General features: G+C 38.6%; 3 protein-coding genes, 3 long non-coding RNA genes, 1 other non-coding gene and 4 pseudogenes across 12 annotated transcripts; 4 read left to right on the top strand and 7 right to left on the bottom strand.

Moving 5' to 3' along the window:
• Positions 1 to 102,253: 102,253 nt before the first annotated feature.
• On the bottom strand, positions 102,254 to 103,344 carry LOC123841041 (glycoprotein-N-acetylgalactosamine 3-beta-galactosyltransferase 1-like; annotated as a pseudogene).
• A 21,825-nt stretch (positions 103,345 to 125,169) lies between these two features.
• On the bottom strand, positions 125,170 to 126,048 carry LOC123858204 (V-type proton ATPase subunit E 1-like; annotated as a pseudogene).
• Positions 126,049 to 408,834: 282,786 nt separating this feature from the next.
• LOC135364108 (uncharacterized) lies at positions 408,835 to 429,670 on the bottom strand. Its single transcript, XR_010410687.1, has 2 exons — positions 429,358 to 429,670; positions 408,835 to 408,947 (listed from the first exon to the last, which is right to left on the bottom strand). It is a non-coding gene; the product is annotated as an uncharacterized LOC135364108 (long non-coding RNA).
• LOC135364107 (uncharacterized) lies at positions 427,108 to 428,733 on the bottom strand. Its single transcript, XR_010410686.1, has 2 exons — positions 428,600 to 428,733; positions 427,108 to 427,643 (listed from the first exon to the last, which is right to left on the bottom strand). It is a non-coding gene; the product is annotated as an uncharacterized LOC135364107 (long non-coding RNA).
• On the top strand, positions 428,718 to 1,060,293 carry NKAIN3 (sodium/potassium transporting ATPase interacting 3). Of its 2 annotated transcripts, XM_045896497.3 has the most exons (7): positions 428,718 to 428,847; positions 763,522 to 763,659; positions 772,109 to 772,189; positions 903,574 to 903,771; positions 1,020,279 to 1,020,339; positions 1,045,592 to 1,045,661; positions 1,054,975 to 1,060,293. In XM_045896497.3, the coding sequence occupies exons 1-7, from the start codon at positions 428,794 to 428,796 to the stop codon at positions 1,054,982 to 1,054,984; spliced, it is 612 nt and encodes a 203-aa protein (XP_045752453.1). In that variant the 5' UTR covers positions 428,718 to 428,793; the 3' UTR covers positions 1,054,985 to 1,060,293. The 2 variants fall into 2 exon arrangements, with proteins under 2 accessions (XP_045752453.1, XP_064444350.1); XM_064588280.1 differs by lacking the exon at positions 1,045,592 to 1,045,661.
• On the top strand, positions 533,849 to 533,952 carry LOC123860618 (U6 spliceosomal RNA). The gene has a single exon (XR_006794746.1). It is a non-coding gene; the product is annotated as a U6 spliceosomal RNA (small nuclear RNA).
• On the bottom strand, positions 629,443 to 630,938 carry LOC123858501 (charged multivesicular body protein 4b-like; annotated as a pseudogene).
• Positions 846,645 to 848,565, top strand: LOC123858500 (SRSF protein kinase 1-like; annotated as a pseudogene).
• A 32,563-nt stretch (positions 1,060,294 to 1,092,856) lies between the features above and the next one.
• GGH (gamma-glutamyl hydrolase) lies at positions 1,092,857 to 1,114,444 on the bottom strand. Its single transcript, XM_045896492.3, has 9 exons — positions 1,114,197 to 1,114,444; positions 1,110,959 to 1,111,073; positions 1,106,549 to 1,106,599; positions 1,103,070 to 1,103,154; positions 1,100,398 to 1,100,539; positions 1,098,248 to 1,098,354; positions 1,098,076 to 1,098,166; positions 1,094,969 to 1,095,106; positions 1,092,857 to 1,093,239 (listed from the first exon to the last, which is right to left on the bottom strand). Exons 1-9 carry the CDS (start codon positions 1,114,303 to 1,114,305, stop codon positions 1,093,118 to 1,093,120), a joined length of 960 nt encoding a protein of 319 aa, XP_045752448.1. The 5' UTR covers positions 1,114,306 to 1,114,444; the 3' UTR covers positions 1,092,857 to 1,093,117.
• A 155-nt stretch (positions 1,114,445 to 1,114,599) lies between these two features.
• On the top strand, positions 1,114,600 to 1,151,887 carry LOC135364106 (uncharacterized). The gene is made up of 3 exons (XR_010410685.1): positions 1,114,600 to 1,114,922; positions 1,140,296 to 1,140,575; positions 1,151,241 to 1,151,887. It is a non-coding gene; the product is annotated as an uncharacterized LOC135364106 (long non-coding RNA).
• On the bottom strand, positions 1,116,989 to 1,149,531 carry TTPA (alpha tocopherol transfer protein). 5 transcript variants are annotated; one of them, XR_006794347.3, is made up of 6 exons: positions 1,149,219 to 1,149,531; positions 1,142,111 to 1,142,264; positions 1,136,822 to 1,137,015; positions 1,135,112 to 1,135,222; positions 1,125,702 to 1,125,842; positions 1,116,989 to 1,117,434 (listed from the first exon to the last, which is right to left on the bottom strand). XR_006794347.3 is itself a non-coding variant. In XM_045896494.3 (5 exons), the coding sequence occupies exons 1-5, from the start codon at positions 1,149,420 to 1,149,422 to the stop codon at positions 1,132,312 to 1,132,314; spliced, it is 837 nt and encodes a 278-aa protein (XP_045752450.1). In that variant the 5' UTR covers positions 1,149,423 to 1,149,528; the 3' UTR covers positions 1,130,330 to 1,132,311. The 5 variants fall into 5 exon arrangements, 2 of the variants coding, with proteins under 2 accessions (XP_045752450.1, XP_045752451.1); XR_006794346.3 differs by lacking the exon at positions 1,116,989 to 1,117,434 and adding an exon at positions 1,123,051 to 1,124,674; XR_008507700.2 differs by lacking the exon at positions 1,116,989 to 1,117,434 and adding an exon at positions 1,129,118 to 1,129,233 and having other exon boundaries at positions 1,125,707 to 1,125,842.
• Positions 1,151,888 to 1,153,433: the final 1,546 nt, after the last annotated feature.

Raw genomic sequence — 1,153,433 nt, 5'->3', positions numbered from 1 at the left:
TAAAATGAGATTGTTTTCTCAGCAATGCAATGAGTATAGGAACAAAACAAGCAGAAATTTCAGAGGAGGGATGAAGTTTTTGGCCTGTTGAAGGCTATTGATCCAGCATGGGCAATTCACAGTAAAAAGCCATTTTTTAAAAAAAGATTTTATCTATTCATTTGTCAAAGAGAGAGAGAGCACAAGTTGGGGGAGCAGCAGAGGGAGAAACAGGCTCCCCACTGAGCAGGGAGCCCAATGTGGGACCTGATCCCAGGACCTTGGGATCATGACCTGAGCCAAAGGCAGATGCTTAACTGACTGAGACACCCAGGCGTCCCAATAAAAAGCCATTGAAGCTAAGTTTAGTTTGTTTGAGTTTGGTAACAGTAGGGAAGTAAGGATGAGGAGAGGGTGGTGAAGGTATGTTAACAGAGAGATATTAAAAGGATTATAACTCATAGAAGAGGCTAGGAACAAGAAACTATTATTTATGCAATAAATTATTTATACAATAAATAAAGCACAAATTAAAATACACACACACACTCATACATACTTGAGCTCCATATTACAACTAGTTGAGGCAAAGACACATAGAGCCAGAGAGGCTGACAGAAAGAGAGTGTCAGGAGTGGCCAGTTAGAAGCTTCTAAGACCTTACAGCTCAGACAACATCTATGATTGGCTAAAAACAGGAACCATCACCACCAATAATATCTACTAACCTTCAGTGACTCCTTGTTATGTGCCAGGACCTCTTCTCTGTGCTAACTCATTTAATGCTGATAATGGTAATTCATATATTGGGATCCACAAAATGGAGGCCTCCTCAGTGGCCCAGCCTACATCACAAATCTAAACTTAAGTCAGCCTGAACTTACAAGAAACACCTGTCATGGACATCTAACACACACCAATTAATAATCTTCCAAGTCAGCTTTAGCTCGCTCACCTACCCTGGAAAATAGGCCTCGCTAGTCTTATAAGGAAACCCCCCACCTCCTAGTCAATCATGTGTGTCTCCACATTGTCGCTTCTACCATTCTATAAAACAAACAAATCCTCCGGATCAGTGCTCCACAGCTTGTGAGCACTGTATTCCCCCAGTGCATGGCTTGTTTTTCCTTGCATAAAGGGCATCACACTTGTCACTAAATCGTTTCCGTTTTGTCATTTGGCAATACTAACAACAATTCCAAGCCCTAGAACTATTACTGGAAACTGGGTTTGCCTTGTGGTGGATGTCAAGTCAAAAGACACAGTCAAGCCAAAGAGTAAGAAAAGGAATGGTTTTACTTGCAACAAGTAAAGGAGAACACCGGGGCTCTTTCCCAAAGCAGTGTTCCCCTTGAACAACAAAATTGGAGAAGTTTTAAGTTAAGGGTGCATGCATATTCATGAAGGGGTTTGCGCAATGGGGAATACAGCATGGAATTGGGGCAGAAGTCATTTAAAGGTGACTGAATCCAGGTCAAGGTCATGAAGGCAGCAAGAGTCAGCATCAGCAGTTCTCTGGCTCCTGTTGATCCATGTCTGAGTGCTCAAAGGGGTTTAGATCCTGCAAAGATAACTCGAGAATGTGCCTCAGGTCAGTCTTCACTTTTGAATCAGCACTGGGAATTTTACCACTGATTTATTGTCCCTCATATGATTAGGCTATCTCCTGGCCTGATAGTGGCTGTTTGTTGTTACATTCTTTCACAGGGTAGATGGGGGCCTAAAATGACTTTTCTTATGTCAAGAGAGCTATGTCTGTCTTTTTCCAGGAACCCCTAACTCTTTCTGTGTACAAAACTATCATTATTCCCATTATAGACAAGGAAACTAAGGCAGAGAGATTATTTGCCCAAGTCTTCACAGCAATAAGGACACGTATATCTGTTTGCAAGTCCCAAATTAGCTCCTGCTAGGATTTTCTCACACCACCCAGAAAACAGGTGAAGTGTGTCAGGGAGGAAAAATAAGTTCCCTCTACTCTTCTAGGTTCTTGGCTGAGATACTGTTATTGAACGATTTATCCCAGCTGCGAACTCAAGAAAGGAACAAAATGAATTTGTAAGCCCTGGCACACCGCCACAGACAGCTGCTCCATCCTAGGGTTCCTGAGGGTGATGGACGAATCAAAAGCATAGTTTCTGGCTGGGTTTACCAACGTTGTTGCCAAACAAACTCCAATGAACTCCTTGCAAGATAAGCCAATAACTCTAATAACTCAAGAGGCAAGATTTTGGAAAAGAGAAAGGGAGAAATTTATTTTGGAGGCTGGCAGCCAGGGGAGGTGGCAGGCTCAAGCCTTAACAACCAGCCTCTCTGCCAGCAAGACAGATTCCTAGGGCTTTATAAGGAGAGCTTCAGAGCGCTGTGTGACAGAGAGTAGGCACAAGATCATGGGTGCGGGTCAGTATGTGTTCAGCCCATGATTGTGGGCAGGGAAGGGGACTGGTGGTCTTCTAGGCATTCCATTGCTATAAGGGCTTTTTTGGTCTGGCGTTTGGGATATTCCAGTTCATTGCAAAACACCTTCATCAATTCCTCAAGAAAGTGCAATTAGAAATAAGCACAATGAGTTTTAGTTAGAGCATGGGTTTAGTGGTCTTATCTATTTCTGGTTTTAACTGTTGGAATCTATAGTTGAGCAAGAGGGCTCGCCAACAATACCATTGTAATAAAGGACAAATTAACAGGAGAAAAACGAACAAAAGTTTACTAACATGTACACCTCCACTGTACATGGGAGATACTCAAAGAAACCGAGTAACCCTCAGAAATGGCCCATGGTGCCACCTTAAATAATCACTAGCTTAAGACTAAAGAAAATGTGGAGGGGAGGCTAGTTATGGGAGGTTACCAGGAAAAGCATAAACAAGGGTAAGGTTGTTATGAGATTTAAGTCCTTGCTTTCTCCATTGATAAGAGTTTCTAGAGACTGATATTTTTTTTTTGAGTTTTTAGAGATTTAGAGTAATTCTTCTCTTCCTGGTACTGAGAGGGAGACACCTTACAAATGGAGATTTCCCTTATAAATGTAAATGTCTCCTACAAAAGGGTAACTTTTATTAGGTTTTCAGAGTTTTCCCTGTGCCTGCAGTTTCATAAAAATAACCAGCTCAAAATAATCAATATGTTAAAGAGGTATATTTTAGTGAGGTGTATTTTGCTCCCCCACAAGTGGAAGTGGTTACAGTGTTAGGTCTCTTTAGCTTTGGTTATTGTTTTTTACATAGTTCCATAACATTATTCTTGGTGCTTTAAAACCCTTAAATAATAAGTTTCTTAAATTGTTAATGTACAGAGATTCCTCCTATTCATGGGCTGGGGAGGCAAGCCATGGAAGGTGACTGGGGAAAGTGTGGTAAATAGCATTATTTAGTCATGTTTGTTATGCAGATTGAAGTCACTGCCTCTCCATTGATAAAAGTTGTTAAGAGTCCTCTTCCTGGTAAGGAAGAGAGAGAGACATCTCTACAAATGGAAATTTCCTTTTAAATGCAAATTTCCTTCAGAAAAGGAAACCGTGACCTGTTTTTAGAGCTTTTCTTTTATCTGCTGGTGACCTTTTGCTCAAATCCATATGCCAAAGAAGCATATTTTGGGGTGGCATATTATGGTACCCTCAGCCCTATGGAGAAAATCTTGGATGTGGTGATGACTTTTAAAATACAACATCAAAGGCATGATCTCTGAAAGAAATAATTGATAAGCTGAACTTCATTAAAATTAAAAACTTCTGCTCTGCAAAAGTCACTGTCGAAAGAATGAAAAGACAAGCCACACACTGTGAAGGAGAAAATATTTCCAAATACGTATCTGGTAAAGGATTGTTATCTGAAATGTACATAGAAGTCTTAAGCCTCAACAATAAGAAAGCAAACAACCCGATTAAAAAAATGGCCCAAGGACCTGAACAGACACCTCACCACAGAAGATATTGTAGGGGCTAAGGGCGGGTCTTCTCAAGATGGGCCACTTTTGTGTGAACATTATTTTGAGTTAAAAGAAGTCCAAACCCAGCAGATTCAAGAAAAGCTCTTTGCCTCCTTCTCAACTGCCTGCTTATACCAGGAAGAGGGCTATGATCAGAGACTCCCCTTTACCTAAGAAACTTACTTACCTAATAGAGCAACTTTTGTTTTCCAAACATCTCCTTTCACCTTCCTGTTAACAGTCTTTCTCCCCTTTATGTCCTTAGGCCCTACCCCTCTCCTTAGCTCGCATAAGCATCATGCTGCCTGCCTGTCTTTGGAGTTTCCATGTCTGTGTGGATTCCCTTTATGTACACTATTAAATTTGATTTTCTTCTGTTAATCTGTCTCATGTCAATTCGATTTTTAGTCCAGCTAGAAGGTCCAGGTTAGAGGAAATTCTTCCTCCACAACACTATACAGATGACAAATAAGTACATGAAAAGATGTTCAAGATCATATATCTTTAAGCATATGCCAATTAAAACAATGAGATACTACTACACACTTATTTGAATGGCCAAATTCTGGAACACTGACAATACCAAATGCTGGTGAGGATGTGGAACAACAAGAAGTTTCATTCATTGCTGGTGGGAATGGAAAATGGTACATCCACTTTGGAAAACAGTTTGGCAGTTTCTTGCCAAACTAAATAAATTCTTACCATATGATCCAGTCATCTTGCTCCTATCTACCCAAATGAGTTGGAAAATTATGTCCACAAAGAAACCTGCACGTGGATGTTTATAGAATCTTTATTCATAACTGCCAAAGCTTGGAAGCAATCAAGATGTCCTTCAGTAGGTGAATGGCTAAATGAACTGCGGTATGCCCAGACAATGGAATATTAATTAGCACTAACATGAAATGAGCTATCACACCATGAAAAGACATGAAGGAATCTTAAATGCATGTTTGTAATTAAAAGAAGCCAATCTGAAGAGACTACCTACTGTAGGATTTCAACTATATGACATTTTGGAAAAGGCAAAACTATGGAGGCATTAAAAAGATCAGTGGTTGGGGCGTCTGGGTGGCTCAGTCGGTTAAGCGTCTGCCGTCGGCTCAGGTCACGATCCCAGGGTGCTGGGGTCGAGCCCCGCATCAGGCTCCATGCTCAGCGGGAAGCCTGCTTCTCCCTCTCCTTCTGCCTGCTGCTTCCCCTGCTTGTGCTCTCTCTCTCTCTCTGTCAAATAAATAAATAAAATCTTAAAAAAAAAAAAAAAAGATCAATGGTTGCCAGGAGTTAGGGGTGAGGGAGGTAGGGACAGGTAGAACACGGGGATTTTTAGGGCAATGGAGCTACTCTGTATACTATAATGGTGGACACATGCCATTATACGTTTGTCAAAACCCATAGAAAATACAACATCAAGACTGAACCCTAACGTACCTTATGGACTTTGGGTGATAACGGTGTGTCAATCAATGTAGGTTCATTAGTTGTGACAAATGTACCACTCTGGTGGGGGATTTTGATAGCGGGAAAGGCTGTGCCTGTGCTGGGGCAAGGGATATATGGGAAGTCTCTGTATTTTCTGCTCAATTTCGTGGTGAGCCTAAAACCGCTCTAAAAAAATAAAATCTATTCAACGACAGCAACAACAACTAGGTCCTATGGTTATAAATCCAGTTCTTTTTGTGGCCCAAACTCTTGCCTTAGACTTTATATTGGCCTGAGACTTAATGTCCTCTTGGCATGGTTTTCTTCTGGTCTCAGGGCACTGGAAATCTCTGGGGGCCACTGTGTGTGGATGTGTGGCCCTTCTGACCACCATTGCCCTGTGGCCAGCCTTTCCCTGGTTTCCTCAGACATGTGGGCGCTGTGCTGCCAGCCCCCCCTTCTCACCCTTTCCTGGCTCTCAGACAGCATCTCATCTTCTTGGCTCTGACTCCTCACCCTTAGCCTGGTGTCCTCGCACTTTCTGGGAATCATGATCAAGACAGAGATATTGAGAACCAAGAAAAGCAGAGAGACACACACTGTTTTGTAAATATACACCAGGTTGCCCACCTAAACAAGAGTTGCTTGAGGACAGAGAATATGCTCTCATTTTTTTTTTTTTTTAACCAGGATATCCTGAAAGTTAAGAGCATAAACTGGGAAAGATCTGGATTTGATTTCTATTAAAAAAAATTTTTTTTTAAAGATTTTTTATTTATTTGACAGAGAGAAAGACAGTGAGAGAGGGAACACAAGCAGGGGGAGTGGGAGAGGGAGAAGCAGGCTTTCCGCTGAGCAGGGAGCCCAATGCGGGGCTCGATCCCAGGAGCCTGGGATCACGACCTGAGCCGAAGGCAGACGCTCAACGACTGAGCCACCCAGGTGCTCCTTGATTTCTATATTATAAATAAAGCTGCTACAAGCATTCTTGTACAGGCCTTTTCATGGATGTATGTTTCCCTTTCTCTTGGGAAGGATTTCTTGAGAGGAATTTCTGCACCATAATATTCGTTTAGTTTTATAGAAAACTGTTAAAATGTTTCCAAAGTAGGTTCATCATTTTATCTTAAGCCATTTGATCTTGGAGGAGTTAAGTTAACCTCTCCGGGAGTTAGTTTTCCCTCCTGAGGATAATGGTGATAATACTATCTGGCCTCAGGATTTTGAGAGAATTAAAAAATTAGGTATTATAGGGATAACAGAGAGCATGGCATGGCACAAAAGAATTTCTCAATAAAAGCAGCTATTCTTTTATTGTTGTCATTCCTGATTTTCTGAAGATTACTCTATGGAGAATTTCAAAGCCACCAAAAAGAAGAGGACAGTGAGCACCATATACCAAGTCCTAGATCTTACAAGTCACATTTTCCCACACTTACTAAAGTAAGTCTATGCACACATTAATCCCATTTTTTTAACGTACTTCATAGTAAGTTGTGGACTTTAGTACATTTCCCACTAAATACTTCATTATATGTATCATTAATTAGAATTCAGTATTTGTTTATGGTTCTTTTTTTCCCTCTGAGGTAAAATTTACATAGAATGAAATATACATATCTTAAATGTATCATTTTGTGGGTTTTGACAGTTGCATAAAGTTGTGGAACTCAAAACTCGTCAAAATACAGAACATTTCCTTCACACCAGAAAGTTCTCTCTTACCCCTTTCCAATCATTATCCTCACCCCCAACAAGGCAGTCATTCTTTTTCATTTTTCAACTATACAGATTAATTTTGTGTGTCCTAAGAATTCGTGTAGAATTTACTACATTCTCTTTTGAGAAGGCTCTTCTTACTCAGCCCAATATTTTCATGTGCATCCGTGTTTATTACTCTATAGAAATATGCTAGCATCTATTTACCTATTCTCTTACTTAGGGGCACCTGGATGGCTTCTACATTTTGCGTATTGGTCATATTTTTCCATTTGTCTTGGGGAGGAATTCTTGAGTGGAATTGCTGAGCCATGAGTATTTGTTTAGCTTTATATAAAACTGTCAATTCTTTTCAAAGGGGTTGTAGCATTTATACTCCTACCGACTCCTATTACTCTTTAGAATTTTAGCCACTCTAGTGAGCATGTAGTGGTTTCTCCTTTCCCCCATGTGGTTCCATTTCCCCCATGGCTAACGATGTTGAGAACCCCTTATGTGCTTACTGGCCATGTGCATGTCTTCCTCTGTGAAGCGTCTATTCAAATCCTTTTGCCCGTTTTTCTTTTCTTTTTTTTTTCTTTTTTTTTTAGATTTTATTTATCTATTTGCAAGAGAGAATGAGAGACAGAGAGCACGAGAGAGGGAGAAGGGTCAGAGGGAGAAGCAGACTCCCTGCCGAGCAGGGAGCCCGAAGTGGGACTCGATCCCAGGACTCCAGGATCATGACCTGAGCTGAAGGCAGTCGCTTAACCGACTGAGCCACCCAGGCGCCCTCTTTTTTTCTTTAACTGGACTGTTTGTGCAGTTAGTATAATTGCTGGCAGGACACAGAGGAAAGAGGCAGCCAGACACTCTGATGGAGAGATAAAGAGAATGAAAGAAAGGGAGGCTCAGGCAGCCCGACACACGCATCTTTGACTGCAAGGCCCAGAGCCCCTGGGATGGCACTCCTCTTGTGCGGGAGGCTCGGCATCCAGGTGGGCACTTTCTAGTGTGCTTTTTTGTCAGGCTGAATTCAGGGCAAAGTTTCCTGCCGTGGAAGTCTTCGCATTCCGCTCACACGGAAGCAATGGAGACCGTCTTAGTTTGGGGTTTTCCGCAAAGCAAACCAAGACAAGACTTGAGTGCGGGGAGCTCACCTGGGAGGTGCTCTCGGGGAGCAGGCTGAGGGAGTAGGAGTGTGAGTGGCCAAAGGAGGGCAGGTCAGTGGGGTGTGCTCCTGGTTGGGGTCACTGCTGCAGCCGGCAGGCCTCCCTTCTGGAAGGGCTTCTGGGAAGCGTGCGGCGCGCCTCAGGCATTGTCATTGTTCACAGCAGGTCCGTCCCCTCCAGCTCTGCCCGTGGCATGAACTCCCCTGCGGTTCCAGGTCCCACGCTGGCGGAGTGGGGCCCAGCGCTGGTTGTGACCCAACGGCCCAGGCGTGTGACCGCGCAGACAAGGGCCAGCTAGTGAGTATGCACTGCAGTCCTTTCTGAGGACTTCACCCTGGAGATGGAGGAGGCTCGCCTTGCTCCCCGCGCAGGCACAATTCAGGGATCTCCCCACCCGGCACGGAGGCCCTCCCATAAAATCCGTCACCTGCTGGCTTTGGCTTCCAGGGCTCCCTTTCTGGCTCCTCCCCAGCTCTCGCTGGGACAAGTGCCCTCTACATGCTGCATTCTCCCCACTGCCATCTTCCTCTGCCCTCCCCCACCCAGAGCTGGCTGCCCTCCTGCCCTGAAGCATGGGGTACCTGGCACTTGGGCCCTGGGGCTCAGCTTCTACCCCAAAGTAGGTATATCTACACATCCCCTCAAAACAGAGCAACGGGGGCGCCTGGGTGGCTCAGTCGTTAAGCATCTGCCTTCCACTCGGGTCATGATCTCAGGGTCCTGGGATCGAGCCCCGCATTGGGCTCCCTGCTCTGCAGGAAGCCTGCTTCTCCCTTTCCCACTTCCCCTGCTTGTGTTCTCTCTCTCACCCCCAACAAGTTCTCTTTGTCAAATAAATAAATAAATAAAATCTTAAAAAAAAAAGCAATAAATAACATTTATTCTCATTTTTACACTAGATTACTAGATTTCCACAAGCCTCTCTGCCCAGATCTCTGCTGGCTTCTTCAGCCCACTTGGGTTTTCATTCTTGCCGGTCACAGGTCACAGTTCTGTCTACTCTATGCTCCATGGAACTGTGCCTGTCACCTAGTTAGGAACAAGAGCTCTTGTTTTCTTCAGGGAGACAATTAGGTCATTTGATGAAGAAATTCCCACTAAGAGCAACGGTTTAATGACACTCACCATCAGCCCATCAGCTCCTGTTTACCTTGCACCCTCTCTGGGCCAGCGCCCCGACTCCTTCCCTCTGGTTTATCTTTACTATTCCCTCCACGAGGTAAAAACTTTGCCTTTTAATTTTTCCCACGTCTCTTTAAGTCTACCTCAATCCCTGCTTCTGTTTTTTCTTCCCAGCCCCCGGCAAACTTCCTCTGTATTTAACTGAATATATGCCATTTAAAAAGCATCACCGAGCTTAATTATAACAATACCTCTCCCTTCTCTGTTCTGCTAACCCATGTTTTAGGTCTTGGTCACTTCCAACTCTAGACTTCTCTTTAGGACACCATGGCTTACCTATTCTGCAGTGAACTGAATCAGTCTCCTTGCTCAGGGCAGGTAGTTTATTTATTTTTATTTATTTATTTATTTATTTAAAAGATTTTGTTTCTTTCACAGAGCGAGATACATAGTGAGAGAGGGAACACAAGCAGGGGGAGTGGGAGAGGGAGAAGCAGGCTTCCCACTGAGCAGGGAGCCCAATGCGGGGCTTGATCCCAGGACCCTGGGATCATGACCTGAGCCGAAGGCAGACGCTTAACGACTAAGCTACCCAGGCACCACCTCAGGGGAGGTAGTTTAGAACTAAATGTTAAAGATGGAGAGAAGATACCACTACATCCCACGGAGATCATGACCTGAGCCAAGGCAGACTCTTAACTGAATGAGCCACCTCACTGAGTGAGCATTAAGAGCTACAGAACACTTAGAGGATGCTCTATATAGGGAGCACTGAACATGTTCGTTATTATTACCACCATGTTGCTCCATCAGGGAGACACACACACCAGCTGCAGGATTTTTTGGCTCCTTTGCTGTCTCAGACTTTTATGTCTGGGGCAGAGCTGCCTTGACAGGATAAGGCATTTAGTCATTCCCCTGGTCAGTGGGGTTTTCAGACTGCTCAGGGGAGGTTGTTTAGAACTAAATGTTAAAGATGGAGAGAAGATACCACTACATCCCATGGAGATGTGCTATCCTCTATTTCAACTTGGAAGACTCTTTCCTATCTCTCAGGTGGGGGTAGCAGAGTGTCGCGTAATATCGAATTTCTGCAAGTCTTGTAACCTGTTTGGTGCAGCGATAAGGACTGCAAGGTATGCTACCTGTTTTTATGTTACAGGGTAACTTTTTCTTCTCTTTTTACAAAACAGCTATGGCTTTTACACTTTGCACCTTCTGAAATCTCAACATCACAGACAGAGCCATTTCTACATCCCATTTTCTCCCTAAATCCGCACTTTAGCTGAGTTTTCGTTTTAATAGTTTAACGGTAGCAGCTCACATTTAGTGATTACTTATCAACATGTCAGGAGCCAGGTGTCTCACACTGATTGTCCCTTTCAGTCCTCCCAGTGAGCCTGGGGCGGGCGGTCCATGATAGCAATCAGCTGGGAGCTCTCCGAAGCCTACCACAGGCCACGTCGTGGTTCCCCCACGTTCTTCGGACTTGTTGGGAGAGCTCTTACACTTCTCTGTTTTTGTTTCCTCACCTGACAAAAGTGCTCAACTGTGCCCTCCCCACTGGGCTCTTGTAAAGAATTAAATAAAATACTTAAAACAGCATTTGGAACACAGTAGGCGTAGGTCAGTAAATATAAACTGTGATCATACAGATGAGAAAACAGAGACATGGAAAGGTAATTCAGTGGCCTCGATCACACAGCTCATTAGCTAAGGACTCGTGATTTGAAAACAGGCAGTCCAAGTCCAGAGCCCACACTCATAACCTCTGTGATGATGTATATCATGAAAAGCCAAACCGATGGTATTTGTCCTGGTGCTAAATAATTCTAGGAAGAAGCATAGTAGACAATATTGAGACCAGGCAAAAGTAAGTTAGCTTTATTCCAGGAAATAATTGCTCCTCTAAGATAAGACTGTGAACCAACTCAAATTGCTTATTTATCAGTACTAACATCATTAACGAGAGCAACTCTAAGACTCTCTCCTCACTACGCTTACCCATTCAAAAATATTTTGGCATCACTTCTGCCCAATGCCAACTAGTTTCTTGCTTTGCAGAAGATCACTCAGCCAAGCCCCTCAAATGCTGTAAATATCCTCCCCCTGATTTCTCCCTTCTGATTCCCTTCTAAGACTCTGTCAGGGTGGTGTTCCCTCTCATTGCAGTAAGCTTAATAAACCTGTCTTTGAGTGATAGGTTTTTCACATGGTATTTGGGGGAGTCTGTAGCCAACCATCCTGGAAGTTCCACTGAGATCTATGAAAGAACCGCCGGCTGTTGAGGCCCAGGACCCTTGACTCATGAGTGGATGCTCCCGTGGGGCCCCTTGAGCCTTCCACTCAGGAATCTCTTCAACCGTGATAATTGGTGGAACCCAGGTTCTGTCTGAACTCCTGATTTCTTCTTTGCTATTGCTGAGTTTATTTCAAATAAGTTTATTTTCTCTCCTAGGAATGAGAAATCACTTTAAGGATTCTTTCCTTATCTGATTAAACATGAACATTATTATCTGTGGTAAAGAACTGCCTTGATATGAACACCTCCACTCCCTGTGTCACCATATGCCCTCCTCACCTTCTCCTGTGAGTCCAGGGAGGAAGTCTAGAGGGAAGGATGGGCACAGGCTCCAGAAATCCATCCTCCAGACAACACTAAGGACTGATGAGTTCAGTTCTCATTAGAGTGATGTTCTTTGGACGAACTTTGGCTTGGGTCACCTCTTCAAAAATGTATCAGAACTTTCTTCAGTCTTATCTTTGTATTCCTGAGAAATGTTTTATTTTGTTTCTTCTGCCCTTTGGGAAATTCTTTGGGCTTCCAATTAGTGATGACTGGTCTGTAAGCATACTCTAGAGACCAGAAGTTGTCCAAGAACCATTCCTACTGTCTACTGCAGTTCTCATGGGATTTTCTCAGTGTGTTTGGCCCTCTGGGACAAACATTTGCTCCCTTAAAGCTTTAACTTAAGTGCCTATCTCTCTAACTGGCATAATTACACCATGTTTGAACTGGAGTTGCAATGGCTACTTTGAGAAACTTTTGACACAATCATGATTGTCTATTTGAGCTACACATTAGAACATAAAGGGGAAGAAACCCTCAGAAGGGCTCATCTGCCTTATTGATCTAAAAGAGAGATTATTTAAAACAGGAGATTCCTTTTTACTTTATAGGGTTGGTGCTTAAGTGTTTTGTCTGAGTGTGTGCGTGTGTGTGTGTAAATGAGAGAGAAACTGGTCTTCCTTGCACACCTTTCTTCTCTGTGAGGAAAGAAGGTAATTAGCTTTTTACAGTGATGATTTCACATTTGAAACCAGTGCTCTCTCTCCTGTCTTCTTTTCCTTCCTCTCCATTTTCAACTTCTTTCAGAAAATTTTGGAGATGAATGGATCACACATTACTAAGGTTCATTTTTTTAAAAAGAAGACTCTTTTACCACATAAGAGTAATTTAATTTTAGCTTCTAGAAACTCTACATATTTTTCCTCTGATCTTCTTACCTCTTAAAAATTGTTAGCTTAATATTTTAGGTAAGGCAAGATATGGGTATGATTTCTCATGATTAAAATTTGAAAAAATTCTGTATTAGCTCTATGGGCCCAATAAGTTATTATTGTAACCACAAATTATTTAATTTTTAAAAATATAAAATTGTACTTAGTCTAATTAAATTTTAATTATGAATATCCTTTGATCTTATTAGCCTTGTGAAATTGTAAGGGCTTAATGCATCGGTAAATTTTATAATTTCTAGACCTGTAGTTAGCTTTAAGACCTTAAACTAATATTAGGTTAAGCTAATTAATAAATAATATGTGTATACTTCAACCATTTCTTTTTTTAATTAACATATAATGTATTTACTTCAACCATTTCTACTTAAGAATAAAAAGGTCAATAATTGTTCAAGAAACATGCTCTCTCTAGCATGTTCTTCTGACTTTAGAAGGAAGAAGAATTTACTCATATGATTAGAAAGATGAAAAATGAGTCTTAGTGAATACTTAAAATAATACTTTTAGAGGAAAAAAGGATTTAAATCAGGCTAATAAATGGTGGAGCTGGGCTTGTATCCAGGCTTTACCTCAAATCCAGCCCTTTGTGCATTGCATCAGAACTATGAGCTGAACCAAGTCAAACACCCCCGTTTAATTCCATATGACATTACATGTGGGTTATAGTTCAACTAAAAATGTTTATCCTGAATAAATAATCAGCTGTTCCAGAAGAGGCTGCTTCTCTTTCTACAGTACCACGCACTTTCTGGTGGCATTTTTATGTCTCTGGAAACATTAGATAGAGTCCACTGGCTGGAGAAGAGGGAGGATCCTGAAACTCACATCATCTGTGGCTATTAAAGACCTGAAACTTCTCCATCACCTAAGGTTCTGTCAACCACCCATATGTACTTGACTAAGCTATTGGCATGTGATGGTTCGTCCAGCTGGACCGCCCCATTCATCCTCAGCATTAGAGCCCAATGAATCACCCTCTGCCTGTGGTTTGAACATCTCAGCCACCCCATCTCCCAGAATCCAGTGGGCAGTGATCTCTCTCTTCTCAACTCTAACCACACTTCATTTTAGAACAAACCATCTTCAGTGTTGTGTTTGATTTCTTCTCCATATGCCCACTGGCAATGATCAGAAACTTTCAATGACATACCTTTACCTACTGAAGTTTTAACTTTTTGATCTGACATTCAGGCTTTCCAAGATATGGCCCTGGCTGTCATTTTTCTTTTCTTTTCTTTTCTTTTCTTTTCTTTTCTTTTCTTTTCTTTTCTTTTCTTTTCTTCTCTTCTCTTTTCTTTTCTTTTCTTTCCTTTCTCCCTCCCTCCTTCCCTTTCACAAATGATTATTACACATTGTAAAAGCCTCTATTCTAAGTGCTGGGAATATGCTGATGAGCAAGACAAACTCCTTCCCTGCCTTTCTAGAATGTGCAGATAAAAGAGAACACTGATAAGCAATTCCTGTCAGGTGTGATAAGCGCTTTGACAGAAAAATGTGGGAATGAGGAGAGGAGGCACAGGGAACCCCAACCGTGTAGTGTGATTCCTCTGAAGAAATAACACCTGAGTTTATTTATTGATTTCTTTTAAGGATTTATTTATCTGAGAGAGAGAGAGAGAGAGCCATGAGAGGGTGGGGCAGAGGAAGAGGGAGAGAGAGAATCTCAAGCAGACACCCCACTGAGCGTGGAGCCCTATGCCAAGCTCCATCTCATGACCCTGAGATCATGACCTGAATCGAAATCAAGAGTCAGACACCTAACCAAGTGAACCACCCAGGCACCCCAACACCGGCATTTAATTGTATGAATATTAATCAGCAGAAGAAAGGGCTTGACCTAATTTGCATCATAGTGTCTCGCATATAGTTCATACTTAATTCTTGCTATTATGAGTAATCTCCTTCATACACATGGGCTTTTTCCCAACAGATTTCATTTTCCTGAAGGCTACACATCCTACGCTTGTCTCTGTTTCTCTGCTTATTCTGCTTCCTCTTTCTAGAACTTCTTTCTCTTATTCCTACCTATCTCTGCATGTCCAAGTCATATTTCTCAGGATCCAAATCAAATGCCACTTCCTCTATGAAGCCTTCTCAATTGTTTTCTGGACAGTGATCTCTCTCTTCTCAACTCTAACCACACTTCATTTTAGAACAAACCATTTTCAGTGTTGTGTTTGATTTCTTCTCTATATGCCCACTGGCAATGATGAGTCCTATCCTGTTTTAGAACTTTCATTAATACACTAACCCACTTCTTGAGTGAATTCTGAAGTTAGTTTTAAATATTGTAGGTAGCTGCTGCTCTTAATTTTCACATACATTTGGATTTGGAGTCAGGGACACCATTATGATTTCTTTGAATTTAATAAATTACACTTGTATCCATAAAGGCATGGGTTTGTTTGTGGTTTAGTAATTCTGTAGTAATTCATCGTATCAACAAATTCTCTATTGCATTATTTTCTTCTCCTGGGGAAAATGATTTAGTGATAAATGAGAATACTAGAAATCAATACTGCTTTCAAGTTCTAAAAGTAAATGCACATTTTTTTTAATTGAGTAAGGATATTTGTCTTTCTCTACACACACACACACACACACACACAGTGTTCTCAGTAATTCTCAATACTCAGTTCTGTTTCGATTTTTTGTCTCGGTAGTATTTTCAACATGCTCTACACATGGAATATGCTGTCATTAAAGAAGCTTGTCCCTACCATCCCTGCTTCATTTCTATCAACTAATATGTTCCAGAATGTTTTTTTTATTACAAAACAAGCTGGAATAAATCCAGAGCATTTACCAAGAAATACTCCTTGATCATCTTTTTTTTATGAGGAGGGTATAAGTGGATTACAGCACTAAAAACAGGAAATACTTTGGAAATTGCTAAAAAACCAGTGTGGGAAAATAATATGAAATCCTGTTCTCTTAACTTTTTTTTTTCTTCTGAAGATCATGCTGCAGGGAAGGAAATAATAAAAATATTCCTCATCTCTGAATTTAATTATTGTATTATTTCTTCAGAATGATAAACTTATTCTAATAAATGCAAACTCTTCCCTGGGGCAAAAGGAAAGATCGGGCATAAAACGAGACAAGTTATGGTTAAAGAAAGTTTTTTTCCTAATTAGCACTGTGCCACATAAGGTATTCAAAATATAGGGAAGCCTGATATTACTACTATAAACACTCATGGTCTTTCCTTTCTTTTTACATCTGGAGACCTCTAGCCTGTGTTTGTCTGGGCATGAAATATTTATCTTGCTCCCTTCACAATTTTCCAAGCAACTGCCTGCCCAGATGCGCCAGCAGATACACTTCCTTCTTCCAAAGTTTGGCTTTGTATGTTTAAAAAATTTGCATTAACAAGACCTTGCAAAGTTTGAGAAAAGCCAGGGCCAATCTCTTAGAGAATTATCATAAACAATGTTTGTCCGATTTCCAATATTTACCCACTGTCTTCATGAATTCAGATATACCCAGCTAGTAGCTCTGGGGCACACCGTGGTCCATGCCCCTTGCGTCAGGTGGGTAACAACAAAGCTTACTACTTCCTCCTTCATGTCAGCAATAATACTGTGACGTTGTGGGTCTGATGCTAGGTATATATTAAAAAGCGTGGAAATGTTTGTATATCTGTTACAATGAAAAAGACATCCCCATTCAGTACCAGCTAAATCCCCTACAGTGTTCTGTTTAGCACATCTGGGGGAATGACTGATCATGGCAAAAGACGGTGTACCCCTGTTCTTCCTACCCTGCCAGCCTGAGTGGGGCTGCTCTGAGTTTCTTCTTCTTAACCAGGGCAGCCTCAGCTCAGACGCTGCTTCCGCCTGCTGGTCTTCCTTGCCAGACCATCCCTGATGTGGCTTTGAAGATATACATATACGGCTTTGTACTTTTTAACAATGTCTCATTCCTTCCCCCTCCCTCCCCTTGCACGGTGGGGTCTCTGTGACTCTCATTCTTCATTCATTTCCCCCAAGGGGCTGCATGCTCGCTCTGTTTTTCCTGGGACACGGGACATTTGGAACATTTGGACATTTGGTGCCTCTCTTATCCTGTTCTTAACTTTGAGGGGTATTTGGTGGATGCCTTTCCTCTTTCACTTACGAAACAATTTTGCACACATTGTTCTAACAGTTTGAGGAACCCTGTGCCCTTTGTGGTCTCTCAGATGGGTCAGAAAAGACTGGATTTCCTTGCTTCATCCCATTTGGACAAAATGACTTCCCCATAGACTCCTTAGCACAGGCTCTGGTTTGCAAAAACACATTCACCACTGTTGTATACACAGCGTCAGGACTTTGCACTGTAGTGATGTAGTACTTTCTGTTGCACTATCTAGCAATAACATGTCACAAATAGTTATGGAGCACCAGCTGTATGCAAGGTGTTGCGTTCCTACTGGATGTTTTGCAAAGGAGGCAGAAGCATCTGCAACTAGCTGGGAATCAGACTGGACTCCACCTTCATTTTTTGTTTAACATTGCTTTTTGTTGAAGCACTTGGTTTTTATCATGTAATTACAAAAGACATAGCTCAGGGGCGCCTGGGTGGCTCAGTCGGTTAAGCGTCTGCCTTTGGCTCAGGTCATGATCTCGGGGTCCTGGGATCGAGTCCTGCATTGGGCTCCCTGCTCAGCAGGGAGTCTGCTTTTCCCTCTGCTCCTCCCCCTGCTCCTGATCTCTCTCTCTCTCAAATAAATAAATAAAATCTTTAAAAAAACCCCAAAAGACAGCTTTGCAAAGATTCAACCATGTCTAAAGAAATGCAGCACAATCTGATATTCTGCAAGGGAGCTAACTGGAGCTAGTCGTGTGCAGGGCGACTCGCAGATGCCCAGTTGCTCCGTGTTTCCCTTGAACATATAAAATATCCTGCAGTATTCCTGTGAATACATTGTGGTACTGGGGATGTCTTAAAGCACATTTTGGGAACTATGGGTATTTTAAATACAATCAAATTATCATCTACCCATGATCTCACAAGTCTTAAAAAATGTTTTTTACTTACGATACTTATTTCTCCACAAGTGATCCTTGGAGGAAGCCAATTGCTACTGTTGAGTGTTAGGTCAGAAAGCTGTACACTGCATTTTATGCTCACAGCTGTGAAAGAAGAAGGGGTTTTGTTGGAGATTCCTAGTAAGGACAGTCTAACAGGTTTTTTGTTTTTTTATAGTGACCAACTACTTTTAGATGTCAGTTAGACAAATGAAGAGGAGTAGGAGTGAACATCCAGTAGTGCTCTAGTGTGCTTGATGTCTCTCTCTCTCTCTCTCTCTCTCTCTCTCACACACACACACACACACACACACAAACACACACAGCCCTCCAGTCCTCTCCCTTTGCTGTCAGCCTCGGTCACCGTGATGGAGACGCTGCTCTATCCAGGGTAGGGTGTTGACCTCACAGAGATGGGAAAACTTGAGTCATTGCTGCAGAAGAGGTCAAGGGGACACCTTGTTTTCTCCCTTAATACCCTCAGCCACCCACTTCCCTTGAGTCCCTGCAGGTCAGTCTTGGAGTAAGAGTCCTCCATGGCCACCTGCCCCACCCTGTTTTGCACAGAGCTCCGGGTCTGTGGACCTGACTCCTAGAACATGCGTTCTGACAGTAGCTCTTCTAATCTTTATCATATAACTCACAAGGGTCCTGTGAAGAAAGGGCATTTATTCCTTTTATTGCTTTTATGGACACCTGCTCTCTCCAGGAGATGTACAATTCTTGGTAGAATTTAATGATGGTAATATAATTCTCATACTCAATATTAATGTGATTCACCTGCTTGTGATCAGAACTGGCAGATGATAGCACATTACTTGGGACTGAGTGAAGATGAGCTCCCAGGTTCTGCCTTACATCAGACCATATTATTTCCTACGAGCTAATTATTAAGGGCAAGATAAAAATAAATACCAATGTGTACATGAAATTCTAATGAGTCCTTTAAAATATAATTTCCTACAGGTTACAAACCATGTAACTTGTAATAATAAATTCTAGAATCCAACATGTGCGAGGCTAAACAAAATCTAACAAGTTTCTCAACCACAGGAATTCTCAGAGCTTTTAATATGTTCATATAAATGGCCGAGCTTCAAAAAGGAGGTCATGCTGTTCAATGTTTCCTAATTTATTCTAGAAACTTTTACTTACAAAAGCAAACGTGGCTGATGTTCACAGAATATATGTTGAAAGCAGTGTTCTCTTGAAGTCCAGCCCTGCTGTTAGAAGCCAGACTTTTGGACCTTCTCTGCTTTCCCTGGGCTACTTTCTCCTCAGTGAAATGGAGATAATCACACTATTAATTAAATACTTGGGAGACCCGTTGTGCCAACTGGATTTACGCAAGCACAAAAAGGCAAATTAACATAAACATAACATTATTTTCAGCTGTACATCTTACACAGAACCCATGTTTATCCACCCTTTATAAAAGCGTAATTGTAGTTTTATAATCTATAAACTTTGCCCGCAGATAAAAGGCTAGGTTTTCAAGGAGCAGCTTTTCACTGCATCTTGAAGGAAGCACAGTGCAAACATTATGTGTGCAACTTGCTGGACTTGGCAATTCCCCTCCAAGGTCATCTCAGAACAGGGGCTTGGGTCTGAGAAAAGGAAGACTCTTTAAAAATTATCTCCGGTTACCTAGTCTCTCACAGTCCTTAAAACATTACTGATTAGTCAGCTACTGACGTTGCTGATAGTGTGGGATGCTTCATTAGAATGCCCTTTAAACATGTAATGACTCACTGTAGAAAATAACCTGGATGTTACTCCAGGAATCAGGCTTGACACCTTTCTCGTGTGAAAACTAGAAGCTGAAAACAGTGCACTTTACACCTGATATCCACCTACAGGTTGCTGAGTAAACTCTGCTTGTGTGTGGAGAAAAGACTGGCTCAGGTTGTGAAAATGTTTAAGTGTGCAAGAACAATGAGATACAGGTATGAAAGTGTTCATAAAGAGAAACTTTGAAAGACACGAATTAAGAAACATCTCTATATAGTTTTTAAAAATTGTGATAAAATACACAAAATGTATAATTTACCATTTTAGCAATTTAAAAAAAATTTTATTTGCGAGAGAGAGAGTACGCAAGTGGGGGGAAAAGCAGAGGGGTAGGGAGGGGCAGAGGGAGAGGGAGAAAGAATCTCAAGCAGACTCCACAATGAGCATGGAGCCCGATGCAGGCCTCCATTCCATGACCCTGAGATCATTACCTGAGCCTAAACTAAGAATTGGAGGCTCAACGAACTGAGCCACCCAGGTGTCCCCCATTTTGGCGATTTTTCAATGTGTAGTTTAGTGACATAAAATTAACTTGTAATGTTGTGCAACCATCACCACTATTGAATTCCAGAATTTTTATCATTCCAAGTGGAAATCCCTTACCCATTAAGCAGTCATTCCACATCCCACCTCCTTCAAGCCCTTGGGAAACCACTAAGCTGCTTTCTGTTTCCTTGGATTTGTTTATTCTGGATATTTCAAATACATGGAATTATATGCAATATGTGGCCTTTTGGGAATGCCTTCTTTCACTTAGCATAATGTTTTCAAGATTCATCCATACTGTAGAATGTATCAGTACTCCATTCCTTTTTATGACTGAATAACATTTTGTATATATAGCATTTGTTTATCCATTCACCCACTGATGGATGTTTGCATTGCTTCCCCCTTTTGGCTATTGTGAGTTGTGCTGTTATGAACATCATACAAGTTTTTGTTTGAACACCTGTTTTCAATTCTTTTAGGTATATATCCGGGAGTAGGATTGCTGGGTCATAGGGTAATTTTGTATTTAATTTGTTGAGGAATCATCCAACTGTTTCCACTGTATATTCCCATCAGCAAAGTATGAGGGTTCCAATTTCACCACATCTTTGTGAACATTTATTATTTTCCATTTTTAAAAATAACCATCCTAGTAGGTATGAAATGGTGCCTCACCGTGGTTTTGATTTGCATTTCTCTAATGACTAATGACACTGGGTGTCTTTTCATATGCTTGTTGGTCATTTGCATATCTTCTTTGAAGAACTCTCTACTTGAATCCTTTTCTCATTTTAAAGTTGGGTTGTTTGCTTTTTGTTGTTAAGTCCATTTTGTTTTGAAAAAAGAGAGATTTAGTGCCAATTGATTTTGGACACTGGGGTAGGTGGAATGATCTCCCAAAAATGTTGATTTCCTAATCCTCCCAAACCTTACATAAAGGGACTTTGCATGGAATTAAGGTAGGGATCTTGAGATGGGATGATTGCCCTGGATTATCGGGATGCGCCCATGTAATGGCATGGATCCTGAGAAGAGCCAGGTGGGAGTGTCAGGGTGGGAGGAGACATGGCAATGGAAGAAGAGGTTGGAGTGGCGCACTTTGAACTCGGGCCATATGCCAGGTGGGCCTCTAGTAATTGCAAAAGGCAAAGAAACAGATTCTCCCTTAGAGCTTCCGCAAAGAAATATGGCCCGGCCAACATGTGGATTTTAGCCCCATACAACTCATTTCTGACCTCTGACCTCCAGAACTGTAAGATTACAAATTTGTCTTGTTTTGAGCCCCTGAAGTTGTGGTCCAATTTGTTACAGGAGCGAAAGGAAACTAATACAGATCCAGTATTTTTGAGGACAGGAGATATATTTTAAAATACAATAAAACAATTTAAAGTTCATTGGAAAAAGGTGAGAGAATGATTTCAGTAGACTCTACCCTAAGGCAAACCAGTTTTAAGTCCACTAAGACCGTCCAGTGAGCAGGATGATCCCGACCCTGCAGATCCCTCTATGAGCCATTCTAACAGAAATGTATTACTTAGATGCAATAGTTTTGATACACATATGTATTTGTGGAGAAAGAGTAACTAGTAGAAAGGATATTAAGATAAGGATTTATAGTAAATTTTTTTGTAAAATCCACTTAATGCTCAGTAGAGGTCAGTAATGGAGCATGGCAGAAAAAGATAAAGACATGAAAACAATAAATATGAAGAATTTGGGGACATATGAAGACTTTTATGTGTGATTCTCAAAATTAAGTTAGAGATATACCTTGGTTTAAATATATATATGTATTTAAAAATATGTAATAAATACAACAAAATATAAAAAATACATAATATATAAATATTTTATTATATTAATTATGTATTAAATATATATTTGAAATGTCCATATCTTTGTTTTGTTTTGTTTTTTGTCATCTTTATGGAAGCATAATTTATATTCAATAAAAGTCACCTCTTTAAAGTGAGTGATTCAGCCGGTTTTGACAAATGTATGTACCCATGAAACTATCACCACAATCAAGACATGGAACATTTTTATCACCTCCAAAATTTCACTTAGGCACCCCCTCAATTATTCTCTATCCCCATTCCCCAGCTCAGGCAACCACTGACCTGCTTGCCAGCACTATGGATTAGATTTGTTCTTTCTAGAACTCATGTAATTGTATTTTACCTTTAATTTTATGTCTTAAATAATATTTTGAATGTGATAGGAGGGGCGCCTGGGTGGCTCAGTCAGTTAAGCGGCTGCCTTCGGCTAAGGTCATGTTCCCAGAGTCCCTGGATGGAGCCAGGATGGAGCCCAGCTTTGGGCTCCCTGCTCAGCGGGGAGTCTGCTTTTCCCTCTCCCTCTGCTCTTACCCCTCACCTCCGCTCATGATCTCTCTCTCTCTTGCTCACTCTCTCTCAAATAATCTTTAAAAATAAATAAATAAATAAATAAATAAATAAATAAATAAATAAATGTGATAAGTGACCTATCCATTAAATTATGGCAAAAATCCCAAGTGAAATATATAGTAAATTCTTGATAGGAATAATTTCCTCTGAATTCTTATTTCAGGGTTCCATTAAATTCCTTTAAAAATATAGATATATTCATCTTGCTAAAATAGTTCTCTGACTCTAAAGCAGTCTTTTCCCCTTCCCATAAGTAAAAGAATATTTTTAAAGTTCTATTCATATTTTAATAGGTTTGATATTTTCCTTTCTTTTTTTTTGATATTTTCCTTTTCATTTTATGTTTCCTGATGAAGAAATCACTTGGTTACTTTAGAATCCAAGATGGTGCTTATTTTTCAAGCGAGCGGTCATGGTTGTTTACAGAGCAGATGTGGATTATAGGTAAGCAGAGCAGAACGTCTTGGAAGGATTCCTAGCTAGGGTACATGAAAAAGATTTTCAAATGAGCCCTGATATTTCCCAGGAGATAATTGCTTAAAAGTTAAGAAAAATACTCTAGTAATGAGCCAGATATATGGTCTCCCTATGAGTGTACTAACCTGATAAAGAGTAGAATTTAAAATTTGTGCACCTTGTGTTTGTACATCTTTCCTCTCTACATCTTCCAGTTTTAGTAAATCTGAAATATTGGTCATTGCTGGTTTTAGCAGGTTTGGGCAATTGAATCTAGAGAAGGGGATTATAATGTATGTATCGCACAGGGCATTATTGGGAACTCATTCTAAATTTCTTTCTCTGCAAAGTTGTACATCTTGTACCTCTGATTTGTTTCGATCACCATAATAAAGGAATTCTAAAAAAAGAAAAAATGTGCACATGGACTATTAGGTCTTGCACCATTTTATCACTATTTGCCAAAGAATGTCATTCAGGCTAAGGGTGGAGGGTCAGCAGCTTCCTTAAACTGAGAAGAACTGTGAATGCCAACACAGTTCTAGAAAGTAATCAGCAAAACATATCTAATTAACAGACCATGGAGCAGGGCCTTTTTATGTGCTCATCAAATAAACAGAGCTGACTCCTCTGGGCCCTCGCTGAGAATCAAAGCCTCTTTCCATAAATGGACAGTTCTCAAAGGTAATCTGAAGATTCCAGCTTCTGAGAAAATGACCATTTCCCACATTAGAAGTCAGTAATGCTGACGTTGAGAAAGGCAATGAACACAGGAACATTAGTTGAAGTGGACTGAGACACGTGGATGGCCGAAATGGCAAGTAAGAAACTGGCAGTGTCCGAGCAGGTTGGCCTGAATAGGGACACTATAGGCTTAGAGCTGCACCTGCAGGCCTGCAGTAATCCAGGGTATGGGCTGGATACACAGTCTCATTCCGGGGTGGTGGTTGTGGTGGGTCAAACTGTCACAGGGACGCTGTGGGGCTATGCGTGGGTAGGCAGCCGATGCCAAAACTTCTCTTTCAGAAAATTCTGGCTCCTGACAGTCTCTTCTCTGGCAGCCAACCCAGCTGGAGAGTGGATGACCCACACTTTTTTCCCCTTTGGAAGCTGGGTAAAGGGGCCTTCTGCTATCAGTAGAAATGGCTCAATGGAAGGCGAGAGGAATATGCTAACAGTGGGGAAACCATCCAGGCTACCGGGCCTCCCAACATCATAGTACTTCCATTTATGTTCCTTTAGATTTTTCCCAAGAACTCTGTGGCACTCAATTCTCCTCAAAGTACTTTCCTGCACACTATTTGGGAGGCAGCTTTAGTGAGTGAATGATTTCCACATTGTTCTACAGACCTCAGGGCTCTGTGGGGGATTTCTTTTCTTTTTTTTAAGATTTTATTTATTAATTTGACAGAGAGAGACACAGCGAGAGAGGGAACACAAGCAGGGGGAGCGGGAGAGGGAGAAGCAGGCTTCCCGCCGAGCAGGGAGCCTCGACGCTTAATGACTGAGCCACCCAGGCGCCCCTCTATGGGGGATTTCTTAGCATCAATAACGCTAGTTAAACTGCACAAGCTGGGCTTCCCAATTTTATTTGTTAGAAGTCTGAGTAACACTTAGATAAAAGGCATTTGCTGCTGAAAAACAAAAAAAGTTTGAAAAACACAAATAAAGTGGGTAAAAGGCCTGGATTTGAATCCTGGCACTACCGCTACCCAGTCGTGTGATCTCATCTAGGCTTTCAAGTATCTGTCTGTAAAGTAAGGGTAATAATATCGCATAGGGAATTCTGAGGATAAGAGCTGACGATGAACATAAGACTTTTACTACAACGCCTGACAGGCAGTCAGCACTCCGCATGCAGGGTGCTTGTTATACCATCGCTCTCAGTGCAGCTCCAGAAACTTAGGAAAGCTCTGGAACGGTCTTCAGCATTCCAGGGTGCAATACTGGACAACTAGCAACTCAGGCTGGGAGACAAGGAGGGCTTTTTCATGGAAGTGGGCTCTGGTGTGACATAATGGGGTAGTATGCTTTAGTTACTTCTTTTTTTTTTTAAAGATTTTATTTATTTACTTGAGAGAGAGAGAGTGCAAGGGAGAGAGAGAGAGAGGGAGAGAGAGAGCACGGGCAGCAGGGAGGGGCAGAGGAAGAGGGAGAAGCAGTCTTCCCTCTGAGCAGGGAGCCTGATGCGGGGCTCGATCCCAGGACTCCTGGATCATGACCTGAGCCGAAGGCAGACGCTTAACCGACTGAGCCACCCGGGTGCCCCTGCTTTAGTTAGTTCTTTTTTGATAAACTAAGCTGGTAAGCAGGTATGGTTGAAAAATATCCCAGCAGCCTGAAAGAACTAAAAAAAACTATAGAGAAATCATTTAATGGTATTTCTTAGTTTTGTGAATTAAATTTAATGAAAACTGATGAATTCATAATATTATCTACAGATGCAGTAACAGCTATCATATTTTATTCTTTACTTACATTGTTATCCTCATTCTTACAACACATGTAAGGCAATATTGTAAATATGAAGACATTGCCCAAAAATCTGGAGTGAGACCGTAGTAAAGTCTGGATTAGGACCCAAGTCTGTAGAATCTAAAACTCATGCCGTTTATACTCTACCACACCCTTGGTTCCCCCAGAAAATGTCAAAATCCCTGAGGATGGGAGCTCTTGCTCTGGGGACCGATGCTCTGTGTCTATATGCTTACATGGGACTTTTTGCTGCACATTGTATGGTACATTGTTCTCAATGTTCCCTCCTTATGTGAGGTTTGACCAAATGTGGGCATCAGCCAGGTTACAGATCATAGCATCTTCTTCTGTTTGAGTCTTGGCATGGTGAAAATGAGAGAAATTGCTCTATTCATTTTCTCCCACCTATTCCTCTTCTATATGGCCTTCATTTAAAATGATAGGAAATAGGGGCGCCTGGGGGGCTCAGTTGGTTAAGCATCCTGTTCTTGATTTCGGCTCCCGTCATGATCTCGGGGTCCTGGGATCGGGCTCTGCGTCCAGCGAGGAGTCTGCTTGAGATTCTCTCTCTCCCTCTGCCCCTCCCCCTGCTCGCTTTCTCCCTGTCTAAAATAAATAAACAAATCTTTAAAAATAAAATAAAATGATCAGAAATACTCAACACAGAACATCAAAATTCTAGAGCCAAGGAAATATAAAGTTATACTTGAACTTTGGCATATCTCTGCCAGTGTCTTCCTAAGAATGATTTCACCTTAACATTACGAGAGAAAGTGTTAAAATTTAAATTAAAAAGGGAATACGCACTCTGCGAGATGCACTTAGATTTGGTGGACATTGAACCATGCCCTCTCCTTTGTTGTTGACACAGAGGTATGACGCCTCTATAAGAAGCCACAGAGTTACTCACTTTTTTTCTAAGAAAGCTTTCAGCCTCTATTGCTTCTGGAGAGTGGCAGTCAATAGGTAAGACTAAATTAAAGGTTAGTGCTCAGTTCAGAGCCTAAATCCTGATCTGGGTTTGCAAGTGAATATTCAGGAGGGAGCCCATGGCCTGGACAGAAAGCTGGCGCGCAGGGAGGAGCAGAAGAGTGGTATGCATGCCACTTGCCATGGCAAACTGCCACTGGCCCAGCAGCTGGCTCTGCAGGGGCAGTGATCATGGCGGGGAAACAGCCCTATGAGGCAGGAGCCACCAAGGGCAGCGTCATGGTCACACTAACTCTGGAACTTTGGAATTCTGGAAGGGTTTTGTTGTCATTGTTATCTGGGACCCCAAACAGATAATGAAAGTTCCCACTAAAAAAGAACTTGAAATGACTGTTATTTTCAAAGTATATAGAAAATTCATGAGAAAAGATTGTCCCCAGAGAAGAAGACTCTAGACCCAGGTTAAAGGACATTCACCTTGTAAAGAGCACACAGAACCAAGTAAACAGACAAGGCTACTCCTGGGATAATAAATAACAATGAAATCAATTGGTCAAGAGTTTCCTGGAGGTCACTGTTGAGCCTTTGCAGATATAAAGTCTAATAGGTTACTACAAGTAGTAGTAAAGGCCCTAATGGAACACAGAGGGAGGGCATAGCTTTGCGTTCAGGATCATGTTTCAATTATTCTTCCATTATGTGAATGATCATTTTGTACCTTTTCTTTTCTTTAAAATATTCCAAGTTGAGGCACTGGTATTTTTTGAAGAAGCTGATTCCTGGGCATTGTGTGTCCTGGGATTCTGGTCAGATTCAATGAGAAGTAGGTGGATGTGAAGAGGGGCAGTCCTCTGTGGGCTGTACTGCATAAATCCAGGGCGGGTGAACCAAGTAGCAGGTTCATGGGGAAGAATTTCAAATGAAAATCCAGTAGACCACCCAACCAACTGGTTTGTGGGAGAGAACTGGAAATGAGAAGATCCAGGTATGAGGCAAAGATACAGACTCTAGATAAAAGCAAGTGGATTCTGAGCAGTGTCTGGTTGGGGGAGCCCGAGAAATCCTGAAAGAGTAGCTGTAGTCTTGTGATAGAGAACCAGCATGGAGTGTTCCAATGATCTACTGTTGGGCAAATGACACCCAACAGGGCAACAGTAATTGAGTATTTCTCATGATTTTGCTGGTGTGCAACTTGGGTGGTTCCTTTGCTGATTGTGAATGGTTTGACTGGGGCCTCACTCACAGGTCTGGCGGTTGATGTTGGCTATTGACTAGGGCAACTTGGTTCTCTTCCATGTGACCTCTCATCCTCTAGTAGGTTAGACCCAAATTCTTCACAATGTATTGGCTTCAGTCTTGCAAGAGAGCAAGATCAGAATTTGCAAAATCTTTTGAGGACTCCATTTTGTAATCGATAGAATGTATCTTACCTTATGCTCAACTGGTCAAAAAGCCTTACAAAGTCAGATTCAAGCAGGATTACATTTTCAGATTTTTCCCCAAACTACCTGTAAGGGAGGATTTCATCCTTCCAGAAATCAACTGATGCTGGGAATGGCCAGCAATCCCTGTACCGACGGATGAAAGATTACTCCAAACTTTGCTGTGAAAGAGAGGAGAAAGCAAGGGGGTCAACACTCAGAGACGAAGACCCTTTGCTCTTCTTTGCTCCCACTTTTATTGGTCCTTCAGGATAATCACAAATCCTTACCACTGTTTCTCAAGCATGCGTTGTGTGACAAGGGGTCTTAACCGAAACTAGGAGGATCTGTTTATGGGAAAGATAAGATATGCTAATCTGCGTGTTCTAGGAGTTCTGCTAAACATAGCCTAAGGGACAATGCATACATCTCTTAGATCACAGGACCAGGATGGCTGTTTGGGCTAAGAAAGCTTCAGGGAAGGCAACTACCCGAGGCATTCCAAAGGGAGAGTGGTCACGGGGGGCCTCGGCATTCCAAAGGCCCACCCCCTTCTCCGAAACCTTCCATTGCCCCCAGCGGCCTCCGTGTTATATTTTAGCAAGCCAAGTATTATGGCTGAGTTCATGCTCTACATTAACCTCAACAAACTTAGTATTTCTTTTTTTCAGGCATAATCTGACTTCAAAGAAGGGAAAAGTCAGTGCTGGGAGTTCTTGGTTCTGGTGGGAAATAGCTTTAATGTTCTGGGACATCTCCTAAAGAAAGGAATGTCCAGTGATTGCTCAGAAGTATGGTAAGCCAAATGTGGGTCATCCCTGACATTTGCCTAACTCAAGAGTTAACGCCAAGTCAGTCCATCCAAGCCACTGTGCCCCAAGCCTGTGCTTCTGGAGCAATCTCATATGAATCTGGAGCCATGGCCAATTTCCTGGGTGCGACTGAGGAAAGAGCCTCCTGCACTGGCACATGTCATTGGTGCAAACATGCCATCTGTCGCTTGTCTGGCCCACAGTTACGCCTTCAAGTATGCCAGCATGGGACGGGATACAGAAAACAGAACCCGGCTATGTGCACTCCTTTGTTAAGCAGAAATGACTGGCAGGGTGCCACCCTCAGCACTATGAACCACCAGCGTTTAAAGCAAGCAAAAATCTCAGTCTCTCAAATCTCATGCCTTATGTTGTTTAAAGAAGTCTTAGAAAATGTACTGTCAGCTGGCACCATGGAGATCGAAGTGGACTTACGATTTTTTTAAATGAGATTAAAACTCAGATGAGAATAATTTAAATAACCTTCTGTTTCCATAACACTCAGTTGTGGAAATATCAGAGATTACAGAACATCCTTTGCGAAGCCTCACAATGTTCTCCTGAGGCAGATGGAGAACAAACACCTTCATTACAGGCGCTCAGATGATCCACTGTGCTGGATTATATTGAGAAGCACCCGGTACATTTCTTGATCTACCCGTGATCACTCACATACCCTGCTCTGATGTCAGGATCGCCCTGAGTGGGTACCCATCTCCGTGAAACAGCAATTGCATTTTCCACAGCCTCTCAGAACGTCCCATAGTGCTACCTAAACAAATCTTGGAGTCATTAGGCAGTTCTAATGTAGATGTTGTGTGGTGTGACAGGGAATGGGGACTGGAAGATGGGTGAGGAATGACGGGGAGTCTATAGCATTTAGTGTTGACTAGCAAGGAGTAAAAAAGACATAATGAGTTTAGTTATGGATAGTTGAGGCAGAGTGTTGTTGGTGATAGAAGAGTGCCTTTCAGGAGCTCCCTCTCTATCCCTGATGAGGGGTATGAGGTCTAAAGGAGGAGAGCCCTGTTCCACTTACAATCTCTGTTGATAGAAGAGAGGTGCATGTCATCACTCTTGACCCCGATGGATGAAGAGAAACTTCTGGGGAAAGGCTGATATATTCCATACAACCAGACCTTTCCAGCCCTGATGATAGCGATAGAAGTCTTACATAGGCAAGGCCTTGTCCCAGTGCTCTGGTCCATTTAAGACTGGGATATTATGCTCTACTGCCAGAATTGTCCAGAATTTGAGTTCTTTTTTAAATTTGCAGGGACATAAAATATTTAATGGATGAAGAATTTAAGAAAATTTCAAGTTCAGGGCGCCTGGGTGGCTCAGTTGGTTAAGCGACTGCCTTCGGCTCAGGTCATGATCCCAGGGTCTTGGGATCGAGTCCCGCATCGGGCTCCCTGCTCGGCAGGGAGTCTGCTTCTCCCTCTGACCCTCCTCCCTCTCATGCTCTCTGTCTCTCATTCTCTCTGTCTCAAATAAATAAATAAAATCTTTTAAAAAAAAAAAAAAAGAAAATTTCAAGTTCAACTCTCAGTTTCACAACAGAGAAAACTGAAGCTGAGAAGGATTGAGAGACTTGGCTGAGTTTTTTCTAATGATAATGAGGAGTGTATGGGGCACCTGGGTGGCTCAGTTAAGCATCTGACTCTTGATTTCTCTCAGGTCATGATCTCAGGGTTGTGATATCAAACCCCGTGTTGGGCTCCGTGTTGGGCTCCATGCTGGGCGTGGGGCCTGCTTGGGATTCTTTCTCCCTCTCCCTCTGCCCCTCCCCTCCCAAAAAATGAGGACTGATGGGACACTGTGAGTGGGGGTCGGGGGGGCTCACTTGGTTAAGCGTCTGCCTTCAGCTCAGGTCATGATCCCAGGGTTCTGGGATTGAGTTCCTCATGGGGCTCCTTGCTTAGCGGGGAGCCTGCTTCTTCCCCTGCCTGCCGCTCTCCCTGCTTGTGCACGTTCTCTCTCTCTGACAAATAAATAAATAAAATATTAAAAAAAATTTTTTTAAATTTAAAAGTGAGGATTGTAACTCCAAAACTCTGTTTTCTACCCTATGACCTCTTAAGTACCAACTACATTGTGCTGATGCTTAGATGTTCGTAGTTTTAGTTAAAAAACAAAACAAAACAAATCTTTTCTAGTTAGAAAATATCCAGACTATTACTCAAAAGTTGTTTTTTTTTTTTTAACTTGTGTCTTGAGAACAGGAATAAAGAGTTTGCTATGTTTCAAGCATTTTCCACAAAATATGAAAAGCCATTCATTCCAGGGACAACATTAACATGTGCTTAAGAGAATATTCTTCCAGGGCACAAAGGCTGAGAGCAGAGTGAAGGTGAGGTTTCTGTGGAGACCCTACCTTAAGAAGGTCTTTTAAATTGCTCAGAGGAAAGTAAAGCCTCTCTTTTAATATCCCCGGAGGTATAAAACGCATTAGGCAGCGAGGATTCCTGCATTTTACATCTGTCTCTTCAGTCAGTAGTTTTTGAACTCTCTTTTGGGGAGTTCTTTCTTGGGTGACCTGGAGCTGCAGACCACCTATTTAGAACAACAGTGGATAGCCCTCCACTGGCATACTATTACATACCTGAGGCATCGGGATAGTTACATTGTTAATGTTTTCACGTTAGAACGTTAGAATTGTTACAATGCTTTCTTTGAAGACACTGTAGTTTGAACTTATCTTCTCCTTTGCAGGAGGGATTCAAACATATGGGGTAAAGAAGGATATAGGTTATCCAAGAACCTAAAGAAGTAGATGGAAAAATTTATGTGTGCTACACTTTAATAGTTTTATTGACATATTTCACACACCATAAAATTCACCTACTTAAAGTGTAAAATTCATGTATTAGTTTATGTAATATCTAGTATGATATTTAGTATATGTAATATATGGTGTATTAAAAATTTTATTTATTTATTTGACATAGAGAGAGACAGCGAGAGAGGGAACACAAGCAGGGGGAGTGGGAAAGGGAGAAGCAGGCTTCCTGCCGAGCAGAGAGCCCGATGCGGGGCTCGATCCCAAGACCCTGAGATCATGACCTGAGCTGAAGGCAGTCGCTTAACCAACTGAGCCACCCAGGCGCCCCTATGTGTATTAAAGATATGTGCAATGATCACCACAACCTAATATTAGAACATTTTCATCAGCCCCAATAGAAACCTCATATGCATTAATAGTCATTCTCCACATACTTTTTCTCTCAGTCTCTGGCGACCATGGAACATTTATCTCTATAGATTGTCCTCTTCTAGACATTTCCTATAAGTGCAGCTCTGTAGTAGGTGACTTTTGTGACCAGTTTCTTTCATTCAGCATGTTTTCAAGGTACATTCATGTTGTTACATGTATCAGTATTTCATTCCTTTTCATAACTGAGTAATATTCCATTATGTGGATCTACCACTTCTGTTTATCCATTCATCTACTGATAGACAGTTGGATTGCTTCTACCTTTTGACTATTGTAAGTAGTGCTGTTATGAACATTGTTGTACAAATTTCTGTTTGAGCACCTGTTTTTGACCCTTTTGGTGTATGTAACTAGGAGCAATCTTGTCAGAGGATTAAAATGTTTATGGAACTAATCTGTCACTAATTTGATGTACAGAAATTCTTCTGTTGCCTTTGCCAAGGACATGTATCATGCCTCAGGTATAAATGTTTTGAAATTTGCATGTTATGCTTAGCCATTTCCCAAATAGAGAATCCTCGTTAGAAAACAATAATATACTTTTAAAAAAATAATATACTTTTATTATAGTATATGGTATATGTCTAATGATGCTCTTCAAGTGAACTAAATGCACTTTTCAGATTATCTTTTTTAACCCACAGGTTTACTTTCTTTCTAATTCAAAATCTGCGTTTGTGCTATATTCATGATAGTTATAAAAGAACTTACATATTAGCCTGTGCATTAGCCTCAGAAGTGTGATGTAGTTTCATATTTTTCTTTTATTAACTGATTGCTTTAACTTTAGGGGAAATCTAAATGGGAATTTGCATGGGAGGCATTTGTCATGGAAAACTGTGGAGACCTACTTTCTTTGGTGCTGATATATCTCAATGATATATTTTTAAAAGATTTATTTATTTATTTTAGGGAGAGAGAGAGTGAGAGCAAGCATGAGCGGGGGGAGGGGTAGAGGGGGAGAGAGAAAGAGAGAATCTCAAGCAGACTCCTTGCTGAGCACAGAGCCAGACGGGGGCTCGATCTCAGGACCCTGAGATCATGACCTGAGCCGGAATCAAGAGTCGGGTGCTTAACTGACTGAGCCACCCAGGCACCCCTGAATGATATTTGAGTCTAATTTTTGAACTGATGGAAAATGAATATACATATATATACAATGTCAAGAACTTAAACATCTCACTTAGGTCATTGGCAGAAGTAATCAGTCCTATTTTAGTGGAAATATCATGAAAAAACTGAATTCTCTATAAGTCCTCTTCTCCCTCAAAGTCCTCCAGACTCAAAATTCAAGTCACAGAATTTCTGTAATATGACCAAACTTCAGAGTCATTTTATATTAATTTGGTGAGACATAAACCAGATGCCCTGTAATGTATGTATAGAGTGTGTGTGTTGTTTGGATTCAGACAGATGTAAAATAAGAGAAACAGTTCAGTCATTGAGTTGGCACCATGTTCTATCAGAAGTAAAGCGTAATATAAGCAGTCTCATATGAGTAATTTTTTCTGGATCGGACTTTATGCCATTATCAAAGAAGACCACGACTTAATAGCACTCAAAGTAGATGATTATTTAAGTAGGAAAAATAAATAGTTGTTTAATCCAAAAAAAAAAAAACCAATTGGCTGGTGGTTTATCTTTTTCTCCAATTTTTCAGTTGATTGTTGCGGCATTATATAATCCCAGCATGATTAGCAAAAGCCACTGGGAAAACAATCTCAGGAAAGAAAAAGACATTAATGCTCGATGCCTTAACTTATTAAATTATATAACAAGTTTGTATGAAAAGGCCTCAGATAGAGCATTGATTTACTTTTTTGGTTTTTTTCCCCCAATTTCCCTCATTTAACGGCTTCTGTGGTGAAGATTAAGCTTCTTAACAGCAAAGACAGCTAACACAGAGGTTTAATGCCACCTTACTTGGCTTTAAAACTCAGCTTGGCTACTAATTACTTGTGCGACGCTGGGCAAGTCACTCAACTTCTTTATTCTTAGTTTCTTCTCATGTAAAATGGTGATAATAGTGGTTACCTCATACAGTTGATATGAAGGTTAAATGAAATAATATATGTCAAATACTTTGAACAGTGCCTGGCATATAATACATGCTATCTGTGTTTGCCTATATGATTGTTAGTAAATCATTTTATAGGACACAACATATTTAGAGATTTTAAGAATAATTTATTGGTTATCGTTGCTAAAGAATATCCTAATATATTGCTTTTTCTTCAAAGATCTGGTCACCATTAATTTAGAAAATAAATACTTTTTTTTTGAACCTCTTCTGAGCCTTTTGCAGAATGGAAGCATCTGGGACATTTTCACTAAATCACTCATCAGAAGGTCCATTACCATTAGTTGAGCTAATGGCTACTTACACTATTAGCTTAAATCAACTAATGGACAACAGCAATTTCCTCAGCCTTTTTTTTTTTTTTTAATCAGAGACTTTTTTTCCTGCTTGGACACTTGTTTTAGTTTAAGTCTAGATGAGTCACTTAGGATTTCTTTCTCTATATATGTATTTAAAAACATCTTGACAAATACTCATACATTTCCTGCACTAGATTCAGTGCCTATCTTTTAAAAGCCTAAAAGCCACAGGAGCGCCTGGGTGGCTCAGTCGGTTAAGCTGCTGCCTTCGGCTCAGGTCATGATCCTGGGGTCCTGGGATGGAGCCCCTCATCGGGCTCCCTGCTCAGCGGGAAGCCTGCTTCTCCCTCTCCCTCTGCCTGCCTTTCTGCCTACTTGTTCTCTCTCTCTCTGTCAAATAAATGAATAAAATCTTTAAAAAAATAAAAAAATAAAAGCCTAAAAGCCACTACACAAAGAACAGAAGGAGGGCAACTAAACATTTGGAGGTGGGGACAGAAGAAGAAGAAGATCTTAAGTTATTTTATAAGAAACTTTGGAATTCATTTTGAACTTATGTTCACCACAAATGTAGCTACCACCTGTCACCATACGATGCTATTACAATCACTGACTATACGCCTTGTGCTGTACCTTTTATTCCTGTGACATATTCATTCCATAACTGGAAGCCAGTATCTCTTACTCCTCTTCACCCATTTTGCACATCCCCCCACCCCTTCCCCTGGGGTAACCACCCATTTGTTTTCTGTAGTTATGGGTTTGTATCTGCCATGTTCTACACCTGAAACTAATGTAACATTGTATGTCAATTCTATTTCAGTAAAAAAAAATATGTAAACTTGAAATCAATTTACATAAGAAAATCACAGAATGAATATAAGAAATCCCTCCCTACTGTTTATATTGCAGACACACTCATGATTTCATTACTAGCAATAAAACTCTTCTAAATCCAAGTTGAGAATAATGATTGATTCTTCAAGGAAGGCTAAGAATAAATTTTTTTTTCTGCCATAACTACAAAGCAGGCAATTCCACACTATTGATTAAATGAGCAGGAAACGTCTTTCAAAAGCAATGTATCATGGATTTTCTAGAGCCTCAGGTTAGATGGGAAAGTCATTTTTCCTCCAAATTCCTTGTGTGAGTGCACATGTGAAGTTGCCAATGTTTCCTATCTTTCTGTCTCTCTCTGCCTGTCCATCTATCTTTCTATCTTCCTGTCAGTTATATAGGCAAAAGAGAATTATTTTCTTTATATCCTTGGAAATGTTTCACTAGTTGCAACAATGACATTTCATATCAAAAACAGTATTTGCTTTTTCCCTGATTAGGTTTACTGCATAGAAAAGTGCAAGAAAAAATTAACTTCACTCTCAATCCACAATACAGAGATAACTAGTATTAATCTTATAATGTATATATTTTCATTTTTCCCCATTGACTGTATATACATATGTAAAGCAGACATTTGACACTAGTGTGTTTTTAGGCGTGTGATTGGCTTGAACATTCACCCAGATTCACACTATTGTATTTTTAATAATGAAATGTTTAGTCCATTATCTGTTTTATTTGACTTGATTTTTAAAACACAGTTAAACAAAAATAAAGTTTTATTTCCCTCACAAAGAATTTTGAAATAAAACATGAAAGGAAAATAAAGATGAGATTATGGAATGATCAGCTATATACAGTATATAATAATAGAGTCAAAAAGTAGAGAAAGGTGTGTTGGTACTTAGGACTAACCACCTAGGATAATCCTGAAAAAAGTAGAAGAAATATGAAAAATATCTACTTATACCATTGTAAGAACTAATCCGATTGGGAGAAATCACTGGGGAAAATAAGAATCCAGAGACAAGCTCACTACTCAAAGCTACTTTCTTTTGCCAATATAGAAGAAATTTACAGACCTGTGGTTTTCTCAGCAAGGTAGAAGGGAAGTCAATTATAGGGTACTTATGGTGGGGAGTCAGATAACCTACTTTCCTTCCTCCCCACGCGAGGCACGTACACATTAAACTGGGTTTTCGAAGGGCTAGGCCCACTACATGAACCAGAAATAAAACAAACCTTACCCTGACTTATACTTCTTGTTTTATCTTTTTTTTTTTTTTTTTTTAAATATTTTATTTATTTATTTGACAGAGAGAGAGACAGCGAGAGAGGGAACACAAGCAGGGGGAGTGGGAGAGGGAGAAGCAGGCTTCCCGCAGAGCAGGGAGCCCGATGCGGGGCTCGATCCCAGGACCCTGAGACCATGACCTGAGCCGGAGGCAGACGCTTAACGACTGAGCCACCCAGGCGCCCCTACTTCTTGTTTTATTATGAGAATCTCAGTCTTTCAACTTAAGCTACTCCTGAAGTGTAAACCACTTGGTTTCTAGCGAGAAAAAAAAACAAAAAACAAAAAACAAACACTTCTGGGAGGAAGATATCTTATCCTAGGCCTCAAATTATTTCTAAAAATAAAATTTAAAAATGCAGTGTTATGACATAGCTAAAGGTATCCAGCTGTACAAAGAATCAAGACACTATGAATAATAATCTTCATAAATGAAGTAATAAGCCTCCCAAATTTCAAATATAGGAATTATTAGATACAGACTATGAAACAATAATGCTTTCTATGCTTGTATAAAAGTAAAGCTTGAAAATATCTAGAATTGATAAAAAAAGTATAAACAGTGACAGAGCAGATTTGAAGAAGGAATCAAGAACTCATTGGACAGGTTAATGGTAAATTAGGCAGAGCAGAAGATAGAATTAATGAACTGGAAGGTAGATCACAAGAAATTATCCAGAATGAAGTATATAGAGATTAAAAAAAGATTAAAATACAGAAAAGAAGGTAAAAGGCATACAGGATAGAGTGAGGAAGTTTAAATATGGGTCCCTAAGAGGAGAGAAAAGATAATAGGTGATTTTATTTATTTATTGATTGATTGATTTATTTATTTAGAGAGTGCATGTGCGTGTGAGTGGGAGGAGGGCAGAGGGAGAGGGAGAGAGATAATCTCTAGTAGGTTCCATGCTCAGTGCAGAGCCTGGCACAGTGCTTGATCTCACGACCCTGAGATCATGACCTGAGCCAAAATCAAGTCAGACGCTTAACTGACTAGGCCACCCAGATGCCCCTAGGTGACAGTTTTTAAAATCAATCCATGAATTAACAAACAACCCCAAACCCTAAGTAGGATACATAAAAATAAATACACACCAAGTGACATTGTAATAAAATGATAAAAAAATCAAGGAGAAACAACCTTAAAAGTATCCAGAAAATAGATTGCCCTAGCAGACCTGCACTACATGAAAATGATCCCAGATGAAACTCTGAGATGCAAGAAAAAGTGGTAAAAGTGGGCATAAAATCTAAAAAAAAAAAAAAAAAGAACATTTTTAAAGAACACTTTAAGTGTGATCCATGTTTAGTCTACATTGTCAATAAAGAAACAATAATTGTGTGTTAGGATTCTTTGCTGAAAATCATAAACACAAGTTCTGGATATCTTAAGCCAAAAAAAAAAAAAGAAAAGGAATTTATTAGTAGACATCAGGAACTCAGTTTGAATGAGAAATCTTGGACAAAGAACAAGAACCCAAGGAGCTCTGGAAGACTTAACAGTATGTTCTAACGTAGCCTCATTCATACAGCAGGTGCAAACTTAATGTCTCAGACACCCAGGTATCCCTCTTCCTTTAGTCACTTCAATTTCACCCGCAGAATAAAATTTGTCACAAGTCCAGAGAGATGGGGAATCAGCAAGTCTAGCCTCCACAATGGTTAGTGGCTACTTCTTTCCTCAGACTCTTAAAATGAAAAACTCCCTAGAAGAGAGTTAGGGATGCTGGCAGAACTGGACGCTTGGGTGCTAGACAGCCCCATATTGACCAATGCCAACTTCGGACTCCACATTGCCCACCCAGCATCCACACTCACCATATTTATGTTATTTATGCTTCATAATAAAACTACTTCCACCACATAGAGTGAGACTAGTTCTCATACAACAAAACGGAGATGATGCAAAGTCCAGTCAGATCCTACAGGCAGGTCTGAGTGATCCCATGACAATTACCAGTGATTATGAACAAAAGTCAAAAACTGTGAAGTGAACTACCTGCGATACATCACATACTGAAAGGTTGGGGAAAGAGGAGACAAACTGTCTTCGCTCAGGCCGCTAGAACACAGTACCATATAAATACCATCTCTATGCTATTAAATTCCACGGTGGAGAATTCCTGAGGAGGATATCAGAAGAAGGTGTTAGAGAAGGAAGTATGATTAGAATAAGTATTTGAGAACGTGCTAGATGTGTACATACAACAGATCTATTTCTGCCAAAAATACAAACTCAAATTTCAGGGGTTTAACACCACAAAGTGTATTTATCGGTCACACAACTGTCTAGTGTGTCTGTTCTTAGTTGGTGAATGGCTTTCGCTTAACTGACCCCCGCAATTCGGGGGTCCAGGCTCCTTCTAAATATTTTATTTATTTATTTGTTAGAGAGAGAGAGAGAGAGAGCACAAGCAGGGGGTGTGGCAGGCAGAGGGAGAAGCAGAGAGGGAGCAGGGAGGGAGCCCAACTCGGGGCTCGATCCCAGGACCCTGGGATCATGACCTGAGCCCAAGGCAGATGCTTGACTGACTGAGCCACCCAGGCATCCCATCCAGGCTCCTTCCAATCATACAGTCCATCACCCCACAAAGCTATGTAATTCTCGGCTTCCAGACAGTCTTAGGAAAACTGAAGAAGGCACATGTGCTTTTTAAAATTCCTTGGCTCAGAAGAGGCACACATCATTCTCATTCATATTCCACCTGTGAGTTACACCTTGGTGCAAGTGGTTATACCCTGCCCTTGCGGAGGCAAGCTAGACTGCTCCTTCCCATTGGCAAATGCATACCACAAAAAGGGGAAAAGCATTCTGGTAGATGTCTAGTTGTTTCTGTTACAATTGACTGCTGTCTTCTCTGTCTGCCTAGACACGGTTCTATATGCCACCCTATTACCTGATGGATGCTGCAGGGCATGTCCAACTTTAGGGCAAGATAGATCAATTAATGTGCAGTTCATGGGGAACATCTTGGTTATGCATTATTTACAACCCAGTGGATGGTCATTGATACCCACCCGAGCAAACTGTCAAGCCATAAACTACCTCCAAAAGAATAATTATTTGCTGAAACTGGCAGCACTGTGCAACACAATCTTAGAGAACAAATATTATTGGGGTTTGTCACAGGCTCCATATAACTGTGATTTCCTTCAGAGCATTTAGGTGAATTCATATCTGCTGAGTTAGGATGGAGGATTAGGATTACAATGGAGTGTCCGCTTTCCCTGCAATTTGGACCAGATACATTTCTTCTCTTGCTCTGGGCCCACTCTGATTTCTGAGGCACACAATCAGGAGCTCAGAGCAACACACCAACATATGATCACAAAATATCACATTTTCCTTAATGTAGAGGAGCCTGAAGTACAGCATTTCCTTTCCTTTTCTCTTTTCAATCAACAACTTTTTTGAAGTATAATTTATATGCCATAAAATTCACTCATTTGAGTGTCAATTCAATGGTTTTTAGTAAACTTGGAATTTTGCAATCATCACCATGATCTCATTTTTGTTTAAAGATTTTATTTATCTACTTGAGAGAGAGAGAGAGCATGAGCAGGGGGGAGGGGCAGAGGGAGAGGGAGAAGCAGATACCCTGCTGTGCAGGGAGCCCGACACGGGGCTCAATCCCAGGGCTCTGGGATCACTGACTGAGCCACCATGACCTCATTTTAAAATACTTTTTATTATCCTAAAAAGAAACCTCATGTGCACTTTCCTTTACTTTGAGGGGACAGGGTAGTCTTTTTAATCCTGGCACCACTGGCATTTGGGGTCAGATAATTCTCTGTTGTGGGGGCTATCTGGTGCATTATAAGATGCTTAACAGCATTTCTGGCCTTTATACATGAGATGACACTAGCATTGTCTCTCTCACTTGTGACAACCAAAAATGTCTGTGGACATTGCCAAATGGGGGAGTCACCCCTAGTTGACAACTACTACCCCAGATTAACATTTCAATGAGATGGCCACCTCCTGTATCATGCAGGATGTCCACACCCTCTAGCATACTATAAGGCATCTAGGATTCCTGCTACTATACATACCCACAGTCCCATCAGCTTGATGTTACCAATGTAGAAGGCCAGTGTTATGTTTTACATAACAGTGCAAGGATCCAAAGATCCTGAGGAATTAATTGTATCTTTGAAGCTGTCTATAATGGCTTACTGCTGCCCTTGTCAGGTGAAAGCAAACTGTTTTGAAATTTCTATATTAAGTGAAAAAGAAAAGAGAACATTTGCAAGATAAAAAACCGTATACCAAGTGCTCGGGTCTGTGTGGATTTGCTTCTGTGAGATAAAATCTGAAATGTCTGAAATGTCAGCTTTCATTTCTGTCATCACTTGATTAAATTTATGATAATTCAAAGTCATTTTCAAAAACCCATTCATCTTTGGTGTTACTATACCAGAGGATTAAATGCGGCACATGAGAGTAATCCCTATATTTTTTATGTTGTTAATGGTGTTCTTATCCTTAGGATTATCCTGGGAATGCACACTTATTAGGAACAAGGAATTCTGGAGACTTCCATTTGGCCCTTTCTACCATGATACCATTGATCAAGAGTCAATGTGGGAATTCTGACAATTTTTAAGAACATCTATTCAAAATATATAACACTTAATGGATTTACTCCAGAATTCTTCTTAAAGAGTACCCAGTCTTCTCTTTATTCAAGGAACTCTTTGTTTATGAAATAATTAACATCTAAGGATTGAATGACGATTACAATTCTCTATTGTGGTCGCTGAAGAGAGGCTTCTGTTTCCGAGATGTGGACTTTTTTCCATGCAAACAAAGCAGGACTTATTTCCGTGAGAGCCTGTTGTCTACAACTCAGAAATAATGTCTGTATCATATAGGGTTTTTTGGATGCAATCAACAGAAATCATCCTTTAAAAAAAAAAAAAAGATTTATTTACTTGAGAGAGAGAGAGCCTGAGCAGGGGAGGGGCAGAAGGAGAGGGAGAGAGAGAAGCCCAAGCAGACTCTGCACTGGGTGAAGAGCCTGACATGGCGCTCGATTCCACGACCCTGAGATCATGATCTGAGCCGAAACCAAGAGTCAGACGCTTAATCAACCAAGCCACACAGGTGCCCCAGCAGAAATCATCTCTTAGCAAAAAAAGATTTATCAGTATACTATTAGATGAGCTCACAAAATTGATGGGGGGCTGGACCACAGGCTTGGAAAGCAGGCTGGGATTAGGAAATCCAGCCGGGCTGGGCAGGAGGGGTGACAGTTTGCTATGTCAGAGTCTACTGTGGCTCATGGTTGCATACATAAGGAGGTCCACTCTTAGAAATAATTATTCTTAGCATGACTACACTGCTTTTGATCCCAGCAGACCTTGAAACAGAGCAAACAAACTTAAATGTACATATAGCCTGCAAAATATTTGAAGAATTTTATTAAAAGTAGTTTTCATTATCTCTAAACAGAGTTTTTATATTCCAAATATTCAGTCTAGGAGACAGAGGCACCTGAGAGCAGAGATGAATAATTACCCAGTCTTCAAGCATGACCTTCTGTGAGCCATTTAGCAGTATTCCCAATGAAAGAAACGAGTGTAATTGGGACACTAGATACGTTGACATCTGCTATACAACCAATCTGAAAGGTCATGTCTTGTCTAAAGAATCTTAAAACACCTGAGGGATAATTTCCTGGTTTAGAATTAGATAAATTAATTAGGACAAATGCTCTTATTAATGTGGAAACAAAGTTGAGTTATTTGAAGATGTAAAACTAGACAAATACCTTTGGGAAAACATCTATGAACTGGCTGACTTCAGTATTCAGTAAAGAGGATGAAAATTTGAGTAAAGAGTATTTTAAGAAGGCAGATTTGGGAATTAAATGGAGGATGGTATGAAGTATGAAGGGGCATGTGCCAAAGGTCATATGCAAGAAAATAATAAAGAACCACAAACAGACAAGCAGACAAAAGGAGTGCAATCTGTTCTCCTTTTCAGTTTTTGAAGCTATAAAGAACAAATATAACCGACTGGTTAATGAGGTCATGTGGTTTGACATTCCATGCAAACCTTCAGGGGGTTTCCAACTACATGAAGGGATTACCCACAGGCAGAGAAAATGGTGAAAAAAACTTAATTGGTTGAATCATAAGAAGCTCTGTGTCAAAAAGGAAAGCCATGTCAATTGTGGTTGTTGGGGGGCAATTATTAATCAATTACTTCAGTTTGCCATAAGGAAAGCAGAAAAGACAGCATCCCTGCCTTTCACTTTGCTGGAGCAACATCTATTTGTCTTCATAGGCTCTGGGAGGAGAGAGCACCTGTTTCTTGGAAAGGGAGATGGTTGTGGTGGGTTATTCTTTATCTTGGTGATGGTAGTAATGCTGTTTGGGGCGGTAGGGTAGTGGTGGAAGGGTTTGAAAACCCCAAGATTATTTTCCTGCACAGGTAGAACAGATTCAAGACCAGTGGGATGAGGGAGAAGTAAGAGGGACCCTACAAACCAATCCAAATGGTGCTCTGTAGCCTTGAAAACAGTCTTTCTCAAATTTCCTTTCTATCAGATGCAGAGGCTGACTTTGAATATATCTAGGGTTCTTTCGAGGTTTCTGTTTCTTTGCTAAGTATATGGTTTAGTGAGGGTGAATTATTTTATCCAGGAACACATCTTTTTTTCTTGTTATGAATGAAACAAAATACCATGTATTAAAACAAACTGCCAAGGTTTTCCTTTGGTGTTTCCGACGCCACACTTACTCGCTGTGAACAGTAGGGGTCAGCCAAAGCATAGTTGTATTTTTCCAGTTGCGCTCAAACTTCCACTGCCATTGCTTTACCTTGTGTAAAGATTGACAAATAAGCCATCCTGAAGTAAAATAAAATAAGCCATAGTGTATGTACTGTGGACATTTAGATATGAGTTTTTTTAATGAATTTTTTAAAGTCTCATTTTCTATTGCTTTATTTTTATTTTATTTGTAGTGTTCGAATGATTCATTAGTTGTGTATAACACCTGCTCATCACAACACGTGCCCTCCTTAATACCCATCACTGGACTATTGCATCCCCCACCCCCCTCCCCCTGAAACCGTCAGTTTGTTCCCGGAGTCCAGAGTCTCTCATGGTTTGTCTCCCTCTCTGATTTCCCCACCCCTTCAGATTTCCCTCCCTTCCCCTATGGTCCTCCGTGCTATTCCTTATGTTCCACATATGAGTGAAACCATATGATAATTGTCTTTCTCTCATTTTCTATTGCTTTAACACACATTCACAATTTATTCATACTGAAAGATCTTTCTCAAAAGGTTAAAAGTCAAAGTACTAAAATATATACTTTCAATACTTATGCCAAAGATTTTCCTGATAATATCACACAATACCTGAAATAATTTGAGTAGGGTTTAAATAGAAATCTTGGAATCATATGAATAGGGGCGCCTGGGTGACTCAGTTAGTTGAGCATCCAGCTCTTGGTTTCTGCTCAGGTTATGATTTCATGGGTCCTGAGATTGAGCCCCCACTCGGTGGGCTCCGCTCAGCGGGAATCAGCTTGAGGATTCGCTCCCTCTGCCCCTCCCCCCACTCGCATGTGTAAGTGTGTATGTGTCTCTCTTTCTCCCTAAAGTAAATAAGTAAATCTTTAGAAAAAAAAGAATCATATGAATAATAATAAGCAATCCACACTCTCTTAACCTAAATATGCAATGTATCTTTTCTTATGCTAATTGCCCCAATTCCTTTTCCTTATCATATTACGTAATGATGAAATCACAAGTACAGTAAGAATGGCAACTATATTTTCCTACATTCTCAGAAACCCTTGAAAACCAAATAAGTATAAGTCACAATGAGGTAGAATTTAAACTTACTTCCTAACTGATTGTAATATCTAGTCTGTGTTGCACTTATGTGGATATTTTTTATTTATTTAAGTTTAGCGGTAAGTGACACTTGCTTAACGTATTTTAGGGTACCACACACACAGCCACACTCACACACTTGTAAACACTGGAATAAATAAATATCACATGAAGTTCTTAATGGTTCCATTGCTGTCAAGATGAATTAATTCATTGCTAGTTAAACTAGCTAATCCAAAGTAGCAACAAGGTAAGAATATTGAAAGAAAATAAAAGTACATAGGAGAACAATTTTTTTAAAATGCAGCTTGGGGGTGCCTGGGTGGCTCAGTTGTTAGCATCTGCCTTTGGCTTAGGTCGTGATCCCAGGGTCCTGGGATCGAGCCCCACATCGGGCTCCCTACTCAGCAGGAGGCCTGCTTGTCCCGCTCCCACTCCCCCTGCTGTTCCCTCACTGTCTCTCTCTGTCAAATAAATAAACAAAATCTTTAAAAACAAACAAACAAAAAGAACTTTCTTCCCCAATTAAAAAAAAAAATGCAACTTGGATTGGGTTTATTTCAAAGAGCAAATGGGGAGGTTCCAATTCCCTATAGACCTCCACGAACAATGAGGCCAAACTGGGTCAGATTTAGGTGGAAAAAGTTTCTCTGCCGATCAAATGTACCTCTCACCTTATATAAAAAGAACTTTTAGATTAAAGAAAAAATTTTTAAAACATTTTTTCTTTAAAAATTACATATATTTTTCTCCAGTCCATTTAATTAGAGTACAAGTTTCAAGAGAGCAGTCATGAGCCATTTTATATTTTGCCAACATAATACCACACACAGGTGCATCCTTAAGAAGGCTGCGGTCCTACCAAAGAGAGGAGGCTTCATCCACAAAATATTTTTCAACTTCCAAAAATATCGATTGACCACTATGATCAACCATCTCTAAGTGAGACAGTCTCTACCTGAACAATCATTCGATAAAAAAGTGTCAGGATGTGTACAGAGGGAAAGCTTTTCCTCATAAAGTTCTTGGTACTGAGACAGTCTGAGCGAAGAGGAAGGATTTTCCTGGTCAGTGTTGTGAACTTGCACTGACCCAGCCCTTCCAACTGCAGCCTCGCTGCCCTGTCACTGAGGGTGGCGTGGGGGCTCTGGCTGCCAGACAGTTCGGATCAATTGACCTTTAATGGTTTTATTGTTTACACTGCCCTTTAAATTATTTATCTTTTTTTTTTTTTTAATTTGAGTCTAGGGAATCTTTCCAAACCTACACAGGTAGGATGCCTCCTCCTCTATGGAAAATGATGACTCTTTTCAGAGCCCACAGGAGGGGTTGAAAAGCCTGAGGTGGGGACTAAGAATAGGGCAGACAGTCCCTCCTTTCTGAGGCTGCTGATACAGAAAGAAAAAAAAAAAAAACCACTCTAGGTTTTTGCTTTGGGGATGATCTCTTATTTATGCTAATAGAAAGGTAATAATGTTAAAATGAAAAAAATATGGCAGCCAAGAACACATTTTTTTAGGACATATTCCCACTTGTTATCCTTTCTTCCCCAAATATGATAATGAGGTGAGACATTTTTTTTAAAAATTTTTTATTTATTTATTTTTTAAAAAGATTTTATTTATTTATTTGAGAGAGAGAGAGAATGAGAGACAGCACGAGAGGGAAGAGGGCAGAGGGGGAAGCAGACCCCCCGCTGAGCAGGGAGCCCGATGTGGGACTTGATCCCGGGACTCCAGGATCATGACCTGAGCCGAAGGCAGTCGCTTAACCAACTGAGCCACCCAGGCGCCCTGAGGTGAGACATTTTTATTGCTCTTGTTCCTGAGCAGTCCCTCCACTCAGACGTCTGAGTCTTAGGGGCGTCATGCCTCTCTTAATCACCAATGGCATCACGCATGTTAACCTGGACCATTGCAGAACCTTCTCTTTTTCCAGACCTGACTCAAAACAAGCAATTCCAGCTCACTCACTCAGTAAATGGGCTGGAGCATCACACCCAACTAAGGAATATCATACCTGAACAAGGAAATAAATTCCCTCCAAAATCCAAAGAGGCCCACTAGGTATTGTGCCTCTTCTTTGAATGCAGGACGGGCCAGATACAGCAACTTCTCCTTCACCTTAGAAGAGTATCTTGACTCCACGCCTCTGGTGCCCTACGTTTCACTCAGGTAGAAGGCCTTTGGTATTTTGTAGGATTTATTGTCCTCTTTCTGAGAGACAAATGTCTTATAAATATGTCTAGAGTAGTTGCTACTTTCTGCTTGTCAGGTCCTATCACCATAATGTCATCAATGTAATGGGCCACTGTGATGTCTTATGGAAGGAAAAGGCAATCAACTTCGCTGTGGACTAAATTATAACTGGGTTAATTTATGTGAGCTAAATATAAGGCTGGGGAGTCAATATACCCCTGAAGCAGGATAGTGAAGGCATTTATATTAGTGGCCTTGCCAGCTAAAAGGAAACTGCTTCTGGTGGTCATTACTATAGATACCAAGAAAAAAAGCACTTGCCAGTTCAATACCCTTCAGGTACCAGGGGATGGATTAATTTGCTCAACAATGAAACCACATCCTGAAACAGCAAGTGGGATTTGAGTTACTATCTGGTTCATCTTAGGAAAATCCACACTCATCCTCCAAGACCTATTTGTTTCCTGCACTGTTACAGCTTGCAGAGGACCCAGCTCAAGTCATATCTTGACTTCTGATCCGTTGGAGCTGTGAGATAACAAATGTGTGTTGTTTGAAGCCATTTACGTTGTGGTCATTGGTTACACAGCAAGAGAAAATGAACAGTGGTATTTGAATTCTGTCCCGTCTCACCCCAAGACTTGTTCTTTTTCTTTAAAGCTATACTGTACCAAATAATACAGAACACTGTTTTAGATGACGGCACTCTGGGTCACATGTAAGTGGTCAAGGACACAATGCTTATATCAGTGCTGAATTAGGAATATTCCTCTACTGAAAATTCGTGCAGACTAAGTGAGAGGTTTGTAGAGAAGCCGAAAGCTATAGTTAGAGAAGTTCTGCAGAAGCAGTTGTTGTTAACCATGTTAAAGATGACCAGAAAGCAGAGAAGGCAGAGAAAGATCAAGATAAATGATCTTGCTTTCACGGCATAGAGACCTTTGGAAAATGAGAAGAGGATAGTGTCTATGGACTAGAGGGAGATAGGTTAGATTAAATCAGGGAGAGAATGATGAGATGTTCAATGGAATGTTTATCAATATAAGAATGCAGACATTCGAAGTTTCAGGGAACTGACATTGGGGACTTCATGTGGCTTTTGCTTGTAAATCTCACTTTTTTTTGTGAGATAATACATTAAAGAATGCAATGGGAATCATGAATCCATGAATTCTTTTCACTGAACTTAAATCACTGGGAATATTACACAATTTTGAAAAAGAAAGGGACCTGATCATTATAAGAAATCTCCAATAGTCCAGAGCAAAAGTTATTCTTGCTCACTTGTAAACTGCTAGCATTTGATGGGAGACGGAACAGCAGAAACATTGGATTACGGAGCTGGGACCCCCTGACAGATGGGCAGGGTTCCTGCAGGGTCCTTTTTTGGCCATCTCACACAAATACACTATGATTGTTTCAGCCGTGTGGTAAAAAGTGCTCTAACATGCAGCCTCCTGGGAGCAGGGCATGTAGACTGCCACTCTCAAAATCAGTGTGAGCCATCACATGAATCACGGACACAAACTGAGACAGACCATGAGAATTTTAAAAATATTATCTTGATGCCAGTGGCAAAGCAGCAAGGATATTTACCTTTTAAACTCTTCTATTAGGGGGCGCGTGGGTGGCTCAGTGGGTTAAGTGTCCAACTCTTGATTTTGGCTCAAGTCATGATCTCAGGGTTGTGATATCGAGCCCTTTGTAGGGATCCACACTGAGCAAGGAAAAAATCGAGCCCTTTGTAGGGATCCACACTGAGCAAGGAGCCTGCTTGAGATTCTATTTCCTTCTCCCTCTGCTGGCCCCCTTGTGCTCTCTCTCTCTAAAAAAATAAAAAATAAAAATAAATAAACTCTTCTTTTTTAAAAAAGATTTTACTTGTTTATTTGAGAGAGAGAGAGAGAGAGAGAGAGAACACAAGAAGCGGGGAGGGGCAGAAGGAGAGGGAGAAGTAGACTCCCCACTGAGCAGGGAACCTGACACAGGGCTTGATCCCAGGACTCTGGGATCATGACCTGAGCTGAAGGCAGACACTTGCCAACTGAGCCATCCAGGTGCCCCAATAAATAAACTCTTCTAATAGGTAAATTCCATGTTCTTCTTGACATGGGATAAAACTTACTGAGCATTTCAACATCACTAAGCAACAGGGAAATACAAATCAAAACCACAATGAGACACCACCTCGCACCAGTAAGAATGGCTAAAATCAACAACTCAGGAAACAACAGATGTTTGGCAAGGAGGCAGAGAAAGGGAAATACTTTTACACTGTTGGTGGGAATGCAAAGTGGTGCTGCCACTCTGGAAAACAGCATGGAGATTCCTCAAAAATAGGATTACCCTTATGATGTACTATATGTTGCCTAACTGAACATAAAAAAAAAAAGAACTACCCTATGACCAGGCAATTGCACAACTAGGCATTTACCCAAAGGATACAAAAATAGTGATTTGAAGGGGCACATGCACCCCCATGTTTAAAGCAGCAATGTCCACGATAGGCAAAATATGGAAAGAGCCCAGATGTTTATCAACAGATGAATGGATAAAGAAGATGTGGTATATATATACAATGGAATATTACTCGGCCATCAAAAAGAATGAAATCTTGCCATTTGCAATGACATGGATGGAACTAGAGGGTATTATGCTAAGTGAAATAAGTCAATCAGGGAAAGACAAATACCATATGATTTCACTCATATGTGGAATTTAAGAAACAAAACAGATGAACATAGGGAAAGGGAAGGAAAAATAAAGTAAGATAAAAACAGAGAAGGACGCAAACCAGAAGAGACTCTTAATGATAGCGAACAAACTGAGGGTTGCTGGAGGAGAGGTGGGGAGGGGATGGGGTAATTGGGTGATGGGCATTAAGGAGGGCACGTGATTTAATGAACACTGGGTGTTACATGCAACTGAGGAACCACTAAATTCTACCCCTGAAATTAATAATACACTATATGTTAACTAAATTGAATTTGAATTAAAAAAATTTTTTAATTAAAAAAATCAAGAAAAAGCCTTAATGGGCATTTTATTAAAGCAAGATGCTGCTTCATCATGTTTTCAGAATGAGCAGAGTTATATTATCAATAGAAATTTTCTAAAAGATTTAAAAGAAAATGGGTAAATATAAGGAAAAGTTCTTTTCTCCAGTCAAATATGGTCAACAGTATTATGGAAGGTAAACTGTAAATGAACCTTTAAATTCGGGAGGAATTTGTGACTGTGTTTAGAAAGCGAACCAGCACCAAAAAACCCTGCTAGCTCATATAAGTCAGAGTCAGTCAGCTTGATCCGAAATGCCAAGTAGGGATCATTTTGGGGACAGAGGACAAGAACAGTGAGAGCACTTTCTAAGGAGTCTCTGCTGGCGGTTTGGCACGGGAAAGGCTGTTACAGGTGAACATTTCAGGAGTATACCTTTAGCACTTCACAGGTGTATTTCCATATTTATCAATGTGTAAAATTCATTTTATTTCCACAGAAGACATAATCTGTGGAATTTATTGCCATTTTTATATAAAACACTGAGATGTGGGGGTTAGACCAAGCCCTATAGATCAGGGTGTTACTTCTTACAATTCATAGGTCAAAGTGGATAAGGTAAGGTCACACTGGCATCAAAGGAAAACGGTGTTTTCTTTCTTTATTTTTTTTTTAAGATTTTATTTATTTATTTGCGAGAGAGACAATGAGAGACAGAGAGCATGAGAGGGAGGAGGGTCAGAGGGAGAAGCAGACTCCCCGCTGAGCAGGGAGCCCGATGTGGGACTCGATCCCGGGACTCCAGGATCATGACCTGAGGTGAAGGCAGTCGCTTAACCAACTGAGCCACCCAGGCACCCCAACGGTGTTTTCTTTAATAAGAGAGAAATTTATGTCCTAGATTATGTCCTAGAACTACATAAAGCCATGAAGCATTTGAACAAAAACAGGGTCCATAATATCTCTAAGCAGAAAATGTGACAACTATTTTTTTTTCAATTTTATGAAACATGCTTCTTTTCATTAAAAAGGTTTTTTATTGCTAAAAACTTCAAACAAACACAAAAGCAGAGAGGATAACCAAATGAGGCCCCATGCACTTTTCAGTCAACTCCAATAATTATCAATTCACGGCCAATCGTGTTTCATTTATAATACCACCTACTTTCCTTGCCACCTGGATTGTTTTGAAATAATTCCCAGACATATCTTTTCATTAATGAACGTGAAACATACTTAAAAAATCGGTATCTATATTTTAAGTCTCCTAAGGGTACCACTAATATCACTGAAATGTGAAAGTGAGCCAAAAATCCAAAAAATGCAGGGCCTAGGTCATATTGCATGGTGTAATCCTCCTATTCCATAAACCTTTCCATAAGTGAAATTGTATTAAATATATTTCATGGGAGGCCTAAAAGCAAAAGACCGGAAAACCTAAAAAAATATTGGAGGATATTTGCAAGGTATTTGTGGTTGATTGTGTGTGTCTCTGTAGTGTGTGTATGCGCATGTGTTTCTGTATTTATCCGTTATCTCTCTATTATCTATCTATCTATCTATCTATCTATCTCTATCTTATTCTTTTTTTTTTAAAGATTTTATTTATTTATTTGAGAGAGAGAGAATAGAGAGACAGAGAGCACATGAGAGGGGGGAGGGTCAGAGGGAGAAGCAGACTCCCTGCCGAGCAGGGAGCCCGATGCGGGACTCGATCCCGGGACTCCAGGATCATGACCTGAGCCGAAGGCAGTCGCCCAACCAACTGAGCCTACCCAGGCGCCCTCTATCTTATTTATCATCTATCATCTATCTATAATATACCCAAAATTAGAATAATATTTTTTGTGTTAATGAAGAATACATCTCCTTTCCCTACACTTACCACATTCCTAGATACTTTTTCTAGCTCAAGAGGCCATATATACCCAAGCAAACCTCTGGATCAAGACAGAAATGCGAATGATAAGCAAGAGATCCGAGATTGACCTGAAGTCCAAGAGAAGCATATAGCCAGTTCTGTTGCCTCAAATTTTCTAGATCTCTTGGTTATTTGTTGTTATTTGTGTTATTTACTAATAATTTACTATTATTAATTATTAATAATTAATTATTAATATTAGTAATTTACTATTTACTATTTACTAATAATTCATGTAGTCACGTAGCTTCCTGTCTCCATCCTTTGTACTCTCCGTTCCCTGTACCGGGAAGCCCCACTTTGGTTCTTCCCCTAGGCAACCTCTCTTTTCTCTATTAAGCCTCAGGTCAGCGCTTAGAATCACTCCAGACACCTCCTAGTTTCTCATGAATGTTATCATCGAATGGATCCTCCCACTGTAATTTACATCAGAGCGCTGTTTTACCAAGCAGGCCCTAAATACCTGTGGGCAGCCTATGGATCCCATTGTTAAGAGCTCAGTCTTTGGAGTCCAACAAGCCAAGGCTTGACCATCAGTTTTGCCATGTTTTACCTGTGCAACCTTTGATGAGTCATGGGTTCCTTATCTGTAAAATGGGGATAATAAGATCTATTTTAGGATTTGCGTTTGGATTAAGTCAGGTAATACAGGTTGGTACACAGGTTGTCTCTGAATACCATCCAGCTACATAATATGTTCCGCTGACTCTAAGGCATATCTTTTTAGATTTAACATCTCTGAAATGGAGTCTTGAAGTCACTGTTTGACAGGTGGCGGCACTATAAAGTTGTCATTGCCTTTGCACACATCAGAAGGGCTGAGCCAAAACTTGCAGAATGGATGAAAACCCAGTAAGCAATACTGAAGCAAACAATCCTTAGCCTCTAGTAACCTATGGCTATTAGTCTCTTTGTACAAATTTTGCTTTAGGAAGAATGCATTTTCTTAGCAGCCAAGTTACACAGAAACTTTTAAAACACAACCCATGTATAAATGAAACAACTGCATGAATAGTTTAACTATGAATATAAAAAACTTAGAACATTTTTTGTTGTTTAAAAAAGATGGCATATTTGCCAGTCTACTTATGTATTCATATTCTTTATAGTATGAATTTAGCACTACCTCTTTGAATGATTTTTAACTATAGTCTGGCTACTAAACAAGCACATGATTAGAATTACACTTGGAGTTTGATACATTTTCTTTTAGTGGAAGACTTTTCCCATCTTTGCCATTTTCAGTGATACACTAAATGCTCTGTGCACTTAAACTTTTTTCCAAGTGTGTTGGCGTCTCTCTAATCTTTGCAATCAAAGGAACTGGGTAAATCAGTTTGCTAGGGCAGTAACACTTGCTTACTGCACAATAAATGGTAATCTAGAAGTTTTTAGATTTAGTTTCTTCACAGACTGTTAAGATGTAATTTTCCTCAACTCAGTGTATTGATTTTATGGACCCTATCATAAAAATCCCAAGCCTGGGAAGCAACTCTTCAGTACCCCTGGCTCCACAGAGAATCAACAAACTTCACACAAAGACATCCTGCAATTTTCTTCAGAAGCACATTTAGTGTTTAATAACCCATACGATTCTCAGAAATTTTTTCTTATATCCATATTAAATTACTAATGGTGCGTAGGTTTTGAGTTTCAATCCTAAATCATTGGAATGAATTACCTTTTCTAGGGAAACAGACATCCACATAAGCTCTTGAAGAAGTGCTGTCTGTGTAAAATAAACAGAAATTATTACCTTTCTGGCCTGGAGCAAGAGATTTTCAATCAAGTGCTCAACTCCACATAGTGTTTATGCTGCAGTAATCTGGACCATTGTCATCTAATGATATTAGACATAACCCTCTTGGACACTCACGAGTCATATCAGCACTGGGACCGAAACTGACAGCACAAAATGAACTATGACACGGAGCCAGACAAGTTGTGGTTGCCCATCGGACCGATGGGTTATGCACACAGGCACATTTCCCACCCATCTCAGCAGGCACACTGTGTCTGAGCCGATGAGGACGGGCTGAAACAAGCTTCCTGTTAGCGTTCATGCTCCCTGAGCGGAGACTCCCTTACCCCAGTACTACTGTGAGTCATTTCCAGGGCAGGACCTCCTTTTTTTTGTTTGCTTTTTGCTTATTCTGGTTTGTCTGATGTTTGACCTTGACATGTTTGATGATTTCTGATCGTGGATGGTCACATGTTTATAGGGACAGGAAGAAACTCTAATGACTGGATAGCATGATGGTTCAGGGAGGGATGCCATTCATCCCCAACTCCAACAAAGCAGCAGGAGGGATGGGACAGCAGCCAGGAGAACCTCCTGAACATATAGCAGACTCCTTGTGAGCAGCAAACAAACTTTTATTGTCTTAAACCACTACGATTTTTAAGTTGTTGTATTTTAACCACCGTATGACCTAGCCTCTCCTGACCAACACGATTTTGAATCACAATTCGAAAGTGTTGCATTCTGCTTTTCTAATTTAACATTATGCCATTAGCATTTCCCACATTGTGCAATATTTTAAAATAATTATCCTTTCCAAAATGAGGTAATAATCCCTCAAGGAGATGCTCCATCATTTACTTAACTAATTCTTTATGATCAATTATGTAGACCCCCCCCTTTAAAATAAATAATGATGAAAACAAATGAATAAAATTTCTTCAAATTAATTTCCAGGAGTCGGCTACTCATTTCGTTATTAAATTATAAATTAATGTATTTCTTCATAGTCTCAAACCATGTAAAGATTTGAACATTTACAGTGGACCGTGCGCAGTGGGGCCAATACACTGGCCTAACAGATGAACTTGACAGTGGTTGTGTGTCATTGAAGATAACACAAGAGATAGGTCTACACAAAGCACTGGGCTCCAGCCCACCACGGACTCAGTCACTAGCCTTGCTTTCTGGCCCGAGAGGCCCTGGCAGTGGCTAGAGCTGCTGTCACGGGCATGGCCTCGTTGTCGCCCCAGCAGCCATCAGCGCTGCAGACCAGGGCGAGTTCCTTGACTGCTGCCTCGAGCCCTGTTGACACCCAAGCTCTCAAGCAACAGGACAGTGCGCTCGGCAGGGCTTCCACTTGCTGCATTTGGGTCCCTGGGGCTGCAGAGGCTGGAGACTATGAAGGATCTGATTGGACAGGAGGTGAGAGAGGTTACCGCCCCCAGGAGAGCTCAACCAATGAGAGATGGAAACAGTGGTCACTCTCCTCTTACTGTCTTCCTCTCACGTAGAGTTTGAAAACGCAGTAGTTTCCTATATAGCCTCTCTGAGGACGCTGGGTAAGACCGAGCTCAACCTGTCGCCAGGCCATGTTGTTTAGTAATGCACTCTCTTGTTCACCTTTCCTCCTTCTGGCCTGTCTGCATTTCCCCTTTATTCTTGCTTCCCTGGCGGAGCGACACTCAAAACATGTTTGCACATGAAGTTTTGCCTCAGATTTTGTCTTCTAGGGAACCCAGGCCATGAAGGTTACTATTACTTGAAAAGACACTGGAAAGAATGAGAGGAAAAAAGTTAGGTGACTCTTTGTGTTAGCACTTTGATACTATTCTCACTATTCTAACATGGCTAAATGTGTTGCAAAGGAGACCAAATGCCTAATTCAAACTCATGTTAACTTATGTATGTCACCAAGATGCTTTGGGGTTTGTATAGCTAGGCTAATGGGGCTTTTTAATATTCCATAAGCACTAGGGATATACTTTGTGCATATAAGAAGGAAGGAAGGAAGGAAGGAAGGAAGGAAGGAAGGAACGAACGAACGAACGAACGAAGGAGGGAAGGAAGGAAGGAAGGAAAAGGAAAGGAAGGGAAGGGAAGGGAAGGGAAAGGAAAGGAAAGGAAGAAAGAGAAAGGAAGGAAGGAAAACAAATAGTTGGATGATGTCTAATTGCTAAACTAACTACTCTGCATCTAGAACTTTTTTATTTCTTTTGACTCTAGAGCCAACAAGATACGTAATTATAAAGAGAAAGTGGAATTAGTATATTAGTATATTTTAAGTTAAACTATTAAAGAAAATATGCTGAATATAAAAAGCACAAATGTAATACATTTTGGTATAATGGCTTTTTTGTTTCCTGACCAGGTAGTTGGTATATCTAGGGTTTATGGTTGAAAAGTAAAATTGTGAAAAAGAAAAATCCTTTATAGTGCTTGTCCAGCGAACTTAAACCTTTAAAATCATGTGTACAACTAAAGCAGCAAGCAGAATGATTATGTCATGCCCTTGGATAGTTCTTGCTCACCAACCATTTAAACCATGTGGCTTTGTCATGACAGATTAGGAGGGGGATGTGCAAGACACCCACCCAAGGGAGGTGGTGTAGAGCATGTCTCACGTTGATGCTCTGCGAAGCTGAGTATTTATCCTCCAACTATCCATCTGTCATTGACTGAATGCTCTTTCCAGAGTCATTAACTCTCTTATCTTGCATGTGGGCACAGAGAGTTCCCACACTCAGCAACAAGCTGTGTAACAGATGCCCATATTCCTTAAAGCCTATTCTCCTGTCATTCAGTTGTGCTCTGTCTTTCCATGTCTGAGAACTTTTTCAGGAGCCCCTGAGGGCTGGGCTTTCTCAATATACACAGTAGACTGGAAATATCGGGGAATTAACACCATCAAATCCCTGTTCTCTCTCTATAACCAGTAACTCTTGGGAGCTGCTCCATCTCTCTTTTGGTGAGATAATTCTAAAATTCTGAGATGTTTGTTTTCACCAGTGCTACTCAAAACACGCTCTGTTGTCTGGTGCAGAAACGTTAGAGTATGCTCTAGAAAGCATCACTCCATTTGGCTAGGTGATACTTAATGCACACCCAGTAGGTGTCATCTCTGTTCTCTCTCTGTATTAGTCTGCTCAGGCCACTATCACAAATTACCAGAGGCTGGGTGCCTTAAACAAGCATTTGTATGTCATAGGACTGGAAACTGGGAAGTCCAAGATCAAGGTGCTAGCAGTTTCTGTTCATAGTGAGGACTCTCTTCCTGGTTTGCAGATGACTGTTTTCCCACTGTGTTCTCACATCTCACAGCCAGAAAGAGAAAGGCTCTGGTGTTTCTTATAAGGATGCTTATCCCATCACGGGGCCTCTATTCTCGTGGCCTAGTTACCTCCCAAAAGTTTCACCTCCTAAAGCCATACATTCAGGGTTAGGTCTCCAACACAGGAATTTTGGAGGGACATAGACATTCAGTTCATAGCACTGTCTTCTCTTCCATTTTCATTTATTTGTTTTCCATTGTACTTCTCAAGTTCACATATATCCTACTCAGCATAAAGCCTGTTAACAAATTGCTAGCTCAAATCCAACTTTTACTATACCTTTCAGGGAATTATAGTCATCTGCTGCTGGGTTCCACAAAGTGTCAGGGTCATTTATAAGGTAATATTTATTCCTCTGTGGTAACATTTCACGCACAGGGCCAGGAACACGTTAGGTATTCTGTAAATACTATATTCTGTCTCTTTATTCAAGTAACATATACATGAAGATACCTATGACAATAAATTAAAGGGAGCATGTGTTTTGGTTAAGAGTTAGAACTATGATGCCAGAATGCCTAGGTCAAAATCCTGGCTTCACCACAGCTGTGTACAATGTTGGGGAACTCAAGTAACTGTGTTTTCCATAATTTCCTTACCTGTAACTGGGGATATTAACCATACGTAAGTTACAGGATTATGAGGATTAGACAAGCAAATACATGTAGAGTGCTTAGGGGACTACATCAGTCAGACTAAGTGCTATATATGTGTTATTTTTAATGATTGCTATGGACATCCTTCCCCCACCTTGATGCTTTCTTTTGAGAATAACACAGTGCCTCCTTTTCTGATGTTTATTCTTTAATACGTTTGTTTCTCCATAGTTCCATCAGAATTTCCCTTTTGGCCTGGGATTTTTGTTCTTTCTCTCACTTTCCCATATATTTTACAAAGTTGGTAAATCTTCATAGATGATACTACAATGGATAGAAGCCATTGCTTTTTCTATTACTTTACTTAGATCATTGACTACCCCATTCAACTACCTGGCTTCCAAACTTGCATCAGCATCCCTTGGGGTGCTCTTCAGGCATACACATTCCTGAGCCCCATCTCAGACTAGCTAAAAGCAGAATATTTGGGCACTGGGACTCAGAGAACTGAATTTAATAAGGTGCGTGAGGAATTCTCGTGATCCTGTTTCTCACCTGTCCACAGACGAATATTTGCTTTGGTTCTTTGGGAATGAATCCCAGTATCAGCGTCCTTCTGCTCAATTTCCTAAATTCCCTTAGTCTTGTTTCTGTAAATTATCTCTTGTCATTAAGGGTTTTAGGCTGAACATAATAAAGGGAAGGGAAGGCAGAGGCTGCTGTGTCATTTATTTGCTCTTGGAACAGAGAACTCAGCCACAGTTTTTCTCTGACGGCCATGGTCCCAATGGTTCTCAGGCAAATCACTAATGCGCATAGTTGGCTTTATATAGATCTCTCTAGGGCTAGGAGAACCCAGCTACTATGGCATCTAAAACGAAAAGTAGAATGTTTTGGCAGCAACACCTGTGACCAAACTCTGCCATTCGCCTTGTTCTGAAAGCCATAGAGGCTGATTTTAGACTTTCAAATGTAGGAACATTATCTACCACCTTCACACAGGACTCACTCATTTCTTCTGCTTGTACATAATTTTAAAGTCCATAGAATGTATATGCACTTTGTTGCTTCTAAGATCACTTTAATGCAAAAAATGTATATGACTTAATGCTGAAATAATTCAAGTAAGAATTAAATAGTTTGGAAATCTTGTCACTTTATGGCAAATATTCTTGTTTTTAACGGAGGCCCACCACCTCTCTGGCGCATTGGAAACACTGCACATGATGTGATGAGCTCTGGGTGTTACATGGAACTGATGAATTATTGAACTTTACATCTGAAACTAAAGATATACTATATATTGGCTTTGAATTTAAATAAAAGCGTGCTCGGTTCGGCAGCACATATACTAAAATTGAATTTAAATAAAAGCAAAAGGAAAAGACTGCAACAAGTACACCTGGGTTACACAATGGAAACTACAGCAGTTATACCTATAAAGTACTGACGAGATAATACAGTTCACTCCTTCCTCCTGCCAGCTCATAAAGAAAAGCAATAGTTCATAGATGCACCAGTATTATGCACAATTCTCTCTTAAAATCCTATATAAAAATGTTAAAATTCTATTTTAAATTGTAGCGAGGTAGGGGAGATTTTAAAGTCCCGATTTGAAAATGTCTTTTAATAGGTCTTCTCACTTGTCTATAGAACATTGAAATGCCATAAAACTTGAACACTCTTGTGATAACAATAATATCAAATTGGAACAGCTAGAAATGTAGTGCATAATACATTGTACTAATTATTTGCCCTTTATATTAGTTGTTCTAAATATCAGCTATGGAGATTGGACTACTTGGCATTTAATATTCCTTTCGGCTCACATGTTTTATTTCTTTGGTGTTCATATGAGTCCATCCAGACTCAGTTCAAGCACTGTGTTGCCCCAGAAGCCACTATACAGCTTCCCTCACAGGCTCTCTACTGAATGCAGGGGTGAGTATATGCTGCATAATCTGCCTCTTAAGAGTCCAAAGCAAACTCTGTGTCAAGATGAAGTGCCCTTTCTAGTTTTCTTTTATATTCTACTTGCTGAAATAATTTCTTAGTATTAATCACATCAAATTAAAAATGAAGCAATATTTGCTCCTAACTGTACATTGGTTATACCAACATTCATTTCTAAAGATTTGAGGATGTGGTTTCTTTACTCCCATGATTTCTCATTCATTCGCAAAATGCCACTTCCTCAAAAACAGGATCTTAAATATTGGTTGAATGGGAGAATGTTCAGTATGACAACTGAACATTAAAAGCAATTTTGTCATATATGACAGACTAATGTTTTGTCACTGTTTTGTCAAATGATACAGAACAATGTTGTGGTAGGAAACTTACAGTTACCCTAGTAAAACGAGATAACTTCTGAGAAGATAACACTAGCTACTTACTAAAACCTGATTATGTGCCAGATACTCTTAAACACTTTACACAGGTTAACTCATTTAATTCTGAAAATAACCCTATGAAGTAGATGCTACTATTATACCCATTTCACAGATGAGGAAATGAAGCAAGGTAAAATTGAATGATTTACCTACAATGACATAATTAGTATATCATAGAGCCAGGGTTTTCCCTCAGATAGAATCTAAAGTATGAGTTCTTAACCAACACAGTATATAGCAGAACAATTTTCTAAAAGATGGTTAACTAATATTTATTTATTGCCACTTAGTAATTAGAACAAAAATAACAAATAGGGCTGTTGTTTGGGATGACTAAAGTAATATTTTATGCTTGCATTTTCCATTCTTTGGGTTATTCTCATCAGATGTTTCCTGTACATTCAATATTAGGAGTTTCTTCCCAAACATATGTTATTTCAATTATTAAAAGTTATGTTAAAGAATGCCTACCTTCCTTTGTAACATCTATCAGAACTCCTTTTGTATTATTTTTTTAATTTTAATGTCTTTGTCCTATGTGTTTTTTTTAAAACAGCTTTATCATGACATAATTCACATACAATAAAATTCATCCATTTAAAGTATGTAATTCAGTAGACTTTTGTATACTTACAGTTATACAACCATCAGCACAACCTAATTTCAGAACATTTCCATAGCCCTCAAAAGAAACTCCACATCCATTAGCAGTCACTCCCTATTTTACCCTCCACACCTAGCCTATGTAACCACTTATCTTGCCTTTCTGATCCACTCCTAAGAACAAAGGTGCTAAGTATTTGAAGAAATATGATTGACAGCTTCCAAAATTTCACGAAAGCATGAACCTACAGATTCAAGAAGTTGGGTAAATATCAAACAAGATAAACACAAGGAAAAAAACAAAAAGACGCAAAAACTTGGGAAAACTAAAGACAAAAAACGAAAAAACAAACATTGAAATGAGCAAGAGAGACGCAACATCTTATAGGGGCAAAACAACTCAAAAGGCAGATTTTTTATCAGAAACTACAGAGGCTAGAAGTAAGTAACAAAACATTTTTAAGTGTGAAAAAAAGAACTGTCACCATAGACTCCTACATCAAGTGGAAATATCCTTCAGGAATGAAGGGGAAATCAAGAAATTCCTAAATGAAGGAAAAATAGGAGAATTTTTCATTAGGAGACTTACTCTAAAGGAATGGCTAAAGTAAATACTCTAAACATTGCTATACTTCACTCATACATTAGTAGATATTTGACACCAGTAGACGGATACATTTTGTATGTATAATTTAAAACCCAGTGCAACCACTAAAAATTCTATAAAATGAGACACACTTAAAAACACTGCATATAAATCAGAGTGGAATTCTAAAAAAAAAATAGTCCCACAGAAAGGGGCAGGTAAAATAAACCCACAGGAAGGCAGGTAAAAGTAAATAGGGAAATGAAAAACAAAGGGAAGAGACAGAAAAATATTTAAATGGTAAGCTTGATACCTAACATCAATAATTTCACCAAATGTAAAATGGTCAAAATATATCAATTAAAAGACAAAGATTGGAAGAATGGATTAAACATGCCCCAAACTCTGATGAAAGAAATCAAAGAACAAAATAAATGGAGAGATATTCCATGCCATGGATAGGAAGACAATACTGTCAAGTTGTTAATTCTTCCCAACATTATAGATTGAATGAAATCCTGATCAAAATCCCAGGAACTTATTTTTGTGGATATTGACAAACTAATTCTAAAGTTTATATGGAGAGGCAAAAGATATGGAATAGTCAACACATTATTAAAGTAGAACACATTTGGCAGACTGACACCATCCAACTTCAAGACTTACTGTAAAGCTACAGTAATTGAGAGAGTGAGATATTGGTGAAAGGATAGACAAATTGATCAATGGAACAGAATACTGTATGATTCCAAATATATGATATTCTGGAAAAGGTCAAACTATAGAGAAAGTAAAAATACCAGTGATTGCCAAGGGTTGGGGTGAGAGAGGGATGAATAGTGAATAGGTAGAGCACAGACAGTGTTTAGAGCAGTGAAAATTTATGTATGATAATGTAATGGAGAAAACATTTGTCATAGCAATAAAATGTACAACACCAAGAATAAACCCTAATGTAAACTATGGACTTTGAGAGATGATGTGTGAACTTAGGTTGATTCCAACAAATGTACCACTCTGGTGCTAGATAGTGGGGAGGTTGTGTGTGTGTGTGTGTGTGTGTGTGTGTGTGTGTGAGAGTAGGGACTACATGGTAACTCTCTGTATGTTCTGCTCAATTTTCCTATGAACCTAAAAATCCTCTAAAAATAAATTTTAAAAAATGACCCAATAACATGCCCTGTACAAAAATCTCATAATAATGTAGGAATATAGCAGTTTGAAAGTAAAATGAAGGAAAATGATGTATTATGGAAACATTAATAAAAGATAATGAGGGGTAGCTATAACACTACCATATAAAGTAGACCTCAGAGCAAAGAAAATTATCAGAGAAGGGCATTCTTTAATAAAAGGGTCAATCCAGCAAGAAAACACAGTAATTCTAAACATGCATGACACAAACAACAAAGGAAAGAATATATAAATGAAAAAAAAAGAGTTGATTCTTTGAAAACACCAATAAAATTGAAAATACTCTAGCAAGATTGATGAAGAAAAAAAGAGAAGACACAACTTACCAATATCAGCAATAAAACATGAGATATCACTATAGATCTTGTAGACATCAAAAGGGTAATAAGAGAACACTGCAAACAAGTCTACATGCATAAATTTGATAACAGACAAAATGGACCCATTCATTGAAAAACACAAGCTGTCAAAATATGAAATAGATATAGCTCAATAATAATTAAGGAAATCGAATTTTCAATTTAAAAAGTCCCCCAAAAAGATATCTCCAGGCTCAGATGACTTCACTAGAAATTCCAATGATGCATAAGGAATTTAGTGCATTGCTATACAAACTCTTCCAGTAAATAGAAGAGGAGGGAACACTTGACACTTCATTATATAAAGCTAATAATAGATTGACACTAAAACCAGACTGAGACAGTACAAGAAAACCCCCCTACAGATTAATATCACTGAGTATAGATGCAAAAATTCTTAAGAAAATATTAGCAAAATGAACTCAAGCAATAGATATAAAAAATTGTACACCATGAACAACTGAGCATCATTTCAAAGATGTAAGATTTGTCCAATTTTCAAAGTCATTTAATATAATCCACCATATTTATAGATATAAAAAATTATACATCATGAACAAGTGGGGATCATTCCAAAGATGTAAGATTTGTCCAATTTTCAAAGTCATTTAATATAATCCACCATATTTATAGACTAAGAAGAAAAATAACATGACCTATTCATCAATGCAGAAAAAACATCTGAAAAAATTCAACACCTATTCATGATAAAAAAAAAACTGTCACAAAAATAGGAATAAAGGCGAACTTTCTCAGCTTGGTAAAGAGCAAATACAAAATACCTACAGCTAAAATAATACATAATAATGAAAAACTCAGTACTTTCTAAGATCGAAGATTAATACATAATGGCTAATCTTGACCACTCTTATTTAACACAGTCCTGGAAAATCCAGTCAGAACAAGATGAGAAAAGATCAGAGATGAAGAAATAAAACTGTCCACATTTGCAGATGGTATGAAGGTCCATGTAAAAAAAATCACAAGGCATCTACATAAAAACTCCTAGAAATTATTGGCAACTTCAGTAAGATCAAGGAGACAAAATAAACATACAAAAATCAATTGTATTTCTATATACTAGCAATAAACACATAGATATTGAAGTTAAATATAGATTTCATTTATAACCACTCCCGAAAATGAAAGACTCAGGTGAAATCTAATGACTCAGGTATAGGACCTTACTCTATAAAACATGGATGAAGGAAATCAGAGAAGACCTAAATAAATACATAGGGTGTCTCCCCAAATTGACACAGATGTTCATTGCAATTCCTACCACAAGCTCAGCAAGAATTTTTATTTTATTTTATTTTATTTTATTTTATTTTTAAAGATTTATTTATTTGACAAAGAGAGAGACAGCGAGAGCAGGAACACAAGCAGGGGGAGTGGGAGAGGGAGAAGCAGGCTTCCCGCAGAGCAGGGAGCTCGATGCGGGGCTCGATCCCAGGACTCCGGGATCATGACCTGAGCCGAAGGCAGACGCCCAACGACTGAGCCACCCAGGCGCCCCAAGAATTTTTTTTTTAGATACAGGCAAAATCATTCTAAAATTTATATGGGAATATATGGGTCCTAAAACAACTAAAACAATCTTGAGAAAGAATATAGTAGGAGGAATCATTCTATCCAATTTCAACAGTTATATAGCTACGATAACCGTGACTGTGATGTTGGCAGAAGGATAGACCCACAGATCAGTGGAACCAAGTAGATCACATAGACACAGAGATCAATAGAACAAAGTAAAGAATCCAGAAATAGACACATACAAATATGTCCAACAGATTTGTGACTAACGTGTAAAAGCAATTACATGGAGTCAGGATAGTTTTTCAACAAATTGTTCTGGAATATTTGGGTAGCCATAGGCAAAAACAAAAACAACAAGAACAACAAACTTCAAATTATATTTCAGATTAATGGAAAAATTAAATAAATCATGGCTATCAATATATAAATGTATTGTTTAAAACTATAAAAATTTTAGACAAAAACTTTAGAGAAAATTTTTAGGATCTAGGTAAAGAGTTCTTAGAGTTGACATGAAAAGCATAATCCATAAAATAAAAAATTGGTAAGGTGGAATTCATGAAAAGTAAAAAGTTTTGATCTAAAAAGACTCAGAGGGTGAAAAGACAAGCCACATACTGGGAGAAAACATTTGTAAACTGTATACCTCACAAAGGGTTAATATCTAGAGTATAGAGAAAACTCTAAAAATTCAAAAGTAAAAACAAAACAAACAATCCGATTAGAAAAGGAGACATTTCACAAAACAGGATATAAAAATGGCAGATATGCATAAAAAGATGTCCAATGTAATTAATCATTAAGGAAGTATAAACTAAAACCACAATGAGATGTCACTATACATCTATCATAATCATTAAAATGAGAGTGACAACGCCAAATGCTGCTGAGGATGCAGAGAAACTGGATTACTTATGTAGTGTTGGCAGCAAGGTAAAATAGTATAGTTACTCTGGTAAAGCTTTTGACTGTTTCTTAAAAAACCAAACATGGAACTACCACCAGATGACTGAGCAATTTATCCCGGCATTTATATATTCTGAGCCTTTATCCCAGAGAAGGAAAAACTTATGAATACACAAAAGCCTGTACACAAATGGTTATGGGAGCTTTATCTGGAATATCCCAAACTGGAGACAATCCAGGTGTCCTTCAGTGGGTGAACGGTTCAACAAACTGGTTTGTATGGAATATTACTCAGCAATAAAAAAAGAATGAACTACTGGTATGTGCAAAACCTAGATGAATCTCCAGAGAACTATGCTGAGTGAAAAAGTCATTCCTGAATGGTTATATAATGTAGGTTCCATTTATATAACATTCTTTTTTATTAATATTTTTAATAACCATAAGAAAATTTACCTATTTAAAGTGTACTATTCAATGGTTGTGGTATATTCACAGAGTTGTGCAAATATCACCCAAATCTGAGTTCAGAATATTTTCATCACTCCAGAAAGAAATCCCATACCCATTAGCAGTCACTCATATTCTCATCCTGGAACCATGAAACTGCTTTCTGCCTTTGTGGATTTACCTCTCTTGGACATGTCATATCAACTGAATCATGTAATAGGTTGTCTTTTGTGAATGGCTTCTTTTACTTAGCATAGTGCTTTTAAGGTTCATCCATATTGTAAAACGTATCAACACTTCATTTATTTTTGTCAAATAATATTACATCATAGGAATATTCTCCCTTTTGTTTATCCATGCATCAATTGATGCACATTTGGGTTTTTTCCACTTTTTGGTTACTATGAATAAGTGCTATGAACATTTTGTGTAAGTTTTTGTGTGGATGTGAGTTTTTGTTTCCCTTGGATATATGACCAGGACTGGAATTTCTTGTTCATATGGTAACTATATATTTCACTTTTTGAGGAACTGCCCGACTATTTTTCAAAGTGGCTGCACTGTTTCATAATACCACCAATGATGAGTTAGGGTTCTAATGTCTTTATGCTCTCACTAATACTTGTTAATATCTTTCTATTATAGCTACCCTAGTGGATGTAAAATGGCATCACATTGTGACTTTAATATGGATTTAACTAATGGCTAATGATGTTGAGCATTGTTTCATGTGCTTACTGGCCATTTGTAAATCTTATTTTGAGAAATGTCCATCAGAAACTTTGCCATTTTAATTGGGTTGTCTTTTTATTATTGAGTTTATACATTATGGATGCCAGCATCATATCAGATATATGATTTGCAAATATATTTTCCCTATTTTGTGGATTGTATTTTCACTTTTTTAAAAAACGATTTTATTTATTTGAGAGAGTGAGTGTGAGCATGAGTGGGGGAGGGGGAAGAGAGGCAGATGGAGAGGGAGAAGCAGAAGCAGACTCCCCACTGAGGAGGGAGCCCAACTCGGGGCTCCAACCCAGGACCTTGGGATCATCACCTGAGCCAAAGGCAGATGTTTAACTGACTGGGCCACCCAGGTGCCTCTGTATTTTCACTTTCTTTATGGTATGACTTGGAGCACAAAGTTTTTTAATTTTGATGAAATTCAACTCACCTGTTTTTTCCTTTGTTGATTGTGCTTTTGATCTCATAGCCAACCAACTTGGTGCAAGAGAAGGGTTCAACTGTATCATTTACTTATTATTTATCCATTGTATGTGGATATCTAGTTTTTCAGGCTCTTTTGTTGAAAAGGCTATTCTTTCTCCATTAATTATCTTGGCACCCTTGTCAAAAATGATATATCATTTGTGAAATGACAGAATTATTGAGATGGAGAAGAGATTAGTTGTTGCTAAGAGTTTAGGAGATGGTGGAGACAGGAGGGAAATTTGAGATATTTTTATATGATTATAAGACATGTAACTGAATATGAACCTTAATGTAGGATACAGGCCAAAAAAGATAAAAATTAATAAAGGAAGAATAAGCTGAAATTAATCCTATTTCTTTTTCTCTTAGGAAGAGAGATGACAGAGGGAAAACTGTACTCTAAAGTATTCTTTATTCAATAATTCCAGTGTGCTTTCTAAAGAGAAAATGGTCAACAAGTTTTAGGAGGAGAAAAATAGTTGCATGATATGTCTAGGGAGATTGGCCTGGAATCAGTACGGGAGCAGGGGAATATCTGTTCTGCCCTAGAGTGACACAGACTTGGCATAGTGAGCTGATGATGGGGAAGAAAGGTTATGGTCAGGATCTTAAAGTCTCAGCAGGAGCAAACAGCAAATGACCAGAAGGGAGAAGGGTGTGTTGGTGGCTGCCAGTCCATGGATGACAAAAGACATCAACAAATCCCATCCTATTCCTTCCACTTCCAACTTGAGGTCTTGTCATAGGAAATCCATATTTCTGGAGTCACGGATTCTGGAGCAATTGATGAGGAAGAACCTTAATTTAAGATTATGCTTCAATCAGACCACAGAATGAGTTCTCTAAAATGCAAATTATGTTGCCAGCGAAATGTCAGAAAAAAATGCTTTTGCGGTATATATGAGTTTGTAGAGGGAGACTTTTACCTGCATTAAAATTTTAATTTAACACTAAGAATCAGACTTACAATTTAAGAGTACATGGTTCTTCTTTTAATTCAAAGAATATTCACGGGTGCCTGGGAGGCTCAGTTGGTTAAGTGTCTCTTGATTTTGGTTCAGGGCATGATCTCAGGATCATGAGATGGAGCCCTATGTCGGGTTCTGTGCTGGCATGGAGCCTGCTTGGGATTCTCTCTCTCTCCCTCTCCCTCCCTCCCTGATTGTACTCTTTCTCAAAAAAAAAAAAAAAGAAAGAAAGAAAAGAAAAAAAGATATTCAACAGAATATCTGAAAATCTCTCTCTAATGTATATTGCATCCTATTTTATTTTAACTCCTATAGACAGATCTGCACAATTATGATTAAAACACAAAGAAGTTATAAAACAAATTCTCTAAATTTTCCAGGCCTTCACATTTAGTTTGAGACAGTCATTTCTAGTTGTTTCACTGGACCTCAAGTTTTGATAAATATAGTTACCGTCACATTTTATATACTTAAAAAACATAGTTTAAATGCCAAATTCGGGGGCGCCTGGGTGGCTCTGTCATTGATCATCTGCCTTCGGCTCAGGTCATGATCCCAGGGTCCTGGGATCGAGCCCCACATCGGGCTCCTGCTTGGCGGGAAGCCTGCTTCTCCCTCTCCCACTCCCCCTGCTTGTGTTCCCTCTCTCGTTGCCTCTCTCTCTGTCAAATAAATAAATAAATAAAATCTTAAAAAAAAAGCCAAATTCTCCCTCTTACATTCCCTGCCGACTGAAAACACTTCTCAGAAATGGTCCCATACCCCAACATCCCTTCATCCTGGCCCCACAGTTCCACTCTTCTGGCTGCTTCACAAGGTCCCTCCAGATCTGGCAGATCTATCTATTTTCAACTATCTGGCTGGACACTGGAGTATCTGATATTTCTCCCTACCCAGTCCTGCGGGTCAGCATGGCTTCTGAACCCATGGTCCTCATCCTGGGACCTCCCAGTGTGTCTTTCTCTCCTGTTTCCTCAAGCCATGCTTTAGTTTCTCTGGTCCTAGCCCCAGTCTTGCATCCCTTGCCAGTATTATCAGTCAGAATTTTGACACTTTTATTAAATACAGTTTAAGCAAGTATCCATATATTATGATGATATGATAATCTCAATCACTTTCTAAATTTCTCATGTCTGAATGAATAGAAAAAAACAAAAGGGTATACACCATTTGGGTCAACTAATTATGATACTTTTTGAATAAAGAGTTGAATTACTTTGCAGTTACACTAATAATTCTTGTTAACATGTCAGAAATGAGTGGGCTATAAAGTACTTAGTCCACTTATGTAGATGATTTTAATAAACAAACTGGATCAGCAGTGTACTAATCTATCTAGCTATTTGGTGATCAGTTATTATGGGGTCAGTGGAGAGAGTTCAGAAGATACTGCTAAAAAATTTCTTAAAAGATGATGTCAAGTATTATGTGACTTTATTCAACTTACAACTATTCATCATGTACCCATTGTATAAAATTCACTGCCCTGTAAGTGAACAGACATGGATTCTACCTTCACCGGGTTATAGTCCATTTAGAGCTGGCAGGCCAGCTGCCTGTTTTTTATGAATAAAGTTTTACTGGAACACAGCTACACCTATTTACATACCGTCTAGGTTGTTCTCATGCTATGATGACAGAGTTGAATAGTTGTGACACAGACTCCATGACCTGCAAAGTCTAAAATATTTACAGAAATATCTCACATTTAGTAAAAGTTTGCTGACTTCTGGTCTACTATAATGTCACAGATATAATAGCAATATCACAGGTAAATCATTAAAGAAATTGAGAAGAAAATAGGAGGCATTCAGGCATTAAGAAAGATGCCTATTCTAGATTAGACACTTAACACGTATATGTATATATTTATTCATATACATATTATTCATATATATGTTATTTACATATATGTTCAATACATATAACATATTGAAGCTGTCATTTGATTTGAACCTTGCAGTATTTGAATTTGGGAGAGGGATTTATACTGGACATCCAGTCAATGAAATTTCAAAATGTCTTCTTCTGTGGTCCCTCTATATCCTACTTACCTGCAGTTACTCCCTATATTCCATCCAATAAGACTTCTTGCTCTTCTCCTTAATACTCCTACTCTGTTGCCTGGCTCACATGCATTTATTCTATGAAATGCCTCTTCTCATTCTCTTCTCTTTGTTCACCTATGGAATCTTACCCATTCTTCAAGACTTACATAATGTATTATCCTATTCCTATAAAGCCTCCTCTCCTTGACCTCATTTTTGGAAGCATGTCTTCTGACTTTGTCTTCTCTAAACTTTATCTGCACTTTTCTTGTGACATTCACACCCATATACTGTTCTTATATACGTACAATAGACTGCTTGACTATAAGTTTTTAGGGGGCAAAATTTATGGTTTACTTGTTTTAGTTCCACTCGATAGTATCAGCTGATCAGTACAAATGTAATAAATGATAACTGCTACCTGGTCCCCTCCCTGTTTCAACCTTCTGCAGAACATTTATTGTTATCTAGTATTTTCTTATTGATTGTTTTGCTGAAGGGCTGTGTCTCACATTCAGAATGTGGACGTGATTTGAGTAGGGACCTTGTCTGTTTCATTGCCATGTCCCACTGGCTAGCACATCTTAAATGCTCAACCAAAATGTGTTAAGTGAATTAATGACTGAGTGAATGAATGAAACCCTAAACCTGTAGTTTCAGGAAGTATTGGTAGTGCCTTTATACACTAAAAGAACTTTATTTGATGTTTATTTATTTTTGATATTTAATGTTTAATAATAACTTTAATAAATAAGATTCCCAAATTATCTGAGCTAGCATTCTTATAGTTACAGGTTCCCAAATAATTATATGGGAAATAATATGCAAATTTGAAGCCATGAATTCTTCAAATATAAATGTTAATTTATCTGTAGAAAAGTATAGCATTCTTCAAGATTAATTATTATAAAATATGGGCATTTTTGAAGGTTTTGTACCGATGCTGAAGTTCAGGAGATTAGAAACCTCGGTAATTACCTACTACTGCTTCCTACTGCCTTATAAATTCTAACAGTGTAATGACTAATATGCTCCATTATATTCTCAAGGATACATGATGGACAAGAAATTTCTAGGCAATTATTCTTCTCTGGTCTAGCTGGAAGGTACTAGGCAGATAAAGGGACCATTTAGTCATGCAAGAAAAGCACCCATTTACTGAAAAGCCCTGATAGCCTTTTATCATGACCCTGGAAATATAAAAAGGCACTCTAAGTGGAGAAAAGCAACTTGCACACTGTTGACATGGCTGTAGGGATGATAAAGGGAAAAGATTTCTGGTAAATCATTTGTTATAAAAGCTCAGGAAAACCAGAAGTTTCTACTTAAAATTTTCTCTTTATTGCTTGCTCATTTTCTTTGACTTGCTAAATTCACATTTAAATCATACCCATATGTTCTCAGTTTAAACTACAACCGTATTTCTAATCTCACCCATTTCCCAGCTCGGAAAATGACTCCACATCACTTTCAGTGCCTCCTTTTATGTTCATGTGTGATAGAGTACGCGCACTTAAGAGTGTGTTGAGCAGAAAAAGCTTAAAACAGCAAGGCACATTTCACACTTTCCATTGGCAAGTGGAATGATGGAGCTCTCAGACTCTAATCTTAGACTTGAGCTTGAGTCCTGGCTCAGACAACACTAGCTGTGTGTGCTTGAGCAATTTAGTCCAATGCTGGTCATCTGTAATTGCGGGCAACAAGAGCACCAATTTTAAAGGGCTGTGGGGGGATGGGATAAGGTAATGCATCAAGGGGCCAACGCAGGTGCCTTGCAGTGGGCTAAGCTGTTCAATGTACTGTCTCAATTAATCCTCAGAACAGCCTTAGAAGATCAGTACCACTGACTCTCCCCACTGTCAGATGAGGAAACGGAGGCACAGATGACTGACTGAGACATAGTTAGAGCTCAATAAATATCATTTTTGTTGGTATATATGAAGGACTTTTATGCATTACTTGACTAAAAATATGCTAACACTGAGTCAACCAACATCACATTAACCACTGAACTAGGCTGAACATTATACATGAGTTTCTAAATTAATCCTCACATCTTCCCTCTGCAATACTACTGTTACTCCCACTTTACCAATGAGAAAATTAAGGGTTACAGAGGTTAAGTTATATGTCTGAGGTACTAGAGGTAGAAGGCAAAAAAGGCCAAGATATAAACCCAGCAGCCTGATTTCAAAAATTGCAAAAGTAATCTGTGTTACTCTCTACTAGCTCCAGCCCTTTACCTAATACCCAGATTATTAAAGAAGTAAAAGGCAATGGCTTTGACAAAGAGGTAGGTTGTGGAATAAGAAGAAAAAGAGCATCTAGAGTGACTTTAATGCAATTTAGCATGTACATATTAATCTCATTACACTAGGCCAAGTACTTGGGGAATACAAAGTGATACAATATTTAATTGACTCTAAGATGCCACCACTTGTAATATGGATTATTACTTTATTTTCAATTATGGAACAAGTGCCCAGGGTGGGGGATGAGCAATAGGAGACCCTACATTAAGTTGAGACAAGGGCTATACACTCGATATAAGAGTTAACAAGAAATAAGAGTACTTGAGTGGCTCAGTCAGTTAAGTGTCAGACTCTTGATTTTGGCTCAGGTCATGATCTCAGGGTGATGAGATCAAGCCCCACATCAGACTCTGTACTCATCGGGGAGTGGGCTTGAGGATTCTCTCCCTCCTTTTCCCTCTGCCCCTCCCCACAACACACATGCGTGCTCTTCTTTCTCAAATAAATAAATCTTTTTTAAAAAAAGAAACTGCCTTATTCACCTTTAGAGAGCGAGAGTGTGTGTGTGTGGGGGGGGGCGGAGGGGCAGAGGGAGAGAGAACGGGAAAGAAGCAGACTCCCTGCTGAGCCTGGAGCCCAATGTGGGGCTCGATCTCTTGACCCTGAGATCATAACCTGAGCCAAAATCAAGAGTCGTAGGCTTAACTGATGAAGCCACCCAGGCGCCCTTAAATAAATAAATCTCTTTTAAAAAGCCTTAAACAAGAAATAAATCTGACAAGCAGAAAAGCCCAAGGGAAGTTGACGTTGCATGTTTCAATTTTGCTGTTGTGTGAGGGAAGGAAAAAAAATCTCACCTGAAAAATGTAAAGCTGGTACTCACTCATCTTTGTGGTCTAAATATACAACACAAATTTAATCTGAAGTGGTTTCAGATCGGTAGTTTCTGACAGAAGCAAACTCAAATACTTTCCACAAGAACATGGTGCAATTCAAACCTATGATGATCCGAATTGCCATTGATTGTAAAATGCATTCTGATTTCAGAGGTGCTAAAATGTGCAAAAATGCATCTTAGAATAGATGAAAGAGGATGTGAACTGCACTTCCTGCTTTAAAAGCATTTACAGACATCTGATCTCATTATGATTAACAAGATAAAACACAAACACCAACACAAGTTAGTATATTAAAGTGCAAAATGAGTGTTGCAAATGTGTATGAAAATGAGAATTCAAACTTGACAAACTTCTGGGATGAATAGTAAGGTGGGAAGTCTTTATGGGAAGGTGGGACTCAATCTGCGCCTTAATACCTGGGTGGGGTTTAGAGGGGGAGGGAAGGAGGAGAGACATAAGAAATAAGATATGGGGTCAGATTAAATTAGACTGTCCTTAGACTGTAGGAAATGAGGTGTGGAGTCCAGGTGGAATAGAGAGCCTGTATTGAGCAGGTAAGTTTAGAAAAATATTATAGAAGATGTTACAGAAGACTTTTAAGAGAAGGCCAAGATAAGGAATTAGGAATGGAAATGACATTCATTTATTCAGCTAGCCACCCAATCAATCAGTTGCCCAACCAACAAGCATTAAGTGGCTGCTACATGCCAGGCACTGTGCTGGGGACTAAGTATGAAATGGTGAATAATAGTGTTCCATCTTGTAAGTTATAATTATTTAGAGGAACAGCCAAGTAAACAATTGGGATTATACCACAGTATGTCCTATCATATTAGCTGCAATTTATTGAACAACTATTATTTCCTCAAGTACTAACTAGGGAATGTATATGTTACATATTCTAAATTAAAAGCAAAAATATACTTATTTTAGAGATGAGAAAACTGAGGCTCAGAGAGATGGAGATTTCTGTATACCCCTTCCTCATACCTAATAAAAATGGATTCTATTACTTGTGATATACTCTCAATTACACAAATTATGTAAAGCCACAATCACAAAATATGAAAACTCTGAAGAACAATTTTGCAATTTCTTTATTGTGTCTTGGTATTAAGAAAAATACACTGAGTGATGATGTTCTAAGTCCATTAATATATCTCAACTCTATATAAACTCAGGGGTTTATATACATTGTTCCAATTCAGCACAACTCTGAGGGGTTATCTTCTCTGTAGGATAAATGAATTTATTTCAGCTTCTCCACATAGGCAGAATAATGCTTCCCTCCCTCCCCCAAAGATATCTATAACCTAATCACCTGAACTTGTGAATATGTTGGGTTCAATAGAAAAGAGGAATTAAGGTTGCACATGGAATTAAGGTTGCTAATCAGCTGACTTCAAGACAGGGAGATTACCCTAGATTATCTGAGTGAAACTAAAGTAATCACAAGGACCTTAGAAGTGAAAGAGGGGGCAGGAGACCAGAGTGACGCAATGTGAGAAAGATTCTACCTGTTATGCCAGGATTTGAAGATGGAAGAAGGAGACAGGAACCAAGGAATGTGAGTGGTCTCTAGAAGCTGGAAAAAGGCAAGAAAATGGACTCTCCCCTAGAGCCTCCAGAGGAGAGCTCATCCTATCCTGGAAGACATTTTTATTTTAGGCCAGTAACACCAGTGTCAGACTTCTGTGGAACTGTAAGATAATAAATTTGTGTTGTTTTAAGCTACATAGTTTGTGGTAATTTGTTACGGCAGCTATAAAAAACTAATATATTTTCCCTCTGATCAATTCTGCTCCTTTTCCTCCCTCAGGGGCATTGATTCTGAAAGCATTCTCCAATCAACTTCTTGCAGCCAATCCTCTCTCAGTCTTGTTCCCATGGGACCTCTGACACCAACAAATAAAACTTTTTCCCATTTTTTCTACTTGAAGTATAGATTCATGTTCACCTAATCACTGTTGGCATTGCTGAGACTATTATCTCAACTCAAAGGCACAAAATAGAGCTCTTTTATTTTCAAATTTGCAACTTGGATAGACTGGTCAGCCTAGGAGGGACCCTGATCAACAATGTGACCGGACAGAAGACTGACAAGTTCTGTGAGTTTGGTGAATCAAAGACTTCTTCAGCGATGTCTGGCAAGCTGCATAGGCTTGGGGTCACATGTGGGAAAATCCCTAAAGCAGATTCTAGGAACCCAGGCCAGAAGACTGGTAAGCAGAAGATTAAGAACCGGTCAGTAAATTTCCTGTGTGAAAGTACTGAGGCTGGTAAGACAGAGGCAGTTAATAAACTTTAGGCCCCTATTTCTGACCCCATGTGGATTTCTGAGAAATTCCTCTACTGCTTGGGAATCTTCTTTAGAGTATATTTTCCAGAGAGCAACAGGGAAAAGCATCTTTTGTTTGTGGGTACTTTAAAGCAAATAAAGCTACTATAGAAGGCGAAAGGAAAAAGTGTCAAATTGTCTCCTTTCTAACTTAAAAACAAAACCAAAATTAACAAGGCCCTAAAGGGAAAACAAAATGTGCTCGGTGTTACCACCTGTCAGCTCCGCGTATGGTGTACAGTGGAAGAGGGGATAAAAGCTACCATTAGTGTCACTGAGTCTGCCCTGGGGACCTGTGAGACACAGGAAATGCATTAGGCAAATAATGTGCTCATCTGAGCACTTTTCTGAAGATGTCATGAGGCTTTTTCATATTAGTCTTCATTTGAGGCTCACAGCCTTCTGCATCACCAGATACCTGGACTATGGTGAAGACCTAACTCCATCAACGCTGTGAATTCATCTCAAGGCCGGAATTATCCCAGCCCCCGAGAGAGGGATCCTGGCTGTGACACTTGCCAAAGAGACCCAGAAAAGGAGATTTCTTCATTTCTTTCTTTAATGCTGTCAATTTCCTTCAAGCACTGCTTTACCTGCTTTTCACAAATTTTGATATGCTGTGTTTTCATTTTCATCCACTCAAAAATGTTTCCCAATTTGCCTTCTGATTTCTTCTTTGACCCATGGATTATTCAAAAGGATATTGTTTAATTTTCAAATATTTGGGATTTTTCTGATATCCTTCTGTTACTAATTCCTAGTTTATTTCTGTTTCGTTCAGAAAGCCTACTTTGTATGATTTCTCTCTTCTCAAACTTACTGAGACCACTTTGAGTGTCCAGCACGGTCTCTAAGTGAATATTCCCTATTGAAGAGAATGTTTGTGGATGGAGTGTTTTTCTATGAAGTCAGTTAGCCTTAGGTTGGGTTTATTAATCATATTATTCAGCTCTTCTTTATCCTTACTGATTTCCTCTTAACTTGCTCTATTAATTGCAAAGAAAGTGATATTGAAACTTCTAAGTATAACTGTGGATAGGTCTACTTTAATTTCTGAGGTTTTTTTTTTAAAGATTTTTATTTATTTATTTAACAGAGATAGAGAGAGAGCACAAGTAGGCAGAACGGCAGACAGAGGGAGAGGGAGAAGCAGGCTCTTCGCCGAGCAGGGAGCCCGATGCGGGGCTCGATCCCAGGACCCTGGGATCATGACCTGAGCTGAAGGCAGCTGCTTAACTGACTGAGCCACTCAGGCGTCCTGTAATTTCTGAGTTTTTATTTCATATGTTTTGAAGCACTATTATTGGTGGCATACATATTTAAGAATGTTATGCGCTCTTGATGAATTCATCCCTTTGTTATTAGGAAATATACCATTTTTTTTAACCTAATAATATTCCTTGTTCTGAAATCAGCTTTGTGTTATATTAATTAATGGCACTCCAGCCATTAAACCATTTCTGTTAGTGCAGTTATTGTTATGGTTGGTTTTATACCATCTTGCTATTTTTTCTTTCTTTTTGTTGTTCTTTTTTCCTCTGTTCCTGCCATCTTATGATTTAATTGAATATTTTTATGGTCTTTCTTTTATCTTCATAGCTGGCCTATTAGCAAGGCCTCTTTGTTTTGTTTTTAGTGATTGTTCTAAGATTAAAAAATACATTTTTAATTATCATAGTCTACCTTCAAACAATAATGTACTACTTTATTATACTACTCCACAGTCTACTTCCATTCACCCTTCTCAACCTTTGTACTGTTGTTGTCAGTTACCTTACTTCTACCTTTCACTTATAAGTCCCACAAAAAATAGTTATATTTGCTTTAAACAGTTTTATATCTTATAAAGAAATTTTAAAAGTAAGAAAGGTAAGGTAAAATATGTCTTATATTTATCCAAATAATTTCCATTTCTGATGTGTCTCATGACTTTCTGTAGACATCTGTGTGCCATTTTCCTTCTTCCTGCTGCACATTCCTTAATATTTCTGGTGGTAAAAGTCCAATGTGATGAATTTTCTAAGCTTTTGCATATCTTAAAAGTCTTACTGGCTTTCATTATTTTGAAAGATATTTTCATTCTTTGTGTCTTTGTAGGTAATCTTTGTTTTTTTTTTTCAGTATTTTATAAAGAAGTGCTATGTTATCTTTTGGCTTGCATAGTTTCTGACAAGAAACCTATAGAAAAGAAAAAAAAGAAACCTGTACTCATTCTTATGTCTTTATACATATCATGTTTTTCCTTTGGCTGGTCTAGAATTTTTTTCTCTTTAATCATATTATTCAACTGATTTCAACAATTTGATTATAACTTGGTTTGGTTTTCTTTATTTTTATTCTACTTGTTTTTGTTTGTTTTATTTTGGTTATTTTGCATTTCTTGGGTCAGTAGGTTTATAGTCTTCATCAAAAGTGTTTACATTTTCAGCTATTATTACTTCAAATATTTTTCTGAACATATCCCCACCTTCAACTTTTTCTTTCTTGAACAATCTAATTACACATATATTAGATTATTTGATATTGTACCACAGGCCATTTTTTATCCAGTATTTTCTCTCTATTTGCTTCATTTTGGATAATTCCTATTGCTATATCTTTATGTTCACTGATCTTTTTCTCAGCGGTGTCTAATATGCTGAAAAAATACTATATTTTTCATCTGTAGAGGTTCAATTTTGGTCTTTTAATAAAAGTTTTAAAAAAGATTTCTTTTCTCATATTGTTCATGTTTCCCTCTCTTTTCTAAAACATATGTGGAACATATTTTTAATAGCTATTTTAATGTCCTTGTTTAATTCTATCACCTTGGTCACTTCTGGGTCTATTTGTATTGATTGCTTTTACTGGTTATGGGTCATATTTCCCTGCTTCTTTGTATGTAAGGAAATTTTTAATTGAATTCTGTACATTGTGAACTTGCCATATTGTTGCACACTAGATTTTGTTGTATTCCCTTAAAGAGTACTGTACTTTGTTCTTGCAGGCAGTTATTTGTGATTGGTTTGGTCCTTTGAAGGCATGCTTTTAGGCTTTGTTAAGGCAGATCCAGAGTTGTCTTTAGTTTAGGGCTAATTTAGCCTCCTAATAGTGTAATTCTCTTTGGAGGATACTGTCAAAAACACCTCACTTTAGCTGGTAGGAAAACAACTATTTCCAGCCTTGTGTAAGCTTTGAGAATTGTTCACACTATTGCTTTGTGTTAGTTCTTTGCTCAGGCTCATATGTGAACCAAAGCCTCTATGGGACCTCTCTCCACAGATCTCTGGATCTCTCTCTGTCTCTATCTCTCTCTTTCTCTCTGTAGCTCCCTCTTTTCTCATACACAGCCCTGAAACTTCTATTTGCCTTAGACTTTCTGATATGTAATCTCTGTCTCTTAAGTCATTGAGGATGCTGGCCTCTGCCTGGTTCCACTGATCTACTCTGCAGTCTGGGAACTGCTTCTCGGAAATAAATTTGGGGGAAATCTTTAATGTTTATCTCATTTTCTTTCGCTTATCTCAGGGATCACAGTCCTGCACTGTTACACCATAACCATTATTTAATATGCAGTTAAGTATCATAGCTATTTGAACCCTTTTTTCATTATCTATTTTAAGATCATAATGTATCTTTTTTTTTTTATTCTATACTATGCAACACAGAGACTTGCCCACTCTAGGCACAGAAGAAATACATACTATAATAAATGAACACTTTTCCATAAAAAAATGATACAATAAATTAAGAATTTTAATTTTCTCCAGCTATCAAGACTTTGACACATTAATACTTTTAGAAATGATGGGAGAACACAAAGCCCATCTTAATATGTCCTCCCAGGTAATACATATTGAAAGGGCACTGATGTTAGAATCACAACACATAATCACAATAGGATGGCTGAAGTCTATCTCTATCAACTAATTAGATGTTGACCTTGAGCAAGTTGTTGACTTCTTTGAGCTTAAGTGTCCTTTACTCTAACATGAGAATCATGTTACTTGCTTCATTTATGCTTAAATATGATCACATAGGTCAAATGCCTAGCATTGAGCCAATAGTGGGCACTCAATTAGTTACATCCCTTAATGAATTAAAAAGAAAATGTTAGTTATGGTACATAAAAGAGAAAATAAGATTCTGCTAGTTTGATTGGCTTTGATACATAACAGCCCAAGATATATAAAGTTATTTCATATAGATAAGTTCTTCAGTGCAAAGGTTTGATTGAAGATAGTTGTCTAAAGAATGAGGCATTCAGAAAAAGGATATTGATCAGCACAAAGCAGAGACTCACTGGCACAATGAGTAGTGCCCACCAAAGCCTTGTTCTAGAAAGAAGGTGGCAGGGCCCAAGTCCAAGTTGAGGAGATGCAGGCATCTGACTTTGTCTGATGGTACTAAACATCTAAATTACAAAACTAATCACCTTATTCTAGTTCCACACATAAGAGGCAATGTTCAAATAATAATTTGGCTCTTCCATGTAGCTTACTTTTAGGGGGAGAGTGTATTGTTCAGAGACTGCAAGTGTTTGGCCCTTATGGTCAATAATCTATTTTTTGCTTAAATAAATTGTGTTTCTCAGGAATACATCAATGTTGTATGAGCTCAGTCAGCGTGGATCAATGGATCCATATCTGTTGTTCCAATTGCTCTGGGGCACACTTGGGGTCAAAATTCTGAGACTGTAAGGGAAAGTGGCTAGAACAAACAAATTTAATGCCAGCTAATATCTCCAGATAGTGTCCAAATTTGAGAATATAACTTGTTCTACTTAATATTTTATGAGTAGAGAAAAATAGGTATTTACCTATTAATCAAGTTCCATAAAGTGAAGTAGAGTTTAGAAGATAGTCTGCAAGTGTTATAACACTACTGAGAGGAAGTGAGAAGCAGAGAGAGGGGAGAATTTGCTAAAATTCAATCCCTACCCTGAGGTAGATTTATGAGTCAGTTATCTTTATCAGCTGATAAAACACTAAGTCCATTTGTTTTGTATTTCACACTGTACAAAATAGGATATTCACATTCCATGAAGGACATCCCTAAAAATGTTGCTTAGCAAGGATCACAAAAGGGAAGAGAAAGCTTTCACTGGAGCAATTCATGGCTCTGAATATGATGGCCTTGATATTGACTAAAATTAACTAAAATGCCTTGGATATATTAAAACAGATCCTTGTCATATTTAACCTCTGCCAATCTACTCTATATGAAGCACACTTTTGTTGGTTCACATAACAAGCCCTGGTGCAAAATGGTGAAGATATACTTTACATGAAACATCTAAAAGTCATTGATATTCCCTTACAATAGCAACGTAATGGAAGATGACTGGACACTTGTTGGCTGCCTGTGAAGTTTCCTTTTCTTCCTCACACTTTCAACAGCTCCCAGTTTTCTTCGGGCAGGGGGGATTCATGTGCTTCTGGGGGAGCTATGTCTACCCACCCCTGCTATAGGGGTGGAACAAATGATGGAGAATTAGCGAAGCAGCACATCTATCTCATTACTCTGGCTACAGTGATTAATTCCAGCATGGATATGTGATTTAATTCAATTAAATTGGAGTGAATATCCAAAGTTTTGCTTAGAACTGTGAGACACGGGCACACGACTGTCATCCAAATGATGCAGGGTACAGATGTGAGGCCTAGGCGTATAGCTGCTAATTTTAGCAACACCAACAAAGAGAAAGGAAGAACCAAGAGCTTAGGAAGACAAAGACAAAGTCCCTATGACATCATAGTCCTAAAGCTCAATCTGTGTCTAATGATGGATTTACGTCTGTACATCTCAGTTATATAAACTAATACCTTTTCATTTATTGATTAGGTCAGGTGAATTGATTTTGTTTGTTTGCAACATAAAGTTTCCATGTGAATACAGAAACATATTGTACACTGTACTTAATAGTATTTTATTATGACTGGATATTTATTTTCTCTAATTTTTAAATAAAAAACAGAGGTAAATAGAAATTTCTCAACCCACATCAATTTTTAGTGTTATGATTTCACTGAAAACAATGTTTCTAGGAAAGATCCCAACAGTGTGAACAATCTTCTAATAACCCACGTGCTTACTTATCTGTACCATCAAATCAATATAATCTTGGCACTAAAATTTCAGTTTCACAGTTTAATCTTAAACCACTGTGAAGAGCACCTGAAGGTAATAACAGAATGTTCTTGGGCACAAATAGATTTCTTAAATGTACAAAGTTGAGAAATCAGCTCTCAAAAAAAAAAAAAAAAAAGAAAAGAAAGGAAGAAAGAATGAAAGAAAGACAGAGAGAGAGAGAGAAAGGGAAAAACCAAAACCCAAAAACTGAATTCATTAGGGAAAATAGGATGAGAGAAAGCCTAACTGCATTTGTTCCTATGCAAATTTGGTTGTGCCCTCTCATTTCCCATATAGATCTCACACTTCAAATCTTCAAGAATGAAGGTAGCACACTAAAACATTTCATATAAAGGTGGAAGTGTTCATGAAAACATGATTGTATCCTAAGATGCTACATGAACTTTTTTACTCTATCACACCAGTTATGCCATACTTTCATTATTCACGAACTTAATTGTGAATGTTCAACTTTAGAGGACTGGGGCAAATACATACCCTAGAATTTGGGTTATTTCCTTTTCTATAAGATTTAGAATCAAGATATCAGTATCAGTTAGGGATTTTTTTTTTTTTTCGGTCACAACAGAAATTAGTTCTAACCTGAGCAAAAGATATTTGTAAAAAAGGATATTATGGGGTGTGTGTGTGTGTGTTTGTGTGTGTGTGATCTCAGGTGTGGAATCTCACAGAAATGATACAAGGCTAACATGGCAGGCTTGGAAGCAGGAAGCAGCAAAGAGAGCAACAAAGGGACACACACATGCATACAACAGGAAACAGGCAGCACAATAACCATCTCTAAATAACTCTTAACAGCTTGGGCAGGAATCCTGCCCCCCTACAAGAGGGATGAAATACCTCCAACCTTCCCTCTTACCACCTCATTTGGTCAAGATGCAGGTTTCCAGGAGACATGGATCATATGGTCAAATGGAGGCAACATCAAGGAAAGAGAGGCTCTGGTCTCTTTGGCCTGTGTGTTTCTGCAATGAGAAGTGGACCCCTGGAGTTCCTCTCCCCAAAAGAAACTGGGGTACTATTAGGAAGAGGCCTGTACTTTATTCAGACAAGCTGGTACAACTGGCAACTGCAGGATCTCCAGAACAGGAATCCAAAGTGATTCTTAGCTCCTCAGATAGCCAGGATACTGAAGGAGTCAACAGCATGACTGCTGGAATTTTGTTTTGTCATTTCAAGCTGGTCAGAAAATTAACATGTTTCTAGAAATATACATCTCAAAGGTAAAAGGCTACTCCTCTGGTAGGACAATTTTGAGGAGGGAATTATGTAGAGATAATATTTATGATCACGCTGTGTGACTCTTCAAAATGTAGTAGGAGGAAAAGCTTGAGATTGTAAGCCTGCAAGGTATGTTCTGCCATGTAAGGAGACTGGCCCCTTTTAAGTCCCATGCGACTAATAAAGAGCAGACTCCCGAAAAGAAAGGGCTGGTTTCTCAAATTCACCTTTAAGGAGAAAAGAGCAGATGAAGTCAATTATCATATGGTTTCACTTATTTGTGGAACATAAGGAATAACATGGAGGACATTAGGAGAAGGAAGGGAAAAATGGGCGGGGGGAATTGGAGGGAGAGATGAACCATGAGAGACTATGGACCTGAGAAACAGGGTTTTAGAGGGGAGGGGGGATTGGTTAGCCCGGTAATGGGTATTAAGGAGGGCACGTACTGCATGGAGCACTGGGTGTTATACGAAACAACGGATCGTGGATCACTACATCAAAAACTAATGATGTATTGTATGGTGACTAACATAACATAATAAAATTAAAAACTAAAAAAAAAAAAAGAGCAGATGAAGTCAGTTAATTCATGAAAATGTCTTTACAGGTATCCCTCTTTTTCGAAAGACCTACATTAGGGTGGTAGCTACTGTTTTGTAAGGGCAAAAATCCTCTTACTTCTTTTGGTTAGAGAAAACAGGTACTAATGCAGGACTTTCATAAAAGCAAAGCAGCTTAACATGAACTTTCAAACTTTCAGAAAGTGGAGGATACTGGTCGCTTTACAGAAGGTTTTATGGGAACGCTCTAACTTTCACAGCATGGCAGGGGTGGGGGGGTGGGGGAGGTGGGCTGTTTTGGAAATAGCACACTGTGCAAAAAAATAAGGTGGTGCCTTTATTCTAAGACTTTGTCCTCTAAGTTTCTAGTAAGTAATGTGGTTTATTCTTCTTGTCTATAGAATCTGCCATGATGAACCTGATTTCCAAGTGCCTTGCTTTTGCTATATTGGATTATATGAAGCTAGCTGAAGGAGAGTTCATCCTTAGACTAAAGCCTGTGAACAAAAGCTTTGGGGTTTGCTTCAACTGTAGCTAAGCAACACAAAAGAGGTGGTAGGATAAGGAAAGGGAAAATGCACCATTGTTCTTTAACTACCAGGCCCTGTCCTTAACGCTCAGAACAGTCATAGAAGAGCAATCACACTTTCCTATAATGTAGCCCTTTGTAAATGTAATACACTAGTGCAATATCTAAATATTCACCGGTTCTGATGGTTCCATCTATCACAATACCATCCTCACCATGTCATTGCCTCAGAGGAAGGGATACAAAATGACAGTCATTCAACCAGCCAAATAGAACGCACCAGAGAAAATATATAATGTGAAGTCACTTAAGCCCTTTGATACAGCTTTGCAATATGTATCTCTTCCCCCATTCCTTTGTTGTCTGTGTGTAAAAGCCAGCATGATTACACACTTGGCACAAATTCATAAACAAAACTCATTTCCCTAAAATAGAAAAATATAAATTTATTTATTTTATTTATTTATTTTTAAAGATTTTATTTATTTATTTGAGACAGAGAGAATGAGAGAGACAGAGAGCACATGAGAGGGGGGAGGGTCAGAGGGAGAAGCAGGCTCCCTGCCGAGCAGGGAGCCCGATGCGGGACTCGATCCCGGGACTCCAGGATCATGACCTGAGCCGAAGGCAGTCACTTAACCAACTGAGCCACCCAGGTGCCCGAAAAATATAAATTTAGAAAAGGCTGTAGCTACATTAAAATTGATTCTGATTCTGTTATGATCTATGCAAGATTATTAGAGATTAAGGTTAAAAAAAGTGTCACCTCTTTACTTTGTCTTTTTTTATATTGCTGTTGAGGAATGCAGTCTAAAATTTGTAGGCAGGTAGAGTATAAAAGTAAAAATTATAGCATTTACTCTAATTTTTTTTCTTTTATGCAATAATTCCACAAAAAAATTGACTACGTTTTTATGTGCACTAAACAAAGTGTTTATAGATTCACTTCAAAATAAGTATAAATAATATGGATATATAGAGCTATATGTCTATAATTAAAAAATAAAATAAATAAACTGAGAGTCCCCATTCTTTCCTTTTCCTATGTTGGTTTTTTAAATAAATGGCACTGTATATATCAATATTTAAGATGATCAGGTGTTGACTTAGTAATAAGTCTAGTTTTTCATCCGGATAGCTTAATGCAGACTATTACACAAATATATGGAATCTCAAACAAATACACTTTTATTTAGCATACCGTCTAGGAAGACAGCTTGAGTGGTATAACAGAAATCATACCAGGCATAAAGTAAGAAGACAGCTCCAGTCTCAAAATCTTCTCTTATGACTCATGAAACTAGTTAAGTCTAAGTTTCAAAATAAAATGTATTCTGTTGCACACTTTGATATGGATTTTTATTTTAATAACATTAAAATGTATACTATCAAAAATCATTAAGGATATTATTTCATCTTAGGCCCTGGGGATATTCCAGTGAACAAGACAAAGACCAGGCCCTCTGGGAGCTTAAGTTCTAATGGGGCGGGGGGGCGAAAGTCAACAAGAAAACAAGTGATATTATTGGCAATAGATAAGTGCAATAAAGAAAAATAAAGCAATGTAAGGGGAGAGAGAATGAATGCCATTATGGGCGTATGGTCAGAGGAGGCCTCTCAGACAAGAGGGAGTTGGAAGGAGAAAGACAGTAAGATGTGGGTGAAGAACATTTCAAGCCCAAGCAGGGAAATACTAGGAGTCATTTCTATCCTGGAACAACACAGTAATTTAACGGGACTCAGATGTGTCTGTGAACTACACAAACAAAAGCCATTGAACTCAAACAATGTGCATCCCCAACTCAATTTCCTCATAGACTAGCATTTCCTCTTACGTTACCCGACACAGAAAAACTGTGACAGAGGGGAAGTATGAAGGCAGAGAGACAGAACTGGGGAGCCTCAGTGGGTCTCATTTTGGCACAAGCTAAGTGACCCCGAATCCAAGGGCTGATGGACGGGCCCCTCAGGACTCACAAATGACCTGGGCAGGTGAATTGTACTAGTCAGAGCTGGAGAGAGGCCTGCTTAGCAGTGGTGTGCTGGGTTCCCCAGGAGCATGGCCTGACTGAGTGAATATACCAGGAGATACACCAACTAAGGCCTAAGGAGAAACACAGGCAGACTCTATAGTTAAGACTGGATCCACTTCGTTTCGGCAGAGATCAGCCAGAGGACAGCCAGAACCAAAGAGCCAGTGTAGGGGGCCAGCCCAAGACCTCATGACATCAGGACAGGAAGCCGTCACTCCCGGGAAGCCAGCCACCATGTGGGGAAGGTGCAGGGGAGAGTGGGGAGGAGCAGGTCTTTAGGAGTGAACCAGATCCATGGACTGTTTACCCAACAGACCTGATCTAGACTGAAACTAACTGGGGACTGCTCATCTACACCTCCTCCACCTTCTTGGCCCAGGCCCAGGAAGCAGAGGTTGGTAAGCAGGCATAGGTCAGCCAAAGAAAATAAAAAGGTGCTATTTTGTTTGTTTTTATGAATCCAGTGTGTTAAATTGTGACCTGTCAGCTTGGAGGTCCAGGGGCTGTGAGAAGGGCAGCTTCATCCAGAAACCAAGGGGTGGCCTGTGGCTCAGACAGAAAAGGACATTGCAGTCCTCAGCATTCCTGGTGGCCCAAGGAGAGTGGAGCCTGACTGGGAAGGGCTGGGGAGACCAAAAACAGCCAAAGGTCCAGACTGTAGCATGAGCTTGCCAACCCACGGCATACAGCTAATGGGCCTGGAGGAGGGTATTTGTACTTTGAATCTACTTTCAACTCACTGAATAATACAAGTGTGTTTGTGTTAGGATTCTACATTTCGGAGCACCACTCTCCTAAATTGCCTGGGCTGAGTATTTTGAAATCTCTAAAAAGGCAGTGAGATTCAACTGTGTACTTGACACCATGCCCTACTGCACTGTTTGCAGGGGGTGTTCCGTTGGAGGAATGGAAGGGAAAAGGGCAACAAAAGGTAAGTCTCTTAATGCCCAGAGGGTTACCACATAAAGGTTTCCCAAGACGGCAATGATTGAATGGGCTCCTTGTTGTTGTTTGGAAGCCCTCCTTGTTCCCACAGTATCCCATTCTTGCCTGGATTGAGGAACGTGGCCCTGAAGGATGTGAGGGAGGATGTAAGGAAAGGGGTTCTCCAGTGTTTTTGAAAGGCTCCACCATTTAGCCTTTCCTAATAAAATCCTGATAGCCAGAACTGGGTTAAGATTCCAGCTCTTTCATCTTTAAATGCCCTCTATACCTTTCCTTAGTGAGTTACTGAGTCAAACTTTTAGTCCACAAGATCTGATAGGCAATTTATTCTCCATTATCAGCTTGTTATCTCACGGAGAGTCCAAATTGAAAGCTGCATTAAGGCCACGATCTTTGTATTTTTCCAGTTCATCATCTCTCTGACTATAACCAAGTAATTGGTGTTCATTTTCTTTAGAAAGATTTTTTAAAATATGAACTCTTATTTTTAAATGTATAATTCAGGTGTGGCTATCTTCTCACTATTTATAGACTTAATTATAGATTGTAAAACTAATTATAATCTCTGTGGTGTTTCCCTCTGAAATTGCTCCAGATATCCTACATTAATCTTCACTACATCTTTGTGAGGTGTGGCCATAAAATCTATTAAAATTCCTTTAATAGAAAGAAGAGAAGGGAAGTGGTTTGCCTAAGGTCTCTTGCCAAATGAGTGCTGGGACCTGGCATAAAGCCCAGGTCCCATGATTCCTGCTCCTCTGCTCCATTCAAGAAATCTTGTTGACCCTAAACCGTGACACTGCATCAGGCCTGGCTCCAGGTCAGCTAAGACGCCCGCCGAGGTGTCTGGCTAGCCAGAGAGGGTGCAGCCCACTGCATGGCTGAATCTCTTTGGACCCTTACACCAGAAAGCAGCACAGCCTAGATGGGTTTCAGAATGACAAAGAGGCAGTCTGCCATCTCCATCCACTGCGACAGACCATGCTGGGCACCTCAGTCTCATAAACCCTTCATCGTCACAGTGACAGCAAAAAACGGAGGTGCAGACAGACACATTCAACTATTAAAAAATCGAGAGTCTAATACATGCAGGGCCCTAAGGTATGTCTCATGTCTCATCCCGTTTAATCTTTACAAAGCTTCGGGAGGTACATATGATTATCCTGACACACGGCTGGTAAGTGCCGGAGCCAGGACCTGAACTCAAGTCTCAGGGTGTCCTCCACTGTTAGAGCAGACGCAGCAGGAAGGTGGGTCCTTACGGAGCAGGTCGGTGCTGCTCGTGGGGACGGAGAGACAGACCAGAGTAGGTCTCTCAGAAGCCGGCTCACTGGGGACCAGGAGATGGAGCGGAACGTGTGTCCCTGTGCTACCTCTTGGCTGGGGTGCTAATTTAACTTACCCTCGCACATTGTGGCACCAGTGTCAGTGAGATTGCACGGAGATATACATGATATTTAAACAAAACAGATGCTGGAGGAATGGAATAATGATAAATATCCTTCTGGGGGAGGGATACGTGGACAAATGTCTCTACAATAGGTTTGGCCTCTTATCTTTCAGGGCATCCCTGCTCTTTCTCCAAGACATGGAACAATCACTGCTTTGCAGACAGGTTGCTGCATGCAGATGCAGTGTATTCTGACATTTAAAAATATGTCCACCCAAACTGGGACTGGCTGGACTTCAAGTGTGGCCAGTACGGATAAGGAACACAAGTGAGTGGGCATTATGTCACTTTCTGAAGTCTAGAAGGAATGTTTCACCTGCCCGTGGTTGCATAGTGAGTGTATCAGCCATTTCTGTGCCACCAAGCTACCCCCAAACAATGATTTATTTAGCTCATTATCTGTGAGGCAGCAAATTGGTCTGGGATCAGCTGAGTGGTTCTTCTGTTGGTCCATTAGCTGGGCTGTCTCATATATGCATCTTCAGTAGCTCTCAGCTAGGTAGCTCAGATTCCAGGCATTCATGGGATTATTTAGTTGGGGCAAAGGTGGTGATTGGATCACATGTTTCTGACTACCCAGCCAGCCAGCCCGCACTTTTTTACATGGTCCCAAAAGCAGCAAGGGAGGAATTCCTAATGTCCTTGCAAACTTTTCAATTTTCTGTTTATATCATGCTTACTTCTAATTCATTAGCCAAAGCAAGTCACAAGGCCAGTCTAGACTCATGGAGGTGGAAGTAGATTTTACCTTTGGTGGGAGGAGCTACAAAGCATCATGGATAGTTTTGCAATTTACCTGTGCCTTCTGGCTGCAGTAACTTTCATTGGTCTCACATGCAACGTATGTTCTTCATCTCAGATCCCTTAAAAGTCTTATATGATTAGGGCATCAGATTGGCTGTCCAGGGTCTCAGCATCTCTTCTAATATGAGTCCCTTATATCCAGAGACCAAAGAAGATAAGATATATGCCCCCATCACACACACTGCCTTCATTCACACCATATCGTACTGTGTCATGCCCGATAAATATAACATACCATAATAGACACTGCCAATAAAAAAAACAGTGACCAGTTCATAAGAATTCTGAAATGCTGAAGGACAAACATGCCAGAAGCAGAGGCTGCTCCTTGACTAGAGCTTGGTTATGCTCCCTCCGAGTACTTCCCAGCTCATCTCCTTGACCGTAACCTGGGAATGGCTTCCTGATCCATTGTTCTTCTTTGGGTTTTTGGTTCCTTTTCTGAAATGTCTTTTCCCTTTCATGAAAAATGTAGCCCATTTTGCAGGTGAGCAGCTATTTCAACCTGCTTTCTGCTGATGGAATTTTGGGAGTCTAGAAGCATTTTTGCAATTTGAACAATCTCAATCCCTGTAAACTAAAGCTAGTGCTCTTTTGATTGGATAAAACCCTTAAAACATGTCTTTCAGTTTTCTTAGAAGATTTTTTATCTAGTTGAAAGGTGTTTCTAGGTATTACCCTAAATCTTTTATATAGATCTTAACAATTTTTCTTATAGCCACACTCTTGACTTGATCTTTACCATTAAGATCAAATTTTTTACTGTATGGTAAGGCAGAATGTGAATTATTTTCTAACTCAACAGGTCCTGAGCCTTGTAAATTCCCTCTAAATTCTGCCCTAAAACTAAATAATTTTTAAAAATATTTTATTTATTTATTTGACAGAGAGAGAGAATGAGAGAGCAAGCGCATGCACAAGGAGGGGGGCAGCAGAGGGAAAGGGAGAAGCAGGCTCCCTGCTGAGCAGAGAGCCCTATGCGGGGCTCGATTCCAGGACCCCGGGATCATGACCTGAGCTGAAGGCAGACGCTTAACCTACTGAGCCACCCAGGTGCCCCGAAACTATATAATTCTTTTACAAATACCCCTAAAACTAAATAATTCTTTCTTTAATTCATCTCCCTCTTCCCATATTTTATCACAAAGGAAATTGTTGACACTTTTAAGATTTTGTCTGGTGACCTCCTTAGCAAATCTAAAAGTTCATTAGGTACTTCCTCTTTCCCAAGTCATGACAGGTGTTAGTTGTGCCAATTGTACTCCTCCATGTAGTGCAAGTCACCGTCTTTCCAAATTTGCAAGCAGCTCTTTCTGCCTGCTGCCTCGTCTCAAAGCCAGTGTTGCCTCTTCTAACATTTTCTTTTGGCAGTACCCCCCGCGTAGCTTCCAATTTCATTAGTCATGTCGTACAGCGTGAAAACCGCCCCCAAACTCAGTTGCTTAACACAATCACCATTTATTTGACTTACAGTCTTGTTGATCAGCATTGCGGATTCACTCCTGGGTCTGAATGAAACTGAGCCAGGGACCTCTGCGTTAACAGGCCGGGCATGAGAAATGGGGGTACGATGGGGCCACGTGGTTTTCATCATCCAGTGGGAAAGCCCAGGCTTTTCTACACAGTGGAGATGGTAGGGGTCCCCAGCACAGTATTGAGGAAGCTCTAAGACAAAAACGTGAAGTTTCTGCTTGTGACACTTTTGCTACTGTTTAATTGTCATAAGAAAGTCACAGGCTGGTCTAGATTCAAGGGATCCTGGAGAAAGCTCTTCTCTATCATTTATCATCAATTCCCTGTCACCCATGAGTTGCTCTTTTTCTTTTTTCTTTCCACTTCACCCTTTTGTTAGTCACTGTCTTCTAAGAAATGGTGTCTTGTTTTGTTTTGTTTGAAAACTTTCTTGTTTGAATATGTCCTTATTTTTGCTCTGGCTTGATTCATAGTTTGGTTTGGTATATAATCTAAATAAAAAATATTTTTCCTGCTGAAGTTTGAAAGTGTCCCTCCACTGTCCTCTGTCTTTCAGGGTGACTGTTGAGAAATGTGATGAGACCTAAATTTTGATCCTTTGTATTTGACCTGACTCTCTTAAGTTGTGAAACTGTGCCTCAGTTTCCTTCTATAAAATAAGTATAATAATCCTATCTTTCTCAATGTGCTATGTGGAACCACATAAGAAGGCAACATATATAAAGCGGTTGGCAGAGGTCTGGCTGATAGGAATGGCCCCGGAATGGTAGTGCAATATTCTACCTTCACCCCCTTCCACCAGCATAATTAAAAACAAGGAATAAGGACTTGGCATATCCAAGGCCACTTCTCATTATCCCCCATAACCAACCTCTTCAAAACATCCTCAGAAATATTTTGCAAATTAACGGATGGAGAAGGGAGAAAGACAGTATCGGAGCTTTCTATTTGTTCTATCACTTTTGGAAGGGGGTTTTCCTTACCCTTCTGAGAAGGCTTTATCACTTGTTAGCAATAACATGGCTTTGGCATCTGTCTGGCAGTGCCTCAGACTAAGCTGCTGGATCAAAAGCAAGAGGAGAGCTTTTGGATCATATGCCAACCAAGCTAATGCTGACTTCTGTTAAGGGAAAACTTAGATGATTATGGTTATCACTGAAAGCCCAAACTTCCATTACAGAGGTGATCCCATTCAAAATGAGGGGTGGTGGATGAGGTGACATTATTGAGCTGCCATGAATGTGAACATGGTGATGAAATATTCATTCCAAACCTTCCACAAGGAAGATGGTTGTCTGCCACTGCTAATTAGTGCTGAATTTTGGAGGATTAGGGAAGTTGATCCATTATGAGATTTGAAAATCCTTACCCGTTTTCATCCCTTACCTCTCTTCCCTCAGCTTCTCAGATGATAAAAAGGCGTTTAAAAGTGACATAGCATCTCTTTATCATGCAAATAGGAATACGAAACGTGAATAAAAATTAAATCACGAGTTATAAATTAAAGAAAAATAAAAACATTAAAATTGTTTTGAAAACTCCACTTTTCCCTGAGGAAATGAAGCTTGCAAATGTGTTCCTTTTTCTTTTAAGAAAATATTTTTTACAGATGCAGATGGGAAATCAGAAAATATATTCAAATGAATTTTGATTTTAAGCATATACAGCTTATTGTTTACTGCAGATATTCTGTGAGTTTGAAGAATGTAAAGTCTCAGTTAAGATCTTGCAGAAATACAAAGCAGAATGAGATGTGGCAAAAAATGTGTCATTTAAAGTTTTGGTCAATCATCATTGTTACTTGTGCTCCACCAATTTTTCATGATCTAAACCCACGATTACTCGATTTAGTAAAACTATAGGGCCAGGACTGACACTGGATTCCCTCTTGACCAGGTCCATGTAACAAAATGATAAGCAAAGCAATATCAGGTCTCAGACCACACTTCCAAGAGCTAAATTAAAACTCAGTATTGGGGCGCCTGGGTGGCTCAGTTGGTTAAGTGTCTGCCTTCAGCTCACGTCATGATCTCGGGGTCCTGTGATCGAGCCCCATGTCAGGCTCTCTGCTCAGTGGGAAGCTTGCTTCTCACTCCCCCTCTGTCTGCCACTCCCCCTGCTCGTGTTCTCTCTCTTGCTCTCTCTCTCAGATAAAGAAATAAAATCTTAAAAAAAGAAACTCAGTATCTACCTGTCACATGCCAGTATTTAAGGAAATTTCTTTCCATTTAATTGCCTTGTGGCCTTATTAGTGAATTGAAGCCCATGGAATCATTTTTCAACTTCAAAAAATACACAGTGCTTTATGGAAGACTGACAGATAAACCGAGACACACAAATGCCTCCAGCTAATTCAATAAAAGGTTGGCTACCACACAAGCTATAATAGAAGTATAAATACACTGTGGTTATAGGGTCATCCAACACCTCTGCTTTAACTAAGGCTCAGACGTTTGATGAAATTATGAAATTATTAAGCTGTATAAGGGTGTAAAAGAGCAGATAGTGGCTGGAGGCACAGAGACCAATTAGGATGCTGTTCCTTTATTCTAGGCCAGAGGTCATGAGCACCTGAATCTGGGAATACAACTTGAAGGAGAAAGGAGCCGATATGAGAATTATATGACAGGAAACTGGGGTTTGAGTAACTGGTTTGTTACCAGTCTAAGAAAAAGAATGGAGATGAAGGAAAGAATCATAAAATGGATCTAAAAATTTCTACATCTAGTCTTTAGAGTGATCAGACTTCGGAAATTTGACCAAAATACAATCTTTTCAGCCCCGAGAGGGACACCATCTTCTGTGAAAGCTCCAGACTGAGCGATCCTGTAGGCCGCTCCTCGCTTCTTGTAGGCCAGGCATCTCAAGTGAACCCATATTTCATAGAAGTCCACTATGTTCCCGGTATGGGAGTAGGTACCTGGGGGAAACACACATTAAAGTCGAACCTATTCATTATCATGGCTGCCTGCAGTCTTTTAGAACTGATGGGTCTGCTATGCTCTGGCAGCACTTCTGTCCCCAGGGGAGGTCCAGAGCGATAGGTTCACAGGTGCCAAACAGGCTGCCCTTGTCAGTTTCGCTTCCTCCTATGGATGCACCAAGCATTGTACTTCTTAGTCCTTTGGCAAGTAGTGAAACAGCATCCTAAGGCTTGAGGAAAGAGGATGAAGAAGTGGTCAGAATCATCCTGACTTCTCCAGTGCTCCCACACTGGAATCATCCTCACCGAGACCAATGGTTTCTATCATTAAATCCAATGGACGCTTCTCGGTCCCTGCAGCAGTCAGGAGTGACAGAAATGGCAGAATGACAATTCTAACTGACCTCAGCAAAGAAAGGAAATTCATTGGTTCATAAAATTTAAAAGTCCCAGGTTTCCAGCTCTTTACCAGTTGTCCCAGTGAAATTCCTGGCGTGGAGTCCCATTGCTCTGGTGGGCGCAAGGGGGTCACACACGATTGTTTGCATCTGAGAACCACTGGGTGGGGTTCACGCAACCCAAACCAGATGAACCAAGAGTAGAGGAGGCATGGTTTCCACAGGAAAACTAAAGCACTTTACCAGAAGCCGAAGGAATGAGTGCCTACCCATGTCAGTGTTTATTGGGTACAACTAGATAGAAACCTTAGACACACTGTTCCCTTGCCCTCTGATATTCTTTTTTCCACTCCAACTTCCCAGTCTTCCTCATGGGATGTACCAGATCCACTTCCACTTTGTCCTTTCAAAACTTCATTCTGTACTTTGGAAAGTTTTTCAGCCTTACAGTGATTTGCCTGGATTCCTAGCCATAGAGGCCCCAGTGAGACTCACATCATTTCAATATTTACAAAATTCCAGCCCTTGCCAACAGGGCCACAACACCTGACTGTCATCTGTCTCGGACCCCCTGAGGGCTGGGCTTTGGCAAAGCTCCATTGTGCCCATTTGGAGGAAGAACTGGAGGTTCCATACTGAGACTTGAGAAAAACAGACCCACAAAGGCTCGTTTCCTCAATGGGTGACTGGAAGGGCTGGTTAGTAGAAATGCCGGGAAGTTAATGCACAGGAAGGGTGAGTGATTCATGAGAGGCAGGCAATGAGAAGGAGCAAGAAGTCTGCCTGACAGAGTTTTTCAAAGGCAGCGTTTACACAGGGTCTCTCTCTTGAGACTGCATGACCAAACGCCAGGCCATGTTTTCTCGTGAGGCTGTGACCACCTAGGTAATGCATCCCTGTGTGTTCGCTTTCCTGCCTTTCCTGCCTCATTCCTACTTTTGTCTTATTCTTACTGCCCTGCCGCAGCGCCCCCACACTCCTCCAGTAAAGTGTTAGCACGTTCCTTGCTTTGGCTTTGCTTCTTAGGGAACCTGGGTAAGACACAGGACTTTCTCCTCAGGTTTCCTCCTAGACCACTTGTCTTCTCACAACACACGTTCTGGAGAGATACCACCTATTCCTGAGGCTTCTGTGATATATGCACACACACACACACACACATACATACACACATATATTATATATATAAAATGATCACTATAATCTACAATCTGATGACTCCCAGACCTCCATCTCTATCTTAGGCTCCTCTCCTGAGCTCCAGTCCCACAGACCCAGCTCCTACTGGAGGTCCCTCCTGGGAGGGCTCACAGGAATCGCCAGCTAACATGCCTCGAACTTATCCATGTGCCAAACCCACATTACTCTTCCCTTGACATTTCCTCTTTTTGTTTTTGACATTTCCTTTCTTAGTAAATGGCACCACCATGTTTGCCTAAATCAGACACCTGGAACCACCTTGACCCCTCGCTGTCTCTCACTCCTCACTGTTCACATCGTTTCTCACCAGGCCTTGACAGTTCTATCTTCTCATCAACGTTATCCCACCACCCCTGCTGTAACCTCTCCAAGCCATCATCCAGCCTCTCCTGCAGTCCTCCAGCCCATTCTTCAGAGAGCGATCCCTGTGAAACGCAAATCTCAAAAGCTCTTTGGTGTCCTTTTGCAAATATTCTTTGATGTTATGAAGTCTGCCTTTTATGCCCTACCTTCGACCTGTATGTTCAGGTTCATTTCTTGCCTCTCAACAATCTAGGTGATCTAGAGTCTAGCCCTATTGAACTTTTATTTCTTTGGGGGCCCGTGATCTTTTTCACCTTTGAGTCTTCACATAAGCTATTGCCTCTGCTTGGAGCAGTCTTGTCTCTCTTCACCTTGCTAATTTCTACTCATCTTTCAGGTTCCAGCCTAGCTCTCCCTTTCTCCAGGGAGGCCTCCTGGATCTTCACTCCTCCCCCCCAGTTCGGGCTAGGTGTTCCTGCTATGGTCGCCCCCACACCTGTACCCCTGTTCCCACTGTGTCCAGTTAGAGGGGTTGTTTAGGTGTCCTCCTTTCTGTATAGGGGTAGGGCCTCTGTCTGCCTTGCCCATAACTGCTTTACCCCAAACCTGGCACAGTGAGAGGCTTACAAATATGTCTAATGTTTAAACACATTTGTGAATGTTTTTGTTTTCTCATTTTGTCCGCTCTAGAACATCCAGTTTCCTTTCTCAAGAATTTCATAAAACTAGCATGTATCATCTTGCTTTTGCAGATTCTTTTAACATCTTCCATTACAGAATTGTATGAGGTAGAATTATAATGACTTTTAAGACACTAAGGTTTTAGCTAGATTATAACATCAATTATTAAAAGATATCACCTCATAGACGTGAATGAGATTGTTACTCCATGTTTCAAAGTTTGCTTTCTGTTTCACATTCTGGTTTTGTTGAAACATAGAACTTAAAATCTGTAGTCTTTTAAAAATTGATTTCAGTGCAAATGACTAAATGAAACCCTTGCTTTTACTGTCTACCAGAGCCTGTCACTTGTGCTCAGAGAGCCCAGGAGACAGGTCGCATTTTTATATACTTATTTTATAGTACAGACATTTTACTTGTGTTTTTTTTTTTACTTTTTATTTTGTGATTGGCTTAACCTAATATACCCTTAGAAGTTCTTTTTTCCTTGTAGTGTTTGTTTATCTTAGCATGATAATTATTTTATGCAGTGGTTTAAACCTGCTACTTAAAAGTGGCCAAAAGGCATTTTAAAACATTTCCAAAAAACACTTTTTCACTTAAAATAATCAAGTCACCAGATTCTTTTAAAAAATATTTATGACACTATTTATTACACTATTAACATACATATTTTAAAAATTCCAATGCATAAATATTCTCTGTGCTATACAACACAATGTTTAGCACTAAGACTAATTTCTCTCTAATAATAAATTCAGTTCATATAAATTATTAATTTTCAGTGTCCTAAAATGTTCCTTAAACTTAACTAATATAAACTGAAGTAGGGGTAGAGATAAAGGAGTTGAAATAGAGAACAATTCAGCTCTAAAACTGGTTTTAGATTGGGATTCCCTAAGGAGAAGTTGTAAAATTTCTTATATATCTGTGCTGAAATTTCTATTTCAATTTTAATATGTACACATAACTCAATTTTTTAATTTTCATTTTTTAAAGATTTTATTTATTTATTTCAGAAAGAGAGTGTGCACAAGAGTGGGGTGGGGGGGAAGGAGGTAGCAGTGAGAGAGGGAGAAGCAAGCTTCCCAACTAGCAGAGAGCTGGACATGGGGCTCGATCCCAGGACCCATTAAAAAGTTATCAGTGAGTGATACAAACTCTAATCTCACTAGCGACAGCACCCAGATTAACCTTGTGTATCACAGCAGCATTAAGAGTAGCAGAAAATGAGAAGATGTGGTATATATATACAATGGAATATTATGCAGCCATCAAAAGGAATGAGATCTTGCCATTTGCAACGATGTGGATAGAACTGGAGGGTGTTATGCTGAGCGAAATAAGTCAATCAGAGAAAGACATGTATCATATGACTTCATTGATATGAGGAATTCTTAATCTCAGGAAACAAACTGAGGGTTGCTGGAGTGGGGGGTGGGGTGGGAGGGATGGGGTGGCTGGGTGATAGACATTGGGGAGGGTATGTGCTATGGTGAGCGCTGTGAATTGTGCAAGACTGTTGAATCACAGATCTGTACCTCTGAAACAAATAATGCAATATATGTTAAGAAAAAAAAAAGAAGAAGATAGCAGGAGGGGAAGGATGAAGGGGGGGAAATCGGAGGGGGAGAGGAACCATGAGAGACGATGGACTCTGAAAAACAAACTGAGGGTTCTAGAGGAGAGCGGGGTGGGAGGATGGGTTAGCCTGGTGATGGGTATTAAAGAGGGCACATTACACATGGAGCACTGGATGTTATGCACAAACAATGAATCATGGAACACTACATCAAAAACTAATGATGTAATGTATGGTGATTAACATAACAATAAAAACATTTTTAAAAAAAGAGTAGCAGAAAATGGAAGTTAATTATGAAGGAAATAAAGGTCTGTGAACAAGGAAATTTAAATTGTCAAAGAAAGAAATAGTCTAATGAACCAGAAACTTAAATGAAGAAGAAAAACTAGCCATGAAAAAAATCTAATAAATCAAGTTAGGGACTCTACCATCTATAATAGTGCCTACGCTTGGTACAAATAAAGTTTGGTAGGCTCAAGGAAAATGAAAAAATAATACTCAAACGATCATGAAATAACCACTTAGGAAAGTTAATGTATACCTAAGTACCATATTTAAAAATATTAAATATTGGTTACTTATTTTTTAACATTATTGCAGCTACAAAATCTTCTTTGGAATTTAGGGTATTTGACAGTGAATATTCAAAGTCTGGGATGAAAACATACTTTTTAATCCATGTACTTCCCTCTAGAACATACAAGTCTATTAAGACAGCAAAAGCCTTTTTTGTCTTGAGACCACACTAAACATTTATCCCTATAAGAAAGATTTTCTGTTTCTAACAGATGATGAATAAAACATCATCACCAGGAAATCTGGTTTTATATGCTCCATTGGTCTCAGATATGTTTTTGCTTTATCAGGTTGTATACGAAATCAACTGACTCTTGAAAGTGATGAGAGTTTTAATTGGTAATGTGAATTAGCAGAAAAAAATTCTACATATTCTAAAACAGGATTTTGCTATCTTGGGGAAATATAATTAAGAACTAAACCTTCTCCCAATCAAAAAAAAAAATGTTCTCCACAAAAGTAGCAGGGAACAAAAAACGGTTATTATTGAATAAGCATTAAACCAGAATGTGATGATCAAAGGCAATCTACTAAGGGATTGCAGAGAAAGTCTCACCTTTTTGTAAAGCCAAATAGATACAGTCCACATGTTCTCAAGATAAACCATAAGCAGTCCTCAAGTTAGAGAAGCTGACAGCACCGTTCATTAGATATAGCTCATCCTAAATTCACCTGATAATTCCAGTGACCATATCTGTCTGTTGACTGGTTTTAGACAAAGGAAAATAAACTTCTCCGATCTTTACTGCAAGAAGTAGTTTTGCAACTGGGAACCAGGAGCTCATCCAAATTAGGCTCCTAGCTTCACAAAAACTGGGAGAGAGGGGTACAATCTCTCTTAATGATTACATTTCAAAGAGATGGCTCACAGGTCCTAGAGAAAGACACTCCTGGGTCATAGTGCTTGCAAGAGGCTTATTCAGCTTCTAAAAAGATTTATACATATTTCAAAGGCACAGAAAAAGAACTTTTAATTATAGGTTTTCTAAGATAAATGTTCTAATAAAAGGGAGGGGAGAAAAATCTCTTCCCTTATTTTCAACAGGGAGATTAAGCTTTCCAATTTTTTTTTTGTCCTTATAACTACCTCAATTTAATTTTTTTTACTAATAACTGTGGACATTTTTAGATGAAATTCATTTATATATTATTTTAATGAACTAATACGTACTTAGTACTTAAGGAAAAAAAAAACGTTCTTGTCCCAAATATGGAATTACTACATATCAAGAAATGCAGATTTTACTGAGGGCTCCAGTGCTAGTGACTCTCGGGTTAGTATCAACATACTGACTGACAGTGAGGAAAAATTGAGAAGCTAGAGTTTTGCCAAAATGTTCTCTTGACCCTTTAAATGAAATTATCTTTAAAGTTGTTTACATCAATATAGTGTTATCTTGGACTACACTGATTTAAAAACATGACTTGTCTAAATCTTTGAAAAATCCCTGATTTATTGGTCAGTAGCTCTCAATGTGGTCCAAGGATCATTTGTACGAGAATTGCCTAGGACAGTGGTTCTCAGACGTTCACATGAGTAAGCCCACCTGAAGGGATTGCTAAAATCCTGGTTGCTGAACCCATCCCTGTGGTTTTCCCCTGGTAGGTCTGGCTCAGAGCCCAAAGATTTGCATTTGTAACAAGTTTCCAGGTGCTGGCGCTGCTGCTGGTTGTAACCACACTTTGAGAATTGACCTAGGGAATGCATCCAGCACACATACTCCTGGGCCCCATGCTAGCACCAGGCTCCCGGAATTGGATTCTTGAAGTCTTCATTTGAACAAATGCCTCAGTAAGAGTTCACAAATCACAGTTTGAAAACCACAGTGACAATTTGTTAGGTTAATTTAAGTATCACTGACCCACAGATCAGCCACATGTCATCTGTGAGGATGGAAATAATACTAAATGACTAACCCCAAGCCTAGCATGGTGAAAAGAACACACGAGCTGAACCCTAATCCCGCTACCCACCACCTTTATGACACAGAGAATGTTCCCCAAATTATTATAAGAAATGTAAGAAATATTGTCCTTAGTATTTGGTTTGATCAAAGTAGGCTTTTCATTTATTTCAATAACATAGTTATACTCCAAAACAACAGAATAATAGTAAAAGCTTATATTTATTAACCACCTACTCTGGGCTGGGTAGTGTTCTAAGAGCCTTATAGTTATTAGCTTGTTTAATCCTAATACATATCCTGTGAAGTGTGTGGCATTATCATCTCTGATTTATAGAGGAGTAAACAGGGGCACAGAGAGCCCAAGCAAGTTGCTCAAGGCTATTGCTCATGTTAATTTTCTGTGTATAAACTTTAAGGTTTCTTAGATATTTACCAGAAACTATGTACACCTACAGTATAAAAAAGTACAAATAAATTGGTGTCCACATTAATGTAAAGAGCTATTCACAAAAATGGATCTGAATTCCTTCAAATTTTGATAGATGCTCCCATCACAAAAATAAAATTAATAGGTAAATATTAGTGAGTGTTTTGGGGATAGTACTCTGATTTGTCACTAAAATGAACATCCTTTCTCAAATACGCCATCCAAAGTGGTCATGATTTTCACAACTTTTTGCAAATAAATATAAATCACTCAGTCATTTAAAATTAGCAAGCTAAACATATAAGAATTTGTCATCTGTAACTTTGAAGATAATCTTATAGGAAGTCTAAATTATCCTGTGTTAATATATTTGGATACTATCGCTAAATCCAACGAGAATTCAAAGTTTAATTTTTTTTTTTTTCAGAAACTTTAAACAGAGGATCTCTAATTTAGAGTGAAACATTTGTGAATGTATTTTGGAAGACCATTTTGAATGAGTATCTTATTATTATCCACTGGCAAAAGTTAACATTCAAAAATAGTAAAAATCAGCAAACTTCAGTCTATTGTTCATAAATTATTTGGTCTTTTAATTTCTGACTTTTTTTTTTTTGAGAGAGAGAGAGCGTGCACAAGCAGGGTGGGAGGAAGGGCAGAGGGAGAGGGAGAGAGAGAATCTTAAGCAGGCTCCACACCTGGTGCAGGGCTCGATCTCATGACCCTGAGATCATGAGTTGGTCACTTAACTGACTGAGCCACCCAGGCACCCCTAATTTCTGATTTTTTAAAAGTTTATTTAAGCACTCAACATTTTTTAATATTTTCAATTAATTTTTTATCAAAATCCTGCTTTCAGACTATTTTGTCAGTATAACTAATGGCCACATCAGATACTAAAAAGGAAGGATTTTAAAACTGTTTTATACAAGTCCTGAAAGACAAATAAGTGTTCACCTCTCCACATGATAAGAATAAAAACAACTATAACTATGTAGTTGGAAAGAATTCTAATTAATCAACTTTAAATGTCATTTAGGAATCTCTGAGAGTAGTACTAATATAAGTGACACTGATCTAAGAAAAGCATTAAAATGATACCCATGTGAGAAATAGCATCACATCTACTATTTATCAGTTACTCAAAGCTAAAAATGGGTACATTTGAGACAAAAAATTTAAAAGGCATGCTTACAGGATGCTGTTAATATTTGAGTAAATAAATATTGATAGTGGAGAATGAAACTCAAGAAGTGATAAACATATTTATTTATTTTTTTAAATATTTATTCATTTATTTATTTGAGAGAGAGAGTGCAAGAGAGATCACAGAGGGAGAGGGAGAAGCAGACCCACTGCTGAGCAGAGAGCCTGATTCAGGACTTGAGCCTGGGATCATGACCTGAGCCAAAGGCAGACGCTTAACTGACTGAGCCACCACAGGCACCCCAAGAAGTGGTAACATATTTAGAAAAGAGACCACGAGGACTAAATGAACATTATTTATTCTAGTAAAAGACTAACCACTAATTAGAGCCAAATATAAAACATAGTCAAGACCCACGATAGTTTCAAAATGTGATTTTATTAGTGCATTTTAGGACAAGTAGAGTTCTTATTCTACCTTTTTATTTTTTCTGGAAGAAATACTACTAATTATAAATAATCACAACAAAATTTGATATAAGTAGGGTGAGTTCAGTTCATTTATGTCGTATTGCAATTCAAACACACATCCTGAGTTTAAAAACATGCTGACCATCAGTGTTTCCTTCTAGAGTTTTCATAAGACAGATCTGTTTAGCATCAAGGATGTTTTACTTAACATGGTGCAGTGTAGGTTTAGTAAGTTTAGGTGCTTTCTTTTCTTTTAAAGATTTTATTTATTTATTTGAGAGAGAGAGCACAAGCAAGGGGAGAGGCAGAGGGAGAGTGAGAAGCAGACCCCCTGCTGAGCAGGGAGCCCAAAACAGGGCTCCATCCCAAGACCCTGGGATTACAACCTGAGCCAAAGGCAGATGCCCAACCCACTGAGCCACCCAGGTGCCTCTAGCTGCTTTATTTTCTTAGTGCCACTAAATATCTGGTCAGAAAGAGGCAACAAAATCTCTCATCTTGACCACCATTTTAAAATACAACATATAACAGTACTGTACCAAAAACACATTTTAAAACACTCTCGCTCCTGCTAAAGCTTCAGTTTGCAGCCATTTTTATGGAAAATTTCTAGTACGGAATATCCACTTGGAAAGAATTGCTCACTGGGACCCCAGTGTTCTCTTCAAAGATGCAGAGATCCTTTTTCAGTGCAATGTCAGACACCATACCTTTGTTCTTTCCTGGGTTTATTTCAAAGGTTTCCCAAGTTTGCTTCTACACCTTTATTTTTGTTTGTTTTGCTTATTTCTTTTAGTAAATTCTCCAGTAAGGCAAGTTGATAGCTATATAAATAATCATATGGATGAAAATGATAACACAGGCATAGCTGTACTTTCCCGTAGTGAGAAGAAATTGCAAAAGCAGAACAGCAACTGGAACCCTCTATAGGAGGGACGTAGTTACATTTCCAGTACCAAAGAGGTCTGGGTAGAGAACCTTAGATTAAGTGGTGTTTTTGTTTGTTTGTTTGTTTGTTTTTGGCAAAAAGGGATAGAAAGCTTCTTTTCCAGTGGAATTTCTGGAATTCCTTCTTCTATTTTAGGATTTCCATGCATCTTCCCAGCGCTAAGACTTCAGGGGTGGAAATGGGTACAGATGTGCATTTAAACCACATGAACAAATCTCAAGGTGTCTTTGCTCAGTGCACGCCCTGCCTCCATTCATGGTAGCCCTGCTTCACATCATACTTGCATCTTCCCCCATGTAAATGGTTCTTTAGGATCGTAGGTTGTGAGCAGCCATCTCAAGTTATCTAGTATGACATACATATCATCATCTGCTTTCATAAACCAATCAGCATATTCTAGACAATGATCATGAACATACTGGATGGCTTTAACTATTTTCCAGTACAATTGGTCTCTGCCTACTTTGGTGTTTAATTCTCCAGTGGAAAGGTCTTTATTTTCTTCTGGGTTCATAAACTATGCTTTATTATAACAATGGGTCCTTGTAGCTCTGATATATTTGGTCACTTGTTGTAGATTTTGAGGTCCTGTCACAACCCAGCAAAGAATTTTCACCTGATAGAGGTTTCCACGTCCAGTGAACTGTGTTTCCATATTTATGATAACTAGCATCTGCACTCAACGTCATCTGCCCTTCTAGATGATTCTGGCCAGTGTCATCTGGATGTCTTACATGAGGGTAATTACTCAGAATGTTAGGCTGGATGTCACCCTGTTCTTCCAACAAAATACTAAATAACTGAGAACATAAGAAAAGTATGATTGCTGATCCAGAGAGTAAGGTTAAACAATGCAGCCAAGAATTTGAGGCCATTTCCTTAAGCGTGTTTTTGACTTGCTAGGGTGGGGAGACCAGAAGCAGTTGGCAGAGACAGCCCAGTGTGCTCCCACACATGTGCTCTACTCTCCAGCATTATTTTTAATAATCTGTTTGTATGTGACATGTATGTGGGATTCTGTTACTTTATGTGGGCATATACATCATTCGCATTACATTTGTTGCTCTGTAACAACTGTGAAAACTGTCAAGTTTATCATGTTGAATCAAAGTTGCTTGTGGCAATTTTTAGGGTTATTAAAGATAATTATAAATATATATAAATTATAACTATAAATAAATATATATAATATAAATATAAATAAATATGGGCTCAGATCATAAATGAGATTTAAAAAAATGGAATGGATTCCCCAAAAAATCAACTTGAAAACAAGGATAAGTCTGTTAGGAATGGACATTACAATGACTTTTTTTTTTTTTACAGATTTTATTTATTTATTTGACAGAGAGAGACACAGCGACAGAGGGAACACAAGCAGAGAGAGTGGGAGAGGGAGAAGCAGGCTTCCTGCGGAGCAGGGAGCCCCATGCGGGGCTGGATCCCAGGACCCTGGGATCGCGACCTGAGCTGAAGGCAGATGCTTAACCAACTGAACCACCCAGGTGCCCCCATTACAATGACTTTTAATAAACATTAAAAATATGTAAATTAACTTTCTTTTTCAGTTTTATGTTCAGAAAAAGCTATCATAGGCTTAATAAAGACATTTTATTTTGAAGCATATTATCTTCTAAATTGATTTGTTTTGGATTATGTCTCTGAAAATCATTTCTAGGTCTTCAGTTATTTAAATGTTAAAGTTGAGTTGATTATGGCGGTGGGAGAAGGGTGATAAATTTAAGGACCTTTCTTGTAAGGAATATTAAATATAGAGTCCCTCTCTGGGTGTTATTTTAATCCATTTAATGAGACAATGCAAAAAAGGTCACAGTTTTCAGAGGTATAAAAGTAAGCATGGTCTGCCTGCTTACACACCATAGCACTGACTGCAGACAACCATATACACAATTAATTACGCAAACAAGTCAATCTGCCCGCAGTTATTAATCAACTGTTCTGTACCTAGCAGTGTGTTAGATGGTACATGATGCAGAATATTGGCCTTCCAGATACATGCTAATTTCTTGGGAACTATTTTGGGAAATAAAATAACAAAAGCTACTCAAGTTAAAGGCAACTGATATTTAAAAATCAATGTGCACTCATTATTTGGTTGTCAGCCATAACCAAACATCACTGCTCTATAGTTGTGCTTTCCACTGATTTCAGGAGGTGATTCACTTAACTTTACAAAGGGCCCTAAATCACAAACGTAACTGTCTAGTAACTTTGGGATGGGTAGATGATATTCAGATAGACAGAAAGACAAACAGAGGTATGTTCTTCTGGTTGTCTAATAATATGGTTTTGAAGGATGTGGCTGCCTCACATACTTCCTTAAAAACAAAACAAACAATACAACAACACCAACAATAACCTGGCTATCCTCCTTAAAGAGAATGTTGTGCTTTAGCTTCCTTTTTAAACATTAGGATAAAAAAGTCTGACATTTGGGTCAGTTTCAGGATTCCAAGAGGAAAGAGATGGCATGCTCAAATTAGGATATTTCGAGGAGGCTTTTATTTACAAAGAAAAGAAAAGAATTACCAGGGTAGAGCCAGGGTGTATGGAACCACAGGGGACAGAGCAGGAACCCAGCAGCAGCTGAGGTGTTACCAGTCCCAGATCTGAAAGGCAGAAGCACAGACGCTAACAGAAGGGAAGCTATGCAAGCATAACTGAGAGCAGAGATGCCAAGCAGGATCCATTTGTGACTGTCATTTCTCCTTCCTCCTGCAGATGCTTGAAACATTTTAAAGTTGTCCTTCTCCTTCCCAGTAGATGAACTGGCATGTGAGGAGTTGAAAAGAGGATAAAGAAACAATTACTTTTTCCAGGATCTCACCGCTGCCACTGTTCTCTCCAAGGCCCCTACTGATCTGACACTCAATCCAATGGACACCTTTCTGCTCTCGTAGTTATCAGGAAACTCTCAGCTATCAGTGATAAAAATCCAGCTGAAATTGGCTTAGGAAAAAGGATAATTTGGGTCATATAATTGAAAAGTCTGAGTTTATAGCTTTTTCCCAATTGTTGTGAAAGGACCTGGATGGTTAGCATGCCGTCCCCGTGAGCACAGAGATAACTATCTGATGGTATTTGCCTGGGTCATGTTTTAACTCTGGGGTTATTATGGGGATTTACTCCAACCAGGGCACCAGAGCCAAAAGTAGAGGAAGCATGGCTCCCCACAGCAAAGTTAGAGTGTCTTTGCCAGAAGAAGGGACAATCCATTATAATCCACTACAGTTGTTAGCTGCTTGTCTTACTTGTCAGAAATATTTGGCATAGATGGCCCCTTTATGAAATACTTTTTCCTTGCCTTCCTTGACATTATTTAACTTTTTGACCACCTTGGGCCATTTCTTTTTCTTTTTCTTTTTTTTTTTTAAAGATTTTATTTATTTATTTGACAGAGAGAGACACAGCGAGAGAGGGAACACAAGCAGGGGGAGTAGGAGAGGGAGAAGCAGGCTCCCTGAAGAGCAGGGAGCCCGACGCGGGACTCGATCCCAGGACCCCGGGATCATGACCTGAGCCGAAGGCAGTCACTTAACCAACTGAGCCACCCAGGCGCCCACCTTGGGCCATTTCTATCAGACTCCTTACAGGATGTACTCTTGGTAGTTCATTACACTCATGTCCAGATTTGTTCAGACCCAGCTTACCCTGGTCTCAGGCTAGATAAGCCCAGTGGTGGCTCACATTCTAGCGTTTGTAAAGTCCTGGCTTCTGCTGCCATTGTTTTGTCACCTTTACCATCCTCTGGTCTTTGCTTCCAGCAGGGACAAGGGCCTGACTTCTGCAGAGCCTGTACAGTGCCTACGATGGGGAAGCTGCAGCAGCTCCAGCACCCAAATTGAACCTGGTGGAACCCTAATGGCTCAGGCTTCCTCAGCAGGTGCTTAAGAGGACAAGGTAATGAAACCTGGAAATGTGGAGGCAAACTTTGATCCATAAAACACGGGAAATGGGAAAAACCTAGCAGATAAATTGTTTGCCCTTTCTTACCCTGAAACAAAAAACCCCTTTCATGGGCTTCATATGACCTTTCTGGAGAAGTCCTGCATGAACAGGTATGTGACTATGTTATCCTGTGAGGCTGTGGCTAGTTTGGCAATGCATTACCTTTTATCTGCTTTCCCTCGTTCCTAGACTTGTGTTTTTATTCACCTTGCACTTGTCCAGGCATGGCACCTTACAGAAATATCAGCACACAGCATTGTCTCAACATTTACTTCTCAGAGAAATTGGCATAAGATATAAGACTGTCTTTCTTTGCCCATCATGCAAATTTGGTATTCACTGGGGGTACTTCTCAGGTCCTCTCCATTCCTCACAACCCACATTCTGCCTGGGGGGTCTCCTCCACTCTCATGATTGGGATCATTGAGGACTCCTAGATCTCCATCCTAGGCTTCGCTCCTGAGTTCCAGAACCAGATCCAAATGAACATCACTACTCAGATGCTCTGCAGGTATTCAAACACAATATGTCCACATGTCCAAAACTTAAGTAATAGAATCTCACACTTGTTACTCCAAATTGCTTGTGCTTTGACATTTTATATCTTGGAATGACATCTTCATATAGTCAGTTGCCTAAGTTAGAAATCAGAATCGTTGCTGACTACTTACTTCCCACTCTGTACACCCTGTCTCTCCCCAGGCTTTGGCACTTTATCTCCAAAGGGCACCTTGGTCTCATCCAACTTCATCTCCACTGTCACAGCATGTCCAAGCCTTTCCTTATTTCTCCTGCAGTTCTCCAGCCCATTCTTTAGAGAGTGACCCTTGTAAAACACATCTCAAAGGCTTTCCTTTGTTCTTACATTTTCCTTAGTGTTATGTAGTCTGGATCTATTGTTTTATGCCTGCATATTTTTCCAGCTACCTTTCCTGTCCTTGTGAAATCTAGGCTCCGGCTCTATTGATTTTTTCCCCTCATAGTCCCATGATCTATCTCACCTCTAAGTCTTCACATAAGCTATTTTCTATGCTTGAAACGGCCTTCCCTCTCCTTTTCACTTTGTTGACTTCTATTCATCTTTCAGGTCTCAGCCTACATATCACTTTCTTCAGGAAGCCCTCCCAGATCTCCTTTTCCATTACTTCATGAGAATGGTTCTTGCTATAAATTCCATGGTCCCCTGTATGTCTGCTCTCATTGCTCTACAGCATTTAATCAGAGAGATTCACTGTCCTTCTCCTTTGTGTATAGGGATGGGGCCTCTGTCTACCTTGTCCGTAACTGCTTCCCCTAAAACCTGGCATGATGACTGACACATAGTAATTGCTTAAATATATATTGAAAAAATAAAAAGAGAGTCAACACAAAAACCTAGTTTAAAATCATTTTTCTGATAGCAGGTTTCTGGAATTTTAGAAAACTAATGTGGATAGTCTTGCCTTTTTAGATTATTTTAGAAGCTCTCCTTACAAAATGACAGCAGATGGCATTTTTTTAAAAAATGTTTTTTATTTATTTATTCATGAGAGTCAGAGAGAGAGAGAGACAGAGAGAGGCAGAGGCAGAGGGAGAAGCAGGCTCCCCGCCTAGCAGGGAGCCCGATGCGAGACTCGATCCCAGGACCCCGGGATCATGATCTGAGCCGAAGGCAGACGCTTAACCATCTGAGCCACCCAGGCGCCCCAGCAGATGGCATTTTAATGATTTTGAAGACACTGAACTCTAAGGTAAAACGTGCTATCACCCATTCTAAGAAATAACACCACTGAGATGTGGATGCAATTCCTATTACATATTTCAAAGCTTCTCTGGTTTCTGTTTTGAATGCTGGATTCAACAAAATATAGAGTGTAATGCCCATCACCTTAAAAAAAGTTTTTAAGAATGGGTTTCACAGCAAGTGAGTGATGAAGCACTTGGGGTGCACTGACTGCCAGGATATAGACTGTCACCATGCAGATGTTCCCAGGACACACACTGCATTCTTGCACACTTATGTCTCTCAGTGTTAACAATCAATTGTTGTGGTTGATCATGGTCCTCGTTGTGTTTTTAATGTCATGATTGAAGTTGAGTAGGTTTAATCCATTATTGTGATTTTAAAAAAGTTTTTGGAGAGGAGGAGCAAGATGGCAGAGGAGTAGGAGACCTAAATTTCGTCTGGTCCCAGGAATTCAGTTAGATAGGGATCAAACCATTCTGAACACCTACGAACTCAACAGGAGATCGAAGAAAAGAATAGCAGCAACTCTCTGAACAGAAAAGCGACCACTTTCTGGAAGGTAGGATGTGTGGAGGAGTAAATCTGAGGCGATATTCGGGATGATAGACAGTGGGGGAGGGGGCCTCCATTGGCCACTCTGGCAGGTGATAGAGCAGCAGAGCACAAAATCAGAACTTTTAGAAATCTGCTCCACTGAGAGACGTCGCTCCTGTGGCTAAGCAGGGGTGGAACCCTCATGGGACAGTGTGGTCTCAGGACCCTTGGGGTCACAGAAAGACCGGGGGTGACTGAGTGCGGCAGAGCTCCCAGGTGTCAGAGTGGGGAAGCTGGCTGCAGAGACGGAGCCGAGGAGTGGGCTCTCGGCTCAGGGTTGCCATAAACCGTGATCCGTGGCACAGTCGGGCCACTGCTCTTCCAGCAGGGACCCAACAAGCAGCAGATCCGGGGAGACTCCCCTTTCTCCCCCTGGGAGGAGCGGCACGGGAGCGCACCACAGGGATCTGCTGGGTTTGGAGACTCTACATGGGGTCAGGTGCAAGAGATAGAAACGCTTGGACACAGGCCGGGTGAGCACAGAGTGTGGCTGGAGACTGGGGAGACAGGAGTGACTGACTGCTTTTCTCTGGGGGCTCTGAGGAGTGGGGCCCCGAGTTCTCAGTTCCTCCGAGCTGGAGACTGGGAGGCCACCATTTCACTCTCGTCCTCCAAAGCTGTACGGAAAGTTGCAGGGAACAAAAGCTCCCGAGAGCAAACCCCAGAAGATTACTTAGCCCCGACCAGCAAGGGAAGGGCAATTCCACCTCCGGCAAAGACATTTGGGAACCATGGCAACAGGCCCCGCCCCCAGAAAATCAGCAAGAACAGCCAGCCAAGACCAAGTTTACCGATCAATGAGAATAGCAGAACTCCAGCGCTAGGGGAATAATGCACATAGAATTCATGGCTTTATTTCCATGATTCTTTAATCTTTCAAAGTTAATTTTTTTTAACTTTTTTTCTCATTTTTTTTTTGAATTTTTCTTTTTCCCTTTTTCAACCAACATCTTATCAATCCCTTTTTTAAAAAATCTTTTTTATTTTTCACTTTTAGAGTCATATTCTATCCCTTCATAGTAGTTAACCTTATTTTTGGTATATACATAAGTTGTTCTCTCTTTAAAATTTTGGGATACAGTTTCTTCTAACAGACCAAAATATACCCTAAATCTCTAGTGTATGGCTTTGTTCCAGTCTCCTACCTGATCACATTCTCTCCCCCCCTTTTTTTTAATTCCTCTTCTTTTTTCAACCAACTTCTTATCTTATCAATTCCTTTTATAAAATCTTTTATCATTTTCATCTTTATAGTCATATTCCATCCCTTCATCATGTTTACCCTTATTTTTGTACATAGATAAATTTTTCTTTCTTTAAAATTTTGGGAGGCACTTTCTTCTAACATACCAAAATACCCCCAAAATCTAATGTGTGGCAATGTCTATTCACCAGCCTGATCATATTTGATCATATTCTTTTTTTTTTCTTTTTTCTTTCTTTCCCTTTCTTTTCCCCAGTTTCAGGTCTTTTCTGATTTGTTTAGTGTATATTTTTCTGGGGTCGTTGTTACCCTGTTAGCATTTTGTTCTTTCATTCATCTATTCTCCTCTGGACAAAACGACAAGACAGAAAAAATCACCTCAGAAAAAAAGAACAAGAGGCAGTACCAACTGCCAGGGGCCTAATCAATACAGACATTAGTAAGATGTCGGAACTAGAGTTCAGAATGACGATTATAAAGATACTAGGTGGGCTTGAAAAAAGCATGGAAGATACTAGAGAAACCCTTTCTGGAGAAATAAAAGAACTAAAATCTAACCAAGTCGAAATCAAAAAGGCTATTAATGAGGTGCAATCAAAAATGGAAGCTCTAACTGCTAGGATAAGTGAGGCAGAAGAGAGAATCAGTGATAGAGAAGACCAAATGATGGAGAATAAAGAAGCTGAGAAAAAGAGAGATAAACAACTACTGGATCACGAGGACAGAATTCGAGAGATAAGTGATACCATAAGATGAAACAATATTAGAATAATTGGGATCCCAGAAGAAGAAGAGAGAGAGGGGCAGAAGGTATAATGGAGCAAATTATAGCAGAGAATTTCCCTAATTTGGGGAAGGGAATAGGCATCAAAATCCAGGAGGCACAGAGAACCCCCCTCAAAATCAATAAAAATAGGTCAACACCCCAACATCTAATAGTAAAACTTACGAGTCTCAGAGACAAAGAGAAAATCCTGAAAGCAGCTTGGGACAAGAGGTCTGTAACCTACAATGGTAGAAACATTAGATTGGCAAGATTGGCAAGGCCAGAAAGGACTGCCATGATATATTCAGAGCACTAAACGAGAAAAATATGCAGCCAAGAATACTATATCCAGCTAGGCTGTCAGTGAAAATAGAAGGAAAGATAAAAAGCTTCCAGGACAAACAAAAACTAAAAGAATTTGCAAACACGAAACCAGCCCTACAAGAAATATTGAAAGGGGTCCTCTAAGCAAAGAGAGAGCCTAAAAGTAACATAAACCAGAAAGGAAGAGAGACAATATACAGTAACAGTCACCTTACAGGCAATACAATGGCACTAAATCCGTATCTTTCAATAGTTACCCTGAATGTAAATGGGCTAAATGCCCCAATCAAAAGACACAGGGTATCAGATTGGATAAAAAAACAAGACCCATTGATATGCTGTCTGCAAGAGACTCAAATTTAGATGCAAAGACACCTCCAAATGAAAATGAGGGCGTGGAAAATCATTTACCATGCTAATGGACATCAAAAGAAAGCTGTAGTGGCAATCCTTATATCAGACAAATTAGATTTTAAACCAAAGACTATAATAAGAGATGAGGAAGGACACTATATCCTACTTAAAGGGTCTATCCAACAAGAAGATCTAACAATTGTAAATATCTATGCCCCTAACATGGGAGCAGCCAATTATATAAGCCAATTAATAACAAAATCAAACAAACACATCGACAACAATACAATAATAGTAGGGGACTTTAACACCCCCCTCACTGAAATGGACAGATCATTTAAGCAAAAGATCAACAAGGAAATAAAGACTTTAAATGACACACTGGACCCAATGGACTTCACAGACATATTCAGAACATTCCATCCCAAAGCAACAGAATACACATTCTTCTCTAGTCCCCATGGAACATTCTCCAGAATAGATCACATCCTAGGCCATAAAATCAGGTCTCAACCGGTACCAAAAGATTGGGATCATTCCCTGCCTATTTTCAGACCACAATGCTTTGAAACTAGAACTCAATCACAAGAAGAAAGTCGGAAAGAACTCAAATACATGGAGGCTAGAGAGCATCCTACTAAAGAATGAATGGGTCAACCAGGAAATAAAAGAAGAATTTAAAAAGTTCATGGAAACAAATGAAAATGAAAACACAACTGTTCAAAATCTTTGGGATGCAGCAAAGGCAGTCCTAAGACTAAAGTATATAGCAATACAAGCCTTTCTCAAGAAACAAGAAAGGTCTCAAATACACAACCTAACCCTATACCTAAAGGAGCTGGAGAACGAATAGCAAATAAAGCCTAAACCAGCAGGAGAGGAGAAATAATAAAGATCAGAGCAGAAATCAATGAAATAGAAACCGAAAGAACAGTAGAACAGATCAATGAAACTAGGAGCTGGTTCTTTGAAAGAATTAATAAGATTGATAAACCCCTGGCCAGACATCAAAAAGAAAAGAGAAATGATCCAAATAAATAAAATAATGAATGAAAGAGGAGAGATCACAACCAACACCAAAGAAATACAAACGATTATAAGAACATAGTATGAGCCACTCTATGCCAGCCAATTAGATAATCTGGAAGAAATAGATGCATTCCTAGAGATGTACCAACTACCATAACTGAACCAGGAAGAAATAGAAAACCTGAACAGACCCATAACCACTAAGGAAAATGAAGCAGTAATCAAAAACCTCCCAACAAACAAGAGCCCAGGGCCAGATGGCTTCCCAGGGGAATTCTACCAAACATTTAAGGAAGAACTAATACCCATTCTTCTGAAACTGTTCCAAAAAATAGACATGGAAGGAAAACTTCCAAACTCATTTTATGAGGCCACCATTACCTTGATCCCAAAATCAGACAAAGACCCTATCAAAAAGGAGAATTACAGACCAATATCCCTGATGAACATGGATGCAAAAATTCTCACCAAAATACTAGCCAGTAGGATCCAACAGTACATTACAAGGATTATTCACCACGACCAAGTGGGATTTATCCCTGGGCTGCAAGGTTGGTTCAACATCCGCAAATCAATCAATGTGACATAATACATTAATAAAAGAACAAGAACCATACGATCCTCTTAATAGATGCAGAAAAAGTACAGCATCCTTTCTTGATTAAAACTCTTCACAGTGTAGGGATAGAGGTACATACCTCAGTATCATAAAAGCCATCTATGCAAAACCCACAGTGAATATCATTCTCAATGGGGAAAAACTGAGAGCTTTCCCCCTAAGGTCAGGAACATGGCAGGGATGTCCACTATCACCACTGCTATTCAACATAGTACTAGAAATCCTATTCACAGCAATCAGAAAACAAAAAGAAATAAAAGGCATCCGAATCAGCAAAGAAGAAGTCAAACTCTCACTTTTTGCAGATGATATGATACTTTATGTGGAAAACCCAGAAGACTCCACCACAAAACTGCTAGAACTCATACAGGAATTCAGTAAAGTGGCAGGATATAAAATCAATGCACAGAAATCAGTGGCATTTCCATACACCAAAAATAAGACAGAAAAAGAGAAATTAAGGAGTTGATCCCATTTACAATTGCACCCAAAACCATAAGATACCTAGGAATAAATCTAACCAAAGAGGCAAAGAATCTGTACTCAGAAAACTATAGAATACTCATGAAAGAAACTGAGGAAGACACAAAGAAATGGAAAAACGTTCCATGCTTATGGATTGGAAGAACAAATATTGTGAAGATGTCAACGCTACCTAGAGCAATCTACACATTCAATACAATCCCCATTAAAATACCATCCACTTTTTTCAAAGAAATGGAAAAAATAATCCTAAAATTTGTATGGAAATAGAAAAGACCCCGAATAGCCAGAGGAATGTTGAAAAAGAAAAGCAAAGCTGGTGGCATCACAATTCGGGACTTCAAACTGTATTACAAAGCTGTCATCATCAAGACAGTATGGTACTGGCACAAAAACAGACACATAGATCAATGGAACAGACTAGAGAGCCCAGAAATGGACCCTCAACTCTATGGTCAACTCATCTTTGACAAAGCAGGAAAGAATGTCCAATGGGAAAAAGACAGTCTCTTCAACAAATGGTGTTGGGAAAATTGGGCAGCCACATGCAGAAGAATGAAACTGGACCATTTCCTTACATTACACACAAAAATAGACTCAAAATGGTTAAAAGACCTAAATGTGAGACAGGAATCCATCAAAATCCTTGAGGAGAACACAGGCAGCAACCTCTTCGACCTCAGCCGCAGCAACTTCTTCCTAGACACAACGCCAAAGGCAAGGGAAGCAAGGGCAAAAATGAACTATTGGGACTTCATCAAGATAAAAAGCTTTTGCACAGCAAAGGAAACAGTCAACAAAACCAAAAGACAACTGACAGAATGAGAGAAGATATTTGCAAATGACATATCAGATAAAGGGCTAGTATCCAAAATCTATAAAGAACTTATCAAACTCAACACCCAAAGAACAAAGAATCCAATCAAGAAATGGGCAGAAGACATGAACAGACATTTTTCCAAAGAAGACATCCAAATGGCCAAAAGACACATGAAAAAGTGCTCAATATCGCTCAGCATCAGGGAAATCCAAATCAAAACCTCCATAAGATACCACCTCACACCAGTCAGAATGGCTAAAATTAACAAGTCAGGAAACAAACAGATGTTGGCAAGGATGTGGAGAAAGGGGAACCTTCCTACACTGTTGGTGGGAACGCAAGCTGGTGCAGCCACTCTGGAAAACAGTATGGAGATTCCTCAAAAAGTTGAAAATAGAGCTACCATATGACCCAGCAATTGCACTACTGGGTATTTACCCCAAAGATACAAATGTGCACCCCAATGTTTATAGCAGCAATGTCCACAATAGCCAAACTATGGAAAGAGCCAAGATGTCCATTGACAGATGAATGGATAAAGAAGATGTGGTATATATATACATGGAATATTAGGCAGCCATCAAAAAGGGACATCTTGCTATTTGCAACAATGTGGATGGAAGTAGAGGGTATTATGCTAAGCAAAGTAAGTCAATCAGAGAAAGAATGTATCATATGATCTCATTGATATGAGGAATTCTTAATCTTAGGAAACAAACTGAGGGTTCCTGGAGTGGTGGGGGGTGGGAGGGATGGGGTGGCTGGGTGATAGACATTGGGGAGGGTATGTGCTATGGTGAGTGCTGTGAATTGTGTAAGACTGATGAATCACAGACCTGTACCTCTGAAATAAATAATATATGTTTAAAAAAAAAAGATAGTAGGAAGGGAAAAATGAAGTGGGGAGAATCGGAGGGCGAGATGAACGATGAGAGACTGTGGACTCCGAGAAACAAACTGAGGGTTCTAGAGGGGAGGGGGGTGGGCGAGATGGGTTAGCCTGGTGATGGGTATTAAAGAGGGCACGTATTGAATGGAGCACTTGGTGTTATACACAAACAATGAATCATGGAACACTACATCAAAAAAATAAATTAATTAAAAAAAATGTTTTTGAGGGGCGCCTGGGTGGCTCAGTCGTTAAGCGTCTGCCTTCGGCTCAGGGCATGATCCCAGAGTCCTGGGATCAAGCCCCGCATTGGGCTCCCTACTCCGCGGGAATCCTGCTTCTCCCTCTCCCACTCCCCCTGCTTGTGTTCCCTCTCTCGCTGTGTATCTGTCAAGTAAGTAAATAAAATCTTAAAAAAAAAAAAAAAGTTTTTGAGTGTCATTATTTTTGGTGAGCTTGTTTTTGTTCTTCTTTGCTACTTTATGTGGGCACATGCATTGCTTCCATCTTCTATGTTGCTGTATTTACAGTTTATCATCCCTTGAACAGGAATTGATAATAGTGATTTGTAGGGTTATGAAATGAACGTCAGGTTCATAAAAAATGAGAATTTAGAAAATGTGGTAAGTTTCCAAAGATATCAAAATTAATAAAATCTACATATGTTGAACATGATACAGTGCTGTTTACACATTATAATATAACTTTAAACTATAAACACTAGAAATATATAAATGCACCTTCTGCATGATGGGGGCCTGGGGATGGCACAGGGAGGGGTCTTCCCAGATAGGGACTTCCACTTTTCAATTCTAGGTCTAGAGCAAGCTTTATATACTCAGCAAGGACTTCTTAATATCTAAGCACAGTATCTTCTGGAATTGCTTTCTCTTTAGTATTTAAATGCCTCAGTTTGCAATTTTGGAAGCAAATGGGAAAAACAGAGGCCAAAGCACCGTAAGACAGATACAAATCCTTATCCTGCACACTGTTTTGCAGTTTTAAATGTAAATAGGTATCTCATATATTATGAAGAGAATTGGTTTAAGTCTCTGAAAATCATTTTCTAAGCTCTGTTTTATTTGTACCTCTAAATTAAGCCAGGCTGCAGAAATTAAACTGTCTAGGAGATATATGACCAAAAAAGTCCTGTCAGCCAACAATTTCTACATTACTTTCCCTACAGGATGAGAAAATAACTTTGACTTTTAGGCCATTGCATCCATAAAGAGCTCTGCTGATGGAGCTCTCTACGAAGAATCATTCAAATTAGTATCTTCTTTAATCTCAAGATCAATCTCTGTCTTCTAGGACAGCTCAATTGCTGCACCTTCCATGAACCTGCTCCATCTTCTCTCCCCAGGGAGATCTAGCTCCACAGAGTTGCTCCCTCGGCTCTTGGAAATGCCTGTGACAGCAATCTCTCCTATTTGGACTTGGAGTACTTCAAGTGTAGAGGACAGTATTTTGTTCCTCTTTGTAGCCCTGGGTCAAGCACAGTGCCAGTCACTTTATAGATAATCATCCTCAAAAAATAGCTGCTTTTCTGTAGAGTTATCTTTGATCTTGTGATCCTTAACTTTGTGATCAAAATGATTAAGGGGTGAAGCCATATTTGTAGTACTTACCCAAACTCTATTTTTATACTGGTAAGCTTCCCCTTGTCTAATTAGCATTGGAAACCATCAAGATTCTCCTGTGATTTGACTTAGGAGGGTATATCATTATCAAAGTAATGTGGATCCTTTCTATCAGTAGTATTGGCCACACAATCCCTCTCTGGATGTTATTTTAAGCTATTTAGTGAGAAATTCTTTAAATATCAGATTTTTAAAGATAGTAAAGCTATGAATGGTAAGCTGCACATACGACTACACAGCTGTATGCAGATAACTGTGTGTATAATTATGCAAACAAATCATCTGCCTGCTGTCTAACACTGTGCTAGGTGTTCTAAACAGTGCTGAACAAAGACCTTTAAAATTTATATTGATTTCCAGGAAACTATTTTAAATAAACATAAAATCATTCAGAAAAAAGGCAGGATCAATATATAAAATCAAAGCGTAGCCATTATTTTGCTTTTAGTAATGACTGACGTGGCTTCTTCATAGTTGTTCTTTCTAATGCCCTGACAATTAGGTAAATGTCTGATTCACTTAATCTTTCAAAGGCTCCAAGAGCCATAAACCTAAACGTCGGGTAATGGGGATAGTGTCAGATAGATAGATAGATGCCTGTCTGGGAATGTTATTTGGAAGGATTTGGCTGTTGAACGGCCCATTTTCTTTCTTTCTTCCTTCCTTTTCTTTCTTTCTTTCTTTCTTTCTTTCTTTCTTTCTTTCTTTCTTTCTTTCTTTCTTTCTTTCTTTCTTTCTTTCTTCTTTCTTTCTTTTTCTTTTTCTTTCTCTTTCTTTCTTTCTTTCTTTCTTTCTTTCTTTTTCTTTCTATAGGAAATTTATGTCTCCTTTTTGTGTGTACTAACAAAGATTTGTGTCTAGAACTGGCTTCCCTATGAACTACTTTAAAAAAATGACAGGACTTTGAAAATCAGCTCCAAATATCAGCTAAGGTAAATAGGAGGGATATACATGTTTAGAAAAGGCTCAATTCTAGTTGACGAAGTAATTTGCCTACCACCTCTGTGTTTAAAGAGAGTAAGACAGAAAGAAACTAAAAAACAGAATGGAATAACAAAATTCATTTAGATATTTTTGAAGTTATAAATCACATAGTGAATATATTTTGATTCATCTAAGTAATAATAACTAGTTTCTATATCAACAGATTAAATATCCTTGTCCGCAAGGGGTCGTCTTTTGCATGATCGCTCTTTATAATTTTCTGAATTTCTGGAATTTTAATAATGAACTTGAATTATTTTTATTTTAAAAAGTTCCCATTTTCCTCACTGAAGCATGGTTGCATGCTTATTGTGGCTGAGCGTTCCCTATGCATCCTCACACCTAAACACTGGGACTCTTTGGCCACTAACTCTAAGGACCTGCTCTGTGGCTGCCAGCCATTTCCCCGTATGGGTTTAAAAGCACAGATAAGTGGAATTAAGTGGAAATAACTCATTCAAAAGAAGGCTCTGAAAAAATTTGTGAGATTTGTGGCACAGGGGAAGGTTATACCTAGAGTTTTTTTTTAAATTATTAGTCCTCCTATGTATTTCCATGAAGGTAATCCCATGATTTCCCTATTTAGAAGTGATCTCTTCTTGGATTTGCACTGTATTCTATCCTGGAAACATTTCCCTGTACTTGGGAACTTAGTGCCAAGATTAGCCTTTAATTGACACTGATGCAGTTTTCCCGAATGCCAGCTATCCTCGGACTGGCTTATCTATGACAAGCCTACAGAGAGCAAACATGGTACAAAGCATTCGTGGGCTTCCGAGAACATTGTTGTTATTGTGACTAGGTATTTCATGGCTAATCTCTTAGCGACAAAGACCCATCCACGGGAATGAGGCAGCTTCTTTTAAGCAAAGCTCAGCTGGCCTGACAATTACTTTAATCACCTTCCTGTTTTGTAGGTGCAGCAGTACCTCATAACTTGATGAACGGTAGTAAAAAAAATGCAGTAAGTATTTCAAGTATTCTCTAAAACCATTAGCATAACTGCATAATCTTATTTGGGGATTTCTTTCATCTAGAAAATAAAGCTGTTCTCTTCAATCCTACGGCAAAGTCTATGGCTTTTTCTACCATGTTGTTGGGAGTTAGAAAAATCTGGAGGACTGTGAGGGAACATTCAAAGGAAGTAAATTAGAAACAGTCGCAGGGATGCTTCTGCATGCTCTAGACCAAGTTTGATGGACAGAAAACATATCTAACTTGGACCTGCCTCAGGGATCTTCAGAAGGGACCCACTGGATTCCTTTGTTGACACAAGTCAGCATACAAAAGAATATAAAAGCAACCAGAAGAAAATCACAGCATCTTGCCATAACCAAATCTAATTCCCTACTTCATCTGCATCCATAGTTCCTTCCTTCTCTCTTTTGAATATCTCTGTGCCTGAATCAAATCCCTCAACTTGTTCTTTAGACTTCATCATCTCTAGTCCACTCAAGACCACCTCTGCAATTGTCCCCTCTCTCTTCCAAAAATCATTTTTTTTCTCCCAACTGGATCATTCCCATTGACATACTTTCTATATTTCAATAAACAAAACAAAAAATCCAACGCTCCCCTGAATGTTTACCTTTCCTCAGTTACTACTTTGTTTTTCTACTTACCTTGGTAACAAAACTGGGAACATGGTCTCCAAATCCTTCTCTTCCATTCCTCCTTCCATATAGTGTTAGGGAGTGCCACTCCTCACCTGACCGTGACAGGGTTCCTGTTGAAGACAGCAGAGATTTCTGTTCTGTCAAAACCAGTGGTCATTTCTCCCTCCTTATCTTATTATAATTCTCAGTAGCATTTGGCCTGGTTCACCACATCTCTCATTCTTAGAACATTTTTTCTCTTCGATAACATCACTCTCCTTGCTTTTCTTATACTTCACTTTCTTACTCTTTTTGACATCTTTTGGTGGCTTCCCTCTCTCTGACCAGCCCTTTGCATGCTAGAATTCCCAGGTCCAGCCATGTTCTCTTTCTCTTTTCTCTCTCCCCTCAGGTCATAGGTGATCTCATCCAGTCCCTTGGCTTTAAATACCATCTTAAATAGGAAGTGTGGAAGTCTGATTGAGAGTTTTTCCTGCCTCCAGAGGTGGCAGAACAGTGCAGAGATTTTAGCTGACAGCACACTGATGCAAACAAAGTAGTTAATGTCTCCAGGGCCAGTTCTAAGCAAGGCTAGTTATGGTATGAGATTGCTCCATCCTACAGGGACAAGAGGGTTAGAATCACCTAAGCCTAGGGCACTTGGGTGGCTCAGTCAGTTAAGCACTCAACTCTTGATTTTGGCTCTGGTCATGACCTCAGGGTCGAGAGATAGAGCCTGCATGGAGGCCAGTGCCTAGCCCTTTGTGGGCTCTGCACTCAGCAGGGAGTCTGCTTGAGATTCTCTCCCTTTCCCTCTGCCCCTCCCCATGCTCACACACTCTCTCTCTCTCAAATAAATAAATAAAATGTTAAAAAAATCACTTAAGCATTAAGAGATTTCCAAAGAGAAGGAAAAATGAGGAAGAAAATGAGAGGAATGTGGGGATAAGGGGACATCCAAGATCCTTCATATACATTATTGGGAATCTGAATCATCGGTGACTGATTGCCTCTGTTGGGGAAGTGGTTTTACTTTAGGTAAACTGGCCAGATAGCATTTGATTGTGGAGTGAGGTAGAATCAGTAGCATTTGACAGGCAGCCTGGAATTGGGCCACTTTCTTTTTCCCCCAAAGATTGATTATTTATTTATTTATTCCTGTATTTATTTATGAGAGAGGGCGTGTGTGTGGGCGTGAGTGAGGGAAGGGGCAGATGGGGAGGTCAGGGGAGAGGGAGAGAGAGAATCTCAAGCCAAACTCCATGCTTAGCGGGGAGCCGGATGTGGGGCTCAATTTCATGACCCTGAGATCATGACCTGAGCTGAAACAAGAGTTGGTTGCTCAATACATTGAGTCATCCAGGTGCCTGGGGCCACCTTTTGTAATAATTATTTACTTGGGGATTGGCTTGAGAAAAAGAAATAGTATCAGAAATATTAATAAGTGTTGCTGCTTTTGGCAATCAGAGCCTGGTCATACACCACTCTATATAGCTCTGCTCTATCTATTATCTATTAAATCTGTGACTGTGAGGGTTAGCCAGGTGCACTTACCTGTAGATCAGAAGATCCTCCCAGGCAACTTAGAGGATATCCCCTTTGCACCCAGGATACAATTGACACAAGGGTGATACATTTCATAGCCTATCTCACCTCTATCTGACTCTGTGTCTCATTTCCACTTACCCTCCCCTTACCTCTGGCCCCTGGAATGCAGGTGTGGAAGACCTAAATATATAACCATGGATTCATATTTATTATATTTATTTGTATTTATTTGCATATTTATTTTTATTTTTTATTTATATTTATATATTTATTTGTATTTATTTTTATATTTATATATATTTTAAAATATGTGTATTTCACCCTGTAGAAACCGGACCCTTCCACTGTGCATTCTTGTTCCTCACCTCCTCTTTCTGTTTCTTACCACCATGTTTGAGACTTTAAGACCTTGATCCCAGGCCCCAGAATGACTCCCCCAACCCTTGAATTTCAACCTTTGGAAGGTCTCTTTCTGTCCTATTATATGCACTGTCATGCACCTTGATCCTCTAGAATGCATTCACCATGGACTCTCATGAATTACAGGATTTCCGCCCTCTTTGTAGAAACAGAAAGACCTGGAAGTCCATCTAGGCTCAAAAAACAAGAATCCAAAGAACAAGAAGAGTGGACACGGAGGATTCCTTTTGATGGACCACAAATGCAACTCTGAAGAACACTTTCTGTGAGGTCTGCTACTTGTTGATGTCTTTATTTCCTTTCTATGCAGGAAACTCTGGCTTTCATGTCCATTGCTCATTCACTCCATTGCGATCTTAACAGTGTCTTCCTACTAGAGCTTTCCTGTGGGGTAGGACATGGGTAGAAACCACCTGGTCCAGCAGGGTTGGCTGAGATAAGAAGCTCATTTGCATGCATATTCTATTTCAAGAGATGCCAGGCCTCTCTTTCTAAAGCTTGCTTGTCACATGTAGCAAAGAGGTGACAATTACTAGGAAACTTTGAGCAGTCTCAGAGGTGCTCTTCAAAGACTCCTACTCATGAAAGAGGAAATATACTTGTTTTATGTCTGGTTTTGTCTGCTACTTAATTTTTTTCATTAAAATATTCTTCACTAGAATAAGAAACTTTAAGCAATACTTTCCCAATAAAGTACTGAAATTTAATTTTATTTTTTTAAAAAACCTTGATTTCTGTTGGTGTATGCATGAAATAGGAAATTCTACATTTTTAAATAAAATATAAATAGAGTTCATTACAAATAATCATATTTTCTTTTTTTTAAAAGATTTTATTTATTTATTTGACAGAGAGAGCCACAGTGAAAGAGGGAACACAAGCAGGGGGAGTGGGAGAGGGAGAAGCAGGTTTCCCACTGAGTAGGGAGCCTGATGTGGGGCTCGATCCCAGGACCCCGGGACCACAACCTGAGACGAAGGCAGATGCTTAACAACTGAGCCACCCAGGCGCCCAGAAATAAACATATTTTCTTAAAAAAGTGTAAGAGTATAGTTTTTATGTTTCTGTAATGCAGCAATGAGATTTGCTAACAGTTGTGTACTTTACCAGCAATAGTTATCATCGTCCTCTACGAATTTAAAATTTACATACTTAGTTCTCTCTTGCCGTCCTTTGTAGCAGAATTTATATCATGGCATAGTTTCCTCTCATTTAGGAAATCAATGCACTGAAAAATGTACAAAATTTTATTTCTCTAGCACTTGTTAGCCACGCTTTTACAAATGCAATCTAGTGTATGAGAAAGGTCCTGGAGATAAAGCATTCAATCAGTGTCAATGAAGTTACAGAAGGACACTGACCAAAATATTGTCACTGGGCAGCTACGATTTACCAATTTAATATCTTAAATTTACATATGTTCAATTTATATTGAGTATTTACATATACTTACATTTAGTCCTAAAGAGAGGGTTTTATATTCAAGCTGAGACTTTTCTTTGAACTGCTAAGGACATGACTTTTTAAAATTTCTGAGAGATTTATACTTTAAAAGTTGGTGGTTACTACTGCATATTTCATCTTTTTAAAAAGATTTTATCTATTTATTTGAGAGACAGCAAGAGAGAGAAGGATCACAGAGGGAGAGGGAGATGCAGACTTGCCGCTGAGCTGGCCGGAGAGTCTGATGTGGGGCTTGATCCCAGGTCCCCGAGATCATGACCTGAGCAGAAGGCAGAATCTTAACCGACTGAGCCACGCAGGCGCCCCTGCATATTTCATCTTTTGAGGGCAGAAAGATGTTTCCTCTAGTACTACTTGGCAGGGAAGGACAGAATCATAGGATGAGCATGTGTTTGCACATGTGTGTTTGCATGTCAGTGTGTGTGCATGTGAATTCTTGTGTGGCTTTAGATGCTAAATTATTTGAATCTGGAGTTGGTAATAGAAACAGAACACACACACAAAATCCAAAAAGTAATTACTTGGAGAATCAGAAGAATAGGAATGTATATCTTTAGAAATCATTTCTTTTTTAATTTCTAAAATATTGTATAATAAAAGCAATAAAGATTGTGTAATAAACTTCCTCCTTCAAATAATGCCCAGAGCAACCCTGTGAGGTTTAAACTCATTTTTACAGAAGCAGAAACTGAAGCAGAGTGAGGTTAGGGGGCTTGCTTAGTCAGCCAGCTGTTGGGCCACAGAGTGAGGGTCTGCGGTCAGGAGGAGCAGGCTGCCAACTCCGTACTGCAGCTCTGCGCATATTGTCTGAGAATCCTGTAGGAGCTGTCCTGTTCTGTCCCTGTAGCGCACAGCCATTCAACCTCGGGCCCTTGGCCTCCCCCTCCGCAGAATGAGCTAGAGATGGAACACTTCCCCTCAGGTAGGAAAAACCTGACAAGGATGTGTTTTAATTAAGTTTGAGTAAAATTTCCATTCCAGAAAGGGTGTGAATTTATTCTCTTTCATAATTCTTCAGGGCCATTGATAGCCTATCTTCTAATTAAAGATTTTGTACCAAAATTGTATTAGTGGATACTTGGCTCTTCAAACTCATTTCAATCTAAGAATATATTTTCAAACCTACAGAACTGAAAAGAGTAAAGCACCTTAAAATTCGTGTTGATATACTCAAAAGGAAACTTGGTATTTTCACTTAAAACCTTGGCTCAGCATTTCACAGTGTATTTTCGGAGGAAACACTAGTGTTTCCTGAGTACATTTCTAATAGGAATTCCTAATAAGGAAAAAATATTCTAACACTATATTATACTATACACACATACATGTGTACAAACATATATATATAAAATGCAAAAGCTAAAAATTTATAATTTAAAAATTTCTATGATGACTTGTTTTTAAGAAAAAGGGTATTGTGTCTGTGAAAGGAGCATCACCTGAAAGATGCTCTGATAAAGAAAGCTCAGTTTCCTGGGCATGAACTATAAGCAGGCTTTCTAGCATGTTCTATGAGTGGCTCTGTGCTTGTCTTTTCAGTGTTCTGTGCTTCCATATCCATGATTATATAACCATGTTAGCCATCTGACATATAATTTAAGATGTGACTGTGACTTTATTTGATGTCTTCTCTGTGCCAACCACTTGCTATGTCCCAGGATTATAAAGACAAACAGGACGTTGAATCTGCCTGTAGAAGCTTGGCAACCGGTCAGAGACAGTGAGCCAATCTGTGCTAGAGCATAGCATCCCCCATGTTGACATACAGGCACAGGAAAAGTGATGCTTGAATGGAATTTGGAAAGTTAAGACATTAAGCATGGAAGAGGTGCAGGCTAATGCTAAAGAAGCTAACATTCTCCTCTGAAAGGACTTATTTTTTTTCCATGTAAACCTTTTGTTTTAATAGATAAGACCTAGTCATGGCTTAGATTTTAAATCACATTTACAGATAAGGAACGCTTCTAGGCCCAGACAGGTTAACAGCGAAGCTACTAGTGCTGGCAGGAATGCATGCCCCCCATGCATTTGAAGCCTAAAGAGCAGAGACTGAATGTCAGAGAACACCATACACAGCACCCTCCAGACTCGAGAACTGACAGCAGAAGACGAGAGGAAGAGCAGAGCCTCGGGGAAGCGCTGGTAACCACCATCTGATACCTTCACCTTCATGCTACAGAAGCAAATGAAAGTTGTGCTACTTTTAGATAAGCTAAGAAGGAGGTTTCCTGATCACAGTAAGTGAAGCTTTCTCTCATGTTAACAGTTAGGCCAAGGGCATTAGCTACAGAGAGGATCCACTGATAAATACAGAATATTAGAACAGCAAAGAGGAAGCCACACAGATATCTTGTTTCTTCAAATATCAGAAACTTCCGCATTACAGCAGGAGAGCAGTGAATGAATTCCACCTCATCCAAAGGTTTAGTCCAAAAACTTCCTGTTGGCATGTGCACCAAATAAGGCTCCCCGTACTTCTGGCATCATCTGCTGGGCTATGAGATCCAGCCGGCTTTCTAGGGTATTGGAAACTTTTATTTTACGATCCCCATTGTAGATATCAACTCCACCAGCTATTTCTTCAGGCAGGTAGGCCTCCTGATCAATTTGGACATCAACATCTATTTTGGTGGCAATTTTGTACATAGGAATTGTTTTTTGCACTTCAGCCTTTACCAGAGGGAAATTCTGCTTCCTGCAATGAATAATCATTCGGGGCTCCAACAATTGGTACAAACCCTGGAGGACCAGTCCATCCAGCAGCACTTGGTACCTGGTTGTATCTTTTAACACTTTGCTGAGTCTCTGTTTTGCTTCATTTAGTAGGTCTGTAATAAGGTCATCTCTTGCTCTGAGGACTTTGAGCCTTGCTTGATTCATCAAATTAGACATCTGAATTTTCTTCTCATAGTATTCCATAATCTTCAGTCTTTGGGTTTGTACAAGATGACCTTTCTCAATGTTGAACTCTTCCTCTGCTTCACATTTATTTCCTCTGCTTTCTCATTGGCTTCTTGTTCAATAAAAGCCATCATATGCTTAATCTGCTTTTGCATGTCAGCATCACTGAGGGCCATGGTGAAAGCTGTGCTAGGCCGGAGGCCCACTGGCTCTAGCTTAGGTTGGAAGGGGGCAGTGGAAGGAAGGGGAAAAGAAATCCAGCCTGAAAGGACTTCTTTTTTATATTATGCCTACTCCATATCTTTAAGGAAAAAATAAACAATAAAGCTATATGGTTTCACTGATTAGTCTCAACCGTCAAATTTTTTTTTTTTAAAGGTTTTATTTATTTATTTGACAGAGAGAGAGAGACACAGCGAGAGAGGGAACACAAGCAGGGGGAGTGGGAGAGGGAGAAGCAGACTCCCTGCTGAGCAGGGAGCCCGATGCGGGACTCGATCCAGGGACTCCAGGATCATGACCTGAGCCGAAGGCAGTCGCTTAACCAACTGAGCCACCCAGGCGCCCCTCAACCGTCAAATTTTTAAAAAGAATTTTAGAATACTTTTCTACTTGTAATAATTTTGAATATATTTATTATTTTTAGGGACTAAAATGGTCTAAAGGTAATGGAAGTCTAAGTTTTATTAACAATGGTCGTAGATGCTAGGTATTATATTATTAAATCTACTTGAGAAAAATGAACGAAATTGCCAATTGCCATTCCAAAACCATGCTGGGCTTTTACCTAATATAATATGAGTATGCCAGTAATGTATAACCTGAAATCTGTCATGGAAAGCCCTGCATGGCAAAATAAAAAATGTCAGCTGAGACATTTTAGAGTTGAATTTGTCAGTCTTCAAAATAGTGTTTTGAAAGTAGGCCAAAAGCCCTCAGCCCATTTATTTTCACGTTGTATTCTTGTTTCATCTGTCCCCTTATCTGGGTGCATAAGCCATCTTGTACAGTGCAATGTCAATTCTGATGATTTGTTTTAAAGAAACAGTTGTGTCTTTTTGCAGCAGAGAAAAAAAAATCCTAGGTAGAATCAGAATAATGATCTAATATCAATTTTTATTCACAAAGCACTTCAGTGTTTGACTTGTGAATAACTCACAAGTTTTATTCAAATCTACCATTTTATATTTTACCCTTGAAAATTGCGATCAAAGATAAAGTAATTTATTAAACAGTCTTCATTCTTTTCCTTTTAGAGGAAAAAAAACAGAGGAAAAGAATTATTGAAACAAATCATCAGGGTTGACAGTAAACTGTATAAGACGGAAGAAGCTATATGTATCACTCTTCAGATATATTTTATTGCTAAATAAAAAGGATGTGTTGCCCTGTTTTCATATGAAAAACAAAATTTCAACTTTTATTTTAAATGATGACTACTGGCATATGCAATTTCAGTGTAAGAATTTCAATTAAGAACCTTGACATACAAGGTTTAAACTGCCTGCAAAACATCGAAGAATTTAATACATTAATATGAACACTGAAAAAAAGTTACATATATACAGCAAGTTTATTTTCTTCCCAAGCACAGAGAAATGATCAAACACAGACTGTACCCCCAAGGGGATTTGAATTATAGTATCTCTGTCTTATAAATGCCCTTTGAGGAGCCACCATCCTTTAGGACATGTGGGGTTTACAATTTTTACTGGAAATATAGCTTTATGTAACTTTTTTTAAAATTCAAGAAAAAGAATTTTTGTTTCTAACTCTAATACCAATAAAAAAGAGATTAAAAGAGCTCATACTAAAAAAAAGCATGGAGAGAATTTTACTCTAGTTTTCCATTGTATCAGTTTCCTAATGTAGCAAAATACTACAGACTGGATGGCTTAAAACAGAGAACAGTCTCACAGTTGTGGAGGCTAGAAAGTCTCAACTCAAGGTGTCTGCAGAATTATGCTCCCCTGAAACCCGTAGGGGAGAAACTTTTTTGCTTCTTCCTGCCTTCCGGGGGAGGCCAGCAAGCCTAGGTGTTCCTTAGCTCGAACCTGCAGCACTCCCAATCTCTGTGTCTGTCTTTACAGGGTTCTCTTCCCTGTGTGTCAGTGTGTCTTCCCAAAGGACACTAGTCATGGGGCGCCTGGGTGGTTCAGTCGGTTAAGCATCTGCCTTCAGCTCAGGGCATGATCTCAGGGTTCTGGGAGGGAGCCCCTCATCAGGCTCTCTGCTCAGTGGGGAGTCTGCTTCTCCCTCTGTGCTCTCCCTCTCTCTCTCTCAAATAAATGGGTGAAATCTTTAAAAAGAAAAAAAGGACACCAGTCATATTGGATTAAGGGCCCATCTTACTTCAGTTTAATATCATCTTAACTAATTACATCTACAAGGACCCTATTTCCACATCAAGTCACATTTGGAGGTACTGGGGGTTAGGACTTCAATATATCTTTTGAGGACACAATGCAACCCATAACATCCACTGAGGTTTTTCTTCAAAATTTTTTTCTAAAATTTTTGTATTGAAATAGATTCAGACAATCATAAACTTTCAACAATAGTACAGAGGATTCTCATGTACCCTCATCTAGCTTCTACTAATGTAAATAACTTTCATAACCCTGATATAGTTATCAAAACTAAAACTAAAAACTTAACATTGGTAAAATTCTATTAACTAAGCTAGGGACCTTTATTTGTATTTCACTAATTTTCCCACTGATACCTGCTTTAAATATTTTTTGTTGTTCCAGGATCCAACCTAGGATATCAGGTTTCATTTATTAAACTTAGTTGCAGTTCCAATCTGTGAAAATGTTTTAGTCTTTACTTGATTTTTATGAACTTGGCATAGAGACTTTCAAAGAATACTGACTATTTTGTAGAATGTCCTTCATTCGGGTTTTTCTGATGTTTCTTCATAATTACACTACAATTTTGAATTTTGAGGAAGGATATCACAGTGGCGAAGTGCCCTGCTCATCACATAGTATCAGGGGGTACGTGATACCAACATGGCTTATTCTTAGTGATACTAACCTGGATGATTTGGTTAAGGTGCTGTCTGACAGATTTCTTCACCGTAATGTTGCCATTTCCCCCTTTCTGCGCTCTATTCTTTGGGAGCAAATCCTATGTCCAGTCCACACTGAAAGAAAGGAAAATTAAGTTTTATCTTCCAAAGGGAAGGCGAATATCAAAGAATTTGTGGACATAGGTTAAAACCAACACAGTAATTAGAGAATGGTTAGGGGTAGATACTTTGAGGCTGTGCAGATAACTTACTTCTCCTTAAAGTTCTGTCCATTAATTTTATCCATCCTCTGTGAAGCTTGCCCACAGCAATTATTACTGTGCCATCCAAAGGTGATTTTCTACTTTGCTCATACCATATTCTTTTGAAAAGCAACTAAAAAATAATAATTCTGGCACAGGATTAAAGTAATTCTATCTATTGAGATGCCTTAGGGCTTAATAAAATGTACTCATAGTTTTCTTTGAAATAGCATCAGGTCTAAGAAATAAAGGCCCATCACCATGCTTTCTCTTGGACGAGTCAGAGCATTAGAGCACTGAGTCATGCAAAGGTGCTTAATGGTTCCGAGAGACAGTGCTTCACCCTCTCTGACAGGGCTCATTTGCATACACGTTTAATCCCAGCAGGAGGTGTGCATTCAGGTGTCTCCCAGAGCGGAAATACAGACATTCTCAGGTAAAAGCAGTTCTTCATAAACTTTATAACCTCATTCCAAACTCCAGTTGTCAGTTTACAGCTTTCAGAATGACATCTTAAATCAGGAAAATGGCATGTGTGTACTGTAACTGGCCTAATCTTTTCTGTAAATTGCTGCCTATGGTTTTCAAAAACATAGTAAATTGCTGGCAACTGACATTGTGTCTCCCTGCACAATTAACTTCACTTCTGCACAGTTAATAAATCAGTTTTAAATTATTCATCAGATCACCCAGTGCCTAGGCTTTGATTGACAGCCACTGATTTTAGGGACCTGTAATTCTAACTCATACTGAGGTAAAATTTGCCACCTGATTGTTTCCATTCTCTTCAAATGTAAAATTAAAACTATAAGCAGAAAGATGGCAGTTTAGGAAGATCCTGAATTCACTTCCTCCCAAGGACACACCAAATCTACAGTGACATATGGATTATTTCTTCCTGAAAAAGATCTGAAAACTAGAGTGACTGTTCTGCACAACAAAGAATAAAAGTACTACATCAAGTTGGGTAGGAGAGGCAGAGACACAGTCTGGTGTAGCAACACACAATAGGGTGGAATCTCACCAAGACAGGTGTTTCTGCCAGAGGAGTGAGGGAATGGTGCCCCACATCGGGCACCCTGGCTCCTGAAACCTGCACTAGAGAGGTGAGCCTCCAGAACATCTGGCTTGGAAAACCAATGGGACTGCCATCAGGGGTCCCAAAGTGCTAGAGGAAACCAGGAGTCCCCTCTTGGAGGGTCGTGTGCAATCACACTCACCCCTAAACCCAGTGAGAAAATAGCAGTTTGAAAAATGTCTAGACTATATGTGGGGGAAGATTCAATTGTTGATCTGGGGGTATTGGCTGGAGATGAGTGGGCATTAAGGTGCTCCCCAGAGGTAGAGGTGTTGGCAGATGCCATTGCTACACACTCCACATATCCTACTAGCACAGGTGGGTGAGCTTGGACATGGCACTCTCCCACCCCCATGCCGGAATGAGCGGGCGGAAAGTGCTCAGGGCACTTGCTGGGGCAGGAGAATGTGGGTGGTTGTGGTGCTCTTTTGGCTTGGCAAGTCAAATGGCGGTGGCATTCTTCCACTCCCAGCCTGAAGGCAGTGCATGCAAACAGACAAGGCACTCTCTTACTGCATTGCTGAAGCCACAGGCACATGCAGTCAAGACATTTTCCTACTGCCCTCCTGAGGACAGTGAGTAGCCCACCCACTATATTCTCCAGTAGTCTTGATAAAGCCAGCAGGTAAAAGAAATACACATAAATGGTACCCTTTCATCGCCTGGCCCTGGTGGACAAGAGAGCTGGTGTTCTAGAGTTCCATGGGGCTTTAACAACTGGAAAGATAGTACTTGGCAGGCCACCACTGCCAGGGCACTGCACAGATATAAATTTACTTAGCCTGGAGCTTCAGCCTAAGGGACACGCTTCAGGTTTCCCACACATGTAGAGGCTCAGGAGGCACTCCCAGGACACATAAGCAGGGAGACACCATCCCTGACCTCACTATAGCTCAATGAGACTTCCCATAAAGGACCTTATGCACTTGTTTGGAGCCCTGATTTTTGCAAATGTCACCTAGGAGACACCTCCAGGTCTCCTGGTCTGGAGGTCAGTAGGTTTACAACTGGGGGCCCACGACACTATATATATTTGCATACTTTAAAAGCTGCTGCTTGAGGGTCTGGCTTCCAATCAGCCTGAAATTAGATGCTAAATGAGATTCTGTCCCTAGGATCACTGACAGGTGTTGGCACACCCTCAACAACTCAACTTATAAAAAAATAAATCCTGTAGTTTAGACAATCACAAAAGTTCATGAGACAACCAAGAGCCAGGGCAAGGTTGAATGAATCACCAACACAAGGCTACTCCTTCAAAACTAAGAGAGGTAGCTGTTTTGCCTTATACATAGAAACAACACAGAGCCAAGCCAAATGAAGAAAGACAGAAATATGTTTGAAAAGAAAGAACAAGACACAAGTATCTACATGATAAAGAATTCAAAGTAATGGTCATAAAGATGCTCACCGAATGTGGTAGAATGGATGAACACAGGGAGATACTTAACAAGAAGATAGAACACATAAGAAAGTACTAAACAGAAGCCACAGAGCTGAAGAATATGATAACTGACCTAAAAAATGCACTAGAGGAGTTCAACAAAAGACTAGATGACAGCAGAGTGGATCAGCGACCTGGGAGACAGGGCACTGGAACTCACGCAGACAATACAGTGAAAAAGAAGAATTTTAAAAAATGAAGCTAACCAAGGGACCTCTAGAACAACATCAAACATAAGAATGTTGGCATTAGAGGGGTCCTAGAAGGAGAAGAGAGAGAGAAGGGGAAAGAGCAATTATTTGAAGAAATAATGGCTGAAAACTTCCCTAATTTAGGGAAGGAAACAGACACCCAAGCCCAGAGAGTTTCAAATAAGATGAAACCAAATAAGAGAACCACATCAAGACACATATAACGTCAAAAGAGAGAATCTTAAAAGCAGCAAGAGAAAAACAAGTAATTACATACAAGGAAACCCCATATGGCTATCAGTAGATTTCTCAGCAGAAACTTTGCAAGCCAGATGGGAATGGCATGACATAATCAAAGAGCCGAAAGGAAAAAAATTCACCTTAAGAATACTCTTCCCAGCAAGGTTATCATTCAGATTTGAAGAAGATAAGCAAAAGAGTTTCCCAGACAAGCAAAAACTAACACTTTCACATTTTATTATTGTCATTGCCTCTGCTGTTGCTGTTGTTACTTATTAATTTGCCTACATTTCCCATTATATTGAAAATTTCATGAGAATAGAAGCTGACCATCTAGTATATTCTTATGTTCCTGTTGCCATGCTTATAACCTCTAAATTAAAATTTGTGTGTATTTGTTTTGTTCGATTGGGTTGTGTACTGCAGAAAAGCTCCAAAACAATGGCTTAAGAGATATTTTCTCATATAAAAGAAATCCAATATTAGACAGTCTAGAGATGATATAATAGCTTCACAAAGATATAAGGTCCCAGGCTGTCCCTCTAGCTTTCCATTCTCTTAACCCAATCAATAACTTGTCTCCTCAAGGTTATCTTATGGTCCAAACTGTTCAGGCTCCAGCCAATCTGTTTCCCCATCTTTCCCTATATAATTGGTTTGATTTCCCTATCATTCTGCATAACCAGCATTCTCAGCCTTGCTCTTTTGGAGTGAAGGATCTGGAACTCTTGTGGGCATCCTGTGACTGCCACACCAGTAAATTACACATCAAATGCACAGCTACTCTACTGCTTCTCTTGTTCAAGGCCACTCCAAAGCCTTTACTCATAATTTCATGCACCAGTAATAAACCTTCTCTGCGTGAAATTTTTTAGACCTGCCTAAGAGAAAAATGTGATTTTTGTCAAGTGAGTTGCAGAGGCAAATTTATATAGCTAAATCAATGACTTTTTTTCCTTTATAATTTCCCAGAAGGTAGTGCTGTATAATCATACTGTAAGCTATATTCCTGCTAGGCTCTTTGGCTAAATGTTCATCAGTTATTTAATCTGTGGTAGTATTCTTTGTTATTGTACAAAACTACTTGAAGGCATAAATTGCTATTCTGTTAAGGAAAACAACAAGAGACATGCAAATAAACATGCTTATCAGGCTCTCTTCTATAATCTTTGGAACCATTGTGAATGTCACCCAAAGTTCTTCATTTGGATTTTCCTCTTAATTGAAGTTTCTCAACCATGAGATTGTATCCATTAAATACACAAATTAACATCACAGCAAGAGAATCTACAATCTTAATGGGCATACTAGTGTTCTATTTGTTCTACACACTGTTATTGTAGAATGACCTTATGTTCAATTTGCTCCATCAAGACTTCCACCCATACTGCTTGAATTTCCTTTAAAAAAGCAGAGCAACACATTGTGCTAGATTGTTATTAAAGCTGTTTTCTCTGGAGCACAATATTGCTTTCATTAACCCCTAGCAGCCAGTCTACTCTCAATGGTGTATTTTTGGCAAACTGTAGCCTAGCTCTCATATACTGAAACAATTAAAGATTTATTGAGAAAGAAATGTTGCTTTTACTGATGTAAGTGAGTGAAGTGGATAAATTTGGAGATCATCACAGGAGCAGAGCCCCAGTAATATCAGGGAAGCTGAGTGAGAGCAGGATCCCTCTGAACCTCCCTCCAGCTTTAGTCTGGCTGAATAAGATGAGTACCACTGCTCTATTGTGTTCCCTGCCCAGGTGGCAGAGTCTGGGGAAGGAAGTATGGGGAGGGGAGGAAACCCTCAAGCCACAAGCCACATGTGGTCTTTTTTGGTCAGCGGGGGAGACACAAGAGCATGTTTTAACAATGAAAGTTTTAACATCTAAAGCTGGGGCAGAATCTATGCCTGGTGGATTAAGGAACTGGAAAGAGGAATTTGACACAGAAGCATTAGGGAGGGAATTATTGGAGGAAATATAATCATTTCATGCTTATAGTTCCAAATTGACACTATAAAACAATTACACAAACATCCACTTCTTTTTTAAGATTTGTTTTATTTATTTTAGAGAGACATAGAGTACAAGTAGGAGGAGCAGAGGGAGAGGGAGAGAGAATCTCAAGCAGACTCCACGCAGAGTACAGAGCCCAATATGGGGCTTGATCTCACAACCCTGAGATCCCAACCTGAGCTGAAACCAAGAGTTGGCCACTCAACCAACTGTGCACCTAAGTGCCCCAAAACATTTACTTTTATTTAAAAAGTTGTTCACTCTCATATGTTAATTTGGAAAGAGAATATAGTATAAAATAAAAATGGCACAGACAATAGAGTTTGCTGTTTTCAGTTATATTTGCACAGACCTGTTCAATACATGACTCTAACATAGAGTAATAAATGCTGCTACTGTGTATAGAAAATTAACTCAACTGCTTAAAAAAGAAAAACAACAACCCGCTTGCAACCACTAAAGAGAGGCATATCGCTCATTAACAGCAATTTGTGAAACCTAGGCTCCAGTGATTACTTCAAAGTTTGGACTGATTCTGTTTGTCATTAGACTGTATATCCTAGCAGAAAATTACATTTCTTGGTTGTCTCCTGAGAAGACATTCCCTCAAATCTCTGTATTTGCATTAAACATAATGCTAAGATACAATACAGATTTCAACTTGCATATAGCTTTTCTTTATATGTTACAGAGGAAAAAAAATAGGTCACCATATCAGGAAATATTAGAACTTCATTTTTCAGAAATTATGTTCACTTAGAATAATAAGGTCTTTTGAATAAGAAACATAACTATGTACATTTAAGCTGATTTCTCCTATTTTCTTTAATGTAATTGCATCCCTTGATTTTGCTTGCATGTTACCCCCATCACTACCCTTCTGTCACTCCACTCACCCATCTGTGTCTGAGAATAAAAATAGAAGAGCAGGATATATACAATAGTTTATTATCAGACTTACATAACAAAAAATTCTGGTGACCAAAACGTGTTTATGCATTAAAAAATGCCTACCTGACATTAATTAGAATAGTAAGGAAGACATGATTTTTGTAGCTCAAAAGAAGGCATAGAATTTGCTTGATTTCTAGTTCCTATAAATGCTTCTGGATAATTTCCTAGAGTAATTATTCTTGAATGTGGGTATTAGCAGTTTCTAAAATTTCACAAATATCATATTTCAAGATTTCTTTTGAGAGTTGCCCAGGTAGAAAGAAATCACTCATAGGGAAAGTCAAGAGTAAATAGTAACTAGTAGTATATTATATCTATTTTATTAATTTAAAATTAAATTAATTGTAATAAATTGATTAAATAAATTGTATCTATTTGAATAAAAATAAAATATACAAAGCACAGTTGCCTAAGTTTAGTCAACTGAAAATAAAAAAGAACTGATAAGGTATAAACACTTAGAAAGTTTATTAAGTATAATAGATGGATTGGAGGACACCGGAATTTGGGTTTCCTATGTTTAGAATTCTTCCTTGGCTTTTTAAAATATTTCCAATTTAAAATACCATGCCCAACAGAAGAAGAACCACAAACCCTGAAATTTAGAAATTGAATCTTAAATTGGTATATCTAAACCACTCACATTTAATTATTGATACAAATGGACTAATACTACCCTGTTTATAACTGCTTTCTATTCATTGCATTTGTTTTTTGTTCCTTTTTTCTCTCATTTCTACCTTTCATGGTTTTTTAAAAATTTTTATTATTTTGAAGATTTTATTTATTTATCTGAGAGAGAGAGAACAAGCAGGGGGAGGGGCAGAGGGAGAGGGAGAAACAGACTTCCTGCTGAGCAGGGAGCCCGACATGGGGTTCGATCCCAGGATCCTGGGACCATGACCTAAGCCAAAGGCAGATGCTTAACTGACTGAGCCACCCAGGCGCCCCTGCCTTTCATGATTTTAACTGAGCATTTTTTATGATTCCATTTTATCTTCTCTAAGCATATCAATTAGACTTATTTTTAAAATGTTATTGGTTTCCCTAGTTTAAAACATACATTTTTTAAAAAAAAGATTGTATTTATTTATTTAAGAGACAGAGTACTAGAGGGGGAGGGGCTGGGGGGAAGAGGGAAAGAGAAGCAGACTCCCTCTGAGCAATGAGCCTGACACTGGGCTCCATCTCAGGATCCTGAGATCATGACCTGAGTTGAAATCAAGAGTTGGACGATTAACTGACTGAGCCACCCAGGCACCCCTAAAATATACGTTTTTAATTAATCTAAGTCCACCTTCAAATACTACTATACCTTAACATATAGTACAGTTACTTTATAACAGAAATTTCCAATTTATCGCTCCTATTCCTTGTGGAATTGTTGATATTTATTTTACTTTTCCATATACCAATTACGTTGTTACTATTATTGTTTTAAACAGTTATATATCAATTAAGAATAAGAAAAATGAGTATTTTTAATCTTAATTTGTTCTTTCTCTTTTTGTAGTACTTTCTTTTCTTTATGTAAATCCAAATTTTTGACCTGTATAATTTTCCTCCTGCCTGGAGAACTTTTAATATTTCTTGGAGGGTGTGTTTATTATCAATGATTTTCCTCAGTTTTTGTTTATTTGACAAAGTATTTGTCTTTTATTTTCCAAAGTAATTTTGTTGCATATAGAATTCCAGTTTGAAAAAAAGGGGAAAAAAGAAAAAAGAATTCAAGGTTGGTGCTTTCTACTTCAACACTTTATATATTTCACTTCACTCTCTTTGCTTGCATGCAAAAGATGATAAGTCCTTGTTTTCTACAAGTAGCACTGTGTTCTTTCCCACCCCCCTTTCCCTGGATTCTTTCAAGATCAACTTTAATTTTCTGCAGTTTGAATGCTAATATGACTAAATATTTCTGTGTGGTCTTTTTGTTTCTGCTTTTTAAATTTATCCTGTTGGTAACACCTGCATTTCCTGGGTCTGTGGTTTGGTGTCTATCTTTAATTTTGGAAAGTTCTTGGCCTTTGGTACTTCAAATATTTCCTCTGCTCCACTTTCCCCTCCACTTCTGATTTTCCAACCATATGTATGTATATATACCTTGGGATATTGTCTCACAGTTCTTGGATGTTCTATTTTTTTTTAAATTTTATTTCCTTTTCTCTTTGCATTTCACTGTAGGAAGTTTCTATTGACCTATCTCCACACTCCTGGATCCTTTTCTCAGCTTTTTCAAGTTTCTTGATGAACTCATTGAAGGCATTTTTCATTTCTGTTACAGAATTTCTTTTGCTAGCATTTTCTTTTCATTCTTTCTTTGAATTTCATCTATCTACTTTACCCATCTATTCTTTTTTTTACTTTTATTTTTTTATTGTTATGTTAATCCCCATACATTACATCATTAGTTTTAGATGTAGTGTTCCATGATTCATTGTTTGTGCATAACATCCAGTGCTCCATGTGTAATGTGCCCTCTTTAATACCCATCACCAGGCTAACCCATCCTCCCACTGCCCTCCCCTCTATAACCCTCAGTTTGTTTTTCAGAGTCCATCGTCTCTCATGGTTCCTCTCCCCCTCTGATTTCCCCCCCTTCATCCTTCCCCTCCTGCTATCTTCTTCTTCTTTTTTTTTTCTTAACATATATTGCATTATTTGTTTCAGAGGTACAGATCTGTGATTCAACAGTCTTGCACAATTCACAGCGCTCACCATAGCACATACCCTCCCCAATGTCTATCACCCAGCCACCCCATCCCTCCCACCGCCCCATCACTCCAGCAACCCTCAGTTTGTTTCCTGCGATTAAGAATTCCTCATATCAGTGAGGTCATATGATACATGTCTTTCTCTGATTGACTTATTTCGCTCAGCATGATACCCTCCAGTTCCATCCACGTCGTTGCAAATGGCAAGATCTCATTCCTTTTGATGGCTGCATAATATTCCATTGTATATATATACCACTTCTTCTTTAGCCATTCATCTGTCGATGGACATCTTGGCTCTTTCCACAGTTTGGCTATTGTGGACATTGTTGCTATAAACATCGGGGTGCACGTACCCTTTCGGATCCCTACTTTTGTATCTTTGGGGTAAATACCCAGTAGTGCAATTGCTGGGTCGTAGGGTAGCTCTATTTTCAAATTTTTGAGGAACCTCCATACTGTTTTCCAGAGTGGCTGCACCAGCTTGCATTCCCACCAACAGTGTAGGAGGGTCCCCTTTCTCCACATCCTCGCCAACATCTGTCATTTCCTGACTTGTTAATTTTAGCCATTCTGACTGGTGTGAGGTGGTATCTCATTGAGGTTTTGATTTGGATTTCCCTAATGCCGAGCGATATTGAGCTCTTTTTCATGTGTCTGTTGGCCATTTGGATGTCTTCTTTGGAAAAATGTCTGTTCATGTCTTCTGCCCATTTCTTGATTGGATTCTTTGTTCTTTGGGTGTTGAGTTTGATAAGTTCTTTATAGATTTTGGATACTAGCCCTTTATCTGATATGTCATTTGCAAATACCTTCTCCCATTCTGTCGGTTGTCTTTTGGTTTTGTTGACTGTTTCCTTTGCTGTGCAAAAAGCTTTTTATCTTGATGAAGTCCCAATAGTTCATTTTTGCCCTTGCTTCCCTTGCCTTTGGCGATGTTTCTAGGAAGAAGTTGCTGCGGCTAAGGTCGAAGAGGTTGCTGCCTGTGTTCTCCTTTAGGATTTTGATGGACTCCTATCTCACATTGAGGTCTTTCAACCATTTGGAGTCTATTTTTGTGTGTGGTGTAGGGAAATGGTCCAGTTTCATTCTTCTGCATGTGGCTGCCCAATTTTCCCAACACCATTTGTTGAAGAGACTGTCTTTTTTCCATTGGACATTCTTTCCTGCTTTGTCGAAGATGAGTTGACCATAGAGTTGAGGATCCATTTTTGGGCTCTCTATTCTGTTCCATTGATCTATGTGTCTGTTTTTGTGCCAGTACCATACTGTCTTGATGATGACAGCTTTGTAATAGAGCTTGAAGTCTGGAATTGTGATGCCGCCAGCTTTGCTTTTCTTTTTCAACATTCCTCTGGCTATTCGGGGTCTTTTCTGGTTCCATACAAATTTTAGGATTATTTTTTCCATTTCTTTGAAAAAAGTGGATGGTATTTTGATGGGGATTGTATTGAATGTGTAGATTGCTCTAGGTAGCGTTGACATCTTCACAATATTTGTTCTTCCAATCCATAAGCATGGAACGTTTTTCCATTTCTTTGTGTCTTCCTCAGTTTCTTCCATGAGTATTCTATAGTTTTCTGAGTACAGATTCTTTGCCTCTTTGGTTAGATTTATTCCTAGGTGTCTTATGGTTTTGGGTGCAATTGTAAATGGGATCAACTCCTTAATTTCTCTTTTTCTGTCTTATTTTTGGTGTATGGAAATGCCACTGATTTCTGTGCATTGATTTTATATCCTGCCACTTTACTGAATTCCTGTATGAGTTCTAGCAGTTTGGGGGTGGAGTCTTTGGGGTTTTCCACATAAAGTATCATATCATCTGCAAAGAGTGAGAGTTTGACTTCTTCTTTGCCAATTTGGATGCCTTTTATTTCTTTTTGTTGTCTGATTGCTGTGGCTAGGACTTCCAATACTATGTTGAATAGCAGTGGTGATAGTGGACATCCCTGCCGCGTTCCTGACCTTAGGGGGAAAGCTCTCAGTTTTTCCCCATTGAGAATGATATTCGCTGTAGGTTTTTCATAGATGGTTTTTATGATATTGAGGTATGTACCCTCTATGCCTATACTCTGAAGAGTTTTGATCAAGAAAGGATGCTGTACTTTGTCAAATGCTTTTTCTGCATCTATTGAGAGGATCATATGATTCTTGTTCTTTCTTTGTTAATGTATTGTATCACGTTAATTGATTTGCGGATGTTGAACCAACCTTGCAGCCCAGGGATAAATCCCACTTGGTCGTGGTGAATAATCCTTTTAATGTACTGTTGGATCCTATTGGCTAGTATTTTGGTGAGAATTTTTGCATCCATGTTCATCAGGGATATTGGTCTGTAGTTCTCCTTTTTGATGGGGTCTTTGGTTTTGGGATCAAGGTAATGGTGGCCTCATAAAATGAGTTTGGAAGTTTTCCTTCCATGTCTATTTTTTGGAACAGTTTCAGAAGAATAGGTATTAATTCTTCTTTAAATGTTTGGTAGAATTCCCCTGGGAAGCCATCTGGCCCTGGGCTTTTGTTTTTTGGGAGATTGTTGATGACTGCTTCAATTTCCTTGGTGGTTATAGGTCTGTTCAGGTTTTCTATTTCTTCCTGGTTCAGTTTTGGTAGTTGATATATCTCTAGGAATGCATCCATTTCTTCCAGGTTATCTAATTTGCTGGCATAGAGTGGCTCATAATATGTTCTTATAATTGTTTGTATTTCTTTGGTGTTGGTTGTGATCTCTCCTCTTTCATTCATGATTTTGTTGATTTGGGTCATTTCTCTTTTCTTTTTGATAAGTCTGGCCAGGGGTTTATCAATCTTGTTAATTCTTTCAAAGAAGCAGCTCCTAGTTTCGTTGATCTGTTCTACTGTTCTTTTAGTTTCTATTTCATTGATTTCTGCTCTAATCTTTATTATTTCTCTTCTCCTGCTGTGTTTAGGCTTTATTTGCTGTTCTTTCTCCAGCTCCTTTAGGTGTAGGGTTAGGTTGTATACTTGAGACCTTTCTTGTTTCTTGAGAAAGGCTTGTATTGCTATATACTTTCCTCTTAGGACTGCCTTTGCTGCATGCCAAAGATTTTGAAGAGTTGTGTTTTCATTTTCATTGGTTTCCATGAATTTTTTTAATTCTTCTTTAATTTCCTGGTTGACCCATTCATTCTTTAGTAGGATGCTCTCTAGCCTCCATGTATTTGAGTTCTTTCAGACTTTCTTCTTGTGATTGAGTTCTAGTTTCAAAGCATTGTGGTCTGAAAATAGGCAGGGAATGATCCCAATCTTTTGGTACCGGTTGAGACCTGATTTATGACCTAGGATGTGATCGATTCTGGAGAATGTTCCATGGGCACTAGAGAAGAATGTGTATTCTGTTGCTTTGGGATGGAATGTTCTGAATATGTCTGTGAAGTCCATTTGGTCCAGTGTGTCATTTAAAGTCTTTATTTCCTTGTTGATCTTTTGCTTAGACGATCTGTCCATTTCAGTGACGGAGGTGTTAAAGTCCCCCATTATTATTGTATTGTTGTTGATGTGTTTCTTTGCTTTTGTTATTAATTGCCTTATATAATTGGCTGCTCCCATGTTAGGGGCATAGATATTTACAATTGTTAGATCTTCTTGTTGGATAGACCCTTTAAGTAGGATATAATGTCCTTCCTCATCTCTTATTACAGTCTTTGGTTTAAAATCTAATTTGTCTGATATAAGCATTGCCACCCCAGCTTTCTTTTGGTGTCCATTAGCATGGTAAATGGTTTTCCACCCCCTCACTTTCAATCTGGGGGTGTCTTTGGTTCTAAAATGAGTCTCTTGCAGACAGCATATCGATGGGTCTTGTTTTTTAATCCAGTCTGATAGCCTGTGTCTTTTGATTGGGGGCATTTAGCCCATTTACATTCAGGGTAACTATTGAAAGATAGGAATTTAGTGCCATTGTATTGCCTGTAAGGCGACTGTTACTGTATATTGTCTTGTGCCTTTCTGGTCTATGTTGCTTTTAGGCTCTCCCTTTGCTTAGAGGACCCCTTTCAAGATTTCTTGTATGGCTGGTTTCGTGTTTGCAAATTCCTTTAGTTTTTGTTTGTCCTGGAAGCTTTTTATCTCTCCTTCTGTTTTCAATGACAGCCTAGGTGGATATAGTATTCTTGGCTGCATATTTTTCTCATTTAGTGCTCTGAATATATCCTGCCCATCCTTTCTGGCCTGCCAGGTCTCTGTGGATAGGTTTGTTGCCAATCTAATGTTTCTACCATTGTAGGTTACATATCTCTTCTCCCGGGCTGCTTTCAGGATTTTCTCTTTGTCTCTGAGACTCGTAAGTTTTACTATTAGATGTCGGGGTGTTGACCTATTTTTATTGATTTTGAGAGGGGTTCTCTGTGCTTCCTGGATTTTCATGCCTGTTTCCTTCCCCAAATTAGGGAAGTTCTCTGCTATAATTTGCTCCATTATACCTTCTGCCCCTCTCTCTCTTTCTTCTTCTTCTGGGATCCCAATTATTCTAATGTTTCGTCTTATGGTATCGCTTATCTCTTGAATTCTGCCCTCATGATCCAGTAGTTGTTTATCTCTCTTTTTCTCAGCTTCTTTATTCTCCATCATTTGGTCTTCTATATCACTGATTCTCTCTTCTGCCTCCTTTATCCTAGCAGTTAGTGTGCCCATATTTGATTGCACCTCATTAATAGCCTTTTTGATTTCGACTTGGTTAGATTTTAGTTCTTTTATTTCTCCAGAAAGGGTTTCTCTAATAACTTCCATGCGTTTTTCAAGCCCAGCTAGTATCTTTAAAGTGATGATTCTGAACTCTAGATCTGACATCGTACTAATGTCCATATTGAGTAGGTCCCTGGCAGTCGGTACTACCTCTTGTTCTTTTTGTTGAGGTAATTTTTTCCATCTTATCATTTTGTCCAGAGGAGAATAGACTAATGAGAGAACAAAATGCTAACAGGGTAACAACGTTTCCAGAACATATACTCTAAACAAATCAGAAAAGACCTGAAACAGTGGGAAAGGAAAGGGAAAGAGAGAAAAAAGAAAAGGAAAAAAAGAAGGAAAAGAAAAAGAGAAAGATAAAAACAAACAAAAACAGAACAAAACAAAACAAAACAGAATGTGATCAAATATGAACAGGCTGGTATATAGATCAGTGCCACACACTAGATTTTGGGTGTATTTGGTCTGTTAGAAAAAAGTGCTTCCCAAAATTTTAAAGAAAGGAAAACTTATATATGTACAAAAATAAGGGTTGATATGATGAAGGGATGGAATATGACTGTAAAGATGGAAATTATAAAAAATTTTATAAAAGGAATTGATAAGAAGTTGTTTGAAAAAAGGAAGAAGAGGATTTAGAAAAAAAAAAGAGAGGAGAAAAAAAAGGGAGAGAATGTGATCAGGCAGGGGAGTAGAAAAAACCATACAATAGAGCTTTAGGGTATATTTTGATCTGTTAGAAGAAATTATCTCAAAATTTAAAGAGAGAACAACTTATATATATATGCCAAAAATATGGGTAACTACTATGAAGGGATAGAATATGACTCTAAAAATGAAAAATAAAAATGTTTTTTAAAAAAGGGATTGATAAGATGTTGGTTGAAAAACGGAAAAAGAAAAATTAAAAAAAAAAAGTTAAAAAAAATTAACTTTGAAAGACTAAAGAATCATGGTAAAAAAGCCATGAATTCTATATGCAGTATTCCCCTAGCGCTGGAGTTCTGCCGTTCTCATTGATCGGTAAACTTGGTCTTGGCTGGCTGTTCTCGCTGATCTTCTAGGGGAGGGGACTGTTGCCGTGGTTTCCAAAAGTCTTTGCCGGAGGCGGAATTGCCCCGCCCTTGCCGAGTCTGGGCTAAGTAATCTGCTTGGGTTTGCTCTCTGGAGCTTTTGTTCCCTTCAAGCTTTCCGTACAGCTTTGGAGGACGAGAGTGAAAATGTCGGCCTCCTAATCTCCACCCCAGAGGAGCTGAGAACTTGAGGCCCCGCTCCTCAGTGAGTCCCCAGAGAAAAGCCGTCAGTCATTCCCGTCTCCCCGGTCTCCGGCCACACTCCATGCTCATCCAGCCTGTGACCGAGCGTTTCTATCTCTGGCACCTGACCCCGTGTGGAGTCTCCAAACCCAGCAGATCCCTGCGGTGAGCTCCCACGCTGCTCCTCCCGGGGGAGGAAGGTGAGTCTCCCCAGATCTGCCGCTTGTTGGGTCCCTGCTGGAGGAGCAGTGGCCCGACTGTGCTGCGGATCATGGTTTATGGCAACCCCGAGCTGAGAGCCCGCGCCTGGGCTCCACCTCTGCAGCCGACTTCCCCGCTCTGATACCTGGGAGCTCTGCTGCACTCAGGCACCCCTGGTCTTTCTGTGACCTCGAGGGTCCTGAGACCACACTGTCCCACGAGGGTTCCACCCCCCACTTAGCCATCGGAGTGACATCCCTCAGCGGAGCAGACTTCTAAAAGTTCCGATTTTGTGCTCCGTGGTTCTATCACTTGCCAGAAGCGGCCAACGGAGGCCCATCCCCCGCCATCTATCCTCCCGAATATCACCTCAGATTCACTTCTCCGCACGTCCTACCTTCCAGAAAGTGGTCGCTTTTCTGTTCAGAGAGTTGTTGCTCTTCTTTTCTTCGATCTCCTGTTGAGTTTGTAGGTGTTCAGATTGGTTTGATCCCTATCCAGCTGAATTCCTGAGAGGAGACGAAGTCCAGGTCTCCTACTCCTCCGCCATCTTGCTCCGCCCCCTTACCCATCTATTCTTGTATGCTACTTTTACTATTATAGCCTTTAACATATTAACCATGGTTATTTTATTTTAGTTTTTAAAAGATTTATTTATTTATTTTAAAGAGAGAGAGTGGGTGGGGGGAGAATCTCAAGGAGACTCCCTGCTCAGGGCCCGCTACAGGGCTGGATCCCAGGACCCTGAAATCATGACCTGAGCTGAAATCAAGAGTCGGATGCTTAACTGACTGAGCCACACAGACGCCCCTGTCATGGTTCTTTTAAATTCTCTGTTCGATGGTTCCCACATCTATGTTACATCTGAGTCTACTTCTAATGATTGCCGAGTCTCTTCAGAGAGTAGTTTCTCTTGTCTGTTGCATGCCTTGTGATTTTTTTTTTAAACTGGACACAACATTATCACATAATAGGAATTGAGGTAAATAGACCTTTCATTGGAGAATTTCTATCAATCTGGCTGGGATTAAGCCGTGTTTAACATTTGTTGTAGTTATAGTTAGCAGAGGCTTTGAACTCCTTTAGTGTCTTTGTCTCTTCTCTTGACTTTGGCCCCCTCCTTGTAATCCATCTCTGAGAGTCTGTGTCTTGCAGTTCTTTTAGTTGTAATCCTCTGTTATTATAGTAGAAAGCTATTGCTATGGTGGTAAGGTGTTGGGGAGGAGAAGTGTTTATAATATTCCAATTACATCTAAGTCGTTCAGTGAGACTGTCTCAGGACTGTGACTTCACAGTATTTCTGCTATTTTGTTGCCCCCCGCCCCCCGCCACGTCCTCCTATTGCCTCCTCCTGTCCCTGGTTCCCAGTCTTTCCTTGAAGCCCTGACCTCTGCTGTTTCTTCCTTCTGGAGGGGGATAGAGTTGGGGGGAATCCTCTTCTCCAAGCTGGAATAAGGCTCTGGTAAAGTCCTTTCCTCCGGGGTGGACTTCCTTAATATTGAAAACGCTCTGGGCACATCTCACAGTGGCTCTTCTTCCTTACTCCCCACCCTCTGAGGAAGCTCTAAAGGGTCATTCTCAAATCTTCACATGAAGACCTGGTGGGTTTCCTGGAGGAAAAGTCCTTGGAAGTGTGGGAGCCCCCTAAAACTGTGGCTCCACCATTTAAGTGTTCCTATGAGCTTATGGGGCCAGCAGCTTCGGCTCCATGTAGTCTGATCTTGGTTCTCTCTCTGAATGTGCCTGAAACCTCAGTTTTCTGATGAGTCCAGTAAAAATCTTGATTTACAGTTTGTCCAGCTTTTCGTGTCCATCTGGAAGTGAACCGCAAAGTCTTCCCAACCTATTCTTAACTTTCTATTTACATGACCCATTTTTTTCAAACCTCTAGGGTTAGGAGCCTGTGTCATTTTTACAGCTTATGGTCTTTTAAAAGTAAGTTGTACCAGGAAAACCTTCACTTTGAAGGCAAAATGAGAGGTATGACATCTAACTTAACCAAACTGGGAACTACACATTAAAAAAAAAAAAATTAAGTGACAAAAAGCACAGGGAATATAAATTAAATTTTGTGACTATGATGAGCCTCTGAGAATAATGACTGTAATTATGAATAGGCACTGCCTACAATTCACAATTCTAATAATGAGTAGAGTATAAAATAACTTAAAGAAATAAATATAATAAAGCAAATAAAATATTCTTTTTAATTTTTTAATTTTTAATTTTTAAAACAAATATAATATTCTTTATAAGTTTACATCACTTAAAATTCATTTATTATCACAATGGCTAGAATACTTATAGAATCCATGTGCCTACACAGTGAAAATTAAGGAAAGCAAGAATTCATGGACTTTTCTGATAAAGTAAAATAAATGAGAGAACTATTGTATTTAATGCAGTGACAGTTTTCCAAGGAAATTATCATTTTCAGTCATCCAAGCTATAATTAAGTTCTCGGGGGCACAGTCCCTTTATCTGAATCTAAAAGTGGCTGGTGAGCCCTAAGATTTCAATCTAGGGCTTACCAGTTAAGTTAAAGATAACCAATCCTCTCTAGTATTTGAGGTTTTCTCTAACACAAAAAGAGTCATTAATAAAAACTAATTTATGATGTCAAAAGATTTATAGGTTGCTGGGTTGGTTTGATTAGAAGCCTTTCCTTCATTATGGACATTTGTGTTAATTTATTCATCCTACGCCTATTCATTAAAATTCCATGGCCTCTAAATTTTAGTTAATATTTTTCACCATATGGTCCACAGAAAGCATATTTTCCACTTTTATAAAAATGACCAAAAAAAAAACCCCAAAACAAAACACAAAAAACCCAGCTTTATTTACTTAAGTCCAAATATCTGTTTTTAGAACTTGATTTCTTTTTTTTCTTTTAAAGATTTTATTTATTTATTTGAGAGAGAGAGAATGAGAGAGAGCACATGAGAGGGGGGAGGGTCAGAGGGAGAAGCAGACTCCCTGCCGAGCAGGGAGCCTGATGCGGGACTCGATCCCGGGACTCCAGGATCATGACCTGAGCCGAAGGCAGTCGCTTAACCAACTGAGCCACCCAGGCGCCCTAGAACTTGATTTCTATCTGGACTGTGGAAATGCTGTCATTGACTATCTCCAGTCCTGACAGTTTATTAGTATAATGCATTTTGATATCATGGGTGGCCTCGTAAAAATTTGCATAATGGTATTATAACAGGAGAATCCTCAGAAAACACTAATCAAGTGAGCATTCAGGATAAAGTCATAGTTTCAGGCCAGTAAAACACTTTAAAAATTAATATAACTTTACTGACAAGTACTGAAAGTAGAAACTTTGAAGTTGAAAGGTCTTAGTGGACCTTATAAACAGCATACTTTTCTGAGCACACCCTGTCTCTTTCTTCCCAGAAGATTCAAACTTATTGACATTTTGACTATTGACCTGTTTTGTATATATGCCTTTCATCCCCACATTTTTCTTCTCTCTCCTTTTATTTTTTGTCTTGTGTACAGTGTGAACTTTCCTTTGATGCATGTGGACTGTTTTTATTTATTTATTTATTATTTTTTAAAAGATTTTATTTATTCGGGCTCCCTGCTCCACGGGAAGCCTGCTTCTCCCTCTCTCACTCCCCCTGCTTGTGTTCCTGCTCTCGTGATCTCTCTCTCAAATAAATAAATAAATAAAATCTTAAAAAAAAAAAGATTTTATTTATTTTTTTGAGAGAGAGAATGAGAGAGAGAGAGAGAGACAGCATGAGAGGGGGGAGGGTCAGAGGGAGAAGCAGACTCCCTGCTGAGCAGGAAGCCTGATGTGGGGCTCAATCCTGGGACTCCAGGATCATGACCTGAGCTGAAGGCACTTGCTTAACCAACTGAGCCACCCAGGCGCCCATGGAATGTTTTTATTATCTCTTTTGATTTGGACGTAGGTAATCTCTCTGAAGTAAGTTTATCATGCTGTTTATTATAGTTTATCATCTATTAGTTTGAAAAAAGCACAGTTAAAAATTATAGCACACATTATTGTTAATGTAGCAATTGAACTGATATGATAAAGAAAATTCTGATCTAAATAATAAATAATGACGCTGGAAATATGTAAATATAATAAAATTTCAAAACAGCAGTCCCATGTTTTAGTTTTTTCATGCTAAAGTGGGACTTGCCTCCCAGGTATCTTCATGCATTTTTTTTTTTTTAAGATTTTATTTATTTGACGGAGAGAGACACAGCGAGAGAGGGAATACAAGCAGGGGGTGTGGGAGAGGGAGAAGCAGGCTTCCCGCTGAGCAGGGAGCCTGATATGGGGCTCGATCCCAGGATCCTGGGATCATGACCTGAGCTGAAGGCAGACACTTAACACCTGAGCCACCCAGATGTCCCCATGCACAATTTTTTTTAAAGATTTTATTTATTTGAGAGAGAGAGGGAGAGAGAGAGAGAGCACAAGTACGAGGGGGGTGGGGGTAAGGAAGGGCAGAGGGAGAGGGAGAAGCAGACTCCCCATTGAGCAGAGAGCCCAATGTGGGGCTCCATCCCAGGACCTGAAATAATGACCTGAGCTGAAGGTAGATGCTTCACCAACTGAGCCACTCAGGTGCCCTGTTCATGCATATTTTTCAGTGAATTCATATCAGCATGACCATGGCTCCAAATGGGTAAGTGATACATTGTTTTACACATTCTTGTTATTAAAGCAGGAATAGGAATTGAATAAGAATGTCAACACAGCAATATGGATGGCAAATTGCTGTCACAGTTAGAATAAATTATGAAAAGTATGCATATTACATAGGATGGCATCTCTGCATGTTTAGGTAGAAGATTTATTTACGAACAACTGGGTATTTTTACTGTGGTGATTCATATTTCTAATTCTTGATCAGATAGACAGTAGCCCAGACGCACCCTTATATGTCAGTCTGTCTAGCACAAATGGGTCAGTAGAGCGCATGATTTTCATGGTTCCTGTGGAAGCAGTATGGATTGCCATGCAAATGTAAGGGCAGCTTGTGTTGAATTTTTATTTAAGTGATTTAAATATTTTCTTGTATACAACATAATTTGTCATTGTAAAGAAGAACCTAAATGGTATAATTAAATAAAAAGCCGTGTATCTATTTTTAAACTTCTAGTTTCCAATTACAGTTGTCAAATATATGCTGTTGTTCTAAGTCACTCCTGAAGCTTTCTAGGTACCATGAAGAGCCTCTGCTGGCCCTCATGGTTTACATCTTAGCAAATCTGCCTCAGCCAGCACAGATTCTTATAGAATCCGTCTAACAAAGACTCCAGTGAGACCCTTTTGTATGAAGGGCATTTGATTGAGTGAAGCAGCAAGAAACCCCCAGAGGATTTCCTCTAGAATCCCTGAGAGGTGGTTTCTGTTAGTTCTACATTATAATCATGGTACAGTTATAAACTGTCACTACTTGCATCAGTGAATGTGTTAGTGAACCATACAGTGAATTTCCCACCCTAAGTTCAATATCTCTAAGCTAATATTTCCCTTTAATAATGTGTTGTTATTTAATAATTGCCCAGCTGTCTTCTATCACATGCAGATTAGAAAATAATTTCAGGTTTTATGAATAAAATGATTATATCCATTAAGTTTTGTGTTGTATTTCAACACATTTTGCATCTTGTAATTTGAATTTATTTACTTCTATGTAACATAGATTTGAGATAGATCGGCAAATTAGACTAGAGAAGGTGTGTCCTATAGAATTGGCAACATATAACCTGTTTCTCTACTGTTGCTAAATTCTTCAGTATCACCTCCAGTTTCTCCCTCTTCCACCCACTTCTGTTCTGTCAGAACCACACACACAGGACTGCTGTGCATAGCAGACACTTATTGAAGACTTGTGATAAAAAAAATAAATGACAGAAGAGCACATTGTGAGTAAGAACTTGACTTGAGCATTAGATTCAGTGAGCCATGACCATCTCCTTCACAGGAAGTTTATCACTGGTCATTTTTTTCCCCCAAAAGATCCCATGTGTCATCACTGTAATTGCTCCCCTCCCCCCGCCATTTGGTTCTCTCCTCCTTACCATCTTACAGCTCCCCTCTCTTTCCTCAGGTACCGCCACGTATATTTCCAACATTTCAACAACCCAAATATCTGACCTTGCTCCATTCTGTAGGACACAGTGGGAAAGTGTCTCCAGTTGGAAAGCCAGGGTGATCTATCTTATATATCACATTGTGTATTTTTCTTCTTTCAAGATTCACATTCCTGAGCTGCCTGATGTTCAATGCCTGAAAACAGTTATTATATATATATATATATATATATTTTCCAGTTGTGCTGTTATTTTCATCAAAAGGACAATTCCAGAACTGGTTAACAAGTCATAACCAGAAGTGTCCATCTATACTGTAAGCTTTTCAATTCTGGTGATCATATTGTAGGTAAAATTTATATACTTTTTTTCATTTTACAAAATGCAAACATTTCTCATATTGTTATAAACTCCAAATGTTTTTAAACATTTTGTAATAATCAAGTAGATAAATACTTTTCTTAACTATTTCACTATTTTTCACCAGTTATGTTGCTTCCAAATTTACTATTATAATGATTTCTTATCTTTGCTACTTTGGTAGTAACAAAAAAGGGGTTTTTTAAAATTTTAATTCTTTGAAATTTATTGAAAATGTTTTTAGTACACTTATCTTGATACAGATATCAGGTATACAATATAGTGTATACCTGAAGCTATACTGCAATTAAATTTTTAAAAAAGAAAGTATTTTTAGGGGCCAGCATATAGTTTATCTTGGTAAATATGCTATGCACACTTGCAAAAATATGTAATCTTCAATTGTTGCATGCATTGCTCTATAAATATCAATTAGGTCTTGACAGTGGCATAATATTGCTCAAATCATCTTTGTCTTTACTGATTTGTGTGTCTAATTCTATCAATTACTGAAAGAGATGTGTTATGATTTTTAACAATGTTTGTAGAATTGTCTCTTCTGTCAATCTTTGCCACATGATTTTAAAGCTCTGTTTATCAGGTGAATATAGATTCCTGAATGTTTTGTGTTCCTGACTCTTTTATCAGTATTCAATTTCCATGTTATAGCTGATAATTCTTTTGCTCTAAGTCTATGTTACCTGATACTGACATAACTGATATCAACACAATTGATTTGCTTTCTAATACGTACTGTTTGCATGTGGGGCTGGGAGTTCCTTTGCTTATGTGTATGGTTGACTATTTTCCTATATACTAAATAAACAGCTCATTTTTTAATATCTGCTAATTGTTTGTGTATTTTTAACATTTTACCTTTAGGTAATATAAGGTTTTGTTTGGTTCTGCTTAACTCCTCTACAGTTTAATTTTGCAACTGTATGAACAATATTTACTTAGCAGTCTTCCCATTGGTTTGTCACACTTTTTAAAATGATACAGTAAGTTTTTTAGGGCCTTTTCCTAAGATATCTATTTGGTTTCATTGATTTGTTATATATTATGCCATCACTACTATGTTAACTAATTTAGTTTTGTAAGTACTTTAATATATCATAGATTTTATCTATGTATCTCTTCTATTAAACTCTCTATAATGTTTTCTATTTTCTTATGCAAATAATCTTTACAATAATATCACCAATAATGTTCTAAAAATACACAGAAATATCTGTGCTCTAATATGTCTCATTCCACATGTTCTTTTTTGGATGTGATGTTGACACTCCTCACAAGACCTGAATTCTGTGTTCCTTCCTCCTATGTGTGGGGATGCTAGGACTAGGTGAAAGCAACACTATATAACACCTGAGGCCAAATTTAAAAGCCAATAAAACTTCTTCCTAGTTCTCTATTTCTCTCTCAGCAGACACCTTGGAATCTCTAAGCCCACAGTTTGAGAGATTGTATGGTGAGATAATATAGAGAATGGCAGAGATGCCCAAGGTGCCCCAGCTGCTGGTCTTCTCAGCCCACGTGCCACATGTGTAAGTCACAAGTGATCCCAGCCCCAGAGCTCCAAGTGTCCCTAGCCTGTACACAGTAAAACAAACTATTCCTATTGAGCCTTGCTCAGGATGCAGATTGAAAGGGAAATAAGTATTGCTATTTTAAGCAACTAAGCTTTGGTTTTTTTGTTTTGTTTTTTTCTTTTTTGTAGCCATAATACCTCAAAAAAATATGTGGATATGTTGTTTTATGTTCATTATATTTAACTTCTACAGTAATTAGGAAATGATTGACAGAAAGTTGTTCCATAGAAGTCCAGGAAAGGATTTGAATGATTTTGTCAAATACCCATGAGGTATCATATAACATGAGAACTAAACCAAAGTCAGAAACACTTGATGTCCACTCAATAGCCATCCCCTCTTTCCTTTCTTACTAAGAGTTACTTTGATTTTTTCAGGTATCAGCCCTCTGCTATGTGCCCTTGTTCTACATAAAATGCATACCCCTGGTAAACCTCTGCAGATTCAGGGCATGAGTCTGTCTTTTTTTTCAAGGTAATCATGGTTATTATATTCCCTTTGCCTGGCTTAGGGATGTGCATATGATCCAAATCTAGCCAATGAAACATAATAAATTTGCATAGGGAGTATTTTAGGGAAGTTTCCTTAGCTCTTAAAGAGTGGGTAATTGACCAAGATGGCAACATATAGGAGACTCCTCAGCTCCCCTCTTCTCATGAACACACTGAATGCATGGCTACACATGGAACAATTCCCTAGAAGCAACCTAATTGTCAGCTGATAGATGAATGGATAAATAAAATGTAGTACACACACACACACACACACACACACACAGAAATATTATTCACCCTTAAAAAATAAGGAAATACCGTCTTTCTGACAGAAGACGATGAAACAGAGATGAAACTGGAAGGCATTATGCTAAGTGAAATAAACCAGACAAAGACAAATACTGCATAGTATCACTTATATGTGGAATCTTAAAAAAAGAGAGAGAGGGAAAAAAAGAAAGAAAGAAAAGAAAAGAAAAGAAGGAAGGGAGGGAGGAAGAAAGAAGCTGAAGTCATAGAAAACAGTGGAAGACTGGTTGCCAGGCTAGGAGTGGGGGAAACAGGGAGAGGTTGGTCTAAAAAAGTACAAACTTTCAATTATAAGATGAAAGTGGCTCAGTCAGCTGAGCAACTGACTCTTGGTTTCAGCTTTTGTCATGGTCTCCAAGTCGTGGGATCAAGCCCCGCGACAGGCTCTGTGCTCAGAGGGAAGTCTGCTTGAATTTCCTTCTCCTTCTGCCCCTTCTGCCCCTTCCTCTATGCTCCTCCCCACACTCACCCTCTCTCTCCAAAAAAAAAAAAAAAAAAAGATGAATAAGGTCTAAGGATCTAAAGTATAACATGGTGACTATAGTTGATAATATATATTGTATAACTGAAATTTGCTAAGATAAATGTTCTCACCAAAAAATAAATAAAAGCAAAGTGAGGTGATAGAATCCTTTCACAATGTATATGTATATTTATATCAAAGTATCATGTTGTGCAACTTAAATATCTTACTATTTCATTTGTCAATATTACCTCAGTAAAGCTGGAAAAATAGAAAGTTCATTATTTTTTCCTGCTACTTGACATCGACGTGGGGGAAGATGTGATGGCTGGAGCTACTAAGCCACTTTGAGATAATGAGGAAAACAGCTGGTTAAGGGTGAAAGAGCAGGAAGACAGAAAGAACCTGTGTCCTGAATAATATTTATTGCATCTCTGAACTGAGCAATCCTGAAACCACCAGCATCCAGATTCCTTATTAAACAAAATGATCAATTACACAGTTTGAGCAGATAAATTCAATTGGGATTTTCTGTTGTTCACTGTTAAAAGCATCCTAACTGATAGAGGTAGGTTACTTCATGTTTCCCCCAAGTCCATTGTATACCATCCTGCTTAGTCTTAGGATGAAGAGCAAGTTCAAAGTACCCTTGCATTCCCAGTGTCCATTCCAATGCCTAACACACAGTAGGTCAATAGTTTGTGGAATAATTACTTCACTCTACCTCCTTCTCCTACTTCAAGGTGATCTTATAGCATCTCCTATTAATATGTCTATAATGCAGTATAGCATGCTGGTAAAAAATATGGTCTTGAGTGTCAGGCAGACATGCATTTGAATCTCATTTTTGATCTTTTCTAGCAGGAAAACTTGATATGTGTATTACTTTTTGAGGTTTTTAGACTCTGAGTAAAGCAGTGCCCAGACTCAAACAATTCTGATTTCAACGGTACGTATTATTCACAAAACAGGAAGTCTAGCAGTAAGATGATTGGTTAGTTCAGCAGCTCAGTGATCTAGGTTTTTCTCGTTTCCACTCTCTGTCTTCAGCAGAGCTTTCCCTGTGACAGACACTGTTCTAGGTACTCAGGATATATTAGTGACACAAACATAAAACCCCTGCTCTTGTGGAACTTGCACTGTTGCCAGGAGTGAAGCTATATACAATGAATATAATAATAATATATGCTAATATATATAAACAAGGAATATAAAAATGCATAACATATATAAACACAATATAATAGGAAATTAGATAGTATGCTAAAAAATGATGATTTCTATGGAAAAATAGAGCAGGGTAAGAGGAATTGGTATTGGGGTGTTGGGTGGGGGATGGCTTGAGGCCTTTGACTTCACATTCATTCATCTTGTAGTATCAAGATGCTGATAGTAGATCTAGGTTTTACATCCTCATAACACCCAAATCCCAGAAGATATAACATTTGTTTTTGTTTATTTGTTTGCTTTAAAAAATGTATGGTGACTAACATAATAAAAAAAAATGAGAAAATTTTCTCACAAGTCATGCAGCAAAAGTAACCTTAGTAGTTCTTTTGGAGACATATGTTCAAGCTCACTTCTCAGTCAATCCCAAGGGGATGAAGGAATGTGCTGGAATGAGACTGCTCAGTTTTTAGTCCCTGCAGCTGGAGAAGAACATCTTCAGGTGTTTTCATGCTTGAACAACAAAAAAAAAACTGATGTTCTTTGGCAAGGAATAAGTTTATGGGCACAATGAGGAATGATGATTGGGTATTTAACCAAATTGACCCTCCCTAGAAAATTACTCTATCTACTAAAGCCTTAGTTTCCTTTTCTTCAAGATAGAGATAATAGCATCAATTTAATTGGGTTGCTGGGAGAATCAAAGGAGATGATGTATAGAAAGTGCTTAGTAAGGAAAGGACCCAGCATATTTTGATCATTTAATAAATGGTAGTTATCATCATGTTCATCATTGCTGTTATTATTAACAGCCATCACAACACTCATCAAGTACTTTCAGATGTATGTTCATTATCAAGCATTACTATAAAAGAGGAAACTGCGGGACTAAGTGGCATATTAAGTACATATAATGGTCCTTTGTGATAGAATCTCAGATCTGCACATTAACCTCACAGCTGTAACACTATTAACTAAATCCTGTCCCTTAACATGTAAATAGCTTTTTGGAATACATTCACAGCTAGATTCTCCTGGTGTCTATTGCTCTCTTTAGGAGTGCTTTGGGCATCTTCAGAAGTCTCTAAGGCTGTTTTTCATGCTACACTTTAAGATCAACAAGGGTACCATTAAGTTATTGCTGCTTCCTTGGAAATTACATGACATGGATCATTTTCCTTCCAAGTAGTAGCTACAGCATGTAAATATGAAATCACGTTTCATGTGGCACATTTAAGATACAAAGAAATGTAGTGAAAATTGTAAATTTTCCAAAGAAATTATCCTGACCTTGTAGTGACATCTTGATGATTACTAAAATTATTGGCTAATTTTCCATTATTTGGTTTTCTTCAGAGGTGTGGAATTTTTACCTTAGGATTCTAGACAATTTTCAATGTGTCAGATTCTTAAAGCATTCAGAATATGTACAATTATACCTAAAAATGTTATACACAGAAATAGATCAATATGAAGACATTCTATAGGTTTATCTTATTAATCATGAACTTTGATCAAAAGCCTTCTAAAAGCTATGATAGGAGAGATGGGGGACATTTACTGATCGCCTACTCTGTACACATTATTTTATATTTATGTTTTTTATTTTAGTCTTACAGCAACCCTTCAAAGTAAATACTGTATTCTTTATTCTATGAGGGACTTCAACTCAAAGAATCTAAGTAAGATGCCAAGAAGATGCCAAAGAATCTAATCTAAGTAAGATGACAATTTACATATAGTAAAGGGGGAAGATGGGCTTTATCTCCAGGTCTCGACAACCAGATTTGGTCCTAATATAGCACACCACCATCCATACATTTAGTGCAAATATGATACATTTTAGCAAATATAGGCTTCTGACTGGGTACTGGTTTTCTTTTTGTTATGTACAGTGTTTGTGATCTTTTTATATACCGGCTTTTTGTTAATATTTTGTTTCTTTAAGAATCTTTCAAAGTGGTAACAACAGAACCTTATCTTCCTTTTTTGACGTGACACCATTACCCATAAGAGCTTTCTTTTCTATGAAATGCTTCACCTGTACATTTCACCTACAAATCCAGTCGGGGTCAATGACATCATTTTTTTTTTCAAGTCATTCCTCTTATGTAATTTACATGATTCCTCTGAAGGTGGCTGGGAAAGCATTTTTTTTTTTTTAAAGATTTTATTTATTTATTTGACAGAGAGAGATACAGCGAGAGAGGGGAACACAAGCAGGGGAAGTGGGAGAGGGAGAAGCAGGCTTCCCGCTGAGCAGGGAGCCCGATGTGGGGCTCGATCCCAGGACCCTGGAATCATGACCTGAGCCGAAGGCAGACGCTTAATGACTGAGCCACCCAGGCGCCCCTGGGAAAGCATTTTGTCAAGAACTGTTAAGAGCTAAACTTAGGCACATTAAAATTTTCAACAGTTTAGTTGGACATATACTGATTTGAGTCAGGCAAATGACAAATAGAAGTGTTTAGGAGGGATTCACTGACAAGAACTAGGTAAGAGATTTTTATAGAAAAGACAAGGGAGCAAAACAAGAAAATCATTTGATTGGCTACAGCTTAAGCAGTTGCTTTACTTGGGAAAGTCCAGTTGGCTGTTTGTGATTGGTTGTTCTTTTTTTTTTTTTTTTTGTGATTGGTTGTTCTTAAGTTTTCTCAGATACAAGTGCATTGACTCGGGCATAGGTTTCAATTTACTCAGGTATTAGAGCCACCTCAGTCTAATGGCTTCCCTGTTGCATTATGTTAACCCAACACACTTCTAAATAACACACAGGTCAAGCAGTCTCAAGAAAAATTAAAAGATATTTTGAACAAATTAAAAGTTAAACATGGAAATTTGTGGGATACAGCAAAAGCAGTAATGCTTAGAAGGACATTTACAGCACTGAATGCATACATGGGAATAGAGGAAATATCTAAAACCAGTAATCTAATATTCTCCACCTTAGGAGGACAGAGAAAAGAAGAGCAAACAAAAGTTAAAGCAAGCAGAAGAAAGGAAATAAGAATTTTAAGAATACAGCATGAATCAATGAAATTGAAAATAAGGAAACAATAGAGAAAAATCAATGAAACCAAAAGCTGATACTTTGAAAACATCCATACAATTGATCAATCTCTTGTCAGGTTTAAAAAGAAAAAAGAAAGAGGACACAAATTATCTGCTATTATCTTGTCATCCTTGTTAGGCTTTCAAACTCCACCTCATCTGTCACTACTACCTCCTCCAAGAGAGCCCACAACCCAGCTCCTGCTTACCTAATTTGGAAATTAACTACTATATAGAGAGTAGAGGCTCTGTATTTTGTATTCTTTTTTATTTCCCCAGCACTAGCACAGTATAGTAGGTCCCTAATTGAATAAATGAAAACCACCAGTTATTGATTCCATGTGGCAGAATAAAGCCTGTAAAATCTTCCTGCCCTGATCCTTTCTGCCTAGGGAAGGAGGAAGAAGGAGAGGGAGGAAGAAGAAGGAACAGTGTGAGAACATTTGGTCATGTAGGTGGGCCAGGAAAAAGGATGGTGGGCTACCTTTTTTACTTCATCCTGCTGACAAATCTTACCAGCTATCTTTTTTGACCACAATATTGGGCCAATAATAAATTTTCGGCAAGGAACAATATAGTTCAGGAAATAATGCGAAGGATGGGTGGTGGGGGAGGGGAGGTAAGAGCTGAGGACAAACAGCAAATCATAGCTGATGAAAGAAATGATAGAAACAAAAATCAAAGCAGCAGTTGTGTAAAAATTGTGAAGGGTTGGTGTTTAAGGGCAAAAGCAATAGGACTTGAAAACAATACTTATCATGTACATTCTCTGTCCAATAGAAGCAATTGGCCATATGGCATTTAGTGACTGAGCAGAGTACCTGCATCATAAAATAAAAAGCCATTGATAAGTATAGTACTCTGTGTTCCTGGTAACAGACTACAAAAGTCACAATTCAATAACAGTTTGATATTCTGAAAGGCATCATGATGCTGGCAACCCCAGCACCAAGGGACACATCTTCAGGAGAGTGTGCAGAAGACTGCAAAGGATAGCTTTGGCAAATTAAGAATATGCAGAACTTGCTTGCCCCAGGAAATAAAACAGCTGATATCAAAGTCCCCAGTGTGTTCTATGGCAGGCATTTTATGCAGAGACTATTCTGTGGTCCCAGTTATCTTCACTAATGTGATCTGATATAAAATAAAGGTCTATTTTGAATTTTAGGGCTGAAAATTGTTGCTTCTATAGAATGATTTGTAGCTTCACTATTTAGAAAGAAAAGGATAAATTTTATTTTATTTATTTAATTTTATTTTATTATGTTATGTTAATCACCATACATTACATCATTAGTTTTTGATGTAGTGTTCCATGATTCATTGTTTGCATATAACACCCAGTGCTCCATTCAATACGTGCCCTCTTTAATACCCATCACCAGGTTAACCCATCCCCCCACCCCCTTCCCCTCTAGAACTCTCAGTTTGTTTCTCAGAGTCCATAGTCTCTCGTGGTTCGTCTCCCCCTCCTGTCCCCCCCCTTCATTTTTCCCTTCCTGCTATCTTCTTCTTCTTCTTCTTTTTTTTTTAACATATAATGTATTATTTGTTTCAGAGGTACAGATCTGTGATTCGTCAGTCTTACACGATTCACCATAGCACATACCCTCCCCAATGTCTATCACCCAGTCACCCCATCCCTCCCACCCCCCACCACTCCAGCAACCCTCAGTTTGTTTCCTGAGATTAAGAATTCCTTGTATCAGTGAGATCATATGACATGTCTTTCTCTGATTGACTTATTTCACTCAGCATTAACACCCTCCAGTTCCATCCACGTCGTTGCAAATGGCAAGAAGAAAAGGATAAATTTAAATTAGTACTGAACACTGGCATGCTTTGGGGAAAAAACATTCTATAAAGCTATGACCTCAGAGTAAAATACTCAGTAATTCTGAGTATTATATGTTTAAATAATTACATTGAGAAATTTACTCACATTACTGATAGCACTTGCTATTTTGCACAATATTTCTTTTTTTCTTGCACAAGTAATCTTAAATACCATCTTTAGAGAAGGTGAAATTAAGTATAATAATACTTGATTAGATTGTGGCTCATAGTATATAGTCTTTATATTACCCTAGGGTATGTATCACTCATGTTTGAAAGAATATGGAGTTTTTGTGTTTTCTTTTTTCCCCCCAAAATTAACTTAATGATTTGCAGAAATGTTCTATAATATATAGGATGACATTTATTATGGATGTGTCAGAAATAAATTCACTATATGTACTTATAATTTACTAAATCAATTATAATTTGAATTACCTTATTGTTTCCAATCTTCAAACAAGAATGATTTTAAATGAGTTTCAGGGTTTTTGCATTTATTATTTACATTCTGATCAACACTATGTTCTTTTCCTTATTGCAAGGCCAAAAATCCATCCTCCGATTCTGGTCGGACTCCATTCTAGCCTTTGAGACTTCCAGCTGAGACCCCAGACATCATGGAGCGGAGGGAAACTTTGACTTCAGATATGTTGTCAGACAATGTGTACCAATTTATGCTTGGTGTCCTATTGTTTTGTTCTCACTGCACAATATTCAACATGGGAAAGCCATTGCTATCCTCCTTGCAGACAATCCTTTCTTAACATAATTTAATATTTGAGTTCTGGATTAGTAATTCTATAGTAACATGTCAAAGCAAATGAGATTATTTCATTCACCCTCTTGTAACAATTTGGTAGTGTTTCAATGAAAAGATATGATAAAAATTAGATATTTCCAACCACTATGTGTTAAGAACTATACTGTTTCTAGGCTAATCCATACAGCAACTGATGTGGGAAACAAAGGCAGAAGAAAAATTAAATTTCCTTACTACCTACAGCCACGGACAAGTTCTTGAAACAGGAAGAATGACATTCCTCTAGGGACTCAACTGCCTCGATGTTAGATGTTAATACTTTGCTAAGGGCAAAAGGCAATCCTAGCCCGAACTGCTCCCACTCCAGGATCCTGTAAGTCTACTTTAACATAAACAATTCCTTTAGAAGCTCTTCCTTTATCTCTAAATCCTCCAAGATATGTGTTGGCAATCATCCCCCAAGCATATGGCCCACTGATATACGTCTGAAGGGTCTCATGACTAAGGTTTTATTAGATGGTAATAAATGACCTTTTTCCCAACAAGAGCTAGCCCCCTCAAAGTCCTGGAAACCTTGCTTCCAAATTCCCTAGAGACTTATGCTATCTCTAAACCCCTCCCAACTTGAAAGTATATAATGGCTACTCCTCATGACCCCGGTGCAGCTCTTTCTGCCCATAGGTCCTGTCCCCATGCTTTAATAAAACCACCTTTTTGCACCAAAGACATATCAAGAATTTTTTGGCCATCGGCTTCGAATCCTAATGTCTTTCCTACCTCAGCAACTACTATATGTAGAATATTACCAATGATAGAAACCAGTGGAAAACAAAAGTCAGGGAAAGCAAAGATATCCCCCCAAGTTCTTCCAGAGCCTTGCTAGTCACCTGTCAACCCTCCTCCCACCCTTGAAAGTAGGCAGGCCATGGTTGCCTTGACAAGGACAATGGTACAGAATCGGTGCTTTGTGAACTCTGGGCTAGGTCATAGTAAGTTGCATGACTTTCACCTGGCTCCTCTAATCTTTAAATGTTCTCCCTTAGACCAATCAATGAAGCTTCTTAAAGGAATTCTGATTGACAGCACCAGCTAAGGTCTCAGCCAGCAGCCTGCATTAACTGCCAGACCTGTGTGTGAGGGAGCCATCAGGTGCCCTGTTTTCCAGCCTTTGAGACTTCCAGCTGAGACCCCAGATATCATGGCACAGAGGCAAGCCATCCCCATAGGCCCTGACTGAATGTCTTAAAATCAAATTTGTGAGCATAATAAATGGTTGCTTAAGACACTAAATTCCACAATCATAATAAATCATAATAAATAAAAGTTACTATTTTATATAACTTTCCTCAGAATGTGCCAGGGATCTTGTGAAAATTATGATTTCAAGTATAAAATAGATGTTGAAGCTATATGGAGAAATATACGCTTAGGTTTTTGTCCATATTAGCAAAATCGGGAAAGACTATGGTTTAAGTTTACTACTACGCTTGATAAAACAACTGGCTTATACTTTCTGAACAATAACTGCAGGCTTATAACAACAGAGATAATGCTATGCAGGGGAAATTATTTTACATTATTGTCTCCCTATGTGCAAATACACACTTTTTCTTTTTTTCTCAAAGAATGGCAATTTTGATGAGAACTAACCACTTATTAAAAACAAGCCTTGCTTAATACTTACTATGTCCTCAAGCCCTAGAGCAAATTAGAAAAAAGCAATCCCTTTGAAGCACATTTTGTTGAGACATAACCCTTATAAGAAAATTTCTCTTAAATAAAACTCTTTAGAAATAATCAAATTAAAATTACAGAACTGTGAGAGTGTTCAGGTATGTCAGGATTAGTCCATTTTCGTTATCTACGTAATATTGTTAAGCAACTGTGAAATATACTAAAATGTGCATTCATATAACTTAGGATGCAGCAACTGAATTTCATTAAGTTCAATAATCATCAACAGGATCATTATCATGTATAAATGAGTTTTACATTCTATGTCTATAATTTTTACAATCCCACCTGCTGTATTAGGATACTATCTGATATATTTCAGTCCTTTCCCTCCTAGATTTACACTGATCATATAATAATTCCCTAAAAAAATGAACAATGATTGGCTATGCTGATAGCACGAGAAGCAACAGATTAGGAGGGAAAATGGCACCGGAAGTATATTGCTAGGTATGCACGGCAGGTGTTTGGATTGAATAGCTTAAATCTCCTTTGACAAAAAGAAACGTCCTCCATCCAGTAAGCTGAATTTATCTTGGTTAAGATTCACCTTCAGCAAGTTGTGGAGGAGAAGAGAAAAGAGCAAATGCCTGAAGACGACCACACCAGAACCACATGCATTTCACGGGTATTTCCCAATTATTAAGTGACTTGTCGCCATCTCCTGTATTCACATATTGAAAGATGTACAAAAATAACCAAAAAGCAAATGATCAGAGTAATGTAAATAAAAGGGCAGCCTTTTGATTTTGTTTGTCTCTGCTGTGACTCTAATTAGTTCCCAAGAACAGTCTCTGAAAAGACTGTTGCTTCTTGATCCATGTGTGCAATGAAGGTACAAAAATGAATGCTGTGCTCAGACAAAAAAAAAAAAATCCCCAAAGAGCAGCTGCAGGCAATATAGTCTGAAAAGCAACATTATTTTAAAGCTGTCATGTAGGACAAAATGTTCAAGGTAAAATTTTCAAACAGATAAAAATACAATTTCCTATTCTGTCAGAAAATGCATGGGTAACGTTCCATTTTACGATACTAGACGGAAAGTACATAATGAAAGAGGCTAAATAATGACACCTATTTGGGGACCTGTATTCTTTACTGAAGAAGACTATTATCTATCATCTATCTATCTATCATCCATCAATCTATTCCATGAATACGTCATAAATACACTTGCGATGGCTTGAAATAAAAGCACAAATGAAAGGTCACCTAAAATAATTCATGCACAATAAGAGATAAAACAACAGGAAATGAAAAGAGCAAATCATATCAAGAAGCAGCCTAGTTGAAGAAAACGTATACATGCTATAGGTTTACATGCTATACATGCTATCAAACCGATTAAATAAATGCTATCAAACCGATTAAAAGTAGATTTGGGTGCCTTACTTTAAGAAGCAAACTACCACTAACAAAAAGCAAACAAGCAAACAACTTTTTAAATCCTTTGGGCCATTTAGCATGTAATTTTCCAGCAAAGGTATGTCTACATTTCAAAACTTGTCTAAAGGCATCATTTTCTTACATTATTACATTACATATCCCTATTGCTCTGTTAGCTCAGAAAAAGTTTCAAATATATATTGAAAATATTTTTGTCAATTGGTTATAATAAAAAAATGGTGCTAATCAGTAACCTTACTATCAAATCTAACAAGTTTGTCAACTAATTACACAGTATTAATGAATACTGGTTTTTTGTTCTATAAATTTCATAGCAATAAATAAATATTTACAATAAACATATATTTCCAAACTGACATATTATCACCAGAAAAATACAGGATATAATAAGAAGATCATAGACTTAAATAAAATTTTGCAAATTTAAAACAATTTAAGCCTACATCATGACTAGGTAAGCATATATATGTATATATATGTATGCATATATTAATATATATGTATATACATATATTTATATCTATATATATGTATAAATCATAATCACCACTGAAAGGAAGAAGAATTTCTAAACCCTCACAGGGGTCTGAGATACAAACGTTCTTTTTTTTTTTTTTTTTTTAAAGATTTTTATTTATTTATTTGACAGAGAGAGAGATAGCGAGAGCAGGAACACAAGCAGGGGGAGTGGGAGAGGGAGAAGCAGGCTTCCTGCCGTGCAGGGAGCCCGATGTGGGACTCGATCCCAGGACCCTGGGATCATGACCTGAGCCGAAGGCAGACGCTTAATGACTGAGCCACCCAGGCGCCCCGATACAAACGTTCTTCTAACTTTGAAACAGACTATTTCCTGGGTCTTGCATTTTCTTGTGCTAGAAACTAAGGTAAATAGTTGAAACTCAGAAAAAAGCCAAAGTTTGAAAAAAAGAAGCTGAAGCTTAGATATAAATTTTGTGGTTATAAATGCTAGAAGAAAAATAAAACATTTATGTTACAGTAAACCCATTTCCCAAAAGCATGACTATATTTATGCCATGTGTAGACAGAAAGATCACTTATCCTGAAATCCAACTTAGTGCAACTTGGAAGCTAACACAGAAACATCAAGGCTGTTGTAATTGTATTGCTACTTGCTTAAGAAAAAAATAATAACCAGATTACATCATATAAATTAAAGACTACTAATTAGTAACTTTAGGCATTTTATTTCTTGAATCCTTGACATGCAATTCTATTTGGATCCACAGGAGAGAAGTAAAGATTAGAGTTTAGCATTTGAAATATGCTGATTCTGTACCTTGAACTCTGCAGTATATATACATATTCATGCTTGATTAGATTACAGAGCCAGTTTGGAATAAGTTTGATAGAGTTTTATAGTTTTGAAGTGATCTTAAAATCATCTGCATACATTTGGAGGACAAAACAGATTCATGATTTATAGGTTATTAATAAGATACCATTATTTTAACCATTATATTGGTCGATGATTTCAAAGATATCTCATAAATTAGAAGGTGCGGGAAACAGGCATTTATTCATTATACATTGATTATAAGACAATGAGCTGTGAAGACCTTCCTCAATCATAAAAATGCTAATCAGTGTTTCCAGGTCAAATTGAAAATATTCATACCCTATCCTTCCATGGCACTTTCTAAAACTTTGTGAAGGAATTGAAAAGATATACTTGATAGCAATGAAGAGAATGATAGGGGTTTTTCATTTGCAGATGAGAAATAACTGGAAAACAGAGAGCAGAGAGAAGTCGGTTATCAGATGACAACTGACCACAGGAACCCTGAAGAGTCCCAGACTCAAAACAACAAGCAGTACAGAGACTGGTAGTGAAAGCCTGGCTGAAAAACAGAAGAAATTACCAGTTTGTGAATAAGAAGTCTCCCAGACCTCACCTTGCATACAGAATCTAGCAGCCAGACCACCTTTATCTACTTCCCCTATTTATCTTCTTCTCTCTCTTTCAAACACACATGCACATGCACACGCACACACACACACATGCGTGCGTGAAACGTACTGTTCTCTGAAAAAACTGAATGAACTGCATGATGAGAACTATAGTGGATAGTGTGGATGGTGGCATCCTAGAAAACTCTCCATGTTCGAATACTTGGGTCCCCCACACACTAGTTACCAGGTTCTTGCACATTCAGCTCCAAGCCAAGTGTGCCAAGTGACACAGTCTGCCCATATGAACTATGTTCCCAGCCTGTTTCTTAGGTGCCACATTACATAGTGATGAGCAAATAATGAAGGCTCACTTGTCAATAGAGAAGAGCCTGGAGCGCAGCAGAATAAGACCAAGTACACAAAGAGAAAATAGATCTGGAGAAAGCAAAGAAGTCGTAGAAAGTCACTTTTAATAGCGTGTCTGTATCTTCAGAGAATGCTAGAAAGCTTTCAGGCTCATAAAAATAATAGAGTGGTAAGAAAAATGGAGAATTAGAGAATATAAAGGACTCTTGGGCACTAGAAATATGATGAAATAAAAATTTAAACATTTGGGAGTTAGTACTGTGGCAATTTTCCTGAACACAAATGGACAAGAATTAAAATTTTAAGATAACTGACGAAAAACAAAAAAAAAAAAAAAAAAAAGAAAAAATCCATTTTCTGCTAATAAAATTACCAAAAAGATAAAGGAGAAAAATAGAAAATTGTCAAGTTATTAAAATAAGAGATTTTCTAGGAAAAAATGGGACACTAGTATTTGAATTTAAAAGTCTTACTGAATGGAGAGTAGTTTGAATAAAAATGACCCATATGTGGACACATCACTGTGTTATTTTAAAACTTGTTCAGTAAAAAATATAAAATTTTCTGAGAGGAAAAAGAGATTACTCACAGAGACCTGAATTCAGACCAACATTCAGCAACGTGAGTGTCAAAAAAAAAAGGGAGCAATGTGGTCAACGTTCTGAGGAAAAATTATACTGAATCTAGAATTTGATACTTAGCTAAACTACTAATCAAATGATAAACACAGAATAAAGATATTTTAGACAAGCAAGGAATCAGAAAAATCACTAATATCCTTTTGTTGGTTAATTATCTCATGATATAATACAAAATGGAGTAAATTCAGAAACATTAAAGTATGAGCTCTAGAAACAGTGGCTGTGACCCAGAAGAGCAGTGAAAGTCAGTCACTAGTTAAAAGTAATTAAACCTGGTACGAAGCAACCAGTTCAAATTAGAACAGAAGAATGGAGGGATCTTAGAAGGATGACATTAGACTCCATACAAATAGGAGAATGATGTAGACCATTGGCCATACCTGACCCATCATCTGTTTTTGTAAATAAAGTTTTATTGAAACACAGCCACATCCATTTAATTATACATTGTCTATGGCTGCTTTTGTGCTACAGTGGCAGAGTTGAGTAGTTGCAACAGGGACTGAATGGCTTGCAAAGACTAAAATTGTTTACTCATTTACAATCTTCCACAGAAGAATGTGGTAGTAGAATTCATTGTTAGCAAGCTAGGTGGAGAGTGTTCATGTGTTGCTGGTTTTCAGGTTTCCATGTATCTAGGAAGAGGGGTAGAGGTGGGAAATACCATCTGCCAGCTCTTTTATTCTTGGAAAAGCCTCCCAAAGATCCCTGACCCTCCAGCATAAGCTCTGAGATTAGTAAACAAATCTCCCTCCTGTATACCCCAAGCATTTTTTTTAAACTGCTGCTTCTGTCTTGTATCTCAATGGGACTGTTTGTTGTGCTGTTTAAGGGCAGGGACTCAGTTTCCTATCATCCTTAGGCTCTCCCAGAACCTAAGGGCTGATTTTTTAAATTCCAGGGGTTAAAAAATAAATTAATTAAAAAAAAGTTCCAGGTGTTAAGCCTCACTAATTTTAAGAACTGAATAAGTCCCTCTGGTTTTCAAAGCCCAACATTACGGAGATTTGTCTTCCTAGTGTGGTGGGGTGCCTGGTGTGGGGTCTGCTCCTCTCCTCTCTCCATACCCGTGGCATCCTTCCCTCCCATGGATAGTTCCAGAGATCAGTTTGGCTCCTAGCCATGTCTCTGCCTTTGTACCCATGTTGATGTGGCCTCTTCTCTACAATTAGCTGTGGAGAGTTTGGTCTGCCAGTCTTTGGGTCACCTTCTACATTATTTACTCTGATGTGTGTGTCATCTTGGTGTATCTATGGGATGAGGTGAGCCTAGGATCCTTCTATTCTGCCATATTCTCTGGAAGTTCCTCCCTATCCATTTTCAATACCTCCAGAGATGGACCTATTTTGCTATGTAATGCCCAAGTTACACAAACACACACACACACACACACACACACACAGAAGCTCCTAAAAGTAGTCTTTTTATTGTCTCTGTATTGCCTAAAATGCCTAATATACTTTGCACACATATGCATAATAAACATCTGTTAAATTCTGTTTTATTTAGATAGATACTGAGAAAAACTCCAGGTAACAGAGCATGTTCCTGGACATTTACCTATTCTGAATCTATAGAATGATCTTTGTCCAAAACAAAACTGGATAACAGTATTCTTTCTTAAGAAGTGTGTACCCTACCTTTGGAAATTCAACTTTATTATAAATAAAGTGAATGGCCTTTTATTCCTATCCTTCCTGTTGACTAGAGGCAGAAAGAATAAAATAATTGTAACATGAGAATCAATATAGGTCCACTCACAACTGTACTGACAGTCATGAGTCAAACTGAAATTTAAGCATATTGTGTAAACTCATGCTGTCTTCTCAATAACTTCTACTTGATAGGTTAGGAAATCATGTACAAAATTATTTTATAATCACTATACTATGAAGCATATTTTCTTTTCTTAAAATGGAATTTAAAAGCTCTAATTGAAATTCACATTAGTTAAACTGATAATTTGCTGGAGAATTTCAAATAGTCCTGGGTTATTAATACAGCACATCTTTAGACCTGCTACAGCCTTGTAGCCCACAGATGCGCCCCCACCACCACCACTGTTGCTGTTACCTTTTGTGCTCTAAAATTTCCCATTTTTAGATGATGATTACTACCTTCTATGCAGTCCTATTACCCTATCACTCCCCAAAAGACTTTCCATGTTTGGAGTTGATGATTACTAACTTCTATGCAGAGTCATGGTATGGAACAACTTAGGATCTTACATTTCAAGTTATGCCTCTCTGAATATTGATTATGATCTGAAAATTAGTAGATACAATGGCCCTCATATTACAGACTTCATAGAGCTTTGCTATCAGTAGTGCTAGTGACTTGGAGATGTTGAGGTGGGTCCAACTCTGGAGAACATTCTATGTCAAGGGTCTACGTGGATTTCTTTAGTTATAGAGATTTTCCGGGCTGTTTAGAATTCTTTTCATACAATAAAGTAGTAGTAGTAAGTTTTTCACAGTTTCTATGATTTTATCTTTTTTTTTTTTTTTTGCTTTGCTTTAATTATAAACGTTAGGTCACTGAAATAGGAACCCAATTTGGGTGAAACCAAATAAAATAAAGGGCAAAATAATTTAAAATATTATTTATTTTTCCTATTCTTTTATTACAGTTCCAGTGGCCTAAATGACCTTTAATTAGTACCAATGTAGTGGCTTATGACTGAGGAGGGACTATGAATATATGGATAGGGCAATTTTTTAAAATATCAAATATAATTGTACAAATTGTTCTTCAAAATGGCATTACTGGGTAAGTAATTATCTTGGAATATTTGAGTTTCCTGTAAATTCTCTTTACAATTTAAGTCCGTATACATTAAGGGAGTTCTTGGAATTTAGTCAATGACTCAACAGATGTGTGAATTACATGATCCAGGTAACAATTTTGGAACCTGGAAAAAAGTTACATAAAGTGTTGCAAATTTTCTCTCTATGGAAATAAGGATTGGAAATAATATATTAAAGCACTTTTCCCGTGATATTAGATACTTCATTGTGAATGGACAAATTCCTGGAAGCTGAAGTGCTGAAAGAGTACACTTGAATGGCATCTATGTACTACAAACACCCTCAGAAAGGTCCTTTATGGCATGCTGTGCACCGACTCAGCATTCAACTGGCAGAGTGACAATGAAATCATAGGAAACCAGTAACAACTATTTCACCTCCTTGTGTCAAGGAGGAAGCCAAAGTATTCAAGAAATGCTCTAACACCTGAAATAATAGCAATACTATGGGTAACAAATCATTTAACATGCAAATTTTTCCACATCTGTATGGTTATTTCTACTGGATATATGAGAACACAATCTGTCCATGAGCAACAGAGCTAAGAATATAAATTTCACTTTTAATCCTATTTTATTTCTACAATACCACCCTGAAATCAGGCAGCAAAAACCTCTTTGCTTAATAAGAGTGATTTCCAAAATAAGCTTTATCACCAGAGGTGGAAATAAAACAGGGAGCACGATGGAGCTTTTCCCATTCTATCCTCTCCTCTTCCTAGTCTTAACCTTTAGCACCTAGTTGGGGCAATACAAATCTCCCTATCCTTTAGAAGAGTAATAATGTCACTTAAAAAAAAAAAGCCTTATTATCTATGTAAGGTTGACCAACTAACAACCTTTGAGTTTCAGTTTCAGTTTCTTTGTCTAGTGTATGTAATGTTAATTGTTGCCTTGCAGGTAGTTATTAGTACTTGAATGCTTGTAAAACTTAGATGCTAGTCTAAGATGTTATTTGCTGCCTGCTCAACCTAGAGATCCCTCTTGGATGGTACTGGTGAATCATCATATGAGCACAATCATCATATGATCACAATCTGGAGGGGAAAACTCAGAAAACATCTTTCCTCAGTAGGCACACACCAGCCCTTGCAAAATTTATACCCCCCCATTCCTCACTCAGTCCCCAAATTCTATGTCTGAGTTAACATTATTATCTTTTCCAGCTGTAATTTCCATCAATCCTGTACTGAGTTGACCCATACTTCAGCAAACCTACCTGCACCTAAGTCACTCTTACTGACAGGAGACATTGTTTCCTAAAAATTGCATTTGATATAGCACTTTTCTGCAAAATTTATAATGTATCAATATTAGCATTTGACATAAATAAATATAGAACTGACTCCAAAAAAATGTAAAATTCTAACAATAGGATTTAAATGAAAGGAAAGATAAGTGTTTCCAGCATGTCATGTCTCCTAGTATTACACTTTTTAAAATGTCAATATTATAAATCCTTACCCTTTATCTAGAGAAAATTGCTTTCATGCCAGTAATGAAGGGAGTCACTTGTGTTATGTCGAGTGATTTTTAATGATCAGTAACAATACTTAGCACTTATATAGCAGTTTTCATTTTCAAACTGCTTTACTGGCATTAAACAAGTTCAAGATGCTGTTATTTTACTCACAAGAAAATCCATGGAATAAATTCCAGATTCCAAAATAGGAATGGTACAGGCATGTGTTTCACACAAATCACATGATAACAGATCATTTTAGGAAGTTAGTGAATATTGTACCAATTGTCAACTTTATTATTTGTAAAAGTAACAGATGTTTTTTTATTGTCGAACACGTGAGAATACAAAGACGTGTCAAGAAGAAAATAAAATCACATAAATTACTCCCAATATCATTATACATAAATAGACATTAATGTTGATACAGTTTCTTCTCCTTTCTAAATGTATATGTATTACATGTGTATGGCATGTAGATTTATTTTTGTAGTGTGCATATTCTTTGTAACTGTGATCAGAATGAGTAGTTTGTTGCCTTCATTTTTCGCTAATATGTATGAATATTTTTTTAAAAATCAAAAATGATTCTTCATTCTCATATATATTAAAGATATATGAATGCACCAAAATTTACTTTGCCCCTTTCTCTTAGACATCTAAGTTTTCCTTTCTTGTGCTTGCTTCGGCAGCACATATACTAAGTTTTCCTTTCTTTTTTGCTACCATGCATAGTAGTAATGGATATCTTTCCACACATTTTTCTGCCTTATTTATTGATGATTTAGGAACATAAATATATCTGTTAAGATGTCATCTCTCCTGCTCCCCTTCCATCCGTCCCCACCCATATTTAGGTTAAGTTTTAGGAACTGCCGGGTCATTGCTGCAGTTTGAAAAACATCAGTACAGGCACATAATTCTAAAAAGATGGTTCAGTGGCCAACATTGAAGAGTACTGCGGACTTAGTAGAGAGTTTGGGAATTATAGATCTGTGGAAGAAATGGCTAACGGTCTTTAAATCAGGCAGTGTCATGATCAGAATTGTGCTTTAGGAAAAAAAAATCACTCTTAACAGCAGTTTTGAAGCGTTTTGTTTTTGTTTTGTTCTGATGGAAGGGGTTTTGCACTGGAAATAGGAAGATGGTGGCAACTATTGTAATCATCCATGAGAGAAGATGAGAGAATGGCCGGACACAGTATCAAATACAGAAGACAATGATAGACATTCTTTATCCTTTAAGGACACTTGAAGCTCGGTGTGAATCATCAACTTTGATAATGCCTCAAAGCTAGTAGTTTTGAGCTTCTTTATCTTGCTCAGTACTAGTCCTGCTCTTCCTCTGCTTTCAATATGCATGTAGAGAAGGTAAAATGCATTTCAATCTTTTAGTAAGTCAATACAGAGATTTAAATATTTGCAAATGGACATGAAATATCATATCAAGAACTTAATGTGTAGAGTTAGGATTAGGATTTTGGATTATTCATAGTTCAAGATTTTTTAAACCAGTTCTCCTCCGATGTTATAGTTCCCTTAACTCAATATACAGAGGTTTAAACTCTGGTGATTTAATTATAGGAAATCAGTTTCCCTACGTCAGTAAACTTTTAAAATCATTTAGTTGAGCACCGTTCTTACTTTAAGTCACATTAAAAAAGTCATGCATTTTACCAATAGCTACTTGGTAAGAGGAAGGGTTTAATGTTAGTTTTCTAAAGAATTTATAGAATTAAAATTATTAATATAGATATGAAACACATTATGCCATAATTGAATAACGGGTGAATATTGGCATTTCTTCAAACATAACAAGGCACTAATATTCCAGGCAGGAATCTCTCAAGAAATGTTCCAAAGGAAATTGGTTACTTGCTTGGGGATGTCCTTTAACACAATGATGACTAGTAAGATACTTCTATTAGTTTGTTTCTGCAGTTATATGATTAATATTATAGTCTAAGCTTCATAAGTGTGCATAATATTTTTCCACATATTCTTAAATTCTACATAACATTTATGCTGAAAGACATCATTCATCCTTTGTCTTTACTCGATCATCACCATTGGTATTTTACTCACAATCTCTCTCTAAAGTGATACTCATTGACTTAGAAGCACAGTTGCAATGTGTCAAATTTTATCTAACCTTATACCTGTCAACCAGGAATCCACTTTTCTTTCTCTGTTTTCAGAGTCACCTTTCAGCAGCTGTGTTGCTGCATTTTAACGCACACGACAGAGGGCGAGGGTGGAACTGCAAGGGAAAAATACCGTCATCCTGAAAGCAATCTCAGGGCCAGAACTATTGCTTCAGTTTTGCTGTTGTTTTTGTTAAAAGCAACTAAAGTGCACATAGTGTAAATAGCAACAGCTGAGATCCAGCATAGTAGCAATATGTAGGAGAGGAAGGGGAGCTGGCATGAGGGTTAACAGGAATATAAGGTAGTGAGGATGAACTCACCACTTAGTCATGGAATGGCAACCACTACCAAAATGGGTATAAATTTCATATTGAATCTAGACTTACTTTCAACGGTAGAGCTCAACTAAGAGGAATCCCAAAAAGTAAGATGAGCTTAGAAGTTTCACATTATGGCACATATCCAGGAAACAAAGTTTCAAGCTGTTCAGAAAGATATCACATCTGTGTTGTCAACAGCTGAAAACATAATGACTAGTTCTTTGACAATGACAATCTAGATATACATGTACTATAATAATTATTTTTATTTGAGATAAACTTCACATAACATAAAACCTCATCATGTTAACCATTTTAAAGTGTACAATGCAGTGGTTTTTAGTATATTCTCAATGCCATGCAACCATCACCACTATCTAGTTCTGAAACTTTTTCATCACCTCAAAAGGAAACCTCATACTCATTAAGTAGTCATTCCCCACTCCTCCCTTCTCCAGCCCCTGGCAACCACTAACTGGCTTTCTGTCTCTATGGTTTGCCTCTTCTAGAGGCAAATCATATAAACAAAATCATATAAAATGTAGCCTTTTGCACCTGGCTTCTTTGACTTAGCATGTTTTCAAGGTTCATCCATGTTATAAAGCAGGTATCAGTACTTCATTCCTTTGTATAGTCAAATGATATTCCATTGTATGGCTATACCTTATTTTCTTTATTCATCAATTAGTTGATGAACAGTTTGGTTTATCTCCACTTTTTGGCTATTACAAGTAACACTGCTAGGAACATTCTTGCACAGGTTTTTGTGTGGACTATATGATTTCATTTCTCTTGGTTACATATATAGTAGTAGAATTGCTGGGCCTGGTGGTAACTCTATCTTTAACTGTTTGAGGAACAAATTGTTTTTCATAGACACAACCATTTTACAAACCAATCAGCACTACATAAGAGTCTAATTTCCCCAATCCTTGTATTTATCTCCCTCCCCTTTCATTAGAGCCATTCTAGTGGATATAAAGTCATTTCTCATTGTGGCTTTGATTTGCATTTCCCTAACAACTAATGATGTTGGACATCTTTCATGTCATTTAGCCATTTGTCTTCTTTGGAGAAATGTCTATTCAAATCCTTTGCCCATTTTTAACGGAATTGTTTGTTTCTTCTTGAGATATTTTTAAAAATTGTGGTAAAATATGTATAACAGACAATTTGTCTTTTTAACCATTTAAAAGTGGTTAAAATTCAATTCAGTGGCATTAAGTACATTCAGAATGTTGTGCAATCACTACCATCTAGTTCCAGAACTTTTTCATGATCCCAAATGGAAATCCATACTCACTGAGTAGTTACTCCTCATTCTACCCTTTCCCTACTTTGGAATCACAAATCTGCTTCCTGTATTTTGGATTTGCCTATTCTGGACATTACATACAATGGAATCATAAGATATTTGGTGTTTAATGTCTGGCTTCTTTTACTTAGCATAATGTTTGCAAGGTTCATCCATGTCATAGCATGTATCACTATTTCATTCTTTATTATGACTGTATAATATTCCATTTATGGATATACCATATTTGGCTTATCCATTCATCCCTTGATAGACATGTACATTATTTCTACCTTTTGGTGTTGTGAATAGTACTACCATGAACATTTGTGTACAGTTATTTGTTTGAATACCTGTTTTCAATTCCTTTGGGTATATATTTAAGAGTTGGGTTAGTGGGTCATACGGTCATACTATCTTTAAATTGATGAGGAACTGTTTTCCACAGTAACTGCATCATTTTGTTGACTTTTAAGAATTATATATTCTGAATACTAGGACCTTGTTAAACACATAATTTGCAAATATTTTCTCCCCTTCTGTGGGTTGTATCTTTACTTCCTTGATAGCATGCTGTGATGTGCAAAATAATTTAATTTTGATGAAGTCTAATACATTTATTTTGTTGTGGTGGTGGTGGTGGTTGTGGTTGTAGTTGCTTGTGCTTTTGGTAACATATATAAAAAATAATTTCCTAGTCCAAGGTTATGAAGATTTATACCTGTATTTCCATCTAAGAATTTTATATTTTTAGTTCTTACAATTGGTCACTGATCAATTTTTAATTAACTTTTCTGTATAGTGAGGTAGGGGTCCAAATTTATTTTTTTTTGCAGGTGGCTATCCATCAATGCCAGCATCATTTGTTGAAAAGACTGTTCTTTCCCCATTAATGGTCTTCGCATCTTTATCAAATATCCATTTGCTGTAGATGTATGGGTTTATTTCTCAATTCTCAACTGTATTCTGTTGGTTTATTTATATGTCTATCCTTATGCCAGTACCATGCTGTGTGGTCATGTGGTGTTTCTGAAGTAAGAAAATGCAAGTCCTAAAACTTTGTTCATTTTCAAGATTGTTTTTGCTATTTGGGTTCCCATGCAATTCAATATGAATTTGAGGATTGGCTTTTCAATTTCTTCCCCAAAAGTGGCTGTTGTATATTTATAGGGATCGCATTGAATTGTAGATTAGTTTGAGGAGTATTGCCATTTAATAACATTAAATCTCCTGATTCATGACTATGAGATCTTTCCATTTATTTGACTTTTAAAATTTCTTTCAATAATGTTTCATAGTTTTCAGTGTACAAGTCTTACATTTCCTTGGTTAAATTTATTCCTAAGTATTTTCTTCTTTTTGATGCTATTGTAGATGGAATTAGTTTCTTCATTTTTTTTTCAGATTGTTTGTTGCTAGTATATAACAATGGAACTAATTTTCATATATTAATTTATATCCTGCAATTTTGCTGAACATGCTCATTAGCATGCTATTAGCATCAAGAGTGTTTTTGTGAGTACTTTAGGGTTTTCTGTATATAAAAATCAAGCCATCTATAAATAGAAATAATTTTACTTCTTCCTCCCCCATTTTGATGCCTTTTAACATTTTTCTTATCTAATTACCCTAGTTACAATTTCTAGTTCAGTGTTGGATAGATATGATGGAAGTTGACACTGTTTTGTTCCTGACCTTAGGGGGAAAGCTTTCATACAGTCTTTCATTATGGGTTTTTCATAGATGTCATTTATTGGGTTGAGTAAGCTCCCTTCTATTCCCGGTTTATTGAGTATTTTTTTAATCATAAAAGGATGTTAGATTTTGTCAAATGTTTTCTCTGCATGTGTTGAGACAATCATGTTTTTTTTTTTTTTCTCTCTATTCTATTCACATTGATTGATGTTGAAAAAAAACCTTGTATTTCTGGGATAATTTCTCTTGATCATTGTGTAAAATTTTTTTCAATATACTGATAGACTCAGTTTGTAAGTATATGCTGAGAAATTTTACATCTATCTTTGTAGGGGATACTGGTCTATAATTTTCTTTTATTGTGCTATTTGGATTTGATTTGCATTCAGTGTAAGGCTGGCCTCAGAAAGAATGAAAAAGTGTTCTTTTCTATTTTTTGGAAGTGCTTGAAAATGATTAACATTAATTAATCTTTAAATGTTTGCTAGGAGACTTCTGGAAAGATAGCAGAGTAGGAGGATCCTAAGCTCACATCATCCCATGGACACAGCTAGATAACAGTCACCTGAGTGCAATTAATCCAGAAAGCAGTCTGGAGACTGGCAGAACAGACTCTTCACTGTTAACCCTAGAGAGGAGACCACATTGAAATGGGTAAGAGGGTTAGAGATATGAGTCAGGAACCAAACTCCCACTGAGACTAACCATAAATGGAAGGGACAACATAAGCATGGAGAAGAGAGAGGAGCATACCCCACATTAGTCACCCCAGACACAGGGGACCAACACTGGGAAGATGAGTCCCTGCAACATTTAGCTTTGAAAACCATTGGGGCTTAACTTCAAAGTGCTTAAAGGAAAAAAAAGTCTGCAATCAAGAATACTCTATCCATCAAGGCTATCATTCAGAATATAAGGAGAGATAAAGAGTTTCCCAGACAAACAAAAGTTAAAGGAATGTATCACCACTAAACCAACCATATAAGAAATGTTAAAGGGGATCCTTTGAGTGGAAAAAAAGGGTCATAATCAGGAGTAAGAAAATTATGAAAGGAAAAAATTTCACAGGTGAATACAAACATAATAAAAGTAGTAGATTAATCACTTATAAAACCAGTATGCAGGTTAAAGTACAAAAGCAGTAAAATCAATTATACCTACACATATCAGTCAATGGATTCACAAAATAAAAAGATGTAAAGTATGACATCATATACATAAAACACGGGGGGGCAGAGTAAAAATTTAGTACTTTTAGAATGGGCTCAAACTTAAGAGACCATCAACTTAATTCAAACTGCTATATGCATAATATGTTATATATGGGCCTAATGGTAATCACAAATCAAAAACCTGTAATAGATACACAAAAAATAAAAAGAAAGGAATCCAAGCATATCACTAAAGAAGTCATCAAACCACAAGGAAAGAGAAAGAGAAGAAAAAACAGAGAAGAACCACAAAAACAACTGTAAGACAATTAATAAAATGGCAATAAGTACCTATCAATAATTACTTTGAGGGGCACCTGTGTGGTTCAGTCCGTTAAACATCTGCCTTTGGGGGCGCCTGGGTGGCTCAGTCATTAAGCATCTGCCTTCGGCTCAGGTCATGATCCTGGGGTCCTGGGATCGAGCCCTGCATCAGGCTCCCTGCTCAGTGGGAAGCCTGCTTCTCCCTCTCCCACTCCCCCTGCTTGTGTTCCCTCTCTCGCTGTCTCTCTCTCTCTCAATTAAATGGATAAAATCTTTAAAAAAACAAAAAACAAACAACAACAACAAAAAATCTGCCTTTGGCTCAGTTCATGACCCCAGGGTCTTGGGATTGAGCCCTGTGTCAGGAAAGGATAAAAACCATATAGTCAACTCAATAGATGCAGAGAAAGCATATGACAAAGTGCAACATCTGTTCATGATAAAAACTCAACAAAACAGGTGTAAAGAGAACATACCTCAACATAATAAAGGCCATATATGAAAAACCCACAACCACCCTCTTAACTCAAAGGTTAAAAACTGAGAACTTTTCCTCTATCATCAGGAACAAGACAAAGACATCCGCTCTTACCACTTTTATTTAATATAGTACTGGAAGTCCTAGCCACAGCAATAAGACAAGGAAAAAAAAGTCATCCTAATTGGTAAGGAAGACAAGAAACTAACCATTTGCAGATACTGTATATAGAAAACCCTAAAGACTCCACCAAAAAAAGTTCTAGAACTGATAAATGAATTCAGGAAAGTTGTAGGATACAAAATTAATATACAGAAATCTTTTTTAAAAATACTTTATATCTATTTATTTTTTTCCTTTTTTTAAAATTAACATATAATGTATTATTTGTTTCAGTGGTACAGGTCTGTGATTCATCAGTCTTACACAATTCACAGCTCTTACCATAGCACATACCCTCCCCAATGTCCATCATTCAGGCACCCCATCCCTCCCACCCGCTCCACTCCAGCAACCCTCAGTTTATTTCCTGAGATTAAGTCTCTTTTGGTTTGTCTCCCTCTCTGGTTTCATCTTGTTTCATTTTTCCCTCCTTTCCCCTATGATCCTCTGTCTTCTTTCTCAAATTCCTCACATCAGTGAGATGATATGATAATTGTCTTTCTCTGATTGACTTATTTCGCTTAGCATAACACCCTCCAGTTCCATCCACGTTGTTGCAAATGGCAAGATTTGAATTTTTTGATGGATGCATAATATTCCATTGTATATATGTACCACATCTTCTTTATCCATTCATCTCTTGATGAACATGTAGGCTCTTTCCATAGTTTGGCTATTGTGGACATTGCTGCTATAAACATTGGGATGTACATACCCCTTTGGATCCCTACATTTGTATCTTTGGGGTAAATACCCAGTAGTGCAATTGCTGGGTCATAGGGTAGCTCTATTTTCAACTTTTTGAGGAACCTCCATACTGTTTTCCAGAGTGGCTGGAACAGTGTAGGAGGGTTCCCCTTTCTCCGCATCCTCGCCAACATCTGTCGTTTCCTGACTTGTTAATTTTAGCCATTCTGACTTAATTTTAGCCATCCCGACTGGTATCTCATTGAGGTTTTGATTTGGATTTCCCTGATGCTGAGCGATGTTGAGCACTTTTTCATGTGTCTGTTGGCCATTTGGATGTCTTCTTTGCAGAAATGTTTGTTCGTGTCTTCTGCTCATTTCTTGATTGAATTATTTGTTCATTGGGTGTTGAGTTTGATAAGTTCTTTATAGATTTTGGATACTAGCCCTTTATCTGATATGTCATTTGCAAATATCTTTTCCCATTCTGTCGGTTGTCTTTGGTTTTGTTGAATGCTTCCTTTGCTGTGCAAAAGCTTTTTATCTTGATGAAGTCCCAATAGCTCATTTTTGCCCTTGGTTCCCTTGCCTTTGGCACTGTGTCTAGGAAGAATTTGCTGTGGCTGAAGTCAAAGAGATTGCTGCTTATGTTCTCCTTAAGGATTTTGATGGATTCCTGTCTCACATTTAGGTCTTTCATCCATTTGAGTCTGTTTTTGTGTGTGGTGTCAGGAAATGGTCCAGTTACATTCTTCTGCATGTGGCTGTCCAATTTTCCCAACACCATTTGTTGAAGAGACTGTCTTTTTTCCATTGGATATTCTTTCCTGCTTTGTCAAAGATTAGTTGACCATAGAGTTGAGGGTCCATTTCTAGGCTCTCTACTCTGTTCCACTGATCTATATTCAACATAGTACTAGAAGTCCTAGCCTCAGCAATCAGACAGCAAAAAGAAATAAAAGGCATCCGAATTGGCAAAGAAGAAGTCAAACTCTCACTCTTTGCAGATGATATGATACTTTATGTGGAAAACCCAAAAGACTCCACCCCAAAACTGCTAGAACTCATACAGGAATTCAGTAAAGTGGCAGGATATGAAATCAATGCACAGAAATCAGTGGCATTTCCACACACTAACAACAAGACAAAAGAAAGAGAAATTAAGGAGTCGATCCCATTTACAATTGCACCCAAGACCATAAGATACCTAGGAATAAATCTAACCAAAGAGGCAAAGAATCTGTACTCAGAAAACAATAGAATACTCATGAAAGAAATTGAGGAAGACAAAAAGAAATGGAAAATCATTCCATGCTCATGGTTTGGAAGAACAAATATTGTGAAAATGTCTATGCTACCTAGAGCAATCTACACATTTAAAGCAATCCCTATCAATATACCATCAAGCTTTTTCAAAGAAATGGAACAAATAATCCTAAAATTTGTATGGAACCAGAAAAGACCCCGAATAGCCAGAGGAATGTTGAAAAAGAAAAGCAAAGCTGGTGGCATCACAATTCCGGACTTCAAGCTCTATTACAAAGCTGTCATCATCAAGACAGTATGGTACTGGCACAATATACAGAAATCTTTTGCATCTCTATACACTAATAATTAAGTAGCAGAAAGAGAAATTAAAAAAAAAAAATCCCATTCACAACTGCACCAAAAAGAATAAGGCACTTAGGAAGAAACTTCACCAAGGAGGTGAAAGATCTGTAGTCTCAAAACTATAAAACAATGATTAAATAAACTGAAAATGACAGAAACAAATGGAAAGATATTCCATGCTTGTGGATTGGAACAATACCAATATTCTTAAAACGCCCATACTACCCAAAGCAGTCTATAGATTTAAAACGAACCCTGTGAAAATACCAAAACATTTTTTACAGACCTAACCAAAATAATCCTAAAATTTGTATGGAACCAAAAATACCTAGAATAGCCAAACCAGTCTTAAAAAAAAAAAAAAAGAAAACTGGAGGTATCACAATCCAAGATTTCAAGATATACTATAAAGCTGTAGTAACCAAAACATTATGGTACTGGCACAAAAACAGACACAGAGATCAATGGTACAGAATAGAGAGTTCAGGAATGAACCCACACTTGTATGGTTAATTAATCTTCCACAAAGGAAGCAAGAATATACAATGGGAAAAGGTCTCTTTAACAAATGGTGCTGGGAAAACTGGACAGCTATATGCAAAAGAATGAAACTGGACCACTTTCTTACACCACACACAAAAATAAACTTGAAGTGGATTAAGCACCTAAACGGGAGACCTGAAACCATAAAAATCCTAGCAGAAAACACAGGCAGTAATTTCTTTAACACAGGCCACTGAAACCATTTTAGAGGGGCACCTGGGTGGCTCAGTTGGTTAAGGGTCCAACTTTCCATCTCAGTTCAGGTCTTCATCTCCAGGGTTGTGAGTTCAAGCCCCATGTTGGGCTCCATGCTGGGCATGGAGCCTACTTTAAAAAAAAAAATAAAGAAATATTTTTCTAGATATGTCTCCTGAGGCAAGGAAAACAAAAGCAAAATTAAACTATTGTGACTAGAGTAAAATAAAAAGCTTTTGTACAATGAAAGAAACCATCAACAAAACAAAAATGCAACTACTGAATGGGAGAAAATAAAAAATTAATATCCAAAATATGTAAAGAACTTATACAACTCAATACCAAAAAACTCCAAATAATCCAATTAAAAATGGGCAGAAGACATGAACAGACATTTTTCCAAAGAAGACATGCAGATGGGCAAGAGATACATGAAAAGATGCTCAACATCACTAATCATCAGGAGAGTGCAAATTAAAACGAGACATCATTTTACACCTATAAGAATGGCTAAAATAAAAAACACAAGAAATAACAAGTGTTGATGAGGATGTGGAGGAAAAGGAACCCTCATGCCCTGCTGGTGGGAATGCAAATTGGTGCAGCTACTGTGGAAAACAGTATGGAGGTTCTTCAAAAAATTAAAAATAGAATTATCATATGAATGATTAATTCTACTACTGGGTATGTATGTAAAGAAAATGAAAACAGTGATTCAAAAGGGTATATTCACCCCTATCTTTATTGCAGCAGTATTTATAATAGCCAAAATATGGAAGCAACCAAATCTTGCCATTCACAGCAACATGGATGGTCCTAGGGGCTCTAATGTTAAGTGAAATATGTCAGACACAGGAAGCAAGTACCATATGATTTCACTCGTATGTGGAATTTAAGAAACAAAACAAACGAACAAAGAGTAAAAGAGACAAGCAAAAAAATACAGACTCTTAAACACAGAGAATCAACTAGCGGTTGCCAGAGGAGAGGTGTGTGGAGAGATTGGGAAAACAAATAAAGGGGATTAAGAATTTATTTATCTTGATAAGCACTGAGAAATGTATAGAATTGTTCAATCATTATGTTGCACACTTGAAGCTAATGTAACACTTTATGTTAATTACATCTTAATAAAAAAATAAGAAAAAAAGAAAAAGAAAAGTGCTACAAATAAAACATAATACTAGAAATTCCATCTGGTCCTGGGCTTTTTTTTTTTTTTTGTGGGAAGATTTTAAAGTACTTGTTACAAGTGTATTCAGATTTACTAATTCTTTTTTGAGTCTGTTTTGGTAGTTTGTGGGTTTTTTTTAAAGATATTTGTCCATTTCAACTATGTTATCTAAGTTGTACAGTTGTTTATCTTTCTTTTATACTTCCTTTATACTCTTTTTATGTTGTTATTACCACATATTATATCTTTATACAATGTATGGTCATGAACATAAATTAACAATTATTGCTTTCTGCAACTGTCTTTTAAATTCAATAGGAAAATAAAACTGTTACAAACAACACAAATTAATACTGCCTTTTATATTTATCTATGTAGTTACCTTTACTGGAGTTCATTAAGACCTTTCATTTCAGCCTGAAGGACTCCATTTATCATTTCTTGAAGAGTAAGTCTGCTAGTGAATAATTCCCTCCATCTTTTTATGTGGAAATATCTTAATTTCTCTCAATTTTGAAGGACATGTTAGCAACATAAAGGATTCTTGGTTTACAATTTTTTTTCTAGCACTTTGAATATACCATCCTGCTATCTTTTGGCTTCTATGATTGCTGATGAAAAACCAACTGTTAATCTTATTGAGCATCCTTTGCATGCAATGAGTTGTTTCTCTTTTGCTGGTTTCAACATTCTTTCTTTGTTCTTGGCTTTTGATAGTTTGATTATGATGTGTAGTGGTCTCTATCTCTTTGAGCTTATCTTGCTTGGAATTCATTGAAATTTTTTAGGTATATATAAATGTTTTTTTCATCAAAATTGGTAAGTTTTCAGCCATTAGTTTCTCAAATAGTCCTTCAGTCCTCCCTCTGCCTTCACCTTCTGGGACTCCTATTATGCTTATGTTGGCATAGCTGTTGGTGTTTCACAGGTTTCTTAGGCTTTGTTAATTTCTCTTCATTTTTTTTCTTTATGCTCCTCAAGTTGAATAATTTCAAATTAACCTATTTTCAAGTTTACTAATTCTTTTTTCTGCCAGTTCAAATCTGTTGTTGAGCAATCCAGTGAATTTCTCATTTCAGTTACTGCACTTTTTAACTTCAGAATTTCTATGTCGTTAACTTTTATAATTTTAATCTCTGTTAATATTCTCTATTTGCTGAAACATTGTTTTCTTGTTTTGCTTTAGTCCTTTAAATCTAAAACGATCTACCTTTCCTCTTCAAACATATTTAAAAGAGCTGATTTAGGGCCCTTGTTGAGTAAATCTAGTATCTGTGTTTCCTCAGAAACAATTTCTATTGTTTGTGATTCTTCCAATGCATGGGCCATAATTTCTTGTTTCTTTGCCTGCTTGTACATTTTTGTAGAAATATGGACAATTTATATTGTAATATGGCAATTCTGGAAGTCAGAAATCTCCTCTGTCCCTGTTCCTCAGGGTTTGTTGTTGCTCATTGTAGTTATTATTTGTTTGGTGCCTTTTCTGAATTAATTCCATAAAATCTGCTGTTTTTATTATGTGTGGCCACTGATATCTCTGTTCCATTACCTTAGTGGTAAGCTAATGATCAGACAGAGATTTTCTTAAATGCCTGGAACCAACAAGAATTCCTAGTCTTTGCCAATGGGTTCTGTTTTTGTTGGGGCATGCCACTAATACTCAAGAAGTTTACAAGTCTCTTCCTTCACTTCCTGCTTGACTAGTGTTCCAAGGTCAATTGGAGGTGAAAGCTTAGGGACTTCTCAGGTCTTTCTTGATCATACACACAATGTTGGGTATGCATGTGGATTTTAGATTCCCAGAAATATATAAGGGCTTTTAAAAGCACTTATTCCTCAAGGTATCTCATTTCTTAGCCTTTCCACTCAGGATTTTGGTTGGTCTATTGTTTGCCCAACAGTTAGCCATTGTTTCAGAGAGCAGCAACAAACCTTTTCCCTGTAAACGTTTTTAAGAAATACCCCTGGGTAGCAGCATAGCAAAGGACAATTCCAGTCAGGTGAGATAAAGACAAGCCTTTTGACTGGGTCTTATAGGGAGCCTCTAGAAAGGTGAAGTAACAATAATTCGCAAATCAGATTTGTTCTGTTTTTTCTTTTATGGTACTAGTACAATAAATTCAGGTTATTAATTTCAAGGTTTCAATTGAGCTTGGGAGTGAGAGATAGGTTTACAGTAACTTGAAGCACTCACTATTTTTACCAGGCTTTGCTCAACATTCCTAACTGGGTTGCTGCAAGCTTGTCATTATTCTCCAGAGTTCTGAATAAGTTGATTCTGATAGTTCTTGCCAGTTTTTTCACGGTTTTTATGGAGGGAATGGTTTAGAAGCTCTTTACTCAACCATTTTTGCTGATGCATTCTTGTGTTACTATTTTTAACTGTGACTAAGATAATTAAAATAAACATTCATGTAAATAAATGAGAAATAGGAAGTAGAAAACATGAAACATCACAACTGATCATAATTTGTAAATGTTGCCCAAGTTAACATCATCTGATACTAACAAGGTCCTTGCTCTGTTTTCCAAACTATATGTGTATTGCAGTACAATATGTATAATATGTGTATATACTAAAATTACATTTTTTTTTAAAGAAAAGATGTTTTATTTATTTATTTGACAGAGAGACAGTAAGAGCAGGAACACAAGTAGGGGGAGTGGGAGAGGGAGAAGCAGGCTTCCCGAGGACCAGGGAGCCCAATGTAGGGCTTGATCCCAGGACCCTGGGATCATGACCTGAGCCGAAGGCAGATGCTCAACGACTGAGCCACCCAGGCACCCCCTAAAATTACATCTCAAGTAAATATATTGTATCCTAATCAAAGCATAACAAACCTGGTATAAAGTCCTCAACTATGTTTATATTACCAACATACTTATAGGCACATATTAAAGATTTTCAGAATATGCAACTCTAGGGAAATTTGACCTAAAAATTATTTTTCCTACCTAATTAAATCAAAGTAATAAGTATTTCCAGAGAGAGTTTCATCGAACTCAATAAGCAAAATAATAAAAATGTTCTTGGTGAGATATATCTCTGATAGCAAGATAATTTGTCAAATTTTAGGGGATAAGCTTTTTATTTCTGACTTTAGAACCCAAAATATTTTCCTTAAACTACTTGCAAGGTAGTGTTCATTGTTTTTTTGTGATGATTAAACCTTATTTCCTGTGAATCAAGTTATGAATACATTTCAAAAGATTAAAAAAACAACTCTTCAAGGGAAATAGCTTTTAGTCCTCTCTGACATATGTGGACTAGATCAAAGTTTTACAAGTAATAGTCTACCATATTCCAATAACAAATTTTGAAACAAATCCTTTTATTGATTTTTTTTAAAGATTTTCTATATTTTATTTATTTGAAAGAGAGAGTGCACATGGGGGTAGGGACAGTGTTGGAAGGAGAGGGACAAGCAGACTCCTTGCTGCGCACAAAGCCCATGGCAGGGCTCCATCCTAGGACCTGAAATCACAACCTGAGCCAAAACCAAGAGTCTGTTGCTCAACTGACTGGGCCACTGGGAGCCCCAGTTTTACTGATATTTAAGAATGTTTAAGACATCTTTATTTTTCCTTTTAGTAGTAATTACTAAGGCATAGATTATCATATGTACAGAACTATTCAATTGCATTAGATAGTTCAAAGTAAATTCTTTCAAACCTGCAGGGCTGTCACCAATAATTTTACCTTTCATAAACCTTCTCACCTTACTTCAAATATATTGTCAGAGATCCAATTCAGTTTCTTAATCCCGTATTGCTTAGCATCCTCAGACATTTGAGATACATATAAATACACTCTTTATGACCTAGTAACTGAAATGTATCTCAGATTCAGTACATTTAGTTGCTTAAAAAATGTAACTGTAAAACTTTGGTATAAAACAGATCCTATACAAATGTGATGTAAGTTAAACACATATGAACTGAACTAAAGTGAGGTTAGAAAGCAAGCCTGGAGTCTTCCACATTTGTTGTTTCTTCCCCACACCAACCCCTTGCACTCTTGTTTCCCAGAGAGCTACCCAGAAGAACATCAGTTAGAAACATCTGAGGTAGATTAAATAGACTTCTTTTTATAACTTTGTTCATTTATATACTTTTTATACACTAACAATTCATTACTCATTACCTCCACTGTACTAGGGCCAGGGTTCACCTAGAACTCACAGTAAAGGTGAGGATACAGATAAATCACTCATCCTTAACAACATTGTGCTGCAGAGAGAGGCGGAGGGTAGTAGGTTGTCATCAGGACCATGCTGGGAGGTGAGCAATAGCTCTAAAGATCTTCTAGATCATTAGAGACAGTGTAATTGATCTTCATTATTTTCAGATTCTGTATTTGTGTATTTCCCTACTTGCTAAATTTTATTTATAACTCTAAAATCAATATTTGATTTGATTTTGTCATAAACGGGCACGTGCAGAGTGGCAAAAAAATTGAGTTACCTACCATACACATATAGTAAACAAGTATCCTTTTAGCAGTCTATTTAATGAGATATTTTTCACATTTTTTGTGATTTTTGTGGGTGATTTTTCTGTTTAAAATAGCCCTCAAACACAGTTCTATTGACTATACTTAGCAATATGAAAAAATGTACATTATTTTCTTTGTGCCTATTAAATTTTTTTACCTATTTCTCATGCATATTTTCTCTTTTCCCCATCTTCCCTACAAATCAGATCTTGCTCTAAGATTCTCTAAAGTATCTTAGAGTGTACACACATCTAAATTTATAAAAGCTGATCCAATGTGCCAAGTCTTTTTATTTGTATTAAACATATAATACTTTTTTATTGTCTCCAAAATTTTGATAAATATGATTCTTTTCCTGAGAAATTGAGTGTAATGAAAATAATTTTTACTCCCTAACTGTTAAAATATTTTAAAGTAGATTTAAATATTTTAGAGACTCATTATCTCACTGTAACTAGAGAAAACTCCATTTTCAGTAATGTTCTAGGGACTAATCTAGCCACTGCCAGAGATTTAAAAACTGAGAAACATCATTATTGTCCTAAAAGGGCTTAGAAATCTCATAGTGGTGAAGAGTTAAGTCTTTCAACAATTAATACAAATTAAAGAGACAAAAGATGTTAGAATAAGATAAATCAAGTGTTTTCATGGACCAAAAAAGAAGTTGAAATTAAAATTTATCCATTTTTGTCTACATTTTGCAAATGAAAAGAGGGAAGCGGAGAGGAAAATACAAGATCTCCTTTAAAAGATCAAGTTCTGGGGCGCCTGGGTGGCTCAGTCGTTAAGCGTCTGCCTTCAGCTCAGGTCATGATCCCAGGGTCCTGGGATCAAGCCCCGCATTGGGCTCCCTGCTCCGTGGGAAGCCTGCTTCTCCCTCTCCCACTCCCCCTGCTTGTGTTCCCTCTCTCGCTGTGTCTCTCTCTTCCAAATAAATAAATAAAATCTTAAATAAAATAAAATAAAATAAAAGACCAAGTTCTGATAGGAAGCAGCAAAACAGAGCAGAACTTGGGGATGAAGACATTAGCCAAGGGGCAATCAACGTGGACATCAAATATTATTATAAGATTTTAAAATATTTACTGCCTTCATTTATTATTTCACTCATTTATTCAGTAAATAATTTCTGAGTACCTATTTAATGTTCAGTGTTACTCAAGGGATTAGAGGTACAGAGATGAGCAAAAGGAGACTTGCCCTTTGTTCTTATGAAGTGTGCATCTCTAAAATTAACAGAAAGGGGCACAACATAGATGTGCAAATATATGTATTTTATATGTATTTCTCAAATATTTGAATAAAAATAAATTCTAGCATATTTGCTTATAAGTACAGATTATATAAGATATGTGAGAGAGAGACAGACATTAGGAGGTAAAGATTCTAGAATCTGAGAAGGAATCTAAAGTCTAAGAGAAAGAGTTGATCCTCTGCCAGTACAGTGTTTATAGTCAAACTATTTCAATAAACACCCATGATGTCAAGTATCCAGGGAGAACTTGCTTAATGAGACTGTAAAAATAAATAATTGCTAATGTCTTAAAACAAGTATTCTTTTTATTAAAGATTTATTTATTTGTTTGAGAGAGAGAGAGAGCGAGCATGAATGGGGGGAGGGGCAGAGGGAGAGAATCTCAAGCAGACTCACCGCTGACTGTAGAGCCCACTGGGGCCTCCACCCCTCAACCCATGAGATCATGATCTGAGCCGAAATCATGAGTTGGGTGCCTAACTGACTGAGCTACCCAGGTGCCCCAAAACAATAGTATTCTTAATAAATGTTACCAAATATTTAAATTTCAGCAAAATATAAAATATGCTATACGTATTAAAATACTGAGTATAATTTCCAGATTACATATTAAAGCTCAGTTTAAGCTACCTGCTTCCTTTGGAAGTCTTGAGCAGTAAAATGATAAGACAGGAAAACACGTTAGTCACCTTTTGGTCTTGTAGAAATGGAATTTTGATCAAGGTTCTAGAACCTTACTTCTTGCTCAGAAGCCAGGAGGTTGTAGGAAATGAACTATTTCTACTCTAATGAACACAAGTCATGATAAAAAAAAAATAGGTTTTCTTACATATTTAAACAAATTAAATATTCAAAAATACATATTTTAAAAGTGTTTAAAAAATATACTGCTTGAGTTGAGCTTTGCCAATATTTTCTATATAATAATAGCAATTCTGTAAAAATGAATGTCTAATGAATTTACTTCCTATTTTTTACAAAAAAAATGTGAATGTGTAAAAAATAATTCTGCATTTAATTTTCTTTTCTTTTTTTTTTTTTTTTAAGATTTTATTTCTCCATTTGCCAGAGAGAGAGAGAGAGAGTACAAGCAGGCAGAGAGACCATCAGGCTCCCTGCTGATCAAGGAGCCCCATGCAGGACTCGATCCCAGGACCCTGGAATCATGACCTGAGCCAAAGGCAGATGCTTAACTGACTGAGCCACCCAGGCATGCCCTACATTTAATTTTCTTTCTTATTTTCTAGTCACCAATCCTTCTTACCAAATGATTAATTATTCAATCCCTACCAAAACATATATAGAAATTCTTATTTATTGGGCTTCTTCATATTTCAAGTGTGTTCTAGTTTATTCACCAAGTTCTATGGATTCCATTTCTCAAGTTTATCTTGAATCCACCCACTTCTTTTTATCTCTACAGCCACCGTCTTGAAAGAATCACTAGCATTTCACATATGGACTGTTGCAAAACCTTCAAACTGGTTTCCTCACACTCCACCCTCACTTTGCTTACATTCTCCACAAAGCAAGATAAGAAATAACTTTAATATCTCACTACATCACTTCTCTATTTAAAATTTTTTAATGGCTACATATTTGTTTTAGTGTAAAGTTTAAAATCCTTAATATGACTTACAGACCACACTGAACTCTCTGTAGTACTGTCTCTCTTATTCCTGGGTATTCACACATACTGTCCTCCTCTTTCAATGCTCTTCTTTCTTTGTCCCATTGCTACATTATTCTCTGGCCTCAAATCAAAAATAATAGTTATGACACCCCTTGCTGATTCTTTCTTTAAAGCTAAATTATTTTGTGCATCTTCTGTTTAGAGTGTGCAAAGCCACAACAGAACATCACTTCTATCCTAACAACCAGGAAAAAAAACTGTAATTTACAAAATCATAAATTTTCCTGAGTCAATCAGAGAGCTGAGATAGCACTGTTGTCAAGTGAAATGAATTCCAAATAGAGACAATCAATCCAAGAAGAGACAGAAAACAAACTGTTTCACCTTTGGCTGAACAGGAAAAGGAGATAGTTCCAAAAAAAAAAATGGATAATAAAAAATTAGCTAAAATTTTAATGAATTCTTAAAGATCAAGAATGGGCAAGCATAACAGTTTTTAATAAATGAAGGTATAGACACAAGGGAAATTTGTATTGACTTAAAAAATCTTTTCCATAGGTCTCCACTTAGTGCTTATGTGAAAAATTGAGGGCTGGGCAAAAGACCAGTGGGTTAGGCATTCAAGTTGTGACTTGTTTTCTCTGGAATGACCTACTTCCTATACACTTGTCTAGTAAGAAGCAAAAGGTGTGCCTTGAGGCAAGTCTTCCACAGGTTGAGAGGGAACCAAAGACCAGGCTGGGAGGAATAGAAGCAGAAGTTTTCCTCTTTGGGGAGATGGACAAGGAATTTTCTTGTATCCAGGTTCCTGCATAGCCACAAAGCAGAGGTCTATGCCACTGAAGGAGGGGCAGGAAACGCTTAATCCATCATAAAGTTAGCTACTTTGGTGAAGGAGGTAAAGGGATGCTTAGAAAGCCACACCCCAAAGTCCCACATTCACAGGGCCTGCCTGAGTCTGAGATGGAGCCACAAGACCAAAGACCTACCCCACCTTACCCCTACTATGATCCTGGCACCAAATAATGAGCAGCAGCAGCGTACTTCCAGGGCAGGAGCAAGAACACTTCCAGGGCAGGAGCAAGAACACGGGGGAACCCGCAGTGTAGCATAGTTACTCAAGGCCAGCTGAAAACTGAGGTAAGAATAGGAACAATAAGAAATACGGGCAAGCAGTCTGGGCCCTACACTAAGCCTGAGATAATAATAATAATCCAACACCGGAAGAACTTCAAGCTTGTGGTGCACTGGAAATAACAGCAGTAACAAGGGAACTGAAACATAGCTCAACTTTGGATTAGATTGTCTCAACTGCTCACACTAATGGCACAGAAGACGAATGCCCAGTTTCGGGTGTAAGCATTATTTACCTAATTCTCTGGGTTTTTACTTATGATGTCTATATTTCAATAAAAATTACAAGACATACAAAGAAGCAAAGGAAATAATCTCTTGTTAGGAGATAAACCAATCAAAAGAATCAGACTCAGAAATACACGAGATGTTGTAATTATCTGACAGGGACTTTAAAATAAATACAGTTATATGTTGAAAGACCTAGTGGATCTAGTTTATGAACAGATTAGGAATTTTACAGAGAGGTGCAAATACTAGAAACAGTCATGTTAGTTCCTCTAAGTATGTGTTGCCATAGTGCTGTCCTTCCCTAATAATGATACTTATCACAATGTGCTGTTTTTACTAAACAGTTAAATTGTCTATGACTGGCGAGAAAAGGAACTTTAACTATTTTACTAATCCTTGTATTCCCATGTACATCCTTGTAGTTCCTACTATGAAGCTTGGCCTATATACTAAGTGATTCATAAATATTTGTGAGAACAAATGATTGAATATGGATGTGATAAACTTAATATCCCTCATTCATATTGTATTTTGTCAATTTAGTTTAGATTCAAATATATACTCCACAAAAGTTGGCTTATTGTTATAATAAATTTAACTTCAAAAATGTATGTGAAGGCAAAATATAACTGTTTCAAAATTTTTAAAGAATTACTTGGGGTGTAAATAAAGAAAAAATAAAAGATACATTACAGAATTATGAGATTAGAACACAAAGTTATAGAAGACATAAGACTTGATAGTTTTGTTTTGTTTTGTTTTGTTTTTTAAAAGATTTTATTTATTTATTTGCGACAGAGAGAATGAGAGACAGAGAGCATGAGAGGGAGGAGGGTCAGAGGGAGAAGCAGACTCCCCGCTGAGCAGGGAGCCCGATGCGGGACTCGATCCCGGGACTCCAGGATCATGACCTGAGCCGAAGGCAGTCACTTAACCAACTGAGCCACCCAGGCGCCCCAAGACTTGATAGTTTTACCTAGACTATCACATTTCCATGCCCGCCACCTCCCCCTCACCCCCCCCCCGCCGCCATCCAGGCTTTATAGCATCTAAAAACTATAATGACCTTTGTGGGACAGTGCTGCAAATATGTCTGCAAGACCTGCTTCAGACAGACATATACATCAAACACATAGATATATACACAAAAGCTAGATGGCAGCCACACCAAAATGACTAGGTTGACATATCTATCCTGCTTTTCTGCTAAAAAATTTGTCTTTAAAACCCAGAAGTGATTCTCAGGTTAACAGGTTCCAGGGGAGATCTCTCAGTAATTGACAAGGAAGCGGAAAGCATTATTCCCCTGGATCACTCCTTTCAAATAACTTTGCTCTTCTAATTGTGGGTTGGAGCCCAGCAACATGATTGTCACTTGGGAGCTTGTTACAATTGCAGAAGTTTGGACTCTACCTCAGATCTACTGAATGAGAATCTGCATTTCAGCCCTCAGTAACCCTCTGAGGGTTACAGAAGGGAGGGGCGTGGGAGGATGGGGCAACTGGGTGATGGATATGAAGGAGGGCATGGGTTGTGATGAGCGCTGGGTGTTATACGCAACTAATGAACTGTTGAACACTATATCAAAAACTAATGATGTACTGTATGTTGGTTAATTGAACATAATAATAAAAAATAAAAAAAGGAAGAAAAAAATAAAATAATCTTTCAGTTTGAAAATAGAGTGAATATTAGTGTTAGGGTCAGAGAAATGGTGGGGAGGGGGAGACAGAAAAACATGAATGCAACTAGAAATATTTAACTTTTTTTAGTTCTGAATAACTACCCTATACTTAGAGTAGCATAGGTCAAAGTGAAAATAATACCTACAGGTTGCTCTCATTTGAGTTAATCAACTACAAATGGGCATGTTTAGTAAGCATTTAGGATAAGCAGGATGAAAGACTGAAAGACTAAGCACAGAGTCTTGACAAACTAAATATATCAAAACTGAATTGCTTTAATTTAGTACATCAATTAGGCATTTCCATGTCTTTCAGATACTCTAGTTATAATGCTAAAAGTAATTAATAAGTGTATTTTTCATTACGTTTACTCTCCACTAATTGTCTACTATAATAATAGTTTTATATAATATGATTATAGTTATAATTCATATGATTGTACATACCTTTAGTATTAATTTCATTTTACCTGATTTTCTGGTAAGCCAGAATAATTGAAAAATAATGAAATGTAAAAATATGAATTTAAAATCACCCAAATATAATTATTATTAACAAAAAAAGAGAATCTGCATTTTAATAGGATGCCAAGTGACTTGTGTATATATATATTAAAATTTGAAAAGCAACCCTTCATTTCCATTTCATGACACACTCTTTGCCAATTAATGAAGCAACTCATGATTTAAACTCTGCAGCCTGAAGCCCAGTACACATAAGGACCTGAGGCCACATCAGAATTTTGTTGCCTGGTAACTGGAGTAGCAATTTTATTCCATTTTAAGTCATCATAGAGCTTGTGCTCAGGGACCATTTCAAGAATCACTCATCGGGGTGGGATGACTGGGTGGCTCAGTTGGTTAAGCCTCTGCCTTTGGCTCAGGTCATGATCCCAGGCTCCTGGGATCAAGTCCCACATCTGGCTCCTTGCTCTGCAAGAAGCCTGCTTCTCCCCCTGCCTGCCGCTCCCCCTGCTTGTGCTCTCTCTCTCTCTGACAAATAAATAAATAAAATCTTTAAAAAAAAAAAGAATCACTAATGGGAATTCTTCAAATATTTTAAAACAAAGTCAAATATTAGAACATTTCTAGTCACTGAGGTCAAGAAATATAGATTTGTATGATCAGACACCAGTCTCTGAGTTCTTCTTGACCGCACACAGTCTACATGCTTGACCAGGAATAAGTTAGCAGGCAAGGAAAGAAGGCCCTAATAGCCCACTGAAGCCATCAAAGTTGAAATGACTTCATTTTTATTAAATGTGAATGATATTCTTCTTTGAACAAATACTCTTTTAGTTTAATTGGAATTTTGCTTTTGGGAAACTTATGAAGGAGAAACGTGTGTGTATGCGTGTGTAAATATTTACATTGCACACATATATAAAACACATACATTTAATATATATTATACGGGAATAGCTTAATCCTTTCATAACTAATCAAAAGATAGAAATGAAGGTCTTAAAATGGAGACCCTCTAGGGACAGGAATGAAAATACCCTGTACTAATGTTTGAAAATCCAGGCATCCTGGCAGCTCAGATAAAGCGCAGATCACAAGGGACACCAGCAAGTCATTCAAAATGTATTTGAGAGTAGCAACTGCCAGGGCCATTTTGGGGCACAGCTGTAACTCACAAATAACCTCCCCCTTGCCTGCCTTCCTCCAGGGAGTCCTTCAATCCATCATTAGATCTTATATACCAGTGATGACAAAAGGGGAGTCTATGACATAGGCTCAGCTGCCTCTACAAACCCCCTTTCTCCCTGGCATCACACATCAGATAATAGGATATTCATTGTTCACATAAAACCATATGCTGCCCTGGCACAAATCCCATCATTCAATATTTACAGCTGTGCCAGCCCCGTGATACTCCTGTCAGAATCCTGGGGATAGAATGCAAGTGTACAGAGAGCTCTAAACATCTGAAATGGTATTTTCCTCATCCACTTTCCCGACATGCTTAAAGTTTATGCTCAAATCAAAGGAAAATGACAAACAGTTCAATTCACAACTCAGAGAATTCTGGTGTTCAGTGGTGACTGACTTGGAATTATGTAAGCAGATGAAAAACACAGTGGGTGGCCACATGGGTTCGCTGCTCAGAAACAAACCAAGCACAAAAGTAATTGATAGGGAGCCCAGCCCGACTCTGCTTTGGTTGCTGCTCCTGAGTTCAGATGTGAGTTCAACTGTAAAACTGGCTTTGGTTTTTGGAGGCAGCCAGTGTTCGATGTCAGCCTTTTCCAACCCACGTGCTCAGATAGTGATGGCCAGAAAAACCTGGGATTGTTAGTAGACTAAAAAAAAAAAAAAACCTTGAATTTTTATTTCTGAGTTATAAAGTCTCACAACAAATGTATTAATAACAGGGGTTTGGCCAAGACATGTCCTGGAAGCAGTGCACATGGGGGACTGTATTTTTCATATGCTGTTTACATTGTTGGACAACAAGGCAGTGGGTTTATATCAGGGGCTCAATAAAATATGGCTCCTGGGCTAAATCCAATTCACTGGCTATTTTTGCAAATACTGGTTTCTTTGAGCACTGCTACCCCCGTTCATTTATATATCAGTATAGCTGCTTTGAGCTGTAATGCAGAGTTGAGTACTTGCAACATATTGATGTGTTTGCAAATAAAACTCTCTGAAAGTTTTAAACTTTAGTGAAAGATAGTGACTGAAAGCACTGATTTGTCTGAATTCCTACTTGAAACCCCACTAAAATAAAAATATTTTAGGAATTAAAAAAGGCATAAATCTACCAGAACAAAGAAAATATAAATGAAGGTGATAGCCACCAACTTTTGTAAGCTGGAAAGCAGAAGGAGAAGCAGAAACCGATATAACACATGCAAGAAAATTGATCAAAACAGGGAGTGGAGAAACACATGCAACCTGATTTGCATTGCAGAACCTCAGGAAGTAGTGCTCTCAGGAATCTCTGGGGGAAGATGGGGTGTGGTGGAGCACCAAGATGGATGTGAAGAATGTTGGAAAAACTTCTGACAAGGATTGTCAAATGATTTGAAGCAAAGGAGCAAAGGAACATTTACACATTGCTAACGGGAGGGTACATCAATACAAGTACTTTGCAAAACAATTAGTCAGCAGTGAAGATGCATACACTTTGTGATCCAGAAATTCCATTCTTAAATATATAACCTGGAGGAATTGTAAAATAGGCACACTGAAAGACATGAATAGATGCTGTTTTTAAGGAAAAATTTGAATGCAACTGAAATGCCTATCAAGAGTTAAATGGATAAACACATGGAATATTATTCAGAAGAATATGAGTTCACTAATTATACATATAGATTATGAAAATAATGTCAATTAAAGAGTTCCATGTTGTTGTTGTTTTTCTTTTAAAGATTTTATTTATTTGAAAGAGAGTGAAAGCGAGAGAATCACAGAGGGTGAGGGAGGAGCAGACTTGCCACTGAGCTGAGAGCCTGATTCTGGGATCAATCCCAGTACCCCGAGATCATGACCTGAGCCAAAGGCAGACACTTAACTGACTGAGACATCCAGGAGCCCTTAAAGAGTTCCATGTTTAAACAAGCAGCAGGTATTTAATGTGGCTGAGGTATACACATAGTAAAAATATGATGTGGAACCATATGAAATTGCCAGTTTGTCAGTAAAAATGGTTAATTATCAGAAATTTTATAATTGTTTCTTCTAGAGAGGAACAGATAGGAGTAGATGTGGGCAAAGGACTGCTATTTGTCATTAGCACTGTTAAAGTGGTTAATTCCTAAGACACATAAATGTACTTTTTTGATAAAAATTTTAGGAATCAATTAACTACAATAAACTCCTGGAGTATATTATTGCTCCTCACAGGGTAAACCTGATTCAATATTCATAAGTTGAGTTAGGACAGTTCAAAACCACTGTGAAAATGATACACAGAATTGATGCCAAAGACAGTGGAATTAATGTGTAGAGTATTTCAGATTTTAAAACTAGGAGAACTGGAACATCCATTAAATGCCTACTCTGTCATTGGCACTGCTAGGGGAGAGGGATAAAAATCCCCATTTTAATGGAGGTTATAGTGTGTAATGTTTCAGATAGAATAAAGTATAATATGGGAGGAAGAGATGCTATCTTATATTTCATTGACCCCTTAAATGCATTTGAACAAGTTCTTTTTCTTCTCCTTCCTCTCCTCCTTTTTCTTTTCCTTTTTATTCTTGGAATAAATTCTAAAAACTGGAAAACTTAGAATTTCACTAGGTAACAAAGAGTTCGTACAGAAGAATATTAATGACACAGGATAGAGGCATCATCATTAACTTTCTTTTTTCTAATTTTATTTTTACGTAATCATTCATTATAAATAAATGCCCAGAGTTGAAATCACATAGTGCTATAAATTATTTGAAATTAGTCTGTAGTAGAGAAACCTACTTATCACACCATAAGGCAGAAATCCAACAAGAATCACTTTTATGGCTGAAATGAATGTGAATTTTATGACAGTAACATTCATTCTGAAACTGCTTCTTTGTTGAACATGCATTCTCAATCTATTTTGGAGAAAATAAAATAATAAGGGAAAGAGAAAAATATACAACCTTTCCCGCAGCAAGGGCAATTATTCCAAAGTATGTGTTTACAGGTTGGTCAGAACTATTGTTTTCTGAAGCTCCTCAAGGCTGATTTCATACCCCTCTTCCTGGTGCTCAGACACCTGCTTTCTGTCATGGGAAGCAGCTCCTGGCAGACACTTGCTCTGGGGAGCCTGGGCTGTAATCACAGCTGCCATTACTACGAGTCGTGGCACAGAGATAACACAGATCTGCCCTTGAACTCGGCCTCTCTGAGGTTGTGCCAAGAAGTGAAGAACATACACTATCCTGCATAAGGTTCTGAAGAGTCCATTGTTGACCAGAGCATTTTTAATAAAGCAATCTGATCAGTGTGGCTTAGAAAATCTAACTCGATTTTAGAAGTCACTTGCTCCATTTGTACTTGAGGAAGCTCTTGTAACTTTTCCGTTAGAACTTATTTTCCAAGATTCCTGAAGAATTCATAACAGCCCCCGTGGAACTGTGCATAAAGTTCAAAGGAATTTCTGACTGAGGGCTGTTATAGCAAAGATATAAATATAAAAGGTACAAAGCAATTAGGGCATTTCTAAACATAATGAGATTCAATTAGGTAGAAGTTGTGGGGAATAAAAAAGTTAAACTAAGAATCTTTTTTTTTTTAAAGATTTTATTTATTTATTTGACGGAGAGACAGCGAGAGAAGGAACATAAGCAGTGGGAGTGAGAGAGGGAGAAGAAGGCTTCCCGCAGAGCAGGGAGCCTGATGCGGGGCTCGATGCCGGGACCCTGGGATCATGACCTGAGCCGAAGGCAGGTGCTTAACGACTGAGTCACCCAGGCACCCAAAACTAAGACTCTTTCTGAGAAGATTGGAGAAGAATTTGTTTCTGATTGGATTCATTCTTTCATTTGTGGCACGTCACAAGTTCTGGACAAAATCCTAAAGTTCAATTTGTATTCTCTTACTCATAATAGTGACAGCAAAGAGTGGCTTGGAAGAATCCTTTATACCCCCAATATTCTCCATCAATAATCCCAGCTGCCTCACACATGGAAAAAAAATACAATAGATATGTAGATATATAAATATAATTTATGTTATTTCATACACTTCAATATTTATTTACATATAAATATACATATTATAAAATATACATATTTATATGTAAATAATATTCTATAGGGTATAAGTAAATTATCTTTAGAAAACTTTGCTAGTGTACCGTAAGTAAAAACAGTACATTTATTTAAGAAGTCACTCAGCATCTCCTTCCAAACATATTCTTCTTTCTAAGCCTTACCCATATAGAAATTGTAGAGGGGCCTCGCTTAAATGACAGCTAAATTACAAAGGTACTTCTTCCTAAGTACTAGGATGTATTAGTATTTTCCATCATTGGAAATGTGCCCTTACCCAGAATTCATTCTAAAGAAAGGTCAATGGTAGAAGCCTTTTTCTCTTCTGCATTACTGTTGTATTTACCATAAAAACCCAACACTAAATAATGCAGTGCCATGTCTGTCAGTAATTTTATGCTTGTCTTTTGGTTCTTTCCCTCTGAATGTAGCATAATGGTAAGAGAGGTGCTTGGTGATGCCGAGTGTAATGAAGAGATCACATTCATTTTGGTATGAGAGTATGGGTGGTATCAGAAGTTAGGCTAAGAGGATTTTGGTTTGCATTTTAGGTAATAAAGACTACTGAACTGAGGCCCAGGGCCATTGTGGCTAACATCAATTTAAAGAGAAGCTGAGCACGTTGCCTGACTGAAATTTAGCCATCTCATTTGCCAAGTGAATACAATTCAGATGATAAAAAGAAGTGAGAAGTGCATCAAGAGAGGTTGATACATTGTTCTGGAGAGAGCTTTACAGTCACAGAAGCCTTTCCTGGATACATATTTTTCTTCTTAGGACTGTGTCTGGAGCTCCTGAGAAGCCAGAACACTATGGAGAAAATCCAGGGGAAATGTCCCTTCCTATTTTACTATTCCTATATCCAAAAAAATATAGCCAAAGTGAATATTATAAGTTTTCTTTTACTAGGTTCTATATTACTTGCAATATGGACATAGCTGTTTGAGAGAAGGGATTGTATATATCCATCAATTTTAAGTCAGTGTCTAGCAGGTATCTTGCATATAGTATTTAATAAATGTTATTGGATGTTATACCACTGATACACTGTTCCAAAACCAGGAAAGAAAGCAGTGAGGTTATGCTATACTTCTCTACTTGGGCTAATCACCTGTTATAAGAGCTTGTCAGACCTAATTTTTGAAGGTAATAAAACCAAATTTTAATTTAATTTAATTTTTTCCCAAATTTTAATTTTAAATGAGTTTTATCTTCAGAAATTACTGAAAATTAAGGTGTTTTCTTCTTTTTTAATTGAAGCGTAGTTGACATAACAAAATTATATTAGTATTATATTAGATATACAAAATAGTGATTCAACACTTAGATACATTATGAAGTGATCACCACAATATATCTAGCTACCATTTGTCACCATATACAGTTGTCACATATTATCAGCTGTATTCCCTATGCTGTACATTGCATCCCTGTGTCTTATTTATTTTATACCTAGAAGTTTGTACCTTTTAATCCCCTTCCCCTATTTCATTCCCTACCCCTACCCTCTTTTCATGGGCAAACAACTGGTTGTTCTTTGTATCTATGTCTGTTTCTGTTTTGTTTTTTCATTTGTTTTGTTTTTTAGATTCCACATAGAAGTAAAATCATATAGTATTTGTCTTTCTCAATCTGACTTATTTCACTTAGCATGAAACTCTCTGTCACAAATGGCCAGATTTCATTTTTTTTATGGCTGAATACTATTCCATTGTGTCTGGAGACACATCTTCTTTATCCATTCATTCATCCATGGACACTTAGGTTGCTTCCATATATTGGTTATTAAAAATACTGCTGCAATGAGCATATCTTTTCAAATTAGTGTTTTCATTTAGGTCAGTTTTTTAAATTCTAAATAATAGTTCCCATTAACTTTAATCTTTACATTAGAAAACTTAAATGTTAAGAAAAAAAGGTAGAGACACCACATGTACTTCAAAGTTTTTGTGGCTTTCACTCAGTGCTTACCTGTCAGTTCTATAAATTCTTGATGCAACAGAGAAATTACTGCGTGATTATTTGAATATCAAGAATGACTCCATGAAGGGGGTCCCCTTCACTATTTTACGCATAATGCTACTTATAAGCAAAGTGTGCAAGCAAAATAAATTGAAATCCAATGAGCATGTATATATGCAGTGGGTGTAGCTATTCTATCTACCTCTGTTTCACAAGTAGCTGTTTACAAACACTTCCTTTGGAACTGTCCATGTTACTTTAGACAATTAGAAAATGTATGAAGAAAGAAAAACAATTGGGATGTTATTCAAAATTAACAGCTATTGAAGCCTATATTAAAAGAAAAGATGTCCAATAATAACTTAACCTTCCACCTTCAGAAACTAGAAACAGAAGAGCCAACTAAATCCAAGAAGATACAGATGGAAGGAAATAATAATGATAGAGCATAAATAAACCTAATAAGAATAGAAAATTAGTAGAATTAACAAAACCAAAAGTAGTTCTTTGAAAAATAAGGGGCCGCCAGAATGCGAGGAGTATTTCCTTTCTTTTCCTGACTTTAAAATTTGAATCTTCTTTCTTTTTTCTTTGCCAGTTTTGCTAATGGTTTGTCAATTTTGTTTTCACATTGAAACACAGATGTCTTTGGTATTTTAGCAAATCATTATATTCCCAAATAAATAAGCCTGACCTAGGAGATCTGATGAAGTTGCCTAGAACAACGATCTCAAACCATCTGTGGTTTTTAAAAATTTTTTCTCCAGTTTGTTGTGGATCAGCATTTCTGTAAAATACAATAAAAGTAAACTACAATAAAAATAAATGAAATAAACAGCATTTGAAATACTACCTAATATTTTCTTATATTCCACAGACCTAGAATTATTCTTAGAAATTGATGTAAGAGTTTCTAAATAGTCACTCTCCATTTCCTTACCTCATGGTGGATAGGTACACACAGGCCATAGTCTAGCACTTCCAGCTGCACTGGCCTGGTAGCATTCTCGTTTCTCCACAGATCCATACCTTTAAGGGTCCAATCAGAAAATAGGTGGCAATGCCTTTCAGACTAATGCAGAACACCAACTTTAAGAGAACTCTTCTATTCTCCCTGATCTCCCTTCTATTCTCTAAGAGAGAAGTTAAAGATTTTGCTTACACAGCTCAATATAGGGTGGTAGTAAATAGAAAAAAGAGCTGTAGTAACAAATAACAGCACAATTGGTGGCATTGGCAGTCTAATGAAAAATAAAGTTTCAAGTGTTTTACCCTGACCATATAATTCAGTTATTCTAATCACCTCATACTACAGTTGATTTGAAGACTTTTCTATAAATCCAATGCCTGGACTTCTTCAAGGATAGTTTCTGTCAACTTTTTTTCTTGTGAATTGACCATACTTTCCTGTTTCTTGTATGCCTTTGTAAGTTTTTGTTGAAAACTTGACATTTTGAATATTATAATGTGGTAACTCTGTAAATAAGATTCTCTCCACTCCCCCAAGGCTTGTTGATTGTTGAGAGCTAAAGTTAAGTTGTTAACTTTAAGTTAACTTAAAGTTAACTTTTAACTTTTAAAGTTAACTTTTTCAAACTATTTTTTTTTGCAAAGACTGTATTCCTAGACATGTGTGTCACTGAAGTCTCTGTCCTGTTATCTCAGTGGTCAGTCACTACCCTGACAGCTGACGGAGATTTCCTTAACGCCTGGAGCCAAGATTGTTTGGAGGTGGGACACTCCTTGAACACTAAGACAGGCTACTTACAAATCTGCCTATGCTTTATACCTACAACTGCACTCTGGCTTCATTGGTATACATAGTAACCCTTCAAAGCCCTTATTCCTCCAAGAATCTTCCTCCTAAGCACCCTTCTCAGGCTTTTGAGTCTGTCTGCTACTTGCCCCATTTGCTATTGCTTGCTCCAGCTAGATGCAGATAGTATGTATCTTTAGATGCTTTTGACAAATGTTACCACTACCAAAAAGCTGCTCCAGCCCTCAAGGGGTCAAAAGAAAGTTGAGCCTCTGTGCCAATCCCTCAGGTAACTATCAGACATGTCAAAATTCACAACCACAGTTTTTTGAGAACAAGGTTTATATTGTCCCCTTAACACCAGCAAGTCTCCCTGGTAACGTGGGCCACTGTCCAGACAGGCACTACTGAGCTGGAGAATGAAGGATGGTAGGAAGGTAAGCAAAAATACTACAATGCTTTCATATTGAAATTTACAGTATTTTTTCCTTCATTAAGCACTTGCTTCATTGCTGTAAGCTTTTGTTTAGATTGCAGGGTTCCAAAAAAGTTGATTACATCAGTTTTTGCCAGCTTAATGGCTGGTTCAATTGAGGTGCTAATTATTTTAGCTTCCAGCTTTTTCATTTTCCATGACACCACAGTTCAATTCAATGGATGGAGAATAGACTTTTCAATAAATGGTGCTGTTAAAACTGGTTGTCTACATGAAAAATAATGGAGTTGGACCCTTATCTCATACTGTATATAGTTCAAGATTAAACAAAGACATAATGTAATAGCTAAAACTGTAAAATCTTAGAAGAAAATATAGAAGTAAATTTTTATGACCTTGGATTTGGCAATGGATTCTTAGATATGACATGAAAAACACAAGCAACAAAAGAGAAAGTAGATAAATGTGGTTTCATAAAAATGAAACACATTTGTATTTAAATGGATACTACCACCAAAGAGAATGACAACCCACATAATGGGAGAAGATATTTGCAAATCATATATCTGACGAGGGATCTGAGTGTAGAATATGTAAAGAACTCTTACAACTTAGTAATAAAAAAGACAAATAGCATAATTAAAAAAATAAACAAGGAATCTGAATAAACAGTTCTCCAAAGAAAAACCATAAAGGGCCAACAAGCACATAAAAGATGCTCAACATTATTAGTCATTAGGGGAATGCAAATCAAAACCACAATGAGATACCATGTCACAACTACTAAAATGACTATAGTCAAACAAAAAAATAGCAAATGTTGGCAGGAATGTGGAGAAATTGGAACCTTCATATACTGCTGGTGGAATGTAAAATGACAGAGCCACTTTGGAAAACAGTCTGGAAGTTCCTCAAAAAGCTAAACATACAGTTACTATTTCACCCACCAATTCCATTCTTAGGTAGATACCCAAGAAAACTGAAAGCATATGTCCACAAAGAAACTTGTACACAAATGATTCTAGTGTCCTTTTACAATAGCAGCCAAAAAATGAAAACGTTCTAAATTTCCATCAATAATGAATGGATAAACAAAATGTGGTTTTTACACAATGGGATATTATTTGACCATAAAGAGGAATGATATACTGATACATACTACACATGAGGAACTTGAAAATATTATGCTAAGTAATAACAAGCCAGTCACAAAAGACTACATATTACCTTTTTCCATTTATATGAAATGTCTAGAGCAGGCAAATCTATAGAGACAGAAAATAGATAAGTGGTTGCCAAGCCTGGATGAGATGAGGAGTCTGGGGGATAAAAGAGAAAGTGTATAGGTCTTCATTTTGGGGTGAGAAAAGTATTCAAAAATTAATTGTGGTGATGGTTGCCCAATCCTCTGAATACAGTAAAAATCAGTGAATTCTATACTTAGAAAGTGTAGATTATACACAATGTGAATTATATTTCAATAGTTACTACAAAACATAGATTATAAACCATTGAATAAATTAGGAAATCATGAGTCCATACTGATGTAAATGAAAAATGGATAAATTGACATTTTGATGAACAGGACATTGCATAATCTCAAATTACCTCCATACAATCAATTCAGAAATCTCATCCTTAAGATTCTGTTCCTCCTAAACCACTCCCAAATACCAAAATCCCTATCAGTCAGATCAGTCAAGGTTTTTCAGAGAAATAGAACCAAAAGGATTAGATATATATGGACCAGATATATATGGACAAAAGATATATTTCATTTAATAATTAAGCAGTAATTTTTATTACATTATATTAAAAGATTTATTTCAAAGAATTAGCCCATGTGATTTTGGGGGCTGGCAAATCCAAATTATATAGGGCAAGCCAATTTAATTTTTTTTCCAAAAGACTGGAAACTCAGGCAGGAGTCTGCAGTTTTGAGGCAGATACTTTTCCTCAGTTTTTGCTCTTAAGGCCTTTCCACTGATTGAATGAGTCCCACCCTCATTATCTTGGGCAATCTCCTTTAATTGAAGTAGACTGATTATAGATGTTAACTACATCTACAAAATACCTTCACAGCAACACCTAAATTAGTATTTGATTAAATAACTGGGTATTTTAGCCACCAAATTGACACAGAAAACTCTCTCTACAAAAGGCTTATTAAATACAGATAAAGAAAAAAATAAATGCAGGTAAAGGGAGTAACTTCACAGTGGATTCTGGCAGATATCACCTCAACAAAGTAATCAAGGTGAACATCATCAGTAATGGTACACATAAAAAATGTGCACCACCGGATAGAATACAAAGAGAAAAATACTTCACATCATTTTTGTGATATCCCTGTTAAAGAAGAATGAGCTGAAAATAATCAAAAAAAATATCAGTAAAACTCCAGTTGAGGGAGAGTCCACAAACTAAATGTCTTTTATCTTCTTAAGTGTGAACATCATGAAAGTGAAATAACATGTGTCTGACTCTCCAGTGTGACTCGATAAGTCTATGTCTACATCTCTGGCAAATATAGGAAACAGTGCAATCAGGTAGGAAGACTGTAAGGAGTCTTATTCTTTCAGGATAACAATCCAGATTTCTACGTGGAAAAGAGACACAGGTGATTGGCAGTTTGTTTGTTTATTTATTTATTTATTTATTTATTTATTTATTTATTTATTTATTTATTTATTTATGAGAGAGCTCTTGCAAAAGGGTGGGAGCAGGGGCAGGGGCAGAGGAAGAGGGAGAGAGAGAATCCTAAGCAGGCTCCACATCCATGCAGGAGCCTCCATGGGGCTAAGAGTGGAATGCTTAACTGACTGAGCCACCCTGGTGCCCTGATGATTGGCAGTTACAATTTGACTCTTACAAAGGTGGGAAATTCCTTCAACCAAAAGTCATTATGTAGTGACTGCTCTGGGCCATCAACAATGCTCTTTGAAGTTAAGGCTTTCCATTTCCATGTAGCACAAATGCTACTCATTGATGGTTCTGTAATTTTTAATTTCATATCCTGTTCTGTTGTGACACACTCATCAGCTATAAGATGTACTCTATTTCTATTATTAAAGCTTTAATCTTGAAACTCTAGTAGACCAAATTCAAGATTATATCTATGATAACATCATTATCGTTTATGTTTCCATGTACTCTTTCAAGTTGCAAAGGAAATGGTGTAGAATTATAGTTGACATGCCAGGGGTTGATTACTCTGTGTATATCTGATAGTAGAAGTGTACTGCATATAAAAGTCATCTTCCATGTATATTGCTATAGAGAAAATGTTGGGAACTGACCTTACAAAAGATCAGTTTACCTAAAGGATCTTGAAACTGGCTATTCATTCAGGTTAAGTTGATGACAAACAAGATTAAATTATTAATAGAAAAGATATGGGCCGAACAAATAAATAAGACAAAAAGCTTTTGCAATGATTTATATGCCAGATGGCTATGGGAAAACTACCACATTTTAAAAGATTCTGATGTAAACAGCTCAAACTAATTCCAGAGCCTTTTGCACTCTCAAGTAGACCAAGAAACTGGTATATAAAAGAAGAGAAAGAAATGTTTGCCCATGGAATGCCTTCACAGGTTTACCAGAAGCAGGGGCTCCTTCTGAGAATACCCTTTCCTCTAGTTATGAAACTGCCTCTCCCCTGCATCTTCTTCTACCTCCTCTTATTCAATTATTTTGTAATTTCAATTTTTGAAAGGTTACAATTCACCATTAAGTACACTTCTCTGAGTAAGCATTTGAAAAAAATTGTAATCAGCTCTAATTAGAGGTTCTATGTCAGGATTCTTGGTACACAACTCCCCATTCAAGTTAATCTGAGTACAGCTGATGGCTTCTGGCAGGAATAATAAAATTGTTGGTGACTTTTAAAAAAATGCATTCGAGTTTATTTACCCTTTATTGGTTGATCTTCCTTCCAACTTCCCAAAAGGAGCCATTACAAAGAATGAGACAGAGCAATAAATAATTGTGTGTGGGCTCTTTTTCATAGACCCTTCAGTCAGAGTTAATCCTGAAGTGCAATTAATACATCTTTAATATGATCATATACATCACTAAATAAGAGCAACTGTGAAACCTGAGTAAATTGCACTTTCTCTTGAGGCCTGTATTCATTTTCAAATGTCAAGATGTACTCAGTTGTGAGCAGAGTAACTATATAACAGAGTGCTCTTAAAAATAAAGAGTTTGAATATAAAAGAATTTAAATATCACACTTGTTCTGATTAAAACCTCTGCAAAGAAAAGAAAACAAACTTGAAAATTCTGGATAACTATATGAAGTATGGAAACATGATTAATTAAAGAATGCCATTAAAGATTGTTAATATCAGGGGCCTCTGGGTGGCTCATTCGGTTAAATGCCCTCAGCTCAGGTCATGATCCTGGGGTCCTGGGATCAATTCCCATGTTGGGCTCCTTGCTCGGCATGGAGTCTGCTTCTCCCTTTCCCCCTGCCACTCCCCCTGTTTGTGTTCTCTCTCTGTCTCTCTCTCTCAAATAAATAAATAAAATCTTTAAAAAATTGTTAATATCAGTGGGATAAAATTAATGGTCAATTGAAGGCAAACAATATTTTTCTTACATTCCTGTTTTATGATTACCAGTACAGAGTTAGTTATCACTGACAATTTCTCTTCATAATGAATGTTCATTTGTCAAACTGATCTCTAAATGAATCTAATCAGTAAATCATAATCAGACCAGTGGGAACATAAATCATAAAAGAAAACCTTGGAGATGCCACTGGGAATATTTACAAATCAGGAAAATAGCATGTTTGTCTTTTTTAAATAAATATATCCTTAATCTAACATCAATTCTTTTTTTTCTTTTACTATAACATCAATTCTTAATTACCCTAAATCATGCAGTGGTAAACTGACTAGAATTTTATTTGGATGGATGCAGTCTGATAAATTCTAATTATTTTTTTCCAACTATTTCTATTTTACATATATATGCAAAGGCATTGTTAAAGATTAGTGAGTTTTCAATATTGCTAATAGAAAATGTCTTTATCTTGGTATGTTAAACAAAGTCTACAAAAAAAAAAATCCATGAACTTAAAAGATTAAAATATAACTTTAAGACTCTATCATTACTCTTGATTATCAAAGCTACACATGAAAAATTCCTTGAAGTTTCTATAATACTTCACGAACCATAAAATAAGCCAGCCAGAGGGGCGCCTGGGTGGCTCAGTTGGTTAAGCGACTGCCTTCGGCTCAGGTCATGATCCCGGAGTCCCTGGATGGAGTCCCGCATCGGGCTCCCTGCTCAGCGGGGAGCCTGCTTCCCCCTCTGACCCTCCCCCCTCTCATGCTCTCTCTATCTCATTCTCTCTCTCAAATAAATAAATAAAATCTTAAAAAAAAAAATAAGCCAGCCAGAATTCTACTTAATCTTCCAGTCTAAAGGGTTTGATACAGTTTCAGCCTTTAGTTTAGTGCTATTGGTATCCAATTCAAGATCTCTACATTGGTTTTGTTTCATTCCACCTACGTAAATACAGCTACTTACACAAAGCATCAAAACAGGAAGACCTGTTATTGGTACTTAATCCCTTCCCCTCTTCCAACATTTAGAGTCCCAATGTCCTTGAGACTACATAATGTTCTGGCACTCTGCAGTTAGGATGTGTCACCCCCCAAAATTTGGTTTGGATGTTAAAATTAATGATGTCTCTCTCTCTCTCTCTCACACACGCACACACACACACACACACACACAGGTATAAAAAGGTTTATTATTTACATAAGGGAGGAGAGCAAGGCAGGCTTCCCAAGCTGGTCCAAAAATGGCTTGAGAGAGCAGGAGCTGTTATTTTGGTTAGTGAGCGGGGCTGATGTGAAGATTCTTGCATGTGGATAAGCAGGGATTTATGTTGTATGATTGTCCCATACATGCTTAAGGAGGGAATACTTGAGGTTTCTTAACTTTCCCAGATGTGGTGCACAAAACAAAAGGGGAAGGGTGAGGAATAAAAGTAGTTATCAGTCAAACATAAAAGTAAGGAATTGGACACTTTATTACTTGTAGAAACTGTAGCATTTCCTCTATGGTGTTTTGGCGACTCTAGTGTCCCACTTTGGGTACTCCTATGGTATGGCCATTTCTATTCTTTTTCTCTGCATGAACAAATCTTTCCCCATGCAGATCTCTGCTGGATAAAATGGATAGTAGTGAGTTATTTAGCTATTCTGTTTAGGGAGTTAGCTGTTCCTTTTCCTCTGAAATACTTTACTATGTTTTATGGATTTAGTTAAATCAATAAGAACTGTGGGTGATGAGATATTGAAGCACTGTGTCGGGTAAGCAAAAAAAAAATTTTTTTGGGGGGGAGGCACCTGGCTGGCTCAGTCAGTAGAGCATCAAACTCTTGATCTCAGGGTCATCAGTTCAAGCCCTACATAGGGCATGGAGCATACTTAAAAAAATTAAAAAACAAAAGACAATTTTGGTTCAAGCAGTAGCAGTTGCCCTATCTCCTACCAATATTTAAATACATACTTGTTTCATATATGCATATGATGAGGCTTCTTAGCTCCTTGGGACCATGATATGCCTTCTAAATTATTTCTCCTAATCAATTTCACCTCTATGCTGTCTTCCCATAAATTCCTATTCCCCATGGACAACGACTCCTCCAATTTCTATCTTAAGTTAATTAGTTTTGCCTGTTCTTGAATTTCACATAAATGGAATCACATGGTGTAAATTCTATGTCTGGATTTTTCATACAACATAATATTTGGGAGGTTTATCCTTGTTTCAGCACATACTCCTTTTTGGGCTTCTGAAGGATTACTAATTTCTTGCCCCTTCAACTTTCCAATGCAGGCTAATTGGAAGCCCAATCTTCAGGTAACAGCTGGGAATGACAGGACATTAAGTATACAGTCTAGTCCTATCAGGATAAATGTAGAGCTTGGTATTTTTATGTATTTACTCTTTGCTGAGCCAAAGGGTATAATTGCTGGGACTATTTTTGCACCCAAATAAAAGTGCCTCTTTGTTTTGTATGGTCCTGTGGGATACATGCACCCAGAGCTAGATGATTTAGGTGCCAGTTGCTCAGATGGCTCAGGTGGTGGGAATGCTAGATGTGTGGACAAGTTCCTTCCAGGGAGAAGCTGGAGACTTCATCTTATTGTTGAAGTGAGCCAGAGGGAGAAAGTGTGGAAAGTGCCCACTGGCTCTTTTGGACTCCAGGCAGGATCACAGGCAGCTCTACAATGCAAGCCAATTATGAGCTGTACCCTCAGACTGGGAAAGTATGCAGTCACCAGCTTTATTGAGATATAATTCACATATCATACAATTCATCCATTTAAAGCGTGTAGTTCAGTGGTTTTTAGTATACTCTGAGTTGTATAACCATCATCACAATTTTACAACATTTTTAACAGCTCAGAAAGAAACCTTGTACCCTTTAGCTATCACCCCCCATCCTCCCATCTTCCCCATACCTAAGCAACCACTAATCTACCTTTTGTCTCTATAGATTTGCCTAATCTGAATAGTTCATATAAGTAAATCATAAAATGTGTATTGACTGGCTTCTTTTACCAGGCATGATGTTTTCAGGGTTCATCCTTATAAGCAAATAATGCTCATTGCAGGAATATACTCCATTTTGTTTATCTGTTAATCAGTTGATGGACATTTGGATTGTTCTACTTTCGGCTATCATGAATGATGCTGCTATAAATATTCATGGTTAAGTTTTTATGTGGGCATATGTTTTCATTGCCCCTGAGTATATTCCTAGGAGTGGAATTGCTGGGTCATATTTAAGTTTATTTTTGCAATTTAAAAAACTGTCAGACTGTTTTTCAAAGTAGCTGTACCATTTTATATTCTGACCAACAGTTTGACAGTTCTTTTTTTTTTTTAGAAGACAATGCTGCCTGTCTTCCTCTTTATTTTTTTTTTAATTTTTTTATTCTTATATTATCTCCATACATTGCATCATTAGTTTTAGATGTAGTGTTCTATGATTCATTGTTTGTTCATAACACCCAGTGCTCCATGCAGAATGTGCCCTCTTTAATACCCATCACCAGGCTAACCCATCCTCCCACCCCCCTCCCCTCTAGAACCCTCAGTTTGTGTTTCAGAGTCCATCGTCTCTCATGGTTCGTCTACCCCTCCGCTTTCCCCCCCTTCATTCTTCCCCTCCTGCTACCTTCTTCTTCTTCTTCTTTTTTTTTCTTAACATATATTGCATTATTTGTTTCAGAGGTACAGATCTGAGATTCAGTTTATGACAGTTCTAATTTCTCCATGTTCTCAACAAAATTTGTAAGTATCTTTTTAAAAAGATATTCTAATGGTTGTGATGTCATATCTCATTGTAATTTTCATTTGCATTTGTAGGAGTTCTTTGTAAGGATACAAACTCCTCATCAGAGATGTGATTTGAGGTATTTTCTCCTATATTGTTGGTTGGCTTTTCACTTTCTTTTTTTTTTTTTTTAAAGATTTTATTTATTTATTTATTAGAGAGTGAGCGAGAGAGAAACAGCATGAGAGGGGAGAGGGTCAGAGGGAGAAGCAGGCTCCCCGCTGAGCCAGGAGCCTGATGTGGGGCTTGATCCCAGGACCCTGGGATCATGACCTGAGCCGAAGGCAGTCGCTTAACCAACTGAGCCACCCAGGCGCCCGGCTTTTCACTTTCTTGATAGTATCCTTTGAAGCACAAATGTTTTAAATTTTGATGAAATCTAATTTACCTATTTTTTTTCTTTTGTTGTTCTTTCTTTGATGTCATATCTAAGGCTGTACTGCCAAATCTGAGGTCATGCAGATTTAATCCTACACTTTCTTCTTAGAGTTTTATAGTTTTATCTATTATATTTAGGCATTTAACCCATTTTAAGTTAAATTTTTTTGTATATGTTGTGAGACAAAGGTCCAACTTTATTATTTTGTGTGTGTATATCCAATTGTCCCAGCACCATTTGTTGAAAAATTCATGAATTATCACATATAATAATAAAGAGACATGATTCACTAACATTTTGTTATGGAATTTTGCATCTATGTTCTTGAAAAATACAGTAAAAAGTTTCTTGTCTTGTCTCAACGCTTTGTTATCAGGATAATGCTGCCACCCTAAAATGAGGAGGAAAGAGTTTTTCTATTCTTTTGAAAGGTTTTAATGTAATGGGTATTACTTCTTTCTTGGGAATATTCACCAAGAAACTCTCTAGTTGGGGTGCCTGGGTGGCTCAGTCGGTTGAGCATCCAACTCTTGATTTTGGCTCAGGTCATGATCTTGGGGTCATGAGATCAAGCCCCACATTGGGCTCAGCACTCAGCACAGAGTCTGCTTGAGATTCTCCCTCTCCCTCTTCTATCTGCCCCTCCCCCAGCACTCTCTCTCTCAAATAAATAAAATCTTTAAAAAAAAAGAAACCTCTCAGGTTTATAAACATTTGTAAGGATATTTATAATTATGAATTCATTATTTCACAGATACTTGACTATTCATGTTTTTCTATTTCCTAAATCATTGAACTTTGATATTTTGTATCTTTCTAAAATTTGTTTATTTAAGTTGTTGAATTCAATGGAATAAAATTTGGTTCATAATATTTCTTTCTTATCTTTTTGATATTTAGGATCTGTATTGGGGTCCTCTCTTTTATTCTCTTATTATTCCTGTAAAATTAATAATAATTTTTATCTTCTTCCTAGGTGACCTACACGGAGGTAGGTGGTGGGAAGGGTGAAATAGGTGAAGGGGATTAAAAGTACACTGATCTTGATGAGCACTGAATAATATATGGAATTATTGAATCACTATATTGCCCATTTGAAACTAATATAATACTGTATATTAATGACACTGGAATTAAAATAAAATAAAACAAATGTGAAATAATAAATTTGGGTTGATTTAAGATGCAAAAAAAAAAAGACCTATATGAGAAGCAATGACTTCATGGCCAGTGCATGTTTAAAGGATTTTTGTTTTATTTCCTTTTCTATGCCACGTGGAGATTTTGGGACTAGATTAAGGTAAACAGGGCAGTCATTTACTTAAGCTCCTACTGAGGTCCAAAATTGAAATCTCTCTTTTCTGATAGAACTTTAATAAGAGCACAATCGTAGCAATCTCATTTACATGGATGGCTGGCTTGGTACATAGCATAGTCTCAGAGCTCTTTAAAGTACCTCTACCAGCACAATGCTTCCCACATCCACACATTTATCTTTAAAATTAGACATGTTACCATCTGTTATATTATAAAAATCTGGGGAGGGAAGATTTGTAAGGAATCAGACTACTGGCTGCATACACCTGTACTAGGACTGAATGCACAGATCCTTTCCTGAGAGCAGGTTTGTGCAGAAGGATAATGAAGCAAAAAGAGAGTGGATGGGTGAAAGGCCTACCTGGGGCAAAAGCAAATCTGGAAAAAGGGAAGAAAAAGATCTCAGACAAGAGCAAAGAAACCTCATCTACACTACAATTTTCCTAGGACTGTCTATGTCAGAAAAACTCAAGGTATTTCCACTTAGGGTAAAATATGAATATATTATCTGTGGTAAGCAGAAAAATGGCTGCCTGAGGATGTTCAAATGCTAATCCCCACAACCTATGAATATACTATGTTATATGACAAAGGGGAATTAAGGCTGGTAATCAGACGACTTTAAGATGGGAGTATTATCTTTGATTACACAGTTGGGACCAATATAATCACAAGGTTCCTCTGAAGTGAAGAGGGAAATGAAAGAGAAGGTCAGAGGGATGTGATGTGATAAGGACTCAACCCATTATTGCTGGCTTTGAAAATGGCGGGAGGCCATAGGCCAAGGAATGTGGCTGCCCTCTAGAAGGTGGAAAAGGCAAGAGAAAAGATTATCCTTAGAGCCCCCAGAAGGAGCACACCCCTACGGAATTATTGGTTTTAGTGCAGTGAGACCCCTATTGGACGGACTTCTGATGTTCAGACCTATTAGATAGTAAATCTGTGTGTTTCAGCTACTAAGTTTGTGGTAATTTGTTACAGCAGCAATAGAACGTGAATCCACTACCCAAAGTAGTTTGAAGTACAGTTGGACTGCTATTTCTCTACATTTAAATTGTTGATTATTATTGAAATGACTATAAACTCATATTTGTCCTTATTTTAATAACAAACTCTCTAAAACACACAAAATAAAACAATCTGTTATTGAGACTATTTTAACCCAGTAACTTGTTGAATTTCACTGCTGTCTCTAGGTTCTGCTGTTGAATACCTGCATTGTATGTGTGTGTATAATTTAAAATATAATTCTGTTAATAAAGTATTTAATGTTTTTATTTTACTTATCTTGTTTATTTTATCCTAATCATGTATTTCAATTCTAAGACGTCTCTCATGTGAAAGCTGACCACAATGCATAATTAAGGGATGATTTTATTTAGGCTATTGCAGTAGGTAAAATATTCATTAATGCACAATGTCTCAAAGAAGGAGAAAACTTGGGGTCTTATGAAGGCAACTAAACAAGGCCATCAGGAAGAAGGATGAACAGTGAGTCTTATAGGAGTCACAATCTGGGGTGGAGGTGGGTTTTATCACTGAATAAAAAAAGGTGGTTCTTTGTGGTTTGGTTCCAGGAACATAAAGGGATAGAAAGATTTCTTAACCATTTCTACTTTCTGGGGATACAGGGCTCAGAAATGTTCAGTATTTCACACTAAAGATAGAGTATCTCAGAGAACAGGGTTTGGTAGCATTGCCAATAAATAATTAGCAGAGAGCAGCAAACAATACAATTAATTAGTATGTTAGAGTAAGAGAAGTACAAATAATAATCACCAATGCTACCAGACCTATTTAATTTTACCTTCATTTACTCAATAAAAATATTTCTGTACAAATAAAAATCATCCTTATTTTCACAATGAATTAAAACTTATCAATCAATATTAAGCCTTTTAATTAATTAAAAATTTATTAAGTCTCTACTTAGTGCCTAGGAATGTAAGATACACAGACATTTGCTCTCCACGAGCTCATATTTTAATGCACATACTATGCAAAACAATTTAATCCGTGAATACAGGCCCATCTATGAGACAAAATGGAATATCAGTTATTTGCCTAATTGAATAAACCTGGCTCTATCCTTCCGCACTGTGCAAATAAATTGTTTGAGAAATTCGTGGAACAAAATACGTGCACCTTTAGCTATGTTCTAATAGAGAAAAGACAGTATCTTAAAAACACAAAATAGCGAAATTCAAATGAATGTATAACCTGTCTTCTAGCCACAAGTGCACTAAAGATAATTCACTTTAAATGTAAATGTTCTTGTTTCCTCCCTCTGTTTAAGTTTGATGCTATGTTAGCTGATGTGATAGAATGTAATTTTGTAGAGGTGTGAAAGAAATCTACATTACAATTGGTTGCAATAAATTAGTTTTTTTCTCTTAGGGAGGTATGATGCATCTATTTATCATAATGCATTATAAGTATTTATAGAAGGCTAAATAGCAGTGCTTTTGTCCATGTGTACCAATGCTTTGACAAGAAAAGTTATTTTCCCCCATTAATTGCCTTGGAAAGGAGATATGCCATCCAAATCAGTTTCCTTTAACATTTTGTATTTTTCCACAATGGCTTTCATGATGTCAATTGGAACCAACGCTGTGATAAAGTCATTTTCATAATGATATTTTACACATCTTGTAGCCACAACTTTTTAAACATTTACTATGTCTGAAAGATTGTCAGTAATGTACTGTGTTCAGAGAAAGTGAAAACGAAAATGATGGTAAATAAAAGTTTTTCTGATGAGAAAAACAAAGTTAGGATAAGGATACAACCAAGAATTCACCTAAACTTAAACATGTTACACAAGTAGACTCCACATGTGAGAGCCACATTTGAAATTGAGGCAGCAGCTCAAACGTAAAAATTATGATTGAACTAATATAATAATATAATTAGAAAAATAATTAAGACTGGCTGTTCACTGCAAAGTAAAGCAGATTTTCTTGTAGAAACAACCTTGGCATACTCTTGAAGTTTAGCATCTAGGTCCATAGTATGGCTGAAAAGTGCCTTTTTTCCTGTGGTTTCCAGACACAACATCTTAACAAGTGTAATAGTGGAATTTCAGATTAATGGATGAGATTGAGAAGATTAAAAAGTACAATTAAATAATAAATAGCCTTTTTACAACTATCTAGTTTTTGTTTTTTAAATTCTAATTCCAAGTATAGTTAACATACAGTGTTATATTAGTTTCATGTGTACAATATAGCAATTCAACAATTCTATACATCACCCAGTGCTCATCATGGCAAGTGCACTGCCTAATCCCCATCACCTATTTCACCCATCTCTCCACTCCTCTCCCTTCTGGTAACCATCAGTTTGTTCTCTATAGTTAAGAGTCTGATTCTTGGTTTGTCTCTCTCTTTTTCCTTTGCTGATTTGTTTCATTTCTTAAATTCCACATGTGAATGAAATCATATGCCATTTGTCTTTCTCTGATTGACTTGTTTTACTTAGCATAATACTCTATAGCTCCATCCATGTTGTTGCAAATGGCAAAATTCCATTTTTTATAGCTGAATAATATTCCATTGTGTATATATATATTATATATATATATATATATATATATATATATATATATATATATACCACATCTTCTTTATCCATCCATCGATGGACACTTGGGCTGCTTCCATAGTTTGGCTGTTGTAAATAATGCAGCTATAAACATTGGGGTGCATGTATCCCTTCAAATTAGTGTTTTTGTATTTTGGGGGTAAATACTCAGTAGCGCAATTACTAGATCACTGTTCTCTTTTTAACTTTTTGAGGAACCTCCATACTGTTTTCCAGAATCAGGGATTCCAGAATGGCTGCACAGTTCACATTCCCACCAACAGTGCAAGAGGGTTCCTTTTCACATACTCAACAACACCTGTTGTTTCTTATGTTTTTGATCTTAGCCATTCTGACAGGTGCGAGGTGATATCTCATTGTAGTTGTGATTTGCATTTCCCTGATGATGAGTGATGTTGAGCATCTTTTCATGTGTCTGTTGGCCATCCAGATGTCTCCTTTGGAGAAATATCTGTTCATGTCTTCTACCCATTTTTAATTGGATCATTTGTTTTGGGGAAGTTGAGTTGTATAAGTTCCTTATTTATTTTGGATACTAACCCCTTATCAGATACATCATTTGCAAATATCTTCTCCCATTCAGTAGGTTGCCTTTTAGTTTTGCTGATTATTTCCTTCACTGTGCAGAAGCTTTTTATTTTGATGTAGTCCCAATAGTTTATTTTTGCTTTTATTTCTCTTGCCTCGGGAGACATATCTAGAAAAATGTTGACATGGCCAATGTTAAAAAGATTACTGCCTACGCTCTCTTTTAGGATTTTATGGTTTGGGGTCTCACATTTAGGTCTTTAACCCATTTTGAGTTTATTTTTGTGTATGGTGTAAGAAAATGGTCCAGTTTCATTCTTTTGTATGCAGCTGACCAAGGTTCCCAACACCGTTTGATGAAGAGACTTTTTCCTAACGGATATTCTTTCCTGCTTCATCAAGGATTAATTGACCATATAATTGTGGATTTATTTCTGGGTCTTCTATTCTGTTCCATTGATCTGTGTTTGTTTGTGCCAGTTTTGATTACTACAGCTTTGTGATATAACTTGAAATCTGGAACTGTGATACCTCTGCTTTGCTTTTCCAAAATTGCCTTGCTGTTTGAGGTCCTTCATAGTTCCATATAAATTTTAGGATTATTCTAGTTCTGTGAAAAATTCTGTTGGTATTTTGATAGGGATCACATTAAATCTGCAGATTGCTTTGGGTAGTATGGCCTTTTTAACAATATTTGTTCTTCTAACCCATGAGCATAGAAGGTCTTTCTATTTCTTTCTGTCATCTTCAATTCCTTTCATTAATGTTTTCAGTGTATCAGTCTTTCATCTCTGGTTAGGTTTATTCCTAGGTATCTTATTATTTTTGATGCAATTATAAATGGGATTGTTTTCCTAATCTCCCTTTCTCTCCTTCATTATTAGTGTATGGGAACAGATTTCTGCACATTGATTTTGTAACCTGTGACTTTACTGAATTCATTTATCAGTTCTAGTAGTTTTTTGGTGGAGTCTTTTGGGTTTTCTCTATATACTATCATGTCATCTTCAAATAGTGAATTTTACTTCTTCCTTACCAATTTGGATGCCTTTGATTTCTTTTTGTTGTCTGATTGCTGCGGCTAGTACTATTTCAGTACTATGGTGAATTAAAGTGGCAAGAGTGGATATTCTTGTCTTGTTCTTGAACTTGGAAAGCTCTGTTTTTCCCCACTGAGAATAACGTTCACTGAGTTTTTTATATATGACTTTTATTATGTTGAGGTATGTTCCCTTGAAACCTACTTTGTTGAGAGCTTTATTCATGAATGGATGTTGTACTTAGTCAAATGCTTTTTCTGTGTCTAATGAAATGCTCATATGGTTTTTATCCTTTCTATTATTGATGTGATATATCATGTTGATTGATTTGTGAATACTGAACCACCCTTGCATCCCAGGAATAAATCCCACTTGGTTGTGATGAATGATTTTTTTTAAATGTATTGTTGGATTCAGTTTACTTGCATCTATGTTTATCAGACATATTGGTCTGTAGTTCCTTTTTTTTGTGGTGTCTTCATCTGGTTTTGGTATCAGGGTGATTCTGGCCTCATACAATGAATTTGGAAGTTTTCCTTCTATTTTCTGGAACAGTTTGAGAAGAATAGGTGTTCATTCTTCTTTAAAGGTTTGGTAGTATTCACCTGTGAAGTCATCTGTTCCTGTACCTTCGTTTGTTGGGAGTTTTTTGATTACTGATTTGATCTCCTTGCTGATAATCAGTTCATTCCAATTTTCTATTTTTCCTTCCTTCAGTTTGATAGGTTGTGTTTCTAGGAATTTATCCATTTCTTCTAGGTTGTCTAATTATTGACATATAGTTTTTCATAATATTCTCTTCCAATTGTTTGTATTTCTGTGGTGTTGGTTGGTATTTCCCCTCTTTCAATTGTGATTTTGAGTTGTTCTTTTTTTTTTAATGACTCTATTTTTTATAACAATTTTGTTGACTTTTGAAAATAACATCTCCTGATTTCATTGACCTGTTCTATCATTTTTTTAAGTTTCTGTGTCATTTATTTCTAATCTTTATTATTTCCTTCCTTCTGCTGGTTTTAGGTTTTGTTTGCTGTTCTTTTCCTAGCTCATTCAGGTGTAAGGTTAGGTTGTTTATTTGAGATTTTTCTTGCTTCTTAAGGTAGGCCTATATTGCTAGAAACTTCCCTCTTAGAACAGCTTTTGCTGCACATGAATGGTTCTGGAATATTGTTTTGGACCATTTTGTTTGTTTCCATGTTCTATTTGATTTCTCACATGATTTCTTGGTTGACCTATTCCCTGTTTAGTAGCAGTTATTTTACCTTCATGTATTTGTGGTCTTTCCAGGTTTTTTTTCTTGTGGTTGATTTCTAGTTTCATAGCATTGTGGTTAGAAACTATGCATGGTATGAATTCAATCTTCTCAAATTTGTTGAGGCTTGTTTTGTGGCCTAATATGTGATCTATTCTGGAGAATGTTCCATGGGCACTTGAAAAGAATGTGTATTCTCCTGCTTTAGGATGGAATGTTCTAGTCCATCTGGTCCAATGAGTCATTTAAAGTTACTGTTTCTTTGTTGATTTTCTGTTTGGATGATCTGTCCACTGATATAAATGAGGTGTTAAAGTCCCCTACTATTATTGTATTACTATCAATTAGTTCCTTTATGTTTGTTATTAACTGTTTTATGTATTTGGGTGCTCCCCTGTTGGGTGCATAAATATTTACAATTGTTTTATATGCTTGTTGGATTGTCCCCTTTATTACTGTCATATACTGTCCTTCTTTGTCTCTTTTTACAGTCTCTGTTTTAAAGATTTATTTTTATTTATTTGAGAAAGAGAGAGAGCGGGGGCGGGAAGAGGGAGAGGGAGAGAATCCTCAAGCATATTCCCCACTGAGTGCAGAGCCCAATTTAGGGCTTGATCCCAAGACCCTGAAATCATGACCTGAGCCAAAGACAAGAGTCTGACGCTCAACTGACTAAGCCACCCAGACACCCCTACAGTCTCTGTTTTAAAGTCTATTTAGTCTGATATAAGTGTTGCTATTCCAGGTTTCCCTTGACATCCATTTGCACCATAAATGTTTCTCCATTTCCTCACTTTCAATCTGTAGGTATCTTTAAGTCTGAAATGAGTCTCCTATAGGCAGCATATAGAGGAGTCTTGTTTTTTTGTGTTTTTTTTTTTAATCCACTCTGTCACTCTATGTCTTTTAATTGGAACACTTAGCCCAATTACATTCAAAGTAATTATTTATAGATATGTATTTATTGTCATTTTGTTACTTGTTTTGTGGTTGTTTTTGTAGCTTTTCTCTGACCCTTTCTTGTCTTTCTTTCATGGTTTGCTGGTTTTCTTTAGTGATATAGTTGGGTTCCTTTCTCTGTTATTTACATATCTATTATTGATTTTTGATTTGTGGTGACCATTAGGCTTGTCTATAACATCTTCTGCATATAGCAATCTATATTAAATCGATGGTCACTTAAGTTCAAATCCATCCTTTACGCCCCCCACATTTTAGTTATATGGTGTCATACTTAGCATCCTTTCTGATGTAAATTCCTTGGGTTTTTTTTACAGGAATACTTATTTTTACTGTTTTTGTTTCCTACTTTACATACTCTCTCTTATGGTTTTTCCATTCCACTCAAAGAGTGCCCTTTAATATTCCTTGTAGCACTACTTTAGTGGTCATGAACTCTTAGTTTTTGTTTGTCTGAGCAACTCTTTATCTCTCCTATTCTGAATGAAAGCTTTGCTGGATAGACTATTCTTGGCTGTAGATTTTTCCCTTTCAGCACTTTGAATATATCATGCTATTCTCTTCTGGCTTGCAAATTTTCTGCTGAAAAATCTGCTGATAGCCTCATGGGGTTTTTCTTGTATGTAACTGTCTTCTTTTCTGTTGTTGCTGTTCATATTTTTCTTTATCACTACTTTTTGACATTTTGATTACTGTGTGTCTTGGTGTGGAGTTCCTTTGGTTGTCTTTGTTGGGAGATCTCGGTGTCTTCTGGACCTAGATATCTGTTTCCTTCTCCAGATTAGGGAAGTTTTCAGCCCCCCTTTCTCAAAGGCAATGGTATTTAAATGTGGGGATGGTAAAGCAACCTAAGTGGAAGTTGAGTTTCCACATTCCACTGTAAGTAGTAAAATGCTGATATTAGTAGAATGTGACAAGTCACATATGTATATCATAATATCCAATGCAACCAATATAAAAATTTTGAAAAGAGACACTCAAAATATTATAAATAAACCAAGATGGAATTCTAAAAAAATTTCAAATAATCTGTAGGACAGTAAGAAAAAGGAAATAGAGGAATAAGAACCAGAGGAACATAACAGAACATATAATGAAATGGCAGACTTAAGCTCAAACATATCAATAATTATTTCAAATAAGAATGATCTATATACACCTATGAAGAGACTTAAATTGAGAGATGGATAAAAAATACATAACCTGACTATACATTGCTTACAAGAAACTCACTTCAAATTCTACAGGCTAGGTAAGTTGAAAGCAAAGCATAGAAAATGATATGCCATGCAAATATTATATATATTAAAATATAATGTGAGACTCGAGAAAAGATGGTGGAGGAGTAGGGGACCCTATTCCAACCGGTCCCCGGAATTGAGCTGGATATCTACCAGACCACTCTGAGCACCCATAAAATCAGCCTGACATGTAAGAAGATCTGGATCTCTACAAACAGAATATCACGGGTGGTTGGTTTCAAGGTACGAAGTGGGGAGCTGTGATTCCATGGGCAGATATCAGAGGATAAATGGCAGCGGGAAGGAGCCTGGCCCTGGGGATCCTACACCGTAGGTGAGAGACAGCCTTGCATGCTGGGGACAAGGCACAGACTCGCAGACCAGTAGCGGTGGGGAAAGGACTTTAGGGCACCCCCAGGATGGAAACCTGGAGCGGCGGTGTCTCGCATGTGAACTGGGAGCGGCTGGCGGTTTTAGAAGCACAAAGGGCAGAGACCTGCCTCGACCTAGAGGCAGGACTGGGAGCACTGCAGAGGGGCGCACAACCCAGGACGCTGCAGTTTATAGCAGCACAGATGGAAACGGAGATGGTGTGGCCTGGAGAGCTCACTGAAGAACAGACTGCGATCTCTCTGCTCTGAGGCAGAGGGTTGGAAATGGTCTCTTCTGTTCTGACTCTTGGAATAGACGCGGAAAGCCACCAGGGAAAGCCGCCAGAGAAAAAAAGCCCCAAAAAACTGGTTCCCACTGAGCCCATCCCCTGCCACAGGGGGGCAGGGCAACTCTGCCCAAACAGGGTTGCCTGAGTAACAGCATGGCAGTCCCCTCCCCCAGAAGACAGGCTGGAAAACAAGAGGCCAACAACACTAAGGTCCCTAGAAAACAGGTGCATCTTGCTTGGGTTCTGGTCAATAATTTGGACTCTATACATTCCCTCAAACACCCATCAACAGAATGACTAGGAGGAGGAATCCCCAAAATAGAAAATACTCAGAGATTATGACTTATGCTGCAGATTTACAAATGGATGCAGATATAACCAAGATGTTGGAGATGGAATTCAGTCTAGCAATTGTGAAGACAATAGCTAGAATGGAGAAATCAATTAATGGCAACATAGAGTCTCTAAGGGCAGAAATGAAAGCTGAATTGGCAGAACTTAAAAATGTTATCAATGAGATCCAATCCAATCTAGATAATCTAACAGCTAGGGTAACTGAGGCAGAAGAGCAAATAAGCGATCTGGAAGACAATGTAATAGATAAAAAGGGAAAAGAGGCCAGGGAAAAACAACTCAGAATCCATGAAAATAGAATCAGAGAAATAAGTGACACCATGAAGCGTTCCAATGTCAGAATAATTGGAATCCTGGAGGGAGTGGAGAGAGAGAGAGGACTAGAAGATGTATTTGAGCAAATCGTAGCTGCGAACTTCCCTAATCTGGGGAATAAAACAAACATTTGAGTCCTAGAGGCAGAGAGGACCCCTCCTAAGATCAAGGAAAACAGGCCAACACCCTGGCATGTAATAGTAAAACTTGCAAATCTTAGAACCAAGGAAACCATCTTAAGGGCAGTTAGGGGGAAGAGATTCCTTACAGACAGAGGGAGGAACATCAGAAAAACGTCAGACCTATCCACAGAGACCTGGCAAGCCAGAAAGGCCTGGCAAGACATATTCAGGATACTAAACGAGAAGAACATGCAGCCAAGATATTTTATCCTGCAAGGCTGTCATTTAGAATGGATGGAGAGATGCAGAGCTTCCATGACGAGCTGAAACTGAAAGAATATGTGACCACTAAGCTGACCCTGCAAGAAATATTAAGGGGCGTTCTATAAAAGGAGAAAGACCCCAAGAGTGATATAGAACAGAAATTTACAGGGATAATCTATAAAAACAATGTCTTCACAGGCAACATGATGACAATAAATTCATATCTTTCAATAATCACTCTCAATGTGAATGTCCTAAATGCTCCCATAAAATGGCACAGGGTTGCAGATTGGATAAAAAGACAGGACCCATCCATATGCCATCTACAAGAGACTCATTTTGAATCTAATGATACATCCAGACTGAAAGTGAAGGGATGGAGATCCATCTTCCATGCCAGCGGACCTCAAAAGAAAGCTGGGGTAGCAATTCTTATATCAGACAAATTAGATTTTAAACTAAAGTCTGTAGTTAGAGACACAGGAGGACACTCTATCATTCTTAAATGGTCTATCCAACAAGAAGATCTAACAATTGTAAATATCTATGCCCCCAACATGGGAGCAGCCATCTACATAAGCCAACTGTTAACCAAAATAAAGAGTCATATTGATAACAATATGTTAATTGTAGGAGACCTCAGTACTCCACTCTCAGCAATAGACAGATCATCTAAGCAGAAAATCAACAAAGAAACAAGAGCTTTGAATGATACACTGGACCAGATGGACCTTATAGATATATACAGAACATTCCACCCTAAAACAACAAAATACTCATTCTTCTCGAGCGCACATGGAACTTTTTCCAAAGCAGACCACATACTGGGTGACAAAACAGGTCTCGATACCAAAAGACTGAGATTATTCCCTGCATATTCTCAGACCACAATGCTCTAAAACTGGAACTCAATCACAAGAAAAAATTTGGCAGAAATTCAAACACTTGGAAGCTAAAGACCACTCTGCTCAAGAATGTTTGGGTCAACCAGGAAATCAAAGAAGAACTTAAACAATTCATAGAAATCAATGAGAATGAAAACACATCGGTCCAAAACCTATGGGATACTGCAAAGGCGGTCCTAAGGGGGAAATACATAGCCATCCAAGCCTCACTCAAAAAAATAGAAAACTCCCAAATTCACCAACTAACTCTACACCTTAAAGAACTAGAGAAAAAGCAAGAAACGATGCCTAAACCACGCATTGGAAGAGAAATAATTAAGATTAGAGCAGAGATCAGTGAATTAGAAACCAGAAACACAGTAGATCCGATCAACGAAACTAGAAGTTGGTTCTTTGAAAGAATTAATAAGATCGATAAACCACTGGCCAGTTTCATCCAAAAGAAAAGAGAAAGGACCCAAATTAATAAAATTATGAATGAAAGGGGAAGATCACAACTAACACCAAGGAAATATAAACAATTATTAGAAATTATTATCAACAACTATATGCCAATAAACTGAGCAATCTGGATGAAATGGAGGCCTTTCTGGAAACCTATAAGCTGCCAAGACTGAAACAGGAAGAAATTGACAACCTGAATAGGCCAATAACCAGTAACGAGATTGAAGCAGTGATCAAAAACCTCCCAAAAAACAAGAGTCCACGGCCTGATGGATTCCCTGGGGAATTCTACCAAACATTCAAAGAAGAAACAATACCTATTCTACTGAAGCTGTTTCAAAAAATAGAAACAGAAGGAAAACTTCCAAACTCATTCTATGAGGCCAGCATTACCAAAATCCCCAAACCAGGCAAAGACCCCATCAAAAAGGAGAATTTCAGACTGATATCCCTAATGAATATGGATTCCAAAATCCTCAACAAAATCCTAGCTAATAGGATCCAACAATACATTAAAAGGATCATCCATCACAACCAAGTGGGATTTATCCCCGGGATGCAATGGTGGTTCAACATTCGCAAATCAATCAATGTGATAGAACACATTAATAAGAGGAGGGAGAAGAACCATATGGTCCTCTCAATTGATGCAGAAAAAGCATTTGACAAAATACAACATCCTTTCCTGATTAAAACTCTTCAGAGTATAGGGATAGAGGGATCATTCCTCAAATTCATAAAATCCATCTATGAAAAACCCACAGCGAATATGATCCTCAATGGGGATAAGCTGAGAGCCTTTCCCTTAAGATCAGGAACATGTCGGGCGCCTGGGTGGCTCAGTTGGTTAAGCGACTGCCTTTGGCTCAGGTCATGATCCTGGAGTCCAGGGATCGAGTCCCGCATCGGGCTCCCTGCTCGGCGAGGGGTTTGCTTCTCCCTCTGCCCTCTTCCCTCTCGTGCTCTCTGTCTCTCATTCTCTCTCTAATAAATAAATAAATAATCTTTAAAAAAAAAGATCAGGAACATGTCAAGGATGCCCACTCTGGCCACTATTGTTCAACATAGTACTAGAAGTCCTAGCAACAGTAATCAGACAACAAAAAGAAATAAAAGTTATTCAAATTGGCAAAGAAGAAGTCAAACTCTCTCTTTTTGCAGATGACATGATACTTTATGTGGAAAATCCAAAAGACTCCACCCCCAAATTATTAGAACTCATACAGCAATTCAATAATGTGGCAGGATACAAAATCAATGCACAGAAATCAGTTGCTTTCCTATACACTAACAACCAAACTGTAGAAAGAGAAATTAGAGAAACGATTCCATTTACAACAGCACCAAAAACCATAAGATACCTCGGAATAAACTTAACCAAAGAAGTAAAGGATCTATACTGTAGAAACTACAGAACAGTCATGAAAGAAATTGAAGAAGACACAAAAAGATGGAAAAATATTCCATGCTCATGGATTGGAAGAATAAACACTGTAAAAATGTCTGTGCTACCCAGAGCAATCTATACCTTCAATGCCATCCCAATCAAAATTCCAATGACATTTTTCAAAGTGCTGGAACAAACAATCCTAAAATTTGTATGGAATCAGAAAAGACCCCGAATCACCAAGGAAATGTTGAAAAAGAAAAACAAAGCTGGGGCATCACGTTGCCCGATTTCAAGCTATATTACAAAGCTGTGATCACCAAGACAGCATGGTACTGGCACAAAAATGACATATAGACCAATGGAACAGAATAGAGAGCCCAGAAATGGACCCTCAACTCTATGGTCAAATAATCTTTGACAAAGCAGGAAAAAACATGCAATGGAAAAAAGACAGTCTCTTCAATAAATGGTGCTGGGAAAATTGGACAGCCACATGCAGAAGAATGAAACAACCATTCTCTAACACCATACACAAAGATAAACTCAAAATGGATGAAAGACCTCAATGTGAGAGAGGCATCCATCAAAATCCTAGAGGAGAACATTGGCAGTAACCTCTTTGACATCGCCCACAGCAACTTCTTTCAAGATACATCTCCAAACGCTAGTGAAACAAAAGCAAAAATGAACTTTTGGGACTTCATCAAGATAAAAAGCTTCTGCACAGCAAAGGAAACAGTCAACAAAACAAAGAGGCAACCCACAGAATGGGAGAAGATATTTGCAAATGACACTACAGATCAAGGGCTGGTATCCAAGATCTATAAAGAACTTCTCAAACTCAACACCCAAAAAACAAATAATCAAGTCAAAAAATGGGCAGAAGATATGAAAAGACACTTCTCTGAAGAAGACATACAAATGGCTAACAGACACATGAAAAAATGTTCATCATTAGCCATCAGGGAAATCCAAATCAAAACCACATTGAGATACCACCTTATACCAGTTAAAATGGCAAAAATGGACAGGGAGAGAAACAACAAATGTTGGAGAGGTTGTGGAGAAAGGGGAACCCTCTTACACTGTTGGTGGGAATGCAAGTTGGTACAACCACTTTGGAAAACAGTGTGGAGGTTCCTCAAAAATTTAAAAATAGAGCTACCTTATGACCCAGCAATTGCACTACTGGGTATTTACCACAAAGACACAGATGTAGTGAAAAGAAGGGCCATATGCACCCCAATGTTCATAGCAGCAATGTCCGCAATAGCCAAACTGTGGAAAGAGCCGAGATGCCCTTCAACAGATGAATGGATAAAGAAGATGTGGTCCATATATACAATGGAGTATTACTCAGCCATCAGAAAGGATGAACACCCAACTTTTACATCAACATGGATGGGACTGGAGGAGATTATGCTAAGTGAAAGAAGTCAAGCAGAGAAAGTCAATTATCATATGGTTTCACTTATTTGTGGAACATAAGGAATAGCATGGAGGACATTAGGAGAAGGAAGGGAAAAATGAAGGAGGGGGAAATTGGAGGGAGAGATGAACCATGAGAGACTATGAACTCTGAGAAACAGGGTTTTAGAGGGGAGGGGGGAGGGGGGATTGGTTAGCCCGGTGATGGGTATTAAGGAGGGCATGTACTGCATGGAGCACTGGGTGTTATACAAAAACAATGGATCGTGGATCACTACATCAAAAATTAATGATGTATTGTATGGTGACTAACAAAACATAATAAAATTAAAAAATAAATAAAATATAATGTATATTAATTATATATGCATTATATATTAATTATACGATATATATGACATACATTATGACATATGTAATATACGATATCTATATATTATGGTATATATGGTATTTATGTATCATATGTATATATTTATAAGCTATTGAAGGCCTGAATGAGGAGAGAGTTGAAGTAGCCACAGTAGTGTGCATCCCTGAATTGGGGTCAGAAGCTCACTTTTGTATAATGCTACAGAATTCAGCAAGCATATCAAAAAACACTCTCATTGGGTCCTCCAAATACATCTAACTGGGCCTCTCCAGTTAACAGGTATTTCTAATTGGTCCTTTCCCAACAAGGCACCTAGGGAATGTCACTGGCTGGTATTTCAGGTGCCACAGCCACTTTAGGAGTTGTCAGAGTTTGACATGTGGAGCAAAATGAAACTCTGCAGGGCTGGGAGTGAGAGGTGGGCAAGACAGAAAATGGTGCCCAAAGCAAGCTGGTAACAGGCAAGAAGCTAAAATGAGCAAACAGGATTCTGAAAACTTGACCTGGAAAGACTGAGACCAAGGGTGGATTTCTTTTATGAACTGTTGGTAGAGAAATCTAAGGGCAGAAGAAAAGCTATTAAGAGTTCAGTTGGAAGGGCTAAGAGGATTCCCATTTTGCCAAAAAATGAAATGAAGTGACTTACCTAAAATCACACCATAATTGGTAGAGTCAGAATTGGAATTTAGGGCTTCTGACTCAAGGGCATGTTCTTTAATATCATATGACTTCTCTGAACAGAGGCTTCTTAGGGAATAGGACATCTGAGGAATTATTCACTGGAAGTAATGACATACCACTTTCCTTTAGCAAGCCTGATTAACAAAATTGTAACTGAGCTATTTTTCTCAACAGAGCCTGCCTTGCATATGTCAGGATGTCTTTTAGTATTTTTTGTGCCATGTGGGTGAACCTTGGCATTTTTCTGGCAACAATACATGAGTTGGAGGAATCCCTTCACTCTTACCACCACCCTTCCTCCCATCTCTTTCATGGGTGTTCTGCAAGTTTTATCCTTTCTCACACTTGCAATGGGCAGTGTAATACAGGTATCATGACTTTTTAAAATTCCATCAAGCTTTTAATCTGCAGACTAATTTGTTTTAACTGTGGCCATAACACGTAAACAAGAGGTAGTTAAAGGAACAAAAAATATTAATATTGTGTCCTTCATCTAACTAGTGGGCCCTTCCTCTTTAACTAAAAAACAAAAAAGAAATCTATTTATAAGCTCACTGTTCCCACCTAGTGGAGTATAATTTTAATATTACTGAGAAGGGTGCTAACCCTCTTATAGCATTCAGAAAAAGATCTAGTATGTTGTATTCTTTAGAACAATAAAGGATGTCTTAGTATGGGCATTAGCTCCAAAAATGGCATGTATGACTACAGTAGTAAGTGTTATTTAATCATCAGTATCAATTATTTCTACCCGATTTCAGATTCCATGTGACTTGGCAAGAATATAAAGGTGACAAGGGGAAAGAAGAGTAGAAAATACTTCTATTATTTATGTATTCAGCACTTACTGAATTCTTGCTGTGTGCACAGAACTAAACAGTTGCTGAGACAGTGCCTGTGTGGGTTTTAAATAAGTCCCAGAGAGTAACTCATAATCTAGAAGAAGCATGTTATGTTTTGTTCACATTCAAGACTCAAATCAAAAATCTTCATGCATCTGGATTTTTATCTACAGTATCCAAGATTGTTAAAATTTTGTAAAATGAAGCAAGTAGACTCAGTAGCAATATGTCTTCTCATCACTCAGATGCTTTGGCAAACAATGGAAAATCATTCACACAGTGCAAAATTATCATTATTCAGCAGATCACATAAGGAGCTTATTCACAACCAAACACATCTTACCATAAGAATGAAAATCAGTTGTTTAAGAGCTAACCACTGTTAGTAGATGTTATTATTATTGTTTCACTTTGCTTCAATCAAAGAAATAGAATAGTTTCAACCCATTATCTACTACACATTAGGTGAGGAAATGTAGAAAACTAGAAAGAAAGAGGGGGTAAAGTAATGAAGATAATCTCTAAGAAGGAAACAGAATCTTGGCAGACATTCAGGGGAGAAACCTGCCAGAACACACCAGCTTACTCTGTTCTGATTCCAAAGACCAACACTGAAAGTCAGAGAAAAATGCACGTGTTCTAAATTAAAGATACATACACAAACAATTATGAATTTAAGGAAAAGTAAGATATATTTGTTTCAAGAGGTGGGTGAAGACTTATTTCATCGAGTTTGCATATTTGAATAGTTAATTAGTAGTTATAGTCACTAATACACACAATACATTGGGAAATGCCTATAATAAAGGCTGTCAGTTAAGGATTATTTAGTGCTAAACGTAAGCATTTAGCATAGACCCAATTTGACTAATGTGTCAAAGATGCTGTTGTCAATAGTTTGGCTATACATTTAATGAAAACAGTGATGAACTAAGACACTAATGCTTCTGAATTTTACATATAATATATAGTGATACAAATAGCTTTTTAAACAGCTATATGGATCTTTGCTTCCATATTTTTGTTGAGGCTGCTGTTCATTATTTTTTTAATGACCCTTTATACAAGGTCCCAAATAATAAATCTCTCTCAAACATTAATACTGAGAGAAATTTTACTTCATATGAAGAATGGTGTTTCTTTTTCTAGAAAATTTGAAGTATCTAACTTGCTGTTTTAAATTCCCTATGAACTACGTATTTGTATCCTAAGGATCTAGCATGGTGCAAGACTTAGGGAAGACATTCAGAATATATTTATGAAATGAATGGTTGTATTTTATTCAGCTAGAAGTTTAGAATTTTTATTTTGGTATCATCCCAAAAGTTTATTTTTTTATTTATTTGGTTTCCCTTGCCTGAGGAGACATATCTAGAAAAATGTTGTGAAGGCCCATGTCAAAGAGATTATGTTTTGTTATGTTTATATTTTCTTCTAGGATTTTTATGGTTTCATGTCTCACATTTAGGTCTTTAATCAATTTTGAGTTTATTTTTATGTATGGTGTAAGAAAGTCATCTGGTTTCATTCTTTTGCATATAGCTGTCTAGTTTTCCCAGCACCATTTGTGAGGAGACTTGTCTTTTCCCCACTGTATGTTCTTGCCTCATTTGTCATAGATTAATTCATTTCTGGGCTCTCTCTTCTGTTGCACTGATCTATGTGTTTATTTTTGTGCCAGTCCCATATGGTTTTGATTACTACAGCATTGTAGTATATCTTGAAATCTAGAATTGTGATACCTCCAGCTGTGTTCTTTCTCAAGATTGCTATGGCTTTTTGGGGTGTTTTTTGAGCCCACATAAATTTTAGAATTTTTGTTTCTTGAGGTAGTCCTATATTGCTATAAACTTCCCTCTTAGAACTGCTTTTGCTGCAAAGACACAAGACATATGATTTCGCTTACATGTGGAATCTAAAAAATAAAACATATAAATAAACAGATTCTTAATACAGAGAACATACTGGCAGTTGCCACAGGCGGGATGGGTAAAATAGATAAAGAGAATTAAGAGGTACAAAATTCCAGTTGTAAAATAAATAAGTCATGAAGATGAAAAGTATAGCATAGGGAATATTGTCAATAATATTGTAATGTTATATGGTGACTATACTTATTGTGGTGAACACTGGGTAATATACAGAATTGTTGATCAATATGTTGTACACATGAAAGTAATATAGCATTGTATGTTAATTATACTCCAATTAAAAAAAAAAAGAAGTTCAGAGCAATGTTTGGTAATAATCACAGCAATTACATTGGGCCATAATGTTGGTGTAGTTCTTTTTTCACAGTCCTGATTTTCTACTGCTGTTTCTATTTTACTAGCTTTATTGCATTGCCATTTTTGCTTCCAATGGACTCAGCTTGTAGTGAAGAAAGATACTCACATGCCTAACAACAATATAAGGGAAAAAGGAAAAAATAAAGCACTTAACAGAGATACAAGCAACATGTTACATGAATCCTGAGGAGGAAGCAGTTGTGTCTAGCCAGAATTTGTTAAGGGAAGAGAGACCTTGCAAAAGAAGTAAATGCACTGAGCATGCTTTACTGAGTTTTTTGGAGGTCAGTTACTTATCCCATCTGCCTAGAGGAGAGAGTTTATAAAGACTAGTAGTAGGAAATGAAACAAGAAAGATAACTGAAAATCAGACTGAAAAGGACTATGAATAACTTAAGATGTTTAGTCATTATACTTCAGGCAATTAGGAGCCACTGAAGCAATCTGAGGGAAAATGTAAAGCATTATTGCGTTCCTTAGGAAAATAATGTCAATGATAGTATGAAGGATGGAAAATAATGTCAATGACACTATGAAGGATGATTTGGAGCAATGAGAGACTAAAAGCAATAGAAACAATTGGTACGTTTTGCAATAATGTGAGTTGTGGATAATCAGAACCAAGGCAGAGAAAGACAAGTACATATATAAGACAAAATGAAAAAAATACAGTCAACATGACTTGACTACCAATGGGATATGAAGATAGAGCAAGAAGAAATTGCTATAGTGTTACAATGATGCTACTAATGGATACAGAGTTCCAGTAAGAGGAAGAGACATTGAAGAGAGGATAGTAACACAGAATACCTCCTAGATTTTGAGTGCCACCTTATTTCAGGCAGTGAGTTAGATATCCTCACAGTAACCGTAGAGTAGAGAGTTTTTCCCCCAAATTATAGCCTTTACCATTTAAGTGTCTTCTCCATAGGCACACAGAGGACAGACAGGGCAAAATTTTAAGCCAGATTTGTCTGAGTCCAAAGGTAATGTTCCTCATTGTCTAATTTCATTTTGAACACGTTGAATGTAGGGATAAGTGCAATATCCCTGACCAGCAAGGGGTTGCAAATTTAAGTGTGGTGTCTCAGAGAAGAACCAGGCTGGAAATACAGAGATGGAATCATCTGAAGGGAGGTGAAAATTGCAACTGTGGTGACCACAGTTTCAGTTGGGAGAGCATGTGATTGAAGACCAAGATGTAACCTTGAGAAAGTTACACCTAAAAGATAGGTGAAGGAAGAGAGGTCACAGAGAAGGCTAATAACTCATAGAACAAGAATGAGGAGATTACAAAGAAGCCAAGAAGTAGCATGTGAAGGAGGAAGGAAGGAGCGGTCAGCAAGGTCAACTACTGCAGAAAGTTACCTTAGTGACAGATCTGGGAAGAGGCACTTGAATTTTGCAAGTAGGGATTTAATTGGAGACTCCGAAAGAGCAGCATCATTCAGGTACCAGAGATTGTTAAACTCAAAAACAAGTCTTCATAGTACTGGGTGATGAAGATGTAGTAAAGAACTGAAGCCTTTCCATTTGTCATTTTTGTCAGTGATCAAAGAACAGATGGAAGAGAAATACATCATGGAATGTTTTCATTGTGGACTGTTTTGGTTTTTGTTTTCCTTTTTCAGTCAGTATGATGAAGACGTATTGAAGTGTCAGAAGGCAATGGTGAGAAAGATATAAAAAACAAGAGAAGGGAGTGCCTGGGTGGCTCAGTCGGTTAAGCTGCTGCCTTTGGCTCAGGTCATGATCCTGGGGTCCTGGGATTGAGTCCCGCATCGGGCTCCCTGCTCAGTGGGGAACCTGCTTCTCCCTCTCCCTCTGCCTACCTCTCTGCCTACTTGTTCTCTCTCTGTCAAATAAATGAATAAAATCTTAAAAAAAAAAAAAAAAAAACAAACAAGAGAAGAAGAGAAAGAGGAAGTGAGGGAAGATCTATTACCCTGTATACTGACTATATGACCCCTGACATGGCGGGCTGCAGGTTGAGCTGCATGGCCACTGAACAATGAACTCCACAAATTGGAACATTAATGCTCTTTAATTTAAATGTCATATCTTATTAAGTTTTTCTAGCATGTAAAATGCATTCACTGTGAAAAATGGTGTATCTCAGACATGACTCAGCATTCAGCAGATTTATACCATGAGGAAATATTAAAGATGTTTCCTCAAGCAGATGACTATATTATACACATATTCAATGGCACTTCTTTAGACATCAAAGAGTGGAAACCAGCAGCTTCTGTTTGCCAGAGAAATCTTGATATTTCACCTTTTAAATAAGCAATCATAAAATACATCTCTAGAAATAAAAAAAGAAGGACCATGACATAAGAAGACTATAAGGACCACAGGCTTTTGGTCTAGTTGATGGCAAGTAGTACACACAGTAGCATTAACACACATTTCTGCATAATAAGCAGATGTAACAGAGAGAGTAGAATATAGTTTGACTCTGAAAGAAGAGCTACAATGATAACTTTGCAATCAGCAGCTTTGAAATCATGGGAAATGAGAACAGAAAAAGACATGAATAAACAAAGTTAGTAATTGGGGGAGGGATTGAAAAACAAATAAAAGATAGCAAAACAAACAAGGCATCCCCAAAGAGAAGCCCCAAGGGAACAAATCCATTTTTTTTAGATTCATCCATTTATGAGAGAGAGAGAGAGATAGGAGGAGAAGGAGGGGCAGAGGGAGAGAGAGCAAATCCTCAAGCACACCCCCTACTGAACACAGAGCCTGACACGGGGCTCCATCCCAGGACCCTGAGATCATGACCTGAGCTGAAACCAAGAGTCAGACACTCAACCAACTGAGCCACCCAGGTGTCCCAGAACAAAACCACTTTTGCATCCTAAGAAAAAAGCAAAAGATTCTTAGGAATGGGAATGCTATTTCTTATGGTATATATTTCACTGCACAAGAAAATGAAAACTGTTTCCCAAAGTGACTGATCCCACCAGCAGTAAAAGAGATCCCATCAGCAATATAATTCACTCTGAATACTCACCAGATTTAGTATATTTAGGATTAAAAATTTAGCCACTCTAGTATGTATTAAGCATATTCAACATTTTTTTCCAGTTTGAGAATTGACATACATCACTGTATAAGTTTTAGGCATATAGTATGATGGTTTGATTTACATATATTGTGAAATTATTAACACAAAAGGTCTAGCTAACATCTATCTTCTCATATAGATACAATAAAAAAAGAAGAAAAAAATAAATCCCCTTGTGATGAGAACTCTTAGGATTTACTCTTCTAACAACCTTCCTATATATCAAATAGCACTGTTAGCTATATTCATCATGCTGTACATTACATCTCCAGTACTATTTCTTATAGCTGGGAGCTTGTACCTTTTGACCACCTTTCTCCAATTCTCCCTGCTCCCACCCTCCACCTCTGGCAACCATACCTCTGATCTCTTTTTCTATGAATTCTTGTTTTTAGATTCCACATATAAGTGAGATCATACAGTATTTGTCTTTCTGTCTGACTTATTTCATTTAGCCTAATGCCTTCAAGGTCCATCCATGTTGTCACAAATAGGATTTCCTCATTTTTTATGGCTGAATAATACTTCATTATGTATACCAAACACACACACACACACAAATACACACACACACACACCTACCTCACATCTTTATCCATTCATCCATCAATGGACACTTAGGATGTTTCCATATTTTGACCATTGTAAATAATGTTGCTATGAACATGGGGGTGATGGGGGTGCAGATATATTTTCTATTTGGTGTTTTTGTTACCTTTGGATATATTTCCAGAAATGGAATTGCTGGATCATTTGGTAGTTCTAGTTTTAATTTCTTGAGGATCTTCCATACTGTTTTTCATAGTGGCTATGTCAACTTACATGCCACCAAAAGTGCACAAGGGTTCCCTTTTCTTCACATGCCAGCACTTGTTATCTCTTGTCTTTTTGATGATGGCCATTCTAATAGGCATGAGGTGATATCTCATTGTAGTTTCAATTTGCATTTCCCTAATATTAAAACTGACCTTTCATTTGGCCTGTTGGCCTTTTGAATATCATCTTTGGAGAAATGTCTAAACAGGTTCTTTGCCCATTATTTGGTGTTCTACAGTAAAAAAGGAAGTTGTAAGAGTTCTTTATATTAACTTGGATATTAACCCCTTATCATATATACTTTGCAAATATTTTTTCCATTCTGTAGGTTGTCTTTTCACTTTGTTGATGGTTTCTATTGCTCTTTAGATGCTTTTTAGTTTGATGTAGTTCCACTTGTTTATTTTTATTCTGTTCCTTGGCCTTTATGTGTCATATCCAAAAAGTCATTATCAAGACCCATGTCAAGGAGCTTTGTTCCTATGTTTTCTTCTAAGAGTTTTATGGTTTTAGATTTTACATATAAGTCTTTAGTCCATTCTGAGTTAATTGGTGTGAATGGTATAGATATGGGTCCAGTTTCATTCTTTCATGTGTGAATATCCGATTATCTCAGCACCATTTCTGAAGAGTGTCTTTTCTCCATTGGGTATTCTTGGTTCCCTTGTCAAATTTGGCTGTATATGCTTGGATTTATTTCTGGGTTCTTGATTCTGTTCCATTGTTGTTTTTATGCCAGCACCATACTATTTTGATGATTATAGTTTAGAGTATAGCTTGAAATCAGAAAGTGGGGTACCTCCTGCTTTATTCTTTTCTTTCTCAGGATTTCTTTGGGTATTCAGGGTCTTTTGTGATTTAAAATAAATTTTAGGAGTATTTTTTCTACTTCTGTAAAAATGCCATCAGAATTTTGATTGATAGGGATTGCATTGAATCTATAGATGGTCTTTAGTAGTATTGACATATTAACAAAAGTCATTTTTCCAATCCATGAACACAGGATATCTTTCCACTTATTTATGTCTCATATGATTTCTTTAATCAGTGTTTTGTAGTTTTCAACAAAGGGATCTCACACTTCGTTAAATTTATTACTAAGTATTTAATTGTTTTGATGCTATTCTAAATGGAAATTTTGCTGTCACTGTATAGAAATGCATTGATTTTTGGATGTAAATTTTGTATTGCAAAAACTGCACCTTTACTGAAGATAATTTTAATTCTTCCCTTTCCATTTTGATACCTTTTATTTCTTTTTCTTGCCTGATTGCTCTAGCTAGGACTTCCAGTACCATACTGAATAGGAGTGGTGAGAGTAGGCAGCCTTTTCTTGTTCCTGATCTGACAGCAAAAGCTTCTTTCACCATTGAGTATGATGTTAGCTGTGGGCTTGTCTTATATGGACTTTATTATGTTGAGATAAATTCCTTCTTTGTCTAAACTGTTAAGAGGTTTTATTATGAATGTATGTTAAATTTTGTCAAATGCTTTTTCTGTATCTATTGAGATGATCATGATTCTTGTTTGCATTTTCTTAATGTAATCACATTGATTGATTTGCATATGTTGAAACATCCTTGCATCCCAGGTATAAATCCCATTTCATCACGGTAAATGATACTTTTAATATGTTGCTGAATTTGGTTTGCTAGTATTTTACTGAGAACTTTTGCATCTATGTTTGTCAGGGATATTTGCCTGTAATTTTCTTCTCTAATAGTATTCTTTTCTGATTTTGGTATCAGGATAATGGCTAGTCTCATAAAATGAGTGCCCTCCTCTTTGATTTTTTGAAAGAGTTTGAAAAGAATTGGTATTAATTCTTTAAATGTTTGGTAAAACTCACTAGTGAAGTCATCTGGTCCTGAGCTTTTCTTCATTGGTGGATTTTTTTTTATTACTGATTCAATCTCCTTACTAGTAATTGGTCTGTTCAGATTTCCTATTTCTTCTTCATCAGTTTTGGTAAGTTGTATGTTTCTAAGAATTTTCCCATTTTTCTAGGTTGTTTAATTTGTTGGCTATATGCCAACAGTTGTTTACAGTTGTCTCTTATGATCCTTTGAATTTCTATGTTATCATCTGTAATGTCTCTTTTTACATTTATAATTTTTTGATACAGGTCCTTTCTCTTTTCTCCTTGGTTAACCTAGCTAAGAGTTTGTCAATTTTTTCAAAGAACCAAGTCTTAGTTTGGTTAATCTTTTCTATTGTTTTCCTATTCTCTATTTTATTTATTTCTGCTTTAATCTTTTTTATTTCCTTTCTTCTGCTAACTTTAGGCTCAGTTTGACCTTCTTCTAGTTCCTAAAGGTGTAGCATTATTATTTGGGATCTTTCTTGATTCTTAATGTAGATGCTTATTGCTATGAACTTCCCCCTTAGAACTGCTTTTGCTGCATTGCATTCATTCTGGAATGTTGTGTTTTCATTTCCATTTGTGTCAAAAAACTGTCTTTATTTCTTCTTTGATCCACTGGTTGTTCAGAAGAATGTTGTTTAATTTTCAGGTGTTTATGAATTTTCCAGTTTTCCTCTTGTTACTGATTTCTAGCTTCTTGCCATTGTGGTCAGAGAATATTCTTGGTATGATTTCAATCTTCTCAAATTTGCCAAGACTTGTTTCACAGTCCCACATTTGGTTTATCCTAGAAAATGTTACAAGTATGCTTGAGAAGAATGTATATTCTGCTGTTGATGGATAGAATATTCTGTGTACGACTCATAGGTCCATTTTGTCTATAGTGTTGTTCAAATCCACTCTCTGTCTCTTTCTCTTTTTTGTAAGATTTTATTTATTTATTTGAGAGAGAGACAGAGAGAGCATGAGTAGGGGGAAGGGGCAGAAGCAGACTTCCCATTGAGCAGGGAGACCAATGCAGGGCTCCATCTCAGGACCCCAGGATCATAACCTGAGCCAAAGGCCGGCGCTTAACTAATTGAGCCACCCAGGCATCCCCCACTGTCTCTTTATTGATTCTCTATCTGGATGATCTATTTATTGTTGAAAGTGTGGTATTAAAGTTCTCAACTATAATTGTATTACAGTTTATTTCTCTTTTTAGCTCTGTTAGTTTTTGCTTTATATATTTAGGTGTTCTAATGTTGAATGCATAAATATTTATAATTGTTATATCTTCTTGATGTATATCCTCCTTTAGCATTGTATAATGACCTTCTTTGTCTCCTTTGCCATTTTTAGTTTTTTAAAAGTATTTTATTTATTTATGTTGAGAGAGAGAGTGTGAGCATGAGCGAGGGGGAAGGGCAGAGGGAGAAGGAGAAGCAGGCTCTCTGCTGAGCAGGGAGCCCGATGGATGTGGGCTCGATCCCAGGACCCTGGGATCATGACCTAAGCTGAAGGCAAACGCTTAACCAACTGAGCCACCAAAGTACCCCTACCATTTTTACTTAAAGACTATTTAGTCTGATGAAGTATAGCTATCCTTGCTTTTTTTTTTTTTTTTTTGGTTACCATTTGCTCGAAATGTCTTTTTCCATCCCTTCCCTCTCAGTCTACATGTGTCTTTAAGGCTAAAATGAGTCTCTTATAGGCAGCATATTGTTGGATTTTGTTTTTAGAGAGAGGGGGGCAGAGGGAGAGGGAGAGAGAATCTTAAACAGGCTCCATGCCCAGTACAGAGCCTGAGTGGGGCTCAATCTCAAACCCTGAGATTATGACCTGAGCTGAAATCAAGAGTCATACACTTAACTGACTGAGCCACCCAGGCACCACTATTTGTTTTACTCCCTTAGCCATTCTATGTCTTTTAACTGGAGAATTTAATCTGTTCACATTTAAAGTAATTATGGTTAGGTAAGGGCTTACTATTGCCATTCTGTTAATTGCTTTCTGGTTGTTTTGTAGATCTATTTTTCCTTGTTTCTTATCCTGTGGCCTTTTTTATGTGTTTTAGTGTCTTTGGTATCACTAAGCTTTGACAGGGAACCTAACCAGGCAATGTACTGATTGCAGTTGTCACACAAGCAGAGGCTTGAAATGACCTTACATTGTGGAGCTTATTTTCTTGTATTTTTGCCATTTTATGAGAAAAATATGACAGCTAGCCTAATAATCCCAGATCCAGGGTGAAAGACATGTGGAAATGATCCATTCCAGTGACTGCAGCCTGAAGGTCAGTTCCTGCCAACCCACTAACTTAGGAGGGGAAAACCAATGCTTATGTAAGCCACTGGAGTTTTAAGGTTATTTTTTATGTAGTGGTAACTGACAGATTCCACACTTGTACATTATGAAGAATAGACTGACTCTGATAACTAAATAATGCATTTAGGAAAAGGAATATAAAGAAGTCAAAGAGCTTTGATGTGTGTGTGTGTGTGTGTGTGTGTTGGAGAGTTTGGAATGAGGAAAGGGCAGAGCAATTTAATATATATATATAATTTGAAAAGTTTGTATTTCACTGGAGGAATCTGTGGGGAAAAGGAATGAAATAATAGAAACATTGTGTTTAAAGTGGAGTAAGATGAGGACAGAAACTACAGGGTGCAGACATAAAATATTTTTTAAGGAACATTACATTGTTCAAGAAAAAGGATTATAACTCACTATCTTTCATTGGCAAAACCCAGAGATCCTACATTATGGCATGTATTTCATGTATTATTCTAAAAATGACCCTGCCTAAATGTTATTCTCATTCCATACATACATTTTAATAGCACAGTAAATTTCTGGCACCATTCTAAAAACCAAATAACAGTAACCAAGCAACAATATAGTAAAAGGTATTAGCCATTTATAATGTTAACCATACAACCAAATGCTTCAAGCAGTGTGTGCCAAAGTGCTACCAAGGTTAATGCTAAGCCTTTTGTAGATAATAAGCCCAAGCTGAGAACCTGGAGAGAAGAGAAGTCCAAAACATTAGACTTAAGTCCTGAGTCCATTGTGGAAGACAGCTAGCTAGATGTTAGCTCAAATTTGAATTTATCTCTTGGATATTTCAATAGGAATGATATTTGGCCTGGACTAGATATTTAGGATCCTCTACAAATTAGAACAGGTCTCTTATAATAGGAAGACAACTCTTGGGGACAGGACTCTCCATTGAAAACAAGTCTAGATCTACACAGGATCTTGGAGGTAGGAACTGAATTTAGGGTTCCTACCTCCAAGATCCTGTGTAGATCCAGACTAGCAGGATTAGCAGAAAGGGTTTTTTTTTTTTTTTTCCCATAGCAAGAGTCTATTCTAGTCAGGCTTCTTGAAGGACTGGACACAGACCTTTGCAATCTATGTGAGCTGTCTGAGAAGAAAATTCACAGTATACTCATGGTAACTGACCAAGTACCATGCACTCCATTGAACATAATTTTATTTTATCTTATTTATTTTATTTTTAAAGATTTTATTTATTTATTTGACAGAGACACAGAAAGTGAGGGAACACAAGCAGGGGGTGTCGGAGAGGGAGAAGCAGGCTTCCTGCGGAGCAGGGAGTCCGATGCAGGGCTCAATCCCAGGACCCTGGGATCACGACCTGAGCCGAAGGCAGACGCTTAATGACTGAGCCACCCAGGCGCCCCATTGAGCATAATTTTAAAAGGATTGTTTCAGCTCTCTTTATTTCTCAAACAGAAAATAAATGTAATAAGCCTTTTCACTATTACTAGTCTAGTCTACACTGAAAACAGAATTCCTATGTGTGTTGGTTCATTCTTTAAAAATTGTGACTTTTTCTTCTCAAATTATATCTTATTAATAATTAAAAATAATTATGTACACTAATATATATCTATCCTATTATAGTATATACTATATATCATAATAGATGTAGATATAAATGCTCTATTATATATATAGTATAGTAGATATAGATATATCTTATGATTGACATAATTCAATACGTGAAATGGCTGTTAGACAACTATCACACAAACCTATATGTATATATATATTGGTTTGATACACTATCGATACAGATACAGTTTACTCTAGACACAGATACAGTTTACTGTACCTAGATAAGATATAGTTTACTCTTTAAGATTTTATTTATTTATTTGACAGAGAGAGATAGCGAGAGCAGGAACAAGCAGGGGGAGCGGGAGAGGGAGAAGCAGGCTTCCCGCAGAGCAGGGAGCCCGACATGGGGCTCGATCCCAGGACCCCAGGATCATGACTTGAGCAGAAGGCAGATGCTTAACAACTGGGGCACCCAGGTGCCCCAAGATATAGTTTACTCTATCTGTATCATATATGTTATACTATATTTAGTATTTTATAGAAATATATACACACCCATGAACACACACACATTTATAGTAGTTTTCTGTGATGGCAGTCAAAAAGCTTTTCACATTTTGAATCATTTCAAGGTCAGGAAGAAATAGGAATACATTCATGTTTTTGAGCCTTAAAAAATACTACTTGGATTACTAACTTAGATGGCTGTGTTATGATTAGGAAAGTGTCTTTTTTTTTTTTATAAGACCTTGAACTTCAATGCCTTCTTAATTGTGACTCTTGTTAAGTGTTCAGAAATGACATTATTTTTTAAAGCTCATGTCCATTAAGCTGAGCATAGCCATTCCATTGTAGTTATTAAGATACTAGGAAATGCTGTCCTGGAAAAGAAGCTGGTAAATTAGAGACCACTGAGCAAAAATAAAACATTTTTGGCTAAGGAAACTAATTATATAAAACAATGTGGAAAATGAAGCTTCCATTTCTAGAAAGAGGAGGAACTAAAGTTAGTCTAATCTACTCTAATTATATTCCAACATATTTCAACTCTATTTCTTTGAAAGGGCATCTCTGGTAGTCTTTCAGAACATTTGCCATATTTCTTTCACATAATTGCAACTTACCAATCCTATGAGCTCAATCATGATAACAAACTGAATAAATGCATGCACAAATGAATTAATGAATAATCCTAGCTTTGAACATAGAACTCTGGAGAGGCTTTCTGCTGAATTCATTGTAGACATTTTATGTATTAACCAGAATCAGTGGGTAAGATGACAGCGAATGGCACCCCCTCCCACGCAGTTCTGGCTCTTTTGTAAGTCTCTTATGACCTCATAGGAGCACCCTGGGCATACCTTTACTCTGTGCTCTCAACAGAGAGAAATAGAAAAGGATATCATTGGAGTTATTAATCCTGATATTCCTTGCCCCTCACCAACCTGGTTATGCTACATTAGGAATGTCAGCTATTTTTCATCCTGATTAGAATGTAATTACTGGTCTAGCTTAAAATAGCTTATTTCATCAGGTACAGTTTCATGATTTTCTCCCTTTCCATTTATGTCTACATTTGTAAACACTAAGCATATTATTAAAAGCTGTTAAATTAATAGGACATGATAATCTTAATAAAAGCATATATAATTATATGTTATATGCTACACATAGAGGCCACCTAAATCTTTCTGCCCAATTCCTGGGCTCCAGATTCCCATATAGGCTGTTTCAGAGGTCCAGGTACTGGTTGTCAGTCCTGTGGAATGAGTACTAGGCTGGAGGTCAACAAAGCAGGGCCCTATCCCTGATGAGAAGCACAGCAGTAACCTTGGACAAGTTACTTAGCCTTGCTGAATTTCAGTTACCTGATTCATAAATTGGGACTCATGTCATAGAATTGCTGAGACCATTAAATAAGATAACATGTGCAAATGATTTAAGAAAACACAGAATAAGTAGATGCTATTAAAATAGTATGGGTTAGTTGAACCTCTCCATACTTTAATCTTTTCATTTAAAATGAACACGTTAGATTGAAAGATAAATTTAGGTCCTTCTATTGCTACAAGCCCACAAATCTAATATACCTCTTACTGGATTGCACCAAGAGTAGAAACGGTTTCTACTTTTGTGTTCCTACCAAGGACAGTGTTGCCTGAATGAATTTTGTAACATACAGAAAAATACAACAAAAAATGCTGATTGTTCACTGTCAAGATATGTGCCTGAGTGATCCTCATAACCCTCGAAGCCAAGTCTTATGAATCCCAAGACGGTGGTATTTTTAACATGCAGCTCATATCCTGCTGTCCCTCATTTTTCTAAATCTCAGATATACACTTCCTTTCCGGTTATCATCTCCATGTCAGTGTTTTTATAATAACCACTCTCTAGTGCTTGTATCATAGCAATTGCCTTTTGTCATTTAACCTATTTTTAATTATTAAACAAACATTTAATGAAGACCCTCTAATCTTAGACATAAATGGGCACAAGAGAGTGAAAAAGCAAAATCCCAGTGCAGCATCAAATGAACAGTTTTATTTTTTTTATTTTTATTTTTTTAAAGATTTTATTTATTTATTTGAGAGAGAGAGAATGAGAGAGAGCACGAGAGGGAAGAGGGTCAGAAGGAGAAGCAGACCCCCCGCCGAGCAGGGAGCCGGATGTGGGACTGGATCCTGGGACGCCAGGATCATGACCTGAGCCGAAGGCAGTCGCTTAACCAACTGGTGCCTGGTTAAGCAGGATATGAGCTGCATGAGAACAGTTTTAGCTACAGCTGTTATAGCTGGAGGGGATTCTGTATAAAGAGAAACATAAAATAAGATACAGTAAGGAATTTCTGAGTGCTAGAAAAAAGATGTTTTTCTCTTCCCTCCAAAATTGCTACCAAAAAAGTCACTGAAAGTGTTCTCTGGTACTAAAGTATAACTTCAAAAGGGACAATTGCAAATTAGTAGAATATTGTATTTGGGACATTTTCACAGATTTATGAAATAACAAATCAGAATATTTGCAAATCTACAGCAATATAATTATAGTTGGTATGTGTTTATTTATTTAGCCACATGACCAAGCTCAACTGGACCACTGCTGCAGAGGTGAGCTGTCTAGCTGAGCCCTGATCAAATTGTCAGTCTAAAGAATCAGATTGTGATGTGAAACTGGGAACTAAGCATCCATCTTGAGACGACGGGAGGAGGCAGCTGAACAAGATTAGTCTATACACTATGAATATGGAAATAAAATAGAGAAATTTTGGTCCTTAGTGACATAATGGAGTCAATGGAATTACCTAACCAGGGTACTGACAGTTACATAAATTGGTTCCCATTATAACCCCCCCCCCCAACATTGGCATTATTTTATTCATGTTTCAAAATACAGGAGACTGAATCCAATCAGTTTGCCTTAGGCCACATGTTCATGTCTTGGCTCAGGGAAGTCAGGGCATCTCAACTGAAACTACCACCACATTGCATTATTGTCTTTTTTGTCTTTCCTCAAAAAGAACATGGCAGTTGGAATGCTTTAACAGAAGACAGAATAGATGCTTAAGAGTCACAACCTTAACCAAGTGTTTAGGGGCGCCTGGGTGGCTCAGTCGTTAAGCGTCTGCCTTCGGCTCAGGTCATGATCCCAGGGTCCTGGGATCGAGCCCCGCATCAGGTTCCCTGCTCCACGGGAAGCCTGCTTTTCCCTCTCCCACTCTCTCTGCTTGTGTTCCCTCTCCTGCTGTGTCTCTCTCTGTCAAATAAATAAATAAAATCTTTAAAAAAAAAAAACCAAAAAAACAAATGTTTACTACATGAAAAGTCTGTTTTTTCCCCAAGCAAATACCTTTATATAAACTAAGCATTCTGCATAAATCTTTATCAATTAAATTTGAATTAAATCAAAATTACATTTTTTATTTATTTTTTATTTTTTTATTTTATTTTATTTTTTAAAGATTTTATTTATTAATTTGAGAGAGAGAATGAGATAGAGACAGAGAGAGCATGAGATGGGGGAGCGTCAGAGGGAGAAGCAGACTTCCTGCTGAGCAGGGAGCCCGATGCGGGACTCGATCCTGGGACTCCAGGATCATGACCTGAGCTGAAGGCAGTCGCTTAACCAACTGAGCCACTCAGGTGCCCCAAAATTACATTTTTTAAAGATTTATTTATTATTTTTAGTGGGGGAGGGGCAGAGGGATAGAGAGAATCCTGAAGCAGACTCCCCACTGAGTGGGGAAGCCTGACTCGGGGCTCAATCTCAGGACCCTGAGGTCATGACCTGAGCTGAAATCAGGAGTCAGCCACTCAACCAACTGAGCCACTCAGGCACCCTCAGAATTACATTTTTATGGAAGGATTTTAGGTATGCAAAATAGTATACCCTGAAAATTACTTAAGTTCTATCTAGATTTTATTAACATACATGATTATCCTCATATACATCTCAATTTGAAAATATGAGTGCATTTTTCACAAGTTATATAAGTTGAATAAAATTCCATTATCCAAGTTAGAGGGTGTTTCTGAATGGCATTTGTAATACTGTCATAAATACATTCCATTTAAAGTAAGCCCGCAATATACCCTACTAAAAACATATAAAAGCACAACTTTCATATTTAAAGTAAATTGTGTGAGAGAAAAAGGGAGGTGAGTTTTCCTGCCTTCCATTATTTCCAATACACTTTACTAATAGTAAATAGTAACTGATAAGTAATGAGAGATACAAGCAGTGATGAAGTCAACATGGTCAGGGATTAGGTCAATAGATTTATAATAAGTTTTTCTACCAACTTAAAGAACTTAACCTGAAATACTATTCCTTGGATATTTAACATACCTCGTTTTCTCATAGCAAAATAGACAGGGAACGTTGACTGATGATAATAGGAAATGATAAACTCTGCTAAGGAATCTTGGTGATCTGTGTAGTTTCCTAGTAAGAATAAGTACACTCAATGAGTTAAACGACAGGGCACTGGGAACACCCAGTCCCAAGGGATTAACAATTAGCTGTACTTACAAGTGCTTATTGTAGGTTAAGCACTGTATGTGCATTATCCCTTTTGATTCTCACAGCCTCCCATAAGTTGAATATTATGATCCCCAGTTTACTTAAAAAGATGTTGAGAGCCAGCAAGAACAGACAGCTCCCAGTAATTCACCAAAGCAGGATTCCTATGCAGGCCCAGCTTCCTTCAAGCCTTTTTCTTTCCACAACATGCCACCCCTACCATTATGACTTGAAGGAAAGACTGAGCCTTCGGTTAGCTTTTTGGATCTCCTCATAAACACTTATGAATGTCTACTATCTGGTGATTAAGCCCAGCATCATGTAACTAAACTGCTGATTGCTGCTTATTTGTATCATATTCCTCTGCAGTCCCTCTGACTGTAGTTCCTCGAGGAGGTTTCTATTAAGTAATCCTAACCCTTTATCTCACTCTGTTTCCATCACAGCTTTCTCTACAAAGAAGACAGATGTGTACAATTTTATTATCATTGTTATTATTATTGTCATTATTATTATTAAAAACAACTACGAGGTAACTGGAAGAAGGTTGATTATTCCCAATTTACTGAAGATAGGACAATCTGATGGTGTAGATATCCAGCATCCCTGAGTTAGAAAACAATGTGGTTACTACTTGACCCAATATCTGCTCTTGCTGCCACCTCCTGATGGAAGTCACTGCATTAATTAGTCACTCAAGGCACTGGGCAATATTCACAAAGGGGCAATGCTAAAGCTTCAATTTGCAGTTTGCCTCAGACCATACTTTCTGGCGAAGTTTAAATTAAGTGAATTATGCCCTTAAGTTTATTGCTTTTTGCCATTTTGTGAAAAGAACATAATTAAAATATAATAGCACCTTGCAACACTTCAAAGAAAACTAAGTGCTTCATTTTTATTTTTCCTACTTGCTATTTCTTACAATCTATTGTATTGAGGTTTCAATTTTTTGTCTCTATTTTCCAGATGGTAAAAACGGGGCAGAGTGTGCCTACAGTTACAAAAACCATTATAGACCATGAGAGTTTTGGACTAGCTCATTGCTCTTGCTCTTTTCTCTCCCAATATAATATATGAGATGATGTTGACATGTTGTTAAAATCTAAAGACTTTTAATATTCAAAATATTTTAAAATATATTTTTAAATGAGTAGTTACACATGGATACCCATATTAATTTTAGCTTCAGATATGTGTGTTTGAAAACCCAAAACAACAGAAATAGGATGGAAGGTAAAATCATACATAAAGAGAGTAGTGTATGGGGCACCTGGGTGGCTCAGTTGTTGAGCATCTGCCTTCAGCTCAGGTCATGATCCCAGGGTCCTGGGATCGAGCCCTGCATCAGGCTCCCTGCTCAGCGGGAAGCTTGCTTCTCCCTCCTCCACTCCCACTGCTTGTGTTCCCTCTCTCGCTGTGTCTCTCTCTGTCAAATAAATAAAATCTTAAAAAAAAAAAAAGAGTAAGTATAATAGCTAAAATTTAGTACTTAACATGGCCAGGCATTGTGATAAGTACTTCATATGCTAATTATCTTATTAATCATCCCTTGCTATGGTCTGTATGTTTGTGTCTCCCACCCCCCAAATTTACATGTTGGAATTCTAACACCTAACATGAAAGTGTTAGAAGGTGGGGCCTTTGAGAAGTGATTGGTCATGAGGGTGGATGGAGTCCTCATGTGTGGGGTGAATGCTCTTATAAAAGAGATCCCTTGGAGCTCGCTAACCCTTTCTACCACTCAAGGATAGAATGAGAAGTCTGTGACTGGAAGAGGGCCCTCACTCAATCATGTTGGCACCCTGATGGCAGACATCCAGCCTCCAGAACCATGAGAAATAAATAAATTTCTGTTGTGTATAAGCCACTCAATTTGTGGTATTTCGTTATAACAGCCCAAATGGACTAAGACATCCCCCAAACTTTAGAAGGTTGGTTTATAGAAGAAGAATCTGAGACTGTAAGAGGTTAAAACTTAGCTTTGCTGGTAAGTGGCAAAGCCACAGTATAAACAAAGTATTTAATTGGACTCTAGGGCCAATGTTCTTAGCCTACTGGCCCTACCACCTCTTTGATAAATGCTGCCTTACATCTACTTCTATAAAAGCTCAAGTTTGAGGGACAGCTGGGTGGCTCAGTCGGTTAAGTGCCTGCCTTCGGCTCAGATCATGATCCCAGGGTCCTGGGGTCAAGTTCCTGCATCAGGCTCCTTGCTCAGCAGGGAGCCTGCTTCTCCCTCTGCCTGCCACTCCCCCTGCTTGTGCTCTCTCTCTCTGACAAATAAAATCTTAAAAAAAAAAAAAAGCTCAAGTTCAACAAAGATTCTATACTGCTCCTGGTACCTACTGTTTTTGCATTGCTACTAATAATAGTCCTTCTAGCTATTCTTGTATTTTTTTTTTATCTATTCAATTTCTTCCATGTTAAGATAGCTCTATATTCTAAAACTTCTCCCAAAATCTCTCCATGAAATTCTGAAAAAAAAACAGAACTCCCAGTAGATAGTATTCTTAAGTCATTAACACACATATTCATTCATTCGTAACCAACTATTGACTTACTGTGCCACACTCAGGTAAGCACTAGGGATACAAAGATGAGCAAGAAGGAATCTCTACTCTCAAAGAACTTGATGTCTGGTGAGAATGTGCTAGAGAGTAGACAATTACATAAAAGGAGAAACAAGTGTTATAATGTAAGCATACAAATAAGCCATCAGAGATTGGAGGCATGTGCTAGAGAAAAATAATGCTTGAGGGAATCTAAAAAGGCTTCTTTGCTGGGTAAGTGTCATTTGAGCTTATCCTTGAAGGATGGAGTAGAATTAAGCAGAATAATAAAGGAATAACTTCAAAGCATCTAAAAAAGTGTGTGTTCTGAACTATAGATACTCTCTGTGCATTAACAAAAGGAAGAAAACAGTACATAATGAGGTTTTTGGATTACTTAGAGATGATGTCTTTGGACTCTGGAGACGTTGGACTTAGACATGGATAGATTATTGCCAAATAATGACATCATTGTATGACTTCCAGATAAATTTTTTTACATTTTATAAAGTTCCAATTTAAAGATGCAATGTTTATTCATTAAAATAAAAATAATAAAAATTGCATACAGTGAAATGGACTAATATATCCTGCAGTGATCCAGTAGTCCTCCTCAAAATCTTGTAAGTTACAAAAGTGAATTTCTCACATTTATTAATATTACCAAGACCCCCTCAAGAGATGTACTGTTATTGGTGTTTTTTTTAATTGTCATTCTCTAGGTTTACTCCCCAACTCTATTCTCATGAGTAGTCTGTAGCTGGTGATCAACAACTGTATATGAGTTAAGTGCAATTTTTATAGAGAGTGATGTGTTACACATATCAAGAGAGTGTGACTGGCTTACAAAACATATGGTAATAATAAGTTTGAGAATAGCACACACATCAATAGCTTTAGAATATGCCACATTTCCCTAGGTCTTTGTAAATTAGTAAGTTATAAATGTATTTGTTCGTCATCACATTTGAAAATGCAGATATCCCATCTTCTTGAGAAAGAGTCAACTTTAATGAGGATAGCAGCAAAACATTAAAGTAATAATGTAGCCGTTAAAGCCATGTGGAAATTTTACCGTGATTCTTCATATTTGCACGTTATTTTTGTAGCCTCTGAAAGTACATACCTTTTTTTAAAAAGATTTTATTTATTTGAGAGGGAGGGAGACAGACAGAGAGGGAAAGCATGAATGGGGTGAGGGGCAGAGGGAGAAGCAGACTCCCCGCTGAGCAGGCAGCCCAACACAGGACTCCATCCCAGGATTCTGGGATGATGGCCTGAGCTGAAGGCAGACGCTTAACCGACTGAGCCACCCAGGTGCCCCAAGTACATACCTTTTTTAAAAGATGAATTTACCTGATGGAAATGCTTCTTAAAGAAATTAATAGAACACTGTACATTAGATGTTGCCTCAGTGTGTGACACTTTATGAGGCCTTTTCCCATTTTGCCTTCCCTACGTGGCCCATTGCTGTCCCTTCATTCCCTGGACTGGCCACCACAGTTCTGAGTTTGTGCTGTTTAAAAAAAGAAGCACAGGTCCTTTCCATTCCTTAGCACATTCTATGTCACCTTGGAAACTAAATGTGTGTATCAGAAATCCCATTCTTCAATCTCAAGCTCATCAAATGCTATAGCCGAGCCCCAATTAGAGCACCCACTGCTAAGTGCTTGCTGAAATGTAGGTGAGTCCTCAGTGCAATGAGGATAATTATTACCTTTTAAGATATTTTAAATGCCTAAGCTCTTACTATAATTAATTACAGAGAATTTTCTTATCTGGCAGGGCCAGGGAATGGGGTATCCTGGTTAATGTTCACTTGAAAGAAAGGGAAAATAAAAGTATTAGTGCTCCTGAGATTCAGTGTGGGCCTGTATGAGATGACTGGATTTTGCCAGAGTGCTCTCCCTCATCCCAAAGACCATGACATTTCACCATCAGATATCTAAATAGCAGCAAAAGAATTTTTAGAACTGTTATCAACCCTGGTTTAAATGATCTCCCACATTTTTTCCCTCTTCCAATTTATAGGCTTTCCTCAGAGAAAGGATGTGGGAATGAATTTGTTGCCAGTCACCATTTACTGAACTTAAGACTATGTGAAGCAGTAATAGGAACAGCAGTAGAACTACCATGGGGAGATTAACAATGTCTTTTTCACTTTTTCATTCATAGGGTATAGGAAGATTTCTGTCTGTGTATTTGTCAGCTGTACTAAAGTATATTGCTTTTTCTCATTGGCTTAGGTCAAGGATTCCATGTAAAAAAAATCAAACCAAAGTGATCAAAATGCCCCATTCCAGTTAGTAGTGCAAGAGGTAAAGCTTGCTTCTGAATTTCATTTGAATATTTCAAGTTTCCTTGCTACCCTGTTCCAAATATGTAATGTATTATTTGAGCACCACTGTTTTTAAAGTATCTATAAAAGTTTTTTAAAAATGTCGTTTAAGAAACACTGTGCCCCTGAGCTAAGATTACAACGAACTGCCCTCCTTACCTGACTGTGTCACTAGCATGGTGCCCACTTAGGGGAGCCTGCTTTCCTCTGGAAGCTGTTGACTATGTCCATTTCTTGAAACTTCTCCCATAACCTCCACTGTAGCATTCACTCTCACCTACTTGTCTGCTGCTGCCTCTTTCAACCTCTTTTGCTTGCTCATTTTCTTCATCTTGCCTCTTAAATATTGTTGCCCCTAGGACTTTGTCCTCAGCGCTTTCTTGTTTCTGTTCGGCTCTCTACTTATGTGACATACTCCTTTCAAATAGCTTAAATTATACACCAAAAAGTTCTCAAATCCAATTTGTTCTCCATTTCTGGCATCTCTCCTTAGCAGTGTCCCAAATGCAATCACATGCTTAGCTAAATAGCATAGAACATGGAGTTCTTGCCACCCCTCCTCAACCCTGCCCCTCTACTTATAGTCCATAAATCAATTAATGCATTGCAAGTACCTGGTCATTTAAGTTAGAAACATCCCCATATACTTCAAAACTGATTTGTTACCATGTCTTGTCAGATCATCCTCCAGAATGATTTTGAACTCATTCCCTCTCTGGCTTTCCCATGATCATTAGGTTTTGGTCTCTTCACCCTGAGTTTATGATAAAAGCTAAAAGCTAAAGCATAAATTAATCTCCCTGACTCCTATCTGTTCTCTTTCCTATCCATCTTAAATGCTGCTTCCAGGATAATTTTTATGATATAAGGTATTATTTTGTCTGTCCTCTGAGATATTGCTTCCCCACTTTCACTGAACAATGACCAATATGAAAAGTCCTCAAAAATTTGAGCCTAAAATACACATCTAATTTTATTTCTCCTACAGTAAAAACAAATTACAAGAACCTAATGCATTGATGTTAAACCTTATCTATAGACTCCATGTAGCTTCCCAATGCCTCCTAAAAAATAAACTTTAAAATATTATGGTGGTGAAATAAAGATATTTTCAGATTCAACAAAACCTGAGATAACTGATAGCCCAGACATCTGCCAGGCAAGAAATGCTTCAAAAATATCTTCAGGCTGAAGAGAAATGTCTATCTAGCCCTATATCTAAAGGAGGGAATGAAGGACAGCAAAAAGGAAAAAACAGTTTGCTAAATATAAAAGACCTATTTTTAATGTCCTAATTTTACTTATTTTTTATAATTTATTTAAAAGATTAGTGGGAGGGGCACCTGGGTGGCTCAGTCGTTAAGCGTCTGCCTTCGGCTCAGGTCACGATCTCCGGGTCCTGGGATCGAGCCCCGCGTCGGGCTCCCTGCTCTGCCGGAAGCCCCCCTGCTTGTGTTCCCTCTCTCGCTCTCTCTCTGTCAAATACATAAAAAAATTTAAAAAAATATATAAAAGATTAGTGGGAAGTGGTATCAGCAAGATGGCAGAATAGGAGGTCCCAACCTTCATTCGGTGTCCCACCCCCCCCAACCATGGAATTGCCAATTTAACAACCATTCATGGGTGAAAACAGCTTTATCAGAGCTCTGGAAGCCAGGTGAGAGATTACAGCACCCTGATGGAACAAAGAAAGGAGAAGAGCTGAGTTGAAAAGGGTGAAAGCCCGGCACAGTGCAAGAGAGAGAGAGACCCTCCTGGCCAGAGAATTCTCCCCTGCCTTACACACAGGGAGGGCAGCTCCTTTTTACTGCAGAGTAGAATTCCTTGGTTTCAATGTGTGATTGTTTAACTATTCACCCTTTGAAGGACATCAGGGCTCTTTCCTGTTTTGGTCTATTATCAATAAGCTGCTATGAACATTGGCATATAGGTTTTCGTGTGGACATTTTTTGTTTTCATTCCTACGAAATAAATGCCCAAGCGCATTTCTAGGTCATATGACAATTGCACGTTAATTTTATAGGGAAGAGCCAGGCATTTTCCAGGTGGCTATGCTGTTTTACATTCCTACCAGCAATGTATGACTGATCCAATTTCCCTGCATCCTTGTATTCATTTGGTGTTGTCACTACTTTTTATTTTAGCCATTCTGATAGGGGTACAGAAATACTTCATTGTGGTTTTAATTTGCTTTCTCCTGATGGCTAATTATCCTGAGCAACTTTTCACATGTTTAGTCTCAATATAGGTATATGTCTTTTTCAGTGAAATGTCTGTTCACGTCACTTGCCCATTTCATAACTGGATTGCATGGGATTTTTTACTGTTAGGTTTGAGAGGTTCTTATGTATTCTGGATATCAGTCCTTTATCAGATAGGTGGCTTTCAAATATTTTCTCTGAGTCTGTAGCTTGTCTTTTCATCCTTCTCATAGGGTATTTTGCAAAGCAAAAGGCTTTAATTTGGATGAGGTCCAAGCTATTAATTTTTCCCTTTAGGATCATACTTTTTGTGTCAAATCTAAGAGCTCCTTGCCTCATTCTAGATTACTAAGACTTTCTATGTTCCTCCTCCTAAAAATTGCATAGTTTTATGTTTTACATTTAAGTCCTTTATCTATTTCAAGTTATTTTTGTATAAGGTGTGACATTTAGATTGAGTTTCCTTTTTTTTTCCCCACTAGATTTTCCAATTGCTCTAGCTTTTGCGCCCTTCTGACAAATCAATTGTGTGGGGTTGTTTCTGGGTTCCCTATCAAGCACTATCTCAGCATTTTTATTGAGCAATTGCTCTATTAACCAATACATACCATCTAGGTTACTGTAATACCTGATAAAACTTAGTATCAGATAGAGTGATTCCTTCTATTTTATTCCTCTTAGTCAAGACTGTTTTAGCTATTCTAAAAGCCTGTGACTTTCCATATAAATTTTAGAATAAGCTTGCCTATGTCTGCAAAGAATACACTGGCATTTCATAGGAATTGCACTAAATCTATGCACCAGTTTAGAGAGGATTGACATCCTTACTCTCTTAAGTCTTTCAATACACGAACACAATATGCATCTTCCATCTATTTCATCACCCTTTCATAATCGTCCACATGCAGATCCTGCACGTTTTGTTGGATTTATACCCAAACACTTCATTTTGGGGAGAGCAACTGTAAATGATGATGTGTTTTTAATTTAACTTTAACATGTTTGTTTTGAATATATAAAAATGTGTTTAATTTGGTATATTGCTATTATATATGGTGACCTGGTTAAAATTACTTGTTAATTCTATGAGTTTTATTTCTTTAATCCTTGAGTTGTTCCATACAGAAAATCATGTCCGAATCTGAAATCTGAAAAGAGAGGGAGTTTTATTTCTTCCTTTCTAATCTCTATGCCTTTTGTTTCTTTTTCTTGTCTTATTTGCAATGGCTTGAAGTTCTACTACTATATGGGATAAGAATGATGAGAGTGGGGGTCCTTGCCTTGTTCCACTATGGACTGAATTGTTTGCTTCCCCCAATTCATATGTTGAGGCCCTTACCCCCAGTGGGATTGTATCTGGAGATAGGGTCTTCAGGAGTAATTAAGGTTAAAGGACATCATAAGGATGGGGCTCTGAGCTGACAGAATTGTGGCCTTATAGTAAGAGAAAGATCTATGTTCGTCTGTCTGTCTCTCTCTGCCATGAAAGGACACATGAGAAAGTGGCCATCTGCAAGCCATGAAGGAAGCTCTCACCAGAAGTCAACCATGCTGGCACTGCAATCTCAGACTTCCAAGCTCCAAAACGACAAGAAAACAAATTTGTTGTTTAAGCCACCCAGTTTACAGTACTTTGTTATGGCAGCATGAGCTAAGACATGTTATCAATCTTAGGAGGAAATATTCAGTTTTGAGTATGAATTTAGCTGTACTTTTTTTTTTAAAAAAGATTTTATTTATTCATTTGACAGAGAGACACAGCGAGAGAGGGAACACAAGCAGGGGGAGTGGGAGAGGGAGAAGCAGGCCTCCCAGCCAAGCAGGGAGCCTGATGCGGGGCTCGATCCCAGGACTCTGGGATCACGACCTGAGCCAAAGGCAGATGCTTAATGACTGAGCCACCCAGGCGCCCCTAGCTGTATGTTTTTGGTAGATGCTCTTTATTAAGATGTGGAGATTCCAATCCGTTTCTAGTTTGCTAAGAGGTTTGTTTTGTTTTGTTTTTCATCATGAGTGGGTATTAGATTTTATGAAATGCTTCTATGTCAACTAATATGATTACATTATTTTTTTTCTTTATCCTGTTCATATGATTGATTTTCAAATGTCGAACTAGCCTGGCATACCTAGAATAAGTCCCATTTGGTCATGCCATATAATTCTTTCTCTACATTGTCAGATTCAGCTTACTGATATTTTGGTAAAAATTTTTGTGTCTTATCTCATGAAATATATTGGTGTCTAGTTTTTGTTTTTTTAATATCTTTGTCTTGTTTGATATCAGGTTAATACTGGCCTTGTAAATGAATTGGAAGATGTTCTCTCCCCTGTCCTTTTTTTAAGATCATGAAAAATTGCTGGGTTTTTTTTTAATGTTTGGAAAAATTATCTAGTCCAACCATCCTGGCCTGGACATTTTTAGGTGTTGCATTTTCCTTTCGGTGTGCCTGTTCTGATAGTTTATGCACAAATACTGTCATTCAGATATATACCCCTTTAATTATATTATCTGTTGAAAAGAAATATGAAAATCTTATTACCTTATTTTTCCCAAACATATTAATGTCCTCTCTTTATAATTTTTCTCTTTATTTATTTACTTATTTACAGTTTGATTGAGATAGTATTCACATACCATACAATTTGCCCATTTAAAGTGTTCAAGTCAATGATTTATAGTATATTCACAGATATGTGCAACCATTATGACAGTTAATTTTAGAACATTTTCATCACCTCAGAGAAAGTCCCATACTCTAGTTATCACCCTCCTAGTCCCCCGCTTCCTCTCTCAGCTTTAAGCACTTGCTATCTACTTTCCATCTAAAATACTTTCCTATTCTGTGTGAAATCATATAGTACGTGGTCTTCGAACTGGCTTTTTTTCACTTAGCATGTTTTTAAGATTCATCTGAGTTGTAGTGTATATCAGGTTTTCATTCTTTTTCATGGCCAAATAGGATTCCATTGTATGGATATACCACAATTTTTGTATCCAGTTGTCTATTGATGGACATTTGGGTTGTTTCCATATTTTGACTAAAATGAGTAATGCTGCTAGAAATATTTCTATACAAGGTTTTGTGTGGACATGTTTTAATTTTTCTTGGTTATATACTTAAGACTGGAATCATTTGATCAAATGGTAACTCTATGTTTAATCTTTAGAGAAATGGCAAAAATGTTTTCTTAAATGGCTGCACCACTTTCTATTTCCACTAGCAATGAATGAGGGTTCAAACTTCTCCACAGCCTTGCCAACATTTGTTATTATCTGAATATTTGATTCTACCTATGCAGGTGGGTGTGAAGTAGTGTCTCATTGTGGCTTATATTTCCCTGAAGACTCATGACATTGACAGTCTTTTTGTGTGCTTGTTGGTCATTTTTATATCTTCCTTGGAGAAAAGTCTATTCTGCGGTCTTCCCCCCTGCCCCATTAGTGTCATTTATTACCCTGGTCTTAAATGGTCTTTTCACTTATTACCTCTAATGTAATTTCATTTTTGCATAGCTTCCCCCCCCAAAAAAAAACCCACACAGAATGTACACATATTTTGTGAGCTATTCCTTCCCTAATCTTGTTTCCTGTGTAGAAATTTCTCTTGTAGGTCACAGGAGAATCTCAGAAAAAATAAGATCTTATGTCCACAAAATCCAGATCATTCTCCATCTTTTGTCATATTACATTACACATAAACCACAGTGAAACATAATAGACTTTTTTTTAAAGATTTTATTTATTTGTCAGAGAGAGAGAGAGCACAAGCAGGGGGAGCGGCAGGTTGAGGGAGAAGCAGGCTCCCCACTGAGCAAGCCTGATGCAGGACTTGATCCCAGAACCCTGGGATCATGACTTGAGCCAAAGGCAGACGCTTAACTGACTGAGCCACTCGGGCATCCCTAGACTCCCTCTTTTTACCATTTTTTCTTGTCAGTGTTCATATTCTTTCAGTGTGGTGCAGTGCATAATGCTGGTGTTTTATAGTTCTCTTTAGATCTTTCTATTAAAATTAAAAAAAAAGAATCATGTTTATCTTTTTAGCTCATAAATGCTAGTTCATCCCCCTAGATTGAATTCATGTTAGGCAAACAAAACTAGTAACTTTTCTTTGGTAGTTGTTGAATTTCTGATTTACTAGAGAGGTATTCTCTTTCCCCTGTTTCCGTATGCCATTTCTCTTATTCTCTAATTTTTGGACTACCTTCACTTTGTTTTAGAATTTCCCTCCTCTATATACATTATATCAGTGTCACAACTATTCTCCATGCTTCCTGCACTGCATTCATTCATTTTTAATTCCCCTATTTTTTTTTCTACTTCTCTGCAGTGATTCCTGGAACCTGCAAGAAACACCTCCAAGACGCCCTTCTGCAGTGCTGCCTATGAAGCCTACATCCTTGTCTACATATAATGTTGCTTCTAAAACCCAAAATACAAGAGTGTTGAGAGTGAAAATGAAAGGCTTAAAATATTTACAATGGAGAGAACAAAATGGAACCACTGCTAAGAGAGTTATTTAACATGGAACCAGGAGGACATTAAGGAGGTGGGGCTTGTGCACATCTGTCTCAAATTCTCAGAGATCTTTGCTGAGCTCAGCTAAAAACCAAGCCATCTACTTATGTTATAATGAACATAAATGAACTTCTGCCTAACATTAGCCCTAGCAACCAATCACACATAGATTAATGTAAATGTGGATAAACCAGCACCAATCACCCTTTCTTCAAAACAACTTACGTAAATCCTCTTTCCTCTTTAAAAACTCTAACTTCTTTTGTCTCTCCAGAACCCATTTTTTATTTCGGTCAAGCCTATATCCCCCAGATTGCAATCCCTAAGACCCCAAGTAAACACACATACTTTATTTTGTAGCTTGCAGAACCATCCATGTGGAAATTATTTCCTTGGCTCATGGCCAATATGTGACCAACACGGCCCTTGGAGAGCAAAGAAATCAGTCCGAGTGCTAGTAGGACCTGACCTATAGTTCCTCACCAAAGAAAAACTGAGTTGAGCTGTAAAGGATGAAAATAATTTGGAAACAAGAATCCCAAGATGTCCTATTTAAATGTCATAAAATGAACATACAGGAAAGTTGGGACGGAAATGGTCATTATCCCACGTACATGATGGAGTGGGGCAAAATGGATAGCTCAGGGAACATCCATCAGGGCCTAATTTATGGGAATTGTGAACATCCCAGCCTGTGCTGTGTTGCCTCTGTGGCAGCCCACATAAAGAAAGCCCACAGCTCTCCATTCACCCCATTCACCAGGTTGGCAGAGAGCATGGATATGCTGTTGACGCTGTCCTTGACAGAGGACCCTTAAGATATGTGTGTGCTCATGAAAAAGTGCTCAGTATCACTCGGCATCAGGGAAATCCAAATCAAAACCTCCATGAGATACCACCTCACACCAGTCAGAATGGCTAAAATTAACAAGTCAGGAAATGACAGATGTTGGCGGGGATGCGGAGAAAGGGGAATCCTTCTACACTGTTGGTGGGAATGCAAGCTGGTGCAGCCACTCTGGAAAACAGTATGGAGGTTCCTCAAAAATTTGAAAATAGAGCTACCCTACGACCCAGCAATTGCACTACTGGGTATTTACCCCAAAGATACAAAAGTAGGGATCCGAAAGGGTACGTGCACCCTGATGTTTATAGCAGCAATGTCCACAATAGCCAAACTGTGGAAAGAGCCAAGATGTCCATCGACAGATGAATGGATAAAGAAGATGTGGTATATATATACAATGGAATATTATGCAGCCATCAAAAGGAATGAAATCTTGCCATTTGCAGTGATGTGGATGGAACTGGAGGGTATTATGTTGAGTGAAATAAGTCAAACAGAGAAAGACATGTATCATATGATCTCACTGATATGAGGAATTTTTAATCGCAGGAAACAAACTAAGGGTTGCTGGAGTGGGGGGTGGGGTGGGAGGGATGGGGTGACTGGGTGATAGAAACTGGGGAGGGTATGTGCTCTGGTAAGTGCTGTGAATTGTGCAAGACTGTTGAATCACAGATCTGTACCTCTGAAACAAATAATGCAATATATGTTAAGAAAAAAAAAAAAGAAGAAGAAGAAGGTAAGCAGGAGGGGAAGAATGAAGCGGGGGAAATTGGAGGGGTGGACCTTGAAAAACAAACTGAGGGTTCTAGAGGGGAGGGGCGTGGGAGGATGGGTTAGCCTGGTGGTGGGTATTGAAGAGGGCACATTCTGCATGGAGCACTGGGTGTTATGCACAAACAATGAATCATGGAACACTACATCTAAAACTAATGATGTAATGTAGGGGATTAACATAAGAATAAAAAAAAATAAGATATGTGTGTGCTTGTGCGTGTGTATGAATGCATGTGTACTTGGGTGTGGGGGGAGCATGTAACTCTCCTCCCACCCTTGCCTTCATTCCAGGCCTGGCCAGGAGTTTATGCTCTTACCAACTCAGCTCCTGTGTATTTCCCCACATGATTGATACTCTAACATTTTAACTAGCTGTTCCTTCCCCACCCCTATACAGGAACATTTCTCCCACTGAGTTTTCCCATTGCCCAGGAGATCTGTAATAGTTTCCTCTGATTGTTCTTGGACGTTTTCTATGTTGTCCTCCATCAAAGCTGCCTCTGCATTTGCAGTCAAACCACCTATCTTTCCATCCTAAAGTTACATTATATTCCCTTGTCTCTCCTCTCCTCCTTTATAGCTGTATCCATTTAGTTTAAAGTCCCCATGACCCCTTTAGAATGACAGAGAAAAGCTATATATTATTTATGAAAGAGGTGAAAGGAGACAGGGACAAAGAGAGGAAAGTAACATATAAATTACCAAAAAGAAAAAGATGAGTGAAGTGAAGGATGTATTTCATGTACTTTTTTTTAGAGCTACTAGAGATGCATACACCTACTATACAAATGTGCACACTCATAGCAATGTTTAAACAATAAAAATACAGGAGTCATTCATTTCTTCCACCACATAAGTCTTCAAATGTTTTAATGGATAAAATGTTTTAAATCCCATCTGAAAGAAAACGTTACTCTCTTGAGTAACTGCCTTCAGTTTGGGTCATTATCCCAGGGTCCTGGGATTGAGCCCCTCATTGGGCTTTTTTCTTAGCAGGGAGTCTGCTTCTTCCTCTCCCTCTGTCCCTGGCTCCTGCTCTCTCTAATAAATACATAAAATCTTTAAAAAGAAAAAAGAAGAGAAGTATCGGTGTAATGTTTCTCCACCTCCAGTCAAATGTGCAGATTTCTGGGTCCACCTTCCAGTGTTTGGTGTCAGTGGGAAGGCTAACAAGGATTTAGAGCATACTGACACAGGCAGTGCCCCGAAGGTATAGGAAATGCTATGGTTTGACAGGGAGGTGATAGGAGAGCAGTAAGTAGCAGTTGTATTGTCATCACTGGCATTATTTCCCCCTTGTCTATTCCATCATTATAAAGCTTAAGCATGTGCTCCATTTTCAGCCCTTGCTCTCCCATATTCATGTCATCCCTATCAACTTGGCTGTCAACCGGCCTTCATAATTTTATGCTTGGCTAGGCTCCATGGTATATTGTTGCCTTGATGCTTATGGGTTGGCCCACATCACAGAACTGGGCTGTGGTGTTAGTCTCCTCTTAGGCAGCATTCTTTTAGATTGTTCATCAACTACTACTTTGGGGCCCCGACTTGAATTCCAGCCCTCATGGTACCCTGACTAGTAGCTTACATGGCTGTTTCCCCACTCCCCTTCTTCCTATCTATTGCAGGAGACCTTCTTGATCAAGACAGTTCCTGCTGATTCTCTTGCTTTTATGCTTGTCCCACTATATCAGGCTCACTATCCCTTCTGGACACCAACTCTCCCCCTGATTACTGTGCCTTGATGTCATTTCTCTAGAAGATGGCTGTCCTCTAGAGCTAGTATCTCGACCATCCAATGTGCCTAGAAAATCTGTCTTGTTTTTTTCTAAGGACAACTGAGTTCAACTACCTATGGATAGATGCAGAATCCAAGGAAATATTATTAAAGGACTTGGGGGAAAGTAGGTTTTAAAGACACTGCCTTTTGGAAAAGGTTTTCTGATGCTAGAGAGAAAGATGGCTTTTAGAACAATAGGATTGTTTTCTTACTTATCTATGAAAAATAAAAGCATATTCCAAAGAGAAGACAAGAAGACATGATTTCTATTCTTAATAAACTGATAAGGCTGACTGAGGATTTAACACTATACTTGTTTGAAAATAAGAGGTGACAAGTGACAAGTACAGATGCTACATATCATAGGATTTCAAAGGAGTTGGGAAAAAAACCACAACAATAGAGACAGGTCCTGAAAGGGCTCAGAAAAGAAAGAAAAACTGAGTTGAGCTGTAAAGGATGAAAATAATTTGGAAAAAAGAATCCCATAAATTTCATAAAATGAACATACAGGAAAGTTGGGAGGGAAATGATCAGAGAAATCTACTGCAATCTACAGATTCTTGAATGCCAGTATAAATATAAAAATAATAAACTTTATTTTACTGTCGAAGGGCAATAAGAAAAGCTTTTTCAATACATTCTTCAAATTTGACCTCTTTGAAGATAGCAGTAACAGTAAGAATAATTGTTGTGCCATAGACCTTCCTTAGAGAAGTCCTCTTCAGATTTTATAAAGCTGTTTGCTTCAGTAAAATCCAATTTTTGTTCCTTTTATTCAGCTAAAAGAATGATGATGATGCCACCATCAGGAATGTGGAACATAAAGTTTTCCACTTTCTATCAGAAAACTCAAAATCTAAATGGTGTAGAAATTGTAAATGCTGAGCAGAAGACATTTAAGCAACTTGCTGTACTTCAGTATGTAATTAGAAATTCTCCCTGGAGTCTTCTCAGATATTCAGACCTGCCCGGAACTAAATAGCTGCTGTGGCTAGGGGAAGATGTGGCAACACAATTCAGTATCTGAATGGCTGCAAGGTACTTAATTTGAACAACAGAAGAATTAGAGGGCAGCAGTTAGCAAGTGTATCAGCAGATGGAGTATGCTGCCCAAATGGTTCTTACTCAATTTCAAAAATGAATTGGCTGAAGATTTATTTTGGGATTTTTTTTTTTCAATCTTAAGAGAGACTTACATTGCAAATACCAACAAGGGGAGCCATCACTCTGTGGTGCTGCCTTGGAAAAACTAATATAGTGTTTCTAGTCAACAACTAGAATGTGGATGAGGATTAATGGTTTAGGACATCAGGGTCTGAACAGCCAGGCTTCCACTAAGCCTGTGTAACTGAAGCAAATGACAATACCAGCCCACCTGCAAACAATTATCTTTGAATACTTGGGAAATACATTCCCGATCTATTACCTATTAAGTACCCACACCACTACTTACTGGTTTTGAACACCACCCTGGCTGGTCTCAGAAGCAACAATTCACTTTTTAAGTTTTTCTTGAATCCCTTCTGTATTAGCTAGAGTTCTAAGAGAAAAAAACCAACAAAGAGATTTATATCTACATCCCTAGTCATATCAGGAGAGACAGACACAGACAGAGAAGAGAGAGAGATAGAGACAGAAACAGAAACACTGAGAGACAGAGAAAGAGAGATTTGTTTTAAGGAACTGGATCATGCAATTGTAGAGCCTAACATGTCCAAAATCTGCAGTGTAGACCAGCAGGCTGGAGACCCAGGGAAGAGCTGATGTTGCAGCTTGAGTCTGAAGGCCATCTGAAGGCAGAATTCCCTTTTCCTGGGGAGTCAGGCTTTTTCTAGTCAGGCTGTCAATTGACTGGATGAAGTCTACCTACAATATGAAGAGTAATCTGATATACTCCAAGTCTATTGCTATAAATGTTAATCCCATCTAATAAATACCTTTACAGAAACATCTAGATTAATGTTTGACCAAATATCTGGGCATTGTGGCCTAGCCAAGTTGACAGACACTTGACTAAAATTAACCAACCTACCTTTTGAGAGGAAGCCTCAAATAAAGTCTCTGTACTGGTCTATCTCATTTCCAGTTTTACTGTCCTTTACAGTTGGGGAGGTATCTAACTTTTGTTAGGGTGCCAACATCTTTACATGTTATTTCATTTAATCTCCATGAGGTTGTATTCTAGGTGAAGAAACTGAGCCCCTCCCCCCTGAAAAAAAATTTCAAACCCAGGTCAGCTGACTAAATGAACTCCATCAGTGTTGCACTCCATGACACATCTTCTAGAACTACCATGTGTTTCTTGCCAGATGTGCTCTGATTTTCTTTATGTCTTATCTCTGGCTCATTTCTGATTTTCTCTGGAGTTAAAGACACCTACAGCTTCCTCCTTACCTGAGTTGACTGTTGCCTATAACCTAGTCCAGCTAATCCTAGAAATGAGACAGACTCTTGTATGACCGGTGGGGCTGTTTCTAAATCATGGCAATTCCTGTGTGTTGCTCCAGTCCCAGCTCCAACCATCAGAGAACTGAAATAGAAAGTATTTGCACTGGTGACTTGTGGCTGCTATAACAGTACCACAAAATAGGTGGCTTAAGACAAGGAAAACTTATTCTCTATGGTTCTGGGGCTAGCAATCCAATATCATGGTGTGGGCAAGGCCTCCAGAGACACTAGAGAAGGATCTTTCCTTCCCTCTTCTTACCTTTCAGTGGTTGGTAGCAATCCATGGCCTTCCTTGACTTGTGTATCATCTCTCCAATGTCTCCATCTTCATATGCTCATCTTCCCTCTATGTGAGTGTGTGTGTATGTCTCTGTGTGTCCTCTCTTATAGGGACACTAGTAATTAGATTTAGGATCCATCTTAATCCAGTATGACCTCATCTTAACCTAACTAACTATATCTGCAGAGATCCTATTTCCAAATGAGGTCACATTCTGAGGTTCTAGATAGATACAAACTTTGGGGGGTGGGACACTCTTCAACACAATACAAAACTGTTTAGTTTCTTAATTATGTGAACCCTACTGTTACATGCCATTTCTTTCATGGAGTTTCTTTATTATTACTATTTATGGCTAACTTTTTTCAAGTGAGGCAATTAGATATGTACATGTAATACATCCTTTCACCTGTGACTCTAAAGCACTTTGGATACATTTGGATTTTCTTTATTTTAAAGAGTATCCTAAAACTGTTCATTAGAATTTAAGATTATTTTCTAAATCATGAAACATTTCAAGAAAAGTATGGGAAACAATAAAACAGACACCTATATAACCATCACCAAGACTAAACAGATGTTCTCAATTTTTTGTTTGTTACTGATTAGTTTTAAAGACGAAATGGTAAAGACACCGCTAAGTCTTACCTCTGCCCCTCTTAATATCCTTCCATCCCCCAAAGTAACTACCATCCTGAAGCTAGAATAAATCATTTGCATGTACTTTTGTGCCTCTCTCCAATAAAAATTGTATCCTTTAAAAGTGTAGTGTTATAAAAATTTATGTCAATTTTATCCTACCATGCCCATTCTTTCACAACTTTTTTTCCTTGATTCTTTCTTGGTGTCTGCTCTAGAGAAAGTTGTGTACAGTATCTGCATAAGAATTTTAACAAGTAAATGGAATACTATTGGGGTGCTTGGGTGGCTCAGTTGGTTAAGCATCCAACTCTTGATTTCAGCTCAGGTCATGATCTCAGGATCGGAATATTGGGCCCCATGTGAGGCCTAGCACTCAGTGCAAGGCTGCTTGTCCCTCTCCCTCGGCTCCTCCTCACACTCCCTCTGTCTCTAAAAATGAATAAATAAAAAACCTTTTAAAAAATGGAATACTATCTAGCAGCTAAAGTAAATGTATAATACAGAATTTAGAACTTTTTTAGAAAAATTTAAAACAACAGAACAATGTATGTAAACTGATTTCTTCAAAACTTCTATTTTTAAAAAGATTACTTCCTTGATAAAATACTGAATAACTTCATTTAAAAAAACTTGGTGCTATCTCTATCACATAATACTTCTTTATATATGCAAATCCTTTAGTTCATGTGTTGAATCCTGTATTAAAGTCAGCTGAAGGATGCAGGATTTCAATATTGTGATAAAGCAACATGTAAGCAAAACCTCATCCAGCAAAAACAGGAGAAGAACTTTTCTTTTCAATTTTCAAGAACAGTTCCCATACGCTATAGTTGTGAACAACAGATCAGTGATGCTTTTAAGAAACTTAGTCTCAGCATCTTGATTGATATATCAATCAACTTAGTTCTGCAAAAGCTTTAGATAACTCACTGTGTACATTTCCAAACCGGCAGCTCCAACTGTTACAACATCTAAACTGCCATAAGTAGGCAACAGCACATTATTTTCACTATTCCCTTCAGACTATTGAAGCTATAGTGGTATGAGAATAATGTATGTGTGCATATTGCTGCTGTCAGTAGGTATGCAATCAATAAAACAGTACTGAACAGTATTTCAATAGAGTAGAGGTCTGATAAGGTAATGGTAGCTTAAAATCTGTTAATGAATAAATATTCTGTAAAACCATACAAGAGAAAGCAAGTATGTCAGAGCATAAGCAGTATGCCCTCCAATTCAGGGAATGAGGCCTAGCAGCCATTCTCAGATTTGCCAGCAGGGTCCAGGTATGTCTCACTGAGTACAATGTTCTTCCATGACAGAACTCCTCACAACAGCAATTACAATGTTATTTGTATAATTACATGATTAAGGCTTTTCTCACCTACCAGACACTCAGCTGAATGAGGTCAGGAATCATGCTCAAAATTTCCAAGACGTCATAAAAAGGAATCGAGGTGAATACATTTACCAGAATAATTCAAACCAATGATGTCAATGAATATGCATAACAAATCAGATGATTTTTCATTATTTGCAAAGAGTTTGTTGCTGCATAGTGAGAAATTCTGCAAAAATGGTGAAGACACTTAAAAGAGTTACTGACAACCATAATCTTGTCCAGAAATGGCCCATGCATGGCACACCTCCTGTGACTTCCCTGTACTGCAACTTTGGCAGACCTCACCCAGAGATCTGGGCATTCTGCCTAGGTGAGCCCATAGATGGCCTCAAGACCTCTCATCCCAGTGCAGTGGCCTCTTCCAACCAGTCAGGTTTGGCAAATGAGAGAGGACCTACTTGCCATCTACATCAACCACTCTGTTTAAACAAGAAAAGTAAAGCCTTAAGCAAAACCTCTTTCCCCCTAAATCTGAGCTAGCTTTCTCACCTCTTCCAGTTAGTGTATGACCTTTTTTAAAATGATCTTCATTTTAATTTCTAAGTTTATTCTATTAATTTCATTGTTAGAAGCCATTTCAAATAGAAAAATGTCAGTGTATAATAATGTACAAATATAAGAATTTTTCTTATGAAGTCACATAACTAGGTGTTAAGTCAATACTCTAGTCAAATACTCAGTAGTTGTACTTGTGATTTTGAATAAATCAATTATGTAAGCAAGTATGAAAAGGAAAATGTTTGGTTAGTTTTGTTCTTAAAAACACATCTCAATGGGAGAAACATAACATTTGAGAATCTTCACTGTCTTTTATTGATGCCAAGCAAGATACTGAAAATGAACATCTAAGTACAAGCTATCATCAGCAGCTTTTTATAGAGATCTGGACTTTGCAAATCATTTTTGCCAAACTCTTGCTAATTTAAAGCAACAAAAATAGGTAATTAATGCGTAAAGGCTGATTTTACCTTCCTGGTTGAATTTGGATCCAATTTATTACAGAAAAAAATATATTTTTGTATCAGGTACTTAATTCATACATTGGTTCAATAGGAGTTGCAACTTTGTAGTATTTCAGCATTTTTAAAATGCCTATAGGCATTTATAGAGGATATATCTGTGCTGTCATAACATTTTTCACATGACTATGATTTATTTGTTGTGAAATTCTTGGTTATAACTGCTTCAAATTATACTCCTATGAGAAAATGCGATCTATTTGTGGTGTATATTTGTGGTGTGTGTGTGTGTGTGTGTGTGTGTGTTAGTATATAGGATTGCTGCTTCAATCTCTGACCTGTGTGGGGCTTGGTGATAGGGAAGTAAGAACAAGCCCTCTAGGCAGAGGGAAGAAAGCAAGGGCAAAGGCCCCAGCAAAAGGGAGTTTGGCATCTTTGAGAATAAATAATTTTGCCTTGGCTGTAGTGGACACAGTGAAGCTGGTACAGTCAGAGAACTATGGAAGGTTGTCTAGGCCAAGGTTACGAATTTAGATTTTAATGTATATCTATTGGAAAGCCGTGGTTGAGTTTTAGGTAGTGAAGCGAAATGACCTAACTTATCTTTTAAAATGATTTTATTCCTTTTAACTTTGAATTATTGTTATTTTGGTAAATACTTTCTTTGCAAACTAGCCAATAAGCATCTCAAGGTCAGGTACAGGTTTCAGTTACTCTCTGACTCTTCCACTCATAACTGCTTGTGGTGGTTGATTTTAGATGTCAACCTGACTGGGCCACAGGAGGCCCAGATATTTGGCTAAACAGCATTTCTGGGTATGCCTGTGAGGGTGTTTCTGGATGAGATTTACATTTGATTCTGTGGACTGAGTAAAACAGACTGCCCCCCCAGTGTGGTTGGACCTCATCCAATCCATGTGTGGCCTGAATAGACTAAAAAAATGAGTAAGGATGAATTCTTTCTCTCTCTGTTTGACCTGGGAGATTGTTTTGCTTTTGCCTTTGGACTTAAACTAGGACTGAAGCTCACACCATCCGCTCTCCTGAGTATGGATTTCTCATTCTCCATAACTGCATGAGACAATTCCTTATAATGAACTTATATATTATATACATATGTAATATATAATTATGTAATATATAATTACATATATATTTCATATACTTAGAATACATAACATCACATATTATATTATAAATTATAAAATAGATAAATATATATTAATATTGATGTATATTTATCCATTAATTATATTATCATATATTATACAACATATTACACATTATAATTAATATAATTAAGAATTATATACAATAGATGACATTATTATATAATATTATATATTATTGTATTATATAATTACATATTATAATATATTATATAATAATATCATATATAATATATACTATAAGTCCCCTATTGTTTCTGCTTCTCTGGAGAACCCTAATACACTACTCATAACAGAATTATGACCAAGAGTAAACAATCATCGAATGTATGAGAGAATGAAGAATGAATGGATAACTGAATAATTGAATATAAGAACAGAAATTTTAATATGAATAGGATTAAAAATGCATATTGGATCAATTCTGATTACCTCTAAAAACTGAATGGAAATGAATAGGTGTTTACATTAGTAGGCATTTAAGATTTATTGTTGGAGATGTAATTAGTCCCTGAAATTATCCTTCTCCAGAAGTTTATTTTCTATTCCTTGCATAAATTTTCTTGTTTTACTTAAGTAATCTCTTGCTGATTAGCATACATTTAAATAGCCAGGATAATTTGTTAAATTGCATCTTTATAGAGAGTTTAAATTATTGTAATTATAAATTATAACATACAATTATAAAATAAATATGATGTTGTAAGAGTTACAATAGGATAGTGGCAATTTAATAAAATATTATAAACTTCAAATATTAATGCTATTGACTTGAACTCAAATATTATCAAAAATAAAAGCTGCAGAGTAGTAACTTCTCATTTAACTCTGAATCTACTGTATTTTATCTGCCTAAATGTTTTCCAAATGGGTACAATGTAATTAAAAAGATTTTTTAAAAGCCAAAAATTCTCTTTAAATGATGAAATCAGTGTATTAAAATATTCTCATGCATTTCCAAATGTGAATGACAGCCTCAGAGATTTTTGCAAAGTTTGACTTTCACTGTGCTATAGTCTTGCAATAGATAACTCAAAATATATCTCTGTTACCATGTGGCGAGAATTAATCTGTACATTTAGGCATGTAAACTGTTGTCAAATGCATTTTCCAATGGTTGCTTCATCCCATGTGCTCTTCTGCATGTGGCTTGGCCACTCCCCATCAAGAGGTACAATCTATTCCTTTTCCCTCTTGAATCTGGTTGGGTCTGTGACTGCTTGGACCAAAAGAAAATGGAGGAAATTGTGCTGTGCATCATAAAAGAGCACTGACCTTTCCTTCCTTGGTAACTTCTGTCTCCTATTTTCTGAAATGCTTCAACCTTAGAATCTATTCTCTTACTTAGAGTTATTTCCTCCGTAGTATACTTATGATTGCCTTACAGATTACATATTTAATAAAATACATATTTATTTAATGTTTGGCTGCCTCCAAAAGAATGCAAGCTGCTTTTCACTGCCAAATCCCTGGTACATGACAAATACTCAATAAATATTTGTTGAATCAATAAAATAATGCCTGGAAGGGAAAAAACTCACCTGGCCTGAAATCATGCCTAGTCTGAAGGACCAGAATCAGTGGAAGCTTCAGGCCCAAACAGAACCCCTGGTTTCCTGCAGCTGAGACTAATGATGATAGTTAAGAGTAAGACTCTAAGACACCAACTACCTTTCCAAGAATGGAGTCAGCAGAACCCAATTTCCTTTCCTTTTAATTCAATACTGAGAAGGAGTTAAGCCCAAAAAGAAGGGATTTTTTTTTTCTGTTCAGCCTGATATGCATGAAATCCTGACAGATATAGGCAAGGAAGGAATTGGTGAGTTTCTACAAAAATGCAAACTTAAATATGCTGCTAACTTAATAAGTTCACCAACATTAATGTAATAAGCTCTACTTTTTAACAAGGATACAACTTTAAAATATTTCGTATAAACAAGAGAAAAGCAAGCTTCCATTTTGGGTGACAGAGTAACCAGGATCAGACCTACCTTTCTACCCTAAACAACTATCAAACTCTGATAAATATATGAAGCAACTATTTTTAGCATTGGACAGCAGGCAGCACAGGACTATGATTCATAAAGAAGAAAACATGAGGTAAGCACTACATATTCACTGCTCTCCACCTGGGAGTGCTGTGTAGATCCCAGTGTAGGAAGATGGAAAATGGAGGAAAAATGGCCCCACCAACCTGGTGAGACAGAGATGCGAGTTTATAAGATGTAGGTATTGGATATGAGGAGGAAAGAGTTGTATCCTTTTTATAACATAGGCTGGGAGTCACTGGTATCATTTCCGCCATAGTTAGAGGCCTACTCAGATTCTAGGGAAGGGAAGCTAGGACCCATCTCTTGGTGGGAGAAATGTTAATGACACATGGGTGGAAGAGCTTATAAGATAGAGAAGCTTGTTGTGGTCATACAATTTGCCATAATAGTAGTAATTACGAAGAAATGGACTAAACATTTTGTTTCAGATCTGATTCTCCAGGAAAATTTATATAAATATCAAGAAACATTTAGTAAGCATTTGCTGTATTTAGGACACTGATTTCCCCTTTAGAGTTCATGGAGTTCACTGACAGAGGCAGAAAATAAGAGAAGGGATAGAACTTCTCTTCCACAGTCCAGGCTGTCCTATGTGAGTAGGTCCAACAGTGCACACTCCACAGGTTGGAGAGGCTGTGGGTCTTCATCTAAATTGACAAGTGTTAGCTTTCACTCTCCTCTCATTCTAGCAGCTACCTAAATTAGACTCCTATGTTTCAAGATGAAACTGAATGTAGCCAATATTGCTGCTAACCCCAGTAACCACCTTAGCTGGTCTTTCCTTATTTTATAGTCACTCATTACTATGATCATCTTCTTCTTCTTCCTTTTTTTTTTTTTTTTGTCATGAAGTTGGCTTTACTTTATTCAACAGGATTAAATTTCCTTCTGCATATCTTTGCCTTTGGACACAATCATTACCTGAAAGGCAAGATTCTTTGTGTGCACTGAGATTGTCATTTGTCCTCTTTAATCATTATACTTAACCTTCAGTGGCAGTTCCCTTTAATAATTATATTTAATCTTCGAAGAGTTGTATTTTTCATGTCCTTGAAGAAAAGACGTGTGAAAGGGAAAGTGCTGGCATTACTTAAGTCACAAAAGGGCGTTGTTAACTCATTTGTGCACACCTTCCAATACAATTCATGTTTTCCTAGATATAGGCCAGAAAGTATAGATATTATAATAGCATGAAGCTATTAGTTTAATATTTAAATGGTAAAATGATGAGATACAAAGAGAACAAGAGCAGAAGACATAATACTTGGATTTTCATTTGGCCCCTAGTAGCTCTGGGTAGGTCACACCATCTCCCCAAGCCCCTAATCACTTATATGCAACATACATATGTCAGACCAGATCATTTCTAATGTGTGCATTTCTAATGCCAAACTTGAGAATACCTTGTTTTAGTAACATCATCAGTCTGTTTGAATTTTATGTGACTTCAAAGACTTTTATATATACACACACACACATATGTGCATATATGTATATATATACGTGTGTGTATATATACATATATATGTGGTTTTTTTCAGCAAATAGATTTCTCCAATTTGTATGATTTTACATGAGTGTCCATAAAAATATAACTTTTGCTCTGATTGGCACAAATTTTGATTTAGCTGTACTCTCTCAGGAATGTATTAATACATGAAGTGGTGATCTATGGGCTAAATCCAACCCACTTCCTGTTTCTTCATTAAAGCTTTATCAGAGCAACCACAACCCTTTGTTTATGTATTGTCTGTGGCTGCTTTTGTGCTACAAATGGCAGAGATGAGTGGTGGAGACAGAAACCATAATGCTACAAAGCCTAAAATATTTACTCTTTCTGGCCTTTTACCAAAAACATTTACAAGTCCTTACTTCAGGACAAAGGAAATCAAATCCAAAAATGAAAGTCAAAATGCTCATAAATTCTCATCCTTAACTGAAATACCTCTGGAGGAATGTAGGTACTTCAAGAGGGTTCCCAAATCCTTAAGAAGTTCTCAAACAAAAAGTACTTTAAATTTAAGCCAGTAGACATTTTTTAAGTATGTCATAGTAATGGGAATAAGTATGGTGCCTTGCGATGCAGAATAAGTTTGTCCGTAACTAAAATGGCACTTTCTGGTGACTTAATGAGGTTATCCAGGCAATTTATATTTATCACATCATTTTTCCTATGCCCCTACTAATCCATATATTAATCTTTTATAAGTAGCAAAAACAATCTAGGGATTTCAATGCCCATCAATACTATCACTGGTTCAAATTAATCACAGCGACACAAACAAAAGAACTTTCTTCAAATTGAGGACACTGATACTATATTACTTTGATTCATTAAGAAAGTGACTTTATAGATTAAATGAAATTTTTAGAGTACAAGTTACTACATCATCCTAATTTCATTTCATAGCTTTAGTTTTTGATTTGAAAGACCGTGACAGGGGCACCTGGGTGGCTCAGTCGGTTAAGCGGCTGTCTTCGGCTCAGGTCATTATCCCAGGGTCCTGGGATCAAGCCCCAAGTCAGGCTCCCTGCTTAGCAGGGAGCCTGCTTCTTCCTCTCCCTCTGCCTGCCGCTCTGCCTACTTGTGCTCTCTCTCTATCTCTCTGTTAAATAAATAAAATCTTAAAAAAAAATAACTGCTAAAAAAAGAAAGACCATGACATTCTCTTAGAGCTACCAAATTGTACTGGAGGACGAAGAAGGGTGAGACTTAACTCTAAGTGAGGTACCAAAAAATACAGATACCCAAAGCAGGACATAATTGCTACATGAAAATAACACAGGCATAAAACTTACCAGAAATCCAAATGCAAGGAATATTGAAATTAAAATTATGTTATTTTTGTGTCCTAGAGATCCTGTTTTAAGACACTCTGATATTCATTCATTTCCTTTTTTAGATGCACTCAGCCAAATCATGTGAGTGCGACCCAGCCTGGAAGGACTGCATAGACAGTGATGATAACTTTACTTGTGGTCCATGCAGAAAATGAATAACCTTAATATGGCTCATTAGACATTTGGATAAACACAAGTTTAGTTCATTCTGACAACACAGCAAGACACAACATCAGCAAGAATTAAATGGGCTTAGAGGTGGGGGGTAATGTGAAGGTAATTTTCTCTCTTAAACTATAAATGCATTTTCTAGGTGTTTTTAATACTTAAAAATTACTCCTGCAGAGAACATAACCTGCCACTGCAAATCATATGCACGTGACCTGAGGGATGGAAAATGAAAGGAACTTTAATATGTATCAAAGTTTATTGTTACTTTTATGTTATAACTAAATGTACATATGAAAGCAGCACTGTAAGCTATAGCTAACATAAATGGGCAATTCTAACCTAAAAGCCATAGCATAGGGCTATATGTGCAAAATAGATCATTCTGACGGTCTTAAGTGCTCCATGGGCTTTAAATATTTTATACCTTCCCTATTTGTTAATGTTTCCAGTCAAACACAGTTATAAATTGGAATACAGCAGGTTGACTGGGGCAGTGGTTCAGGAAATCAGGCATATATTTAATGGATCATGGATAAAGTTAAGTTTAATTTCTAAACTTGGTTTTCATGCACCTATTATTCAAACATTCTTTTTTTAAAAATTTGAATGCTTTTATTGTTTTGTTCAAAAGGAACCTATCCTCATTATAGAAATTCAAACATGACAGAAAAATAGGAAATACATAAAGTAGAAAATGTACCATCCTTTTGATTATCTACCCCTCTCTCTCAGCCAGAAAACCAATTGTTAGTTTAACATGCATATACTCATATAAATATAAACATAAATATATATGTATACTATGTAAGGAAATGCATACACACATATCTGTTTCTTTTTAAGTAACAAACATTTTTTAGAGCAGTCTTAGGTTCACAGCAAAACTGAGCAGAAAGTAGACACTTCCCATATATGCATAGCCTCTCCTATTATCAACATCCCCACCAGAGTGATACATTTGTGGCAACTGATGAATCTATATCAACACATTGTTATCACCCGAAGTCCACATTTTACATTAGGCTTCACTTCTGGTGTTATATATTCTATGGATTTGGACAAATGTATAATGACATTTATCTACTAAAGTAGCATCATACAGAATAGTTTCACTGCCTAAAAGACTCACTATGTTCTGTCTGTGCCTCCCTCCCTTCCTCCTTCCTAGCCCCTGCCAACCACAAATTTTTTTCTCTGGAAAACTGTCTCCACAGTTTTGCCTTTCCAGAACGTCATTAGTTGGATATATAGTTGGATATAGTTGGATATATCCTATAGTTGGATATATAGTATATAGCTTTTCCAGATTGGCTTCTTTCCCTTTGTAATACACATTTAAAGTTCCTTCCTGTCTTTTCATGGTTTGATAGCTCATTTCTTTTTAGCGTTGAATAATACTCCATTGTTTGGATGTACCAAAGCAATATATAGATATAGATATAGATATATATTAAAGTAACTGGACTATAAATTCTATCAAGGAAATTGCTTTTTTCATTTTATTATCTTTTTATTTAATTTATTATATAACTTTTTGTGTTAGGGCCAAAGGATCTTTTACATTTTCAAATAACTTCAGACTTATATCAAAGTTGCAAAATGGTACAGAAAGTCCTCTTCACCCAGTTTCCTCTGACGCTATCCACTTACATAACCATAGTTGAATGATCAGAACTAAGAAATTAACATTGATATGATACTGTTAACTAAACTATAGGCATTATTCATATTTAATCTGTTTTCCCCCAATGCTCTCCTTTTCTGTTCCTGGATCCAATCCAGGATCCCAGAATGCATTAAACTGTTCTGTTTTGTTAGTCTCTCCCAATCTGCTACAGTTCCTCATTCTTTCCTTCTTTCATGACCCTGACACTTATGTGACTGGTCACATATTTTATAGAATTTCTCTCAATTTAGATTTGTCTGATATTTTCTCATAATTAGACTGAGGGTTTTATATTTTGGCAAGAACACCATAGAAATAATGTTTGCCCTTCTTGGTACATGATGTTGGCATGACTTATTACTAGTTGTCTTAACCTTAATCACTTGAATAAAGAGGTGTCTGCTAGGTTTCTCCACTATAAAATGACTATTTTTCCCTTTATAACTAAAAGATATCTTGGGTATATATTTTAAGGCAAGGCTAATATCCTATTTTTCTACAAAATTTTCACCCATGAATTTCAGCATCCATTTGTGGAGCTTGCCTGTAAACATTATTACTGCAGTAGTTACCTCATTTTTGTATTTTGTAATTTTATATTTTGCTCAACTCTTCTAAATCTATTAATTAGAATTCTTTAGTTAAAAAAAAAAACAACCTATCCCTTCTCTCATATTCATCCATCCACCCATCCATCCATTCATCCACCCACCCACCCATCCATCCATATATATCTATGGATTCATGTATATTTATTTGATTCTATGGGTTACAATCCATTACTATCATTATTTTATTGATCAGTTTCTCCAGCTTTGGCCAATGCTGGATCCTTCTAGTTAGCTTCTATGTACCTTTGACTTGTTTCTGTGCTACACGTACTTCCTTATTTTGGGGGATCACAAGATGTTCTAGGCCTGTCTTGTATTTTCCCTGCCCCAGTCCTGGAATCAACCAGGTCTCCAAGGAGATTCCTTTTATTGGAAAATTGTATTTAGAAACCAAAATCTAGACAATAATATACTAATTCAACAGGCATTGCTCATAGGCCCTCTCTGTGAACAAGCAAGGAAATATATGCAAGTATAGTAATCTTCCTGTGCATGTGCATATATATACACTTACACACATATGCACACATATATATGTGTATGTGTGTATATATTTGAATCAGAGGTATCAATATTACCTCACAACAATGTGTGTGTATAGCCATGAGTTAGTATTGATACCTCTGATTTAAAACAAATATCACGAAGTTCCTTCTAGATTCCTTTTCTTTACCTTATTTCTAACTACTTTGTTAGTAAGAAATCTGGCTCTTGTTATCTGCTATATATATTAACTTATCTGTTTCATGCTAGTAAACACATAAAGTACTTACAGAGCTAACACATACACTTGCAAGAAACAGATATACTAACTAGAATACAGTATTTCTGTACAGATTTGTTGTTGTTGTTGTTGTTATTGTTGCTTTTTTTTTTTTTTTGGCTTTAGCCTCACAGAGCTCCATTAAAATACTGTTTTCCAAAGTTAAGTAGGTTAGTTCTTTTCCATACTCTTCAATGTGATTATGATATTTGTAATATATGTGAATTAAATTGTTACTATTTGTACTTCATTTTGGATTCCTTCATATCCTATTTAATTAATTAATCTATTTATTTATGTACATATTTATGTTTGGAGGTATGTGAAACATGACTGTGTTTCTAATGGTCAAACGATACAAAAAAACTAGTTCTGAAAAGCGTCACTCCCTTTTCATTTCTACTAATCCATTTTCATTCTCCTTTTCTTTCCCATCCAACCCCTTAGGAAACCAAATTCTCTTTAGTTTCTGCTTTATCCTCCAGTATTTTCTTAGACAGATGACCAGATATATGAATATTTTCTTATATATCCCTTTCTCTTACATGAAGGGTAATGTAGCCTCTTTCAGTCAACTACTTCCTTTCCACAACCCTGATTCTATACCCATAGTTCTGCCTTTTCCAGAATGTTATGTTCCATATAAGTGGAACCATATAACATGTAGCCTTTTAGGTCTGACTTCTTTCACTTAGCAAAAAGCATTTGAGATTAATCAATATTATTGCATGAATCAAAAGTTTACCTTTTTTATTGCTAAAGTGTTTCAGTGAATAAGTATACTACATTTTGTTTATCCATTCATCTATTGAAAGACATAGGGTTGTTTTCATTTTTTACTGACTACAAATAAAGATGCTATATAAATATTGCGGTACAGGCTTTTGTGTGAACTGAAGTTTTCAAATCACTTGGGTAAATACCTAGGAATAGGTTTGCTGGATTATATGGTAAATTGTACGTTGAATTTTTTCAAAAACTGCCAAAGCATATTCCAAAGTGGCTGTACTCTTTTGTATTCCCACCAGCAATGAGTGAGAAAACTGACATCTTAACAATATCAAGTCTTCTTCTAATCCATGAACATGGACTATCTTTCCATTTGTTTAGATCTTTAAAAGTTTTCATCAATGTTTCATAGTTTTGAGCATAGAGATCCTACACATATTTTATCATAATTATATGTAAGTACTTCATTATATTTTGGTACTAGTTTAGAAAGTATTTTAAAGTAAATTTCATTTTTTAGTAAAAATTTTTAAGTAAAATTCCATTTTTTATAGTTGGTATGTAGGAATAAAATTGACTTCTGTTTGTTTTTTTTCCTGACATACAAAACACTGAATGTAGTTAATATATACAACTTGATGTGTTTGGAGATAAGTATACACCCATTATACTATCACCATAATCAAAATCATTAACTTACCTATCAATTCCAAATTCCCTTCTGCTCCCCTTTATGGATTTTTAAGTTCAATTTATTTAAACAAAACAAAACAAAAAACAGTTCTCCCATTTTCCCCACCCCCATTCTCTCACTCTGGCAACCACCACCAATCTGTTCTCTGTATGTATATGCTTACATATATATATATATATATATATATATATATATATACACACACACATATATATATACACACATACATACATAAATACATATGTATACATACATATATATATATATAATATATATCTATATTAGATTCCACATTGAAGAGAGATCATATGGTATTTGTATTTCTCTGTTTGACTTAACTTCAGTTAGGATAATGCCCTCAAGGTCCTATGGCTGAAATATATATATCAACTTCTTTATTCATTCATCCATCAATGGACACTTAGGTTGTTTCTGTATCTTGGCTATTATAAATAATAGACAGTTTTTCTGTCCCTTTCTTTCTCTTCTCTTTTTGGGACACACATTGTGTCCCATTCCATGCTTAATGGTTTCTAACAGGTCTCCAAAGCTCTGTTTATTTTCATTAATTTTTCCCTTTCTGTCCTTCAGACTGGATAGTCTCTATTCATCTGTCTTCAAGTTTAGGGTTTATTTTTTTATTTTCCTTTATGCTGGCTCGTATCTGCTGTTCAGCTACTCTACTGTATTTTTCATTTCAATCATTTTATATTTTATTATTGCATTGTCGGGAGAGAATTTTCAAAGTTCCTCATTCTGATATTTCAGAAATCCTGTTTCTGTAAGTTCTTTAAAAATTTCTCATTAGCACTGGCTTTCACCAGTTTGATTGGTTTGTCAAGGCACGATTTTCTTTATATTTATTTTGCTTAGGTTTTCCTGAGTTTTTTGAGTATGCATGTTAATGTCCTTCATCAATTTTGTAAAATTCTTGGCTATTATATTTTTACATAATTCTTCTGTCCTCTTTTCTAGATCCTCTTCCTTTGGGACTTAAATTTCAATTGTGACAGATCATATGATATTGTATCATGTATCTCTATCATTCTGCTATTATTTTTTGTAATTTTTGCAGTCATTTGGTTTTTTATTTCTTTGGTTTTTGCTTTTGTTTTTTGGGGTTTTTAAAAAAGATTTTATTTATTTATTTGAGAGAGAGAGACCATGAGCAGGGAGGAGGGGCAGAGGGAGAGGGAGAAGCAGACTCCCCTCTGAGCAGGGAGCCTGACACAAGGCTCTATCCCAGGACCCTGAGAGCATGACCTGAGCCCAAGGCAGATGCTTAACCATCTGAGCCACCCAGGTGCCTCCTGCTTTTGTTTTTATAACATCTTTAAATAATTTGTCTTCAAGTTTACTGATTTTTTTTTTTTTGCTGTGTTCAATGTACTGTTAAGCCACTGAATAAATTTTCCATCTCAAATACTGTCTTTTCTATTCTGTAAATTTTCTGCTGAAAATCTCATTAATTTTATACTATTAGTACAATATTTTTAAGCTCTTTAACATACTTTAAAGTAGTTATTTTACTGTTGTTTTTTTTTTTCCTGTTAAAACAAACCCTTGGTTCTGCTGTGGTTCTATTCTTTTTTTTTTTTTTAAAGATTTTATTTATTTATTTGAGAGAGAGAGAATGAGAGAGAGCACATGAGAGTGGGGAGGGTCAGAGGGAGAAGCAGACTCCCTGCCGATCAGGGAGCCCGATGCGGGACTCGATCCTGGGACTCCAGGATCATGACCTGAGCCGAAGGCAGTCGCTTAACCAACTGAGCCACCCAGGCGCCCCTGCTGTGGTTCTATTCTTTATAATAATTTTTTCTTTCATTTTTGGTCATAATTTTCTGAATTTGTGTTTTATTGTTTTTGCATGTCATGTAATGTCTTATTGCATGTTGAAACTTCTACGTTAAAAAAAAGCCCAATAGGCAGGAAATCAATGATATTTAATTTCAGAACAGGGAATATCTCTTCCTCAGCAAGACCTGATCTAAGTTCTTATTGAACTGGATCTGATATGGGTTGAGGCTTTTGTTCATTTAGTTCACTCCTGGCTTCAAATGTTTTGAGGGTGCGTTGGTGATATAGTGGTTAACATAGCTGCCTTCCAAATGTTTTGAGGGTAAGATCAAGAATCCACATTTCAGAAGGAATTAGGGTCTATGGACTGTGAAATCTCAAAATCTTTTCATGCTTTACATGCATCTTTTGGGGATGCTGGTGAATTCTCTAACTATACCCTGTCTAGAATTATACACTTCAGGAGACTGTTACCTGACTTTTTGTTTTGGTCTCAGCATATAGCATGTTTCTATATATTTTGAGCCCTTTGGGGAAAGAATTATGGATGGTTTGCTTCTGGGGATTTTTGAGATAGAATCCATCTTGCCATCCTGCATGCTCCTTTAGAAGTTTGGGTAGTTTCTTCTTACTAATGGATCGTCCCTTGTCTATAGAAGATTTTATCTTTTGTCCACTCTGCCCCAGGCATAAAAGTGAGCTGTTTCTCTTTTTCTAGGAAGTATTCATTTTTCTCAAGTTTAGTTCTTTTAAAATTCTTTGCATCTTCAGATTTAAAAAAAAATCTGAAAATCTTTAAAAAAACAGTGACTTTTAAAAAATCATCCAAATTCTTTTGGTGTTATAGTGAGAGTTATAGCTTCCTGTGACTCTTTAAATGCTAATCAGAAGTAGAAGTTTAACCCCAGTTCCTTTGTTAGGAATAAAGAAAGGAAAGAGATAATATGCCATTTAGAGAAAAATGGGGGAGGACAGCTAAGGGGGAAAATGTACATGTATATATATTTAATCTGATAAACTGAAATCCATATACAGTTGACCCTTGAACAATGCAGTCAAAAATCCATGTATAACTTTTGACTGTCCCAAAACTTAACTACTAATAGCCTACTACTGATAGGAAACTTTACCAAAAACATAAACAGTTGATTAACACATATTTTGTATATTATATGTGCTATGTACTGTATTCTTAAAACAAAGTAAGCTAGAGAAAAGAAAGTGTTACTAAGAGAATCATAAGAAGGAAAAAATACACTTACAGTATTACACTGTATTTACTGAAAAAATTCACTTATAAGTGGACCTGCACAGCTCAAACCCATGTTGCTTAAGTGTCAACTGTATATATATATATATGATTAAATACAAACTATATATATATCAGATTAAATACAAAGATGTTGTTGGAACAGAAGTATTTTCAGTATAGTAAAGGAAAAATCTTTCCTCAATACAGGTAGGTATATTACCAGATCTCAACAACAAACACAAATTGTTTTTTCGTTGATTGCACCTCACTTTCAGTGGCAATGGTGGTTCTATGCAAATATGCTGAGGAAACTATGTCAAGAAAATATCTGATAACATCTGTCTGAAAACATTCAGAGCACTCAACACTTGAATCTATGTGGGAAAGAACAAGTGTCAATGTTTCTAAATTATACTGAAGGCATATGGACACTGCCAAGTCTGACTTGGCAGGTATAATGTGAGGGAGATACAGTCTGTGTATAGAATACTTTTCTCCTAAGGGTGAATGCTGCATGCAAAGACCTTTGCGGGAAGTATATTTGTTAGCTATGCACTGGTGCTTGTGTTTTAGTTTGGACTTTTTATTTTACACTCAAATACTGCTAAGTTCGGTCTTTCTATGAACTGAAGAAATGGACTGAAAGGAGTCAAAATAATATTAACAGAGAAGTTGGAGCTGCACAGTAATTGTCCTAATAGTCTTCTAAAATGCACCACCTCTGTTACTACTAGGTTTATGAGTAGTATACTGCACATAAATGAGCCTTCCTTATGGAAAGAGAATACATTTGGAAAACAGTGGAACTTGGATATATATCCAAGTACATCCTTTGCCAGCTGGTGACTTTTGACCAGATGCACATTAAAGGATATCACCCTTTTAAAACTTAAAACCGGGCGCCTGGGTGGCTCAGTTGGTTAAGCGACTGCCTTCGGCTCAGGTCATGATCCCAGGGTCCTGGGATCGAGTCCTGCATCGGGCTCCCTGCTCTGCGGAGAGCCTGCTTCTCCCTCTCCCACTCCCCCTGCTTGTGTTCTCTCTCTCTCTGTGTCTCTCTCTGTCAAATAAATAAATAAAATCTTTTAATTAAAAAAAAACCAAACAAACAAAAAAACCCTTAAAACCTTTCCAGAACTTCCTAATGAGATTACTTAATATGTTCTGCGAGATTGTACCACCCTCTCCAGTCTAAGTTGGACTACACAACAGTTTAATTTTTATAGCACAGCCACACTGGTCTTCTTTCACTTCCCCAAAGGTCAGCACTCCCCTAGCATTCCAAGGATAGGAAATCTTGGAAATGTCAGGTAGCAACACTTGGAGAACACACATTGGTCATTTCACAGACCTGGCTTTCAATGGTGACAGTCACCCTTGGCAGGAGAAGGATTCCTGACACTCGCTTTGTAGTAAACTTCATTGGTGCAAGACACGGAGCAAAGGGAGAATATAGTAGTTGTCTTCAGGTGATTCTGACTGACACAGGAATCTATGAGCTCAAAGAATTTCAAATAACTTATGTGCTTATGCACATGGAAGGGATGAAAGAGTATGTTCACAGAACAGTCATTTGAAAATAACATTAATGTTACTTTTTTTGAGATTACAGGAAAGTATTAATGAACACCTAGATTCCAAGTATGAAATTGGAATAAGGAATTCTTAATCTCAGGAAACAAACTGAGGGTTCCTGGAGTGGTGGGGGGTGAGAGGGATGGGGTGGCTGGGTGATAGACATTGGGGAGGGTATGTGCTATGGTGAGCGCTGTGAATTGTGTAAGACTGTTGAATCACAGACCTGTACCTCTGAAACAAATAATACATTATATGTTTAAAAATTTTTTTAAAAATGAAGAAGATAGCAAGAAGGGAAAAATGAAGGGGGGGAAATCGGAGGGGGAGATGAACCATGACAGACTATGGACTCTGAGAAACAAACTGGGGGTTCTAGAGGGGAGGGGGTGGGGGGATGGGTTAGCCTGGTGATGGGTATTAAAGAGGGCACATACTGAATGGAGCACTAGGTGTTATATGCAAACAATGAATCATGGAACACTACATCAAAAACGAATGATGTAATGTATGGAGATTAACATAACATAAAAAAAAAAAAAAGACCTAATGGGGGAAAAAAAAAAAAAGTTAAGGTAAGACAGACCACTGGTTTCTGCCCTGACATGTAAAGATCTTGGACATCATCATTCCTGAAAAGCAGAACTGAAAGTCAATGACTTTTCATGGAGCCATTGAAAGACTGAGGTTGCTGGACAATTCACCATCACCAAATGTAAGAAAGATGATTACATAGTCACAACCAAGATTTGCCTCCCTAGGGCAGCCTCTGCTGGAGCCATAAATTAGTAGGTGAACTCAAATGGTAACTTTGGTGAACTGATACGGTGGTTCAGTGAGAACAATCTTTAAGTGAGAAAATTCTGGTGCCCCTATTCTGAGGGGCATACCCACATTTTTGTGGATTTTAGTTTCAGAAAACCCAAGTTCTCATGGTGAAGTATGAAGAAAAACTTTCTCTTGGCTCGGGCAGGGGGAGGGCAAGAGTAACCATTATAAAATGTGACCAGAACATTCTCAAAAAAGACCAACTCTTCAAGGGGAAAGCCCTTATCAGATCATCACCCTACCTGAGAGAAAGGCATTTCTCTGACACCAGTACCCTCTAGCTTTCCAGGCTCACCTAAAAGGGGAGAGAAAGCTAAGAAATATTTGTGAAGGTCACATCCCAGGGACACCATCCCACTAAAAGGCTGACATTCAATTTTAAGATTATAGAACCCTTCCCCTAGTTTACCACCACACCAACAGGGCTTCAGTATAGTAACTGGGGATTACAGCTGAAAGAGCTGCAAAATGCAAATTCTACCTAAAAGGAGTTCATAGCAAGGCTCAAAGTCAACAAGGGAGACAAAAACCAGAGGAAATGAAGCCTCTGGCACCACAGACTAAGGTAAACATTAAACACAGCCTGACTCCAAGCCCGATTAATGTAAAACCTCATGCTGAAAGCCTATTTCTCAGTAAATAAATAAAAAATACAGATTTCTCATCAGAATTCATGCAAGTAATAAGACAAGTAATGAATATTTAAGAAATATTTAAAGTACTGAAAGAGAAACAACCCACAACCTGGAATTCTACGTCCAATGAAACTGTCCTTTAGGGGCTCCTGGGTGGCTCAGTCGTTAAGCATCTGCCTTCGGCTCAGGTCATGATCCCAGGGTTCTGGGATCAAGCCCCACATATGTCAAGCTCCCTGCTTGGCCAGAAGCCTGCTTCTCCCTCTCCCACTCCTCCTGCTTGTGTTCCCTCTCTTTCTGTGTCTCTGTCAAATAAATAAATAAAATTAAAAAAAAAAAAAAGAAAAGAAACTGTCCTTTAACACTGAAGGAGAAAGACTTCTCAGACAAAAACTAAGGAAATTTATTACTAATAGACCTGTTTTGCAAGAAGTGAATAAAAGAATATCTTCAGGAAGAAAAATGATGTAGGTTAGAAACTCAAACAACCGGGCGCCTGGGTGGCTCAGTTGGTTAAGTGACTGCCTTCGGCTCAGGTCGTGATCCTGGAGTCCCAGGATCGAGTCCCACATTGGGCTCTCTGCTTGGTGGGGAGTCTGCTTCTCCCTCTGACCCTCTCCCCTCTCATGCTCTCACGCTCTCTCTCTCAAATAAATAAATAAAATCTTAAAAAAAAAAAAAAAGAAACTCAGACAACCATATAACAAAGGAAGAGCATCGGAGAAGGAATAAATGAAGGTAAAATAAAATATTTTTCTAATCCTTGATTCATCTAAAAGATGTTTGTTTACAGTGATACTAGTAATAGTCTGATTATAGCAACTGCCTAAGTAGCAACTGGCTAAGTAACATAAATGACAAAACTAAATGACAGTAATAAAGGACAGGAGGAGGAATGGGGGAATACTCTGTCATAAATTACCTGAACTATATGTAAAGTGGCCTAGTGTTGTTTGGGGTACATTTAGATTAGTGTAAATATATATTGCAAATTCTAGAGAAACTAGAAAATTTGGTTAAAAACAAAAATTTTAACAGAAATAAAACTGATTTTCTATGAGGAGATAAAATCAATCATGTAAAATGTTCAGTTAAAATCAGAGAAGGTAGAAAAGAACAAGGAGGAAGCAAAAAAATATATACACTAAGCAGAAAAGGTTATAAATATGGTAAATATTAAATTAGCTATATAAGAAATCCTTTATTTTTTATTTAAAATTAAAAAAACCCTATTTATTTATCTATTTTAGAGAGAGGTGGGGGCAACAGAGGGAGAGGGGGAGGGAGAATCTTACGCAGACTCCAAGCCCAGCGTGGAGCCAAGACAGGGCTTATCTCACAACCATGAGATCATGACCTGAGCCAATATCAAGAGTCAGATGCTTACCCGACAGAGCTACCTAAGCGCCCCTAAGAAATCCTTTTAATGTGAATACTTCACCACACCAATTAAAAGACAGACTGTCAAGGTGGATAACAAAAAATAAACTTAACTATATGTTGTCTACAAGGACCTCACTTTAAGTATAAATATTCAATTAGATTCAAAGCAAAGGGATGGAAAAAGATATATTGGGATAACATGAATCTAAAGGAAGATTGAGTAGTTATATTAATTTCAGACAAATAAGACTTCAAAAATAAAATAATTTTCAGAGATAAAGAGTAGTATTATATAATGTTAAGATGTCAGTTCTCCATGAAGGTTTAATAATCTTAGATGTATATGTACCCAACAGCAGATTGTCAAAATACAAGAGGCAAAAATTGATAGAACTGCAGGCAGATAGACAATTCCACTATTCCAGTTGGAGATTTCAGTACCCCATTTTCAGTATTGATAGATAAGACAGACAGGAAAGACTTAAGGATATAATTGACCTGAACAACACTATCAATCAACTGTAGCTAACTGACATTTATACACTACTGCCTCAAACAACAGCAGAATAAACATTTTTCTCAAGCTTGCATGGAACATTTATCAAGAAGACCTCATTCTAGACCATAAAAAATACTTTACATGTATTAAAATATAGAAGTCATACAAAATGTGTTTCAGACCACAATGGAAGTAAACAAGAAATCAATAACAGAAAGACAGCAAGAATAGCCCCAAATATTTAGAAATTAAACAACATATCTAAGACATATGAGTCAAAGAAGTCTCAAGAGAAATTTAATATTTTGAGCTAATGAAAATACAACTTGTTAAAATTTGTGTAATACATTGAAAGCAGTGCTTTGAGGGAATTTTATAGCATTGAATGAATTTATTAGAAAAGAAGAAAGTGCTAAAGTCAATAATTTATATTTCTGCCTTAGGAAACTGGAGAGAGAAGATTAATTTATGTCTAAAGCAAGCAGAAGAAAAGGCATGTTAAAAATTAGAGCACAAATCAATGAAAATGAAAATAGGAAAACAACAGAGAAAAATCAGTAAGCCTCCAAGCTGGTTCTCTGAAAACAGACACATAAAATATTAAGTCTCTATCTAGATTACCAAGAAAAAAAAAAGAAAACACAAATAACCAATACTTAAAGTATAAAAGGGTTTATTACTGTGAATATCATGGACATTAAAAGAAAAAAAGAAATACCATAAAGAACTCTATGTCCACAAATTTGATAACTTAGATGAAATGGACCAATTGCTTGGAAAACACACACTACCCACACTTACACAAGGAGAAATGGATCATCTGAACAGATTTACATCTGTTAAAGAAATTGAAGCATTAATTTAAAATCTTCAAAAAAAGAAAGCACCAAACCCAGATAGTTTTAGTAGTGAATTCTACTAAATATTTAAGGAAGAATTGATACCAATTCTCCACAATCTCAACCAGAAAATAGAAACAAAGTGAACACATCCTAATTCATTCTATCCAGCATTACTCTGTTAATAAAGACATTATGGGAAAGAAAAACTGCAGACCAGTATCTCTCAAAAATACAGATGTAAAAATCTTCAACAAAACATTAGCAAATTGTATCCAACATTGTATGAAAAAAACTATGTATTATAACCAATTTGGGATTAATTCCAGTTATGTGAGATTGATTCAACATTTAAAAATTAATCAATGGAATCTTCCTATCAACAGGCTCAAGACGAACAATGATACAACTGTATCATTTGACACAGAAAAAAAAGATATGACAAAATAGAACACTCTTTCAAGATAAAGGTCTCAGAAAACTAGCATTAGAGGGGAACTTCCTCAGTTTGATAAAACAGTATCTCAAAAAGCTACAGCTAACATCACACTTAATGGTGAGGAATTGAACATTTTCCCCTTGTGCTCATAGACAAAACAAGCATGTTCTCTCATCACTTCTAGTCAATGTTTTACTGGAATTCCAAAATACTCCAATAAGACAAGATAGGAAAAGAGAAAGTATTCGGATTGGGAAAGAAGGAATAAAACTTTTTGCCCCCTGATGACATGACTCTTTATGTATAAAATCCCCCAAAATCAACAAATTAAATTTCCTGGCTCTAATAACAGGTATAGCAATATTATTCCTTCAAATATTTTTTGGCTTTTCTCCATTTTGGGGACTCAAATTAAACATGTTAGACTGTTTTGCATTTTCCCACAAGTTGTAGAGGTGTTACTCAATTTTTATAGTTGTTTTTCTCTCTGTGCTTACCTACCTATCATCTAATTTTTGCTATGTCTTAAAGTTTATTGAATAAAGTTTTTATATATATCTGATAACATGTTAAACCTATCAAGGATTTTTCAGCTCCCACATTGTATTTTTCTTGTCTAGAAATAATATATGGTTCATTTTTATGAATTCTCTCTCTCTTGACTTTAAGTTTACATTTTCTTTAAATTCTTTTAAATTAATTTATTTTAGAGAGACAGAGAGAACGCATGCGTGCATGCATGAGTGGGGGGAGGGGCAGAGGGACAGAATCTTCAAGCTGACTCCCTGCTGAGCACAAGCTCAATATGCGGCTTGATCCTGTGACCCATGAGATCATGACCTGAGCCAAAACCAATAGTCAGAACCTCAACCAACTGAGCCACCTAGGTGCCCCTACATTTTCTTTAAATTCTTAATTATGTTTGTAATTGCTGCATTAGAGTCCTTCTCTACTGATTCCATTATGTCCATCATATTTGGTTGTTTCTATAGTCTAATTTTTCTTCTGGTTGTGGCTAAGATTGTCCTGGTTTTTCATATTCTAATAATTTAATTGGGTACCGGCTATTTTGTTTGTTGCATTTTTGTTTGGAGTGTTTTGTCTTCCTTTAAAAAATGTTGAAGTTTGTCTTGATAGGTAAGTTATTTGTGGAGCAGCTTGATCCTTTTGAGGCTTATTTTTAAAACTTTTAAGGTGGGTCCACACTAAGTTTACTATAGCTATAAATCAGCATTATTGCTGAGAGGTGATTCTCCAGATTTCTCTACTGAATACCCTGATTGTTCAGTGAGGCATCTCCACTATGTCAGGTTGTAACTTGAACATCTTACAGCACTGGGTGATCTCTGGGAATTGTTTCTCTTATAACTAAGAGTATATCTTTGCCTAACTTCAGGGTATTTATTCTATACATGAGCAAATTAATGTTCAGCAACAAACCCAAGTTCCACTCTCTGCAGATTTCTGGTGCTCTGTTTCTGCACACATCTCTTCTCTTCGATACTGTGTCTTTATGGCTACTACAGCCTCATCAAGATGCAACTTCTATCTCCTAAATTCAGCAAACTCTACAAGGTCTGCTCTTATATTCTGATTCTGAAAGTACCTCCATGAAAAACCTCAGGATGACTTACAAGCTTCTTTGTTTATTTTAATTTTCTCCGGAATCACAATCCTGTAGTAGCTGTTGTCCAATGTGTAAAATCACCTGTTTCATAGATTGTGTGCAATTCTTTTTCTAGTTGTTTATGCCAGGAGGCAAAATTTGATACTGGTTACTCCAACATGGTTTACTGTGATATTGCAGCTTTACTGGCTTATTCTCCTTGTTACAATCAGAAAAGCTGTCTCCTGAGTATTTTTGCCTTCTGGCTAGATGTTAAACTCTTGCAAAAATAAAAAGGTTCCATGAAATTATAAATTGTTATTCCACTTGGAGTTGTACCATTCTTCTATAAGAGTTGGGAGTGGTCTCTTGCATGTCTCTGAGTGAGGGAGATTTAATTTCCAGTTCAGTATGTACCAAGTCATCATCAAGACTTAGCGCATAGAGTAGTGGTTAGTACTGAGCCTTGATCAAGTATAAAGACAATGTGGAGATAAGTGCTGAGCAAGTCTAAAATGCATTGTCGTTTTCTAGATAGCAATTTTAAGGGATTATTATTATTATTATTATTATTATTATTATTATTATTAAGGGATTCATTGCTACAGGCTTACGTTGAGATATAATCTACTCTTTGGTGATATAAAATCCGTATTCAAATCACATGCTCTAGGACAAGTGGTAATTTTTAAAGTGTAATACCCTTCACTTAGGCTATTCCCCATGAAAAGATCATAAACAACATGACAAAGTATAATGTATAATATTACAAGGCATAGAAAAGCATTCTAATGTACCCTGTCTTTCTCAGGTAACGAAGCATATGACCTTGATTTACATCAGTGTCACAGAGACCCTTTCTTCTTACATAGTAGTTCACAAAAATAATTCTATAAAAATGAGTAATTAAAAAAATACTCCCAAATTTCTTGTTTAAGGATCTCAAAATGATTGAAGAGGGCTAGACTGAGCTATTCCTCTACTAGGAAGGGAAGTCTGAGTGGGAAATTCAATAATATGTCTAAAGGAATAGTTATCCCTCTAGAATTTGTGATGATTTCAGACTGGCAAAAAACATTCATAATGATTCTGTTTTCCCTGAGCATCTTTGAAAGGTAAGAGACCTGTGGTGTGCATTCCCATGGATTACTTTGATGATCTGGTCATTTCTAAGGAAAAATAATTTAAGTGGAAAATAAGGGGAAATGATTAAACTAGAGGACATACCCCTTAAGGGAACCAGGTTAACTAAAGTAACAGTCTGGTTATAAAATGTTTTGGTACATGGAAACAAAAATGAAAACATTGGTCCAAAACCTTTGGGATTCAGCAAAATGGTTTTAAGAGGGAAGTTAATAGCTATATAGGCTTACTCAAGGAGCAAGAAAAATTCCAAATAAACAACCTAATCTTACACATAAAGGAGCTAGAAAGTGAAGAACCAACAAAACCCAAAACCAGCAGAAGGAAGGAAATAATAGAGATTAAAGCAAAAATGAATGACATAGAACCTTAAAAGAACAGATCAATGAAACCAGGATCTGATTCTTTCAAAACATCAACAAAATTGATAAACCTCTAGCCAGACTCAACAAAAAAAAGGAAGAAAGAAAGAGAACAGACTTAAATAAAATCAAAAGTGAAAGAGAAGTAACAACCAGTACCACAGAAATAAAAACAATGATAAGAGAATACTATGAAAAACTATATACCAACAAATTGGACAACCTAGAAAAAATAGATAAGTTTCTAGAAACATATAACTTACCAAAAGTGAACCAAAAAGAAATAGAAAGTTTGAACAGATCAATTACCAACAAGGAGATTGAATCAGTAATCATAAAGTTCCCAAAAAACAAAAGTCCAGGACCAGAAAGCTTCACAGGTGAATTCTACTAATCATTTAAACACAAGTTAACACCTGTTCTCCTCAAGCTATTCTAAAAAATAGAAGAAAGAAAACTTCCAAGTTCACTGTATGAGGCCAGTATTACCCTGATACCAAAAACAGATAAAACACCACATAAAAGAGAACTATAGTCCAATATTTCCAATGAACATAGATGCAAAAATCTTCAACAAAATATTAGCAAACCAAATACAACAATACATTAAAAAAATCATTCACCACGATCAAGTGGGATTTATTACCAGGACATAAGGGTAGTTTAATATTCACAAATCAATCAATGTGATATATCACATCAATAAGAGAAAGAATAAAAATGATATGATTGGGGCGCCTGGGTGGCTCAGATGGTTAAGCGTCTGCCTTCGGCTCAGGTCATGATCTCAGGGTCCTGGGATCAAGTCCCGCATCGGGCTCCCTGCTCCGCGGGGAGCCTGCTTCTCCCTCTGCCTTTCTCTCTCGCTCTGTCTCTCATGAATAAAAAAATAAATAAATAAAATAAAAATAAAAATGATATGATCATTTCAATAGATGTAGTAAAGCATTTGACAAAGCACAACACCCATTCATGATAAAAGCCCTCAACAAAATAGGTTTAGAGGGAGTATACCTCAACATAATGCAGGCCATATATGAAAAACCCACAGTGAACATCATATTCAAAGGGGAAAAATGGAGAGCTTTCCCCTTAAGGCCAGGAATAAGACAAGGATATCCACTCTCACCACTGTTATTCAATATAATACTAGAATGACTAGCCACAGCAATCAGACAACAAAATGATAAAAAGATATCCAGATTGGTAAGGAAGAAGTAAAATGTTCACTATTTGAAGATGACATAATATTATATACAGAAAACCCAAAAGACTCCACCAAATACTACTAGAACTGATAAATGAATTCAATAAGTTGCAGGTTACAAAATCAATGTGCAGAAATCTATTGCATCTCTATATACTAATAATGAAGCAGCAAAAAGGAAATTAGGAAAACAATCCCATTTACAATTACACCAAAAATAGTAAGATACCTAGGAATAAACCTAACCAGAGGTAAAAGACTTATACCAAATGAAAACTATAAAACATTGATGAAAGAAGATGACAGAAAGAAATAGAAAGACATTCTATGCTCACGGGTTAGAAGAACAAATATTGTTAAAAAGGGGCCATACTACTCAAAGCAATCTACAGATTTAATGCAAACCCTATCAATATACCAACAGCATTTTTCACAGAACTAGAACGAATAATCCTAAAATTTATATGGAACTATGAAACCCTTCGAATAGCAAAGAAATTTTGGAAAAGAAAAGCAAAGCTGGAGGTGTCACAATTCCAGACTTCAAGTTATATTACAAAGCTGTAGTAATCAAAACTATGGTACTGGCAAAAAAACCCAAAACCCAAAACCCAAAAAACAAAACCAAAAACCCAAAAAAACAAAAAACAGGCACAGATCAATGGAACAGAATAGAAAACCCAGAAATAAATCTACAATTATAAGGTCAATTAATCTTTGATGAAGCAGGAAAAAATATCCAATAGGAAAAAGACAGTCTCTTCAACAAACGGTGTTGGGAACCCTGGTCAGCTACATATAAAAGAATGAAACTGGACCAGTTTCTTACACCATACACAAAAATAAACTCAGAATGGATTAAAGACCTAAATGTGAGACCTGAAACCATAAAATCCTTAGAGAGGGGAGCCTGGGCGGCTCAGTGGCTAAGCATCCAACTCTATTTTGGCTTAGGTCACGATCTCAGGGTTGTGAGATCAAGCCCTGCGTCAGGCTCTGTGCTGGGTGTGGAGCCTGCTTAAGATTCTCTCTCTCTCCCCCACACCTTGCCCCCAGCTCCCATATGCTTTCTCTCTCTCTCTCTCTCTCTCTCTCTCTCTCTCTCTCAAAAAAAAAAAAAATCCTTGGAGAGAGAACAGGCAGTAATGTTTCTGACATCAGCCATAGCAACATTTTCCTAGATAAGTCTTCTGAGACAAGATAAACAAAAGTAAACTAAACTATTGGGACTACATTAAAAAACAAAACAAAACAAAACAAAAAAACAAAAAGAACCTTCTGTACAGAGAAGGAAATAATCAACTAAAAGGCAACCTACTGAATGGGAGAAGATATTTGCAAATGACATATCTGATAAAGGGTTAGTATTCAAAATATATAAAGAACTTATACAACTCAACACCCCCAAAACAAATAATCCTATTAAAAATGGGCAGAAGACATGTACAAATATTTTTCCAAAAAGACATCCAGATGGCCAACAGACACATGAAAAGATGCTCAACATCACTCATCATCAGGGAAATGCAAATCAAAACCACAGTGAGATAGCACCTTACACCTGTCAGAATGGCTAAGATTGAAAACACAAGAAACAACAAGTGTTAGTGAGAATGTGGAGAAAAAGGAACCCTCTTGCACTGTTGCTGGGAATGCAAACTGGTACAGCTACTTTGGAAAACAGTACAGAGATTTCTCTAAAAATTAAAAATAGAACTACCCTGCAATCCAGTAATCACATTACTTGGTATTTACCTAAAAATATGAAAACACTAAAAAAACTACCACAACACTAATTCAAAGGGATATATACACCCCTGGGGCACCTGGGTGGCTCGGTCAGTTAAGTGTCCAACTCTTGACTTTGGCTCAGGTCATGATCTCAGGTTCATGAGATGGAACCCTGTGTCAGGCTCCCCGCTTAGCAGGGAGTCTGCTGGAGATTCTCTTTCTCCCTCTCTGTCTTTGTCCACACCCCCAAATAAATAAATAAACCTTTAAAAATAAATTTTAAAAAAACCAAAGCAATATATGCAACACTATGTTTATAGCAGCATTATTTAAAATAGCTAAACTATGGAAGCAGCCCAAGTATCCATTGAGAGATATGGGATAAAGATGTGGTATATATTTATATATACAATGGAATATTACTCAGCCATAAAAAATAACGAAATCTTGCCATTTGCAATGACATGGATGGAACTAGACAGTATAATGCTAAGCAAAATAAGTCAGTCAGAGGTAGATAAATACCATATGATTTTACTCATATGTGGAATTTAAGAAACAAAAAATAATGAGCAAAGGAAAAAGGGAGAGAGAGAGAGAGAGAGAGAGAGAGAGAAACAAACCAAGAAAGAGACTCTTTAACTATAGAGAAGGAACGGATAGTTACCAGAAGGGATGTGGGTGGGGGGATGGATGAAATAGGTTGAGGGGATTAAGGAGTGCACGTGTCATGATGAACAATGGATAACGTATGGAAGTGTTGAATCACTATATTGTACACCTGAAACTAATATAACATTGTATGTTAACTATACTGGAATTAAAATTTAAAAAATAAAAAATAAAATGTTTTTATTGCTTATTTCTTCATGTCACATAAATTATCTATCATATATCAAACAACTATGTTAACAATATTTTATTTATATTCATTGGATATGTATAGTCCTTAGCACAATTAACTTTCCTTTTTTATAAACCTCTATCAATTGTTCTCAGAGGATCTCAAAAATATAATTAAGCATTCTCTAAGGCACTTTCAGTCTTTATTACCATTGATTGTTAATGAGACAGTAGAATATAATTCACTTTTTTTCAGGTAATTAAAATATTTTTGAAAAGTCTCTGTTATTTTTGAGTATGATAAAATCAATTACTATAGCAACTGTGCTTTTCAGACACAAGCTGGAGTTAGAACAAACACAGGATGTCATTTGTTTCATTTTGTTATATTTGGATCTGTCAATAGGCTTATATACGTGAAATTAGGAGTGTTTCCCCACCATCCACATTTCAGAATTCACAAATTCAAATTCAATAGTGGTTACTATAAGTTTTATGTCTCAATAAATTCAGCACAAATCAGTTCAGCCTGAGCTCCAGGCATGTAAAAGAATATAGTTGCCACAGAAAAAGAAGTGTTACTAATATTTTTATTCTGAATTACATACAAGTTGCATTTGACTGCAAGAGTGGACTTTGCAATACATTTATATTAATTCATGATCCTGTCTCTAATGAGCAGTCTAAACAACTGAATAAAAATGTCAGCACATTTAGAAGAAATTTTTATAATAAAGAACCACAAGAACATTTAAAGAAAGTTGAAATGCCCCTGTAGCTGTTTCCAAACCAAATTAAGAACAGACTTATTAATTCCCCATTTTTCTTTTTTCTTATTTAACCTGGCAGTCCCTATACTTAATTGCAACCATTCACTCATTAATTCATTCATTCATTCATTTAACAGACTCTGACAGACACTAGAGTAGTCTACCTCTCACTGGGAATTCTTTTTTCCTTTTTAAATTTTTATTTTATTTTATTTATTTATTTTAATTTAAATTCAATTAGCCAACATATAGTACATCATTAGTTTTTGATGTAGTGCTCAATGATTCATTAGTTGCATATAACACCCAGGGCTCATCACATCACGTGTCCTCCTTAATGCCCATCCACCCACGTCCCTTTCCATAACCCTCAGTTTGTTTCCCAGAGTCAAGAGTCTCCCATGGTTTGTCTCCCTCTCTGATTTCTTCCCATTCAGTTTTCCCTCCCTTCCCCTATGATCCTCTGAGCTATTTCTTACATTCCACATATGAGTGAAACCATATGATAATTGTTTCTCTGATTAACTTATTTCACTTAGCATAATACCCTCCTGTTCCATCCATGTTGATGTAAATGGTAGGTATTCATCCTTTCTGATGGCTGAGTAATATTCCATTGCATGTATGAACCACATCTTCTTTATCCATTCATTTGTTGAAGGACTCTCGGGCTCCCTCCACAGTTTGGCTATTGTGGACATTGCTGCTATGAACATTGGGGTGCAGGTGCCCCTTCTTTCCACTACATCTGTATGTTTGGGGTAAATACAGCAGTCATACCATTGCTGGGGTGTAGGGTAGCTCTATTTTTAACTTCTTGAGGAATCCCCATAGTGTTTTCCAGAGTGGCTGTACCAGCTTGCATTCCCACCAACAGTGTGAGAAGGTTCCCCTTTCTCCACATTCTCACCAACATCTGTTGTTCCCTGTCTTGTTAATGTTAGCCATTCTAACTGGTGTAAGGTGGTATCTCATTGTGGTTTTAATTTGTATTTCCCTGAAGACCAGTGATGTGGAGCAATTTTTCATGTGTCTGTTGGCCATTTGGATGTCTTCTTTGGAGAAGTGTCTGTTCATGTCTTCTGCACATTTCTTGACTGGATTATTCGTTCTTTGGGTGTTGAGTTTGATAAGTTCTTTACAGATCTTGGATACCAGCTCTTTATCTGTTATGTCATTTGCAAATATCTTCTCCCATTCCATAGTTTGCCTTTTAGTTTTGATGACTGTTTCGTTTGCCATGCAAAAGCTTTTTATTTTGATGAAGTCACAATAGTTCATTTTTGCTTTTGTTTCCCTTGCCTCTGGTGATGTGTCTAGTAAGAAGTTGCTTCAGCCTAAGTCAAAGAGGTTTCTGCCTGTGTTCTCTCTAGGATTTTGATGGATCCCTGTTTCACATTTAGGTCTTTCATCCATTTTGAGTTTATCTTTGTGTCTGATGTAAGAAAATGATCCAGTTTCATTCTTTTTTTTTTTTAAGATTTTATTTATTTGACAGAGAGAGACACAATGAGAGAGGGAACACAAGCAGGGGGAGTGGGAGAGGGAGAAGCAGGCTTCCCGCTGATCAGGGAGCCCGATGTGGGGCTCAATCCCAGGAATCCCAGGACTTTGGGATCATGACCTGAGCTGAAGGCAGACGCTTAACGACTGAGCCACCCAGGCGCCCCCAGTTTCATTCTTCTACATGTGGCTATCCAATTTTCCCACACCATTTATTGAAGAAACTGTCTTTTTGATTAAAAACAAGTAACACATGTTGGAGGAAACCTCTACCCCAGACTTTAAAATCTAGGCATAGGAAGCAGAAGGTGTCTGGAGAAAAGTGTTGCAAACTGCTAGAGAACTACTCCTCACAAAGTCAATATCCTGGCATATGCTGTTATGGTGGGTACATCATGCTGCTTCACACCTTCATGCTTTTGCCCAACTGCTCCTTCACTTGGCAGGCCTTTGTCAATCTCTGCACTACATCATATCTTCCTGGTTAGCACACTCATTGTTCAAGATTGAGTTCAAGCTCACCTCATTTATTAAGTCCTTGCTGAACATTCCCTAATCTCAGTCCAATTGGCAATTCTATTGTTTTGGGGTTTTTTGGTCAGCATAGTAAGGGCATGGCATATGTCTTTGATTAGTCAAATAAATTCATATATTATCTATTTATACAAATACACACACCAGAAATGTAAATTTCCATTCATCAGCACTCTTTTCTGCAGCCATGTTACATAGTAGTGAAGGGTGGATGTTCTGGGTTGGACCAGCTTTGTTCAAATTTCAGCTTCATGACTTACTAGTTGCAGAACATACAAGTTATAATTTATTTAACTTTGCTGTGCCTCAGTTTTCCCTTTAGAAGTTGGGGATAACAGTAGCTATGTTATAAGGTAACTGTAAACATTAAATTAAATATGTATAAAGCAATGTAAGTACTTAATATGCATTAGGCTATCCAGTAAAGAAATTCTGCATATCCATATCCACAAATTCAGTGAGAGGAAAAGACACCAATGGAGTGTCCTTTGAGAACTCTCCCAGTTGCTCCAGAAAATTAACTCGGCCTAAGAGCAGTTGGGGCAATGTTACCCAAATAGGCTACTTTTCCAAAGAACAAAGCCATGGAGCATCAGATTCTTCTCTGGCACCAATGCAACACAACACATTTATGTTTAATTAATTAACTGGTGTTTGGGAGGGCACCAGGAAACAGATCCCTTCATACACACATAGGTGCATGAGTTTAAATTGGGACAAAAAGTTTAAATGATGGTTTGTTTGACAATATGTGTCAACATCCTTGAAGATTTGCATATACTTTACCAAGTAGTTGCACTTTCAGATATATATCCTGATAAAATCATCAGTCATGTGTGCAAGTATATATGAAAGAATACTAGAGCTTCATATGTATGAAAAAATAAATAAAACTACACAATGTCCAACAAGAAGGTTAATATTTAAATTTTCCAACAACAGGGTTAATTTATTTCCATAAAACAAAATCTTACGTGATCAATAAAAGTATATTGTAGAATACATACCATAAAGGATGTTCACAAAGTATTATGCTATAGTCATATTTTATATTTATTTTATACACATGAGGTAGAAAAGAATGAGTTATCTATATATCTAGATCATAAATTTATACACACACACACAGACGTGCAGCGTGTGCACATACATCTCAAAGGGGTCTGGACAGATCTGTACCGAAAACCACTACTGACAATGATTATCAGTAGGTAGTGTCATTATGCTTATCTATATTTTCTAAATTTTCTACAATCAATTTCTATGACTTTTGTGAAGAAAACAATTAACATTTGGAATATGACCTGCGCTTCCTTTCTTTTTGGTAATGCCATTTAAGTCAGGATCCTAATACTTTTTAAAAGGCTCTCACCATTTATTCCTCAATCCTTATTAGGGGTGTGATCCTGGCATTGCCAAGGAGGGAACTGAATCTTCCAGTGGAACTTCCTTTGTATGAGTCCTTTGTGGAACAGGAGTAAGGATTCTAAGAGAGTTAACCTTCTAAGAATAGTTACCTTTCCTCATGGAAATATTAACCTGGCTAGCTGAGGATGCCAGGTGAGTTTCCATAGCACAAACAAATTAATAATGGCCTGCTTGGGACCAGAGAGCTGGGAGAAAAGGTCCAGTTTGGCAGAAAGATGATGTTGGCTGCCTGGCTGCTTTGGATTATGCCCTCTAACTCTGTGGTAAGTTTGCTAGCCTATAAACAGTGAGGATCCCTAACCAAGCTAAATGTTTTAGCTTGTTTTAATGCTTTTGCCCACAGTCAAAAGTGAATCATTTAAAAAAGTATTTAACTCTGAGTAAAAATTAAAGAGAGTATCAGCATTTTTCTAGTAGGAACAAAAGGGTAACTCTCAAAAAAGTCTTACATCTATAAAACTCTGCAGGTAAATAAGAGCCAACATAGTCATCTGATGAAGTGATAAAATTTGCCCTTTGATTTTTATGCTATAGTGTCTAATCTCTATCAAACAAAAAAAGGTCACTGCACAAAATAATGCCATAGCAGATTTTTATTAAAGACTACACAGTAAATTATAGCAATTATATAAAATATAAATGATGAATATAGTATTAACTATCATTTATTGCTTATCTACTTGTGTCAGATGTTTTATATGATATCCATTCATCCATCCTACAGTATATATTGAACATCTACTGAGGGGATGCCATTAACAATACAGAAATGACTTCTGCTCTCATAAACAGACTAATGAAGGGGAGAGGCATTAAACAATAATCACCATTAGTCAATTTCCATTGTGGTCAAAACCATAAAGAAAAAATCAAATGATAAGGGAAGACTTTGCTGAGGAAGTGATATTAAAACTGTGAGCTACAAGATACCAGGTGAAGTGGTGATGAGGGATAGAGAGACATTCTAGGTAAAGAATGTGGCATGTGGCACACTGAAAGTCAGGTATTATCTCCATTTTACAGAGAAAAACAGAGAAACTTGGGGATTTAAGTAAACACCTAAGTCCCATAATGGGCAAACGTTAAGAGCCAGAATTTGGACCTAGATTTATCTGACATCAAAATCCACCTTCTGAAATTATTTTATAATAATTGGCTTGATTTGACCTGAACAATGATTCCCTCAATTCTAATTCTCAGTTTGTTTACTCAGTTTCTGCTCAAGTACTTTTTTTTGTTTGTTTTAATGTATGGAGTTTTGCTTTGCTTTTCTTGACTTTTAGTCATGTGAAAAACGGGATAATTGTAATGCTTACTAATATTTAATGGATTAATACAAAGACATATCTTTGAACGTCCATTTAGGATAATCACATCATCAGATACAATAAATATTTCAAAAGATTTAAATAGACCCTGAAGTTTAGAGCCCATTTTCAATACCCAGGCAGATATATCTCCTATATTATTAAGATATATAAGGCAAATAGTTTTACGTGGAAAATATGAAAGTTGTATTCAGATACCATTTTTCAGTCTAAAGTTTCATCATATTGGTTATTGATAAAACATTGAAATGTGACTAAAAAATTCATTTAAATATATTTTGCATCAAAGAAAGACTCCCAAAACCATAAACAAGGCTTATTAATAAACATTGCATCAGATCATATGTTTTTGGTTGTAATTTCACTGTGGTCTATTCATCTTCACAATTATTACTAAAACTATCTAATATGAATAAGATGGCATTATTAGTCATCATCCAAAAATTTCTCCCAGGATACCAAAGAGGCAGACTACTTTTTGGAAAATTAGCAGATAATGTGTAAGATTTTCATGAGAATTCATTTTCACCACCCTGGTACATGACTCCTTTGTTTAGTACAATATTAGACTCATAGGGTGTCATTCTATACTTCTGGCTACTTTCTGTTGTATAGAGTATAATATTAGAAAATATAAATTTTGACAAAAGTAAATAAAGCCCTGGAACTTGACTACTAACATTATACTTTTATAGAAAAATACTCATTTAGATAGTAGAAGTCCTAGCTTTGGGCCCAATTCTACATTAATATCCACACTAGGAGTTGATGACACTTTTAGAATCAATCACTGGGAATTGAATCTGCAAAGAAAAAGATTAAACTGTACTCTTACACAAAGCCTGTTCTTTGATTACAGTGTTCAGTTTTTCAAGCACTTGGAGAAACAGCCTTATTGTTTCTAGTATTCCTATTGCCCATTCCTTTGCATTCCTTCCTCTCCATTGTGCTAGCAAAGTCTTTGTATTTCAACATTTTTAAAGGTAGACCATGTCTGAGTCCAGGTTTTAGTCATATAATCATGTAAACTTTCAAATGTATGCACTAATACTCACCAACTTACTAATTCCTAGTAAGTGCACTCACATCAATCATTTTGGTCTGATCCTCTGTTATATCCTCTTTTGTCTAATACCCTGGCATAAACTCCAAGACATCTTTCTCTATGTTTTTGCAATGCTTCTGTTGCATTATCTGTTTTTTCCTGATTTAGACTTTGTACCTGTCTCCTGGGCATGCTGACATAGACACAAGCACCAGCCCAGTATGACCCTCTCATTAGTCATCAGGTCCAGAACATAGGTACCCTCCTCCAAGAGCTAGAACTAGCCAAACAGAATCAACTCCCTTCTCTGAGGTCTGAGTTTCAGCTTGGTGGGGCTCATTTTCCAAGCTTCTAATTTTAATAATTCCAACTTCCCCTCAAATTACCTTTCCCTGTGATAATATATACCTCCTATATATAGGTATAAGTATAGAATATACCTAACAGGAAATGTACTGCCATGATATCTTAATGTATTTTTTTCATATTGTTATCTAGTTTATAGTTCTGTGTACCAAGCTAACAATTCTCTGTATTAAATTTTCCGTTAAAATAACTGTTGCAATTTCTGTCTTCTGAGTAGACAGACTAATACAGAAATTTTTATCAGGAGTGGCCCCAGGAAATGTCCCTCAAAAATGGGATTTGAGAACTGGCTTGCTCATGTCTCAGAGCTTGAATACAATCCCGTACTCCTTGCTACTGTCACAGGATGCTGCAGAAACATGAATAATCACATGTGGTTGATGTTAATGAAGTGCCTTCTTAAGCAAGTATCTTGGGGGCCATGACGTTTCTACACTGAATCTTATTACAGTAATGTTGACTAAAAAAGAAGGCAACATGGGATTAATGTCAGGCTGGTAAATGTTTTAACAACTGATTCTCAAAAAAAAAAAAAAGTCTTATCTGTAGTCATGGCCAATTTCTTTGGTGAAAATATTCCCACCATGGTCAATATCAAGCTATAAATGTGATTACTGAACATGGAGTTGGGAAGAGATGCACACATCATCTTCTGTTAGTTGGTATGAGCCAGCACTGATCTGTGGCTGCATGGGATGGATTTTTCCAACTGCACTGGAATTCTTAAAAAAACAATTACAAACTCAAGTCTGTAAATTCTTGGGTAAAGTTAGGATCAGAGAACTGAAGAACTTCTATAGCAGCCTTTAAAGAACCTTATTTATGAAGTCACGGGGACATTTTTTTCTGAAAAATTAACAGACTTTTGTTGTGAAGGTTGCAGAACTGTAACATAAGCTGGATTCACAGTTTTGTCAAAATTTTTATGTGAAAGTGAGGATTATCACTGGGAAAATGTGGGACCCTGAGTCTCGAAACGGGGATATCTGTATAGGCTGGATGAAGCTGAGGCCCCCAGGTCACATTAATACTTCCTTGCAAGCAAGAACAAGCTGCCTCTTGTTTCTGAGAAAATCAGTCTCCCCTTGTTTGACTATCCTGTCTTAAATAAAATAATCATGAATATTATCACCTTGGACCTTTTGCCTTCCTCCATCATGGTTCTTGGAACATGGTGGTGCTGTGATAGAAGTAGCTCATTTTTTTCCTTAGGAGAAAGAACACTTTATACACTGGTTCTTAAAGCATGTTTCTAGAAATAGTAGCATCTGCGTCACCAGAAAACTTATTAGAAATGCAAATTACTGGGTCCCACCCTGGGACTACTGAATCAGTCTCCTACAAACTCTGCGGATGGGCTCAGCAATTTGTTTAAAAAGCTCTCCAGGAAATTCTGATTCATGCTAAAGTTTCAAAACCACTGCTTAAATTCTATGTTGAGCAATTTACAACTTTATTTCCTAGATTAGGGGAGAAAAACTTTAGCATCAATTATGTCTTTAAAAAGTTATACAAGCTCTTCTAAGATCTCACATACATATTTCATATATTATAGGCAAATACAATTTTTAGTGAAGGGTATCATTCTCCCTTTCATTTTATAAAAATATATGTAATGAAATTTATATATTTATATATTTGCCATATCAAGTCAACAAGTATTTATGGGATACCTTATATGTACCCCACTCAAGTGCTAAGCACTAAGGGACAGAATAAGAATAAATATATCTTCCCTGAAAAAGACATCAAAATGACATTCCATTTATCATTTGTGGTGATTTAAGATAAATCTTCTTTAGTTTGACTCTAGCAAGCTCCAATGATTAAAGATCTCACAATCTTACTAAGGAAATGAGGCTTATAAAGTAGAAACAGTTAGTAATTAGTACAAAATAATTTCTAGTCAAGTGACATCTTGTATAGTATAAATCATGAATGCTTCATTTGTTAGAGGAATTATCATGAGTTAAAAGAGTAGGAAGGCTTCATTGGAAACACTTGAAATGAGGCTTAAATATGAGAAAATTTTGTTAGAAAGAATAGGATGGAGGATTTACCTACAAAAGAGCATATAAGAATATAAGCATATAAGAGCAAGAAGGTGGAAATGAGCATATACACAAGGGTGTCAAATCAAGGTGTTTAGAGTAGTTGAAGAAATAGTTTAATTAAGTGAGAGCTTAGTTATATTAGATATTAATAAATCTAGACATTTATATTAGCAATTTAACCTCTTTTAACACTGTATAGCCCATAATTCATGGAGGATTTGAAAATGTGCCCTGAAATGAATGGATGTATGCTAATTTGCCTGAAGCTGGTGAAAGGCAATAAAGTCTAGGCAGGAAAATGGAATAAGACAAGAGAAAATACTGGGGTCATAATGGAGAAATATACCATTTGATCCTTGATTTGACCAATAAGAGGTAAATCTAAAACATGAGAGCAGCTTTAGGAAAGAAGAAAACAGTGTGGCAAAATCATTTACTGCTGAGACCACACAAAATGTATCAATGCATTATCATCCCATACATTTTTGTCATTTTTGTCATTTGTCCATCAATGAATAGGCCGACCTTCTTTGCTCAGTTTTTTCCCCCTTACCTACCATATTCACCTTTCTCAATTTTATGTTGCAGACTGAAAGGAGAAGGGGGTCATAGAAGAAAAGACATGGGTAGAAATGGACTAGGGAAGAAATTTTGGGGGTAGTGGATATAAGCCATAAGGTATAGGGATTTAAAAGAAAATGAAAACTAAGATTGCCATGACCTATGTATACTATTCACTGCATATGAAAAATACAAAGAATACTTGAGTTATTTCGTAGTTACTTACACTTCCTATAAGTGCTCTGTGTGTTCTTTGTTCTGAGATTGGACCACATGACTCATGATATCAGTTTAGTTATAGTGAGCATCAAGTTTATATACTATATTTGCTATAAAAAAATGGATCTCTTAAGTACATCATGAGTTAAAAGACTAATTAGTGTTACTCTTCAGCTTTTTCATACCTCTAATGTCTGAAGGAGATCCACATTCTCCATGACTTCCAAAGAGCCACCCACTGCTTTCCCAATCACTCTGCCCTAGAACTGTCTCTATGCTGAGAAGGGAGAGGGAATGATGATAGGCAAAAATGTCCTTGAACCATTTGAAACAAGCCTAGAATAGCCTTTAGATAAACCCCCTATTGTGAGTCATGTCAGCCTGACAGGGACCCTGAAATAATCACCATAACTTCAATCATGACTTATATTACTATTATTTTTAGGAAATGCACTTGTGGTTCTTTGAGAGGAGAAAAGTATTTTTCTTTTTGGAATCATCCACAAGTTACCAGTAGTTTTCTGAGTAGATAATTATAACAATAACAACACTAACAATGTTTACTGAGTGCTTACTATGTAGCAGGAGCTATTCTAAGTGCCTTGCAGGTTTTACATGTAAACCAATCCTCATGAGAGGATTCTCATCACTAATCCCAGCTAGTGAATGGTATAGGTAGAATTTACCATCAGGCCATCTACTGCAGATTCCTTGTTCTAAATATTGAAATACATTTTAATTGGTCAATGATACATCTAAAAAGATTCCTCACAGAATAGCTGCAAATAAGCCATCCAGAAAAGTTGGTCATAATCTTTTTTTTTATTATGTTATGTTAATCACCATACATTACATCATTAGTTTTTGATGTAGTGTTCCATAATTCATTGTTTGCGTATAACACCCAGTGCTCCATTCAATACGTGCCCTTTAATACCCATCACCAGGCTAACCCATCCCCCACCCCCCCTCCCCCACCCCCCTCCCTCAGTTTGTTTCTCAGAGTCCATAGTGTCTTATGGTTCGTCTCCCCCTCCAATTCCGCCCCCCTTCATTTTTCCCTTCCTACTATCTTCTTTTTTTTTTAACATATAATCTATTATTTGTTTCAGAGGTACAGGTCTGTGATTCATCAGTCTTACACAATCACAGTGCTCACCATAGCACATACCCTCCCCAATGTCTATCACCCAGGCACCCCATCCCTCCCACCCCCCACCACTCCAGCAACCCTCAGTTTGTTTCCTGAGATTAAGAAATCCTCGTATCAGTGAGATCATATGATACATGTCTTAATCTTTTACTGGAAAGTTTTAAGAACAGAAAATATTATTACTTCCCATGATAAGTATAGCCTAATATTTGTATTCTTATTATAAATGAAGTTTCATTTTATATATCAAATCCAAATATTTCTCAACCAGGAAAGATTTCATCCCCTGGGGACATGTGGCAATGTCTGGAGACATTGTTGGTTGTCAAAATCAAGGGTTGCTGCTAGCATCTAGTGGGTTGAGACCAGGGACAGTGCTAAACATTCTACAAAGCACTGGACAGTGTCCACAAAAAAGAATTATCCATATCAAAATGTCAGTAGTGCTGAGGCTGAGAAATCATGATGTAATCTAAAACTGTTCTCTTTGCATTATTCTTAAAATAAGAGAATTAATTTCAGTAAGTACTTACTGATACCTCTTTCTTTCACCTACAACATTTAGATTATCACATGCCTTCAGGACTCCATTTGCCAAATTATATCCTGAATCTTGACATTTATCACTAAACCGTAGGTCAAGCCATCATTTCTGCTTCCATTCTTGTTCCTCCTATGCTTCATTAGTAGCAGTGTAACTTCTCTAAAGCCTATAAGACAATGACCCTCTGCTCCATATCAACCAGTGATTTCCTTTATGGTATAAAATCAAACCCAGGGGTGCCTGGGTGGCTAAGTTGGTTGAGCATCTGCCTTTGGCTCAGGTCATGATCTCGGGGTCCTGGGGTCGAGCCCCGCATCAGGCTCCCTGCTAGGTGGGGAGTCTGCTTGTTCCTCTCCCTCTGCCCTTACCCCTGCTTGTGCTCCCTCTGTCTTTCTCTCAAATAAATAAATAAAATCTTAAAAAAAAATCAAATCCAAACTGCAAACTATGACCTGCGATATGCCACAGGATTTGGCTACTACCTAAGTTCAACTCTTATTACCCAAGATGCTTAATTTTCTTTTTTTTTTATTTTTTAAAGATTTTATTTATTTATTTGAGAGAGAGAGAATGAGATAGAGCATGAGAGGGGGGAGGGTCAGAGGGAGAAGCAGACTCCCCGCTGAGCAGGGAGCCCGATGCGGGACTCGATCCCGGGACTCCAGGATCATGACCTGAGCCGAAGGCAGTCGCTTAACCAACTGAGCCACCCAGGCGCCCCCAAGATGCTTAATTTTCACTGTTTTTCAGGCACTGGTCTTTTCACTGTCCCATGGATATGCCAAGCTCAACCCATTTCAGGGCTCTGTACTTGGATTTCCTCTGACTAGAATGTTCTTTCTCTTGAGTTTGACATGGCCTTTCTTCTTCATTTTTTAGCATCCAGCTCAAACAAAAGTTTCTCTAAAAGGCCTTATCCCTAACTCATGATTGACTTCCCTCCTAATATTTACCACTTTCTGAAATGATCTTCTGTCTTTATGTCTCAATGTTCCATGTTAATTATAAAAGTGTAAGCCTCATGAGGAAAGGACTTAGTCTTACAAAGTCTATTGCATTCCTCATGTCTAGAACAATGTCTGACATGTAATAGTCCATTAATAAATATTTGTTGAATAATGACTGGATTACTGAAAGAATGAATAAAATCTAAAGGCTAGTAGGGATTTGCTTGATGCTATGGATTCAACAAGGTAACACTGTATCTGTCCTCCAGTCTTCGAACATGGTCACTTTCTATTCAAGGGAGTAAAGTATAAAATGAGACTCAAAGAACAGGAATGAGTTATCCAGGTGGAGAACAAAGAAAAGAGCTTTCAGTGTAAATGGGCTATAAAACACTGAGGCTCAGGGTTAAGACGTAGCTGAGCCTATGGTAGGAGCAGCATGGTTGTTCTGGAGACAGGCATGGAGGAACCAGAACTGAGGCTGAATGGTAGAAGGCACATCACAAGGACGTTATAGATACTAAGAATGTGGACTTTATCATGAGTGACTGGAGGGCTATAGAAGGGTTTTAAATCAGTAGGTATTGCTATCATATTACCTAGTAATCAAAGCATAGAACCTGGATTAATCAAGGCTGCAACTAAACCACATTTGCATAAGCAGTGAGATCATAATTTGGGTAAATAGAGAGTTGGTGATGAATGGAGGGTTCCTGCTAATGTTTATAATCTAACATTCAGGACTGAATTCACCCAGTGAATGACAAAATGGCTCAGTGCCAATCAAATCCTGAATCAAATGACACTCTTCTGCAATATATTAAACACTTCACAAATTGCAGAAGACAAGATTTTTGACTAGTGAAATCACTTCAGTTGTGAACCCTTCCAGAATTTTCCATTTTTAATAAATTGATTTAATTTTTCTCTTCTATTCATGTGCAGATCTGCTAAATTATGTTTCACAAAAAGTAAAGTGGTCAGATTCAATCAGACCATTCATTCATACCAGCCAGGGCTCTCAGTAATTACTTTTTATCTGAGATAATTTTAATTTGCCTCCCATTTACATAATGAAATCATTTTATATCACTCTACCAAGAGCTCAGGAGGAATATTTTAGAATATCAATATTGTGTTTATTTCATTTAACAATATTTATGCATATCCTACTATGTGCAGGGTGGTCTTGCTGTAGTCACATTAAGCAGAAAAATCATGATTATTTGTGAAGCACAAATATAAACGGTAATTTGGGTATCTATGAAAAAATAACCCAGATAATTTAGGACCAGTGTGATTTTTTGGGGGGGAATGTATAAATCAGATTGGACCACCTTTACAAAAATATTAATAAATAATTTTATTTTTAGTTTGTAATTTGTAAACCAAAATTAATGAAAAATTATTTATGTGTGAGTATGTTTTAAAAAATGGCTTATTCTGAGTCCAGGTGCTCCTGGAGCTATAATTGTTTTGTAATTAGAAAATGAATCTTACTTACTTTTATATCCTCTTTATCTAGCACAGTGTGGGACACAGAGTAAATGCAAAATATATTTTTGTTTAATGGAACAGAGTAGAAATAATTGTTTTTTTTTTTTCAAATCATTTGGTTGTTAAATTTGACTGTTGGGTAATTTATTTAAATGTCTATGAAATCTCATATTGAAAACTGACTCCACATTAATTATGTTCTTACTCTAGTTAGCAACATTTGGTACTTAAAAAATCAAGGTTACTGTCATTTTTCCCTTTTCATACGTATGCTATTCAATCGCTTTTATCACATGGACATCTGTGATTCCCCAAAAGATGAGCTTTTGTAAAAACATGAATGCCTTGTTTGTACATAAATAATTTACATTAACAGTTGTTCCACCTATCATTTTTTTTTTAAAGATTTTATTTATTTATTCATGAGAGACAGAGAGAGAGAGAGAAGCAGAGGGAGAAACAGGCTCCCAAGGAGCAGGGAGCCCGATGCGGGACTTGATCCCAGGACCCTGGGATCATGACCTGAGCCGAAGGCAGACGCTCAACCATCTGAGCCACCCAGGTGCCCCCACCTATCATTTTTACTGACATTGAAATATGGACAATTTAAGGCATATCATTATTAATATTAAAGTAATGTGAAACTAAGATAGGAGTTTGTTTTGCATTAATGAAGCCCTTATGCAAACTGTTTTTCCATTGTCAAATTAGTAATACAGAAATGTAAGCATCATTCTCCAAGGATTCATAAACTTGAATACATGCTAACATCAGGATTTTAATAGCTGATAAAAGAAAAACTTTTGCTGAAACTATATACTTAATGAAGTTTTAAACCCTGAAGTAAAATTTAAATTTTAGATTAAGCAGATGAGAGAAATCAGTCAAACTGAAAGACAGCAAATAAATACATCTGGTCAATACATTTCAGTGGCTTCCTTATCTATTGTAGAATAAAACGCAAACCTTGGCCTTATACAATCTAACCCCTGCCACCTCTCTGACCGCATCTCTTTGTTTTACCTTTATAAAGGATACTCCAACCACAATGGCCTTCATTTTTTCTTTTTTTCAGTTGTATTAAGGTATAACTGACAAATAGTAAGCATATACACTTAAGACATTCAACCTGATATTTTGGTACTATGTGTACATTGTGAAATAATCATCGAAATCAAACTAATGAACATATCCACCACCCATTTTCTTTCTCTTTTTTTCTTTTCTTTCTTTTCTTTCTCTCTCTCTCTTTTTTCCCCCTCTCTCTCTTTCTTTCCCCCCCCCTCCTTCTCCCCTCCCTCCCTCCTTTCCTTCCTTTCTTCCTTCCTTCCTTCCTGTGGCAAGAACACTTACCTCTTTCTGTTCTTCTAACATATGAGGCTCATTTAACCGTGGGCATCGCTTGCTTGGTGAGTAATTCCTTCAGATCAGCCCATGGTATCCCACTAGCAATTAGAACAGTTGAATGAATACTATATTTTAATTTAAAAAGCAAAACCAAATCAAATAATCTGAATTAAGAAAAAATATGGAATATCTGGATTTAGACAAATCTAGGTTTAAGTCTATACAGATACTTTTTGGACTAAAAGGGAAAGTTATTTTTCTCCCCTACACTTTCTTTACAAACTTCCATGATGCATACAAGAATTGGAAAACATAAATTCCATAACTATTATTAAAACAGTAAAATGGCATTAGGAAGGAAATTTTTTCCTAGCCAAAAATAATATACACACACACAGAGGGAGGGAGAGAGAGAGAGATACTGAGAAGGGAGGAAGGGAGGGAGGAAGAAAGGCAGGAAGGAAGGAGATCCCAGATTCAAATAGCTCACAATGGGGTAAACAATTTTCTTTATATTTCATCTGTGGAATACTGAATTGTATTTCAGACATTTTGGTCCCTCAAAAAACACTGACAACACATGACTGGGATGTCCTTTATTTGCTAATACTGTTTATCCTACACCTTCCCTAAGCACAGCATATAGGATTCAACACTTAAAAGGTCTGTTTCCATCCTGTCTGTTCACTTAGTCTTTCATGCTAATACACCAGTGCCTCTGCACTTGCTGTCAGGGTAAAGATGTGTGCAACGTGTATCGTCTGGTATTGCAGTTCAAGAGACCATGGTGCTGAATAGGAAATTAATTTTCATACTTCAAGTCCTAGAATTTATTAGTGGTATTGTTGAAGAAGGTGGTTATAAAATTTTCATTTAATTCTAATCAGCATCCTTTAAAGAATACAAACACACATAAATTATAATGGATGAAAAAAAAAAGACAATTGCAAAAAAAAAAAAAAAAAACTATTTCTCCATTCACCCTAACAAACAAAGGTAGAACTGGTGGTTAATCTCCTTAGGGTTTTTTGTTTGTTTGTTTGTTTTCCACCCCTTTATGACCAATTTTTTTGCATGCTGGACTCTCATTTAATGGTTCAATAAATATAATACACTTGTGTTTTTTGTTGCATAATGAAGTGCATAAGTAAAATAACTTTTTGAAGTTAATATACTCACAGGCTCCCAAAACAATTCAAATATCTCACATTTCCACTAACACTATTAATAAAATTACATTGTAAATTCTCTCTGTAAACTTGTAGTCTAGCCCCAAAATGAGCTTTAACCCACTGAATGAATCTCCTTGATAACATATGCAGTTTTTAAAAGAGTACAAACTTTCAGTTATAAGATAAGGTCTGAGGATTAAAAGTATAACATGGTGATTATAACTGATAACAATGTATCATATAACTGGTAAGAGAATAGAAATGCTACTGCTAAGAAAGAACTTAAATGTTCTCACACACAAGAAGAGTAAATATGGGGCGCCTGGGTGGCTCAGTTGGTTAAGCGACTGCCTTCGGCTCAGGTCATGATCCTGGAGTCCCTGGATCGAGTCCCACATCGGGCTCCCTGCTCGGCAGGGAGTCTGCTTCTCCCTCTGACCCTCCCCCCTCTCATGTGTTCTCTCTCATTCTCTCTCTCTCTCAAATAAATAAATAAAATCTTAAAAAAAAAAAAAAAGAAGAGTAAATATGAAAAGTGATTAATGTGTTAATTAATTCATGGGGGAATACTTTTACAACATATTCATATGTCAAATCATCACATTGAATTCATATCTTACAATTTTATTTGCCAATTTTATCTCAGTAGAACTGTTTAAAAAGTTTTAAAAAGATTATATAACTAGCAAAAAATTTAACTCAGATTTAAAATATTTAACAAAACAAAATTATTAAAATTATAGATATTCCACATAGCTTCTCAAAGCCCTACATAAAAGTCTGAAATTTTTCAGGTCATGATTATCAAAATTAATATATTTATTTTCCCCAAAATAATTTTGTAGAATTTCAGTTATTAAACCTTTCTTGGTATGGCAATTAATTGCTTTGTTTAAATACAAAGAAAAGGTCATAAATTAATGATCTGGAGATATATTATAGCAGTTGGCCCAAATAAGCCAGGTAACAATCATACCATAACAGAAAATTTATTGAAAACACTTTTTAAACAAATCTTTTTGTCACTTTATACATTTCCCAATTGACTCTAACATTTTCTTTCATTCTAGTTGCAAGTTTTTTTTTTTTTTTTAAGATTTATTTATTTATTTATTTGACAGAGAGAGAGATAGCGAGAGCAGGAACACAAACAGGGGGAATGGGAGAGGGAAAAGCAGGCTTCTTGCCGAGCAGGGAGCCCGATGTGGGACTCGATCCCAGGACCCTGGGATCATGACCTGAGCCGAAGGCAGACGCTTAACGACTGAGCCACCCAAGAGCCCCTAGTTGCAAGTTTTTAAGTAGAGATAATAACAATCACTTTGCAAGGCTATTATAATTAGAAATACTACATGAAATATGTATTCCAGAGTGTTCAATAAATGTCTGCTGTTTTTATTTGCATACCCAATTCCCCGCCCCCCCCCATGCACTTTGTTTTATCATTTGTTTCCAAAGAGGAGAATGATCAAAGTAAGGATTGGCACTATTGTGCCTCCATCATAAGAACGATGTGAAGATCATGGGGCACCTGGGTGGCTCAGTCAGTTGACCATCTGCCTTTGGCTCAGGTCATGATCCCAGGGGTCCTGGGATCGAGTCCCGCATCAGGCTCCCTGCTCAGTGGGGAGTCTGCTTCTACCTCTGTGCCTCCTCCCACCCCTCCACCCACCCCCGCTGCCCCCTGCTCATGCACATAAATGAGCACTTTCTCTCTCTCTCTCAAATAAATAAATAAAATCTTTAAAAAAAAAAGAGAGACTGATGTGAAGATCAAAGGTAATGACGATGGAAGTAAAAGTGTTCTAAACTACAAGGTTTGTGTAGACACACTGGCATAGATATCTTAGAGACATGAGTGGGAGGTTATTGCTGCTACCACAGAGTGACAAGCCAGAGAAGACATCACCTGAACCAGGCAAAGCAAGGCTGCAGAAGTTTTTAGCTTTTGATTCAGAAACTGGATCTTCTCCTAAGATGATCAAGCAAGTGGGAGAACTCAGTGAACAAAAGCATAACGATGATGTAGGAATCAGGTTACCTAATTACTTACATTTATAATTAGAATTAAAAAGAGCAAAGGATTCAGAGCATTTCTATCTTCTTTTTTTTTTTTTTAAGATTTTATTTATTTGAGACAGAGAGAATGAGAGAGACATAGAGCACATGAGAGGGGGGAGGGTCAGAGGGAGAAGCAGGCTCCCTGCTGAGCAGGGAGCCCGATGCGGGACTCAGGATCATGACCTGAGCCGAAGGCAGTCGCTTAACCAACTGAGCCACCCAGGCGCCCGCATTTCTATCTTCTTGCTACCATTCTTACCTGTAGAAAACACTATAAAGAATCTGAAATATGAAAATATATTGGAAGACTCAAAATGGCTTGTGTTATCAAGATCAAGCTTTTAAATTATTTGTGCAGATGGTTAACTTACCCATTCTGTTTTGACTTTTCCTACTTGCACTCTCAAAACTAGGAAAATGCCTTACTATCTTTCTCAAGTACTGATTATTCTCAATAACTAAGAAATGCTGAAGAGTGGTTTACCTTTAAGAATCATAATAAATGCTAGTCAGTGTGTGTGTGTGTGTGTGTGTGGTTAGTTTTTGGGGAATAGAAAGTAGCAGAGGAGTGGGAAATAAAGAAATGGAAGAAAACTAGCTTGAATAGCAAACAAATGTCCTTAATGACGCATAGGCTCATGTTCAGTGCCACTTAACTCTGGAATTAGAGAGAATGTCATATTTTATACCCTCCATTCTAAAGCAGGGAACTATATCTCAAAGTTGGTATTATCTCTCTTTTTAAGAAAGTATTTTTCCATCTCTATTTAGAAATACTCCTTTCGGGGCACTTGGGTGGCTCAGTCGTTAGGCGCCTGCCTTTGGCTCAGGTCATGATCCCAGGGTCCTGGGATCGAGCCCCGCATCGGGCTCCCTGCTCAGCGGGAAGCCTGCTTCTCCCTCTCCCACTCCCCCTGCTTGTGTTCCCTCTCTCACTGTGTCTCTCTCTGTCAAATAAATAAATAAAATCTTAAAAAAAAAAATACTCCTTTCACATGTATTTTTCTTTCTTTTCCATAGGATTTTATAACTTTTCCTTTTATTCCATGCTCAAACTTTTCTCTTCTTCATTATATTCAAATAAATTTTCTTCACATTTAAAGTCCTTCTTCCTATGCTTATTTCTATGTTCTCATTTTCACCTATTTCAAATCCCAGGTATCTTTTTAATTTTACCTTGTCTCTGGGACTCCTACCTTATTTCACAGCCTGGGTTATATCCTTATTTCCATCACCAAGTTAGTGATTTCATTTAACTCCTTTTTTTAAGGATTGTGTAGATGAACCATCCCTTTGTCTACTAATATCTTCAACACTCAGAATGTACAGAACATCCAACTTGGCCTCCCCAAAAAAGTCCAGGAAAGTCATCAAGATGCCATCAGTGGCATTCCTAGAGGCAGAAACTATTATTCTCATCTATCCCCAAAAGTGAAAAGGTGTATGAAACCAGGCAGGAACTATTGCTTCCAGAATGTTTATCCTTACATGGGTTAAAAAAGCAAATACTCTTCTTAGACTAAACTGAATATCCATTTTATTCATAGAAAAAGCATTTGAAAAATAACACTAATTCTCTAAGATAGTGCATTATTACATTGCTTTAAATGATCCCCAAGGGGGTCTGAAAATGTAATTGGATTCCCTGCAGTTAGGAAATTATATCAGGAAGCAACTTAATAAACAAGATCTTTTGCTCTTTGGAAGAGCAAAGACATTGAATAATTTTCCTTTGTTACTCACATGCACGCATGCCTATATCCATTTAAGGAATGCCAACATAGAACAGTATTTGTAATTTCCCTGTTTATAGAATTGTCTACTCATGAAATTTTAAGCAAAGGAATGGGTTAACTATTCAGCAATATTGAACACTTCCTGAATCCTAACATGAATAATGCCTTAAAGCATGATTTCTTCATTTTGTATGGCAGATTATCTAAATTAAGATGTTTTTGAGAGTAACTTGGAAAGGTCATGGGAAACCATTGCCATGCTTTTCTCATATTCTATTTCAACTTATAAAGTTAATTAGTCCCAGATAGAGGAAACTTTCATCTTTTCCAGAGAAACATCTCTTTCCCTAGCTGACCCTCTCAGAGAACAGGTCAGCCACGCTGCTGCTTCTCCAGCTACACCCAAGTGGGTAAATTCAATTCAGGCTTGTCTTGGGGGGGTCTATTGAAGCCTTTTTCCTGGCTTTATCAGAGAGCCCTGTATTTTGTTGGTTTGGGATATTACGGTGGCCATTAATAAAACTAGGAAGCTGGCTTCTCATTTGGCCACAAAATTCTTTGCTTGTAAGTGACCAGACCATGTAAAGGTCAACACATGGTGATATGGCAGGTAAAAATTCTTGTAATTTAGGTACAGAGCTGGGCTGAATTCCCAATTCAGAGACTACCTAACTATGGGAAACTGAGAAGTTTAAGTCCACTGAGCCCTGGTTTCTTAATTTTAAGTTAGGGTAATTTAATTGTAATGATTGTTTGAAAATTACAGATAATTAGTGTAAAGTGCTTAGAATAATGCCTTATAAACAACTTATACAGAATTTGATAAGAGCAGCTGATTAGGTGTGAATAAAAATTAGTCTTCTTAATGGCTTGTGATAATTTACCACATTCATCATTTACCATATTCATTAGGACTTAACAGGGAAGAAGAGTTATAAACAAAAATTTACTTGGAAAAAGAAAATAAAATTTCCAAATCATGAAATAAATCCTGGCTCCAAACGAAATCTCCAACTATTAAAGAAGGAAATAGTCTAAATGTCTAAAATTCACAATTACAGGTTTTGTATATAAAAGATAAAAAATTATTATTGTGAAAAGGCACTTGCCATGTTCCAAAGTAACTCAGAGGCAAAACCTAGCATTCCGTTTGGAAAAGCATTAAAGTATAGCAAACACACATTACATTTTTTTCTAGTACCAAACCACTGCAAAAAGTCGGTATAGCTCTGGGGAACTGGGTGGCTCAGTCAGTTAAGATGAATTCTTGATTTCGGCTCACGCCATGATCTCAGGGCCCTGGGATGGCTCTGTGCTCAGCCGAGAGTCTACTCCAGATTCTCTCTCCCTCTTCCTCTGCCCGCTCGGCTTATGCTCTCTCTGTCTCTCCCTAAAATAATTAAATAAATCTTTTTTAAAAAGTCTATAAAGCTCATAGAAGATACGTAGGAAAAGCGAATTAACTTTTCAGAATTCTGTGCTAACAGGTCATAATTTCTTCTATTAAATAATAGGGTACATGAGTTAAATATACCAATGACAAACAGTGTAGCCTTTGAGAGGGTTTTTGAGAAGTGGTTTTCGTTTCTATAAAGGAAATCATTATTTTCATCAGCTATTTACCTAGGCAACAGAAAGCTTAAGTAGCGCGATTTACTTTTTCCTCACGCAAATTATTTTCAGTCCGGTTCAGAAAGCACCCCAGCTGGCTCAGGCTCACCCGGAATTCCAGCCAACCTCAGGAGGACAGCAAATACACCTCCCGAGGACCCCAGGGCCTCTGCCGAGTCCTCTCAGGACGATGAGCGCATCCAACAGGCACCCACGCGAGTCCTCAGCCAAGATAAGCGCTTGGCTAACCTCTTCTCGCGATGTTAGAGGAGGTCCTCGAGAAGATGTGATTGCCACGTGACCACTGGTTGCCTGGAGAGCGCTCACAGGCTCCTCCCCTCTCTCCCCTGGCTCTGGAACCTCTCCACGGGAGGCCGCGTTGAGAGAGCGGTGTGTTGTTGAGACCATGTGGACTGTACACGCTTGTTACACGATAAGCCCGTGAAAGCCTGTGTATAAACAAGATTTAGGCCGGCAGGCAGGCATGGAGATCTACTGGACCTGTGGCCGTGCAAGACGAGTCTTGCAAGTTCCTTTGCTTGTGAAACCGGCCAGGTACCAATCTGGAGTGACCTGCCTCTTCAGGCTCTCCTTGCCCTCCGTGTACTGGGTTTGAATTTCACCTAGGGACTCTCCCAAGGTTGCAAATCAACATGTTTTATTGTATTTGGTATCACATACACGTTTGGATATTTGTTATATTATTTTCCCATTCCAGGCAGAGAGACTTGGAGCTTAAAGAGGTTAACTCACCTGCCCAAGGTGAGGGATTGATGTAGCAGGGCTAGAATACAGATCCAGATCAGTCTGTCCCCTGAGCATCCACTCTTGGCCACCTGGACAGGTGCTGTTTCCATCACTGAGGACCTCGGGTCGCTTGAACACTGCCTTCCACTCCAGCAGAATGACTGGCCTCAACTTCTTGATGAAAGATTGCACAGCAAGTTTGCATGAGGATATTTAAATAGATTGCTGATTTGGTAAGTTTATTTTTTCGAATATAACCTTTACTGTGATATTTTTCTCTATAAGTGCTTGTTCAGTTGCATCCTACAAATTTTGAAATGTTGTATTTTCATTTCCAATTAAAAATATTTTGTAATTTACTTTTCTGAGTGCACATTCAATTGCTCAAGAAGTCTGTTTTGAAAATCCTTTCCTTCATTAGATTGTCTTGTAGAAAATGGGTGAGCTGTGTAAGTGTGGGTCTATTTCTGGGAACTCTATTATGTTTCATTGACCTATTCTTTATTTTTATGCTGGTACCACATATTCTTGTTTATTTTATATTTATAGTAGGCTTGAAATCTGATAATGTAGTCCTCTACCATTTTTGTTTCTAAAGAAAAAAGTTATTTAGAATATTCTAGGTTGTTTGCATTTTCTTATAAATTTTAAACTCAGTTTATCAATTCTTAGCAGAAGGAGGATGTAGAGGAGGAGAAAGTAGAAGAAAAGAAGACAAAGACTTCCTGGGATTTTTATTGAATTTATATAGCAATGTGGAGAAAACTGACATAGTAGTACTGTCTTCTAATCCACAGATATGATCTCTATCTCTATATTTATGTCTTCTTTAATTTCCCTCAGCAATATTTTGTACTTTTCAGTATATAGTATTATATGGTTTCTGTTAAATTTTTAATTATTTTTATGCTGCTGATGTTTTTCTGAATCACTTTTCTTAAATTTTGTTTTCTAAAACTTTGCTACTGACAGATTCTCTCCTTGACCAAATACTACTCAGTCGCCCCTGAACTTTTCTACTAGGCCTTCGCTTTTAGACTTCTGTGTTCATGTCTACATTGTCCAGTTTTAGTAGGAATCCTCCTAAGTTAGTTTAGCTAGAATCCCCTATCCTTCCTATCTGATCTCCCTTGATATCTACTCAAGTTCCTCATCCTCCACCATCCCCCAGGTGACGTCTGATCTCCTGGCTTGCTTTCTGCAACAATCCTGTGAAGTCAGTATAGCCAAAACCCCCCCTAGCCCCTGTTCTCTTAGTAATTTTCCGTCCACTGACCCCCACCTCTCCTTGGCTATAAATTCCCACTGGCCTGTGCTGTATACAGAGTTGAGTCCATTCTCTGTTCCCCTGCAAGGACCTATTGCAATGGTTCCTGCACCTATCGCATGGCCTCCCTTGAATAAAGTCTTTCTTTACAGTGCTTTAACAAGTATCACTGAATAACTTTTTCTTTAACAGAATGAGTATTTTTCCTTAATACTGCTAACATTTAGAAAATATAGTTGATTTACATATATATATATAAATCCATATGTATGGAATTTATTTTTAATATTCTGTTAAAGGTATATGTGCCCATGTTCATGAGGGATATTTGTCTGTAATTTTCTTACTTTGAAATTTCTTTCTCAAGTTTGGTTATTAGGGATAAGCTAGCCTCATAAAATGATTAGAAAAGAGTTCACTCTTTTTCTCCTTCTGAAGGAGTTTGTCTGCAGTTTGTGTCATTTCTTTTAAAAATATTTGATAGAAATCACTGGCAAAAGCCTCTAAGCCTGGAGTTTTCTTTGTGAGTATGGTTTGATCATGATTTCATTTTATCATGTGTATGAATATATTCATATTATTATTTTCATCTCATCTTGTGTCTTATTTGGTTTTATTTTTAAATGAATTTGTCCATTTCATCAAAGTTGTATATTTGTTGGCATGAAAACTATAATATATATAGCATATATGTGGTCTATAATTCATAGTCACTATTTTGTGTAGGATTAGCCTGATAGGAGCAAATACTGGAAGCCATTATTGATTTGATTTGATTTGATTATGGTAATCATACATAAGTCCCTACATTTTAAGGAATTAAAATGTAAGTCATAACTGTCAAGAATACTAAAAATATATTTTTGATTAACTGAGAAGGAAATCTATTGTATTCATTTTCTTTAAAATTCTAAATCCTTTAAAGACTACTTATTTGATGAAATACAGATTGACATATAATGTTTTTGCTCTCATAATGAGTCATATAAAAGTTTAGATATCCTATTGTGTACTGCAAATACAAACAAAATTCTATTCCTTTCTCATTTTCAAATGACAAAAACAAGTCCATATGGTAAATGTTTAATTTAAGCTATAGTGCTTCCCTTTATAAATACTTTTTTTCACAAATATGTTTTATTATTATCTGCAGAGCATTGTTTCCTATCTTTGTTGCTTTGCTTTTGCTGGTACTTATGTCTACAATTTCATGTCCCCATTTTCATCCTTCTCTGCGTGTGTGAATCCTATTGTCAGAAGTCCTAATCAAAGATAATTTCTCCATGCAGACTTCTCTGATAGTGTTCAGTCATGGTGATTTCTCATTTCTTAACCTCTGCAGACTTATTTATTACCCACGCTGTGGCCAAATCACTTTCAATCTTGTATTTAAATTATACCTGTATATGCCTCAGTTCCCCACACTAGAAAGATTGGTATCTATGATATTGTAATTTATAATAAAAAAATACATATTTGGTCTTTGCTCCTGTTTCTGGCACAGAGAACATAACACCCTTGGGATATCCTAAGTGATGAGAGAGTCTAAGTGATATGTTTTTTGCTATATTAATGAGGAGACTTTTGGAAAACCCTGGGTAACCTAAGGATGGTTGCCTGTGGAGCCAATCCTGTGATTAAAGGGTTAGAACTTTCAGTCCCATCCCATACCTCCAGGATGGGAAGATGGTCTGGAGATTGAGTTCAGTCATCAGTGGCCAATGATTTAATCAATCATGCCTATTAATGAAGCCTACACAAAAGTCCAAAAAGAGAGGGTCCAGAGAGTTCCCACGTTGGTAAACTCATTCAGAATTGGGGAAAGTGGGTTGCTTAGAGAGGGCACAGAAGCTCTGCATGCTTCCTCCATACATAGCCCTATGCATCTCTTCCACTGACTCTTCCTGAGTTATATATATCCTTTTATAGTAAACTGGCAGTCTAGCAAATAAAATATTTCTGAGTCCTGTGAGCCTCTCTAGCAAATTAATCAAATCTGAGGTGGTGGTTGTTGAAACGTCCAATATCTGTAGCCCATTGGTGAGGAACACAGGCGACAACCTGGACTTGTGACTGGTATCTGAAGAGAGGATGGGTAGGGAGGCACTGTTGTGGGACTGAACCCTTGTGCCTGTGGAGTCTGATACTGTCTCCAGGTCGGTAGTGTCAGCATTGAGTTGAATTATAGGACACCTAGTTGGTGTCCAGAGCATCTCTTGATGGCGTGAGAGGACCCCTCCTCCTGCCCACACATAGATCAGATTTGGTGACCAGAACTTTTAGTATCCTGTTCACTTTCAATTATATTCCAGCCCACTTATTGTGCAAATTCTGAAGTTAGGGTGTAAAAGAAATGACTATTTTTACTTCTAGGCACATTTGGATTTGAGTTTGGGAAATTTTGATGATTGTTTTGGGTTTATTTAATCACACTTGCATTTTTAAAGGCCTGGGTTCACTTGTTGTTTATTAATTTGATAATTTATTATATAAACAAACGTCATAGTATTCCATTGTCTTACATGAGGACAGTGATTTATTGACAATATACAATATTTGAAATAATGCTTTGTACTTATAAAAGATAATTCACATTTCTTATATTGACTAGTTATATTTCCCTATCTCTGTCTCCTTTTTTACACACACACACCCAGTCTTGTTTTTAATGTTCCATATTTCCATAAGACTCAGTTCTATTTTGATTCTTTGCTTCAGTAAAGGATTTCAGTGAATTCCATATGTAATAAATGCCACTCCTTTTGATCCTACTATTCTGTCTTCATTATAACCAATTATGATGTCAGGGATGTTTTCTATTATCCCCCTCCCTCATCCTCCCCTCCCAAAAACAAGCCTAAAATAATTACAGATCATTTACCAGAAAATATCCCCTGATCATTTTAAATTTTATTTCTAGGGAAATAGTAAGTAGATTATAGTAGCAGAAAGAGGAAAGATGTAGTAAATTGCTGAAAATCACTAGGAGAAAATGATAAACATTACAAAATAATACTATTTTTATGTTATTTCTGAAGACATTGCTTAGTGCTAGAATGAATACTAAAACTCCCCTGAATTGAATTTTTAACAGTGTTCATCACACTATTCCTGTGGAACAATAAAAATGTACTAATAAATGAAAACAACTCTCTTTTGTGTGGTAAAGGGAAAAGAAAAGAAATATAAAATTACACAATATTTTTTAAAGATTTTATTTATTTGAGAGAGAGAGAGCAACAGAGAGAGCACAAGCAGGGGAGGGACAGAGAGTGAGGGAGAAGCAGACTCTCCACTGAGGAGGGAGCCCAATGCAGGGCTGAATCCCAGGATCATGACCTGAGCGAAAGGCAGACATTTAACCGACTGAGCCATTCAGGTGCCCCCTAAAATTATACAATATTTTTTATTAAAGAAATTCTTTTGCTTTTAAGTTAGTGCCACAAAATATATTCAAAGTATCTATATAACTTAGGATATTTTTTCCTTTTATATATGGGTAGGGAAATCAGCTCTATATTTGCCTGGGTATATGACTATTTCAATTCACGTAACACTTTTCCAGTGCAACCTGTTACATACCAAGATATACTAGCTTTCTCTCAAAGTTAAACTTCCCATGACAAAGAAAAAATTGGCCAAAAAATAGAGAATGTTTAGAGTTTTAGTAAAGCTAGAGAGAGTACTTCTTTGGAGAATTGTCAGTTTGAGATATTGTTTCTCAAATTTCATTCCTTCATATATTTTCTTCCTGAATTTATCCATAGGCCCAGCCACACCAGGAGTATATGTGTGATTTATGCTGTCTCTGTTGGATGGATGAACACAGCACAGCTTCCTTTAGCCATCCTCTAAGCAATAATAGTAATAAAATTGCGTATTAGATACTAGTTATAAATATATGAAGCATGAAATAATTAAGTTTTAAAAGTCTCTTTCTGATATGATTTAAAATTAGCTGATGTCCCCACAGTGGTCTGTTTACCACATTTGAAGAAACACTGACCACGGTGACAATATGGCCAGTTCCTCCCTCCCCTCCCAGGTGCTGACCGGGCCACATCCTGAATGGGACTGACCATTTGTGCCAAGTCCCTTCCTTAGCTTCACAACTCCAGGTTGTGAACACAGGACTCACATTCTCTCTGGTCCTGATTATTTCTGCCTACATACCTTACTCAGCCATTCCCTGAAATCACTACTGAAGTCAGACACATATTATTTTATTTTTCAAACTTTTTAAAAAACGCCATTTCCCTTTTTCTCTCTCTCTTCTATAGTGAAGTCCCTGATCCTTATATCCTACACCTTTTGCGAGAGACCACTCATTGTCTGACTTTCTTTTTCTGAGATAGACACTTCTCTGACATTTGGAAACACAGTGCTTCCTTTATCCTGTTCTAACCTTTTAGTAGTTAATTTGGTGCTGCCCTTTTCCCTTCAATTACTAAACTTTTTTCACACATTATACCAACATGCTGAGAAAGCCTGCTGCCTGTATAAAAGTTTAGATTGTTTGGAACAGACCAGGTGGCTATTAGTGCTTCACACAATCTGGAAAAATCTGATTTCCTCACCTACTATTTGAATAGATTCTGCTTTGCATAAATTTGACAGTTTTGTATAAATAGTGCCAACATTTTGTTCTATTGAACATTGAATTAATAGTCTTTACTCTGTTACATTATTCAACTACTTCAGGGGTAAAAAATGATGTAAAATGCTGTCAGAGCTCAGGGTAAAAGCTCCATCATATTTGAAGCGGCCAAGAAGGTCTTCTTAGAAAAATAGGAGTTGAGATGACTGACAGACAAAGGTGGAGGAAAATGCAAGAGGTAGGGGAGGTCAGGATGCTCAAGAGGAGTGGTAAGGAATCCTTTGTGTTTGTAAAAGATGCAGGCTTCAGATACTGGAGATAAATCTGCACATTAGACCAAGATATTTTTTTTAATTTTATTTTATTATGTTATGTTAATCACCATACATTACATCATTAGTTTTTGATGTAGGGTTCCATGATTCATTGTTTGCGTATAACACCCAGTGCTCCATGCAGTACGTGCCCTCTTTAATACCCATCACCAGGCTAACCCATCCTCCCACCCCCCTAGAACCCTCAGTTTGTTTCTCAGAGTCCATAGTCTCTCATGGTTCGTCTCCCCCTTCGACTTCCCCCCTTCATTCTTCCCTTCCTGCTATCTTCTTCTTCTTCTTCTTCTTCTTCTTCTTCTTCTTTTTTAACATATAATGTATTGTTTGTTTCAGAGGTACAGGTCTGTGATTCAACAGTCTTACACAATTCACAGCGCTCACCATAGCACATACCCTCCCCAGTGTCTATCACCCAGCCATCCCATTCCTCCCACCCCCCACCACTCCAGCAGACCAAAGATATTTTATAGAGATTCTTTGACTCCATACTAGGAATGTGAATGAGTGAACATGATGCAGGATATAACCATCTTAGTAGTGAATTACACAACTGTTGGGAAAGCTGGGCCTTATTCAAATGAAAAAGAGTGCAAAGAGAAGATAAATAGAGCTCCCAGTTTAAAGGTATTCTTTCATAAGTCCTCATATATTTATTGAACATTTATACATAGAAAGCATTGGGCTGGGGCACCTGGGTGGCTCAGTTGGTTAAGCGACTGCCTTCGGCTCAGGTCATGATCCTGGAGTCCCGGGATCGAGTCCCGCATCGGGCTCCCTGCTCGGCAGGGAGTCTGCTTCTCCCTCTGACCCTCCTCCCTCTCATGCTCTCTGTCTCTCATTCTCTCTGTCTCAAATAAATAAATAAAATCTTAAAAAAAAAAAAAAAAAGAAAGCATTGGGCTGGTTTCAAGGGCAAACAGAAAACAAAGGTGACCCAGACACAGATTCAATCTTTTTCAAATTTACTGCTTATGAATGAATTAAGCCATGTATGCAAATATAATTCATGATAGGAAGTGTATTAAATGCCATGAAAGAAGTACAGTAAAAATATTTTCAGAATGCAAAGGATGACAGAATTCCTTCCTGATAAGGAAAGTAAGGAAGGCATCAGAGAAAAGAATGACATTTCATTTAAAGACTTAAATTTAGGAAAGCTTTGGTTACATGCAGTCAAGGAAAGTGAATTTCAGCTGTGGCAAAGTAACATGAGTAAATGCAAAGATTTTGGAAAGCTTGGGGTCTCTTTGGGAGAAGAGCAGATAATTCAGTTTGAAAACTATGTCAATTCCATAAATGATTCTCACTTCAAGGGCACATTGACAGGTTGGACACTATTTATTCAACTAATCATTAATGAGTGAATGGTTCTTTTTTTTTTAAAGCTCTGATCATCCTTTTATTCATATTTCACTGAGGTCAATTTTACAAGTGAGGTAGAAATTGGAGGTCAAAGGAATAAAGAGTCAAAGTCAGCTAGTACTATTGTTGAGTTTAGTGTCTGTCACTCTCACACACACAGTCCTATCAGTCCCCTCCTTATGTTTCCAGCCTCTGTCAGAGTTGATGGTCGTGCTGAGATGGGAGAACTTGAGCTTTAGTTGCATGTTTAATTGAAAGGATACTGCCTTCTGTCCCTTGCTGCCCGTGGCTTTCAGTCCATCTAAGGCAACCCTGAATGGGAGTCCCCCTCAGCCACCTGCTCTTGCAGCTCTGTCTGTCCATAAGTATGACTACATGTGGTATCAGGCAGTGGTTTTCTATTGCTTTTATTGTATTGCTCAGGAAGATCCTGTAAAGAAAGAACGTTTTCTCCTTCTCCTGCTCTCTTAATAGGTATATAATTAGTACTAAAATTTAATGAGGGTAATAAAATTCTTAGAATTAATGTTTATATAATTCCTGGTTGCAAATCATACTTGTTAGCACATCACTTGGAAGATGGGCTAAAATACATTTCTTGGTCCTAAACCCCTCCAGTCTATAATACTTTCTACTTACTTATCAAGAATAAAAAGAAAATACACACAAATCCCTTGGGGGTTAGCATTCTAAGGTCTGTATTAAGAGAGTGTGATGTCAGAAAGATGGCCAAGTAAGATGTCCATCACTCATATTTCCCCCTCAACGGCAATAATTTGGTATCCATCCATGGACAGAAGTGCTTTGTAGGGGATCCAAGTAGGGGATTGTGAAACCCTGGTGCAGTCCAAGACTGAGGAGAGCCATTCTGAGAAGGCATGCCCACACCCAGGTAGCTGACTCACCAGTCATGGTCCCAAAGATAGACCCAGAAACAGTGCCATACCCTTGAGGACTTGGCCACACCCCATTTGGCTTCAGTTCTATCACCAGCACCATAGCCATGGGACTCAGGAAGAGTCTCACCCATCTCTGTATGGGGTAATAGTCATACAGACCTTAATCCCAGCTGTGGCCCCTGAATGGTCCATGAATGGCTCCAGCCCCTCTCAGCCATGGTCGAGGAGCCCCTGAAGAACACAGATTTAGTCAGTCACCCAGAGACAAAAGAGCCTTTAGGAAGTCCGGGAGACTGGCAGAGAAATTCCAGCACAGCATTGGAGGAAAAATATCTGAGATTGGATGCTGCAAAGAGGAACAGTATGACTTTCCTTGCATCACCTCTCCCCCAAGGCAGCACAGCACAGAGAGTCCTTCTCAGTTCATCTTTTATCTTACAGGGGAAAGTGCGAGCATGTGAGTGCCCAATGACCGCAAGAGCTTTTGCAGATGGTTAGGCTGGTCTAAATCTGCAGGCCTAGGGAAAAAAACAAAACAAAACAAACAAACAAAGCAAAACTTGAGCACACAACAGTGCCCTACAGAAAGCAAAAAGGAGGTTGTCACCCCTGGTCTGGCTTTGCAGGGTACAGAAAAGGCATACATGCTTAAGAATTCTGCCACTAGAGGAAGTGAAAAGTATGGAGCAAGCATATCCACAGAAGATCTGAGAAAGTCTCAGGATCTCTAGTAGGGCTGATGGAATTTCTCTCCAGAAGTTAGACCGTGAAAACTAGAGAAGGTGACTGCTATTTCAAATGTGAAGATCTTAAGGAATGCACAAAATCAAAGAAACATGAAGGAATACAATAATTTACTAGTAATTGAATCCAAACACATAATGATCTGCAATTACAAAATGAAAAGGCAATCTGTGGAATGGGAGAAAATATCTACAAACCTTCTATTTGTTAAGGGGTTAATATCCAAAATATATGAGGAACTTATACAACTCAAAAGCAAAAAAGCAGACAATCTGACTTGAAAGATGGGCAGAGGACTGAATAGACATTTTCTCCAAAGAAGACATACAAGTACCCAATAAGTACATGAAAAGATGCCCAACATCACTAATCATCAGGAAAATGCATATCAAAACCATAATAAGATATCACCTCACAACTTTTAGAAGGGCTGTCATCAAAAAACCAAGAGATTACAAATGTTGGCATGGGTGTGAGAAAAGCAAACCCTTGCACACAGTTGGTGGGAGTGTAAATTGGTGCAGTCACTATGGAAAACAGTATGGAGGCTCCTCAAAAAATTAAAGATCGAAGTACCATATGATCCAGCAATTCCACTGCTGGGTATTCATCCAAAGAAAATGAAAACACTCTCTCAAGGAGATACCTACATCCCCATGTTCATTGCAACATTATTTATAATAGCCAAGACTTGGACACAAGCTAAATGTCTGTTTATGGCTGAGTGGATAAGGGAGATGTGATATATACATGAAGTGAATCTTCACATGAGTTGTTAGAGTTCATGTCATTTGACTTGCCCTTTGCCAGATACTGACATTGAGGATGGAAATGGTTCAGCAGTTTTGCAAAGCTAAGGACTATGAGTTCCAACAAAGTTCTAGAAGTAATCACCAAAACAGCTGTAATCATCAGATAGTCAAGAAGGACCTCTTCATGTAATCACGAAAGAAACTGGAGATCCTCTTGGGCCTCATGGAGAACCAGAGGACTGAATGCGTTGGGCATAGCTGCTGTCAGTAAGCTGACAGTTGTCAGAGAATAATCAGTAATTTCCAGCTTTCAAAAAAAGGTTATTTCATCATCAAATGTTAGCAACGTTGCGGTTGAATAAAAGCAGTGAAAATGAAAACAGAGGCTGAAACAGAGTCCTTAGAAAAATACAGTGAGGAAAAGCTGTACAAAACTTGGAAATGTCCAAACTGGTCATTCTGAGTAACATTAATCTGTGGCCTTTGCTACACTGGGCACATTAGCACAGACAACCGGAAATTTGTGTTGAGTTGATACCCTGGATGGGGAGCTCCCTCTGGGCAGTGGCAGTACTACCCCCAAATTGCATGTGGAATTCACAGTACATGCATGTGTGGTTGAGACAACAGTCTACCATTGTTTCTTTAATGCTCTGAAAACTCTTCCTCTGCATTCTGCTTTTTCAGTTCTCCCAGTTGGAGAACGAGTGATCCACATTCACTTTCTCGGTGGAAGCCGGGTGGCCAGGGCTTCTGCTGCCACTAGAACAGCACCATGAGCTTGTCTCAGCTGAGTCCACACAGGAGTGGCAAAAGCACCCCAGCGACCGGGCAACCTGACAGGACAGCACTGCTCTTTCCATTATATTAAATATCACATGACGGTGTATAGCCTGTTTATACTGCTCAAGTAGTTCCTGGGAAGCAGCTTCTACTGAAGTGAATGCTTTCATTTTGTTCTGCAGGCCCTGGAGTTCTGAGCTGACTTTGCACCAGCTGGATTTCTTTGTTTTGTTTATTAGGGATCTGGAGAACATGATGAAAGATGGGATTGTGAAACATTTTGATAAAAAGAGCCTGGATGATATTTTGATGAAAAGGGATGTGCTGGCTAAAAAACATTTTAGAAAGACTAAGATAATCTTTAAAAGCCTGACTTGGCATTAGAGTGAACTGGATTAGGGTCCCGGCTCAACCGTTTGCTATGGGAGTGTGCTTGAGCAACCTAATAGGCTTCCAATTAATCCTCCAAAAGAGGGATAGTGATATTCCACAGGCTTGCTGTGAGAACAGAAAAGGGTAATGGGCTTAAAAATCATTATAATGCCTGACCCACAGTCTGCACCCATTGGCAGTTGTTAAGGTCATTGTTCTTTTGTAGAATAAGGCTGGGATGGCTCTCAGTTTTCTTGGGTTAATCATGACTTGTATGTGGTGTTATCACAGAGCAGAGTCCAATCTAGGTCACAAAACCAGACCCTGCCTGTAGAGGCCCAGACAACTTATAGATAATACTATAAAATGAATTATCAGTAATTATGGGGGCTGGGAGGTATTTGGGAGAAAGTTCCAGGCAAGCTGAGGAAATCGTTTCAACAAAGCAATCAATCGATGATAATTGATGCATTTGGTTTTGTGAATTATAAATACTTTGAACTCTTGATGGTTACTATGATAGCAACTATTGAATAATTTGTATCCACTTCTCCCCCAAATCTTATAACTACAATGTGGCAAATATTATTAACCACATTTCAAACATTAAGACACAGAAGACCAAAGTGATGAGGGAACATACTCAAGATCAGAAGCCAAATTGGCAGAGCCCAGGTCTAACTCTAACACGCTGCTCATTTTGTTCTCCCCCAGCCTTGGATTCCTAGCAAATCCTAAATACCATACTTGGATGGGAGCTTCAGTGTTTGGCAGGCACTCTCATGGCTATTTGCTGCATTTGGGGGGGTGCACTGCTGTTCAGGGCTGCCTCCCTGAGATCAGTTCCCGACGGCTGCATCAGTGACCACAGACTGCAATAGCACTTGCTCTGGCTTGGCTTTGGGAGTGGGTCGAAGGGACAAATGCCCCAAAGTGGTTGGTTTAAAACAACAGAAATTGTTTGTCTCACAGTTCTGGAGGCTAGAAGGCTGACATCTTTGTCAGTAGGACCGCACTCCCTCTAAAACCTATTAGGGAATCCTTCCTTGCCTCTTCTAGCTCCTAGTGGTTTGCTGGCAACTTTGGCTTTCCTTGGCTTGCAAATATAGCATTCCAATCCTTCCCTTCATTGTCACAAAGTGTCCTCCCTGTGTGTCTGTCTTCACATGGCCATCTTTTTATAAGAACATCAGTCATATTGGATTAGGACCTATCCTGCTCCAGTATGACCTCATTTTAACTTACTTTAATTACATCTGCAATAATCCTGTTTCTAAATAAGGTCACATTCTGCAGTACAGAGGGTTAAGAATGTCAACATTTTTTTTTAGGGGACACAATTCAACTCAGCAGAGAGAGACTTGCTTCTCTCATTTTTCTTTTCCATACTTCCTAAAGCATGGTTTAATCTACAGTCATGACCCTGGTTTAGAACTTGATCAGAAATGCTGTCTTTGTAGAATAAAATAGAATTCCAAGAGTCAGGAAAATATGCTGTTGATCCTTATGGGATATCCCTGTTGGCTTCTTCTTTCTAAAAATCATTACATATATTAGTAATAGGATTGGAAATAAATAAAAATTACGTGGGCCTGATATACTTAGGCAGAGTGGAAATTAAGCCATACCCTTTCTGTGTCTTTCCTTTAGCATTGGCATGAAGGTATGGTTTCTTTATAGTTAGATCATTGCCACATTTGTTTTTTCCAGGACAGTTCTCAGCCTTTATGATTCTTCAGTAGAGCCAGTCTTTGAGACTGCATGAAAAGTTAGGGGTTGGGTTAGAACCTGCATCAAAATCTCACTTTATGATCAAACATTTAGGAAAGAGCCCATAGCCTAGAGGGAATGCAGATGAGCAGGGAAGAGCAGATGGAATGAACGAGTGGCCACAGTGGTCACCTGCAAAGCCATGGTGCCACAGGCATAGCAGTTTAGTGTGCAGCCATAGACACTGTAATGGGGACATGCATCAAGCAGGAATTAACCTGGACCACAGCTTCCGTGAGAGTGGTTGACTGGCATGACTCTGGGATTTGGACCCCAAACAGAAAACAATCATTCCCACTAAAAAGAGCTTGAAATGATTGGTAATGCCATACTGTCTTGAGAATTAGTGGAAGTAGAAAGACACTATCTAGAATATTTTTTTAAAGGTCAGAGAGCTCTCTGATTGTAAAGATGGCAAACAGAATCAAGCCAACAGAGGAGGTCATTCATAGGATAATAAACTAAGATAACAAAAATCACGGGCAGGATTTCCCTTGATGTCATTTCTGAGTACTCGCAGATGGAAAGGCAAAGAATGAATTCTGCACATTTTTGGAAAAGCCCTAATGGGGATTAGAGAAGAGGGTGAACTTTCTGTTCAAAGTAATGCTGCACAATGTTAGTCCAATTATTATTAATATCTAACTTCTTGCGGAAGTCCCATGTTAAAACATTTCTGCATATAGGTATTATCTGAACCCCCTTCCTGAAAATGTGGGGGTCCTGGGCACTATGTATTGCAGGAATTTAGTCAGGTTCAATGAGAAGTGGGCACATGTGAAGGGGTTCAGTCTTGCCTTGGCCACACTCTGTGGAACCCTGGGGTGTTGTTGGTTCACAACCTCGGAGCCTCCCTGGTGTAATCTGGAATTGGCCCCTATACTCAGAGGACAGGGAGAGACCAAAGAAAGAGGCAGGCCACCCTAGGTTGTTAGGTGGTGGTTTTAATAAGCAGAGGGAACTTAACAAATGAGGCTTGTCTTGGGCGGCAGCAAGACAAATGGATCCCCACACCTGCCATCCAAATCTTAAAAGTTTATGAAGATGCCCTGAGCTCAGCTACATATATCATGTAGGTGTTTTCAATAGCACACATCACCTTCTCAGGGCTGTGTCCTTGAAGAACCCCCAGGACCAGGAGAGGCAAGCAGAACCACATGGGTCAGTTGGCAGTCACGCCTTTTTTGATGACATCTTCCAACAGGTGTCAGGCTCATGGGGAAGAATTTCAAAGGAAAACCAGGCAGACCATCCAACCCATTTATTTATCAAAGGGAGCTAGGTAGAGACGGAGGATCCAGGTATGAGACCTAAGGTGCAGCATCAGGACAATGGGTGAGAGCAAGTGTATTCTGAGCCCAGGATGTTCAGAGAGCCTGGAGGAATGTCCCAAACCAGGGAAAGGAGCTTTTATAGAAGAATCTTGGGTCTCAGGCAGAGGAGCAGGAGAAGACACAGAGTAAATCTGGACTCGGAACTTATTTCTTTGTCATTTGCTATGTTACCTAGATGGTCCCCATTCTCCCTTCTTTGATTTGTCTGACCCACAGTTAGCCCTTCAAGCATGGCATCATAAAATGAAATAGAGGAAACAGCCAACAGCACTCCTTTTTGAGTGGCAGTGATTGGCTGGGTGTCATCAGCTCAACTATGAACCACAAGGGCTTATCACAGTAAAATGCCATAGCATTGCAAGCATCATGTCTTTGTGCAGGTAAAAACAGCTTGAAGAAATGTGTGGTCATTTGGCATGAAAGAAACCTATGTGGATTTTATTTTCCAACATTAGGAACATTAGGATTCTGTTTACAGTAACTTTTTGTTTCCACAACACTGAATTTTGAAAAGCTTAAAGATTTTTGGGCTTCTTTTGTGAATCCTTGCAATATTTTCCTGAGGCAGATGGAGAACAAACACCTTCAGCACAGGTGTTCAGATGATTCATTGTACTAAATTGTATAATTACAATTATAATTATATTGAGAAGCACCCAGTACATTTTTTTTTTGTCCTACATGTGCACTCCCATACCTTGCTCTGATACCAGGATTGTCCTACGTGGGTGCCCATCTTCTGTGAAACAGTGACTGCATTTTCCATGGCCTTTCAGGACATCTGCCAGTACCCAAACAAATCTGGTATGATTAGTGAGTTCTAATGTAAATGTTTAATAGAGGCATGGGATTCTTGTCTGATTACTTTGCTGCTGCAGAGAAACAGGACCTAATTTAACATTAAGCCTGTAATTAGCAAATAGAGCTCTTTGCATTTTGACAATAACTTGCATTCAAAATTTAAATTTAAATAACCTAGATAATCATAGCCCTAATTTGAACAAACTAACCGGTCAATCTCATTTTAGTTGCTTTCAAAAGGTAAATCCAAATCCCTATTTTCTTGAGTGGATTTTACTAGGAACTATTACTTTGTTTGACTTAAAAATTTTTTTAGTCCCATGGAAATCTTTTACTCCTTCCATAACTCTTCCTTTTTCTTTTTCTTTTTTTTTCAGTGCTGCAGGGTACATATCTGTGTATTCAAAGCTTATGGATTTTATAATTCATATTAAAACAGCATAGATAGGGGCGCCTGGGTGGCTCAGTCACTAAGCGTCTGCCTTCGGCTCAGGTCATGATCCCAGGGTCCTGGGATCGAGCTCCGCATCGGGCTCTCTGCTCAGCGGGAAGCCTGCTTCTCCCTCTCCCACTCCCTCTGCTTGTGTTCCCTCTCTCACTGTGTCTCTCTCTGCCAAATAAATGAATAAAATCTTAAAAATAAATAAATAAATAAAACAGCATAGATATAAATGGTGTAAATAGTCTTAATACAAATCTTTGGTTCCCTTTATCAAGAGAAAAAGATGTCCAATGATTCCATGTTTTATATTCCAAAAGGGGGAGTAGTTTGAGCCAGTCTGAATTCTCAGTGTCTCAGGGCACTTGGCCTTGGTTGTTGTTGAACAATTGTCTGTTTATGACCAGGGCAGCTGATTTCCCTGTATATTTAGTGACACAAATTAGGATGTGAAGAGAGGATGCCATTTTGTTCTGCAGTTATTGGTAATGGCAAGATCTTGGGTGTGGCTATAAGAGTGAGTGTCTGAGGAGAGTGGGTGGATGAGACCGTTGTGGAGAGGTGATCCAGCGACTGAGAGGCCAGAGTATGGGGAAAATTAGCTACATGTATGCTGAAATTTTCAAGAATTAAAACAGTAGAAAGTCTCTTTCATAAAAGGAGCTAGGAACTAAAATCAATAGAAAAGAATAGAAATAAGAAAGTAAAAAGGGTTATAAAGAGAATTTATCTGATTCGAGACTGAAAGCTTGAGGGGTCTTTAGAAGGAAGCGAAAGTAGTTTGAAAATAGCAAGGAAGAACAAGTTCGTAACCTGCCCCACCTTCCAGCATAATGCACAAGGTAAGAGAGGGTTAAGAGGAAGTAAGGTCCTTGGGGGAGAGCCAGGTTTTATAACATCAAGAACATGGCAGGGAGGATTTAGAAAAGGGGCTAAGCATGCAGGGAGATTTGCTGATGATGGAAGGTGAGGTCTAGAGAGCATGGTGGAAAGGATTCAGAAGTTAGAGGCGCGGGGCGCCTGGGTGGCTCAGATGGTTGAGCGTCTGCCTTCGGCTCAGGTCATGATCCCAGGGTTCTGGGATCGAGTCCCGCATCGGGCTCCCTGCTCCTTGGGAGCCTGCTTCTCCCTCTGCCTCTCTCTCTCTCTCTCTCTCTCTCTGTCTCTCATGAATAAATAAATAAAATCTTTAAAAAAAAAAAAAGAAGTTAGAGGCGGGAAAAGGGTTCAGACAAAGGGAAGGGCAGAGCCTTTGACAATAAGAGACTGGAAGTTGACTGATGGTCTGGGGCTTCCTGTAGTGACCAAAGACGAGGAGAATTAGGCTGAACAAAGTTAGTCCCTGACAGTCCCTGTCAAAGGCTGAGAGTGAGGGGGAAATAAAAGAGTAGCTTCCTGGGGTTCTCTCTCACCTCTGATAAGGATATAGATGCTCTAGAGGCATCACAGTGTTTAAACCCAGCGTGGTCATGATGCCTGCTGGGGGGATGAGGAAATGCTCTTGGAGCATGTGTGCTTTGATTGCACCCTCAGTGATGAAACAGATTTTGGAAAAGACTGGTGTTACAGCAAATGAGTAGGCCAAATTTTTCCTTCTGATGATGAAGGCATAACTAGGTGTGACCCAGTTCCAGTGTCCTGGTCTATTCCAGATACTCTCCATACAGTAATGCCTTCGATGTCCAAAATACAGGCCTTCCTCAAATTCTGCAATGGCCTATATCTCAAATACATTATTGGGAGCATAAGGGACCTAAGAAATATTCAAGCTTAATCTTCTTCATTCTACAAATGAGAAAATTGAGACTGAAAAGGATCAAATACCTTGGAGAACATCTTGCTGAAAGTTAATTGACAAGTCAGAATTATAATTCAGGTATCTTAATTCTTAAACTTTCAATTTTGAAGTTCTCTCTGTTGGCTTTGAAATTATAAAGATTTTATTTATTTATTTGAGAGAGAGAGAGAGAGAGCATGAGTGGGGTGAGGGGCAAAGAGAGAAGCAGACTCACCACTGAGCAGGGAGCCTGATGCGGGGCTCCATGTGGGTCTCCACGTGGGGTTCAATCCAGGAACTCCAGGATCATGACCTGAGCCAAAGACAGACACTTAAATGACTGGGCCACCCAGGCGCCCCTGATTTAATCACTTTTAAAAAAGTTTTAATTCAGAAAATACACAGATCATTTAATTCACAAACTGAAACTTTTAATGTGGTTGTGTTTTGATAATAAGTACATAGAACGTATCCGTATTTCAAGCATTTTTCACAAAATACCTAATACTGTTGAATGAATGATACTAACATGTGGCCAAGGTGATCCTTTGGGGGACCTAAAAACTGAATAAAGAGTGTAAAATTGGGGTTACCATAGGAACTGTATGTGAAGAGTCTTCTGCGTTCTCTCCTTCAGTCTCCCTGACAATAAGGAAAACATGAGAGAACCAGCACTCCTGCATGGGAGACTACATCTCTTCAGTCCATAGGTTTTGAGTTTCCTTTATGAAGGATTTTTCTCAGGGTGACATTGGACACTAGTCTATATTTTTTAAGTGACGCACATAAAGCCCTTGACTGGTATGTTTATTACACACCTGAGACATCAAGGTGATTGCATTGTTAAAATTCATTTTAACATTGTAACATTTTAACATTGTAAAAATTCATTTGTTGTGGTTTCCCTTGTTGCAGAAACTCCATCTTTTTTTTTTGAAAGGATATGTTGCTTAAAATATTTTATACTGGTCTTTCTGTTTTTTTTTTAAGCTGGCAGAATTCTAACATAGAGGGCAAACAGTATAATTTGGAAAAGGATAAAAGAAATGTAAAGAATTAGTTGGAATAATATGTATATTACATTATTACTCTGTGATTTTCCTTTTTCTATAATGAAAGACAAAAGATACTATTTAGGTTGAATTTTATCCCCAAATACAAACTTTCAAGATAGAGCAGTACACATATTCAATCCAACTTAACTTTATAGATGATTGAAAGTCTGAATAGACCGGTTTCCAACAATACCACATCCTCTGGACCTCCTAAGTGATTTTAAGCAGGTAAAAGTCAAGACATCAATACAAAAATAAAAGATATCTGAGTCATCAAAGTTATTATACTATAAAGCTTCAGCATTAAAATATAATTTTTCTGTAGTGTTCATTTCCTGTAAAAGGTTTCAGTTTGTAGAGAAGTAGCTTTCAGAGACTGTCTTGCTCTTCTAAATCAGTTGCTTGATAACTTCGTTTGTAGCTGATCAAAGCGGAATGATAGAAAATCTCCTTTTCTGTGTTCTGCTTCTTCTGCCTTTATATTTCCTATTCTCTGTAAGTTTAATGGAGGAAAAAGAAAAATTAGATGTAAACAACTTATGTATCAACTGCTAGAGTTTGCTTTGCATTCTGGCTTTGCATTCTGATACAGCATTTTCACCCTATAGAGATAGATATCCTCGTTAATATTTCAAATACCGGTGAAACTAATATTCCATTGGGAACAATCATCCAAACTATTTTACCCTTGTTTTAAAAGAAGGTGTAATGTGACATATCAAACATGGTGTTTTTGGCAGCTCAGCAGAAAACTGCTTGCTCCATGGAAATCACTGTCACTTAGATACTGAGTTTCTTGGCTCAAGAGGTGAACATATTTTCACTGGCATCAGAGTAATTAAAGAAAAGAAGGCAGGGGAAAGGCTCTGACTCTTAATCTATGCTTAAAAGACACAAGTAACACAGGGTCATTACACTGAAAATTAAAACTACATAAATGAATCAGAACTTCTGGAGGCATCTGATGAATCCTAGATGAGGGAAAAATATTAGTAGCTAAACCATTTCAAATTTCAGGGAAATGAGATTCCAGTGTCACTTCAGATTTTTCCTACATGTTCCTTACAGCAATATTTCCTCTTTCATTCTCCTGCAGATGAACTGGTCAGGTCTCTCCAAGGGACTGGGCAATCTGCTTATGTGGGGTTTTCTTCACATGACCTGCATTAAAATTATTTAATTATAACACGGGCTGTATTTGGCTGTATTTTCTTTCTGAATTGCAACCAGTTTGTGTGTAGAAATATAATTGATCTCATAGCACTGGGACAAAACAGAATTTTAAGGGAAAGCTTAAACTTACTATATTTGCTTGAAAATTTCACATGAAATTAAAGATGAGAAATGTTAAATTGAAGTTAAGAAAGGACTCTCCATATAACTCTAATTTCCTTGAATATTTCTCTTTATAAAGTTTCATTGCCTCGTATCTTTTATATTTTATAAACAAAATTGAGAAAAATAAACCAGCCATATCTCCCCTTTCTCAAAATTCTTTATATTTTTCATTCCAACATAGAAGTTTTTTTGTTTTGAGTTAAGGCAGAATGCATCAGACATTCAGACAACAGTACACCTAAGAAGAACTAGAGAAGACGTACAAGATTTTTTTTTTTTAATATAATCTTGGGTGATATCGAAGAGCTATCAAGCTTATGGAGAATTACGGGACAAATATCAAGGAAAACAAAAATACCCAAGACGTGATTCTGGCTATTAGGAGGGACCAACTTTCTCCTAGATCCTGAGTGTCTTAATAGGTGAAGAAATCTTCAATCAATTCACAGGCTCATGGGGCAAAAATTGGAGTTCAAGGTCTGTAAAGGCTCCCGGTAAGTTCCTAGGACTCTGAAAATCACCGTGAAAGAAAAGCTAAGCTGAAAACAGATCAACCTCCTAAAAATTTAAACTAGGTGAATATCATCTTCCTTCCTGATTGGATTGAGATTATATGAGATTTCTTTTGTGTTTAGGCTCCTGTCAGAAGTCAGTGCAAATTTTCTTTAGAGAAAGATAACGCCATTACAGGTGGCAGTGACCTTTCCAGCTATTCATATTCAATATCCACTGATGAGTAAAAGTAAATGCATAAGTACGTAAATAGCATGGCAAAGGGGCGCCTGGGGGGCTCAGTCGGGTAAGCGTCTGCCTTCGGCTCAGGTCATGATCCCAGGGTCCTGGGATCGAGCCTTGCATTGGGATTCCTGCTCAGACGAGAGTCTGCTTCTCCCTCTCTCTTTGCTGCTCCCCCACTCTCCCTGCTTGTGCTCTCTCTCTCTCTCTGTCAAATAAATAAAATCTTTTTTTTTTTAAAGAAAGAAAACATGACCAAAAACTAAGAGAAATAATAAAAACTGAGACTATCAAGAAATTCAGATAATAGAGTTACTGAAATATTATTTCTGTTTACATTGAAATAACTGTGATTGGCATGCACAGGGAAATGAAACAGAAGATTGAGAATTTAGCTGAGTAGCTATAAAAAGTACAGAACAAATTCTACAATGAAAATATACAAAAACTGAAAGTAGAAACTTAATCAATAAATGTAAAGCAAATTAGACATGGCCATAAAGAGAATTAGTAAACTGAATATTACATCAGAAAAAAATCTGATAACATAGCCTATAAATGCATGAAGCAAGAATTCACATTAAAAAATAAACTAGGAGGGGCACCTGGGTGGCTCAGTTGGTTGAACGTCTGCCTTTGGCTCAGATCATGATCCCGGGGTCCTGGGATTGAGCCCCGCATCAGGCTCCCTGCTCAACGGGAGACCTGCTTCTCCCTCTCCCTCTGCCTGCCACTCCCCCTGCTTGTGCTCTCTCTGTCAAATGAATAAATAAAATCTTTAAAAAAATAAAAAATAAGCTAGGTAAATTCACAATCATAGTATATGTAAAATATAAAAATTTGGCACACCTTTGGCAACCTTCTAAAAGCCTCATATAAACAGTTTGTTATTTAACCATGAGTTAACCAGAAAATTGCTTTTATTTGAAAATTAAGCAACATAGCAACTCTTGAATCAAAGAAGAATCACAATGTAAACGAGAAACAGTTTGAATTAAACAATAAAATTCTACATTATGAGATTTGTAGTATGTAGCTAAAATCATGCTTAGAGATTTGTAGCTATAAATGAGTATTTCAGAAGTAGTGAAAAGGCTTAAATATATGAACTAAGTATTCCTCTCAAGAGGTTTATAAAAACAGCAGGTTAAACCAAAGAAAGAAGAAAGAAAATAGGGGCGCCTGGGTGGCTCAGTTGGTTAAGTGACTGCCTTCGGCTCAGGTCATGATCCTGGAGTCCCGGGATCGAGTCCCGCATCGGGCTCCCTGATCGGCAGGGAGTCTGCTTCTCCCTCTGACCCTCCCCCCTCTCATGTGCTCTCTCATTCTCTCTCTCTCAAATAAATAAATAAAATCTTAAAAAAAAAAAGAAGAAAGAAAATAAAATTAAGAGCAGAAACAGGTGGTATAAAAAACAATCACAGATTAGAAAGGACCAAAAAAGTCAAATGTTGTTGATAAGAAAATAGAATGTTTGTACAAAAGGACAAATAAAACTTTTTTTAAAGCTTATTAAGAACAAAAGAAGAGTAGCTATACATAGCCAATACTGGAGTGAAAAGGGGATCTCACTGCGTATCCTACAGACAACAAAAATATAATACAAGAACATTAAGAACAACTCACGCCAATTAATAGCAAGAAAAAAGTGCAACTTTCTAGAATAATACTACTTACCAGAGCTTGGAAAATTCCACAGCTAGAGTACATCAATGAAAAAATTCTACCAATTATGAGGCAAAAATTAGCAGTCTTATCACAGAAACTCTTCCACAAATAGAAAAAGGGGAACATGTTAAAACAAATTTTCTAAGTCCAAATTCTTTGAAACCAAAATTTGTCAAGAGCATTAGTAAAGATTATAAGCCAATACATCTTGTGATTTAAATGTAAATATTCTAAGTAAAAATATAGGAAACCACATCCAGCAATATTTATGAAAGTTAATGCATCTTAAACAAGTTGGACTTATTTCAGGAATTTAAAGTTAGTTTAACCTGAGAAAATCAAGTACTACCATGCTGTGCTTTTATAGACTATAAGAATAATTGTAAGAAATTCCATACTTACAGAAAAACACTTTTGATGAATTCATCATTTATTTGTAATAATAATAATAAAAAAGCCCTTATTCCTTTAGGAATAGAAGGAAACTGCCTTCATCTGATAAGAACAAGTATCTAATCTGAGAATAATCTGATAATTAGTTGCTGTGATTATTATAAATAATGATATGTGTAATTATTTTAGATGCCAGCCAAGAACATACTTATTAATGAAATATTGAACACTCTAAGATTAGGAATGAGATAAAGATGTCTACTATTACCATTTCTGTTCCACAGAGTACAAATGGCCTTAATCAATGCATTAATGCACGAAATATGTATAAAATACATGAAAATTGGAAAAGTAGAAATATCATTCACAGTATTCGAAAAGTAGAAATATCACTCACAGTATTTAAAGATGAATTTAATTATATATTAAATTATTAACAATAAATTATATATTATATGTTAAGATAATTTACACAATTGCACCAAAAAGAATAAAATACTGAGGAATAAACCTGACAAAGGAGGTGAAAGACCTGTACTCTGAAAGCTATAAAACACTGATGAAAGAAACTGAAGATGACCCAAACAAATGGAGAGATATTCCATGTTCATGGATTGAAAGAATTAATATTGTTACAATGTCCATATTACCCAAAGCAATCTACAGATTCAATGCAATCCCTATCAAAATACTAATAGAATTTTTCACAGAACTAGAACACATAATCCTAAAATTTGTATAGAACCACAAAAGACCCTGAATAGCCAAATCAATCTTCAGAAAGAACAAAGCTAGAGGTATTACAATTTCAGATTTCAAGATATACTACAAAGCTATCATGATCAAAATAGTGTGGTAGTGGCACAAAAATATACATATAGATCACAGGAAATGGATAGAGAGCCGAGAAATAAACCCACATCTGTATGTTAATCTATGACAGAGGAGGCAAGAATATACAATGGGAAAAATATATTCTCTTAAATACATGGTGCTGGAAAAATTGGACAGGCACATGCAAAAGAATGAAACTGGGCCACTGTCTTACACCATACAGAAAAATAAACTCAGGGGGTGCCTGGGTGGTTCAGTTGGTTAAGCATCCAAGCGTCTTAATTTCAGCTCAGGTCATGATCTCAGAGTCGTGAGATTGAGCCCAGGGTTAGGCTCCATGCTGGGCATGGAGCCTGCTTAAGATTCCCTCTCTGCCTCTCCCTCTACCCACCCCCACCACTCACACTCTCTCTCTAAAAAACAAAACAAAACAAACCCTCAAAATGGACAAAAGACCTAAATGTGAGACCTGAAACCATAAAAATCCAGAAGAAAACATATGCAGTAATCTCCTTGGCATCAGCCTTAGCAACATATTTATGAATATATCTCCTTAGGCAAGAGAAACAAAAGCAAAAATAAACTATTGGGACTACACCAAAATTAAAAGCTTTTGCACAGTGAAGAAAACCATCAACAAAATGAAAAGACAACCTACTGAATAGGAGAAGATACTTACAAATGATATATTTGGTAATGGGTTAGTGGCCAAAATATATAAAGAACTTACACAACCTGACACTGACAACCTCAAATAATCCACTAAAATAAGCAGACAACCTGAATAGAGATTTTCCAAAGAAGACATCCAGATGACCAACAGACACACATGAAAATATGCTCAACATCAGTCATCATTAAGGAAATGCAAATCAAAACTACCATGAAGCATCACCTCATACCAATCAGAATGGCTAATATCAAAAAGACAAGAAAAATAACAAGTGTTGGCCAGGATGTGGAGGAAAGGGAATGCTCATGCACTGTTAATGGGAATGTAAATTGGTGCAGCCACTGTGGAAAAAACCATGGAGTTTCTCAAAAAATTAAAAGTAGAAATACCATATGAGCCAATAATTCCTCTGCTGGGTATTTACCCAAAGAAAATGAAAACACTAATTCAAAAAGATACATGCATGCCTATGTTTATTGCAGCATTATTTGTAATAGCCAACATATTGAAACAACCAAGAGTCCATCGATAGAAGAATAGATGTCTATATACATATGATAGACTAGATAGAAGAAGATGTCTATATACATACAATGGACTATTATTCAGCCATTAAAAAAAAAATGAAATCTTGCCATTTGCAGCAACATGGATGGACCTAGAGGGTATAATGCTCAGTGAAATAAGTCAGAGAAGGATAAATACCATATGATTTCATTTAATGTGGAATCTAAAAAAAATAACCAACCAACCATACAAACAAACAAAAAAGGCAGAAACAGACCTGTAAATACAGAGAACAAACTAATGGTTGCCAGAAGGGAGGAGAGTGATGGGATGTGCAAAATGGGCAAAGGGGAGTGGGAGGTACAGTTATGGATGAAAGGTACAGCATAGGGAATATAGCCAATGGTATTATAATAGAGTTACATGCTTACAGGTGGTAACTACACTGTGGTGAGCACAGCATAATTTATAAAGTTGTGGAATCACTATGTTGTGCACCTGAAACTAATGTAACTGTGTGTTAACTATGTGTGTTACCTCGATAAAAAAGAAAGATATAATTTATATATCTCTACAGATAAATTATAAGAATTTATGTTAGGTAATGTGGCTGAATAAAATACCGATATACAAAAATTATTTGCATTTCAACATGTTATCAATACAGTGTTTAAAAAGGAAATAAATTTATCATTTATAATCGCAAAAACATCAAATATTCTATCTAGAAATTCATGTGGAAAAAACATGGATCCATACATACTCAATATGTAGAAATCAATTTTGGGTGGGTACAACTGTGAAATGTGAAATAAACAAAAACTTTTTCAAAGGTATTAGCATGAGGAACAACAGGAATGCTCATTCACTGCTAGTGGGACTACAAAATGGTATGTTTACTTTGGAAGACAGTTTGACAGTCTTTTACAAAGTTAACACAGTCTGACCATTTGAGCTAGCGAACATGCACCTTGGTATTTGCCCAATTGATTTGAAAAGCCAAGCCCACACAAAAAACCTTCATGTAAATGTTTATTGCAGCTTTATTGGTAATCTCCCAAAACTGAAAGCAACCAAGATGTCCTTTAAAAACTGAATGGATAAAATGTGATTCAGCACAGTATTATTCAGAGATATAGAGAAATGAGCTATAAAGCCACAAAGACAGATGGAGAAATATCAAAGGGATATTACTAAGTGAAAGAAACCAGTTATATAACATTCTAGAAAAGATAAAACTATAAAGACATAGGTGAAGCATAGTGGATTAATAACGTGATTCTTTGTGATAATATAATTGTGAATACAATATATTATGCATTTGTCAAAATCCCTAATACTGTATAGCACAAAAAGTAACCTTAATGGATGCAAAATTTTAATTATCATTTAGGAGATTGGGGTATCCCAGGAAGAAATGCAGACTGTGACAAGGAGGTCTAACTGTATTACAAACAACTGAAAGAATCTCACTGAAGGGGTTGGGGGAAAGGTGATAAGCTGAGTATTTTTGGAAATGAGTGCCATCTATAAGACTAAAGATATAAGGAACTACACAGAAGCACTATATTCTAATTGATAAAGTTGTTTCCCATGGGATTATGTGTTACCAATTCTGACACTGCTATACATGTATACCGGAATGGAACAATTAAGTAAATGTATGACAGACGGTGGGAGCCAGATTTCTGGGTGGGAGATTACAATTAAGTGAAAAGAAGCGCCTAAAAAAATATCCATGATAGCAATCAGAGTTGGAGACATCATATGAACTCATGTTTAGCTTAATATAAGTACAGATGGTTGTATATAGAAATACTTATAGATCTGTTTAAATACACAGGTTGTATAATCACATATATTTTCTGCTTTTTGGATGAAAGGGCCTAAAAGAAATGACATCCCCGTTGCAACATGCATAAATAGCATCCACATTTTGGTTTCTAATACTATTCTTTAAAAAAGGAATCAGGGCTCCTTGAAGAAATGGCTGATTCTAAGACTGGGACAGAAAATACACAAGATGAGCCTGGAGCATTTGTAGTGCCAGAAAATAAGAAATAGCTAAAAAAAACCCATATTGATAGGAATATCAAAGGAACACAGGGGGCAACTGACAGAGCTCCCAGTGGCCAAAGCTGAAACAGTCTGAGCAAAAAAAAAATGAATAATACTGGATTATTCAAAAATATAATAAAATAAATATCACGTTTATACATAAATAAAAATATTGAATAAATTAAAAAATGCAGAAGAGATAAATTTCTCATGCAGAAGATTTCCAAATAATTTAAATAAATACTTTCTACTTAAGGAGGGGAAGCATAACTCTCACTCTGTAGGTATGTGTTGCACATAGTGATTTTCTTCCAAAATGTACGGTAATGGGGCTAAAACTTCACAGTGGAGAAACCTGGCAAACACTACTTTAGCCAGGTGATTAAAGCCAGTGTCAACAAGTCATAAATCATACTGGTAGTATGTATGCTTATTATGATTTAATGTTAACAGCTTTTTACCTGTGTGATCTTCCTCCAGGTACCTATAATCCCAGCTTAATTATGAGAAGAAACACCAGACAAATTCCAATAGAAGGGTAGTCTAAAAAATACCTGGTCTGTACTCAGCAAAACTGCTAAGGTCATTAAAAACAAGGAAAGTCAAGGGGCACCTGGGTGTCTCAGTCTGTTGAACATCTGCCTTTGGTTCAAGTCATGATCCCAGCATCCTGGGATGGAGCCGCATGTCATTGGCTCTCTGCTCAGTGGGGAGCCTGCTTCTCCCTCTCCCTCTGTTCTCCCCCTGCTTGTGCTCTCTCTCTCTCTCTTTCTCTGTCAAATAAATACAATCTTTAAAAACAAAAAACCAAGGGAAGTCAAGAAACTCTCACAGCCAAGTGGAACCTAAAGAGAGAGGACAACTAAATTTAATGTGGTATCCTGGATGGGATCCTGGAATAGAAAAAGGTCATTAGGGAAAAATCTAAGGAAATCTAAATAAACTATGGTCTTTAATTAATAATAATGTATCAACATTTGTTCATTAATTTTAACACATGTATTATAATAATGTAAAATGTTAATAATAGCAGAAACTGAGTGTGGGGTATATGGAAACTCTGTAATAGCTTCTCAATTTTTCTGTAAATCTAAAACTTATAAAAATAAATTCTCTTAAGTAACTAAAGTTAAATTGAAAATGTGATGAACATTTAACAACAAATTAGAACTGAAGAGAAAATCAAAAGAGATCAGAAGGTATCATCCAGAATAAAAGAGACAAAAAGACATAAAATAGATAAGAGATTAAGAAGCTAAAAGAAGAGAGGGAGGTCCAAACATGAGTTCCTGAAGGAGAAAAAGAAAGAATGGTACAGAAGCAATATTTCAAAAGATAATGGCTTAACATGTTCCAGGACTGATGAAAGATCTCAGTCTTCACATTCAAAATCCAAATGAATCCAAGCGGGTTAAATAAAAAGAAACACATACCAAGAATCATCATAGTGAAACTGTAGAAAATCAAAGAAAAAATCACAGTAGCAACCTTTTGACTGACAAGTGACTTCTCTAAAGCAAAAATGACAGCTAGATGAATGTTCTCTTGTGTTCTAAAAGAAAATGACTAGTAACCTTGAATTAATGTCCAGAGAAATTATCTTTCAAGAATCAAGCCAAAATGAGCACTTATTTTCAGATAATCAAACCCCCCAAATGCCTGCTACTTTAAGCCTGTTCATTTTTGCATCAAACTGTATAATTAAATGAGGATGTGAAATTACCACCCTTAAATCTTTTAAGTTTGTGATAGTTACCCTAGTCCCTGCTATTTTCCCCGACAAGGTAGAGTACTGAGATTTATGATGTGCTGCTTGGTAGGAGAGCTGTCCAGGAACTTGGCCCTATATAATCATTGGTTTTAGTCGATGGCATCAATGTAGGGATGCTACCTGCTTCTAAAGACGTCTATTCAAGCTGTACACTCAGAAACTATTAAAAATAACCATGAAATGGGATTGGAGTATTTTAGTTTTTCCAGGAGGCTATGTGAAAACTTCACTGTTCTCCTGTAGCTCATAAGCCCCAAATAAGACTGGGGGTATGAAGCAGTGTTTTGGGTTCCCAGCAATAGCTCAGAGACAGTGCTGATAGCCCTTGAAAGATTTGGTATTTTCATTACACTAAAGAATTACCCTGGTAAGTAGCTTTAGGACCCTTTGATTATAGTTAGGAAAAATCTCACAGGGCATACATAATGGATATATTTCTGAGTTCATTTTGAAGTCCACCTTGCCTTCCTTTATTAAAGAAGCTCTTGTCTGTGAACTATTTCAGGATTGGGGAATGAGGGAAGATTGAATCCATTTGTTACAATGGCTCGTGACAGACTTTTGTTCCCCAAGCCTGAATTTTTATTTTTATTTTTGATTTTCCAATTGACCATGGCAATATTGTGAATCAAAATGTGCTTACTATACCTGTCCTAGTGCCTCTTATGAAAACCGTACTTGCCTCATACAGAGCTGTGGCTTGGCATTTTGTCACCCTGGGTTCTGGAACATCTCTTATTCGCCATAGCAGAACAGTGCAGTCTCCCTAAGTCTTGCTACAAATAGGAATTTGATTTTGGATAAGCACAGGTGATGATTTAATTAACTAATCTAGCCATTTCATTCCATGGAGTGTTAAATTCCTCTCTGGGTTTATGGATAGGAATTGTCACTGCCACCTGCCTCGTTTTGCCTGGAACCAATCCCAGCCTTTGCTTGTTACCTGTAATGTTGCTACCTTGGGTTAATTAGGGTTTTTGGAGGCAAGCAACAGAAACCCATATTAAAAAATTAAGAAGATTGATCAGAATACTATTGGAGAATCTCATCTAATGGTTAGGTCGCTGGGCCCCATGTTTGGAAAACAGACAGGAATCAAGGATCTCTGAAGTGAGGGTGGGGGGGGAGGTGAAAGGGATAGCAGTTAAGCTAATTCAAGTGCACGGGGTCTGAGTACCATAGTTCATGATATGAGAATTGGTAGTCCCTCAAAAATTATCTTTATCATGTTTGTTGCTTCTTTAATCTTGGCAAACTTCTAAACACAGCAAAAATTCAAATATATATATAGCATGCACTATTATAATTGCTCTATCAAAAATTTTGCAAAGAGTTATTGCAAGTTTATTTTGACATTTCTGAAATCACTTTTTTATTCAGCTGTCTCCATCAATACACTGAGACAAGAGAATGAATAGTTAAGACAATGAGAATTGTGTTATTTTAAAACCAACAACTAGGCTACCTCTAAGCATGACCTTCTTTAATCAGCTTATAAATATCTACCCTCCCCCCCCCCGAAATATTCTCAAGGTAAGAAATTGAGTGGTAATTGGGACAGTCGCTACTCAGATTTCTGTTGAAAAATCAACTTGGTAAGTTTTATCAACAGTATCTTAGAACATGCTGGGGCAATTTCCAGGTTTAAGAAGTAAATGTGCTTATTAGTTTGGTAATAGGAAGTAAAGTTAAATTATCCAAGATCTAAAACCAAGTAATTACCATTGGGAAGGCTTTTATAAACTGAATTCAGGAACAAAAGAAGTAGAAAAATTCATAAATAAGAAAAAGAATAATGCAGATTTGGGGTATTAAAACAAGTATAGCATATAAGAGCAAAGGAGATCAGAAGAGCTGAATATTCCAGGTCTTCAGAAAAATAAGCAAACAATTCACAATTCTCCTTTTCTTTATCTGCTGAGAATATATTACTTGGATAAGTAAAAGTTAATCCCTGGCTGATAACTTCATTTGGGGAGACAGCCCATTCAAAGCTTCTGGGGGCTTCTGCTGTAAGAAGAGATTTCCCCCTACCAGGGAACAGAGAGAAACATTTAAGTTGGTTGAATATTTTGGAGCTATATCTAGAAATGTCTTGTAAATGGGTGGATAATTACCAAAATTGTCTCAGTTGCTTAGAGAAACGTCAGGCAATTCTAAACTCAGACTGGATTAATAAAGAATAAATTATTTCTCTGGCCCTTTCTGCTGTGGCTTTTGAGTAACTTGAACTTGCTTGCCAACTTCAGAGCAGGCAAGGAGTGAACGCATGTCTTAGCCATAGCGGTGCTTGGGGACTGGTGAAGAAAGGGATTAAAAGTCAGAGATTGTCTTCCCACAGTTGTAAAATAGATTTATGGCCAGTGGAGTGGGTGCAAAGACTAAAATGCAGCTCCATAAACTAATTCAGACTAATTCTTTCATCCCCCAAACAGTCAGACTCAGGTTTCCCTTTTATCAAATGAAGATGTTCATTTCTGAGCTCCTTCTGGATTGATGTTCCCAAGCTCAGTATTTATTCATCAAGAGTGGATTATTTTATAATGAAAAAAATTATTGTTATCTATTTCTTTTTAAACAATTTTATCTTAGGTCTAATACTGTCAGACTGCACGCTTATTTGCTATTAACACTAGAGGTCAGGCTAAGAATAGTCGTTTTCTATGCTGTTATGACCTATGTCAGATACTATGGGTACATTGGATATTTAGATTTTTTAGTTATGTCTTCTGAATTTCTATTATATATTGCTAGATTACTCATGCATATGTTTTCAACAAGAAAATATTTTCCCTAAAAACTAAAAAAGTAAGGAAGTAAAAATATATTTTCAGAGTTTTTAATGCCAGTATTACAAATGAAAGTCTAACAGACCTTTGAAAGTAAATCTTACAACCAGATGCAGAGTTAGCAATCTACATTATCTCTACCTCAATGCACCACTGTTATGTACATTTCCCTAACCTTCACTATTTCTTTCTCCTTTTCTTTTCTCTCCCCTGTGGAATTACATGTACTATGACAAAAGCGAGAGTTTGCCACAAACTCAAAATAATCTTGAAAGTCAAATAAATGCAGTCATAAAGATGGGAAATTAATAGCATCTACTTTAAAGTTATTTTCTAATGGATTTTACCATCATTTTAACCTCTTTAAGGCTCTAGATATTTATGTTCGTTAACTAAGAGTATAAGGGCGCCATACACACAAGCAGTCTCGCACACAAATGCATACAGAAGTACACACAATATGATTTTGCATAGAATTAGTAAGGTATTTCCCCTTCCATCAGTAATTCAAAGCAGAGCAAGGAAGGGTATGAAGGTGTGGGTACAGCTCAAAAGAGAAGATAAGAAAACATTAAGCGAGGGCTTCATGGGCTATAAAAGTAGAACTGTTCTCTAAGAAAACATAAACTGCATTCCATGATAGAACCTCCAAGGGAAATGAAAAAGCATCCCGTGTGTGTGTGTGTGTGTGTGTGTGTGCGCGCGCGCGTGCGCGCAGCACCTCCCATTCATTCATCTCATATGTGCCTAGGTAGTAGCAACTGTCTTTTTATTTAACCAGTATAAGATAGTGCCGGTGGATCTTTAAGACGTTTGTACCCCCTGAAAGAGGAGGTTCTTCAAAAAATTTTTCTTTTTTCAAAGAACCAATGAAATCAACCATCTCCATGTGACAGTTTTTGCCTGAAGAATGATTAGCTAAAAAGTCAAGTCACTGCAGCGGGCAGGGAAGATCTTCTAAGCGAGGTCCTTGTGGTTGAGGCAAATACACTGAGCTCAAGAAGAACCGTTTCCGCTGTCAGTCACTTCAAGCGTGCCCTGACCCAGTGCGCTTTGTAACTGCCTTCGTGCTCTCTGAATGCTGCGGGGCGGGTAAGCTCCGGCTGCCAGAATGTTTGGGTCAATTGACCTTGTATGTCTTTTATTGTTTCCGCTGCCCTTTAAATCCCTCATCAATGCTCTGTTTTCTCCAGAGCATCTTTTCAGACCTAGGGAGGTAGGATATCTCTTTGTGGGCAGAAAATGCTGACTCCTCACAGATGGAGATTGGCAGGTGAAGGGCTAAGAACAGAGCAGACATTCCCTCCCTTTTTCTAATGTTGCTGGTGGAATAGAGAACACCTTCTGCATTCACCTGAAGTTTTTGGCAGAAGCCCTCTGCCTTCTCTCCCAGTGGTGAGGTTAGAATAGGACCGGATTTTTTTTTTTTAAACGCTAAGAGTGCATTTTTTAGAACTGTTGCCACCTTTATTCGCCGACCACACAGTAGCCAGGTGAGATGCTTTTCTGTTGTTCTGGTCCTCTTGACCCTGAAAAGCTACTCCACGTGGGCTTTCTACACCATCTATACTTATGTTCTCTCTAACTCTGAACAGCGTGGGCCATTGAGCCCTGAGGTTGGAGAACTTCATTGTTCCCTGACACAGTCAACCAGAGGGAAAAGCAGATACCAGACAAAACAGCAGTTATTTTTCTGTGTATTTCACACTTGAATAACAGCGTTAGTTTGGCGAAACTTCGGAAAATATCGAGTCAGCCTGTTGACATTAATATTTTTTAGTTTATACAAATGCAAGGCAAAGAAGGTTCCAATATAGCCTTTGCCTGTCCTCCAGCTAATTATGATCTAGAATGTCCCCACTGACACAGATAAGAAAATTTTCAACTGTTTTAGCATTACTAAGGATGTCTGGTATTATGTGAACGTGATGTGCATATTCTTCATGTATATAGATCTTAATTGCTTGGTTTTCTTTTTATATATATATATTTTTAATTTTTTTTTAAGATTTTATTTATTTGAGAGAGAGACAAATAGTGACAGAGATAGCAAGAGAGAGCACAAGCTGGGGGAGAGGCAGAGGGAGAGGGAGTGTGTGTCTGCAGGGAGCCCAACTTGGGGCTCAATCTCAGGACCCTGGGATCATGACCTGAGCCGAAGGCAGCTTAACTGACTGAGCCACCCAGGCACCCCTCTTTTTATATATATTTATGTGTTCATTCAATGTCTCGGGAGTTATTCATAAAAAGTAAATGTATTACAGTTACTTACAATTTAAGAAGGAAGCTTTGGATCTGTTTGGTAAAATAAATAATCCTTTCCTAATTATTTATCCCATGTATTTGTATGAGTATTTTGGGTTTAATACATTTATATAACATGAGTTACATAAATACATGGAGTATTTTGTGTTCATAAAAGATGAGTAAAAATGTAAAGGCACGATTTATTGACTGCTATCATGTAAGTATATTCCTTATGTACAGAATTGCAGCTTGGCATTACTTTGTTAGTAAAATTAAGTTTTCTTTTAATAGTTGAGTTAAGCCCACCTATATTTACTGATATGACTGATAAGATAACTCATATTTTATAATTTTTATACATTTATACAATTATGTAATTATACAGTTGTTCTGTGTGTCATGTCATTTCTTGCTGCATTGGTTGTGTTTACTTTGCTTTCCATTTTTATATTTTATTTCCTATTTAGAATAGTTGATATTTTTTCTAGTAATTACCTTGTACTTATGCTTTTCTAATGCTCCTAGTACTCTGATTTCTTTTACAAACATTTATTGTTTGATTTGTTGATTTTTTTAAAATTTTATTTATTTATTTGACAGAGACACAGCGAGAGAGGGAACACAAGCAGGGGGAGTGGAAGAGGGAGAAGCAGGCTTCCCGCGGAGCAGGGAGCCCGATGTGGGGCTCGATTCCAGGATCCTGGGATCATGACCTGAGCCGAAGGCAGATGCTTAACCAACTGAGCCACCCAGGTGCCCCAGATTTGTTGATTTTTAATAGTGTCTTTTGACTTTGCCTATTGCGTATACGAAAATCAATGAGCTTATTCCATTTCCTCTTTTGCTCTCCTTTCTTCCATTACTTTAGTTGCATTATTTTTACTTTATGAGAACACATAATACTTATTTTCCATTCTTTCACCTTCCTCCATACCTTAGCCTCAATTCTAGTTCTATACTTTAGTAGAATGAATGCTTATCACAATTGCTTTTGCTGAAGATTCTGCATTATCTCTTGGTTGGCTCATTCTCTAGAAGATTCTTCAAGAGCTTGAGGTTAAAGTATAACCTGGGTTCTTGCACATGTAAAGCCATTTTTCTATAGCCTTGATAGTTAAATGACAGGTTTTCTGAGTATAAAAATCTTTGATTCACTTTCTTTTCATGGAAAAATGCTACTGTATTTTGTTTTGTTTTGTTTTTTAAGTCGCTTTAAAGAAATCAGTCTAATTCTCTTGTCCTTGTAAATTATTGATCATTTTGCCTGTAAGTCAAAAGGATTTGCCTGTAAGTCCTAAAGATTTTTTTTAAATCATTAAAAGTCTTATGGATTTATTAACATACATCTTGGAGTTGACCACTTGGAGTTAAGGTCCAATCTGGCCAGCTCTTTCACCTTTAAAAGTATCATATGTCAAAACATACCTTACCACAGCAAGTGAGTGCAAATAATTCAAAGGATGATTACTCAGGCAAATGCAAAGTGAGGGGAGTCCTGGGGCTAGAACACTTTGATATTTAGGCCTAGAGAGAGACAAGAGGTCTTGGCATATATATTGGTATATGCCATATATATATATATATATATATATATATATGACAGGAACCCCATATATATATATATATATATGCCATATATATATATATATAAAAATATATATGACAGGAACCCACCAGGGAATTTTGAATAATGCCAAGGGTAGACTGACTTCTAGCAGTTGCTGTAGTGTGGGGGAAGCCAGATGAGGAAGTAGAGCGGTTGTGATTCTGGCTGAGGTGTGTGACAGCAGTCATCCCAGTAAGTGTTAACAGTGCCACCAGGTGTCACTTCGCTGTGAGTGACTTTTCACTTCCAACTTTATTTCTCCATAGTCATTTCAAGAAAGTCTCTCAGGTACCTATTGGGTATTTTCCATATTTAGAAAGAGTTTTTATCTTATTTCCAGGGATTTTTTTATTAAGGAATTAAATATGCATTCTGTTTTATTATTTTGTTTTTCATTGTCAGAGTTTCCATATTATATGATTTTTAATATTTGTTTGTTTTGCATTTTAACCACTTTCCTTCTCACCCATTTTACTTCTTATTTTGACTCATTTTTATTCCTTTGATTATTTTCCTACCTTTCTCCAAAGTTCTTTTCAAGTATTTGTTTAAGACTATTCTCCCTGGGCTAATGATGTAATGTATGGGGATTAACATAAGAATAAAAAAAAAAAAAGACTATTCTCCCTGCGTTATCTCATATAATTTAGTCATCAACGCTATTATAATTTTCTTTTCCTCCCCCTCTCCCTCCTCCCCTTCTTCTGCCCCCCTTTTTTCTCCTCCGCCTTCTTCCTTCTCTTCCCCCTCTTCTTCTTCTCTGAGTCTAATCAGCTTTTATTTTATTTCTTCCTTAATACATATATTTATATGTTCACAAATGCTCATCTGAAGATATTTAATTCAGTTTGCAATATTGTGTTAGAGTTTTCTTCTGCTTTGTGGTGGGTTTCCTGAGAGAGAATTTTCATCAGGTGAAACATTTGATTCTCTCTGTTTTCCTCCTGCAGTAGCAGTGTGTAGATATGACATTTAAGTCGGTGCCCTTTTGCCGAGAGGATGCCAGTGGAATGGGTTGCAAGTTTTCTGTTTCAAGAATAGGAAATTCTTGGTTTGTTTGGTGTATTTGGTTAGTGTGAGAAGAGCTTATATGCCCTTGATTTTGTTTTTTTACTCTCTTTTTTCTAGCAGGATCCCAATATTCCCCCTTTGCTTGTTTTTTTTTTTCTTTTCTTTCACCTTTTAGTCCACAAAGGAGGCCACACCCTTTCTGGTACCTTCATCCCTCTGAAACAGTGCTTCTCAATATTGTCACTTTGAGCCCCACACACTATTATGTCCCTTCTCTGCTGTCAGTGGTCTGATTTATCAGAAATATTTTTCAGGGGGCGCCTGGGTGGCTCAGTCTGTTAAGCATCTGCCTTCTGCTCAGGTCATGATCCTGGGGTCCTGGGATGGAGCCCAGTGGAGGGCTCCCCACCCAGCCGGGCGCCTGCTTCTCCCTCTCCCTCTGCTGCTCCCCCGCTCTTGCTCGCACTCTCTCTCTCTCTCTCAAATAAATAAATAAAATCTTTTTTTTTAAAGAAATATTTTTCAGTTATTTCACACTTACAGTGGACTTTCTCTTTCTGAGGGGATCTTAGATCAATCATGGACCTTTCTTCTCCTATTTTCTCTTCCTCAGCAGCTTTTCCAAGCCTTCCTCCTAGCGCCCTCCCCCTCTATCTGCAAAGCTTGAATGATGGCTCTGCTGAAAATTGGCATTTACTTTTGTACTTACAGGTAATTTGAAATGTGTGGTGTTTTCTGAATTCTAGTTATGCCATTCTCCTGGTTTTATTTGTAATACTGAGTAAGAGATACTACAAAGGAGCAGCCAGTGGGGAGAATGTAGTGTCACCAAGCCAAGGGATACAAATTTCTCAAGGACGATGGAGTAATCTGTGTGGCAAGTGCTCCCAGGAGGTTGATTAAGTTGAAGATAAAAAACTAACCCTTGGTTTAGGGTCATCAGTTGCCTTAAAAAGTCTCACTGTTGAGCAGTGGATACAAAAGACAGAGAAAACAGCACGAGAAAGTGGATACAGCAAATGCAGCAAGTACAGAACAGTTAGTTGAGAAGATTCATTATAAAAGGTCACATAATGTGTGGTAATTGAAGGTACCGGGGGTCAAGGTTTTGTTTTTTGTTTGTTTGTTTTGACTTTTAATTTAAGCTTATATTTCCAAAAACTACATGTATCTTAAATATGCTTGATGAATTTTCAGTAACTCAGCAGCCTGTAGATCAAAGAACAGAATGTTAGTTACCACCTTCCTGCAAGCCCCAGCGTTCCACGCAGTCATTAATTACCTTCCAGAGATCGATCTCTATGCTAATGTCTGACACTAATGTTGGCAACTCATTCATGTCTATCTTTGCTGAGAGCTACATTTGTGAGAATTATTCACTTTGTTGTAGGTTTTTCATTCTCATTCATTGATGTTTAATTTTCTACTATTTGAATATACCACAATTTATTTATTTATTAATATGTTTAAGGGAATCTGGGCATTTACGCATAATAGACTATTAGGAGTAATGCTGCTAGTACTAGTCATAGTTTTCTAGGTTATAGTCACGTATTTTCTAGCATATGACTTTTGGTGAACACATGATGAATTTATCTAGAAATGGAATTGCTGGGTCATAGAAAACATATATTATTATAGCCAAACAGTTCTACAAATTGTTTTTTCTTAAAGCACTGTGTAAGAGTTCCAGTCGTTGAATAATTTTGCCAACATGTAGTTCCCTTTTTAAAATTTCGTTTTATAAATTGTGATATGGTTTAATTTGCATTGCAACACCAGTGGAGTCATATGTTTATTTACCTACTGCACATTGTCTTTGAGAAGTGTCATTTCAAGCCTTTGCTCGTTTTCCTCCTTAACAAAAGATATCCTTTTTATATTCTGAGTATGAGTGATTCACTGATATATACATATCTATTTTAAGATATGGGAATATTAGAGTATATTTGTATATTGATGGGAATAATTTAGCACCTCAAAATACAGAAGTAAAATTGCAGGAGAGACACCCTTAATAGGCAGTGGGGGATAGAACCCTCTAGTAGGAGGAGTTGGCCATTGTGCCTATATTTTGTTTAACTTAAACCTTTGTTTAGAGTTAATGTTTCTGATATTTTATTATTGGAGATGTGATATTTTAATTCAATAAAATTGTATCCATATATTGGATTACCTTTACTTTCCAAATAAGGAGACTTTTGATTTGAAAAATAAGAAAAGAAAGGCTTTTCGCATATAAATAGAAAGGTCAAGTATTTTCTGCTGTGCTCACTGGCTTTCTCTTATGAGAACATATGCCCCTGTGCCATGGTACTAAGTCTTAGAATATTACCATTGAATAATTTAACTTTTTCTTTTTGGTCTATTTGCTGTTCTTCTTTAAGCTAGTTTTTCAAAAAATATTCATTTTATCCGATTATATTGTTGTCTTCTTTTAAAATTTCAGCAGTTTTATTGAATATTCTAAAGTATATTTTCAATTACTCACTTGAAATTTTTTTTCTTACAATTTATTCTTGTCTTTATTTTAGCAAGTTCGTAATTCTTTTGAATTTTAAAAATTTCTTTTACCTCATTTATTTTCATTATTCTCTTTAATTTTTCTCATATTTTTATTTTTGCTAATTTTTGAAGCTTTTTAAATTTAACTACCTATAGGAATATATTAGGAGCAGGTTTTTAAGTAATTCATGCCCTAGGTTGAACAGTTTTGTTCCTTATTTGGTTTTCAATGGATCTTTAGCCCTTTCCAACCCTTTTTGTAGCAAAATGTGTAATCTAAAATCCATAGTGTTTGCTTACCCAATCACAGGTCATAAGATAAGTCATATAATAGGTGGCCATTGAACAGAAGAAAGAAGTCGGCTGATAGTTCTATTCAGGGAAGGTGCCTCCCTCCTAGATTAATTTAATCAAATCATAAGCCTTTGTGAGGTTTGGAGGATTTCTTTTATAGTTCTGTATGCTAAGGGGAGGTTGGCTAGGGCCAAGGTTCTTCATTATATAATTTCAGAATAAAGACAGTTTCTTCTCTGTGGGATCACCTAACAAACAAAAAACAATCTCCAAAAAAAGAAGCATGACCTTGTTTGATATTTCAGAGCAAAAAGAATCCTGGCTTCGTCTCTTTAGCTCTCAGCTGTCCTAAAAGGAAGGTAGACTTCTTAGTAGTTATGCTTATGATTTTAGAAAGAATTGTTTTTTAATAAGACATCTGTCTCTGAAAAGTTAGCTGGAAAGCATGCAGGAGATAGGTCTCAGTGGCCTTTCATTGATAACGGAACACATTATCATCTCATTCTGAGTCCTTCTCTAAGGGAAATAGCTTTCCACTCAGTCTGTTCTGCCCAGCTTCCTCCCTCACTCTGGGATATTTTCCATCTGCCTTACGATATAATCACCCCTGAAATCACCTCTGTCCTGCAGGATTATAGGCCCTTGGTTATCCTCATTGTTCATTATCATTTACCCAAATATGAAAGCTTATATGGTAATCCTCCTCAGCTGACTTCTCAGTTTGCCATGCACCTCCACCTAAACCTAGTCTAGAAGCTGGAGGACTTTTCCACCAAATAGAATTGGTGAAACATGAGGTATCTTAACCTGCATTAGGCCTGCCATATCCAGTGAACCGATATGTCTATTGAGCCATAGTTACATACCTTCGCTTTCTAAATTTCTGTAAAGCAAGTGATAGCCTATTTTTATACTGGAAAAACTCCCAGATGATAATTCCCAGTGGCTAACATTGCAATTATAATAATTCAGATCTTTTGTCTTTCCTCTTTGACTCCAATATTTTTCTTCTTTTAAATGCCTAGGTTTAAAAACATAAATTCTCTTTCTTCAAAGCTTTTGGCCCTTTCCCCTCTGGCTATAAAGGAAAAAAAATACAGTAGAGATAAGAGACCTGGCCATCTTAATTCTAATTAATGAAGGTGGGAGGAAGATGGCAAATTATCATTGACCCCACAGGCAAACGTTTTATTTTTTTTTCCCATTTTGATGTTGATACTTCATAGTGAAAGATAGCATGCCTTATCATTTATAGCTCTCCTCCAAAATTGTCTACTATCTTGCTTTTACAAAGAAAGCTTCTCTCCATGGTATCATCTATATCCTGACAACTGGCATAATTATTTCCCACAATCAGAGTACCAGACTTGGTAATGGCATTATTAAAGACTCATGATTGGTCAGTCTAGACTTGGAAGGTTGTTTCTCCATGGGCTGCTGATTTCCTGATACCTTGTGACTCCAAGGGAAACACACCTGACCAAATAGACTAATGAGTCAAAGAAAGAAGTTGTCACCGGAAATCTAAAACAGTAAGGTGAATTTGTTGTGTATTAGACAAAGAAAAATTGTGCTTGCAGGATGCACTCTCTCTGAATAAAGCAATCACTGATCTCATATAGGTTTGGAGAAGCATGAGGTTCAGGATCAGTGATGTACAGAAGCAAGACCTGTGAGGAATTCATTGAACTTTAGCTGTGGAGGGTCGGTTATTGGAACGTGGCTGCTGCTGATACTTTCAGAAGTATGGGGATGTCACAAAATGCCTGGCATCCAGATGTATGATTACTGACTCACAGTTTTCTTTTTTTTTTTTTTTTAAGATTTTATTTATTTATTTGCGAGAGAGAGAATGAAAGACAGAGAGCATGAGAGGGAGGAGGGTCAGAGGGAGAAGCAGACTCCCCGCCGAGCAGGGAGCCCGATGCGGGACTCGATCCCGGGACTCCAGGACCATGACCTGAGTGAAGGCAGTCGCTTAACCGACTGAGCCACCCAGGCGCCCTGACTCACAGTTTTCAATGATCAATTGGGATTGTTTAATGCCAGATCTGGGAGTTACTTGTTACTATGACCAAAGAACAATCAATCTTTTCCTAGGGAAATTAAGATGTTTTATTTTTCACAAAATATTTTTACACACTGATTTGTACTAGACTTATATGTGCCATGTTTCATCTACTTGACTGTATTTTAGCTCCTTGAGGGACCTTGTCTTATAAAATGATATCCCCATTGCAGCCTGCACAGCACCTTACAAAAGCAAGTCCTCAGTGTGCTGAGAGACGCTACATGACCAGCTTCTTTAGGAACTTAGCAGTCATACTATCAGACAAGAAGCAGAGGATCCTTTCAATGGTTTCAAAGAAACATGAATGTGTAAACAAACAAGAAATTCAGGCAGAGGTTGCTATAGTCACACCAGACATCAAATCCCCGAGTATACAGAAAGGAGAAGGAAAGCTGGGATAGAAGCCAAAACAAAACTAGAAGGCACACTTCTATAGGATCTTCTTTGCCTCTCTGGTTCCTCAAACCTGTCTTCATCTATGATCTCACTGCAAGTCCAGGTCTGGCCTAGCTTCTCAGCCTTAAATAAGACCCTCCTTGTTTTTCCCTGCTCTATCTTTCCCCAGCTCAATAGCAACTCAACGTAATTAAGCCTAGTTTTAATAATAGAACGAAAACCTAGTTGAGATGTGATATTTTGCAGAACACTGGGCTCTTTTTTTGTCTCCACAAGCCATGTAGCATTGAGCACTGTGTACTCATGCTGGTAGCCTTTGAGTCCAGCACACTTTGCCCACCCATTGATGCTAATTTAAAAGATTAGGTATCTTTCAGGGCTCCAGGCCCACCTGTAGGTCCAGAGACTCATCTTAAGTTTCTATACTCTAGTCTTTTGGTCTAGAAGCTCACCTTGACCTCCAAAAACAGGACTGGAATTGTTGAGGCACCTTGAATATCTGAGAATGCCTAGTTGCCTGCTCTGAGACAAGCCTCTAAGACCAAATCAGCAACGGTCAGATCTTCAATTCAAGGAAGAACAATCTAGGGGGTCCCATGTCTTCTTTCATCATGCTGTGTATTTTTGAGCATCCTTCTCATCCTGAACTCAAACACTCACAAGATGTAACTGACATTTAAATATTTAAAAGGCTGGCTGATGAGAAGAGGATACAAAGCAGTTTTGGATATTGGGAGGCATTGCTGTAACAACATGGTTTGTAGTGCCGTGCGACCATGTGAGCACTGCTGTTGGAAACATCTGTTATAAATAGAGTAGTGAGTAAGATAAGAGGCAAAGTAACACAATCAATGGTTAATACCAAATTGAAAACCAATGGAAAAAGAGTTTGGTAGATGTCAAATATTTATACTCAGTATGAAATATATAAAGATGATGATATTATTATGTGGTTTTAGAATATGGCATAAGCCCCTGCTCAGTGGAGAGCCTGCTTCTCCTAGTGCTCTCTCTCTCGTGTTCTCCACCCCCATCGTGTTCTCTCTCTCAAATAAATAAATAAAATCTTAAAAAAAATAGAATATGGTATAAGAAGGGGGTATAAATTTTCCTTATGGCTCACTCACACTTTGTGGCAGATGATGAGTAATGAAAAAAATGTTAATTTGAGCAATAAGACATCACCAGTTATATACTGCTGACCCTTGGGATCCCTCAGGAATTCCAGGTAGTAGGAGCACACCAGAAAGGCAGGATTCCAGCATCTTTCTAGGGCTTACCCTGATGAATATCTCTTGGATAAACAAAAGAATGAATGAATGGAAGAGATTCCAAGACATGCTTCTTTTGGGCCTGAAAGAAGAAGACTATGGCACACTGTGGGCATGATGAAAAAAGAGTTTAGTATTAAGGAAGTTGTGCAAGTGGAAAAGAAATGAATAGGGAAAGGTTACTTTGAGTAGATGTGTTTAATGAAGCTAAGATCAGTAAAAAGTAGAGAAAGATAAGAGTCACTTCAGTTCCATAGTTCTGAGTTTATAAATGAAACACAGATGTTTGAGAAAGATGGATGTGGGTCTTTGGCCCAAGGGTGGGGAGCTTTTACAGAGCAAAGGACGAATGTGGTCAAACAATGATTTGTGTGTATAAACACATTCCTAACACTCAGAATTTTCTGGTTTGCTTTTACCAATATATCCAGTTCAGTAGTGGCTCTTTTTAACGCATAGCTTTATGCAGGGACAAAACCCATAGGAAAGCCGTCATGCTTGAGACGGAAAACAAGCACAGAAATGATAAAGATTTGGCTGTAGAATTGGAAAGTAAGAAAGTGAATATGTGCAAAAAAAGCTACAGTGATAAAGTCATGAGAGGGCATGGTGAGACAGGCTGTCTCATTCATTAATGGTGGAGAGGAAATTGTTAATATTGTTCTTCAAAATTAATTTGTAGACTGAGCCACATGTTAATTTGGCCTTGTAATTCCATTTCTCAGTATCAATTCTAAACATACATTTAGAAGAGGCTTTAAGAAGAAGTAATAAGACATGGGGTACAAAAATAATTATCCTAATTAATACAAAGTTTAAAAACAGGTAAATTAAATAAGTGATGTGAGATCTATCGGACAGACTATTCTACTTCTACAGTTATGTTTTTGAAATAATTTTAGTGATGTCACTCAATGGCTATGAATGAAACCAAGAGAAAATATGAGTGTACTATATTGTTTATGTATGATTCTAATATGTAAACATATTCACATAAACATATATATCTAAAAAATAAAACCAAGACGGGAGGCCTGCATGGTTCAGTTGGTTAAGTGTCTGCCTTCAACTCAGGTCATGATTCCAGGGTCCTGGGATCAAGTCCCGCATTGGGCTCCTTGCTCAGCGGGGAGCCTGCTTCTCCCTCTGCCTCTGCCTACAGCTCCCCCTGCTTGTGCTCTCTCTCTCTCTCTCTCTCTCTCAAATAAGTAAAATCTTAAAAAAAATAAAAACAATAAAAATAAAAATAAATAAAACCAAGGCAATATACAAAAATGTTAATATTGCTTATTTCTGTAGGGATAAATTTTATCTTTTTCCTTTTACTTACTATTTTCTAAATTGTCTACAGTAAGTTTAATGTACGTATTTACTTTAAGGAAATGAAGTAATAGGATTGAGTGACGGCCTGAAGGAAGAGGGAATAGACAGAGATATGTCCTATGATTGGTCCTTCCAGAACTGGACTGACTAAACTCTCTGACGATGAAACCATTTCTAGGCTCTGACATGATTGTTCATTATTATGGACCAAAATAAAAAGTTAAAAATTTCAGTATATCCCACAAGCCACTAGGCAATTGTTTTAGCATCCCTAGAAATTGCACAACTAACCCAGTTAGGAAGATGACTAAAATAATATCATCACCTAAAAAAAGAATAACTAATTACACAAAAGCATTAGTTGATGATAGTACTTTGTAAATATGATTTGAGTAGGGTAGACAGGAGGAAAGGAGTAATGTGCATGCAGCTTCTGATCCAAGCCAAGCACTTTACATGATGCATAGGTCCATTTCTCTGGTAACGGGCAAAACATCTCTTAACTGAACCAGAATGCAGACTCTGAAAATCAGTAAAAACAGTTAGGCAACAGAGCCCCCTAGTTATCTTTACTCTGCCTAGCTAAAGGACACTTAATTTGATAACCAGTTGCATCCCCTAATTTGCACAAGAAATTAAAAACAAGTCTTACCTACCATTGGGGTTCAGATACACAGGGACAATGTACATATATGTCTGGGAGACATCATGGTAAGGAGGCTGAGCTTTCAGGGTCATCTGGGTGAGAAAGCAGATGGGCAGTAAGGGATTGTGGAGTAAGAAGCCTCAAAGGGCTTATAGAAACTTTCATTCATTGAAGATTGGCTGGACCTATGAAAGTGAGCACAAAGTGTGGAAATGTTTGTGTCACAGGTTAGTACTCACCTGAGAGCATCCACTGTAGAAGAGGCATTAAACATTGAAATGGAGGGCCGCCTGGGTGGCTCAGTCGGTTAAGCGACTGCCTTCAGCTCAGGTCATGGTCCCAGGGTCCTGGGATCGAGTCCCGCGTCGGGCTCCCTGCTCCGCGGGAAGCCAGCCTGCTTCTCCCTCTCCCACTCCCCCTGCTTGTGTTCCCTCTCTCGCTGTGTGTCTCTCTCTCTCAAATAAATAAATAAAATCTTTAAAAAAAAAAAAACATTGAAATGGATAGGATGATTTATCTGGTACATGTCAGGCAGCCTATGTTATCAGCCATCCCAGTACCTAAACAATGAACTCCAGAATGGAGGAGCCATTTCAGCAGAAGATGGAGAATATAAATGTGGCAAGATAGAGTGTTCCTCTTACGAGGGCAGATCTAGCTGCTGCCATTACTGAAACATAACTCACTAGGAGTATAATAGTCCAGTCTATGAATCTAACAACTTTATTTAATTTACCTCTATTTTTAAATCAATTAAAATATTTTTGTACCATGTGTCCTACTGGTTCTTATCTTTAGAATTGGAATTACAAAGTGAAATGGTATTAATGCTTGGCTGATTCTGCAAGGTAATTTTGCTGAAAACATGTTTTTTAAAAAGATCTTGTTTATATATGTATTTATTTAGAGAGCACATGTGCACACAAGCAGGACGGGCAGAAGGAGATGGGGAGAGAGAATCTCAAGCAGACTCCACAGTAAGCACAGAGCCCAAGTGGGGGCCTGATCTCATGACTCCAAAATCACAACCAGAGCTGAAATCAAAAGTCGGCTGCTTAACCTACAGAGCCACCCAGGTCCCCAAGTTTTGCTAAAAATTTTTAATAATTTTCTCTACCAGTGTTAATGGATGGGAGAGCCCCTATCTCATTGTACCTTCTCCTGACTTTTATCACTATAGTTTCTCTTAACACACATTCACTGGGTGCCTGGGTGGCTCAGTCGGTTAAGTGTCTGCCTTCGGCTCAGGTCATGATCCCAGGGTCCTGGGATCGAGTCCCGCATCGGGCTCCCTGCTCAGCGGGGAGTCTGCTTCTCCCTCTGCCTGCCACTCCCCCTGCTTGTGCTCTCTGTCTCTGTGTCAAATAAATAAATAAAATCTTTAAAAAACAAACACACACACATTCACTTTCTTGTTCCCCAACTCTTTAGCCAAATCTTTATAATTTCCATGCTTATTTTCCATTTCAAGCATTACAACTTTTCTTCTAGATACAAGTGCCAGGTTGAAGTATAATCTGCAAAGAAATAAAACCAGCAACTTGATAGCAGGTTGATTATACCTGACATGCTCTACATTTTAATAGGCAATTTTTCATTGTGATCAGATTGACCCCTATTATAGGCCTGGTTTTGTCTTTCTTGTCTGCAGTACGTCAGTCAGGACCATTATCCCAAGGATTCACGGAGTATCTGATTACATACGTGGCACTTCATATAACATGGCTATAGCAAAGGAGATGCAGCAGTGGGCACATGACTACTGTATCCTCTGGTTCTACATATACTGCATCATAAAGTGTTTGTTTGATGTAGTGTGATGTTCCCTTGAAGTCGCTAGCTTGGAAATGACATCCTGTGCTATGCTCTTTGTCAGTGTGTTGTATACACCTTAAATCAGTGTCTCCTGCACATGGTGCATTATCCACACGTAAAATACATGGGTTCAAAAATCAAAGTGGAGTGGTAGGAGTGGCTCAATCACCATCAATTTCAGTGACTGACTTGGTGAATTTTTGGTACAATTCTAGGCTCTGCAGCTCTGGAGATCTCAGGTCCCAGAGGAGGGCACAGTGAAGGTCCCAGTGAAGGTCCCACTAAACATAAAAGCTGTGGATGCTGCCAATCATTCTGTACTTAAATAAATCACTTCATCCAGTCTTTGCCTCTGAGAAATCTGATGTAAGGAAAGATGACTCTTACATTCATTGGAGTGGGTCTTTCAGTTAGTTGCTGGCAGAAAGATAGTAGTTCTGACATAGTACTCATTACTTACACAAAATGTACAAGTGTCAGAAGCACCAGCAAGTAAAAACTTTCAGAATGAGTGACAGTGGCAGTGGCATGGAAGAAAATTCCAGGGACAATAGTCCTATACTCTCATAACTCCTAGGAACTCAATACTGTGGAGAGAGGGTGCTAGAAATTGTTAATCATATGTGTCTAGGGATATTCTTGAAGTGGAAATCCAAAAATTGATTTGCTCTACACACATGCAAAGCAGGCTCAAGAGCCCAAACACTGGAATTCATTGTTTTATGAATTCATTTCAGAAATACTGCATCATCCACACTGTTAATGACAAAGAATGATATGTAGAAAAAAAAACATGGAAATAGAAGACTACGAGTAACAAAAGTATTCAGTAGAACTGTACATTGAATGTGAAGATGTTTTACTGCACTTTAAGAAATTTGCTCTACTTATTCTCTTTAATGTATTCACAGATGGAATCAATGATAAAAATCCATGTCTTTTTAAATAGAAAAGAGGTTTTTTCAGAAGCATAAAATAAAAATTATAAGTGATAAGAAACATTTTATTTTGTGCAACTTGCAACTTATTTTCTTGCTCAGTATATTAAATAATGATATAATCAAATAATGTTATAACTTACAATCAGTTACATTATGTATTTAATGAAATAAAAATAACTGCATCAGTTAGCGTTTCATTCCTCTAGGTATCAGAAAGCCTGTCCAACAGTGTGGTAAATAAGAATGTTTATTATGGGGGCGCCTGGGTGGCTCAGTTGGTTAAGCGACTGCCTTCAGCTCAGGTCATGATCCTGGAGTCCCGGGATCGAGTCCCACATCAGGCTCCCTGCTCAGCAGGGAGTCTGCTTCTCCCTCTGACCCTCCTCCCTCTCATGCTCTCTGTCTCTCATTCTCTCTCTCGCAAATAAATAAAATCTTAAAAAAAAAAAAAAAAAGAATGTTTATTATGTCCTTAACAAGAGGTCTCACAGCTGATTTGGAAACTCAACAATGTCATCAATGACCCAGATCTTTCTTTCCTTTTTCTGTCGTCCTTGGTGTGTTGGCTTTTCATTTTCATGCTGGCTGCTTCATTGTTGCAAGATGTCTTCTGCGTTTTTAGATATCACATCTATTTTCAAGGTAGAAAAAAGGGAAAAGAGGCAGCTTAAGAAACCTCTTCTTGAAGGAGGTTTCTTACCTATCTAACTAGTGGAGATTTTCTTATGTCTCCTTGGAGAAAACTGTTTGATAAACCAGTTTAATCAACCACAGTGGTAAGAGAGTCTGGGAAAGTGAGTATGGGGGAGGGACTATCATTTAAGAAAGCAAAACTTTTTTTTTTTTTAATTGTGCTCATTATTGAACAACGCAAACAACCATACCTGGTTGGAGAGCTGGGCAAGGTGGGAAGGCAGGGAAGAGCCTTTTGGATTGAGTGATAAGGACACAAGCAATTTGTAGAAAGAGGATGATTGGGTGAAAACAAGAGAGCAGGAGTGAGAATAAGGAGAGTATACTGGCTCTGGGATTCAATCAGCAGCATCCATCATAAAGTCATGGGCAAACTGTGTCCAACTTGGTCAGTGTCCCACTCTTTCAACATGAATTATATTGGAACTTCAGGCAGCAACCTTTTCATGGAGTTACTGACATCTCATCTACTGTTACTGGTTCTAATCTCAAGCAGGCCTCTAATTTTCTTAGTTGGAGTGATTTGGCACTTACTTGCAATTCTTCTAAGAGGTAGACTCTAGTTAATGTTCCAGGTTCTAAAAGCTCAATGAAGAAGCTAGGGCTCAGGATATAATCACTTTGTCTTCAAATTGCATGGAGATCTTGGTAAAATGTTTTCCAGTAACTGGCTTTTTGCTTTATTCTTTTGTCCTTTTCTGGTACCTGAGTCTATTCAGGAACTAAGTTCTTACCTCTTAAACTTAGGAAGCTCCTTGACTAGGTTCCAAAATCATATAGTCAGTTGACCCTCTCCAAATGCTAGAAATCACTATTTTCTTCCCTGCATTAGAGTTATTTCAGTTCTTTGTCTGATCCTTTCCACCCTACGGTAAGTCCCTTGAATGCAAGGATAGCATCTCCTTTTTTCTATCCATAACAGAACTTCTTACTGAATGTACATAGGCAGGGGATACAATAAATCTTGTTAAATGAAGGGATATAATGAGTTAAGTAAGAACTTTCATCAAGTGTCAGAAAACCTCTGAGAGAAGTCTAAGTCTCAGGAGAAAGGCCAATTACTCCCTAGGATCTGAATTCTCAAAGACCCACCTAATTCATTATTCAAATTCATCTAGGACCATGGCCACTTCAAAGTTCTTACAATGATAGACACAATCATACATTATATGCACCAATATTAATTACTTATATGGCCTGCCAGAGATCTGTAAGTCATCAGCTATTTGCTTATGTGGATTATAAGCCTGTAATAAATATTCCTCACTGCCTTGGGGTCATTGTGCCCTCTCACTAAAGGTCTATCCTTATTTTCAATCCTCAAAGCTTCTATCTTTCCTTCAGTTAATGCTTCCACTGATACAAATACAAGCTTTCCACTCAGATTCCTCAGTTCCTCCCAAGTCAGTTTCTTAAGGGGCTGCACCGGCTATCCTGCTGCAAAACTAAATTACCTCAGAATATAGTAGCTTGAAACAGAAAGCATTTCATTATGTCTCATGATTTTGTACATCAGAATTTGGGCAGTCTTAGCTGGGTGGTTCTTTCCTATGTAACTTTGACTGTCATCTTTCAGTGGAATTCAGCTGGACTGTTCTAGAAAGTCCACTGGCTTTACTCACATGCCTGCCAATTGAAGGGGCATGTCTGGAGAGTTGACCTCAGCTGGGCTTTTCACCTTCCCCATGTAGTCTTAGATCTTCTCCATGTGGTATCTCCAACTGGGAAATCAGATTTCATAATGACAGCTCAGAGATTTAAGGTATCAAGACAGAAACTCACAGTCCCTTTAAAGTCTAGGCCTGCAACTGGTGTAGAATCATTCCATCCCATCATGCCATAATGCTCCAAAGAATCTAGTCCAGTGTAGATTCAATGGAAGGGAAATAGATCCAACCTCTCAAAAGGGAAATTTTAAGTAATTCACAAACATGGTTTCTCTGCTACCATCTTTCCTATAGCCACAAATTATTTACATTTCTTCTCCATGCAGAATTCATTCACCTCCAGCAAGATGCCCAAAGTTTCATCCCATTATGGCATCATCTCAAAGTCCACAATCTAGTTATCTAAGATCAGGAGCAGGTTTGGATGAAGTTCCTCAAGAGTGGTTCCTTGAGTATGGTTCCTCTTGCTCTGAAGACCTGTGAGCTAAAGAGACAAATCATCTGCACCCCACTCACTCAGTATACAATGTGAGACAGTTAGGGCAACCACAGCGGACACCTGCCTTCAAAATGGGGAAAAATAGCCACATAACTGATTCATAGCGACTCGGAATCTGTCCAGGTGCATGTTGCCCATTCCAGATTCCTGGGAGATATCCTCAGTGCTATTTAGATCCACCCTTTGTGAATTTGAGTCATCCTTCCTTTCCCATAAGAAATGCACCAGGTGCACTGCTGTGTAGTCTTCTCAGGCTGCTTCCTTTCCATAGGCAGGAGACCAAATGCCAGAATTTTCTTTTTTCATTTTGTACTGTCTGTTTTAATTCAGTCTCTCAGTCAACAAATATCTTAACATTCTGTAGGTGTCTAATATATCACATTATATTTCACTCCATTAGACAAAAGCCATACTTACATTACTTCCCAAGATGGCCACTTACCTGTCTTGGGCAACTGGTGAGGGTCTTGGAAACAACAACAACAACAACAACAACAACAACAAACACTTAAAATTTTTAAAAATACTATTGCCCAGCAAAAACAATCTGTGAGGCATACCCTTATATCTTTCTGAAGTATTAAACAAGGGGTCTTACAGCCTCATCCTGATTTCAACCTTTCCCAGAGACTGAGTCTTACTGTCTTTGGTTTGAATTTAGCTTTAAGGCCATTTCCTACTTTGAGAGTCTTTCGGCTGGCTAGAAAAACTTTCCTGGGAACTCTCTATCTTCTCTAAATTCTTCTCAAAAACAGAATAATGTCCAGTTCTCTTTTTATGTTTTGTAATAGACTATTTTATCATAGCTGGAATAGTCAATGTTTCAGCATTCTGTCAGGAAATCCACTTAGCTAGATCAATGAGTTCAATAGGTACGTTTTTTTTATCTTCTACATTTCTGCAGGTCATAGGTGTTGCCAAACCTCCTGGCACTACATAACCAAAGTTTCCTTTTCTTCAGTTCCAATAATGTTCCCATCAGTCTCTTTCAAGTATTCACATCCTCCCCAAGGCTCTTCTAGCTTTCACTACTAGTCTCCTTGAGGCCATTCTAGCTTCTTTCTGCCAGGTCCCAAAGCCACTGGTTTTAGATTTCTCTATGGCAGCACCTCACTCCTGGCAACAAATATTTTTCCAGTTATCTGTTTCTCTGGAACAAAGTACCCAAACTTAGTGGCTTGAAACAACAACCATTTACTGATAGCCCCAGTTTTCTGAGTCAGCAATTTGGGCAAGGCTCAGGTGGGTGATTCTTTTGCCCTGTGGGGCATCAGTTGGGATCAACCAGTGGTATTCAGCTAATGGGGAAGCTTATCTGAAGGGTCCAAGTCAGCCTCCCTCACTTGCCTGGTACCTTGGAGGGGAAGTTGGGAACATTGGGCTCCATTGAGCCCCTCTTCCTCTTCATGTAGTCTCAGAGCCTCTCCACATGGTTTTTATAGCAGAGTAGTCAGATTTCTTAATGTGATGGCTTAGGAATCTAAGGCAAAAGGTATAAATGGCGAGTCTTCATAAGGGACTGACTCCAAATTGGTAAAGCATTACTCTCACTGTACTCTATTGGTCAAACAGTTACGGATAAGCCCAGATTCAAAAAAAGAGGAAATAGAACCTACTTGTTGATGGAAGGAATGTTTTTTACAGCCCTGGTCTTACCTTTCCCTCAATGTTTATTTTCATAACTTAAGTCATGCTGTAAGTCAGACATATGAAGGCCTTTAGAAAACAGGCTCGTACCCCAAGGTCCTGACAGCATCAACTTCAGAAGATTGCACATCCAGTAGACAAGCATTTTTCTTTATAAAGACAGTTTCATACTGACTCATACTCCTCTATCAACCTCCAGCATCACTCCTTCATTTCTCGTATGTAACCCATTTCTTTCTTTGCCGCTTCCCATTTTCTCCCAGGTAACTGAGGAAAGTCTACCCAACTGTCTCTCCCTCTTTCCTCTCTGTTGTCTCCTTTCTCTTTTATCTATATGCTAAACAAAATATTCTGCATAATTCTTTTCAGTGTGTCCTCATTGCTTTTAGCCTATATTCCGGCCTCATCCCGTCCCATGCCCCTTTCCCCTTTGCTCTCTCAAGTTCTCTCTGAATTTGCACTTTTAGGCAGTCCTTCCTGCCTAAAACACATGTGCACATTTGAAACAATTTTCTATTAGGATTCTCCTGTCAGTATGTCTCTTCTAGTGCATTGTAAGATCTACAAAGACAAGGGCCTCATCTTTTTGATCACTACTATATGCCAGCAGCCAGAACAGTGCCTGGAACACATTTGGTGCTCAGAAATTATTTTTTCAGTAAATAAATGGAAATATGATACCATCAAAATTAAGTGAAAATTATCAATAATGTTAAAATGAAATAACAAAGGCACTCAGTGTCACACCAAGTAGCAAAGCCAATGAAAATGCCAATACATTCTTTGCAGTGTTTCTACATAAATGCCTTCTACCTCTTCCAATTCCACTGTTTAAGATGAAAAAATACAACACAAAAAACCTACTTCCAATTCATTCATTCATTTATGGTTAAAGTTAAAGCAGCATTATATTCATTCTTTAGGCTAAATAATTTTTTGGAAGCTCAGCAGGCAAGTAAATCAACATTATTCAACAATAAAAATGCGTTCTCATTTCCCAGAGCCCCAGATTTTGGAGTACAGCCATGCTAAGTGGAATACTGCCTAAGCAATCTATGAGAATGAAAGAATAAAAAGGCTAGATGCCATTTAAAAATAGCATGGTACAACCTCATTTACATCTTCAGGTTCATGTATAATATGAATGGAGGGCCATTTTGGAAGGTTCCTAACCCCTCTCGTTTACTGAATGTAGGCAGTAAATGAAGGTCACATGTTTTGGAAGACTATCTCCATTCTCACTGCATGAGTTTCATTTTATTTTTTATTTAAATTCAATTAGCCAACATATAGTACATCATTAGTTTCAGATGTAGAGTTCAATAATTCATCCATTGAGTAAAACACCCAGTGCTCATCACATCACAACTGCATGAGTTTTAAATGCTACATTAAAAACTGGTATATTTCCCCCTCAAGAGTGTAGTATCACTGCCACATTTACAATCAATGAAACTTGGTAAATATCTTCTAAGGCAGCAGGATTGGTTTAGTACACCATAAATGCTTATCATTGCCTCTAGAATATTTTATGTTTGCTTTCTTCACATACTGATAAGATACAATTTTTCTCAACACAGATCATTGATTTTACAGCAAAGGAATCATAGAATGCCAGCCCTGTAAAGGACCTTGAGAAGTCATCTCTCCCATATCCTTGCCTTCATATGGGTTCATCCTAGCCCACTCTGGATAATGTTCGCTGATTCTGTTTTTAAACACCTTTGTAGGAAGAGGGTCCTTCAGTTTTCTTCTGTAGCACATTTCAGTGTTTAATAACGCATAAGGCTCTCGGAAATTCCTCCTTATATCCATCCTAAATTACTAACGGCACATGGATTTAGAGTTCAGTCTTAAGTAACTGGAATAAATTACCTGTGCTATGGAAACAGACAACCACTCTGAATTTGAGAAAGTGTTGTCTGTGTGAAATAAACTGAAAATATTACTTCTCAGGGATGGACTAAGTGATTTTCAATCAAGTGCCTTCAACTCCACGAAGTGCTTGTGCTGCGGCAGCCTGGATGATTGTCATCAAATGGTCCTGGCAAAGCCCTTCGGGGCACTTGTGAGCAGCCTAAGCACCAGGGCCAAAACGGAAAGCAAAATATGAGCCATGACGAGGAGTCAGACAAATTGTGGTCAAGCCGTATGGGTAATGAGTTATGCATATAGGCAGGCATTCCATGCTGATCTTAGCAAACACACTATGTCTGAGCAGACAAGAACAGGCTGAGCCAAGGCTCCTGTGCATGCTGGTGTGTTGTGAGCAAGAAGGGACATCACCGACAGAGACTCTCTTCTCAGGAATTTTGTTCTCATAATGCTGCATTACTGTGATTACACAACTTAAGTATTCTCAGATGAAGGTCTTCCTTTTTGCTTGTCCTCTAAATTCTTTTTCTTAATGTTTGACCTTGGCATTTTTGATAAGTTCTGATGGTGAAAATTCAAGAGTTTATGTGAACAGGCAGTATACGCTATGGATTGAAGAAGATGCTGGTTAAAAAAATACACTACTGGAGTTGGCTAGTCATGGAGCAGAGTCCTTATTAGTTGTGTAACCTATTTATTTATTTATTTATTTATTTATTTATTTATTTATTTATTTGACATAGAGAGACACAGCGAGAGAAGGAACACAAGCAGGGGGAGTGGGAGAGGAAGAAGCAGGCTTTCTGCGGAGGAGGGAGCCCAATGCGGGGCTCGATCCTAGAACTCTGGGATGATGACCTGAGCCGAAGGCAGACGCTTAACAACTGAGCTACCCAGGCGTCCCTAACCTTTTTAAAGCTAAGTTTCTTCAACTGTAAAATAGAGATATCTATATCTACATCATAAGTTTGCACGGGATTAAGTGACATAATTCATGAGAAAAGCTTAGTCCTTTTAGCTGTTACCTCTGCCAGTTAATGTGTGCAAGCATGACATGTCAACACTAAAGTAACTTTATTTATTTTTAATTCACTAAGCATTTGCCTTTTATTTATATAAGTATAAAATTCTGGTTCAGACCTTGTGGTGGAATCAAGAATAAATTAGAGAAAGTTTCCAATCTCAATCATAAGAAGAGGTATGGGGCCCACAAACACAATGTGGGTACTCAATAAATATCCGTCAATCAATATTTAATCTCAAAAAATGAAAAAAATTATTATAATGCAATATATGGAGAGATTGGTACGGAGAAAAGTAGAGATAAAATGTCATGTAGTTTGGGGGGAAAGGAGGGAGCAGAAAATCTCCAGATGTATAGATCAGAAAAGCATCATGAAGAAGAATATTGAAAGTTTATGTGGTTTTTGGACTAAGGTATTATTTGTCCCATTTGTCTTCTGAACATCACACATTATTAGCACTTCTTAATATCTTATTTTTCGGGTTTAGCCGTCAACTTAAAAGGAGATTGACACCATCTTCCTATGTTTAAACATCTCTACAGGTGAGTAACAGAATCATCAATCTCCAATGACGAACGTTTCACCCCTTAATTCAAGAATACTTTTTTCAGCCATGCTCAAGATTGTGTTCTCCATGTGGTTCCCCATCTTCTCTGTTTGCAACCTCTCCCGTCTCTTGGCTTATTCTGTGCAGCTCAAGTCTCAAGCACTGAATAAATAAAATCTCTTAATGGGCGCCTGGGTGGCTCAGTTGGTTAAGCGACTGCCTTCGGCTCAGGTCATGATCCTGGAGTCCCGGGATCGAGTCCCGCATCGGGCTCCCTGCTCGGCAGGGAGTCTGCTTCTCCCTCTGACCCTCCCCCCTCTCATGCTCTCTGTCTCTCATTCTCTCTCTCTCAAATAAATAAATAAAATCTTAAAAAAAAAAAACATTAAAATCCCTTAAATTTCATCTTCATTACATTCTTTCACACCTCAACTATCCTGCTTAAAGAAAGTAGTTTGTGAGATTTCTGTTTCCAATCCAGTGTGCAAGGAGCTTAGAAGTTGCTGCTCCATTCTAAAAACAAGAAAAACACTGAAGAACTTTTCTTAGATCAAGAAGAGATGTGAGGTCACAGGGCAAATACTAGATGAAATGGACCAGTTTTTTGAAAGATTCAATCTGCCAAAACTCACACAAGAAGAAACAATCTGGAAGGCCTATATCTAGTAGAGAAATTGAATCAATAATCAGTAATCTTCCCAAACAGAAAGCATCAGGTCCAGATGGATTCACTCATGAATTGTACCAAACATCTAAGGAATAAATTATCCAGTTCCCATCCCAAAGGGGAGAAAATGGAAGGAATAAAGAAGTCACTATTCCCAAGCAATTTTGAGAGCAATTCAGTTTCCAGGCCTGAGAATAATCCTGTGCAGCTCCTGGCTCCATCTATTTGGCCCATGGCTCCACCCTCTAGGACTGAGGTTCTACCCCCTGAGCCTCCATATGTGCCCTCTGAGTCATTCCTCCTTTTTTTTTTTAAAGATTTTATTTATTTATTTGTCAGAGAGAGAGAGTGTGTGTGTGTGTGTGTGTGTGTGTGTGCACAAACGAGGAAGCAGCAGGCAGAGGGAGAAGCAGCTCCCTGCTGAGCAAGGATCCCAATGCGGGGCTCAATCCTGGGACCCTGGGATCATGACCTGAGCTGAAGGCAGACACTTAACTGATTGATCCACCCAGGTGTCCCTCATTTCTCCTTTTTAATGAAGAGGAACATATCTGTAGCTGAATAAGTTGTACCAGCCTTGTTCCTATCTATGGAATCCAACAGGTTTTTAAAATTTCATCCTCTCTGTCCCTTTCAACCCAAGCTGGCAATGTTTCTGCTGATAGAACAGTTGTAAAAACCTTGTGGGTTTCCCACGTATGACACAGGTATTTGCTCCACTAGACAAAGGCTCATTCAAGGGTCTTTTCTGGATAATTTCATCTCCATTCCGGGCTTCTGCTGATACGGCTAAGAGGATCTGTGATTCATATGCATTATCTCTTAAAATAGTTTTTCGTGCGACTAAATACTTTGACCTTTTGATTCTTCCCAGGAACTGGCAAAAGGTTGTCTAGACACACCCCTGGCTTTCTCTCCAGAGCATTCTTTTCTGACAGTGAATTTCTTAATTTTAGCATCTTTTGCAGTCTGGTCAGGCTGAGAATTTCCCAAATTATCAAATCCAGATTCCTTTTTGCTTAGTAGTTCTTCCCTCAGTTTGCCTCTTTCCTCCCAAATTTGACTATAATCAACATGAAGAAACCAGGCCCTATCTTCAAAACTTTGCTCAGATAAATATCCACATTTATCACTTATATGTTCTGCTTTGCACATAACTGCATGACACAATTAAGCTAAGATTTCTGCTACTATATAACAAGGATTTCCTTTCCTCTAATTTCCAGTAAGCTGTTCTTCATATCCTCTGAGTTCTCACCAGCAGCACCTTTAATTTTCATATCTCTACCAAAATTCTGTTTATGATGATTTAGGTATTTGTTATAGCAGCACCCCACTTCAGGTACCAAAATATGTATGAGTTTCTTATTGCTGGTATAACAAATTACTATGAACTGAATGGCTTAAAACAACATATATTTGTCCTTTTACATTTGTGAAGGTCAGAGGAATAAAATTAGTTTTACTGGGCTAAAGTCCTATCTGTCAGAACTAATTTCTTCTGGAGGCTCTAGGGGAGAATCAGTTCCTTGCTTCTTCCAGTTTCTAGAGGCTGGGGCATTCCTAGACTTTTGGCTGACTTACTCCACATTCTGGTTCCTTCATCACATTGCCTTACGATTGCTAAATCAGTAAAATGTTAGCACATACACTTTTATCTTGATTTCTCTTTGCTAGGGAACCTGATCAAAAGCAAACATTGTTACTTGAAAAGCCACTGGAGAAATCAAAAAGGAAGAAAAAGAATTGAATTACTCTTTCTTGTATGCCTCATGGTTATTCTTTTCTCAAAGTTCAGGTAGTTAAAGAAGTGGTTTTCAGAAGACCCAAGCTCCTAACAAAGTCAAGTTAGCGAGGATGATAAATTTTGCTACTGACTTTGCATGTTATCCTAAAATGGCAGTTGGTTATCTAAGATTTTGGCTTAAAATGTAGATATGGGAAAACCTCTGTAGGGAATGTTCTGTGAACTTAATCCTTTTTAACATTAAAAAAATTACCGTATCAGAATCTTTACTCCATCTTTACCAACTTAGATGGTTCTTGCTTGCCATTTAAATACCATGACCTTGACAATATTTCTTTCAAATGGTATATTAGGAATAAGCATTAGAAAATCAGAGAGAAAATTGAAGACTGTTTGTCAGCAAACTGTGACATAGGCTAAACTTGTGGCTGGTGCAGAAGCCAGGGGAAGGGTGACATATTGATTTGGTGGACTGTACTTCATTCGGGGTTCTGATAAAGATTATTAGAGGTTGTATAATGGTCACAGTGTTAGATATGTGAAGGAATAAGAATAGAAATGTCCAATGAGGAGAGGTCAAAATCTGAAGAAGTGATGACAACAGAAGGGAGATCTTTTTTTGTGCATGATATGAACTATTTCAGTATTGTCAAGATGCGGTGGGAGAATGTAGGCCTGGGAAGTTTAGAGGTGGAAGACCAAAAAAATAATAACAGGTTACACACATTTTTGCCTTGTCAGGGAGCAAGAATTCTTGTCCTCTTCAAGGATCCTTCTAGCTGGACAAAGAATCAAATTAACATGAGACAGATTAACAGGAGAAAATCAAATTAATTATCGTATCTATGGGAATCCACACAGGCATGGAAATGGCAAAGACAGGCACAATAAAGTATATATGTCATCCTGAAATAAGGAGAAGGAATTAGGGGTCTGGGACTTCAAAGGAAAGGAATGCAATTCACAGGGCAGTAAGAAGAAGAGCAGATGTTTGGTAATTAGATGTTCGCCCTGCCATATAGATAGGTCACTCAGATAAAATTTATCTCTGCTAATAATCCTTCTTCTGGGAAGGTCCTCGATTTTCATTCTTCTATGTAGTTAAGGAAGCGGGGCAAAAGTTCCTCTTGAGCTGGTAGGGTCTTGATGGCCTTCAACTCAGAATCATCTTTATGCCAGAGTGGCCCATTTGGGGGCTGCCTGCCTTTGGCCCCTACAGTACTAACAGGTATGCATTATAGATGAATTTTAGGAGAAGGAAGAGGAGGAGAAGGAGCATAGGACAATGAGGAGGAGGAGAAAAGGAAGGAGAAGGACAGCAGCAAAAATGACAATGACAACAAGAAAGGTTGCTAACAAGTTGAGTTACTTTGATCACATGGCTCTCAAGAAACTGAACAGGGAGCAGCCTCTTAAAGTGCAGCCTGGCTCATGCAAGGAACAACTCTGCAGAACCTGTGACAAGGACTCCTCTTGGAGGCAGGTGTCCTTCTAGTCGTGGTCAACACTTAAAGCTTTCTCTGCTAGGCACTGTACCAGATGGTTTCTAATTATTAAATCATTTAATAGTTATAGCAATATTATGAGATAGGGACAGTTATTATCCTTATTTAACCAATGAGGTAAATGAAGAACAAAGAGATTAAATTACTTGCTTAAGCTAGTCAGTGCCGGAGCTGGGATTTAAACTCAGGCAGTCATATTCCAGTCATATTCCCATGCTCTTAACTACTCTCTTGTACTGCCTCTCACACTAAATTAGAGGAGGGAGCATTTTGTAATGGAAGTTTTAATTAGTATCCACTCAACCCCCTGACCTCTGGCCAACTGGGCAGGGTGAGGCCAGATCAATGCATCTCATTTAGAAGCATGGCCATCAGTGCTGATCGAATTCAGTGAAAACAACAACAGGAATCCAAAAGAGTCACTTTCAATCTGATAAAAATAAAATGGTCATGTCATGTATTTGTTTAGGAATATATATCATCTCATTTAATTTTCACAAACATCCTGGCATCAGATAGGAACTATTATACTCGTTTTACAGATGAAAAATAAAAATAAGGTTCAGTGAGGTTGGAATTTGCTCAGGGACATTATTTCTAAAAAAGTAAAGGGGAGGTTCTTAACAATAGGTCTTTCATCAAATCATGTTCTCTTTCAATTATGCCATGCTGAAAAATTATCTGCTGAAAAAAATTATCAATGAGCATATATGGAATTTTCTATATCGGAGGTAAGTATAAATGAGTATAATTATGAAAGCCATTGATGAGAGGTCATAAAAGAAACTCTTTGCCAGGGTCACCCCTTTCCTGCTTGGCCTCTCGGGGACTGGCTGTCCTTATTGGAGCAATAGAAACTAAGGATTACAGATGATTTCATTGGCTTTCTGCTCTCCTAAACCTCTGACCGATAAAAGTTAAAAATAAAGGGAAGTGGGACTCCTCACTTCTCTCAATCTCTCATTCTGTCAAAATCCTCTGGCTCTACTGAAAGAAATTCACTATCCTGTGAGTTTAGGAGTGATATTCAAAATTTTTTAACGGTATGGTTCAGGCACCTACCAACCACGCAGAGGTTGGCTGTGGAGCCAAAGTTACTCCTTCAGTTGTGCCACGGCAGGTGTAGAGAAAGCACCAGGGATCCAAAAGATGGATGGGTTGGAAGGGAGAGTCCTTGGGTGGCCACTTAATTACTGGAAAAAAAGTATTCCAATATTTTAACACCAGCATGGGCCTACCAGTATGAACTAGCTAAATATTAACACTTGTTGGGTTCCTTGAGAGCAGAATCCATGTTCTATTGTTCATTAAACACCACAGATCCAAAAGCCTTGATCTACAATCTGAAATTAAAAAAAAAAAAAAACACCTGAAAAAATTAAAATTGTCTCTATTACTCATTTGGCTACAAAACCTTGTCTATCTTGATAAGAGACCATTGGTAAACTTCATGATTCCTAAGTGAATAGTCATGATTTTCACTGCTGACACATTAATGTGTGTGAGTATAGGATACTGCTCAGGGTTCCCCTGGGAGTATTTTTTTAATGGAAGAAGCATGCAGTTTTACTTTCCTAAAGTATGCAAAATTCTGCATTCAGAAACATATCTGGTCCCAAGGGTTTGAATAAAGGGCTATGTACAAATACCATCTAGCATAGTAAATGCTCTGGAACAGACTGGCTTTGAACAACAAATTCTACATTGTTGAATGTATATGGCTTTCAAAATTTTGCTTCTTTGAGAAAGAAATGGTAAAGAGAGTGGGAAAAACCAGCTTCTGCTCAGACTTAGTTTTATACACTTAGTTTACCTAAAGTCAGAGCCAGTATCAATGGGATTTACATCATTTCATTGTTTTCTCCATAAAGGACAGGATTAATCATTCACATATGGACCATTTCCAAACATAGATCCTAGACAAGAGGCCCATATGACTACTTCTGCACTTACATAATTTCTTGCAGTCATATGTAGAACCCCACATACAGAGAATATTCACAATCCTTTACATTAGTTATAATGTTAAAAGGAAGATCAATGTCAATTCAGGGAACAATGCACTTCACTTTGCCCAGAAGTGTTTCCAGTGTTCAAAAATACTCTGACAATTGTGAATAGTCAAATTGCCTTTTATGTGCTTAAAGTGATTACAAATATATGTTAGCCTTTAAAGCTACCAGAAATTGTCTCACTGGAATAATGTGAAAAGAGAAAGACAAGAAATCCCAGTGTTTTAAAACAGAGTCACATGAATATTCCTGCAAGATGAATTATCCTGAACCCACTGGAAATCATCAAGTTTTATCAATGAAGCATTCTCATCGAACCACACTCAACATAACTTGGACAGGAAACAAGAGGAATCCCAGAATAATACGATGATCGGATGGCAAGGGAAGGCTTGAAATCTAAAGAGATCGATGGCAGAATGGGGGGCAGGGGATATTCCCTGTGGTCAGAAAGGGAAGGTGGGAGTGGGGTAGAGAGAGTCAACAACCTAAAAGGCTTGGAAATTCTGAGCAGTGAGAGAGTAGAGTGCTGACCGAAGTGCTGTCTTGAAACATGTGAAGAATGAATTCAGAGGCAAGACACAGGAAACAAGCAAATCGACTGCAAGACCATCGCAATACAGCAGGGTAGGTGTGATAAGAAATTGAACCAGATAGTGAGGGTGGAAAAGTAGAGGAAATATAGAATATATTACATTTCTTGTGTTGCCCTTTCTATTTAGATCTTAGAATCATGCTAATGGGTTGGTGACTCGGGGCTGATGGGCTGGAGGCTGACCGACTTTGCCTCTTTTAGCATATCTCTACATATTTATAGAGAGGAAGCCCTGAAGATTAATAAGTATCTACAAGGCAGTGGTTAGAAACGTTTTGTGAATGTTTCATGAGAGACTGAAGACACGCAGCAGTCCTTGCACAATTGCCATAATCTGATGTATTTCACCATTGTTCTCTGTCACGGTTGCAGGGAAAAGAGCAAAGAATGATGTGCAGGCCTACCCTTGGTGAGGTCCGACTACAGCAGCACTGATATTCTTTTTTAATCAAAGCATCATTATTCTTCTTGATAAACTCAGAGAGTAATAGAAACTACATTGAGGAGAGGAGACTACAATTATATGAGATCCCTTTTTACTAGGCTGAAAACAAGTGGAAGATAACATTTCATAGAAATCACTTGCACTGTACCATAATCTATCAGGTTATTAAACATTTCTTTGAGGATAAAATTCTAAGGTTATTAATCTATATAAAACCAAGTTCTTTAGCCTTGGGGAAAGCTGAGAAAATTTCCCATGGGAGCGTCTACTCTTCTCTAAGCCTGAAGAAAAGAACCAATTCAGATTTTTATTAATAAACTTTTAAATAAGATAATGCATATTGTTTTTTAAATGAAATGCCCCTTCAATTAGGTTTCTTTATGTATTTGATCTCTGCTGGGAAGCATTTGTTAGAGCTTTTGTGATTTGAATAATTTAATGAAATATCAAGAACTGAATAAATACCTGTCTACCTGTCCACTTGAAATTTCCCTTACTGTTTGCTATAATATATTGATATTGGGAGGTGTTGCTCCATTGCATTTTGTAGTGATTCTTATAAATACCTTAATATAGCTAAGTTGTTTACTATTATTAATGATGTAAAGATAAAAACTAATTCTTTTTTTAAGATTTATTTATTTATTTGTCAGAGAGAGAGAGCACAAGCAAGGGGAGTGGCAGACAGAGAGAGAAGCAGGCTCTCTGCTGAGCAGGGAGCTCGATGCAGGACTCGATCCCAGGACCCTGGGATCATGACCTGAGCCGAAGGCAGACGCTTAACCCACTGAGCCACCCAGGTGTCCCTAAAAACTATTTCTTGATGTATACTTCATGAAAAATTAGGTTGCATATTTGAGTATTAGGTGAGTTTATTGCTCCCAGTAGTATGGGAACTAGCTTGTTCTGTGACTTTGGGACCTCACAGCTAGGCCTCAGTTTTTATATCAATAAAATTAAGAACAAATAAGAGTGATTCTGCCCTTAAGGTATGTAGTGTATATTCTTGGCATTAATTTTTTTCATCATAATTAAAATATCAGTAATAACAGCTATTGTGAGGAATACTTAGAAATCATTTATGATATAGGTAATTAATAAATATGTTTTTTTATAAAATATTTTATTTATTTATTTGTCAGAGAGAGAAAAAGAGAGAGCATGAGCAGGGGGAGGGGTAGAGGAAGAAGCAGGCTCCGAGCTGAGCAGGGAGTCCAGTGTGGAACTCAATCCCAGGACCCTGGTATCATGACTTGAGCCGAAGGCAGATGCTTAATTGACTGAGCCATCCCATTAATAAATATGTTTTAATGAATATTCTTTTATTCATTTTTTCTGGGACTTACTCCCAATAAACTGCCTATGTACTATTTTTTCAATCCTCCTGGGCAGAGACAATGAAAAAAAACCTAAAGACAAAGATATCATTTACAATTGAAAAATCCAGCATCACAGATATGGATACTTTCTAATAAACTAACAAGTGATTCTTGGAAATGCTAGTAGATTTTTTTGGTTAGGTTCCTTTTAGAGTCTCTATTAGCAGTTCTTCGGAGCCTTCTGATTCAATGATAAAGATATAAACTGGGAGCGCCTGGGTGGCTCAGTCAGTTAAGCATCTGCCTTCATGATCTCGGGGTCCTGGGATTGAGCCCTGTGTCAGGGGCTCCCTGCTCAGCGGGGATCTGCTTCTGCCTCTCCCCCTGCTCCTTTCCCTCTACCCCCACACCCCCTCCCCGCTCGTGCTCTCTCCCTCTCCCTCTCTCTCAAATAAATAAATAAAAATATAAACTCAAAATTTTACTATCAACATTGAATCATGAAGTTCTGACCACTGGGAAACACTGTCAGAGAAGCTTATCCAAGGAAGAAATAATTCAGCAATATACTTCAGAAGATGATCTTTACATGTACCTTTTGTTACAGTGCCTTTACTCATTTGGAAGTGATAGAATTTAAATCAGTTATTGAAATGTCTCTTTAGTACCTACTCAATTTTTTGAGATGAAAGAAATTCATCAGGTAGGTATTTGTGAACAGATCCGCACTATCCTTGTTTCAATTTCAAGTTAGAGAAATCACTGATGTGCTGAACCTTTTCTGATATGCCTTCTTAACTCAAATCTTCATCCCCACTGGGATTTCTTCGAAAAATAGAGAGTAGTAACTTCAGTCTGCCTATCTGTTCTTATTTCAGTGTTTGTTGAGCTATATATATTGTCTTGTCATACCAGCTACCCCTTATCTAAAAGACATTTATTTGCCCTTATGTATTTGAGAATTCCATTCCATCATTCTGAAAGCAAATTGGATTTTTCAAAACTTAAACATCTTTGTTGGGTACCTGAATCTTACAGGTTTTTGGCTTTTTCAAGCAATGATATACTACTTTGTATGTAAGACTGCCTTTAGTTTGGGTGAGTACTAATTCTACTCAAAATGTATTTCATGAGCATCTTCTGTAAATCCAGTATTGTGTTAGATTCTGTATGAGACCAAAAAAAAGAAGAAACTGTCTCCTCACAACTCTGAGTCCGGGGTGTATCCCCTCTGCAGTTTCCTTTCATTTACCTGAATTCAAAGATGTCCTCCATCTGCATCTTCTTCCATGCCCCATTTCTCAAGCCAAATTTCACATTTTGCAGCAAGGGTATCAATAACTACACAGGAAACTTAAGTGTACCATTAACCTGTGTTCCTCAAATGTCAGATTCAGTAGTCTGATCACCATGGCTGGGTGCCCACACACTGCACCAAGTATAAATCACTACGAATCAGAGCAAGAACTAGAGCAGACTGGGTGGCTCAGTTGGTTAAGCGTCTGCCTTCGGCTCAGGTCATGATCCTGGAGTCCCGGGATCGAGTCCCACTTCGGGCTCCCTGATCAGCAGAGAGCCTGCTTCTCTCTCCCTCTGCTGCTCCCCCTACTTATGTGCTCGCTCACTCTCTCTGTCAAATAAGTAAATAAAACCTTAAAAAAAAAGAAGAACTGGAGCAGAAGTGACTCCTTCCCAGGCTAACTAATTTCAGTTGGGTAATTGGCGTTGGTCTGCCTGGTAAATTACCAAGTAAATAAATCATCTAGTATCATGATTCCCCTCACCTTTACCCTTGTGTGTGGTGCAGCTTCTCCTAGATAAGCTCTCATTCTCAGTCTTCCTTTCGGTTTGGACAGTTTTTTCCATTTTCCCAATCCAATGCAAGTAACTTTCGCCTGAGTACAACCATCAATCTGTCTGACCTGTTATGTTGAGTCACAGAAATTATTATTTTATCTTGTTGCTGGGATTGGAGCTTGTCTTCCCAATGGTCCCTGGAATCAGTCTCTATGAATACTGCGCATTGAGCCATCTGCTGGGTCTCAGTGGGGATTGATAGCTTTAGAGTTTCCTTTAACATAGGGAGAAAAAAAAAAAATTCAAAGCTGAAATCAAATCTACCAGCCAGAGCCAATTCCTGAAATGGTGGTGTGAGGGTATGAGTTCCTTACCTTTCAAGCATCTTCCTTTCCAAATCAGTCTGTACTCCCAACAAATGTCACCTTTTAATAACATCATCATTCTTCCAGTTGCCCAGACTTCAAACTGCAAAGTCATCTTTGGCTCCTCTTATTCTTTCTTGTCCTGTATCCACTTATTTTCCAAGATCTAATTTTCTATACTTGTCATTTCCACTGCATAATTATTGTGTAGCTCCCCTCACCTTACATGTCATATATCATGCTTTTCATTGTTCGTCTAAACTCCATGTTTTCCACTCCAGTCCATCTTGCATACAGCCAATCTTTATTAAGTATTATGTTAATAATATTAATTTGCTGTTCAAAGGTGTCCAATGCTTTCTTCTTTACCCATGTAATTTAAGCGTGAGCTGGTTTTAGAGATTGTGACCTTGCTGAGTATGGCCTCACTCTATGTATTCTACCTTATTTCTCACTTACTCACATTATACCTTCTTATCCCTGTCAAGCTGGCCTCCCGACTGTCCCCCGAATATTCATTCTCATGAGTCTTCACTCACTGTATTATTTGTTAGGATCTCTGCATGAAATGGATGGAAGATTTAAATGGGATGATTTGAAAGATTTTAATAGAAGAGTACTTACGAAAGTATGGACAGAGGTAAGGAAATCTCTTACCTCTGTAAGGTAATTCCCTAGGGCTAGTATCAGTGGGAATTGTCACCATGGCTAGATCAAAAATGATCAGAGGAAGAAGTAAATGCTGTAAAGTGCAAAGGGAGATTCACATTGCTAGGATGACCAGAAGAGTTTTTGTGATTGGTGGAAGATCACAGCCAGCCTGAGGCAGTCCCACAGGGAAGGAACCAGGAGAATCAATACCCTAACATTGCCTTCCTCCCTCCTCTGATCTCCTGATTGGAGCCCCCTGTGGCTATGCCCACCAAAAGACTGTTGGAAAGGGAACATGTTGATGTCGCCTAAAAAGGCCAGCCTGCTAGCACACAGAGAGGTGTGAAAGAGTAAGAACAATTTTGTAGCAAAAAAACAGGAGATACCCAACATATTTTTTTATTTTCTTGAATGTATTTTTACCTTTACTCTATACCTTTCTGCTTCCTATCCACTTTATTTTTGTTTATATATATAAATATATATATATATATATATATATATATATATATATATATATATATACACAATGAATACACTCTTACTGATGCACGGTTTTATGAGTCTTGACAAGTGCATAGAGTTGGGCAAGTACTATGGCAATCAGGATACAGAACATTCCATCATCCCCTCGACCTGCTCATGGAGTCACCCCTTCTCCCAATCCCCAGCCTGCTCACCAATGACATACTCTCTTTCCTTGTAATTGTATCTATCCCAGACAATACTATGTACATAGTTTTTTTTTTTTTTAAGATTTTATTTATTTATTCATGACAGACAGAGAGAGGGAGAGAGAGAGAGAGGCAGAGGGAGAAGCAGGCTCCCCGCAGAGCAGGGAGCCTGATGCGGGACTCGATCCCGGGACCCTGGGATCATGACCTGAGCCGAAGGCAGACGCTTAACCATCTGAGCCACCCAGGCACCCCGTACATAGTTTTTTAAGTCTGGCTTCTTTTACTTGTCAGAGCATATTTGAGATTCATCCATGTGGTATATATCAGTTGTTCATTTGTTTTGAACCACTGAAAAGTATTTCATTATATTAATTTCATTATATTATAATTCGTTATATTATTTCATTATATTTTGTTATATTAATGTGCCACATTTAAAATAATCCATCCACCAGTTGAAGGACATGAGGGGTGTTTCCAGTTTGGGATGATTATAAATAAGTGGTTATAAACTTTCATATACAGGTGTGAATCTCACCTAGGAGTGATATTGCTGGGTCATATGTAAGTGATGTTTTACTTTACAAAGTAACTGTGGCCTTTTGTGTTTGCATTGACAATGTTTGGGTTTCATTTGTTTCACCTTCTTACTATCGTGCTTGCTATTGGCATTTGGTTTGTTTTGTTTTGTGGTCATTCTAGCATCTATAAAGTAGTATCTCATTGTGATTTAAATTTCTAATTTTTTTTATGTTATGTTATTCACCATTAGTTTTTGATGTTATAAGCAAACAATGAATCATGGAACACTACATCAAAAACTAGATTTCCAATTCTTGATGACTAATGATATTGAAACTCTTTTCATGTGCTTATTTGATATTCACATATATCTTTTGTGGACCAAAATTTTTGTTCATTTTATTTTACTGGACTGCTTGTTTTCTTATTATTTTGATAGTCATTTATATTTTTGAATACATCACATATAGTGCTTCCAAATGTTTCTCCTAGTCTGAAGCTTATCTTTTCATTCTCTTAAAGGTGGCTTTGAAGGAGCAAGAGAACAAAAGTTTATAATATTGGAATATAAAAAGGGAATTAACCATAAAATAGAGGATTTTTTAAATCACAAGACACATGTTGTATAATACTATTTGTATATACTTAAAAAACTAGATGAAACACATGGTCTTCTAGAAAAAATACAGTTCACCAAATTTTACCTCAGAAGAGCCAAATTCTTCTGCCAAAGAAGAAGTAAAAGACGTAGCCAACAACAGAAAAGCAATGGACCCAGATGGTTTTGAGGGAGAATTCAGACAAACTTTTAAAGATTAGATAATGCTGATGCTACTTAAACTATTTGAAAGCATGGAAAAAGAAGAAAATTTTCCAATTTTATGATTTCCTTCAACATAATGAAGGGGAAACAGGTGGAGGGCTGGTGGAAGGATACAGATGGAACAATACTTATCTTGAGTAGACAACTGTGCCGGCTAGGTGGTGGGTACATGAGGGGCAATTGTGCTCTTCTCTGTAAATTTGAATTGCCTGAAATGTTGCATAAGTATGATTTTTAGTAAATGCATAATTTTGCAATGACAATATGAAACATTTCTGAATGACAGTGAAAAATAACATAGCAATAAATAATAATAAAAATAATAATAAATAACAGAGCAAAAAATCAGAATGCCAGCAATAATAAGAGATTTGAGCAAAATATTGGCAAGCTGAGACAAGTAAGTAATTGGAACAAAACTTAATAAATAAGGATATGTAAGTTCTAATATATAAAGATAGGCCAAATCTGAATGTTTCTTTAAAAAGAAGTAATGCAGGGGCACCTGGGTAGCTCAGTTGGTTAAGCAGCTGCCTTCAGCTCAGGTCATGGTCCCAGGGTCCTGGGATAGAGCCCCTCATCGGGCTCCCTGCTCAGCAGGGAGTCTGCTTCTCCCTCTGCCTCTCCCCCAGGCGTATGCTCTCTCTCTCTCTCCCTCACTGTCTTTCTCTCAAATAAAAAGATAAAATCTTTAAAAAAAAAAGTAATGCAAACAATATTCTCTGATCATGATACATTAAACTATAAGTTAATTTTTAAAGAGGGTGGAAATTCTTTATAACCAGAATTTTAAAACTTGCTTATAAAGATCTCTTGAGTCAAAGGGAAAAGCAAATTAAAATGGAAGAATTTCTTTTAGAAATGATTAAAACTGTACAAAAGAGAATTTGTAGAATCAATTAAAACAATGTTCAGAGACAAATTTATGGCTCTTAGTACAAATAAAAATGTGAAGGGGTGGGGCATCTGGGTGGCTCAGCTGGTTACACCTCCAACTCTTGATTTCAGCTCAGGTCATGATCTCAGGGTGGTGGAACTGAGCCCCGCATTGGGCTCCTCACTCAGCACAGAGTCTGGTTGAGATTCTCTCTCTCTCCCTTTCCCTTGGCCCCTCCCCCTGGTCACATGCGCATTCTCTCGCTCTCTATCTCTGTCGAATAAGTAAATAAATAAATCTTTAAAAAAAAAAAAGCATGAAGGGGGGATCCACTTCATAAAGCAAGAAAAAGAACAAAATAAATACAAAGAAAGCAGAAAGAAGAAAGATAAAAGCAGAAATTAACAAATTGGAAAACAAGAAAATGTAATATACATAAATACACAAGCTGGTGTTTTGAACTAATCAACCTAATAGACAAATCAGTAGCTAAGGTAATCAAGAAAAAAGGAAAGAAACACGAACGCACAAATAAAAAGTGGCAAGGAAAATACCTTTTGAAATTACAGGCATGTTAAATAAATTCTTAAGAGAAGACTACACAATTCATTGTAAATCAGTTTGAAAGCGTAGATTAAAAAGCTAAATTTCTGGGAAAATAAAATTGTCAAAACCAACCCCAGGAAGAAGGGAAAGTTTGAATTTCAGTGTCCTTAGAAGAAGTGAAGAACTGTATTAAAGTGTTGCACCCCCAAAAGGACCTCACTCATGTTTTCACGGGGACTTCTAGCAAACTTTCCAAAAACCAAATAATGCTATTGCTATTAAACTATTCCAGGGTTTATAAAATAACGAAAACTTCCAAATTAATTTCATGAAGGGAATGCATAGTGATCCCCAAATCTGACAGTGTTGCAGCAACAGTTGCACAAACAACCAAATCACAGGTCAATCACACAGATATTGATGAAAGTTATAAAAAATCATTAGCAAATAGAATCCAACAGTACCATAAAAAAATGCATCATGACTAAATAGGGTTTATTCCAGGAAAATGAAGACAAATCAATATGAGCATCTTTTTTTTAAATAAGATCTTATTTATTTATTTAGAGAGAGAGAGCAAGAGTGTGCAAGTGGGGAGGAGGGGCAGAGGGAGAGGGAGAGAATCTCCAGCAGATTCCATGCTGAGCATGGAGCCCGATGTGAGACTCAGTCTCACCACCCTGAGATCATGACCTGAGCCAAAATCAAGAGTCAGTCACTTAACCATCTGAGCCACCCAGTCACCCCTCAACATCAGCATCTTAATTAAGATGAAAACATCTTTCACATTCTCTCTAAAGTCATGAACATGGCAAGAGTTACTAAAATATCCATTACTGCTAATTATTATTTTGGAAGAATTCGGCAATCCTTCAGGCAAGATAAAAAATTTGAGGCAAAACAATTCAGGGGGCGCCTGTGTGGCTCAGTCGTTAAGGGTCTGCCTTCGGCTCAGGTCATGATCCTAGGGTGCTGGGATTGAGCCCCGCATTGGGCTCCTGCTCTGCAGGAAGCCTGCTTCTCCCTCTCCCACTCCCCCTGCTTGTGTTCCCTCTCTCACTGTGTCTCTCTCTGTCAAATGAATAAAATCTTAAATAAAAAAAAGGAAAAAAATTGTTTTGATCTGTAGATTTTATAATAGTATAGCTTGGAAATCAAAGGCAATCAATGAAAAAATTAATACAAACAACAGGGAATTCAGCAGGTTATAAAGTTAAAATACAAAAAAATCAACAGTCCTTTTATAGATCAGAACAACGCATAAAGTATGTCAGAAGAGAAAATCACCAGTTACTGTATTCAAAATTATAGAAGGTCTGCCCATTTGATTGAACCTATTTTTTCTGCTTTTCAGTGGTATTTTAGATCTTTCCTCATTTAGACTTTGCATGTGTATTGTTAAAAATATTTTTGGGTATTTGGTGTTGCTGTTACAATAATAATTCAATCTGGGCGCCTGGGTGGCTCAGTTGGTTAAGCGACTGCCTTCAGCTCAGGTCATGATCCTGGAGTCCCGGAATCGAGTCCCGCATCGGGCTCCCTGCTCGCCGGGGGGTCTGCTTCTCCCTCTGACCCTCTTCCCTCTCGTGCTGTCTCTCATTCTCGCTCTCAAATAAATAAATAAAATCTTTAAAAATAATAATAATAATAATTCAATCAAAAGATGTCAGTATTTTCTTTTTTTTTTTTTTTTAAGATTTTTTTAAATTTATTTGACAGAGAGAGACACAGCAAGAGAGGGAACACAAGCAAGGGGAGTGGGAGAGGGAGAAGCAGGCTTCCCGAGGAGCAGGGAGCCCGACGTGGGGCTCGATCCCAGGACCCTGGGATCATGACCTGAGCCGAAGGCAGACGCTTAATGACTGAGCCACCCAGGCGCCCCAAAAGATGTCAGTATTTTCCAAGTTAATATATAAATTTCATGTGATAACACATTCCAACAAGTTTAATTTTATTTTCTTGGTCAGGAGCTATACAAACTAATTCTAAAGTTAATAATATTTAAAAATAAAAATAAACAAGGACCTTCTGGAAAACCCTGGAAAATTAGAATAATTGAGTTGCAGGAGACCAACCATTTAAAAACATAAAACCTCTATAATTAAAAGAGTATCCCTCATGAATAGATTGATACACCAATAAAACAGAATGGAATCTAAAAACAACTAAAACGTGGAAAATATGTGCAATCTCAGGTAGTGAGAAGATGGAATTTTTAATCATTAGTTTGGAACACCTAAATAGCCACTTAGAAAAAGGTAATTTGGAAATCATACCTCACACAACTCACTTCAATAAACTAAAAATGATTGGAAATCTAAATGTATAAATTAAATCATACAAGTATAAGGGGAAAGGGAGTGAATTATTTAATAACATGGGAGTGGACAATGCCTTTCCAACTAAGATTCAAAATCCAATAAGGGGAAATGATTAAACAAGATGAATACAATTTCATTTTAAACTTTCATGCCAGAATAAGACACCACAACTGTTATAAAAAGACAAATGATAAAATACGTGCAATCAATACCACAGATAGAGATGCAAATTCTGTAATGTGTTAACAGGTCTAAAGAGTCAAGAGATGACTTCCAAAATGGCAGTGTGAGTAGTTCCACAGATGCATCCCCCAGCAATACAACCATAACTCGTGAATATTAGTTAAAACAAAAAAACACACATAAAGTCTCTGGAAACTGTGTTAAGGGTATATAAAAAATGAAGAAATATCTCTTCAAAACAAAAATCTACTAAATCTGGGTTAGAACAGAGTCTGTGTCACTTGACAATGACCTACTTCCTTCCTCCCCACCCAACTCTGCAAGAGGGACGCTCCACTCCTCAGGTGAATGTGGTTAAGAATATAGGGCTCCCTCTCCTCACAGCTCCTAGTCAAGGGCTCTGGTATCTTTTGGGAGGAACAGGCTGCCAGGATTTCTTACAGTCTACTCAGCTCCATGTTGCCCAGACTAAATTCCAAGTATTCTTAGGGGGTTGGGGCTTTCCTCGACCTGGACCCCACTGCTCTAGGCCTGGTAGGTCCTAATCACCTTCCCCCTAGATCTCCCATCCATGGAGGTTCAAAGCTGAAGGTAGCCCGCTGAGATGACCTAAGTCTGCTGCCTCCAGCATCCTGCTCATAAATCAGGAGTGTCCCAGCTCAAGAGCAGGAGCTCAGAGATTTGGCTCAGAGAGAGAAGCACGTCAGAGCTCCACAGCTTTCCCAAAAGAGACAGACTTTATTTGGAGCTGAGTGTGGGGTGTTCGAGGCTAAGGTTGCTTTCTTTTTTTGTTTTATTTATTTTTTATTTTTTTTATTCTTATGTTAATCCCCATACATTACATCATTAGTTTTAGATGTAGTGTTCTATGATTCATTGTTTGTGCATAACACCCAGTGCTCCATGCAGAATGTACCCTCCTCAATACCCATCACCAGGCTAACCCATCCTCCCACCCCCCTCCCCTCTAGAACCCTCAGTTTGTTTTTCAGAGTCCATTGTCTCTCATGGTTCGTCTACCCCTCCGATTCCCCCCCTTCATTCTTCCCCTCCTGCAACCTTCTTCTTCTTCTTTTTTTTTCTTAACATATATTGCATTATTTGTTTCAGAGGTACAGATCTGAGATTCAACAGTCTTGCACAATTCACAGCGCTTACCAGAGCACATACCCTCCCCAGTGTCTATCACCCAGTCACCCCATCCCTCCCACCCCACCCCCCACTCCAGCAACCCTCAGTTTGTTTCCTGCGATTAAGAATTCCTCATATCAGTGAGGTCATATGATACATGTCTTCCTCTTTTTGACTTATTTCGCTCAACATAATACCCTCCAGTTCCATCCACGTCGTTGCAAATGGCAAGATCTCATTCCTTTTGATGGCTGCATAATATTCCATTGTGTATATATACCACATCTTCTTTATCCATTCATCTGTCGATGGACATCTTGGCTCTTTCCACAGTTTGGCTATTGTGGACATTGCTGCTATAAACATCGGGGTGCACGTACCCCTTCGGATCCCTACTTTTGTATCTTTGGGGTAAATATCCAGTAGTGCAATTGCTGGATCATATGGTAGCTCTATTTTCAACTTTTTGAGCAACCTCCATACTGTTTTCCAGAGTGGCTTCACCACCTTGCATTCCCACCAACAGTGTAGGAGGGTTCCCCTTTCTCCGCATCCCCGCAAACATCTGTCGTTTACTGACTTGTAATTTTAGCCATTCTGACCGGTGTGAGGTGGTATCCCATGGAGGTTTTGATTTGGATTTCCCTGATGCCGAGCGATATTGAGCACTTTTTCATGTGCCTGTTGGCCATTTGGATGTCTTCTTTGGAAAAATGTCTGTTCATGTCTTCTGCCCATTTCTTGATTGGATTCTTTGTTCTTTGGGTGTTGAGTTTGATGAGTTCTTTATAGATTTTGGATACTAGTCCTTTATCTGATATGTCATTTGCAAATATCTTCTCCCATTCTGTCGGTTGTCTTTTGGTTTTGTTGACTGTTTCCTTTGCTGTGCAAAAAGCTTTTTATCTTGATGAAGTCCCAATAGTTCATTTTTGCCCTTGCTTCCCTTGCCTGTGGCGATGTTTCTAGGAAGAAGTTGCTTCGGCTGAAGTCGAAGAGGTTGCTGCCTGTGTTCTCCTTTAGGATTTTGATGGACTCCTGTCTCACACTGAGGTCTTTCAACCATTTGGAGTCTATTTTTGTGTGTGGTGTAAGGAAATGGTCCAGTTTCATTCTTCTGCATGTGGCTGTCCAATTTTCCCAACACCATTTGTTGAAGAGACTGTCTTTTTTCCATTGGACATTCTTTCCTGCTTTGTCGAAGATGAGTTGACCATAGAGTTGAGGGTCCATTTCTGGGCTCTGTATTCTGTTCCATTGATCTATGTGTCTGTTTTTGTGCCAGTACCATACTGTCTTGATGATGACAGCTTTGTAATAGAGCTGGAAGTCCGGAATTGTGATGCCGCCAGCTTTGCTTTTCTTTTTCAACATTCCTCTGGCTATGCGGGGTCTTTTCTGGTTCCATACAAATTTTAGGATTATTTGTTCCATTTCTTTGAAAAAAGTGGATGGTATTTTGATAGGGATTACATTGAATGTGTAGACTGCTCTAGGTAGCATTGACATCTTCACAATATTTGTTCTTCCAATCCATGAGCATGGAACGTTTTTCCATTTCTTTGTGTCTTCCTCAATTTCTTTCATGAGTATTTTATAGTTTTCTGAGTACAGATCCTTTGTGTCTTTGGTTAGATTTATTCCTAGGTATCTTATGGTTTTGGGTGCAATTGTAAATGGGATCGACTCCTTAATTTCTCTTTCTTCTGTCTTGTTGGTGGTGTATAGGAATGCCACTGATTTCTGTGCACTGATTTTATATCCTGCCACTTGACTGAATTCCTGTATGAGTTCTAGCAGTTTTGGGGTGGAGTCTTTGGGGTTTTCCACATAAAGTATCATATCATCTGCAAAGAGTGAGAGCCTGACTTCTTCTTTGCCGATTTGGATGCCTTTTCTTTCTTTTTGTTGTCTGATTGCTGTGGCTAGGACTTCCAATACTATGTTGAATAGCAGTGGTGATAGTGGACATCCCTGCCACCTTCCTGACCTTAGGGGGAAAGCTCTCAGTTTTTCCCCATTGAGAATGATATTCGCTGTAGGTTTTTCATAGATGGCTTTTATGATATTGAGGTATGTACCCTCTATGCCTATACTCTGAAGAGTTTTGATCAAGAAAGGATGCTGTACTTTGTCAAATGCTTTTTCTGCATCTATTGAGAGGATCATATGATTCTTGTTCTTTCTTTTGTTAATGTATTGTATCACATTGATTGATTTGCGGATGTTGAACCAACCTTGTAGCCCAGGGATAAATCCCACTTGGTCGTGGTGAATAATCCTTTTAATGTACTGTTGGATCCTATTGGCTAGTATTTTGGTGAGAATTTTTGCATCCATGTTCATCAGGGATATTGGTCTGTAATTCTCCTTTTTGATGGGGTCTTTGTCTGGTTTTGGGATCAAGGTAATGCTGGCCTCATAAAATGAGTTTGGAAGTTTTCCTTCCATTTCTATTTTTTGGAACAGTTTCAGAAGAATAGGTATTAATTCTTCTTTAAATATTTGGTAGAATTCCCCTGGGAAGCCATATGGCCCTGGGCTTTTGTTTTTTGGGAGATTTTTGATGACTGCTTCAATATCCTTAGTGGTTATAGGTCTGTTCAGGTTTTCTATTTCTTTCTGGTACAGTTTTGGTAGTTGATACATCTCTAGAAATGCATCCATTTCTTCCAGGTTATCTAATTTGCTGGCATAGAGTTGCTCATAATATGTTCTTTTTTTTTTTTTTTTTTTTTTTAAGATTTTATTTATTTATTCATGATAGACAGAGAGAGAGAGAGAGAGAAACAGAGGGAGAAGCAAGCTCCCAAGGAGCAGGGAGCCCGATGCAGGACTCGATCCCAGGACCCTGGGATCATGACCTGAGCCGAAGGCAGACGCTTAACCATCTGAGCCACCCAGGCGCCCTCATAATATGTTCTTATAATTGTTTGTATTTCTTTGGTGTTGGTTGTGATCTCTCCTCTTTCATTCATGATTTTGTTGATTTGGGTCATTTCTCTTTTCTTTTTGATAAGTCTGGCCAGGGGTTTATCAATCTTGTTAATTCTTTCAAAGAACCAGCTCCTAGTTTCATTGATCTGTTCTACTGTTCTTTTAGTTTCTATTTCATTGATTTCTGCTCTGATCTTTATTATTTCTCTTCTCCTGCTGGGTTTAGGCTTTATTTGCTGTTCTTTCTCCAGCTCCTTTAGTTGGAGGGTTAGGTTGTGTACTTGAGACCTTTCTTGTTTCTTGAGAAAGGCTTGTATTGCTATATACTTTCCTCTTAGGACTGCCTTTGCTGCATCCCAAAGATTTTGAATAGTTGTGTTTTCATTTTCATTGGTTTCCATGTATTTTTTTAATTCTTCTTTAATTTCCTGGTTGACCCATTCATTCTTCAGTAGGATGCTCTTTAGCCTCCATGTATTTGAGTTCTTTCCGACTTTCCTCTTGTGATTGAGTTCTAGTTTCAAAGCATTGTGGTCTGAAAATAGGCAGGGAATGATCCCAATCTTTTGGTACCAGTTGAGACCTGATTTGTGACCTAGGATGTGATCTATTCTGGAGAATGTTCCATGGGCACTAGAGAAGAATGTGTATTCCGTTGCTTTGGGATGGAATGTTCTGAATATGTCTGTGAAGTCCATTTGGTCCAGTGTGTCATTTAAAGTCTTTATTTCCTTGTTGATCTTTTGCTTAGACGATCTGTCCATTTCAGTGAGGGGGGTGTTAAAGTCCCCCACTATTATTGTATTGTTGTCAATGTGTTTCTTTGCTTTTGTTATTAATTGCCTTATATAATTGGCTGCTCCCATGTTAGGGGCATAGATATTTACAATTGTTAGATCTTCTTGTTGGATAGACCCTTTAAGTAGGATATAATGTCCTTCCTCATCTCTTATTACAGTCTTTGGTTTAAAATCTAATTTGTCTGATATAAGGAATGCCACCCCAGCTTTCTTTTGGTGTCCATTAGCATGGTAAATGGTTTTCCACCCCCTCACTTTCAATCTGGGGTGTCTTTGGTTCTAAAATGAGTCTCTTGCAGACAGCATATCGATGGGTCTTGTTTTTTAATCCAGTCTGTTAGCCTGTGTCTTTTGATTGGGGCATTTAGCCCATTTACATTCAGGGTAACTATTGAAAGATAGGAATTTAGTGCCATTGTATTGCCTGTAAGGTGACTGTTACCATATATTGTCTGTGTTCCTTTCTGGTCTATGTTGCTTTTAGGCTCTCTCTTTGCTTAGAGGATCCCTTTCAAGATTTCTTGTAGGGCTGGTTTTGTGTTTGCAAATTCCTTTAGTTTTTGTTTGTCCTGGAAGCTTTTTATCTCTCCTTCAATTTTCAATGACAGCCTAGCTGGATAGAGTATTCTTGGCTGCATATTTTTCTCATTTAGTGCTCTGAATATATCCTGCCCATCCTTTCTGGCCTGCCAGGTCTCTGTGGAGAGGTCTGTTGCCAATCTAATGTTTCTACCATTGTAGGTTACATATCTCTTCTCCCTAGCTGCTCTCAGGATTTTCTCTTTGTCTATGAGACTCGTAAGTTTTACTATTAGATATCTGGGTGTTGACCTATTTTTATTGATTTTGAGGGGGGTTCTCTGTGCTTCCTGGATTTTGATGCCTGTTTCCTTCCCCAAATTAGGGAAGTTCTCTGCTATAATTTGCTCCATTATACCTTCTGGCCCTCTCTCTCTTTCTTCTTCTTCTGGGATCCCAATTATTCTAATGTTGTTTCGTCTTATGGTATCGCTTATCTCTCGAATTCTGCCCTCATGATCCAGTAGTTGTTTATCTCTCTTTTTCTCAGCTTCTTTATTTTCCATCATTTGGTCTTTTATATTACTGATTCTCTCTTCTGCCTCATTTATCCTAGCAGTTAGCGCCCCCATTTTTGATTGCACCTCATTAATAGCCTTTTTGATTTCTACTTGGTTAGATTTCAGCTCTTTTACTTCTCCAGAAAGGGTTTCTCTAATAACTTCCATATTTTTTTCAAGCCCAGCTAGTATCTTTAAAGTGATGATTCTGAACTCTAGATCTGACATCATACTAATGTCCATATTGAGTAGGTCTCTGGCAGTCGGTACTACCTCTTGTTCTTTTTGTTGAGGTGATTTTTTCCATCTTGTCATTTTGTGCAGAGGAGAATAGATTAATGAGAGAACAAAATGCTAGCAGAGTAACCACATCCCCAGAAAATATACTCTAAACAAATCAGAAAAGACCTGAAGCAGTGGAAAAAGAAACGGAAAGAGAGAAAAAAGAAAAAGAAAAAAAAGAAAAAGATAAAGATAAAGATAAAAACAAACAAAACAAAACAACAACAACAAAAAAAACCAGAATGTGATCAAATATGATCAGGCTAGTATATAGATCAGTGCCACACACTAAATATGGGTGTATTTTGATCTTTTAGAAGAAAGTGCCTCCCAAAATTTTAAAGAAAGAAAAATATATGTACAAAAATAAAGGTTGATATGATGAAGGGATGGAATATGACTGTAAAGATGGAAATTATAAAAAATTTTATAAAAGGAATTGATAAGAAGTTGTTTGAAAAAAGAAAGAAGGGGATTTAAAAAAAAAAAGGGAGAGAATGTGATCAGGCAGGGGAGTAGAAAAAACCATATACTAGAGATTTACGGTATATTTTAATCTGTTAGAAGAAACTATCTCAAAATTTTAAAGAGAGAACAACTTATATATATATGCCAAAAATACGGGTAACTACTATGAAGGGATAGAATATGACTCTAAAAATGAAAAATAAAAATGTTTTTTTTTAAAAAAAGGGATTGATAAGATGTTGGTTGAAAAAGGGAAAAAGAAAAACTCAAAAAAGAAAAAGAAAAAAAGACAGTTAAAAAAAATTAACTTTGAAAGACTAAAGAATCGTGGTAAAAAAGCCATGAATTCTATGTGCAGTATTCCCCTAGCGCTGGAGTTCTGCCGTTCTCATTGATCGGTAAACTTGGTCTTGGCTGGCTGTTGTCGCTGATCTTCTGGGGGATAAGGTTGCTTTCAAAAACAATGGAGAGGGCGCCTGGGTGGCTCAGTTGGTTAAGCGACTGCCTTCGGCTCAGGTCATGATCCTGGAGTCCCAGGATCGAGTCCCGCATCGGGCTCCCTGCTCGTCAGGGAGTCTGCTTCTCCCTCTGACCCTCCCCCCTCTCATGCTCTATCTCATTCTCTCTCAAATGAATAAATAAATAAAAAAAAAAAAAACAATGGAGATGTTTATGGAGAGCTCTTAAGAAGACACTGGTAGCTGCACTAGAATAGCAAGCCAAGTTGAAGGCCAGCTACTTCTCTAGAGACAACCAGAGAAAAAGAAAGAGGGGGAAAAAATGTCCTCCCAGGGTGAGAACAGAATTCAAATACTGGCCTCAAAAAAAAAAAAAAAAAAAAAAAATCCCTGCAGAGGCTAGCTGAACTTAGAGAAATCTATGCCCAGGGCATTACTGAAAACAATAGAGCAATTAATCAGCTATTAGTGCAGCTTAACTGCTACAGGTTGATACAATCAGAGGTGGACAGCGGACCAGAGAGAGCGGAGAAGGAGACAAAGAGAACCCTGCTCCTACAGCGGGCAGCCCTGGAGGACTGCTCCTGTCCCTCGGCTGTGCCCTCTGAGGGGTGACAGCAGGCGCTCTCCATGTCAGCTGAGCAGTATTTCCTGGCATGAGGTGATGATCCTGAGGAAAAGACCGAGAGGTCCTGCAGACACTGGCATCCCAGGACCATAGGCACCGTACACAGACAGGCAGCCTTTTTGATAGGGGAGAGAATAAATCCCAACTTGACTATAAACCAGACCTCATGCAACTTGCTGCTGCCCCTACATGGGGAGGAAGGATACAAGGCACTGGGTTCTGTTTCTCCACACCTCCTAGGACTCAGTTGGTGAGTCGTGTGCGGGGAGAGGGAGGAGGGAGGAGTCGAGTTTGCTTAATTTAGAGTATAGGTACCTGGGGGTGCCTGGGTGGCTCAGTCGTTTAGCGTCTGCCTTGGGCTCAGGTCATGATCCCGGAGTCCCGGGATCAGCCTCAGCCGGGAGCCTATTTCTCTTCTTGCTCTGCCTGCCGCCCCCTCTCCTTGTGCGCGCTCTCTCTCTCTCTCTCTCTCTCTCGGTCGAATAAATGAATAAAAATCTTTATAAACAATAGTAAAAAGAAGTTAAAAAAAAAAAAGAATATAGGTACCTGGGCTTTACCCTAAGACATAAGCATCCCAGGGACTTTTAAGACAATGGCACTTAGGTGTCAGTGCCTTACTTTAAATTTACTTTATATTAGTGTAATTTGCTTTATGTTAGTGTAATTCTCTTCTTCTATACTTTTTAGTTTTCCTTAGATTTATATATGTTGAGAAAATTGTTAGTCTTTCAGGGATATAACTATGACCAGAATTTCAGGAATTATATCTATGTGAAAAGATAACTTGAAACCATTTAATTAATGGATTCATTTTAACCACATTTCAAAGGAAATTTTGTAATATATACAAAAATGAAGTCCTTGTACACACCTTCTTCATTAAGCCCTCTGAATGAGACATTGTTCAACTCAGTAGCTTCATAAAGGAAAACCTGAATTTTGGATTACTTGTGGGCACACAACAAGATGTCGGGTCTCCTCCCTGCTCCTGTCAATCTACTCCTTCTAGTCTGCACCGCCTCTTTTGTCTATTCAAAGTAAGTAAGGAATAGTAAATATTCTTTTACTGTCTTCGACAATGATTTTCAAGTTCTCCATGACTTCTGTGGCCTGTGGAGTGCAACAGAAACATTCCTCACTCTCAAAAGCTTAAAGCCAGTGCCTCCCATTCAGAGAACTCATTGATGGCACGTGCTTCTAGAAAACTGCAAGAAATAGCATACAGAAAAAAAATAACTTCTTGGATGACACGTCAGTCCAGTTTGAATTCTGAACAGCCACAGGAAAAATGTTCCTGAACTCAAGACCTACTAAATTCCAGTGTAAAAAATTTTTGTCCACTCTAACAAATAAAGTCACTTTTCATCCCTTTTCCTCTATTTAGAAAAATAAGAGCCACAGCACATATTTCAAAGGCATTGCTGTGGAATATACAAGATTTCAGGAAATAATTTGGGACTGGAAACTGCTAAGTGCTAAGTGTTATTTTAACTGCTGTGCCTGAGAGAGCATCTGTCAGCATTCCTCTGTTGCGCTTGGGTCTGGGAATTCGGTGAAGGCTAGTCATCCCATTTAGCTTCTTCATGACTCATTGATCTAAGCTTTTAGACACTGCTTGAACTTCATGTTTCTTCGAAAGTGGTTAGAGCTAGTAGCAGACTGCTCACTGGGGACACCGTGGAGTGCCCCAAAGCAATATTAATGATAGCTTCAACTGGATATGTAAGGGAATCTGAAAGGTAAAAAATTATAGGCCTATAAGGTATATTTCCTTCCAATGCCTCCAATTTTGCTCTGGGGTAGGCTTTTTCTAAAAATATGGTATCTGAGTGACTTAAAAATTCCAGTAGCAATAACTCGTCTGGCTGTGACTATGGGTTTTCAGCACCTCCACCAAGTTTTATGGTGAAGATTCTGCAAAGCAATGGAAATCTGAAATCTGGCACTACCCCAGACTCATACTGCTCTTGGGCTCTAAATAATAAATATTCCTTATCCGACATTCAGTCCAGCTACCCTTCTAGCAGGCATGAGCACTGTTAGAAAACATGAAGATTCTGGAGACATTTTGTGTGTTTTAGTTTGGTTTCCTCTGAAAGCAGAGCTTGAGAAGGGGTTTCAGGGCAGGTAGTTTGTCTGAGAGATGATCTCAGGAAGCACAAGGGAGGAAGGGAGGGAGACAGAAAGACACAGAAGGAGGAAAAGGATATAAGTGTGTGTTATTGTTTCCATTGCCAACGGCAACTGGGCAATTCATTCAGAATCTCTGTGAAATGAACAGAATACTTTCCAGAAATGTCCTCATGGAAGTCAGGAGGCTGAAGCCTTTATTCACTGGCACTCATCTCCCATTGGTTGAAGGTCACTTCCAAGGGTATTGGCTTCAGGCTATGCCTACAAGCAGACCAAGCAAGGTCAATCGGCATCTCAGAAAGCCCTGGAGCATGATTCAGGCCATGCTCATTTGAGGTACAGCAAGGTGAGTCAGAGTCCTCATGCCTCTGTCCACTGCAGGTGCGGCTGGAAATGAAATGGACCAGTGGCATCTGCTACAGTCCGGCCTGTTGCACTATTCAGATTGCAGCATGTCCCTCACTATGTCCACTTGGCCAGTATATTTTCAAGGTGGAGACTGGCTCCAATTTCTAACAGAAAGCTTGATGAAGGTAGGTTTAGTAGAACAAACTACTACTTGTCCCTACTGCAACTGGTATCAAGTCCACGGTTGGAATTTATCATCACTGTGTGCCTCAACGCCTTCTAGGTTTCCCTCACCCTCAGCCCACACTGCTGCAGAACTCAGTTGCTCACCTGGTAGAGAGATACAGACCTTCATCCCAGGGGGATCCACATTCTTGATTGCTTCGCCCTTTTTTCGGCAACGGTTGTTACAATTATCCAGTAATCATCAGGCATGGGAGGACCAAAGGACCCCAGGGGATCCCCAAGTTGCAACCATACTCCCCCTTGAGCTCCTGATAGTAATCAGAAACAATTACACTAAAAAACAGAATTCCTTTTGATGCTGAAATAAGGAGTCTAAAATTATGAATCAGAGCTCCAGTTTCAGGGGAAACTGGCCCTCACTGTCTCTTGGTGTAATGTTCGTTGTTTTCCACCCGGACTTCTAATCCGGGGACCTAAGATCTATAGAGCACCCATCCTGCAGGTATGCTGCTGCATGTGATGGGGAATGAAGCACTTCTACTTGTACCTTTGTTTGATGCGGATGTCTGAGAGTCCCTATCCCAGACTTCGGGGTGCCATTATTTCCTATGAGGGCCCCAGGGGGCTACCCCTTGAGATTACACATTCAGCCTCCAGTGAGCTCGCGGCCTTAAAAATGAATTCTGGGGTGCATTTTTAGTACATTTTACCCTATGGCTACTGGAGGTATCTCAGTGTTGCCATGAGTCCTGGCTGTCACAGCCCCAGGTTGAGAGCTGACTAACCTGCACCTAGATTCTCTCTTCTGTTCAAGCCTTCTAATCTTTTTTTTTTTTTTAATTAACATATAATGTATTATTTGTTTCAGGGGTACAGGTCTGTGATTCAACAGTCTTACACAATTCACAGGGCTCACCATAGCACATACCCTCCCCAATGTCCATCACCCAGCCACCCCATCCCTCCCATCCCCCTCCCCTCCAGCAACCCTCAGTTTGCTTCCTGAGATTAAGAGTCTCTTATGGTTTATCTAATCTAAGGCAGTTAGCAAAAGTCAGACAAATCCGTAGTCTTCATGCTTCCCATTGCCTCATACGGCTCAGGTGCTAGAGCCAGGGCGCCACGTGATGCTTGCCTGTGCCCGTCCCTCATCCCAGTCACCTCACGTATGATTTAGTAATCGTGATGCAGTCACCCCCATCTAATCAGAAACGGGGTGATATCTGTGATTGACCAGATCCCATCCATAGTATGTTCTAGAATCGCTTCCTGTACCTGTTTTAGCTTAAGTTACCCTGATAGGAAAGCCTGTGACTAGGATTAGAGAGCTCAGCTGTGTTGTTTTGTTTTGTTTTGTTTTTTGTTTGTTTTTTTGAGAGGTGATCCCAGGAGAATGAGGACGCAGGGAAATTGAGACAGGAAAAGATGAAAAGCCAATATAAGGGCACATTATCGAGAAGGCTACTGAAATCAGCAGTAGCTCAATGTTGCCGTGACTGTCAAGAAGCCGAGAGAACGCGCCCAGAACTGTCCAGCGTGTCTCCCTTCCCCTGACGGAGCGGCTACGTTTGCTGCCCGTCTAGACTGCACATGCGCATAGACTGAAAGGCGATTCCGCTGAGCTGGACGAGATCTTACGAGAGAACGGTGAAAGATGCTCGGTTTGTCGAGCTGGCAGCGCAAAAGCAGGCTGAGAGCTTCTCTGGAACTGCCCACCGCAGTCGAAACCGAAAGAAACTGTTGTGAAGGGAGCCTGTGACACATCCGCTACACGTGGTGCTCCGGGGAGGGGTAATCTCATCACCCGACCTAACTCACACCCTCCCCTCGTTGAAGCTCATCCTGCTGGCCCTTCTGCCCAGATGCCGACCCAGCAATGGGGTGGCTGCGTTATTAGTGTTTGGAGAGCAGCCCGAGATTCCCAGCGTATTTTCCTGCACTCCCGTGGACTGCCCTGCAGAGGACACTGGCTGCATGTTCAAAGGGCTTGCAGGTCTTCTTGCAAATTGTGCAAAAAGCATCCTTTGGAGGAGACCCTCGTTTCCCACCACTCCTCACATTGCACGTCAAGGTCTGGCCACACTGAACTTGAAATCCTTCCCCAAAGACAAGAGGCAGGGGGTGGTGGTTAGCACAGGGCTTGAGGGTGATAGACCTGGTTTTAGATCCTGGCCCCTAACCAATGGTACATTCTTTGTCAAGTTAAACAAACTGCCCATGCTTTTGCTTCCGCAGCCTGAACCAGAGGAAATTACCTCTTTCAGAGGCTTATCTGAAGGATTACATTCTTCCCACGTGAGGCATAGGTGGCCTGCTCTCGTGGCCCTGCCCTGCTCCTGCACTCATGGGGGCAGGAGGGGAAACAGGGCCTCAGCATGCCTACTGAGCCCTCAGAAGTGTAGCAGCTGAAGGCTGTCAGTCCTCTGCTTCTCAGGAGGTTCTTTAGAAGGGGAGCATCCCCACGGTTGTCACAAGCCTATCTCTTCAAAGCAGTACTATCCCATTTTGCATCTTTGAGCACATATTATTTCTGGCTCAAATTCTCTCAATAGCTTAGAGTAACATTTGTCGAGCCCAGCAGACTGGGACTCATTCAGAGCGAAGTGTGTAGGCCTACACATCTAGACCCCATGTGAAGTCCCAGACGATCTGAACAGAGCTTAATCTGCAAGGACATTTTGAGTCAGGCAGGAAGAGATGGTTGTTCCAATATTCAGCCCTCATTATTTCTCCCATGAATGACATTTGGCCCAGCTTGTTGTTCAGTCTTGCCCTGCCCCAGATGTGTAGAATTTTTAAAAGAATAGTTAGCTAAGTTTGGGGTGTGCTGAATGTTGATCTCTTCTGAGCAGTTGATTGCAGATGTTTTTGCTGCATCATTGGGCTTTGGCTTCTAACCAAGTCCAGGCATTTCAGGCAATGCCTTTGACTTATCTGGAGCTTTCTGTCTCATTCAGTGAATCGCTCCTTCATTTTTCCACCCCCTGCACATTTCTTGTTAAGAGATGTTCATGTTAGCTGCAGTTGGCAGGTTGAGTGGAGAGCCTCAGACTGCTCTTTTAACAGAGAGCTTTGTCTCTGTCCTGTGGTTTATCAAACAGCTTCACTGGCACTATAATGAGTTTGCCAAGCTCATCTTTTGTCTCTATTGATGAGCGTTTGGCTGCAATTTTTTTTTCCAGGAGGGAATCTTTCTCTATCTACAGATCAATTTGGACTTGACGTTTAAAGCTAAGACTTCCTTCTATTTCTGAGCAGTTTTGTTGATATCACTTTCTACAGTCTGTCAGTTCCAATGCTATTTAGTATCTTTCCTAATTTAGTGTTAAGAGCATTGCGGAAAATATAAACAACCTGGCACTTTTGAGACTTGACACTCCAGTATTAGTCGCAATTTACCTGTTTTTTTTCTTTTTGATAACTAGGGACACAGAGAGGTTTTATCTTTTCAACATCCTATACCATGGCAAATTGAATGCCATGAATTTTCTCTTTCAGGTGGAGTGACATAGTTAACTAATTTTCAATTTGGGGGGTGAGGATGCACAAATGACTCTTGATGTCATCTCCCAAAAGAGAGCTGAGAGTGGCAGCTTCGATCTGATGGGGAGATCAAGCTCTCAGGGTCTGAGAATTTCTGTGGTTACGTAACTACTGCTTCCTAAGAGATCATCCGGACCCAGGCAGCTGGAGACTCAGAGCTGAAGTCACTGCTTAAAACCTGTTCAGCTCTGAAAAGAATACTTCCTCCTTTGACCACTGCCTCCCTTCTTACTACAATCATTATTTAAAGATATAAGTGCTTTGCAAACAGCAGTTCATTGTTTTTCAAATCAATTTGTGAGGTAGAAAAGGAAATGGAAGCTTAAAGGCATAATCTTTATCAGGTCTGAGATGGTGATTTAAAGCAATCATCGATGCCCTTCTACTTTCATGAAAGTAGTTTCATCATTCTACGTAACGTTTGCTGTCACCTTTCTTTTTCTACACCATCTTATTTTTAATTAGGTTCCAACTGTGGCATCTCGAATCAAAGAATAGTGTATCACTGACAAAAATACATGGATAGTAAGTCACACATTACAGACCATCTTGCATTGTGTGCACACTTTTCTTCTGCTGCCTTTTTTATTCTCTTTATTTATGGCAAGAGAAAAGAGCTTTTTGTCTTTTTCCTTCGGACACATTTTCTATGTGTTGTGTTGCATGTTCTGCCTTGTTCTTCCGGGGACAATGCCTGCTGCTTCGGATCTTTGTTTCTTGCCTTCCATCAGGGTGGCCACTTAGCACACTGTTTCAGGATGGGAGGAGACACAAAGGCAGTGTTCTCCTCTCCTTGACCTTGAAGTCTGATATTTAAGGGGGCTTCTTGCACTGTGTCCCCCACATGACAATGAGAACACTCTGAATGCCTCGGAACCACTCGCAGTTCAATTCCATGAAGTGAAAATTTATGGAAAGTAGTTCCATGGAGTTATAGGGACACACTTTTTATGATGATTATTATTGATTGAATAGGTTTCAATCCCATTCTAAACCTGGTATCCAGGGTCCACGGTGAGGACGGAGAAGGTACCTGTGACCTTGGACTCAGCTGTTTGTTTTCCTATCATTTGTCCTTGAAGTGTAAGTGGTGGGAAGTCTGTTCTAACTCTTTTATAGACACTGAAGTGGATTTTAATTTTTCATGGTGGTTTAACTTCCTAAAAGTTACAATTTTGGGGATTAATCCTCTTTAGATTACATTCTCAATGCCCTGGAGTTTAAAGTGGAGTCAAGTTCGAATGGCATACACCAAATTCTGACATCTCAGACAAACAGCTTCAGGGAAAGCATTTTCAGGCTGGAGACTTTTATAAAAACATTCCAGAAGAAGAGAGGAAATAATCAGAATTTATTTATGGGCCTTTATTTTTTTACTCTTCTTTCCAGTTTGATATAGAGTAACTTTTTTGTAAGATCAAAAACAAAGATTGTAGTACCTTGGGGAAGACAATCATTCCATGATATAATCCCTTTCAGTAGATGAACACACTGAATTGTAACAATCCAGAAATAATAACTGATGTCCCATAATATCCCCAAAGGGGAAACTTAGTGTGACTGGATTCTCCTACCTGACACATGACACTAAGGAGAATATCTGTGTGCCAGGGGCCACATGTGGTCTGTCAGCAGGGGTTTCAGGGAGTTCAAGGTCGAACAGTAATAGTGGCAGCACAGGAGAAAATGAGCATGGGGGTGGGCTGGAAGTGCCTGCCCATGGAATGGTCATCCCGGTCTGCAACTGCTTCGGAAGCTGTTGACCATGCTGACGGTTGTGGGGAGGAGTAGGTCCCTGCACTGGGTGACCTGTGTTAGAGAAGAAAGTCCTGGGGGATAGAAAGGAGCCTCATTGGATGGACTGGTGAAAAACTCACAGAGAAGCCAAAATGGAGAAAGTGGCTCTGAGGCTCCATTGTCTTTGCTGCTGGTGGTCTGGGACCTGAGACCCCGCTGTGATTTTAGGATGAAGTCAGCCCAATTCACAGGGCTCCATATGTTAGTGCTTTTGCCAATGGTCCTGAAAAAAAAAAAAAGGAGCTGTGAATTCAACAAGATGAAGAGAGAGCCTTACCTCTCAAATGCCCCATCTCTCTGCCACGTAAAGCACCCGTGCCGAAATCTCAGCTCAGCTGATAAATCACCTTCCCTACCTCCATGACCGTGCACCACTCTACCCCTGCTATTCTCATTACATGGAGATGGAGAATAAGTGAGAAAGCACCAGGAGGTTTCATCCTGGGCAAGGAAAGGAAAGGTGGGCAGTAGCGCAGAGAAGTGGCTGTGACCTTGAAAGTAACGAGAGACCATGACGTTTCCTGCTTCCAGGCTTACATGAGCCTTTCCAGCAGGATGTGTGTATTGGTTATATTTTTAGGTGCTTCTGGATATTCTGTATATTTCTGTGTATTGTAAGATGTTCTGGCATCTTAAAAACCTTTCTGGCTGGGGAGAGACTGCACCTCCTGAAGCTACAGGGTCCAGGCCAAAGCGTGCTTTTTATATGCAAACTAACCAATCCAGAGCCCCACCTCCTCTCTGGTTGGTGCACCCCAGGAGGCAATATGCCTCTGCTTGATCACACCAGCACCAGGTCCTGGGCAATTAGGGACTACCCCTAAAGCTAAGGAACCTACCGGAAATTATTCAAACAGTCAATCCTAAACTGTTTACCCCACCCTGCCTTGCCTTTCCCCTGGAACTCCCAATAAAGAGTCCAACCCTAGCTTCCCCTGCTCCTTCTTTCTGCCTCCTTACCACCCTGCATCTTCCCCACATGGTCCCGCATGTTCTGCCTGCACCTGTGAGTATAAAAACCTTAGTTTTCCCAAATCTCTCCTGTGTCGGGCCCCACCTGGATGATCATCGCATAGAAGAACACAGAACAGCATGAAATGTTTTAAATGTTCTCTGAACTATTGAGAAATATCCCGAGATTCAGTGACAAGGGATACAAAAGTGGCTTTTCTTTTAATAGGAGGATTTCTTGACTATCCTTTTCACTTTATTGGACACAGAAACAGGCACTGTGCTTGGCCCTGGGGGGATACAAGGATGGAGATGTTGTAGGAGAAGGTTGTCTGGGAAAAGGGATCCTTGTTTAGATCCTTGTTTTAGTCACTATGTACTTTTACTTTTTTAACCAGTTGTATTGACAGAATGTCCAAGTTGAGAGGCTGTATGTATGAATTTCCAGGAAAAAGTCAAGCATTTTGAGGAAGTTCCTTGAAGAAACAATTTCTCAAGCTAAAGTTTTCAGAGCTGATGGTGCTTCGCTAGTAAAACTGGGTGCAGAATAAAGTGCTTTTAAAATGCTGTGTTCTCATTGGACATAAAGCTTAAGAAATTTCAGATTTTTCATTACAGATCATTTCTTTAGATTTTACTCTACTCCTGTAGAAAATACTCAACTTATTAAAGAAAAAAATAATTATTGTTCTCATCTCTACACAATAATTTTTTTCACTTTATATTATACATTCTGATTAATGTTTGCACAGTTAAAAAGAGAGAGAAGAAAAAAAAAAAAAAAGCAGGAATTGCCAAGCCTATTATACAGAAAAATATTAGCAAAGACACCCTTGATCATTGAGTCCCTAGTAGTGTCAAAGGCATCTATTATTGATCTTGTAATTTTTAGAACATGTAATACATACTGAGTATGAGATTGTTTTCTTATTACGTGATTCATGAAAATGACTCTTATTGCTTTATGGTCCCCTTGCATACATAAAGAGTAAGGAAATAAGTCTTCTCTCACGCCATCTCCGAGGAAAGTGCTTTGTGAACTGCATGGGTTGGGTGGGGTGCACATTGCTGCTTTAGCCAAACTCATGTTGCAAAGAACACAGGATGTGTGTGCCATCTGGATAGGGAGATGGTGCACAGCCTGGCTAAACAACTCCTTCATTTAATTCTTTCCTTTTCATCTGTCTGTAACACAATAAAGGAAATTAAAATCAGTGATCGATTGTGTTGGAGTGCATTATCATCAGGACTGAATACGTAAGCAGCACACCCAAATGAGAAGCTGTTTAATCACATTTTTTTTTTCCATCTATCTAACTCGGTGTATCAGTTATTTATTTAACAGTTATTTTATTCAAAAAAGGAAAAGAAATTCATTTATTCCATTTGAGTGTTTCTCCTGTGTTAATACGTTCTATTTTCCTTGATGAATTTATTCTTAGGAAAATATACAAAAATTTTTATTTATTAAGGGAAAATCATTAGCATTTAACCCTTTGATGGCACTACTATTTCAGTTTTCCCCTTTAACTATTTGTTATTAGTTTATTTATTTTAGTTCATAAAGGTTGTGGGTATAAATTCTGACATTTCAACAGGAAAATTAATTTTCTTCATTAGAAATGGCATAGGGGTGCTAGTCCTTTTATCGAATCAGATTATTTTAGTACATTAGATTTCATTGGGGAATTAGTTTGATACTCCTAAAATGGGGGGGGGAGGAGTGATCCAAAACCCTCTAATGATCACATTTCCTTCCAAGATAAGCTTATGCTCTAGAATAATTGGCTGACGTATTGCCTATTGTTTGGTTAATTACTCATGTGCTCACAAAGACATTCCGTATTTCTAAATGGGTTATGGTACCAACAGTGACTAAAATGAGCTGGTGTTATACAGTGGTTGAACTTACAAAATGCAAGGTGAATCTTTACGAAAATTTGAGATTGTTTTAAAAAAATGTTCTTCTCTCCCCCCCCTTTTAAAGTATTCGATAATTGAAACAATATGCATTTACTTAATTAACAAGTATATATAGTGATCAATTTTAGGGAAGGGAGCACCCCAGCTTCAGTGTTTGCAGTCTCTTTAAGGTGGATTGTGGTTGTCCATGGTAGGTAGTTTTATACTGAGGAAGCAGCATTTCCCAGAATCCACAAAACTGTCAGGTTTCCAACCATCTACCTAATCGCCTTGTCTAAAAAGAAGGTCCTGTGATAAGAAGCAGCATTGTGGATTTGGGTAAGGACTCAAGTATGTTACACTATCCTGAGTCATAGCAGAGACTGTTATAAATGTTACATTTTTAAAATAATGTTTTCTAATTGGTTACTGTTGTTTTATAACAACTTCATTGATTTTTTTTACTTTGATTTTATATATAAAAATTTTGTTGGGGGATGCCTAGGTGGCTCATTCGGTTGGGCGTCTGCTTTCAGCTCAGCTCATGATCCTGGGGTCCTGGAATCGAGTCCCACATCGGGCTCCTTGCTCAGTGGGGAGCCTTCTTCTCCCTCTACCTGTCGCTCCCCCTGCTTGTGCTCTCTCTCTCTCTCTCTCCGACCAATAAATAAAATCTTAAAAACAAAAACTTTGTTGATTTGAATAGTGTTAATTACAGATTTTCTTTGGGGAATTTTAACATTTCCAAACAATAATAATTTGTGTCTTTTTCTGTTTTTATGACATTTCTTTGTCCTGTCTTACTGCACTGGCCAGGATCTCCAGAACAGTGATAAACACAGGCAGTGTCATCAGATGGCTCTTTCCTTTTCCTAGCTATTATAGAAAATATTATGTTTCAACATTAACCATGATAGCTTTGACGGTTTTGTTCGAGATAAACATATCAGGTTAAAAAAGTTGTCTTCTAGGGCGCCTGGGTGGCTCAGTTGGTTAAGCGACTGCCTTCGGCTCAGGTCATGATCCTGGAGTCCCGGGATCGAGTCCCGCATCGGGCTCCCTGCTCAGCAGGGAGTCTGCTTCTTCCTCTGACCCTCCCCCCTCTCATGTGCTCTCTCTCTCCTCTCATCCTCTCTCTCAAATAAATAAATAAAAAATCTTTAAAAAAAAAAAAGTTGTCTTCTATTCCTACTTTGGTATGAAGCTTTTTAATATACATGGATATTGGATTTCTCCTATATTTCTTCTTGCATCTTCTGAGATGATCCTATGGTTTCCCTCCTTCAATCTGTTAATGTGGTAAATGACATTAAAAGTCTTTCTATTGTTGAAGTATTCCTGTATTACTGGATACAAGCAATGCCATTATTCTGTATTACAGAATATCCACACACACATGCACACATGCGTTTGCAAGCATACACACCCGTCAACTTAGTTTTCTCACATTTTCAGGAGCATTTTGCATGTATACTCTTGAGGAAGTTGGCATAGCATCTCTGTGTCATCTGCCTAGGGGAAAAGGGACTGAAAACCACACAGCTAGAGAGGGCAGAGACTCTCTTTCTGCTCCCAGTGTCTGAAGCTTTCTCCAGGGGTAGCTGCAGGCGTAGACATGGGCAGTGGCAACCATTCCGGAAGTACTCACAACATTGCTTTCAGCCGCTTCAGCGCTGCGGAGTCCCCCACAGAGGAGGCTACAGGGGCAGCAATGGGGATAATTCAGGAAGTAATCACAATATTCGCTGCAGCTGGAGCTGCTGCTGTGCGAGTCCTCATGGTGGCAGTACCAAGGACAGCAGTAATGGCCCGTCCCCAGAAGTGTAACTTTCCTAGGCTCCTGCTTCAGAAGCTGGACTTGGACATCTGAAGCCTTGAGGCACCTGCCACTGACCTCGGGACGACATTATCACTCTTCCAACTTAGAAGCAGCAGAGATTTCTTGTCATTATGAATTTTTGAACAACCCGACCTTTTCATCTTTTGCTCCAGATACCCTTGTATCTTGATTTCTCTATGAAATGTGATAAATATGACTCATTTGTTAGCCTGCACAGTGTTTAAATTTTTATTTAATTGCAACTGTCGAAAGATTGGGAGAGATCACATAAAGATCCAGTTTTCAGCCTTCTCTTGACAGTCTTCAAGAGCAGTCAGTGCTGATCCAGCTCCCTGCAAGGCAACAATTGGATGATGCTGAGTAATGGCCGCCCTTTAAATAAGACTGTCCTCCCCAGTTCACCAACTTCCCCGTCCAGACTGCTTGCATATCATACCTCCCGCTGGTCCTGCACACATTTATATTTGCCACACCACTGTAAACGTTCAACAAGCATAGCGGAGTTCCAGGAATATTACTTATTTTCTTCACTCACAAAGCAAGATGTATTTTATAAGTTACATAAATTACATAAATTGGTTTAAACTTGAGTTGTAACATTTAGAGCCACCTGTAGCTATTAAATGACAAGTAGTTAGACTAATCACACCAATGTCATTTTAAAATTAACTGGTAACAGCAGGGTTTTTGTTGTAGTCATTGGTGTTTTCTGTTTTGTTTTATTTGCTCTTTGTTTTAAGCTTTAAGTAAAAAATGACATAATTTGTGCCAGGTTCTCAACTCTTTCTGGCTTTGGATTTTTTTTCCTTCCATGTCTATGAATCCTTTGAAGTCAACCAGGGCTGACTGCAAGAGGACTCTTTGTGCAATCCAATCAGGCTAATGTCAATTTTAAGTGCAGGAGACAGGCATGCTTTTCATCGTCTCCTTTGTGTAGCTATGATGGATTGGCTAGTGTTGAGTTAGTAAGATTTCCAGGAAAGGACAGTACAAATGCTGTCCTAAGCAGCCTGTTAATAAATAGACCTCAAGTCTTAAAATCTTCCACTTGCTATTTTATTTTAAGAGTGGAGTAAAGGTTCACTAAAGCACAGAATACATTTCACTTTGCAGTTTCATCTGAAAAGCTACCAGTATTTACATTCCTACATGATTCTAATAAGAAGTGCAAGTAAGGAATCCCTGTCTAAAATAATTTACAGATTTGTAAGAGCAAGAACTGCTAAGAGAAAGGAGAGTTTCATGTTAATTTAAATATACTGTCTAACCATATTCTTTTTTTCCTTACTTATTTAAAAATATTTTCTAGAAATCTCTTTTTCAGGGATTATTAGTAGAATACAATGAGATAAGCTCTTAGGTAATGAATTAAAATTATATTTAAATTATTATTGTGTGTGTGTTTGTGTGTGTGTTGTTAAGTGTAAAAAAATCAAATCATAATTCGACAAGAAGCATGAGCTACATTAAACTTAGGGAGTAGTTAAAGTGTTTCCTAATGATTTTCTTTACTTTTTATTGCTTGAATTATTCCAAAGGAAAGAGCAAAACAAAAGTATAAAATAATGAACAACAAAAAAAAGGAAAACAAAAATCAATCATGTAACCAAATTCAACATCAATTTTCAATTAAAATCAAGAGAATTTAAAAAAAAAAACAAACTGTACTAATCAAAATAATACCTACCTTTTACTGCACAATCACCAGGGGTCTGGGGGCAGTTCTAATGGCTTCATGTTAATTTACTCATATAATCCTCATAATACTTCTATGTTAAATACCTTTATTCTGATTTTCACTTTACAGAAAAGGAAATGAAGTAATCTGTTTCTCAACTCCATGGAGCTAATCCCTGGTAGAGCAGGATCTGGGCCCAGGCAATAGGAGTCTGGAGGTTTTACCAGAACACATTGCTGGCTCTCTTTTGCCACACATATATGTTCACATGTTTATTCACAATCACACTTTGCTAATGCTTTCTCCATTAGACATGGACATTAAACACATCTTTAGGGATCTCAGGGTACATTAATTCTATCTAATTCTATCCGAATCTGTTTCTCACCCTCCCCCTCAAGTCAACTTCAGTTTGACTGAAGTACTCTAGGAACTTTGAGGCCAGAAGGAGGAGTATGGTGAAGCTCGGGGAGGGGAGGAGCAGTTAGATAAGACTTCATAGAGCAGTGGACATTTAGTAAAGTCACAGGATATAAAATCAATGTACAGAAATCTGTTGCATTTCTATACATTCATATTGACACAGCACAAAGAGAAATTAAGAAGACAATCCCATTTACAACTGCACCAAAAATAATAAAATATCTAAGAATAAACTTAACCAAAGAGGTGAAAGACCTATATTCTGAACACTATAAAACATTGATGGAAGAAATTGAAGGCAACACAAAGAGATGGAAAGACATTCCATGCTCATGGGTTGAAAGAACAAATATGGTTAAAATGTCCATACTACTCAAAGCAATCTATAGATTTAACACAATCCCTATCAAAATACCAAAAGCATTTTTCACAGAACTAGAACAAACAATCCTAAAATTTGTATGGAACCACAAAACATCCCAAATAGCCAAAGCAATCTTGAGAAAGATAAACCAAATGGGGGTATCATAATTCAGACTTCAACTTATATTACAAAGCTGTAGTCATCAAGGCAGTATGGTACTGGCACAAAACAGACACATGGGTCAATGGAGCAGAATAGAAAACCAGAATAAGCCCACAATTATATGGTCAATTAATTTTCAACAAAGGAGGAAAGAATATACAGTGGGAAAAAGTCAGTCTCTAACAAATGGTGTTGGGAAAACTGGACAGCTACATGCAAAAGAATGAGACGGGACCACTTTCTTATACCATACACAAAAATAAACCCCAAATGAGGAAAAGACCTAAGTGTGAAACCTAAAACCATAAAAATCCTAGAAGAGAACACAGGCAGTAATGTCTCTGACATTGGCCATAGCACCATTTTTTCTAGATACATCTCCTGAGGCAAGGGGAATAAAAGCAAAAATAAAGGATTGGGACTACATCAAAATAAAAAGCTTCTGCACAGAGAAGGAAACAATCAACAAAACTAAAAGGCAACCTACTGAATGGGAGAAGATATTTGCAAATGATATTTCTGATAAAGGGTTAGTATACAAAATATATAAAAAAAACTGATATTACTTAACACCCAAAAGCAAATAATCCAATTAAAAATGGGCAGAAGACATGAATTAACATTTTTCCAAAGAAGACATCCAGATCGCCAACACACACATGAGAAGATGCTCAACATCACTCATTATCAGGGAAATACAAATCAAAACCACAATGAGATATCACCTCACACCAATTAGAATGGCTAAAATCAAAAATACAAGAAACAACAAGTGTTGGTAATGATGTGGAGAAAAGGAATCTTTGCACTGTTGGTGGAAATGCAAACTGGTGCAGCCACTGTGGAAAACAGTATGGATTTTCCTTAAAAAGTTAAAAATAGAACTACTCTGTGATCTAGGAATTGCGCTACTGGGTATTTACCCCAAATACAAAAACACTAATTCAAAGGGATGCCTACACCCCTAACGTTTGTTGCAGCATTATTTACAATAGCCAAATTATGGTAGCAGCCCAAGTGTCCACTGAAAGCTGAAAGGATAAAAGAGATTATATATATATACATACACACCAGAATATTATTCAACTATAAAAAGAAATGAAATCTTGCTATTTGCAACAGCATGGACGAATCTAGATAGTATAATGCTAACGAATTAGAGAAAGACAGATACCATATGATTTCACTCATATGTGGAATTTAAGAAACAAAATAAATGAACAAAGGAAAAAAAGAGTGAGAGAAACAAATCAAGAAGCAGACTGTTAACTATCGAGAACAAACTGATGGTTACCAGAAGGGAGGTGGGTGGGAGGATGCGTTAAATAGGTGATGGGGATGAAGGAGGGCACTTGTAAGGAGCACTGAGTGATGTATGGAAATGTTCAATCACTATATTGTACACTTGAAACTAATAGAACACTGTACTTTATACTGGAATTAAAATAAAAAAATTAATTAAAAAAATCAGTAGGTTAAAAAAGATTTCCTGGTAGGTGGGAGCTGCTCCTTGGCACCATATTACTGCCGATTTCTCAAACTAGAGCAATCTACCCAAAGTCTTTCAAATAATTACTGCTCTAGTCTTAAAAAAAAAAAATGTACTGAAGTCCATGGCACCAGGATGTAATACCACCTTTCTGCCCATTTCTCTGTGATCTTCTGTCTCTGGGTCACTCTTCAACATTTAGGAAGAACTTTAGTGCTTGGTTCATGGATTTTTTGTTGTTGTTGTTGTTCTTATTCCAATTCCTGTCATTTTCAGGGAGGCAGAGTTCTTTGATCACTTGATGTCTAACTATTATCAACCTTTTTCTCCCTCCCTTCCATGATTGTGATCTGGACCTTTATATCAGCCAGCATTCCTTCATCTTTGGAATGGCCTAGGCCACTTTCTATATCTAGCGTTCCATAGAAATTGATCTTGCTAAGGACACTCTCTAGTCTTCTTCTGACTGAAATATTGGCCTCTCTTTCTCACTTTATGGTGCCACCATGTCCCTCCTTTCTGAAAGTCTCCTCCTTGGTCTCTCTGATTTTTATTTGTTGAGGATAGTAGAGTCTTGTTTCCTATATAGACTCCAGAAGACGGTGCAGGGGTTTCATAATGCAGTCACTAATAGAAATTGTACAACAGAGGATAAATACCTAATAAAACTGCCAACAGGAAAATGGCTTAGGATGGTGACTTTGTAAAGCATGTATTATGGAAGTAACAACTGGTGAGTTTTCAGGGTCCTGCTGCAGTTAGACTACACCAAAAAATTTTATTCAAATATATGTTTATTTTGGCTTAATAGTCAACTGAACATGAAAAAATAATTGGATTATCTACATCAAGTCATTAAAATCTGTCCTTATGCACCCAGCTGAAACAATTCTACTGATAAAACAAGTTTTTATGTGTGCTTCTCTTTAAAGACACTTTATCTAATATAAATTGTTGAATCGGTAACTTTCAATTCAGCCAAGAGCACTATAACTTACACCTGAACCAAGCTTGTCTAACACATGTATTTTCTCCATAGGGCACATCACAGCCTTCTGGTGCTTAGGGACACTAGATAGCACTTCAGCACTATGCTTGGGGGCCATTTCAAACAGCAAAAGCCCCAGCAAGAAGCACAAACGAGCAACAAATATGGCACTAAAATAAACTATGAAAAGGACACTTTATAGTTCAAGAACTGACACGAGAGAGCAAAGCATTCCATTGCTTGCTTTCAGTTGGGCACCTGCCTTTCAGGCATTTAAATTTTTCCCCTGCTCTGCACATGTCCGCAAAGGACTGCCAGCAGTGCGGGGTTGTTGACTTGGGGTTACAGATAAATTTTAGCTAGTAGGTGAATTTGCAAATACCAGTTGTGTGAATAATGAAGATTGCATATGTTGTGCGTGTGTATTCATTAGTGTATTCTCAGGTGTTTTTTTACTGATAATGGTACATAATAAAGCATGTTTAAGAACTGGCCTGTAGGCTAAGGTTTACGTTACTCATTCAGGCATTCCAGAGGTTTAATAATCTAGTCACTAATTGTCCCTTCCTACTAGTCTTTTGCTACTATTACTACTACCATTTATATGTTCTGAGGTTTGCAGTCATTTCTTTATAATCTTACTTCTCCTTCCAGATTGTAAGCTCTTAAAGGGTCAGGGCAAGTTTGTATTTCCCAACAGTTATTACAGTGCTTGGTTCATTGCACAGTCTCAGAAACTGTTTGACCTAGCACTGTTGTCATGACATTATTTTTAGGAACACTATTGGATCATACTAGAAAAGAATGTTCTCCCACATAGAAGAAACCAGTGTAAGAAGGCATGGTTAGAAGTGTCCAGTGTCGAGGAGAGATTCTGAAACAGAGACCCAGGGCAAGCAATGGGATTTGTAGGCCATGATAGCTATCATTCAAGGGGCCCCTCTCACAGCCAGGCCGTGGAAGAAAGGAGGCAAATTCAGATGTGTCCATTTGCAAAGCTCCCATTCTTTCTCTCAGGTCATAGTCTCAGAAAGAGGCATGGAAGGAGAGGAAACCAGATTTGTAGCTTGCAGTAGCTTTTGGTGTCTTGTATTAGGAAGGAGTGATAGTTAGGTTTGGATAAGTGGCCCAGATTTAGCCTATTCAAATCCTTGGATTCCCAAAGGAAGTTCCAAATGCAATGGAGTTTCTAATTTCCTGTTGGGAAAACAAAATTCAGCCTGGTCGGCCTTGGTGGAACTTGCATCCCTGAACTGAGAACTTTGTGACAACTTCTGATTAGGGAGAAAAATCCAGACCCTCTTTTGCCAAATATCCTAGAAATAGACTGTCTTCTGGGCAGAGCTGCTGGGCATCATTAGCTAGGCTTTTGCTCCAGGTATTAAAAGATAAGCACCAGGAAGATTGAAGCCAAACTTGTAGTTAGAATCTGGCTTGGAGTGCCCAGAGTTTCGTTTCTCATTCAGTATCAAAATTAGTATTGTCATGTGCTTTGTAATATGAGGACTAAGCCATCTACCTTTCCTTTTTTTTTACTGGCTAATGAGGTCTATGCTTAAAATGATGGTGATGCACTCGAGAATATTTGTTGTATTTACCTTTACCCTCATTCTATGACTTACACTCAATAGTGGTGAGAGGACGTTTTGCCTCAATTCCTGTGCCTTTGACCATCTAGTCATGTGAGAAAAAAACTGCCTGTCTTCTTTAGGTTAAGTTCAGGGAACCCACTCCTATCTTCTGCAGAATAAGTTAAATGTACACAGATTCATAGCAAGTTCCTATGTTGGTTATGATAAGAAGACAGTGCTTTTTTTTCCCACTATCCCTTTGCAAAGCATTTTGATAAAATTTCCTCTCAGTTTGCTTACAAATACTTAGTAACTTCATCATTTTACACAAACTGCTTTAATTTTGATGAAGACTGTTCTTTCCCCGCATAAGATATAAGCATATATGAATTTACTTTTAAATCATCTTTATGTCTGTCTTTTAGAGACTATATCAAAAACAGGATTTGCCAAAAACACCAATGACACTATAAAATATTCAGTGCTGTCTATACAAAAGATAACAGCAGATGAAAATCTTCTAAAGCATTTGTATCAGGAATGGGGCCAGCCAGTGTTTGAGGGAGGGACAGGCTGGTCTAGAAGACTTACCTGCTGGGGCATCTCAAGTGGCCCCAGGCAGTGGGTGTGAGCATGACCCCTTCCTTCCTTACACAGGGACAAAGGGCAAAAGTTCCTGGCCCCAAATGTTTCTTTAACCACATACATAGCGGGGCGCCTGGGTGGCTCAGTCGTTAAGCGTCTGCCTTCAGCTCAGGTCATGATCTCAGGGTCCTGGGATCGAGCCCCACATCGGGCTCCCTGCTCCGCAGGAGGCCTGCTTCTCCCTCTCCCACTCCCCCTGCTTGTGTTCCCTCTCTCGCTGTGTCTCTCTCTGTCAAATAAATAAATAAAATCTTAAAAAAAAAAAACCCACATACATAGCTTTTTGGATTCACATCCTCGCTGATTCCCATTTTTTTTTTTAAGATTTTATTTATTTATTTGACAGAGAGAGATAGTGAGAGGAGGAACACAAGCAGGGGGAGTGGGAGAGGGAGAAGCAGGCTTCCCGCCAAACAGGGAGCCCGATGTGGGACTCGATCCCAGGACCCTGGGATCATGACTTGAGCCGAAGGCAGACGCTTAACGACTGAGCCACCCAGGCGCCCTGATTCCCATTTTTGCTCAGCAGAAATCCCCCCTCCCCACCACTGTCCACGTGCCCATGCACTCATTCAAGGAATGTTTATAAAATGAGGAACTATAAGGAGCAAGGCAGCACAAAGAATGAGCCAGGATTGCTGCCTGTGACACTCCAAAGGAGTTCTGGAGGACTTGGGCATAATGGGCCTGTCCTTGGGGACTATAGCTCTGTATTTGACATGATCGTTACTGTCAACTATTTTTAAAAAGTATTTTAATCTCCCGAACTAATGGGATTCATGGATGTGACAAATTTCTCAGTGTTCTTATGACTGCCTCCTTTTCCTTTTCTACCATGATATAAGGAAGTAAGACATAGTATTTACAGAGTTAAATATGTTTCTTCCCCCTACACCTTCCCTACTCTGTCAAGGAAATAGCAGACGTCAAATTCCTGTCGCTTATTAAATCACAGCACATAAGAACAGCTATCATGGAGTCAGGTTCTTTTGTGCCTAATGCAAATCCTCAATTTACAGACAGAGGACATATAACTAGAGAACTGGAATGTGGTGAATTATGAGGGCAAAAAAGAAGCATAAAAAAAATCATCTAAGCATCTTTTTAAAAAATGGCCAATAATAGCATCCTACATGCCAGACTTATTAGGGAAAAAAGCCTTGTAGACACGGAATAGTAATTATGTGAGTCACAGTTAACCATATCTCTTATTGCAAGACTATATGCAGAACATAATTATTTTACCTCTAATTTATATTACCTAATGATTAGAATAAACTGATCATATAAAATTTAGTAATCTGGCCTATTTTAATACTGTGATGGACCAGTGAATTCAGGCTGAAGGAAAAACACACCAACCTACATCCTACACAGTCTTATACAGCACTCTTGCCCACACTGGGGTTGGAAGGGTACAGCTGTGCACACTTCTGGTTCCTTCTGCCTCCCCAAACCCCCACTGCTTCAGGGTTCATGTTCAGCTGCCACTCGAGAACTTCTGGGATTCCATCTGAAGTCGTGTTCCCTGGCATGGGATTGGGAAAATGGCTGACAGTAAAGTCTGTACGGATGACCTGTCCCATGGGCTTAAATATTGGATTTTTCTCCTGTGGAGGAGGAGACTAGTGTGTACAATAGTTTCTACATGTGGCTGGCTGAGCATCCAAATAACCTTGGAGGTTTTTAAAAAATGCAGATTTCTAGGCCCCACCCTGACTAATTATAAAAGAATGGGGTTGGGAGAGTTTATTAGTTATCTTTTGCTTCAGTAACACTGCTAAAAAGCTAGGCAGCATACAAACACTTTTTTCTTGCTCAACAGTGTGCGTGCGAGTTAGTGGAGGCTCAGCTGGGCTGGGCTGGGCTTGGGTTCAGCTTCGCTCCACATGCCTCTCATTCTAGAACACAGGCTAAGAAACAGCAGCTGTCTGGGGCTGCTCTTTTCATGGCAGAAGGCAGAAGCGAGGTGAATGAAAACGTGATGGTCCTTAAAGCCCAGTTTTGGACTGACCCATCCTCACCTCTTCCCACATTCCATTGGCCAAAGCAAGTCACACGATGAAGCCCAAAGCAGTGAGGTTGGAAGGTATACTCTGCCCCAAGGGGAAAGGGGGGAGGAATGATCACTTGGGGGGTGGGTGAGTAGTGGGGAGGGCAGTTAGGACTGACGGACTAGATGTAACAATTCTACAGGGGACTTTCATGAAGTCAGTCCTACTACCTATTAGAGGATGGCGATTTGGTACCACTAGAGAATACGTCGTAGCAAGAGAAATGATGGGCTCCATTCCTTCAATAGCTCAGCAAATACTTATCGTCACTAACATGCACTATTCAAAGATAGAAAATGTTAATAGAGCAAATGTAAGTCAACAGAGGATTATTAAGAGTAGAAAGGGAACAAGAAAGTAAGCACCTTATATACATTGAGAATGGAAATGAGTGTATCAGGGAAGGCTTCTCAGAAGAGGCAACATCTGACCTCAGCTACCGTGATGGGTGACTATTGACTAGAGAAGGAAAGTGCAGGAAGGGAAGGGAGTATTCTAGGTAGAGGAGATTACAGGACAAAATGGGGAATTTAGAAGCAGCATATTATATTTGGCAAAGAATACTGTGTGTTCTCCAAGTCCTGCTTCTTTTCCTCTGGGCCCCAGAGTTAGATTACCTTCCCCACCCTCCCTTGCACTTGACTGTGGCTGAGTGTTGACCAAAGAATGAGCCCAGAAATGGTGCATTCTTTTCCAGGTCTGGCCCTTACAAACCTCCCACATGCAAATCCCCATTTTCTCAGGCTTTCCCCCTCAATCAACTGAATGGGAAGAGGGTGGCACCCCACGATGGAAAGACCTCAGTCACTGGATGACACATGGAAAGTCTTCCCCATCAACAAGGAACATCTGTGTGAGGGAGAGATAAAGTTGTGTTGTGTAAAGCCACTGAGATCTAGGATTTATGATAGCAGTTAGGATGTCTTGTCTTGTCTTATAGAGCCTTTGCTGATGGTAGGTGAGGACTATAATGGAGGAAAAGAGAGAGCCATCACTGACTTAGCTGTGTTAGTCCCTTATTCTAGGTACCTCTGGCTACTTTGAGAACCAAGTGAATGAAAAGATATAGTAGCACCTTAGAATTATAAATATGGGCAAAACATTAACATGTGATCATGCCCAGTTTAAGAGGCGGTTCATGCTGCAGAAACTGTCAGTCAAGCACAATCATTGACTGTATGCATTTATGGCAGAATGACCATGACAGCATGGTTCTTCTGGCAGCCTTTTTATTTCTAATGTGCATTGACGTGTGTCCCCAAAGGTTCAAGTTTAACTGCAGCTGAGATGGGCCTCTCTCTCCATCTTTCAATCTTGGACGTGTCTGTTATCCATGAGATGTAAGGAAGAAAACCCAGCTCATTAATCAGTATGTCATCACATGACTGGAATTAAATAGTAAAGCAGTAAAGCCTCTGAGTTGCTATGATAGCAAGTATCACAGATGTATGTTTCTGCTTCCATTTCAAAGTAAGACACCATCTGGAAGTTATCCTTCCTGCCAAAAGGAGTATAGACATAAAGGCTCCCGTCCTCTTCCAAATTAGAACTCACAGACAGAAGTGAACTCTGCCAAATAGAGAAGCCCTCATTGGAGATACAAGGGACTGATGAGAGGCAAGCAGGAGAAAACTCTTCTCAGAAGCAACTTTTTCTGAATACAAATGATAACAACTTTGTATGGAAAATGGAATTTGCACTTCACACAGAGACAGAGAATATTTGGCACGAGGGCAAGATTACTCATTGGAGATCATCATGATATAGAATATCAGAAGTAGGCTTGGCATAACCCATCAATGCTGGAAGAGAAATGCAGATGCAACCGAAACAGAGGGTTTTTATAGTCACCTCTTGCTAAGAGTGTTCCTTAAGTGGAGAGGAAATAAGAAATTCATGTCAGCACTCCCACTGTGTAAAATCTCTATATATGGTATATTGTGATGCCTGGTTTAATGAGCATGAATGATATGCAGTTCTGATCCTATGTTGTGGGTAAAATCATTATCTGCCAGTCTTTTTTTTTTTATTTTTATAAAATCAGGATTTGAAGAATCCTTCAAATTGTTTTCATGTATAAAAAAATGGGATTGAATCCTACCGATTATTTGTTCAAGATGCTGATGCCAAGGATGGAAGACTAAGAGAGTGTCACTGTCCTAGTTTGGGCTTTTATGGAAGCAGACCCTTGGACAAGAATTCAAATGCAAGTGCAAGCAGGTTGTTTGGGAGATAATTCCTGGAAACCACAGCAGGGGAGTTTGGATGTGAAACCAAGGGGAAAGGGCCAATAAAAGGTGGACAATGAATCGGATTATTCCCATGGGCCGGGAAGCTGGGGAACTCTGGAAATGGTACCGAATATGCACCTTGGAGTCATCTTCTCCGAGGGCCCAGGCAGCTAAGGTATTTACATACCAACTCCTATCATTCAGGGTCCCAGAGCTGCTCTTGGGAGGTAGTGTTTCCAGAACAGCAGGCTGCCTCGTATGTGAAGTATCGGAACTGCCAGGAGAAAGTTGGAGCCACGTGCACTGAAGTGGGAGGGGCGAGGGATGGGAGGGAGCCAGCGAGAGCGTGTCGTATCAACCCCTGTTGGCTGCCATCCTAACAAGGCTTTTTCTTCGCTGGACGTACTGCTTGGGAAAATTACTTTTGCGCATTTCCCACTCTGTCCCCAGCACCAGTGATGGCCACAAACCTGAGGACCTGTTTGCAAGTCCTCAGGGTTGTTTATAACCCCAAATTGGACTTCTACCTTTTATTTTAATCCGTTTATTTTTATATATGACTTACATTAAAAACTGAACTGTACTATATTTACAACTGTGCTCAAGATCTGTCAGTTCCTTACCAATGCTCAGTATACACACACTGTGGAAAACATACTAGGCGAACCTAAGGGAAAAGGAGACTGTATAATAAAATGTGCTCTCCTGTAGTGATTTATATATATATTTTTTTTTCTTTTTTTTTTCTTCCCCCTTCTTTATCTTCTGTGGTGATTTGCATCTCTTTTGGGTGAGATCATGGCCTTACGGAAGGCACATTTGGGATCTAGTGGATGCAAAGAGATCTATGCTAATTGGCCTTGAACACCATTCCTAGTTTTTAAGACTGCCTCGGAATACCACAGTGATCTTACTAATGACTAGTCATTTTTGCTCACTAACAATTATATTTTCTTATTTTGCTATTCAAAAAATAAAGGGAAATTGTATGCTGGTACTATCTTTATCTTTTTTATTTTTTTTAAAGATTTTATTTATTTATTTGACAGAGAGAGACACAGCGAGAGAGGGAACACAAGCAGGAGGAGTGGGAGAGGGAGAAGCAGGCTTCCCGCTGAGCAGGGAGCCGGAAGCGGGGCTCAATCCCAGGACCCTGGGACCATGACCTGAGCCGAAGGCAGACGCTTAACGACTGAGCCACCCAGGCGCCCCATGTACTATCTTTATTGTTTAAAAATGTCTAGATTTCTTAAATAAAAATACATGGGAAAGGGGCGCCTGGGTGTCTCCCTGTCAAATAAATAAATAAAGTCTTTAAAAAAAATACATGGGAAAAAGCAAAAGATGGTTCAGTGTGAATTGTAAGCTCGTACCATAGATTTTTAAAATAACACAAATGTATATTTATGTGCATTAGTATAATTTTGAGGGATTTTAGATGCATATTAAATTACCATGGACAAATAAAAAATCCATCATTCATATAGTGCTAAAAAAGAATTTGCCCCACATTAGCAGGAGCTAATGTACTTTATGTTAGGTTTTACATTTCTGATGGACAACCTGTTCAGTACTGCGTATGCCTACTCTACGTGTGTAACACATTTTGTGATTGTTCCTTATTTTTAATGATTTATTTTGGAATAATCTTAGACTTAAAAAAAGGTGCCAAAGTAAATCAGAGAGATCTCATATGTTTTCCTTAATGTTACCATTGTACATAAGCATTCTACAGTAATACGGGACTGATCCTTAAAACAGACAGATGTGAGGAAACCATAAGGGTTCATTATCTTAGAGACAAATTCTCTCCATATATGGTATTGCAATGGAGAAAAACGTCTTTTTGTTGTTGTTGACTTCCTTTGTTGGCTCATGGGAATAATCCGTTTCATAGTCTGCCTTTTATTGGCCCTCCTAAAAGTGGGAGAAAAAAAGAAAAAAGTCTTCTCTTTTCTTCGGAACACTTAATGCAATCCAATAGATATATATAGGCAGATAGATAGATGTATGCATACATATATGCGTACATACAGAAATGTATGTGTTGGTGGCATCAGGATTTGTTAAGACTGTATTAATGTTTTCTTTTTACTTTGAGTTATGCTACCTTTTCTCTTCCTTTGTTACTGCCAATTGTTAGGGGTCTAGCTAAGCCACTGTGCAGAGAAATATGATCTTCTGGAACCTTGAGAAAAACAGAGAGCAGGAGAGCAAATGTTAATGGTAGGAAGGAAGTGTCTCCAGTTTGAGGACTCTGACATAATAGGCACACAGTAATGTTTGTTACATAGAAATCAACAATAGTTGCCAATACTTGGCAGTAAATTAAATGGTGAGAAAAGCTTGAACTTGTCGGTGTCAATCGGGGCTGCTCCGTGCATGACATTAGAAAAACTCTAAATGCATATCACTGCGATACTAACTATGATAAAAGCAACAACACGATCAGTGTTGTTAGATCGCTGAAGAGTTATGATAGATAAATATTAATTGAGGCTTATTTTTTAACCCAGAAATCAAAAAGATGGTGTTTGGTTGTCCCTTTCACATTTTAAGACTGGTTATCACCAACATTTCTTGAAGCAAAATATACCGAAGGAATTTCCCTACTCTTTCTCTTTCATAATTCTTGCCTCCTCCAGGCTTTCCGGTGGCCTTCAAAACCCCCATTCCACATATCCATCTCCCCTTTCTTTCTCACCTCACCTCCCAGTAAAACAGCCCCTGGGAGATTACTTTTAAGTGCTGTGATGTAAAGTGCTTACAATGGCAAGAAGTATCTCTCTCTCCTCAGGGAGAAAAGGAGTATTGAAATGATAACTGCCACCTCTACCCTTGCCCTCAACATTCTGGGACATTCACTGCTATGCTATGCTATGCACGAATCACTCCTAACTCAACAGGCATTCGGCAGCACAAATGTACCGAAGCCTTCACAACCATGCTTCAGACCCTGCACACGTGTGTCTCCAAATTTTGCTCCAGTGTAAACCTGATCTTTGCTCAAACTGAGGAGCCATACTGTTAGTACAGGGTCTATCAGTTAGTACAGTGTCTTTTCTAATGATGAAGGTAAGCTAGTTGTAGGAAGAGGTGTAGACGATTATAATTTCCTTGCTCCAAGAAGATGCCAAAGGAGGGGCCCAACATCAAGAAGGTGCTAAAGAAAAGCGCACATATTTTGTGGCACATTTAGCAACTTTTCTCCGTGAAGATAGAAAAATGCTTGAGCAGACTGTACATTATCTCAGTTGAACAAAAATGCGGAACTAGAAGCCTTAAAAAAAAGTGAAATAATTAAGGAGGCACTTTAATTCCTTCACGCTCATGTCTCCAATCCTTGTACAGTTGACCCTTGAACAATACGAGTTTCAACTGTGGGGGTCTACTTACACATGGATTCTTTGCAGTACAGTACTGTCGATGTATTTTCTCCTCCTTATGCTTTTCTTAATGACATTTTCTTTTCTCTAACTTACTTCATTGTAAGAATACAGTATATAATACATATCACATACAAAATATATGTTAACCAACTATTTGGTTATCACTAAGGCTTCTGATCAACAGTGGGCTATTAAGAGTCAAAAGTTGGGGCACCTGGGTGGCTCAGTTGCTTAAACATCCAACTCTTGATTAGGGCTCAGATCATGATCTGAGTCCTGGGATCCAGCCCTCAGGGCTCTGAGCCCTCATTTACCTTTGCAAACCATGGAATCTGCTTAAAGATTCTCTCCCTCTGCCCACCCCCCAATCATTCACTTGCTCTCTCTTTCTCAAATAAATCTTTAAAAAAGTTATACTTGGATTTTTGACTGTGTGGGGGTCAACACCCCAACTCTTGAGTTGTTCAAGGGTTGACTGTGTTTTAAAGTCCAAATGAAATTTAGAAATTTACACTTCTAGGTCTGGTCTCTAGATGTGCTCCCTCCCACCCAAGTCCTCTTACTCTTGGTATAGATAATTTGATTTTCTCTGGACTTTAAGGGAGATGGAAGTAGAGTCTCTCAAAAGGAATTTTATTAGGGGCACCTGCCTGGCTGGCTTGGTCAGAAGAGCATGCAACTCTTGATCTCAGGTCATGAGTTCGAGCCCCATGTTGGGTGTGGAGATTACTTAATTAAAAAAAAAAAAACTAAAAGGAAAGGGGGGGCAGATTTTACCAAGAAACTGAGAAATAAAAAAGAGGAAAGAAAAAGACATAGACTAGAATGTCCTATATGCGTATATATACACATATGTTTAGTGCTTACTATATACTACGTTTATGTGTGTATAAATATATATGGATACATGATGTGGGAAGTATGATGCTAAAAATGTCCATTATTATAAATTAACATTATTTTTGAGTGGAGGAGACAGGAAATTATAAAGTAAACCAATCATTGTTTTGAATGAAAATGCAGTGGAGTGACTAGAGTGTTATTTCAGACAGTGTGGTCAGTGAGGTCTCTCAGGGACGTGGCATGAGGCTGAGACCTGGGTGAGGCGAAGGAGCAAGACACATGTGGTTGGAAGATAAAGAACAACATAAGGCTTAGTCCTGTGGGGCAAGTCATACCATCCTGCCCACTTTACATAGGCAAGCTAGACTGAGGAAAACAAAGGCACTTCTCTGAGTTTCTATAGCTAGGAAGTGGTATAACCAACCACACACTGGATCAGCTGTTCTACTTAGATTGTCATTTCCTCCTCAATCAGCTTACCCACAATCCTCTCTAGACCTCACCCTTTCCCATTATTCTGTCATTTGCTACTGTCTTCTTTTCCCCTTTCCTCAAGAGACAGGTAATTCTTCTTTTAAACCTTCCCTTACCCTCACAGAAAGAAAACTCAGTGATAGCACTCAGTGCTAACTTTTCTCAGAGTGGGCTCTACTCCATTTACTCATCTGCTCTCCCTTCCCACCACCAAGCCCGTAAGGGGAAGGGAAGGAGTATATCATTTACTTTTGCAAACCTGGCAACCAGCATGGCCCTTGACATAATAAGCAATGTAGAAATGAAGCAAGTAAGACATATTTGAGGGTGGGATTGAAGAAGGAAGGAAACGAAGGGAGGAAGATTTTTAGTTCATGGTGCAGTTTAATGAGGAAGAGAAATCAGAGTAAGAGACTGCAGAGACAAATAAAGGTAGCTTCACACAATTTCTAGTCTTGTTACTAGCACTGTCTTGTCTTATCTTTGCTTCTTCCTTCTTCCTCTCTTCGAAAGCCAAATGCAGGGGTGCCTGGGTGGCTCAGTCATTAAGCGTCTGCCTTCCGCTCAGGTCATAATCCCAGGGTCCTGGGATCGAGCCCCGCATGGAGCCCCGCATCGGGCTCCCTGCTCCGCAGGAGGCCTGCTTCTCCCTCTCCTGCTCCCCCTGCTTGTGTTCCCTCTCTTGCTGTGTCTCTCTCTGTCAAATGAATAAATAAAATCTTTAAAAAAAAAAAAGAAAGAAAGAAAGCCAAATGCATTTTCAGTGGTCTTAAATGATTCAAGGAAGAAACTCCAGCCTGGGTCTATCAGTAGAGGGGGCAGTGGGAAAGGGAAAGGTACTGGAAGACTGTCTTGGTCCCCAAAAGGACATTGCATGGATGGCACTGACTCTGGAGGTGGGGTCAATGCAAATTATTATACCTACTTCCTAGAGAGCGGTTGGCTCCAGTACAGGTGTTACTTGGGTCCTAAGTTTCAGAGGCAGCGGTGAATGCATAAATCAAGATGCTCTTGAGTCAGATTACCTGGCTTTGCATTTCTTTTCATCTGTTCAGTAGCCATGAGACTCCCTGTTCCCATTTCCACATCTTTTTTTTTTATTATGTTAATCACCATACATCATTAGTTTTTGATGTAGTGTTCCGTGATTCATCGTTTGCGTATAACACCCAGTGCTCCATGCAGAACGTGCCCTCTTTAATATGCATCACCAGGCTAACCCATCCCCCCACCCCCTCCCCTCTAGAACCCCCAGTTTGTTTCTCAGAGTCCATCATCTCTCATGGTTCGTCTCCCCCTCCGATTTCCCCCCCTTCATTCTTCCCCTCCTGCTATCTTCTTCTAATTCTTTTTTTTTTTTTTTTAACATATAATGTATTATTTGCTTCAGAGGTACACATCTTTTTACTGGGGGTGCTCAAGTTGGTGCAACGATCTCCTAGCTCTTGTGAGGATTAAGCAAGTGAATATACATAAAGCACTTAGGCTGGTCCCTGGTGCCTGGCAAGGACCCAGGGCATGCTAGCTGCAAATTTCATACTTCCTAAATAAGTAAATAAAATGATGATGAAATAAAATGTATATTGAGGTAAACATATGTAATGTGGAGAGAAAAAAGGTCATTATGTTTATTATCATCATCCATCACAATTGCTGGAGATGAAGAGACTATGATAATTTCTGGAAGTTGTAGATAGACTTGTTCATGTCCTCTGCTTCTTCAGCTGCCTTCCTACAGCTTCCAGAGGGGTTGATGCCTGGAACTTTCTGCCCTGTCCTCTAAGATATGCTAAATTATTTATTAGTCAGGGTCCATTTTTCCCTATTGTTTTCATTGGTCATAAATCGTGATGGTTACGTTTATTGTGTATAAAAGAAATGTTGATCCTTGATCGCTTGATGTCTTAAAGATTGGGTCAACAATAACAACAACAAAGGCCTCTGACTCCATTTTTTCCCTTCTCTATGATAATGGACAGAGGTGGAACCTAAACAATGCATGTTTTTGGCCCCTTTATGGACCCACATCCTGAGGTTATTTGTTTGTCCCTACTAAAATTTCAAAGTTACCATTCAAGGATTGTTTTCTGGGAGCTATAACTGTTTTCAGTTATAAACATGGGTCTTGGAGGAACAGTTCAGAAAAAGGCAGTTAATTGCAAAACAAAACAAAACAAAAAATTCCCATAACTCCCTTTAATGCCTGAAGGAATGACCTGAGCATAGTTTCCATGTGTAGAGTGAATGTTTTAAAAATGCAAAGATCTCTCCTTTTCCTGCTAACCTACCGCGAAGGACCCAGGAGGGCAGCAGTAGGCTAGAAACGGGGTTTCTGTGCCAAGTTCTGAAGAAAGCCTCTTCTGTGACAAATGGCCCGGAGGCTTGCTCTCTGCTCTTCCAGCGTGCTCGAGCGACTTGCGCAGTTCCACCAGGTACAACAAATGTGCCCATGAAATTTGACATTGGGCCCCGATGAAATTTGATCCTCCACAGACCTCCTCCGCTCTATTCTCTTGAGGGAGCCAGAGCCGGAGAGTCTCCTTGGGATTCATGGAGAGTCCGGGATTTTAACTCTCCGGGACGAGGTCTTATTTCCAAGCCCCTCTCAAACAATTTCATTTTCTCAGAGAAGAAATCACATCCTCATCCCGGAAATATTGTCGATTCCTCGAAAAAGCCACGCATCCTCTCCTTTCTCGCCTGGTCTTCTCTCCTGCCTGGCGACAATTTCGAAGAGCCTTTAATAGTTGGGAAACCTAAACCGGAGCTCCTCGTGGCGTCCCGGTTCACCCCCGCGCTCCAGCCGGCGCTGCTCTTCGCCGCCGCCTCCTCGCCTCTCGCCACACTAACTCGGTCCAACTTTGGCTCCCAGGCTCCAGCAGGGGCGCCCTCTGAGCTACCGACTGCGGCGGGCAGGAGCGACCCCGGCCCCGGGACCCCGGAGCGGCGCTCCCAGCGTCGGGCGGAGGAGACCCGCCAGCGCCGCGCCCGCCCGCTCCTCTCCGGCCGCCCGCGCTCGCAGCGCCGCCGTCCCGGAGCTCCGCCCGGCGCTGCGCGGCGCTCGCCCGCCCCTGGCTTCTCGCCTCTGGGACCCGCTTCCCCGGACACCAAACGCTCTCAACTCCCACGTCTACACCTCTGGGGCAGCTCAGCAAAACCCAGCCCCCTCCTCTACACACGCCTTCGACCGCCCTCCCGACCCCCAGCACAAGCCCCAGAGAGAAAGCCCAGCCCGGTCTCCCCAGTTACACCGGCCGCCAAACGTCTCCACCGCCACCAGCCGCCCTAATTCACGCTCATTCATATTCATCCTCATTCTCATTCTCCCTCCCTCGGTCTCTCTCTCCAAAGACTCCTAACAAGACAGGCCGAGCCTCCTCAGTGGCACTCCCTTTCATTCATCGCCTCCCACCAGACACACGCGCGCGCGCGCACACACACACACACACACACACACACACACCCCGCAACCCAGACAGCCCACTCCACTTTTCAGACGCCCACCTCCTCATACTCCCCTCCCCTAAACAGACTTCCACCCACTCACCATCTGTAGCCTCCCTTCCGCCCCCCGCCCCGCCCGCCCGGCCGGCTCCCCCTCCCCAAGAAGCAGACCTGCCCGGTGGGAGGCAGGGACCCCGCCAGACGCTCGGGTCGAGCGCGCCGCACTGACCTCTGCCCGCCCGGGAAACTAACAAAGGCGGTGCGCTAGCCCAGACCCCGAGAGCCGCGAGCGGCGGCCGCGGGGCGGGCGAGCCTGGGCCGGGCCGGGCGAGCGCCGGGCGGGGGCTGCTCCGGAGTCGGGAGCGGCGGCGCCGTAGGACGCAGACCTCTCCCCGCGCGCGCCGCTCGGACGCCGCCGGCACCATGGGCTGCTGCACCGGGCGCTGCTCGCTCATCTGTCTCTGCGCGCTGCAGCTGGTGAGTGCCCCGCGCGCCCCCGTCCCGGGACCCGCGCCTGCCCTGGGACCGGCCTCCCTGGCCCCTCACCGCGGACCCTCGGACCCGCATCTCCTGGCGCGGGGCGGGCGTGTGAGCCGGGCGCTCCCTCCGGCCCCCGCCTCCCCGCCGCCCCGACTCGCACTACCCTCCCGCCCCGGGCGCTCAGCCAGTCGCCCTTGCCTGACGCGAGGGCGCGGTCTCCCTCTTGGCCCTACGCTCTGGGGGTCACCGCGCACCCAGCGGGCGTCGCCCTGGAGGTCCAGGGGCCGCTGCCGAGGCGCGGGAGAGTGAGCGGTTTCCCCGCCCCCCCGGTTGGACCACTGGCTTTAGCACCCTCTGCTTTCCTGCTGAAGTTTCCCCGGGGCTTGTGGGCTCTTTCTTCTTGGGATGATTTCCAGTAACGTTGTTTAATTAGAAGGTGCTTGCGAGTGCTCAGGCTCTGAGACGGAAGCAGCTTTAAGTCTTAGTTAAGACTAGGGTGATTCTTACCTTCAGCAGTTTGAAAGGTGGTGGTGGTTGAGGAGTCTTGGATCCCCAGGAAGGAGGTCTGGCTGTGTGGTTTTAAACAGAGTATTCCAGCCCCTGCGCTTCCAATTTCCCTTTAGATTTTGTTGAAATGTTGCATGTTCAGATAGCGACAGACTGACAGTTGTCATCGGGGAGAGAACGAGTGAAAGGCTCCGTTGGTAGGGTGGCTTGCCGAAGGAGTGCCTCTACTGGGAGGCGAGAGATCCAGAGAGAAGGCGAAAAAGGCTTTCATTTCAGTGTGGAGAGAATGATTTTATAACGTATGTCCCATAGGGACCTAGATTGGCCCTGTGGTCTGTTCCATAGTCACTTGAGGTCAAGGCTACAGACCCATCGTGTCAGACTTGTGTGTGTGAGAGGTTCATAGACATCTTCTCTTTTTACACTTAAATTCTGTAGATGCTCTGCCAAGCTTTCTTCGAAGTGTTGTTTTTCAAAGTCACAAACGTTAACTAGCATATTTTGACTAGCAAGGGGAAAAGCTTTTCAGTGAACTTTACTGAGTAATGTCAACCCTTGCAAGACTCATTAACTGAGAGATGAAATAATGCTCTTTCTTTAATAGTTAGTCCTTGTTCCCATGAATGTATGAAAAGGTTTCACTTTTCTCGTGTCTCAGTGTTCCACTCTCCCATTAAAACCTCACTTTAGACGTGTTCTTCATTGTTTACATAATATGTGCATAATTTATGTGTTTATAGAGTTGAAATCAGTGGAAAGTTTGCTTTATGTCTATAGGCTAATCCCTTCTGTCCTGTTAAGGAGGACATATTATACAGAGGAGTTTCTTGAAAAATAATTTTAAAAATCACCTGGACATGAATGTTTTCTTTCACTAAGGAAAGAAGGTCATAGGATAATTTACACTTTGGTTATTAGAAATGAACATGGCTTATAAATTGGAAAAACTGAATAAATAGTCAACTCTTGAATATGCAAGATTGTCGTTAGGCACACTGGATTGTATAATGTATAATGGCATAATTCTTTCTGTTGTACATGGAAATAACACGTAAGGGTTTTTGATGCAGTGGGTTTATCAAGACAATTATGATTTCCTTAGTTGGTATTATAATATATGTGGTGATAATATGTTTGGTGTTTCATCTATCAGCCTGGAATGCCTCCACTTTCCACATACACTATCTCAACTGGTACAAATGCAAATTACTCTTTAAAACTTATCTCATAATTCTACCATTTCTATGAAGTCCTCCCTGGTGCTCCAGGTAAAATCACTCACTTCTTTTCCTTGAATTGCATAGCACTTCGCTTTTTCCTCTGTTGGATCACATTTCATCTTCTTAAATTATTTTATTTACCTGTATCTCTCATCTCTAGACAGTAAGCAACCTGAGGAGAAGGATTAAACATTGTTCATCTTTGCAAAACTTGAGAATTCTTAAGAGAGCTCATATTAGGAGCTGAAATGTATTTGCTGAATGTTTGACGGTAATTAACATTTGCAATCCATACAGGGTTTTAGTATAAACTGTTTTATTTTACTCCTAAAATTATGCTCTGAGGAAGGCACTCATATCACTAGTTGGCAGATAAGGAAGGTGATACTCAGAGTTAAACAACTTTTCCTAATCAATAGTTTTCTCATGGTAGAGACAGGGATGGTGGTAAACCTTTAATAATTGGATCTCAAACAAAACAAGTGTGTATTATATTGCATACATTATTACATTATGATATTGTATAATACATTATATATAATGTGTTTAAAGAATGTAACACTCACTTGACTATATATATACACATATGAATGTATATATATGTGTGTACATATATATATATAAAATGTTCTTTATTGTAAATTTTATATAGCCAGTTTAATGCTGACAGTATTTTTTTGTTGAATTTGGTAAATGCTTCATTCTGTAGTTCTGACATGAATGCTGGATGATATTTTTATTTACTTTGAAGAGTAATAGGAAAGTGAAACAAGGAAGTCAGTATTGGAATTTCACTCCATCAGTGATGTGATGTTGGTTCACAACCTCAGAAACCTCTGGGGTGAAAATCAGAACTGGCCCCCATACACGGAAAGGAGGAGAGACTGAAGAAAGAAGCAGGCCACTCCAGACTGGTAGATGGCAGATTTCATAAGCAAGGTAACTTACATATGAAGTTGCTGCAAGTTGAGTAGATCGTTGCGCCTGCCTACTAGAATCTTAAAAGTTTAAACAGTCCTTCACTGTGTTCACTCATGTATATCATCTCGATGGTCTGAACAGCACACTGCTTTCTCAAGGCTGTGTCCTTGAAATGACTCCCACAGTGGGCAAGATGTACATTCCAGGACAGGGGAAGAAGTAAGGAGGCTTGGATAGTCCTGGTCCAGCTCGAGGGTCAACTGGCAGTCATGTCCTCTCAATGACCTCCTCCTTCAGCAGATTCTTTGCTGAGTTGGGTAATCATTTTCACATGCTGGAAAATTTCCTCAATTTTTTTGTGTGCTATTGACAGGATCATGACATGACACATTTTGGGTTTAATATGTGTTATTAGAAAACATTCTCCATGGCTTTCTGAAGCCTAGGTCATCAACAGAACAGAATTACACCCTGATTTTTAGCATTTGCCAATTTCTTTGGTGTAAATATTCCACCTTGACCAGTTTGAAGTACACCATTACATAGTATTTCTAGCACACAGATAAAATAGGCATAAATAACCTCAAAAGCGTGGCGAAAGTAAAACACAGTAAAATAGGAAGGGATACGTTTTACATATTTCGTACCTCTGTTTTAATATTATTTACTTGAATTTAAGTTTATATTATTTAATTGTTAATAATGGCTCTATTTAACAACTGGCTCACAAAATCATAAAAATGTAACCGACTCTCTGAGCCAGTATAAGCCTACTCCAACATGCCACCGGGTAAAAAGATCTAGTCTTCTTTCCACTGAAACCAGCTGTCATTTTTTTCCCTTTCATGTTTTTTTTTTTCCTGCTCCCACCAACTGTTGGAAGTTGGAGGTTATGAAGCAGTAAATAGGAGTGGGTGTTGAGAGAAGAATGGCATGTGGAGAACACATTTGCTGAAAAGAATCTACATGCTAATGACTAGGAGTAACTGTGCAGGTCATTAAAAGATTGCACATTAGCTCCTTCTAAAAGTTAAAGGAGCAAGGGAAAGTTTTTATTATCTCATTCACATTTCCTCTAAGCCCCGCTCCAGAGTGAAACACCAGGTTGGGAATAAGAATTGGAGAGAACTCATTTACAGGCTAGTGTATTTGGGTGAGCTTTGCTTTGCAAAATCTCGGTCTTTCCACTTTCTTCTTTTTCTTGGTCATCTCCCATCATTACTTGTTCTCCATGCTTCTACCCCTAAGCAGATTTGTGCATTTGCCCCAGGTTTTACATTCCTGTTCTTAATTCTGCTAAATGAATTTAGAGAGAAATTGAAAAGCCCAAATGCACATCCATAGAAAAGTGTGCCGAGTCAGTCCTTTCTGAAAAAGCCATTCACCACTGTGTAAAGGATTCATCAAGTGACCTAACAACTTTTAAATATATTTTTTGTGAGGATACTTTTCCTTTTGCTCGTTTTCAAATAATGTGTATTCTATGATTGTGTATGTGTAATCTAGAAATAAAAAGGAACACCTGATCATAGACTTTTAGTAAATTATTTTTAGTCACCACATTTGAAGAAGTCTTGATTACATTTTTTAAAGTCTAAAATTGACTCCACATGCCACAGAACCATCTTCTTATAGTGGCCCCACCGAAGTGTTGAACTTACTAGGTTGGCAGAGATTGTTCCCACAGAGCTTAAGACATTTTCTTGATATCACAAGAGGTGACTTGAAGACACATTCAACAGAATTTTTGTCCCTGGCTATTGTATTACCAGAGGACACTTACTGCTCCTTGCATCACTTTATGGAAAGGTGACAGCCATATGCCTTTTAGGCCTAATAATCAGTGCAACAAAATTCAGAACTTTCACTTTACAGATCTGTAGTAACAGAAAACTTTGGAAGATTTATAGAAAACACACAGCTTTGATCACATTCATAGGCCATATGCTTTTATTTTAAAGAACATCCTCTCAAATTAAAGAAAACTAGTGTTGTTGTTATTGTTTTCCTCACAGTGAAAACCAAGTTAACTTTCTCTCCATACCACATTCAAGCTATCTTGTCACCACCTGCGACCCAGTAATGCTGAGGTAAAATGTGTTGAGAGGTGTCTGAATGATGATGGTGTCCTTGTGGTAACATGTTTTAAACTTAGTTTTGTGAAATGTAGCACTCATCTGGTCTACGTATTTGGCAGTGGATGCAGAGAGACATTTATTTTACTATGTAGATATATTGATACTTTTGCTTTAACATGTTTTTCATTTTATCAGCTCTTTCTTTTCTCCTGTGAAATATAATTCTTAACCATTTAGTTTCCATTCCTTTTCTTTCTTTTTTTTTTTTTTAAGATTTTATTTATTTATTTGAAAGGGAGAGAGAGAGAGAGCACAAGTAGGCAGAGTGGCAGGCAGATGGAGAGGGAGAAGCAGGCTTCCCGCCAAGCAGGGAACCCGATGCAGGGCTCGATTCCAGGACCTCAGGGTCATGACCTGAGCCGAAGGCAGCTGCTTAACGGACTGAGCCACCCAGGCGCCCCTCCTTTTCTTTTTTTAACTTTTTTTTTTTTTTTTTTTTTTTTTATTGAGAGAGACAGAGAGAGAGCATGAGAGAGAGGAGGGTCAGAGAGAGAAGCAGACCTCCCGCCGAGCAGGGAGCCCGATGCGGGACTTGATCCCGGGACTCCAGGATCATGACCCGAGCCGAAGGCAGTCGCTTAACCAACTGAGCCACCCAGGCGTCCTCCATTCCTTTTCTATATTGAAAAACTCTAGTTCATCTTATGAAACTGAGGAAAGTTTAGGGAAATAAAATAATGCCTAATAATGGACTGGAGTTATAACGTGGTTGCTGCTGAAATCCTTAAGATATTCTTTCTGCATTAACAATTTTTTTTGTTTTTTTACAAATCAAGATCCATTTATAGCTCTCTTGTTATCTTATTATTTAAGTATACATTCAGAGTATTGGATTTGCTTGGGAAATATTCTATTCTTATGGTCTTATTATAGGTTGAATTGTGTCCTCCCCCCGTCCTCATTTTTATTTTGAAGTCTTCTCCTCTGGTAATTTAGAATCTGATCTTATTTGGAAAAAGGGTAATTGCAGATGTAATTAGTTAGATGAGGTCACATTGGAGTAGGGTGGGCCCCTAATCCGTATGACTGGGTCCTTATATAAGGAGGAAACTTGGACACAGATATGCACAGGGGAAGAATGCCATATAACGAGGAGAGCAGAGGTTAAAGTGGTGGTTCTACAAGCCAAAGTTTGCCAGCCAACCACCAGATGCTAGGATAGAAGTGTGGAACAGATTCTCTCTCCTGGCCCTCAGAAGGAAATAACCCTTCCAAAACCTCGATATTAATCTAGCCTCCAGAACTGTGAGACCATGTATTTTCTGCAGTTTAAGCCACTCAGTTAGTGCTACTGTATTATGACAGCCCTAGCCAACTAATACTGATCTTTTATTTTTTTATTTTCTTAGGACACTAATTCACATATTTCTTTGTGTTTATCTCTTTGTGTATGTGCTAATTCTTTTACTGGATTTTAAGTGCACAAAGGGCAAAGACTTTGATTTACTCACAGGATTTTCCATTCTGCCCTACAAAGGGTAAGCACTCAGTAAATATTTGGAGAATAAATTAATGCATGAATGAATAAACTTCATGGAATTTTTTAAATGTGCCATACATTGTTCTAGGTACTTTATATCTATGAAATCATATAGTTCTCACCACCACTCATTTTAGAGATTGAGAAATTAAGGCAAAGAGAGTTTGAGTAACATGCCCAGAACCATACAGCTGGAACCAGGGTTCAGATTCGAGTCTGTACTCTCTTTACTTTGTTCTGTGCTTCCTAGACTTGAAATAATCAACAACATTCAACAAATATTCGAGTCCCTAAGCATGTGTGTGTGAATTATATCTGAGGGCTGAAGGGCTGTCAATGCATATGTAAACAAAGATTAACTAATCACAGATGTTGTTAAATGTCATTAAGGAGATGAAAAGTGTACTTCTTAGATGGGGTGGTCAGGATGACTTATCAGAATTTGGAAGCTGAGTCTGAAAGAATGACCAGGAGTTAGTCATACAAAGAGAGGGGAACCATTCTCAGCAGAGGAAACCCAATGGACAGAGTCTCCAGTTTTAAAATTGCATGGTATGTTCCTAGGTGTACAGGAGTCCAGTGTGGCTAGGGTGTGGTAGGAGAGAGTGCATGCTATGACACGGCATTGGCCACATGCTTTGACACCTGACTTTGTTTAAGGAGCAATGTGCGTCCATTGGAGCATTTTATTTTATTTTTTTCAAAGATTTTTTATTTATTTATTTGTCAGAGAGAGAGAGAGGGCACAAGCAGGGGTAGTGGGAGAGGGAGAAGCAGGCTCCCCACTGAGCAAGGAGCCTGATGTGGGACTCGATCCCAGGACCCTGGGATCATGACCCGAGCCGAAGGCAGATGCATAACCAAATGAGCCACCCAGGTGTCTCCATTGAAGCATTTTAAACAGAGTCATGCCATCATCTGACTTACGTTTCAAAATACTCTCACTGCTGAGTAGAGAACAGATTAGAGGGAAACCAGAGGAGATGGGAGACAGGATGCTCTTCTGTTATTCTGAGCAAGAGATAATGCGAGTCAGGCGCATGTCATAACAGAACAGATGGGGAGAGGATGGACTTGAGACGTGATTTAGGAGGTAGGAAGCCCAGGACTTGCTGATCTACACATCTTGTATAACAGAATATAATGGGTGTTTTTTATTGAAAGTGTGAGAACTGGGTGTTGTGGAGCAGGAGTGTTGTCTGGAGGCATAAAAGTTCTGTTTGAGACACTTTGGGATTCTGATACCTAAGGCCAAGTAGCTGTAACGTTTGTGAGCTTGGAACTCAGAGGGTAAGACTGAACCGAATATTCAGAATTGAGGATCATGAGCAATATTGGTATTTAAAGCTCTGGATGAGATCACTCAAGAGAGGGAGCGTAAGGATAAATGAGAAAAGAACCAGAAAGGGGACTCAAAATTGTAAAACTGAGAAAATGGAAGTGAGCAAAGTGCACCAAAATGGAAATATTTATATATACTTGTCTTACTTTATTCTTCATAAAATATCAATTACTATTGATTTTTTTTTTGGACTTTTCCCCAATTTTAATCAAATCATTTTCATTCTGGTCACGTCCATGTCAGTTTTTGTTTGCCTAGTTTATTTGCTTGTTTGTTTTGTTTTGTTTTCCCCTAAGAGGATAATCCTTATCGTAAGATTTTGAAAAATAAATTACTTTTTCCCCCAGAACTTCATTAGTGCTTTCTACTTAAAATAAACAAAAAACTACTTTGTTCATCTTTTTCACCATTCTGTCACAAATTTTACAATGTATATTTTGGGTATCTAGGAAAAAGCTGAACAATTATCCTGATTACATAAGGAAGAATTTCAAATACTTTCTTTTTTTTTTAAAGATTTTATTTATTTATTTGAGAGAGAGAGAATGAGAGAGAACACATGAGAGGGGGGAGGGTCAGAGGGAGAAGCAGACTCCCTGCCGAGCAGGGAGCCCGATGCGGGACTCGATCCCGGGACTCCAGGATCATGACCTGAGCCGAAGGCAGTCGCTTAACCAACTGAGCCACCCAGGCGCCCTCAAATACTTTCAATATAAGTAATTTTGACTTAATATTACTTGAGATTTGGGTATTAGAGACAAAATGCACATTAATATAAACTTTGCCTAGTTTCTTTGTAACAGTTTGCATGAATGAGCAGAAAAAAGAACAGATCTATATATGTGTATTTTGACTGTTTTCTTAAGCATTTATTTTTTATCAGGTGAAGTATGTTTTGCTTAAAATAGCAGGATTCAATTGTTACTTAGTAACAATGACTTATTAAAGATAAAAACAAAAACCAGAACAGAAAACACAAAATTTGAGGGCTTTAAAAACAAGATGACAAACAAGTAGAAGAATGTCCCTTCCTTTCTCCCAAGGTCCCAGTGTCCAAATGAAACAATAATAGTGCTAGGAAGAAAAAAAAAGGAGCAAAATGACCAGCACAACTGAAGAGTCCATGAAGATAGGAAGCAGAGTATATTTGAGAGAGCAGAGCCTTAATCTAAGGTTGTGTGCTTTGTGCACTGTGTTGAGCTGTGTTTTGCTTGCTGCAAGGGGAGCCCTGACGTGGGGCTGCAGAATTGGGTGCCTTTTAGTTTGGCATTTTTAGAGTTAGCTGCCTAATGTCATTGTGGAGGTGATATGGAATAGGAGAATAAATATATTAATTGTTATGAAAGGAAAGCTGGTTAATGGGTAAGTTAGGACTTTTGGTAGTTTAGACAGCAATGAGAAGATGAAAAAGACAACACAAATGATTATTTTTTAATTGCTTATTTTGATTTTCTTGTAATACTTCTTATGTTACACTTGAAGGTAATTTTAACGTTAAAAGGCGAGATTTTCAAACATCATTTTGGAGGTGTTCTGAATGTCACTTTTAGGGAGACTATTTGGCAAATAGTTGATAACATTCGAGTAGACCTTTCTTAGGTGCATCAAAAACTCATGCTTTTAATCCCCATTAGCACTAATTGGTATTAATGTGTACAGATCTTCATGCATTTGCAACAGAATATAACATTAGACTAAAAGATAACACTTTACCAATGATTAGTATTCAAAATGCCAGTTAAATGGTAGTACAAGCAAATGGCACATCGCACAAACTAATTTACATTTTTAATTTGGTACATTTTGCACGCATACTAAAATAAAATAGGATGCAGGCCCTAAATCCCTTTGATAGAACATTTTTATCTTACGGTCTAGGTAGAGAACTAGAGAACAGATATTTTAAGATGGGCATAAACAATTTTTGTGAAAGCATTGCATCTTACTCCATGCCACAGGAAAGATGAAACTTTTGAATGAGTAGATGCCTGTTGTTTTTGCTGCTGGTTAGAGAATCCCCAGTCCCTTGATTTGGAGGAAAAGCATCTATTGAGAAAGAGATTTAAGGGTGAAGGCCAGTGGGCAACAGGGGTCGGAGGTACTGACAAGGGCTCTGATGATCAGAATCAGATGGTCCCTTGTTAAGGGAAGCAGGGCAAGATCATGGCAGTGTTAATGATCTTGTTCTTTTTTTTTTCTAGGTTTTTTTGTTTTGTTCTGCTTTTCCTTCTCTGCATAGAGGACCATTCTTTTTTTGTTGTTATTTATTTATTTGAGAGAGAGAATGAGATAGAGAGCATGAGAGGAGGGAGGTTCAGAGAGAGAAGCAGACTCCCTGCCGAGCAGGGGGCCCGATGCGGGACTCGATCCTGGGACTCCATCCTGGGACTCCAGGATCATGACTTGAGCCGAAGGCAGTCGCTTAACCAACTGAGCCACCCAGGCACCCAGGACCATTCTTTAGAATGGTTTTCCTGATTAATTGTATTTCAGAATTATAAAGTAGAATTAAGTGTTGAGTTTCTTCTCTCCACCCCCTTCACGGGTACTTGCATTATGAATGCTTTCCTACGGATACCCAGTTTCTTTATTAACAAGGGGTATTGGAATAGGATTTTAGCTAGCAGATTCTCGTAAGAGATATGAGGTCGACGGATGTGATGATAAGTCATAAATCTATTTCTGATGGTTTCTCTCAATTCCAGTAATTAGAGACATGGCTGTACTTTGCTATTGATTAATGTGTAGTATAAGAAGTGCTTGCATGTGGGAAGCCCTAGGTGATAGAAGTTGATTGGTTAAATCGGTTAATTAAGGTACAAAGAAGAATGCTCTATACTCAGGTTATGTTTCCTGTACTGGTAACTAGCTGTAACTGATCATAATTAAGATAATAGGAAATAGAAAATTCTCATTAATGGCAACTCTTTATCAATTTGTATTTAAAATATAAATTCTTGATGTGGGAGCTCTTGCAAGTGATAGTTTATGAAAGGTAATGTATCTTAGATTTGTGGGGTGCTCAAGAAATTATCTAGAACTGTCTTTAGCACCATGGCAGGACTATGCATGACTCTTCAACGCTGAAGGCTCTCCTGTTGATTCTTAAAAATCTCTGAGAATGGAAATTTTTACTGTTAGCAAAGTCATCCTTATGTTTTTTGTTTCTTAAAGATTTTATTTATTTATTTATTTTTGACAGACAGAGAGTACAAGCAGGGGAATCGGCAGGCAGAGAGGGAGAAGCAGGCTCCCCGCTGAGCAGGGAGTCCGAAATGGGACTTGATCCCAGGACCCTGAGATCATGACCCGAGCTGAAGGCAGACGCTTGACCGACTGAGCCACCCAGGCGCCCCTATGTTTAAGTTGAATTTCTTGCACTTTGATTTCTAGCTTCTCTTCTATGCACGTGCCTTTTATGTGGATGAAGAACAGTGGGTGGAGGCAGTGAGGTACTGGAGTTGGCTTGTACCAGCTGGGGAGAGTTCACTGTTGCATTTCTAGAAATTCTGCAAGCAGGTTGTTAAACCCAGACTTTATTAAAAATTAATTGAGTGCATTTTAATTAAATTAAATAAAAAACTCTACCCTTCCTGATTATTTTACTGCATCGTACCATTATCTGTGCTGTCCATTTTGTCTGTATGGTAGACATTCTATAGAGCAGTGTGCTATTGAGCTTCTCTTTCTAACTCTGCATCTAGTGAGATCATGTTGGTAGCTAAAAATCTATTATGGTGGAAGTATTTACATCAAGAAAATACACAAGCACCACAACTCAGGACCTCCCACCACTCCTCAGAGGCAGATATTAAACATTTACCAGCATGCTACCGGGCAGGGGCTTTCCTTGGAAGAAAGCCAATTTTCTTGTACAAGGAGGGACTGATTTATAAGCTCTTGATGTAACTAATTAATGCATGAATAGAAAGTATATTTCCTAACCTAAATGTTTTATTTATTGCTTTGAGTGCATCTGTAAAATTGTTTAAACCTAATGGAGGAGTTTTTATTTTCAGAAGTTCCAATATTAATTCCTTTTATATAATAGCTTTCAGACTTCCCTGTACATTGTAGTTGATAACTGATTTGTGACTACATGATCCAGAATTGATAATGGTTCCTAAATTTCATTTCTAGGTGACTGACTACTCTCTGGAATCCCTCACTATGAGGGAAAGCCATTTCTGCCTAATGCCTGTTGTAATCGTCTCCCATGAGTGATGGAGGACTTACTCTAATGCCCAGCTTGGTCACCTGTCTATGTTATTGGTTCTAATTAGCTCCTTCCACAGGGACGTCAACTAATCAATGGCAAAAAGATCAAAATACCTTCTTGATCGCATCTGGTTCTTCCTGGCTTGGGATGGGCTTCAGTTTTTTCTGTTCTCCCCACACTGAAATCCTCAATAGTCATTCTCGAAGGAGGCTGTTGGAAGGTGGTTTATTTGAGAACACACTAAAAGAGATTATTTATTTTTTATTTTATTTTTTTACTAAAAGATATTTTGAAAAAAGTAAGAACTGTCACAAATTGGAACAAAATCCTATTGCACCTCGGTTGCCTTATTTCATTCTTTTAACAACTCCATAGGTAGATAATTAAAAATTCCCATTTCCAGATGAGCAAACTGAAACACGGAGAAATTAAGGAGTATATGAAATTGTTAAGATGTGGCTTAAACCATCAGAAATGCAGAAATATGGGTAACAAAATTCTATGTGTGTTAACTTATGACTGGATTAAGAGAGTCGTTTTTTTCTGGGCTCAGGCCAGACCTGCTGGAAAGACTAATTACTTAAGCAATTTCTTTACATAAAATGTAATTTTTAAAATGTGATCCAGGTGATTTAAGTAATAAAAGACACTGTAACTCTTTGAACCAGCTTTTATTTTCCTTCTGCTTCTGTTAGTAGAAGGTAGCTTCCTCATGATTGATAGCTATATTTGGAGTCCCTCAGGAGGCACCCCATTTTATCCTAAAACAAAAGAATGAAATGCAAGTGTTCTGCAGACCAGATATTCCACAAGTTTTGCATGCTCTATTTTCTTCAACAGATAAACCACTTCTGAAACGCTTTCACTGTCCAGATATAACTTTCTAATACCATCGGGACATCTACTCACAAATATCCTTTCTCTCCATGAGAGTTTAAGACTTTCTCTCTGATGGGAAACTTCTTCTTGGCCTTGGAGTGTATACGGTCAAAGATCTGAATGTTACAGCCACAGCATTGACTGAGAGTCTTAAATGCAGGGCCAATTAGAGAATCATTAGATGAAGCCTCTGAACAATTAGGAAGCCTGCGAAGATCCTCTAACCGTCTTTTCATCCAAACAGAGAGCTGTGGATGGAAATACAGATGCAGTCGTCCTCAGGGATCTGCCCTTCATACGCATGGTTCTGTTGAAGCATTTCACAAGTAGGCGACGTAACGTTTTGTAACATTTCACAGACTACATCATGCAGAGGAGCACTGAGCATCTATTACTGATATGTTTGTTTGACTAGTCCTAAAGGATCTGTATACCTACTTTTAAACTCCCTTCTCCACTGATTATGTTTTTATTGGAGGGCAGAGGTTTTGGGGAGTTTAAGATATAAATAGTAGCTTGATTTTCTCTTAAGACAATACAAAGTACAGGATATCGATTTTCTTCATGTATTTTTCGATGACAAACCCACTTGATAGCTGAAAAATATATGCATGGAGTCTAATTCAAGATGCTTTATTTTTGTCCCATTATATTGAGGAAATAATATGATTCTCGTATTTTAGAGGACCATATCAAAACTGATGAGATAATTATTTTTAAACATATTTTCAGACATCTGAACTTTATTATATTTTTAGTCATTCTAAAATTCGATTTGATTTTGAAATGTTGATTAATGGCCATTCTACCAAGGAAAGGTGTAAAATGCCCTTCGGGAACGGTAGTTAAAGCTCTTTTACAAAAAGAAATACAATTCTTTGGTCACTCTGTATTTTGCATTATATTTAATTAAGAGGTAATCTGAAATTTAGATTTGGGTCAAGCAACACCTGCAATGCCTATGTGCTTTCCATGACTCAAAGCAAAAGGAAAAGCAATGGAGAACCCTTATGCCACAGGCATCAGAATTATGCTAATGGATGGTTAGCTGCTATGTAGCCATGATTTTCTCCAAGGTGCTCTGGAGCGCTGGAGGTTGACCTCATAGGGGCAATCACAATTAGTAGGATTAGCTCTGTAAGAACAACATTTAACGTGATATAACTTACCCCAAGATAGCAGCAGAGTCAGGGTGACATTAGAAACAGATTGTCCAGGGCACCTGGGTGGCTCAGTTGGTTAGGCGACTGCCTTCGGCTCAGGTCATGATCCTGGAGTCCCTGGATCGAGTCCTGTATCGGGCTCCCTGCTCGGCAGGGAGTCTGCTTCTCCCTCTGACCCTCCCAACCCTCCCCCCTCTCATGCTCTCTCTCTCTCAGTCTCTCTCTCAAATAAATAAATAAAATCAAAAAAAAAAAAAAGAAAGAAACAGATTGTCCAGATTGAACTAAATGTGAGTTAACTGATAGTGCAGTAAGTCATGGCAAATTTTATCAGCTTTATCTATGTAAGCCTAAGGAATAAAATCATTGAACATTTCTGAGCGTTTCTGATAATCAGACTTATTTTCTTCTATTACGTTCATGTATAGGGGAAATGGTGCTTTTGGTGGGACTAAACTACATATTCGTGTATAAAGTCCATCATATGCAATGAGAACAATTTGCAAGAAAGTCCTGGAGATAAAGATCTTAACAGTAATTAACCAAAGACAAAAGATGAATGAGCATCGAATATTGGAATGCATAAATATAAACATGATACGTAGCCATCCACTCTTGTCGGCATTTATCAGATATATTTAAAGAAAAGAATGTGATAGTTTCATGTTTTCATAGTGAAGTATTTCGAGAAATGTACAGTCAATTTTAAAGGGAATTGCTAATTTGGAAACCGTTCAGAAGGAAAAATGAAGGAATTCAGATTATTTAGCTTAATGGTGGATTGTTGGTATAATAGGATGCTGTCTCAGAACTTTGAAAGGAAAATATCCAACCTCCCGCCCCCCCCCCCCCCCCGCCCCACCGCCGTTTTCTTCATCCCTGGAATCATTGTCCTAGTGTGCATATTCTGACCCACCCTAGTTACTGAGCCAGTGTTGACAGAGTCAGAGTAGTACATATGTCATCTTCAGCTCTTCAGTGGGTTGCCAGGAAGACTTTAACTCATATACTTCAACATCTATTTTTCTTAGAAGCAGAAAGAATGAAAGACAACGATATAGCAAGGTGACTTATCAGCCAAAGGCACCTCGCGTTGCTCCTTACCCACTTGGTTCCTGAGCTTTCTTAGTGGTTCCTAAGTCGGACAACTGATCCCACACTGTATTATTGGCCTGGGCCCTATCGATGTAATAAAATGCAATAACTTAGCACATATTTAGTTACATCCTTTGCCTGTGCTTCCTGCATCAGTCTCTGACCACCATGAAAGATGCAGATTTGGAAGTTTATGTACCAACTGTCATTACAGACCAGCCTCACTCTGCAAATCCCAGCTGCAGCTTGATCTGTTCTGCTGTCCATTGTGGTGATAAAATTACAACACAACGATGCCTGTACCCCTGCTCCTGTGACCACCATCTGCTGGTGTCACCCCATGAATTCTCTCCTCAGTTGTGTTTTTGTGGATGTGACACTCTTATGGAGATTTTCAGAGGCCACCTGGAACAGTGTTTTATGATCTGGCCTTTTCCACACATACGGCTGAGAGAGGAGCCATGTGACATTTTCCAGCACGGTCACTTCCTTGGCGAAAGGGAAAAGTGACATCAGAAACTTGTACCTTATGGCAGCACATGACAGGTAAAAACAGATGCATGAAAGGTACCATTACAGAAAACGAGTTTGATGTTACTTTAGGTGTGTAAGTGATCAATTCTTAACTGTCTACTTCTCAAATCAATGTTTGAAATAACTACCTGGACTTGGAGAGTAAATGCACGTTTCTTTCTACTACTCCATTTGCTATAGATGTTTGTGTGTGTGTGTGTGTGTATAAATCTACATCAGTGACTGTAATTACTCTCTTCTGCAAAATGGTGGGCATGATCAAATTCTATAAATGCTTTTGTCTGAACAACATGTGTTGTGAAGCTGTGGAAGGAGGTTTTGAAAAATATCTCTACGAGGATTTGAAGAATAGAGTAGATCGGGGCTACTTGTATCTAAAAAGATAGACACAGCTTATATTACTTCCCTCAGTGTGAGAACCACAAGGGCCGATATCCAAAGGCAGGAGAAGATGGATGTCCCAACACAAGAGAGCAAATTCTCCCGTCTGCCCTTTTGCTTTATTTGGCCCTTAACAGACTTGCTGATGCCCACCAGCATTCCTGAGGGTGATTTACTTTACTGATTCAAATGCTAATCTTTTCCCAAAGAAAGGCACAAGTAGAAATAATGTGGATTTTCCCCCTAGTTTTGTTGAGAAATAATTGATACACATCACTCTATAAGTTTAAGGTATACAACATGATGGTTTGAGTCATATATATTGTGAAATGGTTATCACAGTAGGTTCAGCTAACATCCATCCTATCATATAGATACAATAAAAAGAGAAAAAAGAAAAAAATTTCCTTGTGATTAGAACTCTTAGGATATACTCTCTTAACAACTTTCTTAGATCAGATAGCAGGGTTAGCTAAAGTCATCATGTTGTACCTTGCATCTCTAGTACTTACTTATAACTGGAAATTTGTACCTTTTGGCCCACTTCCTCCAATCCCTGCTCTGGCCATCCCTCCTCTCCCCCTCCCCCACCCCCCCAGTAACTGATTTCTTTTTCCAGGAGATTTTTTTTTTAAAGATTCCACATGTAAGTGAGATCATACAATATTCTATGTCTGACTTATCTTACTTAGCATAATGCCTTCAAGGTCTATCCATGTTGTTGCAAATGGTAGAATTTCCTCATTTTTTATGGAATAATATTCATATATATATATCACAACTTCTTTATCCATTCATCCACCAGTGAACATTTAGGTTGTTTCCATGCCTTAGTTATTGTGAATATGCTGCTATGAACATGGGGGTGCAGATATCTTTTCCAGTTAGTGTTTTCATTTCCTTTGGATATATTCCCAGAAGTGGAATTGCTGGATGACATGATAATCTTTTTTTAACTTTTGAGGATCCTCCATACTGTTTTCTATAGTGGCTGTACCAATTTACAATCCCTCCAACAGTGCACAAGGGTTCCCTTTTCTTCATATCTATGCCAGCATTTGTTATCTCTTATATTTTTGATGATGGCCATTCTAACAGGTGTGAGATGCTATTTCATTGTGATTTTAATTTGCATTTCCCTAATGACTAGTGATGTTGAGCATCTTTTCATGTACTTTGGCCTCTTTCCTATATCGTCTTTGGAGAAATGTGTATTCAAGTCCTTTGTCCATTTTTAGTTGGATTATTTGGGTTTTTTGTTTGTTTTTTGAGGGTTTTTTTCCATTGGGTTATATGTATACAACTTTATATATTTTGGATATTAATCCCTTATCAGCTATATGATTTACAGATTTTTTTTTCACATTCCATTGGTTGTCTTTTCACTTTGCTAATTTTTTTTTTTTGGTGTTTTAGAAGCTTTTTAGTTTGATCACTCCCATTTATTTTTTATTTTGTTGCATGTGCTTTAGGTGTCCTATTTCCAAAATCATTACCAAGACTCATATCAAGGAACTTTATTTCTGTGTTTTCTTCTAGGAGTTTCATGGTTTCAGGTCTTATATTTAGGTCTTTAATCCATTTCCAGTTAATTTTTGTGAGTGGCATAAGATAGGGTCTAGTTTCATTTTTTTATATGTGAATATCCAATTATTGAAGAGGCTCTCTTTACTCCATTGAGTATTTTGGCTCTCTTGTCAAATTTAGTTGACCTTATATGCTTGGGTTTATGTCTATGCTCTTGATTCTGTCCCATTGACCTGATTGTTTTCATGCCAGTATCATACTGTTTTGATGACTGTAGCTTTATAGTATAGCATGAAATCAGAAAGTGATGCCTCTGGCTTTGTTTTTCTTTCTTAGGATTTCTTTGGGTATTCAGGGTCTTTTGTAGTTCCATATAAATTTTAGGAGTGTTTTTTTCTACTTCTGTAAAAAATGCTATTGGAATCTTCATAGGGATTACATAGAAACTATAGATGACTTTTGGTAGTAGTAACATTGTAACAATATCAATTCTTTCAATCCATGAACACAGGATACCTTTCCATCTAATTGTGTCTTTTTCATTTTCTTTCATCAATTTTTTTTTTCAGAATACAGATTTTTAACCTCCTTCATTAAATTTATTCTCAAGTATTTTCTTGTCTTTGATGCTATTGTAAATGGGATTGATTTCTTTATTTCTTTTTCCGACAGTTTATTGTTAGTGTATAAAAATACTACTGATTTTTATATGTTAATTTTTTATCTTGCAACTTTACTGAATTCATTGATTAGATCTAATAGTTTTTTCATTGAGTCTTTGGGATTTTCTCTATGTAAAATCATACCAACTGCAAATAGAGATAATTTTACTTCGCCCTTTTCAATTCTTATATCTTATTTCTTTTTCTTGCTTGTTTGCTCTAGCTAGGACTTCCAGTACTATGTTGAATAGGAGTGGTGAGAATGGGCAGCCTTTTCTTGTTCCTGATCTGAAATGGAAAGCTTTCAACTTTTTACCATTGAGTATGATGTTAGTTGTGGGCTTGTCATGTATGGGCTTTATTATATTAAGATATATTCCTTCTTTGACTAATTTTTTAAGAGTTTTTTTTAAAGATTTTATTTATTTATTTGAGAGAGAGAGTGAAAGAGAGAGAGAGCACAAGAGGGGGGAGAGGAGAGGGAGAAGCAGACTCCCCGCTGAGCAGGGAGCCCGATGCGGGACTCGATCCCAGGACTCCAGGATCACGACCTGAGCTGAAGGCAGTCGCTTAACCAACTGAGCCACCCAGGTGCCCAATTTTTTAAGAGTTTTTATCATAAATGAATGTTGAATTTTGTCAAATGCTTTTTCTGCATCCATTGAAATGATCGTTGGATTCTTTCCCTTTATTCTATTAATGTAATTTATCACATTGATTGATTTGCATGTTTTGAAACATCCTTGCATCTCAGGGATAAATCCTATTTGATCGTGGTGAATGATCCTTTTAATGTGCTGTTAAATTTGTTTGCTAGTATTTTACTGAGAACTTTTGCATCTGTATTCATCACGGGTATTAGCCTGTAGAGAAACGATGTTTCATCAATTATTCGGGCATCCCTTAGCCCCGTCAGGATGACACATAAAAATTAACATCATGCAGCCATTACTGAGGCAGAAAGATAAAACAAGAATCTTTGGGGCGCCTGGGTGGCTCAGTTGTTAAGCATCTGCCTTCTGCTCAGGTTATGATCCCAGGGTCCTGGGATCGAGCCCCACATTGGGCTCCCTGCTCGGCGGGAAGCCTGCTTCTCCCTCTCCCACTCCCCCTGCTTGTGTTCCCTCTCTCACTGTCTCTCTCTGTCAAATAAATAAATAAAATCTTAAAAAAACAAAACAAAACAAGAATCTTTCAGTAAATGTTTATAGGCATTTTATAGGTACATTCCACTTGCAAAAGCAAACATTTTTGACATTTGTTTATTTTTAAAATTGTGAATTTTAATTTGTGATTTCACTTAAATATGATATAAAGCATATTTCACATTTTAATGATGTCGTTGAATCAGTTCCCTTCTTTTTTTATTAACACTTGAATTTTACACTCTAAATTAGAGTCTCTGGGAAGCTGTACATTGGTGAAACTTCTTTGGTTGCATTTTTTTCAGTACACATTTGCAGTATGTGGCATCAAAACTATAATTAGGTGGCTTTAGATTTGGAGGCACAAGGAAATTTGAAACAATTCCAAGCTTTTAATATTGCATACTGCCTTCCCAATCAGTTTGGCTTAAGATTTTAAGTATCAGAAAGTCTGTGGATTCAGATATGCAGTGTAATTCTTGCATTATCATGTATGACCACAGTGAAAATTAACAGCACCCTGGGGACATATTTCTTAGGATATTCCGTGCCCCACAAAACTGATTTTAATTGAGTTCTCCTTTACTTCAAAAGGAGCTCATTCTTTGTTTCCCTCTCTTCTTTCTTCATCTGTTCTTCTTTCTCTTTGTCCTTTCTTCTGCCTTTCCTATCTTACATTTGTTTTCTACCTTCTATTAACTTTGTGTAGAAAAAAGGGAGTTTGAAAGGTTAATAATATATTTTACAATGTTACGTGTTATTCCTGAGTGCCAATTTACTTTTAGACATTGTTATTCCCATTTGATATACTTGTAGCACTTAAAATTAACTCATTTCTACCAACAAGATTCTTTGTGAGGCTTTTTAGAGCCTCATCTATGAAATCACAACAGCAAATATGATTAGATAGATCTGAACCAAATTTCAGAAGCCATTACATTGATTCATTCTCCCAAGCATCTATTGATTTATTCATGACTTTATTCAGGTATAATTACTGAGGGCTACCCATGTGCTCTGCACAGTGCCAGACACTGGCTGAATAGGGCACACATAGCTTTCCCCTCATGGAGTGGGGTGTATAATGATAAAACATAGTTTAGTTACAGTAATTGTCTGAAGCACAGAGGATTATAACATGAGTAATTGGTATATGTCTGTTTTTGGCTAAGGTTTGTAGTAAGATTGGGGTTATTATTAACATGACCTAAGAAAATGTTTGAAATAATTTTTAGTTACTGTTTTCCATAATGTGTGACTGTCTATGAAAAGAATTAAAAATCAGGGGGGGGGCCTGGTGGCTTTTCAGAAGAGCATGCTAGTCTTGATCTCGGGGTTGTAAGTTCGAGCCCCATGTTGGGTGTAGAGATTACTTAAATAAATAAAACTTTATTAAAAAAAATCATCCTTATCCTGAAGAGTTTATAGTCTTGTGACTGGAGACAAGTAAATAGATAATGTCAATGTAATGTGCTATGATACAGAACTAAACTCTGGGTCTGTGAGTAGGCATCCAACTGAGGTTAAGAGCAGGGCACTCAGGGAGGCTTTGGAAGGAAGTCATGCTGGAACAAGGTGTGGAGAATGGTGGCTCAGTGTCAACTAATTTAGATAAGATTAACTCATTGTATATGGTGATGAGGAAATAATTTATGCACAGTTATTGTGGACAAAGTAGAAGGTCAAGCCACATGGAACACTAGCAATAGCTAAAAGAAAGAGAAATATCAATGAGCAATAGAGTTTTCTAGTGCAAAAACAATCTACCGTATCTCCTCCACTAGAGGGAATAATAGGTGTGAACATTAAAAAAAAATGCTGTTGCACCAATATGCTCCTTCACACCATATGCTAAAACGTCCTGAGGGGAGTCTTAGTGCCTCTTGGCTCCTTGGAGGGGAGTGATAAGGGAATCCCAATCAAGGGGCCCTGGACTCCACTCTTGATCTTATTCTGTAGGACATAAAGGCTATGAACATTTTCAGCAGAGCAGTTAAGATTCTGTGTGTGTTTTTTTAAGGATTTTATTTATTTATTTGACTGAGAGAGAGAGAGAGACAGCGAGAGAGGGAACACAAGCCGGGGGAGTGGGAGAGGGAGAAGCAGACTCCCTGCTGAGCAGGGAGCCCAATGCGGGACTCGATCCCATCACCTGAGCCGAAGGCAGACACTTAAACGACTAAGCCACGCAGGTGCCAAGGATTCTGTGCTTTATAAAATACTGAAATCTAACTAAGAATTAATTTGGGAAAGTGGTTCTACTACTGAAAAGACTCTTAAAGCCACTGGTTTAGAAAGTGTTAAGTGGTTGATATATTAAGTCTAGATTATTTATTTTTATTTATTAAAATTTAAAAAACTTCCTTATTAAAATTCTTACTAGGAAGTTTCAAGATTTAAAAAATTAAGATTTTTCTCTTCACGTGCATACCTTCTCATTAAATGATGGCAAGTTCATTTAGAAATATACACACATATGAAATAAAAATGATTATTTTAAATACATATTATCAAAACTTCAGACATGTTCAAAGGGGAGCATAGCATGGAAGAGTTAATCTACACAGTGTGACTTTTAGGGAACTCTTGAGAATTGTAATACATATTTCATTGAAGAAATGAAGTAGGCTGCATCCATCACTGCCATTGTACAATAATTATATTTAAAGCAAACATTTTTACTACATCGTATTATTTTCAAAAGTATAGTAACTGTGTTTTCTGAGTTATTACAGATAATAAATAGAACTTTCTTTTTGTGTTCCACAATTGAAATTTTGGCTTGTGTAGATTATTCACAATTGTAGCAATAGAGCAAATGAATCAATTTGATTTTCTTGCACAGCATTTTTCCTTACATGGAATCCATTTGTTTACTTTTTAATAGATTACTAAATCAGTGAGCTCTGGTGAAATTTCAATGGAATTTCAGTGTTTTTAGGTCAAATATTGGCAGATTCTTATATTTTCCCCTATTTGTCACATATCTATTGGCAGATAGTATGCTACCTTAACATGAGTATATTTTATATTTGAAAATGGCTGTCTCTAAATTATTGGTTTGTGCCAGTGTTCCAGATTGTTGCCACTTTTTAGTTTATTTTTTATTGTTTGTATGTATTTCCCCCTATTGTAGGGATGGAAGGTTTCTGTTCCACTTGATTTTTCATTCCCCACAGTGCCTGTACCCTGATTTACACATAGGAGGTGCTCAATCGATGTCTGTTGAATTCTGGATAAATGAGTTACTGTTTGCTGTAACATCAGGATGCTTTTGGTTACACAAAACAAAACACGTAGGTAAAAGTTACTTAAAACAGTGCTATGCAAAGTGTGATCCATAGACTGGTATCAGGACACAAACTTCACTTCTGATCTGTAAGGAGCTAAGTGATTAAGTATTTAGAAATTTGAATTTATCGTGACGTTCAAGTGTCTGACCATTATCCTAAGAATTTGTTTTTATTTCACAACAGTTTTTGTCTGCAACTGATTGAAAAAAACAAACAGTTCCTGTATTACAGAGTATTTGAGAAGCACACATTTAGACACGAGTGTTTCTTAATAGATCTCACATAACAAGAAATCAAAAGGGAAATAGTTGCTGGGGTTGGCTTCCCAGTTCAGCAAGGTTAGGGCTCAAGATTGGTGTTTCTGGGAATCCCTTTCTTCTACCCTGGTTATGATATTCCTTCAGTGGTTCCAAGTCTCATGTTTTCCTACGAAAATACTCATCTCAGATGAGAAAGGGATAGATGAAAAAAAGCCTTTCCTCTATTGTAACTCTCTTTTCATCTAGAAAGAGAATCTTTTCCAGATTTCTCCCCATGTTTACTTGACTAGATTTGGGTCACCTGCCCCTCCCTCAGTCAATCCCTGCAGAACTCTCAAGGCCCAGTCCAGCATGACCCATCCTCTAAGGAGGCCACCTCCCTGCATGAACTGAGGCGGGGTTCTATCAGCAAGAAGGACTGAGCAATGGCTGTTCTGCACATTTCTCTAAAGACCTAACATTATCAGAAATTGACACAACCAGTGAGAATGTTTTAGTAAGTGCGGAGGTATAGTAATAACTCCAGTTGATTGAATGCCTATCATGCTAGGTATTTTATGTGATTCTTCGTATTTTGTACAACTGCCCTGTACATGGCCAGTGTTACTCTAGTTTACAGATAGGGAAAATGAAACAGAGAGAGGTTAACCATCTTGCCCAAGGTCACATCCCTGGGAGGTAAAGCAGAGCTGGGAATCCAGCCCTGTATCATGAAAGTCTCCACCCAGGTTCTGTGCTACAAAGCCTAGTTTCGTTTGGTGCCATTGGGTGACCAGACAGTGTACATGGTATCAGAAACCTGGGAAGGGCTGACCCAGGAGACTGACTTGAGTGATGCCCTCTTTTATTCATTCATTCATTCATTCATTCATTCATTCATTCATTTATAAATAGGATTTTATTTAGTTATTTGAGAGAGTGAAGAAGAGAGAGCACAGAAGCAGGGGCAGGGGCAGAGGGAGAGGGAGAAGCAGGCTCCCTGCTGAGCAGGGAGCCCAACGTGGAACTCGATCCCAGGACCCTGGGATCATGACCTGAGCCGGAGGTAGACGCTTAACCGACTGAGCCACCCAGGCGCCCCAAGTGATGCCGTCTTTTAAATAGCTAGTGTGAACTATCTTAACGTTTCCGAGGGCTCTCTGGCACATGGGTCTATACTTTCTTACCTTCAGAGAGGAGTCGCTCTGCTGCTGTCTGAAAAGCACCCTCCCCCATACAACATCTGTCACTGTTAATTGCTGCCCCAAGGGTCAAAGGCCCCCTCTCTTGTCACAGGGTTGGACCTAATATGTAGATAGATGTATTCTCTGTAATTCTGCCATCTAGAAGACCATTGCTCAGTAAAACTCTTGAGCATGGTGGATAAGGATAGCTTGAAACTTTACTACAGCAGCACGGTAGCTTACTTGGGCTTTCATGGGCTTTCAGGAACCATCTGGAACTCAAAAGGATGCCAGACAACCAACTTTCAAACACTTCTTTACAACAGAGCCTCTTTGGTAAGCTGAAAATTGCTCAGTTTATGGGGTTTTCTCTCAATCCTATAGTTTTTCACATATTCCAATTCCCTAGAAAATTGCATTTGAAATAAGTTAGATGATATATCTCTGGAGCAGTCCATTTTTTTTTTTCATTCTACTGCAGATCTGCGCATCTGATCCTAATTATCTTGGACCATATTCCTTTCTGCAGGTGATACTCTGTTCTAGTTAATGCATGCCGCATAGCAAAGTTTATAGGGCTGTGAAAATAAGCTTTGGAACATTCGTGTTTAATGCCCAAATATGTGGATTTTATTACCACTGAAGATTTTAGCATTTATCAAGCTATGTGTGTCCACCTTGAGGTATGTTTTTCCTATCACAGCCATTTGTTGTCAATTATACTCAATTGTAAGTTAGTTCAGGTCAAGAACTTTGACATGTGTGGCATTTGATGATGCTCATTAATGTTGCTGACACTGCCTTTGGATGGAAAACTCTAACATGTACATAATGTATAGTTAAATATTCTCATCAGCTTCACCATTTCATGAGAAGTTATAAAAAACAACACTTGGGGTAAAATAAGTCCATCTATCTTCTAAAAATTTCCATGTAGTTTAGGTTAAGTAAAATAAAAGTAATAATTTATGTTGACGTACAACTAATGAAAAATATTTAATGAATTAATTTATTTTAGCTCATCTGGAGGTCTTCATGTTTTTTCCATTGTTTGGTAACTCAAATATCAAATGTTGACCTTGGAAACATGTTGCAATATTGATATTGGTATTTGCCATAGTGAGGGTGGCTATGTTGAAATTTGGGGTGTCTTGTGAAATAATTTACTATTCTTCTGAAAAGATTGAAGTTGGTAGTAAAAACATAACTGATATTTTTTGGATGTCATAAGAACATACATATTCCTCACATATTCCTATTGTTGAACATAAAACATATTTAGAGTATCCTGTCTCCAAAAAAAATGTCAAAGTATTTACAAGGCTGCTTTAATTTTACTTAAAAACAATACAGAGAGTCATAGATTGAAATTATAAATCAGAGTGGATCTATTTCTATCTGGATTGGAATGTAGCATAAATAAGATTTACTGTGACCTAAACTTGCAACAGAATAGTTCATGACAGCAAGATAGGGCCACAGATGAATTTGTTTTTTTTTTTTTTGCAATAAACTCTATGACTTGCCTGTTCTTACTATTGTCTTTATACCTGAGATTTGTGGCAGGCCCAGAAATTGGGAATTTTAGAAAGAAAGCTCTACATGGGACTGACTCAGGGAGAAAATTGAGTGTAGCTTGGTTTTATTGTCTGTGATGAAGTATCAGGGTGTGCCTAAAAGCCAAAGTATATAAATAAACTCCAGTTCTGGACTGGTAGTTTTAGAAGGTTGGCAGGGTAATATGAGCTAAGAATTTCAATTATCCTTAATCAAGCCAGTAACATACTACTTTCTTAATGCTATATTTTCCATGTAATGAAGAGTATCAAGAGCTATATTTTAATTCTTTTAGGATACTAAGGATTCCATTGGTGTGATAGCATGGGAAAGGATTTAGAATCTTTAACTTTTTTTTTTTTAATTACGCTTTAGAGGTCATCTACCACAATCCCTTGCTTCTGAGAATAAAGAATTGATTTCTGCTGTCATGTTTCTTCAGCGGGCTGAAATCCTGTGGTTCTTCAGCTTTATTCTCCACAACACTTAGCGAAAGTCCACAAGGATCTGTGGTGAGCCAGAGGCAATTTGCCTCCCCACTGTGGTTCGAGGTAGGATTGCTGGGTGGAAGCGTAGCTCTGCTTGCATAGTTCAGCCAAGCAATTCATAAAAAGATGTGGCTAATGATAGAGGCAGTAACTGGTGGTTAAACAATGGGAAAAAGTCTGCCCTCCAGCCAGCCCCAGCTGAAGGAGTAGGATCATAGTGGCTTGTGTGTAAGAGGGGCTCAGTATTTGTTGTACAAGTAAATGAAGGAGGGAACGAATTGATAGACTTTGGGAGTGCAAGTGGATCCTAGATTCGGATCAGTCAGTATTTTTTCTTTGGAATTCCAACAACATTATCATCGCAGCTTGGTTCTTAACCCAGGCCAGCGGTGCACCCTTCTGCTTACCTAGGTAGGGCATTTGGACTTGTATGAGGACATTTTGGTTATCACGGTGTTGGGAGTGGTGGGGTGTGTGAGGGCTCCTGGCACGTAGGGCTTATCAAAGGGCAGAGATGTGAATACCCTTCAGTGAACAGGGAGCCCTGCACAATGAGAAATTCTTGCCTCAAATATTAAATAGCATCCCATTGAAGAGCACTGAGTCTCCATCTGAGTTCTCGGGCAGGAAGGTTAGAGACACAGAAGTTATCACTTTATTAAGTTTCCAAATACCTTGTTGGACAGATAACATTCAGAAAAAATCTTTCAGTCTTGGTAGGCCATTCAGTCTCCATTCCAACAACTCAACTAGCCATTGTAGCTTAAAAGCAGCCATGGACAGTACATAAAGGAATGGGTGTGGGTTTGTCTCAATTAAATTTTATTTACAAAAACAAGTGGGGGGATAGATTTGGCTCATGGGCACATTTGCCAACCCTTGTTCTGTACTTAAAGAATTATTTGGTTAAAATCCAGACATAGTACTTTCTTATTATGCCTGTATTAGTGTATTGGTTTCAGCCAGTCGTTCCAACCAGCTGAGAACCTCTTGATTTTTAATTATTCCAGTTCTGGTTATCCGATAAAAAACTAAACTCTTTTTCACTTTGTGTCACCTAATACATACATCTATACTTTTATCTAGTTATTCTCCAAACCAAAACAAAGACACTTCAAACAGAATAAAGCCTAAAAGTGGCTCTGTACCATGTAACTAGTTTTTTAGTTTAAAAGGATTAGTGGTCTGAGTAATAACTATGTTTGATTACCATAGTTTAACCATCAATTAATTCATGAAACTACATCACAGTTATATTATGCAGTACACTTGCTGCTTTTCTTCATAAGAATCAAAAGGGGATTGTCTGTATTGTATTTACTCCCTGAAATCAAGATGTGTGTCTATGACAAGTTCTTGCATGCCACTCTATTGATGCCAACAAAATTAATATTGGTCATATAAAACCAACTTGTAGTAAATCATTTGTTTACTCATATATTCTTGCAATTTGCCAGGAAGAGATGCAGATCTTATCAGTCTGGCCCTTGTACTTGCCCCTTTGTATATTTGCCCCAGGTATAGCACGATGACACAAACGTCTGACTATGGTCCTGAGCTCATAGTTATGGATCCAGTAGTGCCCTAGGTGGGAAGGAAGGCGTTAACAGTGGTCCCAGCTCCATCCTGCCCTTCTCAAGGACATTAGGGCCAAGCGCTGACCTCCACTAGACATCCTGTAAACATTTCAAGGAAATTTAGTCACAGATTATCTAAGAAGTTTATGTCTAACAATGTTTTTAACAGGGTATTCTTTTTCTATTTCTTATAATATTTCTTATTATAAATAAGCCAGGGATCTATGTGTATCAGGTGGCTGAAGAGTGGTAGTCATAGGAGCTCTTTATCTACATGAGGAATGAAATATAAAAACTAAGAAACCCTAAACTTTTTTTTCCTGAGACAACTTGTATACACACACACACACACATACACACAGCACTCATCTGTTACTCTGAGACCAAATTGTGTCCCATTTGAAAAAAGGAATTTTTTGGAAGCTGTGAGGGATCAGGGCTCTTGAGATTACAAGTGTGCCTGTAGTTACTTATACTGTCAAAAATAAACAAAGCCTGATGCTAGTTAAAGCGGTGAGAACAGATTTTAATTGGTAATAACTATTGTTTTAAGTTATTGAGTTCCAGTGTGAATGGAACCTCAAGTTCAGTTTACACAGAGGCGATGGGCATTTTATTATTTATTTTTATTATTTTTTTAAGATTTTATTTATTTACTTGAGAGAGGGAGCGAGCACAGGGAGCCCGATGCGAGGCTTGATCCCAGGACCCCGAGATCATGACCTGAGTGGAAAGCAGACGCTTAACCCACTGAACCACCCAGGTGCCCCACAATGGGGCACTTTAAAGGGAGAGTGAGGGAATAGGGAGGGGGGTGAGCAGACGCTTTGTAGAGTCAAGGAAGTGAAAAATTATGAAAAGCAGGAACTGGGGGTTTGGTCCCTGTGAATCTCTTCTGGGTTTGCCAGCTGGCAAGTATGGAAGTCCAGCTCCACTCCTCCCACAGAGACTGGGAGACGCATATCTTCAGGTGTTGCCTGGAACAAATAGTAAACTCTTTTGTCAACCTTGAGTTTTCTCAGGTGGGCACGTTGAGGAGGACTAGGGTCATCCTAGGGATGTGACCTAGAGCTTTTAGAAACTGTGTTAGTGTTTGTTTGAGTCGTTTTAGGTCACAGTTAATGGGCCTATTCAAGAATCAGGCTCAGAGGAACCTGGCTAGAGTTTTCAAAGACTCTTTGTCACTATCCTTCACTCATCCTTTGTGAGGGAGGTTGGGTGCTGTCTAGGATCTATGATTCCCTGAAGTCTGCTGTGATCATATAATTCTGGGATTCAGCACTGGTAAAATTCAGTTGGGTCTGAGACTGTCTCTGAGTTTTCTCTGCCATTTTCCCCAAGTTGCAAGCCTACTACTTCAGTTGTTACATAGTTAGTTCAATTTCTTCTTCTTTAAACCAAATAATCTTTTCATTTCCAGTTTAAAGACCAGTTTTTATGAAGAACTAATAGAGTAAATCTAAGTGCTATGAAACATGGTCAAATATTATTTATATTAAAGGAATAGAAGAAGCTTTTGTAACATATTTAAAGTATTATTTAGTATAATTTAGTGTATCACGGTATACATTTTTTGTAATATATAATTTTTCTAATACAATTCTATTAGCATAAAATGATTTCTGTGACCATTACCATAATGTGAACTTTGTAATTATTTTAATGTTGAAATCGAGAAAATATATTGAACAATATTCACTCTTTTGAATTTGAAGCTTACCATTTATTTTGTTGGAATTTTCCATGACTTCTTAGATGCTGAAGAAAAATAACTATTCAAGGCTATAACTTAGTTGTGTAGAAATTCAGGGTATCTTTTTCCTGGGTTTAAATAGGACACAATAGGTTGGAAATGTAGAGAAAAAAATTCAGATTGAAGAGCATGGAAGATTACTAGTGTAGGTCTATTATGTCAGTTCTGATTTTTATTTCTTAAGTTAGTAATTGAGGAGAAGTATTTTAGAATGGTAACAAAGCTCTACATTGCTAAGCAACATCACTGGACTTAAGGAGAGAAACTAGAAATAAAGCAATTATTGTACTTCAGATGACCTCAAGCTCTATCCTAATGACCATTTATAAAAATTAGAGATGATGTGCTATGCAGTACGCATATGCTTCATATTAATTTTGCATTTACCTAAATATTCAGCTTTGTCTATTAAAATTACCTTTTTTGGTGTGTGTATTATGTTAGCATATTTCCCAATTTATTAGTTCATCTATTTGTTTCAGGCACTATTCCATAGAGTGCTAAGGAAGGTTAAAATTAAAAGGCTAGGAATTTATAATTACTAGCAGTCATGCTTAATTTAATGGGAATAGCAATTTTCAATGTTTTCTTCAGTAGGAATAGTTTTGAGTTGTTTAAGTCAATCATCACAATAAACTAATTATTTTGACTGTTTTTACTTTATTTTTTTTAAGATTTTATTTATTTGAGAGAGAGAGCAAGCGCACAAGCATGAGTGGGGTAGGGAGAGACAGAGAAGAAGGGAAGCAGGCTCCCCGCTAAGCTCAGAGCCTGACATGGGGCTCAATCCCAGGATCCTGAGATCGTGACCTGAGCTGAAGTCAGACAGTTAACCAACTGAGCCACCAGGTGCCTCTGATTCTTTTTAGAATTCAACTAATATTTCTACAGTTTATTTTCAATGGTGAATAAATGCCTACTTTCTCACTATTTTTTTGAATTTTATTTTTCCTAGTACTCCAAACTTTTACCACGTAAGATACTATTCTTTTGATCTTTGACTTATATATTTTTCTTTTGATTTGCATAATTTAATTGTTAATAGTTAAATTTTATTGATCACTGAATTTCAATTTTAATAAAATGTATAGAATGCACTTTTCAAAAAAATGCCCCAAAACTAAGTACTTTTGAAAATCTACGATAAATACTATCAAATATAAGTTTGTTATTAAAGAATAAGTGTATTTCAGCTAAGTTTTTAATGAACCTGCAAAACAGTATTGGATAGACTATTCTGTACATAAGATATCTCTTCCTTAGGGTATTTTCTGAACCTGTATAATTACTAGTTTGTAATTGAATAGAAAGAGATTTGTATTTTTGAGCATATGGTTTTCTCCAAAATTAAATTTAGACCTAGGCATGTTTGTGGTGATGTATAGAAGTGTAAGTGGATGAGTGTTACTGATGATGGCTGTATCAGTCACTCAGACTTCTGACCCTTCTGGGCAGTGCAGTTTTGCAAACTCTCCCTCTGTGGGCTGTGGGTTGTGGCTGATGACTGACCTCTTTCACTGGAAAGGAAGGTGAGTCATTATCCTTTATGTGACATAGCTTATGTGGTATTAAAATTTATCATCTTCTCTGAAACCATCTAATATATGGTCATCTTTAAAGTTGAGATAAAATTTGTTTATATAAAGCTGTTTCCCCAATTAGAAATCCAAAACAAGGGGATTTAAACTTTTTTGTTTTATGGAAAGGATTAAGATAAGTTAACATGGGCTTAGGATATGTCCTTGAATAAAGTTCACTTTATTTATTTTTAAAATCCTGCTTTAATTACCTGTAGACTTCTGCTTCTGGAAGATGAAGTGACTGATATTGAATTACTCTTTTGACATAAACAGCTATAATGCTGGGCAAAATAGATGAGGCAATGGTTTTCAGGTGTTAAACACTACTCAGGGCAGGACTGTGACCTTGAGAGAAGAGAGACACCGTAGGGTGATTTCTGAAGGTGAAACAGGAGCCTGCCCAGAGAGAAGTGGTCTTGCTGATAGGAGGAGACAGGTACTGGGGATCAGGACTGAAATTTGTGAAGCAGAATATAGAGAGAGACAGTGGAACTAAGGAGTTGGTGTGGTTATGTCTCAAGACACTGGCTGTGGACTGGGCCACACATGTTCAGAGTGAGGCCCGGTAAAGCCCAGCACAGAGAGGCTGCTGCAGGACCAAGAGATGAACATAGAGGTGATACCTTGCAGTCCTGGGAGCCACTGGATTTCTGGTGGAGCAGAGTAAGGAAGCCTCCCTGACCACCCTTCAGGCAATTGGTACTACCAAAAGCCATGTTCAAGAGTTAAGAGTCATTATACTCTAAATAAAATAAAATAAAACAAATAGGGAATAAAACAAAATAGACCTACTATATAAAGCATAAAACCATTCCTGGCAGGATACAGAGATCCTGCCATTAGTCTAACAAATACCAATGTCCTTTAAAGGAGGACAATGTAATTTAGACTCCACTTGACTTGAGCCATGATGGCCAGAATAAAAAAATGTATTAGATATTCAAAGAACCAGCACAATAAATAAAAAAAGTGATCCAGAATTTAGAGGAAGCATAGACAATAGAAACAGACTTCTGGTTAATCAAAGTATTGGAATGAACAGACAAGGACTTTAAAAACTCTACTATAAATATGTCCAGGAATATTTAAAGGAAGACATGTCAATGATGCATGAAAAGAACTCAGCAGAGAAACTGAAAGTAAAAAAAGAACCAAGCAGAAATTCTGAAACTTAAAAGTAATATATCAGAAATGAAAAATTCCTGTAATGGGCTTACCAGCAGATTGCTCATTAAGAGAAAAGAGCTAGTGAACTTAAAGAAAAACTAATGAAAAGATGTAAAACCTTAAGGAAAGGGATAAAGTATTATAAAAAAAAATGAACAGAACCTCAGTGACATGGAGCAATATAAAATTGATAGAAAGAAGAGGATGGAAAAAGAAATAGTACTTGAAGAAGAAATGACGGAAGTTTCCTAATGTCATAAAGAAAAATCAACTTACAGATTCGAGAAATTAGTAAACCCCAAGAAAAATAAGTACAAAGAGAACCACATGTTATAATCAAACTGTTGATTACCTAAGGTAAAGTCTTCAAAGATGCCAGAAGAAAACAAAAAGACACATTATATATAGGGAATATATGTATATCAAATGAATTATGGCTAATATTTCATCAGTAACAGTGAAGACCAGAAAAACAATGGATATCATCTTTAAAGTTTTGGAAGAAGAAAAGGTCATGTAATAACTTAGTATACTATACCAAGTTAAAAATGTCCTTCAAAAGTCATGATAAAGTAAAGACAGTTTTCAGATAAACAAAATCTAAAGTAATCTGTTGGCATCAGAACTGCACTGCAAGAAATGCTAAAGGAAACTCTTGAAGCTCGAGAGAAATGATGAGAGAAAATCAGATCCACAAATAGCAAAGAATAACATCAGAAATTATAAATATCTAGATAAATATTTTTAATTATTTCCTTAAAAGACAAAAATAAAAATAATGGAATTGCATTATGAGTATTATATCACAGAGATGTAAAATATATGATATAGAAATGGTATGAATAAATGAAATTATATTGCAATAAGATTCTTGTATTTTACATGAAGTAGAATATTAATTTTTCAGTAGACTGTGATAAATAAAGGATGCATTTATAACTCCTACAAAAAGTAGGTTCAAAGAGATGTAGCTTTGAACCAGCAGAGAAAATAAAATAAAATGACCTTAAAGAAGGCCTAAAGAGAAGAGGAACAGTTATATAAAAATCATAACTGACAAATTAGCAAATATGTTATGATGCTATAGAAAATTTCAACACACCAATAATTGCAATCAAATAAATTGATTAAACACTCCAATTAAAAGCTATATATTGTCAGGGGCACCTGGCTGGCTCAGTCATTAAGGATCTGCCTTCGGCTCAGGTCATGATTCCGGGGTCCTGGGATCGAGCCCTGCATCTGGTTCCCTGCTCGGCGGGGAGCCTGCTTCTCCCTCTGACCCTCCTCCCTCTCATGCTCTCTGTCTCTCATTCTCTCTCTCAAATAAATAAATAAATAAAGTCTTTAAAAAAAAAGAAAAAAAAAAGAAAACATTATAAAAAAAAATTTAAGTGGATGTATAGATACATTATACTGCTTTATGGTATATTTGAAAGCTACTAATAGAGTAAATCCTAAAAGTTCTCATCATAAGGAAAAGAAACATTTGTGTATGTGTGTTTATCTATATGAGATGATGAATGTCAACTAAACTTATTTGATAATCATTTCACAATGTATCACATCAAATCATTGTGCTGTATACCTTAAACTTATACAGTGTGGTATGGCAATTATATCATAATACAATGAAAAAATTAAAAAATTAAAAATAAAAAAAATCAAAGATAAAAATAGATGTGCTATGCCAACAACAAACATCAAAAATCTATGTGCTTTATGAATATTAGACACAATGGAAATCAGAAAAAAGTATTGCCAGTTACAAAGGGGGAAAGTTTTTATAATGAGAAAAGGGTCGATTCAAAACAATCTTAATGTGCAGATTTTATTTATTTATTTATTTGACAGAGAGAGAGCACAAGTAGTCAAGGTGGTGGGCAGAGAGAGAGCACAAGTAGTCAAGGTGGTGGGCAGAGAGAGAGCACAAGTAGTCAAGGTGGTGGGCAGAGAGAGAGGGAGAAGCAGACTCCCTGCCAAGTAGAGAGCTCCATATGGGGCTCTATCCCAGGACCTTAGGATCATGACCTGAACTGAAGACAGATGCTTAACAGACTGAGCCACCCAGGCGCCCCCTTAATGTGCACTCAATTATTAACATAGTTTCAAGATATATTAGGCAAAACCGCCAGCACTAGAGGGAAAATTAGATAAATTCACAATCAGCAATTTTAACAACTCTTAGTAATCAGTAGGAAAATCGGACAAAAAGATAATCAATCAATAAGGATGTAAAAGAGTTAAACCACACTTTAAGCCAATCAACATGATTGTTATTTATAAAACAATATACTCAAAAACTGCAAAATATAGATTCAACACAATACCAATAAAAAATCTTAACTTTTTAAACAAATTGATAAGCTGATTCTAAAATATATATGGAATATAAAGGACCCATATATACAAAGCAATCATGATAAAGAAGGACAAAGTGAGAGGACTCATACTACCTGACTTTAAAATTTGCTATAAACTTACAATAATCAAGACAGTGTGGCTTGGCATAAAAATAGACACAGATTAAAAGAACATAAAAAGTACACAATAGATTCACATGTATCTGGTCTATTAATTTTTGACAAAGGCACCAAGGCAATGGAATGGAGTACAGAAGATCTTTCCCACAGATGGTGTTGGAACATCGGATTGACATATGGGGAAATATGACTTTTGACCCCTATTTCATTCCATTCAAGAAAATTAATTTGAAATGGATCATAGACATAAACATAAAAGCTGAACTTGTAATTTTCTAGAAGAAAACATGGGAGAATAGCATTGCAACCTTGGAACAGGCAAAGGCAATAGACAAAACCATTAACCTTAAAGAAAAAAAATTGATAAATGGTAGTTCATCAAATGAAAAAGTGTTCATCAAAAGACAAATTTTGCAAATGAAAAGACAAAGACAAGACACTGCAGAAAATATTTGCATTATTCCTTCCTGACAAGGGACTTGCATTTAGAATATTTTAAAAACTAATGAAACCAATAATTAAAAGACCAATAGCCCAATTTAAAGATGGACAAAAGGCTTGAAGAGATACTCACACAAGAACATATGCAAATGACAAGCATATGAAAAATACTCTCAAGTTATTGTTCATCAGGAGTTAAAATCGCAGTAAAATCCTATTTTGTATCCTCTAGAATAGCTAATGCTAGGGCCCCTGGGCGGTTCAGTCGGTTAAGTGTCTGCCTTCAGCTCAGGTCATGATCTTGGGGTCCTGGGATCGAGCCCCACATGGAGCCCCACATGGAGCCCCTAATCGCCCTCCCTGCTCAGTAGGGAGTCTGCTTCTCCCTCTGCCTCTTCCTCTCCCCCTCCCACTGCTTATGTTCTCTCTTGCTCTGTCTCTCAAATAAATAAATAAAATCTTAAAAAAAAAAAAAAGAATAGCTAATGCTAAAAGATGGACAAACGGTGGTGAGGATGTGGAGCAACTGAAACCTTCACACATCAGGATGTAAAATGGTACAAATGCTTTGAAAAACTGGCAGTTTCTTAGAAATATAAACATATCCTTACTCCCCACCCCAGAATTCCACACCTTGGTATTTACACAAGAAAAATGAAAATATATCTCAAAACAAAAACCTGTTCACAGTTTTTGTAGTTATTTTATTCATAATATTCCCAAACTGGAGGCAACCCAAATGTCCTTCAATGGAAGAATGAATAAATAAATTGTGGTATTACACACTAAAGAGAGAGAATAAATTATGCATACACATAATAATGTGAGTTTCAGAAATATTAAGAGAAAGAAGCCAGACAGAAATTTCTAGAAGGAGGGGCGCCTGGGTGGCTCAGTTGGTTAAGCGACTGCCTTCGCTCAGGTCATGGTCCTGGAGTCCCGGGATCGAGTCCCGCATCGGGCTCCCTGCTCGGCAGGGAGTCTGCTTCTCCCTCTGACCCTCCCCCCTCTCATGTGCTCTCTCTCATTCTCTCCCAAATAAATAAATAAAATCTTTAAAAAAAAAAAAAAGAAATTTCTAGAAGGAAACATGGAAGTAGGAAACATGGAAGTTCTTACTTTACAATATGTTTATTTGAAGTTCAAGAACTTTTTGTGATAGAAACCAGAATGACAGTTCCTTGTGGCTGGGGGAGGAGGAAGAGAAGTTGAGTGGAAGGTGGCAACAGAGAACTTTCTGGAATGGTGAAGTTTCTGGATCTCCACTGGGTTGTTGGCTAAAGCAGGGTATACATTTGTCAAAACTCACTGAATTGTATAAATAAGATCTTTGCATTTCACTGTGTGTAACTGTTTTGTCCAATCAAAAAGATGTTTATTCAGTTGTAGATTGCCTTTTAATACACTAAAGGTCTGAATGTTTTTGGTGTTTCCCATTGAAGAAAAATTGTTTTTGTGTGTTGCACAGTTACCTGCTAATTAGCTTTCCTAGTGCCTCATTTTCATGGCTACAGACATTATACTGTCAGCACCCTTCAAGTCAGTTCTGCATTTTGTTCTTTCATTAACAGCCGTGTTAGTGCAGAGACTGTTTCTTCCATCTTGTTAACCATTATGTCCATTCTCTGTAATGGCCAATTGATTGTTAATAAATTTCCCATGGACTCCTGAAAACAGGTAATTAGACTATTTTCCTTTCAAGGTCTGACTTTCCTTGTCTTTTGATCTGAGGATCCTATTCTGAGGATTTCTGGCTATAGGGCACCTAATCCTGCTAGAGTTTCAGATGCTTTGTTTACGAGGCGCAGATCTGTGTGAGGAAGATGCCTGGCTGCTGTAGCGGCTCTGCAGGTTGCAGGAATGGGAGGAGAGCCCATGATGGAGCAGTAACAAGAGCTGCTGAAACCGCACCAAACAGAAGCTGCACTCATTACATAGCTTCCTAAAACCAATCATCTGCAATGCTTTTGCTTCCTGAGTTTCCAAATGAACTGACAATATTTATGCTTAAAACTTGCAAGTATGTGTGGGCCAGGGGGGAGCTGCGTGGCTCAGTGGGTTAAGTGTCTGCCTTTGGCTCAGGTCATGATCCCAGGGTCCTGGGATCGAGCCCCCTCTCTGGCTCCCTGCTCAGCAGGGAGTCTGCTTCTCCCTCTCCCTCTGCTGCTTCCCCTGCGTGTGCTCTCTCGCTCTCTTTCCCTCTCTCTCTCCCTCTCAAATAAATAAATAAAATCCTAAAAACAAAAAACTTGCAAGTGTGGTTATAGATTGGGAAGTTCTTAATTTCAAGCCATGACTCCTAATAGTCTACATTTTAGGTGATCCGTGGGCAAACACTTTATTTGAAACATTTTCTGTTTTACATACTTTAGAAATAAATATAACAGGCCCATGAGACTCTTTGGTTCCTTTAAGGATACATTTCCGTATTTTTACAATGGATTGATTTAAAGGGAACTCATACAACAGACAGCACAAAAGGGATTATGAAGGTGATATGTGAAATGAAAGTTGGAAAATCCTGTTCTTGTCCATGGAAAAGCTGAAATGCTTTCCTGCCTGCCTTGCTAGGAACTATGAACTCTTTCCTCAGCTTTTCCTCTCTTGGACCTTGAGATGGCACAGCCCAGAATGCCACCTGCCTCTTCTACATCTGAATGTGGCCCCCATAGGAGAGGCAGCCTGAATGGGTTTGAGAAGGGGGTCTCTCTGCTGGGGGAGGGGTGGGCCACGTGGTACTGGTGCTGGCTGGCTCGGAAAACTGTGGCACTCTGGGATGCTGTCGGTTTTTTGGTCATTGTCACCCCTGTGACTAGGATTTAGGGAGGACACAGTGGTGGCCACTCCTCTTTTTTCTGCTTCCTGTAGTGCTTGCTGTCGTCCTCGCTATTCTGGTTAAAATGGTAGACTCTTGTGGTACTTAGTTTCAGAGTGCATGGCTCATTCAGGATCCAGCAGTAATGAAGCACAGTGGGGAGAGTTTCAATAGGAAGAAAGGGGTAAAACATGGTGTAAGTGAGATGCAAAAATAAACCCTGAAACTGGAAAATCTCACATGTAATTACCTAAATATAAGCGATTCAGGATTCCTAGATAAGTGTAGTATAGATGGCCTCAGTGAGATCCCAGTTCAGGGGTGTAGACATACATGCATCTGAGAGCAAGCTGGTGGGGAACGATGACCTTTTAGTTTTCAGATTCTTTTTAGTGAAAAGTGGCAAAGCAATATTTTAAAGCATAGGTCCAGGAATACACCAGAATGACTCTTTAATTTCAAGTATATGACTATTTCTGGAAGATAAAAAGGCACTCTTCTAGGATACTTCAATACTCATTATAAAACCACTTCTTTGATCTTTCCCCTGATATATCCCAGGTTTCACCAATGCAAAAGCCCCCCCCTCCCCCCCCTGCCAATGCAGGTATTCACTGGAGAAGAAAAAGTCACTGTAAAATTGAGAATGTATGCCTTCTAAGCCATTGATCTGAAGTTGCCAGCTATAAAATCTTGGCAAAATATTGCTTCTGCTACGATATATATTTTATGACAGAGAAGAGTTGAGAGAATACACAAATAAATGTGTATTGTGCACCTTGCCTACAAAGATACTGTCAGCTCCTTTTTGGAAATTCTGGCTTTTGTAGATCTCATTATCAGGAGCTCTGATGTTCTTTTAAGGCGTCCCTGGGATGAGAATAACAGTTTAAGGGGCTGAACCTACAACCAGCTGAGGCCAGAGCTGATTATGTTGCATGGAGCAGAGTCATCAGAGGTTTCCTGAGCCTCAGGATGGGCTCTGTCCTGTGCTTGGTCTGTCCTGTCCTGTCCCTCGCTGGACTCTGCATTAGGATTTTGAGTGTGGCTCTCAGAGCATTCTGTGCCAACACAACAGTTATTGACCCCACTGCCCATTCTTGATGCCATTTCCTGAATTTTGGATGAAACTCGACACCCAAGGGCCTTTAGATTCCATCCCTGTCCAGTCCCTTGTCTGGAGTTGATAGACCAGGATAACACAAATCCCTGCAGAAATACCTGAGCCAGGAAGCCTGAAAGCAATCACAGTTTTTCTTTATTTAGAGCTTTACATGATTTATCAACTCAATTTTCTATACTTGCATATTGGAAAAAAAAAAAAAGAAAAAGAAAGGCTAAATTAGACACAACTTTTCTCCTAGAAAATTGAATGTGTATTATGCATGTTGGCATATTTATTTATGATGTACGTTCTTCCATTTACTGGACTTGCGGTAGCTTACATATCTTTTTAAAGTGCAAGATAAGATACTTATTTATATCTGCATCCCAAATGTCTAGCCTACTCCTAGGTATATTGTAGATACTCAGTAAATGTTTGTTAAATCAAATTGAATTTTAAAATAGAGCAGAGATGGTTCATAGGAAGGAAGAGATCATACCAGATGTCTGAATGCAACAGAATCTTATCATTGGGCCATTAATTTGTCTCTGAGCTTCCTAAATTCAGCACAGTATTCCCTTTGTAATAAATTGTTCAGGATTTAGTTTCTGACAGAACAGCCTATAAGCCTTACTTTGAAAGTAAAAGAATATAAAATTTATCTTAGCAGGCCAAATATAAAGAAGAGGTAAAACACAGTGGTCAGTATCTTTGTGTGTTTTTTTTTTTTTTCTATTTATATAAAAGAAGATGCAGAAATATTTTTAAAGTGCATAGTCCTTATTTCCATACTCTCAAAGGTAGAAGGCACAATACTACACCGTATTTCAATGCCGGAATCCTCTGTGGAATCAGAGATAATGCTGTCTAGGAATCTCCTGTTTATATTACATTTTAATATAATAGGACTTGTATAATTTAAATGAATGGATTCCTGTTAAACTATCACTTCCAAATATTAGTATTCTTGGCAGGTTCCCAGTGCCAATCAGTTCGCAATTCCCTAGCAAGTACCAGTAGCCCAGCTAGTCTTGGCTTCTGATTTACAGAAACAATTCCAACAAGAGGAGACATCGTTGACATTCAGTGGTGAGCAGATTAGGAGCCTGATTTGTGTTCTTACCTGGAGAGAAGCCAGTTCATTTCAGTACAAGATTGAGGTGCAAGGGAGCTTTCATGGGGGAGCTAATGGGAAGCAAGTCAGTGGCCTTTGTCTGCACTTAGAATATAGATACTTAGACATATGTTTTCGTCTATTGTTTGTTTGTTTATAGAAAATTTATTATGGAATATTTCTAAATTCTTTGCAGATCTCTTTTCAGAAAACATCTTACAGGAAAGAAAGAAAGGGCGGTCTCAATGTATTTCAAGTGGGAAGAGAAATTCCTGGATTATTCCCTCACAACCTACTAAAATTTTTTTGGTGGGTCTCCATAACCTAAAGAGGAAGTACAAATTCTGGCATACTCCTTTCACAATCCAGTTCTCATCTTGCTTTCTCTGTCTCCCTTTACGCCCCCTGCCCATGCTATCTCCCTGCCCACCTCCCCTGTGAAGCACACACATCTCATCCCAGCTGTTTGTGCTCCAGCCATGCAGGCTTGCCTCAGCCTTGGCATAACCTGTACTTTCTAGTCTCCATGTGTTTTCTCACCTAATGACTTCTTTCTCTTCTTCCCATCCTCACCTGTCAGTAGACTAGCAAAGACTTCCAGTCCCGCACACTTATCTTTGTAGCAGCATTATTTACAATAGCCAAATTATGGAAGCAGCTCACGCATCCATCCATAGATGAATGGATAAAGATGTGGTAATACGATGGAATATTATTTAGCCATCAAAAAGAATGAAATCTTGCCATTTGCAATGACATGGATGGAGCTAGAATATAATGCTAATAAAATAAGTCAGTCAGAGAAAGATGAACACCATATGATTTCACTCATATGTGGAATTTAAGAAACAAAACATTGCTCATTAGCAAAGGCAAAAAAAGAGAGCCAAGAAATAGGCTCTTAACTATAAAGAACAAATAGATGGTAACTAGAGGGGAGATGGGTGGAGAGATGGGTTAAATAGGTGATGGGGATTAAGGAGTGTGCTTGTCATGGTGAGCACTGCATGATGTATGGAATTGTTGAATCAGTATGTTGTATACCTGAAACTAATATAACACTGTATGTTAACTATAATGGAATTAAAAAAATTAAATGTATTTGAAAAAAAAGACTTCCAGTCCCAGTTTATATAGTTCCTTCTTGAATCTTCTTAGTAAAATAAATCTTTTCACATGATTTGTGCTTCCATAGTGTCTTTGGTACCATCACATTATTTCTTGAAGTGTATATTCTTGTTCTACACATGAGATTGTAAATTCCCTGGGAACAATATTTTAATCAGCTTTTATTGTAATAGTCCAGTTCCTTGCTCATAATGTATACTAGAAAGTATTTATTGAATTTACTTGAAGAGCTTTGACAAAAAGTATCTTTCCTCATTCAACATTTCTTTCTTTCTTTTTTTTTTTTTTAAAGATTTTATTTATTTATTTATTTGACAGAGAGAGACAGTGAGAGAGGGAACACAAGCAGGGGGAGTGGGAGAGGGTGAAGCAGGCTTCCCGCTGAGCAGGGAGCCTGATGTGGGGCTCGATCCCAGGACCCTGGGATCATGACCTGAGCCGAAGGCAGACGCTTAACGACTGAGCCACCCAGGTGCCCGTTATTCAACATTTCTAATTGAATTGCACAAAATATATCATAATAAAAATTATGAACATTAAGCACTTTGCTCAGTAGGGGTTCATTAACAGAAACATTAACTTTCTATTCTGAAATTTTCCTATAGAAATTGAGTCAAAATAATCTATGAATTGCATAGTTTAGATTCTTGAGAGGACCCAAAGCTTCTACCCTTCCCCAAACACACAAACATGTACCTTTTCCCCTTTTGGGTCATATTCCCATATTTGTGTCAGTTTGTTGTGAGTGAACTTTTGAATGGACCCTTGGATTACTTTTCTCTTCTGGAAATCCGTGTGGTCTCTGTTCCTCCTCAGACTTTAGGAGGTCTAGCAATACCAGGGTTGGTTTGCAGGGAAAGAATGCAAAGACTTCAATAGAATGGTTTCTTTCCTTGAATTTCTTTTTGTTCAACTCAGTATCACATCAGTAGGCCCTTGAAGACCAAATCAGGACATGTATATAGAGGAAATGTCCTCACCTAGGACATGGGGAGTATAGTAGATGCCTGGCTCATATGAGTAAGTAAACTTTTATTTATTATAATTTATTATATATAATTACATAATAAATAATAAAACTGATTTAGTAGTAAATAATTAGTAAATTAAATGAGTAAATTTTAAAAAGGATAAGATTATTAGTCTCTGACTCTTATTTTTATATCCAACAAAAATAGTTTAATATCCAACAAAAATGCATTAGTGAAGCTGATAGGTGTGTCAGGCAATCATCCTAATAATTATAGACTCAGTGTGACTCCATGACAATAATATGTGCTTTGGAGTTAGGCTGACTTGAATTTGAGTCCCAGTTCACTGACTAGGAATGTAACCCTGGACAGCATAGTTAACTTCTGAGCTTCAGTACTGTGATCTATAAAAATAAGAATATTAACACATTTCTTTGGGGATTATTCATATGCTTCTATTTCACGGCTTTTAACAAGACATTATTGAATGCTTTCATATAAAATTTAAGATCACTTTATCTAGTAAAAAATCCTGGCTGCTGGATTTTAATAAAAACTAGATTAAATTTATGTATTAGAAGGCTTGTTGTGTGTGTGAGTGTGTGCATGTGATAGTAAATCTTTCCATCCAAAAAAAAAATTGTATCTTTCCACTGGTTCTCATCAAGAAGATTTTCTTTTTTCTTCATAGAATTACTGTCTTTCTTGCTAAATGTATTCCTTAACATTTTATGGTGTTTTTCTATTTTTTTTTTACTAGTTGAGGATAAAATATATTCTGATTTATGTTTCCAGGTGCATTTTGTGAATAGAGAAAACCTATTGATTTTGGTACTGAGCACCGTCCCCGAATTGTATATTAATTCTACCAGTTACTTTATAGTAGAGTATCTTATATTTTCTGATCCTATCAGAAAAAGAGGCAGTTTTATATTTTCTTTTTTCTAAACATTTGTATAGATGATTTAATTTTCATGATTTATTGCATTCACTAGATCCTCTAAGACTATGAAATAAAAATGGAGGGGCGCCTGGGTGGCTCAGTCAGTTGGGCATCTGCCTTTGGCTCAGGTCATGATCTCAGGGTCCTGGGATCAAGCCCTGCATCGAGCTCCCTGTTCAGTGGGGAGTCTGCTTCTCCCTCTGCCTCTGCTCCCCCTGCTTGTGCTCTCCCTCTCTATCAAATAAATAAATAAAATCTTTAGAGAAATGGAATAGTGGCCATTGCTTTCAGCTCTGATTTCAAATGAGATAAAGATAATATTGAGTTAAAGTTGAGGATAATATATTCTCTTGGTTTTTGTAAAATCTTCTGATTTTACAAATAGTTTCATTGGGATTAAATGCTAATTTGAGTTTTTTTCACATGCTTCCTTAGCATTTGAAAAATGTGATGTGACACCTGAATTTCCTTCCTTGAACTTTTAGATATTGTGGATTTTGGTAGCAGACTTTTTGGTTGCGTATTCCATCGCCATTCCTCCTTCTCCCTTTTTATCTTGCTAATAGAACTCCAACTTATACCTTGATCTGGAAAAGGGTGGCCTCTAAGAGCCCATTCCTAGGGATGGTTAGTGTTACCCCTATGGTATAATTGACATCCCATTTCCTTTTGTCAGAGCTCACTCTAAATCCAGGCCTGTGGCATAGTCTAATCAAGGAGACCTAAGAAGAATCCTTTTCTGATTAAAAAAAGAAGAAAAACCCCACAGATCTTCAGGAGAGAAAGCTTTTACATTTCTGCTTCATTCCTGCTTGGCCTCTAGTGTGAGGACATGATTCCATGAGCTGCAGCAACCCTATCTGCTGCGAGGTAATGGAGAATGAAGACAATGAAAAGTCAGTGTTCTAAGGGTAGAGGAAGAGGAAGGTTAGAAAACAGCTTGGCATAGATTCTGGGCAACTGAACCAATGTAGCTGCCGAGTGTGTGATTTCTTGTTCTGTAAGAAAATGCTCTATTTGTTCAAAATCCAAAATCCTGCATGACCTGGTCCCTGGCTTCTCTCTTGTCTTGTTACCTTTCCTCATTGACTGTGCTCCAGCCTCACTAGGCTTCTTGTTGTTACAAAACACAGAAAGAGGGGCACCTGGGTGGCTCAGTCGGTTAAGTGTCTGCCTTCGGCTCAGGTCATGATCCCAGGATCCTGTGATGGAGCCCTGCATGGGGCTCCCTGCCCAGTGGGGAGTCTCTCTCTCTCTGCCCCTTTCCCTCTGCCCCTCTCCTCTCTCGTGCTCTCTCTCTCAAATAAATAAATAAAATATTAAAAAAATAAAACACAGGAATAGTCAATTCAGGGACATTTACTCTCACTTTTTCTTCTGCCTTGCTAAACTACCCAAGGTATGTGTGGAGCTTCCTGACTCTATTCAGGTCTCTGCCGGATTGTTGTTTCAACAGAGTTGTTTGTTTGTTTTTTTTTTAAAGATTTTATTTATTTATTTGAGAGAGAATGAGATAGAGCATGAGAGGGGGGAGGGTCAGAGGGAGAAGCAGGCTCCCTGCCGAGCAGGGAGCCCGATGTGGGACTCGATCCCGGGACTCCAGGATCATGACCTGAGCCGAAGGCAGTCGCTCAACCAACTGAGCCACCCAGGTGCCCTCAACAGAGTATTTACAAGAGCATCTCCCATCATATTCTGGTTCCTTATCCAGTTTTATTTTTCTTCAGACATCTTTACCATATGTAAACACATTATATGTATATTTTATTTGCTGTCTTTCCCTAATATAATAAAAGCTCCACGAGGGCAAAAATTGTATGGCTTCATTTATTGTTGTATCTGGGGTACTTGGAAAAATAACTTGTGTACAGTAAGGCAATTAATGCATAGTTGTTGAATAAATGAAAATATGTTTGTTACAAAGTTATCCTTTCCTCTGCCTGCCCTCCTCATGAGATCATTTGCATTGCTTTTACTTTTCCAGTTTTCTCTACCCTGAGGTACACCAGTCTTCCTACCCTCAACAGTTTTAGGGTTTACTGAAATAGTTTGGCACTCTTAATTCTACCCTAATAGACTTTCACTTGCAGTGTATTTCTTCAATTTCAAGGTTCTTTACATTAAGCTTTTTTTTTTTTTTACAAATTCCCAGTTAGTTTAACTTTACCCATTTTTATAAAGGAGAGAGTTCCTTGCTCACTACTGTTTCCTCTTCTCTTTATCCTCAGTGTCAGTGTCATTCAGCTGAAGACCACCAGGGATATACCTGTAGTTGAGCAAGTTGAATTTATTGTTTATGACAATGAGGCAGCTGATACCATAAGAAACCATGGGGAGCCTTAGAGGATGGTAGAAAGGATTTATAGAATTCAGGTTTATGTTTAGGGATTTGGGGGATGGCTTAAGGAAGTGGGTTGGATACTGCAAGGAACAGGTGTTGTTCTATTATTGGGCATCTTAAAAACGTGAGTGAAGCTACAGATATAATTGGTAGAGTAGCAGACATCACTGGTATTAGCTGGAAAGGAAGATGTCTGCTCTTTTCTGGTTTGGACCATGTTCATATTTTGGTCTGAGTTCGGACATGATTACAGAGTGGTTTTGTTTTTGACATGACCATCAAGGACAGAAGGGCTTTGTCTGATGCTCATGTGCTGTGAGATTGTTTATGTTCAATGGGAGAATGCCGAGACCTAGCTCTGAGCTACCAGAAATTGGGCTGCTTTCCTCTGTTACCCTATCTTTGCATCTCTATTCTCTTTCATTTGTTATCCCCTTATATTGATTTAAGCATTTTTCTCCTGTAAAGAACGTGGATGGTGTACTACTGAATTTTGCTGTTCTCCAATATCTTCCTCTGACACATAAATGGTATAAGATTTTGAGTTTCATTCTCTCATTTCAGTAGATAGTAAAGGGTATCCCACTGACTTGAGACTATATAGTTGAAAACATAGTCAGATGACACTCTTATATTCTCTCCTTTGTAGGTGGCTTATTCTTTCTGCCTGGAACATTGTAAGATATTCCCTATTGTTGAAGTTTAAGAAATTTTCACCAGAATTTGCCTGATCTCTTTTCTCTTGTTTTCATTTTTAGATTAAGAAATTATATTTCCATTATTTATTTAATAACTATGGCTCTCCCAACTGTTTCTTTTTCTCCTTCTGAAACTCTTTATTTTTTAGGTTAAATCTTCTGTATCTATTTTGTAGTCGCTCTCTCTCTCTCTCTCTGTGTATGTATGTGATATGTATATGTATATAAATAGCATGTGTATGTGTGTATTAGTAATTTTTTTAAACTTTATGTATTTTATCAGTTGATCTAATTTGGGTCTCAAACAACCATACTCTCCTTATATTCATCTGGTAGATGTCAAATTAGAAAATGATCGTTATTAGCTGAAGAACATCTTGGTGGTGCTCCTGAATCTTTTTAGTGCTTTTAGTTTTTTTATGAAATTTTTCTATCTTTTCCAGGAACTTTATTTCACTGGGTATATATTCCTGTTTCTGCCACTGGACCCCCTTAATGGGTCTGGTTGTGTGTGTGTGTGGTTGTGCTCATTTTCTTTGCTTGTTGTTCAGATATTCCAAGTACAGGTTTTCTGTAAATGAAGGAAAGGAAATGTTGAAACACTTTGGCCATTCTCCTTCCTGGAAGGAGCTTTCCTGTTCCCCATATCCCCAGTCTCCTTGAAATCTCACTGCTTCAGGAGTTGGGGGCACTCAGCCCACTGGTTCAGCTACTTGTTGCTCTTCAGAAGATCGGGACGATGTGGTCCTCTTGTGGGGAGCTGATCTCACTCTTCCCCTAGGGGTCTATAGGTCTCTGTGGACCAAACTCATGCTTCTTAATGCTGATCTCTGACTGGGAACAGGGATGAAATTTTCTACCAGCCATTTTCATTGTTAGAATAGCCCAAGGCCTCCCTCACTGCCCACAGACCCAGAAACCATAGGCTCTGGAGAAGCTGCCATATTGGAGGAGAGGGTAAGGGAGCTGCACTTTAATTTCCATGTTCCCATAATTCTCTGTGTAAGATTTTTAGAGCACAATTCTATCTTTCTAACTACCCTCTTTGGTTGGTAAGTCTACTAGACATAAAATAAAAATTTTCACAGTTTTTTAAAGGCTTTTTCAATTAATTTTATTTACTTATGATTCCACAGTGGTTATTGAGTAGTTACTTTGGGCCATCAAACCTCTATGTACTGAGGATACAGCAGTGAACAAGACAAAGACACACAAATCTATGCTTCCATGGAGTTACACTCTTAGTAACCTCACACCCAATGTAAATGTTCTGCTTTAGCCAAGACCAACGTGCACATTGGCGAATTAAGCTAGTACATATTTTTGGTTGATCTGCAAGACTACATCAAGTCATTTCAGAAAACATCTCAAAATTCCATTTGGGGCTAACGGTATTTTTATGTTTGGAGAAAAGAATACTTTTTATATGAGGACTCCTTCATGGAGAAATTGACGAAATGGAGGCTGAGTTAACTTGCTGTTATTTCCTGCTGGGATACAATTAAAAGTGGAAAAAGGAGAAATAGGAAGAGTTTGAATAATTTACAGGAGGCAGCCATGTGAACACAACTGCAGGAAAAGCGTTTGACTAAATAAATTAAATGTATCAGTGTCAACCATCTACAACCCGTTTCATCATGAACCATCACTAATTTGTAAGGGGATTGAATGTGATGGGAACTTTGAAAGTGCTATCCCAAGTATGCATTTAAAAGAAATTCCATGTGGCTGTGTTTGGAAATCTTTGAGTTCATCATATTCAGGGATGGATATAGAATATTTACTGGAGTAAAAAATTAGAGATATTCTACAGTTATTGCGATTAACATCTTCAAAAAAGTCAAGAAAGGAGAAGAGTTTTTCCAAGTGATTGAAAACTTGAATTTTCACAGTTGAGTGTTAGAGAAATTATGTTAGACTTGTAAATTTGCATATCTGCATCCAGAGGAGAGAAAATAAATACCTTTAGTGTCCAATTGCTATGGAAAGGCCATCTGTCCACAGATGTTCATCAATTAGGGGAACTAGGATGTATCTAAATATTTGTGAGTTGTTACAATAGCATCATACATTGAAAAATAAAATCGCTTTTGTCTACTTTTTTAAGTCTTTCTAGATTGAATTTGTACTTCAATCACATCAAGATTCCTTTTGAAGTAAAGTGACTATAATGGACTTTCTCCTATTCAGTCACAAGACTTTTCCCCACTAGATTCCATTACAATAAAATGGTTAATCTCCCCACTCACTAATCTGTTTCTTATCTCAAACAGTATTTGATGTAACAACATTAAATACTATTTATCACTGTAAAACAGTGGAACAAAATAATTACAAAATCCTTTGGAGTTTATTAAAATAGCTTTGTAAAGATATTTTTGAATTTAAAAAACAAGCTAATAATCATCAACTTGCATTTTCAACCTGCCCATCTTTTATTTTCATGAGAGTAACCCCAACCAGAGTGTATTATAAGTTTAAATATGATTGTTAGGAAAAAATATTTTTTCAGCATTAATGAGTGTCCCTTACAAACAGTGAGAAATATTTAATTTCTTATCTCTTTCATTGAAAATTTGGAAGTGTTTAGAATATAACACAGCAAATGATATTTTTTTCCTTTTTTTGGCTCCCTAAATATTTAGAAATATTAATCTTTATAGACTTTCCTCAAAATGAAAAATAAATTCTAAGAACCATGTATGTCCTAAGAGCACTTTCTGCTAAAAGATGTCTGATGTTGTCAGCCCTCAGTACTGTTACAGAGATATTTTTTTCCTGAATCAGATACTGCGGAGGAGAGGGTATTATTTTATTAGAGCCGGGCAGTTTTATTTTTAAAAGTGCTTGGTTTGTTTTTGTTTTTTTGAGGGGGTGGGAATAAACCAAAATTGAAAGGTAAGAAAGGGTTTTAAGTTTTTAATATTTGTTTATATAGTTATTACTTTAGCAAAAATTTCATGAATGGCTCCTCTTTATTTTATGTGGCAGTAAACTGATATTGATGAGAAAGATTTATTAGGAAAATTGAAGATAGTTTGAGGGTCATATTTCACTCAAAATACATTGAGACTATTTTAAGAAAACCTTTTTGTGAATTTCCTTTTAATTATATCTAGCTCTGTGTAAAATAGAACATTATGAAATTAACCCAGACAGCTAGTATGTTTAGGCCAAGAGAACAGAAATTGATTTAATTATTGAGCACAAGATAATCTAGCTAGCCAACCTAGATCATACATCACATATGAAGTAGATCTCAGGAGTATGTCGAGTGAGGTTTTCAAATAGTTTCTCTATGATTATTAATTTATGCATGCCTAGTGGATACAGGAAAAATATAAACTAACACGTGTTTGGTGCAATGTACTTTGCAGTCTTTCTCTCACTCAGTTTTTAAACTAGTTCCTAGAGGAAGGTACAGATACTTACCACCTCAACAACTAAGGCTTCTGGTTAATATGTAGCTTGTTCAAGACAAGGAGTAGCCGTTTGATTTCCAGAGTCTAAGCCCTTAACCCAAGCACTGTACTGGCTTCCGTGCTTTTAACCACAGCATCACATTGTTCTTTTCCTTATTGTTAAGTGGATACAGAGGGCCCAAACACTCATCTTTCAGTACAAAGCCTGGGGAGGGAAACCATGTCTGTTCAGATGTGCAGAAATCCAGATTACAAATTTCTTGAGCTCAGGACATGGAATTGTTTGTCTTTGCATTTGCAAAGCCTGCCACCTTGTGAAGCTCATCGCAAGCATTCAGAAAACCAGAATATTGCCCAACTTAAGTCATGCCTCTATCTTCCCCTTTGTCTACCTGAGCCTCATTGTTTTGGTTGTATGTTTTTAAATGAAGTATAGTTGACACACCACTGTTTATGTTGTTAACTGTTGTATAGTTGACACACCACTGTTACGTTGTTTCAGGTATATAACATAGTGATTTGACAACTCTCTATGTTATGCTGTGCTCACAAGTATAGCTACCATCTGTCACAATACAATGATATTACAATACTATTGACTATATTCCCTATACTGTACCTTTCATCCTCATGACTTAATCATTCCATAACCAGCAGTCTGTACCCCTTTTTCACTTTCACTCTTTTGCCCATCCCCTCACCCTCTTCCCCTCCAGCAACTGTCAGTTTGTTCTCTGTATTTATGGATTTGTTTCTGCTTTATGTTTGTTTATTCATTTTTTTTTATTCCACCTATAAGTGAAATCATACCGTGTTTGTCTTTCTCTGACTTGTTTCCTCTAGCCTAATACCCTCTAGGTCCATCCGTGTTGTTGCAAATGGCAAGATCTCATTCTTTTTTTATGGTGGATAATATTCCATTATATATTATACCACATCTTCTTTATCCATTCACCCAGCAATGGACACTTAGGCTGCTTCCGTATCTTGGCTATTGTAAGTAATGCTGCAATAAACAAAAAGGTGCATATATCTTTAAGAATTAGTATTTTTGTTTTCTTAGGGAAAATACTCAGTAGTGGAATTACGAGATCATATGGTAGTTCTATTTTTAATTTTTTGAAGAACCTCCATAGTGTTTTTCACAGTGTCTGCACAAATTTGCATTCCCACCAACAGGGCAAGAGGGTTCCTTTTTCTCCATATCCTCACCAACCCTTGTTATTTCTTGTCTTTTTTGACTCTAGTCATTCTGACAGGTGTAAAGTGATATGTCGTTGTTTTTTAAAAATTTATTATTATTATTTTTTCAACCTTTTGATTTATATTTCTGTGATGATCAGTAATGTTGGGTATGTTTTCATGTATCTATTGGCCATCTGTATTCTTATTTGAAAAATTTCTATTCAGGTCCTCTTCCCATTTTTTTTTTTATTGAAATGGTTTTTATTTATAGTTTTGAAGGCAGTGCTCCAACATCTTCTGGCTTCTTCTTCTTCTTTTTTTAATTTAATTTTATTATGTTATGTTAATCACCCTACATTACATTGTTAGTTTTTGATGTAGTGTTCCATGATTCATTATTTGCATATAACACCCAGTGCTCCATTCAATACGTGCCCTCTTTAATACCCATCACCAGGCTAACCCATCCCCTCCACCCCCCTCCCCTCTAGAACCCTCAGTTTGTTTCTCAGAATCCATAGTCTCTCATGGTTCGTCTCCCCCTCCGATTTTCTCCCTTCATTTTTCCCTTCCTACTATCTTCTTTTTTTTTTTTTAAGATTTTATTTATTTATTTGAGAGAGAGAGAATGAGAGACAGAGAGCATGAGAGGGGGAGGGTCAGAGGGAGAAGCAGACTCCCTGCCGAGCAGGGAGCCCGATGAGGGACTCGATCCCGGGACTCCAGGATCATGACCTGAGCCGAAGGCAGTCGCTTAACCAACCGAGCCACCCAGGCGCCCTATCTTCTTTTTTTTTTAACATATAATGTATTATTTGTTTCAGAGGTACAGGTCAGTGATTCAACAGTCTTACACAATTCACAGCGCTCACCATAGCACATACCCTCCTCAAAGTCTATCACCCAGCCACCCCATTCCTCCCACCCCCCACCACTCCAGCAACACTCAGTTTGTTTCCTGAGATTAAGAATTCCTCATATCAGTGAGGTCATATGATACATGTCTTTCTCTGACTTATTTTGATTAGCATAATACCCTCTAGTTCCATCCACGTCCTTGCAAATGGCAAGATTTCGTTTTTTTCTGATGGCTGAATATTCCATTGTGTGTGTGTATGTATATATATATATATATATATACACCACATCTTCTTTATCCATTCATCTGTTGATGGACATCTAGGCTCTTTCCATAGTTTGGCTATTGTGGACATTGCTACTATAAACACTGGGGTGCATGTACCCCTTCAGATCACTACCTTTGTATCTTTGGGGTAAATACCCAGTAGTGCAATTGCTGGGTTGTAGGGTAGCTCTATTTCCAACTTTTTGAGGAACCTCCATACTTTTCCAGAGTGGCTGCACCAGCTTGCATTCCCACCAACAGTGTAGGAGGGTTCCCCTTTCTCTGCATCCTCATCAACATCTGTCATTTCCTGACTTGTTAATTTTAGCCATTCTGACTTGTGTGAGGTGGTATCTCCCTGAGGTTTTGATTTGGATTTCCCTGATGCTGAGTGATGTTGAACACTTTTTCATGTGTCTGTTGGCCATTTGGATGTCTTCTTTGCAGAAATGTCTGTTCATGTCTTCTGTGCATTTATTGATTGGATTGTTTGTTCTTTGGGTGTTGAGTTTGCTAAATTCTTTATAGATTTTAGATACTAGCCCTTTATTTGCATCTTCTCCTATTTTGTCAGTTGTCTTTTGGTTTTGTTGACTGTTTCCTTTGCTGTGCAAAAGCTTTTTATCTTGATGAAGTCCCAATAGTTCATTTTGCCCTTGCTTCCCTTGCCTTTGGCGATGTTTCTAGGAAGAAGTTGCTGTAGCTGAGGTTGAGGAGGTTGCTGCCTGTGTTCTTCCCTAGGATTTTGATGGACTCCTGTCTCACATTGAGGTCCTTCATCCATTTTGAGTCTATTTTTGTGTGTGGTGTAAGGAAATGGTCCAGTTTCATTCTTCTGCATGTGGCTGTCCAGTTTTCCCAACACCATTTGTTGACGAGACTCTTTTTTCCATTGAACATTCTTTCCTGCTTTGTTGAAGATTAATTGACCATGGAGTTGAGGGTCCATTTCTGGGCTCTCTATTCTGTTCCACTGATCTATGTGTCTGTTTTTGTCCCAGTACCATACTGTCTTGATGATGACAGCTTTGTAATAGAGCTTGAAATCCGGAATTGTGATGCCACCAGCTTTGCTTTTCTTTTTCAACATTCCTCTGGCTATTCGGGGCCTTTTCTGGTTCCATACAAATTTTAGGATTATTTGTTCCATTTCTTTGAAAAAAGCTGATGGTATTTTGATAGGGATTGCACTGAATGTGTAGATTGCTCTAGGTAGCATTGACATCTTCACAATAACAGACCCATAACCACTAAGGAAGTTGAAGCGGTCATCAAAAATCTCCCAACAAAAAAGAGCCCAGGGCCAGATGGCTTCCCAAGGGAATTCTGCCAAACATTTAAAGAAGAATTAATACCTATTCTTCTGAAACTGTTCCAAAAAAATAGAAATGGAAGGAACACTTCCAAACTCATTTTATGAGGCCAGCATTACCTTGATCTCAAAATCAGACAAAGACCCCATCAAAAAGGAGAATTACAGACCAATATCCCTGATGAACATGGATGCAAAAATTCTCACTAAAATACTAGCCAATAGGATCCAACAGTACATTAAAAGGATTATTCACCACGACCAAGCGGGATTTATTCCTGGGCTGCAAGGTTGGTTCAACATCCGCAAATCGATCAATGTGACATAATACATTAATAAAAGAAAGAACAAGAACCATATGATCCTCTCAATAGATGCAGAAAAAACATTTGACAAAGTACAGCATCCTTTCTTGATTAAAACTCTTCAGAGTGTAGGGATAGAGGGTACATACCTCAATATCATGAAAGCCATCTATGAAAAACCCACAGTGAATATCATTCCCAATGGGGAAGAACTGAGAGCTTTCCCCCTAAGGTCAGGAACACTGCAGGGATGTCCACTATCACCACTGCTATTCAACATAGTACTAGAAGTCCTAGCCACAGCAATCAGACAACAGAAAGAAATAACAGGCATACGAATTGGCAAAGAAGAAATCAAACTCTCACTCTTTGCAGATGATATGATACTTTATGTGGAAAACCCCAAAGACTCCACCCCAAAACTGCTAGAACTCATACAGGAATTCAGTAAAGTGGCAGGATATAAAATCAATGCACAGAAATCAGTTGCATTTCTATACACCAACAACAAGACAGAAGAAAGAGAAATTAAGGAGTCGATCCCATTTACAATCGCACCCAAAACCATAAGATACCTAGGAGTAAATCTAACCAAAGAGGCAAAGAATCTGTACTCAGAAAACTATAAACTACTTATGAAAGAAATTGAGGAAGACACAAAGAAAGGGATTGGAAGAACAAATATTGTGAAGACCTCTGCCCATTTTCAATCACATTATTTATTTTTTTGGTGTTAAGTTGTGTAAGTCCTTTATATATTTTGGATTTAACCCCTTATCAGGTATATCATTTAAAATATCTTCTCCCATTGAGTACGTTGCCTTTTGTTTTGTTGATGGTTTCCTTCACTGTGAAAGAGCTTTTTATTTTGGTGTGGCCCCAATAGTTTATTTTTGCTTTTGTTTCCCCTGCCTGAGGAGACATATCTAGAAAAGACTGATGTCAAAGTGATCACTGTGTATATTTTCTTATAGGGATTTTATGGTTTCAGGTCTCACATTTAAGTTTAATCTATTTTGAGTTTATTTTTGTGTATGGTAGAAGATAGAGATCCAGTTTCATTCTTTTGCATGCAGCTGTCCAGTTTTCCCAGCATCATTTACTGAAGAGCCTGTCTTTCCTCTATTGGGTATTCTTACCTCCCTTGTCATACATTAATTGACCACATAAGTGTGGGTTTAGTTCTGGTTGAGCCTTAATTTTTGAACCTTCTTATTTAATTACAAGTTCATAACTTAATATTCATTTAAAATTCTCATTGTTGTTGTTTGAATGGGACCCTTAAAGCTCCTAACAGATACTGAGTTTATAAATAAATAAGATCACCTGGGTATTCTGAAATTCACTCGTATCTTTGTTTTCTTCTTGTTTTTCTTCTCTTTCTCCTCTTCTTCCTCTTCCTCCTCCTTCTTCTTTTCTTTGCTAGCAGGAGAGCTTGTCAAATGAGCTGAGACTTGAGCACATTTATGGATTCTAGAATTTTGAAAGTATGGGTGAGAAGCTGTCTAATGCGATCTTCTCATTTTAGAGATTGGGAAAGTCAAGATCAAAAAAGTTATCCAAGATCAGACAGCTAGTTTGTATCACAGATCAAATCTAGGGCTTTATGTACCATAATACTGCCTTACTCAATGAAGGATTATATCTAAATGCATTTAGTTCTCATTAAGTTCTCTACGCATCAGTGATTCCTTGAACACGCTATGCCTCAGGCCCTTGGCTTGTAGGGCTGGCTTCGTGTCTCTGTGACCTGCATGGCTGCCCAGCCGCTGCGCTTACTTTAATGATCTGCAGTTGCAATTTTGAGATTCTTAATAATTTTTAACAAGGGGCCTGCATTTTCATTTTGCACTGGGTGCTACAAATTTTGTAGCTGGTCCTGTCTGCTGGACATTGGTGACACAGAAGTGAACATTTGATCTTTTTTTTTTTTGAGGAACGCACAGTCTGATGAGGAGCTGGACACATAGAAGCACTAGGACTGGAAATGAGGGAGTAAATTAACTTTGCCCAGAAGGAGAAAGGGAATTCCAGGAGAAAGAGGTAACAAAGAGGTATAGAAATAAGCCAGTGTTGCAGTGAACAGTTCCAGTGGCTGTGGTGTATAAAGTAGTGGGGTTGGGGAAAGATGTCAAGGGAGAGGAGAGCCTGGAGGATGGGAAGCTGAACGTTACTGCCCTTGTTGGTGTGGGCAATATTGAAGGCCTGAACAAGTTCAACGGCCATGGGACTGGGCAGTTTGGAGTTTGAATGCGTAGGGTTGATGAGAAGTTCATGCAGAGGGACGGTCAGGATGACCCCAAGCATTCATGTCCAGTGCCTGGGTGGATGATAAATGCTATTAATTTAGAGAGGAAATAGAAGGGGCTGCAGCAAAATGAGCATATTGGTGCCGGTATAAATTTCCTCTCACCTATTTCACCACAGTATTCAATCTTTCTGTGAATTCCCAAACTGCGGTGACTTCCATGCATTGTCCACCTTTTGCAAACCTTCTTGTCTTTCCTGTCTCATCCTTCTTCCCCACCCTCCACCTTCACACATTCCATACATTTACCAAGTGAGAAAATGGAAGCCACCAAATTCCCCATCTCCCCACCATCTATTGCTATATTTTCCCCCTTTTTACCTCTGAGCCCACCTTTCCAAGGGTGGCATCTCTACTCTTGATCCCGTAGCTTCTGGTTTCTCAGGTGGGTGTGTTTTCTCTCCAGTTCTCTACCTTTCTACTTTTTAAATTCTTCTTGATGTATAAATATGCCTTTTATCTCCCATTTAAAAAACCACAATGTCCTGTGCTCTACATTATAAGAATATTTCCAGGGTATTCTTCTAAAAATCTGTCTCTACGTATTTTGACATTCACTTATATCTAAATACATTTAGTTCTCATTAAGTTCCTTCACTCTCTTCCAGTTTGCTCTTCAACCCACATAATATGGTTTCCACTCCTGATATTCTATTGAAGTGGCTCTTGTGTATGGCTTTCTTATTGCAAAGTCTAATATTCACCTTTCATTCTTCATTTTGCTGCACTCGACCATTTTCCTTGAACTCCCTGTTTGATTAACTTCCGTAGTGCTATTTTTCACTTTCTGTCCTTGCAGGATCGCTGCATACAATGTCTGCATGTGATCACATGACAAGGATCAGTCCCGGAGGCAGCCTTCTCTCTTACTTCATCTCTTGTCACCTGCTGTCCTCTCTTCATGTGCCCTCTACCTCCAAAATTCACTTCCCTGGTCCAGCCCTTCCTTCCTGATCCCTAAAGCCCGTTCATTAGCTGTCCACTTCCTCTCTGGCCTCTCGAATGTAAGAATTCCAAAGCATAGCCCTTGATCCCCTCCCTGTCACCCATGTCAGTATCTTCGGCCAATTCTTCCATCTCTGGCACCTGTTCCCACCCTGTTGCTCATGACAGAAATCCGAGAGCCTCACACTCCCCCTCATCTCTCATACCTGCTCCATCAGCAAATCTTTTAGGTTCCATCTCCCAATGGCTCTTGAATGTATTTGCTCTACTCCATTGCCATAATCATTAGCCTGTGATGAGCCACCACCCCTTGCTGGACCACTTCTAGCATCTGCTAAACAGACTGCTCTATCTCCTCTTATTCTCCATTTGGCAGCCAGGGTGCCCTTTCCAAGAATAGCTCAGGTCGGATTCTGCCAACAACTTCCTACCCCAGTTAAGAGGCTAAGCCCCAGTCTATAACCGAGATTGTCTGCTCCCTGCCTTCCCCTATAGCCTGACCTCCCTCTGTCTGCTTGGCTGCAGCCACATTGGCCTTTTTTTCCTGTCCTGAAAAGTCCCATGCTCTTTCTACCCAGAGCCTTCCCACATACTCCTCCAAAGAGTCGGTTCCCCTACTCTTTGTTTTTAGGGGTCAGTGTAATGTCACTTTTCCTAGAGAAGCCTTCTTTTACTTTCTAACCTTATTTTTGTCCTCCATGGCATTTTCCTAACTTTAGCTACATATTTATTCAGTGGACTGCATGGACCTCCAAGACCATGAGCAATCCATGTGCATAGGGGACTGTCTGCTCTCTCACCACGAGATCCCTGTCACTCACAGAATCCCAGCGACAGAGTGGGTACTCAGTAAATACTTGACATATAGATGAATGAATGAGGAGAAGTTTAGGGACGAGAAGAGAATGTTTTCCCTGTGCTCCTAAGACATAGCTTCTCCGAGTTGAGGAACCCATGCCCATCTCATACAGCTAAGCCGTCAGTGTTTTGTGTACTAACATTAAATTGCTACCAAAGTCGAATACGTGTTTGATTTGGTCGTTTCTCTCCCTTGTTGGTAAAATGTTTTGGGATTTGTGGAAAGTATTTTATGATTCTATCATTTTTCACCTTTATGCATTCGTTTTTTTCCTTCTGTTTTGATTTGGTTTGGTATGGTTTGGTTTATGGAATTAGCGCTGGACACACTTGGCGAAGAGAAGAACCGCCCATCTTGTCCGTAGTCACTTGCATTGCCTTTGCGTTCTGTGGGGCAGGGTGTCAGGGTGGCTGGTGCCCAGATGAAGCCCTGTCATGGGCCTGTTTTATAAGAAATGGAGCCCCACGCAGTGGTTCCGTGGCCTGGCCACAAGGACAACCCCTGGCCACAGGCTTCGAAGTCCTCGTCCCCTGTTTACACAGGTCTGTCTCCCAGGGAGACTGAGTGTCTGGTAACCTTGCTGGAGTCAAGGCTCCTCAGATCGAGAACTTGGGGTAACAAGTGCAGAAGGGCTTTTTCTGCCTTCACAGAAAGGTTTAGCTTAAATCAATTTTATTTTATCACTACAGTTTTTCATGTATAGATAGGATCTATATTCAAGATCACTTTAGAGACACATTTTGTGAATTTAGGAGTTAATGGTAATTCCAAACAAAATCTATGCAATACGCTAGGTCATGTTGTGTCCTTTATGCCTTTATGTAAGAGACCTTTATGAAAATGTCCATAGATGGTATGTTAAAAGAAGGGTTTTTTAGTTCCTCTTAGAAATATGACACTAATTGAACAATATGTGGATGTGGAGAGGCTTTATTTTATTGCTTTTGCCACATTTTTCTCCATTTAAAATGAAACACTACTTTGTTATCAATTTTGGGTTTATTCTAAACTAAAAAATATGCTACTTTGAACACAAGTGTGGATCAGGAAATTGTAAAATAGAGATTTGAGGAATGGTGGTGCTATCTGTGTTGAAACCATAATCAGAAAAAGAGTCACTTCCCTTTCACTGGCAGGATCTGTGTGGCTAAATGATGTTCACCTCCTGTAGTAGCTGTAACAGTTCGCTGCTGTTGACCGGAAGCAACATTGGTATCATCCATTTGGACCCTAGTTCGTATGTGTGGTGGTGGCTATGGTGTCTGTGTATGTGGGTTGGCAGGGGTGGGGGAAGCCCTCCTGAGAAGTGGCTATGCAATAAAAATGAAAGTTATAATAACCTGGAACATAATTATATTATTTTAATTCAAAATAGATGAGAAGAACTGTTTTGGAACAGATGTATAAACAAAAATTAAATTAAAGGAGAAGCAACAAATGAAATTGTAATCCTACTGATATATCACTTATCTGTATCTGGGGAACAATAATTAAATAAAGTTAGGTATGGATCGTAATGAGATTATCCACTCAAATGGAAAAGCAAAGACAGACTTCAGTAAAAAGTTTTATTTCTAATTATAAAAAAAATATAAAAATCATGGTCAACTTTAACCTATTATTACCAGATTCAAAATATATAGTTCTAGTAATTAAAAATGAAGTCATGAAATAAAAATATTATAGTTGGGATAAATAAAAGTTAAAAAATCCTATTTAGTTAAAGTAAGTCTTTTTATTATAATTTCTAGAATTTATCCTAATTTTAGTGCTTGACAGCAGATGGGGAAAATGGCAAAATATTTTTTCATATAAATAATTTAAAATGTTTAGAGAAGACAGCTAGCAAGGAACATTTCTGGTGGGGCGGAGAGTGTGAGATAGGGTCAGAAAGTGCTCTGAGCATTTTTGATCCATTGAATCATTAATATGATCCTTAAATGTGTGCTTTCTTTTCTCCTCAGCCAGATTTTTAAGTTCCTTTAATAAAGAAATCATTATGAAATATAAATTAGAGTGGATAAGAGAGTGTACTATAAGAAAATAAAGTATATATTATAATAGTAGTAAACGTCACAGAAATGGTGAAGGTCTACAGATAGAAGACTACCAAACCTTATAAAGAATAAAGATTTTAGTACACAAGGAGGCTGGTCATTGCTCTATTTTTGCAAATATTAAATATATAAAAAGTATGAATTCTCTGTAATCTACTCCATATGTTTAAGGAAATTAAATCACAGTCTCAAGGAGGAAATTCTGTAAATTCAAAGAAATTATTCTTTTTTTTAAAGATTTATTTATTTATTTGACAGAGAGAGAGAGAGAGAGAGAGAGAGAGAGAAAGCACAAGCAGAGGGAGTGGCAGAGGGAGAGGGAGAGGGAGAAGGCTCCCCACTGAGCAGAGAGCCCAATGTGGGGCTTGATCCCAGGACCCTGGGATCACGACCTGAGCGATTGAGCCACCCAGGAGCCCCACAAAGAAATTATTCTGAGGTTCGCTTGAAGTAAACAGTAGTAAGATATAAATGAAAAAAATGTGAAATGTTATTTAGGCTAGTATAGATATATTAAAAAACAAATTAATTTAAACACAGACTTTTCTGGTTTGGGCACAAAAAGAGAGCTCTAAAACAGGACAACTTTCCTAGCAATATTTCTTTATATTTTGGAATTTAGTAAATACTGAAAGAAGCATTACAAAAAAATGAAGTTGGAGGAGGATTACTTAATAAGTGGTATTGTGGAACTGATTAGAAATTTAGGGAAAGATGTACATAAAACCTTACCTTAAGCTCAGTTTCTACAGGAAGATGATTCTCTATTTTTTCCAGATTGGGAAATCACAAAAGAAAGGATCTATGATTATACGAAGAGTAAAAATTGTGTGGTGAAAATTAAAAAGTCAAGCAAAAGATTAATATTTGCAACAATATAATGAAGATATTTTTATACTGAGTTCAAAAAATAATGAGAATTATTAAAACTTAATAAATGAATGCCAAAAGCTGTTCATTTTGACATTTCTTAAAAAATGAAATTAGACAAGTATCCAACAATAAAAGGGATACTCAGATAAACTATAGAATATCTTCTGCAGGGAAAAATAGGCAGCATTTTAAAATAATGGTAAAAAATGTAAGTAGCCACAAACAAAAATGCTTGATGCACAGCAATAAATGAGAATGCAAGACACAAATTTGGTGCAATCTTATTATGAGGTAAAAAGATGTCTTAAAACACAGGAAAGGAATACACACACATTATGAAATCTGCATAAAAATGTTGCATAAAGACTACAGGGCGTTTTATTTTTCCTCTATTAGAAAAGCTTTCATTGTCATCATTTTATAGTTTCTAAATTAAGAATAAGCTTAGAAAGTTTACTAATAAGAATCTGAGCAAGTTCATGTACTTGAAAAATAAAAAGCAAAGGAAACAATCATAAAATTTTTATAATTATTTTTATTCTCAAAAGTTTTACTGTACACATCAATATAATATTTTCCATTTGATTATCATGTTAAATATCAATTTGAGATAGATATTACACAGGAAAATACAAGTGATATCTTTAGGAGTGGATGATGTAAATTGTTAAGTATATTTTTAGCACTAAGAGGATAATTATTTTGTTTTTCATTTGAACTAATGTTTCTTGTAGAGTGCCATTGTGGTGGTGGAAAATCTGGTAATTGTTGGTGTCCTTATTTGTCTTTCTTTTTACACATCTAGGATGCTCCTCTCAGAGCCAGCTTCCAGTGTAGATTCACTTAATCTCCTGTGTGAGAACTATCCCCACAATCTGCTTTTTGCTTTATTGTCCACTGTCCTATATCCTCAGTATCATTTAGCTCATCTGAACAGAATAGAATTGTAGAAATGAAATCTGGCTCCACCTATTCTATACCTCTTTCCTCTTCATGTCTCTTTCATGTTATGGGATCCCTCTGGGTGCTTGGCAGATAGGCAATGGGTGTTTTCTGTAGGGCCAAGGAGTTGGGTTGAACTTTATGGGAATACAAAGAAATCTGGAAACTACATAAGGGAGCCTAGGTCTACATTCCAGAATGTCGAATCAGGGAGAGGCTAGGTCAGGAGGGAGTTTGGGAGATAGAGAGGAAGAATGAATTCAGAGTAGGAAGCTAGGGGATAAGATTTTACAAAAACCAAGTTCTAATTAAATGGAAGGAGGACAGGGCTAGAAGGCTCCAGAAGCAAAATAAAGAATAAAGAAACTGCACATATTTTCATTCATGTCACAAGTATTTACTGATTGCCTGCTCTGGGCACACCCTGGGCAGGACTGTGGCATTGTGGTCATGCTAGAGTGATGGAATGTGAGAGCCTGAAAAGGATTTGTGTAGTGAGTGGACAAGTAGTTAAATTATCTACTTTAGATATGACATGCACATGTGTTCAGTGGTCCTGGTCTGGTCTTACATGTTGTGATTGGCTTTCCCTTTCAGGGAAAGTTAAGACAGCACTAAAAATATATATCATGGCTTCAGGAACAGGGAGAATTTTTCTTTGCATAAACAACTATCTGGATCTTGTACTGCTTCAAGCAATACATATTGGGAATCTATATATGTTAATGATATAGTTGCCCTTATTTTCTGATAATGTTCAATGTACTGGAGTGGGCACATTGATATATGTAAGTATATATACATTACTTCAAATAGACCTTTCCAACTGCTAACCTTCAAGGAATTGTGTTTCCTTCTTTGTTAATAGCCATTTCTTAGCAAAGAAGTGGTGTGTATCAAAAGTACACTCCTTTAGCATATTTTGAGATGAAACAGGCCAGTCAAATAGGGAGAAGAGTGGTGATTCATGATTCTTGGCCCCGATTACTTCTATGTCCAGTGACAGATTATCCAAAACCATGCAGGTTGAAAGGGAAAACTTGAAATCACAAGCTCACACTGAAATATTAGTTTAAAGAGATGAACTAGATATTGAGAGGGATGAAAGCTTTGATGTCCCATTAGTTAGGCTTTTGAGTCCTAAGGAATATGAAATTAGGCTACTACTCTTCATTTTTGTTGACTCAGCCATTTAAAATACTCATTGGTGCACTTGGGGAATCATAAAGAATTATAGCTTCTTAAAGTGCTGTCCACTGGGGTCCTGTTCCCCTTGTCCCACTTCAGGTCCAAGGGAGTTAGTCTGAGCACTTTTTCTGTCTGACCATGGTCAAGATTTATGGTTTGCCTTTTAAATGCATTAGCTATAACTCTAGGCTCTGACTAACAATGATGACAATGATGATGGTGACCATAGCTACAGCCACATTTCTGGAGGACTTATTTCTCCAGTAGGAGCATTTCAGTTTGAGCCCTCCTGTCTCTTTCCCACTGGGAGTTGGGGAGGATGGATGGCCTGAGGCTTGCAGTTTGGGAATGGTGTGTAAATTTCAGGAAAAATGAGTTTTTATCACTTGGTATGTGCTAGGTAAAATTAGAGCTTAAACTACCATGTCTTCCAGGAAGTAAAAGTCAAGATCACAATTTAAAGTAAAGATTATACTTTGTGAAAATATTTTAATGAGATGTAATATCAATTAGTAGTAACATAGCACATATGTAACAATAAAAACTTCTATGCGTTTGAACTCATGAAGTTGATTCTTGCAAGTCCTGTGAAGTAGATATGAAAGGTTCAATTCAGTCGTCATATTTTAAGGGGAGGGATCCAAGGTGTAGAGAGCCTAACTGACTTGCTTGGAGCAGGGAACTAGACAGGAAGATCTTCAAGTCGGGAACCCCAAGCTGCATGCATAAATTATGTTCAAAAACAAAACAAAACAGAACAATGAAAGAAAAAAAGAATATCTGGTTTTCATGTTACTCTATCAATTTCCCTTTGTCTCACTGAGTCTTTAATAAAGTCTTAATATTTTAGAATGGGTCCCAGCAGAGTCAGATATAATTAAATTAAGCATCCTCACTTGGCCCAGAGTTGTGAAGGGGAGAAGCTGTCAAGGCCTGTGGCAGCAGGAGTCATTGAGAAATCCTTTAGGGGAACAAGTGTCACAGCCATGGGGCTGGCTGCCCCAGTCCTCACCACACTTCTCCCTGGAATCCCTGGGAGGTTCAAATTCTTGTTTTATGAAGGAAGCCAAAGACACCCTTTTCCAGGGAGTGACTCCACTCTTGATGGTCATCCTGGCTCTCAACCACATCTTGAGTGTCACCGGGAACTGCTCGACCTCTACAGTCTTATACTCTGTTCCCTGGATCCCAACTCCCACCACGCCCACTTCCCAACCTCACTGAGATATCCATGTCACATCCCTTGTCAATTCTTCCCTTCCACTTTTCTTGCTCATCTTGGGATCTTTACTTCTTCTACCTTGACTGTGAATCTCCAGTTCAGCTGTTCTTCCATCTGTCATTTCAATGCCCTTTATCAATCTGCTGTAGCTACCCTACAGATTATTAAGTCTGTGTCGGTCTAGTCATCCACCAGCACCTGGGTTTTTGAATGATGTGAAGAAAATGACACTGATTTTCTGATACATGTTTAGAGTCTACACTTTAGCTAGACCCACAGGACTTTTATGGGAATTATATTCTTATTCCAAAGATCATGTATTCACATTCCTCAGAATGATTATTCCATATCTTAATGGATCACTTAAGTACTTATATCACCAACAGCCTTTCTCATACTGAATAAAAGACAGGCCTGAGCTACCTTAAATGCTCATTTTCAGACCTCTAGATACATCTATATTCATAGTCCTTTTCCCCTCCTTTCTGGTAGGGTCGTAGTGGTGTCTCATTGTTTTAAAGTGCCTTCCCCTAATGTCAGCATGGTTAAGCACCTTTTTCATATACCTGTTGACCATTTGAATTCCCTCTTGTTTGGTGCCTGTTCAAGCCCTTTGCCAATTTAAAAAAAATTTTTTTTAATTAATTGATATTAGGGTTGTTTTTATGGATTCTGGATATAAATCTATTAGTATTTACCTATGTTACAAATATTTCTTCCCATGTGTGGCTTGCAGTTTTACTTCTTAATGATTTCTCTCTTGTAAGTTTTCAGCCTCTTCCTTTTTCTGCTGCCTGCTTTACCGGATTCCTTCTAGTTGTTAATGTATGTGTTCTTAAAATCTGTCTCCACTTGCCCTCTCTTCTTCCTCTACTTTTATTTACTTCTCAAATAAATGCAGTCTTCTTTTACCTGTCATTCTTCAAAAGCTGGCTGTAACAAATGCTTCCTTACCAACAAAGGCCATAGATACTTCCAGTTTTCTTTTTCCTTCTGGTCTGATTTGAACTCCCTGGAGCATTTTACAGTGCTGACATCTTGGTCCTACTTGACACTCCTCTGCATCCACTGATTTGCCTCTCTTGACTGTCATCCCATATTTACTCAATATTTATTGAGCAGCTGTTGTATTCCAGGCGCATGGAACTTAGCCTCACGGAATCTCCAGTCAAGTGGCAAAGACTGAGCCTGGAGAAGCAGAATCTGGTTCAGGATGCAAAGGAGAAACATCAAGGCTTTGTGGGAATAAGAAGGACCCAGACTGGTTTGGCAGGTTGTAGGGAATGAGGAAGGCTTCCCAGAGGCAGTTATGTTTCTGCTGAGACCTGAAGGAAAAACGGCATGGCCACCATCAATCCACCACATTTCATAAGACTACAGGGTTATAAATTGTAAACCTGTTTTTCTTCTAGTAGTGGGGGCTCACTGAAGATAGCTGTGGCTTATTCTTTCTTGTATTGCTCACACGGAGTCCTATGACCCACCAATAGTGTAGGGGTAATAACTCATTGAATAGTCAAATCAGTGCATATGTGGTGGTGATTTTGAATCATACCAAATATATATATAAGGCTTGGCTCTTTAATCCTGAGTTTTATGAAATTTGGGATGACCTTAGTATTGGCAAAACACATTTGACAGAGCACAGGCCGAGAAGGCTGCAAAGATTCATAGACGCTGCCCTTTAATTCTTTTAGTGAGGCCCACTGCAGTTTTTCTACATGGCACTTGGCTTTAATCTTCCCCGTATAAAAGTGATTTAGTGGGTTACTGTCCTTTGGCTCTAGAGCCTGGCCATTTGGTTTAGGTCAGTAATGGTCCCAAAGGAATAACCTTATGCCACTGGACCATGGAGACTCAGACACAAAACACGCTGCCCCTGATATATTTCCCCTCCATCGTCCTCAAGCATCTTGTAAATAATAGCCTTTACACATTAAGTGCCTTCTGTGGGCCAAATATTGTACAAGGTGTTTTTGTTAATATTATCTAAGACCTCAACTAATTCTGTAAGATAGGTATTTTATAGATTAGTAAAATGAGACACAGAGAAGTTATGTACATAGTACCAGATCACATCGCTAGTGGTGGTGGAAGATTTGAGCTCGTGTGTCTCTGACTCCACACCCTTATCACTACACATCTCCTTTCAAACTCTGCTCCGATCTTTTCCTCTGCTTCTCTAAGGTTTCATTTACTCTTTGGAGACTGAAGTGTTCAAGAGGAGGGAGATCTGATTTAATCTTCAGTCATTCATTCATTCCACAAGATGTTTTGTGCATCATGTATTGAGGTTATACAAAGAGGAATATCACACAGTCCCTATCTTGGTGGGGTGAAAGGGCAGAGAAGCCGATAAACAAGTTGTTCCATTCGGGGAGATAAGGGCAACCAGAGAGTATGCATACGGGGAATGCAGTATAGCACATGCAGCGAGCAGGGCATCTTTCTTGGGGTGGCCGGCACTTGGAGGTTCCGTGTAGTATCCCTGCTCCAGGGGCCTCTAATTTATATATGTATAAATATGTATAAATATATATAAGCATATATATATATTTAAAGATTTTATTTATTTATTTGACAGAGAGAGACACAGCGAGAGAGGGAGCACAAGCAGGGGGAGCGGGAGAGGGAGAAGCAGGCTTCCCGCTGAGCAGGGAGCCCGATGCGGGGCTCGATCCCAGGACCCTGGGATCATGACCTGAGCCGAAGGCAGACGCTTAACGACTGAGCCACACAGGTGCCCCGGGACCTCTAATTATAGCCCCAACATGCTGAAGTATATGGTTAGACTTGTTTGACAAGAAGACAACTGGCTTACGTGCCAAGGTGATACAGCGTGGCCTGCAGGGCTTGTAACTCTTAGAGCTTCTCTGTACAGGTCTGCGATTCCAGCTTCCCACACTGGTGGGATGAGCAGAGAGGCCAGCCTTTGGCTGGAAAGGACTCTTCTGGCATGCTGTGAAGGGCACTTTGTTGTACTGTCTGTCACTGTGGCACTCCCTATCACTGTCCTGTTCTAGTGTTTGTGCACATGCCACCGACCAGCACCAAGCTGCAAGTGGCATAGATGTTGTCCTCATGAGGAGTACACACCCCCATCACCAGACAGCTCTGATCACCTCTCCCAGGACATCTAGGGCTTCTTGCAACTTATAGCCTCTCAGTAAGTTCTGGGGAAAGAGCAGAATCCGGATTTAGTCAGCTTGGGGCGTCTGGGTGGCTCAGTCGGTTAAGCGTCTGCCTTCAGCTCAGGTCATGATCCCAGGGTGCTGGGATCGAGCCCCATGTCAGACTCCCTGCTCAGTGGGGAGCCTGCTTCTCCCTCTCCCTCTGTCTGCCGGCTCGTGCTCTCTCTCTCACTCTCTCTCTATCTCAAATAAATAAATAAAATCTTAAGAAAAAAAGGATTTAGCCACCTCATTGGATCTTCCCATGCCTCAAGCTACACATGACATGGACTAAAGCTATTCAACTTGGGGAGGTAAAAGGGAACATCCTCAGAGTTTTCTGTTTCTGACTCTGCCTTTCTGTCTGTCCCCTCCCTCTCTCTCTGTCTCATCAGTACACACACACACACACACACACACACACACTGTGATTGCTGTTGGCATTAATATGACAAAAACAAAACTCCAAAATCAGTCCTTCCAATTTGAGTCAGTCATTTGAAAGAACAACGGAATATAAAGGAATGGCATATAATGGAAGTAAATATGAGGGTTACCTGGTGCAAAACCAAAGTTGAAATTAAACCAGGGATGTCAATAGGGCCTTAAACTTTGGATTTCATCTACAAAAGCCCTACTGAGTGTTATCCTGTCCCCTGTACCCTTTAGAAAATTCTTGGTTTTCAGCAGCTGCCACCACAGGCTGTCCCAAAAATAGTCTGAATGCCACTCCTTACTCAATCTGAGTGTTCCCACTTCCCTAATTACCCTACAAGGCTTCCAAGATGAATAAAAACATGCCCATCTAGCACTGCCCCCTTGACATGTTCAGAATTCTCAAATGAAGCTATTCATTGAGGCATGACTTGGCAGTGTTTTCTATTTCAGTTTCGCCAAATGGGTAAACCAAGGGCATTCATGTGGGTTACCTATTCATTAGAAAGAAAGCACTTCTCTATTCTTGCTCATTAGGCTCTTGTACTTCCCTAAACCACATGAATAAAAGGCACCCTTTCTTCTTACCTCAGCTGGGTTCCCAACTTCTTTTGCAGTCCTTTTTATCAAAGGGAAATTTACAGGTCAGGATTTCAAAGAGCGGGCATTATTTCTTGGTGCTATACAGAAAAATAATTAAAGTTTATTACACAAAAGCTGTTTCTCTTTAGCTTTTTTTAAAAGAAGTTGTAGCGATAACAAGGAAACTGCAAACATTAATTTTAAAATATCATTTTAACTAATCTTACGCTTTGTTATAGTTACAGACTAGCCCAGGTTAGTTGACCAAAAGACATGTGAATATGTCCATTGGAGGTTTGATAGTGATTTCTGGCTTTTGTCATAGTGCCAGGCACATAGAAGGTACTCCATGAATATTTGCTGCATCATGATGTAACTCTTATCCTCTCTTTTGTCCCAGAGGTGAGAAAAACTAACAGGAGATCACCAAAGAACATGCTGCAGGGGCTTATTTCCTTCTTAGTAACCAAAGCATATTCTTCTTAGTAAACAAATGCATAAGGGAAAAACAATGATGGTAGGACTTAATGTGATGATAATAAACTATTATTTAGGGCATCTTTGTCAAAAGATTCATGTCCTGGGGTTTCTCTTAACAACAGTGATTTACAAAGGTTTGGGCTGTTAACTCCTCCCACTCGTGCCTCTTAAGAACACAGTGGCATCTTGACAAGTTCATGTAGCAAATCACTTGAGCTGTATACCTGAACTCTAATGGGTGGAGGGAGGGTACAGTGTCACAGTTTTGTTCCCTGGTCATGATTCGGGACTCCTTGAGACTTTTAAAAACAAGGCCTAGAATTCAAATAGAGCAGGGTCGATTGGGAAAATATGTTCTTCAGTGGTTGATTTACTGTTTCTTTTGAAAAGAGCTGTGCTCTTTGGTCACTAATTCTATAACAATTAAAATGAAATATGTGAAACCGTTGAACGACACCTGCATGAGCCTAATAACCCTGGGAGTGCTCCAGTGTGCGAGCTAAGCTCCCTGTTCTCATTTGCTGAAGTCATCGCAGGGCTCTTGAAATACAGCCAATGACTGAGGATCTAATTTTTAGCCCACTCATTTCCTACCTCATGCATTTTTGATAAAATTTTCCCCAAAAAAGCTGTTTGCTAACACCTAACTGTTCTTCAGGGTGCCCAGGTGAGCTTTATCCAGACCAGATAATGCTAATTTTGCAGAAAAGATTGCCTTAAAATGAGGACCCTTTTGGAAATTGTAGCTTAATGTGGTGAAGGGATTTACATGCATAATTTGGAAGCTATGAGAAAATATAGTTGACTTACCAAAGAATAGTATTGACAGGCCCTCTGTTACTTTTTCTCAAATTGGAGATAATACATCTGAGGTAGGAATCAACTTATTTTTCAAAAATTTCAATGTGAAAAATAAGATAACTTCAAATTCAAGTTGCGAGGATTGTAGAATCTTTCAAAATAGGTATTGAAAATATTGTCTGATTAATAAAAAAAATACAGCACCCAAAACTCAAGGCCTAATATCTTAATTTTAATGCTATAGGATTCTAGGTGCATAGAATAAAAATAACCAATGTAGATTGCAAAAGTTGTTACAATTTCAGTACACATAGACACTTAACACATATTTGATGAAATGCAAGGATGCAAATAGAATGAAGAAAGAATAAAAAAAAAATTGAGAGCCAACAGGTATGAGAGAGTAGTCTCACTCTGTTGCTGTGTCCTGGGTTAATTACTTAAACACTCCAGGGACTAATATTCTATGATTTAATTGTTTCATGTATCAGGAGTTTAAGCACCATTGGATGCCATAGAGAAGTATCTTCCTCTGTTCAACTTGACTAGAGTGACAGACAGCATTCCCTGCTGTGATCTGTGATCGCGTCCTTGATATTTGGATGTTCGGGGTAAAGTTCACAGGTCGACAGAAGCTACTCCAAAGTCACAGGAAAATTGATTTTTGGGTGGACCAAACCTTACTTTGGAAAGTCTCAGGTGTGGTGGAAAGGGCAAAAGATAGGGAAACAGCACATTGCTGGCACAGAATAGCTTCTCCATGAACGGTGACTATTCTTAGCATTATATTTACTGTAACATGTCTTACCCTTGATTATACAAATCATAAAGAAGTATTTTCTTCCCTTTTAACCCTCAGAGTTGCACATCCATTTTATTGCTGTTTTAATTACTGGTAACTATTTTGAGAATAGATACTTCTATTAAATATGACTTGAAAGCTTTGATGTTTATAGATCATTCAGCAGAAATTGGGTTTTAGGAGAAAATAGAATTTGAGCTAAGAAATTTCATAATTTATACAGATGGTAACGTTGACAAGAGGATATTGCAAAAACTGCAACAGCCTTAAAAACTCACCTTAATGCAGAATATGGTTGGGTATTAATTAGGATAGACATGTACCAGTAAATTTCACAAAGTGCCCACTGACTTTGTTGTTTCTCATTGACAAATGTACTCCTAGAGGCCACTATTTTTATTTATCTTTTAATTTTAATTTTAATTTTATTTGCTTTTTTAAATTTAAATTTTGTTAGTTAATGTACTGTGAGGCCACTTTCTTTTTTTTTAAAGATAAATAACTTTGACTTGGTGGACACCATTCCTTTTTCTCTGCTTGTTCCTTTAAAATGCCTGTCCAGTGTATTGTAAATCTCCCCAAGGTCTAAGCATGATGGTGTCCCCAGGCCCTCCTTCTTTGGCCTTGGCCACTAATGTGTAGTAATGGATGAAAAAGAATGAAAGGCTGTTCCTACTTAGAACCCCTTCTGGGTTCTAAGAACGTGGGGTCCTTGCATATATTATTAGGTTTGAGGACCTTGATTCATTGTCATGTGTCACATACTCTGCTTTTTTAAAAAATATTTTATTTAGTTATTTATTTGAGAGAGAGAATGAGCGAGAGAGCACGAGAGAGGGGAGGGTCAGAGGGAGAAGCAGACTCCCTGCTGAGTAGGGAGTCCGATGCAGGACTCGATCCTGGGACTCCAGGATCATGACCTGAGCCAAAGGCAGTCGCTTAACCAACTGAGCCACCCAGGCACCCCAGTACTCTGCTGTCTAATGACCCAGCCATTGCCCTGAGTTCTGGTGATCAGTTTGGCCACAACTGAGAGTAATGTAAGAACTAGGGGATGGTGACCCTTCCTAGCCTAGCACTTCAATCTATTCAGCTTTCTTGATCTATTCATATCGATCTTGGAATTTTGGTCTGTAATCAAATACTGTGATTGGGCTTCCTTTCCATTTATAAGTTTTAAACTGTTTCAGTGTTGAAAGATTCAGTGTATACCTGTCATTAATTTGGCTCTGCTAGTACTTTTTCTTTGTGTTTATTATATTTCTTACTGTTTTAAGTGCTTGATAAGTTTTTCTTACTCTTTGTATTACTGAATTTTAGTATAGAGAGAATTGAATATTATAATTTTTTGCCAAGGAGTTATTTTTATTGAGCTAGACTCGACACATGATGTTATTTTCAGGTGTCTGACATAATAATTCGATATTTGTTATGTGCTGTGAAATGATCGCCACAGTAAGTCTAGTTACCATCCATCGCCACACATAGTGATACGCTTTTTCCCTCATGATGAGAACTTGTAAGATCTCCTCTCTTAGCGACTTTCCAGTATACAAGACAGTATTATTAACTGTAGTCATCATTCTGTGCATGATATGCTCATGGCTTATTTACGGTATAACTGGAAGTTTGTACTTTCTGACCACCTTGAAAGTTCTTGAAGGGGCTCTTGAAAGGACTTGTTTGCCTTGCACTATAAATGGCAAGTGGGTAATGATTAGCTATCTCCCATGAATTTAGAATTAAGAACAATAAAACAGCTCAGAAAGGTAAACTAAGCAGAATACAAGAAGTAAGAGCTGAGCTGTGAAAACCTTAATGAGAGTTTTTCCGAGCCAGGGAAACATCTGCCTGAATATATTCACTAGCTAAAGAAAGGATGTGTCAATCACGAGAAGGCGGTGGGGGTGGGGGGGGAGGGGCAGAGACAGGTATGGATTGGCTATAGAACATAGAAAAGGGAGTCAGGGTGTCAAATTTTGACACTGATCATTCAATAACTCATAGTTTTAGTGAAGTGATAGGTTTGGCCAAAGAGCCAGGTGATAGAAGTTCATGTTCAGGATGAATGACCGACCACTGAGCAGATAGACACCTCAAACTGTCCTAGCCCCGAGGCTATTACCCTTTCAAATCCTAGAACTTGCCTGGTTCTGATCCCAGTACTCACCAAGAAATATGAACAAGGAGAGTGTATGTGGGTCATGATCTCATCAGTTCTGCTACAGTTTTATTCCTCCCTCTACTTTAAAATAGAGTCAAGTTACATTCTAATCTACCACTTTGGTTTTTGTGAGCTTGGTAATTTGAATACCCTCCTGAGAAATGATTCACCGCTGTAGTGTGCTCACATTTCTGAGCCTCTGGAGCCGAGGGGCCTGCCCTTGTCATTCTGCTGCCACTCTAGAGACCTTGGATAGCTAAGCAGCTGGCTTCTGGTGACAAACTTACCACCCCGCAGGTGATTCCATTTTTAATGCCTTCTTACTTGATCACTTTAAAAGAAACAAACAGCCCCCTTTTTCCTTCGGTCTAACTCACTCTTTTCTATTAAAAATGCTGCACAATGGTTTTATCGTTCTGAAATCAGTGGAGACTAACAAGTCAAAATTCTGTGTATGGGGGCGCCTGGGTGGCTCAGTCGTTAAGCGTCTGCCTTCGGCTCAGGTCATGATCCCAGGGTTGTGGGATCAAGCCCCACATAGGGCTCCCTGCTCAGCGGGAAGCCAGCTTCTCCCCCTCACACCCCCCCTGCTTGTGTTCCCTCTCTCGCTGTGTCTCTCTCTGTCAGATAAATAAATAAAATCTTAAAAAAAAAAAAACTCTATGTATGAATATGTTCTCCTTTTTCTCTCCATTTTTTTCTCTTTTCTTTTTTACTCCCCCGCTTTTTTCTTTCTCTCTTTTTCTTTCCTTCCTTATTTATTTTTCTTCTTTACTTTCTTTCAATGCATTTTTTGAGCACCACGTGTACCAAACACTAAGTTTTATATTCTGGAAATAAAAAAACCGTATAATCTTGTAGGAAGAAAGAGACACATAATCAAATATGCAGTAAAAGGTTAAACATATTTTTCATTTGTGGCATGAATTCAATTTAACTCCACAAGTATGGATTACACTTCTTTTGTGTGCAAGCACTATTTTGGGTTTTGTGGAAGATGCAAAAAGCAGAAGGCTTGGCTTTAGGTTGTTGCGATATTAAACATCTAGGAAATATAAGAAAAACAACTCTAGGCAGAATGTGAGAAATCTTATGTCAATTGTACAAAATGTTGTTGTAAGCAAAAAGAGATAGCACTTCTAGCTGAGGTATTCTGGGAGAAGGTGACTGGTGTTAGGTTGTGCAGTAAGACTATTAATACTGAATTTAAATGGAATGGAGTGAAATCAGGGCAGTGTGATTAAGGTAGGGGTGTGGACGAGATAGGGTAGGGCCGATAGAGCTGGCTGCAACTGACTGAGGTGGTAAGGCTTAGAGATGACCTTCCCTCAGTGTAGCTGGTCAGGAGAGCATAGCACTGAGTTAGGAGCTGTGGTCTAGGGTGAACAGATGGGGCAGGTTTGGCTGGATTGCTAGGTTGAAGCCAGAGCCAAAAGCAGTTTCCTGAAATAGTTACGGGAGAAGCCAGTTATTCTGAGAATTATTTAAAGAAAATTATACATTTTTAATTTTTCACTTTTTTTTTTTCTGGGTATAGCCTGGAATGGTCTAGTCAGCTATACCTCTAAGGCTTGTTTACCTGATAGACTCCTCAGACAGCCAGCTTTCCTCATGCTTCCTGTCTGAGGATGATATGGTCGCTTGAGAACTTGGTGTTTGTGTGCAAGTGGGATGTTGAGACAGCTGAGCCAGGGACTCGTCAGAGCCATAATTCAAGGTAAGGAATTGGAAATTAATTTGTATGGTGATGTGAAGACTTTGAAGGTTTGTCAGAGAAGGCAATGATGAAGAGCTGTAGTTGAGGAAGATTCTTCTGCCAAAAATAAGTCTGGATACAGGAGGACATTTATGGGTATATTGCCACATCTTTGGAAGAGGTCTGAGAATGGTCAACTAGAATAATTGTATTCTATATGAAAGGTCATCCTCACAGGACATGATCGAACTTGGCTATCAATTGACTATGGGCAACAAATGAGAAGCAAGAGTCATGTAATGCAGACAACTTGAGTCCAGGTGATAAGCCAACTTCTGTACCATTAGCAGAAGTGGGGAAATAAGCAAGTGCATAAAGAGATTTGGAAACAGAACTTTCAGATCTGCTGAGAAATCTTGTATTTCACAGCTGAAAGTCTACCTGTCTGACACATGGGAGGAGGTACTTTGTTTACCATCATAATAAAATACATATTCTTGTGCTTCACTCTTGGAAAAGTGAAACATCTGTGTAAGTATATATGGAAATTTGAAAAGGCATTATTATTAGCCTCAAGTTATCTTGAAAATTAGATTCAGACTGGTTAGAAAACATCCTGTTTTATCCAAAGAAAAAAGATTGCATAATTCTGTAACTCAAAATATCCATCCATTATGAAACTGTGCTCAAGTTATATACCAAAAGTTGCTTTGTTTTTTAAAGTGTTATTTATTTTACTTCGGATTTTGAATTTAAAAAATAATAGTATTTGCACCTACCTTGTATGTCCAAACTGAACAAATTTGTTTAATCATGATTCAAGAAGTTGTAAGCGTAACATTAAAAAATGTTATAAATTACTGAAAAAAATTCATTTGAATTGCTAAGTCATATGTGCTTATAGGAAGCATCTTATGCTTAGTGATAGAAAGCTACTCTGTCTGAATATTTCCTATTTTGAAAATGTGTATACAAGTCACATTTAGGAGGGCTTGCAAAGCAATTCTAAATTACTACCTGTAATCTCCCAAAGCCTTGAGTTTGTTACCTCCAGAGAACCAAACATGAGACTTCAGACCTTTCTAGTTATGTATTTGTATGATTTTTGGTTGAATGTAGATAAGTATTGATCATTGAGATTTTTTGTACTGTTGAAAATAGAGATATGTTCTTGTATCATGATTTAGCAGGAGGCAAGAAGGACTCTTAGTTTTTTTTTAAAGCCGTCTTGGTTGTTTATATGAAATTTTTGACATATCAGAAGATCTCCAAAAATATCAAGCAAAGTTTAAGCTATGTACCTTAAATTAGACAAAATGGAATATTCCTGAAATTTTTCTGTTTGCATTATACCTCAATTATAAATTACTTTATACCTCAGTTATACCTCAATAATAAATTAATTTCATAAACCCTGATACATAAAGAAAAAAAATTTTTTTAAAAAGATTTATTTATTTATTTTAGAGGGAGGGGAGGAGCAGAGGGAGAGAGAATTTCAAGCAGACTCTGTGCTTAGTGTGGAGCCCAGCGCAGGGCTCAGTCTCAGGACTCTGAGATCTTGACCTGAGCTGAAACCAAGAGTCAAATGCTTTATCAACTGAGCCACCCAGGAGCTCCATGAAGAAAAAATTCTAAAGGTAATCTTTAGAAAACAGAAAATTATTATTGATACAATGTCAGGCTGGTAATCTAGTATTATAACTTGTTTGTTGTATTCATAAAATAAAATAGGTTATACTTTTTTTCAGATTATCTTCTTTATACTGAGTCTTGTAAAATACCTTAGTGTGAGAGAGAATTATAGGCTAAAAGGCAAGGGAAACTTTAAGTGAAACTAAAAAAAAATGTACTTGGGGCGCCTGGGTGGCTCAGTCGTTAAGCGTCTGCCTTCAGCTCAGGTAATGATCTCAGGGTCCTGGGATCGAACCCCGCATCGGGTTCCCTGCTCAGCGAGAATCCTGCTTCTCCCTCTCCAGCTCCCCCGCTTGTGTTCCCTCTCTCAGCTGTCTCTCTCTCTCTCTCTGTCAAATAAATAAATAAAATCTTTAAAAAAAATGTACTTAAAGACTTAAAGAAGAGAGTAGATGGAGTTGGTGAAAGCAAACATTTGGCTACTTTTTTAAGTATTGAAACTTGATCTTTTAAAACCATTTGATGAGGAAAAGAGCTAAAGGACAGGGAAAACCCCTATGTTTAAAACATTACAAAGCAAATTGTAGATATGAATTCTTAAATTGTGGAAAAGAACAATTTTATATGAGGTTTTAGTATGTTTAGAAAGTATTTAGAAAATATTCCCATTATATAAATATTACTACACTATGGTAGATGCTAGAGTACATGGGACTTCCTCTTTTTATTTATTTTTTTAAAGATTTATTTATTTATTTTAGAGAGGAGTGCGTGGGGAGGGGCAGAAGGAGAGGGAGAGAAAGAATCCCAAGCAGAATCCCCACTGGGCCCGATTCCAGGCTCAGTTGCAGGATCCTGAGATCATGACCTGAGCAGAAATCGAATCAGACGCTTAACTGACTGAGCCACCCAGGTGCTTCGGGTCTTCCTCCTTTAAAAAAAAAAAATTATTAGCTTGTAAGCTGGTTAGTCTATAAGATACTCAAGGGTCAAATAAAGTAAAAGTGGGTATTGCCTTTACTTGGAGTATCTGATAAACCACTGAATAAGCAGAAGAGCTGGTTCTCTTGGCTCTCCCTTAGGGGTTATGGAATAAGATCTGCATAGACCCAGAGTCTGCTGTCGTCTGAAATGCAACTAAGCTGTATGCATGAGACCCAGCATCAACCAGGGAGTGACCCCCCTGCTACAGACCTTGCCATGAAGCTGGGAGTGGGTGGGGCAATGCTGGTGACTCCAGGATCACTCTGAAGGTGGGACTGTTTTTCTCCAGGCCCAGAGGATTTCAACAGCCAATCTAGAGTCATAATCAAGACCACCCAATACCCACAGTCAGAAAAAAACAACACAGCACAATTTCTGATCAAAAGGGAGGCTCCTTTGTCCCTCAGATTCATCTCACAACTGAGTTATACCTGAAATCTCAGCCCTTGAAGAATCATTGTTTAGATGCAGGCTTTGATAACTTATTTGGAGCCTGAAGATGTGAGTTGTTTGAAGTTCATTCTGATAATAGGTGGCAGATCTATGCTTCCAACTCATGTCTATCGGACTCCCAACTCCATGATCATTTCAGTGCCTGAGACTGCATTCCCATGGGAAGCCAAGAACTAGGAGAGGAGCCCACAACTCTGAGGCTATCTTGATGACTTATAGGCTGATGGGACAAGGAAGGATAAATGTGGGGGCTGCACCTAACAAGTTGTACTTGTCTGGGTCACTCTTTATCTAAGGCATTTTTCCAGACTGCCTCAAGTCCATTTGAGATTCTTGGTGCCAGGGAGCATTTATCTTGGTGGTTTTCACGTGGGGATGTTCATGCCACCCAGGGCACATGAAGACTACTTGAGGCGTACCTTCTCATGGAGACTTTAGGGAGCAATTTCCAAATTCTCACCTTCCCTATAGTCTTTCATAACATTGTTCTACCTGAAATGTGCCTGTGGCTTATTCTCCCATTCTGCAAAATAAAGGCTTAACTCTTTCCCATCCCTATTTTTTTATTTTGTTATTTTTTTAAAGATTTTATTTATTTGAGAGAGAGAGAGAGCACACAGAGGGAGAGTGAGAGGGAGAAGTAGACTCCTCACTGAGCAGAAAGCCCAATGCGGGGCTGGATCCCACCCAGTGTGGACACTGGGATCATTACCTGAGCTGAAGGCAGATGCTTAACCCACTTAGCCACCCAGGCACCCCTACTCATCCCTAATTTTATTGTAGTGTGTGGTTCCAAGGGGTAAAATCATTGGAGGACCAAAGAAAGGGACATTCAAAATAGTGATGTTAGTATTGAGAGAAAGGATAATATATAGTGACAGAAAATGAAAATCTTAATTATAGACAGATTTTTGCAGAGAAGTAGAATAGATTGAACAAATGTTTTCAGAAAAAAATATGCATGAAAATCAAATTTTTAGGGACATGTGAAATGTCACTATGAGTTCAAATAGAGAAAGAAGCTATATAAAATTTCTGATCCTTAAAGATAAGGTTGTTCATGTCTTTTGAAATAGATGATGTTGGCTTCACTATAATATTTAGATCCAATGGATATATTTAGAAGAGTAATATAGCAATTTTATTTTATTTCACTTTTAATTACATTTCATTTAAATTCAATTAATTAGCATATAATGCATTATTAGTTTCAGAGGTAGAGGTCAGTGATTCATCAGTTGCATATAACACCCAGTCCTCTTTACATCAAGTGCCCTCCTTAATGCCCATCACCCATTACCCCATCCCCCCACCCACCTCCCTTCCAGCAACCCTCAGTTTGTTTCCTATAGTTAAGAGTCTCAGCAATTTTATTTTATTTATTTTATTATTTTTTTAAGATTTTATTTATTTGATGAAGAGAGAGAGAGCACAAGCAGGGCAGGGAGAGCTGCAGGCAGAGAGAGAAGCAGGCTCCCTGCTGAGCAGGGAGCCGGATGTGGGGCTCCATCCCAGGACCCTGGGATCATGACCTGAGCCGAAGGCAGACACTTAACCGACCAAGCCACCCAGGTGCCCCAGTAATTTTGTTTTAAAGTGTTATTTTAAAGTACTTTAAAGTATTTAATTACAGTACAATAACAGTTACATCTTTTGCAACTTCTTAATCTTTTAAGATGTCAGATCCATAGAAATAGGTGAGAGTTTGGAGGAAAAACCGTTGGGGTTATATAAACAAATAATGTTGGGGGCGCCGGGGTGTCTCTGTTGGTTGAATGTCCAACTCTTGATATCGGTTCAGGTCATGATACCAGGATCATGAGATCAAGCCCTGTGTTGGGCTCCATACTCAGCACGGAGTCTGCTTGAGATTTTCTCTCCCTCTCCTTCTGCCCCTCCCTCCCAAATAAATAAATAAAATCTTGAAAAAAATGTTGATGATCGCTATAGATTCTGGGTGTCCATGGATTGAATGACCTCTCTCCCATTTGAATCTTCTTTATCACTAATCTAGATAGGGTCAACTCTGGGAAAGAAAGAGGAGGTAAATGTACAAGGATCCTTCCCACCACTTCCCCAATATTACCTTTGCATGTGCACTTTAAAAGGCCTGCTAGGTTGTGGGAGATGTTCTGGGTTTATAATCACAAAGGCTGCCATCCCCAAGAAACTACTGGAAGAAATCTGAAGATTTGAAGCTGAGTATTCAAGTCTTCTTCCTAATGACTTGTCATATGTGTTTCTGTCTCAATTTTCAGGAGAGAATAGTTGATAGAATAAGGAGGGCTGTATGGAAATAAATGTCAGGTGAGCAATGAGCTGACATGGGACCATATCAAGTTTAAATTAGCTACTTCTACCCCCCTTCCCATCCTGTTACCAACTACTGTGTCCAGCAAAGAAACAGACACTTTTTCTCTGTGTCTTTTACAAGCTAATTATGGATGTGTGGCTTAGAGCCTTGAAATTGTTGCAAAACACAAATTTGTATAAACTCTCTCAAGTCCTCCCTATTATTCATTAAATAGATGATTGAGACTTTTTCTTCAGGAAATCAGTTCTACAGATTGAATGAAGTTTTCTCATTGCTCTAAGTCATTTAAACAATGGAAGTTGTGTCTTTGAAAAAGAAATTTTTTTTTTGCAGAATTTTATTTAGCATTCTGATTTTCGTTCCCTTTATTTTGAAAGCTGGGAAAAATGATAGCACAGGTATTGAGACACACCTGGCATATAAACTTTCCCAGGATGTAAGTCAGACTACTTCTTTGGAAGAGCAAGTGCTCAAGGCATAAATGTCAGCAATTTTTTAAAAAGCTAGTATTAATTATAAGGAGCTCAAGGGGAAAGAGTAAATATTACTGATGAGAATAATAGACACAAAGGGCTGAATGCATAAAGAGGGTTTTCTATTTTGGGGAATTTCTTTCTTTTTTTTTTTTTTAAAGATTTTTATTTATTTATTTGAGAGAGAGAGAATGAGAGACAGAGAGCACGAGAAGGAAGAGGGCAGAGGGAGAAGCAGACCCCCTGCTGAGCAGGGAGCCTGATGCGGGACTCGATCCCGGGACTCCAGGATCATGACCTGAGCCGAAGGCAGTCGCTCAACCAACTGAGCCACCCAGGCGCCCTATTTTGGGGAATTTCTACGTATTTCACTCACAGGTTCTGAAAAGCATGAAAGGCTGTCCTTTCATTTCAGAACTGTATGTATAAGAATTCCAGCACCTTTTGTAAAAGGAGATAGACATTAGCACACCTGTTCACAGTGCATGAAAGCCCACATTCAGACCAACTATCAAGCTGCTTATGGTTCTGAATTTCTGTGCTCTGGCACTTATTTATTTATTCATTCACAAAATATTTCGGGGGGCTACTGTGTATAAAGCACTGGAGATATTGCTGTCAATAAGATAAACCCTATCTGTGGCACAAGAGAGGGACACAGCAATGTTTTCAGTTAAAGAGAACTGCAATAAAATGTGTGCATGCACTGTTATCAGAATTGTTTATGTTACTTGTCTCTCTCTGTTAGACTCAGTATAAGCATCCTTTAGTGGGTGAATCCATCTGAGAAATTATCTCTCTCAAGTTTCCATGCAGTCACTTAGAATAAGTTTATAAATTAAGGGAAGATTTAAAATATTCTGCATTTAATACAATTTTGAATAAAGTGTAGAAAGCATAACTGGATAAGAAAATAATTTCCTAAATTACTAGGCACATTTTAGCTCTTTCAATATTTCATAGCACCCCAGAAAATTCTCCTGCTGTGTATTAAACTGTCATTCTGCTGACATGTTCCAGAGTCACAGTCTGGATGTAATGGTGGCCAATGTCACTTGGGTGTGCCACTGTCCAAGCCTTCAGTCAGGTCTTACAGTTCCCATTGCAGTGAGCAAGTGAAAAGGCCTCTGTCTTGCTATAATGACAGCCCCAAGATATGTGAAGAAACCAGACTCCTGCCCTTGACTTTAGATTACTGGTTGCCTGTTAGGCAGCATTAACTCTATTGATAGGAAGCTGATCTTTTCTTGTGAAAGGGATTCTCCTTTCTGTAATCATTATCTGGCTTCGGTTGTGATGCTAGTCTGTATGACATACATCTTCCTCCTCAGCAGAAGCAGAATCTAATGATTAGCTCCCACCCCCATTCCTCAACTGTGTTACATTAGTATTTGGAATTTTCTTTGATAGGCGGTTTTTAGTTGAAGAGAATTCTGTCCGTTTGAGGTACCCCTATGATGCCTATGTCTTGCCAAATAATATATTTGCCAATAACCAAAACACTGTGTCCTTTACAGCGATATTTTTAATATGCAATTTACACTGTATTTCATACTAGCAAATGCTTTTGTGACAAGGCTCTGTAATCATGAACACTAAACCCAAAATTCTCTTGTGAAGGAAAATTCTTTGTTATAGGAGATTAAATTTTGAGAGCCCTCACTCGTGATATTTGCAGGTGAGATGATTTGCCCAGCTTGCTTGCCTTCACTAGCTGTGCTCAGCTTGGAGGACTTTACTGGGGATAGAATGGCCTGGTGTTTCGTGTCAATAGATCATAGAAGAAGACTTAATAGATTTTTTAAGACACAGTCATCATATAAGACACATTTCCTTTTTCTGACAAGGATAGCAAATCTGTTTTGGCACCTGTTATTGAAGTAACAGACATTGCTTAGCTGCCTATTACAGTTGTTTAAAAAAGAAACTAGAAAGGGAAATATTGTTGAAAATGGAATTCATAGAAAGCTCTTGCATGGTCCATTTCCAGAGTTCTGCTACAAATACAAATTGTAATGTGAACATAATATCACTCATATTATTATTTTATAGATTTTTGTTACACATATCCAGAGCACTTTCAGCCCAGGACCCATCTATTGAATGTCTTGACCTTAATTTCCAGGGTGGCCTTAAGGATCCTTTAGGATTTTTTGCAAATGCTAAGGATGGATGATCTTTAATGCTCTTGGAGTCACCCAATTGTCCATAATACTTCATTGGGTTTGATTTAGCAAGGGAACTATTTTTTAAAGCTTGTTTATCTTGGGCAGTTAGAATGAGAGGGTATCCCTGCTTCCAATATCTAAAATATAAATTGTATCTGAAAGTAGAATATAAATATATCTGGAAGAAACATATTACCTTGGGGAAGGGCAGAGGTCAAAGGTGTGGCCATCTTGGTCTAGTGCAGCAATGTAATAGTGTAAATCTTTTTGCACTGGCAGTGATGACCAAATAGAAAAAGATGAGTTTTCTCAACTGAAGTGTCAGTAACACTGTGAAATGAGTGGCAATCTCAAGAGCAGATTGATGCATTTTCATCAAGCTTCCCTCTGTTACAAGCCAACTCAAATTTTGTTTTTGGAGAATGTATGGAAATATATTAGTATTTATTCTCAATGATTACTATGGAATAGTACATGCCAAAGAATGAAACTGGACCACTTTCTTACACCATACACAAAAATAAACTCAAAATGGATTAAAGACCTAAATGTGAGACCGGAAACCATAAAACTGGGGCACCTGGGTGGCTCAGTCAGGTAAGCGTCTGCCTTCGGCTCAGGGCACGATCTCAGGGTCCTGGGATCGAGCCCTGTGTCAGGCTCCCTGCTCAGTGGGGAGTCTGCTTCTCCCCTCTGTCTCTGCTCCTCCCCACTGCTGTGCTCTCTCTTTCTCTCGCTCTCCCTCTCTCAAATAAATAAATAAATAAAATCTTTTTTAAAAAAAATGAAGCCATAAAACTCCTAAATGAAACATAAGCAGTAATCTCTTGGGCATTGCTCTTAGCAACATATTATGGGTATGTCTCCTTGGGCAAGGAAAAACAAAAGCATTGGGACTATATCAAAATAAAAAAGCTTTTGCACAGAAAAGGAAACTGCCAACAAAACAAAACAAAAAAGCAGCCTAGTGAATGGGAGAAAATATTTGCAAATGGTATATTTGATAGAGGTTAATATCCAAAATATATAAAGAATGTGTACAAGTCAACACCAAAAAAACCCAAAGAATCCAATGAAAAAATGGGAAGAGGACTTGAAAAGACATGTTTGCAAAGAAGACATACAGATGGCCAACAGACACATGAAACGATATTCAACATCATTAATCAAGAGGGAAATGCAAATCAAAACCACAGTGAGATATCACCTCACACTAGTCAGAATACCTTGTATTAAAAAGACAAGAAATTACAAGTGTTGGTGAGGATGTGAAGAAAAGGGAACCCATGTGCACATTGGTGGAAATGTAATTGGTGCAGCCACTGTGGAAAACAGTATAGAGGTTCCTCAGAAAATTAAAAATAGAAATACCTTATGTTTCAGTAATTTCATTGCTGGGTATTTACTGAAAGAAAATAAAAACACTAATTCAAAAGGATATATGCTCCCCTATGTTTATTACAGCATTATTTATAATAGTCAAGATATGGAAGCAACCCAAGTGTCCATCAATAGATGAAATGAATAAAGGGAAGGTGGTATATTCATACAATGGGATATTAGTCAACCATAAAAACAAATGAGATCTTGTCATTTACGATAACATGTATGGATATATGTATACGAGGTTAAACAAGTCAGACAGAGAAAGACGAATACCATATGATTTCACTTACATGTGGAATATAAAAAACAAAATGAACAAACAAACACTCTTGAATACAGAGAACAAACTGGTAGTTGGTAAAGGGGAGAATAGTGAAAGGATGGGCAAAATAGATAAAGGGGATCAAGAGGTACAAACTTCCAATTTTAAAATGAATAAGTCGAGATGAAAAGTACAGCACAGGGAATATAGTCAATAATATTGTAATGATGTATGGTAACGGGGTGATTATACTTATGATGATCATTGAGTAATGAATAAAGTTGTGGAATCAGTACGTTGTATGCCTAAAATTAATATACATTGTATGTCAATTATACTTCAATTAAAAAAAAAGAAGGAAAGGAAAACTACATGTCTGTTAGAATGGTTAAATCCAAAAGAGTGATAACATGAAATGCTGACAAGGATATGGAACACAAACTCCATTCATTAGTGATGGGAATGCAAAATGGCACAGCCACTTTAGAAGACAGTTGGGTGGTTTCTTAAAAAACTAAACATATTCTTATCATATGACTCAGCAATCACGGTCCTTGGTATTTAACCAAATGAATTAAAAACTTACGGGGTAGCCGGATGATGGGTATTAAGGAGGGCACGTGTTGTGATGAGCACTGGGTGTTATACATAACTAATGAATCGTTGAACACTACATCGAAAACTAATGATGTACTATATGTTTGCTAACTCAACATAATAAAAAAAAAGAAAGAAAAAAAAAAACTTAGGTGTACACAAAACCCTATACATACACAAATGTTTATAGCAGCCTTATTCTTAATTTCCAAAACTTGGAAGTAATCAAGGTATCCTTCCGTAGGCAAACTGATAAACAAATTGTGTCACATCTATACGATGGAATATTATTTAACAATAAAACAAATGAAATATTAAAACCACTAAAAGACATGGAGGAACCTTAAATACACATTGAGTGAAAAAAGCCAATCTGTAAAGGCTACAAATTGTGTGATTCCAACTATATGACATTTTGGATAAGACAACCTATGGATATAGTTAAAAAACATCAGTGGTTGCTAGACTTTGGGGGTTGGGAGGGTGGGATGGATAGGTGGAGCACGGGATTTTTAGGGCAATGAAACAAGTCTGTATGATATTATAATGTCATTACACATGTGTCAAAAGTCATGGATTGTACATCAAAAGTGATCCTAATATAAACCATGGACTTTGGTTAACAGTAAAGCATCAACACAGATTCATCCATTGTAATAAGCATACCACACTAATGCAAGATTTTAGTAATAGGGCAAACTGAGTGGGGAAAGTGAAGGTATATATGAGAACTCTGTAATTTATGCTCGTATTTCTATAAAACCAAAACTGCTCCAAAAAATAAAGGCTATAAACCTTTATTAAACAGATTCAGCTGGGTCTCTAAATGAAAACTTTTATGTTCTAATCTTTTATAATCTAAAAAATATACTTGTGTGTAATAAAATTACATTAAAAATCTGATTGCCTACTCTCCCTCTCTCCCAAATTCCAACTGACCTTTCTACCAGTAATTAAAAACTGAGATTGATTTGATAACAATGTATTGAATTAATAACATGCATGTTGGAGATGGGCTATTTTATCAATTGTTATATAATGCATTAATTTTTTTTTTTTAGTATAAGTTGACACACAGTGTTGCATTCAAATGCTTTTTTTGGGGGAGGGGGGAACATTCATTACACAAGAGAACTAAAACTTTAAGTGCCAGTCTCTTTTAAATGGCCTTATGCTAACTGAAAAAAAAAAAAAAAAGCCAGAAAAAGCAGAAAGAAAGCACTAAATTCCCAGCCAGTCAACAGAACAACAAGGCACATTTAAACCATTTTAACTGCTCCCTAGTAAAGGAATGGGATCTTTGAAGATTAACAGTTTGATAAGTCACAGCATCCCACCCGTGAAAATGAAATGTAGCTTTCCATTTTGCTGATAGTCCAAAGTAGCAAATTGGTTATTCTCTCTCTTGGCTGCGAGCTTGGGCATCTTGGACCTTTATGTTCTTCACTGGTCTAGAAAAAAAGATAGTATATAAAAAGAAATGTCATCTTGCAGTGTTTTTCTCTCCCCTAACCCCCTAGTTATTAAAGTATACAGATATAATGGATATTTTAACTTCCCATGAAAATGAATTCAGATGGAATTAGTTCAAAAAAACTAAATGTATGTACTTTTAATCTTGGAAAAGATTGCTGACACATTACTCATTCTATATAATACAGCCTTTTAATAATTTATCCTCTATTACACAATCTATTTTCTGAACACAAAATATCGTTTATTAAATATAGCATTACTGTGTTATCTGTGCCCTTACTTGTAGGGAAGTCATGGGAATTTTAGTTTTCACATTATGATAACTATAATTGGTTTAAATAATAACATAAGGTCCATAAGAATCAGCACATTATAGGTGCTGAATAAATACTTGTTGAATGAAAGAATGAAAATTAAATCAGATATGTGTATATCAACACCCAATAACATTAACTACTAATTTTAAGGATTCTCTTTGTATGTTAACTAAAATTTTTATTTTGAGATCATTGTAGATTCACATACAATTGTAAGGAATAATACATAGAGTCCCATCCATAGTTTACCCAGTTTCCTCCAATGGTAACATCCTGCAAAACTATAGTACAATATCACAATCAGGTTATTGACATTGACAGAGTCAAGATACAGAGATTTCCATCACTACAAAGATCCCACCTGTTGCCTTTTCTTCTTTCTTTCTGGATATTTTTTTCAGTTCTTTTTAATGTGGCAAAATACACGTAACATAAAATTTACCATCTTAATCATTTTTCAGTGTGTAGTTCGGTAGTGTTAAATACATTTATATTGTTGTGCAACCATAACCACCATCCGTCTTCAGAACTCATTCCATCTTGCAAAACTGAAACTCTACTTATTAAACAATAACTCTCCACCCCTCCATTCCCTTGGCAACCACCATTTCACTTTTTGTCCCTATGATTTTGACTACTCTATGTATCTCTTATAAGTGGAATGATACATTATTTGTCTTTTTGTGCCTGGCTTATTTCATTTAGAATAATGTCTTCAAGATGTGCCCATGTAGTAGCATATGCTACAACTTCCTTTCTTTTTTAAGGAATGTATTCATTCAGTTCATTCACTTATTCATTCATCTGTCAATTGACACTTGGGTTGCTTCTATGTTTTACCTGTTATGAATAATGCTGCAATGAACAGGTGTACAAATACTTCTTTTGAGACCTGGCTTTCAGTTGTTTTGGGTATATACCTAAAAGTGGAATTGCTGGGTCATATGGCAAATTTACTTTTAATTTTTTGAGGAATTGTGAGCTTGTTTTCCAAGCAGCCACACCATTTTACATTCCTACCAACAGCCCACAATGGTTCCAGTTTCTCGACATTTTGGCCAATACTTGTTTTCTCTTTTCTTTTCTTCCCCTCCCTTCCCTTCCTTTCTCTCTTTCTCTCTTTTTCTTTTCTTTCTTTTATAGCAGCCATCCTAATAGATACGAGGTGATATTGTGGTTTTGATTTGCATTTCCCTGATGTTGAGCATTCAACAAAGTGCTCATTGGCCTTTGTATACCTTCTTTGGAGAAATGTCTATTCAATTTCTTTGCTCATTTTTGTATTGTGTTGTTTCTTTTTTCATTGTTGAGTTTTAGGAGTTCTCTATATATTCTGGGTATCAATCCATTATTGGATATTTGGTTTGCAGATATTATCTCCCATTCTGTAGGTCGCCTTTCACTCTGTTGATGCTGTTCTTTGATGCACAGAAGTTTTAAGTTTTCATTAAGCCAGTTTGTCTATTTTTTTTCAGTTGCCTCTGCCTTTTTGTCATATCTAAGAAATCATTGCTAAATCCAATATCATAAAGCCTTTTTACCCCCTGTTTTCTTCTAAGAGTTTTGTATTTTTAGCTCTTACATTTAGGTCTTTGATAAATTTGTTTTTTAAGGTTTTTTTTTTTTTAAGTAATCTCTGTACCCACCACGGGGCTCTAACTTACAACCCCGAGATCAAGAGTCACATGCTCTACTGACTGAGCCAGCCAGGAGCCCCAGTCTTTGATCTATTTGAGTTAATTTTTGTATATGGTGTTTTGTGAGGGTTCAACATCATTCTTTTGTATGTGGATATCCAGTTTACCCAGCACCATTGTTAAAAAGGCTGTCTTTTCCCCCATTATATGCCCTTGGCACTTTATTAAATCATTTGGCCATAAATATGAGAGTTTATTTCTGGACTCTTTTTTTTAAAATTTTTTATTGTTATGTTAATCACCACACACTACATCATTAGTTTTTGATATAGTGTTCCATGGTTCATTGTTTGTGCATAACACCCAGTGCTCCATGCAGAGCGTGCCCTCTTTAATACCCATCACCAGGCTAACCCATCCTCCCACCCCCCTCCCCTCTAGAATCCTCAGTTTGTTTCTCAGAGTCCATCATCTCTCATGGTTCGTCTCCCCCTCCGATTTCCCCCACTTCATTCTTCCCCTTCTGCTATCTTCTTTTTTTTTTTTCCTTAACATATATTGCATTATTTGTTTCAGAGGTACAGATCTGTGATTCAACAGTCTTGCACAATTCACAGTGCTCACCATAGCACATACCCTCCCCAGTGTCTATCACCCAGCCACCCCATCCCTTTCACCGCCCCCCACCCCACCCAGCAACCCTCAGTTTGTTTCCTGAGATTAAGAATTCTGGACTCTGTTTTATTCTGTTGGTCTATATATCTGTCTTTATGCCAGTACCACGCTATTTTGATTACTGTAGGTTTGTAGTAAGGTTTAAAATCAGGAAGTATGAATCTTCCAACTTTGTTCTTTTTTAAGATTGTTTTGGCTATTCAAGGTCTCTTCAGAATCCAAATGAATTTTAGTATGGATTTTTCTATTTTTGCAAAAAAAAAATCGTTGGGATTTTGATAAAGATTATGTTGAGTATGTAGGTCACTTTGGGAAATAGTGACATTTTAACAATATTAAGTCTTCCAATTCATGGACATGGGCTGTCTTTCCATTTATTTATGTCTTCTTTTGTGTCAGCAATTTTTTACAGTTTTCCTTGCATAATTTTCTTTTTTGAATGATTGTTATTTTAAAACAATTACTTTAATAATGATTTTTTTTCCTTATTGGCTCAGTTCTTAGTACATTACCATCATATTATAATGTTGCATTGTATATTGATCCATCTATTACTGGCCACCCAGCTTATTTTATTTATAGGCAGATAGAGAAGTGCTCATCAATTGTTCCTCTGGGCTAAAAATTTATTAGAATGGTTAAATGACATTTAATGCAGAATAGATAGAAAACAGTGTCAGTAGACAAACCTATTATTATAATAATTCAGCGTTTGAATTACATCTTGCTAAGCTCAGCATTACCTTCTATAGAATTCACAAGTCCAATGAAAGGTAAAATAGTTTAATATCCTTTGCATTGTTTATGGTTCTCATTTTCTTGTTTAATGGACCTGCTATTTCAGACATTGTTTTCCTTTGCTGTTTAGTCAGCTTAAATGTATCAAAATACCCATAATGAGAAAAGTCCTGTTACAAGTAAAGCATGAGAATCTATGGGTAGCAGTATATATTTTTTTCTTTTCAAGATGTAAAGAGATGATGTAGATATTATCTCACAGGGCTTTCCTGTCTGCTCAGCTTTCTGGGAATAAATCACCATATGCCATTAAACCAGTCCTCATTGCTCCAGATAGTTTATGCAAAAGAAGACCTTAGCGATCCAGAGATTATGGTATACTTTTTTTTTAGCGGAAAAATATATATCCAAAAGATAATAAATCCATTTTTACATCTTTAAATTCTCCAGAGTAATTAACCCAAAACTTTGCATAAACGTGTTTACTTTTTATTCATTTGCTGATTTGTTAATTAATCTCAGATATCCATTAGGACTTCTAGGGCTAATTGCACTGCTATGCACTGGAGACTGTGAGCTCCCCAGTGGTTCCTGCCTCCTGCTACTTATGCCCTTGAGTAGGTCCCCTCCCACACTGCACCAGAATTGGCCTGTGTGATTAATAGAGTATCATAGAAATCATGACATGGCACTTCCGAGATTAGATAGTAAAAACTGTAGCTTTGGTCTTGGGCTTTTTTATCTCTTGGGTCACTCTGTCCAGGAAACCATGTCGTCCGCAGCTCTGTGGAGTGGCCCATGTGGTGAGAGACCTTAGTCTCCACCAACAGTCATGTGAGTGACCTGCCCGGTAAGTCCTCAAACCCAGTCAAATTGCACTTTGGCTGCAGCCTCACGAGGGACCATGTCCCAGCACCACCTGGAAAAACTGCTCTAGAATTCCTGGCTTGCAGAGACTGTGAGATAAATAAATGTTTGTTCTTTTACCCTGATACATAGGGGATAGTTTTTTACACAGAAATAAGTAAACTAATACAGAGGCACATAGATGAACAAGACAGTGTCCCTGCCTTCAGGAAGCTTCTACTGCAGCAAAACTAGGGATGTGCTGATTTCCTGCTAAACTAAAGGTAGGTACAATGAGGGCACACAGAAGCAGCACCTCTCAGTCTTGGAGGCCAGGAACAGCTGAAGAAATGATGCCAAATCTGAGGCTGGAAGGATGAGGACAAGGAGGAAACCAGAGGGAAGCTTGGAGAAGAGGCACAGTGTTTCAGACAGAAGGGAGATGATGAGCAAAGGCCCAGGGCAGAGAGAAGCAAGCGGAGTAGTCCCCAGGGATGGAGTTCACGGGGGGGGGGGGCAATGGGGAGTGATGAGAAATGAGGATGTAACCATCGAGAAGAACGGAAGCTACAGGAAGGAGTTTGACTTCTGTCCTAAAGTTCTAGGGCAGCCACTGAAGCTCTTTAGGCAGGAACTTGGCCGTAGCTGAGAGTACAAGGCAGGCTAAGTCCAGAGACAAGAAGGTGCGGGCACAGTAACAGGAAGTAGTGGTGGGAGGCTTTACTTGATGGAGGCTAGTGCAGGGGGACAAGAGAAGGTTGGTTTTGAGGCATATTAAGAGGTTGCAACTGGCAGAATTTGACGCTGACATATAGAATTAGGCATTTGTCTTTCCCTTTCTATACTAAGAAGCCAGGAAACCTAACTCACACCTGCTCGCCCTTTAGAACGGCTCTCTCAATGACACACACCCTGAAGACCCTGTTGCCCAGACAGAAACCTGGAAATCCTGGGAAACAGCTCCCTTTTCCTTGCAGCTGTATCCAGTTAGCAACCAGACTGGATTTGTTTCTAATGCCTGAAATACTCCTTTCTCCTCCTCTCCCTACTAAGTAGTGTTAAGTAAACCCTTATACCCCTTCCCTCAGTTATTGTGATAACCTCTTCACAGTTCTGCCCCTAGCTATAACTTCTTTAATTCTCTTGCTAGGGACATTAAAACACACACGTGCATGTGTGTAAAATCACACACACACACACACACGCATGCACGCTAATGTGAGCACTGTCCTACCTGCTCAGACGTGTTTCACTGCTTCCCTATATCACTGCAGTCACAGTCCAGGCTCTGGTCATTCACTTCTCTAGCCTCCTCTTGTCCCGCTCTTTCGCCCCCTTCCAAAGCCCTATGCACAGCCTCGTAAACTACTGGGGTCTTGTATGCCCCTTCCAACCTGTGCTCACCTCCGACTGGATCCCCTTCTCTTCTTTCCCCAGCTAACTGCTACATGTCGATGAAGACTCAGCTCACATGTTATCTCCTCTTGGATTCCTAAGCTGACATCTCTGGTTCCCATCCAGGCTGGCTCGCATCCCACTATATAATAATTTGTGGTTCACGGCAATCTCCCCTACTGGTTGGTGAACTCCTTGAAGGCAGGAGCCATCCCTCATGTGCCTGGTACTGTCAGCATAGCTTCTGGCATAAAATAGACAATAAATGTTTATGAAATGGCTGAGCGCCCAGAAGGAACATTGCGTGCAAACATTCCACTTGTTTTTCTGAAGGATAGAATCCAAAGAAGCCAGTCCTAAAGCATAAGGAGTCTTTGTTCTTCTTTAAGAGTTGGGAAAGCTTGAGTAAGTCTTTCTTATCAGCTGTAGGAACGTGTTTGATTTTTATCCTGAATAAACTGGAAAGTGAATTAATGAGCCGTAGGGGCAAACATCTCCCACTTCAACGTTCAGCAACTAATTTATTCAGTTCCTGGAGTGATAGGTTATTGTGTATCTTTGTCTTTGTTAGTGAAAGACCAATTAAGCGGTGCTTTATAGGAGTACTTTTAGAATGATTTAAAAAAATCCTTTTTTTTTTTTTTATGTGTGCCTTTATTTCAGGTATGATTCAGCTGTGGTCTTCCCCAAGCATTCTTCGAAGTCAGGGGGATCTCCCCAGCTAGATGACCTGGGCAGAAACATGCTCTGACTGATCATGATATGAATTTGAAGGGAACAGTTAAGGAGTTATTTCCATTTTGGTTCTAATAGCAACCCTTTTTACTTCTACGCCCTTCAACCTGTCTGCATTCCAGCTGAAACTTCAGTGGAGCCTTCTGTAAGGGCTGTTAAAAAGACTTTGAAAAGGGAACGTGTGAAATCATAAATGTGAAAACATAAATGTGAAATCATAAATTATTCAAAAGTAAGAAAATATCTTTCAGTCCATTACATTCTTAACCCCTTATTTCTGCTTTTAACAGACTTTGTTAAAGGTCAGTAAGAATGTTTTAACAGAGTATGCTTTAGAATTCCAGGAGAGCGTATTTTTCCTATTCTAAATATCCATTGTTCGTAAGTAACTTGGTTTGGTATATTCTGAGTTTATATTGTGAGTACAAACAAAAACTCAGCATCACGAAGGATTAAGCATAAACCAGATTGAAACCTAAAATTCAAAGCCTCAAGCTAGAGAGAATGTACATGAACATTTGTAATTTGGAGTTACTTTCCTAATTAGACTGATGAATAACATAACATCTGCATAATGCTTTGAAGTTTACAAGGAAAATTTCCATACACTTTAAAAAATTTTCATCGTAACGATTCAGTGATATCGGTAATAATATTATTTCATTCTACATATAAGGAGCCTGAAGTCTGAGAAGGTTACATGGCAAGCAGCCCTACTAACCTATCAATGAGCTGCCATGTGAACCTAGGTCTCTTACCACTCCTTCTACGTGGCATGACATCCTGTTTCTGTTTTTGTTTTTATTTATTAGTTTCTTTATAAAAATTTCTTCTAGCACAATTTACAAGATGGTGTATGAAAATGCATAAACTAATACTGAAAAATATTTTCAGGTTTCCCATTACACTAGCATAGAAATACATCATTTTACCATCAACTTTTCCCATAAGAAATAATTTTTTTTTATTGCATCGAAAAGCTAGAGCTACTTGTCTCTGAAGGATATTTCCTTCAAATACTCATTGGCATTTTTTAACTTGTGGTTCATTTCACCTTTTTATGACTCCAGAAATTAAATGATTCTTGGCTGTACATCAAAAGATTATCATGTAGTTATTATTTATTTTTATAGCTCAGGTGAATCTGGTACTAGCTTATTATAGTGCATGTCCCACTGGCCAAATGAATGCAATCTGGAAATATGACATGCATTTTTAATAATAAAAAGGCAATAATTTTTCCATTCTGCAGAGGTGTACCAGAAGCTACTTAAGTGAGGTTTAATGTCAAATAAGAAATACTGCGATGCCCTTACTGAAATCTTGTGATAGTCACATTTATCTTATCTTTTCCTGAAGTCAGATGTAAATAACCATTTTGGAAGAGGATTTACTAAGCATCAACTTGATGTATCATTTTTCTTAACATGTATACATGTTATCATACACTAAAAATAAGCAGTGAAAACTTCCCTTCTGTTTTTAGAGTGATAAGTATTCTGAAACATTGATAGAGACACAAATGTATATCATTAAATGCTTTACCTATGGCTTTGGGCCCAAGTATCATTATCCGAAAGTATTAAGAAAGAGTAACTAAAAGCCATAGAAAACTTCTAAGTCCCATTTTAGTGAATAATTACAGTTATCCATCACCAAATTTCTGGCAAATAATGGCATTGCCTCACTGGATTTTTTTATCCTTTTTTATGGCTCTGGCCTTTCTCTTAGGTGTAAAGTCTATAAGCCATTAAGTGGATTTGAAGGGCCAGGAAGACTAGAGGCCTGGAACACTCCAGTCCTGTGACTTTAAGAATCTGCATAAAAAAAGACCATTGGCACAATATGGAGAATCATCCTAAATATTTGGAATTTAGAAGTGCAGGGCCATGTGAAGATTATTACCCAGTATTGGTAATATTCCAAAAGATGTGTTGTATGTTTTCAGCAGTGTTTATAACAGACATATTAGTTCTACTCTTAGGCTACCTCCTGTAGGAGACTGTGTTTGTGATGCAATAACAAAGTAACACCAACCAAGTGTCTTAAAATAACAGAAATTTATTCTCTCACAGTTCTGGAGGCTAGAAGTCCCAAATCAAGATGTTGGCAGGGCTTATTCACTCTGAAGGCTCTAGGGGAGGATTCATTCTTTGCTTCCGTTGGCTTACAGATGCATTCCAGTCACTGCCTCTGTCTTCTTCTTATAAGGAGGCCAATCGTTAGATTATGGTACACCCTCATCTAGTGGGACTTAACTACAATCTGATCGCATCTGGAAAGACCTTGTTTCTAAATAAGGTCACATTCACAAGTTCTGGGAGTTTGGGTTTCAAGATATCTTTTTGGGAGACCTTAATTCCATCCATAAACAGAGATCATACTTTTCCCAACCCAATGATTTAGGAGGTTAGGTATATTGAAAATGTGTGTATTTTTAGTACCTGTATGAAATGTGTGTTTATTATCTATTGCTGTATAACAAATTACCCCAAAACTTTAGTGCCTTAAAACTACAGCCATTTTATTATATCTCAAGATTTTGTGGGTCAAACTTGGGCAGGATTTGGCTGGGCAATTCTTCTCCAGGTGGTATCCAGCTAGTGGCTCTGCCAGAGGGTCCGAGATGGCTTTTATTCACAGCTAGGAGGCTGTGGATTCAGGGCCTTTCCACATACTCTCTGAGAAGGTTTTATGTGGCTCTAAGAGTAAGTAACCCAAGAGACAGGAACTAGAAACTTTTAGTCTTTTAAGGACCAGGCCCAAAAATTGGGTCAGTAAAGCTTCCACCCTATTCTTTTGGTCAGTATAGTCTCAGAGCACCCCCAAGTTTAAGGGGGAGAGGGATGACTCTCTATGGAAGGACTGTTGTATACCTTCTGGCCACAGATTGCTTATATTCCTTACACATTAAAAAATTTCACCTCATTTCAACATTGCCTTGAATTTAAAAAGCTGATGATTAAATCAAAGCCATGTGTGGATGAAGATCTCTTGAGTTCCTCTCAGCCTGAAGACATGCGAACTATTGGGAGAATTGGTCTGCCCTCCTTCCAATATATAATGGTCAGATAGGGATAAGATAACCCTAGGTTCTCCTCTTCAGAAAGGAGAATATGGGAGGTACATAGCAGTTACTGTTCTACACTGATTTAGAAATCCAGCCAGATGCAGGTCACTGGTTCCTTGGTTAGGGTCTAGCCTTCTTCCCCTAGAAGTGATTGCGGTGGCTCTTGTTTCTGCCCTTTGAGTCATCCCTCCTTTTCCGTAAAAAGTTTATAGGGCTCCTGTGTATCAGATAATCCAACTCACCAATCAAAAGCCTCACACACATTGTTTTTAATATAGTCTTTGAAATGTAGCAAATTAAACAAAGAAGCCATTTTGTCTAGTTGAAAGGGTTTACCAAGCATATGTTAAGATTCACAAAGGCCCTCTTTTCTGGCAGAGAGGGTGTAAGATGTACAACTCTTAAAGTTTTTAGAAGCCCTCTAGATTATTTACCCCACGGCCAGGTAGTAGTCTGGGTTTAGCCTTTGTCTTGAGGCCATTTCTGACTTTTCACGTCCATTGCTGGTGGAAACTGGGATGAGAGACGGTTTCCTTTTTCACACCCAGCCTGTCCTGGCTCCTTTATATTTCCTCTCAATCTGCTCACAGATCAGTTGTTCCTCTGTTAGCTCATTGCTCTTCTCGTATTTCACGTTTGGCAGTTAGAAGCCAGTTGGCGCTTCCTCCATTCTGCCCATTAGTCTTCTCTGTCGGGTCCACAAATTCATTAGGTCCGTTTTCCATTTTCTTCATTATCACATGCAACACTCATGCCAATTTTTCAGCCAATACAGAGAACGTATCCCACATTCTCCAGCTTCCAGTGACATATTTTCACTGACCCTTAAGGCATCACCAACAGTCTTTTCAAGGCCCTTGCAGCTTTTACTAACAATTTCTTTAAAGTCCTTTTTTCCACTAACAGTCTCCTTGAGGCCCTTCCAGCTTCTGTTTGCTGCCTGATTCCAAAACCATTGATACATGTCACAGGGTTTATACAACACAACACTACCAGGTAATGAGTTTTGTTCCAGTTTTCTACTGTTGCATAAAAATCTACCCTAAAACAAGTGGGTTAAAACAATTTTTATTAGACTTCGTGATTTTCGTGGATTAGAACTACAGGCAGAGCTTGGCTGAGAGGTTATTCTGCTCTGGCTGGCATCATTTGTAGTCCTTTGGAGGGGCCTAGAACCCAGATCAGCAGATTTTGCGTGAAGGGCCAGGTAGAAAACTGTGGGACATACTGTGTATGACAGCTAGTCAGCCCTGTGGTTGTAATGTGCAAGTTGCTACAGACAATATGTAAACAAATGACTGTTGTAGCCATGTTCTAATAAAGTTTTATTTACAAAATTAAGCAGCTGCCCTATGGGCCACAGTTTGCCAGTGCTTAATCTATAAGACCCAAGAAGGCTTCATACATGTGCCTGTTACTTTCATGAAGACGGCTAGAAGGATAGCCTTCTTTCCCTCTCTAGGTAGACACAGGGCCTCTCTCCATGATTTCTCTAGGGTGGTAGTCTAAATGCTCACGTGGAAGCTCAGGCTCCAAGAGTGAGTACTCCAAGAGACAGCAAGTAGAAGCTGCCAGCCTTGTGAGGTTTAAGCTTAGAAATGTGCTCTGTATCATCATTTCTGCCATTTTCATTGGTCAGTGCAATCACAGACTACCCCTCCCAGATTGAAAAGGAAAAGACATGACCCTTAATGGACTCTCTTAATGGAAATAGTGTCAGATAACTTGTGACCATATTTAATCCAACATAATGGGTGACCTTAATGGGTGACTCAGTGATATATGAGACATCTTCCTACCCTCAAAAGGCTTATGTTATAATTGGACGCAGATATGAAAACAATAATCTAAAATGCAAAGCAGAATGAAATGTATCAAGCCCAGGAACAAAGTCTGTGAGTAAGGAAAAAATTTTCCTCGACTGTCTCAGAATCCCTGTCTGGGTCTGAAAATTAAACTGCCAAAGGAAGATAAGAGGAAAAATACATACAGATTTATTTAATATAAGTTGTATGTGACATGGGAGCCTTCATAAGGAAATGAAGACCTAAAGAAACAGTTAGACCTGAGTGTTTTATTTTATGTTTAATGAAGGGTGAGCAGTCATGTAGAAATGAGGTTAGTGTAGTAAACTGGGGGAAATTCAGCAAGGCTTCTTTTTTAGGATAAGGATGTTCCTTTCCTGGAAGAGAAGGAGGGCATCTCTAATATAAGAGTTTCAGGATCTAATTCAGGGGACAAAGGTTAGGGGAGGGTCACACTGACCTGCTTCTGCTAGCTTTGCAAACTCCTTCAGCTTAATGTGCTAAGATGCCATATTTTAGGGTAGAATGTCCCAAACCCCATTAGTTCTCTTATAGGAGTATAATAAATCTGGATATATGCATGTGTTTTACAAGTAGTCACTAACTCTTGTTTTATTTCTCTTACTGACCAGTATAGTGGTTTTCAACTGGAAACTATGATTTACATTGTGACCCAGAATAAAGATGTACAACACACACAGACACACTTAAATACAAAAGCTTCTTCAAATGACAGTTATTCTAATTCTGTGCAGTGTACTTTGATATTTTCCATTTTCTATTTTTCTATTGTATTTAATTTTTAGAACTTCTCTCCATCGTCCCCTGAATTGATTTCACAACTGCAGATTTAAAAAAAAATTTTTTTTAAGATTTATTTACTTGACGGAGAGAGAGAGCATGCCCGGGGTTGGGGTGCAGAGGGAGAGGGACAAGCAGACTCCCCGCCGAGTGAGGAGCCCAATGCGGGGCTCAATTCCAGGATCGAGAGATCACAACCTGAGCCAAAGTCAGACTCTTAACTAACTGAGCCACCCAGGTGCCCCCTCAACTGCAGTTTGATTTCATAATCTGTAGTTTGAAAAATAATTGTCTAGAAGAGGCAGAAGACAAAGAGTCTTGTGGGTCACAGTTGCACAATAACTTATTGTTAAAATTTATTCTGACAGGAAGATCTGGGAATTGATTTAATAGGGGAATATGAAAGAACTTTTCACACCAATTCTTTGCCCAATGGCTTCTCTGACAAAGCATATGCTGAGTATCTTTTGATATATGTTATTTGATTCTCTGCCAATGATGTGTCTGCTAATTCTGAGCTGCTCTGATAAGACAATAGTTCAAAGGCGCCGTAAAACCTTGTTAACTTTGGTAAGTTGTGAAAATAACACTATGTCCTTGCAGAAGTCATCACATTTTATGATAAGAAAAGTTTGTAATTTTTCTAGTTTGTGTAGAAACTGTATATTTACGTTAAGGATTTGAACTAGGAAAAATAGGGGGAAAATGACCATGAAAAGAATTTGATAATAGGATTACTTATGACAATTATACAATGTAGCCATTCTTTCATTATGCCCTAAATGAGAGTAGTGCTTGAAATACAACAGTGAAGAGGACCTCACAAATCTGCTATCATGAAACTTCCATTCTGCAAGGACGGATAGAAGAAAACAAGTGAACAGACAAAGTAACTGTGATTTGGTATGGATTCTATGAAAGGAACAAACATGAGCAGAAATTGAGAATGTTGGAATCAGCTCTTGACAAGGAGTGGTCAGAGAGGGCCTCTCTGAGCAGGTGACAATTAAGAAGGGACAAAAGCATGAGAAAGAGCTGCCTGTGATTAGATCATTGGGAAGAGCATTCCAGGGAGTAGGTAGGGGTTCCAGGGTCAGGATGTGGCTGTTGTGTGTGGGAACTGAAACCCCAGAGTGAGTGAAGCCTAGTGAGTCAGGCTAGGGAGTGTGAGGGAGGTGGCCAGGAACCCATCCAGCAGGGCCTCATAGGCCACAGTAAGGACTATGGATTTTTTTTTTTTTTTCCCTTTAGCCCAAGAGTCAGGTGCTTCTGCAGGAGAGGGTGAGTTCCAATTTATGTTTTAAGAAGCGCAGTTTGACTGCTTTGTGGAGATTGAACCAGAGAGAACTGTAACCTTACTTCTCTTAAACTGTAGGGGAGGAAAAATACTTTTTACTCTACCCTTCTTGGTTCTTGGCTGAAACACCCCTGTAATAAAAGACAGACTAACAGGAGAAAAGCAAACAGAAGTTTAAAACCAGTATACCTCCTGTGTACGGGGGAGGCACCTAGGAGAACTGAGTAACTCTCCAAAATGGCCCAGTCACTTCTCCACCTAAAGACAAAACAAGATGTGGAGGGTGGGGAGTCAGTCATATCAGAAAAACACTGTGAACGAGAATAAGGTTGTTATGCAGATTTAAGTCCATACCTTTTCCATTGGTAAGAGTTTCAAGAGGTTTAGAATCATTCTTCCCTTCCTGGTACAGAGCAGACAAATGAAGATTTCCCATATAAACATAAATGCCTCTTACAAAAGGATAACTTGTATTCCATTTTAAGTGCTTTTCCTGTTTTTAAAAGATAATCAGCTCAAAATAATCAATGTGTCAAAGAGATGTATTTTGGGGGTGGCATAGTCTGCTCCCTTTCGCTACCCATTAAAATAATGACATAATTATCTAGAAATTGCTGCATGTACTTTGGTGCTATTAGATTACTCTTTGAATTATTGGCTACAGCAAGATTTCTGTGTTGCTTATTTTAGAATTCACAGAACATACAGACAACTCACTTGTTAGCCATTAATCAATCTGAGACCTTTAAAGAAGAGGTAAAAAAAGTGACAGTGGGAACTTATATTTGCTTCACTTTTTGTATTCACTTATAATTTCAACAGGGGTTGTTTTTCAGGTAACTATAGTATCCTTGTCTCTTGCTTTAAAGCACATAATTTGGTTCCGAATGTATTTATAATGTTACTTTTATGACAAAAAGAAGGGGATGGAAATCCTTACGTTTTGGGAATCTGGGCTTGAATAGCATGTTAACAATAATAGAAAGTCTAAATGAAATTAATCCTAGAAATTACTGAACTTGTGAGTTAGAAGGAACCTTAGAGTTCATCTAATCAAAATCCCTATTTTACTAAGAGGCAGAAGAGGTTACAGAGCTACTTGGTGACTCTCCTTCAGTCAAGGTAGAGCATCAAAAGCAATTCACTTAAACTACGTGGATTAACTCTCCAAAGAAATTACTTTCACTTGAGTACAATTCAATAAAATACCTTTAATCTTTCTCTAGAGTTTTTGCATTTTCCAAAGAGTCTAAATTGATGCCTTTGTATAATGATCCAACAGAAAAAATTCTTTCTAAAATTTAGAATCGGGAAGCAAAGCAAAAGCAGAAATTACTTCTTTTGTCAATAATGATACCTGTGAGGTTCATCATGTTTCCCTTTTTCACTTTGTGTCCAGGAACCTCAGAGTTAGATGAACCAGATTATAGAAATTTTCTCCCTTTTCATTCTATTGTTTCTGATTTCCTGTTCAATTCTCTTTTTTTGTATGCATATTTTTATTGCAAGTCACTCCACAAATGCCTTTTGAAAGCTATTGAACTATAAATTATTCAGAAAAAATTGCTTAGGGACAAAGTCAAGACTATAATTCAGGTCCTCCAACTCTCAATCCAAATTTCAATCCATTATATCATTATTGGGAAACATTCATATCTCTATTTTTTCCCAATAGAGAAAAATAAAAAATAGCTGTTTCCAGTATTTGTGTAAAAGAAGGATATGAAGCAAAAGAGATGTCTGTCAACCTCTCTCTATAGCTTTGGCCCAAATTTCAAAAACTTCATCACACCTCTTAACTCTCAAGCAAAAAAAAAAAAAATTTTTGTTTCATTGTATTTGTTTAGAAATGTGGAAGTATATTATTTTATTGGCACTCAGAACTGTTCAGTCTTGTATGAATGCCTGTATATTTACAATCAAATAAAATCTGGGACAGATTTGTGTTTTCTTTTGCATACAGACTGAATCCACAAAGACCAATGCAGTAGACACCTTTTACATGAAGCTTTCCCTCTGTCACAAAAGTGTTTGGGTTCTTGCTTTCTGAATCCATTATTGCATTTGAATATCACCTAGTCACAAACTGCAGGGCATCAGGTTGCACCCCCCACCCCCCCCACCCCCGCCCAGTGGAGAAGCCTGAGACTTTGGCACAAAGCCACACTCAGAGCTCTTGGTGTTTCTCATCTGGTGACACCAAGTTACAGGGCTACTCTCTCACTGGGGCGCTGAATGGACGAAGGGTCATCACCTCCACCGCAGTCTCAGCCAGTATGGCACAGCTGTCTGCACTCTTTGTAATGTTCTCTGAAAAGAATATATTAATAATGTCAAAAGTTGGGTGAAGCCATCAGTCACAGCGAGAGCTGCCCTTGAGAGGTTAAGATTTGCTTTCTTAGAATCCAGTGGGAGTCATGATAGATGTTAGAAAAATGGAGCAAGGCATACTTTCATATAACTGCCAATATTCCAATCATAGCCATTGGGAGGAGAAACTGAGAATATACTTACAGAAAGGACGTCTGATGAGAAGAACTGAGTGGAAAATACAAGCAGAGAACGTTATTTCTAGTTGGTATATATCATATTTCCTTTATTGTCTCTATTATTGCAGAGGACAAACAAATAACATTTGTTGTTATTATTAATCCTTTAGAAAATCACTTTGCAGCCTGCGTCAGGGTACATAGTCCATAGTCCCAACTGATTGCATTGCATTCAAATCCTGGTTTTGTGACATAACACCTGGACTACTCTGGGCAACAGACTTAACTTCACTTGACCTCCCGTTTTCATCTGCAAAAGGGGGATAATAATAGTGCCTACTGTATAGGATTGTTGTAAGGACTAATGAAGCTAATATTTGTAAATTGCATTGAACACTGCCGGACATAAAGTCAGCATTATTTGAATAGTTATTATTTTCATATAAATTTTCCTATTTACTCAGGTGAAAAGTTATTTTCCTAATAAAACATGATTCCCTCATTTATATATATAAAACTACCACCATAAAACCTCCTTACTTTTTCTCCTGGGACTCAAGTCCATTTTCCAGGCAGGCCTGAGGACCACTCAGGAATTGACTGCAACAGTAATGGGTGGTCTTAAGTCCAACTCTTGGGTCATAGCACCTCCAAGAGCATCCTCTCACTTTTCTCCTTGACCAAAACCTCTTCCCCTAGGCTCAGAGGGGAAGAGTCACTCTTATTCATCTGTCTGTCCCTCCCACACCATGTAACCCAGAGTTTGTTACCTTTTTTTGTCCAAGGGCTATTTTGGCAATCTTTTAAAGCCAATGAATTGCTTCTCAGAATAGTATTTTTATTTCATTTTATTTTTTAAAAGATTTTATTTTTATTTATTTGACAGAGAGATAGAGCCAGGGAGCACAAGTGGAGGGAATGGCAGAGGGAGAAGGAGAAACAGACTCTCGCTGAGCAGGGAGCCCGATGTGGCGCTCAATCCCAGGACCCTGGGATCATGACCTGAGCTGAAGGCAGACACTTAACCATCTGAGCCACCCAGGCGCCCCTCAGAATAGTATTTTTAAATGTATAAAATAAAACACAATGGATGACAAAGGAAATCAAAGATATTGAAATAATAATTATCAAAGTGTTTTTAAAATGTGGCAGGAATATATGTTTTTCTTTATTACTACATTAAACAACATTTGGTCCCCTTTATCAGAGGGCCTAATAACTTCCATAATTCCAGAGTGGTGAGGAGCATGACCAATGTTTGAAATACCTGCAATAAGTATACTGTGAAATAAAATTAATTTTTACTGGCAACAAAATCACAGGTAGTGCTAATACTACTATAGTCTGTTGCCTACATTCAGTAATTGAAGATAATGATAAATTTCAATTTGATATTAGTGAAAATAAAAATATATTATTTTCTCACTTAAGTTGACAGAATCCCAGAATTCTAGCCAAGATCCCTTAGTGGACACCACATTAAGGATCGCTGTTCTAATCCCAGACTGAACCAATACTCATTCCCTTCTGGTCTTGGAGAAGGAAGGAAAGAAGAGCCTTCCAAGTCAGTATCCTTGACCCAGACTGCTGTGTACCTATATCAACATAGCATCCTTGAGCCTCATCATCCCAGTAACCTACCCCCACTGTCACTCTAGGCTATTTTCTAGACCCTTGGCTTCCTACCTACCATTAGTTAGTTAGTTTCTTTCTTTTGATATAACTGAGATATAATTTTTGTGCAATGTGTTGTTTTGATATACTTATATATTGCAATATCATTACCACCATAGCATTACCTAACACCTCCATCAGGTCACATAATTTCCATTTCTTTTTAAGATCTAGTCTTTTGGGAACTTTCAAGTCTATAATACAGTATAGTTAACTATAGTCACATTGCTGTGCATTAGATCCCCAGAACTTACTCATCTTCCTACAAGTTTGTACCCTTTGACCAACATCTCCCCAGTTCCCCCATTCCCCACCCTCCAGCCCCTGGTAACCACCACTCTACTCTGTTTTTGAAATTTCAGGGTTTTGTTTTTTTTTTTGATCCCACATATAGATGATATTGTAGAGTATTGGTTTCTTTGTCTCATTTATCTGACTTAGCATAATGCCCTTAAGGTCCATCCATGTTGTTGTAAATGACAGGATTTTCTTTTTTCTCGTGATTGAATAATATTTATGTGTGTGTGTGTGTGTGACATCTTTATTCATCTGTTGATGGACACTTAGCTTGAATAATTCAGCAGCAAACATGGGAGGGCAGATATCTTTTCATTATCCTATTTTCATTTCCTTTGGATATATATACCCAGAAGCTGGGTTGTTGGATAATATGGTGGTTTTATTTTTATGTTTAATATTATATATATTTATATTTAATATTTTTGAGCACCGCCATACTGTTTTTTTTTTATAGTAACTGCACCAATTTGCATTCCCACCAACAATGCCATTTCTCCACATCCTCACCAATACTTATCTTTTGTGTTCTTTTTTTTAAGACTTTATTTATTTATTTGAGAGAGAGTGAGTGAGAGAGAGAGAGCACAAGAAAGGGGAGCTGCAGACAGAGGCAGAGGGAGAAGCAGACTCCCCGCTGAGCAGGGAGCCTGACGCAGGGCTCAATCCCAGACTCCTGGGATCATGACCAGAGCCAAAGGCAGGCTCTTAACCTACTAAGCCACCCAGGCACCCCTATCTTTTATATTCTTGATGATAGCCATTCTAACAGATGTGAAGTGCTATCTCATTGTGGTTTTGGTTTGTATTTCCCTGGTGATTAGTGATGTTGAACATCTTTTCATGTACTTATTGTCATTTGGATGTCTTCTTTGGAAAAGAAGGCCCATTTTTAATTGGATTGCTTTTTTTGTTACTGAGTTGTGTGAGTTCTTTATATATTTTGGATATTTACTTTCTATTAGATAAATGGTTTGCAAAATTTTTGCAAAAAATTTACAAAAATTTTCTTTCATTCTGTAGTTTGTTTTTTCATTTTGTTATTTGTTTCTTTTGCTGTGAAAAAACTTTTTTAGTTTGTCATAGTCCCACTTGTTGATACTGGATTTGGTTGCTTGTGCTTTTGGTGTCATATCCAAAAAAATACTGCCAAGATCAATGTCAAGGGGATTTTTCCCTCCTTATCTTTACTTCTAGGAGTTATATGGTTTCAAGTGTCATGTTTAAGTCTTTATTTTGTGTTGATTTTTGTAATTGTTGTAAGATCAGGGTCTAATTGCATTCCTTTGCATATAATTATCCAGTTTTCCCACCACCATTTATTGAAGAGACTAGCCTTCCCGCATTGAGTATTTTTGGCTTCCCTGTTAAATATTAGTTGACTGTATATGTGAGAATTTATTTCTGAGCTCTTTATTCTGTTCCATTGGTCTCTGCCTAATTTTATGCCAGTACCACACTGTTTCTGATTACTATAGCTTTGTAATACAGTTTGCAGTCCGGAAGTGTAGTGCTTGCTTTGGCAGCACATATGCTAAAATTGGAACAATACAGAAATTAGCATGACCCCTGCGCAAAGATGACACGCAAATTCGTGAAGCATTCCATATTTTTTGAAAACAGGATATCAGATAGTACAATGACTCCAGCTTTGTCCAATGTTGTTTTCTTGCTTTTCTGTCTGAGTGATTATGTCTAATGCTGAAAAATTAATGCAAATGCAAAAAAATAATGCAAATGCAAAAAAATGCAAAAACAATATTGAAATTCCCTACTATTATCGTGTTGTTGTCTGTTTCTCCCATTTCTTTTTCTTTTTTTAAGATTTACTTATTTATTTTAGAGAGAGAGTGCAAATGTGTGCACATGAGTTGGGGGAGGGGAAGAGGAAGAGAATCTTCAAGCAAACTCCCGCTGAGTGCGGAGCGTGACTCAGGGCTCAATCTGATGACCCATGAGATCACAACCTGAGCTGAAATCAAGAGTGGGACCATCAACCAACTGAGCCACCCAAACACCCGTCTCCTGTTTGTATTAGTACTTGTGTAACATATTTAGGTGCTCCAACATTGGTTGTGTATATATGTACAATTATTATATCTTACTGATGACTTGACCCCTTTATCATTATATAATGACCTTCTTTTTTGTGTTACCATTGTTGGTTTAGTTTATTTTGTCTGGTATAGGTACAGCTACCCCTATTTTCTTTTGGTTTCCCCTTGCATGGAATATCTTTTTCCATTCTGTCAGTTTGGGCCTAGATGTGTCCTTAAAGCTGAAGTCAGTCTCTTTTAGGCAACATATAGTTGGGTCTTGTTGTTGTTGTTGTTGTTGTTTGCTTGTTTTTCAAATCTATCCAGCCACTCTGTGACTTTTGATTGGGTAATTCATTCCATTTACATTTAAAGTAATTATAGATATGTAAGGACTTACTAATGCCATTTTCTTAATTGCTTTCTGGCTGTTCCATAGTTTTACTGTTACTTTTTCCCTCTCTTACTGTATACCTTTGTGGATTGGTGATTTTCCATGGATTCTCCTTTTTAAAATCTTTTCATGAAACTTCTGTTATTATTCTGTTGGCACATTGAACATTCCCTTGTTTAGCAAAAGTTTAAAAACCGTACTTAGTGTGCTGCTTATAGGAACTAGCCTTTTGAAATGAATGCAAAGTTGCTGCGGTGTAGAGACCACGTTTTGATTTGTCATAGATGAAACGGTGGTCATTATGGTCAATGTATAATGACTACTCAAGTGTTGCTTATTATTTTTGAAGTTAATGCTACTAATATTAGGGCCTATATCAACAAGTTTAGGATAAGAAAAAAAAGAAACTTGAAAAGGCCTTTCATTTTGACACGGAAGTATGGATTGATTGTTGAGATTCAGAAATACGTTTGACAGCCAAGCTGGTGGGTAGAGGGTGTTGTAATGGCTTCTGGGGCATCATAATCCTTGAGTGGGATCTTGATGGACTGCTCTGAAAACCAAATAAATAAAGCGCTTTTTGAGGTGACTTTGAGGTGAGGAACAGTAAATATCAAATAGTCCGATCTCTGACTCCCATTTAGAACCGTTGATGTAAATGGCAAATATACTGTATATAAGCACATTATGTACTAATGTTCATCATGTGTATGTAATATACATAAGCACGTAAATATGCACCATGTTTCTAGATATCTATATTTTGAATTACTGTCATCACAACAATATTCATGTTTGTGGTATTTCAAAGTTCTATACACTAGGGGGAAGAACCATTATTAAATGGCATTTTAAAATGAGAACATTAGATTGCCCTCTGTTTGAATTTTTTTTTTCAGCTAGAGAGTTTAATATTTATACATAGGCTTTTAGTAGAGAATGGTGCATTGTATTTTCTCTACTCTGTATTTTGCTTTTCTTTATGAATTGGCAATGGGAAAGGGTGAACTGCATGATCTAATAGGTACTTTATAGTTTCTAATTGCTATATTTTTATCCTGCAACTCAGTTGCCTATATGTGTTGAGTGGAGTCAGTTTCCAGCATGCTAAATAGGCAGTGAGCCACTGTTAAAACTACGAAATTTGGAATTGTGTCATGTACCGTGTAGGCTATAAAATATGAAATTTCAATAATTTTTAAAACTTATTTACCTATTAATGAGTTTTATTTTCTTGCATTAAAATGATCTTGGAAATAATCACATGTACATTTCAAAGGCTTTAAAAAATCATCCACATACAGAATAAGTGAATGAGTCTTGTGTGAAGGGGATGATTAGTTCTCCAATTTTGCTTCAGAAGGTAAGGAATTGGTAAGATTTGGCTATTGGTGGGTCTGCCAGAGGTTTCTGCTTTGATGTTATGGGGCTGGGCTCCACATGCCACCAGAAAGTTGGATCTGCGTCATGTTATGCTACATTAGCAGTTCACTCAGGAATCAAGGCCACTGCAGACCATATGACTTGAGCTGGGCTCTCCATGATTCAGAGAAACCACAGGGTACAATAATTCAGTGACTATCACACAATTCAGATTGTGATTTGAAATGGGCACAGTAACTTCTCAGCAGTTTTATTCTACAAGCAAATGAATGCTAGAACATCCCAGTTTATCTTTCATTTATTATGGTCAAACTAAAAATTCTAGTAATGAATGATAGTATACAACAGGGGAACTGGGGACATTTAGAGAAGTGACAATGGCATACATTCTTGAAGAACCAGTTCAAACACCTGCTTTGGATAGATACAGTTACAAGTGATGTTTTCCATTACAAACTGTAAATTGGTTCTGGAGGATAGAATAGTAATTGAAGGCTTTAATGTGAAGACATCTACTGTAAGTTCAGTTCACTAAAAGCAGAGTACTTGGATTGTCTATGTCCTATATACCTTAAAATGACATTTCTATGAAGGAATATAGGAGCTTCTGTTTAATTAATTTTATCCAAAGAGGAAAATATATTGGTGCTTTAGATCTGTGGGAACCCCAGGAGCCCATGATTCTATTAACTTAGAAGTCACAGTGGAAAGAAAAGAAAATGTTGGGTACCTCCAGATATGAATCTTGCCTTTTCTAAAGAAGATATCAGAAAAGTTTAGAAGAAAGAAAGATTCATTTCCATGTTCAAAGATTCTGAAAAGAGAGATTATCTAAGAATGGATAAGAGACTTTCAAAAAGCAAATCCTGACCATACAATTACAGATGATCCTAATGCAGGTGCAAAGTAAACATTTCTGTGGGAATATAAGTAGATACATAATAAATCAACCTTTTGAAAGGAGATGCACATAAAAAGAGCACAGAAAAGGTGCATAACTGAGTAAGGATTACAAAAAAAAGAAGAATAAACATTTAAAAATAATGCCAGAAAGTCTAAGACCTTAAATGGATTGTTGTTTTGAAAAATGTTAAAAATTTTAAGAAATATTTTTGCAAAGATAATTGGAGCAAGGATAACAAAAAAGATGTGATAGGCTCATTTCCAGGATAGATAAGCATAAGATACAAAATTACAATGAGAAAGCAAGAACTACCTATTCTTCATTGCTTCCATTTTGTCTGAATAAGAGAATGAACTTTAGGAAGGAAGAGACTCTTCATCATTCACATAAAAGATCAGACAGTGGGAAAGTACTTAGTTCTTTAAATCAGTCAAATTTCAAATAGAAGAATTGTTGGATCTTAAAAAGAGTTTGAAGATATGATCTTAGATTCACTGTCGGTGTGTGTGTGTGTGTGTGTGTATATATATATATATATAAATATATATATATATATATATATATATTTCACAGTCATTTTGCCTAGGAACATACTAGGTTGTCAGAGATAAGCAATCTTGATCCTTATTTCTAAAATTGAGGAGAAGATAAACTCAAGCAACTATAGATTATTATACTATTAATCTCCAGTGAAGGCTAATAAACAGAGAGCATAAGGTGAGTATTTTGAAAAGAATGTAGTTATCACTAGGACACCTCATGGGTTCACTAAAAACAAGTCATCCGACTTAAATGATGTTCTCTCTTTTTCTAGGGTTACTAATCCCAGAAAGCCTGCTTATCAGGTTTGTAGATGACACGGTCTTTTAGGCATTATAGATAAATTTAGTGACATTACCAAAATTGAAAATGTTTCTGTTGGATTACCTGATAGAAACAGACGAGATGATTTCTATCATCTATCTATCTATCTGTCACTGGAGGGGGCAATATATATTTAACAACATTAATGTACAAATGGTCAGTGGTTTCAGTTTCTCATCGTTGCTTACAGTTTTTATGGGAGCCACTTGTGTCTCTGGCTCCTAAAAATAGCCAACACAATCTTAGCTTGCTCTACAGCCATGCAATGCTGAGATTAACAAAACTTCACTGAGCAGTGTCCTCATCTGGAGCATCCAGCTTGCTTTTGAGCTGTGAGCTTTAAGACAGACCCTAATAAATGCCATTTTCCTCATCTGAGGAGACTGAAAACCATGTCATATGAGAAACTGTTGAAACAGTTGGAGGATATTAGTCTGGAAATGATTAAGCATGATGATTATATTCCAGTACAAGAAAAATAATTTGATCTACTCATTGCTCACCCAAGAAGTAGAACTGACTAAAGAATATGAGCCAAAGACTATCTGTCCCATTCAAAGGGACAAGAAGTGTCCCTTTTATACCAGGGTTCAGATAAAATCTCTATTTTCAAATTTTCAGTTTTAGTTTAGCTGAAGTGATGTTCTCTTCTACTTAACTGGCTGCATAATCCTTGAACAGGTTATTATTCAAACACACTGACCTAGAGTACCTAATTCTAGTAGTAATCATTTGATAAGTAACTGCATATGGACAAAGAGTGAGTCTAAGTATTTCCTGAGCCTTAAACTATTTCTCATTGTATCTCATTTTTATTTCTCAAAATACATTATTGTATTTCTTCTGTCATACTTAATTGTGGAACTCAAGCTATGTGTACAAGGTGGTAGTGCACAAGGTAGTCAGTCTCCCCAGATAACCTGTAGGACCATGTGTCTTCATGTGGAAGTATAGCAATGGGATTTTTTTTAAAGATTTTATTTATTTATTTGACAGAGAGAGACACAGCAAGAGAGGGAACACAAGCAGGGGGAGTGGGAGAGGGAGGAGCAGACTCCCCGCTGAGCAGGGAGCCTGATGCGGGGCTCGATCCCAGGACCCTGGGATCATGACCAGAGCTGAAGCCAGACGCTTAACGACTGAGCCACCCGGGTGCCCCTAGCAATGGGATTTTTAAAAAGATTCATTTATTTACTTGAGAGAGAGAGAGAGAGAGCCGGAGGAGGGGCAGAGGGAGAGAGAATCCCCAAGCAGACTCCTCACTGAGCGTAGAGCCTGACATGGGGCTCAATCCCAGGACCCCGAGATCATGACCTGAGCCAAAACCAAAAGTCAACACTTAACCAACTAAGCCACTCAAGCGTCCTGCAATGGGACTTTTAAAAATACTTTATCCCAGTATGGACTGTTGGGGCAAGCTTCTCTCCTTTAGAGAGGCAGGGAGTTGAGATAGCTGAAATTAGAGTGGGAGATGGATTCAGCAAAGTTAAAGCCTAGGTTTGGGTAAAAACCTAACCAGACAGATAAAGATTAGAATTGCACATGGGTGGTAGAGAAGACAGACTGCAATTCATTCAACTGGTAGATGTCTGGATACATTTAGTGGATAAAGGTGGTTCTTTTTTTTTTTTTTTTTTAAAGATTTTATTTATTTATTCATGAGAGACAGAGAGAGAGAGGCAGAGGGAGAAGCAGGCTCCCAAGGAGCAGGGAGCCCGATGCGGGACTCGATCCCAGGACCCTGAGATCATGACCTGAGCCGAAGGCAGACGCTTAACCATCTGAGCCACCCAGGCGCCCGAGGTGGTTCTAAATATAAAATCTAGGTACAGTTGAGGAAAAGAGAAAACTTTAAGAAAGGTGTGATTGGGAAGCAGAGGTTGAAATTTGGTGTCTGCACGAACACTAAAGCTAAATATGTGATTGGCATAGCCCTGGGTCCCACCAGGATCAAACACACACAAAAAAACTAGTTGAGGTCTATCTCGGAAGAGGAAGCAGGTCAGGCCTAGTTACCAGGCTGTTGAAGTCCTTGCAATTCATGGGAGCCTGAAAAGAATGTGGTCTCTAAGGCCACATCTTTTCCATCTAGAAGATAACTAACTGTTCAACCTGTCTCTGAATCAAAGAGTGAACCTAGGTGTATCAGGACCCTCTCCAGGTGAATCCCTGTTCCACGCCTACCTCCCATTTCTCCCAGGGTCTAAAGACACACTTGCTCTCAACCTCCTTGCAACTTTGAGAGTTGAAGTTGTGTTCTGGCAAGGGCTGCACTTCTCTTGACAAATTAATATTTACATTTCATTCAATGTGGTCCAAAACATGTTGGAACTCTCTCTGGAGTTTGGAACTCTCGTGGGGATGTAAAATGGGACAGCTGCTTTGGAAAACAATATGACAGCTCCTCAAAAAAAACATAAACTTGGAATTGGCATAGAGCAGTTGCACTTCTGGGAGTACACCAAAAGAAATGAAAAGTGAGATCTTGAGGTTCGTATGTTCATAGCAGCGTTCTTCACAATAGCCCAAAGGGAGGAAAAACCCAAATGTCCACTGGCAGATGAACGGATAAACAAAATGTGGCGTATCTGTACAGTGGAATACTGTGAAATAGTCCTTTGAAAAATGAAGTCCCGACACATGCTACAAGGATGAACCTTGAAAACACTGTGTTAGATGAAACAACCCAGACACAAAAGGACAAATACTGTATGACTTGACTGACATGAGGTACTTAGAGTAGTCACATTCATAGAGATAAAAGTAGAATGGGGGTAACCACAGGCTGGGAGGAGAGAAGAGAATGTGAAATTATTATTTAATGGATCCAGAGTTTCAGTTTGGGAAGATGAAAAAGTTCTGGAGATAGACAGTGATGATATTTGCCCAGCAGTGTGAAATACTTAATGCCATTGAACTGTATGCTTAAAAATGGTTCAAGTGGTACATTTTATGTATTTGATTTTTAAAAATATTTTTTTTTTTTTTTTAGTGTTTGGAGCAGTTTTTAGATTTACAACAAAATTGAGAAGGAAGAATAAAGATTTTCAATATACCCCCTACCCTCACACATTATCGTATTATCATGGTGCATTTTTTTTTACTAAGGATAAATCTACATTGACACATCATCATCACCCGAGGTCAGTAGTTTACCTTAGGGTTCACTCCTGATGTAGTACATTCTATGGGTTTGGACAAATGTACAATGACATACATTCATTATTATAATGTCATATAGAGTATTTATACCCTAAAAGTTCACTGTGCTCTGCCTATTCATCTCTTCCTCCCTACCACAGGAACCACTGATCTTTTTGTTGTCTCATAGTTTTGCCTTTTGCAGACAGTCATAGAGTTGGAATCATATAGCATGTAGACTTATCATATTGCATTTTTTCACTTAGTAATATGCACTTAAGGTTCCTTCATGTCTTTTCATGGCTTGGTAGCTCATTTCTTTTTAGCGCTGAATATGGAATATGTCATGTATATTTTAATCATCATAAAAATATCAAAATATGTTGCCTTAGGGAATAATGAGCTCTTCATCACTGACAGTGATCAAGCAGAGGCAGGATATATAGAGATAGAGACAGATTTAGATACAGAGATAAAGATTTTTTTTTTTTTTTTTTGAGAAATATCTTACAGCTACAGAGACCGGAGGTACAGTCCTGGCCCAGTTACTTACTAGCTGTATGACTTTGAACAAGTTATAATTTCTCCCTCCTCAGGCATCTGATTTATAAAATATATAGTTCCTAAATTGAAGAGATAGATGTTAGATCAACCAAGTAATATCGTAAATATGCAATTGCCCAGAACAATCCATTATGTGGTTTACCAAATGCCCATTAAATGTTAGTTTCTGATGGGCTAATGTACTGAAAAGTTCCTTACAACTCTTCAGAATTTATGATTCTTCGAGGAAGTAGCTTTAACAAAAAGTGATGATGATTTTATTTTGAGATACTGTGTGGGTATCCTGGACAACCATGGAAGAAACAGGGTTGCAGAAGTCATGTTCCAAGATGGAGACAGAGATTTTCCTCCTGGGCTGTGTCAGTAAAAGTTATGGTTGAAAAATAGGGATGAAGCTGGTGGATTGCTCAAAGACCAGGGAGATGGATTGAGACCAAAGAGTCAGCTAAGAATTGGAGAGAGGACATATTAGAAGAGAGAATTATGCTACTGGAACAATTCAGACTTCTTCTTAGAGCAGGGATGTTTAGGGAAGTCAGATAAGGGTGGGGCTGGATGCTGAGATGCTTCTATGGTGAGCCTCCTTGCTGCTGAGCTTTGGCCTGTGTTTCATATCTCCTTTCCTGTGCAGTGAGCACCCACTCCTCTCAGTGCTCTGATCAAAATCTCTAAAGCCTTTCCAACAACGCCTGATAGAAATGGCAGTTCCCTTCTGCATCCCACACACATTTCTCTCATAACACATATATCATTTTACTCACTTATGCTTTGTAGGGAGAGGCAATGTCTTCTCTGTCTCCCCAGAAGTTATGGAGTAAGTGAATTAAATAACAAAGATGTGCAGACAAGGAAGCTAAAAAATGGACAAGCCAGGCAGATGCTCTGGAGGATTCTTTGAGGGAAAAGAATTAAACTAAACATCATCTTCTTAAATGGCCTTACCCCTCCCAACATTGAAGATAACTGACATTTGATCTAGATCTTGAAGAATCAGATAGAAAACAGTTGCTTTTCTCACTTGACGTGACTTTATCTCACATAATCTGAACATTATCTGAACTCCCAGCCACCACGAGGACATTGCATGTCACCATTCCAGTTTCTGGTGGGCACACGTTCTCGCCCCTGCTCTGTAGACGCCACAGGACCACCAAGACACCTTGGGGTGCTACCACCTCTTTCCTTCCTAGCCAGCAGCTCCCATAGTACAGGCAATGATTGTGGAGTGAATGAGTTAATGATAAAAATCTCAAGAATTAACCCCTTACCTGGGCTCACGGCATCATAATTATTTTAGCTTCAGGGACCCAGATTTCTCATTCTCGGTCCGGGCAGATAGATGGATGGCTTGGGAGTCTGTACCAGTCGGCAGAACAGGAGTCTACCTGCTTTCTTATTAATTGATCAACAGTTAAATCAGATCATCAGCCCAATCCCTGAATGTAGTACAGTTTGTGACTTTAAGATCGAAAACTACAAAGCCTTAGGTTGCAGCCCAGGACCAGGTCGGCCTGTGGCATCATTATAAATAAGACATGTGACAGGGTTAGTTGTGTCTTGGTATAGATCCTTAGGTGAACCTTGGCCTTCTTCACACAAGGAAAAAAAGTAGTCAACCGTGGGACAGGGTTAGTTTAATAGTTTCTATGTGCATTCTTACTAAGAAGTATTAGCCCAGGGATTTTAATGCAATTAGAATTTAAATTCCAGTTTCTTGCAAGAAATGGCTTTTCATTAATACTGTGATCTGAAATGGTTTCAGAAATACCCTGGCCACCAAAGCATATATTTGATGCATAGCCTGGATTCCCCTCAGTTAGCATACTTGTATTCATTCATTCAATATTCATGTATTCATTCATTCAGTGATTATTCAAAAAAAATTTTAAAGTATGAATGGTATATTGTCTGTTTTCTAAGGAAATTAAGGCTATAAGATATATCACTAGATAACAGACTCCTCTATTTTATTGGACACTTTATGAAGGCAGTAATTTTGTTTTATTAATTTTTATATCATAATATCTTTTATAGTTCCTGGCACATAGTAGGAATTCAGTAAATACATTTTAATGACTGAATAAATTTCCTACTTTTATAGAGACATTTTATCAAGCATGAGTGAATACTTTTTCTTACCAAAAGTGAAGAGTGACAATTTCTCATGGTTAATATCACTGGAATTGAAATAGCCACAAAGACAAAATTTAAATATAAAATAGATCAATGATTTAAGATTTCAAAGGTATGATGTTAATAGACTATAATGTTAAAGCTATCATTGAATGGCTTCTTGAGGAAGTGAGTGTGTATGAGGGATTTGAGAGGAGATTGATTACAGCTCAGTCAGAGATGTTTAAGAGCTGAGGTTTTAACTGAATAGAGCAGATTTTGTTTTGAAAAGTAAATGCAAAGCACTCAGGGTATTTTTTTGTTTGTGTTTTTGTTTTTTAGGAAAGAGGAAACATGTATAACTGAAAGCGTTAGACACACGGAATTCTTTTGGAAAGCACTTCTAAGAATTATTAAACAATAAAAACACAAAACCTAAGAACCCTTTTTGCCAAGAATATTTATATTCCTAATATCAATTATATGAATTCATCTATCTGCAAAGAGAACTAAAGATCATCTAGCCCAGGCTGGTTTCTTTTGAGACAAGTAAAGGAGGGAATGTAGAGAATTTCATGAAATGCAAAGGATCTGAGATTTCAGGGTATTTGCAAATTAGCAAATTAGCTTGTCACAGTTCCATGGATGCCAATGGAAGACCCAAGACTCCTGGGTCAGAGGTGAAAGACAATTTAGGACACACAGGAATGACAGTAGCCAATCTGTCTTTATCTGTGTTCCCAATCCCTCAGCCCCAGGACCCACAGGGGAGCATAAAGAAGGCCATCTGACACGTTCACACGTAGTGGGTTGCATTACAGAAGAGCCCTAAGCTTAAGGTATCTGAATCTTTTCAAGAGGGTAGAAAGCATGTCTTCCCTTCCCTCCACAAGAAGATTTATCTTTATCATCCTGGGGAGTAAATATGCCTGCCCTTTTCTCTGGAAGGAGACACTGTCTTTATCTTCCAAGGCTATTTGCTATCCAAACATCTTTGAAAACACAGCCCAGAATAAAGAGCAGTCGATGCCTCACTGCCAAGATATGCACAAATGTGAGAGATCCATGAAGAATTGTCTCCAGAGGTGAGCCCCTTGCAGAAGGCCACACAGCTGTCTTCAAGCCTTTTTTCACACCACCCTATTTCCCCATAAACACCCAAGTCACTTCAGCATTTTTAGAACATATAGCTTTTTATTTTCTGGAAGCCTTGCTGCTCCCAATTTCAGAAGCAAACTTTGAAATCTTCGTGACAAGATTTAGAGAGTCCGTACTGGGTATGTCAATTCCTGATTACACATTGCTTTACTGCCTCCTGCACTTTAAGGTCAATATTGGTTTCCCAGTTTCAGGTTTGTTTTGTTTTGTTTTGAGATTTTATTTATTTATTTGACAGAGAGACAGAGCCAGAGAGGGAACACAAGCGGGGGGAGTGGGAGAGGGAGAAGCAGGCTTCCCATGGAGCAGGGAGCCTGATGTGGGGCTTCATCCCAGGACCCTGGGATCATAACCTGAGCCGAAGAAGGCAGAAGCTTAACGACTGAGCCACCCAGGCGCCCCTCCCAATTTCAGTTTTGATAGGATTTGATCAGGTATCTCTTGAGTCAATGGAAACACTAATATTTTTGGCCAGTCTAAATGTATAACTCTTGGAGATGTAGGTGAAAGTCTACGGCTTATATATAATACTTGAATTAAAATTTTAATTACTTGTACATACTTCAAATCACATATGCAATTACATGGTATATTAGTTAAAGGCTTTTTCTCACATATCCTGAAACAACGTCATTCACATTCTTTGCATGCATCTTCAACATTTAGAGCCGTTTGGGATTACCTAAGGTAATTTTTTAGTCCTGTCATTTCCACATTCATGTAAGTCCTTTAAAATTCACTAGTTTTTGTTTTTTTTTTATGATGCTGTCACTATAAGATTTATCTTAAATCATAAATATATTAGGTAAGATTTTTTTTTCCATCTGTGTTATAGGTATGTCATGATCTCTAGAATGTAAGAAAGTAATCTACCCCTTTTCAAAGCAATATTTTGAAACTTTTAAGTACAGTAACTTCCAACATTGGCAGGTATGAGGACATAACCCTGAGCATTAATCCTACATCCAGGTTATATTTCTTGCCTCCCCCCACATCTATCAATTCATTCACTTGAGCTCCAGAAACAACTCAGATAGAATTGGTTGAGAACATTTCAGACTAATGCAGTTTCTTCAAAAGACAGTTTGTTAATGAAGTGCCCTGAGCCATGAGAGATTTTCTAAGAACTTGAATGTAGGAAAAATTCCACTTTACTGAGAGTTGATTTGAGGGATGGGAGGGAAATCCTCACCTTATTATATATGTGGTATTAGTTTATTTTAGTTGAGTAATTAACAATTCTTTTTTTTTTTAAAGATTTTATTTATTTATTTATTTGAGAGAGAGAGAGAAACAGCACGAGAGGGGAGAGGGTCAGAGGGAGAAGCAGGCTCCCCGCTGAGCCGGGAGCCCGATGTGGGACTCGATCCCAGGACTCCGGGACCATGACCTGAGCCAAAGGCAGAAGCTTAACCAACTGAGCCACCCAGGCACCCGAGTAATTTACAATTCTGATCCTATTTTTCTTACCATTAAAATAAGAAAAACTGTGTATACTGCTTATGTCTTAGCATTGTTAGGAGTGTTGGTAAAATAACGTGAAAGAACTTTACAAACCATAATTTCGATGTGTTTGTGTATTGGCTTATGATGTCATTCTCTGTGATTCTTGTCTTGATTATGGCCATCCATGTTCACCTAGCCACTTAACTTCAAATTTGGGAGTCACTTTGGATCTACTCCCTTATCAAACTAATCACCAACTCCTGCTAAAATTTTTCTCTTGGATATATGCTAGTCTTTCTACTTCTTTTTTCATAACTACTACTGGCCTTGTTCTGACCTTGTTCATTTTGTTTAGACAGGTTCCATGATCACCTGGCATTCTTTTTCTCCCAGTGGTCAGAGTCACCTGTCTTAAATGCAAATCAAACCATGTCAGTCTTAAGATTAAAATCTCTAAATGTCTCCCATTTGCCGAAACATACCTAAAGTGCATTTTTTGATACCAAGTTCTATAAAGAAATGTTCTCTCAAAAAAAACATTTTAGGGGCACCTGGGTGGCTCAGTCGGTTAAGCGTTTGCCTTCGGCTCAGGTCATGATCCCAGGGTCCTGGGATCGAGCCCCGCATCAGGCTCCCTGCTCTGCGGGGACCATGCTTCTCCCTCTGCCTGCCGTTCCTCCCTGCTTGTGCTCTCTCTCAAATAAATAAATAAAATCTTAAAAAAAATAAACACTTTATAGTGAAAAAGAAAATTAGAAATTCTGTAGAGTATATTCAAAACTTATTGTTGACAAATGCTCATTTACATATTAAAGGCTCTTCAAAGTCCTGGAATAAAGAGATTTCTTTCTTTTCCCAAATAGTATTGAATAATCCCAAATTATTGAATAATCGAATTCTTTTGTTTGGCAGAACATCTGTTATTGCTCTAAGAAAGGCGCATAGGACAATGCAAGCCTATAAATAAAGCCCACACTCCTACTAAACTGGTCCAGGGCCTGCACTGCGCTCTCCATCCTCCCTTCTCAACTCACCTGTCCTGTTTCCCTTGACCCCCAAACTCTAGTCACTGTCAGCAGAGTTTACAAGAAAAAGAGGGTTTGATTTCCTCGGAAATTGAGGTATATTCTACTTTATTAAAGTCAAATAAGTTGTATTATTTTAGTTCTACCATATTTTATAATTGTTCTTAGATGATAATATATCACCTGGTCTTTTTCTTTGAAATAGATGTCATCAGGCTATTTGTTCTTTGTAGGTAGCATCTTTATTTCAAAGGACTCATTGAACACTAGGTGTCTTATTTGTGTTGATATTTTAAGAGCAAACCTATTGGAATACATTACTGATTCACACTATGGAAATAATGGACAGGGGCACTTGGGTGACTCAGTTGCTTAAGCGTCTGCCTTCGGCTCAGGTCGTGATCCCAGGTGGGATCGAACCCCACATTGGGCTCCCTGCTCAGCCGGGAGCCTGCTTCTCTCTCTCCCTCTCCTTGCCACTCCGCCTACTTGTGATTCCTCTCTCTCTCTGTGTCAAATACATAAATAAAATCTTAAAAAAAAAATAATGGACAGAAAACAAGCATACAGAGTATCAACTTCTCAAGCCTAAGTGTTGTTAATATCTCAGGTACACATATGGAGAAAAGGCTGGGATTGTGTAACTGATGGTTTCACCAAGAAGTACATAAGTTTTTAAGATTGAGATTTGAAGCTAATTAATGCTCTTTGACTTTTTTCTTTTTTAATACTCAAAGGACCTGAAGTTAGTCGTTTGATAATTACGCTGTTCTTCATTTTCAGACAGAAATTAGACGTGATTAGGAATGCTGAAGTACTGGGCAGGTCAAGTGCGCCTCATTATTAGAGCCATTTAATGCATTTTAATGGTGGTTGATAAGGTACAAAATGCTACATAAGCCAAAAGAAGAAGTTTTATTCCATTATATGTTAAGTGTAGATATAAATGAGCTCACATTTGCATTTTTTATGCATTAGTTCAAAAAATTAAACATTTCCTCTCAGATATGAGTCGTGGAATATGTGATTTGTGAGAGAGGAAGCCAGCACCTCTCCATGCAGATGCACCTCAAGATCTGCGCATACAAATTGTCCTTCACGGGAATTAAGGAAAAGATGTCTTCAGCAGTTGGGTTGCTGAAGAGTCATGCTTTAAGTTATAAGGTCTATTGGTTGAGTAAATAGTTCATTCCATTTATCGTCTCATATTGTTAATAAACATAAAATAGTAACTTACATGTTATTTTCTTATTTACATCAGGCTTACAAATTTATGTAGGTAAGAAAACAAGCAAAAACTATAGTACAAATACGTCTTGCACTAAGAAAGATTCCACTTTCGGGGCACCTGGGTGGCTCAGTTGGTTAAGCGTCTGCCTTCGGCTCAGGTCATGATCCTGGGGTCCTGGGATTGAGCCCTGTGCCGGGCACGTGGCTCAGCGAGGAGTCTGCTTCTCCCTCTCTGCCCCTCCCCCTCCCACTCATACCCTTACTCTCTTGCTTTCTCTCAAACAAATAAATAAAAAATCTTAAAAAAAAAGAAAGATTCCACTTTCTTAGCCATGCTTTTAAAGCTTTTTACTAATTCCCATGTACGTTAGATAATAGTCTTACATTTAAAAATTAATTTTCTTAAAGAACTAAGTGTTGGAATCTGAAGTGATCAATAAATATCATCCTTTCTGTTGGTCTTGTTTGGAAATGAGACATAAGCACAAGCAGATGGAGATAAAAATATCACTTTTTGTTTTTAACTGATAAGGTGGAGCTTATAGCTTAAGTCTGTTGGTAGGTTAAGTGGATGTACTAACATTTCATGATCTCCAAGCTAGACCACAGACCACTGCATCAGAGGGGAGATTTGAGTCTGCAGAGCAGAGACACTGATCCAGGATTTCTGCCTCTCTTTGGCCCAAGGGAGGAGGACAGAGACCAAATTCCCCATGCTCCACCAGCTGAGAGGACCAGTTGCTGTCATGTACCAACTGGCTGTTCCACAACTTCAGAACTGAAGGGAATAACAAAGATGAGACAAGAGCCAGAACAAGGCTTCTCTCAGAAACCAGAACAGTGGCAGCCAGCATCTTCCCCACTTATAAACTCTCACTAATACTCCTGATATGGGTAACACGTTGTGATTTTTGGTAGGTGCACACATACTTCATTCTCTTCTCTAAAGATGCCCTTTTGTCTTGCGGGAAGCCATGCAGAGCCCAAGTATGCCTCCGTTCTGTCTCCTGTGTGAATGGTAAATGGAGTTTGTTTGAGAAGACTGAGCTTGAGTCCAGAGCTATTGCAATATAAACGGCAAAGGAGGAACAGTCCTGGTGTCAAGCTCTTTAATGCCCAGGAGCATCAGCTGCGACATCTCTCTGTGACCCATGTCGCTACTCCGCCTGCCACATCAGAAAACTCACCTGAGCATAATGCAGCCTCACTGTGCCTGTCCTGGAGCTCTTTCCAGATTCCACACCCTGCAGTGACCCCAGGGGAGGGCTTCCAGGGAGAGGCAGAGGTGTCTGTCTGGATTATGGAGTGGCAGGGTAACTATCACACTGAGTAGCTGTGGTTCATCGTGGGAATGTCTGCATGTCTACATAGGGGATCTCCACGCGGATGGACCACTTACTGATGGAGCTTCCCAAGCAGCTTGTGCTTAAGCCCCTGATTATTTAAGATTAAAGAACATATCAATCAGGACATTGTCGGGTGGGGTTGCTTGAAAGAAAATGAGCTTTTTATCATTTGGAACAGTGAATAGCTCTTTCACGATAGCTATTGAGGGCACAGGAAGGCAGAAATATGTAGTTCATAAACCTGATGGTGGTTCTGAACAGCAAGAGTCTTTAATTTTCTCTTAATGGATTATAATGCAGGTAGCTAACGTGTTTAGAATGGGCTAGGCACTGTTCTAAGAGCTTAACATTAATTAACTCATTTAATGGGAATTAACTCGTATGAAGCCTCGAAACAACCCAAGAAGTTTATATTAACTTTATTATAATTTATACTTTCATATCATAAAAAAAAGAATGAGGTTCTTAGAAGGTTAGATAACCTGTTGAAATTCATCGGTTAGAAAATTGCAGAAAAAGGGCTGGAGCAGGTCTCTGTAGCCAGAGCACATAACCCTTATAAGAATTCTCTTCTCAGTAGTGTAATGTAATTGTTTGTTATCCCTAATAAACTAAATGCAATTCTAGAAAGTGAAATCTGTGACTTGTGGTTATTTAGTAAGTTGTAAAGAAATTATAACTAATGCCATTTATTAGAAAGGATTTTTAGTGTTTAGTTTGATTTCAATGGCATTTCTTTTTATGTGACTTGGTCTTAAGTTTGTGGACCATTTGCTCTTCTCTGCCTTTTGTGTTCATATCTGAAGTACTACATGATTTATTTGGCTGTTTACTTTTTTACTATTGGTCTTTTCTTCCCTCCACTAGCATAGTAAACATCATGAAAGAAGTGCTTGGCAATAGTAGGAACTCCTTAAATATTTGTGCAATGACTAAATGAATGAGTGAAGTTAAAAAGTTATTTATCTAGCCTCCAGTGGCCCATTTTTTTTCTCACTGTAGCTTTAAACAGAGAATAACTGTTAATAACTCAAATTTTTTAAGGAGTTGAGACAAGTGAATTAGGGAAAATCCTTGCAGGTCCATGATTTTGTTAAATATTGTACTTAATTACTCATATTCTTAATACAAGTATGTGCCTAATGATTCATATGCTTAATATAAGTATGTACTTATTTATTTTTAATTGATGTAAAGTGAAGTGAGCAGTGAAGAGTTACGTGTTTAAAAATAAAATTTCCTCTGCCATTCACAGCAGTTATAATAATGAACAATCTTGTGCCTGTTTCTGCGTCTAGACTTGGTATGCGTGGTTTCTTCTTCCCATAGTGCTCACTTCCTCCCCTTTCCCCTTGTGAAATCCCATTCTTTCTTTAGGTCTCAGCTTCCATGTCTCTTCCTCTAAGAGGCATTTCTAGACCCTCCAAGATGAACTGTACTGCCTGCTTTGGTCACCATCATAAGGCACTGTAACTTATTCTGGTCTGTTTCCCCCAACTAGACTCTATACAGTTGACCCTTGAGCAGCACAAGGGTTAGGGGTACCAACCCCTCCCCACCCCCCAGTCTAAAATCCACATATAACTCTTGATTCCCCCAAAACTTAACTACTAATAGACTACTGTTCACAGGAAGCCTTACCAAAAACAGAATCAGATGGCTAACACATATTTTGTGTTATATGTATTATGTACTGTATTCTTACAATAAAGTAAGCTAGAGAAAAGAAAATGTTATTAAGAAAATCATAAGAGAAATACATTTACGGTATTGTACAGTAAAAAATTCACATGTAAGTGGACCCATGTGGCTCAAACCTGTGTTGTTCAAGGATTACCTGGAGTTCTTGATGGTTGAGATTCTCCCTAGCACCTAGGGTAGCATCTGATATAGCGAAGAATTTCGATAAATATTGAGTGAGTGAGTGAGTGAATGAATGAGCACCAACAACTAAGCAAGTAGGTGTGATATTAGAATTACTCTCAAATAGGGGCGCCTGGGTGGCTCTGTCGGTTAAGCGTCTGCCTTTGGCTCAGGTCATGGTCCCAGGGTCCTAGGATTGAGCCCCGAGCCAGGCTCCCTGTTCAGTGGGGGAGTCTACTTCTCCCTCACCCTCTCCCTCTGCCCCTCCTACTCATTATCTCTCTCTCTCAAATAAATAAATAAAATCTTTTAAAAAAAGAATTACTCTCAAGTAATAGGAGATGAATTTGGAAAACAGAATAGAAGCGAGGGGCAGGAATCAGAGGGACAAGCTCAGACTGTTCATCAGAACTCAAATGATCACAATAGTTTCTGGCTTTTAGAGAATTGGACATGGATCTATCAGCTCATGCCAGGTAATTTCCAGTGTTCTATGTCAATTCAATTTGAATAATATATTTTATCTATGCCAGAAGCAAGGGAGAACGGACGATAGCACCAGGAAGAATGAGCCCAGTTAACACTTGGTGAGGAAACAGCAGCTGCTGTCTCTGTGTGTCACAGGCAGGGGTAGTTGCCCATTGGGTACAGCAACCCATAAAGCAGGAGAAACTGCAGAACAGAAATCATACAGTATAAAAAAAACCCCAAAAACTGAGGACATCATAAGGTCGAATGAGATGAAGGAATAGTGTGGGAGAACAGGAAAGAAAGAGTGTGAGTGAAAATATGTAGAGAGGGCAGTAAATCTCTGAAAGAAACAGTAATAACTGAGCTCTGTTCTACAGACAGAAGTGCCCTGTAGCTCATGCTTAGTGGTACTGTTCCCATTCTTCTCTTGTGCCTCCCTCTGTGCACACTTAGGGCATCTTCCGGGACTTTTGATTCTCTTGGCAATGAATCAGCATGATGATGGCCAGGGTCTTATCATTGGAGATCCTTTTCTGGAATATCTTCTAGCTTTGTCATCCACAGTTCAGATTTCATCTTGCCTGAGTCCTTCCACTGGGAACAGTGGGTGCCTACCTAACTGTCTGGAGCCGGGCACTTTCAGTCTTTCTGGACTTTGACGTTGTCCTTGTAGCTGTTCTTCTTGAAGAGCTGGGTGAAGCCGTAGTACAGCCCCATTGAATGAACATGGCATCAGCCATGTGACAGTATATTCTAAAACACTACCCAAATGTTAATGATTATTTTTGGCATAGATAAAATATATTATTCAAAAAATTACAATACGAAGCTGTATGTTTCAAGTGTCTTAAATTATCAGAGGAAAGAGATATCATTTCTACCTGGAATGATCACACCAAAATGCCAGGGATTAGAGGAAAATAATTTTGTCTGTCCCACAAGCTAACTCCTGAGCAAGCCAACATTTATCATAAATTCTGTTGGTGAATCTACTATCTCAATAACTAGTTCTATTTGAAAGAGATAGTTTCTTTTTCCAGCAGAAGAAATGAATTGCTAGTCTGAAATGAGAAAGGCGTTTAATCAGTTCTTAATGTCTTTCTATTTTTCAATACAGATTAGAAATAGTAAAAAAAACCTATGTAGAATGATGCAGTGTAACATAATAATGGGGAATGGTTACCCAGAAGATATTTCTCATTTGATTTTCCTTCTCTGTCTAGAGGTTTATGTGACTTTAAAATTTTTCACGTAGCCTTTTCCTTAAAACCCATTGGAGTATAAGGAAAAGTGAATGTTTATTAGGCATGTTAATGAGTGAATGAATAGTTTTCTATACGTGCTCTGTTGTAGTTCCATTAAATGAAAACACTAAAACAAATTAGGCATTACTTAACGTGTATATTAATAGATTCAAACCTATTAACATACCAAAAGTCAATTAGCAAATTGAGACTTATAGCAATGCCTTAAAGGTGATTGTAAAACTTTTTAAAGTTTTTTCCCCCCAAATCATTCAACTTCTCTAACTTGGAAAGTTCATGAAACTATAGAATGTGATCATGAAGAATTTAGCACAGTGCTCTTTTCTACTAAAATTGTTGGCCTACATCTAGCTCCTTGTAATTTTAGACTTTGAATTGAATCCGGAGTTTAGATTTTATTTATTTTTCAGGGTAGCAGATTACATGATAGACCTCAACATTTTCATACAGTCGTTTCTCTCCTCCATGAAATTTCAACATCATTACAGGTTATTTTTCTCTTCTATTCTTCCCATTCTAATCGATTTTGTTACCTATAGGATATTTCAATTCCATAGTTCACTTAAGCTTTTCTTGCTTTGATCAGTTAAAATATACATGTGTTAAACATCTTTATTTGCAGAGGCGTTATCCAAGCTGTTCCTCAAGACGAATCAGTAGAGCTTAAAGGTGGTTTTAAAAGATCAGCTCCAACAGGGACTGATTTATAACTCTTTAAAGATATCAGAGGATGAAGAATCGAAAGAGACAGCATCTAAAAATTGGAATCTAGATACCTTGGTTTTCAAACCACTTTGCTTCTTTTTATAATAGAGTTGTTTAAATTAAAAAGATTTGGTCTTTTATAGGGCATTATTATTTTGATATATTTCAAGCATGCAGAAAAATATAGAGAAAAAAAAACCCCGAACACCTGTGTATCTCTTGCCAATCCCATTCTCTCCTGTCCTCCGTATTGCAACATTTAGTGTTTATTTTTCCCCATAATCTTTTTATACTTTATATTTATGGGCCTATAAACAGTATGGTATTGTTTTGCATATTTAAACTTTATTTAAATATTAGTACATAAAATTTAAATATGTGCAGTATCACACTATTATTGCTTTATCTGCTGAACCTAATGTTTTTGAGATTTATCCATATTGACACATGCAGCTCTAGTTCACTTATTTTAATTTCTTTACAGTGTATTATACAGAAGAGTGGGCATTTATGTTGTTTCCAGTTTTTATTATTACAAACTCTGGTAGAATGAACATATATACATATACATTTATATTTATATACATATATATATAGAGAGAGAGAGTCTGTGTGTATATATATGTGTGTGTGTATATACACACACACAATGAGCCTGTATATGTATATACATATACATCTGTGTATGTATCGCCTATCCACATGCTACAAGAGTTTCTCAAAGCATATAGGAGTGAAATGGATAAAGCATAGCCTAAGCACAAATCTTCAGCTTTACCAAGTCCTGATGTTGCAATCTGCATTCCTCCCTGCAGGATACCAGAGTGCATAATGCTCTGCTATCTCAGGGCTTTCTGACCATGAGTTTTTGCTTATCTTTTGAGTATGAAGTGATATCTCATTGATCTGATTGGCATTTATCTCAGTAGTGTGAGCTTGAGCATTTGCAAATTTGCTTTATATGTTTTTCAAAAATATTCAATGAAAGTGAACTCATTAAAAAATTGGAAAAAGAAAATTCAGGAAGAAAAAGATTGCTTATAGTTCCATTATTTATGGATAACTACTACTTACATTTTCTATTTTAATACATTTCCTTACTATCTCATTTCTTTTTGAATATTGTTATTTATAGTTACGACTATACATCATATATTGATTTTAAACAGAACTAATTCATGTTCCAGAGGGAAGATAAGTTAGAAAATATTTGTTTCTGGGTGAATTAGTAGTCTGCACCATAAAAAAAATGACATATGCCATTTAATAGGTTTCAGATATGCCAAAAAAATGTTCCTCAAGTACTGTGACAGTGTTGATTACTGTAACAACTTGGCTTTTATGAAAGGAAGAAAAGAATGTTTTGATTAGTAATTCTAGCTCCATGTTCAGTATTGTTACTTAAGGAATATTACCAAGAATGGAATAATGAACACCATCTATTGTATGAAATAATCATTAAAATTGCAAAACATTCTGTTTGAACTATGGGCATGAATGCAGTTTAAGAAACTAATTTCCTGTGACTGGGAGTGGAACAGATCCAGAAGAAAAGCTGCAGGAATGTTGCAAAGTCCAATGGCCCCCTGCACAAAACACTATGGAATTTTTTCCTTTGAGATTTAAACCCGGTAAAGATGGGTTCACCAGTCCAGTCTTATCTGAACCCTGAGTTGTGAATGTGTTTCTGTTCAAGACCGTAGTAAATCTTTTTTATTTGTTTTGTTTTATACTTTGTATTTAAGACAGTACAACTTTTCTATTTTATTTTATTTTATTTTATTTTTGTTTTTTTTTCTCTTTAATAACAGCTTTGTTAAGATGTAATTCACATATCAAAGATATGATTTGGTATATATAACTCAGTGGTTTTTAGTATATTCACAAGGCTGAGCTATCGTCATCTATATATAGTTTCAAAATGTTTTTATCCCCCCAAAAGAAACCCTATACCCATTAGCAGTCACTCTCTATTCCTCCTTCCCCAACACCTTGCAACCACTAATCCACTTTCTTCTTCTTCTTCTTTTTTTATTAACATATAATGTATTATTTGTTTCAGGGGTCCAGGTCTGTGATTCATCAGTCTTACACAATACACAGTGCTCACCACAACACATACCCTCCCCAATGTCCATCACCCAGCCCCCCCACCCCTCCCACCCCCCTCCACTCCAGCAATCCTCAGTTTGTTTCCTGAGATTAAGAGTCTCTTACGGTTTGTCTCCCTCTCTGGTTTTGTCTTGTTTCATTTTTTCCTCTCTTCCCTATGATTCTCTGCCTTGTTTCTCAAATTCCACGTATCAGTGAGATCATATGATAATTGTCTTTCTCTGATTGACTTGTTTCACTTAGCATAATACCCTCTAGTAGAGATGTGGTGTATACACACACACACACACACACACACACAGGAATATTATGCAGCCATCAAAAAATGAAATCTTGCCATTTGCAACTACGTGGATGGAACTAGAAGACTGTAGTAAATCTTAAAGAACATTTATAAACATGAATACATAAATGTGATATGTCCTGAGCCTTAGCATAACTTGGTTTTAACCTTTCTGTTGCTTTCATACACCAATAACAGTGGGTTATCTCTGTCTCACTCTCACTCTCTAAGCCATCTTATTCACAAAGTTCTGTCATCTCACTAAGCCATCTTATTCACAAAGTTCTGTCAATATTATGCTTCTATCCTTTTGAATTTAATGTCCCAGGAAAGCCAAACCAAGGCAACATATTTCATGTTGTTGTGATTTTGAGGATAGCCTGTTTTCTTATTTCTCTCTCTCTTTCCTTGTCTGTCTCTCTCCTATTCTCCCATCCCTCCTCTTCCCTTTGTCTTTCTCCTTCTTCTTCTTCTTCTTCTTCTTCTTCTTCTTCTTCTTCTTCTTCTTCTTCTTCTTCTTCCTTTCTTTGTCCTTTCAAGATACATGTATGTCACTACATATATGTCACTTCCTGGTTTTTTTGGCTGGAATGAAATTTGTGATTATATGCAGAGTAAGAACTTTAAGGAAATTTCTTGAATCAAAGACTTGGTTCCATTTTCTTTTAGTATGACTTCTTTTTTTTAAATTGGATTTGTCTTTTTATTATAAAAGTCCTTTATATATTCTGATTACAAGATCTTCAATGGACATTCTATTTCAGTTATTGCTTCTTCCTCAGGGAAAACTACAATCTGTAGGTTAGAGAACTGTTTTCTGCTCTCCATACTTCTGGTGGTTTTCTTGTTTTAATATCTTTACTTTTTCTTCTGAATTCTGGGAGAACTTTCCATGTGCTCCAGTTTTTTTAGTGTATTTTCTGAAATGTAAATTTCTGCCCTCCAATGTGGATTTTAATTCTGGTTTTACATTTTGTAGTAATTTTAATACACTTGAATTCATTCCTTATTTCGTATGTCTCCATTTTATCGCATGCTGTCGTTTTTAATTTCAGCCTATTTTGCTTTCTGTGCACTAGTGAGAATGGTAAAGAAGTTTCTAAAATTTACTCCTGATAACTATGGTAAATTATTTTCAGTGATTTACTTCTCCTTCATTTCTTGTAGACTAGGCTGTCTTTCCCTTCTTTGACAAGGGCTTATCAAAATGTCATTGCTTTTTTATTTTGCTTTTTTTCCTATTTTCTAGTATTTAATGATAGAAACATGTGTCAGAATATAACTTAGTCCTGGTTTATTCAATCAACATAAAATGCCTTTTATTCTGGTTAGATTTTCTGGGATTGAGAAAAACAATATTGATTAGCTGGAGATTATAACAAGGAACTTAAGAATGCTGTAGATATGCATGTGAGTCTTTGCCTCTATGTGTATGAGTGTTTGCTTAAAAAAGGGGAAAAAAGTGTATTTTAGGTTATACGCAGATATATACTTCAAATAATATTTAGTCACATACAGAAGATGTTAATTTTTACTATCATTTCTCTAAAAAGACACAAAATGCCATAAATAGATCCATCTTGATTTCTCTTAGTGATGTTCTTTTTTTAAGAGGGTTAGTTCATTATTTTCTCTGAACTTTGTACTAATATATTTCCCGTTTATGTTGCTAACAAATACATGATTTTCTGCTTGAAGGAGAAAGCTGTCAGCTGAATGAATACCTTTACACATTTTTTGTGCTTGTGGATATTCACATCACACGTTTGTGTTAAAATTAAGTAGCTGGAGCAATAGATGTTATTTAACTAGGGGTGTACTTTCTTATAGTTTTGATATAATTTGAGTTTTATATGCTTGTTTATATTCTGGCTTCATCCTGAAATAGTGTTTTTGATTCTTTTTTTAAATGTTTCCAGGTTGTTTTGCAAATATGGCAACCAATTACAATCTAATAAAATCACAACTCTGAAGTATTTACAAAAAAAGTAGAACACACATAAAGGCAGAGATGGATCACCTTGGGGTAACACTGTCAAGTAGGAGCTATAGTTAATATTTTATTAAACCCAATTTGCATGAAGACATTTATTTTTAAAACAATAGCTAACATTTACTTTCATTATGGCACAATGGAAAATTTTCAATAATAAGGGAAGACTGGGGGAATTCTTGTCCTATCTCCTTTCTGTGAAAGAAATAAGTTGCAGGTGTTTGCCTAGATATAAAGGTAAAATCAAACATCTTCCCATTTACCAATGCCTGATTTTTAAAGGATGCAGTAATAGGTTCAAACAGGCTCTATTATTGGAAACTCAAACACACTCTGTTATGAGTATGCATTTATTTGAAGAAAAATAGGCTTTAAATGTGGAAGTGAGGTAAGCTTTGAAAGAAGTGATGCTACCTTCACGTTCACAGTAAGAGAGTGAAATCTGAGCTATATCAGAAGATTTTTAAAAATTCAGAGATAAGTATAATCTCAAGGCCAGAGCCTCTAAAAGGGAGCATAGATTGAGAGGGATTCAAAAACCTAAAAATGGAAAACTTGACCATATAACCTTAAATCTTCTTAATGAAAAAGAAAGGAGACCTATAAAATTATAAAATACCCTTCAATTTTGGAATGGATAAATAAATGGTGGTATGTCCACAAAATGAAATACTGTTCAGCTTTATATATAAAGGAATGAACTACAGATATGCACAAAATGGGCAAATCCCAAATACACTATGCTAAGTAAAAGAAACTGGACTACATATTATATCATTCTATTTATAAAATATTCTGGAAGAAGGAAAGCTATAGGAAAAGTGATTGCCAGGGGCTAGAGAGATTTTATTACAAAGGAGCAAAAAGGAATTTTGTGGGGGTAATGGAAATATTCTATATCTAGATTATGGCAGAAATTAGCTCATTCTCTGCATTTAACACTATTAGCAGAACTGTCTACCAAAATGGTTACATTTTACTATTATGGTAATTATGCCTTACATTTAAAAATGGAAAATATGTGGCTTCAAAGGGTATTCAAATTAATGAAAAGGCCAATAAAAATGAAAGACTATATCAGTTTGTATTTGTAGTCTAGGTATAAAAATAAATATCGAGTTAAGAGCATGTGTATGTGTTTGTGTGTGTGTGTGTGTAATCATTTCAAAAGTCATTCCTAATAACATTGAGTATGTTCTAAGAATTAAATTTCCTTTAACTTTTAGTCTGTCTATAAACCCTGGAAGGACAGATCTACAGAATCTAATCAGTGATTGTAAGAAAGAGATGATCTAGTATTAGAAACTAAAGTAGACTTTACTGGCATGAGGCTTCTGAGAAGGACAATTGACTGGGCACTGATAAGATTTAGTTTTGACATGACCCAGTTGGGAAATTCTGGTGGAAGGTGGAATACATGAAAAGAAAGGCTCTAAATCTCAGAATGCGTGAATGCTGCATTCCCAGCTGTGCTGTGTTGCCTGTGATATGTGTCTCCAAATCCTCTTGCCTTTCCATGGTGGTTTAGTTGTAGTTTGATCTGAGTATAAATAAGAAATAAGGCTTTTTGGATGATCCAAACAATTTTTACTAATGTGGTTAAAATATAAAAAAGTCATGATTCCATACTATATGATGTTGCTGTTTCTTTACTTCTAGTGGACTGTTGGTAACTATTAGACCTAAGAAATCACGGCTGCTATCCTAAGCATTTGAAAACACAGTGCTGCTTCTAAACATGCTGAAAGTAAGCAAAAATTTAATAAAATATATATTATATTTTCTCCTCCCCCCACCATATTTGTGCACATAATATTTTTTTCTCACAAATCTTTCAATAAGCAGGCTACTCATCTATTGCTTGAAAATGTGTCTTTCATGTAAATTTCAACTGATTTTTGAGTTTCTGAGTAAGTACTTAATTATTTTTGTTAGTGATGTGTGACCTGAAAGTCCTCTTGGACTTTCCAATGAGACCATTGAGTAATCCTGAAGACTAGCTAAAATGGGGTAGAGTGTTTCATTGCATTTTTGTCTTTACTTTGATGACTTCCCTCCACTTTCTTCACAATTAAAAATCAAAATAGCCAAAATTCGGATGCAGGATAAAATGATAACTATGACCTCTTCTATCTCTGCCTTTCATTGTCCTTCACCTTTTGATCTTAAAGTATACCTTTTAGCAATTCTCTTTCCCACTTGTTGAAGGAATTTTTAAAAATTATAGTTTCTATTATTGATTTTGTTTAGGAAAATGAACATACTTGCTGTTAGGGCAAGCAAAAAAATTTAGCAAAATATTTTTTAAAAATTGTAGAATTCATACATTTCCTTGACTCAAAAATTCTGCTTCTAGAAAATTAGCTTAAGAAAATAACCCTGGGTTATTCTAAAATATCACTAGAAAGAAAGTCAGTATGGAGCTATTTGTGATGATTACATGCCAGTCATGTGAGGTGGTGTGCTTTATTTCAAATATTATCCCTTTTTGGTCCAGATAAATAGAGGTTACTTTAAAAGGCTGTAGAATTGTAGATGAATTTTGAAAAATAAAAAAGTCTTATGTTGAATGTTCTATCATTAAGTAGATAAAATATGGATTAGAAAATTCTTCTGGCCAGATTTAAGATTTCTACATTGAAATTCTCCTATCGTTATTTTAAAAATCAATATGATTTCATAAGAGTTACTAGAGTAACTATCAGAAATCTCACCTACTTAGCAATATTTTTGGACCCTCTATTTTCGTTGAGAGGGCAAAGATTATACTAATCTATTTTGCTTCCATGTCTTTTTTTTTAAAAGATATTATTTATTTATTTCACAGAGAGAGATAGCGAGAGCTGGAACACAAGCAGGGGGAGTGGGAGAGGGAGAAGCAGGCTTCCCGCCGAGCAGGGAGCCCGATGAGGGACTCGATCCCGGGACTCCAGGATCATGACCTGAGCCGAAGGCAGTTGCTTAACCAACTGAGCCACCCAGGCGCCCGACAAAGGCACTTTCTTATCACAAAGGTGTTCATTGTCACTTTAATAAGTTGTAGACTTGACTTCCAATGCCCTGTGTAGAAATTATACTTCTTGACCTCACAAAGCCACCCAGCTTATAATACAATACCTATTCACAATGAGAATGGTATCAGTGGCTTCTTTGGAAGAAAACCACTTTGGCTAGTGCTATTCACTAAAAATTCCATAGAATATTTCATGACTAGACCACAGATTTCTACAGAGTCGGGAGTCTTAATTCATTAGTATTGACAATCACAGTCTAACTCTGGTAAGCCTAAATTGTTAAAATGATGCCTTGGTTTCCCCAGGAGCGATGCAATCCCTCAGGTGCCTGAGAATTCAGGAGTCCAGGCCAAGAAGGATTGTTTGGCAGCTTTAGCAAATTGAGTGTTTTCCCCCTAGGCGGGTTGCTGCTAGTTTTCAGGTATGAGTTTGAACCATGAAATGAGGGTTTCTTAGTGGCAAACTGCACATTGATGCAATGGTTTGACTTCAGAGCTTCACAGTTTCTGCTAGCAAAGGAAGTCCTGGCAAATGACCCAGTCCTAGAGGTGGGGCTGGGCAGTGGGTTTGGAGGGTAGAAAGGCATTTGGCAAAGCCCCAGTCCGTGGAACCTCAAGCAAATGCGTTGTTAAAATTAGAAGTTTTAACCTAACTCTAGTTGGCAATGTTAGAGCATATTACATATGACAGACAGTGTGTAATGGCATGAAAGACAATGCTACAGCATCTCCCTGTTCCATTTATTTGGGTGAAGCAGACCATTTGAACATGAACTTCAGGAAAAACCAATCACAGCTAAACCCACGTGTGCATAAAGAGAGCTACCCAGTCTTGCGACAACATTTACACAATGTTGTTGGTTTTTTTTTTTTTTTAGATTTTATTTATTTATTTGTCAGAGACAGGGCAGAGAAAAAGGAAAAAGGAAAAAGATTTTATTTATTTATTTGTCAGAAAGCACAAGCAAGGGGGAGGAGCAGAGGAAGAAGCAGACTCCCCGCTGAGCAAGGAGCCTGATGCAGGACTCGATTCCAGGACCCTGGGATCATGACCTGAGCCAAAGGCAGATGCTTTTTTTTTTTTTTTTTAAGATTTTATTTATTTATTTATTTGTCAGAGAGAGAGAGAGAATGTACAAGTAGGAAGAGCGGAAGGCAGAGGGAGAAGCAGGCTCCCCGCTGAGTAGGGAGCCCGATGCAGGACTTGATCCCAGGACCCTGGGATCATGACCTGAGCCGACGGCAGACACTTAACGACTGAGCCACCCAGGCACCCCAAAAGCAGATGCTTAACCGACTGAGCCACCCAGGCGCCCCTACACAGTGTTTGTTTCCTTTATTTGCGGGTTTGTTAATCCTTTGAGTATTCTATTTTCAGTATTTCCTATGTGTGAATGCTCTGTTCTCCCCTACCCCAGATTAAATAATCCCTGCTCCTTTAATTGAGATACATTATTTGAAACAAATTGATGATTCTCAACGTTGAAATCAAAGTCAATCTTGTACATTTTGAATTAACCAGACAGGCTTTTTCACCCACCAGCTGCTTGATCTTTAGCCAGTATATTTCATCTCAGACATTTGAATTTGTCACCTATAAAATGGGAGCAATATGATCAGGCCTTTGTTCCTCATGCAATGTGAACATCAGTCATGTCAGGTCTATGAACTCTGTGAAGTAGTGCGCAAAGGCTATGTGTTAACGTTGACAAGCACGTCCTTTGAAAACACGTTTGAAACCCATAGCTGGCATGCCCTGGAAATGAGCGAATGTGAACCCCACGCCGTGACAGTGGTTCCAGGTGGCGTGCCATGGCGAGAACTCAGATTGGAGAGTTGGAGCCGGTTGTCCAGGCTCCTCAGTCGATGTGAGCCCACGAGTCATTTATGCAGGTAATGAGCTTCAGGCGGTTATTGATTCATAAGAGCACAATCTTGCTATATTTAGGACTGTCAAGTGTCAATCCTACCTCCCTAATTTACTGATTAGAGAGACTGGGATTTCATAAGCAAAGTGTATTCAGAACATATCCTACTGCCTGGAGAGGCTACTTGGGATAAAGGCCAAGCAGTTCCAGCAAGAGTCTTAGTGTTCAAATGGGTAACTCACATGCACTCTTTTTTTTTTTTAAGATTTTATTTATTTATTTGACAGAAAGAGAGAGAGCACAAGTAGGCAGAGTGGCAGGCAGAGGGAGAGGGAGAAGCAGGCTCTCTGCTGAGCAGGGAGCCGGACGTGGGGCTCGATCCCAGGACCCCAGGATCATGACCTGAGCTGAAGGCAGCCGCTTAACCGGCTGAGCCACCCAGGCGCCCCTCACATGCACTCTTAAAGCTCCAGTTGGGGAAAAAAAGATCTATTTGACAACAATAATTTCTCAGGATTTTTTTGGACAAAACTTCAGTGCTTGTTTGTGGTTGCTGCTTTTTGTGTCATTTTTGTCTGTAGCAGCTTTGGCCCATTCTTTCTGTGACATCGTGTTTGCTGAGAGAGAGAGAGCACAGAAGCAGGGGGAGCAGTAGAGGGAGAGGGAGAAACAGGCTCTCCGCTGAGCAGGGAGCCCGATGCGGGGCTCGATCCCAGGACCCTGGGATCATGACCCAAGCTGAAGGCAGATGCTTAACCAACTGAGCCACCCAGATGCCCCTCTTTAGCCCCTTTTATTACCTTCACCCTGAATGTATCCTCTTCATGGTGTCTCCCGAAGGGTCTAGGCCCAAATTGCATCTCCACCTGCTCTGCCCCTGGCTTGTCACACCTTGTTGCCATCTCTAGTCCACTAGCATCCCCGGGGGAACTGAAATCCCCTCCCTTTGAAAATCAGTTTTCTAAATAGAGACTCCCAAGTGATACATTCTTCTCTTCAGGGGCCTGCCATTGTCTGAGACACCCTGCATCTCGGCCTATCTGTGACGCTCCCATGACATTTTCCCTGTGGACGATCTAGATGCAGACTCATGTTTTCACATGTAAAGCTGTGATAACTGCCTCTAAGTCTTGCTCCTGGTCTCAGATGTCCAGCCTATGGAATTGTTGGAAGGGTCCTGACATCTCCTACACTGTCGTGTGGCGCTATGAATCCAGACCTGGTTGTGACAGTTACTTCCTGAAGGAAGGACGAGTGCAGCCAGTCAGTGCATAGTCAGGAGCGGTTCGGATGGCTGCCTTTAGGAGGGAGGTGACACTTGTGTTCATCCTTAACAACAGACTGAATTGAAATGGGCAGAGAAAAAGGAAAAAGGATGAAGGCCTTTTCTGGTTGAAAAAATCATGGGAGCATAAATGTCAAGAGGAAAATGCCCAAGTTGTACTGGAAAACAGTGAATAAACTTGTGGGACCTGTTTGGTTCTCAACACATTTACTGCATGCCAACCCTATGCTAAAAGCTCCTGCGAGATGTTGGGAATTAGAAGGTGACTAAGATTCTCTGTTCTTGGGGCCCCTGGGTGGCACAGTGGTTAAGCGTCTGCCTTCGGCTCAAGTCATGATCCCAGGGTCCTGGGATCGAACCCTGCATCGGGCTCCCTGCTCAGCGGGAAGCCTGCTTCTCCCTCTCCCACTCCCCCTGCATGTATTCCCTCTCTCGCTGTTTTCTCTCTCTGTCAAATAAGTAAATAAAATCTTTAAAAAAAAAAAGATTCTTTGTTCTTCAGAAGCTGACAGGGAAGTCAGGCGTTCTATCTGAAAGGAGAAACGGGATCCTACTATGGTGCTTTCAAAGGCTGAAATATGTTCAGACCCCATCCTTTTTGTAAAAATACATTTCGAATGTGGCTCTGGATAATTTAAATAAATAATATAAAACATTTTTTCTCTAGATGTTGGTGAATTTATATCTAATTTAACTGTCTTATCTACAATGGGGTCTGTGGAAGATACTTGCTTGAGTCACAATAGCTACTTTTATGCTTAATTACTTCATGTATATATATTTTTTCTCTATAGAGCATGAAATAACCCAGTAGGAAGACCTACATTTTATGCAGATGAAGCATTCTAAACTTTTTTCATGAAGTTCTGTCATTAGAAAACTTTAATATATAAGCATAAGTTTTGATGAGGAGGTTAATGTAATGGAAAATTAACAATAGAATAAAAACACATTTTACTACCTAATTAGCATGTAATTAGGACTGAGTTTTCATTTCTACTATTAAAAAATGTTGATTGCCAAGAACATGTATGCTCTTCTTTTTAAAAAATCCTTTTCTTTGTCTCTCTGTCTCTCATATCCCCCATATACAAATACATAATTTCACACATGTGAACACATTTTTCTCTTTATTCTTCCTTCAAAATAAACCCCCCAAGTTCCCTTATTTAGGCATTTAACAATTATTACAGGCTTATTTTTCTTTTAAATGCTTCGTTTCTCAGAACCATTTTCGGTATAACAGCAATTTCTTTTAAAAATTTTGTTTGAGGGGCGCCTGGGTGGCTCAGTCGTTAAGTGTCTGCCTTCGGCTCAGGTCATGATCCCAGGGTCCTGGAATCGAGCCCCGCATCGGGCTCTCTGCTCCGCGGGAAGCCTGCTTCTCCCTCTCCCACTCCCACTGCTTGTGTTCCCCCTCTTGCTGTGTCTCTCTTTGTCAAATAAATAAATAAAATCTTTAAAAAAAAATTTTGTTTGATTGTTAAACACATTGTAGTTCTAATTTTTAATAGACTCTGTACATTTACGAGATCAGAAAAGAGAAGGCTGAAAATGGTGCTTATTTTCAAGTCATGAAGGGTGTTAATGTGCTACTCTTTATTACTGCCTTTAAAGATTAGAAAATATCAAGAGGTAGACTCTGTAACATGGGTAGAGACTACCTGAATTTCTTTTGGCACAGATTCTCCCCTAGGAACTCTTAACATAGGTATCTCCTCAAGCTGGCGTTTTCATTGTGTATAAGAGGATAATGAGCCTTAGGCAGGGCTCATCAGTGTAGAGCTGGGACTTGAATCTGCATAGACCTCCCTGCCATTCTATCTTACTGTGTGAGGGAATTGACTGTATTTAGGAAAAATTTTCCTGGCAGCTAAGGTGTTAAGTAGTAAAATGAATCGGTAAAGGAGTTTGGCCACTAGTGTATTAACATGATTTAAAAACATGATAAAATGTTTTTGTTTGAAATGGCTTACATAACTTCTGCCTGAAGAATGAGAAATAGACAACATAGCCTTTAATATGAGCGAGGATGTCATGAGACGATTTTTAAATGAATACATACTTTGTACTTTCAAAAGGTAAATGCACTCACTCTCATGCCTCAGGAGGATAACCAGGACTACCACTTGTCTCTAGACTTTCTCTTTTGCAGTAAGTCTAGTTGTTTCTTTTCTTTTTTTTTTTTTAAGATTTTATTTATTTATTTGAGAGAGAGAGAGAATGAGAGACAGAGAGCATGAGAGGGAGGAGGGTCAGAGGGAGAAGCAGACTCCCCGCCAAGCAGGGAGCCCGATGCGGGACTCGATCCAGGGACTCCAGGATCATGACCTGAGCCGAAGGCAGTCGCTTAACCAACTGAGCCACCCAGGCGCCCCAGTCTAGTTGTTTCTATTCCTCCTGGCTACCACTTTCATATAATGAGCTTTTCATCTCTTTCTCCTGTAAGATAACAGTGGGAGTTATGGGCCACAGCATTCCAGGGATATCAACATCTTCTGGCTTATCAAGACAATCCAGCTGGTGGATTGTTGCCAGCACCCAAGGCCCTAACGCCCCCATTGCTGAGCATGTGCCTGTGTCAAGGCTTTGAGGGAAGGGACAGTGAGCAGGGCTGAGTAGCCCCGTGCTGGTCTCAGGGAAGCCTTGTCACAAGAAACAGGTAGGAAAGGCAGTCTAAAATCTGTGAGATAAGCAAGCTTCCATTTTCAACCCGAGTTTCCAAACTTGAGTAATTTCTGTTTAACATTCAAGTGATATAAAGTGAGAGCAAAACAAAGGAAAAGCTCCCTCAATTATTTTAAAATATTATAAAAGCCTAGGTTTTCACAATCTATGGCTGCTACTAAAAATGTGGGCACTTAAAGCAGATCACAATAGGTGAGCTCAATCAAACGTTCATGTGTGAAACATAAGCTCAGTTGTAAGCCATTTCGAAGAACTATAATGCCAATAAAGAGCAAATGGTAATGGATTTTTTTTTTCCTGTGAGGCACAGATGGGGACTTTATAATTTACTTCTTATGGGGCCTATTGAAAAAATCCCATTGTGATCTACTCTTGAGTATCCCTGTTTTTAAAAATATTAATTACTTGGTTTTGCAGTTAAAAACATAAATTAACTATGCTTTATTCCATATTATTTTTTCTAGAATCGTAAAGGTGAATAAAGCACTATTTCCATACTTATCCAAGACCCTTTATTACTTCTGAATGTTTGGAACTTTAGTTTGTTTTTTCTTCCCCTTGACATTGATAATTTTTCCTGTAGTCAAAATTTTTTACCTACTCCCTTATATGAGGACCAAGAATCAGTTTTCCTCCCCATTCACCAAGAACTTTTTATGTTGCCAATAAAATTCAAGCTAAAATTTTACTCTTTGCCTAAAGCTTCAAGCATGCATGAAACCACTTGATATGAGGATGCCCTTTAACTATTTCCTTCACTACCCACGGGAGTCAAACATCTAATCCTTTGGGTTAAAAGGTGCTCTTTCATTAGGATGGTGCTTTCTTTAAATTAAGGGGGGGAAATTTTATAAATTTTATAAATTATAAATTATATAAATTATATAAACCATGGAAATGAGGTTATGTTTAGCAAGGTGAAGGTATGTCATTTCCCTTTACTTGCGGAGGTAAAATGGCCAGTTATGTAAATAGATGGATAAAACGGATTTACTCTAGTCGAAGACTCTGATAGATGGGATGGGGAGACTTTGGTCTGCAGCCAGGACTAGTGCCCAGTTCTTCTGACTCCTAGCTTAGTGCTCTTTCCAGTGTATGATAGCTGGTTTAATATTAATATCTATATATACATATTCATGAGTTCTCGTCTACACGTGAACATAGAATTTTTACCCATCTGCATTTGCAGGTTGGCCTTTCTCTCTTCTTCCTTCTGGTTAAACTCCATCAATCCTAAGCTAAGAAGTTGTTTGTTAGGGAGGACAAGGGAGCCTGTGACCACTCTTTGCCCCCAACAGTGAAGGATTGCTATCTATCTCTTGGGACTGCACTCCATTCAGATGTGAGCTAGCACCTTGTCTAGTATTTTGAGCATGAATCATCCAAAGATTCAGTGATTTTAGGTGATTTTTTTGATTCTAAGGATTTGATGTAGACAAGGAAACCAAAATAATATAAATAGCTTTCACTAAGAAAAGTCATAGTCATAGATACAGAGACTCCAGAATACCACGAGGCTCTAGGGCTTAGAGCCTACAGATTCCGAAGGATGACCGAGTGAGAGGTAACAAGTAGGGTTACAGTGGGACTTCCTAAGTCGAGGATAAATCAAAGATCTATAACATATCTTTGTAGTTTGTTGTAAGAGATCTTTTAGATAATATAATTGCAATTACTACATAGAACATATGTTTAACAGTGTTTTGTATAAAGGAGGTACCTAAAATATAGATGCTGAATTCATTCATCTTGGAAGCCTCCATTTGTTCAAAGTCTCATTACCCATGGGATGCAAGGATCTTTTAGGACGTATATATGACACAACATAAATTAAGAATCAGAACTTTGAGAACCTTATCAGTTTCCTAGAGTAGAGGCATAAATTTTCTCCAAATAGTGTCCCCCGCCAATGTAGATTATCATTTTCATCATCATCATCATTATCATGAGCATCTATACCATCATCCTTTTCTTTTATTGAGCACTTTGTACCAAGCTTTCTACAGACATTATCTCATTTAAATCTCAACCATAATTCTGGAGCGTATTACTTGTCTCATTTCACAGATGAGGATATCGAAGCATAAGATGGGTATTATTATTTCCATTTTACATATTATAAGCTGAGGCTCAGAGACATGGTATTTACTTAAGTCACTCAGATAGTAAAGAACAAAGCCAGAATCCAAATACCCAGGTCCTTCTTAAGTTCAACTCCCATCAATTCTGTACAATTTCACAGTTAACATGGAGAAAGAGAATTGTTAAATTTTTGTTTTAGTTTGCATGCATAAAATCCACTTGTTTTTGTTATAATTCTATGAATTTTGACAAATGCATAGTGTCATAAAACTACAACCACAATCAATATACAGAATAGTTCCATTATCCCTCCAGATTCCCTGTGCTATTCCTTTGTAGTCAAACCCTCTCCTCCTAACCTCTGGAAACTACTGATATGTTCTCTGTCTTTATACCTTTACCTTATTCAGAATGATATATAAATGGAATCTCCAATATACAGCCTTTTTGGTCTGGCTTCTTTCACTTAGCATAATGCATTTGAGATTCACACAGTTTGCTGTGTGTATCAACATGGATAAAATGGATTTGTACATCTACCATAGTTTATTTATCCATTCAGTAGTTCAGGATGGCCTCATCCTAGGACTAGTGGTCACCAGCCTATCGGCTAGTGAGCCTCAGTTCTCATCAACATGATCTCTTCTACATTAGCTTGGGTTCATTCACATGGAGGCCTCCGTGTTCCAAATCTGTGGCTGGAATAATGCTTGTGCACTGGCCCTTCCTTTCTCTTGCCTGCATAAGCATTTTCCCATCCTCTGCTGACATCTAATTTGCTACTCTTCTGTGGACCAAAGAAAAGCCACTTGGCCAAGCCCCAGGGTTACAGTGTGGAGAAAGAGACTCCACTTTTTGAAAGAATATGTGACAGTCACATTTCAAGTTGCATGAAATCAGGTAACTTGCTTATTACTCACTGCAAATTTCAGTTGACTCATCTTTAAAGTAGTTAGTATAATACCCACTTCATAGGATTGTTTGAAAAATTAAAGTTAATTTTTTTTATTTTAAATGGAAACTCCTAATAAAGCCCCACCACTGATAATCAGTAGGTGTGATTATCCCCGGGTTATCTGGCAAGGTTATTGTTAGGCAAAAACCACTGGGATATAAAGGACATGATCTCTTCCAACAAGGAATGCTAGTTTCTGATTGTTCCAGCACCTCAGTGTGTTATTTTACATTAGTTATTTGATTTATGTCTAATTTTTAAAATAAGTGGTAAATATGAATAATAAAAATAATAAATGAATGAATTTATAATATGTTAACTCTTGCTTTCTGACTTAATGTGACTATTGGGGAGCAAGTTAAAAGCAAAGCTTATTTTGTATATTAAGATATACAGTATAATTCCAATGGCTGATATGGTAAGGCAACACAATATGGCTGAAAGCCTGTGGGATGGTCTTAGAAGACCAGAGTTTGAACACCAGCTCTGCCATTTACTGAGTTGCCTCATGAGAGTTACTTAAACTTGGTGAGTCTCAGTTCTTTCATCTGTAAAATGTGACTTTTAAAACTCATGTCATTCACTTTGCATGTTATTGTGAGGATCAAGTGAAATAGTACACTTGGAAACTCCAACAAATCAATACATGAGAGAGAGGAATAGAGGTAGTAAACCCTGCATCCCATGTATATGAGAACAGGTTCACTTCTGAAGATTTGGGATACACACGAAAGGGCATACCGCTTATAGTAAAGTTTTCTATTAATTGATATGATCATCTCTACAGATGGTCACAAGTCCCCACCTAGGCCAGGCCAGGCCAGGCAGGTAGCATAATTGAACTAAGTGGAAACCAACAGAAATGGTAGATTCTGTAGTAAATGGAGGAGCTCTTGTCCCATCGAACAGGCAATCATCGACCACTATTTATTTACTTCTGGATGAATGTTGCCACATGGTCCCCTGGGTGGCATGGTATAAGGGCCCATGTGATTTTTCAATAAAGTTGGTATACTGCATTTATTCAGTTTTTTACTGAGGTAAATATCCCAAACATGGAGCCGATCAAATAAAAATATGCTTATGGTGGATTCACCATGCCGGCTGCCATTTACGACCCCTGATTGAGTACATCACTGTCAGCTTAGTTCTGCAGTCTTCATTAAACCTACTGTGTGAAACGATTCATTCTTACCTTCAACAATTTGGTGCTTACATTCAGAAAGAGCCCTTTATTTTATGGAGGACACACATGAATAAATGGATCATATTTGCTCATTCTCACCTTTGTTCCTCTTAAGGATGATCTTACTCCACTTGGGAGGAGGAAAGTGCAAAAGCCTGGCTGTTGTGGTAATACTCCTCCCGTTTGGCACATGTCTTGGTACTGTGATAGCACTTTGGGAAAGTCACTTAACCACCATCTTTATTTATATAATGACGGCATTGAACTAGATTAAATCTGCAGTAATTCTCACCTCTAATATCCTATGTGTCTATAGTGAGACTGATAGTAATTATAATATTAAACATACTGTTCAACGTGCTTTTCTGTCTTATCTTGAGAAAAGAGAAATAGAAACTCTACTAATAGCATCTTGTTGCATACAAAAAGATTTCTCTTTTATATAAATAAAGCAAATATTTTCCAAAAGTCATCCCACAGGCCATGGTGTTTTTAGCCTGGGCAAATTTAACTCATATGCCTTGTTAGTAAATGATATTGTGGGATATCAGAGTAAATTATTACCTGTTACCAGGGAATACTGACTTTTTTTTTTTTTAAGATTTTATTTATTTATTTGAGACAGAGAGAATGAGAGAGAGAGAGCACATGAGAGGGGGGAGGGTCAGAGGGAGAAGCAGGCTCCCTGCTCGGCAGGGAGCCCGATGCGGGACTCGATCCAGGGACTCCAGGATCATGACCTGAGCTGAAGGCAGTCGCTTAACCAACTGAGCCACCCAGTCGCCCGGAATACTGACTTTTAAAAATATTTAATGCTTTCTCCAAATGTTTGTTTGCCAATAGTTATATAGACTTTAATTTACTAATTTGGCACCGTAACAATATATGATACTAGATTTCTGTGAATCGACATTTATATTACAAATGTTCTTGTGAAGGATGAAGTGCCTTGGTTTTTATAAATGTATATTTTAGGACCCCAGAAAAGTGTCTTCTTTTTCAGATTAATAATTTATATTGATTATCTCTTACATATAAAGCCTGTTAGATTGCCTTGTCTTTATTAATTTATAAATATAGCCACTTTCAATTTAATAGTTGATCATTATATGCGGGGCATAAATTTATTTCATAATTTTGGGGAAAAAAATCTAAGCAAAAATTTTGTTTTGTCATAATTGGTCGTTACTTATTCAGGCCCAACAAAATAATATATGGTCACAAACAAACTTAAGTAGTTGGAGAAAATCTTCAAGCGTTAAGTGGACTAAATGCAGTTCATACCCAATTAGCTACTTTTATCAAAGCTTGGCCACTAGATTGCACACCGAGTTCTACCTTAGGCACTTTACAGCCATTACCTGAATTACTTTTTAAAATAATCATCAAGGTTGCATTATCTTAATTAAAAAAAAAAGACACCAGAGCTTAGTGAGATTGTCCAACTTTCCCAATTACCTTGTCTCCAAATTGGGGTTTATTATTTTTTTAATAATTTTTTTTACTATGTTATGTTAGTCACCATACAGTACATCATTAGTTCTTGACGTAGTGTTCCACGATTCATTATTTGCGTATAATACCCAGTGCTCCATGCAATATGTGCCCTCCTTAATACTCAACCAGGCTAACCCATCCCCCCACCCCCCTCCCCTCTGAAACCCTCAGTTTGATTCCCGGAGTCCATAGTCTCTCTTGGTTCCTCTCCCCCTCTGATTTTCCCCCCTTCATTTTTCCTTTCCTTCTCTTAATGTTCTCCTTGCTATTCCTTATGTTCCACAAATAAGTGAAACCATATGATAATTGTCTTTCTCTGTTTGACTTATTTCACTTAGGATAATCTCCAGTTCCATCCATGTTGATATAAATGTTAGGTATTCATCCTTTCTGATGGCTGAGTAATATTCCATTGTATATATGCACCACATCTTCTTTATCCATTCATCTGTTGAAGGGCATCTCGTCTCCTTCCACAGTTTGGCTACTGTGGACATTGCTGCTATGAACATTGGGGTGCATATGGCCCTTCTTTTCACTACGTCTGTATCTTTGGGGTAAATACCCAGTAGTGCAATTGCTGGGCCATAGGGTAGCTCTTTTAAGCCAGCTCTGACTGCTGGTAGGTCTCTAGGCTGTCAGAGACAGCTGCTGAGTGCTGTTGGGCATAAGGTGTGCTGTCCCTTTCCAGACAGTAGTCCTTGCTGTTGCAACAAAATGTCTAGCTGACCAAACACTGTGGTCAACAGGAAACTGGGTTATCAACTTTCTTAATGGGCCAGACTCATAACCCCCAAAATACAGACCTCTCTGGTGAAACTGCACAGAAAACTAGAGCAGGCCCTCCAGGTATCAGCTCATCTTGGCCTCATCTGCTTACCCACAGGTAGAGAAACTGGGAAGGACTGACACCCTGCCTGAAAGTATTTCAGGAGAGGGAGAGGGATGGGGGGTAACAGAGGGCAGGGAGAATTGTTCTGTGGAAACTGGAAACAGCCCCCCTGCCCCCCACTGGCACACATTTCATCCACAGAAGAATGAGATCCAGAATATTACCACATACAAGAATCCTGCACTTTAACACCTTGATTCCACCGGATAGAGAAACATGGCCCAGAGATTACAGGCTCTCAACCCACATGGATTCCTTTTCCTGTGGACAAGAGAAAGGGAGGGAAATTAAGGTAGAAATGGCCTCCCCCAGCACTTCCATATTAAGGCCAAGGTGGAAATGAGGAGACCCGGCAATAGTATTCCTCTCCAGCCATTCCAGGGCAGGTCTCAGGCATGTGTGCTTGGGAATTCTCTCGGCTGCCCTCTCTTTAGAGTACAGAAAGGGTTTGATGTTACTGAATAATTATCTCATTCCTCTTCCCAGTATCTTATATTACACAAATTTGCAGAAAATGGAAACTCTGAGTATATTTGCATAGCATATCTGGATGTAGAAATAGGTACAGGTGGGTATCCAGGAGAGCTGATGCAAAGCAGGGTAACTCTTTATTAGGTGGCTTCCTGATGCAGTTTCATAGTTGAGGGTAATGCAATTAAGTTTCTGCACCATTTTAGTATCATTTATTGTGCAGTAATAGTAATGATTTATCTTAGATAATGTTATTTTTTTAAAGATTTTATTTACTTATTTGACACAGAGAGAGCTAGTGAGAGAGAGAGCCCACACTGGGGGAGCAGAAAACAGAGGCAGAGGGAGAAGCAGACTCCGTGCTGAGCAGGGAGCCTGATGCAGGGCTCGATTTCAGGACCCTGGGATCATGACCTGAACCAAAGGCAGACACTCAACCATCTGAGCCACCCAGGCGCCCCTAGATAATGTTGTTTTGCCTAATTTTTTGTTACTGTTGTTGTTTGTGTGAGGATAATGAAATTCAGTTCGGTCTAAAGAGAGCCTGATTTGCCTTTCCAGCCTCTGTGGGGATCAACTTCCAGTCAGTACTGGAAGCAACGGTTGCCTGTGCAGATGTGTATACCTTTTTCGCTTGGCACCCTGGGAACTTTCCTGGGTGGCTGTGACATCTGTGTCACAATCTTACTGGTCAAAGGGGTGACTTTATTTAACACGTCCTTTAGAATGGTCTTAAATGAAATGGCAGTAATTTGGTTGATGGAAATAAAGACCAAATTCAGGGTGTAAAATAAGGGATAACATTACATAAAAAGAAAACATTACATAAAAAGGGTATGTGTTAAGATTATCCCTGGTGTTAGGTAAGAGATGGGAGAATGAAGACAAGGACAAACAGCCTTTAATATGCAGAAAAGTAATTTGGACACAGTTGAAATGGAATAAAACAAGAACGTTAGGAAATCCTGTGGATAAGAAGTGAAATGCATATAAGTATGACTTCAAAATAGATTTTAGTGAAAATAAAGCAACAGGAAAAATTAGAGCAAATGCCAATCTTTGAAATATACTTTGCAGATTATAATAGGAAATATGAAATACTAGGTTAGATTTTTAAAACATATTATTTAATGCAATATGAAGATGAGTGTGTGTTTGTGAAAAATATTAGATTCATTAGGGAAGAATATATAGTATCAAAAACATCACAAACATTTTCTCATGTTTTATAGAGTGAAATTGTTATATGGCTCATTCTGTCCCAATTGAGAGAATTTTTGTTTGGCACATTAATCTCTGACCCTTTCCTAGTAACAACAACCACAACAAAACATCCACTAGACAACTTGGTAAAGTTCTACTTAAAGCCCTACAAATGTATTTAGTAGAAAAAAAAAATTAAGATTGATAAAATACCAGAGCTGCCAAGTGTTTCAACATTGTAATAAAATAAGCTTGTGAGAAAATTTTCAGGACAGGTCCATACTTTTGAAAATTGTTATTACCGAATACTTCCACTCTGTGCAGTAGATAAGCTTATTGACAATTACATGATTCCAGAGCAATTCAGAACTCAATAAACATGTAACATGGAGAAATAAGGAGGAGCAGTGATAAAAAATTAAATGTAACAAAAAAAATAAATTACATGTAACAAAAAAAAAATAAACATGTAACATGGAGAAATAAGTTTATTGCAAATTTGTAAAGAGCATTTTGCTAAGTATAACTTTTTAAAAATATGTATAATTGGATGGATATTTTTGAGCTTTTTAGAGCTTTTAGAGCTAGTTTGCAAGTTTAAGGAATAGAATTTAGATAAGTTTTACTATTAATTATAATGGGAAGTTGAAACATTTAAATTGTTTGGGGAAACTCTAGCTACATAAACTTCAAAAGTTATCTTGCTTTCTTGGCCACTTCATTATGCAAAGAAAAGCACAAATGTATTATATTCGTTGAACCATTAAATGGGAGTCCAGCAAGCCATTAAAATTAATAAGTCATCCAGGAACAGGATAGATATAGCAGTAGGGGAAAAAAAGCAAAAACCAACAACCATGGTGATTAGCTGTCAAAGTATTGCATCTATTTGGTAAGCTGAACAGAGAAGCGACTATTTTTGGTAATTGTCTTTCCATTTCCATCATCATATTTCATAGGTGTTGTCATCTTTAAAAGCAGCAGATTAGATTTAAATAAAAAATTCTAACTACTCTTTTCAGAAATACTGAAAATAAAATGTATGACTTGGAGATAAGAAAACTCGATTTCGTATTCTGCAGTCTCCTGAACTAAATAACAGCACAAATCTTCACATTGACAATGTGCAGAAGTGTTGGTTTATTGGCATAAAAGGTTAAGTAAAAGGTTAAGAAAGGTAATTGCAGTGCAGGATCCTATATTCTGTTTCGGTAGAATCTATGTTCATAGTTCATAGAAAATGTAAATTAAGCATCATTAGCTGGGAAGTGACACCAGGTTAATACACACTCACGATTTTCTTGAAGGAACCAACATGTTTTTATTTATAATATCATTTGATATTCCATCATTGGTGTTTGAGGAAATTCTTTGCTTCATTGGAAATTCTTTCTTTGTGACATCATTTGGTCCTATGAGTACTTTTTGGATAGGAAAAGCATCTTTGTAAGTTAGATGTTACTATTTTTGGTAATTGTCTTTCCATTTTAAAATAATGATTAGGAATTCAAGGATTCAGACTTTACTAGTATCATAGAGGCCTGTAAAAAAGTTATAAAACTTACCAGTTACAGAAGGTCATAGAAACATTAACACTTATCTAAATGATGCATATATGCCACCATCACAAACTAGACAGGCAACATCAAAATAAGACCTTAGTGTTTGTGGGAAAGCATAAACATGCAAACACATACACATGCACACAGTAACACATTCTAACAACAGAAGAGTCTTTAATTTCGTATATTTTTATAATACAGTGTAAAACCACTAAAGTATATAGGAGTTAAGGAATATTACTCCAGAAGGCTGAAAATTACCAATAAAATACATTGGTAATATTCTTTTTTTTTTTTTTTAAGATTTTATTTATTTATTTGACAGAGAGAGCACAAGCAGGGAGAGCAGCAAGCAGAGGGAGAGGGAGAAGCAGGCTGCCTGCCGAGCAGGGAGCCTGATGTGGGGCTCGATCCCAGGACTCTGGGATTATGACCTGAGCCAAAGGCAGACGCTTAACCAACTGAGCCACCCAGGCGCCCTATTGGTACTATTCTACTGCCAAAATTTACTCCTTATTTGCTATGGATGAAAGGATGCTATGTTTCAGATCTTATAAAAATTATAGACTAATCTGTAATCTAGAAGCAGTGATAAAGAATTCATAAACTAGTGATAAAGACAATATATATGTTGTAGTCACAGATTCAAGTGGCCAGGAATGCAACAGTACTTTCTGCAAATGTTAAACTTCAGAATCCAGGTCCCCATTCCCTCTGATGTAGACAATTTGATCTAATTGGATAAAACTGGCAAATTCAGCATTTTTTGATTAATTCAAAGTTTAAACTCAACCAGTTCTGAGTTCTCAACCCACCCCCACTCCTCTGTCTGTTGGCATCTAAATTCCAGCATGGAGGCTTGGGACTGTGGCTCATGGCCTTTGGGGAGAAGGACATCTGGTCTGTGGTCATCCACCATCCTTTGTTGACATTCAGCATAGTATCTTGGAGCTGCTAGTCTTTGCTAACCGACCCTGTCTTTACTGCATCCACTGCTGGAGACAGCTCACATTGTTTCTATTAGAATGATGCTTTACTACTCCATTTCTGGAGTCTTTCCTAGGACACTTACTGTTTTAGTCTTCACCCAGAAACCAAACAGAGGTCTCATCACCAATCAGACACCTCTTCTCCAAAAGGAGAATCTACACAGGACTTCTTTAATTCTCCTTCCCACCCCACACTTAGACTTTTCCTAGAGGACTGGTAAGATACGAGATCCCTTCTCAGAAACCTCTGTGATTAACTAAACCTCTTGCCTGCCTATGCTCACTGCCTGCTTGTATCAGTTACCTACTGCTGTGTAACAAACCACTCCAAATTAGTGGCTTAAAACAACCCATTTTTTCGTCCATGAATAAGCAAGCTGAGCCTGTTTTCTTTTGGTCTTATTCAGGTCATTTAAGTGACTGTGGTCATCTGGAGCCTCAAGTCAGGCTGGTGGACCCAAGGTAAATTTACCCACACATCTGGTGCCTCAGTTAGGATGGCTGGAACAGCTGAGAGTCCCAGCTGGATCTCTCTTTATATAGATTCCCTAGCCAGTAGCTCAACTGCTTTCAATGGCCACTCAGGGTCCAAATGAGTAAAAGCTGAAGCTGCCAGGCTATCTACATGCAACTTGTAGCCATCTTGGTCAAAGCAAACATAAAACTAGGTCAGATTCAGAGGAAGAGAAACAACATCCACTTCTTCATGTGAGGATAGGAAAAATTAATATAGACTATCCACGCCACTGCTGGCAGAATTTTATCTCTGTCTGAGCAGGAAAGGAGGTTCTTTGGTCAACATGAATTCTCTCACCTACTCTTAAGTCCTTCATGTTCTTAATATTTTGGAGAGTCAGAAGAGCCTGAATATTTATTTGCTATGGGTCTTGAGGCTTAGGACAAGAGTTAAAGTACAGTTGCATTTGCATCCTCTCTTTCTCTGAGGAACTATGTCTCAGCTCCTGGGTCTCACTTGAATAGTGGGCAGGCCATGGGAATGGGAGGGGACATTTTTTATAAACAAATGTAAATAACTTATCAGTTAATATTTTACATACCCCTACACATACATATTTTTGTTTCATTTCTTTAAGATGTGGCACATCTTTTGTTTTCCTGGTCTTAGTAAAATGCTTACTTTTAAAAAAGATACATTATTGAAACATTGCTAAAATTTCACTTGTCACTGTGAGATTCATATTTGAAACTTCAGATTATAAGAGAAGTTGAAATGTATCAAGATGTCCCCTTTGGAGAAGATTATTCTGTTATTCCAGGGGTAGATCTCTGATTCCCAGAAGGCCCACTCAGATTTGCTCAGCCCCACCTTCATGGTAGTGCTCACTGGGAGCTTCATTTGGAGGGAAGAGTCTGAAGAAGCCTGAGGCAGGGGGTGATATATCTGAATAAAATCACAGGGACCCCTAATTTCATTTCTCTCCATATTTAGAGTACAAGCATTTTGAATTGGGCAGCTAACACATACACTTAGACACATAATCTGAAAGATCACAACAGACTGAGCTAATTTATCTGCTGCTGTCTCCTTTCTGTCCAATGGGAGAGAATGATTGGAACTAACCGTGTATGTAGTAGTATGTATGTAGTAGAGACCTAACAGTGTGCGGTGTGATAAGGAGAGAAAATACACTTCTATTGAAAAAGGTAAGACTCTATGGAGTAGAGTCTTACTCTATGGAGTAAGTCTGTACTGCCCAAAATAGCAGCCACTGGCCTTGTGTGGCTATTCAATACTTGAAATTTGACTAGTGAGACTGAAGGACTGAATTTTTAATTTTAGTGGATCTTAATTATCTTAAATTTCAATTTAAAAACAATCAGATAAAATATTTTTCCATCGGGGCGCCTGGGTGGCTCAGTTGGTTAAGCGACTGCCTTCGGCTCAGGTCATGATCCTGGAGTCCCTGGATCGAGTCCCGCATCGGGCTCCCTGCTCGGCAGGGAGTCTGCTTCTCCCTCTGACCCTCCCCCCTCTCATGTGCTCTCTCTCATTCTCTCTCTCTCAAATAAATAAATAAAATCTTTAAAAAAATATATTTTTCCATCAATCATAACTTTACTGTTTTTAATAGAGCTATATTCTCTAAAGAGTGAAAATTTACTATCCAAGTTGAGATAAAACACATGAGATTTCAGAGACTTAATATGAAAAAAGAATGGAAACAATCTCATTAACAATTTCTATATCGATTACATGTTGAAACGATAATATATTGAGTTAGGTAAAATATGTTATTAAAATTAATTTTACTTATTTCTTTTTACCTTTTTAATGTCTTATGAGGAAATTTAAAATTACTATGTGGCTCGCATTGTATTTCTGTTGAACTGCACTGGAGCAGACTCTTCAAGTTAAAACTCCAACATGATTTATGTGTCCTGGATATAAACTATTATTTAAAAATAGAAATCTCACTTTTTGTTTTATTGTCCTAAGGGTATAAATTATATTTTGATTTATGGTATGAACAACAATTTGTTGACAACCTACTTTGTATTAAGTCCTTTATGAAGTGTCTGGAATGCGTTGTCCTTATGAGGTAGATTTTATGATCCCAATTTTACATATGAGGAAACTGAAGGTCATAGACTTCAAGAAAGATTTCATTTCAATCAGAGGTAGAATACAGATTCAAACTCGGGTCTGTCTGAGTCCAGAATTTGCCAGATTTGCTTTCCTTGGTTAAAATTCTTCTATTAACCCATCGTTTGTGCACTTAATGCAGTATTCATTAGCTACTCCAGAGGGGACAGATAATGCAAAGGTGCTGAGGCTACAATGGGTGTGCTGAGTTGGAAAAAGAGAAAGAATGCCAGTGGCTGAAGAGTTTTGTGCAAAGAGAAATGAGGTCGGCAGGGACTCAATTGCATAAGGTCAAGGTTGCGTTTGATTCTAAATGACCCAAGTCCTTGAGAGTCATTGACCAGAGGAGTGACATAATCTGATACTCATTTTAAAGGACCACTCTGGCCTGTTTGTAAAGAATCCATGTAAAGGGTCAATATAGGAGTCAGAAAGGCCACTGAAGAGGTGCTTTTGTCATTGTCAGGAGTGAAATGAGGACTTGAGGGCTACTACAGAATAGTTGAGGAATATGTTCTCGAAGTAAAATTAACGGAATCTGCTAATGAGAGTTATTAAACGGATTTTTTTTTTTAAAGATTTTATTTATTTATTTGACAGAGACAGAGACAGCGAGAGCAGGAACACAAGCAGGGGGAGTGGGAGAGGAGGAAGCAGGCTTCCTGCTGAGCCGGGAGCCCGATGTGGGACTCGATCCCAGGACCCTGGGATCATGACCTGAGCCGAAGGCAGTCGCTTAACCAACTGAGCCACCCAGGCGCCCTATTAAACGGATTTATATTGTTTTTTTCCTAAGTGCCTTGCTGAAAATTTAACTCCTGGATTTATTGCATTGAGCATTTCAACATCTATTTTTAAAGACTAAATGCTATATAGCACATGGAATTACGGAGAGTACATGAGAAATACAGGAATGTGTCAGATGCTTTGTCACGAAATCTCAACAAAATGAAAAAAACTGCTAGGAATGTGGGCTGGATCTGGGATAAAGACATGGAGTCCAAAGATGTACCATCAGTCATTCACTATTATTGTTGTTGTTGTTGTTATTTAGCACTGTGCTAAGAATGGAAATGCAACAAACAAGGAAATGGAAAGAGTTCCTTACTCTTGTGGCACGTTTCGTATGCATTTTGGAGTTAGTGAATTCCATATGTGGTGCACATAAGGCTGTGATGAGGCCCTGTTGGATTTTGTATTTTCTTATCTACTTGTTGAGATGAGGCCGCGGCTGATGGTGGGTGAGAATCCTCTCGTGTCATCCTGCAGGCCAGTATTCTCTTCTGCTTTAAGAGTTCTTCAGTTCATCCTCTGCTTGCTGAGAGCAATGAAAATGACTCTGGGCCAGTGTTAACATCATCACCAGTAAGTTCTTTCACTTACTCAGTCAATAAATGAATTAGTATTGTTTATTTAAGAGTGTTATTCCATTGTATGGATATACCATTTTGTTTCTCTGCTCACCACTTGGTGGACATTTGGGTTGTTTCCTGTTTGAAGCTATTTGAGATATTCTTTGGCATGTTCTAGAAGAATCATCTTAAAACTCCCAGTTCATGAATAGTATTTCTATTACGAGTGGCGTCCTTTACCATCTTCAAGATTTTAGGATTTCACAGGGATGCCACTGGCCTTGTTGCTCTGAAGATACTGATCCTTACTACCATCTTGACATGTAATTAGAGTAGAAGATAAATTTTATCATCCCATCTGTGCCTTTAATTACCTATGTCCTTTAAAAAAACAACCCAGAGCTTCTAAAATTCACACTTTGTTGTTTTGCAGAGCGAGGATATGATAGTATCAGAGTTATTTGGTTTAAATTAAAGCATTTCTATCATGAAGTGTGTAGTTCTTTTTCCTCAGGAGCACAAACTACTCTATGGGCAATAACTCATTTAGATCTTCAAATTCTGCGGAGGGTTGTAGGTGATAAGTAGTATATCCAATTTACAGGGAGGACAATTGATATAGAGTGATGTGGAAAATTGCTCTGAGTCACTGAGCACAGCTCTAGTGGAACTCAGAATGGAATCGGGGTCTCTTGACTCCCAATTAGTTCTCTATACACTAGATCACACTACCTGCACCCTCAGTCCTTGGCAAATAGATGATAAATTTTACATAAAGGTAACTGAGTTACCTACAGTTATCTACAGATCCTGGTTTACAGCAATATCGTTGATCTCTAGCCGGTTATGGGTTGTCTGCCAGCATCCTTCAGGTCGGCTGTCTCATTGCAACTGTGCAGAGGCAGGAAGAAAGGCAAATAGGAAGGCAGTGATGGAAGCAGAAGGATCTCGCATGTGGGAAACACATAACCTAGAAAGTTTGGGGATGCAGAATAATGGTTGCCGAGTTGGATGGTGAGGATTATACTGTCCTTGATTTGTGCAGATGGATGCAAATTGAAATGACATTCCATCCTTATATATCATTTCCCACATAACCATGGAAATTAGGTAAACATAAGGGCAGATCTAGACCACCGCATAAGCGAGGAGCCTTTGAAACTAGAGATTTTAGGGTTCTTCACAGTTCCTGCCCTTTCGATGCACAGGCAGATTTCATGTGAGCTGTCGAATCTCTGATACCAAGGAAATGACAGACCTGTAGGTATATGATAGTCATGTAAAGATTTCCAGACAGGAATGGTGGACAATTAAAACAAATATGTCACAAAATTCAAAAGGAAGATTATTTCAAATTCTTAAATTGCACCTAAGTAGTAATTTGGTCATGGTGCCTTGGAGAAATAAACTGAAGTATGGTCACGATCAGCTGAACGAACTATTACTATGTTGTTTTATTTATGATTATGTTTATTTTGATTTCTCAGTGATTTTTTTTTGAAGATTTTATTTATTTATTTGAGACAGAGAGAATGAGAGACAGAGAGCATGAGAGGGAGGAGGGTCAGAGGGAGAAGCAGACTCCCTGCCGAGCAGGGAGCCCGATGCGGGACTCGATCCCAGGACTCCAGGATCATGACCTGAGCCGAAGGCAGTCGCTTAACCAACTGAGCCACCCAGGCGCCCTCTCAGTGATTTCTAATGCATCTTCTTGAAGATCAGAGTTGGTTGTGCAGTTTAATATTAGAAATCATAGCCATAGTTTATATGGAATAAAGCTACTCTTCCTATTGCCTGGAGATGTTTAAACTCCTTTTTTCAGAAGATGAGCTTATGAAGCATATATTCATTTTTGAAATTTATTTAGACAAGTGATGATTGTATAAAAAGGGGGAATGGAAAATATGGTAAGTCTTTAAGAAAATATAAATGATGTATGTGATCTCTGAAAGGGGCTTCCTGTAAGATTCTGCTTGACTGGGAAGGTGTGTGTCTCATGAATCGCTGTATTCCAGCACCTAGTACAGTGCTTTGTCCATAGGCAGCTCTCAGTCAGTATCTGTTGATGGTCTAAATGAACGATGTAGAAAATCCAATTTCAGTGACTTGCAGAATGCAAAGGACGTGAAGAACTGGAGAAAGTAAGCATAGGCGTATCATTTCAGGTGTTTCAAATACAGAGGAATAAGAACTGTCTTATAAGAGCTTTTTTAGCATTGTCAGAAGCTGAGAAAAAGGTTCTAATATAGCAGAGCCAGTGGATGGTATAGGAGAGAGGGGAATAATATATAGGATAAGATTCCTGGACACATAGGAGGGGATGGGACCCCAAAAATTAGTCTCAGATGAGACTACCTCACCTGAGGTTAGTTTCAGATGAGAGGAACAAGATTCCTTCTGTTCATTCAGAAGTGAGGGGGAAAGGGTGCTCATAATTAAGGCTGGGCAGTTGGGAGAGGTCCTCTATGGTGGATGCTATCTTTTCTACAGATTAGCTCTTCTGTGGAGAGTGACTGAAAGTATTAACTGTGGAGAGGTGGAGAAAGCATGGATAAAAAGAGCATGAGTTCCTGGTGGCACAGTCACCGAGCTATGGGTGCTCTGGCGGCCATCGAAACAGGAGGGCCCAGGGATGGAAAAGGAGATCATGGTCCGCCTCGTCAAGTGGGTCATTCCACAGTCCCTGAAATCACCTAGATGGTGGCAGGGCTTGGGTGGAGACAAAGTCTAAGGACCAGTAGTAGAGTCTTCAGTAAATGAGGGAAATGACAGGGAAGTAGACAACAAAGACAAGGAGAGTGGCATTAGCCATGTGGCCTAAACTGAATGCAGACTCAAACAAGTTAAATAGTCAGATAAGATCAGATCATGAGCCAACAAAAACTCTAACAACTGTGATAAATCTGGCTTTATATTTTCTTGATTATAAATACTTATCTTTTTAGTCAGTTTCTCCTTGTATAAGGGCAAGTACATGAGAAAAAAATTCCACAGGAATATTTCTAATTGTGCAATAGTTTGCTTTCAAATTAGAAAGGGAATCGAAGCTAGAGTTATTTGCACAAATCTAAAATAAGGATTTTTCAAAAGTGTAGATTGATTAATGTAAGCACCAACTGCATTCCTGTTTATGTGCCTTTTATAGTAAAATAAATTATTGTACACACACACCCTGAATGTTGTACCAGAATCTAAAGCTTTTTGGGAAGTGCAATTGTAAATATTAATATTAAAAGTTATTTTGCTTACTCTCTCTTTAATAACCCCATGATATTATCTTTATAAATATAGCTTTAGGTTGGCTGTTTCTTTTTCAATTATTAGGGAAGTAAACGAAGAAAAAAATTTATAGATATTTTCTGTATTTTAAAGTGTGATTTAATTAATCTTCACAGTTGCTAAACCAGAAATAGATCGATCACTTCAAAGTTTACAAATGTGCTAGGTCAGCATATTCAACTAAAGTTTTATAGGAGTCCCAGAAATACCTGCATTCCAGTGAACTCAAGTTCTTCAATCCTTGGAGAACCATATTTGCATTTTTGCATTGCGAATTTTGGTAATGTGAAAATATTTTGCATTGATAAGGACTTCTACTAATGCAAAACAGACTTCTGCCCTAGTTTTACAGGGCTTTAATATTAATAACAATATGCCTGAGATTATGCCACATTTCAGTGTCAGTAAAATTGGTGGGTGGAACAAAATGTGAATAAATTATTCACAGACAAACGCAAGCGATCTTGTTTTTCAAAAGCTGGTCATTGGGGAATCACAGTATATAGGTGAGAGAAAAACATACTGAATAGGATGCAGCCGCAAACGGAAAAGGGCACACAAGTTCATTTTGCAAGTAGTGCACATTGCTAAATTGTATGTGGGCATCGTTAATACGGAGTCAGTTTCAATATTAAATCTCACAGATGTTTAAATGAATAAATTACAGGGGCACCTGGCTGGCTCAGTTGGTTAAGTGTCTGCCTTTGGCTCAGGTCATAACTCCAGGGTCCTGTGCTCGAACCCCACATTGAGCCCTGTGCTCAGTGGGGAGCCTGCTTCTCCCACTCACTCTGCCTGCCGCTCTGCCTACTTGTGCTCTCTCTGTCTCTATGTGAAATAAATAAATAAAATCTTTAAAAAATAAGTAAATAAGTAAATTACAGAGAGTAAAGTCTAACAGCTAAAGATCCATTTTATCCCACTCTATTCTATTCAGTAAATATTCAGTGCACATCAGCACTGTGCAAAGTGCTGATGGCACAATCAAGGGCCAGCCCCAGCTGCCAGCTACAGCTGGAACAGCTTACAGGTGACTTCTACTCCCTAACATGGGGACACATTGTAGTTCGGTCAATTGGGCTCACAAAACTGAATGTGAAAAAAAGAATCAAATTATTTAGTTAATATGCTTGTAAAGATGAGCAACATGATTATAAACACTTTCCAAAAAATGTGAGTTATCTGGATCTATTTTACAGATTCTCAAATCTTAGTTTTGATTTTATTTTGAAATAATCATGATCTCTGTACTTGATATGCCTATGCCCACAGCACCTTGTATGTAGCAGGAGTTCCTTAAGTACTTTTTAATTGTTATGTTAATCACCATACATTACATCACTAGTTTTTGATGTAGTGTTCCATGATTCATTGTTTGCTATAACACCCAGTGCTCCATGCAGAACGTGCCTTCCTCAATACCCATCACCAGACTAACCCATCCTCCCACCCCCCTCCCCTCTAGAACCCCCAGTTTGTTTCTCAGAGTCCATCGTCTCTCATGGTTCATCTCCCCCTCCGATTTCACCCCCTTCATTCTTCCCCTCCTGCTATCTTCTTCTTTAAGTACTTTTAAAAGAAGCAGGGGAAAACAAAGTGAAGAATGGACAAACATTATATATTTATATTCTAAAATATTCATTTCAGAGAAATATGTGTTTTATGCAAAAAGAAGACAAAGTAAAAATATCTAAGAGTAAAAATTCTCAAGAATAAAGTGTAACTCCTGAAAATTCTGAAGGAATGAATCATCTGACAGAATCATGCCAATGTTCTTTCCTGAAATATGGATTAGCATGTCTGAATTACATTCCCCCTGAACAAAAGAGGAAAAATAATCCTGAGCCTTTTCTATAAAGGCAAAATATAAAAATTGGGACTAATTTATAACTGAAATAGTCCAACCAGCAAAAAAAAAAAAAAAATGTGCTTCTGGGATTTGTGAAAAGACTTTAAAGAAAAAAATATATGTAAGGAAAGATTACATTTGACTCCCCACTTACCTCTCCAACTAGCCTTGCGTGACTATATCATTCATGCAGGGAGTGACATACTGTGAGTTTGACCATACAATTCTGCACATTCATAGGGACTCCCATTCAGCACTAAGCCTCCCTACCCTTAACCCACAGCATCACTCCATGAGGTTACGTTTTTTATTTCTATTAAAATGTAGTTAAAAATGTAGTTTAGGTGCAAATGCCTGAATTCAGGTTCCAAGTTTTTGTCTCTAATATGATAATATCACTTCTCAAATTAAAACACATCTAGAGTTCTACGTTCCCTCATGAGAAAGTCCACACTCTTCACAAGACTTATGCAGCCCTGGGGAATCTACCCTCTAGCCTCAAATCTGGTTTCTCTGTCCTCAAGACGGCCATATTGCTGCTCCTCTTACAGTGTTCCAACAGGCTCAGGTTCCTCTTAACTCTGGGCCTTGGTGTTTTATAGTCCATGTTCCTGGAAATCTTTTTCCTACACTCTCCACATGGCTGACTCCTCCCTGCTCCTCACATTTCACTTTACACTTTACTTCTTTAGGGAGAAAAAAAAAGTAGATCCTGAGATTTGAGGCAAGATAGCGTGTCTTTTTACTTACTTCTGAATTCCCATCTGCTAACACTATTACTGTCCTGAATTACTTATTCGTTCATTCATTTACTTACCCATTCAACAGTTATATATTGAGCATCTCCTAAAAGCTACTCATTGCTGTAGGCATGGGGAATACAATAATAAATTAAAGTTCCTTCCTCCTGTATGTAGTAAGGAACAGTCAAGACAAGATAATTTCTGAGAGTGGTAAATGCTATCAAGAAATAAATCAAGAAGAGGGTAAGATACTCACAGGCTTTAATTCGAGCTGCTACTTAACTAATGTAAAGGAGATAGCCATGTGATACTCTGAAGATAGGGCATTCTAGTAAGCAGTAATAGCATGTACAAAGGCCCTGAGATACATGAGCTAAGCATAGTCAAGGGACAAAAGCCAGCCAGAGTCACTGGAGCAGAGTGACAAAACTGTGGAATAACAGGTCATGAGGTCAGAGAATGGGCATGAGATAGTTCAAGTGGGATGTTACAGATCATGGTACAGTGTTTTGATTTCATGTGCATTGCTTTTGGAAACCCTGGGAGAATTTTGAGCATGATCTGATTTTTGCTTTAATAAAATCACTCTTGTTGTTACTTAGAAAATGAAAAATAGGGATATGAAAGCAGAAACAGAGAAGTTGGGAAGAGGGCTATTATAGCAGTCCAGGCAAGATAGATGATGTGGCTTTGACTAGGGTTTGCAATGAGAAATGATTGGATTCAGGATCTCTGGGGAGATAGAGTTGGCAAGACTTTCAAATAGATTGAACGTGAAAGTGATAGAAAAAGGGACTTTACTAACACTTTGATTGAATTTCGTTGTTTAAAGAATCATGCATAAAGAAAAGCTTAGCTTTTAGAAGCCTGCAAAGATGTTTCACTCGTAGTAATTATGTTCACAGTAATTATAAGGGAAATGTTAATACCTGAAACTTCCAAATTCACATTATGTAAGTTTCTCCTAAAACTTACTAGTGTAAGGCTCTGCCTGTGAGACTGTCTCCACAATTGTCATTGGCCAAACAGTGTTTATCAGTGTTTATTAAGGTCAAAGACTCAAATTTACTGCCTAAGTTTTAACCTGTTACTAGTTTTGTAAGCTGATGCTTAGAAGAACATCTCTTTGCCTCTTTCCTGATCTATAAAATGGAGGTAATAGTAGAAACTTTCTTCATATATTAACATGGGAAACACAGGAGTTCATATATGTAAATCACTTAGAAACCTGGCATATAAATAGTACTCAATAGTGTTTGTTATTTTATTATTATCAACCTTGGACAGAACTCTGGTGACCTGTAGTGATAACACTATTTTTTTTATACTTGAAGATTAATATCTGTGCTTCTTATAAAATGTTGGTACCATAAGAGCTAGTTGCATTACCATTCTTTTTTATCAAGTCCTGTCTCCTATTTCATTGGGAACTTTCCTGCATAGCTTCATTCCCTCTCCTCCTTAACATGGAAACATGTTAAAGAATGGAGGATGGAGTGGGTTGCATGGAGTCCTTGAATGGAGTGGATTGAAAGAGCAGCTTCAGAGTGACTCACATACATGCCTTTGGGAAGACAGAAGCTCTGTGGAACCCCTCGAAGATTAGGGTCATGAAGGAACCAAACAGCAACATGGACGGGCCTTCACTTTGCTTGCAGCAAATACCACAGTGAAAAGTAGAGGATGGATTCTTTTACCCCGTTGATATCACAAGCCATGCGGTCCAGTTTCAGAGAAGTGGCCCATGATGAAAATTACACAGCCCGCCGCCAAAAGAGAATGACAAATAACCAGTATTTCTTTTATGTTTTCCTTTTTTTTCTCATCTGAGTTCCTCTTACCTGATATCTCACGTCTCTCCTCTTAACCCCTTACTCCCCCAAAATACCCTCTTCCCTTATTCAGTTCTCCATTTTTTTCTTGTTCTTTATTCCCTCACTCTTTCTTCTTGCTTCTGAAAACAACTTCAAAAGAATAATTCCAGCAGGGGTTGGGACTTTTCTCAGAAGTTGGAAAAGGAGAAGAAACTAAAGCCATGTTTGTCTTTAGTGGACAAGAAGAGGGAACGGCAAGGAAAAAAATACATGCATTTATTCATTATTTACTGTTTCCATAACCTGTATCACTCTACAACTCAGTGGCTTAAAACCACACACACTTATTATCTCAGCACGTGGGTCAGGAATCTTTCCCAAGATGCCACCCTGGGCTAAGATCCCATCTGAAGGCTTACGGAGGATCTGCTTCCATGCTCGTGAGGTTGTTGGCAGAGTATCAGTTCCTCAGAGGCTGTTGGGAGCAGGGACTCGGTCCCCAGTTGGCTGTTGCCTTGAGGCCTACCGCAGATTCTCGTCGCGTGAGCCTCCCAAACATGGCACTTGCTTCATCAAGGCAAGCAAGGAAGAGAGATGCTAAGAAGAGAGAAGTCGAAACCTCGCGTATGGGAATCACCAAAGTGATTTCCCATCCCTTTTGCCTTATCCTGTTGGTTAGGAGCAAGTCACCAGGCTAGACTGTAGTCAAGGGTAGGGGATTGCACAAAGGTGTGACTATAGGAGGCTGGGATTTGGGGAGCCATTTGAGAGTCTGCCTGCCACAATTAGTAAGTTTTATTTGGTCACAGAAGTATAAGAATTTTACAGCCTTTTTTTTTTTTTTTTTTTTCTTTCCGAAAGTTACTCTCTAACCTTAGTTTTGGCTCTTTTTGTTTAGTGTATGTGGTGTATGTGTCGTTGGGACCTCAGTTTCCTTTCTCTGGCCCGATTGTCTACTGATTCCCCCCTCCTTAGGTTAATTATAATTAGCTCCTGGCAGCTTCCAGCCTTCATCTGAATAGTCCCTACTGGTTGAAGTAATCATATAGATCAGATTACGTATGTGTGTGTGTGTACATATTTATTTAGACATATATATATATATATTTGTCAAAAACATGCGAATAAAATAATATATTTTCACTCTTTTTACAACTCTTTTACTCTTCCATCTGTTCTTCTAAATTATGGAACACCCAACTTTACCTTCCATGTATTCTGGTCACCCCATTTCTATGCCATTTCTCCTGTTTTTTTCCAGCTATAACCTCCTCCCTTTTCTCTCTGCCTTAATCTTGCTCATGTTTTAAGTCTAAATGCACATGTTCTTGATGAGTCTTTGTCTCTTTATAAGCTCACTAATTTCTCCCTTATCTTAACTAACAAAGTATTAATAATTTATACCATACAAAGTTATCACTTGACTGTAAATTATTTTGAGCCAGTATCCAGTTGTTTGAAATTTATCAGTCTCCTTTCTCTAATAAGTTCTTTGATCAATATTGCTCACTGCAGTATAACCAAGGATGATTTATATTAGTCAGCACTAAAGTTTAATGCAATATTGTTCCAGAGTCTTTCTTAGGGAAGTCATGCCTTATACTTAGTCTCTCTCCTCAATGCCTAACATTTGGCCGAATACATACAAGGTATTCAGTAAGTGCTTATTAACCTGATAGGGTCAACTATTAAATATTTAAGGCATGTAAATATTTTCATTGAATATATTTTCAACATCTTAAAATGTAGAAGGCTATACCATACTAGAATTAGTGTCTACTGTAATGTATAAACTATATGCAAACCCTTAAGAGGGACCCTGCATAAATTTAAGAAACACATAAAATTTATATGATGCCCAAGGTTTTTTCCAAACACAGGAAAATAAAATTGTAAATTGTTCATGATAAAAGCTAAATATTTCCTTAAAACAAAAGGGAAAATAAGATGCTTTAGTCACTCTCACTTTAAAATAATAGTAATTTATATTTTAAGACTGTTGTTCCCTAGTTTCTGGGCTCTAAACTTTGCTCAAACACTGGCCCTGTGATAGAACTTGTAATTATAATGTTAAAGTATTATGTTTAAAATATATTTGTACACATTTTTTAAGATTTAAAAACATTTTTAATGAATTTCCACTGATTTAGACAAAGATCTTTAAGCACAATAAATATTTGAGAATTTTATTCTTCCTACTATGTGTTTTTTAACTCTACATCTGAAAAGGGGAATTGTATTTTTCCTAAATTTGCATGTGATCATGCAAATAAAAGAGACCACTTTATTGTTCCATGTGTATTTTTCTGGGAAAAGGTCAATGAAAAATTTCATTTAGAGTAAGTCTCAAGTGGTGTTGCAAATATTTTTAGTTGTCAGTAAGATACAGTTTCCTTTATCATAATTTAGTTAACCACATTGCTGATGTTGTAATCACTATCTTAGTACATTCAGGCTATTATAACAAAAATATCACAAAGTAAGTAGCTTATAAAAAACAAATTTATTTCTCACAGTTCTGGAGATCGGAAGTCCAAGATCAAGGTGCTGAAAGATTTGGTGTCTGGTGAGAGCCCATTTCCTATTTCATAGATGGCACCTTTTCTTTGTGTCTTCAGAAGCTGGAAAGGGTTAGGGAGCTCTGTGGGGTCTCTTTTATAAGAGCACTAATCCCAGTCGTGAGGACTCCACCCTCAATACTTAAGCACCTCCCCTAAGCTCCACCTTCTAACACTATCATTTTGGGGGTTGGATTTCAACATATGAATTTTGGGAGACATAAATACTCAGACCATACCATTGACTAAGTTCAAATGTTTGTAATAAACTAGATATATGAAGATGAAACATTTACAATAGTTTTTCTATGTAGGATTCAGTTGGAAAGGTTTTTAAATATTGCTTTTTATTGATTTTCAAAATAGTACATGGTTATTATAGAAAAAAAGGAAATAATAGGAGATATTAATATAGAAGAAATAAAAGGCACAGGTAATATCACCACTCAGGCATAATTAATTGATATTTTCATATAGTCATCCCTTTTTCTATGTGTATAAATATATATGTTGTGTGCCTTTTTCTTACTTCCAAAAAACATGGGATCATAGAGATAGGGTTGTTTTTTTTATTAACTTAACACTGCATTGGATTTATTATCTGACAACAGTTTTCAAAAATATAATGTGTAGTGGCTATATTATAGTCTATCATATATTTATCTACCATAAATTTTTATGTATTGTAGTTTATGTACCATGTTTTATCGTTCATAATTTATGTACCATATTTATCATTACTATTTATGATGCCATATATGTATCATATGTACCATAGTTTATTATCTTTTTTAGATATTTTGATTGTTTCCCATTTTTTTTAAGATAATGAAACTTTGAACATAGCTCTAGGTATTCATTACATTATTTAGCACAATAGATTTCCCCAGCGGAACCACAGTCTCCTAAGACTCTTGATAAACATTTTGAAAAAATCTTTTTAAAGACTGTACAAGTGTATATGTGTGTCTAGGGCCAATAAGTATATTTGTGCATTTATGTTAGTAGCAACTTCTGGAGTTGTAAAGTGCAGAACTCACACAATTAAACTTTGACTACTCCTGCCAGCAAAGTATGAGTATATAAATCTCACTATCACTAATATAAATGTAATCACTTTTAAAAACAGTGACACTACAAAGATGCGGAAACACTGAGCATAAGTTAAGGTTCATTTGCATTTAGCAGAGACGTCAAAAAAAAAATGTGGTGTAAAGAAGGTAGAAGTTGGTTTTTAGTCTTACTCAAAGGTCTAGGGGTAGGCAGAGGGGGCCCATATCTGGTAGTTGAGTTCTTCATCACAATGTTTTCCAAAGACTTGCTGTTGTAATTATGTTTCTCCACCACAGCATTTTGCTGCCATCCATTTGGTCTAATACAGTACATCAGCACACCCACCATGTTCCAAAAAGCATGATGGAGGAAAGTGAAAAAAAGAAAGAGGAGCGAGAACTTTCCTTCCCTTCAAGGTTACACTGCAGAGATTGCTTATAAAACTTCTGTACATAGCCTATTAATCAGCACTGAGCCACCTGGCCAAAGCTGCTAGAGAAATTGGAAAATACACTGTGTACTTTGGCCTGTTCTAGACCCAGCTAGAAACAAGGACTAATTGAGAGAAAAGAGAAGAACACTTTTGAAGGATGGTCTTACCGTGCCATACAAGGCATCTTAAATTTACAATGTGTTTGATTGCACTGGAGGTTGACATCTTTTTGTACATTTACACCCTTTTGTGAATTACACATTAGTGCCCTCTGCTAATTTTTCCATTGGATTCGTTTTTTGGTAAGATTTTTGTTATTATTGGGGCGCCTGGGTGGCTCAGTTGGTTAGGCGACTGCCTTCGGCTCAGGTCATGATCCTGGAGTCCCTGGATCGAGTCCCGCATCGGGCTCCCTGCTCGGCAGGGAGCCTGCTTCTCCCTCTGACCCTCCCCCCTCTCATGTGCTCTCTCTCAAATAAATAAATAAAATCTTTAAAAAAAAAAGATTTTTGTTATTATTTATCACTTTAATTTTTCTTCAAGTATTTTTGTAATGTTTTTGATTTATCGGAGTCTTACGGATTATATGGTCAAAACCCACAATGACAGTTTTATTGCTCTTGTAGTTAGGAAGTTTTCCCACACCTCAGGATTATATTCATCAGTATTTTACTCTAGAATTTCAAAAGTTAACGTTCACTTGTAATTCTCTTTTTATCTGCAGAGGTTTTTGTTTGTTGACGTTTTGTTTTTGGTTTTTGAAAATTCTAAGAGAAATATTCATCTTGAGGCTTGTTTTTTATGAATAATTAGTGGATTTTCTTTACTAATTTTAAAAATAATTTATTTGACATTATATTGATGATATTATAAAATGTGTTATGTTCTTCTGCAGTCTAGCATCTCTTTAAGGATTGTCAGTTCTATTTTGTTGTCCTCTCCTGGACTGATTTTCAGCCAGAATATGTGTCACTATCAAATGTTTTGCCTATCACTCTTTTTCTTTAGTTTTTACTTGAGTCTCACACTCTAGTTTTTCTATCTTAATGGAATAATAAATATTTATTTGGTAATTGACACTTCAAACATTTTCTTAGCTTTTCTTACTTATTTGTTCTCTTAGATTTGTGCGTTCAAATTTTAAACAGCCAATTTGCTTTTGTTTGGGATTGTATTAAAATGTTAAGCAAACTGGAGGGGTTGGTTGATTTTGTAATATTCTACCCTTTTATTTATAAGCATGAGTCTATATTCTATTCAAATATTTTCGAGTGTCTTATTGAAATCTTGTAGTTTTTAAAATGTACATCAAGCAATTTCTTTTACAGTAATTTTTAATATTTTACATTTTTTATTACTATGGGGAATCAAATATTTTTCTAATATAACTCTAGCAAGAAATGCTACCGGGTATTAGACATCCATCTTTTACATGACACTTTACTGAATCATCATATTAATTGAAATAGTTTCTCAATCATTTTGATTACACAGTCTATCTTTTCCTTTAATAAAATGTCATCTGTTATTTCTGTTATATGCCTTCAAACATTAGCCAGAACTTCCAAAAATGTGACTACTATCTATCTTCCAAATATCTATCTTCCAAATTTTGTTCCTAATTTGAATAGGAATCCCTCTAAAATTTCACAGATTTCTGGGTATGGAGGGGAATATATCCTCAAAGTTATGATTTGGTAGATCTGCTATGTATACAAAGGTGGTGAAAAGGAACTAGATTATGTAGATATTAAAAAAAAAATCCATTGGATGGATCACAACCAAAGTTAATAAACCTTGAAAGTTTTCAAGAGAATGACATTTTGACAATACAAAGGCAAGAAAAATGAGAAGTTCTGGTAAGCTGTATTATGGATTAATGCTGTATTTAACATTTGGAATTAGAGTTTACTAGGTGCCTATGTTGCAGTGATATATATATATATATCAGTTATATATATGTATATATACATATACACACATATATACATATATATACTTCAAAACTAGGAAAAATGGTATGGGAAAAGTTTTTTATGTTTACATTAGTATATGTTATGATAAAGTTGATTTGAATAATCATTTTGTTATTACTTCTAAAAATTATTCATACAAAGATTTAAAATACAAAATTAAAATAAAAATGCCTAGGACTCTCTTTCCTGGTTATACTGAGAGTTAAACAAGCTCTGAAATATTTCCATCATTTGCCATTTAAACTGAGGAGTGGGGAGGGTGGGAGAAAATGGGGAGAAAAATTATTCAGTGATACTGTTCTTATGATACTTTATTCCAAGGTGTAATCACTTCTTTTTTTTTTTTTTAAGATTTTATTTATTTATTTGACAGAGAGAGACACAGCGAGAGAGGGAACACAAGCAGGGGGAGTGGGAGAGGGAGAAGCAGGCTTCCTGCCGAGCAGGGAGCCCGATGCGGGGCTCGATCCCAGGACCCTGGGATCATGACCTGAGCCGAAGGCAGACGCTTAACGACTGAGCCACCCAGGCGCCCTGGTGTAATCACTTCTTAACAAAATGTGTGGTACGGCTATTAGCAACGATTCCACTGCTCATGGCAGGAACTCTGAAGATTTGATAAGGGCAGTCAAGGAAACATGAACAATGATTCTATTCTTCTAGTGATTTTCAGCAAACTGGATTCAATTAAGCACATCAATACCTCTTCCACTGGTCTTACATAGCCTTCAGAGGATGTGAACATGCCTAAAAAGAACTGTATTTCATGAAAGCCTCGATTGTTCCTTTTGGCTGAGGACCTTAGCCAGCAGTCAATATTTAGCTTCAATGTATGAAATGTTACCTGCTTTCAGTTAAGGATAACATGAAATATCAGGGAATGTTAGGAAACAAGTTATGTGCAGGTATTACTTTAGCATTAAGGGCCCGTGTTAAATACTGTCAGAGTGGAAATTTGGACACTAAGAAGGGCATTTACCCAGAAGACTCTCAGGTCACTGATGCAGAGTATCATTGTCTATATGTAGTGTCATTAGGACCAAGTGTTTGGAACCTCACAGATTTGGGGTTGAATCTTAGGCAAATATCTCACCTGTCTAAATCCCAGTTTACTTGTCTGTGAATTAGGAATTATTTAGAAATATTATCTATTTCTGCCTCTTTAGCTTGTGAAACTTGAGATGATAGGTTGCGTGCGTGTGTGTGTGTGTGTGTGTGTATGTGACAGAGACAGAGACAGATATCAGAAAAGTCTGGATCATAGTAACACTAAATACATGATGTTTCCTCATCATTATCAGCAACATCATCATGATCAACTTTGTACAGAGTCATGAAGTTGCTGAACATCTTGGCCAGGCAGTTTTTATTTTGTAATGTAGTAATTAATGATACATAAAAAGCTAATACAATATTCTAATATTAACTCTACCTAGAATCTACTCTTCCAAAGCCTTTCAATTTTTATTGTAGGCTATATCACAGATGATTTCAACCCTCAGTTTTGCTGTGAGGCATTTGTGGGTGTTTATGTATATTCCTCAAGGACATTTTGATTATAGTCTATAAATTATGGAAACTCCCTTCTTCCTTTTGCTGCTACAAATGGTTCAGTATAGTAATGTCATTAAGAATTCATACCCAAGAGGAGAGGAGACTCCTTCCCCCCATCCCACTGCTGCCACATCTCAGGCCTTGACCTTAGGGCAGGGCTTTAGCTTTTCTAGGAGCATTCTGGGACCCACAAGGCCTCCCACTTGCTCCTCACCCTCCAGAAAACTGCAGTTCTTGCCCACCAAGAATCCACTAGTAATATTAAGCCGCTGCTGTCTTCTCTCTTCTTCGAAAAAGTCAAGGATTGCTTCCCTCTGGTTTTCTGAGTGTGAGGGGTCCTTCAGTGCTTTCTCATGTGTCACCATCTGCTTCCACTGCCTTGTCTTTCCCTTTCTTTTCTCCTCAAAGGGTATTTTACTCATTATCTCTAGATGGTCCTCCAGTAGGCCTCCCTTTGGACATATTCCTTTTATAAGAATTGTCAACTTTGTCTTTCCATAAAGCAGAGCTTGACAAAGAAGGCTAATGGCTGGTATTGTATGAGGGAATACGATCCAGAAAGAATGAATAAAGAAGAGGGAGAATGAAGGAGGGAAGGAGGGAAAGGAGTAAGGGATCTGTCTTTATTTAAAATTCTTATATTTTGCTCATCGTTGATTTTTTAAATTAATTTTGAATTTTTTAAAAATTTACTTAAAGATATTCTGTGTGTTCAGTACTGGGATTTTGAGGTCCTCTTAAATTTTTCATCCAAAGCAAGTGCTTCACCCACCTCGCCCAGTTCTAGCTCTGTCTGTGACATGAGTTATCAAGCTGGCTGCCAACAAGTGAAACTGACTGTCTGATCCAGGAACTTTGTTCCTCAAGGTGTACTGACAGAATTTGGGGCCTTTGGCAGTGGGGAGGAAGTGGGAAGAATGCCAGTTATCTTTTATTTCTGTTGCTTTAGATTTTATCCCATGGGTTTTATCTCCTTTGCACTCCCAGGGTATGCATGTGTGAACATGAGAGGTGAGAGGCACATACATGGGCAGAAGAGGAGGCACTGTGTGGTTATGCCTGCATGAAGCTGGTCAGAGGTCATACAAGTTGGAACAGGGAGCAGATGAGGTAGAGAAGTTGTGAAAAGGTGACTAAGAGGAGGAGTCTGATATGAGCTACCCCCTGGCACTATTCAGCTACTTCAGTGCCCTCCATTGGATGTGGCTGCCATAATAAAATGAGAAAAAATAAATGGCCCTCCTCACTTCTTCCCAGAGAGAGAAAGAATCAGTTCAATCAGGTCACAGGATATGCGTTAAGATGGTAGCCAGCTGCACTCTCTGAAAAGCTTAATGCAAGTGGGCTAGTGAAATCAGCCAGAGTCTCTGTTTCTGTAGCTGGTCTTGAAGTTGGGATTGGTATTTATTGCCTCCTTTCTCCACCACACATTCTAGATTTCCCTCACTTTTGCACAACTCTTTGGCTGGTCCAGGTGACTTGCCTGGTAGGGTGACCTAAATCTTTATTTCAGAGCTGTCTGAATCTCCTTTCTTTTGCTGCTACTTTTTCTTTGGTATTTTGGGGTAGTGGTCACTACATTTTCTAATTTACTCTCAAAACTGGTCATAGAAGTACCAAGAGATGTCCTGTGGGATCCCTTGGGTATCAGACTTACTCCTCCCTCACCCCACTGTGTAGCCACAACCCTGACTTTTCATGGTAATCATGAATCTTAACCTCTACCATACAGCAGCTCCTTTATTTGCTTGTGGATCCACTGGGATGAGGAGCACCATGTGAATCAGGGAGGTTGTGACTCCAAGTTCAGTGGTACCTTAATATGTTCCTTAGCAGAAGCATTTCCCTACTGGGATTTAGGATCTCTAACCCTGCATAGCCTAAAGCTGCAGGGATGGGAAGCATATATTCTACAAGCGGGTCACGGGGAGTGATAGTAGAAAAGGGCCAATTCTACTCTATCCCATGGCTTCAGGACCCAAGTAGTCTATCTCATGGGGACACGGGAGTATATATCAGCAATCAATTCAGTGAATGGCCCGTGTCCTGGAGGTCAGCACTTCGACCCCACAAGGTATTGTTTATAAGCTTGTACTTTGAGACTTCATCAGGCCATCTCAGGAGTCATGTTTATAAGCTGCCTGCTTCTGGGTGACTATGTACATGAATCCAATGTATGTGTCATGACTGGTACACTTCCTTTTTTCTTAAAATAGGTTCCTTTAAGTGAGGCAATGCTATGTGCAGCACCATGTGGACAGTTCAGGTACCTATTTGGAAAGTCATGCTTCCAGAGGCTCTACGGCCAGGGAGGAAATATGAAAGAGTTATTACTCTGGGGAAGGACAAGTCCTCATTCTCCAGGGTGGAAGACGTCCGATGTAACTGACTTGCTGATAAAGGCCAGATGGTATTCCCAAGTAATGATGTCATAGAGAGGGCTCAGGGTAAGTGTTTGCTGCTATTAAGTTTGGGCGTTCGGCAGTGGTAGTCTAGATCAGTCTTTGAGAGAGAGAGAGAGAGAGAGAGAGAAGGAGTCTGTGCTAATACATTTATTCATGCCCTTTATCTCTGTCATCAGGGCCATTCTGCTCATGGTACCATTGTACCTGGTATAACCCTGAGATAATCAAGAAGAAATTCTGGGTGGCATTTATAGGATGAGTCCTCCTGCTTGTTTAGAGCTTCCACATTGGTAGACACTTTCCAAAGGGCATTGATATGTGATGCAAAATTTGAAGTGAGGTGTACTCATTCCCATGGATCCAACTGCAGATTACCTCCTCAGATATCCATCCCTGGTCTTCTAGTCTTGCTCCTTTGAGGCTCATGACCAACCAGCCAGGACATTTGCTACCTTCCCAAGGAGTACATGCATATCTATAATTAAAGACACTTCTAGTTGCATATAAAGTAGATGGCTAGTTCTGTAATCCACAAACATGTCACCTGAAAGCATTTCCCTTCCTTACTACATTTTTAGGGCAAAACTTGAGTGGAGCTGTAATGTATCAACAGTCAGCTTTTAGCTAGCACCAGTATATCAAATACGAGCCAGGCCAGAGTTCTTTCCTCCTCTATCATTTGGTGGTAGGGAATCTCACATGAGACCAGAAGTTTGAGTGGAGGGAGAGATCTTGGTAGTTAAAGTCGGTAACATGAAGTTCGGGTTACCTTATTCGTATTTACTCATGCTCTCTGGACCTGCGGAGTTCCAGTCCCAGATATATATGCCTTCCATCAAGCGATGGGCTACTGCGATGTCCACCTGAACTCATGCCTCAGCAGATACGATTACACCCAACTTCTCAAGGTAGTTCCATTTGCATAGGTAATTTGTATTCTAAAGCCAGACATTCATTTAAAAAATATAATTGGTATTTCCATGTTACACATTTTAATGTTTAAGTATTAGAGTAATAAAGCCTAGGTTTGAAAAATAACTTTTTTGTAAAAATTTCTTATTTCCTTTTGAAGCTATTGGCCTTAAGCATATCAATAATAAAGGAGATAGAGAAGTGGTATAAAATTTGGAGTTTATTTAGCCTTTAAAAAATAAGTGTGTCGAGTTTTACAAATTTAGGCTTCATGAAACTGTCAGAAACTACCCAAAGCACCATTCAGATGGGTATCTTTGGATTAGTAAGTTTGAAGATTTACATTAATGAAGATTACCCCACTGTTTATATTAACAGTAAACCAAATTTTAAGAGGAAAAATGTTGTCTGCACAGTTTAAAACCAGGCTAAAATAGGAATTGGGTCACCTTCCGGATGTCTTTAAATACATAACTATAAATTAGTTTTTAAAAATATTTCAGTGGATTTTATTACAGTATGATCCTTAAAATTTTACTAAGATAGGATTTTGTTAATGTCTGCTTTTTATTCAACTGAGTTCTGAGATTATAGACAGCCATGCTATTTAGGAATGACATGAACATCAAAAGGCAGACTTTCTTTATCACTTCATCAGACGACTATGTCGGGTCTTAAACACGGCCAGCAATCCTTTCAACACGGTCAGGCATCCATCTTAGCCTCTGTGGCTGAAAAAGCACAGCACACAGGGTTAGGGATTGCAAACCAGAACAGCCAGGTGCCTAGAAGGACAGTCCCCACCAGGAGATGGATCTTTCTCCTGTCCTGAGTCCCACTCCTCCAACGGCCTGGTCCTAAGCAGAGAGTGTCAAATTTCTTGTGCCTTTTGATACTAAACTCTGACTGCAGCCCCGCCAGGCAGGTGTTGCAAGTGGGAGAGAGATACAACAATGCTGTGAGATCAACTCCCCACAATCCCCTCAGCTCCACTTCAGTTGGGTGGTTAGGGAGCAAAATGTCTTTTAGAGAGTTTATCCCAAGTTTACTCCTATTGATAGTTCCTGAGAATACCTGTTTCCCCATGCCCTCAGTGACTTAGCATTCTTGAATTGAAGTCTAATTGTGTATGTTCTGGGTGGTGCAGGAGACTCTAATCCCCACGGCTTTGCTCTTTGGGGAGGTAGCCGCTTTGGAGAACACCACACATCATTTACCTGGGGTGGAGTTGATTTTTCTCTATCCGCTGAAAAGGCTGCAGGAGAATCTGGCTCTCAGTGGGAGTCCATCTCTCTCTCCCTGCACCTGCCTAGCAATGAGAATCTGCTCTCCACAGCAAACCAGGCTACAGTTCCTCACCATTTGGGAGCAAATGTGTATTGAATGCTTACAGAATGCCTTGTATTTATATAATGTAATCCTTATAAGAACTCCCAGACAGAGGTCCTATTGTCGCACGTTTATATATGGAAAAACCGAGATACAGATTAACTGAATAAAGTGTAGCTATGAAGTCTTCTAGTTGGGATATGGGGAAGCTGGGAGACAAACTGAAAGCTAACTCGTCACTACTACACGGGGTAGTGCAAACAGGGCCTAAATTTAGGTCTGTTGTTACAGCCGAGGTTTTAGAGGTATTGCTATTTAGGTAGGCCGGAAGTATGATGAGCTCTTTATCCCAGTCTTACAGATAACACTCAGATAACAAACACAACAAAGAACTAGAGAAAACTAAGATACGTTGTGTTATTTTGTTTGGGGGTAAAATGTCATGCAATAAATTACATATTTTGTTCACATTGATTGTTGAATGAAATACATCATTGAAAATCTAAAGGAGCAAGATTTTTAAAATGTTCTGTTTTTGTAAGAATTATTTCTCGTCTGTGCTGTCTTTCCTCGCAAAACAATGTGGCTTGAATGAGCAATACTTTAATTGATTTTCAAGATTATGAGTCTTTCCCTTTGTAACGACCACTGCAGACTGTGGCAAAATTGGAATGCGAAAAGCATTCTGAATGCCAGGTCAAGCAAATGAGGTCCCTAGTGACTGTGAGAAGAATTTAAGAACAAAATTTCAGCTTTCCAGGTTTGCTTGACACTTTGCTGAAGGCTCACGTTTTTAACTTGGTTTTGAGGATCCTACTGGGGTGACTTAGAAAGTAACACATGGCAGACACATGCACATGCCCCATCACTCCCATCTTGCGTTCACGTACGGCATTACTAATCAATCACATACTCTTTCTCATTGAAACTGAATGTTATCTCAGACATTTTTCAACATAGGGCTTGAGGCAGCACTGAACAGTTGACTGGAGTTAGTACAGATGGTAACTTTATTTTCTATTTCTGACATAGACATCTCTACCACGGCTACACGTAAGACTTAAAAGGAAATACGGATTTCTTACTCGTTATGTTTTTTATGTATTGTGTCAGACAATGGCAATAGAACAGTTAAAAAATTAAGATAATTTTTTCTTCAGAGTAGACAAACTTGTCATAAGAGACCAATCACTATCCATTCATCTGTTGATGGATAAAGAAGATGTGGCATAAATATATATATATATTTATATATAAATGAAATCTTGCCATTTGCAATGATGTGGATGGAACTAGAGGGTATTATGCTAAGTGAAATAAGTCAGTCAGAGAAGGACAATTATTGTATGATCTCACTGATATGTGGAATTTAAAAAACAAAACAGAGGCTCATGGGGGAAGAGAGGAAAAAATAAAACAAGAAAACCAGAGAGGGAGACAAACCATAAGAGACTCTTACTCATAGGAAACAAACTGAGGGTTGCTGGAGGTTGGGGGGAGGTGGGGGGGGGAGGGATGGTGTGACCGGGTGATGGACATTAAGGAGGGCATATGATGTAATGAGCGCTGTGTATTATATAAGACTGATGAATCACAGGCTTGTACCTGTGAAACCAGTAATACATTATCTGTTAATTAATTGAATTTAAATTAAAAAATGTTAAAAAAAAAAGAAACCAATTACTAAATCTCAATGACTTCATCAAATAAAAATTTGTCACTTGTGCAAAGCCCGTTGCAGGTATTACTGATTGGGTGGCTCCATGGGGGGCTGTCGCCCAAGGAGTGTTGCAAGACACCCTGCTCCTTCTAACCCATGGCTCTACCATCTCCAAGCGTGCTGAGATGAGAATATGAGAGCATGTAAGCTATTGAACCATGGCAGCCTGGAAGTGACACCAATCATGTATATTCACATCCATTAGCCAGAAAAAGTCACATGGCCTCAACTAAACGCAGAAACTAGAAAATTTATTACTGACTGGACTTCTTCCTAAGAGAAAGTGTGGAAGGACTGCCTGAATGTTTTAGTGGTCAGCTAGTTAACTCAGGAAAAGTAGGCATGGTACTTTACTCATGGAATTTTCTGGTTAATGAAGGGGTTATTCCCCATCTGTGCTGTCTCAAGTTCTTCATTTCCACCAGCATATGTGTCCTTTTAAAAATCTGAGATCATTTATATATTTATATAACATAACATTCATATTTAAATATAGATATAGATGTACTACATGTATGTGTGTATATATATACACACACACATGCCCATACACGCATATATATATATAGTGTCTAAATGTAAAGCTACCCATCTTTCTTAACATGAACCTGTATTCCTCTCTATCATTGGTATTCTTATTCTTCACAGCTTTACCATCACAGAGCTGTCTTTGGCACTTTAAGATTTTTTTTTTTTTTTTTTTTTAATTAACAGAGATAGAGAGAGAGCACAAGTAGGCAGAGCGGCAGACAGAGGGAGAGGGAGAAGCAGGCTCTCCGCCAAGCAGAGAGCCCGATGCGGGGCTCTATCCCAGGACCCTGGGATCAAGGCCTGAGCTGAAGGCAGATGCTTAACCATCTGAGCCACCCAGGCGCCACTGTCTTTGGCCCTTTATACTCTCCGTTACTTAACCAGGTCTATCCAACTTAGAAATAATGTTAAGATTATTTTTCGGCAATGATTTTTTTAATACTTTTTCTCAATTCCCCCAATCCTGTATCAGTTTGAAATTATCATTGCCTTTCTCAAGAGGTAGTTCTATTTCCATCCAAATCACATACTTTTCACTGCTGGCAAATTTAGCTCCCCATGACTTTTTCTAACATACGATTTTTATACTGAAATTTCCATATTTATACTAAAGTTTCCTTTTTCAGTAAATACTGACACCTTCTCATCTTGTCAGAACATGCAGGGGCATGAAGTATTCCTTCTCACTCTCTCTAGGTGAACACTGGCTTTGTGGGAGTAGTTTTCTGGCTGTTGTTTCTTATCTTCTCTGCTTTTGAATAGAAGCCCCACTGTCTGCTTCCTCCATGTGAATTTTGAGGGCTAAAGCAGAGGGTTCCCTACATATTCTTTAACTCGTTCTCCCAGGAAGGGAGGAATTACTCTAGGCTGCACTGTATAATATAAATATGAGTCACATGTGGCTATTGAACAGTTTAAATGTGGCTGGTCTGAATTAAGATGAGATCTGAGTTTCAAATTCAGATGAGATTTCAAAGACTGAGAACAAAAAGATAACAAAATATTTCTTTTAAAATTTGTGTTTATTTTTGGTGTTGAATTAATATTTTGGATATACTGGATTAAGTAAAGTATATGATTAAAATTAATTCCATATATTTTAAAAATATTTTTAGTGTATCTCAAAGGAAAATTTAAATTTTACATGCAACTTACACAATATGTCCTTTGGACAGCACTGCTCTAGACAGCCTCTTTTGAAAATATGAGTGAATGAATTTGGTTACATAGACTTTGTGGTTAAATAATGGTCATGCTGGGGCACCTGGGTGGCTCAGTTGGTTGAACGACTGCCTTCTGCTCAGGTCATAATCCTGGAGTCTGCTTCTCCCTCTGACCCTCCCCCCCCTTGCTCTCTCTATCTCTGTCTCATTCTCTCTCTCTCAAAAAAATAAATAAAATCTTAAAAAAAAATAATGGTCATGCTATATGCAGTTTAAAAAGACTGATGCTGTAAGTCTGATATTGATTTGGTTTGGAGTCAATGGATAAGATACATTCTATGTTTTCCACTTTTTGTTGTTTTTCCTGATAAGTTTAATAATGAAAACAAACCTTTAAATATTCTGAGAATGTAATTTGGCTTGAAAAGTCATTTGAAAAAGAATGATGAATGAATGTACCAATTGGTCTTACAGACAAAGGTATTCTGGCTTTCTTCAAAATACAAGTCTTGGCATTCAGTGTGACCTTGAGTGTCAAAGACATGCTTCCTTGAGTAGATTGTTTTGTTCTAGTGTTGCAACCTCAACAATACATATCAACAATACATATCTGTTTTACCTACACCACATTATTTGAAAATCTACTGTTATACTATATGGTGACATAGACTTTAGGTCCTCAGATGTTTTACTTTTGTGAAAAATTAGGATATTTGTCAGAATAGAAAATAGCAATTAACATCTCATCTGCTTTGATTGATTGATTGATTGATTGAATGATTCTAACAGTCACAAGTCTTTCACATTCACCCCAAATTTTCTCACATTATTATGAGAGATCATCAAGACCATTTAATCACTAGGTTGTGAATGTTGGGTCAATATCGGCTCAAGTCTCTGGGGTCTAAAATGAAAGTCTGATCCATGTTGAGAGGATAATGATGAGAACAGTGAAACTACAGTGACTTCATTACCCCAGTTTCCATTTTCATGAGGATAAAAGGCATTTATGAAAAATTTGATTTGATCATGGATATTTGTTAAGAAGTCCTTGTTAATTTCTTGAAGTGAACCTTCTTGAACTCCACCAATCAGTGAGCTGAGCTGTAATTTTTTAAAAAGATAATTATTTCAGAATATGAATTTAGAGTGAGAATCCACTTCTTGGATGGTCAGACAATGTAATCTTAAAGTGAAAGGGTGTGTATGAAAAATCAGTAGTGGCTAGTAGTCATTGCCATGGTGACAGACACCTTTAACTGTAAGGTGGCCTTTTGCATATGGCAATATTACCTTTTAAAAACACATTTCCTTTGCAATACAGCACTTCTGATTGGCTAGTTCCTCTTAAGAGAGTTTGTGTACTCTGGTACTTTTCCCAAACTTGCTCTATCTTCTTGATTCTTTGTTTATGGTTGATTAATTAAGAGCTTTAGTAGAACAGCCTCGAGTGAATATTTCATAGAGACGTTCCGTAGAAGAAATACTGAAGAAGTTTCTGACTTCAGTTTTCCATGGTTTGCTTTCCAGTTTGTTTGTTTGTTGTTTTGCTCTGTTCCTTATTGAATGTGTCCTTGTTAAGATGTTATTTCAGAAGCTGGTGACTTTGGTAAGAAAAAATTGTAATCTGCCTATGACAGTTAGCTTGACCCCCATGTAGATAAGGTGGGAGCATGGGTAATAAAAATCATCCAGGAATCTCAGAAAGCACCTGTACATGATAAAGGTGCTCTCGAGCTTGAGACCTTTGTATAAGGTAGTGTGTGTAGAGGTGATTTGCACCCTTGTGCTTGATGGGAGCCACTGGTAGTGTTGCTATCAGTCAACAAAGGGAGGTCACAATGGCCATTTAGCCCGGCTCTTTATTAATCCAGGGAAGCTGTAAATACACACTTTTGATATTATCTGCAAATGAGCTTATTTTTATGTCAAAATTATTAAAATAATAAATGTAAGTTCAAACACTACTATATTTGTTGGAAATCTAGTGGGTTGGGTTTTTTGGGTTTTTTTTGGCCTTGAAACAAAATGTTCCAAAATCCTCAAAAACTGGAAATATCCTAGATCTCTCCAGATTTCTACAAGGTTCTGCTATCATCTAGTGGAAAGACACCGTGACTGGTGGGAAAAAGCCTCTGAGGCTGTAATGTGGTCTCAGATCCTTGCTGTAGTAGTTGCTGGCTGGGACAGCTTCAGTTTCCTCACCTAAGGTATAGATAATACTTTAAAGAATTTTTTGAAGAAGAATTGAGGTAATGTGTATTGTGATACTGATAATTACCAGGTACAAAATAATCATTAGCTAAGAATGTCATTAATAACAGAGATGACTTATCAGTATTTTTTTTTAAGATTTTATTTATTTATTTGACAGAGAGAGACATAGCAAGAGCAGGAACACAAGCAGGGGGAGTGGCAGAGGGAGAAGCAGGCCTCCCGCAGAGCGGGGAGCCCGACGCGGGGCTCGATCCCAGAACCCTGGGATCATGACCTGAGCCGAAGGCAGACGCTTAACGACTGAGCCACCCAGGCGCCCCAGTATTTTTTTCTATGCACAGAGAATGTCTCTGTGTGCAGAGCTTGTTGCCTTTGGTTCTGACTCCTAGAATCATGTTTTCCGTGTCTTTTCTCAGAAGAACCCATTTATTGCTACCATTGGACCCACTGATAGGTACATTGAAAATGTATCTTCTGCCATCTTTGTTTACGAATACACTGCTGGGGAGTGGAAGACATTGATGTTCCATGTGAGCATAACTTTCACATCCAGTACACTCCAGTCTGTATGCTACGGCTGCGCTGGTAACTGCATCTGTTTTGTTTTTTTTTTTAAAGATTTAAAAAAAATATTTATTTATTTGAGAAAGAGAAAGAGAGCAGGGGACGGGGCAGAGGGGGAGGGAGAGGGACAAGCAGACTCTGCGCAGAGCACAGAGCCTGACGTGGGTCTTGATCTCAAGACCCTGAGCTCGTGACCTGAGCCAAAACCCAGAATCTGAAGCTTCACCAAATGATCCACCCAAGGGCCGTGCATCCATTCTTAGTATGTCCTTAAAAGAAGCCAAAATAGAAACTTTGCATTTAAGAGTAGGTATTTTTCCGAAGTAAGAGGGTAGATTAAAGAAACTGTCTTAAATTAGAAATATGATAGGGCTGTAGTAAATGTATTATGAAAATCAACCCCTAGCGGTGAAACACATACAATAGAGTTATGAGTTAGTTCCTTCCTCTGTGGTACAACCAGCAAGAATGTATGACGATGGAGGCCTCTGCATAGTGGGGGACTTCTATTAGGAAAGGAGCAGCCAGGAAAGAATCACGGAAGGAATGGAAGTCCACGTGGCTACTGAATAATTGGTAGGGTCTCTGTAGACCCTGAAGAGGGAAGCAAGCGCCACAGACATATGGCACAAAATGAGTACCAGTGGAAAGAATCTGGCTTCCTGAGGAATGACATAGCAATATGATTTAGGATAAAATTTATATTAGAAAAATAGGGAGATAGTGCATTCTTAACATTTTACAAATATGTATGACTTTGTATTTTATATTAATGTTACTTGGAAATCATTCTTCCTTTCATTAGGTGAGTTTTCTTATGTCTCGTCCAAAGACAGTCTGAATCAGAGATTCCTGTGGTTCCTGGTTGGGTTACTTTAATTCTAACCACTAATCAGGCTGTATTCTTTGAAAGTGGGTGTTCTGAAAACATGAAAACTAATTCTCTAAATGTATTTAACAAAGAGCATAAAGAACTAACATGCACCTGATGGGTTTTTCACTTGTATGTCCACTTTTTAAGTTAACTATAGCTTGCACTCAAAATAAACATATTAATAGCATTTTCTTTGTCAACCTTATTCTTTTATTTGCCCAGAGCTCTGGTTGAGCTGATTTATGTTAAATTGACTAAGATAAATGACCCACAATAAGCCAATATTGTATTTGTAATTGTGAATTCAGAGAGGTGAATGTGGGAAACAATAATTATTTCAGCTATCTTTTAACAATTAGATTAAACTATCACAAAATGAAACAAATAGTATCTTTGTGTTTGTTCTCACCCAAGGCTTGTATCTGAAAAGCGTTATTGCTGTAGTAATTGATTTTCTTGTATTCTAAAATAACAAAGGATTTTTTAAATGTTTTCAGGTAACCTTTAAAAAAAAGGTGATTTATTTTCTGCTAAGTCTTGTTAGGAATCGATGGTAACAAGGACTGTAAAAGTGCCATGAGAATGCTTAATTATCTGCTTGAGATGCTCTAAGAACAACCAAAAGAAAGGCATATAAAAAGTTAATTAACTTGCTCTAAGAACTATATCCACCCAATTAAACTGTAACTGACATATAGTTATTCCATGTCATAACCTTTTAGATATTTAAGTATGTGAGAGAAAACCATTTGTAGCAAAAGAAATAAAATAAGTAATAGGAATCGAGAACCAAACAGTTGACTACAGGGGTTTAACCTCCAAGAGCTTCTAATTTGATCATTTCACTTTTATAGTCTCCTCAATTTGCTCGTCCTTAAAAGATAGCCAAAACACTCAAAATAATCCATAGACATGCACAAAGAAAGTCTCTGATGTTGTAAAGATACTAAGGGAAAATGGGCTCATTATTATGGCTCTTCACAAGTCTGAAATCATCAGAGATGAAAAATCCATGCAGAAGTGGTTTTATTTAATTTCCTAACTGAGTATTGCCTTTCCAGTCAAGGAAAAACTTAGCCTAAGTGCTCTTTTATCACTTGGAGGAACTTCAAGAGATAGGGAAATTATTTCCTTACAAACAGACAATCATTTTAATGAACTACTTCTATGTTAGAAGAGAAGACTGTAAAATGGTCTAGATTTGTGACCCAGAAAAACCCTCTGTGATATTGATGTGACTTAAGGGCTCATGCATAAAATTAATCTGTAACAGAATTAGCACGATATTTGATGTCTGTCATAATATTGCATATTATATTTTTCCATGCTGTCTTTGATCTTTCTTAAGGGCCCTGTCAAGGGAAATCGCCTATCTGAAGCATAATGCATTATCTAACAGAGAATGCATCCTGGTTTAAGCCCTTTAGCCTGTACCATGTGAAATGAATTTTGAATATAGGTTTAATATTTGCTCCAAACATTTGCTTATCTCTCAACCTGAGCATGCAGTAATGAGTCGAAGAACTAGAGGTTGTTTTGTCCCTTGGAATCTGACTTGTCATTTAGAAGATGGCCAAGAATTTTATACTACCCCAGTCCTCTTGATCCCAAAACAACTCTTAATATTTGATCAGCACTCAGCATTGTCCATTACACCTGAGCACTGGTGTCTCTTCCAGCGACTTGGTCCATTCAGAACCAGGGAAATGAATCTGTCTTATTCCAAGCATATGACAGCTCACTAACCACTCAGAGTAGTTTGTTGCCCTCTCAATGCCAAATGGAGTCATCCTTCATTAATTACTTTGACAAAGCTTTTTATATTTGTGAAAGTTTAATAAATGTCATGGCCCTTTAAAAGTAATTTAACTATCTTGGCATTTCTTTCTTTTTTTAATTCCCCCGGTCCCTCCCTCCCTCCCTTCCTCCTTTCCTCCCTTCCTCCTTTCCTCCCTCCCTCCCTCCCTTCCTTCCTTCCTTCCTTCCTTCCTTCCTTCCTTCCTTCCTTCCTTCCTTCCTTCCTTCCTTTCTTCCTTCCTTCCTTCCTTCCTTCTTAAAGTAAGCTGTCGTCCCAATGTGGGGCTTGAACTAACAACCCTAAGATCAAGAGTTGCGTGCTCTACCAACTAGGCCAGCCAGGTGCCCCTGACATTTCTTTATTCAAATAAAATTTTAATGATTTCAGTTCAATAAAGCTGAAAATGTAGTGTCATTATAGGGCATTTCCTGCTAAATTTCAAATCACAAATTTGTGGCCATCTCTGAGCAGAAGCATCAGTTTCTTCTAAAATATTCAGTTTACTAATTCAGGTTATTGACAGTCTCTTGGTAGGAGGTGAGGAACCAGAATGATCAACTCATAGAATTTGGTTAAGAAAGAGGGAAAAAACAAAACAAAACAGGGGGCCTGGGTGACTCAGTCAGTTAAGCGGCTGACTTTGTTTGGCTCAGGTCATGATCTCCAGGTCCTCCGATCAAGCCCCATATCAGGCTTCCTGCTCAGCAGGGAGTCTGCTTCTCTCTCTCTCTCCCTCTGTCCCTCCCCACTGCTCATTCTCTCTCTCAAATAAATAAATGAAATCTTTTTTTAAAAAAGACAGAGGAAAAAAACCATATGTTCACCAGTCTGGTAGAGTATATTGCTAATGGGGGAGGCTATGCATGTGTGGGGACAGCCCCTCTGTACCTTCCTCTCAACTTTGCTGCCTTAAAAAATAAAGGCTTAAAATGCAAATGACAGAGTATTTACAGATATTAGTAAAATAAAAATACAGTCTTGCATATTCATCTCTTATGAATTACAATTTGCAAAATTACAGCAAATACTGTCTTCACAGATTTGGTAACTTTATTTGCATTTTATAGTGATTTCTTAAGCCCTATGTCCAGTGAATCCATTCTTAAAAGCTCTCAGAAATGGGAATTTAGATATCTATTATACTTTTTCTTTATAAGATGATGGAGACCTTTTCTTTAACCAAGTCCCAAATTTGGGGGTTATTTAGATTTCATTGACATCCAGTTTAATTAATTGAATTAAGTGGACTAAAAGGAGTTGGAAATTTCCTTGGCTGAAATATCTATAGCTTCTCCCTTCTGTGGTTTTTGAAACTAAGTCTTTAATGAATATGAAAGTCAAGCAAAGGCAGGGAATCTGACCTTTCAGATCCTGTCAGCCTTTTGTGCATTTGATTTCCAGCCTACAGTCCATTCGTCCAGCATATTTTTATTGAGCACTCACCAAGTGGGAGAGTCTTTGCTGAGTCCTGATGATAACATGTACAAGCAAGACAGGTGCACTCTCCATCCTCATGGAGCTTATAGTCTGTGTGAGCTTCCTGTTGAGCACACCGAGGCGAATAGGACAAGAGCTAGTGAAGGAAATAAACAGAAAATACACAATCACAGCCTGGGATAAGTGCTCTGATTGAGATTTGTATTGACATTATAGAAGAAGAGCTCTACTCTTGGGGGGGGGGGCGGGAGGAAGAGAGAGAGAGAGCAAGCACAATGAAACAAGGAAGAGTGATGGGCAAAATGTGGGATGAGAGTTCAAAAGATAGGGGCTTTACTCCTATTGGGAGCAATCAGGGGACAGTTCCTGGGTGCAGTGACACAGGAGGTAACCAGGAGTATGGCTACATGCTTTTCAGCCCTGCATAGGTCCTGCTGGGCAGCAGGGGTGTTCTGCTTTATCAGAACCAGGGCTATGTTAAGATAAAGACACAGGGATGTCTAATTTGAGGCTAAGGAAGGGCCACTTCTTTTCCTCCAACTCTCTGCTCCTACACCTGATATAGGTAATGAAAGAAATTACATCATAATCAAGTCATTTCTTTCTATAAAGGCTTCAAACTCTACCTAAAAGGAAATACCATTGGATTTGGGCAAAGATTTTTTTAAATGTCTTTTGAAAAGCATGAGTTCTGGATATGTTTTGTGATGAAAAGGGTTTCATGATGATTAAACTTGGAAAGCATTCAGTCTGTAGACCTCTCTTGAAAATCGACTATACCCGTGTGTATTAAGGAGCTTAGAAATCCTGTGGTTAAAAAATAAACAAGCTGACCTCGAACACCTCTCTCTTCCCTGATTTTTCACAGAACCTCTGTTAACACTGAAGGAGCTTTGAGATACATCAATCATTCTTTCATATCATGATATGCTCCCTTTCCCAATAGCAGACATTAGCCAGGAGAGGGCTGGAAGACACTGAGCTCTGAGCAAGGGAGTGGAAAGATGAAGTATGGGGACAGGGAGGAAGAGGGGAGGAGAGGAAAAGAGGATGAAAATAAAGTGGGGATTTTTGATAAATTGACAAATTTCCAGTCATCACTAACCCTTCTAGCTGCTGAGGTAAGACAGTTCAGGCCCTGAAATTCTACCCTAGGGTTTGCTCGGGTTTTTTGTGGCCTACCTTTGGCTACTGGAAGTGTGAAGACTTTATTGGCTTGGGGGCCTAATAACCAGTTCGTGATTCACAGCAACATCAGATTCTGACAACTGAAGGTTGTAGACACAATAAAATCTCTCCCAACACAGCTTCCTTTATGTGTACCCTCACCAAATCCACATGCTGACAGAGTTACCGTGTGAGGGGCATGGGGATTGGATTGCTGGGCAAATGGATCACATATAAAATAAAAATAGCCAACTTAAGTAGGAGTACAAAGTAAAAGAAATAATTTTAATCCTTACAAACTCCCACTGAAAAGGAGTTGTTGCTAAGAATAATTATGCTAATTTTTAATTAGTTGTGTCCATGTATATAAGTATGTATAAGTGGCCCAAATATAAAGTTCACCTCTTTTCACCACCTTAAACTTATTAGAAATTAATAGGTATTGTTATTAAAGATTACAAAATAATATATGTTCATTAGAAATGTAGAAAATATTAAAAAATGTTTAAAATATAAAAACCACCTCTTTCATGATAAATAATGATATTTTGATGTTCATCATTTTAGGAATTTTTTTCTAAGATGTACATCTAAACAAGTATAAAGTTTTAAACTTCACGTCATATTACAAAAACTGTTTTGTAATCCTTTTTCATTCAAAATGTAATGACAGGGGGTGCCTGGGTGGCTCAGGCTCAGTTAAGTGTCCAACTCTTGATTTCCTCTCAGGTCATGATCTCAGGGTCATGAGTCAAGCCCCAGCCTGGCTCTGCACTGAGTGGGAGTCTGCTTGAGATTCTCTTTCTCCCTTTCCCTCTACCCCTCCCCACTCGCACTCACTTTCTCTCTCTATAAATAAATAAATAAATAAATAAATAAATAAATAAATAAATAAATAAATAAAATGTTTTTTTAAAAATGCAATGACAGTACTTTCCCTAGTCATTAAATATTGTACACAGTATGCCTTTATATGAACATACTGTAATTCTTTAACATATAATCCTCTCTTTTGTTCCCAGTGTTTTAATCTCATAAAGACACGCTGAAATAAATATTCTTAGATGTAAATCTTTTCACTTGCCTTCGATTTTTTTGTTTTTTGTCAAAATATATTCCCAAAGGGGAATTGTTGAGTCAATGTATATGAACATACAAAAACTATAATGTAACAGATTGTTAAATTGCCCTTCGGATATTATGTATCTCACAGTCCACCAGAGGGTTTATGAAAGAGTCAGTATCTCCCCATCCTCACTAATAAATGAAGATTGTAAAGTGTCAAAGAGAGTTCTGTTAAAGTCTCTTTTCACTCATATTTTACCTTGGGTCTTACTAGCTGTATTCTAATTAAGGCAGTCAGGTGAAGTTTCTCCTGTTCCTGAGTGGAGTTGAATTCAGAGCTAAGAATTGTACATTAAAGGTATTTCCTGAGAAGAGTCTAAACTGTGCAGACATCTTTTATTTATTAAGTAGTATTTAATATGGATATTTTGAATGAGGCAGAATAAAGCCATTACATTCTTTCTTGTCAGATTAAGTGGTTATAAAACAGCTGTGAGCACCAGCTTAATGAATGTAGAAATTCTACTTAACTATTGATAGATTCCAATCCTCATTGTTTTTGTTATTAGCTGTTAAATGCACAATCATAGAAATTGGAGACACTTCTTCAGATATCCTGGTTTGGTTCACTTAATTAGAAGTTATCACAAGTTGATCAATTTCCTAAATAACAATGATACAAATGTCAAAAAGCTTTCCATAGAAATAACACAGAATCAGAAATCTACCTTGTAAATGGTGATGGCACAGTCTACTGAAGAGATGCCATTTGCCTTGGCAGTTGCGTTTAATCATGCTTCTCAAATGTAGCCGGCTTTGCACAGACAGAATTAAGGAATTAAGATCCCTGCAAAGTGAAAAAAAAACCAAACACGTAATTTTGATGTGTGAAATACACCAAAAGGGGTGGTGCATATTAAAATGAATTAGTAATTACATTTCAATCTAAATAACATGTGCCAAAGTCAATGAAAGATTGTTTTAGATTCTTCAATATACTGTTTTCCTAATCATTTTAATTTTCATTTCATGAGGTTAAAATAGAGGTAAATGAGTTAGAAAGGAGAGATGTATGATTACAAATTGCTATTATGGGATGTGAAATTTGCAAGATTATTAGTATGGGCAGGAGTAGAATAGCTTTCTTTCAGCATAGAGGGGCTGAAAGCATATGAAAAACCATGAGGCCATTAATGACCTATAGTATCACTCAGAATAACCACTGGAACAAGAAAATAAGTACAATTTTCCTTAAAGAATCATCATAAAATGTCTCCTGAGTAGAAACAGAACTCTAACCCTCTTAGTTAAAGGAAGAAAAATTAAATTTGCTCTGCAAAATAAACTCTCACAGGCTTAAAAGATACACACAGATAGCAGAATATTGAAATATTTTATTTATACACAGTCTCCATTTTACATGTGAATGTGGGCATCCTGAAGTGTTGATTGATGACTAGGAAGTGTTTTTCTGTCACTTCTAGCAATGACTTAAAATGACTTATAGAGGCTAGGGGGTAAGAACTCCTTTTTTCCTGTGCAAGGAAGAGTCTGTGAAACTCTTAAGTTATGGAAGCCACTGAGAGCAGTAAAGACAACATTTGGGAAGAAGTCCTCAGTCATGCTTAGAAACTGTGAACTTGCGGCACCTGGGTGGCTCAGTTGTTAAGCATCTGCCTTCGTCTCAGGTCATGATCCCAGGGTCCTGGGATCGAGCCCCGCATCAGGCTCCCTGCTCTGCCGGAAGCCTGCTTCTCCCTCTCCCACTCCCTCTGCTTGTGTTCCCTCTCTTGCTGTGTCTCTCTCTGTCAAATAAATAAAATTAAAAAAAAAAAAAAAGAAACTGTGAACTTAGAAATGTCTCATGGCAAAAGTAATTGCCACAGTGAATATTTACATATGTGCAAAACTGGAAAGGTCTTTAATATCCAAGTAGGAAGCTTAGATAAAAATATGATGGTCCATCTTCCTGATGGAATTAATATAGGCATTTAAATTTAAGATTAAGGAGAATTTATGATGGCTTGGGCAAGTGCTACGAAAGGGGTAAAATTTCAACTATGTAAAAGCCTAAACATAATTGTAAAAACTACATATGTCAAAAAAGGCTGGAAGAAAATACAGCAGAGGTTTAACATGACTTGTTCTTCTGTGCACGGATCTTGGGTGATACTTTTTTATCTTCCTACGTTTCCAATGTTCCAAATTTTCTGTAATGAACATATTAATTATTTTTCTAATTTTATAATGCTCCCTCATTTGAAAAGGTCCTGTGGATCCCATGAGCAGGGACGTGGTAGACAAGAGTATAGTTATCACTGCCTCCTGCCTCCCACCCTTCCTTCGAGCCCCTTTTTCTGTGCTTCTTTTGACAAGTTTCATGTTTTCCTTGTATTTCTTTCCACAGGTCATGGTCCCATCCTTATCTGGAGGAAAATAATACAATTAATTTTTGTTCCTTCTTTCTTTAGCTGTCCTTTGTGTGGGGAATCAGTGCGCTCAAATGAGATGCAAGTTGTGTTCACAAATAGAGTGACATTTACATTTACACCCAGTTGCAGTTGCTGTGCGCCCCACTTCCCCCTTTTTGTGGCTTATGGGCGCACCGGTGAGTCTCTTAGCTCGCAGACCAGTCTGTGACCCAGAATCACCTTGGGCCCCCTACCATATTGTCTCTCTCCTCAAGTTCCCCTTCTCAAAGATTCCCTTGAGGCCAGTGTCAGGAGCAGCCACCATGAAAATGCCACTCTGTGCTTAGCAGTGCCAATATCCCCAGAGTTGCTGATCCTCGGGTGTCAGAGCGATGCTGATGTTGGGGAGGGAAAAAGGCCAGTGTAGGCGAAGCATAGAAGCAATCAGTGGTGTGGCACAAAGTAGGGTTAAGAGGGAGGCAAGCCAGTCACGCAGGACCTTCCAGACCAAGTTAATTAAGGATGTTGGGCTTTATTCAAGGGTCGCTAGGTAGCTCTTGCAAGATTTTAAGCAGGGGAGAGTGATGTATCTGATGTGAGAAGTAAATGATGGCTCTGGCTATAGTCCACATGGCTCTGGCTATAGTCCACGTCCTGTGGGTTATGACATGTGGACGCCTCCCACAACTTCCAAGAAGGCTCTGTGAAGCACAACTTGCAAATCACAATTTGCAAGGGAGGCAGCCCATGTTAGGAGGCTGGTAGGACAATTACAATGCAGCTCCAGCTTCTCCATTAGTATAATTTTGATCCCGCCTAGCCCATGCTTTCACTTCTTAAAAAGATCAAACTGAGCAGGTATTTGAGCCTGGAAGCAAGAAAGCAAATTAAAAATACCAGCATCATTTTGGTTAACGACTAGATTTCCTTCAAGTGTCTCTGCACTTCAGCATTCATCCTGAATTAAAAAAAAAAAAATGTATCCAGCACACAGATTGTTCCCCCTTGAGTTACTCTGGGTGTCAGACTTGGCAGTCTTCATACTCCATGCAATCTGATGCAGACTCATTAACATTTGTACTTAGCCACATGGATTCAAATGCTGAGTGTTCGGAACATTTGCAGGCAGATGTTATCAAAGATGTTCTCTTTTCACAGTTTCCTCTGTTCATTTGCATTGAACAACCATTGCCACCAAACATGAGGTGCAGTCTACAGAGAAGCGTTTTTGTTTATTTGTTTGCTGCCAGGTTATGAGCATGTGCTTATGTTGGGGAAGCATTTTACTTTGCTGCTTTGAATGAACTATTGTTCCAATCCGGGTTTATTGTTGCTTACTCTGTTGGGAAGCAGGTATTATTAATAGGGGGGAAAGGCTTTTTTGCTTACATTTGGATGATGATTTTAATAGAAAGATGTTCCGGACCCACTTTTTCAGCGAATTCTGCCTTTCTCTTTGTAGCTGGGATTGGGTGCTCTGCCTTTTCTAAAATGTGCGTTTTGTTTACTGCTTTCGGCCATTCCAAGGTCAGAGCAGTTCTTGAATTAGGAAAACATCATTATCTGTAATATTGATTTGTCAGTCTTCTTAGTTACCTTCCATACTGAACACTGAAAGGACCCAGAAGATAAATACCAAGGACAGAATCCAACCCAAACTAAAGGTGTCCTTCAGGTGTTAATTTTATGACTTCTTTGGTCTTGTTCAGAAATTAATGTCAGTCAAAGGATCCTTGTTCAACCCCACTGGGGATGAAAAGCTGGTCAAGATTCAGAGAAAATGTGCAGCTGACAAGGCATCATTTTTCAGTGGATGCGGTAGGAATCCGTTTAGCCAATATATTGACAAGTGTGTCACTTCTGCGCAGTCTTAGAAAATAAGGGTCCCTCCTGCTGTCCTAAGCCATAGTCTAACTCTGCTTTTCATTCAGTCCTTTCCCATCTCCTTTCATTGCCCTTAGGTCTCCTTCATCTTCATACTGGCTAGTTTCATTTTTCTCCCGGCTGGTTACCTTGCCGCCTGTGTACACGTTCATGCTTGCTCCCTGGCTCTTCAGTAAATTTCTCATGGCTACCCTGTCTCTCCTTTCTTTTTTTCATCAAGAGAGAGCTAAGGACTGTGCAGTAAAGATGGCAATGACATATTTTCACCCTCAGACTTTTTTTACTCTCTTGACATGCAGTGTTCCAGAAAGATTAATCTGGCCGGGGGGTGCCACAGGCAGGCAGATCAGTTTTGTGGCTATTGCAAGAGTGTATTAAGTGTGAGGCAATAAATGTTTGCCCAAAACTTCAGTTTCAAATATCCTGACTTATTTCAGAACTTCCATGACTTTCGCACATTTTGCTCTCTAAATCACCCTTAATGCTGAAATATGTTCTCTTGTGCTCTTCCATTCTGAAGGCTTCATCTGGATCTGGTGATAATTAGTCAACACACTAAGTTTGGTTTATCTGTTTTCTGTTCTGTTTCTATTTTGTTTTTACCTTTTGTCATTGTATCTACAGTTTTAAATACAGATAATCTATAGTTTAGGTCTCACTGGTTCAAGCAAAGGGTGATGCTTTTTATTTAAAGTAGCACGCAATCTAACTGATAATGAAGAATTGAGCTCCCTACTATTTTTACTCACTATAGCTGTGGTATTTTGTTTTGTGTGTATTTTGCTTCTTCTTGGTATGTGTTCCTATCTCATTAGATAAGTCACTTCCCCCAAGTCCTCATTATAAATGTGTTTAATGAGAGTTAATATATTTACGGGGTACCTGGGTGGCTCAGTCTGTTAAGCTTCTGCCTTTAGCTCAGGTCATGGTCCTGGAGTCCCAGCATGAGCCCCACATCAGGCTCCCTGCTCAGCAGGGAGTCTGCTTCTCCCTTTCCCTCTACTCCTCCCCTGCTCGTGCTCACTCTCTCTCTCAAATAAATAAAATCTTTTAAAAAAATAAAAAGAGTTAATATGTTTACGATGTTGTCTATTAGTGAACAGAGTATAACTCTCCATTTATTTGGGTCTCTTATATCTTTCAGTAGGGTTAATAAGTAAAGTTTTAAAATAAAAAATTTTCTCTATAATGTCTTATGCATTCATTATACCACAATTGCAGTAATTCCTAGATATTTTGTCCTTTTGCTAGTTTGAATAGTATCTTGCTTTCTGTTTTATTTTCTATATGGTTATTCCTGGTGTAGAAGAATTTTTTAAAGTTGATCTCATATCCAACAACTTTCCAGAACTGTCTCATTATTTTTAATAATTTATCTGTTAATTCTATTGGATTTTCCTTGTAAAAGAACATATTTTGGTCAATAATGACTATTTTATCTCTTTTTTTTCCAGTCCTTATACCTTTCTTTTTTATCTTATTTCACTTTTTAGGACCTTCAGTACTATGTAGAAACAAATAACATAAAGTAAAATAAAGTAAAATAAAATAAAATAAAATAAAATAAAATGAAATGAAATGAAATGAAATGAAATAAAATGAAATAAAATGAAATAAAATGAAATAAAATGAAATAAAAAAATAAAATAAAATAAAATAATAAAATAAAATAAAATAAAATAAAATAGATAAGGAACATCTTTGCCTCATTTCCTCTTTTAAAAAATATGCACCACTGCTGTATATTTATGAAAATTGTTAGGAGAGTGAATCTTAAGAGTTTCCATCATAAGAAAACAATTTCTTTCTTCTCTTTCTTTCTTTCTTTCTTTCTTTCTTTCTTTCTTTCTTTCTTTTTTTTTGTATATGAGATGATGGATGGTAACTAAACTCGTGGTAATTGTTTCATGATATATGTAAAGTCAAGTCATTATGCTGTACACTGTAAACTTATATAGTACTTTCTATCAATGTTATGTCAATAAAACAGGGGAAAAAATGTACCAAAGGTGGTCCATTATGTTTGTGTTGGTTTTTGGTGCACTGCCTTTATCAAGTTAAGGAATTTCCCTTTAATTTTACTTTTCTCAGAATTTTATTTTGATACTGAATTTCATCAAATGCCTTTTATCTAAGAAAATCCTATATTTTTCCCACTAATTCATTAGTTTGATGAATTGAATTGATAGATATTCTGACAGTAAAACATGCTTGTGTCCCTAAATTAAATCCTACTTGTACATAATGTGTTATTTTTGTTAAATTGATGTAGAGGAGCTAATTTATTTAATTTGGATTTTCGTTCACACTTGAGAAATGTCCATACAAATTCTTTTTTTCTTCATTATCCAGTTTGTATTATTTGTCCCCTGAAAGTTCAGTAGAATTCTTTGTAAAATTGTCTGAGCCTTGGATCTTTTTTGGTGGAAAGAAAATGTTTTATTCATATTTCAATTTTTCAATAGTCATTGTCATATTCATTAGACACCAATGTTACCAGTTTTGGCATTTGGTATTTTCCTAGAAATGTATCTTTTAAAAAAGATTTTTATAGTTATTGGCATATGGATGAAGGTCATATTATTTTAAGCTCTTATATCTGGAAGTATTTCTTTTCTTAATTTGTTTACCTAGATCTTTTCACCTCCCATCTACATTTGAAAAAAAGTAGTAACAGAAATTTGTCTAACTTAGTATTTTCAAAAAAATCAGTTTTGTTTGTTCATCTCTTTGAATTGTTAGTGTTTCTTGGTTATGTCACTGATTGCTGACTTTAATTTTATTTTCTTTTTATTTCTTTGGCTTTATTGTCTTTTCCTCTTCTTCTTTCTTAACGACTGAGCCACCCAGGCGCCCACCTCTTCTTGTTTCTTATCTTATGTGTTTTCATTTCCTTTCGTTTTCCGATAAATCCATTTAAAACTGCAATTTTTCTGTGCCCCTTGTTAGGGGCAAATGTGTCCCACATTTGTCGATGTGTAGTTTTTTTGTCATTTAGCTTTAAACTGTTTCTAATTTCCCATGCTATTACCATTTTAGCTTATTTACTTAGTCATAAGTCTTAGTTACAGATATATACAGTTTTTAGTTATTTTTTTATTTATTTCTAATTCCTATGACTAGTGAATATAATACATATGATATCAATTCTTTGAAGTTTACTGAGGTTTCCTTTGAGAGTAATTTCACCATTGACTTTTGTGTGTGTTCCATACATACTTAAAATGTTTATTCTGCTTGGTATAAAATTATGTATGTATCTGTTAATTTAAGCTTATGAGTCATCTTATTCAAGAGTTTTAGACGTTTTCTTATTCTTTTATCTTTATCAGTTTCTGAAAGAGTTGTCCTCAGAATCTCAATCACAGTTGTTCATTAATTTATTTTTCCTATAGATGTGATAATTGATGCAGTTTTGTGTCAGTATAGACAAATGCATACATATTTATGATATTAGGACCTTTTCACTTATGATTTTTTCTGGTAATATAGTCTTTCATTGTGGCTTTTGATTTACTTTTTGTCTTAAAATCCATTTTGTTAGTTATTTTAATTACCACTACAATTGTCAATTAGTTCATACTATTTTCTTACTTTATCATTTTCTGTCTCTCCTCCCTTTATTTTTAATTCTTTCTGCATCTTTTTGTCACTAATGTGTAACTCTTACAGGTAATATTGTTAAATCAATTTTTTAAGCATCCTATCAAAGAGTCACTATTTTTTTTAAAAGACTTTATTTATTTATTTGACACAGAGAGGGAGAACAAGCAGGGGGAGGGGGAGAGGGAGAAGGAGAAGCAGGCTCCCCACGGAGCAGGGAGCCCAATGCAGGCTCGATCCCAGGACCCTGGGATCATGACCTGAGGAAAAGGCAGATGCCCAACTGACTGAGCCACCCAGGTGCCCCCAGAGAGTCACTATTAAACAGTTTTATCCATTTATATTTATGTTAATTTTAGTTATGTTATAATTTATTTCTATTATATCAGATTTTTCTATTACATACAAAATAATTTTTCTTTCTTCGAAGTGGTAGAATTTCTTAGTTGTAGAAATTATGTTTGCTTTTTACCTTTTTGTTAATTAGACCTAATGTAATGTATTTATGGTTCTTTTACCATACCAGGATCTTGCATATATCATTATGTACGTCTTCCCTCTGGAAGAGATATGTATCCCGAGACACTGTCTTTCCTCTATTGACCCTCTTTTCCCAACTATCACCCTTAATCCCCATGTTGCATATCATCTACAACAGCACTGTACAACAGAACTTTCTGTGATGATGGAAACATTCTGTAACTGTGCTACCCCATACAGGAGCCACTAGCCACATGTCTGTTGAACACTCAAAGTATGGCTACTATGACTGGGGGAGGGACTGAATTTTTAATTTAATTTAATTTAAATATCCAAATGAGGCCAATGGCTCCTGTATTGGATAATATAGTTTAAATAAATTGTTTCTGGATATTTATGGATATAATTTTTTTCCTTGGTAGATGGAGCAAATTTTTATTTAGACCATGGTAAACTTTATTTATTCATTCATCCTTATTTTCCATATTTTCTAGTACCTTTTTGAATTTATTTCTCTTCTTGTTGGTTTACCTTCTTCAAGAATGCTTTAAAGAGTATTTTGCTGTGGAAGAAATTCTCAGATGTAGTATACTTGAGAATGACCAATTTTAACCCTGTGAATTGTAGGCTTAAGTCTTCTTCAGTGCTTTAAATATAATTTGTATATTTCTTGTCTACATTATTGCTATTTTGTAGTACAATGTCAATTTGAGTTATATTTTCTTTTTGTTGGTAGTATTCTCCCTGGAAGCTTTTAGAATTTTCTCTTCGTCTGTGGTATTCTTTAAATTTACTATAATATGACTTGTTTGGATTATTTTCTTATCTAATCTGTCATTCTGTGAGCCATTTTGAGGTTTTATATCTTTCTTTAATTTTGGAACATTGCTGATTATTAATCAAATATATTTAAATATTAAATATGTTTAAATATATTGTCTCCCCTCCATTATTTTTTTCTTATTTTCCAACTATTTTTTATAGTGTAGACATATGTATTTTCTCCTCCATAGCCCTTCTTTTCTTTCCATCTCTTTGACCTCCTGATGCTTTCTACTGTAATTCCACCACCTGACCATTTTCAGCTGTGTTCTTTTGCCATCCAACTTATCAAGTTAGGTCTTTATTTTGACTATTATATTTTCACACCTGTTCTCTCCAGTTAGTTCCTCCTTTAAACTATTTACTTTTACCTCTTGTTTTTATTATCCTCACTTATATCTTTGAGGATACTTTTTATGCTTATTAAAAATTATTTTGTCTCTCCTCTACTATTTCTGTTTCCTCTTATGAAGGTTTTCTTACTTATTCATGTTTACAGTTTACAGAGATATTTTTTTACATCAGGCACTATTTGATAGGTATTGGAATAATGTTTTTAATACACACAGCAAAGCTACAAGATAAATATTAAAAGTATTCCTATTCGGGCGCCTGGGTGGCTCAGTTGGTTAAGCGACTGCCTTCGGCTCAGGTCATGATCCTGGAGTCCTGGGATCGAGTCCCACATCGGGCTCCCTGCTCATCAGGGAGTCTGCTTCTCCCCCTGACCCTCCCCACTCTCATGCTCTCTCTATCTCATTCTCTCTCTCAAATAAATAAATAAAATCTTTTAAAAAAAAAAGTATTCCTATTCTACCCATTAGGAAACTCTGCATCAAAAGATTGAATAGCTTGTTCACATTCATGCAACTAAATGAGTAATGAAACAAGGATTAGAACACTCACATTCAGGGGCGCCTGGGTGGCTCCGTCTGCCTTCGGCTCAGGTCATGATCCCAGGGTCCTGGGATGGAACCCCCCATCGGGCTCCCTGCTCCGCGGGAAGCTTGCTTCTCCTTCTCCCACTCCCCCTGCTTGTGTTCCCTCTCTCGCTGTGTCTCTCTCTGTCAGATAAATAAATAAAATCTTAAAAAAAGAAAATGAACACTCGCATTCTGACTCTACTAACACCCTTATACTGTATTATTAACCACTATAATATATTCAGAGGGATAAAGTAGATATATTCCTCTCAATAACCATAAATATATAATAAAGGGAATAAGAAAGAGGGTTACTCAGGGCTTATACCTAATGATTGAGTCATTTGGAATATTTGGAGCTTGAGTTGTTATTTTTCATGAAGACTGGGTATGGAATTATCAAGTGATAAAGGAAATAGAGTTAATAATATTTGATTTCTAGCAATATACCAAGCATTACTTTAAGCATTTTACATATGCCCTCAGAAGTAAATGATGTTATTATATCCACCTTTTTTATAAACAAACAAAATGGAGCCCTAGAGAGGTTAAAGAAGTTGTCCAAGGCCACATAGTAAATGCTAGGGCTGAGATTTGGACTTGGAGCATCTGGTTCTTGAGTGCATTCTCCTATTGTTGCTTTACTTGTTCTATTATACAATTACACAGAGCTGAGAAGAGGCCGTAGAAGTTGGGGAGGTACCAAGAAATCAAGGAATGAAACAGAGGAGGCAGAATAAGAATAGAGGCTAAGGATAGTGGCAGTCCTATTTTATACTGGCCTTCCCGGTCTTTGGCCTCTGCAGTCCTTTCTCCAGTCTTCCATATGGTTTCCCCTTACCCCAGGAAAAATCTACCCTCAAAATGGGAACTGAAACAACCATTCATATTGAAGTGTGGGGTCTGGCGAGTTAGCTATTTCTTCTGAGTCTAATGGTAAGAGACTACAATAGAGGAAAATTATAGACTCCAGAGTATTTCAGGCCTATAGATAGTTGTGCTTGATAAGCAAGAAACTGAAAACCATACATTACAACGTACCTTTAAAGAGGTGAGTAAAGGAAATGTTGTGACAGCAATTCAGAGTGGCAAGAAGGTGATGAGGTGTTAACAATAGCAATTGGTAACTTACAGGCAGTGACAACTAAGTATCCTGAAAAGGTTTTCTGTTCTGGTCTGAGTTAAAATGCTCATATGCGTTCGTTATGGTTGCTGATTTTAAGATTTGACCTTAAGTCAGAGAAATTTAAGTGAAACTAACAAAATGCTTTTGATAGTTGCTGAGTCAGCTGACAAAAGTTTATGTAAAATGGTCGTAGAGTCTTTCTTAATAATAGCATAAAGAAGAGACCTTAGGCATATGATTGTGGCACTTGAGATGCAGCTAGTGTTCTTAAAACTCCTGTGTGACATCAAGATCTGGACACATGGCTAGCTTTTACTGGTTTTCCATAAAAATAATAAATTATTAAAACATATGTCAAAATTAATTAATAAAACTTGTATTATTTTCTTTAGTTTTTCTTTTTTTAAATTGAAGTATAATTGACATACAATATTCTGTTGGTTTCAGGTGTACATGATAGTGATTCGATATTTTTAGACATTACAAAATGATCCCCCTGATAAATCTAGTTACCATCTGTCACCATACAAAATTATTACTATATTACTGACTGCATTCCCCATGGTGTACTTATTTATTTTATAACTGGAAGTTTGTACCTTTTAATCCCCTTCACCTACATTTAATACATACCTTTTTTTTTTAATTGTGGTAAAATGTACCTAATATAAAATTTACCATTTTAGGCATTTTTAAATGTACACTTCAGTGGCATTAAATACATTCACGTTACTGTTCAACCACTATCAACTTACAGAAGTTTTTCGTCTATACAGTTTTTTAACATAGCTCTAAGGTCCTTGTTGCTATTTGTGATAACAGATAACTCATTGGAAACATGTGCACTCATTTATATTCAGATGAAATTATGATTCAGAATTATAATTCAGAAGCTCTGTACCCTGTAAACAGTAACTCTCTATTACCCCCTCTCCCTAGCTCCTAATAACCTCTATTCTACTATCGATACTTGTGAATTTGATTATTCTAGGTAATCTGGTTTATTCACTTAGCCTAATGTCTTTAAGGTCCATCCATGTTGTCGCATGTGTCAGAATTTTCTTCCTTTTTAAGGCCAAATAATATTCTATTGTGTGTGTGTGTGTATATATATATATATATATATGCATTTTGTTTATCCATTCATCTGTTGATTTGGGTTGTTTCTACCTTTTGGCTATTGTTAGTAATGCTACTATAAACATTAGTGTGAAAGGTTTTCTTTTTATGCATATGATTTGGATATCTAAAAAATATATCTTTTGGCATTAGTGTAAATTGACAAGACATGAAAATAATGCTTTGTGTTACTAGGGTGCCATTCCTGGTGAGATTTTTGAAGTATTTTGTGAGTATCAGTTATAGTTAAGATGACTATATAATTTATCATTCAAACCAGGATGACAACAGAAAATAGTATGATTAATATTACCCGGAGAAAATAGGCATTAATCAGGACTGTCTCAAGCAAACCAGGCCATGTAGTCCTCTCATCTTTTGAGAGGTAGTTGAATAGAATCTTTAGTTTCTATTACCTGTGGCTGATAAATGTGAAATGGAATTATTTTACTTAATCTCATTGGAAAGTGAGGTCTATTAGGAAGTATGGTTAGTAATGTTAAACCGTTAAGATTCTATTTAGTGAAATAAAATCTAATTCATCTATTTCCTTTGAGTTAACCACTTATAAATTCCTTGTTTTTTGAGGAAGTGGTGATTATTAATAGAGTTGACATCAAACAGATATGTCTAGGTATCTGTTGTTTTCCATTGCTAGCACTTTTGTCAATAGTCAGCCCAAATACTCTCCATGAGAAAAGAGTAATTGGACACAATATAAAATAATCTTGTGCTTTTGGTTTTTTTCATTCTCTGACATGGACACAGCCAACTGATGCACATAATAAAAGTCTAATAATTATTTCTAAAAGTAATGAATAATGTCTGGCTCTCATGATTTCTTCCTTCATTCATCAGAAGCAGAAATTCAGACATTCCAGTGATCCATTGATCTTGGTAGCCAATTTGGTTTCCCCCCTTTAAATATCCAGAGTATAGGGAGGGAATCCTGATTATATCTATATGATGAGTCTTCCAAGTCAAATGGAAATAAGATAATTAAATCCAGCCATCTTTAATTCTTTGGTAGAATTACTGTGGGTTAATACTGTTTGGTGGAGGGATGGAAAGTATTAGGTGTTACTTTTACTAATGAAAGGAAATAATCTTGGTAAGTTAACATAAGGGAAAAACCTAGATTTCTCAAAATTTTGAATTTCAGAATCTAAGACATGAAGTTTTATAAATTTTATTTCATATAGAAACCATTATTGGATAAAGATAGAAAATTGTGAATTGCTTTTTTGAATCTATTAATAAGTGGATAAACTTATAATTAATAAATTGCTTATTATATATGATAGTTATTATATATAAGATAATATAACTATCTTTTCTCTGTGACATGCCACATTTACATCTAGGGTGAGTTTTTTTAATAAAATTTTTTCCACAAAAACAAAGGACACCCTATAGTTAAGTTCTGCTAAGTCTCTCATATTTCAAGATGATCTCTAAATAACATTATTTTTAGGAAGCCAGTTTAGGCAACTTTCCAAGTATTACTCAAGTAAATATTTGCATATCATGGTTATTTTATATTGGGACATACACAATATTATTAACTTTCTTAGAAGTTTTTATTTTATAAATACTTCAAGTTATTGTTTGACCTGATCTCCAAATTATTCCTTTCTTATGAAAATTAACTATGATATTTAATAGACAGTGCAAACCATAATTTCATCTGAATATAAATGAATGCACATGTTTCCAATGAGTTATCTGTTATCACAAATAGCAACAAGGACCTTAGAGCTATGTTAGAAAACTGTATAGCTGGAATTGAACTCTGCAGTCTCACTTGCTCTCAAGAGAACATCATCCTTTCCAAATCAGTGTCACAAACTCCAAAAGACCAGGGGAGTATGAGCGAGGGGTGTGCAGAGTGGTAAACACAGGGGCCAGTACACAGATGATGGACAGAAATACAGCTCTCAAGGAAAGCAAAATCAGATGCTTTATTACAGCTAAGGACAAGGAAGAGCATACGGCTTTCAAAAACTGACTTTTCTGCCAGTCCCATACAAGTCTTACAAAGAGATGTGGGACAAGTCAACTGACTGAAAAGAACATTTTCAGGACATCTACATTTTCAGATCATTTCAACTTCAAACGGTAGACCTTTTCCTTTGAGGTTCAGCAGTGGAGTTAGCGTAGTCCAGAAGCTCAATGTTGGATTTGCAAATACAGTTTATTTTACAGAAATTCCACATTATAAACAGCAAGCACCTCCCATCCCACCCACCCTTTTCCCTTCTCCTCCCCCCTTCCCATCCCAGTCTGGCTGGGTGAAGACCATTCTCTGCAGAGAGGGAGCAGTGATGTGGCCCTGCTGCTTTGGAGGGAGATTCAAGAGACCACCAAGAAGGAGGAAGAGGACGAGGATGACATGAAGGAATTGTAGAACAGGGCTGGATCCATTGAACTGGTCCAGTGCCGGCTGTGTATATGCGGGGCAGGCAGGACGTGGTGCAGGCAGGTGGGCTTTGATGTTAAGGTTATAGAGGGAACATTTGGCAGAGGGACTGTTTCAGGTCCACTAATTTGCAGCACATTCTTGTCTAGTTCCTTCCGTCGTAGTGCGAAGTCTGCCAGGAGGTCATCTTCATCCAACTCTTCTCCAAATCCTCCAGGTTTTGAAATAGCTGTTGAAATCTCCTCCGCAGGTTCCTGCTGGTCAGCAATGCCCTGCATTAACTCTTCAACTTTATCAATGTCTGTGTTGTCATAGGCAGCCTTAGTGGCCTTGGCGGAATAGTCCATGTTCTTGAGCACCTCCGTGTCACTCCTGATGCTCTCCAGGGCCTCTTGCTGAAATTCGATGGTTGTAGTGTGCCCTTGATCTCCACCAGCTGCTTTTCATACCTCTTCTTGCGCTCTAGCACCCAAAGGGCTGCCCGCTTGTTTTTGGAGCTGTGTTTCTTGGCAGCGATCCGCTCCTCCTGAGTCTTTATCTCCAGGAGTTCCTGCTTACTTAGCCCAAATTATCCCTTTTTAAATAAGTTGTCCTATGGATTCATGAGGCTTTATTGATAAAGGAAAAATATGTATGTAAATGCTTTCCTCACTTGTTCATACACTCAAAGCATTTTTGGAAATTATGTAGTGAATTCACTCTGTATGTCTCTGTCTCTCTGTCTCTGCCCCTCTCTGTCTCTTTCTCCATATATATATATATTTTTTTTTCATATTGCTTACTTATTTATATATATAAAATATGTGTTATATATAATGTAATATGCACATTTTCTCAATTTCTAAAATTTCTCAATCAATTTCTTAATTTCTAAATCAAACTTAAGGCTACAAAATTAGCCATTTATGTAACACAGATAGATGACAATTTGACTATTGAGAAAGACAGTTGAAGAGAATAGAACAGTTTTTAAAACTCAACTTGTAAATAAGTGACTGAGTTGTGCAATGATCCAGCCGTTCGTGCATATACTGAAATGAGATTATTTTTCTCAAAACTGGTGATGGTCTTTGAAGTCAATTTAATAAATATAAAATTATCAAAGATGAACCAGCCCTAAAATTTGATGTATAAAAACAAACAAACAAAGCCAGATTGTCATCTAAAATAAAATATCATTTAACTTTCTTTGCCTGAGTTACCAGATACTATTTTGGAAAATCAAAGCTAGTGGGGATCATGTATTCACCAACAGCTTATATACTAGAATTTTGTAAAGTTTACCTATAATGATTTCTATTTTGCAGATGAGAAGCTGGTTCAGAGAGGTTCAATAACTTATTCAAGGTCAGGGTCTCTTAAGTGGGGGAGGCAGAACTTGATCGTTGTTGGTTTGACCTTGGCACTCATAGTGTTTGCTCTACCTCATAGTGTCTACTTGGAAGGATGGGAAAAGTTCTTTAAGAAGCCCAAACTTTAAAAAAAAAAAAGTTTCTGTCCAAGATTTTAAGGCAGCGTGGTATGCTGGGAAAGAAACAAAACAAAACACATGATCACAGGAATCAAAAGAGCTTGTCTAACTTGAGTTTTGCTGATTATTAGCAGGATTGATGACTTTACCTCTCTGAACATTAGCTCTTAGGAACAGTACTGTTTGTCCAGCCTCCCTAGGTGAATCTCATATAAGGAAGCATCAGATAAGAAAATGTCCAATTATAGCATTTTCAAAATTATGAGGACTTTCAAAGGTAAGGAGCTAGTGGATCTTATTGTAAATACAACTTACAGCAGCACTCTAAAAAATGAATGATTGTTGGTATCTTCCTTACCATAACCTATTTCATCATGGAACAAAATGTCTAGTAGGTCATATCTGAGCTCTCAATGGCATTGGATCATGACCATCTCAATATATAGTATTTAGGCTTTGTGAAAGATCTTATTAATTTTTTTTACCTTATTAAAAGTCCACAGTTCCTCATCTGAAATGCTTAGGGTGAGATGTGTTTCAGAATTCAGAACTTTTCAGGTTTTAGAAGTGTGACACATAGACTATAAATTTTGTAAAACCCTGAGACAGAACTCCATAATCAAACACATTAGTATTTCCGCAGAGTAATATACCAGAATTCTTGCAAGTTAGATAAAGGCTGCAAATAGTTTTCTTGCTAGGTCAGGTTAGGTTGTGCTGCCAAATGAAGGAGTGCTAAAATCATGAAAAACTTCATTTTCAGATTTCAGATATGTGGATGATGGATTAAAAACCTATACTAATGTTTACTTTTAGAATTATAAAAACAATACCAATACATTTTAGAAATTTTAGAAAATGAAAAAAGAAGGCAGAGGGGTGCCTGGCTGGCTCAGTAGGTAGAGCATGTGGCTCTTGACCTTGGGGTTGTGAGTTTGAGCCCCACATTGGGTGTAGAGATTACTTAAAGATGTTTTAAGAAATCTTAAAAAAAAAGAAAATGCAGAAAAATTAAAGAAAAAGCCACTCACAATTGAAAGTCCTCTATTTGCCCGTGTCTATCCTTTTATACAACTAAAATTGTACAATACATATCATGGTATAGTTCACTTTATTCTTTTAATATCATGGATATTTTTAAGGGTATTTTTTAAAACAGAAAAACCGGAGAAAAAGGACAGCAGAGCTAGAAGAGGCGACTCTGCAAGTCAATGACAGAAGATGTAGGAAGCGATTGTTATAAGAATCTCAGAGTTTTTTGTGAAGAAGAGCCATTGAACTAGAGTCTAGATTGATTTTTAATGTTATAAGGGATATGATACAGTATGGATTTTTAAAATGCATGGAAAATCTTCAAACTCCATTTAGAGCATCTTTCCAGCTTGCTTTCTCTCTTTGGTTCTGTTGCCAAGGAGAATACAGTTCCTAGTTGGAGTATACAATGTCTTATCAATGTCTGTTGAAGAAGCAAATGTTCTTAGAATTTTCAAACTATGTGATCTTTTTTCTTTTATAGGGTTTCTATTTGCTAACTCAAATGTTTACCATGAGAAAATGTCTACAGTGTGATCTTTGGAAGGAACTCTGAATATTTAAAGCACACCAGAAATCTCGAATGCTTTTCTTATCTGGGGTTAGACATCTTCATTTAAGTGAAAAGCAACTGGCCTTTGGAAGGAGGACTTAGTAAGTTCCGGGACCCACTAGTCTGCATACTTTTCCAGGATTGAACAGTATTGTGTTTACAAATACTTTTTTGAGATGCTAAGTGAATGAAACAAGCCTAAGTTTAGAAGCCAGGCTTACTCTATCTATAGTCTATTAAATGTGTCTGACTTCTAGAATGTCAACCCACTGTATTTCTCTCTATATCTGTATTTGACTGGAAGCATTAACAAATGGGGAAGGCATAAAATATTTAGAACCCATGAAGCACTCAGGACTGTCAAAGTGATCTATTTCACATATATGGCCATATGCTGGGGCTTTTAGGTAAGATTTGTCCATTTATGTCAAATATAGCTACAGTTGCTGTTTTCTCTGATTTCATTGACTTCTATCATAAAGCTAACAATAAACTTTGAAATGCCATTAAGTTCTGTTTTTTTTCCCCCTTTCTTTTCCAGCCTTTGGGTCATGTGTACATGATTGAGAGAGGTAGAATTCTGTCTTCAGAATGAGTGAGTTTTAAGTGTGGAAATACTGAGAGGTATGTTTATAGTTTAGAAAGAGAACAGTTCCCAAGCATCCCCCATTTACTCCCTTTACTTCTTGATGAGTTTATGCCTTATTGAATTGTCAGAAAAAAACTTGTCTTTATTGAAATTTAATAAGCCACATTAAAACAGTACATGACATAGACCACAAGGAAAGCCACCACATGTGGTCCTTCCTTACTGGGTTTGTGATCTGTCAGTGGATATAAATGGCTTTGACCCAAGTGAGTCTTAGCGAGAAGATAAATGTGTATCCACAATATCTCAAACCAGAGCCTCAGGGAAAAGCAAAATAATATATTTTTAATTTCAATAATTCTTTGTACTGAGGTTACTAGTGAGTTTTAATGCCTATTTATTGTTCCCTGTACTTTGGAGGGGGGTGGTAATTATAATGTGCATTTGGTGACTGATTTGCTATTCTCAATCTTTATTTCAATCATTTCTTGCCGTCACCTTGCCATCTTTTGTTAATTCATGCAGAGTGTTGTAACCTTACAAATCAAAACCTGAGGCTAAAACCTTACTCTGATGTGTCAATTTGTACTTTAAGAATTCCAATCTGCAAAGTCACTGTCTTCATCAATCAGATAACCAAGTTTTAGCGTTATTAGCGATAGCGTTACAATTTTTAGTTTGAACAGCGATCTTTTTGCTGCTCTAATGGTTGAGTGAGCTAATGAAAGTTCTAGCGTGGGTGCCTGGGTGGCTCAGTCGGTTAAGCGACTGCCTTTGGCTCAGGTCATGATCCCAGGGTCCTGGGATCGAGTCCCACATCAGGCTCCCTGCTCTGCAGGGAGCCTGCTTCTCCCTCTCCCACTCCCCCTGCTTGTGTTCCCTCTCTCGCTGTGTCTCTCTCTGTCAAATAAATAAATAAAATCTTTTTAAAAAAAGAAAGAAAGAAAGAAAGTTCTAGCGTGCCTTCACTATTAGCTAGAATCTTATTTAAGAACTGGTAAGAACACAAGAAAAAAAAAACCATCTAGATGTGTTAAAATCATCTGAATGATGTTTGAAGGGAATGATGTTTGAATTAACCTGAATCCTAATCGCCAACATTTAAAGCAAATAAATGGCTACTTATTTTTAATATGGTGTTAACATCTACATTGTTTTAGAAGTATTCAGTAATGTGAACCAAGGATGATACTTGCTGTCAGAGGATAGGTAAGGTAAGAAAGTAGGACAAGGACAGAAAGTATGGCTTTCTCAGACCCAGAAGAATTTACAGGGACAAGTGCTGGGATCCTGCCCCAGTTACTTCTCAGACATCTTAAATATTCTACAACAGGCCACTAGTTGCCTTAGGTCTGCTCCCCCAAAGCAAATGCCACTTAATCAATACAATGATAATAATTATAACACACACACACACACACCTATATGTGTGTGTGTTAGGGGCTTGTTATGCACAGGCATTGCATTATGCACTTTTTTTTTATGTTCAAATAGCCAACATACAGTACATCATTAGTTTTTGATGTAGTGTTCAATGATTCATTGGTTGCATATAACACCCAATGCTCATCACAACACGTGCCCTCCTTAATACCCATCATCCTGTTACCTCATTCCTCCAACCCCCTCCCCTCTGAAACCCTCAGTACACACTTTAAATAATGACTAATGCCACCTTTAAAACAACCCAACGAGGGGATGCTGTTATTATCCTCACTTTACCAGTGAAGAACTGAGGCTCAGAAAGGTTGAGTTAGTCTGTCTAGGTCACACAGCAAGTGAACTGCAGAGCCAGGAGATGGAACCCAGGCAGTGTGGCTCCAGAGTCTTGGCTACTAATCTCTGCCTTGTTCTCTTTTCATATATCTACAACATAGCTCAGGATCAGAAACTAGAACCTTGAATCCCTGCAGAAGAAATTTTGATCCAATTCTTAAATAATTAAAGTAATTTGGAAGAATGTTATATTATTTTGGTGTGATATACTTTGAAAGCATGTCACTACAACCGTGTATAAGAGTAAGGAGGAGATGATTAATTAATTAATTTAAGTTCTTTAAATTAGTTTGGATTACATTTGTTTGAAGAAGAGGCAGCTGTCATCCATGGCTCTGGTTACAGTACTTTTATTTTTTATTTTTTTTTTAAGATTTTATTTATTTATCTGAGAGAGAATGGGAGACAGAAAGCATGAGAGGGGGAGGATCAGAGGGAGAAGCAGACTCCCCGTCGACCAGGGAGCCCGATGCGGGACTCGATCCAGGGACTCCAGGATCATGACCTGAGCCGAAGGCAGTCGCTTAACCAACTGAGCCACCCAGGCGCCCTGGTTACAGTACTTTTAAAGCAGCATATATGTATCATAAAATACAATTAACTAAAAATCAAGTGCTCACCATTGGATGTGCTCATCCTCACTTCTCCTTTAAAAACAGTCCCAGATGCTGAAAAAATCCAGTGGCCATTCCAACATGAATATCACAGAGAGCAATATGATGAGCCTCAGAGGATTCCCCAAATCAGTCTGTAACTATTTAGATAGTTATCTAAATCATGCATAATATATGATTATAGATTTATAGATTAGGTAGATAGATAGACAATTTATGTAGGAATTAGGCTCCAATTCTCAGAAGTACATGTTTTCTTATGAGATTTTTTAGAAGACAAGCAAACTGAAATTTGCCATGTATTTTCTAAGTAACACGTACATTGCTACTCTCTGAAGGAAATATTTCCTAAATAGTATATGAAAAAGACATTGAGTTCTGTGTTTTTTCCTCACCAATCTCATCCTAAGCACATTATTTACACACACACACACACACACACACTTACACTCTCATGTACATTTCAAGACCCAGAATAACATTAGCTATTCCCTTTTTCTCCAAAGTGGTAGGTATTAGATATTTCAACTGACCTTTGACCCTAGGTCACCACTTGTATCTGATAATTTACAAAGAAAGGTAAAAACAATTAAAGTTCTCTCTTCAAAGGGCTTCATTTTAAGCTTCAGATCCCAAAATAATTGCCATGATTAGCAAAACCTTTGAATGTAAAGAATGCTCTTTTTTTTTCCTAACTTGTGATATAATTTGAAAGAAAAAAAGTATTTGAAGTATTTGATTCTTTACAGTTAAAAAAAAAAACACAAGGGTAGGCAGGAAGTTAAGTAGAAGTTATTGAGTTCGCAAAACAAAAATTGGGTTCAAACAAATGTCAAAGTGAAGCATGATAAAATCCCAACATCCTTGTCATCTGCCATTTTTCTGCATTGATTATTACTCTCAGAACATTCCAAATAGCAGTTAACTAGCTGGACAACTCATCCAGAATATGCAAAGGGGTAGTAAACACCATGTGAGTAATCTTTTTCTAGATTCATGCTCTTTCGTAGATATTTGATTGGAAGATCTATGCTAAAATCTGCCATAAATACATTTTATAGAATCATAAGAACTGATTGTTCCAAATAGTGTAAATAGATAACATCATTTGTAGTCAAATTTCTGAGACTTTTAAAAATTTGTTATTTTTGGGCGCCTGGGTGGCTCAGTTGGTTAAGCAACTGCCTTCGGCTCAGGTCATGATCCTGGAGTCTCAGGATCGAGTCCCACATCGGGCTTCCTGCTCAGCAGGGAGTCTGCTTCTCCTTCTGACCTTCCCCTCTCTCATGTGCCCTCTCTTTCTCATTCTCTCTCTCAAATAAATAAATAAAATCTTTAAAAAATAAAAAAATAAAAATAAAATAAAAATTTGTTATTTTTTAATCTTTTGGTTAGTCTCCTAATTATCAAAGGGTTTCTTTTCTATACATTGTGGAGATGGTGATAGGAAATTAATCTAAGCTTAATTAAGCAGTATTCAGATTCATTGGACATTAAAGCTAGACGCAACCTACAAAGCTTCAGAATTGACATCTTAATTGCTAGGCAAAATATCTGAGACCAGAAGAACAAAAGCGGCCTGAAGATTACACACTTAGTTTAGTAGAACACTACCTATTAATCAGCAAACTACTTTTTGCTTACTTATTTATTTTCTAGGATACCTTGATTAGCAGTTAAGAGCTCTGAAGACCACAACATGATCCACTCATTACAATAACGCAACTCATTCACCACACTCAGGAATATACAGTACAAACACACAAAGGGGGGCATCTATGTCCCGGAAGGATGAAGTTGGAGGAAATTATGGGCGATGTCCACAGGGAATATGATTACACATTCAGTAATCTTTATACTGATTTAAAATTGCTAGCTTCTTAGCAGAAAATAGTTTAACTTGAGGATTTCCTTTTCGCTGTTCTTCATTGTTTTTAACATATGGAGAATCTTAAGAAATGGAAGGGATCAAACTTCTTTCTACCTGTATGAGGACCCTGTTCCTGATACGCACATTGGTCATCTGAACAGGGCACTCAACAAATTGAACTAGGTGGCTTCCCCTGGAAGTTTTCCTCAGGATAGTTTATACTTTTACCTGGAGAAGCATTGTATAATTATAGAAGGCAGCAGTTACTGTGAACTGTATGCATAAATTTTGATTTACCTCAGCTTTAGTCTGACTGTTTTCCATTCTGCTATGTGATTTCTGAGTTATTTCAATCTTGACCAAATTAAAAGAATCATAAGTTGGATCAAGGTAATAAATCATCCTAATGTACATTGACTTCACTAAAACAATTCTTGGAGTTTTACATAAAGATCAAGGCACTCCCTTTTTTAAAGATTTTGTTTATTTATTTGAGAGAGAGAGATAGAGAGAGAGCACGGGAGGGGGGAGGGGCAGAGAAAGAGGGAGAGGGAGAAGCAGACTTCCCACTGGGCAGGGAGCCCACTGCAGGGCTGGATCCCAGGACTCCAGAATCATGACCTGAATCGAAGGCAGATGCTTAACTGATTGAGCCACCCAGGCGCCCCGCAAGGCACTACTTTTAAAGGATTGAATAGTATCCATGACTTTCTGCTTTGTAACACACATCACATTTTTAATTAACTGGTTTAAAACATTTGCCTTTCTTAGGCACTTTAAGCTCCACAAGTGCAGGTACTATGTTGTTCTATCCATCAGCATATCCTTAATACCTGGCATGTGGTATGTACTCAATTAATATATATTAAATGAATAAAGATGGCAACCAAAATCATGAAAGTTGAGGAAACCATGCACATGGGAAGTGTTTGAATTGGGCTTGTTTTTTTGTTTGTTTTCTTTTCTTTATTTAAATTCATTTAATTAACACATAGTGTGTTATTAGTTTCAGAGGTAGGGTTCAGTGATTCATCAGTTGCATATAACACCCAGTGCTCACCACATTACGTGCCCTCCTTAATACCCATCACCCAGCTATACCATCCCCCACCTACTTCCCCCCAGCAACCCTCAGTTTGTTTCCCATAGTTAAGTCTCTTATGGTTTGTCCCTCTCTGATTTCCTCTTATTTTATTTTTCCCTTCCTTCCCCTATGATCCTCTGCCTTATTTCTTAAATTTCGCATATGAGTGAAATCATATGATAATTTGTCTTTCTCTGATTAACTTATTTTGCTTAGCATAATACCCCCTAGTTCCATCCATGTCATTGCAAATGGTAAGATTTCTTTTTTTGATGGCTGAGTAATATTCCATTATACACACACACACACACACACATATATCTTCTTTATCCATTTATCTGTCGATGGACATCTAGGCTCTTTCCATAGTTTGGCTATTGTGAACATTGCTGCTATAAACATTGGGGTGCAGGTGCCCCTTCAGATCACTATGTTTGTATCCTTTGGGTAAATACCTAGTAGTACAATTGCTGGGTCGTAGGGTAGTTCTATTTTTACCTTTTTGAGGTTCCAGAGTAGCTGTACCAGCTTGCATTCCCACCAGCAGTGTAAGAGGGTTCCCCTTTCTCTGCATCCTCTCCAACATTTGTTTCCTGACTTGTTAATTTTAGCCATTCTGACCAGTGTGAGGTGGTATCTCATTGAGGTTTTGATTTGTATTTCCCTGATGTCAAGTGATGTTGAACATTTTTTCATATGTTTGTTGACCATTTGTATGTCTTCTTTGGAGAAATGTCTTTTCATGTCTTCTGCTCATTTCTTGATGGATTTTTTGTTTTTTGGCTGTTGAGTTTGGTAAGTTCTTTATAAATCTTGGGTACTAGCCCTTTATCTGATAAGACATTTGCAAATATTTTCTCCCATTCTGTCGGTTTTCTTTTGGTTTTGTCAACCTTTTCCTTTGCTGTGCAAAAGCTTTTTATCTTGAAGAAATCCCAATAATTCATTTTTGCTTTTGTTTCCCTTGCCTTTGGAGACTTGTCTAGCAAGAAGTTGCTGTGGCCAAGGTCGAAGAGGTTGCTGCCTGTGTTCTCTAGGATTTTGATGGATTCCTGTCTCACATTTGGGTCTTTCATCAATTTTGAGTTTATTTTTGTGTATGGTGTAAGAAAATGGTCCAGTTTCATTTTTCTACATGTGGCTGTCCAATTTTCCCAACACCATTTGTTGAAGAGACTGTCTTTTTTCCATTGGATATTCTTTCCTGCTTTGCTGAAGATTGGGATTGTTTATGGAGACAGGACTATATTAGAGATAAGAAAGTCATCTTCAAGTATTTGGAAGGTTCTTAAATGGAACAGATATTTTTTAAATTTTGTATTACTCAGGGGATAACATGGAGTTCTGGTGCTACTAATAAATGTTTTGGTTCAGGAGGACTTAAAATTAAAATAGAATGTTCACACATGAACAGAGAGAGCTATCTTGCAAAGTATCAAGTTCTTTGCCACTAGTATTTTCCAAGATGAGATAATCCACTTGCATTGATGGGTGATAGAACAGATTCTTTCAATCTGGTGTGGGATAGACATGCTGACTTCTAAATCCTCTCCATCTATGACCGTGTGGACTTTTTGGGGGGATAGGGTGGTTTGTGTGATTCTTTTTTTGTTTGACTTCAGCTTTATTGAGATATATGATTGTATGGCATTAATGTGATTGAGCACACAATGATTTCCACTTGTGGTTTGTAACTCTTATTTTTCTTCTTATCAAGACACTTCCTAACTTCATTTGAAAATCTATTTTCCCATTTTTCTAGCTGTGAGTTCTTTTTTCTAGGTTGATAATGACTGATAAAAAATATTGAGTAAGTCATGATTTAAGCACAGTTTACCGTTGATTCAAATTTACACCAATAGTTCTTACTATATTAAATTAGGCATATGTGGATATAATCAGAAACCATTTGAGTCTGTCATATATCATAAATTACTTTTTCTTACCATGGCCATTAGCACCTGCTTATACTCAATTAACTTTTTTTTTCAGGGAGGATTTATTCAAGTCTTTTTCAAGTGGATAAAATAGGCATGTAGCCAAATTAGCTAAGCCACTACACTGTAATAGGCTCACTATTGATCACCTACAGATTTTCTGTCTCTTTTGTTTGGATTGTGTCTACAGGTAGGTCCCAGAGGGGAATGGTTAGTGTATTAGTCTAGTTTTATCTGGTCTTCAAATGCTCTAGTTTTACATGAAACAAAAATAACAGCACTACAATAGACAACCCAAAGCATATCATCTTCCTGTCTAGTATCTGCAAGCCTGACTCTGTCAAGATTAATCTCTCTGTGTTATTCAGCTGCTTAGTTGAGGCCGCTGCTTCTGAAAGAGCCATGTCTTAAATTCAGCCATTTGACTGGATTATTTACTCCTAATGCTATCTCTACAAAGACTTACCTGCCAAACCTACGGAGTAAGACAAATTTTAGAGAGGGTGTGTGTGTAAGTGTACATGTTAAATGGATTATTGTTTATAAAAAAGGAGTGAGGCATTTTAAAAATACAAACATGTCAAAACACCTGCCCACAGAAAGGAGACTGGAGAGTGATGTGTGGTTGGGCTTGGAAGTTATTGACCCAACCCTTTGATGGTGTGAATAATGGCTATTGATAATTTAGCTCCAGATCCTGAATCAGCTGTCACTATGAAAGACAGGAAGAGAGCACGTCCTGCTGGTCATCTTGATTTGGAAAAGCAGCTGAGACAGATGGTTTTCCAGGTCTTTGCCTTTGTTGAACAATATGCATTTGTCAGATGGAAGGTCCTCTAAAATATTGACCATCCATTTGACAACTAGCTTCTTCCCAGGGCATATGTATTCCATATGCCCGCTTTGCAAACCTTGGTTCATAACATTTTCTTTTCACAGAATGACCTTTCTCATATTACAGGGTACTCAAAACATTCTAGTCATCGCCACAGTCTAAAGGCTGCTTCTTCCAGCTACATGTGTTCTCAAAGTTCCCACTGAATTTTGTAGGCTCGACTGGTATAGCATTTCTCATATTTGGTCTTTTATGAAATCTTGTTTGCTCTTCCTTTCTGTCTCCTTTTACATTTTGAGCTTCTTAAACAGAGGGCTGGCATTTCTATTCGGTTTGTTATTTCTACTCAGAGCTAATAAATGTTTCTATGTAGGAGGAAACAACAAAATGTGCAATGAAACTAAGTGTGGTCTATTAAAACTGAGTTTAATAGAATCCAGCAAATTTTTAATCTATTTTAGGCACAGTACAAGGCTTATTAGCAACTAGCATTGATGTTACCTTGGTAAATGTTTAAAAACAATGTAATTCATCTTGCAATGCATAGCTACTTAGCAGAAATACAAAAATCCCTAGTATGTTCTACATTAGAATATTGTGTATCTTCTGTCATAGAAGTTAGCAGACATATCCTAAAATGCACTAAGGGTCTGTTGAATACAGATTTGGTATTAAAACGCAGCCCTTGGACTGAATTTTTTGGTATTTAAAAACTATGGAAAACTATATTAACTCTTGGCAATTTGCTCATTTTCCTTGCCCTGAAAGCTGAATCTTTATCACTAACTGCTTTCATTTTATATATAATCTTTCCTGTGCCTGTGTGTATTTGTAGATATATATCTCCATATTCCAGGACAAAAAGCAAGATGTTAACAATGGGAAACTGAGTGAGGGATTTACAGGAACTCTCTATACTGTCTTTACAACCCTCCTGTACACCTTCAGTTATTCCAAAATTAAGTTTATTAAAAAATAAGTAAGTGAAAGGTGCAGAGTTTAGAAAGTATTCTCAAATTAAAACTCAGAAAACTGGTGCATCGATGAATTTCTTTTAGATCATGAAGTCAGTAGAATTACTCTTGATAATAGCATATTTTATCGAATAATTATTAATGTATCATCCCTTTAGGTATAAATATACATGTATGTGTGTGTGTTTGGATTCACATAGAAGCAAGTTAAAAAGAGCACAATTAATATTATTTGATTTATAAAAGAACATTTTTTTAAAAATCAATTAATATGTAGGCCTTTATTTTATCTTGTTTTTTTCAGCAACATTTTAATGCTTGTTAGAAGTGTCATGCCGAAGAGTGTGTCTTAAATTCTAGTTAGAATATTCCATTTGAAGATGTTCACAGATATATCCTAACAATATTATTCTAAATATTCTGACATAAGAAAAATACCCCAATGATGAGTCAGGAGGATCTTCACGTACAACTATTTTTGGAAAGCAAAATTGTTATTATCAACTAAACTTTCCAGTTATTCCTTGCTGACACTGGAAAGTGTCAGAGGTGGAATCTTTCTTGATATCAATGATATTTCACATGCCTAAATATAAAATACAGTTATTTATACCTTAAAATAGAGATATACTGTGAATGATCTATCATTAAGCTATTTAATAGTGCAACTTACAATTTGTTTGCAAAAACACCTGGTACTATAATTCATACATGAAATGGAATGGATATTTCAACATACTAGGTTTTAGCATGTAGGAGGAATTTCTGTTTTCTAATGCAGTTTCCTAAATGGCTTTCTGCCTATTTGGAAAACATTTTAAAGACTGATACAATACAGTGTTTTCGACTATAAAATGGGAAGTATCAATTCACAGCTTTCTTTTTTTAGAATATTCAACTCAAACATTTTTATAGACTAAATGGATTGCTTAAGTCAATAGTATCCAGAATTCTAAGTTTACAACATCTTTCTTAAATTGCCATTATCATATGCATTGCAAGTAATATACCATCATCAGATTTATACTCTAATTGTAAGTTGCAAATGTGTAATTACTAGAATTTAACCTCTCCAAATTGATGTAATTCAACCTAATTACCCTGGCTACATAAATGCATGCTAATCAGCAAGAAAATACTTAAATAAAACAAGAATGCTAACACAACAACAACTACAGAATAAACAAACTTTTGAAGAAGGAATAAAATCAGGAACTAATTACATCTCCAACAATAAATCATAAATGCATACTATCTTAAAGTCTTTTTCCTAAAATAAAATAAAATAAAATAAAATAAAATAAAATAAAAAGTTCTTTTTCCTGTTCACTTAGACTTAGATGTGGCCAGAATTGTTCCAGTATGTGTTTTGACTCTATCCACATTGACAGTTTATTCCTGTATTCATGTCTCAATTCAATAAGCCATCTGATCTTATTTATTTAGTAAACATTTATTCTGAGCTTGTTATGAACTAGACAGTGTGGAGGTGTCAGAGAAACAGAAACAGTCCCTGTCCCGAATCTAGTTAAGTTGCTTGCTTAAATAACACTAACTCAAAAAAAAAAAGACACCATCATTTTAAAAGGTTAATAAAATCCTGCATTTGTTTGCTTTACTCCCTCAATGACTCCCTGTGGGGCTTAAATACAAATCCAACTTTTAACCATAGCCTTTAAGACCCTATGTGACCTAGCTCTGACCTCTCCCTTCTGTTATCTCCTTGCTCTCCAGCTCTACTGTGCAGTAGCCACAGGAGATACATTTTGATTCCTAAAAGGTGCCTAACACATTCCTGCCTCAGGGCCTTTGCACTTGCTCTTGCCACTTCTCTCTGGAAAGCTGGCTCTTGCTTCCTCACCTCCCTAGGCCCCATAAGACAGAAATTCTAGGCAGTGCTTTATTCACATTGCTTTCAGGATTTCTTAGAAACTGTATCAAAACAAAGAGATCATATATGTCCCTAGAAAAGAGAAGAAAATATTCCTAACTGAGGATTTTATAACAAAGAAATCACAGGCATGATCAGCAACCTTATGAGAACAAAGATACACACACTCTAAACTCCTGTAACCAGTTTAATAATCTTGAAACACCTTGTAAATCAGTGCTTCTTTTTGATCAGTGTATATAAAAAGTGCTTATAAGTACCTGACACAAAAGTACAGTTGTCTCTATCATAAATTTACCTGAAGTTAATATGGAAGCACATAAAGCAGTAAAGCATGAGCCATTTCATTAAGTATTATTTTTACTGTTGAGAATTTACAAGACTGAGGGAAGCTGATCTGGATGGTCCAGATCTCTCTTGAAAATTGCTAAAGTAGGTTGTGGTCATCTTCTTTGTCTCTCTGTGACTTTCTTTACATCAAGGAGAGTCACTGTGATGCTCAAATATTACGTCTCATCCACTGAAAAACGTTTCTTATTTTTGAGCTTACTCAACATTTTCCCCATTTTTTTTTAACATGGCCAGTGGATTTGCCACAAGTACTTAGTGTATGCCCCGAGTCTTACGTCTATGAACAATAGTCATGTGACTTCAAGAAAGATCATTTGAAAAATGAATATATTTAGTATTTGATATTTTGTCTAAACGTATTTTGTGTAACAGTGTTAATTAAATAGAAATGAGGATCATGAAAAGAGTAGGGGAACGCATTAACCAGGAGGGGTACCGGAGCTGGCTCAGAGATTTTAAGAGAAAGGTGGTTTGGCCTCATTAGACCTCTGTTTTCTCATGTAAATACTAAGGGATTAACCTAGATCAGGGAAGGCAAGTAGATTCTCTCTTTGTGCCAAATGTAATCGGTTCGAAGAAGCTGCTGCACTGTATTAAGAAGTGTCTTGAGGCCATATATGGGCTCACTGGGCAAGAATGCAGATTACTCCTTGAGGTTGGCCATGGACACAGAATTCAGAAATGGTGCAGCTGTGCCATATATTGGCAATTCCTGGACAGGGTGAGAGTTTTCAGTGTTTCTTTTTAAGTTTCTTCACTGTGTTTGCACAGTTTTTCACTATGTGGAAAACCATTTGCCAAAAGTAAAAAATAATCTAAATCCACTATTTATCCACACTGATTTCTATTTTGTTCTTCTTCAGTTTCCAGAAATTTATAATAAATATATGGCCACTACTCCCCTTTTCTTATGTCCTTAAAAGTTCCTAGTTCCTCTTAATGTCCTATCTATGCCTCTGGAGAAGCCTTCCTATAGTAATTTCCACCACCAGAATGAATTGTCAACTCCTGACTTGTTTCCTCTGTCTTTACCAGCTTCTCAAGATTGGGTCAACTAGTTCTATGTAAGGCAGCCCTAATCCCAACATCTAATGGAGGATCTGTTGGATTTCTGCCTTCCTCCCAATAATCAAACTTATTCTCATCCAACCCAGTGTTCTGTTACTTTTCCTCAAGCCCTGAAGGCCTAGAACTTTATCCCTTCTCCAACCTCTGTGTTGACCTGGATCATAAATCTAGGCTGTTTTCTAAAATATGCTAGTAATTCCACCTGAGACTTCACATCCCTGAGCCTGGAATCCAATCCTAAACCAGTACCAATGGCTGGAGCCTGTATCATGCCCTCTTATTTCTTTTATCAACCCTTATTTCTCAGGGATAGATTCTAATCATCAATAATAATGATCATAATAGAAATCATGTTATCAGCAAGTACTATAAAAGCAATGCCTGGATTATCTCATCCTTAAAAACGATTTATTTTACAAATGGGAAATCAGAGGCTTAGGGAAGTTAGTTACTTGCTTAAAGTCACAAAGCAGATGAATCATGGAGTTGAATAGGAATCAAATGGCTTGGATCCAGACCTGTACTCTGAGCTCCTGCTTTTTGTTCCTCTGGAATTACTAATCTACTGCTCCTGCTAGATTGGTCACAGGTAGGGTGGGTACATAGGGAAGACCTCCCTTCTCAGGACTGGTGCCCAATAAGACCTCTCCATTGGGAGGCTTCCCCTCACATCCCTTTAGCTATTTTTAGGACTCTGTTATGAAATAAATGTGTTCACGGAGTTTTGCTTGGTACTGGGGACATATAACAAACAAATCAGGCACAGTCCCATCCATTTCAGCATCTGGCAGAGGAAAGAACCATTAAACACATACTTTTACAAAGAATTGCTTCCTTAGTGTTGTGGTAAGCTCGCTAAGGAAGATTGCAGTGCACACAAAACAAAACAAAACAAAACAAAAAAACAAACCTACAACAGGATGCCCTGACCTATTCTGGCAGGTCAGAGAATTGCTGCTTGGCCTCACCAACTCAGGTGGATGGCTTAGTACTTACTGTCTGGCTCACACATGACTTCCCTTCCTGGCTCAAACACAACAAAGTTCCTTTAGCAGAATTCCAGCTCTGAGCGGCCCAGCTCCCAGCATGCGTTGCAGCTCTCAGTTCACAGCAGCCTCAACTCCACTAATAGAGGTTTTACTAAATATATTAACATATTTCAAGCTACCATTACCTTATCAGACCTCTGCTCTGCTGAAATACTGAGCAATATTGTTTTATTGATTGGGTACCTACTGACGGTAGCAATATGCACACATGCATTATTCTCATACCACTATAGCTTTAATAGTCTGGAGGTAATACTGAAAGTAATTTACTGTCATCTATATACGGTGGTTTGAATGCTGTGGTAGTTAGAGCTGCCAATTTGGAAATTCTGGCCTGCATACAAATTAGTTATCTAAAGTCTTTTCAGAACTAACTTGATAAAATCAGATAGCAGGAAAGACCAAGTCTCTGAAAAGCATCACTGATCTGATTGCCATACACAAATAGAGCAGATGGGAACAATTTTTTTTTTAAGAATGAAACATAGACGTATCTGCCTTTATCCTGAGTTTTCAGTGGAGTCAATGACAGGGACTGAATGGGAGTTTGCTAACATGATGACTTAATTTGGTGCCAAAATTCTGCATCTTTCCGCTACCTGCATTGCAGGGTTCAGCACACGAACTGAAGACAGACCATAGGTTTAGATGCAGAAAATACTGAAACATTTGTTGTGTTTTTTTCACCAGTGATAACACTAAGAATCTTTATGTACTCAATCATTCATATTTTATATTATCAAGGGATCAATTGTAAAAAGAAGCAAACGGAAACCTGCTATTGTAAAAACTCACTTTATATTCATTGCTTTCCTTGGCCTAAGTGCATTTTTTTAAAAAGGACTTAAGTTCTATAAATATGTGTAGATCTTGTTGATCCATTTTAACTGCTGGATAACATTTTTTGGATTCCATTACACAAATCACATTTCTGTAAACATTGCACAGGAGAGGAACAATTAGGTTGTTTTCATTTTTTGTTTTACTAGCAACCAATGATTGAGTGAAAATTCTTAGACATAGCTCCTGAGTGAGCTCATCTAGTTTCTCTAGGATAGACACCCATAAAAAGTGGGAGAAAAACAAATTGCAAAAAGATAGTGCAGCTGGATTCCAATTATATAAATCTTTAGAACTCACAAACATACTGCTTACGGGTGAATTTATTCATATTACAGAAGTTCAGAAACATGCATGGAAATGATCCATACCAACTTCAGGGGAGAAGGCTTCTAGGGAGGAAGGGGTAAGAGATAGAAGTAACATTTTAGCAATATCTGTAACATATTTCTTTAAAAAAATGATCTGGAAGAAATTGCAATATGTTAACCTCTGTTCAATCTTGGTGAGATAATTATGTAGATATCGTATTTTTCTTATACTTTTACCTATGTTTGCAGTGCTTTGTAAGTTCTATGAAACATTGCAGGCTATTATTTAGAAAAGGGAAAATGGGGGATGTACCATAAAAGCATTAGAACTATTGGTAAAAAATCCTGTATGCATATACTCAGCTGCGTCCTGTGGGAGGAAGTACATATGAGTTGGAAAACTAGATATGAAAGATGATCAAAGCCCCACATAGGAGAAGGATTCACATGGCTATCAACCTAAATAGCACTTTGTACCTTAACTCACTTAGGGTGAGGGCTGGAACCAGGGTAAGCTCCCAGAAATCTTGGGTGTTCAGGGAGCTGACACACGTGACCTAATAAGGACCATTCAGCCTCCTTCCTGGGATGAGGTGGACTCAGTTACAGGCAGGACTCAGCCTCTGAGTGGGAAGGAAGTGACAGGGCCCTTTAGTTCTACATGAAATCAGAACCGAGTCAGGGATTAGTAATAAAGAAAACTGGAGTTGAGTCTACAAGACAGGCACATCTGTGTGGTTGAGACTGTGTGGTAAGGTGGGAAGCCAGTGTGGTTGGAGTCAGCCCATCTGACTTTGAATCATGGACAAGATATGAAAGCTTTCTGAGACTCAGTTTCTTTACCTCGAAGTCAGGAGTTAACCCCACCCTGGATGATATTTGTATCAGAGTCAAATGAAATAACATGTGAAAGTAATTGGCACCTTAAAAAAAGATCTTTTTTTTTAAGATTTTATTTATTCATTTGAGACACAGAGATACAGAGAGAGAGAGAGAAAGCATGAGCAGGGAGAGAGGCAGAGGGAGAGGGAGAAGCAGGCTCCTCGCCGATCCAGGAGCCCAATGTGGGGCTCAATCCCAGGACCCTGGGATCATGACCTGAGCTGAAGGCAGACGCTTAACCATTTGAGCCACCCGGGTGCCCCTTAAAAAAAGATCTTTTCCTCTCTGCCGATAAGGTGAGTGTAATTGGGGGTAAAATAGGAAGGAGATAAAGAGAAGCAGCCAGAAGACTTCCTCTGATCTCATCTGAAGTGCCCGTGCAGGAGGGATCTAAGAAAAAATCCCGTCCCTCCTGCCCCTTTCTCAGACCAGAGAGTAGGTTTGGGGTGAAGTGCTAGATTGTACAGTGACTGAAAACAGTTGCAAATTAGTAACAAGGGTATTTATTAGATTATGTGTGTGTTCCTCAAATCGGTTGGGATGCAGCAGTCTGTTGATTCAGTTCCATGTTAGGGGTAGCTTGGCTGTTCTGACCATGATGCTCAGCAGTGAGCATCCTTGTTCATATTCTGACCGCTGGTCAGAGGAGAGGAAAGGTACTCCAGGAGGACGTGTCTGTCTCTTCTGGGAGAGCTGCACCAACCCAGACTCACAATCTCTGCTTCTGTCCCTGTGCTCTGTGAGGCAGTCTGACGCTTTAAAACATGCATCCCAATATAAGTTTCAAGCGGATGATTTTGCAGTCAAGTAAGAATCTTTTTTTTTATAAAGTTTTTTATTGTTATGTTAATCCCCATACATTACATCATTAGTTTTAGATGTAGTGTTCCATGACTCATTGTTTGTGCATAACACCCAGTGCTCCATGCAGAACGTGCCCTCCTCAATACCCATCACCAGGCCAACCCATCCTCCCACCCCCCTCCCCTCTAGAACCCTCAGTTTGTTTTTCAGAGTCCATTGTCTCTCATGGTTCGTCTACCCCTCCGATTTCCCCCCCTTCATTCTTCCCCTCCTGCTACCTTCTTCTTCTTCTTCTTTTTTTTTTTTCCTAGTAAGAATCTTTAATACAGGCATTCTCTGTCTGCTACCACTCCTGCTCTCTGCTGCTTTTTAATTCTCCTTTTATTCAAATTAAATACCTTACAGTCATTCAGAAACTGTGCCTTATGTTGCTGCATCTTCCCACTGTCAGAGCAGTTAATTAGCTCTTGGCAGGTCTGAGATGCTGAAGAGCTTGAAAGATGATTTGTAATTGTGCACTAAAGTACAGCAAGTCGCTTCAAACAAACATGGTTAAAAGTCTATTGTTCGGCATTTGTCAATTTCTACACGATCTAGATTTTCATTTCTTTGGCAAAAATAGAAAGTCTTATTTGTTTTACATTCCTGGAGGTAGAGCGATCATTTCTTATACCTGAACAAAGGAAGAGTGTAAAACCTAAGGAAAAACATAAAAAGGAAAATGGGATCTTATTGAAGCAAAAAGCCCTATAAAATTTGAAAAGGTCTTTGCTATGGAAGACCTATACCATAAAATTGATTCTTATTGCTACTGTTAACTTTAAAGAGGTCAAAAATGAGAGACTTACAGAGAGCTTTCTTATTCATCTTTGCCAGCAAAATAGTCCATTCTTCTTAGATTGGCATTCAGAATCCTCGGGGGTTTTGAATTTGACATATTTCTCTGGTCATTTCCCCCATGACTTACCTGCATACACATTATGTGGTAATTTTTGAACATCTCAGTCCTGCCTTAAGAGGCTGACTGAATTTTTACTTGCTTCTAGAGACTTCTTTCCCTACTAGTGACCCTCCCTCTTAGGGACAAATTTAGGAAAAATACAGGATGTCCAGTTAAACATGAATTTCAGATAAACGAGGGGTATTTTTCAAAATAACTGTATCCCATGTAATATTTGGAATGTACTTTAACTAAAAATGTATTCCTTGCATATCTGAAATTGAAGTTTGACTGGATGTGCTATATTGTATCTGGCAACCCTAATTCCTACTCTGAACTCTTGGGAGATTAATCGTCTTTATCATTCACTTATCAGTGACATTTCCAGCTAGTTCTGTTGTGTGTCTTCAGACAGGTCTTAAGCCCGTTAGAAACAGAGAGGAGTTCCACTTCCAGTTTGGATACAGAAGGATGTGCAAGATCTTCCATTCATGTGGTAAAAATCCGAAATTCCCAGGCAACATACAAACAAAAACAACCCTCGTTTTCCCTAAATATCTTGAGGAGTTGTGGGTTACAAATAAATGTTAAAGAAAACACTAGAGGAAGAAGTGGATGGAAGTGAGGCCAGTTTCTAAGCTATGCTCAGAGAGCTTGAAGGAGACCACCAGCTAAGGAAGGACTGTCTTTGCTTTGACTAGCAGAAACCAGCACATGCGGGGCAAATCTGTATTTGAATCTCATGCCGCCCCAAACACAAAGCTAATCCTCTTTGTCTAGTAATTCCCTCTTTGGGAATTGCACTGAGCAAGCAGAAGCTGGAAGCTGGGGTGGAAAATGGAAAATGACCTCAGGATCTTACAGCCAGAAAAAAAGACCAATACCTACAGAGGAATAATAATAAATATGACAGTATAAGAAATAATGGAGACAAAAAGAAAATAGAACAAAACCTTTGAAGTGTGAAAATGCAAAACTAAATACTCTCAACCTAGTGTTCTGCACACAGTAAAAATATATTTAAAAAATTCTGGCTAAATAAAAATATTGTCAGGTAAACAAAAGATGAGAGAAATGGTTGCTGACAGATTCACGCTATCAAAAATGCTAAAGAGAGTTTTTCATTCTGAAGGGAGATGGTACCAGATGGAAATTCAGATCTACAATAACAAATAAAGAACCTTGATAAGGATTTTTTTTTAAAGGGGTGAATATAAAAGATTATTTTCTATCTTAAATTTTTAAAAATCAGGTTAAAATGTCTCAATACATTATATGTACATACATTGTATGTGAATACTTGTAATATTAATTCAGGGTTGATCATGGTAAATTAAGAACGCCTATTAACATTCCTAGAGCAGCTGCTATAAAAATAATAAAAAGAGGAATAGCTAAAAAGCCAGTAGAGAAGATATGAAAACATACTTGTTTATATCACTCCTCTTCAGGAAAAAAAAAATACAAAATGGAAAGAAGGAACAAAGAATAGAAAGGACCAAAAAGAGAACAGAGATTATGTGTCCCTCTGGAGTTCTCTTTGTCATAAAGTACTTTAATTATTCAGAGTGAGTGAAAAAACCATGACACTTCCAGCTCAGAGAAACGATCCATTCCAACCCTGTTCTTTGTGAGCCCTGTGTGAGTCTGTGGTCGTTTTTGCTCATGACTTTTTCAACACTGTTATTGAGATCCAACTTATATGCCCTGTAGCTCACCCATTTAAAGAATACAATTTAATATTTTTAGTATATTTACAGAGTTTTGCAACCATTACCATGACCTAATTTAAAAATATTTCATCATGCCCAAAGTAAGCTTGTCTGCATCAGCCCTTTTCTTCTATTTTCTCTGTTTGTTTAAATTTGGAGTCGTGGGATCCTCTGAGTTCACTGAAACCAAATGCCTGCTGGTAGCCTCGAATGTCTGCATGTGTAACAACGCCCACAGGTGATTTTAGACAACACCCGAGTTTGACAACCGCATCAGTAACGCTGCTCTTTTCTCACCAAATCCATTTCATTTTGCCTCTTTGTGAAATCTGGGAAGTTCACAAAGATCTCGTTCTTCAATAGTGAGAATAGTCCTATTGAAATGAATAGTACATCCGAGGTTCCGACACAGCTCAGCTCCCAAGGCACACCTTACATTGCATTGTTTGTGATGGGCTCCCAAGGGTGGTGCAGTCTAAGGGCCTGTGAAAACTCACATTGATTTAAAATGTAAGATTTTCGCTAAAGGATATGAACAAACATTTTAACTAGTTAATATAAAGCATAGGTGGTTAAGAACAAGGGCTGTGGAGTGTGACTTGGTCAAACGTGGCTTACTATATTTGTGAACTTGAGCAAGTTTCTCAAACTCATGAACCACATGTCCGCTCTCCAAAACAACATGTTTTTCATGAGGTGGTGATGAGAATAAAATGAAACAAAAGAAGTCGATTACTTGGAAAAATACTGGCATGTGGTAAATACTCACTAGATGTTAATTATTATCATCATTATAGTTTATGGCTAATAGTTCACCTTAGGATTATACTGGGACCAGTTTGAAGCATTTCACTGCTCTCTTCCACGATCAAGTAAGAGGCTTAGAATTTCATAACCGTGGCACTTATTTTATAGGATTGTTGTCACTGGGGAATACATATCTGAAACAGAGAGCCAAATGGCATGGTAATAAAGTGTTCATCTTATTCAGATGGAATTTAGAAAAATGGAGTGTACAGATTTTTAAAACTATTATTGTGGAAGCATAGAACACAACCATGTTTTGTTTGCTCTTAAAGGATTGTTAGAAGCCTATGCATGTTGTAGTTAGTATCCGTTTGTATCTATGGTAATTCAAAAGCCTTTGTACCCTCCTCCACATACACCTTTTTGGGGTTATTTATTTCTTGGCTTCTATCTGTTTGTCCCTGTCTCTTGTTTCATAAATAAGATCCTGCTTTTCTCTGACATTCTAAATGGTCACAGGAATTTTAAAATGAATTGCTACATCAAGACAAGGGGAAACAGGAGGAGAGGGAGTACGCTATGACTTTAGGATGGAAAGAAATGCGGTTTGACTGCAAACGTAGAGGCAGCTTTGATTGGGGAAAACATAGAAAAACTACAAGAGCAATCAGGAAACTCTTACAAATGTTCCAGGCAGAGGGGAAAGTCAGTGCAGGAAATGTTCATGCCAGGAGGAAACAGCTGGTCAAAACTGTACAGAGTATCAGTCATGTGGGGAAATATACATGGAACTGAGCAGCATGGGAGTACAGGCTCCTTGCCAGGACTGGAATGAAGGCAAGGATGGGCTTAGACACACACACACACACACACACACACACACACAAACGGAGGCATCTTTTGGAGTCCTTTGCCAAGGACAGCAACAACAGCACATTCTGTTTCCAGGGGCAGTGAGAAATGTTCCCCTGGTGCTGCGATGAATGGAGGGCTGTGGGCTATCTCTGTGCAGGCCACTGCAGAAGCACCTGGGGAAAGAGTTGTGCCGGCTGTGATTTTCATTGATTTCATGGCTCGCAAAGGGCACTGCTGCTCTCTCATCCTGGCCACGGAGCCCAGGAAACAATGCCCCCAGTAGGATGGTTTCTTATGGCTTTCTCTTTTATACTTGCATATATGAGCTTCCTTGGGTGAGACAAACAGTTTTTCTAGGAGACAAGGGTACATGCTTTATTGGGAGAAGGGGGCTTTTTTTTTTTTTTTTTTAAGATTTTATTTATTTATTCATGAGAGACAGAGAGAGAGAGAGGCAGAGGGAGAAGCAGGCTCCCAAGGAGCAGGGAGCCCGATGCGGGACTCGATCCCAGGACCCTGAGATCATGACCTGAGCCGAAGGCAGACGCTTAACCATCTGAGCCACCCAGGCGCCCCAGGAGAAGGGGCTTTTAGGAGATGTATATCTTAGGACACAGAAAGTCCCACAGAGAAAGAAAATGGAAAAGAGGGATTCAGTAGTAAAACAAAAACAATTGTTGTGACCCTCATTGAAATATATGCAATAAGACAAGAACTCATGCGAGTGCAGACCAGAAGTAGAGAAAAAGAGGAATGATGTTCTGAGAACTAGGACATTCTGAGAACAGGCCCACCCATAAAATATAGGAGATTGAAGAAATACTAGAAAAAAATATATTAAGTAGTTTTCAGAACCTACTTTGTACCTAGGAAACTAACTTCTATGAGCTCAAAGTATAGAAACGATTATTTCTAAATATAGAAATGATTATTTTTATAATAGAGGCATCTAAAATGGAAAGCTCTTAAAAAACCCCTCAATATCATACTTTTTATTGGACTGACATAACGTGAAAATTGATAAGCAGAAAATATAAGTGGAGGAATGTTCTGTTTTATTGTACTTTGTGGGTAATAAAATAAGGAAAAGGATTGGAAATAACCAGGTTTTTGTGATCATTCTATCTTATACCTAAGATGTTTCTGAGACCTGAAACAAAAATTGTTCTATAGGAAAAAGATTAGCAAAAAAAAAAGATAGTTTATAAAATGAATCCATATACTGTGTGCTTTGGGGAAAGCAAAAAATGCCCACATTAAAAGTCAAGCACAAGAGGGACAGTAGGTGAAAATGTGGTAAACATTAGAATGGTAAGTTACTTCCATGGGAAGAAAATGCCACTTCAAATAAAATACAGAAAAATCCTGAGATATTTGGAAAGAGAGTTCTAGGTTTCGTTCCAAAAAAAATTCAATTTAAAGGTACAAACATGTCAAAACCTGATAACATTTTGCAGAGTATCACATACAGGCAAATATAACCACTGAAGAAAACAATGCAAATGGAAGACATCAAAATTATAGAAATGTTGGTTTTTTTTTTTTTAAAGATTTTATTTATTCATTTGACAGCGAGAGAGACACAGTGAGAGAGGGAACACAAGCAGGGGGAGTGGGAGAGGGAGAAGCAGGCTTCCCGCGGAGCAGGGAGCCCGATGCGGGGCTCGATCCCAGGACTCTGGGATCATGACCTGAGCCGAAGGCAGACGCTTAACGACTGAGACACTCAGGCGCCCAGAAATGTTGGGGTTTTATGTGTACTTTTATATTATCTTTAGTTCTGTATAATACCAAGTTAAAAAGGATAAAATCTATGCAGAGTGTTTTATATTGGCCCTGAGGGAGGGAGATATTTTCTCATGATAAAATAATAATTTAGAAATGAAGTAGGCTATAACTAGAAAAATGTTTAAATTGCACAAGATTCACAGTCAGGATGGACCCTCTCTTAATCAAATAATGTCTTCTCTAAGGAAAAGTCGAATTTGAAATTGAGAAGTAATGTACTCACAGATGTATCCACCAACCCTAAATTAACTGTCATTACTATAGTAAATTATGAAATCAAGAGGGGTCACCTGATTATCTAAAGAATCATAAACTCTAACAACTCTCATATATGCAAAGATAAAGGAAAGTGCATTCAATTAATTAAAAAGACAAGTCAAAAATACAAAATTTTTACCTAAAACTTCAAAAAACAATTTTTTTTTAAAAAAAGAGAGAATGTTATCTTCATTCTTGGGTTCCTCGCCTGTCTAAGAGTGCCTATTTTTAACACTAGTTTCATCCTCACCACTATGGTTAGATAGTCATTATATGCTTATCAATTTTTCATTTTATGGCTGTTCCACAATGTTTTTACTCTTTTTTTTTTTTTTAAAGATTTTATTTATTTAACAGAGAGAGACATAGCGATAACAGGAACACAAGCAGGGGGAGTGGGAGAGGGAGAAGCAGGCTTCCTGCAGAGCGGGAAGCCCGATGTGGGACTCGATCCCAGGACCCTGGGATCATGACCTGAGCTGAAGGCAGACGCTTAACGACTGAGCCACCCAGGCGCCCTGTTTTTACTCTTAAAAGAAAAAAAAATCATACTTAGTCCTATTACTCTAACACTTGCTTGTTAGAGTAACACTTATTTTTACTTTTTCCTGTCTATTCTTTGTTCATAAGCCTACACATTCTGACACAGTAATTATAGCATAGCTTTTTAAAGAATGTATCCTACCTACAGCCTGGGCCCCTGAATTTCCAGACTAACCATTGTTGTGTTGCAGTCTTTATTATACTCTTGCCCTGAAGCACCCCCTCTGCCTAGCAAAACTGGATTTCCATGGGCTGCCACTTTCACACTCCAAATATTCTACTTTTCATTTCCTTTTCAAAGTTAAAGGAATCTCTTTGACTTTCTGATTAAAGTCTTGCATATGCACATCACTCTGGACTATATATTGCCTCCTAAATGTTCATCAAGGGGATGTTACTGCATTTTGAGGTGGAGTAGTTCTTCCTTGAGGGGAACATGAACACCCTTGGTTTTCACCCACTACGTATGAGTAGGACTCCACCTTCCCTTGTGACAAATAAAAATGCTTCCACACGTGGGGCACCTGGATGGTGCAGTCAGTTGAGCATTCAACTCTTGGTTTTGGCTCAGGTCATGGTCTCAGGGTGGTGAGATCAGGCCCCACATGGGGGCTCTGTGCTCAATGCAGACTCTGCTTGAGTTTCTCTCTCCTTCTCCCTCTGCCTCTCCCCACCATGCTCTCTCTCTCTCTCTCTCTCAAATAAATAAATAAACCTTAAAAAATAAAAAAAATGGTCCCACACATTCCAAAATTCTCTTTAGAAGGTGGTACCACTCCCACTGAGAATCACTAACACATGTATTTCACTGTGTGTGCTAAAGATTCAGAGCTGAATTGCCACAAATGTAACATGATCCTAGAAATATGGCAAAGAGTTAAACATTCCAAAGTGTTTCCTTGGACAGGCTTCCTGAAACTCCTGAAATTCTCACCACTGGTCATTGCCTTAGTTAGGTATACAATGATAAAAACAAAACCAAAAAACATATATAGCTTTTACCATATGTCAGACTCTATTATAAGCATTATATATGTATAGTAATTTAATCCTCTACAATGAACTCTGTAAGGTCCCATTATTATTATTATTATTCCCATTTCACTGATGAGAAAACTGAGAAACAGAGAGGTTAAGCAAATGTAACTAGCAATGTAACCACGTGCTCAGCTGGCTAGTGGTAGGGCCAGTATTTGAACCAATGCTATCCAGGTCCAGAGTCTGTGCATGCTTTTAATTACCACCTTTTGATGCCTTTATAAAAAGTCAAGACAGGCTCCAGTTGCTACTGCTAACATAGATTGTACATTACCTTGGAAGAAAATAAAGTCATACAGTATGCTAATATTCAGCTATACTATATAAATGCCCATCAAATATAAGATTAATATAAGACACATATATGGTACCAGTTAAAATACGGTCATTCAGACCCAGCTTCCTATTGTGAATCTACCACCAAGTTGTATAACCATGCACTTACCATAGTATCATGAGTAAACATTCAATACATATCAATATTAGTCTTATCATCACTATTATTAATGATCTTTATTATGAATAATAAATAATATAAAGTAATAATATAGTATATAGTATAATATAAAATAATAATATAGCATAATATAAAGTAGTAATAAGTAAAGTAGCCCTTTTCCACAGTGCTTCTCAACCTGGTAGTTCTTTAAAATTAACTGGAAAGGTTTTAAAAAATGCTTATTTCCCAGACCATATATCATACCAAATAAGCCAGAATATTAAGGGTGGAGGGGTGAAGATGGGGCCTGCTTATTAGTATTTTTGTAAAGCTCCCCAAATAATTCTGAAGTGCAGCCAGGATTAAGAATAACATTGGTCAATTAATATTCATATGACCTGCAAGACAGCATGTTGGATGTAGCAGTGTTCTGGGCACCATGATAGGCACTGAGGAGGTTCTCACGGAGCTCAGCACCCTGATATGTCGAGCACACAGTGTGGAGATTTATTACACAGACCCCGGGATCAGGCAAATCTGGCCTCATACAGGGTCTCCACCACTTCATCTGTTAATCTGCTGGGTCTGTTTCCTTACTGTATGTCCAGTGTGATCGGCAGGGGCTAGCCTCTGAGGTCATGTTACTTAAGCTGATTGTTCACTGAATATAAGGAGTCTCATAATTCCAGGATATAAGTGTTTTAGCGGGAAGTGACTTAAATCTTGATGGATTAATTCTGTTATTATTATCACTATTTTTAGAACTACAGTTTATTAAGCATCTGTTCCATCCCAGGTTCTACATACATTGTCTCATTTAATCCTCAGAACAACCCTGTGAGATAGATGCTATTCTCCAAATTCTGCCGCTGAAGCAAGTGATACAGAGAGAAATCATGTTACCCAGACTCACATAGCTTCTAAGTGGTAGAATTTGAACCCACATCCTAGCTCCACATCCCCCACTCTCTCCACAATGTTTGTATTGTCTTGGATAAGACTGCCTGAGTCACCATTGGACTGCCGGCAACATTTTGTCAGGTCTGGACTCACCCCAAATTGTCCTTAATCTTGAGAATAAGAGATCAATTTTGGTTCCTGAGGAGAGGGGTGTGCCCATAGAGACTAAGATGGTTCTGGAAATAGTGGATGCTGTCAACAAGAATCATATTCAAAGGTGAGGGAGGAGACAAAATATGTGTATTATTTCTCTGATCCAGACGGTTATTGCTCTTAGAAGAAGAGATAAGAGATAAAAAGGCCCAGAATTCACTTTCAGAAGTAAATCAATCTTAGAAATGTTACTTTAACAAACTTCATTCGGTGCAAGTTCAGTCAGCATATTTGTGTCTCCCTTACTGGCAGTGGTATTCTAAACGACAAGGAAGCAAGGGAGAAAGGTAAAGGAATGGGAATGAAGAGAAACAATGAGAACAATCCTGGCTACTTCCCAGAATATTCTAGAATTTAATTTTATTTATTTTGAACCAAAGATTTTTTTTAAAGCAACATTTGACTTTTATATAACCTCTGTCTTCACAGGAACTTAAATGGAAATACAATCACTGATAGTTTGCCATGTTATAGTGTTTTCAGGATACAGTCAGAGAGGAAGTAATTAAATTATCATTCCTGTTTAGATATAAACAATAGAGGACAGAGAATTGGGATTTACCAAAGTTCCCCAAAGAGAGAAAAAGTCAGCTCAAGACACTTTCAAAATGTTCCTAGAAGAGGAATGCCTCAGGGCTTGTTGAGAAAAACCCTGGGTTTCTATTTAAATAAAGGACAGTTCTGAACTGTACTCAGAAAACAAAACAAAACAAAACAAAAAAACATTTCTTGAATAACTTTTGAAGAAGCTTTCTTTGAAGGTAGACCCCAAAGTCATGGACTTATGGAGCCCACTAAGGAGTGGTGAGCAGTAGGCTCTGAGACGGTGAGGGGAGAAATCAGAGCAGGGGTGTTTTTTCTCAGTGTCTATAGAGTGCAGAATTTCTGGAGACAAAATTGAGAAGTGATCAGAGTAGAATCACTCCCCAGGGATCTGCCAAGAGGCAGGAGAAAGGACACTGACAGAGAAGTCACTCATCCCAAGAAAACTTGAACAGCCCCCCCTTCCTGGACTGACAGTGACTGTAAATTGTGAATGGCTGGCCAGAGACATTTAAAAACCCAGTATCTCTCATGCTTCTCATATTTACAATCATGGAATCTTTGTCATTTCATACTTTTGATTGATTTTGTGACAGGTAATGCTAAATTGCCCCTTGATTTAGATATTCACAATGATGTTAATAATTGTTCAAATTATCCTTTACTGCCATTCTTCCTCTCATACTTGCAGCTCCAGCAACACTTAATTGCCTTAATTCCTTACATACAGCACACCGTTCTGACATTCATGCCCTCTCCTTTTTATTCCTCCCACTGTTTAGCCAACTCTTACTCATCCATTAAGACACGTCCCAGGTGACACTTTCTCTAAGAAGACTCTAGGTTGGGTGATGTATCCATCCCATATAGACATAAAATTCCTGTGAGTGACTCTGTCATTGGACTTAACCCATTATATATATATATATTTTTTTAAAGATTTTATTTATTTATTTGAGAGAGAGAATGAGATAGAGAGAATGAGATAGAGTGACTCTGTCATTGGACTTAACCCATTATATATATATATATATTTTTTAAAGATTTTATTTATTTATTTGAGAGAGAGAATGAGATAGAGAGGGGGAGGGTCAGAGAGAGAGGCAGACTCCCTGCTGAGCAGGGAGCCCGACGTGGGACTCGATCCCGGGACTCCAGGATCATGACCTGAGCCGAAGGCAGTTGCTTAACCAACTGAGCCACCCAGGCGCCCTAACCCATTATATATTAACTATTTATTTGTTTTAGCTCAACTAGAACCGTGAGCTGCTTGAGAGCCATGACTAAGTCTTGGTCATCTTTAAATTCCCATCAACTGGCACAGAGCAGTTCCATGGTAGCATTTGGTAAATGTCAGTTTATTAATAACTGATGAAATAAAAACAAGTGAAAATTTATAGGTCATCTAGAAATCTGCAGAAATATCTAAAGCTGAAAACTTACTGTATTGTTTCCTTATACTTTGTCAGAATACAAACAATAGGTCCACTAACCAAAGAAATCATCCTGTGCTTTGAGATGCAATTAAATATTGAATGCGATAAAATCCTATATTATGCAGAGCATTCCTCACTTGAGAATAGGTTAGATTCCACTCAGTTGAATATCTCATTTATCCAAACCTCAGAATGTATTACTAAATGAGTCTATGCTGTGAAAGATGGTAGGGTGCCCACACCAGCTCACTAGCCCATAAAATCCTAGGTGATCCACAATGTAGCTGACTTTTCTCCCCTGAGAATACTTACGTTGTTTCTTTTCACTCAAGGGTGTTATGGACCCCGGAGGCCTTCAGGATTCTCCTATCTCCCTGTTGTCACTTTCAGAATGGTAATCTCCATTCCTACACAAAACTCTTCTTCCTCCCTTGCAGTTTTCTGTCCTCTTCTTTTGCACTCCCTTTCCCACTTTTTTGTCTTAGTGTCTTAGACAACCTAGGCTTCTATACCAAAATACCAGAGACTGAGCGGCTTAAATCACAGGCATGTATTTCTCACAGTTCTGGAGGCTGGGAAGTCCAAGTTCAAGGTTCTGGCAGGTTCTGTGTCTGGTGAGGACCCTCTTCCGATTTGCACACTGCTGTCTTCTCATTATGGTTTTTCCTTGCTATGTGCATGTGGAGAGACTTCAAGTCTCTTCCTCTTTTTATAGAGGTGTTAGTACCATCAGGAGAGCCCCACTCTCATGATCTGGTCTAACCTTAATTACCTCCCAAAGGCCCCACCTCTAAATACCACCACACTGGGGATTTAGGGTTTCAACAAATGAATTTGGAGGGGACACAAAAATTCAGTCTATAGCACCTAGATTCTGACTTCCCAACACTTACAAGTGTCCCCTCTTCTCCATCCCTATATCTACTACCTAAGTCAGGAGCATGCATTCTCATGGTAGTGTACTAATTGGTCCCTTTGTTCGATTCAACCCCTCCCCAAATCTATTCTTCACCTTGCAGACACATGTTGCTGTTACTAGCAAACAAACCTGTTAATAGACACATAAGTGAAGGGATGATACAGAAACTTATTGACATATCCCGGGCAGATAGTCAAATCTGCAAGTACTGCCCTCCTATGTAAGACCATTTGCTGGCTTCCCGTGCACTGGGGTAAAGTCTACCTTTCTTTCTGGCACTCTCTGATGGACTGCTGTTTTCCTTGCTGGACTGATCTCTTATCACATCTCATCTCCCGCAACATGCTCTTGTCAGACTCTCAGCTTTTCCATGTCTCCATGAGTCTCCCTCTTCCCAGGATACCTCATGCCCAGCCTTCTTCCTACTCTAGTTCCCACTACCCCCGCCCCCACTCATCCACTTAAAGAACGTCTACTCATTTTTCACAATTATTCAGCTTGAAGTTCTTCTCAATGAAAGTCTTCCTGACCCATTCCTCATTCCCCACTAGTTGAACTAATCCTGCGTTTTGCTGTGTGGGGTCTTTGCTCTATGCAGATCTCCGTCATAGCTAGCTCTTTGTTATGACTTTTGTGGGGAGGTGGCATAGCCTTTACTCTGAGCTGGATCAAATTTCAAATCTCAAATTTCTACTCACAGCCTTGGCAATGCAGGACAATTTGCTTAACCAAAAACTAAGTGCTTTTTATGGCAGAGAGAGAGAGAGAGAAACAGGGGTGGGGTGGGGAGAATGGAAAAATGACTTCTAGTTTATCCTTCAGGATAAATAAGAATCTCTTTCCTTCCTTCTCACTTTGCAAATTTCCTGTCCTCTCAGATGTAGATAAGGGACCCAGAGTGGGGAAACTTTAGTTTTCAGCCTCACTTCCTCATGCCACTCATGTACAATGAGTACAGCACAGAGGAGCCCAGTATGAGACCTGCAAGTCATCGCCAGGCAGGCACAGCCCTTGCTTGGGCTGCATCAGCAATGATGCTGGCAGGGACTCCATTCAGGGGTGGACAGGTATTCACTGGGCTGTGGCTTTAGTGCCAGCAGCCCTTCATCCAGCCATAACAAACAAATCCTGTGCTCAACCCTATCATTGAACTCATAACCTTATATATTAATTATCTACTTATTTTTGTTGACACAACAGGAACTGAATAGTCCTGGCCGGGCAATGCCCCTGAGCCAGAAGGAGACATGACCATGATTGTCCCAGGGTCGAGTCCTTTTTCATAGCTTATGCACAGCTGGGGCAACTCATACTTGGCTTGTTCTGTCCTCAAGGCATTGGAATGGGGACAAAAATCCTAGAGAGAGCATCAGTAATAGTGGTCGCGAGAATCCATGGGTCAACTCAGGTGTATTTTCTTCATAGCCATTCCTAAGGGGTTTGGAAAGCTACATGGGGTCTGTATGTATAATTTCAGGTCAGATGTGTTAGATGACTTTTATTTGTTTCCACTACATTGAGAGGAAAATAACATTTTTATAGCACAAATAGGCTATATCCTGTTTAAACAAATCATTCATTCATGTAATCATTCAGTAGATGTTCATTGTCTAAGTTGTATGTATTGGGATCAGTTTTTTGAGGACCTTTTTATTCCATGCCTAAGGATTCTGGGCTTTATTCTCTAAGTGTGTAGGGCCAAGAGGACAGTGGACTGATGGGAACATAACCCTGTGTCATGCAGAGCAGCAGTTTTGAGGATAAGGTTCAGCAATGAGAGTGGAGAGCTGGGGAGATCCATTAAGAAGCGACAGCATTTATTCAGGGAGAAAAGAATAAAATTTAAATAGGGCTATGACCCTGGTAAAAGAGAAGAGAAAATGGGTTTGAGAATGATTCTGGAGGTCCACTCATGAGATTTAATGACTGATCAGATCAGAAGCCTGAAGGGAAGTGTTTCAGCCCGAGGGAGCAAGGGATTGATAATGCATTAGCTGATTTAGGAACTATGGGTATGGGGCAGGGCTGAGTGATGACAATAAGTCCATGTTAATTAGAAAATAGTTGCAAATGAGAGTGTCAGCTTAAGAGTAAGATCAGGCCTGGAGATGAAAGAAAACTTGGGAAATAAAGCTATGAGAGAGGATTAAATCACACAAGACATGCAAAGCAAAAGTGAAACTGCCAAAGACAGAGTCCTGGAGGGGGCGGAAGGAGGGGGGACCAACATTGGAGAGGCAAATTAAATGAACCAGCAAGGAGACTGAGAAAGAATAAAAGGAGAATCAGATGAAATGGATGGAATGATGATGTGAGATAACAGAGTTTCAAGAGGGAGAGCTAGACATTGAAGTCAAGAAAAAGAGGGTTCCAATAAGTTGGTATTTATTTATCTCAAAGATGGAAAGTCATATAAGGAGTTAGTTCACTGTCTGCTTCGCTTAAGGTCATAGGATTTCTTTCTTTTTCTTCTTCTCCTCCTCCTCTTCCCCCTCCCCCTCCCCACTTCCTTCTTCTTCTCCTCCTTATTCTTCTTTTAAATATTATTTTTTAAATTTTATTTTATTATGTTATGTTAATCACACCATACATTACATCATTAGTTTTTGATGTAGTGTTCCATGACTCATTATTTGTGTAGAACACCCAGTGCTCCATTCAGTACATGCCCTCTTTAATACCCATCACCGGGCTAACCCATCCCCTCACCCCCGCCCCTCTAAAATCCTCAGTTTGTTTCTCAGAGTCCATAGTCTCTCATGGTTCATCTCTCCCTCTGATTTCCCCCCCCCTTCATTTTTCCCTTCCTACTATCTTCTTTTTTTTTTTTTTTAACATATAATGTATTATTTGTTTCAGAGGTACAGGTCTGTGATTCAACAGTCTTACACAATTCACAGCACTCACCATAGCACATACCCTCCCCAATGTCTATCACCCAGCCACCCCATCCCCACCACTCCAGCAACCCTCAGTTTGTTTCCTGAGATTAAGAATTCCTCATATCAGTGAGATCATATGATACATGTTTTTCTCTGATTGACTTATTTCGCTTAGCATAATACCCTCTAGTTCCATTCATGTCATTGCAAATGGCAAGATTTTGGGTTTTTTGATGGCTGCATAATATTCCATTGTGTATATATACCACATCTTCTTTATCCATTCATCTGTTGATGGACATCTTGGCTCTTTCCATAGTTTGGCTATTGTGGACATTGCTGCTATAAACATTGGAGTGCATGTGCCCCTTCGGATCACTACATTTGTATCTTTGGGGTAAATACTCAGTAGTGCAATTGCTGGGTCATAGGGTAGCTCTATTTTCAACTTTTTAAGGAACCACCATACTGTTTTCCAGAGTGGCTGCACCAGCTTGCATTCCCACCATATTCTTTGTGTAAATTCTTTCATCTGAATATTTGGTGCTCCAGGAACTAACTTTTTAGATGTTTGGAACATTTCCTCATGGTAATTTGAAATATTGCTCAAATTAAGCTTGAAAGCAAGTTTCATCTTTGGGACAGCTAACCACAAGCTCAGTAGGATGTCTTGCTCACTTGCATTTGATTTTTGATGTGGTATCTTTGACCTAAGGCAATATGAGAAAGTAATATCCTTTATTACAGTTTCACAAACACACATAGAAAAAACTTCTGACACACACCATGGAGCGAAAAAGTGAGACGTTATTAATCTTCCCAGGACAGTTCTCCTGTTACTCTTTTTTTTTTTTTTAAGATTTTATTTATTTATTTGACAGCGAGAGACACAGTGAGAGAGGGAACACAAGCAGGGGGAGTGGAAGAGGGAGAAGCAGGCCTCCCACTGAGCAGGGAGCCCGATGTGGGGCTCAGTCCCAGGACCCCGGGATCATGACTTGAGCCGAAGGAAGACACTAAACTGACTGAGCCACCCAGGTGCCCCTCTCCTGTTATTCTTATTACTGCTTATGATTTTCTTAAGGCTGCGTAAATGGTGAATGGCAACAACTTCATCCCACATCCTTTTTCTGAGGAAAGGCTGCAAAGGGGAAGAATGAAAGGAATGGGGAGGAGGGTCATATAAAATAGGGGAGATGACAGTTTGGGGAGCTCCCTTGCTACTGTTTGGATATCTGATGGTGCAACGGAATGGGGGCAAGCAGGCTAATGGAATCAGTCATCTCATGCAGACCCAGCCTGAATCCATAAGCACGAACACCCTTCCCACCTTTACTGTCTCTTTCTTTCCATTAGACTCTCAACCAGAATTCCTGAGTTCCAGGCCATGGCAGATCGGAGAGTTCACATAAACAAGATAACGGCCTAAACATTGAAAATATCATAAAATGAATTAATTAGCCTCCCTGCACTCGCCACACAGCTCAGGCAGTCATTGGCCATGGTGCGTTGATGAGCTTGCAAAGGCAGAGCACGTGCTCTGGTTTGGTTTCCAAAATGGCACAGGTAGTGCTAAGCAACTGAAAGAATCTGTACTTCCTTTGTCATCATAAAAAACTCAGAATTATCGGGTTTGCTCAAGGGGAAAAGGATAGCAATGCATTTGCTCATGGATGACAAGAGTTTGGAAAAACCTTGAGGAAATACTATGCACGGAGGCAAAGAGATAAGTGGGCTTCGGACATGGACAAATTGAGGGGCCTGCTGTGTAAAATGAAAATTCATTCCTCTTTTTTTAAACAGGAATCTCAAAGAAATGGTATTTTTTGGAGGTGAAGACACATACCATGTTTTAATTCAAATAGTAATGTTATGTTATAGAGAGACAATTCAGTTTCCATGTTGGCTCAGTTGGTGACTTTACTGCCTAATTGTTTCAGTGATACTCTCATTTGAAATTTTATTTTTTCAAGAGTTTTGAATATCTGCATTGTCAAATCTGATCACAAATACATGTGACAATTCCACAAATAATGACTTGGTGGAAGAGGATTATTCTTAAGCTATCAATAGTAGTGTAATGCAATTCCATTATGACCACGCATCCTGTAAACCTATCGCATTCTCTTGAAATGTGCCCATTGTTATTCTTTATAACAGCTGCATTTAGGCCAGTTCCATTGCCTGCTACAAATTACATGTGGGAATAGAGTTTGGGGGAATATACCAGAAAAATAACAAATATCTGTCCATCCTCAGGGAGTCCTGATGTGATCAATAAATGTGAGAACTTCACTTTGTAACTTGTTAGATTTCTAGGAAAGCAACTGGACCACTGGGGAGATTTATTGGTCCATTTCATTGTTGGCATTGTTTTATTTTAAAATCTAATTTGTATTTTTATCAGCTAAGAATTGCATCTTTAAACTGAAGTTTATAAAGGTAGATGACTTTGGCTGAATGGAATCCAGTGCTGCAATAAATTTAGCAATAACCCAACCAAGTTTTAGCCCAGCCTCCTCAGAGCCCAAGGACACTACCTCGTTACCTGCTTTTGCTTGCTTACCCACAGAGAACATCTTAGTGTTCTGGGAGCATTTCAGACTCTACCTTATCTTGGTGCCACTATACATACTGTTCTATGTGTTTTAAAGCCTTTCCTTCTTTCCTCTTCCTAATTCTGACCTATCTTTCAGGGATGAGCCAAGTGTCAACTTCCCTGGGATTTTATAGCGCCCGTATGCCTCTTTATCATAACACTTCTCGCTTTATATAATTGTTCCATTGCCCCATCCCAATAGACAAGTTCTTTGAAAGCAGAAATTTTTTCTTTTTGTCTATACTATTACCCACCTGAATGGGTAGCACATCATCTTGGTAAATACTTATTATGATTGAGTGAATGAGTGAGGTAGTGCTGGGAGTCCTGTTCTCCTTTTATTTCATGCAAGGCTTATGGTAAACATGAATGTGTAGGCTCCTTATTATCCTGGGATAATGGGATCAGTAGAGGCAGCTGAAGGTACCTGGCGGGGCTGTTGCTAATAGAAGATAAAGAAAAATCAACTACTATGAGCAGTACAAAGTCTTTATAACACTTGAGATGTTGAGGAATATGTGTAGGGCTGCACTAATCTGAGAGGTAGTTAGCTAGTGGGGCTGGGAACTGAGGGCCTGGGGTTAGTTAGACTTTGATTCAAACTGTGGCTCTGCCACTTAGCAGCTGTGTATCCTTGACATCCCCCGTAACTGCAGCTGCCGCCTAAGTTTGCTGAGTAGATTAAATGACATTTCATGCTGAAGTCTCCTGGCAAAATGGCAGATATGCTACGAGTTCAGTAAATGCTAGTCATTATTATTACTATTAAATAGATGACTTAATCATCAATTTATTTATTTGAAATTTTATAAGTTATGGGGCGCCTGGATGGCTCAGTGGTTGAGCGTCTGCCTTTGGCTCAGGTCATGATCTGAGGGTCCTGGGATCAAGCCCCACATCGGGCTCCCTGCTCAGCGGGGAGCCTGCTTCTTCCTCTGCCCCTCCCGCCCTCAAGCTCACTTGCTCTCTCTCTTTCTCCCTCTCTCAAAGAAATAAATAAAATCTTTGAAGTGTTAAAAGTTAAACACACATTTGTTTAGGTCTTGAATTATACATTAATAGCATTAAATTAAAAACTATATACTGAAATATTTAAAATTATGTAAACCTTTAAATTCTAGAAACATATTAACCTTATCCATGATCTATAACATGTTCTATAGGGAGGTGTCTGAGAGTCTATGAAAACTTGAAGGTTTCTGAAGATCTTTGTAGGCTCCCCTATGCCTTGCTCTTAATATCTGAATAATGGAGCACTTTAGAAACCAAACTCTACTGTAGGTAGGTTCTAAGAAAGAACAAGTTTGAAAAATGAAGACAAAACATTTAGTATATTCAAAATAGCTGTCAGTTTGCATTTTGTTTTAATTATATTCTTTGCTCATAAGAAATATCAATAAGGCAATCAATAAACCAAGTACATGACACACTGAATTTAAAATAACTTGTGTTATCTGAGACAGAATTTCCTACCTTGCAAAATGAAATTCTAATATCATCCCTTCCTTAATGTTGCCTGGTGCCTTCCATGAATAGTTAGAGCATGACCTTTATCAGGGTATACTGCCAAGAGTAGCCCATGGTACTAGAGATTTGGCTTCAGGTCCAACTCCATTGTTTTTTGATCTGTGATCCTAGATAAATTTGTCATCTGAACCTCGGTTTTCTGTTTTATAAATTGGGCACAATAAGCCCTAATCCAATTTTCTCAGGGTTGTCTTGAGAATTAGATGTTAAATAATTTGGAAACATGTAAAGTGATATAATCAAAGTAGTAATAGTAGCTTTGGTCGTCTTTTTGACATGTCAGTTTGGCTAGGTACAGTCCCGAGTTATTCAAACACTACTCTTGATGTTACTGTGATGGGGTTTTATGGATGTGTTTAAAGTCCATAATCCGTTGACTTTAAGTAAAGAGGTTATTCTAGATAATCTGGGTGGCCTGATTCGATCAGTTGAAAGGCCTTAAAAGCAGAGCAAGGCTTCCCTGAGAGAAGAAATTTCACTTGTGCCCTTGCCTGTGGGTTCTAACCTGTCCTTTGGGATGGCCTATGATGGATTGCAGATTTGCTTATCTAGGCCTCACAACTGTAGAAGCCAAGTTTATGAACGTGGGAATGTATTAAGTCACTTAAAACAGAAATCCATGAATGTTTACCTGTGCTTCATAAAGTAAAGTTAGGGGCGCCTGGGTGGCTCAGTCGGTTAAGTGGTTGCCTGAGGCTCAGGTCATGATCCCAGGATCCTGGGATGGAGCCCTGCATCAGGCTCCCTGCTCAGCGGGGAGTCTGCTTCTCCCTCTCGCTCTCCCTCTGCCCCTCCCCCAACGTGTGCACATGCTCTCTCTCTCAAACAGATAAATAAAATATTTAAATAAATAAAGTGTAAAGCTGACCCATGGGTGCAAACGAAAGGCCCAGACCATTAATCAAATCATAATGCTGATATCATGTGGGAGAAGCAGCATAGTATCAAGTCATAGTGGAAAGAGCAAGGACTTCGGAATCAAACAGACCTGCACTGGAATCATGTCTTGGTGAATCATATCTAGTTGCCTGACCTTGGAGAAGTTATTTTTAACCTCTCTAAAGCTCATTTATATTCCTTTTTAATGTAAATGTGGAATAATAATACCTTTCTCTCAAAGGATGTTGTAAGAGTCAAAAGATAATACATGTGTAGGCCCAGCATAAAATAAACAATAAATAGTAGCTAATAGTATTCCTTTGGAACTGTGGATTCTCAACACACTATACTCTTCCACATTCTCTGAACTTCTTACTAAGAACCAGCAAGCATCTTTAGTGGGTAATTGTTTATTATTTAAGAGCACTTACATATCCCCTACTTACTGGTCCACAAGGAAGAAGAAATAGTAAATGTCCAAAGAAAGTGATCAGATCATGCTTCTCCAATTGTGTAGAAAGATTTATTAGTAATCTCACCATACTTTCTCCAAGAGAGGGACCCCTTACCATGTCCATTGACAATGTATGGTTTCCTCTACATCATACCAAACAATTGAAATTGCAGGCACACCACAGATTGATCCCACAGGTCAATGGTCAGCTGGTTTTCTAGCTTCTGTCCATGTGGTCTGCTCTGTTATTATGCCTAGATCACTTTAGTATTCCTACCTATTTATACATTAAGTGTTTCAGAAGTAACTGAGTATAGAGGCTTCCTTTGCTCTCTCAAACTAACTACTACATCTGAATTATCTTTTGAAAGACTTACTCTAGACTTTTCTCCTTTCCCTTGATAGAGGCAAACACAAATAATGGCCTCTAGGAATTTAATGACACAGACAGATACTAGCAGTTTACTGCAGCCTCTATAAAATTTTAAAAGCATTGCAAATCATATAAATAGAGGAGAAAGAGCAGGTGTCATGTGTGGGAGGGCAAGGATGATGGAGATAATTTCATCGTGGACATCGAGTCCTATTTGAGTGACTGTAGGAAATAATAAGGCTAATGAGAATTATCTGAGCATTATCACCATATTCTTGATTAGTTGGGAAAAGCATCTAGAGTGGGAAGAGAGGGGGACTGAGAATAGAACACTGGAGAATACCAAATGTTAAGCTGCAGGAAGAGAAAGAGAAGCCCATGGAGGAGGCCAAAAGAAGAGATAAAAGAACATGACTGTTTTAAAAAGGGTATAGTCAATAATGTCAGTTACTTCTGAGGGAAGAAGCCAAGAAAATTGGGACTAAAAGCACTCATTAGATTTTTTTTCATTTAGGAGGTCACTAATGACCCTAATGAGAACAGTTTAATTGGAGCTGTGAATATAGCCAATGAATTGCAGTAATTTGAATCAAGAAGGGTAAGTGAAGGGAGACATAGAGAATTGTAGAAAACTTTCCCAAATGTTCCGCTAAGAAGGAAAGAATGAAGAGAGGGCCATGCCAGGTATTTCAGTAGATCTAATGGTCCATGATGGTGTTGAACAAAAACTGTGATGCAGTTGCTTCTCTATAGAAGTGAAGAGAATAATATTTGTCTAGTGAGTATAATGATGGGATTTGATACCATTTGGTCTTGATGTTCTATCTGGATTACCTGTGAAACTTTGAAAATAATAGATGGCCAAGGCCTACCTCAAATCCAAGAACCAGTATCTCAGGACTGGAGGGAGTCTTCTTTGGTCCTGGTTTTCTTCTTATCTTAATATAATATATATATGTAATACTTTATTATATATATAATATATATATTATACTTTATTATATATATATAATATATATATTATACTTTACCTCAATCCTATCTGAATGGTGTTGAAAGCACTGGGTATACATCTGTATGTATGGCACATGACCCTGGTTTTCTTCCTATCTTTCTATCTATCTATCTATATCTATATCTATATCTGTATCTATATCTATATCTATATCTGTATCTGTATCTGTATCTAGATCTAGATCTGTATCTGTATCTGTATCTGTATCTATATCTATATCTATCTGTATGTATGGCCCATGACCCACCATACTGGATTGTTTTCTTCTTTGTATCTGTGCTAACATACTAATTTCATGATGTTACCCAACTCTATTTGCAATCGCTCAAATTTGACTCTGAGCACGTACCTTCCAACCGTTGTTCTGTTGTCGTAGCTAGTTCAAATGTCCTGACTTGTTACTTCACAAATCTGTGAAAATGTTGGAAGTACAAATTTCTACCAATTTTGCAATTATGCTTTTTGCAGCTGCATGTGAATAACAGAAAAGGCTATCAGTAATTTAATTAGTAGCAATTTTGGAGGGCAAGAGCAACGTCTGGTCTAAGGGCTCCTTGGAAATCGGTCCCTCCATTATCAGAACACTCTTATTTTATGGTTACCTCTTATCTCTCACTATCCATTATCATATTTTGCTACAGCAGCTGTAGTTAAAATTGTTTGCTTGCTGCACTGCAGTTTTGCTGTAACTGTTTCATGCCCAATTACATGTAAGTTATGTAAATTCTTATTAAATATTTTGGAATCAAAAAGTAAGAATAGGTTTTGGGGTGCCTGGGTGGCTCGGTCAGTTAAGCCTCTGCCTGCCTTTGGCTCAGGTCATGGTCCTGGGGTCCTAGGATCCAGCCCCTCATTGGGCTCCCTGCTCAGCAGGGAGTCTGCTTCTCCCCCTTCCTCTGCCCCTCCACCCCCACTCATGTGCACAAGAGCGCGCATGCGTGCACTCTGTCTGTCTCTCTCTCTCTGTCAAATAAATAAACAAAATCTTTTAAAAAAAGTAAGAATAGGTTTAAATCAAAGATTGAAGTAAATAGAATAAGAGCATGATTATATAGTCAAAAAATTCACAATCCCAGCAAAAGGAAAACAAATCTATAGCTGAGAATTAGAAATAAATAAATGTGTGCGGAATATAATGAAATGTTAAAAATCAGCACTATGTTTGAGAATTACCCAGGTTCCTGTTTTTTTGTGCTAATTTTTTGTTTTCAGCAAATTCATTTGACCAATGGTGCCAGTGTTAAGGGGGACACAAAAGTAGACCTGCTATCTGTTCTTGGAGAATAATTAAGCAAAGAATATACAAAATATATTAAAAATATGCTTTTATGGGATAAGAAGTGTCTTAGTATTTTTAATAGATGAAAAAAAGAAAACCAAGGAAGAAAACTGAACTACAGAGAGTTAACTGAAGCACCCAAAGTATAGATGTCTTTATCATTTATTGACTTGTACTGTGCTAAGCCATTTATCCACATTACCTAATTTAACATCTCAGTAGTTCAATGAGCTAAGAATCCTACCTTATGGATAAGAGCACTGAGATTCATAAGGGCAAGATAACTCGCCCAAAGTCACACAGCTAGTAAGTTAGCCAAGGGCTGACTTCTAAGCCTGCTCCTTCCCACTAGAAAGCTCTTTGCCAAGGAGCCCCAGCTGTGCTGACACCAGCCCAGAGTTCACAGTACAATAAAGTCAAAGTTTGTTTCATTAAATTGGTCTAAGCAGGGAGTTTAGAGTCTAGTAACCAGACGCTGCGTGTGGACACCTTTTATCTGTAAGGATAATCTGTGGCAAATGCTTTTATTAAAATCATCATGCCTTATTAACTTCACAGCTTTTAACAATGTGCTTACTGCTTATAATGTATAAACAGAAAAGGAAAGGCAGAAAACTGTAAATACATACAAGAAGAAATAAGCTATTTTAAACCAGACTACTAATGATATCTTCTTTTATTGCCTTCCACTGGGCATAAACGGCTAACATAGCCAGTATTCTCATCAGAGATTTACCTTATGGGGAAAAGTCTCATGTTTCACTAATTCCAGTGAGTTTCTGGTCTTTACCTCAGTCCTGTCTGAATAGTGTTGAAAGCCCGGGGTATCAAGGCTTGTGCAGGTTGTCCTTGCTGGCTGATCAGGGTTGGACAGAACCCCTGTCAAAGGAGCAGCACTATAGAGAAAGGAATTCCACAGACCACCATCTTGCCACCCGATCCTGCTTGACACATAAAACTGCTGAAAGAAGTTTAGTAGGAAGTCACGCTAGTATTGCTTATTCAAAGCTTGTACTCGACCATTCGTTCATTTTGATTCACACATGCATTTATTTATTCAGCAGACCTCACAACATAAATAGTATGAAGGGTAGATTTCAGTGATATTGGGGGATATGGGGAGAGTTCTGAAAGGCTACTACAGACCCTCTTTCAAAGAAACAGAGCTAAAATGGATTGTATGATGTGATCAGAGTAGATTGGACTGACTTTGACTCCTCTTTTGGGGAGCAGAAGTTTCATTTGCTCTGTATTGCTTATGCAATTAGTTTCTTAGTGGGAATGTTTTAATTATGGTCTGTGGCCTCTTATTTTCTTGCCTCCTTACCGATGCAGTGGTTCCCTAGTATCTTAAGAACTACAATGGATGTGCTGTGCTTAATGGGTATGAGCTTTAGAGAATCATGCCATTTCTGAACATTTAATGAGTTTCACAATTAAGAAGGCATTGGAGTTCAAGGTCTTAAAAAGAAAAGAAGAAGACGTTTCCCTAAGGATACAGCTGCTAACTAAAGAGTTGATAATCTGGAAAAGAAGTTTAAGGCTAAAATAAGTTCTTTATTTCTTACCTTGACCAAATTTAAAGTGTTTGAAATGCTTTCTGCCTGCTATTTCTAAAAGGAAAAAAACAAAAACAAAAACTACCAAAATATGTAACTCAATACTTTTTAGTTATAAAAATATAGAATTTGAAGGAAAAAGAATGACAAATTATAGAAAAATGAACTACTAAACATAGACAATCTGTCTCAGTTGTAGACTTGAAACTAAATAGTAGTGGAAGATAGGCTATGTATTCTGTTTCAGCAATAAAAACAAATAATGATAATTGAAGCAATGTTCTCTGAAATGCAAGATATGTGGGCAATGACTTTGAGATACACCCCGAATTTTCTTATCAAGCTCCTGGCTATAGTTGTAAAGGTGTCTGCTGCCTTTCAGGCAGTTTAATTTAGAATAAACTCTTGCTATGGGAGTAGAAAATCCTCTGCTAATCCTACAGTTCACTTCCCTCCTATAAATCTCTGCTTGGTTCCAGACTTATTTTCAATGGAGACATACCAGAGATTTTCATTCTGTTTTAAAGAAGCCAGTTCCAACTGGGACTGTCAGGAGACCAATTCTAAGTGTCTAGGAGAGGCCCATAGCATCCCTGATAATATACACTGGCAGCCAAATTTGAACTTGATCTTGAAGTCCAGGAGTCCTGTGCTATGCTATTGGGGTTTTGATTCCGATTCCCTTGGACACTGATGGCTCCGTGGGTTCCCAGTCTTAGACAAGTTGGTTTATTAATTTCTGCAGGCTGAGTTTCTGGTGTTGTCAGCTTGGGCTTATTAGCTATAAAATACAAAAATCTTAGGATTAACATCCGTAAGCCTGCTGGCGCCTACCATTGAAGTGGCTGAATAGTTAAGGAGAAAGTGATTAAGTCACTTGGCGTTCATGAATTCAAATCCTCTTTGGTTGCTTAACTTCTTTTTTGGGGCTTTTAGAACATTGCCAGTATGTGTGTGTAACAGGTGTACGTGGAATATGAGTGTGGTCTACCAGCATAAGTAAGGAAGGTTCATAACCCAATCAAACCTTTGGGTTGGATTGAGGATGATATTTAGCCAGGCCTTTGGTATAACACATTGTAAAACAAGATCCATGGTTGCTTTCTCAAAAAAAAAGTGACATAAAGATAACAGATTGCAATCCTTATCATTGAGCAGTGCAGACAGAATTCGCCTGAAGAATGCTTTATTTTCATAGTATCTGGTTTCTGCTTTATCTCACCCAGTGCCATTGTAAACATTCTATGATGGAATTGCTTTTCTCCTCCGACTCCCTAATGAAATGTAAAATCTTAAATTTGATGATGAAGACTATTCCTCAACTGCTTTCCCCTCACCTCATTCCTGTCTACAACTACTCTCTAACACATGGAGTGTCACACTGCTTCAACTTTGTTATATTAGCCCAACTGCCTCCTCAGCGCCCGACCATCGTATGCTCTCTGCGACATGTTCCTTTCGGTGTTGGCAGAAGCACAAGAGACAGGGTAAGTGATTTTCAAGTCTCTGCTTGGATCACAGAAGGTAATCTTGTTGGCCATAGCAAATCACATGGCCAAGTCCAAAGTCAATGAGTGTGTCATGGTCAATTTGGACTGCCATAACAAAATACCATAGACTGGATGGCTTCAGTAACAGACATTCATTTCTTAGTTCTGGAGGCTGGGAAGTCCAAGATCAAGACATAAGCAGATTTAGTTCCTGGTCAGAGCCCTCTTTCTGGCTTGCAGATGGCTCCCTTCTTACTGTATGTTCACATGGCCTTTCCTCCATGCCTGTGCTGGGAGAGAGAGATATCTCACTTCTTATAATGTCACTAATCTCACCCATGAGGGTCCCACCCTCATTACCTAATCTCAGTCTAATTATCTCCCAAACACCCCACCACTAGATATCATCACATTGGGGGTTAAGATGTTAACATATGAGTTTTGGGTGGATACATTCAGAGTGGTAAAGAGTAACATAACAGAGTGGTAAAGTTCACTCTACTGTTTTAGGGGGGAACTATAAAGTTACACTCACACACCTAGACACATGATGAATAGAGAATTCAATTAAATCTACTAAGCAATACATGTATTTTCCTTCATTCAACTCATATTGCTATATCCTAGTACTTGGGATTGTAGCTATAAGCAAGACAAGAATCTCAAGAGTTGATGGATCTTACAATGCAATGGCAATGACTGACATGGAACAAAGGACAGGTGTGATAATTATTATGGTAAGACTTGCCTCGCCATACACTCTATTTTTGCAGCGTCCTTTCCCCTTAATACCATTTATTTATATCTACTAACAGTTTCAAGAGTGACTCAAACGTCACCTCTGGAGGAAGTTGATTCCCAACTGTAATTCTTTTCATTCTATGTTCTCCCACTTTTATCAGTTCAGATTCTCTAGAGCCACGAAGGGATTCCTTTTTGATACGTAGCTCTGTAGTACTTGTCAGACTGTGCCTTGTGATTGTCCTAAACGTAACTAAGGTACAGGTAGTAGCAGCGCCCACACAGAGGACTGCTCTAAGTATGTAAAGATATTCTCTGTCCCATGGCAAGACCTCCGTAAAAGTCATCGAGTATCACACTTTTGAAGATAGAAACTATTTTCTGATCTGTTTGCCGCCTGTCTAGGACAGAATGCCATTAAATGATTCCCAAATCCAACCTTGCAATCCTCATGGTCTCTCAAATTTACCCAAGAGGTGTTTCATTTGATTAGTCTCCAGAAAAAATTAAATTTTATTTATGGTAATTTAGGGAAAAAATGTTTCATGTGCCGTTGTGGAGGGGAAATAAAGCAGCAAAGGATACAGCATTGTATCTTCCAAGTGAATGAAAGTCACTATAAATAGGTACTTTAATCAAGTTCATTAATAACAAGATTTGGACTATTTCCCTTTATTAATAATTTAGGCAGTACACTTTTAAGGATGTAAGTGGTCATCCTACAAATAAAACCCTGAAACCTAAAATAAACAAGGATTGCAAAAAAAAAAAAAAAAAATGCTGCAGCTAGGTCCCCCCCACCCCCCACTCTTTCTTTTCTTTTTGTGTCCTTGTCACTGCAAGGATTTTTCAGTTCACCAATTAATCTTCCCTTTTATTATGTCTTGTCATGGTTGAGGCATCTTCTAAGAACTGATAACAGGAGGGGAGAAATGATGATTTATTTCAAGAGGAAGATCAGACCTAACATTTTCAGGTTGACACCAACTTCAGTGAACACTTGATAGGTGTGTTTGGATAGGTCTGAGCATGTGGACTGTCTGTCTCTGGCTGAGCAAGGTCGCGGGGCCTTGGCATTGCAGAGTGACAGAGAACTCTATAATCCTCAACCTTGGTATTTTGCATATGAGTGATCTGAGGCCCAGTGAAGTTACTGTCCTGTTTTAGAGTATACAGTGAGTTGGTGTCAGAGTATGGATTTGAACCCAAATATTCTATCTCTGATCTTTTGCTCTTTGAATCTTGTCAGCTCTCTTGGAGATTTATGTCAGCAGTTGAAAGCTTTAGATAATGATATTTATCATGTCTTTCTTAACCAGGGACAAATGCTACAAGGGTTTAAATCCCAGGAGAAAAATGTCAGGCTTTATCCTGAAAGATAAGAAACGATCAGAAAACAATTAGATGTTACCTCTGTGGCATCGCATACCAGTAGAAAGGACTAAACCGAGGGGAGCGGCAACTGAGGAGGATTTGGTCAAGGAAATGACACTGGAGTTGAACCTTGAAGAACAGGCTGTTTTTAATGTCAGTGTGGAGGGAGATGGGTTTTGACAGGGAGGGAGGAGGATATTGCTGGGAGGGAGACGGAGGTCATCAGCGAGAACCGGAGAAGGCAGAAGACTGAAAGGCACCAGGAGGGGAATGTGGGCAGGTCCTTGTTCATCCTGGGGGCAGGGAGCAATGGCTCACAGGCTGTCGTGGGGGATGAACTGGGGTTTGCTATGCTGTATGTGATTGCTACACAAAAGCAAAGCATTTCAATGTTTCAGAATTTGAGAATATAGCAATTATTCTTTTGCTATGCTAATATACACATATGCACATATTCTTGCACATGTTCCTTTTTTTCTAGTTATTCCATTTGTGTTATTTTTTTACTTCACTCCAGCAAAGAACAATTGTATTCTGTCTAAATCCCCTGGTATTGTTTTATGCATTCAGTATGAAAAATATCAGATGTATGAAAGAATAGGGTGAGTGCCTTCGGAGGTCCCACCCCCATAACGCTTACCAAGTCCTCCTCAGTCTGCCTCTTCTTTCTCTTTTTAAAATCCCTCTTCCTGGGACAGAGTAACCTAGGATGCCACATTGATTTTGTTCCTTTTGGGCTTTCTCCACAGGGCTGACATGCATATTTTGCTATCTTTCATTTGCTTTCTCAATTCCCTCCGAGTTACTCATGTCTTTTCTGGTCTCTTCATTTCTCACATTTATTGTTGGTTCCAAAGTTTTGTTGCTCTTGGAGCTCCCCATCTGAAGTAGAGCCCTATTCTACTCTCCCCACCCTTTATGTCTAGCCATTATGCAAAATGTGCATTATTACGCTTGTGTACTCTACAGCATGGGCCTAGACCTTCGCAGAGGTTCTTCCTATGGTACTCTATTTGTCTTGTGGTTGCCCACTTGAAAGCTGAACTCGATTTCTGTAGCAAACATAAGGCACTGGACTTCCATGTACTGTGTGTAAGTATTCAGATCACTGCTACTATATGTGTGCAAAAAAAAAATCATAAACTTGAGTGACTATCCTTGGTATTTACTAACAATATAACTATGCTAAGTAATGAGTCATGTCTGGAATACAGCATTTTTCCTTAGTGGATGCATTCTAAATACCAATATAACCTTGTTAGATATTATGCTTAAGTTAAAGAGGGTTTAAAGTGGTCCCAGTTTTCTCGATGTGCCATAGAGCTTCCCAGAGCTCTGTCTGCAGTCCATCCTGCAGCAGCCCATGTGGTCATAGCAGATGGCCATCAACAGGATATGGCCCAGCACTAATGCATCCCTCACACAGCCTCCAGATGATCTACTAAGGCAGTGAGGAGAATCTCTCTTTCTCATTTATTTATATTCTTCCCTCTCCACTGCATTGTTATACCCAATGAGCCTTCCTATAGACATTTAAATATACAGAAAAAAATACTTTGTCTTTTCTTCTCCTCATTTCTTCATTCTCTGTCCCATCTCTAGTCTTCCTGTCATTGGTAAATACCATAAACAACATGTTCCATTTCTTCACTAATCCTTACCACTCAGCCCACCGACAGTCTTGCTTCTGGGGTCAGTCAATACCTGATGATTGACATCATGCTGCCCTTTCAGAGTCTCTAATGAATTTCCTTTTGCAAAATTCTGCAGCCCCTTCCTGTTTCTCAGCCTCCGGTGATTTTTCTAGTTTATTCCAGCTGACCACCCTTTCCTTCTTGACATCCCCCCCCCAACACTGTACCCTTCTCTTTCCTGTCTCCCTTCTCATTCTACTTCTTCTCAGTTTCCCCTTCTGACTTCTATTTCTCCACATGCCCTTTAAGTGTAAAATTCTTGGTTCTTCTCTGCCCTCCCGTGTCCTCCCCAAATTACATCAGACACTTCTCAGCCATCATCTACTCTCAGATGACTTGAAATCTGTGTCCATCGATTATTCTCCTAGCCACTACATGCACATTTGCATCAGCTTGCTGGGCATGGATGTTCTTCTGGCTTTCCAAATTCAACATGCCCAAAATAGGAAATTGGACTGTGAAGAACAGCATAGAGCATGACCAGTGTACTCATCTCATGGCCATTTTCTCTTCCCCTCTATTCCAGTCCTCACATTCAGTCACTGGTCATGTCATGCTGTTCCCACTTCTTTAGGTTCCCTTGAATCCATCCCCAACTACCTATGTCTTGGTTCTTATTATTTGTTACCTGGATTATTGCAGGAACATTCAAATTGATTTCTCTGCTTTCAGTTTCTCATTTCTCCAAAGCATCCATCATCTTGCCATCAGGGTTTTGTTTTGTGTTGTGTTGTTTTTTTCCTGAAACATAGCAATGAACAGGTTAGTCTTCTCAGAATCCTTCGGTAGCTCCTGTTGCCTTAGCTTACCTGTCATTGTCCTTTACAGTGTTACCCTACTGTCTTTTCCAGATTGTTCTCCCACGGTTTATGCTCTAGTAACACTGGATGATTCAGTATCCCCCAAAGAATTATCTAGGTTAATGGCATTCCTTCACTTTGGAATGCCCTTCTTCCTCAAACAAAATGCCAGTTACTTTTAGCCACTTCTTCCTTTTGGTTCCCGTAATACTTGAATATCTATTTAGTGCTTTTTCATTCTATTGTAATTAGTGTGCAAGTGTTCTTTTTCCCCACAAGCTAAGTCCTTTGAGAGCAAACAAGACAAATGCAATAAAGCTAGAAAAAAGAAATAAAAATGGTAAAAGAAGAACAAAGAAAAGCAATTGTGCCAATAATAATGTCAGTACAGCGATAAAGGCAATTACTATAATCGTGCACAAAACCTAGCTCTGAACCACTTATTAGCTGATTTAGTCATTAATTCATTCACTTCACAAATAAATTTGGGGTGAATCACTTATGCATAGCACTAGGTATTGGAAGGCAACTAAGAGCAAGCTCTGGCTCCTACTCCCAAAAATTTACAGGAATAAGTCATATACTTGAAATAGTCACAGAGAAATATATACGGCAGTTCATCATGAAGAGCAAAATTTCTCCTGGTTCTAAATTTGAGAGAAATTTCCCATTTGGGACATTATGTAGGCCTTATTGAGTGGGACAAGAGATAAGGACCTCAACAACGCTTTCATCATAAAAATAGGAGCAAAGCTTTAGATGTCTGTTAATTAAAGCATAATATTGAAAAGCAATTACTACCCCCCACTGTATTGTAGAGACCTGTTAAATGGTTGTTGAAATCAAGCACTGTTGTCTGATTTTGTCAGTCTTTTTACCAAATATAGCCAAACCCATATCCAATAGTATCATTGACATCACAGTCAAAATGGTTTTGTGCATTCGTTTGAGATATTGACACTAAGAAACCTGTATCTGCCAGTCCATAATATTAGTTTCCTATTGTTACTGTCACAAATTACCACAAAACAGTGGCTTAAAACAACCACATTTATTTTCTTATAGTTCTGTAGATTAGAAGTCCCAAAGAGTTTGTACTGGGCTAATAGTTGGGGTGGCAGGACTGGTTCCTTTATGGAACAGAATCTGTTTTGTTGCCCTTTCCAACTTAAGAGGTCACCCACATTCCTTGGCTTGTGCTCCCCGTTCGTAAAGCCAGTGATATTGCAACTCTCCGGGCATTAATGCAAAGTCACATCTCCCTGTGACTACGGCCAGAGAAGATCCTCTGCTTTTAAGGACCCATGTGCCTAGATTGGGCACAACTAAGATAATCTAGGATAATCTTCTCATTTTAACCTCCTTAGTTTAATCAAATCTGCAGAGTCCCTTTTGTCATACAAGATAATATATCCAATAATTTGAGGATTAGTGTGAGGACATTTTGGGAACCGTTATTCTTGGGGCCACACCATTTTACTGGCATATTCTAATTTACATTGGAGATCGTGACTTCCCAACTATCTGTTCAGGGGAGCAAAGCCCATGAGGTAAGTCTGGACCCTTTCCCTAAAACAACAACGAAAGTTATATTTCCTTAGTATCCGTGGCTAATTATGTAGGGATATGTTTGCGTGTGTGACCAGGTCACATACATTTTTCTCCTGTTTTGCAAGGTTAGAAATCAGAAGAGAATGTCTGGGGTGACCATGTCTAAATCTGCTTCCTTACAGGGAGGATTGGAGGTCCCTCCCCTCCTCCCCCATCTCTTTCTAATGCTTTGCACTTCCTTACTCTACACCTGATAGAGGATGGATAATGGGTTAAAAGCATGTACTCCATTTCTTTGATAGAAGCCAAATGAAGCAATATACATACCTACCAGTGCTGGGAAGCTCTTGCAGAAATGACTGGTTTTTATTGCTAATGTAAAATGGTTTTGATTGTGAACACACTGCTTACACGATCTTCTGAATAAAGATAATTTTGCAATGTGTGAATAATGTCCCATTGTTTGTCAAAGGGTATGAGTGGTTAAAAAAACATATTTCTATTATGTGTTTGTCAGCTTCACTTTTGAAACCATCTTGGATACTGTGGATACAACCAGATGGATGAAGATTTCCGATTTGAGTCTGGAATGTGAACAAAGCATACAATGCTCCTTGTGCATTATGAGTTCTTCACTGGGATTTATCTAAAACCAGTATAATTAGTACCTCAGCATCCATCTAGTTCTGCACACAGTAGAGATTCAATACATACTTATTGTTTGAATAAGAAAATAATGTTTCAGTTTTTCTCCCTAGTCCACAGCTGCTTGATGGTATTCTTCCCAGTCAACCCAATTTGAATCAGGTAGAAATGATTGACATGCCTGTCAGATCAGTGTCTCATACTACAGTTGTCCATGACATATCTCAGGTTGATGCCCACTCCCAGTTCCTTACAAGGCTCTCTGCTGAATACTATCGTCTTCTTCCACATTTAAAAATTATACACCACTGGTTGGAGCCACAAAACTGTCATCTGTCTCTTTTTCTTTTTTTTTTAGTGTCCCAGGATGGATAGAGGAGGCATCATAAATATGACCATCTCTTCCTTTCTATTATAAACCTGCTTCCACATCCCACAGTTGGAACAAATTATTCAGCAGATTAAAAGATTTTCCATGTGGGATCTGTAAAAGTAACCATCCTTGTACCAGGCTGCCCATGCCAAGGGCCAGTGATAAAAATAAGGGCTTGCAGAAAGGACATATAAAGAGATGGGGCTGAGATGGCATCAGGTTACCTTCCAAGAGGTTCTGTGAGCTCATGCTTTGGTGCCTGAAGGTGCTGTGTTATGGTTCCACAGTAGAAAGTGATGAAAAACATCTTGGTGTGTTGTTTCTCAGGCTCAGCTAAAACAGACATCTGTCATAACTTAGTGATTGGGCTTCCCAATGGAAGCCGGTACATTATTATTTCTAGAAAATCATTCCTCTTATGCCTCCTCCTTAGACAGTCATTGAAAACTGTGTGTTGGGCTGGGAAGGAAGCAGGTCTGTGAAAACCTGGAGATTTTGGTTAAAGAGCAGTGAGGTCTCCCCACAAATGCAAAGGAGCACAAGGAAGTGGAAGGCAGTCCTTTCAGATGCTAAACCTGAATTGTTCCACGCCAAGGCTTCACAACCGAAGAATGGGGTTTGGTTAGTTATAGGGCATTCCCTGTTTTCAACACTTTGCTTTAGACCCTTTTCGCCCCTCCATCCTCTACCTTAGACACCACTTTTTGGATCCTCTTTTACTTTCTAGCTCACTCAAGCCAAGAAGCAACCATCGATCTCCCTTTGCTGCACTTCACCAATGTCCTGTCCACTGTCAGTTTAGGCTGTGGCTCTTGCGACCACGGTTGGAGCCATGACAAGCCATGCCAAGCCCCTTCATGTGCTGGGGACCAGTTAGATGTGCCTATTTGATGGGTTTGTTGGGAGGAGCCCCCAAAACAATGCGATTCTAAATGCTTGGCCAGCTTCCAAGACCTTCTTCCAAGATGACATAGTCAATATTCTACAATGGTGGTGATTTAGTCCCTCATTGTCCTCACCTCTCAGCCAGACCCTTGTCATCCTGCGGGTTTCCTTACGAGTTTTCTTTCAGGATAGAGATTTCTGAGCATGGCTTTTTAAATAAGTGTTTTTTTAAGTTGAAATTTTGTTGAAGTATAATGTACATACAGAAATATACACCGATTGGAAGTGTATAATAGGATGACTTTCCACAAAGTAACACACCAATATAAAAAACACCTAGAAAAAGAGAAAAGATTGCCATTATCAGTACCCCAATGCCCCTTCTTGCCCCTTGGCAATTCAATAGACTTTTAAGAAAGGATCTTTTTGGAATCCCTTCACTTCTCTCCACACTCCTGTATGGACAGTTAGGTACTATCCTTAGTGAGGAGGTGACTTTCTCTCTGGGGGTGTAGCTTGCAACCTTCTTAGGAGAGCAAAACACCCAGAACGAGGGAAGGACAGCTAAAGGACTCTGCGGAAACGTGTGCAAGATCGGTGTGAACTGTATCTGTAACACTAAGACACTGATCAAAGGCAGTAGAAGAAGGGAGTGCAGTGGGTTTTTGTCAAGGAAAGCTTTGTCAAAGGCTGAGAACGGCATTTATAGACACATTTCTTTGTATCCCTCACCTCACTTCATAGTTTGTACCACAGACCCTGCTTTTCTGTCTCAGAATCAGGTTGACCACCCACCGTGCCATCTGTCCAGGTGAAGGGTCCCACCCAGTGAGATTTGTGGCCCTTGTTCTTCACATCCTTTATCTGTCACTTTCTCTTATGTCTGTGCTCCATAGGTTAAGCCTTCCTTTATTGCCAATGTTGCCTATCCCTGGCCTAACAAAAACAGCCATGGGTGTGGGATGCCTGATCTATGGGCTATTAATGAAATCAGCAGTGGTTGCATTCTTATCTTGAAGCACCATAAGCATCCAAGTGCCAGAAGTGTGCTATGATCACTAAATTGCCCTGAGATACGGGTCCACAGTTCCAGTAATATGCCATTTGCCATGAAACTGTGTCTGAAATTGCTATTAACTCTTTCCTCTGACCTTGATTATTCTCCTAGGAGCTTTTTTTCTTATCATAACTCTCCTAAATATTACATTTTTCCATACATCTCTATTACTAGCTTCATGTATAGCAAAACTTTTAGACATTTTATTAAGTAGCTCAATTTATTAAGGGCCTACTATGAACAAAACATTGTATTAAGCACTGGGAAATTAAAATAATTTGAACACGGATCTTGTCCTTGAGCAAATTAAGATCCAGCAAGGGATATAGGACATGTGTATAGATACTTACGTTTTAAATAGTCAGAGATTTAGAGAAAGGGAAATAGATGGTTGAGTGATGAGAAATGGGAACAATTCCTTAGGACTGGGAAGAAGAGAGAAAAGCCCATAATGAAAGTGATACTTGAAAGTTGGGTTGACTTGGGACATATGAATGTTTGGTAAAGGAACTCCTGGCAGAGGAATCAGAATGAATAAAGGGAAAAGTGAACACACAATGGAGTCTGTTTGGGAAGAGTGAATAGTTAGGTAATATATCTGTTAGAAATGTTTTCAGATGGAACAATAACAAACAGGGTTAAACTAGTTTAACCTGGAAGGACCTTCAGGGTTTATTCTCCAAGGAGCCTGCAGGTAGTCGGTCCTGGGATCTGCTGTGTCATCAGGGACCCAGCCTTCTCCTGTTCCACTCCATCATCCTGAGCACGTTGGCTCTTTGGCAGTTTGCCCTGTTGGGACTGAGTCTCAAGTCCATCTCCAGGCTAATCATGGGGAAGGCAATGGATTTGCTATGATTGTGTTAGACCAATTGTGACTGAGTCCCTTACAAAAACAAGGTTTGCTACCAAGAAGGAGGAAGAAGAGGAGGAAGGTGAAGAAAGGGGGAAAAGGACATGAAGAATAAGAAGAAAAAGTAAAAGAAGAATGAGGACGAGGAGGAGAAAAGAAAAGGGCTTAAAAGTTGTGCTTTTGGAGCATAGTGAGTGATTCCTATGTGTAATATTTGGGGGGCATATTATGGATAAACCCTATGTTACTAAAATCCAGTTTTTGTCTTCTTATTTGACCTCTTCTTGGAGTTTGACTCTTGACGCACCTTCCTTCTCTGTGTCAGCCCTTCTCCTGTGTTCTCCTCCTACAAAACCAGCTACTCCTTCTCAGTGCAGTTTCCTGGTGCCCACTCTCTGATTCCCACATAAATGGCGGTGCCTCAAGATTTCTGGCCAGTTTCTGTCATTGACTCACCCCTTCTAAAAGAACCCACATCAACTTATCAGGTCTACACTTAGACTTGCAAGCTTCTAGCACAAACTCTTGACTGTGCTTTCCTCCCTGGTCTAGCTCTACATCTCCCCCCATACTTCACACAGATGGTAGAATACCACATCCTTTCCTTGGTTCCATTCAACAAATAATTCCTTATTCAAGACTTCAATTAAGAGGTATTTATTTCTGGAGGCTTTCCTGCAGTTTGATTTCTGTGACTCCCCTCAGGGTCCCTGTTCCTTCAATCCACTTTTTGTGGTATTTATCTCACCATATTGAGTCATTGACTCAGTCACCAATGACTCTCTAAGTCTCTCCAAGGCCATCGTAACCTGCCCACTCCAGGCCACTATTAGCTTCCATCCACATCACTGGAGAAATCTTTTTATTAGTCTCCCTGCATCCTTTGGCTGTTCTCCAAACTGTGCTTTAAGCTGCAGCAAAAAAGATCTTTTCCAAACAAAAATAGTATGATGACTATTCTCTGCTTAAAACCTTTCAAAAGGTTCTTGTTATTTTCAGGAGACAAAGATCCTTGCATTTCACACAAGGCCTGACAAGGAGTCTCTCTCTTCCACTTTAACTTACATTTATCTCTCTCTTGCTCTCTCTACCAAAATCCCACTGGCCTTCTGTCATTTACTCAAAAATGCCATGCCATCTCCTTCCTACACAGTGTCTTTACAAATTTTCTTTCCTTTGCTTGGAATATTATCTTCCCCACCTTCACCAAACTAACTCCTACTCCTCTATCGGATTGTGGCTCAAGAAGTACTTCCCTGAGGAAACCTTTCTTAGCATTCTGGTCCACATCTTCAGGGAGCCGTGTCTCCCTCATTCACTGTGTTTATCTTTATTCATAACCATGGAATTATTTTTAGGATTATTTAAATAATATCTCTTTCTCAATCTAAATAGTAATCTCTGTGAAGGTATCAATTGGGTCTATTTTACTCATGCTTATACTCCCAGTGTCTTGCATGGTGCCTAGCATGTAGTAGATGTTCAATAAATATAGTTTCTCTTAGCAAAAATGAATGAGTGAATTGACTTTCTATTTTATACCATGAAATTCTAGAGAACTGAGATAGTCTTTATTTAACAGGACATCCCCAGGACCATGGAGAGTTCTTTTCCATGAAAATTACTAAAATTATCAATGGATGACTGATTTAGTAAATGAATGATTGTGAATATCAAGCTAATGAATTTATGACTATCAGTGGGAGATTGTGGGTTTGTAAGGAGTTTATTGCCCTGGTCAGCTCATCCCTGATACTGTCCCCTAGTACTTCTCTCATCCTCCTAACCCATTTCTTTTACCCCAGTCTTTTCTTTTCAATAATTATTGAAGGCCTAGAAATACGTTCTCATTTTCACCTCCTGTGATGAGACCAAGGAAATAGGGCCCCTCTAATATGTGACCACGATTTCCCTGGTTTTAAAGGATTTGGTGTTTTAGATCCCTCTTACTTCTTTTTCAACTTTATAGTCAGCTCTGTTTGAGCTTGATACTTATTTTGGGTTTTAGTCCTCTGAAACACCTCCCTTGATCTCAAATTCCACTTTTATGCTTGCTCATCCTTTCATCTAGAAGCTGCACTGGGGACACAGGCACTTCACAGGACGCCCACAAACCCAAGTCCTAAAGGGCAGTGTGCATACCACAGTTACTGATCCTGAGAAATCTTCATTAGTAATGAACAAACTGCGTATTGGACTGTTGGTATCTGAGCTGCTGCTACAAATAAAACCATGCCTTTCACGTGGAGAGTCTGTGTATGTAACCCCAGGTGTAAGGTCAGGTAAATCCTCAGTTTCAGCCTCACCTTGGCTTTCCTTTCTGATCAGGAAAACTTTTATTTATCATGTTTTCATTTCCCCTGAACAGGTAGTACATTACCAGCAAGTGACTATCTTCCTAAGAAGTATTTAGAAGCAAATAAAAGTAACCACAAAAAAATATGGCAGCAGGGTGTATGGGAAACTCACTAAGTAAATGAGTTTATCACACTATTTGCTTTCCTACTGGCATCGTAAGAGCCATTTCTGAAGAAAAAAAAAAATATATATATATATATAATATCAAAACAAACTGAATTGGACAGCTCAGTAAGCATCACGTGCATTTCCTTTGGTACACAATTATTGGGGAAAAATCAATCTCTTGTCAGGGTGCCTGGGTGGTGCAGTCGGTTGAGCGTCCGACCCTTGGTTTCGGCTCGGGTTGTGATCTCATGGTCATGGGATCAAGCCCCCCATCAGGCTTAGAATGGAGTCTGCTTGGAATTCTCTCTCTCCCTCTGCCCCACCCACTCATGCTTTCTCTCTCTAAAATAAATAAATAAATCTTTAATAAATAAATTAATTAATAAATAATAAACCTCTTGTCAAAGAATTTGCATTCCTAGCAGACAGACACCCTGTTCAGCCTCAGGTATGTAAATAGTGACAATGCATTATAATAAATAGATGTCTCACACCTTGCTAGGAAAAGAATATACGAAGGCCATTTATGCAATGAAATGTAGTGCAGGATTCACGCAACACATCTGCAGAGTTGCAGCTCATACTTAGCAACAGACTCTTTTTTTTTTTTTTTAAGATTTTATTTATTCGGGGCGCCTGGGTGGCTCAGTCGTTAAGCGTCTGCCTTCGGCTCAGGTCATGATCCCAGGGTCCTGGGATCGAGTCCCACATCGGGCTTCCCGCTCTGCGGGAGGCCTGCTTCTCCCTCTCCCACTCCCCCTGCTTGTGTTCCTGCTCTCGCTATGTCTCTCTCTGTTAAATAAATAAAATCTTTAAAAAAAAAAAAAGATTTTATTTATTCATTCGAGACAGAGATGCAGAGAGAGAGAGAGCATGAGCAGGGGGAGAGGCAGAGGGAGAGGGAGAGGGAGAAGCAGGCTCCCTGCCGAGCCAGGAGCTGGACGTGGGGCTTGATCCCAGGACCCTGGGATCATGACCTGAGCCACCCAGGCGCCCCTTAGCAACAGACTCTTTACTCAGATTTTCTAGAGGTAAGGCATGAGAACAGTTATTGCCAGGATATGTCCATTTGTATTTCTGTATTCTAAACTTTTAAATATTGCTTTTCTAAAGCAAATTTCCCTATTGGAATGCAGTTAACATTACACATAAGTTTCTCTACATGTCATCAGAAATTGTGTTTGTGTAGTGAAGATATATAGAGTCAGGTCTTTTCTACTGGGTTAAGTATAACTTAAATTATAAGCCAAATTATAGATTTACTGATAACAGCAGCTCAGTTTCTTTTTAAATGCAGTATCCTTGAATTGTACGTCAAATAAGGATATATCACTGCACTATTGTTTTTGTCTGTGCATATTTTCAAGAAGGCAAATTATGCTAAATCTAAAGAAAACAAAATTGTGCCAAAGGGTCATTTTGATTTTAACATTTGTTTTATATTCATCACTATTTTAAAAATCTATTTAAGTTGTTATATGTACCTCTAACATATTTCTGAGTTCCATAGAATGAACCCTCCACATTTTACTTCCCCTCTCCTAAACCATCTCTACCTCTTCCATGCCATGAACAACACTATAGTATTTTTATGCATATTCTCTTTTGTCATGAAGGCAATGTGTGTGTGTGTTCATATCCATTGGGGCGATTCTAAGTTACACAAAAAATCAATTTCACGAAGTCCTGCCAGATTGTTTTCCAGAAAGGTTTTATTAATTTATACTTTCACCCTAACTCTGCATGGGTTTTTGTTTCCACACATCTTCACCAGCACTTGGTATTATTTGGGTTTTCTCGTTTTTGTCCCTCTGATGGAAGTGAAGACATATCTTGTTTTAATTTGCATTTATTAAATTACTAGTGAGGCTGAACAGTTCTTCATATGTGTTAGCCATTTGGATTTCAGTATGAATTGCCTGCTTATATTCTTTGCTTGCTTTTCTGTTGGATTTCCTATCTTCTTCTTGATTTGTAGTTTTCTTACATTTTGAAGTTACCACCTCTTGCTTATTTTAGACATTGTAATTCTTTTCCAGTCTCTGATCTGTCAACTTTGCCGAAGGGACCTCCTGCTGAACAAAAAGTCAAAATTTAGAGGTGCCTGGGTGGCTCAGTTGGTTAAGTGTCTGCCTTTGGCTCAGGCTTTGATCTCAGGGTTCTGGGATCGAGCCCCATATCAGGCTCCCTGCTCAGCAGGGAGACTGCTTCTCCCTCTCCCTTTGCCCCTCCCCCCACACTGGATTTTTTTTCTCTCTCTCTCTCAAATACATAAATAAAATATTTTTTTTAAAGAAGTCAAAGTTTAGGGGCGCCTTGGTGGCTCAGTCATTAAGTGTCTGCCTTCAGCTCAGGTCATGATCCCAGGGTCCTGGGATCAAGCCCTGCATCAGGCTCCCTACTCAGCAGGGAGTCTGCTTCTCCCTCTCCCACTCCCCCTGCTTGTGTTCCCTCTCTTGCTATGTCTCTCTCTGTCAAATAAATAAATAAAATCTTAAAAAAAAAAAAAAGCCAAAGTTGAGATGTACTCAAGTCCTTCAATTTTGGGGGGACATATAGTTTGTATATTTAGGATTTTCAAAATTTTCTTCTATTTATTCTTATATTAACCTTATAGTCCTACCTCTCACAATCCATTTCTAATCATGATTACCTTTCTTATCCATCTTGACCTGCCCCCTGCCCCTGTGTGGTTTAAAGTTAGGATTCAGGGGGGTTTTTTTCTTTAATTGGTAAGCAAGTTTTCTCCCAATACCTTATGCTAAACAATCTATCATTTCCTCATTGATGAATGGTGCCAGCATGATCATATATCAAGTTAATATAGTTACGAAATATTTTTTTGCATATATGGAGATATAGTTATCTTACACCAGCACCACACCTCTGTTTATTATTACAACTTTGAAATATGTCCTGGGGCACCTGGGTGGCTCAGTTGGTTAAGCGACTGCCTTTGGCTCAGGTCATGATCCTGGAGTCCCGGGATCAAGTCCCGCATCGGGCTCCCTGCTCGGCAGGGAGTCTGCTTCTCCCTCTGACCCTCCTCCCTCTCATGCTCTCTGTCTCTCATTCTCTCTGTCTCAAATAAATAAATAAAATATTTAAAAAAAAAAAAGAAAAAAAAAGAAATATGTCCTTATATATGATAAAGGAAGAGCCTTGTTTTTGCTCTTCTTTGCCAGAGTAACCTAGGATTCACATTACTTTGAAGTTAATTGTCCAACATCTTCGAAAAACTTTCTCTGCAAATTTAATTTGGCAATGCTCAAATTTACAGATAAGCTTGAGAAAGATGAAGATCTTTAAAGTATGAAACCATCCATCCATTAACAAAGTATATTTCTCCTTTTTATGTAAATATGGTTGACATTCTCTAACAGAGTGTTAAAAATATACTCTATACAAATCTTATAGGCTCTTGGTTCAGTTAATTCCTAGATAGTTACTAATTTTACTCTTATTATAAATCTGTATCAGTAATTCAAATCTTTCTTTTGAGAATCAGCCCTGTGGATGTACCCAACTGCCACATTGACACTTCCATTCTGGAAATCTCTTTTTGAACTTCTCGTGTACCCAACTAAGAATTTGATCTTTACCTCACACTCAAAATGCCTCCCCCTTCGGTCTTCTACATTTTAATAGTTGGGATCACTTTCAGCTCCTTCCAGATATCTAGCCATATCGATCTGGGGCTTGATCCCAGGACCCTGGGATCATGACCTATTTACTATTTACTGATCTTCAACCTGTTCTCTCCTCTTCTTTACCATGCCATTTAATCCATCATTAAGTTCTATTTTAATGCCAAAATTAATTATATAAGAGTGTTTTTTAAATCAAAATTGTTACATAAATATTGATTGAACAAATGAGTGATTTGTTGTAGTCATTTCTTTCCTCTGATTACACAGGTTATGACTTTCAGATTGTGGCAGTAATACTGTTCTTGCTTAGGCATAAAATAAATTAATGCTTTATCACAAGGACAGTGGCTTTTCTACTAAGCGTACTCTCAAAACTGCAGTGGATATTAAGAATAGTCTAAATTTGTCGCTGTAGTAATAAATATCCCTAACTTCTGAAGATTTATTTCTTATTAAGCAAAGTCTGCTACAGGTTTAGGTAATTCTTCAAGACAGTCACCCTGCACACTGTTTTGTGGTGATCCAGGCAAATGAAGTCTTCACCATCCTGGAGCCACATAATCTGGAAACTCACAGCATTTCATTGACACTGAAGAGAAAAAGAATATTATATGGCCTTTCATCAGTAATTAGAAGCTTTGGATAGAAGTGACACATTTAATTTCTACTCATTGACCATTGTCCAGAACTGGCACCTAACTACAAAGAAGCAAGGAAGTTTAATCTCCCATGAAGAATGAGATGTGGGCGAACACTAGTAGTTTCTACCACACAGTGTGCATGACCAAGAAAGTAAAAGCAAATAAATATTCTCATCCGTAACCAGATGCCCTTCATGTTTCCTTCCAGCACTAGCATCTTGCAATGCATACACTTTGTTCTCTTAGGACCATGGATTTTAAGTTCTCCTGAGATACTGTGGTCAGTAGTTTGTTTACAATGGATCTATTATTTTTTGAAGTATAATTACCATACAGAGCTATCTTGGTTTTGGTGTACAATATAATGATTCAACAATTCTATACATTTCTCAGTGCTCATGATGATAAGTGTAGTACTCTTAATCCCTTTTATCTATTTCACCCATCCTCCCACCTACCTCTCCTCTGGCAACTACCAGTTTGTTCTTTGTATTTAAGAATCCATTTTTCTGGGTGCCTGGGTGGCTCAGATGGTTAAGCGTCTGCCTTCGGCTCAGGTCATGATCCCAGGGTCCTGGGATCGAGTCCCGCATCGGGCTCTCTGCTCCTTGGGAGCCTGCTTCTCCCTCTGCCTCTCTCTCTCTCTCTCTCTCTCTCTGTCTCTCATGAATAAATAAATAAAATCTTTAAAAAAAAAAAAAAAGAATCCATTTTTCTTTCCTTTTTTTTTTAAGATTTATTTATTTATTTATTTATTTATTTATTTATCAGAAAGAAAGGGAGAGAGAGAGACAGAGAGCAAGCACAAGCAGGGGGAGTGGCAGGCAGAGGGAGAAGCAGGCTCCCTGTGTAGAAAAGAGCCAGATGCAGGACTCAGTCCCAAGACCCTGGGATCATAACCTGAGCGGAAGTCAACCGCTTAACCGACAGCCACTCAGGCATCCCAAGAATCTGTTTTTCTGTTTGTATTTTTTTCTTTGTTTATTTGTTTTTGCTTCTTGACTTCCACATACGAGTAAAATCATATAGTATTTGTCTTTCTCTGTCTAATTTCACTTAGCATTATACCCTCTAGATCCACCCATGTTTTTGCAAATGGCAAGATTTCATTTTTTTATGGCTGAGTAATATTCCATATTATATATACATACTACATCTTCTTTATCCATTCATCTATGGATGGACACTTTGGCTGCTTCCATATCTTAGCTATTGTAAACAATGCTGAATAAACAAAGAGGTGCGTATATCTTTTCAAATTAGTGTCTTCATTTTCTTTAGGTAGACACCCAGCAGTAGAATTACTGAATCATGTGGTAATTCTATTTTTAATTTTTTGAGCACCTCCATACTGTTTTTCACAGTGGCAGCACTAGTTTGCATTCCCACCGACAGTGCACGAGGGTTCCTTTTTCTCTACATCCTTACCAACATTTGTTATACCTTTTCTTTTTGTTTCCAACCATTCTGACATGTGTGAGGTGATATCTCATTGTCATTTTGATTTGCATTTCCCTGATGATGAGTGATGTTGAGCATCTTTTTTGTGTGTTTATTGGCAATTTGTATGTCTTCTTTGGAAAAACATCTATTCAGTTCCTCTGCCCATTTTTAATCAGATTATTTTTTTTGGTGTTAAGCTGTAGAAGTTATTTATATTTTTTAGATATTAATCCCTTATCAGATATATCATTTGTAAATATCTTCTCTCATTTAGTAGTTTGTCTTGTCATTTTGTGAATGGTTTCCTTTGCTGTGCAAAGGCTTTTATTTTGTTGTGGTCTCAGTAGTTTAGTTTTGCTTTTGTTTTCCTTGCCTAAGGAGACATATGTAGAAAAATGTTTCTATGGCTGATGTCTAAGAAATCACTGCCTATTTTTTCTTCTAGGATTTTTATGGCTTCAGGTCTCAAATTTAAGTCTTTAATCCTTTTCGAGTTTATCTTTGTGTATGATGTCAGAAAGTAGTCCAGTTTCATTCTTTTGCATGTAGCTGTCCAGTTTTCCCAGCACCCATTTGTTGAAGAGACTGTCTTTTCCCCATTTTATATTCTTGCCTCCTTTGTTGTAGGTTAATTGACCATACAGATTTGGGTTTATTTCCGGGTTCTCTATTCTGTTCCTTTGATCTATATATCTGTTTTTGTGCCATTACCATACTGTTTTGCTAACTACAGCTTTATAGTATCCCTTGAAATCTGGGATTCGATGCCTCCAGCTTTGTTCTTTCTCACGATTGCTTTGGCTATTTGGGATCTTTTGTGGTTCCATACAAGTTTTAGGATTCTTTGTTCTAGTTCTCTAAAAAACGTTGTTGGTATTTTGATAAGGATTGCATTAAATCTGTAATTGCTTTGGGTAGTATGAACATTTTAACAATACCGGTTCTTCCAATCCATGAGTATGGTATATCTTTCCATTTGTGTTGTCTTCAATTTCTTTCATCAGTGTTTTATAGTTTTTGGAATACAAGTCTTTCACCTTCTTGGTTAAGTTTGTTCCTCAGTATTTTGTTCTTTTTGATGCAATTGTAAGTAAGACTTTTCTTAATTTCTCTTTCCACTACTTCATTATTAGTGTACAGAAAGATTTCTGTATATTAATTTTGTATCCTGTGACATTACTGAATTCATTTATTAGTTCTAGTAGTTTTTGGTGGAGTCTTTAGGGTTTTCTATGTATTTATCATGTCATCTGCAAATAGTAAGTTTTACTTCTTCCTTACCAATTTGGATGTCTTTAGTTCTTCTGCTTGTCTGCTGTGGCTAGGACTTCTGGTACTATGTTGAAAAAAAGTGGTGAGAATGGGCATCCCTGTCTTGTTCCTGATCTTAGAGAAAAGGCTCTGTTTTTCACCATTACATATAATGTTGGCTGTGAGTTTTTCATATATGGTTCCAAGTATGTTGCAGTATGTTCCCTTGAAACCTACTTTGTTGATGATTTTTATCCTGAATTGGTGTTGTACTTTGCCAAATGCTTTTTCTGCATCTATTGAGATGACCATATTGTTTTTATCCTTTCTCTTGTTAATGTGATGTATCACATTGATTGATTTGTGAATACTGAACCACCCTTGTATCCCTGGAATAAATCCCACTTGATTGTGGTGAATAAAGATGAAGGAAATCTTCCAAGTTCATTCTATAAGCCAGAATTACCCTGAAAACAAAATCGGAGAAAGACACTACAAAAAAAGAAAACTACAGGCCAATATCTCTGGTAAACATAGATGCAAAAATCCTCAACAAAATATTAGCAAGCCAAATCCAACAATACATTAAAACAAAGGGTCTGTCTTTAATGCTTTTTTTTTTTATTAAAGACTTTATTTATTTGAGAGAGACAACATGAGTGGGGTGGGGGGTGTGCAGAAGCAAATTCCCTGCTGAACAGAGTCCACCGTGGGGCTGGATCCCAGGACCCTGAGATCTTGACCTGCACTAAAAGCAGATGCTTAACCGACTGAGCCACCCAGGTGCCCCGAGTCTGTCTTTAATGTTTGCTTTTCAGAATTTCATTAGAAATGAAAACTATCCAGGAGAATATATCTATGTCTATGTGTGTGTATGTGTGTAAAACTATATCTATATTCATATCCATCTATGCCTATATCTCCCACTTCAAATGGCATGGGACTCACAGCATGAGCTTACCTGACTGGTCATTTGCAGCCAAATGAGTTGATTGTAAGAGCAGATATTGAAGGGTCAAGTGTATTTCAGCACCTACAGATGCCCAATTGATTCCATCATTGAAATAGATTAATGTTTGACTTTGGGCTATAGGTAACCACCCTGCATTTCAGTTCCTTCACTGCGAAGTACTAATAGTACTAGAGCCTACCTCCTTGGGATGTTGGAAGATCAAAAGATAATGCATGTGAAGAGCTTGGCACCGTTCCTGGCACACAGTAAATGCTAAGTGATGCTGGATATTAAGGATGTATGATTTCATCATGTTATAAACATTTGGCTTTAACTTTTGGCATCAAGAACATTAGGCATCAAAAGATTAAAAATTGTTTTTCTAAAAACACAGTAAGCCTTACTTTCTTATACCATGACTCTTTTTTTTTTTTTAAGATTTGATTTACTTGACAGAGAGAGAGACCACAAATAGGCAAAGTGACAGATAGAGAAAGAGGGAGAAGCAGGCTTCCCACTGAGCAGAGAACCTGATGAGGGACTCTTGATCCCAGGACCCTGGGATCACAACCCGAGCCAAAAGCAGACGCTTAACCAACTCTTAAAGTTAAAAGGAGAGACCAAAAAGTGGACTCTGAAATATTTTGTCTGTGAATTTGAGTTGTTCGTAAATGTCCACCTAAATTATCTCAGCTTTGCTAAGACAGCATAAAGAAGCAAATCTTTCCATGACCTGGATTCTAGCTGCAGTTTTCTGCTAACTAGCTACAGGATTTAGAGGTGACATTAGTGCTTGGGTCCCAGCTTTGTGAGTTCTCCCATGAAAGGATTTACTAGGCAATCTCTCAGAGTCATTTTAGCATTCAAATTCTAACATTTAATAGCTTCAACAATGTGCAAGGCAGATAGACTTTTCATATGCATAAGGACTAAAAAATACATCCCACAATATTTCATGTAGACTTGTGTACCAGGTCATGTACACAGCAGGACTTAAGACACCCAGAAGTTGTAGACACAATCCATGTCCTCAGGGAGTTTCGGATAGCAGCATGGTTACATTCCTGTCGGTGTTTGCATATTTTAAAAAAATGAAATAACAAGAGGCTGGTATTTCAAAATGTCGAGGAAGATTTGGAGGGGAAAGTTAACTTGCTAAAATTCTCACGATGATTCATTAAAAGATCTGGAAATAGGCATCTCATGTCTTCTGTGTGCATCCTCCTGGGTGCTCCTCTGTCAGAACAGGCCAGATTCACTTTCCTGACCCTTACAATGGTGCTGTCACGAATACACCTCACATCAAAGAAAAGCTGCCGGTCATTACATGTTACTTTCTTAGAAGATCAGAATCCGTGAGAACATATAAAATATTAATGCTTATGATCACAGGGGGTACACACATAGAATGTTCTTTTAGTATGATTAAAAGACACCTGAAGGGGGTTCCAAAGGGGAATTAAAACCAGCTTTTAACTTAAGGTGATAGAAGCAAACACCGACCCCTGTCCCCCCCAAAAAATCAACTTTCTGTGGGCATCTCTGCATGATCATCTCTCCTGGACAGAGTTGGGTCTGGCACTGGGCCCTTTCTTAGCTCTAATTTATGACGTATTTAACATTTTAATAAATCATTTCCAAGTTATAAAGCTGCTAATATTTTTTTTTAAAGATTTTATTTATTTATTTGAGAGAGACAATGAGATAGAGAGAGCATGAGAGGGGGGAGGGTCAGAGGGAGAAGCAGACTCCCTGCTGAGCAGGGAGCCCGATGCGGGACTCGATCCCAGGACTCCAGGATCATGACCTGAGCCGAAGGCAGTCGCTTAACCAACTGAGCCACCCAGGTGCCCGCTGCTAATATTTTTATACCCAGTTGCAATCGAAATAGCTTCCTAAATTTTCAAATTGCCAAGACCTCTTATCTCTTTGAATTTGGCCTTGGAATACAAGTCTCAAGCCACAAACTTGTGCACACACATCACACCATACGTAGCCCAGCATAACCCTGTGCAGATGGGCCTCTCTGAGGCCTTCCCAGACCAGCCAGACATCCTGAGGACTTGTAAAATTCCTTTTGCAGCATTTTCCCTTTTTTTTTGCAGACTCCCACTTCCCACCAATCATATGCAAGATCTGAAACAAACAAACAATACAAAACAAAAGAAAAAAAAGCCCTTAAAGTTGACATGCTTGTATACATTAGACACTTAATTTTGTAACTAGTTGGGAGTGCTGAGACCATATAGAAGACCTTAAATTCTTTTTCTGGGGCTGCTTCTAATCATGACCTTGTGGTACAACATTTAAAATCCTGCTGTTCCAACTTCCTTCCTTTCCTCTCTCAACCTTTTAGTCCGGTGTCAGATTTATGATGCTTATGAGGGGTGAGATAATAAGGGATAGAATGCCCATTGAAGGGATTCTTTTCAGGATTGTGAGTAGTTATATGAAGAACAGTTTTTTTAAAAAGGTAAAATTAGCTTTGATGACATACTTTGTTTAACCCAGTGTCTTAGTTCACGCTGCCAGAACAAAATGCCATAGACCTGGTGGTTTCAAAAAGGAACATCGCTCACGTTTTGGGAGGCTGGAAAGTCCAAGGTCGCGGTATCAGCGTGACTGGATCCTGGTGAGGGCTCCACCTTCATGATCTAATTACCTCTTAAAGGTCCTACTTCCAAATACCATCACATGGGGGATTAGGGTTTCAACGTAAGAATTTTTCTGGGGAAAGTACAGAAACATTCAGCCTACAGCACCCAGTATATACAAAATATTATAATTTCAGTGTATAATCAATATGAAAATATTAATGAGATACTTAAATTTTTCTTTTTATATTAAGTCTTCAGAATCCTCTGTGCGTTATACACTAAAAGACATCTCAAAGTGCGTGCTAAATTTTCATCAGCAATACTTGAACATGATTCATGTCATGGAATTTACACTTGAAAAAGTAGATGCGGGTGCCTGGGTGGCTCAGTTGGTTAAGCGACTGCCTTCGGCTCAGGTCATGATCCCAGGGTCCTGGGATCGAGTCCCGCATCGGGCTCCCTGCTCGGCAGGGAGCCTGCTTCTCCCTCTCCCACTCCCCCTGCTTGTGTTCCCTCTCTCTCGCTGTGTCTCTAAATAAATAAAATCTTTAAAAAAAAAAATTAATTAATTAAATTAAATTAAATTTAAAAAAAAGTAGATGCGCAAACCCGAGATGTCCCAAACATACTTAACATCTTCCAAACACTGTAGCAAATACCAGTCTTAAGATCTAAACTTAAATTTCGTACAATCAAATAAAATTTAAAATTCAGTTTCTCAGTCACACTAGCCATATTTCAAGCGCACATATGATTGGTGGCTACCACAGTGAACAGCATAGAGACTTCTTTATTTTACTCAGATCTGGTTAGACTTTGCTGGAAAATAATATTTACCTCTAGAGTTAAGAGCTAGGGAGAAATAGAGGGAACTTTGAGAAACAAATGAAAGTCACCAAAAAAAAATTAATATTTTAAAAGTTTTGTGAGAGTATGATCCACCAGGTAGGAAGCAGCTTCCTTTCCTGTGGAGAATATGTGATACAGGGATTGTTAGAAACGCCCTTCTCCATGGCACGCCACAGCCAGACATAATGAATAGACTTCAGCTCTAAAGGGAGAGATTGTTTGGCTGTGAGAAAAGATTTCTTTCCGACTCTGAGTAGGAAGTCATGAGAGCGCTGTCCCCAGAGCTCATTAAAATTCGGGCAAATGTACCTCTGTCTGGGATGATTTAGTTGCAAGCTTCCAGAAGGACCAAGGGATTGCATCGGTGTTCTCTCAGGTCTCTCTTCCCGCTCTGATTCTCTGATTCTGGGATAACCCGGGGGTAGCGGGACCACATGCCAGCTGTTTTTAAAGTGTTGCTATTGGAAGAACAATTAATCTGTGTGATTACGTGACTGGTTCCACAGAGTTTTCTAACTTTTCTTTTTCTTGCTTGGGAATGTGTTAATAATGGAACAAGTGCTCAGCTATGAAATTAGGAAAGTTCTGGAGTGGTGGAGGAGTCCTTTCCATGGCCAAAAGTGTGCTCATGGTCCATTGACAGTAAATCCTATGTGTGTCTCTGAGGGGCAAACACACACATCTCATTTAAATGGTCTGCGGAAGACTGCTGAGGCCAAGGACACAACCATGTTGAACTAAATGCAGAGTCGGCCCATTGATCCCACTTGGAAATGATCTTGGGTAGCTTTAATTGTTGGCAGTGTAGTTGAATCATGGGCAAAAAGAGCGTCTTGGATCTGGACCTAGACTGAAGCATCCATTTCTCCATGACATCAGTTCTAGTTTATCTCAGAAGATTCATTAATCCAGAGTACTCAGGACTTGCCAGTTCAAGAAAGAATGATTCTAGAAACTAGAAAACATCTCTGGCTGATGTCATCAAAATCTTTATTCCTGGATAAGATTTAGTTAAGGTTTTCCCTAAGTCGTTTTACTCCTTAGTACAGGGAACTCTGAATTCTTAAATGTTATAATTGTTTTTAAAACATTTTGAATATGAAACTGAAAGTTCTCAATGTTTTGGCTGAGATTAGGCATGAGTTCTCTGGATGAGAGAGTTGTTAGGAAGCAGTGGTGGCAAGGACATTCAAGTTGCATGGCGACTCTAGTCCTCTCCTGGAGCTGAGAGTAAATAAAAAGTAAGGAGTCCAAAAGGGCAGCAGTCTAGGATTTGCTCTGAGGTTAGATCCCACATATTCATACATGAAACATGTACTCATTTAACTACTGTGTTTGATAAGAGAGGGCTGGGGAACGCTGGCCCTCGGACCATACATAACACAGTGACCAAGTTTGCCAGTATTGAACACGTTCCTCAATATTTGATTTACCTAAGCAGATGCAAAAAGTTAAGGCAGTTTGGTGAGAGGAGAACAGCTAGGCAAACTTGTGTGAGAGAGTAATTAAAGAGCCCCCTGGCTGTTTGCTGCTGCATACCAGAAATCAAAACGTTTAGAACTGGAAGTATTTCCCTGGGGCAGGAAAAGTAAAAGGGTAAGGGCCATATTGTAGGCATGCACAGCATTACCATGAGCTATCACAGTGAAGGATCTCTGGGTTTTATCATGACCTGGGTTTTACCAGGGCTCTGAAAAAGAGAGGGTAGGGAGGGTAATGCATCAATAGCAAGTATGTTTCACACTTAAATGTATGTTCAGCTGTACTTAGGAGCACGTAGTGGAGCAAGGATAAGGGAAAACAATGAGTTCTGGCTATGATACCAACGACACTACACTGGAGCCAAGACTATCCCAAGCCTCACAGAGAAAAGGATGAATTAGAAAATCCAGGTGGTTTATCCAGCCTTATTGTTTTATAGCCCATTGTTTTATAGAGTTTTAGCAGAGCCACAAGGGATTTCTCCTGTGTGACTTTTTGGTCCTCGAGGATGATGATCTGGTCTTAGAGTAATGGTAGTTACTTTCATGTCATAGTCCCTATAACATTGAGCTGATGACAAGAATTGTTATGTCAGTGGCATTGATAAATCTAATACTCTAGAATAGTTGCTGTGTATGTATATGAAAAACAAAGAAAGATGAACAAAAGAAGTATTAAGTTTATCACACTAAACCCAACAACAACAAAATTCTAGCTAATATATCTTGACCAAGATTTTCAGTCAAGACTTAAATGGTTTTAAGAATAACAGACATGCTGTATCTCTGAATTGTCTAAAGATTCACGTTGTCATCTCCAAAGTTTTCCACTGCAGAGATTTATGCTGTCATTAGAACTAATTATGAATTAGTGATTGATTCATTTAGGGAATAACTCAACCAAATGGCAGTGAATTGAAAAATGAGCGGCCCTGAAGGGACACATTGGCAGTGATAACGAATTCTACCTGCTGATGGGAATCAGCATAGGTCGCTCAGAAAATAGCCCTGGATGGAACAAATTATTCACGTTTAGTCCACAGTGAGTGGTTTCCTCAGCCTTGCACTACTGACATCAATTAACCCTCATGGCATTTTTCAATTATTTGAAATCTCCAGGCATACCCCATCCTTCTAAGGTAGCTATCCAGAATTTTCAAATTTGTTGTGCTTTCTTTGCAAAGGTTTTAAACTGAACAGTTGTACTATTTTCACTCTTCAGTCTTTTTTTTTTTAAGATTTATTTATATATTTGAGAGGGGAGGGTGAGAGAGGGGGAGGTAGAGGAAGAGGGAAAGAATCCCAATCAGACTCCCCACTGAGCCTGGGGCCCAACATGGGACTTGATCCCACGACCCATGTGATCATGACCTGAATCGAAATCAAGTTTCAGATGCTTATCAGACTGTGCCACCCAGGCTCCCCTCACTCTTTATTCTTAAGAGCACTCTGTCCATCCCATGTTGGTGACTTGTTTGCTCTCACTACTGAGTATATCTTGAGATCTTATAAAATGAAAGCAGGCATTCAAAGAATTCTTGAAATACTCTGGCTTAATAGCTGCATTAGTTTGGTGATATACATGGTTGTATTAAAGATGTATTAATTGCACTTAAGGATTGATTTTGCTGAAGGGTCCATAACAAAGAAGCCACGCAGAACCATCTATTGCTCTGTCGCGTCATCCTTTACAGAGGCTACTGTGGTGGGGGGTTCTCAAAAGGTAAATGATTCCGTATAAATTTCTTCAATTACTAACAGCTTTATAATCCCTGCTGTGAGCCACCAACTACACTCAGATTAGCTTTAATGGGGAGCTGTGTACCAAGAATTCTGCCACAGAATCCCCTAAGGAGAGCTGATTACATTTTTTCAAATGCTTACTAAGGGATGCATACTTAAGAGTGAATTGTAACCTTTTGAAAATTGCCATTTTCAAAAGAAAAAACAAATACTGAGTAGTGGGAGGAGGCGGAGCCAATTGCATAACTAGAGGAAAGGATCACATCAGAAGGACCCCTTGTTCCTGGTAAACCTGACAGATCATTCCACGGAGTGAGTAATCACCTTTTTCTCTTCTTTTTTCCACACCAGCTTCTTGCTCTTCTTGGGAATGGAATAGGATTTGGTGCTGATTAGAAGGGTTTATATCAAAACTTTCATTGGAAGAGTTCCTGCTGTCTTTCACCATATAAATAATTGAAAATTATATTTAATTTATTTTTCCAGCCCATATTTTCTCCATTAAAAATTTAATTACATAATTTTACTATTACACTTGACCCAAGTGAGTGGTTTCAAGATTCATTAAGTAAATCTCTGTATTTAAGTTAGGTCAGTTCTTAATGTTTTCTCCATAAATTACACATGGAAGATGGTTTTCCGTGGTAAACATGCTCCTTCCATGGGTGTAACCACACCATAATTACCAATCTTCTCTATTTCTTTCTCAAATAGGAATCTAGCACTGTTGTTTCTTCTATTTGTCAGGACTGCAAACATAGACTTTGCCAAAACACATATTATCTATACTGACATAGGAGTCAACAGGAATAAATAAGCACAATTTCCTCAGAGTTGAGAGGAAGGAAATGAAGGATAGGTAAATTAAAGAAGTGGATGTGTTGCACATGGTTGAGTGTGGGGGTTGGGGGGAATAACAGGAACCTGAAACTTCCCCATTCTCTCTGAAGCAGGAGAGGTGTCCTGTCTTGGAATGGGAGCAATGGGGCACGGGAGAATTACTGTAGAAACAGGAGAGATAGAAGTTGAACTGGTGCTTGTGGAAAGTTGCCAGACAGGCCTAGGGATAAGATGGGAAAGTAGAGCTCCCTGAAGCAGGAAAGAGATGGCCAAGAGATATTTGGAGAATATTAATCTGACAGCAGTAGACAGCAAGAAAGACGGCAGGATTGGGGGCCTAGGATTAGAGAAATTAATGAGGAAGAGAACACAATGGTCTAAGAATGAAATGAAAGAACCACAAGCAATAGGGGTTGTACACAAATAGAACAGGGATCCCACAAAATAAGACAAAAGAAGAATCAGTTACATTTGGTGACTAAATATGTCAGGTGAAGAAGAGTCGGGGTAGAAGAGTCAGAGATGATGCTGAGATTTCCTTCTTAGAGGACAGGGATTGTGTCCACCTCACTTTGAATTCCTGGTGTTGAGCACAGGGTACATATCACACCTAACACTTAGAACACATGCTAAACAATCTATTATTCACACTTGAAATGAGACCAAGAAAACTCCAAATTTCTATATTAAGTAATAATATTTTATAGGTGAGGTTGTGGAGGGACTAACAAATTATGGAGATGGAATCCTCCTTCTCCACTATCCTACCATTAATAATAATATGCATAATTACTTTTATTATGAAAAGTAATCAATAGAACACCTTTGATGGGGTATCAGAAAGAGGAGGCTATTCTGTGAGGAAGAGGATGGGTTTTATTTTAGAGTTTGAGTCAGTTGTAGATCATTTAACTGGAAATGTCCAGAAGGCAGTTTAAAAATCAAGCCTGGAGCTTCAGATTGAGATTGTAGTCAAAACTGATGACAGAGATTTATTTTTCTCACTCACTTTTTTTTCGTTTTATTTACTAATTTATTCTTATACACCTCACTTCACTCCAAAAGGGATTTGAGGCAGTTTATAAAAACACTAATATTATCACTACATGAAATAAATTCATTGGAAAATTTGGTTGGAGAGGTATGAGTAGGAAAAGAAAGCCGTGCCAAGCGCGAGTTTATTCTGTTGCTCTGTTTCACACTATTGCCAATGGTGATCACACACTTGGTTGTGTGGCCAAAGCTTCCAGTGGTCAAAGCAAAGAGGAAAATAAGAACACTTATAAAATTTACAGGGTATAGAGGATCAAATAAAACCAGATGTCAAGAAGTAGTTTTTTTACAGTCCCCACAAAGACATCTTCCTTTAAAAAAAAAAAAAGATTTTATTTATTTATTTGAGAGAGAGACAGAGAGAGCACAAGTAGGGAGAATGGCAGAGGCAGAGGGAAAAGCAGACTCTCCACTGAGCAGAGAGCCCGATGACGGGCTCGATCCCAGGACCCTGGGATCATGACCTGAGCCAAAGGGAGACGCTTAACTGACTGAGTCACCCAGGTGCCCAAAAGACATCTTTCCCATTGCACCTACAAAGAAGCCATTATATAATACAATGGACAATATTGAGAAGAGCATTTCTCCCTGTAGTAATTATACTGAAGAATTTCATAAAACCTTTTCTTATAATGTTCCTTAGTGCATACACTTGACCAAATAGTGCTGATGAGGGAGAAGAAGGCAAGCTGAGGACAAAGCACAAGCTGACACCCTACCAGCCTCCCCACCCCACTGCCCAGTGGGATGTATGTGACATTCCTCAGGCACTCTTGGTTGCCCTAAAGATAAGGGAAGGAAAAACAAATGGTTAACTTATAGAGATTATAGTCCTGCAAGACATGAGTCTCCCTCAGTTTACAAATGTCTTAGTGGTTTACAAAAAAAAAGCATTCTTATCAATAACCTAACTTCCAGAAGGAAATGTAGATAAAAATAAATGTCCTTATAATCTGCAGCCCATTGACAAATACTTGAGGCAGGTGGAGTATAAAGTTCCTCCAGGAAGCTCCCAACTGTCTTAATGTTAATTCCTTACTAGAGAGAAAAACAACCTTAACTTGACAATGGCAAGGCCTTCAGTATCTTGTAGGTCCTCTTTAGCATATGAAAGTTCTTTTGAAAATCTCCCTTTTTCTTACCTCTCCCAACTCCCAAGTATATAATCAGCCACCCCTCACAACCCAGGTGCAGCAGCTCTTTCTTCCCATGGGTCCTGTCACAGTGCTTTAATAAAACCACCATTTTGCACCAAAGATATCTCAAGAATTCTTTCTTGGTCATCAGCTCTGGACCTTAGCCCGCCAAACCTCGCCTACATTCCAAAAACTATATCAGTGTCATAGGGTTTGAACTTACTCTTAAAATTATTTTTTATTGTTGTCTCCTTAAACTAGCCTTTAGGTTTATTGAACATTGTAGGGGTTGAGGAGGAAAAATTTTCCTCTTACCCCTCAGAATTCTTCTGGCTGGTTTAAGAATTAAAATGACAGGAGATAAATTAATAGAAGAAAGTCAAAGGCTAATTACTTACATAAGGGGAATCCATATAAGCATAAGAGATTCCCAATAAGCCCAGGCAAGGGGGCCCTGGGTGGCTCAGTTGGTTGAGCGACTGCCTTCAGCTCAGGTCATGATCCTGGAGTCCTGGGATCGAGTCCCGCATCGGGCTCCCTGCTCAGCAGGGGGTCTGCTTCTCCCTCTGACCCTCTTCCCTCTCGTGCTCTCTGTCTCTCATTCTCTCTCTCTCTCAAATAAATAAATAAAATCTTAAAAAAAAAATAAGCTCAGGCAAAATGAGGCTTAATGACATCCTGAGCTAAGGAGAGGGATAGGAGTCTGGGGGCACAAATGGGGGGAAGGCATTTAGCAGGATAGTGAGAGGGAATGGTTAGAAGACAATGGCTGCCTTAATCTGAAGATAAGTTTCTTAGAAAAAAGAAATCTTTGTTAATAGCTCCCTTCCCTCCCAGTACAAGCCTCCCTTTCCAATGTAAATTTAGGCAATTAAGGGGAAGTGTAGAGCTTGCCATGAACCTGCTGGGTTTTGATTGCTTTTAACTCAAAATAATCCTCATGCCGAAGTGGCATATTTCCAGGATATTTGTCCAGAACCCCTTCACAAACATTTTACTTTTTGTTCAACAAAAGGAAAATTTTGTCTTATCTTCATATAGAACAATATCTTTTCATTTTGAACATGAATATAACCATTTGAAGAGCAATTTGGAAATACCTAGAGAGTTGAATACATGTACATGGTCTGATCACAATTCCAACTTTGAAGGATAGACCCTATGAAAATTCTCATAAATATACCAGAGAGTATATTGGCTGTAATGGGGAGGAATAGTATGCAATCAGTTGACCTTTCCATGAGAGGCTTGCTAATTAAACTGGCTAATTATTTAGAGATTTACCATAGATATGTCAAAACAAATGATCTGGAAATACATATATCAACATGACTAAAACTGGAAACATAATACTGAAAAAAGAAGGAAAGTTGCAAAAAGATACATACAGCATGATACCATGCATATAACTGTTTAAAACAAAAAATATATATGGTTTACATGTATACATGAATATATAGTAAAAATATAAAAATGGGGGGGAAAGATGGCAGAGGAGTAGGGGACCCTATTTCAACTGGTCCTGGAATTGAGCTGGATATCTACCAGACCACTCTGAGCATGCACAAAACCAGCCTGAGATGTAAGAAGATCTGGATCTTTACAAACAGAATATTGCAGGCGGTTGGTTTTGAGGTAGGAAATGGGGAACCCTGATTCCGCAGGCAGATATCAGAGGATAAACGGCAGTGGGAGGGTGCCTGGCCGTGGGGATCCTACACCGCCGGCGAGTGACAGCCTCGCGCGCTGGGGACGGGCACAGACTCGCAGACTGGTAGCAGCGGGGAAAGGACTTTAGGGTTGCCGCCAGGGTGGAAACCCAGAGCAGCGGGGTCACGCCTGTGAACTGCAGCCCCTGGGACGGAAACCGGAGTGGCGGGGTCACACGCACACGAACTGGGAGCGGCTGGTGGTTTTAGAAGCACAAAGGGCAGAGACATGCCCCGACCTGGAGGCAGGACTAGGAGCGCTGCCGAGGGACGCACAACCCAGGACACTGCAGTTTATAGCAGCACGGACAGAAATGGAGACAGTGTGGCCTGGAGGGCTCACTGAAGAACAGACTGCGATCTTTCTGCTCTGAGGCAGAGGGTTGGAAAGGGTCTCTTCTGCTCTGACTCGCGGAAGAGACGTGGAAAGCTGCCAGGGAAAGTCGCCAGGGAACAAAAGCCCCAAAAACTGATTCCCACTGAGCCCATCCCCCACCACAGGGGGGTAGGGCAACACTGCCCAAACAGGGTTGCCTGAGTAACAGCACGGCAGGCCCCTCCCGCAGAAGACAGGCTGGAAAAAAAAGAGGCCAGCAACCCTAAGGTCCCAAGAAAACAGGTGCATCTTGCTTGGGTTCTGGTCAATAATTTGGACACTATACATTCCCTCAAACACCCATCAACAGACTGACTAGGAGGAGGAGCCCCCAAAATAGAAAAGACTCAGAGATTATGTCTTATGCTGCAGATTTACAAATGGATGCAGATATAACCAAGATGTTGGAGATGGAATTCAGGCTAGCAATTGTGAAGACAATGGCTAGAATGGAGAAATCAATTAATGGCAACATAGGGTCTCTAAGGGCAGAAATAAAAGGTGAATTGGCAGAACTTAAAAATGCTATCAATGAGATCCAATCCAATCTAGATAATCTAACAGTTAGGGTAACTGAGGCAGAAGAGCGAATAAGCAACCTGGAAGACAATATAATAGATAAAAAAGGAAAAGAGGAGGCCAGGGAAAAACAACTCAGAATCCATGAAAATAGAATCAGAGAAATAAGTGACACCATGAAGCATTCCAATGTCAGAATAATTGGAATCCCGGAGGGAGTGGAGAGAGAGAGAGGGCTAGAAGATGTATTTGAGCAAATCATACCTGAGAATTTCCCTAATCTGGGGAATGAAACAAACATTCAAGTCCTAGAGGCAGAGAGGACCCCTCCTAAGATCAAGGAAAACAGGCCAACACCCTGTCATGTAATAATAAAACTTGCAAATCTTAGAACCAAGGAAACCATCTTAAGGGCAGTTAGGGGGAAGAGATTCCTTACGTACAGAGGGAGGAACATCAGAATAACCTCAGACCTATCCACAGAGACCTGGCAAGCCAGAAAGCCCTGGCAAGACATATTCAGGGTACTAAATGAGAAGAACATGCAGCCAAGAATACTTTATCCTGCAAGGATTTCATTTAGAATGGATGGAGAGATGCAGAGCTTTCACAACTAGCAGAAACTGAAAGAATATGTGACCACTAAGCCGGTCCTGCAAGAAATATTAAGGGGCGTTCTATAAAAGGAGAAAGACCCCAAGAGTGATCTACAACAGAAATTTACAGGGACAATCTATAAAAACAACGTCTTCACAGGCAACATGATGACAATTAATTCATATCTTTCAATAATCACTCTCAATGTGAATGGCCTAAACACTCCCATAAAACGGCACAGGGTTGCAGATTGGATAAAAAGACAGGACCCATCCATATGCTGTCTACAAGAGACTCATTTTGAACCTAAAGATACATCCAGATTGAAAGTGAAGGGATGGAGATCCATCTTCCATGCCAGCGGACCTCAAAAGAAAGCTGGGGTAGCAATTCTTATATCAGACAAATTAGATTTTAAACTAAAGTCTGTAATAAGAGACACAGAAGGACACTATATCATTCTTAAAGGGTCTATCCAACAAGAAGATCTAACAGTTGTAAATATCTATGCCCCCAACATGGGAGCAGCCATCTACATAAGCCAACTGTTAACCAAAATAAACATTCCTCAAGTTCATAAAATCCATCTATGAAAAACACACAGTGTGTATCATCCTCAGTGGGGAAAAGTTGAGAGCCTTTCCCTTAAGATCAGGAACACATCAAGAGTGCCCACTCTCACCACTATTGTTCAACATAGTACTAGAAGTCCTAGCAACAGCAATCAGACAACAAAAAGAACTAAAAGGTATTCAAATTGGCAAAGAAGAAGTCAAACTCTCTCTTTCTGCAGATGACATGATACTTTTTGTGGAAAACCCAAAAGACTCCACCCCCAAATTACTAGAACTCATCCAGCAATTCAGTAATGTGGCAGGATACAAATTCAATGCACAGAAATCAGTTGCTTTCTTATACATTAACAACGCAACTGTAGAAAGAGAAATTAGAGAAACGATTCCATTTACAATAGTACCCCAAACCATAAGATACCTCGGAATAAACCTAACCAAAGAGGTAAAGGATCTATACTCTAGGAACTACAAAACACTCATGGAAGAAATTGAAGAAGACACAAAAAGATGGAAAAATATTCCATGCTCATGGATCGGAAGAATAAACATTGTGAAAATGTCTATGCTACCCAGAGCAATCTATACCTTCAATGCCATCCCGATCAAAATTCCAATGACATTTTTCATAGTGCTGGAACAATCCTAAAATTTGTATGGAATCAGAAAAGACCCCGACTCGCGAAGAAAATGTTGAAAAAGAAGAACAAAGCTGGGGGCATCACGTTGCCCGATTTCAAGGTATATCATAAAGCAGTGATCACCAAGACAGCATGGTACTGGCACAAAAACAGACATATAGACCAATGGAACAGAATAGAGAACCCAGATATGGACCCTCAACTCTATGGTCAAATAATCTCTGACAAAGCAGGAAAAAACAGGCAATGGAAAAAAGACAGTCTCTTCAATAAATGGTGCTGGGAAAATTGGACAGCCACATGCAGAAGAATGAAACTCGACCATTCTCTAACACCATTCACAAAGATAAACTCAAAGTGGATGAAAGACCTCAATGTGAGACAGGAATCCATCAAAATTCTAGAGGAGAACATAGGCAGTAACCTCTTTGACATCGCCCACAGCAACTTCTTTCAAGACACATCTCCAAACGCTAGAAACAAAAGCAAAAATGAACTTTTGGGACTTCATCAAGATAAAAAGCTTCTGCACAGCAAAGGAAATAGTCAACAAAACAAAGAGGCAACCCACAGAATGGGAGAAGATATTTGCAAATGACACTACAGATCAAGGGCTGGTATCCAAGATCTGTAAAGAACTTCTCAAACTCAACACCCAAAAAACAAATAATCAAGTCCAAAAGTGGGCAGAAGAGATGAACAGACACTTCTCTGAAGAAGACATACAAATGGCTAACAGACACATGAAAAAATGTTTATCATCATTAGCCATCAGGGAAATTCAAATCAAAACCACATTGAGATACCACCTTACACCAGTTAGAATGGCAAAAATGGACAGGGAAAGAAACAACAAATGTTGGAGAGGTTGTGGAGAAAGGGGAACCCTCTTACACTGTTGGTGGGAATGCAAGTTGGTACAGCCACTTTGGAAAACAGTGTGGAGGTTCCTCAAAAATTTAAAAATAGAGCTACCCTATGACCCAGCAATTGCACTCCTGGGTATTTACCCCAAAGTCATGGCTGTAGTGAAAAGAAGGGCCATATGCACCCCAATGTTCATAGCAGCAATGTCCGCAATAGCCAAACTGTGGAAAGAGCTGAGATGCCCTTCAACAGATGAATGGATAAAGAAGATGTGGTGCATATATACAGTGGAATATTACTCAGCCATCAGGAAGGATGAATACCCAACTTTTACATCAACATGGATGGAACTGGAGGAATGCTAAGTGAAATAAGTCAAGCAGAGAAAGTCAATTATCATATGGTTTCACTTATTTGTGGAACATAAGGAATAGCATGGAGGACATTAGGAGAAGGAAGGGAAAAATGGGGGGGGCGGGTTGGAGGGAGAGATGAACCATGAGAGACTATGGACTCTGAGAAACAAACAGGGTTTTGGGGGCGGGGTTTGGTTAACCCAGTGATGGGTATTAAGGAGGGCACGTACTGCATGGAGCACTAGGTGTTATACGAAAACAATGGATCATGGATCACATCAAAAACCAATGATGTATGGTGACTAACATAACATAATAAAATTAAAAAAAAAACTAATGATGTAATGTATGGTGATTAACATAACAATAAATATATTTTAAAAATATAAAAACATACATAGGAATGATGGACACCAACTTCATATAGTGTTTACCTCTAGAAAGGACAAACAGGGAAGGGGTTTTGAATGGGGTATTAGTTGCAATGCTTTCTGCCTCAAAAAAAAAAGAGAAAGAATTCAGGTATGAATATAGTGATGAGTACATTGTATGTATTTGAAATAATGCATAGGTAAAATAAAAATAGAAAAAATGAGATGAGCTCATTTAGATATTAATAACCTTCTCCAAATATTCATATTAAGATTTTATCAGATGGTCTCATGAAGGTTAAATCAACTATATAAAGCTTCTAAAGCAATTAAAAGTCTATGTTAAAACTTTTTTAGATGTTTATAAGATTATTGCTATTGGTCTTATCTAAATTTCAAAAATCTGAGTTAATTATTGATAGAAGCAGAATTATATTTTCTTATCTATGAATTCAAAGACACGCAGGGAATGTAACTCTGCTCTGATATGGGGTGAATGCATGACAGTCATGTGTAATTAGTGAAATGAATGTGTCTCATATTAAACTTTTGGGTGGGAAGCAAACAGCAATTCACATTAAATAACTGGCAGTTTTAACAGGCACAAGTTATAGTATGGCTTTTAAAACACCCTCCTTTTGTGCTCAATTTGTAGGTCATACCCAGGTTTATGGGACCATACCCCATCTGCAGATTGTGTCTGGCACATTGTATGAGAGGCATTGGTCCTAAGAGTGGGTCAGAGGGGGCAACCTGCAGGATAAAAGCCCTGGGACCTATGGAATGAGAGAAAGGCTGAAAGAATGAGAATTTGAGTGAATGAGCACAGGAAGGGGGAGAGGGGCATAAACAGTAATAATATTCAGTGTGCAAGACAAATACAAATATAAGGATGACTACAGAGGACAGAATGAGGGGGAAAAAAAATCTTTGGATTCTACAGAGAACCAGAGTTCAGCTCAAATATGTAAGTACTTTCTAACTTAAAGCATTCCAGAAGTGGAATGGGCCCTTCCAACATATTTTCCATCATACCAACAAGCTGGCTATTGCTTAATCAGGAGCATTTTGGAGTAGAATTCTGCCCTGGAGTAGAGGTTGAACTGGATCCCCTCTGATTATTATATATTTGCTCACATACAGGGCAACATTTTAAGTAATGGATTGTTTGATTTCTTTGTTATAGTTGACACAAGTGTCCCAGAAACCAGATCAGTTTCTAAGATATTCACAAAGGAGTATTTAGTGTTATTTAGCATTATTGATCTCCAGACTTGACTTGATGAGGAAAACAAAAATCCCATGATCTTATGTAAATATAGACCCATGGAACATTAAGTCTAAAATGGACTTCATGTTAGAAGTGAGAAGTAAAAGCCCAGAGTCTTCAGCCCTTCCCAGGGCTTTATTGTTAGTAATGGGCAGAGCACTGTCCCTTGATAAAAGCTCCACAGTTCTTTCTACCTACTTGGTTAAGGCTTGGCCCATAGTCATCTGTAGTTCAAGAACAGCAATGAAAATCCCTGAAGACACCATCCTTCATCCCCTAGCCACATACTTCTTGACATACACTCCCCCAGATGAACCAGTGTTGGGGATATTGCCTCTGTATCAAGCATTAATCTCATTGCCCCTCCACCCACATTGCAGCACCTGGCATTTCCATGTATGTTCACACCAGGGTCTCTAAGAGATAAACCTTAGTCTTTCTGATCCCCAGACTGGAATCCCTTTATAGAATCCCTAAACCAGAGATGGAGGAGCTCATGAGCCGATACATGACAATCCCATCCAATCAACCTCCCTACCTGGGCTGAGGTGAAGACCAGAATCTCCCATCTCAGTTTCAGCCAAATGACTCCTCAATCAAAGGACTGATCCTTTGGTTAAAGATAAGCAAATGGAATGGTCAGATCCACTCTGTTGAACATCACCATGAGGTTTACTGTTTCTTCATTTTCTTGTTTTTTTGAGGGTTTTTTTCTTTGCATTCTTGTCTTATGGTCTTACTTTAAAAAACAAAATACAACACCATATGGCAATATGTGTGACTGTATCTTTATCCCTCTCTCATTATTTCAACATATGAAGTTTGCTATTTTCATAAATCCCTCGCACTTTCAATTATTGTGAGATCAAACACAAAATTTCATGAAAAATTTTGTACATCTTGGTCCATCGGGCTGTATGTGTTGAATCACTAGAAGAAATACATTCATCTTTTAACTCCTTTGCCACTCCCCAGTACCAAGGAAACTGAGGGCAGGAAAAAGCTTAGTGTATCAAATAGAAAAATGCATCAAGGGGAGCCTGGGTGGCTCAGTCAGTTAAGCATCTGCCTTCAGCTCAGGTCATGATACCAGGGTCCTGGAATCAAGTCCCACATCGAGCTCTCTGCTCGGCGGGGAGCCTACTTCTCCCTCTCTCTCTGCCACTCCCCCTGCTTGTGCTCTCTCTCTTTCTCTCAAATAAATAAATAAAATCTTAAAAAATAATAAAAATGCATCAAGTATTTAAAGTGCTTTACTTTAAATATTGCACTTTATCAAATGGAATATCTACACGGTACGAATAGAGTAGGATGTATTTTGAAAGTTTATCAAATCTAATAAGTAATCTTAATTTTCTAATGCTGATATTTCTGCTCTTGTATTCAGATCCTTAGGATTTTTTATAAGATGTTGGAGTTGAGATCAACATACAGTGGGCTTTTAATATTTTCAAAAGCAAGAAACAATGGTAGACACTCCTGATTAACCTGAAATTTGAACATATTTACATAGCAATTGGAGTTAAAAAAAAGTAACTTTTACAACTTGAGTTAGCACATTTTGTTAGGGAGATAACTGTTATTAAGAATGATGTAAAAGGAGAAAATCTCCGTATTACACTTCCTGTTTCTACAGATAGTTATTCCTCACATTCAGGTCTATCTTCTATCCTTGAAGATTAGAACTTAAAACTTTTAAAATTGAAAAAAGTCACCATGCACAGAAATAAAAATGAATGAGTCTTATGTCATATAAACAGAAAATGTGTATTGAGAGATTAGACCCTTAAATTCACATCCCTTAAATATTGGGGATTTTCTATTAAATTTAAATCATTTTATAATTGGATAATTTTTTTCTTAATTTGGGAAATATATCTCCCATGTCTTGATAAGCATGTTCCTCAGAATGCTAGACCGCAGAGATGCTGCTTCTTTTTTGAGTATGTTGTTAGAATTCCAAGTGCCTTGCAAAATCAGATACAAAATAGTCAGAAGAATGAAAACAAAGGGAAAAGGAAAATTATCTTATTTTGTTTTGTTTAGTATATCTCCACCCCAGTGAACCTTTCTAGATGAACTTAGTTTTAAGACATTACCTTTAAACAGTATGCAGACAGCTTTGTAATTTTTGCATATTATTATATTTACTTTTTAAAATGTTGTATTAAGAAACTGCCCTCTATATTTTATTCTTAGAGCATTTTGAACTTTTATTTTTTCTATCACAGTGAAGCACTCATAAAATCTAGTAGCCATGATGATAGGGACTGGGTCTATAGTGTCTTCCACAAGGCCCGACATATAATATAACTCCTCTCTGCTCCACAAAGGCAACTACCTTCCACTTTTTAAGCTGTTTTTTTTAAATGTACTAGGTAACTCTAAATAGTATATTTATACTGCTATTTGAATTCTCAATAGAGTTTAACCAGTCCTTATTTTATTCTCTTCTTTTATTTTAATTTTTTAAAAAAATTTTTACCCCTTTCACCCATTTCTCCCATTCTCCCATCCCCTACCTTTGGTAACCACCCATCTGTTCTCTGTATTTTAAGATTTATTTTGGATTCCACATAGTAAGAGAGATGATATGGCATTTGTCTTTCTCTGTCTGATTTCTTTCACTTAGCATAATGCCCTGGAGATCCATCTACGTTGTCACAAATAGAAAGATTTCATTATTATTTATGGCTGAATATTATTCCATCATATATATATTCCATGATTTCTTTATTCATTCATCCATTGATAAATACTTAGGTTGTTTCCATAGCTTGGCTATTGTAAATAGTGTCACAATGAAGAAGGGAGTATAGATATCTCTTTGGGACACTGATTTTGTTTCCTTTGGATAAATACCCAAAAGTGGAATTGTTTGGATCATATGGTAGTTTTATTTGTAATTTTTTGAGGAACCTCCATGCTGTTTTCCATAGTGGCTGCACTGATTTACATTCCCACCAATGGTGCACAAGGGTCCTCTTTTCTCCACATCCTCGCCAGCACTGGTTATTTCTAGTCTTTTTGATAATAGGCATTCTAACAGGTGTGAGGTGATATGCCATTATGGTTTTGATTTGCATTTCCCTGATGATTAATGATGTTGAGCATCTTTCCATGAAGTTGTTTGCCATCTGAATGCTTTCTTTGGAAAAATGCCTATTCAGATATTCTGCCCATTTTTTAAATCAGACTGTTTTGTTTTTTGCTGTTGAGTTATTTGAGTTCTTTATATATTTTCAATATTAGACCTTAGCAGATATATTATTTGTAAATATTTTCCACTATTCGATAAGTTGCCTTTTCATTTTGTTGATGATTTTCTTCACTATGTAGAAGCTTTTTAGTATGATGTAGTCCATTTATTCTTTTTTCTTTTTATTGCTTTTGCTTTTGGTGGCAGATTTTTAAACAATCATCACCAAGATCTACTTCAAGGAGCTACTGCTTCTAAGAGTTTTCTTCTAAGAGTTTTATGATTTCAAGTCTACATTCAAGTCTTTAATCCATTTTGAGTTAATTTTTGTGTATGATGTAAGATAGTGGTCAAGTTTCATTATTTTGCATGTAACTGTCCAGTTTTCCCAACACCATTTATTGAAGAGACTGTCCTTTCTCCATTGTATATTCTTGGCGTCTGTATTGTAATTAATTGATCATATGTGTATGGGTTTATTTTTGGGCTCTCTATTCTGTTCCACTGATCAATGTGTGTGTTTTTATGCCACTACCATACTGTTTTGATTACTATAGCTTTGTAATATAGTTTGAAATCAGGGAGGGTGATGCCTCCAGCTTTGTTCTTTCTCTAGGTTACTTTGGCTATTTAGAGAGTTTTTTTGTTTGTTTGTTTGTTTTTGTTTTCATTTTTTGTCATTCCATACAAATTTTAGAATTATTTGTTCTCTTTCTTTGAAAAAAAGCCATTGGAATTTTGATAGGAATTGCTTGAATCTGTAGATTGCTTTGGATAGTAAGGACATTTTAACAATATTGATTCTTCCAACCCATGAACATGGAATATCTTTCCATTTATTTGTGTCTTCTTCAGTTTCTTTCACTAATTGTAGTTTTCAGTCTTTAGTTTTCAATATAGAGGTCTTTCATCTCTTTGGTTAAATTTATTTCTAGGTATTTTATTTTTGATGTAATTATAAGTGTGATTATTTTTTTATTTCTTTTTCCAATAGTTTATTATTAGTGTATAGAAACACAACAGATTTTTGTGTATTGCTATGTATCCTATAACTATACTGAATTTATTTATTAGTTCTAACAGTTTTTTGATGGAGTCTTAGAGTTTTCTATTTATAATATCATGTCATCGGCAATTAGTAACAGTTCTACTTCTTCTTTTCCAATTTGGGTGCCTTGCATTTCTTTTCTTGCCTAATCACTCTGGCTAGGACTTCCAATACTATGTTGAATAGAAGTGGGCAAGAGCATTATCCTTGCCTTGTTCCGGACCCGAGAGGAAAGGCTTTAAAGCTTTTCACCGTTTGGTATGATGTTAGCTCTGGGCTTGTCATATGGCTTTTATTATGTTGAGGTACATTCCTTCTGTCCCCACTCTGTTGAGAGTTTTTATCATAAATGGATATTGAATTTTGTCAAATCTTTTTGAATCTCATTTTACTTGTGTATCCTTTAATTATTATAATCATAGTTATTTTTACTACATTTGTTTTTGAACTTTCATACTAACTTTATAAGGGATTAATCCATACTTTTATTATAAATTTACCTTTCCAGTGAGATTTATTTTTTCATATGTTTTCTTGTTACAAATCATCTTTCTTTCCAGCTTAAAGAAGTCCCTGTAACATTTCACGTATAGTCAGCTTTGTGGTGATGAACTCCTTTTGCTTCTGCTTGTTCAGAAAACTCTTCAATTCCAAATGATAACTTTGCTGAGTAGAGTATTTTTGGTTGGGAGTTTTGTCTTTCAGCACTTTGAATATATCACACCACTGACTTCTGGCAAAGGTTCTGCTGAAAAATCTGCCAATAATTTATGGGGTTCCATTGTATGTAACAAGTTATTTTTTCTCTTATTGCTTTTAATATTCTCTCCTGTCTTTAATTTTTAATATTTTAATAACAGTGTGTCTTGCTGTAAGTCTCTTAGGGTTCATCTTCTTTGGAACCCTCAGGGCTTCCTGGATCTGTATGTCTTGTTTCTTTCCCCTGGTTAGGAAAGTTTTCATCCATTATTTATCAAACAAGATTTTTATCCCTTTCTTCTTCTGGGACTCCTACAGTGTGAATGTTAGTCTGCTTGGTGTTATCCAAAAAGTCCCTTACATCATCTTCACTTTTTTTTTTTTCTATTTGCTGCTCTGATTGCATGAGTTCCACTGCCTTGTCTTCAATCCTTTCTTCTGCTTCATCCAGTCTGCTGTTGAACCGTACTAGTTTGTTTTTCGGTTTAGTTATTGCATTCTTCAACTCTGTGACTTCTGTTTCATACTTTCTTGTATTTCCAATCTCTTTATTGAAGTTCTCACTGTGTGCATCCATTCTTCTCTCCAGTTTGATCAGCATTTTTATAACCATTACTTTGAACTCTTTGTCAGATAAATTACTTACCTCCATTACATTAAGGTTTTTTTCTGAGGTTTTATCTTGTTCTTTCATTTGAACATATTCATCTGTTTCCTCATATTGCTCATACTCCTATTTCCTCTGTGTTGGTTCTGTATAGTAGATGGAACGCCGTCTCTCCCAGTCTTGTAGGAGTGGTCTTATGTAGGAGACTAGCCTTGTCATTCAACCCTGCCCTAGCTCTTTGTTGTCTCTCAAACTTTTGTGCTTACCCAAGCAGCCTATTGTATTTTTATAGCTCCCGGAAGTTGAGGGTGTGCCAAGACTTGTCAGTGTCCCTAAAGGAAGGATCTCAGTCAGCACCTAGATTCGGGCTGTTCGGAAGCCAGACCTTTAGGCAGCAGCTTTTAAAAGCATACAAATATATACAGTTCTGGGACATCACAAGTGTAAGCCCTGTTGGCCAGGTCATCTGATGGTGTTCCCTGGGTGGCAGTCACAAAACTTGGGGCTCCAGATAGTGTATAAGCTCTTTCCTAGGAGATACTGGTGAGCTGGAGCAAGTAGAAGAAGAGCACCAAGATGGTGTTCACAGTCTACATTCCTTGAGAGCACTTCCCTAGTTCACTACACGTGTCCCAAACCTGAAACCTCCAGGACAGGCAAAGAGGACCCTTCACAGAAAGACTGAGGGGTGTGCCTCAGTCTGCTGTCTGCACAGTGCCCTGCTCGTGGCAGCCTACCAAGAACCATCTCTCCAATGGCCACAGTCCCGTGGGACCCTGCCACCAGAGCCAGGTGATCAAGGGGTGTCCCCTGGGTAGAGCTGCAAAAACTGGATTGCCAGACGTAAAGACTAGGGTACCAGCCATGTGTAACACTCCCTTTCAGGAGACACTGGTGTTCTGGAATGTGGCAGAGGGAGAGTATGAAGGCAGAGCCTACCCTCCAAGTTGTCTGGAAAGGATTAAACTCAGCTCCTAGGTATGTGTTTAATTAGAGTCCTGCAGCTATGATCCTTAACTAAAAGTCCTCCTTCATAGAAAGCCTAGAGCTCCCGGGTCTTTACTTGCCCTGGGTGTAGTAGCTGTTCTAAGAACTCTTTCTCTGTTGGTTACAATCAGACAATGTAGAGGCATCCTCTGACTACAGCTGCAACTATCAGGGAACCATACAGGGGTCTGATCTCCTTTCTAGGTGACACCAATTACTACAGCCCCGGGAGTACACACCTGGTGTACACAAGCTTTTCTGGCCTCCAGAGTCAGGCAGTCAAGAGGCATCCCTTGGGTGGCAGCCCCCCATATCAGGGCACCAGATAGGTAAAAGCTTCCCTCTGGGAGATACAGGTGCTCTGGACCACAACAAAGGGAGAACACAAAAATGACATGACCATTCTCTGTCCCCAGAGAATGTTCCAGCAGGCTCCTAGACGTGTGTGTCAAATTAGATGCTGCACTTAGGGAGTCCCAGTCTGCATTCTATCCCTACGTTCTGTCTCTCTGCCACATCAGCCTTCCTCACTGATGATGTAGTTGTGAGGATCAGAGTCTGGGGGCCAGAGACCAAAAGTTCTGGAGCCTATACACATGTATGTCTCTCTGGGACACGGTAGCAAAATCCCCTGGCCACATCCACAGCTGACCAGCATCCTGAGGGTACCTTACATCTTTTTAGTAAGTCATAAAGGTTAAATGATCATGAACAATAGGTGCCTTTGGTTCTCTCTGTCCCCTTCTACCTGTGTTCAGCACACCACACTCTGCTACATCTACCTAACATGTCTCATGGGTTGGTACTAACTTACTGGTATCTTTAAAGCAACAGAGGAATTCTGCCTGTCGTCCCTAAATTATTTCCTTCTATGCTTATATAGGATTAGTTGCTCCCTCTGTGTACTCCCAGTCCACTGGGACTTTTTGTTTTTTAATCACAATGGCACTACACTCACTGTGTAGGTTTTCCCAAGATTGGGTACTTTAAGAACAGGGAGCATGATCTCTTTTCTTTTGCATCCGCAGCCCACTGTCTGGTGCAGAGTAGGTGGCTGATATATATATATATATATATATAAAAATTTTTTTCTGGGTAAAGGAATGAAGGAATAAATCAACCCACAAACTAGTTGAAGATGCATTGACATAGAGATGATCTGAAGTAAAAAACCAGCTGGTGGGTTTTTTCTCCCCACACCTTGTTCGGGTGGTACCCGGTTTGATTGGAGATGAGCAGGCAGATTGAAGGGAAATAACCCGACTCTGTACTGCAGACTAGCAGCACTACTGTCTACCTTCCTGGTGTGAATGTAGCTCTCAGCCATACAAAAGCATGCTCCCTGCTGGGGAAGAGGAAGTCTGGATCATCCGCATGTGTCCAGCTGCCTGCCAAGTGTTATCATGACTACCCAGTTCCCTCAGATGAGAGTAATGAACTAGGGACTCAATACACCTCACCTCCGTGTGTCTGGGAAAACACATTGTTATTTAGAATCTCCTTGTGAGCCCCAGTGGACCCGTTCTTTTGACTAACTTTGGCATCTGTTCTTGGGTTAAAGCTCCCAGTCTGATGCTTTCTTTCTTGAGCACAGCTCAGCTTGGCCAGGGCCTCTATTAAACTATTGTTTGTCAGTGACATCCATGAGAAATGAGATGATCATCTAGAATGTACCATGTCATCACATTGATTGTGACTGTTAACTGAAGGTTAAGGTTGCCTCATGGTGCCAGGAGACACCATCGAGCCCTTGGCAGAGAGACAAAGACTTACCCATGCCAAGACTGTGATCTGGTTCCACCACGCATACCCTACTCAATCCCCCATACTGAGGTTTCATGCCTTCATGAGCCAGTCCGAAATATATAACATCTATATTTGTACTGTATCCCCAACAGGGAGAGGAAAACTGCGTTATAATGAACGTGTGCATTGCTAGCTACAGCATAATAAACATGATGCTATAATTATCCATGTATTCATAGACCTGGGAAGCTAATCTCTTTGAGAATTAGTGTCCCTGCAAGACAGGCTCAGCATTTTGCATTTGTTTTGTAATGATACATAGCTTTGTCCTATGTTTGTGTGTGTCAGCATTTCAGCAGTCTCTGGAAGAATACCATATTGGAAATATTTTTGTAGGTAAGTCTGATTAGAAGTCAGTATGATTTCAGTCACTTTGTGATTTGGCTCTGCCTTTCAATTCCACTCCATGAGAAAGTTTATTAATGTAGCCTAACACTACATTAGTGGTAGCTCTCCCTAGAACCTTCTGGAGACTTCTTCTCATTCTGCATAGAGTTTATAAATTGATTGAGGTAGTGAGTTTGAGGGTATGTGTGAAAAATTCTGCTTCACATCCCGTATCAGTGTTGGCTTTGATGCTTACATTCCAGCATTGGTGCATCAACATTTTGGATCTAGAAGATGTTATGTCCTGGAATATTCATGTATTCATTCATTCAACAGATCCTTCATTGCTTTCCTTGTGTCGCTCACTTCTCTAGACACTGTGGATACACAGTTGGCCAAGCAAAAATCCCTGACATTCTAGTGGGGACAAACAGAAAAAAAAAAAATAAACACAAAAAATATATAATTTTGGAATGATGACATGTGCCATAGAGGAAAAGAAAACAAGAAAATGGAAAAATAAGGAATTTAGGAAGGTAGTTGTAATTTATAGTTTGATTAGGAGAGGCCTCACTGAAAATATGACTTAAGGAAGTACTCTGTTAAAGTGTTACTGTCTCAAGGGAAAAATGTAAAAGGATGGAATTTTGCTAGTAGTGACAAAAGCTATTAACATTTGATACCTTCCAAGAGATTATCTTGCAGTATAACCCAACTGCAATGGAAAAATGTGGAGAAATTAGATTAGGAGTCTATATGGTGACACCTAAAAGAATACTATTCTAAATGTGGCTTGGAATCACCTAGTCCCATGGCTGGAGGGCCCTTATGTGGTCATCATCCACTCCTACCTCAGAAATCAGCATTTTAAGATGCTTGGACTGGGAGAAACATTCTTTGAGGAAGGAACATGAATTACATTTGGGAGGCAGTTCTCTTCACTTTGAAACCCCAGTAAAGGTCTCCCCCTTACTTCTGCTTCTTCTTTCCTTTGTAGACGGTTTTTAGAAGCTTCTTAAACTTTTAAAATTCTTCTCCCTCTTCCTTGAGAGCTTGATCATTAGTTATATAGAGAGGAAAAGTCAATATGTATAAATTGGTAGTTCATATATTCACAGGAATGGTAATTGTGCCTGGATTTTTAAAGTCTTTTCTCTCCAGGCTCTGAGTAAATAGAAGTTCTCCACCATGGATTTATGGAAAACGAAGCTGCAATAATAGTTATTCTGTAGTATCATCCAAACTTGCAAGCTGTCAGACCTGAAAGAAAGGCAGAAGACTGAAATTGAAAACTGGAGCCCACTGGAGAATGTGGGGTCCACAGAGGGCCCCAAGAGTCCCAGGTAATGATTGCCCCAGCCTTCAGGTGCATCATCATCATCATCACCGTGGCAACTTCATGAAAACGGGAAGGATGAGCTGAGCTTTTGCCTAGCTACTGAGTTTTCTGAGGCTCTCTGTACTCTCTGATGATTTTCTTGCCTTAGATCTGCCATTCTTTATTAAGCATTTTGGTCATGAAATTAAAGCTCTTTGCCTCAGTAGGCTGGTTCCAATGCATGTGTCCTAATCAGTGTGCACAGGAAGGCTGGCTCTGAGCTAGAGAGCAGCCATGTTTTGGGGAATAGTTGAGCGGCTTCCTTTGAAGATTTGTGAGAACCAGGTGAGGTGACATGAACATCTAAACCGGTCTGAAGGAAGTACATACCAGCCAAAAGGGATGCTAATAGAACAGCTCCCCGTCTGGGCTGACTCTGTAGTATAATTGCTCTTTTGCAGTGAGGATATTGCTGAGTTATGAAATCCCACCCACCCACACTTCTTTGTAGTGGGAAATTATGTAACTTTGAGCATAATTATATATATATATCTTTCCCCGCACAAAAACAACATGGGATAAGTCTCATATGTGAACTTTAAAAGTCATTGGCTGTTTCTTATCATTGATAACCTAACAGTGGTTTTTACACTGTAGCATGTGTTGGAATTACCTGGAGGGCTTGCAAAAACAGAGTGCAGGGCCCCACCCCAGGATTCTCTTCTGTAGATCGGGGTTGGGCCCAGGCATTTCCATTTCTAACAATTTAGAAGAATTTATATTTGTTGATGCTGCTGCTTCTGAATTTAGAAGAATTTATATTTGTTGATGCTGCTGCTTCTGGACCACACTTTGAGAACCACTGGTCTAACAGATACCTCTACCTTTCCACGTGGCTACCACTTCCTGTCAGAAAAAAAAAAACAAAAAAAACCCCCACTTCTTTCTGCAAGGCAAAAATGGGATAATGTTCCATTTATTGTTTTTCTTCTTTGTGTATTTTCTGATTTTCCGTGGTTGGTCCCAAATGAAGTGTTCCTGAGCAGCTTCTTGTGAAACAGAGCTAGACAAATAACACTCTACCCACTGCAAGTGGATATTGGAATTCAAACTGATTTCTGTGCATGCTTTGTTTATGAGTAGCATTATTTATAAAACTTGGAATTGGACTGTCTTTATGGAGTCATTACCACCATTCGGTTCAACACTAAGTGATTCCTTTTTGCATCCAAAATTGATAGAGCTAACAGTTGAGCACTGAGTTGAATCCATATATTGTTCATCTTACCAGCAGCATATGCCATGGAACATGCCCTGTCTCAGTCGTATACAAATACATGTCATATGATCTATGTCATATAATATGTGTATACATATATAGACACACACATATATATGAATCATATATATATATATATATATATATAATCTTTAATTTCCCTTGGAGATGCATTAATGTTTTTTAAATTTCAAAGAAATGACCCTAAGTATTTTTTGAACATTTGAACATTATTATAAGTGGAGCCTTTTGGAACATGGATGAAGAATGATTACAACATTTTTAAGAGTGAAATTCATTTAAAAATAAATTTATCCTGCTAATGCCTTCAGAAAGCAAGGCTACAAACTCCCATGATGCCAGGCCTCTAGCTGAAGAAGAGAAGGGTGGCATGACCCACTTGCTTTCTCTATTACATCTGGAAAAAAATATGCTTAAGGCGTAAGCATATAGAACAGTTATTAAACACCTATTATGTGCATGTCAGGCATTAATTTAACAATGATATTTACGTATGTCCTTTCTCTCCACGGGAGATAGAACTTAATCCATTAGACTTGCTGAATTGCATTTGCTTTTAGTATATTTTCTGTAGAAATTGGATAAAGGGACCAGTAAAACAGCAATGCACGTTTCCCGGATTTTCCACATGGTGGATCCGTGGACACATTTAAGAAGGCCTGAAGATACATGACAGGAACAGGTTCTATGGCCTTGAATCTGTCTCTGGAAAAACCTGTAAAACCTTCCTGAAACAGTAGCTATTTCTTTCTTGTTGTCTGAATTAAATTCTTTCAACAACTGAAACAGAGTTTAGAGGGGCTGCTTGCTTCGATTCTCTTAAATTATATTGGAATACTGGCAGTAAACCTTCATTCATTTTTCCCAAACTTAAAGGCATTTTATATACAGTACAAGCCCTCCTCAACCTACATTCCCACAATGTTCCTCACACTCGTGGAGGGACAACTGTGATTTGTTAGTTCAGTATTGCTGAGCTCTGCCTCACTGTCGGGAGAGAGCGAAGATTCTGAAGACAGCAGTAATCATCGTAACTGAGGCCCGTCTCGTTAGGGAGCAAGGACATGCGAACATGGCAACATATACTCTAAGGGTGGTTTCTGGGAGAAGCACTGAGGAATACTGCAGGAAAGAGGAAGAGTCACCTTGTGCCTTTACTTTGGGATAAGTTCTGGGTAGGGCACATTTAAAATGAGGACAAATGCTAACATGTCTTGACAATCAGACTTAGAAAGAACTCATTACAGAATTCGTTGTTTTAATCAAGCAGAGTCTTCTCCAGAATCTATTTATAGGTGGAACTCTGGGATGACAAGCTAGTTGGAAGAAGTAAGGAATTTGTTCTGAAGCCGTGTTTGTCAAGTAACTACAGCCATGTCACCCAGGGTGTACTGGCAAAGTTTTTAAGAAGATGCCTTTATTTATATTTTATATATATTCTTCTACTCTTGTTCATGGGGATGGAAGAGAAGCCAGTCACAGTTCTTGGGATTCTAAAACATCTCAGCCTTGGTGCTGCGACTGCTGTAAGTCGCCCAGCATCACTTAAGGTGCCACAAGTGATAAAATGGCTTTAATTAGAAATAAATTCTTCTCCAGTCTCACTTCGCAGGAAGATTCTCCTTTTCTTCGTTTGACTTCATTACCCCTAATTGCATCTTGTTGTATCTAGCAATACCCTCTTCTGTCTTCATGTTTTTCATCCATCAGTTCTCAATTAGTAATTCCTTTGAGCATTAATGTGTAGTTTTATAGAGACTAGTTGTGACTTATTTTTAGGAATCTCAGAAAGTAAACCTTGTTTGAAAACGTGCAAGAGCCTGGTCACGTACAAAGTAGAGCTGGTGACTTGAAAAGTTGATTTCTGCCTTCTGGGCCACTTTGATCAGGTTGCTTTTGAAAGGTACTCCTGCTCAACACTGCATTTGCAGAAACTTGGGCAGGACAATTTTTACTTTTTGATACAACCTTGGAGAAGCCAAGTTCAAGGACAGAGCTGTGTCATCTTTGTGCTGTTCCTCCATAGTGATGGCAACTGTGATTACAGCCCAGTCTCCCCAAGTCCTGCGTCTCTACCAGGAGCTGCTTCCCCTGACAGAAAGCATCCGAGCATAGGGAGAAAGGGAAAGAAAACAGGGCCCTGAGGAACTGTGGAAAATTGTAGGTCTGGCTTATTCTCTAAACATGTCATTTGGAAATGTAGTTCTTATTATGAAGTAGCTTTAGAGTTGTCCTCTTTTTTTTTTATCACAAAATATATCTTAGAACACAGTTCCAAAAGAAAATCATTTCAGAGTGTAGACCACCATAAAATTTACAATAGTTAATTTCAGCCACAAAACTGATTCTCTTTGGAATTATAAAGATTTTTCTACTCATGACACATTTCAGTATCCCATAACGCTAAATCTGATTTCAGCCTTAGCAGTCTAAGTTGAATTTACTGTGGACTGTTGTATTCTTGTGCCATCAATATGTTCCTCTACGTTACATAGTACTTTTTCTAGTTTTTCTTATTACCTTGAACTCTAGTGGATCTCTCTATTTATACTAATTTTGAGAAATTAAATGGATGCAAGTTCATTCAAGCAGGTGATGAAATGAACACTAGCATCTCCCTTAACTCTTTATCCCTTACCCTCTTTCATTTTCCTTTATACCCTTGTACATATTAAATGTTTGTTTGTTTACCTACTCTCACTCTCTTCTATCCTCCAGGTACACAGAACAGTGAGGGGCTCACGAGAGGCATTCAGTGAATGTTTGGCCAATGAATAAACAATATTAGTAGGGCCCCAACTTCTAGTTTCAAGCTTGATACTCTCTACCCATGATTCCTGGGTCTGTGCCCTGAAATGTATGTGTTATTCTTACATTGCCTCTGGAACTATCTGAATCAATCATGTATTCCCTTTGAACTTGAGCACAAAACAAGCAACATCACTATACAGATGTGACACCATGAAGAATTAATTCCTGGAACGATGACTCATTGGAGTAATAGAGTTCCAAAACACTGAAGGGAAGCGAAAGGCTTTGCCTGGAACATCTGAAAAGTCAGTTGTAAAGCTAGCAGAAAACAAGTGTGGGAACTTATTTCAGCTTTAGTGCAGTAGGAAATTGGCCAATTACCATAGACTCTCCCTACAAATCACCAAAATTAGAGATGTACTGTGTCCAGACCTTAAAAAGATTCCAAGGGCTTCTTTCGATCAGTCATACAAAGACATCAAACAACCTGGGTGCATTTTTTCCACTTCTCTCTAAGGTAAACATTCTAGTGTGTGTTGTATATTTCAGCCAACATCATATTCACAACAAATGGTCTGTGCATTGCTTCATTTTGTGTCACTAAATGTGTCAGCTTTCAGTCAAGAACATAACATTCTCTACCGATATTATGGTATTTTATTATTTTAAATCTTTATCGAATTTATGTTCATATAATTTAACAATCAACTACTTTATTGTGAAAAGTATCCACCTCTTGCCTGCCCCCCTTCCTAATTCCTGCTTCCAAAAGGAAACAGTTTAAGACTTTTCTAGTTATTTCTTTGATATTTACCTCCAAATCACTCAATAATGTGTGTAAGCTGCTTCTTCCTGACTTTTTAGCTTTATGCAATCAGCGATTAAATGTTTGTGGTGAAAGAAGAGGATTTCGCATTTTTCCTTTATTCCCCACAACTCTCAACCTTTCCCATCCCCATAATTTTTTCCTACCACTTAGCCAGTATGAATAAATCATAATTTTTGGATAGATCAGTATTCAGTATTAATATGATAAAAAAGCACTATTCATAACTGAGCCATGTAGTTTCTACAATTAGATTTTCATTCTTATAATCTTATCTTTTTGGTTACAAATTTTTCATATATATCTCTCTTATTAACTCCCAACTCTCCTCCATAATGTAAGTGTGTCAATATGTTCAAACACATTGGTTATTCTATCAGTTTTATCTTCTCAAAGACATCTCCCTCATAACCCTCCAGCTTGAGTCTTTTCTGGGCCTGCTCTTCAGCTGTCATCTGAAGAGCCCCCTCAACCATCATTTTGGATGTTTGTGATTTTTTTTGTGTGTCTGTCTTCTGTTACGTTTTTATTTACTCTTTATTATGTTAGAGCACTCTCTCCAGTAGATTCCTGAGAAGCACAGTGAAAGAAGTAAATTTTTAAAGACTTTATAAAGATATTTTATTCCATGCTAACATTCAATTGAGAGTTTGAATAGGAGGGCACATGGATGGCTCAGTCAGTAGAGCATGCAACTCTTGATCTCCAGGTCATGAGTTCAAGCCCCACGCTGGGTGTGGAGCCTGCTTAAAATATTAAAAAGCCAAAGAACTCCTGCCTAAGGAAGAGTTTCAATAGGTATAGAATTCTGGGTTCAAAATTATTTTCCCTACAAATTTTGAAGACATTAGTCCATTGTTCTCCAGCTTCCTGTGTTGAATCAAGAAGTGCAATGCTGTTTTCTTTTTTTTTTTAATGTTTTATTTATTTATTCATGAGAGTGAGAGAGAGAGAGAGAGAGGCAGAGGCAGAGGGAGAAGCAGGCTCCCCAAGGAGCAGGGAGCCCAATGCGGGACTCGATCCCAGGACCCTGGGATCATGACCTGAGCCGAAGGCAGACACTCAACCATCTGAGCCACCCAGGAGCCCCTGTTTTCTTTCTTTAACTTTATTGAAGTATAATTGACATAAAAATTGTATATATTTAAGGCATACAACTTGATGTTTTAATATATACATTGTGAAATAATCACAATTAAGCTAATCAACACATTAGTCACCTCACATAGTTACCTTGTGTGTATGTGTGTGCATGTGTGTGTGTGTGGTAAGAACACTTAAGATCTACCCTCTTAGCAAATTTCAAATGTACAGTACAGAAATTGGTAAAGCCGTTATGGAAAAACAGTATAGAGTTTGTTCAAAAAAATTAAACACAGAACTACCTTATAATCGAACAATCCCACTTCTGTGTATATATCCATCAAAAATGAAAGTCAGAATCTCAAAGCAATACTGTACTCTCATGTATATAACAACATTATTCACAATATCCAAGGTAAATGGAAACTACCTAAATGTCTGTCAATGGATGAATGAATAAAGAGAAAGTGATATATGTATGATGTAGTACTACCCAGCCTTTAAAAAGAGGAATTCTTGCCATCTGCAACAACAGGAATGAAGCAAAAGGCCAATGCCATTGTGATTCTAAATCCTTCGCATGTGTTTGTAATCCACACACCACCCCCCCCAAAAAGGAAAAGAAAATGAAGAATAAAACCTTTTTTTGTAGCCAATGTTGTGAAATGTCACCATTATATAGCTTGTTAGGGTAATTTCCATTCATTTTGCAGGGCCCTTGGTTGAGAAGGAAGATTGTTTATCTAGAAATTTTTATTTTTGAGCCCTGAGAAATTTTATTAAATTACTTTGTTTTCTCTGTTGTTTCTTTGGGAACTCTTATTATTTAGATATTGTATCTTTCATTCTTTTTCTTCTATTTTCCTACATTTAATTCTGTTTTCTGAGATTTTTTCAAATTTATCTTCCTTAACAAGTTTTCTTTAAATTTTTTTTTAAAGATTTATTTATTTATTTATTTGAGAGAGAGAGAATGAGAGACAGAGAGCATGAGAGGGAGGAGGGTCAGAGAGAGAAGCAGACTCCCTGCTGAGCAGGGAGCCTGAAGTGGGACTTGATCCCGGGACTCCAGAATCATGACCCGAGCCGAAGGCAGCCGCCCAACCAACTGAGCCACCCAAGCGCCCCCCTTAACAAGTTTTCTATTATTGCTATATTTTTAAATTTCCAAAATTTCTTTTTTATGTTAAGAGTGTTTCTTCCTTATAGCATCCTATTCTTGCTTTATAATTGTGATCTTCTGTATGTCTAAGAATATAAATGATAGGTTTGGGGTTATTTCAAATTGTTGTTGTAGAAATTTCTCCCCTCTGCATAGTCTTTTCTCAGTTGTTTTTTAAAAATTTTTGATGTCTTTTGTGTTAAAGATATGTCATGTTGTGTGTTATGTGTTATATTGTGCATACCCATATACCCACTACCAAACTTTAGAAGGAACCCTCAATGCACAGTTCAATATTCCTTATGTGCCCTTCTCTCTCCTTGGCTTTTCTGTTTATTTTCACTACATGTATACACCTCAGCTATTTTACATACTATTTCATGTGTTGTTAAACATGCAAGTTATTTTTCTCAACATTCACAGTCTGTCTGGAAGTTGACTTCTACTTGAAGGGGTGATCTTTTCAGCAGAGACACCCATTAGAGAATAAGCTATTTATGCGTGGCTGTCAACTTCCTTCCTTCTGTAGGCAAACCACCCTGTTGCTTGAGACTGCTGGTGACACACCCAGTTCCACTCATCTCATTTTTCTGGACCAGTTTGTCACCTGGTGGTTTTTCCCAGCATTCCAGTCTTCTAGCCTTGCTTTGGGTCACCCTGCTCTTAGATGCCCCATTTAGAGTCTGGAGAGAATTTAGAGATCACTCATTTTCGTTCTATGCACCTTGAGAAGGCACATGTAAAGAACTTCATAAAAACTTCACTCTACAGGCTCAGGCCTTCAGTTTCTATATAAATATTGGTTCAGTGAGGGCACTGACTATGTGTCTCAGTAGCTTTGATGTGGCCCCTGTGAGGGCTCCATAGGAGACTGTCAACCACATTGTAGAACCCTATTGGAATTAGTGGAATCACAGAAGGGATTTGTGTATGGGTGCCTACAAATGCCCCAAAATGTCCATCACATTGGTCTAGAAGGTGGTAGTTCATGAGAACCATACTTTTAGCACCCAGAGAAAATGCTAATCCTTATCTGCTTTATTTAAGCCTATCAGTTGGATAGTTTGGCTAAATCTTTGCCAATATGGAACATCTTTGGTACATAGGAAACTGGAAACCTCAAACTGGTTTCCTGAATTTAATTCCTTTCCCATTTTGACGTACCTTCTATTTTAGGTGTTTCGCAGTATGTAACTGTTTTGGCCTGTATTTCCCAGGATTTGGAAGGTTCTCGTTCATTTTTTTGTTTTTATTTTTCTATTGGTGCAAAGGTCTTACATTTAGACAATTTTTAAAGTGCAGTGAAATTTTAAAAAAATATCTGGAATGTCACTAACCAAAGGAAATTACTGTTAATATTTTTGTGCTTTTTTTCAAGTTATTTTTTCTTCTTTACTATGATGATAGAAACAACATTGACATACTAAATTTAAAAGATAATAATCTGGGATGCCTGGGTGGCTCAGTCATTAAGTGTCTGCCTTCGGCTCGGGTCATGATCCCAGGATCCTGGGATCGAGCCCCGCATTGGGCTCCCTACTCTGCCGGAAGACTGCTTCTCCCTCTGCCTGCCCCTCCCCCTGCTTGTGCACTCTCTCGGACAAATAAATAAAATCCTTAAAAAATAAATAAAAATAAATAAAAGATAATAATCTTTGTGATTTCAGTAATAGTATATGTTCACTATAAAATATTTAGAAAATACAGAAACACATAAGAAATTTAAATCCAGAATCTGACTAGCCAGATAAAGCCACATTAAAACTTTATACTTATATAGTTCTCCAAGGCCTCATTTAAAAAAAAATGTAATCACAAAAGTAAAAAATGTTCATTTAAAAATATAGATGACAACTCTCAGGGGAAAGATGGTGGAGGAGTAGGGGACCCTAATTCAACTGGTCCCCAGAATTCAGCTGGATATCTACCGGACCACCCTGAGCACCCACGAAACCAGCCTGAGACGTAAGAAGATCTGGATCTCTACAAACAGAATATCGCAGGCAGTTGGTTTTGAGGTATGAAGCGGAGAGCCGTGATTCTGCGGGCAGATATCGGAGGATAAATGGAGGCGGGAGGGTGCCTGGCTGTGGGGATCCTACACCGCCGGTGAGTGACAGCCTCGCGCGCTGGGGATGGGCACTGACTCGCAGACCGGTAGCGTTGGGAAAGGACTTTAGGGCAGCCCCCAGGGTGGAAAACCAGACCAGCGGGGTCGCGTGCACGCGAACCGCAGTCCTCCGGACAGAAACCGGAGCGACAGTCGCGCGCACATGAGCTGCAGCCTCCTAGACGGAAACCCAGTGCGCTGGGGTTGCGCCAGTGAACTGCAACCCCCGGGGTGGAAACCCCAAGCGGCGGAGTTGCTCATGCACGAACTGGGAGCGGCTGGTGGTTTTAGAAGCACAAAGGGCAGAGACATGCCCTGACCTGGAGGCAGGACTGGGAGCGTTGCGGAGGGGTGCACAACCCAGGACACTGCAGTTTATAGCAGCACGGACAGAAACGGAGACAGTGTGGCCTGGAGAGCTCACTGAAGAACAGACTGAGGTCTCTCTGCTCTGAGGCAGAGGGTTGGAAACGGTCTCTTTTGCTCTGACTCGCGGAAGAGACGCAGAAAGCTGCCAGGGAAAGGCGCCAGAGAACAAAAGCCCCAAAGACTGATTCCCACTGAGCCCATCCCCCACCACAGGGGCGCAGGGCAACTCCGCCCAAACAGGGTTGCCTGAGTAACAGCACGGCAGGCCCCTCCCACAGAAGACAGGCTGGAAAAAAAAGAGGCCAGCAACCCTAAGGTCCCAAGAAAACAGGTGCATCTTGCTTGGGTTCTGGTCAATAATTTGGACACTATACATTCCCTCAAACACCCATCAACAGACTGACTAGGAGGAGGAGCCCCCAAAATAGAAAAGACTCAGAGATTATGACTTATGCTGCAGATTTACAAATGGATGCAGATATAACCAAGATGTTGGAGATGGAATTCAGGCTAGCAATTGTGAAGACAATGGCTAGAATGGAGAAATCAATTAATGGCAACATAGGGTCTCTAAGGGCAGAAATAAAAGGTGAATTGGCAGAACTTAAAAATGCTATCAGTGAGATCCAATCCAATCTAGATAATCTAACAGTTAGGGTAACTGAGGCAGAAGAGCGAATAAGTGACCTGGAAGACAATATAATAGATAAAAAAGGAAAAGAGGAGGCCAGGGAAAAACAACTCAGAATCCATGAAAATAAAATCAGAGAAATACGTGACACCATGAAGCATTCCAATGTCAGAATAATTGGAATCCCAGAGGGAGTGGAGAGAGAGAAAGGGCTAGAAGATGTATTTGAGCAAATCATACCTGAGAATTTCCCTAATCTGGGGAATGAAACAAACATTCAAGTCCTAGAGGCAGAGAGGACCCCTCCTAAGATCAAGGAAAACAGGCCAACACCCTGGCATGTAATAGTAAAACTTGCAAATCTTAGAACCAAGGAAACCATCTTAAGGGCAGTTAGGGGGAAGAGATTCCTTACGTACAGAGGGAGGAACATCAGAATAACGTCAGACCTATCCACAGAGAGCTGGCAAGCCAGAAAGGCCTGGCAAGACATATTCAGGGTACTAAATGAGAAGAACATGCAGCCAAGAATACTTTATCCGGCAAGGCTTTCATTTAGAATGCATGGAGAGATGCAGAGCTTCCACGACCGGCAGAAGTTGAAAGAATATGTGACCACTAAGCTGGCCCTGCAAGAAATATTAAGGGGCGTTCTATAAAAGGAGAAAGACCCCAAGAGTGATCTACAACAGAAATTTACAGGGACAATCTATAAAAACAACGTCTTCACAGGCAACATGATGACAATTAATTCATATCTTTCAATAATCACTCTCAACGTGAATGGCCTAAACGCTCCCATAAAACGGCACAGGGTTGCAGATTGGATAAAAAGACAGGACCCATCCATATGCTGTCTATGAGAGACTCATTTTGAACCTAAAGATACATCCAGATTGAAAGTGAAGGGATGGAGATCCATCTTCCATGCCAGCGGACCTCAAAAGAAAGCTGGGGTAGCAATTCTTATATCAGACAAATTAGATTTTAAACTAAAGTCTGTAATAAGAGACACAGAAGGACACTATATCATTCTTAAAGGGTCTATCCAACAAGAAGATCTAACAGTTGTAAATATCTATGCCCCCAACATGGGAGCAGCCATCTACATAAGCCAACTGTTAACCAAAATAAAGAGTCATATTGATAACAATACGTTATTTGTAGGAGACCTGAAATACTCCACTCTCAGCAATGGACAAATCATCTAAGCAGAAAATCAACAAGGAAACAAGAGCTTTGAATGATACATTGGACCAGATGGACCTCATAGATATTTACAGAACATTCCACCCTAAAACAACAGAATAGTCATTCTTCTCAAGCGCACATGGAACTTTCTCCAGAAGAGACTATAGACTGGGTCACAAATCAGGTCTCAACTGATACCAAAAGATTGAGATTATTCCCTGCATATTCTCAGACCACAATGCTCTAAAACTGGAACTTAATCACAAGAAAAAAATTGGCAGAAATTCAAACACTTGGAATCTAAAGACCACTCTGCTCAAGAATGTTTGGGTCAACCAGGAAATCAAAGAAGAACTTAAACAATTCATGGAAATCAATGAGAATGAAAACACATGGGTCCAAAACCTATGGGATACTGCAAAGGCAGTCCTAAGGGGGAAATACATAGACATCCAAGCCTCACTCAAAAAAACCAGAAAAATCCCGAATTCACCAACTAACTCTACACCTTAAAGAACTAGAGAAAAAGCAACAAATGACGCCTAAGCCATGCATTAGAAGAGAAATAATTAAAATTAGAGCAGAGGGCGCCTGGGTGGCTCAGTTGGTTAAGCGACTGCCTTCGGCTCAGGTCATGATCCTGGAGTCCCGGGATCGAGTCCCGCATCGGGCTCCCTGCTCGGCAGGGAGCCTGCTTCTCCCTCTGACCCTCCCCCCTCTCATGTGCTCTCTGTCTCTCTCATTCTCTCTGTCTCAGATAAATAAATAAAATCTTTAAAAAAATAAAATAAATAAATAAAATAAAAAAATAAAATAAAATTAGAGCAGAGATCAATGAATTAGAAACCAGAAACACAGTAGATCAGATAAACAAGACTAGAAGTTGGTTCTTTGAAAGAATTAATAAGATCGATAAACCACTGGCCAGACTTATCCAAAAGAAAAGAGAAAGAACCCAAATTAATAAAATTATGAATGAAAGGGGAGAGATCACAACTAACACCAAGGAAATAGAAACAATTATTAGAGACTATTATCAACAACTATATGCCAATAAACTGAGCAATCTGGGTGAAATGGAGGCCTTCCCAGAAACCTATAAGCTGCCAAGACTGAAACAGGAAGAAATTGACAACCTGAATAGGCCAATAACCAGTAACGAGATTGAAGCAGTGATCAAAAACCTCCCAAAAAACAAGAATCCAGGGCCTGATGGATTCCCTAGGGAATTCTACCAAACATTCAAAGAAGAAACAATACCTATTCTACTGAAGCTGTTTCAAAAAATAGAAACAGAAGGAAAACTTCCAAACTCATTCTATGAGGCCAGCATTACCTTAATCCCCAAACCAGGCAAAGACCCCAACAAAAAGAATTTCGGACCGATATCCCTGATGAATATGGATTCCAAAATCCTCAACAAAATCCTAGTTAATAGGATCCAACAATACATTAAAAGGATCATCCACCACGACCAAGTGGGATTTATCCCCAGGATGCAAAGGTGGTTCAACATTCGCAAATCAATCAGTGTGATAGAACACATTAATAAGAGGAGGGAGAAGAACCATATGGTCCTCTCAATTGATGCAGAAAAAGCATTTGACAAAAGACAACATCCTTTCCTGATTAAAACTCTCCAGTATAGGGATAGAGGGAATATTCCTCAAGCTCATAAAATCCATCTATGAAAAACCCACAGCGAATATCATCCTCAATGGGGAAAAGCTGAGAGCCTTTCCCTTAAGATCAGGAACACGTCAAGGGTGCCCACTCTCACCACTGTTGTTCAACATAGTACTAGAAGTCCTAGCAACAGCAATCAGACAACAAAAAGAACTAAAAGGTATTCAAATTGGCAAAGAAGAAGTCAAACTCTCTCTTTTTGCAGATGACATGATACTTTTTGTGGAAAACCCAAAAGACTCCACCCCCAAATTACTAGAACTCATCCAGCAATTCAGTAATGTGGCAGGATACAAAATCAATGCACAGAAATCAGTTGCTTTCTTATACATTAACAACGCAACTGTAGAAAGAGAAATTAGAGAAACGATTCCATTTACAATAGCACCCAAAACCATAAGATAACTCGGAATAAACCTAACCAAAGAGGTAAAGGATCTATATTCTAGGAACTACAAAACACTCATGGAAGAAATTGAAGAAGACACAAAAAGATGGAAAAATATTCCATGCTCATGGATCGGAAGAATAAACATTGTGAAAATGTCTATGCTACCCAGAGCAATCTATACCTTCAATGCCATCCCGATCAAAATTCCAATGACATTTTTCAAAGTGCTGGAACAAACAATCCTAAAATTTGTATGGAATCAGAAAAGACCCCGACTCGCGAAGAAAATGTTGAAAAAGAAGAACAAAGCTGGGGGCATCACGTTGCCCGATTTCAAGGTATATCACAAAGCAGTGATCACCAAGACAGCATGGTACTGGCACAAAAACAGACATATAGACCAATGGAACAGAATAGAGAACCCAGATATGGACCCTCAACTCTATGGTCAAATAATCTTTGACAAAGCAGGAAAAAACAGGCAATGGAAAAAAGACAGTCTCTTCAATAAATGGTGCTGGGAAAATTGGACAGCCACATGCAGAAGAAACTCGACCATTCTCTAACACCATTCACAAGGATAAACTCAAAGTGGATGAAAGACCTCAATGTGAGACAGGAATCCATCAAAATCCTAGAGGAGAACATAGGCAGTAACCTCTTTGACATCGCCCACAGCAACTTCTTTCAAGATACATCTCCAAAAGCTAGTGAAACAAAAGCAAAAATGAACTTTTGGGACTTCATCAAGATAAAAAGCCTCTGCACAGCAAAGGAAACAGTCAACAAAACAAAGAGTCAACCCACAGAATGGGAGAAGATATTTGCAAATGACACTACAGATCAAGGGCTGGTATCCAAAATCTATAAAGAACTTCTCAAACTCAACACCCAGAAAACAAATAAGTCCAAAAGTGGGCAGAAGAGATGAACAGACACTTCTCTGAAGAAGACATACAAATGGCTAACAGACATATGAAAAAATGTTCATCATCATTAGCCATCAGGGAAATCCAAATCAAAACCACATTGAGATATCACCTTACACCAGTTAGAATGGCAAAAATGGACAGGGAAAGAAACAACAAATGTTGGAGAGGTTGTGGAGAAAGGGGATCTCTCTTACACTGTTGGTGGGAATGCAAGTTGGTACAGCCACTTTGGAAAACAGTGTGGAGGTTCCTCAAAAATTTAAAAATAGAGCTACCCTATCACCCAGCAATTGCACTCCTGGGGTATTTACTCCAAAGACACGGCTGTAGTGAAAAGAAGGGCCATATGCACCCCAATGTTCATAGCAGCAGTGTCCGCAATAGCCAAACTGTGGAAAGAGCTGAGATGCCCTTCAACAGATGAATGGATAAAGAAGATGTGGTCCATATATACAATGGAGTATTACTCAGCCATCAGAAAGGATGAATACCCAACTTTTACATCAACATGGATGGGACTAGAGGAGATTCTGCTAAGTGAAATAAGTCAAGCAGAGAAAGTCAATTATCATTGGGTATTAAGGAGGGCATGTACTGGGTACATGGAGCACTGGGTGTTACATGAAAACAATGGATCGTGGATCACTACATCAAAAACTAATGATGTATTGTATGGTGACTAACATAACATAATAAAATTAAAAATTACAAAAAAAATATAGATGACAGAGGGACGACTGAGTGGCTCAGTCTGTTAAGCGGCCAACCCTTCATCCACACTGGGTATGGAGCCTGCTTAGATTCTCCTTCTCTCTCTGCTCCTCTCCCCCTCTAAAAAAAAAAAGAAACTGTAAACACCATTAAGTATTTGTCAGTTGGGAGTTTTTTACATAAATTATTGTATGTCATGCCCATGAGGTCATTAAAAAGAATAAGATAAATTTATATTCACCAAAATAGAAGATGTGCTTATTGTAAATGACCAAATTTAAAAAGCAAGTTGTGGAATAGTATGTGTGTTGTAATTTTATTTAATTAAGAAATTTTTTTTAAAGATTTTACTTATTTATTTGACAGAGAGAGACAGCGAGAGAGGGAACACAAGCAGGGGGGTGGGAGAGGGAGAAGCAGGCTTCCCGCTGAACAGGGAGCCCCATGCGGGGCTTGATCCCAGGACGCTGGGATCATGACCTGAGCTGAAGGCAGACACTTAACGACTGAGCCACCCAGGCGCCCCTTTAATTAAGAAATATATATACCTATTTATATTGGTGTCTTTGGATCTTAGGAAACGTGCTCTATGTAGATGTTGTAAATAGTTTAATGCATACAAAGATCGGGGAAAATACACAACAAACTTTAAAGATTAACCTTGAAGAATTTTAGAGAAAAATAGGGCTAAAAAGGAATTCTAATTATTTGTTCCATAACACTCTATTATCTATATTTTTTAAAGATTTATTTATTTATTTTAGAGAGAGAGAAAAAGAGAGGGAGTGAGCGCAAAGAAGCGGGGGAGGGGCAGGGGGAGAGAGAGAATCCTGAAGCTGACTCTGGTGTAAAGCCTGCCTTGGAGCTCCATCCCAGGACCCCTGAGGTCATGACCTGAGCTGAAATCAAGAGTTGGATGCTTAAGCGACTGAGCCACCCAGGCAACCCAATAGTTTCTTACTATTATATACAACACTGTTTAATGTATCTGCACACAAACCACTTTTCATATGTGTACAAAATAGTCTTTTTAGTCAGATAGAGTCCTGAAAGTAGGATTATTCTACCAAAGGATATATAAATATTTAATATTATTGGAAGGCTCACTTGCTTTCCAAAAAGGCAGTATGAGTTACTCCAAAAATATATAAATATGCATAACTATTCACACCACCACCAATACTGAATATTCTCAATCTTTAAATGTTTTGACAATTTGAGCAGTACAAAATACTAATTTTTATTTGAATACATGTTTCTTGGAGTTGAGGCATCCCTTCAGACTGAATTTTTTGCAGGCAGACAGGCTGTTTGCTGCCGGTTGGCATTCCATGTAGGAAAGCTGCGTTGCCTAGCATGCACTGCTTCGACGGCTTGTCCTTCTGTCTACAATGTTCTCCTTCTGTCTATAGCAGATTAATGCATTATGTGTATGCCCATATCCATCTCAGAATCGGAGCAAAAGATTCAAGAGACCTTCATCAGATCACTCATACTACAATCCCGTTCATTTTCTGGACATGACAGTTGGAATGGATGTAGGAAAACTTCCTTATGGGAGCAAAGCTGATGTGGTACATTGGCTGCCTAAAAGAGCAGAGTTCCTCTGAATCTTGCATTCCTGGTGGCAACAGCACATAATGAGATACTGAAATGATGGGGAGAGGTGGCATCTAGGTACCTAGATACAGAATTGCAGCTTTGCTTTGTTTCCAAATGACAAGCACAAGTGCGTACTTATCGCACCTTTTGTTATATCAGTGATGATTTCTTCCAGATCCTGCAATTAGCTGTTTGCTTGTGTTGCGCTTCTCTGAATTTTCACTGTCTTCGTGCCTTCATCATTATAATTGTGTGAATTTGGAAAGGTCATGTCATAAGTATGAAGCAGACACGATTTTAAATCAGAAGTCTCTGGATTGCTTCTGTGTGAAATATTTTATGTAATTTCACTTCTATTGAAACATAAGCCTTAAAAAATATTGGAAGAAGTAGTAAAAGAAATAGTAGATGTTTAAGTCTTGTCATTACACTTAGCATGCCATCCCCAGGATTCTGAGAGAAGGTGTCAGGGGACCCACTGCAGCTTTAAATATTGAATGATGGGATTTGTGACAATGTAGCATATGGTTTTGTGTGAACAGTGAACATTCTATTATATGATGTGTGCTGCCAGGGAGGGGGTGGGTTTTTGAAGACCCGGTGCAGCTGAGCCTCCATCAGAGACAATGCTTTTCATGACTGGTGTCTAAGGTCTAAAAGATGGATTGAGGAACTCACTTGGAGAAATCAGACAAGGATGAGGCCATTAATGAGTTACAACTGTACCCCAAAAAAGATACCGGCAGTTGCTACAACCACATAAATTTTGAATGTCTTGATAGTGTCCCTAGTGATCTGTGCTTGATCCGAGCTGCCTAAATTTTCTTACATTAGAAGCATGGAGATTTCATCCCGGTCCACAGAGCGATCTCCACTGGTGCATCTCCCTCTTGCAGCTCCTGACCAGTTAACACCGTCCCATATACCATATCTCCTTCTCTCCAGCCCCCAGATTCAATTTTCTCCTGTATGAGTTTGTCAAAAGTGAAGGTAACTAAAAGATCATTGTGTAATGAAGAATATCACTAATAATTAGCCACAATAAGGTCCTGGCTTATGGCAGCTTCAGTTGACTATCAGGGGCTTTTCCCTGCTTCTTCATTTCTCATCGAAACGGAAAACTCAGAAACCAATAGGCTGAGGGTGAGGAAAAATAGTTATCTCTATTCCACGATGTTAGTAATTACATTTCCATTATTTGAATGTGTCTTAAAATGCTGGTAAAATGGCCATTACTTGAAATGGCCCCTGGCCACAAGTTCAGTGATGGTCCACAGGTCACGAAATTGCTCTTCCAATAGATAGCAAGCAAATACATTGTGAAAGATGTGCTATTACTGAGCTTCAGGCTTCGAGGAGAATCCTGGGTTGTTGTTTCCATTGTCACACAGATTGGCAGGCACCATGGCATGCAATCAATGCAAAGTTGGCACTGCTTCTCAATTTTGAATGTGCACACAAGGCCCCTGGGGATCATGTACAAATGCGGGTTTGGGGGTTCAGATTCTGCTGGGCTTGGTGAGGCCCAGGATTCTACAGTACTCTGTAGCTCCCACGTGCTGCTGATGCTGCTGGTCCACAGCCCCCACTTTGAATATATGAAATCTTATGTTCTGAATCTTTTCATTGTAGCTGAAGATGTAAACACAACCTCTGTCCGTTTGGGATCCCTTGGGTTGTTCATCTGGAGGGAATTTCCACTTCTATGCCCTTCTCGGGACATAAGTAAACAGAAATTGTATTGTTACAATGACAAAAAGGTGATTAACGTAGTTTTTTCTGATAATCCTTTCATTCCTTATGATGTCATCAAGTAAACTAGCTAGAGTTAGCGTTGAGTTTTAATAAATGAACTAAATAATAGTCAATATTTTACTGCTTGAAACATTTCACAATTTGCTGAGCTGTAAATACAGTAGTTGGGAATGTTAAGAATGGTAATGCTGGGGCACCTGGGTGGCTCAGTCGGTTAAGCGTCTGCCTTTGGCTCAGGTCATGATCCCGGGGTCCTGAGATCGAGCCCTGTATCCCGCTCCCTGTGCAGCCCCTTCTTCCTCCTCGTTTTCTCTCTCTCTCTCTCTCACTCTCTCTCTCAAATAAATAAATAAGAATTTTAAAAGGAAAAGAATGGTAATGTTGAAGAAATAGTGTTTTGCAGCTTTAAATCTGACTCACCTATCAGAACTCAGGGAAGCCCGGGGTTACTGCCTTCGTACCACTATGGCCCCTCCTCTGTGTATGGTATATGGGTATATGGTATATGGGACGGTGTTAACTGCTCCAAGGCCAAGGACTAGCTGTGCACCCCTTCATCCCTGTGTCTACCTGCCACACACGGGACCAGGCACCTGCAAGCACTCAATGAATGCTAGTGAAAAAAAATCCTTCTTGGAATAAATACATAAAGTAAATGATAGCACGTCAATCCAGGGGAATAAAATGTACCTCAGGAAATAATAATTGCAACAACCCTAACAACATGAAATTTTTATATTATGTTAAGTGAGAAAAAAAAACTGGATGCAACAATGCATCTTTTGTGTGTTTACAATTTTTAATATATAATGAATAAATAACAAAAATGAACTTAGGAAAATGGAAACAGTAACCTAATTATGGATGAGTTAATTTCCTCTTAAAAGTATTCCTTTTTTTATATTACAGTTTTCAATAAATTATATATAGTAAGAAACCACAGTGAGTTCTATTTTACTATCATTAGACATCATTCTTGCTTCCCTCCACGCACATAACTGTAAAATCCCACTCTACATAAGACTCCCTTTAGAGAAACTGAAGACAGATTTTGAAAACATTTAACTATAAGAGTGAATAAAATTTATAGATTATGTTAATGCTTTCATTTTACTTGTAAACTCTATAGTATTCCCTAAAATTCGATGAAACTCACAGGGCCCTTAAGGAAGAGCTCTTGTCCTGTTCATTTTATTCTTTCCTCATCCAAACACTCAGCAAAATGAGATAGGCTGTCAGGAATTCACCTTATCAAATGGAATGTAGCCAAACTCTTGCATGCTTAAATGAATTGGATAGTGTTTTCCCCACTGCACTTCTTTAGGCCTCTGTACTAAGTTATTTTTTCTAATTTAAAATCATGCCTTTAGGATGCCTGGGTGGCTCAGTCAGTTAAGCATCTGCCTTCAGCTCAGGTCATGATCCCAGGGTCCTGGAATCGAGTCCTGAATTGGGCTCCCTGCTCAGCAGGGAGTGTGCTTCTCCCTCTGCCTCTGCCCCTCCACCTGCTTGTGCACTCTCTCTCTCTCTCTCTCTCTGACAAATAAATAAATAATCTTTTTTAAAAAGATAAAATCATGCCTTTGTTTTCATCTTATGTAAAATCTAGCCTCAGTAACAGGTATGTTCCTTCATCTTTCTGCTGACAACTGTTAAATTTGAAAGTGATGTGATTGGGTAAAACCAGCTAGCAGCTGAGAAGGTCGCGTTAACTTTTTGCATTTTTACTGAGAAGTAAAATTTCTGCTTAGAAATTGACAGCATGAGTCCTTATTGAAATAGTTTTACTAATGGCAGAGGACAAATTCTTTTTCTTAGAGTAGCCTATGGATTCCTTTCTCTTCTGCAGGTGGACACACTTCTTGTCTCTCTCCCAGCCTTCTCCCTCTACCAGTTTCTCTCCCTTTCTTCATCCCTCTTTTTCCTCCCTTAAATGATCTGCACTTCTAGATAAATGTCTTCAAATTAACTTTTATTCAGATATTTGCGTTTATATTTACACATACAAATGCACACCTACACTCACACCTGTACACATATGTTATGGCATCCTCGTGTTTTGAGAGGCACAAACAACTCTCCTTTTGCTCACCTTTGTACCTCTGGAGCCTAGCAGACCCTTCCATATATGTTCTTTGAAAGAACGAATATGTGAATTGAAGAATGAACAAATGCTCTTCCTAGTGAGGAAAGAAATAGTATTGAAGACCAACAAATGATTAGAAACTCATAGTTTGCCTGTCCACATTGACTACCCCTTTGCTGGAATCTTCAATCGTGTCACTTTTGTTGGTAAATATTTCTTTTTCTCCTTTGCTTCACCATTTGCTGCCAAACCATGGCCTTTAAAACTTGTTTACCTTTTTTTTATTAACATACAATGTATTATTTGTTTCGGGGTACAGGTCTGTGATTCATCAGTCTGACACAATTCATAGCACTCACCATAGCACATACCCTCCCCAATGTCTATCACCCAGCCACCGCATCCCTCCCACCCTCCTCCACTCCAGCAACCCTCAGTAAAACTTGTTTACTTTTTGGGGCGCCTGGGTGGCTCAGTCGTTAAGCATCTGCCTTCATCTCAGGTCATGATCCCAGGGTCCTGGGATCCAGCCCCGCATCAGGCTCCCTGCTCTGCGGGCAGCCTGCCTCTTCCTCTCCCATTCCCACTGCTTGTGTTCCCTCTCTCACTGTGTCTCTCTATGTCAAATAAATAAATAAAATAAAATAAAAAAACTTGTTTACCTTTTTATTTTCATACCATCTCCTCTTTTCCTTTTGAAAAATATGAACACTTAAGAATCTGTAATTCCATCTTCTCCTTTGAACAAGGACAGCATTTGGTTTACACCTCTCTTTCGTCATTTATCTCATCTTGCTTTGTCATTTGGCAACTTGACTTTTCATCCCTACTCAGTTTTCAACCCTTTTAGGAAAATAATGATTTTTTTTTAAATCTCTGGTATTGCCTAGATCGGTTCCTAGAACATCATTGACAATGGCTGAATTGAAGTTTGAATTTGAAACATTCTCTACAATGAAACACAGTTAAAAATGTTCAAACAATATTTATCCAAAGATGGAGAACAGAAATGATTTCAAAAGAGTAAGATGCTCAAAGGGCACCTGGGTGGCTCAGTAGGTTAAGCATCTGCCTTTGGCTCAGGTCATGATCCTGGCATCCTAGGATCGAGCCCCGCATTGGGCTCCCTGCTCAGCGGGGAGTCTGCTTCTTCCTCTCCCTCTGCCTGCTGCTCCCCCTGCTTGTGCTCTCTCTCTGTCAAATAAATAAATAAAATCTTTTAAGAAAAAAAGAGTAAGATGCTCAAGGAAAAACCATATTTATTAAACTTCTCTGAGGCCAAATGAGCATTGCATTTTATACAGATAAAAAGACTTTGGTGTTCCTAGAAAATTAGGTGTGCTATACATTGTAAAAGATTGTACATATTCTTAGAACACGATTGCCTTTGTATTGGGGGTGGGGAGGGGAGAGAATATACAAGACCAAATCAAACATGTCTTTGGTTGGTGCAAGCAGAACAATGTAAATTCCTTATTATGTTTATAAATCCTGAACTTGGAGTCCCAGAAGCACTTTGGAGATCTGCTGGGGTCCTGATGTCATCTTGCTGCTCTCTTTTTCCTCCCCTCCACTGTTCCACAGTATGTGTATGGCTGATTAATTTGCCCATTTCCTCAATTTAACTGTGAGCTTTGGATGGACTTTGCCTCATACTTAGTCCTACACAGAGAGTAGAGAAGAAAACATTTTTATATTGTATTGTTGATGCAAAGTCCTATAGTGAATAATGATTTGAAGAAGAGAAAACTTCTATTGGCTACTCTGGAATGTATGAATAAAATTTCATCATCTACTTTAGTATTTTTCAAATGCGACTCCTCCCTAGTGGATAGCAGGTAATGGGATGAATTGGCAGAAGGCAAGGGCAAAAGTTGAGTCTCTAGGCTCCCCAACTCCACTTGAGTTCAATATCTTTTTTGTTAGGACTTCTGTAGTTTAAACAAAGTTTTACGACCAGAGAGTTTTTGGTATTTGTTGTTCTTGTTGCTTAACCACAAACTAACTTCATTTGAAGTATCAGTGCAACTGAATCATGCTGAAGAGGGAAAACAAAGGAGCTGTGGAAATAAGGCTTATCTGTGCCTTAGCAATTATTATAAAAGAGAAAAATAAGGAAGCCGCTTTAAAACCGAGAGAAATTAGTATTGTATTGTTTGAGTGTGTGGTGATGGAAAAGGACTTTTAACTCAGCCTACAAAGGTCAGAAAGGACAAAAAGCTATGTTTGAACAGGTGTTTTGAGACCTTTGGAAGTGAGTTTGTAATTTGAGTTGCATTCAGAGACAACAGGGGTATATCACTGTAAAAACTAACCAGTCACTGTGCCAGGACTTTCTGCAAGAAGACTTTTGCATGCAGAAGTCAGATGGGAAACGTGTCAAACATGCTTACTCTTGAAATATTGTTGGTAGATAAACCTCACGTCAGAGATCCTGCTGGCCATGTACATTTTATTTGATCCTGCATCTTTGGCTTGAGCCACCTCTCTCTTGGAAACATTCACTCTACCTTTACTCCATTTGAGTGGAAAAATGAACTTTTGATCACGTTTCTTTGCCAATGTGTTTAATCAAGTCTTACCATGTGCAAAATACCAAAGTGGTTGAGGATGTGGGTCTTTCCATTGAGTTTCTAATGCCTTGACCCAGGACATAATTCATTTACTCAACATGGAACTACTGAATTCAACATGTTCTAAATATTGTGGTGCAACAGATAGACAATTGTTGAGGAAATAAAGAGCAAAGACTTTGTCGAACACTGTTTGAGCTACATTCACATACCGTTATCAGTTCTAATATGTCCTATGTTTTACTTTCTAAGGAGGCCTTCCTTTTCTCATTTATTTAAAGAAGACTTATTTTTTATTAACTTAGGAGTTTTTAGAATAAAAATAGTAGGGGCGCCTGGGTGGCTCAGTTGGTTAAGCAACTGCCTTCGGCTCAGGTCATGATCCTGGAGTCCCGGGATCGAGTCCCGCATCGGGCTCCCTGCTCAGCAGGGAGTCTGCTTCTCCCTCTGACCCTCCTCCCTCTCATGCTCTCTGTCTCTCATTCTCTCTCTCTCAAATAAATAAAAATAAAAAAATCTTAAAAAAAAAATAAAAATAGTATGCTGACTCCGGAGACTTTAATGATTTCTTTGCACTGACGATCTGTCATAATGCAACACCTGCATGCTCTTCTTCGTTGAACCATAAAGATGAACAAGAGTCCAGTCTTGAGAAGGGGTCCGTTCACAGTTTCTGTTATTTTGGATTTAATATTAGGTGACTAAAGAAGCATCCAGTTCTCATTAAGTTGTATCCGGAATGGCAGTATGAGGAACAAAGGAAAAAGAAACATGCTATTTCTGAACTTGATGCCAGCCACCCTGCTTCTCTTTGATCTGGTTTGGTATGTTAAAATCCCAGTTAATGCTGTTGACAAGTATGTACACTTGCAGTTGCCAGTCAGGCCTTAACTTCCACACTTCCACAAAAGAACTGCTGGAGAAGTTCTGGCCCTGAGAGGGCTGCTGGGATATAAGGCACCTTTGACTAAAAAACACCACCTCGCCCCTCTGTGTGGTGTGCCCTAAAATGCAGCAACACAGCCACCGGAAGGTGACTCTGAATGCAAAGGTAGAAAGAGAAAATTGCGGGGTTCGTGGTTGCCAGGACAGGGTTACATAAAGTTGGCCATATAATTGCAATCACGCTGGTAAATCAATACATGTTGCCATGGAGAGATGGCTATAAGAGGAAAAACAGATGGTGGTGGTTGTGGTGGAGACAAAGAAATAAGATCCCCAAATCTCCTTCCAATGTAAAGGTTATATAGAATTCGACAATTCAGGGAAGAATGTCATATGTATATTTTGAAGACTTATGTTACCATTTTAGCACGTCAATGCAAAAATATACCATTAAAATCATCGCGTTAATTCGTCTCTTTATTTCCCTTATGTCCCAAGTCAAAAAAATAAACTCCCCCACTTTACCTGTCAAACCATTGCCCTTATTTCATTCAACTCATGTAAATACACATTTTACTTACTACATCTATCATGATTTAAAGCAAGATTGCCCACTGAATATTTTCACTGCAAAAATAAAAAGTATCCTTTCTTTCTCTGAAGAGAATATTATTTGACAAATATTTATCATACAGCCACCAGATGCAAAACACTGCTATATTCCTTACATGTGGGCCACCTGAGAAAAACATGAGCTGACCCAGGCCCTGGATTACTAAAACCTTCTATCTCATGCTACAGTTTTGCCCTCTAATGTTTACATAGTGAGAATGAACATGCAGTATTTTTTCTAGTCACCATAGTCTGATCCATGATCTTCTAAAAACACATAGATTAAAATGAAAAATCAGATTTTAATCACTATTATAAAAGAAGACTTCTACTTTTATTTGTTCTAACGTGTAGTATGAAACAGTAACATTCCCTTGCTGGAGAACTAGGTGAGTGCAATTTTCCACTTTGTCTCAAAACATATAGATGACCTATGTCAGTAATGTCCTAATAAAACCTATCAGTGGAATTTTGTTTCCTTGAAACAAAATATTTTTCTTTGTAACTCTGTAAGAGGAACATGTAATAGAGGCAATATAATACTTGAGATCAGAAACATCTTCGAAGACCTATTTCTGGCAATAGGGTAGAATAATTTTCCTGAACATCACTGATATTAGAAACAACTGTAAATGTCAGATTTAAAAAATGTTTAGTTGCATCAATGAACTAATAAAAAAATAAGTTTTTCTAAACCTGAGCTTTTGCCAGAAAAACCTTTTCATAGAGCTGGAACCCCAAACAGCTATAGCTTCAAAGTGAAGGTGAGAACTAGACCCAAGCCTCCCAACCCACCCACCCAAAGGTAAGTAAAATTATCTTCCTCCAATCATGGTACTACATGGAGAAAAATAAAAATTACTCCTGAATGTTCATAAAATAGATTAGTCCTCACATGGATTGGTAAGCTAAACTCACACCACTTGGGTGATCCAGAAAATCTATAAGCAAAGAATTTAAATTCAAGTAGTAGTAGGCTATTAGTGTCTCAAGTCACCTGGCAAATACAAATGAAAATCCAAAAGCAAATAAAAATCCTTTTGGAGGTTTTCTACTTTAAAAACAAATAAAATTTCCCACAGGTAAAGTTCCAAGGAACTAGACTCAAAATCAACAATTCAGAATATACAGAGAACCAAGGCACCATACCTGTAAAGCAATAGAAAAAGCAAACTGAATTAAACAAGCTGAATTAAACCCACAAAGATATCAGAGATAGAATATGAAATAAGTATAAATTAATATAAATAAGTAAAAGAGAGGTTTAATGTAAGAAAAGAGCAAAATGACTGAGCACAATTGAGGAAAGAACCATATACAATTAACAGAAATAAAAATATATAATATTAATTTTTTAAAACTCACGGATGAGTTTAGAAAATTCAAAAGAATGGAAGGAAATGAATGGGAAAATATTTTTGAGGATATTATACAGAATGCAGTAGAAAAAAATAAGAGTTAAGAAATGTAGATGAAAAGAGAGGAAGATGTAATGAGTTCTATGTGCCTGTGTGGAGTTCTGGTAGGAAAAAAAGATAAACAGAAGAGGTCAAGTGTAAGTATTTGAAGAGAATTTTCACCGAGAAGTTTTTAGAACTGATGAAAAACACCAATCATCAGATACTGGAAAACCAAAAATTACCAAGAAAGATAAATTAAAAGACATCCAAACAAAGATACATTATAATCAATCATCAAACTTCAAGGACGTAGATTTTGAAATCTATTGGTGGAGCAGGAAGGAGACATTGTGTTCAGAGGAAAAATAATTATCTCACTTGTTACTAGCACAACTATGATCCCACACATTTTTTTAATGTGCAGGAAGCAAAATATACTTGACATTGTTTTTAAGTATTTGAATGAAATAAATATACTTTCAAGTGAAGAAGAATGGAAAGAGTTTGCCACCAAGATACCCTCATTTAACAAATTCGAAAATGTATTTTTCAGAAAAAAAAAAAAGTTTTCCCACAGAAAAAGCCTTAAGAGACAAGAATAAATGATGAAGAAGATGACATATACGTGGAAAAATCAGATACAAACATTGACTAAATAAAAAACAATAATAATAATGTCAATATAGAAAACTATACATAAAAAATTGTTGTTTGGGGAATTATAGTGTTCTAAAGTCATTATATTGTTTGGGAAGAAGAGAAAGATAATGACTAACTGTAGACATTGATAACTTACGTATGAATATGCTAAGAAGTCTAGTGCAATTGTTTAAATAAAGAAGTAGAGTCCATATACTTGAAACCAGTGAGAGGAGAAAATAGAAGGAAAAAGATGACCATTCCAAAAGAAGAAAATCAGAAAAAAGAAGCCTAGAAATGGCAAGAAAAATAAATACAAAACCAGGATAATAAAAGCAATACAAACATATCATTAATCACACTAAATATAATTGGACAAAATGCTTGACTTAAAAGACAAAGATTCTCAAGTTGAATTGAAAAAAGCAAGTCCAGTTATATACTTCATACTAGGTATGAATGGAAATTGGCTAGCTTTCTAATTTTTCATTTGTTTCAGTGTGATTCTTGATATATTAAGGATTGAAATTCTAACATTTTATTTTGTATTTTGTTTCTCACTTTTTTTCATTTCTCTATTTTCTTTTCCTGACTTCCTGTGGGTTACTTGAACATTTTTCAGAATTCAATTTTGATTTATCTATAGTGTCATTTAGTATATCTCTATGTAGAGCTTTTTTAGTGGATTCTCTTGGGGTGACATAATTTACCTCAGTCTATTGGTGTCATCATTTTATCAGTTCAGGTAAAATATAAAAACCTGACCTCATTTTTTTCCCTTTACCCTACCCCTTTAGTAATATTGTTATTTTAAATATTTCTTCTACATATATTTGGAACCACAACCATGTTATAAATTTTGCTTCAATCATCAAATATACTTTAGAAAGTTCAAGAGGAGAAGGAAAGCCTACTGTATTTACTGGTATCTCTGCTTGTTGCGTTCTTTCTTCTTTCCTGATGTTTCAAGAGTCCTTCGTTGATCATTTTCTTTCTGTTTAGAGAGCTTCTTTTAGCCAATTTTTTAGGGTAAGTATGCAGATGACAAATTTTCTTGATTATTCTTTATCTGAGAATATCTTGGTTTCCACAAATTCCTGAAGGATATTGTTGCTGGGTATGAGATTTTCAGTTAGCAATTCTTTTTCTTTCAGTATTTGAAAAGTATTGTGCTACTTTGTTCTGGCTTCCATAGTTTCTGGTGTTAAATGAGTTGTTAAAATTATTTTGCCCTATAATTTAAGTGTTGTTTTACCCTGGCTGCTGTCAAGATAATTTACCTGTCTTTACTTTTCAGAAGTTTAATTATGATGCATCTTGTCATGTATTTCTTTGGATTTATTCTGGTAGAGGTTCACTCAACCTGTTCAATCTCTAGGTTTATTTCTCTTGCTAGATTTGGGAAGTTTTCAGCCATTACTTCATCAAATGTTTTTTCAGTCTCACCCTCTTTGTTCTCTCCATCTGGGAGTCCAGAAATGTTAAACAGAATGTTTAACAGAAATGTTAAATATTTTGTTACAGTTTCACAGGCCCTTGAGTCTCTGGTCATTTTTTTTTTCAATTTGTTTTCTCTATGGTTTTCAAATTGAGTAATTTTTATTGTTCTAGCTTCCATTCTATTGCTTCTTTCCTCTGTCCCCTCCTTTCTGTTGTTGAGCCCATCTGCTGAGCTTTTTGTTTTAGTTATTATGAGTCCTGAAATTTCCATTTTGTTCTTCTTTATAGCTCCTATTTTTTTGCTGAGAATTTCTATTTTTTGCTAAGCTTTCTAATTTTTCATTTATTTCAAGTATGCTTATAATTGCTTATTGAATCATTTTTTATCATGGCTGCTTTAAAATCTTTGTCAGATAATTTTAACATCTCTCTGTTTTTGGTGTTGGCATCTATTATCTTTTTCATGGTTCTTCCTGGTTCTTGGTATGACAAGTGATTTTAAAACCTGGACAACTTTGTATTATGTAATGAGACTCTGGATCTATATAAACCTTCCATTTTAACTGTCTTTTTGGTGACATTGCTCTAGCAAGAGAAGAGGGTAGGGCAACCTTCAAGTGGAGTGGAAATACAGATTTCCCTTTCAGACTCCATTGATACCTCTTTACTGCTAGGTATGAATGGAAATTTCATCTCCACTGGCACCAGGGTGGGAATAGCCTCATTACCGCTGGGCATGGGGGAAAGTGCAAACTCTCCACTAGTTTTCAAAGGGAGAGATGCCTCGTCATTCACCAAAGGGAGAGATGCCAGGTAGGAGTGGAAGTTCTAGCTCCTCATGTGGTCACCACGGTCACTCCAGGGTGGAGAGCACCCATTATTGGCTGGCAGTGATGGAAGTCTCAACTCCCTATTTGGACTTCTCGGACACTGTCCTTGCCTTATTACATTTTCACTAGGGCAGAATTATAGGCTCCTCACTCTACCTTCTTGGCATCACTGAGGGAGTGGCTGCACTTTTTTTGTGTGGTGTTTGACTGGAGTAGAGTGGTTATTGCCTAAAAGTTTTCTCTCTTACTGAGCTAGCAATGCCCTTTTCCTGGTCTTTGGACTAGAGAGAACAAGTTTTGAAGGACTTCTTTGTCTGCACCCACTGGCATTTCTGAATTACCAGCTTTATAATTCCAAGTCTGGAGTATATGCAGCAAAAAGAAAACCCAGGGAAATCACCATCTATCTCATTATTCCTCAGGTTGCTATTCTCTCCACCTTTCAGAGTCTTATGTTTCTTTAAAATGTGATGTCTCAGGTTTATAGATGTACTTAGCAGAATAATACAGAAAAGTATGCCTCCTCCATCTTCCTGCAGGAGAAAATCTTACCTGTTTTGTTGAGTTACTTCCTAGAAATTATTGAATTTATTCTTACAACCTTGCTACCACAGATCAGAAAACAAATTCATGAAGCAGGCACGAATGAGAAGATGTCTGTAAACTTTATAAACTGTATATATATTTTTGATAAAAAATTTAAGCCATATAGGAATTAATGTAAACCTTCAGGGCAAGGCCATACTATGGTGTAAAGAATCAGGACTCTGGAGCCTGATTAAGCTAGGTTCTCATGTTGATTCTTGAGTGTATTAGTTGCCCTCTAAATCCGTGTAAAATTAAAGCAAAAATACCCTCTTTGTAGGGTATACTATAGGGTATATGATACAGAATGTAATACCTACCACACAGTAGGTGATTAGCAAATATTGGCTCCCTCTTCTTCCCCTAACTTTATCAGAAATGGAAATAGATTTGTAAAAACAATAGTCCTTCTTTTATTTTAAAATATAAAGCTCTTTGAAGGGTGCCTGGGTGGCTCAGTCATTAAGTGTCTGTTTTCGGCTTGGGTCATGATCCCAGGGTCCTGGGCTCGAGCCCCGCATCAGGCTCCCCACTCAGCGGGAGGCCAGCTTCTCCCTCTCCCACTCCTCCTGCTTGTGTTCCCTCTCTCGCTGTGTCTCTCTCTATTAAATAAATAAATAAAATCTTTAAAAAAAATGTATAAGGCTCTTTGAGACATAGGTCAAAGTATCACAAATATGTTCTGTAATATTAGCATGTTAAGGCTCAGTATGGAAAGGTAATTATAGTAATTGTACATAAATTGTGGGGAACAGCATTATCCCTACACAGAACATTACAATTATGGATCCTCAGTAGAAGCAAGGGAATGAGTGGGGCTGTGATAAAAGCTCAAGATGTTGAAAGTGTATCTCTGTATGATCGGCATACCTGCACCAGAACTCATAAAATTAACACTTACTCAACCCCTGTCACTAAGAGGGGGCCCAGAAGACAGATCATAGGATAAGTTCTGTTTTATTTAGTCTGTTTGTACACTTACAATCTAAAACACTGGGCGCTAAGAGGCTGATCAATCTTCGCTGATCCTTTGAGAAATATCTTAATGTCCAAAAAGTTTGAGCATGGTTAAAAAGTGGTTAAATCAGTTTGTCCCCTGAAACTTTGAAGATGAAAGACACCCATATCAAGTTAATGAAGACCACCTCACCAAATTAGATCATAGCTATTGGGCAGTGATAGCTGTGAAGAAGAAAATGCAATGCAAGTTTACATCAGAAACACCTCAGACATTCTCAGAGGTTTTCACTAGTTTTACCACCAAAAATATGTTCCACTGTCAGAGGTTTGCAGCACCTACCAGCACCCTCCCAGAATATGGACAGCAACAGGATATTCAAGCAGCTGCTACATAGTGCATTCAGGATAGCAAGAGAAAGGCAAAGAGAACCATAGTAAGAAAAAGAAACAGTTGATGGTGTTAACTTACTTTAACACCATCAACTGTTTGTTGCTTAAAGTTAATTGTACACTCTAATTTTCAAATGAGAAGAACTTCTCTATAGCATGGACGCTTTGACATGTTCAAGTTTTTTGGTTTTTTTTCTGTATGATTTTCGAAAGAAGAAACATTTAATTTCATTCCTAAATGAAAAATCTACTTCTTGCTGAAAATGTATACTTTAAAGGAATTCTTGAAAGAAGGCATTCTTGCAGGTGGTCTCTACTACAAATAAAAATGTGAAAAGGCCTTGAAGAAACTTTTGGCCCATAACCCTCTCTTCTGTCTTCTCATGCTGGGTTGCCATTTAAGTAAAACCTCCATGGGAGTCTTAAATGCCACGGCAGGCATGTTCTCACCAGCTGTTTGTGGGATTGTATAGGTCACCCAGCCTAGGGGGTTCAACTTTAGTGTTCTTGGATCCATTATGGCTCCACTGGAGGATTGAAATTCAATCTTCAATCACTGTTCTGTAACAAATTGACACTTTGGGCTTTTGCTAAAATAGTTGCCTTATTCCTGGCTTGAGCTATTCATGGACTGTAACTGCATTTTTTTAAGGTCGGCTTCTGCTTGGCAAAGTTGGAGGAGTTAGGCTGTGGGATAATTTCTGGCAGGGGAAGGATACTTAGAAGCTGAATCAAATGATGAAATCACACTGTTTAGAGGTCAAGGGACATCCTTGAACAAATACAGATTATTCCCTTATGCCTAATTTTTGCAGAATTCTTACTCAGAGTATTATTGAATGAGCGTATCCTCCCCCTAGTTTGTTTTTGGCATGGGTTTGTCTTGCATCAGTATCAGTGTCTGCAGCACCAGAAAACAAGTATGAAAACCACTCTCTGGATAAGAACCTATTGGTAAAGGTGTGCCTGGGTGGCCGGTTACGTGTCTGCCTTCGGCTCAGGTCATGATCTGACCAGTTCCACATCCGGCTCCCTGCTCAGTGGTGAGTCTGCTTCTCCCTCTCCCTCTGTGATCTCTCTTGCCCTCACTCTCCCTCAAAGAAAATAAATAAAAATCTTCTTTTTAAAAAAAGAACCTATTGGTAAATGTAAGAATCCTTTTAAAATGTTTGCTGCTAAAGCATTTTAAAAGTTTACTTAATTATAAGAAGCTCGTTTCTTATAATTAAACCCCGGAGCTTGAAAGTTTGTATATTTAGCTAAGCTAACTGGGTTGATATAAGAAGACTAGTGTTTAAAATAATCCCTAACAGTAGGTAACCGAGAAGTTATTTTTAGTAGGCTTTAGATTTCCTTAGAGCATGTTTTTTACCCAGTTCCTACTATTATTTCAGTTATTCAAATTATATTTGGCTTAATCTAAATTGACTTTTTATGCACATATTGACAGAAAGGAGGAGGTTCCCATACCTGTATTGAGTTCAGTGGCAAAGTTCACAGTTCCTTGCTTTGAGGTATTATCAAAGTCACAATCTACTGGTGTACCATCCACACTAGGTTGTAATCCGTCTTTGAAGAAAAAAAAAAAAAAAAAGATAGGGAAAGCCCACAGTTGGAATATGTAATAGGATGCTCTGTAAGATTTGTAAGGAGTTCAAACACATCAGCTTCAAAACTGTAATCTTTCACCTCACTTTTAATGATTGTAACAGTATCCACCCAGCAAGTTTTCTTTAGGGTCAGAGCAAAGATGTAAGCCAAGTTGACCTGGGTTCTCCTTCACCTCTCACATATAAGTGGCCATTAAATTTCATTCTTGAATATTTCTACACTGTCTCTGTTCTGATTTCCCTTGTCTTTCTTCTTAGTTCAGGGTTCCATCGTCTCTCATGTGAAAATTGCAATACCTTCCACCATGTGCCCTACCTTCAATCCAAGTCTTACTTTACCCCCATTACCTCTCTATTCCCATTACAAAACAGGATAAAAACACTTCCAAACCTCTGACAGAGGGGTTTTCTAAAGCATAATACTGTTTATGAAACTCTTTTATGCATGAGATAAAACCTTTAATGGCTTCTTAACAAGGTAAAGCACAAACTCTTTAGCCAGGAACAGCTTGCTCTTCATCTTCCCCTGAAGAAGTATCTTCCACAGCATGTGTGCTATCCTAGTGCTTAGCAAACGACAATTCTTGACCAACTGGTAGGTTGGAAACCAATTTAGTTGGTCTAGACTTGCACTGCTAATGAGATACAATAGAATAGATCGGACTATGGCACGCATAAGATTAAACATGCTTCTTGATGTTTTGTTTCAGTATGTATGCTGTCGATGTAAAATAGTGTGGATTAAGGTAAAAAGCGCGTGCACACACACACACACAGAATGAGAGGGGGAGAGAGAGAGAGAGAGTGGGGGAGAGAGAGACATGATGGGAGAAAGCACAAATCTTTTTCTTAAGTAATCCATGTTTGCTGAGTAAAATTTTTAGAAAAACTTAAATAGCAATAATGTTTAAATGACCAAGATTCCAGTATTCGGTTACAGTTTAGACAAGTGGATTTAATGTTGTATGTTTCTACACACAGATTTACATGGATAGCCACACAACCATTTCATACACATAGTAGGGTCTCAAAATATGTTGATTGAATGACTAGATATGTTTCTTGTTATCAAGTAGAATGTCATTATATGTACACATGATTTTGTCCTACATAATATATTATGATCAGTTTTTTTAAAATCAATACATATCGATCTACATTATTTTATATGGATATGTAGTGGTTCATCTTATCAACATATACTTTTAATATGTCATAATATCGGACACTTAGTTTTCTATCCCCCTTCATTATGAACATCACTTTTGTGAACATCCTTATATGAGCAAACATGTGTATATATATATATATAGTGTATATATGCACACATACACACACATATACATATATGTCACACAGACATATGTGTGTATGTGTGTGCATATATATGTGCATCAGGCACAGATTTAAGTGTCTTATATATATCAACTCATTCAGTCTACAAAACAACATGATGAAATAGATTCTATCATTTTACAGATGAGGAGCCATGACACAGAGAATTTAAGTATATTGGCCAGGGTCACATGTTAATAAGTGACAGTCAGGATTTGAGAAACTAGCCAGTCTGTTTCAAGGGTCTATGTACCTAACACTATGCAATGTTGCCTCGACTTGTCCAATTAAGATAAATTCCTGAAAGTAGACTTAAATTTAGTGGAACTAAAATTGTCATTTTATGGCACTCTGAAATGTTCTGCTGTGCCTTTTGCTTTAATTGTTCTTTAATTAATTTAACAAACTGTTTAATTATTTAATTGATTGTTTTAATTAATTGCTCTTTAATTGTATTTCATTGTTAATTTAATTGCCCCCACTCTTCTTTGCATGAAAAGTTTTGACCATTCTTTGGGAACCATGCTCAATAGGCACCTTTTTTGTAAAGGTGTCTTAAACATGCTGGTCATACCAGGCAGAGGTTAAAACACTTTTCTCTGTGTTCCTATAGCTCTTTACCACAGTATATATATTTTATTAGAATTATTTGGTCTATGTCTTTCTTCCCCACTAAAGTATGAACTAGCTTCTCCAGTCCAAGAATTCTGCCATTCATCCTTATACCCTCAGAGCAACTGTGAAGTGGTACATGCTGAACAAATGAATGAATTTACACAAAAGAAAAGATAATTGGTTTTAGGTTCAAAAAACTAAATCTAAAAAGAAATCACCGATGACATTCTAGTGATTGGATTAAAAGTTATTTTTAAAACTATTTTATACTCGTCTCTCCTGTCTTTCTGCATTACATTCATTAATCATCTCATATATGATCTGGTATCATGTGGTTTTTGTAATGCCTGCCATTCAAAGCATACTTTGGACTCTAGAAAGACCAACTACTACAAATTCTCTTTCAATTAATTCTTCTTGAAGAATCTAGCTACATAAACACTAATGGTCATTCAGCCACTGAAAGGGTACTAAAAATCAAGCAACAGAAAAAGGAGGTGATATATTAAACTTGATTTGACTTTCTTCATTTCACTAAATGATTGGTTTCTAGATTCAATGGAATAACCTTTGCCATCGAACCCTACCGAAGATAATACAAAACCAGGCAGAAATTGTGAAGCCCTTAACATTATTCCTGTCTTTATTGGATGAACCAAATCACGAACAGGCCATATCTAGAATTCTTGGATACACTAGAAGAGGAACACATACCTCCTAAGGCTTGGTTACCTATCTACAAACACACAGAAACTTCTCTGGAATAGCGCCTACTTTAGCATCGTGGTAAATCTCCAAGTTGTTAGAACTCTTTGTGACATGGCTCTATGAAACAGAATCATTATATAAATGCTACTGATCCTTTTTTTAGAGCCATGAAGAAATATTCACAAAGTAGAGCTTGAAATATAAGACCATAATTTGGCCTAGGACAGGTCTGTGAGCATACAAGTTGGGCATTATCACCTCCAAGCATGAAAAATCCTCTGGGAGTTGAGTAGCCATGAGATTTTAGAGATGAGAATATCAGTCATACAATATGCTTTAATTTCTCAGTCTTTTATAGAACTATGGTTTGATCAAATGCTTTCTTATGATTCTGCCAACATGAAGAACCTTGTTTTGATCCTTTTTATTGTGTCTGCCTCCAGTGAGCAGGGGAAAAGTCCAAGGGGAATGAGAGCAAAAGCCAACTCACTTTTCTTACTGGGAAGTTGAATCTCTGAGGGTACTCACTCCTTAAGAATGAACATTCTAACCCAGCTTTTGTTTGAGCAGAAGCTTATTGTGTAGACCCAGCCTAGGTAAATGCCTAGGGAAATGTTTGGTCACTTGGAGTTTTTATAGCTCTTTAAGTATAAATTAATTTTCACAATTAGTAATAATTATGAGCAATTAAACAAAATACCATGTGAATCATTAAACATAATATATGGATCAATAAAAAAGTTACTGTGTTTTAAAGGTGCTCCTATTTGTGTGGACATAAAATAAGGAAGCAGAAATATTTCTTGAGTTATTGGTATGTGTGGTTAAAGTGGGTTGCAGTTAATGATTCATAGATTTATAGGGAATATTCCCACCTTGGAGCCTGGTAAAAGGAAATGCCTGACCCTGCAGAAAGAAGTTTAAAGCACACTCCATTCCCATTGCCATACATACAGAACATTAAGCCTTTCCCAACTCTTGTTAAATATGCTTTATATGATCAAATTGCACTTATATTTTGTTCCATAAGCATAATGAAGACTTTCAAACTTTCTACAATTTGATTCTGAAAGCTATAATCCAGTAAGCAACATTTACATGATAATGAGTATGGACTATTTTACATGCAGCCCCAAGTATGAGCTAGGGTTACATTTCTCTCCAATAGTTCCAATGGTTCCCATCCCTCTGCCACTCAAGGAGAATGTTTGAATGGCTTCTTCATATTTACATTCAAAATAACTCCCCATTCTAATTTGCTTGGTATCTTTGAACCATGCTTTCCTTGCATCACTGATTTGGTCCTCTTTCCTCCCTCCCTCCCTTTCTTCCTCCCTTCCCTCCTTCCTTCTTTCTTTCCCTCTCTTATCTTTCCTTCCATTATTATTAAGATTCTGATTGAATTTATTTTTTATCTTATTAGGAAAAGAAACATATCCTTTTTCCTCATATTCTTATAGCTTCCAGAGTCTTACCTACTTTACGGTTCACTTAGAAATTATTTCATTGTTCTTTAGATCACTGCTTCCTGTTTTACACGGGTGACTGGTTGGTTTTTTGCTTTCCCTGGAGTGTCTTATTGCCTATATTTTCTTGAATTCTCTACATTTATACCTCAAATTCTTCAGATGTCTCGGTCATTCTCTTCTTAGCTATGGCATCTCTGCTGGTACCATCTTTGAGCCCTCCATTCTTCTGTGCTCATCAGGTCTGGATGCTTTCTGTTCATGCTACATTGCACATTTGATCACTTCCTTTCATTACCTTTCTGAATCAGAAGCACTCTTGTCTACGTGCTGTATTCAGTGGTGCACAGGTAACGTTTAACAATAGATTCTCATAACAAACAAAACCCTGATTTTTAGCATTTCCCAATGTCCATGTTGTACATATTCCTGTAATGGTTGATGTCAAGTTCCCAACTTGAGGTCACTGACCATGGATTTGGGAAGAGATGCACCCAATATGCACTCCCGGGCCTGCTCCATTGATGAGAACCATTTTGACAGAGATTTCTAAAATAAATTCATCCTCTGTGAGTTAACAAAGCAACCTGGATCTCATTTAACTTCATTTAGTGGCTCTGGGTCATTATTATTAATGTCAAGCTCTAAGGCGTAAGTGGTGTCTCTAGAGATTATGACATTTAGAGAGAAGATATTTGCCTATAAACTAAATGACAAAATAGCTTAACATGGAAATTAGATCAAACAATCAAGTAAAAAAATGCAATGGTGTTCTGTTTATTTTGGAAGGGCTTTTTGTTGTTAGTTGACTTTTTAAAATACAACACAGTTGACCCTTGAACAACAGGAGGGTTAGGAACACCAACCCTCCCCACCCCCCACAGTTGAAAATTCAAATATAACTCTTGACTCTCCCAAAATTTAACTACCAATTGCCTACCGTTGACTGGAAGGCTTATAATAACAGAAACCGTCAATTAACACATATTTTGTATGTTTTATGTATTATATATTGTATTCTTACAATAATGTAAGCTAGAGAAAAGAAAATGTTATTAAGAAAATCATAGAGAAAATATATTTACAGTGCCATCCTGTACTTATCGAAAAAAATCCTCATATAAGAACCTGTGCAATTCAAACCCGTGTTGTTCTGGGTCAACTACTGAAACTTACTTTTCATGGTTTGAAGAGTTATTAAAGCTGCCTCTCTTTTAATACTCGATATGATCCCCTACCTGTTTAGATTTTTTCTGACCTTTGATTTGTGCTCTTATCTCATGTCATCATGAATCATTTTTAAGTAAGTTATCAGAGAATAAATTTAATAGATACAGTGTCTCCAAGAAAGCAAGCAGATTTTCTAATAAGTGGTGTTAATTCAGCTTCTCTTTCATTATGTGTGTTTTCTTTAATATCATAAAAAAGAATGCTATCCATGCATCTTCTGACAGAAAAGAAAATGGATTTCCCTCTGTTTGAAAAGTTCACTTTAAAGGTTTTTGTGATGCGTGACAGCTTTAAAATAGGGTTGCTTTTCAGAATAAATTGCCTGCAGCTGCTCTTCAAGCTTTCTTTTTTATCTGAGCACATCCATCCTGTTTGGACATAAAAAACTGCATATTTACATCGCTGATGGGCCAATAAATAAAATGCTGCATTTTTAGGGGAACGTTCCAGGGAACTAATTAGAGTCACAAACAAACAGGGGATTGAAAACTGAAAACATGGTGCTGCTTCTTACCTCGCTCTGATTATTTTGCGTTTTAGCCATTTCTGTGCATCCTCTCATTTGTGTGAGCAGGGGATGGTGACAGATCACTTGATGATCAGGAAATGCCCATGAAATGAATGTGGTTCTGGTGTGGTTCTCTTTAGGCGTTTGATCGTTTCTCTTCTCCACAGCTTGCTGAAGGTGAATTTTAACCAAGGTAAATTCAGCTTTCTGGATGGAGGACATTTCTTTATGTCCAAGGAAATTAAAGCTATTCAGGCATACACCTGCCACATAACTAGAAAAATACCTAGGGTACCATTTTCATTTCAAATCTGCGGTTTCTAGTGCCACCAACATAGCTAATCGTTGGATCATTTTATTAGAATTACTATTTTATCAAAGTAAATCTAGAAAAATGCCTGAAGTGTGTAAAATTGGTATCCAAATACAGCAGGTGGAACTATAAAATGTTTAGATATAGAAAACAATAAATATCATTTTAATATGATAATGACATTATTGGCATTCACTGGACTATATGAAATTTATCTGTTTCATCAACCATACACAAATTATTTAAGTGTATATTTTAATACATTGTATAATTGATTAAAATGTAATTGTATATAATGCAAATGTAATAAACTGTGGCATGTCTACAATTGTAATGGTTCCGTAATTTTTAATTCTCTATTCAAAATGGATTTTGCCTAATCTAGGATGAATTTTCATGTAGGTATATGATCTCAATAAAATATGATCCAAAGGAATTACTTAACTTAGTTTTACATGGAAGCCTTGAGCCCAGAGCTAAATAAATCAGTAAGCTTCATTTTGAAAAAGTGGTTAGTCATTATCATCAGTGATGGACTGATGAAAGTAAAGAAACCAAACATATTTGGTAATTTATGTTTCTTACAAGAAGGCAGGCGTAAGTAGGAGATTTGAGTTTTTGTTTGTTTTTTTTTCCAAAATCATATACCAGTTCTAGCATTCAAGCCTGTAGTTATTTTTTTCTAGTGTGTTATACTAAGCCAATCATTTTACTTAAAAAAATGATGAACTCAGGGGGCGCCTGGGTGGCTCAGTCAGTTAAGCATCTGCCTTCAGTCTCAGATCATGATCCCAGGGTCCTGGGATCCAGTCACATCAGGCTCCCCGCTCAGTGGGAAGTCTGCTTGTCCCTCTCTCACTGCCCCATCCCCCTTCTTCTGTATGCTCTCTCTCTCTCTCAAATAAATAAATAAAATCTTCGGGGTTTTTTTAATTTTTTAAAAAGATTTTATTTATTTTTTTGACAAAGAGAGACACAGAGAGAGAGGGAACACATGCAGGGGGAGTGGGAGAGGGAGAGGCAGGCTTCCCGCAGAGCACGGAACCCTGATGTGCGGCTCCATCTCAGGACCCTGGGACCATGACCTGAGCCGAAGGCAGATGTTTAACTACTAAACCACCCAGGCGCCCCAATAAATAAAATCTTTTAAAAAAATGATGAATTCAGGGTGTTTGGATGTCTCAGTCAGTTCAGCAGCTGTCTTTGGCTCAGGTCATGATCTCAGAGTCCTGGGATCAAGCCCCATGTCAGGCTACCCCCTCAGCAGGGAGTCTGCTTCTCCCTCTGCCCCTCCTCCCCCTTGTGCACTCTCTCTCAAATAAATAAATAAAATCTCTTTTAAGAAATGGATGAACTCTTATCACAGAATATGATACTCTAAAATATCTGCCGGGATCTTCTACTGAGAAAATGATTTAAGGAGTATATGTCAAGCTCTCCAGATAGGTTTAAAATCTCATTGTTCTTTATAACTTCAAAGTTATCTTAGCATATTTTCAGAAAGAAGTTGCATAAAACAGTACATGAAATGGGTGTCACAACTCTAGTGATGATGATGTCCATAAGTGTGATTGAATATGGAGACTTCTCTAGGCATGAAATAAATATTAAAATGGTGTGATGATGCTTGGATTAGACGCTAATGGACTCTCTTTGCTTTATTTTAGCTCTCAGCATTGGAGAGGCAAATCTTTGACTTCCTTGGTTTCCAGTGGGCACCAATTCTTGGAAATTTTCTGCATATAATAGTCGTCATATTGGGTTTGTTTGGAACCATTCAGTACAGACCTCGATATATTGTGGTGGTAAGTTTTATTTTTATCCTGTCTCTTGCTACAAAATTACTAAAAGAAGATTAATGAAGTATCATTAAGTTGTTCCCTTGGATATGATGTGGTATTGCTGTTCGAACCTTTAGGTATTGAATTCTGTTTGGAGATGCTAATCTGGGAAAAATGACTCAGTGAATGTTTACAGTGAGATCAAAGCAACATGAGTGTAAGTGTGAGACACGTAGTCTGACACACCATGTAACTGAATTCAAGTTTCACAAGGAAACAGGGTTTGGATAGAGTAGGAGATCTGGCTGTGGTCCGGATTCATGATGAGACATAAATGTGCATTAACTGTCATTTCCATGATACATGTCACTAAAAAGCAAACCTTCATAGCCATAACTGTTTACTAACTGATAACAATAATATAACTGATAACAATAATAATATTATGTTTTAGGACATTACAAATGCATGTACTGAAGGTTATTTAGTACTCATCCCTAATGTATTTCATACTTTATATCATTGAACATGTCTCCATTTTTTAAAGATAAACTTGAAATGTTAATTCCATACTCCAACTATACCAAACATGGTCAGGAGCTGCTCTGTTGCAGGGCAATTTAATGAAGTGTATGCTGTATTCCACAATTGAATGGGAATTATTCACAGTAATTGGTGTTCTATAAAAGAAGGCAGTATTTTAGGCTACATGTATAAGATTGTGAGAAATAAGCCTATATAAGTGATTGTAACTAGGAATAACATACCTAAAATACTCATTGAGCCTAAATAAATATAGTGTTCAGTAGGATTAGTGAGTATTTTCTTGCAATGCAGGGACATTGCCTCACTAGAAGAAAACCATAGACTTAAACATATGCCCTCTTTCAAATTTGATTTAATCCAGGCACAACTATGGAACGAATAAAGCTACACGTTTTTCTGTGAATGCATTAATTCTCTATTTTGAATCTCAAAATCGGCTTTTTTGTATCTTTCCCCATATCACAGAGGTGAACGTAATTGACCCACAGCCGAATCTGAACTCAAAATGACTGCCCGGGGCGTTAGGAGAGTTTGATATCACTCAGACAGCTGCAGGGACTAAATAATTTCTGCTTTACTTTTATTCTCTGAAAGCCAGCCTCTGCTAAGGCACTGTATAATCTGCTAGAAGGATGTCTCATGGAGTCGGACTTGCAGCATAAAACACTTCAATATGCATAATATCAAACTATTATATTGGATTCTGTTTTCTAGTTTGTTGCTGTAAACACAGCACTTTGACTCACTGCGGACTTTTTATTTTATGATGTTGGTGTTCCGCGGAAGCCCCAAATGCCAGGTGGCTGTGAAACCAGTCGCCTTTCTGGAATGAAGCTGTTGGTACACATTAGTGACATTACCTAGTCCTGTTGAGCGTGCCCTCTACATACGAGCTCTACACACTCTCACACAGCTACTGCCTTGTTGAAGCTTCTGCTTTTTCTTTCCAGGATATGGACTTCCTGCCTGCTTTCAGCCTTCCTACCTTTCAGTGGTGTCCTTTGCATTTTCCTAAATCACTGGCTTAAAACTCTTTGCTAGCTCTTAGCCGGATAAAATCTAAGAATATCCTTGGCTGACCACCTGACCAAGCATGGATCTCACAATCAGTCTGTCCTCTCTCCCTCCCTTCTTTCCTTCTCCCCTTTTCTGCTCCCTTCCTACCCTCCCTTCTTCTTCTTTTTTTTTTAAATTTTATGTATCTAAGTAATCTCTACACCCTACGTGGGGCTCAAACTCACGACCCTGAGATCAAGTCGCACACTCTTCCGACTGAGCCAGCCAGGCGCCCCTTAACTTTCTTCCTCCTTTTCTTCATTAACTTATTCGTTCAAATCCTATTTATTAGGTTTCTGCCATTAGGTTTCTACCTTGTTTTAAGTGTGGGCTATGTTGATGATCAAATACAGACCAGGGGTCTGTGGAAGTGACGAAAGGTGATGAAAGGACTGTTTTCCCCATGTAGTTCCTTATCCGTTCAGAGTCCACTCATGATAGAACTGGTGTCTTTTCTTTCTCTGGTGTCTTTTCTTTGCTTGCCTCTCTCCCTTTTCCCTTTTGTGCATAGGAGAAGGCGGATTTAGATCTTTCAGAATCTTCAAGAAAAATCTATTAGAAAAACAATCCATGTTTTTGCTCATGTTGATTTTCTCTTTTAATGCGGGTGGCAATCAAATTTCTACCTTTTTTGTTTGTTGGTTTGCCATCTTATTTAAGACCATATCCCAAGACAGGGAGAGAAAGAACGCAGTGAATTGATGGGAAAGCCCTCCATACCAAAGATGCTATTGGGTTTAATTTTCACAAATACCTATGGGCATGTGTTAGCATCCCTAATTTTACAGACCAGGAGACGTTAAGTGACCTACCCCAGGAACCCAGATGGTTAAGTGGCAGAACCGGATGTGTTATTGTTAGGTTCTTGAAGTTGATTTATCATGATTTTTATACTTTGTTTCACTACCAGATTCCAGATTATATGGTGGCATTGCTGGTATAAATTTTGATATTGAAAATGATCCTGCCCTGCCACCTCAGCTGATCACAGAATATTGTTACCTGTGTGGGATTCCAGATTACCTCTTGTTCTTTTTTTTTTTTAAAGATTTTTTATTTATTTATTTGACAGAGAGAGACACAGTGAGAGAGGGAACACAAGCAGGGGGAGTGGGAGAGGGAGAAGCAGGCTCCCCGCAGAGCAGGGAGCCCGATGCGGGACTCGATCCTAGGACCCCGGGATCATGACCTGAGCCGAAGGCAGTCGCTTAACCGACTGAGCCACCCAGGCGCCCTACCTCTTGTTCTAAGATAGGTATAAATTGTCCATTGGGGAGAAATGGTTGAAGAGTCATTAATCCACAAGCATGGGAAATGTGTTCACAAAGAGTGCGTTTGATGGGAAGATCAGGTTGTTATTGGAAGGATGGCTAGGCCATGTTACCTTCTTCACACCACGGGCAGTTCATCCCTGAGTTGTTCCCATGAATCCTTTGGTTTGGATCTACCACTGGTGGCCTGGGATTAATTCTAGTATGAAAAAGTCAGAAAACAAATATGGCGTGTGTCAGGTTAGTCAAGGTGTGCCTCAGGAGGCACCAACTTTTCAGCGGCAATGAGAGGAGTCCTGGATTAGAAATTCATAGTGCCTTTTCACTGAGCAGGGAAAGAGCTTTTCGATTGCAGGAGATTTTTTCTCCAACTCACCTGCAGTATTCTTAGCCTCCTCTGTTGGCTGAAACAATCACCCATGATGCCGGTCAAATTTAATCCATTTCAAAGTAACAGACATTTTGGAGCACGGAAACACAGAGGGTAAGTTACTGCCATTTCCGACAACAAACAGGGTTTATCACAGTTGAATTTAAAGAATTAAATTCATAAACCCTCATGAAAATGGTTATGGTAAAGGACCTCACAGAACAAGCTCTACAGTGTCTATCGGCAAACTGCTGGCTTCCCGGCATGGAAAATCAAAGCTCATAAAACTGCTCCTTTGCTTACCTCTTCTGCCCACCCCACTCCCCTATCTCATACCAGCCATGCTCAACTACTGTGTTTTCTAACGACCACATGCTGTTTCTTGCCTCCTCTGTTTGCACACACTGTTCTTTCTACCTGGAATGCCCTATTCTCCTTGCCCTCTTGGAAAACTCTTAATAATGCTTCCACTGAATGGCCACGTCTTAGGAGTTTTGCCTGAGCACTCTGCTCCAGGATAAATGCCTCCTCCTTTCTGATCCCGTGGATCCTGGTGACACCTTCCACCCTAGCACTCTGCACAGCGACAGTGCTTGCTTCTAGCCTGTCTCGTTCCATTCACCTGTGTCCTGCTGGCAGGCTCATTGCTCCTACCCATTGTTGTATTCTAGGTATCTCCTGGTATGCATGGAGCTTTAAAGATACTTATACTCGAATGAACAAAGAATAAATGAATTAAAGGGTATTGGATGAAATTATTTTATAGGATGGACTGGACAGTGGATATCAAGGTCAGTTGTAGGTTTGAATGCACCTTTTGTGTTTCTTGGACTATAGACAAAATGAAGCAGAAAGCATAAAGTACTGTTCTAGAATCAGCTGTTTCCTCCTGCTTATTCCTATATCAAATATTTTAAATCTGACATAGAAATTCCAAAATGAGATTCTGCCCTAGAATTATTTAAATCTTCATTATTTCATGGGCAGTAATTTAATTAGGTAGTTTTAAGTTAATTTAAATGCAAAAGCATTAGCTAATTTAAATTTTTTGAATAAATACCAACTTTGGAAATTAACTCAAAACTGCTTTTAAAAATTAAAAAGAAAGCCAAGTTAATTTGCTAGGTCCACAGTTTAGTAATTGGGACTTTTATGCCAAAGCTCATGTGTAAACAAGAACTTGTGTAATTTGAATTGTTAACAGGAAAATTTCCCTGCTATGTCACCATAAACCTCCTTCCTGAGCTTCTACTCAGCATGACAGTTAAGAGTGTCCATTTTCCATTTAATTGGTCCTATATTAAATCCCCTCTATCAATTATTGGGTGTGAAGACTTGGGACTTTAATTTGTCCCATAGTTAACTTCATATGTAAAAACCTGACTCAGATTGTCTTTAAGAATTATATTATGTAATGTATGTGACTTGCTTAACATAATCTAACACAGAGTAAGTGCTTGGTAAATGATTGAACTGTTCAATATATCTTTTTTTGCTTTCACTCTGCTTTTTTAGCCATTAAAATGAAGGGGATAGCACATTACTCTCTTAAAGTTCTTCTGGAAATGAATACTAAACTCCAGAAACTGTTAGAACAATGAGTGACCAGGAAATCTACTTTTTTAAAATTATAAGTCTAACATATTGTGCGTAATACTATATCTGATTGATGCACATGTGAGTAAATGAATAAATGGCCCTTCTGGTAATTGGAAAACAAGCTCAGGAAGTAAAAATAATTCACGTTATAGACTAATTGCTCAATGAGAAAGAAATAGACTGCAAGACTTCCAAAATTCATTTCAATTAAAAAACTGAAATATCTTTGTAAAACCATGAAATATTCAGGAAGCTACTTAGAGCACATGGACAATTTTTTTTCATCTTATAGGCTTTATCTGTGTAAATTAGGATTTAAAATATGTGTACTGAACATAAGCAAAGTACAACAAATAAAAAGGTAGCTAGATAATTACACAGAGGGGCGCCTCGTGGCTCAGTCGTTAAGCGTCTGCCTTCGGCTCAGGTCATGATCCCAGGGTTCTGGGATCGAGCCCCGCATCAGGCTCCCTGCTCCACGGGAAGCCAGCTTCTCCCTCCCCCACTCCCCCTGCTTGTGTTCCCTCTCTCGCTGTGTCTCTCTCTGTCAAATAAAAAATAAAATCTTTAAAAATAATAATAATAATTACACAGAGTAATTTTTTACATATATTGGGAAGTTTTTTCTATACTGCAAGTATATGTATTTGGGTATATGAGCATATAGGCATGCTCCATGATAACCAAAAGGTATTTCTTAAAAATGAAGTCATCTCTTTTTTAATTCTTATTTCAGTTGAATTATAAATAAAATAACCCATGTCAAAAAGAATACATATATTGGGGCACCTGGGTGGCTCAGTAGATTGAATGTCCGACTCTTGGTTTCAGCTCAGGTCATGATCTCATGGCTCATGCAGTAGAGCCACATGTCTGGCTCTGCCCTCAGCAGGGAGTCTACTTGAAGATTCTCTTCCTCTGCCCCTCCCCCCCTTGTGTATGCACACGAAACAGAGTACATATGTTGTCCTAACACTTCCTGCGTAGGTAAATGCCTATGGATGTGTTTGTATGGCTAGAGATTTCTTTCCCTGTATCTCTATGTACAGACTTGTGTCCCCAGTGCAGGGTGAGGTATATAGTTTTCATCTCATAACAGTCTAAAATTCAGTCATACAAATAATCTTTGTTCTCAACAAACCAATATATAGAAGAGAGAAGCTTACAGTATTGTTTTTAAAAAACCATAACATTCATATCACGCATAACACATTAGTTGCCAAGTACACAAGAAATTGTTATTCAAATACATTGCCAGTTCTGGAATTATATCAGTGAAACTAATTTTTGGAAAACTGGTAATTTGGTGAATTGGTCATTTGATAAGTTGCAAAATTTGGTGAAGTATTAACTTTTAAATTATTCCATGGTCCTTTGCCTAAGATCTTTTAAAATGAAGCCTATCATGTAATACTTAAGCATCGGCTCTGGAGTCAGACAGAGTTCCTCTCCCAGCTATGACACTAAGTAGGTGGTCAAATGATTACTCTCCTGCTCGGTTTAGTGTGATGGCTGAATAACTTGATACATATCAAGTACTTAGCACAGTACCAGGAACATAGAAAGTGCTTAACACAGTACCAGGAACAGAGAAAGCAGCGGAGTAATAACTCATGTTATTGTTAGGAAGTTAGCAGCTGAAACTTGGAACCTACTCAGCCTGATAATTTTATCTTTGAAAGTTCACAAGTGGCATGAATCACTTCAATCACTGAGTCTGTGCTGTGATTTCTGAATAGATTTGTTTTATTATGCATTTGTTGTAACTATGAGTGGATTGTCTTTTCTAAAAGAATACTTAAGTATTTAAGTTTGCTGTCCTAATAATTAAGAATCAGATAGTTTTACAATGACTTTTGTTTATTTCCTTATGTTAGTCTTCCTTTCTTTTATGTCCTTTCCTTAACCTTTGTCACTGGCTTTTTTTCTCATGAATTAGTGGTCTGCACTGTTCTCTCATTCTAATAGACTCATGATTAGATTAATTTGGAATGAAAAAGGTCAGACACCAATTAGCAGCAGCTTTAAAATTTGTTGTGGTTATTGTGACTTGATCAGTTTGCAAAAAGTATACATTGAGGTTGAAGGTTAGCTATTTTCATTATTCATGGGAATATTTTGTGGTTTATAAAAGTGTATTTCAAGGCAGTTGGCACATTTTTAAAACTAACTCCATTCATACCAGACTTAACTAACAGAAAATATTGGCAGCATCAACAATATCTACAAATACCAAAAGCCTCCCTGTGTATTTTAATTTGTGTTAATGTTTTAACGTATTTGCCAGCTTCTCTAAATTTCCAGTGATTTTGGAGCCTTAACTCATAATTATAATTGCATTATTCTTAATAACATAACAAAAGCAAAACCCCCTCTCCAGAAAGAAAACAAGATGTATAATGTGACATCAAATGTAACCAGTTACAGAACTTGGCACCTACATGAGATTATTTTGAAAGCCTTTTAAAAATCATAACTGACAGAAAGACACAAAATGTAAATTAAATTTTATGAATAGTTAAAACCTCCTGATAAGGTTTCCAATAGGAACATGGCTATTTTACACAGTGTTTAAAATTCCTAATTTTATTATTTGAGACAGCTAATGAAATGATTTCAATAATTATTTTAATTTGACAATAGCATGTGATGATTAAAATCACTGATAAAAAGCAGTGATTTAATTAGTATGTCTATTTAAGGAATTAAGAATTTATAGATTTTTGTGGTAAAGTAAAATGAATGAGAAAACCGTTGTATTACGTTCCCAGAGTAAATTCTATTCTCAGTCATCCAAGCTATTACCCAAATGTCAGTTCTATATCTCAGTTTCTTCATCAGTGACTAGGTGAATTGCACCCTAAGACCCTCTCCACCGATGAGTTTTGATCTAAGGCTACCTTAATTCAGACTGACCAGTACTCTCAGGGAAGTCATTTCCTAATACATATTACATTAATAAGACCAATTAATCAGTAAGGCGAGCATGTTTAGAGTCTGTTGGTTGTGATTGGAAGGTATTTTCCCATTGTGGAAATCTGTCGTTTATTTGCTCATTCTTAATCCCATTTCTTAATTGTTGTGTTTTTTAAAAATATATTTTATATGGTTGCATTGGAGACATACACACTCCACTCATACTAAAATAGTTCAATAGGAAAGTTTGTTAATTTTACTCCAAACATCCATTTTCAAACATGATCTTCATTCAGGCATATGAAAGTGCTGAGTTTTGACTAACATTCCTAAAAATTTGACAGCTTATAATATTAACTAATAGATAGATAGATAACCCACAGAAAATTTGCATAATTGTATTCCCTGGAAAAGCTAATACTCAGAAAACAGAAATCAAGTCAGCACTTGGATTTAACTTTATCTGCAAGCCAGCAAAGCACTTTAAAAATAAATCTAGCTTTATTGGCATCCACTGAAAGCCAAAGAAACTATTGGATTTTTAATTTCTAGATCTTAGGGGACCTCATAAGGAGCACTCTTTTCTGAGCGTGCCCTGCTTCTTCCCAGAAGACTTAGACTTATTGACATTTTTATTATTGATTTATTTAGTATACATGCCTTTAATCTCTACGTTTTTTCTTCTCTTTCTCCCCCTTGATCCCTTTCTCTCTAGTACACAGTATGGACTGCCCTCTGGGTCACCTGGAACGTGTTCATTATCTGCTTTTATTTGGAAGTAGGTGGACTCTCTAAGGTAAGTTTATCATGCTTTTAAATAGGTACACTTTAAAAAGAGTACACTAATAAATAATTATTATGACTATATGTGTGTGTGTATATATAGTGTGTGTGTATTATATATATAGAGAGAGAGAGTGTGTGTGTGTGTATGTATATATATATAGAGAGAGAGAGAGGGGTAATCTGAATAACATTATAAATGTAATACTAATCAAAAATAAGTTTGGATACTGATCAGGAAAGAATGATCTTGGGAGCTTTATGGTTTAACTATGGCTTTATGGTTTGGTTTGTTAAGCTGTACTGAAACTCAGCTTCCAGTGTATCCTCATGTCCAGTTTAAAAAGGCCTAATGTCACAGTGACAACAGCCCCAAATGTTAAATGAAAAGTGGTTTTGAGCATTCTCGTAATTTAAAGTGGAAACGGGGATTGACAAAAACGTTAATGTAATAAATATGAATAGCAAGTCACTGTCTTTGTTTCAATATTAATTCTGAAAAAATAAAAGTTTGACAAAGGATGAAAGCCTTATATGTGTAAGTGGAGGATATATTCACTAACTAAGTGCATCTTGAAATTCTGCTCAGACAGACAAGAGTTGTCTTTTTTTTTTTTTTTAAAGATTTTATTTATTTATTTGAGACAGAGAGAATGAGAGACAGAGAGCATGAGAGGGAGGAGGGTCAGAGGGAGAAGCAGACTCCCTGCCGAGCAGGGAGCCCAATGCGGGACTCGATCTCAGGACTCCAGGATCATGACCTGAGCCGAAGGCAGTCACTTAACCAACTGAGCCACCCAGGCGCCCGAGAGTTGTCTTGATGCAACGTGTTACCAGCCTCATTTCTGTCTGTCTGCATCTAGTGTCAGCAAAGCACACAGTTTTCACTGTGACTCCTGCAGAGCCAGCTTTCGTTCGCCATCCCACTGTAAGGGCATCTTGGGTAAAGTTTCTAGCTGTGTTTCTCATACATTTTTCTCATAAACCAGCACAATTTTTACTTGTAGAAATCATAGAGAAGAAATGTAATAGTATAATTACAAAAAGAATAAGAAAGCTATAGTGTTGTTGTTGTTGTGTTTTGTTTTTTCTTTTTTCAGATTTCTCATTATTCACTGTATGTGTGCTAACTTATTCTATTGTATGATCGTCTGAAAACTTCTAAGTAACATAATGGTCTTCTACTAGCATTTGCGGGTTTAGAGCTTAGAAAATTTGCATTGACTAGCACAGACTCAGAATTGTTAGGCTCCATTGAAGTGCATAGGGTAACAAAGAATTTTTGATTTAGCTAAACAGCAAAAATCCCTGAAGGATTTTCTCCGGAACCTCCAGAGGTGGTTACTCTTTATTCTACACTATAATAACCTTATAATTAGAATTGTCATCATTTTCTCATATTGGCAAATGTGTTCAGGAGCCAAAAATGACATTTCTAATACTGACTTTTATACATATGCACAAGCATCTACCCTTAATATTTGTGCCATTAATCACATTTAACCTCTAATTTTTAAGACAGAAAAAAGGGCTTAAATCAGTGCCTAGTTATCTTCTGTAACACGCAGATTATAAAGTAATTTTAAAATGCAAATTTTATGAATATAATAATTGTGAATAATAAGTTAAGCATAGCATTTTTCAAACCATGGCATTTTGTATCTTGTAATTTGAATGGTCATTTTAAATCATTACTGTACTGGGTAGTAATTCTCTTCTATTTTCTTCCATATAAACCGATTTTTTGGGAAAAAATTAGACCAGAAGAAATTTGTCCTATGGAATTGGTATTATGGTATGCTAAAAGAAAACTGAATTTCAAATCCCAAGTCTTTCACTCAAATCTTGTCTTTAGCACTTATTAACTATGGGCCCTTAGGCAAATCACTTAACCATGCTAAGTCTCTGTGAAATATAAAAACGGGACCAGTTTGCCAATAAATGGTAGTAGTAATCAACACTTGTTGGGTATGAAGCATTGTTTTAAGCACATCATTTACGGTAACTCAGGTAAGCTTCAAAACAACCCTATGAAGTGATAAGAAGATAATAATGGTAGTCTTTTTTTCCATACCAGTCTGTTTTCCCTCCGCTGCTCAAGGTAACTTTTGTGCTTTTTGTAACTGCTTTTCTAATATCAATATGCCTGTCAAGGGTTTTTTTCTTTCTCATTTCTTTGGGTGCAAGGTTAAAAATGAGGGATATACTAGTCCCAGTCACTCATTTTATTACGCATTCAAATGCCATTAGGCAATCAACCAAGTATTCTAGGTCGCTAAAAGGATAGATGACGCCAAAGTGAGCATCTTAAAGATTTTCTGTTGTTCTCCTTCTATTAACTGCCTTAAAGGCTGGTAACATTTCCCTGGTTAGCCACAGTGTAGCCTCAGTTGCAGTCTGTAGGAAATCTATTCTGAAAACTTGAGCCGAGTTAAGGACGCTTGACAAACCCAAGCACCTCTACAACACTTCGAGGTTGGACTCTAGTTTTTATAAGAAATTCCTTGTCCATATATGCTGGTATATACTTTCTAGAGCTCTCTATTTCTTGCTAGTTCGTGAAGGCGTTCCTTGGCATTACCCACTTGGATAGATTAATAGAAGTCTCCTTTGGCCTGGATGTTTGCCTAAAATATCCATTCTAAAATAACAGATCTTTTCCCCCAGACTGGATTCAGATTAATTTCCACAATTATCTCTATTCGGTGTTGTTCCAGTGACAGTAACCACATAATCATTCTTATTAACTATTAGTGCACATTATTGTGGACATGAACAATTCTACATTTGACTTCTTATGGGGATTCTTGATCCCAACATCCAGATATTCCTTTCCTTTTTACCTCATCTGCCAATCAGCTCTGCATCGTGTGTTTGTAACACTGGTCTTGAGGGTCCTGATTCTCTTCAGATCTTCCAGAACTTAAAAGAAATGGCTGTATTGTTTTTAAGGAAGGTGTACATGTATGGTGGGGTCAGGGATGATTACGGGTCTGCATTTACATAATCTCCTGGAGCCTCAGCTTCCTTTTGAGGAAAACTGCAGCACTAATTTTACTGGATTGTTGAAAGAATTAAATAAGATAATGCATATAAAGGACTTAGAAGAGATCTTGGCAGAGAGTGAGGTTTCAGTAAATAGTGGTTCTCATAATTGCCATCAACATCATCATCTTTATTATTATTGAAGAAATTAGCAGACATCATGATTCTCGCCTGAAGCCTTCGGGACATATATTTATTACTATGCAAGAGCCGTAAGGGGAAAAAATGTAAGACTGAGTGACTTGTTTAAAAAATATGTAACAGTCCCTTGTGATAGGACCTCAGATCTGCATATTAACTTCACAGCTGTAACACTATTAATTAAATCCTTTCCTTCAACATGTAAATGGCTTTTTTTGAAATACTTCTGCAGCTGGATTCTCCTGGTGTCCCTATTGTTCCCCCTAGGAGAACTTTATGCATCTTTGGAAGTCTCTGAGGCTGTTTTTCTGCCACAGTTTAAGATCACCCAGGGCACAATTAATAAGTTATTGCTGCTTCTTTGGAGGTTGCAAGACTTGAAATCATTTTTTTCCTCCCTAGGAATACATTCAGAATGTAAATATGAAAACTCAACTTATTTACCACATTTAAAGAGAGTGAAAAATAAGTTGTGTTGATAACTTAAGTTGTACTTTCTTTTTAATTCCAAAGGAATTTAAGCTAATATCTTACGCCATGCCCCTGCTTGCTCTAAAGTGTACAAACTTTGAGCTAATATTCCTTCTAATCACCTTTTCTCGAAAGGTGTGTGGAGCTTACACATTGTGATCCTAGAGAATTTTTAGTGTGGCTCATTTTCATAGAATATAAAATGTGCATGACTGTGCATGAGCATAATTTAGACAGAAAAATAAATATAAACAAGTTCTATGAATATCTTATTAATCATCTGCTTTGATCGGGGACCTTTCAAAAACTTATAAACAAGGGGTGGGGGAGAGAGAGAGACTAACCCTTACTGATTTCTACTCTGTATAGGTGCTTTACATTGCCTTCACACAAAAGGAAACCTACCTTCATTTTTTTCCTTCTATATCATGTTTTAACAACTGGACTTTTTCCATTGTGACCTAATTTATAGGTATTTTGATTCTTAAGGAAATTTAAGCCATTTCCCCCAATGGCAATAATAGCACTCTCTCTGTTTTTTTTTTGTTGTTGTTGTTGTTGTTGTTTGTCTTTTTTTGACTTAAATTGTCACCTTTTCATACATAAGGGTCTTTTTCTCTTGTGAGATTCTTCAGTTGAATATTTCACCTGAGCAGCCAGGCAAGATCAATGAGATAATTCTTCTTTTCAAGGCTCATTCTTATTACCTAGCCTGAATTGTTCTTCTGTACTTACTGAAAAAATTATCTTTCTTACTCAAGATTCATTTTCCTTCAAGGTTGGATTCTTCCACTAACTGTGGCTTTGGACAGGCACTTTCAAGTAGAAGACTTTTAGAGTCAATTCAGAGTTATGTACAGGAGCAATTGCTTAGGAAACAGAACTTCAGTTTCCTTCGGCTGTTTACAATCCACCCATTATTTCTTATAAACAGTCTAAATATTTTTGTCTCAAAGAATTCTTTTTCAGATGACAGTTTCAAACTAAATCAATGATGTATAGTGTATTTCTTTTTTATTGAAATAAATGCAACTTACTGAATCTAGCAATGAATATTAAACTTATGTTTATCTTTTCCTTTTCATGATCTCTTCCTACCTGGACATTTTTCAAAAGGAATCTTGAAATATGATGCTTTACAGAGGGGTGAAGCTAGGGCACAAAATATCTTTATTTGAGAATCATGTAGCAGCAAATGATACAGGAGCATCCCAGAAACCCAGCAAAATTATGCCTACATTTAGAACTACAAGAATGGTATTCTATTTACTCTATCATGAAGTAAATGTCATATCTATATCAATGAGACACTTTGGGAAAATGCATAAACTAAGCTCACTAGAATAGCAAAATATTTCAGGATCAGAATTAACATATTGTTATGTACTTATCCTGCTATCCAGAAAGAATGTTTTTGCATATGATATTGACTGGGATAGGGGAAGATGGAAGTGGAAGCAGATATCTACCCAGTTATTAAGGATTAATAAAGGAAGAACCATCACAATCTGCTTCCAGGCATTAAATTAATATAAGACCCAAAGACTTGCAAATGTTTATTTTTATGTTTGGTTCCTTGTGGTTCATTCATCTTTTATGTCTAAACCCTTTTTCTCCAAAATAATACAATTATTATTTTTTAAATAGCAAAGCAGCATAAATATATTTATGCATTTCTTATTCCAAAAGACTTAAACTATACTTTTTCTTTTGGCATGGATCTAAGTGAACACAACTTCTTAAAATAGCATCTTCAGGGTCCTTCTTTATATGGGAAAATCATTGTTTTCCCCTGTAGCTTCTTTTCCATATAAAGAAAATTATAACCCAGTTTAAACTTAGTACTTTATTTTTCATAAATTTCATCAAATGCAAATGTCTTGAAAACATTTGCTCTAAAAATATAATTTGCCCCTATGTTATAGTCCAATGACATATAGAAAGTATAACATACTGCTAAATAAATGCTGCAGGGTGGGTGGTGTTAGGAGTTTTTAATCAGAAATTTGTGTGATAATCTTATGCCCCTCTGTAGAAGTTCAAATAGTTTTTTTTTTTCCAAAAAAGCAGATGGATGTATTATTCTATCAACAGTAAGTTCTGTTGCTGTATGACTAGAGAAACTGTATTGAACAAGGCCCAGGCAAATATAATTGGAAAACTACACAGAAGGGTTTTTTTTGTATTTTATAGTTTATTCATATTCTTATAATGAAAATATGCCTGAGATCAATTTTTAAAGAAGGGTAAACATAGTACCTGGATAGCTAGTTTATTGTCTCAACTCACTGGATTATAATTATAAACTAGTTTTATTTCTCGAGAGTGAACAGTCTCTCAACTATTTTGTCTCAAACCCTATTTCCATTCCTTATTACATTGTGTATAGATTCTGTAACAGATTTGGTCATTCAAAATTAGTCTCCTGTCTGATTCAGATCTGTTGTGCCCTCACCAGAGCTGACCGTGCTTAAGGCCTTCACATACCCCTCTCCTCCCTTCTTGTGACTCTACTCTTCTGGGAGAGCAGACAGGAAGTAGTCAACTGCTTACATCGCCATCCTATAGCTGATGGTGGAGGTTGCAGATTCTGACGTCATGCTGGCCTTAGTCTTTTCAGCTTCTACTAGTGGCCTCTGCCGATGTGACAGTCTTCAAATATGCCTAATTCTCCCTAAATTCGATGAAATGATATTCATTTTTAAATTATTTTATTTATTCATTTGAAAGAGAAAGAGAGAGAGAGCATGAACTGGGGGGGGGGGGGGGGGGGCGGCGGCAGGTGGTGCAGAGGGAGAAGCAGACTCCACACTGAGCAGGAAGCCTGAAGCAGGCTCTAACCCAGGGCCCCAGAATCATGACCTGAGCCACCCAGGTGCCCCTAGATGATATTTATTTTTAATAAATCTATGATGATTCTAATAGATGTAATTTGTTAAGCCATGGGTTACGTAAGTTAAACCATTCTGAGTTGGCCATGCCTGCTGAATTTCCATGTAAGCATTATCTTCAAGAAAACTTTGGTGCTGCAGAGAAACCACACTTTTATAGCTTATATTCAAATGCTTTGCTATGTTTGTAAAGACAATTTAAAGTAGCTACTGCAGAATTTTTGATGCAGTCAGTTGAACATAAGACCATTTTAGCACAACGTGTAGAATGAATAGAACATGAGAAAATGCCATTAAGATTTTGGAATTTCTTGCTGTGATGTTAATTAGTTTGTTTTGAAGACACAACCTCTTTGTTATGAAATGTCAATTAAGAGTACAATCCTAGTGATGAAGAATTCCAGGTGACATTTCCAGTGTTCACAAGATTCAAAGAGAGCCTGATTAGTTGCATTTATTTACTTTATAAAACAAGAGTAGCAGCATATACCATGGTGTAGTTTTATAAAATAAAAGAGCACCACACAGCCAAATTATAACTAACGAGCATTAAGCTCAAGGGCCCTGTACAACAGAGGAGCCTATGATAACAATTATTCAACACTACTCTCAGATGAAGGCAATCACAAGTCATTTACATGCTTTGTACCAAATTCTCCTATGTAACCTGTAGAGGGGACATCACAGATAACACTGATAATATCTAAAAGGTTCTCTTTGCACAGAGAAAGTGTCTCTTGTTCTGTGATGGTATGAGGAAGTATGGGCCTGAAGCCTCTGACTGATTGGGGTCTTGAACACAAATGGCCCTAAAAGTATCTGTGCAGCAATTTGTCATGGCAGCCACTGGAAGCCCAGTGTTGTCCCACCAGCTGCCATGGCACACGATTTCGGGATCCCCGGCTCAGAAAGGATAAGCTTGAGAACGCAGGATAAACAGAATGATAAGGAAATCAAACCAGATATATAGGAGAAGCTGTGAAAAAAATGATTGGCCAGGAGATTAGTGTCAAAGATGAGAGATAAGAAGGGAGGTATGTTTTGCTTTCTCTTGATGCAGGGAGCACTAGCAGAATGACAATTCAGAAATCCTTGTAATGACATGCCCTTTAGTATGAAGGTCCTTGCGAGTCACGTCTGCCCACCAGCAGAGCTGACTGGGATCCTGTCTGAGCACACGCCCGCCCGGGCAAGAGCGTCAGGAGGCAGGAGCAGTTTCAGCCCTCCATGTCCTAGCTGAGGATTGACAGACAGGACAACCGAGAAACAGTTCCCAGAGCAAAGATCGCCCAGAAGATGAGGTGGAACTGGCTGTCTGCTCAGACCGCAGGACGGAGACACGGGAAGACAGGATGAAAGGGGAATCGGAAACAAGCCTCCAAGTGTCTGGGAATCAGGGACAAGGCTGTATCTCTTCCATCATCTGGAAGTTCTCAGCGTGAATCACCCTCGGCCTGTTTGCTGACTCAGGAATAACAGCACAGTAGCGATACACTGTCCAGTTGTGTTGCTGGGAACCGTTAGCGTACTTGTGTGCTATAATTGTCATGCTGAAGCATCTAGCATTCTGGACTCCCTGAAAGCTTGGCTCTTTGGGGGGACCTTTCCATTTACTATAAAAACCAGGCAGACTACTTCCCATTCAAATAAAAGATGAAGCTGAAGAAAAAAATAAGGGTATTAAACAAGTAGTTCTACTTTATTCTTGTGGAAGCTGGTTTGACTCAAGGTCTTGTATTTATGGAATCTGAGTATCAGTAGTTCTTAATTTGCTAAAAGTATAGAAATTTTAAAAGCACACATCTCTAAGATCAAAATTAGATGGAAGAGACAAAAATTGAATGAAATTTAGAGAGCTGAAAATTTAAAGGAAAGATATCCATTTGTTAAATTAATTTCCAAATAGGAAATCAACTTCTATGAAGATTATGTCATTTTCCTAGTTTTCTAGGTTTTCAACTGTATTCATCTAATTATGCTTTCGTTAAACAAGTGGTGGCTGAGGTTTCTGGTTCCCTTCTATTTTCTAGTCCCCCTTTTTCTGATTCAGAGTCAGGGAAAACCCGGCTTTCGTGTGAGACAGAAGTGCTAAAAAACATGTATCTCTTTGCTCCTGTAAGAGTCGGTGTGGTCATCTAAGTTCTGGCCACTGAGATAGAAGCAGAAGAATTATGAAGGACTTCTGGAAAGGCTGCTAAGGAACTAATTTCGTGTCAAAACAGGCCCAAACTTAGTGACTTAAAGCATACAAATCTTGGGCGCCTGGGTGGCTCAGTCGGTTGAGCGACTGCCTTCGGCTCAGGTCATGATCCTGGAGTCCTGGGATGGAGCCCCACATCGGGCTCCCTGCTCTGCGGGGAGCCTGCTTCTCCCTCTCCCACTCCCCCTGCTTGTGTTCCCTCTCTCGCTGTGTCTCTCTCTGTCAAATAAATAAAATCTTTAAAAAAAAAAAAAAGCATACAAATCTTATACTTAATACAAATCTTACACTTCTGTGGGTCAGAAATCCTACAAGTCTCAATGGGCTAAAATCAAGATGTCAAACATACTATGCAAAGCAGCATGGATGTTCCTCAAAAAATTCAAAATAGATCTACCATAGGATCCGGCAACTTCACTTCTGGGAATATATCTGAATGACATGAAATCATTGTCCCACAGACATATCTGCACCGCCCATGTTCATTGCAGCATTATTTATATTAGTCAAGATGTGGAAACAACCTACATATCTATGTGTCCATTGACAGATGAATGGATCAAGAAAATGTGATCAATGTCTGTATGTATTTGATATGTGTACACACACACACAGGAATATTATTCAGTCATAAAAAAAAGGAAATCTTGCCATGTGACAACATGGATGGACCTTAAGGACATGAATGATGCTAAGGGAAGTAAGTCAGGCAGAGAAAGACAAATACCATATGATCTCACTTGTATGTGGGGTCTAAGGAAACCAAGTTCATAGATACAGAGATCAGATTGGTGGTTGCCAGAAGTGGGGCTTGGGGAGTTGGGGAAATGGGTGAAGGTGGTCAATAGTTACAAGCTTCCAGTTATAAAATAAATAAGTTCTGGGATGCTAGGTACAATATGATGACTATAATTGACAGTACTGTATATTGTATAGTTGAAGTTGCTAAGAGAATGGATCTTAAGCATTCTCATCTCAAGAAAAAAAATTTTGTAGCTATGTGAGGGGATGAACATTAACTAAATTTATTGTAGCAATTATTTTGCAATATATCTATCAAATCATCATGTTGTACACTTTAAATGTATACAGTGTTATATGTCAATTATATCTCACTAAAATTAAAAAAAAAATAAAATCAAGGTGTCAGCAGGGTTGTATTCCTTTCGGGAAGATCTAGGGGAGAATCTTTTCCTTCTCTTTTCCAGCCTCTAGAGGCTGCCAATGTCCCATCCTCCATCGTCAAAGCTAGAAATGGCAGTTTGAATCCTTCTCATTCTGGCACCTCTCTGATTTTTGGCTGCCAGGAAAATTTCTCGACTTTTAAGCGCTCACATGATTAGATTGGGCCCACCTGGATAACACAGGTTAATCTCAGCATATCGAGGTTCTTCACTTCAATCGCATCTGCAAAGCCCTTTTGTCATGGAAGGTACCATATTCATAGGTAGTGAGGATTAGGACATGGACATATTTGGGGGCCATTATTCTGCGACCACAGTGGTGATAGCCATCTTGGACTGTGAGGTGCCCCTGAGGATGTTAGCCATGAATGAGAAAAATAGAATAAAAAGTAAAAAGGAGCCTTGGGAACCTAATAACTCTGTGAAGTTTTCATACTACCCTGCGCTGCTTATGACCAGAATTCTCTTATAGTAGAAGATGTGTTTGGGGGCTTGATATATACAGCCAAAAATAATGTCTAACTAATCACATATAATTCTACAGATAATCTTACTTAGTATTTACTTAATTTGAAGCACTGTGCCACGCACTAGGGCTATATTCAGTTCTTGCCCTCATAAAATGTTCTGTATCATAGGAGAGACAGACACTAAATGAGTAATAACAAGAAAATAACAATAACGGTGTTATGATAATGAAGGAAAAAGAGCAGGGAATCACAGAGCAGGGAATATAGTCTCCACCAGGATCAGAGGAGGTTTCCTAAGGAAGATGGGATGAGGATTGGACACATTCGGTGAAGAAGAACATTACAGGTACTACTAAGCTGACCTTCACAAACACAGATGCTGTTATTGACATACCATAGGTAAGAAACATGCTTTGAGTTTTAAAATCTGAAATGAATTTGCATCTATCCACCCACCTCCATCCCGCGCTCTTTTCTCAGACTCTCTTCTGGCCAGCAGACGTTGGTGAGACAATTCCATGGAATTACATGCATCAGAGCCAAGGTCACTACCTTTGGGACAAGGTCTTGTAGGGACATACTCTAAAGAAGGGAGCTCTCAAGTTACAGACCTTTACTACCAGTGTCCGGGAAATATCTGTCCAGGCAGACACAGTCAGGAGAAAAGGCCAGGCTGTTGGGAATCCTTTCGAGATGATCCGAAGTTAATTGCCCTGTGCATAAGTAGACAAACGTGTTCCTCAAATACAAGGTTGTTGCACTGCACTATTTAGCTTAGAGCCAGTCCTAATTCAAAAAGTATTTCAAGGAAGGGTAAATATGCTTCCTGAAAAATCCCATGTCTGCTGCTGAAAGAAAAATGGTGTTAAGACGCCCTTTCAAACCAAGCGCTCTATCCCCATATTTATTTTAGCAACAAAAATTCAATTCGGTTGAGCTGTCTGGGGAGTTGATTTTTTTTTAAGATTTTTATTTATTTATCTGTCAGAGAGAGAGAGAGAGAGAGGACAAGGAGGGGGAGCAGCAGAGGGAGAGGGAGAAGCAGGCTCCTCACTGAGCAAGGAGCCCGATGAGGGGCTCGATCCCAGGACCCTGGGATCATGACCTGAGCTGAAGGCAGACGCTTAATGACTGAGCCACCCAGGCATCCCTGGGGAGTTGATTTGACCCTGTTTCCAGAACAATGAACAATGGCTTGATGGCCTCATTCCTAAATGGTGCGTCTGATGTTTTAGTTTGTACATATAACTCATCATTTTTTTTCCTGCCCTGTAATGATAGAATTAATAGAGAAAACACCTCCTCAGTATATTAGAAGTATAAGGGCGTATTAAGGCTATTTTAAGTATTAGTGTGAGAAAATACTCTGTCCTGCTTCAGGACAGCATAGGAAGCAGAAATGCTGGTTGTGCAGTGAGTTGTGCTCACCGTTAACTGAGATACTGAGACAAAGAGTATTATTATTTCCTGCATGCAATTAATCTTATATGCCGGGAGCATGAATTTCTCTTCAGTATAAAAGGCAGGCAGGCTACTGGTCCCGAATCAATGACAGTCAGAAGAGCCTAGACATTGGGTGATCTGATGAATAATTTAAGCCTGATTTGTTAACTGTGCAGAAGTGAAGTTAGCCGTGCAGGGGAGACACATTGTCAATTGCCAGCAATTTACTATGTTTTTGAAAACCACAGGCAGCAATTTACAGAAAAGATGAGGCCAGTTACTGTACACGTGTGACATTTTCTTGATTTAAGATGTCATCCTGAAAGCTGTTAACTGACAACTGGAGTTTAGAATGAGGTTATGAAGTTTAGTAAGGAACTGCTTTTATCTAAGAACCTCTAGTTTTCTGCTCTGGGAGACCCCTGAATGCATACCTCCTGCTGGGATTAACCGGGTGTATGCAAATGAGCCCTGTCAGAGAGGGTGATGCACCTTCTCTGGGAACCATTAAGCACCTTTGCTCAGAGCTCAGTGCTCTAATGCACTGACTCATCCAGGAGTAAGCATGGTGATGGGCCTTTATTTCTTGGAGAAGAAATCGTTGTCCACATATTTCTTTAGTCCTGTGCCATCTGGGAGGTATAATCACCTTCATCCTGTACCAGGAGTTTGCTTTACAGTTCTTCATAAGAAGCTGATTAAAGGAAAATCTCCTTTTTATTACTGTAATTTCTTTCCCCTTCTTTTCCCTTTGGGGATTAAGTCAGTAACAATAATTTCTTGATATTTGAACTTGTAAAAAAGTGAAATGAAGGTAGTCTTCGCTTCCAGAGGAATCTGAAACTCTCAAGTATCCCTGAAGGATGACTTCTATAGGAAGAATATCCATGAAATGGTGTCTCATAGTTTAAATGTGATAAAGTATAACCCAGGACTGGTCATTTTTGGAGCTATGCCAAAAAAGGACTTTTGATATATTTTGAAATTTATTCTGAGTGTTTACATTAATTTGTTAAATTCTCCAAGGGTTCCTAATAAGCTTAAACCTTGCAAATCAGAGTTGTAATTGGAATTCCTATTCTGGAATCACATATGTCAACAGTAACTTCTTCTTTTTTTTTTTTTTTTAAGAGTTTAACTTTCCATGTGAGAAACAAGTCAAGACTTCCTATGTGTGTCATTATTAGCAATAAAATCAATCTGAAAACTGAGACAAATACCTTTTTTCTTCTTTCTACGTTCTCTGTTTGCCCGTCTTGCTAGGTCTATAAACTCCTTTACAACCTGATGGCAGCTCCTGGGTGTTGCTTTAATAAATTTTTTCCCACCTTATCTTTTTCCCAAAAGGAGTAAAAAAGATGACCATGGGATAAGTTTATTTCTTTTTTCTATGTCAAATAGTAAAGGCAAAATACAACATGCCAGAACATTACCGTAACAACCAAACACTGAACTGTTTAATAGAGTTTCATGTTAGACTATAACTCTGTCTTTTCCCAGAGGTTTTTTTAATATTAAAAAATCAATGAAATGAAAGGCCACATGAATGGATTACTTTTAAAACATTATATTGAAGACTGACAGCTCTAAAGTGGCTCAGCAAATTTATTGTTTTGCTATCAAAAGTAGTAGGAAAGCACTTTAGGCAAACACGTGTTCCTTTCCATGATAGTTTTAGAAGCATAGATTTGGACCAGCAAAAGATAGTCACATTCAACTCTTCCAAAATATTCTCCTTTATGTATTACGAGCATCTGTAATTAAGCCATGTAAACTTGGAATCTAATTTCCATAAACTTTTCATAAAAGTAAAAAATGTATTCATAAATATTATGGAAAGAAAGTTTTAAATAACTTCTATTATCTTGACTTTGGGTAGGTCTAACCAATTAAATCATATGGTTTTATTATTCCTTCTTTGTCTATAGTATTTTTAATATAAGAAAATACATGCTCCAGAAGGGAGAAAATGTTGACTTATGTAGAGGTAGCTGTGTTGTAGACAACAAAATCAGAATTTTGTCTGTTTGACTAAAAGATTAGGTTAGAGTAGAATAATGGTGGCAGTCTAACAGAATGCCTTGAAGGTAGGAGGCTTTCGCCTTTGTTCAAATCATCAAGAAGTGAATTTCTTTTTTTTTTTTTTTAAGATTTTATTTATTTATTTGACAGAGAGAGACACAGTGAGAGAGGGAACACAAGCGGGGGGAGTGGGAGAGGGAGAAGCAGGCTTCCCGCGGAGCAGGGAGCCCGATGCAGGGCTCGATCCCAACACTCCGGGATCACGACCTGAGCTGAAGGCAGACGCTTAATGACTGAGCCACCCAGGCGCCTCAAGAAGTGAATTTCTGAGGCTTAATTTTTGATCGGTTTACCTGCTAAGGCCCCTTGCTGCTTGGATCGGACTATAATGATTTTGACTTGACCTATTTCTTTACCTTTAGAAACTCTCTACTTTATTTTTCAGTAAATCATCAAAAGCCTTTTGTACTTTATTATGAGTACCAGAGAGGTGGTTTATTATTAGTTTGCATTTATATTGTATTTGCCTTCAAGTAGCTCAAGGGGCTTTACAAAACATGACAACAGTCATCAAAACACTGTCACATATGTAAAGCAAGAAATAATGCTGGGATAAATGTGCCAAAGGCAGAGAGCTCACTGGAAACTGTTCATTTTCTACATATTTTTCAGAGATATCTTTTTAGGGATTTTCTTTAAAATAAGGTCCAACTTCCTTAAACATTTTCTTTTCTCAGCTTTGGAATCTGACACTTCCGTTCAACAAATTCACTGAGCATCTGCTCTGTGCCAGATATTATTGTAGTTGCTGAGGATATATCTAGGAGATGAGAAGAACTTGCTCTCACTGAGTTTATGTTCTAGTTTAAGAGCCAGGATACATAAGCAAACAAATACATGATATAATAGCTTGTTGTGCTAAGTGCTATCAAGGGTGGGGGGGCGGGGGAGGGCAGGATAAGAGGATAGAGAGTAACTTCATGGGAATGGATAATAGGAGAAACCATAGAAACATATTGGGGAATGCCAGGTCCCCAAGATAGAAGCATGCTCAGCATGCACAAGAAACAGCAGGATGAAGTGTTGTGTCACCAGCATGCCATGAACAAGGTGAGGAGGTCAGGCCATATGTCTGGAGAGCTGGGCAGGGGCAAGATCCTGTGGGAATCTCATCCGCCATGATAAGGATTTGGATTTGGTCCAAATGTAATGGGAACCCCGTGGGAGGTTGAGCACCGTAGAATCACAGAGTCAAAAATCAGTGCGACTGCTGTGCAGGGGACAAGAGTGGAAGCAAGAGGACCCACAGAGACATGATTGTGGTGGTCCAGGTCAGACGTGAAAGTGGCTTGGGCTAGGGTGATAACAGTGGTCAAGAGGAGAGTGATCAGATTTGAAAAACAATGGGAAAGCAGAGCTCACAGAATTTGCTAATGGATCAGAGGTGGTATATAAGAGACCTTTAAATTCTGTCTCTGCTCCATGTGATGTAGTTTCTCACCAGTAAGGGAGCAACAGTGAGTCATTCAGAGTGTAACTGAGGACGCCTATAACACAGAGCTCACCTTCCAAGCAAAGATGCCGTCTCTCAGTGCAAAGGGCTTGAAACTGGTCAGAAGAAACAAGGAGGCTAGGGTGAGAAGGTCCACTGCATACCAGGCAAGTTCATAGAGGTGGCTCTTTTCACCTTGACATCAATCTCCCAAAGAAAGTGGCCTTTCCCCTGACATAGATAAGAAAGTGGAAGGATCATAGGCAGTAAATAATTTACCCCTGGTCAGACAAATGAAATCTGGAAAATGTACTTTTTGATGCTGGAAGGCTGTCTCTGAGCCCAAGATCATATCCATTATTGACAGTTACCTCTGTTAGGTAAGAGAAACACAACATGGAAGGGAAAGAAAAAAAGAATAATAAAACAGAACAAACATATTACTGTTCTCATACTTCCTTTTCCTCCCCCACCACTAAGGAGTGGTCTGTCTTCTCAAAGCAGCCTGAACACTGGAGACAAGGGAGATTTATGAATAAACAAAACCCTGTCCCAATAGCTGACCCCAGGGCTACCTAACACAAAATGATTAGAAGCCTTAGTGTAGTCATCTTGTGAATTCAGTCATCAAAGACTGTAAATCAACATTCGTGTTTTCAGATTTCAGAAAGGCTTTGGCTCTGAATTATCTGAAAAATTATAGTTTCACAGCCCTGTAATCAGGATTCGAAACGTCTGCTGCCCCACTTGCTGTCTTCATTGGTTATCCTCCTTGTAACATCTGCATGGAACTTCGAGATTTATGGCAGCTCTCCCATGTGGCCCCATGAGTCCTGCCACATACCTCCCATCCCATTGGGCAGGTGAGGATATCATATCTCTGAGAAGTTAAAATCTCTAATGAACACACACAAAATGAGTGGCTAAAGAGTGTCAAACTTAGAATATCAGACATCAGTTCATGGATGTTTTCAGGGAAGTGATGCAAGGTTGGGGTTGGAGCCATATAATGGACTTATCAGAATCTAGGAGCTGCCTTGGCAGTCAGCCCAACCATGACAAGGACAGGAGGGGTATTTTAATGCTGAGCCCGTTCAAAACTACTGTCCCATCCAACTAGCTGTGTCTGAAAGCAGGTGTAGTCTTATGATTACCTCCCTTGCAATGGACAATTCATTGTGGTGGCTTTTCTTTTTTTCTTTTTCCCATTTATTTATTTAATTTGCATTGCCTTTCCCTTCATAAAAAAAAAAGGTAAGAAATAAATATCTTTACACCCTTTTCTACAGTGTTGCTGTTGAGTTAATAAGCATTCTGATATAGTGCTAATATTGTTTGTTAGACCTCAGGTTCCAAAGTGGAGAAATCTTATACTAATTTAAGCCATAAAAAGTAACCAGTGATTTCATGTGAAGATGATGCTGTGGTGGACAGATATTCAGACTCACCCTTACCTCTTTGTTGCAGTGTAGTCATGTGATGCAAGTATTTATTTACCTTAGCTGAATTCAACTTGGCAATTCCCATACTGGGTCACTTACATTATCAAGGGAATGGAAGCATTCAAGTCCAAAACAGCCAATGGGTATTATAAGACCTACAGAAAGAACATGCCAGTGGTTTTAAGGGTCTCCCTAACTATTGGCAAGCTAGCAAAATGCTTGGTAAGATGTGCAAAAGAACACAGTCAACAACATTCTTGAGAAAGAAGAGTGAATTAATTGAAGGCTAGCTCCGAAAAGAAGAATTACAGGGCTGTGTTATACATATGTATGGATTAGAAAGGTCCTTTCTGGACAATTTAAGGGATGCCAGGAATAATTTGCAATACATTATACTTGATTTTCACCTTATATGCTGACTCGAGACCCAGATCTCCCTAAAAGAGGCCACTACATTCGCTTATAAGTTTTTAATTTTAGAACCTGCTAGCCACTATTTATGCGAGAAAAAAGTGAGGAAAGAACTCCTCTTTTCTCCTAGAAATAAAAAAAAAAAAGTTTTATTCCTCCCCTTCCACCTACAACCTCCTACCATTTTCTTTATTTATCAGGTCCTTTTCTCAGCAAAAGGAGATGTTAATGATCTTATTAACATATTAAACAATGGCATAGAAAAGGCTGACATTTCCCAAAGCTTTTGGTCCATGATTAAAGTAATGAAAGTTGCCAGTTATTCAGGCCAAGCCTATAAAGGCCTTAAATTCACTCACTGCCTGAAAGGTCAGGTGAATTAAAGGGAAATATAGGGTTGGCCTTGAACAGTCTGCATGTGGTGATTCTGAGTGCTCTTAAAAGTGGCTGAATCGAAGAAGCCACGCATTAATTCCAGCCAGCTTCCTGGTGTTGATTAAGAAGTAATGGCAAGTGCTCATTTGTGGGCAAATTAAGAGATAAGTCCTTTTCAGAAGGTCATTTACATGTCTTTTTTTTTAATTAATATTACTGACTTGACGCTTTGCAGTTAAATTAACCCATTAACTATAAAAGTCATCAGTTTGGAGAGTAGGAAAGGATAATTTATTTAATATCAGATCCAGATTTTCAATAATTGACCATTTCTTCTGGCACCCTAATAGTAAAGGTCTGAAGTTGTGAAGTATGTGTTGGGTGGGTGGCCATGGCCTAAACTGTTTTGCTGTGTTGTTGCTGATTATAAAGGTAACATATAAACATTTTTTAAAAACTGAAAAGAATGTTGAAGAAAAAAACCTATCTTCTCTTCTGCCCCCATCACTCATAGTATTTTAGTATTCCCATATGTTGAGCTCAGCAATATATATACATTTTGTGTGTGTATGCATGTATATATATATAGCATATACACGGGTCAGCATATAGGTAAACATATAACTCTCTAAATTTGTCATTACTTAAAATACAGTTTCATATTTTGCTTTTTCACAGGTTGTAATAAGAGCACTTCACTACATAATAAATATCCTTTGGAAACCAAGTTTGTTTTTTTTTATTTAAAAATTTTTTTATTCTTATGTTAATCCCCATACATTACATCATTAGTTTTAGAAGTAGTGTTCCATGATTCATTGTTTGTGCATAACACCCAGTGCTCCATGCAGAACATGCCCTCCTCAATACCCACCACCAGGCTAACCCATCCCCCCACCCCCCTCCCCTCTAGAACCCTCAGTTTGTTTTTCAGAGTCCATCGTCTCTCATGGTTCGTCTACCCCTCCGATTCCCCCCCTTCATTCTTCCCCTCCTGCTCCCTTCTTCTTCTTCTTTTTTTTTTTCTTAACATATATTGCATTATTTGTGAAAACCAAGTTTTAATTAAACTTTTTATTTTGAGACTGTTGTGGAGGCACATGGGGTTGTAAGAAACAATGCAGAGAGTCAGCACACCCTTGGCCCGATTGCCACAATAGTAGCATCATGCAAAACTCTATAGTACAATATCACAACCAGAATATCTATATGGATATACTCAAGATATAGAATATTTCCATCACCGCAGGATCCCTTGTGTTACCTTTCTATAGACATATACTTGCCTCTAGTCCTTACCCTCTGGAAACCACTAATCTGTTCTCTATTTCTATAATTTTGTCATTTCCAGAATGTTGTATAAATGGAATCATACCATCCATAACCTTTAGGGATTAGCTCTTTTCATTCAGCATAGCTCTCTAGAGATTCATCAGAGTTATTCATGTATCAATAGTTCATTCTTTTTTATGGCTGAGTATTTATTCCATGATATGGGTATACCGCAGTTTGTTTAACCAGCCACCCATTGAAGATCACCTGGGTTTTTTCCAACTCTTGGCTGTTATGAATGAAGCTGCTGTGAACATTTGGATACAGATTTTGTGTAAATATAAGTTTTCATTTCTCTGAGATAAACGCCCAAGTATTTAATTGCTGGATCGTTTGGTAGTTGTATGCTCAGTTTCGTGGAAAACTGCCAACTGCTTTCTACAGAGACTGTACCACCACCAATGTATGAATGATCTAGTTTCTCTGAATTCTCGCCAGTGTTTGGTGTTGTCACTGTGACTTACTTTAGTCATTGTGATTTTAATTTGTATTTCCTTAATGGCTGATGATGTTGAATATCTTTTCATGTGATTATTTGCCATTGGCGAAATATCTCTACATCTTTTGCCCATTTTCTAATTGGATTTATTGATTTTTTTAATGTTAAGTTTTGATACTTCTTTATGTATTCTTGATACGAGTCCTTTGTCAGGTGTGGTTTGCAGGCATTTTCTCCCCATCTGCAGCTTGTCTTTTCTTCCCCCTTAGCAGATTCTGTAGCAGAGCAAACATTTTTAATTTTGATGAGATCTAATTTATCAGTTTTTCTTTTTATAAATAATACTTTTGGCGTCAAGTCTAAGAACTCTTTGCCTAGCCCTAGATTCTGAAATTTTTCTTACTTTTTAAATCAGTTTTAAGTTTTATATTTACATCTGTGCTCCATTTTGAGTTGATTAATTTAGCTGTAATTTTATTCCTTATGTAGGATTGAATTAATATGTTCACAGTAGGAGAACTTCTTTTCTTTTTCTTTTTTTTTTTTTTACTGTTAAACCAAGAACTTCATGGGTGAAGTGAGGCTAGGAGAAAAGAAGCATAGATATTAACTGAGGATAAACTCTGGTCCACTGGAACCAGCTTGAGACAAAGGAACTCAAACTGACCTCCCTTTCTGACAGTCTGCTTTTTCCCATTCTCCAAAGGTCTAGTCCAGAATGATATTCATCCCTTCACTCCTCACCCCTCATTCCTGTTGCTGAGCTCTTTTAAAGTCTTTGATCCACTAAACCCTCTCATCATCCTCTTCTTTCTTTACATTTGTTATTCTCTTTCTTGTTGCAAAGGGTATCAACCTAGTATTAATGTTGGTTAGTGCATTCAACTATTATCAAACAATCTAAAATCAGGAAACTCTTCCCTAGAAATGAAATTTGTGTTTATAACCACTATGGCATTTTCCTCTTTAATTAAATATATAATAGCCTTGAATAAAACAGTATACATGTATTTGTTTATAATCCAGATACATCTAATGTAGATGTCTAGCTTAGGAGGCAGATAATAATCTCTAAAAATGCCATTTAGATTAGCAAGCTATGAGGCAGAATCAAAAGATTCAGGAGAGGACAGAAGGATATCAGACAAAGCACATCCTGGATAAGAGAAATGGGGAAAATTCATGGATCTGGGTTCATGGGAATTTATAAATACACTTTTTTTTTTACCTGTCTCCCCTTATTGACCTCATAATTGTAATGATTAACATGTTTGGGGGCCAATGGAAATGTCTCAGAGTCAATATTTCTTTTTTAAATAGAACATATACAACGGAATGATGACATCGAGGAAATACATTACTGGCTACAAGCTCTTCAAGGGGCCTGAAGGCTCCAGGGGAGAGGGGGAAAAACCCAAAAAACATATCTCTCTGGAGACACAGAGATAGAATGGAAGAGAAAATCTATTACCCAAGGCCATCAGCTTTAGGGAAAGAAAAATCGCCATATTTCTGTTTGGGTAATAGCAATAGAATGTTTCTCAAAACCACTAACAGTGAAGGAAACTTCTGGACAGGAGCCAGGTCATAAAGTGCCCCTTTTCTCATAGTCCTGGCAGATGATTTAGGATGTTCTTGTTCTCCTCTGAGATGAGTGATACCAGAAAAAAATTCTCACCACTTTAAATTTATATGAACGATCAGCATATGCCAAATGACAGGGTACTTATTTGAGAAGCAATAGTCATAATACAAATGTTATGGAGTATCAATGGTTGATGGTGAGATTTTTCAGCAACATAATGAATAGGTGTTTCTAGGCAACGTAATATGAGTGCAAATGGAATATTATGATTAGAAAAAAATCATGCATTTGTACATTGTTTGAGTATCTAGAAATGTTCATCGATATAGCCACTTATAAAAATTAGACTATGTCTAACTTTTATATTTGTATGATTTCTTCTACTTTCATTACTTTATGCATAAAAGGTCCAGTAAGGGATATATTTGCATTAAATAACATTATTTATATTAAAATAACTGATCTATAATATTGCTTTGATGTGGTATTTCAAAGCATAATTTTCTCAGTCCAACTTAATCCTTCATGTCTCACTCATCTATCCATCCATCCATACCTGTGACATGCTTGACACTGTGTTGGGGACATAAAGCTGGGATCAAGGTCTGGTAGTGATAAATAATTCTAGTAAAAGCTTCAGTTAATTAAGTCCCTTCTGGTTCTCCAAAAGTGCCATCTCACTTAATCCCCACTTGTCCCAAGAGGTAAACACCATTATTCACATTGAACAGGTCAAGAAACTGGAGTTTGCCCAAGGTCATATGGATAACAAATGCTGAAACCTGGACTCCCCCTCAGACTTTTCTGATTCAAAAGCCAATTAAATCCAATGTAAATCCAATGATTATGTTATAAATCCAATGTAAATGCAATGATTGTATTTTGGCTCCATTTGAGTCTTGTCTCCACTGCTTAGCAACTCTGTGACAGAAGCAGATTGCTGAACATCAGACCTCAGGTCCCTCACCTGAAAATGTGAACAATAGTAATTCCTGTCTCATCAGAGTGTGATGAATGTGAGAATTAATCTGACAGAGAAATAAAGAAAGCATGTGACCTGCAGGAGGAGGACCAGTTTGCCTGAGGAATTGAGAAGGGCTCCGAAGAAGAGGTAGCATGTGACAAAGGAGTTGAAGAGCAAAAAGGAACTGGAAATTGTCATATCCTCCCTCATTCTCCTTTTATGGGTCTCTTTTGAGATAAAATCCATGTTGTCCCACTCTCCCTATTATCTACTCAGGGAGTCAGCAGCAAAGAGAAGGCACAGTTACTGAACACTCACTACACGAATGTCCAACACTGTTAAAAACATTTAATGTAGGTTAACACAACATAACCCAAACAGCAACCCTACCTAAATCCTCTAAGGATTTAGAGGCGCTGAGAGTTTAAATAATTTGCAGAAGGACCACAGTTCATGAGTCCTATACTTGTGTGTTGCTTAATTTTTCAAAAGGCTAACTTTCCAGCTCACGAAGCCCTTGAGATATTTCTGTGTTTATTAGCTCCCAGCCCCACCCTGCCTACTGGGATGTAGGCACCACCTGAAGCCTCTTCCCTTCCACAATAAATAGGAGGGGGCACACAGTGATTCTACTATTAGCACATCTCAGGCTCTTCAGAGCCACTCAACTTCCATTGATTTCCATGGAGAAAAGCCTCATTGTGATGGGAATGCAGAGATGGATCTATTTGTTCCTGACATGAACTTGTGTTTTATGCTGGGTTCAATAATTCCCAAGAGTGAGGAGGTTGAATTCGGATCAATGAAGATTCCAGAGATTGTTCTTACTGAGCAAACACAGCAAGTCGCCTGTTGGGCACAGATGCTGGGAAAGCATCAGAAATACGAGATCATGGCTGTCTTCAGGCTATCTGGACATAGCTGCCGGTGCCTTCATCAACACCAAGCTCTGCAGCATTCCGCCGGGGGAAAGAGGAAGATCCATGGGAGGCAGTGGGGCATCAGGTCTAAGGCAGGGACTCTGGAGACACACTCTTGGCTTTTGCATCCCAGCTTCATCTGCTAGCTCTCAGGCAGTTTACCTAGCTATGTGTGCCTCAGTCTTCCCATCTACAACATGCCCATAGTAATAGCGCTGTTCATCCTAGTGTGGCCATACATATTAAATGAGACAATGTATGCAAAGTGCCAAAAATAGTACCCACCAAACATTAAATGAAACAATGAAAAAATAATGCACTTTTGTTGAAAGCACCTTTCTATAGGGCTTTCATACTAATTTCAGATAGTAAACCATCTGCTCTTTCCTCTATGTTGCCAAATTTGGCAATGTACTCTATTCAACAGGTCAGTGAAATACAAGAGAATATTTAGCAAGTTTTTGAATGCGTTTGCCAAATCACCAATTGCATGACTTGAACATGCCATGGCTCGAAGGAAGGGTGTGCTGGTGGCCAGAACTAGGAAAGGGGCAAGGAAAAAGTTAATCCTCTTCCTCCTCTTCCTCAAAAAAAAAAAAAAAAAAAAAAAGCCAATACCCATGAACAGCTGTGAGAGATGACAGACAGAATATGCAATCATGAGTGAGAAGTTCTGCATTTAAACTATGGCTCCGCCACTTAATAGCAGAATGACTCTTGTGTTAATCATTCTCTCTCAAACTTGGTTCCCTATTTGAAAAATATGGATAACAACCCCTCACAGAATTAAATATGCTTTCAGTAGCTTTGTGAGCAATAGTGCTCTGTGTAATGTTAGCTATTATTCCTCCATTGTATATGTCCTAGGAGGGTTGGGTTGCTCTAGCAGTCATTTGTAGGCTACTGTGAATTCCTTCAAGAGACAGTGAGGCTGCTTTCTTCTTAGACGTGGCTGGGACCAGGGGGGCTGGATGGTGAGAGCACATCTCTGCGGCAGATAGGGTGATGGGGCAAGAAGTATTTCTTAGAGCATAGAGTACTCAGGAGCTGGATGGGAAGGGGTCCAGGGAGAAAGATGGTAGGATCCGCTTGCATCACATGCTCATCAAGAGCAAGACATGGTGGTGATTGTGGCAATTCTAGAAACTTCCTTTTTCACAACTCTTTTGAAGGTTAAAAAACCCCTTTTCATGTGAAATATGAAATATTTCTGAGGTAAAATAGAGCACTGGAGAGGGTGTATCTTTTGTTGTCTTTAGGTTGCTGGTTTCATGGAGGTTTTGAAGGAAAGACCCATCTTGGAGGAGGTAACAGGGCTCAGAGGACAGAAGGTGGTTGCTGGAGTCAGAAAGGTCATTCCCAGTTCTGCCCCTGACTAACAATGCACACATAGACAAGCTTCTGGATCCCACAACGACGGGGTCCATTATTGTCAGAGCAGCTCGCATCTGTAAGAGCATCATGCACTCAGAAACATTGCGGGATCTCTATAAATGCGAGGTATCATTTTCTTCACTGTGAGTTAAATCATTACCCTGCTTCACAGCTGGGGTCACTGAAGTCCTGAAGGTCACTGGGGTCACTGAAGACCTTTGACAAAGGTCAAAGGGCATGATCAAGACTATCAAGCTATCTCACGCATCAGCTTTGGGAAACATCTCACGAGTCAGGAGCTCTAGAGACGAGACTGGGCCTCTATCCAAGCTTATGTCAGTGAGATCCTGAAGTGTCATTATCTCAATACAGAATTAAGTGCTTGTATATGTTGCTGCACAATAAAATACATTATTGATGTGCTAATGTTTTCCCCCGCTGGGTTTATACGTGGTTTGCATAGCAAATTTTACACATTTTGTCATCACCTGTATTTGAAAATAGGATGTTTCTTGACAAATTATCCCATTATCTAACCAATTTTATCATTACCAAATTTTTTTTTCCATTTCCAATCTAAATGTTTCATTTTTAGATTGTATGATATTGTTTCTTATTATGCAATGCTCAATCACTTTAATTCTTCTAGCCGGTTCTGTTATTCTGTTCCAGATATTACTAAATGGTTACCCTTTCCTCTCAGTATTATTTATCGCCAATCTATACATTTGCTCTGTTTTTAATGTTTTTGCATAGGTCATGCCTTTAATCACTGTTACCACTTCAGTTTACGTTCGAGTTTATCACAAAGTTTTTATAGATTTCACATGCATAAGTCATGGTTTGGATCATTCCCTATTCAAGACTATAAAAAAGAAAACATATATTGATGTTTCTCCCCGTCCCAAGATTGCAACTTCTGTGAGGGCAGGGACTATCTTTTCTTCGACACTTTATTCGTTTTTTGTTTTTTTTTTTAAGATTTTATTCATTCATTTGAGAGAGAACGCGTGAGAGAGAGCACGAGCAGGAAGGTGGGGCAGAGGGGTAGGGAGGAGACAACTCCCCACTAAACAGGGAGCCCGATGCAGGGCTCAATCCCAGGCCCCTGGGATCATGACCTGAGCCGAAGGCAGATGCTTAACTGACTGAGCCATCCAGGCGCCCCCAACATTTTATTCCTAACACCCAGCAGAACACCTGGAATATGGTAGTTCTTCATACATATTTGTTGAATGAATATTGAATAGATGACTTAAATTCATTTACTTTTATTAAAACAATTCATTAAGCTCTCAGAAATATCTATTTGAAAATGTTTTTTCACGTATTTGTGAAATACCTAATGTATGTAATACCTGACCCCAGGGTAGAGAAATAAATAAGGCCTTTCCTGATCATGAGAGAAAGACACAAAAGTAAATAGATACTTCTAGTGATGCTGGCAAATTCCCTGGACAGTGTTTAGTATGCTCCAGGCCCTATTCTATTAACTCACACATAGGAACGTATTTCATCCTCACCACTACTCTATTGGAAGTACCTTTCTTATAGTTGCTCATTTATTTATCTTTATTTTTTTATTTTTTTTAGATTCTATTTATTTATTTGACAAAGAGAGACAGCGAGAGAGGGAACACAAGCAGAGGGAGTGGGAGAGGGAGAAGCAGGCTTCCCGCTGAGCAGGGAGCCCGATGCGGGGCTCGATCCCAGGACCCTGGGACCATGACCTGAGTCTAAGGCAGACGCTTAACCACTGAGCCACCCAGGTGCCCCACCGTTGCTCATTTAATTTGTACTATAAAACCTTAGGGAGTAAGACCAGTTATTTAGTATCTCTGTGGCTCAGTTTCCTCATCTGTCAATGGAGTTTTATTTATTGAATAAATATGTTTTACAGGCCTACTCTTCACCAGATACTGTTGTAGGCAGCAAACACAATGGAAAAATATCCTCGTCCTCATGATCGTAAATTAATAATAATACCTACTTCATAAAATTGCCAGGATTTTCGATGAGATAATAGTAAATTCACCTAAAACAATGCTGGCACATAGTAGGTACTCAAAAAAATGTTAGGCATTATTATTATGCAACAACATACTTAGACTCAGTAGATTAATAGATGATTCTCATTGATTAAGAGGGAATTGACAGAGTAAATAGTTCAATATAAATTCATTATCACTCAGTAAAAAAAATTCTAAGTATTAGACTGTGATGGATCCAGAAATTTGGGAGCAACAGATGCTACTTTCGACTGGAAAAAACTAATCAAAGTATTTCAAATTCATTCCTATTCATTAGACATATGAGTTTGAGTTTATGAAATTTATGTACGGATCTATATCCAAGAGTTTGATTCATTTTGGAGTCTTTTTTTTTTAAGATTATTTATTTATTTGAGAGAGAGAGAGCCTGAGCAGGGTGAGGGGCAGAGGGAAAAGCAGACTCCCTGCTGAGCAAGGAGCTGGATGCCCCTCATTTTGGAGTCTTAAGAAGGGACATACTAGGGACTCCTGAGTGGTCCATTGGTTAAGCGTCTGCCTTGGGCTCAGGACCCTGGGAGCATGGGGCTCCTTGCTTGGCAGGGAGCCTGCTTCTCCCTCTGCCTGCCACTCCCCCTGCTCGTGTTCTCTCTGTCTCTCTCTCTGACAAATAAATAAATAAAATCTTAAAAAAAAAAAGGTACATACTGGTAATTCTAATGTAATTACATTAGGTAATTGTTTAAGCAAGAGGTAGAGTCTGACTGTAAAAACATACTATCGGATGGAGCCTTTCTTCCAGTTGAATATAAATGATGTTCTGCAGTGAAATGAGTTGTAAACCATACAGCAGACAGTTATAATGGGATTTAACCTAATTAGTGTTGGAGAGCTGAAACTCTTCATTAAAAGTAGTACTTCATAATCATGTAATAATGAACATTTGGTTCTTAAAGGCTGATGGAAGATCTGACCCGAAAAAAAAATAAAAGGATTTCTCTATCTTCCAAGTATATTCAGCAAGTCACCAAAATTGTGACAAGGTGTATCTAGAACCCCGTACATGCTCCCCCCGACAGCTCCATCTCCCTTACTTGGTCCCAGTCTCTGACCTGACCCTCCTGGTCCCCCAGCCCTACGCATGACACTGCTTGTTATTTCAGAGTGGAAATAGGGGCGAGCCGTTGCGACTTGCCTCAGCTTGCCTTCTCTCTGATTCAGAGGAAGAGATGCGCTGCAGCCCAACACGTTCTGTTGCCTCTAGAGATTGCCTCTTTCTTTCCTGTGTTTTTCTTCTTTCCCCCTCCCCCCACCCCGCCACACACTGCTGGGTGTTTCTTTTTATCACATAACAAGCCTCAAACCTCCTCTCCAATATTAAGAGCAAGGCATCTTGCCTCTAGAGCCTACTCTGTATCTCTCTTTTGACTGCCAAGTTTCTAGAAGGACAAATCTATTCTTAGTCTCCACTTCCAAACCCCGATCAATCCACAGAAGGAGGGGTCCTTACCATTCCAAAGGAGCTACTCTCTCAGGGGTCGCCAGTGGCCTCTCTCTGCCAGTTCAAGCTGGCACCTGTCAGTCCCTGTCTACTAGGATTTTCTGTAACATTGGAAACTATTGACCACACTCTTTTCCACTTTCCTTAGAACCCAGGACCATCTTTCCTGACCTCTGAACAGGTACCTCTTGCTGTGCCTGCACATCTCCTTCTCCATGGCTGCTCCACGATGCCTCCCATGTCAGGGGAACCTTGCGCTCCCCTCCCCACATCCTGCTCCTTCTCTGATATTCTGTACCTTAGTGGGAGATGCCACCCTTCACCCAAAGCTTCACCCAGAAATATGGAAAATTGCTTGATACCTTCCCCTCTCTTCCATGCCTACAGCATCCTGATGCTAGAATAATTTTCCAAAAATAAAAATCCAATTAGGTCACTCCTGTATTTGTAACCCTTCAGTGGTTTTTCACAGCTTTTAGAAGAAAGCCAAAACAATAAACAAGATACCCCAAATCCTTCACGAACTGATCTTGGCTATATTTTCCACTTTCTTCTCTTGACTTTCCCTCACAGGTATTTTTCACTCCATCTGTTCCAAACTAATTTCAGTTTCCAGAGACTTCTCTGTACTCTCACCCATCTGGAACACTCTTCCTCCCTCTGATGCCTAGCTAACCCCTTATCTTCACAATCTGGGTCCAGCACCAGCTCCCCCACCAACCTCTTTGCTGAAGATTTGTCTCTCGTGAACTCCCAGGGCCCCTCTCCTTTCTGCTATCTTCACATCTGTGCATTAAGCATGCATGCACAGTTGGTTTGGGCGTCTGTCTGCCTGGGTTTTAAGCCGCATAAAGGTGGGTACAATGTCTTATTGACATCTTAGTCATGGCACCTATCTCAATGTCTGGCACAGATTCAGCATCAGAAATTATCGGATGTTGTTACATTGTGTTGACAAAACACAATGTCAGTGGCTGAGTGAACACTGAAAAGATAAGCCCAATGCCACTTGTAGATGCTGAAATGTTGCTGATGTGTCACACCCAGGGGGACCCTCGTGCTTGCCTTCATGGAACCGTCTCTCGGTGGCTACCTTCTTTTCTCAGCTATGACATTACTTTTCTTTCTTTTTTTTTAAGATTTATTTATTTATTTTTAGAGAGAATGAGCGAGCACAAGCAGGAGGGGCAGACAGAGAAGGAGCGAGAATCTCATACCAACTCTGCACTGAGCGCGGAGCCTGATGTGGGGCTCGATCTCGAAACTCTGATATCAGGACCTGAGCCGAAACCAAGAATTGGACACTTAACCAACTGGGCCACCCAGGCACCCCTGACAATCCTTTACTTACATGTACATAAATTTATTATTTATTTATTTGAGAGAGAGGGAGAGAGTGCACAGAGGGAGAGAGGGAGAGGGAGAAGGAGACTCCCCACTGAGCAGAGAGCCCAACGTGGGTCTCGATCCCAGGACCCCAATATCATGACCTGAGCCGAAAGCACTTAACCAACTGAGCCACCCAGGTGCCCCATAGCATTTCTATATTTCTAATATAATTTGCTAACATGTTATTTTTTTAAAATTTGAGGCATCTATTAACCCTTCAGGGAACATAACTGAAAAATGCTGGACCAGGGTATAAAATGAAAATACCAAGGAAACTTTTACAAATGTTAACATAAACTTTACATTGTTTTCTCCTCTCAGTTCTGGGCAGGAAACTGGAATTTTCTGTGGTGTTGAAGTAGAAAATGAGAAAGCCTTTTAGACAGTTGATTTATAAATGTTTAATTAGGAGTTAGGTTTTAATTGTCCTGAAGGATTGTGCATTTCACAGAATGAGAGAATAAATTCACACCCAGATTTCAAGGAAAATTAATAAAAATATGCCAGATTTTCCCTACCACAGCGCAATGCTCCATCCACACATTATTCTGTAGCATGTGCCCTAGGAACGGAGACAGAATGATCCTTGGCTGCAGGAGCAGAGCAGGGCGACTCTGGTTCTTTCTCTGGGATGTGTGCATGCTTTGAAGGGTAGGATAAGAGCAAAGGCCCGCAAGCCTACTATTCCCGACTCCAAATTGTCATTTAGCCTCCTAATAGCTGTGTGACTGAGCAAGTTCCTTAACTTCTCCTGAGCCTCAGTTTCTGCATCTTATAAAATGGGAAAAAGTAGTTCAAACCTCACAGGCTCTTAAGGGCATTATAATTTCAGAATATTTTGAAAGCATGAAAATAAAAGTACTTCTCTTCCCCTGGTTTTCCATATGACTGTTTCATCTGTGTGCCTATTGACCACTCCATCTCCTCCCACTGTGGGGGCCTGAACTTCCAAATCCTTGGAACACCTACATTGTCCATAGTCCTGTGGGCACAGATGAGGGTTTCACATGTACATCTGCAGCCTGCCTCGTGTCTCACATCCCATGTTTCTTGCAGTGGGAAAGACCCACTGGGCAATAAGATAATAATAATAATAATAATAATGGTCACTAAGCAAATGTCAGGTCTTTGCATATATTCTCTCTATACAACAGCCCTGAGGAACGGTGTCAGTGGCCCACAGTAGAGAGAGGCATGTGACTGAAGTCAGAGTGTCTGGCCCAGAATGGCAGGGGTTCCCAGCAGGAACCCCGCCTGGTCAACCCAATCAGACCTGTGCTTAGCTAGTCTGAATGTGAGAGGATACACAGAGGGTGTGAGTCTCGTTACAGGGGGTGCTGGTCATTCATGGTTACTTTTCCACTTCTCTCCTTCAACATCTTCAGGAGTGCAACTAATGCAGGCAGTAAGGGGCAGGAGTACTAAGAAGTTACTTACAGAGATGAGACTGTCCCACCTCTCTACAAAAAAAGGGGGGGGCTGAGGGTGGATTTAGGAATGTATGTTCAACTTAACTGAAATGAAGGAATTAGAAATGTAATCACATAGAGAAATGGTCTTCTTCTCTACGAATAATGTCCAAAGAAAGTAGGGGCTGGACCTCTGAGAAATGAAGAGATGGGAAGAGGTGGTCCCTGGTAGGGATATGCCAGTGACAGTTGGGAGGGAAGGGACAGAGCTGTGAAGGAGCAAGGATGTGTCAGCATAGACTCATGGTAAAAAGTCTCTACAAGTGCCTTTAAAGAAAGAGCTTCCAGAAATTATAGAGATGGTTTAGCCTGTGAAGACACATACGCACGCGCGTGCACACACACACACACACATCATATATAGCAGTAGCTCCTGTTAGAATTTTCCTAGGACACTTTATTAACAATTGTTTGAAATGGACACTAAAGTAAGTCTCTCTTTATACCCTTATGCCCTCGTAAAGTAAAATTTACCATACTAAATAGCACATTTTAAAATACAGATCTCCAGGGCACGTAGGTGGTTCAGTTGGTTAATCATCTGACTCTTGATTTTGGCTCAGGTCATGATCTCAGGGTTGTGGAATCGAGCCCCATGTCAGGCTCCTTGCTGGGCATGGAGCCTGCTTAAGGATTCTCTCTCTCTCTCTCCCTGTGCCCAACCCCCCCAAAAAAAAACTTCTAAAAAATTTTTTTAAATACAAATTTCCAAACAACATGGAACTTGAAAATTCATGCCCATGGCAAGTCCCAAAACAACAACAAAAAGGTCTCAATCTGAACTTGAAATTCTCTACTTTGAGACTAATCATTAGTTTGTAAAATGCAGTGGGCATACTTTCACTGATGAAACTTTTATCTCTATTTAGGATTTTCCTCATAATTAGAGAACCAAACTAATTATACTGATCCCTAAACAAAAGGAAATCATGTCACTGGTATAAATTTTGCTACAAAGGACCTCATTAGAGAACTCAGAAATCCCCATTAATCTTATGTTCATACTCTGTAATGATAGTAATTAGTGATGATAAATTGATAGTTGAAAATACACAATAGTTAGCAATTCTCATTTCATCATGATAAACTCCATTCTCTCCTGCTTATAATTGTTTAAAAATTGGATTTTTCGCTTCTTTATATTGAATGAAGTTCCTCATTTTACCTAAAAATATAGATCTTTAAATTTTGTGTGCATATCAACAGCTATCAGTTTTCTCTAAGAAATGTGTATTTAATATGTTTGGGGAAAATATAGTTTCAAGCTTATGACTACAGTACAAAAACATTTTAAATAACAAAAGTTAATACAGACATAACCAGGCATGAAACAAAGGTTTTCCTCTAATTAATGAAGTTCAGTATTTAACCAAAAGACCTTTTCTTCCTTTTCATTGCCTGGAGTCTTTGAAGAGCACCCCCGAGGCTGCTCAGAACTCATAGCAATATCCCTTTGTTCTATGGACCAAGCAATCTGTGGAAGAGGCGCAGCACCTGTGTGCATGCAGATGCGCTTCCCGTCTTGGCAAATCCTGCCGGACCAGGTGATTTCTGCTCTTTTCCTGCCCCACGGGAAAACTTCAGGAGGAAGACACTAATCACATTACTGCTGAGAAACGAGACGCTCTCTCAGCTTGGAGTTTCCTGGGCAGAAACAAAATAATGAAACCAAGCAATTAGCGGGCTTCTTCAGGGAATGTTCTTATCTGCATTTAGTGTTTCATCACAAGGAATTCTCAGGCATTTAGAGCCAATATGAGAAGACCCTAAATGAACTTCTAGGCCAACTTTGTCCTGCAAGGGGGAAATACTCTAATTCCTGGGCAGTTATCGTTAATTCATTCTAGAGAATCAAGATGCATAATGATGGTGCAAATAGTACAGCAGAAAGAGGCCTCCCAGCAGTTGGCTGAACACCTCCAGTGTCAGGGATCTGAGGGCAGGGTCCTCTGTCTTGCATAAGAGAGTGAGGGCCAACAAGGGAAGATGAGGAACAAGAGCACACAAGAAAATGTAAGGGTCCGTTTTCCATGAAATATGCCATCCATTTAATGTTGACCCCTTCTGTCTATCATACGTTATAAACACCATCCTGGAAAGGCATAGAAAAATAATGATGGCAGTTCTTTATTCAGTCCAAAAGGAATAGCTAGTAGATCCACTAATTTGGAGGACTTCAATTAGTATCCTCAATCCAGGAGTATACTAATAACATGTTCTACTTTATGGAAATATGTTAAAATCTTGGAAATAGGGCTTTGTTAAAACATGAATGTTTTTAGAGCGTTTGATTCCTAGTCAAAAACCTTACCAATAAAAATTACTGACCCGGGCGCCTGGGTGGCTCAGTCGTTAAGCATCTGCCTTCGGCTCAGGTCATGATCCCAGGGTCCTGGGATCGAGCCCCGCATCGGGCTCCCTGCTCCATGGGAAGCCTGCTTCTCCCTCTCCCACTCCCCCTGCTTGTGTTCCTGCTCTCGCTATGTCTCTCTCTGTCAAATAAATAAATAAATAAATAAATAAATAAAAATCTTTAAGTAAAAAAAAGAATTACTGACCCACCCTAATAAGGCTATGGCCTCCTAATAAAATTTTTATAAAACCATAATGGTAGAAGGAAGATCGATTTTGAATAAAAACCCATCTCCAGTATTTTTCTCACCATGATTATTAAAGAAAATAAAAACAAAACAAAACAAAACAAAACCCTGCTTTTCTCCATTCTTCCTACTAATCCTTGGCCATAGACCAGGTTTTCCAAATACGAAAGTGATACACTACAAATCAGGGGCTGGTGGTAGGAAGCAGTAATGGGAAATGAGAGCCACAGAGAGTTAAACAAAGCTAGAAATAAAATGGGATATATGTCATCAACTTATATCCACTTTTCAAAATCTTCTGTAGCCATATTGCCCATCCTCTAAGTTGCCAAGATGGCCTTATCACCTGAAGGTCTATGTGCCCCTTGGAGTAGATTTAATGAGCAGACTATTACACAAGTACAGAACTATAGAGTGTATATGGGTTCCCCCACCCAAATACACCCAAATGCCAACAACACTTGTTAACATTGCTGATCTTGTTTCTTTTTCTCAAGACTTAATTTGATAGTCTTGCCCCAGTTTAGTGCTCAGAACAAAAAAGCCCATCCATTCCTAATGCTATTGATTCAACCCTGATCTCACAGCCATATGCCATCTTTTCTTTCCCCGAACCTTGTTGCAGCTTCCCTGAACAACTACCAGCATTCTGTAAGTGCCAGGATGGATAGTTCATGGAGTTCCAAAGTGCATGAAGGAGGTTGCATGGTCCACAAACTTTGAGCTGCTCCCAAAGACAACTTCTGACTCATTCTTTGCTCTCACCAGTTAACTCTTAATGCTAGAGGCTATGAAACCAGCTGAGACTGCCTTGCCTAGTGGCTTCCCTGGAAGATGGCCCCCGAGAAGTCTGCCAATTTGTTCTCTACATTGTACTATTTCAGCTCTCTTGTCATATCTCAGAATTACAGAAAAACATCTCAAGGCCTGACACTATGCCCTTTAAGTTGACTTAAAATCATAGAACTGAGTGAGACTTAGTGCAGATAGAGAAAAGGAAACAAGGCTTGAGCCAAGGGGAATCTCCAAAATCTGAAGGTTGCATCAGGAAGAAGCTTCCAGTGAGACATAGGGGAAACCAAAAAATGTTGATATAGAGGCCAAGAGAAGAAGATGCTTCTAGAAAAAGAGAGGTGATCAACCATGTCAAATGCTACCAGGAATTCCAATGAGATAAGGACAGAAAATCTGCTACCATATTTGGCAAAATAAAACCCATGTGGATGGGCATAGAAGAAATGGAGCTCGCTTAGAGGGTTTGAAAGAAGGAATTCCACTTACAGCTTATAGATGGAAGAGAAAGTGATAAAGGAAAAACTCTCTTTCAAAAATTGTACTGAAAATGTCTGGCTTAGCCCACATATCACTAGGGGGTTCCAGTGGCACACCTGTGAGCACCCCAGAGTGAGTCTAAGTTTCACAGCCCTTTAAATATGCCCTCTGTTCTTCTGTCGGTTCTGGAGCCAGAATGAGCCCCGGCGTGAGACGTCTGTTTCTAGTTTCTTTCTTTGTGGCTGGAAACTAGGGCCAGTCCTTCTCAATCACATTTTGGTGCTCAAATTCTTGAATCTCAGTAATTTCTGACGCTCAGCATTCGGGTAGCAAAAGTCAAAGATTATGCCCTAGAAATAGAAAAGAAATAACTTCATTCATTTTATTTTTTTTTTTCTTAGATCTTTGCTTTTCAATGAGTGGTCCTTGTGCCCGCAGTCAGCATTACCAGAGAGCCTATTAGAAACGCAGATCTTGCACCCACCTATTGAAGACCTATTGAAACAGAATCTGCACTTTAACAAGGTGCTCAGATGATTTCTAAGCCACCAAGGTTTGCCAAGTACTCTTCTATATGATAGGAGATGCTTCCAAATAACGTTATGTAGTTGTGCTGATGGAAAACTTTGCAAAAAATAAAAACTTCAATAATTCCTTTGATTTTACTCATAAATAAAAGCACACTCTACTACTGTATTTCTGGTGGGTAAATGCAGACCTAAGTAGCAGAAAGGTTTTGTGATAATTGTCAGCAAAGCTGAGCTCTGTTTTATATAGGCTGACTCTTCCATGTAGATTGCATTTAAGAAATTAAACAGGAAATCCCTACTCACAATAACAAAAATGTTCTCAGTAAGCATTAATACTTTGTAGCACATTCGTTCTTTGTAGATTTTTGATAAGTGGTGTGCAGGATACCGGCTTTCAGGAAAACTGCAACAGTGTTATTCAAAAGCCTTGCAATTTTATTTCAAGTTGGATCAATGTGGGTGGTGAACCCAGACTTCCAGGTTCTCAAAGGACAATCTCATCTTCATGACTTCATTTCCTCTTTTCTCGGTCTATTGCTACAATGCTAAACAATATAATGCACGATGTAAACAAAGTAAATAGTGAATTTACACGCCTTCTCTTTTTTTCTGCTGAAGCAAATATATCTTGCTGAATGCACACCTAATAATTATCTTAAAAAATTGTTAATCTCTTTCCTTTAGTGGCTTTCCCCTTAGTCCCTTTTCCTGCAGAGAAAGTAGGCAGTTTACTTTACTGAAATTCATGTTAAATGTAAATCAAATAGTGACGAGCTTCCTGTAAGCACATCCCTCCCTCCTTTTTTATACTATCCCTACCTGAAGCTGACTTAGAAAATCTCCATCACCCGTTTTCCTCAATTAATGCATAGGCTGACATATTGTAAACATAAAGATCTGTTAGTGAATACAAAAAGAGGCTGATGGTCTATAATAACAAGATAGAATAAAGTAAAAAAATATATCCTGGCAGTATCTGAAATGTATACATTAGTAAGCACAGAATGGTCACCTTCAGAGGTTTTAAGAGTATTCTTCTGTGTTCCAGAGATAAATGGAAATGACAGAAGAATGCTAGTCGTAAAAGAATTCTTTGAGTTCATCTTATTCAGCCCCTCTTCTTTATTAAAGTAACTTAACACCAGGAAAGTGAAATAACCAAGTTCATCCAATTAAAGTCAATACTGTGATTTAAATGCACATTAAGATTTTTAAATCCTGGTATATCCAATGTGATTCTACAAAGCTAAAATACTACTTTAAAGCTTTGATATGGTAGGAATAAAAATAATAGATGATCAGCTAGGAAGTTATCACACAAAAACATTACCTACAGAGGTTAAGTGTTAACTTGTCCAAGATTGATTCCCTGTAGACTGGTCTCCCAGAGGAGTTACACCCCTGCAAAGCACCAAGAGGACTGGCTAGAGTATCCAAGGCAATCAATCCTGGTGGGATGATGACTTGGGGAATTGGGCCAATGACCCCCTTATCATGTGAGCTGCAAGAGTCCTGCCTGACCAGGCTAGGAAAGTAGCAATTGACTTCTGTAGTGTAAAGCCCAAAGAGTTGGGTTTTCTCTTCCTTTTTTGTAATGCAAGTGCCTGCCTTAAGCTTTGGTTGCTGAGGCAGCCCTTTCAAAGAGGCATCCACTTCCAAGACAAACTCAATGCCAGCTACAAACGAGGTAGAGCCAGGCCTTCTCCCTCACTGGGGTACCACTGTTTTGGACATCTCAGTGATGTCCAGACCCTTTGGACAATGTGTCATTTCTCCTCCTGTACTCTCAATTCTCTCTCCTGTGTCTTAAATTCACCGATAAAGAGTGGCCCGTGAAACCCTATCTCCCCAGTCTGGGCCCCCATAAAAGGAGAAGCCCCCACCCAGGCACGCATGCTTGCTGTCTACCAGAGACCCCAGACATGCATGCTGTGTAATTTCCAGGTCTTGTAAGTAGTAAACCTTTATTTTCTTCAAAGTGTCCCGATGGTTGTTGCTGCAGGGCATCTTGCAACCACAAGAAGAACCACAAGGGTCTGTCCAGTAGTGACACTGGTTTGGAAAGGGGAGATACTTGTGGGAAGCTCATGGGGTGCAGGTGAGTGGCCCCGGGCATTTCTAGTCAACAACATTACTATGGAGAGGCTGAGACTGGCACAAAACACTTCCCGATTGTGCTTTTTCATAACCAAACCCAAACCCAAGCCTAGGGTCTCCGCCCCAAACCTGATGGCCCCGCAGAATCTCCATATGCAGTGGACAAAAATGTATCTGCACAACTGCCCCCCAAATAAACACTGCTTCTGAAAGCCCATTGTATGTGCTGTTGGGTTATTTGCCTTGTTACTCAATATCCACCCATGGAATTTTTTCATCAGCATCCAAATATTGCTAAGCATACCTTTCAGTCTGTTGAGAAAGAACTCTTCCTGTCTTTATACGTAAATTGTTAGATCTCTTATTTCTTTAATGGATAAGATGTGGAGATACAAAATTTCCTCCAGTGTAATGCCAGATAGCTTCCATTTGACTTCCCAGTTCCACTTTTTATGCTACTCCTTCTTGTAAATGCTAAGACCACATTTATATGGACTTGGTGTGGGTTCTGATTGGTTTTGGCACATGAGGTCCTGTAGACAATGGGAGGGAGGAGAGTGAAGGCGGGGATTTTCATCTCCTGGGCTCCTCACTTTGGGGCCATCTCAGGCTTGGGGCGCCCCTTCACTTCACGCAGGTATTCCACATGGCCCTTTCCCCCTGGGTAACATCTGGCTGCCCTGGTCTCTTCTGGGGTCAGGGGGCAACACCTGCAGGGGCCCCGCTCGTGCCAGGTCCATACACCACCTTTTGTAGTTCTTCTAGACCTCCTTACTGTCTTTGCAATTATTCCCTTCACAAATAGAGACCTTCTCAAAATACCCTGTGCCAACTCTTTCCTTTTGGGACCCTCACTGATACAAATGTCAAACGTTTCTATGCTTATCTCTAATAAGGTATCTTAATGCACATCAGGCACAATATTCTGCTTAAGGTGCATAGCTACCTTTTTTTAGTATAGCCACATTACATTTTTCCTTTTCTAGGAAACAGAAAAATCAAAATGGCATTTTAGAACACCAGAAGAATAAATCTCTAGTGACTATGTCTGTTTATCCTTATATCTTTATATACCTATATCCCAAATTTCCTAGAAATTCAGAATTGGGACTTTTAGGAAGCTTTTTAAATTCAGTAAATCAGATGTTCCTATCATGAAGTCTATGGAAAGGGCAACTATACATCAGTTATTTTTGGTTATGACTGAAAGCTAAGTAATGGTTGCATACCGATTATAAGTATTGATTTTGGCATTTTCTTTCTGAACGCTTTTGGCTTTTTAAATGGTTCCTCAGAAATTAATGTGCATTTGGAAGGTCTTCCTTCTTTGTTGTCCACAGCACCAAGCACAAAACAGATGAGTAATAACTGATTGCTGATTAATTTGTTTGCATAACTAATCGTTCATGCAGTTGTCCACAGTCAGCCCTGGAGTTTTGTATACAGGAATACGATCATGGCCAAATGATTTATAAAAAATGTGAATTTTATTGCATTTTCTCCTTAGGTAGGTTAAAGGAACACCCAGAAGGGAATGATTAACAAATGTAAGTTGTAGGAAAGGTCTTTAACTTTGGTTGATTAGGTTATCATCCCCCTAAGCCAAATCACAGCTGACTCTTGATGGCTGATTTCAATGCTAATTAGGAGCAGTGGGTAAGAGAAGCCAAGGGGTGTGAGAATAAACATTGGGTGACGGCTAACGGTGAGACAGTGCTCAGTGGTTTCAGGTCACAGAGTTTGTTCAGAGCACAAAAATAGGGACAATTCTGGGGTGAAGCTGAATCTGCGATTTTTTGAAGATATTGCATGTTCCAACTTTTGACAAATTTAACCCAAAACTTTCTACTTATCTCAATTTTTTTTTTTTTTTTTTAGTTTTTTTTTTTTTTTTTTTTTTTTTTTAGTTTTTAAGGAAAGTCCTACCAGCAAATATATGAATGAGTGACAGTGTTTATTCATCCTCTTGTGATAAATATAATGAAGTCATGCTACTTTGGGAAAGGGGTAACAGTAGGGAGATACTTGGTTTTTCTGAGATTTTATTTAAATGTGAATGAGGATAAATATCCTTAAAATAATCACGAAGTAAAGCGATTGTCTGCACAACCACAGACACGGGGTACTTTTAAAATCCACCCCCACTTTTAAATGAAAAATTACACTGAAGTGAAGATAAAAGAATTAACTAAATTTATACGAAGAGATGGTTTTCTGACAGCCCAAGGCTGGCATTTCTAAAGTAGAATTTTTCTGGGGTATTAGATGCAAAGGGCATCATTACTACTGAGTGCTAGCTTTGCTTTAGACAATTGACGGTTTTCTGGGGTTGACATTCTCAATCAGGGCTGTGGTCATTAGGGCCGTTTTGTGATGCAAATCACCCGAGGCTCGAGTTCTCAATTGTTCAGCCCCCAAAACAACTTTCAAAAGTATTTCCTAGTTAATCTGAGGACTCATTTACATGAAATTAACATTGGACTTTCCAAAAATAGTTCTGTCCTTAATAGCTGTTTTCCATCTTATGATTAAATCTTGAAACTTCTCACTTTGAAATACATACGAAAAACATCTGGGATGGAGGATCTGAGACGATACAGATACGTAGCAGTTGCAATGGCCGGAAAATCAAAGGTGTGTCTCTCAGCCTGTTAAGAAAGTGGATTGTCTGACTAAACCTTGTTAGTCACCTGTCTACCAGACAGCTTTATCCTCACAACCCCCGTACTGCACTCAATTCATGGCTTAAATAAAATAAGGCATAGAAGGTGATTTTTTTTAGAGACCTAATCCACTCCTAGTAATAATGTGCGATTGCTGTATACACTTCTGGATACAATACCCGCAAAGCGGTGCACAGGGTTAGACTTTGAATCTGTGCTTTTGGAGCTTTTTATTCATTCACCCAACTCGAAACAAGTCATTTAAGACACTAAAAAAGAACTAGTGCAGAAGATAGTATGCTTAGACATAAATGTCCTTATTGAGCTGGTAATAGCTTGTTCTGAACATAAAACCGAAATGTGGAGGTTAATTTATATGTTCCTAATGTTTATAATAAGCCATTGTATTTATCCATTTTCAACAGGCATAGCTTTTACATAAAGTTGATTTCTTTGGAAACCTGTTCCATTTTAAAAGTCCCATTTATGATATGAGCCCATATTACATTTTATAACCCTAAAAATTGCCATCAGCAACTTCTATTCAACAGATAATAAACCGTAAATAGAGCAAAAATATATAATGGAAATAGTGCACATGATCACATAAAGTAGCAGAGAAGAAAATAAAAATACACACAAGCAAAAATTATGATAATCAAAAAAATATTTCTAAGGGTACAATAGGTTAGGACAATCACCAAAGAAAAACTCCCACATGGCCATTGGGGAAAAACAGCAAAGAAGAAGCATAAATGAATAAAAAGAGTCTGAGGTCAAAGAGACAGAAATGAAGAAAAATGTGACTTAGAGCCCCAGCTCCCTGGCAAGTGATGTTGGCATGTCGCTTAATATACTCAACTGCCATGAAATCAGTTCGTAAAGACTGGTTTTTGGTGGTTTGTTTTGTTTTGTTTTGTTTTTAACTCTGTAAGCCAGAAAGGAGACAAACTTTGAAACACGTAACGATTGCATTCACATCTCTGTGGCGTTTTTTTCTTCGAACTAATCAGTGATAAGCTCTACCTTAGAGTGTATGTACTAGAAGTCATTCTAATCCCATCACTTGTGATTTTGCAAGGAAAGCTGTTCAAAGACTCTGCAAAGGCAGGACTGCACACAGCCGTGGCCTAAAACTCTGAGGAGAACACTCTGGATGTTCTGAGACTTGACACGAAACAAAAACCTAAGTGGCAAAACTACTTGTAAAGGCGTTTAGACATTAGGAGTATTTTTAAACCAGTCACTGGGCCAGCTTTTGAGGAGAGCAATTATGAGCAGAGTAGACAGAAGACCTGACCCTGTATAGCAAGCCGAATTAAATGGCATGTCTGATTAAGCACTCTGAGTACCGTGAGAGCGAATGAGCAGGTGCAGTGGGAGCTTTGGCAGTAAGCGCTGACCTGGACTGGGGCACAGTGTGGAGATAGAGAAGGGCTTCCTGGAAGAAGTGCTATGTAGGCTGAGATCTAAAGGATGAGGAGAGGCTAGCTAGATGAAGAGGAGAGGGAAGGCAGTTTGAAGCAGTCTTTCAGTGAAGACTCAGAGGTGAGATAGAACCTGGAGCCTTGAGAAAATAAAAATTCAATAGGGCTAAAGTCTAAGTCCTCTAGATTGCGGAGAGGCAAGAAATGGACCTGCAGGAAAAGCTAGAGCATTGGGCATAAAGGTCGCAGGAAACCTCATTAAGGAAGTTTTACCTGAAATAACAGAAAGCCTTTGAGATCAATGTTTTAAAGGATCTCAAAGGCTGCTCTTACTCATAACTGGATGTCTGTACTCTTTGATAACATCTCCCCATTCTCCCACCCCACCCCCCAACTCCTGGTAACCATTTTGCAATATGTAAGTATATCAGATCAACACATTGTACACCTTAAACTCACACAATGTTACATGCTAGTTATATCTCAATAAAGCTGGAAAAGATAAAAATAAATAAAGGGACTGCTTTATAGAATATAGCCTGGAGGAGTGTGGGCAAGTAGGAAGATGACTTAGAGAAGTTGTGGAGGGAAGACGGAGTGAAGTTGATGTGGCTGAAATTACTTAGAAGATAGAATTGTCAGGGTGCCTGGGTGGCTTAGTTGGTTAAATGTCCGCCTCTTGATCTCAGCTCAGGTCTTGATCTCAGGGTGGTGAATTTGGACCTCACCTGGGCCTCCACACAGGGCATGGAGCCTACAAAAAAAATTTTTAGAAAAAAAGAAGAAGATAGAATGGTCAAAGCCTGGTGAGAGACCGGATGTGAATAGTGAGACATAAAGGAGAACGCCAGATCAAGGATACCAGCTGTCTGGTAGGTTGTAGTTTGGCATGTACTTAAGTTTGGGGCATGTTGAATTGGGATTCCTGTGAGCCTCCCAAGGACAGATGTCCAGAAAGAGCGGGGTCCACTGACCTGGAGCTCAGAAGAGAAGCCCAGGATAGAGATGGAGGTCTGGGAGTCAGATTGCCGTTGGCGATTGAAGTCATGGGAGTGGGTAATGTCCCCCCAGAAAACTGTGTGCTATGAGAAGTGACCTAGGAAGTAACCTAAGGAGCACCATAAATGTGCATTGATCAAAGAAAGACAGCCCTGTGTCTTAAGCCAGGTTTTTTCCCTGAGAACGAAAGCCCAAAATAAAGCCACATGCTACCATTCATTGGGTGAGAGTGTGCCATAGCAGAGCAGTAAGAATAAGAGAAAAATAGTAGCAAGGTAAGGAAGGCAAGAAAGCAAACAGGTGGTGGTACATTACCTACCTAGCTTCACATGAAAATAGCCTGATGCTTAGTCAGGGGAGACAGCCCCAGAGAGACCCTATGGACTAGTCCTTTTCCTACCAGTCTGTAAGGCTGCGAAACAACATGCGATTTATCTTCCAGTTCCTTCCATTTCTTGCCTCTTATTGATAAAAATGTGCCGTTTGGGGGCGCCTGGGTGGCTCAGTCGTTAAGCGTCTGCCTTCGGCTCAGGTCATGATCCCGGGGTCCTGGGATCGAGCCCCGCATTGGGCTCCCTGCTCTGCGGGAAGCCTGCTTCTCCCTCTCCTGCTCCTCCTGCTTGTGTTCCCTCTCTCGCTGTGTCTCTCTCTGTCAAAAAAAAAAAAAAAAAAATGTGCCGTTTGGGATGTTATCTCCCTCAGCCCTTCTAGGCAGCCCCTGGGGAAGTTAGAGCCTCCACAGGTTCGTCCAGTCAAGGCTCGGTGCTGGAGCTTCTCTGTCCTTAGTAATGGAGGAGTGTGGGCAAATGGATGGAGGTTTGGCCACAACTGAGTCAGTACCTCTGGGCAACACTGAGACAGGAAGTGGTGCCAAGAGATGAAGCCATGTCATTAGTAGCTGGAATTTTGTAAATGACAGAATGACGCGAGTCTCAATGGATTTTCTTCAGCGAGGAGTCAGAGCAAGCAACTGATGGCCTGAGACAATTTGGGATAGCACATAAACTGGGTCAGGTGTATCCGTACTGTGGAGAAAGCTGAGAAGGAGTAATAGGAGAAGTGACAGAAAAACAAATAATGCCAAAGATGGCAAGAAAATGCCATGTTTCAGGAATGAGTCATCAGCGTCAAAAGTTTCTGTCAAGTCAAATAAAATAAATGCTGAAGTGGAAATGCAGGGATTCCCCATGCTTCTGATAATGTAGTTCAGTGTTCCTGTGGGAACCATGCCTTCTCTACTCCTGAGTCACTTGGTGTGGGTTGAGTGAACCCCACCCAGTGGTTCTCAGATGTAAATGACCTCCCTGAGCACAGGGATGGCCAGTGAGGAAAACAGGCCAATCCCTCCATGCCAGAAATTTCACTTGAATTACTGAGAAAGAGCTGGAAGCCTGGACTTTTAAATGTTATGAGAAAGAAAATCCTTTCTTTCCCCCTTAATTCAGTCTGAGTTGCTTTTCTACCATTTGTAACCAAAATATACCCGATTACTACAGAAACAGAAAACTATTCATTAGGTTTAATGACAAAGGTTGTTGATACCTTCAGTGAGCATGGTTTCAGCGTAGCAGCCCTGGAAGAATTCAGGGACATTCTTACTGCCTCTTCATTCATCCTCTTTATGCTTAAAACACGTTTCAGGGGCACCTGGGTGGCAGTCAGTGAAGTGTCCGACTCCTGATTTCGTCTCAGGTCATGATCTCGGGGTCATGAGATCGAGCCCCACCTTGGGCTCTGCACTCAGCACAGAGTCTGCTTGAGATTCCCTCTCTCTCTCTCCCTCTGCCCCCCCACCTGTGCTCACTCACTCTCTAAAATAAATAAATAAAATCTTAAAAAAAAAAAAACAAAATACAGTTTCACCTACTTGTGAAAGGATGGAGAATGTCAAATTCAATGTTTTGAGAACCCATGGCAGAAAAGCAGAAATAGTACCTGCAAGCAATCTTGGCATCCTGGTGCCATGTTGTTCTGGACTTCATCTAGGAAAGAGGTGTGCTACATCACCCAGGGTGGGGAGCTCTTCAGTGTTGCCAGAGCCCAGATAGAGCCCCAACTGTTTTAAACAATTATAAAGTCTCCATGATAATACATAGATTTGATTTTACTTTTCTATTTTCCCCAAGTACTTAACACTGTGCCAAGTATGTAGTGGGTTTTTATTAAACTCGGGTCTGATGCCCGATCTACCTGAGCAAGGAGCAGCCCACAGGAGTCACTCAATCTAGAATTTGACAGAAAACAGCGTCCTTCTGTCCTTCTGATGGCCCAGTAAAATTACATTTTGATTCCAATATCTGGTCATTCTGGTGACTGTGGAAGTAGAAATATTTATATAAATTCTGTGTAGTTCTTCACTACATCACAACTCTTGTGTTTCTATGGACTCATAACAGATCTGTCTCTGCAGCCTTAATTTTCCTTCACAGCATTTCTCTCATCCACTCTTTTTTCCTGTTCAAAATACATTACAAAATTTAGACGCTCATTACCTCTGGCTTAGAATAGAATAATACCACCATAACTGATCTTTGGGCCTCCAGACATAGTTTGCTCCATCTATCATCATATATCTTACTACCAGGTGAATAATCCCCAAATTACTTAAATATTCCAGCATCAGTTAAATCATGCAGTGTAAGGCCACATTCCTAAATACCTATCGGGGAATTTCATTTATATGTTTGTTTGCTTTTTTTTTTTTTTTTCAGAACACAAGTCTGCCTTTATTGCTATTAGTTGAGTATGTTTCTGTCTTTTTATTTCTTATTCTTTGTGACTTGATTATGATTTCTTTGAGGTTGGGATATGTTTCAGTGGGTCTCATCTCACGGGTAAGGCAAATTACATGAAGAGATATTTTCCATAACTAATTTCATATCAATGTACAGCATGTTGTATTGAATTCTGCACTTCCAGTTATCACCAATAATTGAACCAGAGTATGATGTGTGCACAAGCTATGCTCAGAGGCCTGCCATTGCTTTGCTTATTCTTCTCATTATTTCATGGAAGCCAGTGTCAGTCCCATTGCAACATGTTTTTGACATATTTTTAGCATATAGAAAATATAAGATTCATATAAGCACCACTGAGGATGTTATAGAAACATAGTACATGGTGATTTCATACTGGCTGAAGCAATATTTTCTTTATACAAAAAATCTTCATTGCCTTTCAATTGCAACAAGATTTCCTAAGAGTAATGCTTTTTTTGTTCCTTTTTAACATCTTTGATACAGGTTCTCTTTTTTTAATTGAGGTTTAATTGGCATATAACATTATATTAGTTTCAGGTATACAGCATAATGATTTGATATTTGTATACACTGCAAAATGATCCACTACAATGTAAGTCTAGTTACCATCCATCACCAAACATAATTACAACTTTTTCTTAGAATAAGAACTTTTACTCTCAGCAATCTTCCAATATGCAATATGGTATTATTTTTTTTTAAGATTTTATTTAATTATTTGAGACAGAGAAAATGAGAGACAGAGAGCATGAGAGGGAGGAGGGTCAGAGGGAGAAGCAGACTCCCTGCCGAGCAGGGAGCCCGATGTGGGACTCGATCCCGGGACTCCAGGATCATGACCTGAGCCGAAGGCAGTCGCTTAACCAACTGAGCCACCCAGGCGCCCCTGCAATATGGTATTATTAACTATAGTCACCATGCTGTACATTACATGCTCATGGCTTATTTATTTTATAACTGGAAGTTTGTACTTTCTGATCACCTTCACTCGTTTCATCCACCCCATCACCCCTTTCCTCTGGCAACCACTAATCTGTTCTCTGTATCTATGAGCTTAGCTTTTTTGTTTGTTTTATTTTGATTTGATTTTGGTTTTGTGGGGTGGGGGGTGTTGGTTCTTGTTTGTTTGTTTTTTTTAGATTCCACATACAAGTGAAATCATACATTATTTATCTTTCTCTGTCTGACTTATTTCACTTAGCATAATGCTCTCAAGCTCCATCCGTGTCACCACAAGTGGCAAGATTCCACTTTTTTTTTTATGGTTGCGTAATTATTCCATTATACATCTGCTTTATCCATTTACATCAGTGGGCACTTCAGTTGTTTCCATATCTTGGCCATTGTAAATAATGCTGCAGTGAACATGGAGGTTCATATATCTATTTGAATTACTGTTTTCATTTTCTTCAGGTAAGTACCCTAAAGTGGAATTGCTGGATCATATGGTCATTCTGTTTTTAATTTTTTTAGTATCTCCATACTGTTTTCCATAGAGCTACGTCAATTCGTGTTCCCACCAACAATCTCAAAGTTTCCCTTGTTTTCACATTCTCACCAACACTTACCATTTCTTGTCGTTTTGATGATACCCATTCTAATAGGTGTGAGGTGATATCTCATTGGGGTTTTGATTTGCATTTCCTTGATAACTGTCAGTGATGTTGAACATCTTTTCATGTATCCATTGGCCATCTGTATGTCTCCTTTGGAAAATGTTTATTCAGGTCCTCTGCTCATTTTTTAATTGGTTTGGGGTTTTTTGTTGTTTTTTGGGGTTTCATTTTGTTTTTTGGTTTTGTTTGTTTTGCTTTTGAATTGTATGAGTTCTTTATATATTTTGGATATTAACCCCTTATTGGATATATTATTTACAAATATTTTCTCCCATTGAGTAGGTTGCTGTTGTTTTTTTTTATTGTTGGTGGTGGTTTCCTTTGCTGTGTGTTTGACGTAATTCCACTTGTTGATTTTTGCCTTTATTGCCTTTGCTGTAGGAGTCAAATCTAAAAAAAAATATTAATGATGTCAAGGAGTTAACAACTTATGTTTTCTTCTAGGAGTTTTATGGTTTCATGTCTTATATTCAAAGCTTTAATATATTTCGAGTTAATTTTTGTATGTGGTATAAAAATAGCAATCTAGATGCATTCTTTTGCATGTGGCTGTCTACTTTTACCAATACCATTTATTAATGAGCCTGGTCTTTCCCCACTGTAAATTCTTGCCTCTTTTGTCATAGATTAATTGCCCATATATGCATGGGTTTATTTCTGGGCTCTCTGTTCTGTTCCATTGACCTGAGGGTCTGATTTTATGCCAATACCATATTGTTTTGATTACTGTAGCTTTCTGTCATAATTTGAAATCAGGGAGCATGATGCCTCCAGCTTTCTTCTTTCTCAAGATTGCTTTGGTTATTTGGGGTCTTTTGTGGTTCATAGTTTGTTCTATTTCTGTGAAAAATGCCATTGGAATTTTGGTAGAGATCACATTGAATCTGTAGATTGCGTTGAGTAGTATACACATTTTAACAATATTAATTATTTCAATCCATGAGCATGGAATATCTTCATTTATTTCTGTCTTCTTCAATTTCTTTCATCAGTGTCTTATAGTTTTCAGTGTACAGGTTTTTCACCTTCTCTGTTAAATGTATTCCTGAGTACTTTATACTTTTTGATGCAGTTGTAAATGGGATTGTTTTCTTAATTTCTCTTTCTGATAGCTTGTTGTATGTAGAAACCCAATAGGTTTTTGTATTGATTTTGTATCCTTTTACTTTACTGAATTCATTTATTACGCCTAACAGTTTTTTGGTGGAGTCCTCAGGGTTTTCTATATATAAAATCATGTTGCCCTCAAAGTAGTGACAGTTTCATTTCTTCCTTTTCAGTTTGAATGACTTATTCTTTTTCTTGCTTTTATGCTCTGCCTAGGACTTCCAATACTATCTTAAAGAAAAGTAGTGAAAATAGGTATCCTTGTCCCGTTCCCGATCTTAAAGGAAAAGATTCTATCTTTTCATCATTGAGTATGGTAATAGCTGTGACCTTGTCATATATGGCCTTTATCTCATTGAGTTACAACTCAACTTTGTTGAGAGCTTTTATCATAAATGGATGTTAAATTTTATCAAATGCTTTCTGCCTCTATTGAGATGACTGTATGGTTTTGACCTTTTATTTTGTTAATGTGATGTATCACATTGATTGATTTGCAGATATTGAACCATCCTTGCATCCCTGGGCTAAATCCCACTTGATCCCAGTGTATGATCCTTTTAATGTGTTGTTGAATTTGGTTTGCTAAGATTTTTGAAGGATTTTTGCATCCATATTCAACAGGGATATTGGCCTGTAATTTTCTTTTCTTGTGATGTCTCTGTCTGGTTTTGGTATCAGGTAATGCTGGCTTTGTAAAATGAGTTTGGAAGCATTCCCTCCTCTTCAGTTTTTTGGAACAGTTTCAGAAGGATTGGTATTAATTCTTTTTGGAATGCTTGTAGAATTTACCAGTGAAGCCATCTGGTCCTAACAGGAATGCTTTGTTTTAATCTTTCACAGGCTCTTAAACCTTTCAAACTGTTTTAAAGATTCAGAGAATGCCTAAAAGAAGTGTATTTTTAAATGAACCTTCATTTGAATATAATTCTGATTTCCCACCAGTACCTGCAAAAAGCAAAACATCTTTCTTGAAAGAGAAAGAGAATGCATTGCAAGATTATTCCCTATTGGGAAAAGGGAATTTTTTTTTAGAACAATGCTGATCATCTTTTTATCTTCAACCTATAATTTATAATTTAATTTTTACACATCTTGTATTCATATTTGCATGATAAAAGGTGTCACATCTTTTTAAAAATCACCTCTTTATGGTTGAATTGCTAAAAAGAGATACCCAAGGATTCAAAGAGGAAAAACAATTTTCAAGTCTAATATTGGAGCAATTTGCATAACTCTCTAATATTCACCTCATTAAGTCTCATGAGCAAATGATTGTCTCCCTTGTGGAAGCTTTAGGACAAATCTTACTTGACAATTTTCATGGAAGCTCAATAATGTCATTCAATACTTTATATGAAATTATCTCCATCTAGAACTTTTGGCCTTCAATATGAAGGAAATGATCCAAACTATCTTTTAAGAGAACTTAGAATTTAGACCTGTTAATTTAGTACCTAAAGGCTGTCCTTATACTAGTGAGCCATCCTGCAGCTTACTGGAGGCACCGCCAGACAGGCAGAACCAGTCATTTGTTTTCAGAAGAGACATATCATTCTCTAGAAGGGCAAGAAAAGCTTCTCATTCTCAAAATGTTAGAACAAAAACAAAGCATGAGAAATATCTTACTCTTCTTTTCACAGAGACACTTAGCAAAAATGTTTCTGAGGAGGTTTTAAAGAGACAGATTATTTGGAGTAAATCTGAGATATGCCAATTCATTGATTTCACTGGTTAGAACCCCCGTAGCATAATGGTGTCGGTGGTTGAGTATCGCAACTACCATTTTTTTGAGAAAATAATTCCTGCCAGAGCTCTTCAAAGCACTGTATGTTTAATTATTGAAACAACTCTTTTAGGTAGACAAGCTTATTTTTTTCCCTTTCACAGAGAAGGAAGCAGCCATAGATAACTAATGAATATGCTCATGGTTCTACACTAGTCAGTGCCAGAGTCAGGTTAAAACTTGGATCTGATGCTGAAACCATGCTCTGAACTCCTGTGCATTTATAAAGAGATGCTAAAAGGAACAGAACCCAGGAAAGCGGGAAATGCGATATTCTTTTTGGCACATTAAACTACATTCCCTATTGCCATTATGAATTTGTATCCAGGGCAATAGTCCCATTTTGGCTTATTCAGGATTGTTATGGGATTCTTTTGTGTTAGGTGCTGTATTAGTTCGCTCAGGCTGCCATAACTAAATCCCATATACTGGATATGTTAAAGAACATAAATTTATTTTCTCACAGTTCTGGAGACTGGAAGTCTGAGATCAGTGTGCCAGCATGGTTGGGTTCTGAAGAGAGCCCTCTTTCTGGCTTACGGACAGCCTCCGTGCTGCATCCTCACATGACAGAGAGACAGCAAGCTCTCGGGTGTCTATTTTTGTAAGAACACTAATCCCATCATGAGACCTCAATCTCATGACCTCCTCTAAAACTAATTGTCTCCCAAAGGCCCCATCTCAAAATACTCTCACATTGAGGGTTAGGGCTTTAGCAGATGAATTTGGGGAAGGGAGACAGTTCACTTCATAGTAAGTACTAATCCAGGTTTGGGAGGTTAAAAGTTGAAAAAGACCTAACTATTTACTTCAAGTAAGTAAAAGTTAAGGGGATACATAGCAAGTTATGGTACCCTGATAGGTTCTAAAAATAAAGACATATGCAAGGTATCCTGAAAGCACCAAGGAGGATGCAATTAATTTTGTCTGGGACTTAAGGGCAGGATGGCTGGAAGCAGGTTTTACCAAAGAAGAAGCTGAGCTAAATCTGGAAGTGTATATGGTTGGCTAGCGCTACAGAGGGCTCTACCAGCCCTACTCTTCCAGTGGAGTAGGATAAAATTTGATCTGTTGCCTATATGATCAAGAATACAGTTCAGTGTTCTTTTATGGGAATTGTTACAATGTCCAGGTTGGGAACACATACAAACCAAATCACCCTTCAGAGAAGCTCCAAATTGACAAGTCCTCCCTATGACCTCAATGGTTTTAATCATTGTTTTGATCTCTCACTCTTAATCATGATCAGACATCCAAGTGATTACAGATACCTAAAGAAAGTCTTTAAAATGAAGGATAGTGACCAAAGCAAAGCAGAAATAAAACAAACTTAGAAAGCCATACACCGTGCCCCCCTCAAAAACAAAAGCAAAAAAGTAAATGAAAGGGAGGAAAACCCTATTGTTAACATTCTAAGAGAAATAAGAAAAGATTTTGCAAGACCAGAAAAAAAAAAAAAAAACAGAATGCTTAAAATATTGCAGAAAGCAAACCTGAGTTCTTGGAAATTAAAAACGTCATAGCAGAAATAAAGAACCCAATAAGAATGGACAAAATTTCTTTCCTAGAAAGAAGAATGGAGGGCAAAGAAAAGGAACATAGAAAAGATACAGTTAGAAGAATGGTTGAAGTTCAACTCCAACATCCAAATAATGGGGGCTTGAGAAAAGGGGAGGAGGGAAATCAATGAAACAATTCAAGAAAAAATGCTAGGGCAGTGGCACGTTAGCTGTCAGACTGAAAATCTGCATGGCCAAAATGAATCCGCAGGAAGGCACATCACTGAAATTTCAGAGCAGTTGGGTTCACTTAGGAGATGCCATGAGCTTCTAGAGAGAGAGAAAAAAAAAAGCACTCACCAAATATAAAAGATCAAAAATTGGATGACTTTATATTTTTGTAGACACAGCGAAAGCTAGAGGACAAGGGAGAAAAAAGCTCCTGAAATGATAGACTAGAGGGAAACTTCTTTCCTATTTAAAATACAGACCAAGCCAAACTACCAATCAAGCAAGAGTATAATAAAGACATTTTCAGACAAGCAATATCTACAAAAATTGATCACACACACTCATTTTTCCTCATAAAACACTGGAGGCTTTGTTCCACCCAACAAGAAAGCAAACAAAGGACAACCAAAAACAAAAATGCAAAAGAGGAACTCATAAGAGATAAGAAATAGGATCTTTCAAACTAGAGAGAGGTAATGGGGATGCCCTGAGTTAGGAAGCGATCTCAGGATGACTGCTGCTCTCAGGCTTAGCCCGCATGGAAGCAGGGATGAAAGCACATGGCCATGGACAGCTATATTCTATCCTATATTCATAGTCACTCTTTTCTTCAAAGTTCAGATGTGCTGCAAATAAACTTGGAGATGCAGGTGCTGGTGGTAGGGAGACATGGTAAGAATCAGTATGAGGAGGTAAAAAGAGGGTTGGAAAGCTATGATGAGAGGCGAGGGGGTGAGTTGGAGCCATAAAGCGTCCGGGGACTCACCTCCTCCGCTTCAACCGGAATAAGTCCACTTCCACTTCTTGAATTTGCTTTAAAAATAGAAGAAGGAATCTTTTTCCTGTCAAAAATATTGATAATCGGGCGCCTGGGTGGCTCAGTTGGTTAAGCGACTGCCTTCGGCTCAGGTCATGATCCTGGAGTCCCTGGATCGAGTCCCGCATCGGGCTCCCTGCTCGGCAGGGAGTCTGCTTCTCCCTCTGACCCTCCCCCCTCTCATGTGCTTGCTCTCTCTCATTCTCTCTCTCTCAAATAAATAAATAAAATCTTTAAAAAAAATATTGATAATCACTACTCCACATCATAGGTTGTCCTTGAAGTATTTTAGGCAGGAGGGGGAATTTGAATTTTAGAAATAAAGCTTTTAGAAATTTTAGAAATAAAGCTTTGGCTTCAGGGTATAGAACAGATTAGAGGGAAGAAACCCCAGAAGGAGACCATTTAGGAGGTTGCAGTGGTACAAGCAAGATATTTAAAAGAGTTACAATAGGGGCTCCTGGGTGGCTTAGTTGGTTAAGCATCTGCCTTCAGTTCAGGTCGTGATCCCAGGGTCCTGGGATCGAGCCCCGAATCAGTCTCCCCCCCGACTCCCCCTGCATGTGCACTCTCTCTCTCTGTCAAATAAATAAATAAAATCTTAAAAAAAAGAGTTACAGTAAGGATGGACAAAGAGGAAAGGACAGAATATATCCATATTTTTTTAAAAAGCAGGCAGAATCAATATAGAACTTGGTGAAGACAAGGTGTGAGAGAATGACACTCGGATTTCTAGCTTAGACTACTCTGTTGATGGTAATCTGTCTGCCAGAATACAAAAAAAAAAAAAAAAAAAAAACCCATACGGGAGTAAGAGCAGCTCATAGAGGAAGATGAAGATGTCCATTTCGGATGTGAAGCACCCAGACAGAGATGTCTAGTAGGCAGCAGGATATAGGGGTTTAGGACAGAGATAGGCATGTATATCTTGGCATCCTAAACAACAGGAGATAGGTATGAAGGAGAGCCCCCGTAAAGAGTGTATAAAGTGAGAAGAACGGAGAGACATAAACTTGTGGCAGATCATGAGCAAATATTGGGAAGTTAGAAACACTGAAACAATTGCTGTCTTGGAAAAATTGTGTCGGAAGTAAAAGAAGCCCCGTTTCCTTCCAACCTGCAAATGAAACGAAACAAAAATCATCTGCTCTGGGCAACTCTCATGGCCCCGTCTCCCAGAGAGCCCAGAGGGAACGGCTCCGGGAGGCGGCCCTCAGAGAGCAGGTGGCAGCTGAGAGAAGAGGTGACAGGCTGCCTTCCCTGAGCAGCGGCTTTGCTGTCAGGAAAAGCAGCAGCCCCTGTCTGGAGCTGAGTTTTCTACCATTCTGAGCCACGGCTACCATTGATTCCCCATTACGCTCCCCATTTTCCAATTTAGAAAATCTGATCCAGCAACTTGTTTAGATCGCAGCCTTTCAAATTGGCATAAATTTTTAAGCTTGAGAATATTTTTGTGGCTTGCAGATTTTCAGCAGCTATTATTTTATACATCAGGAAACCTTTAGCAAACTAATGAAATGAAGTAAGTGAGGTGGGTAGAATTATAGAATCCTATGCTGGGGGTTCTTGTGTGGCTTAGGGCAACGAGCCTCATAAATTAGAGCTCATAAATTAGATTACAGAACACTTTGTAATCTGTATTTGTATTTAAAAATCATGCTTCCTCAAGGCATAAGTTATTTTAGGCTTTGAATTTGTGAATTGGGATAACTGGTTTTCATTTTTCGTGGTTACTCTAAAATGTCTAATTCCAAGCACTCCCCTTAATCCCCCAGCTAAATATAGTTCTCATTATTCCTATCAGTGCTTTTGTAACAATGGCCCCTACCAATGTTTTCCTTATTTTAAGAAGCCTGTAATAGTGTCTATATTTCTGAGGTTGCCTCCAACTAAGACTCTTCAGAGCAGATTAAAAAAACCCACAAATAAGGAAAGACAAGGGAAGTGACTAGTAAATGAACATGTTACCAACTGTTACCAATAACTGAAGATTTTGTAAAAAAAATCCATTTGTGTAAATGAATCCTTTTTAAATAAGAGTATGTTTGTGTTTTCTATACTCAAGCATTAGAAAAGTCCATTTTCAGTATATGAAGCTATATCTTTCATTGTTTTGGCTATTTTGTTCAAGCTAGAAACTGTATCTATGTCATTTCAGCTTTCATACTGTTTAAAAGTGTTGCTTATATATGGAATGCTATCTTTTGAAATAGCCATCTAAGCGTGTCTGAAGTTACTGTTATTTATCAGCTGCTCAGAACAGTTTTGTAAATATTTCATAGGTGTACAATGAAACCTCTTAAGATGTCAGAATCCATTTTAGAAACTGAAATAATATAGTATTACATGTACTGAATGACATTCACTTTAACAGAAAAGTTGGTCAATATCCTACATTTAATTATATTCATTTGGGTCCATTTTACATATGCATTATATAAGAAGCAAAGCGTATCCCGCTGTGAGCCCACAGCCAAACCTCAGTAACAGGAAACCAGGACTCTCCCGCATAAGCAAGTAAGCCTGTCTTTCTCATCTTTTGTGTTCAAAGCCCATCCCCTAATTGTTCATCGCTCCTATTAGAAAGCTGAAAGAAGAAAAAGACTAAACGCTCATGGTTTCCATGTTGCAAGATCTTTATGTTGTTCATTATTCTATCTGCAGTGCCTAAAATAGTCCCTCCCCATACAATGAGCTGTTAGTATGTACTTGCTGAATGAATGAATGGTGCCAACTGTGTGTGCCTTCTATACGATATTCCATGACGATGCTACAGTAGGAAGAGGTGTGCATGAAGATACAGGAGCACTGAAATCGATTCTGTTTTCCGCCCATTCTAGGGTGAGTGACCTTGGCCAAGTCTGCATCTCAGAGTTTGGGATTCTTCATTTTAGGAATGGGGATAAAGCAATCTTACCCTCTCCCTCAGCAGGCATTCAGTAGAACAGGAAGCTCTGTAAACATCCAAATAACCAAAAGGACAAAAGAGATCAGAATGACTGAAGCTAATGCAGATCTCTTGGTTTATCTCAGCAGCCCATGTGCCTCTCTGTTTACAGTCCTCTTTTAATTATTTGCATTAATGAAGGGCAGCCAAGCCATGAATAATCCCAAGCACTTCTGTTTGGCTTTGGAATTAAATTTGAATGTGTTCTGTGTACCTTTCAAGAGTGTCTTCTTACAAAATCATGAAATCACACTGTAAAAATCCTGTTCCATGGCATTGGCTTGGGGGTCAACTTGTGACAATCTCTCAATCTCCTGTGTTTGTGAAAAGATGCTTCTCAGATCCCCAGACCCGTGACAATCATGAGATGAGGATCAAAAACATAACGCACCATCCTTTGGGAAAAATGAATTTGGTCGTGAGGGTGTAGTGCAAGCTTCTTCAGTAAACTTTGGAAACAGTTGTTTTGTTTATTTGTTTGCCTTAGCTGGGAAGAAATTAGTTGAGTTTATCATTGGGGAACTGAGGCAGAGGATGTTCAGAGTTCTAATTTATCACTGCTTGGCATATTATATGTAAATGAGGCTTACCCATTCAGATAATTTGATGGTGTACTTTTGAATAAATGATTATATCACACCATGAAGATATTGAGTCTTTAAAATAAGTACAGTATTCATAACTTCCCTTCCACTCAGTGATTTATCATCGATGAAACATGGGTTTTTGAAAGAGTATTGAAATAATTTATTTGTTTTCTAGTCTATGCATTTGTTGATCTGGATAGTAATTTTATCCTCCTGTGCAGCAATTGGCTGGTAAACTATTCCTTGCAACTTCAGGAAGTGAAGTATTACCTACTCATTTCTCTCCCTAATGCCTACAGGCTATACTGTAATTCTAACCTGTCCTACTTTGCTATGGACATATTTTTAAGTGTCAGAATGTTCTGCATATTTATACTGGAGTGTATATCTGGAATGCAGGGGTTATTCAAGGCTCTTAAAATGGAGCACTGATAAGAAGAAAAAAGTGAGGGGCCCAACCCACTTGGAAGCCCTTCCTCCACATGCAATTCTTCATTTTCCACCCTTCAAGTGTCCATCCAGACAGAAATCATGTGTATCTCCATGGAATCGCTTTGACACTAGGCTTGACTATGTCAAGGTCACAATTAGCACCACAGCCAAGAGGTAACACAGGGACACACGTTCCACTCCATCTCCTGGTCCCCAGTGAGTCGGCTTCTGAGAGACCTACTCTGGTCTGTCTCTCCGTCCCCACGAGCAGCACCGACCTGCTCCGTAAGGACCCACCTTTCTGCTGCGTCTGCTCTAACAGTGGAGGACACCCTGAGACTTGAGGTCAGGTCCTGGCTCCGGCACTTACCAGCCGTGTGTCAGGATAATTATATGTACCTCCTGAAGCTTTGTAAAGATTAAACGGGATGAGACATGAGACATACCTTAGGGCCCTGCATGTATTAGACTCTCGATTTTTTAATAGATGAATGTGTCTGTCTGGAACATTGCACCTCTGTTTTTACTGTCACTGTGATGATGAAGGGTTTATGAGACTGAGGTGCCCCAGCATGGTCTGTCGCAGTGGATGGAGATGGCAGACTGCCTCTTTGTCATTCTGAAACCCATCTAGGCTGTGCTGTTTTCTGGTGTAAGGGTCCAGAAAGATTTGGCCATGTAGTGGGCTGCACCCTCTCTGGCTAGCCAGACACCTTGGGGGGCATCTTAGCTGAACTGCAGCCAGGCCTGAGTCAGTGTCATGGTTTGGGGGCAACAAGGTTTCCTGGATGGAACACAAGAGCAGGAATCATGGCACCTGGGCTTTATGCCGGGTCCCAACACCGATTTGTCAAGTGACCTTGGGCAAACCACTTCCTTTCTCTTCTTTCCACTAAAGGAAGATCATTGATCTTATGGCCACACCTCACAAAGATGTAGTAAAGATTAATGTAGGATATTGGCATCCGATTCGGAAGAAAACACCACAGAACACATCATTAGTTTTATAATCTATAATTAAGTATATGGATAGTGAGGAAGTAGCCACATGTGAATTATACATTTAAAAATTAGACCTTGCTTTTTTTTTTTTTTCCTTTCTAAGAAAATTGAAGACCCCAATTATGCTTGGTCTGACATTAGTAGAGATAATGACCTGGAAGACTCCACTGGATGACATTATGGCAGTTTTAATGCATCAGGCAAATATGATACCAAAGCTGCTAGTGAAATGATTAAAGGTAGATCAGATAGCCCAGGACAAAAGGCAAAATGTGATCAGCTGTCTTTGATTCACAAAGAAAAGAAATCTGTCACAGGTAGTTAGAGACTAAAGGGTCAGTGTCTTAACCCAATTCTGTGTATGGGCATACCAAGGACAATGGTAAATAGTCATTCCAACACTGTGCAGAACCATTTCCTGAAGTCGTCCTCCACATCCTCTGTGTCCATGTGGCTTGCCAAAGAAAGAAGAAGGATGACTGACAGAGTGAGATCAGCTGCCTGCTCAGTCAGCTTGGGTGGAGAGTTGTCTACTGGGCCCCTCTGGGCATCAGGACACTGTCCTCTCCTTGATTATGCAGCCTCTCCCCACCCCTGTCTGCCAAGGGAACATCCTCACTGAACACTTGAAAATAACCTGGGTTGTCATGCATGAAGTATTTCCAACACCCTCCTAGCGCATCTCCAGTTACTCAGCCCAGGCAGTTTAGGAGAGTTGATGCTCCAAAATGTAGAATCCTAACAAACACGCTTACATTATTCAATGAGTTGAAAGTAGATTCAAAACAGAGATACCCTCCTCCAGGCCCGTTAGATGTGCTCCCTGGGTAAGGGAGTAAGCTCATGCTACGGTCTGGACCTTTGGCTGGTTTTGGTCTTCCCAGTCAGGCTCCACTCTCCTTGGGCCACCAGGAACGCTGAGGACCGCAATGTCCTTTTCTGTCTGAGCCACAGGCCACCCCTTGGTTTCTGGATGAAGCTGCCCTTCTCACAGCCCCTGGACCTCCAAGTTGACAGGTCACAATTTAACACACTGGATTCATAAAAACAAACAAAATAGCACCTTTTTATTTTCTTTGGCTGACCTATGCCTGCTTACCAACCTCTGCTTCCCAGGGCTGGGCCAAGAAGGTGGAGGAGGTATAGATGAGCAGTCCCCAGTTAGTTTCAGTCTAGATCAGGTCTGTTGGGTAAACAGTCCATGGATCTGGTTCACTCCTAACAGACCTGCTCCTCCCCACTCTCCCCTGCACCTTCCCCACATGGTGGCTGGCTTCCCAGGAGTGATGGCTTCCTATCCTCCTGATGTTGGAATGGGGAAAGGGGTCCTGGCCCCACATCAGGTCTTGGGCTGGTCCGCCTACACTGGCTCTTTGGTTCTGGCTGTCCTCTGGCTGATCTCTGCTGAGACGAGGTGGATCCAGTCTTAACTGTAGAGTCTGCCTGTGTTTCCTCAAGCCTTGGTTGGCATATCTCCCACTGTGTTCACTCAGTCAGGCCATGCTCCTGGGGAACCCAGCACCCTGCTTCTGAGCAGGCCTCACTAGCCAAGGTCATTTGTGCATCCTGAGAGGCCCGTCCCTCAGCACTCAGATTCAGGGTCACTTAGCCCGTGCCAAAATGAATCCCTCTATGGCTCCCAGATCTCATGGCCATCCCTTACCCCCCAGGAAACAGTATTTTCTGGTCTCTTCTGTTCTACACAAGAACCCAGGCCGGCTGAGGAGCACTGACCCAGCCCCCTTCCTGCCCAGGTGCACTGAGCTACAACACTTACTTCCTGTGGTTACTACAAATCATAGCCTTGCCCGGCAGTCTCTCCAGACAGTCTGAAACAATGAACAAAAGCATCTCAACTCAGATTTGCTATCAACATTCTCATCATGCCTGTAACCCCCTCCTGGCCAGGGATGATGTCCACAGCATCTTTCTCAGCTTTTTTTGAAAGCGTATTTCTCTTGAACATCCCAATCATTGCTGATCCAGCTGTGACTGACTCCACTGTTCTATTGTTTCTCCCCTCTTGTTTAGAAGTTATTCTTGTTTTAGTACTTCTCTCCCTGGAGTCATCCTTTACCCTTAACTATCAGAAGGGCCTGCTATACAGTGATCCTTAGAACCTTTTGAATTATTCATACAACAAATTTTCATTGAGTTGAGTTTTGTTCTTTGTGCTGGAAATAAAAAAGTTAATAAAAGTTTTGGCCTTTGTAGCACTGACAATCTAGCAAATGGCCCAAAGTTTGTTTTTTTATTTCACTTTTTATGAAATACTTAATAGATTAGCTGGTTGATACATTCATGCTCAATTCTTTGAACACCTACTATGTACATAGCATTTTGAGAGATGTGTGAATGTGGTTGGGAGACAGTTCAGTGATGAGTAAATACTGTCCTTCTCTGCAAGGAATTGATCGAGTATGGGAAATAAACATAAAAAAGCATGCATCTCCCACAAGACCTGAGTAAGTACTGCAGTGACTGTACAAGCCAGCTTACGTGGAGATGTAGAACAATGCATTGTGACTTGAAATATTTCAGAAGGCTTTGCCATGAATGTAGAATTTGTGATGAGTCCTTGCAATAATTTGAAGGCCAAGGTAAGTGTTCTATTTCAGACTCAAAAACCAGAATAAAAGATGTAAACAGGGCGCGAGAAAGGGCATGAAGGACAAGTAGCCCTGTGTGGTTCAAGCAGAAGGTGATTTGATGGTTGGAAGAAGGAATGAAGTTGAAATGGCAGATTCGGAAGTTCCAAATGTCCCATTCCATTCAGGCTTGCTTTTAAATGACAGTTTCTGAGAGGGGAATGGTGGGTCTGGCCTGTGATTTAGGAGACAAAGTAAGGAGTTGTTGGAAGCAGCAGAGAGACCAATTAGCTGGTTATCACAGAAGGTCAGGCAGTAAATTCAGAGGGGGTTAGACGGAGAGGTCGGTGTAGAAATGAAAACGAGGGGTCCGGTATGAGAGACATTGGTAAACTTCAGCTGATGGTATGGGATGGGAGGAGATAAGAGTGAGTGTGGTGAGACATTAATAGAGGAGAGGGGAAAAAAGGCTCTGCAGAAAAATCCAGGCAACCATAGGAAACAAGAGTGTTTGACACCCACATAGTCAGTCCTCCATGAGTATTTGCCAAATGAATGAATTGGAACAGTACAATCTTCGTAGTGGCCCTAACGAGTATTGCAGAGTGGAACATTTAGGTCTTGGAGAAGGTATCTGTCCTCTGCTGATATTTTCCCTACGTCTCTTCATGTATCTGGGCCCTAAACTTGAGCCCGTACATTCTGCCTCCCCTCCTGTTACATAGTCCATGCTCTTCTGTGAGGTCAATTCCTCCTTCTCCTGGTAGATCCTATCTCCTTTATCCTAGTAGAAGCTTTTACTACTAAGATTGCCACTTCTCACTTCAGAATTGTCATTTTTTCCTCTCTACTAGATCATTTTGATTTGCATATCAAAAATGGCTATAATAGCTCCCATCTCTTAACAAAACAAAATGAAAAAATCTACCCAACTCCTTCCGGTTTGAAGTCCAGCTACTGCCCCTTTCTCCACTCTATAAAGAACAGTGCTTGTATTCACCATTTAATGTTCCTTCCATTCTGTTCTCTCCTGAACCCAATCAAATCAAACCTTCTATCTCCCTCTCTGTGAAACTGTTCTTGCCAAAGTCAACACAACCTGTCTTGTGGGAGGAGAGAATGATAACCAATAATCTATCCTCATTTTATTTGACCTTTTAATAGCTCTCCATAGAGTGGATCTGTCCCTCATTTTCCATACAGTTTTCTTACTAAATGTGATGAAGCCCCAAGCTCCTGATATTACTCAAACTTCCTTGCCAATCTCAGTCTACTGTGATGAATCATTTCTTCTTTTCCTTTACTTTAATTCAACCTTTCTCAGCCAGAGTGCCCAGAGACATCCCTGATGTCTGATGGCCAACAGCATCCACTGACCTTACCTCTCCCTTATACATCTAGAATGGGTTAGTTAGGTGCCACCCTTGGGATGGAGAAAACAGCACTGAAATCATTTTCTGTGTTCTGTGGTTGAAATAAGGAACTCCAGTTGAGAAAGGCTGATCTAAACATCACTGTGCCCAAAAGTTCAGTCCCAGGCTTTTTTCTTGTCTCTGACTACCTTTATTACTTGGGTGATCTTGTGCTGATGACACCCAAAATCTCCTTCTAAACCCCAAGCCTCCTTTTTGATTTTGCAGACCTGAAATGACCACTTAAACTACTGCTAAGATCTTGTGACTCAAATGTGATCCTAAAACCGGCGCTATGAACACCTAGGAACTTGCTAGAGATGCAGAATCTCAGACACTGACCCAAAATGGTTCAGTCAAGGTCTGCATTCTAACAAGATCCTCAGAATTCACATGCACATGTGAGTTTGAGAGGCACTGGAATAAAACATTTAAATCAAACATGCCGTAAGAACAGATCCTTTATTTCCCCCTTGCTCCTCTTCGATGTGCTCAAGAGATTCTTTTTTTTAAGATTTTATTTATTTATTTGAGAGAGAGACAGAGCACAAGGAGGGTGAGGGGAGGAGCAGAGGCAGAGGGAGAAGCAGACATTGGAGTGGGCATGGGTATTTTGGTCATTTGGTTACAGAGAAATTAAGTGGAGATTATATTCAGTTTTGGTCTAGTGGAGTGTATTTATGAGTTTCACAGATAATTCTTAGTGTAGCCTTCCCAGTGTGGGAATGGCTTCCAAGAAAATGGACAGCCCACTGTGCCTTCTTCCCCAAAAGCCTAATACAAAGGGGCAGGACCAGGGCTATGCCATGATGCATAGCTGTCTATGCCTGACACCAAATGTCCATGAGTAGAGGAGAAGAATCATGTCTGACCTATACAGGGTCCGAAGCTGGTCTTTCAGACTGGTTTCAATCATTAACACATAGGATTTTTTTTTAATAAAAATGATAATAAATAGAATTAATCAGAATTTTGTCTTTGTAGGATATACTTCTCCAATCAGTGAATACATCTGTGTGAGAAAACATATTTTTACAGTGTCCCAACTATAAAATTTTTTAAAAGTTTCATCAACCATGCCAGAGCGAAACAGAATTATCTTTACCCTCTCTTTAAAAATGATATAATTTTTGTTTTGTGTTAATGCAGTCAAAGTATATGCAACCAAAAGTAGAAAAATTATCACAGAGTGGTGTCAGGCAATAATTTATTTAAAATGTTACGTTATTTGTGTATGTTGTGTGATATCTATAATTCTATCAGCTTTAAATAGTTATATTTTTGTGGTTCTTTTCTCATATAAATAATTTCGCATTCTGATTTTCGTACCTATAATTACTTGTTTCTTACCTTGAAGAAGATCTTCTAAGTTCTTCAAGCTTCAGGCAAGGAAAAAAAACTGATTGTCTCCCTGTCTAGGTTATGGTTCTGAAGGAAGTCCTTCTATTTCTGTGTGTCTTTACATTATGTCAAATAGAACATAATAATGCTGCCAAATTCCTATGAGAAAACCCTTATCTAAAAATTGAGCCAGCTTTTGCTTTCTTATTATACCAAAAAGCAGGAAAGAATTTACTCATTAAACCCACATGATGAGGTGTTGGATTTGATTGGGTATCATCACTGCCAATCATTTCTATCCTAAGCAGGGTTGCAGGGAGGATTAGAAAGTCCCTCCTCTGATGCAGATGCCCAGTTGTGGTCTAAATTCCACCCCCTTCCACCTCCCCAAAAGAGAACCAATCACGATACACAAAAATTTTAATGTTTTTAATTAAAAAGGAGATAAGAGTGAGTGTGGTGAGACATTAATAGAGGAGAGGGAAAAACAATTTTAATTCATATGAGTCAACTCCTGTGTTGGTAGTGAGTGGAGAATAAAGTAATGAGTGAAAAATGAAGGACAGCATATCCTTTTCCACGACCTGAAATCCCCACTCACTGCTCATGTTAACGGAACCAAAAATTAGGCTGAGCCCACAGAAGGCAGTCACTCCTGATTTTTGCTAAATGCCTGATAGCAGATTTGAGCTCCTATTTAGGCAGTGGCTCAGATTAGAAGTCATTCTTGATTCCTCTCTTACCCTCACACCCTACATCTAATCCATCAGCCATTCCAGACAATGCTACCTTCAAAATGTATTGTGAAGCAGACCAATGACCACCTTTACTGTCTAAATCACCATCATTGCTCACCCAGGCTAATTGATGCCTGGCTTCTGGCTTTCCTTCCTGCCACCCTGCAGGTCCTTTTCCCACACCAGCCAGAGTCATCTTCGTAAAAGATACCTCCTATCAGGTCATCCTGCCTAAAAACATCAGGGACTCCCCTTCAGGCTTCGAATGAACCTCAAACTCTTTTCCTGGACTTTACTTCCGGCACGATCTGCCCCTCCTTACCCACCTCACTTCTGCAACCAGCCTCTTTCACAACAATCCATGAACACATACCTTTATAGGGTTCCTTCAAGAAGCTCAGCTCGTTCCTGCACTAGAGTTTTACCCTTGCTGCTCTGTCTGGCTTTCCTTTACAGGTAATCTAGATTTCTGCCCCAATGTCTTCTCTGTAGAGGGTGACCTGGACAACTGCAATCTAAGCCTCCATCCTCACACACACACACACATACACAATCATACGGGCATTCTCTTTCTATTGGCATGCCTCATCTTTCTTCACAGCACTTACGTCTATCACAAATTGTAGTTACATTTTCTCAGTGTTTGTCTCCCCCACTAGAGCACAAACTCCAAAAGAACATGGACTTCGCTCTGTATCTCAGACTGTGCCTCGCCTGGGTTCTGCACTCAGTAAATACTTGTTGAATGAATGGAAGGATATCTCTAAAGACTTTTGAAAGCTTTTGGTGTTGTCTACTATAATACTGATAAGATAAAAGCCACAATAAAATCATCAATAGGAAGTAAATGATATTTTTGAAACATAGAGCCTAGATATTAACTGTCAGAGGAGAATTCAAGACCAGAGCTCAAGTCTTCTCACTTCCTCCCAGTGTTATTTCCATTGCGCTATGCATGGTGTCTTTCTAGATGATATGTTAGGTAGCAATATGTTTATCCAAGATTCCCCACATTAGTCTACTAACTTTTAATAACACATCTGGAACAGAAATGACTAAGTTCATACCAGACAATGCTGCCTATTGATATACTTAAGCAACTTACTTAAAAATAGACCAGTGAAAGGTAGTGTGAGGAAAGGAGAGATTGTTAATTTACAGATTTAAATTTTGTTTATCTGTAATTTCTTGATTTTCAAAATAGTTTTGCCGTGGGCTGAATGTGTTGTCCCCACAATTCATATGTTGAAGCCTAAATCCCCAGTGTGATGGCATTTGGAGATGGGACCTTTGGGAGGTGATTAGGTCATGATGAGTGGAGCCCTCATGATAGGATAGTGCCCTTATAAGAAGAGACTGGAGAGAGATAATCCCTCTCTGCCCTTGCCTGTGGGAGGATACAACAGGAAGACGGCCAACTACAAACTAGGGAGAGTGTCCTCACCACACATAGGATCTCCTGCCATCTTAATCTTGTATTCCCAGCCTCTAGAATCCTGAGAAATAAATGTTTGTTGTTTAAGGCTCCCAGTCTATAATATTCTATAATATTATAGCAGCCTAAACTAAGACAATGTTTTGTAATTTTTAATTGGTTTACAGTAAATCATAAATGCTTTCCTTTAATAGAATGGTTGTTACAATTAATGGCTTACATTTTCTCTTCTTCTGCCTACAAAGTTAGGGTTGTACTCCTAGATAGCAGTCATGAAAATGACAAAGTTAGTATGTGATGCTTATTCTGGGACTAAACCAGTATCTAATTCTAGAGCAACCATTCCCCGTTCTATGACAAGTAGGAAGGCCTACCATTCCGAATTCCCTTGAAGAAAGCACTTGCTAGTAGGACACCTGGGTAGTTCAGTCGGTTAAGCATCTGCCTTCGGCTCAGGTCATGATCCCAGGGTCCGGTGATGGAGTCCCATGTAGGGCTCCCTGCTCAGTGGGGAGTCTGCTTCTCCCTCTCCCACTGCCCCTCCCACTTTTTTTCTCAAATAAATAAATAAAATCTTAAAAAAAAAAAAAAGAAAGAAAGCACTTGCTGTTTAAGTGCATTGAGTACTCTAAGCTGACAGTGTTCTGTAAGGTTTGCTTCATCTTTATAGTGAAGGTCTCACTCACCCAGGCAGCCCCTTGTAATGACTGAGATTGATTGGGATACTAGCTTTGGTCATTTCTGCCCAATGCAGAACTCCAGTGGGCAATTCTTGCTTTAGATCTCCCTTGTTCAATTGGCTCAAATTTTATGAGATCTGCAATCCAGTCTGAAGGCTTTCCCTGCTCAGTTCTGCTGCCTCCCTCTGTTATATTTAGACATTAGCCTTTAACAAACCTCTTCCACTCAACTTTGTCTCAGAATCCGCTTCCAAGAGGACTGAAATGATGCATTTTCTAAATTCCTTTTTTCTTCCATTTTAGGGAGATGCATCTCATCAGATGAAGTTGCACATAGTATATAATCATGCTAGTATGTACAATCATGACTACACAACAAAAGAAAATGGAGAGCAAAAGGCATACATTGCAAAGTTATGGACCAACAACATAAGTGGCTTAACGATCTATTCACCTTTCCTTCCCTTTGGCTCATTAGAATGGCAGTGCTTTGGTGACATGGTGAGAGTTGTATTGTGATGGATGGGACTGTCAGAAACTCACTTGAGTATTTAGATATTGCATTAGTGCATTACATTTACAAGTAAGACTGTTGGCTGTTAACTCCTTTGGCATTCTATGTCTATCTGAGGAGGCAAGAATTTGCCTCAGGATTCCTGAATCTATAGATACTGTTATGAAAATATGTGCTGCTTTGTTTGATAACGACTTAGTCTTCGATTTTTTTAGAAATGGACCTTCTGCCATTATATATGGTCCTGTTAGGAAGGCAATTCACTACCCACTAGACAAGCTAAAGAAACCAGATCCTCTCTTTCCTGGGCAAGCATGTGACTAAAGGAATTCTCTTCTGGAACTTTAAAACAAACAAGTGAAACCTTGACAGAAGGAATGATTGCAGATTTTTTAATCCCAGTGGTGGAGGCCTGGACAGGCTAAAATAGGAGAACTGTGGTTCCTATTCCCTGGGTTTTGTCCCTCCACAGCTTCCTTAATTTCCAGTTGTTTCTAAGACTACTCAAGAAGGTAGAATTGTTTTCTCTTGCTTATAACCAGGAAGCTTAATGACATTGATGCCATGATTCTGAATATGACATTTTTAAGAAGCAGACAAACAAACTCCTAGTGGGGTATGTATTTGTCACAGTCCTCAAATATTGAGCATTAACAATTATTTGTGTGAAGAAAGAGAGGCGTGATACAAAGGGAGCTGTATCTAGTGACTTTCAATCAATTCATGCTATTTTCTTCTACATCCTCATCTCTTTTAGAATGTTCTCATTCTCATACACTTGAAACTTTTCAGTTTATGTGGGAGAAGGGTCACCCAGGATGAGAACAGGTGTGAACACATCCTACATCTCTTGATGAGCTGAGCTTCTTGAGAAACTGCTTGACAAAAAAGACTTTAAAAAAATCTATTCATGCCTAAGAACACTTTGTTATATCCTTCACTTAAGTTGGCAACAACTTAATATTTAGCTGCTTAAAACTGAAAATTTAGTGGCCAGATTTTATTGACTTGAGAATACAAGTAAGTAAGCACCATAACCATCTTTTCCTCATGATAATCAGAAAGGTAGTCCTCATGATAATCAGAAAGGTAGTTAAGTGTGGTAGAATCATTTTGAAAGAATGAAAGTATGAATTGTTCTATAAAATATTCCCAGCTTCCCAGGAAGCTATTTGCTTTAGAGTTTTATGTATTCTTTTCAGGATTATTATTTTAAAAATTGAGAAAATAAAAATTATTTATGATGATGTACTAGTGTACTTTTCTACATCAGGGCCCTTTGTTTTGCAAGGAACATAAGACTCAACTCAGCTGACCTAAAGAAGAAGAAAGACTTCGTTGGCTTATGTACCTGAGATGTCACACATGGGTCAGGCTTTAGGCACAGTTTGATTCTTGGGATTATGATATTATTGCTGGAGTTCTGACTCTGCTTCTTCCAATTTTTCTTAGTTTTTCCCTCCTTCTAATGGTGTTTTCTTCTGGACAGCTTCCCTCCTTATAGAAGAAGAATGGCTATCACAGTCCCTGACCTGACAACCATACCCTACATGCCTTCTAGATGAGAAAAAGGTCGCATACCTTTGTCTCACAATTCCAAGAAGACCTGAGATTCAGTCTGACTAAACTGGATTAGCTCACATGTCCACTGCAAACCAATCACCATAGCCAGAGTCATAGAATGTTCTGATTGACCTATCTGGGTCACGCGCTCCATCCCAGAGCAATGGTGGGCTCAGCTTCTCCAAAACCACATGAATAAGCTATTGTAAAGGGGAAGGGAGGAAAAAGACATAGTATAGGCAATCAACAAGTGTCCAGGCATCCTCCCTTATATTGCCATTATAAATTAGGAACAGGAACTACATGTATGTACGTGGTGCAAGGCTCATCCACACCACTTATCACTGTGTACCAAGGCTCTGAGATGTGAAGTGACACAAAGGTGCTTCATAATAGGGTGGTCTCCACAATGTGGCATGGACTTGAATGTCTTCGAATGTTGACCTTGTGAGTGTCTTAGAGATATCGGACTAAGAAACATTGATCCACAGTGAAAGAACTCATGAGATTCCAAACTCAAAAAGCCAACTAATCCAATAAGATGAAAAAAATCATTTTTTCAAAGTGACCCCGTACTTGTCTAAAATAAGCTATAGGAAAAGCTAAATTATTATCAGGAGGATGTCTGATGGAGACAGAAGAGGCATGGTTAGTTTTATAATTCAGGTATTTAGTGGCATGTAGTTATGTCTGCACCTACTGTTCAGATGCCTACATCTCCTGGACCAAGTCGGGGCAGGCAAATCCTTGACCATGTACTAGGGCTTAGACAGACACTAACCAGGTTTGTCTCATGGTCTTCCCTTTTTCTATGCTTTTTGTCTACCAATACCTTTTCTGAATGAGTCATTATTTCTTTAGATAAACATGAATCTTTAATTAAGTCTTTTTTTAATCCAGGAACCACTCTGTTTCTTTAAAATATATTCATGTATCTTGGATCATTATGTATCAGTTTTAAAGTTTAATTCTATAAGGCATATCCTTTTAGTAAAAATCTGGTTTTTGCTCCTATATACCAACTAAATGACTCTTCACTAGTCTTTGATAGAATTTATTAATTTAATAGATATAGATGGAGAGAATACTTGAGTATCTACTATGCACTGGTTATCACACATGCCTTATGTTATACTATTTATACATTGTATACCCATGGGATCCAGGTGTCACAAGTCTAATTTTATAGAAAAAGACACTAAATTTCAAAGAGATCTAGCAACATTCTCAAGGTCAAACAACTAGTAAATAATGAGGTGGAATTCAACTTCATATTTGCCTGATTCTAATATCTGTGGTCTTTCCACGTGTAACTAGTATGGGAGAATATTAAGATGAATCTTATGTTTTCCCCAGTTCATTTTTAACTTTATTGTTAGAACTGTTAAAAAACAAAATTCTTATACCTAGAAACAATGAAAATTCTTAATTCATTATTTCAAGTTTTATTGCAAATTATTTGTTTATAAATTATTTATAAGTTGTTAATTTATTTTATTTATTCCATGCCTCAAGTGGGCAAATCCCTATAAAGAAGAAGATATAGTAATGTATATTGATGACCAGGACACCATCTTTATTTGCAATGAAGCAAATTATGCACCAGCATTAATAAACATGTTAGATGTTAGATGATAGTTACAGAGAAGATGTTAGAAAATTATATACTTTTGTTGAAAGGATACTATGAAATCAACAAGGAAGTTGGGCAATCAAGAGAGGCTTCAAAGAAGAGGTATCATATGAGCCAAACTTGGAAGATATATGAGAGAAATTTTTGTAAACAGAGATTAGGGAAATGCCTTCTACTAGGGGAAAAAAAAACAGTATGAGCAAAGCAAAAACGTAAAAAGAGTATATTAAAGGAATAGAAAACAGTACCATTGAGCTGAGGTGAAGATTTCCACTGTCAGACTGAGAGGTTTACAAAATTCAGTAAGCAATAGGGATCCATTGAAGGTTTCTGAGGAGAGAAACGATATGTTCAAGTTTACAAGTTTAAGAAGATTAATGTCGGTGTCTAGAATAGATTCGACTTGAGTAAAGAGAAAGTATAGGGACTCACCTGCTAAGTATACTGAAATATATCAAGTAAAAAATAATCAAGTGCCGAACCAGGACACAATGAAAACAGAAAATAAATGGAGATTTGGTTCAAGAAAGCCAGCGGCTCAATCTTAATGACTTGCCAAGTATAAAAAAGGAGGGACCACAAAATTGGAAGAGCCACAGTAAATCTCAGAATGTTTACCTAGGGTCTTGCCCTGCTCAAGTAATCTCCACAGCTACAGGGGAGCAGATTATCTCAGTGTGTCATTCACTTGCTTAAAACCTAGAAATCACCTGGAATCCCCTCCCCCACCTAGTGAACACAGAGGCAAGAACCCTCGGAGCGGTCCCTCCTTTGGAAAGCCATTGCTTATTTCATCAGAAGCAGACATAATGGCTACCTTGTTTATAGTTTCAGTCCTTTCTTATGGACATCTACCTTGTTCTTTTTTTTTTAAAGATTTTATTTATCTCTTTGACAGAGAGAGAGAGAGATAGCAAGAGCAGGAACACAAGCAGGGGGAGTGGGAGAGGGAGAAGCAGGCTTCTTGCCGAGCAGGGAACCCGATGCGGGGCTCGATCTCAGGACCCTGGGATCACGACCCAAGCGGAAGGCAGACGCCCAACGACTGAGCCACCCAGGTGCCCCAACATCTACTTTGTTCTTAATTTTGTCCATGTGTCAGTCTCCCTCTATTAGGGAAACTCCTTGTGCCTAGCACTGCCTCAATTTAGATTCATTATATGAAAGTCTCCTAGTATTGTGCTTGGGTTGGGGGAAACACAGTGGTGTCACTGCCATCAGAAACACAAAAGGTAGGGGTGCCTGGGTGGCTCAGTCTATTAAGTGTCTGACTCTTGGTTTCGGCTCAGGTCATGATCTCACGGTCATGGGATCGAGCCCCACGTTGGGCTCTGCGCTCAGTGTGGAGTCTGCTTCAGATTCTTTCTCCCTCTCCCTCTGCCCCTCCGCACTCGTACCTGCTCGCTCTCTGTCACTCCCAAATAAATTTTTAAAAAAGAAAGAAACACAAAGGTAACATGACAAAGAAGCAGAGAATTAACTATTTTAACTGCAATTAGTCTTGTGCCTTGCTATGAATTTGTTTAACATGTAGAAGGGTAGATTTTGATGGGGATATTAACTAATTCCATTTGGACATGATCATCTTTAAGCACCAGCCAGACATCCAGGTAGAGGTGCCCAGCAGGCAGCTGTAAATGAGAAATGAGTTCAGCTGTGGAAGGTAACCCAATGAAAGACTATGTGAGGGGAGGAAGCAGTGGGATTGTTAGCATCCTTTAGCGTTGTTACTTCAGAGAGTAGAACAAAGGTTCTTGCTGTACCTTTCATGAGAGTGTGGCCAATTACAAAAATGGGGGTGTGGGGGAAGGAGGGCTAGCACCCAGTTCTCTGCTCTGTACCCTCCTCCCCAAATCTTACTTTAGAACATGCAGGCTTGCACACACAGCTTCTATACAAGCTTCCTGGAAGTGCCAAGGAGCAGTGTGGTCTTTGCCCAGCTTTTGTCTGGGAGTGAGGAAGTTAATCTTTTCTTTCACATTAATGTTTCTGAGTTTCAATTTGTTCATCTGTGCAATAAGGTTAAGAATACATAGCCTACCTATCTTAAACAATTATCATGAACATTAATATATGCAAAAAAAGCTTTGTAACCTGTGTGGCACTGTAAAAATGAGAAGTGATTCTTTTTCTATCTATGCCAAGATCTTCTTCTTGTGTCGATTCTATTAAATTTTCAGATGCCCTGGGCACTGCCAAATATCACTAAATTTGGCTCTCTTTTTCATGATCAATATACCCATATTTCCAAATAACCTTGATACCTATTTACAAAATAATTGAATTCATTATTACAAATCAAATTTAATATTTTTTTCTTACAACCTTTCTATTCAGAGTGTATGCATTTTTCTTTTGACTAAGCCCTGAGAAATCCATCCATAATTCATGGCTGCCTAGTTTATGCAGGCAATAAGAAAGATCAGGAGTGGGGTAGACTTTCCTTCCTGGAAGAACAGCCAGGTCTAAACCACCCTCCCCAGTGGTGTGCTAGGCACCTGTGGAAGGTCTATGTGGACCTGAAGTTCAGGGATTCTAAAATTCCTACATGGGCTAGAAAGGAAGTGAACTGGGGCCATTGGCTATTGTCCCCTCCCTCACTCATCAAAAGCTGCTGGGTGTACCTTAGGACCACCAGGCAAAGGCATGCCAGGAAGAAGGAAGGAAGGAAGGAAGGAAGGAAGGAAGGAAGGAAGGAAGGAAGGAAGGAAGGAAGGAAGGAAGGAAGGATGAAAGGCAAGAAGGGAGGAAGGAAGGAAAGCCTGGTGGGGAGTTCCATGGAAGCAGAGGGATATGTCATCTCAGCCTCATCAGATCCCCCTGACATCATATATAGACGACAGTGGGCCAACCATGCCTTCTAGTAATAGTATATGGACTCTGTGATTTTGAGTTTGAGTTCATTTTTAAATTAGGAAAGAGAGGATTCATTTGGCATTGTTTTTCCTATTACTCTATATATTAGCTTTATTTATGTAAAGTATATAATGTATCCACAAAGTATACATTTCCTGCTATTCTATTACAATTATTCTCTCGAGAAGACAAGAAGCATGAGAGGTTTTCAGATACCCTCATGGGAACTGAAGAGGAAGTTACGTTCATAAATTGCCTCTTCCATGCCAGGAAGAGTGCTGGGGTTGTGCAGGGAGGGTATATAACTTAAGGTTCACAACAGTCTTTTGAAGTAGCAAGGTAACATTGGTCCCCACTTTACAGAAGCTCAGAGCAACTAAGTCACTTGTGCAAGGATGTATAGTTGGTAAGTAGAAGGATGGGAATTTGTAGCCATATCTACAAATGAACATGTTTGGTAGATGAGAACAAAACAGGTACTTTACAAAAGTACACACTCTTTGTGTAAGACTATTGAATCACAGACCTGTACCTCTGAAACAAATAGTACATTATATGTTAAAAAGAAGAAGAAGAAGAAGAAGAAGAAGAAGAAGAAGAAGAAGAAAAAGAAGAAGAAGAAGAAGAAGATAGTAGGAAGGGAAAAATGAAGCGGGGAACATCAGAGGGGGAGACTAACCATGAGAGACTGTGGACTCTGAGAAACAAACTGAGGGTTCTAGAGGGGAGGGGAGTGGGGGGATGGGTTAGCCTGGTGATGGGTATTAAAGAGGGCAGGTATTGAATGGAGCACTGGGTGTTATACGCAAACAATGAATCATGGAGCACTACATCAAAAACTAATGATGTAATGTATGGTGATTAACATAACATAATAAAATAAAATTAAAAATAAATAAATATATATATAAATAAATAAATAAAATCTTTTAAAAAACAGTACACACTCTTGTGGATCCAGTTAAATTACCAAAAGGTTTTTTTTTTTTTAAGATTTTATTTATATATTTGGCAGAGAGAGACACAGCAAGAGAGGGAACACAAGCAGGAGGAGTGGGGGAGGGTGAAGCAGACTTCCCGCGGAGCAGGGAGCCCAATGCGGGGCTTGATTCCAGGACCCTGGGAGCTGAAGGCAGACGCTTAATGACTGAACCACCCAGGTGCCCCTACAAAATGTTTTAAAAACTAGAAATATTCTAACTTTACAGCTGAGTTGGGGATATGGCTTAGGTATCTGTAACCCAATTTTAGGGTAGTTCACAGTAAAAAAGCCTTTAAATAGGGTGCACAGCTGGACAAATCCTGGAACTTTTGTATTTTTGCTTGGCGGTTTGTTGGTTTGTTTGTTTTTGCATTTTTCAAATATCCAGTAAGTAGGATTCTGCAGAAAACAGAATGGACATTACCTGCTGCAGGACCACTGAGATGTGCTCTTGAGACCTGTAAGAAAGGGAGGGAAGCAGGATTAACAGAGAGACACTGAGAGGGATACACTTCCAGTAGAGGCCTCACACCATTCCAAGGTGAGCTCTGAAGCTGGGATAAACCATCCCAGTAGTCCATCCAGGCAAGAAGGCTTCTCCTTTGTACTCCCGCATGGAGCACTGGATATGGAAAGGGGGCATAACCCCGGGCTACACTAGTTCTTTCCAGAGAAAGTAATTCCTGGGAAAGGCCTGAACTGAGAGTCATCTAGCCGGGGGAGACAACAAGAGTGCACTAGTCATTAGGGGCTGAACTGCCACATGCACTACAGTCCCCTGTAAGATTTATTTATTTATTTTAGAGAGAGAGAGAGAGAGAGAGAGAGAGCACATGGGAGTGGGAGGAGGCGCAGAGGGAAAGGAGGAAGAGAGAATCCTCAAGCAGACTACCTGCTGAGATCCAGAGCCCGACTCGGGGCTTGACGCGGGGCTCCATCCCAGGACCCTGAGATCATGACCTGAGCTGAAATCAAGAGCCAGATGCTCAACCAACTGAGCCACCCAGGCGCCCCTCCCCTCCTGTGTCTTTAAGGCCCACTGATTCTTACAAGTTTCCCTTGTATAAGGCCAGCTCCTCCAGGAGTCTGGATGTTCTCATTTCCTGGGGGTAAATTATAAAAGAAAGGTTAGTGACGTAACCTAGAGCCCCCGTGGCTGTGCTGGTCTTGAAGCCCACAGAGATACGAATCACTTCCTATTACAAATCACTCACACTTCTCTAGGGCTTACCCATTAGAGCGCCCAGAGGTGGCCAAGCTTGAGGCGGGCAAGATGCCCCTCTCCTTCTGTGTGGTGGATTTCTTTTTCTGAATTGTTTCTACACTGAAGATGTTGTCCTTATCTGCATTTTATGTTAGAGGGTCTCCTAGTGGACTGCCCACATTGGGTATTTTTCCCATTCTTGGTATATAGAATAATAGAGTCACAACCAATGGATTAAATGATTTGGTAAATATTCCCCACATTAGTGGGTGGCCCCATAGATGCCAGGTGTAATCACTGGATTTTTCTGTTAAAGATTTTATTTCTTTATTTGACGGAGAGAGAGAGAGAAGAGAGAACAAGCAGGGGGAGCGGCAGACAGAGGGAGAGGGAGAAGCAGACTCCCCGCTGAGCAGAGAACCCAAGGTGGGGCTCGATCCCAGGACCCTGACATTATGACCTGAGCCGAAGGCAGATGCTTAACCAACTGAGCCACCCAGGCGCCCCAATCTCTGGAATTTTTTGAATGTTATCTTTTATGGTAAGGTCCCTGCCAGTGTGGGCCACTCAAGTGTGCAGGCACCTGGCAGTTACTGGTCTCACCATGGAGCAGAAAGTGCTTGCACTCCAGGCCCAAAAGAAAAGGCCAAGAAGGACAAAGCCCAAAGGAAATCTGAAACTCAACACCGAGGCTCTGCTCCCCACTCTGAAAGTGACCTACCAGAGAAGGAAGAGGAGATTCTGGGGCCTGATGATGATGAGCAGGAAGATCCCAATGATTATTGTAAAGGAGGTTATCATCTTGTGAAAATCGGAGATCTATTCAATAGGAGATATCATGTGATCTGAAAGTTGGGCTGGGGACACTTTTCAACAGTGTGGTTATCATGGGATATTCAAGGGAAGAAACTTTTGGCAATGAAAGTAGTTAAAAGTGCTGAACATTATACTGAAACAGTACTAGATGAAATCCAGTTGCTGAAATCAGTTCATAATTCAGATCCTAATGATCCAAATAGAGAAATGGTCATTCAACTACTAGATGACTTTAAAATATCAGAAGTTAACAGAACACATATCTGCATGATGTTTGAAGTTTTGGGGCATCATCTGTTCAAGTGGATCATCAAGTCCAATTATCAAGGGCTTCCAATGTCTTGTGTCAAAAAAATTATCCAGCAAGTGTTACAGGGTCTGGATTATTTACACACCAAGTGCCGTATCATCCACACTGACATTAAACCAGAAAACATCTTGTTGTCAGTGAACAAGCAGTATATCCGAAGACTGGCTGCAGAAGCAACAGAATGGAAGTGGATCTGGAGCTCCTCCACCTTCTGGATCTGCAGTCAATACTGCGCCCCAGCCTAAACCAGCTGAAAAAATGTCAAAGAAGAAGAAGAAATTGAAGAAGAAGCAGAAGCACCAGGCAGAATTACTAGAGAAACGAACGCAGGAAATTGAGGAAATGGAGAAAGAGTCAGGCCCTGGGCAAAAAAGACCAAACAAGCAAGAAGAATCAGAGAGTCCTGTTGAAAGACCCTTGAAAGAGAACCCACCTAATAAAATGACCCAAGAAAAACTTGAAGAATCAAGTACCATTGACCAGGATCAGACACTTGTGGAACATGGTGTAGAGGGTAGTGCAGCAGAAATTAATTGCAATGGAGTAATTGAAATCGTTAATTATACTGAAAAGAGTAATAAAGAAGCATTGAGGCTTAAAGAGGATCTACATAATGCTAATGACTGTGATGTCCAGAATCTGAAGCAGGAACCTAGTTTCCTGAGCTCCCAAAATGGAGACAGCAGCCATCTCAAGAAACAGAGTCTTGTACGCCTATAACCTCTGAGGTGTCAGATACCATGACGTGCCAGGCTTCACCAAATGTAGACCAGTCATTCAGTGAACAGGACATCAGCCAACTTCAAGAAGGCATTCGGGCAGAGATACCCTGTGAAGATAAGCAAGAGCAACAACAAAATGGACCATCGGACAACAAAGGAAAATCCACTGCTGGAAATTTTCTTGTTAATCCCCTTGAGCCAAAAAATGCAGAAAAGCTCCAAGTGAAGATTGCTGATCTTGGAAATGCCTGTTGGGTGCACAAGCATTTCACTGAAGATATTCAAACAAGGCAGTATCGCTCCTTGGAAGTTCTGATAGGATCTGGCTGAAATACCCCTGCTGACATTTGGAGCATGGCCTTTGAACTGGCCACAGGCGACTATTAGTTCGAACCTCATTCGGGGGAAGAGTACACTCGAGATGAAGATCACATTGCACTGATCATAGAACTTCTGTGGAAGGTGCCTCACAAGCTCATTGTGGCAGGAAAATATTCCAAGGAATTTTTCACCAAAAAAGGTGACCTGAAGCACATCATGAAACTGAAAACTTGGGGCCTTTTAGTGTTCTAGTGGAGAAGTATGAGTGGTCCCAGGAAGAGGTAGCTGGCTTGACGGATTTCTTACTGCCCATGTTGGAGCTGATACCTGAGAAATGCCACCACACGTGTCTTTAAGAGAGATGGACAGAGGGAGATTAGACACACACAGAGGAGAAGGCAATGTGAAGACAGAGCAGAAAGAAATTCGAAGACATTCGTCCTACAGGCTGTAGTGAAGCAGCCACAAGCCATGGAACAACAACAGCCACCAGAAACCACAATTGGCAAAGAATGGATTGTGATCCAGGCCTCTGGAGCGAGTGCAGACTTGCCAACACCTTGATTTCAGACGTCTGGCTCCTAAAACTGTGAAAGAATAAGCTCCAATTGTTTCAAGCCACCTGATCAGTGGTGATTTGTTATACCAGCCATAGGAAACTAACGTACCCACAGTACTACTCTCAAGACCCTGCTCTCCATTGACTCCATTCCTTTCATGTTTTTATATGAAACTTCTAGAAATGTGAGGAGCTAGGCTGGAGGCCATGTCATCATGACAGGATTCTCACACCAACTCTGGAATCAGACAGCCTGGGTTTAAATATTGACTCTACCGATTTCTAGCTTTGTGACCTCAGACATATGGCTTAACCTTTTTAAACCTCAGTTTCTTTACCTGCAAAATGGGGAGGAATATCACATCACATAGGCAGACTGCGAGGGTTAAATTAGATGGCCACATAAAGTATTAACAAAGCATCAGGTACAATGTAGTGCTCATTAAGCATTCGTTATTACGAGTCACATATATTTTAATCAAATGATATATACAAAAAATAGGTCATTTATTAAAATAGTTTGATTAAAAAATGCTTACAATATATATCGATCAATGCAAATAAACATGTTAGGTATATATTTATGAAAGATTTACCATGTTACTATTTACTATTTACTACTCTGTGTGCCTCAGTTTATCAATCCGAAAAATAAGGATAATAATAGTACTGACTCTAAAGGGCTAATGTGAGGACTGAGTGGGGGCAATTCACATTGAACACTTCGCACACTTCAGGGCATATAAGAAATGCACATTTCCATTAGTACCTCTGTGTAGCATCTCACTTAATCCCCACCACAGCCCTCTAAAATTGGTATCATTGTTACCCTATTGTACAGACAAGAGTTGGAATAAATTGTTCAAGCTCACACAGCTAGTCTTGTCTGAACCAGCACTCAAGCCCAAGTCTGTCTGAGATTAGAGTCTAAGAACTCCATCACTTACATCTACTAAGAGAAAGTAACTTTTACCATTTTTTAGGCTTTATCATTTCAGTAAGGATTCTAAATGTACTTTCTAGCATGTAGGAGGGCTCTAAGTAATCTCTCTACCATAGAGGAATGTCTTATTGTTGAGAATAATAAAGGAGCATGTTAGAAATTAACCTGTTAAAATTTTTCAGGCAGTAGGAAACATTAGCAGATAATTACTGAGCTCTCCTATCTCCCAAATTTCAGCATCACTGAGAAACCTTTAAAATATCCATGTTCCATATAACTGTAAAGAATTCTATACTTCCCACATGTGAATGGTAAATGTGACAAGATTCCTGGAAACATAAGCATAATAGGCCCACAAATACTTTGAAAGTGTCTTTCTGATATATCAGAGTGATTATGGGGCACTAAATAAAGCTGTTTTGTGCATGAAGACACCAACACTATTTCTTAAATTTTTAGTTTTATTCATTCATTTATTTATTCAACACTTATTGGGTGAGTGCCTAAGACATGCTGGACATTATCCTAGGCAATAAGGTTTTAGTGATGAAAAAGATTTAAAAGTCTCTCAAATAAAACCTACTTTCTGATGTTTGGAAATTCATCTAGTCAACCATCCCACTAGAAAATATCAAATAGCGAATAAATATTCTGCAGAGAAATAAAACAGAAAGGGACCACGTGGCAACAATCCATTCATTAGACCATTACTGATCATTTGTTAAGGAACCATTGTGAGGATATAAAATGAAAAAAATTATGTATTCTTCCCCCAAGGAGTTGGAAGGCTAGTTTTAACTCTACTGTGAGACAGTATGAACTGGGATATAGGAAAAGTACAGAAGTTAGGATGGATCCAAACAAGTGGACAAAAATTACTTCCAGAGAGGAGAACAAGGTAAGGAGCTTTATAGTAGCTAAAAGGGTGAATTTTTAAGGATGTGTGAGGTTCCATGTATAGGAAGCAATAAGCATGTGAGCAGAACAGGAAGGCGATGAATAACAAGTAGTCTAGCAAGGCTGGAAGAGAAGGATTGTGTAGACAACTGGGGTAAAAGGCAAGAGGACCATGGATTTAATCAGATCACAGGGCCTTTGACAGCCAAAGTAAGGATCAGACTATATTCAGGAAATCTCTCTACCTTAGAGGAATGTTTTATTGTTGAGAATAATAAAGGAGCATGTTTTGATGCAGCGAATGACATGTTCAGATCTCTACCATGAGGAGTTTAAATGGCAGTGAGAAGCTTGGGAGGGACCAAACACTAAAGACACGCACACCATTTGGGAGGTTACTGCAATAGACCCGGTGTAAGGGATGGGTGCTTATCTGGGATGATGATGATGATGGGAATGGAAAGAAGAGAATGGCCAACAATTTATTTTCTGCTGTGGTATAGATAAGATTTTGCATGTCCATGTGTGCTGGTCAGGGAGGATAAGAAGGCAGGTGAAACTGGGTAACAGAAACCAGGATGAGAAGAATATGGATGAGAATCACCTAATGACAGAGATCTAAATGACAGAGGTAAAGGCAGTAACATGAGAATTTCCACTCTTTCTGTGCCTTGGTTTTCATTTCCTCATTTGATAGACTGCTGGTTTCACCTCTTTCTGAGTCTAATTATATCAAGATTCAAATCAAATGCGAGGCTTGATACATTCAATATTTATTAAATGTCTATCCTAGAGTAGGTACTAGATATGTTTCTTGATAGCAGAGTCATTTTTTCCTCTCTTATCAGTTTTTTTATGTTCAGTTAACCACTGTATAGTACATCATTAGTTTTTGATATAGTGTTCAGTGATTCATTAGTTATGTATAACACCCAGTGCTCATCACAACACATGCCCTCCTTAATACCCATCACCTGGCTACTCCCCCACCCCCTCCCCTCTGAAACCCTCGGTTTGTTTCCCGGGGTCCATAGTCTCCCATGGTTTGTCTCCCTCTCTGATTTCTCCCCCTTCAGATTTCCCTCCCTTCCCCTATGGGCCTCTGTGCTATTGCTTATCTTCTCAGTTTCTGTAATGCTTCATCTGTGCCTTTGGTAGGACATTCATTACTTTTTACCTTGAATTCCACGTATTGAGGTACCTGCTAACCTCCTCTAATGGGTGAGTGTCTTGGGGGAAGAATCCATGTCTATCTCATTTGTATTGCAGTGCATTGCATGCAATAGACTGAAAATAAATATTTGTAATTTGAGCTTATGCAGTCACATAATATTTGAAATAGCCCAGTAAGAGTTTTGATAGTAACTACTCAATTCCACTCAATACCCACAGTTAGCTTCTGGTTGCCTAATAACCAATTACCAAGTAGCTTATTAGTTTACTACAATATTAATACAGTTCATTTATTAAAATGACTCAAATTACCAAGATGAATATTTTACAACCCATTCATTTCAGGTGTTAGCAATAGCATCCACGCAATTATATCATAATTCAATAACTTATCAAAAATGTCTAGTAAATAGTTGATTCGGGCTGCATTAACGTTTTTTTTTTTTCTATTAACCTAGTCATATAGGTTTTTGAAAAATAATTTTGAGTTTTTTAAAGATAATTTTGATTTATCATATAACACATAGATACTAGCTTAAGCCACAGCTAATAAACATGTCATATTTCTAGTGAATAAATGCTGGAACACAAAGAGGACATTTTAGTAACATTCCAGACCTAGTGATAGCTTTTAATAAATATTAAGAATAAGAACAACAATGCCTCATGGTACTGAAGGGCCAGAACCAGAGAAACCACGGAAAGACTTGAAATCCTCCAAAAAGACATGGAGATCCAGGTTGGCATTGACAAGTTTAGAAACCATGCTGATCAACCAGGAGAGGACAGAAGACAGAGAAAATCGAATATTCCAACATCCAGGCAAGTAGCAGGGAAAAGATCATCTGTCAGAATTGAAGGGACAGCATAAAGCTGACAGAAGGGTCAACTTTAGAATTCACTAAGAATAGGGATCTCAGAAACAGGCTATTTCTGGAAAGAGTCATAGGCTTCCCATACAGAAATAAGCAAAAGCTAGGGGACACATCCAGAGTCTGCAGGTGCAGTTTAGAGGATGCATCTGGTAGGGGTAAGACCTAAGAGGATAAAGATATGACCAACTCTTACCAGTATAGGAAGCAGAATAGTCCCAAAGGTGGATATGGCCTAATCCCTGGAACCTGTGAATATGCTCCTTTACTGGCAAAAGAGACTTTGCTGATGTGATGAAGGTCAGGGACCCTGAAATAGGCAGATTATGTTGGTGGGCCCTAGTTAATGGCATGAGCCTTTAAAAACAGGGAACTGGGGCACCTGGGTGGCTCAGTTGGTTAAGTGTCTGCCTTTGGCTCAGGTCGTGATCCCAGAGTCCTGGGATTGAGCCCTGCGTTGGGCTCCAACAGTCAACAAGGGAATGTGGACCCTAGTCCTACAACTGTGTGGAACTGAATTCTGCCACCAACCTGAATGAGTTTGGAAGTGGATTTTTTTTCAGAGCCCCCAGTAAGGAGTACAACCCTGCTGATACCTTGATTTTCAGCCTTGTGAGTCTCTCAGCAGTTTGCAGCCCAGCCTTTCTGGTCTTTTGGACTACAGAACTGTACAATGATAAATTTGTATTGCTATAAGGCACTCAAATTGTGGTCATATGTTATGGCAGGCATAGCAAACTGATATAGTTATCAAAAGACACCCTGTAATTGTCAAGAGGCATGAATGGCTTAGAAAGGATTTTGGCTATTGCCCTTTATTTTACTTTTCTTCCCTTTCCTAATTAGGAAAAAAAAAAAAAAAGCTGGGGAATTCAGCATACCAATACCAGAGGTGGGACAAAAGTGACTTCATTATTTCATTGGACATAATCTGTAGAACTCTTATGTTTTGTAGTAGGATATTTCAATCTCTTAAACCCTGAAATTCAGTAAAGTAAAATATAATGTGTGGTTTGAGCTAAATCTTTTGATGGCTGAGTTTTTTATATGTCTTACTGTCTCTTTATAAAAATGCTTCACCATATATTTATATTCAGTTATTCCAGGTAAATAATTATCCATTTAACTATGTATTTTTTCCTCGCTGATTTTGTTCAATTATAACCAATTTTGTCTCAGATTATAGTAATTGGGACTTTAAAGGAAAGTTAGAAACACAAGTCAATATTTTTAATAAGTTAAATAACATCATATATATTGTAGAGATCTCACAAACTGTTTTGAAACAGTAGCAACTGAATACAAAATTATCAAATATGAAGTTAGAACTAGAATGATTTTAGCAAAAGAGAAAAGCTTATTTGTGACTATTTAGCCCCTTGATCTTGAAACATGGCATTACCATACGTGAATCATCATACTTGGTAAGAACAACTAGTTAAGATACTCAAAGAGGACCCTTTCCCAGTGAGCCATAATTTCTCTGAATGCCCACATTAAAAGTGATAAAATGCTGCTACTTTCAAAATTGCATATGTAATTGCAGGGTTACTAAATGATACCTCAATTAGATCAGCTTTGTTTTAGAAAGAACTTTGAGATTATTTGAATGAGAGATTCCAACACATAAAACTTCCACATTCCCCTACCTTCCTAAGGAAAAGGTCTCAATGTCATGTAGTTGATCTTCTTTCAGAGTTTACAGTCTCCTCTAGAGTATTTTAGGCGTAGAGTTGATACTCAGTTAATTTATCTTTTATTGTCACAACCATAGACTTTCTATTTTAATTTCTTTTACCTTTCCAATTGTAGCTTGTCAAAACTATTTTGACAATAAGAAAAACACATCATATGGACATTTTTTTCTTTTCCACTAGAAGTAATAAGGGGACTTGAAGTTGGGGGGATGCACTCTCAAAGAAATAATATGAGAACGTGTATCTTTACGTATTTGTTCTATAAATAAGTTTACTCATATAAGCTACCGAAGGGAAAGTTAAAGACCCCTCTGTATCATTGGAATATGACTTCAAATCTCCTCCCAGATGACATGCTTGAATTATAAATTAAGCTATATGGCTTAATAATTGCATGATCTTGAGAAGTTACTTAAACCTATCTTAGTCTTCATATGGGGATTATCAAACCACCTCAAGTTTGTTGTGAGGATTAAGTGAAATGAAATAATGTTGGTAAAGTGCTTAAGAAGAGTATCTGGAATGTAGTCAGCTCCCAAAAAATATTAGCAATTTTTATTAAAAATGGCAATTAACATGGAGGGAGAAAAAGAAAATAAAGATTAGGAATCCACATAAGAAAATGCTGATGTGTCGAGAAGAGGTTGGGGAGAAGAAGGGAGACTTTTTGCCCCATTGGGAATGATGGTGGACCACTAAGCAGCCGTTTGATTCCTCAAGGATACTCTAAAGACATAGATAGTGGTACTTACAGATATTCTCCGTCATTTCTGTTGTGGCTGCAATTTTTTTTTCAAGTACTTTTATATGTAAGTGACATCCACGGAGAGTCTTCTTAGGCTCAACTAAACATTGAGACTCCAGACCATCATAGACCACACTTGGCACCGTGTGGATGCAGGTAGGCACCACAGCTTGCCAGCAGGACAATGTCAGCTATCCTCTTCCTTGAGTCTTCTTAAAACATCAGACAGGTCCAGGAGCCACACTAGCTTAAAAGCCTCATACATCAGGAGAGCCCACGTTTTTTGTAGCACCCCCATACTTACAGCTTCTAGAGTCTCCATTAGGGACATGGCGCTTACTTGGGCAAGCCAAAAATTACAGCTTTTCACCAGCATTTATAATAGATAATCCCAGTCCAGATGTAATTTGTCAGTCATGGGTTACTTTTTACCACACTAAATGTGGCTTCATAATGTAGTTGGCACGTATCGTCTTTACCAAGTTACCAGCAGAACAGAAGTAGAGACTTGCCAAAGGTCAAATTCTCACGCAGCAGGAGAATAGATATTATTAACTCCATAAAGGGTAGATAACAAACATGAGCAACTGGTTATTGAGAAATGATATTTTGGGGTATAAAAATAAAACTCTGCTCTCTGTCAATAATTCACTCCACCAGGGTGCTCCTTGTCAGCCTCTGTCAGAGCCACACGGCATGCAGTCCAAAGACCTTCCCCTCCAACCCTCCTCCTTTCCTCTCTCCCTTCCAAGGTGTCACACTGGCATTGTGGACTGAAATTCCCTTGCTGATTTCTCTCTGTGCCTTATCCTTCACAGGCATTTCTCCTCATTAAATCTCTCAAAACTTCTGGTGCCTGTTTCACAAAGGATCCTGACTGACATGACAAACTCTGTACAACATACAGAAAAAGCATGTTATTAGAGAAAGGAAGAGAATGATGGTATCGACCATTTCTCCCACTTCAGCGAACAATTTCCTCTGGGGGAAACAGAAGCGTGTAACGTTATATAAGGCTCCAAACTTAGGGAAGTTTTTTTCTTTCAATTTTTCTTTTTTAAGAGTAGGAAAATTAATGCAAAATGGATAAAGACAGTCTCTCAAAATACACAAGTCAACCCCATTAAAGTGTGAATTCCATCCCAAGATCACATTTGGATTATTCAGAATACAGACATTAAACTATTCTCATTGGAGGAGTGTGTTTTCAACGATATAAAAGCAGCAGAAAAACAAAGGAATGTCAAGTAAGGGATTAAAAAGACATCTTCAAGGCCCCTGTTAGTCTTCAGAACAAATCCTCAAGGCCCTTATTCCACTGCCCTTGTTCCTTACCTTCCCCAGATTTGTGTCTGAGCTTGGAGAGGCTCCTGAAAGTCAAGGCTCTGGGTCGGGATGTGTCTCTTTAATCCTGGTGTCACCTGGTACTCTCTCTGGCTCTGTATGCTTAGATACTCCCTCCAGACAGCACTTTGCCGGGTTCACAGGGTTTTACCTGAAAATAGGCATGGTCCCTTGTATTCTCAAGCCCCTCCAACCCTTTCTGGAATAATTCTACAACCACATGGCTCTACCCAGGAAGGATGCTAAAGAGTATCGCTTTCCATGAAGCACCTTGCTTACGATTAACTCCTCTGTCCTTCGTTCATCCAATTCTCATTCACCAGTCCAGATTATCTTTTTCAAACTGGTGGGGAAGCCCTACTTTCTGTTTTGATCTTTCTCTTAAAAATTTTGTCTGTGCCCCTGACCCTTCAGCTTCCCCTGAAGGCATAGACTTCTATAACAGAAAAGCCAAAAGACATCAGCAGACCTTCTGACTGTTGTTCTGTATATGATTCTCCTGGGGCAATAAGTACAATAGCAACCATCTGCTTTAAAAGGAAGAGCAAAAGGGGATAATACCAAGAGAGGGGAAGAACCATATTATTCTGCCACTTCAGCATATGGCCACACAGTAAATTAAAGTTTTAGCATTGAGAGGAACACTACAGGTTTCTAATTCTATCTCCTTTTGCATCTTCTCTATTATATGCTCCTCACAGATGGTCAAACAGACTCCATAATTCCACTGATGGATAATTCAGATCCTCATAAGAGAATGCATTCCAGAATTGTCAGACTTCTTAGCGAGTCCGTCCTTATATTGAGTTGGCATCTGTTTCCATTATGGGCCACAGAGGATGTCCATCATGGTCCAAGGAACATTGGTCTTAGACCTAACCAGATAGAGATAGTTCAGATAGTCTCTGTAGGCTTCCATTTCTTCATCTGCAAAATAGAGTTGATAATACCTATCTTTTGGAATCCTAGGGAAGATTAAATGATATCAATATATATAAATAGCTGGCATAGTGTTTGTTTTGTCATTGTGGGTGTTTGCTAAATATTATTCCTGTCCAGTAATGGTCCAGAATCACTCATTAATTCACTCATAAAATACTGATTTAGCATTTTCCTTGTTGCAAACCCTAGAATAAACCCCGATAATAGAGCAGAGAATAAAACAAATGTATACTTTGTCTAAAGGAGGTACAGTGTATCCAAAGTAATTACAAATTACAAGTTACAAATATTAGAAGTGCTATGAAAGAGGGGCACCTGGGTGGCTCAGTCCATTGAGTGTCTGCCTTCAGCTCAGGTCATGATCCCAGGGTCTTGGTATGCAGCCCTGAGTTGGCTTCCTGCTCAGTGGGGAGTCTGCTTCTCCCTCTCCCTCTGCCACTCCCCCTGCTTGTGCTCTCTCTTGCTCTCTCAAATAAATAAATAAATAAAATCTTAAAAAAAAAAAGAATTGCTATGAATGAAAACAGCAGGGTACTAAGAGGACACATACAAAGGAAATATAAAGAACAAATTCACCTTCTGTTACACACCTGTGCGTATACATGTGCGTGCATGCACACACGCACACACACACAAATAAGCATAATGTATCATCTCACCCTACAAAGTCTTTTTATATCAATAATAAGCATTCCAATGTTTTCACCCATTCTTCAGATTGCATGGTTGCAGGATGGCTTATATTTTCTATCAAAATATGGAACATTGAAAGGTCCTTTCTTAAATTAACCTTGGGGCTAATAATAAAGTTTTTCAGTCTCTTTTGACATGTAAAATAGCAATGGCAAACATATGCATTCCTTTTATAGCTTGCATATTCTAATTCCAATTTTTATTTGCTATTATATTTGCTTCTATAATGTTGAGGAGAGAGATAAGTTGGGTTTTTTAAGATTTTATTTATTTATTTGACAGAGAGAGACACAACGAGAGAGGGAACACAAGCAGGGGGAGTGGGAGAGGGAGAAGCAGGCTTCCCACAGAGCACGGAGCCTGATGTGGGGCTCAATCCCAGGACCCCGGGACCATGACCCGAGCCTAAGGCCGATGCCCAACAACTAAGCCACCTGGCGCCCTGAGGAGAGAGACAAGTTTTAAGATAAACTATGCTCTATATCCTTTGGGGAACTTATTTTAAAGTTATAAGATATCTAGATGGAGTTTCTAAATTTCTCCTCATCACTAGACCCACTGCTGTTGTAATGTGACTAAACGTGCTTGTGTATCATCCCTTCTAGGTAGATGCCTGAAACACGTCTCTAATCTCATGCATTGTTTTTGTTTTGTTTTGTTTTTGTTTTCTCTACCTGGATACGTGCTTTCATGGAACACAGCACCCACAGACCACATCCCTTCCCTGCCTCGTCTTGTGCATTCTGGCATTGAAGTCATCAATTTGACTTCATCTCACATTGTTCATTTCCTTCTGGTTTTAAAAACTTATGCGGGCTCCCTGGGTGGCTCAGATGTTTGGGTGTCTGCCTTCGGCTCAGGTCATGGTCCCGGAGTCTTGGGATCGAGTCCCGCGTTGGGCTCCCTGCTCTTTGGGAGCCTGCTTCTCCCTCTGCCTCTCTCTGTCTCTGTCTCTGTCTCTCATGAATAAATAAATAAAATCTTAAAAAAAATAAAAAAAAACTTATGCTTGCACATTGCTGTACATTTTGCCTTTCAGGTAAGCATGGATTTGACCCCATCAGAAGTTCCCAAGCAATTAATCTAGACCTTTTGTCCCATTAATGTACATTCCACAATCACTGTCATCCTGATAAACCTGCTTTTAAAACCTCAGTGGATTATGTGTTATTCTTAAAAGATTCTCTTTCTTTATAAAATGGACCTTATTGGAACTCACTATACGTTTTTGTCAGAACACATTTTAAAGAGTGTTCAGATATTCTTACTAATCCCACCCAGGTGCCCAGAATTCCTATGCCCACATCAGAATTTCCTCTTCTGTATCTTTGTCTCTTGGACCCTGAAATTATGTAAATTTGAATATAAATATGAGATTTCATCATGGAGTAGGATGACTATCCCAGTGAAGAGATTTACAAAGTACCAGTTTGGGCCTGTGTGCTCTCTAAGGAAAATTATGAAACATTGAACCTCTGTCTCCTCAGGTGTTACCAAAAGAGGCTCACTGGCATCTGGCTACCTGACTAGCACAGTGCAAAACAAACAAAGAAACAAACAAAAACAAAAAAGATAAACCAGATACTACACGTTGATGAGAAGGGTAAGAGCACCAAAGGACCTCTGGCCTTGCTGTGTGCATACTTGAGCGTCCTTCTTGGCGCACCCCACCCACCCCAAGTAGCTTCCTTTGGATGCACTGGCTGGGCAGTGTGTCAATCACAGGGTTCACCCCAGCGGGGCTTGTGTGCCAAGTGGGCACTTCCTGACTACACACATTCACCAGCAGCTACAACAACAGGGGCAGAGCGTAACAAGGCAGGCACTTGTCCCTGAAAGAAGGAAGGTATGTCTCCCTCCCCTGTGAATAGATGTGGTTGTTCTCACTGTCTCCCTTGAAAGCCTCATTCTCTGAAGTACACGATATTATGCCAAGGCAGATGTACAGTCTGGGAAGTTTTCCAAATTCATCACTGAAAAGCACAAGGTATTCAGCATCAGCACCTCCATGGAAGTTTCTGTCTCTGTCTCAGTCTGCCTGGCTGGCAGGGCCAACAAGTAGACAGTTGTCCAGAAGCTGGGCAGGTAGGAACCCAAGCATTGTGACAGAGATACTGGCAGCCAGTGTCTCAGTTGGCAGAGCCTGTGAGGTTTTCCCTGACAGCTGCACACGTTTCACACAAGCAAAATGTTCTGCTGATGAGGCAGCAGCTTGAGTTTGTCTGAATAAGCTACACTGTGGGAAAGTGCAAAGTCATGAGCTTCAGTGCACGGGGTCTACGGGGGAGGGTGGAGGGCAACACTATGGTTGTTAACTGCTTTCCCAGTTCCCACTGTGTTCCCTGATCCTCGGGATCCTAACTAGAAGCCGTGGACTAAATCAGGAAGGTAACGACTTGTTGCCCTGCTATAATGCACGAGGGTATCAGGCTCACAGTCCTTGCCACCTAGAATACAGGATCGAGTTGTCCAACTTCCGGAGGCCTTTAGAAACATTCACAGATCTTAGAGATCCACAGTTTCAAGTCCGTAGTTCAATGTTTTTATAAGTGCTTGAAGCTAAGTAGCAACCTGTGCTTCTTTATCATGCATTACCCATTATCTCCTCCGTGGAAGTGCTTACAGCACTAAAGCAGGTGTTACGGGAGAGAGGCTGGCTCAAATGAACTTAGGAGGATCTTACGTGCCTCCGCTCTGGAATATAACCTGAGAAAGGGGGGAGATGTGCTCATTCCATTGTCTCTGACTCTGAGTGCTGTTGCAAGTGTATGGCTTAGGCAGCAAGCAGGGGGCAGGGGAAGGAGGCGGGAGTCGAGGCAGGGGCTCTCACAGCATGCTGGCCCAAGTTAAAGGAAACAGAGGGCTCTTGCATATTTTCACATAGATTTCCAATCGTCCCAAGATCTCCAAACTTTTTAACTTTAGACATAATTTTAAGATTTTGTTATTGGTGGTGGTTTTTCAGTTTTTAATCCAGGGGAGAAGGAAAACATTTTTTTTTTTTTGGTATTTTTGATAGCGTTAAATTCTGAAATTCTTAATGAGGACCATCCGGCCTTGTATGTTCTGGGTTCTGTCTTCCTCTGTTGCCTCATCTCAGGTCGCCTGCCTCTGTGAAAGGAAAGAGGCTGTTCTGCTTTTTTTTTTTTTTATTGTTTTACTGGCAAGCTTCATCAGGCATGTTCATAGAGACCACTCTGTCAGTTAGCTATTGCTGCATAACAAGCCATATTAAAACACAGTGGCTTACAATAATAAAAATTTGTTATTTCTCATGAGTTTTAAGGTCTCTCAATAGGTCTTCTGGCACAGTTAGAAATACGCATGCACCTGGGCACCTGGGTGGCCCAGTCCGTTAAGCATCTGACTCTTGATTTCAGCTCAGGTCATGCTCTCAGGGTCATGGGATCGAGCCCTGCGTCAGGCTCCACACTCAGCACGGAGTCTGCTTGTCCCTCTCCCTCTGCTCCTCCCCGCACTTGTGCATGCACTCTCTTTCTCTCTCTCAAATAAATAAATAAAATTAAAAAAGAAAAAAAGAAATGCCCATGCATCTGTGATCAGCTGTGAGTCAGGCAGGCAGCTCCACTCATCTTAGCTGAGTCCCCTTCTATGTTCCAGCACTGCACTGCTGGTGGCTGGCCTGTCATAGATTTGACTCTTCTCCACATGATCTGACATTGTCTGGAAGACCATCCCCAGCTTCTTCTTAAGCCAGAGTAAGGTTCCGAGAGAGAGGATGAAAGTTCTCAAGGCCACTTAAAACCTAGGTTCAGAACTGATATGCTTTACATTTTGCTCATTCTATTGGCCAGAGCAAGTATAGAAGCCAGCCCAGATTCGAGAGCTGGAGAAATAAACTCCAACTCTTTTTTTTTTTTTAAAGATGTATTTATTTATTCTTGAGAGAGGGGGTGGGGGCAGGGGAAGAGGGAGAGAGAGAGAATCTCAGGCAGACTCAGTGCTGAGTGTGGACCCAGACATGGGGCTCGATCTCACGACCCTAGATCTTAACCTGAGCGGAAACCAAGATTGGGCCTTCAACCGACTGAGCCACCCAGGCGCCCCAACACCACCTCTTGATAGAAGGATCTGCAAAGTCATGTTACAAGGGACATAGAGACAGGGGCCATTTTTGCAATCAAGCCACCACAAACTTCAAGGAAAAGCAGGAGCCCAGGTGGCACAGCTAACAAGTAAGAATGCTTCCGAGTATAAGGAACAATAGGAGAAGAGCGCAAAGCATATTACAGAAAGTGCAAAGAAAACTGCCATGAGAACAAAGATTTTGTGTTTGCAAGCACAGAAGAACCCTGAGGGTTTGTGGGAAAGACTAGAAATGAGGTTTGGGAGGGATTTCCATTCCACACCAAGAAGTAGAACTTTGTTCCATGATCAGTTGAAGGCACAAAGAATTAATTATGGCAGAGGATTGCTTGTTTGTAGTTTAACACTGATCACCATTCCCTTATTCTTAAAACTCTGTCCTCCTGTGAGTTTAATGAGAGCTACTCTTTCTTGGTTTACTGATTCATCTAATGTTCATTCCTCTATTTTATTTATTAGCTCTCTTTCCCTGTCATCCCCTAATTTGGGGCCACCTAACATTCCATCCTCAGCCTTGTCTTCTCATTCAAAAATTGCCCCTCAGCAAGTTCATCCCTTTGTTAATTTTCACTAATGCCATATTAATGCTTCACAGATCTATACCCCTCCCAGACTTTCTCCTGAGCTCTGGACTCATTTATCTAACTACATCCTGGATACTCCTCATGCATTTCCAATTCAACTTGTTTCAAAGTGAATTGTACTGTCTTCCCTTTTATGCTTCTCATTATCTTGTGTATTCTTTTATTAAGGACCACTATTATCCATTCAGATGCATGAGCCAGAAGCTCAGGGAAAGACCTGAACATCCTCTTTCTCTCTGTCTCTGTCCCTCTCTCTTCTCACATTTAGTCTTAGGTCCTGACCGTTACATTTCCTACTATGTTGTTAGTACTAAAAGACTCCTCTTATTAGTGGTGGCTGTGGTTCCTTGGGTTCTCCAAGTTATCTAAAAAGGACATAGATAATTCAGCTCACCTCGTTTTAGTGGGAAGATTATTTCATTGATGTCATCATGTATCTTGATCAAGTGATATTTAAATTAAACATCTTATCTCCCTGAAGCATTCCATAATTGGCTCTCTACAATGTAAGAATTTGCCCCATTACAAGAAGCAAGTGTGTTAGTTAGAAATATTGGAAAGAACAAGCCTTCCAGTGTGACTTTTGACCTTCATATACACTTGGCCCCAGAAATGTCATCTTCGTGTGACTTACAGTCCTATAGTATGTAGCACTTCTCCATAGTTTCAGCAAAAGCTCAGGCCAAGCTTTCTCTATATTGTGGCACAAAATGGATTGGGCTATTCCTCCAAGTCTTATGTCAATACTAAGTGAATACTAAAATCACTACCTTGAGCTAAAGTTGTTTAAACAGCTTTCTTCAAACAAAATCTTGTGGGGAAACTCACATGTAAAATAAATAAAAGCAGATCTGGCCTTGTTGAAGTGAGGGGTAGAGGTATGAGAACTGTGGTCCTTGGTCTCCTACCCAGTCCTTCTAAGCACCTCATGCAAGACCCCTAAAGCAACTCTAACTCATCTTAAGGCCCTGAAGAACCCAATTTAAAAATCATGGGTCTATGGGAAACAGGAGATCAATATACTCTAGGAAAAGAGCAAATGTCATTTATATGGAAAAGCACAATGACCTGGGCAATATCTGACCAACTCTAGGAAACAAAAAGAAAAAAAGTTGCATTCGCTGGAAGAGACTGAATTCGGAATCTTGACCAGACAAATTAAGAGACAGAATAGCTCCAGTAAAAACCCTCCCTTTTACAGACTCTAGACTGGGGCCTTTTCTTTTCAGCCCCCTACCATTGCTTCCTTGACCTGAACCCTAATCATCTTTTCCCTGGACTCCTGAAAAAAACTAACTGATCTCCTTGCTGCCAGTTCCCGATCCTCCCAGTAAATGAGTAGAATACTTTCCAGAGCCATCTTCCTAAAGCCAAATATTACCTCCTTACTTCCATTATTTATAAACTATGAAATAAAGTCTAAATTGCATACCTACCATGTAAAACCCACCCCAGAAAAATTTCCATCCAAACTCTGCTGTCAGTTATCCTGCCTTTCTTAACACACATACTATGCTCTCACAAGACTGAAAGAGATTTTCAAACTTGCTATATTTCATATCATCCTTGTCCTTGCAAATATTGTTCTCTCTGCCCCTAATTAGCTTTTCCCTCATGTCTGCCTCATGTAAGCCCACCTATCCCTCAATACATAGACTTCATATCACCTTCTCCTGTATGAGGACCTTCTTAATCCCTCTCCCCTTAGGCAGCCTTGATCTCTTCTTATTTCCACAGCACTTTGTACATGCTCATAATGTTCATTAATCATACGGAATTCAAATTATTTAATTACATGTATCTCTGCCAAACTTAATTGCAATTTCCACAAGTGAAAGGACCAGGTCTTATTTACCTTCACATCACCAGCACTTAATACAGTAAATGGCATCTGGCAATTGTTCAGTGATACTTGTTGAACAAATAATAAGAGGAAAGCTTTAGAAAAGTAAGTACAGATGGGAACAGCATGGAGAATGAGTTAGAGAGGAAGCCATATGCAAGGGACCACTTAGGAGGGTATCAAGATTAATCCAGGCTGATGCAACAATAATGAGGTGAAACAGGAAATTGCCAATGGACATAGAGCAAAGAAGAATATTGGGTATCTCTGAAAATGGAATCCACAGTGATCAGTGAGGCTTGAAAGGGCAGAAAGAATAATTGACAATAAATCAGAAATTGAGCCTGGAGCTAAGAAGGAATGATTTTAATAAGAAGCCTTGGGAAAGAAGGAGGGAAGCTGAAGAACGCCATGCCAGATATGGTCAGCCTGGTTTCTATGCTGTCACAATGTTGACTCCTGCTGTCATGTGGCTTCTTTGTTCTCGCCTTAGATTTGAAAGCAGAACTCAGAGGACAGTGGGGGCTCAGAATTGCTGACTGCATGACCCTGTCCAAAAAACACAGAGTAATCATGGTCAATGCTGCCATTTCTGCCATTGCTCTTCTCTGACATTGGAGACCACATGATACTCAAATTTTTAAAAATCAAGTGTTTTGTTTCCTCGCACCTTAAAAGAATGGTTCCAAATGAGAGGAATACTAAACATTATGTATGTAAATATATAGATATACATTTTTGATGTCTATATTTGTATAAGATATACACAAACACATACACACATATAAAGGGTTTAAATTGAAACCCTGAGCTATTGATTTTTAATTTTTATCTTATTTAATTTTTAATTTTTTTATTTTGACAGTTATTTTTAATTATTTTGAGTATAGTTGACATACAATATTACATTAGTTTCAATTGTACAACATGATTTTTAATTTTTAAGTCTTTTAGTGAATTTTCACGCAGTCAAATATCCAATCCTGTGCTTTAACACCTAAAGTATGTTTTTCTTTTCTTTTCTTTTTTTTAAAGATTTATTTATTTATTTATTTGACAGAGAGGGAGAGAGCTAGAGAGGGAACACAAGCAGGGGGAGAGGGAGAAGCAGGCTTCCCGCTGAGCAGGGAGCCTGATGCGGGGCTCGATCCCAGGACCCTGGGATCATGACCTGAGCCGAAGGCAGACGCTTAACGACTGAGTCACCCAGGCGCCCCCTAAAGTATGTTTTTCAAGGGAATCTATGTTAGCTATTTTGAACTGTTCTGTTAAACTTCTTTTAAATTACTGTCAGAATTTTTTCCTTAAAGGTCACTCACTGTAATAGAGTAAGAATGGATCTAAATCTGGATTAAAAGCTTTTGGTGAATTCAGATTGGTCCCCCCACCCCCCCGCCCTGCCCCAACTCAGAATTAATGACTTAATGCTCCCTGAAGATTTCGTATCTATAGGCAACATACACCATCTTGCTGAGTTAAAATCCTAGTAAGGGACTGGATTAATTCTCCATTTCTGATGAGAAGAGAATAATACCAACAACGATTCTAATTATATCTTGGATTTATAGAGCTCTTTTCTTCCTAGGAGCTAAAGAAGGCCTACATCTGTTAATTTATATGTAGAGACAAAGTGATCTGACAAAGGTTATACTCTATGCCAGTGTGATTAGAATCCTATGTGATTAGAAATCTGGAGTTTTGATTTGACATTTAGTACTCTTTGTTCTAAGTTACATTTAGGAAGAAAGAAAGAATAAAAGGAAGGAAGGAAGGAAGGAAGGGAATTGTAATTTGTGAAACAAAGAATTCTAATTTGACATAGGGAAGAAATTTTCAAAAGAGACATCTATGAAGCTTTGGAATGTGGATTATATGGAGCTGTGAAATTTCTTTTACTAGAAGTGTTTTAACATAAAGCAGAGTCATATATGTCTGAAGTCATTTATAGGAATACTATCTGATTGAGGCAAGGTGGAATAGATTATTTCTCAAGGTTTCTTCCAGTCATATAATTCAATGATTTTTCTGTGATATGCTCTATTACATTTTTTCCTAGTAAAACTCAAAAAAAGTATATAATAAATGCAAAATGGCATTTCTAAATTGCTTCCCTTTTTACTCTACTAAGAAATAAATGGAGGGGCGCCTGGGTGGTTCAGTCGTTAAGCGTCTGCCTTCAGCTCAGGTCATGATCCCAGGGTCCTGGGATTGAGCCCCGCATCGGGCTCCCTGCTCAGCGGGAAGCCTGCTTCTCCCTCTCCCGCTCCCCCTGCTTGTGTTCCCTCTCTCGCTGTGTCTCTCTCTGTCAAATAAATAAAGTCTTCTAAATAAATAAATAAATAAATAAATAAATAAATAAATAAATAAATAAATACATGGAAGAGACTTGGCCTGAATTTCTTCATGCTGGCCCCTCTACAGTCTATTTTCAAAACTATAGCCAGAGGGATCCTTTTAAAACATAGGTCAGATCATGGCAGCGCACTGCTCAGTACTCTGCATGGCTCCTTATTCTACTTAGAATAAGAGCCAAGTCCTTACAGAAGCCTACAGGCCCTGCATGATCTATAGAAACACCCCCCACCCTCAACCTCCCCATTGCCTCTCTATCCCATCCTCTGGCCTACTTCTTGCCCATTCTCCTCCAGCCACACTCACCTCCTTGTGGTCCTGCTGGAAAGATGCCTGCCTCAGGGCTTTTGCCCCTGCCGTTTCCTCTGCCTGGTGTTCTCTTCCATGAGTTGTTCTCACGGCTCTCTGCCTCCCCTTGAATTCCTTCCCAGGTGTCACTTTCTCAGTGAGATACCCTCATCACTCCTTATTTAAAATTGCAAACTTCCTCCACCCCCAGTGAACTCCATCTTTTGTCTTTTCGTCACTTTCCAATTTACTTAATTTTCTTACATATTTTATTTTTTGTTGTTTGTCTTTCTCTTCCTCCAAACCTCTAGCATCTATACCGTGCTAGAATATATGGTCCTTAGGGGCAGGGGTCTTTGTTTATTTTGTTCACTGATTTATCTCAAACACCCAAAATAATGTAATAAAATAATTAGTTAGATCTAAAATTACACATTAAATCAATATAAACTGGGAAATGGAAAGAAAGTAGAAAGGATGAATTAAAACTGTGAAAAAAAAGGTTTCCATTTCTCACAAATGGAGTAAATAGAATAGGTATTGTTTTAGTGTGATCATGTACATTAAAGGGAAAAAAGTTTAAGTATTTTTCTTAAACTTTGCTTCTAAATAACAGACCTTCAAATATTTGAAGAGAGTTTTCATGCTCCACTCAAGTGCTTAGTTTATTTTGAAGCAGGGTAATTACTGAACTTTTCCACAACTGACTTAAGTTCAAGTTTGTCCATCATCTGAGTCCCTTCTTCCATTTCCCCTTGAAGAGAGACACCCAGAATCAAGTGCTCCCAGCACACAGGGCAGAGCAAAACCCTCCTCTTGCTCTTAGATGTTTCCGCTGTTATTAATTAAGCCTCAGATCATGTTTGCTTTTTTTGAGGCTATGTTAATGACTCCTATGGAGTTCCTATTAAGTTTAATCCCTAAGACTCTTAGGCTACATATTTCCCACTGTGTACAGCCGAGTGTAGAATCTCATATTTTTCCAATTAAATCCCAATTTGGTAGATTGCAGCCTATGGCTATATCATGTCAAGACAATTTTAACTCAGTATATTTACTAACCATAAAGTTAATTTCAACTACTAGTTGGGAATAGTATGCCCTCTATTTCTTTACTTAAGAAATGTAAGTAATTGGAAAAATACTGAAGAGAACAGAGGAAAAGGTGGAACCCTGCAGCAATCCCCTGGAAACCTCCCTTGTGATTGACATCAATTTCTTAATAAGCACCAGTGAGGTACTATGATCTAACTAGTTTCTAAGCCACTTAACTGTTGTTCAAATTTCTCTCTACCTTAAGAAATAGAATATGGGTGCTTAAGATTTTGCCAGCTTAAGAACAAGTCCTAAACAACTGTTTCTTTGCATGTGCCCTCTACTACCTCTATCAAAGAAAGAAATCCTGATGTGTTATTTTCATTACACACACGCTGGATTCCTGTGGCCTGCCTCATGATATTTATACATCATTTCTTAATAATGTGTCCTAAAATCTTTTTCAAGATACACATCAGTAATTTGCATACTTTAACTTCCTGCTTTTTGAAAATTAGAAAATTAATTTGATATAGCCCCACAAAAGCTGTTCAAAAAAGGTCAAACAAGATCAAGAAAATTAATATGATATGCTGATTATAAAGTGCTTTGCCAGATTTCTCTATAATTATACTTCTCATCCTAAATCAATTACATTGAGAATCTATATTAAACCATGAATGATGATCAATTAAAAACATCTTCAATTGGCAGTGCCCTTCAAAATGGAATTAATGCTAATGAAATAGACTGCTTTTGATAACTATAGAAACTCTGATTAAATGATCACTGCTGTAATTGGGAAACCCTGCATATCAAATGCTTCTAAATATCTGCTTTTCTTCCACTTACTTTCCCACCTTTGTCTGCAGGGGAGGGTTTCTTTTTTGAACTTAAGATCTTCAAAAGCCTTGGGGCACCTGGGTGGCTCAGTCCATTAAGCGTCTGCCTTGGGCTCAGGTCATGATCCCAGGGTCCTGGGATTGAGTCCCGCATCAGGCTCCCTGTTCAGTGAGGAGCCTGCTTCTCCCTCTTCCACTCCCCCTGCTTGTGTTCCTTCTCTTGCTCTCTCTCTCTGTCAAATAAATAAATAAAATCTTTAAAAAAAAAAATCATCTTCAAAAACCTTAACCTCCTTCTTCCGTTGCTTATTCATCCTGTCCCATCATTTAGTATTATTAATGGAAGATCTTTACATTTGTTTGGCTGTTTATTAACATTCCTGAAATTGTGATTACCTAGTGAGGAACTTGTGGTTTTTTTAACTTGAAAAGTTAAATTCACAGTATTTTATGCTAATCGAAGCTATCCACTATGCAGAGTGGAAAAACAGGTAGCCTGTCAACGTCTAGTGCGTTGGGGTCCCTGGGTAAGGGTCTACGAAATCACCAGGACACACGGGATGCAGAGCAAAGGCAGCACTTGCAACTGCATACTGCCGTTTATTACTCACATAGCTATATACTCGCAGTGATCAGATAAACATAACAATGTATACTTAAAGTATCAAGCCAACATCCGTGAAGTGAAATATACACGAAATTCAATAAGAACAAAATACATCCTGTTTATGCTTGCAGAATAAAGAATTCTCTTAGCCATCCTTCCTTTGGAGACAACATGTTCTTTGTCTTTAGAAAGAACACTTCTGTTTAGAAAGATACACTTTAAGCTAGGCAAGAGCCACTTCCTGCTGATCCAGGCATTTAGGACTTGCAACATGAGATAAGGGGAAGAGAACATTTTCTCCTCCTGGCCTAGGCCTGCCTGGCCGACCTTAACCTCACTGCAGTCCTCAAATGACCCTGGCCTGCAAGGGGCCTACAAGCCTACACCATCTCAGTAGCCTATGAATTATGACTTAGAATCTTGATATTTTTAGAGCGATGTATTTTTTTAACTTGGTTATTTAATTGCTTGGTGGTGACTTTGAAATTCAGAATGCTAAGAAGTTTAGGCTGCTTCTCTGCTAGCTAACACAGTCAACTGGAGGGAGTGCTTATTGGGGGAAAGGGGAGAAGAAATCTCCAGAGCAGTTTTTTTGGTTTGAATTTGCTTGATAATTCAGAGAAGCTGCACAGAGTAAAAGAAAGAGCACTAGACAAGGAATCCCGAGACCAAGCTGATCCCAGGTCTGCGGCGCTTTGGGGCAGGTTGTTACAACTCTGCATTGCAGCTTCCTTAGCTAAAAAAGGGAGTAATGGTATTTTCCAGAACTGCCTCAGGATAATTTCACTCAAATGTGGAAGTGTTTTATGAACTATGAAATACTGTGTGGACTCCCAGAAATATAATATCTTTTGCCGTTCGTCCCCTAATTCAATCAGAATGGTCAATTTGGTAGACATGTATTATTTAAACCTTGAATCACCTATTAATCATCACCTTTGGCAAAGAAAATGGAGATGTAAAAATAACAGGTCTATATGAAAAAAGTTCCAATCCAGGGGCACCTGGGTGGCTTGTCAGTTAGCGTCTGACTCTTGATTTCGGCTCAGGTCATGATCTCAGCATCGTGGGATTGAACTGCGCTTTGGACTCCATGCTGGGTATGGAGCCTGCTTGGGATTCTCTCTCTCCTTCTGAGAAAGAAAGAAAGAAAGAAAGAAGGAGAGAAAGAGAAAAAGAAAGAGAGAGAAAGAAAAAGAAAGAAAGAAGAGAGAGAGAGAGAGAAAGAAAGAAAAGAGAAAGCTCCAATGCATGATCTGAAGTACATGTTGTGTTTACCCAGTTTTTTTTAAAAAGAATGTTATCTTAGCACCTTTTTTTAACAACAATCAATTAACTGTTTTGTTGTTTTCTGTGGTGTTGATCGAGTCTGCAAGAGACATAGTTTGAAGACGCTAGACTTTCTCCGTTACAGGCAAAATAAAATAAATCATCATCAGACCATATTTTCCAAACTGAAAAATATTATATTTTTACACAATTGTCCTCCATCTCTTTACTTTACAGACCCTAACTGCTCCACGGTGCTCTTGGCCAGAAACAAATTATTTCTATATATTATGTTTGCATTTTGATCCTTTATCTGAGCTATAAAATTATACATAGCTAGTCTTTTCTCCTATAAACCCATCTGTGGTTGCTAAAAAGTAAATTATTTTGTTGAAGTTCAGGGTTAAATCCAGCCAGATTTACCTTTTATTAATCCCTGTGTGTTGCTTAGGTTGTAAGCTTTTTATCACTGTACTATAACCACTTTTTGGCCCCAGAATCTTTTCTCTCATTTTGATTCATAATCCTGCTCTAATGCAATAGATGTTAGGATTTGGCCATCTGGGCGTTTCAAAACATGGCATCAGACCAATGGCGTCTCAGTTTGGTGCAGTGTCTGATGTTCACCTCTTTACTACACATAACTAACCATTTGCCAAAAACGCACAGCCTGTATCCAACAGTTTACTGCGGCCGCATATCCTTTCGTCATGCTTTCTAACTCTCAATTAGAAAAATCTCACATTTAGTCATTACATGTTTTACAGGTTGTGGAAACACAGGGGGTCCCTCAAATGGACCGACAGCTGAAAAATTTGGCGGCCAGTTAAATCCGCATCAAGTGAGACTCCCCCCAGATCAGATTGGTGATTTACTATCACTCTTAATGCTCAGTCTATGTTGAAATAAAAGTCCAATCCTATTTTCAGCATTGAGTAAATGAGGGACGCTACGCTTGCAGAGGCATATGCAGCAGGGTCCTAAGTGGAAAACTCATGTGAAGGGTATAATCATCTCAGCTATTCAAATTAGCTTTCTTCAAAATGAGTCTCTGGTACCCTGTTTCCATCATTTGGAGATAGGCCAGAGTGAGAAACAGACTGTACTTCCTAGGCTTCTCTGCTAATTGAGATGCTGCACATCTTTCCAAATCCAAATGCCACCTCTTCCTGGAAGCCACCCCATGTATATCCATTTGGAACTGATGTTTCTATTGCAGTTCCAAAGCACTAGCTGACAGAGCTGAATGCAGCGGTCTCCGCTTGCCCCCACGTGCATCCTGCACAGAGCTGCATCCGTCCATCTTTTTCTTCAAATTCCACTACTGCACCTAATGGACTCACAGCCACCACGTATGCTTACGTGACTTGCGGAACTTTTTCTGTTCTTCTTTGAGGATCTAATTCCTTACATGCTTGTCTTTTTGTCTAGATTATAAACATCTTTAGTAGGTCAGTAGCCATACCTTGTTCCTCTAAATAATCCACACAAGTCTTTGCACTTGAAGGCCTGTAACCAAAGAAGGGTGGAACTTGAGCGAATGTAGAATATCAAATAAAAGTATGCAATTTTCAGTTCTGCCATGGATGCATATCCTCATTTTCAAATTTGAATGTACCAGCTGTCTATTTTATTTGCCGTAAAAATACAATTTCTAAACCAATATTATTGGCATCATTCCACTCAGAAATCATTCAGTTTAAGACAGAAGAGCATACAATTACAATGTTTAAAAAAGGGTGGGTGTCAAATGCATTGGGAAAATATTTTAAATTGGAAATTGTGGACATTTTAGAAGCAAATGTTTGGTGATTATGACCTTGAAAGTTGGATTCTTGGGCAGACAGTGTGTATAGAAAGACAAAATCCCTGTGGAAAATTCATTTCCTAATCAACCTAATAATTATTATATTTGTAATGCCAAGGATGAACAACGATGACTGAGCTAAACATGGTTTTTGCAGTTTTCTAGGTGGTTTACATTTTGCAGTTTAGAGGTCAGGGACCAGCACTTTATTTTAATGACTCTTGTAAATTGTCACCCCTGTTCTGTCATTATTCACAGATCCATTTTTGAAAATTCTAGTTGGTTTGATTTTCTATTTGTCTTGTAAATAGTTCTGTCTTTGTAGAACCCACTTAACAATAATTAAAGTTTTGTGTCCAGAATTTTGTTCTGGGAAATTTGGGCTGATTGTTTCATTTTTTATTTCTGAGTCAAATTTAACAACTATTAAGACACCACAACATAGCAATGTAAACTTCAGAGAAGCCACATAATAACAGAAGAATTAAAAATAAAACCACAGGGAATTATGCTGCACTGCATCAAATTGTCATCATTGATTGCCTCCATTTGCACCAATATTTCATTCCTTTCATTCTGTAACATCATGAGAATGAGTACCATTAGGATAATATATTCCAAAGGAGCTCATTATTTTGGGAGCTTGGGGGACAGGGGTATTGTTCCACGACAGAGCTGCTAAATTTAATTGCTTCTAACTTGCAAGCAGTACGTACATTCATTACTTTAATTTATTAAAAATATATTACGTAAAACCACAGTTAACTCAGTCCTACAGTTGCTTAATTTCCTAATATCCACCATTTTGGTCATCTTGTGCACAAGGTCTGCTCTGAAGCAAATTCTCACTTTCCTTTTAACAATATCATTCTCTAATTTGGACCATTTCAGCAAGATAATCACTAACTCTAGGTTTTCACATCTACTCTTATAAATTCACAAAGTGAATTTTGTTGCATCTTGTTTTATCTTACTTTATTGTTTTTATTATTCAATGTTTATTTTATTATGACTACAAAAATGGTATTCAGAGAAGAGACATGTGGTAAAGTACAGATACTTTTAATTTCCTGAACTTTTTAAACTTTCCAGTTTCTGAAGAACTTCTTTGATTTTATTTTCGAGCATTTCTAAATGAGCTTTTTGTTTACAAAAAGTACCAAAAGATCATTTCCCCCGTCAGTTTTTCCTTTTCTACAAAATCTTAATTTTTACTTCATAGTTTCAATATTTCCTCTCTGCTTTCTGTGGATATAAACAATAGTCTTTTCTGGAGAAAGAGAGCTGTCTTTGCCATTAGGGGGTTTGTTTCTTCCAACTACTTGCTTTTTTCTCTTGTTTGCTATGGTTTCTGTCCCCCATCTCAGGGGCTTTATTCAAATGTCTAATGATCCTTATTTTTAAAAGTTGGGAGAGGGATTGCTTCAAAACTTTCAACACACGCTGTGAGTGAGTCTTCTTGGCTGCCTCCTTCATATTAGTGTGATAGATTTCATTTAACTCTCCAGCTGATCAGATATCCCAGAGAAGAGTCTTCTAGGCCACCTGATGAAGCCTAACTTCATCCTTGTACGGGTATCCACTTCTCTTAAAATTCTTACTGATATTTTAATGAGGTCTGAAGAGGGAACTAAAGTATATGTATTTGTTCAAACCACCATCTTGACCAAGGATTCTCATTGATTTCTGTATAGTTTTAGCAGTTTGAGCATAACTTGCAAAAGTAAGGATGAATTAAGTAATTGTTGAGTGAATAGATGATGAATGGAAGGAATCTAAGAAGTTAAACAGTGATTATCCTTGCTACTCTTGTTTTAATGCTTTGTTTAGGAAAAGTTTTATTTTGAATTCAAAGTGAATGGGTCTGAAAGTTCTAAAGAACATATTGTATGGCTCATTTGTTGCTGAGAACAATGATTTGGTCAAATGGAATGAAAGACTGTAAGAATCATCCATTTTTCATTAAAAACAACTGCCACAATTCGGAGCCATGAAATACATTTTTAATAGAAGTTAATAGCCTGGAAGATACATCACAGTTTTACATGGATAATGAATGTTCAAAAAGTTGTGTAAATATGTCATTATGGAGAAATTCCTCCCCCCATTTATTTTTAACATGCTTATTAAACATATGATACTGTCCAGGGATTTTTCTTACAGTGCTTTATTATTGTTTAATTAAATTATCATTCAGAGTTCCAGCATTTAGTCTTTCATATTTCAAGGCACTGAGATAGTTAAATCATGGTCTGGCTTGTGGGATTCTGAAAGCCCTTTAGGGCATCACCAGACCTAGTAATGGTTGAGTTCTGAGAAAGGAGAAGCTCTTCACAAACAAGACATCTCATGCTGAACACTTAGCAGACCCTCTCTTTCTGGAAACATATGACCTATATTTTACGGAAATATTCTCAAATCATTTGTTGATAATTTTCTCCCCTCCATGTTCTGCATCCTGAATTTCTCATGGGAGTTTGTATCCCTCAGACACTGGCTGCCAACTTTCTTGATTTTCTCTATTTTCCATCTCTTTGTCCTTTCACTCTACTTTCAGGAAGATTTCTTAAACGGTTGTCTTCCAGTCCTTCCACTGAATTTTCATGACGCTATTATGTTTCTTGTGTCAAATACTCTTTTTAAAATTGAATGTTCTGCATTGACAGCATCCTAATTTCGGTTTGTACATGTTCCTAATAGTTTGTTGTTTTGTTTTGTTTTTTTTAAGTATTTTTTCTCCCACATAATATGTTTCCTCAAAGTTGTTTTACTCTTTGGGGTTGGTTCCTCCCCGCCCATTTGTTAGTTTGAGTCTTTATCTTTAAAAGCCTTTCCACAGGTTTTTCTCATGCATGGCTTTCTGTGCATGATTGAAGGAGGGCTTTAATGCCTAACTGGCCACACTGAGCCCATCATAGGGCTCCTCAATTCTGAGCCACACTGTAAATTGACCTGTGTGGACCATTTGTTGGGGAATTCCAGGCATCAGTGTCTTTGTCTTTTCTGCTTTGGAATAGATAAATTCTTCAGGGAAGACCCTTCCAATTTGTATCTGGAGGGGAGAGATCTGGGAGCCAGAATCTTGAGAGCCAGTAAGGGGCAGGGGCCAGGGGTCTTTGCATTCATTGATTTGCCTCTGGTCCTTAATCCCATGTTGTTGGGATGTCATGGCATGGCACACCGCATATGCCCTCAACTGTGTATTGCATTTGCTTGCTCACGAGCCTCTGTGTTCCCTTTCTAGGGAATACATCTCTAGACTTTGGGGGAGGGAGGGGCACATAGCAGTGAGGAGCAGAAGACATCAGAGGTCTAACTAATTCTCAAACAGATTGCGCCCAGGCTGCCTGACTTCAGAACCAACCCCCTTTGTCTCCTTTCCTGAATAATGGATGCTTTTTATGGTTCTGTGAGTCTAACTTGAGTCTGTCCCTATCTTTCCTACTGCCGTCAGTTCCTGCTCATCCATTGACTTCCACCTTTCAAAACTGTGTGCTCTTGCCTCATCTCATCTTTTCCCCATCCTTGTGGATTGTGTCTTTAAAATATAACTCTTTACTACTGTTTTTTTCAAGATCTTATTTTATTTATTTGAGGTGGCGGGGAGAGGGAGAGAGAGAGAATCCTCAAGCAGACTCCCTGCTGAGTGTGGGGCCCAACTCGGGATTCTATCCCAGGACCCTGAGATCACGACCTGAACTGAAGTTAGCCCCTTAACCGACTGAGCCACCCAGGCACCCCTTTACTATTGTTTTTGTAAGTGTGTTTTTAGTCCCCTATCTTAAAAAGAGACCAAGATAATATCATTTTTATTGTTGACTTTCTCATAGCATAGACCAATGTCTTGCACATAGTAGACACTAAACTGGCATTTGTATACTTCAAACATATCCAAAACATAATACTACAGCACTTTCACATACTAGAGATTGATATATTTGGCAAATTAATAAAACTAGATATCTCTGTTCCCCTATAATAATGCAATATATAAATAGTTCATAAGTTTTTTAAAAAACCTGTGTTGGAAAAAGTTAACAACATTGTGAATGGGCACTTTATTTACTCCTGTGTTCTTATCTATTCAACATTTATTGAGAAAGCACAATGTCACTAATAATCACTGAGATTAATATTTGCATTTTGTTACACAGCACGTCTATTATAAATTGGATATCATTCAATTACTAGGAATGTCCCCCAAATGAATTTTATGGTTAAGATTTGTTAGATCCCAAATCAAGAACAGATTGAAGTGAACAGTTCTGTGATTTGTATGTGTCACTAAACATGACTTTGATATATAGAATCCCTCATTCTATTACTAAATTTAATAATGCAAATGGAGTTTTAGTTTATTGCCTCTGTATAAAGCTTCATCAGTTTCTGAGAGGGCTAGAAAGTTAACTGTAATGTATTTGGAATCTTTTTAGAATCAGGTTACTATTACTAATATGTCTTGCAATCAGAATTAAACCACTAGATTTTGATAGATCAGGGTTTCAGTTCATCCAGATAGTATAATATTTCCTTAGGGGTATAGTATTAGATATTTAATTTTTGTACTTGGATATTTGATCTATACAACTTTATGGATCAGCAAGCAATATAATTTTCCAGACATGTCTCCATTTTTCATCTTAGAAAGAGACCAATTGCTTATATAATAGCATGACATTTCTTATGTAACAGCTTGCACAGGCTGTAATTGGTTTTCATTTATAAAATAAAAAGTATGAAGTTTGTATATTCAGACTGGTTTATTGAAGGAGTAGATCTTTACACAAAAGATGACAGTATTTTTTTTTAATGTACACGATTTTGTTAGGAAAAATAACACGTTTTGATAGATTTAACACAAAATACAAAGGACCACTTTTTTTCATTATAAGACATTAGCCTTGTTTTATCTTTTACATCATATGTACACTATTTTGATTAAAATAAAAAATTAATTGGAGAGAAAAATACCAAAAATCTGTTGGACATCTTACATATGTCAGATATTCTGCTAAACACCTTGTATGAGTTTTTCATTGTATCTCATAACAGCCCTATAATTTATTGTTATTCATGTTTTACAGATTAGAAAAATGTCAAGGCTTAATAATAAAATGTAATAAAGTAATATATAATAATATTTAAAATCACTAATATTCACTACATGTTAGTGAATACAAACTCCACTTGGGGCACTGTTTAAAGTGCTTTATTATATCACGTGATCCTCACCACACAGATGAAGTAGTGCTATTATCATTCCTTTTTTTTTTTTTTAGATTTTATGTATTTATTTGAGAGAGAGCACCAGAGTGGGGTGAGGAGCAGAGGGAGAAGCAGACTCCCCGCTGAGCAGGGAGCCCTACATCGGACTGGATCCCAGGATCCCAGGATCATGCCCTGAGCCAAAAGCAGACTCTTTATCGACTGAGCCACCCAGGCACCCCTTATCATTACATTTTTACAAATAAAAAAGGGAAAGGATGCTTTCCCTCAGAGGAAAAAAATAACCGACCCAAAATCCTAAGGTCAAAACTCAGACACAAGTAGCTGCCTCTGTAATTGGTGCTAAGGTAGACTCTTGGATCACCTGGGAAAGTTTATGCCAGAAGTAACAGAAACTCGGACTCGGGCGCTGTAGACGCGAAGGGCATCCAGCGTCTTGCACGCCAAAGCCCACAAGTAGAACAGGCTTCAAGGCTGGTTGACGCGGTAATGTCATCTAGGACCCAGGTTATTACCATGTCTCTGTTTTGCCACGTCAGGCCACCTTCCAAAATCAGGTCTGCCCCTTAATGGCTATCAATTAAAGCCAGTTATTTAAACGATCTGAAAATAAACCCAAGTATATTCAGATGTATCTGAGAATGAGAAGGTTGCAGTGTTAGCTGAGGACAGGAAGCAGTCCAGGCTTCCTAATCCAGTGCGTATTTGCTCGTCTACAAGGTTCGCCGCGTGACAGCACCTACTCACGGGGTTGTTGCAAGGATTAAGTCGGTTACAATACGTAAAGTGCTGAGAACCGTGGCTCGCACGTTGTTAAGTGCTACTACCTGTGTGTTAGCTGTTATTGTCGTTGCTGGTTTTTCTTGTTATGCTTTATGACAATGTGCAGAAAAAGAAATGATGGTGCTCTCTTGGCTATGCAGAAAATTCTTAGTCCTTGTAACTGCTTTTCTCCCACATCTGCCCCCGGGAGCTGGGTTTCAAGCCCTTTCCTGAAAGAGTCACTTGACAGGATGACGGGTTCACCCTTAGCCCAACAGCCACTGTGGAGGGTAGAGTCAGCTCCTCTGAGGCACGGGGCCCTTTAGTAACAGGTAGGAGGGAAGGGGTCTCAGCAACCTTTCTCATCTCCTGTGAATACGATATGGAAGCTGTTAGCCTTGGTGCACCGAACAACTTGACATAAGGCGCAAGGGAATAGGCAAGTAGCAGGTCAGCACCTGACGGTGCCTCCCTCCTCTGTCGTGTAACTGCTGTCTGGTTGAGACACTGACTCCTAATTCAACAATCAGGACTAGGTCACCGAGGGTTGACTGACCTTGGACGTCCTCTTCCTCCCTTCCTGAGACCCTCAGGAAGCTGCGGTCAGCCAGCCAATGACCTTCCCAGTAAGAGACCCCTCCCACAGTCCTCTTTTGGTCAAAGATACACAGGAGCCTGCCCTTCCCTGCCAGGCTCTTCAAACAAATGAGAATAATAATACACTAGCCTCCTGACTTCAGAGAATGGTTTTAAGAAACAAATGCGATAGGATGTGAACATACTCTGTAAATCTGTAAGACTCAAGGGTAAAGGATGGGGGTTAATTTACCCCTACAGGACTTCTGATCCATCTGCTAGGGCGATAGATTCGTCCTTTTCTGATAATGGATTAATGGCGATGTACAACATTAGAAGCTATGTGGCTCATTAACCCATGACACTAGAATCTTAGTTATAAAAGTGAGCAACTTTATAGAACACATATTAGTGAGAACATTAACAAAATGATCAGGATTTAATGTTTCCTAATGGGCCATTATATCCTTTTCATTCTTGAAGCAGGTTAAAAAATACACGAATCTGTGGCATAGAGATTAATATCATTCTAAAGAGCTAGCATCAGAACACTAATAGACACATGGGGAGCTGCTCCCTTTGGCCTGGAGACTGGAATTCTCTGGGAAAAAAACAAAAACAAACAGAAAACTTAGAGAATAGGAACTATTAGGAATCATCTCTAGAAGCCTGACCAAACTTACCTAGAAATTAACCTGCTGCTGATGGTGCATCTGATACCCAAAATTAGTAAGGATATATCCACATTTAAATTATCAGAGCCTCACTCTACTTTAAAAGTTGCTAATAGCAAAAGAACATTTCAGGAGGTAGTACTGAATTTTACTACAAATAGAGGTTTGACTTTGGCTAAAAATTCCACACCCAGAATATGAAATGTGAAGAGACCGCAATTCAGTAGGTCATAGGATAATGACCATTGTCAAGTAGTCATACTTATCTATAGAAAGAATATTCATTTTCTAGCTAAAGTATTTTATTGTATTTTCAACTTATTTCACTGAGTGATTTTCCTGGAAGCATTAGACTATTCCCTATAACACATTAACTTCTCAAATTTGAAAAGTGACTTTTTGGCATGCCTCCACTTTACTCTTTGCCTCATCAGTTAGTGATTTCTGCCTAATATGATTGACATCATTATACAAGTCTTTTAAAAAAAAGTTGTGTGTTTTATTATATGTTATATGCTTTATTATAATTAAAGTTGTATCTTTATGATACCAAATAATGACAACCATTATCCAGCTAATTTGATCAAGTGCTAATTTTGAATTCTAAATTAGGTTAATTTTTAAAGTGTCCAATATTTATATATGCAGATTATAAGTCTTATTAAGTATTTCATTTTGTTACTTTCTTATAAATATGTGTTTATGAATACTGAAAATAGGCTTTGTAAATAAAATTTCAGAACTTTTGATTTTACTAGACAAACAATAATTTACCCCCCAAAATCTTTGTGATTTTGAATCAGATAGCAAAGAAATTAAAGGTATAACAATGAAGTTTGTAACTTTTTCAGAACACGACTTTTTCTCAATGATTGCTTAGGACCCTTAACATATAATTATGGATTTTCTTGGTTAGTATGACATACCACTTGTAAGACAATCTGAGCGACCCTTAACATATAATTATGGATTTTCTTGGTTAGTATGACATACCACTTGTAAGACAATCTGAGCAAAAAAGGCAGTGGTAAATGGATCATTTCTTGTTACATCCTTGTGGAGCTGTAAAACTGTACATATTTTATAACTAAGTAATTCCCTAGTACTTTAATCCTGGGGCCACACATAAGCGACCCCAGATTGATGGACTAAACTCTGAAAAAATACAGTCAAACCAATTATTTGTTGCTAAGTTTTTTAAAAGACATTTTAATGCATCTTGTTTAATTCATGGAGCATTTTTCCTTAATGCATTAAACCAATTTATCTGTGTAAACATAGTGTTGTTTACAGAAATATTGTTCCTTTTAACAATGTGGTTGAAAAGACTCAATTATGGCAAAACCATTTTTCAGAGAAGCTTAGCAAAACACAGGTGGGCCTGGTCAGCTCTCAATTCCAGGACCGATTCTTCTCATTAGTCATCGAAGGCAAATTTTTCATATCTACTCTTCATCATTTTCTTTCTTTGCTATTTTTGTTTGTATAGTCCTTCTTCACCCTAAGGTAAATATTTGTGTTTGTTTTCTCTAAGGCTTTTATAGTTTATATTTTATATTTAACTCTTTAATGCATAAGAAATTGACCACTTGATTTTAAGGTGTTCATCTTATTTTTTTTAAGAACCAATAATTCATCAATGAACATTTATTTTTTTTATTTTTTTTTTTTTATTCATGTGACAGAGAGAGAGAGAGAGAGGGAATATGAGCAGGGGAGAGAGGCGGAGGGAGAGGGAGAAGCAGACTCCTCGCTGAGCCAGGAGCCTGATATGGGGCTCGATCCCAGGACCCTGAGATCATGCCCTGAGCTGAAGGCAGACGCTTAACCATCTGAGCCACCCAGGCGCCCCCCCTCAATGAACATTTATTATATACCCACTGTATGTTTAGCCCTGTGTTAGGTACTGTGTGTATAAAAATAAATCCATGCCAGCTCTTGAGAAACATAAAATCAGCAGGCAAAACAACCAAAAAAAGGTAAACATATTACAGTGTGAAAGGACCAAAGAGCAAGATGGAGACACATAGATATGACAATTGTGGCAGTTTTTCCATGGACTAGGGATCTGCTTCTTGGTGCAGCCAGGATGCTGAGTTCATGGGGTACTCTCATTACAAAGCCAGACTCCCTTTAGCAGAAAAGAATAAGTGTACTCTTGGCTATGGACTGGCAATGTCCAAGGCTGGACAAAAACAGTAGAGAAATGTCATTGGGAAGGCACTGGGGCTGCCATTCCCATCTCAGAAGACCAGACAGACCACAACATTATGATTGCTTTTCAGATAAATGCTAGGCATAGGATGGATGGTCCTCAGAATTTCTGCAATGCTATGTTTAACCTGTGTGTGATATGGAAACAGATTACAGAAGGCTTGTTTGGAATCTCTCTTTCCTTCCTCTCTCCTAGCTAACTTGCGGTCCCTAGAGTCTTCTCCCTGTCTTTCTGCTTTTGCTACTTGTGAGACAAGAGGTGTGTGTGGAAGGGTGTGGAGCTGGGAGCATGGCTGAGGAAGAAAGGCATCTGCCATCACTTCATTAAAAATCTAGGAACAATCAGAAGCAACTAGCCTAAAAGAAAGTTCTCCAATTCTGTTCACCAGCATCTCTGTGTTGATTAGGAGCCTGGTTAGATTTTCTTGGGAATGAGCCTTTGAGACTCTAGTCCACAACAAGAAGACTTGAAGAGTTCTGGGATGAGCTAGTCTTATGAATCATTGTCCTACAGTCAGCTGAGATCTTGTTTGTTTGTTTGTTTTTTGCTCAGAGCATCTGACTTTGTTCTTAATCTTAGCAAAATGTTCACAAATAATCCATTTATCTTATACTTTGTCTGATGGGTAAGTTTTAATTGTCACCAACACTAATGCTGTGGGCTGTTGACACTCTCTTTAATCCCCTGCTTATATTTCTATTAAATGCAAGAATTGACCTCACAAAGACTTATTACAATTCACATGCAAACACTAAACCAAAGCCTTCATGTGATGCGTAGTTATGACCAAATTATTTATCAAACTAAGAAGCTATAATTTACATATCCCCAAAGTAGAACTTCTTTTATTCAATACTGAGAATCATTATATAAATGGCCCAGAATGTTTTCAATAACAATTCCTGGTATTTTATGATGAGCTGATGGCCCTAACATATTTATACATTCACATTAAGTGATAGGAACGTCTTTATTCTAAATGTTAATAAATAAATATGCATTGTGTAGTGTACTCTATTATAAGCTATCTGAATTTGAGAGTAGTATTCATGGTCATGAGTAAAATCAATAACCAAAGAATATTATGAATCATAAAATAGCTACACAAATTCTCAATGGGATTATTTATTATCTTGTAATTTAAATTCTGTCTTTTGTTAATTTTATCTAATGCATGGCTCTGACCTGTTGATTCCAGGTTTATTGAAGATCCCCATAAAATTCTCTTTTCTCCTGGGCCCAACCAGTTGATCTTTCTCTGACAATGGCAGCCATTTCTTGCCTCTCCTCTTTTCATTTTAGTCCGTTTTCCACACACTATTCCCCAAAGCCAAAATGGCCTACTCCATCAGTTACCGGGCTTCCTACTGCAAATCAGTCTGATCTGGTGAATGGCTGGAAGAGAAGGTACTGGTTAGATTCTGGATAAAGTGGAGAAGAGGAAAGAAGTTGTTCTTCCCCATGTTACCATGCCCACTAGGAAAGGTAGCTGCTGGAGCGCCTGGGTGGCTCAGTTGGTTAAGCATCCAGCTCTTGATTTCGGCTCAGATCATGATCTCAGGGTCGTGAGATCAAGCCCCACATCAGGCTCCATGCTCAGGGGTCTTCTTCGGGATTCTCTCTCTCCCTCTGTCCATCCCACCCCCTCTCTCAAATAAATAAATAAACCTTTAAAAAAAAAAAAAGGGAAAGAAAAGGTGGCTGCTCTCTTTTCAGCAACCTTTTATTTAACTGCATTTCCTCTGAGTTATGTGATATTGGTCCATCCTTACCTAAAATGCCTCTGATGTGTATTATGCATCTGCCCTTCCTTTCTTCGTGGCTCTTTACTGAAGGCCACCTAATAGCTCATACCGGTCTCTGATATAACGTGACATGGAGAGAGGGTTGTTGGGATGACGATTTCTGTCCTTTCAGCATTTATTTTTCACATGCTCACCAATTCCAATGCCCTTCTTCATGGGCTGGTCTGCCCTGGGGTAATAGATATCTTACCAGAGTCACATCTAGAAGCTGGAAATTTTAATGTGTAACGTTCCCCAAACAGAGGCAAATGTACCAGCTAACATAATTCTTTGCTGAAGACTGCCTCAATTTTTAGATATAAGGGAACTACCTGGGCTTTTAGGTTGAAATTGAAATTTTATGTAACTTGCCTAAAGTCTTACAGGCTACCCGGCACGTGGCCTGAAATTAGAGAATGTTAAACACATCAGTGAAAATTAAACGCCTGAAGGATAGAGAGAGAATGCAAGTGTCCTTTCTATTTCAATTCTCTGATTAAAGGTTTAAAAAAAAAAAAAAGTCAGCCAATAGCCTGCTACCCAAATGGAGATTTTGTTTTCTTTTTCTTACCAGTGAGATGGATTAGAATGCAGGCAAACTGCCTTTCCAGACTCGCTGACGAGGTCCGTGGTGCAAATGCTGCTTTCAATACTACAGCTTCTTCCTCCACCAAACACGGCCCTTAGAAACAGTGCCCTTCACTGAGGAAACAGACTTTTAAAGGAATGACAGTTGTGACAGTAGAAAGATCTGTTTGATCTGTTTCTGGAAAGCCTCCAAACTAACTCTTAAAGAGCTAAACTTCCTCAAAAACCGTAACATCTAAATCCCAGACTCTGAGGAAAAGAGTTGGACCCTTGGTGGATGACTGGTTTTTTTTCCAGCCTCAGTGATGGTTGGGGCATATTCAGATTACTGATTGAACCAGCCTCCACTTCTCCAGACCTTGGCCTTTCCGTGCGCACAGAGTTCCTGATGCACAATCCTGATCCTCAAATAACAAAGAAGATGCCATCAGGCCTTACCATTGGTCGACAAGATACTCGAAGCATCATTCTTACAGGAAAAATATAGCAGACTGTGTGAGTCACCTAATGGCTGCATAAATGTCTATGAATTAAAATAGTTCTAAATAACTTTGTTGTGCAATATAATACAATTAATATAGACGAGAGGTTTTAGATTAGAAAGTGTTAATTAAGAAAGTATGAAATTGGGCGCCTGGGTGGCTCAGTTGGTTAAGCCACTGCCTTCGGCTCAGGTCATGATCCTGGAGTCCCGGGATCGAGTCCCGCATCGGGCTCCCTGCTCAGCAGGGAGTCTGCTTCTCCCTCTCCCACTCCCCCCTCTTGTGCTCTGTCTCTAAAATAAATAAATAAAATCTTAAAAAAAAAAAAGAAGAATTTCTAAAAAAAAAAAAAAAAGAAAGTATGAAATTTTTTTTGCCATATGATGGGTAGGGAACAATGATTGTAAACAGTCTTTCTGTTGAGCTGAGCAAGGGAAAATTCATGCATTCATTCTCAGAGAAAATCTTGTGACCTAATAAGATTTTTAAATTTATATTGATCCCTAAGTATAGTGAGATTACTGTGTTCGTGGGAGAAAACCTACAGTTTGGCAGCTCTTTGTGTTTAGACAGAAGGGAAATAGGACAAGCATAGACAGGCACTTGTGGCCTCATACTCTTACTCCTTCAGTCATTGCAAAAGGTCAAGCCACAGCAACGACCCAGCATTCCTGAAGATTCTACCTGGCAAGATCCCCCCTTCCCCCGGGTGGAAATAACCCCAACCCATGGTAGGAGGGTTGTTTGGTGGGTGCAGGCAGAATTGTGAAGGAGAGGAGTTTTCCTACTTTGGATAATAGTATGTGTATCCATCTAAGTGCATAGAGAAAATATAGCTAAGTATGCTTTCAGACAAGTTGGATGTTTTGATATAAAAGTAGCTGCTATCTGTAAAGAAAAACAAAAGTATGTATTTCTCCCATGATTAGCAAATTGAAAAGAATGAAATATTCTGTGGAAAACTTCAAATTCACCTTTAACTAAGGAGAGCTAAAAGTGATTTTTACTTCATTTAGGATAATTAAAATTATTGGGCTTAATCATTGCTAGTAAGAATTCACTTCCTAATATGAATTAATTAATGTTTTAGAAGCACCCTGAACTCCTTAGAACCTTAGGACGGAGACTTCCGTGACTCAGCCACGGGGTGTAAAAAAAAAGAAAGGAAATGATCTTAAATAGCATTATTCCCAAAAGAATTAAATAGTAATAAAACGCAATAATGTCCATTATTTAGGTAACTCGTTTGTGGCCACTGGACTTTATACACTTGCGGAATATCTAGCTGGTGATAACTTAATCCTGTTTAGATGAAGGACATAGAATTGTTGGCATGAGGCATGTCCAAACTTGGTATGATGACATGTAGTCATATCAAAGGATCTAGGGAGACATGAAGGGAAACAATATTTTGAAACAAAAATAGCTACAAATGGGCAGAGGTGGGCTTTTATTCTCAGTTCAGGCCCTCCCCACAGTACAGTGCATAACACTCCCACACACATATACACACCAGTATTTGTATGGAACTCTCAAGTCCCTAATGAGGTGTCAAGCAATAAGAATGGGTTAACAAACATCCTTCTGCTACAGTGAATATCCACCCAGAGTTGTATTTAAGTCACTGTCTCTGAAACTTCCATCTCCCAAGAGGCTGCCTCTCACAAGCATCCAACACAGTTACTGTGCAACTTGGGATTGATGGTGTTAGATAAGAACCTGCCAGAGAGGTTTTTACCACATCCAAGTTTACAATTATAATCAGACCTCTTTCCAGCTTTCACAATTATTTCAGCAACGGAAGCAATTAAGAAAAATAGTCTTCTTTTGTAGAGGGTTTTAAACCACACCAGCAGCCACATTCATGGGTCAGAAATACCAATATTGTTCTATTTATCCAGATACCTTTCAAAAAGGGAACAACTAAAAGGACTACATGACTTTTCCTTCTATTTATCAAAAAGAATTCTATCACATTAAAACAAATATCTATTCTTTTTTCCTCAGATGAGGAATTTTTCCTACCACAATTGAAAAATAAGTAAGGGTATTCTTTTCAGGTGGTAAACTTTGCAAGAAAAGAGAAAGAAAAAAGAAAGAAAGAGAAAGAAAGACATTTTTTTTTATTCTTATGTTAATCCCCATACATTACATCATTAGTTTTAGATGTAATGTTCCATGACTCATTGTTTGTGCATAACACCCAGTGCTCCATGCAGAATGTGCCCTCCTCAATACCCACCACCAGGCTAACCCATCCTCCCACTCCCCTCCCCTCTAGAACCCTCAGTTTGTTTTTCAGAGTCCATCGTCAAGAAAGAGAAAGAAAGAAAAAACAGATTGAAAAGAAAATTTTCTATTGCACAAATGAAGTAAAATGTGTGCATACATGCATATGCATGCATGAATTATGAATACACCACACTATAAATATAACACATTAGTGCCAGCATGAAGCACAAAGGTGGCACATTTTTATGGCCTCAAAATCCTGATTAGCATAAAAGGCATAACATTGTAATCAAATAATTATTAACACAAAGAGAAGCCAGATGTGTTGAATGAGCTTAGTAATTAACTAAGTAAACTACAGGTGTTTAAAATTCATAGATTACAAATGCAAGGTTTACTTATCTTTAAAAAATCATCTGTTAGCAAATTTTAGTGTAATCAGGTGCAGCAATTACATGCCACAAATGTCAATATCTGTAAATGTACATTATAATTAATATTTGAAATCTTTTCAGTGCTTAAGTCCTTTGAAGCTTTTGGAGGGCTGTTTTTACAGGGACATCCCTTGTTCTTCCTGATGGACCTGATGCACACCGAAAGTAGACAAACCAATATACAAAAATATACAGCTAATAAACAGACAACTAAAAATTAAATACAAGTAAGATTAGGGGAGCTTGACGTTTAAAAGGAAAACGAAAGTTCTTTTGCAAATTGCAGATTGTTTGATAACTTCTCACTGTATTTCCCCCACTCCCATTCAAGGTGACCCTGTAGTAAAAGTGGCTTTGTTTACATAATTTCTTCTAATGGGACTAATGTTTTCTTCAGTCATTATAAGGAAACTACAGGTTTTTGTTTGATTCCCTCTAATAGCATCAAATGGCACACACAAACTAAGGAAGGAAGTTAAGTCTTTGGCCATAGTTCTTTTTTTTTTTTTTTAAGATTTTATTCATTTGAGAGAGAGAGTACAAGCAGGGGGAGGGGCAGAGAAAGAGGGAGAAGCAGACTCCCCGCTGAGCAGGGAGCCCGATGCGGGGCTCGATCCCAGGACCCTGAGATCATGACTTGAGCTGAAGGCAGACACTTAACTGACTGAGCCACCCAGGTGCCGGGGCCATGGTTCTTTTCCTCCTACCTATTGCGCAGTGTCTCAATTATTTTAATTACACATGGGAAAAATTGCTGATCCTCTGCACACTTACCTTTCTTAAGAAATGCATTTGAGGGGTGCCTGGGCAACCGACTCTTGATTTCGGCTCAGGTCACGATCACAGGGCCTTGAGATCAAGCCCCGCATTGTGCTCCATGCTCAGCAGGGAGTCTGCTTGAGAGTCTTTCCTCTGCCTCTCCCCCGACTTGCATGCACGCACTCTCGCACTCTCTCTCTCCCTCCCAAATAAACAATTAAATCTTTAAAAAAGAAAGAAATGCATTTGATAAGACTCATGTCAATTCCAAAATGAATGAAACAGGGGAGTATAAATTTGAAAAACCCTGCAACTCCAACTTTCTTGTATAGAAAAAAAGGTTGTAAAGCTTTAGAAAAAATTGTGTGGTTTTCCAACACCATGAAATTTCCAGCTTTAGAGACAAACCCCCTTCACTGCCTTCCTACCCATGCTCCCTATTCCAATCTCCATCACCATGGCTCAGACCTGTCTTTCTTAGGACCTCAGAGAAATGAAATCATATGGTATATGCTCTATCGAGCCTGATGTCCTTCACTCAATATCATGTCCATGAGATTTAACTATGTCCTTGTGTGTATCATTCTTTTTTGTTGTTGTGCAGCTTCCAGCATATGAACATACCACATTTATTTATCTATTCTACTGTTGATGGACATTTGGGGCTCTTGCAGACTTTGGCTATGAAAAGATGCTAAGATTCTTGTACAGGTCTTTGGTGGGTGTATGCATTCATCTCTCCTGGCTACAGACCCAGGAGTGGGAACACTAGGTCATAAGACGTACACATATCTAGCTTCAGTGGGAATACGAAACTCTATCCAAAGTGGCTGCACAAATTTACATTCCCACTAGCAACATAAGACGCACTTTGATGGATGTGCAGTTGCTTTCTGTTTTGTTTTTTTTTTTTTAAGTTTTCTCAATTCTCAACTAAAATTGTGACTCAAAAACCTAGTAACCAGGTTTGTTCATTCTTTTGATTAAATATATATATATTGAGTTGTTAGTTTAAGCTTGGCATGGGAAAACAGTGCTGATTACAGTTGGTTTATAATCTTGTATGTGAGTCAGAAAATTGATTATAAAAAAAGAATGAGTCTTCACTCCCCAAAGAAAGACATAAAAGTAGGTGGCAGAACTGGGCACTTAGGAGCACAGAGAAGTGTTATATTGCCCAGACTTTCCAGGGGCCAGGGATGACTTTCCAGAGGAAGTGAGATCTCTGCTGAAACCTAAAAATACATGGAAGTTGGCCGGGTACCCAGGTTGGGGAAGGGCTGACTGCAGGGACAGGAAAGGAGATGGAAGGTGAGAATGAAAGACGATATTCCACAAAAAGGGAACAGGGTGTGTGAAGACCAACAGTTTAGACAGAACATTTCAACTGGGGATTGGGAAGCAGGTCAGGACGGCAAGGGCACGATTGTGAAGGGAAGGACAACAAGGAGTCTGCAGAAGTGATTAGAGGAGGGGAAGGTAAAGACCTCTCAGAATGTCCCAAGGAGTTAACCTTTTATCTTTGAGCAGTAGGAAACCATTGAGGTGTTTTAAGCAAATATGACGTCAGCACGATTGGGTTTAAAAAATATTATTCTGGCTGTAATAAAGAAAATAAATTAGAGGAAAACGAGAGATGCCAGGAGTTGTATTTAGAGGTCATTGCAGTTGTCCCAGAGAAACAATGGTTGGCCAGTCTATGATCATGGCAACGGGAACGGAGAGAAATGGAAGGATATTTTTAAAATTTTTATCTTCAAGCAGTATGTAATACCTAATAAAGAGTAATGAAATAGTCAACAAATACTCATGTTATCACCAATGAAATAAAGACAAAACTTTTCCAACACGGTTAAACCCTTCTTGTTTACTGTTCCCTGATCCCTTTTTTCACTCTATATTCTGCATTTATTTGTTATATTTGTATATTTATTTCAAGTGTTAAGATATATATGTGCATTCCTTAAAAATACATAGTATTACTATGCAACTTTTTAAATTTACATAACATACAATTTTTTATTATTATGTTAATCACCATACATTACATCATTAGTTTTTGATGTAGTGTTCCATGATTCATTATTTGCGTATAACACCCAGTGCTCCATGCAGAACGTGCCCTCCTTAGTACCCATCACCAGACTAACCCATCCTCCCACTCCCCTCCCCTCTAGATCCCTCAGTTTGATTTTCAGAGTCCATCATCTCTCATGGTTCATCTCCCCCTCTGATGTCCCCGTCTTCATTCTTCCCCTCCTGCTATCTTCTTCTTCTTCTTCTTCTTTTTTTTAACATATAATGTATTATTTGTTTCAGAGATACAGGTCTGTGATTCAACAGTCTTACACAATTCACAGTGCTCACCATAGCACATACCCTCCCCAATGTCTATCACCCAGCCTCCCCATCCCTCCCACCCCCCACCACTCCAGCAACCCTCAGTTTGTTTCCTGAGATTAAGAATTCCTCATATCAGTGAGGTCATATGATACATGTCTTTCTCTGACTTATTTTGCTCAGCATAACACTCTCCAGTTCCATCCATGTCGTTGCAAATGGTAAGCTTTCATTCCTTTTGATGGCTGCATAATATTCCATTGTATATATATATACCACATCTTCTTTATCCATTCATCTCTCATTGGACATCTTGGCTCTTTCCACAGTTTGGCTATTGTGGACATTGCTGCTATAAACATCGGGGTGCACATGCCCCTTCAGATCCCTACACTTGTATCTTTGGGGTAAATACCCAGTAGTACAATTGCTGGATCGTATGGTAGCTCTATTTTCAACTTTTTGAGGAATCCCCATACTGTTTTCCAGAGTGGTTGCACCAGCTTGCATTCCCACCAACAGTGTAGGAGGGAGGGTTCCCCTTTCTCCGCATCCCTGCCAACATCTGTCATTTCCTGACTTGTTAATTTTAGCCATTCTGACTGGTGTGAGGTGATATCTCATTGAGGTTTTGATTTGGATTTCCCTGATGCCGAGCGATGTTGAGCACTTTTTCATGTGTCGGTTGGCCATTTGGATGTCTTCTTTGGAAAAATGTCTGTTCATGTCTTCTGCACATTTCTTGATTGGATCATTTGTTCTTGGGTGTTGAATTTAATAAGTTCTCTATAGATTTTGTATACTAGCCCTTTATCTGATATGTCATTTGCAAATATCTTCTCCCATTCTGTCAGTTGTCTTTTGGTTTTGTGGACTGTTTCTTTTGCTGTGCAAAAGCTTTTTATCTTGATGAAGTCCCAATAGTTCATTTTTGCCCTTGCTTCCCTTGCCTTTGGCGATGTTTCTAGGAAGAAGTTGCTGCGGCTGAGGTTGAAGAGGTTGCTGCCTGTGTTCTCCTCTAGGATTTTGATGGACTCCTGTCTCACATTTAGGTCTTTCAACCATTTTGAGTCTATTTTGGTATGGGGTGTAAGGAAATGGTCCAGTTTCATTCTTCTGCATGTGGCTGTCCAATTTTCCCAACAGCATTTGTTGAAGAGACTGTCTTTTTTCCATTGGACATTCTTTCCTGCTTTGTCGAAGATTAGTGGACCATAGAGTTGAGGATCCATCTCTGGGCTCTCCATTCTGTTCCATTGATCTATGTGTCTGTTCTTGTGCCAGTACCATACAGTCTTGATGATGACAGCTTTGTAATAGAGCTGGAAGTCCAGAATTGTGATGCCACCAGCTTTGCTTTTCATTTTCAACATTCCTCTGGCTCTTCGGGGTCTTTTCTGGTTCCACACAAATTTTAGGATTATTTGTACCATTTCTTTGAAAAAAGTATTTTGATAGGGATTGCATTAAATGTGTAGATTGCTCTAGGTAGCGTTGACATCTTCACAATATTTGTTCTTCCAATCCATGAGCATGGAACGTTTTTCCATTTCTTTGTGTCTTCCTCAATTTCTTTCATGAGTATTTTAAAGTTTTCTGAGTACAGATCCTTTGCCTCTTTGGTTAGATTTATTCCTAGGTATCTTATGGTTTTGGGTGCAGTTGTAAATGGGATCGACTCCTTCATTTCTCTTTCTTCTGTCTTGCTGTTGGTGTGTAGGAATGCCACTGATTTCTATGCATTGATTTTATATCCTGCCACTTTACTGAATTCCTATATGAGTTCTAGCTATTTTGGGGTGGAGTCTTTTGGGTTTTCCACATAAAGTGTCATATCATCTGCAAAGAGTGAGAGTTTGATTTCTTCTTTGCCAATTCAGATGCCTTTTATTTCTTTTTGTTGTCTGATTGCTGTGGCTAGGACTTCTAGTATTATGTTGAATAGCAGTGGTGATAGTGGACATCCCTGCCATGTTCCTGACCTTAGGGGAAAAGCTCTCAGTTTTTCCCCATTGAGAATGATATTTGCTGTGGGTTTTTCATAGATGGCTTTTATGATATTGAGGTATGTACCCTCTCTGCCTATACTCTGAAGAGTTTTGATCAAGAAAGGATACTGTACTTTGTCAAATGCTTTTTCTGCATCTATTGAGAGGATCATATGGTTCTTGTTCTTTCTTTTATTAATGTATTGTATCACATTGATTGATTTGCGGATGTTGAACCAAACTCGAAGCTCAGGGATAAATCCCACTTGGTCATGGTGAATAATCCTTTTAATGTACTGTTGGATCCTATTGGCTAGTATTTTGGTGAGAATTTTTGCATCCATGTTCATCAAGGATATTGTCTGTAATTCTCCTTTTTGATGGGGTCTTTGTCTGGTTTTGGGATCAAGGTAATGGTGGACTCATAAAACAAGTTTGGAAGTTTTCCTTCCATTTCTACTTTTTGGAACAGTTTCATAAGGATAGGTATTAATTCTTCTTTAAATGTTTGGTAGAATTCCCCTGGGAACCCATCTGGCCCTAGGCTTTTGTTTTTTGGGAGATTTTTGATAACTGCTTCAATTTCCTTAGTGGTTATAGGTCTGTTCAGGTTTTCTATTTCTTCCTGGTTCAGTTTTGGTAGTTTATATATCTCTAGGAATGAATCCATTTCTTCCAGGTTATCTAATTTGCTGGCATGTAGTTGCTCATAATATGTTCTTATAATTGTTTGTATTTCTTTGGTATTGCTTGTGATCTCTCCTCTTTCATTCATGATTTTATTTATTTGGGTCATTTCTCTTTTCTTCTTGATGAGTCTGGCCAGGGGTTTATCAATCTTGTTAATTCTTTCGAAGAATCAGCTCCTAGTTTCATTGATCTGTTCTACTGTTCTTTTGGTTTCTATTTCATTGATTTCTGCTCTGACCTTTATTATTTCTCTTCTCCTGTTGGGTTTATGCTTAATTTGCTATTCTTTCTCCAGCTCCTTTAGGTGTAGGGTTAGGTTGTGTATTTGAGACCTTTCTTGTTTCTTGAGAAAGGCTTGTATTGCTATATAGTTTCTCTTAGGACTGCCTTTGCTACATCCCAAGGATTTTGAACAGTTGTGTTTTCATTTTCATTGGTTTCCATGAATTTTTTTAATTCTTCTTTAATTTCCTGGCTGACCCATTCAGTCTTTAGTAGGATGCTCTGTAGCCTCCATGTATTGAGTTCTTTCCGACTTTCCTCTTGTGATTGAGTTCTAGTTTCAAAGCATTGTGGTCTGAAAATATGCAGGGAAGGATCCCAATCTTTTGGTACCAACTGAGACCTGATTTGTGACCTAGGATGTGATCGATTCTGGAGAATGTTCCATGGGCACTAGAGAAGAATGTGTATTCCATTGCTTTGAGATGGAATGTTCTGAATATGTCTGTGAAGTCCATTTGGTCCAGTGTGTCATTTAAAGTCTTTATTTCCTTGTTGATCTTTTGCTTAGATGATCTGTCCATTTCAGTGAGGGGGGTGTTAAAGTTCCCCACTATTATTGTATTGTTGTCAATGTGTTTCTTTGGTTTTGCTATTAATTGCCTTATATAATTAGCTGCTCCATGTTAGGGGCATAGATATTTACAATTGTTAGATCTTGTTGGATAGACCCTTTAAGTAGGATATAGTGTCCTTCCTCATCTCTTATTACAGTCTTTGGTTTAAAATCTAATTTGTCTGATATAATGATTGCCACCCCAGCTTTCTTTTGGTGTCCATTAGCATGGTAAATGGTTTTCCATCCCTTCACTTTTGATCTGGAGGTGTCTTTGGGTCTAAAATGAGTCTCTTGCAGACAGCACATTGATGGGTCTTGTTTTTTTATCCAATCTCATATCCTGTGTCTTTTGATTGGGGCATTTAGCACATTTACATTCAGGGTAACTATTGAAAGATATGAAATTAGGGCCATTGTATTGCCTGTAAGGTGACTGTTACTGTATATTGTCTGTGTTCCTTTCTGGTCTATGTTACTTTTAGGCTCTCTCTTTGCTTAAAGGACCCTTTTCAATATTTCTTGTAGGGCTGGTTTTGTGTTTGCAAATTCCTTTAGTTTTATTTGTCCTGGAAGCTTTTTATCTCTCCTTCTATTTTCAATCACAGCCTAGCTGGATATAGTATTCTTGGCTGCCTATTTTTCTCATTTAGTGCTCTGAATATATCCTGCCAGTCCTTTCTGGCCTGCCAGGTCTCTGTGGATAGGTCTGTTGCCAATCTAATGTTTCTACCATTGTAGGTTACAGACCTCTTGTCCCGGGCTGCTTTCAGGATTTTCTCTTTGTCTCTGAGACTTGTAAGTTTTACTATTAGATGTTGGGGTGTTGACCTATTTTTATTGATTTTGAGGGGGGTTCTCTGTGCCTTCTGGATTTTGATGCCTGTTTCCTTCCCCAAATTAGGGAAGTTCTCTGCTATAATTTGCTCCAATATATCTTCTGCCCCTCTCTCTCTTTCTTCTTCTGGGATCCCAATTATTCTAATGTTGTTTTGTCTTATGGTATTGCTTATCTCTCAAATTCTGCCCTCATGATCCAGTAGTTGTTTATCTCTCTTTTTCTCAGCTTCTTTATTTTTCATCATTTGGTCTTCTATATCACTAATTCTCTCTCCTGCCTCATTTATCCTAGCAGTTAGAGCCTCCATTTTTTATTGCACCTCATTAATAGCCTTTTTTATTTCGACTTGGTTAGATTTTAGTTCTTTTATTTCTCCAGAAAGGGCTTCTCTAATATCTTCCATGGCTTTTTTCAAGCCCAACTAGTATCTTTAAAATCATCATTCTGAACTCTAGTTTGACATCTTACTAATGTCTGTATTGATTAGGTCCCTGGCAGTCGGTACTGCCTCTTGATCTTTTTTTTGAGGTGATCTTTTCCATCTTGTCATTTTGTCCAGAGGAAAATAGATGAATGAGAGAACAAAATGCTAACAGGGTAACAAGTCCCCACAAAATATACACTAAGCAAATCAGAAAAGACCTGAAATTGAGGGAAAAGAAAGGGAAAGAAAGAAAAAAGAAAAAGAAAAGGAAAAAAAAGGAAAAAGATAAAAGCAGACAAAAACAATACAAAAAAAGAGAATATGATCAAATATGATCAGGCTGGTGCATAGATCAGTGCCACACACTAGATTTTTGGCGTATTTTGGTCTGTTAGAAGAAAGCGCCTCCCAAAATTTTAAAGAAAGAAAAACTTATATATGTACAAAAATAAAGGTAAATGCAATGAAGGGATGGAATATGACTGTAAAGATGAAAATTATAAAAGATTTTATAAAAGGAGTTGATAAGATAAGAAGTTGGTTGAAAAAAGAAAGAAGAGGATTTTAAAGAAAAAGGGAGAGAATATGATCAGGCAGGAGACTAGAACAAAGCCATACACTAGAGATTTAGGGTATATTTTGATCTGTTAGAAGAAACAGTATCTCAAAATTTTAAAGAGCGAACAACTTAGATATATATATACCAAAAATACGGGTAACTACTATGAAGGGATAGAATATGACTCTGAAAATGAAAAATAAAAAATATTTTTTAAAAAAGGATTGATAAGATGTGGGTTGAAAAATGGAAAAAAAAAATTCAAAAAAAATTTTTTTAAATATTAACTTTGAAAGACTAAGGAATCATGTTTAAAAAGCCATGAATTCTATGTGCTGTATTCCCCTAGTGCTGGCGTTCTTCCATTCTCATTGATCGGTAAACTTGGTCTTGACTGGCTGTTCTCGCTGATCTTCGGGGAGGGGGGCTGTTGCCATGGCTCCCAAATATCTTTGTCGGAGGCAGAATTGCCCCGCCCTTGCTGGTCTGGGCTAAGTAATCTGCTCCGGTTTGCTCTTGGGAGCTTTTGTTCCCTGCAAGCTTTCCGCACAGCTTTGGAGGACAAGAGTGAAAATGGCGGCCCCCCAATCTCCGCCCCGGAGAAGCCGAGAACTCGGGGCCCCGCTCCTCAGTGTGGCCCCAGAGAAAAGCAGTCAGTCACTCCCATCTCCCCAGTCTCCGGCCACACTCCAAGCTCACCTGGCCTGTGACCCAGCGTTTCTATCTCTGGCACCTGACTCCGTGTGGAGTCTCCAAACCCAGCAGATCCCTGTGATGTAGTCCCATGCTGCTCCTCCCGGGGGAGGAAGGGGAGTCTCCCCGGATCTGCCACTTTTTGGGTTCTTGCTGGAAGAGCAGTGGCCCGACTGTGCCGCAGATCACAGTTTATGGCAACCCGAGCTGAGAGCCCGCTCCTCGGCTCCATCTCTGCAGCTGGCTTCCCCACTCCAATACCTGGGAGCTTTGCCGCACTCAGGCACCCCTGGTCTTTCTGTGACCCTGAGGGTCCTGAGACCACACTGTCCCAGCGAGGGTTCCACCCCTTGCTTAGTACTGGAGCAACATCCCTCAACAGACCTGACTTCTAAAAGTTCCGATTTTGTGCTCCACTGCTCTATCACTTGCCAGAAGTGGCCAATGGAGGCCCCCTTCCCCGCCGCCTATCCTCCCGAATATCGCCTCGGATTCACTTCTCCGCATGTCCTATGTTCCAGAAAGTCGTCGCTTTTCTGTTCAGAGAGTTGTTGCTATTCTTTTCTTTGATCTCCCTTTGAGTTCATAGGTGTTCAGAGTGGTTTGATCCCTATCCAACTGAATTCCTGGGACCAGACGAAATCCAGGTCTCCTACTCCTCCGCCGTCTTGCTACCCCCCCCCCAAGACTGCTCTGCTCTTTTAGTTTTTTAATTTGAGTATAGTTGATACACAATGTTACATTAGTTTCAGGTGCACAACATAGTGACTGGACAAATTTATACATTAGGCTGTGCTCACGGCAAGTGTAGCTACCAGTTGTCCCCATACAACACTATTACAATATCATTGACTGTGTTCCTTATGTGGTGTCTTTTATTTCTGTGACTTAATTCATTTCATAACTGGAAGCCTGTACCTCCCACCCCCCTTCACCCATTTTGCCCACCCCCCACCCCACCGTCTGAGAACCATCACTTTGTTCTCTGTATTTATAGGTGCAGACTGCTCTTTATATTCAGAACCAGTGGCATACACCTAAGTGATTATCACTTGTTCATGGATTGTACAAGGATTCTCTAGGAAATCAGCAGCAAATGACAAATGCTTCCCGATGGAAGCTTGAATATCTTTAAACCTTTCTCTAAGGAAAATAACATATAATTGTTGATAGATTTGAACTGGTTCCAAATCTTTGTATGATGTGCTCTAAACACTTACATCTCACTACCAAGCACTGTGTTTATTCTATGGATCTCCAGTACCCTCTGAAATGTTTAGTGCTTTGGTGAAAAAAAAAACAAAAAACAAATAGAAATACGAGAAAGTTGTTTTAACTTTACTAATTCATATTCTGGGATGAACAAGTATTTCAAAAGAAGTTTCAACTGACATGAATTCTGTTATATAAATATAAACCCAATGCTAACTCTTTTAAAATTGAGCAAAATCTACTTTGTTAAATACACGTTCACTTCCAGATGGGCTGGCTTATGATAAGAAAGAGTAAAAAGACAAAGAAAGTAGATAACTGTATAAAAGTGGATTCAGTGACTCTTTGAGCCACAACTAAGGAAACAGAAAAAAAAATATTATTAGCAGTTGAGAATCCATTTCTAGAAGTAGAAAGAATTAGCTAAAGTTGAATTAGACACATACCAAAAAAAAAAAAAAGCAGATGATTAAAAGTACAAAGAAGAATAAGACAGAGACTAGCTAGAAATTATATAGCAGTATATTATAAAAGAAGTGACTATTGAGCTGATTCCAGTACGGGGGGTACACTTAACTGTGAATGGGATGCAGGCAGGCATGTCCACCTACGCAGTTAATTAACAACATTTCAAAGAACTCTGGAAATTCCTTTTTTGTTTAATTCAAGTATTTGAAGAAAATGGAAACAAGTTTGGAATTCATACTAGACAGATGAAAGAACTTTTAAACATTTAATATTTGCTTAAGTCGATATTGGGGGAAAGCTGGTATTCTGGAATAATTTTCTTCTAAGTCAAAGCTCCGTGAGTGTGAGCAGAGAGAGCTAACATGCGGTTCTCCATGCATTGACTCAGGTTCTCCTTGCTCACCCTTGAAGCAACCATCCTGTGCTTTCAGTACCTTGACTCACACACTTCATGAAAAAAATACATCAAATTCTCTCTTCTCGGTCCCCTCCATTCCTCGTAATCCAATTTTTCACTCCCCAAACTCTCCTGGTATTGCATTTTATTAAAAGCTCCCCTGCCCAACCAGTCATCAAATTCAATGGTCCTTTTCTTACCAGGCTTTGAGTCTATGACCTCACCCCTTTCCCTGATTCTCTATTCTGTTGGCCTTGACATGCTCTCTCTCTCCAGGTTGTCCTCATGCCTCCCAAGCCCTTCTGCTTTGGTTTCATGTTTTTCTTCTCCCTCCTTGCTTTCTTCTTCTTTGTTCCCCAAAATGGTCCTTTGGTAATCACTTACACTTGCATAAATACAAATACCATTGTTTATATCTTTTAAATTCTAAAGAAAATGACAAAGATACCAGTTGCCAATTTTCTTAACCATGGTGTGCTTAAATCATCACGTAATATTCTAACTCCAAGAAGTGAAAGAGAAATGACATTTGAGTTATTGAAATTATTTTAAAGATCCCTCTGTTGATCTACAGTTTAGCATTAACCCATGTATTTCAAAACTACAGGCTTTGATGTGGTAACAAAAAGCTTCAACAAACTAAGTGATCTTCTGTATTTATTTATTTTTCTTTATAAAGAATATTGTTATAGTTTTCTGTGCTGCATCTTGTCTGATGTGCCTCATCTAGGAAATTGAGTTATTGTGTGTTAAGGGTTTTTTTGAAATGTTTGAAGTCTAGCTACTGAAGGGGATTGAAATCAGACACAAACTTGCAATACAATTTTATACCAAATCTAAGTTAGAAGTTTGAACTTTAAGTATAATTTGGTACTACTGACGTTCTCATTCAAATTTTAATACAGCCATTGCAAAAAACAGTACAGTTTATAAATATTTATAGTGCCAACAAATTAAGTGAGAACTACAGAGAAGGACTTTATGAGTGTAACAAATATGTATCATGAGTTCATAAATTCACTTTTGTTTTATTTGTGTAATATAAATTTTAGTCCAAGCCATATTGAAAGGAATTTAAAGTCCAGCAATAGAAAAGGCCACTGGGTAAGAATGCTTAAAGAGTAGAAATTGCCATGACTTTTGAGATCATGCCAGTTCATCCTGAACCTAATGAATTCTATTAAAACCGGAAATAATAGTTTTTCGGTTGTGATCAGGACTAACTGTAGCAGATTAAATCTGATGGTCGGGAAAGGGAGCAGTCAGCATGCAGTTTGCCTGCAGGTAAATTGCCTTGTGTTAAACTGAATTCACTAGCTAAAGCAATTATTTTTCTATAATATTCTCCCTTGGGAGGGCACTGCAAATGATACATGTAGCAAACCAAGACCGAAAAAAAAAAAAAAAAAGGAGAGAGAGAGAAAAGATGTAAAATATTTTATTATCAATAAAGTGCTGTAACTGTGAAGGTAACTGAATGATACGTGTAACAAACCAACAACCCAAAAAGGAAAAAAAAAAGATGTAAAATGTTTTAATAGTGATATAATCAGAGGCATACTTACAATAGTAATAGTTTGGTTACCGACCAGGGTCCTTGGGCTCTCCAAGCAAAAGAAACTGACTAGAGACCATGCAGGAGTTCCAGGCAAGGCTTTTTTTTTTTTTTTTTAAGATTTTATTTATTTATTTGACAGAGAGAGACACAGCGAGAGAGGGAACACAAGCAGGGGGAGTGGGAGAGGGAGAAGCAGGCTTCCCACAGAGCAGGGAGCCCGATGCGCAGCTCGATCCCAGGACCCTGGGATCATGACCTGAGCCGAAGGCAGATGCTTAACGACTGAGCCACCCAGGTGTCCCTGGGCAAGGCTTTTTCTTGGGTCTTATGCCCCAGCACAAGGGATACAGCAGAAAGGAAAGGGTCCTTCAGACTGGCTTTCAGAACAAGGACCCACAAACTTTTTTTTTTTAATTATAGAATTTTAGAGCTGATTCTAATCATTTTTTTCATTTTTTATTGTTATGTTAATCACCATACATTACATCATTAGTTTTTGATGTAGTGTTCCATGATTCATTGTTTGTGCACAACACCCTGTGCTCCATGCAGAATGTGCCCTCCTCAATACCCACCACCAGGCCAACCCATCCTCCCACCCCCCTCCCCTCTAGAACCCTCAGTTTGTTGTTCAGAGTCCATCGTCTCTGACAGGAAAGGACTGACTTTCAAGCATGTAGAGATGGGAATTTCTTGGCGCCTGAGCACTTGCAGGTCATGCTTCTTCACGTGTCATGTGTCTAATTAGCATGTTAAATCTCCACCCCTGGGCTTGATTTTTAGCATTATAAGAGGGAGGGGAAAGTAGTGAAAGGTCAATGCTGGGATCCACCTTGGCACAGACTGCTGTGGTTCAGTCTTCACTAGTCTTCACAGTGGAGTCCCTCTTTTGGTGAGCATCCTGCTTCCTCATTCCTGCAAGATATGCTCCTCAAGAGGTACAGAATGATGGATTTTGCAGTCAGGGTTGAGGGGACCTGAGTTCAATCCCTGCTCTGTCTCAATTTGAGTTCCTTGAGTTGAGGAAAACCTAAAACTGCAGAGTAACTTTGCCTACTCACATGAACTGGACCTATTTCTTGCCTCATGATTCATGTTCAAATGCAGCAGAGAATAACAGGGAGTCCTTGCTCAGGGAGGTCTCACACTGGTTGTTTTAAGCCCCCACCACATATAAGTTCAAGGGCTTTCCATTTCACACCAGCTGCCGCTGTGTTTTCAGAGTTCCAAAATCAATTTCTGGACGTTAGAATTGCCCTATGCCATTGAGGTAGGGACTGTCCTCTTCCCACTGAGGTAGGGATGAGCATCGTTTGTGTTGTGCAATTATTGGGCAGTCCCTGGGCTTCTGAGCAAAGACCATCATGTCCCCTGGACACTAGGGGCTCCGGAGTTTGTTCATGCTGATGGCTGGGAAATCAACAAAAGCTGACCCCCTCCTCTTCCTGTGGCTTCCCTGCAGGTGCAGTGTCCTGGTCCTCTCCATCATCATACTTCTTCCTTCTGGCTCCACCATGCAGCAGCAATTTTTAGGTTATTTGGGAATCAAGAGCCTGGCTCTTTATCTATTCTTTTCAATCTATTGTTATGGCAAAAACAGTATGATCTTAGTTGTTCAAGGCTGACATTCCCCCAAAATACTAAAAGGCATCTTTTGAGGATTAAGCAGCTGGGCTGTTTTCTCTGCTAAGAGCTCAGAAAGCTTATTTTGATGTGTAAATGTCAAAGATTGGCTTCTTTGTTCTTTCGCTGGGGCTGTCAGTGGTATTTTCTGGAAACAATTGCGGAAGAAGGACCCAGGTCCCTTTAGGGTATGAGGAATTGTAAGGGTTTGGGAGGGAGAACAGAGTAGGTAAAGGGATGGTACAACTTCATAGCTGAAAGTACAGACTGTATTGGATCAAGTTGGGGTCTCTTATTAAATAAACAATTTATTTAATTTATTCATTGAATTGGACCATCTATTTTACCTCTCTGTGACTCACTTTCCTTACCTGTGTTAGTTTCATTGGAGGGCTCTCTAACAAGATACTACAAGCCTGAGGTCGTAAACAACAGAAACTTAATCGCACAATTCTGGAGGCCAGAAGTCTGAAATCAGTTTCACTGGTCTGAAATCAAGGTGTTGACAGGGCCATGCTCCCTCTGGAGCTCTAGACGAGGATCCTTCTTCGTTTCATCCACCTTTCCTGGGCTTGTGGCCACATCACTCCACTCTCTGCCTGCGTGGTCGCATTGCCTTCTCTTCTTCCTTGTGTCTGATATCCCTCAGAGTCCCTCTCATAAGGATACACGTTACTGCATCTAGGGCCCTCTCAGATAATCCAAAGAAGGTAAAATTCACAGGTTCCAGGGAGTAGGACGTGAATGTCTTTTGTGAGGACTATTATTCAGCCCACTATAAATTGGGTTTGTAAAGTACCTACATGAATATTAAAGAGATATAAATATGATAAATGCTTAGAACAATGCCTAACATGCAAAAAAGCACTCATTAAATGTTAGCCCATGATTGTAATGCTGATGAAGATGAACAAGAAAATTCAGACAAAAAGTTTCAAACTGAACAAAATAATTTTTAAAACGAACATATGTATTGGGTCTTGTCTCTGGATTTTTGATGTGCGCTAATCTTAAAATGTTACTTTTCAAAGGACTGTATCTCTATATTAAACGATTATAATCCAATAGTTTGGGCATATGGTATACACAGCCATTTGTGGTTCTGTCTTCTGTTATTTTTCACTTAAAATTTAAATCATTTCAACAATTTTGTTCATCCTGAATTCTTCCTTTTTTTAACTTTTTTTCTTTTTTTCTTTAAATTCAATTAGCTGACATATAGTACATCATTGGTTTCAGATGTAATGTTCAATAATTCATCAGTAGCATATAACACCCAGTATTCACGTGCCCTCCTTCATGCCCATCACCCAGTTATCCTGATTTCTTCCTAAGGTTGGAAATCAAAGTTGTGATATGATAAGATTGTCTCCTTTTGCTCTCTTGTCTCCTGCCCACCTAGGATACAGATCTGATGACATTCAACATTTCTGTACACCGGTCATGGTGGCGGGAACATGGGCCTGGTTGTGTCCGAAGAGTGCTGCCTCCGTCAGCCCATGGCATGATGGAAGACTACACTTACGTCTCCGTCACAGGCTGCATTGTTGACTTCCAGTATCTAGAGGTCATCCACAGTGCTGTCCAGATACTCCTCTCTGTAAGTAGCACATTTGTATTGTTGTCTGATCTAGACTCTCCTTTATTGCCATTTTGTAAGTAAACCTCTGTCCGCACCCATCTGGTAGATAAAGCCTTAAGAAAGCACATGGAGAACAACCTTTAAACAATGGAAATAGCAGCAAGTATGCTAACATCAGCTATACTTAATGAGGCTACATCTTTTCCTCTTGGTATCCAGACACTTTGTTTTAGAACTAGTTAGTTGCTATAGTTCTAACAATACACACCATTCAATGAAATAGCATCACTGTCCCCCAAAAGTAGCCTTGTACATTCTCTACTTACACTTCTGCTACTACTTCTACTTCGAAAGCATTCTTTAACTAATGTGCATTAGTTCCAGAGAAAGAAGGATGCAAACACACTCAATGGCTTGCTCAATCTAATAAGCCTCGTATTTCAAATAATAAATCCTTAAGAAAACAAATCCCTCCAAAGAGTTTTCCACATTGTAGTGCCTAAAATTTGGTGTCAAGATATAATTCCGTATAAAGGAGCAGAGAGAAGGAGTGGCTTGAATGGACCACACAAGGTTTATCTGCTGGGAATCTGTTAATTTTTTCTACCAGATTGTCCCACCTACAATTTGATTACATTGTGGAGTGGCATTAACTTAAGATATATACCATTATCAAGAATGGTGTTCCTTTGAGATCCAGCAAGGACTTGGCATGTTGAGTCAATATATAATAAAGCCATTTTCAATCACAGTTTTTATATAAACCAACCATCCATCTCAGTCCTTTTGTCCAACTGGTTAGAGATAGATCAGAAAAAAAGACATAGGCTCAATAGTGAATAAATAAACAACAGAAATATAAGAGGCGCATGTCAGTGAAGAATGTACCTTGGAATTATTTCTAGAAAGAAGGTTGAAAAATCCTTACTATCACTTACTATATCTGTTATCTACTGCTGCATAACAGACCACTCAAAAATGGAATTACTTTGAGCAATATAAATGTATTGCTTAGAGTTCTGTGGGTCAGGAGTTTGGGCAGGGTTCAGCTGAGTAGTTCTTGTGTTCCACATGATATCGTGCAGGTTCACTCATATGAACCTTTCATCCAGGAGCTCTGCTGGAGCTAGAATATCCAAGAAGGCCTCACTCATATGTCTGGTGCTGGCTGTTGGACCACAGTCTCCTCCTCCATCTTGTCTTTTTGCAGAAACTTGACAGGCTTTCTGATAGCAAGGCAGCTAGGTTCCAAGAGAAGCCCAACATGTAAGCATTTATCTGGCATCTACTTGGGTAATGCTGGCTATAGCAAGTCGTATGACCAAGCCTAAGCCAAATGTAGAGCTGTGGCTATAAAAAAGTGACAATACCAGGAGCCGTGGCTCACTTGGGGCCACCAATGTAGTGGTCTTACCTCACTTGTATAATGTATGAATTATTGTTCTTTAACCTGCATGTGCAAGTTCTAAAAAAGTGTTTTAGAGCACATTTAAAAATATAATTTTATAGAAAGATGGAAGATTAGAATAAAAAAATCAAAGCTTGTTTAGGGTTCTAGTTCAATGAAAGGCAGACTACAGAGGGTAAAAAGTAGAAAGAGGCTGGGCTTCAATACTTACGAATTTTCTTTCTGGGATGTAACAGGGAATCTGATTATTCTTGGTTTCTATATATTGCCAATTGTCAAGAGATGCTTATCAGTCTTTTCCTATTTTCTGGTTATTCTTTAATCTCCTAGTGGTTACATATGAAACTGTGGCAAATATATATGTTTAAATCATTGTTTTAAAAAAATATAGAGGCAAATATGCTCTTAAAATTTTTCAGTCTATTTTAAGGTACACTAGTACTCTATTATTATATACTAGATTATAAAGGTTCTTATTCTTTTTTTTTTAATTTTTAAAGCATTTTTCTAGAATCTTTCATATCTGGACAGGTCTCCCTCCTTTTAAAAAAATTATTCATAGTAAATTGCTAAACCATTTTGTGGAATGATAGCATAATGTTCAAATTTTTTATAATGCAGCAGAAGAGTATGGAATCAAAAAGTCATTTCTCCATATCAAATGAATGGCAAGGTTACAGTATTTATTTGATTATTCAGGGGCTGAATTGGCACATAAAAACATACACTAAGGAGAAATACTAAATAAAATATATGTTGCCACCTAAAAGTACTTGTCAGTTATAAATTAATTCCTTGACATATTTGTTTAGTGAACATTCAAAACTGTCCACATGCATTTATAGTCCTGACTATACTATTCAGCCTTCTAGCAATAAAAGGATTAGTTGCTCATCTCTGACTTTTCTTGGGTAATACACCTGTGAGACAAGATTTCCAATATTTTATCTTTTTATATTAAAATAGAATATACCCTGAAATTGTTTCACACGTGTGAAATTATTTATTATTTTGTGGTTATATGGGCTTTCTATATTTTCTACTTATTTCATACAAATGTGTTTATAATTATTAGAATTACAATTTTTAATGTGATGACATGGGAGCACTTGCTATAGTAGTTGCCAGCATGTGCTGAGATGTCTGTCTTATTCCTGAAAATGGGGGTGAAGGTTGCAATAGTTAACAGCCTGTGTTATATGGGCAACAACTTGGCAAAGGGATAAAGGGCTTTGAAATGGGGCAATGCCCTGGAGGCCTGCTGCCCTGGAGCGGAGCTGAGGGGGGACCCCTGTCATCACTAGAGGCACAGAGAGATCAAGAAGGACAGGGAGAGGCTGAGGGAGGTGGGCAGGATTATGGAGGGAGGTCCTGGGGTTCAAAGGCAGCAGCTCTCTGGCAAAGTGAGAGAGAAGTATTTGAATGATTTACCCATGGATACAGCTGTGCTCTGCTGATGAATCCTACCTGTATTGTCCCACCTGAGAGTAGAGCTTGGAACTGGAAAGCATGAAATCCCAGTCATAAATATCTATAGGGACTATGTACAAGCTTGACAGAAAAACAACAACAACAACAACAACAAAAATAGCAGAATTCGGCAAGAAGGCAATGGCCTGGGATCCCCTGTGGGACCACGTGCCCGACTCACCTGGCCCAGCACCTGCACTCCGGCTTCCGCCCTGGGTCAGCGCTATTGTCTGCACAGCCGCTTCCTGTCTTGGGCTTCCTTCACCAGCACGCAGGGTGAGTGGAGGAGAGAGAGAGTGCAAGGCAGAGAGGGGCTTCCTGTGGCCCTGATCTCACTGAAGCCTATAGCAGGGCTCCTGCAAATTGTCAGAACACCAACTTAAACTCCAAGGTAGAATCCAGAGAAAAACTGTGGACAGTATGAGGAGAGGAACAAAATCAAATCCATGGAGGAGATGACAAGACAAGGGTGGTAGCCAGGATCAAGCTGTGGGGTGATGTAAGTCCCTCCTCTCTGTGAGCACTGTCCTTGCCCTTGGTTCATATGTTCATCATTTCTACCGGAAGGGTGGCCAGTAACTTCCTAGAGAGTTGATAGTCTTTCTGGCCCTGGTTCTGCTTCACCCACCATCACACGTGTACTTGCTCCCCCGGGGATGATTACAAAGTGCCAGTCTGATCACTCACTTTCCTTCCGATCACCAGCCAAAGAGTCCCGTTACCTTCAGGATGATATCTGATTTCGTATCTTGTCACATGAGGACCTCAGGACCTGCCCCCTCTCTGATTCCCACCCTCATCTCCCAACACTCCCCAGAAGGAGCCCACTTGCCATCTTCACAGAACATGACAGGTTTTGCAAGCACGGCAGGTCTTCCAACCTGCAACACTGCTTGGAATGGCTCTCCACCTCACCCTCCTCCCTCTCGCCCCACCGTCAGCTCGCCAGCCACCTGGCCACAGTCCACTAGTAGATACCTTTCCCGCAAAGGTTTCAGGACATGTTAAGCTAATTTTTAAATAGATAATGCATTCACTTTGTCCAAAAACATAAAAATACGTACAGTGAAAATACTCCCTTGTGCACCCCTTTGCCTGGTTTCCCCATTTCTGCACCCCAATGGGCAACCACTTTGTTTTGTTTTTAATGCTATGCACATGATTCTGAAGAGTCTATATGAAATTCAAGAAAATGTTTATCTTCTTTGTCCCCCATAAAAGACAGCATATGACATGCACTTTTCTGAGTCTTTCCTTTTTTCTACTTATTATATATTTTGGAGCTTTTTCCATTATCAGCATATCAGTGGTTCATTGTTTATTTAATGCCCCCCATTGACGGACATTTGAACTATTAACCTCATTCAAATATAATGATGTTGGATGTCCAGAACATGGATATAATATAGCTAACATATTATATAATACATAGTATACTATAATATCAATTATGTATCATAGTTATATGTTATATAACTATCATGCACAGTCTTAACACTAAATAACTGTGTGCACCTGTAACTGAGAACATTTCCTAGACCTGCCCCACTCACTCACCCCCAAGCTGTACTAGCCAGCCATGAGAGCAGTTTCATAATCACTGAGTCTCTGGTCTGTCTCTCTACCAGAATGAAAGCCCCTTGAAGGCTAGAGTTGTGCCCTTTTCTTACTTGTTCATTTCTGTAAGTCACAGTGACTAGCTGAGTGATGGCACGTGAATATTTGGTGAAGGAATAAATGGCCAACAAACAAGAGATTCCAAAGTCTGAAGTGGGTAAACACAAAAGGAAGAATCCACTGACCCAAAATGGCAAGAACGAATGCACTGACAAAAAACAGGAGCCAGAGTGAACTTCATCCGGGAAATGAAGGGAACATACGCAGAATGTTCTGCACAGTGCATGACACAGAGGCACTCAATAAGTGTTATTTTTGTATTGCTATTACTGATGTTCCTAAATACAATTGCTCCGTGCCTGTCCCTCTCCTGTCCAGGTTGGTCCTTCTTCAAAGGCCAGGGTCTCCATCCTGGTGGGCTGTGTCTGTTGAACGCTTAGGTGCTTAATCCCACACCTGACATCCATTTCCTGCATGAACAATCTCATTTCTATGATCTTCATAGGACACTCAATCATGAATTTTTATTCTGAGGACTGAACGTTTATTTACTATGTATTTATTTTCCTCATTCTGGTTTCCTAGAGTTCTTTCCTACCCATGCCTCTTGAGAGCATTTGGCTGAGTGACTAAGTTTCATACTTTCATGAAAATCTTCAGAATTATCCTTGTGAAACAATGATTGAAGTAGCAAGTAAAAGGCCAGGAGCAAGTTCCTGAACACTGTGGCTTTGACTCCTTATTTACCCCAAATCCCTAGTGCCTATGGCTGTACCTAAATCAGAGTGGCTCCTCATTCAGAGTTGTTGAGTAACCTATATAAATTTTCTGGATTTTAGTTTTATAAAACACAAAGTGCATAATTTTTAAACACTGAATATAATTTACTGAGGTTATGTCCTAATTTTGTTTCACACCATTTGGTAAAGAAAACCTATCCAAACAACATGCTTCCAAGTTATTTCTGATGCAGATGTTATTTGTTTGGATTGGGGTGAGTACCCAGATGCAGGGAAAAGGAAAGTCAGTCTGCTCCAAGACCATAACTCTGCCTGTGAATTTGTTCTTCCATATCTACATGTTATTTGAGAGGGCCCTTCACTAGCTTAGTTACTTTACTTCCATTAAGGAGAACATCAAGACAGTTTCTGGTGAAAATGTAAAATTATGTTCAGTTAAATTTGAAGCACTATACTGTACATATTTTCAAATCAGATTTCCATTCTGGAAATTTAACACCACAGATTTAAAGGAGAAACATATATGAAATCAAATACTACCACCTACAATACAGCATTTCCTTTTTCCACTAGAGAATATAGATAAAATGTTTCTGATTGATAGAATCTAACTAGTTAATCTCATTCTACACTGTTATATTTTACTCATTTAATTACCAAACATCTGAACATGAAATCTTCCAAAACTAAAATGAAACAAGTAACTAAAAGTCATATTTGTACACATATAATAAGCAAAAGATCATTATCGGTAACATATGATGAAGTCATTTAAATGAATAATAAAAACAACGAAAATTTAATCAGTAAGTCAATGAAGAATATGAACAAATGTAATCACATAAGAGAAATCCAAATTGTAAACAAAGGTGTAAAATATGATCATTTTCAATAGTATCTTGATCTGTGCAAATTAAATTTACACTAGTTTAACAACTTTAAAAACAATAACACGTAACATTGAAGTAAATTTCTACTAACTTACTGGTAAAGGCATTCTTTATTGCAAGGCCCATTAAAATGTCTGTACCTTTGGCCCCCTAAGCTCACTCAGTGGAATTTCTCCTAAGAAAATAATTCAACAGAAACAAAGAGCTGCCTGCATGATGTTCTTTTCACTGTTACTTATGATAGCAAACCTAGGTATGTCTAAATATATCCTGTTCAAGACAGTATAACAATTTACAGTACATCAACATGATCAGGAGATAGCAATAACTATAATAATTTTATATAAAATTTTATATTAAAACATGGAAAGGAATTTCTGATTTAAATAAGCAGTCAAGGAAAAGAGGTAAGATGCAAAAACAAATGTGGAATCATGTGTTTTCTCCCAAAATGTTTTTAGACATTTTGTCACGTTTTTAACATACTGTTTAATCATCACGTGATTTATATAGAGGACTGAAAGAAATGTTATGGTTGTTTTTCTTAGATCATTAAACATTCTTAAATCTCATAATATTTACATGATCATTTGGAGGCACTCTTAAATCTAAAGTTATTATAAGTTATTCCGTTTTAGTGGACTGCTCAGTTCTGAGGTCAGTAATAATGAATATGCAACTTAAGGCTCTTTTTCAATTTTTGATATTAGTTATTTGCTGGAAAATAGATTCATATACTCATGTTAACTATTAAACAACAGATAGCTACATAGTTACATAGAGATAGGGATATATAGATTTTTTAAGGAGCTTATTTTTTTAAAACTAGTAGACAAATTCTAATCTCTAAACCTGGAAGAGATCTTTAAAATTCACCTTACCTATCTCTCCTTGGAGATAATTTTATACACATATTGTCTTTTTTTTTTTTTTAAGATTTTATATATTTATTTGACAGAGAGAGAGAACAAGCAGGGAGAATGGCAGGCAGAGGGAGAGGAAGAAGCAGGCTTCCCGCTGAGCAGGGAGCCGGATGCAGGGCTGGATCCCAGGACCCTGGGATCTTGACCTGGGCTGAAGGCAGCTGCTTAGCCAACTGAGACATCCAGTTGAATCCTCACTGTCAACATATTCTCCTTCATATCTGATAGGTGACGAGTCTCGTTCTTTAACGTCTTTGGAGTCTGTCCCCATGGTCGGAGCTGTGGCCCAGAACACTCTGAGAATGGCTTTTCCATCATCCCCATTCTGTTTGCATTTCCATCTATCCAGTCACATAAGCGTTCTTCACTGTTTTCTCCCCTTAATACCAGATACATTTAGCTTAAAGATAAATTAAAATTAAATAGGATGAAAAGTAACATGAGACCACAAGGTATCCTGCAGAATCTTAATCCTCAAAAGGCTGTATGGGTATCTGTTCCATCTGCTTAGAGTAAATGGCCCAGTGACAGGAGCAGATGATACTATTGCTAATTCAGTAACATATGCTCCCACAGTGTAAGAATGCAAGTCAAAAGATAAGCTTTGAAATAAGTTCCAATTGCTATTAATTATATGCCTCCAAAAATGTAAATAGAGTGAAAGAGGGGTTTTTTGTTGTTTTATTTCTGTGTTAACATTTACAATTATTTAACAAGCTCCCAATATGTTTGGAGCTCCTCTGAGTGCTTTGCAAATATGAACTCATTTAATCTTTAAAAGGACCCAAGAAGAAAGTATTATTTTATTCATTTTTCCAAGTGTGAAAGCCGAAACATACAGAGAAATTAAGTAATTTTCCCAAGGTCACACAGCTTGTAATAAGCGAAGCTGACCTCAAACCCAGGCAGATGGAATCCAGAGTCCATGGTCTTAACTACTTTGCCATGCTTCCTCATGACTTTGGAAAGAGAGCCTCCAATTTCCTTACAGCCCTTTGCTGAGGTCAGTGGTAAACTCTCTCTCGGAGCTGTAAGGCCACAAATCTCCTCTTGTGTTGATGGGTTTACGGACAGCTCCAGTATTTTAAAGTAAAAGAGACCAATTAATAAATTATCCAATAGTTGCAAGATTTACCAAGTGAGTAGTTCAAAATGTTTCCTTCACCCCTGAAAATGTCTTTTTTAAGATTTTATTTATTTATTTTAGAGACATGTGCCCTGAAAAACGTCTCCTAACCACCTTTTTTTTTTTTTAAAGATTTTATTTATTTATTTGACAGAGAGAGACACAGCAAGAAGGGAACACAAGCAGGGGGAGGGGGAGAGGGAGAAGCAGGCTTCCCGCCGAGCAGGGAGCCCGACGCGGGGCTCGATCCCAGGACTCTGGGATCATGACTTGAGCCCAAGGCAGACACTTAATGACTGAGCCACCCAGGCGCCCCAACCACCTTTTTGTTGTTTAAAAAAAGGGGGGGAAGATTTCAACACTTATAAAATGCTAAGTATATCAGACTCCTTTCTTTGTTGCTTACTTCCTGGGGCTCTCTAAGTGCTAATAAGGGGAAAGAAATCATAGTCAATCTCTCCTGCCCTGAACTCTTCCCAGAATCACTCTTTTCCAGCAAATCCATTTTTATATGAAAGAGATGGTTTCTGTCTGTGCCAAAATGTGAGCAATTTCTAAGTGCTGCCTAGAAGTGTTAGTATTTATTTTTTTAAAAGATTTTATTTATTTATTCATGAAAGACAGAGAGAGAGAGAGAGAGGCAGAGGGAGAAGCAGGCTCCCAAGGAGCAGAGAGCCCGATGCGGGACTCGATCCCAGGACCCTGGGATCATGACCTGAGCCGAAGGCAGACGCTTAACCATCTGAGCCACCCAGGCGCCTGAAGTGTATTTATATTAGTTACTCCCTGTACAGCATCTTTGGTCTCTATATTTGGCTCCATCCTCAGAAAACTGAGTCAACAGTTCATTCAGAGTTCCATAAAAGAATCATTTATTGGACCATCGAAATATTGGGAAGGGTTTATGGTTGTAGGGGAAGAATTGCCATGATGACAATACTAAAAAGGTTTTGGCAGAGACTTTTGTGTTCAGGAACCAGGAGTATGCCTGGTCAGTAAAATTGCTTGGATCTGAAAGTGCTTGTTTGGTGAACTATAATTTTAAGTAATGTCTTTCTTGTTATTCATGTCTTTGTACATGTCATGTACTCTCTCTGTCTTTGAAATGTGCATACATTTTTACATTTTTTTAGTTTCTTTAAAGATTTTATTTATTTATTTGTCAGAGAGAGAGCACAAGCAGGGGAAGCGGCAGGCAGGGGGTGAAGCAGGCTCCCCATTGAGCAAGGAGCCGTATGCGGGCCTCGATCCAAGGACCCTGGATCATGACCTGAGCCAAAGCCACATGCTTAACCAACTGAGCCACCCAGGCATCCTGTGAAATGTGCATACATTTTTTTAAAGGCCTTACTGAAATATAATTTACATGTCATAGAATCCACCCATTTAAAGCATACAGTTCAGTCGTTTTCAGTATATTCAGAGATATGGCAACCAACACCATAGTCAATTTCAGAATGTATTCATCACCTTCAAAAGAAACCTTGACCCTTTAGCTATTACCACCTATCCTTTCTTCCTCCCCAATCCTAAGCAACAACTACTCTACTTTCTGTCTTTATGCATTTGCCTATTCTGATCATTCCATATAAATGAAATCCTGTAATATGTGTTTTTTTGTGTCTGGCTTCTTTCACTCTGAATGTTTTCAAGGTTCAATCATGTAGCATATAGAAGAACTGTATTCCTTTTTATGGTTGAATAATACTCTATCATATATTTACTTTTAATATTTTTGTCTGTTATAACACATGTACAATATTTAGCAAAATTTTCAGAAATACAACTTAAATGTATAAACCCCTCACCTGCTCACTGATGGAATTTGGTGCAATCTACCATATATTTTGTCTACATATATATCCATGTTTTGGAAACATCCAGATTACAGATAGCAATTCTCAGCTCTTATAGATGTTTGGTCTTACATAAATTTAATACTAGTATCTGTCGTTTGTACATAGCATCTGGGGTTTTAACAACCTAAAACATGTACGCATTTAAAGTTCATATTCTTCTTAGCATTCTCCTTAATAGTATGTGTATGATTGGATTTTATTCTGTATGTTAATCAGTTATCACAGACACTTACGTCTCAAATCACAAATTCCATACCATTTCCAAACAACAGAATTAAGTCTCACAAGGCCTGATAGTCATGATTATCCGAGACATGTTTTCAGGTTTTCATAAATTATTACTGCCCTACTGGTTTCAAATAATCTGCTAAACATTGATTATTAAATGCAAAAGTGAGTTATGACATTTGGTGGACTTAAATACAATTTCATCAGAGAAATGCAAAGCTTAATTAGAAATCATATCTAGCACAAAAACCATTATATAGAAAATCTGAGATATGTTTAATAATTAAAGCAAACATCGTGACTTGGGCTTAAGGAGATATTAGAAGCAAGAAAGCTAATTTTATTGATGCTTTACTTAGGGCAATTTAATGTCATTCAGCTCTTGGCAGACATTTCGTCTTTAGCCCTAGGTAGGATTCATTATTAGGTAAAAAGAAAAAATAGCTTTCATAATAATAAGAATTAATTCAAAAACATTTATACTCTCCTTTTAGAAGACCAAATTTTGTACAAATTCCATAAAGAACATCTTTTGTCATTTTTCATGTTCTTTCTAAATGAAAACAAACAGTATATTATTCATTCAGAAAAACATACTCAGTAAGCCCCCCTCTTCTATACAAAGCACTGTGCTAGGGGAGGAAAGGATAGAGATAAACCAAACAAAGCAGAATTTGACATGGTCTTCCCTGTGGTATCATTCAGTCTACTAGGGAAGATTGGCAGGTAAGCAAAATATCATCTTTCAGATGCCCAAAGGGTTAGAGAGCTGGGACTTCATTGAACATGCAGGACAGGTTTTGTGACTGGTTTTGTGTTATTTCCTAATAAATATTGTCGTTTGTGTGGCAAAGTTTATATTGAGACTTGCTTGCTTTCTGGTAGCAAGGTTGTTGGAGAGAAAAACTCAGGCCCTTGACTTCCTCTAAATATCTACCCAAAAAGGACTTAATGATTATAAATGATCAAGTTGGTTTAGTCAATACTTACCAGAGTAGCCAAATAAGATGTCTCTTAGGAAGCTGTATTTGAGCTGAGCTACAAATGAAGTCAATTAGAGTGGGGCTAGGAATATTCCAGAGGAAACAGAAAGGTACACATGGCCAGAGCCTAGAGATCAAGTGAGTGATTAGGGAGAGATGAAATGAGAGAAGTGGGTAGGAGTTAGAGAAGACATGGTGCAGAATTCGAGTTGGATTATAAATCACTTGCAAGATACTACTGTGTTTCAACCAGGAGAGTGATATGATCTATGTTTAGGAAAGCAACTCTGGAGCTGTTTGAAGAATGGATTGGAGAATAAGAATGGAAGAAAATGAGCCAATTTGTCGGCTATTCCAATAGACCACCCGAGGGAAGATGACTTGAACTTGAGTTGTGGCCATGGAAGTAGAAATGCCTCGACAGGAGTTCTTGCAGGATGAGTGCAAATGGCATGCGAGGAAAAGGAAGAAATAAGGATGGAGCTTAGGGTTTGAATTTGAACAATAGGGTAGATAATGCTGCTAGTTCCTGAGCCGAGTCTGGGAATCTTGCTCCACTGGTAGCTTTTATCTCTGCTCAACATATGAAACAATAGCAATCAAACACAGATTATTTTTTAAAATAGTTTTCATAATTAAAGGAATATTTCCAGATATGTCGTGAAACTTAAACACAGTCAGCCTAAAAGAAGCACCATCTAGAAGTAGAAGATATGCCTTCTCAGATCGAAAAATCCTGCCATTCTAATGGTTCAAAGTTATCATTTCATAATGGTTTTAAGCAATAGTGCAGTCCTGGCCATTCACATGTGACTAAAAGTAAAACTGATGGCAAAAGAGCTATGGGGAAGGTGGTGCTCCTTATGTAAATTCATCAGTGTAAATAGCTCTTTCATTTAAAATTGATTAATACAAAATTTGAGCAAATATTTGCAATGCATAATTATTACTTAGTAGCAAAGATAATCAGGAAGCCCTGTAGACAATGAAACATGAACAATTAAAATCTTTAGGATACACAAAGCTTTCAATAACAAGCTAAACTAATCCAAATAAATAGAAAGCTGTGTTATAATGCTTGGCTATAAAGGATTTAAAGCCAATGTTAATAATAAAAGAATTGCAGGTATCATGACTGGGTGTACACTATGTGCCTTGGCATCTTCTTTTGAAGTGTTATCTTGCATAATCTTCTCAAGAATAATGAAAGGTGGGTTTATTATCTCTAGTTATATATGAAGAAACTGTGACATAGAATAAATATCTTGGGGGCACCTGGGTGGCTCAGTCGTTAAGCGTCTGCCTTCAGCTCAGGTGACGATCCCAGAGTCCTGGGATCGAGCCCCGCATCGGGCTCCCTGCTCCGCGGGAAGCCTGCTTCTCCCTCTCCCCCTCCTCCTGCTTGTGTTCCCTCTCTCGCTGGGTCTCTCTCTGTCAAATAAATAAAATCTAAAAAAAAAAAAAAAGAATAAATATCTTGTCCGAGGTCTTGTGGTCAGTGACTGGGGAAGGGACATCAAACTTGGTTCTTAAGTATCCCAAAACTACTATGCTTATTGAGGATACTTCTTTAATACATGAAGTAAAAGGTAATATAGATCTTAATACATCTTTTCATGTACGCTTTGGAAAGATATTAAAGTTCTAAAGTATCAACTTGCAACTCTTTTTCATTTATTTCACAATTTTCTGTAAGTCCAGATCTTCAAATTGTGAGATTTTTGTATCTTACATGTACTGGACAGAGGAAACAAATTCTATTCCAATTATTATTAATATCCAATTATTCTTGTTAATGAAGTAAATCATCAGGACAAAACCAAAAGTACCAGGTAATTATTTCAGGTGGGGCTTTGGAAGACTTTTCTATGCCTACATGTGAATATGAAACCATGCTGGGTTCTGGGACTGCATGAAAAACAAAGAGGAAAATCAGTGGAGAGTCAATTTATAAAGAGATTTCAGTTTCTTAACCTAGAACGCCTTCTCAACCTGTCAATACTTCCTTCAGCCTCTATAACTTTCAGACTGATGGAAAGACCGTGCTTAAGCAAAATTCACCTGCTTCTAATCCAGAAGTGTGTTCTTATTTGACTCTTTCCTGGAGTAGACATGGTATATTCAATTTTGATTTTCTTTTCTGACCATTGAGTCAATTTATATTTGTACAGGAGCTACATTGTAAGAAAGAAGTTAATAAAAATTCAATGAATTTTATATGATAAGAAGTTAAATTGTCAGTATATAACTATATATATTTAATTGCCATTAAGTAAAACTTTTTCATCTCTTATATTAAAGTCAGTATTTTATATTTCATTTCAGCACAGGATTTATTTCTGTAAGATTAGTGCTTACATTCAACTAATAATATGTCTTAATTTTAGAATACACTTGGAAATGCAATTAAAATTTCACCAATGCTATGATCTGAATGTTTGTGTCCCGCCTTCCCTAAAATTTATGTTAAAATTCTAACCTGCAAAGATGGTGGTGTCAGGAGGTGGGGCCTTTGGGAGGTGCTTAAGCCATATGAATGGAGCCCTCATGAATGGGATTAGTGTGTTACAAAAGAGGCTCCAGAAAGATCCTTAGCCTGGTTCACTATGTGAGGACATAGTGAGGTGTTGGCAATGAACCAGCAAGAGGGCCCTCACCCAACCACTCTGGCACCTTGATCTTGGACTTTCTAGCCTTTAGAACTGTAAGAAACCAAACTTTTGTTATCGGCTACCCCATTTGTGGTATTTTATTATAGCAGCTTGAATGGATTAAGACAACTGAGTCAGGCCAAAATATTTATTTCTAAACTGTTCAGTACTACTTTGCAAGGGACTTGAATCTTCATTTTTTGTTTTATTGCCATAGTAATTATCAGCAACAAATATTAATTGGTGGTTTACTTTTGGCTTAGCACTAAAGTAGGTAGGTTCTCTAACTCAGTATAACAGGTATAAGACATGTTGACACAGTTTTACACTGATGATTGTTGGTGATTAGAAAGAATAACATCGAGGAAAAAAGTGAACAAATAATTATGTGATAACTATTATGTATAGGCTTTGTTCTACACACTTTATCAATATTAAGTCATTTAATCTTCTCAGCAATTCTATTATTATCCCCATTTTTCAAATAAGGAAAGTAAGGGAAGAAAATGTTATACACCTTGCTCAAGGTCACCCAGATAACACATGGTAGAACTGAGATATGAAACCAGGTACTCTGGCTCCAAAAGATACATGGTTGAAAGCCTCTGGTCTTTGATCTTCTAATAGAGATTGCTTTCAGAAATGGCTTCCAATTAGATATAACAGACATTTCAAATCCTCTTTGAAATTCAGACGTGTGAGATGATCTAGTTTTCCTGAACCATTTGCTGAAACAAGGCCTTCAGTGCAGACAGTTGATTTAGGAGGTGACCCCAAGGAAGCACAGGGAGAAAGGAATGAGAAAAGCTAGTGAAGAGTGGGTTGTTGGACACGTTACTACTATGAGCTCAGAGCTCAAGGTCCTGGGGATCCTCCTCCTCAGTTCTGTGTGTGTGCCCCCATCCTTCCAAGTTGAGTGCTCCCCTAGGAATGTTAGATTCCTCGCATTCTGGGATGCCCAGCCCAGGGTGTGAGCAAGCTGTCTTGGGGCCAGAGAAACCTCTCAAGCCAAGAATCACGGAAGTCAGTGTGCAGGAGAACTGACCACTGAAGTTTCAGGGTAACTCACAGGTGAGCCAAGGAAGCAGGGAGTAGAGGATAACAGCGCAGGGTATAGTAAGGAAGAACAGACATCTATTGTCTTTGTCTGCCAGCTTCCAGATCCCTAACTTTTGATGACGGTACCTCAGTTGCCTTGTAGTTAGCTGCACATCCTCTCTCTCCCTCTGCATGGTGAAGGTGGGCTCTAGTGAGGGCAGGGCTGACTCCCCTGCCCTCCAGCTCCAGGGTAAAACATGAATCCCAAGAATTTTCAATCAGCCTAATCCTTTCCCTGGACCCAGTGACTGGTGCACAGATAGTCATGTATGCTCATTTCTGAGATTCAGCTGTACAATTCTCAACTTTTAGGAAATATCATTTTTTTCCTTCCGAGGCTGCTGAATTGGGAAGGCTGGGATTTGCAGAGGAAGTAGCCATTGCATGCATGGGGCCTATCTGAGAGAAAAACAGATCTGTAGAAAAGGAAAGACATACAAACACAGAAGACCACAGGCAGACATAGTAGTTCTGAATTGAGTCCTAACCCTAACCAGCCCTACCCATGGACTTTTCAGTTACATGAGTCAATAAATTCTCTTTTTGGCTTAAGTTATTTTTAGAAGAGTTTCTCCTGCCTACACCACTTTTCCATAACATTTTTGAATGCTTGAACAGTATCTCAACTTCTGAGTGTTTACTGCCTCATTACTTAAAACTTCAGAATTTTTCATTGAAAGGGATCTCTGAAGCCACATAAGCCAGTCTTCCTCAAGGTCTACAGCTGTGCTATGCAGCGTGGTAGGCAATTGCCACGAGGCAGATGAAATGTGGCAGGTCCAAAATGAAATGTGTTGTAAGTGTAATTAATATACACACTGGATTTTGAAGACTTTGTACATAAAAAATGTAAAATACCCCATTGCTAATTTTTCTATATTGATTATGCATTGAAATAAAAGTATTCTGGATATATTGGGTTAAATAGAATATATAATTAAAATTAATTTAACTTGCTTATGTTTTTTGATGTGGCCACTAGACAACTTAAAATCATATATGCAGCTCACATTATATTTCTACTGGACAGTGCTGGTCTGTGGCTTCCCTGACAAATGGTGATGCAGCCTTTTCTTGAACATGCAGCTCATTACCCCTCTAGGAAGCCCCATCCATTATTGGGCTGTTCTAAGTGTTAAAAATGATTGCCTGTAGATCCAAGATCCATCACCTTGAAACTTCCATCTATTGGCACTAGTTCTGCCTCCTGAGTATGACAGAGTATCTACTCCTCATTCACATCCAGCTCTTCTGGTTTGTTACCGGAAGATAACCATCCAGTGTATCTTTCACCATCTTATCTCATAGGACATCACAGACATTTTGACTGGTGCTTTGCTGACAGGATCCTATATTTGCATTAGCAACTGTTGCAGATTTATTAGCTATGATCTTTTTATATTTAATGCAAAACCTGGCTCTGTGCCCTTCTTGTGAGACCTACAGGAAAGGGATAGATTTCTGTTTGGGACCTAGAAAGCTCTCTCCACCCCCATAAGGTGTGACCTGGAGAGAAGTTAAGGTCATCCAGCAGGGATGTTTTCTCCTGCCCTGAGTTCAGTCTTGGGAAATGGACATGGACTTTGGGCTGAGAAGAGGACTGTTGTCAAAAGAGAAGAGCAGTTCCGAGTCCATTTTTGGCAAACAACAGACCTATTCCGATATTACTTGCTCCAACCCAGGTTTCGTGAAGAAGGACTGGTTGTAAAAGTAGGTGAAATAGCTTCTTTGCCATTAGTATCCTTAAAGAAGTACCAAGAAATTTAATGTCCCCTTTAAATTCAAAAATAAAATAAGTTAAATGCTGCAAATTGCTACTTACGTCATGAAGATCTCAAGTTTCAAGTTCTTGATGCTCACTTTTATGATCAAATAGATTCACATCTTTCAAGATAGAGTCATAGTTTAAAACACTATTATCGTCTGTGTTTCTAACATATTCATTGCAAAGTTGTGAGCATCCATGATAAGCTAAGTCTTTTTAATTGGAATTCCTTACATTTCAGGATTCTGAAAACAAAAACACATGTGTCTGCCCCAAACTGACTCTTTTTTCATTTCATATTATTTCAATGTAGATTTCATCACTGACCCCTGAAATTTTAGTCTAGTGATCAGATGGAATTTTTTCTTGTCTAGGGAAAGCTTTTTATTGTAAATAAGTTTCCTGAAGGAGAAGTTAAATAAGACAAGTTCATGCCAGGCACTAATTAAAGCATATAGGTTTTGTGGACACAATAATATGCCCTGATTATCCAGACAAGTAACTTAAGAAGTAACAAATTGTCGGGTAATGAATCTAATTCAAAATATCTAATTCAAAAGTGATGCTAAAGCATTTCAGTGCCCTTTAAACATCCATATTTGTCCTGTTTCAGTTCATGTCAACGTCCAGATAAAAATTCTGTCTACATAATGTCCAAAACATTCAGTTAATTCAGTTCATTCAATTCAGTTAACTCAATAGGAAAATTCACCAACGAATTGACAAGCTAATTTTTCTAAAAGAGTTGATCAAAATAGTTTCAGCCTAAGAAGGTTTTAGAGAGATAATATCAAAAAGCCAAAGCTTTAATCTTATCTCATTTTTCCTTCAATAAGTCATTGTACTGCTTCCTCCCACTTAAAAGACAATCACCTTTAACATTCTATAGTTTCTCTTTTCCCCCAGGGCAGTGAACCTTCTCTATATGCCATCAAATCCAAAATTTCTAAAATCTCAATAGCCTAGTGTATTGAAAGAGTTAAGGTGATTCTTCTAAACAGTTTAGAGATTCAGACATCCTCTGAAAATCCTCTTAATCCTCCCACCACAGAATAGGTAATTCTCTGAGGTCCCCAATGACTTTTCTCTATGTGATAGATGGATCCTAAGGTGACCCTCAATAACTTTTTCCTTTTAGTATTTATGCCCTTGCATGATTGCTGCTCCTTGTGTGTGGACAGCGCCTGGGACTTGTTTCTAACCAACGGAACATGGCAAGATGATGAGATGTCCATTCCATGATACATTACATTATATGGCAAAAGTGATGAGATGTCACCCCCTTGATTATTTTGTTATATAAAACTGGGAGGCCATACATGTGCAGGATAGAATCAAACAGGCACAAAGCTCTCCAAGCATCACTGGCTGACTGCGTGATTGCACACATATGAAAGAAAGACCTAAAGGGTATGGAAATAAATAAAAGCCAAGGGAAGATTTGAAAATTTCCTATATTTTGAGTGTACTCCATAACCCACACATAGATGCATCAGCAGAGGGTAGATTTACTAGTATTAGGTGTTGAAGCAAACCTCTCATCAATCATCAATCAACTACTAGGCTATTGCAGACATAGTAGTGACCTCTAGGATCCCAGGATAAAAAAATATAATAGGACTTTTTTTTTTTTTAACAAGCAGAAAAAAACTTAGCAGTTACATACCAAGTCATATATGAACAAGATTGAACCCAGACAAGTTATTTTAAAATAAGACAATATAAACTAACAACCCACAGGAGATAAAAAGCAGAATCCAGAGTTGCTATAACGTATTATCTAAAATGTCCAGTTTTCAACAACAAAAAAATGAGACATGCAAAGCAACAGGAAAGTGTGACCCATACCTCATGGGGATAAAATAGTCAGTAGATATTGTCTGTAAGTGGGCTCAGATATTATATTAGCAGACAAATATTTCAAAGCACTTATTATAAAAATGTTCAAAATTAAAGGAAATCATGTTTAAATTATTGAATTAAAATATGATGGCAATGAATCAACAATAGGAAGTCTCAATAAGGAAATAGAAATTATGAAAATAAACAAATGGATATTCAATAATTGAAAGTTACAGTAGCTATAATGAAAAATTCACTAAATGGGTTTGATCACAAATTTGCAAGTAGAAGAAAGAATCATTAAACTTGGAGAAAGAAAACTAAAAATTATCTAATCTGATTAACAGAGGAGGAAAATTGAAGAAAAGAGTGGACATCCGAGATTTGGAGAAAACAAAACAACATAAATGTAATTGGGATCCTAGAAAGATATGACAGAAATAGTTGCAAAAAATTTTTTGAAGAAATAATAACACACAGCCTTTCAAATTTAGTGAAAAAGTAAATCTACAAATCCAAAAAGCTGAATGAATTCCAAATTAGGACAAATAATAAACGTAAGGAGATCCACACCTAGATGCATCATAGCCAAACTGTTGAAAATCAAAGATAAAGTCTGGAAAGCAGTAAAAGAAAATAACTCATTACATACAGAGAAATCATGATAAAAATCAACAGCTGACTCCTCATCAGAAGCAATGAAGGCCAGAAGACAATGAAATGATGCATTTAAAGTGCTAAAAGTAAAAAAGGGTCAGCCAAAAATTCTATTTTCAATGAAATGACAGTGAAAAGTGAAAATGAAACATACTCCCAGATAAACAAAGACTGACAAAATTTGTTGCTAGTAGACTTGTCTTACAAGAAATACTAAAGAAAAATCTTCAGGCTGAAAGAAAAAAACACCAGAGTGTAAACTGAATTAAAAGGAAGAAATGAAGAGCACCAGAAATGGTAAATATGTGGATAAGTATAAAAAATGGCCAGAATATATTTCCTCTCTTTTCTTCCCACAATATATTTAAAAGGTAAAAGTTCTGTAAAACAATAATAGCACTGTATTGTTAGGTTTCTAATATACATACATGTAATATATAAAAATAGCAGAAAACAAGAAAAGGAAATAAAACTATATTGGAGCGAAGTTTCCATAGTTTACCAGAATTAAGCCAATATGATCCTGAAGATTAATTAGACTATGATAAATAAAAAAGCATATTGTAATACTTTATGAAAAACAAAATTACTTTTAAGATGTAGTAAAGAGTCAATAGAGAAATTTAGATGATACAATAAGAACAATAAATAAAATATTTCTTTAATACAAAAGAAGGTCCAAAGGAGGAAAAAAGAAACAACAACAACAACAAAAATGAAACATAGGGAAAAGCAATGGAAAAATTGCAGATGTAAATCCAAGCATGTAGATAATTATAAAAATGTGACTGTCAGAGAAAAGGCAGAGATTGTCAGAATAGATTTTTTTTTTTAAAGAGCAACATCCAATTGTATGCTGTCTACAAAGGACACACTTTAGATTAAAAGACACAAATTAGTTGAAAGTAATAAGATAGAAAAATATATTCCATCCAAATAGGAATGGTAATAGAACTATAATTAATATCAGAAAAAAACAGGCTTTGTGAAAAGAGATATAATTACAGATGAGCAGATTTATAATGACAAAAGGATCATACATCAAGACAATATGTACACACCTTACAACAGAACCCAAAAGACATATGTAAAAACCAAAAGAATTGAAAGGATACATAAGAAATTTACAAATATAGTTGGATATTTCAATACCTTACTCAGAAATAATTATTAAATAAGTGGAGAATCAGCAAGGATCTCGAAGACCTGCATAATACTAGCAACCAATTTGACCTAATTGACATTTATAGAACACTTTGCCTAACAACAGAATACACATTCTTTTTAAGAGCACATGGAACATTCTTCAAGGTAGACCATATGCTAGGCCATAAAACAAGCCTCAATAAATTTAAAAGAATTAAAGTTATTCAAAGTATGTTCTCTAACCATAAGAAAATTGAACTGAATGGAAACAAAAGCAACATAATAAAATTTATGGAACACTGCCAACAGTTATTAGAGGGAAATTTATACCTATAACTGAGCACTTCAGAAATGATGAATATTTTCAAATAAATAGTCTTAGTGATCAACTTAGGCTAAAAAAGGAAGAACAAACTACCCTAAAGCAAACAAAAATAAGGCAATAACAAAGATCAAAGCATAAATAATAAAATAAAAATAGAAAAATAATAGAGCAAATCAAAATAACCAATGGTTGGCACTTTCAAAAGATCTACAAAACTGATGAACCTTTAGCTAGATTGACCAGGAAAAAAATGAAAGAAGGCATCAATGACCAAAATGAGAAATGAAAGAAGGGACTTCCCTATTGCCCCTACAGAAAGTGAAAGGATTTTAAGAGCATACCATGAACAACTTTATGGAAACAATTTCGATAACTTACATAAAATAGATAAATTACCAAAACTGACTCAAGAAGAGTTTATAAAACCTGAATAGGCCAACCACGAGGAAAGAAAGAAAATGAATTAGTAATTAAAAATTGCCCAGGGGAATCTAGGTGGCTCAGTCAGTTAAGCAACCAACTCTTGATTTCAGGTGAGGTCATGATCTCAGGGTTGTGAGATTGAGCTCCACTGGGCATGGAGCCTGCTTAAGATTCTCTCTCTCCCTCTCCCTCTGCACTTCTGCCCCTCTCTCCCTCCCTCTTAAAAAAAAGAAAGAAAGGGGTGCCTGGGTGGCTCAGTTGGTTAAGCGACTGCCTTCGGCTGAGGTCATGATCCTGGAGTCCCTGGATTGAGTCCCGCATCGGGCTCCCTGCTCAGCTAGGAGCCTGCTTCTTCCTCTAACCCTCCCCGCTCTCATGTACTCGCTCTCTCTCATTCTCTCTCTCTCAAATAAATAAAATCTTAAAAAAAAAAGAAAGAAAGAAAAAGAAAGAAAGGAAAGAAAATTTTTCCCAAAAAAGAAAGGTTGAAACCCAGATAATTTAATTGGTAAATTCTGTCAAATATTTTAAAAATATATAATAATAGTAATCTTTCACAAACTATTTCAGAAAATAGAATAGGAAGGAACACTTCTCAACTCCTTCTATTAGTCTACTCTTAAGACACCAAAACCACACAAAAACATCACAAGAAAACTACAAACCAATATCTTACGTAGACGCATAAATCTTTCATCAGAGACTGGCATGCTGAATCTAGCAAAATATAAAAAGTATTATTTTTAAATGAAAACCACAACGAGATAATCACTTTGCACCTACTGATATGGTTATAATAAAAAAAGATGGGAAATAAACATTGGTGAAGATGTAGAGAAATTGGAACCCTTATATACTGCTGGTAGGGGTGCAAAATATACAGCTGCTTTGGAAAATAGTCTAATAGTTCCTCATAAGATTAAATATAGAGTTTCCATATAAACCACCAATTTCCCCTCTTAGGTATATAGCTAAGAGAAATGAAAACATTCATCCACACAAAAACGTGTACACAAATGTTCCTGGCAGTCTTATTTATATTAATCAAAAAAATAGAAGCAACCATAATATCCATCCAGGATATGAAGTACTGATACATGCTACAACCTGGATTAACCTCAAAAACATTATGCTAAGTGAAAGAAGCCAGTCACAAAAGACCACCTTATTATATGATTCCATTTACAAGAAATGTCCGTAATAGGCAAATCTATAGAGACATAAAGTTGATTAGTGGTCACCTGAGGCTGGCAGAGGGAGAGGGAGGGAAGAATGGGAGGTGACTACTAATGGGTATGAGTTTCTTTTTGGAATGATGTGAATGTTCTAAAATTAGATCATGGTAACAGTTGCACAGCTATGTGAATATAATAAAATTCACTGAATTATACACTTCAAATGAGTGAATTGTACGCTATGTGAATTCTATCTCAATCAAGGCTTTTTTTTTTTTTTTTTTTTTTTTTTTTACAAAAGTATCATACACTCTGACCGGGGGGTGGGAAGGCATCCCAGAAATGCAAAATTAGTTAACATCTAAAATTCCAGTCTTTTCTTACTTTTTTTTCTGCTATAATTAATAATGCAGTGAATAGGGGCGTCTGGGTTGCTCAGTTGGTTAAGCGTCTGCCTTTGGCTCAGGTCATGATCTCGGGGTCCTGGGACCGAGCCCCCGCGTTGGGCTCCTTGCTCAGTGGGGAGTCTGCTTCTCCCTCTCCCTCTGCCCTTCCACCCACTTGTACTCTCTCTTTTGTCTCTCTCAAATAAATAAATAAAATCTTTATTAAAAAAATAATGAAGTGAATAGAGATATTATCATCTTTTTAGAGAAATTTTAAGAGACAATACATCACTCCTCTCTTTTTGAATTTATAATCAAGCAGGAAAACAAAAACAAAAATAAAAATAAAAATAAGCAGGAAAAATGTTTAGGAAACAGACAAATGGAAATCAGGATATGAGCTTTATTCCTCAGAAATCCAATAGAAGAGCATGGCTTTTTTATTTTTTTTAAGATTTTATTTATTTATTTGAGACAGAGAGCATGAGAGGGAGGAGGGTCAGAGGGAGAAGCAGACTCCCCGCCGAGCAGGGAGCCCGATGTGGGACTCGATCCCGGGACTCCAGGATCATGACCTGAGCCGAAGGCAGTCACTTAACCAACTGAGCCACCCAGGCGCCTGAGCATGGCTTTTTTAGCTAGGCAACCAAATGAGCTGTCTAACCCTGCTTCCCAAGTTAGGCACCCTCACGGCTAGACAACCAGGGACCAGTACTGAAATAAGTGGCAGAGAGGAGACAATGTATTCTTCCTGCAGGTAGGCGGTCTCTCTCAACCCCACCTCCAAACTGCCCGCCCCCATAAATACAAAATGGCTGAATTCAAATGTTCCCAAACTCACTAGAGAAACTTTAGTCTCCAAATGTACACACAGGGAATAGAGATCGGTGCTGTAAAGTCAAGCACTTTTGCAGAGTTGCTTACACTAGACATGAAAATCATAATTAAAACTTCCTGTTATTATAAATAAATGTTTTTGGAATGAATAAATGAAGAACAATCACATTTAACAGTATAGTACTGAATTGTTTTTATCCCACCCGGAATAATTATTTTAAGTACCCTCCAGTTTTGTATCTCGGGGGAGCGGCAGCTAGGATGTGATTAGAATTTTGCAGTAAAACCCTGGCTCATCCCCATATTCCCAGGAGATTGCCACCTGCTTCCCAGGACAGGTGGTGTCAAATAACAATCACAGAGAGTGGCTGAGTCCTGCTTTACTACTCACGTACTCATATAGAAGAATGCATGTTGAATTACTTATTTAAAGATACATAGTCTTGGCTTCTCGATCCTATGAGAATCAATTCAATCCTCATCATACCAGTTTTTCATCTGTGGTAGAGAGATACCTACTTGGATTGAAATTCTAGTACTACCATATTCTGGGTAAACATAAAAGTTTTACTCCTCCATCTATAAAGATAGTAATGGTGTCTTTTTTTATTGGGTTATTGCAAGAGTTGGAGATTATACATGTGAGGAGCTAAGCACAGTGTTTGGCACATAATATGCATTCAATAAATTTTAGCTGGTAATGATGTCACAGCACAGCATGCTCATAAAAATAAATTAGCTCAAGATTCACAAGATTATGGAATTCCTATAAGAAAAGTGTCATAAATGGTAAACATTACATATAATATCATTGTACATAGATTATCGAAGGCACTGCCTCGTACTGGAAACAAAGACATAATTAGCTGTAAATGATTTTAAGTGAGATTTTCTGTTAGTAAAAAAATCATTTTTACATCAGGACATTAGCAGAATAGTGTTTATCCTCGTACTTACGGGGATAGCTGACATAGCTAACCTTGTTAGCAGAGAATGCTTGGAAAAGTTACAAAAAACACCTACAGAGGGTCTATCATTGGTGATCCAGGGAGCAGTAACAGAAGGGCACAACAAAGGGAACTGGTTGTGTAATTGCATTCTGTCAAACAGCTAGATAAGCAGCCAGCAGTTTTGCATTAGAATGCATTTGGTTATCCCATTGACAATGGGCTGGTAATCCTATAAATATTTATTGCTGAACTAAAGAAAGCAGCATAAGCTTTTACCCTTTGCAAAAGGTCTATAACCTGCACGGTGCCAGTGAAGTATGAAACCCTGATGATTTGGTTACTCCTTAATATGTTAGAGGCTAGACTGAGCTTGGCACATGGGAACACTGTGGATGCGGTTGTTGGAGGCATGCTTCTGGGGGGCAATTGTGGGCATATGCTTCAGTGGGGGAGTGATCAAACCCACAGCTGCTCTCTACTCTGACCTGAAGCAGGACAATACGGAACTCATGGATTAAACGATTTAACCTTGAATGGTTGGGAATAAGGATCAATTCTTTCTGAATAGACTAAACCAAAGAACAAAAGAAGAAAGAACAGGGTGGGAGAAAACACGCTTTCCTCGAGATGATTCTGTATCTGTGTGTGTTACGTCATGTTATTCTTCCACTGTGGCTTGGAAGAAATAAACTGAATCTTTCTTCAGAAGGTATGGCATCACTTAAGTAATAAATCTATTCCATATCCAGTTCTGTATGCTCTATGTGTCAAATAACCAAAAATAAAAATTTATCACTTATCGTTTTGCAGATCTTTTCATATCCTGTCTACTCCCTGATTTAGGCAGCACATAATAAAAGCCCCCAAATAAAAAGACCAAAACAGCTATCGATATAACAAAGAAAATAATCAAAAATAAGAGAAGAAGGTAGAGAAAGAGATCAAAAATCTGCTGGCTGAGAAAATCTACAATAAGTTAAGTGGGATGCTTAATTGTGAACTTTCTTTGTAACTAGAACAAAAAGGAAACCTCAATGAATAAATACTACCATCCTCTTATTTAAAAAAAAAGCTATAAATCTATAATAACTATGCATGATACTTAATTATGAACTTTGCAGCCAAAACAAAGAGGAAAGCAATGAATAAATATTACCATCTTCTTTTTTGAAAAAGTTACTATACCTCCTCAAAACTGCACATCAGTACACTACTTGTTTCTCTTGCTTGTGTTGGTGTAATAATGAGCACCAGAAGGGGTGCCTGGGTGGCTCAGTTGGTTAAACTTAAGCGTCTGACTTTGGTTCAGATCATGATCTCAGGGTCCTGGGATTGAGCCCCACCTCAAACCCCACCTCAAGCCCTGCACTGGGCTCCACGCTCAGCGGGGAGTCTGCTTCTCCCTCTGGTCCTCCCCCTGCTCATGCTCTCTCTCTCAAATAAATAAATAAATAAATAAAATCTTAAAAAAAAATGACTACCAGTAGGCAGTGAGTAAAGGGTTCATTGTCTCCCGTGTGTGTGTGTGTGTGTGTGTGTGTGTGTGTGTGTGTGTGTGGTACATGCACATTTCTATTGACAATCGAAGGGAAACTCAAGGGCTACTTATGAATTTGAAGATTCAGATTTTTAATGCAGGAATACTAGAAGGGAAATAATATTTTTCCCTCTTAAACATCTGCTATGTGTCTGATACCTTTCTGGAGATACACAGAGAACAAGACAGACATGGTCCTGCTCTCATTATGCTTCCAAGCTATTAGGAAAAAAATACTTTTGGGTGCCTGGGTGGCTCAGTCGGTTAAGCGACTGCCTTTGGCTCAGGTCATGATCCCGGAGTCCTGGGATCGAGTCCCGCATCGGGCTGCCTGCTCGGCGGGGAGTCTGCTTCTCCCTCTGACCCTCCCCCCTCTCATGTGCTCTCTCTCTCTCATTCTCTCTGTCTCAAATAAATAAATAAAATCTTTAAAAAAATAAAAATAAAAAAATACTTTTGAGCAAGTAATTGCAAGTCTGATAATGTTACCCAAAATGATAGGTGCATACTCCTCTTGTCATCAATACCAAGGAGATTCTACCTGCCCCTGGTTAACTAAAGCAATTATCTCTGCCTAAGTGTGTGGTGGCTAAGTGCAGGTTCTGGAGTCAGAGGGCCTGGGTTCGAATCTTGTGCAGTAATTAGCTCTACAATCTTGACCAAATTACTTAGCCTCTGTACACTCCCGGTTCCTCATCCTTACAGTGGGGATAATAGTAGTATCTACTATGGAATTATAGTCATATAATTATGTTATTGTGAGGATTAAATGGGACTTCTTTTCTTGGAATCACATGGTTCCAAGACCGTGCTAGCAAAAGCTGAAAGGTCTCTTGAGCCCCAGCCTTGGAGTTCCTCAAACCTCACTTCTGTAGCATTCTATTGGTCAAAGTGAGTCACAAAATCCATTTAGATTCAAGGGATGGGGAAATAGACTCCACCTCTTAATGAGAGGAGCTGCAAAGTATGGTAGCTATTTTTACATTCTTCCACATGGCAGTGGGGATGGAAAGACCACATAGTGTGTAGGATGAATAGATCTTAATGTTTGTTTGGATGTAGGGAAGAAAACAGAAAGAAGGAATCGTGATAGCAAATTTTCTGTCCTGAGCAAGTAGGTAGGTAATTTTGCAAATCACCTGGTACTGAATTGAAAATCAGTCCACAATTTAAACTAAACTTTAGAATTGTGTCATTAGGAGGGTTTTTCAAACACACTAACCAACAACTTAGGTTGTTTTGAGAATCGTACTCCTCCATGTTACTTAAATATTGTTGAATTTGCTTTGACTCTATACCTCAAGGGCTAGGAAAAAAATTCTTCAGCGTGTGGACTAACATACTACGTGTACTGGGTCCCTTAGAATGAACTCTACATATACCCTGATTTATTCCAGTTATGTTGTTTGTGAGCAAAACATGAATGTCTAACTTTCTAGGATATAGAGAAAGCTTTATCCAAAGGAATAATTCTTCATATTCTCCATATATCTCCAGTTCCCTAGCAATTGCAGTGAAAATTATGACACCTTCCCTTAATGGAGTACTCCCAACAGTGTAAATGGCCATTCCGCATGTGTGAGAATTAGCTCATTCTAGGTTAAGTGTTTTGCCTTTCACTCATACAATGATAGTCATGAAAAAACCGTTGTCCATATTCAGAATGCAGATTCCAGAAAAATTAACAGCATTATCTCACCAAAAGGCTTTGAAAGTAAATATCATTGAGTATATTGATCTATGTATATGAAAATTTGACGGCTTTACTATGAATACTCGTAAATATCTCTCCCTCCTTTCCTTCTCCGTCTCCACGGCCACTGCCTTAACTTTGACTCTGAATGATTCCTTAACTGGTCTTCCTGCATATAATTTCTCCCTTTTTGGGCTATTCTCCATATGTTTCTAAATGCAATTATGATTATTAACTTCTCTACTTAATTAAAAAAAAGTTCATGTCTCTACTTTACCCACAGAGTTCATTCCAAACCAATATTTTCAGTGGGTTTCAGAATAAATTAACAGGTTAATTTAAATTATTTTCAAACTCCCGATGGAAGAAGGATACACTTACAAGCAAAGTGAGTTGTTATTCCAAAAGCCAGACTATTGATTTTCTTGCTTATAATTGAAGTAGCATGTTTATTTGAGTGGGAATATTGGATGTAAGTGTATCTAGTGCCTAAAATATTGGCATTTAGTTCTTTGTCCAAGCTTATTTCATTCTACATGTAAGTGGTAGAGTATGATGCATGTGAAGTTAGACATGATGAGTGCCTTTTGGTTTTTGGATTTTTGAGTTGTTTGGAATCATCTTCCAAAATTCCAGTTATCTTAGATTAAAAAATTAAAATCACACATTTACCAAGTATTGGATTGTGTCAGAGATGGAAAGAAAAAAAGTTGGTCCTTGCTCTAAAGGACCTCATGGCCTTTGAGGTAGTCTTTTAGACAGACTTTTAGCAGGTAAGAGGAGTACAGTGTGGTACTTGCTAATGTAAGGTTAAAGTACCAGGTATGAAGGAAGAGTGGAAAGAAGAAGGGATCTATTGAATCTGGTGAAATCAAGGATATTTTCACAGATGAGCTAGCATTTAAAATGTCTAAATGATGAATAGATGTCCGCACCCCTATGTTAATTGCAGCATTACTTATAATAGCCAAGATATGAAAGCAACCAAACTGTCCATCAAAAGATGAACAGATAAAGAAGATGTGGTGTGTATACACACATACAATGGAATATTACTCAGCCATAAAAAAGAATGAAAGCTTGCCATTTGCAACAACATGAGTGGAGCTAGAGGGTATAATGCTAAGTGAAATAAGTTAGAGAAAGAAAAATACCGTATGATTTCATTCATATGTGGAATTTAAGAAAAAAAAAAACAAAGAAAGAAAGAAAAAGGAGACAAACAAAAAAATCAGACTCTTAAATAAAGAGAACAAACTGGGGGTTGCCACCAGAAGGGAGGTAGGGTGGGGGGTGGATGGAAGAGGTGAAGAGGATGAAGAGTACACTTACCTTGATGAGCTCTGAGTAATGCATAGAACTGGTGAATCACTATATTGTACACTTGAAACTAATATAACACTGGATGTTAATTATACTGGAACTTAAAAGATAAAAAGATGAGTAGGGATTTACAGGAAGAAAAGCTAGGGAATAGCATAAACAATTTTATGGAGGCAGGAAAAGCATGGTTCAGAGAAGTGTAATGTCTTAGCTAAACCTAAGATCCAATAGGAAAACAAGTGGAAGGTGAAGGAATAAAAGTGCTGGGCCCCCTTCTCCACGCAGGCCCAGGGTGGCCTGCTCAAGATACCATGTCAAGTTGAACCACATGAAATTGACATTTTATAGATCAAAAGAGTCAAATATTGGAATTTCAGAGATTCAAACTTCTAAAAGTTCAACCGTGGAGACTTGAGCTTGGCATTTTGAAGTCAGTTCATCTAACCTGACATGTTTGCTTGTGAGTAAAGGAGGCCCACTTAATATTTTTAGGTAAATGATGGTTTACTGAGGGGAAGCAAGAACAGCTCTCCCAGGAGTCCAAGAACAAGACATAGACTCAGCGGAGCATTATGGAAGATAAACAGAAATAACCTCCACTCTGCCCTCATCATAGCACCGCTGTTCTTTCTGTTGATCTATTCCCCTTTTCTTTCTCTGTGGATTGATTTCCTTGGTGTACTTGTAGTTTCTGCTCCTTCATGCCTTCAACTTACTATGGACAGGGCACCCCAGCTCTCCTTCAAATCATAACCCTTTGGCTTCAGCTTTCCCCATCAACTGATGATGCGTGCATATTTTGAAATTCTGAGAGGATGAATCTAAGTGGCCTAGCTCATGTAGGCCAACCTACATGTGTAGGTCACAGGCCTTATTAGCCAGCTGTCACTTTGTGAATCCAGGTTAATTATCTGCAACCATAGGAAGTACATGGCTGCTCAGTGGAAGGAGGTGTGGGTGGGGATACTTCCCCAGAGGAGGATGTGGCAGGCAGGACTCACAAGCCAGAGCAGTACTGATCACGTCCCCAAGTGAGGTCGGGGTGAGAACCCCTGACTCAGTTCCTGAGGTCCAAGAGCACCTACTCTCTCACATTTTGCTTTCAGCTTCAAGAATATCTAAGAATGCATCCTCAGTATAATTACCCAGAATATCCATAATCCTCATTATTCTTGAGATTTGGGGGTTAAATAATTCCTGTCCCTGCTGGAGCTTGGGCCCAAGGGAGGGGGAAAAAATTCACTAATTAAGAAGCAACAGCATGATGCCCTGTCATATTAACTAAATCTTTTTGAGTGTCTAAGCGACCGCTGATGGCCATCCCTTTTCTTACCTCCCCATATTAGACATACTTGAATATCTGCTTTCTGGTTTTTAGAATAAAAAGCCTTTCCAACAATGCCAGTAGCTACTAGGAAAACAAGTGGGCTGCAGGGCTGGCAACCACTTTACTCCTTTCTCATCATCCCTTACGTCTTTTTTTGCCACCATTAGTAGCCTTCACGCATGTAGCACGTTATTTTTCCACAGGAATTAAAGTGGCTTGACTAGCAATAAATGGCCTCATAATGAGGTGATTATTTTTAACATGTGTAGATTCTAGTCTGGCTCCAATAAATATCAAATAAAGCATGAGACAAATGTCATAGAAAATTCCTTTTTCACTTCCTGTGTGGTATATAAGTACAAGAAAAATCCATTCAACTGTCACTAATATATGCTCTTAATAAATAAAATGCCATCAGGCAAAAACGGAGCTCAGGAACGGTACTTAAAACATAGTCCTCAACACTGAAGCTACTCTCGGGAAAATCCATAGCCCTCCTCCCCCACCAAATCTACTTAAAATACTATTTTTACATCTGTTAAGCTGTTTGTTGAGGTGAGGCATTGGGAAGGGAAATTGAAAGGTGTTGAGCAGGGGAACTGGAGGGGTTTTTCTTTTTATATTAGCCTTGGCTTCTTTCCCCTTCATGTCCTACATTTTTTTTTTTTTTTTTGGAGGAGTGTGACTAGTGATGGGAGAGACTTCCTGATAGTTGCCTACATCTCTAAGACACTGTATATAACTTGTCTCCCAGCATTAAAAAGGAGTCCAGCTGGGTGGAACACAGGACAGGTCCCCAACACAGGAACTGCAAGGGGAGAGATGGAGAAAGCCAGTGTGACCTTGAGGACATGTAGCTGGGGCCAGTAGTCTCACTGTCTTTTGGTCCTGCTGCTTCTTTCACTGTTTTTCCTTCTTGTGCATTATTTAATTATGCACCCATCCATCCATCCACCAAGGCACGATTGTGTACTTTCTGTAAGTATATCACAGTGCAGATGACCAGAACTTACCTCAAGACCAAAGATCTCAAATTTCTTGGAGAACAAGGTCCAGGAATTTGTATATTTAGAAACGTTATTTATTTTTTTTAACATTTTTTTTTTTTTAAGAGAGAGAGCATGCACAGAAGTAGGGGGTGGAGAGTCAGAGGGAAAGGGAGAGAGAGAATCTTAAGCAGGCTCCATGCCCAGTGTGGAGCCCCACATAGGGCTCAATCCCACAGCCCTGAGATCCTGACCTGAGCTGAAATCAAGAGTTGGAAGCTTAACTTACTGAGCCACCCAGGTGCCCCCAGGAATTTATACATTTAATAGACTCTAAAGTTAATTCTGATTCTCAGAACTGGGTGAGCCCCACTGATGTAGAGGCTACATATATGTATAACCTGCATTCCTATGACCAAGGAGGTCACCCCCTTGCTGTTCCCTGTCTGATATTCAAATCTTATTCCTATTCTTTCCCTACCTCATATGAGTACAACCAAACAAAAACAAGACTTCTAAAGTTTGTTGCTGGGTGCCTGGGTGGCTCAGTTGGTTGGGAGACTGCCTTCGGCTCAGGTCATGATCTTGGAATCCCAGGATCGAGTCCCGCATTGAGCTCCCTGCTCAGTGGGGAGCCTGCTTCTCCCTCTGACCTTCCCCCCCCCCACACACACACACATACACTCTCTCTCTCACACTCTCTCTCTCAAATAAAAAAATAAATAATCTTTTAAAAAAATAAAAATAAATAAAGTTTGTTGCTGACATTAATAATTGAAATACATGCTAAAATTCAGTTCCAGTTTGGTGAAAAGGAAGATGTAATGTTTTCCCTCCCAGTTCATGGCCCCTGAACTCCATCCACACACCTCTTGGGTATTCACACCTTGTGTTGAAAAGTCTTATAAACAGAGATTTTATTTTATTTTTTTAACGATTTTATTTATTTTTTTGAGAGAGAGAGCGCACAAGCAGAAGGAGAGGGAGAAGCAGGAGCCCAACGTGGAGCTTGACTTGGGGCTCGATCCCAGGAACCCAGGACCATGACCCCAGCCGAAGGCAGATAGATGGTCAACTGACTGAGCCACCCAAGCGCCCCTAAACAGAGATTTTAAAGCAGTGTTAGGTAGTGGAAAAGGCACCTACCCATTTTAGAATTAGGTGGCCTTAAGTTTGGATCTCTGTGCCAGAGTTTACTAGCTATAGAACCTTCAGCTAAAAGTCCTTAACTTCTCTAAGTTTTAGGTTTTTTCAACTCTAAAGTGCAATTAAAAGGAAACTAAAAACTTACTAATGCTTCATTTTCAAAAATTTAATTAGATAATGTAGATAGTAGCTTGGAACATTGTAAATGTTCAGAAAGGTAGGTTCAGTGTATATTTGTCACTCCACCCCATGTTAATATTAGTCACCTAAAATATCCTTAGGCCCAGAAAATTGATATTGTATGAATTCGCTTTAACTACATCAGCAAATGCTGCTTTTGGTTGAAATATATTTTATTAATTGCATTTTTTAATTTATATATGTATAAATTTGTAATTATGTAGACATATATAATATGCCTGTGTGTGTGCATGTGTGTGTATGTTTTTTGTTTTTTGTTTTTCTTAGATTTTATTTATTTATTTGAGACCGAGAGAATGAGAGAGAGAGCATGAGAGGGAGGAGGGTCAGAGGGAGAAGCAGACTCCCCGCCGAGCAGGGAGCCCGATGCGGGTCTCGATCCCAGGACTCCAGGACCATGACCTGAGCCAAAGGCAGTCGCTTAACCAACTGAGCCACCCAGGCACCCCATGTGTGTGTATGTTTAAAAATGACCTAACCCTGACACTCGTGATTCCTTATAAATGCACCAAATACCCAGACCAAAGATCATTTCCAAATGTGTATTGGTTTGGGCAATAGCATGACCGTCTTTAATTCTCCACCTTTAGTTTGAGGCTCAGCAAGTTAGAGATGACTAGTGATTTTCAAAGTCCCGGTGGATGACAGATACTGCCTTTCATCTCTGCAAAGTGGACAAAGCTGCTCAGTTTGACTAGATGATTATGCTGTGCAAATACACACATGATGCTCAGCACTTACCTAAGTGCAGGTAGCTAGCCTGAATTCCATACACGTAGGCCAATGATGTCTAAATGTGTCCAGAGATCTGGACTGACAGAGTACTTTCTCTTACTATTTAAATCTCAAGGGATCAGCCGAGCCAGCGGGTCCCAGGCCCAGCCTATCTTGTACTGGGCAGAGAACAAGTATAACCAAGTTACGGAGCACTGTGTCATTGAATTTAGTAGAAAGGAGGCATAATTTTCATGATGAGAGAAAACTGGTTTTTATTTCACACATGTCCACACACACATACACGCACTGAACCCAACAAGAACTGAAAGCCACTGTGCTGGAGAGGTTGTCATTCTGGAAGCAAGCCATTAGCACTTTCTGGTCCTCCCAGCAAAGGAAGAGTTTCTAAGGTCACTTGGGGTTGTTTAAGGAGAGCATAGAGTGCTCTCCAGGGCAATTTGTTTAGAGACTGAAAATGCCGCTGTGATGTAGCAGGATGTGGTTGAAAATATCTTCTGCCTGTTGTTTCTTGTGTATTTTCACTGGACTCGCTCTTTAATTGATTCTCTGGAAAAGGCAGAACGTTTTGTTTCAGAGAAGGATCCCTCTTCAGGAAGCTAAATGCTTTTTTCTCACATTTTATTTATCAGAAACTACCTTCATAGCTAAGTAATAGCACAGTAACAGGATTTTCCAGACTCTGAAACTTAAATACACGAATCTTCTGGTCTACCCAAAGTTCAGGAATATGCAGTTCACAAATAACAAATAGTGAAAATCAATGTAATAGACATCTTGGTCACAGGTAAATTTAGTAACAGGCACTTTGAAGAAATTTGGGACATGTTAATTAGAGCAATGGTTCTATCAAAATCTGGCAGATCATGACCAGTTTAAAAAAAAAAAACAGTCTTGGAAAAAATGGGTCATCCTTTTTAGACTTGTAATGAAGGATCTCTTCCATTGTACACCTGTGTCTCCTGACAGTGAGTTTCTTTGCTCTCATTCCTTGTTTACTCTAATTCCTGACAGAATGTCTGTCTGATATATGTTGAGCTTTCAACAAATATCAGTTAAATGAAAAAATGAACGAACAGATTTCAAGATGAGTAACGGTGTCTCAATAAGTTCTAGAAACCATAGTGTTGTGGGTTGAATTGTGTCCTCCAAAACTTCATGCATTGAAGTCTTAACCAGCAGTACCTCATAATATGGCCTTGTTTGGAAACAGGGTCGTGCAGATGTAATTAGTTAAGATGAGATCAAACTAGAATGGCATGGGCTTCTAATCCCATATCACTAGTGCTATTATGAAAAGGGGAAACTTGGAGACAGAGCTGTACACAGGGAAACATCATGTCAAAAATGGAGTTAAGTTGCCTCAAGGCAAGGAGCCACCAGAAGGTAGGAGAAAGGCCTGGAACAGAACCTTCCCTAGTGACTTCAAAGGGAGTACGGCCCTACAGATGCCTTGATCTCAGATTCATAGCCTCTAGAACTATGAGACAATGAATTTCTGTTGTTTAAGCTGTTCCATGTGGTCCGCTGTTTTAGCATCCCCAGAAAGCTAATACACTTAGCAATTGAGAATTTAGAAGCAGGAAGAGTCCCAAAACTGTTGAAAGCAGACATTAAGAAAATGTATCTACCAGACAGAGTAGCCCAGCTGCTAATTGGGACACAAGAACTGGACTCCAATGCATTGGAAGAGGTGACAAGACCCCTAGCCTAGGGTACGAGGCAGATGACCAGATGGGGACTCAGGAAGAAGACCAAGGCAGCTGCCAGAGGAGGCTGGAGATCCAGTCACACACAAGTGCTTGGTTAGCAGAATTGCTTCAAGGTTGGAAGTAGGTCTGCTTAAATGTTCCTTCCCTCAAGTTGAAATTGATGTGGGGACCAGGAGTGGAACAGAACTACATGTGGGGATCTAGGGAAGATGATGTGGCAAGAAGGAAGACTGCAAAAACTGGGAACCAGTGGATCCAAAAGAATGTCCATCTGTCTGGGGCATATTTCCCACTTAAAGTTAAATTGGCTCCACTGTACACATAACTAGATTATTATTATTTGGTATATGCCAGTAATTGATTTTGGCAATTACACATCTGTAATGTGTAATTGTAAAATCTGCATGTGTGATGGAGTTTGTGTGGGGACCTGTGCTAGGCTCTGTTTATGGTTGATGGAATTTTATTTCAGTATCGGCTTTTGTTATAAAATCTCAGGTCTTTCCTAAAAGGATTCCCAGTATACTGACCTGAAAATCATGACATAGATCAAAAGACATGCACTGCAAGGCCTTCTGGGGATTTTCTCTGCCATCATTTCACTATGGAGAATTTCAGGAAAGCTGTCCTACCTTTCAAAAATCACCAGCCCCCTATCTTGCTTATTTCCAGTTGTCTACATCAGACCAAGCAGAAGTTGCACTGAAGAGCTAATGCCTGGCCTCTGAAGGATGGAGGGAATGGTACAGAAGGGAGGATAGTTGACAAGCGAATGGTACACTGATTACCCTATCCAAAACCATCACTAGAACTTTCCCCAAATCACATATTATGCTTTCACAGTTTTATAAACTAGTATTTTATTTATTAAACTTTTTTTTATAACAAAGGGTAGATTTTTCTTTTGATTAACGTGTACACATATGCCCTTGTGAACAGATATAATTTATGGATTTTTTATTGCCCTATATTTCAGATTAATAAAAAATATTATAACAGGTACTCTTGTAACCAAATTGAACAAGTATTAACATTCTGCCGTTTTTGTTTCACCTTTTTTATTGGAGAATAATGAACATACAATGTTGTATTAGTTTAAGGTGCACAACGCAGTGATTCAGTATTTGTGTACATTACAAAGTCATCACCACAGGAAGTCTAGATAACACTTTACTGATATCACTAAAGCACCAGCTTTCTCCATCCTTCCTCAGAGGTAGCCGTTACCCTAAAGTTGTTGAATATCCTACCCCTCGTGCTCTTATCTAACAATTGGATATGAAATTACTTAACATATACATTATAGATTTTTTTTTAATTTCTCATTTTGTTTCTTCTGTTTACCATGCTTTTTCCTCGCTTCTTATCTTCTTTCCTGTTTTCCATGATACTCATCAATATCCTTTGTTCTCTTCATTTCTCTTCTGCTAGTTACAGTTGTATATCGATTTCGGGTCTTTCCGTGGTTACCCTTAAAGTATTACACATCTACTTCATATGTCAAGTCTAAACAACTTACATTTTCGTCTTCCTTTTCAACACACTAAGGACATAAAGTCCTGTACATTTTGATTCCCATCATCCCTCTTTCATTTGGTCTCGTATTTTAGGTCCACCTTATTTATAAGGACCACAACTTAGTATCTTATATTTTTATAGCAACCGTTTATTTTGATGTTTCCACATGCTTATCCATTTCTTTGGTCACTGTTGCCCCTCACATACCACTCCCGTTACTGGCTTCATTCACCCTATCCCAGAAGTGTTGTGAACAGTAAAGTCTGTCTTTGTTGGTCTGAATGTCTTTATCGCAGTTTCATTCTATTCAGTGGTTTGGCTGGACACTTATTCCAGGTCGACAGCTATTACCCTCAGCACTTTTTCTTCTAGCCTCTACTGTAACTGTCTGATGTTATTAATCACACGAGTTGGGGAAGCATTCTCAGAAACATGGATGTGTGAAGAAAATACTTGACTTGAGATTTTCATGGGAAAACAATTTTAGAGTAATTAAATAGTTCCACTCCTGCGACATTTAAGTCTTCTCAAAATAATTTAAATTCTTTTTAATTCAAATTTAAATCCCCTTTGAAGTCCAGAGGCTTTCTCATCTCACTGAGGCTCATAATCAGGAAATATTAATAGCTATACATTTTATAGATGAAGAAACCAAAGTCTACGTGGCCAAATAATTTACTCTTGATTTACACAGCTAAGAAATGGCATTGACGAATACAAACATCTTCTCATTCAAAACTAGTATAGTTGCCTCTAGAATTAATAATATTACTTTGTATCCCTGCGCTTATTTTTATGACGGGGAAAGGAAATAGAATATGAATTAGGATACAGAGCCCTTGGTCACTCTCATTTAATGATCACATAATTTATGATTTTGTCTTCCTCATGGGGTCCAAGGTGGAAGTCAGCCCCCTAAGCTCAAGGATCAAAACCCCCCAACCTGGCCCTAAGGGCTGGGGAAGCAAATCTGTTTTAAGAGAGCTAAAAGGTAGGAACTCAGTTGCTTGCTTGAGTAATCATGCTCACGAGTTTTAGATTCAGGGTAGGTTCCCTGAGCCACACGTTCAGAAATTGAAAAATGGCAAAATTGAAAAATAAATGACCTTTGAAATACAGAAGAGTCTTCACTCTGGAGAAAAATGTAATTCAGTTTTCAGGCACATTCCACTTCTTTTATGATTTGAGGATATCGCAAGGCATGCCAACAAGTCTAACAGGATATATCTGGTGGAGTAGGTCATTTCTGGGGTAAAATTTGTTTTTTATTTATAGCATGCAAGCATGGGAATTAGGGGGACTGGGTTTCACTCTGGCCCTTGTATCCAGTTTGCTCTGAGAACACCCACAGGTCATTTAGGCTCCATGGGCTTCAGTTTTCTCATTTATAAAATGTAAAACCTGAAGGCTATGTCTGTCTTTTAATATGTGAGCTCAATACATTTCTTATTTATTGGACAAACTTTGATCTTTTTATTTTATGTTTTTATTCACCATAGTATGTGTATATGCATAGAGGTATATATGTATGTAAGTAGGTAGGTTGATACTTATTTTTGCTTTCTTTTTTCTCCTTTCTTGACTTCTGTACAATTGATATTTTCAAATATTCTTGGTCTTATGTATGTGTGCACATATGTATGTATGTATGCAGGTATGTATTTGCTGCTCTCTTGGAAACTGCACAAATATTTTCTTCCATTAAAGATTACTCTTAGGGTTTTTTTTTTACCTTTTTTAAATAAGACTTTTTATTTTAAGTATAGATTTATGCACCGTTGTAAGAAATTATAAAGAGAGTGGCCCCTGGGTGGCTCAGTTGGTTAAGCTACTGTCTTCAGCTCAGGTTATGATCCCAGGGTCCTGGGATGGAGTCCTGCATCAGGCTCCTTGCTCGTCGGGGAAGCTGCTTCTCCCTCTCCCTCGCTGCTCCCCCTGCTTGTGCTCTTTCTCTCTCTCTGTCAAATAAATAAATAAAATCTTCAAAAAAAAAAAGATTCTTCTATTAAAAAAAGAAAGAAATTATAGAGAGCCTGTATACCTTTACCTAGTTTCCCCCAACGGTAGCTGTATCTTGCAAAACTGTAATACAATATATCACAACCAGGGTATTGACATTGTTAAAGTCAAGATATAGAACAATTCCAGCACAGGGATTCTTTCTATTACAATCCACACCCCTTTCCTCTTCTCCCACCTATCTTCTCCACCTCATCCCTGATCTCTGGCAATCACTAATCTATTCTCCATTGCTATTCCAAAAATGTTACGTAAATGGACTCATCCAGTATGTAAAAGTTTGGGATTGGCTCTTTTTCACATGGCATAATTCCCTCTAGATTCATCCAAGTGGTTGCATATAACAATTATTCTTTTTTACTGCTGTACTGATAGTATTCTTTGATAAGGGTATACCACAGTTTGTTTAACCACATGCCTGTGGAAAGACATCTGAATTGTTTGCAGTTTGGGGCTATTACAAATAAAGCAGTTATGAACATTTGTATACAGGTTTTTCTATAAGCATAAGTTTTCATTTCTCTGGGATAAATGCTCAAGAGTATAATTGCTAGGTTGTATGGTAGTTCCATACATGTTTTTTTTTTTTATGTTATGTTAATCACCATACATTACATCATTAGTTTTTGATGTAGTGTTCCATGATTCATTGTTTGCATATAACACCCAGTGCTCCATTTAGTACGTGCCCTCTTTAATACCCATCACCAGGCTAACCCATCCCCCCACCCCCCTCCCCTCTAGAACCCCCAGTTTGTTTCTCAGAGTCCATAGTCTCTCATGGTTCGTCTCCCTCTCCGATTTCCCTCCCTTCATTTTTCCCTTCTTGCTATCTTTTTTTTTTTTTAACATATAATGTATTATTTGTTTCAGAGATACAGGTCTGTGATTCAACAGTCTTACACAATTCACAGCACTCACCATAGCACATACCCTCCCCAATGTCTATCACCCAGCCACCCCATCCCTCCCACCCCCCACCACTCCAGCAACCCTCAGTTTGTTTCCTGAGATTAAGAATTCCTCATATCAGTGAGATCATATGATACATGTCTTTCTCTGATTGACTTATTTTGCTCAGCATAATACCCTCCAGTTCCATCCACGTTGTTGCAAATGGCAGGCTTTCATTCCTTTTGATGGCTACATAATATTCCATTGTATATATATTCCGTACATGGTTTTAAATGGAACTACCAAACTTTTCCAGAGTGGCTGTATGAATGTACACTCCCACCAACAATGTATGTGGGATCTAGTTTCTCTATCTCCTCACCAGCATTTAGAGTTGTCACTATTGTTTTTTCTTTAATAATATTTATTTTAAAAATGTATTATAGTGTTTGTTAAGACCACCAGTGCAATGTTAAATAGAAATGGTACTTTCTCCTTGCAATGCTATTAGTTTTTGCTTTACATAGTTTTATGCTCTGTTTTTAGGTGCTACATATTAAGGATTGTTACATCTTCTTGGAGAATTGACACCTTACTGTTATGTAATGTGCTTCTTTATCCCTGATTTTTTCCTTGCTTTGAAGTAGACTCTGTCTGAAATTACTATACCTACTCCTGCTTTCTTTTGATTAGTCATAGCATGATAAATCTTTTCCCCATCCATTTACTTTTTTTTATTATTGTGTTATGTTAATCACCATACATTATATCATTAGTTTTTGATGTAGTGTTCCATGATTCATTGTTTGCATATAACACCCAGTGCTCCATTCAATATGTGCCCTCTTTAATACCCAACACAAGGCTAATCCATCCCCCCTGCCCCCTCCCCTCTAGAACCTTCAGTTTGTTTCTCAGAGTTCATAGTCTCTCATGCTTCCTCTCCCCCTCCGATTTCCCCCCCTTCATTCTTCCCTTCCTACTAGCTTCTGTTTTTTGGTTTTTTTGTTTTTTTTAACATATAATGTATTACTAGTTTCAGAGATACAGGTCTGTGATTCAACAGTCTTACACAATTCACAGCACTCACCATAGCACATACCCTCCCCAATGTCTATCACCCAGCCACCCCATCCCTCCCACCCCCCACCACTCCAGCAACCCTCAGTTTGTTTCCTGAGATTAAGAATTCCTCATATCAGTGAGATCATATGATGCATGTCTTTCTCTGACTGACTTATTTTGCTTAGTATAATACCCTCTAGTTCCATCCACCTCATTGCAAATGGCAAGATTTCATTTTTTTGATGGCTGCATAATATTCCATTATATATATATACCACATCTTCTTTATCCATTCATCTGTTGATAGACATCTTGGCTCTCTCCATAGTTTGGCTATTGTGGACATTGCTGCTATAAACATCGGGGTTCACATACCCCTTCAGATCCCTACGTTTGTATCTTTGGGGTAAATACCCAGTAGTGCAATTGCTGGGTCCTAGGGTAGCTCTATTTTCAACTTTTTGAGGAACCTCCATACTGTTTTACAGAGTGGCTGCACCAGCTTGCATTCCCACCAACAGTGTAGGAGGGTTCCCCTTTCTCTGGATCCAACATCTGTCGTTTCCTGCCTTGTTAATTTTAGGCATTCTGACTGGTGTGAGGTAGTATCTCATTGAGGTTTTGATTTGGATTTCCCTGATGCTGAGCAAGGTTGAGCACTTTTTCATGTGCCTGTTGGCCATTTGGATGTCTTCTTTGGAAAAATGTCTGTTCATGTCTTCTGCCCATTTCTTGATTGGATTATTTGTTCTTTGGGTGTTGAGTTTAAGAAGTTCTTTATAGATTTTGTACTAGGCCTTTATCTGATATGTCATTTGCAAATATCTTCTCCCATTCTGTTGGTTGTCTTTTGGTTTTGTTGACTGTTTCTTTTGCTGGGCAAAAGCTTTTTATCTTGATGAGGTCCCAATAGTTCATTTTTGCCCTTGCTTCCCTTGCCTTTGGCAATGTTTCTAGGAAGAAGTTGCTGCGGCTGAGGTCAAAGAGATTGCTACCTGTGTTCTCCTCTAGGATTTTAATGGACTCCTGTCTCACATTTAGGTCTTTCAACCATTTTGAGTCTATTTTGGTATGGGGTGTAAGGAAATAGTCCACTTTCATTCTTCTGCATGTGGTTGTCCAATTTTCCCAACACCATTTGTTGAAGAGACTGTCTTTTCCATTGGACATTCTTTCCTGCTTTGTCGAAGATTAGTTGACCATAGAGTTGAGGGTCCATCTCTGGGCTCTCTATTCTGTTCCATTGATCTATGTGTCTGTTCTTGTGCCAGTACCATACAGTCTTGATGATGACAGCTTTGTAATAGAGCTTGAAGTCCAGAATTGTGATGCCACCAGCTTTGCTTTTCATTTTCAACATTCCTCTGGCTCTTCGGGGTCTTTTCTGGTTCCACACAAATTTTAGGATTATTTGTACCATTTCTTTGAAAAAAGTATTTTGATAGGGATTGCATTAAATGTGTAAATTGCTCTAGGTAGTGTTGACATCTTCACAATATTTGTTCTTCCAATCCGTGAGCATGGAACGTTTTTCCATTTCTTTGTGTCTTCATCAATTTCTTTCATGAGTACTTTAAAGTTTTCTGAGTACAGAATCTTTGCCTCTTTGGTTAGATTTATTCCTAGGTATCTTATGCTTTTAGGTGCAATTGTAAATGGGATTGACTCCTTCATTTCTCTTTCTTCTGTCTTGCTGTTGGTGTGTAGGAATGCCACTGATTTCTATGCATTGATTTTATAACCTGCCACTTTACTGAATTCCTATATGAGTTCTAGCTATTTTGGGGTGGAGTCTTTTGGGTTTTCTACATGAAGTATCATATCATCTGCAAAGAGTGAGAGTTTGACTTCTTCTTTGCCAGTTCGGATGCCTTTTACTTCTTTTTGTTGTCTGATTGCTGTGGCTAGGACTTCTAGTACTATGTTGAATAGCAGTGGTGATAATGGACATCCCTGCCGTGTTCTTGACCTTAGAGGGAAAGCTCTCAGTTTTTCCCCATTGAGAATGATATTCGCTGTGGGTTTTTCATAGATGGCTTTTATGATATTGAGGTTTGTACCCTCTATGCCTATACTCTGAAGAGTTTTGATCGAGAAAGGATGCTGTACTATGTCAAATGCTTTTTCTGCATCTATTGAGAGGATCATATGGTTCTTGTTCTTTCTTTTATTAATGTATTGTATCACATTGATTGATTTGTGGATGTTGAAACAACCTTGTGGCCCAGGAATAAATCCTACTTGGTTGTGGTGAATAATCCTTTTAATGTACTGTTGGATCCTACTGGCTAGTATTTTGGTGAGAATTTTGCATCCATGTTCATCAGGGCTATTGGTCTGTAATTCTCCTTTTTGATGGAGACTTTGTCTGATTTTGGGATCAAGGTAATGCTGGCCTCATAAAATGAGTTTGGAAGTGTTCCTTCCATTTCTATTTTTTGGAACAGTTTCAGAAGGATAGGTATTAATTCTTCTTTAAATGTTTGGTAGAATTCCCCTGGGAAGCCATCTGGCCCTGGGCTCTTGTTTGTTGGGAGATTTTTGATTACTGCTTCAATTTCCTTAGTGGTTATAGGTCTGTTCAGGTTTTCTATTTCTTCCTGGTTCAGTTTTGGTAGTTTATACATCCCTAGGAATGCATCCATTTCTTCCAGATTATCTGATTTGTTGGCATGTAGTTGCTCATAATATGTTCTTATAATTGTTTGTATTTCTTTGGTGTTGGTTGTGATCTCTCCTCTTTCATTCATGATTTTATTTATTTGGGTCATTTCTCTTTTCTTTTTGATAAGTCTGGCCAGGGGTTTATCAATCTTGTTAATTCTTTCAAAGAATCAGCTCCTAGTTTCATTGATCTGTTCTACTGTTCTTTTAGTTTCTATTTCATTGATTTCTGCTCTGACCTTTATTATTTCTCTTCTTCTGCTGGTTTAGGCTTTATTTGTTGTTATTTCTCCAGCTCCTTTAGGTGGAGGGTTAGGTTGTATATTTGAGACCTTTCTTGTTTCTTGAGAAAGGCTTGTATTGCTATATACTTTCCTCTTAGGACTGCCTTTGCTGCATCCCAAGGATTTTGAACAGTTGTGTTTTCATTTTCATTGGTTTCCATGAATTTTTTAAATTCTTCTTTAATTTCCTGGTTGACCCATTCATTCTTTAGTAGGATGCTCTTTAGCCTCCATGTATTTGAGTTCTTTCCAACTTTCTTCTTGTGATTGAGTTCTAGTTTCAAAGCACTGTGGTCTGAAAATATACAGGGAATGATCCCAATCTTTTGGTACCACTTGAGACCTGATTTGTGACCTAGGATGTGATCGATTCTGGAGAATGTTCCATGGGCACTAGAGAAGAATGTGTATTCTGTTGCTTTGGGATGGAATGTTCTGAATATGTCTGTGAAGTCCAGTGTGTCATTTAAAGTCTTTATTTCCTTGTTGGTCTTTTGCTTAGATGATCTGTCCATTTCAGTGAGGGGGGTGTTAAAGTTCCCCACTATTATTGTATTGTATTGTTGTCAATGTGTTTTTTTGCTTTTTTTATTAATTGGTTTATATAATTGGCTGCTCCCATGTTAGGGGCATAGATATTTACAATTGTTAGATCTTCTTGTTGGATAGACCCTTTAAGTAGGATATAGTGTCCTTCCTCATCTCTTATTACAGTCTTTGGTTTAAAATCTAATTTGTCTGATATAAGGATTGCCACCCTAGCTTTCTTTTGGTGTCCATTAGCATGGTAAATGGTTTTCCACCCCTTCACTTTCAATCTGGAGGTGTCTTTGGGTCTAAAATGAGTCTCTTGCAGACAGCACATCGATGGGTCTTGTTTTTTTATCCAATCTGATATCCTGTGTCTTTTGATTGGGGCATTTAGTCCATTTACATTCAGGGTAACTATTGAAAGATATGAAATTAGGGCCATTGTATTGCCTGTAAGGTGACTGTTACTGTATATTGTCTGTGTTCCTTTCTGGTGTTTGTTACTTTTAGGCTCTCTCTTTGCTTAAAGGACCCTTTTCAATATTTCTTGTAGGACTGGTTTTGTGTTTGCAAATTCCTTTAGTTTTGTTTGTCCTGGAAGCTTTTTATCTCTCCTTCGATTTTCAATGACAGCCTAGGTGGATATAGTATTCTTGGCTGCATATTTTTCTCATTTAGTGCTCTGAATATATCATGCCAATCCTTTCTGGCCTGCCAGGTCTCTGTGGATAGGTCTGTTGCCAATCTAATGTTTCTACCATTGTAGGTTACAGACCTCTTGTCCCGAGCTGCTTTCAGGATTTTCTCTTTGTCTCTGAGACTTGTAAGTTTTACTATTAGATGTTAGGGTGTTTGACCTATTTTTATTGATTTTGAGGGGGTTCTCTGTGCCTTCTGGATTTTGATGCCTGTTTCCTTCCCCAAATTAGGGAAGTTCTCTGCTATAATTTGCTCCAATATATCTTCTGCCCCTCTCTCTCTTTCTTCTTCTTCTGGGATCCCAATTATTCTAATATTGTTTCTTCTTATGGTATTGCTTATCTCTCGAATTCTGCCCTCATGATCCAGTAGTTGTTCATCTCTCTTTTTCTCAGCTTCTTTATTCTCCATCATTTGGTTCTCTATATCACTAATTCTCTCTTCTGCCTCATTTATCCTAGCAGTTAGAGCCTCCATTTTTTATTGCACCTCATTAATAGCCTTTTTGATTTCGACTTGGTTAGATTTTAGTTCTTTTATTTCTCCAGAAAGGGCTTCTCTAGTGTCTTCCATGCTTTTTTCAAGCCCAGCTAGTATCTTTATAATCGTCATTCTGAACTCTAGTTCCGACATCTTACTAATGTCCGTATTGATTAGGTCCCTAGCAGTCGGTACTGCCTCTTGTTCTTTTTTTTTGAGGTGATTTTTTCCGTCTTGTCATTTTGTCCGGAGGAGAATAGATGAATGAGAGAACAAAATGCGAACAGGGTAACAATGACCCCAGAAAAGTATACAGTAAACAAATCAAAAGAGAACTTCCAGGAAGTGGTGGCTTTTATGTTCAGAGAGTTGCTGCTATTCTTTTCTTCGATCTCCTGTTGAGTTCGTAGGTGTTCAGAATGGTTTGATACCTATCTAGCTGAATTCCAGGGACCAGATGAAATTTAGGTCTCCTACTCCTCCACCATCTTGCTCCTCCTCCAAGTTGTCACTATTTTTAACCTAGCCATTATTATAGATATGTAATGAAATCTCACTGTAATTTTATTTTGCATTTCTTTTATAATAACTAATGATGTTGAATAATTTTGCATGTGCATATTTGTCATCCATATATCTTCTTGAGTAAAAAGTCTGTTCATATCTTTTGCTCCTTTTTAATTGGATTGTTTGCTTTTTTACTGTTGAAGTTTGACAGTTCTTTATATATTCTAGATACTGCTTCTTTGTTGAATATGTGGCATGCAAATATTTTCTCCCACTCTGGAACATTATTGTTTCATCCTCTTAAAAGTGTGTTTCACAGAGCAGAGCTTTTAATGTTCATGAGGTCCAATTTATGAATCTTTCCTTTCATGGATCATACATTTAGTGTCAAGTCTAAGAAGTTTTTGCCAAGCCATAGACTTCAAAGTCTTTTTCCTGTGCTTTTTTTCTAAAAACCTTATAGTTGTGTATTTTACATTAGAGTCCATAATCCATGTTGAGTTAATTTTTGGATAAGGTAGATTGATTTTTTGCCTATGTCCAGTAGCTCCAACACCATCTGAACAAAGGCTATCTCCTTCTATTAAATTGCTTTAACATCTTTGTGAAAAATCATTTGGGTATATTAGTGTGGCTCTTTTTCTGGATTTTCTACCCTGTTCCACTAACCTGTGTATCAGTCTGTCCATTGATACCACACTGTCTTTATTATTATAGCTACATAGAAGGACTTAATATAAGGTAGAGTGATTCCTCCTTCCTTATTGTTTTTCAGGATTATTTTACATATTCTGGGGCCTGTGCATTTCTGTATAATTTTTAGAATAGGTTTGTCTATGTCTGCAGAATCATTGGTAGGATCTTGGTAGGAATAGCATTAAATCTATAGATCAATTTGGGCAGAAATTATATCTTTCTTTGTTGAGTCTTCCAATGGCATGTCTGTATGAACATAATTTGTTTTGTCACTTATTTGGAGCTGCTTTTATTTCTTTCCTCAGTATTTTGTAATTTGCAGCATACAGATCCTTGTGCATGTTTTGTTAATTTTATATCTAGGTATTTCATATTCTTTGGAGTAAATGTATTATGTTTTCAAATTTTGATTTCCACATGTTCATTATTAGTACATACAATTATGTAATATGCAAAAGGGAACAGTTTTATTTTTTTCTTTCCAATGTACATGCTTTTTGTTACCCTAATTTTTAACATATATATCAAATGTATATTTTTAACAGTCTAAGTCTATTCATTATGTCCATTCTCCTCCTTGAATAAGACCATGCCACAACCTTAACCACACAATGAGTATCCTCCATCTTATTATTCCCTAGAGTTTTTGTTTTACCTGTTTCCATTATACACACAAGTTTTGGTTGGCTCTTTTCTTGAGAGAGAGAGATAGCAAATGACCAAGTGAGCGAGCACGTGCGTATGGGCACTTGGTGCAGGAGGGGAGGGACAGAGAGAGAGGGAGAGAAAGAATATTAAGCAGACTCCATGCACAATATGGAGTGAGATGCAGGGCTCAATCTCACAACCCTGAGATCCTGACCTGAGCTGAAATCAGAGTCTGATGCTTAATCGACTGAGCCACCCAGGTGCCCCTCAATGGATGTTTTTTTAATTACCTTTTGAGTGTCTTAAATGTACATGGTTGAAAGCTTTTGTTAGGCTCATAGTTTTTTAAGAATCTGAAATAAATTCATGTTCCTATTGTTGTTTTGTTGTCCATCTTTCTTAGTTAAAGATATCCATATATTCTAGAATTTTCATTGACGAATTCATTTTGAGTGGAAGCTTTTGTTTTTCTCTCTTTCTTCTCCTAGATTCACCCTCTCCAGGTCCAGCCTTTGGTCAGCAACTCTTTGTCCCTATCCCCATCACTGACCCTAGGCTTTCAGTTGAAGATCAGGTCTTAGAGTAAATTTTAGCACTCTCCCTTTCTGAGGCTGAGGATATCACAGATCAAGACACAAAGCAACAAGCATCTTGGTTAGTTCTTATTATGAAGATGAGTGTTTTTTCTCTCACCTCCCCAGACCGTCTGGGAGCTTTCCGGGAACCTACATCTTCAGGCAGCAAGCCCTCAGCCACACCTCAGTTTCACATGTAAAAGGGGGAAACTTCAGTGAGCCTATCCTTGGTAGTTTGTGGAAAGTCCTTATCCACATTTATCTCTGGAGAGCAAAATCCTCAGAGCCATTGCTTGCTCCCACACCAGAGACTAGCAGGCCTGAGGTTTCATCTTCATTCATCATTGTTGTTTCTTTCCTATTGCTGATTTTACATATACTTAACTCAACTTTGGAACCCATAACTATTTTTTTAATTCTCTCTTTTTATATTTTATTGTTAAATATTTGAAACAGAGCAGGTATACCAGAAGTTGAACTGCACCAATTGCACCAAAATCTGAACTAGAACTAATACTATTTTTTCTGTGTGACTTCATGATTCAAATAATTTTAAACTTGGAGGTAAATCTTTCATCAAAACTAGGGTTCTACCAAATTACATAGATTTACACACACACATATATACCAACATGATAAGTTCATGTAAAAACTGGAGAAAATGGAATATGGTCTATAATAATAACAGTGTTTCTTTTCTTTTTTTTAAAGATTTTATTTATTTATTTGACAGAGACACAGTGAGAGAGGGAACACAAGCAGGGGGAGTGAGAGAGGGAGAAGCAGACTTCCCGCAGAGCAGGAAGCATGATGCGGGGCTCGATCCCAGGACCCTGGGATCATGACCTGAGCCGAGGACAGACGCTTAATGACCGAGCCACCCAGGCGCCCCAACAGTGTTTCTTGTTTTGATATTTACAGCAGCTACATATGATGTCATAGTGGGGGAACTAGATGTAGAGTTCCTCAGACTCAGTGTACTATTTTCACATTTCCTTTATGAATATAATTATTTCAAAATAAGGAGTAAAAAGCCTCCCAGGATTATAAAGTCTTACAAATGGTAGATTTTTTTTTTATCATTTTCATGCAAGAATTAGGCACTCTGGCATAGAAACAAATGATACGCCCTACAAAAAATGGACAGAATTAACTAAATTTTACCTTCATCTCCTTTTCTAATGATCATATTCCTATGCCAACTTCTTTCTCCAAGTACAACCTGTCTTCTGTCTTATTTATTCATTTCCTCATTCACTTAGCAAAAAGTTATGAAGCACCATTTGTGTGTCATGTTTGACTTTAAGCCCTGGAAATACAAAGATGAATAAAGCTCCTGTGTTTCAAGGGCCTTCTAATCTATTGGGAAAGAAAGACATGTAAACACCTGTACAACAGTGTGATGATTCCATGCATTTAGTGCTGCAGGAGCTCAGAGGTTGGAAATCTGTCTTTGAGAGTCAGTGACAACATCCCAGAGTGAACATATGAGTTCAATCTTAAAGAATAAGTAGAGATTTTTTAGAATGTGACAAATTTTGTGGGATAAATGGCCTAACGCTTCAACAAATAGGTGATATAAACAAAAAAGGAATTGTTATAGATTAAAAGATGCTGAAGAAACATACCAATGGGGGACACCCATGTGACTCCGTCAGTTAAGCAGCTGACTCTTGATGTAAGCTCAAGTCTTAATCTCAGGGTTGTGAGTTCAAGCTTCACGTTGGATGCCACACTGGGCCTGGAGCCTACTTAAAAAAAAAAAAGAAGAAACATACCAACCAAATATAATATGAAATATGAAAACAAAGAAATATGAAAGGAAATTAGATGGGATAGTAATTGTTAATAATGTTTAATAATAAATTGATATGGATAAAAGTATCATGTTAATAATAAGGGTAGTTAAGGAATTATTACTCATTTTGTTAGGTAATATAATGATTTGTTATTAAGTTTATAATAATCCTTTCTTTCAGAGTTACAAACTGAAGCATTCACAAATAAAAGGTAATAATGACTGCAATTTACCTTAAAATACTCCAGAAAGTATAATTGTGGATGATAGATGACACAAAATTGACAAAGTTGCCAACTGTTGAAGTTGGTTGATTGTGAATGGAAATTCATTTATACTATTCTCCTTATGCTAATTTTATGTTTGGGAATTTCCATAATAAAAAGTAAAATATATTCCTTAATCATCAACATTTTATATAACAGCTTCAGAACATTTAACACCTAATCTTCATTTTAATTTATTCTGAATCATAGACAGCATTTATTAATTTTTCAGTCACAGTAGTAATATTTTTTTCTGGGTCATGGTCTTTTGTATTCCAAATAGGTATCAGCCATGGCATCAGGGAGAATAAGAATTTATTAGAGCTATTTGTGTTTCCTCTGTGGATTGGATCAAGATGACATTTTTTTTTTTCAGAGAAAAATACTAGGGGAAAGATCTCTTTGTCTTTGTTGCTATTGGACTTATGAATGATTATTTTTATCAACTCTGAAATTGTAAGCCCGTACTTTTGACTCTGAGAATAAGCTGATAGGATTTTAAAAGTTTCTACCCAAAGATTTGCAAAAAAATTAACTTCAAATTTTCTCAGTAAACAAATTCTAATTTTAAAAGCTGCTAGATGATGGGCCACCTGTGTAGTTCAGTTGGTTAAGTGTCTAACTCTTGATTTAGGCTCAGGTCATGATCTCAGGGTCATGGGATCAAGCCCTACGTTGGGCTCCACACTGGGCGTCTAGCCTGCTTTAAATTCTCTCTCTCCCTCTCCCTGTCCCCCTTCTTGCCACCCACCTCAAAAAAAAAAAAAAAAAATCCTGCTAGATGAAGGAAGAAAGAAGAAAGAAAGGGAAAGTCATTCCAGGCAAGAACACATTTGCTATTGGGCATTTGCTAACTTACAAATTTGTATTTAATCATATAAGCAAAAGAGAACGAATGCAGGTTTGAAATAGGGGGATAACAGAGTTGTATTTGTTTTGTAAGTATCTCAGATCATAATGCAGAGTGTGCAATAATGGGGGAATGATCTGGCAACAGAAACATCAAAAAGAGGAAACTTCTGAAATGGTCCAGACAAGAAATGATGAGAGCCACAACTACATCATGGCATTAAGAATGGAAGCAAATGCTTTGTCTGAGACAGATTTAATTAAGTTTTGGAAGCTCAGTGGAAGAAGAGAGAGGAGGAAGAATGGCTCAGTAATGACATCACTAGCCGAGGTTGGAATACGGAACTTAGAGCAGGTTTGGGGAGGGAAGACATGAATACAGTGTTAGACATATTCACTTGAAAGGTCTACAGGACATCCAGGCAAAGCTGAAGATGACAACTTAGGACTAGATGTTAGTTCACCTTTGTTGCGGTAAAAGGTATGCCCAGGGAAAACAGGTAGAACAAGACAAGATCAAAGGCAGAACCCTGGTGAACCCACAAGGAAAATGTGGGAATGAGGGAGCTGCAGGTTAAAAAGCCATGGGCAGAGGTGAAGAGGAGAACAGTAGGAAAATGTTAGCAATTTCAGAAAAGCTTCATGGGATCGATGAGATTTGAGGAAAGGCTTGATTATGGAAGAATACCATGTTAGGGAGTTGTAACAATCCATAAAGAAGAAATGCTGAATAAACAAACATAAACATGAACGTGCATATTTAGCTAAACGATTTGAAGCAAACTGAGTCTACAGAGCCTTTATTTTTAGTTATTTTTGTAGTATTTGTTTTATGGTAGTTTTTGTTCTCTTGAACCTAGCAGAGGCATAATTATAAGCAGGAGTGTTTTAATTAATGCTGATTTGGGGCGCCTGGGTGGCTCAGTTGGTTAAGCGACTGCCTTCGGCTCAGGTCATGATCCTGGAGTCCCGGGATCGAGTCCCGCATCGGGCTCCCTGCTCGGCAGGGAGTCTGCTTCTCCCTCTGACCCTCCCCCCTCTCATGTGCTCTCTCTCTCTCTCATTCTCTCTGTCTCAAATAAATAAATAAAATCTTTAAAAAAAATTGGTTAATTAATGCTGATTGCATTTTATCCTGAGACACCTGCAAAATTCAGTGCCTGAATTATCTTTTGTAATAATGAGCTACAGAGTTTGAGCTTTTGGCTTCTATAAAATGACAGTTGAGCTAAGAATTTTACCAATTATTGCCCAGTAGAATGTCTTTCCTCTCTTTATTGATAGTAAATGTTTCCTTTTATTTTTTACCTCCAGAGACAACTCTCAGATATCTAACTGCCAAATAGGTGATAATCTGTGGCAAATTTTTACACTTCACACGAGAGAGACAGGGCAGTAGTGGATTTCATTTTCTCTTTTATTTTTTTTATTTCCTCTTTCACTAGATTGAAGTCTTGTCCCCCTACCCAAGTTCAGCTTTATTACTCACTTTACGTCTTTCTCATCACTAGAAAAAATTTCTGTCCAAAAAGATTGCAGTCTTAGAAGGAGAAAGACCAGATGATGACTGGCTGGTGTTTTCCATCATTGTAAGAATAAAGAGGACTTTTTGAGCAAGAAACAGAATTAGAGTCCAGAGTTTCTCTCATGGTTTGTCTTCCTCTCTGATTTCTTCCCATTCAGTTGTCCTTCCCTTCCCCTCTGGACTCCAGGAACCAAACTGAGGGTTACAGAAGGGAGGGGGGTGGAAGGGTGGGGTAACAGGGTGATGGGTATTAAGGAGGGCACGTGTGATGATAAGCACTGGGTGTTATACACAACTAATGAATCGTTGAACACTACATCAAAAACTAATGATGTACTATATGCTGGCTAATGGAACATAATAAAAATAAAAAAATAAAAAACATTTTTAACATGAAAAAAAGAAACAGAATTTGAGGAGATAAGACTGCTTCCTATCACATTTTGAAACATGTCATTATTTTTGAAGTGGTCATGAATTTCTAAATCATATATTAAAGTGAAGGACACATACCTATATGTTCTAATCCACATCATCAGCACATAAATTTAAATATTAGTTGAGATTATAAGTAATATATAAGTTTACTAAAAATATCCTTCTTGAGGCTGCACATTCATCTCATTTGGAGGACACAGTGGGTGGAATCCTGAGTAATCCACTATGCCAGGTCTTTGCATTCGTGTCATTCAAAAGGGAAAGTTAGGATAATAATAAATTTCTTATTTACCGCACATTAGAAAAGGAACCCCACCAAGGCTCTACCTTTTGATCAGTGCATCTGTATATAGCCTGGCTTTCGAAAAGCCAGTATACAGAGGCTGATGACCAAAGCTTCAGATTAGGGCTGGAAAAAAATTCCCTCCAGGATGCAACTGTGAAAATCCAGTTTCTCATTACTAGTATATGACCCTATGTGAAGTTTAAATTGGGTTGAGCAAGGTGGCCAAATCCTTCTGTTATCAAAATGAAGCATATTGTCAAAAGAAAAAGGTACCAGCTGATCTATAGTGGTTGTTCTATTACTGATTGTATCTTCTTGATGGTAGGGCATAATTTATTTCCTTTCACTGGAATGGGATGGAATATTTGAAGGATTCTGAGTAAAAGGCATTAAAAGGAAAATTCTATTGATAAAAATACAAAAATAGAAAGCAGTTGGAAGATTTTTTAGTATGACAAGAGCGTTTCAATGAAATGCTTTCAATGAAAGCCTTAATATGAGGTAAATTCTATGCTAATGAATCTTTAAAGCATCTGACTTTAACAATTTGATTTGTCCATAACATACATTCTAGCTCTGTGCAGCTTAACACTATAAGGAAAATATTGTAGAATACCTGTATGCCTAAATTAATGGATGTAGGTGAATTTAAGGAAGACTTACATTGGAACCAAATTTAGGAAATTGTTCTCAGCTCTCATTTTCTGCATGGACATGGTGGGGAGGGTGGGTGTGGTGCTGGTCTTATATTATACTTGCCATCCTTAGGCCAAGTATTCAACTTACTATGTCATGTTTAGCCTGAGAAGCCTCAGGGACCATATTTAGGAGACTTTCCCTTCTGTTGAAGATGTTTCCCAGTGAACAAATACATGAATACATGAAAAATCATAGATCATTTCCCCCTTGACACTGTAACGCTAACTACAGGTAAATTGCATATTATACTGAACAGAGAAACCCCCCGAGATCTATTTCAAGGATGTTATGGAGTTGGAGGCTGATAGCAAATTCACACATAGCATCTATGAAAAGAATCATTACTTAAATTTGGTTTAAAAGCTAGTAAGGCCCTGGAATGTCAGCAAAATGAGAGGGTAGTATTAAGAAGATAAAATCCACAGATTGATTAGGAAAGTCCTTCATAATCTGGTGCAAACCTATCTTTCCATTTCAAGGCTGCCAATTTCTGTTGTGTCACTCAATTGTAAAGCACTGATTAACTATGGGAGTGCCTTCCACCTTTACAATCACTGTAGTTTTATATATTTAAGACAACAATTTTCTGACAGATGAGTAAGGGCAACTCCTAATTCTCATAAAGGTGTCATTTGGGCTCAAAGCAGGGTTGTTCCAACCTTATCTTCTATAGTATCCAAAATTAAACTCCCACACCAGCTGTCTTAGATTGAATTCTGTGAGAAACAGACTCCGAGGTGGAAATTTGCATACCAGAAATTTAATGGAGTGTGCCTTAGGAGGAACACCAGGAGGAGGTGAAGGAAGCAGGGCTGAACAGATGGGAGAATTGAACTGCAGTGCAGACTCAACAAAGACATCAAGCAAATGCACAGGGAGCTCCTGCGCTGTGACAGCCCTTCAAAATTGTTCACTTTGAGGGAAAGAGAATTGGGTTTTATGGTCCTGCGTTGACCAGCCATTGGATATGGACCCTTTGTGGGGAGGGAACCTGACCTAGGGTGAGACAGACCTCGGACCTGACCTTCAGCTGAGAGGAACTTCCAGAAAGTGATTGAGTGGACAAGCATCAACACTCCCAACAGTTGGGGGATGAGTATGTGGACCCTCATGGGGAACCTGAGTGATGTGCCAGGACATTCACCACCCCAGCCTTACCTCCCAGTATTCTTATTGTTTCCCCTATCCATTAATGTAACAGATCTATACCAGGTACTCAATCAATTGGCTACAAGATGTCTGCTGAGTCTTGGCAATATAAAGGTGAATGGGAAATGATCCTGTAGTCTAAGGGGAAAAACATAGGGAAAAAAATAGTTCTAAAAAGCTATAAATAGTCTATAAGTAGACTATAATAATGGTCATTGCAATGAGCTTTGGGAAAGCCGAAGGAGTTTTACTTCATGGGGAGATTCAGTCTGTCTTTCATGGGGGATGGAAAGCTTGAGCTCAGTGCATGTATATTCCAGCTTCCATGCTTCCCATTTGACCTGGAATGCCCTCTCCACTCTTTTTTGCCTACTTAAATCCTCTTCTTTCTGGCCCTGACCCAGTTCTAACTACCTACCAGAAGCCTTCCCTCATCAACCCACACTATGCCCTTGAAGAATGCTGCTCTACACAATCCCAGTTACTTCTTATGCTACGTGTCACTTATCATTTCATAGAGGTGTCATGTCACCCTGCCTAAATGGTAAACACCAGGAAGATAGTGGCTAAAACCACACCAGCAATTGCTTAATAAATGGTTATCATCACAGATCATAGAGCCCAAAGAGACTTTAGAGACCTACTTACACTCTATCCTCCAATGAATGAAACAATTCATGAGTCTCAGTGTTAGCAAATTTAAGGAAACATCGAAGAACACATTAGGAATTAGATTTTTCCCAAAAAGTAATCGATAAACTTTATCAACCCATCAAGTAACTTTACTTATAACTGCCATACATTGTTCAGTGTTACTAGATATATGTTTAGCTATATGTTTAGGTTTAGATATATTTTTAGGTAAAGATCATAAGTGTCTCTTATTACAGATTCAACAGGGGTTGGGGGAAGTCCATAATATAATGCATATATCCAATTGAGCTATTATGAGAAATTGGGAATATTTTTGTTATCTCTGTAATCTCTACAGTCTGCCTCCAAAAGTGCCCAGGTACTATCATGAGATAAAACCCACGAGATTAAATGAACCAGTGATTTAATTAGTCATGACAACGTATGTGTGTCTGTGCACACGCACACACATGTGTGCCCTTGATACACACCTCTATTTGAACCAGTTGAACAAACGGAGTGAAACAATGGTCCCTCCACAGGCTGACAATCAGATTTACCCGGGGATGTTATGAAAGATGCCTGAGTCCCACTCCCTGGAGATCTTCATTGACTGAGTACGAAACAAGGTCCAGAAACCTACATATGATTAGCTCCCCAGGTAAAGCTCACATGTAGCCAGGTTGGGAAGTCATAGTGCCGTAAAGGGTGAGGTGGCAGAGCGTGGTCGCTTCTTGGTACTACCCCAGAGGGTGAAGTGGTCATAGAGCCATCAGTCACAGAGAGGTGTGGAGTGAGAGATGAAGGACACAGCTGCAGCCATGCCTCGAAAAACAATGAGAACTGGATACCTTACATGCCATATCGAGAACATCCTTGAGGGAGATTTGTAACAAATGCTTCACTCAGTATCAAAACGCATGCTCCTGGTTCAGGCCTCTCCCTCGCTGGTCCTCACTGTGCCACCAATTCTAACAGCCTGTGTGTTCATGGTCATGCTGGAATTGCCTAAATAGATACTGCTCTTCAAGGATCGGTGGTACTTGAGTCTCATTTCCTAACTTGAGAGAACAATAGATCATTGAAAAGAACTTGAGAGCTATTTGCAGCCTTAAGGGCATACATAAAATAGATATTTGCAATAAGAGTTTATTTATCTCTAACAAGTGGGTGCATGTGGGTGTGTGAACTTAAAAATGTAGTCTAAAAAATAAAGTGAAGAAAATTAGATTAATTTAAATTTGCTTAATAACACAAGTATTTATTACAAGAGCAGAGAGAACCATACTCAAAAATATGATCAGAAGGCTTTACTGTCTTCTCTGTTCTCTTTAATTCAGAAGCATTATTTTTAAGTTCTATAAGCCATTAGTCCACTCATTTGACTGAACTCTTAAAAAAATTTTTTGTTGTTGTTAAAGTATGACTGATATACATTATAATAGTCTCAGGAGTATAATATGATTCAACATTTGTATACGCTGCAAAATGATCACCACTTACAAGTCTAGATACCATCCGTTACCATGCAGAGTTAAAAAAAAACAACTCTCTTGTGATGGGAAATTTTAAGATATGTTTCTTAGCATCTTTCAAATTTGTAATAGAATATCATTGACAATAGTCACCATGCTGTACATTACACCCTCATGAATTATTTTATAACTCGAAGATTGTACCTCTCGACCTCCCCTTTGCCCATTTTCCTACCTCCCAACCCCCCTCCTTTCTAGCAACCACAAATCTGTTCCCTGTCTTTATGAGTTGGATTTTGCTTTGTTTGTTTTGTCTTTGGATTTCACATATAAGTGAAATCATACAGTATTTGTCTTTCTCTGTCTGACTTACTTTACTTACCCTCAAGGTCCATCCATGTTGTCACAAATGGCAAGATTTTGTTCTTTTTTTGGGCCGAGTACTATTCCATGGTATATATACCAAAATTTCTATATCCATTATACCAAAACTTCTATATCCATTAACCCAAGAAGTGACCACACTCTGTCACCTCACCCTTTACAGCAATATGATTTTCCCACCTGGCTACCTATAGGATTACCTGGGGAGCTCTTCATATGTCGCTTCTGGACTCAATTTCTCTGGGTCCATCCATTTAAAATCAACTTTGTTACAATGGAAGGATAGAATTCTTCTAGATGGGAAATCTTATTTAACCAAGTTAGAGAAAAAGGACACTTGCCCTAAGGGAATTTTCATAGGGCCCACCTTAGAGAACTTAATAATTCTGAATTCTCTTGACCCCTGTCCATGAAGAGAGTCCTAATAGGCTCCTGCCCTCTTGTAGATGCTTTAAGATTAGCAAATGAGTCTTCACATATGGTCTAGGTGCTTTTCATATTGTTGCTTTTGTGCTGGGTCCCAGGCAAGTGAGTCTGTGTGGGAGCACTTTTAAGAGTAGCATTTCCATTCCCTAGCCCTATGGTTCTCCTAGGCCTAAGTCCCATTGGTTTTCAAAGCCAGACATTTTGGGGGCTCATCACTATGGTTCAGTTCCCAAGAGTTGAGGTGCCTGATTGTGGGGCACAAACCCCTCACTTCTCAGGGAGAAACTCTGGATTTATGAGATTCTGCCCAATTGTAGGTCACTGGTGCTGGGAGTGGGGGGTTTGGTAAGACCATGTCTCTGCCTCTTCTACCCTTGGTGTAGCTCTTTTCTCCTTTATTGTGAGGAGCTGTTCAGCTATTTTTCAGGTCCTTTTCAGAGGGAACTATTTCATTTGTAGCTGTGGATTTTTGTGTTATGGGAGGAAGTGAGTTCAGGATCTTCCTATACCATCATCTTGAACAGCCTCTTTAATTCAGAATTATTAAGTTCTCTAAGATGGTACATATTAAAATTCCCTTAGAGCAAGTATCCTTTTTTCTCTAACTTGGTTAAATAAGATTTCTCATCTAGAAGAATTCTATCCTTTCCATTGTAACAAGGTTGATTTTAAGTGGATGAACCCAGAGAAATTAGTTCCATTCCCTAAGCACTCCATAATTGCCAAATAACAGGAACTGATTGCTCCAAGACAAAAACCTGATCTCATTAGTACCTGCTGTTTTGGTAGAGGAAAGACAATTATATGTGAAGGGTACTATGCTTTTGAAAATGCTAATTAATTATACATTATTTATTGGAAATGCAATGCTCTCCTTATACTATGGCTAGGAGAGCAAAGGAAGTGAGGACTTAAATAGCTGAGACACGCTGAATTGTAACAAACTGTAGTCACTTGTTTCAAATCTGTGTTTCTAGGCTGGTTTGAATACAACTTTATATCCCTAGTGTCGGTCTTTCCCCTTTACCTCTGATGGGCCATCAAGGCCTAGGAGTATGGGATGGAAAGAACTCTATCATCTGTCAGGTTTTAGCCAAGCTAAGCCAGTCTGGGTAATTTAATTTTTTTTTTACAGAGGAAAATAATTAATAAATGCATGAGGGTTCTAGAGGGGAGGGGGGTGGAAGGATGGGTTAGCCTAGTGATCGGTATGAAAAAGGGCACATTCTGCGTGGAGCACTGGGTGTTATACGCAAACAATGAATCATGGAACACTAAAAGTTTTTTTTTTTAATTAAAAAAATAACAATAATAGTAAATTAAAATTTTCCCAACCCAAACCCAAGGGCCAATGACAATTAAGAGGTAGCAGCTTCACCCATGCTGGTTTCTGACAAATTAAGTTTCTTTGCGTCAGTGTTGCAAAACTGTAACCATACTAAAGTTTTTATACATTGTTTTTCTACTGTGTGCTGACATTAGTAACAAATGTCTAAGAAGAAATGGGATCTCTTTACACATCAGGCAGAGTGAGGACTTTCAGTTCTCACAGCATGGTAATTTGCTTGCTCTGCAATACACATGTCTAGTGTTCCCCAGGGAAAATAAAAGAACAAAGATCAAACAAGAACAGCGTTGCTGACCTTGATTTGTTCTCATAATGTGTTTGTTTGTTTTTTTAAGTATCTATTAATTCTTCCAAATATGTGGTTACCAAATGCTATAATATGAGAATATGCATAGTTCACTTAAAATCTTTATGTAATTTGCCATTTCACCTAAATCAGCTTCATGACACATTGGAAAGAGACAGAAGAGCTGGGTGTGTCTCTGTCATTTGGTCCTATGCCCAGTAATACCCTCAAGACTCAGCTCTACCCCTGTTACATTAGTGGGGGAGGGGGTCAGAGAGAGGTCTACAAACCTTTTGAAAATTTATATTATGCAAATTTTAGAACAGATAAAAGTAGAAGGCACAGTATAATAAAGCTTATGTATTTATCACACAGCTTCAATCATCAGCAACAGTTTCCAAACTTTTTGATCACATACACTTATCATTGAGTCAATAAGAAATCATACACAACTTATGTATAAATTATAAACATGCATTACTATATCAATGTATTATGCACAATTGAAAACACATTTCACAAGTATTTATTTTTAAAGTACGAGTTTAAACCTAATGAAGTTTTATACGTGAATGTTCACAGCAGCTTTATTTATGAGAGCTAAAAGCTGGAACCAATCCAAATGTTGTTCAGCAGGTGACTAGGTAAGCAACTGTATATGCATACAATGCAATGCTACTCAGTAATAAAAAAGAACAAAGTAGGGCGCCTGGGTGGCTCAGTCGGTTAAGCGACTGCCTTCGGCTCAGGTCATGATCCCAGGGTCCTGGGATTGAGCCCCACATCGGGCTCCCTGCTCTGCGGGGAGCCTGCTTCTCCCTCTCCCACTCCCCCGCTTGTGTTCCCTCTCTCGCTGTGTCTCTCTCTGTCAAATAAATAAATAAAATCTTTAAAAAAAAAAAAAAGAACAAAGTAGTGATAAGTGCAACAACATAAATGAATCTCAAAAACATTGTGAGAAGCCAGTCTCAAAAGGTAACATACTCTGTTATTTCATTTATTTGACATTCTTAAAAGGACAAAACTGTTGCCATGGAAAATTAATCAGTGTTTGCCAGCAGTTATAGGTAGGGTAAGTACGTGATTATAAAGAGATAGCATAAGAGCGTTTTTTGAGGTGATAAAACTGTTCTATATCCTGGTTACAGAGGTGGCTATTTAAATCTATATAGGGATTAAAATTCATAAAACTATACATCCAAAGCAAAGAAAAGGTCCATTTTATTATGTGATAAACACCAAAATAAGTAATGAGAAAAATATAATAAAGTTCTAATATTTTCTCTTTGTACCCCAATGCCTCATCTTCCATCTTTAACTTGGAAGCCAGTAAGCTGAATTACCTCTAAATTCCCTTTTAGTGATCACAATCTGAACTTCCTATAATCTGAAGTTACTATAACACATTTAAAACAGTCAAAAATCCTTTCATATTTATCCCATTGAGAGGTGGGGTCTATGTCCCCTCTCTTCGAGTCTGAGAGAGCTCTCTCATTGCTTTGACAAATGCTATACAGAGGCAATTATTCTGTGTGTTTCTGGGGTCAGGTTGGAAGAGATTGAAAGCTTCTATTTACTTCCTCTTGGAATACTCAATCTCAGAACCCAGTCACCATGCTGTGAGGAAGCGCAAGCAGCATCATGGACAACCCCAAGTAGAAATAAACCAAGGCTCTTAACCAACAGCCTTCTGGCTGACCTCCCAGCCAACAACCAGCAACAACTTGCCAGTTGTACAAATGAGCCATGTTGGAAGCGGATGTCCAGCTCCAAGCAAACCACGTCAGCTGACATCATGTGCACAAATTAAGACATTACCACCAGGGCGCCTGGGTGACTCAGTTGGTTGAGCGACTGCCTTCAGCTCAGGTCATGATCCTGGAGTCCCTGGATCGAGTCCCGCATCAGGCTCCCTGCTCAGCAGGGAGTCTGCTTCTCCCTCTGACCCTCCCCCCTCTCATGTGCTCTCTCTCTCTCATTCTCTCTGTCTCAAATAAATAAATAAAATCTTTAAAAAAAAAAAAAAAAGACATTACCACCAATCCCTGCCCAACTTGCAGATCCATGAGCAAAATTAATTACTATGGTTGTTTTAAGCTACTAAGTGTTGGGTAGTCTGTTACATAATAATAGATAACTGAAAGATTTCCTCAGAAAAAGTACTCCTCAGAGTCAGGAGTCATTACCTCATTGCAGAGTATTAGTGTGTCAGCCTCAACAACTGCATCAAAAGTGTCTGAAGTTTTGTGAAAAAAGCACCCCCTCCATCTCTCACCAAACCTACCGAATAAGAATTTCTTGAAGTGGGAATTCAGAAACGCACATTTTTAACAAGCTGCCTGCGTGATTCTTGTGCATCCTAATGTTTCACCCCCAGCATTTTAGACGCCCTGAAAAGATTAATTGGAAATAGCTGAACCAGGGAGGTGATGTCACATGTCATCACCAGAAAGGATAAAGAAATCCAATAAAGAAAGAAAAATTACTATGAGCAAACCAGGTAGAGAGGTCCTTGAAGTAAGCTCGTTCTACCAGACAGAATAGAGCTCAGCAGAGCATAGATTCTACGTGGGTATGAAAATAAGAAAGAGTAAGGCCAGGTGTATTGCAAAGAAGGGGTAGGAACAACGACTTTTATTAGCAGCTGCATTATATTAATAGGATTGTAAATCCTGTGATTTTTATGATTTTTGACAAATTAAATAAGAATGACTTAATATGGAGGCAAGGTAACAAGGCTAATTTTTTTTTAAGATTTTATTTATTTATTTGAGAGAGAGAATGAGAGAGAGAGAGCACATGAGAGGGGGGAGGGTCAGAGGGAGAAGCAGACTCCCTGCTGAGCAGGGAGCCCGATGCGGGACTTGATCCAGGGACTCCAGGATCATGACCTGAGCCGAAGGCAGTCGCTTAACCAACTGAGCCACCCAGGCGCCCCAAGGCTAATTTTTTTAATCTTTCTTCTATAGCTTAATTTAGTGCTTTCATAAATAAATATATATATGAAAAACCATTTAAAAGACTATAATCACCTATTTTTTTAGCTACGGATTTTTTGTTCATTAAAGCTATTTGTGCCTAACATAGATTCCTGGAAGATATGCTTCCCACCTCCCATCACAAAATGAAAGAGATTTTTTTTTTTTTAATTGCCACGTCTGCTTCAAGTTGGCTTTGAGATGAAGTAGAAAATGAGTAAGTTGAAGAAATCATCATTGTGTTATAATCACTAAAAACAAAGGCTATCAAAAGAAGAGCCAGGATATATATTTGAACTTCAAGGTGTTCAAAGTAGGCTCCAAAAGAAATGGAAAGGATCTAAGATTCACAACAGAACATAGAAGTTTCCTAGATATACTTTCACAAACCAGTATTTTTCTTGGGTTTTTTGTTTTTGTTTTTGTTTTTTTTTGCTTTTGTTGTTGTTTTTGTTTTGCCCTGGCTATAAGTCATCTGGAACAACATAGTCAAATGTTCTTTGACCTTCTGGTGATTACTTATCAAGTAGTGTCTAAGATTTATATTTAATTATTACTGATTTCTCCCACTAAGAAATAATCAAATCCAAAAATTTTCCCTCTATACTCAAAAAAGTAAAGCGAATGTCCTAGAATTAAATCTGAGTTTTAATACTAAAACTCAAGGGTTGATGTAAACAGTAAATAGCATTAAGTAAGGGATTAAATAATCAAATAATAAATGTGAACACTCTACATATAGATCCCCGCAGGTTATGAGGACTTGATTAAAGTAATTTACCTTAAATCCTTCTAAAGTTAAATTAATTCCTTTGCTTCTTAGGGTCTCTGTTACCACTTTTTTTTTCTGATTTTTTTTTTGAATGTATGCTCACTTTCATAGCTTGATACAACTGTAAAATTAGCTGTACATACAAGTATAAAAGTAGCTGTATTACTAAAAACATTATGCTAGGAGATAAGGTATAAAATTCCCAATCAATCCCCATGTCTGGAATAAATGTTTTAATATAAAATACCTTTTTGTTTTAGATTTCTATGATAATACATAATGCCTTCTAATAGTAAACTATAAGAAAATTCAGCAAATGTATTAAATATAATCTTATCTTTTATCCCCAAGTTCTAAGACTTTGAATTGCACAATGTTAGGCTGGCCTTCTCTGACCATCTTCAAAATTCCCATTTAGATGGAGGGAGGAGGAATTGGAGGAAGGTGATCAAAAGGTACCAACTTCTAGTGATAAGATAGAGAAGTAGTAGTGATGTAATGTACAACATGAGGGCCATAGTTAACACTGCTGTGTAATGTGTATATGAAAGTTGTTAAGAGAGTAAAACCTAAGAGTTATCACAGGAGAAATTTTTTTTTCTTTTTATTTTATTTATACAGATGATGGATGTCAACTGAACATATTATGGTGATCATTGCACAATATATGTAAATCACACCATCATGCTGTCTACCTTAAACTTATATGGTGATATATATCAATTATTTCTTAATAAAACTAGAAAAAGAATTTTTTTAAAAGATTTTATTTATTTATTTATTTGAGAGAGAGAGAGAGAGAGAAACAGCAGGAGAGGGGAGAGGGTTGGAGGGAGAAGCAGGCCTCCCGCTGAGCAGGGAGCCCCATGTGGGACACGATCTCAGGACTCCAGGATCATGACCTGAGCTGAAGGCAGTCGCTTAACCGACTGAGCCACCCAGGGGCCCTAGGAAAAGAATTTCTTAAAAAAAACACAAGATTCAGGGGGCCTGGGTGGCTCAGTCAGTTGAGCCTTCAACTCTTGGTTTGGGCTCAGCTCATGATCTCACAGTCGTGGGATCGAGCCCACAACAGGCTCAGCGCTCAGTGCAGAGTCTGCTTCAGATTCTCTCTCTCCCACTCTCTCTCTCTCTCTCCCTCAAGTAAATAAATAAATAAAATTTTTAAAAATAATTTTAAAAATTAAAAAAAAATAAAGATTCTCCTTTGGTAAAACCACAAGACAAAGCAGCAGCTGCTCTATCTAAAATTGCAAGGAATTGGGGCACCTGGGTGGCTGTCAGTTAAGTGTCTGCCTTCAACTCAAGTCATGATCTCGGGATCCTGGGATTGAACCCGGCATGGGCCTCCCTGCTCAACGGGGAGCCTGCTTCTCCCTCTCCCTCTGCCTCTCTCCCCTGCTCATGCCCTCCCTCTCTCTCTCTCTCAAATAAATAAATAAATCTTTTAAAAAAAAATTGCAAGGAATTTTCTGACAGCAAGGAGATCAGAAAAAAAAAAAAAAAAAAAACACAAAACGGAGTCACCAGGATGGAGCAAGGGCTGGGAAAAAGGCAGATACAGTTCACCAGTGGAGCTTGGGCAGAGGCCCCTCTCTGGGTCGGCCTCATATGCTTTGGCTCCAATGGCTTCTACATCTCTGTTATAAGGTCCGTGGTGAGAAGACTACTCTGACATGAAGCAGTGTCCAGAGATAAGTAAGAAACAAGACTCAGGAGCCAGCATGGGAACTTAAGCAGCATTTAGTCAATTCATGAAGCTAGAGACACAAATATCTGGAGAGTCAAGCAGAGAGTGAAATCTAAACCTTTTAATAAACAAAAAACAAGCTTGCCTGGAAAGTTGAAGTGTGATAGGTACATTTATCACTAAAGGGAGTAAATGCAATTTCTCTTAAATTCACTCACAGAAAAGACTAGACTCATAGTCCTGCCTCTGTTTGACAGTCTTGTGAGGTTCCATTATTTGTTTTCTCAGAAAATATTAGCAAGGAGTAGCCAGCTTCCCCAGTGTTAGGACCTTGTAAATGACATTGTGTATAATGAACTGGTATTTATTTTTAATGAATGTTATCTTCTTTTTGTCTTCACAAACTTGCAATTTATTTAAGATGTGTGAAGTTGATTGATTCTGTGCATCTTCATGACATAGGGAGGGTGACACCATCTCCATTGCAGGTTAAAACATTACTTCATGATTTTTTAAAATCAGTGACTAATGACTTAATAATGATCACAACTGCTCAACTGAGCTGTGTGTATTCGGTAATACAGATACATAGGAGAGACTCCCACAGTCAGTATCAGGCAACTGAAAGACTTCCCTCCCCATGTCTGAAAACCACGGTAAGATTTTAGTTATCTTGAAGTGATTTGTTAATTATTCAGTGGACAATTTTTTATTCTGAATGTGAAGACAATTATAGTACTCAAACATAGCGGCATTTTTGGTGACCAGAGAATGGTCTTTCTGTTTGAACTCTGAAACTCAGGATTTTGTCTTTTCCATCTTTCTACTGCTTTAGAATAACTTTCAGAGTAGCTACATTTGACAAAATATGATGTACTATCAAATAATATTCATATTATTTTTTAAAGATTTCATTTAGAGTGAGCGACAGAGAGAGCATGACCGGGGCAGCGGCCGGGAGGGTGTAGAGCAAAGGGAGAAGGAGAAGGAGAAACAGACTCCCCACAGAGCAGGGAACCCAATGCGGGCTCAACAGCAGGGCTCCAGAATCATGACCTGAGCTGAAGGCAGACACAACTCACTGAGCCACTCAGGCACCCCTCACATTATTTTTCTAAATTTAACATGCTTTGGAGTTAATGAGAAACAAAAGACACTGAGCTAATTAATTTACTTTGTCTCTTGTGCCAAAAACAATTTGAATTACAAAAGCAATTTACCATGAACATAACCCAGTATGTCCCCGCCCCCCCCCCCGCCCCATCCAAAGGAATCTTTGAACTTAATCTTTAAATTTCTTTGGCTGTGTAGTTTGTGTTTATTAAATGTCTACTATGTGCAGAGTACATCCTAAGAGCTAATGAGAGCGGTAAGAGTAAAGATAAACCTTCTTGACTCTTGAAAACTTGTTAGGAAAATAAAATATGGAGGGAGGAAGCGGTTAAATCCCAGGACTTAGAAGTGTGTAATGGTATCAAAATGTGTGGGGAAGGCACTGTTCAGAGTGCTTCTCTGAACACCAGCAGAGACAGCTGGGACATTTAGGAAGAGATTTGTGGATTTGGAGGAAACTTAAGAAATGGAAACTGCAAACAAGTAAAATCATATAGGGGGGAGAATTAAAATTATTTCATCGTTGTCATCACCTTGGATGTGTAAATGTTGTTCTGCTCTCAGGTATGGTCTCCATAAGTTTTTTAAACAGAGACTGTCCCTTCTTTAGAACTAGCAGAAGGGGGTGGTGATTGTTGGGGGAGCTACTGACTAAACATGTGGAAGATTTTGCATTTATAGGATACAATCCTTAGGTGTAAGAGCTAGAAAAACCATCATTCATTTGTTTCAATTTACACAAAATAATAAAAAAATTACACAGTAATTATATCCAAGGAAATAAACTCCTTAACATTTGAGACACCAATTTCCAGTCATTCCAGTAAAATATAAATATGTGTTGAAGTCCTTCAGCTTGAACTAGACAATGATATTTGTATTCCTGGGGTCACTGGGATAACTTGGGCTCTTCTAATGGAAAGAAAATGAGTGACTTTTTATTAATATTCTTAGCTTTGGATAACTAAGGGAGACATTTCAGTGTGCATCGGGGGCTTCTCCTTGCTCCTGAGTGCAAAGGTTGTAAGGATTTGGTTCCACACCTGAACACCACAGAGTGTAGATGATTCTGATATAGTCTTATGCCCCTTCTGAAACATATCTGCTCCCATCCCTACCAGGCAGAAATACAAGAGAGAAGCAGTCTCTGTGTCCTACTGTTTTTGTCTCTACTTCTTTCCTTCTTCCAAAGGCTTAATAACAAGAATTATTTGTCTTCCATTAACTTTAGCTCCCTTATTCATGCACACTTTCAATTTCTCAATTTCCTTTTTTTAAAACCAACCTAAAATATGCTAAGCGGGACAGACTATTCTATTTAAAGATTTTAGGGTTTTTCGCCTGTATTAGGAAAAGAGCCTTGACACCACCACAGAGCATTATATATGATCTTGTGGCTCTATCATATGGATTTGAGTTTCTTAAAAAGTCTCTTGGAAGGGTGCCTGGGTGGCTCAGTTGGTTAAGCGACTGCCTTCAGCTCAGGTCATGATCCTGGAGTCCCAGGATCGAGTCCTGCATCCGGCTCCCTGCTCAGCGGGGAGTCTGCTTCTCCCTCTGACCCTCCCCCCTCTCATGTTCTCTCTCTCTGTCTCACTCTCTCAAATAAATAAAATTTAAAAAAAAAAAAGTCTCTTGGAAATGAGTTGAAAAAACAAAAAGTATTCGTATCTGAAGTGGTAATGTTTTAGGCTTTTAAAATTATAAATAAAAGGAAATAAATCTTTTTTAGAGACCTGCTTTGGATGACTTGGTGAGGATCAGATAAATGAAATCAGAAACATTTATAAAATGTCCTCGCTGCATCCAGGAATCACACACAAGTTACAGTATTTTCTCCTTAGATTATAAACTATACAGAGACTAGGGCTGGATTTTATTTTCATGCTTATATATTCACTTCCACATACATCCCTCCCTCCATAGCATTGCTCTTAGTAGGCATTGAGTAAGTATTTTTGAATGCATGAATGAATGCATGAATGAATGAATGAATGGCTTTTGTAAATATAAGCCAAGCCTTAATGTTAATCACTAAGGGGAAAAATGTTTCTGCCATACATCTTCCCCAACTCACATTATCCTTCTGTTGCTAATTTCACATGAAAAAGAAAAATCTCAAAGGGATGTTGACTTATTTAGTGACCTGGTTATATACTTAGAGTTAATAATACATATACCATTGTTTAACATAATTCGCTCGGTTCCACTGTAGACAGATCCACCAGGCTTTCTAACAAATTAATTTTTCATTGTAAAGCATGATTTTTACCTTTTCTGTAGGGTGTGCTTTATTTAAATCTGGATGGTCAAAAAACTCAGTGAAAGGCAAAGTAAGATTTTCTTTCTTCTGGCTCCTGTCCTTTTACCCTGCTTTCTCCATTTTTTGGTGTTAAAAAATGTTTCTATGAGGAGACCTCCAGAGGGCCAGATTGCCTAAGAGAGTCAGATTGATAGTGGCTGTGCTGTCCCAATGTTAATTGACCTTCCAGGATGAAAGAAGTTCTGCAAATAAATTTTGTAATTTCAAGCCCGGCAAATACTACCAGGGTGATTTCTCCTACCATTTTAAGCAGTAGTACACACCTTTTCAGTCCCCAGTTCCTATGTTAAAAAGTTGGCAACTCAACCCACATAAAAGAAAAAATACAACGATGACAAAGAAAGGAAAGCCTGTATTGAATATATGACTTAGTGAAAGCAATCACCTGAGCAGGTATGAACAGCATCTCATCATTATAGGACCTCAGGGACCGTTGTGCGTATTCTTCCTTGTGTTACTCTCTCACATGTCCCCCAGCGACTTTCAAACCGAAAAGGTAACTACAGAGTTCACACGTCTACTTGCAGCCGGGCATTCACGGTCGGTAGCCTAATAGCCCCCAAAAGATGTGCACAGCCTAATCCCCAGAACCTGTTAGAATGTTACCTTATGTGCCACGAGGGACTTTGCAGATGTGAATAAGATTAAGGACCTTGAGATGAGGACATTTTCCTAGATTCTGCAAATGAGCCCAATATAATCACAGAGGTGTTTAAAAATGGAAGAGGGGAGCCGAAAAGTGAATCAGAGACAGGAGACAGGAGAATTCAGCCTGCCCTTGCTAGCCTTGAAGATGGAAGAGGGCCTGAGGCAAGGAACACGGCTGTATCTAGAAGCTGGAAAAAGCAAGGAAAGGGATTCTCCTGTTGCGTCCCCAGAAAGGAACGCGGGGACTTTTGACTTCCAGAACTGTAAGATAACACATTTGTGTGGCATTAGGTGCCTGCATTTCTGATACTTTTCTACGGCAGTGAAAGGACCTGAATAGAGTGTTTTTTCAGGATTTGTTTCTGACCTGTGTCTCCTTCTGCAATGAGCTTCCCTGTAGGAGGGGGCACTCAGTGCTCACCCTCCCCCTCTCCCCTCTGCACCGGTTACACTAATGCCTGACCTCTCCTCTCCAAGCCAACAAGAGGCCACTGGAGAAGTGGGAGAGCTCCAGGACGATCTCATTGGTCATCAAAGGTCCAAAACTTTATGGGGAAAGTCCTAAAACCTATAACTAAGAAGCGATTCGAGGCACTTTGCAACTTCACAATAAAAAGCTATTTGTGGGGCGCCTGGGTGGCTCAGTCGTTAAGCATCTGCCTTCGGCTCGGGTCATGATCCCAGAGTACTGGGATCGAGCCCCGCATCAGGCTCCCTGCTCAGCAGGAGGCCTGCTTCTCCCTCTCCCACTCCCCCTGCTTGTGTTCCCTCTCTCGCTGTCTCTCTATCAAATAAATAAATAAAAAAATCTTAAAAAAAAAAAAAAAGCTATTTGTATGCCAAAGTCATAGCGTAGTAACAGTAACTGCCAGGCAGGAGCTGAACTATGATCTTAAGTGCCCCAAACACGCAGATCATTGGCCTGGCTGATATGCCAGGGCATTTTGGGCCTGGAAGATTTCTTCGCAGTTCAACTTATTTGCATCTCTGCCTTGAGCTTTTAAAAGAAAGGATTCCATTATTTATAGAAGGCATAATGGGGGAGCTCTCCAGGGTTATTGAATGTAAACTTACGTCTAAAGGGAATGCATCCCCAGAATAAACTAACTCTGTAGGAACTGTCTGTTCTCATGTCCAAGGATGATTTATGTCTGGGGACAGTAGGGATTCCAGATTCCTTTCAGAAAACTTCAGATTAACTACGTTGCAATCGGGAGACTTATTTAAACTTTAGGTCAGCGCTTACAACAAAATGTGACATCAGGGGGCGCCTGGGTGGCTCAGTCATTAAGCGTCTGCCTTTGGCTCAGGTCATGATCCCAGGGTTCTGGGATCGAGCCCCACATCGGGCTCCCTGCTCAGCAGGAAGCCTGCTTCTCCCTCTCCCACTCCCCCTGCTTGTGTTCCTGCTCTCACTATGTCTCTCTCTGTCAAATAAATAAATAAAATCTTTAAAAAAAAATGTGACATCAGGCTAAAAGAAAATGCTTATTTTTAATCCAAGAACAGGGTAGAGGATATTTTTGTTTCATAAGAAGATCCTCACTTCATTGCCCTTGCTAGATCCTATTTTATTTAATTCCCTCCGACTTCAATATTATCAGGTGTACGTAGCCGGGCCTGAATGGGAACACGTGGTTCTCTTGTTCTGCATTCGTTTCATCAGTACTAAATGCTGATGCATTAGAATTGAATGTGATCTTGAAGTCCAGGGAGGAAAAGGGAGATTGGGGCAAAAGATAAGAATCATAAAGAATTACCGGTGAAAGGAGCATATTCCTCATTGGTGACTGTCCCCACTTGGCCTTTCCGTGGACATGGGTCACACTGCCTGTGTGTCAGGAGACAGAAGTATTGGGCCTGGGCAATTGAGGAATCACAGTGGCCCCAGAAGCCCATGAATTACACTGTCATTACCCAGCAAGAAAACACTGTCTATGCCACTCTTAGGGTGCTTTAAGCCCTCCAGTGCCACTCAACCTTCATGTCCCACATCTGAAAGAAAATTTAGATGAAATAAGGCCTGTTTTACCCACCAAGTACAGTGTACACAATCATAAATCATTGAGGAATAGCTGCCAAGACCTAGGACATATTTGGATATGATTCGAAATGAAAAGGGGGTATTTTATCATGTGCTCGGTTTGGGGTTTTTTTTGTTTGTTTTGTTTTGCTGTGTTTTTAGTTAGTATGAAGGCAGATGTCCAGCATTAGGGATGCCTTCATGAAGTGCTGACATATTTTCAATTCTCTTTCCCGCATTGGTTACATGTTTTGTAAATCTTCTTCACAATATAGATTTGTTACAGACCTGTTGCTTAAGTGATAAAAGCAATCCTATACCTAACAGAGCAGACTCCTTGCCCTGTATCTATTCCCCCTGCCCTAGCTCCCAGCACACCTTCCCCAAACAAGACATTCCACAAAAGAGATTCAGGGCTTTTGCAGGCAACATTCTCGGGGCCCTGAGTCTGAGTCCTGTGCAGGAGAAGTACTGGATAGGGACAGAGTGAATGATGAAAGAGCATTGGGTCACAATTGAATACTTCCTAAGTAAATGATGCAGCACTTTTGTTTATTACCTTTGCTTATCACCGTTACCCCAGAAGATGCAAAATAAAATCAGAGAAAGGAAAGTTTTAAGCAGACATTCACGTAATAAGCTACAAAGACACTGAGATGTGTGTGGTAATCAGGCACAGTGTTCTAGCAGGCAGGCCTGGGAGTAAGAGAAGACAGGCATTATTTAAGCAAGGATTGGACAGTATTTAAAAAAAAAAAAAAAGACAAAAAAGGGTCTACCCAGGGAAAAGACAGGTTTTATTCACTACATACCCCAATATGCTTCCATATTTGATTTAATTTTCTAACTATAACATTCACCCTGTTTTCTGTACTCTGTTATTTTATTTAATTAAAATACATCTGCTTTATGATTCTTATCAACACACAACGAACCAGTGTCCAATCATTTTAGCAGATATAGAGTGAATTCAGGATGTCAGATTTCCAAGACTTGATTGTAACCCAGAAGACGGAAAAATCTCACTCAGGACTTGAGTTTTTAAAAATCCATATGTGATCACACAACTATCAAAGAAGAAGAAAGATCAAAAACACTAAAGTCATGTGTAAAGGGTAAGGAGAGAAAGCCTGTGTGCTTTCAGTCCAGGAAATGATGAATGTGTAACAGGGAGGCATGAACTAAAAGAGCTTTGACAAATGAATTTTCTTAGAAATCAATGACTAGGCAACCGGGGTAAGATTTATCCAGAGCATAAGAAATGTGACAAGTGGTTCAGCTTTTCCATTTTTAAAGATGAAGAGTTGATTTGACTCACATATTTAAATTCAGAATTTAAAAAATTGTATCAGTCTTCTTCTATGTTTTGTGCGTAGAGTACGTGATTAATCATTGGCATGATGTAATTAGACTTTCATACGCATCGTTTATGAACTGATGATGGCAATGATGACATGTGACACTTATATAAGAAAGCATAGTTCTCTTGCTGTATTTTTTCCAAGTTAAAAGGAGGTTACTTCCTTTTAAATAGCAAGACTTTCTTACTCCAGTTAACGCTTTCTATACCCTTCCTTTCAGTACAATAATACTTACAGGGAGGACTCTTTATATGTAAAGGAAATCTAATAAATATACATATAAGTTTAAATCCCTTTAAAGAGGGCTCCTGGGTGGCTCAGGTGGTTAAGCGACTGCCTTCGGCTCAGGTCATGATCCTGGAGTCCCGGGATTGAGTCCCATATCGGGCTCCTTGCTCGGCAGGGGGTCTGCTTCTCCCTCTGACCCTCCCCCCTCTCATGTGCTCTCTCTTTCTCATTCTCTCTCTCAAATAAATAAAATCTTTAAAAATAAATAAATAAATAAATCCCTTTAAAGATAATGAGCTCCTTTTTTTTTCCTTATTCCTGCCCCTTTATTTTTTAAATTAATTTGTTTTTTATTATGTTATGTTAGTCACCATACATTAGTGCCTGCCCCCTTTCTTTATAAGTTATAATGCAGGATTTACTAGATCTTTCTTACCAATTACCAATCATAAACAAGCCATTTGTGGGCCTTACTCCACTTTGATTCACATTTGCAGAAACAGTGCTGTGTCCCAGGCAGTGGCGCTAAGATATTACTTCCAAGGGTGCTGACTTTAGTAACATAGAGGATGCAGCCCAGTAAATGGAAGGGCAGAGAGAATGAAATTTTTTTTTTTAAGATTTTATTTATTTATTCTTCAGAGACAGAGAGAGAGAGAAAGAGAAGCAGAGGGAGAAGCAGGGAGCCCGATGCGGGACTCGATCCCAGGACCCTGGGATCATGACCTGAGCCGAAGGCAGACGCTTAACCATCTGAGCCACCCAGGCGCCCGAGAATGAAATTTTTAATAGCTTTGCTCTCTTGGTGCTTTGTCTGAAAGAATCACTGTTACACTTGACATTTGTTGCCATTTTGCCTTTTCATTTTGAATCGTGGAGCCAGACCCGTCTGTGTGTCGAGGGGAGAAAGAGATATGACCTCAGAAATGTCAGGAGTATTACAAACGGCAGACTGTAAGTTTGGTTAGGTGGACGATAGTGTTTCATCAATCTGTTTAAATGCTGGCTGTGGAGTAGGCACCTGAAACAATAATAAGAAGCTCTCTAAATTTTGCAAGAAGCACAATAATGTGATATGAGAGATGTGGCTTCTTTCCTGGCATAGGTCAGTGGTGTGGTCGCAGCCGGTGCCACTAGGAATGAAGAGGAGCTCTGGGCAGACCTAAAGGTGATCTCACTTCCACTGTTTCCTGCTTGTGACCTCAGTAGGGTACACAGCCCCTCCAAGCTTCACTTTCCATATCTGTAAAATGAAATAAAACTACCTACCTTATGGGGTTATTGAGAAGATTAATGAGATGGTGCCTGCGAAGTGCCAGACTCTGTAAGTGCCATTTTGCCTTTCCTCCCTTGTTTCTACTTTATCATTGCAGATAACTTACCCTCACAGGTGATCAAGAACTTGGCCTACATCCTTTGTGAGAATCTGGCCCAGCCCACAGGGCTAAAAGAGCTAACAGAGGGAGTCCCTAACTCACTGTGGTGGGTTCACTCCTGCTTCTTCCTGCTAACCAGGTTCCTGGTCAGACCCTAGGGGTGTTTGAGCAAGCACTGGGGACAGTCAGTGGTGCTTGCCCGCATTTACTGGCCTGTGGATTTCAGGTCAAGAGTCTACTAGTCGACAACTCAGTACTGTCAGGTGAATTTCTCTGTCTGATGCAGAGCGGTCTGAGGCCAAATGCTGGACTTGAGGTTGCAGGTGGTAACTAGGAGTGGTTGGCTGTCCAAGGTGACTTGCGTTCTTGCATATGGCTCACAGCCAACAGGTAGACACCCTCAATCCATACACTCAAGACATGAATCTAGATATTTCCACCCAGATGATTTTTCCTCTATGGGGATGTTGGAGCTTTCCTGGAACTGGGCCACCAGTCTGGCCTCATTTTAGGACAGACAGTAAGCATTATACCAAATGCCTGCTCAAGACCTAATATAGGCAAGGCAAGTAGGTTTCATCTTGCATGGCAACTCATCTCATGGTAGTGAATGCCTAGATAGCTGTGTGTAGAATTCCAAGACCTCTTCTGGGCTCAGCATAGATGTGTGCCCTAGCTAGTGATGATGTCTGCTGTGGGCAGTGGAGAGGGTAATTGGGGTATACACGACAGAGTAGGAAACCTCATTCCCTGGGTAGCATCAAAGTGCTGCTTTACTTCAACATGGACATAGACCATGATTCAATAGATGTCCATATTCACACACATAGAACACTGTGTAATCGTTGAGTAATTCCTTTGGCTGAGTGACAACACCACAAACCCAACATCCAAAGACAATCTCAGTCCTCTGGTCAGTGCTACAAGAGGTTCTGAGCCCACTAATAATTTTTAATGTCATCAAAGATATTCATTCCTGGATACTACCTGGTTTTTCATGACCTCATAATTCTAGGAGGGCAGGGGCTTGTCCAGACTCACTTGAAATCATTGAAAGCCAAGGCCAAGGCTAGCTTCTGCTGCTTTCATTATCGCTTCCAGCAGTGAGCATACATACTAGAGTATAAAATACCACAAAATGCGCCACTCCTAACACATAAATCCTAGAACTCTGAAATATTTAGCCTCTTTAAACCAAAACATTGTCTGCTTTCTAACCCTCTGCCTGAGCTATTGATCTTCTGCCAGGAACATGTATTCATGATCAGTCAAAGATGGCATCCCATGGAGAATTTAATGAAAGAAATCTACAGTGGGGCCCCATCTGCCCATCAACGGTCTCTCCTCTTTGTCAAGAAGAGAAGCAAGGATGCACATCTATGCAATGAGTACCAGGAGTTAAGTAAAATCATTATCCAAAATCAATACCTTCCCACTGACTCCTGGCTTGGTGTATTAGCACACGGGAACCACAGTTTATACCAAACAGGGATTCCTGAGACATGTAAGTAGTCATAGTCATGAAAAAGAGACAAAAGACCCTATTTTTTTTTAAAGATTTTATTTATTTGACAGAGAGAGACAGCGAGAGCAGGAACACAAGCAGGGGGAGTGGGAGAGGGAGAGGGAGAAGCAGGCTTCCCGCTGAGCAGGGAGCCCGATGTGGGACTGGGTCCCAGGACCCTGGGATCATGACCGAGCTGAAGGCAGATGCTTAACGACTGAGCCACCCAGGCGCCCCAAAAGACCCTATTTTGAACTTATTATGACCATTGTGCATATACATGAAGGCCGTTCAGCCTCTTCTGATCATGATTACATTAGGCTATTGCATAACCTGTTTGGGACATTTTTATTTTTCTTCTCATGACTTTTCCAAACTATATAATACAAGCCCCACTATGAAAGCACCAATTAGATACCCATGTCAGGAAGTATGCATTTGCCTTTCTTCGGTAGAATCTTGTCACTCAGATCTCCTGTCCTTTAAGTGGTATGACTCTGTATTGGAAGTGTCCACAGTTCTCCACTTGGCCCACCTCTGTCTAACTCGGTAATTTTCAAATAAGTTTAACCTGAGAACTCTTTGTGCTTTTTTTTTTTTTTTTTTTTTACAAATGAAATTTCACCAAGAATCTTGTATTAGTTTCCTAAGGCTGCTGTAACATAGTACCATAAGGTGGGTAGTTTATACAACCGAAATTTATCATCTCTCAGTTCTGGAGGCTAAAAGTTCAAAATCAAGGTATCAGCAGGGTTGTTTCCTGCTGAAGGCTGTGAGGGAGAATCTATTATATGCCTCTTTCCTGGCTTCTGGTATTAGCTGACTGTCTTTGGCATACCTTGGCCTTAGAAGTACCCATCTCTACCTTCATCTACAGATGGCATCCTCCCTGTGTGCATCTCTCTTGTATCCAAATTTCCCCTTTTTATGAAAGCACCAGTCAGGGGCACCTAGGTGGCTCAGTCAGTTGAGCATCTGCCTTTAGCTCAGGTCATGATCTCAGGGTCCTGGGATCGAGCCCCGGGTCAGGCTCCCTGCTCAGTGGGGGAGCCTGCTTCTCCCTCTCACTCTCCCTCTGTGCTCTCTCTCTTTGAAAAAAAAAAAAAAAAAAAAAGCACCAGTCATATTGGATTAGGGATCATTCTAAAGATTAACTTTAATCATTTGCAAAGACCCTATTTCCAAATAAGATCACATTTACAGGCATTAAGAGTTAGGACTGTCACATCTTTTGGGGGAACACAATTCAACCAATAACAAATCTCAACTATAAAACAGAAAGGGTGAATCTGCTTACCTTGAATGGGGAGAGGGACCTTTATGCCTGACACCTTCCTCTCCCTTCCACTCCTCCCTCTTCTCTCTTGACATGCCTCCAAAACACCCTAAGCTGCCCAAAACACAGTTTGAGAAATCAATGTTCCAACACAATGGGTATGCAACAACCAGGTATTTCAGTAACTGTCAGAGGTCTAGCAAGAGATAAGCTTTGCAATCATCACATTGTATACCTTAAACTTACACAATATTACATGTTGATTATATCTCAATAAAGCTAGAAAAAATCAAAGATAAAAGATAAAAGAGTTAAGTTTTGCATATGCCAATTTAACATTAAGTCAGTCTTAACCCAGACGTGTGACTCGTTTTTGCTATAGAGAATAACTGCTGGGAGGGAGCATGGGAAGGCTATGAAGCCCACAGGGAAGATTGTAATGGAACTGTCTCCTGTCTGAATATCATTTCTGTGGAGTTTCACTGCATCACTTTGGAGAGCGAGGTGTTTTCCATCAAGCGCTCACTACCAATTCACAAAATGTTCGTGGCACTTTCTTATGGGAGCCAAACCTCCCATTAGCCATTAGCACAAACCAGCAGAACCTCAATGACACGCACAAGTCAGCCAAGAACAGATTTGTTTACTGGCCCTCTTCTTTCCTCTCACTGCCAGATCCAGGACCTTCCCAAATCACAGAGCCAGAAAGCCAATTCTAAACCCTCTGCATTTTAATTTCCAAAGGCCCCCAGCTATCCAATTTCCTGCTATGCATGCAGAATTTGCCCATCTTGCAACGCTGGCCAGACCATCTCTCGTTCACCTTGGAGTGGCAAAAAGTAGATAGGAGCATCAGCTAGCCCCTCAATGAGGGCCCCACACCCCAAATCATCACCCTCTATCTTGCGCCTGCATTGCTCTCATCAGGCACATTGGTTTCTACCAAGTTAGGAAGATATTCTCATTCTGTGGCTACTGAGAAATCTAAATTTATGCCATCAAGAAGAATGATGGCCTGGAAGGAATCTTCTACCAGAATCCCAGGATGCAATCACAAATATCTTTTCCAAACCTTCATAATCCATCTCAATCATATTAGTGATAAACCCAATGTCCCATCAGTTCTGCTCTAAACAGACATATGTGTCCCTTAAAAGTCATGCAAGAAAAACCACAAGGCTTACGGAGAAAATGGGGTCAGGGAACAACTCAAAAAACTTGATCCATGTCATAAAAAATAGGAAGCTATTAAAAGGGGTAGCACAGTTTTGCACATAAGAAATGGTTAAGAAATGCACACATAATCTAGTAAGTATGCTATTTTCCCTCGAAAAGGATGTGCAGTGTACCTGCTGAAGTGGACAGAAAGGCTGCAGCTTCTGAGTTCTTGTGAATAGGTGGAAGAAAAGTTGTCTGAAATTTGGTGGGAAATTGTAACTCTATAAGGGGATGAGCTTGACTCATAATGCATGTGAGAAACCAAGGTAGCTGGTAGATTTTGAAGTGTGTTCATGTGTGCATTTTGTGTATTCCTGCACAACTCAGTTCCACAGTGTAAAGTGGTCTGCATTCACCTGTTATTTCTCATGGACAAAGTCATGCACAGACAAAAGCAAGATCTGCATCATGGTCAAATTTTTCCCTGATGTTATCAATCACATTGGGACTAATCCACATTTTCAAAGCAAGCATTATAGATTAGCAGAATGCACTATGCTTAGGGCCACACCTTCAATTTTTACCATCCGTTCAGAGAAAATCAGGCCAGCTTCTTCAAACACACCCATCTTCTGCCCCAGAATATCCCTAGACATATTAATCACCGATTTTATCTTCATTACTTTTCAGCACCAACCGCCCTCTGCCCCTAGTCCATTCTAAGGCAAGGGAGCAGACATGTCTGGATGATGCAATCCGACTAACAGTAAACTCCAGGAAAGTCCTTGAGATAGAAAACCAGATCCAGCTGTCCATTGCATGCCTACATTGGACTACCTGGCTACAAAGCTGGTAGCAAGCCAACTTCACCAAACGTTTGTTGGGCGGGGGTGGGGGGGGGGTTCCAAAAATTGTCCCAAGAATACAAAATTCAGCTCCCAGTAACATCATGATTCATCTCAGTTTTCCCATTTATTCTTGTATAGCACTGAATTGCATATATATAGAGCTTCCCACTCAATATTTTAATCCACATAAACAGCCCAGAGAAAGCAGGTTATTTGGGGTTCCTGAGGAATAGCAGAAATTGTTATGCTATCCAGTGTGACACCCCACCCCCACTGTGGGAGGCCCAAATTTGGTCAGACACAACCTGGCCACACACATAGACACAGAGGTCTCCTGAGTGGATGATAGCATATTCCTGATATTGGGAAATAAGAGCAACTTTGACGGTAGGTTTTGTTGGGTCAATCTTTGGGCTGCCTGAAAAGAGGAGAAACTTGCTTCAGATCTTGTTCTGAGCTTCTTTCTCCCTGAAAGCTATCTGGAATGCTTACCTTGGGCTTCAGCCTTCTTGCAACTTGATCCCCCCCTTCCTCCTTCCTTGGACCAAAGGTAATGTCTCAACTTCTTCTTTGCTGGACCTTTGTACACTGCCATGACCCCTGACAGTGTAGATGGTCCCCTTCCCTCTTGCCTTGCCAGGAACCATGATGTGCACTCCCCACTCTTCTATTTCCTGTTGGCTGTCAGAGCTCCATTTTCATAATTAATCTGCTGGAATTGCAATTCCCCTCGCCTCCCTATGAACTCAAATCCCTTGTGCTTCTTCTTTTTTTTTTTTTTTTTTTTGGTAAGATTTATGTATTTATTTTAGAGAGAGAGTGTGAGTTAGAGGAGGGGCAGGGGAGAGGGAGAGAGAAAGTCTTCAAGCAGACTCCCCGCTGAATGCAGAGCCTGAGGCGGGGCTTGACCCCAGGACCCCGAGATCATAACCTGAGCTGAAATCAGGAGTTGGCCGCTTAACCCACTGAGCTACCCAGGTGCCACAAAATCCTTTGTCCTTCTAACTCTGTCTCAAACTGCATCTGCCTAATGAGCCAACAGTAAGGGACATTTTTCCCTTACTCCACAAGGAGTTCATGGGTGTCTATTAGACCAGTATGAGAACAGTCTCATACATGTTTTCAGTTTGCATCATTTTCAAAATATTGTGAGAACTCATTGTATTACTTAAGGGAGTTTATTTAGTGACTGCCTTGCAAAAGAAATGCCACATTCATTCTTTCCAAATAGTATAACTTTAATGCTATTTCATAATTTGTGATTATACTAGGATATTAGCATGTTTGTTACTAATAAACTATATTGCTATTTTGATTAGCAGTTTGGCAATTAATCAATGTTTGATATTGTGAATAATTTTAGGATGAATCCATGGACAGGTTTGAATCAGCAGCCTTATCTCCATATTCTAAAATAATTTTAAATGAATGAAAGAATTAGGAGGTAGTTTCATCTCAATGTGAAATGAAGATGCTGACATGGAAGCTTCCTTCAGTTATTCTCTGGTGTCACATGTGAAGCAAATGAACTCTCTTGATGCCCACACAATGCATTTAGGACCCCCATTGTTTCCTTGCATTATAAAGTTGTGCTTGTCCTAACTAAATTTCTACAGACCATATTGTATTTACTACAATCTGTTTGATCAGCAGTTCAGTTTGGTTATCAATACTGATAGCTAAAAAATGAATTTACTATCAGGAATCCAATTATAAAAACAATATTAATAAAACTAGACAGCTGCCCCTCTGTATTTTAAGGCAATTTAAAAAAATGATTTGGCTTCTTGTTTATATGACAAATCCAGTGCATCAGGTGAAACATACTCAAAGCGAAGAAAAAACTTTTCATGAAAGTAACAGAGTTTAGTGGCCCCTGGGTGGCTCCATCAGTTGAGGGTCCAGCTCTTGATTTTGGCTCAGGTCATGATCTCAGTGTTCTGGGATCAGGCCCCGCAATGGGTTCTGTGCTCAGCGTGCAGTCTGCTTGAGATTCTCTCTCTCCCTTTGCCCTTCCCCCCACTCACGCATGCGTACTTTCTCTCTTCTCTCTCTCACTAAATAAATAAATAAATGAAATCTTAAGAGAAAAAGGAAGTAACAGAGTGTAAAGCAGTTTAGTTTTAAGAAGAAGATGGTAAATAATTTAAATATATATACATACACACACTATGAAACCAATGAATGAGATCATAACAAAGTCACATAAGAAAAACAATCCTTTGTAGGTAAGACAAAGTAAAAATTAAAATATTTTAAAATTGAAAATTAAAGAGATTAAAGAAACCTGACTTATTGAAAAGACAATCAAATATTTAAAACCTGACATATAGGGTGCAATTAAGAAATAATTTAAGGTGTTTTCAGAGAAAAAAGAAAGGAAATATTTAGCATTTATTATAATATCTGAGTTTCCCTTTCTTCAGGCAAAAGGGTGCCAAAATTATGAAAAATTCTTAATTGTAAATAAAATACACTCAAGAGTTTTTAAAGGTCATTGAAAATCATTTTGGAATTGGAATATATTGAGTGACATATGGTTTTTAGGAGAGATAGGATACAAGTCAATGACTTGAAGAAATGGAAAGAATAAAGACACAAGAAATAACACAGACACTGAAAAGAATAAGAATATTTCACAGAGAAGGTAGATAATACAAGCGGGGTGTTGGGGTCTCAGATTAGGAAGAACAGCAGTAGGACTTACTCTTTTCATAAACTAAAAAGAGCTTAAAAGTGGTTTACTATTTCATCCCACAATGCAGGCATGGTAAGTCCTAGATTTAAGTGTCTATGCTTGCATGTATGTATGTGTGTGCATGTGTTTTGTGTCTTGCGTGCTTCTAGGTGTATCCACACGTGTGCATGCCAGTATGTGCGTGTGTATGTGTGTGAAGACACTGGAGAATCTAGACACTTCAGTCCTCCATCCCACACATCCCTAACAAACTATATTGCTATTTGGATTAGTAGTTTGGCATTTAATCAATGTTTAATATTGTGAATCATTTTAGGATGAATGCATGGACAGGTTTGAATCAGCAGCCTTATCTCCATATTCTAAAATCACTTTAAATGAATGAAAGAATAAGAAGGTGGACTCATCTCAATGTGAAATGAAGGAAGGCATAAAGCAAAGGAAGAGTAATTACAGGGCTTTTTTTTTTTTTTAATTGGAGAAGGAGGCAGAATAGTCTAATGTTTAAAACCATGGTTTTTAGTTATACATCTCTGAGTTCAAATTCTGATATGCCACCTCTACACCATGTTCCATCAACCAATTTAATTAGTTCCCCCATGGTTCAGTTTCTTATTTACAAAGTGAGTATGGCAGTAAAGTTTCTTTATAAGATGATTTTAAGAACTGAGTGAGATAATGTGTAAAGACCTCAACATAGTGCCTGGCACAAAGTGTATAATCAATACATGATAGTTGTTGTATTCATTATTTACTGATAAACACACCAACTCCTTAATCAAAATAAGACACACACACCAGAAAGTCCAGCAAGTAAGCAGGAGATAGGAGAGAAGTGAGAACGGGCTCGCTGGAGCCTATCATAGCTCAAAGCCTTGCTCACAGGGGAACCTGCAGCCTCAGCTAAGATAGAGCCCACATCCCTGACTGCTCTCCTCTGGGTAGCCTGTGACCACACAGTCAACCTAGGAAGGAAACCCTTACAGACCAGGAATAAATTTCCGCAATAAATTTCATACTAAAGTACTCTGCCTCATAGTAAGAAATATTAGTTAATGATGACAAATCCAATAGGCTGTTGTTTAATTTAGATATTTAATTTTAATTTTTAATAACTATCCTTCACTAGCAGTCTAAGAACGTAGAATGAAAAGCTTTTCTGTGAGCCATTTCTCAGAAAGCAATAGATCATCTGGTTGTATATGTATAAGTATATTTACGCTGAAAATATGTACATACATTCACAAACACATACACAGAGAAATGTAGTACATCCAGCTGTGTAAGTAGGAAATGGCTTTAAGACTTATCAGCAAATCAGCAACTGAATCATTAAACTGACAGGAAACCTTGTACGCTATTCTCATATCATTCTGCAAAGAATATACTGGATCTGACTAGAATGCATTAAGAGACCAGTTTGAAAAACTAGAGTTTGAAAAACATCTTTAAAGGAAAAAATAGGAAGGTGTGGCTGGTAGAAAAGGAAACAGATGCTCTCACTAGAATAAAAAGCCAAATTACAAATACTTGAGCTTTACACCAGTTTTAAATAACCCTGTACAGTGCAGCGTAAGAACTTTCAGCTTTAATGAACGCCAAGTCATTTTATCATCCCAGTGTTAGAGCATTTTTTTTTCTTTTCATGTTTCCTTTTCATTCATTCTTGGTTCATTTCATTTTTTTCCTCATGACCTGGCACTTGCTTCCATTACAAGCTAGGACTATACTAGCAAAGGGAAATGGACCAAAGAGACATTTATCTCAATAATTCAGGCAGAAATAACTTAGACCTGAAGCAGCAAGATGTGTTAGACAAAAGAGAATTTTTGCTTGGATTAACCCTAGACCTGGTTTGGTTTCAGACATAAACTAATGTATTCATGATCCCACAGCGCCAGGACTCTTATCCCCCGAGTGCACTGCCTCCTACCCGAGCTTTGGGGCCCTTTTGTGATAATGGCATTGTTATTATGTATGTGAATATTTACTTCTGAACACCACTACTCAACTCTCATATTCTGAAAAAACATAGTAAGGGAAAGCTGCATGCAGCCAGTATTTATAAAGCCCAATAGGCTCAGCTTCTAAATACTTGAGTAAGTGTTGAGTAGGAGGGCTGTCATCGGGTGCCCTGCCTTATGATGGCATCACACGTAGCATTTCCAGAACCTGCCAAGAGACGTCAAGGGATGGAGCTACGGCTGGACAAAGACATCTCCTGAATCAGTATTCAGACCATTCCCACCACTGCTCACAGTGGAGGCTGTGGAGAATGGTACAAAGATTGAAGCACAGAGTAAAAAGATCTAAAAGGTTAGCTCTTTTCTCCTTGCCTCTGAAGCTTTCTGGCCACTGGCTCGGTTGATGGGGATGGAGGACAAGGGAAATATAAGCCCCATCATGGAAATGATAGGCTGGGAAAGTGGTCTGCATGTCCTTTGAAGTGGCCTTGGCCAAGAACGTTTGGAAAAGAGACTCCTGTTCTAAAGAGAAGATATTTTTAACGTTTCCTAAAAATACTTTTAAGAAAGGAAAAGAAAGTTACTGTGTGTTGGTGGTGTTTTTCCAATGGGCAAATTAATTTAGGAGAAAAATGAATGATACCTAACCCGAGGAATAAACTAAATTGTAAGTGGCAATACATCCAGGAAACTGAAATCAAGCAGAATTCGTCAATTTTTAAAAAGGATAAAGGGAAGAATAGAGACTTATTTTAGGAAAACAAGTTAAAAAAATGATCAGAATTTAAATAGGATTTTTAAAAGGAACAGACATTCATTTGAGATTAGAAAGAATGGAAATCACTAAACAAAACTGTCTACTATTTCCGTTTAGCTTTGGAAAAGTGATTGCGGGGAGAGGTTTCTTTTTCTTTCTTTCTTTTTTTTTTTTTTTTTTTATTCTTATGTTAATCCCCATACATTACAACATTAGTTTTAAATGAAGTGTTCCATGATTCATTGTTTGTGCATAACACCCAGTGCTCCATGCAGAACGTGCCCTCCTCAATACCCACCACCAGGCTAACCCGTCCTCCCACCCCCCTCCCCTCTAGAACCCTGCCTGCCCTTCAGAATCCATCATCTCTCATGGTTCGTCTACCCCTCCGATTTCCCCCGCTTCATTCTTCCCCTCCCGCTACCTTCTTCTTCTTCTTCTTTTTTTTTTTTCTTAACATATATTGCATTATTTGTTTCAGAGGTACAGATCTGAGATTCAACAGTCTTGCACAATTCACAGCGCTTATCAGAGCACATACCCTCCCCAGTGTCTATCGCCCAGTCCCCCCATCCCTCCACCCCACCCCCCACTCCAACAACACTGTTTGTTTCCTGCGATTAAGAATTCCTCATATCAGTGAGATCATATGATACATGTCTTTCTCTTTTTGACTTATTTCACTCAACATAATACCCTCCAGTTCCATCCACGTCGTTGCAAATGGCAAGATCTCATTCCTTTTGATGGCTGCATAATATTCCATTGTATATATATACCACATCTTCTTTATCCATTCATCTGTCGATGGACATCTTGGCTCTTTCCACAGTTTGGCTATTGTGGACATTGCTGCTATAAACATCGGGGTGCACGTACCCCTTCGGATCCCTACTTTTGTATCTTTGGGGTAAATACCCAGTAGTGCAATTGCTGGATCATATGGTAGTTCTATTTTCAACTTTTTGAGGAACCTCCATACAGTTTTCCAGAGTGGCTGCACCAGTTTGCATTCCCACCAACAGTGTAGGAGGGTTCCCCTTTCTCCGCATCCCCGCCAACATCTGTCGTTTCCTGTCTTGTTAATTTTAGCCATTCTGACTGGTGTGAGGTGGTATCTCATTGAGGTTTTGATTTGGATTTCCCTGATGCCGAGCGATATTGAGCACTTTTTCATGCGTCTGTTGGCCATTTGGATGTCTTCTTTGGAAAAATGTCTGTTCATGTCTTCTGCCCATTTCTTGATTGGATTCTTTGTTCTTTGGGTGTTGAGTTTGATGAGTTCTTTATAGATTTTGGATACTAGCCCTTTATCTGATATGTCATTTGCAAATATCTTCTCCCATTCTGTCGGTTGTCTTTTGGTTTTGTTAACTGTTTCCTTTGCTTTGCAAAAGCTTTTTATCTTGATGAAGTCCCAATAGTTCATTTTTGCCCTTGCTTCCCTTGCCTTTGGCAATGTTTCTAGGAAGAAGTTGCTTCGGCTGAGGTCAAAGAGGTTGCTGCCTGTGTTCTCCTTTAGGATTTTGATGGACTCCTGTCTCACATTGAGGTCTTTCAACCATTTGGAGTCTATTTTTGTGTGTGGTGTAAGGAAATGGTCCAGTTTCATTCTTCTGCATGTGGCTATCCAATTTTCCCAACACCATTTGTTGAAGAGACTGTCTTTGTTCCATTGGACATTCTTTCCTGCTTTGTTGAAGATTAGTTGACCATAGAGTTGAGGGTCCATTTCTGGGCTCTCTATTCTGTTCCATTGATCTATGTGTCTGTTTTTGTGCCAGTACCATGCTGTCTTAATGATGACAGCTTTGTAATAGAGCTTGAAATCCGGATTGTGATGCCACCGGCTTTGCTTTTCTTTTTCAATATTCCTCTGGCTATGCGGGGTCTTTTCTGGTTCCATACAAATTTTAGGATGATTTGTTCCATTTCTTTGAAAAAAGTGGATGGTATTTTGATGGGGATTGCATTGAATGTGTAGATTGCTCTAGGTAGCATTGACATCTTCACAATATTTGTTCTTCCAATCCATGAGCATGGAACGTTTTTCCATTTCTTTGTGTCTTCCTCAATTTCTTTCATGAGTATTTTATAGTTTTCTGAGTACAGATCCTTTGTCTCTTTGGTTAGATTTATTCCTAGGTATCTTATGGTTTTGGGTGCAATTGTAAATGGGATCGACTCCTTAATTTCTCTTTCTTCTGTCTTGTTGTTGGTGTATAGGAATGCCACTGACTTCTGTGCATTGATTTTATATCCTGCCACTTGACTGAATTCCTGTATGAGTTCTAGGAGTTTTGGGGTGGAGTCTTTTGGGTTTTCCACATAAAGTATCATATCATCTGCAAAGAGTGAGAGTTTGACTTCTTCTTTGCCAATTTGGATGCCTTTGATTTCTTTTTGTTGTCTGATTGCTGTGGCTAGGACTTCCAATACTATGTTGAATAGCAGTGGTGATAATGGACATCCCTGCCGCGTTCCTGATCTTAGGGGGAAAGCTCTCAGTTTTTCCCCATTGAGAATAATATTTGCTGTAGGTTTTTCATAGATGGCTTTTATGATATTGAGGTATGTACCCTCTATCCCTATGCTCTGAAGAGTTTTGATCAAGAAAGGATGCTGTACTTTGTCAAAAGCTTTTTCTGCATCTATTGAGAGGATCATATGATTCTTGTTCTTTCCTTTGTTAATGTACTGTATCACATTGATTGATTTGCGGATGTTGAACCAACCTTGCAGCCCAGGGATAAATCCCACTTGGTCATGGTGAATAATCCTTTTAATGTACTGTTGGATCCTATTGGCTAGGATTTTGGTGAGAATTTTTGCATCCATGTTCATCAAGGATATTGGTCTGTAATTCTCCTTTTTGATGGGGTCTTTGTCTGGTTTTGGGATCAAGGTAATGCTGGCCTCATAAAATGAGTTTGGAAGTTTTCCTTCCGTTTCTATTTTTTGGAACAGTTTCAGAAGAATAGGTATTAATTCTTCTTTAAATGTTTGGTAGAATTCTCCTGGGAAGCCATCTGGCCCTGGGCTTTTGTTTGTTGGGAGATTTTTGATGACTGCTTCAATTTCCTTAGTGGTTATAGGTCTGTTCAGGTTTTCTATTTCATCCTGGTTCAGTTTTGGTAGTTGATACATCTCTAGGAATGCATCCATCTCTTCCAGGTTATCTAATTTGCTGGCATAGAGTTGCTCATAATATGTTCTTATAATTGTTTGTATTTCTTTGGTGTTGGTTGTGATCTCTCCTCTTTCATTCATGATTTTGTTGATTTGGGTCATTTCTCTTTTCTTTTTGATAAGTCTGGCCAGGGGTTTATCAATCTTGTTAATTCTTTCAAAGAACCAGCTCCTAGTTTCGTTGATCTGTTCTACTGTTCTTTTAGTTTCTATTTCATTGATTTCTGCTCTGATCTTTATTATTTCTCTTCTCCTGCTGGGTTTAGGCTTTACTTGCTGTTCTTTCTCCAGCTCCTTTAGGTGTAGGGTTAGGTTGTGTACTTGAGACCTTTCTTGTTTCTTGAGAAAGGCTTGTATTGCTATATACTTTCCTCTTAGGACTGCCTTTGCTGCATGCCAAAGATTTTGAAGAGTTGTGTTTTCATTTTCATTGGTTTCCATGAATTTTTTTAATTCTTCTTTAATTTCCTGGTTGACCCATTCATTCTTCAGTAGGATGCTCTTTAGCCTCCATGTATTTGAGTTCTTTCCGACTTTCCTCTTGTGATTGAGTTCTAGTTTCAAAGCATTGTGGTCTGAAAATAGGCAGGGAATGATCCCAATCTTTTGGTACCGGTTGAGACCTGATTTATGACCTAGGATGTGATCGATTCTGGAGAATGTTCCATGGGCACTAGAGAAGAATGTGTATTCCGTTGCTTTGGGGTGGAATGTTCTGAATATGTCTGTGAAGTCCATTTGGTCCAGTGTGTCATTTAAAGTCTTTATTTCCTTGTTGATCTTTTGCTTAGACGATCTGTCCATTTCAGTGAGGGGGATGTTAAAGTCCCCCACTATTATTGTATTGTTGTAGATGTGTTTCTTTGATTTTGTTATTAATTGCCTTATATAATTGGCTGCTTCCATGTTAGGGGCATAGATATTTACAATTGTTAGATCTTCTTGTTGGATAGATCCTTTAAGTACGATATAGTGTCCTTCCTCATCTCTTATTACAGCCTTTGGCTTAAAATCTAATTTGTCTGATATAATGATTGCCACCCCAGCTTTCTTTTGGTGTCCATTAGCATGGTAAATGGTTTTCCACCCCCTCACTTTCAACCTGGGGGTGTCTTTGGGTCTAAAATGAGTCTCTTGCAGACAGCATATCGATGGATCTTGTTTTTTAATCCAGTCTGTTAGCCTGTGTCTTTTGATTGGGGCATTTAGCCCATTTACATTCAAGGTAACTATTGAAAGATAGGAATTTAGTGCCATTGTATTGCCTGTAAGGTGACTGTTACTGTATATTGTCTGTGTTCCTTTCTGGTCTATGTTGCTTTTAGGGTCTCTCTTTGCTTAGAGGACCCCTTTCAAGATTTCCTGTAGGGCTGGTTTTGTGTTTGCAAATTCCTTTAGTTTTTGTTTGTCCTGGAAGCTTTTTATCTCTCCTTCAATTTTCAATGACAGCCTAGCTGGATAGAGTATTCTTGGCTGCCTATTTTTCTCATTTAGTGCTCTGAATATATCCTGCCAGTCCTTTCTGGCCTGCCAGGTCTCTGTGGATAGGTCTGTTGCCAATCTAATGTTTCTACCATTGTAGGTTACATATCTCTTCTCCCGAGCTGCTTTCAGGATTTTCTCTTTGTCTCTGAGACTCGTAAGTTTTACTATTAGATGTCGGGGTGTTGACCTGTTTTTATTGATTTTGAGAGGGGTTCTCTGTGCTTCCTGGATTTTCATGCCTGTTTCTTTCCCCAAATTAGGGAAGTTCTCTGCTATAATTTGCTCCATTATACCTTCTGGCCCTCTCTCTCTTTCTTCTTCTTCTGGGATCCCAATTATTCTAATGTTGTTTCGTCTTATGGTATCGCTTATCTCTCGAATTCTGCCCTCATGATCCAGTAGTTGTTTATCTCTCTTTTTCTCAGCTTCTTTATTTTCCATCATTTCATCTTCTATATTACTGATTCTCTCTTCTGCCTCATTTATTCTAGCAGTTAGCGCCCCCATTTTTGATTGCACCTCATTAATAGCCTTTTTGATTTCTACTTGGTTGGATTTTAGCTCTTTTACTTCTCCAGAAAGAGTTTCTCTAATAACTTCCATATTTTTTTCAAGCCCAGCTAGTATCTTTAAAGTGATGATTCTGAACTCTAGATCTGACATCGTACTAATGTCCGTATTGAGTAGGTCCCTGGCAGTCGGTACTACCTCTTGTTCTTTTTGTTGAGGTGATTTTTTCCGTCTTGTCATCTTGTGCAGAGGAGAATAGATTAATGAGAGAACAAAATGCTAGCAGAGTAACCACATCCCCAGAAAATATACTCTAAACAAATCAGAAAAGACCTGAAGCAGTGGGATAAGAAGGGCAAAGAGAGAAAAAAGAAAAAGAAAAAAAAAGAAAAAGATAAAGATAAAAACAAAAACAAACAAAACAAAACAACAACAACAAAAGAAAAACCAGAATGTGATCAAATATGATCTATATGGTATATAGATCAGTGCCACACACTAGATTTGGGGTGTATTTTGGTCTTTTAGAAGAAAGTGTCTCCCAAAATTTTAAAGAAAGAAAAACTTATATATGTACAAAAATAAGGGTTGATATGATGAAGGGATGGAAAATGACTGTAAAAATGGAAATTATAAAAAATTTTATAAAAGGAATTGATAAGAAGTTGTTTGAAAAAAGAAAGAAGAGGATTTAAAAAAAAAGAAAAAGAAAAAAAAAGGGAGAGGATGTGATCAGGCAGGGGAATAGAAAACACCATATACTAGAGATTTAGGGTATATTTTAATCTGTTAGAAGAAACTATCTCAAAATTTTAAAGAGAGAACAACTTATATATATAAGCCAAAAATACGGGTAACTACTATGAAGGGATAGAATATGACTCTAAAGATGAAAAATAAAAATGTTTTTGTTTTTTTTTTAAAAAGGGATTGAAAAGATGTTGGTTGAAAAAGGGGAAAAGAAAAATTCAAAAAGAAATAAAAAGACAAAAAGAGAGTTAAAAAAAATTAACTTTAAAAGACTAAAGAATCATGGTAAAAAAGCCATGAATTCTATGTGCAGTATTCCCCTAGCGCTGGAGTTCTGCCGTTCTCATTGATCGGTAAACTTGGTCTTGGCTGGCTGTTCTCGCTGATCTTCTGGGGAGGGGCCTGTTGCCGTGGTTTCCAAATGTCTCTGCCGGAGGCGGAATTGCCCCGCCCTTGCCCGATCCGGGCTAAGTAATCTGCTCGGGTTTGCTCTCGGGAGCTTTTGTTCCCTGCGAGCTTTCCATACAGCTTTGGAGGCCGAGAGTGAAAATGGCGGCCTCCCAATCTCCGCCCCGGAGGAGCCGAGAACTCGGGGCCCCGCTCCTCAGTGCGCCCCCAGAGAAAAGCCGTCAGTCACTCCGGTCTCCCCAGTCTCTGGCCGCATTCCGTGCTCACCCGGCCTGTGACTGCGCCTTTCTATCTCCGGCGCCAGACCCCATGTGGAGTCTCCAAACCCAGCAGATCCCCGCAGTGCGCTCCCGCGCGGCTCCTCCCGGGGGAGGAAGGTGAGTCTCCCCGGATCTGCCGCTTGTTGGGTCCCTGCTGGAGGAGCAGGGGCCCGACTGCGCCGCGGATCACGGTTTATGGCCACCCCGAGCTGAGAGCCCGCGCCTGGGCTCCGCCTCTGCAGCCGGCTTCCCTGCTCCGTGACCTGGGAGCTCTGCCGCACTCAGGCACCCCCGGTCTTTCTGTGACCCCGAGGGTCCTGAGACCACACTGTCCCGGAGGGTTCCACCCCCCGCTTAGCCACCGGAGTGACGTCCCTCAGCGGAGCAGACTTTTAAAAGTTCCGATTTTGTGCTCCGTGGTTCTATCACTTGCCAGAAGCGGCCGACGGAGGCCCCTCCCCCACCATCTATCCTCCCGAATATCGCCTCGGATTCACTTCTCCGCACGTCCTACCTTCCAGAAAGTGGTCGCTTTTCTGATGAGAGAGTTGTTGCTCTTCTTTTCTTCGATCTCCTGTTGGGTTTGTAGGTGTTCAGAATGGTTTGATCCCTATCCAGCTGAATTCCTGAGAGGAGACGAAATCCAGGTCTCCTACTCCTCTGCCATCTTGCTCCGCCCCCCAAGAGGTTTCTTTTTCAATTGGTCGTCTTTAGCCTGACAAAAATTGATATTGGGAAAACTGGAATCAAAGACTGGCTTTTGTATTTAACACATTTCCTCAGAGAGCATTTTTCTGGTATAGCTCTGCTATGGAATGATTCTAGATGTTAAAGGCAACAGAAGACTCACTTTACCCTAATATTAATATTAAATATTAATATTTACTTTTTTTCTTTTGTCTTTCAAGCAGTGGCCAGATAGAGCTCAGCAAATAAGCATAAGAGATGAAGACAATGTTATTCCCCAGACTCCACAGTGGAAGGAAAGCCTGGCTCTGGGGTGGGTTGCTCCACATCAGTAGTTGGAGGCAGGGTCTGGGCTGTCCTTCCCAGGGCCAAGCCCCAGGGAGGACCCCCAGGGAGGACAAGAGCATGGGCTGGGTGGGGGGGGGGGTGCCTTGGAAGGGGGTGGGGCATAGGAACAGCGGGAGATGGTGGAAGGCTCAGATTGGGATTCTACCTAGTAACCCTTCATGTCCTTCGTAAAATTACCATTTTCACCAGTTTTCTGGTGGAAAGTCATGAGGAATCGAGGATCTGGACCCCACCTAGAGTACTTCAGCTGTGCTTTCTCCAGGAGGCAAATTGATTGAGAAGGGAAATTAATAATATCCAAGCTTAGAAACATAGAACCAGATCCACTTAGGAGCTGACATAGAGCAAACCTGGTGCCTGCAAACTCACAACAGAGAATTCTGGCAGTGAGATGGAACAAAAGGCATCAGCTGAGGTCGCGGGAGGACTGAGGGCTCGCCTCAGCTTGGAGCCGGGCATCCTCCATGTCTGAGAGGCCCGGAGACCCCGGTGTCATCTACGGTATAGGGGGTTCGTGCACAGCACATGGGTCCCCTCTCCTGCATGGGCAGCAAGGCTGCAAATGCAAACCCGGGAACGTCCGTGTTGACATTAGTGTCCAGGTCCCCTTCCCGCCCAAGCATGAAGGAGCAGAACTGACCCCTATGTTCGGACATTGTGGTACCACTGCGTGCATTTGTTTTTTAAATGAGTAAGAAAGGGATATCCCTGCCAAATGGCATGGTGGACAGAAGGAGTATTTCTCAGAGGGGGAGGAGTGAAAACTACGAGGCCACATGTACTTCCAGTCAAGAGACTTGAACTGGGCTGAGATCCAGTTAAGTGGTCACTTAGCTAGCAACAGTCAAGCCTTCATTCACTTACTGTGATAGTCTAAGCTAGAGGCCAGAAAGCGGGAACTCCCCCAGGGTTCCATTTTTCCCCACGGAATGGGACCAGTGTGAAGGTCAGTTGTATTTGGTGTAGATGGGATGGGAGGAATTATCCCACTGCCAAGTGAACCCCAAAGTAAAGACCCCTGCCATTTTATAGACCTTGGGTCCTGGGGGAGGAAACAGGAGGGAGTAGGAGTGAAAAGTACTGAATATTGAATCAGAGGAGAGAAAAATATCTTCAAGCCCCTTTCCCCTCATAACGTGGTCTCAACAAAAGCAGCTGAGAAAAGTCTCCACTGGGAGCTGCCTAATCATAAGGCCTCCAAAGGGGAAGGCACCTAGGGTAGGAACACAGATATGCAAGAGACCGTGGCCTCTGGGTGTGTGTGTGTGTTTGTGTGTGTGTGATCTCAAGCTTGAGCCCTTGACTGCAACTCCCTTCAGAGACAGGCATGCACCGGCGTGCACAAAGTCTAGTGTGGGAGGGTGGCTTTCCCATGAGACCTGCCAAGTAGGACTCTGCCATTGCCTGTGGTCAGGCCTGAAGTGGCACACGTTGGATTTGGACCTAGAACCAGAATCCTCACTCTCTAGTTAAAATTTCTAATACTAAAATGATAAGTTATTTGGTCCTACCAAAATCTGATACTTTTATATGCGCAACACAATATCCTTCATTTTCTCAATAAGTAATTGGAAGGAGGCTTCTTTTTCTGTTAAATGGCGGTATCAACATATAGAGAAATACAAAGAAATCTAATAGAACACGTTGCATTTCAACCAACGATCAGATATGTGTAACAGCTTGCTTTTTATCAAGCTGCCCATTTTTTCCCTGATTTTTCCCATGTTCTAGAACGTCGGGAGGATTTTTTAAGTAAGGCAATAAACAGACCAGACGTTTGAAGAGAAGAATACGTTGCTTTGTTAGTTTTACATTTCCTTCTCTGAAAGAATTCATCCTACAAAATTCCAACTGAGATAACTCCTTGATTCATCAAATAATCCTTTTCTTATCAGTTAATATATCCACTCAGAAAAAACAAAACCCCAATGTGTAATTTGGCTGCTCTGGCACGAGAGTCTTGCCGGTGGTCGCTGGCAGATGCATTAACCACTGAAGCAACTCAAGTTACCAGATCCTCAGTTAATACTTCTCTGTAAGAGAACTTTCTCTCTGCCGTTGTGGTTGTCCTTGAACAGGAGGCATCAAGGAAAGGAGCCATCTACAGAGGACTCAGATAAGGGATTTTGGTGCTTGGCACGCCCCTATGAATAGTCCCACCCTGCTTGCTTAGGCTATGGTCTCACCTAAGAGAGAGAACAGTTTCCTGTGGAGGTCAAATCCAGCCCCCAGAGATTTTTATCCGCAAGTAGAGGTCACAAAAGTTCCTTCAACTCTGGAGACTTCTCACAGGCCTGGACCCCCAGTTCCTTCCCTTAGCACACATACGTAATGCTTACCATCTGCCCGACACTACCTAATCACTTTGCTAACAAAAATCCATTTAATCCAAACAGAAATTCCATTCATGGGCTAGATATTATTCCTCTCATTTTGTAGAGGAGGATCCAGATACAGAGAGAGGGAGACACTGGCCAAAGATCACACATCTGTTAAGTGCTAAAGCTGGGATAGGACTCCCAGTGGTCTGGACATTTTGCCACCATGTTAATCCTCTCTATGTGAAACAAATGGACCAAATTCACATGGTTCCTTGAGATCTTACAGTGCCTCCAACCAGATTGTGTATGACATCAGTGGGTGGAGATCCTTTCTCAAAAGCCCCACAATCAACTCCACAACAAAAAGAGTATTCATTTAAAATCCAGTGTCCCATCCTCCTGCCAGATCTGAGCCCAGAATTTAGAGTGGAGTGAAGGGACTAGTTATTTTATACCAGAGTTTTGGGGTGAAAGGAGGTAAAGGAACACAATTAAAGATGACGAGAGTCCTTCAGTAAGCACACTTAGATTTAAATACACTGATCTAGTTTCCTTCAACTCAGGAATTTTTAAAGATTTACTTATGGTTTTATGCACCCACTCCCAATTCCAGAGATTCCTCTGTTTTATGATGAAGACAGAGCAGGATGTAGCTGGTATGGGGATCCTCCCCGTAAGGCCTTCTGATTGGAGACCCTGTTCCCAGCTGCCTTGTCCCACGTGTCACCTGACAGAGCCCTAAGTCTACTGAATACCGGAAGGAAGGGGGCATGGTTAAGGGCACAGGTGCTGGGACTGGACTGTTAATTTCAAATTCAATACAAGCTTCACATTGAACATCATTGCTGTATTTGGTTTAATCTGTATGTTTATTTTATGTAACATATTGGCCTTTTTAAAGATAGACTTTATTTTTTTCTTTCGGTTTTATTGAGATATAATTGACATACAGCGCTGTATAGTGTTAACGTGTATGACATAATAACCTGATTTATAAATATTGTGAAATGATTGCCACAATACATCATCTCATAGAAATAAAAACAATTGTTTCTTTCCTTGTGATGAGAACTTTTAGGATCTACTGTCTTAGATCCTATACTTTCAAATGCTTTCAAATATATCGTACAGCAGTGTTAACTCCAGTCACCATGCTGCACGTTACACCCCCAGTACGTACTTACCTTATAAATGAAAGTTTGTACCTTTTGACCACCTTCCTCTAATATCCCCCCCACCCCCACCCCCGTGGCTTCTGGTAACCACAAATCTGATCTCTTTTTCTATGAGGTTGTTTGGGTTTTTTTTTTAATAGACCTTATTTTTTTAGAGCTTGTTTAGGTTCACAACAAAATTGAATGGAAGGTACAAATATTTCCCATATACTCCCCCACCCCTCATATGCAGAACCTCCCTGACTATCAAAATCCCGCACTGGCGGTATATGAGAACTCTCTATCCTGTCTTCTCAATGTTGCTGTGAACCTAAAAATGCTCTAAAACTTAATTTATTAATTAAAAAAAGAAAACTCACACCAAAGTGGTACATTTGTATCAATCAGTGAGCTTACGTCTGCATATCATGATCATACAAAGTTCATAGTGTACAAATTAAGTTCACTCTTGGTGGTGTACATTCTGTGAATTTTAACAAATGTATAAATGACATGTATCCATCATTACAGTATCATGCAGAATAGTTTCACTATTCAGAAAACACCTCTGTGTTCCATCTATTCATCCTTCCCTCCCCCACTAATCCCCAGCAACTACTGATCCTTTTATGTTTCAAAATGTTTTGCATTTTCCAGAATGTCATATTGTTGGAATTATATGGTACATAGCCTTTTAGATTGGTTTCTTTCATCCAATAATACACATTTAAGTTTCCTTCATATCTTTTTGTGGCTTTCATAACTTATGTACTTTTAGCACTGAATAATATTCCATTGTCTGGATATACCACAGTTTATTTATCCTTTCACCTACTGAAGGATATCTTGGTTGCTTCCGGGTTTTGACAATTATTGATAAAGCTGCTATAAACATGCATGGACAGGTTTTTATGTGGACATATGTATCAGCTCCTTTGAGTAAATACCATTGAGTGTGACTGAGGAATCAAATAGTGAGAGTACTTTTAGGTTTGTAAAAAATTGCCAAACTGTTTCCCAAGTGTATCATTCTGTATTCTCCTTGTCAGTGAATGAGAATTCCTGTTCCGTATCCTTGCCAGGATTTGGTGTTGTCAGTGTTCTGGCCTTTGACCATTCCAGTAGATGTGTAGTGCTATCTCGTTGTTACTATAACTTGAAATTCCCTTATGACATATACTGTTGACCTTCTTTGCATATGCTTATTTGCCATCTGAATATCTTCTCTTGTGAGATGTCTCTTCAGGCCTTTGGCCCAGTTGTTCATTTTCTTATTGCTAAGTTTTAAGAATTTTTTTGTATACTTTGGATAACAGTCCTTTATCAGACGTGTCTTCTGCAAATATTTTCTTCACTAGTCTGAGGATATCTGAAGAAATATTTTCTTCACGAGTCAGTGGCTTGTTTACTCATTCTCTTTACAGTGTTTTTTGCAGAGCAGAAGTTTTTAATTTTAATGAATCCCATCTTATCAATTATTTCTCTAGTGGACTGTGCCTTTGGTGTTGTATCTAAAAAGACATCACCATATCCAAGGTCACCTAGATTTTCTCCTCTGTTTTCTTCTGGGAATTTTATAGCTTTATGTTTTACACTTAGGTCTCTGATCTTTTTTGAGTTAATTTTGGGGAATGGTTTTTCAATGCTTTTGCATGTGGATGTCAAGTTGTTCCAGCACCATTGTTAAAAACGCTGTCTTTATTCCATTGTATTATCCAAGGTCAGTTAACCATACTTATGTGGGTCTATTTCTGGGCTCTCTATTCTGCTCCACGGATGTGTTTGTCTATTCCTTCCCCAACAAGCATGTTTTGAATGAGCCCTTTTTACTTTTATTGCCCTTATTGGAGAGGTTCCAAAAACTATGTTCAATATTTTAGCATGAGTTTATTAGACAAACACTGCATGCCAGCAGTGGACTAGTCTCAAAGAACGATAAGATAAAGGGACTGCATGATAAAAATTTTAAATTCTGTTGAATACCAGAAAAGGGCCTTCAAAACACCACCAATAATGCACTATATGATGGTGACAACTAGAGATGCCAATAGTAAATCCTGTGGTTCTATCTAGGAGAGAGCCATCACTTCCTACTGGTAAAATCTAACATTGTGGAGTTCTGATACTCGCTTTTGTATAATTATCATTTTTATTAAACCATAATTGATATACAGTGTTATGTTAGTTTCACATGTACAGCATATTGATTCAACAATTCTATATATTACTCAGCGCTCACCACAATGTTAGTCACCATGTCACTATACGACATTATTACAATATTATTGACCATATTCCCTATGCTGTACTTTTCATCTCTGCAACTTATTTATTTTATTACTGGAATTTGGTACCTCTTAACCCCATTTATCTATTTCACCCATCTTCTCACCCACCTCCCCTCTGACAACCATCACTTTGTTCTCTGTATAAATATCTTTTTTAACGATTAAAAATACCCGAGGAGAAGGCGAATTTGTTCTGGTTCTTGGAAAGCAAGAAAAATAAGTACAGTAGTAGATCATTTAGAGAGTGTGATACTGTGATTTATAATAAGAAAAATAGATTAAGTATATTTAGTCTTTATCCTCTTTCTGGCACAGAGCTTCTGAAAACCCTTGGAATTTCCTAGGTGAGAAGAGAAGTAAGTGTGTTTTATTGTATTAATAAGGTGACTTTAGGACCACACTAATGGTAGGGGCTGGTTGCCAGGACAACCAACCATGTGATTAGAGGGTGGGAACTTCCAGTCCCATTTCCCTGGCCTCTGGGGTGGAGAGAGGGGCTGGAGGTCGAAGCAATGTCAATGATCAACGATTTTGTCAATAATGCCTATGTAGTAAAGCCTCCACAAAACCCCAAAAAGGATAAAGTTCACAAAACGTCCAGGTTTTTGAACCCATGGAGCTGTGGCCCTCACTCAAGAGAGGGCCTGGAAGCTCCACAGCCCCTCCCCACCTACCTTGCCCTAACATCTCTTCCATCTGGCTGTTCCTGAGTTATACCTTTTATAATAAATCAATAATCAAGTATGTAAAATGTTTCTCTGAGTTCTGTGAACCACTCTAGCAAATTAATCAAACCTTCCCAATTAAAGCGTGGTGTATTGCAATGGCTGTAAGCACAATTTATTTTATTCATGCTCTTCAGTCAAATAGGTCTTCAGCTTCACTGACAGTTCTGGCTGTTGGAATCCACAGTACCCTTCTTGAATCAGTTGATCTGAAGCAGCATTAAAATGTTTTAATAGGCCCCTTGAAAAGATAGCAGGCCAACGTTTACTAAGCTTTGAAAAGCACTGCCCTTCCAAGGGGATTATTGAAACATCTTTATGCTCTGAGAGCAAATAAGGATACTGACCACCAAATAGATCTTTGGCAAATGAGCACTGATAGTTCTGTCTTTGTTTCTGATTTTCCTTTTGTTTGGTCATTGGAACAATGATGAAAGGATATGTCATACAGGTAATTTCCTCATTCAAGCCCACCTCCTACACGCAGGATGCAGGTGAACCCTTGAGCTATTCAGGCCAGTTTTTCCTTTTAACCGATTTATGTTCCGTGAGCTGTTTTCTAATTTACTGGAAGGTAATTTGTCTGCCCCCAATTAAAGAGCTTAATTTCCCTCGTGTCCTTTAGGCTGTAGTGTAGCAGAAACAACCAACTATGACATGTATTCAAACATAAAGAATCGTCATTCCAAACTCGTGAGTTGAGTTTCCCTCTGCAGCTGTCACCGGAGCACCCCCCGGGTGTCTGTGCTCTCGGCACGTGCAAGCTTGCACGCTCTCCTGCGGCCCCTCAGCAGCAAGTAAGACCAGATTTCAGGGGCCCTGCCAGCAGGGCTGGCCTCCTCACCCAGAAGGGAAGTGGGTGCCATCTTCTCTGGGTGTGACGTCTGCCACTCTGCCAAGCCACCTCTCTCATCCCTAGAGAAAGCCTTTTCCCACCCACTGGCTAATGTGCCATTTCACAGCTTTTGTCCCTTTAAGATGGTTCGATGGAGTCATCCCTTTAATATTTTGTCCTTTGAAGACTACAAGATGGCTGTGATTTTACTCTGTCAGGTCAATGAGGCATCTGAGAATATGTGAAAGGGAGCAAGCTGGAAGAAGGGTGACACGGGACTCCTCTGGGGGCCAGAGAGCAGGGGAAAGGGTGGAATTCGGAGGTAAATAGAGCCAGTTGGACTCCGCTATTAATTATTGAAATACTATTCTTACTTAGCCTTTGGAGCAGAGGCAACATGCTTTCCTTAATTTAGCAATTTACATGAAGACTTCACTATTTCCAAAATGTAAATAAATTCTTTGTAAGAATGAAGACTGGGACTTCCCTCTCTCCTTCCCTCTCTCTTTGTCTGCATCCCATTCTTGCTCCTCGTCATCCTTCTCCTTATTCTTCCTCTTCCTTCTCTCTCCATTCCCCCTTCCGCCTTCACACAATAAATATTCTTAGTTGGATGAAATGAGCAGGGAAGGGATGGCCGAGAAACCCCTGCAGAAAATTATTTGGAAATCCCTCAGTAAGTGGAATAAGGCTTAAATTCCTTCTATTCATAGGATTAAAACTGCTAGTAAAAGCAAAAATAGCAAGAGTGGGACTGATGAATATGTGTGAGGTAGAGGGTACAATAGATTCCATGGGTTGCTTTTGTCCTTTTTAGCAAGGATTAAATATATTTTAATAGTTCTTTGCTGCATAATTGTTTAATTACTTTTCTGCGCACAGACATCTCTAGGTATCGTGTAAAGCAAAATCTTTCAGAATTTAAAAACAAAACAAAACAAAAACAAAGGAACGGATGTAGCATAGTATTTAAAATAACATTATTTTCTAGTCAGAGCCTAACATAGAAAGGTTAGCATTTCACAGGACATCTGCAAAATCTCTTTCTAAATCTGCTCTCATGCTAGTCTTAGATTAACTTCACTTCACATTAGTACCATGGGGGTAAGAAGGCAGACATTTTAAAAACTATCGTCATATTAACTGATGTGAGATAATGTTCCTTGATCTAATGAAGTGTGAATAAGATTTATCTTTACACTTTCCAGATTGTGGTTATTAACCCCCTAGTGAAATGCTCAAATTATATACTTGAAAATAAAGATACAAATACTGCCAAAGGAAAGAAAGAAACGAAGCTAGGTTTGTCACTCTATTTCAAGTGAAATACAATGTAAAGAAAAGAAAATTTCAAATATGAAGATTAAGAAGAAGAGGTGCTCTTGTGTCAAAACTACCATGGTTTGATTTGGTAAAATATTATTTATATATGTGCGTGTGTGTGTGTGTGTGTGTATTCTTCTGTTTACTTCCAGAAATAAATAAGATGATAATCTTTCCTCCAGGAGCCTGTCATTAATTTAGAAAAATCAGACATAGAGGCAAAAAATACTAAAGAAATGGTAATGAGATGTGTCAGGTGGTGATAACTAGCTCTTTAGGCCAGTTTCCTGACCTATGAAATAAAGTTGGGGAGAACCCTAATACTCAGTAGACTCCATTCCATCTTAAAAGTGTACATTAGTGGGGCTCCTGGGTGGCTCAGTCGGTTAAACTTCTGACTCTTGATTTTGGCTCAAGTCATGATCTCAGGGTCCTGGGATCGAGCACTGTGTCGGGCTCCAGGCTCAGCAGGGAGTCTGCTTGAGATTCTCTCCCTCTCCCTCTGCTCCTCCCCTCACTCACACACTCTCTCTCACTCTCTCTCAAATAAACAAATCTTTTTTTAAAAAGTGTACATTAATGTAAATAGTTGGCTTAAGGACAATAAATTGTGTGATCATTTCACACAATTGTAGACAATCAGTGCAGGACCCTGCATACAAGCAGTTCATAGTTCTCAACATGCTTGAGGAAATGGACTCTTTCTGACAAGTGCAAATACTCGCAAATGTTTGCATAGAATTTTGTGTTCATGTCAATTTCCTCACCTCACCTCCCCACTCATGCTTCCATGCCCCACGTTATGTATGTGCCCATACAATAAGAGGAAAGACTCAAATGGCCAAGAGGCCAGGAAATAGAGTATGAAGACCCCAGAAACTTTGAGACTTCTCTGTTTTAAAGAGCAGCAGCTGTTCAGTTTGAGCAGACTATTGATATGCAGGACTTCACATCCAGGGTTTGTTTTTTTTTCCAGTTTTTTAAGGGAAACTAGATATTTGACATTTTTTGTGACATCTTCTAATGTGATCTTCCAAAATCATGTTTTATTTTTAGCAACCATCTTAACATTTTAAGGAAATGATATATGAACCAAATGAAGTATATCTGTGGGCTGGGTGTTGACAAAGGACACCAGTTCGTGATGTTTATTCTAGTGACTTAGTGTCAATTGGAGAAGCCTGTGGCATTTAGTGGCATGGTCTGAATTACTCCCTTAATGTGGGTGTATGCATCCATGTGTACACATGAAGATACATACAACCGGGAAAGGTAAAAAGGAAGGGGGCCATCCAGACACAGGAAAGATCCATGATCAAAGGGTAGGAATGATGAGAAATTATGGAATGTTTGGGTGAAAGAAGAAAAATTTTTCCTAGCTAAAAGAGAAAGAAGATTAACTACATAGTAAAACAAAGTCTTGGAAAGGAAATGGAGATGTTTGTGTGAGCAGAAGATTCTTGAATGATCTTGATTAAATGGATTCTGATCACACAGAAAGATTTGTGTCTCCTGTGATATTTGCCATAAAATGACACTACCAATTAAATAGATTAACTCAATTACATAAAGACCCAGCAAAGACACAAATTTCTAAAACACATTTCTTCCTCAGCCATTGATTCGCTTATTATCAATCATAAATATGAATTTGAAATCTTGGAGATCTCATTTCAGCAGTAAAAATGCTGGAGCTTTAATGATTTGCATAGTGATCCTGATGTAAAATTCTACAGAAAGCAAAAAAGAAAATCTGAGTTGAGTTGGATGTCAACTTTGCATGCTAATTTCCATTCATGTACAAATATCTGATTAAATTCATATAATACAGCTGGGTTCACTTTCATCTTTAATGAAAAGAAAATTTCACTCAAAGGATGTGAAAACAGGCATTGGAAATTCGAAGTGTGTTTTTCTTGAACACTCACAAGAACTCAAGGTTCTCATATTATTCATGTTTCACTTGTTTGCTTTTTTGTTTGTTGCTTTTTTGTATGTGTTTTGTTGTTGTTATTTATTGTTTGTGTATTGTTACTTGTGACTGTTATGGCTATGTTCTTGGAATGAAAACTCCAAAAAAGGGACAGAAGGGGATGCTATAAAATTTATATTTCCCTCCCAGCCCCTCGCCCAGCATATTATCAATTTTACAGTAGCTGATATCAGTCCTCAGATAACCTTCTGAGAAACATTATGTGCACACAGTACCAGTTAGTAATTGAATTTAGCTACATATTTTTAAAAAGTCCAAATAACAGTTATTTAGAAGTAGATATTTGTTTTTCTCTCATCCAAAAGGAATCTGGAGGCAGGCACAGCAGGCCTATAATGGTGGCTCCATGGTCATCAGAGACTCAGGCTCTTTATCTTTCTTCCTCATTATTCTTGGGACACAGTTTTCATCCAAAAAGACAGCTCATGATCACAACATGGTGGCTAGAGTGAAATCAATCACATCAACATTCCAGCCAAAAAAAGGAAGAACAAAAGGGCATGCCTCCCAGCAGCCAGCTCCTTTTAAAGAGATTTAAAAGTCCCATACCGCATCTAATTGACTAGCCCTCTGAGGGGATAGATTTTAAGCTGGGCACTTTGCCACTCCCAAACATTGGGGTTCTGTTGGTAAAGAATAAAGAAAGAATAAACATGGAATAGGCAACTAGCAATCTACTACAACATGTAAGCTGATAGGCATATGTATTCTCTTCTCCCACATTTTTTAAACAAATGGTGGCGTATTATAAATATCCACATTGCTTTTGATTCTATCCATTGCATTTATTAGGTTTTAGTAGGACCAAAGCCAAAGGACCAAATCTGGAGCTGATTCCTCTGAAAGACAGGTTCTTCCTGACCCAGCTTCTCATAATAACAGTTGCTTCCTTCACTTCTTGCTGCTCAAGAGCAGTCTGCAAACCACCAGGATGCAGAATCTGAGGCTCCACCTTAAATCTACTAGATTCAGAATTTGCAGTTTAACAAGATCCCAGAAAATATGTATGTGCATTTGAGTTTGAGAAACAGTGCGTATCTTCCACCCTTCTAAAATCCCAGCTTAGAGATAGCCAAGCTTGGCAGTATGTTAGGAGCCCTCTCCCAACTAGTTGTTAGGGTCTGGAAGCAATTCCATGTCCTAAGATGGATATCTGATAAGAACCTTGTTTAGGGGCGCCTGGGTGGCTCAGTCGTTAAGCGTCTGCCTTCGGCTCTGGTCATGATCCCAGGGTCCTGGGATCGAGCCCCGCATCGGGCTCCCTGCTCCGCGGGAAGCCTGCTTCTCCCCTCCCACTCCCCCTGCTTGTGTTCCCTCTCTCACTGTGTCTCTCTCTGTCAAACAAATAAATAAAATCTTTAAAAAAAAAAAAGAACCTTGTTTAAATGACGGCCAATGTGAGTGTCAACTGTATACTAATCTATTCCTAATTATGCCATCAGTCACCAGTTCTGGTTCCTTCCTCCAATCCCTACCCCTTCTCTGCTAAACTGGAAGGAAGATGGCTTTCAATTCCAGTTGCCTCTCTCCCTAGTTTCTAGACCCCCTTTTCTCATGGAGCTGTTCTTGCTTCCAGGTTCCTTAACTCTTCTTAAATGGGTCTCACTGGTTTTTAATCCTTTAAGCCAAGAGCTCTGAGATGGTATCACCACCCTGAAGCCTGGATCCTGGCCTTCTTTGCTTTCTTGAGTCAGGACAACCTTGGCTCATGACAATAGTCAGGATCAGAGATGACTTCGGTCCTCTCCAGAAGTTAGTTTTGGTCCTTCCTCCCCCAATCCCAGGCAGATTTTTCTCATCCTAAGTTTGTGCCAAGCCTGGACTGTCCCTGCTTGTTCTCTTTTACCCAAGGAGATATCAGCATAACACCAACAAGGACCATCCTGCTAGTACCAAAGAGTGACTTGTCGCCGAGTCCCACCATTGACATAGAGTCCTTTGGTACTCTACTGCCAAAGTAAGAATTGCTTGTGGATGCCATGGAGGTTGAAAAACAGTGGTGGATTAAATGGGGCCAGCAGGGATGGAGATGCGGGAGCCTGGCAGAACCTAACACTTACAGTCAAGTTGGAGCATAGTGCCAATACTATGTGAATTTGGATGGATAAAAAGGCCATTAGATTTGACAAAATGTAAGCTGTTAACCTTTAAAAGAGCAATCTCAGCAGAAAAGTAGGGCCAGAAGCCAAATTGCAGTGAATTAAGGAAGGAATGCAAAGCAGAGCAAAGGAGGCAGCTGATAAAAACATTCATTTCAGAAATTTGTGGGTGGAAGGAAGAAGTTGTAAGACATAATGGAATCAAGTGACATTTTTGTAAGATAAGGGGGAACTAAACGTTTTTGAAGGCACAAGGGAGAGTCTGTGAAAAGAAGATATCGCAAACTCCAAAGAGCAAAAGAAAGATCTTTGAAAATCAAGATAAGAAAACAACATTAGTGAAGGGGGGGGTTATCATAAAGAGGAAAGATTCCTTATCCTCAGACACATCAAGACGTTATGATGGAAAAATGTAGAAAGAAAATGCAATGAGTTGTGTCTGTGGATAGATTAATTGGTTTACTTTAACAGTCTTACATTCAACAAATAGGCAGTATTAAGGAATATGTTGAGTTAAATGTGGAACTTTCATAAAATCAAAGATTTTTATTGTAGGAAAAGTTTATGGAACAATCTATTGAATGAATAGATTGATGAATGAATGAATAAGATAAACCTATTTGCCAAGATGGGTTTAAAGGAGTGTAGTGGCTGTCAGAATTTGACGCCATCTAGAAGAATCCCTGAAAATCGTGAGCTAGAGATGAAGACAGAATTTGCCAAGTAAATGAAGCCAAAGCTAAGGCTGAGGCCAAGAGTAAACTTTGAGAATGGAGATGAAAGCCAAAGTTACAGCTGAAGCAGGTCAATGTAATTTATTTGTAGGGCCTGAGCATTGTAGTTCTACTTTACTTTGTGACCCGAGAGCAGGGGCAAAAAAATGAGAAGCAAAAGTGATACTGGGTTGGGGCTTAGTGCGGTCTGTCACTGAACAAGAAGGAAGGGGGGCCTATAGCTATAGAAGCACAGTATGAATGACTTGCCTCAGTCGGTAGGGAACCTCTAATATAACCAGCATCTTCATCTTCTCAGATCTTGCCCAGTGAGTGCAGATCTTGCTCAGTTTGAACTGTGCCAAAAGCATAGGACTTTGTAGACTAAAGATATGTGGTTGATTCCTGATTCTACTACTAACTAGCTATGTAATCAGAAACAAGTTATTCAGACGCTTGGGTTCCTCATTCACAAAGGAGAGATAATAATATTCACCTCACAAATATGTGGTGACAATTAAGTTGCCAAGAATGTAGCACTAAGTACCTAGCCCCCAGTAAATACTCAAAATGTGGCTACAAATTGTTCCGTAGGTCTCTTCTTCTAATGAGATGTAAACATGCATCATGATATGTAGGGGGATAAAATCTGTCTTGAAGTATCAGATTATTACTATAAAAACAGTGGTAATAATATATGCCCATCCAGATATTCTCTAGAATTCTCTATAATGAATGAGATCATTATCTCAGCTTACGTCACACCATGTAGAAAAGTAAAAAGCTATCAAACTTGGTAGGGAACGTATACTTTCTGTAATAATTCTGAAGGAGATAGCCTGGGGGGGACCTTGAATGCCATCTTGAGATGCTATATTTTTAAAGCTCATTGAACACCATTCTCTCCCATTGAGTTTACATGGCACCAGAGCTTCTTCCCACACTGTTCCTGCCTTTCAGGGCAGAGTACGGAGGGCAGCTCTAACTACCACTGAACCAATGCCTTCCTCCTGGGTTGTCCATACAGCAGAACAGTTTCAGTCTGATTACTGGTAAAGCAGAACTAAAACAGGAAATCAATAGTCAGACATAATGTCAACTATTCTCATCCTTAAACACCTGAAAAGGAAGCAGAAGTGCCATTTCGTTTCACTCACAACTACATAAATAGTATAATCTACTTTTTAAGATTAAGTATAGTTGGTCTACAGAGATTTTTTAATTAAAGTGTAAATCAGCTCTTTAAAGCATCTAGAAACTTTACTGGGTCCTAAAGTAAAATATTTTAAACCAAAAAAAAAAGTTGAAAAAATAGTTTTTTTAAACTACTTTCTTTCAGTCTGACCCTCCTTACCTAGCCCAAATATCTTTTCTTAGTAACACTCCAACCCCCAAATTCCTTCTGGAGTCCCTTTCTGGAATTTGGCTAGGTGGGAACATTCTTTATTAAAGGTTGGCTGTTACACCTGAGATGTCTACGTTGAAAGGACCAAGTTGGAACAGTGAAGGTTGCTGAGAGTCGGCTCTGGCAGTAAGGGAAACCCAGCTGCTCCCATGAGAACCCACAACCAGTTTGCAGTGCCCCAACTGGCAGCTCATGGCTCTATTTGAAATATTTAGGTTGTAACACCTTGGGTGTGGCTTGTATAACCCAGAGCTATCCCCATCTTCCAGAAATCACACAACCGGTTTTCATCAATGGTAGAGAACCAAGATTGTTACCAGGTGTTTCTTTATGTTTTTCTTCTTTGACTCAGGCAACTGTCCCACTTTAGCAAAATATGAATGCCACAAATTATGGGGCAGAAAACTTAATACCATTCCTCCACCACCGCAAAATGGAATAGATTATTAAAAACGTAATAAAGATGATAGAACCCTTGGAGGTCAACATAGACCTTCTAAGAATAAGTCAGAATGAATTAACCTTGCTTCCTTTCTGGTCATGATTTCTAGGCTGTGCCTGGCCTCAAATACATGATGCACCTGAATTTCAACAAAGCATTTAGTAATCAACTAAAATGCAGTAATAATGAATTTGCCTGGACCCATACAGGCACTAGTATTTGAAAGAAAATATCACTGCCATATAGTTCTGGGATCATTCCAAAGCCATATTAGAAAAGGAACTCTCAGTTTGAGCAATAAGAAAATGGGTGTCATTAGTGAAAAATTCCTCCTTTCTATTGAGTTTTGATATATGCTTTTGAAAGTCGAAACCATCATTTAGAAAGTACACAGTGTGTGTGGTGAGTAATGTGTTAAGTAGATAGGTAGATAGCACTTAATTCTTTGTAAGAATTACTAAGAAAAATGATACTTTCTTCTTGAGAATCACGCTTATAAAGAGTTTTTAACTGTTTTGCTAAATAAATGCAGCTTTGAGCTGTAGAAGAACTACATACAGAACAGAGGTAAGGAGAGGGTAACATCATAGGCTAAAGAGCCAGAGTGTTACTTCCTACCTAAGTGATTTGGGGCCAAGTTAATTTACCTCTATGCCTCAATTTTCTCATATACAGAATGGAGTTAATAAAGAACTTAGCTCCTAGAGATGTAAGGATTTAATGAATTAATGAACATATAGTGCCCAGAAGAGTGTCCAGTTAAGCCCTGTACTAAGCGGTGGATATCCATCATCTTAGTAATCTTCACATGTGATAACCAATGAAGTAATATGATCATTAGCCCCATTTTACACATGAGAAAACTGAGGCTCAGAGAGGTTAAATACTGTGCCCAAGGTCACTCAGGTAGCAATGCCAAAGCCAAAATTTGAACTGAGATCTCTCCAACCAGAAGCTAGACTCCTGACACCATAACCATCCACTGTAAGGTAACCATTGGCTCCCAGGAACAAGACTGAAACCCATCCTAAGACCTGGATGCATCAGAGCAGGGCTACCAGCAAGAGTGGCCTCATTGATTCCCCAAGTGTTAGATGGAACTCCTTGAATCCCTGCTGCTAAGAGCATCATTAGTCCCAGGACAAAGATGAAGTTGTTCCAGCAGTCAGGAGGGAAGAGATACAGAGGCTCAGAACCAAGGAGTGTGCAGGAACACCACACAGGCAAAGTAGTCCTCAGCATTCATTTAACAGGGACAATCAGTGGAGGTCACAGGGTCCATGACATGGGATACTCTCCCACCCTTGACCCCAAATGGAGGGGCAGTGAGCTGCGGCAGCAGTGATAAAGCATGGGCAGGTCCTAGGCTATGCATCTGCCTTTACTCAAATGTCCATTAGTTACAAAGACTGATATTCCTTGGTGCTGTGGCCAGTTTCTCAAACAGAACTCCCTGGAACCATCTCAGATCTGGGCCACGGCATCCTCAGTCTCATTCTGATGATGTTCAAGGAGGTAGAATTAATTCAGCCAAGTAGATCTGCAACATTTCACTAAGTGGGGCTGTCAGTCCCCAAACAAAACCCTGTTTAATTACAGAGAAGCAGGTTTCCATACTGCAGAATTTCTCCCCTCAAATTCCACAGTCACATATGAGCAGAAAAATGACTGTCCTAAGATCTATAAACTCCGTATACCCACATATAACTCCATTTGCAACAGCGGGTTAAGCAGTCTGTTGAGGTTACATAAGTGCTACTGGATGGCAGGAGCAGTGTCCACAATAGACAGGGATCCAGACATTGCCATCTGTAAATGTCCCCTCAATAGCTTCATTGCTGACTGGGCCAAAGCCTCAATGAGAAGCAGACAGGCAGTGGCTAGACATACAGACCTGTATGCCTATTGGGCAGTGCCTGACAGAGCACCATTGCTCTACCATCTACTGCCTTCCAGTGAGTGCTCTGGGGGCGGGGGGGTGGGGGGGGTTGTCCCAATTTTCAACACATGTCTATTTGGAGGCAGACATCCCACTGTTGGGCTATGTGGTCCAGTGGCAAGCTGGATCTGAGGGTGCATTTGTAGAAATGTCTCTCCTGAGACACTCAGGGTACCCCAACATGAAAGGGGTGCAAAAAGACTCAATATGCTCTAGTAAGCCAGATGGAAGATTCAAAACCAGTCCTAAGAACAAGAGGTTTGAGTTGTCAGAGAGTGAAGTCAGCAGCTCAAATGAGAAAAGGGGACAGAAGGTCAAACAAACAAGTCTGAGGCCAGTCTGAGTGGACATAGGAGGGGGGAGGGCTCCTGCCCAAGCCCAGCTTTTACTCCAGTGTCCTGAGCCTGACTCCACTTAAAAGATCAGGTGTGGAGGAGGCAGAACTCCATGAGCCCTGGCTTCTTTATAAGTCCTCATAGCCACGAAGACAGGTATGCTCACCCAAGACTTCGCCCATCACATTCTGACCCTGTCACAAAAACAACTCTTTATCACCAAACTCCATTTAGGAGAATCTTTACATATTTAAAAATTCTGAGTTAGTGTACATTCAGGATTGTAAAATCACTAAAAGCCAGATGAAATTTTCCCTAATAGAAACATTTTTCTTCAAATTACCTCGTAACACTCAGGTACTATAACCGTACCCAACTATTTACATGATACTATTGAAGAATTACTGAATTTGGCAGTGGACACTTGGGAAAGTCCTAGATAAAATGATCTCCTTGGATAGGGACATTTGTTTGTTTGTTTGTTTGTTTAAACAACGCTTTTATTCCTCAACAACTCGCCACCAGAAATGCACTATCTGACAACAATGCTCTTTGCAAATCAGAGTAACATTTGTGTCCCCTACGATATTGCTGAGCTGGCTTGTGCAGAGTGTCTGCATCACAAAAGCATCTCATTAAAAGGCTTATCTTCCTTGGTAGAAGCCAGCAACCCATTTGTTTTCCATTTTGACTGTCTACACAAGTGCTTCTCATACACGTAAGGGCAATAAATCCCCAAAGCCCGAATAAATGCAATGCTCTTGCTGTTGTGCATTTTTATGGTCATCGTGGAGAAAACAACTTATTTCCATATTCATTGATTCATTTGGAGCCCAGCGTGCCAGTGGGACTTATTGGAGATTGAACCAAATGTCTTCAAATAATTTCAGACTTCAATTGGCATAGGACACTTCCATAAACAGACATAACTCTAATACTGGATTCCTAAAGGAAAAGTAGGAGCAGCGTGACTAAAAACAAATAGGTTAGGACTCACTAGGATTCACAGTCTTCACAGAGTGATCCACATAAATAAAAAGCCAGTCCCTCCTATGACTTCTTCTCCTGAGGATCCCAAGATCCTAGACTTCTGTGTTGCTGGGCACGTAAGAGAAAACAGATGGGCGTGGGTGACAGTTGCATAAAAAGGCCCTCCTGGGAGTCATAGAGAAAGAAATGTGTCCATACAGCACTGTGAGATGAGACTGTCCACCAGCTGCCTGTTCTTCAGTCTCGGGGTTTTTTGATCATTCCCTAGGAAGGAAGGATATGCCTGCTGCCAGTCCAAAATTGAGGGTGAACCATGGCACAAAGTTGAACCTCCACCCCTTCTAGAAGAGAGAGTCAGAAGATTCTCAGACTAGTAACCAACCATGTGTTATGTGTCTGGACATTCTGTTGTCTGTCACTCTGACATGACACCAGGGCATGCTGAAGTCAGGCTTGCTGTGAGAGTTGAAGTATTACCATCCTTCATGAAAACCACTGTATCACTTCATTCAAGTGGCTGAAAAATTCTTACTCCATCCTATTATTTCTCCTTTCCCCAGTGAAGGAAGCAGCATGTATTCAGGAACACATTAGCTACTTTCAATATACTTGAACTGTTTGGTTTCATGTAAACTCAACCAAGAGTTAACTCATCAGTGAAAAGAGTTTAATATCCCTTTTCTTTCTACATGTTTATGTTCCATCCATCTGCTCAAGACGGTACAATCATTGGCTTGTTCTCGTGTTTATTACATGATCCAGACATTATCACAGCAAAGCAGAAAAATCTATGGAACCTATCAAATCAAGATAACAGGTGCGGATGCACACAAGCAGAGCTGGTTTTACTTTGGCTGAGTAACAGGGGGACCCGTGTGGGAATTTCAGGATTGCTAATGTGCTGGAATTCTGCAGTTCACCTACTTCATTCCAGCCATACTGGTTTCCCTCCCACACTTTGCTTTGACATACATGCTTCTCATCATTGACTTGTTCAAAAACATTTAATAAGTACCTTCTTTGTACGAGGCAAAATACTAAGTTTCAGAAACGCAAAGCAAGTTGAGAAAAAGTTCTCACCTTGAAAGAGCCTGGCAGTTGAGACGACATGCAAATCAATAAAAATGGACCTTCATCAAAGAACCCGAGGCTGTGCCAAAGTAGTGGAAGGAGTAGATCTTCTCCCTGAAGTAACCAGGACAGGACTCTGAGGATGTAGACTTGGCATCAGCTCTCTCAGAGGGGTCCTGCCTTCAATGACCTACTGGGAAGAGAACAAATGGATACATAGCTCTGACACAAAGCAGTACTGGGAACTGCCATTAGAGATATAAGAACAAAGTACTGAGACGGTTCAGACTAGAGGTGTATCCACTGGGGAGATCAAAGAAAGTGACATTTGCAACAGGGATTAAAAGATGAGAGGGTCTGTGCAAGCAGGGATGTGAGACCAGGTTAGGGGGATGTGAGCAAGCAAAGAATGGGATGTGCCCAGGGAGTTGGAGCACAGCTCATGGCAGAGAATAGTGGGGGATAAGCCTTGAAAGCCAAGTTGAGAGCTTGGAAGCAGATAAAAGTGATGTGTGCTTGGACAGGCAAATAATCTTTGTTCTCCATTACCCCAAATTGTGAATCGTGATTTAAGGAAAAGCTTATTCCTCTTGGAATACAAATGTGCTGTATTAATGTCCACCTTAAAAAAATAAATAAAAAAATAAAACTAAAACAAACAAAAAAAACTGCATTGACCTCACATCTTTTTCCAGCTACTGTTCCTTTCTCTATTCTCCTTTTCCAAGACTCCTTGAAAGAATTGTTGATATCCTATTTTCTCCTGAACCCACTCTGGTCACATTTTTGCCCCATCTTCCACCAGAACAACTCTTATCAAGGTTACCCATGTGCTCCACACTACCCAATCCAGTGGTCAAGGCTCAGTGTTCATTGTCCTTGACCTACCAGAGACCTTTGGCATGGTTGATTGGCCTTGGTTTCTTTGGGGGGTAAGGGGGGTAGAGGGAGAGGGAAAAAGAGAGAATCTTAAGGAGGATCCACACCCAGTGTAGAGCCCGATGCAGGGCTCGATCTCCTGAGCTGAGCCGAAATCAAGAGTTGGACACTTAACTGAGTCACCCAGGTGCCCCACCCTTGCTTTCTTATGTCACTGTACTGACTGAATTCTTAAGTCACTGAAAAGGCTTGGCTTCTTTATGGCTTCTTGACTTCTCCCCAAACTCTAAATCTCAAAATGTTCCAGAACTTCATCCTTTAACTCCCTTCTCTAACTTCACTCATTTCCTTAGTGTTCTAATCCAGCTTTAAATACCATCTATAGATATGCTGATAACCCCCAAGTTAGTAATCACTCTTTATTTACCTGATCAATTTCTCAGGATTGTGTTTTCAGCAAACAACCTTTAGGAATGAGGTAACTGCTCCCCCATCCCACCCAACAAAGAGTAGGCTTCCTTCCCCTTGCTGTAAAAGTAGCTCAATGCTCCTCACCTGTAATGGAACCCATTATATATGCAGGGGTCCATCATGGCCCAAGGGGAATGCATCAGAGATATGAAGCTCATGCTGGCTGCTGAGCACTTTGTCTCTGACCGAGCATCCATGAAACAGTAACAGGCTAACTTGTTAGCTTATAGAATAAAATCCCAAACCCTGCACAGTTCTTGATATTAGGTAGCTATGCTTTCTTTTTTAAGCAACTTAACACCTTAACCCAAATAAATTATATATAGAAGGTTTCTGCTTGCAAACACTCGACTTAATGACTTTCATAAGGATAACGCTGTACACAGAATGAAGTGTGTCAGGTTCTCCCTGCCTCCTATTGATGGCTTTGGCCAAGACCTTTATAGAATCATTTTGGATTTGAGGAAAAATAGACTAACAAAGAACATTTTAGAGCCTGGTACTATGCAGAGAAACTTCTGGCATTCCTTAAGGAATCTCTTAAACTTTAATGCTTAAATCTTGATGTGAATCATGGGAAATTTAGGAAGGTAGTTGGGGAGTTATTTTTGATCAAGGATCCTTTTAGCTTCCCTCAAGGCCACTGATTCTTTCACCCTAAGTCAGGGTCTGTACAAGCTCTTCTGAGTTCCTTAGATGAGGTTTTTCATCCATCCGTTGCACCTGTAAGTGATCCCTTAAGATGCTCATGCTTTTAGAGACAACTCATATCTCTGATTCATTCTTACTAAGATCCACAACTAGCAGGACACACAGCCAGTGGCTGTCGTCCTAATTTCTACGTGTGTGAAACCAAATCCTGCCAATCCTTATACAGGGCCTGCAGGCCAAAACCAATCAATCGCCTAGACAAATCCTACTTACAAAAACTACTCAATCTCTTACACAAGACTAGTTGGAATCTAGTCTTATGTCATTTGCATTCATTTACTATATCAAAAAAGATGGAATTTATGTGGTCAGAATTTACAGTACACAGGAGAAAATCATTTAAATGTCCTATATAGAGATGGATGGGTTTAATGGAAGAGAAGTGTCTTGAAAATTACTGACTCCTTCAAAACTTTATTAAAAGCAGACACAATTGGACTATCCTGGTATTATTTACTTTGCATGTTATTCCATCTCTTGGAGATAAGCAGAAAGCCACAGGGACTATTTCAACTCATATTATGGGAAACCAAGAACTACATAACACTCAGCCATCAACAAATTGGTGATTAACATGATGTCTAGACAGGTTCCCATGAGAATAACATTATTAATTAAGCAGCAGTTTGGTTAATCACGATAGCAAAAGTAATTTTTGGAATAAATATTTTATTAGTGTGCCCATCAATAAAGCAAAAGTAAAAGGATATATGTTAATTAATTCATTTGTGATAATATTGAGATTAAGGCTGGCAATTTCTGTTTGAGGGCCTAGAGAATGAGCTAATATTTCTAGTATGGCATGTCTTTATCTTACTGTTTCCAGCTAATGGTACCGTATATTTCAATTACCTAGCCAAAATTCCTTTCTTGTCATCTATCAAAATATTATTAAGCTCCATTAGTGAATAATTGAATTTGACAATTTTTCTGTTGCTATACATTCATCTGTTCTTTTAAAACTGGGTATCTCCATTTCATCAGTAACAAAAATTTCACTGAATGAGGAAAGATAGTGAGCTGTAACTATAATTAAGACCCCGATCTTACTTTCCATCAGTCAAAAGACTCATTTGGAAAAGAAGTAAATATATTGGCCAGTTCTCTTCAGTACATAGACAGTAAATCTCTCCAGAAAACACAGTTAACCCAATATTTTTAGCATAATCCATAGCCCTAAAACTATAAGGAAGAAATATAAGATAATAAAACTTAAGTAAAAAAAATATATTTCGGAAAAAATTATTCAGGTGAGCTTGCTCTTTTATCTCTATAAAAGAACATCTGTGGAAACTTCCAGGTTGGCAAACACTTAGGGATTTGGGAAAAGTGGTGCACTCGAGAGGCCAAGGAAGCTTTGCACTTTTTCCCCACAACTTGCCCTATGCGTCACTTCCACCTGGCTATTCCTGAATTATATCCTTTTATATATAAACCAGTAATCTAGCAGAAGGCCACAAGTTATATAAGGACACGAAGAACACCTTTAGTGCAGTGAAAGTGATGCATGAAAGCTCAAAGCAAATGTCAGAAAGCCTACAGGAGATCTACAGCAGTGAGTGGGACCGTCAAGAGAATCCCATGACCACTGTAGGGAATAATGACCTCCTTCGGGAATACTACAAAGAGAAATGAGCTGACCAGGCTTTGAGGACCATGGAAAACTATGTAGCCCCATTCAGCGATATGAAGGAAAGAATCGCTAAATGGGTTGGAAACTCATGAACAGTGACAGCACCCCCTGGAGGTGATGCCATATGCCAAGAAGGAAGATGAGGGCAATATGGCCAAGGCTGAGGAAGAGTTCATCAAAGCCCAGACTGTGTTTAAAGATCTGAACCAGGAACCGCTAAAGGAACTGCCTATTCTTTATAATAGTCTTATTGGCTGTGACCATCTTCCAAAACATCTCCAAGTTGAGGGACATCTTCTACAAGGAAATGAACACACTTAACCACAATTCCTACGAGGTGATAAGCAAACTGGAAAAACAACATTCCAATAGTCTTGTTGGTCCAGGGACCATCAAGCAGCAACAGATACTCTTTGGTTATCTCTTCCTTGGTTTGAACACCTATGGTTTCTAGCCCTCTTAGCTCACCAGTCCCTCTGCATTTTCCTGAAAGAGTGAGAGGAAATTGGTCTCAGCAAGTGAAGAAGAGCTAGCACCTGAACCTGCCCAGTTTAAACAGTCTGGAAGTGAATTCCAAATTCAGGTTCTTAATCTGCAGGCTAGTCACAAACCCTAGATAGATTGTTGTCTGCACTGGGAACTTCAGTCTTTGACACTAGGACTATTGAAAAAGTTTCCTTTCCAAATGTTATTTTATAAGGGGAAGGAGGGGAGAGACTTTAACAACAGAGAGAAAAGTAAGAACACAGACTGTATAATCACTATTTAGGTATCTATTTTTCATCAAAGTACTCAGGGTAATTTTAGACTAGATGAGATGCATTGACAATTTGGTCCTCCAGGAATTGCGGTGTCTCCGGCTCCATAAAATAAGAATTGCCTTCTCAGTATAATAAGTACAGAAAACAATATGAAACGCTAGAAAGACTACACTCTGGCACCTGTATTTATTTAACCACTAGTATCCAAAGTATAAATGATCTCTTCAATGTCATGATATGATTAATGACTTCAAAGTTAATGCATTTTCTTATGATATAATTAACAAAACAATTTCGTATTTAAATAGAATTTATTTTCTCAGAACATTTCAAATAATTAAGTAGATGATTGGTATGTAATTTACAATTAACATATTTTGATTCCTTTTATAGCTATTAAATATTAAAATAGTTGTAGTAATAATGAGTGTTGCTATAAATTTCTCTCTGAATAGTCCAAACTTAAAAATATATGTTCTGAATAACCTGAGGTGACTTTAAAGCATAAGAACTGTAAATCCCAAGTCAAAATCTAAGTCAAATATCTAGAAAATGTTTCCCATTCCTGTGTACTCTTTTAGAAAGCTATTGCAGCTAAGTAGTAATAGAGAGGCTTACTTTAAAATCACAGCTATTATTTTTAAAAAAAAGATTTTTTTTCCTATTAAGATTCATAGACTTCATTACTATGTATTCTTTATCTCTATTTATTGGATTATATAGGCTTTTCAATTCTGGACATTTGACATCAATTCTTAAAGTATTTTTTTTCTCCTTTGCAGTTGGTTGGTTTTGTGTATGCCTGTTATGTGATCAGTATTTTCATGGAAGAAGAAGACACCTGTAAGTACTATTATAGCTACCTGTGGGTTTATTTCGGATGAGATATAGCTTCCAAAGCTAATCATTACAGGGCTATGAAAGCTTTCATAGTTGGAATTTAAAATGACTGAATGCAACATGGTAAAGTTACAATCAAACGTTTGCAAACAGAACTGCATACAAAGAAGATGGCATTAAGGATTGAAACTCTCAGTCCCGGCTGTATGTGTGGATGCCCAGAGATGTGGAAGTCTACAGATTGCTGTCATACCATGTCTTAGTAACTTCTCTTCAGAGACCTAAACATAATGTTGAATAGATAATCAGGGATTGTTTTATCCATGATCAATCTTACGTATGCTAGTGCAGAATTTCGAAATCTAATAGCAATGACATCAATACAGTACATCATAGCAAGAATTATATGAATGTAAATTACATAAAATGCTCCACAAAACTAAAAATGACAACCTTCCAGGTGAGATGTAAAAAAAAAAATTTTTTTTAATGCTGTAAAATAACTAATGAGATGCTAAAAAGCTAAGTAGTGTTTGAGCAGAATACTACCAAAGAAATAAAAGACAGATAGGACCTGAAGTTATGTGGGCAGAGATTTAGCAACCTATGCCAAAGCCTGGCATTTATTGAGTGCCTGCTGATGTATAAGGCACATCTTGGTGCAACTGTTATGAGCTCATGTGATACCAAAGAAAATTTTAGTTTATTTTTAAAAAATAAATCATTATTAGATAAACAAATCACACCCAGCCATCTCAAAGGTTCAGTTATACCATTGCAATTACTGTCTGGGTTATAACGTTGACCCTTTAAAAAAATGAGGATGAGTGTCCAGCTAGCCATGATAACTTCTTTCTAGAACACAACTCAAAAGGGATTTGATGAATGCTTCCCACCAAATAGATGCAGTCACAGTACATGAGCTGGAGTCCAGTTGACAATGAGGATTTATTTAACCAGCTGGAAGAAATATGGGACCCTGAGATTAAACTCTTAGGTAGTGAAAATGTGTGAACATACTGCATTCTATCTTTTATGCTGGCTTAGGGATATTTTATTTTTTAAATACTAGATGAACCAGAAAGTTTCTGACATTTCAAAAGTGCCATTGCATTGACAGCATTTCCCAGTATGAGGTTAACGTCAGAACGTATATTTTCAGGCATTCCATTAGTAGCTCCCCAATCTGACAAAATTAATGCCCAGAAAATCAGCAGCATGCTTCCAACTCACAGCTGACATAGGTTGCACCTCCAAAAACATGAGACCTAAAGGAAATTATTAGAATAAATACTTCCAAAAAAAATACACTGCCTGATAAATCCCAGCTGAATCCCTTATAAAGTAAGTTTGAGGAGGTACCAAATGTGCCTGTTTCTTGTCCTCCTCACTAAACTTGGAGGCTCTCAGATGATGCTCATGCTCCATCCTCCCTTATTGTGTGAGAAAAGGCAGATTAATCAATAGTGTTTTCTCTATTAGAATAAATATATAAAGGACTTTTCCTTGAGGCTTGTAATTTTAAGCAAAACTTGGAAATACAAAATGACACGCAAAAGAAAATGCTCATCTTCATTGGGTAAACGATTTTGACTTCTATCAGCCTTCTTTTAAAGTAATAATGTTGGTGGATATGGATTATATTGCTACTGGCAGATATTGTAGTTCCATCAACTTTGGTGTCTTTAATTAGCTTAAGTTTCTCTATAGAAATCTCTGAATCAGCTATTTGAATGCTCATCAAACTGGCATTCAAGCAACTGCTAGAAGCTTATGCTATTAATGGTTTAATTCTAGTGTTTGTGATGAGGGCCATACATTAAGTTACCAAGAGACATCCGGATATAGTAGTTGTGTTCCCATCAATTCAAACAAACCTTAGAGTGAGAAAAAGTCTCGGGTGGGTGCCCAAAGCAAAATAAATATGCCCTAGACTGACTTGACACGATTATCTACTGGAAGAAAGACGACAGGGAAAAGCAATCACAAACCTTTTAGTCTGATAGTTCTCAAGTGCATGTAATTTTACACTTTTTATTGAAAGAAGTAGAAATCAAAAGTGCAGTTATAGGGCGCCTGGGTGGCTCAGTTGGTTGGGCGACTGCCTTCGGCTCAGGTCATGATCCTGGAGTCCCGGAATCGAGTCCCGCATCGGGCTCCCTGCTCAGCGGGGAGTCTGCTTCTCCCGCTGACCCTCCCCCCTCTCATGCTCTCTCTATCTCATTCTCTCTCAAATAAATGAATAAAATCTTTAAAAAAAAAGTGCAGTTATAATTAAATTGTCAGAGTCTTCAGAAGACAGATGCGAGCAAAGGGAAATGTCTGGAAACCAATTGCAGTGATCTCATAGACTAGTACAATTTGTGCCAACACTTAGCTTTCAGGTGCAATAATGAACTGCCCTTTGGATATGACATTACCCACCTGCAGTCAAAAAAGAGGTGTCTTTTGATTGGTTTTTCCAAAATGTAAACCTACAGTAAGAAAGCAATACTGGTAGCTTTTCAATTTGTCTAATTATACTTCTGGAAAGCTGATTTCTGAAAGGTAACTGCAAATATATAATGTAATGTCACAGTATTTTGGCAGACAATGTATCATTTATCATTTCAATTCCTATTCTAACTAATGAAAATCTCTGCATTATTCAGAATGCAAAGTTAAGCCTTGTTCTTGGACTGAAAGCTGTCTGCCTGCCTTAAAAAATTAATAACAGCTACCGGCTGTCTCTTCTGCACTGCCTAAGTGGTTCTATAGGACTAACATTTCCGCTGATGGACATCTCTGAAGGGTAAAAAATGCTTGAGGAAACATTTATTTCCAGCCACCCATCTTCTTAGTTAGCTTTTGGCCTCTTCTGCTAACTATATTCCTTATAAAGCCTCTGATTGCAGGTCAAAGACAATGAAATAAAAAGCTCAAACAGGGAAGAATGCTGTTTGATGGGGTCAGACCTTCCCATCACTCATTCCAATGAAGAAGCTTATTTATATCTCTCGTTTCATTTTTATTTCTTTTTTTAATATCTATCAATCTCTACAAACACTTTTGTGAGATCAGGATATTTGGAATCTGTAATCGTAAAAACCTGTTGACATCTTGTTTGTGAATTATCTGCTGCTGAAAATGAACTTGTAGGCTTGTTACTATCTTGTCACACTTACAAAAAAGAATGTTTTTAATTCAGGGAACTATGTAGGCAAGGCAAAAGATGCTGAAAAATAATATTAACTTATATAAATATTACCAGGCTTCTTGCGAGGATCTGTTGCTAGCATGACTGCTTCTGATATTAGTTTGCAAATTACACCTGGGACATCTGTTTGGTCTCACAAAGGCCAGTCTGGTTTGCACATGTTGAATAGTCAGGGAAAAATATATTGACAACCCTTAGAGTTAGTTTTTGAAAAAGAAATGAATCTCCCCCAGATGCAGGTTCAATAAATTACATTGAAAACTCGAAATAACTCTTTACGCAACCATTTGACCCTTGCTAGTATACTTTTGGGGAACTTCTCATTGGAAGGAAGCGTGACTCTTAGAAAAACATTCCATACTCTACTGTTCTCGAGGCTTCCTGCAGGCTGGTGTGTATGTATTTGTCTGTCTGCCCATAAATTCCTTTTAATAGCATAAGGTGATATTACCATAGCAATGATGTGAATTGGAAATAAATAACCCTGTCAACCTTAAAAATAAAATAGTCAGTTATCAGCAAAATTCATTTCTTCGGGAATAGCAGAGGAATTGCAGTTTGGGGCAAGCAAATGATGGGGAACCACAGGCAAGTCCAAAGAGACAAAGGGAAAGTCAGCTGGTAATAGGTTGTAGGAGGAAATTAGGGAGGGTTGTTTTAAACAAAAGTTCACTGGAGAACAAAAAAGCATACAAAGTTGCAGCATTTCTCATTAGCTGTTCAATGTGGTTAGTGCATTGCTGGAGCAGGGAGGGATCTTCCTTCTTTTTCTTAAACGTGGAAGATGAGGGGTGCCTGGGTGGCTCAGTTGGTTGGGCGACTGCCTTCGGTTCAGGTCATGATCCTGGAGTCCCGGGATCGAGACCCACATCGGGCTCCCTGCTCGGCAGGGAGTCTGCTTCTCCCTCTGACCCTCCCCCCCTCATGCTTTCTCTCTCTCATTCTCTCTCTCAAATAAATAAACAAAATCTTTAAAAAAAAAGTGGAAGATGAAATTCTTATGTGAAAAATGTCTTTCCTTGTCAAGATAATTCTTATCTTCCTTCTTCCTGCTGATTACACAGCCTGGTACATGCATGAGAACTCCCCCTATCAGTGCTTTCCTGTTCCATTTTAAAGATTTATTGATTTATTTATTTTGAGAGAGGGGTGGGTGGGGTGGTGTCAGAGGGAGAGAGAGTCTCAAGGAGAGTCCCCGCTGAGCACAGAGCCCTCGGGCTTCATCTCATGACCGAGATCAGGACCTGCGCCAAAACCAAGAGTCAGAGGCTTAACCAGCTGTACCACCCAGACACCCCTCTTTTTTTTTTTAAGATTTATTTATTTGTTTAGTTTAGAAAGTGGGGGAGGGGCAGAGGGAGAGAGTGAGAGTCTCAAGCAGAATGCCTGCTCAGCACAGAGCTCAGTTCCATTTTAACTGAGGTTTCCTTTATTTATTTTCACAACCCCTATCTCCTCCTAAGAATTTTTCTGAAGAAGCTAATGGGAGGGCAATTGGGTAGTTTGGATGTTAACTTCCCAGCATCCCTTCCTGGCTCTGTAATGTGTTCAGAAACCTAGAGGAGAGTGACCCAAAGGTCGGGCACCAGGGGAAGGAGAGGAAGCAGGAGAGGATGGATGATCCTCAGAATAGAAAACTGTCCATTGTCTTGTGAGCCTTGCAACACATAGACATTTGAAGTAGAGGGACAGGAGAATTGGTTGAGTCAGAAACAGAAATGCAGGTATGATGCTTTAGTCATAGCTAACATTTCAAAGGAGTCAGAGCATCTGTCCAATAAGCCATTAAGAATCTACTGATTCTCAAGATAAATTTCTTTGGGTCACTATACAGTGGGTTGCATCTAACTAACCTTACCACGGTGTAGATTTAGAGCCTGAAGCATCTCCCCTAATTTGATGGGGAGACTTTATCAAATAGCTACAGAATTACTAGCTAATCTTCCTATTAGAATAGATGATCTGTGAGGTCAGGATCTTTATTTTGTTCCCTGATTTAATCCTAGAGCCTAGAAAATGCCTTGCACAAGCATCCCATAAAGAAATGGTTGCTGAATTTATATTGCTAAATTCTCTTGGCCTAGCAACTCATTTTTAAAAATGGATTTCAAAACCCCAAGATTCTCAAATTTGATGAAATGATACTGCCTTACATTTAGAATTGAGTGAGATACCTGATGCATTTACAAATATTTATGTTTGGCAAATGGCGATCCTGCATCTCTTTAACAAAATTGAATGATTTTTAGTAATTTTGAAGGTCAAGATACAGGGAAATGGATTAAGCCTCCACTAAACCACATCAGAGCAAGAGCTTGAGTTTGTCAATTCCTGGACAAGATATCACAGAGGGAACAGGGACTTGGAACGTAGATGCACTCACAGAATGAATTCAACTACAAAATCTGGCCAAGGGAACAGACTCACTATCAAAAAGTTAGAACCAACAGGGTGGTGACCTCAGACAGCACCGCACATGGAAAGGTCAGGGAGCACAGAATAGGATCCTAGCTACAGTGCTATGGATCGGAGACAGAATTCCAGTCCTTGGGTGGGTTATTAAGACAGTCTCCTTAATGGATTCATTAATTAACTCAACAGTGAGAATCCTTTCCCAATGTATGTATATATCAAATCACCATGTATTAAACTTTAAATATATCACAGTTTTATTAATCAATTATACCTCAATAAAGCTAAAAAAAAGAAAGACAGTATCCTCTCAAGAAGAATATCATAAACGCCCAAATACCCAAACCAGTAAATCAAGTAGGAACTCTCCACAGGGAGAAGATAGAGAAGCCCTTTTACTAGAACCAGCTCCAAAGTCAATACTAAATTCACCATGAAGTAGAGCCTAGACTGTTGCTTATTTCACTAAATCAGGACTTTTATAATTCAGCCTAACTGGGGACTATCCACAGCCGTCTTTTCTAATCTCCTCATCTCCAGCCGCATCTGTTTTCCTAAATCCACCAAACTCTCAGAGAGGTCTCCTCCCTCTGTTGACTCACTAACCTACATACATCCTGCAGATCTTAGCTTAACTATCTCTTCCAAAATTTGGCCATTTTTCTCTCACTCTCTCCAGGCCAAATGAGGGCACCTGTGATATATTGTTAGATGCTTGCATTGCACACTGTACCTTTTCCTTGGAAATATTTAACATAACTGGAATTCTTCGATCATGATATCCCCAGGACCTAGCCCATTTCCTGACATAATGGACACTTTATACATTAGATAATGAGTGAGGGTTGAATGAGTAAGTACGAATAAATGGACTCAGAGAATGTTTGGGATTTCCATTGGCAGAGATGAGGGAGAAAGTGTTTCCTTCTTTAATCTCTGTCTCCATGTATATGAATGACCACTCCTGACACAAGCTAGAAACTTGGGCCAACTCCTTCATGCTTCACTCACTTCCCACATGCAATCAGTCACCAAATGAGACATTGTCACCTCCCTTCAAGTAACCAACAGCCCTCACATGTTTGTTTGTTTGTTTGTTTTTAAAGATTTATTTGAGAGAGAGAGTAGGGGGGAGGGGCAGAGGGAGAAAGAAACTCAAGCAGACTGCGCACTTAGCTCGGAGCCCAACGTGGGGCTCAATCTCACAACCTGAGCAGAGATCACGACCTGAGCTGAAACCAAGAGTCAGATGCTCAACCGACTGCACCACCCAGGTGCCCCCCCCAACATACACACACATGTTTTTTAACATTCTTCCCAGGGACACCTTCTTCCCCATACCTCAGTGGACCCTAAGCACATCTCTGAATCTGTGCTCAAGTTATGGTTTAATTAACTGCGTTCCCCGCTTATAGCTGGGGATTATGGCTTACTTACCCTGGGATCCCAAGACCTGGTTCAATATCTGGAACATCATAGGAAAACAATGTGTATTTGTCATGCATACATTTGTTATACACACCCCGACATCTTTATGTTATCTTTCATATCTCTTTCCTCAGACCTTACAAGAATTTAAATTACCCATTCCCCGCACGAGAGAAAAAAATCTCATTAATTCACAATAAAGTATAAATGGTTTGTGCACTTATATTCCCTAGAAATTTTCACTGGCTATTTGTCAGGAAGTTGATACCAGCAAGCAAAGAACACCTACTACCCCAGAGCAGGTTTTAATGTGCCGTGTTTCCACTTGAAACGGGATGTTAGAAATTAAATGAAGGCGGTCCTAACTCTGCCAATATCTAGCTCCGTTCACATCAACAACTCGAATCACCTGAGGGGATCCCAAAGGCACTCTGGGCTCTAGCACTGCAGCTCTATGGAAGATGTCCGTGCTGGGTGATTATCTCAAGGTGCAATCAAATGCATCACATTTTTTACATTCATTTACAAACGGTAAATACCAGCAGCTGTTAAAACCATCCTGATCTCTCTGCATCAGATTAATAGTCGATGGAGCGTGAAGCATAAGCCTCACCCCTTAAAGCAAGCCTTCTACACAAATGCCAGTCGAGCTCTGGAAGGCACAATCACATCTCTTTACAGGCCTGTTTCAGGCTGGAGCTGAGGTTGGAGCTTCCATGTTCTCACTGTTACCCAGCAGCCTACTGTGCGTGGCATGCCCTTAAGTTGAGAAGGAAGAATGTGGGCTCTGCCATCCAGATGATAGAAAATGGAAGATGAGGGATCTGGGAGTCAGATGTGATTATGGAGGAGCAGAGTCAGAAGTAAAAAAAAATCCACACCCTCCTGGCACCCTAAGTGCACAGTGAGAGGAAAAAAAAAAAATGGGCTGTAAGACTTGTATGTGGATCCTGTGCAATGGTTTTGTTCTGGATTATTAGTTGGAAAACTTAGGAGCCCAGGGGAAAGAGCAACTGACAGTATTCTGATGGGGCTTCCTGTCTCCATTTTAATTCTAAATTCAGTATCCTTACCCCAATGCTTCTCAGTGAGTACCTTGATCCCTCCTTTCTCTCCCATCTGTTCCTAAGCTGTCCTGACGCTATAGAGAACTACATGGCCGCATCCACTGGCCCCGATGCATCTTCACAATGTCACCTGTGAGCACGCTTCTCACTCATTCCGGGTCAGCACCTTCTCCAGGTCCCTTAAAAATGCAGTCTTCGAGCTCCCTACCCTCACTTCAGGGATGAGGAAATGAAGTCCAGAGAGGTGATGTGATTCCCAGCACCCTTGTCCTCCTCTGCCCAACACTCTCAGCACGAAGACTCTACCACTAAGACTGTCACAAAGGAAATGAAAGCCAAATAGGCAGGAGTCCCTAGAAATTCCTGGAGTCTCTCTCCCATCAGGACTGTCTATATTTACCCATGATTATTTTCTTTCTGACAGAAAAAGAGGGCTTCATTCCCTCCCACATAGTCAGGCACTCTTTCCATTAATTATTCCTTCTCACTCTCTCTCTTACTCTCTCATTCTCCCCAGCCCCCTCATCTATAACTCTTTCTTTTTCTCCCCTCTTCCTGCCCAGTTTCTTCCTCTTGCTGGATCTTTTTCCTTAGCTTATGAATAAAGTCACAAAATTAAAAAAACAGAAATTACCCAGACCTTACCCCCACACCTGGACAGCTAGCTTTCCCATCTCTCGTGCTTCTTTCCTCCATGTTCAGACTTTTCTACAAAGTAGTTCAGACTTACAGTGCTCACTTTCTCACCTCCTATTCACTGTCAGGCCTTCTGTCCTACATTATTACCGAAAACACTCACTCAGAGGCTGGCAATGACCTCTTAATTGTCAAATTCACTTGGATCTCATCAAGCTTCATTATAATTGATGGCTTTGGTTACTGTTGACTCCTCCCTCCTTGAAAATTTTCTCTTCTGGCTCTCCCATCTCTTGAGTTTTGCCACACAATTCCATCTCTTGAACAGCACTTATTTTACCAATTAAAAGTTACTTCTAATGTCCTTATGCAAATTAAGCAGATTTCTGATGCAGACACAGGTAACAAATTTTGAGTTAGTACTTACCCTGGCTAGTTTTGGAGAGATGACTTATCATTTAGTCCTTAAAATGTTAACTTGCCATCCCTAGTAAATAGCTTATACTCCCACTGTTACACTGAAGCATTTTAACTAAGATCAGACAATAAAACAGAAACATTTTAAAGGCCAACCAATAAAACAGATGTTTATCCCTTTTAGATAACAAAATGGCACATAATATTCTCAAGAGCTACATTCTTGGACCAAATATTTAAACGAAACCTGATTTTATAATTCCTTTAAAGAAATGTCATAAAAGTAACCAACAATAAAAGGTGCATAAGGAATACTCATCTTCATGTGCTTTTACTAAGTACTTTAGTGAGTAAGAAAAAAGTAATTTAGTGTTCCTTCTGGGAGCAACATTTGGGACTGGAAACTAAGTGAGGTATTTGGGAGTATTCCTATAACTTGGATGCCAGCATGAAAATAAAGTAGGAGAGCAGTAAGAGAATGTATTTCTTCTTCTGAGTTGTATGAGGTGCAAAGTAAATTAATTCTAAATTATACCTAACCAGCCTTTTAATTTTGTCCACACTTTTTTCTCATAGAAGGAAACAAGAGCGTGTTCTCTCTCTCTCTTTCTCAATCTCTCTCTCTCCCTCTCTGTCTCTCTCTCATTTGCTCTTGCTCTTGCTCTCTCTCTCTAATTTTAAGAAGAGTTAAAAGTGTATCCAGAGAACCGCTTTCTTTGCCACATATAGTTCAATCAACTGCAAAGCTGTTAACATTTCCCAGCCCTTATTCGTGGAAGACCACCTTCACAAATTTTGTTATAGCTATGTACAAGCTTGTGCCAGAGACTAGCCAGCTACTCACTAGACCCATTTGTTTGTTCTTCTCTTGGCACATAACTGGACTGCATTCTCCCCCTTCCTGCAGTCGGGTGTCCCTTGACATTGAATTCGAGATCGTGGAAGGTGAGCAAAAGGGATATGCCCACTTCTAGACCTGGCCCCTAAACAACTTCTATATGTGGTTCTTCACGCTCTTCCCCTTTCTACCTGTAAGATACAGACAAACATAGACGCTTTGGAAGCCATGTGTTTAAAATGGTGCAGCTACATTGTTGAAGGGACTAGGGTCACCGAGTCATTTCTTGGAGGAGGGGAGTTGACCATGCAAATTGAGGAGAGGATGATGAGTGCCTTTGAGGCACGAAGCGCTGAGAAGCAGCCCAGAGGGTGTGGTCGGGGAAGGGGTTCCCAGGGGTGGAGACCCTGAAGTAGAAACGGGCAGGAGTTCCACCACCAAAGGGGGAGTGGAACGTTGCAGGTATTCCACAAAATGCCAGTGCCTCCACTGGGCCCACAAAGGTCTCGTGGAGGAGATAGCCCCGAAGCTGAGACCGAAAGGATAAAAAGGAAGCTGTACATTCCTGGCAGAAGGAGGAGCAAGTGCAGAGGGAGTCACTTCTGGGAAGAGGCTTCCAACCAAAGCAAAGGCTTTGACTTCAGCACTGGTTTCACACTGGATGCTCTCAAAGGTCAAAAGGCAATCTGGACTCCCCTGGCCGGCTGACTCTGAAAAGACTAGTGAATTAAAAGGTAGATTGTATCAGGGACTTCATTTTAAACCCTGTGTTGAGCAGGAAGGCTATGGGGAAAATGATGAAGAGCACACCATTTTTTTACAGTGGGAGAAAAAACAACTCACAGCCTGGACTTCAGTTTTGTTTTCTTTTCCTTTGTTCTATATTTGCCCCATTTTCTATTTATTCACCTACATGTTTATTTGGAAAAGTAAGTTAAATCTGTTTTTTTTTTCTTACTTAAGGAAAACAAAGTCTTTTAGTTACTAGTCCTAAAGTTAAAGCCAACGTGTCATACTGACTGTACTTTCCTTCTGAGACAACAAAGATGCAAGAAAACAGGTGAAGGCCAAAGTTTCTTTAGGACTTCGTCATTGTGCATTTTCGGATGTCCATGAGGGAAGTTTTCTGTACAGGAGATTCTCTCTATATCGATTCAGGGTTTAAAATCACTGTGCAATTTATTAAAGTGACAACACTTTTGGGACGCCTGGGTGGCTCAGTCAGTTAAGCGTCTGCCTTTGGCTCAGGTCATGATCCCAAGGTCCTGGGATCGAGTCCCACATCAGGATCCTTGCTCAGCAGGGGGCCTGCTTCTCCCTCTACCTGCCGCTCCCCCTGCTTGTTCTCTCTCTCTCTCTCTGACAAATAAATAAATAAAATATTTAAAGTGACATTTTAAAACCTGGTTTTTCCTAACCTCTAAAGGCTACATAGACCTTTCACTATTCCATTTATAAATCTAGTACATTTAATAATGACTTTTTGGGGAATTATTTTTATTTCTTTCTATAGTGGTAGAATATACATAATATAAAATTAACCATTTGAACATATTTACGTGTACAATTAAGTGGCAATAAATACATTCACAATGTTGTGTAACCATCCCCAATATCCATTTCCAGAACTTTTTCATCATATCAAGAGGAGCTCTGTCCCCATAAATAATGACTCCTCATCTCCCTCTCCCCGCAGCCTCTGGTAACCTCTATTCTGTCTCTCTGTGTTTACCTATTTACTTTCTGTCTCTGTGTATTTACCTATTCTAGGTACCTCATATAGATGGAATCTTACAGTATTTGTCTTTTTGTGTCTGACTTATTTCATTTACCATAATGTTTTCAAGGTTTATCCATATTGTAGCATGTATCAGAATTTCACTCGTGTGTAAGGTTAAATAATCTTCCATTGGACTTTCAGTTACTATTTGATCTACTCAAATTCAGAAGTCTAAATTCCTTTAAATAATCTGCTCCCACTTACAGTTTAAACTAAAGCCCTTTAAACATTTAACCTACACTCGTGAATTCATTATAATTACCATTCCTTTGAAGCCCTTCAAATATTCACCCTGATAAACAAAACACTCACTAGTTTTTAAACTATTCCAACAAATCTAATAAATCTAATAAAATAAGCCTATGTATCTATTGAATCTCAAATTTTCTTAACTATTACACAAATATAATAAAGTCTCCCCACGTCTTTCAACCTAAAATCACAGTGTAAAATTAATTATCCAATTCAAAATTTGAATTGGTTTTACAGGGTGAATCTGCCAGACCTAATAGAATCTGTCTGATTATATTAAGAATCACAAAGATGGTACATACCAAGTAAACACAGATTATCCCAATGATTACAAAATCCTAATCTGTACTTCATAAAAGAGTTTTAAAACTGTGGAATTGACTTCCTTTGCTCTCTCTATAGTCAATTCCTAGTGTTAGCAATGCATTTCTCCAATAAATAAGCATCTCAAACAATTTGAGTTTGCTAACTGCTGAGGGATTTTCAGCTGGCAAGCAGGACCTAAATTCCACTAATGGATTTATGGGGCTTTTTTCTAATAGTTGGTAGAATAAGAAGAGATCTCATTCCATACCTTTCAAATGTGACTAGTTTAGCACCCCCAACACCAGGACTCAGATGACATTAGATTTCAGTATACAGAAGACTTTGTTCCTATTAAGAGTCTTTTTGGTTGGTTTTATATACGCTAATTCTTTAAAACATTTTAATGTCTTTCCATGTGACTCAACAGACATCCACGTACTTCTTCCAACCATATCACTTGATAGAATTCTGTGTTCATTCTATATTCTAGGTAGGTTACCAATTCTTGTAGACATTTAAATAACTTTAATTGGATTCTTCAATTCTCTCATATCTCCTCTTGTTCCAAGGTCACTGACCTGTCAAGATCCAAAAGTATTTATAGTCCAGACTCAGCACATTATTGTTTAATTTTAAAGCTTAATGAAGGTTAAATAGCTAATTCTTTATTGATTCATCCATTCAAGAAACAGTTATTGAAAGAATTCCGTGTGTTAGGCCACAGGGATACATAGATGAATAAGACTTGGTCCCTTTCCTGAGAGATTTTGTGTTCTAATAAGTGAGCCAAACATGTAAATAATTACAGAACAGTCAAGTGCAGATAATGATCTCTTTAAAGTAAATCACATGCACAAAAAAAATAAGCAGAGCTAATTGTCTCTCAGAACACCAAGCATGGCTACTCAGAGCATGTGAACATGGTCTTAAATGAAGAATATTACATCACCAGGAAGGAAACAAAGAAAATACATCTTAAATATTGGGGGAAATATGTCAAAAAAGCTTGGGAAAACCAAAGAATATTCAAGAAGGCCTAAGGAAAACCTGAATTACACAAGAAGTGGTGAGTAATTGGGTATGTTCAGTTCACCAAGTGAATTGTCGGGTCAGCTTTGAGGGACCTTGAATTCTGTCTTACACCAGTGATTCAGAACCTATTTCATATTTTAGCACTCACAGAGAAAGCTAACATTTATAGGGCACTCTGTGGTAAATAAATCACTTTTCTCCCAGCAAGAAATGACTGGCCCAGAGGGCTAGCTACCCCGAGCTATACACACACACACACACACACACACACACACACATGCATGCATGCACACCAGGAAATGAAGGAATCGATATCTTGTCACATCTGTACCTACTCAGGTCACACCAGTTGGGATGCTCTGCTAGATGATGTGGAGTCAATAAATGGGTTTAATCTTGGGAAGAATATGATCAGATTCAATTTTCTTTGAACAGTAATTCAAAGAAAGAAGAAAGGATTTATAAAAAAGATCTCAAAAGAAATGGCATTTTTTTGGATAGAGATTGTCCTAGGACAAGGAGAACCAAAAGTAATAATAGAAGCTATTAAAAATAATAATATTCAAGTGGAAATGTCCAGAATTGTAGGAACATACAATAAAAAGGAATTACAGAGAGTCTTCAAAGTCAACAGGTATTTGTGACTTGATTGGCTAGATTTAAATGAAAATGATAAAAATTTATTGGGTAAAAAACTGGATAACTAAGAAAAAATTAATTAGGTAGGGAAAAAATGATAACTGTTTAGACAAATTCTTAGAACTGTTTTCAGTCCTTACCTTTTTGAGCATTACTTTTCCTCTCAGCCATTCCAGGCTACTTTATTGACCCCAGAGAGATTTCAGAAACGCATTATTCCATTATTTAAAAATTATCTTAAAGTGGGAAGCAACTGTCAGCACTCATTATGGGAACACCTGATTCCTGAGATCTAGACCCAGGAGAGCAACAGAAGCTAGTAAGGCAGCCAAATACAAATGAAAAGGGAGATGTTTTCAGGATTTTCTTTTTTATCTTGTTTTCTCTAGAGTAAAACGGTCCTCCAGATGAGCCCGGCAGTAATGACATGGAGGCCTTCAGCCATCTGAAGTCAGTGAAGTTCAGTGATTCTGAACAGACAGTGATTGAAAAATCACAAAACTTTGAAAAGGCCTTCAGTAAAGCCAAACAGTAGTTAAGAACAGTGAGCAGTCGGTTAAGAACAGGGAGCAGTCATTCCATCCGACTAAGATTAACTGAAGGGCTAGGAGTGGATCTACTCAGGACGCCTGGGTGACTGAGTCGGTTAGGCATCTGCCTTCGGCTCAGGTCCTGATTCCAGGGTCCTGGGATCGCCCCACATCAGGCTCCCTGCTCTGCCGGAAGCCTGCTTCTCCCTCTCCCACTCCCCCTGCTTGTGTTCCCTCTCTCGCTGTGTCTCTCTCTGTCAAATAAATACATAAAATCTTAAAAAAAAAAAAAAAAAGAATAGATCTACTCTAGCAAAACAGAGGGCAAAGGAAGAAAGGGAAAAAAATTATTTACTGTCTTTCAAAATAGGAGGAAAACAAAACTAAAACGTGTGTGCGTGTGTCGAGGGGCTAGGCTAGCGGAAGCAGATGCGTCACAGGCATCTTTATAAAGATGGCACAACTCTTGCAGCTAAGAGCCAGGCGAGAAACCGCAGTAATAGATGATTATTATCAGAGCACCTTGAAGGGACACTGCAGCTAAGTTCCCCTGCAGAAGAATCAAAAACAAAATACTAAAGACGGGCCTTGGGATCCTTACATAATGACTAGAATAAGCATATCACTGCATCCAAAGGAGTAACGCCGAACACGTTATGAAGAAGTCGCTTTTAGCACTTTGCACCAAGGGGATATATTATCTACAAAGAACCCCACAGAGTGTCATGAAATACCGAGAAAAAAGAGAGATCTCCCCTCAGGGTTTGTGCTACTGCAGGGAAGTGGCGGGGTGGGGTAGAGAGTAGGGAATAAAAGCAATGCCAGTCAAAGCTAAACAAGTGGTGATGGAGATGGTCACGTGTGCACTAGGCGGGGCCTGTGCCCTGGATCCACACTCCAGGACTACTTAGCACGGGCCTTGGCGAGAGGGAGAGCGATGCTCCCAAAGGACACTCAACTCCACAAATTCTACTTCCACTGAGCCTTATTTCCTTCCTTGCACCAGGCTTTTATACAGGGAAGCGTACCTTTCCAGAATTAAAAAAAAAAAAAAATGTTCAGAGAAGATGAAACCTCAGGCTACAAAGTGTGGCAGGCTAGCCGCTCTTTCCAAATAGGAGAAAATCAAACTAGACACAAATTCAGTGTTAAGTTCCTAAAGGACAGACACTCTTCGGGAGAACAGGGGGAAGAGAATGTTGGAATTCTCACGAATCATGCTTATCCTAAGCTAACCGAAACTTCTGGAATTTCAGAAATCAATACTTGATGGGAATGTGTCATCAGAATAAGATAAATGTGCAAATAAGATCAGTAACAGCCTGTCATTTGCTGTATGCTTTCTGAGTGCAGCCCTCCATGGCCACGGTCTCATCTAGGACAACCGCACCGTGTCGCAGTCACTGTTCTTATTTTATAGATGAGTACACTGAGGTTTTCCCCAACTCACATAACCTGTAAGATGTGGAACTAATACCTGACCTAGATATTTCAAGTACCAAAGTCCATATGCTTTCCAACACGCAATTATGCTTTTCTTTCCAACAGGATAACAACCAAATTCTTCATAAATAGGTAAAGAAAGAGATATTGGTCACTCACTAGATTAAAACCAGAGCATTCATGTTTAAATATTGAGTGAGAATATAAATTTCTTGCACACTGTGGAGAAAAATAATGGGCTAGCCTATTAAAATTTAAGTGGAGACAGGGAGACACATATAATGTAATACATCCAATGATCTCGCTCCAAATCAGTTGTCTTGTTTTATTTAGCACAGAACACTAAATAGGCAAAACTTACATTATCATAACAATCTGAAGATCCAATTCAAATATTACAAAACTGTGAAAACAAACTTCTTCCCTAGGCTCTCCCCGCCAAAAGATGTGCCAAAAATGTGACTTTCCTTATTTTCACAAAACCAGACTTCACATTTCTTCCCCATGGTAGTCACATTCAAGAAGACTCAGCCATTTTAGTAATTTCTCAGCCACCTCAGAGAGGAGCTGTCCTCCCAGCCCTGATTCTGAGGTGAAGGTTGATGTGGTGGCATCATCTGTGAGGGGCAGGGCTGGGCATCCACTGAACTGAGCAGTGGTCCCACTGTGGCCTCAACTGTCAACCAGGTCTCACTCTTGGCTGTCAGCACTTTGTGTATAACCCATAGTCAGCCTGGGACCCTAGATCAACTTCCTGAGCACAACTGCTCTTTCCCTTATGTCTTCCATATCTCACACAAAGGTCTCTTGTAGCCAACCCTAACTCAGAAACAGAGAGAAAGGGGAATTCAGGAAATTCCATCTTAGATAAATTGACACATTACAAATCACAATATTTAATGATAAAACTGAGGTATTACTCTTTTGAGTGTATCCTATGGAATCTAAATGACATAGCAATTTAATATCATAATCATCCATTTAAAAAGTACCTGGGGCGCCTGAGTGGCACAGTCAGTTAAGCATCTGACTCTGAATTTTTGCCCAGGTCATGATCTCAGGGTGGTGAGATCGAGCCCCACATTGGGCGTGGAGCCTACTTAAGATTCTCTCTCCCTCTCCCCTCCCTCTCTAAAAACAATTTTAAAAATTAAAAAAATTAAATTAAATTAAAGGTACCTCAATAAGCTTTAATTAAGTTCAAATTTTAAATTGTTCCAGTTCCTTTTGGAACTTGTACCTCCATTCCACTTGACCCATAGAATTCTGTCCTAATGTAGTATGTTTATCCTTAAAATATTTTCTTAGCCTATCATACATATGAAAAATTGTTTATAGATTGAAATTTTATTTTCAATAAATGTTATTTTTTGATGAATAAAAGTTCTTAATTTGTATAGCCCCGTTATCAGTCTTAAGTCTTAAATTAGGAAATTTCATGGTTTATTCTTATTTCAGATTGTCTTAACTAATCTTGAGTTGAGTCTTTGCTTTTTCATATACATTTTAGGATCAGCATTTGGGTTAAACTGCTGAAAGTTTTACTGGGATTGCTTTGAATCCATCGATTAACTGAGCCACAGATCAAATTACATCTTTATAGCATTGAGTTTCACAATCCATGAATGTTTTCTATTCTTCTATTTGTTTAAGACACCTTTCATTTCTTTCAATATGTTTTGTTGTATTCAGTGTAAAGGAATTTTTACAGATTTTTTAGATTTATTCCTATAAATAAAAATTTAATGTTTTTCCTGTGATGAGATTTTAAGTGTTAAAGTTTGGTTTTGGATGGGGTCATACTTACAGTTATTGCCTACCAACATGATTGAGCAAACATAAAAGTATTCATCAATATGTGTAATACGTTTCCATTTGCTCAGTCATGTTGATAGCCAATAATTGCAATTATAACCCAGCCAAAGAAAAACTTAAATGAAAAATGCAACATTTAGTGGAAGATACCTCTTAATGAAATGGAGTGGTTTTTTTTTTCAACTGGTCCATGTATTCATGGATGAGTATTAGTTATTGCTAGGATGACATAGTGTACCTCACATACTTTCAATATGTGGTGCTAGTGTTGGTTGTATTTAGAGAAACCTTGTACACAGAAAAAATATGAGAATGGAAGGACTTTGGTTACAGCAAAGTCATTCAATTATTTTAATTCCTTGCTTCCGCAGATAGTTTTAAGGGCCTACCTTGTACCAGGCACTGTTTTAGGTACTGAGGATATAGTGGTGAACAAAATCAGACAAGATCAGACAAAAATTCTTATCTCATAAAGCTTAAATTGTGGTAAGGGAGTCAGACAACAAATAAGATTTTTTTAAGTAAAATATATAATATAGCATGACAAATAGTGATAAGCACAAAAGAGAAAATAAACCAGGGGAGAAGGAAAGACAAGTGGGGAGGAGTGAAATTATCAGTAGAAAGGCTGAAGATACATGTGAAAAAGTACACAGTGATCTAGTATCAAAACATGTTTTTAAAGTACTAAAATGTATTACAAAATTTTTTTTGATAGCAAAAAAATGGAGCCATCTACCTTGTCATTTGTAGCTATTATTTTATCTTCACGTGATTATAAAACAGCTATTTTGTTTGGTGCCCTGGAGGATGATACATACCCTCCAGATAAGATTCCGGATGGCTGAGATAAATACCTTTCATGGTAAAGTGGAAAGAAGACAATTGTGGAGGAGGATGAGGGAACCAAGAACCAGAACAGCCTCGGGTACTTTCTCAGGACACACAACATTTTGGAATTAAGGCTCTTAGAATGAGCACCTGAAACTGCACACCATTTGCAAAGTCTGTACATCTGGGCTTGCATTTCCCAGCTGAAGACTCCTGGTCTTTTAATGCTTCCCCTCCCCGTCCCAAGCACAAGGAGAGGCTGGATGTCCTGGACAGACCTGGGGTTGCTTCCGGACTTTCCAGAATCTCCCAGGGACAGCTCCCAGTGTTTTCCAGACTAAACTGCCAACAGTGACAATGACAGTGATACCAGTTCTCCGTGTCACTACCTGAGACTGAGGGCGACAAGACAGAAATGAGAAGAGCCCATTTCGCGTGGCTGTCACCAGGCAGGAAGAGATAAAAGTGCTGAAACACTCAGCCCAACCTCTAGGACTGAGGACTCTGCTCTCCCGGCCCGGAGCTGACTTATCCTTGAGCATCTCAATGGGCCCAGGTGCTTCCCTTTTTGAGTTACATGTGCTTTCTGAAAGGTGGGTGACACTTTAAACTTCCTGCACCATGAAGAGAACAAGGAATAGCCATCAAGCTCACATTTGGGTGCCATGTGTCTGCTTGAAGGGCTATTCAGGTCATAAAGCCATTTGGGGCAAGCAGTGCCCAGCACACACCCATCACGATGCGGTGCGCAGTCCGACCGTGAGCTGCAATTTGGCACAGCACAGCATGCCCTCTGAAAGCTCAGGTTCTGCAGACAGGAAATGACAGCAGATCAGTGATGCTGCAAAGTAGCTCATTCCCTAGCAGCATAGGCAGAGTTCAGTTGCCAGCTACCTCTGAAATCACTGTTCTTTCCTAAAAGCCCTCATTATCCGCGGGGTGCTGCAAAATCCTATCTGCGTGAACTCCGTTGGTGTCAAGCCTCTACCCTGGCTTTTCTCTTATGAATTCATATCACAGAACAAGTAAACCACAACGCAACAGTCCCAATATTTGAGTTCTTGAAGGCCTGGGCAATGCTTCCTTAAGACATTATTCCCGGCAACTTGTGCAATCAATGTTTATTAGAACAGTCTCCTACCTAAATAGCAGGAACAATGGTAGACCAGGAAGCAAGTTCAGAATAAATACATTAATTGGTTCTCATCTTCCTGAGTCTTTTCATTGCTCTGCAGCTAAAGGCACTGTTCCAGGGCCTCGGTGTTTCTTAATTCAGTGACAAGGTAGCAAGCAGCTTAACTGGATCAGAAACAAAACACCTATATTCAGGTAATTATTAGGTGAATATAGTTAAACCTGGGGCAAAGATGATAGCTTGCACTCTCACTGGAAATGGCATTGCTTTAGGTCTGTATTTGTACAAATGTGCTTGCTGCTTTAGGTGTATAAAGTCAATCGGGTTTGCAATGTCTGAGTGAGGAACCAAGTCAGTAGCACTGAGTTACCAATTGGAAACTTCATTTATGACAAAAAGTTTCCTATAGTCAAATCGAAAAGTTGCAATTGGTTGTGTATCTTTTACAAATGGAAAAAAACTCCAGATCTGTACAGTGAGATGTTGCTTTAAATCTAGAGTAGATTTGTAATTCCTTCAGGTCAGGGAAAATCCCCATCAGGCATATGGAATGGCTAAAGTAACCATAAAGATATTTGGTTACAAGGAACATGATTTCTTCCAAGAAGTCGCTTGGTTATGCTGTGAAAATGAAACTGTTCGGGGCACCTGGGTGGCTCAGTCGTTAGGCATCTGCCTTCGGCTCAGGTCATGGTCCCAGAGTCCTGGGATAGAGCCCCGCATCAGGCTCCCTGCTCAGCAGGAAGCCTGTTTCTCTCTTTCCCACTCCCCCTGCTTGTGTTCCCTCTCTCGCTGTGTCTCTCTCTGTCAAATAAAATCTAAAAAAAAAAGACAATACAGAATATACGGAGTATACAGAATTCAACTTCATTGTCCTTCAGGTCACACAGCAAACTGTTTCCCCCACACCCACCCCCTTGCCTCCCCACGCTTCCTTCTGTCTTTCCCACGTCTTCCATGGCCCGTCACTCTTCTGCCAAAGATCCCCGGTTGGAGTGCTCGCTGTAACAACTACAATTACAGATTTCGTGGAAGTTTCCTTTCTAATCTTCTTGTTCCAATAGCTCTTTATTGTTTTTTCTTTATTGTTCCTTCTCATGTTTTGTTGAAATTCAGTTTTTTTCTACTGGAAAAATTCCTTAATTCAGTATCTTCTTACATCTTTCTCATGAAAATGAATTTTAGAATGCATAGTTGCTTTACTTTTTAATCATATAATATGACTCCCTTATGGAAAACTTAAAAGCCGAAGGTCTTTCCTACTGAGTTGTTTTCAAGTTTTTTTATTTGGTCATCTTTAAAAAAAAATTCTTTGTGTTTTAAAAGCACTTGACATCATTAGAAAAAAAAGAGAGCTTTCAGAATCTGTACATGCACCCTCCATTTATGCTCCAATTTACTCCTTTACTTGAACTATTTTTCCACTCTGGCAAATGGCAAGTATTTGCATATATATAAAAAACATTTTTATATAGGAACATCATTATCTCATGGACTTGTAGGCTTCTGTTGTCAGAAAGCCACATTGCATTCCATCCATAAAGGATTCTTGATGTTTTCAGTTTCTTAAGTACATACCTTTTTTTTTAATTACCTACTTTTCAATGATTCTTCCTTAATAGTTATATTTTTTGGAGGACTTGTCTAGTTCCGGAAACTTGATAATTTAAGTTTTACCAATATGTAATATTTAATACTAGAGATTTGAAAATTTTACCTCACACTAGAATTCTGATATGCAGAGAAAGTGTAGCTCATTTATTGTGCCATCCACTGGGATGACCATGTGTCTTCGTTGGGTTGAAATGGTCTCTGTTTGACACAGGTTGTCCTGGCATCCTGTCTAGTTTAGGCTTTGTCCTAGATTTTTTGGTTTTCAAATGAAATATTATCATTAATAATTGTTCTAGTTTGGGTAAACTGATAGTTCACCAAGCTTCTGCCATAGTCTCCTCAAGATGTGTGAGAAACAAGCGCAATGAGTACAAGCCTCCTTTTAACACATGGTTAAATGTGTAAGAAAACCACCGCCCCCCTGCCGTCTTCTCCCCACATCTTTAAGGATATAGTGCAACTAGGACCTTTCTTTCAAGGACAGTGTGTAGATCAATCCATGATTAAAAAGGTAGGTGCTTGGACAGGAGTAGCAGAGATAGCTAGCTCCTTTCAGTGCCAAGTGGAGGTGCACCAGCCCACAGGAGCTAGGTGGGGTTAGTAGGGGGCACGCAGAAGTGTAATGACTTCCCAATGAAGCTGCAGTGTTTTACCAACAAAAATAGAAACTCTAGTTTTCAAAATGTATATGTATATATACATGTATATATAATACATAATACATATAACATATATAGTATATATTTAATATGATAACATATATTACATATATTATAAATATTTACATACACAGAGTAGGGTAAATAAACTAGAATTTTTTTTCACCATTCGGATTTTATGAATAATGCTGTTATAAACATCTATGTACAAATTTTGTGAGGACATATGTCTCCATTTCTCTTGGATCTGTTCCTAGGAGTGGAACTACTGGGTCATATGGTAACTCTTTTGAACCATTTTAGGAACTGACTAACTGTTTTCCAAAGTGGCTGCACCATTTTACATTCCCTCCCATCATGTATGAGGGTGCTAATTTCTCTACATCCTCACCAACATTTGTTATTATCTGATATGTTTATTCTAGCTATCTTAGTGGGTATAACGTAGTATCTCATTGTGGTTTTGATTTGCATTTACCTGAAAGCATTTTGGTAATGAGCTTGATGTTGAAAACAGAAAGAACTTCAGGATGGCAGATACATTTTCTGTCTTTGCTTCTCTTCATCCATCACAGTTAAGAACATTTCAGCCTTTAAAGAAATACTTTGTAAATCAATCTAATTTTCCTACAATAGTTGTGAGCGTTTTTATAAATGAGTCTTCTACATTTTAGTTGCATTGTATTCAAGGTTAGTTGAAAATTTTAAATTGAATCATTCAACAAATGAAGCAGCCCCAAAATCATCCTTTGAAGCTTTTAGTAAATGGCAGTAATTGAGAGCTTATGAAAAGGAGAACACTGAAATTTATGCTCACCAAAGGAAGAGAACCAGGCAAATTAAATAATGAGAACTCAAATGTTATGCAAGATTTAATTTTTCAATTTTATAATTTCCTCTTGAAATATCTCGACTTGAGAAAAGACTCTTTAGACAGAGCTCCTGTTTTTAATTGGATAAATTTATATTCTGCACCAAAATGAAAAGAAGCTGATTTGTGAGAAGGCCTAAAAATGTTATAGCATTTATATTTGATTTTAAAAAATCATAAATAGATACAATGTATATTTTGTTGTCTTATAAAAATTTTGGCAAAGATACACTAAATGAAGGTAAAATAACAGTAACAGGGAAAGTATTTGGGCTAAATAACATTACACATATCCACTCTTTAGCAAACTTGCTTAGAGATTACCAGTGCCTTATATAGAGTATATTTCCTTAGTTAAAAATATTATGATTTACAGAATTGATTAGATATCAACAATTTCAATTTTACTAACTATAAAAAATTTTTTGAATAAGATTATAAATAAATCTATGAAAATAATAAAACCATGTTTTATATATATATTCTGGTGATAGAGACAGACATGGCTAAGGAGCAGATTCACAGTAGTCCATGAATTTATACCAAAAATAATGATTCTGTTAATGTTACATTTTAATGTTCAAATGATCACTATAAAAAAGTTTTCTTTTTGTTTTGATTTAAAGCATACAGATATCAGGGGCGCCTGGGTAGCTCAGTCAGTTAAGCATCCGACTCTTGGTTTCTACTCAGGTCATGATCTCAGGGTCCTGGGATCAAGCCCTGCATTGGGCTCTGTGCTCAGCAAGGAGTCTGCTTGAGATTCTCTCCTTCTTCTTCCGTCCCTCTCCCCCCATCCCGCTCACTCTCTCTCTCAAAAATAAATAAATAAATCTTTGAAAAAACTATAAAGCATACAGATACATGCTATATTTATTTTTATAAAAAATTTTATTTTTAATATGATTTTTCAGTTGAATTATTTTATTCACAAGTGTATATATTTATAATTTTGTTTATTTTTAACACCCACTTTAACTTTGAAAAGTGCCTTGTAATCACATACTCATTCAACTTTTAATCAGTGTGATTTTCCTTCTAATTTCCCACCCATTGGTCAGCAAGATGAAGGAGTAGATGTTTGATTAGGTATCTAATCTGATAAAAATTTTGTCCAATCCGACCATTTAAATGGTCCCTAGGCACTGCTTATTCTCTCTGGGAAAATCTTTTCAGTGTCTCGGATTGACTCCTCTTTCACTGTTTCTCTCCCTAACATAGTGTCTGGGTAACTTATGTGACCTGGTAGGAAAAAGATGGGCTTCAGGTTCCTCTAATCTCCAAGGGGATTACCTGGAAATGGTCCCTGCCACTTGGTTGTTGTGTACCCCACAGGACTCCAAAGCTCATGTCTACACAGTGATCTGGTGAAGCTTTGATTGACCCAGCCTTACCTCAGCTTCTTCAATCGAGGTAAAAGGATACAGCAGGTCAGGGATTGGCAGAGTGGCTAGACCTAGAGTAGGTCAAGTCTTCAATAGAACTTATATGCTAAGTCTAAACCACAGGTCACTGACATGCCTGTCTTGAGCTGTCTTGATATAATATTCGAGTATTATGTACCTAAACATATACTCCCTCACCGAGAATTCAGTGTCCCTCTATGCCTATGTACCTGTTAATGTTATAGTGCTATAATATAACCAAAGTTTGATGTAAAGTAATTAATACTTTTAATGGATTACGAAAAAAAGGAACAAGAGATGTGAACTAAGATTAATTAGCCTTGGACATTATGATTGGAAAAGAAAGACGGAAGCTGTGATCGAAACAGAAAGAAATTAGAATGAATGTCACCAGCATAGTGATTCTATACAGATTGTGAGACCGGTACCATGCGACCAGAGAAGAGATGAAACCTTCTTTGCAAAAAAAACAGATGCCTATTTATCAAGGATGGCTTGAAGACAAAAAGCATGGACATAGATTATGTGACTTCTCAAAGGTCTTTCTAACGATGCAATAAATATTCTTCAGGAAAAAATTGGATTCTGGCAACAAGACGAGAGGGTACACCTTCTGATATACAGGGGGAAAGGGCATATCCGTATGCCTAAGGACAAACATATTATTTAAAATCTAATGTTACTTAATGTTACTTCATTTTTCACTGAAGTCAGTAACAGCTTTGATTTTGTAGTCCATAAGATCCCAAGTTCTTTCTGTGTTTCTTAAAAGCTCCCTGTTTTTTGACCATTGATATTTTTAGCAGCCTTTTATATAAGTACACATTTTTCCATTTGTGGTAGATATTTTTTGTTGATATTCTTTTTATGTGTTCTATTTTAAACACCTAGTATTACGTGTGTTTTTATTTGCACATTTATTCACATCGGGCTATGTTATATTTTCAGTTGATTTCATAGGCGGACTTGATGCATACTCCTACTACCAGGATCATGTTGAGTTAAAGCCTGTTAACCTGTAAGTAAAGGTGTGATGAGGTGGAAAATATTAATCCTTCTAACTTGGTCAAAACTAACCAAACCTGAGATAATTTGGACCTGCTACTACTAATCATTGGTTTAATTTTCCACTCATATTTAAACCGCACCTTTTACATGTAACCCAACATCATCATTATTATTCATTCCAAAAATAATTTGAAATAGGTAACATGGTTTATGTTTCTAAAATGGAATTTTTATTGTATTTTTCTTATCAGAGGTTGATTGCCAAATTGGGAAAAAAAAAAAAAAGGATAATGTAGTCTGTAGAAGAGAAACTAGATATGTGACTTGGGGCTATATTACAGAGGGAAAAGAGGAGAAAGAATAGGTTAGAACCCAGGCTTTATGTGTGTGGTCTCAGGGCCCTTCCTTAATGCCCCTGAGACTTGGTTCTCCCACCTGTAATATGGTTTCACAGGCAGAGGAGGGAGGATGGATTCAATGGGGTAACCTTTGACTGTGCCTAGCTCTCAAATATTTGATTAACTGTTCCTAGAGGACATGCAAGCAAGTCAACAACTACAACACAAAAACACCTTAACCTGAACAGATTTCAGTTGAGTATAAGGAAGGAATCGGGGTCACCTGACTGATAAAATACTAGAAAGCAAGAAAATAGATACAGTGACTCCATTCCTAGAAAACTCTAAGTAACAAATAAACAACTGTAGAAAATGATAGCTATCATGTGCTACGCACTTGGCATGGATTGTCTCTCTTAACCCTCATGGAAATACCGTAATGTACTAATTAATAGTCCCACTTCATAAAAAAGGAAACAGAGGTACATAGAGATTCAACAAATTTCCCAAAGTGCCATTAGTAGTAAGGGGTGGAGCTGGGATCTATTCTGATTGATAAGCTATCACCATGCCTGATGGTGTGGACGTGTTCAGATGACCTTCCTACTCTTTCAGCCCAATGTTCTACAATTCCGTGGTGATAAAGGAAATTATGTAGAACAGCCACTGGCGTAAGAAACACACATGGAAGCCTTCATCTGCTGCCTCTTCGCCATAGTGGTTCCTGCCCGCATCTGCAGCCCCCTCACCCCCAGCCTTAAGAAACCTGCACTGGGCTCCTCCAACCTCTCCAGGTTGGATTAATTTTATTCTGGCAGAATGATCTAAAGGAAACATAGCTCACAAGCTACACAAATCAGCACTGTGCCTGTCACATGACAGATGTTTAAATAAATGTTGGTTTCTTACAGCAAATCCAATTTGGGAAATCATTCACCTTATATAACACTCCGGGACTAAGCAGTCGCCACCTCATTACTCATGCTCATAAATGATGTGCTCATAAATGATGTGCTCATAAAAAGTTGGTATTTGTGGGTCTGAGAAACTTGGCAGAGATTGCGACCATAATAAAGATGATGAGTGCATTGGAAGTGAGAAAAGAATGGAAACAATGCCTAGTAGTGTCTAGGAGAGTCTAACATGCATTCATTATGTAGCAAAGAAGGTGATGAGTGATTTCTTTCATCTCCACTGTGAAAGAAATAACTCAGCAGAGGAAATTGCAACATGAAAAACGTTGATCAGATGTAAGAGAGATCTCTCTATTAAGGAAGGTTATTAAAATTGCAGTTGATGAATGTTGATAATGGAATCTCCTTTTTTGAATGGCATGTGTCTCCATGTACCTCACAGTGTTCTCTGGCATGGCCCAGAGGCAAGTGACTGCCATCTGTGTTCCCTAATGTCTCTCCCATCCCTGTGAATCAAGAGTACATGAAACGTACCCGTGAGATTACCTGAAAGTCTTTGTTTGATCAACTCCACTGCTTCCTCAAAGGATTTTCTCAACTCCCCTGTTCACACCTTTGTAGCTGAATGTAGCATAAACTACAGGCCACAGAAAGTTCCTGCTTTGACAGATTATGCATATTACTGTCCAATGAATATGGAAAGCCTTTCAACCATGAAAGGAGCAGGAATCTGAAAGATCAAACTAAACCTGAATTAAAATCATTGTGCATGAAACAATTGAAGAGGTCAGTATGTGTGCTCTCCACTGGTATGCAAATATTACAGTTTATTCACTTGGCATAAGTCAGCTTGCTTGATTTCTTTTAATAAAGCCATTAGATTGGATTCTGTTGTGCCCAGCTCAGTGATGCCATATCACCACCCAGCAACAGCTTGGCAAAAAAAAAACCAATCTTCTGTATAACTTGTCAGACGAGGAAGGGAATGCTGGTTTTTTAACTTTCATTAAGTCCCTTTAGACTCCATGGAGTACAGAACCAGGTTTTATGAGGAAGCCACTTTATTAAGGGAATCAGGAGAATCCTGATACACGTATGTGGAAGGGTGGCTTTCGACTCTCGAGGGGTAGTTACAAGCAGACATTCCATTGACAGGAAACACTGTCGATTTGTACAGGAAGCCCTCATTCTCATGTTTGATTGTGTCATTGCTCCTAATCATAAACCATACCTTTCATGTGCCCACAGTCAAGTTGTGTGTGAATGTGTGTGTTGAGGGTGATGTGATAGGAGAAGGCATTTTACATATGGAGTTGGTCTTCCATGTTCTGTCTCTTTTTAAATTAATGATACCAAGCTATCAAGAAGGCCTGATTAAGTAAATTAGTTTAGTTTTATTTACACCTCTTTCTCTGTTACTTATTATGTATGTCCTAGACCCTGTGCTGGGTGCCAGAGAGAGAAAGATGAGCAATACTTGAGCTTTGACCACCAGCAGCCAATGATCTAGGAGAGGAGACCTACATAGAAATAAGTAGATGCAAAACAGTGTCCCCAAGGCAATTTTTTGCAGAAGGGAGAATGGTTACTTCTCACTTGTAGGGGCAGGAGATAGACTAAGGGATGATGCCTGAGCTGCCTTAGGAAAGATGATAAGGAGTTAATCGAAAGCAGAAGAGAATGGGTGTCCCCTGCATGGAGGCGAATTTGCTTGGCCATTCTACAGAGGGTGAAGTTGAAATTCATGACTATCCAATCTAGTGTTTGCCATAGTTGTCACATAACCTGAGCAAGCCTATGAGGAAACAGAGGTTTAAGTAGAGCAGGAATCTTGGTAGCTCTTGGTGGGGTTGCCCCCAGATCCTCAGCAGCCATGGTTCCGCCATCTAAACAACATGACTCTTCAGACCTAAAGCTGTGGAGATGCCAGCCATAAAAAAGAATGAGATCCTGCCATTTGCAACAACATGGATGGACCTAGAGGGCATAATGCTAAGTGAAATAAGTCAGACAGAGAAAGACAAATACCATATGATCTCATTTGTATGTGGAATTTAAGGAACAAACAAATGAACAAAGAAAAAAGAGATTAAAAAAAGAGAGAGAGCTACAAACGCAGAGAACAAACTGATGGTTACCAGCGGGGAGGTGGGTGGAAGGATGGGCGAAATAGATGAAGGGAGTACACTTATGATGAGCACTGAGAAATGTGTAGAATTGTTGAATCACTATATTGTACACCTGAAACTAATATAACACTGGATGTTAACTATACATGAATTTAAAAAAAAAAAGCTATAGAGGTGAACAAGATTCCCACTATCCCTACCTACTATCCAGCGAAACCACAGCCAAGGGACCAGGTTTGGCAGAATCAGTGAGGAAAAAAGATCCTGTTGAGTTTGACTCTAGCCTGGCATGGGGAAGAGACATGAGAGGTGTAGAATAAGTGGGAGGCCTTGGGTATCCCCCACACCACCCCCCCACACACACTGTGAGGGTGCAGGGCAGAGACTGTCAGCTTTGCACTGGTGAAATACCACTAAAAATAAATAAATAAAGGGGTGCCTAGGTGGCTCAGTCGGTTAAGTGTCTGCTTTCCACTCAGGTCATGATCCTGGGGTTCTGGGATCAAGCCCTAAGTCGGGCTCCCTGCTCAGTGGGAAGTCTGCTTATTCCTCTCCTTCTGCCTCTCCCCACCACCACTCATGCTCTCTCATGCTCAAATAAATAAGTAAAATCTAAAACAAATTAAAAATTTAAAGATGCTGTAGAGATGCTTTCAGTGGTTGTCATTTGGGTCTGGCTTTGGGATATGTAACACAGGTCAGGGGTGGCCTGGGTTGGGGTCCATCATCTTGGCGTAGCCATCAGTGAGGGGGCTATAACTCTCAAATAAGTAGAGCCTGGGTCTCCCAGGACCTCTTCCATCACTGCCACCACACGCTGATACTACCTTTCATGAGGAGAAAGAGCATGGGTGGCTCTTGTCATTGGAGCAGAGAGCCACACGTGGTCAGTGGCGGCTTTCAACAGGACACCTACCAAGCGGCTGATCGTGGAGGCTGCAGTAACACCAAGGGGAGAGGGCTAATAAAAGCAGATTTACTTCTCAGGAAGACAAATCGCACGGCAAAAAAACCCATGCAGCTATGAAAGAGACGCGGAATTTCAGGGAACATCCTAGTGAGCAACTAAATTAAAGTTTGTCAAAATCAAAATGGTTAGCACCAGGGTAGTGGGAAAATTACGCTCTATGTGGCAGTAATTCTTCAGATAGAAATAATTAGACGAAGGTACTTTGTCAAAAAAAGACCGCAGTGGAATTTCAGAACTGTGTTCTACAATAGAGCTAGAGAGATTTGATGACGTTAGAAATTCCCGCGAGGAAGATGCCCCACGACTGCCGTTTAGAAAGACTTGATGAAAAAGCTTCATCCCCCACGTTCAGCCAATCTTTTTTCTAAGATTTCCAAATGAGAACTTGACTTTTCTCTCGTACCTTGACTTGTCTGATTGCCTTGGCTGGAGACTAATTTTTCTTCAGAAAAATTGTCACCTGCTAGGTGGCCGCTGCTGATTGAGTGTCGGCTCTTGCAACGCAGTACTAGAAGACAGACGAGGCTAATTCCCATTTCAGGTGGGCTCGACAGTCAGCGCCCACCTGTACCTTCACTGCCTCTCATGTCCAAGCCCAGAGGAAATCGGCCTCTGATGACTGGCTGCTGGACAGAGCGGAGGTGGGCGCACCCACCTGCTCTTCTCTGAGAAAAGCTGCTTTGTATCCGTATCCCTGTAAGTTGGTGCCAGACCATTTTGCATTTACAGCACCTAGATTAAGAACCAGCTAGAACAAAACAGAGGTGTGTGGGTGGGTGGGTGTGTGGGAGGTGGGCAGGTCAGAATGATGTGCTTTCAATCCTTGATTTAAAAACCAGTAACCACCAAGCAAACGTGGGTGGCTCCGTTGGGATTAAGCCTCCAACTCTTGATTTCATCTGAGGTCATGATCTCAGAGTCCTGAGATCTAGCCCCAAGTGGAGCCCCATGGAGCCTTCTTAAGATTCTCTCTCTCTCCCTCTGCTCCTCCCCCACCACCCAACCCCTCCCTGCGAGCGAGCAATCTCTCTCTTTCTAAAACAAACAAACAAACAAACAAGCCAGTAACCACCAGCAATGTATTAGTAAACTTAAGCTGGAGGAACCTGGAGTCTACAACATGCATTTACTCCATCACTCCTCTCTTTCTCGACCAAGCACCTAAAGACTAATAAAATGATAACTCTCCGTCTTTCTCCTGTTTTCATTTGTCCTTGATTGTCTTTCATACTTTCATATTTCTCTATCTATGCTGTCTGTCCCCTGTGGCACACAGTGCAAGGTGTCCCTAATCTGCTCAAACTGAGGGCTGTTCACCCTTCCCATTACTAAGTGTGGAGTTCTGTTGCCTAAGGGCTTCCACTGGTCCCTGGAAATGGTGGGCGCTTACAACAGGCATTAACCTTCCCAGGCAGCCTCAAAAATGCAGATTGCAACAACCTGTAATGCACTCAGCCCCTTCTTAATTGTCCCAGAGGAGAGCCGGGCTTCCCTGTGTGGCTGCCTTACTTAGCACAAGGGGGCAGTGCTTTGGGCTTCTTGCTCTTCCTCTCTTCTGAGCACTTACCCTCTGTCACTGATATTAATACCTTTGTAATCCATCATGGGAAATGACTAATTCCTTTTAGGAACTATGGAAGAACATACCCTACTGTGTGGCCATCTGACCATGGAGCAGTGAAATGACTGTGTTTATATGGTTCAGACCTGTCACTGGGCTAGTCAGTTCATGCACCACTATTGTTGCTGGGAAGGAATGATGCCACCAATCGTGTGGCCAGCAACACACAAAGAGGGGCTGCCATGACCATGACCGACAGTCAGTCATCTGCCCTGTGCTTCACTGGGATCACTGAGACCTTCTCATTTGACATGTGACCTCACTCACTGCCCCCAGAACCTTATGGAACCTGGTTCTCACACTGCCTTTTCCAAAAAGAGAAAACTCGCATCTGAATGGTACCCTCCAGGGAAACTGTCAATTCCTGTCTTTCTGAGAACTCTCAGGAATCTTCTTAGTACTAGTCATAGATATTAACAGCAGGAAAATAGATTTACCCAGTGATATGGAGACATGGAGCACCCTCCTCCCCCAAATTAATCAACATGAGAGAAGTAACTTCATTTTGCCTGTCTCCAAAAGAGAATATCCTCTGACTTTAAAATTAAATGCAATGAACAGAAACCAAATTTTATGTTAAAAACATATTTTGTTTCTTTTATATCCACATCAAGAAATACTTATAATCCCACATTATGACAGGTTCTGGGAAGAAACAAGACATGGGAAAGAAAATAGAATACACAGATATCTTACACACACACACACACACACTCACACCCAGAAATAATAACAGGGGGACTTAGAAAAGCAATAGAAAAAGATACAATGACAGGCCTTTCAGAAGACACACTTTGAAATAACATCACTATGCTATTACTTGATTTTATTCTGCCTTAGGAGTAGGTACCTTCAGGTAACTACTAACATACCTATGAACATCTGAAGAAACAAATAAAGATATGATCTTAAGTTTCCCAAAACTCTAACTGTTCTACCCAGACTCATTGGTCAATCGTAGCACCATTAAAAGAGTGACAACTAGACATTATGTGTCTCCAGATGTGACACAAGGAGAAGCACAGCACCATATATGAAGTATCTTGCCACAAGGTCAAGTTTGATCTTGGATTAAAAGTGTAGAAAATACAAGAATAACAGAATTAGTTCAATCTCACCACAGAAGATAAACGTGGTGGGTATACCTAGAAGTTCCCCCAAACTCCCATCAGTACTAGCACTAACAAACAAAAGTACCTTTCCCTACTGCCTTATCTTCATTCTAGCAGAGATTTACCTGTTGGATGGATGAATAAACTTTAGGACCTTGAATCTCCCTCCTAACTGAGACACTGTATAAAACTATAATAATTCCACCATTATAATCTCATCTCTTTATTTTCAGTTTCAATCCCTGTTAAATTGCAATGGGGTAGGGGTGCCTGGGTGGCTCAGTTGTTAAGTGTCTGCCTTTGGCTTAGGTCACGGTCTCAGGGTCCTGGGATCGAGCCCCGAATCGGGCTCCTTGCTCAGCAGGGAGTCTACTTCTCCCTCTCCGTCTCCCTCTGCCATTCCCCTCCTTGTGGTCTCTGGCTCTCTCTATCTCTCTGTCAAATAAATAAATAAAATCTAAAAAAAAAATACAGTGGGGTAAAAGGGGTAGGCATGTGGGCTATAAGTCTTTCAGAATGTAGGAAATAGAGGAGCAGAGAAAATGGGGAGAGAACTAAAGGACTCCAACTCTTGAGGCGTATAGGAGGGAACAGAACTTACACGGAGGAGAGTGGCTACCAGAAAGTAAAACTGGAAAGTTGAGGTTTTTTTCAGCTATTTCAAATGATAACCCAAAAAGTCTATTCTAGGCCATAGAAAGAGTCATTGAACTGAGTTAATGGAAGAGAATTGCTAGATAGGGCTATAAAATAAATGGGAAACACAGCCTCTACTGGCAGGATCCTTATAATTTAGTTGTAGGGAGGAAACTCACACACCTGAGTGAAACAATCAGAACCAAATTAATTGTGAAGTTGAATGCCATTAGCTCCACAGGGGGTATAGCTGACAGTGGAAGAGTTGCTATCAGTGGGGTGAGAAAGCAGTATGGCTGACATGGGAGTACAAGTCTTCTCAGGGGAGAAGAAATGTCAACTGAATCCTGAGGATGAATGGGATTTGGATCAGCTAAGACTTTTTTCATGAGAGCAAAAGCATTCAACAAATATTTATTAAGTGCCAACTATGTGGCAGACAGTGTATTGGGGTTGATATTGTGGGAAGATGCATAAGCCTAAACTACCACTTTCCAAAGGCTTACTGCCTAGTATAGACTCAGAATCAGGAGACAGGAGTAACTAGAGATGGAAGTGTGTGTTCCAGAGAAACAGAATTAGTGTACATGTGTGTACTCGCATGTGCGTTGTGTGCAGAGAGAGAGAGATTTTAAGAAATTGGCTCATGGGGCCAGGCAAATCCAACAAGGGCAGGCAGAGTTTGCAGACCAGAGAGCCAGGGAACAGTTGATGTTATAGTCTTGAGTCCAAAGGCAGTCCAGAGGCAGAATTCCTTCTTCTTAAAGACCTTTTAAGGGACTGAATAAGACCTCCCCACAACAGGGAGGATAATCTGCTTTACTTAAAGTCTATTGATTTAATTGTGAATCTCATCTAAAAAAATACCTTCACAGCCACACTTAGGTTGGTGTTTGACCAAATATCTGGGTGTCATGGCCTACCCAAGTTGACACATAAAATTAGCCATCACAGGATGGGATGTATGTAAGGATGTAGATCAGCGGTATGAAAGCCAGATGAGGATAATTCTTTTTTTTTTTTTTTTTAAGATTTTATTTATTTATTTGAGAGAGAGAGACTGAGAGAGAGAGAGCATGAGAGGGGGGAGGGTCGGGAGGGTCAGAGGGAGAAGCAGACTCCCCGCCGAGCAGAGAGCCCGATGCGGGACTCGATCCAGGGACTCCAGGATCATGACCTGAGCCGAAGGCAGTCGCTTAACCAACTGAGCCACCCAGGCGCCCAGATGAGGATAATTCTTGAGCTGTCAACCAACAGGATGCTGTAGGCTAGGGATGTACCTAGCAGTTTGGAGACATACTACTACCCTGTCATCTTTACCCCAAGACAACCAAAGACCAGACCTTAACATCAGTCCTCCATTGCAATGGGGTTGGCACTTCTCTCCCAGGAAGGCAATACTATATTACAATTTTTATACCTGATTGCACACCCTAATCTGAAGAGCGGGGTTTTCGGCTTTCTTATTGCTTTGGTCATATACACAGACCGCATGAGGAACACCCAGAAACTATTTTGCATTTTGAAAAGCCTGAGTGAATAGAAAGGAAATTCAGTTTTCAGTTTTGAAGTTCTTTAAAGCAATTCATATTTTCTGTTTTAGGTCGAAATAAGTAATGACGCTGACTCTGAAACATGGCTGCTGAACTTGACTTAGGAAGCCAAGCACCACTGAGAGCACCTCTTCGCATTGACACGTCTCACCTCCTCCCAGAGGATGGACTACGCCTCCCTACTTCCCCACAAATCACTGAGTTCTTTTCTCACAGCCTATGTATTATTAGCATTGTGCGCTAGATGAGTTGTAGGTGAATGGGTGGGTATTTTTTAAGTCATTTTCTTCTTATATGAATACTTGTAAGTTATTTTAAAAACTGGTTTTTCATCTTTTTAACAATACTGTGGGGCATGCAAAAAGAAAAAGTTTAATGAAAACCTTCTACAGTCTATTCTAAAAGAAATACTGGTTTTTGTATCGAGGTGTTCAATGTTGCTGATGACTGCAGTTATCCTATGCCCAATGGAGTTTGCATTAACAGACATTACAGAGGGCTACTCAACATGAAGTTAGATGCTGTGACAGCTGATAAATGGGTACGAACAGTGGATCTGGCTTTCAGACTGACCATGGGTCATTTTTTCAATACCACAAGACAAAACATGATGTCCTCCTTTGTTCTCAACTTTCCAGAATGCAGAATAACATTATGTCAGTCTAAAATTTTCAGATTCATGCATGTTATCTTGTTCTTCCTGTGTTCTGGAAATTACATGGTATGGAAGGGTAACATGATTAGTAGAACACCTTTCCTCCTTTGGAGGGTATATGGGTATCTCTGATGTTCATATTTTCTATTCTTTATCCCAGTTCTGACATTGGTGTCAGACCAAAACATTGAGCGTGTGGGCTTGGGAGACAGAAATCACAACCATAAATCTGCAATCAGGAACGTTGCTCTCAAGATGTTCAAAAGGAGCTTTAAAAGTGGTATGGAATTCTCTACAAAGGCTTCTTCAAAAGATATTTATATTTGTTCTACATCAATTTTTCTTTCTCCTACCCCATCCCAATAACCAAGAAAGTAATATGGGAAACATAATTTTCTATAGAAAAAAGGACTGTTTTGAAGGCACATCACAGTTTTTTTCCTTTTGTATCTTTCAATTACTATCTCCCATATCAAAGTAAGTTTTGCTCACTTTGTATAACAACCAACATGAGGCCACCCATAAGCCACAAAATTGTGTACATGTGTACTATTCAATCCAAAAGTTGTTACCTTAGCCCATACATCTCGAAGTCGATCTATAAACCATCTAAAATCACATGCAAATTTTTGTATGTGTAGAGAAGTTCTTTTTTTCTTGTCTTGTTGGAGTCCATATATTTTATGAGACTCTGTTAAGAATCGGAACTAATACAACAAAGTCTACCCTGGTTCCTCCCAGTTCATGACAACCACTGGGGCATTCTAGAGGCCCATTTTAGTCACTAGCCTTTGGATTGTGCCCCTTCAGTCAGGCAAGGCACACTGAATCCCATCATTTTTTCATTCTACTGAATAAACCCAAATTCAAAATGAAGAGGAGTTCACAGGGACCTCGGAGATGATCAAATCCAAGCTGCCATTGCACAGTGGAGGGATCTGAAGTCTAGGGGATTTGGTGGCCTTGTCCAGAGTCCTGCGTGTATATAGACGGGCAAGAGCTATGGCCAAAGGAAGGGGAACTGGAAAGCAAAAGGTAGGGCTTGGGTCCCAGGCCCACCACTGTGGCCTTGGACAGTGCTGGACATCTTGGCCTTGGAATTTTCCTCATCTGCAAGGTAGAACTATAATCCCTACCTCTTAAGGGTGAGGTGAGAATTGGATGAAATGTAAAAAGTATCCTGCAAACTGTGAAGCACTCCCCATTTGAAAGAGGCAGTTATTATTGTAATAGCAGAACAAGTTGGACTCCATCTGGAGCTCTTGCTGTACAGCCACGTGCTATGAAAAGCCCATGAAAACACCGAACTCTTTGAAGTTTTCTAAAAAGTAGTTTGAAAATATTGCCATGTTTAAACAATTAGAAATCCTGAAGACGAAAAATTGCATTTCCTAATTAAAAAATAACTTTTGTATTTCAAGATTAATACATACGATTATTATGGATAAAGCTACTAGAATATCAGAAACACAGAAAGTAAGACAGGAGAATAAAATTAACACATGAGTATTTTAAACTGTCATTTCATTGCCCCCCCCCCCCCCCCACAAACACAACACAGTTAACATTTCACAAAAAAGCACCATACTTTTATTGCTGTTCTAGCTTCATGTGTGTACATACTGGTAAGATGCCCTGGAGAGTCCTACACCTTGTGTCACTGCAGGTGACAGATTTGAGGAGGAAATCCTTACACTAGTGATTTTTCTATGGATGTTCAATATAGGTAACTACTTAATATGGTATCCCAGCAATCTGTAATGACAATGCTGAAGTTCCAGAGAATTTACCTCTCATCAGAGACAAGTTAGATCGATCTCCTCTCCTCCCCACTTTGCTTCTTCCTACCTCTCCTCTCCTGGCTGCTCCTTAGAGGTTCTGCTTCCCTACAACAAAGGGATGAAAAGAAGTGCTGAGCTTTGCAGTAACACTCAGCAGTCGTCCTTGATCTGGGTCTTTCCATGCAGGGCTGTCATAATCGCTGCTCCTTGGGAGTGACTGCCTCCAGTTCTTAACAATTCTTGCCTCCTGTTTTAGGAAATCTATCCAGCACTGCACATTATGCAGTGGGGCTTTCAACAAACGTGTTCGCTATGTCTCCATTTGGGCCAAATCTTGGCTTCTCCATATGCAATGTGTGTCTGAGCAGAGTAAGGGAAAATGAATGTTCTCTGAGCCTGCACTCATTTGCCAGAATCTCGGCATCGTGAGAGAGGGTGCAGCCCCAGGTTCAAGAGTCCTCCTCAGAAGTGGTCCTGGTAAAACTGAAGATAGGATGCCCACTGCCCAAGAGCCCCTGGTGCTGACTGGAATGCAGAAGGGGAAAGTTAAAACCAACGTTTTTTTCCTCTTTGAACCACTTTGGCATTGTGTCTTATAAAACCTTGGTGAACCCTTCCTCATCTTCTATCTTGTGTGGACAACGACTTATCCTCTCTTAAGTGTCTTCTGCTGGCTTTGTGTGGAGTCACAGACAGCTGGGATGCTTTCCAGCCTACCTTCTTTCTGTCTTTCCTCTTCCAGTCATATTTCATGACTGCAAAGGTTGAGCAAGCGAGTTACAGAGTTACAGAGGCTGTTCCAGAATTCCCAGGAGACAATATATCTTTGGGTATAGAACAGTCTACATCAGAGAAATCTCAAACATCTCTTAGGAAGAGCTCTAAACCAATACATCCCCAGGTATCTTAAGACTTTCACCTGCCATATAACGTGAGGGTATGTATCCCTGAAGCAAAAACATGTTCATACCACTCAAAAACTGAGAGGTTTTTGACTTACTTGTTTTGAAGATAACTTGACATCTTGCCCTAGAACAATATTGACTTCTTTCTTTTTTTCCTTCAGAAAAATAAGCCCTGCTATTTCCTATAGACCTAACTAAGGAAGATAGCCAGCTTCAAGAGGCTGGGATCTAACAAAATATAACAAGGCTGTCATTTGTCTCGCTTAATGAACGGGACACTCATGATTGAGAGAAATTTGTGTTCGCTAGAACCAACTAAAATGTGTGTTGCAAAGCTGAGGAAAACCATCATGACGCTGCTAAATTGAGAAGCAAATAAAAACCAAAATTGCTTTTTTCAATCCTTGCAAATTAGAAAGGAATCTTGCCAAAAATAAGCATCTTCATTTTAGACCTAATTGAAAAATTTATACTATCTCAAAAATACTATCCCCCAAAACAAACATCTTCATTTTAGACCTAATTTAAAAATTTATACTATCCCAAAATTTATACTATCCCATAGTGGACTCACTATGGAGTGAATATTCTGGCTTATTATTTCTGAGTTACTTGAATATGTAACTAGAATTTCTGCAGTTGATTAGAATTCAAATGTTCTAACTTGACATTTTAGCTCAAGGTAATAGCTGCTTTCAGGGGATAACTGAATTAAGGAGGAAAAAATAAAAATAATTGATCTTTTTAAACTTAGAAACCTTGAATGTCCGGTTTTTTTGTTTCCTTTCCATTTAAGAGTCATCTATAACCTTTGCCGGATAGGTTTGTGAAAGTGTCTGTGAACCCTGTTCAAATATTCATGATAAAGAGGCCCACAACCTAAGGACGTTATGTCCAAAAGTAGAACTGAAAAAAGAAATCATTGCTCATATAACTGCATAGTGTGCAATGCAGAAAGGGAGCAGATATATTTTAATGATTAGAAGATGTATTTATTAATAAAGAATTCTCCAAAAAACAAAATTCTCAAGAATTTCAAAATTTGTGGGTAGCTTCTCTCTTTTCATCCTAAAGAAGCTTAATTTCTTCACTGAGGGAAAAGGGGGAAAAAGCCATTTCTAGAAGGTGGATAAACTTTCTTAAATATAATATTTCTAGAAAAATTTGGTGTCAGATGAAAAAAATGAATCATCTTCCTCAGACCTGCAAGCATATTAAAAGGCAAGAATCATGTTAAATGCTAAACATTTCAAAAATATGAAATATTCAAAGAATCTAGGCTTTGGTTTAAACTTGAGAGCTAAATTAAGAAGAAAAAGAAATGAGGTAGGAAAGAGAAAAGGGAGGGAGTAAAGGGGAAAAGAAAGAGAAAGAAAAGGGAGGGAGAAAGGAAAAGAGGAAGAATCCGAAATTAAAAGTCTACCTAATGTGGATTGGTACATGTCAGTCTTTCACTCAGAGTTGTGTTTGTTTCTTTGAGTGATTAAAAACATTGAACTATTTTCCATTGAGGGCATGCTTTTCCTTTCCTCTCCAGAGTTAGGTTTAAAAAAAAAAACAGTTTGAAGAAACTAATGATCTATTTAGTTACTCTCATAGAACTTGCTTTGGCAGAAGACCTTGTCAGTCTATAATAGTTAAGATTATATTTACCTATATGTGAGAAAGAGGGAAAGAAAGAAAGAAAGAAAGAAAGAAAGAAAGAAAGAAAGAAAGAAAGAAAGAAAGAAAGAAAGAAAAAGAGAGAGAGGAGAGATGGAGGGAGGGAGAGAGGAAGGAAGGAAGGGAGAAAAAAGACAGTGGCTTAAACAAGATAGAGGTCTTTACCTTTTCATATTTCAAAATCCTGGAAATAGTCAGCAAAGAGCTGGACTTGGATTCCCTAGAGACAAGGACCCAGGTTCATTCTCATTGGTTCTTTTTGTGTCCTGCCATTCTCAAGTTCTAACATGACTCAAAATGGCTGCTAAAGTGCCAGCCATTGCATTTGTATCCCAGCCAAAAAGGAGGAAAAAGGGACAGGGAAAGGTGCTTCTTTCATTTAAGGGCATGCCTCAGAAGTTGCACATACTACTTCTGCTTACATCCCATTAACCAAAATTTAGTCCCCTCTAAATTTAGCTGGAAGGAAAGCTAGGAATTGTACTCTTTATTCTTGGTAGCCTTGTGCCCATCTGAAAATTAAGGGCTTCTTTCTTAGTAAGGAAGGGAAATATATATTGAAGAATGCTTAGCAGTCTCTGCCACACAATTCAAGCTAGCTCTCATGATTTTTTGTAATAATGTTTTCATTTACTTTAATAACTGAAAAAAAAATACATGCATACTTCAATACTGTGAGAAAGTAATCACTGACTCTGTGAAATGAGAATTTCTACCTCATCTTTCTGACTTTCTTCCTAGAAAGAAAAAAATAAATCTATGACTCAAGATCCTTCTATGCTTTCCATAATTCTGTAGAGTGTATTTTAGCTTTCCTTTTCTGGAAATTAAATTTAAAATTCAAGAGCCAAGCCAATGTTTTGCTTGGTCCTCACTATTGTGCTGTGAAAATAATTTTTTTCTTCTATGGTCATAACTCTTCAACTATTTTATTTTAGCAACATCTTTTCTTCTGAATTGATTAGTAGTGTCATTATTTTCTTTTTATTCAATTCAACAACTATGTATGGACATTGATGCTTAGGAAGGTGGGGCAGGATATATAGGTGAAAAATGTATAATCCTTCCTTTTTTGTTATTTTCTCTTTGTAAAAGTTGGACCTGTGTTTCCCTTCACCTGTTTTTCAAGAACATATTGGCTAGAGTGGAATGAGTATTTGAAACTACTCGATAGTCTTTTTCTCTAAGAAAAAATACAATTGAGGGAAATTATAAAAACTATGTAATTACATTTTATCATACATCCCTCCTAAGCTGGGGTGGGGGTGGAGGCAGAAAGAGACAGAGAGAAAAACAGAGACAGAGAAATCTTGCAGATACTACTTATTCAACGATGTCCTATGAAGTGATTTCAATCACTGAAAAGTGTTATAGTCTCCTAATACCCAGTGCCTGCAAGTTTGGCAGCCGTCACTAACGACTGAGAGATTAGTTGACTTACTTGTGTTGTACACACGCATCTACACACAAATTTCAACACTTGAGTATACCCTTTTCTAAATAATCACTTTGCTAAAGTGTGTCGTATGACCCGATTCCCTTAACAATGAACGGCATAAGATTATTTTAAGGAATGCAAGTTAAAAGAAATAAGATGCCTAGAGGAAGAAACAAGATGCCTGGTACAGGATCAAGTTGTAGAGTAGAAAGGACCTCAATGGTTCAGTTTACGGACGAGGAGACAGGCTGATAGCTGCAGTAACTTGCCCCATGTCCCATTGGGTCTGCTCTGCAAGCTCTCAGTCCAACCTTCCTTACTCTGTCATTGGTGGCCACCCGCTGTCACCTGACGAACTAGGCTGATTTTTTTCACCCTGTCTTCAAGGCTTGGGACAGCTGAGGAAGACACCTGCTGTTGGCTCCTCCTACAATACCTTCCCTCTGCTTGGACCTGAGCGTCAGAAAGTCCCCTGCCCATGGGCTTTCATCTTGCCATTTTGTCTTCTCAGGACAAACAAAAAAATCCCAGACCTCAGGTCCCTGCTCATTGCTTCCCAAAAGACAGAATAGCTCAGTCCTGCCTGCCTTCTTCTTTCTTTACTTATGGTTTAAACATAATTCCATCTGATCTTATAAAGGCTTCTCATGATTTTTTGTCAACCAGCAAAACTACTGGCATCAGTGTCTTCCAAAGACTTTTGTTCATGAGGAAGTGATTTTGCAAATAATTGGTTGATGTTGCTTTTTAACTGCTTTGCATAGTTTCACTTCTGTTAAGCTTCTTTCTTAAAAGGGAATTGCTCTCTTCCCCTTCTGGCTTCTTAAATCTATTACTGTATTTGTCACTGAATGCAGTATTACAAAATAGTTGACTTGGGTCACTTATGTAATATGAAACCAACAACCTAATCATTGTGTTGATTTCTATTGCATTCCAATAATAATAATACAAATAGAGTATTATAAGTGTGGATGTTAATCAGCTTTCCTTTCTTCATCAGAACTTGCCTTGTGCTGTACAGCCTTCTCTTTGAGATGTCTGTGTTTTTATTATTATAAACTGTCACATTTAACCCATTTATTCAACCAAAACCTATAAATATTTATTTAGGTTCTTCTATGGCTCTTCACTTTTGCCATCACTCTAAGTAAGAAAAAAGAGTTTTCTCTGCAAGACATTTTTGGGCAAAATATAATGTATGGAGCACCAAGTTCAATAACTTTAGAGAATGACATTTGGGACCATTCATGCGGCACACTTTGTTTTTACAGGCCAGGCAAAGCTCATTAATTCCAGTCTATTTATTATTTTTAAACCACTTGTTTAGTGCGGTGAATTTTTAAAAAAATCAATTGATCGATCTTTGGATTTTTTTAAGATCACAGAGGAAGGCTATTGATTATAGAACTCACATATCTAAAGTTCACCCAGAAATCGAACTCTCTTGGCCCTTTGTGAAGTTTTTTTGTCCTCCTAGGCTTGCAAAGGCTTTGCTCTAAAGTCTCTGAGCTTGAGTCACATTGATCCCATTAATCTTTGTCAAGAAGGAAGTTTGGGAGGGGAGGGTCGGGTCGAAAAGGCCAAGTCCAGATCCCATTTTATTCTTTCCTCATTTGTTTCAGGGCCCATGGCCACCAACCCTCCTTGATTTTATTCTGCCTGAGCTTCACATTTCCATAGGGATAAATACGGGGCCGCATGATAATTACTACCCCTTAAAAAAATGGAGAGTCTTCATTAAAGTTTCCCTGCACATCTAAGATGCCACGTAATAAATGCTAGGAGCACAGATATTATTAACACCAGTGACAACTGTCGGAAGACTATGTCACATTTTCTTTTAAAGACATAGATACTTCAATTTCATCCTGTCTGACTCAAAGGGAATTTGGGTGTTAACACTTCAAAATACTTTTATGTCCTCAGGGAGAAAATCCAACGTGAAAAGTATTAATTTCCAATTCAGTTCCTAAAGCAAAATGCCTGCCTAAGAATAACAAAGTTAGGGACGCCTGGGTGGCTCAGTCGGTTAAGCGTCTGCCTTCAGCTCAGGTCATGATCCCAGGGTCCTGGGATCGAGTCCCGCATCGAGCTCCCTGCTCCGCGGGGAGCCTGCTTCTCCCTCTGCCTCTGCCTCTCTCTCTATCTCTCAGGAATAAATAAATAAAATCTTTAAAAAAAAAAAAGAATAACAAAGTTATTTCTTATCCTGTGGCAGAAACGTATAGGTGGGAACTCCCACTGAGACCTTCTGATCTGAACACACTAAGGAATTTCTGCCATTGTAGGTAAAAAGAAGAAAAAAAAGCTGTCTTCTCACTTGTGTTTACCTTTCAAATTTTTCTGAGACTCCCATTATGTGACAAGAACTCTGCTACTTGGCAACCTCATCTAGCCACAACAGAACAGAGAACCAAGAAACAAATGAAAAAGCTCTCTGATGATCCCGGGAAATTTTATAAAATCCACAATCTGAAACTCCTACCTTTTCTCCATAGAAAAGCTCTTCAACCCTTTGTTTAAATCCTAGTTTCTCTTAATTTATACACAATTCTAATTACCATTAAGGTAATTTTACCATTTAAGGTAGTTTTCAATCACATAACCGATCACAAGCCAAAAATTAGGAAGGGAGCTATGTATAAAATAAGCAGAAATACTGATAGTCATGTAATATACTCTCTCTGAAAGAACAGACACAGAACACTCATATAAAAATCTATACAGCACAGTTGTCTGGGGACATCTAAGGTGAGAATGAATATACTTAGTAGAGCCTGTGGGCAACATGGCATTACTTTAGGAAGCAGCTTTTTATTCACATGATGATCCACGTGATATTTTTATTCTATCAATAAAAATATTTATTGGGGATTCGGAACAAGAACCCCTTACTCAAGATACTTTCATTTGTCCTCAAATTACATTATTCACTTTTGTTCAAGTATGACATTTTACTGTCATCTCCTGAAAAATTTTTCAGATAATCATGTGGATCTTCAGTGTCTACGGTTTGAGTGGGAGCCCTTTAAATGTGGCACTACTGTGCCCTGCCTATCCTCACGTGACATGTTGGCCTTGTGGTCAAGACGGTCTTTTCTAAGAATTAGCTATGTCAATTTCACTCTGGGAAACTCACAACTCAAATGGTTAAAAGGAAGATGCTTGGGTACCTAAAAGGCTAAAGTATCTGTAATACCAGAGACAGTCCCTGAATGTCCTACGCAGGAGCCACGTGCTAGTGAGGAGACATCTCTGGAAACAAATGAATAGATTTTCAAGATTGTGGGCCTTGGTATTAGTTCTCTGGAATTTTCCCCTTTGATAAATTTTCCTCCACCTCACCGTTGCCAGATTATCTCTTCTGGTAGAATGCCTTGATTTTTTTCAGTGGCAAAGATATCAAAGGCCTGGGATATTTCACAGAAAAAGGAAGCCTTTGAGAAGGGCATGAATGTGGCACGATTTTTTCCTTTCTCCTGCCCACATTCACCAAAACAAACGTGCTTCCCGGTGCTTTCTTGGCCTATCAGCATTCCAAATAGGAAATCTCCCTCTTCATAGTGGCAGTGCATATCGAACTGCGGTGTGCATTTTCTTCCTCACTCATGGATAATTCTGATTTGCTCTTTGGTGTGTAAAACTAACTGTACTCAGGATACTATTGGTCGTGAAGTTTCTCTGCAGGTGGTTGCCATACTAGCATTTGGTATAGCAGCCACATGCGTGAGACAGGGTTGGATGATCCCCTTCAGGCTACATCATGTGCCAAGTATCCACTGATGGCAACCTAAGGCTGCTGGTTCTTTCTTTCAAGTCACCCCTGCTGAACGCCTTCTAGGCCTGAGGTGTGTGGGCACTAGCAAAATCATAACAGAGAGCTGTCCGGCAAGAAACTTACAATCCAGTTGTCGAGAGGAGTATTAACCTCACACTCCTTTTTAGATTTTTTTGTTGTTGTTTATTTGTTTTTGTGAGAGAGAGAGCGCGCACACGCACATGAGCAGGGGGAGAGGCAGGGGGAGACATAGACTCCCCGCTGAGCAGGGAGCCCCAGGCAGGACTCGATCCCAGGACCCTGAGCCACCCAGGCACCCTACCCTCACACTCCTAAAGCAACGCCTCTTAGCGCGCTGCACAGCCGGGCCTCAGCCGGGAGATGCTGGGGCTTTCCGTCTTCAGAGTCCAGAGTCCCCAGCAATCGCAGGAGGGAGAGCCCCTTCGCAACCTTCCTCTCTCTCCCTGTGAGTCAACACTCAGCTAGCATCTACTTTGCGCAAGAAGCTGGGAGTGACCAAAACAAATCAAATACACAACTTTGCCTTGAGAAGTTTACGGAAGAAATACGAATCGCTTTCAGTGGTCAGTAAATTGCCTTCCTTGGGTTCAGATTCTGGAAAGGACACCTGTTCACTCTATGATCTTGAGGTCTCACGAGGCCACAGACGGCCCCGTTCACTTGGAGCAGGCATATGCCACATTTTTTTTTTTTTTTTTTTTTTTTTTTGGTAGTGATTTCATGAAAGAGCACGTTGACAAAATGAGCCCCTGATTGCTCAGGACGTCGTGAATAGCCAATGCCAGAACCGCGGTCACTCATTTCCGACAAACTAAAGCCAGTCTGAGGGACCTCTGAGTTTGCATGAAAGGTAGCAAGTCGACAGCTCCTAGCAATCGAAAGCAATCATGGCCACTACTGGCTTGAGTGATACCAACAGACATTTTCTCGTTATATATGGGGTGATCTGAGAGTGGTGCCCTGGGGCCTTTTTCGACGGGTCAGTGCTTAAATAAAAACCAGACCAGACAGGTACAACAACTCACTAAAGGAGCAAAAGCAATGCTAAATGCAGTCCCCATGCAACTATGGCATAATTACAGCGATTACACCACCCATGATTGTTCCTTTAATAGTGTTTCCAACAAACTGGATGTTATTATTTTACTACTACTACTACTACTATTGAAAGCACGATAGCAGTATTTAATTGGTGAGAGTGACTCTATGTCTCTTGGTTGCTGTGACCAGTGGTTAGAAAGCTTGCTCTCACATCTGTAATACCAACTCTACCATCTCGTGGAAAATATTGGAAGTCCCTAAAGCATTTCCTTATATTTCAAAGGCAAGGATCTGCTGGTTAAGGAAACAGGAAGATGTTGCACCTCCTGTCTATTTCTACATATTTTTAACCTTTAACATTTTTACCAGCAGAAGTCATTTTGAAAAAAAAAAGTTTCAGTCTCAAACAATTCTTAGATCGCTTGCCAACCTGGATGTGTCACAATCTTTACACTGCAACTTAATGTAAAAATCTTGAACGATATTTTGTACCAATATGAATTTCTACTGCCCCCCACACTGTGTAGTGACTTCACTGTAAATTAACTTCTTTTCTACAGATTTTTGAGCTACCAGGTGAATTAATTGAACAAGTCGAATCCTGTTAGGAACCATCCTAGATGATGCTGGTAGCCTGTGAAGAATGAATGTCTTTTTTCTTATATAAACTGGTAACAAGACTTGTTTTCACAATTCCTTTTTACATTTTTGTGCATATAATACCTGTATATTATACGCATATTCTAAAGTGACCAGAAAGTGTTATTTAATAGAAACTACATACATTTTTTTATGTCTCTATAGACCCTTTGATTCTGGGTACATTTCCAATAAGTTAGCAGTAAAATAGACTATTCTTTTCAAGTATGAATAAAAATGTACATTGAAGTAAAAGATGACTACTGTTTTTAATAACTTTTTCCCCATTACAGTGTGCATTTATTCCTGTAAAACTGGGAAATGAATGCCATCTTGAATATCCCTTCATTCTGATTTCAAGGAAAAGTTGTCGCAGGCCATGTGACTATAGGAAACCCAGTCTTTTCCCTGGGAATCTCCAAGCATTCCTGTGAGGGTTTGGATGCTCTGCAAATCCACCAAGGTGTAGGCTCACCGCAGACAGCTGCTCTGGGCTCCTCTGTCTGTGACTCGAACTTTCTCACAACTGCCTCTTGCCCTTCAGCTCACTCCTGGCAACCTCTTCCCACACAGGAACTTGGGCTCTCTTTTTATTTCCCAAGGAAAGCTGAAACAAACCTTTACATTTCATTAAACCGAATGTATTTTATTAAGGTTTGATGATCAATAAAAGGGTTACATCCCAGAAAAGAAAAAGCTGAAAAGTGCATCTCAGATACCAGTGAGCCTCGAGTCATTCTGAATTCACTTTCACAGGGCAGCCTCTGTGCGCCCCTCTCTTCTTAAACTCCTGCCTTCTAGCTCCTCGTTCCCATGGACACCTGCACACTATTGATTTCTGCACTGCTCCCCCAGTCAGGTTGCCTGAAATACCCTCCACCACACGCCAACCAGGGAGCAAAATCTACTTAACATCAGGGTCATTGCCACGGAGATTAAGAGAATACTGCTATTTCTTTCTTTCTTTTTTTTTTTTTAAAGATTTTATTTATTTATTTGACAGAGAGAAACAAAGTGAGAGAGGGAACACAAGCAGGGGGAGTGGGAGAGGGAGAAGCAGGTTTCCCGCTGAGCAGGGAGCCTGATGCGGGGCTCGATCCCAGGACCCTGGGATCATGACCTGAGCCAAGACGCTTAACAACTGAGCCACCCAGGCGCCCCATACTGCTATTTCTATTGGTTAGCAGAATACTTAACATCTGGCCTGACACGTGCACACTGGAATTCTGTCCCCAGATCACAACAGTGAAAGAATTTGTCTTGAACCAACTGACTAGCACCCCACAGTGGGTTCATCCCAGAAAAAAAGGGAGAGGGATGATGGGGTTATGTAGCAACTCTACTATTGCAATTAATTTTTTTTTTTTTGTAATTCCAAAACAGAGTTTATTTTTTAAAATGGCAATGGGGGGGAATGCTGGTTTCAATGGTATAGTCCAGATTCTACCCTTAGTGACGCAAGCACGACAACATAAAAATTTATAAATGTATCAAAAAGATTGAAATATAGTGTCAGAGCACCCATGTACTTACAAGCAAAATAAAGAAAAACAGAAATTGCAAATCTTACTCTTTTCCTTCAAATGGGCTTTCGAATGCCTATGCCCAGCTGGGCAAATAGAAATTATATTAGATATTCCTAATAGGTTCCATAATCTAATCGTGGCTATGAAATTAAACAACAGACTAGCATATATATTTTTTCCCTACTCTAAGTGTATATCAAATTTTATTTTTTCTTCCATTTTTTTACCTGTGTCAGAATAACCGTAATACCATCTCTTAGCCCCTCCTCTCCAATCCCAATGCCACTGCCTTAGTCCTGGCCCTCATCATTTCTTAATTAAATAGGCTTCTACTGGGGTTTAGACCCTCCACTTTTCCCTAAAAACTCTGCTTTCAATAGATTTCTAAAACGACAACTCTGAGTTTTGTTTTATTACCCTGCTTAAAATCTTGAAACTGGATAGGGCGCCTGGGTGGCTCAGTTGGTTAAGCGACTGCCTTCGGGTCAGGTCATGATCCTGGAGTCCCGGGATCGAGTTCCGCATCGGGCTCCCTGCTCGGCGGGGAGTCTGCTTCTCCCTCTGACCCTCCCCCCTCTCCTGCTCTCTCTCTCTCATTCTCTTTCTCAAATAAGTAAATAAAATCTTTAAAAAAAAAAAAAATCTTGAAACTGGATAAAGAATCAGATCCAAAATCCTTAGCCTCGTATATAAGATCTTCCATTATCTGACCCAACCTACATTGTCAGCCTCTCTTCTTTACTACTACTCTCTTTTTCACACCCTGTATGTAAGTCTCTTTCATGCTTTTGTCCACCTGCTTTTCCATGCCTTATTACTTGGGAGCCCTTTTTTCTGCATGTAGAATGCTCATTCGTCTTGAATGCTAGATATAGTTTACTCAATCTTCAAGACCTAAGTCAACTATTGTCCCATTAAAAACCCAATCAACATATAATTATGGAGTCCTTACTAGGTGGAAGATTCTGAATCTATCAAGCAGCTCTGGTCTCTCTATATGCTAAGAACTTTGGTCCCGCTTCCATAATTACATGTCAAACCCTAACTACACCTACCACACTGTGAGTTTTCTAAGTGCTTTGTAAATATGAATCACATTAGTTTTTTGGCAGTCATATTGCCCTGCTCATTTCCATTAATTCTTCTAACACCTAGAGCCGTAAGGTTGGGGTTTTCCCACTTATGCTACTACGGGTAAGTGAAAACTCCCTACCCAGCATCTGTGCAATGGGTTTATTAGACTAAATTTTAGGTACTTACAGTGAATTCTTTTAAAGTTAATTTTGTTAGATTCAGCCAATCATTTCAGTTTAATGAAAAGAGTTTGAATTCTGATTTTTTTAACCAAACTATTCGTTATTCTTCTCAGATTCATGTGACCTACATATATTCAAACATCTTTTTATTTGGAAACTACAAATTGTTTAGTAAGATGAGTTAGAAAGTGACTATAGCCAAATTATCACATTATTCTCACCGGTCAGGCCTCAGGTGCCTCCTTAGAATCTGGGATGATACATTACTTTAGGTAGAGTACCATTCTGAAATCCAGAGTCATCATTTCCTTAATCTTTCTAGTGTAGTCGAATATATTAATTTTATGAAAAATAAATTGTATATCTGACCTGAGGTGTTCTTTAAGAATTAGTTCTTAAAGACCACAGTCAGTTTTTGTCAGATATTATGTCACGTCTTATTTAAATTCATCACTTTATGACTGAAATCTACCTTCTCCCACTTTTTGAGAATTTGCACATTGATTGCCCATTTTCAGCATTCTGGCACTTCTTTCATCCTCTAAGATCCTCCACGTTCCCCAAGAAGAATGATCTTACCTGCAGTTTCATTTATTCAATTTTTCAACAGGTAGTTATTAAATGTCTATCATGTGCCAGACACTGCTGGACACTGGGGTTCACCTTGAGCTAAACAGATGCAATTCCTCCGTTCAAAGCTTTCACATTTTGATTCTTTGGGTCTTGAAACTTTATAGTTTGGAGAACCGGTCAGATCATTTCTTCAATTGTATGGGACTTCAGTTAACAATTACCAGCGTTTTGTCTGGTAAGTTATACTTCTTAGCAGAGAGGGTAAAGAAATGCTAACCCTTAGTCATTTGCAATTATAAAATTTCCTAAAGGCTGAAGAAAATTCCCAGGAACGTGGCCTCTAGCAGCTGTTATGCAGCTCATCTCATCTTAGTGAGCAAAGATAAGTGCAATAATCACATGATATGTATATATGTATATGATATGACTGGAGTAAACCAATAAACAAATTAAAAATAAATTCAGATTGTGCTTACATGCCACGAAAACATAAACAGAACGATGTAAAGGGAAGTAAATGGATGTGGAATGAGGTCCTACATTCGATAGAGTGACCAGGTAACACCTCTGATTTGAATGCAAGTGCAAAGGTCATGAGATGGGAAAGAGATAGACACAATTAAGAAACCTCCATGGTTGGAGTACAGCGAGTGTGGATGGGAGGTATGAGAAATGGTTGAGGGGCCCCTGGGTGGCTCAGTTGTTAAGCGTCTGCCTTCGGCTCAGGTCATGATCTCAGGATCCTGGGATCGAGTCAAGCCCCGCATCGGGCTCCCTGCTCAGCGGGGAGCCTGCTTCTCCCTCTCCCACGGCCCCTGCTTGTGTTCCCTCTCTCGCTGTGTCTCTCTCTGTCAAATAAATAAATAAAAATCTTTAAAAAAAAAAAAAAAGAAACGGTTGGGAAGTGGGAGGTAAGAAGTAATAACCAGATTGAGAGCCTTGTAAATCAATAAATGTTGAGATTTTATTCAATTGGAAACCACTAGGGGGCCTTAGGCCTCGACTGACCGTGGTTAAATCAAATTACCTCCAATGGTACCTCTTTGGGTAACAAATACCAGCAAATACTAGGAACAGCATGCATCTTCGGAAACTAAAATTGTTGGCAAAGAACATGGATACTACACTATTCCTCTTACTTAAGCAGAAACTTAATTTAATTTAAATGCCTTTGCCATTTAATCCTTTGAGAATACACCTATGCCAACTCAGGGCAAAGTATGTGCCCGTTCAGCTCACTGTGACACATAATAATCCCAACATTAGTCAATATGTTGGAAATAAAAATTTATTTATTTATTTATTTATTTTTATTCTTATGTTAATCCCCATACATTACATCATTAGTTTTAGATGAAGTGTTCCATGATTCATTGTTTGTGCATAACACCCAGTGCTCCATGCAGAATGTGCCCTCCTCAATACCCACCACCAGGCTAACCCATCCTCCCACCCCCCTCCCCTCCAGAACCCTGTTTGTTTTTCAGAGTCCATCGTCTCTCATGGTTCGTCTACCCCTCCGATTTCCCCCGCTTCATTCTTCCTCTCCTGCTACCTTCTTCTTCTTCTTTTTTTTTTCTTAACATATATTGCATTATTTGTTTCAGAGGTACAGATCTGAGATTCAACAGTCTTGCACAATTCACAGCGCTTACCAGAGCACATACCCTCCCCAGTGTCTATCACCCAGTCACCCCATCCCTCCCACCCCACCCCCCACTCCAGCAACCCTCAGTTTGTTTCCTGAGATTAAGAATTCCTCATATCAGTGAGATCATATGATACATGTCTTTCTCTGTTTGACTTAGGAAATAAAAATTCAATCATAAAAGACATTTCTGCTTCCAGCTTATGTAGAAATGACTTCATTAAGTTTGCTTTCAAAAAGTATTTTTCCCCAACGCTGATGTCTTCTTAAATGGTGATGTTTAAGGGCTCTAATGAAGACCTGTGCGGACTGAAACATCAGAATTAATGGTGCCTGATTCTGTCGTTGTCATTTTGGTGATGAGAAGTAAGAGACTGGGTATCTTCAGTGGATGCAGTCTTTTCAAAGCTCTTTGACTGAACAAATTCCTTAAGGGCCAAAGTGTCTTGGAGAATAAAAACGGCTAAAGCAATTTCCTTGACTTGCAGGCATTGTTACAGAGCAAACAGGGTGGGTCGCTGGAGGGGAGGGGCTCCTTCTCTGATTTTCCTTCCTCCCACCTCTAACCTTTCTGCATTTCTGATAGTTGGGACCACCCCCCGCCCCCAACGTGTTCTTTTAGTCTCTACTTCCACTACTCATTAATTCCATGTCATCAAGTCGGTGAAGTTTCTCTGAGTCTGAGCTTCCTTGTCTATAAAAGGAGGCTGACACGTATCCCATTTGGTTGTTAAGTGAGAAAATACGTTTAAGGCAGATTAACACAGGTGGACATATTAGCAAGTGCCCTACGAATGCTGGTCTTCCCCACCCATTCTGCCCCGGGCAACCTTCCCTTTTCTTCTCTTCCCCTGTCCATGCCAAAGGCCAACAAGTTGTTCTTACAGCCAGGACTCACTTCGGCTTAATCCTTGGGGTCAAAGCGCTGAAGGCCAACTGGCATGGAGTTTAATCCACCCAGAAGTACATTCTAGCATGCAGAGTAAATTTCTATTTTTTTTTTTAATTTTAAGAGGTTTACAAAGAATTATTTGAACTCTTCTGCTAATTAAGGGCAAGATTTTTATTTAAAATTGGGGAAAGCTCTATAATGAAGTCGGATCCTATACCTACTTCTGTGCCTTCTTACTCAGAAGCATAAGAGGACCTGGAAGTACCTGGATGGGACAGCAACCTGCCAGCAGAGACCAATCCAAAGAGGACACTAATATCTAGTTAATGAGGGTCTTCTGATTTGCTCTCATGAAGCAGAAGTCGGGGCCCCAAGCTCACACTGTGTTCTGGCTTTCCTAAAGCCAGAAGTGGCCTAAGGCTTTGGAGTCTTTCTTTCCAGCTGTACAAAAAGAAGGAAAAAGGGGGTGCTTGGATGGTGCAGCTGGTTGAATGTCCGGCTCTTGGTTTGGGCTAGGTCCTGATCTCAGGGTCATGATCTAAGGGTCATGAGATCGAGTCCCACGTTGGGCTCTGTGCTGAGTGAGGAGTCTGCTTGAGATTCTCTCACCCTCTCCCTCTGCCCCTCCTCCCCGCATTCCCTTTCTCTTTCTCTCTCTCTAAAATAAATAAATAAATATTTTCTTTAAAGAGAAAAGAATGTAGAAGTGATTTCATGGGGCTAGAGGGGAAGGGTGTTAGGTGCTACACCGGAAATGGTGCATATCATTTCTGCCCCTGTTCCTCAGGCCAGAACATAGTCATAGGACCCCACTAAGTAGTAAGGAAAGCAGAAAAATAGCATCTAGTTCTGGCCCAGAAAGAAAAAGGAATAGAATATGGTGAGCATGTAGCAAACTCTGCCACAACAATCTTTTATTACCAAGAGTTTTGTTTAGTATTCTTTTCACTGTAATGGAAATTTGTGTTAGAACTTTAGCAATATTTACGGACATTAGAAGATTGAGAGCAAAACAAATTGTCCTTGAACTTTAAGCTCCCATAGAATGATATTACCTGTCCTAAGCGGAATCTTTACACACATCCTACAGAAACCATAGAGTCAAGGAGAGCAAATACTGCCACCGATAACATTCTCTAGGGGCACCAGATAGCCTCCCACTCCTGGGAGAACTCTCTCTCCCTTGCCCTTTCTCCCTTTTCTACCTTCTTGACCCTTTGATCTCCTCAATCTTTCTGCTACCTGCCCATTCCTCATGCTCAGTCTCTGGCTCCGTTCCAGCTGAGTTTTAGCTGAGCCAGATGTTGGTACTGGGGGGATGGAGCTTGCTGGTTTGCAACCCCCTCAGGAGCTTCCCAGGTGCAATTTGAAACCAGCACCCATACCAGAGGGCAGGGAGATACTGAAGTAGGAAGCAGACCACTCCAGGATGGTAGGTGGCAAGTTTAATAAGCAAAGGGAACTTACATACGAGGCTTGTCTGAGGTGCCAACAAGACAAATGGACCCTTGCACCTGCCTGCCAAATCTTAAGTTTCTAAGGAGACCCTAAGTGGGCGGTCATGTACACCATGAAGGTGTTCTCAACACCACATCACCATCTCAAGGCCATGTCCTTGGAGCAGCCTCTGGGACCCACATTCCAAGGACAGGGAAGGGGGTGAGGGAGTCTCCGAGTGCCTGGGTGCAGCTCATGAGTCAATTGGCAGTCACGTCTTTTCGATGACCTTGCTCAGTAGAGATGGGAAAAATACTATGTGTTCTATTCCCTGAGTTGCAATACCTAAAGTTCCTGTGTTCCCTTCTGGCTCAGTGAGGTGGGAGGATGTGAGGCTGGTGACGGAGGAGAAGACCACCCCCCCTGCCCATCTCACTGAGAGTTTCTGCTCTGCCCAGCAGGTTGAGAGCTAGAAAGCAAAGCATTCCTCCAATGGATCACAAACTAAAGATATTCGTCTTAGCCATGTCTCATAAACCGTACTATCTAATTTCAGGCCACTAGGTTTATTTCCTTTACATTATTCCCAAGCCTTTTTTTTTTTTTTAAAGATTTTATTTATTTATTTGACAGAGAGAGAGAGACAGTGAGAGAGGGAACACAAGCAGGGGGAGTAGGAGAGGGAGAAGCAGGCCTCCCGTGGAGCAGGGAGCCCGATGCGGGGCTCGATTCCAGGACCCTGGGATCATGACCTGAGCCGAAGGCAGACGCTTAACGACTGAGCCACCCAGGCGCCCCCCAAGCCTTTTTAAAACTCTTGTTAACTGCATACATTACTTGTGTGTATGTGGGGGGGAGGGGATAAATTGGAATACTATTAGTGTAAATTTGACATTATATATTAACGTTAAAGATGCACCTGCTCTTTGACCCAACAGTTCCTAAAAAGTTGTTCTACAGATTTCACATATGTGCAAAAAAGTTATTCATTGTTTTTTATGGAAGCATTTCTGGAGTAAAAAAAGATCAGAGACAACCCAAATGGCTATCAGTAGGAAAGTGGCTAAATAAATTATGGTATAACCATACAATGAGTCATTATGGAGCCATCAGAAAAGAATGTCGAATTCTGTGCTGGAGAATTTGCAAGACAGAGCAAGGGCAAGGGCCCCTCGTAAAAGTGTGTGCAGTGTGCTACCATGTCTGGAAAGGGAAAAGGGGTCAGTATTTGTCTAAGTATAGAATAACCTCTCTGAGAGGTTATGAAGAAATCAGCTACCCTGGTCACCTCAAGTTAACTGAGATGGGCTGGTGTGTCCCTGGGGACATAGACCAAGGAAAAGACTTTTTAGACTTTCCTTTTACAATATGTTCAGGAAAATTCAAGTTGAAAGTAAGTAAATGGGCGCCTGGGTAGCTCAGCCGGTTAAGCGCCTGCCTTCGGCTCAGGTCATGATCTCAGGGTCCTGGGATCGAGCCCCGCATCGGGCTCCCTGCTCAGTGGGGGGCCTACTTCTCCCTCTGCTCCTCCCTCCCCACTGCCCACTCATGCACACGTGCTCTCTCTCTCTTGCAAAAATAAATAAAATCTTTAAAAAAAAAAAGAAAGTAAAGAAACAATATGCTTTGATCGTACACCGGGAGTGCCAGAGCTCCTCATCTGAGCTAGAACAGCCAAGGGCAGAAGCATTTTCTTGGAGCCTGGTGACAAAGGCATCAGCTGGGAGAAGCGTAGGAGCTGTGCAGTCCACGTTTCTCCCACCCCCACGTGCAGAGTCCCTTTCAGGTGCCAGCGTAGGTGAATCCAGGTTTTCTCTCTACTAAGGAAGGTGGCATTTTCTTTCATGGACAACGAGATTCTGTTTTCACACAGTTTCTTCAGCTTGGCTGAAGCTCAAGAAAGTAAACAGCAAAAACAGGTGAACCATAAAATTAAGCCTACATCATTGGGGTGTTAACGAAGGCCATTAAGTCTGTCATTTGGGATCATTTGGAGTAGGACTTGACGATACTGTAAAAAGGTACCTAGAGTAGACTGATCCACAATAATAATGCAGCGAACGGCATGACTGAAAAGTTTGAAAAATGACTCAAGCTTTCCAATTGGTATTTACATGAGCACATTCCCATCCGTAATGACATAAAGAGAAACAGCATTACAGATGCTTAATGCATCAGGGCTCGGTGGATCTGGAGGAAAAGCAGATGGCCTATGTAGGTCCGAGTGCATTTTAATATTAAACAAATAAACCACAATCAGGTGGGCATGGCAGAGGCGTATCCTGTGGCATGCTTAATCGTGGGAAGTAGGGATTTCAGATGTTTGTCCTCTACGCTCCTCAGGAGTTCATTCAAGGGGGTCAAGCCGCAGGGCGGGGGCCCGGGGAGCGAGAGGCGGCCAAGAAGCCCAAGTCCCAGGCGTGGGAGCTCACAAGGCGGGGCGACGTCAGCGCGGGTGGGGCGGCCCATGCCTGAGCGGGTAGGGAAGACCCTCGCTGGCACTTCCCGCCGCTAGTGGTGCGGGGGGAGCCAGGAGGCCGGCGGCTGGGAAAAACAGAAACGACAGCTACCCTGATCTACGTTAGCAATGTCACGAGACACGTGGAAAAAAGGGGAGTGGGGCCAAGGCCGAGAGAAGGAGGGAGAAAGCAAGGTCGGTGAGGGCCTGGCGAGGCAGGAGGGCAAGGAGATGGGGGTGACTCCGCTCCTTTCAGAGTGAACGATGTTGACGGAGGGTGGCCGGAGATCTTAGTGAATTTGTGGCGAGGCACTCGCCCCCGCCCCTCCGCAGCCTCATAAAAAAATAAAATGAAAACTTCAGCTGAAGACCTGTATGACTCTGCAGAGCTTTGTAGAGTCAGCTTTACAGTTTTTTCTCTGTGTGGTGCCGCGCGGACAAGCCTTTTGAGTTGGAAGCAAGAAAGCTTGGTGTTTGGGGGGTGGGGGGTGGATTATTAAAATCAGGACTATGAGCCCAGCACATCTCTTCGGTATACTTGATGCTTGAGGCCAGAGACACCAGCGCTTGCTTACTAATTGTGGTCAGAGGCTTTACAGACCTTCGGGTTGCTGGGTTTTGGTTATTTATTTTATGAAGGAGGCCACATGGACACCACCTTCCATAGTGGAGTCACATCCTACTCAGGGGATGACGTTGTAAAGTGAGTGCAGAAAGCAAAAGTTTAGTCAAAATTTCCATAAAAATACTGTTAAAAAAAATACTGTGATTCGCCCCTCAGGTACAGTCCTCCTCGGCTGCCCACTCAGGATCAGCTGGGTTAGGGATTTTTCAGTGCTGAGGGCACAGCTCCTCATCAGCCATTGAAGGGGTGCCAACCACACCTAGGCGGTGGTTGAGGACAAAATACAGTCGCCGCCTTCAGGTGAATTATGGTCTAGCTGTGGAGGCAGAAAACACTTCGATGAGCAAGGAAATAAAATTCCATCCGGTAGTTTTATATGCTGTAGAGACAAAGCAGGCAAAGGGTAGAGACGGCACCAAGACAAGAGTTATAATTTACGTAGAGTGATCAGGGAAGGCCTCCCTGAGAAAGACGTTGAAGGAAAGACTGGGTAGAAGGCAGGGCGGGAGCCGGCAGTTCTCTGGGGAAGGGTATTTCAGACAAAGGAGCTATAGGTGCAAAGTCCAGGGGGAGCGTACTTAGCAGGTTCGAGACACAGGAAGGAGGCCAGTGGGGCTGGGGGCTGGCAGGGAGCAAGGAAGGGCAGGGCAGGTGGATATGAGGTGGGGCCCAGATCCCTGAGACCCAGTGCAAACGACTGACTCTTACTCTGAGTGAGTTAGGAAGAAGCTGGAGAGTTCGGAACAGAAGAGGAACATGAGGGGTCCCAGATTTCTAAAGAATCAGTCCAGCTCCTTCGTGGAGAAGAGACTAATGGGGAGCAAGAAGCAGGGGCAGGTGAGGAAAGTGTTACAATACCCCGGGTGAGAGATGGGGGTGGATTGGACCACAACAGTGTTGGCCACACTGGTGACAAGTGGCTGGACTCCGTGGTCACCGGTCAGATGAGTTAGTTGATAGAGGACTTCACAGTGGAAGGATCAAGTTGTCACCTCTGGACCTACTGATCAATCTTCCGCCATGCAAAGTGGGAAAACCATTAGGGGACATTGTGTCCTTCCTGGAGTAACACAGAATGTAGTGCTCTTCAAGTGCTAATATACAGTATTTCTGTCAAAAAATTGATTTTGCTTCCAATCAAACATGTACAGCTAACATCTGGTTTACAGGAAATGTAGGTGGCAAAAAGACAAAATCAGAAAGGGGGACAATCTGTGGGACAATTGGCCCAATTTCTCCAACAAAGTGGTGGAATTTTTTAATTAAAAATAAAACGATGGGGGATTGGTTCAGGAAGGTTTTTCTGCTTCCAGCCCTATGTTTGCCTCAGCAGTGAGAGCATCTTCTGGAATCCACTTCCCCCGAGTTCCCCTCCCCACCCCATACCTCCCTTCTCTTAGCTTTCTTTACTTCTTGCCCCAGGTTCCTATTCTGTTCAATGCATTTTCTATTTTTAGTTATTTTCCTTCAGTGTCATGCTATGAATTTATAGAAGAGATTTATTCACTAGACATTTTTAAGAATCTCAGCTCTACAACTGTCTATTGCTGGTAAGGCTTTAGACAATAGGTCTGAATTCTGAATTCTGAATATGTCTGAATATGTCTAAATGCTATTTGAACATGTCTGTCCTCTGAGGGAAGATTTATGAGGATTTTCTGTCATCTAGTTTTCTCAAAGCTGGTTTCCATGGGTATTTTTTTCCATTCACTATGCAGATTGGTCTGTGATTAGTTGGCTTGATCTGCCATAACAAAATACCAGAGACTGGGTTGTTTAAACAGCAGAACGAAAATCTATTTTCTCACGGTTCTGGAGGCAGGAAGTCTGAGATTAGCGTGTCAGCATGGTCAGATTCTAGTGAGATCTCTCTTCCTGACTCGAAGACACTGCTTCTCGCTATGTGCTCACAGGGCAGAGAGAAAGGGAGCAAGCTTTCTGATATCTCTTCTATAAAGGTATCAATTCCATCATGAAGGCCCTACCCTCATGACCTCATCTAAACCTAATTACTTCCCAATGCTCCATCTTCCAAATGCCACTACACTGGGGGCTAGGGCTTCAGTGAATGAATTTTGAGTGGACACAATTCAGGACTGGCAGTCTATTTGATTTTCAGTAAAAACACAAAGGTGCTTAAGAAACTACCACTGTATCATGATCCCAGGACCTGAAATCTGATAGAATTTTCTGCTGGGTTATGTGTGGGCATAAGAGAAAAAGAAAATCAAGGATGAATCTACAGTGTTCGGTCTGAGCAACAAGAAAGATGGAGTTTCCGTTCACTGAGGTGGAAAGAAAACCGGGACTTCGATTTTACGTACTGAGTTTGAGATGTTTATGAGGCAGCCATGTACAGATGTAGAATAAACAGGTAGACAATGAGTCTGAAGTTCAGAAAAGATCCAGGCCAGGATACAAATTTTAAAGTAGCCATTCTGGGTTTAGAGCCCTGAGACTAGAGAGTACCAAGTAGGTTAATGTGGAGAGAGGAGAGAAGATTTCCAAGGATTGGACTCTGGCCAATCCAATGCTTAACAGTCAGAGAGGTGAGGATAAATCAACTAAGATTAAGAAGCTACAGCCAGTGAGGTCCAGAGGGAATCAAAAGGGCCTGTCTTCCTAGTCCCAAGAGCAGCCAGTGTTTCCCTAAGGAGAGAAGGACAATCCAGCTTGGGCTCAAGCAGTGGTCACAGTCCTGAATATGGAAAACTTAAGTTGAATCAAAAGATGCATTTCTTATTCCTCTTAGGCTTTATATGCTCAAATGTCTTCATTCATGAATTGTTGACATTCTAGGCTTTGAGTTAGGCACAGGACTACAAAGTAAATAACTATGGTCTCTCCTCCTCAGGAGCTGGCTCACTGTCCAGTGGAGGAAAAAGGTAATACATTAATAACCTCCATGGAAGGCTAGAAGACCCTGCAGAAGTCAAGGTCTATATAGAAAACAAGTGTTGATGAAGGTCAAGGTAGATTAAGTGCCTTCTCAGAAGGAGTATGATGAAATTGAGGATTTGGGCTACAAAACGTCCTAGCTCCAATGGTGTGGCTTTGGGCAGGTTACAATCTCTGAGCATCTGCTTTCTCATTTGCAAAATGTGCATAATAGCAATAATAATAATTTATGATACAGGATGGGTGTGCTAATGAAATGAGATGTTTATCAACTGCCCAGTACAGGGACTTTGCAGGTGCTCAGCAAATGTCAATTCCCTCCCCGTGTTTTTGCCCTTGTACCTTTGAGCTCATTAGTCACAAATAGGGGGTAAATGTCTTCAGGTTAGATAGGAAAATGAAGATAACAGAGGCTCAGTTGCAAGTTAAAGTTCATACCTTTGGAAATTGTTGAAGATTTAGGATTAGGAGAAAGCCTCCACAAAATAACTCACCTACAGTCTTCACAAATTCAAGGTCATGAAAGACAGAGACTGAGGAATAGGTTAAAGGACACTAAGAAGACATAACAACTAAACACCGTATGCAATTCTGGATTGGATTCTGAGCAAGACAAATGGAAACATTTTAATACGTTCTGTTGATGTTATTAATTATACAGTACTATGTAAGAGAACATCCTTGTTACTAGGAAATATACATTGAAGAATTTAGGGGTAAAAGACAGCACATGCAATTTAATTTCATGTGGTTCAAAAAAAGAACGTGTGCACGTGTGGGTGCGCACATATTCGTGTGCACACACGTGTACAGAGCAGAAAAAGAATGATAATGCAAACGTGGAAAATGTTAGCAATTGGGTCATCTCGGTGAAGGATGTATGGGAATTCCTGTATAATAACTGCAACTTTTCTGTAAGACTGAAATAATTTCAAAATAAAAAGGGTTTTTAAAAGAAAGCTTCTATTATGAAAGGCAAAGTCACTGACTTTTATGTCATAATGATTCAGGAAATCCTAGAGGAAAAAAAAAATCAAAATTAGCAGCCAGACTTTGGAGTGGAAACATTAAAATGGCCCCAGCCAGAGACCTGGCAAGGTTCAGAGAATTCTGGAAGCCCTAATTAGAAGTGATGGGAACTGAACTGGTAGTATCTTGACACAGGTTCATTAGTGCAGCGATGGTCCTTTCTTTAACATACAGTTCAACACAAGGGCACCATTGTGTGGTTTCCAAGAGGCCCTGAAGGCACCACGGCCTTTGTCAGAATTTCTGTTTGAAAGCAAAGAAAAGGTAAAAGCTTAATTGTAGTACCAGAGCAGCAACAATCCACACACATCTGATCCTACCTGTAAATGGTTGGTTTGGGATAATACCTTTCAGAAAATTATATACTGTGATTACTCTGCCACTTCTTGGAATGCTTTATTCACATAAAAGAGAAGTCTGTACACCCTACCCATGCTATTATAATTGCAACATTTCAAAATCTAAATGATTCAGTCCTCCTTAATTTAACATGTACATTCAGTTCTTTATTGCTGGGAAAGAATCATCACAGAAAACATGGAAAATGTATATATGTACAAAAAGAAAAAAGGGGAATTCATAATCCTAACATAGTATATTATGTATAAAATATAATTCTGTATATTTATGTATAAATGTATTACATAAAATGAATAAAATATAATAAGCCCTTGGGAATCAATTAAATAGTTATCAGAATTAGTAAGAGCAGGTGCAAATTCACCCACAAAACCAGTGGAATGTTAGTACTCCAGGCCCCACATCCCCACCAAAAAAAAAAAAAAAAAAAAACTGGTAAAAAATTTAAAAGACATCCTATTCTGATGAGTTCATGGTATGTGTGTTTAAAACTTTCCACTTAAGAAAGTAAATGAAGAAATCCCATTGAGAAATAGTAATAGACAACAAAATAACTAAGAAAAATCCTAATGAGAAATGTATATGAAACTACTTAACTGAATTAAGAGATATAAAAGATACATTGTATATTGCTATATGGAAAAAGCTAAACATGAAGATGCCAGTTTTTCTCAAATTAATTTATAAGCTTACTGTATTCCAAGTAAAATCCATGTTGGGTGTGGGAGGGTTTTGAGGACCCAACGAAATAATCCTCGATTTAATCTTAACATATAAATAGGAAAAGATATCATGCACACCTGAAACTAACATTATACTGTATGTTAACTGGAATTTAAATTAACACTTAAAAAAAAAAAAAGATGTCAAAACAAATTCTTTAAAAGCCAGTAAGAGAGAATTGGCCTTACGTTGAAATATATTACAAAGACCTTATAATTAAACTAGTATGACTGGCATAAGCAGGAATTAAGGAAACAAAATAATGCAAAATGGATAACAGTGTTTACAAAAATGTAGTATATTTTATAGACAGCACTGTAAACAAGGGGAAAGAGATGCTTATTTGATAATGATGCTAGAAAAACCATTTGTAAATATCAACAAAAAATTAGCTGGTAAATTCACACTGTACACCAAAAGGAACTTCAGTTGGGTTATGGAGTCAAAAGATCATACCACAGAAAATCAGAAAAAAAATAGAAAATAGAAATAAGAAGATGGAAGAACTTTCTAGGCTTAAAGAAAAAGGTTGATGAACATCTAAAGAAAAAAAAATATCTAGGTCTGGACCAAGATGGCAATGTAAGAGTCTCCTGAATTTCTCTCCTCCCATGGACACATTGAATATTACAACTCTACACAGAGCAATTCTCTCTGAGAGAAATCCAGAGACTCTCGGAGTGACTCCTATACATTAGGAAACTGAGAAAATATCTGCATCAAAGTGAGTAGGAAAGCGCGGGCCACACTCTTGCCATGGACCCTACCCCTGACACAGTGCTGTGCAGTTGGGAGGGAATAACCCCTCTCCCAGCATCTCCCTGAGGAGCCAGAGGTTTAGATAACACATCTAGTACCCCACCTCCTAAGGCTGGCTCCCAAGGATGGGGCCCCAAATCACCTAGCTCCGAAAAGCAGTGGGGCTTACACAGGCAAGTCCAACAAGACTACAGCAAACAAAGAAGCAGTTGTTAACCAGCAGATGTGCATGCACTCCGTCACCTCAGCTAATCCACAGGGCTTTCAGTGCAGAGGGAGCCGGCAAAATTGCAAATTGTCCAGTCTTAACCTGGAAGGAATTTAACTGCATACTTTATACAAGCTGCTGCCTGAGTTCCTACTTCCAATTAACAGCCATCTAAGTGCTGAATGCAGTCTGTCCCAGACCCAAAAGAGCCAGTAGGCATGTCCCCCACCTCCCTCTGGCTCACTCCAACAATAAAACTGGGTTGACAGTATCTCTCTAGAAGGAGTTTGTCCACACATCTAGTGCCCCAGTATTTACAGCCATCAACTGAGGGATGGGCCCCTATGTCACCTACCTCTCATAGCCAACAGGGCTTGCGTTCACCAGTCCCAAAGGGCTAAACGAAACAAAGAAGCAGTTCTTAAACAGGTACAGAAGGATGTCCCATGGCTATATATTTGGGCTCAGCACAGAGGGAGCAAGGAAAAATGCCCATCTCCCAGGTTCTCCCTGGAAAGGACTTAGCGACATAGGTCCCGCCTCTGTCTGAGGGGCCGGTTGCTAATCGACCTGCATCTAGCTGCTACCTGCCGTCCTCCCCTTTGGCACACCCTCCACTTCTGGGTGCCACTAAGAAAAAGGGACAGAGGCTGGCATGATCACAAAGGCTTGAGAGTAGACCAGGAGCTCAGACCAGGCTGACTGACTTCCAGAAGCCATCTCAGTAGCCAGTGAGGGGTATCACTTAACACTGGTAACATTGTATGTCAGATGCCTTGGGAAGATGTGGATTTAAAAAGTAAGGGCCACAATTGCCCTACTGGGTATTTACCCCAAAGATACAAATGTAGGGATCTGAAGGGGCACGTGCACCCCGATGTTTATAGCAGCAATGTCCACAATAGCCAAACTGTGGAAAGAGCCCAGATGTCCATCAACAGATGAATGGATAAAGAAGATGTGGTATATATATACAATGGAATATTATGCAGCCATCAAAAGGAATGAGATCTTGCCATTTGCAACGACGTGGATGGAACTGGAGGGTATTATGCTGAGCGAAATAAGTCAATCAGAGAAAGACATGTATCATATGACCTCACTGATATGAGGAATTCTTAATCTCAGGAAACAAACTGAGGGTTGCTGGAGTGGTGGGGGGTGGGAGGGATGGGGTGGCTGGGTGATAGACATTGGGGAGGGTATGTGCTATGGTGAGCGCTGTGAATTGTGTAAGACTGATGAATCACAGACCTGTACCTCTGAAACAAATAATGCATTATAGGTTAAAAAAAAAAAAAGAAGATAGCAGGAAGGGAAAAATGAAGGGGGGGAATTGGAGGGGGAGACGAACCATGAGAGACTATGGACTCAGAGAAACAAACTGAGGGATCTAGAGGGGAGGGAGGTGGGGGGATGGGTTAGCCTGGTGATGGGTATTAAGGAGAGCACGTACTGCATGGAGCACTGGGTGTTATATGCAAACAATGAATCATGGATCACTACATCAAAAACTAATGATGTAATGTATGGTGATTAACATAACATAATAAAAAAAAAAGGAAAAAAAAAAGTAAGGGCCAAAAAAAAAAAAAAAAAGTAGGGCCAATGTCCTTTCCCTGATGTGTTAGAGGCATCCAGGAGGTCCCTCTGGGTGACCTTGGCTGTGCCAGGCACTGACCAACAGCCAGAATTTCTGTTTTATCAGAGGAAGTGAGGAAATTGTCAGCATAAAAACCCTAGTCCTTGTGAAAGGGGCATGCCTGGGGCGCCTGGGGCTCAGTTGGTTGAGTGTCTGCGGGCCGAGATCAGATGTTGGGTGACTTGGAGGTCCATGGATGCTTCTGCTTTGGCTGGATAAGCAAGGGGCAAGGAGTGGGGGATTGTGCACTCTGGAGGTTAACATCTACCATTTCTGTGAAGATGCCACCTGAGTCTCACAACCGTAAGGGAAGGGAAAGGAAAAGAAACCTATGTAAGAACTTCTTAGGGGCATTTGGAGATTGAATAAAGCCCAGAGTCACCTGGCCGAGGCACAGAAGGCACAGGTGGTATCTTAACCACACTTTCTGGCTTCCGTATTGATGCTTTGACATTGGAGCTTTCCTGACCAGGGGAGGACTGCCCCTATCAGGGCCAGCTAATTCCTCCTCACCTAAACTGGCTTAGCCTTCTTACCCTGCCTTGCACTTTGTTCCTTCCCACAAAAGCTGCAGTAAAGTTTCTTGCCCCTAGTTCCCTTGCTCTCTCTGCCTGTGACCAACGTGGGTCCTTCCCTGTGTGACCCTGCATGGCATGACATCCCCCTTCCTCTTAGAAACTGCAAGTAATAAAACTATCTTTTCAATGGCAACTGTCTTCTGATCTGTTGACCTCATCGTACCTGAACAAAAAATGAAATCTACATTTTAAAACAGTAGCTGATGGGCCGATTGTCAGCCTTGAAGCTAACAAATTTTAATGGTTATATTTCAATGTTTTGAAAAGTGTCTAATTGGCCCGACACTTGGGCAAAGACAAGTTCACAAATGCAGAATTGGATGAATCCCCTCCTAGTACACCCAGTGCCTCGTGGGCTGGCTCTGGAAGGATCTGTGTCTTGGACAGGGCACCTAGGTACTAACCCATTACCTGGCCAGACCAGAGGACTGCCAGCCACACATGGAATCATAAGTTAAATACAATGGTTATTTTAAGTCACTATAGTGGGGAAGGAGGAGTCATTATACAATAAAAGCTAACTGAGGCACTCCCTGGCATCCCTGAGGTTAGCACTCCCTCAACCCGGAGGTGGTGAGTTCCACCCAGACCTGCACCCCTTTCTTGCCCCAGAGAACTGGGTGAGCATCGTGGAGACCACAGATGTGTGCAAACAGGGCCGCTGTCAGCTGGGGGTGCATCTGAAGGTGCGCTTGGGCAGCCTCAGGGAAGCAGGGGTGTCCAACCCTAGGAAGCTGCTGCATCATCAGGCCACTGCAATGCACCTCGGACTAGGAAGCCTAGTCCTTCGACTTTCTTTCTCTAGGCACACAAGGAAGGACTAAATTACAGTCATCGCGGCATTGCTGTTTAAAGCTTCACTGGGGGCGCCTGGGTGGCTCAGTGGGTTAGGCATCTGACTCCTGATTTCTGCCCAGATCCTGATCCCTGTCGGGCTCCGTGCTCAGCTCAGCAGAGAGTCTGTTTGAGATTCTCTCCCTCTCCCTCTGCCCCTCCCCTGGCTTGTGCATGTGCTCTCTCTCTCTCTCCCAAGTAAATAAATACATCTAAAAAGAAAAACATAAATAAATAAAGCTTCATTGGCGATCATAGCCTATACACAGGACCAAAATGAGGCCTCTTACCACTTCCCCCCGAATTTAACTTACCCAGTGGATGCTGGCCAGGGCAGTCTTCACTGTGCATGGGGACATTTTGCTTGGGTTCATTGACCACAGGCAGAGGACACGCACACAGCTGAGGCCAAGGCTTGGGCTAGAGCCTGAGCTTATACATCACTCAGTGAACCACAAAACCAGGCAGCCCACCACAACGACCCACAAACATAAGGGCACTGGGCAAGGAAAGAAAAACACCCCGAATATCAAACCCTCTCTCTGGGGGAGAGACCAGAGCAAAGGCAGAAGAGATGAAGTAGGAAATGCAGAGTAGCTGGTGTCCCAGAGTAATTCCCACACGGGAGGCCACTAGGGTAGTCTGCAACCTGGGCATTGGGAAAAAAGTGGTTCCAGTATCAGCCAGTGCTGGCTTTACAGTAAATATCTTCCACGCCCAACTTGGGCAAATACTGTCAGCTTTCACAGATGCGGTATCTCACAGTCGGTAAAATAAGTTTTGGCACCTGATCTTGCCGACGAGGCATGCCCCAACCGCAACACCGTCCAGTAAATGACAATCTCCCCCTGGAGTTGGGACACTTCTGCAGGACTCTCCTGGCTGGAGGAGCCAGCTCACACTTCAGGCTCTCTTCACTACAGTCCCTGACTCCACGTTCCATTTTCCAGTTACTGCATTGCTCTTAGCCTCTTTGCTTGGTGCTCTCTGACTCCCCCTGTGTACACTGGCTTGCATCTGCCTCCCTGCCCCACTTCGGACCACGTTAAACAGGATTCCTGCCCTGTCTGAACCCTTGACCCACCCACGCTGGCCAATCCTAGCCAGCAGGGCTAGGTCCCTGCTGGGCCATCCAGTCCTCCCAAAGGGCAACGACCCAGCCAACTAGGATGGCCACATACATAGCAATACAGAAACATGTTTTTGACCCAGTTAACAAAAGCAGGACACAAATTGTATTTGCAAATACATGACAATACACTAAGGGGAAAGAACAGAATTTGTAATTCAATTTTTTTCTATTATCATTGTTACATTATCACTGTTCTAAACTCTATTCTTAGTTCAGACTTTGTTTTATGTGGCTTTTACCTCAACGGGGCCAATCATTATTGTTAATTATACCAAAAGATTTGCATATATTATTTATTAGCTCCTTTGTCTCTGGATCAAGACTAGTAAAGAGGAACCAAGTCATTTAGATCCTTCCGACTAGAGAATATTCATTTTCACTTCAATTTATTTTATAAAATTGAAAGAGAAAGGACAGTGTTAACTATTGGCAAAGTAAAATTGCCATTCTAACTGCGCAAGTTGAAAACTTTATTGTCTTATTTAACTTTATAAAAAATGGATGAAATTGAGCTTTTTTTAGATTATCAAAGAAAAAGGAAAGCATCCACTCTGGGCTGAAAAACCTGAAGGACAATTTTATGGGATATGAAGTGCTCAGAATATGAGCAGAAATTTTCATGCTAAGGGAGTGTATGATTTGCCCCAGATTACAGGAATGACAGATGGGACCGGGCCCTTGGCCTCTGATGCCGGCACTCTTGCCACTCTCATCCCGCTGTGAAACTGGCTGGAAGACATGACAGATAAGCCAGAGAAGAAGAAATTGTGACTTTTAATTTGCCAACAGTTCAATGTAGTCCAGGGATAATGTCGCTGACCTAAAACAAATACTGTTTAAGTCTCATTAATGGAAATATGGTGTCTGCCCATTGCCCACCATGATAATCAAAGTACTCTCCCATTCTGAGAATCTCTAATTCTCTCAAACTTTTGAGCTTCTCCCTGAAAAGTTTCCAGAATGAATTAACTTGAATGTTGAACTACAGCAAAAGATGTTAAAGTGGTATTGTAAGTTTCTAAAGACAATCTATGTGATGAAACAGACTGCCTCTAAGTTAGGCTTATGAGAAATTATAATAAATGTCAGAGAATTGGAAGCCTAAAAATATGCTAAATTCATGCAAAAAGGAACAAGTTCCATAGAAAAACTAATGATCAGGGACTTTTCCTTAAATCCAAAAGGGAAATTAAGACAGGATTTAGAGTACATTATGTTGAGAAACTTTCATCTATAGGGAAAAAATCCAACATCAATGTTTGTTTAAAGTGCTTCTCCTACATGGACCTTGCTTATAGTAGATGTTCAAGGAATCCTTCAGTGTAGGTCTCCCCAGAAGCATCTCTGTTATACAAAGCTCTGGTTCTTTACCCACCAGGGGGAAAAAAAACAAACCAAACCAAAAAACAAAAAACAAAAAACTCTAGCCTAGAAGTTGCTCAGCTAAGGTAGAAGGGGAATAGGGCTTGGGAATTTTGTATACAGACCACAAATTTATGTAAACTACCTGGCCCTTAAAAGATACTCAAAATTGTTTCCTTTTTATCATGTCTTTCAAGGCCTTCTTATAGATCAGAAAATAAAATATCTAGTATTAGGTATAAATCTATGTTTACCCAACCATTAGTTTTTTTAACTGAGATATAATTGACATATACAACATAATGATTCAATAAGTCATTAGTATTTAAATAAATATAAAAACTGTGCTATGAAACGTTCTTTTGGTTTCTGGCAACTTCCTAAAATCTATTCTAAATGGCTGAATGTAAACACAAGTGGTTAAACCTTAGCGTAGCTGGTTCTCTTCTGACATCTAGTGTTTCTGATTCGTTACTGCAAAATACCTCTGTTCATTTTAAACCATTAGAATGAAAATGCTACACGGAATAAAAGCTTTATTCATTTTAGAAGAAAATTTGTTAAGTGGGATAAAATTACAAACACATAATAACAAAGCTTCTGTTTCTAAGGAGCAAAGACTCTTTTCTCTTAGCTCTTCCCACAGGAGGAAATTGCTATATTTTCTTGCTAGCCTGACAGGTAGGACAGAGACTCAGCCTGAGGGCTGTTCATTCCTGCAGAGAAGGCAGGGGAAATGAGAGAGGGGCACCATGTGCCACCTACTGGGCTCAAATACTTTAGTGGGAGTTATCACTATGCTCTGAGAAGCTACAGGACCATCCTAACCTCAGAAACTCAGCCTGACAAGGTACAAGGATTTGCGTTCTCTGCAGTGTGGAAACAAAGACAGCCAACATCCCTTCAGAGACCGTCTTGTGTCAGGCCACAAGTTACAGAAACTTCTGAGCACTCAAAAATACCTACCTGAATAGAAATGAGTGCTGGCCTGTTCCTTTGAGTCCAACATTCCCATTCCGGTTGAGATGTCTCACGTGCGTAAGAGGATGGAAAATGCTGGAGGTAATGACTTTGGTAGTTGTTCCTCCAAAACCGTTAGACGCTGACGTCTGCTGTAGGCTGGAGAAGGATCCTCATTAGCTGTCTCTTAGGCACAGAAAGCAAGCCACATGTACCCACTCCTTCCTCTTTTGTTCTTTCTTCCTCTTTCTTCTCCCCATCCGCACGTTCCCTCGCTCACACTCTTTCAGCCTCTGCCCCTCTCCTGCCGACACAGAAGTCTTGATACTCAGTGTGGCCCATGGACCAGTGGCATCAGCATCACCTGGGAGCCGGTCAGAAGTGCAGATCCTCAGCCCCAACCCCAGACCTGCTGAATCAGAATCTGCATTTTAACAAGATATCCCGGTGAGGCCCATGCACATAGGCTTGAAAAGCACTGCTCTAAACCGGAAGCAGCAACAAAGAAGGTGCGGCTGACACACCAGCTCTCACAATAGGGCTAGATGACTAGAGCCATGAACTGGCTCAATGCAAGGGTCCTGGGACTGTGAAGGGGGGTCTTCTACGAGCATGGTGTGGAGTGTAGCATCTGTACTTCAGATCCTAATGCTTCTTTGGTGTACGTTTCTTTGTGCAGCAGTTGTCACTAGGCCCCTTGGGATCTAGGCAGTGTCACCCTTAGACACAGGCAAGCCGAGCCCCCTACTCCAGACCTTGCCCAGCGGGACTCCCACTTTGAAGTACCTTCCTCAAAGCTGTCCAAGCCCCTTTCTAGTGCCTGGGACTGACTGGTCAGGGTGAGGTGCTGTCTGGGCTGGGTCCCCGCACACCTGGACCTGGTCTCATGTGGGTCCTGGTCACAGGAAGCTATACCCCAACTTTTCGTAAGTGCCTCCACAGTGGTGATGAGCCAGGCATGGCAGAGCCATGGGGTTAGGACCCTTCCTCCCATTTTTCCCCTTCAAGGTCCTGACACTACTCCATTCGTGGGTCAACAAGATGCCCTGAGCAACTTTTGGAATCATGCCTATGCGATTGTCCCAGGTCCTATGGCCAGACTCCAGTTCCAGGAGGGTCACCTTGCATGCACAGTATTTCTTTCACAGGATTGCATGAGATTGGGCGGCCAGAATGGCGTTGACATACTGCTTTTAAGTGACTCTCATGATGGGCACAGGACAAGTTTGGGGATGTGGGTTCCTGGAGATCCACTGCTGCACCCTTGGGCTGCATGTGTGGGCCTGTGTATTGGCCCTTATGCATCCAGCTTCCAACTACAGCGTCACCTCTGGTTTATAGAACGCAAAGGTGGTGGGGTGGCAACACCCATCTTTTAGCCTTCACACCTCCAGTCACTGGCACCCACGGTGGTCACTCCACTCTTTCCAGGGGCTGCACATGATGGCCAGGCAGCCCTCCAGGGGCAGCTGCCATCTTCTCCTACGGCTTCCCCATTGCTCAGTAACATCAATAGCCACTTCTAATCCATCCTCTCTGGCCTCCGTTGATGTAGCAACAGCAAGCTGCCCTGGGTCAGCCTGAAGTCAAGTTAGACAAGAAAGGGACATTTGTCGCCTGGATGGGACTGCTCTTCTCACTTGCCCTCGGGCCTCTTGGCCAAGGCTTCTGGCAGATGGTGCCATAGAAAAGGGAGTACTGTCAACTATGAAAGTGATTCCATTCTTGGAATAAAGTGAGCCTAGCATAAAGACTTCAAAAAAATACATGGTTGGAAAAATGGAAAACTTAAGTAAAAAAGAAATGATGGCCTACATTGTCTCCTATTTGTGGTCATCATCAATGAAGCACAGTGAGAAACTTGGGAGCAATTAGAAGCTGGTCTTCATGGCAGAAGAATGGATGCTATGGCTTCGTGAGTCATGATAAAGTCAGGATTAAGTGTTATTAGGGAACTTCCTAGACAAGGAGATTCATATTTCAATACAAATGGGTTAGGAAAAGCCCTGGCAGTGTATCACATCGCTACGTTTTCCTAGAGGTGAGAGACACGAACTTAGCTAGCAATGGTACATTGGACAAGACTTCACAGAATCTTTTTGCTCGTGGATAGAAACTAAATCTGCCACACTTCTCTTAAAGTCCTATGAGCTGACTAAACGTGTTAATACCTTTCAATTTCTGTGTTCCGTTTGGACATATTGCTCAAAGCTTATGGTTTACTTCAGTATCTTCAGGTTATTGTTCTCATCTCTCTCTACATAAAATCATTCCTCATCTCCTACAACACCTTGCCCAATCACTCTGTTTCCCGTGTTTCTACTTCTCCAGCAGCAGCTCTGAGGGACTCAGGAGAACAGAGGCATAAACACTGTTAACAACAGCTCAGAGGGCACCTGGGTGGCTCAGTCGTTAAGCGTCTGCCTTCGGCTCGGGTCATGATCCCAGGGTCCTGGGATCGAGCCCCACATCGGGCTCCCTGCTCCACAGGAAGCCTGCTTCTCTCTCTCTCCCACTCCCCCTGCTTGTGTTCCCTCTCTCGCTGTGTCTCTCTCTGCCAAATAAATAAATAAATCTTTAAAAAAAAACCAAAACAATAGCTCAAACCATCCTCTCTTCTGCTTCATTTCCTCAAAGAATTCCTAAATTTCAGAGTTGGTGAAGAGTACATGGGATGGTGAGGGAAGCACAGACTGAGAAATGTATTAAAATGTATGCAAATAAATGTATGGCAGCTTTCAAATTATTTTCCAAGGAAAGAAAGTTTACTCCCCAATGGTCACAAGAACTTACTGAGGGCTTACTGTGTTAGACATTGTGAGATAGAAAGTTCAAGACCCAGGCTCTGCATACAGCAGGTGTGCAGATCAACTGTGGAGCTGAAAAGGCAGAAAAGGAAATATGTGTGTATACACACACACACTCTCTCATTCACGCATACACACCCTCACACACACACTCTCTCTCACACACACACACACACACACACACACATCCCAATACTTCCAAGACTCAAAAGACTCACAGTGAACTAGAGGTAGGATTTTAAAAGGGTCTTCAGCAAGGATGGGGTGGATGGCTAGTGGGAGGTATTTATTTCCACAATCAGTCAATGAGAAAAAAATATTTGTATTTTCAATCCATTCTTCAGGTAAAAGCTTTTCCATGAAATACACTGCAATTATTTACTTGTCTCACTGATTATCAAATGTGATAAAAATAATCAAATACACTAAACAAAGAATCAGAGCCAGTAACACCACAGAAAAGGAATCTCTGTGGCTTTCCATTATTACCATGAGTAGTGAGTTACTGCAACAGTTTAATCATGGAATGATTCAAAATTTCTCTGTTAACACATTGCAGGCTCTCAATCAAACATATAACTTTGCTGAAATGAAGAAATATTTCCAGTATAAACTGGATGGAACTGATAAATCAGTGCTTCATTCTCTTCAACATCAGATTCAAAATGATGACTGTTTTTCTGAGCTGCAAGAAAAAGACAGTGTTCATTTTTAAAAAGATAGGATAAAATTTCCAAAGGGCTACTTTATAACATTTCTTCCTATTATCAGCAGTATTAAGCGGGGAAAATAGCACCAGAAAAGGAGAAATGCCTTATAAGATTTCCCCCAAATAAAGTAGCACTTGATTTATCGCCTACTGAAAAAGCGTCTACATCTGCCCTGCAGCAGATCCGGTGGGGGGCTCACTCTCCCGCTGATCTTAACACTCACTAAGGGCCTACTGTGTGCAAGACTTGCTGGGGCCCGGGGATGGAAATATAACCAGGGCAAGGACCTAGCACTCAAGAAGCCTCGTCTAGTCACTAGCAGAAGTGGACATTGCGTGGTGTTTCCACAGTCTGTCTTCACCGAGATGCTCCCAGAGTAGAGAGAACGAAGAGACTGGCAAAGCTGAGGCCAGTGGAAAAGTGAGAAGTAAGGCCGCAATGTGACACACAAGGAGGCACAAAGAAGTTGGCTGAAGCGGGAGTGGGAAGCGGGGAAGGTTCAGACTTTATCCTTGAGTCGAAATAAATACAGGCTTTGTGGCATTTTTTAGAAAGCAGGATATTGGGAAATAAAGATAAAAGAAATAGCTCTGCCATGTGCTAATACCGCAACAAACTCGACCTATTGCTGTTCTCATTTATTCCCATACGCATGACATGGAAAGTTTCCTTGGGATTAATATGGCACACGGGAGAATCTTGTTTTCAGTTTGGGGTTTTTGTCATGAAATGACCCATTCAACTGAACGTAACCAGAGTGAACTCAGGAGGAAGTACTTTCCTAAGGAGTGTGAGCAGGAGGGTTGAAAAAAATTTCAGGCAAGCTGGGAGAGAGGGGGCAAACACAATGTGTGAAGTTCACGCCTTGCCAGAGTGATGCCCTGCCCCTTGCAGTTGGGTCTGTAGCTCTGTCTCATACCTGTATCACTCAACTAAAACTTAAGCATCTAGGGGTGCTGGGTGGCTCAGTCGGTTGAGCAGCCGACTCTTGATTTTGGCTCGGATCATGGTCTCGGGGTCCTGGGATCGAGCCCCACATTGGGCTCCATGCTCAGTGGGGAGTCTGCTTGAGGATTCTCTCTCTCCCTCCCTCCCTCTGCCTCTGCTCCTCCCCCCACTCTCTCTCTCACACATGAATAAATAAATATTAAAAAAAAAAAAAACCTAAGCATCTACAACCAAATTCTCAGTTTTACCCACAAACATAACAGCATGAAAATGTCTTTGCGTTTATATGAAAGAGCAGGAAAAGCTTATTAACGGTCTCCAGTGTGCTAACGCCTGCAGACAGGCAGCCTTAAAATCACAGGCTGGTGAGTATATATTCAATTTATATTGCTTTCTTAGAAAGATAACATCTAATTCTCAGAGAATGTTAAAACTAAAGCATTATTCCTAAAAAGAAGTGTAATGAAGCAAATTTTTTTAAAAAGTATTCAAGATAGAAAGAAAAAAAAGAACTCAATCTTTACACTGTTGTTCAAGAATTCACAGCACTTTAGAGTGTCCAATACTGTTAACTGAAATAATTGTCCTGGTTTTATTTGAATGCCTAGTATCTCAATTTCAGGTCTTTCACGTGATTTTTTTTGTTAAAGTTAAACTTACAGAACATCTATAGAGCAAAAGAGTAAACAAACTTCAGATGAGGGCAATTTCCTCCAAGACTACACTAGACAATAAAATTATATACCCACACATTACCTTCAGCAACAAAGAACTGGGCTAAATAAAATGCAGCCCTCACAGCACTGGGTGCATGGGAAATGCCTTCTAAATTCCCCCACTCATAAGGTGCTTTCTCTGGATGCCACTGGACACCATATACTGGATACTTGTACCCTGCATGAAGAACACAAACGAGTAAGTATTAAGAATGGTCTAAGGGGCACTTGGGTGGCTCAGTCGGTTAAGCGTCCGACTCTTGATTTTGGCTCGGGTCGTGATTTTGGGGTCATGGAATTGGGCCCTGTGTCGGGTCTGCTTGTCCCTCTCCCTCTGCTCCTCTCCCCATCGCATGCACGTTCTCTCTCTCTCTCTCAAATAAAATCTTAAAAAAAAAAAGCGGTCTAAGATGTTACTTACAATGGAGTTATGTTTTATACCCTATGTAAAACATTATTTTATAATTCACAATGGCAGAGTCAAATTGTGCTCATTCTCCCAGAGACAAAATAAAGAATTTCAGTTCACAGTGTGAATATTCACAATCCATTTCACTGACTTTCAACCTTTTACAGTCCGTAATATGACCTGCTTTAGTAGGTAATCAGAGGAGAGTAAAATAGTTGAGCCTCTAAATATACCCCAGTTTAACAGAAGGGAGCCCGTGTGATTAGGGCACAAGTTTCTTCCACGATGGGTCTGTTCCCCCACCACCACCTCATCCTGCGTCTTCATCCCCTCCCATAATGATGTATTCATAGGAGAATGAACTATGCCACACGTTTTTGGTGTCCTTTTATGTAAGCCAGTTTGTCTCGGCCTAAACTATGTCCCTCTGTCTGTGAAATGGCTCCTAACCTCATGACTGGTGTTTCAGAAGGGTCATCAGAGGCTACCTGGAAAGTGGCTTTGTGGACAGTTAGGAGGCTACCGAAGAGTCCAGGCGGAAGGTAGTTAATGTAGAAGTAGAACAGGGCTAAGCTGGAGGGAGGGGAGGTGACATTTGCAAGCATCTGAGGAGCAGAAAGTGGCACACATTTTTTAGATGTGGAGAAGGAGGGCAAGAAGTCAAGGACAACATCTAAGTTTCTAACTTAGGATGCTTTGGTGAATGTCAATGCTCTCCTTGGAAGCAAAACAAAGAGGAGGGAAACAGAGTTAAAAAGAAGATAATTGGCTCACTTCTGACTGGGCTGACCAACCTTTCCCAGAATTCCCCAGATATTGTTTATAAACCCTTCGATCTTTGACCTCCCCCAAGAGCAAGCCAATCTTTGAATAACATAAACAACATCCCGCTTATTCCAGTTTACTCCACCCCAGTACCCTGGCCTCTCACTGACTCAAAGACTGTCTACTGTTTCTACTCAAAGACTACTCAAAGACTGTTTCTGTAAGTTCTCATTTGTAGTACTTTGCTTCCTTGCACAGTAGTAATTTTTCGGCCAGGAATTGGTCATTTTCCTTAAAGCCTCATAATAGAAATCCCTTAAAGTCTGGGATAAATATAGTTTTCTCCAGAGAGAATTACTGATACTTGCTTCTGCCATAAACGTTGGGACACTCTCAGTCTGAGATGACTTTAAACAAAAATTTTGACCAGTTAGTTTAATGCAGGCCACAATTGACCCGCATGTCATTATGAATGCTCAGGGCTTATTTACCACCACCCCCACTCCCTAGGGTCAAGGTTCAAGATGGCAATTCTCACAGTTCTGCGGGCAGGCTTTGTTGAGGGTCCTGCTGCATGGGGTACCTTCATTGTAGGGGGTTCGTGAGCTTCCTCTCAAGTTCTCCTGATTCAATAATAATGCTGGTTTAAATACTGGTTTAAATACTCCACTTAATAATATAATACCATAGAATCCAGTATTTCCACTGCTGGGTGTTTACACAAAGAAAATGGAAACACTAATTTAAAAAGATAGATGCACCCCTAAGCTTACTGCATCATTTACAATAGCCGAGATATGGAAGCAACCTAAGTGTCCAGCTATACATGGATGGATAAAGAAGATGTGGCATAAACATATAATGGAATATTACACAGCCATAAAAAAGAATGAAATCTTGCCATTTGAGGCAGCATGGATGGAGCAAGAGGGTATTATGCTAAGTGAAATAAGCCAGAAAGAGAGAGACAAATACCATGTGATCTCATTTATATGTAGAATCTCAAAAACAATACAAACAAAAAACAGAAACAGACTCATAAATACAGAGAACAAACTGGTGGTTGCCAGTGGGAAAGGGGGTGGGGGATGGGCAAAATAAGTGAAAGGGATTAAAAGTTACAACTTCCAGTTATAAAATAAGTAAGTCACAGGGATGAAAAGTACAGCACAGGGAATACAGTCAATAAAATTGTAAGAACTTTGTATGGTGATAGGTAAGTACACTTATTGTGGTGAGCACTGCATAAGATAGAGAATTGTCAAATCCCTATGTTGTACACCTACAACAAAAAGGACACCACTTAACTCCCAGAGGTTTTGGCCTGAGTATCCTGTCACTTCATCAATGTACAGGTATCCCTCCGCTTTCCAAATGTCCACCTTACGCCACTTCACTGTTATGAAAGACTTACATTAGTACAGTAGGCTTTTCTTCATAAAAGCGAAAATCCTCTTCAGCTTTCTTTCAGTGAGTGGAAACAGGGACTCATGCAGGTCTTTCATAAAACCAAAGTGGCTTAACGAGAACTTTTCGAAAGTGGAAGGATACTCTTTGCTTTGTGCCACTGTGGCTTAGGAGTTTCATAGGAAGGCTCTATTTTTGGATAGTGGGGTAAACTTTTGTTTAGGAAGATATTTTTCTGAACATGAGTCATGTTTTTTGTTGTTGTTTGGAGGACGATCTGTCATGGTACACTGCTAGAAACAGAAGTCATTTTTTCCATTTACTTCTTCCTCTACTCTCCCCTTATTCTTTACTTTCCTTCTCCATCATTCCACCCACCAGATGACCCAGGTAAATCACAACTGATTTGGAACATGGACAAAAGCATATCTCCTGTCCCCAAAAATGCCCTAGCTTCTATCTTCACACCCCAGAGTAAAGGATTTTACTCATAAGAGAAGTATAAAATCAAAATTAATATATATAAACATAAGTGAAATAAAGTGTACGTGTGCCATGATATATACCTTCCATGGTTGAAATAAACTCAATCTTGCCATCTGTATTTGTAGTTAATACTTTGAAAAACTTCTTTAACTTTTCATTCATCGTAAAATTCTAGAGTGTAAAAATAAAACAAAATAATTACTTCTGTAGTTAATCTAAATGCATTAATTTCATTGTTAATTAATACAATACCATCATGGAGAGGCTCCACTTATGGAAATTTGCAGTCAGAGGTTCCGTTGATAATGACTTCAACAAGTCAACAGGAAAATTCTGGAACATTCTGCTCTGCGATGCATCTGAAATAATTTAGGCACAAGAGAAATAATTTAAACACAGAAAAAATAAAATTCACTGAAGTCACTGATCTGTGGCCAAAAAAGGCCATTATTAAGACACAATCAAGATGACTAAATGATAAGCAAAACATATCATTTCCACATACGTATTCTAGTCAAACACAAAATGACTTTAACACAGAAATTCAAATATGTTCCATATTTAAGTACTTTTCTTCTAGAATTTTAACATGAATCACTAAAATCTTTCTGATATGATAATTATCAGGCTAGCCACAGAGCAAGCAGAAAATCTTAACTTGAGTTCTCTTGAAAACAGGTACAATTTACCACATGAATATATTTTTGTTTTCTCAGGAAATGATCCAGAACATTCAACATATTTTCAAAGGTATCTGGAATTTAAAAGATTTAAAAATACCAACAATGTAGGAAAGAACATTAAACAGGCCAAGAAATCTCTACTCAGTAAATAGATCAAAAAGAGCAATTTACCTTGATGCCAGCTCTCCCTAAATGAAGCCTCTCATTCAGCATGCTAATGGCTTCCACGAGAATCCCTGCACCTCAGATAATAAAAATCCACTCAAGTACCTTACTTCAGTGGATTCTATACCTTTTTCATATAAGCTTGGTTTTTCACCACATACATCCAAAATAGTCGGACCTAATACATGTACTTCCCACAGAGTTCTTGCAATGATTAAGTAAGATAATGCAAGAGAGAGCTTTGAAAAGTATAGAGCATTCTATAAGTTCTATGTATAACAACTACTGCTTTCCATCCAAAATCCTTATGAGAACAGGAACAGCTGACAGCACTCAACTCAGGATTCAGAGATCAGGTAACCTAAAAGAATCATTACCTATTTACACAGAGTGCTATAACAAAGAATCTTCCTGGTCTTCCGCCCTGAGTTCCTGATAACAGAGCTTCTAAAACTCAGAAATCCCTGAGAAATGGGAGTGTCTTCGTAATGCTAACGAGGTGACTCACAGTGGGACCCTAGATAGCTTCAGGATATGGCTGATCATCAGAAACATCAACCACATGATTAGAGTAGGTTAGGACTTTGAGCCAGCCTGATTTCCAGGGATGAAAAAGGGACTGGAGATTGAGTTCAGGCACACAGCCAATGATTTAATCAACCTTGCTTTTGCAATGAAACCCCAATAAAAAATTCCAGACAACAAAGCTCATGGGAGTTTTCCAGTTGGTGAACATATTGACATGCCAGTAGGGTGATATGTTCTGATTCAACAGGGAGAGGACATGGAAGCTCTGCATTCCCTCTGGGACCTCAACCTATGTGTAGCCTTTACAATAAAATTGTTAGTGCAAACACAGCACTCTCCTGAGTTCTGTGAGTCATTCTGGTGAATTACTGAACCTCAGGAAGGGTCATGGGCATCCTCAAGATTGTGGACAGTTGGTCAGAAGTGTGGGTGGCCTGGGGATGTGACTTGTGGCTGGTATCTGAAATAAGGGCAGACTAATTGGGGAGATAACTTATAACTATGGAGTCTGCGCTAAGTCCAAGTGGTTAGTACCAGAATCGAATTGCGTACACCACAGCTAGGGTTAAAACAGAGTACACACAGCCAAGGGAAAAGTGCTGTACTATCATAATTCATAGCTACCATTTATGAGAGTTGTATTTCAAGCACTTGGCACAGTAGCTGGAAAGCAGTATCTTATTTAATCCTCACAAACAACCTTAAGAGGAAAACCCTTTAAAATCAGGAAATTAAAGTCATGGGAGGTTAAACCATTCCCCAAGGCAACAGGGATGAAGCTAGGACTCAAACCCGGGTCCGATTTTAGAGGTGTTAATCATGCATGGTCCTGTGTTACTACAGGTAATGAATTATCAAAACTCAAAGCTCCTAAGCCATCTTCACAGCTCAGTACATCATTCACATCGTCAGCTTGTATGAATAATCTGAAAATTAGTAAACATGAGTGCTTCTGACTTGGATATTTGCCACTTACTCATCCTGCCCAGGTAATATTTTTAAAAGGGTCAAAAAGAGAATTCCCACCTTTAGTGAAGTTCAGCAGCATTGCAATTCCATTAGTACGAGTGAGAGTTAATAAGGACTTTCCACCACTAATCAGATATGAAAGCTCTTCGAATCCAAGGCAAGTGCCCCACACAGGAAAATAGTCTCCATCATCAAAACTCTTTGCAGAGTGAAAGAGAAAACTAAGCTTATTCAAACTTTTCAAAACAAAAATTATACATTTGATTTGTCATTACAAGACAGGCATCTGAGTCATGCATGCATTTCTAAAGAATTTTCCAGGATCCGTAAGGAGGCTATCACTTAATCTTTCCTCAGATCTACATAATCATTCAGTTTTAGTCAATCAAATTATTCAATCTCAGCTGTGCTGGGAAAAAGACTGACATCTGCCAGGCAACTACCAAGCGATACCAGTAACAATTAGGGACTGCAAATATCAAAGATAATGCTACATAGATGTCTATTGATACATCTTCTACGGATCTTGTTGCTTTGGATGATTGTCTGCTTTGAACACACTCGGAAGTCCGTCCTTCATTATCTTGGAATTTATAGTAATAGCTGCATTATAGCACTTTCAGCTAATTAAATTTAAATCAGGGGAAACCCATGATCTGGAAGAAAAGGAACAGTCAGTAAGGAAAAGGCTAAGCAAAAGTAAAATAAATTTGTATAGAGTAAAAGCTGTCAACTGAAAAAGTACAAATGTATTGAGCTTCTTCAAAGTCACAACAACTAGCATGAATGGGGAAAAAGTCTTCTAGTGAATGAATTTTCTGGTTAAGTAAAGATTAAATCCCTATGTACTGGTAGTTACAAAACTTGAGTTTTGCAACTTTTCTAAAAGCAGTGATTTTCCTGTATAGATTGTAAAATATAACATGTCGCTCATTTTAAATGAGGAAATTGTTAGGGCTTTCTTTTTCTTTCTGTTCCTTACTGAGAAAAATACAGAATTACATTAATTCCTATACTTTCTATCCTAAGGCAGGATTTTTAACACTTTCTATGCCGGTCTGGGAAATTTTATTTTTAGAAGTTAGAACTGCATACATTAAGTTGGAGGGCCATACTGCATTTACTTATAATAAACACAAAGGAGAGTTTAACTGCTCAGTTTCCATATGTACCAAATTTCATTTCTCGCTTGCTGGGACCACATCTTTTACTTTCTGTGAATCCTCCACAAAGCCTCGCAGAGCAAAGGACACAGAGTAGGACTGAAAAGATCTAACAGACTTCACTTCTCAAGGCTTCTTCAGCAAGAGCTTTGTGGTTCCCAGTGGTTGTAGCTAAATAAGTTCAAGGTTGCTGAGCTTTTTTCCTTTGTTTTGAAATCTTTAAGTAGCTAATTACGTCTCAAAAAGTAGACTTTTGGGTCTCAGGAGTTGGGTGGTTCCTTTTTTTTTTTTCAATTGAGCAAGCTGGTTACATGAGTCCCTGTATGCAAAAGGAAAAATGACTACTTTATAATGTTCATATATATTTGCCAAATGCATTTTAAATCACTCACATTATAAAATTTCCACTTTTTTCACTTTTTCAAGAAAAAAAAAATCCATTGAGCATGTACTCAGTACATGGTACCATATTATATGAAATGAGGAACACCTCAAAGGGTGTTAAAACCATGAAATCTGCTGAGACATGAATAACTAACCTCAAGATATTCTGTCTTCTGACATAGAAGTTCCTGAAGGTCATGGACCCTGTCATCTTACCGAGTAGGAGCTAAATAAATGTCTGAACTCTTCTACAACAAAATATTCTAAAAGTTAAGAGGGAGCGGGATGCCATTCCTGTTGAAGTTGGGAAAGAAACCTCTCACAGAAGGAGAGTAGCACCTTAGCCTGAAAAGATGGACCAAGTTGTGAATTAGGGATGGAATGGAAAGAAACAGACTAAGCCGATTTAAAAGTAGGAGGACACAGAATATATGCTAGAAATACCACACTGGCTTCAATTATATGCAGAAAGAAAAGCTAGAAAATGGGGCTGTGGACACACAGTCTGTGTCTTGATCCAAAGACTATGAAAGGCTACAGATGATTTAAAAGCCTACCCATTAAAAGTTTTTAAACAAGTATCTCATATGCTAAAAGCAGTTCTTTAGGGAAATATTTAAGGGCAGGGGGAGATACAAGCGCCAGCAAGATTATAGTTCAGGAGTGAAATAGTAAGGATCTGAGGTGGGGTGCAAAGTCAGGCTCAGCGTGAGACATTACAAAGGACTCAAGAGGCTCTGCCTGGTAACTGAATGTGGAGTCTAGGGTAACTGTGAAGAAAGGTCAAAGTCCATCCTATTTGACCTTTCCACCCTATTTGACCTTGACCTTTGTCCAAAAGTCAGCACAAAGAGCAGCTTTCAAGAGGAGATGAGAATTAATAACATATGAACAATGCCTGGTACATTAAAAAAATAGCTCACTAAGCCAGCGTGAGGACCTGGTTCGTATCGATAAGCACTAAGGGAGAGGGCCAGGCTGCGGGGCTCTGGCTCCCTTGGAAGCCCACAGGAGACAGGTGAGCGCTGCCATGCGCTGCTAAAGAGCAGGAAGCTCAAAAGTTAAAGCAGGATGAGGCTAGGGTAATTGTGCGGGAAGTATTACTACATGCTTAGGAAAGAATTATCCTCATGGAAAACTACAAAAACCCACCTGGAATAATAGGCAATAACTGACACCTACCTGTTTGGCCAAATCATAAAATTTTTTGGCTGCCAGAGAATAACCTGACTTCTTGAGATCAGCGCTTCCTCCAGGGAAAAGGATTCTGAAACAACGTCAAATAGGGTGCCTTTCAACCCCACAGCCCACAGAAAATAAACACTCTTTTTATTTTAAAACAACTTTTTCCTTATCATGCAAACAACAAGATCATTAAAGAAAGTAAGAAAACTGTGGCAAAAATATATAACATATTTACACTCCTACACATTCGTAAACTACCACAGTTAACAATACTTCTAGAAGCACATATTCTTCTAAAACTTCTTCAATAAACAAGTTTATTTTTGAGCTAGAGTGTGAATAAATTTTTTTTTAAAAAGATTTTATTTATTTATTCATTAGATACAGAGAGAGAGAGAGAGGCAGAGGGAGAAGCAGGCTCCCAAGGAGCAGGGAGCCCGATGGGGGCTCGATCCCAGGACCCTGGGATCATGACCTGAGCCGAAGGCAGACGCTCAACAACTGAGCCACCCAGGCGCCCGAGTGTGAATAAATTAAGGATAAATAAGTGGGGGAAGGAAGGAGAGTACACAAAGTTAGAAATCAAGTCAAGATAAAATGCCAGGTACAGCTAGGTTTAAACCAAGGGATCAGTGATGTCAAAAATCAGCTGGAGGCCCATAATCATGAGTCAGTTTTGGCTCACAGAGAATTATTTTTAATCATAAAGAACAAAGTGCTCATAAAAATATATGTAGGCTAGAATTAAATATCCATGAGAATTTAATTTTTTATTATCACCCTGAAATTTCTTCCAAAATATGCACACTATTAAAAAATTTTGAAAGAACAAAATTACAATTCTGGAAAAAGTCTGGGGGAAAAGAGGGGAAGTCATGTTTGATTTTATTTTACTCTACCCATAAAGGAGAGATACAGAAAAATATTTACTATGTTTTTATATCAACTTTTAAATTAGCTTTAATTTTAAAATTTAATAACAAGTCTTGAAATAACCAAAGATATTCAAAAAAGATTACACAAGCTGGATTAAATGTGTTAAAATTTTGAAAATACTTAAATATGAATTCGAGATATATGAAAGCTCACTTCTTTTTAAGAGAGAGAGAAAGAGAGAGAGCAAGAGAGCACACATGCGATGCGGGGGTAGGGGGGTGGGGGAGGCAGTGGGAGAGGGAGATAGAGAATCCCAAGCAGGCTCCACGCTCAGCGCAGAGCCTGATGCAGGGCTCAATCTCACGACCCTGAGATCATGAACTGAGCCAAAACCAAGAGCTGGATGCTTAACCAACTGAGCCACCCAGGCTCCCTGAAAGTTCACTTTTGAGACTATTGTTCATTCAACAAATATATTCTGCATCTTGGTATTAGCTTGGAGAGACAAGGATGAGGAATTTTTCCTAGTCTAGTAGAAAACCTACAAACTATAAGGTAGAACCATACAGAAAACCCTATAATTAAAAGTGGCTTAATGAAGATTCATTAGCAGGTCTCCCTTTTCATTCACTCAGTGTCTAAAAAGCTGCCTCTGATCAAATCTGGTGTGTTTAATGCCAGAGTCCTTTCATAAAGTAAAATCTGACTGTCTCTCCCAGACTGGGAAAGTACTTTAAAACAAGACTTTGCCTTTTCATCTCTGTGTTCCCCCACAAAGCAGTATGGGGTCTACTGTGTAATTGGGGCTCAATAAAGGCGATTCTGAAGTTGCATGAGAGTTAGCTCATTTTCTGGTATATATTTTTTTGTATATTTTTGAGGTTCTACCATATATTCTGACCTGGACTTACTTATCTTTTCTATGCCAAAGTATACCGCACATAATGGGGCACTGTAAATGTTTTACTCATAGCTTTTTTTTTTTTTTTTAAGTAGTAATAAACAGTTTTATAAGTGGAAAAAAAAGAAACTCTTTTTATAAAAGCTTTATCATAAAATAGACTCCCTCCACCCAACTCCCAATCAAAAACAACTACCTTTAGGGGTACCTGGGTGGCTCAGTCGGTTGAGCGTCAGACTCTTGATTTTGGCTCAGGTCATGATCTCAAGGTTGTGGGACTGAGCCCCATGTAGGGCTCCGTACTCAGCATGGAGTCTGTTTCTCCATCTCCCTCCCCCTCTGTTCTTTCCCTGCTGGCAAGTGTTATAATAAATAAATAAATAAATAATCTTTAAAAACCACCACCTTTAAAATCTGTGTGTTCACCTGACAGATTACCCTGTGCTAATCTCCTCATCCCTACCTTAAAAAAAAAAAAAAACAAAAGCAAATGGGAGTATACTATAAATACCATTATATGCCTTGCTTTGTTTTATATAACAATATCACATTGTTCACATAACAATAGTGATCCAAACCAGCATCTAATGATATCCTCATTTTTAAAATTTGTGCATAATACTCTATTATATGCATGTAGTCTATTTTTTTTACCCAATTCCCAACTGATAGACTACCGGGCAGCTTCTAAACCGGGGGTATTTCAGACAATTCTACAATGCGTTAAGTTTGGGCCTAAGTTTTCACATAACAGGGAAAATATATTTATAAAATAAAATTCCTGGGCGCCTGGGTGGCTCAGTTGGTTAAGCGACTGCCTTCGGCTCAGGTCATGATCCTGGAGTCCCAGGATCGAGTCCCGCATCGGGCTTCCTGCTCAGCAGGGAGTCTGCTTCTCCCTCTCCCGCTCCCCCCTCTTGTGCTCTCTCTCTCTCTCTCTCAAATAAATAAATAAAATCTTTAAAAAAAAAAAAAATTCCTTCTGACAGATTACCTGGGTCAGAAGGTATATGCATTTTTAATTCCATTTCAATTTCAATAGATATTGCAAAACTACCCTGCAAAAAACTGTATAACACACACCCGTAAAGTATGAGAATGCTTGTTACCTCACACCCTCACCATAGAGTAGTAACAAATTTTCTGATCTTTATCAACTTGATAGTTAAAAAAGTTTATAATTGCTATAATTACCTAACCTTTAATTATGAGTAATGTCGAACATTTTTCATGTGATTAAAAGTCTTATTCTGTTGAGCTAGCCAATCATCTTTTGTGGTGAAGCCAGATGACAGAAAATTTTTTTCCAAGTTCTATGCAAATTATCTTCTGAAAGATAACCAGTTGTTAACCTCAGACTTAGGACTTCTAAATCCCCTGAGCAAGCAGTATGCCATGTCATTCAAAGTGGAGTCAAAACGTTTAAGACAATCATTAAAAGAACAAAGATTATGTCACACGTTAAAAAAAAAAAAAAACCTAAATGTATCTACTGTGCAACATTTATTTCTTAAGCTGCCTTCCCTCTGCAGGACTTCTTCATCTCTCAACAAAACAATTCCTATAAAAGAACTCAGAAAACTAACATTATACCACTATAAGACAGTTACACAGAAACATGTATGTTTATAAGTATGTTTTTGCAAAAGCAGACTATATCCACCTCATTCCCCATATCAAATCAATGCTACCAACTTACCCATTAATAGATTGGAAAAGCTTTTCATACTCTTCATCTGTAAGATCAGGCCTGAAAACAATAAGAAGTTACAAAACATCTATTTCCAAAACCTAAGGAGAAAAAGTAAGGCTGTAAATGAAGTCCCCACATTAATTAAAAAAAAACAAACAAATGAAAAGTAATTCTTAAATACCAGACAATAGCTCTCTCACTTCCTAGAGGTATTTTTTCAAACTACATGAAAATCACATACTGTAATTATATCCTTGTTTTGCTAATCAGACAAGTAAACACGTTTTCCTGTGTTCTCATATAATTTAATATTGTGAAGTACATGTTAATATGGCAAACATTAAAGACCATGATATTTGGGCACCAGTCATTTCTCTGCTAGCTGAGAACTATCAAAAACGGGTAAGGATATTTGGTAGCTTTATATAAGATGAAATAAAGAGATTTATTAATATGCTTCCCTTAACTACAGGCAGTTTGGGCAGATAAAAACAATACATATAAATGCCAAGTCTCCGCTTCATCCCACCCCCGCCACTAACTGCAAAGATCGAGAGACCACTGTGTATTCAAAAGTCAGAAGAGTTCAGATCTAGGGATAGGCTACATGCACCTCACTGTAGACCAGGCAATTATTCTGAAGCTAAGTTGCCCAGGTAATCTGAAGCGCCTTTCATCGAACACCACTTAAGGGCTCCTAACATCACCATGCTACTGATGATTTTATCCCCTTCTCCAGAAAAAAGTAATGGGACTAATCTGTGAAAATTTAGTTAAGTCACAGTAAAATGGGTTTGTTCTTCCAAAAGTCGAAGAAGATGCAAGAACGAGAGAAGACAGCATCATGGTTATGAAATTCCTGCAAGAATTTTCCTACATTAAGCAGTCTTCTGGTTCTATAAGAGAATAACAAGGCATGATGCCCTCTCAATCAGCCATAAAAGAAGTAGATTTACGATCAAATGTCAACCACGGTCCATTTCTGCTCCAGGAAATGTTTTAGGGGGAGTTAGAACACCTCTCCCATAATTAAATACACTTATGATGCCCAGAACTTGGCTGTGCTTTGTTGTGCTAGGTTCTTCTCTAAGTCCAAATGACCTCTGCAAGTCCCGGTCTATTTAGAAGTTCATATGGGATGCCTGGGTGGCTCAGTCGGTTAAGCATCTGACTCTTGATTCCAGCTCAGGTCATGATCTCAAGGTTGTGAGATCAAGTCCTCCTGTTGGGCTTCACACTCAGCAGGGAATCTGCTGGAGATTCTCTCCCTCTTCCTCTCCCCCTCCCCGTGCTTGCTCGCTCTCTCTCTCTCTCAAATAAATAAATAAATCTTAAAAAAAAAAAAAAAAAGAGGGGCGCCTGGGTGGCTCAGTCAGTTAAGTGTCTGCCTTCAGCTCAGGTCATGATCCCAGGGTCCTGGAATCGAGCCCCGCATCGGGCTCCCTGCTCAGCGGGGAGTCTGCTTCTCCCTCTGCCTGCCATTCCCCCCAGCTTGTGCTCTCTCTCACTCACTCTCTCTCTCAGATAAATAAATACATCTTTTAAAAAATAAATAAATAAAAAAAATTTTTTTTAAAGATTTTATTTATTTATTTGACAGAGAGAGACACAGCGAGAGAGGGAACACAAGCAGGGGGAGTGGGAGAGGGAGAAGCAGGCTTCCCGCCGAGCAGGGAGCCCGATGCGGGGCTCGATCCCAGGACCCTGGTATCATGACCTGAGCCGAAGGCAGACGCTTAACGACTGAGCCACCCAGGCGCCCCAATAAATAAAATCTTTAAAAAAGAAGAAATTCATAATACTTCCCCTCCCAGCAGAGAGCTATAAAGCAGTGGGTGATATTGCAGTGGTGCTTACCATTATCTTAGATGGAGGATGAATGGACAAGTGGCCCTGACTTGGGAAGTGACAGGGAGATTGAAATGTAAGTCCACATTCCCAGTATTCTGCCAGTCTCATCTCCCCAGACTGGGTCAATAAAAAGGGAACCAAACAGTCAGGACCCAGAATCTTCCCCATGGATATTTAAACCAGGACAATCATCACCAGAATGGATTTAGATCACTCAGCTACATTCCAGGGACTTCTCTACCAGCTAGCCATGTAGGCCAGTTTCAGTCATTTCATTAATTCTAAATAAATGGCTCCCATGTTGTCCATGACTGAACTTTTAGACCCTGCTAATCATTCTTAAAGGGCTTAATTGTTGGGGGGTGGAGGGGATGAAGTGTCATGAACTCCAATGCCCCAGAGACCGGACAGGGAAGACAGGCCAGATCACATTCTCTGAATACAGATATTATTTGCATGTTGTCAAACTTTCTAGAAACCAAAGACCTTCTCAATAGGGTATGAAATAGTTTACTCTCTCTTTAACTAAAAGAAAACAGGTTAGGCCTGGTGATGATGGCGGATGACACAGTTTCAGCAGCATGAAAAGGAGTGACAGGCATTGTTGCCAATGGTGGGCACTTGCTTCATTTAAAGTCAGCCCCAGATGATTGTCTTGAACAACAACAACTAAAAGGCCAGAAATTCAGACTTTTATGAAGTCTTCTGATTTGTAAATGTTTAAAACTGTTTTAAAATGCTGTGTGAGCAAAACACATTTTTAAACCAAGAACAGTCCATGTCACATGCTACCTCTCAGGAGGAGGATGCCCCGTGGGTTCCACTAGCCCACAGTGGGGATTTATGATAATCTCAGGGCACCAGGCAGGAGAGGACAGGAGACCAAAAACAAACTTCCTTACCTATTCCAGAATTTTGCCTAGGTCTCCCATCCTCCTCCTTTTCCCTTCTAAACCATGGAAGTTGGCTCCCAGCATCCAAAATTCAGAAATAAATTCAACATTATGAGTGGGGTCACTTTACTCCATTCTGTTTTAGGTCATCCTTTAGAGGTTACTCTGGGAATTTAGCTGCCATGTATTACATTGTTTTTGTAGGATTATATGATTCTAATTCCAAACAATATACCTTAAAATGAACTTTGGGAACCCAAGCTAGAAATTAACCTCCATGCTGACAGTCACATTTTCAGTGACTCCGTCATAAATATCAGCATTCTGCTGCTAGTCATTAGGTTTCAAAACTTTCTCAGTTTCAAAACTTCCCCAGTTTCAAAACTTCCCAAGTTTCAAAACTTGCCCAGTTTCAAAACTTGTCATTCTTGACTTTTCCTCCCTATGTCCTTTCATTCTATTAGTCATTAAATCTTGCTGATACTTTTAGAGAACATTTACCCATCGATCCTACAAGTAAGCCAAGCTCTCATCACTTCACACCTAGCCTACCTCAAGTCTCTGAACTGGTCTACCTGCCTGTGTCTCTCCCATGTCCCATCCAGGCTATCAGCACTAATGTCCTAAAAGAACGCTTGCAGAAAAAGCTCCCATGATCAAAACTTTGAAACGCTGTTCTGAAAACTTGAAAACCTCCTCAGCTCTAAAACTCTGGTGTTATCTGAGTTCCAAATAAGGTTTCATTTGAAAAATTAGATTTGCTACAAAAAAAATGAAAGACGAATGTCAAAAGCGAATGGGGTAGAGATAGTTAAATGTAAAAGATTAAGCAAGAAGGTGATCCTTACGAAGCTAAACATAAAGCCATTTTGTGGTATAATTCTCTCAGTTGTAATGTTTGCATTTTGATTATCACTGTTTTATTTGAACAGTACCTTTCTTCGTTATACCTTTTTAATGTGGAATTAATTACATAAAGCACACAATTGTGTTTTGTGTGTGAAATCACTTATGATGGAATAGATAGGAGAGCTGGAAGATTCTAAAATATGCTAATTTGGGGTGAAAAGATATTATAAATACTTATAAGGTTTTGTTTGTTAAAAAATTCAATTCTTTCCCAATCAAAATATGACATGTCATTTTAGTCTTAATAGGCCATTACATCACAAAAAGTAATGTAGCTCCTTTAAGACTGCAATTCTTGTAATTTATATTGAAGCAACACTGCTGTGTTAGTCATTTACAAATTTTTAAAGTAGAGTGTGAAGGTATTTTAAAAGTCATCTTCTAAAAATCTCTTTCATTCCATAAGTGTTCCCTTATCCTAATATTATGGAATAAAGCTGGTTAATTTATCGATTCTTTTACTCCATTATTTTCCAAATGTCTGATGAATACCACCTTTTCTGGGGTATAGGAAACTACCATTTCATTCTTTACCTAATATGTTTGACAGACCTCTAATAGCATTGTAAATACAGACAGCTTCATACTTTAAACAATTTAATGACTCTAAGCATTAGATTTGGCAAAAAAATCAGGAGCAATGTTACCACATTTAAATGATGCAATCATTTAGCAAAGGAAACATTAATTTTTGAGATAAAAAAATTATTTGAGAAAAAACAGGAGTTTTTATTTATACAGTGTAAAAAATATTGGATCATACCTTACTGGTACAACTCTTGCACCTGCAGACTCCAGATATTTTACATAGGATGCAGCAATATAATATTTTCCCAGGCTTCTCATGTCCTTATTACGGCACTCTTGCATTAATACTCCTGAATTACAAAGGAAGGAAGGAAGGAAGGAAGGGAAGAAAAAAGAAAGAAAGAAAAATAGTTTTAATTTCAAGCAATTTCCTTTTTTTCTTACTCAGAAACTGAAACAAATCACAGTAAAAATACCACTACTTTGGGGCGCCTGGGTGACTCAGTCGGTTAAGTGTCTGCGTTCGGCTCAGGTCATGATCCCAGGGTCCTGGGTTCGAGTCCCGCATTGGGCTCCTTGCTCAGTGGTGAGCCTGCTTCTCCCTCTGCCTGCAGCGCCCCCTGCTTGTGCTCTCTCTCTCTGACAAATAAATAAAATCTTAAAAATTAAAAAAAAAATACCACTACTTTACTTGTTTCACTCACAGAATTAAATACAAAGCTTCTTCTGTAAGTACTTCCTCAGACTTTGGGAAAAAACAGTGGAGGTTGCTCTGAGTTTTAAGTAGCCTCCTCTCTCTCACCTCATCAAGGAGACCAAATAAGCCCCAAAGCAGGTTTACAATAGCACCAGCCTCCTTCACACAACCTAGAATCAATCTCACATCCTTAAGCTAGAAGGAGGCCTCTCCTCTCCCACACACTCAAAGACATTGTTACCTTGACAATAAAGCAAAAGAGTGGAAAATATCTTCTATCTACATCTCTCCAACATCAGCAACATAATCTAAGCAACCAACATCCTGCCTCCTCCCCTTCAGACTATTACAATAGCTTCTTAAAAGATCTATATCCTTTCTTAAACAATCCTCAACAACTCCAACCAGTTCTCCACATGGAAAGAAATCTGATCATATCACCATGCATTCATTCATTCACTTCTTCATTCAGTATATTCCTGAATCATAATATATATAAGGCACTGAACTAGGTGCTGGAGACACATGAGCGAACAAAACAAAAATCCCTCCTTTATGGGCTTTAATCCTAGTATGTGGGAGGGAGAGAAGAGAGGACGAATAATTAACAAGATAAAAAGTTAAAATATAAAGTCTGATGGCTGGTGGTAAACGCTAATGAAAAAAAGTAAAGCAGAGTAAGAAGGCCTGTTTTGGAGAGGGGGAGGAGTTGGTCCCATCCATCCAGGGGAAGAAAGTCTCTTAAATATGATGGCCAGGCAAGTCCTCCCTGAGAAGGTAGAACATGACATTTGAGAGCCAGGACTTCAGAGAGATGAGGAAGTAAACCATATGCAAATATCTGGAAGAAGAGGGATCCAGGGGTGGAGGAACAGCAAGTGCAAAGGCCCTCAGTCAAGTGTGTGCCTATCACATTTCAAGGAGTCCATATGACTAGAGCTCATGTGAGCAACGGGAGAAAACAATAGGAAATGAGATCAGAGATAACAAATCCACAGGGGGCATCTCCTTGTTTAAGTACCTCAATGGGTTCCTAAACTTTTGTAAACTCTACAAGACCCTGTGTGCTCTGCCCCACCTACCTCTCAGGCTACCTCTTATCACTGAAACCTCAGCCCCAGCACAGTCTGGCACCCAATATACATCCAAACATGTCTGTCTGGAGAATACACCTGTGCCAGTTTCATTCGCTGCTTCACCATCTGGAACACTTCATTGTCTCCGTAGGCCACCTGACAGGAAGAGCTGTCTATACTTCTCTGTTTCCAGCTTGTCACAAAAATTGGCATTGTCAGGCACTCAGTTAACACATGCCAAATGCCAAAATTTGTTAAGTCAGTCGGTCTTCACTGAGGAAAATGAAATGTGGAAGGGAAAGAATGAGAGAGTGTCACAGGAAATGGGGAATGGAGTGGTACAAGGCAGGCAAGGGGAGGGGCCACAAAAAAGGGTTTGGGACATGTGAACATAAGTACCAGAAAGGAGAAAAGTATATTAGAATAGGTACGTTCCACCAACTTCTCCCCCACCCTGCCCCTTTACCCACCTACTCACTTTTTCCATCTGTGGACGGGAAAAGCTCAACCTGCAAGTCCCTCAAAATGGGACCAAAATTCCACCCATACTTTAAGGCCACCTCACAACTTTTGAGGTTTCCTTGTCTGTGAATCCTCTGCACATCCTAATTCAATGCCTTGAACATACTAGGTGCTTAGTTAACTATTTCTGTCTTAAGTGATGTGACTGAAAGCACACTCCTTTTTCTGTAATTGACCCCAGACGACCACTGTTTCCAGGAAAGGGAAAAGAATCCCCCCACCTCTTTTCCCCCTTTTCCCTCCTCTCTATACTCACAATTCCCAACACACTACCTGGAATTTTGAGTTAATTCTCCTTGGAGAACCTAACCACCATTTTAAATAGCTATGAAATAAGGCATTCCAAGTTCCAAATACAGAACCCATTTGAAAACCAGGCACTAGCAATATATATGAAAAAAAATACTCATTTACTTACTATTTAGTTACAGAATAGGATGTTCCCCTTCCCAGAAGGTAAAAGAGTTTGAATGGCATAATACTACCTCTAAAATAAAGCCAATCTTAATCGTTTGACATAAATTGCTTCTGGCAAATTTTAATTCTAGGCTGATTGATTTCTCCTGGGTAGCCTTCCCCCCTTCCCTGTCTCGAATGTCTATTCTGGCAATGCAAACTGATTTTACTCTTTAAAACACAAATTTGTTGGAAACGAAAAATTACATGCTTCGCTTTAACACCAGTAGAACTGACATTAGGGTTATACTAGCCACTGCGGCCCTCCGGTGCAGCATCCAAAGTATACCATAATTTCTTTGATTATCTGGTCAATTCGATTTTTATAGGGATAATGCAAAGATAAGGCATATCTTAAAATATGCCCTCACTCCCTGAAATTTTAATAAACATACGTATGTACAGAGTTTGGTGAGTTAGCAGAAATTCCTAGCTATGTACAAAAAAAAAAAAACAATCCGCAGGATTCGTTCCGGCGCACCCTCCCCCTTTCAACCTCAAGAGCCGAATGAATTTGAGGAAACCACCAGGCATTAGCTCTATTTCGGCACGATCGAAACGGTGCCTTGGCTCGGCTCTTACTCGCTACAAATGAAGGCACACATCGTAACCCTGGACTCGGGTACCTCCGAGGCGGGACGCAGCAGCTGGAACCCAGCAGCGGGAAGCGCCCAGGACCGACACCTGGCCGCAGGCCCGCGGCTCCCACCCAGCCTTCTTACCGATGATGGGCTTCTTGGAAGTGGAGGCGCGAGAAGCGCACAGCCCGGGGCTCGCCGCCCCGCACAGGACCAAGCCCAGCACACACAGCAGGCGCTCCAGTCTCGCCATCGTGCTCGCCGCCTCCCGCTGCCTTTCAAAGGCACAGCGGGCAGGTCACCGAGGCCGGCTGCAGCGGCGGCGGCGGCGGAGGCGGAGGCGGCGGCGGCGGCGTGGGCGGTCTCCCGGCCGCACAGGGGCTACAGGCGAGGGCGGTGCCCCACCGCGGGGGCCTATGGGAAATGCAGTTCCGGCGCGCGCGGCGGTCGCAGGGCGGGAGCGGCCGGTTCTGGGGACGCAGTCGCGCGTCTTGCCTCATCGCTCGGCCCTCACTCTGCCCGCCCGCGAGCCCGCGACCGCTGCTTCTGCCCGGTGGCCCGTGAGGAGAAGACCGGAAACTTCTGGGTGGGCCTGGGGTGGGCGGAATCTTCCCTTTCGACTGTGCCGTGGAGGTGACCTTCAGTCACCGTAGCGGAGCACAGGCTCTCGGAGGGGAACCCCTGCGTCCCGGCCTGACCGGATCTTGTAACCAGGCAGCAAGCGGGGCCCCTGAGAGATTCGAGAAGTCGCCTGAGAACTTTGCGCCCACGGCAGCTCCCGCCTGAAAGGCCGGACCGTGTCCTTAAGAATGCTGACAGCCAAGCTGGGCATTCCAGCGTTCCGTGGAAGGACAGACAGTGACTTCAGAGGTAATTTCTACATCCTGCTAGTTTTCAGGGTCGAGGCAGCTGGAGGAAACGAAGGGAAGAGGGAAGGACGATGGATGTGCCCGCGTTCCCGGGCGCGCGGCCTCGCCTCCGAAGTGGCTCAAGGAGGGGCCCGCCCCTGGCATCCCCTGCAGAGGGGCACGTCCCCTTTCCTGTTAGCCTCGACCACAGACTTGCCTGTCCTACACACAGGGGCAGAAATGATACTTTGGTTCCTGGGCGTTAGAACTGTTTTGAGGGTTCTGTTTAAAAATTTTAGAAAAGCTTTAGAATCACTGGGCGTATTTTGGTGGGAAGGTCGATAAAAGACAGAAGCCTTTTTCCTTCTGTGTGGAAACCTAGCTGTATAGATAGGGCTTGGACTAGGTGGAAGTGCCCACCTACAAGGGCCAAATTAGATTAAGAATAAAATTCTTTGACAAATATCAGAAGTCTGTTCAATCAGTGCTAATTAGTGAGGATGCAAAGGTGAATTGGACAATGTGTTTTTTAGAAGAAGTTTATAATTTAGGAAGGAGAAAAGACAGGAAGAGAACATGACTTATGGAGAGAGCAAGAATAGAGTTTTCGTATTCAAGAAGAGTGACTGCAATAAGTAGTCTGGTTTGACAAGAAAATAATGCTACTGTGGAAGGGCGTGGTGAGAGAGAAGCCCAAAGGATGTGATTAAAGATACTAGGAAAGGCCTTAAGTACTCAGCTGGTTCTGAGCATAATTGAACAGAGGAAGAGCCTTGGTAAATATGAATTTGTGGTGTTGGAGCAGGTATCTATCTGCAGACAAAAAATCATTACCTGCCATTTTACACAAAAATAAACTCCGTTTAAATAAAGATGTAAGGGCGCCTGGGTGGCTCAGTTGGTTAAGCGACTGCCTTCGGCTCAGGTCACGATCCTGGAGTCCTGGAATCGAGCCCCGCATCGGGCTCCCTGCTCGGCAGGGAGTCTGCTTCTCCCTCTGACCCTCCTCCCTCTCATGCTCTCTGTCTCTCATTCTCTCTGTCTCAAATAAATAAATAAAATCTTTGGGCGCCTGGGTGGCTCAGTTGGTTAAGCGACTGCCTTCGGCTCAGGTCATGATCCTGGAGTCCCTGGATCGAGTCCCGCATCGGGCTCCCTGCTCGGCGGGGAGTCTGCTTCTCCCTCTGACCCTCGTCCCTCTCGTGCTCTCTCTCATTCTCTCTCTCGCAAATAAATAAAATCTTTAAAATAAATAAATAAATAAATAAATAAATAAATAAATAAATAAAATAAAATAAAGATGTAAATGTGAAAAACAAAATATACTCCAATAAGAAAATATAGTAGTACATGTTCATGACACTGGGGGTCAGAAGGATTTTATAAAACATTGTATAAAAAGATACAGATGTTAATGGAGAAAAATAATAGATTTGACAGTGCTGTAGCTTTGAAACATCTGTATAACTTTAAGAAAATTAAAGATAAGGCACAAACTTGGAAAATATGTTTACAAAATATAGAATTTAAAAGTTTATTTCTAAAATATACAAAGGACTCAATAAAGGACAACATCCAAAAAGAAAACTAGGGAAAGAATATGAAAAGACAAACCAAACCTTCAATAGCCATCAGGGCAATGTAAATTAAGATAATACGTCACATCCATCAGATTGACAAAAATGTAAACCTTGAAAATAATAAAGTGTGTAGAAAATGAGAATTCTTTAACACTGCTAGTAGAATTGTAAATTATTACAACCATTATTGAAAGCAGTTAGAGAATATCTGGTAAAGGTGAAGATGCACATATTCTGGGGGCACCTGGGTGGCTCAGTCGGTTAAGCGGCTGCCTTCAGCTCGGGTCATGATCTTGGGGTCCTAGAATTGAGCCCCGAGCCCTGTGTCTGGCTCCCTACTCACCTGAGGGCCTGCTTCTCCCTCTCCCTCTGCCGCTTTCTCTCCCCTACCCCCCGCCCCGCTCCTGCTCTCTCTCTCAAATAAATAAATAAAATCTTTTAAAAAATGCACATATTCTATAAACCAGCACTTTTCAGACATACTACATATATACCCTAGAGAAATGCTTGGATGTGTGAATAAAGAAATAGACATAAGTATGTTCTTTGTTAACATTTTTTTGATAATAGTGAAATATTAAATGCAATGTAAATGATGTGTAAGAGAATGGGTAATAAATTGAAGAATTAGTAGACTATTAGAAAGCATGAAAATGAATGAATTGGAGCTGCTTATGAACAAAGATAAATTTGTATTAATAAGAGATAACAGGGTCTAGAGGATAATGTCAACCACCTGAACCAAAAACTCTCCACACATTTTCAAAAAAACATTATGTACAAGCAGTGCAAATATAATTACGTGTGATTCAAGCCTTTAGCAATATCAGGAGACAGAGGATACCACAAACATTCAGTTATCAGAAAATTGATAGTACCAAATTTTAAAAAGCATCCTCCACTGCTGCAAGACATCTAGACGCTGAGAGTGGGAGAGGCAGGGCTTCAGAGAATCTTTGAAAAAGAAAAAAGGGAGTGGATGATTAAACAAAGCATAGGCAAAATCAAACCTTGAAAGAAAATGTCAAATGTTAAGTGCCAACATACCAAACATAGCCTGGGTCTTGGTAAGTTATAGCAAGAAGGAACTTGAAAGTAAGAGACCAGAAGTGGAAGCTTCAGAAAGCATTACTTTTGAAGAAGAATCAGCTACACTGACAAGTGGGTAGTGTCCCTTAAAGACATGGCAATGGAGGGAAAGAAAGAAGGGGAAAAATTAAGGATTCCACAGAAACAGAAGAAATAAGTCATGCCAGCCACCCTACCTCACCCCTACATACATAAAACTGCCACCACAAAAACATTATCTCTTAAAGGAATTATACTTCACTATACTGACACAATAAAATACTTTTCAAGTAGAAAATTGTCCACAAAAGGCTTATTAAAAAAAAAAAAAATCAGACCAACACAATGCAAAACTATTCTGAGGTGAAACAAAAAAGATAAGTTGTAACATTTCACCTAAAGAAAATTTTCCCTCAAAACAACAAAGCTGTAAGACCAAGCTCCAAACTAAAGTATTCTCAAACAAGCATTAGATAAATGTGTATATGTGTATGTAGCAAGTCTAGTTCACAACCTGAGAAAAGAAGTGGACAAAAACAGGAAGGAATGCCTCAAGAGTTGATCTAATCAGGAAAAATTTGAAGGAAAAGACAAAACCATCTCACAAGTGAAGAATAAATTACCACTGTCTGTCTAAGGCAGAAAAGATTCAAGTAGAATTTTAATAAACATCGGTGAAGAAAAGGAGGAAACAACCAACGGAATGAAAAAGTAAAACAGTTCTGAGAAAAAGTGCTTAAAATGGAAGGCAAAGAAGGTTCAACATATGTATTATTGGAGTCCTGGAAGAAGAAGAAAACAAAGCAATGGAACAAAAGCATTATTTATCACTATAATCCAAGAGACTTTCTGTAAGTAAGAGAAAAATGGTAAAATCAACCTGAAATGACCAACTCTGAGACTTATCCTAGTAAAACCATTGGACATTAGGGAAAAAGGAGAAATTATGAAGGCCACTAAGCAAAATAACCAGTTTACTTATGTGGGTAAGAATATTAGGATGACCTCACACTTTTCAAGAGCAGCATAAAAGTCAAGGCAATAATGGAGCATCATTTTAAGAAAACTCAACATAAATTCTTAAGATTTCTGTATGCAGCTGAAGTATGAGGACTATAGAAACACATAACTGTTCTCACACACCTTTCCTGGAAAACAATCTAGAAGATGAATTTCATCTAAAGAGAAGATGACTTGGAAAATATATCAAAATAACTGATGGTGAGCATTTAATATATTTCATTATAGTACTAATACTAAAATAAGAGTAGGGACATGGGTCAAAGAGTAGAATATAAACATCTATTCTGCCCAGTAGGAAGAGTGCAAGTTAAAAAATGAGAGGAAAGGAGAGAGAGGAAGGGAAAACTAAAATAAAATCACCTTGTATAGGTATTTGTGGGAGTCAAAACGTGCCATTTAAAACTCACCAACCGAACAGAAAAAGTTAAGAATAAGAACAAAGGGCATGATAAAAGTTGTATAATTAATTATACCTATGCACGTAGATATAAGGTAATGGATCCTAGCTGGAAAAGAGAAAGCAGTGGAGTTTTTTGTAGTTACATAGGCTGGCAAAAAAAAAAAAAAAATTGGAAAATATAAAGTACATGGTTAGATTTTCCCTTGGGACATGTGCTGAATTCTGGGATGGTACCAGAAACTGAGGAAGGCTGAATAGGAAGGGCAAAATGAAACATTCACTTGTCTTGCAGAGCTTTGGAAACAAAGTTCCATTAGAGGGAGAAAGCCTTCAGCAAACCCACAATAGATGCTTCAGGGCATTTACCATATTTTTAACCTGCAAAAGATGGGTACTAAGTTTAAAATCTGCCAAAGGTAGAATTTTCAAGGCTGAGAAAAAAAAGAGTATGCAGAGTATCAATCAAAAGCCCAAGAGGACCAGGGCACTTGGGTGGCTCAGTCGGTTGAGGATTCACTATTGATTTTGGCTCAGATCCTGATCTCAAGGTCCTGAGACAGAGCCCCGCATTGGGCTCCATGCTGAGTGTGGAGCCTGCTTAGGATTCTCTCTCTCCCTCTCCCTCTACCCCTCCCTCCGCTCTCATGCGCTCACTCTCTCTCTCAAAAATTAATTAATAAGCCCAAGAGGAACAATCGTGAAGAATGGGGATGAACCAGAGATAGACTGAATCTTACTAAATTAGCAACCCAGTATAAGACCTGATTGGATTGACTAGCCTTTCACTCTATCTGACAAAAGGAAGGAAGAATCATTGCTAATGGAAGATACTATCCGGAGCCTCTACAGTTAAATGCAATGTCCAACATACAATAAAATATTTTTTAAAATGTGAAGCAGAAATAAGTAATAGTAATATAAAAAGAAAAGTAAAATCAAAGACCCATAGATGATCCTGATATTGCAATTAGAAGACAAGGCTTTTATTTTAAATAAAATGATTAATTTTAAATAAAATGGAGAAAAATATGGGCAAAATGGATGAGAAGTTTTCAGCAGAGAATTGGAATCTATAAAAAAGAATTTTAAATTCTCTTTATTTTGCCTAAAGAATGTCTCCTTGTTTTATTTTGTTTTAAGGATTTTATTTATTTATTTGACATAAAGAGAGCTCACAAGCAGGGAGAGTGGGAGAGGGAGAAGCAGGCTCCCCTCTGAGCAGGGAGCCCGACACAGGGCTCCATCCCAGGACTCCAGGATCACGACCTGAGCCGAAGGCAGACACCTAACCAACTGAGGTACCCAGGTGCCCCTCCTTGTTTTGTATAACAATTTTAACTGCAAGACATAACATCATCAGAGGGTCCTGTTTTATTAGTATGTGTGTTCCTAAGACTGTAAGCACTGTAAGTTATCTAACAAAAACAGCTAAACAAAAGCCTTAGTAACTTTAATACAGTATAATGCAAAGCAAAAATCAAAAGTGAGCACCTAGAGTAAAACACATTGAATTTTTCTTCAAAATCAGGGAGATAGCAAAACAGAAATCACCACTGGAATGGCAAAGAATAAAACAGACCACTAGAGCTAACATACAAACAAAACACAAGCAAAACTGATACCTGTCCTTCCCACTGTACTGGCATGTATGTATTTATTTCCCCCCCCCCCCCACTGTATTTGTATTTAGATGTGGTAAGTAAAATCTCCAAAATGACCCTTTTCCTTAAGGACCATTTGAAACAATAAAGTTTATTATTAGTAACATGTTTTTCTTAAATATTTATAATAGCATTATCCCATCTAACTGGGCCTAGGATATATTTTTTTCCACCTTCAAAAGGGACAAACCTTTGTTCACTTCTAAGTATAGATGTATTAGGTAACTGGATATTCTACCCTAATTTTACATCAACTATTTACAAAATATAATTCACGTCTGAATTTCTCAAGCCAGTTTTTACTTAATAGTGAGAGCAGGTTCTTGCCACTGGCCGCTTTTACATTCTTTATTGCCTCTAGAGAAAATCACCACCAACAATATTTGACTACACATATTTGTGGGCCACTTGTTAGAAGTACCACTGTCACTAAAGCAGAGTCCTAGGTGCTGCTCATCTAAATGCTATAACATATAGGTCTCCAGTCATCAACTTCCTGCAGATCACTCATGACTTAGTCTATCAGCAGAAGGGTGTCTGGCTGCTCCCTGGAATTTGCCTAGCCTTTTCTAAACTACCCTGTTTTAACACTTCCCCTCCTCTGCTCTGGTCTTCATACACCTTGACATCCAGAAGTGTAGTGGTAGTATGGAAAGAAATACTCCAGCATTCATCCTTGGATAGGACTGGGAAGTAGCAAAAAGCAGTCTCATTACAACTGCACTGGTCTCTTTAGTCCGAAGAGTGTTTGAAGAGATCTCAGATGGCTCATCTCTTCAAAGGGGAGAGCAATCCCCTTAGTGAAGCCCCACTAAGGAACTCAACAGGCCACTAGAGGAGAAAGAGGAGGAGGGGATACCTGGATAAAGTTAGGAGTATTATCAGTGTGACAGACATCCAGAAGTTGAATCAAGTCACTCCTTAGGCATATATTTACTTTTAGTGAAACCAGGAAGTTCAGTAGAACAGGATATACATCTCTGGGGGCAGGCAATGGCTCATTAATCACAAAAGGAAGGGCTTTTCTCTAGTGTCTTCCTAGGTAGGGCTCTACTTACTGAAAACAGGACCCAAAGACTTAGAACCACCAACCAGAGGAACAACTATAGCCTTCTTCAGCTAAATCTTGTTCTAGCTAGGTCTTGGTTTACAGGAGGGTAGAGGGAAGCTCATAGGAACAAACCTCAAGAGTTTTCTTTTATGATCCTACTGGGAAGGAGAAATAAACCATCCTAGAGCTTAGTAAGATGAGAGCATCAGAGTGACCAGGATTTGGCTACAGAGTCTCTACTCTCTCTCTCTTATGGATGTGTATAGGAATGTTTGAAACCAAGTGTTTGTTAACTAAGGTAAAGAAGAGGCGTTTCTTTGCAAGTCCTTTGACTCATTATGACATCCTCTAGATGGCAGGAAATTAACGTAGCTTGCCCAGAACCCAGTGGGAATACATGTATGAGAACAAACGGTTTAAAACTGGTTGAAAAAGGAAAAACTGCATTAATTTTAACTAAAAAATATATGTTTAATACAAAAATTTTTTAAAGGTTTAAAATGAGCTAACCCCACCCACACACATTTTTTTTTTAAAGATTTTATTTATTTGATAGAGAATAAGAGCGAGAGCATGAGAGGGGGAGGGCCAGAGGGAGAAGCAGACTCCCCACTGAGCAGGGAGCCCAACGTGGGACTCAATCCTGATTTCCAGGATCATGACCTGAGCCAAAGGTAGTTGCTCAACCAACTGAGCCACCCAGGCGCCCCACATATTTTTTTTAAAACATGAGGCAAGGGGTTTATGGCTGGCTCAGTTGGTAGAATGTGCGACTCTAGATTTTGGGGTGTGTTTGAGCCCCATATTTGGTGTAGAGATTATGTAAAAATAAAGTCTTTTTTAAAAAGCAAAAAAAAAAAAAAAGTGTAAGACTAGAATTAAAACTTCAAAAATGAGGTGAAGAGTTGTCACCAATCCATCCCACCCTATTTCTGTACTTTCTAAGATAGGTGGATTCTGGAAGAGATCTTTTGTTTTGCTAAGGGAGAGGGATGGTTATGGATTTAGAGAAACCCCAAAGGAGCCCAAAAATGGGACATAATGAGGGATGAGGGAGAAAAAGAGGAGATAAGGAAGAGGGAGGAAAGGGGAGGGGAGGGGAGGGGAAGGGAGAGAGGAGAGAGGCAACAAACAAAAGAGAAAGACTGTTCAAAGGTACATTGTGGTTTTTCTGTGTGATCTGTAATTTTGCCCTTTTTACCATTTCTATGTGGAATCTTTACTAGAAGTCTACCTTATTTATTAATGTTTTATCATCTGTATTGTGTGTCTGTGCCAGATGTGAATTTTATCTCAACACAGCAACTGGATGAGGGCTGAGTCAGCTAAAGGAGGCCCAGTTACATTTCTGTATCTATATAAAGCATTCATGTACGAAAGGGCTTAGTGAAGCTGAGATAAAATGGTAGCTCACAACCTTCCCCAGAAATCCACCATTGATTCCAAACAGACCACTTCCTAACTATCAGAGAATATTTGGGTGGCTTCCATCAGAGACAAAAACTGGACAAGCAAAGAGGTTTATTTTATTCTGACTATTGCAATTTGGAGTGTACCTCAGATCTGAATATTAGAGTGTCTCAGTGGTGGCTTTGCCTTAGATTTTTGTGGAAAGGAGTGAACACATGGCATTTTGGAGGTTTACAGTGGGGGTTGTTTTACAAGCAGGAATCTCAGATACCTGAACAGGAAATATTTTCCTCTGTAGTTAACAAGTTTCAGGAGGACCAAGAGTTCTGATCTTAGCTAATTAATCATGACAAATAGTTTTAATCTTAGCTAATCAATAATGAGACAAAGAGTGGGAAGCTGGAGGGTCTGTGTCTGGCTTTGTCAGCAGGTTTGGGCAAAAGAGAAAGGTCTGTGTTTGTTGGCTTTGTCAAATATAGTTTGTCTCAAAACAATCTTAGAGATTAATTTGTGTGGAATTTTGGTCAAAGTTCGGTAAAATAGTCCACAAAGTCAGTATTTCTTCTTGACACTGTTCTTGGAGAAACAGCCAAACCACCTGTTGTGCTCTGACAGTGGTCTAGAACTGAGAAGTGTTCTGGAGAAAAGCATTTAATCAAGGGGATACATACAAGAATAAGCAGAAAAAATATTAGAGATTTTGTTAAGGAATAAAAACAAGACTTGAGACCAGTCTAGTGGATTCCAGAAAATTAGTATGGTAAAGTCCTTTGACAGTGGGGTCAGGACTGTGATGGCAATGGGGTACAATTCTCCATTAGCAACTTGAATGTTCTTTTTTTTTTTTTTTTTAAGATTTTATTTATTTATTTGACAGAGAGAAACACAGCGAGAGAGGGAACACAAGCAGGGGGAGTGTGAGAGGGAGAAGCAGGCTTCCTGCCGAGCAGGGAGCCCTATGCAGGGCTCGATCCCAGGACCCTGGGATCATGACCTGAGCCTAAGGCAGATGCTTAATGACCGAGCTACCCAGGTGCCCCTAGCAACTTGAAATGTTCTTATTTATGATGTAGAGGTCAGAGAAATTTTGGGGAATACATATGCAGCAGTCACTTCCAAACAGCACATGTCTCCCCTCTGGGTGCCAAGATCAGACTGAGTGCCAGTCAGTTGTGGAGCACTGTGTGTTGAGTCTTTTGAAATTCTTGGCCAAGAAATTCAATGTTCTTTATCACATTGTTTGCAGTGATGGTTATCTCCTGTAGTAGGGCACGCAAGATATGAGAGTTTTTCTTTTTAAGATTTTATTTATTTGTTTGAGAAAGAGAGAGAGAGTGAATGAACAGGGGGATGGGCAGAGGGAGAGGGAGAAGCAGACTCCCCACTGAGCAGGGAGCCCAAGGCACCTGAGCCAGAGGCAGATGTTTAACCAACGGAGCCACACAGGCACCCAAGATGTGAGAGTTTTGACTCAATTCTTGAGTAGCCCATAGTGGAGATGCTCCAGGCAAAAAGATGGCTCAGATGTGGTCAGATGCAGCATCCAAGTCCTCAAGATCTCCTACCAAGCTCTTGGCTTCCCTTTCAAGGGTGTCGTCAGGTCCAGCAGAGAAAGGAAGAATATGATAACATTTTGATGTCAGCCTTCACATTTTAAGGAAACATAGTTACTGGTAGACTGTCCAGATCAATGATAGTCATTGAAGAGGACAAAGAGGAATTTAAATACTTTAAGGAAGTAGTTGGGCTACCTATCTGGTAAGGACTCACAAGACTGGCTAGGTAATATGAGTCTGCCCAATGCTAGGAGATATCAATAGGTCTGATCCCAAAGATGAAATTGGTGTCTTTTGGAATAACCAAAGAAAATGGGCAATTTTTTGTCATAGCATCATCTTTTCTACCATATAGAAGCTGAGAAAAGGGTATGGTTATACGGAGGCTATCCTGATTAGGACTGTTCCATACATTTTCTTTGGGAAAATGATGAATAGTTACAAGTACTGTCATTAGAGTTGGCAGAGTAAAAGATATATAGTTGACCCTTGAGCAACACAGGGGTATGGGGCATCAACCCTCCACATAGTATTTATAGTATTATACTATAAAAAATCTGCATGGAAGTGGACCCATGCAGTTCAAGCCCATGTTGTTCAAGGTCAACTATGTAGACAGAAACTGGAACCTAGAAAATTCTTATCTGTGAAATTGCCAGAGAAATAAACATGACTCTTCTAAAAGTGGTCCAGATTGAATTTGGTTATTTGTTTAACTGATTTAAATAAAGGAAAAGAGCATGTGTGGGGAAAACAGCTAAGCCGTGGTTTTAAGGATGGGAAGAAGAATTTGAGGAAAAATGAAGGAAAGGGTGAACAAAGGCAACAATTTTAAGAAAGATGTTAAGGTTGAGTAATCTCAGTTTAGCAAAAGCCATCCAAAGGTTTGGGGGTCCTGAATATAGGTAAAATAAGGAATCTTATTCAGTAGGAAGGGCAAAAAAGAAAGACATGGTTCAAGAAAGTTTTGATACTAGTCAGTAATAGAAAAATAGAAGGAGGATAACAAGAAGAATACAAAGGAAAAATATGGAGGGGATTGAATATAACACCTGTGGATGATCTTGTTCTGGTGTGTTGGTTGGAAGCTGACCACTTTATGGTATCATACAGTTGTTCTTGAGAACGCAATCTACTTCATGTCATTAGAGGGGAGGAAAATTTCTTTTTTTCCTTCTTCTCTTCCAGGTTCCCTGACAAAAGATAGATTAACAAGAGAAAATTCATGCAGTGTACATTGTGTGAGAGAAACCTCAATGAAGAGTAACTCAAAGGGTTGGTTAGAACTTGGGCTTATATAGCATCTTCGCAAAGGAAGAGGACTTCAGGTTTCTAGGGGTGGTAAATTGTGGGAAGGCAAATAAAATATATAGAAAATTAGTGGAAGATAAGGGCTAATAAAGTTTACTATGTAGATTCCTCAGGACTGGTAAGGATCTATAGTTGTCTCCAGTGATTAACTTTTGTCTTTCCTGGTAGAAGAAGGGGACATTTATTTTAGGTAAATAGAGGGAAGGTGGAGAACTTTTCTTGTATCTGCTTCTTCTCAGTTGCCTTCAGCTCAAAATAATCCTTATGTCCAAGTGGCATATTTTGGGTGTGGCATATTCGGTCACCTACATCATCATCTGCTGCTTCAGGCCTTTCCAAAGACCTTCAATTTAAGGTTTCCTGTTGAGGTGGATTTCTATTTGAAGTAAGGCTTTTATTTATTTATTTTTTAGTTGTGAAATGTGAATCAAAGGTTGTATTCTTTGTTTTGGAGCAGTTTTGGTGGTAAGGAAGACAGTGTGTTTTGGTTGAGGGCCCCCCTCCCCAAAGTGTATCTACCCCTTTCATGTATAAAAAAGGGAAAGGGTATGAGTAATTAGGGACTCTAACAGTGGGAGAAGAAGATGGAGAGGATTTGACGTTTTGAGTTACAGGCATGGAACCCAATTAAGGAGGTCAGGGACATCTCTTTAGACATGACGTATAAGGGAAAGGCAATGGCAGAAAAGTTAGGGAGTCAATTCTGGCGATAGCCAACTAATTGTAGAAATCCTTGGAGTTGTCTTTTGGTGTTAGGGAGAGGGAAATTGATAATGGTGTTAATTTTTTTTTAGGAATAAAGTCTTTACTTCAGGGAGGATATCATGTGCTAGCACTTGAGGGCTGTTAATTGTTTTATGTTTAGAGATGTTATGTCCCTTTTGGGTAAGAGCTTGCAGTAAATACTGGGCATTGACAACCATCATTAAGCAGAGGTCATCTGTATACTGAATTCGGGTAATGAGGCTCAGATACCCTCAGAGGATGGACTGAAGTTCCTCAAAAGAGGTTCGCCTGAGTCATGAGTGGATGAGACTGAGCAGTGGGGGAAAGAAGATGGAGTACAGTGTGGGGCTGTGCCTGACCATTCCTCATCCCAGATCTTCATATCACCCCAAGTGCATGGTACTCTAAGAAAGAGGAGTATAGTGCACAGTAAAATTCTGCTGTGGGTAACCTGTCAGAAGAGTTCTTGTGGACTGGAGAGGGAGCTCCTGATGAGAGCCAAATTGCCACAGGGGTTTATTTATTCAACTGTAGTTAATGAGTCTCTACAGCAACTCCATAGGGGTCAGCCTGTACTATGTATGTGTGTAGATGTAGAATTAAAAGAAGTGAAGTTTAAAATCAACTAAAAAATTAAAGCCAATTACTTAAAATACTTAAAACAGAGAAATGGATTGAAGTCTGAGACAGAAATAAAACCCAATAGGGTAGGACCTTATCACTGTAATACAGCTAACATTTAGGATGAGAGAGAAAAAAAGTAGAGAGAGGAGGTTAAGTCTGAGGGTTTGTAAGGAGGCTGCTGAGGGCAGCTCAACTTCCCAGTAGACAATATTCCATTTAGCACAAGGCAGACCTTCATCCCACTTGTGACTGTTCCCCTGGTGGCTGTCACCCAGCCTTGCAATGAGAACTAGGCCTCAGTAAGGTCTGCATCCTGTGAGTATTGACCCTGTGCTAGACGCTGGTTAGATACTGATTATACAAAGGTGAAAAAGACGGTCTGCATTTAAAAGCACTTTTCAGCAGGGAGGCAGGCAGGTAAACAGCTATAAATTCAGTGTCATAAGGATTGTTTGAGACCTCCACACAGAGGATCCACAAGTAGGAGCAAAGAATTCTCTGGAGGTTTAGAGTTTTCCCAGATGTGACAAGTGAGCAGCACTCTGCAGATGAGCAGACAGACAAAGCAGGAAAGGGCATGGAGCTGAGAAAACAGTAAAAGCAAAGGTTCAGAGGACACAATACACACATTTTCCCTTCCTCCCTCCCCTCACTCCCTCCCTTGCTACTGATTCTGAGATGTCTGGTGTGGAAGGGGTGATAGTTTTCAAAGTGGTGAAAAGGTTGAGTGCCTAGAATATAGGTGGGGTTCAGAGTCCTGCAATGTGAGGATAGAAGAACAGGTTGGGCCTGGTTGTAAAGGGCCTTGGATGCCAATTAGCAGTTTACCACACATGCAGTGCTGCTCTCTCAAAGTTCAAGGGATAAAATCTTGTAGAAAGGGAACTCTGGCAGCTGTGGAAGGGGTATGTAAGGGCAAGAATAATGCGACACTGGTAGTCTAATGTGGAGGTAGTCTAATAGCAGTTCTGATGAGAGATGATTAATCTTAGAAATGGGTTGGGGTCAGACATTTCCAAGTAGAATTGGTAGAATCTGGTGGCCTGTGGAACTGGGTCTGAAAGGAGCATGTGGTGTTGTGGAGGGTGTGGACTTTATAACCAGGCCAGCCAAGTTCAGTGTGATGCTGGCATTCACTAGCTGTGTGACTCTGAGCCAGGGACAGACACGTTCAAAGTTCAGTTCTCTTCTGTAAAAATGGGCACAATGCCACTTACCTTTTTTTCAGCAGAGGTTGAATGACACAACGTATGTGAATCTAAAGTTTTGTCTGGCACAAAGTAAGTAATCCATACATTTGAGTGCCCTTCAGCAGGTGTTCAAAGCCTCCCACATATGTTTCATGTGCATCTTTCTAGGGGAAGTCTTACTCTCCTGTACCCATTCCCTCCCTCCAAAAATAATAGGGCTCTTCATTATTTCTCAGACATGGCCTATTCATTCTCGTCTCTGTCTTTACTCATGCTATTTCTTTTCTTGGAATATCCTTCTTCTCCTCAGTTCTCATTTTTCTCCAGGGCAGTCAATTCACCTTAAAGGCTCTGCTTCAAATTGTACCTCGTCTAAGAACACATCCTCAATTACCCCACGTGGAAATTAACTTTCCTTCCAAAGCATTCTATTGGAACCATTCTAATGACCCTTACACTATACTGCAATTTACCTGGCTATTTTAGGTATATATATTCTCTCTTTTAGGTAGCATCTAGTTAATTTTTCTATTCACTGTAGTATTTAATTCAGTGTATGGTGTTATCAAAAGTAGACATTTGGGGTGCCTGGGTGGCTCAGTTGGTTAAGCATCTACCTTCGGCTCAGGTCATGATCCCAGGGTCCTGGGATTGAGTCCACATAGGCTTCTTGCTGAGCAGGGAGCGAGCTTCACCCTCTGCCTGCCACTCCCCTTGCTTGTGCGCTCTCTCTCTGACAAATAAACAAATAAAATCTTTAAAAAAAAAGTAGACATTTTATGGATTAATATGATTGACTTGGGTAGAAAAGAGAGCAGTCAAGCAAGTACTAGCTATGGGGGCAGGAGGAGGACAACATGTGTCCTTGCTAGCAAGAAAATCAGAGGAGATGTACTGCCGCCAATCCTAATTTTATTACCCCCATTTCTAGTTCCACCTATGTAAATCACAGTTCCTCCACAGCATCTAAGTGTGGCAAAATTCAACATATAAGGCCAGTAAAGAGTGTTTCAGACAACACCATCCTACTAGTTTACTGAGTTTTTGGTTGGTTTGTAGGTTTCACCTGTTTTGTGAGCTACAGGCTTAATTTAGATGAGTGGCAAAGACGGTATATGCTCTAGTTCTTCCGTGTTATTTCTGTAAGAAAAATATATAGTATAAATATTATATATATTTGAATATACAAGTATATGTTTTATAAAAATATATAATATTTATACTATATAAAAATATATTAAAAATATGGGCGCCTGGGTGGCTCAGTTGGTTAAGCAACTGCCTTCGGCTCAGGTCATGATCGTGGAGTCCCTGGATCAAGTCCCGCATCGGGCTCCCTGCTCAGCAAGGAGCTTGCTTCTCCCTCTGACCCTCCCCCTTCTCATGTGCTCTCTCTCTCTCATTCTCTCTGTCTCAAATAAATAAATAAAATCTTTAAAAATATATATATATATTAAAAATATATAATATAAATATAAAATCACAATCTAGCCTAACAGCAGATCGTTTCAAAATTAAATTATCTGATTAAGTAGCACACTCTTTTTTCGCTTAGAAGTTTTAGCTTATTAAATCTGCATGGCTTAATTTCATGATATTAGTTTGTGGTCCCTTTAAGCACAGCAAAAGTCACTAGAGGAAGATAGTGTTGAACTCAGCAGCCTGGAAAAGCAGCCTGTAATGAAAACTTACAGAGGAAAAACTAGCATTTGTGTAATGGACAACCAGATGTGGTTAGTTTTTCTTAAACTTATCTGTAAAGAAAAGCAATTTTTGAGAACAATCGCCTAATATTTGTATTGTATTTAAAAATGAAAAAGAAACAGCTATTGTTTATGTGAAAGATCTTTATTTTCTTTTGAACAATATTAAAACAAATAAATTATTGTGCAGTTCACTAACATACTGAGCACATATTAGTGTTAACCTTATAAATAAACGGCACTTCTGGTGCAATTACAGTAAAGTAATAGAGACAATTAGATAGTTATTTATCTTACCACCTTGTAAAATTGCCTGCTCATTTCACATTGTTCTTTTAATGTTCTTCAGTCATATTTAAAAAAAATGTCAAAGTCCCATCATGAAATGTACTTCTGTTGATTGATGTATTTTAATTCTATTTACTGCTAATGACATCACCAGTAAATCACATTTAAGAGACATCTTTAAATATTACCCTTTATTCGTGTGCTTCACAGTGTCATAAGAAAGTGTTTTAAGTACCCCAAAGCAAATTAAGTAGAACTCTGATATAAACCTCCTTTACAGAGGAATAAAAGTTGGGTAAACCAGAGCTTTTTGTTCTTGTTATTGTTTATTCTTTTTCAATGAGTTTATTCTGCTGTTATTTCTAATTATACAATTTTTTGAATTATATGATTTTGTAAGGAAGACTTTATAATTTTTTTTTAGAAAACAGGCATGATCTAATTTTTTAATAAAAATTATAATGTAAAGTTAGCTTCTCAATGCCAAGTCAAAATTAAGTATGTTCTCTAAAGAACATTCACAAGTGCTCTCAATTTTTTCATAGACATATGTACAGAGAATCACAAGTATCAGCTCACCTGATTAGAATAATTTTCTTATAAAGAAAAACACCCTTCATATATCCTTTCACAAAGATACTATTGTATGATTAATGTTGAAACCCAAGTAAGCTGAACAAATGTTTAACAAATTTTGCACCCTGTGTTTTTTTATTTTCAAGCTTAAAATAAAAAAATCATGAAACACTATCAAATTGTCATAAATTGAAAGCTATACTGACATTGTGTCAATAAATGAAATATTCTTTGACATAAACTATAATACAAACAGCACACTTTAACTACTGGTTTTTAAAAGTAAATGTGAATTAGAATTTGGCTAGAATATTCTGATAGATAGTAAAAGTAAAATTATTTCATACATAATGTGAAAAGTTCCAGGTGTAACTGACAGTGATTTTTAAAATGTAAACATTTCCTTTCTTTTGTGTAGTTGTGTTATTGTTCAATTAAAAATAAAGTCCATGTGTGACAATTAAATATTATTCCATTTCTAATTCTCTATGTAGTCATGATAAGAATAACCAAAAACTGAAGTCAAAATTACATTCTAGATTTATTTGAAAATGCAGAAATAATATTAAGAAACCATCAGCTATACCTGAAATATTTCCTAAATTATTTTTGATTATCAATTGTATCAACATGAGTAATTTCATGAAGAGGTCTAGATGCTACATACAATAGTTTATGGTGTACAGACTCCTCAATCAAAAGTTTCTATTGTGTAAATATACTGAAATAGAACTTTCCTGAGATGAACTATCTTGCTGGTCCACAGAATAACTCTGTAAAACTGTATTCAGATTTTAATCTGAATTATAATCTAATCTGACATCCACCCAAGATGGGAGTTAATAATTTTCATCATCAGTTGATTTGTGCTAATTCTTCTTTTCAGTGGACCATTTATACATTTATTACTAAACCAATGTAGTCAGATAACTTGTGGAAAATGAAACTTTTCAGAAACAGCTACTTTAGGAGATACTTTCAAGTATAAAAATCAGGAATCCTTTCTATGCTTTTAAGGTATACTAACATTTAACTACTTGAAAGATACAGAAAATGCATTTAAAAAGTCAAGAAGTTTCCCAAATATCCATGTTGCTCATGTCAGAAGAGTTTTACATTTTAAAAGATCAATCAGAAAAATGTTAATTAGCTTAAAGGATTTTTTTTCTTTCATTCATATAACCAGGTAGGATCTCACTCATGTATTTATAATTAGGAAGTCATTGACATTAAGTAACTTCTTCTCATTGACTGATCTGTGAAATGCTGCTTAGGTAATTTTCAGACTTCATTATAAAATTTGTCCACTCCTGACAAATGTCCTCCATGGAGAATTCTGTACCACCATATTCCAGAGGAAGAATGTGTGGGAAATGCTGAAGTAAGTTTTGTTTGTAATTGTTCCCGTGCATGTGAATCTGAAATAGCCAAAATGTTTCAGAAGATATGCCCTCAGTCTCTCAGTAGATTAGATATATTTCTAATGTAAAATCAACACCATAGAACAAGGCATTTTAATGACTTTCAAGAGAGGAGAGCATGTATAGATACTGTGCCCTTTATTTCTCTGCTTATGTAAGAATTACACTTAAATTTCTATTGTGCTGCTTATGAGTCTAACCACCTTATTGTTTTTATATGTATTTGTATTTGTATAACTATATAAGATTTATAGAAAGATATTCTGTCCTCTTTCAAAAATAGATTTTTTTTTTAAAGATTTTATTTATTTATTTGAGAGAGAGAATGAGATAGAGCATGAGAGGGGGGAGGGTCAGAGGGAGAAGCAGACTCCCCGCTGAGCAGGGAGCCCGATGCGGGACTCGATCCCGGGACTCCAGGATCATGACCTGAGCCGAAGGCAGTCGCTTAACCAACTGAGCCACCCAGGCGCCCCTCAAAAATAGATTTTTAAAACTCTAAATAAAATTATTTTATATGGTCTATTCCCTAATGTACAGGTGATTCTTAGCAAAATATCTAACATCCTGAGACTGTTCTAGAGATGATAAAAATATACTTCCTGGTATTAGTTCATATGAATTAGAAGCATATATCTGCACACACCGTTAATGTATATGGGGAGTAACTTATGTGGTACAGTTGATGGATACTCTTGGCTAGGACAGAATTGAGACAATTATGATGGTTGAGAACCTTAAATTTTCAAATATTTTAAACTATAAAAAGTGATCATATAATGCCATGAAGTTAAAATAAAGACTTAGAGCCTTCAATTAAAAGCACATCTTGCTAAAAATAAATAAGTACCCTTTTTCCATCTGCTAGTTCATCTATACATTCAATGATCATTTAAAAACAGCTACTGGGGTGCCTGGGTGGTTCAGTCGGTTAAGCGACTGCCTTCAGCTCAAGTCATGATCCTGGAGTCCCTGGATCGAGTCCCGCATCGGGCTCCCTGCTCGGCGGGGAGTCTGCTTCTCCCTCTGACCCTCCCCCCTCTCATGTGCTCTCTCTCAAATAAATAAATAAAACCTTTAAAAAATAAAAAAATAAAAATAAAATAAAAACAGCTACTGTATGCTAGGATAGGAGAATTGAAAAATGAATGAAACAAGTTTCCTGGAGTTGGGAACCTCAGAGTCCCAATTCTTGATTTCTTCTGAAATGTTTAAAATACCATCAGCTAATTGAAAAAAATTCCACTATTTCCTCAGAAGGGGGCAAATAAAAACACTCACAAGGTATTGCCAAAATGTTGAAAGGGAGGAGAATGGCTTGATTGGGTCCCCATCTCCCTTACTTTGGCAAGTCTGTTTCATGTCAATTACCTTTCACTGAAATGCTTCACCTACCTTCTCAATTTTTTTATTTTTCTTTCTTTTTTGCTCATATTCTCCTATTCATTAGGTTCGGTTCATTGTTTTTGTTTTTATTTGTCCAGAATATAACCCAAAATAGAAATACTTATTTTTAGATCTTTCAGAGTTAAACAAAACGTGTCAGATATTATCAAGCTACACTGAAGAGAGACAAAAGTGAACCCCGCAAAATTGACTTTTTTAAAAATGCTAGAATGAAAAGTGGCCATCTTCATAGGTGTAGTTCTTCTTGAAGACAGATAGAAATTCCTACTGGATAATCTCTACAAATTATCCTTTATAGATTAATGTAGAAGAGTGGTTGCCATTCTTGGGAATTCAAATTTTATTTTTAATACTTGAAAAATCCTAAGAGATATTAGATATTCACCTGAGATAAGGCTCCACAAGATAGGTAAAAACAAAAACAAAGAAACCCATCAAATCTCTTTGCTTTAATTAACATGACATTAAGTCACATACCTTGGGTATTGTGGTTTTCAGTTATGCATGTCTAATTTAAATACATTTATTTTTTATTTGCACAGATAATACATTCATATGGCTAGAAATCAAAACAAGATAAAAGATATACAATGAGATGCCTTGGTCCCTACTCAAACCTCATCCACCCCATCCACACCTCTACTCTATTACATATAGTTAGGTTGCTTTCTTGTATCCTTTTAATGTAAATACAACTAGAGATTCTGATTTCTCCCCTTTTTATACAAAAGGTAGTATACTATAAAAACTATTCTTCATTTTTTTATTTCACTTTACATCATGAAAGTCTTACTGTATTCCATTGTGTTGATACAGCTGTTTAACCAGTTCCCTAATGATGAACACTTGGTGGTTTCCAATCTTTTGCTGCAATGAATCCTTTTGTATCTGTAATTTTGTTTATGTGCTGGTATATCTGTGGGATAAAATCCCAAAAGTGCAAAGCCTGTGATTTTGATAACTATTATCACACTGCCCTCTATAGGGAATATACCATTTTGCACTCCCACTTCAATGAATGAGAGGCTGTTCCCCCCACAGCCTAACTTGATTTTCCAAATTAAAAAGGAATTTTAATTTATAAAAATGCTTTGTTAGACAAATACTTAAAACATTGGGCTAATTGTGGGGAGGGGAGGTAATAATGCAATCCTTAAATAAAAAGGATTGGAACATTTGGTACAGAAGAATAATGACTTGAATATGTTTTACTTACCCGTTCCTTAATTTTTTCAGTCAGGAATGGTTTAATCATGGAAAAGACAGCATGGAAAATTATTGGCTCATTTATCAAATGAATACCACGAACTTTTAATGGAAAGGAATCCTTTTGAAAATAAAGAAAAAAATTATTAATAACAAAGCATAAATCAATATATATTCCTATTGACCAGTCCCTTCTCTGAACACTTGCTTTACTTAGTGCAGTACCTAAAGTGGGATTTTATTTTCAGAATTATTTATTCCATCAACACAATATCCTGCTCTGCAGTTCACAGTCACTAGATTAAGGAAAGATCTCTGAAAAAGGTTTCACCTTATAGCTTAGGCAAAGTATTTTAAGAAAGACCTGCATCTTTTGTAAGTAAGACACAGAAAATATCTTTTCCAACCACATATAAATGTTCTTTCAACGAACCAGTGAGTCATTTGGATGTTTATATTTAACCATGTTCCCCTAATTTTTATTTTGAGAAAAAAATTAAAATCTCATAGAAGCTGAAGAAATAGTAAACACACACTTTTAAACTTCTGGCACAGGTATAGGTCTTTCACATCAAAGTAATACGGGTTTATTTAGAAAGCTTAAAACATTAAGAATTAAAAAAAAAACACTTCATCAATAGTTTTCCTACACAAAATGTGCTCACATACAGATTTCTCCCGCCAAATTTCTTTCATGCAAAATTCTTTTTTTTTTTCCCCTATGCATACCTTTTACAGATGTGTTATCAATTTGGAGCTTTTCCTTCTAGGTTCTTTCTATGAATAATTTTATTTTAAACATAATTGCCAATATGCTGTCTAAATAATTTGCACCCTGTTTTGTTTCATTGACATAATACAATTTTTACACATATCATGAGTTTTAATATTGTTGCAATAATCTATCAAATGGATATACCATAATTTTCCTATTTCTGGAAAAATAAACTGTTTCTAATTCTCATCTATAAAAATTGATCCTATAGTAACTATCTTTATTTATCGGAGGCAATGGTGGTTATAAACACAACTCCTACATTCAGATGACCTGAACTGGAATTCTTGCTTCACTGTTGACAAAATGTGTGTGCTTGGGCATTGCTATGTCACCCCTCTGACATAGTTAATTAATCTGTAAAATGGGAAAAATAATAGCTATAGGCTTGTTTGGTCATTAAAGGGTAATGCACTTGAGACATTTAGCAAAGTACTTGGCACATAATAAGCTACTATTGTTATTATATATGAAGTCTTTACTGTATTTCAGATTATTCATTGGCTAGGTCCCCGAAAGTAGAATTACCGGATCAAAGATGATGGCCATCTTAAAAACCTTTTAATTTCTGAAGGGATTGTATCAATTTATACCCACCAAGAATGTAACATTTTATTGTACCATTGCTATAAATATTGTTTTGAGTCAATTTTTTAATTTAGGAAGAAAATATTAATAACAGAAAGAGAAAGTTACCACGCTATTATTTAAATGTATAAATTCTGTAGTTACTAATTTTGAACCTATTTTCAGTTTCTTGCAACAGTCTTTCTTTTATGAATTAATAGCACTTTATTTCCTCTTAGCATTATTGAATTCTATGTGTCATTTTAAAATTATTTATTTTCTAATAAATGTATTATACTCTTGCTTTGTTGAACATATAACTAAATTGAAATCTATTATTTGGAATTAGTATCCCAAAGAGTTAAAATATACACTTACTGTAAGAACAGCAGCAATCTTCTTGGCTACGGATGGGGTGATTTGAAAAGCATGAGAAAACTGCCAGCCTTCTAGATCAAAGATAGCCTTGATACCATTCCGTTGCGTTTCTACCTCCTGTACAATAAGCTCGGATGTGATTAGACTTACGCGAAAAACATCATAAGCTGTGAAAACTTTGGGGTCCCATTGTGCTAAAAAAAATTTTAAAAATAGCATATCTCAGCATAGTGTAAGGATTCAGGAAGATTTACAAAGGGAAACTAATTCTTTTGAGACTTAAAATGTCAGTAGAAATAAAAACATGTACAAAGAGCGTGAATTGAATAATGGATCAATTTGGTAGTCCAAAAACATGTTCCTGCTATTTCCTCTATCCTCAAATCCCTAGGGAAAAACAGATAAGGGCATGGGGGAGAAGAGAATGAATGCAGGCTGGATTTGATTGCCAGATGAAGCTATAGCCCAAAACATTCAGGAGAGGGTTGTGGCTAAAGAGGAAAATGTCCCCAGGTATGCTCCCAGCTCGGAGGTGTTGGAAATGGGAAAAGCAAGGGCTTTTGGATGATAAAGGATTATAAAGAGTAACTAAGGTCCCTATAGTAACCGAAGAGGTTGCTAAGGGAAATGGATGAAGAGCAGACTGGCAGGCTGATGTATCAGACACCCCTCGGTGGCAACAGCACATAGCTGTCATGTCTGCACAGGCCAGAACAGTAAGTGTGGGCTTTGGAAAAGAGCCAGGGAAGCACTCTGGTAGCTGCCTACACCCAGGGGAAACAACAAAGCATTACTGACATTCCTGTCCTCTCCCCTCCCCCACCATCCCTGGGCAGGCCAGGGCAAGCAGAAAGGACAGTAATGGACAGGCAAACAGGTGATCTTAAAAGAAGATACACATTCACTAAGTATTATAACATTTTTAAAAATACACACAAAGAAGAGGGGAACCACACTCAATAGACAAAGACATTAAAACCTAAGGAAACAGTTAATAAAGCAAGAGACATTAAAAAGAAGCAAGATAGTTTCAGTGAGGGAATAAAAGGGTAATGTAGGCTATTATTATAAGAACAGGTTATTATTTAAAAGAATCAGTTGAGATCTTGGAAATAAAAAGATGATAATTCAAGTAAATCTCAGTTGATGGGACAAATAGCAGAAAAGACACAGCCAATGAGTGCATAATGGTTTGGAATACCAAACTGAAAAGAGCCAGCAATTGATATGTATGCATCAAAAGACTCATGCAGCTAGAGACATGCAGCTAGATCCAGAGTTTTGACATCCAACTAATTAGAGTTCTGGAAGGAAGTAATGCAGGGAATAGGGAAGAGGGGAAAGAGGAATAACAGTAGAGAAAAATGTTCCAAAGCTGAAAAAAATGCAAGTCTTCATACTGAAGGTTCCAAGGAGCGCCTAAGGAGACAAATGAGAAAGGGGAAAGAAAAGATTCATGATTAAGTAATGGTAAAGTTTCAAAATACCAAAGTTTCTGGCTTGGGCAACTGGGTAGAATGGTGGTACCATTTATTGAGAGAGGAAACAGTGAAAGAGAAATGTTTTGGGAGGAAAAAATCGTAAGTAGTTTTGGACACGTAAAAATGGTGAATGAGAGACATCCAACTGGAGACAGTTGGAATAGGGAGCTGCTCCTACAGATCCCTGGGGACAGGAGATGGTGGGGTGAAGACAGAAATCTGAGAGTTGTTTGTACTTGCATGGCAGCCTGCAACAGGGATTATCTTAGGTCTACACAGAAAGTAGCATAAGAAGAGGAAGTGCCCTAAAGAATTTCAGAATTGAAAAGGCGGTAGAACAGGTGGTGCCAGTAAAGGAGACTCAGAAGGAGCAGCCAGTTTAAGTCAGGAAAACATCAGGAGAATGTAGCATTAGAAAAGCCAAGGGAAGAGGATATCTCAAGAAAGAGGAAGTGGTTTGCTGTGTTGAGAGATCAAGTAAAACAGAACTAAACATGTCCACTAGATTTGGTGAAAAGAAGGTCACTGATGATTTGTTAAGGCCATTTCAGCACAGAGGTGAAAGTGAAACGAGGCCAGGGTGGATTGAGAGGAATTGTGAAAAACTGTGAAAATATGGATGGTGAACATCACTAATTTGAGATGTTTGGCTGAGAATGAGGAGTAGGGAGATGGCTGGGGTGGAGGTTGGAGGATCTTGTGGGATTGAGAAGGAGTTTTTGTTTTGTTTTGGATGGCTGACCCTTAATAGATTTAAATGTTGATAGGGAGTGTCTTCTAGCAAGGAAAAAATCGAAGATAGAAAAGAGACAATCAGAAGTATTCCCAGAAAGGCATAATGGGATTGCCCTTTGCTTTTTAAGAGCCTCAGCTGCCTGGTAAGAATTTGAGTAATCAATTCATGGATAACCCAGCTCAAATATACTATACTACTTCAGACATTGGCAGAAAAGCTAAAATGGTGAAAAATACAAGCAGAATGATTGAAAGTCTGCCGTCAAGAAAATAGTTACTGGCCTAAATTTCCAAGCTCACCAACATAGTTGTCTAGACCTGTGCTGTCCAATGGGGTAGCCATTAGCCATGTGTGGCTATTTAAATTTAAACTAATTAACATTAAATGAAATTAAAAATTCAATTTCTTAGTTGCAAAAGCCACATTTCAAGTGCTCAATAGCCACATGTGACTAGTGGCTACTGTAGAACAATTTCATCATCATAGAAAATTCTATTGGATAGGGCTGGTCTAGACTCTAAGCTCCCTTAAGGCAAAAGGAAAATATGACTTAACTTCTTCATTCCTTTTCCAGCATCTATTTAATATTTATTGAGTGCTTATTATATATCAAGTAATGTTCTAATTATATTTCATGTGTATTACAGGATTTAATGCTCACAGGAACCCCGTAAGATAGGTTTTTACTATGCCTGTTTGACAGAGAAAATGGGATTACGGGTACATAGCTGCCCACGTAGCTAGAACATAGCAGAGCTGCAGTTCCAACCTGGGCAATGTGCTGTAGAACTTTAACCCTAAGAACTAAGCCATAGTCAAAACTTAATACTCACTGTTAAATTTTATTTTTGCTGCGACAGTATAATAGTTTCAAAAGGCATAAAATTATATCTGGCTGGTAGGCTAATAGTGGCAAAAACTGAGTTTCACCTTGTGTTGCCTGATGGACTGGAGAAAAAAGGTTGTGTGCATTTTCACTGCAGAGATGGTACCTAGGGAAAGGTGGTTATGCTAATGTTCTACCCAAAACCTCTACCACAGATTTCCTTTTTTAGTTTCTCCCATTAATTCAATTACATTTAGGAAATTTATAAATCTTTATCCTATCCTTTCCTTTTACTCCTAAACCTCTTCTGAGTTTTCCCTTTGCACCCTAGAATAAGATCTTATTCTACATAACACACAGGAAATTTGCTGCATGCCCTTCTGTTCTGACCATCACTAACTTATGTGTTTTCTGTTTTTGTTTTTTTTAAGATTTTATTTATTTGACAGAGAGCGCACAAGCAGGGGGAGCAGCAGGCAGAGGGAGAGGGAGAAGCAGGCTCCCTGCAGAGCAAGGAGCTGGATATGGGGCCTGATCCCAGGACCCTGGGATCATGACCTGAGCTGAAGGCAAATGCTTAACCGACTGAGCCACCCAGGGACCGCCCCAACCAACATGTTTTCTTGATTTTAAAAACAGTATACTTAAATGTTAATGTACCATAAGAAACCCTCTCACTAAGCAATAGAAGACAATTGATGCAGTGTTAAGGTATGTATGTATGTATTTATTTATTTATTCATAAAGCTTTTATTTTTAAATAATCTCTATACCCAACGTGGGGCTCAAACTCACAACCCCGAGATCAAGAGTCGCACGTTCCACTGACTGAGCCATCCAGATGCCCCCAGTGTTAAGGTATTTATGATCAAAGTAGCACATTAGTTTTTTCACTATGAAGATGTCATTTTTACTTCTTAACTTGCCCCAGGTAATTTATGCACAAATTTGAAAAAACTCCAGCCAGGCAGTACAGAGCCAGGACACTTGCAGAAAGAGCCCCCTGAAGGTTTCAGTTTTATGTTCCTGGGACCTTTGAGTAGCATTGCCAGATAAAATATAAGACTCCCTGTTAAAGCTGAATTTCAGATAAAAAACAAATAATTTTTTAGTATGTATGGAGCATACTGATACTAAAAAATTATATCCTGTTTATCTGAAATTCAAATTCAAACTGGACATCCCATATTTTCATACACTCTATGGTTACTTGCTACATAAAACATAGATAATATCGTCACTCTGGCAACTCTACCTCTAAAGAACTTGGGGAACTACATTCATCATCCTATAACACTGGTGGGGCAACAAAAGGACAGGGCAGACATTGTGACATCTGTTTTATGGACAGTGACTTCACGACTGACCCAATTGTATCTGACACATAAGCAGGAGCAAACACCCGGAATCATTCTCCTCGGTCTTCTGATACCCTAAAGAATTACATGCAGTGCCTTCTTACAAGATCATAAACAGTTGAGTTACAAGCAGGTATCTTATCTATAATCAGGTAGAAAAAGCAAATCTATAAAGAGGCCACGAGAGGATGCTGGGAGCAGTGTGAGTCCTTCTTCATTACATGCCATTTTTAATCACACACAGGTCTAAGGAAGGGGCAGTCACACTACAGGAATACTAGGAAGGCCTAACGGTGAAAAGGGGAAGCTATGACAAGAGGGGTATGTGGAATACAGTGTCTTCAACGCTACTCAGGGATGCCGCTTTCCCACTGGACCTTCCCCTGCCCCAGAGAATGAGTCCCTGGCTCCTCAGCCTCGGGTGTTATCCAACTAGCCATTCACTCACTCCAGAAATATTTAATACATACCTACCATATACTAGGTCCTGGTTTCAGTGTTAGGATACAGTGAACAGAACAGACAAAATCCATGCTCTCGTGGAGCTTGTGTTATTACTGTTCAGAATTCTTATTTGGATTTCCTACTAAGCATTTTCTAAACACTTTACCTTGATCTTTTTCACCTTTCCCCCCATATTTCTCTACTCTGCTTTCTTTCTCTCTTATTTTATACAGCTGACTGTGTGGAAGAACGGAAGCAAGCTTTTTGTTGGTTTCTAATTTTCTCACAGTTGCCAGTTTTATTATATTTGAGGGACATTACAATCTAAAGTAAACCTAAGTTAAAGCCTGAAAAGCAAAATTCTTAAATATGGACTCATAAAGCTTTCAATATGGCAGCCAAGAAAAAGAAAGAAAAAGAAAAGCAGTGCTGTATATGACTTACCGATTCTGTAAATAAGAACTTTGCTGCCAGTGGGATCTCTGGCTCTCAGGACTCCGAGGTAACCAGCCTTCAGAAGTCCCAGAATACTTCTAGGGCACAGATCTGCACTTATTTCTGGACATTCTGCTCTCCACTTATAATAGTTTTTCAGTAACTGAAAAATAAAATAAAAATTGACTACAGATGTCATACATGGTAAGCACCTTGTAAAAACGGAAGCAAAGCCTTGGCATTATGTACGGCCCTTACCATCCATTATGTTCAGGATTTTAATCTGGGGTATTTTTTTTTTCATTGTAAAAATTTAAGTTCCCGTCATCAAGCATTGCAGGTGATAAGACTTCATCACAAATTCAAAGTTGAGTAATTTTCATTTGTCTCCTATGGTTGGTAGACTCCAAAGATAGCTACCAATAATACCTCCCCTCCTGGTAGACACATGCCATTTGTCCCCTTACAGGTGGAATCCAGTTGATTCCTCCCCCCAGAATCTGGGCCAGCCTTACATTTTGCTTTGGCAGAAGTGACACTGTGCCTTACATTTTGCTTTGGCAGAAGTGACACTGTGCTAGTTTAGGAAGGCTGGGACTTTCTACATTTGCTTTTGGGGACCCAGAAACCACATCAGAATAAGATTACTAAGTCTATGTGGAAAGAGGCACTAGACAACTAGAGCCCATCTTGGTCTGGTCTCAGCCAAGTTCCCATGTGATGCAATGTGGATCACAGATGAATCATCCCCACTCAGCCCTTGCCCAACTGAGAGAATCACAGACAAATAAATAGTTGTGGTTTAAGCCACTAAATTTGGGGGTGACTTGTTACTCAGCAATAGCTAACTGAAACATCTACTGTTAGTCCCTTCTGAAATAAGGAAAAATAGAAATCAAATGAATTAGCTGTACAAATATTTTTGGAGCATCTACATTGTTCTACACACTGGATAGGCACTTGAGTTATAGCCATGAACAAAATAAAATGCCTGCGCTCATTGGGGCTGACCTGCTGGTGACAACTGGATCATACATGCCATGCTTTGTAGTGAAAAGTTAAATTCCCAGGCTGCTTCACCAGAAAAACCTTGACTCTACCACATATCACCTGTGTGATCTTGGGTAGTTGTCAACGTCTAGTGCGTTGGGGTCCCTGGGTAAGGGTCTACGAAATCACCAGGACACAGGGGATGCAGAGCAAAGGCAGCACTTGCAACTGCATACTGCCGTTTATTACTCACACAGCTATATACTCGCAGTGATCAGATAAACATAACAATGTATACTTAAAGTATCAAGCCAACATCCATGAAGAAAGATACACAAAATTCACTAAGAACAAAATACATCCTGTTTATGCTTGCAGAATAAAGAATTCTCTTAGCCACCCTTCCTTTGGAGACAACATGTTCTTTGTCTTTAGAAAGAACACTTCTAATTAGAAAGATACACTTTAAGCGAGGCAAGAGCCACTTCCTGCTGATCCAGGCATTTAGAACTTGCAACATGAGATAAGGGGAAGAGAACATTTTCTCCTCCTGGCCCAGGCCTGCCTGGCCGTCCTTAACCTCAGTGCAGTCCTCAAATGATCTGGGCCTGCAAGGGGCTTACAAGCCTATACCATCTCAGGTAGTTATTTAACTCCTTTGTGACTTGTTTCTTCCATATCTGCTTGCAGGATTAAACGTAAAGCATACATGGACATAATGAGTGGTAGTTACCCCTGCTATTGTTGTAATAGGAAAGTTATTTGGATTTATTGCTCATCTGAGTATCTTAGTGCAGGTTTATGTTAAAGATAACTAGAATTTTTTGGTTTCATTTTCTTTCCTACAAAAAAGAGCTAAATCAAAGATATAAAGGAACATCTCTATACCATTGCTATACTTTCTACTAATAGAAAAACAATAAAAATCAGCTTTGTTTATAGTGGTATGTATTCTGAGCAGAACAGTAAGCCCAGATAGTAGGTCTTGGTAAAGTATGGTCTGAAGGAATCCTATTTTCTTTTCATTTTAAAAGAACCACCAATAATGGTTACTCTGCATTTACAAGAAATACGGATATTGCCAGTATATTGTGGAGAATACTAAAATCAATGCATTTAAAGTTTATTATGGTTTAATTTTCCTCTTCACGATGTTTAGCATTCTCAATTTTTGTAAAATGACAATATGTTTGGGTTTTGTTGTTTTGTTTTAAAGATTTAATTATCTTGAGAGAGAGAGAGCACAAGAGGGAGGGGCAGAGGGAGAAGGAAGGAGAATCTCAAGCAAACTCCACGCTCAGCGTGGAGCCTGAGGGAAGGCTCGATCTCACGACCGTGAGATCAAGACCTGAGCTGAAACCAAGTGTCGGAGGCTTAACCATCTGCACCACCTGGGCACCCCAACAATAAGTCTGTTTTGAGTTTAAAGAGGTGGGAAATGGAAGTTTAGATGAAAGGAAGGGACGAATTTCATATTTGAGAGTCACTGGAATAAACATGACAGGTGTGATCACAAAGTAGGGATGACCTGGAAGAGAGAGAACAAATACAAATTTAAAAGCCAAGTAGAGGGTGAAATTCCAAACCTGGAGCAACGTTAATGGCTGGCAAGGGCTGGAGAAAGAGAAAAGCTGGCTGGACTGGAGGAGCCTTGACACCATGGTGCACAGAAGGGAGGAAAAAATTATGTATGTCTCCTGCCCCTCTCTCCTCTCTCTCTCTCCCTGATGTTGTCTTTCTAACTTTCTCTATCTCTGTCTTTCTCCCTCTCATTTCTTCATTTAATAAACTTTTCTGAACTCTTTTAAAAAAGAGAATGTTGCCATGGGCTGGATAAAACTGCGAGGTAGGAAAGAAAAAAGTCCCTAAATTAGCCAACAAAGAAATAACTGGTGACCTAAATAGCAATTTCCAAAAGCAGAAAGAACAAAAGGTACATTGTAGATTCTGATATATTCATTCTACTCTTTTGAGTTTCTCTTCCTCCTCCTGTCTTAGAGGGCATCAGAATAAGTGTTAAAAGAATGTTACAGTGCTCATTACTTTGATAGCTCCCTCAGATACAAAAATAGTCCTTTTAATTCTGTTTCAAGCAAAACGCTAGAAGCAGCATATTAGCTCCTATATAAAAATAACGATTTTAATTTCCCATGGAATCATAGAAATTGTAGCTTCATTAAAAGGGATCTTTAGGTAACAGGCAGGGTCCTCAGCTTATTCATCTCTGCAGAATGCTGGGCACCCAGGAGATAGGTACAAGTGTTGAATGAAAGAATAAATTAATGCATGAATAAACCAGCCGAATTCACATACTTGAAAAGCTGACTTTTTCATAAAAGCGTGCAAATCACTCTCCTGCCTTTGACATTTAACTTTTGCAAATTGAGTATCTAAACCTGGATATTTGAGCATTACTTTTCCTCTGACAAATAAATTCAAAACTCGGCTGACATAAATAAGTTATGTAAATAACACAAACTGCTACTCAGCAATTCTCAAACAAATATCAGAAGTCCACAACAACAAAAAAAACTGGCAGCAGGTGAACATTCATTACTGGAAGGCACCTGTTTTTGCTCCAGTTAGGAATAAATAAATGTAAAAAGTTAGGGTTTATTTTAACTATGCTTTGTAGTAGAGTCAGTTTCTTCTTACATTTTTCATGTGCTTTCAAACAAAATAACAGCTATAGTTGTGCTGCATTTACAGGGTTTAATGGCATCATTTCAATTCCTTCTCACAACCATCTTGAGAGGTAACTACTGTTATCCCATGTTATGGATAAGAATAGTAAAGTTCAGAGAAGTTACACATTTGTTTAAGGGCAGTAACTATCAGGAGCAGAGTCACTGACACTGACATGTGATATGACAAATTCTACAAAAGAAGCTACAGGAAGAGTCAATGGATTTTTGAAAGCTTCAAAGAACTTTGGGGAAACCGTAAAAATACTTAAAGGATAAAAAAACTTGCCACATAGAGCAAAAACATAGGGAACTGAACTAGTCACTTATAAAAGACAGGAATTCACAAGAACATGTAGGACACACAGAGGTTAACAGTTGGCCGTTTTATGTTCATTGTTTTGAACAGAAGGGGCAAGTGCAGTAAGTACACTTGTGAGCATAGGCTCTGCAGAGTTCAACCCAAGTTCAAATCCCTCCTCTACCACTTAATACCTGACTTTGGACTAGAAACTGCATCTCAGTTTCTTCTAAAATGAGAAAATAATGAGATGATCCACACAAACACTATTTACCCAAATACTTGGTACTCTATAAACTTTTAGAATCATAAAAACCTCATTAATTCACTGTATCTTCAAATACAAAAACTAGAATAATGAGAAATTTCATTGTAACTGAGGGGCTTATCAAGCTTTCTTCATATACTAAAACTATAGGGCTTTTATATTATAAATAAGGGGGTTTGAGTTAAATTAGCTGCCTTTATGGAGGAAACTGAAAAAAAAAATAGTTTCACACTCTAAGCCTTTCCCTTTCCTTTCCAGTTGGCAGAAAAGTAAGGCAAAGAGTTCACAAACAGAAACTTGATCCCTATCCAGTGGATTTAGACAGTCTTGCTAACCAATTCCTCAAGGACATGGTGAAATGAAAACAATTCAGGAAAATAAAGAATACAGAAAACAATATATATAACAGCTGCTGGAGGTAACTTTTATTCCTTCTTGTGTTTAGACATTCTTTTGAAAAGCAGCTAAAATGAAATCAGTAAATCATACACTTTTTTATTATTAGTGATCTCTACACATTTATATGTTTAATGTTTCATTTAAACTGCACTCCTCATGGGACCTAAGATTGTCTTTATATTTAGTAGTTGCTGAGTAAATATTAGTTTATTACCCATGATGTTGGGATACCTGAGTAGCCATCTGACGAAACAAAAATAAAGTCAGATTCTTATTTCATTCCTAACATCAAAATAAATCCCAGTAGGTTAGCAACTCCAACATTAAAAAGAGACATCATAAATTACTAGAGAAAATTTTGGAGAGGAGAAGAGCTTATAAAACCCAGAAACAATCAAAGAACAATCTAATCGATACATGTGATTACATAAAAATGTTTAAAGTCCGCACAGAAAAGAAAAATAGTACAAGCAATGTCAAAAGACAACAAACTAGGGCAAAGGCTTATTTTCTTTAATACATAAAGATATTTTATGAGTAAAAAATGTATATGTATATTTTATGTGAACAAAATGGAAGAAAATTAACAAACTGCAAAAACAGCTAACTGGAAAATAATCTAAAAATTTTAAATATATGAAAGATGATCAACCTCACTTTTAATTAAACAAATGCATATTATAATGAGAACCAATTGCTCACCAAGCAGGCTGACACAGATCATAATGTTTGATAGTACAGTGTAGGTGATAATATGGAGAAAAAGGCACAATTTGTAATATAAAAGTGATAAAATTAGTGCAAATGCTTTGAAGGACAGTTACATTCATCAACCCTGAAAATGCATACCTCACTTCATCCAGGAACTTTACAGGTTGAACTTGTAAGGATATATTCCTATTTTTGCACAAAGACAAATGTATAAAGAGATACTACTCCTATTTTTGCACAAAGACAAATATATAAAGAGATATCCAGTTGGTGATAGAAGAAATCCCATTTGTCTTGTTTACTGCATTTTGTGTACAGCCAGGCAAATTGTAAGAGTTCAAAAAATAATCACTGAATGAAGGAAAGAACAGCATGCGTGGGCATTGCCATTGGCTGAGGATAACTCCTCTATCTAATAACAGGGGACTGGTTAATAAATTTAGATATAATAAATCCATACAATGGAATAGTACACAGCCCCCCAAAAGAATAAGATTTATGAACACATACTGAACTAGGCTGATCTCTATGATAAATTAGGTAAAAACAAAAAACAAAAACCAAAACCAAACAAACAAGGCCAAATGTAAAACACATACATATGCTTGTGTGAGCACAGACTATACCTAGAAAGATAAACAGGTAACAGTAACTGATTCTGAGTAGAGGACCAGCAAAATGAAGGTTTGGGGTGGGGAACTTTTTTCCTTTATACAGTTACTTTTAGAAACTTACTTTGCACTCTTTACTGTTCATAAAAAAATCACCCATGCTCTTTACTTTTTCAATTAAAAATTAGTTATCAACAGCAACAACAAAAACTCATACTGGGTCATGTTATGATTCTGCACTGGTATACTTTCCCTGTCTCCCACTCCCAATATGACACCGAGGAAGCCCCTTGGCCGAAGGGCTAGATCAGGTTCAATTGCTGAGTGCTTACTATATTGTCAGGCTCTGTGCTGGGTACGTGTTGTTCTGCTAAACTGGTTAATGTTCAATCCTCAGAATCAGTGAGGTAGGCTTTCTCACCCTTATTTAACAGAAGTGGATGCTGAGCCCAAAGTGACATAACTCAAGGTTACATCCCTCTTTTTTGGTCCCTGTTTTCCTATCACCCCTTCTTCAACCATCTGTAACATACCTGGAAACACAAAAGAACCACCTCATCCCGCACCTTTCCACTCAAAATATATTGGACCGCTTTACTGTCCTGACATTTAAGTATTATTAATAATGGCACTATTTTGCTAGAATTTGGCTTCAGACCTTCCGTTTTACTGGCAACTTCATTTTTCCCACCACAGGTGGAGTGATCTGCTAAAATGTGATAAATCTAGGTTTCCTACTTCGAAGCTGTTACTCTGTTTTACATCGCTGGCGTCGGGCCAGGGACAGGAAAGACATCCCTATTCTCCCCCCACCCAAAAAAACAAACAAAACAAAAACAAAAACAAAAAAACTTGATAGGTTTCGGAGACTCATCTAGAGCGCAGTTCCAGCGTTTGGGGTCAAACGGGCCATCACCGCAGGGCGCTCCAGCTTTTTCTAGGTTTCCTCTTTCCGTGACTCCGAGAAACTGGAAGGAGCGGCGCGGGAGTGCTCAGAACACCTGCAGCCACCGCGCCCGCCGCCGGTGCGTTAGGAGGGCGCGTAGCCAGCCGCCAAGGCTCGCAGGCAACTCGCGACTTCCCAGAGCTCTGGCCACGGCGCTGGCCCCCGGCCCTGCCCGCGCGGGGGAACGCAGCGGGGAAGCGTGCTCACCCGCCAGGCCAGGTCGAGGTCGAAGTCCCGGGCGCGCAGGAACCGCAGCAGGAAGGAGTCGGTGAGCGGCAGCGGCGGCGGCGGAGCGCCCGCCGCCCGGGCTCGGCGCCGCAGCTCGGCCAGGCCGGGCTGCAGCAGCGGGGAGTGGTCGGGCAGCGCGCTGAGCTGCAGCCCCGCCGCAGGCCCCGGCCGCAGCTCTGCCATGCCCGCCCCGCGCTGTCCCCCGCCAACTTCATCGGGGCGGCGGGGAAAAGCGCGGGCTCCGCGCCACCCTCCGGCCCCTCCTCCGGTGGCGGCTGCCCAGCGCACACCCACCCTCCCGCCCCGCCGGGCCGCGACGGGCCTCTCGCCCCCGCGAGTGGGTGGGCCCGCGCTTGGACCCACGTGGTGTCCCCACGGTGCAACTCCTTCTGGAAACCCGGGGTGGTAACCCGAGCCTCTCCTTCTTCAGTGAGGGAAGTCGCGGTGTTCACCGTCAAAGGGAAGACGTCAGAAAGTTTGCCTACACTGAGAGCGATGAGTTGGGACGTTTTTCTCTCACACACACACACACACACACACACACACACAATCTGCTAGAACAAATGTTTCCGTCTTTTTCTCCCTTTCCTGCCGCCTTTCCTCTCTCTTTTCCTTCCTCCCTCCTTCTCTCCTTGCTTTTCCTTCCTTCTCACCTCCCTCCCTTCCTTCCTTCCTTCCTTCCTTCTTTCCTTCCTTCCTTCCTTCCTTCCTTCCTTCCTTCCTTCTCCTTTCTTTTTCATCTTGGACCTGGAAGGAGCCTTAGGACAACCAGTTAATGGCACTGTGGCCGACTCATTACTAAAGCTTCCTCCTTACTCTTATTAAAGCGCCAAGCTGACTTCCCACCCCAAACTGTATTATCACAGTGGTTTCTAAAATACACATGCCATAATGCCACATTAAAAACTCAATACTCTGAGCCCCTTGCACCAAATCCAGGCAGTCTTCTCGGTTCTTGGCATTTTATCCTGTTAGTGACACATACAAATGAATGTCTAGCAAGTGCCAAAAAAAAAGTTGTAAACACCATATACTTCCTCCATGACCCTGCACCACCGTGTCTAGTCTTTCAATGGACAGTCTAAAGATGGATGACCTCGTCTAAGTCATCCCAGGTAATGATGAATCAGGGAAATGATGTGGAAACCAGAACGGGTGCTAAATTAGGCTTTTCTTGATCTGTACCAATTGCAGCTATCCTAGAATTGACCTGAGTCTCCCAGGGGAATCCATGAGACTAATTCTTACTGAATATATACCATGTGCCAGGTAAATGCTAGAATTGCACAAACAAATAAAGCCAAATCTTTGCCTTTAAGAGAGAGTGGTGAGGGGCACCTGGGTGGCTCAATCAGTTAAGCCTCTGCCTTCCGCTCAGGTCATGATCCCAGGGTCCTGGGATTGAGCCCCACATCGGGCTCTCTGCTCGGCAGGCAGGGAGCCTGCTTCTCCCTCTCCCACTCCCCCTGCTTGTGTTCCCTCTCTCGCTGTCTCTCTCTCTCTGTCGAATAAATAAATTTTAAAAATCTTAAAAAAAAAAAAAAGAGAGAGAGAGTGGTGAGAAGGACTGGCATTTCCTTCATTAAAAGAATAGTTACTGAATTGCTACTGTTTCCAGACTTTGTTCAAGGTGCAGAGGGTAACCTGTGAACAAAGCAGAAACACCTGTCTTCAGGGACTTTTCATTCTTGTGGAGGGAGACAGGCAATAAACAAGATTTAAAAAAAGTGATAAAATATGGCATGAGAGATGGTGATCATTGCTATGGGGAAACAAAGCGATGAAGGGGGATAGCACCTCAATGGAATGTTTGAATGAACACCCGGAAGAGGTGAGGAAGGGGTAGATCATGCAAAGCTTTACTCAGAGCTCTGGATAATACAAATACAAGGGAAGCCAGTCTTCTCTAGTAGTCTAAAGTGTTTAAAAGTGAATTAAGAGCGTATATACAGCATGTTCTTCTCCAAAATTGTTTCAACACATTTTTCTACTTATTCTTAGAAATCAGCATCTGCTTTTTTGAGAGTGGGCAGAAAGTTCAGCAAGAGATCATGGACATAGCTGTAGTATCCTTTTTTGGAGGTGTGCCATGTGTGGGCATGACGTCCAAATGTGTTATTTCTGCATCTGTGAAACTCTTATAAGACAAACACAAAAGAACAGTGACCGATTGATTGCCATTAAACTCGGTGAAAATGGAACCAACATAGAGCCTAGATGACCAGGAGAAATGGCTCCTAAATATTCAAGAGGTGACAATTGGTAGCAGTGGATATCTGTAACAAAATGTGGAGAAATTCCAGTGTCTGCAGTTAGTTCCGTTGAAGAAAAGATAGCCAAGTTAAAGGAAAGAGAAAGAAAAGAAATTGGAGCAGTGGTGTAGACATAGAAGGTGAGACTCCTGCCCTAAAACTTGATTATTTGTTGTTAAATAATGCAGACTGTGCTTGTGTCTTTCAACAATGTATCTTGGGTCTGTATTAAAATTTTGGATTTCTTAAACAGATTTTCGGGAGATGTGACTCAGTTTTTGTTTTGAAGTGTTTTCAAACTTGCTATGCTCATATTTCACTTTAGTGAGCTCTCATGTTTACTGAAAATCCATCTAGACCTCTGGTACAAAGATTCCAAGAGGGTTTTTGGAATTAATGGTATGAGAAACAAAATTATGGAGGAAAAGTTTGTTAACATTTGTACAACTAGCTTACAATTTACTCTGAAAATATTTTACAATTAATTATTCATTAACACACAATCATTCATAAGTATACCAATTCATTTATTTTACTTTCAGCTTCACAAGAAAGACATAAATACTACACTGCTAAGAGATAACTTTCAAGAAGGGGTAAAATTATGATTCCAGCACACATAAAAGTGAACATGTGTTAGAACTTTTATTTAACTTGTGAGCAGGGAACCAGGGAGATGTTATAACAGGTTCAAAGGAGACATCAAAACAGCATACATTCATACAGAATAAAAAATGTTGAAATGAATGTGCAAACAGGGGCAAGACTAACTGCTTTCACAGTGCGGGAGGGAGGCCATTTGAAACTCTAACAGGTAGGACAGAATTTACATGTTCTTAGACAAGAGTTACTTGTCCTGCTATCAGTTACATACAATTTATAAAGTTGTGACATAGCTCAGATAAAATCAGAATCCAATAATCCAGAGGGTGTCATCTAGAGTCCACACAGTGCATAGTTTTCCACTGAAGCACAGGTTTTTCCTACATTGCTTGGGAAACCTTATTTTAAAATTTTCAATGTAATATTTATCATGGAAAATTTCACAGACTGAGACAATAACAGTCAGTATTAATGTACAGCCTGTTTCAGCAATCAGTGCCATTTTGACAATCTTGTCTCTCTCTCCCACTTTTTTAATAAGCTGAATTTTTTTTTAAGATTTTATTTATTTGAGAGAGAGCATGAATGGGGGGAGGGGCAGAGGGAGAGGAAGAAACAGACTCCCTGCTGAACATGGGGCTCAATCCCAGGACTCTGGGATCATGACCACAGCCAAAGGCCAACATTTAACTGACTGAGCCACCCACACGCCCCTAAACTGAAATATTTTAAAGAATACTTTTATAGATCATATTTTGCTGGTAAATAATGTGCATGTTTTCTTTCTTTCTTCCTACATTACTACAATACCATTTTTCACATCAAAAAATTTAGCCAGAGTTCCACAATTAGCATCTTATACCCGGTGCAGAATATTTTCCATTTCCACCTTAGATGTGCAGCCTCCACTCTTCTCTCCCATTTGTGTGGCATGAGGCTGACTGATTGATTTCCCCAATATGCTCCTTGCCCTCTGGCTCCCAGTTCAGCTTGGCTGGGGGCACTGACCAGAGATGGGGAGAGTTTGAGGTCAAAGTCTTATTCTCCCTTCCCATGATGTTGCAGAAAATTGGCTGCACCCATTTATCGAAGGGCGCCCTTTCCTCCCCCTATAGCTACTCCCTCCGAGTTTCCATAACTACCCACTCCTTGTCCATTCAGGTCCGTACTGGTTTGCTCGGGCTGCTGTAACAAAGTACCACAACCCGCTCGATGAAATATGAGAAATTTGTTCTCACAGTTCTGGAGGTAGAAATCCAGAATCCCAGCATAGGCAAGATTGGTTGCTTTTTGAGAGTCTCTGAGGGAGAATCTGTTTCATGCTTCTTTCTAGTGTGAG

The sequence above is a fragment of the Mirounga angustirostris genome, unplaced genomic scaffold (assembly GCF_029215605.1).
Source record: "Mirounga angustirostris isolate CCGP_5_RB_7025 unplaced genomic scaffold, mMirAng1.0.hap1 SCAF_4, whole genome shotgun sequence".
Lineage (NCBI taxonomy): Eukaryota > Metazoa > Chordata > Mammalia > Carnivora > Phocidae > Mirounga > Mirounga angustirostris.
Note: the sequence above shows the minus strand (reverse complement) of the source record. Positions and strands in the feature narration are given on the sequence as shown.

Coding starts and splice junctions, on each gene's coding strand:
- NKAIN3 (XM_045896497.3), top strand. CDS start 428,794: ATGGGCTGCTGCACCGGGCGCTGCTCGCTCATCTGTCTCTGCGCGCTG. Junction 763,660..772,108: donor GACCTCGATATATTGTGGTG/GTAAGTTTTATT, acceptor CTTTCTCTCTAG/TACACAGTATGGACTGCCCT. Junction 903,772..1,020,278: donor CTGTCCAGATACTCCTCTCT/GTAAGTAGCACA, acceptor TCTCCTTTGCAG/TTGGTTGGTTTTGTGTATGC.
- GGH (XM_045896492.3), bottom strand. CDS start 1,114,305: ATGGCGAGACTGGAGCGCCTGCTGTGTGTGCTGGGCTTGGTCCTGTGC. Junction 1,098,167..1,098,247: donor AGTGGAGCCTCTCCATGATG/GTATTGTATTAA, acceptor TTTACACTCTAG/AATTTTACGATGAATGAAAA. Junction 1,093,240..1,094,968: donor CCAGTTCTTTGTTGCTGAAG/GTAATGTGTGGG, acceptor TTTTTCTTGCAG/CTCAGAAAAACAGTCATCAT.
- TTPA (XM_045896494.3), bottom strand. CDS start 1,149,422: ATGGCAGAGCTGCGGCCGGGGCCTGCGGCGGGGCTGCAGCTCAGCGCG. Junction 1,137,016..1,142,110: donor AGTTCTTATTTACAGAATCG/GTAAGTCATATA, acceptor AATTTTTTTTAG/CACAATGGGACCCCAAAGTT. Junction 1,132,486..1,135,111: donor CTGAAAAAATTAAGGAACGG/GTAAGTAAAACA, acceptor TGGCTATTTCAG/ATTCACATGCACGGGAACAA.